This window comes from Dama dama, chromosome 32 (genome assembly GCF_033118175.1).
Source record: "Dama dama isolate Ldn47 chromosome 32, ASM3311817v1, whole genome shotgun sequence".
Lineage (NCBI taxonomy): Eukaryota > Metazoa > Chordata > Mammalia > Artiodactyla > Cervidae > Dama > Dama dama.
Genome location: NC_083712.1, coordinates 14,487,560 through 15,640,992, shown reverse-complemented (window position 1 = coordinate 15,640,992; position 1,153,433 = coordinate 14,487,560). Strand labels below are relative to the sequence as shown.

General features: G+C 38.8%; 4 protein-coding genes, 1 non-coding gene and 1 pseudogene across 10 annotated transcripts; 4 read left to right on the top strand and 2 right to left on the bottom strand.

The window, feature by feature from the left end:
* Positions 1-265,517: 265,517 nt before the first annotated feature.
* AGA (aspartylglucosaminidase) lies at positions 265,518-275,825 on the top strand. 2 transcript variants are annotated; one of them, XM_061134477.1, is made up of 9 exons: positions 265,518-265,721; positions 267,529-267,682; positions 269,060-269,172; positions 270,076-270,188; positions 271,639-271,753; positions 272,382-272,457; positions 273,277-273,384; positions 274,119-274,252; positions 275,574-275,825. In XM_061134477.1, the coding sequence occupies exons 1-9, from the start codon at positions 265,595-265,597 to the stop codon at positions 275,672-275,674; spliced, it is 1,041 nt and encodes a 346-aa protein (XP_060990460.1). In that variant the 5' UTR covers positions 265,518-265,594; the 3' UTR covers positions 275,675-275,825. The 2 variants fall into 2 exon arrangements, with proteins under 2 accessions (XP_060990460.1, XP_060990461.1); XM_061134478.1 differs by lacking the exon at positions 273,277-273,384.
* A 68,174-nt stretch (positions 275,826-343,999) lies between these two features.
* Positions 344,000-820,509, bottom strand: NEIL3 (nei like DNA glycosylase 3). Of its 5 annotated transcripts, XM_061134902.1 has the most exons (16): positions 819,965-820,509; positions 818,148-818,281; positions 679,874-679,960; positions 617,211-617,283; positions 539,129-539,209; positions 442,454-442,595; positions 373,544-373,671; positions 366,543-366,677; positions 366,022-366,235; positions 360,412-360,486; positions 358,502-358,668; positions 357,086-357,154; positions 353,235-353,404; positions 351,362-351,779; positions 345,681-345,855; positions 344,000-344,307 (listed from the first exon to the last, which is right to left on the bottom strand). In XM_061134902.1, exons 7-16 carry the CDS (start codon positions 373,567-373,569, stop codon positions 344,125-344,127), a joined length of 1,632 nt encoding a protein of 543 aa, XP_060990885.1. In that variant the 5' UTR covers positions 373,570-373,671; positions 442,454-442,595; positions 539,129-539,209; positions 617,211-617,283; positions 679,874-679,960; positions 818,148-818,281; positions 819,965-820,509; the 3' UTR covers positions 344,000-344,124. The 5 variants fall into 5 exon arrangements, with proteins under 5 accessions (XP_060990885.1, XP_060990884.1, XP_060990881.1 ...); XM_061134901.1 differs by lacking the exons at positions 442,454-442,595; positions 539,129-539,209; positions 617,211-617,283; ... (1 more) ...; positions 818,148-818,281; positions 819,965-820,509 and adding an exon at positions 421,952-422,075; XM_061134898.1 differs by lacking the exons at positions 442,454-442,595; positions 539,129-539,209; positions 617,211-617,283; ... (1 more) ...; positions 818,148-818,281; positions 819,965-820,509 and adding an exon at positions 387,333-387,575.
* A 1,781-nt stretch (positions 820,510-822,290) lies between these two features.
* VEGFC (vascular endothelial growth factor C) lies at positions 822,291-903,487 on the top strand. Its single transcript, XM_061134903.1, has 7 exons — positions 822,291-822,452; positions 876,116-876,329; positions 878,002-878,192; positions 891,779-891,930; positions 899,447-899,553; positions 899,840-900,173; positions 902,988-903,487. Exons 1-7 carry the CDS (start codon positions 822,306-822,308, stop codon positions 903,100-903,102), a joined length of 1,260 nt encoding a protein of 419 aa, XP_060990886.1. The 5' UTR covers positions 822,291-822,305; the 3' UTR covers positions 903,103-903,487.
* Positions 903,488-991,993: 88,506 nt separating this feature from the next.
* On the top strand, positions 991,994-992,096 carry LOC133050689 (U6 spliceosomal RNA). Its single transcript, XR_009691669.1, has one exon. It is a non-coding gene; the product is annotated as a U6 spliceosomal RNA (small nuclear RNA).
* A 78,527-nt stretch (positions 992,097-1,070,623) lies between these two features.
* LOC133050397 (GTP-binding nuclear protein Ran-like) lies at positions 1,070,624-1,071,273 on the top strand (annotated as a pseudogene).
* A 60,868-nt stretch (positions 1,071,274-1,132,141) lies between these two features.
* On the bottom strand, positions 1,132,142-1,138,345 carry SPCS3 (signal peptidase complex subunit 3). Its single transcript, XM_061134910.1, has 5 exons — positions 1,138,073-1,138,345; positions 1,136,630-1,136,703; positions 1,134,518-1,134,594; positions 1,133,809-1,133,924; positions 1,132,142-1,132,900 (listed from the first exon to the last, which is right to left on the bottom strand). Exons 1-5 carry the CDS (start codon positions 1,138,213-1,138,215, stop codon positions 1,132,768-1,132,770), a joined length of 543 nt encoding a protein of 180 aa, XP_060990893.1. The 5' UTR covers positions 1,138,216-1,138,345; the 3' UTR covers positions 1,132,142-1,132,767.
* Between the last annotated feature and the right edge of the window lie 15,088 nt (positions 1,138,346-1,153,433).

Here is a 1,153,433-nt window from a genome sequence, read left to right as displayed (position 1 = left end):
GGTCCAAACCTCTTTGCCATGAAGGCAACGATGCCTATAAAAAGACGGCTGTGCTTCCTGCTTCTGCCATCTTTAGACTGTGTCCATGAGGAAGAGAGAGCTGGAAAAAGCTCAAAGAACACATTCTGCCTGGATATATTCCCTACACGTAAACCCAGGCAAAATCAGAAGGTAGCTTAAGCATCTTCCATTGAAAGACATCCAGAAACCTCAAATAACATTTGTGTTACAGTTTTGTATGAAGCTGAAAACTATCACGTCATTTGAATGGTCTTTCTTTGGTCAATTTAAAAGGAAAACAGCTTTATCAAAGTCCATATACCCAGCAATAGAATTTGCAGAACCTTTTTGAATGGATTTATCTCCTAGAAACCAGACGTAGCATGTGATGGCAGAAAAAAACAAACCCCATTGAGTCTGACAGTGCTGCCAAGTCACTGGCATTAAAGCTGGGGGCTGTGCATTTAATCCAGTGAGGTCATGACTATAAGGTGGGAGAGGGGTGTAACCGCAGGGCAGCGGAGCAGCTCAGAATGAGCTGAAATGAAGCCGCAGCGGCAGAGTTGTGCACGTGTTCAGTAATCAGCCCCAAAGCACAGTGGGGACCAGAGACAAGCCCTGTGGATACGGAGCACTTTAGTGACAGAATGCTGAGTAAGGTGACATCCTTCTTAAGTGCTGGAGATTTTGCAAGCCACTGTATAATAAGACAGCCTCACACACACTGACAAATTGTTGGTGGCATACAGAAATCACTGTCGTTTAAGACACAGCATCACGAGAGCAATAATCGTCTTTTAAAAATAAGTTGCACAACCACTCAGTACAAAAAAGAAAAGAATGAAATAATGTCATTTGCAGCATCATGGAAGCAACTAGAGATTATCATACTCAATGAAGTAAGTCAGAAAGAAAAAGACAAATACCATATGATATCGCTTACATGTGGATTCTAAAATATGATACAAATGAATGCATCTGTGAAAAAAGAAACAGACTCATGGACACAGAGAATATACCTGTGGTGGCCAAGGGAAAGGGCCTGCTTGGAGGAGCAGGTTGGGGAGGTGATGTAAGCTTTTATATAGAGAATGGCTAAACAAGGTCCTACTGTATAGCACAGAGAACTGTATTCAATATCCTGTGATAAACCATATTGTAAAAGAATATATTAAAAAATAAGAATGTGTATATATACATATAAATATATACATATATATATATATATAGTGTGTGTGTGAATAACTGAATCACATCTATTCAACAGAAATTAACACAACATTGTAAATCAGCTATGTTTCAATTTTAAAAAAATGTTTTAAAAATGAGTTGTAAAGACATAACATATAGCACAGGGACTATAGCCAATCCTTTACCATAACTTTATACGGAGTAGAGCCCATAAAATTATCAAATCACTATGTTGCATACTTGGAACTACTGTAATGTTGTAAGTCAACTATACTTCAATGTTTAAAAATGAATAAAAACTAAACAAATATATATGGAGTAAAAGCTTCAGTGACCCCATAGAATTCAGCACATGAACTGGTTGACATGAAGACCTGATTGCTTTTGTTGGTATTTACCCGGAACCTGGAATACAGGGTACATTTAGCATATATATTCTGAGTTAATAATTCTTGAAATATACTGGTCACTGAATTTAGCCTCTATGGAAACGTCCTGATTGGCCAGCTCTCTGGAGGTTTCTCACTTGAAAAGACCCTGATGCTGAGAAAGATTGAGGGTGGGAGAAGGGGATGACAGAGGAATAGATGGTTGGATGGCATCACTGACTCAATGGACATGAGTTTGAATAAACTCCAGTAGTTGGTGATGGACAGGGAGGCCTGGCGTGCTGCAGTCTATGGGGTCGCAAAGAGTTGGACACGACTGAGTAACTGAACTGAATTGGAGGTTTCAAAGCAGGGGTGACTGGGTTGATATAGATAGCCCCAAGTAACTGACATTAACCCGCCCTGAAACAGTAGTGAGTGAACCTATCTCGATTCACTGAAGTTGTGACACTTTCACTGTAAAACCCACCATGACTAGACCCAAGTGTGTGCATGCAGGACAGCATACGCATTCCACCGACGTAGGGAGCTCATAGCAGTTTTAACACACATATTGGTGAGCAATGCCCGGTCTACTGGGTGGGAAAAGAAATCGTAAAACTTCTGTAAAATATGATTTTTAAAATGTTTTATTCCTTGAATTTCTGTCATAGCCATTATTCACAAATGCCACTTTTTTCCTATGACAGCTCAAGGAGTAGTAATGAGTCCAGTAGGGGGTATGTTTCAGTCACTGTTGGTTTAGAAGAAAAAGACAGGAATTATGTTGAAGGCATATTTCTATTAGCAATTCCATAAATGGATATATGACAAACATAGGAGTAGAAAGTCATTGTGAACTGAAGTTACAGATGTTTTAGATGGTGAACTATTGTGCTTGGAAGAATGTGTTATAAGCCACTTGACGAAAAAAGAGCAACTGGCCTATAAAACTGACTGCGCAAATAAAAGGAATATAAAAAGGTCAGGGTGAAGTAAGTAATGAAAGGCTTTTAGTACCACGACATTGACTGGAGTCCATTAAGAAGTGGAAATGAGATTGGAGGTGTATTTGCAAAGCTAGTCCTCTGCTGTATTCCAACTCAGTAATTCCGCAGGCATGAAAGAGACGGCAGACACACATGATTTCTAGAAAAAATACAGGATCAGCAAGGCAGAAGAATGTTTAAGCCCTAGTGATCATCACTGCTGAAGACACACATTGGGGTTTTACATTCTTCCATAGTTCTTCGTGGTTCCTAGTCACAGATGAATTTCTGTGCAGAATAAAAGGGCATATAAAATGTGCTAGGAGTTAAACAAGAGAGATCAGTTTCTCCCCGTGAATGAAAAATACACGGCTTAATTATGGACAGTGTGTGTCTTGTTAAATGTCTGTGTGACCAGAGAAGAGAGTGAGAAGAACAAAGCTAAAAATATCTCAAGATTAAAGTAACTTAATTCAAAGGCAAGATGAGAAGCATCCACAGTCATGTTAATTACCGAATAGGAAGAAGTAAGCAACAGCACCAGCTTTCAAGGCTGTGTCTGTCTAGCGCCGCATAAATAATCCTTCAGTCTGTTTGGATCCACTGAGTAAGTTCTATATGTACCAGTAAGGAATCTCGGTCACCTTGCTATAAGACCTAAATCCACAGAGTACAGAGCAAACTGCCAAACAAACAGTGGCTTGACGTGGGATATTCTGACCTTATACTTACTGCGCCACACAAACACACAACCTGAATATTACAGTGAAACTGACATGCCCACATATACACAGCTTCACAACCTGGCCCCAGGCTCTGGCTTCCTTCAGCATGGTTGCTCTGAAGCCCTCCTCCAGGGAGAACACGGAGTCCTCCTTAACCATCACAGAGCGTGCATCAGCCTAACTGCCCCATGCATGGACGTCTGTAGAAGGTCTCGTATAAACTCACGGGCAGCACAGTCTGCCACTCCCGCCCATGTGCAGTGTCTGCAGAGGTGGCCTGAGGGACAGGGCCTGAAAGCAATCAAGTTCATCAGTTCTCCCAGCGGAAGATTATACATTTGGAAAGCAGGGGGATGCTCAACACCGTCCACTCCAATGGTGGACTGCTTATTCTCTCCTCCAAAAGTTGCCGGTCCCCCCATCAGTCTCCAGGGTCAAACTCTAGGGAAAATGTACTATGTGTACAGCTGAGCTAGGAAAAAAAAAAGAAAACTTGGAGGTGGGGGTGGGGTAGAGGCCTTGAGTGTATGTAGGATGGAGGCTCAGACTCCAGTCATGGAGTCCAGAAGAGGGGACCACAAGAAATCTACATCAGCCTAGGAGGAGGTCTCTCAGGACTGCTGTTCACATGTGGAACTAAACTCTAGAGAGTAAGCCCCCAGCAGTATCAGGGACCGACTCCTCCATGAGCTGACAGCGTTGGAGGGGGTAGGGCTCCAACCACTTCCAGAGCGTCTATCATGTGGCAGCCAGTAAACAGCCTACTAGGTGCTAAGTATCCCTTTTCATCTTGTCAGTAGCCATCGAGGTGGATAGCAACCTATTGCATCAAAAAACAGGAAGTTAGAGGAAGTTAACTGCTGAGTGCTCAATGCCAGGAAGTAACAGCCCAATCCATGAAATCTGTTCGGGGTTATTCCCAGCCCCACGTCCGTTATGGCAGGCACACTGGCCCCACCGGGAGGCCACCTCCCACCCCATCTGTGCTAAACCACTCCCACCCTTCAGCCTTGAAGGTCAGGAAGCACACTGCAAAGCCACAAGTAGTATTCCTGGAGGCGAGGAGGAGAAGCATGGCCCGCAAGCCAACGTGATAAGGACTGTGGTTATGAATCTTCAATATCCTGACTGAGTTTATAACTGCCAATTGAGAAATCTGAAAAGGGCTATTCCATAAGCTCTCAGACATGTGGGAAGAAAGTTAAATGTTCCATCTTCTGTATCCTGAACAGGCATCTGAAGCAGGTGGACACACAGCAGCCCCATCACCCAGGCTCAGGAGAAAGCCATTTGGGAAGTTTCAGAATTTAAGAGAAACCACCAAAGGCGGCTGCATAACTGTTAGCAACAATCCTTTCTAGGACACTGCATGCAAGATCAGCAAAGACCGGAAGGTGCCCAGTGCAACGTCAGTGCTGAGCAATGAATCTAAGATACTAATATAAAGCCACAGGCCCGGGGCATCAGCAAGGCCAGGACTTGACTGTACAAGGGCACTGCGTGATTGCAAAAACGTGCAAATGAGAAAGTGATTCTGAACCAGCTCCAGTCTCTGGTGATTTTAGTGTCTAGGCTGGTAAAACTTACATGCAATTTCTGTATTTCAAGAAAAAGGAATCATAGTAAGTTAATCAAAGAAGAAGAGCACAGTTGACCCTTGAACATCAGTTTGACTGCAGGTCTGCTTATAAGAGGATTTTTTTTCAATAGTAAACACTCAGCAGCTACAGAGCGCACTGAAAGTTATAGGCAGATTTCTGACTGCTCAGAGGGTCAGTGCCCAGCTTCAAACCGCCACATCGTCCAAGGGTCAAGTGTATACAATTTCATGTAAAAGACTGAGCCTTCAAGCCAGAGTGCTTAGTTGGGAAATTGAAGTTAACATACTAAAAATGGTAATCAAATAAAATTACTACTGGTCTTTAATTAAACACAACAGCATAATGGGGCAAGCAAGGTGTCTCCAACATCCGTGTTAGAGCTTCAGAGCTACTTCGTGAAATTACCCCCAAGCTGTATAATTAAAGTCATCCAAATTTAGGGACAACACAGAATTACATAAAAAATAGAGTATGCTTTTGCAATGAATCAAATTTGAGGTGTTATTTACATAGTTTAACCTACAGACATGTAAAATACCACTACTTATAAAAATACTTTTCTGTGGAAAAACTTGATACAATCACAGTGTAGAGAAAAGCTTGAAAATATTATGTACAATTCTATCAGAAATGTGAAAATAATGTGTACTTTATAAGTGTTAATAGTGTCAGCTCATCAATAAATAGAAACCATTGTCTTTTGCTTTTGTCCTCTCACCTGTAGTAGAGATGATGTATTTTTCCAGAACCATTGGGAAATGACCTGGATGATTCTACTGCACCTAATAAAGGCAGATCTAAGTCACAGAAGCAAACAAAGAAAAATGACACCTAATCTTGGTCGCCTTCGACCTGTTTTGAAAAACTGAGTAACCAGCCACAGCTATGCTGCTGAGAATCTTCATTTTGAAATCTAGAACATAGTTTAACAGCCAATTTCCTTAGACATAAATGATTATATAGTTAAATGATCTCATAAATTGTATTCTATACATCTCTACAATGGTGGACATCATATAAATATTTCTTCAGTCAACTAAGTATCCGAGTAATTGGATTTGTCAGATAAACGTGTATTCTGTGAAGCTTTGTCTTTCAAATGCAGACTCTTCCCTCCAGTATCCTAAACAGCTCACTGAGTCTCCATCCACAAAGACTGGGGATATGTGATCCTTCATTATTCAGAATGACTGGGACCATCTGCTTTTCACGTGTCCTTAGACTCCATCTCACCTGGAATTATGTACATTGTACTTATGAATGTTAAAGGCAAATATTCTCTAGGTCTGCAAAAACTGTCTAGTTGCACCCCTCCAATAGAAATACCTGCCCTATTGGCTTCTACAACTATAAATCAACCCCTGTGGTTCAAGAAGAAAACATCTGTCCATCTTCAAATCGAGGAGGAGAATAAAGAACATGAAAGTCAAAGTGTTAATCGCTCAGTCGTATCTGATTCTTTGTGACCCCGTGGACTGTAGTCCACCAGGCTCTTCTGTCCGTGGAACTCTCCAGGCAAGAATACAGGAGGGGATCGCCATTTCCTCCTCCAGGGCATATTTCTGACCTAGGGATCCAACGTAGGTCTCTTGCATTGTAGGCGGATTCATGAAGTAGTTGAGAAATGACACCATCTGTGTTGGAATCGTTGAACAGCAGAATTGAGGACCTACTTTATAATGCAGGTGAAGAATTGTCTAGAGAAAAATAACTTACTCGGTGTTGTCCAGCCAGTAAAAGATACAGTGTGTATCCACATGTGTACGTACCTTGACTTCCGCGCTCAGATCGCTGCTCATTCTGTTACTCCCTCTGGGAACTGAAATTGCCAAGGGCAAGCTTCCTGCTATGCTGGTAATGTCACTGTCACACGGCCCCCCAGCCCCCGAAATCCATCTCCACTGTGTTATTCACACAGAAACACACAAGTGAGAAGGGCAGTGACATCAGGAGATTGTCTCTGGCTTTCCTAAGTACCTGATGGGGGCTTCCCCCAAGCCTCAGTGGGTTAAGAATCTGCCTGCTATGCAGGAGATGTAGGAGGTGAGGGTTCGATCCCTGGGTCAGGAAGCTCCCCTGGAGGAGGAAATGGCAACCCATTCTTGTGTTCTTGCCTGAAAACTGTCATGGACAGAGGAGCCTGATGGGCTACAGTCCATGGGGTTGCAAAGAGTCAGACATAACTGAGTGACCAAGCATGAACGCACACATCTAGCCTGATAGAAGATGCGACTATAGAACTGGTCTTCCTAGTTTAAGAAGTGGTGTAATATCCTGTCCTGATGGCCCACACGAGGAATAAGCATGGAGGCAGGGACCGAGACCACGCATGGGCTCCCTCTCACTCAGAAAGCAGGGTTTTCTCTCACTCCTGAATACTCAGCTCGTCAGTGTAGGTTGCACCCGGGTTAGTTACTGACTTGAATATTCTGAGTCTCTAGGAGGGCTGTTACTTAATGGAGCAAGTCGCCTGGGACCTGGAGGAGTCCCTGGGACATTACTTGATCCTTCTATAATTCTTGACACAAGTGAACGAGGGATCACCACATGCTGATTTAAGAGGAGATCAAGCCTCAAGAGATGAAATTCTGGACCCCTACCATGATTAGCAAGTTGAAATGTGGGCCACGAGGAAGGGACATCCCACACAGGTGATGGAAAAGGGAGATGATTAATTACAGCCCCCAAACTGGCTGCAGCAATGCGGACTCCAGCTTGTTACACTTACTTCCCTAAAAAAGCTTTCTAAGAAGCTATGGCTAACTTGCCACCATGCTGAGCTGAGAACCAGAAAGACCCCTTGACCAAGATCCAAGCAGCACGAAGGATGGTGGACGGGAGGCAGCTCTGCCTCGGCCTGGTGCTCATTTAAAGATCTTGAAACTGGGGGATTTTATGCAACGTGTGTGCTCAGTCATACCTGACACTTCATGACCCCATGGACCACCAGGCTCCTCTGTCCATGAGATTCTCCACCAAGAATACTGGAGTGGGTTGCCATTTCCTCCTCCAGGTAGATCTTCCTGACCCAGGGATCGAACCCATGTCTCCTGTGTCTCCTGCATTGGCAGGTGGATTCTTTACGCCCAATGTTATGCAAAGTGACCCTCAAACTAAGTCTTCCACCACAATCACCTCTGCAAGTTCCTTCAGATTTCTGTCATAGTATCATCTTCCAAGTCTAAGATTCTGACCAACGGGCCCTGCACAAATGAGTTACAGAAATGAAGGGGAGTCGATACAAGGAAATACTCAGCCAGTAACAGAGGAAAGCTGGAGGGTAAATGCTGCAGCCCTGGGACAAGGCTGGGAAGCCTTCTACACACTGCTCAGAAGTCCCTGCAAAACCCAATCCCCAGTGCCCACAGCAGGGATGCTGGCTTCCTCACTCCTACTGCAAGTCAAGTCTCACATCATCATGCTGCCCCAATCATAGATTCTGCTTTCAGAAACTGAACTGAGACGCCTATGTTTCATGGAGAACTCCTAGATGATAAATATATGTAAATCAAACCAGTCAATCCTAAAGGAAATCAATCCTGAATATTCACTGGAAGGACTGATACTGAAACTCCAATACTTTGGCCCCCTGATGCGAAGAACTGACTCATTGGAAAAGACCCTGATGCTGGGTCCTTTGAGGGCAGGAGGAAAGATTGAGGGCAGGAGGAGAAGGGGATGACAGAGGATGAGATGGTTGGATGGCATCACTTACTTAACGGTCATGAGTTTGAGTAAACTCCAGGAGATAAGGAAGGACAGGAAAGCCTTGCATGCCGCAGTCTATGGGGTCGCAAAGAGATGGACACAACTTAGTGACTGAACAACAACAAATAATTCTTAACATCATTTATAATACTGGTATTACTGAACTACTGCTGGGTAAGTGTGTAGGTATATTAGCATATGTAAATAAGATTATTCCTTTATGAGCTGTGGTTTTCTTCACAGATGATATTAAAGTTTATACTGAAATACATCTCTCTCCATTAACAGTGTTAAAGTATACAATTATCCATCTGCTGAGCTGACATTTTTCAGCCTGACATTTAATATTGTCACAAACAGACAAACAATCCTATTGAGCTTTGCCTAGGATTTCAAAGGCAGTGTCTCCAGGCAGAGACGTTTTAATTAAAGTTTGACTTAATGAAAATTATGAGTCACAAAAAAAAAAAAAAAAAAAAAAAACCTGCTGCAAGTAATATTAAGTATCCAGACTTGGAATAAATCTAGAAAGGTCTCATCTGAAAGCTTTCGATCATCGCTAAGTTTGCTATAACAAGCACAACTTTCACATTTCTGTCACTATCAATTTTGTGCAATTTACTACCTTGTACAGTTTGTAAACAAGCCCATTTCCCTTTTTGGAAATGAGCAGTCTTTTTGTTGTTGCCATATTGTTTTCAATTTTGGAGCCCCACAGTGACTCACACATAGTGATAAAAGGAATATTTGCTAACATTTTGCGACCTCATGCCATGTAATAGTTTGTTCTACACCCATGTTTCCCATATATAATCTTTACAGCATCTCTGTGAAATAAAGTTATCACGCCCATTTTATAGATAAAGAAATTTTGGTACAAGGGTATAAAATAAGCCCACCCAATATCTTGCCTGGTGATAACACAAGATAAAAACCTCAGCAGGCTGACTCCAAGCAATACATTTCTAACAACCAGACATTGGTGACTAAAAATATATTTTAGGGAGCTAATTCCTTAAATAAAACTCTAAAGGTTTTAAAAAAGTATAGCTGTATCTATGCAATTTTTCACCATACATGAAGGGCATATACCATTATATACACTTATATTTCAAATTCTATTTCAGAATATGCTTTATTCTTATTCTAAATCAAGAAAATAATCAAATATAAAGGTTATAAAAGCCAATCCTCATGGACTTACTCGATACAACTTCTTACACTGACACCATATTTTAACGGCCAGCTCACAATCCATCAAACCTATCCATACTTAAGTTCATAAACATCTTATGAGTTTTTTTTTTTTTTTTACCAAATTCTCTTGATGAAAATTACACTCTCATGGCTATAATTAAGCTATAGATTGTAGGTCTGTGTGTTTAGATATATATGCCATTAGGAAATTAGTTTCTTCTGAAATGAAGAGAAACAATTAAGGAAACCTATCTGTGAAGGTTAAAAATCACTTGAAAAGGGTCTGATTTATGAGGAAAAGTCTAAGAAGCCAGATAAGCAGATATCTGATGAGAGATAAGATAAAGGTACTAATACAACTGAAAGTTATAAACACCATTGAAGACAGAACTATTTGTCATCCTGGTTTTTCTGCTGTATTGTGGAACACTGCGATACTGTCAAGCAGGAAGAAACATTTTCTCCACTTTTGAGGTTATATGACCTGCTGCCTCAGAAATGCAACTCCCAGATAAAAGTAGAATGCGTTTGCCATTTATAAAATGGGTAGCAATTTGCTGTGAGTAGACTTAATTTTATTAAATCTTCTGAGATTCCATAGGAATCATTCTGTCAATATTGACTGCAATTTAGACAAAATCTATTCAACCTGGGAATCTTCTTTTTTGTGTAAACTATGCTCATCTCAAAAGATAATTACTTTAAGGCTGCTCACTTACAAAATGGCCCCAGAATTTATCCTTTATCCTGCGCCTCCTACTGCAATCAGGTTCACCTCACTACCAGGCAAGAGACACATTAGTTCAGTTAGAATGCTTCCCATTGGAAGCAGTAAGACAGCTTACACCATGACGAGTTCTAACGTGGGACAACCCTTTACCCGATGCCCAGGACTTCTGTGAAACCAAGTCAACGCTCCCCTATAGTGGATCAGGGAGCAGAGGATGGAACTGTGGGAAAACAGACCAGATGGCAGTAAACGCAGAGCCTAACCTCACACCAACACCCAAGACCTAGAAACCCAGAAACTTCTGTCAAGCACTTGAAAACAGAAGACAAAAATAAATAGAATGAATGTTAAAATACAATGTGTTATCCCCTAAGGGGGAAAAAAAAAAAAAAGACTCAAACTGTTTACATTGTTCAAAACAGATGAATGCAATGATTCCAAAAGAAACTGTTAGCACTGTATACAAATTAGTGAGGTCAAAGAGGGTGAAGACCTATTTAAAATGCTGAAGCTCCAACACTTTGGCCACCTGATGCAAAGAGTAGACTCATTAGAAAAGACCCTAATGCTGGGAAAGATGGAGAGCAGGAGGAGAAGAGGACGACAGAGGATGAGATGGTTGGATGGCATCGCTGACTCAATGGACATGAGTTTGAGCAAGCTCCGGGTGGTAGGGAAGGACAAAGAAGCCGGGTGTGCTGCAGTCCATGGGGTCACAATCAGTCAGACATGACTGAGCAACTGAACAAACAACAACAACAAATGCTTTTAACAGAGTCAATAACATTTCTATAGAAATTCAAAGACACAGCCCAGGCACAGAGCTATGGAACATAGAGGTGTTTGTGAGGATTAAGCCGGGAACAAATTGCTATGGTAATAGTGACATACCAAGTTGGGAAAGTATTTTAGATAATATACCAATGATAGCAATTCAAATTAAAAAAAATAAATTATACATTTATCCTAGACAGGATAATCAATGATAATTTTGTGCTCTTAACTTCCTTAATTTATTATCTATGTTGAACTTTACAATCTGTTTTTCCTAAATCATAAATGCAATTCTCTAAAACAGAAATTACCTGGCATTCTAAAAATAATAATTTATTCATTTGAATTGCTATTGTTGGTATATTATCTAAAATACCTTCCAACGTGGTACATCACTATTACCACAGCATGCTTCTGATGTCTTTGTGTGATAAAGAGATCATGGTTGCAGGGACAGTCAAACATGCATCTTGAGATCATAACCCAGAATAATCTCATTTCTAAAAGCCTTTCACATACATAGAACAATTATTTCAGTTTGTTCCACTGAAGTTGAGTTGCCAAGCCCAATACATAGACAACTCACAAGAATAGATATTATTCTTGACAGGATCATTATACAAAGGTTCGAGTTGTCAGGGAAGATGGGAAAACTTAGGATGTGTTCCTTTGATGCATAATCATTCCTTCTTTCTTTTTGGATTTCTCCATTATGTATTTTATTTAACCTTACAAATGGAAATGTCAGTTTTCTGGGAGGAAGCTGGTGGCAAGGTCGTTTGACTGCTGGATGGATTTAATGTGAGCCTCTAGGAAATATGCAAGCCTCACATGTGTTTAAGAATCTTCACCTTGAACAAATTGCTTGTTACATGCAGATAACTCCAAGTACAGTCTCAGGCTGGTAAGTGTATATTATCCCACTGGACTATTTCATAAATTAGGATTCGTCAAAGCTCAAGTCTCAAATAAATTTGAATTTTTAAATGGTGACTCTTATCTTATAATTTGATTATGTTCTGTAAAATTGAAACAAATTCTAATAGAATTACTCAAAGTTAATTACTATTTACAGAAAAAAATTTGACCTTTTATAATCACGCAGGACAAAGGAGAAATTGATTCTTAATTGTATGCTATTGAAAAAAAACCTAAGCAAGACATCACAGCAGAAGTTTTCTCAATGTAAATAGTCTAATCCCACAAATATACCTGCAAGTGTATTAAATTTACCACTCATTTTATCTACTGTATTCCAGCACAAAAGATTCAAAGTTATTGTTATGATTCATCTATCATATCAAGTTTTCCATGAACATGCAGTTTTTTGTATGAAAATTGTATCCATCTTTAAACCTTCTATATAGGGAAGTTGAGCATGAAAGATACACTGGAGAAGTCACAGGTTCATTTCTATATATTGAGTTATGACTGCTTTGAAAATGTCACCATCATTTATACAGTCAGCATCTTATTTCAGGATGGCTCCTTTCTATAGAAAACAGATATAGAGAACTCAAATTCCTTAAATAAGAATGGACATTCTCTTTCAAATGTGCCTAACAGATGAACTCCTTTACACATCTACGCAATTTGTGCTTGTATATTCTTAAACTTTGCCTGGATAACAAATATTTTGGCAGAAAAGGAGTTATGCAATATGGGTATGTGACAGAAAAACTTGACTGAGAAGTCTAGGAGCCCTTTGGAGAAGGCAACCATCTAATGAAGGTATTATCATGCCAGTTAGATGTTGGTAGAAACACAGGGACTGAGGAGAATGAAGCTCTGAGTCCACCTGGACTGATCCACACGCCAAGTATTAACAGAACACATATGACTCAACAGCAATACAGGCTGCATTCCTGGAGAAAGACACCTCATCATTTTTATTTTGTACACGGCTATTGAGAGCTTCCTGCTCGACCATGAATTTACAGTTCTAGCAAGTTGCATCTTGCAGTGCGGAGTAACACCACCTGCAAACCTTTGGAAAAAGAGATCAAGATTGCCAAGGACTCCTGAAGGGAAATTGCTCAAAGCCAGCCAGAGGTTCTATACACGTGAGTGTCAGCTCCCACACAGGAGGCCATAGGTAAATAACATATACAGCCTCTGTCCTGGGGTAAGAAGATGAGGGCGCCTGTCAGGAGCTGGGTCACCTCAGGGAAGACATTTGATTTCTTTAAATCTGTTTCACATTGGCACAGTGACTGTAACTCTTGCTCACCAACTTCAGAGGACTGTTTTAAGAATTAAGTCAAATAATAGATATGAAAGTGTACTTTTCAGACTGAAAACTTCACAGAAATACATTATCTGCCAGGGTTATTGGAGAAAATATGATCCCCTTTTATTTGTTTCCTTTTCTTTGATTCCTTATTTTCTCATCTGCAAAAGAAAAGATTTGTACTAGAGGAGCCCATGATCTCCAGCTTAGAAATTCTGCAATATTAAGAGGCCTATACTGGTAAAGAAACTTGTAGACAGAGTAAGACGTCTCAAGTCTTTTCCTTTTGGAGTATCTAAGAATATGTCTTTGTTTTATATATAAAAATATAAGAAACATGTTTAATAACCTAAAGAGTGAAAAAAATTCTAAATCCTGTCAGTAGTTACTCAGGCTGTAGGCTTACAGTCGTTGATATAGAAAGTGATAGCTTAATTTGAGGCTTTTCAAGCAGAACTGATAGAACGGCAGAATGGTGGTTGCCAAGGGCTGGGGGAAATTATGGTTAAGGATAGAACTTGCAACCAGTAGATAAATAATAATAAGCAGATAAAAACTTCTGGAGATCTTATGTTCAAAATCATGATTAGAGTTAGCAACAATGCATTATCAACTTCAAAGCTGCTAAAAGACTGTTTTTGCCATAAAGAAGAAATGATCATTACGTGACATGATAGAGGTATTAACTAATGCTACAGTCATACTATACAGCAATATATGAAGTCACCAAGCCAACACCTCGTACACCTTAAACTTACACAATGTTAGACACCAACTGTACCACAGTAAAGTAAAAAAGCCGAGGCTTTCTTAACTTCAAGGCTTAAATGACTCATTGTGCTGAAATTCCCCAACTGTCCATACCCTTCTTCTGGCGAAGTCATTCTGGCAGTGAGTGACTTCATCTCTACATGACAACAGAGCATGGTGACGTCTTGGGTGAGTGTGGATCAGGCATCTCTCCAATATGGTGCTGGTTCCGTTGTGTGGCTCTTTCTCTGAGTCCAATGCTCTGAGTATCCCGTGACCGCTTGCCTTGGTCAGGATTATGGCTGGGAGAGGATGTTTGCTTGCTACATTTACGGTAGCGTAAGGAGGCCAGTTCTTCATCAACTAGGTACAAGGCTAGTTTTTGATAGTACCTGCATTTCCCGCCCAGGGTACAGCTTCTGATGTGGGGTGAGCAGCTTTTCTGTGTCTCTGTCCTATACTAACTGTCATATTAGGAATTGGGGTTAGCTGGCATTTTATCCTGATGCCATTGATATTGTGGGACATTGCCCAGTTCCTTTTAATATGAAATTTTTGTGCAGTTCCAATCCTTGGGACATTTTCCTCCTGTTCATTACCACCACTTTCATCACTGATGTTGACAAATTTATCTTCACTGACTTCTCTGGCTGCATATTCAGAGTCTTGGACCAGCAGGAGTGATGACTGGCCCATGGTTGACTTCTGTGACTCCACGTATGTGTGATTCAGATTTGATTTTGATGGTGGTTTTGATTTCTTTCCTGGGCTTTATCTGTATTACCCAATCCCTCTTTGAATTACAAAGTTTTGTGAAAAGTGCTACTTGGGTTTATCACTAGGATACAAGGAAGCAACACAGCTACATGCTTTACTGTCTGTGCATAAATTGAATATCAGACGCACGGTGAATCACCAAGGAACTCAGAGATTTGAGTGGGCTCTGATCGCAAAGCACAAGTTATCTACCTAGAGATCTGCATATTGAAGAGCTAGGAGCAAAGTGAGTACTTAACGCATTTACTCATAGTTAATATACTGTGAAGACGGAAATCGAAGTGGTTGTCAGTACTGTGTTATCTGGTTGAACCAGGGTAGTGAAATTCAAGCACATGGGAGCTGAGAAGAGAGCTTCTGCATGTGTGTGTGTGTGTGTGTGTGTGTGAGCGACAGTTTTGTATGCGCTGTTATACTATTTGGTGTAAACATGTTTTTGCTGTTGTATAAGCTGAAATGTTCTCTTTCTCATCATGTGACCTAAAAATCCATGTAACTGTTTCAAGAGGTAACGAGAGATGCTTCAGAGGTTGTTGTACAGGAATAGGATTTCTTCTTGATAACAGTCTGAAGATACTTTATGTTTTCATCCCATGATTGGTTATTGGATAAAAGACAAAAAAAAACAATTCTCAGTGTTTCCAATGTGTCAAACTGCAATTAATGATTCCACTATTTTTCATTTCCCCATGCATTGTAAGTGACCAAAAGGAATGTTTAACATTCAGACCAACATTTGTAAAAGTCATGAAAAAAACATGATTTTTGCCAATGATTAATAAGATGACTTTGCAGTTTCAGTCTGCAGAGTAAATTTCATAGTTCCACAGCACCATTAAAGCCAACATACACATCTGCACGCACATGATGGAGGACCAGGAAATGCTGTGAAGGATGGAAATGAAAGTGTTAGTCACTCAGCCATGTCTGATTCTTCACGACCCCATGGATTGTCACCTGCCAGGCTCTTCTGTCCACGCGATTCTCCAGGCAACAATACTGAAGTGGGTTTCCATTTCCCTTTCCAGGGGATCTTCCCAACCCAGGGATTAGGCTTTCTTTACCATCTGAGCCACCAGGGAACCCCAGTTTTAAGGATAATCGAAGCCTTGAAGGAAACAGGTTGAATCAAGAGTTTGGCAATGAGATTTTTTTCATGCCAATTTTATTTTATCTACTTAAACTTGGTGCTCTTATGTATGTAAACAATAATTAACATGGATCTCTTCTAAAAAAAAATTGATGTTTCTGCTCTCTGTACCTTCAAGGTGACATCTCCCCACCACAGGTGGATTTTAAAAGAAGCTTATTTTTAGTTCTCCATATGGCTGACTTGCCTTTGCTCAAGCCATTACAAGGCACATTAGTTTCTTGCCAGGATGTTTTTTTATCATGGAAGTAGGCTTGAGGCCTCTCACACTCCATGATTTTAATGCTAAATCCCTTTCTTTGCCTTTAAATAACTCTCTTCTCTTCAACCTCATCATTTTCCCATGGTCCTGTCTGTTGCACTTGAGTGTGTTATTTTTATACTTTCTCTTTTCAATCAAAAACATCTCATGAGTTTTTTAACACTTCTATTTTGCATGATGCTGTTTCAGTTATCTCTCTGAAATCGGCAAGGCCTAACATTTTTGCAGACCTTCGAGTTAAAGCACTATTGTGCCAGCGTGGAGAAGAGCATCTACACTCTGTTGCATGGAGGAACTTTCCTGTTAATCATGTTGAAAGTCTTCTTGATGCAGCTTTTCTAACTGGTTTGTACTTCTCATGTCTCCTGATTTTTTATCTTCTGTTTTTGGCTTACAAAACGCTGGGAGCTGATTTTACAGTGTTGTCGCGTTCTTGTTCAGTCACTCAGTCATGTCCGACTCTCTGCGACTGTAGCCCACCAAGCTCTCCTGCCCACGAGATTTCCCAGGCAAGAATGCTAGAGTGGGTTTCCATTTCCTTCTCCAGGGGATCTTCCCAATTCAGGATGGAACCCAAGTCTCCTGCTTGGCAGGAGGATTCTTTACCATTGAACCACCCGGGACACCCACAATCAACTGTGCTTTGTCATTAATTAAGCATTTATGCTAAAGCAAGGGTCCCCATCCTCTGGGATCTAATGCCTGATGATCTGAGGTGAAGCTGATATAATTATAATAGAAATAAAGTGCACAGCAAATGCAATGTGTATCAGCCATCCCAAAACCATCCCCTGCGCCCAGTCCGTGGAAAAATTTTCTTCCATGAATCCAGTCCCTGGGTCCAAAAAGTTTGGGGGCCATGGTGCTAAATAGTCTTAACTTTTTAAAAGGTCTCCATCAACTACTATCAAGGTAGTATAGATGCTCTTAATATAAAATAATGTATCATATAGAGAAATATGGCTTTTTAATAAAAGATGTGTTGTCCCTCACTTTTGTTAGCATGAAGACAAGGTAATTGAAAGCAAAATGCTGGTCAAAGAGATGATTTTATGGGCAATCTACAAGAAACTAAAACTGTTATATATAACTCAGTTCAAAGGTGGGAACCTAAATTGCTCTGGGCACATTTGGGGCCAAGTTTTCAACCTTAGACAGAAACATCACATCCATCTATAACTCTTTCTGAAACCTATTATCAAATGAGAAAAAATTTCCTAGCTGACACCCTTATCTGACGATGGGGCTCTGACACTTGAATCAACTAATAATTGCAGCTGTTTCACATAAAAGGTCAGTTTTGACAAATGGCCTCTTGTACGTGGTGAAAATACTCATTCACTGTCAGGGGCAGGTTTTATTCAGCAAATGCAGTTATATAACCAGAGGCACCTTTGGACGGACCACAGTATACCACAGGGCTTTTAGACAAAGAAAAGCGTAAAGCCACATCTTTGCCTTAAATGATCTTCCTGGTAACAAGAACAAACACAAATTAGTATAAAAAGCTCTAGGTAGCAGAGTTATGTGAACAAGCCACTGCATGTAACAGGAAGGCCCTGGAGCCAAGCACTCAAGGGCAGATGAAGGTTAAAAGACAGGGTCTCAAGGGAGCTGTGGAATTACCATTATGAGAAAACTAGGTAGAGAAAGTCATAAGTAAATGAAAAATCCAAAGTAGTGATCTTCATATAAGTTTGGTCAAATGGGCAGTCACATGCATTCATTTTTTTAAGGTTGAGGAAAGAACATTGTGTACAGTTATTTTCCTCTCTAGTCCCCAGATCATTTTCGTGACTCATTGTTAACTTCTAAAAAATTATCCCTGAATGCCATCAGAATTAGCTGAAGTACTTTTAGGACTTAATAACCAACATAACAACATGTATCATTTTAGAACTTATGTGCAAAATAGAAGCTGACTCATAGATACTGAAAACAAACTTATGGTCACCAGAAGGGAGACTTTTGGGGGAGAAATAAGCCAGGAACCACAGATGAACAGACACACACTACTGTACATAAGATGGGCTTCCCTGGTGACGCAGCAGTAAAGACTCTGCCTGCAATGCAGGAGCCAGGGCTCAATCCCTGGGTCAGGAAGATCCCCTGGAGGAGGGCATGGCCACCCACTCCAGTATCCTTGTCTGGGAAATCCCATGGACAGAGGATCTTGGCAGGCTACAGTCCATAGCATTGCAGAGTCAGACATGACTTAGCAACTAAACAACAAACAATACATAAGATGGATAACCAACAAGGACCTCTGCAGCACAGGAAATCTGCTCAATGTTCTGGGATAAGCTATGTGAGAAAAAGAATCTAATAATGATTATGTGTATACATATAATTGGATCACTTTACTACACTTGAAAATAACATAACATTGTAAATCAACAATACTCCCAAAAAATTTTTTTTAAAAAGTCATTTTAGAAAAGAAAATTCTGTTTATGGTCACATAGAAAAGGATCCAACTCACACAACTTTCTGAGAAATGTGGACATGTATCCCATGCCCAAGAACTGATCTATTAAAATGAGTGCTTATTTGAATATCTATCGGGTGCTTAGCACTGCTGTTCTGTGGGGAATGGAAAACAATCATGGTATCACAGTGCATTTTATTATACTAAATTTGCCTATTACAATAAGAGTTAAACAGTTTTGGTGGGACAATGTAACAGTTCACAGGAGACGAAGCTTAAAAGGGGATGGGGGAAAGGGTGCCCTGATGGCGGATACTGGTTTTCATTTTTACCATGACCACCTCCTAGAATTTTGATGGGCAAGAGAAGCACTGAACACCACGACAGAGAGAAAAAGTAGAACCACGGACAATGGCGAGAACGTGATGCTGAGACTGGACAGCAGGGACTGGAGAAGAAGGGACGGAGGAAGAAAGAAGAATGAAGGGCAGGGGACACCCAAACAGAAGGGACAAGGGGATGGCTGGGGCAGAGGGACGAGGAGTCAAATGACACAGTAAGAAGTCCTGGATTTCCCTGGTGATCCAGTAGCCAAGAATTCACTGCCACTGCAGGGGGCACAGGGTGGATCTCTGGTCTGGAAAGGTGCCACGGGGCAACTCAGCCAGCACACCACAGCTCCTGAGCCGCTGTGCCTGGAGCCAGGGCTCTGCTCCAAGAGCACCCACCACAGCGAGAACCACGCTCTGCAACCAAGAGTAGCCCCACTCGCTGTCCCTAGAGAAAGCCCCTGGGCAGCAAAGAACCAGTGCATTCAAAAATAAATAATAATTTATAAAGGAAAAAGTCCTGAAAATCCAAGCAAGCTCACAGAGGAAAAAAAAAAAAGAGTAAATGTTACTCTTAAAATAAGAGGGCAGTGACAATATGAAACTGTTGTTCAAGGCCTTTCCATCTGGCAGCAAAGGGTTAGAGAAATTGCCTTATTGATGATCAAATCTTACCCTTAGCTGAACCTTGGAATGGAGTGTCCTAACAGAAGTGAATATTTGAAGATTCGAAATATTAGAACAGACACCCAGTTAGAACTCAGGACTCACGATAAAGGCAGCAGCATTCCAGAAACAAGAGCTGTGGCCATTAAAACAGGCGGCCAAGGAAAAGGATGAAAGAGAAATGTCAACAAATACTTGTAGTCGAAGCCAGTCTTGGAGAAATAAAAGCAATAGTAAGAAGGAGAGGGAAGTAGTAATAATGCCCTGTTACAGAAATCAAGGAGGAGACATTTTTAAGAGGCTGACCTACCTAAGTTGTTTCAAGTGTCAGAATAAAGTCAAGAGCCATCAGGCTAAGCTGGTAATGGTAAGAGAAGAAATATGGGAGGTACAAAATTTCAGCAAAGTTCTAAGAAAAAAGTTACAAGCGATGAAAGGAAAGGAAGCAGTGGGTGGTAAAAAGACAGAGAGGAGAGACATAGTGTATCAGAGAGAAATGCAACGTGAATTAGAGATGTATCCTCGGAGAGGCAGGGAGTGTTCTACCATGCAGCCTTTAACAGTTAAAGGCTATGGATTGAGCTGCCACGTGCGGTGCTTAGTCGCTCAGTTGTGTCCGACTCTGTGACCCCGTGGACTATAGCTCACTGGGCTCCTCTGTCCATGGAGATTCTCCAGGCAAGAATACTAGAGTGGGTTGCCATGCCCTCCTCCAGGAGAACTTCCCAAACCAGGGATCGAACCCAGGTCTCCTGCACTGCAGACAAAATCTTTACCATCTGAGCCACCAAGGAAGCCCACAGCTGCCACAGAACCCTTCGATCCCACTCAGGGGCATAAAACCCAGACAAAACCATAATGTGAAAAGAGGCATGCATCCCAGTGTTCACTGCATCTCTATTTACAGGACATGGAAGCAACCTAAATGATCATCAACAGAGCAATGGATAAAGAAGTGTGGTACGCATATAAAATGGAATAATACTCAACCACGAAAAAGAAAGCAATGCCATTTTCAGCAACTTGGATGGACCTAGAGACTGTCATAGTGAGTGAAGTCAGCCAAAGATAGACAAATATGCCATCACTGATATGTGGGATCTTAATAAAAAAAGGCTATAAATGACCTTATCAATGAAACATAAATAGAATTAGAGATGTAGGAAACAAATTTATGGTTATCAGGGGTAAGACAGGGGAGGAATAAATTGGAAAATTGGGGTTGACATATACACACTATTGTATATAAAACAGTTAACTAAGAAGGGCCTACTGTAAGAAACAGGAAACTCTACTCAATACTCTGTAATAATCTAGACGGGAAAAGAATCTAAAAAAGAGTGGATATATATGCAGAACTGATTCACTTTGCTCTACACCTGAAACTAATACAACACTGTAAATCGACTATACACCAATAAAAGGTTTTAAAAAAAGAAAAATTTTTTTAAAAATACCATATATCAAAAAAAGAAAAAAGCTATGGAGTTATGGACTGGCTCATTTGGGGTCCAAGGCTGACTCTTCTTTTTGCTGCTTATGTTATACATACAATCTTGTCTTAGCCTTTTTACTTCATCTGAAATAATGAGATAATTAGGGTGCCTGTTTCATGAGGTTGTTCGGAAAATTACTTAATCTAGGAAAAACATTTAATACAAGTCTTGGCAATTTGTCACAGTATTATGCTGACAGGCCATTTGTCCTGGGAAAGGAGTCAAAGTGGAAGAGAATGTGCTAGAAAAGGAGAGATCGCATTCTAAGAACAAGGATGTGGAGGTTACCTTGATGACATTAGACTGCCTTGATCTTTTAGAACAGATGAAAAATCAGCAGTTTTCCAGATTTCTGATTCTGTACTGAAAATTTTCCCACCAATACATAAATCTTGGAGATTTAGGATTTTGGATGGAAAAATCTTAAGGTTTCCACAAAAGAACCTTGTAAACCAAGAACACTTAGTACTTGTCAGCAGAGTCCAAGTGGCCATTCTGTCACTAAGTCCTCTGACTTCTTGTCTTTAATCAAGCACTTTAGACAACACTTCCTAAAAGATGGTATCATACTGTCATTCTTGGTCTGCTCTACAAGGGAAAGTCATATTTAGCTTTTTGAAATAAAGATATAGGAAAAGATAAAATAGTAAAGGCAACCGAGAAGATGACATTTTCCTCCTTTAAAGCAGTGGCAGGTTAAGCATCTCCAATGGATTTGGGAATACCACACCATTTAGCACTAAGTCTCAATTATGTCATAGTGCACGCTTGCACAGTTCCCCAGTTGTGTATGACTCTGTATTCCCGTGAACTTCAGCCAGCCAGGCTCCTCCATCCATGGAATTCTCTGGGCAAGAATACCAGAGTGGGTTGCCATTTCTTTCTCCAGGGGATCTTTCTGACCCAGAGATCAAACCTGCATCTCTGATATCTCATGCACTGGCCGGCAGATTCTTTACCACTGGGCCACCTTGGAAGCCCCTATGTCATGAAACTTCTTTATTTCTTATTTTACACTTAACGGCATACTATTTCTACCTAAATTTGAATGTCTCATCATTATGTAAATTGCTTGCTTTCCTAAATGAGCGAGTGATAGTCACTCAGTTGTGTCCAACTCTTTATGACCCCGTGGGACTTATCTGCCAGGTTCCTTTGTCCATGGAATTCTCCAGGCAAGAATACTGGAGTGGGTTGCCATTTCCTTCTCCAGGGTTGCTTTCCTAAATGATTTGATAATTCAAGTTACCATGGAACCTAAAAAAGAGGGCTTTGTCCCAATACAGGCAAGTTTCCATTAGTATGGCGCCAGTAAGGACTCCCTGCTTTCTGAATTTCACATTGTGTGGTTGTGTATGTTGAACAAAATGATAAAAAGCTGTTTAAACATTAAAATATTCAAGGTACATAGGCTTATTCTTTGGTAATTTACAATTTAACCACATCTTTTAAAGTGTTTACTGAATTTGTTACATTGCTTCCGTTCTTTGAGGGTTTTTTTTTTTTAAGCTGTGAGGCATGTAGGATCTTAGCTCCCCCACCAGGAATTGAACCCACACCCCCTGCATTGGAAGGCAAAGTCTTAAGGACTAGACCATGCTAGGGATGGTTCTGCACCCCCCCACCCCCAAGGCTTATTCCTTAAAGAATTCCTGGGAGGGACTTCCTTGTGGTCTAGTGGTGATGACTCCATACTTCCAGTGCCAGGGAACAAAGATTTTACATGCCACAACATGTGGGCAGAGAAAAAAAAAAAGAATTCTTTGGAAAATGTTCAATTGTAATGCAAAATAGCTTAACTCATAAATACGTTGCCTGGTTTAGATGGGCAAGCTACAGGGCGCATCTCGGGCTCTCACACTAGAGTACCCAGTCTCACCAGTGTACACCAGATGGGACTGTCACCATTAAATAACATATCCTCCTGATTATTGTACTTTAAAGTGTGTGAAATTTATTATAAGCCTAATTCTAATTCAATGAATGCCATCAACAGATTGTATGATGGGTCATTTTCGCTGTGGGGTGTCAGAGAATTGCTGAGAAGGCTGACAGGAAAAGCACATTAGAAAACAATCTTGTAAATTTGATAAATAACATGCTAAGTGGCATTTATTCAAAAATAATGTGTTCTATACATATGGTGACATGGGAAATATTGGGCCATCCCCTGAGAAAACAAAATGCAGAATCTTAAAAAGAAAAAAGAACAACCTGATTTTGATGCTCTGCAGTAAAAAAAGAAAATCTAGGTACTGATTTAAAATAGACCTGTCACTGAACACACAGTGTTTTTAACAAATGCAAACCAATGCAGTCAGCCAGTATATGAATCCATTATTCAGCTGACCTCAGGCATAAAGTCAGGGCTCTGTCTGCCCTTCCAAAAAGGCCACCAGGCCCTGGACAGCCATTCTGGAGGGCACTGACCACTGAAGTGAGTGCATGCCTCCTTCCCATATAGTTGAGATGCAGAGAAGCCTGCAAATATGTGGTACCATGAACATGTACCCAGTCCTCTCTGAGCTGCCCCCTGCCATTGCTGAGTCCTAGCTGTGTATGCAGCAAGTAGAAGTACTCGACTGGGAGCTACATGATGACCTAGATGGATGGGATGGGAGGCAGGTCAAAGAGGGAGCAGATATAGGTATACGTAAAACAGATTCACTTCCTTGTAGAGCAGAAACTAACACCATTGTAAAGCAGCTTCATGTCAATTAAAAAAAAAAGTACTTGGAAACAAGTTTGCCAGAAACTGTGTAGATTGTTGGTTTGGTCAGTTCAGTCACTCAGTAACATCCAACTCTTTGCAACCCCATGGACTGCAGCACACCAGGCCTCCCTGTCCATCACCAACTCCTAGAACTTGCTCAAATTCATGTCCATTGAGTCGGTGATGCCATCCAACCATCTCATCCTCTGTCATCTCCTTCTCCTCCTGCCTTCAATCTTTCCCAGCATCAGGGTCTTATCCACTGAGTCAGCTCCTCACATGAGGTGGCCAAAGTATTGGAGCCTCAGCTTCAGCATCAGTTCTTCCAATGAACACCCAGGACTGATCTCTTTAATGATGGACTGGTTGGATCTCCTTGCTGTCCAAGGGACTCTCAAGAGTCTTCTCCAACACCACAGTTCAAAAGCATAAATTCTTCGGCACTCAGCTTTCTTTATAATCCAACTCTCACATCCATACATGACTACTGGAAAAACCATAGCTTTGACTGGATGGACCTTTGTTGAGGACAATTAAGCAATTTGCTTACACAGTTAGGTTGCCTGGGGTTTGATAAAATAATCTAGAAGAGAAAGACCTTTTCTCTGGTAGCTCAGCTAGTAAAGAATCCGCCTGAAATTCAGGAGACCCCGGTTCAATTCCTGGGTCGGGAAGATCACCTGGAGAAGGGACAGGCTACCCATGCCAGTGTATCTTGGGCTTCCCTGGTGGCTCAAATGGTAAAGAATCTGCCAGCAATGCAGGAGACCTGGGTTTGATCCCTGGGTTTGGAAGATCTCCTAGAGAAGGGAATGGCTACCCACTCCAGTATTCTTGCCTGGAGAATCCCATGGACAGAGGAGCCTGGTGGGCTATAGTCCATGGGGTCACAAAGAGTCAGACATGACTGAGCTACTTTCATGGACAATGATTTCACTGCTTCAAGCTCTAGATCAGTTCCATCAGATATATACTGCATTCCACAAGTATAATTTTAAATTTCTAATAACCTCATTAAGTAAAAGCAAAATTTATTAAGATATTTTTCAAACTATGTATCTTTTATCCTGTGTATGTATAAAAATCTTCCTACAAAGTCTTCAAAAGTCAGTGTGCATGTTGCACTTACAGTACATTTCAATTCCAACCAGCCACATTTCAAGAGCTCAGTAGGAACACACGGGTAATGGCCACCACTCTGAGCAGCACAGGTTAATAGTACTCAGTATCAAAGCTCCATTATTTTCTTATCATTTGTCAAACCAGAGTAGTCAGTAGACTAAAATTTAAAAGGAAATATCTATAGAATAAATTATCTAAAGAGTTAAACCATGTGCAGTTAATGAAAACACAATTTCTATCAAAATCCAGATGTTTTGCCTAAGCCATAATGCCAAAATTACATTTAGATGATTGATTGGAGCATTTACTTTTCATCAATCAAAGTAATAAAAACACTGCTCATAATTTCTCCTGTTAATTTAGTTAACATAGAAATCAGAGTGGTTATTTAAGATCCCACCAAATTTTGGATCCTGAGTTATATGGATTATATGTCAAGACTGATCTAATGGTAGCTTATATGGTAAAGAAGCTACTTGCCAGACAGGAGAGCAGGGTCTGGATGATCCCCTGGAGAAGGAAATGGCAACCCACTCTAGTATTCTTGCCTGGGAAATCCCATGGAGAGAAGTCTGATGGGCTACAGTCTACAGGGTTGCAAAGAGTCAGACCCAACTCAGTGACTCATACTGTCACTGTTTTCAGTGATCTCATTTTATATGGGGATACGATTTCCTTCCACTTTATAATCAGAATTTTTACCTTAATTTATCTTAATTTTCAAAAACCCCTTTAAAGATGTATTCTATAATTTTGTGACTTACTTCTTGCCTTAACTTTCCTTCCTCACAAATCTTATTCAAAAACATCAAAAATTACTTTAGAAAATTAGGATTTTTCTGCTATTCCTACAATTTTCTGCTATATTTTCTGCTATCCTTCAATTTTCTTGAGTTATATTTAAGATTTATAGATGTGCAGTTATCAACTTTTATGTACATTCTATGCACCAGGTTATCTGTAATTTGAAACTAAAAACTCAAAGGTAAAGATCAAAAGTGAATGAATGACCATTCTTTTTATTAATCTGCAATTACAATAAATATTTATTTCCTAATTAGGGGTTCATCATCTTTTGCCTAACCTGGACTTAGCATCTTCAAATGTCTTATGTACAAGGTTCAGTTCAGTCGCTCAGTCGTGTCCGACTCTTTGTGACCCCATGAATTGCAGCACACCAGACCTTCCTGTCCATCACCAACTCCCATACTATTTTAAAAAGCTTAAATTCTTAAATCCAGCATCAAGATTTAGAAAGTACATTCTCAATCTCTTTTCCCACTCTTGCATTTATAAGAAAATCATTTTTTCTACTCACTTTCCTCCAAACCTGGTACCCATTTTTCAGCTGCCAATTACTGGTACCAGGCTTTCCCTCATCATCAAAGTGTTCTTCCTACCTCACTTAACATAAACAATCTCTACCCATCCTGTGAGTCCCACACCAGACATTTCTTCTTTGAGAAAATGTTACCGGAGGACTCCAGCATAGAGCAATCTCTTCCATCTCTGATCTCATCTAGTACCTATTTAACAGTTGTCTTAGTTGGGATTTTTAAGAGGCCAAATAAAAAGTTTAAAGAAGATTAAAACAAGCAACTCAGCATAACTTTGAGTAACTGCAACTGCTGTTGAAAGGATATAATATCATTCAAAAGACCCAAGGCAACGTAAATACAACTGGACCAGTTGTGGACATGCAGTTATCATTAGCTAGGACCAATACACACTTACATAGGCACGTTAGTCAAATGCATCAACTGTGGACACTTTAACCTTCTCACTGTAACAATCAAGTCTCAATGTCCCAGGAAAGGAGTACATGATTGGCCAATAGTACCTGCCAGGTATCTAACTATAAATGAAGAAGAGCAGAAGCCTGCCAAGCATTCTGTAATGAAGAGGTAGGCAAGCATCAGGTATAGCACACCTCACCAAATCAGAGGGAAACACCCCTTCCTTGGAAGTTGGGATGATATTCTTAAAACCAAAAGACAGCAGGTGGCAAATAAATACCTCATAGTCTAGTAGTTTACTCATTAATATATTCAGCTGTATTTGTTCTGAATGATTATGTAACTTTTCCTATGCATAAGTCATTTTTCCCCTTCAGTTCAGTCGCTCAGTTGTGTCTGGCTCTGCGACCCCATGGACCACAGCACGCCAGGCTTCCCTGTCTATCACCAACTCCCAGAGCTTGCTCAAACTCATGTCCATTGACTCAGTGATGCCATCCAACCATCTCATCCTCTGTTGTCCCCGTCTCCTCCTACCTTCAATCTTTCCCAGCTTCAGGGTCTTTTCCAATGAGTCAGTTCTTCCCATCAGGTGGCCGAAGTATTAGAGTTTCAGCTTCAGCATGAGTCCTTCCAATGAATATTCAGGACTGATTTCCTTCAGAATTGACTGGTTTGATCTTCTCACAGTCCAAGGAACTCTCAGGAGTGTTCTCCAACACCACAGTTCAAAAGCATCAATTCTCCAGCCCTCAGCTTTCTTTATGGTCCAACTCTCACATCCATCCATGACTACTGGAAAAACCATAGATTTGACTAGACAGACCTTTGTTGGCAAAGTAATGTCGCTGCTTTTTAATATGCTGTCTAGGTCAGTCATAGCTTTTCTTCCAAGGAGCAAGCATCTTTTAATTTCATGGCTGCAGTCACCATTTGCAGTGATTTTGGAGCCCAAGAAAATAAAGTCTTTCAATGTTTCCATTGTTTCCCCTTAAAAAACTGCAAAACAAAATTATATTTCTTTATATCTTATATAATACCCTATATGGTAAGATCCTACTTTGTCTCATCCTTTTTTTCTTCTAAGAATGTTGGGAAGTATTTATATTACAGTGTGAACATGTAATCTAGGATCACACACACATGTTGACACAAATACACTTTAGCCATATTCATTCTTTTCTGTGTGATCATTTACAGGATCACACTAATGTCTGGGACTGAAAGATAAAAAATGTCCCTGCCCTCAGATCTGGTGCTTCTATATTTTATAATTTTGGAAAGTAATTGCTATAATAAATCATAGTCTAACAACCTGCATTTTAAAATGCCACTGATTTTGCTTCCAGAAACTTAGAATGTCTGAAGATTTCTAAGATGTTTTTACTAAGCCAAAGAAAGGAAAAGAATTCCTCACAAAAGCAAACATCTAAAGTCTGTATCTTTCATCTTCATGGCACAAAGAAATCAGGCATTTTAAAGCTAGTCTTAGTGGTAGGCATATTCCTAACTATAAATAATCTCATTCCTAATTATATTCACAGAAAAGAGAAGTACAACAATGTTCAGCATGAAAACACATCACTTTTTTCTTGACTTCAGGCATTTTAAAAGTTAATTTTAAATTAGTCTATATGATCTAAATACTTTTTCTTTGAAGTATTTAATGATTAAATACCCATTATGCATAAGCTATAACACTAAGCATTTCTAGGACCAGAAACCTGGTGTGCCTAGAATAGTTAACTTTTCAGTGGAAACAAGTTTCTGTCTGAAAATAATTATAATATTGGATAGTATGTGAATGTTTGCATAGGACAGCTTAATTGCAGATAAGTCAGAGGACAGACATATTTGTCTATGGTGCTTTAGGAAACTCTTAGTTGCAGTTATAGATAAGCTGGATTTGAAGACTTCAGTTTATCTTTCAAGCTTCTTTTGCTGATCATCCCTCTTCCTCCTTTCTAATCACTCTTTAAAAGCATAGCTTCAGCTTTTATTTTTTTTGACCCTTTGTTCTTATAGACACAAAACTTTTCTTTTTTTGACACAAAACTTTAAATTACCATTACTGTTCAAGTTTCAATGAGTCATTAGAACTAAGTTTGAGTTTCCAAATATTTTCCAAGTCCTGTGCTACCAAGACCACTGCCTTCAGAAACAAATCCTGTGGGAATGATCCCACAGGTCTAGTAGAGGTATGGAAGCAGCTGAAACTGGCTTGTGGTTGAGTTTGATACTGTAATAGTTAGCCATTTGTATATAGTCAAATAGCTGATGAATATAATGAATTTAGAATTTTAGAAGTATATTTTGGACATTGTCAGTATATGGACAGAATTTAAAATTATAAGACTGGATGATATAGCCAAAGGAATAAATGTGGATAAAGAGGATGAAGGATTAAGCTTTGGGGCCTGTCAACATTTGGAGGTTTGGAGAAGAAGGTGAATCAGCAAAGAAGGTTGTTGGGAAAAGTTTAGTTGGAAAAAGCTTAGTATGGAATTGAAAGCAATGACTTTAGTCAAAATAATGCCCCAGAGTCAAAGTAATATGGATTGAGAATCACCTTAAAAAAATTATATATATATATATAAATATATATATATATTTTCAGCCTGTTTTCAGAACTTGTACTATGAATTTATATTTGGTAACACATTTTAATATATCCTGACTTCTGTCCAGAAGTTATTTTTTTCCACTTATCTTTTTGTACTGAGAAGTTATGTTGTACTTTAAAATTTTGATACTAGCAGGTTACCAATTATTCTTGTTAGAAAGTACTGAGAATTTTATTAAATTCCTTTCATTTGCCAAATTTACTCATTTTATGTGAACTATCATCACCCATCACTTTTAGTATCACTTAGTCAAACTTTTGCAGAAGGAAATGGCAACCCACTCCCGTGTTCTTGCCTGGAGAATCCCATGGACAGAGGAGCCTGGCGGGCTACAGTCTGCGGGGTCGCCAAGTGTCGGACGCGGCTGAGTGAATAAGCACAGAACAAGATGGGGGAAGACCTTCCTGGAAGGTCCAGTTGGGTAAGAGTCCCAATATTGAGTGTTTCAGGCAAACAGCAGCATTACGAATGGTAAGTATAAAAATAACTGGGGCAGACAGTTATGAATGGGTTTACTTCACCACCACTGGTAAGGCGAGACACAAACCAGAATAAGTAAGTTCCGGTTCAACCCGGGCACCATTCTGACTGGGGAGGAGGGATGACAAGGACGGGCCGGAGGACAGCCAGGACCACTCACCTCCTACATCATTGGAAATGTTTATGTCTCTATCTCTAATTAAAAAGTATGTTTCACAAAATTTTAGTAGGTCTAGTTGTCTTAATTCTGATCACACTGTACTACAATACTAAGTATTATGGGATATGCTACCAAACGTCTTTTAAAGTACAGCTGTCTAGACATGATAATGAATCCATATCACTGAATATATAGCATTTCCCATGCTATTATTTATTGACAAAAACTCTTGAGGTTAAGAATTTCCTTCCAACTTCTCTATTGAATAATGCTCAAGTTTAATATTAATACTTCTTATATCTCTATAAGCACACCTGGTTGAAAAGTAAGATCATAAATCGCTGTCACTAAGTTACCTGTGAGTCAAAAGTTATGAAAAATTTCCTCAATAATTTGCTAGCTCAAGCATAGGACTTGATATTGTCTCTAGAGATAGTTGAAAAGAATGTATGAGAAAGCAGCAATCCTGCATTATTTGGGTGACTCAGAAAAGGGTTAACCTGTTGACTTTTTAACCAAAATGATCTACAGATTGAAAATGCAGTGTCCACTTGCCAACTAAGTACAGTTGCAAAGACCAGAAGCAAAACTTAATTTAATCCTGATGGTGGTTCTTCAGAAAAAAGCTGCATGCCCTCATGTTAACTGCCTGTCGAAGAGAAAACCTTATTTCAACAATTTCAAGTAAGCATCTATTTTAAGTACTAACCTATCAAAAGTGGGTTTGTTTCTAAGTCTTAAGATGACTTAACAATGTTTAAGCATCACTAATGCATTATAAGAATAAAATATTTTACATCATTAAGTTAGAATTTAATAATGTTTTAAATCATGGGCAATGTAATCAAAATATAAGGTAATTTTGTGATGAGATTACATATAAATGGGATCCAAAGTGCTGCTGGATCTAACATTTGTCTTTCACCATCAAACTCACTCCACTGCTCCACGAATAATCATTCCTCGCAGGACACCTTGTCCTTGTCCAAACTCATTCTCCCTCCTGACACTGTGGCTGGTGTTGACATCAGGGATCCTAAATCTTGCCACTGTAGCAAAAAGTACTTAAGGCTGAAATATGTGGGCTGGGGGACGTGTGTGTGTGTGTGTTGGGGGTGGGGGTGCATGAAGAGAACAGGCAAAATGTTAAAAACTCAGCACCAGAGCTACAGAGATGCATCAGTCACTTAATGTTGTGTAACGAGTCACCCCAAACTTCGAGGCTACACATAATTATCATCAGTTTTTATTGGTCACAACTTTACAAAGGACACACTGGAGACGGCTTAATCTCTGCTCCGCAGGGCAGGGAAGACAGCTAGAAGACTCAGTTCAGGCCTGGGAGTGCATTTGATCACATGTCTGATCATAGATGCTAATAGCAAGCTGGGGGACTAGCTGGGACTCTCAGCCAGAATAACATACAAGTGGTCCATCCACTCCAGGTCCAAGTGTTCCAGGAAAAGAGCCAGGAGATGCCACATTTTGCCTTCTGGCTGGGCCTCAGAATCGTGCAACGCTCTTCTGCATCCTCCTGGCCAAGGCAGTCACAAAAGTCCACCCAGGTTTGAGGGGAGAGCACACAGACCACACCTCTCAACGCAGGCATGTCAGCATTATGAGGATACAGGATGATGGAAACAATTACACACGGGCCTGTGTGTAGCTGTCTTTGGAAAGCACAACTTTCTGCGAGAAGTACGAGAAGAAACACGATACTGAGCTGATGGCATCCTCAGGTTCAACCTATTTTTCTGAATACTTGGGAAATTATATTAGTAGTAACACCGAGTCATTTATACACCACTATCCCCCACACCCAGTATGTTCTCTGAAATGCATAAATACCAATACAGTACTTAGAAGTGCTTCTGAGACAGTTTGGAATCACCTTCCACTTACCTTATTTCTATCAAAACCTCTCTGTCCTTGCACTTACTACCCAGGCAGGAGGACACCCGACCTTAGGCAGCAGTCCCCTGGGACTGTGTGTCACCCATCTGCTCTTCCTCCTCAGGGCCACCCCCCTCCATCCTCCCCGCACCCAGCAGACTCAGATCAGACGTGGGTGAAGGCTTAGTGAGACAGGAACTTGCGACGTACACCAGCAACTCCCTCCTACTTCCAAATCACGCATTCCAACATAACCATAGACTACTCTTTCTCAGCATGTAGCTATTTATAAAAAAATGAGAACATATCAGAAGTGCTGGGGGATTCATAACTAGTTATTATTGGAAAATGCTGTGGTCACTATAGGCTCCATAACCGCCCTCTTGCCTTGGCTAAAGGAACCATCCTCCAGATGAGTGAAAACAATGTGGAATTCTACCTGGAGTCCTGTTTATGTGGGCTGTCCTCAGACCGTCGTATTAGGGCATCACAGGCAGATAAGTACTCATGTATTCTTGATTAAATATTCTACAGTTCTATCTGCTGACACAAATATTAAAAAATGTCATATCTTTTTGTCAAAAAGATACGTCTCAGCAACAAGGATTTCACAGCTAGGATCATGGTCTTCTCTGAAAATGTTCTAGGGTCTAATTTTTCCAATAACTTAATAGGCCTGTAGATATTAAAACTTAACAGGCCTGTAGATGTTATAACCAAGTTACTAAATATTCCAAGTCTTTAAAAATCTGTCATTTACACAAGTGTACATAAGTGGACAAAAATAGTTATATTAATTGAACAAAGGGCTATACTGTCAGGAACTTATCTTTTCAACACACATATTTATTAAATCTGAGTTCTAACTAAATTATTCATCCCCTCCAGTTAATTGAGTGAAGTGTCAAAACCAGTCATGAGACTGAGTGTTGTATGTATTAGCAACTTTGGTAATATTAATAATTCAATTTCTTATATACTTTATATGAAAATGCATTAATCACTTAAATATAAAATGCATTTGTTGTTATTTAATTGCTAAAGTCATGTTTGACTCTTTGCAGCCCCGTGGACTGTAGCCTGCCAGGCTCCTTTGTGCATGGGATTTCCCAGGCAAAAATACTGGAGTGGGTTGCCAATTCTATCTCCAGGGGATCTTCCTGACCCAGGTACTGAACCCATGTCTCCTGCATTAGCAGGAGGACTATCACTGGGCCATCTGGGAAGCTCGTAAAATTCCTATCAAAGAAAATGTAAAGGTAAAAACATTGAATTTTTCTCACAGGACGCATAATCAAGTTTGGCTTTGGTTTTGTTTGTTTTTTGTTTTTTACTGTAACTTTCATCTTTATAAAACCTGGTAACTTCTTTTGATGGATGTGTAAAGAGGTTCCTCATGTATAAACTCAGTGGAGAAAGTGGGAAACACATTTTTTAATTCTGAAGTGCAGGCCACATAAGATGCAGAATATGGCATTGGACAACATTGGGAATGTGACCAGCGGGACGACAGGCTTCCAGTATCTCAAGATGACTTCCTTATCTGACTGTGCTTCATTGTACTGCCAGCTGACAACTTTAGAACAGACCAGAAGCTTCAACATAATCTCAGGAATCCAGGAAACCAATGGTGAGCAATGGGCCAACAAGCAGTATACTAAATATCCAAGATGACACAGCAGGGCAGTTTAACAGTTATTTACTGAACAAACTTTATACAATATACAGTACTGAATCAAGGTGAACTGGAAGTGGACAAACAGTGGACGTCAAGAATGAACACTGACATTTTAGGAATCAGTGAACTAAAATGGACAGGAGTGGGTAAATTTATCTCAGATGATCATTACATCTACTGCTGTGGGCAAGAATGCCTTAGAAGAAATGGAGTAGCCCTCATAGTCAATAAGAAAGTCTGAAATGCAGTACTTGGGTGCAATCTCAAAATGACAGAATGATCCCTGTTTGTTTCCAAGGCAAACCATTCATCATCACAGTGATCCAAGTTATGCCCCAACCACTAATGCCAAAGCTAATGTTGAACAGTTCTATGAAGACTGATAAGACCTTCTAGAACTAATAGCAAGAAGAGATGTCCTTTTCATCATAGGGGTCTGGAATGCAAAAATAGGAAGTCAAGAGATACCTGGAGTAACAGGCAAGTTTGACCTTGGAGTACAAAATGAAGCAGGGCAAAGGCTAATAGAGTTTTGCCAAGAGATTACACTAGTCACAGCAAACAATCTCTTCCAAGAACACAAGAGACAACTCTACACATGGACATCACCAGATGGCCAATACTGAAATCAGATTGATTATATTCTCTGCAGCCAAAGATGGAGAAGCTCTATACAGTCAGCAAAAACAAGACTGGGAGCTGACTGTGGCTCAGATCATGAACTCCTTATTGTCAAATTCAGACTTAAATTGAAGAATGTATGGAATACCACTAGACCATTCAGGTATGATCTAAATTAAATCCCTCCTATTTATACAATGTAAGTGACAAATAGATTTAAGGGATTAGATGAGGAAGAGAGAGTGCCTGAAGAAGTATAGACAGAGTTTCATAACATTGTACAGGAGGCAGTGAACAAGACCATCCCCAAGAAGAAATGCAAAAGGCAAAATGGCTGTCTGAGGAGGCCTTGCAAATAGCTTAGAAATAGAGAAGTGAAAGGCAAAGGAGAAAAGGAAAGATACACCCATCTGAATGCAGAGTTTCACAGAAAAGCAAGAGGAGATAAAAGAATTTTTAAGTAAACAATGCAAAGAAACAGAGGAAAACAACAGAATGGGAAAAGACTAGAGATCTCTTCAAGAAAATTAGAGATACCTGGGGAACACTTAATGCAAAGATGGGCACAATAAAGGACAGAAATGGTATTGACTTAACAGAAGCAGAAGATATCAAGAGGGGGCAAAAATACACAGAAAAACTGTACAAAAAAGATCTTAATGACCTGGATAACCATGACAGTGTGATCACTCGCCTAGAGTCCAACATCCTGGAGTGTGAAGGCAAGTTGGCCTTAGCAAGCATCACTAGGAACAAAGCTAGTGGAGGTGATGGAATTCCAGCTAAGCTATTTCAAATCCTAAAAGATGATGCTGTGAAAGTGCTGCACTCAATATGCCAGCAAGTTTGGAAAACTCAGCAGTGGCCACAGGAATGGAAAAGTTCAGTTTTCATTCCAATCCCAAGGAAGGGCAATGCCAAAGAATGTTCCAACTACAGCACAATTGAACTCATTTCACATGCTAGCAAAGTAATGCTCAAAATTCTCCAAGCCAGGCTTCACCAGTATGTGAACCAAGAAATTCCAGATGCACATGCTAGATTTGGAAAACGCAGGGGAACCAGAGATCAAATTGCCAACATCCATTGGATCATAGGCAAAGCAAGAGAATTCCAGAACAACATCTACTTCTGCTTCACAGACTATGCTAAAGCCTTTGACTGTATAGATCACAACAAACTGTAGAACATTTTTAAAGAAATGGGAATATTAGACCACCTTACCTGCCTCCTGAGAAGTCTGTTTTCAGGTCAAGAAGCAGCAGTTAGAACAAGCCATGGAAAAACAGACTGGTTCAAAAGTGAGAAAGGAGTACATCAAGGTTGTATATTGTCACCCTGTTTAACTTCTATGACGAGTACATTATGCGAAATTCTGGGATTGATGAAACTCAAGCTGGAATCAAGATTGCTGGGAGAAATATCAAAACCTCAGATACACAGATGGCACCACTCTTATGGCAGAAAACAAAGAATTACTAAATAGCCTCATGATCAAAGTGAAAGAGGAGAGTGAAAAAGCTGGCTTAAAACTCAACAAGCAGAAAATTAAGATCATGGTATCCGGTCCCATCACTTCATGGCAAATAGAAGGGGAAACAGTGGAGACAGTGACAGACTTTATTTTCTTGGGCTCCAAAATCACTGTGGACTGTTACTGCAGTCATGAAATAAAATGCTTGCTCCTTGGGAAAAAAGCAATGACAAACCCAGTCAGCATGTTAAAAAGCAGAGACATTACTTTGCTGACAAAGGTCCATCTAGTCAAGGCTATGGTTTTTCCAGTAGTCACGTATGGATGTGAGAGTTGAACTATAAAGAAAACTGAGCGCCGAAGAATTGATGCTTTTGAACTGTGGTGTTGGAGAAGACTCTTGAGAGTCCCTTGGACTGCAAGGAGATCCAACCAGTCCGTCCTAAAGGATATCAGTCCTGAATATTCTTTGGAAGGACTGATGCTGAAGCTGAAACTCCAATACTTTGGCCACCTCATGTGAAGAGTTGACTCATTGGAAAAGACCCTGATCCTTGGAGGGATTGGGGGCAGGAGGAGAAGGGGACGACAGAGGATGAGATGGCTGGATGGCATCACCGACTCAATGGGCATGAGTTTGAGTAAACTCCGGGAGTTGGTGATGGACAGGGAGGCCTGGCATGCTGCAGTTCATAGGATCTCAAAGAGTTGGACACGATTGAGCAACTGAACTGAACTGATGTATGGATATAACAACTAGACAATAAAAAAAGGCTGTGCTGAAGAATTGATGCCTTCTGACTATGGTGCTGGAGAAGACTCTTGAGAGTCCCTTGGACAGCAAGGAGACCATTCAATCCTAAAGGAAATGAACTCTGACTATTAATTGGAAGGACTGATGCTAAAGCTGAAGTTTCAATTCTTTGCCCACCTAATGCGAAGAGCCAACTCACTGGAGAAGATTCTGATGCTGGTAAAAATTGAAGGCAGGAGGAGAAAGGGATGACAGAGGATGAGACAGTTGGATGGCATCAACAACTCAATGGACATGAGTTTGAGGAAACTCCAGGAGATGAAGGACAGGGAAGCCTGGCGTGCTGCAGTCCATTGGGTTTCAGAGAGTCAAACACGACTGACTGAGCAACAATACAGTACTGTCATGAAAAGCTGAGAATTCTCCAATCAAGATTTTGGTTGTTTAAAGAAGGCCTCCATCTCAACAGTAGAAGATGAGACTAATTTATAGTCTCCTGTTAAATAGTGCACTTACTTATAGGTTAGCACTTTATAAAGGCAAATACAGGAAGGTAAGTAAAGGTTTATTTTTATGTTCAGTTTTGTGACCAATCCAAGAATTCTTATTTAGCATTTTTAACAAAATGTGGGATTATAAAAATGACCTCCTTTGTGCTGAAGTTGAGGTGGGTTAGTCATAAGCTCCACTCTTAACTTCAAATGTAACTTAAACCCCACGGTATGCTACTGGATGTAAATGACACGCCTCCAGTTACAAGGCAGAGCTTTCCAGGTTAGAGAAAAAGGCACGACCCAACTTTATGTTGCTCAAAAGAAATGTACGTTAAATATTAATATCTAAGTAGGTTAAATGTCAGAGTATAGAAAAGACCATCCTAACCAAATATGCTGTAGCTGCATTAATAATCAGCAAAGTAAATTACAGAAGAATATAACCAGGAATGGACAAAGTCTTTTCAAAATGATCAAGAGGTCAATTCATCTACAGGTCATAAAAATCTTACACTTTTTATGCATAACGTACCTTCAGAATATGTAAAGCGAAATTTGATGGAACTGCAAGGAGAAACAGACGTTTTCACTAACAGTTAAAGATTTCAGTACTACTCTCAATAAGTGATAAACAGAAAATCCCTGTGTATAGAAGACTCCACTTATACTATCAATCAAATCAACCCAACTAACAACTTTAGAATAACCTCAGAAACAGAATATACATACTCTTCTCAAGTGCACATGGAACCCTCACTATGAATCATATCCAGGATGGTAACAGAAGGCTCAAATTTGAAAGGATTCCATTCATACAGAATGTGTTCTGTGACTACAAAAGAATTTCACATTAACAAAAATCTCTGGAAAATTTGTATATAATTGAAAATGAAATAACACTTCTAAACAGCATGTGAGTCAAGGTAAAAATCAAACAGAAAATTAGAAAGTATTTTGAACTGAATACAAAAGAATAGTAACTGCAATGCCACTAAAACCATACAAAGGCAGAAATGTAGAGAATAAAATTGTTAGAAAAAAGAATACCCAAATTCATGATATCATGCTCCATTTTAGCTACAGAAAAAGTAACAAATTAAATCTAAAATAAGCAGATGAAGGGAATATCAATGATCAGAGCACATACAAGCAGAGGGAAAAAAAATCAATGTCCACCAAAACTGGCTCTTAGAAGGGAAAAGGAAAGGTGGTCAGAGAGGTCTGGAAAAAAAAGAAATCAGGATTAAGACAATATAACTACAGAATATAACTGTATTCTACAAATAGAGGATTTCAAGGGAATATTATGAACAGCTTTGTGACAATATATTCAACATCTCCAGTGAAATGACACATTCCTTCTAAGTTAGGGGGGAAAACTTGAACAATTCTCTATTATAGAGAATCAGTTTGTAATTTAAGATTTCTCACAAGGAAAATTACTGTCACATGTGTCATCACTGGGGCTTCCCTTGTAGCTCAGTCCGTAAAGAATCTGCCTGCAGTGCAGGAGACCTGGGTTCGATCCCTGGGTTGGAAGATCCCCTGGAGAAGGAAATGGTAACCCACTCCAGTACCCTTGCCTGGAAAATCTCACGGACAGAGGATCCTGGGGGGCTGCAGTCCATGGGGTTGCAAAGAGTCCGACATGACTGAGCAACTAACACACTATGTCATCATTGATGATTTCTACCAAACTTGAATGGAAAAACATGGAATGCTTTCAGTCCATTCAATGAGACCAAAACTAGACATTATAAAGAAAACTGCAGAACATTACTCTTCATGAACATAAACAAATTCTTTTTATAAATGGTGACTAAGGAGATAAATATTTTTAAAACATACATGAGTAGGAATACAAGTTTGGTTTGGCATTTGAAGCTGAATCAATACTATTCACCCTATTATTAACAAACTTTTTTAAAAAGCATGGTAATCTTAATAAATTCAGAAAAACATTATAAAATCCAACATCCATTCCCTGATACTCCTATCAAAGGAGGAATAAAAGGGAATTTGTCCAATGTACAGTCCATCTACCCTGGCTCCATGTTGTTAAGATGTCAATTCTCCCCAAATAGACCTCTGTGCATGCGTGTGCTCAGCTGCTTCTGCCATGTCCAACTCTGCGACCCCATGGACTGTAGCCCGCCTGTTTTCTCGGTTCATGGAATTTCCCAGGCAAGAAGACTGTAGCGGGTTGCCATTTCCTCCTCCAGGGGAAAGTTCCAACACAGGGATTGACCCACATCTCCTGCATTGGCAGGCAAAGTCTTTACCACTGAGTTTCCAGGGAACTCCAAATTGATCTACAGATGCAACGCAATCACGACAGAAATTCCAACAGAATATCTGTAGAAAGTGAAAAGGTGATTCTATATTCCCTACAAAAACCCAAAGAACCCAGAAAAGTTCTAAAAGAATAAAATTGAGAACACTGTTGGACGACAAGATTTTAAACTGAGTCATAAAGACAGTGTCACTGGCATCACTGCAGCTAAGTCAATCCATGAAACAAGTCCAGAAGTGAGTTCACACACATGTACAAGTAATTTTTGACAGAGGTTGACAGACAACTCAGAGAAAGGATTGCTTTCCAAATATAGGCAAGATTCATGGCCATGCACAGAGAAAAGTGAACTTTATTCTGTATCTTGGACAATATACAAAAGTTAAATTAAAATGGATCTTATTCCTCTATGATCCACCTCCCAGAATATTGGAAATAAAAGCAAAACTAAACAAATGGGACCTAATGAAACTTAAAAGCTTTTGCACTACAAAGGAAACTATAAGTAAGGTGAAAAGACAGCCCTCAGATTGGGAGAAAATAATAGCAAATGAAGAAACAGACAAAGGATTAATCTCAAAAATATACAAGCAACTCCTGCAGCTCAATGCCAGAAAAATAAATGACCTAATCAAAAAATGGGCCAAAGAACTAAACAGACATTTCTCCAAAGAAGACATACAGATGGCTAACACATGAAAAGATGCTCAACATCACTCATTATCAGAGAAATGCAAATCAAAACCACAATGAGGTACCATTACACGCCAGTCAGGATGGCTGCTATCCAAAAGTCTACAAGCAATAAATGCTGGAGAGGGTGTGGAGAAAAGGGAACCCTCTTCCACTGTTGGTGGGAATGCAAACTAGTACAGCCGCTATGGAGAACAGTGTGGAGATTTCTTAAAAAACTGGAAATAGAACTGCCATATGACCCAGCAATCCCACTTCTGGGCATACACACTGAGGAAACCAGATCTGAAAGAGACACGTGCACCCCAATGTTCATCGCAGCACTGTTTATAATAGCCAGGACATGGAAGCAACCTAGATGCCCATCAGCAGACGAATGGATAAGGAAGCTGTGGTACATATACACCATGGAATATTACTCAGCCATTAAAAAGAATTCATTTGAATCAGTTCTAATGAGATGGATGAAACTGGAGCCCCTTATACAGAGTGAAGTAAGCCAGAAAGATAAAGAACATTACAGCATACTAACACATATATATGGAATTTAGAAAGATGGTAACGATAACCCTATATGCAAAACAGAAAAAGAGACACAGAAGTACAGAACAGACTTTTGAACTCTGTGGGAGGTGAGGGTGGGATGTTTTGAAAGAACAGCATGTATATTATCTATGGTGAAACAGATCACCAGCCCAGGCTGGATGCATGAGACAAGTGCTCGGGCCTGGTGCACTGGGAAGACCCAGAGGAATCGGGTGGAGAGGGAGGTGGGAGGGGGGATCGGGATGGGGAATACGTGTAACTCTATGGCTGACTCATATCAATGTATGACAAAACCCACTGAAATGTTGTGAAGTAATTAGCCTCCAACTAATAAAATAATAAATAAATAAAAAAAAATAAATAAAATAAAGTGGATCATATAATTAAAAGCAAAACCTAAAACTAAAACTTCCAGAAGCAAATGTAAGTGAAAGGTCTTTCAAATTGGGCTTGCAAAGATTCTTCAAACATGACACTTAAAGTAATAATCCATGAACTAAATTGGTAACATTGGCTTTGTCAAAATTTTAAATTTCTCATCTTTAGGATATATATATAGTTAAAATGTATAACCGAACAGCAGTCTAACAAAAAAAGGTTTGCAAGTCATGTATCTGAGAACGAATTACATTCAGAATGTACAAGGAAGGCTCAAACATCAGTAATTTTTAAAAAATATTAAAAATCAGACAAAATATGTGAACAGACATTGCACCAAAAAACATATGGATGGAAAAATGACAAGAAAAGATGATCAACCTGATTAGTTATTTGGTGAATACAAATTAAATCCAAAATGATATACAACAATACACCTTCTAGATTGCCTAAATTTAAAAAGTAACAATACCACAGATTGATGAGGTAAAAGAACTTGAACTCTCATACACTGGTGAAGCCATGTAAAGTGTGATAACCACTCTGTAAAACAATTTAGCAGCATCTTAAAAAGTTAAACATGTACCTATCATATGATCCAGCAATTCCCCTCATAGGGATTTACCCAAGAGGAAAGAATATATGTTGGTATTGATGCACAGTCTTGTCTGAGTCTTCTGCGACCCCCCATGGACTGCAGCCCACCAGGCTCCTCTGTCCGTGAAATTTTCCAGGCAGGAATACTGGAACGGGTTGTCATTTCCTACTCAGGGGGATCTCCTCGACCCAAGGATCGAACCCATGTCTCTTGCACTGGCAGATGGGTTCTTTATTGCTAGTACCACCTGGGAAGCCCTGTATCCATACAAAAATTGGAATGAGGGTAGTGACTACAGATTTGTAATAAACACTGGAAGCAACCCAAATGCCACATGATCATGTGAACAAGGTGAATTCTGGTGCCTACTGATAATGAAAGACTGCTTAGCAGCAAAAGATAATGAACTATGCACATACATAAGAAAATACATGAATCTCAAAATAATATTGCTGAGTGAAGGAAAGCAGACAGTGATTCCATTACAGAAGCTTCTATAAAATGCATCTCAGTGTTGACAGAGCAGCTTATTGGTTGCCTAGAGATGAGAGAGACAAAGTGGGATGAGAAATTTGGGAAAACTGTAGAAACATTCATTCTCTTAACTGTGGAAAATATTTTATGGGTATGTATTGATACAGATGTCAAATCTTATCACACCATGCTTTAAGTATGTACAGCACATTATATGTCAATTAAACCTCATAACAAAGTCTATAAAATTTGTAGGCCATAATTTAGGATACTTATTAAAATAAAATTACTGAAAATGAATAGTAAGAAGAAACACCAATGATAAGAGCCAGTGTTCTCTGCAATTATACTAAAAACAAATATGAATATTATTTTTTCAGTTTTCTTAGGTGCTCAGAACCAGATGTAAACAAATTTACATATTCGAAGGGTATTACATAAATGTTTTATTATTAGAATTTTGTTTGGTCTTCAAATTCAAAGCAAAATAAAACTAGATTATGGAAGCATTCAAAATTGTTTGAACTATTCCAATAACCATGAAGAACATGTAGTGGCAATGGATACAATCTGGAAAAAAGGAGATAATACTAAGAAGAAAATATTTGCATTTTTTTCTTTTATTCTTTATTTTCTATTGAAGTACAGTTGATTGACAGTATCACTTTAGTTTCTGGTCTACAAGTGATTCAATATTTGTATAGATTATACTCCATATAAGGTTATTGTAAAATACTGGCTATATGCCCTGCTCTATACAGTATATCCTTGTAGTTTATTTTATACACAGTAGTCTCTGCCTTTAAATCACCTACTGCCGTCTTGCCCATATTCCTTCCCTGTTGCCTGGTACCACTGGTTTGTTCTCCATATTTTTGAATCTGCTTCTGTTGTTATATTCATTTGTTAATTATTTAGATTCCACCATGTATGTGACAATATATTGTCTTGGTGTGATTTACTTCACTGAGCATAATATCCTCAATGTCTATCTAAGTGGTTGCAAATGGCAGAATTTCATTTTTTTTTTTATGGTTGAGCAGTATTCCATTCTGCGTATGTGCAGGCATGTAAGTGTGTGTGTGTGTCTGTATTTACAATTTCATCAACTGATGGACACTTAGGTTGCTTCCACATCCTGGCTATTGTAAATACAGCCATGAACATTGGGATGTATATATCATTATAATAATCTGAAAAATTAAGATGCAAGAGTACTTTTAAAACCTTTCATTTAATGGATTGCTGAATTAGCATTGCAATAAATAAAGCTGTACATTTTTAAAGCAAAGAAGTACTTTCAATTCAAGCAGGATGATGTTCAATGTCAACATGTCTACAAGATGCATTCCTTTCCTTCTCAACTAACAAGATACTTTTCAACAGCAAGCTTGTAGACACTGGCACAAGTTAGAGACCAGTGTGAACATGGGTCAAGTAAAAAGAGGGAGGATTTTTCAGGATAAAGGATGGGATTCCCAGCAGGAAATGCTTCTCAGTAACAGCTGCTCACCATCCACCTGGCCCCTGCCTGCCAGCCCCGCCCACAGCCACTCAAATAGAGCCCAGCGTGGGAGTTAGTTTGAAGGGGAAAATTGGTGGCCGAGTCTTCATGTTTTTATAATATTTAGTTTATTTAATCATGGAAACTAGTCTGTGTGTTGGCTTGTCCTTCATGGAGGGAGAAATGTCATGATGGAAATCATACCTCCTATAAAGAAAATTGAGCACAGAAGAATTGATGCTTTTGAACTGTGGTGTTGGAGAAGACTCTTGAGAGCCCCTTGGACTGCAAGGAGATCCAACCAGTCCATCCTAAAGGAAATCAGTCCTGGCTATTCATTGGAAGGACTGATGTTAAAGCTGAAATTCCAATACTTTGGCCACCTGATGCGAAGAGCTGACTCATTTGAAAAGACCTGGATGCTGGGAAAGATTGAGGGCAGGAGGAGAAGGGGACGACAGAGGATGAGATGGTTGGATGGCATCACTGACTTTATGGACAAGAGTTTGGGTGGACTCCAGGAGTTGGTGATCGACAGGGAGGCCTGGCGTGCTGCGGTTCATGGGGTCGCCAAGAGTCGGACACGACTGAGCAACTGAACTGAAGGCTCAGCCAGCTACAGATTTCATCTTTTTTTTTCCATTTATTTTTATTAGTTGGAGGCTAATTACTTCACAACATTGCAGTGGGTTTTGTCATACATTGACATGAATCAGCCATAGATTTACACGTATTCCCCATCCCGATCCCCCCTCCCACCTCCCTCTCCACCCGATTCCTCTGGGTCTTCCCAGTGCACCAGGCCCGAGCACTTGTCTCATGCATCCAGCCTGGGCTGGTGATCTGTTTCACTATATACATGCTGTTCTCTTGAAACATCCCACCCTCACCTTCTCCCACAGATATTTCTTAAAGAACTGGAAATAGAACTGCCATATGACCCAGCAATCCCACTCCTGGGCATACACACTGAGGAAACCAGATCTGAAAGAAACACGTGCACCCCAATGTTCATCACAGCACTGTTTATAATAGCCAGGACATGGAAGCAACCTAGATGCCCATCATCTTTTTTTTTTTTTTAACTGAGAGGAGGCAAGGTCATGAATTAAGGATGGGTCATAGCAGGGTCACAGATTTCAGGAAGAAATGCTGGCTTGGTGGCAGGGCTGGCTAAATATTGAACTACCCAGAGAGAAAGAAGCTTGAAAACTCATTAGGCCACACCCCAAATCAATTAAACCCATTTGTTTCTGCTGTGGGAATCAGGTGTTAGACATGGAAAGTCCTCCAGGTGGTTCCTCTCAACTCACAGCCAAAGTTGAGAAACCATCAGCTGAGATTCTGAGTCAGCAATTTAAAAAGCCTTGTGGTAGTCCTTTCTCTGATTTTACCCTATAAAGAATCTTTTTTTTTTCTTCTGATTCCTTACACCCTCCCATCGCTATTTACCACCACTGAATCTTATTTTAGAGAAAGTTATGAAATTCACAGAACCTTGAAACAAATCCTTGCGAGAATTTCCATCTATTGATTATTCACTTGAAAACAAAGGGATGTTTAAAGTGATCCTTTTCTCTAGGCTTCTTACATTAAAAATCACAAAAAGAAAACTCAGAATAGATTTTTCAAATATAGCTTTTTTTTTCCCCTCTGTAAAACATCCCTTTGTGATGATAGCCATTACCCAAGCGTTTGTATTTTAATTGAGTGTTTCATTATCCCTAAAGTGATTCAACCTGCAGTGCTCTCCACACAACCATTAATCCAAAGAAAATCGCTCTCTCCCAGATACCTTGCGAGGCGGCAAAAATACATCTTGAGATAAACACACAACTCATTGAACAGTTCTTCCAAAAAAGATAGCTATTACTGTAAACAACTTACATCTCTAAGAATGATGTGGAATGTGTTCGTTTTAATTTTTACCTTTCTAAACAAAAGTGTGGTCTGCTTTAAGTCCTTTGGGGCCCCTAAGTGCGCTTATGAGTTTGGAGAAAAGAGATACAAACCCTGGCTCTCTATTTTGAGCTTCAGTAAAACGTACAGAATTTTATGCCCATCCGATTAGCAGTGACCAGTTTGCCCTGGATCACCCTTGGCCAAGTCAGCAAGACCCTCTTAACCAATAGGACACATTTAACACATGAACAGATAGAGGCGACGCGGTGGTTATTCCGCCAGTTTGACTGCAGAGAAGACAGACACCCTCTCCCTCTGAAGCTACAGGGCGGGAAGGTGGTGAGACACACGGTCCTAGACGCTCAGGAAAACCCGGGGACCAGGGCCGGGCCCGTGAGCATCCTCAGGGGGACCGCGGTCTCCAGGGGCGGCAGCAGAGACGCTGCCGAGCTGCCCCAGGCTCCCCGACACGCCCGCGTCAGCTTCCCGTCGCTGCCGCAACAAACCCCCGCAAACAGAGCGGCACAGCACAAGGAAAGTGGGTTCCTACCTTCAGACGTGGGGAATCAGGGTGCTGGGCAGCGCTGGTTCCTCCGGGGGGCTCTGGACAGGAATTCCTTCTCTCCGCCTGCCACCCGGTCTTCACCTCACCCACCATCTTGCTTCTGCCCAAGGCTCTGAGCCACCGCCTGCGTTTATGTAAGGTTCCTTCGTGTTGACTCCACCTGCGTTACCTAATGTCCCATCAGAAGACTCTTAACTTAATGCTGCCATGCGAGAGAGTGTACTCACAGGTGCCCGGAATTAGAGTGTGCACGTGTTAGGCTGGGGCCGCGAGGCGGGAGGCCGGAATTCCCATCTACATTTCATATATGATTTTTTGGGGGGTGGGGTCCAAAAGCAACTTAAGGATCATACAAGAAATTTGTGACACAAAGACCTGCTCATAACACCAGCTAAGACAGGTAGAGCCTATCTGAGTTGTAAGTTTTCTCACAAAACATAAATGAGAGGGAAAAGTGATTAAGTAGAAGGGAACCATGAACGTCTATTACCACATCTAAGTGAGAACTAATTTTTTTTTTTTTTTGGTTGCCCTGAGTCTTAGTTGGGCATGTGGGATCTTCCATGCTGGCAGGGGCAACCATTTTTTGTGGGTAATCTTTAGTTCCCGCATGTGGGATCTAATTCTCTGGTAGGGATTGAACCCAGGCCCCCCTACATTCCAAGTGTAGTCTTAGCCACTGGACCACCAAGGAAGTCCCCAGTAAGAACTACAATTAACATCATGCTTTATATGTTCCAGCCACTGCAGAAGGTACTTGATACATGTGACCCCATTTAGTATTGCAAGGATATTTCTCATTTACAGGTGAACACGGCTGTGTGCATGCTAAGTCACTTCAGTTGCCTCTGAATCTGTGTGACCACATGGACCATCAAACTACTCTGTCCGAGGGATTCTTCAGTTAAGAATACCAGATTGAGTCGCCATGCCTTCCTTCAGGGTATCTTGCTGACCCAGGGATCACACCCACATCTCTTACGTCTCCTGCATTGGCAGGCATGTTCTTTACCATTTGCTCCACCTGGGAAGCTCTTACCAATGAATACACTGAGCCAAATAGAATTTAAACTTCACTGAATCACAAAGCTAGTAGGTGGCAAGGCGGGGTTCTCATGCTGGTCTACGGGCACCAAAGCGCATGCTTATTCCTGCTGCACGTGGTGTTCTGACTCCTGAGGGGGCAAGAGGCTGGGTGAATAGCGGCAGGACTCAGAAACCTGCTTCCTGCCCGAGCACATTTGCCACTCTGGCTGTGGGAAACGTCGTCATTTATAAAAGGAAGGATCTCGCTCTATCTGTCTCTTCCTTCTTGATTTCTCTGAATCTCAAAGGAAAAGCTTGTTTGCTTCTTCCAGAAGATGTGAGAATACCAGTTATCCAGGTAAACATCTGCCTCTCAGGAGCATCTCCTAACAGAAGGTTTTCCTAAAAACCTGCATAATCGTGCCTCCTATCATCACTGATGACTTTGACCTTTCAGTCATCTTTGAATCTCTTCCTCCAGGAAACTGACTTCTGCTTCCTCATGCCAGCCTGACAGTTCTCTCTGTTGCTTGCTTTTTTATTTATTTTAAAGTTCTTCATTGGAGTATAATTTATATTACAATGCACCTTCTGAGATGCACATTTCAGTGAGTCTTGAGAAATGTATACACCTATGTCACCACCTCCCAAATCAGCATACAGGATGTTTCCATCACTTCAGAAGTTCTCTCCTGCATCTTCTCAATTATCTCTTCACCTGTAGTCCTAGGCAGCCACTAATCTGGTTTCCAAGATAAAAGATTATATTTGTCTTTTCTCAAGTCATCTACTTTAGTACAATCACAGTTGAGACTATTGGGAGTCACTTCATTGTACTCCTTAAGCTTCCATATTTTTTCACTTCTCAGACTTTGCAATGGTTTTGTTGCCTCTCATTTCCTGTATTAAATATATTACTCAACGTAGAAAAACCTCAAAGTAAGCTACACAATACAATTAAAAGAAATTACAAGATTTAAGCTGTAGAATACACTGGATATCAGTGAGATGAGGGCTTCCCAGGTGGCGCTAGTGGAAAAGAAACTGCCTGCCAATGCAGGAGACTTAAGAGCTGCAGGTTAGATCCCTAAGTCAGGAAGATCCCCCGGAAGAGGACATGCAACGCACTCCAGTACTGTTGCCTGGAGAATCCCATAGCCAGAGGAGCCTGGGGGCTGCGTCCATAGGGTCACAAAGAGTCAGACATCACTGAACTGACTCAGCACACAGCATGCACAGTGAGATGAGCCAAAAATTTGGGATTATTCTGCCCAGTATTAAAACAAGATGAACAGCTTAGAGTATGAGGTTTCATCCTCATGGAACTAGCAGCATAGGAGTTGGAAGACAGCCTGCTATCCACATAGCACTGTAACCACCCTTTAAAATGCTGTCTCCTAAAAGTAAATATAAACAGCAGCAAACAGGCCCTTACAACATAGACCACAGCATTTCTGTGAGTTATATCCATGATCCAAATTAATCTCATGCTGTGTCATTGGTTTGGCTGATCATATATTTCTAATGTCCTCAGATACCAGACAGAGGTTTGAAATTCTCCCTGAAAGAATATTACCTCACCTAATACTTTGACAATTATTTCTAAAAAAATAATATTTCTACTAAAATGTTCAGCACACAATCAAAGATATCTGGAGACTTGAGAAGATGTGACATTTGAATGGAGACAAACTAACACATAAATGCTAAGCAAAAATGGATCCTCAGTTACTCCAGATACTACAATGGATTTGGATTGTAAGATAACTGTGCTTACTGTGGAGATAAAAGGAAACCATAACCATTTCTGCAAAGAATTCAAAGATTAAATATATATATATATACACACATATATTCTATGTTTGAAAAAGAAAAAACTGGAAATTCTACACTAAAAATGCAGTTACTGAAATTGGGAATTCAGGAGTGAATTGTAAGAGGAAGTGAGATTTACCGGTAGCTGAAGAGAACATTAGTGAATGTGAAATAGATGAGAAGAAATATCAAGAATGAGGCACAGAAAGACAAAAGAATAAAAATTACAGGAAAGGAGCAGATAGCAATAATACAGTTAGAAGATTTCAGTTCAGTTCAGTCACTCAGTCGTGTCCGACTCTCTGTGACCCCATAGACTGCAGCACGCCAGGACTCCCTGTCCATCACCAATTCCCGGAGTTTTCCCAAACTCATGTCCATTGAGTCGGTGATGCCATCCAACCATCTCATCCTCTGCCATCCCCTTCTCCTCCTGCCCTCAATCTTTCCCAGCATCAGGGTTTTTCAAATGAGCTAGTTCTTCACATGAGCTGGCCAAAGTATTGGAGTTTCATCTTCAACATCAGTCCTTCCAATCAACACCCAGGACTGATCTCCTTTACGATGGACTGGTTGGATCTCCATGCAGTCCAAGGGACTCTCAAGAGTCTTCTCCAACACCACAGTTCAAAAGCATCAATTCTTTGGCATTCAGCTTTCTTTACAGTCCAACTCTCACATCCATACATGACTACTGGAAAAACCATAGCCTTGACTAGACAGATCTTTCTCAGCAAAGTAATGTCTCTGCTTTTTAATATGCTATCTAGGTTGGTCATAACTTTCCTTCAAGGAGTAAGCATCTTTTAATTTCATGGTTTCATGAAAAAGAAATGCAAAAAAGCAAAATGGCTGTCTGAGGAGGCCTTAAAAATAGCTGTGAAAAGAAGACAGGTGAAAAGCAATGGAGAAAAGGAAAGTTACACCCATTTGAATGCAGAGTTCCAAAGGATAGCCAGAAGAGATAGGAAAGCCATCCTCAGTGATCAATGCAAAGAAATAGAGGAAAACAATAGGATGAGAAAGACTAGAGATCTCTTCAAGAAAATTAGAGATATGAAGGGAACATTTCATGCAAAGATGGGCTCAATAAAGGACAGAAATGGTATGGACCTAACGGAAGCAGAAGATATTAAGAAGAGGTGGCAAGAATACACAGAAAAACTGTACAAAAAGATCTTCATGATTCAGATAATCACAATGATGTGATCACTAACCTAGAGCCAGACATCCTGAAATGTGAAGTCAAGTGGGCCTTAGGAAGCAGCACTACGAACAAAGCTGGTGGAGGGGATGGACTTCCAGCTGAGCTAATTCAAATCCTAAAAGATGATGCTGTGAAAATGCTGCACTCAATATACCAGCACATTTGGAAAACTCAGCAGTGGCCACAGGACTGGAAAAGGTCAGTTTTCATTCCAATCCCAAAGAAAGGCAATGCCAAAGAATGCTGAAACTACCACACAATTGCACTCATCTCACATGCTAGTAAAGTAATGCTCAAAATTCTCTAAGCCAGGCTTCAGCAATAGGTGAACAGTGAACTTCTAGATGTTCAAGCTGGTTTTAGAAAAGGCAGAGGAACCAGTGATCAAATTGTCAACATCCGCTGGATCATCAAAAAAGCAAGAGAGTTCCAGAAAACATCTATTTCTGCTTTATTGACTATGCCAAAGCCTTTGACTGTGTGGATCACAATAAACTGTGGAAAATTCTGAAAGAGATGGGAATACCAGGCCACCTGAGAAACCTATATGGAGGTCAGGAAGCAACAGTTAGAACTGAACGTGGAACAATGGACTGGTTCCAAATAGGAAAAGGAGTACGTCAAGGCTGTATATTGTCACCCTGCTTATATAACTTATATGCAGAGTACATCATGAGAAACACTGGGCTGGATGAAGCACAAACTGGAATCAAGATTACTGGGAGAAATATCAATAACTTCAGATATGGACATGCTGTTGCTGCTGCTAAGTCACTTCAGTTGTGTCTGACTCTGTGCAACCCCATATACGGCAGCCCACCAGGCTTCCCCATCCCTGGGATTCTCCAGGCAAGAACACTGGGGTGGGTTGCCATTTCCTTCTCCAATGCATGAAAGTGAAAAGTGAGTGAAGTCACTCAGTCATGTTCAACTCTTAGCAACCCTATGAACTGCAGTCAACCAGGCTCCTCCATCCATGGGATTTTCCAGGCAAGAGTACTCAAGTGGGGTGCCATCACCTTCTCCCATATGCACATGACACAACCCTTATGGAAGAAAGTGAAGAAGAACTAAAGAGCCTCTTGATGAAAGTGAAAGAGGAGAGTGAAAAAGTTGGCTTAAAGCTCAACATTCAGAAAACTAAGATCATGGCATCTGGTCCCATCACATAATGGCAAATAGATGGGGAAACAGTGGTTGACTTTATTTTTGGGGGCTCCAAAATCAGTGCAGATGGTGACTACAGCCATGAAATTAAAAGATGCTTACTCCTTGGAAGGAAAATTATGACCACATAGACAGCATGTTAAAAACTAGACAGTGTATTTAAAAGCAGAGACATTCATTTGCTGACAAAGGTCCCTATAGTCAAAGCTATGGTTTTTCCAGTGGTCATATACAGATGTGAGAGCTGGACCATAGAGTCTGAGCACCAAAGAATTGATGCTTTCAAACTGTGGTGTTGCAGGACACTCTTGAATGTCCTCTGGGCTGCAACAAGATCCAACAAGTCAATCCTAAAGGAAATCAGTCCTGAATATTCATTGGAAGAACTGATGTTGAAGCTGAGGCTCAAATACTTTGATCACCTGATGCAAAGAACTGACTTATTGGAAAAAGACCCTGATGCTGGGAAAGATTGAGGACAGCAGGAGAAAAGGATGACAGAGGATGAGATGGTTGGATGGCATCACTGACACAATGGACATGGGTTTGAGCAAGCTCCAGGAGATAGTGAAGGACAGGGACGCCTGGCATGCTGCCGTCCATGAGGACTGAAAAAGTCAGACACAACTGAGCAACTGAACAACAGCAACTCCCCCAAATCTTGGACACCACTAATATATAAGTCTTAGATACCAAAGAAGTTATATTTCCACCCGAAATGACAACAATGGTTGACTTGAATTGCAAGTTGAGGTTGTCACATTGTCACTTATGACCCATCCATCAGTAACAAATGGAATCACAGTTGACTGATCCTGTTGATCAAGGGGGAAATGCAATTGCTACTACAAAACTGGCTCAAGTAGAAGAATTTCTGGAATTTGCTCCTGTCTGTGCTACAAGTGAATGAAAGAATACACCTTCAAATAATTAAGATCATTAATGACTCAATTTCAGTGATAATTTGACATGGCAGCTCACTCCAGTATTCTTGCCTGGAAAATGCCATGGACAGAGAAGCCTGGCAAGCTACAGTCCATAGGGTCACACAGAGTCAGACAGGACTGAAGCGACTTAGCATGCATGCAACATGGCAAGGAGGCACAGTGATGCAGAATCCACCTGCCAATATGGGGGACACAAGAGACATGAGTTCAATCCCTGGGTCAGGAAGATCTACTGGAAAAGGAAATGGTAACCCACTCCAGTATGCTTACCTGGAGAATCCAGTGGACAGAGGAGCCTGGCAAGATACAGTCCACAGGGTCTTCTGTTCATGGGGTTGCAAAGGATTGGACCATACAGTACCACACCCAGTACAATCTATGAGATTAAGAACCATAATTGCATACGGACCTAGCTGAAGCTAAAGAGAACAAGAAATTCTATTGGGGAAAAAAAAATCTCATAAATACCAACTACAGCCTTGTGACTAACTGTAGAATCTGGTTCACTTCCACTAATAGTGTATATGAATGGTGATTAAGCTATATAATATTATTATATCATAATGACGATTGGACTAGGAAATGAATTTGCATCACAGAAAACTACAGAGACTTGTAAGAAATTTTGGTCTCCTATTTTTGGGTTCATAATGAGTACATCTTTCTGGAACCGTGTAGGGCAAAATATGATGTTGCCACTGATGAGTTGGAAGTTCATATACGAGCCTAAGATGTATAAGGAGCTAATTGTCCAAGAGGGTGGACTTACGAGATACAGTTTGTTGATTTCCAGAAATAGTCTCACTCTTCTAACCGCTCACAGAATTTCTTGGATTATTTTCACAACAGGGTTCAGATTATGTTTTTCCATGGAGAGACACTGTATAAGGTGTGGGAGGCAGAACAAAAAAGAAGTCATGCTGATTAGATAGTGACTGCTGGGGGCAGACATGCGGTTTTGCTCACGAGTTGGAGTCTTATCTTTTGAAAAATACTAACTACAGTTCCACAGGCAAGTCGGATCATTCATGGCTGAGACCAGAAGGCCCAGGAGTTAGGAATACCTTTCTGAGCCCACTTTAGGAGGTTAGGATATTTGTGATCAAGTTTGGTTATTTGCTATTGTAAGACAAGAATTTTCATCTATGTGTCAAGTGAAACTGACACTGGAATTGGGAAATGACCTCTTAAAGGTAAAAAGAATGACAGAAATGACAAAGGAGTGATTTTTAAAACTCCTAAAGCAAAATTAAATGTCAAATTTGATATTTAATATTCCTACTATATGAAGATGATTTTCAACTATAAGAAAATGATAGCCCCTTCTTTAAAAGGTGGACAAGTAGTTGCTAGAATGTTCATATCCCCAAAACTAAATATACAAAAAAATATTAATCATATATTACAAAACTCAGCCTCACTGGGTAACAAAGAAATTAAATTAAAATGAGATGCCTTTTACTCCTAAACCGTTTTTTCAAATTGTCAACTTTTATCTTAAAGTCATCCTTTCTATTCTCAAAGGTATTTTGAAGCAGGCATCCTCAGACAGTGTGGGGTTGTGTGTATATATATATATGTATACATGCATATACATATGCATATATGTATGCATATAATATATATATATATATTATTGCATATATCCTGAATATTCAGGGTTATATACTATAACCCAGGTTATTGCATATAACCCTGAATGTTCATTGGAAGGACTGATGCTGAAGCTGAGATTCCAAAACTTTAGCCCCCTCATACAAAGAGCAAACTCACTGGAAAAGATTCTGATGATGGAAAGATTAAAGGCAAAAGAAGAGGGTAGCAGAGGACGAGGTGGTTAGACAGCACCACTGACTCCGTGGATGTGCGTTTGAGCAAACTCCTGGCATGCCGCAGTCCACGGGATCACAAAGAGTCGGGCATGATTTAGCAACTGAACAATTATATATATCAACCTGCATCGCAGCAGGAAACAGATGGCACACTCTGAATCACTGAGGACAATGCAGGTTCTACTAGTAGCTGTGTGTTTGTACTGAAGGGCACTATAAGGAAGGGGAAGGCACCAGGTATTCTCCTGCTGGTGCCTCCCTTTGACTGAGCCTGACACAGAACCCAAGGACAAGGAAGCCCAAGTGATGTTATCAAACTCCTGCCAGCAAACTTCCCAGGATTTGAGCAGGAAGGGCCAAGAATGGATGTTAGGGTCATGACTGGAGGATGCAAAGGCAAATAGACAACAGCCAACCACCACAGGGTAGAAATTACTTCTCTGTATTAGACACGGCATTTTGAGTTAAATTTCATGAACATGTTCATATGCCTGATTGAATAATTCACCTCCAGAAATGTATCCTAAAGGTACTATTGAAGGAAAATACAATTGCCATTGCATTATCATTTATAACTGGGAAAAATAAATAGTTTAATTTTTAGAGTAATAGATTAGCAACATAAGCTGTGGCATATCCATATGATGGAGTAATATGTCACCATCACAATCATGGACTATGTGGTATTGTATTTCTATCACCCTTCTGTAATCTCAATGTCATTATCTCTGTTTGAGAAAACATCTGTCTTTATTGCAATAGGATTTAAATATCAAAAATAAATTATTTATACACACACACACACACACACACATATATATATATATATAAGCTTCCCTGGCAGCTCAGCTGGTAAAGAATCTGCCTGCAATACAGGAGACCCCAGTAAGATTCCTGGGTTGGGAAGATCCCCTGGAGAAGGGAATAGGCTACCCACTCCAGTATTCATGGACTCCCATTGTGGCTCAGATGGTAAAGAATCCGCCTGCAATGCGGGAGACCTGGGTTCAATCCCTGGACTGGGAAGATCCCCTGGAGGAGGGCATGGCAAGCCACTCCAGTATTCTTTTCTGGAGAATCCCCATGGACACTGGCAGGCTACAGTCCATGGTGTCAGAGAGAGTATATGCTGTGTGCTTAGTCATTCAGTTGCTTATATACATATACACACACATACATTCATACATACATACATATATATACACACACACATACATTCATACATGCATATATACACACACATTCATTCATACACACATACATATATATACACACACATATATACATTCATACATACATACATATATATATACACACACATATACATACATACATACATACATATATACACACACACACACATATACATCCATCCATACATACATATATATATACACACACACATATACATTCATACATACATACATATACACACATACATGCATACACATATATACATTTATACATACATACATACATATATGCACACACATATACATACATATATACATGTATATATATATATATGAGCAACCGAGTGACTAAGCACATAGCATATGCTTGTAGTCTCCAGGCAAGAATCCTGGAATGGGCTGCCATGCCCTCCTCTAGGGAGATTATATATATATACACACACACACACAGTTTTTTCTCTTAAGTCTTCCTCTCTGAATAGCAACAACATATGGATTAAGAGAACAGCAATGAGTAGCAAAGTTGCTACCCAAGAAAAAGAAGCATAAAATACACAGGGAAGGAGACCAGAGGATGGGGAAGTTTCTACGTGTTATGGGTCTACTTTCTCTCTGCTTAAAAAAGGACCCAAGGACAATTGGTAAAGAAGAATTGGCTCAACCACCTGGATTTCAGACCTACTTTGGTCAACCCTATGTGATAATGGGTCATTTCTAGTTAAGACTTTCACCTGCGTGCTTTTCTGATCATAATAGGTTAAATTAGCTTTGCAACATATGCATGAATACTCAGGAATCTAGGAAAACAATTTGCTGTTAAGTATAATAGGCAGGTTACACAATGTAACACACCATTACAGAGTGCCTTATGTTCATGATTCTAATTTAGATTTTAAAATATCTACATAAAGGCTATTTATGAAATGTTAATGTGAGTTATTTCTGGATGGGAGAATCATGCTAAGTTGGGGTTTTTTTCCCCTAAGTTTTCCAGAATTTTCTGAGTATTTATTATATGTATTATCAGAAAATATTTCTTAAGGAATTTTTATCTCAGTGTGGGATTGTGCAATTCCAGATTGTGAATGCCAACTTAATAAAGCTATTTTCTGAGTGTGTTGCACATTATAACTTGCCAAGATTAATCATTTTCAACAAATCAGAATTTAAAGTCATGCCTCAACTATTCAAACTACACAGTACAACACAGAATGAGAATTTGATTTATTATTTATTTACTATCAAATTCTCATTTTATGTTGTACTATGTAGTTCAAACAGCGGGCTTCCCTGGTGGCTCAGATGGTAAAGAATCTGCCTGAAATTCAGAAGACACAGGTTCAATCTCTAGGTCAGGAAGATCCCTTGGAGAAGGGAATGGCTACCCAATCCAGTATTCTTGCCTGGAAAATTCCATGGACAGAGGAGCCTGGTGGGCTATGGTCCATGTGGTCACAAAGAGTTCGACATGTCTGAAATGGCTGTGCACCAAATAATAAATACCATAAATGCATAGGGATACACAATTAGCTTCTTGATTTATACAGACTTTTGCAGCAACATTATTAAGGTAAAATTAGGTGCAGATGCTATAACCCAATCTTCAAATAATAGAGTTCAGAGATATCTTTATTTTAAATGGTTCTTATCTTTAGGTTCACTCCAAGAAAAAAAGCAGTTTGGGAAAATAAATTAGACATGGTAAACTCTCAAAATGAAGGTAAAACATGCACACGAAGAATTATCCTAACAAGCCTAGCCGTTTAAAATAGGGGCAAAAACTCACTGAGTTTCCTGTTGTAGGTTATAGTATGAAATGTTCATTCCCTGAGTTGATTTAATTTTCTGGAATTGAATGAACTAATGACCTCAAAATAGAAATAAAGGTTTCACTGCAAATGGGTCATTTTCATTTTCCCTTCAACTCAAGTGTACTTATTTTGGGGAAATGAAGTGGATGATATGATTATTCTTGTAACTAAATAGATTTTGTGTTGTATCAAATGTAGCCTAAAGGATGAAGAAAAATTAGTCTTTTCTGGTCAACACATTAATGCTTATAACTCTACACATATGCCTTCCCAAACTTCAAAAATGTGTCATTTATGAGTCAGAACTTATATTTCAAACATTTTGAAATAGAGCTTGACCATCAACTCTTTATAGTCTAGAGTTAGAAATTTTGTTAAGATTATTTAATGAAATAAAATAATCATAATAATGTAAGAAACCAGAATTGTGATTATTCAGTTTCTAACTCATAATTGCTACCTAAGCTTTACTGTATGCATGCATATTTCCCTATGAGGATAAAAGGTAAATCTGATATTAAAATGTAAAGTAGCTTTTATCATTTTATGTATAATCATAGTAGCCTGAATGACATACATTTTCAGTATCAGATAATTCATGTAATTGCTTTGCTTTGGTTAGCCTGAAGCTCATAATATCTCTGATTTATCCTGAGCATGATACAAAGACAAGAAATATCTGGGGTATTATTAAGTCAGATAGTGGCAGAGAAATTAGAGTTTTCTGAAAGTTTAAAAGAATATATTAGGGGAAAAACACTTGATTACACTACATATTTTTCCCTCTGTCTTTAGTGTAAGGAATGGGATAATTTGATCATTTGGATACAGGATTTGCCTCTTTAAAAAAGTTCAGTGGGAGGGGGGATCGGGATGGGGAATACATGTAACTCCATGGCTGATTCACGTCAATGTATGACAAAACCCACTGCAATGTTGTGAAGTAATTAGCCTCCAATTAATAAAAATAAATGAAAAAGAAAAAGAAAAAAAAAGTTCAGTGCTGCAAAGATAGTCATACCAGTTTAGAAAAATGAAGTGAGATTTATTTCATAAGTATGAATTTTCATTAATGCTTACGGTCACTGAACCCCTCCCAACAGAGATGCAAACGAAAAGTATTTTCTTGTAGATATTTCCCTTTTAGTTATTCTTTAAAATTATCTCTAATTTTCTTGCCACTCATCAGGTTGAAGATCTAATTAAAAGCAATAAAGAAGGGCTTCCCTGATGGCTCAGTGGTAGAGAATCCACCTGCCAATGCAGGAGACACGGTTTTGATCCCTGGTCTGGGAAGATCCCACATGCCATGGAGCAACTCAGCTCATGAACCACAACTACTAAGCCTGTGCTCGAGAGCCCGGGAGCTGCAACTGCTGAGCCCACGTGCTACAACTACTGAAGCCCGAGTGCCTAGGACCTGTGCCCTGCAACGAGAGAAGCCCCTGCAAGGAGAAGTCCGTGCACCACAACTAGAGAGCAGCCCCACTCCCCACAGCTAAAGCAAAGCCCATGCAGCAACGAAGATCCAGTACAGCCAAGACAAAAATAAATGATCAAAAGGAAAAGCAGTAAAGAGGCAGATATTTTAAATGAGTTAGCACATGATTTTCTAGCCATTTAAAAATTTGGTATTGCACTCTTTTTTTTTTTTCATTTGTTTTTATTAGTTGGAGGTTAATTACTTTACAATATTGTAGCGGTTTTTGCCATACATTGACATGAATCAGTCATGGATTTACATGTGTTCCCCATGTAAGTTAATGCTTAACTATGTGTTTCATTACAATTCTACAATGGTACTAAATACTACCTTTCTTAACGATTGATAGAATCCACAACTACTGACCACCTAAAACACAGGTAGCCAAAAAATTTTTTTTGAATCTATTTACTTTGCAGCGAGGGATGATACACACAAGAATGATCATGGGGAATTTCATATGAGAAGTTAGAGAAGGATAATCTTAGAAGGTGATGCGTGCATGCTAAGTCGTCTCAGTTAGGTCTGACTCTTTGTGACCCCATGGACTGTAGCCCATCAGGCTCCTCTGTCCATGGGATTCTCCAGGCAAGAATACTGGAGTGGGTTGTCATGCCCTTCTCCAGGGGATCTTCCCAACCCAGGGGTCGAACCCACATCTCTTGCATCTCCTGCATTGTCAGGTGAGTTCTTTACCACTAGTGCCACGAGGGAAGCCCTAGATCATGATAGGCTAATAAGGTCAGTCATCAGTTTGTCTTAGCAAGGACTGGTCAGGATGCATAAAACAGGCAAAGTCCTGGGAGAGTCTCATCTTTAGAACATGTGGTCCATGTGGAGCTAGAGGGATGTTTTTCTATATTGTCATCTTTTTTCTGGAACATATGGGTCTGATCAAGCTGATATCAGGGAACTCTAATTGCAGATAGTGTGTGATATATGTCATGTTCTTGTTTGGTAGAGTTATCTCTTCTGTGAGTAATATATCAGCCTGTCTTATACATTGCAGTTTCTATGTAAGTTCTCATCCCCCACCACAACCACCACTTTCTACAAATACACACACAGCCTAGCTGTATACAGAGACTGTATTTTTCTTTTATTAGTCCCTTCTCTGGTAGGGTTTCAACCTAAGCTAAAGGATGGACCATCATCTCCTAGGACTGCCATCAATCCAAACTGACAACACTGTTCATTAAATGGATAGAGACCTTTAATCATGTTTATAATGGTAGTATTTTGACCCCTTGAAACTGAATTCCTTCTTATACCTTTTTTAATGATTTTTTTTTAACCATCTGATGTGTCCTAACTTCACATATCTGGTGCTTATCATTGACAAGAATCTTAGGAGGAATACTATGATTTAAGAAGAGTGTCTCCTAGTAATTTAGAACTTTTTACCAGTAGAGGAAAGAAAATAGCCTAGACAATAAAGAACAAAAACTTGCAAATAAATGTAATTAGTGGCTTCTGGCATCAGAGTGCTTTTAGGTAGAAGCAGCCTGCCCCATGCAGTCATTGGTTTATCCCGAGGATCTTGAGAAAACTCTCTGTTCTTTTGGACCATCTACATCTGAAGATTCACCAAAGAACCTCAGTTTTGCTCCTTTTTGTTTGTTTGTTTGCTTGCTTGCTTTGTTTTATTTTATTTTGCTTTATTTTAACATTTACTGTTGGAGAAAAGACAAGGTTATTTTAGCCGGGAAACAAGTATCAATAGATCAGTTGAGTGGAGTGTACCTATTAGATTACTTATTAACAGTAACTGATGAGTCCAAAGACAGTCAAATATAGTCTTTCTCATATGTTTTCCAAACGCATAGTTGTCTAAGATCACAAAGAAGCTGATGTGCTGACTGGCAAAGGAAAGCACTTCATACTTGATAAGATTTAATACTTCTCTCTGATTAATTACATTTCCCTGAATTATCAAATTTGAGGATAATGGAATCTGCTACTGGTATAACATATAAGAATTTAGTCTTTGACCATGCTGGGATTAAAAATGTGTCATGAAGAGTGAGAACATTGAAAAAAAATTTCCAGGCCATGTTATTTATCCTGCAAAATTTACTCTAAATTTCATCAACTGAAATGCATATTTAGTGCAGAGAGAAAAAAATTAATAAACATCTCTTTGCATTAGTTTTCATACATAAAAATAAATATGTTTCTTTCACCCTGAGACATGCAGACATTGAAACATATTTAACTGAACTCATTGAATGAGAAAGACTCAGAGATGACTTTCCAGAAGTCAACTATGAAAGTGAGGATGAAGCAGAAAGCAAGCATGTGATGGACAATGGCTGCCTGAAGGTGAGTCTTATTTGCAATGTGGGTCTTTGTCCATCAGTCTGTCCTGATTAAGAGGAAGGGAAGTTGATATGGATTCACTTGTCAGCCCAGCACTTATGCAAAGAAAAACAGATGAACACCGAAAGTTGCCAACAGCATGTTCTCTGGTCTGGCCCATACTTTCATCTGTCAGAGAGCAGATGTAAGTGAGCCATTCCAGCAAGCTACCCCTTAAACATAGGTCTGACGTGTGGTGAAAGAAACACAGTGGAGAGAGCAAGGGGCAGCTCTTCTGCAGCACTAGCAAACCTGCAGGGTGTCAGCTCTCTGCGAAGCTTTGCAAGAGTTGTTTATGTCCTGATCCAGCTTTCATACTTGTTCACACAGGGCTTTCTCTGATGGGCAATGCCCTGTCTTCGGGCGATACCTTGTTGTCACTGACGATGGAAATCCCTGAATTTTGTGAGTTTCCAATTATGAGAAATACTAAGTAAACACATCTCTTGAATAAATGTGATGTCTCTGGACACTGACAATTATCTGACGCAGTCACTTCTAGTTGTGGGATTGCCATTTTCTCCATCTTGTTGAATCTTTTCACATTTCTTCCCACTCGGTATTGGTGGTGATGGATTTACCACAACATGCCTTTAGTCAAATAGAAAAGGTTGCCAGATCAAATATCACCTAAGAATTTTTTTTTAATAATTATGATGATTTCAATATAACACAAATAATTTCCCTGTTGTAGCAGCTCAGGAGTTCATGGTTAACTAATTCCATATCTTAACAGATATGGATATCTTAACAGATATGGAATTTATATGTTATAAATTTTAAAATTTATAACGTTTGTTTTCCTTTTTAAAATGTCCAAGCATGTCTTTAAGGAACACAATATTTGAGCATGCGTATGGCCCTTTGGCCCTCCCAGGTGGCACTACTGGTAAAGAACCTGCCTGCCGATGCAGGAGACACAAGAGACAAGGGTTCGGTTCCTGGGTTGGGAAGATAACCCGGAAAAGGAAATGGCGACCCACTCCAGCATTCTTGCCTGGGGAATTCCAAGGACAGAGGGGCCTAGCAGGCTACAGTCCATGGGGTCCTCTGTCCATGGGGGTCACAAAAAGTTGGACACAACTGAAGCAATTGAGCATGCATGCACGTGGTCCTTTATTGATGCTGCATTATGCCTATGTTGAATATCTAGGGTAAGAAGCCCTCAGGATGTCAGCAGAGCATTTGAAGCACTATGAACTGAGTTATTTAAAATCTACTCTCCAAAAAGTACTTGAATTGCCTATAACTCAGCTAGCTGAAGACATAATCATAGAGTGGAACTTTATATTCCATATGCTAAAGGAGCTCATTGAACAAAAAGGTGCATTAATGTCTACTATGCAGAGAAATCTGATGTTAATTTTTTGACTTGCAGCCAGTGGGAGTCTGCTGACTCTGTTACGGTAAACATGAGATTTTCAAAGAGTTAGTCAGAGAAATCAGCGCATGACAGATTTCTTTCTTTTTTTTTTTCTTCCTGGAGGCTTTCTTACTAAAGGAAAAGCTTGCTGCAAAGTGGGAGGAGGTGGTGGTGTCAGGATATAAAAATCTAGAAATAGATTATTCTACTTACCATGACACTGGATTTCATTCTCATTCGTTCCTGTGACATAGAAACGAAAGTTTATGGGATCTGTAAGACAGATCAGCACTTTAAATTGCCTATTCCATTCACTGCAAGCTTATGCCTTATTAAAATCAAACAACAGCATACTTGGGAGCCAAAAGTTGTTACAAATCTGCCACACTGGGAAATATATGAAGCAAACAGAACAAAATATAGTGAATAGACCTTCTTATTAAGCATGAAAATGGTCCTCATCTGAGATTATTTGAATGCAATTTAGAAGTATTTCATTCCTCGGTTGTCATTCCTGCAATAAGCACTAAATTATCATTGTATTTTTCCCTAGCAATTCATAGACTTCCCATCTTAGAGCAGGAACTGAGGGAAGTATTATAAACTAGAGTGGCTTTTGTGAAGGAAAGGAAAAATAGGAAAGCAGTAGACAAAAGTAATGATATATGGAGTGGAATGTAAAACTCGAGGCACAGATTATATGCGGAGGGTTGGAAGAAGCACTAGAATGTCTATTTTGAGAAAACTGTTATTTTTCTTTTTTCCAAACCTGGAAGCAGATAATGAGTCCAATGGAATTTTAGATTGAATTACAACAGATTTCAATAAACTGCTTATCTGGGGCCCCCAAAACCCCATTGTGCTATTCATTACAAAGTGAAAGTAAAAGTGAAGTCACTCAGTCATGTCTGACTCTTTGCGACCCCGTGGACTGTAGCCTACCAGCCTCCTCCTTCTATGGGATTCTCCAGACAAGAATACTGGAGTGGGTTGTCATTTCCTTCTCCAGGGGATCTTCCTTTTTATTCATTACATGATAACGTGAAATACAGGCAAACCTCAAATCCTATTATGTACTTTTTTATTTATCCATGAAGATAACTTTCGCAGGAATAGATTAAACATCTGTTGCATGATCTTGAGGATTTTAAACAAATTAAAATTTACTTTTCTTAGCCATTCAATTATTGATCATTAGAAGGTGTTATATTCTTTTAATGAAGATAAATGACCTGAATAATGCATGAATATGTGAACATGAGAATAGTTAATTGCTGAGAATGCAATGGCATTATGAAATCCTTGGGTCAAAACTGTGGTCAAACTCATGTACATAAATCCACAGCCCTGAAATATTCAGATATTCATCTCTTGGTTATTTAAAGATTAACAATCAGTTTTATTTGGAGCTGATCATGCATATGTTCTCAGTTGCTCAGTTGTATCCATCTCTCTATGACCCCAAGGACTGTAGTCCCTAGGCTCTGTCCATGGGATTCTCCAAGCAAGAATACTGGAGTGGGTAACCATTCCCATTTCCAGAGGATCTTCCCAACCCAGGGATCGAACCTGGGTCTCCTGCATTGCAGGCAAATAATTTACTGTCTGTGTTACCAGGGACTATTAAAATAATAGCTAGTATGTATGACATGCTTTTGGTGTACCTTCTCATATAATTCTATAAGTTTTCCATGCATTAACTTATTTTGTGCTCACCGTAACCCTGTTAGGTCAATGTTAGTATTTTCTTCAACTTAAAGATAAATAAACTAAAGTTTGGAATAACTTGTGTAAGATCACATGGAAAAATTATCAGAAACAAGTTTCATACTCCAGTCTTTCTGTCTGTGGGGATTTCACCACTAACATCTGAACTACATAAAATTAAATCTCTCAGGGTGGTTGATAAAATGCAATGTACAAGTAAGTGATTAAAAGTTTGGTGCTAGCTTCCTTTTCATCTTACTTCCCCTACCCTGGCCTTGGGATAGATCTGTTTTGGAGGAGGGGGGTTGGGGCTGTGGGGACAATGGGCATCTATTGTACTTTTCTAAACATTTTCCTTATACTTGAAAAAATAACTAGAAGCAATAAAGGAAAGCTAAATAATATCACCCATAAAAAATCTATTACTGCACTCCACTGCATTTTAATGCTTGCTCTAAAAAATTATTGATATGCTCTATAACTTCCTTTTAATTTCTCAAGTAACTTCCAGAGAATTTAGGTGAGGTAGATAATAAAAGAGATAATAAGTGGTTCATGAAAGATGATGAAATTTAAATTTGAGAACATACTTTTAAAACCCTTCTAATAAATGTTGACTGTTTCAAAGCTCTCTTTTCAGTTCATGGTACAGGAACAAGATAGCTACATTAATGGAGATTCAAAATAGATTCAGATATAAAACGATGTTACATGATGTGAAGCCATAAAAAGGGATTTTTTTCCCTGATTTGATGATGTGTTTCCTATGCATGGTGACCTTGAAACAGTGTCTTGATTCTGTCTACCTCTGTTCTTGATTTATGACTTCCAAATTCAAAACTAGATCTGATAATTTTATCTGGATTTTTATATGCAGTCTTCTTTCTGGAGATTGTTTTTTTTTTTCCATTGTGAAATTGTTTTTAATCCTTGTTTATAATACTGCTACAAATTGTTCATTCTGCTGCCTACCATCAAATGCTCCTTAAAACAGCATGACTTTTCACTAAGCGTATCATTCATACAACTGCATCAGAAAACTAATAAAAGTCCATGTCAACAGGCTCTTGGTGTGGTCCAATGGTTGAGTTAGAGATCATAAAATAATAAGATTATTAGATGACAAAATATTATGATTATTTTCTTATAACCATTCAGTTAATAATCATAACCCTAAAAATGGACAATTTAGAAAATTATTTACACTAATACATATTTTGATATTAAATAATAATATTTAATGGGCTTGCTTCCCTGGGGGCTCAGTTGTAAAGAATCTGCCTGCCAATGCAGGAGATGCAGGTTTGATCCCTAGCTCAGGAAGGTCCCCTGAAGGAGGAAATGGCAACCCACTCCAGTATTCTTGCCTGGAAAATCACATGGACAGAGGATCCTGGCAGGCTACAGTCCATGGGATTACAAAAGAGTTGGACACAACTTAGTAGCTAATCAACAACAACAACAATATTGTTTTAATAAGCACCAAAGTTTTATGTAAAATTCAAGTCTGAGAACTTAGTATAAACCTGATATTGTAAAGCCTTTCAAAATTAGAAACTCCAGTTGTGTGCAATATTATCCTTTTTGTTATGGAATTTGTTTTCCTTCTCAGTTCTCACATACAGTTAGACTGCTATACAAATCAGAGTTGCCATGTAATGAATATCACTAAAGCTAATGTAAATCAATCAATCATCATCAACCAATCTACTTGTGAAAACTTAGCACTTCTATTTCTTTAAAACGTCCAACATCCCAATTATCAGTTTACTTTACTGTTTTCTCTTTAATCCCTTCTAGTATAATGGCTAGTGGTGATGGCTTGGTCACCAAATTGTGTCCGACTCTTGCAACCCATGGACTGTAGACTACTGGGCTCCTCTGTCCATGGGACTAAATTCAACAGAAAGCAACAAGATTCAGCCAAAGCAAGACTGTTACTTTTAGGGTTGAAAAATCAGAAAGAAACAAACAACAGAATCTGATATAAATATTTCCTATAATTAGTGTGCTGCAGTGAAAAGAAAGTACTTGGGATTTTACTTAATTTTCAGGGTGGAATCTTCTATTTGGGGAACAATGATTTCAACCATAATGCAGAGGGCCATCAGCTTTCACCTGGATAGAGTCAGTGCCTAGTAGTGTAAGATCATTTTACACGCAGTCAGTCATGAATGTTGCAGTGTTCCACAGATTTTCTGTCTTTTCTTTAATCACCCACAGTCCTTCATTATGGAGCTTTGAATTCCAGACCTCAAGCAAAATAAATGTTAGGACCATAATGATTTTTTGCCAGACATCAAAAATGTTTATCACCACCCCAAGACTTTCATACCAAAAACAAAAAAAAGATGCTTTCCTATTTTAAGCCATCTTACATGGAGAATTTACTTGAGTTTAAAATCAATGGAAGTTGTCTAATTAACCAGTTAGTCACATTAACCACACATTCACAATTTCACAGGTAGAATTTTAGAGTTCGGTTTAATGTGTATTTTATATTAGAATAGTCTTAGCACATAATGTAGAATTGATACTAGCTTTTTATACTTTGATGGCAGTGGCTTATTTGGTCACAGATTATATCTTAGGAGGAAAGTTCCAGTTTAGGAGTTTAGGAATTGGAATAGAAATAAAGTCTGGAGAGAAACAGAAATAAAGTCTTGGTCCTGGAGAAACCGAGAGAGAAACATGGGCATAGGAGCAAGAAGACACGAATTCTCTTTCTACAGTTCTTAGGGGATCCTGCAACTGTAGCTGGCTGTAATCAGTTCAGTTCAGTCACTCAGTCTTGTCCGACGCTTTGCAACCCCATGGACTGCAGCACGCCAGGCTTCCCTGTCCATCACCAACTCCTGGAGCTCGCTTAAACTCATGTGCATTGAGTCGGTGACACCATCCAACCATCTCATCCTCTGTTGTCCCCTGGTTGGATCTCCTTGCAGTCCAAGGGACTCGCAAGAGTCAGCTCTTTGGCGCTCAGCTTTCTTTATAGCCTAACTCTCACATCCATACATGACTACTGGAAAAACCATAGCTTTGACTAGATGGGCCTTTGTTGGCAAAGTAATGTAATTACTTTGTTGTGTAATGTAATTACTTGGCCGTAATAAACAGGGTTTAAAAAATATGATCTCTAGACAGGTGGCATCCAGGTTGATTCAATGCTGGATCCAAAGAGAAAAACGAAATTCTTTTTGTATTTCTGTCCCCAGAAGATGGCCTAGCTGTAGAACCTTGGATCAATGTGAAACCAGTCTCCAGAAATTAACCTGCTGCAGAAAATACAGCATGTAAGGAAGTGAGAAAAAAGACAGTCCCCAAACCGTCAGTCTGTCAGATACATGAATGGGAGGAGCACAAACAATTTCTAAGGCAGGGACATTACTCTCTGTGATACTATAATGACAGACACATGTCATACATGTAGGGAGCAGTGACCCCACAAGAGACTGAGCCAGACTTGCCTGTGAGCATCCAGGAGTCTCTGGCAGAGGCGTGGGTCGACAGTGGCCTGCTGTGGGGTCAGTCCACTGAATACAATAGTCCTGGCATAAGTCTTTTTGAAGGAAGTTGCCATTGGTGCCATTACCTCTACCATAGTCAGGCCAAATTATAGGGAGGGAACACAGTCCAACCCATCAGCAGAAAATTGGATTAAAGATTTACTGAGCATGGCCCCACTAATCCAAGCAAGACCCAGATTCCCCCACAGCCAGTCCCTCCCATCAGGAAGATTCCACAAGCCTCTTATCCTTGCAACAGAGGGCAGACAGAATGGAAACAACAAATTACAGAAAACTAGCCAAACTGATCACTTGGATCACAGGCTCATCTAAATGAAACTACGAGCCATGCCATGTAGGGACAGCCAAGATGGATGGGTCATGGTGAAGAGTTCTGACAAAATGTGGTCCATAGGAGAATGGAATGACAAACCACTTCAGTATCCTTGGGTTAAGAACCCCACGAACAGTATGAAAAGGCAAAAAGTTAGGACACTGAGAGACAAACTCCCTAGGTTGGTAGGTGCCCAATATGATACTGGAGAATAGTGAGGAAAAAATTCCTCTAGAAAGAATAAAGAGTCTGAGCCAAAGCAAAAAAAATGCCTAGTTGTGGATGAGACTAGTGATGGAAGTTCAATACTATGAAGAGTAATATTGCATAGGAACCTGGAAAGTTAGGTCCATGAATCAAGGTAAATTGGAAGTAAGTCAAACAGAAGATGGCAATAGTGAACATTGACATTTTAGGAATCAGGGAACTAAAATGGACCAGAATGGGTGAACTTAATTCAGATGATTTTTATATCTACTATTGTGGGCAAGAATCCCTTAGAAGAAATGAGGTAGCCCCCACATAGTCAACAAAAAAATCCAAAATTCAGTCCTTTGGTGCTATCTCACAAATAACAGAATGATCTCTGTTTGTTTCCAAGGCAAAACATTCAATAACACAGTAATCCAAGTCTATGTCCCAATTACTAATGCTAAAGAAGCTGACGTTTAATGGTTCTATGAAGACATACAAGACCTTCTAGAACTAACACTAAAAAAAGATGCCCTTTTCATCATAGAGGACTGGAATGCACAAGTAGGAAGTCAAGAAACACCTGGACTAACAGTGAAAGTTGGACTTGGAGTGCAGAATGAAGCAGGGCAAAGGCTAATAGAGTTCTGCCAAGAGAACGCATTGGTCATAGCAAACACCCTCTTCCAACAATACAAGAGAAGACTCTACACACGGACATCACCAGATGGTCAACACCAAAATCAGATTGATTATGTTTTTTGTAGCCAAAGACAGAGAAGCTCTATACAGTCAGCAAAAACAAAACCAGGAGCTGACTGTGGCTCAGATCATGAACTCCTTATTGCCAAATTCAGACTTAAATTGAAGAAAGTAGGGAAAACCACTAGACTATCCAGGTATGACCTAAATCAAATCCCTTATGATTATATGGTGGAGGTGACAAATAGATTCAAGGGATTAGATCTGATAGATAGAGTGCCTGAAGAAGTATGGACAGAGGTTCATAACACTGAACAGGAGGTGGTGATCAAAACCATTCCCAAGAAGAAAAATGCAAAAGGCAAACGGTTGTCTGTGTAGGCCTTACAAATAGCTGAAAAAGCAGAGAAGCAAAAGGCAAAGGAGAAAAGGAAAGATATATCCATCTGAATGCAGAGTTCCAAAGAATAGCAAGTAGAGAAAAGAAAGAAAGCCTTCCTTAGAGATCAGTGCAAAGAAATAGAGGAAAACAATAGAATGGGAAAGACTAGAACTCTCTTCAAGAAAATTAGAGATACCGAGGGAACATTTCATGCAAAGATGGGCTCAATAAAGGAAAGAAATGGTATGGACCTAACAGAAGCAGAAGATATTAAGAAGTGGCAGGAATACTCGGAAGAACTATACAAAAAAGATTTTCATGACCCAGATAATCACAATGGTGCAATCACTCAAATAGAGCCAGACATCCTGGACTGCAAAATCAAGTGGGCCTGAGAAACATCACTATGAACAAAGCAAGTGGAAGTGATGGAATTCCAGGTGAGCTAATTCAAATCCTGAAAGATGATGCTGTGAAAGTGCTGTGCTCAATATGCCAGCAAATTTGAAAAACTCAGCAGTGGCCATGGGACTCAAAAAGGTCCGTTTTCATTCCAATCCCAAAGAAAGGCAACGCCAAAGACTGTTCAAACTGCTGCACAGTTGTACAAATCTCACACGCTAGCAAAATAATGCTCAAAATTCTCCAAGCCAGGCTTCACCAGTATGTGAACCATGAACTTCTAGATGTTCAAGCTGGATTTAGAAAAGGCAGAGGAACCAGAGATCAAATTGCCAACACCTGATGGATCATCGAAAAAGAAAGAGAATTCCAGAAGAATATCTACTTCTGCTTCATTCACTATGCTAAAGCCTTTGACTGTGTGGATCACAACAAACTGTGGAAAATTCTGAAAGAGATGGGAATACCAGACCACCCAACCTGCCTCCTGAGAAATCTGTATGCAGGTCAAGAAGCAACAGTTAGAACCGGACATGGATCAATGGACTGGTTCCAAATCGGGAAAGGAGTACGTCAAGGCTGTATATTGTCACCCTGTTTATTTAACTTCTATGCAGCATATATCATTCAAAATGCCAGACTGGATGAAGCACAAGTTGGACTCAAAATTGCAGGGAGAATGTGAAGAGGAATAAAAGAGCCTCTTAATGAAAGTGAAAGAGGAGTGTGAAAAAGCTGGCTTAAAACTCAACATTCAAAAAACTAAAATCATGGCATCTGGTCCCATCACTTCATGGCAAGTAGATGGGGAAACAATGGAAACAGTGAGACTATTTTCTTAGTCTCCAAAATCACTGCAGATGGTAACTGCAGTCATGAAATTAAAAGATGCTTGCTCCTTGGAAGAAAAGCTATGACAAACCTGGAAAGCATATTAAAATCTTTATTTTTACTGACTTTGCCTTAACCGACAAAGGTCCATATTGTCAATGCTATGGTTTTTCCAGTAGTCATGTATGGATGTATGTGAGAGTTAGACCATAAAGAAAACTCGGCACTGAAGAATTGATGCTTTTGAACTGTGGTGTTGGAGAAGTTTCTTGAGAGTCCCTTGGACAGCAAGGAGACAAAACCAGTCAATCTTAAAGGAAATCAGTCCTGAATATTCATTGGAAGGACTGATGCTGAAGCTGAAGCTCCAATACTTTGGCCACCTGATGTGAAGACTCACTGGAAAAGACCCTGATGCTGAGAAAGATTGAAGGCAGGAGGAGAAGGGGACAATAAAGGATGAGATGGTTGGATGGCATCACCGACTTGATGGACATGAGTTTGAGCAATATTCAGGAGTTGGTGTTGGATAGGTAAGCCTGGCATGCTGCAGTCCATGGGGTCACAAAGAGTCGGACACAACTGAGCGGCTGAACTGAACTGAACACGTCATTCATTTTACATTTGTACAAACCCAGAGAATGAGAATGTACACGGCTCTCCAGGTGGCGCTCGTGGTAAAGAACCCCATTGCCAGTGCAAAAGATATAAGAGACATGGGTTTGATCCCTGGATCAGGAAGATCCCCTGGAGGTGAGCATGGCATCCACTCCAGTATTCTTGTCTGGTGAATCCCACAGACAGAGGAGCCTGGTGGGTCCATGGGGTCACAAAGAGTTGGACACGACTGAGGGAACTTAGCAAGTACACATGCCTAGATTATACAGCACCAAGAGTCAGCCTTAGTGTAAACTATGGGCTTTGGCTGATAATTGCATGTTAATGTAGTTTCATCAATTGTAACAAGTGTACTGTCTGGTGAGGAATGATGGTAATGATGGAGGTTATGCATGTATCAAGACAGAGTGGGAAGTCTGTGTACTTTCCTCTCAGTATTACTGTGGTCCTAAAACTGCTCTAAAAACATCTATTATGAGAGAAGGAGAGAGGGGTGAAACAAGCAACAAAATAACAGGGAGGGAAGATGATTCTAGGGGAAAATTTTCATTAGTCCTGTTTCTCAGCATCCTAGAACAGTGGAGGAAAATATTTAATGTTTTTAACATTCCCAAACTTTGTCACTTTCCCACAACTTCTGCTTCTCTTTTAGAAATTCAGAGCTAATCGACTCTTGACGATAGTATTTCAGTCACGTACTAGCTGGCCTCCCTGGGTCCAGCCGTTTCCTCTCCCAATCCATGTGCTACCCTGGTTCCAGGCTTACATTTCACAAATCACTAACTTCACCCCACTACTTGAATATCTCATAACTTCTTGTTATCAGATGAAGTCTAACTTTTCAAAATGTCATAGTAGGTCTGAGCAGGTTAAACATTGCAATCCCCGTTTAGTTCACAACCAAGAAATAGATAAAATAATTATATTATGAATAAAACACTCACACACAAATGTGTCCCTTTAGAAATGGAAAGTGCGGTAAGGAAACAAACTTTACAAAGTGAAATACAATAAAATCTGATAGATAATAAAATTTTAAATAGTAAAGCAGAAATATGAGGCAATCTTATTAATTCTAAGAAACTGTCTCCTGGTGAAGGCTTGTAAAGAAACAAGGGTATCATCAGACTAAAGGTTGGGGAAAATTGCTTAAGCAAAAATTAAGTGCAACTGAAGCAGTGAGTTTAAAATATATTTCACTTTGAGGAAATAAAGTAGACAATATAGTTAATTTTGGGTGAAAATGAAATGTGTATGGCACATTTTGATTTTTAAAAAATACACATAACCTAAAGAATTGGAAGTTTCAATGAGCTTAAGAAGAATTAAAGATAGTGGGTTTGGTTTAATCCAATAAATTCAGTTTAATCCCAAATGGTCTTAAATGGGTATAACTATAAAGAAAGCTAGGCACTGAAGAATTGATGCTTTTGAACTGTGGTGTTGGAGAGGACTCTTGAGAGTCCCTTGGACTGCAAGGAGATCCAACCAGTCCATCCTGAAGGAGATCAGTCCTGAATATCCGTTGGAAGGACTGATGCTGAAGCTGAAACTCCAATACTTTGGCCACCTGATGCGAAGAGCTGACTCTTTGAAAAAGACCCTCATGCTGGGAAAGATTGAAGGCAGGAGGAGAAGGGGATGACAGAGGATGAGATAGTTGGATGGCATCACCGATTCAATAGACATGAATTTGGGTAAACTCCGGGAGTTGGTGACGGACAGGGAGGCCTGGCATGGATCCATGGGGTCATAAAGAGTCGGACACGACTGAACTGAACTGAATCCCAGATGGTCTTAAGTGAGTATAATAAAATCAAGTCTCGATTTTACAGCAAATAATAATAACAATAATAGTAATAGAAAACAAGGCTATTTATTAGGGGAGATAGAGGAGGAATTGTAAATAATGGGGCTAAAGTTTTGCCCAGGTTTGTTACAAAGGAATGTGTTCCCATGTAACTGGTGGAAGAAATGATATTAGTGGCTGCTGGATTATGTTTTTGCTGTCAGTGCCTGTCATGAGTTTCTAGTACAAAAGGTCCAAGTTGAGTTTCAAAACTTAAAAACCAGTGCCAGTTTCCAATGTACAGCAAAATGATTCAGTTATATATGTACACATATCCATTCTTTTTTTAAATTTTTTTTATATCCATTCTTTTTGAAATTATTTTCCCATTTAGGTTAATACAGAGTACCTGGAACTAACACATCATTGCTAATCAATTATATTCCAATATAAAATTTTTAAAAATTACTTAATCCATGGAAAGTAAATAAATCTTACTTTGTACTACTCTGCAATCTAAGGACTCAGACCAGAAGCATTTTTAATTTCAAAACATTAAAAATTAAGATGTTTAAATATTTTTAAACAGCCACAGCCTAATTGTTAGTGGCTCAACTGTTTACTAAAGGAGCAAATATTTAGGGATAAAACTAGATATGAAAATAGTCTGAATTCATCACTCAATGATGACTCAAAGATGGTCATTTTTGTTTTCTTCATTGTACTAGTAGTATGAATCATACACAAATTTGATCTTTCCATTCCTTTACCTCTTAGCGCAGTGCTTAAGATTAAGGTCTCTAAAATCAGACCACTTCAGGTCACATCTTATATCATGACTCCGCTTTGTAACCTCTCTGACATCAGTTGCTTTATCACTAAGGTGGCAAGAAAGATGGGCTCCTCTCCATAGTTCATTTTGAGGAATTAAAGATTCAGTAGTTGAAAAAAACTTTAAGGACTGCCAGGGACAAAGTGTTGTCAAGGTGAGAAAAATCACAAAATGCAATGAATTATATTATTATCAACTCATAATTATTTCTGTTGTCCATTCCAGGGAAACAAAGATCATCTACACCCTCCACATTGCTACAATCAATGGTCAGGTCTTCATCCTCCTTGACCCAGCAACCTGGAGTCTCCCCCGCTTCCCTCACCCCTCACTCTCTGGATCACCACCTACCACTGGCCCATCATGGCAGACTTTGCTTTTCTGACAATGTCCACACAGTGCAGAGCCCTCACATTCAACACTCAGACCTAACTCCTTTCTCTTTATGTGACTTTGTCCAGATCCAGATTTACAAATACTTTATTAAATGATGCTTCCTAAATTTAAATCTCCTGGACAGAACTGTCTCCTAAACTTAAAATTCTTGCATCCGATTGCCTACCGGGGGCTTCCCTGGTGGCTCAGTGGTAAAAAATTTGCCTGCAATTGTAGAAGACATCAGAGAAGGCAATGGCACCCCACTCCAGTACTCTTGGCTGGAAAACCCCATGGACGGAGGAGCCTGGTAGGCTGCAGTCCATGGGGTCGCTAAGAGTCGGACACGACTAAACGACTTCACTTTCATTTTTCACTTTCATGCATTGGAGAAGGAAATGGCAACCCACTCCAGTGTTCTTGCCTGGAGAATCCCAGGGACGGGGGAGCCTGGTGGGCTGCCGTCTATGGGGTGGCACAGAGTCAGTCACGACTGAAGTGACTTAGCAATAGCAGCAGCAGTAGAAGACATGAGTTTGATCCTCAGGTTGGGAAGATCCCCTGGTGAAGGAAATGGCAACCCACTCCAGTATTCTTGCCTGGGAAATCGCATGGATAGAGGAACCTGGCGGGGTACAGTTCATGGGGTCTCAAAAGAGTCAGACACGACTGAGCAACTTAACAACAACTACCTACTGAAAATCACCATGTGGGCGACAGATAAGCCACATTTAAATTTTTTCTAACTGAAAATAGTGTCTTTTCTAAAACCTGTTGTACCCACAGTTTTCCTGATCTTATTTTTCAACAGCATCATCCTTGACATATAGTCTAGGATAAAAGCCTTGAAAACATTCTGGGTTCCTTTTTTCTCTCCAAAGCTGTTATGTCTAAGCTGCCAGTAAACTTTTCTGCTTCTGTCATCAACACACACCTGAAAGCTGCCCACCTCTTAGCCTCTGCACTGCTGTCCGGCCTGGTTTGTCCTGGTCCAGGCCATCACTGTCTTCTGCTAGGATTCTTTGGAGAGCTTCCAAATTGGTCCCCTTCCTTTTACCTTCCCCCCAACTGTCAGTTCTCAACTCACCATTGACAGGTGCTTCTGAAATATCATTTCACTCACAACAATCCTCTGCTCACACTAGTCCAATGCCTGTCATTTTCACTGAAGCCCCTCCCCAGACCTATAAGGTCTATCCTGACCAGCACCTATCACTTCTTTGGATTTCCCTCTTGGGTCTCCTCAATCAGTTCAGTTCAGTCACTTAGTCCTGTCGGATTCTTTGTGGCCCCATGGAATGCAGCACGCCAGGCTTCCCTGTCCATCACCAACTCCCAGAACTTGCTGAAACTCATATTCATCAAGTCAGTGATGCCATCCAACCATCTCATCCTCTGTAGCTCATCCTGCCTTCAGCCATACCCAGCATCAGCGTCTTTTCTAATGAGTCAGTTCTTTGAATCAGGTGGCCAAAGGACTGTAGCTTCAGCTTCAGCATCAGTCCTTCCCATGAACACTCAGGACTGAACTCCTTTCGGATGTATTGGTTGGATCTCCTTGCAGTCCAAGGGACTCTCAAGACTCTTCCCCAACACCACAGTTAAAAAGCATTAATTCTTCAGCTTTCAGCTTTCTTTATAGTCCAACTCTTACATCCATACAGGACTACTCGAAAAAAAAAAACCATGGCTTTGATGATACAGACCTTTATCAGTAAAGCAATGTCTCTACTTGTTAATATGCTGTCTAGGTTTGTCATAGCTTTTCTTCCAAGGAGCAAGTGTCTTTTAATTTCTCGCTGCAGTCACTATCTGCAGTGATTTTGGAGCCCTCAAAAATAAAGTCTCTCACTGTTTCCATTGTTTCCCCATCTATTTGCCATGAAGTGATGGGACCGGATACCATGATCTTAGTTTTCTCAATGCTGAGTTTTAAGCCAACTTTTTCACTCTCCTCTTTCACCTTCATCAAGAGGCTCTTTAGTTCTTCTTCACCTTCTGCCATAAGGGTGGTGTCATCTATGTATCTGAGGTTACTGATATTTCTCCCCACAATCTTGATTCCAGCTTGTGCTTCTTCCAGCCCAGTGTTTCTCATGATGTACTCTGCATATAAGTTAAATAAGCAGGGTGACAACATACAGCCTTGACATACTCCTTTTCATATTTGGAACCAGTCTGTTGTTCCATGTCCAGTTCTAACTGTTGCTTCCTGACCTGCATACAGGGTTCTCAAGAGGCAGGTCAGGTGGTCTGGTATTCCTATCTCTTTCAGAATTTTCCACAGTTTATTGTGATCCACACAGTCAAAGGCTTTGGCGTAGTCAATAAAGCAGAAATAGATGTTTTTCTGGAACTCTCTTGCTTTTTCAATGATCCAGCGGATGTTGGCAATTTGATCTCTGGTTCCTCTGCCTTTTCTAAAACCAGTTTGAACATCTGGAAGTTCACGGTTCACATATTGCTGAAGCCTGGCTTGGAGAATTTTGAGCATTACTTTACTAGTGTGTAAGATGGTTACAATTGTGTGGTAGTTTGAGCATTCTTTGGGATTGCCTTTCTTTGGGGTTGGAATGAAAACTGACCTTTTCCAGTCCTGTGGCCACTGCTGAGTTTTCCAAATGTGCTGACCTATTGAGTGCAGCACTTTCACAGCATCATCTTTCAGGATTTGAAATAGCTCAACTGGAATTCCATCACATCCACTAGCTTTGTTCATAGTGATGCTTCCTAAGGCCCACTCAACTTCACATTCCAGGATGTCTGGCTCTAGGTGAGTGATCACACCATCGTGATTATCTGGGTTGTGAAGATCTTTTTTGTACAGTTTTTCTCTGTATTCTTGCCACCTCTTCTTAATATCTTCTGCTTCTGTTAGGTCCATACCATTTCTGTCCTTTTTCAAACCCATCTTTGCCTGAAATTTTCCCTTGGTATCTCTAATTTTCTTGATGAGAACTCTAGTCTTTCCCATTCTATTGTTTTCCTCTATTTCTTTGCATTGATCACTGAGGAAAAATTTCTTATCTCTCCTGGCTATTCTTTGGAACTCTGCATTCAAATGGGAATATCTTTCCTTTTCTCCTTTGCCCTTCACTTCTCTTCTTTTCACAGCTATTTGTAAGGCCTCCTCAAACAACCATTTTATAGTCAAAGGCTTTGGTGTAGTCAGTGAAGCAGAAGTAGATGATTTTCTGGAACTCTATTGCTTTTTCAATGATCCAATGGATGTTGGCAATTTGATCTCTGATTCCTCTGCCTTGTCTAAATCCAGCTTGAACATCTGGAATTTCATGGTTCATGTACTGTTGAAGACTGGCTTGGAGAATTTTGAGCATTACTTTGCTAACATGTGAAATGAGTGCAATTTTCTGGTAGTTTGAACATTCTTTGTCATTGCCTTTCTTTGGGACTGGAACGAAAACTGACCTTTTCCAGTCCTGTGGCCACTGCTGAGTTTTCCAAATTTGCTGGCATATTGAGTGCAGCACTTTCACAGCATCATCTTTTAGGATTTGAAATAGCTCAACTGGAATTCCATGACCTCCACTAGCTTTGTTCATAGTGATGATTCCTAAGGCCTACTTGACTTTGCACTCTGGTCTACTCAATAACTAATAAATAACGCAAATGGGAACTCCTTGCATACATAAAATGAGCAGATTAGTCAATACAACAGTTTATCTATAATATAGAATAAGAGAACCCGTATGCTATATGGTTTTGAATAAATGATGAAAGCTTTATTTATTTTGACTTTCTTATGCTGATTTTGAAGACAATGTGTTTGGTACCAGAAGAAAGAAAAGGGAAGGGAGAAATTGAGAGAGAGAGAGAGTAAGGAAATAAAAAAGGAAGCTAGATATATACATATAAATATAGTTATATGACAATACATGTAAAATTATTTTACATATTTTTAAATTATTTATTTATTTTTATTTTTTTAATTAATTTATTTTGATTGGAGGCTAATTACTTTACAGTATTTTGGTGGATCTTGCCATACATTGACATGAATCAGCCATGGGTGTACATGTGTCCCCCATCTCGAACCCCTCCCTCCTCCCTCCCCATCCCATCCCTCTGGGTTGTCCCAGTGCACCGGCTTTGCGTTCCCTGTTTCATGTGTTGAACTTGGACTGGTCATATACTTCACATATGGTAATATACATGTTTCAATGCTATTCTCTCAGATCATCCCACCCTCTCTTTCTCCCACATAGACCAAAAGTCTGTTCTTTATATCTGTGTCTTTTTTGCTGTTTTACATATAGGATCATTGTTACCATCTTTCTAAATTCCTTGTATATGCATTAGTATACCGTATTGGTGTTTTTCTTTCTGACTTACTTCACTCTGGATAATAGGCCCAAGTTTCATCCACCTCATTAGAACTGATTCAAATGTATTCTTTTTAATGGCTGAGTAATATTCCAGTGTGTATATGTACCACAGCTTTCTTATCCATTCATCTGCCGATGGACATCCAGGTTGCTTACATGTCCTGGCTATTGTAAACAGTGCTGAAATGAACATTGGGGTGCATGTGTCTCTTTCCATTCTTGTTACCTCGGTGTGTATGGCCAGCAGTGGGATTGCTGGGTCATATGGCAGTTCTATTTCCAGTTTTTTAAGGAATCTCCACACTGTTCTCCATAGTCGCTGTACTAGTTTGCATTCCCACCAACAGTGTAAGAGGGTTCCCTTTTCTCCACACTCTCTCCAGCACTGATTGTTTGTAGCCTTTTTGATAGTAGCCATTCTGATAAGTGTGAGATGGTACCTCATTGTGGTTTTGATTTGCATTTCTCTGATAATGAGTGATGTTTAGCATCTTTTCATGTGTTTGTTAGCCATCTGTGTGTCTTCTTTCAAGAGATGTCTGTTTAGTTCTTTGGCCCATTTTTTGATTGGGTTGTTTATTTTTCTGGAATTGAGCTGCATGAGCTACCTGTATATTTTTGAGGTTAATTCTTTGTCAGTTGTTTTGTTTGCTATTATTTTCTCCCATTCTGAAGCCTGTCTTTTCACCTTGCTTATAGTTTCCTTCATTGTGCAAAAGATTTTAAGTTTATTTAGGTCTCATTTGTATTTTTGCTTTTATTTCCATTACTCTGGGAGGTGGGTCATAGAGGATCCTGCTGTGATTTATGTCAGAGAGTGTTCTGCCTATGTTTTCCTCTAGGGGTTTTATAGTTTCTGCTCTTACATTTAGATCTTTAATCCATTTTGAGTTTATTTTTGTGTATGATGTTAGAAAGTGTTCTAATTTCTTTCTTTTACAGGTGGTTGACCAGTTTTCCCAGCACCACTTGTTAAAGAGGTTGTCTCTTCTCCATTGTATATTTTTGCCTCCTTTGTCAGAAATAAGGTGTCTATAGGTGTGTGGATACATCTCTGGGCTATTTTGTTCCGTTGATCTATATTTTTGCTTTTATGCCAGTACCATACCATCTTGAAGACTGTAGCTTTGTAGTATAATCTGAAGTCAGGAAGATTGATTCCTCCAGTTCCATTCTTCCTTCTCAAGATTGCTTTGGCTATTTGAGGTTTTTTTGTGTTTCCACACAAATTGTGAAAGTATTTATTCTAGTCCTGTGAAAAATACCATCTGAAGCTTGATAGGGATTACACTGAATCTATACATTGGTTTGGGTAATATATTCATTTTCACTATGTTGATTCTTCTGATCCATGAACATGGTATATTTATCCATCTATTTGTGACATCTTTGATTTATTTCATCACTGTTTTATACTTTTCTATATATATAGGTCTTTGTTTCTTTGGGCTTCCCTTGTGGCTCAGTTGGTAAGAATCCACCTGCAAAGCAGGAGAAATTCAGTTCAGTCCTTGGGTTGGGAACAGCCCCTGGAGAAGAGAAAGGCTACCCACTCCAGTATTCTAGCCTGGAGAATCCCATGGACTATATAGTTCCTGGTGTCGCAGAGTTGGACATGATTGACTTTCACTTTTGTTTCTTTAGGTAAATTTATTCCTAAGTATTTTATTCTTTCTGTTGCAATGGTGAATGGGATTGTTTCCTTAATTTCTCTTTCTGTTTTCTCATTGTTAGTATATAGGAATATAAGGGATTTCTGTGTATTAACTTTACATCTTGAAACTTTACTATATTCACTGATTAGCTCTAGTAGGTTTCTAGTGGTGTCTTTAGGGTTTTCTATGTAGAGGATCATGTCATCTGCAAACTGCGAGTTTTACTTCCTCTTTTCCAATCTGGATTTCTTTTATTTCTTTTTCTTCTCTGACTGCTGTGGTTAAGACTTCCAAAACTATGTTGAATAGTAGTGGTGAGACTGGGCACACTTGTCTTGTTCCTGACTTTAGAGGACATGCTTTCCATTTTTCACCTTTGAGGATAAAGTGTCCTGTGGGTTTATTGTATATGGCTTTTACTATGTTATGTGATGTTCCTTCTATGCCTGCTATCTAGAGAGTTTTTTTCATAAATGGGTGTTGAATTTTGTCAAAGGTTTTTTCTGCGTCTATTGAGATAATCATATGGTTTTTATCTTTCAATTTGTTAATGTGCTGGTGTATCACATTCATTGATTTGTGAATACTGAAGAATCCTTGTATCCCTGGGATAAAGCCCACTTGGTCATGATGTATGATCTTTTTATGTTGTTGGATTCTGTTTGCTAAAATTTTGTTGAGGATTTTTGCATCAGTACACACTTCTTATTTTTAATAGGTAAATTACAAGATAAATCACAGTCATGTGGATATCCCAAGTGCTTATCAAACCACTTATATATGCAAACAAATTGTAAAATATGTTAAAGAGCCTCAACTATCTCAATATTGATACCTATTGATCCACCTCAAGAATTTCCTAACTAAGGAGTTCTTGGTGATGATGACTGTCATTGTAAATAACATTATAAACTATCTATAAACAGAGAACTTGAGTACAGTTTGCCAATGTCCACTTTTATTACTCATGAATGAGATTTATCAAGAATCCCATATTGTATCTTTCTATGCAAATTTATAACTACTAATGAAATTGTTTTCTTTGTATTTGAGATGGAGCACAATCCTGTCCAATGACCATACCTGTTGGATTGTTAATTAACTTCACATCCACCATTATTAAATTATTACCCATGACTGAATGTGTTAATGAAAAATAACTACTTGTAACACGCAAATATTATCGAAAAAGCAATAGAGCCGTGAAAGCCACAAAACCAGAAATGTAATCCACTTTTCATTTCATTGAAGAATTCAATAATGCCAGAGACATGCAAATAACCTTGGTGTAAACAACCTTGGTTTACATGTGAGAGAAACATTCAGGATGAACAGGGGTAATATTTTGGCTTTATTTTTCTTTAGATGCCCAAAATACTTTTGTAATACTTAACAAGTCAGGAGATATAGAATAATATTTCCCAGGCATGGAAAATTTTAGAAATAAAGCTAAATTTAGAAAAAAGTCATATATTCTGATAAAATATACTGGGGGAATTAGTTCAGGTCATAGGATAAATTGATCACATAAATCTCTAGCAAAATATATTAATAGCTACAGTAAAATCCAATAAAACAAAATTAGTATCTTTATGCCTCAGGGCACATTCGACTTCTCTCACAGATCCATTTTCAACACTATTTCAGCTCAATACCCTCTGTCTGCCAAGAAGTTTGTCTTTAAGATTTTTTTTTCTCAAATAAGGAATCTTTTTAACATTGAAAAACTTTTTACTCAAACTGTATAAAACTTGCTTTGAATTACCATTTGGACAGATAACTAGAGATAAATTTACTTTCCTTGCTTTTCTATCATTAGTCTTAAAAAAAAAAAAAAAAACCTAAAACCATAATAATGCTCTTAATTCTGGCAGTAACAGGCTTCCCTGGTGGCTCAGATAGCAAAAAATCCACCTGCAATGTATGAAGACCCAGGTTCAGTCCTTGGGTTGGGAAGATAACCTGGAGAAGGGAGTGGCCATCACCTTCAATATTCTTGCCTGGAGAATCCCATGGACAGAGGAGCCTGGCGGTCAACAGTCCATGGGGTCACAAAGAGTTGGACATGACTGAGTGACTAAGCATGCAGGCACTGGCAGTAATGCCCCTATTTGTATGTCCATTAAATGAAATGATGTAATGAAAGTATTTTACAGGCTGTAAAATAATAAATGGTAGGCAGTGTGATTATCAATTTATTTCCAAGAAAGTATCTAAGACAGAGTCTCTTTCATGTATACTTGGCCAACAAAACATTGCTACCAGTCCTAAAATAGTTTAGATTAATAGAACTTTGATGCATTTTCCAGAATACTCCTTTACTGCTCTATTTAACCACTTGATCTGCTCCCAAAGTAGGTAAATTTATTTTGTTAAGCAAATATTAGAGTTACTTATTAGCATAATTGTGTTATTAATTTATTATTCAAAAGCTGACTTAAAAGCTAACTTAAAGTTAAATAGCTAATCTTCAGAATGCTTTGCATGAAAGATCCACATTATTTTTCTTCTGGAGTAAGAACAGAATCCGTATCTTCTCACAAGGATGAGAAGGGTGATACCAGTCCTCAGGGTGCATACCAATGAAATGCATACACCTTTCTCAGAAGCGAAGCTGATTCAACAGGTACATCAAATTACTTTCTTCTTTCTAGTTATTTGAAGACAAGCTAATTTGTAGTGATGTATTAGAGAAAAAACTTAAAAACTTCAGTCTCCTCAGAAGTACCTTTATGTGTAGCAAAACAGGACAAAGTAAAAACCACTCATTCTTTTGTTAGTCTCTGTATGTCTCTCTTGTAAGATATTAAGCTTAAGGTCTTGTGTTCTGACCAGGTGTCTGGTTGCCCTAAGGCAAGGACACTTTTCCTGGCGTCATCACTGAAAAGCCATGGTATTCACTGCATGGCTGTGAATACCATGCAGTGACAGATGTTGGGAGAGGAAGCGGTAACTCAGAAGGAGGGCTTTTCATAACAAAATGAAAGTCATTTTGTTTTTCTTGGCTCTCGCTGTTTAGGGGTTAAACATCAAACTTCAAGGATTCCAGGTATATCGAGGTCATTTCTTGGTGATGGGATGAAAGACCATACTATTCCATGGAGGCAAAGACCATGGCTGAAATATTCTGTCAAGAACCTCAAGGAATAGTTGAGCAAACAATTTGGTTGATGCTGTTTTTTCTAATTCCATTTTATTTATTTTTTTTTGACTTTTTCAAACCTTGATTAAAGTTCTATTAAAATATTTTAGGATGGCCTATACTTTACTACAAAGGTGAGGGGTTTCTGGTCCCCATCTCTCAGGTCAAAGATAAAACATGAAGAAGCGATTTTGCTGAAATCAGGATGATGGTGACAGTGGTAATATTCTTCCCCAATTAAGAGACCAGGAAATAGCTCCTCCATTGCATACTATGTTGCTAAAAGACCACTGCATTTCCTTTCAGTTAAAGAAGATAGCTGGGTTTTATGGGGAGGAAGTGTTGTGGTTTTTTTTTTCTTTTCTTGTTTAAGTAGACTTTTTTTTTTTTTTTTTTATAACACCCTAAATCTAGATGTTTAAGGAGTAAGACTAGATGAAACTGTTTTCAATATTTGGGGATCAGTCTTCAGTGGATTAGCACGTGATTTGGACAAGTTTAAAAATGATCTTTACAGATTCAGGACAATATTCAATTCATCAGAAAATCCTATGGTTGATTCTACTTTTAAAAGGGATTCAGAGTCTAGCCTTCTTAAAAGCTCCCTTCCTACTACCTTGAAATCTGCAGACCTCCAACTGGTCTACCTACTTCCTCCACTTCCCCTACTGTGTGTGGTCAGCATAGAAACCAGAATGATCATTTTAGCTGTTAGCCATAGAGTCTTGTTCCTTTAGCGGAGCCGTGAACGGCCTCCCCATGTCATTCACCTGCTGCGGTCACAGGCGAGCTCTCTGATCCGACCCCGCCCCCCCTTTACATCTCGGAATCCCCCTCCTTCTCTCTCTCAGTGGCTCCTTTCACTCACTCTGCCCCAGCCACAGTGACCCTCTCACTCTTCCTCAAATATACCGAATATCTTTCCTTTTCTATTAACTATTTTTCTGCCCATAAAAAACCATTTCTTCTCTCACTTATCTGTAAGGCTGATTTCCTCCTTCAAGTATTTGATTAAATGTTACATTCTCAATAGGACCTATCCATACCAACCTATTTAAAACTGCAACTCTCCACATTTACACTCAATTTTTTTTCAACTTTGTTCTAATTTTCAGTTTTCCTATTAGACAGTATAGTTTACTTATTTATTACATTCAGTATTTCTCACATATTGTTTCTAACCCAATTTAAGTGCCAAGAAGGGAGGGATTTTGTTTTGCTTGCTACTATGCCTAAATCATTTTGAAGAATGTCAGACACATAATAGGCATTCAATAAATTGTTGTTTAGTAAAGTTAAGGACACAAAGAGGATCCAGACAAGCCCAGAATAGACCCCATGTTAGTCCTACAAAGGACTCCAAATTACTGCAAGAAGGAGGCTTTTCTCACTCATATTTATTGGACTAACTATAAGCCAGTCAGTCTTCCAAGTGCTGGGGATACAATGATAAATTAACAGACTCCTTAACTGCATGAGCTTATCAAAAATTTTATAAAACACAAAAGTAAATCTCCTTTGTTAAATACAGTTAATGTGGTACAGGGAGATATACACCTTCATCAAAATTAGAAACTGTGCTTTATCAAGGACTTCCCTGGTGGCTCAGATGGTAAAGAATCTGCCCACAATACAGGAGACCTGGGCTCGATCCCTGGGTTGGAAAGATCCCCTGGAGAAGGGAATGGCAACCCACTCCATTATTCTTGCCTGGAGAATCCCCATGGACAGTGGAGACTGGTGGGCTACAGTCCATGGGGTCACAAATAGTCGAATGCAACTGAGTGATTAAGCACAGTGCTTCATCAAATACCATCAGGAAAGTGGACAATACAACCAACAGAGTGGAAGAAGATAAAAAGAATATCCAGAACATATAAGGATATACAACTCAACAAAAAGACAACTGGATCTTAAAAATTGACAAAGGATTTGAATAGAAACTTCTTCAGAGACAACATACAGACAACTAAAATGCAAAAAAGAACAACAACAAAATAAGGCTCAACATCTTTAGTCATGAGGAAAGGTGCAAATCAAACCTACAAAGACATAGCAACTCACATGCATTAAAATGGGTATGAGCTCAAAGGCACACAGTAACAGTTGTTGGCAAGGATGTGAAGAAATCAGAAGCTTCATACACTGTTGGTGGGAAGTTAAAATGGTACCTTGATTTGGAAGACTATCCACCATTCCCCACGAAGCTAAACACAGAATTAACAAATGACCCAAAGATTTCACTCAAATGTGTATGCCAAAGGGAATTGAAAGCATATATCCTCAAAAAACTTGGTCAAGAATGGTCATCAGTTCAGTTCAGTTCAGTCGCTCAGTTGTGTTTGACTCTGCAACCCCATGGACTGCAGTATGCTAGGCTTCCCTGTCCATCATCAACTCCCAGAGTTTACTCAAACTCATGTCTATCACATTGGTGATGCCATCCAACCATCTCATCATCTGTCATCCCCTTCTCCTCCTGCCTGCAATCTTTCCCAGCATCAGAGTCTTTTCAAATGAGTCGGTTCTTTGCATCAGGTGGCCACAGTATTGGAGTTTCAGCTACAGAATCAGTCCTTCCAATGAACATTCAGGACTGATTTCCTTTAGGATGGACTGATTAGATCTCCTTGCAGTCCAAGGGACTCTCAAGAGTCTTCTTCAACACCACAGTTCAAAAGCGTCAGTTCTTTGGTGCTCAGCTTTCTTTATAGTCCAACTCTCACATTCATACATGACAACTGGAAAAACCATAGGTTTGACTAGACAGAGCTTTGTTGGTAATGTCTCTGCTTTTTAATATGCTATCTAGGTTAGTCATAGCTTTTCTTCCAAGGTCATAGCAGCAATAATTATAATAGCCAGGAATGAGGAAAGAAAAAACCATCAACTGATTAATGGCTAAACAAGTGTGATACAATGATAAAGTGGAATATTATTTGTCCACAAAAAATGAAGTGTCAATACAGGCTACAGCATAGTTGAACCTTTTAAACATTATAGTAAGGGAGAGAAGCCAGTCATAATAGATCACAAATATGATCCTTTTCATCAAAGGTCTAGAATAGGCAAATCCATCAAGCAAGAACATAGTTTAGTGGTTGCCAGAAGCTGGGAGGAGATGGGAAGAAATTTGGAGTAACTACTAATGGGTACAGATCTTCTCTTTCTAGTGTTCTGAAATTGATTAATGGCTGCACATCTATGTGAATATATTAAAAACCCATTGACATACACTTAAGTAGGTAAGCTGTATGGTATGTAAACTATATCTCATAAAGCTACCACACTAAAAGAAAAGTCACTGGTTAATGGTACAGACCATGAATTTTTTTCTTATATAAAAATATATAAATAAATTGCTCACCTACCTAGAGACAAAAGCTAAAAGAAAGAGAAAATTTTAAGACAGCCATGCATACTCCTCAAAATATGGAGATTTATGAAGGGAAAACCCGAAGTATTACTAGAAGAAAAAAAAAATAAGTCTCAGCTGAATGGAGAGATCTACCATGTGGCTGGATGAGGAGGCCAAATATTGTCATTCTTTTAAAAATAGTTTGTATTTTCAACACAATTATAAGCCTCTTCCTTATGAAGGTCTTTTGGTTTTCAACTACAAACTACATCTGGAATAATAAAGAGGCAATTAATAGCTAAGTAAATTTGGAAAAAGAAGAATAATAAGGGCATACCTCCCTGGAAATTGGGTTTCCCTGGTGGCTCAGATGGTAGAGAATACACCTGCAATGTGGATTCTGGAAACCCAGGTTCGATCTCTGGGTTAAGAAGATGGCCTAGAGAAGGGAACAGCTACCCACTCCAGTATTCTGACCTGGAGAATTTCAGAGACAGGGGAACCTGGAGGGCTACAGTCCATGGGGTTGCAAAGAGTAGGACTTGACTGAGCAACTTTCACTTTCTTTCCTAGATATAAAATAGATTTTAAGTTGCATGTGCATGCATGCACAAAATAACTAAAGCAAGCTATAAAAAATTATTATATATTATTAATAATTATATATATATTAATAATTATATATTATTATATAATAATTCAGTACTATACCAGATTTGGCTTCCCTGGTGGCTCAGATGGTAAAGAATCTGCCTGCAATGCAAGAGACCTGTGTTTCATCCCTGAATTGGGAAGTTCCCCTGGAGGAGGGCATGGCAACCCACTCCAGTATCCTTATCTGGAGAATCCCATGGACAGAAGAGCCTGGCAGGCTAAGTCCATGGTTTCGCAAAGAGTCGGACAGAACTGAGCATCTAAGCATAGCACAGCACTATATCAGATTAATAAGCAAAGTATAGAACACATTATAAACTGTCATAAAATAGACACTGCCCTCTATGAACAGTGATATCCTGCTAAAGAACACAAGCCAAAAGAAAAGGAATGTATTCAATGCACTAAATAGTACTGATAATCAAAATCAGTTTCAAATACACAAGGGCAAATACTTAAATAAATTATTAAAAATTAAATTAAATATTCAACTTGCTGCTTTAGAAGTAATTTGTTAATTAGTAAAGCAACAGAAAAATCATCAAAAAAAAAATGAAGATCTGAATACACAGTAACTAAAGCTTCTTAATGACAAAAAAGAACATAAATATAATTAAAACAAACATTTTTAAGTGAGAAAATAGGCTGATTAATGCTGTGTTTGCATACACACATAATATACCCTTAAAATAAATGTAAAACATAGGAGAATGCAATGATGAATAGGCAATTGGACAAAAGAGAAAATAAGAAAATATGATGGTTCTTTGAATATATTAAAAATGAAATATCTGTTGTTACTATAGTGATTGAAGAAAAACATGCTCTGATATGTGAAAAATACTTTAAAAAAAAAAAAACTTTTTAAAATATTATGCAGTGCTCATGAGTGGGTACAGGGAATATAAATTGGTTCAAACATCTGGAAAGCATTCAACAGTCCACATCGAGAGACTAAAAATGTGCATACAATTTGAGTTAATTATTCTAATTCTGATATCTTCCCTAATTACATTGGCACATATTTGGATATAAAAATAGGTAAAAATATCTCCATTACAATCTTGTTACAATGATAACAACCTTGTTATAATATGTAGATAGGTCATATCTTCAACAGTTAGAAAATAGTTCACTTAATTAGGACAGATCTATATAAAAGACTACTTCATATAATAAAAAATAGGTGTTTGAAAATTTTTAACATCATGAGGAAATTTTCACAATATAATACCTAATGAGAAAAACACTACATATCCAATTTCAAAGTAGAAAAAATATTGAACAGAAATATACAAAATGCAAATATGCTACTGATATGAATATACCTCGATGAGTGTGAAGTGATTATTTTTCTTAATTTGTTCTCTATTTGCTAAAACTGTCATCTATTCCTGAGATAATCACCAATGTCACAGAAGAAAGTAGCTTTTCTGAGTATCCATTGTGCTTTTTCTTGAATCATTTTTCTTATATTCAGATAGTTTGCAATTATCAAAATGTGACTCTAAGATGCAGAATTATATTGAATTTCATGTAAATGATAAAGCAAGTATTTTGCCACTACCAACTTTACATTAAAATTGATACTTAATGCTATATTCTCTATTATCAACATAAATGAGTTTTATTAATCATAAGTAATCACTGTAAAGACTATTAATACATTCACATCTTTTAAATATGTTCCTATGCATGCTTAGCCACTTCAGTCAGGTCCAACTCTTTGCAGCCCCATGGAATATAGCCCACCAGAGTCCTCTGTCCATGAGATTTCCCAGGCAAGAATACTGGAGTGGGTTGCCATTTCCTTCTCCATGAAATATGCTCCTAGTTTATATATTCCCCCAATTCTGTCAAATATTAAGTTCAAACAAAATACTATTTATACTTTTTTAATCTTTACATTTCTAAATGTTACCAGTTTGCAGGCAACATGGTCAATAAGTTTATGAAGAAACAAACTAAAGTGAAATTTTTGAGTTTAAAGTACAGGTCTTTAAATTACAGGCACATAAATCGATACAGGACAAAACTACTTTGTAAGTAGCAATGAGGTGGAACTTAATACTAATTAATTTGCATTTGCTTAAGTTCAAATGCAAATTAAAAGTAAAGAATTTCTCCAGATCATTGTTTCCATTCCATGTAACAATGCTCACACTGACATGAAATAGGCATCATTTTCCTGATACATGATACTACTTACACAAAAACAAATACTAAAAGGATAAATTATATAGAACGTTTTTTGATTAACGCATTTAAATTAGATTATTACCACTCCTGTTCCTATTCTATACCCTTCCCCTACACCTCCCAAAACATCCAAATATTTTAGCCATCTGGCAAGTTCACATATGAAAATGAGGGTAATATTTCATTCAAATCCCTTCCTTTGCATCATCCGTGAACAGCCTTTTAAATTTTATAGTAGCAAAAGTCATTAAAAGAGCATGCGTGCTCGGTTGCTGGGTCATGTCTGACTCTGTGACCCTATGGACTGTAACCCACCAGGCTCCTCTGTCAATGGAATTTTCCAGGCAAGAACACTAGAACAGGTTGCTATTTCCTACCCCAAGAGATCTTCCCTCTCCAGGGATTGAACCCACGTATCTTGCACTGGCACATTGGCAGGCGGATTCTTTACCACTGAGCCACCTGGGAAGCCCCATTCCTTAGGTACTTTGTAAGAATTTGTTTTTATGAAAGCACAATGTTTTAAATGGTGTTGACATATTACAGCCTTATGAATGATTAAGTCAGCCAACCTTCAAACACTTTCATTCTCATCTGAGCTATTTTTAAAATTGACTCTTGGGTGTTTGTTTATAAATATATATATATATATATATATATATATATATATATATATAGTTTACAGTTTATATTGGTACAAGTAAGATTGCCTTGCACCTTGGTTTTATTCCAAATCTATTTTTCCTGAGCAGTCAAAACTACTACAATATCACATTTATTACTATTTTTTTTATTATTCTTCAACCTTGCAGCTATGCATCACCTCTTTGAATTTCTTTCATTAAAGGTAATACACATGTATGTTTTCATTTTGTAAATGTTTCATGCCATATCCTATTGAACTGGCAAAAAAATGATATTAATAAATCGATTCATATTTGCAAGACTTCTTAGCACCTCTTTTCTCTCTCTCTCTCTGTTTCTCTCACTTAACTCAGCACCAAAGTGTAGAAATGATTGGATTTTCATTAAGTCAGCGAAATAAGTCTTTACACATTACAATGAGCAGCTATCACTTAGGAAATGCCAATAACCTTAGATGTCACCCCGTGCTGATTCGCTTCCACTGAAGCATAGAAAAAACTATTCCTCTGGATTTATTAGCTATTCATATGGGAACATTCAAACACAATTAAACTTTTGAATATGAACAAGGGCTACGCTGACCAGGTCTGGGAGCCTTGGCAGACCAGTTGTGATCGTACCTCCTGGATCTTAGTTCCATCTCTAAAGGTGGTATTTGGTTATGATTTCAAAATTGTTATTCAGCTATTGTTGGGAGAATACAATTAAAAGTAAAATGTATGTATATTTAGAGATAGAGGTAGAGAGAAAGAGAGATTTATTTTAGGAGTTGACTCAGGTGATCATGGAAGCTGGGGAGTCCCACCATCCACTATCTAGAAGCTGAACAATGAGGGAAGCTGGCTGAACTGGACTTTAACTGGTGTTATTCAGTCCAAATCCAAAGGCCTGAGGACCAGGAACACTGATGTCCAAGGGCAGCAGAAGACGGATGTTCCAACTCAAACCGGAGAACAAACTCACCCTTCCTCTGACTTCCTGATCTATGCAAACCCTCTCTCAGTGAATTGGATGGTGCCCATCTGTGTTGATGGGGACATCTTTGTTACTCAGCCTACAGATACAAATGACAATCTCTTCCAGAAACACCCTCACAGACCCACTCAGAACTATTTCACCAGATAACTAGAAATTATCTATACCAACTATACTATACTAGTCAATATGACACATAAAATTAACCATCACATAGTACCAAAAAACAAAACTTCTTGCTGTGATCTGTGATGTTTTAAGACATGTCTATATGTGTGTCTAAGAGAGAAATTTGTAGAATAGTGATGGGATTAAAAAAAATGTAGGAATCTATCAAGGCTGGACATATCATGAAACATGATGAGGAGACAATCAGGAAGGAAGTGAAAGTGAGGTTAAAAAGAATAAGAGTGTGAGAGGCCACTCCAATCCTAGAAAATTCAGTAATAATTTTAAGACTCAACAGGACATGAAATTAGAAAATGATATCTTCTTAGCAGGAAAGCTATGACAAACCTAGACAGTGTATTAAAAGGCAAAGACATCATTTTGCCAACAAAGGTCCTTATAATCAAAGCTATGGTCTTTCCAGCAGTCATGTATAGATGTGAGAGCTGGACCATAAAGAAGGCAGAGTGCCAAAGAATCGATGCTTTCAAACTATGGTGCTGGAGAAGATTCTTGAGAGTCCCTTGAACATCAAGGAGATCAAACTAATGAACCCTAAAGGAAATCAACCCTGAATATTCACTGGAAGGATTGATCTCGAGGCTGGAGCGCCAATACTTTGGCCACCTGATGCGAAGAGGTGACTCATTGGAAAAGACCCTGATGCTGGGAAAGGTTGAGGGCAGGAGGAGAAGGGGGCAGAAGATGTTTGGGTGGTATCACTAATTCAATGGACATGAACTCCGGCAAACTCTGGGAGATGGTGAGGGACAGGGAAGCCTGGCGTGCCGCAGTCCATGGGATCACAAAGAGTCAGACATGACTTGGAGACTGTGCAAAAACAACAAAAGCCTTTTAATTAATCACAGGTCTCCACTGATGCTTCTGGTACTACAATACATTCAATTAAATCTAAGTTCCTTTTAAAATCATAGATTCAATAAAAATAGTTTTACCCTGTTACTCATCTTTCATTGATGAAACCATACATTTATGCAGGAGGACAACATGCTAGGGCAGAGAATTAGGATGTAATTCAGACAGAAAATGCTACACAGCCCCTGAAGAAGTGTACAGCAACTTCTTTCTAAGATTCGTTTCCCTTTTTTTTTTTTTTTTTCTGGCATTACTCTGGGGACTTCTTTTCAAAAAAAGAAAAAGAAAAAAAAAAAGATGAGCTTCTTGCTCAGTCAATAAAGTATACAGCCATGCACTCAGTAAATGTTGATTTCTTATAAAATTTTTAAAGTACGGGTATTTTTTATATGTCTTTGCTTGTGTGTGTAATTTTACACAAGGGAATTCATGTGTCTGTTCTCTACTGTCGTATCCAGTAGTGTCATTTTTACTTCTGTCAAGAGCTGCTTGCAACCTTTGAGAAACAGAGAAAGCATTCAGAGTAGACTGCTTAACATATGTAAAGAAACATATTTAGTGTAGATTGAGACAGATTTTATTTAAGCCACATCACGACAGCCACAACATCAATAGGCATGGTACACAAGCATGCCTGCAACAAGGAAGAAGAAAAAAAGTTGTCAAAGGAAATGCTTTATGACCAGTTTTACCTACTTTATGGTGCTGACTACTAAATAATTCTGCTGCCTTGGAACTAGGTTAAGAACGTAAAGTTGTGTAAGTATTACTGATTATTTCTGTTGCTTTTTCATACAATTAACATAAACGTGATCTATGTTGGTAATTTTTAAAAACACACACACTAAGGATCTTAGGCAGCATTAAAAATGCTGATCTGCAATTCACTCCCAGGAAAGCAGAAGCTCGTTCTTACATACCCTGAGGGTGAGCACCTTTAGGATATTTTAGTAAAATTACAAGTTATATTCTATAAAAGAGAACCATTAGAAATTAATGCTAAACTATAACCAGGTTTGGTTGTACCACACTAGATCTTAAATGACATGCAAAGGTTTCTTTTTAGGGGAAAAAAGTAGCATAATTTTTGAAACTGCTTTCAAATTATAGGCATAGAAATAATTACTCACCAAACTACCCTCCTATGACAGTTGACCTGCAGATAAAGCACAAGGGATTTCTAAAAGACAAATCTAAGTAGTGGTTCTCATAATCTATTGCATATAAGATTGTCTAGCTTCTAGAAACTAGTGATGATTATGACTGATTCCCAGAAATTCTAACTTATTAAAAATTATTCTGAGACAGAATAATTCTGTCTGGTCTAAAGAATGATTGGATTGTGAGCATCCTTGTAAGCCTAGAATATTCAGGCAGCATTATATAGATCCTTCCCATATCTCCATACATAAAATACACTAAGGACAGAGAATAACAGGAAACCAACATTTTCCCAAAGTCTGATAATAGTATTGACTAGCCAGAGCCATGGAAGTACAGGCCTTCACACTAAAATCAAACACTTCTGCTTCTGAACATCTCAGATTCCTAAAACTGAAATAGCCTCTCTGCTATTAATAAACAGAAAATCTAACAAAACATATAAGGAAACTCCTTTCATATGCTGGGCAGCCAAACAGCACTTGAATATAATCCCCCCCAAAAAAAGAAAAGAAAAATGATGAGTCCTATAACATCCCCAGATTTCTACCTAAAGCAAATCAGTGTCCCTTCCTTGAAAAGGAAGAGATCAGAGTACAGGGGGGCTGAGACAGAACACAGGGCTAAAGAGAGAAAGCTATGCAGAGAGAGAGTTCCAGAAATCCGTTCAACGTTCCCCTTAAGTTTGCTGCTAAAAACGAAGATGCACAGGCAAAGAGTGAAATTCCATGAGGCCAGGTGAGAATCTTAGGGAGTTATAAATTAAACTATCCTCAGAGCTTACCCAGGGAGACGGAACACTCCAATTCTGCACATCCAGAATAGAAAACCCTCATTGAACAGAGAGTTCAGTAGAGCCCATAGAGAGCCTTAGGAATCAACTTCAACAAGCCCTAAGTGAGGATCACTCTACATTCTTCTATGTAGAAATAGTTCTAAGCTGGTCTCTAAGATTCCTCTGTGGTCCATGCTTTGTATAAATCCTTAACTGTGGGTGAAACACACTAAGTAACAAATCAGTTACATTTACTAATAATGTTAAAACCCTCAGCAAACTAGGACTAAAAATAAACTTCCACAAAACACAAGAGTAAAAAATTCAATGAAATAGACAATGAAAAAATAATAAAATGGAGATAAATGATACCAAAAATAAATTCTTTGAAAAAAATTAGTAAAATTGATAAAACTCAAACTAGACTGATCAAGAAAAAAGGAGAATAAAAAGGATCAATATAGAGTTTTGCCAAACGAACACACTGGTCATAGCAAACACACTCTTCCAACAACACAAGAGACAACTCTACACATGGACATCATCAGATGGTCAATACTGAAATCAGACTGATTATAGTCTTTGCAGCTGAAGATGGGGAAACACTATACACTCAGCAAAAACAAAAGCTTAGCAAAACCCAGAGCTGGCTGTGGCTCAGACCATGAACTCCTCATTGCAAACTTCAGGCTTAAATGAAGACAGTAGGGAAAACCACTAGACCATTCAGGTATGACCTAGATCAACCCCTTATGGTTATACAGGGAAGGTGAGGAATAGATTCAAGGGATTAGCTCTGGTAGACAGAGTGCCTGAAGAACTCTGGACAAGGTTCATAACATTGTACAAGAAGCAGTGACCAAAACCATCCCAAAGAAAAAGAAATGCAAGAAGGCAAAGTAGTTGTCTGAAGAGGCCTTACAAATAACTTAGAAAAGAAGAGAAGTGAAAGGCAAAGGAGAAAGGGAAAGATATATTGAACTGAATGCAGAGTTCCAGAGAATAACAAGGAGAGATTTAAGGGAAAAAAAAAAAAAACTTCCTTAAAGAGAACAATGCAAAGAAATAGAGGAAAACAGTAGAATGGGAAAGACTAGAGATCTCTTCAACAAAATTAGAGATACCAAAGGAACATTTCGTGCAAAGATGGGCACAATAAAGGACGGAAACATCAAGGACCTAACAGAAGAAGATAAGGTTGAGAAGACATGGCAAGAATACATGGAATAACTATACAAAAAAATACTTAATGACCCAGATAACCATGACGGTGTGGTCACTCACCTAGAATCAGACACCCTAGAGTGTGAAGTAAGAGGGCCTTAGGAAGCATTACTATGTACAAAGCTAGTGGAGGTTATGGAATTCCAGCTGAGCTATTTCAAATCCTAAAAGATGATGCTGTTGAAGTATTGCATTCCATATGTCAACAAATTTGTAAAACTCAGCAGTGGTCACAGGACTAGAAAAGATCAGTTTTCATTCCAATCCCAAAGAAAAGCAAAGCCAAATCATGTTCAAACTAATGTACAATTGTGCTCATTTCACATGCTAGAAAGGTAATGCTAAAATTCCTTCAAGCTAGGCTTCAACAGTATGTGAATCAAGAACTTCCCCAAGTACAAGCTGGATTTAGAAAAGGCAAAGGAACCAGAGATCAAATTTCCAACATCCACTGGATCATAGAGAAAGCAAGGGAATTTCAGAAAAACATCTACTTCTGCTTCATTGACAGCCTTTGACTGTGTGGATCACAACAAACTCTAGAAAATTCTTCAAGAAATGGGCTTACCTGGTAACTCAGTCAGTAAAGAATCCTCCTGCAATGTGGGAGACCTGGGTTTGATCCCTGGGTTGGGAAGATCCCCAGGAGAAGGAAATGGGAACTCACTCCAATATTCTTCTGCAGAATCCCATGGACAGAGGAGCCTGGCAGGCTATAAACCATGGGATCACAAAGAGTCAGGCATGACTGTGTGACTTTCATTTACCTATTCCTGAGAAATCTGTATGCAGGTCAAAAAAAAACTTTTAAAGTCCCAGACAAGCCCCCACAAAACTAAGCAAGTAAACAAAAATATTTAATAATTTGTCATAAGAGAATAACATTTAAAAACTCTAGGTTCATATGACTTTACTGATTAAAATAAAAGGAAAACTATCCAACTACCATTCATAATAACAACTCCCAGAAAATTAGGGACAGAAGGGAACATTTTTAGCTTCATAAATAATATCTACAAATAACATAGAGCTCACATCACACTAAAAGTAGAAGACTAAGATCAAAAATAAAAGAAAAATAACCACTCTAATTTTTACTACTCAATTGTATTAGAGTGTATAAGGGTGGGAGAGGGAAATGAAACAAAATTCAGACTGGTTGAGAATAGATTTCATGGTCCTGCATAGAGAAAGCCTAAAGAAATATGCAAGAAAGTTGCCAGGATTAATAAATTTAGCAAGATGCAGAATGTATAGCTGATATAAAAACATTTATATGTCTATATAAAAGCAATAACGACAAAACCAGAAACTCAAATTTAAAAATTGATTTATCTCATAATAACATCAAGAAAAAAGATAGAATAAATTTAACAACTTTGAGCAAGACACATACAGTTAAAACTACAAAATACTACCGAAATTAGAGATTTAAATCAATGAAAGAAATATATCATGTTCAAAGATCATAGAGTGAAAATTGGTTAGATGTCAGTTATCTCAAAATTGGTCTTCAGAATCAATGCAATCTCAATCAAGCACATTATTTCTTCCCATTGTTATTACCATTGATTTGCTTTCACTGTTCCATGTGAAAACCAAGGTTACTGAAGAGTGTTTCTGAGTCTATGGAGCTGGGAAAAAACTTTTAAAAGGTAGAATAGAAAGAAAACTAGTGATTTATTCCCAAGAAGCATCACTGTTTAGGACATAGGCAAAAAGGAGTGAACAGTGATTGAGACTGAGGGTAAATTATAAAGGCATTTGTAGAACAACCAATACAGAGTGTTTCAAGAACAAAAGTAAGGACAACTGCCATTTCTGCAAAGAAATCCAGTAGAATGAAGAAGTGAAGAGAGACCACTGAGTTTGTTAAGGGGGTTTCGTGATATCCATAACCAACACTTTCAGAAATACGTCCTCAATTTATGTGTCCTTTCCTTTGAGAGTAATTGCTCATCCATCTAACAACACGGATGTTTGCTTTCCGTCATATTCATTGTTGATATTGTTCACTCGCTAAGTTGTGCCCACCTCTTTGCAACCCCATGAACTGCAGCATAGACTGTCATATTCATACAATATGAATATTCATTCAGCATAATTTGATGTCAGATTGGTGCCGTTTCAATAAGGTTCTCTCCAGACAAGCTGGAGTTGCAGTCCATCAAGTTCAGATACTCAGTGCAGGATTGTTTAGAGGATTTAAAATGTTTCAATTAAAAATTGAGCCTGTCAGCAAGTGGGTCAGAAAATAAATCACCAATATCAAAATGTCTCAAACCAGACTTCTAAAACTGACCATAACCTCAAATTTTCTATCTCAGTGAAGATCATTCTATACACTATAGATTCATTTACCTCTTTCATTTATTTAGCCTTTGTGTATTATATTTTTAGGACACAAGATATGGTATATATTAGTTTAACTGCATTGATGATGGTGCTCAAACCTCCAATTTCTTCTTTATTTTTATGTATTTGATAATACTTTAATGAAGACAGTTTATTAATGATTCTTCCAGTAATTGTGTGGTTATCAATTTACCTTGGGTTTCTGATGGCTTTTGTCATAGATATTTTACTGTTCAATTATTTATCACATAGTTTTATGACTAGATTGTCTTTAACAGGAATTATGGCTGAAGGAGTTATTGCAACTAATGAGGCTTCAGTCATGCATACTTCACATAGGCAAAAGTGGTGATTACTAGCTTAGCAGTAAAACATTACCCTCTTTGTCTCATATTATTGAGAAAGTTTTTCTTAAAGGAACACTATGCCCTTGTCACTGTGTCTGGCCTTGGTGGTAGTCTCTTTCCCCAAAGATTTCATATTTTAGGGAGATAATACACAGCCTTCTAACATATGTAATAATTTTTATCAATATAAAATTAATAATTCTATTCTGTTAAATTTTGTCTACCATTAATTAAACTCCTGTGTGCCTTTGCTCTTATTTGTCTAAGAAATGTATGCTTATTCCATCAAAATATTCAATGTAACTCTGCTTTAGGTTTTTTTCCATTATGGGCAACACATAATTAAATTTACTTTTGCTTTTGTTTTCTGACACAATCTGAGAGAATTTCTGTTTCTGTAGGGGACTTTGTCCTACAATCATTTATGGCAATGACTGATGTTCTTGAGTATATTTCTGTTTTCTTGGTTTATGTTTTGGTTTATTAGATTTCCTTGTTGTTTCATTTATTTTATGCCAGTTTATTATATTTACAGAGCTCTTACACTCTATTCAATGATTTGAAAGTCAAACTTTTAAAAAATTCCTGTGCTATTTGTCTCTAGGTTTTCCCAAACCTGCATGAATCTCCTTCTTCTATTATGACACTTCTAAATGTATACAAAAATATGACACACTCTTTTGTTGGAGGGAAAAAACGTCTTTGATTTTTCTATCTCCCATCCATTTCTATCTTCTTGTGAATTCAATCTTAAAATTCCAATCCAAATAATTACTTTTAAGAAATCACATGTATTTCCCTTTTGTTTTATTTATTCCAAAGGGAACTAATTTAAATTCTTCATTTTACATTAGTATTTCAATGATCATGAGTAGTACTTATATATTATGAACTACACATTCTTAAATTCTTCATTTGCATTTATCTCAAGGTAAGTTATTCAGCAGGAGTAAGTCTTCAAGACACTGCCTCTAATCTTTATGTTTCTGAGAAAATCTCCATTGTTGCATTTACAGGTATTGGGTGTTGATATTTTGTTTCAAAACTGTTTTCTCTCAAAATTTTATGGCTGGTTATTGTTTCATTGGAGAAGGAAATGGCAACCCACTCCAGTATTCTTGCCTGGAAAATTCCATGGATGTAGGAGCCTGGTAGGCTACAGTCCATGGGGTCGCAAAAAGTCGGACACAACTGAGCGACTTCACTTTCTTTCTTTCTATAGGTCCTTTCGGAGAAGGAAATGGCAACCCACTCCAGTACCCTTGCCTGGAGAATCCCATGGATAGAGGGGCCTGGTGGGCTACAGTCTATGGGGTTGCACAGAGTTGGACACGACTAAGCAACTAACACACACACACATTGTTCCATTGTCTTCTGGAAATTCATGTTGTAGACAATTGCAACTATAAGATTTTTTTTAAATAATCAAAGTTTTGTTATTGTTCTGCTTGAAAGCCAGCAGGATTTCTTTCTTGTGGTTGAAGACATTGCTAATATTTCTCTAGGAAAGTGTCTCTTCTTCAGCCTTTAAAATAGCAATCTCTTTCACAGTTGAGATTTTAGTTTTGCTTCATTAAAGCTATCTTCAATCATTCTATTTTTTTAATTGCTTCTGTTCCATTTTGGTTTCTGATTCAGGGTTTTATTTTCTTATAAGTTCATAGAAAATTTTTCTACTTATTATCTTTCCTGTCATTATTTTATCTTTTATCATTTCCTTTGTATTCTGCAGAAACTTGTATAGCATGACTCACTCAATCTTCTGTCGATCGCCCTCTACACATGGCAGGTAGACTGGATTTCCCTTGTGGGTGGTGGGCAACCATTGTATAATGTTATAAAGTTTTATGCAGGAGATGATTTCAGAGAAATAAAACTGGAATCAGAGAGGTGAATTAAGAATCAAATAAGTGTCTCTTTACAGTCCCTGCTCTTGTACTTGGAATCATTTTATAAATACAAAAGAGATTACTTATTTTTATTATATCTGATTTCTTATTGGATTTTCACAAATACTTTACTCTGAGATTTCAGAGTAATGGTCCTCATAGAGCAGATTTTCATGGATTTCACATTCATCTGACATATCTTTGCTCATTTTTGAATGAGATTATTTCTTTTTAGGTTGATTTTTGCTGACAAAATAATGTTAAAATTTCCCTAATCACTGCTAACTTCATTTCTAACTCCATTCATGTAATAGACATGAATTTTTTTCTCTCAATCTAAACCAGAAGTGAATTATTGTATTATTATTATCTTCGGACACAACTTGGTGACTGAGCAACAGCAACAAATCTTCACCCTTATTTCTGATAACTATTTTAGGATTATTCTAAAGTGACTTTACTAAACTGTTGATTTCTACCCAATTCTAAGAGTCTGAAAAGAAAAACAACACCCCATAATACATGATACATGTGAGAGATGACACATTAATAATGTACTGTCTCATGTGGGGGTTCCTGTTGAGTCATGGAGTAAGTGCACATTTTCTAGTTTAAACATCCCCTATGATCCAAGCTGGAAGACAGATAAATGAGTCTTCCATTGCTTATCTTAGCTCCCTCCATGCATGCACAGGCATGGATTGTGTTTATCATTCCAGACCATCAGTCTTTTCATTAATTCTTGCATAGGGTGACTACTATTTTTAGACTTCATTGTCATGGTGTGTAGGGAACCAGAAGGAGATTTTCATGAGCATCTTAGTTTGAACATGGTGTATGACATCCTATACAGCCAAGCAACAATTCACCCAAAAAGATATGAAAGATCAATATTCTAAAATAAAACCTGATCATATCACTTCCCTCATTAAAACCTATCAGCAACTCCCAATCACCTCCAGAATATAATTAAGTCTCCTCAGTAGGGCAAAATATGGTCATTCGTGATCTGGCTTCTGCATTCTATGCTATCATCACCTGTGTCCACTGCCCCAGACATACCCTGGCCTCTTACACTTTGGAATGACTTTATTCCCAAACATCATTTACACTTCTGTGCCATGCGTCTTGGCATCTACTGCCTTTGCTGTAGGAAATAAGGATTATCTACCACTCGCCTCTCCTGTCTGTTCAGCCAACAAGTCATCTTTCCAGAGAGCTAATTTGTAAATCGCCAAAAGAAATGGGCACTCCAGCTACTATCTATGATTTTATACATATGTATGATGGTGTGCATACACAGATATCTACACATACACATAGACACATTAGACAAAGTATCACAGAGCATGAAAAGCATGAAAACATCTTCCTCTGGCAGTTTCTCTTTCTGTCTGTTTCATATCATGGTACTGTGCTGCGCTTAGCCGCTCAGCCATGTCTGACTCTTTGTGACCCCATGGACTGTAGCCCGCCAGGCTCCTCTGTCCATGGTATTCTTCAGGCAAGAATACTGGAGTGGGTTGCCATGTCCTCTTCCAGGGTACTTTGTTACATATTTATTTCCATCTATCTACCTTCTTTTTTTTGTAGACTAGCTTCTTTACTTACCATCTACATTATATATTACCCCAGTTTGCAGCTCACACTCTCTATATCCAAATATAAATGTGTAAATCTGGAAGAGATTATTTGATTTATGTTTATTCATATCCATGACCCAGTAAACTTCAGCAGAAGTAGAGATGGTGAATTTAAGAAAAATACCACCTACCAGACCTTAGTCCATGTACCTTCTCTAAGGTATAAAAAGGGCAGTCAAGGAGGAGAGAAAAGAACTGAGATGTCTGGTGCAGGTGGTAGGTTTATTATTCTATTCCCTACAGTATGTCTTCTCCACTAGACTGATTTTCTTCTGAAAGAGTTCTTGTCTTTATCATTTTTATATTGTCAGAGTCTACTATACATCTGAAACCTGCTTCATTATTTGATGAGTTAATGAAGAAAGATAAGGTGGCAGACTAAAAGGGAGTAACTGTACATGGAAAATGCTTTTAAAATGGAAGAGTCAAATATATTTGTAGGCTGAGAGGTTGTGCAATCTACGGATTCAGTGCAGATCCTTTCAAAATATCAATGGCGTTTTTCATAGAACTAGAACAAAGAACTTTAAAATTTGTATGGAAACACAGTGGACCCTGAATAGCCAAAACAATCTTGAGAAAGGAGAACAAAGCTTGAAGTATCACACTCCCTGGCTTCAGACTATACTAAAAAGCTATAATAATTAAAACTGTATGTTGCTGGTACATAGACACATAGATCAATGGAAAAGAATAGATAGACCAGTAATAAATTCACACACTTATGGCCAATTAATTTATGACAAAGGAGGAATGAGTATACAATGGAGAAAAGACAGTCTTTTCAATAAATGATGCTGGGAAAACTGGACAGCTACATGTAAAAGAATGAAACTAGGGCGTTTCTAATACCATATACACAAATAAACTCAAAATGGATCAATGACCTAAATATAAGGCCAGAAACCATAAAACTAGAAGAAAACATAAAACACTCTTTGACATAAATTGTAGTAATATTTTGGGGGTGACCTGTCTCCAAAGAAACAAAAGTAAAATTAACAGGTGGGACCTGATTAAACTTAAAAGCTTTTGCACAGAAATGAAATAATCAACAAAAAGACAGCCTACTGGAAGGGAGAAAATATTTGCAAGGCATACAAATTTTTAAATTTAAACAGATAAATACTTTGAAGTACTTTTCATAACTGAACAGGGTGGGTGGGAAGCAGCAAAATAGGATTTTTATATTGTGACTATGTAAGGCATAGTATGTAGATTTTAAAACCATCTATGAACTCACTTTAATGATGCTGCATATATATTTAAAAAATAATTATCAAAGAAAAAAGCACCAAGCCAAGGATATAGCTAATGTACTCCAAATACCATATTATTTGCACATATTAGTTAATATTCTGCTTATCCTTCAATGAACTTATAGTCACAGTAGTAAAATCTGATAAAATAATATTTGAGATAACCTAATCTAAAGTATTTTTAAAATGAGAATCCAAATGGTTTCTGATTACTCCAGAAGGACTCCTATGTTATGAAATGCACAGTTTATTTTTATGAAGAAATATGCTAACCCACAGATTTACAACTCAGTCCTCTCTAACTCGAGCTAAAATCCTGTATTCTAAATTGGTTTCTACAGAATTCCCAGAATCCAAGCCTGTAAACTAAGACTTGTCTCTGTTCCCTCTTACAATGTAGAAGTGGCAGCATTTTTGTCTATTTTAGCAAAAGCATTAAATCTCTTTGGGGGATTATTTAAACCACTGCTAACCCAGGGTGTTATTTTAATGTTGAAACTGTTGCTTTGCTATTTTGTAATTAAACAGATTTTTCTTGATGCAAATATTCCGCAACATTCTTCAGGGACATTTTAAAGCAAATGTTCCAATTTTGTGTGGTGTAGCAAATGAAGTCATCTTTGTGTTTTTCCTATTGTATTTTGTAAGATTGTAAAAGCACTTTGCTCCTAGAAAGCCCTATAATGGCTATAAGCACAGCAGTCTGAAGAAAAGCTTGAAGAATACAAAGACACAATTTGAAACAATGTGGAGTAACTCTCAGCTTCTGGGAAATAACAACAGTCGACAGACCAACCTGGCACACAGCAAGCAGAAATGAGGTCATTCACATTTAACAAAAGCCTTGGGCATTTTAAGGGAAAAGAATAAACCAAAGACAACCATTTTCCCAAGCCAAAAGTTTCTTCAGATGTATAGTCAAAAAAAAAAAAAAAAAACTGGTTCCATATGGGTTCATGCAAGTACCTTTATGCCCACAGCTAACAACAATGACATAAGCTTGTCACATTAAGTTCACAAATGGAGTCCACCAACGCAAGCGCAGATTCAGTAGATTTCTTTGACCAACAATTCAACATTACTCTCTCCATTTTCAGCTGCTGACTTTGGCATTCTTATTTTCTATAGTTATTTCTTCAAGTAATTTTCTATATATTCAGAAAACTGGGGGAAAAAGATTTATTGGAGAATTGTGAATCACATTCAGCTAGCTGGTAATTGAAATGCTTTCTAAGCGCACACTTTTCAGCAGAGTGTTGCTATGGGGGAAATTTACCTCCCACGGATTGTCTTCAAAGCTACAAGAACTCATTTTGTTTTCTTTTGCTTGAGGTTGGGGGTGGGGGGTTGATGTTGCATCCTCATTCAGATAAATAGACTTTTATTCCATATGTTCTGTTTGAAGGCCTGTAATTTCACCACTGTTGATGGTTGGAATGAAGTTTGGTGGAGGAAATGATGTGGAAAGCCGTGTTTGATATTTCTGGGCTGTCCTAGCAAGTTGGAGAGTTAGCAAGCAAACAGATTTTACATACAGCATCTTCCAGGACATTAGAAAGCTAAATGTCCTTTCATTTTCAAAGAATAATTATTGCAGTTTGATTTATCAATAATGTTTTCACTATAATTATAATAGAAATAATGAATGGATCTTCTGTCTGCTAAGAGTGATGCTCACTTCTATGGAGCTTGTTTGGTCGGCTCTACCAATAAGTCAAACAAATTTAACATATTAAGGCTGTTATGCACAGTAATTTTCAGCAAAGCAACACAGCAGCTCTATTTCCAGGCAGTAGCTTCTTGTAATAAATTGACATCAAAACAAAAGAAAAGTTGGAAAGTTATTTCTGCTAATGTAAAAATATGTATTATATAATGAACCTGTTTCCATGTAGGTTTATGGTGAAATCAACAGTTCATCTTGATGCATCGTAGTATTAAAATGCAGAAATAAACTGGACTCAAGTGGAATAAACATGGAAAGTTCTGAAATTTATGGTAGAACAAAGTATAGGTTTGAAAACCATCCCACCATATGGGTGGCTTTTTTCCTTCCTCCCCACCTCCCACCCCCTTTCCTTCCCTCCTTCCTCCCTTTCTTCAAAAGACCTTACTGCAAAAACAATTTGATGTTTTGGATGAAATAATGTCACATGATTTCTCAATCACTTAGCCCTGTGCTTGGACATTTGGGGCGGTCACGCCTGTCACCTCCCGGCTATGGGCAATAATGAAAATGGACCTTTTCATTAGTTACATACAACACATAATGGCTGTGAGAGTCTAACATCCTTTATGCAAATGATTCTTTAGAGATTATTAATTAGTTTTTGAGGAATATTAATTTCTCCAGCCCTCCAAAATTATTGCTACTGGGAAATAGGCCTGAATTCATTTTAACTATGATAAAATTGCACTCAGTGACAATTAATGGAGCAAAGAGAAAGAGACCTCCATGTCAAATGAGCAGCCTGCTCTTAGGATGGATTCTCCTGGATACTTTTAGTTTGTATGCATGGACATGATTTTACACACAGTGAGTACCACTTCTGGTCAGATAAATGTATGGGGCACTGGATCTGAAAATAATTTAAATGCAGCCACATTAAGTTGAGTTCAGATGTGTTTTAATAATTGACGTGCCTGTATTTCTGTATATTAAAAAATGAAAAGTAAAAAATTCAAAACATGCTCAAGGGAGCATCTAGTAGGCTTTGCTGGACTGCTACTGAGCTATGTACGCTCAACCAATAGGATGCCAGATAATGCCAGGAATGCATCCTTTGACTGCAAATGAGGCACTTGGTTTTAACTAGAAATACCCGGGGGGAAATATAAAAAGAAATATAAAACACTGACAAAGCACAAAGTTAATATTGTTAAAATTAACAATACCTTTTATTCTGTCAGCTTACTGATAGATACCATGCCAGTCAGGATGGCTGCTATCCAAAAGTCTACAAGCAATAAATGCTGGAGAGGGTGTGGAGAAAAGGGAACCCTCTTACACTGTTGGTGGGAATGCAAACTAGTACAGCCACTATGGAGAACAGTGTGAAGATTCCTTAAAAAACTGGAAATAGAACTGCCATATGACCCAGCGGTTCCACTCCCGGGCAAACACACCGAGGAAACTAGATCTGAAAGAGACACGTGTATCCCAATGTTCATCACAGCACTGTTTATAATAGCCATGACATGGGAGCAACCTAGATGCCCATCAGCAGACGAATGGATAAGGAAGCTGTGGTACATATACACCATGGAATATTACTCAGCCGTTAAAAAGAATTCATTTGAATCAGTTCTAATGAGATGGATGAAACTGGAGCCCATTATACAGAGTGAAGTAAGCCAGAAAGATAAACACCAATACAGTATACTAATGCATATATATGGAATAAAAAAGATGGTAATGATAATCCTATATGCAAAACAGAAAAAGAGACACAGATGTACAGAACAGACTTTCAGACTCTGTGGGAGAAGGCAAGGGTGGGATGTTCTGAGAGAACAGCATTGAAGCAAGTATACTATCAAGGGTGAAACAGATCACCAGTCCAGGTTGGATGCATGAGACAAGTGCTCAGGGCTGGTGCACTGGGAAGACCCAGAGGGATGGGATGGAGAGGGCGGCGGGAGGGGGGATTGGGATGGGGAACACACGTGAATCCATGGCTGATTCATGTCAATGTATGCAGGAACCACTGCAATATTGTAAAGTAATTAGCCTCCAACTAATAAAAATAAATGGAAAAAAAAAGAAAAAAAAAATACCATAGGCAATCTTAGGAGCAAACCTATATTCACATTTGTGGGTTAGGATTGTTGTTTAGTTCCACTTTGTTTTCTACCTTAGGAGTAAATGAATATAGTGTCAGAACTTCAAAATATGTTTTAAAATATATTCTTGCAAGATTGAAGTTGAAAACTCCATCAAAAAGTGTTTTAAAAAATAAATGAAATGAAGCAAAACAAAATATTGGGAGCAAGCAACATTTTGTGATTATTTTTTTCTTTCTGCTTAAATGCTAGTTTAAAAGACTAGTGTCTGTGGCCTATTAAGAGAAAAAAACTGATGAAACAACAGTTAAGTTTGGGAAGAAAAACAACTCATGAAGTTTTTTGACATTCTCAAATTAGTGAAAGGCAAGATCCTTTCATGAGCAGCAAGTGCTTCAAGTCTTCGCTAACTATTTATGTAGCAGCACACTGTACTATTATACAATATACATCAAGTAGTATAGAGAGTGATTATATCTAGGGCAAGAAAACAACAGCTAACTTTGAAATGTATCTCTAAATTATATTGCAAGCATATCTGTTGTCTGTATTCAAAAGTGTTTTTGAAGTTACCAAAAAACAGATCCAAGTTTTTAATAGGTTGACCCTATTGGAAATATAAATAATATTCTGGACTCTCTTTCCAGAAAAAAAATTAAATATGCATACACAAAGTGTTGCAAGCTCTTTTTATTGTTGCGAACTTCACAAACACCTGGTATTCTGAAAGCAATCTTTGAAGCCTCTTATCATTCAAAAATCTAGTCTGAGAAACTATGGTTTAACCATGAAAAGCTCTGAAAGTTGCTGAAAAGCTAACATGTCTAAAAACATTACTCTTATGAGTCTGCTTTCATGCTTAAAGTGGTCCATTATTAATATTAAAATGGTATATCTTGGAAACCACTTGCTAAGCATGCTAAAGTGTGTTAATCCCCCAGTCATATCCAACTCTTTGTGACCCCATGGACTGTAGCCCGCCAGGCTCCTCTGTCCATGGAAGTCTCCAGGCAAGAATACTGGAGTGAGTTGCCATTTCCTTCTCCAGGGGATCTTCCCAATCTAGGGATAGAACTTCAGTCTCCCATATGGCTTGCAGATTCTTTACCGTCTGAGCCATGTTGTAAAAACTTACATAATGCTGTATCAGTGTATATTCTTGTCAAGTTCATTTTCAGATAATTGTCTATTCTGGGGTTTAAAACAAAGCAGACAAACAAAAAACCAGGCCCTTCAAGCCCAGGTAAAGTGCTGTGGGTCCCAAGTGGAGGACTGGTTTCCTGTTCCTCCCATCGAGGACTGTGGGGCCCCGTCTCTGGCTGAGATGCAGGATGAGAAAGCAGCAGAGGAAGCTGAGGGCCAGCACTTCCTGTTTCACAATTTTCTGTCTTGAATGTTACTAGCTTGTGATGGAGCAAGTATATTGCATATCATGCCTAAGAATGATGATCATACAAAACTCAACAAAACCCAAATCTCTAAAATATGCTGGTTTCACTTAAGAAAAATAACAGACTGTTCATTTTCAACTCGAGGATATAGTATTAGTATTGCAATTTCACAGGAAAGTAACTTTGCTCTTTTTGTTAAGAAGTTATCCCCCCCAAAAAAGAAGAAATCTCAGAATATTTCAAGTAATCAGAATGTGGTCTACTGGTAAAACAAGGGTAGAAATCTCAGCCTCATGAAGCACCTGAGTCCAGCATGTGTCATTAAATTTTTCTTTTCTCATCCCCTACCTAAAAACAACAGATTCTGCCCAAATAAGATTTGATCCCTGGGTGAGAAAGATCCCCTGGAGGAGGACATAGCAACCCACTCTAGTATTCTTGCCTGGGAAAACCCATGCACAGAGAAGCCTGGAGGGTCCATGGGGTCACAAACAGTTGGACTTGACTGAAGTGACTTAGCATGCATGCAAGCATTATATATACAATTATAATATGTAATATTATATATAATAACATTAATAATTATATTATAATATAATTATAATACATCATAGTGAATATGTATATTCACTAGAATTGTTCTCGGAAGAAAAATTTTTGAAAGACATGTGGATCAGCTACGTCAAATGCAAGTTTAACCAAATCTACCACATTCACCAACCCAAGATGTGATCTTGTAACAGAATAGTTTCAAAACCAAATGGCACTTTGGATGCTGAGCTCTGAGAATATTTGCGAGCAGAAAAGCCCAGGACGAGGGGGGTGGAAATCCCATCGGAAAGTCTCTCCCGTCTTTACAGCACATTTGCAAAGTGCCAAGGAGGGAAGAGAAGGACCTAGAACACCCCCTGGTCCTCAAAGCCCTGTGAGGAAGTGCGGTTCTCTTCCAGAAGCATCCGGAGGACTCCGGAGGTCTCAGCGAGAGGCTCTGAACAGGGGGAGGTCTCCCTGTGCGGCAGCCTGGGTTGGGTTGAGGATAAATCAGGCAATTAAATGTGCGTTTCTGCCAGGTTTGGGGCTTTGTCAAGTGAAATGGAGAGTGATGCTTATCACACGGGAAAGGGAATGGCTGCGCTGGTGACCATAGAATCTTAAGTGCACGTGGAAGAATGCTATGACAGAAGGGGCCCTTACAGTGCACAGACATGAAGGGGACAGCTGGTTGACATTTCAAACACGACCAGAAAAGGAACACACCAAGGATAAGAGAGTGAAGGAATTGGAAGGACTTCTTGGACTTTTCTTTCAACCTTAAGTTCTAGAGACTCTTCCATCTCCAACCCCACTTCACCCCAAATGTTTTGTACATCACACTGTGGATGCCCTTTGTCTGCAAATGACATTAAGCATTAAGGTTTTTTTCCCCCCCTTTTCCAGCGGGACTCAGAGACCTTAAAAATGCCTGCTCTTGGTCTCAGTTTCATAGCATCAAGATGCCTGCAAATGTATTTGCTCATAAAATGACTTTAAAGCAAGCCTTATCATACAATGTGATTGAAATTCTAGTAGTATATTCTACACAGGAGGTGCAGGCTTCTGTTTATAGTGAAGTGTGAGAGTTTGAGCAACTATGAATTTGTCAAAAGAATGGGGGGGAATCTCTTTTTACGTTTTTAATTTTTTTATTAAAGACCTGTTATGTTGTACATGATTTATGATGAATTAAAAGCAAAGGAATACTAAAATCCAAGGAGGACGTGACCTCACCACTGCAGGAATTGCTCTCAAGACATTTATGGGAGCAAGCACTGGAATTAGAGTCTTAGTCACTGGACCCTGGGGTGTCTTCATGCCATTTTAATTATTTATGCAGGAAAAAGAAATCCCATCATGTACCTGGGCTTGTTTTTTCTTTTAGTCTCAATTCACTTTTAGAAAGAATGAAACTTTGGGTTTATATAGTGCATTTTGTCTTAGGAATACAAAGTGCTTTGAAAACACTATTGTAGGTTTTCCAATAGAGGAAGATTAGATGCCTATTTTTATTCTCCTGCTCTGAGTAGAAAAATGACTTGGACCAAGTCAGCCAACTTAGTGACAGAATTCAGAATTAAACGCAGGACTCTACATTCTAAAACAATGCAGTGTCAACAAGGATAAATACTCCAAGATAAAAAGACTCATTCAAAGGAAAGTAGCACATTTTTGGCATTAAAATATATGTGCTAGCAGATGTATCTTAAAAAGTTCTTGAAAACCAGAATTAAAGGCAGACTAGTAATGGAACTCTCACATAGACTACCTAATGAATGACCCAACCATTTCTAATTACATACATAATGCTGAACAAATAGAAATTAGCCTATTTTAACTTTTTTCTCAGAAATTAAGCTGAGTTAGAAACCATGAATGCAATATTGTCTTAGATAAAAATACAATATTTTGTTTGCTTTTTGCTTGTTGCTGTTTTGAGACTGAAATTGAGAATATTTTGCTTATTAGGTAATTGGAACCTTAATAAAAACAAAAGGTTATGCCTTTGACACTTTTCTTCTAAATAACATACAGTTATTTAGAAGAAAACACATACAAACACCACACAATAATTCAGTTATAAGCCTACTCTGGGCCCACATTCTCCTGGATATGCATTCTCTATCACACATACAGCTTCCAGAAACAAAACTTCTCCCAGCATTCAGCAATGGCATACTTCTATCCCTATTTTCCTGTTATCTATTCACATCCTGGTCCTTTCTTTACAATGTCGGAAATATTTTTATTGTATTATTTTAGCTCAACAGATATGTTTAAGGGTCGACTATGTGTCAGGCTCTGAGGAGATAAAAATGAGTGAGGAAGCAGTTCTCACAGTTAAGCCTAGGGAAGAGGGCGATCATATAAACAAGAAACTATACTATCATGTAAGAAGTAGAATAACAGAAATATCTGTGGAGCCCACAGAAGCGAGCAGGACAACCGCCGGGGGAGGGGTTACTGCAGCGACCACACTGCTTCTGTCCTGGTGTCCTGGTGGGAGGCTGGGCGCAGGGGGCAGGAGCTAGCTCTCCAGGAGCAGAGAAGTGGCGTGGCCCTGACGAGAGGGGAGCCCCTGGTTTCCCACGGTGCTGGGGCTTCCCAGCTGGGGCAGCAGACAGAAACGGGGCATCGGCTGGGAGCAAGCACGGGACACAGACGAAGGAGAGGAAGACAGACCCCATGAAAAGCAATCCTCCTGATTGCTTCATTTCTGTAACGCAACAGAAAACAAGTTGAGAGGAAGGATGCGGGAAGAGGCATTGGCATATGAAAACAGAAGACATGAGATGGTCTCCTTAGAATAGCATCCCGTTACACAGTTGGATCCAAGCAGCCCTCTTGGGGTTCATGGTCGTGAATTCAACGAGGCCTGTCAGCATGACTGTGCTTTCTGCCGCCCCATTATAATGCCGGCGTGGCCTTGGGTGGATATCTGTATTCAATTAGGTTATAGGTTTGCAGGCTAGCACCAAGCAAGGAAGATACCAAAAAAATCTGAAATTATTTGCAAAGGACTTATAATAGTTATTAACCATGAAACTTGTGGTGGGTAAGGCGCAATCATATGAAGCAGGTGAGAGACGGTTAAATGACAGTAACACCAGTGGATTCAGGGATCTTGGTGTTTCTGAAAGGCTTCTGGACTAAGCGTGAGCTGTCAGGATAGGAAGAATAGTAAGAATAGGCTGCATGAAATTTAGGTTTTAGAAGGGATATAATTATTGACAAAGTCTAGTACCATTCATGAAGTACGAAAGACAAGTCTAATACATTCAAGTATGAGGTCTTTCTCTTTAAACTTACTGAGTAGCTTTCTATTATTGGCAATATTAAAATCACCACTCCAGGCCTTTGATAGTTTAACTCTTTCCACGCCCAATTCTAATTTGACCTCTCACCCTTCTCTCTAATGCACCTGACACTTCAGAAATTCCAAACTATCCCAGTTTCTCTTCATATCACTTTTACTTTAGGACATCTTTATATATAAATACAGTTCCTTTTCCTTGCAGTGTTTCTTTTTCTTCCCTGCCAAATTGATAAAGTCCATTTATGCTCAATCACCTGTGAACTATTTCTTGATGATTTATTTATTTACATACATGTATATATACATACATAATGTTTATTAGGAAAATAGGAGTTCCTTGAGAAAGAAGGCCAGCTTACTCATGTTTGTACATATTGTACCTAATAGAAATGCCTGATCCATAGATATATTTGAGATGAATAAATGGAGAGATGAATATTAATCATTTCATTTCTTGACAAAGTGTCAAGACTCCACATCCCAACACAGCGTAACTCTCATTTATGGCTATTTCCTTATGAAATCAAAGGCCACTAAGTTGATTGAAAAGTACCTGCTACTAATACAGAAAAAAAAAGTTTCTATTATTCATATTCCCCCACAAGCCAAGTATCTTCAGGTTGTCATAACCCAGAAGGTCCAGCATTCCTATAGCTTCTCTCCTACATGAGTTAAAGCACACACTTATAACTCATCCATATGATATGTTTCAAAAAGCCCTATTTCACAGAAGTCTAAACATACCTCATTATAATAGAAAGGCTTATATTGAATAGCATTATTATATTTTTTAATTGAAAAATAGTATTGTTAACCAAATGCTGTAACTTAATTAAAAAATAACCTGGGGATGCAGGAGATACCTAATAACTTCTGAACTCAGCAATTAATGCGCATCTTGACTTAGTGCAAAGGCAGCATGACTTGTAAGAAATATTACTCTGTTGACTAGCATTAAGTGGGAAAAAATAACTAAAAGTATCTGATACAACACATGTGAATCAGGTAAGGTGCTAAGTAATGTAATGGAAGTCTCCCCCAAGCCACCAGAGGCATCTCCAAAGAGGGAATTGTAGCAGAATGGTTATTTTGTGGTTCAGCTCTTTTTTCTTACTGAAAAGATAGGAGTGGCGGCTGGTATGTGTCTTACTTGCTGTATTAGTTCTTCCCATGAGTCACTGCAGTGACAGCATATGACTAGGACCTTTACAAGTTGCCCAGAGAATCCAAAGCTTCTTTTTTAAAGAATATAGCAACTGTTGCTTCTCTATCTACAGACTGTGAGCAAAACATTATTTCACATTTTTGTCTTTGAGGGTCTTGGGAACCATAAAAAAGCCACAAGATGCTCTTGTCTTAAACCACTAGTCCTGGGAGATGACTGCTCAAAACAGAATGGTGAAATCTCATCCACCTATCCTGTGGGGACTACTGGAATCTCTCAACCAAGAAAATAAGCTTCATTCTTTCAATTTTTTCCCCCACTCAAGAGGCAAAAACTTTGGGTAAACCAATAAAGAATTCCCCAATAGAAAACTTTTAGAAATGCATAAAAATAGTGATGAGTGTGTGTGTGTGTGTGTGTGAGAGAGAGAGAGAGAGAGAGAGAGAGAGAGAGATCTATAAGTACAGAAAGAAATGATTAGAAAATATGAAGAAAATCTTCAGAGAAAATTCGTGGAGATGCCCATGAACTGAAGCTCTGACTGACTGAGGGATTCAGCTGATCTTAGTAAGCTCAGGCTTAAGTCAAAACACACATAAGGACAGGCAAAGAGGTCTTGAGAAATTGTTATTGAGAACTCCACTCCGTATATACTTTGGATGAAGACATGATAAAAACATAAAATAGGAAAAAATTCCCACTGATGGAGGAAGACCAAAAATATAGTTTGCCTGTCTTAGCCTGGGCTTTGCTCAGAAAAATTTAAAATCTCCTGGAAATTTATTAGTGCAATAGGCTGGAGGCCTGAATGCAAGTATTAATACAGTTCAGAAATTCCTACTTCAAGAAAACAACATTTAATACAGTCTGAGCTGCTGCAAAACCAGCAGGACCTGGAAAACGCAGATAACAACAACACCTCTCTTGAGGGTTGTACCCATATGGCCCTAAAGTTTTACTGCAAATAAACTCTCACTAAAGCTTTTCTCCCAAATTCCCAAATCTTACAAATATACTAGAAAATAACCCAACATTAGTGTGAACCAGCAGAAACTACAGGGAGAAGGAAGAAATACTCAAGAAATGCAAACTTTATCATAGAACTCTCAGATATGAACAATACAATGAGTTCAAATGACAAAGAAATAAAAGCATTCATCAGAAACGTAGAACGTCCAGATCAACAGACTATAAAAAGGCATATTTAAAGAAAACAGAAGCTTGAGTATTGAAAAATAAAGTAATTGTAGTCAAAAATTAGTTGAGGCTTGACAGTAAACAACAAAATTCTGTAAAGCAATTATCCTTCAACTAAAAAATAAGTAAATTAAAAAAATACTTACAGAAGAAATGAAAAAAAATTAATTAAGCAGGCTAAGGAGTCAGTTAGAGCTAAAAAAAAAAATGGTGAGTTTGAATATTAATCTGAAAAAACTACTGAGAATTTAACAGAAAGTTAAAACAGATATGGAAATATGAGAGCGTAATAAAGACAGAAGTTAAAATAAGAAAATCTAAGGAAAGGCTAAGACAGTTTTTTTTTTTTTTTAATTGGGGGTACAGTAGCTTTATAATGCTGTGTTGGTTTCTGCTCTACAACAAAGTGAATCAGCTATGCAGATACATATATCCCCTCCCTCTTGGACCTTTCTCCCACGCCCCCCCATCCCTCCATCTAACCATCTAGGTCAGCACAGAGCACTGAGCTGAACTCCCTATGCTATAGAGCAGGTTCCCACTTAAGACTATTTTAAAATTTTAAAAGGAACTACATTAAAATCACATTAATCAGTGAAAGTACTACACTCTGTTTTGGAAGAAATAATTTCTAACTCTTTGTTCATACATAGAAAAGCAAAAAATAAAGACTATCCATCAAATCATTATTTATGATTGACTTTGGAGGACTTTCCATTCATTGTATATTTCTAATGTTTAATAGCCCTCATAGTCAACAAGTCTGAAATGCAGTCCTTGGGTGCAATCTCACAAATGACAGAATGATCTCAGTTCATCTCCAAGGCAAACCATTCAGTATCACAGTAATGCAAGTCCATACCCCAACCACTGATGGCAAAGAAGCTGAAGTTGAAAGGTCTATGAAGCCTACAGGCCTTCCAGACTTAACACCAAAAAAGATGTCCTTTTCATCATAGGGGACTGGAATGCAAATGTAGGAAGTCAAGAGATACCTGGAGTAACAGGCAAGTTTACCCTTGGGGTACAAAATGAAGCAGGGCAAAGGCTAACAGAGTTTTGTCAAGAGAACACACTGGTCAGAGCAAACACCCTCTTGCAACAACGTTCTCATGGGTTATCTCTTTTATACATGGTGGTGTTATGTGTCAATCCCAGTCTCCCCATTTGTCCCCACCCTGTGTCCACATGTCCGTTTCCTCATCTGCATCTCCTTTCCTGCCCTGCACCCAGGTTCATCTGTACCATTCTCTGGACTGCACATATATGCATTAATATGTGATATTTATTTTTCTCTTTCTGACTTACTTCACTCTGTATGACAAACTCTAGGCCCACCCACATCTCTACAAATGACCTAACTTCATTTCTTTTTAGGGCTGAGCAATATTCTAGTTCAGGGCCCGCCCTGTGATGCCGTGTTGAACCAGAACCATTCTCTTTCCATTTTAAAACTTTATCTTATTCCGTGTCAGATATGACAAAATTTTTAAAATGGAAAGGGAATGGTTCTTGCTCAAGATGGCAATGCAAGAGTTCCCTGAACTCACTTCTTCCCACAGATACATTGAATCCACACCTACACACAGAACAATTCCCCTGAAAGAAATCTGGGAGCTAGCTCAGCAATTCCCACACACCCGGTGAGCAAGGAAAAACCCACATCGGGTAAGAAAGGTGAGACACACTCTTGCCCTCAGCATACCCCAGCACAGAAGCAAACCTTCAGGAGGGAACCCACAAATCCCAGTGTCCCTGAGGAATGAAGGGTTTTGACCCCAAATTTTAAGACTTCCACCTGAGGGATGGGCCCCCAAAGCACCTAGATCTGAAACCCTACAGGGCTTTTGTCCATTAGACCCACGAGACAACAGCCAGCAAAGGAAGAGTCCCTGAAGTCCCCAGGCCTGCTGCAGCTGTCCCCGGGGACCCGGCACAGTGGTGGCAGACAGCAGTGCGCACCTCCTGGTCTCTATCTGAAAGAGGTCTACGGTAAGTGCCCTACATAAGAGCCTGTAAGCTGTGAACTTTCAAAGATGTAAATGTACATCCCAGGATGGTTTTTCCAGGAGAACAGAGAACTAAATCCAGCAAGGGACCGGACCCTGTGCCTTCAACATCAGGCATGAGTTACCCACAATTTGGCCATCTGCAAGCCAAGGAAAGAGGCCTTGGAGAAACCACCCCTGCCAGCATTTTAGATTTCCAGCCTCCAGGACTATCAGATAAAAAAAAAAAAAAAAAATTCTATTGTTTAAGCCACTGAGTTAGTGGTGTTTTTTTAAATGGCTTCCCTGGTAGCTCAGATAGTAAAGCGTCTGCCTGCAATGCAGGAGACCCGGGTTCAATCCCTGGGTCGGGAAGATCCCCTGTAGAAGGAAATGGCAATACACTCCAGTACTGTTGCCTGGGAAATTCCATGGACAGGGGAACCTGGTAGGCTATAGTCCATGGGGTCCCAAAGAGTTGGACATGATTGAGTGACTTCACTTCACTTCACTTTTAAATGATGGCCAGTGCAAACCAGTATAACCAGATATCAAAGTATATAAATATTTCACATATATTTTATACATTTTATATAAATATATAAGTATAAAAATATACATGTATACATGAGAATCTATTTTACAAAAGTTGATTTTAAAAATCTGTAGCTACATAAAAATCTAGGATAAAATTCAAACTCTCTAAACAACTTTAAAAGGAAAATTATTAGCATAATAGAAACAGATGCATAGTACCTAAAATGATGATGGTATGTTTCTAAAACCTTGATCAAGCATGACACATACTGGCAAAACATGAGAGACCTTTCCTTTAAAAGTCAGGGACATCTGAGAATGCTTACTACTGTAGTTTATAAACAGTGACATAAAAACAGGGGAAAAAAAAATAAAACCAGAAATGTTGGAAACAAAAAAGGAAACTCACTATTTACACGTGTTATAATTGTGTAAATGGAAAATCCAAACATATTTACAAGCATTTAGAACAAAAAGGCAAATTCAGCAAGTCGGATGACAAGAACATTGTAAAAAATCTATTGCTTCCCTGCAAAATAGCAACAACAGCAATAATAAATCCTTAAAAACTCAACTTTACAATGACAAATAAACCTATAATTTATCTAGCAAAGAAAAACTCTAGCAAAGATATGTAGTCTCTTCATGGAATTTTCAAACAAGAGTAGATGCATTAATTGAAGACTCAAAGGTGGAAAAATGTCAATTCTGCCAAAATCTCTACAGCTAAAACAATTCCCGTCAACGCTAAAACAAGCAATTCGTATTTTTCTGCTTTTGCTTAGGAGAAACTTAACAAATGGATTCTAAAGTGTATATAAAAATTTCAGTGTCCAAAAATGACCAAAATACTTAAAGAAAAACAACAGTGATACCTAAGAATGTTATTATAAAATAATAATAAATAAAATAGTGTGAATTTGTGCAAGAACAGACAAGCAGACAAGTGGAATTCAAGAATGCTTGGGCCTGGAATCCCACATTTTTGGAAACTTGATATAAGATATAATTATCATTGCAGATCAGTGGGGAAAGAATGCCTTTTCAATAATTTGTTCTGGGATGATTGACTTTTCATGTAGAAAATGAACAAAATGATTTTAGATCCTTACTTCAAACCACATACAAAAATAAATGGATGGACTTTGGAATAAAATATGGAAGAATGTCTTATAATTTCAAAATTAAAAGGGAATTTTTATATAAAACAAAATTGAAAAAATTTAATATGAAAGATTGTCACTTCTACACAACAAAATTCAATGAACGAAAGCACAAACCGTAAGAACATACATGTAATCTATGCAAATAAAAAAAGGGTAAGTATTTAATATATTTAAAGAATCCCTTTAAACTGACAAGAAAAAGAATCCAATAAAAAAATAAGCCAAAGAGAATGACCAATTTGCAGAAGAACCATATAGATGAAGGACAGAGTTGTCCAATGTGTTGGGAAACCACCTGTTCTTCTAGGTACTTTCTCACTTTACATGTCAAGTTAGGAAACTTAAAACCTAGTTTTCAATTCAGACTTTCCAGTTATTTGGGTGGATCTTTTAGCTGTCCCAAGTTTTAGGTAATCCTCTTTCTCCATTGAGAATCAGAGTGCTGCCTATTGTCTGTGTTGAAGAAACAGAACTAAAACACAAAATCTTCCCTTAACCAAGAAAATTTTCCACTAAAGTAGGAAAGAAAGAAAGCAATTTTATTACTGAGTGAGCAATAAACCAGAATGTGATGTGCCTGGCACACAATCCAGCAAAGGAGTGTGAAAACAAAAAGAAATCTCACCTTTCATAGAGCCAAGCAGATAGAGCCCATTGCACACATGTTCTTAAGATCAACAACTAGTCCTCACATAAGAGGACTTGACAGCACCATATGCCACATACAGTTCACACACGGAGTTCACCCACCCACATAGTTGGGGCAACCATCTGTGTTCACTTTGCCGACTAACATCCGCAGAGTCAAAGCTATGGTTTTTCCGATAGTCATGTATGGATGTAAGAGTCGGACCATAAAGAAAGCTGAGGGTGGAAGAATTGATGCTTTCAACGAGTGGTGCTGGAGAAGACTCTTGAGAGTCTTGGACTGTAAGGAGATCAAAGCCGTCTACTCTAGAAGGAAATCAACCCTGAATATTCACTGGAAGGACCGATGCTGAAGGTGAAGCTCCAATACTTTGGCCACCTGATGCGAAGAGCTGATTCGTTTGTAAAGACCCTGATGCTGGGAAAGATTGAGGGCAGGGGGAGAAGGAGATGACAGAGGATGAGATGGTTGGATGGCATCACCGACTCGATGGACAAGAGTTTGGGTAAACTTTGGAAGATAGTGAAGGACAGGGAGACCTGTCATGCTGCAGTTCATGGGGCCTGCATGGACTAAAGTTGGACACAACTGAGTGACTGAACAATAATAAAAAGAAAAAATAAATAATATCTTTATGAAAGGGAGTGCTTTGTGGTTTGGAGGGAGGAAACTACCAAAGCAGACTTTCATCTTCCCACAGACACTGGGAGCTAGAGGTACTTACTAATAATTACATTTTAAAGAGATAGTGAAAGAGGAGAGCGAAAAAGTTGGCTTAAAGCTCAACATTCAGAAAACAAAGATCATGGCATCCGGTCCCATCACTTCATGGCAAATAGATAGGAAAACAGTGGAAACAGTGGCTGACTTTATTTTGGGGGGCTCCAAAATCAGTGCAGATGATGACTGCAGCCATGAAATTAAAAGACACTTACTCCTTGGAAAGAAAGTTATGACCAACCTAGACAGCATATTAAAAAGCAGAGACATTACTTTGCCATCAAATGTCCATCTAGTCAAAGCTATGGTTTTTCCAGTCATCATATATGGATGTGAAAGTTAGACTATAAAGAAAGCTGAGCACTGAAGAATTGATGCTTTTGAACTGTGGTGTTGGAGAAGACTCTTGAGAGTCCCTTGGACTGCAAGGAGATCCAACCAGTCCATCCTAAAGGAGATCAGTCCTGGGTGTTCATTGGAAGGACTGATGCTGAAGCTTAAACTCCAATCCTTTGGCCACCTCATGCGAAAAGCTGACTCATATGAAAAGACCCTGATGCTGGGAGGGATTGGGGGCAGGCGGAGGAGGGGACAGCAGAGGATGAGATGGTGGGATGGCACCACCGGCTCAATGGACGTGATGGACATGGGTTTGGGTGGACTCTGGGAGTTGGTGATGGGCAGGGAGGCCTGGCGTGCTGCAGTCCATGGGGTCGCAAACAGTCAGACACGACTGAGAAACTGAATTTGACTGAAATTATGGGGCTTCTCCGGTGGCTCAACAGTGAAGAATTCATCTGCAGTTCAGGAGATACAGGAGACACGAGTTCGATCTCTGGGTCGAGAAGATCCCCTGGAGGAGGGCATGGCAAGCCACTCCAGTATTCTTGCCTGAAGAATTCCATGGACAGAGGAGCCTGGCGGGCTATAGTCCATAGGGTCACAAAGAGTCAGACGCAACTTGACGTGACTGAGTGTACATGCATGCACATATAAATTATACAGTTTTTACAAGAGAGAACTAAAAGAAAAATGATAATCCAGTTCAGACATAGAAAGTTAAAAAACTCTCTTGTTCTCTGTGTAATAACTATATAAGTAATCCCAACTATTTTTCCCATTCACTTGTTTATACGGAATCAGACTAAACTCCAAGAGGCAATTTAGAGGCAGATTAATCCTTGTTAGTTCAACAATGCACTGCAATGAGCTACGAGGATGGGGGCAGATACAGATTCTGATTTGTGGTCACAACAGCACCTCTGACTTTGTCACCACCGTGTTGAAATAGCATTTTAACATTTTGAAACTCAGCAACTCCATTTAAAAAATACAGTAAGTCTAATTGCCAGCCTCATCAGGGTCTTACTTGGTTGATTAAGCCTTATTGAAAGGTCTAGTGGGGAACCTCCAAGCTGCTCGGTTGTCTTATTAAGCTTGTATTAAGCGATTCCCCTCACTCATAGTACAAGCAATTCCGAGACACAAGGGACCTAGTTAGGGGATGGTTTTTAAAAGTGTCTGGTGAGCTTCTTAATTAAAAGAAAGAATCTCTGCTACAATCAGGATATGAATTTTTTTTAAAGGCTGCCAGAAACCAATAATGTATACCTGAAATGTGAATGTTTTATGGCTATGCATCTTCTTAAAAATTATTTTCAAACAAACATAAAATATTCCGTGAAACAGTTTTTTACTTAATCAAGGGTAGCATCATATTGGTCTATAATTGTCTTATATTCCAGAATAAATTCCTTGACGCCTTTTCTTAAACATCTCTTCACAGGTAAGCTATTTCAAATTGATCCAGTCCTTTAAACATCACTATGATATTCTTGGTAAACTTATTAAATCCTCAAGCATTCCTTTCAGGTTTGACTCACACTGTTCTCAGAAATGTGTCTCTCCTGTACATCAGTGGCAATTTCACACATTTTCAAAGTAGGACCAAACACTAGAGTCGTATCTAGCTTTTGCATTTCATCCTGGTTTTACTTGCATTGCTACTTAGCCATTTGTTTTGTTTTGTCCAGGTTTCTATTTGTTCGCTTGCTTTCCTGGTGCAGTTTGTTTTTCTTTCCCAAGAATTTTTGTTCTCAGTGAGCTTCACTTACTTCCTTTATGGTTGTGGTTCCAATTTTCAAGGGTCATTTTCTAATCATTCTGTCACTAAAACTGACCATTCACAGTGGCAGAGGGAAGAGTTCAAGCTGGTAAACTGGATGAAAGACAAGTCACCAGTGTTGGATTAAATGCCTTAAAGTCTAAAGGAATTCAAGGGAAAAACAGGGGAAGCACGATCAAAATCATCACACCTGTCACTGTGAAAGGTGATTGCCAAAGAGTCTTGACCTGTGGGAGAACGTCAGTCAGGGCCCCCATGGACAGACGGCCACCCGCTACGGCAACCAGTAGGATCTGGCCAAGCCGCGCGGCTGTATTCCCTGGCCCCGTGAACTTGAAGGATTTGAATAAAGACTTTTTTTTTTTTTTCAGGGAACATGTCTTTTATTAGCTTTAAAATTTCCTAGTAAATTAATTTACAACATGTTTCCCTTTGAATAATTCACTGTGTGTGTGCGTGCTAATTCGCTTCTGTCGTGTCAGACTCTTTGGGACCCCATGGACTGTAGCCCACCAGGCTCCTCTGTCCATCCAGTTCTCCAGGCGAGAATACTGGAGTGGGGTTGCCATTTCCTCCTCCAGGGGATCTTCCCAGCACAGGAATCCAATCCACATCCCTTATGTCTCCTTCACTGGCAGGCAGGTTCCTTAACGCTAAGCGCCACCCGGGAAGCTCTAATTAGTCATAAGGTAGAGGAATTTTTTGAAAAAAACTGTATTGAAGTATAGTTGTTTCACAATGCCGTTAGCGTCTGCTGGACAGCAGAGTGAATCAGCTCTGTGTACACACACATCCCCTCTTTTCTGGATGCTCTTCCCATTTAGGTCACCACAGAGTGCTGAGTAGAGGTCCCTGTGCTGTAAAGTAGGCCCTTGTTGGTGATCTGCTATATACCTAGTAGTGTATGTTGTGCCAATTGCACAGGCGTGGATGGACCTACAGACTGTCATACAGAGGGAGGTGAGTCAGAGAGAAAAACAAACATCATAGATTAATGCACACATGGAGAATCTAGAAAAATGGCACAGATGAACCCATTTGCCAAGCTGAATACTGTCTTGCTTCCCTGAGCTCTGCCCGAATCCCATCTAGCCCTTCACCCCTTGCTCTGAGCAACCCCAGAAAATCAGGTGCCCCTCAGGCTGTCTCTGTGAAGTACTTACACAGATCTTCTCCCAGAAGTGTGATACTTCAAGTGGAAAAGTGAGCTATCCATCAGACCATCATCAGGAGAGCACATTCTGCCTCCAAGTTTCCCACCTCCACCGCCACCACGTGCCTTGCCACCTGAAAGGTGAAATAGCCACAGGGGAGGTGTAAGCCATGAAATGCTCTGGTGTCACCTCTTCATAGAGCCCCTCCTACATATATTTTACTTTAAAAGCAGAGAGTCACAGATGGAGAAAACAAATTTATGGTTACTGGGGAAAAAGGAGTGGGGAGAGGTAAGTAGGGTGCTTGGGACTGACATATACACACACCTGTATATAAAATAGACAGCTAAAAAGGACCTCCTCTATGGCACAGGGAACTTCACTCAATACTCTGTTATGACCTATATGAAATGGTTGGATGGCAGCATCAACTCAATGGACATGAGTTTGAGCAAACTCAGGGAGATAGTGAAGGACAGGGAAGGAAGCCTGGTGTATTTCAGTCCGAGCATTCACAAAGAGTCAGACATGACCAAGCAACTGAACAACCACATGACCTATATAGGAAAGGAATCTTAAAAAAAAAAAAGTGGATATATGTATAACTGATTCATTTTGCTGTACAGCAGAAACTAACACATTTTAAATCAACTATACTCCAATAAAAATTTTAAACACAGGTAATGTATCACATCTTTAAACTTCTAGCCACAAATACCCATCAAATCTGTAGCAATTCACACAGATTTTAGCAAATTCATTTACTGTAATTATTCTTCCCTGTCTCTTCTTTGTTTTTGTTTGCTTCACATGTACTGTTACTTTTTTCTTGTTCTGTTTTGTTTTCTGTGTTGCATAAGACCTATGAGCTTGTTAAAACTCTTCATCACATACTCAATACTATTTTTGTTTGATGTTTGTTTTTGCTGTTGTTACTTTGAGCAAAATAATACTAAGGGATGTCAGAGGCAGTCTCAGTCAGCAAGCATGCAGGTGCAACCAAGAATGATCCTGCCTACAACGTACTTCACAACCCAGCACAGCCCAGCTGACGGATCCATAGACAAGTCATTCTAGGTTCAGGGGGCAATGATAAACCCGACATGGGCAGGGTGATGTGAACAGAGGGATCTGCCAAACCAAACTGAGACAGTTAGAGAAAATTTCCTGCAGAAGGTGATAGTTCAGTTGTTCCTAAAACAACAATATGTAAACAGGGGATGTTGGCTATTGCTGGAAGAAAGGAAAGTGTAAATAAGAGTGGTAAGCAAGCAGCTCTAAGAATGTTTTGTATCACTGATTAATGCACTGCAAATATATCATGCTCCTCTCTGAACTGTTTTTGTTTACCATTCAATTTCAGTATGAGACACGCTCCCCGCAAAAGGAAACCTACTTATTTAGTAGCCACAGGTAAAGTTATAATTGGTTACAAGACAGATATGTAAATAAGTAGAAAAGATAAAACCTTATGTGTCACCTCTGGAAACATTCTCCACTCAGCACACAATTAAATTCTACCAGGAAATAACAAAAAAATTACTTGAAAGGTGAATTACATTGTGTCTAATAATTGGGACCTCATTCAATCTCTTGTCCTACAAAGTTAGTTAAGGATCTGTGCTTTGTTGCTGTCTCCTTGTAAGGACATCTTGCTTGAATTTGATTTGTATTTGGATGAGACATTCAACATGCTAATTTACTGGTTAATATTCCCCTTCGGCACGTACGGGCAAAAGATAATTGGCAGTAATGTGATTTAAACTTACTTGAATTTGTAGCTGTAAATTGAACCTTCATTTTTAGTAACTCAGCACCACAGCATAGAAATAACTATATTCACAAAAGATGTTCCCAAATCTCCTTCTGAAGAGATAACCCTCAGTTTGGGAAAGTTTCTGAATCTACCCTTCCATCTGGAACACAGGGGATCAATTCTAAATAACCTCCAGCATTATCATCTATACTCATGATTTGGTGATAATGGAATGGGCTACTTACCTATTTATCTCTCAAGAAAAGGAGAGCATAGCACTGGGTGAGGATGAGTCATTAATCCAAGGAGGGGACTTTGAGCTAATTTCAGTGAGGGATGAATGTAGTCAAGAGGGATTCTAAATTGCAATGATGAAGAAAGCAATCAGCTGATGCAGATTTTAGATGCTGTACCAGGAACAATAATGAGAAAAGAAGATACTTAATCACATTCACAGAAGAATTATAGGAATACATAATTAAAGCAATGATAATGAGCAATAAAACTCGTGGTGAGATAGCTTTCAAATATCACTAGAAAAGGAGAGTAAGAAGCAAAAGAGACACCTTTGTCTCTATTAGTGACAGAGGTTTTGCATAGAGATTCAAGAAGGCAGTGGGTAAAGAGAAAATTCGAAAGCTAAGTGGAAATAGCCATTGGATTTGTGATGAAGAGGTTTATTTGACAAATTTGTAGGGTGTACACTATACACAAACCAAAAGACAAACTACAAGAAGACATCTAGTAGTTGTATATATTCTAAGCACACAGGAGTAGCAACAAGGATTTCATACATGAAATTTAGGAAAAATTGCAGAAAAAGTAAATGTCTTTCAAAAACACCAATGTTAGCACAGAGAAACAAAACAAAAGACCTGAAAATTAGGGGGAAAAAATGGAAGCAGGTAATTTTGTAGATAAAAGTATTAGTAGATGATTAAACAGAATATGACAGTGATTGAAACAGATTCACTGCAGGAAATAAACTTGGCAGGGCATATGTTTTGAAACCTCCTTTGAATTAGTTTTAACATCTTGGTCCCTCATTAACTGATATACCAGAAGAAATATCTGACATGTATTCTCTTTTTATATTTGTATGAGTCATACTCATAACTTTAAAATATTTTATCTTTTAAACATCTACTTGCATGTGTGTATGTATAGAGTCAGTATAAACATACAAGGAAATTAACATGCCATGATTGTATGTATACACGAATGCATATGGGTTCCCCCAACAGCTCAACAGGTAAAGAATCGGCCTGCAAGGCAGGAGACACTATTCTTGCCTGGAGAATCCCATGGATAAAGTAGCCTGATGGGGTACAGTCAAAGGGCCACAAACAGTCAGACATGACTGAGCACACACGAGCGCACGCACACACACGTACACACACACACATATGCATGTATACAGAAAATATAATGGTGTATGTGGCAAGATAGATAGCCTGATACACAATACATGTAAATATTATATATATAAATGAGAATTAATACTCCTTGTGACCACCAGGCACCATGTACAGTTTTAAGTGATCTGTACATTCACCCCTTTAATCCTTGTAATTACTCTGTGAAGTGGATATGAGGTAGGTCCCACTGTGGCTCCATTTTACAGAAACATAACATTCTTGAAAAAATACTAAGTAGCAAAGTTGAGGTTCTGAACCCAGGACCTTTAGCTCCATGGTCTCACACCTAGTTTTACTATTCTCCACTGCTTCCGGTGGTATAGAGCTGGTTGTGCACAAGCAGACAAAATTTCCTTCAAAGGAAATTAGCAACATTTTTCAAGAACTAAAAGAGGCGATCCAAAATGCCAGACTTTAAACTGTATTTTCTTTGCTCTTCCCAAAAGGCATTAAGCGTGATCACAGCTCTCACATAAATTTCCACGTCAACGGCACAGCAACTGTAAACAGCAGTTCACCAGATGAGAGGCTGCTCAGTCAGGCTGCACGCTTTCACATGCCCGAGACCTGATGAAAGTGACCCTGGGGCACTCAGAAGCTACTGACAGAATCTCAGTGTCTTTACCTATTATATTTAAAGGCTCACTGAGGGACAGTGAGATCCCGTATGTCTGCGCAAATGCAGACATATTACCCACTTTACAAAAATACATAAGTACGTAATGTTATCCTCAGAAATTGTAGACTAGTAAACCCAACGAAAGATCTGAAAAGATTCTGCCACAATAAATGAAGGAATCAATGCACAAGACTCCCACAGTTATGGGGGTGATGCGTGGGAATGAATATAGACTCATCAAGATGGATAACAGCTCCCAACTGTGCTAGCTGCCTCCTCCTTTGAAGCAAAAAATTGAGTTTGTGAATGTATCATGGGGTGTTAAGGAGGATGGGTGGAGAAAATACAAGTGCAGTTTTCAGCTTTATTAAAGGGTGTTTCAAACATTTTCCACAAGTCAGTTTCTCTGGCAAGTGTTCTATTTTTACCTTATTGGTGCTTGTATGATAACATAACTGACCCTGCATTTAAGCAACCTACAAGTGTCAGGACCGTGCCAATATACACTTTGTGTTACTGTCATGTCCCATAATCAGCATGCAACTCCTGAGAACAGGACCTAACTGGGCACAGAAGCAGAAAACTGATCTAATAAGCTCCAGCTCCAAGTCCTTCCTGGTGATAACCCCGCTCATTCAACATGGACTTCCTTATCTAACTAAACAGGAGAAGTCTTTGCACATTATTTCATTATTTCAAATATAACAGTTCTAATTGTTCTGAACCACCTTTTGAACAGTTTAATTGTTCTAAACCACCTTTTTATCCCCGCTTACCTCCCAGTTTCTTTTGTCTAAAAATCTCTGTTTAACGCTTTATTTTTCTATTTAGAAATATAGTATGCCCTTGTTAAACACGATGGCGCAGTTGTGCGTAACTGCAACATCTCATCAAGTTGTGAAGAGGAAATAGGGCCCAGGAAACTGCCTTTTGGGCAATGTCCAGAGCTGTTTTTGTGTGTGGAGAAGTTGGAGCATGTGGAAACCACATAGTCTGAAGTGTTTTGAAAGGTTTTCAGTGAAAACGCCTCTTCATTCTGGGCAAGTGCATTAGAATGAGGGTAACGTGGTTTCAGGGCTTCCTGGGTGGCTCAGTGTAAAGAATCTGCCTGCCAATGCAGGAGGCACAAGGGACCCAGGTTTGATCACTGGGGCGGGAAGATCCCTTGGAGTAGGAAATGGCAACCCACCCCAATATTCTTGCCTGGAGAATCCCATGGACAGAGGAGCCTGGCGGGCTACAGTCCACAGGGTCACAGAGAGGTGGACATGACTGAGTCACGTGGTGCAGAGAATCAAGGTAGTCTCAAGATAGGCATGCGTGTAATTGAACAAATCAGCCTACTTGTAATTTTATACTGATGATTTGTAATTATAATTTGGAGATCATCTGTAAAAAATAAAACTAACATTTATACTTAATAATATTCTATTTTTTATGATTTTTATTAGATAATATAGTCACTTGAGTCTTGATGCTTCTCCTCCAGAAAAGATGAGAGTAAAATCTTAGCATCAAGTATAGGGGATTTCACTATCTGCATAGGGTTTTTCACATTTTATTCAATTACTCAGCAGAATTGTTTATCTGCAGTCAGACACCATCCTGCCACAAGCTTGTTGAGTGAAAAGAAGAGAACCCAATTGAATATCCAGTAGGAATGATAATCTGCTAGAACTTTTAGGATCTATATCATGCAACAAAGTTCAAAGAAAAGAGAATTACAGTTAAGTACTTCACTGTCTTCAAAAATAATCATACTGGGATAAAAGCTAAGCTAGCTCTCCTAAGTGACAAGATCGCATAATAAAATTCAGGGGCAGAGAAGGGTGATAGTCCGTACTTCCACAATGTTCTTATCTTTAGGAGAACTGTTCACTTATTTCTATCATTCAAAGCTTCTCTGTTTATTAAAGAGGCAGAGTGGTAGGGGTGTGATGGATTGGCTTGGAGTAGATCAGAAGAGAGGATAACAGAATATCTGGGAGTTTTGTGAGGTTTAACACTACTGACCGTCTAACTGTGGCCACAGTGGGAGTGTTTACATCACAGAAAAGTGCGGGGTGGGGGGGTTGTCTGTTTTTTGCTGTTTGTTTTTTTGCTTTTTTACCCCAGTTTACTAGGACATCAGTGTTGCACACTATACAGTGTTGCTTGTACGAGGACAGCACAAGACTTGGAAGTTTGGTGGACGTAAGCTTGAATCTTTGCTCTGTAATCACTCCTTCTGTGAATTTCGGTACCTCTTTGAACTTCAGTTTAACTTCTCCATAACAAGGATGATGAGTTTCCCACATGGCTCAACAGGATCCACCTGCCGATACAGGAGACACAGGTTTGATCCCTATGTCAGGAAGATCCTCTGGAGGAGGAAATGGCAACCAACTCCAGTATTCTGGCCTGGAGAATCTCATGGACAGAGGAGGCTGGTCGGCCACAGTCCATAGGGTAGCAAGGAGTTGGAAGCAACTTAGCAACTAAACAACAACAGAGATAAAGTCACTTATTTTGATAGAATTAATTTTATATAAACAACTTTTGGTTAAAGCACCTAATCATTTATAAATGACACCTACTATGCCTCGCTGGCCTTGTAAATTTTGCCTCTTGGGTTTGAATATAATTAATATTCCATTGCTTGAAATCTCCATGGCCTTCATCACCAAGAATTTTTCAGATTTGTAAAAGATAATTCCTTCAAGGTGTTGTTCAGAATGTCAGAAATCTGGTAAAATTACAAAGCAAGACATTCTGAAGAAAAATTACTCAGAGAGAAAAGTTTCAATAGAGGCAACACATTTTTTTTTTTAATTTGTCTTTAAATACATCAAGGTAAATGATTTTTTTAAAAAATTTAATTCCAGAACTGAGTAACCAAACATAAATACTTACTCTTCATTTCCCCTTAGAAAATGTACTTCTTTTGCTCTATAGCGGGATTAGTGAGCAAGCCGTCCAGTTATTTCACGGGTGACATTTGTTTGCCAACAAAGGTCCGTCTAGTCAAGGCTACGGTTTTTCCAGTGGTCACGTATGGATGTGAGAGTTGGCCCATAAAGAAAGCTGAGCGCTGAAGAATTGATGCTTTTGAACTGTGCTGTTGGAGAAGACTCTTGAGAGTCCCTTGGACTGCAAGGAGATCCAACCAGGACATCCTAAAGGAAATCAGTCCTGGGTGTTCACTGGAAGGACTGATGCTGAAGCTGAAACTCCGATACTTTGGCCCCCTGATGTGAAGAGCAGACTCATTGGGAAAGACCCTGATGCTGGGAAAGATTGAAGGCAGGAGGAGAAGGGGATGACAGAGGATGAGATGGTTAGATGGCATCACCGACTCAATGGACATGGGTTTGAGCAAACTCCGGGAGTTGGTGATGGACAGGGAGGCCTGGCATGCTGCAGTCTGTGGGGTCACAAAGAGTCAGACATGACTGAGCGACTGAACTGAACTGACAAGATACCTAAATAAATGCATTCTTTTGAAAAAAATCTTTACCTCTGTTAAAAAAACAAAACCTTAAAGAAATAAAATCTCAATATGTCATTAATATTAAGAAAAATGAGGTTAGCAAGGTTCAATATAGGATGAGAGTTTTTTCTTTGACATTTAACCCATCATATTAAAAGCTTCTTCAAAGGAAAGAAATATCAGCTTGTCACCTGGAGATCAAAATTGAGCTGTCCTAAGACAAACTGCTGTTTCTTCCCTATGATGAAATTCATAGAATGGACAAAAATGTCAGGATAAAAATAGACCACTTGGGGGGAAAAAGTCATCATGAGAAGGATATATATTGTTTAATTACAATTAAAAATCATTTAAAAACCAGTTATTTTTTTCCTAGTAACACAGGAAAGAACACCTATCACCTTGATTTATACTGTTAAATACTTAGGTGAGAATAAGATGTGATAAGACAATTCTTATGGTAGTCTCTGGATTTGATTTTAATAAAAGATGGATCATGGATAACATGGTATTTTAAAGGATGAAAAATATTTTAATTTATAGTATGTGAAGAACATACCACAGGCTGGCATTCTAAAACCCCAGTGTAACAAAAAGGAAGATATATATGAATATTAAATACCATGCAAAATAGTGGAAGGTTGGAAACAAAATATACATATGTTATAAGGAAAATTTCTGAAAAGTCAAGAGTGACAGAACAGTAAATAAATCTACCAATAAAGATCAATAACTTGCATTTTCTGGCAATTTAAAATTTATCTTGGATAAATGTCATAGAACAAAAGCAGAGAGCTCAAGATGAAATCTATTACTCCTAAACACATTTTCCCAAAGAAGAGACTGAATACAGTACAATCACAGGCTTTTCTGTATGTGTGAAATGGAAGAATATGAATTTGTGCAGACTTTATGAAAATCAAATACTGTTTGCCACTGGCCACCCCATACTGTTAATTGCTCAGTTTTCAATGTTATTTTCTGAGAAAACTATTAGCTACTTTATGAAGAACTTTATCCTGTAGGTTATACTCCATTGTTATCTAATGAGATTTTAATCCTTAGCAAATGAATACAGTTATCAATCATATTTAGATTTTACTTAAGAACTATAATATCACTTTTTGATAACTCATAACTCATTTTCAATTACTCAGGGAAGCATTTTCTAGTCTCCTTATCTTTATTTTACACTGCTTTTCTAATCCATATTTCTCCTATACAAGGAATAATGCAAAGAGAAAAGTTCAAGTCAGGTATGGACCAATATCCAGTGTGACTTTAAAGAAAATAAATATCATAGTATGTGATACATTTGGTACATCAGGTTGGCAAAATATTAACTTTGCAAAAGCATTGGATTTAAACTTAAACAGTAAGAGAAAAAGTACAGAGTGCTTAATGGATTATTTTGGGCTGTGCATAATATATGTTACAAAAGGAATAACTAGTCACCATACCATCAGAACTAAACCTTCAGAACTAAAGAGCCTCTTGATAAAGGTGAAAGAAGAGAGTGAAAAAGCTGGCTTAAAGCACAACATTCAAAAAACAAAGATCATGGCATCTGGTCCTATCATTTTATGGCAAATAGATGGGGGGAAAAAATGGAAACAGTGGCAGATTTTATTTTCCTGGGCTCTAAAACCCTGCAGACAGTGATTACAGCCAGGAAATTAAAAGATGCTTGCTCCTTGGAAGAAGAGCTATGACAAACCTATGCAGCATATTAAAAAGCAGAGACATCACTTTGCTGACAAAGGTCTATATAATCAAAGCTTTGGTTTTCCCAGTAGTCATATATGGGTGTGAGAGCTGCACCGTAAAGAAGGCTGAGTACCAAAGAATTGATGCTTTTGAACTCTGATGCTGGAGAAGACTCTTGAGAGCCTACCTTGGACTGCAAGGAGATCAAACCAATCAATCCCAAATGAAATCAACCCTGAATATTCATTAGAAGGGCTGATGCTGAAGCTGAGGCTCCAATACTTTGGCCAACTGACACGAAGAGCCAATGACTCATTGGAAAAGACCCTGATTCTGGGAAAGATTGAAGGCAGGAGGAGAAGGGGGTGACAGAGGATAAGATGGTTGGATAAGATCACTGAATCAATCAATGGACATGAGTTTGAGCAAACTCTGGGAGATAGTGAAGGACAGGGAAGCCTGGGGCACTCCAGTTCATGGGTCACAAAGAGTCGAACATGACTTAGTGACTGAACAACACCACCACCTTCAGAAACAACAACAACAACAAAAATAAAGTGTAATTCTGTTAGACTTAAGACTTGGTATATTTTAGTTTCCCAGAGTGAACACACTGGCTAGTGTTAGAAGAGTAGAATGGTAGACAGTATCAATTTTCCAGTTTATAATGACAGAAATGTTTTCCATATCTGATGTGCATTTATGGCATTGTGAAGACGTACAAGAAAACTGCCTTAAACAGAGATAATCCACACTAAATTCCAAAATGCATAACAGTTACAAACTTAATATGCAAAGATGGTGGAGGAATAGGATGGGGAGACCACTTTCTCCCCTACAAATTCATCAAAAGAACATTTGAACGCTGAGCAAACTGCACAAAACAACTTCTGATCGCTAGCAGAGGACATCAGGCGCCCAGAAAAGCAGCCCATCATCTTCGAAAGGAGGTAGGACAAAATATAAAAGATAAAAAGAGAGACCCATCCCAGGAAGGGAGTCATAATAAAGGAAGTTCCCAAACACCAGGAAACCCTCTCACTGGCAGGTCTGGAGGAAGTTTTTGAATCTCGGAAGGCAACCTAACTGGGAGGGAAAATAAATAAAACCCACAGATTACATGCCTAAAAGCAACTCCCAGCAGAAAAGTACCCCAGACGCTCACATCTGCCACCAGCAAGTGGGGGTGGAACGGAGAGGAGCAGGCGGCATTGCTTAGGGTAAGGACTGGACCTGAATGCCCTGAGGGCAATCGGAGGGAGCTAGGTGAGATAGCAATTTAAACTGTGGGATAGCAAGAGAGAGAGAGAAAATTAACCAGCGAAAAGCACGCTAACTGAACACACTGCTGGCCATTCGCAGAACAAAAGAAAGGCTGAGCAATTCCAGAGAAGAGCTAGCTGGCTGCGGACTGGCCCATTCCCCAACGGAGGCAGGAGGCAGGGGGGAGGGGAAAGGGGGAAAACTCAGCCCCAGAGAGGGCATCCCCTACTAAACTGCAAACAGGCTCCCAGTTTCTAACCAAAGAATTCCTGAGATTCTGGATGGTTGACATCCATCCGGAGGGTTGTGGCTAGAGACCAGCTCCCCAGAACAGATACAAGGCACACCGACCGGTGCACCTGGAAACTGAGGCTGGGGCCGCGGAGGGGAGAAGGCGCACCGCACCTGGGGAGAGTGCGCCCCTCAAGCTCCTGGCTGCCTGAGCTGCTCCGGGGGGTGGGGGGGGAGGCACCAAACGCAGGCCCAACCAAGTCTGCACTCTTGTGGAGGACCCAAAAACTGGAACCGCACGCAATGCAGGGCCTGCTCCCTATAGAGCAGCCTGGAGCCTGAGCAGTGTAGACGGAGAAAGCAAACGGGCCGAGAGCGGGGGCAAACCCAGTGTGGCCGGAACACTGCGAGTGCTCCCCACACACGCCAGCGATATCTGTCTGCAGCACCCCTCCCTCCCCGCAGTGCGACTGAACAAGCGAACCTGAACAAGAGACCACCTCCACCTGCTTGTGTCAGGGCTGAAATTAGACACTGAAGAGATCAGCAAACAGAAGCCAAATAAACGAAGGGAACTGCTTCAGAAGTGACTGGTGCAACAGATTAAAATCCCTGTAGTTAACACCGACTACACCGGAAGGGGCCTATAGATATCGAGAAGTGTAAGCTGGAACAAGGAGCTATCTGAAATTGAACCGAACCCACACTGCCTGCAACAGCTTCAGAGAAATTCCTAGATATATTTTTACTATTATTTTGTTTTAATTAAAAAATTTTTTTCTTTTCTTTTTAAAAATTTTTTTTCTTTTATTTTCTTTTAACATTCGCTATTATTCCTCTATTACTCCTTAATTTTCATTTTCATATATTTTTATTATTTTTTATTAAAAGAAATTTTTTTCCTTTTCTTTATTTTCTTTTAAAGTCCTCTATTACTCCTCTATTACTCCTTAATTTTCATTTTCATTCTCATATATTTTTACTATTTTTTAATGAAAAAATTTTTTTTCTTTTCTCTTTTTCTTTCATTATCTTTTAAAGTTTTCTATTACTCAATTTTCATTTTCATTCTCATATATTTTTACTATGTTTTTTAATAAAAAAAATTTTTTTCTTTTTTTCTCTTATAGTCCTCTATTACTCCTCTATTACTCTTTAATTTTCATTTTCATTTCACTATAACCTTGCAAAACAAAAAAGACCCTATTTTTAAAGTGAACTTCATATATATTTCTTAAATTTTTTTGTGTTTTTGTTTTTAATATTGTGTTTTTAAGAGTCTAACCTCTACTCTAGATTTTTAATCTTTGTTTTTCAGTATTTGAAATCAATTTTGGACATTTAAGAATCCAATATTCAGTACCCATTTTTACTCAGGAGTTTGATGATTACTCTTTCCCTTTTGACTCTCCTTTTTCTCCCCCAGATCACCTCTATTTCCTCCCTCCCCCTTCTCTTCTCAATCCAATTCTGTGAATCTCTGTGGGTGTTCTGGGCTACGGAGAACACTTAGGGAACAGAGTACTGCGTAGATCTGTCTCTCTCCTCTTGAGTCCCCCTTTTCTCCTCCTGCTCATCTCTATCTCCTTCCTCCCTCTCTTCTTCTTCATGTAACTCTGTGAACCTCTCTGGGTGTCCCTCACTGTGGAGAATCTTTTCACCATTAACCTAGAAGTTTTATTATCAGTGCTGTATAGTTGGAGAAGTCTTGAGACTACTGGAAGAATAAGACTGAAATCCAGAGGCAGGAGACGTAAGCCCGAAACCTGAGAACACCAGAAAACTGATTACATGGAACATTAAGTAATAAGAGATCACCCAAAAGCCTCCATATCTACACTGAAATCAACCACCACCCAAGAGCCAATAAGTTCCAGAGCAAGACATACCATGCAAATTCTCCAGCAAGGCAGGAACATAGCCCTGAGCGTCAACATACAGGATGCCCAAAGTCACACCTAACACATAGACCCATATCAAAACTCACTACTGGACACTCCATTGCACTCCAGAGAGAAGAAATACAGTTCCATGCACCAGAACACCAACACAAGCTTCCCTAACCAAGAAAACTTGAAAAGTCAATCGTCAAACCCCACCCACTGGGAGAAACCTCCACAATAAAAAGGAACCACAGACCACCAGAAGACAGAAAGGCCACTCCAAACACAGCAATCTAAACAAGATGAAAAGGCAGAGAAATACCTAACAGGTAGAGGAACACGAAAAACGCCCACCAAGCCAAACAAAAAAGGAGGAGATAGGGAATCTACCTGAAAAAGAATTTAGAATAATGATAATAAAAATGACCCAAAATCTTGAAAACAAAATGGAATTACAGATAAATAGCCTGGAGACAAAGATTGAGAAGATGCAGGAAATGATTAACAAGGACCTAGAAGAAATTAAAAAAGAGTCAATTAAAAATGAATAATGCAATAAATGAGATGAAAAACACTCTGGAGGGAACCAACAGTAGAATAACAGAGGCAGAAGATAGGAGAAGTAAGGTAGAAGATAAAATGCTGGAAATAAATGAAGCAGAGAGGAAAAAAGAATCAAAAGAAATGAGGACAACCTCAGGGACCTCTGGGACAATGTGAAACATCCCAACATTCGATCATAGGAGTCCCAGAAGAAGAAGACAAAAAGAAAGGCCATGAGAAAATACTCAAGGAGATAATAGCTGAAAACTTCCCTAAAATGGGGAAGGAAATAGTTCCACAGGTCCAAAAAACCCAGAGAGTCCCAAACAGGATCAACCCAAGGCAAAACACCCCAAGACACATATTAATCAAATTAACAAAGATCAAACACAAAGAAAAAATATTAAAAGCAGCAAGGGAGAAACAACAAATGACACACAAAGGGATTCCCATTAGGATAACAGCTGATCTATCAATAGAAACTCTTTAGGCCAGAAGGGAATGGCAGGACATAGTTAAAGTAATGAAAGAGAATAACCTACAACACGGATTACTGTACCCAGCAAATCTCATTCAGATATGAAGGAGAATTCAAAAGCTTTACAGACAAGCAAAAGCTGAGAGAATTCAGCACCACCAAACCAGATCTTCAACAAATGCTAAAGGATCTTCTCTAGACAGGAAACACAGAAAGGTTGTATAAACGCGAACCCAAAACAACAAAGTAAATGGCAATGGGACCATACCTATCAGTAATTACCTTAAATGTAAATGGGTTGAATGCCCCAACCAAAAGACAAAGACTGGCTGAATGGATACAAAAATAAGACCCCTATATATGCTGTCTACAAGAGACCCACCTCAAAACAAGGGACACATACAGACTGAAAGTGAAGGGCTGGAAAAAAGTATTTCACACAAATGGAGACCAAAAGAAAGCAGGAGCCACAATACTCATATCAGATAAAATAGACTTTCAAATAAAGGCTATGAAAAGAGACAAAGAAGGAAACTACATAATGATCAAAGGATCAATCCAAGAAGAAGATATAACAATTATAAATGTATATGCACCAAACATAGGAGCACCGGAATATGTAAGGCAAATGCTAATGAGGGTGAAAGGGGAAATTAACATTAACACAATAATAGTGGGAGATTTTAATAACCCACTCACACCTATGGATAGATCAACTAAACAGAAAATTAACAAGGAAACACAAACTTTAAATGACACAATTTACCAGCTAGACCTAATTGATATCTATAGGACAATTCACCCCAAAACAATCACATTCACCTTTTTCTCAAGTGCACACGGAACCTTCTCCAGAATAGATCACATCCTGGGCCATAAATCTAGCCTTGGTAAATTCAAAAAAATTGAAATCATCCCAGTCATCTTTTCTGACCACAATTCAGTAAGACTAGATCTCAATTTCAGGGAAAAAAAACTTAAAAAATCAAACATATGGAGGCTAAATAACACGCTCCTCGATAACCAACAAATCATTGAAGAAATCAAAAAAGAAATCAAAATACGCATAGAAACAAATGAAAATGAAAACAAAACAACCCAAAACCTATGGGATACTGTAAAAGCAGTGCTAAGGGGGAGGTTCATAGCATTACAGGCTTACATCAAGAAACAAGAAAAAAGTCAAATAAATAACCTAGCTCTACACCTAAAGCAATTAGAGAAGGAAGAAATGAAGAAACCCAGGGTTAGTAGAAGGAAAGAAATCTTAAAAATTAGGGCAGAAATGAATGCAAAAGAAGCTAAAAGAGACCATATCAAAAAATCAACAAAGCTAAAAGCTGGTTTTTTGAAAATTTAAACAAAATTGATGAATCATTAGCAAGACTCATTAAGAAACAAAGGGAGAAGAACCAAATCAACAAAATTAGAAATGAAAATGGAGAGATCACAACAGACAACACTGAAATACAAAGGATCATAAGAGACTACTACCAGCAGCTCTATGCCAATAAAATGGACAACTTGGAAGAAATGGACAAATTCTTAGAAAAGTATAACTTTCCAAAACTGAACCAGGAATAGAGGATCTTAACAGACCCATCACAAGCACAGAAATCAAAGCTGTAATCAGAAATCTTCCAGCAAACAAAAGCCCAGGACCAGATGGCTTCACAGCTGAATTCTACCAAAAATTTAGAGAAGAGCTAACACCTATCTTACTCAAACTCTTCCAGAAAATTGCAGAAGAAGGTAAACTTCCAAACTCATTCTATGAGGCCACCATCACGCTAATGCCAAAACCAGACAAAGATGCCACAAAAGAAGAAAACTACAGGCCAATATCACTGATGAACATAGATGCACAAATCCTTAACAAAATTCTAACAAACAAAATCCAACAACATATTAAAAAAAATCATACACCATGACCAAGTGGGCTTTATCCCAGGAATGCAAGGATTCTTTAATATCCACAAATCAATCAATGTAATACACCACATTAACAAACTGAAAGATAAAAACCATATGATTATCTCAATAGACGCAGAGAAAGCCTTTGACAAAATTCAACACCCATTTATGATAAAAACTCTCCAGAAAGCAGGAATAGAATGAACATACCTCAATATAATAAAAGCTATATATGATAAACCCACAGCAAACATTATCTTCAATGGTGAAAAATTGAAAGCATTTTCCCTGAAATCAGGAACAAGACAAGGGTGCCCACTCTCACCACTACTATTCAACATAGTGTTGGAACTTTTGGCCACAGCAATCAGAGCAGAAAAAGAAGTAAAAGGAATCCAGATAGGAAAAGAAGAAGTGAAACTCTCACTGTTTGCAGATGACATGATCCTCTACATAGAAAACCCTAAAGACTCTACCAGAAAATTACTAGAGCTAATCAATGAATATAGTAAAGTTGCAGGATATAAAATTAACACACAGAAATCCCTTGCTTTCCTATACACTAACCATGAGAAAACAGAAAGAGAAATTAAGGAAACAATACCATTCACCATTGCAACAAAAAGAATAAAATACTTAGGAGTATATTTACCTAAAGAAACAAAAGACATATACATAGAAAACTATAAAACACTGATGAAAGAAATCAAAGAGGACACAAACAGATGGAGAAATATACCGTGTTCATGGATTGGAAGAATCAATATCGTGAAAATGAGTATACTACCCAAAGCAATCTATAGATTCAATGCAATCCCTATCAAGCTACAAATGGTATTTTTCACAGAACTAGAAAAAATAATTTCAAATTTGTATGGAAATAGAAAAAACCTCGAATAGCCAAAGCAATCTTGAGAGAGAAGAATGGAGCTGGAGGAATCAACCTGCCTGACTTCAGACTCTACTACAAAGCCACAGTCATCAAGACAATATGGTACTGGCACAAAGGCAGAAATATAGATCAATGGAACAGAATAGAAAGCCCAGAGATAAATCCACGTATCTACGGACACCTTGTATTCGACAAAGGAGGCAAGAATATACAATGGAAAAAAGACAACCTCTTTAACAAGTGGTGCTGGGAAAACTGGTCAACCACTTGTAAAAGAATGAAACTAGAACACTTTCTAACATCATACACAAAAATAAACTCAAAATGGATTAAAGATCTAAATGTAAGACCAGAAACTATAAAACTCCTAGAGGAGAATAGGCAAAACACTCTCCGACATAAATCACAGCAGGATCCTCTATGACCCACCTCCTAGAATATTGGAAATAAATGCAAAAATAAACAAATGGGACATAATGAAACTTAAAAGCTTTTGCACAACAAAGGAAACTATAAGCAAGCTGAAAAGACAGCCCTCAGGATGGGGGAAAATGATAGCAAATGAAGAAACAGACAAAGGATTAATCTCAAATATATACAAGCAACTCCTGCAGCTCAATTCCAGAAAAATTAATGACCCAATCAAAAAATGGGCCAAAAAACTAAACAGACATTTCTCCAAAGAAGACATTCAGATGGCTAACAAACACATGAAAAGATGCTCAACATCACTCATTATTAGAGAAATGCAAATCAAAACCACAATGAGGTACCATTACACGCCAGTCAGGATGGCTGCTATCCAAAAGTCTACAAGCAATAAATGCTGGAGAGGGTGTGGAGAAAAAGGAACCCTCTTCCACTGCTGGTGGGAATGCAAACTAGTACAGCCACTATGGAGAACAGTGTGGAGATTTCTTAAAAAACTGGAAATAGAACTGCCATATGATCCAGTAGTCCCACTCCTGGGCATACAAACCAAGGAAACCAGATCTGAAAAAGACATGTGCACCCCAATGTTCATCGCAGCACTGTTTATAATAGCCAGGACATGGAAGCAACCTAGATGCCCATCAGTAGACGAATGGATAAGGAAGCTGTGGTACATATACACCATGGAATATTACTCAGCCATTAAAAAGAATTCATTTGAATCAGTTCTAATGAGATGGATGAAACTGGAGCCCATTATACAGAGTGAAGTAAGCCAGAAAGATAAACACCAATATAGTATACATATATATATGGAATTTAAAAAGATGGTAACAATAACCCTATATGCAAAACAGAAAAAGAGACACAGATGTACAGAACAGAATTTTAGACTCTGTGGGAGAAGGTGAGGGTGTGATGTTCTGAGAGAACAGCATTGAAACAAGTATACTATCAAGGGTGAAACAGAACACCAGCCCAGGTGGGATGCATGAGACAATTGCTCAGGGCTGGTGCACTGGACCCAGAGGGATGGGAAGGAGAGGGAGGTGGGGCGGGGGGGGGGGGGGGGGGGGGAATCGGGATGGGGAACACATGTAAATCCATGGCTGACTCATGTCAATATATGGCAAAAACCCCTACAATATTGTAAAGTAATTAGCCTCCAACTAATAAAAACAAATGAAAAAAAAAATTTAATATGCAGTTTAGTCGTGTCTGACTTGTTCCAACCCCATGGAGTGCAGCATGTCAGGCTTCCCTCTCCTTCACCATCTAGGTTCACTGTCTAGGTTAAAGCCCTTTAAATAGAATTTAACATGGTATTTGATTTTCACCCCATGTGCAAATAACAGAATTAAACATCTATACAAGTTGTGTTTTTTTTCCAGCCAAAGTTAAATTTTCAAGATCAACCATGTTAGTTAACTATTCCATAGTATAGGATCAACATATTTTTTTTTTCACTTCCCTAATAAAAAATATCTAACTTGCCTCCAGTACTCTACTTACACAAACATACTTCAGTCATGCCCCTGCTTGGAAGTGAAGGCTAGATTTTCAGGAGTGTAATAACAAACATTGAATTTTTGAATAAGATATAAGAATTTGCAAATTCACTACTATGTATTTCCCTCCAAAGAGGCTGCACTAGACTAAGATCCTACAAAATATAAAAGACAAGTATCATTCCTCCGTGGTCTGGTCACCACTAGGTTGCATCTTTTTGTGAATTCAGTGGGCATGAATTAGTATTTTATTTTTGTTTTAATTCTTGTTTATCTGATTATTAAGAGGTTTTACATCTTTATACATAAATAAATCATTTTATGGGCTTCCTGGATGGCTCCTACAGTGCAGGAGATCTGGGTTTGATCCCTGGTTTGGGAAGATCCCCTGGAGGGGACATGGCAACCCACTCCAGTATTCCTGCCTGGAAAACCCCCATGGACTGAGGAGCCTGGCAGGCTACCATACATAGGGTCACAAAGAGTCAGACACGGCTGAGCAACTAAGCGCAAGTCATTTTATGGCCAATTTTCTTACTAATTTCTCCACCAATTTTGGTTGCTTAGAAGACATTCTTATAGTTTCATTATTAAGTCCTTTGAAAACTCTCCCAGTCTATTAATCATCTGTGAAAATTTTCTGTAATATTCTCCACTGAATGAAATTCCTGAATTTTTCTGTGGATAAATCCATTGAGTTAAAATCATATACAATGTGTTTTCAGGGTTCTGAAAGGAACTTTCTCCCCATCCCCATATGTAATAGCTTTTCTATTTAAATGAACACCATTAACCTGTAGTTCACCATTACATGTGGTAGGAAATAGGAAGCCAACCATATTTCTTTATTATGGATTAATTAACTAAGTGTAAGACTGGATACTATAAAACTCTAACAGGAAAAGACAGGCAGAACACTCTGAACATAAATCACAGCAATATCTCCTAAAGTAAGGGAAATAAAAACAAAAATAAACAAATGGGACATAATCAGACTCTAAGGCTTTTGCACAGCAAAGGAAATCATAAACAAAATGAAAAGACAACAATGGGAGAAAATATTTGCAAACAGTAGTACCAACAAGAGATTAATCTCCAAAATTTATACACTGTTCATGAAGTTCAGTATCAAAAAACAAACAGACAGACCAACCCAATCAAGAAATGGACAGAAGACTTAAAAAGACATTTCTCCAAAGAATACATACAGATGGTCATAAGGCACACGAACAGATTTTCAAGATCACTAATTATTAGAGAAAAACAAATCAAAACTACAATGAGATATCACATACCAGTCAAAATGACTGTCATCAAAAAAATCCACAAATGAAAATAAATGCTGGGGAGGATGTAGAGAGAAGGGAATCTTTCTATACTGTTGGTGGGAATGTAAGTTGGTACAGCCACTATGGAGAAAAGGATGGAGGTTGCTTAAAAATCTAATAATAGAACTAGCATATTACTCTGCAATTCTGCTTCTGAGAATATATCCAGAGAAAAACATGATCTGAAAGGATACATGCACCCCAGTATTCATTGTAGCACTGCTTACAATAGCCAAAACATGGAAGTAACCTAAATGTCCATCAGCAGAAGGCTAGATAAAGATGTGGTACATATATATACAATGGAATATTACTCAATCATTAAAAAGAATGAAATAATGCCTTTTGCAGCAACATGAATGGATCTAGAGATTTCATACTGAGTGAAGTGAGTCAGACAGAGAAGGATAAATATCATACAACATCCTTCATATGCAGAATCTAAAAAATGATACAAATGAATTTATATACAAAATAGGAACAGGCTCACAGACTTAGAGAATGAAACTATGATCGCTGAGGGAAGATTGGGGGGAAGGGATAATTAGGGCGTTTGGGATAGACATGTATACACTGCTATATGTAAAATTGATAACCAACAAGGACCTACTGTATAGCACAGGGTACTCTTATCAAGGTTATGTAGCAGCCTGGATGGGAGGGGAGAGTGCAGATATGTATGAGAAGTTTCCTGGAGAAGGAAATGGCAGCACACTCCAGTACTCTTGCCTGGAGAATCCCACGGACAGAGGAGCCTGGTGGGCTACAGTTCACAGGGTCACAAAGAGTCGGACACGACTGAAGTGACAGCACATGGCTGAGTGCCTTTGCTGTCTACCTGAAATATAACACTGTGAATCAGCTTTTTTTGCTGTTTGTTGTTTAAGGGATTGAACCTGCACCTCCTGCACTGCAGGTGGATTCTTTATTGCTGAGCCACCAGGAAAGCCCTGTTAATCAGCTATACTCTGATATAAAATAAAAAGTTAAGAAAAGTAAATAAACACATTTTCAAAAGAAAATGAATAAAGAATAGGCCTTCTTCTGGCCAAGAGGAAATAAGGAAAATTTAAATCAAGCAAACGAGGGGAAAAAATCTGTGTTAACATTTAGATATAGATGTATTAACATCCATATTTATTCTATGTATACCAATGTGTGTGTGTCTTTATACATTATATATTTGTATATGTATATATACATATATAAAATAAATTTGAGCTTTTATTGTTCATAAAGTGCAAGACACTTGGCTTTTATTTACACAAAACTTTACCATAAATGTTTTACTAGTTAATAGTATTTTCTAAATTGTATATAACCTTGAAATTGACTGAGCCAGGGTTGGCAGGTTAAAAATAGAAAATAGCTGCAGTTATTTTTTAGCTGTAAGAACATTATTTTTAAGCTGTAAGTTTTGAATTGTTCTTACTCATTCCTGGATAAAATACTTTTTATCACTCCTAGGTATTAACAAGAACTCCTACTTTGGGGCGGGGGGGTCGGGGTGGAGTTAACAAGTCATTTGCAACCTAACATCTAAGCATGAATCTCTCAACCAATTCCCTTTTCTTATTCTTTCCTCCCTAATCCCAAACAATTAGTAACCGACATTATTATCTTCTCTCCCATGGAAGAGGGAATGTTTGTGGATTCCTTGGTGATCTTCCTCCCTGTCAATCCAGTCAGAGACACAACACTTGTCCCCAAAATTAACACATCCCTGCTTAGCAGTTCCTTTCAAAATCATTAAGCCCCTCAAATCCATGTCCTTTCTAAGGGCTCTCTGTCTGGCTCCCACTGGAAATGTGTATTTTTTTTTTTAATTGAATCATAGTTGACTTACAATGTTATACTCTTTTTAGGTATGTAACTTAGTGATTCCATACTTTTGTAGATTATACACCACACAAATATTGTAAATATTGACTGTGTTCCCTGCGCTGTACATTACATCCCTGTGACACATATTTTATCTCATAACTGCTAGTTGGTACCTCTGAATCTCCTTCACCTGTTTCACCCTTACCCCACGCCACCCCCGTGGAAACCACTGATTTGCTCTCTGTCTCTGTGAGCCTGCTTCTGTTTTGCTATATTGAGATTCCACGTATAAGTGAAAACACACAGTCTCTGAGTTGCTCAGTCTGACTTATCTCAATAAGCGTAGCACCCTCCAGGCCCACCCGTGGAACAGCGCCTCTTTACACCATCAGTGGGCGTACACCAGGCTCCCCCTCCAGCTTTCTTCCTGTTCTGCCAGCAATTATCAAGCTTTTCAATTTTTCCTCACACCTGCACCAGGTAACAACCCCTGTGTCTGCAGCATGGAACATATACGTCAGGATCCCTAAGTGCTTTCCCAAAAGCTCGTCTGACCTTGTTTAGACAGAAAATGTACCTCGCCTCCCTAAAATTTTTTGTCCAAGGAAATTTCCACTTAAAAACATCCTGTAATGAATCCCCAGGTCTTTTTTTAAATATACCTGGATGATTCAGGCCACCTCCTTTGTAATTCACAGATGGCCTAAAACAGCATCTCAGAATATGGGAGGGGGTAGCTTCTGTTTTATTTCTGGTTTTGGTGCTTCAGGTAAAGTAAAAAAAAAAAAAAAAAGTATCATTGATCATGCCCTTTAGATGTGATTTTAAAGTTGTATAATGTAAAAGACTTACATGTATCAAGACTTAATTACCTTCCAAACTCTTGCACAAGGAAGGTTGTCTTCATGTTCTTTGTCTTCATTCTCCGATATAACAAATGTGTACAGTAATTGCTTACTATGAGCCAGACACCACTGTAAGAACTAGAATTGTAGTAGAAAATAAATCTGTTCTCATGGAATTTACACTGCGAGGAAGACAGCAAGGAAGACAGACATAAATAAATAGTTTTATAATAGGTAAATGCCACAGGAAAAATATGCAGTGTTGCTAATAGAACTGGGGGCCTATTCAGTGCAGTTAGGAAAGTTAATGAGGAGATAATTAAGTAGAAGTTGTGACGTAGCGGCAGAGGGAGGCACGCTTATGCTATGGAACAGCATCCAGGCAGGTAAAAGGGCCCTGAAAAGATGAGTACTGTCCTTAAAAGAAAAGCAAGAAGACCATGAGAACTCTAAATATAAGTGGCAACTCTAGATGTAAAGTTCCAGAGTCACAATCTCCTTTTTCTCATGCTCCACTACCTTGATGTGAAATTCATGTTTCAATCTGCACTCGGAAAGCAAGTTGTCATACATTCTACAGCCTTTTTGCTGTTGTCTACCAGACACTGGCTCAGTGGTAAAGAATCCGTCTGCCAGTGAAGGAGACCTGGATTCGATCCCTGGGTGGGGAAGACCCCCTGGAGAAGGAAATGGCAACTCACGCCAGTATTCCTGCCTGGAGAATCCCATGGACAGAGGAGCCAGGTGGGCTACAATCCACGGAGTTGCAAAGAATCAGACACGGCTGAGTGACTAAACAACAGCAACCAGACATTTACGTGACAGAGCTTTCCTAGAGACCAGTTGGACTTTCCCCTTCCCAAAAGCTCAAGAAAACTCTGAAACAACATAATACATGAAAAAAAATACAGACTGTATAACTGACTTGTTTAAGGCTGAAATTTTACTGGACTCATGCCTATCAAGTATTCAAATACAAATGGCCACATTTAAATAAGAGATAAACCATGTATATTTGGTTATCTCCAATTACCTAACTCTTTAATTTTCTCTGAGTGAGCTGGTAAACATCAGTCTTGTTTCATTCAATAGTTTTAGTAAATTTCAGTTGATATTCTTTTAGAATCTAAAAAGGTTTCTTTTAATATTAAAAATGCTTGCATTGCATAAGCTCATAGCCATCTAGGGGAAAGAGAACAAATAACATGGACCAGAGTCGCAGACAGGCTTTGCAAAAAGTACAGAGAAAGTACTATGGGTATAATTTGCTGGCCTTAAAAGATGGCCCTAGGTTCTTTGACGTGCCTAGTCTTTTCAATTTGCGCACAACTGTGACTGCCTTGACCTACAGATTACAGAGGAAGTGATGCTGTGTGACTTTCAAGGTGAGGTCCCAAAAAGCAAACAGCTTCCATGGGCTCTGTTGGAAAGCTTGCTCTCTGCAAGAGAGGGCTTGGAAGGGAGGGCTTCCTTCACAGCATACAGCCCTCCTAGCAGCTTGCCTTGCTGGGAAAACCCTGAACTGCATGGAGTCAGCCCATGTAAGTGCCTGATTGGCAGTCAACGGAGCCTTCTGGTCAACCCAGCTCAGGAACCCTGACTTGCAGGTGAAGAAAGCTCCAGATGGCCCCAGCCTCAGACATGTCCCTTCCACCTCCTGAGTCTCCCCAGGAGCAGACCCAGACAGGGAACTGAGACAATCATTCCCGAGATGCTGTTTCTAATCCTGATCCACAGAAAATCAGAGCATAATGAAACGGTTGACATTTGACAGCCCTAAGTTTGGGGTGGCTTATTATGTTGCAGTAGATAAATGGGATCATCTGTTTCAGAATTTTGGATGGCTTTTAGTTCAAACACTCAGTAACTTCAATCCTTCACAATCCTTCAGATTGTCAGATATTGAGCTAGAATTCTCTTTTGAGAACAGCACACCCTGTATCACTTATTCTGCTTGGGAAAGTTGGGGAAGGCTTCAGAGCACATATACATTTGTCAATATTATCGGAAAACAGTGCAATCTATTTGATGTGTTCTCTGCACCCCTGGTCAGGGCCAGCACTCAAAAGACTTTCATGTTTTGAAAAGCACCTCCAAATCATTTCTCTATCGCATATTACTTGATCCTCAGTTTTGTCATCTGCCTGAACTTGGTACAAACTCTGTGTCACTCTAGAGGTGATTTCCCAAGGCAGGCCAGTCAGTATTGTGATAGCGATGAAGGAAAAAAGAAAGCTGCCTTCTTTTGTCCCTAAAAGAATAAGAAGGAAGGTGAGAGGGGGAAACATGCAAGGATTCTATTGCCTTTTCATCTTGATATATTATCACTGTCTGTGTCAGCATTGCAATGTAGAGGCATCATTTAGTCTTTGCAACCGCAATAAAAAACAGGGGCATTTTTCTTCTTTTTTGCTAACCTAATTTTTAAAAATCGCTTAATTAGGCCCAGAGGCTGTGCAAAGGGAGTATACAGAGTTTAGAGAAAATAAAACCAAGGAGTGAATCAGGACATTTTGTATGCTTGAAGCTTTCAGGAGGGTAAGCGCTAACGGAGGACATGTACATTGTTATGATGACTGATTAGTCCTGATTTCAGAAAGAAAAGGAAGAATCCACTGCAAGCAGCTTACTGTCAGGTCTCCACAAAAAGAATTTGCCATAGAAGACAATGAATGCTACATTCAGGCATCATTAATCTATTGTTCCTCTATATAGACTTCCTATTCATCTGTTTGTTATAAATCTATTCCACATGTCAGTCTCCTTCTGAGTATTCCTACTTGATTTTGTTCCCCTGCCTTCAGCTCTCTCTCAGCCCCAAACTCTTTCCTACTCTCTGTTCTGATGAATCCAATTCCACAAGCTATCCCTTGCCACAGTATCACAGCTAATTTTCTCCTTTCAATTAAAGGTCATCGTTTGTTTGAGAAGAGCAAAAAGAACTGCAAGAAGCATATTGACATTGTGTAAATGAGAGTAGAACATCAAGGGGTGTGTGGTTAATGAACAAAGGATCATTGCTTAGTGTCTAACTGCAGCAGTAAGTCTTCTGGTTTAACTTCATGCAAAGGAGACGTGCCAGAGGACAGTCCGCCAGGCCCAAGGGCGCCCCTCTCCAGGCAGTGGGTGCTCTGGCTTCTTCCTGTATATAGTCTGATTCTTTGGACGTAAGTGTCTTTTTTAATTAAGTTTTTTTTATGTGGGCTATTTTTAAAGTCTGTTTTGAATTTGTTACAATATTGCTTTTTTTTTTAAAAAAAATGTTTTGGGTTTTTGGCTTCCAGACATGTGGGATCTTAGCTCTCCTACCAGAGATCCAACCTGTACCCCCTGCATTGGAAGGTGAAGTCTTAACCACTGGACCACCAGGGAAGTCCCTTAAATGTCCATTAAAGAGAACAAAGTGCATTTGTTTCTCTTATGCAGAGCTATATGGAGTAGTACTTATAACACATGTGCTGGATTTATATTATTCAGCACAACAACCTGTGTAATGAAATTGCCTCTGTTCTCCTGTGGGCCAGGAAAAAAAATGCAAGGAGGAAAGATCATTCTGAAGCACATATTAGATATTAGGCCTAAGATTCAAAGACCAGATAACTGCAAATAACAAATGCAGCTAGAACTGCAGCTTATGATTTAGTAACTAAATAAAGCAAAATGACAAACACTTATTTAAGAGGAAAAGTACAACAGATAAGTCGCTGGAATATATTTTTATATTATATAAGGGTGTTTGTAGTTAGAGTCATACTTTTAAATTAGTTATGTTATTCTGAAGTAGTGTGTGTGTGTGCGTGTGTGCATGTGTGTGTTCCATAAAGAGAACATGAAATATATTTGGACATTTTAAATTTCAGTGTCAACTTTTCATTGGAATGTAACTTTGGTGTTTGCTGATAACTCACTAGTACATGATTGTAGAAAAAGAAACATGAGTAGACTTGCAATTTGTTATAAAACTATCTGACCTGAAAGATTTATAATATAAACAGAAATCTTACCTTTAATACAAATTTTATATTTTAATTCCTCATTAAATGTGACTGTCAATTATTAGTTGTACATTATTACCATCACTATAGTAATTAATTAACACATTCAGAGTTAGCTGAGAAGTAAATCATTCATTTAATATTTTAGATAGCCTAAATTCTCTGTTTTAAGTTTATGTTTAGTCACTCATCTAAAATAAAAAAGGAAATACTATCTCTACATATTCACCAATAAAGATGCTAATAGACAATATGTAAAGTGCACATTGTAGAAAATTGGGACCATTTCAAAAAGGCTAACAGAACAATTTTGCTATAGTGTCTTTCAATGCTCATTTCATTTCTATGGATAATTTTCCTTACCTATAAAAATTAAGGTTTAAATTACCATGCTCACCTCTCTATGGTGCTATTGTTAAAAGTTAATCACTTGCATAAGTGTTCTTTGATAAAAATTAGAGATAGTCTGTTTAGTAACTAACAAACAGTTTCTTCACTTACAATTTCATCTTTGGAATTATAGAACTATAGGAAATATACAAATATAAGATATCCCCTCCAGGCAAGAATACTGGAGTGGGTAGCCATTCCCTTCTCCAGGGGATCTTCCGGACCCAGGGATCAAACTCAGGTCTCCAGCACTGCGAGCAGATTCTTTACCAAGTGTAAGATACACACTCTATTCTAAAAGGATGAGATGGTTGGATGTCATCACCAAGCCAATAGACATGAGTTTGAGCAAACTCCAGGAGATGGGGAAGGACAGGTAAGCCGGGCATCCTGCAGTCCACCACGTCACAAAGAGTCAGGCAGGACTGAAAAAGAACGATCCTAAAAAAGTTATCACTTCAGGAAGCAATCTAACACACACAATATGATCCAAGACAACACAAAATTAGGACAACAGAGTATTATACAAGCTGCAAGAGCTGGGAAAGCTCACAGGCAAAGAGGTCAACGACGCTAGAATAACTGGTTTGCTTTCATGAGGGAAGTTTCCCATTTGACAATCCAGGATATTGAATGCTCTTAGCTAGCTGGCTAGTTCACTGTGCACCTAAACTTTTACTATAAAAGTGTAACTACATTTGGAAATGGAAGTAGAGGAAATTATTCTCTTTTCATTTTAGGAAATGTTCATTGGCACAAATTCAGATTTTTTATGAAACGTGTGATTTTACTTACAAATTTTTAAAGTGTACAATTCACAAAAGATAGTAGAATCTGTAATGAATGAAATATTAAAAAGGACAATTTTTGGTAGTCTAACAATCACCTAAGAGAAGCTAAGTCTAACTTATTAGTTTTGTATTCACAAGTTTGAAAGTAAATTATTCAGGAGAAAGAGGTTCTCCCGGGAAGAATGAAGAGGAAAGTCAAGTCAGAACAATGCACACCGACTGAAGAATTTAAAAATGCTTCTCTCAGCAGAATTCATAAATTAGGTCTGGGCCAGCAGTCCTATAATTTGAGTCTGAATTTAACTGGAAGAAAATTTAAATAATAACTCATTATGTGATCACTAGGAGCAAACACTCAAAAATATTGTCCTTAATTTACCAATGATAATAATATATAGAAATGCAAGCATCTGAGAACCTATAGGATGAGAGTAAATGGGGAACATAATGGACTTTCTGGCCACCCTCAAGATCAGAGAGGAGAGATCACACACTGGAAAAGAGACATTGGGATAAACAAGATAAATGAAGAGGGAAAGATTCAAGGAATCTGTAGAGGTAGCGACAAGACAGATAAACCCACAACAGCTAGAAAGACACAGGAGAAACTTACATGGATGATTACCCAGTGGCCGACAGGGTCAAATGTACAGTACATAAGTAAATCCTCCTTAGTTAATTTCTACTTTGCAACATGAGGAAAGTGATTGCATCAGAGTGCAGGGAATGTAAACACAAACTAGTCAGGAACACAAAATAAGGAAATACTAGTTGTATCCCACTAAAGTAAACAGTTACATTTTAAAATACATGTTGAAAATATATGAATATTAATAATCATTTATAGATACACCCTCAAAGAAAAAAATTAAAGATGTTTATACTGATATAATCAGATACTTTCAAATGTTCAGATTTTTTTTCGGTGCCTTTTTCAACCAGAAGAGAAGAAACTAGCTTGTACAAAATGCTACATCAAATTGTGCTTTCTTCATCATTCCCCACAATGATCTCGGGAATACCAGTTGGGTAAATTTAGCAGTCATGAGTAAGTAAGAATCAGATTAAAATTGGAAAACATAAGTCCAGTGAACTATTTATGACTTCAAAACTGTGAGACATTGAGAAATTTCAGAAAATAGAGGAAAATGTACACATAAATTCATTATTTCACTGACAGTGTATGAAACACGAATATTTTGCCTTATTTGAGAAGAAATTTTTATTCCACAAAGAAAAAGACAAAATTGAGCACACCTCTAAAAGAATGGGCTTCCCAGGTGGCTTAGTGGTAAAGAAACTGCCTGCTAACACAGGAGATGTAAGAGATGCAGGTTCAGTGCCTGGGTTGGGAAGATCCCCTGGAGGAGGGCATGGCAACCCACTCCAGTATTCTTGCCTGGAGAGTCCCATGGCCCGAGGAGCCTGGCGGGCCACAGTCCATGGGGTTGCAGAGTCCGCCATGACTGAAGCACTTAGCGCATGTGTCCATTTGAATCTTAAATCTAAAAGAAATAATAAACATTCTCTGCATTAATAAAATGGGATTTCTGCTCCGTTTAGGTTTTGCTCTTGTGGGTTGACCAAACATGGCAGGAAGTGACTGTCTTCTGAGCACTAACTGCGGCTGGTGACCACGAGGCACTACAGCCCTCCCTGGGGGTGAACAGTTAAGCTCTCTGTTCTCAGTAATCCACCCACGAGAAAGGACAGAGAGCAAAACGTCAGAGGGGTACTGGGAGTGAGGACCCTTTAGGCAAAACAGCCTCAGAAGCGTATGTCAGTCAAAAAAGCCATTAGACTCTAACTTTTTTAACTTAGGACATAAAACGGGGCAGTGGGGAGCAGGAGCGCTTCTTTGAATGCAAAGCCCCAGGAGCACATTCTCAAGCAGAAGACAAGTGGCTTGTTATCCATTACCCAACTGCCTTGTCTCCAAGCAGAAAAAAATAAAAATCTCTCTGGCGTTCCGTGTTCAACATTAAAATAAAGCATACATAGACATCAAACATACTAGGCTTCCTAAAAAAAAACCATGAATATGTATTTATTTTATATCTAAAATGTATTCAAATATAAATAATACAAAACACATTTTAAAAGAGAATTTTAAATAGTTGTATTTGTATAAAGAAGGTAGTAATAACCATGCAATTCATATTTTTGTTCTATCAATACACCTTTGAGTACAATTTTCAAAAAATATACCAAACTGAGTACAATTTGCATAAATTCAATATATTATGGTATCATAAACAATGTAGTAAAAGTCATGTAATACTGACTCTGGAGATAAGGACTAAGATTTATAAAGAACTAATCCTTTTTTTTCAGTATGTCTCTAACATACCTGGTGTTCACCCTGGCCTGGATGGCTCCCTGATTCTCCTGTGTGTCTGGATATCTCCCTAATTTGCTAAAGTTTCTACTCTATGTTGTTTGTTTTACTTACTCCCCAGGTGTGTCTAGACTGACTGAAGTGGTCACCCTAATTCCCCAGGTGTTTGTACACTGACAAGTGATTTTTCCATAACTTTCCAGGTTTGCCTACTATAACCAAGGATTTCTCTCTAACCCATTCAGGAGTTTCTAAACTATCTTTGGATGTTGTCCTAATTTTGCAGGTTGCAAACACTAACAAAATATATATATATATATATATATATATACATATATATATATATATATATATATATATATTTCTAAATCCCTGAGTGTGTCTACACTGACCTGGATTGAATCTATAACTTCTAAGTTCAATCACTGTCTTTAGATCTCTGCTCAGTTCTCTGGGAGTGTGTTTTCTAATTTGGGATGCCTCTTGAATTAATCAATGCTTTTACACTAATCTAGAATTAATCAATGCTTTTACACTAATCTAGAATATCTCCCCATTTCCTTATGCTTGTCCATATTAAGCTGAGATGGATCCCTCATTTTCCAAGTGCTGTCCACTCTAATCTTGTTTATGTGCAGAATTCCCCTGATGAGTCTACACTGAATTAGGATGGGCTCCCAAATTCCCTAGGAATTTCTACACTGACCTTGCATGTATGTATGAGCTCATTTAATTTTATTTTAGGAAATATGATCTAAGTTGGAAGAAAAATCATTGGAAATATTAGAAATATCATAGATTACAATCTTCATAAAATATTTATAAATCTTCTTTATGAAAGTGTTTGAATATGATATGATATCAATGTATGACAAAACCCACTGGAAAAAAAAATAAAAAAATAAAAAAAAATAAAGTGTTTGAATAAAAAAAAGCAGACCTTGAAAGAAGAGAACTATTAAATTTATAGAATATAACAAAACTTGAAAAGTGAAAGTGTTAGTCACTCAGCTGTGTCTAACTCGTTGAGATCCCATGGACTATAACCCATCAGGCTCCTATGCCCATGAAATTCTCCAGGCAAGAATACTGGGTTGCCATTCCCTTCTCCAGGGGAACTTCCTAGCCCAGGGATGGAACCCAGGTCTCCTCCATTGCAGGCAGATTCTTTACCATCTGAGCCACCCGGGACGCCCCCAGCAAAACTTGAGGATGCCAAAATAAGCATCTTATATATTGATCTACTAAAAAGACAATGTGTGGTAGCCATAATGTACAGCTGGCTAAAAGAAGACTTTTGTTTTAATTATTCAAGAAAAAGTTAACACTTTTACTGTCAAAACATGATAATGTTAACATTAGTGATTACATTTCAGTGAAATGCCAGATACAAAATAGAGCCATATATATGTATTGATAGGAGTGGTGTTACCGTAATAAATTAATTTTGCTGGTGGTGATACCCTTATAGCATGCACATAAATGCTCATTTCTTTAAGAAAAGAGCACAGAAAATTGCACTTTAATATGTTTTTTCAAATAATTCACTTGGCTTTGTAAGAAAAGGAATGTCCTCAGGGAAATTTTCAAATAAGGATTAAACTCAGACAGATTGCCTCAAAACAGAGATAGTCAACTGTATTTGCAAATGAGGCATCAATGCAGAGCATTTGTTAACATTTCCATTTTAATTACTAGTTAAATTGTACTTATTTGTAATTGTGAAAATCAACACTCTGAAAGCTATTTTTAAAGGTTGCACTGCATAAACCTTATTGTTGCTGTGTAACTAAAACCTCATGTACATTAGCAACACCTAGGATTTAGGTTTTGTCTTCTCAATTTTAGGCTACAGGAACTTGAAGCAATCCAATAATTAAATCATCTACCTCCTCGATATTTCAATACTGACAATTATAGACCAGACACAGGGAACTGAGTCAATTATCTGGATATTACTAAATATTTTCCCATTTCCTATCACACAGGGGACATTGCAGCTATTTAGGACAGTTTAAATTATTCATAAATTCAGTGTCATATGGATAATTTTATACGTGTATTTGTTGGGATTTCTAGACACCTGTTTAAAAATACCTAAATACCTTCCATGATGAGTACAGCATCTAAAAATATTTTATTGATATTTTAATTTTATTCTAATTAAAATGTAAATGGTATTCCAGGTCATTTTTTCATATAGAATTTTATTTTGAACCTATATCCTCCTAACTTTTTGACCTTCAGCAATTGGTAAATTACTGTAATATTTCTTGAGTGGGGACTATGTAAAATGATAATGTAGTAGTGAAAATATGTACATGTAATATTTCATACATACGAGCTTGATTTGTTTGAGATTTTGATTCTAAAATACAGAGATGACTGCTACTCTAAGATGTTGAATATATGTTGTTAAAAAATGCAGTTATCAGATAATTAAACATTCAAGTACATAAGATATAACTTACAGTTTGAGACACAATAATATATTATTTTCCCAACACAGAAACCTAACAGTAATGATATTTGTCAAATGCTATTTGAACATATAAATTTTAAAAAAAATAGTATTAAGAAACTTATTTCACTCTTTTAAAATCATATTAATGAAATTCTTGTATCCATAGTTGAAGAAAGAAATCTCCAAAGTCATATATACATATATACACATGCACAGAGTCAAACATGCATTTTATTGTAGTAAATGGACTTTTTAATGATCCATTCAGCAAGGAAAAATTGTTTCGCAGCAGGAATTCCACAGATTTCAAAACTGTCTGAATGCACAATAATGAAATTACTGGAGCTCAGGTATTGCCTTTTTTATTATTTTTAGCATCTGCCATTCTTCCATGAAAGCACATTCATTCATTCTGTCACCCAATTAGCATCACAGCAAGTTATAACAAACCAAATAGCATGGGTAGGGAATCAAAGATAACATATTTTGTCCAGAGAAATAATTTTATCCGTTTGCCTTCTTTTTCAGACACATCTCAGGCATCTTAATAACTCAGTCTTTCAAAATCAGGCTAAACTCCAGTCACATTGCTGTAGATCATTCTGAATAAAATCTGCCTTCTATGGAAAAGCCAGTGATCTGAATATTTGATTATGCTAATAGAAATGGCTTTCTAAATTGGGGGATTTTCAAAACTTTTTTTCTGTATTGTGAAAATACTTCTGAACTTTCATTTTAATTCTCTTTGTATTTTACTTGTTATTTTTAAAGTAGAGAAGTGCTTTGCCAAGAGAGCAGACTTACATGCTTTAGTAAATGTGACCAGGACTGTTTTTTTGCTAACTTAAAGCCATTACCATGACAAAGAGAAGCCCACACCCCAGCACCACACCAAGCGCGTAGCTCCCACTGGCTGCAACAGCAGAGACTCTCCGCCTAGTCCTCAGGTGCCTCATTGTGTCCGAATCTTTGTGACCCTATGGACTGTAGCCTGCCAGGCTCCTCTGTCCATGGAATTCTCCAGTAAGAATACCAGAGCGAGTTGCCATTTCCTACTTCCAGGGATCTTCCTATCCCAGGGATTGAACCTGTGTCTCCTGCGTCTCCTGAATTGGCAGGCAGATTCTTTACCCCTGAGCCACCTGGGAAGCCCACTATGACAAATGTCTTTCATTAACTCATAATTAATGAATAACCTCATCAAACAAATTTGTGAAACATTGCTGTGACTTGGGTTGAGAAGTCTGCTAGCAGTGCACTTTGTCATTTATAACGAATTCTAAAACAGTGGGAATTTTTGTTAACATTTCTACTTTTGAAAGCTTAAATCTGTTTATTGAGGTTAACCACAGGCTCAAATTTATCACTGGAAAATACATTCAAATGTCTAAAAAAAAAGTCCTTTAATCATATAATTATGTAAATCATCTTTGACCAACAGGAGCTGATGTATAATGTTTTTATATAGGGCTTCCTGACTACTTAGAAACAAAATTCCAGAAATTTAGAATAAAACCACATTAGGAGTTGACTTTGCCTCAGGGGAGTTCTGCAGTTTGTGTACACACTTGTCATGAGTCATGGTAAGCATTTTTCAATCAACAAACATTTATTGACTGGCATTTACGTGCCCATCATTGTGCCAGAATGCTAAGAATATGGGGATGAAGTATGTTTAATACCTCAAAGAATTACAGAGTTACAATCCATCAGGGAACAAAGACAAGAAAATGAAGAACATTTGAATATCATTATAGGGGAACACAGCAGATACAATAGAAGTGCAAGAACATATAACCAGACTCGAAGGAAATGAAAAGGGCTCCTCTGATGGCTAAGATGAAGTATGCTAGCCCAAGAAGAGGAAGAGTGATTTCTGTCACTGTTGTTTGTGTGTTATGAAGTAACAATAGCAAATACTTTTACAGAAAGACAATATGATTTAAGTTCAATGGAACTAGAGCAGAATTTGGTGATTTTTATTGACTAAAATAGCTGATGCTTATTTTAAAGGTTTAAGAGTTTCTATATGTTCTTCTATATTTTTCACTTCTATGTGAAGAAACTCATTATAGAAAAATATAAATTTTTAATAACCTCTAACAACTCCACCATAAAAAAAATTGCTATTACTCCTTCTGTGTATTTCTTTTCATTGCTTTTTCAAAAGAGCTACATAATTTTTTATTAGATTGAAATAATTGTAGTTTACACCTGTTTTTCTCTTAATGCTGCGACTATTTTCCCATGTTGCTAAATATTTGAAATTCTTTGTTAAGATAATATTTTTAGTGACTGTTAATACATCATCATCAAAATGTGCCAAAATATACTTACCCAAACCCCTGGTTTTTGCACTTATGTGTTTGCTATGGACTAAATTGTGTCTGCCCTTCCTAACCCCCAATGTCATGGTATTTAGAAGCGACACCTTTGGGAGGTAACTAGGCTTAAATAAAATAATGAGGATGGGATCCCCATAAAAGGACTAGTTTTCTTGTGAGAAGAACAGATACAGCTAGAAGACAGCCTTCTGCAAACCAGGGAAAGACCCTCACTGAGAACCAAATTGGTCAGTATCTTGACCTTGAACTTCCCAGACTCCAGAGTTGTGAAAAATACATGTCTCTTGTTTAAGCCACCCAGGCTCTGGTGTTTTATTATAGCAGCCCAAACTGACTAAGACACACTTATTTTAACAATAATAATAAAATTAACTTATTAATTAAATTTTTAAGCTAGCATTAAATTTTTAAAAACTAGAAAAAATATCAGTATACAACTACTTGTGATGTTATCCCTGATTATTTCTTTAGGATAGATTTAAGAAGTGGGATCACTGGAGAAGAGTACACAAATATTTTTAGGGATCTTGATGAGAATTTCTAAACTACTATCCAGAAAGAATGCATTCCTACCAATGGAATATGAGAAATTTTACCTTCTAAGTATCTCTTATCATAATTTTAATCTTTTATTTATCTAGATATTTTTATCTGGGTCTTTTATTGTGAATGTGCAAAATAAATTTGAAGGTCCTCTGTTGCATTAAGTGTACTGATAATTATTAAGGCACTATGATACTCATTGGAGAAGGGAATGGCAACCCACTCCAGTATTCTTGCCTGGAAAATTCCACAGACAGAGAAGCCTGGCGGGCTGCAGGTCACGGGGTCACAAAAAGTTGGACACAACTGAGCAACTAACACACACACATGATACTCATGGTTAAGTTAAAATTTTAAAAACTTTGAGACTTAAAACTTGAATTTTCTCAAATGATAATATTATAAGCATAGCTTTCCTCGATAGTTGAGGTTTTTGAACACTCCTTATCGGTGACTATCCATGGGCCCTATTAATAAAGTGATATGATGAAGGAAAGAAGATGAAGCATCAGATTCACCTTCTCTCCTTGACTTTCTCCTCCACAGCTTTTTTCATTATGTTACATACTGAGACTACATAATGTGGAACCTGCCTTAGAATTTAGAATGTTTCTGTACATTTTGTCATGGTCCAACATAACCTAGAATGGGATAAGTTCTTTTTGTTGAATGTATTCTTCTTAAAATCAAAAGAAGAAAATTGAGTAAAATTTCAAACTCACAATCTCTAATCCCCTTGACCAACCACTAGCCAATAGTATTTCCAACTAAGATTACATCCTTTCAGAAGATTCAGAGAAGATTATCAACATTGTTTGATGCCCAGGTGAAGTCAGAGTCAGCATTCACTGTCACTAAGGAAATCACGAAATGCATACCTCTGTTTCCCATAGGCAGAACAATTTTAGTTCACTCAGAAATAGTTTTTGAGTATGTCTCCATGTAGTTCTAGATTAATGTAGGTCTCTGGACGACTAAAACTTAAAATTCTTACAAAACGTATATACATATGATTGAAGATTCTATAAAGCTTATGTACAGTTACTTGTAACCTTATAGTCCAGAGGATAAAATTAAATTAGTTACTGTAAGAGATCAACTTCAAAAAGTCTCAAGAGCTAAATACACATGTATTTCTTGTCCACTTGAACTTCAACAATCTGAGGTCCAATGGTACCATCTGGAACAGACACCTCCGACATCAGAAGAGAAGACAGAGAGGTTAAGGGAGACCCACCTGCCTTATCTGCCTCAGTTCCTAGGGACCTTCCATCTCTGCTCCTGGCTCATCAGTCAGAACAGAAGGCTAGGGAATGGAGAGGAGCAGAGGGAGGGTGGATATTACCGCTTCCTTTTACCTTGTATCCTAACTGATCAATTCTGCTGCTGCTGCTAAATCACTTCAGGCATGTCCAGCTCTGTGTGACCCCATAGACGGCAGCCCACCAGGCTCCTCTGTCCCTGGGATTCTCCAGGCAAGAATACTGGAGTGGGTTGCCATTTCCTTCTCCTAACTAATCAATTCTACAGGTCTGTAATATATGGAAGAGTTAACAGACCTCAGATCTCTACCACAAAATGCTTACTGGTTCACTGAGCTTTTCAGGTCTACAATATCCTCCTACTTTTCTGTCTGTTCGTTCTGTCAATTTTTCAGAGCTTAATATTGAAACTCCCAACTAAAAATCTTAGTGTATCTACCTAAAAACAATAGTAATATGTAGTGGAACTATATCTAACTTTGTTTTGTATTTTCCAAGTCTACTATAAATGTGTTATCATAATTTCATAATTTAAAAAATCAAAAAGAAAGAGGATTCCCTAAAAATATAGATAAGAAACAAAGATATACTATATAGCACAGGGAATTACAGTCATTATCTTATTGTAACTTTTAATAGAGTATAATCTGCAAAAATACTGAATCACTAAGCTATATACCTAGAACTAATATGTAATACTGTAAATCACCTATAAATAAATAACAAAAAATGTTTATTGAATGAGTCCTCAATCTTATTTTAGACACTATCAGAAAACATGAAATTTTTATGTTTCTCTACCCACAAAAGTCTGACATTAAAGAGTTGACAAAAAATGTACAAATAATTTAGGGGCTGTTTTTTGCAGCACAGAAACTGAAAATGTTAATATGAAAGGGGGAGACCCATGAATAATTACAGTAGACCTCATAAAGAAGTTAGGGTATTATCCCCAAAGGACACAATAGTGGGATTTATACAGGAGGGAGGAAAAGGAAAGAGCAACGGAGGCCTGATGGCTGGCTTCAGGGAAGGGAAAGGTGAGAACAAGTGTGACAGCCTCCGAGAACCTGGAGGAAATGGATCTAATTAGAGCAGCGAGGGCCTTTTGAGAAATGGTGGGAAATAAAATCAAACAGATGGAGCAGAAACTCTTATAAACCACACAGAGGAACTTAGAACTGATACAGTAGAAAAGTGGAAGACATTTAAAGTTCTTGAGTAAAAGACGGATCTATTTGGTTAAGAATTATACTTCATCCATTTCCATGAGGACACGAAGTAGCTTACAAAATCAGTCCTCACAGAATAAAATCAAGCAAAGTCTGCTTGATGAATTTAATGGACTTAATGAATTTAATGCAATAGAAGGAAGAGATGCAGGGCTATATGGCACTTGAAACCTCAGCTGGGCAGTGATTGCTCAACTGTGTCTGAGTATAGCTCTTCATTTTCTTCCTTAAAACAAAAAAGGAAAGAGATTAGGTTGCACATTTTTCACTGGCTGGGCCAAAAGGAAACGACCTTCATCCATGTATGTTATGATATCAGCAGTGTTTGAGAAGGGTTTGATTGGTCATGTTCTCCAGGGTGAGTTGGAGTGACTCCCCAGTGTGGGAGAGAACAAAACCACCATCACTAGGGCCCTGCACCATTCTTGGTGATCGACACCCAAAGGACCAAAGTAATATGTTGGTGACAGGGACTCAGTGATAGGACAAACTGCCTGGTGTGAGTTTGTCATTAGCATCCCTAAATGTTCTCTGAGACGTAAGTTCTCCTAAAGGAAGGTGTGAGCATTCCAGAATTTTCACGTATTAAGACATCTGTGAATCTGAAACCCAGGAGCCATGCACTGAGGCTTCCACAAATGCAGCTAGAGCCCTTTTCTTTCAACTCATCCCTTTTATCTCTGTCAACAGGCGTAATATTGATGCTGCTAAAGCTTCACACATGTTGGCATTGATTATTTACACGAGATAAGGAGATGGCTTATACGAATACTCTAACTCACCATGACTAATGGTATTGCTTGGGGAACAACCAAACTCCATTCAGAAAAATCACACAGTCTTAAAGCTGTTAAGAAACCTTTGGTGATCACTCACAGCACCTTCTCTTTTTCACATAACGCTGCATCTAAATCATTATAATGACTACTATTTTAAGTCTTTTGGAACAGAAGATGGCATACTCTCTAATTGATAGTAGCCTTAGACACCATAAAATATATCCAGTTTACAGACTGCTGTTTTTATGGAGAAAGATGACTAACGGTAGACTCTCCATAATACAGAATGAAGAAGCCAATGTAAAAAAATATGTTTAAAAGTGCAATTATTTTTGTTTTAAAATAAATTAAGTGAAGAAAGTTAAGATAAGATAGTAAATTTTCCAACATTGTTCCTTGAAGTTTTCTATGTTCCTTTTTCAAATGACAAAATCATAATAACACATCTTGTGTGACCACTTAGAAAAGATTTTTTTTATAAAAGTATGTGATAAAAAATTAACAAAAAATTAAATTAAAATGTTTTAGAAGCGTGTTTTTAAGAAATACACATGATTTTTACAAGAGGTAATGACAACTGGCTTCATCTCGTTTTTCACTATCAGCTATGTAATACAGAAAAAAATAAATTTTAGAATCTGCTCAAGAAAATATGAACAATTAAATAATTACAATGATATATCACCATAGTAAATCATCACACTTTCAGTTGCTTCCACCAGTTGTTATGAGTTCTGAGTAATAATTCAATCAGCATTAGTCATGCACAGATATCTGTTGATTTTCTCATCATACCATAGATGACATAGTTTTGCTCCCTGGGTTAACATGTGACAATCCACCAAGTTACTGGTCCTAGACTGTGGATTTCAGAACTTACTGGAGACATTATGACATGCTGGGGCCCCTTTGAAAGAAAAGATACCAGTCTATTCATTTTACATTCATAGGCTGTGCTATAGTACCAACATAGAAGGTTTCACAAGCCTAACAACTGCACAGAATGTCATTCTATAAAAAAAAAAAAAAAGCTGAACTCAAACAAATATGAACATTATGACTAAAAGTCATGTTTCCTTTCAATCAAATAATAAAATCTATTAATCTTTTGAGACTCTCCAAACAATGAACTAATTCTTTGATTCTGTCAGATTAAATTAAAGATAAGTTACAAAGTAAGACTCATGTTTTAACTTTCTCTTTTTAATGTTTTTTGTTTGTGAGCCTCTTTCCTTTGTTTATCAATTTTGCTCATTTCCTTAGAATGGAGAAGCCAATGGAAAATGCATTAGAAAAGGTAACTTAGATAAATGCATAAATGGATAATTTTGAAATCATTGTTACTGTAGCAATATAGTATATTTAAGAACTTCCCTGAAGCCTCACTGGTAAAAGAATCACCTACAATGCAAGAAACAAGAGTTCAATCCCTGGGTTGGGAAGATCCCCTGAAGAAGGAAATGGCAACCCACTCCGATATTCTTGCCTGGGAAATCCCATGGACTGAGGAGCCTGGTGGGCTACAGTCCATGGGATTGCAAAAGAGTCAGACATGACTGCAACTAAACAACAAATAGTATCTATGAATATGTAGCTTGACATCTTTTTTTTTTTTTTTGGCTTTTTTTTTTTTTTTATTAGTTGGAGGCTAATTACTTCACAACATTTCAGTGGGTTTTGTCATACATTGATATGAATCAGCTATGGATTTACACATATTCCCCATCCCGATCCCCGCTCCCACCTCCCTCTCCACCTGATTCCTCTGGGTCTTCCCAGTGCACCAGGCCCGAGCACTTGTCTCGTGCATCCCACCTGGGCTGGTGATCTGTTTCACCATAGATAGTATACATGCTGTTCTTTTGAAATATCCCACCCTCACATTCTCCCACAGAGTTCAAAAGTCTGTTCTGTATTTCTGTGTCTCTTTTTCTGTTTTGCATATAGGGTTATCGTTACCATCTTTCTAAATTCCATATATATGTGTTAGTATGCTGTAATGTTCTTTATCTTTCTGGCTTACTTCACTCTGTATAAGGGGCTCCAGCTTCATCCATCTCATTAGGACTGGTTCAAATGAGTTCTTTTTAATGGCTGAGTAATATTCCATGGTGTATATGTACCACAGCTTCCTTATCCATTCATCTGCTGATGGGCATCTAGGTTGCTTCCATGTCCTGGCTATTAAAAAGCATTTTGTCAAACATTCTGACCCTATCTGAGTCAAACTGGGACATTACTGACATTCAAGTTAACAAGCATTTAGACATTTTTGAACCATCTGTTGTTCCTTTGATAACTTAAGACTGCTTCTTTGTAAAAATCATGATCTAGAATTTTCTAAAAGTATACAGCTATTTTCATTATCTAAAGATTATGGACATAAAAAGCCTAAAATACTTTAAATAAACAAATAGTTTATTCCAAAAGAAAGTGCAAGAAGAAAATTTCAATACTGATGGTAATCCTTTCAGTTCCTAATTTTATAAACTGAAGAAATTTCAGACACTCTAACTTCAGGCCAGTTTAATTTTTTAACAATCCATCTCAACTGAGAGAATTGTATTGACTTTTCTATGATTTACAAATGCTCAAAATGCATCACTTTTGATTTCCAAAACCTCCAGGCATCTTGGATATTGATGTGGAACAAAGTAAGTTTATAACTAGATTCAAGGTGTCAGAATCACTAACATCATTCTCGCATCTCAATGCTGTCCGAATGGCATAAGAAATCATTAAGTTCTAATCTTATCAAATGGCAGTTTTGTGGGGACTAAAGTTCAGTTCTCAAAACCTTAAGCCAAGAAATTTCCTTCCAGTGAGAGACATAAAACACCAATTCTTCCCTCCAACCAATCAGAAGTATATTTACTTGTAAAGATAAGATTTCATTTGCATATTTACTCTACATGCTGTAAGAAAGTGCCTATGGGTTTATACTCACAACAAATACATTTGCAACTCTGATTATCCCTGTCATTCATATGTAAATGTATATAAATATACTATTGGTCATATTTCGATTTTAAGTCCTTAATAGGTAAAGAGCCTATAGTATACACACTGTAAGTATTTCATGTGTGACATGTAAAAACAGGCACGTCTCAGAGATGTCTGAGAACAAATAACCTCTGACAATCAATACAGCAGACCTACTGTCATAGTTGTGTATTTCGTTGGGCACACATATTGATTCTACTTCTGGGTGGAAGACCATAAAGCTGGCATCAGATAGATACATATTTTTAAAACTTACAAGTATTACAGCCCCACAGAAATAATGCAAACCTGTCAATATTTTTTCTAAGAATAGGCCCCACTGTATTTTATATTTTAATAAACTGGATATTTTCCAACTCATCTCATCTCTCTGCCAGCCCTTATCCTCATAATGTTTCTAATAAAAACTGGCATTTAGGTGCAGACTGTAATTATGCAGAAGATGCCAGATGAGTGCATCAGCTGTTTTACAATTCCAAGGGTAAATTTATTGATAAAACTGTAGGACATGAACTAACCTGACTTCCGTCAGTAACAGCAGATTCTATCAGTTTTCTGCTGAGTTACCTTTTCCTCCTTAAGGCTCAAACAAATGACTTTTGTAACAATAAAACAATGAGCCTTGGTTAAACAGCTCAGAAATTTTCTTTTCCACAAACTTAGAAAAGATTTGTTTAGATTGAGTGTTTTAACCTCATATATATGTTTCTTAAAGCCTCGTCCTTAATAACATTTGCATCAAAGTGTACTTATGATGCCATCTTCAGGACGTTTTTAGATAACGGTTCTAGGCAGCGAGTTAGAATGTAATATCCTTGATGGATACTTTTTGAGAATTATTTTAAAGACATAAAAATTTTTGTACATATACTAACATTTTTCATTAAAAATGTGCTTATTAAATTTCTATTGTAAAGCAAAATAAATGTAAACTCTCTGTGGCAATATAAATTTATGAAAAATTTTATATGTACATATATATATTACACATACATACATTTTTAAAGTACTTTACAGTTTCCAAAGCACTTGCATATCATCTTATTTCATATTTACAGCATTTCTGTGAGGCAGAGCAGACACCAGTATAATCCTTTTTCAAATGAGAAAGCTCAGGTAATGTTTCAGCAAGTAAAGAATCTGTCTACAATACAGGAGCTGCAGAAGACACGGGTTCAATCCCTGGGTTGGGAAGACCCCCGGAGGAGGAGATAGCAATGCACTCAAGTATTCTTGTCTGAAAAATTCCATGGAGAGAGAAGCCTGGTGGGCTACAGTCTATGGGGTTGCAAAAAAATTGGACATGATTAGACACACACATATAAATACTAAAAAACACACACAAGACATAAATTAGTTTGTCCAAAGTTTAAAATTTTTTGAACCATGTAGCTAACATTTCAAGCCTACATCCTTGTACTTTAAGAAAATTGTTTCCAAAAGCTGAGCGATTATCATCTTGACAATCAAAGAAAAAAATATTTGTGCTGCCTAATTATTCAGTAACTTCTTACAATATCTATAATGAAAGTTGGGATAATTCCTACATAGGATGGTCATATATCACCAATAATCAGACATTAATATTCAGGTCAATTCTTTCATCATTCCTGGACTTTAAGAGATATATAGTAAAACAAGGACATATGGAACTAATAGAAAGTATTAGGAGAATTATACAAATCACTTCACATATTGTTTTTATGATAAACCAGAATCTACAGATAAAAATTTGCTCTTTCCTTATCTCTAAGATTTCCTCAAGAGAACCAACACAATGCATTAATGTCATTTTGGGTAACCATACATCCCAGTTTACTTGGGACAGTAGTAATTACTAACAGAATACCTTTTTCATACAAACTTGGACAATATATTAAACCATTAGCTGAAGATGGTCTATGAAGTAAAGCAGCACACCTGATCTGATGGTCCTAGCTACAACCTAACCTGCCCTCGTTAGAAATCCAAACTTCCACAGGCATCCTGGAAGGAGAACTAAACCCAGCAAACATACCTTCTGATTCCAGCATAGTGTTTTATGAGGTTGGTGAATCTGCAAGTCCCTGAAATTCTGTAAGCCTCTCTTTCCTCATACCAGGCTAATAATATCTCCTCCCAAGGTTTGTGTGAGGACTAAATAAAACAACCATGTGAAATCAACTAGAAATGTGCCCCACACCAGGACAGGAGGAGTGAATGTTCCTCATACATCTGCGGGTCTCTGAGGCTGAGAGCGATGACCTGGAAGTGAACAGATGGCTCTACTGGATGGATTTTAAGAGACAGGGAAGCCCTTATCTTTACAAGCAGAGATTATTTTTTATATTAATATAACCTAATCAAGCTCACCTATGTTTTAGATTTTATGGTACACTGGCTCATAGTCGATTAACTATATTGTGTTAGTTTCAGGTTGTGCAGCGAAGTGGTTCACTGATACATACAAGTGTATTCATTCCTTCAAATGAGATGGTTGGACGGCATCACCAGTTCCAATGGACATGATTTTGAGCAAACTCCAGGAGATAGTGAAGGACCGGGAAGCCTGGTGTGCCGCCATCCATGGGGTTGGAAAGAGTCAGACACGACTGAGCCGCTGAACAACAACAAAGCCAACTAAATTGGTTTCTGATTTCATAGTCAAATGTAAAGCTATTGCTTGTGCATGTGACTGCAGGGGGCTTACTACCATGAAGATAAGATGCTGTTAGCTGCTGGTGAGGGACCAAGGCAGACAGACTTTGGAGAGAAGAGGAAGGGTAGATGGATGGCACGAGAGAATGTGAAGGAAGTGCAGACACAGGCGTCTCCCTGCCCAGGAAGAGGCCTCTGGTGGACTTCAGCAAGGCAGCCCTCCCTACAAAGTTGGTCTCAGTGTTCATGTTAAGGAGACTATTTAATTTGCATTTGCCCAAAAATGAATGGTGGATGAGGGAAACACGAGCCCTGGACAGTGCTATACGTCCTTGAAATAAAGCAATCTAGACACACCGTACTAAAGGAAACATCTTTTCTTAGCAAAAATCCCAAACAAAATGAATGGGAAATGGAAGCATTTTCAACAGCAAGTGTACACATTTATTTACACATTTATTGACCTTGTTTCCAAAAGAATTTGAGAGGACTTCAAAAGGAATGGAGGATTTGTTTTTTCATATTAATTTGGAATTCAGTGCATTAATAATGAAACACTGAGAAAGGCAGAAGAGCTGGTTCAATCAGAATACTCCGATATGCACAACAAAAATGGATTGCTGAGCTCAAGGTCCTTACACACAGACAAGCCAGTTCTTGATGAATACACCTGTATCAGAGCTATTAACCATTCGAAAGAAAGCCACACTCGGGGTGATCTTTGCTGTTGTCGGTTGTTTTCAGCAAAGACTAATCCCATTAAAGTAATACTTGCAGTTAGATTCACATTTCAATTAGAAACAGACTGGTGAAAACATTAATTGATTCTCAAGTATGCAGGTTAGAAGGGAAAACTGAGGCTAAACAGTTCACATGTAAAATAAGCAATCTGGACCATCTCTTAAAAGGTAATTGGTGCTGCAAGAAAAAATAGACCAGTGAAAGGCAGAGGAGGAAGCACGGCTGGGGAAAACACAGGTAGCACCAGTGTGCATCGAACACGATAAAGACGCAAAACAGATGCAGGAGAGACAGGCTTCTCAAAGGTATGGCCAGCTAGATAATTCAGATCTTTCTATGCACCGATGTCACCAATTCCGCTGCCTGGTTTTTCTGGCAAATTGTAGTGTGTGATGAGTTTTAAATAAGTAAGCTTACTTTGTTTTAAAAACAACTGTGATATCTCCATTTCTGTCAAAAGAAAAAAAAAATCCTCCAGCAAGTATTTTAATGTATCAAATAATTTGTTGTTGTTGTTAATCACTCAGTTGTGTCTGACTCTTTTGCAACCCCATGGACTGTAGCCCACCAGATTCCTCTGTCCATGGGATTCTCCAAGCAAGAATACTGGAGTAGGTAGCCATTTACTCCTCCAGGGGATCTTCCCCACCCAGGGATAGAACCGCATCTCCTGCATTGGCAGGTAGATTCTTTACTGCTGAGCCCCCAGGGAAGCCTGTATTAAAGAACTGGCTGTGTTAAAAGCAATTTGAGAGAGTTTATGAATATTATTTTTGAGAGACCATTAATACCATTTTCTGATACCTATGATACCAAATGGCTCAGACGGTAAAGCGTCTGCCTACAGTGCAGGAGACCCGGGTTCAATCCCTGGGTCGAGAAGATCCCCTGGAGAGGAAAATGGCAAGCCACTTCAGTACTCTTGCCTGTAAAATCCCATGGACAGAGGAGCCTGCTAGGTTACAGTCCATGGAGTCACAAAGAGTTGGACATGACCAAGCAGCTTCACATGTTCATGGTCATGATACCAAAACATTATGACACAGATGATGGTTTATTAAAAATTGCATAATGCTTAACTTATCTTAAGCTCCATGCAGCTCTGTGGAAGTATCTAGTCACTAGAAAATAGCTTAAAAACATGTCTACAGATATAACAAATGAGTTTGTATCCTGCACTTTAGATTGGGAAATTGAGTAAGTTTTGACTGCCAGGTATACTACATATAAAATACTTCTCAGCAAAAAGCAGTCCATCATTCTTTCAAAAACTAAATAATTTGGATGACTAACCTATCTTGATTATAAATATTTGGTCCTAATCTTTTCACTTGTTTTGTATAAGCAAATAGGACTATTTGAAGTAGCCCACCAATCGTAACCTTAAAAGCACAGAGGGCAGTCTCTTTCATTGCTTATATCCATGATTCTCAAAAGCATTCCTGATAAACGCTATATTAAAAGGGACTAGGATATCATATATATCATAAATACTACAGTCTGGGGGAAAATACATAAAGAATTTGTCATGCAAGTGTTGAGTTTGAAAGCAGGAGAGAGAAGGAAAACACAGGGTTTGTTGGGCATGTGTATAATGGGTGCACTTAGAATATGGGCCTATTCATCAAATATATACCAATTCATCATTAGGCTCTTTTTTAAACCATTTTCATTTGATCTATTGCAGAAGACTGGTTTTCTATCACTTAGCATTCCAGCAGTTTACATGACTATATGCCTGTAAAATCTCTACAACTAAACACGATGTTATCTGCAGCGTGTCCTTCGCTTGGCTGCTGACCTTGAGTCCTTTTGTTGTTCAGCAGTGTCCGACTCTTTGCGACCCCAGGACTGCAGCACACCAGGCCTCCCTGACCTTCACCATCTCCCAGAGTCTGCCAGACTCAAGTCCATTGAGTCAGGGATGCCATCCAACCACCTTATCTTCTGACCACCTGATACAAAGAGCCGACTTATTGGGAAAGACCCTGATGCTGGGAAAGACTGAGGGCAGGAGAAGGGTGTGACAGAGGCTGAGAGTCCTTGTTATCCTCAAGCTCAGCGGTCATCTCCAGACTTAAGCTCAGCCCCAGGCCCACTGTGGGCGTCTTGGCTCCCTCAGAGTGCCAGGATCACAGCTTCTGCCATTTGAGGCTCAGGTTTACGCCTGTGCTTCTCCTCAATTACAACAAGGTCTGGGAAGTGCACACCAACCTTCACTTTGCGGAAAACCTGTTTCGGTGGCTGTGGCAGAGAAAATGCCGTTTATTCCCCAAATCTAATTTCCTTTTCCTCTAGGCAAGCAGCTAGATTTTATTTCCAAGCCTCGCTGACAGCTACATAGAGCCATGTGACTGAGGGCCAGCCCAAGGAATGTGGGCAGAGATGGTATATGTCACATCCAGGTCGCCCAGTTTGTTCCCTGTTCCATTATCCATGGGAAACTTCAGGCTTTGAGAACCGTTTGCTAAACATGCCTACTCTCTGAATGCTTACACGGAGTAGGGCGCTTCTGACACACTCCTCTGTGACCTAAATCAACAGCCACAGTGTTTGTGAGAAGCTCACCCTTACTTGACAAGCCCCTGGAACCCTGGGTTGTTTATTTCCATGTAATTTGCCGTGATTAAGACAGTTTCTGAGGGTTGATGGGTTGGGATGCTACTGTATGATGTTTTCACATATTTTAATGAGCCCACTGTCCTCAACAAGAGGTTGAGAGCATGGGTATGAGGATTTTATAAACAAGGAACAGCTCATAAGAGAAAAGGGCTCAGAGGACAGGAAAAGATCCCAAGAAAAAGGGACATCTCAGATTGTAAGAGATGGGGTATCATACATAAATGCTAGTCCTAAACAAGACCCTTGAGAACAGTTTGTTTTTCCTAGCTTCTTTCCAAAAATGGGTATCCCATAGCTCCTGTTCATTTTCTTTTTGCTTGAAGTATAGTTGATTTACAATATTATATTAATTTCAGATGTACTGTGTAGTTAGTGATTCAGTGATTTTGCAGATTATATATACTCCATTACAGGTTTTTACAAAATAATGACTACAGTTCCCCGTGTGATACAGTATATCCTTGTTGCTAATCTACTTTATACACAGTAATTTCTGTTAGCCGCGTACCCCTTATCTGTCTCTCCCCTCTTCTCTCTCCCCCTTGGTAATTACTAGTTTGCTTCCTCTGTCTCTGAGTCTGTTTCTGTTTTGCATCTACATTTCATGGTTTTAAATGAATGCCCTAAAGTCGCATGAGCAGTTGGAGGCGGAGTTAGAATGATAACTTCAATTGATTGTTACACAGTGTTATCCTAGAAGACTACAGAAACTCCTGAACACTTTTGTGCCATTTATTCCTTGAGAAATTTAATGGAACTCAAGCCTGCAAAGAATTGGGGAGGAAGTGAGAATCCAGGAAGAATTCTTGGAGTTTAAAGGACAGACTCAAAACTGCCAGACACGCTTTTGATCTTCTCCTTCAAAAATTCCCCAATGACACCATGTAGGGCAAATCCTGTCACCTGTGTGTCCATCCTGGGGATGGGGGGAGGGACCTGGACACTTAGAGAACTACACTGAGTTGCATCATCCGTGAGCAGCTTCATCCATTTACCCAAGCGTGTGATATAACTATCACCCTTTTCTGCGCCTGACACAAGAAAAGGAATTGATGTAGGCACTGCTCTAGGGAAACCTTGATGCCTTGGCAGAATGGCATTTGGAAATGTGAGCTCTGTAAGAACCCTTTCTGATCAGGAGGAAGGAGACGGAAGTGAAATCGATTTCTTTCGATGGATTCAGTAACTAGCAGCTTGTGTCTCACTAACCAGTGAGGAACCTCAGCCTTGCAAGTAACGACTTATCAACCCAGCGCACTAACATTCATAACTACTAAACGTGCCAACTCACCCCAGGTACACTTTAATCCAAGGTTTGGCAAACTGCACCCCACAAACCAGACCCAGTTTACCACTTGTTTGCATAAACAAAATGTTGTTAGAACACACGCGGGCATGCTCATTTATGTGCTGCTGGTGGCGGGCTTCTCACCACTGTAGCACAGTGAAGGACTTGGAACACAGACCATATGGCCTGCAAAGCCTAAAGTATATCCTAACTGGCTCTTTATACAAGAAATTTTCCAGTCTCTGTTTTAATGCACTGATATCTAAGTTCCCAATTTTATATTTCTAGGTCATTCCAAATCTAACCATCTATGTTTGGGGCTTTTGTCTCAACAACAGCACAGGATTAAAACAGAGACAGTATTTTCTAAAGAACAAAACACTTTCCTAGGATGTGGCAAGGCATTCTGATCCTTACATTTCAGGACATGTCACGGCCACTGTGTTGAACTGGCAGGAAACTGATGAAGAGAAGGACATATTAGTTGGAGATTATGAAGAAAGTGATAAATTGGGGGAGGGAAGAAGGGTTTCACTGCTAGAAATGAATGTCAGTTGAGTCACTGATCTCTAGCCAACTGAAGACTACTTTTTGAAACCCCTGTTTGAGCCCCCTGGGGGCTCAGTGGTAAAGAATCCACCTGCCAGTGCAGGAGATGTGGTTCAATCCCTGATCCAAGAAGATCCCACAACCTGTGGAGCAATTAAGCCCACACACCACAGCTATTGAGCCTGTCCTCTAATGCCGCGTGCCACAACTGCTGAAGCCTGAGCACCTGGGAGCTCGTGCTCCCCAACGTGCTCCCCAACTTCAGGGAGAAGCCCATGCAAGCCAACTACAGAGTAGTCCCCGCTCCCCACAACTAGGAAAAAGCCTGGTCAGCGACAGAGACCCAGCGCGGACAAAGTAAATAAATACAAGGAAATTTTAAAAACTTGTTTTAATGTCTTTTTATGCAAACTAAGAAAAAGGGATTTTTACCTGAGAAGACTCTTGAGAGTCCCTTGGACTGCAAGGAGATCCAACCAGTCCATCCTAAAGGAAATCAGTCCTGAATATTCATTGGAAGGACTGATGCTGAAGCTGAGACTCCAATACTTTGGCCACCTGATGAGAAGAACTGACTTATTGGAAAAGACCCTGATGCTGGGAGGGATTGGGGGCAGGAGGAGAAGGGGACGACAGAGGATGAGATGGCTGGATGGCATGACCGACTCGACGGGCATGAGTTTGAGTAAACTCTGGGAGTTGGTGATGGACAGGGAGGCCTGGCGCTCTGCGATTCGTGGGGTCACAAAGAGTCAGACATGACTGAGCAACTGAACTAAACTGAACCCCCTTTTAGACTGAATAACACACTTTCTGAAAGTATTGCCTCACCTGAATCCCATAAAACATGATGGACAACCTACAAAAGTCTAGTTAGCTTTCAAAGTAAACCACAACACATCTTCACATTGTTTTATCTGTTGGTGTTAATATCTCAATTAATTTTGTGAGTTTTTTGGGGGGTTTTTTGCTTTTTTTTGCTTGATTCTCAATTCTATTTGGATTAAGACAATACAATTAAGTATTTTTTTGCACTTAGAAGTGTTTTAACTCTCTCAGGTCACTGGAGTCAGGGAAAGTACAAATAATTTGTATCACTTGTACTGAATACACTGCTTGGTGTAAAAACAAATGCAAGAGAGAACAGAGTTTTGTTGAATGAATGGTTCAATGAATAAATGATTCAAATAATGAGTAAACATTTATTTTGTACTTTGACCCATAGTTTTTCTGAACTTGCTAATGTTCCATTTTTAAGTTTGTAATTTTTAGTGCTGAATTTTTTTGAAAATATTTTTTGATAATGTAGAGTGTGTTAATAACAGCTTGCTATTCAAAATTGTCAAGTTACTTATACCAACTTGCATTTTTGTATTGAACTGATTTTCAGATTTTACTAGACTCATGTATCTAGTACTGGCACATGAATTTCATTTCAGATATTATCCTACACATTTAAATATAATATATTCACATATCACTTTTGATTATGAAAAAAAAACCCTGATGAACTGCATTGATAGTTTACTAGGATTCAAACAAAACAAAGCAAAACAACCAGATCATCGTATGGAATGGAAGAAAATATCTGCAAATCATATCTGATAAGAGGTTAATATTTAAATATATATAAGGAGCTACAACTCAAAACCCAAAAGAAAAACAAATTTAAAAATGGGCTAAGGAGTTGAATTAACATTTCTCTGGATGTCCAACTTCCAAATCAGCAGAGAAACATAAAACCAAACCATGAAGTATCACCTCATACCTGTAAGGATGGCTTTTATCAAAAAGCAGAAGACAGCAAGGGCTGGCAAAGTTGTGGAGAAAATGTAACCCTTGCACACTGTTGGTAGGAATGCAAAAAGGTACAGCTGCTATTGAAAACAGTGTGGAAGCTTCTCAAAAAAATTAGAAATAGAACTACCATATGATCCAACAGTTCAGCTTGTGAGTATTCATCCCAAAGAACTGAAATTAGAATCTCAGAGAGACATTTGCACTTCCATGTTTACTGCAGCATTATTCACAGAAACCAAAATTTGGAAACAAACTAAAAGTTCATCAACAGATAAATGGATAAAGGAAGTGTGGTATGAAAAACAATAGCACACTATTCAGTCTTTAAAAAAAGAAATTATGCAACAGCATGGATGAAACCTGGGGACATGACACTAAGTGAAATGAACAAATCACAGAAGGACAAATGCTGCATGATTCCACTTTCATGAGACATCTAAAATAGGTAAATTCACAGAATCAGGAAGAAGGCAATGGCACCCCACTCCAGTACTCTTGCCTGGAAAATCCCATGGACGGAGGAGCCTGGTAGGCTGCAGTCCATGGGGTCGCTAAGAGTCAGACACGACAGAGCAACTTCACTTTCACGTTTCACTTTCATGCATTGGAGAAGGAAATGGCAACCCACTCCAGTGTTCTTGCCTGGAGAATCCCAGGGACAGGGGAGCCTGGTGGGCTGCCGTCTATGGGGTTGTACAGAGTCGAACACGACTGAAGCGACTTAGCAGCAGCAGCAGCATAGAATCAAAGTGGGATGGAGGTTATCAGGTACCGGGGGTAGGGAGCAGGGGAAGAGGAAACTGGAAATTACTAGTCAATGGGCATAAAGCTTCAGTTATTCAAGACAACTAAGTTCCATGAATTTTATTCAGCTGAACTGAGGTGGATGAACCTAGAAGCTGTTATACTGAGTGAAGTAAGTCAGAAAGAGAAAAGCAAATACTGTATAATAACACATACATATATGGAATCTAGAAAAATGCCACTGATGAACCTATTTGCGGGTCAGGAATAGAGACACAGACATAGAGATCAGACTTGTGGACACAGTGGGGGAAGGAGAGGGTGGGACATATTGAAAGAGTAGCACTGAAACATGTTCACTATCATGTGCAAAATAGATAGCTAGTAGGGAGCTAGTTCAGCCTGGTGCCCTGTGCGGGGTGGGATGGGGGTGGGTATCGGAGGGAGACTCAAGAGGGACAGGGCGTATGCATATACTTATGGTGGATTCATGCTGTTGTAGAGCAGGAACCAATGCAACATTGTAAAGTGATTATCCTCCAATTAAAAAAAAAACAAAGTTCCAGAGATCACATTGTACCTCAAGTCAACAGTGTATTATACACTTAAAAACCTAAGAGGGCAGTTCTCATGTGAAACATTCTTACCATAATAAAATGAAAAACATTTTTACCTTACTTATAGTTTCCTTTGTAGTGCAAAAGCTTTTAAGTTTCATTAGGTCCCATTTGTTTAGTTTTGCTTTTATTTCCAATATTCTGGGAGGTGGGTCATAGAGGATCCTGCTGCGATTCATGTCGGAGAGTGTTTTGCCTATGTTCTCCTCTAGGAGTTTTATAGTTTCTGGTCTTACATTTAGATCTTTAATCCATTTTGAGTTTATTTTTGTGTATGGTGTTAGAAAGTGTTCTAGTTTCATTCTTTTACAAGTGGTTGACCAGTTTTCCCAGCACCACTTGTTAAAGAGGCTGTCTTTTTTCCATTGTATATCCTTGCCTCCTTTGTCAAAGATAAGGTGTCCATAGGTTCGTGGATTTATCTCTGGGCTTTCTATTCTGTTCCATTGATCTATATTTCTGTCTTTGTGCCAGTACCATACTGTCTTGATGACTGTGGCTTTGTAGTAGAGTCTGAAGTCAGGCAGGTTGATTCCTCCAGCTCCATTCTTCTTTCTCAAGATTACTTTGGCTATTCGAGGTTTTTTGTATTTCCATACAAATTGTGAAATTATTTGGTCTAGTTCTGTGAAAAATACCGTTGGTAGCTTGATAGGGATTGCATTGAATCTATAGATTGCTTTGGGTAGAATAGCCATTTTGACAATATTAATTCTTCCAATCCATGAACACGGTATGTTTCTCCATCTGTTTGTGTCCTCTTTGATTTCTTTCATCAGTGTTTTATAGTTTTCTATGTATAGGTCTTTTGTTTTTTTAGGTAGATATACTCCTAAGTATTTTATTCTTTTTGTTGCAATGGTGAATGGTATTGTTTCCTTAATTTCTCTGTCTGTTTTTTCATTGTTAGTATATAGGAATGCAAGGGATTTCTGTGTGTTAATTTTATATCCTGCAACTTTACTATATTCATTGATTAGCTCTAGTAATTTTCTGGTAGAGTCTTTAGGGTTTTCTATGTAGAGGATCATGTCATCTGCAAACAGTGAGAGTTTTACTTCTTCTTTTCCTATCTGGATTCCTTTTACTTCTTTTTCTGCTCTGATTGCTGTGGCCAGAACTTCCAACACTATGTTGAATAGTAGTGGTGAGAGTGGGCACCCTTGTCTTCTTCCTGATTTCAGGGGAAATGCCTTCAATTTTTCACCATTGAGGGTGATGCTTGCTGTGGGTTTGTCATATATAGCTTTTATTATGTTGAGGTATGTTCCTTCTATTCCTGCTTTTTGGAGAGTTTTAATCATAAATGAGTGTTGAATTTTGTCAAAGGCTTTCTCTGCATCTATTGAGATAATCATATGCTTTTTCTCTTTCAATTTGTTAATGTGGTGTATTACATTGATTGATTTGCGGATATTAAAGAATCCTTGCATTCCTGGGATAAAGCCCTCAGATTGGGAGAAAATAATAGCAAATGAAGAAACAGACAAAGGATTAATCTCAAAAATATACAAGCAACTCCTGCAGCTCAATTCCAGAAAAATAAATGACCCAATCAAAAAATGGGCCAAAGAACTAAACAGACATTTCTCCAAAGAAGACATACAGATGGCTAACAAACACATGAAAAGATGCTCAACATCACTCATTATTAGAGAAATGCAAATCAAAACCACAATGAGGTACCATTACACGCCAGTCAGGATGGCTGCTATCCAAAAGTCTACAAGCAATAAATGCTGGAGAGGGTGTGGAGAAAAGGGAACCCTCTTACACTGTTGGTGGGAATGCAAACTAGTACAGCCGCTATGGAAAACAGTGTGGAGATTTCTTAAAAAACTGGAAATAGAACTGCCATACGACCCAGCAATCCCACTTCTGGGCATACACACTGAGGAAACCAGATCTGAAAGAGACACGTGCACCCCAATGTTCATCGCAACACTGTTTATAATAGCCAGGACATGGAAGCAACCTAGATGCCCATCAGCAGATGAATGGATAAGGAAGCTGTGGTACATATACACCATGGAATATTACTCAGCCATTAAAAAGAATTCATTTGAATCAGTTCTAATGAGATGGATGAAGCTGGAGCCCATTATACAGAGTGAAGTAAGCCAGAAAGATAAAGAACATTACAGCATACTGACACATGTATATGGAATTTAGAAAGGTGATAACGATAACCCTATATGCAGAACAGAAAAAGAGACACAGAAATACAGAACAGACTTTTGAACTCTGTGGGAGAATGTGAGGGTGGGATATTTCAAAAGAACAGCATGTATGCTATCTATGGTGAAACAGATCACCAGCCCAGGTGGGATGCACGAGACAGGTGCTCCGGCCTGGTGCACTGGGAAGACCCAGAGGAATCGGGTGGAGAGGGAGGTGGGAGGGGGGATCGGGATTGGGAATACATGTAAATCCATGGCTGATTCATATCAGTGTATGACAAAACCCACAGGAAAAAAAAATAAAAATAATTTTAAAAAATAAATAAATAAATAAAATAAAATGAAAAACATTTATTTTTTTTCACCACTTATTATAAGACCACTTATTATAATCTACTTTTGAAAATGAACTCCTCAGGTCAGTAGATGCTCAATATGCTACTGAAGAAGAGTGGAAAAATAACTCCAGAATGAATGAAAAGGCTGAGCCAAAGCAAAAATAATGCCCAGTTGTGGATGTGGCTGGTGATGAAAGTAAAGTCTGATGCTATAAAGAACAATATTGCATAGGAACCTGGAATGTTAGGTCCATGAATCAAGGTAAATTGGAAGTGGTCTGACAGGAGATGGCAAGAGTAAACATCAACACTTCAGGAATCAGTGAACTAAAATGGACTGGAATGGGTGAATTTAATTCAGATAACCATTATATCTACTACTGTGGGCAAGAATCCCTTAGAAGAAAATGGAGTAGCCCTCATAGTCAACAAGAGAGTCCAAAATGAAGTGAAAATAAAAGTTGCTCAATCGTGGCCGACTCTTTGTGACCCCACAGACTATACAGTCCATGGAATTCTCCAGGCCAGAATACTGGAGTGGGTAACTGTTCCCTTCTCCAGGTGATCTTACCAACCCAGGGATCAAACCCAGGTCTCCTGCATTGCGGGTGGATTCTTTAATAGCTGAGCTACCTGGGAAGCCCCCAAAATGCAGTACTTAGGTACAATCTCAAAAATGACAGAATGACCTCTGTCTTTTTGCAAGGCAAACCATTCAATATCACAGTAATCCAAGTCTATGTCCCAATCACTAATGCCAAAGAAACTGAAGCTGAACAGTTCTGTGAAGACCTATAAGATTTTCTAGAACTTACACCCCCCAAAAAGATGTCCTTTTCATTATAGGGAACTAGAATGCACAAGTAGGAAGTCAAGAGATATCTGGAGTAACGGGCAAGTTTGACCTTGGAGTACAAAGTGAAGCATGGCAAAGGCTAACAGAGTTTTGTCAAGAGAACACACTGGTCATAGCAAACACTGTCTTCCAACAACACAAGAGAAGACTCTACCCATGGACTTCACTGATTTCAATACCGAAATCAGGTTGATTATATTCTTTGCAGCCAAAGATGGAGAAGTTCTACACAATCAGCAAAAAGAAGACCAAATTGAAACATGTATGTGAAATAGATGACCAGTCCAAGCTCAATGCATGAGGCAGGGCACTCAAAGCCAGTGCACCGGGACAACCCAGAGGGAGGGATGGAGAGAGGCAGGAAGGGGGTTCAGGACGGCGAGAAACATGTACACCTGTGGCTGATCCGTGACGAGGTCCGGCAAAAACCACCACAGTATTTTAAAGTAATCAGCTTCCAATTAAAATAAGTAATTTAAAAACAAAACAAAACAAAAAAAAAAAGCAGCTGACTGTGGCTCAGATCATGAACTCCTTATTGCCAAATTCAGACTTAAATTGAAGAAAGTAGGGGAAATCGCTAGACCATTCAGCTATGACCAAAATCAAATCCCTTATGATTACATAGTGGAAGTGACAAATAGATTCAAGAGACTAGATCTGGTAGACAGAGTGCCTAGAGAACTATGGAAGGAGGTTCATAACATTGAACAGGAGGCAGTGATCAAGACCATCCCCAAGAAAAAGAAATGCAAAAAAAGGCAAAATGGTTGTCTGAGGAGGCCTTAAAATAGCTGTGAAAAGAAGAGGAGTGAAAGGCCAAGGAGATGAGGAAAAATACACTCAACTGAATACAGAGTTCCAAAGAATAGCAAGCAGAGATAAGAAAGCCTTAGTATGTGATCAATGCAAAGAAATAGAGGAAAACAAGAGAATGGGGAAAACTAGAGATCTCTTCAAGAAAATCAGAGATACCAAGGGAACATTTTATGCAAAGATTGGCACAATAAAGGACAGAAATGGTATGGACCTAATAGAAGCAGAAGATATTAAGAAGAGGCAGCAAGAATACACAAAAGAACTGAACAAAAGAGATTTTAATGACCCAGATAACCACAGTGGTGTGACCACTCACCTAGAGCCAGACATCCTGGAGTGTAAAGTCGAGTAAGCCTTAGAAAGCATCACTATGAATAAAGCTACTGGAGGTGATGGGATTCCAGATGAGCTATTTCAAATCCTAAAAGATGATGCTGTGAAAGTGTTGCACTCAGTATTCCAGCAAATTTGCAAAGTTCAGCAGTGGCCCCAGGATTGGAAAAGGTCAGTTTTCCTCCATTCCCAAAGAAAGGTAATGACAAAAAATGTTCAAACTACTGCACAATTGTACTCATTTTACACACTAGCAAAGTAATACTCAAAATTCTCCAAGCTAGGCTTCAACAAACCATGAACAAAGAACTTCCAGATGTTCAAGCTGGACTTAGAAAGGGCTGAGGAACCAGAGATCAAATTGCCAATGTCCACTAGATCATAGAAAAAGAAAGAATTCCAGAAAAACATCTGCTTCATTGACTTATGCTAAGGCATTGTGTGACTGTGTGGATCACAACAAACTGTGGAAAATTTTTCAAGAGATGGGAATACCAGACCACCTTACCTGCCTCCTAAGAAACCTGTATGTGAGTCAAGAAGAAACCATTAAAACTGGACATGGATCAATGGACTGGTTCCAAATTGGGAAAGGAGTATGTCAAGGATGTATATTGTCACCCTGTTTATTTCATGTATATGCAGAGCACATCATGCAGAATGCCAGGCTGGATAAAGCTCAAGCTGAAATCAAGATTTCCAAGAGAAATATCAATAACCTCAGATATACAGATGACACCATCTTTATGGCAGAAAGTGAAGAACTAAGGAGCCTCTTGATGAACATAAAAGAGGAGAGTGAAAAAAAGTGGCTTAAAAGTCAACATTCAGAAAAAGAAGATCATGGCATCTGGTCCCATCATTTCATGGCAAATAGATGGGGAAACAATGGAAACAGTGACAGACTTTATTTTCTTGGGCTCCAAAATCACTGCAGATAGTGACTGCAGCCATGAACTTAAAAGACACTTGCTCCTTGAAAGAAAAGTTATGACAAACCTAGATAGCATGTTAAAAAGTAGAGTCATTACTTTGCCTTCAAAGTTCCAGCTAGTTAAAGCTATGGTTTTTCCAGTAGTCATGCATGGATGTGAGAGTTGGACTATAAAGAAAGCTGAGCGCCGAAGAATTGATGCTTTTGAACTGTGGTGTTGGAGAAGACTCTTGAGAGTCCCTTGGACTGCAAGGAGATCCAACCAGTCCATCCTAAAGGAAATCAGTCCTGAATATACATTGGAAGGACTGATGATGAAGCTGAAGCTCCAATACTTTGGCCACCAAATGCGAAGAGCTGACTCATTTGAAAAGACCCTGATGCTGGGAAAGATTGAAGGTGGGAGGCGAAGGGGACGACAGAGGATGAGATGGTTGGATGGCATCACTGACTCAATGGACATGAATTTGAGTAAGCTCTAGGAGATGGTGAATGACAGAGATGGCTGGCATGCTGCAGTCCATGGGGTTGCAAAGAATCAGACACAACTAAGCAATTGAACACACTCTTGTTTTTAAAAATTATCTACACCTTTTAAAAGAAGACAAAACTCCTAAAATGTACGATAGTAGATAGATTTGTATGAACAAGCTAGATTTTTCTCTTTTCCCATATTGTAAAAATACTTGATAAGAAAACATGAGTGTTTAGCTTCAGAATTTCTCTAGAAAAATTTTAAAGTTACCAAATATATTTTAATTAGGTTTTACATTTATGTGGGTGACTTGTGGGTAGCTGATAGATATTGCAGAGCAAGGGTAAATGTGTCCCTGTCCTCCAGACTCCCCTGGGTATTGCCCTATCAGTAATGAATTATATTTATCCTGTTTATCCCACTGAAAAAGAATCAAGTGTTTTAGCAATTACAAGTAGACAATAAACACAATTTTTAATGTAATAATCATGCTAGAATTCAGATACTGAGAAACTAATTTTGGTGAATCCTCAGTGACTGGTAAGCATACCCAGGTTTACTTTGCTGAGAGTAGGATTTTTATTTCCAAGGATTGAGATCTCTTTCTTCATCTCTCTCTCTCATTCTCTCAAGAAAATTTCTATTTGTAAAAGCTAAAGGAACCCTCTTTTAGTTTTATTGATGTCACACCTAAATTATCACAGAGTCACTTTCTTAATTGTGATATTTGATAAATAGGCTGTTTTCCTCCCAGAGAGTCAATAACGTGGTGAAAAATGTTTATCCAGCACTGAAGTGTAATATTAAAGCTTGCTTAAAGACAACGGAGAAATATATTTCCTTAAATATATATCATAAAGATGCTGATGCAATCAAATTGGAACCTAATTTAATTGAGTTATTGATTGGAAAAGCAATTTTCTATCAGAAACTGCCATTATTCAAAAACTAATTTTATGCTTTTAAGGAGCTTCTACCGTTTTCTTTCCTAAGATGTTGATGGTTAGGAAAAGCAGAAATGAACTGTCACTACTACTGAGAGTGTATTTGTTCAAACAATGTTTTGTTACATCTGATAAAAGGCTGTAGCCGAAAAGATTTTTATTAACTTCAAAAAGTGTCACTTTCTCCTAACAAAGAGACCAGAACCACCAATTAGTTCTTCCAAATATAGTCAGTGTGCTACAAGGGAGTTCTCTAAGTGTGTAAGCAGTGGCGATGGTAACCAGTGGGGGGGTCGCTTACAGAACCTACCTGAGAATACTTACCAGGCAGGTTTCTGACATCTGGGGGCGGTGGGGGGAGTTTAGAGTGTGGATAACAAGCCTGATAGGACAGCAGATCATGGTCTATAGATTATTTACTCAGCGTGTAATCACTGGCTTTAGCAAAAGAGGGAAAAAAGCAGAAGTTTGAAGTTTAGCTATAGTTTAGAAGAGAAAGTAAGCCAAAGAACTATTCCTGCTGTCAAAAAAGCAAAGCATGCAGCTACCTGGGCGGCAGAGGCTTAGAATCTGTGGGGCCGGATGGAAGATCTGAAGTCTTTTGAACAGCAAATGGCCTTGAGCACATTTGCCTCCCAATGGAAGGTTGGAGAACAATTAATATTGGGCATTTTTCCAAGGATGTGATGAGTTTGCAAAGTCAAAGCTATTTGGCAGGCATAACTATTTGGGGAAGGAATTTGGGGCAACCCTTGGTGCTGTTTTTACCTTGTAAAATCCTATTATCAACCACGGAGGCAAGGAAGGAAAGAAAAATGGTCATTTTTCTGATCAGAGCTTTTCAAAGAAAAAGTGGACAGAGGCAACTCATTCTTCCAAAGTCCTTTGTCAGAGGAGCAAAGACAACTTCTGTTGCAATACTTTTAGTACAAAAGAATCAGTCCAGGTTGTTTCTGCGGCACAGATCATGAATTTGCAACAAAGTCTAACTGACTAGTACATTAATATGCTGTTAGTGGAATTTGAGAGTTTAAAAAACATTTTAAATTATAGCCATCCCAAATAGTAAATAATCACTGTTTATTTTGTCCTTGTTATGAAAAACCAAGCCAAGACTTAAATAATCCCCAACTAGGCCAAGACCAAACATTGTCCAGAACAGTTTAAGTAGATATTTCAAATGCCATGTATTCTTCAACTTTTGTGTTTTTGAACTTTTCAACCATGGTCCCAATGCGATATTTCCATAGTACAGAAGCATGGAAATGTTCACTAAGTCACAGTAGTGGTGTTATTAAATGTTCACAGCATATATTTCCCCAGATCCCTCTGATGCTGCTGTTTGAAAGGTCATGGCAGTCCCCCAGATGGATAATGCTAGGATTTTCTGCATTCATTTCATATGCTAAAATAAAAGAATGAAAAAAAAGGAGGAGTGAAATGTTAAAAAAAAAAAAAAAAAACCTTAAGTCTAACTTTAGGACCCTTTAAGTGTGTAGCAATCATTAAGCACTTTTTTTACCAACTAAACAGAAAATGACTACTTTATATTCAGAAGCCAAAATTGCAATGCCCTTCCAAGCACAATATAAATCACTCCAGTTACATCCAACTGCTGACTTACACATGAGCGCACACACACACACACACACACACATTTTAAAAGTATCTCTGCACATTCTCCAGAAATATTAGGCTCTGTCTTAAATAGCACTATGAAAGATGAAGAATAAATATCAAAGTGTAAGTACTCCAGACATGAAATGTATCTAGTGTGCCTATGCAGGAGAAAATGTTATTAATTGAAACATTTTGCAATAAGAGAAAAACAACTCTGATGGTGAATGCTGCTGCTGCTTCTGCTGAGTCACTTCAGTCGTGTCCGACTCTGTGCGACCCCATAGACGGCAGCCCGCCAGGCTCCCCAGTCCCTGGGGTTCTCCAGGCAAGAACACTGGAGTGGGTTGCCATTTCCTTCTCCAATGCATAAAAGTGAAAAGTGAAAGTGAAGTCACTGACAGTCCCACTAATACCAGTACACTGTCAGTATGTCTTGCAAAAGAGGATGAACAAACGGGGGGAATGTTAAAAACAAGGAGGCCATCAGACTGAGGCAGATTTCATGCCATGGCAGCCTGCATAAACAAACCAAAATCTAAGCCAGCAAAAGCCTCAGGGTCAGGAAATCAAATCACTAAGGACCACCAACCACAGACAGCCAAGCAGACTTCACACCATAGTCAATCAACCATTTCTTTACTTTGCCTTTTTTCTATAAAAGTCTCTCCCAGAGCTCTTGCTGGTGGAGTTCTCCTAACCACTTCTGGTTTGTCATTGCCTGATCTGAAATAATGTTTTTGCTTAAATAAACTCTTCAAAATTTTCACATGCCTTGGTTCATTAACAGTACATGGTACATCCAGTAATTCTCCAACTTTCTGGAATACATAATGCAGTTTCCAGCCAACTTTTCCTCTCATCTGATTTGCAAGTCCACTAATTTGTTCAGAAAATATTTGCTCAGCTAAGCATAGCCCAGGAATCGCCAAGATCCTTTTAAAGCAATTTGATTAGAATTCTAACAGAAAATGAATTGACTTAAAACAAATAAAAATGAAGACTCATAAGAAGTGAAACAAGTTTGGGGCAGGTCTTACTTCACATAAGATTCCGGAGATGGAGTATTACTTTCATGGAAAAATACTGAACTTTAACTCTTTGTGCACCTGATCTGTACCTATTTTCTTCAGAAATAAAAAGTTATTTCCATTCTCTAACCATTCCTCTCCCCTGTTCAAACTCTGTTGTTGCTTCATTGCATTTTACATTACATCAAGCCATCATTTTCTGGATCTTTTTCACTTGTTCCTATTTTTCACTTGGTGTTTTTAGATTACCTTACAATTCCTCATTTCCCAGACTTTATTTGATAAATCCAACAAAATTTGTTCCAAGTCCTGTTACCATGTTTTTATTCCAGAATCTTTCTTTACTTCTTCCAGAGTAGAAAAAAAAAAATTAGCTGCACATAGAGACACCACAGAGAATAAAAATGGAATCCTGTATTTACTAGGTCCCCTTGCATTTATGTATAGTTACATGACTGTGTTCTGGACAATAAAATGTAAGTAAAATTGTTATTTAACATTTTTCTAGATACTTCTGAAAAAAGAAGTGAGGTACAGGTCCTTCTTAATTTCTCCCTCAATACTACTGCCTGCAACCATCTTAAATCACGAGTCAGAGAGGTGAGCAACAAGGTAAGATGAACCAGTCTCTGGCGGTGTGGACTGCTACAGTGACCCTGGGGCAGCGACCTGGACTTGCATCCGGGAGGGAGAAATAGACCTTTACCTTGTTTTGAGCCTCTCTGCTTTTCTTTTAAGGTTTTTCTGACAGATGCAGTTCAATGTCATCCAAAGTATTAAGGCAACATCTGAGGGATTTGACTAATCATTTCTCACTCCCTCTCATCCGTTTCTACAGCTTTGCCCATTTTCACGTAATTTGCCCTGAGCCTCCTGAGGATATGGCTTTATCGGACTCATTGACTTTGAACCTTGAGAGCCTATGGGGCACTTTCTACATCTGAGCAGGAGCTTTCGATGTGAAGGCAGTGAGCTCAACCTGCCTTTGCTCTTGCTCTCAGCCATGAGACCAGCGTTCCACACAAGAAGGCCACTCCGCCATCCTAGAAGACAGAAGACACATGGGCCCAAGCCAAGCAGAAGCAAGTGTTTACTGAAGTAAGCCACTCAGACTTTGATTTTTTTGAAACCTTAGTAAAAACTAATACAGAAATTCTATATCATCTCAAACAGCCATAAAGAATTTTGTAAGAAGCAAAGCTCATAGACTAGTTTTAAAAAAGGATTTGGGGGGGGAAAAAATGAGGCATAACTGTTAAACTTTGGAGGCAGTAACACTGTTTAGCGGTCTTCAAAACTTCACACTTGGTACAACACGAGTAAGTGAAGGAATCTTTTACTGGTGAAAAGACTCAAAATAATCACAATGGTCTTTATGATTTGTTTATTTTAAATGCTTCACTAATCCTTGCACTTCACCTCACAGGTTAAGTGAATTTCCCTTTTTTGTGCTTCTATAAAAATCAGTACAAACCTATTACCCTTTGTATGTTGAACAATCATTATCTCTAATAGATCTGTCTGGTTGAAAATTAAAAAGTCATAATTTAAAACAAAAATAGGCAAATAGTCACTATATCCTTTCTATATACAAGGCTGGGATAGAGAAGGGATTATAAGTAGCATATCATTACCAGCCTAGTTAGAGATGTGAACATATGTAGTGTTGGTAGCCTCTCTGAGACTAACTTACAGGCTAAAATCACAGCAAAACAGGGATCAGAAAAGTACATGATATATTCTCTGTCAGCTGTGAGCACTAGAACTTTATACAGAAGCAAGAATACTGGGCACCCAGATCTTGGTTTTCAATATGACCCTGAAATAAGAGCAATGAGGGAGCTTTGGGAAAATGGCTGATTTTAGATTTAGGGCAGGAAATATAAAGAGAAGTAAGAGGGACCTGGAGCATCCAATAGTTCCAGAAAGTAAGGAAGAACTCAAAAAGTTAAAACAAACACACCACAAGGACATCAAAGGGACATGGGGGCCAACTGAAAGAGCTCCCGATGGCAATAAAATATAAAGTGATACTGGATTACATATTTACATATTTATGAAAATAAAGATGACTATGCATGAGCCTATGCAATTATAAATGATTGAATAATGAATAAAGGAAGAAATGAGAGGGGGGGAAGGGAAGGAAGTAAAGAAGGAAGAGAGACGGAAGAGAAAGGACAAGCCTTCTATGCAAAGAACTCTGAAAAATTTACACAGATTCCCCACCTTCAAGGAAGTGTAGCACAACCCCCACACCTTAAGTGTGGGCTGCACACAATGACTTATTTCTAAAGCTTACAGTGTGGAAAGAGGAGGAGAAAAATAACTTTATAGCAGAGAAACCTGTCACATACTCTTCTCCATCGTGTATTTCTTTGTTGACATCAACTGTTACTTAGCTAGGATGCACTTAGATTGATAAAATGGCACATGACCTCTGTGGTTTTCCTCCCCAAAATACACAGCCCAGTTCTAATCATGAAGAAAACGTGAGACAGTCCCAGATGAGGGACAATCTACAAAATGCCTGACTGGTCATTGTCAAAACCATCAGAGGTCATGAAAAACAAGGCAAGTCTGAGAAACTGTCACAGCCAAAAGAAGCCTAAGAGGATATGATGGTTAAATGTGATACAACATCCTGGATGGGACCTTGGAACAGAACAAGGACCTTGGGCTTCCCCGGTGGCTCAGCTGTAGAGAATCTGCCAGCAAAGCAGGAGATGCAGGAGATGCAGATTTGATCCCTGGGTCGGGATGGTCCCCTGGAGAAGGAAATGGCCATCTACTCTGGTATTCTTGCGTTGGAAATCCCATGGACAGAGGAGCCTGGCGGGCTACAGTCCATGGGGTCACAGAGTCAGACATGCTGAGTGACTGAGCATGCAAGCACAGGGAAGTATGAATAAAGAATAGACTTCTAAAATAATAATGTATCAATATGGGTTCATTAATTGCAGCAAATCTACCATATTCATTTACTATATTAATAATAGGTAAAACTGTTGGGTACCTGGTAACTCTGTATTATCTTCACAGTTTCACCATAAATGTTCTAAAATGAGAAGTTTATTTTGAAAAGTTAATGTACCTTTAACATTTATTTTTAATAGACATCTAATCATCTTAATACTTCACATTTTCTTGATTAAAATGGAAATTAAAAAAAATTTTCAAGATACATTTATTTCATTGCCCATCCTATAGTATCAAAGTAACTAAAATATTATCTATATTAAACTTCTAAGTTTATGTAATTTCATAATTTGAAGGCTTTACCATTTAAAAATATCTAGAGGTGATTTAAAAGTCATTAAAAATTATACAGATTAAAAGCTATTTCAAATGAATTAGACTCTTATTCATATGTTAAGCCTTATTCTACAAATATATAAAGTCTTCTAGGAAATTGAACATTATGCCTTTTAAACATAAAATAGTGGTAATAGTTATACTGTGACTCAACAAAGAAGAAAAATGCAAATGTAACATTTGGTCAGAATAGTATGAAGACTAGAAAGATGGATGAGAAGGAGGTTTCTAGATTTTGGCATCTTTGTTGTTCTTGTTGTGTAGTCATTAAGTCTTAATAGCCAACTCTTTATGACCCTATGGACTGCAGCCTTCCAGGCCCTTCTGTCCACGGAATTTCCCAGGCAAGAATACTAGAGTGGGTTACCATTTCCTCCTCCAGGGGATCTTCCAAACCCAGGGATTGTACCCACGTCTCCTGCATTGGCAGGTGGAGCTGAGCCACAAGGCAAGCTCTTTGGGATCTTACAACCATTTTATATCAAAATTTAATTCAAGTAATATAAAATGAGATGAAGCAGTAATTACAAATATGACCTAAAATACAATCATATATCTAATAACTATTTGTACTGTGATGCATTCATGTTAATTCCAACTCTGCTTCCAATACAAAGAGAAGCATATATGTGTATGTATATATTAATTTCCCCTAATATATACTAATTTTCTTTACAAGTATTACCATACTTACTTTGCTGGGTAATTATTAATTATTGATTTTCTATTTCCTCTTTGAAGTACGTGGCTTACTTTTCTTGTTGATGTTTTCATTGATTTTCTATTTCCTTTTGGAAATGAGAAGAGAGCTTTTAAAGAGGTCTTGTTACTTGGCAAGAATAAGATGTTATGCTGTGTGGTGTTTCCAGGGAATTCCACTGTTACACTACTTTTATTTCCATAGAAAGCAGTGGGTTTTTTAACTCTAGATTGTTTACCATTGTGCACTTTATTTTACACTTAAATGTGTTATTATACAGTTTAACTTCACAAGAAAAAAATGTGATTTTTTAAAAATGTATCACCATGCCAATTTCTATTACAGTGAATTCTCAAAGGGAATAACCTAAATTTTGAAAGTCTTTTTCAAGTCTTTAGATAAATAGATATAATCTTGAAAGTTGTGACAATTTAAATTGTGACAGAAGGATTAAGTGCTTAAAAATCACTTCTGAAACTAAACAGTTATTGGGATAATTCAAGTAACTATCATCTTCTTTACTCTAATTGGAGACAAAAATGTATCATAATTTACCAGGATGTGGATTGTAGCCTTGATGGAACGACGATCTACCTGAGTGAGAAGACAAATTTGGCTTTTAAATTTTCTAAGAGAGTACAATTTTGCTACCTACACAGAGTCAACCATCCAGATGTCATCCAGCCCTAGTCAAACATACTGAAGAGATGCGATTTTTTAAAAAAGGATCTGTGTAAGGGACATAACACCCAACCATTCCTTTAGAACTGCCCTGTGCAACTCAGTAGCCACTACTCATCTGCAGCTACTGGACGCTTAACATGTTATCAGCATGAATGGAGATGTTCTACAAGCATAAAACACACTGGCTTATCAAAGAAAAGCGCAGTATGTCTCACATTCATAATTATATACTTCTTCTACACTGAAATAATATTTCTAATATATTAGGTCTTCATGGAGAGAGGAGCCTGGTGGGCTACAGTCCATGGAGTCACAAAGAGTCAGACACTACTGACTGACTAACACTCTCATTTTCAAACAAAATAAATTATTAAAATTAATTTTACCTGTTTCTTTTTTACTTTTCTTTCCCAATGCAACCACTAGAAAATCCAGAATTACTTAAGTGGTTTGCTCCTAGTCCTACCGAACCGAGCTGCTCTAGACTCTCTCAGCTCTGTCTCTATGACACATCTTATGAATGCACCATGTCTGGACATTTTATCTCAGATCCCTACAGAAATGATATAATCAAATTAAAATGTAGTGCTCTGTCTTTTGATCCTTATGAGATATGATATGAAAAAAGGTTAGATCTTTAAATAGAAAATTATGGGCTTGTGCTATCAAACACTACTACTGAGAGCTGTTCCCCAAAAATGTGAGACCCACAGGAATTCTGGCCAAAGAAGAGAGGGCTTTTATGAATGAGCCATTCTAACCTTGCCTCTGATTAGACTGTCTCAGGAGACCTGTCCAGCAATGCTCCTTAAATACCCACAAAGGTTTCCCATGCTCTATTGCTTCTCTAGCTGACTTTTTTCTTCCTAATGCTCTTAATGTAATAGACACACCAAGTCCAAATTTTGTATGAGTAATATAAATCACAAAATTTAAAAATCAAATTAAAATAACGTTCACATCCTCCACAGAAAAAATGACTATTTGTGGTATATGACTTCATGTGGTATATACTGCAAGCTTACTTTGTTAGTTTTCAAACATTTCTCTGAAGACCTTTGCGCTATCACAGAAAAAGTATTACTTTGGAAAAATAAAATTCTGTGTGCCATGCATGTCTGGAAAGTAAGAAATGAGAGCTGTGTCTTGAAAGAATATTCAGAATGAACGATTCCAAACAGAGACCTGTTTTGTCAGCTTTTCAGCAGGTGGTAAAAGCAACAGATAGCACTAGTTAGTCATTTAGAAGTGGGACAGAAAGAAAGGAATGTAATTCAGAAGAGGCAGCTGTGACCTAGCAGATGTCAACCTGCCTACAATCTCCTTAAGGATGAAGCAGCAGGAACCAGCAGGGGAAGCCAGCAAAGGACAGACCCAACAGGGAGCCATGCCGCCATGTTGGGAGGTTTCACTTGTTTGTTTTTTTGTTTGTTTTATAGGAGGAAGGAGATTATTTGTTTAATTGTGATTGAGGATTTCAAGCCATGCCCCACAAGCCCAGTCACTGCAGTGGTGGAAGGAACTCTGCAACAAGGACACCGAATAAGACCTGCAGAATCTTACCAATAAAAGCATGTTGGTTTAAGGGGGGGGGGGGGGGGGGGGGAATGTTGGTTAATTTCACAGTGTTGCAAATCTGTTGTTGTTGTTTAGTCACTAAGTCATGACTCTGCAACACCATGGACTGTAGCCCACTAGGCTCCTCTGTCCATGGGATTTCCCAGGCAAAAATACTAGAATGGGTTGCCATTTCCTCCTTCAGGGGATCTTCCTGACCCAGGGATCGAATCTTTATCTCCTGCGTCTCCTGCACTACAGGCAGATTCTTTACCACTGAGCCACCTGGGAAGCCCCTTTATATACCTGTTACCTGTGGCAAATTCTGAAATCTAAATTCAATCTTGAAATTCTTGCCATTAAAAGGGAAATAGGATGAAGATGTACTCAAATTTGCATGCCAGTGGCTACATTTGCTGTGAATCTCAAGATTAAGAGCCAAGACATGGTCTTCACCTGGCTGCATGCTAAGATCAGCCCAGTGTGGTCTGCAGTATCTCCTGCCAGTGACACAATTTGTGGAACAGCTGTTAAGGAACAATGCTGCTAAGAGGCATCTCAGAGGACAGAGGTGCTCAACAATTTTAAAAGGGCTAAAAATAGTGCATGTCGGAAGTCTCAAACCAAAGGAAAAAGCAGAAATGTGCCCTCTCTTGATTCCCTCTTAACTGTCAACCCATCCAGGCACTACCATTAGCCTAATGTGTCCATGTCTGATCACTTTGAGGTTATTTCTCTGCCCCATTGATTTCTTATCATTTTTTACAACTTTTAGTTGATTCTCCAAGAAGAGCTATGTAACCCTGCCAGAGAAGCTCTGTGATTCTCTGCTGGCAGCAATCCGGTCAACTGGTCAACCAGGGAGCCTTGGTTTGGAGAGACTGACCAGGAAATCAGAGCCAATGGCATAAATGGGGTTCTTAGTGCCATTTGTAAAAATAAATGTTTCAGAGTCTTAATAACCATGAAGAAAAGTTCTACTATATAACCACTTCCATTTTTACACATTGAAAAACTGGTTTGAAAAAGAATTATATTTTGGCAAAAGTTACAGGCTTCCAAGGTCCAAATGAAAGTTTTATATTTTGGCTAAAGTTGAAGATACTGCCTTTCCTTAGTGGAAGATGTCTTAACAGAATCCGAGGATTTTCTAGTGGAAATAGAAGCATTTGCTTTTTGGTCCTCCAACTTTTTACATATTCTCTACCTCAAAACTAAGTCTTTAAAATATTCAGAAAAGTGAATTATGCCTGAGAGGTAGTGCATAGACTTAAGTAAAATTGAAATATCACATATTTACATTTTGTTTCAAATCTTTAACATCCCTACACCTCAGTTTTCCTTACTGAAAATTATCAATCATAGTCATCATCAACATTATTACTATTAGTAAACCTCCATGCACATAAATACTAAAGAGATTGGTTTAAAACACACATAACTTCATTTCATGTGAGCGCTACTAACAAAGAAACCATCTGCTGACTTAAATGAATCAGTTTTAAAACACTGATAACAAAGGAAGCTTTCAACAGCAGTTTGCTTATCCCCAAACTAACATATATTTAGTTTAAAGGGCCTCCTACTTAATTCCCAAGTCTCTTTTGTATATAAAAAAGAAACCTTCACTTACAATGTTATAAATGATATTTAGCCAATTTGCTTTACAAATGATTCCTTTAAGATCTTTAGAGATCACACAGGTAGAAAAAAAATCCCTCCTTTCCTTTTGTTCCATAACACTCAGCAACTCGTTTTGATATGTCCTCACACCTAACCAAAGCCGTGAAAATACGTATCTGAAACCAGCTGTCAATCAGAGCCACTCCAAGTCTCCAAGAGGCAGCCTGTTAGGTTTCTAAATATCAGAAATAATCTTCCACTGCCTCAAAGTCTACAGATAGCAAGTGCGCTCAGGAGATGTTAAAACCTACTGTGAAGCGCCAAGACTGAGTTTGTACTCTGACTGGGTCATCCCAGGTTTAAGAGTGGGTGTGTTTTGACTCAGCCCATGACTCTCCTGATATTGAAGTTAACTGTACAAAAACATGAAGGTTTCCTGTCAGTCTCAGTGCTGGAGGAAATGTCACATTGTTTCTTGGCCCTTCTCTCTTAGAAGCATAATGCTGTTATACAACCTCAGAAAAGATATCATTGGAAGAAAACCTCCTTTAACACATCCCCCCATTTTCCATACTAGAAAATAAAGGCCAAGAGGCCAAGACGTCACCGTTGATGCAAAAGCCAGGATTTCTCATGCAAAACTCATAATATTTTCTCTAAACCATAATGCTACCTGAAGAGAGATTTATTGCAGATTTATTGCTGCATGGCCTAGTTGAAATGGAGACGCAGAAGATTATATGCTTCTTTCACCTGGACCTCATGGGTGGTCACAAGGCAAGTCATCCAGATACGGACTCCCTGTTTTTTGCTCCTCGGAGCTCTGTTCTTGCGGCACCTAAGTCATCATAGTTTTAGCCCACATCACAGAAGACCTGAGAGGTGACGTAATTTGAGGTTATATCAACCCATTCGATATTATACTCTGCTCTCTGGCAGGTTTATTAAAAATCAAATGATAATGAATGAAAAGAGGTCGGATTGCTGGATTGTGCTGCCTCTTAGGGGTAGCCTGTAGAAAACACAGATGTGTTGAGTTGTGTGGCGCTTATCCACTGAAGACTTTTTTTTTTTTAATATAATTGCTTTACTATGTTGTGTTGGTTTCTGATGTACAACATTGTAAACCACCCACACTTATACATATATCCCCCCTATTAAGCTTCCCTCCCTCCCAGCCCACCCCACTAGGTCATCACAGAGTGCCGAGCTGACAAACTGAGGGGGTAGCATTGACGTGTATACACTGCCGTGTGGAGAATAGACAGCTAGTGGGAAGCCGCTGAATAGCGTAATTGTCTTAAGCCCCACCTGGATGAAGATTAGTGATCAGCTGTCTCATGAAACTTGGTTCATTACTCCAAAAATAAGGGATACAAGTTTGCCTGAGTAAAGGTTATAAAAATGCCACCGGCTACACCCAGGGGTCTTTTAATTGGATAAAGACTAAACAACTAAATTCACTTTATATTTTCCATGTATTCTTCAAAAATATTGTGTGTAGTAAAATGTAAAGAGGTCTCACAATTATACTCCTTTCCTCAGATCATTATTAGAGATGGTGTAATTGAAAACCAAAATTAAGACTGGACTTGAAGTCAAACAAATTGACTTCTAGATTTGACTCAGTCATGGTCCATGGTCATTCAACTTCTTTGACCTTGATTAACTTATCTGCAAAGCAATGATGCAAAGTTAGATGATCTCAAAGATCACCTCTGCTGCTACAGTATGTAATTGTAATGTAGTGATGAGTATAATATGTGTATTCATTTATTCGACAATTATGAGTTAAAAAAATCTATTATGTCCTTGGCACCGTCATGGTAGATTAATAAATGAGGGTTTTCAAGGGAAATTCTCCCATGCTGTGGGGAGAGCAAACATCACGTCCTGAAATTAAAATGCACACTATTTATCGTCTCTCTGGGTTTTGATCTCCAAATCAAATAGCAAAGAGCCCTGGTCCATTAAGAAATAACTACCTACAGAATTTGCTCCTATGGCCCTTATTAATGTATCACTACAGGGGATATATTAAGATCTGAATTCTTTTGACATTTACAATAAGGTTTGTGGTTATAAACACAAGACTGCACCATATTAAAACTTATTAGCATATTAAAACAGATTAGATGCTCGAAATGTGCAAAGGCAGTTTGGTCTTGCAACCCCCTTGGGGGGGAAAAAAAATCTAAGGGTAGTAACAGCAATAATCTCAAATCACAGAAATGCCTTTGAAAGTTGGTTTTACAGCGCTAATTTGGGAGGAAAACAGATAATAAAAAGAAAACTATTCAATGGAAGTCATTTTTGAGGACATCCATCAGCCCTGGACTACATAGCCCAGTTTGCCTCATTAATTTAACAGGATGGTTCATGACCCACTGACCGAGGTACCCAAACAAAAGGAACACAAGAGCCCCAGGAAACTGGACAATGCCTATGAACGTGTACTTCCTCTTTGACAACAGAAGAGCTAATAGGTTACTTCTTCTTGGATTAATAAAACTATATGTATGTGGGTGTGTACATAAACACAATAAAGAGATGAATAATTTAGCTTTCTAGTATATTAAGGATAGGTTTTAAAAGCTATGGGACCTTAAATTTCAGTGCTTAAAATTTATTTAAAGTTGCTAGAGTTCTATTTAGCAAAGGTAAATAACTTCAAATAATGTACTAAATGTAAATATCTTCAAACCATTGCTAGAGTTTATTCATTCCTGTGTGCTAAGGACTGTTCTAAGCACTGGTATGTTTTTTAAAAGTCATTGTTTTTCACATCCTTATGAAAACATACAGTGACTGTCTCCACTTCTCAGGTGAAGAACTGAGACAAAAATCAGTCAGGGAACTCGGCCAAGGATACCCAGATAAGGGGAAATAAAACAGAGTGTGGTTGTCGTTTTAGCCACTAGTCATGTCCGACTCTTTGCGACCCCAGGCAGGGTGGGTGCGGTGTAGACCCTGCAGAGCAGGATCCGCTATCTGTGGGATTTCCCAGGTAAGAATACTGCAGTGGGTTGCCAAAACTGATGGCCATGGCCAAAATGTCTGGCTGCGGGGCAATATATCTGCTCGTAGGCCCTACCCACTATCTCTCTGCACTCCCTCGGACAGACTACTAAGCAAATGAGCTCACCGGCTCCTCCCAGAGCCCAAATGTAAGGGTAGTCCTAGAGGGAAGTAAGTGATGCCATGAATGGCTGCAGCCAAACCCACCCTTCCATTCCAGACGGATCCTAACTGCCAGGGCTGCCGTGAAATACCGCAGACGGGGCTGAGACGACAACGCACTTTCTCACAGCTCCGGAGGTTCTGAGGTCAAGGTGTCAGCAGATTTGGTTGCTCGAAGGCCTCTTTCCTGGGCTTGCAGATGGTGGTCTTCTGAGTCTTCGCAGTGTTGACCCTCAGTATGTCTGTCTGCTCGTCCCTTTTTATAGGGACACTAGTCCTATCAGACCAGCACCTTACCCTAATAACCTCATTAATTGCAATTACCTCTTCAAAGACCCCATCTCCAAACACAGTCACATTCCTGAGATGCCGGGAATTAAGACTTCAACATACTCATTTGGAGAGAATACAGTTCAGCCCATAATGACTGTTTTTGTTCATTTTTATGAGCATTCACGCAGGTCAGGAAACTGAGCAAAGTTGCTGCAAAGGTTGGGTTCTTTGAACACACTGCAATTAGAACAGAAGTAATGGGAGTAATTACCCCAGTACTTATTAATCGTTCACATTGTGCACAGTTCTATACCAAACACTCATGAAAGGATTGCGAAGTTTAGTGTTTATGAATGTGGTTGCTCCTTGTGAATGTCCGGGTGTTAACACTCTGCTTGGTGTCATGAGAAATGTGAAGAAATGGAACAGTTCCCTCCTCTGGGTATTGGAAATCTTGTTGGAAAGAAAAGGAAAAGATACATGTAAAACACTAACACAAAAATATAAAATCAGTATCATAAGAGATGCCAAAAAGACTTTATAATCACAATTAGATGGCGGGGGGGTGGAAATAAAGTCTGAACTCAGAAGAGACAATGTCAGTTCTAAGAAGATATCATGGACTAGAAAGGCTTTGGGGTGGGGGCAGGGGGGACTCAAACTTGACTTAGGCCTCTAAGATGGGTAAGATTGAAGGGACAGACTGAAAAGAAGGCCCTTCAGAGAAGCAAAGCCCAAAGGACTGATCAAAGAATAGCCAGAAGGTAGGCTTTACTAAAATGAAGGGACAGACTGAAAGAACTGACAGACACTGGCTAGAAAGGTAATGTCTGGAAGACATTGGCTAGAAAGGTAACCAGCTAGAAAGGTAGGTTGGAAAGATTACAGGCAGACCTCCAAGATATATCAGGTTCAGTTCCAGAACACCACAATACGGCACATATCACGGTGAGGAGAGACACACAAAAGTCTGGATTCCCCAACACATTTAAAGGTGGCTCAGACGATAAAGCCAACAATGCAGGAGACCCGGGTTCAATCCCTGGGTCAGGAAGAACCCCTGGGGAAGGCAATGGCACCCCAGTACTCTTGCCTGGAAAATCCCATGGACAGAGGAGCCTGGTAGGCTACAGTCCATGGGATCGCAAAGCGTTGGACATGACTGAGCGACTTCACTTTCACTTTCACTTTACATAATCCTGTAGCCTACGTGTGCAACAGCATTGCTGTTGTTCAGTCACTAAATCGTGTCCAACTCTTTGCGACTCCGTGAACTGCAGCACACTGGGCTTCCCTGTCCTCCACCATCACCTGGAGTTTGCTCAAACTCATGTCCATTGAGTCAGTGATGCTGTCATAGAAGAAAATGCACCTAAAACTTTATTGTTAAAACATGCTAACCATCATCTGAGCCTTCAGCAAATTCCAGTAGTAACAGCAAAGATTACTGATTACAAGTCACCACAGCAAATAGAGTAATCAGTTCAGTTCAGTCGCTCAGTCATGTCTGACTCTTTGCGACCCTATGGACTGCAGGCTTCCTTGTCCATCACCAACTCCCAGAGCTTACTCAAACTCATGTCCATGGAGTCAGTGATGCCATCCAATCATCTCATCCTTTGTCGTCCCCTTCTCCTCCCGCCTTCAATCTTTCCCAGCATAATAGTAATACAATAATAATCAAAAAGTTTGAAATGTTGCAAGAATTACCAAAATGTGACACAGGAAACACAAAGTGAATAATGCAGTTGGAAAAATAGCACTGAAAGAAGCTCAGCACAGGGTTGCCACAGACTTTCAATTTGTTTAAAAAAAAAAAAAAAAAAAGTATCTGAATTGCAATAGAGTTAAGCACAGTGTAAAATGAGGCATGTCTGTATATACATCATCTACAATTACCCAATCTTGGAAGGTGAGTATTATAATCATGAAGCTACAGAGGAGGAAAGCAGATGCAAACAGTCTCCTGAATTAGCAACAGTTATGGTGTGATCAGCTGGTAATAAACAGCAGGGCTGGAATTTGGGAGATCTGCACCTTCAAGTTTCAACATGTCTACAGCAAAATTTGGTTACTAGGAAAGATACCCTTGACACATCTTCATGTTTATTCCTGCCCAAATCAAAATCAAAATTTAGTAATAATTTTGTTAAAAGACAGCAATTTTTTGGCTCTCATACACAAAAACTCCACTCAAATGGTAGGAAGAGGTCTTGAGAGCAGGTTCTAAGCACTGCCTTCAGGCTCAGCTTTAACTGGAATAGGAGCACGGGAGAGTTTATGCGGTGCCAAGAAGTCTATACTTGCCTCCCCCAAAAAGCTTCTTTTCAGTACTTCTGAACAGGGACCAGTGCCTTCCATCCCCTGGACCTTCCTGTCGGGGTGTGTGTCTCTTTCATTACCACCTGGCATTCAACGTGCCTCTCACCGTCAGGCAGGGACCCAGTTACTTCTCCTTTAGCACTTACAGAATCAGTAAATGAAAAAGCAATTATGTTAATCACTTACTAAAGCATTTCAAAACTAGTAATAGATCTGAATAGGTAACTTCCTGACTCCACTCAGCCAGATTCGGTGGGAGAGCAGGGAAAGACAGTGGGCTCTGAAATCATGTGTTCCTTGCAGAAAAATTCAGCTTCAATTCTCAGTATGTGGTTGACATTGTTGGAGAGGTAACTTAACTCTTCTGAGCCGCTTTTCTAATCTTAAGTGGTAAGTAAATACTTAACTCACTGAGTTGTCACAAATATCAAATAACATGCAGAATAAGTACCATGCATGATATAAAGCAGTTGCTCAAGAGATAGCAACTACCTTTCTTTTTCATTTTACTGAATGCTCTTTTTGATTAAAAAAAAAAAAAAGGAAAGAAAGAAAGAAGAGAAAAGAGAAAATAACAAGTGCACTGGCCATTGAAAAGAGTGAAGATGGAACATGAGATCTCCTCAAGCAGAAGTAGGGCAGTGGTATACTGGTAAGTTAGATTTTTTATAAAAGCCCTGTTTGTAATGTTTGCCCATTTTTGTAATGTAGATTCACCCTTCTATGGCTAATTCCAAGCTACCAGTAATATAACCACCAGCTCTCAAACTTCCTGAATTTTTTAACAATCTGTCCTTAGAAACCACACTAGCCGGCTCCATATCAGAGGAAACTGATAACTGTTAGTTTTCTCACACAGTATTGGGCTCTTTGGCCCATTTCCTGTCTTGTCTCCAAAGCATGGGTGTAAGGAGTGGTTAGGCTGAACTCAGAATAAGCCAAGGTAAACACTGAGAGCTGGGAGGAAATACTAGTTGCTGAGTAACTATAAGAAGCATATAGGTAAAGTCAGAGACTTCTATTAAGATATTTAGGTAATTGCCTAGTCCCCGTGTTACATCCTCAGCCCTTCTAATAGTGCCCAGCACATAGTATTATCATCTACCATTATTGGTTGAATGTAGTGATTAGATATTTTCTCTTCATCATAACTGAAATCTGAATCAATACTGTACTGCATTTTCAGGTAAGTAGAAGTTTCATCTGTAACTAACTTAGTTAGAGCTTGTGGACACAACATACCAGTCTGAAAACTGGGATAATGATAACTGTTTCCCAGAGTTAAATGCCTACAGCCTCCTGAATGGCAAAGGTTTTAAGAGTATAGACTCAGAAGATGTAAAAGCATCGTGGTTCTTCTACCTAGGACCTGTGCAAAATAGTCTAGTGAATTATTCTCTGTGTGCCTCAGTTTTCCTGTCTTTAAAATAACTCACAAGGTTGGTCTGAGGACCACATAATATAAGTTATATAAGTTTCTTAGAATGGTGTTTGGTACCTAAGGTAATGCTAAGTGTGACCTGTTATTGTTTGTAATGTATGACCATTAAATGAATTTATTTTCCTGCCCATCCCTGTTTTTTCTTGCTTATGTTGGTTTTCATGGCTTTCAACGTTTTTGATAATTTGACCCTAGTGGCCAATCTAACCTTCCCTCCTTCTGCACTTCATCACTTCCAAGAGCCTCCTCAAGGACTCACATTCAAAACAAGCTTCTAGACCTACCAGAAATATATTTCCTTCCTGCTTTCTCCCACTAGTCCACATCTGCCCTAACCCATCTGGACCATACCTTCATTCAGCCTTCATGGTTCTTCCTGCTCTGAAACCCTCCAGCAAGTACGTACATTTATGCCACAGAGTTAGTCGACTCAGTATATAGCCCCTTGTATTTTTCTTTTTGCTTGAGAAAGGGAATTATGCTATTTATCCTAGCTGTAGAACTGCACAGGAAATGCAGTACCTCCCCCAGTAACTACGCCTGGATTTTCTCTTTAGAATTTACTAGGCTATGCTATCGATAGCACGCATGCTCAGTCGCTTAGCCTCGTCCGACTCTTTGCAACCCTAGGGACTGTGGTCTGCCGGGCTCCTCTGTCCATGGAATTTTCCAGGCAAGAACATTGGAGTGCGTTGCCATCTCCTCCCCGACTGGATTTTTCCCACGAGGAATCAAACCCACATGCCTGTAGCTCCTGCATTCTTGGGTGGACGCTTTACCACTGAGCACGTGGGAAGCCATGGGGCCTTTAGCAAAAGAAGTTTGGTTTGCAGCCGATACTATCTGCTTTAAAATGTCAGCCACATAAGAAAGAACAAAATAATGCCATTTGCAGCATGGATGAACCTAGAGATGATCACATTAAGTGAAGACAAAGACAAATAACACATGACATATATGTGGAATCCAAAAAAAATGATACAAATGAACTTATTTACAAAGCAGAAATAGACACACAGACATAGAAAACTTAGTTACCAAAGGGGAGGGTTCGGGGAGGGTAGTGGGGTGAAAAGGGATAAATTAGGAGTTTAAGATTTACAAATAAATACTACAAAATATAAAATAAACAAGGACCTACTGTATGGCATAGGGAACTATATTCAATATCTTATAATAACTTATAATGGAAAAGAATTTGAAAAAGAAGATATGTATAACTGAATCACTCCATTGTACACCTGAAACGAACAACACTGTAAATTAAACTTCAATTTAAAAACATGTTTTGAAAGCAGATCAACCATGTAAGAGAATCTAGTTAGGAGATCATATTTAATTGCTTCAAATTATTAATCATTCACTGTTAACAGCATGCTATTTGAATGGTAGCTATTTCTGAAGTTTTAAGTCTATTGTCATGGAACTGAACTCATTAGATTATGATAAAAAATGTTTATTTTAGTGGAAATTTTACATATCAAAATGCAGTGAAAATATTTACTCTGATCGAAATTGAAATCGCAATGTGTAAAAGAAACAAAGAAAGACCCTTAACGGGATGTTATGTGCAGATTTCTTTGCACTCTGATGATGATAAATGGAGTGTGGCTGCCCGGGCCTCTAAAGGAGTCAGAACATCACGTGGGATATCCTGAAGTAGCAGAAAAAACAATTAAGACCTCATAACGCCTTCCCAAGGAGCTCCACTCTGCTCTTGAAAGTAAGCGCTTGCGGATGTGTTACCTAGAGAAATCCGCGCCGCACGGTGGGCGCACGCGCAGTTGGTATGTGCGCCCCACAGTCCTCTGTTTACTGCACTCTAAAAGTTGTTTGTGAATATTTTCTAATTCTACTTGATCCCATGAGACTAGGCTACTGTCTGCATTTGCCCTACCAAAGAAATTTTATGACTGCAACATTAAGGCTATCTGGATTTGCAAATGTCACACGTAATATACAAAAAGTCAATCATGTCAACATTTGAAAAGTTAAACTAAGATCCACCACCACCAAGGTTCCCTGACCAATGATTTCCTGAATTAATTATCTAGGATACAGGAGGTTTTTTTTTTTTTTTTCTTCTTCTTCTTCTTTTAATGCCTCTTTGGAATGTATTGCGTGTCTTGTTTATACAATCCTACTTTTCCAGGAACTCACTGACAGAAAGCAGGCACTTAAGAAATGTTTTTCTATAAACTGACCTTTAAAACAGAACAATAAAGACTGAAAACAATCACAGTAAACCAGATGGAATGGTATTTATTGGTATGCATGCATGGTCCACCACATCCAACTCTTTGTGACCCCATAGACTGCAGCCCGCCAGGCTCCTCTGTCCATGGGATTCTCCAGTCAAGAATAATGGAGTGGGTTGTTGTTTCCTTCTCCAGGGAATCTTCCTGACCTAGGGGCTGAACCTGAACCTCCTGACTTGACAGGCAGATTCTTTACCATTGAACCACCTTGGGAAGCCGTATATTGGTATACCTGCAGACTAGACTCTAAATATATACGTTTATAAAATGAAACACCCAAACACAAAGAGAAGTTTGAAAGATTGGGCTTCGTTTTAGAAGCTCACAAGTTTTCATAGGTAAGACCGACCCAATGGGATGATCCTGAGAGGAGAACCCTAAGGAATAGGATGCTGGCTGCAGCATCAGGGGTCGGGGTAACTGAAGCCACAGGCCACCCAGAGTGGGCCTCGTGTGTTCCATTTCCCTGATAGCCTCAGAGGCAAGTGGGCTCCTGGCTCTCAATAAATGTTCATGAAAAGAATTAAAGTAGTTTAAAAGAAAAAGAAAAAAAAAAAAAAACAGGATTTCTGAGTGAGTGATGTAGAGAAGACATCTGTTAGCAGCAGGCCGATTTCGAACTAAGTCCAGGAAAGGGACACGTGTAGGGGTGGGAGGGAGAGGGGAAGGGGAGCGCGTTCACATTTTGTCTCTTCAAGTCCCATTGTCTCTATGTCCCTTCATTTCTCGTTTCCTCCTCAGTTCTTTTTCTTTTCTCCTTTCTTCTTTATGTTAATGTCCTTTGCTTCTTCCATTGTGTCTCGTGGCTTCTCTTTATTGATTTTGTTTCTACCTCTAGTCACCGGCACTACTGACTCCATCCCCTTTAAGTCACTATTAATTATAGTTTGTTCCAACGTCTTCAAGCAAAGTGGCAATAAATTGTTTTTAATGGGCACATTCTGCTACTTTCAACAGATTTCAATAGAGATACATGAAAACAGCAGGCAAGGACTAAAGCCAATAGAATGAAGAAATACAGCAGTCTCCAACGGGTTGTGTGGAAACATGTTGTTCTTCGTGGCATGAAGGAGCAGTGGTGGTAGCAAGGGAGGGTGAAGAGGTCTTACTCCTCAGTCAGAACCGATTTCCAAAAGCAATCCTGGTTCAATCTGGCACTGCCCTACTTGAAAACCCCCATGGAAGGGACATCTGTTACAGATGCAATACCTCGGCAGTGGCGAAACTAGTAATTCCACAAGGCTTCTCTAATTCAGTTCAGTCGCTCAGTCATGTCCAACTTTTTGTGACCCCGTGGACTGCAGCATGCCAGGCTCCCCTGTCCATCACCAACTCCCAGAGCTTGCTCAAACTCACATCTATTAAATCAGTGATGCCATCCAACCATCTCAGCCTCTGTCGTCCCCTTCTCCTCCTGCCTTCAGTCTTTCCCAGCATCAGGGTCTTTTCCAATGAGTCAGTTCTTCGCAGCAGGTGGTCAAAGTATTGGAGTTTCAGCTTCAGCATCAATCCTTCCAATGAATATTCAGGATTGATTTCCTTTAGAATGGACTGGTTGGATCTCCTTGCAGTCCAAGGGACTCTCAAGAGTCTTCTCCAACACCACAGTTCAAAAGCATCAATTCTTCGGTGCTCAGCTTTCTTTATAGTCCAACTCTCAGATCCATGCATGACTACTGGAAAAACCATAGCTTTGATTAAACAGACCTTTATTGACAAAGTAATGTTTCTGCTTTTTAATATGCTCTCTAGGTTTAATATGGCTTAATATGGTTTATGGAGAAGGCAATGGCAACCCACTCCAGTACTCTTGCCTGGAAAATCCCATGGGCAGAGGAGCCTGGTGGGCTGCAGTCCATGGGGTCGAGAAGAGTCAGACATGACTGAGCGACTTCACTTTCACTTTCATGCATTGGAGAAGGAAATGGCAGCCCACTCCAGTATTCTTGCCTGGACAACCCCAGGGACAGCGGAGCCTGGTGGGCTGCAGTCTAAGGGGTCACACAGAGTCGGACACGACTGAAGTGACTTAGCAGCAGCAGCAATACGCTTTATGGTTTAAAGCATGGTTTCAAATATGGTTTAATATGATTTAATAGGTTTAATGAAAAGTGAAAGTGAAGTCACTCAGTCATGTCTGACTCTTTGTGACCCCATGGACTGTAGCCTACCAGGCTCCTCTGTCCATGAGATTTTCCAGGCAAGAGTACTGGAGTGGGTTACCATTTAATATGCTTCTCTAAAGCATAACCAAAATAAGGACAGCACTGTCAATGAAATCACCTTTCATGAAACTGTGAAAATAGTTTTACCTTTAAAACAGTTTGCTAAATGGACTTAAAAATCTAGACAAATACAATTATAATTCCCAATAAGAAAACATTCATGTTTAATGTAAGCTTTCTGTTGGAGCGTAAGATACACACAGAAAAGAGTACCCATCACAGGTATACCTGGTCTCCCTGGTAATTCAAATGGCAAAGAACCTGCCTGCAATGCAGGAGACCTGGGCTCGATCCCTGGATTGGGAAGATCCCCTGGAGAAGCGAGCGGCAACCCACTCCAGTATTCTTGCCTGGAGAATTCCATAGAGACAGGAGCCTGCTGGGCTACAGTCCACGGGTTGCAAAGGGTCAGGCATGACTGTGTGGCTATCAGTATAGGTATACAGGTGGACGACTCTTCACCAATCATAAATCTAGTTCCTAAATTTAAAAAAAACCTTTATCAGATTCCTCGAAGCAACCTCTGTCCACTTATACCATAACAACCCAAAGGTAATCACTGTCCTAATGACAGATATGATAGTTCATTTTTGCCTGATTTTGTTCTTCATACAATATGTAATGTAATATTTCATCTGTTATTCATTTTACTATTGATAATGCTTAATATTTTTAAATAATTCATTTGAGTTAGGTTATTTTTCTTGGAAGTAACATGCATGGAATGGAAAACCTCTATGAATGAAAAATTCACACAAATATTTGCCAATGATATAATTAACTTTGATAGATTTAAAACAAGTATGTCAGACATTATGCAGCATAGTTAGGAAACTACAGCAATGTATAATCCCAAGAAATCTAAGAAACTAAGGAAAAACATAAATATTTCTCTAATCAAAAATATTAATTTATAAACATATACACAAACTTAAGTGTTTAATAAGTTGCCTTACTATGAAATTAATATAAGTAATATTTACTTGGGCTTCCCTGGCAGCTTAGCTGGTAAAGAATCCGCCTGCAATGCAGGAGACCCCAGTTCAATTCCTGGGTCAGGAAGATCCCCTGGAGAAGGGACAGGCTACCTGCTTCAGTATTCTTGAGCTTCCCTGGCAGCTTAGCTGGTAAAGAATCTGCCTGCAATGCAGGAGACATGGGTTCAATCCCTGGGTTGGGAACAGCTACCCACTCCAGTATTCTGGCCTGGAGAATCCCCATAGACAAAGGAGCCTGGCAGGTTACAATCCATGGATTCCCAAAGAGTCAGACATGACTGACTTTCACTCAGTTTACTTCACGTTTACATTAAAATAATCTGAAATGTTTACTTTAAATAATTTAAATGTTCATCTTTAAAAAATCTGAAAGTTTTTTACAGATAAATACAGAGTTCTATGTTGTTTTCCAAAATCCCATTATTTAATGAGAGGATAGATGACACTTCAGTTTTATAACAGATTGTAAGGAAAAAGTTCTGGGAGATTTAGATGATCCAATTGGATGGTTCAACTACTTAAAAAAAAATTTAATTCAATCCCAGGCTGTAGTAACAGCAGTATAAAACCCAAGAAGAATAATGATTGAATTCTCTGAAATTGCCACACTCTTTCTGGCATGTCACATGTTCTTGTTGTACCTCAGAAGAGACAATTGTAAACTAGGTTGTCTGGCAGAGAGAGCTATTTTTTCAGAAGGTGTGGTAAGGGTTTCCTATAATGAATGGCTGAAGAAACAGAATATTCACAGTTACAGATAGAGTTTTGGGGGACATGATAGCTGTCTCCAGATATTTGAAGAATTGCCACATGAACAGCAGAATGGATTTAATTGAAACTTTTCTTTAAGGTAAAGCTGGCCAAAATTAAGTAGCAAGGAAAAGATTTTGCTAAATATATGTAAAAAGTTCTACCTAATAATTATAGTTGTCCAGCAGCAAAATTGGCTGAATCAGAAGACTATTTCCTTTTAGAGTAGAACTTAACCTTCGGGAGAATAATTTTCTCCAAATTTAAGAAAGTTCTGCCTAATGGTTTATAATTCTCAGCAATACGATTTGCTGACTCAAAAAGGCAGTGAGTTCCATAGTCACCAAATGCCTGCAAAGGGAAGATCACATTTAGGGATGTTTCTACCTACACATGGCAGTCATTACAGAATCCTGTAGTCTCCCTGAATGTTAAACTCCAATGAGTTTATATTTTGCAATCACCGAATAAGTTTTTACATTATCTATTCTTCTTTCAGAAGGTTTATATTATGTAACTGAATTTTGCAGCATGTTTTTTCTTTTTGTGTTGAAGGATAGTTGATATACAAAGCTCTGTTAGTCTCAGACGTACAACGAAGTGATTCAGATATACATATGTGTATTCTTTTTCAGATTCCTTTCCACTGTAGGTTATTATAAGATATTGAATATAGTCCCCTGTGCTATGTCCACGCCCTTGTTGTTTATCCATTTTATATACAGTAGTGTGTACATGTTAATCCCATACTCCAAACTTATCCTCCCCCACCCCAAATTTCACAATATGTTTTAAAACTTGGGCACATTATATTTGCTTAAATAACTAAATCTATTGAAACTTTCTGCACTGGCAACTAGTAAAAAGCTAAACCTTTTCATCAATCACATACCCCTGTATCAATCAGGATGATCAAAGGAGCGATGCAGAAACCAAAGCCCCCAGTCTCAGTGGCTTTGGAGAACAAGGTTGATTGCTTGCCCTGACTCTGTGCCCACCGCAAGCTCCTGGATCTAAGACTCTGGACCCAAGTAAGTCGCAGAGCCGTCAGTCACTCCCTGCAACCTGGCTGTTACTAAGGCAGAGGAAGAAACAGCGGAGGTCACACAGGCTGTTAAAGCGTCCACCCTGTGGGCGCATACATCACATCTGCTCAGATTTCATCAGTTAAAGGAGGTTTAATAATCAGGAATTTTAACAGTGGGTGGGACGACCTCTCAATTACACTTCTCTATTTTGCTCTTTTGCCTAATGTCAGGACTGCTACCCAGTGAGAGAAAGGCCATCACAGATGCCTCCAGGAAACACCGCCTCGTTGCAATGATTTCTCTGCATCCTTAAAAAACAGCACATTTCTGACACTACTGCAAACTAGATCTGAAGTTGGGGCGAAAGATACTAGAACTTGAAATTGGTCTTTGTTTTCTTTCAGTGTACTAATGAGAGTTCTCAGTTGTTGATTTGGTGTAATTTGGTGATGAGAAGTGAACTTTTTCCTGAGAAAACTGTGAGGCTCATGCACTAATTTCATACTAATACATATGAAACTTGTAGAGATTACGTTTGATTTGCCACACAAGTGGAACAGATCTCTCTCACACACACACATACACATACGACAAAAACCTCACTAGTCACTGCTTCAGGAACTAAGAAACTAAATCAACTTTCACATATTACAATGTTTCCACCCCCTTCTATTAGTCTGTGCTTCTTTTCTCTAGAAATATAAAATAAAAATTTAAATCCTCCTCAAAAATATTCATTTCACCAAATTCCATTTTTGTGGGGCTTCCCTGATAGCTCAATGGAATGTGCCTACAGTGCAGGAGACCCTGGTTCGATCCCTGGGTTGGGAAGATCCCCTGGAGAAGGGAAAGGCTACCCACTCCAGTATTCTGGCCTGGAGAATTCCATGGACTGGATAGTACAAGGGGTCACAAATAGTCGGACACAACTGAGTGACTTTCACTTTAACTTTTGTGGGCAAAAGACAAGATGATGTAACTGTGGGTAGCACTCTCCTATGACAACAGTGAAATAGTCATCAGACTGAGATATTTTGATCAGTGACCTTAGAAGGAAGTTGCCTGTTATAGGTCATTTCATTCTTCTAAAGTCATTCTTGTACGCCTCCAGCATCTGTCTGGCCCCCTCCTCAGTACTTCCATCATGTGTCCATTTCACTCCCTCCTGCTTGCCTAGAATATGGGGTCTCTCTTGTTTTAATTATCTAGCATTTTCAGTGGAACTTGCCTTCAGATCTGTCAAAACGTCATGCCTTGATGAGAGGCAGTTCAGACAGTTCCGATGTTAAACAAATCTGTGCCTAGTGTCTCCACGTGTCAGGAGGGAGGCCAGGTACAGGATTTCAGGATGAGCAGGGGCCAGCCCCCGACCTCAGAGAAATAACAGTCCTGCAGGAAAGGCTGAAAACCAGATATCAGATCATGATGGGGTGTCTCATAAACAAAAGCATATTTCTCACCTTCATTCTTTCCTTTCGCTCAAGTATTTAAACGCACTTAGTCCCAAATGGAAAACCACTTAGAAATTATCCCCGAACAGTTGTCTCAGGACTAAGGCTGACTAAGCCATCTGAGATTCTCAGTGGGGCTTGTTACAAATGCAGGGATCTTTCCTATGGATCCTTGGATCTTTACCAGGAAATTCGGATCTGTAAGTCTGGAATGGGTCTCTGGGAATACAGTTTTCCAAAGCTGCTGGGTGATGCTTGTACACAACCAAGTTTTGGAACTTCTGCATCAAAACAAATAATGAGACTGCCTTTCCGCATATATACACAAAGACAAAAAATAGGCAATGAAGAATATTTTAATGACATTCCTAAGAGCGCATTGGTGTATGCCTACAAACCAAAATATCAAAGGCAATCTAGGTCTACTTTTTCAAAACAGAAATTTTATGAGTATGTTGTGAGTATGGAGAAAAGCTTGTTTCTAAACATGAAATGGTAAAAAATGGAGCATCACTCAGTTTATATTGTAATAACATGAATGACAGATTGGGAATATATAGTAAGAGAGCTAAACTACTGACTCCAACAAATCATTATCAAAGTAACATTAAATGGGTCAAGAATTTACATAAAATAATTTTTGAAAGGCTGCGAAGTAGGTGGAATGAAATATACGGAATCAATAATCAATACAAAGCCAAAGGAAACGGGGAATGTTAAACAGACAATTTACGTACCTCAGGAAGGAAAACACCCTGAATAAAATGGAAAAAGAAAATCAGGAAGTAACTGAGTTTGAGAAAGAGGCATTTGGGAGAGCTAAAGATTGCAAGATGAAGTCAAGGAAGTGCAAATAAACCAAGACTCATCAGCGATGGGAAAGGAAAGGGGGAGATGCGAGAGTATAAAGTTCATGCTAACGCACTTTTCAAGTAGCTGAGGAACTGGTATGAAAATTTATTGAGCAAAAAGACAGAATGTATATCTCATACATAACCACACAGCTAAGTGCCCTGGCTTATTCCCAGATCTGAGTATGGGAACGCAACTAGCAAAGTGGGGTTTGGGAGAGGATAGTTTAAATTCCGTTGTATGTCCAGATACCAAGCCCTGGGAATAGAGCATCCATCCACAAAGAAAGGAATTGCAAATATTCGATACAAATGAGCTGATGGTGCAGAACCAGAAGGCACCAGGCAAAGAAGAGATACAATAAAATCCAGCGACTCATAAATAAACTAGTAAGCGAGGGAAGCCTATATGGCACCAATAAATCCAGAAAGCCACAGAGTTAATACTTAGGTTGGAATCAACTGAGCTATCTGATAGTTCATGAGGCTATTACATGAAAAAAATGTGCATGTTAATTCATCCACAGTCAGAAACACAGTCGGGTTCAAAAGAAAAAAAAATAATATTGGGCGCTTTATAAAATTCAATGCAGCCAAAATAATTCAGGTTTTCTTGAGAAATCTGATTGCAATTTCTGGCCTACTTCTTGAAGTAGAACATAATCTTCCAGAAGATATCAAATGCTCTACAAGTCTAAAGACACAGATTAACACAGTAAGCAAGTTTGAGAACGAAGGCTAGCTTTGGATGGTTATGGACAGTTTGGGTCACCTCATTAGGGGATTGGTCACAGTCCATTGCGTGATATCTGACACGAGCTGTTGTGAAGCCCAGGTCTGCTTCTTCTATTATTAATTTCTACCCGAGGGCAAATGCCAAGAGAACTTACTTTAGTTTCTGCCTCCTGCTGCCATTTCAACTGTCAGGAACAGCAGGAGTCAAAAATGAAAGTGCCGCCTTAAAGAAAGACTGTGCCACGGTGTCATTTTTAAAACTGACAGCTTTGTGCCGTCCTCAGTCTTAAGGAGAGGGATTGTCACTTGTGCCTCCTGTTGCCATTTTGACAAAGGAAGACATTCCCCCACCTCCAAAGGCAACAGTAATTTTAAAATGGCAAGTGGAAACAGGTTTGCAAGTTGCAAGGGGGAACTCCTTTACCCCAAAGACTGTAAACTATTATGGGACACAGAATAGCTTAAGAGTCTATTCGTTCAAAAAAAAAAAAAAAAAAGAAAAATGGAGAAATATATTTTTCTGTCTGGGCTTTAATAAACAGGGTAATTTTCAATGTGAGAGAGCCTGCGACAAGCCAAGATGGTAAAGAAATGCCAAGATTAGTTAATTTTTTAAAAGATGAAGAGAAACTGCATTAGCTTTGTATTCTGTAGAAAAGATCATTCAGTGACGGTAACTCCGTTGGAAACAGGAGACTGAAAAGAACAGAGTGGACAGCTACTTCAAGGCTAATTGTTAAAATCCAGGGGAGATTTTTGGCTCAGATGGTAAGAAATCCTCTTGCAATGCAGCAGACATAGGTTCGATCCCTGGGTCAGGAAGATCCCCTGGAGGAGGACATTGCAACCCACCCCAGTGTTCTTGCCTGGAGAATCCTATGGACACAGGAGCCTCGTGGGCTATAGTCCATGGGGTCGAAAAGAGACATGACTGAGTGACTGTGACCTAGGAGAGATTTTTAAAGAGAAAATTATTTTAAAACATCAAAATTCAGTGTTAAGAAAGCAGAATAGTTGTGATAAAGAGGCAAGTTTCTGGAGGTTCAAGAGAGAGGGGACCTATATATATATATACCTAGGTAATTCATTGGAAAAGACCCTAATACTGGGAAAGATTGAAGGCAGAACCTTGACAGCTAAATTAACTCTCCTTTGCCAAGATGCTTTGAAGGCAAACTGCTAAATCTGAAATTATTTGTGGCCTTTCAAGTGAGAAATATCAAAAACAGGTTCTTTTAAAAATCTACCATTTACTAGTAGAATAACCTTGAAAAAAATCTCTTAATATCTTTCATCCTCACATGAAGATGAGCCAGACCACAAAAAAAAATGGGAAAAATAAGATCTCGTCAGGATGTGGCCCTTCATCACATGATAGATGGTTACTTTACCTAACATGCCTTCACTTAAAATAGCTGATAGGAGAAAACATAATTAATTAGGCTTGAGGAGAGTGAATCTCTTCATATGGGACATTGCTATAAAAATTCCCTGGAAGTAGAGGTCGGGAAGATCCCCTGGAGGAGGGCATAGCAACCCACTCCAGTATCCTTGCCTGGAGAATCCCATGAATAGAGGAACCTGGTGGGCTACAGTCCATAGGGTCGCAGAGTCAGACATGACTTTGTGACTCAGCAACAACAGAGGCTAACTAATGCTTGTATTTGAAATCATTTTTGTACCGAGCGCTTAGGTAAGTGAATCACGTATCACGCTCTGTGTCTCTCCTTCGCTGGTATGCATGCTGTCACTTCAGTCGTGTCTGACTCTTTGTGACCCTGGACTGCAGCCCACCAGTCTCGTCTGTCCATGGGATTTCCCAGGCAAGAACACTGGAGTGGGTTACCATGCCCCCCTCCAGGGGAATCTTCCCAGCCCAGAGATCGAAACTGTGTCTCTTCTGTCTCCTGCCTCAGCAGGCAGGTTCTTTACCACTAGTGCCACCTGGGAAGACCTCCACTGGAGATGAAGTAAACAAAACTGATGAAGATAAAACTCCCTCATGCCCACTCTGAGCCCCCAAGTTTGAGGCCATCCTCTAACAGGTATCAAGTGTTGGCTGTTGCCAGAGTAAGAATTAGGATTTCCGACCCACAAACTGCATGGTCTTGGGCTTTTGACAAATTATGTAGCTTTGACCTTCTACAGCGCTGGACCTCTGACTTTCTGATCCACCCTCCTTTCAACCCAGCCCCAAGTTTAAATCTCAACTCGCCAGATCGTGCCCTCTGAGTCCTGGTTTCCAGGTCAACTGTTGCCCATGGAGCAGCCTCACAGCTCCACTGAATGCTCTTGTAGGATGACAATGTAATGCTGGGGATGGGTATATTTGTGTGCCGATTCCTAGAAGATTTAAATATCCGTTACACAGCATGTGTGGTCAGCTTTACAATGAGGGCAGCTTGTTCAATCATGACCACACCATGTATTATGTGTCTCTCATGTGACAAGTTGCAATAAATTCTTTCTTCCCCTTTTGCTGGCTGCTATACCCACCCTCTACTTTGGAGTTTCTGGGGGAAAAAAATATTTATTACATACTTTTTAATTCAGACTACAAATGTAGCAAATCACCCCATTACTTCTTGCTATTTTTCTGTAAGAAAAATATACAGTATCACTTTCTATTCTTTTTCTAATCTTTCTATTTAGATGACCTATAATGTGATACAAATCAAGAGTTTTTTGGTGTTCCTAATCCCTCCACTCTCCTAAAATTATATTATTCATGATCACCAATGACATTTTAACAGTCCTCTTTATTCCTTATTCATTGCATTACATGCCAGGCCATAAATGTTGAACAAATCTAACAGGTAAAGTAAGCACCCAAGAGTGGAGCAAACATAGCAAAATTTTAAGGAGCACCAAAGCCTTTGACCATGTGGATCACAACAACCTATGGAAAATTCTTCGAGATAGGAATACCAGACCACGTTACCTGAGTCCTGAGAAATCTATATGCATGTCAAGAAGCAACAGTTAGAACTGGACATGGAACAACAGACTGGTTACAAATTGGGAAAGGAGTACGTCAAGGCTGTACATTGTCACCCTGCTTATTTTACTTATATGCAGAGTACATCAGGTGAAATGCCAGGCTGAATGAAGCACAAGCTGGAATCAAGATTGCCAGGAGAAATATCAATAACCTCAGATATGCAGATGACACCACCCTTATGGCAGAAAGTGCAGAAGAACTAAAGAGCCTCTTGATGAAAGTGAAAGAGGAGAGTGAAAATGTTGGCTTAAAATACAACATTCAGAAAACTAAGATCATGGCATCAGGTCCCATCACGTCATGGCAAATAGGTGGGGAAACCCTGGAAACAGTGAGAGACTTTATTTTGGGGGGCTCCAAAATCACTGCAGATGGTGACTCCAGCCATGAAATTAAAAGATGTTTTCTTCTTGGAAGGAAAGTTATGACCAACCTAGACAGCATATTAAAAAGCAGAGACATTACTTTGCTGACAAATATCTGTCTAGTCAAAGCTATGGTTTTCCCAGTAGTCATGCATGGATCTGAGAATTGGACTATAAAGAAAACTGAGTGCTGAAGAATTGATGCTTTTGAACTGTGGTGTTGGAGAAGACTCTTGAGAGTCCCTTGGACTGCAAGGAGATCCAACCAGTCCATTCTAAAGGAAATCAGTACTGAATGTTCATTGGAAGAACTGATGTTGAAGCTGAAACTCCAATACTTTGGCCACCTGATGCGAAGAATTGACTCCTTGGAAAAGACCTGGGAAAGATTGAAGGCAGGAGGAAAAGTGGACGACAGAGGATGAGATGGTTAGATGGCATCACCGACTTGATGGACATGAGTTTGAGCAAGCTCCAGGAGTTGGTGAAGAACAGGGAGGCCTGGTGTGCTGCAGTTCATGGGGTCACAAAGTCAGACACGACTGAGCAACTTAACTGAACTGAGAGGCTGTATGATGTCAGTTTCAAAGACAGTCCATCCTGAGGGTCAGACAAACCTACCTGCCCATCAAAAACTGTTGGAAGATTTGGCTCCCTGGTTTAGAAACAGCACTGACTGAGTCTCATTCCAGGAGGATTTTCATGCAGAAGGTGAATGGACAGCAACTAAAGACTAGAGATACTGGGAGCAAGGACCCCCGACTTGCCCTGTATCCTGAGTGTGAGAGCAAGTGTGCTTTTGTGGTCAAGTATGGGACATTCAAGTTCTGCTGTGTGAGGTTTCTTTGAAATTGTGCATTTCCACTCAAGAAACAAACAGGGCCATAGATTGCCCAGCACCCTGGTATGTAAATGACTTATGGAAAAATTCTTGACCTATGTGCTATCTTACAACATATATACCTCAAGGCAATACTAGAGCATTGTAATAAAGTGGACTTTTGATGACACACACCAAAAAAAATTGTAGGTAGGTCACATGTTTAAGTGTCACATTGGCACCGAAGCAAAAGACCACATTTGATTTAGAAAATAATGGCGGTTGAATCCAAAAACTAGTAGATGGTAGAGTGGATACAAAGTTAAGAATGGGATTATGAAACAGAGCATCACTCCCCAGTCCTCAGCTTCCTTTTGTCCGTGGAAAAACTTTACCCAATGAATAAATTTAATCAGAGAAGTGAGAAAATGCAGAAATAAAGGAAAACAGTCAAAGGAGACCAAATAATAATAATAGTATAGTCATTAAGCATGGTCAAGACCTTTAGTTCCTTCTCAAGGGTTATAGCTAATATTCTGAGCCAAGTCTTTCGAGTTGTCTTATAGATACTGAAAGCACGGTGGAGAAGTTAACTACATGATGATCAGTTTGTAGCCATGACATGCTAAGCCACTTCAGTTGTGTCCAACTCTTTGTGACCCTATGCTGCCTCAATTCTGAGAGCTGGCCTCAAAGAAAATGAGAACAAACCGACCCTGGAACTGAAGACTAGCTGTACCTAAAACAATCAAGAGGATGCTGCTCAGATCACAGATGACCAAGTATAAGATGACTCTCAGAGCTGCCTGTGCTGTTTCTGCATGGAGGCCCCTCCCTCTATCTATAAAAGCTCTTGCCCGCTGGTTGTCAGCCCGGGAAGTCGGCCTTTGGACAGGATTCAGCACAGCCTGCCCCCTCTTTTCTGAGCCTACTGGCAGGGGCAGCGGTGAGGGGCTAGCGAGTGTGGAGAGTTAGAGGCTGGGAAATAACAGCCATCCCATCCTGACACCAGCATGGTGGCTGCTAAAGAACTTGACCATCAATTCTATCTTAAAATCTTTCCTTTCTTTTCTCTAAGACATTGTAGTTTTCCTCTAACCTCTTTCATCTTTCAATCTCTACTTTCCTTGAAAACTTTCTTCCTCTTCTGAACACTAAATTTAGATCATTACTGGGTTCTCTCCATAGATACAGCATGCATGCTAAGACGCTTCAGTCATGTCTGACTCTTTGCGATCCTATGAACTAAACATGCTGAACAACACACTTTTACAAGATTGCGGGGAGGGGTTTCCCAGGTCTCTCAGTGGCAAATAATCTGTCTGCCAAGCAGAAACATGGGTTTGATCCCTGGGTCGGGAAGATTCCCCTGGAGAAAGAAATGGCAACTTACTCCAATATTTTTGCCTGAAAATTTTCATGGACAGAGGAGCCTGGAGGGCTACAGTCCAATGGGGTTGCAAAGAGTTGGACACGACTGAGCAACTAAACAGCAGCAACAGCTAAACCACTGCCTCAGAGACTCAGGCGCTGTAACTTTGCCTGCAGCTGTCTTTACCTGACTTAAATCGTCCCTTTCCAGTGGAATCAAAGTGTCGAGTGTTCGTGGTCTATTTCTTTTGACAATATTTGCCTCTTCCCAGAAAGGCTGCATAAGGCTGAGGAAATGGGATAGACATTGGCCCTTTAGACATATTACCTTTAATCAAAAACTACATCATCCGATGTCCAGCCAATGACCAGGTCGCAGGGCAGACAAACTCCCGGGAATGCAAAGCATGAGTGATTCTCAGCCTATGTGCTGTGCTTTGGGCTCACAAGGAATCATCCAGTCCCCAAACACCTCCCCCATTCTCTCTGTCAATCTCCCTCATACTTAATTCCATTGCCTGAAATACAAGAAGTAGAAACTCATTCATGGTAGTCAGCACCTGGAGACATAAAGAGCCTATTATAATTGAGTATCCTAGAGAGATTATGCTGAGAGGGGAAGAGAGGGAGAATGCTACTCATGAGCAAGTAATCCTAGCAGGAAAACTTTCTAGTGCTCCCCCACCAGTAACAGGAAGGAGACATCCTGCGTCCACCGAGCAGAGATGAACTAGTAAAGGATGCTCCTTCTGTTTCAGGAGCCTCCATGAGAACTGAGCGAGGCCGAGGAGCAGGCTTCACCAGAACCTACCATGAGACAAGCACAGAGTAAGAAGGGGCTTCCCTGGTGGCTCCGTGGAAAGGAATCTGCCTACAATGCAGGAGATGCAGGTTCAGTCCCTGAGTTGGGAAGATACCCTGGGGAAAGAAATGGCTATCCACTCCAGTATTCTTCCCTAGAGAATTCCATGGACAGAAGAGCCTGATGGGCTACACTCCGTGGGAATCACAGAGTCAGACACTGCTTGGAGACTAAACAACAACAGTGACATTTAATAAGAAAGACATTGATCACTGCATTAGAGTTTTCCTCCATTTTACTAGATTTTAGTTTTACTACATTTACTAGATCCACAAATGATGATAAACTCCTTTGAGTCTCAATTTTCTCAAAAGGTGACAATCATAATGACAATGTGATGAGATTATGAATATAAAATGAGGTGATATATCATAAGAAGTTAGTACTGGTGCCCAGTAGAAGCTAAATAGAGGTTAATTCCTCCAACTGTTTCTTAAATGGGTTCATAGAAATATTTTGCCAGAGGTTATTGGGGGGATTGAATGAACTCATAGACACAAAAAAAGAGCTTTGCAAAATGTAAAGCACCCTACTGATATTCATTACTATGGCTACTAACGTGAGAATTATGTCTGATCAATTGACAAGGATCTGTGTCTCCAGGCTGAGCACTGGAGAAGCTGAAATTGGTGTCAGGTCCCGGTGGCTGCAAAGTGAAGTAGAAAAATCCCCATCCTGGGAATCCAGAAACCTGACTTTGACTTATGTCTGGCACCTGCTACATCTCTGAGGAGGTTACTCAACCCCAAGCCTCAGTCTTCCTCTTATAAAATGATTATAATACCTACTCAGCAGTTCTTATGAAATTTAAACAAATTTGGGGGCTTCCCAGGTAGCTCAGAGTCTGCCTCCCAATGCAGGAGATGTGGGTTCAATTCCTTAGTCGGGAAGATCCCCTAGAGAAGGAAATGGCAACCCACTACAGTAATACCTATTCAGCAGTCCTTAGGAGACTTAAACAAATTTAGGGAGGTGGACTCCTGTGTTCCTCAGCTTCCCTTGTGGCTCAGCTGGTGGAGAATCCCCCTGCAATGTGGGAGACCTGGGTTTGATCCCTGGGTTGGGAAGCTCCCCTGGAGAAGAGATAGGCTACCCACTCCATTATTCTGGCCTGGAGGCTTCCATGTAGTGTAAAGTCCATGGGGTTGCAAAGTGTCAGACATGACTGACCGACTTGCTCTTTCACTTTCCCTTTCAGGGAGGTGGAAGAAGAGGAGAAGGAGAAGAGAAGAGGGCTGCAGAGGATGAGATGGTTGATCGCATCACCGACTCAATGGACATGAACTTGGGCAAACTCCAGGAGATGATGGACAGGGAAGCCTGGCATGCTGCAGTCAATGGGGTCGCAAAGAGGCAGACACAACTGAGTGACTGAACAACAACAACAATAAGGAGATGAAATTCCTTCTCAGATTGCAGGTCAGAGCAGGAGCTGGAGCTGAGCTCGATTATCCAAAGCCCACAGATTGCTGGAATTCTCTGAGTCTCCACTGGTCAGGCCTCTGGATCAATGTCTCAGGGCCCCTGTGGAGATATGGGATCCTGACCTTCTCAAATGTCTCAGCCAGGTCCCTTTAGGAGCAAAAAAGACTGATCTGCCTGTCCACAGGAGCCAAGTGGAACAGTGGAAAGGGCCCCTCCAAGCACGAAATTTCTTTGAAGTCTTTAAACTGATTGTTGTATTGGGTCAGTCAAAAGTTCATTTCAGTTTTCCATAGCATCTGATGGATTTTTGCTTTGTTTTAAGCAGCCTTCCAGAAAATTCTGAGAAAAAAAATTTATACCCTTGAGTAGCCCTCTTGCCTTGATAATGCTTCTCATCTCAGGCGTCCTGACAGTTAACTCAGAATGTCAGTGGCGGGAGCTACTTACACAATATCTAATAATAATTCAGATGTCATTGTTTTTTGCTTTCTTCACATCTGCCTGGCACACAGCCCTCCGTTAGCTCAAAGTCTCTCCCCACTTTCAGGGTCTTGGAGGCCATCTCATGTTAGCATCTGAGACCCACCCTGGCAGTTTCTGCTCTGACTCCCTTTGCTGACGTCCTGGGAACCGCACCAGGCTAGAGAACTTCCTGATCGCAGGGCGGGCCGAGGGGCGGCAGGCTTACTGGGAAAGGGGCTAGGGGATTTGCCTTGAGGTTAAAATTAGAAGCAGACACACTGTTCCTATGTTGTTCACATGTTACACATCAAAAGGAATGGCCAAGTCCAAAGATGCCTGCAGGCACATTTTACCTTATGCTTTAAAAGTATCGATTTCCGTCATCATTTTGCAGGTGACTTGAGAGCTGATAGGGACATGGGGGAGGGAACTGGGGAGCTCCCTGCCCTGTTCCCAGTCAACAGTGAACTGCCAGGAAATGTAGGAGCTGAGTTGGAAGTCACATGAGTTTGGGTGCACCATATAAAAAAGGTTTATAAAAGTTAGTGGGGAAAAAAAAAGTTAGTGAAGAAATGTGGAAAGCAATCATTGGAGTTGACAACTCTAGTGACATTGCTGAAGCGGAAAAATTGAGGGGTGTGGTGAGCATCTACCAGGGGATAAAAGATCATTGAGAATTAAGCTAACTTCCGAGGCCATCCTAGTAACTATAAAAGTCCAAGCAATATTCTGATTTCCACGGAAGACAATGAAAAGAACTGATGGGTCCATTCAGCAACATGATGAATCTTTTGACCTTTTTGTAGAGTCATATGCCAGCTTTCTCAAATGTGAGCTTTCCTTAGGAGTTTTGGGGGCTGAGATACTGAGGTGAAAATCAAATTGTATGTTCTTCAGTACCACTGCCAAATGTATTGCTTTCTAATCATGAGATTTTTAAACTATGGCTTCAGTTGTAGTAGAGTATACCTGTCTTGGATGTATTTATTCATATTACAGGAACTACAATAGAACACCATAATAATTTATTCTAAACCTGTGCATGCTAAGCTGCTTCAGTTGTGTCCGACTCTTTGCAACCCTATGGACTGTAGCCTGCCCGGCTCCTCTGTCCATGGGATTCTCCAGGCAAGAATACTGGAGTGGGTTGCCATGCCCTCCTCCAGGGGATCTTCCTGACTCAGGGATCGAACCTGCATCTCTTATGTCCCCGGCATTGGTAGGCGGGTTTCTTACCACTAGCATCCCCTGGACTAACCAAAACCATTTACACAGAAACTGATGTGGTAACAGTTCCAAACATTCAGAAACTTTAAAAAAATGAAATGTAACAGGTGCTCAATGTCATTCAGCAGACTATGACATTTACATGAATACAGAGAACGATCATATCCATGAAAAAATAAGTAGGCAAAAGGCAATGAACCCAGTTGAAATGTAGCCAGATTCACATAGTCTGTCCCAGGAACCTTCTGGCAGCATCTTTTCAGTGCCAACATGGAAGAATTTTTTTTTTTTAATTAAATCTCAAAGAGGCAATTCAATAGCAAAGTGGCTACTCAATGAATATCTAGGAGAAATAATTTCAACTTTTATTAGCTTGCAGTACAACAAGGGCTTCCGTGGTGGCCCACACAGTAAAGAACCGACCTGCAATGCCGGAGACCAGGGTTCAATCCTTGGGTCGGGAAGACCCCCTGGAGAAGCGCATGTTAACCCACCAGTGTTCTTGCCTGGGAAATCCCATGGACAGAGGAGTCTGGTGGGCTATTGTTCATGGGGTCGCAAAGAGTCGGACACAACTGAACGGTAATACACACACACACACATAACACAAGACTTGTAGGGCATTCTGTGTCTTTTGGTGAAGCAGCTACAAAGTAGATTTTAAGAAGGCGTCTCAACTCAAAACTGTACTTGGCATTTTGAGGACACTGGTCCCTTGATGGACCTTCCGAGAACAAAGGAGACACAAGTGGGCAAGGAGGGAGTCATTCACTCGCACATGGCAGGCTCCAGAGCAAACATCAGCATTGAGGTCACAGATTTGCAACATCCTAGAAATAAGAACATGCGGCCCCCTTCATTGCTACAACTGCTGATTGTTAAATAAGCTGTCATCACTGTCATAAAATAAACACACATTTAAAAAAATAAAATCCTGGGCATCTGATGAAAAGGTATTAGTAAACACTTTTTTTTTTTTCAGTCACAAGTTAATATTTATTTTTAAAATTGCAATGAACTCCTTTTTATGTGTTTCGACAGATTTTGTCCTTGAGTAAGTCCATGGCACATTCACACCAGAATCCATAAAATACAAACACTCTTAGAATAAAGTTGCATTTTTCTCGACGATAAGAAAAAAAGGAAGCCATGTTTTGCTTAAACTGTGGCTATTACCAGGTACCTCAGGGTAAGAGAGTTTTTTTTTTTTTTTTTTTTTCTAAACACCAAAAGGGGAAGAAAGTAAGTTGATACACAGTTCAGTTGCTGTCTTTCCTGTGTGAAGGCTCAGGGAAACAAAGAGAACAATGTCATTGTTTTATGATTTTAACTCTGCTGGGAAGCTGCTCTGGTTAAGTCTCTACTGCAGGGGATGTATTTGATGAAAATCTTAAAAGCGATCGGGTGGTATAAACTGTTGACTTTTATCCTTCCCTATCATGAGTCCCATATTCTTTGAAGGATCTTTACCTGGGAAGCTTTCAACTTCCATTGTCATGCAAAGCCTCTTGGATCCAGAGATAAAAACAAAATTAACTTTTCAAGGACACGGTGGTCTGGAAAAAGGAAAGTTGTTTAGGAACTAAACATAAATTCAAAAATTGAATTGGTTCCTCCACTGAATATAAGTTTCATGAACACCCTATTTTCTCCCTTGCATCTGTAGAGACCGTGGGCAAAACTCTACCCCAAAATTTCTGCCAATCAGTTTCTGCATCATTTCTTCTTTGGATGATGCCTCTATTCATTTTTACTTTGGTTAACGTGCCACTGGATGAGTTCTGAAAGCCAGTTATAGGAGCCACAAATTTTCAAGAAATGTCTTCGTTATAACTGTTTTATGCTGTGCCAATACAGTTGTGTAACTACTGTTTTCATCTTGGTGAATATTAACTTCCTCTAGAAAGAGTGGATTTTCTCTTTTCAAAAACTTTCAAGTCTAGTACCACTCAACATTCCCATGTAGTGTAAAATCACCTGAAAATTATTCTCTTCAATCAACAGTTTGAGCTTGTTAGAAATAGGTAAAAACTGAACACCACCAGCCTCTCCACGCACCTATAATCACACACACACACACATTTAATTCTTTGCATGTCAGTTACAGATGAGGCTCAGCAAATGTGGATTGCTCTACTGCTGAAAGCAGATACTATTCACATGTGAAGAAGAACATTGATAATAATATAAAAGTTTAATACTAATTTAGAGTAAAAAGTAAGCCAAGACCTCAGGCTCTTTCGTATACTTATTCAACTTATAAAATGCCTACTCTGCGAAACGCTGTCTAATTACAGCAACCTAGTAACCTGTCTCCATTTCATTTCCTTCTGTCCCTTGAACCCGACTGCTGCATTTTTTTTTAACCAGTCTTAACCCTTTAACCTGCTAATGAGATGCCTTAATGGACTGTTAATTGAGTGATAGCCATTCTTTATCCCTATAATCGCTTCAGTGTGAGCAGAGATGGAAATGAAAATTATTCACTCCAGAGCCTTAATTTATATCATTACATCGTGTTGTGTTAGTCTTGATTGATGAGGGTGCTTCGTGGGCAGTCATGCCCGAGTCCAGTCCCCTGTGCAGCTTCTCTTTCCACAGGCATTTTTGAGGAAGACACCAAATATTTCTGAGCCACAGTGAATCATGTCACAAGCCCCATCAGATTATACAAGTCAAAAGATTTCAGCAAGATGATAACTTTTCTGAAGAGATTAAACAGCCCCTATCTCTTATCCAGCCAAGTTTAGGAGAAGACAGAGCCGGGATCCAGATTTCTGGGTTCCCAGCCCAGTATGTCTCTGGTCTTCACTCCGCCTCTAATGTTTCCGTTTAGAACACCCACTGTACCAAATATTTACATACATACTTAAAAAAAAAATAAGAATGAGGGTAGAGATTAGTGGATTTTAAATGAAAAGCAATTTTTCATTATCTAATTAGGTATCTGCTCATCAGTGATAGTATATACCAGTTTCAATTTCTTATCAAATTCTACATTCAAATACATTCAGTTGCCACATGGATGTTTTCCTTTCCCTTTCATTCATTCTTTTTCCTTTTTTTTCCTCTTTCCTGTCTGTGTTTGAGATTGTGGACTTTTTTCTACCTTAGCAATTTTCTCCGTCAACAGTAAATCAGATCATGTGAATCACCAGTAGGGGTACAGACAAAGACTTTGTGGGACATGATTATACAAAGATTGAGTCTCCTTTGTCTTTCATATTCAAGTTTCTACCCCAGACAGTGACATCTCTGTGAATCAGCAGATCTGAAAAAGTCAGGAGAGCATCCACCATATGCCCTAGGTAGACATACTGCTTTTTTGTCCTCCACACCATGTGAGTTTCAGATTTAGGTGACATAATTTAGCATCACCAACTTCCCTGTTATCCCTATTGAAACCTAAAAGATACATGTATTACCTCCTTCCACTTCCTCATCTCCCAGAATTAACTGATGATAAAATCCTTCTAATTTTTCTCAGGAATAATTTTCAAGTTATTCCATCTTTTCCATGTGGTCCTACTATCCCTGCCCTTCTTGTCTCTCACCTAGTTGATGGCAATACAATTTAACTGATCTTTTTTGGCCCAAAACCCCACCTCCATACTTCTGCTGAGATGAAGTCTCTAAATTTGAAATCTGCTGAAAAGCCTCCAATGGCACTGAAAAATATGCCCTAACTCCTTACTCATACATGATCCTTTGGGATGGTACCTTTTCAGTGTCTGCCTTTCTGGTATTTCCCCACTGCAGCCCCATGTGAACTTTATAACAGTTTTTATAACTTTTTTCCCAATTCATTTCTGGCATCACTTCCTCTAGGAAGCCTTCCTTTCCTCCAGGAAGCCTTCACTGCTTCCCAGTTTGGAGCTAAGTAACCTGTCTTCTGAACGCTTAGGTAACTCGAACCATGACTCTTGTTAACGTCCAACCAACCACTATATTGGAATCATCTATTTATATGTCTGTTTCTCCTAGAAATTTGCAAGTTCCTCTCACAGAGTGAAAAAGTCTCCTTAAATATGGGTATCATTTAAGAAGTGTCTAATCAGTTAGTTAATGAGGTGTCCTGGAAAAAAAAAAACTGACCCACAATGAAGATGTTTGCGAGGAAAGCTTATCTTCAGACAGAAAAATAGCAAGAAAGATTTCACAGTGGCAGCGGCACCCTATGTGAGCATCACAAGTAGGTGAAATCCAATAAGCAGCGTTCCATGGAAGGACTTGTCAGGAAAAGATGTCAAATACAGAAGTGAGAGGCTTGTCAAGAAACAGGATTTAGTCCAACTTCATAAAAATGGAACACATGGTTGGTGTAAAATAATGAGTAGAAGTAAAGATTATAACAAAAAGAGAAGGGACTTTTACTGGAAAACTAGGAATACTGATCTATGTTCAATGAAAAAAAAGAGCTATCATTGATTCAACATAGACTTTGTTTTATATATATACACACACACACACATACTGTATATATACAACCTCTTTAAATGTATTCACAAATTAACCCATGAGCACGTACTATATTCCTTTACAAATAAGGAAACCAAGGTATGTGGAGGTGAGCAGCTTATCCAAGATCACACAGCTGGTCAGTCCAAAACCAGGATTCGATACTAGACACTCTGGCTGGGAAACACACACTCTTGAAAATTTTGAGGGTTTTAAATCAGAGAAAGAGAAACCAAATCTCGGGATTGGTTTAACTCATCAAGCACCTGCTGAAGTTCTGATTGTCTACTTGATCAGCTGGTTGAAACCTGGATTCAGTCATGGCCCAGGAGGGTGAACTTAAGAGGCCAGCTCTTTTTTTCTGAGTAATGTGAAAAGAATAACAAGAATAGGGAGAATAAATATTAATAATTCTGCTAGATTTTTTAACGAGCAGCCACTTAGCCATCCATTAACTCTGTCCTCTAAGAGTCCCTTTATCAAGCACTGAGAAAGACATTAGTGAGATGAAGAGTTACCTCTGTTCTTGAAAAGTGCTATTATCTGTGGTTAAGAGTAAGCTGGCTTGAACAGAAAAATTCTCACCATCTCTACATATACCATACTGTCTCCTCTCCTTCAAAGAATCTTATGAGAAGTACAATGTCAGATGGGCTTCCCAGGTGGCGCTAGTGGTAAGGAGCCCGCCTGCCAATGTAGGAAACCTAAGAGACGGATTGGATCCCTGGGTTGGGAAGATCCTCTGGAGGAGGACACGGCAACCCACTCCAGTATTCTTGCCTGGAGAATCCCATGGACAGAAGAGCCTGGCAGGTTACAGTCCATAGCATTATGAACAGTGGGACAGGACTGATGTGACTTAGCATGCATGCATGCACTCTGCCATGTGATGGGAAAGAAAACTTTTGACCTTGGTTTTCCTAAAGCAACGAATTACAACCATGCAGACTGATACCGCATTTCAGGCCCATCAGGGGAGCCGTGATGAACAGTAGGAAGGATTCACCCTTCCAGGGGCACCAGTTTTGGTGTGGCTGGGGAACTGTCCTTCAGGATGTGATATATGCCTCATCCGATATTCAATGTCAAGTGCCACTGACAAAATACACAGGCCTGGAACCAAAGAGGAAAGTAGCATCTCTCACTGTTATACCTAGTGTCCCTCTCATAATATTTTTGCCTCTCATCCCTGAAACTTTGCTATCTTGATATTTAGAGGTTTTAGTACCATAGCATAGACTGATAACTTTCCCACGACTAATGATCTCCCTTTGCATGTTAATAAGAGAATACCCTGAATATTTGTTTAGCGAATGTCTTCCCAGTTAAACAAGCTCCAGCTTTCCACTGCCTCTATATAGAGTTATGTGCCATAGTTCTAGCTCATGGGAGGCAGGCAGAAGTATGCATGCAACTTCAAGGTCAAATCCTTTAATGAGGAAAATGCTAGAACTTCCCTTCCTTTGTTTCCATGCGTGTGTGGGCTAGAATCTGCATGTGTGATGCGGATGAGCCAGAGTTCACTATGCAGATAAGACCCTGGGGCATTACAGGGCAATAAGACAGAACAAGGTTGATAATCTTATTGAGCAAAGATACTTCTCTGCCCAAAACCACCAGCCAACTCTCAACTTGTTTGAGAGGGAAATAATCATCTTGTTTGAGCCACTCTGTTTGGGGCTTGCTTCATTGCAGCAGATTAGCCTGCACAGTACCTTAAATGGTCCCCAAGGGACAGATGCTCTCAGTGGAGAAAATGAAAGTGGTCCCACTGCACTAGCAGGTGAGGTCTGGTCACTTGAAGGTCCACATGTCACTAGATTCACCAAGAGGAAAGGAGGAGTTTCTGTATTTACTAGGGTGATTCACACAATTAAAGGGAAAATAAGAGTAACCGCTCTATTGGGAAGATAAAAAAGCAAAACTCTGGAAAACTGGGGATCCTCTGGGTTGCCTCCCAAATTCTGCTATGACCAGGAAGAGCTGAGTTACCCACAGAGAATAAACCCTGATTTATTTACATGTCAGGTGGAATCAACAATCGGGGGTCCTCCTGGACAGCTCCCTGATTTGGGCAGACGTGGCTTGGTTTTGAAGCTGGAAGGAAGTGGCAGCTTGCTGGTGGTGGCCAAGGCATCAGCTTCCTCCGACAGCCACTTAGATAGAGAAAGCTTAACTCAAAACTTCAGTTTTCTTGTTGCCATAAGAGCTTGAGATTTATTTCCGCTTTTAAACAGCCCCGTTGGTGGACTACTCAAGTATAGACAAGCAGTTAGCTTCATAATAGTACTGTGACTTTCTATTACCATCTCCTCTTTCAGACAATTTACTTGAATAAGTAATCAAGATGACAAAGACATTCTTAATGCCAAAATTTCTCTAAAACAAAAGCATAACGTGTAGAATTCAGGGGAGAGATTTATTCAGTCACTAAGTCACATCTGACACTTTACAACCCCACTGACTGTATCATGCCAGACTCCTCTGTTCTCTACTATCTCCCAGAGTTTGCTCAAATTCACGTCCATTGCATCAGTGATGCCGTCCAACCATCTCATTGCCCATTACCCTCTTCTCCTCTTGCCTTCAATCTGAAATGATTAAAGTTAGGAGAGTGGTGAGAAGACCCAAGAGAGAGCATCAGAAACAGAAAAGATGGCTCAGGGTGGAATTTTTGGAATAACAGAGGAGGAAAACTAATAATCACAAATAAAACAGTCAGAGATAAGAAGACTAATTCTGTGTCAGGAAAGCTAGGGTAACAGTTTTCTGCAAGAGGGATAAGGGGCATTGATTTCAATGTCAAGGGCTTATCAAGAAGGATGACAACTGGAAAAGAACCATTGTTTATGTCATTATAGAACCACATGTGACCTTCAAGTGTGCTGTTATGGACTCACAGTGAAAAGCAGATTGCTGAGATTTAACAAAGGAGAGGCTGTAGCAGAAGTTGAATGTCTGAGGGTAGAAAAATGTTCTCTTTCCAAAAGTTTTGTTTATTTAAAAGGCACATCAGAAGTTTGTTCCCCAAGGAAATAGCATGACCAAAGGAAAACTTCTACTCCGTCTTACAGACGAAGGAAAGAGGCTAGTGGGGAGGGAGGAATTGAAGATGAAGTTGAAAAAGTGGATCATTAATCAAGAAGGGTTCAGAACAAATAGGGGAAAACTAGGATGAAAAGCTGAGGTTATGCAGATGGTCTGATCAGAGACCAGAGATATAATTATTTCTTCTAATAAGAAAGCATTTCCTGTATAGGTTTAAAGCATTAATTTAACCAGGAAATCTCTCACGACTGAGTTTCTCTACTCTCTCTGTTCATCAGAAAAAAGTACAGAAGCATAATTTTGTTGTTACAAGGATGTCAGGAGATTGTGCCTTACCATCCACGTTCTGGGAGAACAAGAGTTCGCTGTCGCTCTAATCACAATTCAGAGCAACTCTGCACCTTTTGGAAACCCAAAATTGAAGAATGCTACAGCTAGAATGGACCTTGCAAGAGAATATTGAATTCTTTGCTCCTCATTTAAATTAAGGTTTCCAAAGAGGTCAGATGCAATATACGCACAGGAATTCTAATTGAAACACAACCATAAAGGAAAAATTGTCTCTTCCAAATACACTTCAGCAAGAGCTCACATGAAGCCTACGGTTCAAGGAGAATTTTCTAAGTCCACGCAACTTGAGCTAATTGGCAACAGAATCTCAATTATGTATGTTTGATGGAAATGATTGGGGTGACAAAGAATATACCTGTACACTTCAGGACCAAATAAAATTGCAGCACCCCTTGTTTTAGAACATTATTTCTCTCTTTTGCCTTGAGTGATACAGGTTGATTATCCATATTAAATTCAACAAGCAGTTTTCTTACCACCACTTTGTTATTTATCTTCATGGTTTAGTTCTAAGTGAATGATTTAAAACATAATGTAGCTTCTCATAAGGGTAAAAATACTCTATGAATCATCCTTTTGGGGCCTTGAGGACAAAGAAGCCATTATGTTTTGAATGATTTGAATCCAGGCACTACTCCAAGTACTATGTGAATACTAACTCACTTAAGCCTTACAAGGATCCTATGAGTTAGACTCTGTTGTTATTTATTTAGTTGTAGATGAAGAAGCAAACATCAGAGAGACTAAACACACCTTTCCAATGTTTGGCATTTCAAAAGGCAACATTTAGAGTCCACATTTCAACTATGATGATCTGCCACCTCTACAAGACAGTGAATGCTTGTTACTTTTGTCACTATTTAAACAGAAACCTCCCCCCAAATAAAATCCTTGCAGCTGAAATATTCTAGTCAAATAAGTAGTTCATGAGTTCCTCAAGCCAAGAATTCTATGTCTATGTCCAGCTTCTACCAAAGTACCAATCACATAGCATATGTTCAGAAAATGTTGGTTGGAAAATATTGACTTAGCAAATGGGACCGCAGTGGGGTTGTGCAGAGAAGTCATCCTATGTGAAATGACACATCCCAGAGCTACATTCACTGCTAATTATATTCCCTGTAATTATTTCAACCCAGTCTGTAAAAGGAAGTCCAACCATGCATTTGCATAGATGCATTCTTCTAGGTGTTTCTCTTTACTTTCATCTTGTACCAGTGGAAGTAAAGTTTATCAGCTGGTCAATGACTAAGTAATTTATGAACATTGGAAGCGGTGTGGAGACACTGGAAGCTCACCTGTGCATTGGAAGCCCTTACTGCGCTTTAGTGGTCCTGCATCATCATACCTCCTGTATGCACTTTTAAAGCTAAGTGAATTGGTCCTTGATGAAGCCTTATGAGACTGTTTTATAGTTAATACAAAGAATTACTGACAAGGAGAGTGAGCACTGGGCCTTCCCTGGCGGCTCAAATGGTAAAGAATCTGCCTGCAATGCAGAAGACCCAGGTTCAATCCCTGGTTTGGGAAGATCCCCTAGAGAAGGAAATGGCAACCCACTCCAGTATTCTTGCCTGGAGAATCCCACGGACAGAGGAGCCTGGTGGGCTACAATCCTTGGGTCAGAGAGTCGGACAGACTTAACTAAACACTCGTGAGAGTGAGCATTACATGGACATGCATAAATTACTGGTTCATTTCTGAGACAACTCTCCCCACTTATAAATATTTCTTTTTAAAAGAATTAATATATGTAAGTTTGGCTAGAATGGAATACAAAAGAAGGAAGGAAAAATTCAGTAGTGATTAGTTCAGGGAGAAAACACCATGAAACACGAAGCCAAGAAGCCTATGAGCTTAAAACAGTTGAAAAGATGGCCTATTGTTTGGATCTGGGTCTCTATGGTAACTGCAAAGGGACTCGGTCCACAGAATTAAAGGAGCTCATTTGTGATTCCCTAAGAAAAGCTGCAGATATGAATTCTTCCTGTTTCAGAGAAAGAGGGCAATTTCACAAAGCAGAGGAGGGACGAGAGGACCAAGAGCAGAACGAGATCAGATTCCCCATCCCAATCCACTTGGTACTGTTTGCACACACTGGCATTTGAACTTCAAGTTCCCCTTACCAGGAAAAGCTCAGAGATAAGTTCAGAAATGGTTCTTTAATGAACTGAAACAGAACAATCCAACATTTAGTTAACACTAAAGAAACACTGGAGAAAAATATAGAAATGGAGTGTGTGTTAAAAATATAGAAACAAAGTGTGTGTTAATGCCAACATAATTATCAGTAGATTTTGTGACTGTTTGAAAACATGACAACTATTTTTATTATTGTGAAGTTAAACAGAGTGAAATATTTCAAAGGGGCCTTATTAGAGTATATTTTCACTTTCCACATTTACTGCTATATTTTTGCACATATTCAAGACCTTTGTTTATTGACTGATTTTTACTAAAATATTACATAGATTTACTAAAAGACAAATGTATAACACATATGCATTGTTTTATACTAGTAAAAAAAATACCCAAAGAGGTAGACAATATACAGCAAAAAAGCAGAAGGGAGAGGTTTAGCTGTTTATAGAAGAAATTCTGTGCTTCAAAATTAAATACTGAATTTAGCTGCTAAATACCTTGCTTCTTGTCCATAAAAGCTTTCCTCCACTAGAGCAATATTAAAAATAACTAATATTTGCAAATAGTCTTATACGGTTTGAAGTGCTTTCATATTTCTTTCACTCCATACAAAAGCTGTGTGAGGTATGAACTATAACTCTCCCTTTGATGAGAAAAGAAGCTCAAAAGGAAAAATGGTTTGTCTGTGAATATAAGATTTTTCGCTATCAAATCTCATTTGTGTTTCTCAATGCCTCTGTCTGTAATTATAGCACTGAGGAATATGCCATGCTCAGGAAGAATCAAATCAAGGTAGCTAGTCACTAACAGTATATCCCTTCCTTAAAGGAGGTATTCCTGGCACCTAATTCCCATAAACAAAGTGAAAGTGAAAGTCACTCAGTCGAATCCAACTCCTTACAACCGTATGGTCCATGGAATTCTCCAGGCCAGAATACTGGAGTAGGTAGCCTATCCCTTCTCCAGAGGATCTTTCCAACCCAGAAATTGAACCGGGGTCTCCTGCATTGCAGGCGGATTCTTTACAAGTGAGCTATCAGGGAAGCCCAATTCCCATAAAACTGCTATCATATCAAAATATGACCAATAGGTTAAAAGGGAGAGTAATTAAACCGACTTCAATACATATGACAAATGTGCGTCTAGAAAGCAGAAGAAATATGTTTAAAAGAAAAGGGGAAATGTCAGTAGATAAAGAAATCTAATTATGCAATTTCATTCAGAAATAAAAGCCCTTAGAGAGGGAGGTGGGAGGGGGGATCAGGATGGGGAACACATGTAAATCCATGGCTGATTCATGTCAATGTATGACAAAAACCACTACAATACTGTAAAGTAATTAGCCTCCAACTAATAAAAATAAATGAAAAAAAAAAAAAAAAGAAATAAAAGCCCTTATGGCCATTTCCATTTTCAGATAGCAAAAAAAAAAAGGAAATGCATTTTAATGATTTACTTTCAATTAAGGTTGACACAAATAAGATGACTTGGGAAACAGGGTAAAAATAATACCTGGGGAAAATGATAAAATATGTTTATAAAATATCCTATACAGTAGAATTATAGGAAAATAAAGAATGTTTGATTTTTCTCTCTCATCAACAAGGAAGTGGCAGGGGTCACGGTGATGGTATCCCCATGCACAGCAGACCATGCCTATACGTGAACGTACTTTGTTTTTTAACTTTTACTTTTTTTATTTTTATTTAATTAATTTATTTAAATTGGAGCATAGTCGATTAACGATGTTGTGTTAGTTCCAACATACAGCAAAGGGATTCAGTTGTACATATACATGTATCTATTCTGTCTTTTCCCATTTAGGTTGTTATATGCCATTTAGCAGAGTTCACTGTACTATACAGTAGGTCCTTATTGGTTATCCATTTAAAATGCAGCAGTGTGTACATGTCCATCACAAATCATCCCTTCCCCCAACCCTTCCCCTCTGGTAACCATGTTTGTTCTACATGAGCATACTTTTAAACAAGATTTCAACTGTGTTTATTTTAAACATGGTAAATATTACAATGCTAAGATCTTAAAGGAATTTTTAAAAATTATGGCAAATCTACACATAAGGCACAGAAAGAATACCGTACTGTTGAAAAAAAAAAGAAAAAAAGCAAATTAAACAAGTCACTTTAGCCTTGACCTAAATTCGATGACAGGTCTGATATTCTGAATCTGTCTGGGAAAAATATATTCTACAACTGCTTAAAAAAGCTATGGGGTATCATGATTTATAATAGCACTTCTAAAGAAATGAAAAGTCCACGTTTTCACAGCTGAGCAAAATTGGGCTTGGACAATAGGGAACCTGAAACTCATTTGGATTCACGCCGTGTTTCAAAAACACATCCCCAGGACCTCTTACCATCTATCCAGCCCTAACCGGCAGCCAGAACCCAGCTCTCCAAGCAGACATACACATTGACCAGACTCTGCATGATTAAAATCTCTGGGGCCGCATACTTGGACAAGCTATCTTGTCTTTGTCCGGTGGGACACCTGAAGGAGACCTGGAGGCAGAGAATGACTGTAATCCAAGTTGGAGATCATAAAAGCATGAATTAAAGTTTCACTGCCCATCTGTGACATTATATTTAAACTCACTCTATTTCTAAACTGATTACATATGGGTTTTCCCCAACAGACCAAATGTAATTCAGGAAGAACAGCCGTCAATTAACGTTCATGCCTGGCGCACAGATAAGAGAACGGTGATCATTTTCGCTTTGTAACAGGAAGGGATGAAAATCTGCAGGCACTGAGTTTCAGGAGTTTTCGTCTGTATCTTTCTCATATTATCTGAATAATATTTCAGGATGTCTGAGGACCCCAAAGCTCGGCCTCCAACATCCTATGAGATTGACGCAGGTGTTCAATAGGGAAAATATTCTCTAATAGCTTGGTCAACTTCACCACTGTTCTTATTCTTCTCTTGGTTCATAATATCTATTTATTCCTGAAAAGCTCAGGCACAGATTGAGTCACATTGCAGTAAAAAAAAAAAAGGAGAAAGAAAAGATTGGCCAACTTCTGTCCCTGTACCAGGAGGGGTTATAGCAGAACTTAATAGGAACACGACTGGATCAGGGGCAGACAGGCTGATAAAAGACAGTCTGATCCTCCATAGGCAGAGGCTTCTAAGCCCCACGTGGCCCAGAAGGATATCAAAGTTTCCAGGCTGGATTTGGGAAATCCAGTTAACGTTACCTTTTAGCCTGAACACATGGTTTGAATACAATAGATGCTTTTCATTTTTGTGTTACAAAGTCGTATGGTATTTTGGGATTTGACTCAACTACTCAGAAAATTTACATTTTTCCCATAAAAGTAAACCGATAGGCACTTTTTGTTTTCAATACAGCTTTGCTTTTCTAAAATTGATTAAACATATCATTTCCTAAATGATGCTGCATCAGTAATGTTTCTTTCCTCTTTTTTTATTAGCACAAAACTTTTCTAATTTTATCATTATCCCAGAGCAAAAGAAGTTACTATTTCATAAAGGCACAAGCTATCTTGGTGATTACAGACTGAGCCTTGGAGAATTCTATGTACAAAAAGATTATTTTATGATACTATAAAAATAAATTCAATAATGACGGATAATGAGTGGGATATAATGGTGATATCTAAAAGTCTTTGCTCCAAAGTTTTTGCTCTTCTGGCTTCCTTATCAGAAATCCTCAAATTAAAGTTGTGTATATGTATTATTTTTATGTTTCTGTTTTATGAACTCAAATCTTATTTATGAAGCTTTCGAGACATATAAATCTAGTCTAATTCAACCTAGGTACGGTTTGCCATTATATGAATAAATCTAATGTGTTTTTTTCCCCCAAAATCCCTATTTTTTTAATTGGAGTATAGCTGCTTTACAATGCTGTTAGTTTCTGCTGCAGGGCAGTGAGTCACCTATATATATGTACCTACATCGTCTCTTTTTAGATTTCCTTCCCATTGAGGTCACCACAGAACACTGCATACAGCTCCCTGTTCTACACAGGAGGCTCTCACTGGATGCGTGCTCAGTCATGTTCAACTCCTTGCGACCCCATGGGCTGTAGCCCCCCAGAATTGACTCCTCTGTCCATGGAATTTCCCAGGCAAGAATACTGGAGTGGGCTGCTATTTCCTACCCCAAGGTTCTTGTTAGTTATCCATTTTATACATAGTGGTGCAACACAGGAGACCTGGGTTCCACTCCTGGGCTGGGAAGATGCCCTGGAGGAGGGCATGGAAATTCACTCCAGTATTCTTACCTGGAGAATCCTCATGGACAGAGAAGCCTGGCGGGCTACAGTCCATGGGGTCACAGAGTCAGACACCACAGCACGGCACAGTGTATATATGTCAACTAACCCATGACCAGAAAACAGGAATTATAATCAATGACCAAACTGGGCGAGTGCTAAGAAGCCTTAGAGATGGATGCTTAGCTCCTTCTGAAAAGGGACATTTCCTTCTAACCACCCAGATGAAGGCCTGGATTCCCCACGTTCCTGTTCTTTTCCCAAGACACTGAGATCAACAGCAGCACCATGGTGACACACGCTGGCTTCCAGAACGTCTCCCAGCCCAGGAAACTCCAACAGGTCTATGGAGAGTGTGCAGGCCACCACACTTTAAGTATCGACGCCTAATGGAGCTTGGGTGTATTTCATGTGAGAATTGCTGTGAAATTTTATTTTAGTGCTTTACGTTCATGCCACATTGAATCTGAACAGATTTTAAACAACAAAATACACCATGTGAACTTTATTTCAGGCTATCTGCAATGCCGTTTTATTTTAACTTGGGGACTTACTCCCTTTACTCCCCTTTATAAATTTTTCTTTGATAAAATGCATCATTTTCTAAAAAACATCTCATATTTGCTGCTTTTGTGGACTTAGTCCTGTCATTCTTTCTACTTAAATTGCTCATCCTCAATCTTTACCCATCACAAGTCTTCCAAAACCCATTCATCTGCTAACTCCCCAATCATTACCCGACACAAACCGAAATTTCCTTCCACTCTGGATTCTTAGAGCATCTGGGGCCACACTCGAAGCATGTTTTATTTCCTGTATACACTTAAAGAGTTATTCTCCAGCTATTTATAGTAGGTGTGGTGGGAGGAAAATGAGGGGAGAAGGCATATTTTCTCATCACCAGTAGGCCCTCAACACACACCTGCTAGATAAAATAGTTTCCTGGCAATTAAGAGCAAGTCTTGATGTTTATATATTTTTCTTACCAAATGCCATTTATTAACAATTGAAAATTTTTTCAGGAAAAATTCTAATAGTGACATTTCTTTTATGAATTTATTGTAAGCACAAAAGTGGTGTACTGCCTTTAAAATCACTATTAAACATCTAAAGTTCTGTTAAAACTCTATGAGTACCAGAAACTACTGGCCAAATATGAAAATAAAAGGAAAATATAAAAGGAAAAATAAAAGGAAAAAGAAGAGGAGGAAGTAGACAGAGTAGGACACCAAACGGAATCTACAACATCACAGGAAATGATGCCTGAGTCTGCTGCTCCCAGCAAGCAGTGAATACTACCACGGTATCGAAGTAGCTGATGTTGGCAAAATGAAAGGCAAACCAGTGGAAAAAACATTCACACTAAAATGAATGGACTGACTCTCAGTGGTACTCATAAATGGTTTCATAACTTACAAACCACCAGGACGCACCTATACCCTCCACCAAATACCAAACATGGCAGGTTTAAACAAAAAAAAATTCAGTCATACAAAATTGCATGAGGCAGGAGCCAGGTCAGACAGCACAGAGTGAGCTGGATGGCTGATGCTGTCCAGAGGAGTCCTGCACAAGGGAATGGATTTGAATTCTTCAAGATAACAGCTAAGTCAAATGTCAGCCTACTCATAGCTTTCTTTCTGAGACATACCTATTTCTGCTGATACTCAGCTGTGCTGTGCAGACATGAATAATGAGTAGATTTTTCAGGTGGATTATTTGCCCTATTAGAATATCCCTATTTAGGACTAATCCAAGATGATTTTCACTTATAAATTTTGCCATTTTGTGATTTCAAACACTTCAAGAGTGTGGTTGCATGGAATAATCATAAAGGGTTTTGTGCTGCGCTTAGTCACTCAGTCATGTCTGACTCTTTGTGACCCCACGGACTGTAGCCCACCAGGCTCCTCTGTCCATGGGGATTCTTCAGGCAAGAGTACTGGAGTGGGTTGCCATGCCCTTCTGCACGGGATCTTCCTGACCCAGGAATCGAACGGGGATCTCCTGCATTGCAGGTGGATTTTTTACCAGCTGAACTACCAGGGAAGCTCATAAAGGGCTTTACCTTAGTGCAAATTAAAACCAGACTTTTTATAGACTAGTATTTTGATTTCCTCTCCATTTATAGTTGGGTTTTCTTTTTTAATTTTCCACTCCCCAAACCCACACCCAGCAGTACCAAGGCTGGAAATTCTCCTCTATGTCAATAAAGAAATTTTATTTGGACATTTGTGAATCTATATCTTCATGTTTAGCCTACTTGGCTGAGAAAGCTAGTTCTTGGTTCCCTTCTCCATTGCTCAAATTTATAAGGCCTCCCAGCTGCACTCTAGGGTAGCTGCCTTATTCTTCTTGAGTTGGGATAAACGTCTACATAATAAGACCAAAAAGATCTAACAAAGAAACAGAGTTGTCCAATTAGATGTTATCAAAGTCCAATTAGGAGGAAGAGAGTATACCTGGTGACCTAATTCTCAAGAGATCAACTGGCAGAAAAACATGTTTTCTGCTAAATACAACCACTTGTAAAATCTTATATGTTAGCTTTTCAGATGTGTTAAAATAACCTCTGTAGAATTTAGTAGCTAAAAAAAACATATAAATCAAGTCAGTATCTCACTTTAGGCTCTGTATATCACCCATTATTCTGCTCCATTTTATGATTATAAAAATTGGGGTTAGGTATCAATGGCAGTAAAGTCTTGCATTTTACAGATCCTTCCAGAACAAAGTAGACCATGACTATAAATACTTATTTACAGAACACAGTTCCTACAGGGAGTTTTGCCCAAGTTCCTAGTACACACTAAATAAATTTTACACTAAACCTCTGGGGTCAAAAGTAAGGAAAGAAACAGTATTTATTGAGTTGTTACAGGAGCTGGCCTGGAACTTGGGTGCGCCATGTATGTTTCAGCACTTGATTCCCTCTGTCCAGAAGGACGAGGTCATGGTCATTGTACAGACATTCAGCCATCGATTTTCCCAGGTCATCCAGTGACACCGCTGAGCCCGACGGCTCCAAAGTCTACATGCTTTTCTCCACAAAACACTCTTCTATTCATTAAAGTGGAGGATGAAAAAATATAAGCTTTAGGAAGAAAAGGGCAAGGTTTTCTCTGCAACACGTATTTTGACTTAACAGCCCACGTATCTTCCCAGACCTGAATCAAATACCTCCTCCTCCATCCTCTCCCCTTTCTGTGAGTCACTAACCAGAACTGACCTGTCCTCCCTCACACTCTGCAAATACGCTTTCATCTGACAAACTGTTACTGTACCAAACTGTGACTGTACAAACTCCCTTCTTAGAGTCACCGCTTTTTATACTGGCTTCTCTAGTTTAATGGTCAGAATGTCAACTGGTAAGAATCCAGGGGAGTCCCCTGGCCAGAGCTCGGTGGGAGTGAGAGCCCAGAATCCTTGGTAATGTGTCTGCACATTCTAACTACTGTCTCTAATCCTCTTTCTCCCTTCAAAGGGAAAAAGAAAAATGGAACTTGGAAGAGTTTGATCAAAATACTAAGAATAATAATTTGACAAATCTCATAGATACTTATGTTTCTGTGCTTCTACATTTGTCCCAGAGTTCATCTTATCTACATATGCAAACTGTCAGATAGCTCTATGGAGCCAGAGAATGCAGGAAGCCTGGGGTCCACACCCCAGGGAGAGTCCGGGGTGCTAGAAGGGTCAGGAACCAAGGCACAGAGAGCCTGGGCTGACGGGGCTGAGACAGCACTCCAGGTTCTCTGTGACCAGGGCCAGGTGCAAAGCGGGCATTTCGGATGAGGATCAGAAGTGAGCTGAATAGGGAAGCCCCCGCAGGGTGATGACAGCTCTTCTCTGCAGACAAGGGTGTGAGCAAAGACCCAGGGCCGGATCTGTGGTTCTACCACCCCCTCCAAAGCCCTGTTATTCTCCGAGTTCCCAGAAAATACACTCCACCCTTGGGTACAAGGCAGGAGGAATTTCTGGTTTGATTGAATGTATCTGCTCAGGAAAAGGACTGGCTCAAAGTATGTATCACTTCTGTTGAACAGAAAAACAAAAACCCACGTTACATTCAGTCCTCAGAAAAAGTTATTATTTTTATCGCCGATTTAGTGTAAACAGAGACACTTTACAGAAAGGAAAGAAAAGTCGAATAATTTGCTAAAGTCACACATTAAATAACTGACAACGTTAGGACTTGACTCAGGCAGAGTTACTATTTACTATTAGCATCACTAATAATATAAACTACTTAACTGTCATCTCTTGCAAGTAATTCATAGTGCTATTTACCAAACATTGACAATAAATTCCTAGTTCATAAAACTTAAAAAAAAAAAAAGAAATAAGAAATGTCATGGAAACATTAGAAAAATTGGCTGATGAGGTCCATTTCCCCCTAAATAAATTAATCTAATTAGAAGCATGTTATATGTCATGCAGCATTCACTAGAGAACAGCCAATAAAAATGCATATTATTGATATATTTAGTAGTATTTTACAATAACTACAATCCATCAGTTTTACTTTTTTAATGACTAGAAAAAGGAAGTGTTAGTAATATGCCAATCTTTATTACAGCCTCTCAACCCATTCATGTAAGACAGTATTTAAAGATATGGTTTTATTTTCTTCCAGGACAAGAAAGTAATGTTCTTTAGCTAAAGCTCTGTTTTTCAGATTAAGACAATTTAGCTCTTTCTCGTCACTGACCAACTCTCTTTTAGAAAGCAACAGAACAAGTAAGATCCAGAGATCTCAATCTTACATATCTTTTAACTCTCACTTCCCAGTTTCTCTTCCCTAAACTTTCCATAGTTAATGATGCACAAGAATCCTATTCCTTCAGTTCAGTTCAGTTCAGGCGCTCAGTCATGTCTGACTCTTTGAGACCCCATGGACTGCAGCACGCCAGGCCTTCCTGTTCATCACCAACTCCTGAAGCTTGATCAAAGTTATGTCCATCAAGTCCATGATGTCATCCAACCATCTCATCCTCTGTCATCCCCTTCTCCTCCTGCCCTCAATCTTTCCCAGCATCAGGGTCTTTTCCAATGAGCCAGCTCTTTGCATCAGGTGGCCAAAGTATTGAAGTTTCAGCTTCAACGTCAGTCCTTCCAATGATCCTATTCCTTACACAAACTAAAGTATAAATATGCAAGAATCTCAGTGAAAGCCAACTGGTTGAGCTGTGGATTCAGTCACTATGTGACTCATAGGCTCCATATTGAGTGGGGTGGATACCCCATCTCACTAACTATACCCCAGCTCTCTCATACAGGGCCTTGATTTTCTGATGAACACAAGGACTAAAGTTCTCCTAGGAGGGAAGAAAAGAGAGCAAGGAGGAGGAAGCCAGCTAATAAAAAACCAGCTACAAGCTAATGAAAACTATTATATAAAAGGAATATTGGAGGTTGGCAAAACACATTTTAAAAACTATTCAATCATCACAAAATAAAACAAAGAGAAAATATATTAAGCTCTTAAATATGTAGGCTTTTCCCTAAATGGTGCGATAGTCATAATTAAATGAAGCAATTAATAAATTGAATATAAACATTTTATGTGTTATTTGAATGATCGTAGTGGAGAAAAATGATTATTATAATGGGTAAAATGAGAACTCTGTTGGTATTATGAAAAAGAGGCCTCACATTTTTAAAGAGTTATATGTTCTTTTTTCTATTTTAACACTTAGCAAATGTTCCCCACATGTGAGGTTCTTTGCAGGGTTTTATGATAATACTAATCCTTAAGGAGATCACAGTCTTGCTTAATAAGCATTTTTCCCCCCAGAATAATACCAATAAGAATTTAGTTTTAGAATTAACTAACAAAATATCAAAAAGGTAACTTGGTTGCCCCAAATTCTTTTGTTCATAACTCCATAAAGGATTTAAGCTTACTGTCTTTATATTTCCCCCAATAATCCTCTGCAATGACCTTCTTTTGAAAGCATGCTATTCTACTTCAGTTTCTACTTCATAACTTTTCCCCAAAATAAACAAATATTATCTGAATTTAAAGTGTGTTGATTGACATAAGTGGTGCCATTAACCTTGGTTAACTGAGTTAGGGAAATAAAGTTGGGTGCATTTCTCAACTTTATACCTTTCTGTTGTTTGATGTGATATCATGTGTATATGTTACTTTTGTGATTTTTTTTAAAGGTATCTCATGGAGGAAAAATAAAGAGAATCTATTGAGGCAGGCACCACCAACCTTAACACCTTTCAGATGTACTCAAAATCACCACACCAAATATGGACTCTGGTGACCTCCACGGTCAGCTGCCTTGCCACTGGCTTTGACAGTGGAAAAACAGAATGAGTTTTGAAAGTAGTGAGCTCCCTGCAGCTTGCAACATAAATTTTGTTACTCCACACCTTCAACATGATGGAGAGTCTCTGGTTTGTCTGAGCTAGTACTTAGTGACTGCTCACTACGTACAGAAATTGTTCTAAGAACTTTATATGCATGACCTCATTCCATGTTGAGTTTCTATGCACGATACATGGTCAAGGTGGTCTGTTTCTGTCATTGTTTCCCTTTCTCGATCATTTTCCTGTTCACTGTTCATATGTCACATGTTCATATGTCACTGAATTCACATTTTGTGTCTCAGAATCATTCTTGGCCAAAGAAGGATGTTGCCAACATATGTTCAGTACATCTCTGTTTTTCCTCACCACTTTCAATTAAAAAAAAAATTGTTCCCACTTTCTTTGTCATCATAACTATGCTCTTGTGGTGGAGGTGGTGGTTTAGTCGACCAGTCGTGTCTGACTCTTTGTGACACCACGGATTGTAGCCCACCAGGTTCCTCTGTCCATGGAATTTTCCAGAGGAAAATACTGCAGTGGGTTGCCATTTCCTCCTCCAGGGGATTTTCCTGACCCAGGGATCAAACCTGCATCTTCTGCATTGACAGGCAAGTTCCTCATCACTGAGCCACCAGGGAAGCCTGGTCTATGCTCTTACTGGCACTTAATTTCCTGTATTAAATCCCCTTCCACTTAAAATAGACAGATTGGGTTCTCTTCACCAATCCAAAAGACAAGCTCTCCTCTCTCTCTGCTTTTTATTCTTTTTTCATCTTGGTTTTAGAGTTTCTCCAAGTTCCTCTCAGCTCTCTCAGTATATTCTATCTCAGCCTTAGAAAAACAATGTAAAATACAGAGTGGTCAAATAACAAGTACAAACTTCAGGCTTCTCCTGACAAGCCACACATCCGAAGGCTCTCATTCACCTTCTAACTCGGGACAGAGACTGGAAGCGTCTGCCTTGGAGCCAGGACGCAGCCAACATGAGACTCTGAGCGACCAGGACCCCAGACCCAGGTCAGGGGCTGCAGATGCGCAGAAGTTTCCGTCCCATCTGGAGATGCATCCCATTGCATCAGGGAGGGGACTGTTTCATCAAAGGGTGAAAAGGGGGCACATGAATAAAGACAAAGTGTGGTGATGCCTTCAGCACAAGAGCAGGGCTTCCCACCCGTAGCATCTCCTAAGAGGAGAGGTGGATCCCACGCCTTCAACAGAGAAGAATGGAGCCAAGACTCCCAATCCGGGAGCATCTAACTCACTGCAGAGTCCAGCCAGATAGTCTGTATGTCAGGAAGGAAGTGGAACATAAAAACCAAGCAACACAGTCAAGCAAATATGAGCAACGATCTCCTTGACTATTTCCAGAAGGAAAGTCTAAGGCTGTAAATAGAACAACAGCATAAGTCTTCTGAATAAAGAATTCCACAAGCCACCATTGCCTAGTTGTAGCAACTCTTGATCCCAGAATCCTGATTAATTCTTTTCTTCACTCAAAATGGAGGAACTGGAGAATTACTACCAGGCATAATATATACTAAGGCTTCCCAGGTGGCTCAGTGGTAAAAGACTCTGCCTGCAAATGCAACCCACTCAGGACACTTTGGACAGTATTCTTGTCCGAAAAATCCCATGGCCAGAGGAGGCTGGCGGGCTGCAGTCCATGGGGTTACAGAGGGTCAGACACAATTAAGCATGCACGCATAATATATACCAGACTTAAGAGATTTTAGTAAATAAGACAGAGCCCTCTTCCTGGAGCCTATCTTCTCATGAGGAACATCAGGAACATCAGTCATAAATAGGAAAGGAAGAAAACAGCAATTTCCCATAAATGCTGAAAACACACAGGGTAAAGAAATGGGGGTGGTTAAGTAGGTTTGTCAAGGAAAACGTTTTTGTAAAGTTAACATGTGAACAGAAATGGAAATCTGTGGAAGAACAGATTAGCTGAAGATCTGAGGGAAGAGCAATCCATGCTTGGGGACAGAAATGAGTTGAGAATGTTTAATGGAGATGGGCTTGAGGAAAGAAAATCAAGGATGAATTCTAGGTTTCTAGTCTGAGCAGCAGGAGAAAGGTGGAGTCACAGAGTCGGGTTTCAGGGTCTTCTAAATGTTGAGCTAGATTAATTCTGAGTCTGAGACCAAAAAACAACAACAAAAAATGTTTCTACCTCATTATGCTCCCAGTGCAATTCCTGAGTTTATGGAGACATAATTCACACTGTGTTTGCTTCCTCTGCCAGCAGATAAAGATCCTGAGACCTAGAACAGAGCTGGGGCCTCTCTCAGTGATCAGGGCTGTTGTATGACAAAGATTTGCACACTGCTTAGTTTTTTTATTGCTGGGAAGGGCTGGAATTTGCTGCAAGTTATGTCAGAGAGATTCTGAACTGTTTGTATTACATTTTTTGGAGCAGAGTATTCGGGCTGAGCTGGAAGCTTTGTGATTTTTTTTTTTTTTTTAATAATCTCTGTCAATGGCATAATACTGATAGTCCTCTTGAGTAAGTCTCATTGGAGACCAACTCATGGGCCATCTCTACAACTTGGTTTTGCTTTCTCGGTAAGATGGAGACTTTATTGCGGAGATAAAGTAACATATCAGATGACTGAGGAAGTTGAATTCCTACACAAAGAGACTTGAAGTGGATGGTTTTCTAATGCTAGTTAATCTCCCTTCAGGCGGATGTTTGTACTGAGACAGCTACTTCTTTGGCACGCCTTGCTTAAGGGCAATAAAGTCACACTACAGAAATAAGCGCTGAAGTCTACCCGAGAACATATATCAACATATAGGTTCCAAACTGGGCACAATGCAATCAGTCAATGCTACAGTGGGTAAATAAATTGTGAACAGTATGTTATACACCAGTGACAAAGAAAGAACCCTGGTTCTATGCAATGATGTAAATGAATGTCAAACACATAGTGTTGGGGAAAAAATAAGCTAGACATAAAAGACATAAACTATATGGTTTCATTTATACAAAGTTCAAGAACAGGCAAACTATTCTACGGTGATAAAGGTCACATAAGGGCTTATTTTTGGAATGGGATGGAAAACAGCTAAGTACAACTGTTGGAAAAGTTCTAAATCTTGCTCTATGGGTGGTGGTGCTGTGGAAATATTTCTATATGTAAAAATCCATCAAGTTATTTAACTAATATTTGTGCACTTACACATATAAATGCAAGATATACTTAAATATCTTTACCAGAAATAGCTGTAGATACAGATAGAGTGCACCTTATATAACTCAATAAGAGTAAATAAACTGGAAATAATTATAATGGTCATGAGGCACCAAGTTCTTATTAGAAGAAAAGCTACTTATAAAGCCAGGACCAGGAAGTTCTGGCTCCATGTACATTTTCCTGATAGTATCTCATCATAGACATTATGAACCAAATCCAAATGCCTACACAGTAATCTTCAGCCCCAGGAGTTATACTCAAGCTATTTAATTTTGATGCATCAGCAGTCATTAATCAGAATGGATACCTGGAATATTCAGAAGGGACAGCAGCTATTATGAGAGAACTGCCTGCCCCAAGCATCTACTCTGCCTTTCATGAAGATGACAAAAGGATCCACTGAAAAAGATGGAGCTCATCCCCAGAAATGCAAACTATCTACAATCAGTAATATGCAGTTTTACATAACAAACCACAAAGCTTATACAGTGGGTTCGCTTACATGTAGGCTGACTCCACAATACGAAATCTTGGCCACTCTGCTGTGCTTCTAACGCATCATGACACCAGGAATAAGAATCTGGTCACCCTCAGCCTTGGCTGGTACTTGCTCAAAACGGATTTTATAAGCATAAATCTAAATCAACAAATACAGACAAAAGCTTTGTGTTTCTAATAGGCTCCAGGTGTAAGCATAGGGTTCTTCAGCTCTGTATTTCCAGCCTGAGTCCTGCATGCCTTCAATTTCTCAAGTGAAAAAGTGTTAGTTGCTCAGTCATGTAGGACTCTTTTGTGACCCCATGGATTGTAGTCCGCCAGGCTCATCTGTTTACGGGATTTTCCAGGCAAGAATACTGGAGTGGGTTGCCATTTCCTTCTCCAGGGGATCTTCCAGATTCAGGGATTGAACCTGGTCTGCTACACTGCAGGCAGATTCTTTGCCATCTGAGCCACCAGGGAAGTTAATTTCTCAAAGGCACTGCACTTTTCTGGGTAGAATGATGGGATATTTAGGCTGTTAAAATCACTCTGATAGGAAGTGTCACCTACAACTCTTCCACTGGACAGACTCGGTATGTCATGACACTTCCTATTTGTCATCATTACACAATCGCTTCTACCCTGGGAATAGATACCATTTAATTACTTCATGCCCAGTATCATACATGTCACACCTATATTCACAGAATGAGTTTTTAAGGTCATCTTTTCTGTTCCCAAGACTTCTGAAATTATTACATTTACTTCTTGTCAAATATATTAAAATGTTTATAGCCAACAGACCAAAGAGGGTAATTTCTATTTTAATATCTAATAATCCTCATTGTCAAGAAATGTCTTATGTTTAAATAACCTAATCCTTTAGGCCTCATCTTAACTGGATTTTCTTTCAATTTATCCTCAATAGTTACTGACCTTGAAATGTCACCAAATCTGTTTAAAGGGGTGAAAGACTTTGGAAGATGGGATGAAATTTATTCCAGTGACCTAGAATAAATTAGTGAAGATATGAGAACTTTTTTAAAAAAATTTGTTAAGACTGAACAAGTTGTATATATGTAAGATTATAACCTGACAGAACATAGATCACAGTGTTGCAAATCCGTATATTTATATTTAAAAAAAAGCAAAATGGGGAACAAAAATCCTTTATGCTCCTCAGAGCCTTAGTTAACCAATAGTGGAGGTCTCACAACTAACAGTGGCCTAGAAAATGTGGCTAGTTCTGATAACAGTATTATGATGCTTGTTGTTGTTTAGTCACTAAGTCATGCCCAACTCTCTGCAACCCCATGGACTGCAGCCCCCCAGGCTCCCCTGTCAATGGGATTCTCCAGGCAAGAATTCTGGAGTGGGTAGCCATTTTCTTTTCCAGGGGATCTTCCCAATCCCAGCATCAAAATGTGTCTTCTGCTTTGCAGGCAGACTTTTCTACCAGTGAGCCACCTGGGAAGGCCAATTATGATGCTTATAAGGTTAGTAAAACATATCTTTTCACTTCTAAGTTTAATGAATGATCCCTGAAACTTATTATTGGTAGTAAGGTCAAATAACTATTTAAGATAATTTAGTATTGCTCCCAAAGAAAATTTTCTGTTGTTCTCTTTCCAAAAAACTAAATCTAACAAAATGATTGCATGTATTTTGTATTAAAAATTCTTAGCTTAAAATCTTTACTGCATAGGAGATTATGTCTTTTCTTTGATTATGATCTTGGTGATTACAACCTTTCCTGGGAAGATTAAGTGTTTTTACTTAACCTAAGTGACAAACTTGGCTAGAGGTTTCTAATTCATGAATAACTTAGCCCATAATTAATTAACCCATGTTTGGTTAGCATTTGTTGAGTTCACCTCAGATATTAAGTAATTCAAAATGTTTATAAAACACCACCATTGGGCTCTTTTTTTTTTTTTTAAACAGGGTATGTGAATTTTTTAAAATTAATTAATTTATTTATTTTACTTTACAACACTGTATTGGTTTTGCCATACATTGATTTGACTCCGTCACGGTGTACATGTGTTCCCCATCCTGAACTCCCCCCTCCCACCTCCTTCCCCATCCCATCCCTCTTTGATAACAATACTGTTATTCTTACATTTTCCCAATAGCTATGCAGTAAGCTTTAGTTTCTATTTATACATATCACAGCCCTTTTCATACTGTTCATGGGGCTCTTGAGGCAAGAATACTGGAGTGGGTTGCCATTTCCTCCTCCAGTGGACCATATTTTGTCAGAATTCTTCACTATGACCCAGCCGTTTTGAGTGGACCTGAACAATATGTCTCATAGCTTCATTGAGTTACAAAAGCCCCTTTGCTGCAAAAAGGCTGTGTTCTGATACTGGGAAAGATTAAAAGCAAATGGAGAAGATGGGGGCAGAGGATGAGATCATTGGATGGCATCACCAACTCAACAGACATGAGTTTGAGCAAACTCTGGGAGATAGTGAAGGACAGGGGAGCCTGGCATGCTACAGTCTATGGGGTCAGAAAGAGTCAGACACAACTTAGCAACTGAACAACAATAATCACAACTCTTATAACTAAGTTTGGGAGGTGGTAAAGAAATATGGCACTACCCTTAGTCAACCTCCTTGTATCCCCCTCAGTCAGTCACTACCATCAGGAAGCTTCTTATCCTTCTCCATCAGAGGGCCAGCAGAATGAAAAACCACAATCACAGAAAACTAATCAAACTGATCACATGGATGACAGTCTTGTCTAACTCAATGAAACGAAGCCATGCCATGTAGAGCCACCCAAGACAGACGGGTCATGGTGGAGAGTTCCGACAAAACGTGGTCCACTGGGGAAGGGAATGGCAAATCACTTCAGCATTCTTGCCTTGAGAACCCCATGGACAGTATGAAAAGGCAAAAAGATAGAACACTGAAAGATGAACTCCCCGGGTTGGTAGGTACCCAATATGCTACTGGATATCAGTAGAGAAATAACTCCAGAAAGAATGAAGGGATGGAGCCAAAGCAAAAACAACACCCAGTTGTGGATGGGACTACAGATAGAAGCAAGGTCTGATGCTGTAAAGAGCAATATTGCATATGAACCTGGAATGTTAGGTCCATGAATCAAGGCAAATTGGAAGTGGTCAAACAGGAGATGGCAAGAGTGAACATCGACATTCTAGGAATCAGTGAACTAAGATGGGCTGGAATGTGTGAATTTAACTCAGATGACAATTACATCTACTATTGTGGGCAGGAATCCATTAGGAGAAATGGAGTAGCCATCACAGTTAACAAAAGAGTCCGAAATGCAGTACTTGGATGCAATCTCAAAAACGACAGAATGATCTGTTAGTTTCCAAGGCAAACCATTCAATATCAGGGTAATCCAAGTCTATGCCCCAACCAGTAATGCTGAAGAAGCTGAAGTTGAAAGGTTCTATGAAGACCTACAAGACCTTCTAGAATTAACACCCAAAAAATATATCCTTTTCATTATAGGGGACTGGAATGCAAAAGTAGGAAATCGAGAAATACCTGGAGTAACAAGCAAATTTGGCCTTGGACTACAAAACAAAGCAGGGCAAAGGCTAATACAGTTTTGCCAAGAGAACACACTGGTCATAGCAAACACTCTCTTCCAACGACACAAGAGAAGACTCTACACACGGATGTCACCAGATGATCAATACTGAAATCAGACTGATTATATTCTCTGCAGCCAAAAATGGAGAAGCTCTATATGGTCAGCAAAAAAAGACTGGGAGCTGACTGTGGCTCAGATCATGAGCTCCTTATTGCCAAGTTCAGACTTAAATTGAAGAAAGTAGGGGAAATCACTAGACTATTCAGGTATGACCAAAACCAAATCCCTCATAATTATACAGTGGAAGTGACAAGTAGATTCAAGGGATTAGATCTGATAGAGTGCCTGAAGAACTATGGACAGAGGTTCATGACATTGTACAGGAGGCAGTAATCAAGACCATTCCCAAGAAAAAGAAATGTAAAAAGGCAAAATGGTTGTCTGAGGAGGCCTTGCAAATATCTGAGAAAAGAAGAGAAGCAAGAGGCAAAGGAGAAAAGGAAAATACACTTATTTGAATGCAGAGTTCCAAAGAATAGCAAGGAGAGATAAGTAAGGATTCCTAAGTGATCAATGCAAAGAAATAGAGGAAAACAACAGAATGGAAAAGGCTAGAGATTTCTTCAAGAAAATTAGATACCAAGGGAACATTGCATGCAAAGATGGGCACAATTAAGGACGGAAATGGTATGGACCTAACAGAAGCAGAAGATATTAAGAAGAGGTGGCAAGTATACACAGAAGAACTATATAAAAAAGCTTTTCATGACCCAGATAACCATGATGGTGTGATCACTCACCTAGAGCCAGATATCATGAAATGTGAAGTCAAGTGGGCCTTAGGAAGCATCATTAGGAACAAAGCTAGTGGAGGTGATGAAATTCCAATTGAGCATTTCAAATCCTAAAAGATGATGCTGTGAAAGTGCTGCACTCAATATGTCAGCAAATTTGGAAAACTCAGCAGTGGCCACAGGACTGGAAAAGGTCAGTTTTCATTCCAATCCCAAAGAAAGGCAATGCCAAAGAATGCTCAAACTACTGCACAATTGCACTCATCTCACACGCTAGTAAAGTAATGCTCAAAATTCTCCAAGCCAGCCTTTAATAGTATGTGAATCGTGAACTTCTAAATGTTCAAGCTGAATTTAGAAAAGGCAGAGGAACCAGAGATAAAATTGCTAACATCTGCTGGATCATTGAAAAAGCACGAAAGTTCCAGAAAAACATCTACTTCTGCTTTATTGAGACTATGACAAACCTTTGACTGTGTGGATCACAACAAACTATGGAAAATTCTTAAAGAGATGGAAATACCAGACCACCTGACCTGCCTCCTGAGAAATCTGTATGCATATCAAGAAGCAACAGTTAGAACTGGACATGGAACAACAGATTGGTTACAAATTGGGAAAGGAGTACGTCAAGGCTGTATATTGTCACTCTGTTTATTTAACTTATATGCAAAGTACATCATGGAAAACGCCAGGCTTCCATTCCAAAGCTGGAATCAAGAGTGCCAGGAGAAATATCAATAACCTCAGATATGCAGATGACACCACCCTAATGGCAGAAAGTGAACAACTAAAGAGCCTCTTGATGAAAGTGAAAGAGGAGAGTGAAAAAGTCGGCTTAAAACACAACATTCAGAAAACTAAGATCATGGCATCTGGTCCCATCACTTCATGTCAAATAGATGGGGAAACAATGGAAACAGTAAGATACTTTATTTTGGAGGGCTCTAAAATCACTGCAGATGGTGACTGCAGCCATGAAATTAAAAGAAGCTTGCTCCTTGGAAGAAAAGCTATGACAAACCTAGACAACATACTTAAAATCAGAGACATTACTTTGCCAACAAAAGTCTATCTAGTCAAAGCTATGGTATTTTTCAGTAGTCATGCATGGATGTGAGAGTTGGACTGTGAAGAAAGCTGAGCGCCAAGGAATTGATGCTTTTGAACTGTGGTGTTGGAGAAGACTCTTGAGAGTCCCTTGGACTGCAAGGAGATCCAACCAGTCCATCCTAAAGGAAATCAGTCCTGAATATTCACTGGAAGGACTGATGCTGAAGCTGAAACTCCAATACTTTGGCCACCTGATGGGAAGAACTGACTCATTGGAAAAGACCCTGTTGTTGGAAAGATCGAAGGCAGGAGAATAAGGGGAAGACTGAGGACGAGATGGTTTGATGGCATCACCATCTTGATGAACATGAGTTTGAGTAAGCTCCGGGAGTTGGTGATGGAGTTCTGCATCTGATTAGGAGATGCCTACCTATCTCTCATTTTCAAAAGAAATAATTCACATAAGGTAAAGAGTCAAAGTCACTGAAAGTGAATTTCCCTTACACTCTTCCCACCTGTCTGTCATCTGCTTGTTGTAAAGAAAGGATGCTTGCCACCACGGACGGGCAGTATGGTGACTTTGGTAAAATCAATTTTCTAAGTCAAATAATGGAACCTCTAACACCAAATAGCAGTAATTTTCACTTTTTTGCTCGTCTACACTTTGAGGTACAAAAGCATGTAATAAAACTTTTAAGGTATTCAAAAAGAAAAGAACAAAAAGTGAATTAGTCTAAAATTTAACAACAGTCCAAAGTTTAAATCTGAAAATAAGAGGTGCAGTGCATGTTTCAAATCTTTGTAAATTTAAAAATTTTTTAACTTCTTTTGTTTTTCCTTGCTATTTCTTAGTTTTGTCTCATGATTTCTATGACCTCAAGGCCTGCCCCTGCATGCTCTGTGGAGCTACTCCAACTGTGACTATAAGTTCCAGTAGGTCCTGGGATTCTGGTGTAGAATACAGGTACCTATAAAGTGTACAGGGTGGACTTCTCTATTTTGTATTCAAAGTATTAGTGGGGTTCTAAAATATATATTTTGGAGAAATTACAAAATACATATATAACCCTGGTATCAACTCTAAAAATCTTTTCTGTTTAAATTCTCTTTCAAACAGACTCAAAGAGACTATAAATTGACATAATACACTCACTGGTTTATTTTAGACCTCTCAGAGTCTGAGAAACAAGCCTTGAACTTAAACCCACAGTAATAAAATTGAAAGTGTTCCTTAAGAATTTCTGCATTTAGAATCGAAAGGCAAACAAACCACCCAACCTGAATGTACTCTGTGGTGGTGAATTCTCTGTGTCACCTTGACTGGCCTCGGGGATGCCCAGATGCTGGTAAAACATCACTTCTGGACCTAGTGTGCTGGTATGTGTGGAATGGACCTGCATTTGATTCAGGAGACCCTCACCTCTGCGGGTGGTACTGCCCCATCCCTTGAAGGCCCAGGTGGAACACAAAGGCGGGGGAAGAGCAAATTCTCTTCTTCTTCAGCTGGGATGCCCAACTTCTCCCGCCTCTGACCTCAGAGCGCCTGGCTTTCACACCTTCAGATTCAGACTGAATTACACCACTGCCTGTCCCATTCTCCAGCTTTCAGACAAGAGATTGTGGGACTCAGCCCCCACAGCCTCATGAGACAATTCCTCTAATAAATCTCCTCTTATATCTAACTATTTATATAGATGCTATTGACTCTGCTTCTCTGAGGAACCCTGATACACACACATTGGAAGTTCGCATTACTGTGCTTATCTGTGTTTTGGTTACTCATGTAATCCCCATACAAGAGTTTCTCCAAACACTCTGAAAAGATAATAAAGAAGTGTCTTTACTGAATAATTTCTCTGCACATATATTCACTTTTTGTGTGTTTAAATTAGCAATTGTAGCTCCCAAAAGAAGTTTCCAGCTAGGGGTAAAAGGTTAGCTTTTCCAATCAGAAATCACAGAACAAAGTTAAATTAATTTTAAGGAAAAAGAAAACTATTTTATTTCAATCTCAGTCTGCATACTTAACAACTAACATACACTAATATATAGCATAACTCTATTCTCAGTGATTAATGTATCCCAGGGCTGTTTGCTTAAGATAAAATTGCATACAGAGCATTCACTAAGTGAAACATTGTAATAAGTTATAAGAAAAGTCAGCTCCTTTGAAGACGTTAAAACATAATAAAGATTAAGTCCATAGTTCCATATCCTTATGAAACAGGAAGGAAGGGTGCAGGGCACAACCTTTGAAAGAATGACACAGCCTGAGGACCTGACATAAACTGATTGGAACCAAACAGATCCAAGTTGACTTCCATTAGAACTTGAGCCTCAGCCCTCTCTCCTAACACTTCAGTACACTAAATGCCACACCCATGGTCGCCAGGACAGTTCCAAGGCCAAAAGTGGGCTGTGGCCCAATTCTGGGAGATCCCTGCCCCTTCCCCAAGATAGCTGGACTACCCCTCCACGCATTAGCCTATGAAATGATCTATCCCGATAAAAACTGACCACCTCACACCCTGGGGTCACTCTCACCTCCTTAGGTGGTCAGCACTCTGTGGAGTGTATTTCTCTCTAAATAAAAGTCCACTTCTTACCTGTCACTTTGTCTCTCACTGAATTTTTTTTGCAATGAGACATCAAGCACTTGAGCCTCACTAAGTCCTGAGACCAGGTGTGTGATCTCAGTGAAAAGACGGTGGGTTCAAGTCCGAATCTGAGGTGCATGGTTTCAGTTACGCAACAGAAATCACCAAAAATGCTGAAACGTCAAGTCTAATTTTTCAAGGTCTTTTTCTTCCCGAGGATGCCACAATTAATCACATGTGTAAAAAGTTAAGGCAGCATTTTCAGATCATTCCCTTGAAAACATTTGGTATTGAGGGAGAGGCGAGTCTGCTGTCTCACATACCTGCGGACAGAATGATTCTGGAAATCAGGCTAATTACCGCCTTTGCTGTCTGAGCCTTTATGAAGCACCTGACTTTTCCTCTCAGAGTGATGAGGGAAGCCAGGCAGCTATACTGCAGGTTGCCCTTGTACAAAAATAATCTGCAGAAGGACCGAAAAGCTTCATTCTCTTTAGCTATTTTGTTTCACACAAAGAAAACAAAATGACCAAACAATTCTCTGTTTGGTTTTATATTTGGCAAATGCTGTCATTGAAAGTATAGAACCAATCAATGACACCTCTGGTGGAAATTTATTTCTGAGGAATGTCCCTGAGGAGTGATTTCTGAGGAATAATATGCAGCCTTCAATTGACTTTATCACAGCTGGACATGGAGTGAAATGCCCGGCTGGAATTTAACCACCCAGAACCACGCGCCAGATGGCTCATCGGTACCTCAGCCCAGCAGCTGGGCCCTGATGTGCACAGCTGGTCTTCACGTTGGAATGACAGCATTTAAATGATAGTATTATGTAATGCAGAAAAATGTGCTTGGGTGGCTCAGGTCTTGGAAAGGAGATTGCACAGTTGCTCTTAGAAGTAAACACACGGCCTCGATGGCCGATTCCCACATTCCTCCTATTTGTGCTGATGGTCTTGGCTGCAGATAAGAGTTACTGCCACGTGGAACCCATCCAGTGTCATTCGCAGTGCTTTATCTGCCATCATGACTCTCCTGGGCACACACCACGATAGATTTTCTTTCCCATAAAAATAAGTGCAACATAGTTTCCATTTTGAAGCTGGAGACTTTTAAGATTTTGTGATAATTAATAGATATTGCATTCTGCCCAGACGGTGGAATTCAGAGGTACTCAGGAGAAAGCAGCTGCTATAGAAATTCTTCAACAGTTTGGGGATGCTATTATTCATTTCCCAATAGAGTCACAAATACCACCCGATCAAAAAACATAACAAAATTCATACCAAAATTCAGCACTTAAAAAAAAAAAAAACTATGAAAGGCAACTCTCAAAGAAAATATATTTGGATACATTTCAGGCCCGAATGAAAAATTTGACATATTTCAAATGAGAGATGGATGAACAAATGTACAGGGTTTAGACTAATAAAATATATAGTGGCGTGTTTTCTATTTTCATGCTTTTTACAGAGGTTCCCCATGCTGCTGCTCAGACTTTGATGAATGTGCCCATTACCCCCAAGGACTCAAAGAAAACTCACCCTTAATATATGTCCAAAGTCATCGTGGATATAAGGGGAAAAAACATTATGTTTAGTAGTGAGGAGACCTAGATATAGCATCTTGCTACTATTCTTAGTAACAGTGAGTCTGGTTGTGTCAATGACCTGCTAAAAACTCCAATCCCTCCACCTGCACAATGGGAGCCATGGATGAGCTAACGTGCGTGCGACTGTCTGTAAATCGCTGTGAAAAATGGAAGGCGATGTGACCAACGCTGCTGTGTCTCCCCAGGGGACTTCACCCTCAGGACGCCCTTCCTGGAACAGGGTTCTGAGTAAACTGCAAGACAGAATGCAGGAGGGACAAACTGAGGTCTGACGAGCACATTCATTAAAAACCAAGGAAGAGTCAGAGGACAGCCCTTCACCACCAAGCAGACGGTCTTCTCCCCGCCAGACCGGCCCGCTCCCCGGGTCAGGAACACAGGGCGCAGGGCAGGGTGGCGAGCCGTCCCTGAGGGCAGCTTCGGCCCCAGACGTCACGGGGAGTCCGCTCGGGGTCATCCTGCCTGACTTATCACACAGAGCCCAGAGGGAAAGGCCAAGGGCTCACCACCGGCCTCGAGGAGAGGAGGGGTCGCACCAGGAGGGAGCCTCTCCCTGCCTTTCCGAGCGGACTCCCCTCTGAGAAAAGGCACCGCAGTCAGCAGGCGAGTCCCCTGAACAAAGGGCCTGGAGGAAGCGCCTCCCTGAAGCCTGGTGAGTGCTCCTGTGAGCGCCCCGCCGAGGCCACTGCAGGAAACGCAGTCTCTGCCCTCCTAAGATGCAGAAACCAGTCAGGGCAGGACGCTACTGAAATCAACGCCAAGGTCACTCGTTCCCAAAGCCGAAAATATAGTCTTTGTCCCATGTCTCGTCCTTAGCTGTGTCTGCTCACGTTGTCCCGAGTTGTCACCTACACCTGGGCCTCTTACACCCCGCGTCCTAGCCATTGGCGAGTCTACAGGCCTTTCCTTTAAAACCCAGCGAGATACTCCCAGAATATGGGAAATAAAAGCAAAAATAAACAAATGGGACCTAATGAAACTTAAAAGCTTTTGCACAATGAAGGAAACTATAAGAAAGGTGAAAGGACAGCCTTCACATTGGGAGAAAATAATAGCAAACGAAGCAACAGACAAAGGACTAATCTCAAAAATATACAAGCAACTCCTGCAGCTCAATTCCAGAAAAATAAATGACCCAATCAAAAAATGGGCCAAAGAACTAAACAGACATTTCTCCAAAGAAGACATACAGATGGCTAACAAACACATGAAAAGATGCTCAACATCACTCATCATCAGAGAAATGCAAATCAAAACCACAATGAGGTACCATTACACACCAGTCAGGATGGCTGCTATCCAAAAGTCTACAAGCAATAAATGCTGGAGAGGGTGTGGAGAAAAGGGAACCCTCTTACACTGTTGGTGGGAATGCAAACTAGTACAGCCGCTATGGAGAACAGTGTGGAGATTTCTTAAAAAACTGGAAATAGAACTGCCATATGACCCAGCAATCCCACTTCTGGGCATACACACTGAGGAAGCCAGATCTGAAAGAGACACGTGCACCCCAATGTTCATCGCAGCACTGTTTATAATAGCCAGGACATGGGAGCAACCTAGATGCCCATCAGCAGACGAATGGATAAGGAAGCTGTGGTACATATACACCATGGAATATTACTCAGCTGTTAAAAAGAATTCATTTGAATCAGTTCTAATGAGATGGATGAAACTGGAGCCTATTATACAGAGTGAAGTAAGCCAGAAAGATAAAGAACATTACAGCATACTAACACATATATATGGAATTTAGAAAGATGGTAATGAGAACCCTATATGCAAAACAGAAAAAGAGACACAGATGTACAGAACAGATTTTTGGCTCTGTGGGAGAAGGCAAGGGTAGGATGTTTCGAAAGAACAGCATCGAATCATGTATATTATCTATAGTGAAACAGATCACCAGCCCAGGTTGGATGCATGAGACAAGTACTCGGGCCTGGTGCACTGGGAAGACTCAGAGGGATTGGGTGGAGAGGGAGGTGGGAGGGGGGATGGAGAAGGGGCATACATGTAACTCCATGGCTGATTCATGTCAATGTATGACAAAACCCACTACAATATTGTAAAGTAATTAGCCTCCAACTAATAAAAATAAATGAAAAAAAAAAAAAAAAAAACCCAGCGAGTATCTCGCCACCTCCCATCACTGGCACCAGAAGCGTCCGCTGAAGGCAGCCCCATCCCACCGCCTCACCTTCCTCCCAGGCTCCCTAATATCCCACGAATGTCAGAGGTTTAGAGCAGTTCCATCAGGGTAGGAATTTCTCTGATTTGGTCACCACTGTATCTATACCACATAAAAATATCCCTGACACATAACGAGCAACCAATAAATTACTTTTGATAAGAAGGGAAGGAGAAGAGAGGAACAGGAGAGAAGATGGAGGGAAGGAATGAAGGAAAGAAGGGAGGGCAGGAAGAAGGTGGAGGAGGGAGGGCCAGAGAGAGAGAAGAGGTCAGGGATGAAGAAAAGCAAATGGCTCCTGCGGTTTCTAAGGCGAAGTCCAGCCCACGCGGCAAGATGCTTCCTCCTCAATTTGAGGGTGGCCTCTGAAGCCTAGGACGCAGCAGTCCTCATACGTGAAGAGGGCTGTTGCTGTTTATCACAGCCTCCCCGCTCTCCAGCTCTCTATTCACCCGGTCTGTTGACTCTTCATTAAACACACACACAGCATTCAGTCTGGATGTTACCGTTATCAGCAATACCAACACATTTCCCGTCAACTGAGTACAGGATGCTTCTCACTTTTTACATTATAAGTCAGGTCATTTAAAATGATAAGAAAAGCAAAGACGGTGATTATTTAGGATTCGGCAACACCAGGCAACCTGACGTCAAATGGGGATCTGCCTTCCTGCTCCACCATCTGTCCTGTTCAGGTACCGCCCACCTTTATGAATACTTGAAATAAGGAATCTTCTAAAATCCCTCACCAGTTTCTAGTCACCATTTCAAACTCGCTATAATCTTGGCAGGTGATTTTTATGACTCCCAGAGAAGATCAAGATTATCAGGTACAAAGTCCCCTGTTTCCCTTTAATCTCTTATTCTCAAAAATAATCATCTTTCTATCGCAGAGGGAGAATGGCCCTGTTCCTTTCAACCCGAGCACCAGAGTCGTCATTCTGATTTTGAATCAGGTTCTTCTGATCCCTGAGATCTAAATAAGACGGGCTCAGACTCCAAGTTTACTCTCTGATGAAGTCCAAAATCTTTCAAAAAGACTGAAGAAACTTACAAAAGTCTTAAGTTCCCAAGGTCCCCTCAGTATCTGACCTCTTCCTGTACATGTTCTTCCTATTATGTACTACACTGACACAGAAATGGCATCCAGACCCTTCCTTAAAAAGAAGGAAAGAAAAAGAAAATGTTGTGAGTATGGAATGAAGGTTTTTACTGAAAAGGCCAAGTGACACCACTCTGACCAATGATAATGAAGTGGTTTTCTTCTGGGTGTGTCTGGGAATGCTTTTGCTTTCCTGATACAAAGGCAAAGACACTGTGCCTAGTACCACCAGATCTTTCTTCCACCCCATTGTTTGAATGCAGATGCAATATCTGGAGCAATGTGACTGTAAGATAAGTAAAGTGAAAGTGAAGTCGCTCAGTCATGTCCAACTCTTTGCGACCCCATGGACTGTAGCTCACCAGGCTCCTCCACCCATGGGATTTTCCAGGCAAGAGTACTGGAGTGGGGTGCCATTACCTTCTCCAGAGGATCTTTCCCACCTAGGAATTGAACCCAGGTCTCCCACATTATAAGCAGATGCTTTACCATTTTCCAGCTACTGAGCCAAGGCCAGCACCTTTTTACTTCTTGTTTTGTGCAACAAAGTAAATTCCTTTTGCTTTAAACCTTCACTGAGTTTTCTGTTATTTGATACTGAGAGCACTTAGAGCCAATACAAAATTTTAAAATCACACTCATCATAATCCTAAACCTGTGAAAGTCAAACAGTTTAAAGATATGTGACCTAAATGTTTACTGTTAAGGCTGCCTGATAATTAGGGCACCTAAACTCCTCAATGCCATCAGGGCCTTGGGATGTAATAAAAAATTATCCAGTTCACAGCTCCCTAAGATGGTGATAAAAGAGATGAGAAAATGATAAAGATGGTAGGTGAGCAGAAAAGCCCTTTCCTCAGAATGAGAGCTCATTTCCTCTAGCCACCTGACTCTGAATCTGCCCTGAATTTGGAGAGGGGCCTAAACTCTAAATCTGTCCTGACTCTTCAGAAACCCATTAATAATAGATGCTGCCCACCCACCTGAGCCATGCAAGGGCCCTGAATTCCTGGTGTTAACCTTCACCCATGAGCTAGCATGATACTATCTTAATTGCTACAGTCTATCATATAAATTCAATGTACTACCTGACAGGCTAATCCTGAAGAATGATTTATGTACAAACACCTATTAGGTTGAGCTTCCCTGATAGCTCAGTTGGTAAAGAATCCACCTGCAGTGCAGGAGACCCCGGTTCGATTCCTGGGTCAGGAAGATCCACTGGGAAAGGGATAGGCTACCCACTCCAGTATTCTTAGGCTTCCCTGGTGGCTCAGCTGGTAAAGAATCTGTCTGCAATGTGGGAGACCTGGGTTCGATCCCTGGGTTGGGAAGACCCCCTGGAGAAGGCAATGGCTAGTGACTCCAGTATTCCAGCCTGGAGAATTCCATGGACTGTATAGTCCATGGAGTCCCAAAGAGTCCGACACGGCTGAGTGACTTTCCCTCTCACCTATTAGTTTGGCCAAAAAGTTTGTTCAGGGTTTTTAAACCCTGAACAAACTTCTTGGCCAAATAGTAAAAGACAGTAGAAAATAGTAAATTTCTGTTTAGACAGAGATGAATGTCATACCGCCAGTAAAAAAATTATGTTGTATGAATGGTTAAAGGTTTTCTGGGGTGCTCAAAATACTCTGTTTGTTGACATGGGTGGTGATTACATGGGTGTTCATTTTATGCAAAATTCTTTGTATCTTTTTGCTTTATGTCCTTTTCTATATTTGCATTATATTTCACAATAAAGAAGACTAAAATGGTGTAAAGAATATTAGTGACATGCAAAGAGGCTAAAGATATCTTTAAAAGGTAGGTTATACACAAGTGTGTGTGCTGTCGAGATTTTTCACCAAACAGATATGTACCAAAATGTTAATGCCTTATCTTCAATAAGGGTTAGAGTAGCGATAACTGACAGATTGTTGACCACATATGTGTTTCTAAAAAATGAACACTAAGTCACATGTATAATAACTTTTCCTTTTCAAAGTTTATATGAACCACTGGGAAAGAACAGACTATTTGGACACATCTGTTCATATTAGAATATTTTTCCACTTAAATCATGATCATTGGATGAGCATTATTATAATGGTGAGCATAATCCTGTGAATCACTGAGTTTTTTTTTATGATTTTGCTTTTATTGTCAAATTTCTTCATTAAAACCAGTTGTGACACCAGTTAGTGGTGTCAGGTGATGTTTAAACTGACAGGAAGATACCGCGAAGTTTGCTCTGCTGTGCCCTCTTTTATTACTGTAAAGAATCACATTCGTGAAGACATTACAACATTGTAGACAACTGTCATAAAAGTAGATTCCACCATGTAGAGTCATCTATATCCTTATTATAACTTTATTGTAGCACATTCATATAACTTACCTTGAAATCATTTAATAGGGCCATCTTCTACTACACAATCTTGGTCCTGTAAGTCACCAAAATGATTTTTAAAGGTCAAAAAGTTTTTTAAAAAAAGTTTGGGATTTGAATCTCCTATGATTTGACAAATGGGTTCAAGGGTGTGAACCAGAAAAAATATTTCAAAAAGGAAGAATTCTTTGTTTTCTCATTTAGAAAATAATAAGATAACACATTTCTATATAATGACTCTAATTACATCTAGAATATTCAATCAGGTAGAACCATCAAGTGTCCCAGGATGAGTGTAAAATTGGACAGAAATGAGAAACGCGGTACCACAATGTTCTAACATTAGCAACCGTCATTACTTACGGTCTGCAAAACTGACAAGAGCATATGCCAATCAAATAAGTAACCTGTATTTAGATAACCCAGGTAGTAGTTCAGTGGGGAGCTTTTGAAAAAATAAATTATTATTTCAATGCCAAGTCACGCTTACAGCTTTGAACGAGTAGCAAAACACGAGCATGTTTCTCAAATGGATTTCACAGCATCAGTGCAAAAGCCGGAGGGGATGGCTTAGTTTTTTAAGCCTCAGATTTGAAATACCCAGACTCCCTGCAACTACAGCGTTAAATCCTCTGTGGAACCACAGCTTCAAATGCTATCAGGAGAGACTCAACTCTTCATCCTTCTGAGACTGATAAGTTGAAAGCCATGAAGTTTAGAGGAAAAGAGGGGAGCCTACAGCCACCTGCGCCCCTCCTCACCCAACACAGGAAGGCTCTATTAGTAACAATGCTTAAGCTTCCATTTGGGAAGGCTAGAGGATGCTGCTTTTAAAGCATTCCAGAAATCTCACAACCCTGCCATGGACCATCTTTTTAAGCATTTAAACCAAATTTTAGAGAATGGAAAACATTCTTTTTAATTTTCATTTAAGATAGTCAAGAAAATCAAAGTGCTTACTTTACAAAATGCCTTATAGGTATCCAGCCAACTCTTTATTAGTCCTATAGAAAATTCTGAATGGCGAAATTTCTTTTTGCTGCTTTGTGTATTTCTGGGCTGCCTCCTCGCTGACATCAATTGCTTGGCAAATGCCAGTTAAACAACTGAATTCTCATAGTACTTTACCATTCTCTCACATCTCCTGACTTATTCCCAAAACTTTCTAAGATAAACACTCTTTTTTCTCCATCTGACAGATGAAAAGTGTGCCAAGGGAAGATTATGTGAATTAATCATGCCGATAGGTTGTTGCCCCATGTTTTAAAAGGGGCTTCCCTGGTTGCTCAGTGGTAAAGAATCTGCCTGTCAATGCAGAAGATGAGCGTTCGATCCCTGGGTCTGAAAGATACCCCTGAAGGGAGAAAATGGCAACCCACTCCAGTATTCTTCCCTGGGAAATCCTATAGACAGAGGAGCCTAGTAGGCTATAGTTCATGGAGGTTGCAAAAGAGTCAGACACAACTGATCAACTAAACAACAGCAATGTTTTAAAACCCAGAACTTGAGAACTCTCCCATAGTATTGCTAGTCACAGTAAGTTCCATTTAGGAAAGCAAGCTTTTGACCAAAGAAAATTGTGTAATACATTCTAAATTTAAATAAAAATAACATATAACTGTCTTGACTTATCATAATATTACATAGAGAGATGTGGGTTTGATTCCTGGGTCAGGAAGATTTCCTGGAGGAGGAAATGGCAACCCACTCTAGTATTCTCGACTGGAGAATTCCATGGACAGAGGGGCCTGGTGGGCTACAGTCCATGGGGTCGCAAAGAGCTGGCCATGACTGAAGCAACTGCGCATGCACAACGAAGTCCAGTTCTTTTAGACAGAAGAACTAGAGATAGCTATACAGGGCAGTGGGCAGAGACCAGTTTTTTTATGTACCACATCATGCAACTTTTTATTTTCCTGAAGGCTTGGCCTGGCCCCCAAGGGTATATCAAGAACACTAAAGCTCAACGCAGGTGCTAACGAAAACTAATTGAAAAGACAGTGCACGTTTTCCTTGCTTTCTCAACCTGTTTCGCCTCTTCTAAATTTCAGCTGGCATTAATTTATCCTGATTACTCCAGCACAAATGACTCATTCCTCCTCCAAAAACCCTGAGCAGAAATTTGTAACACTTCTCTTCAACTACACCTAACATTTTAATAGCATTTCTTTATCTTAGGATAATTCTTCCAGGCTATCTTAGGCTGTTTAAATTATACTTAAATTCCCAGCAGTAAGAGCCATGAAGTTTCTGTAAACCTTACAACTCCTACCAAGTTAATCTTTTAAAAGTCTGCACAGATTTATAGACACTCCTCTATATCATTTGGTGACATGGTTTCCCTTCACAATCAGGCAGGCATTCCAGCCCCTGAAGTTTCATGCTCTGCCATCTCCCCAGACAACTGAGCTAAACAAACAAGCCATGCATGTGGTTGAAAACAAGAGGACAGCCCCCAAAACGGAATCACTAAGCTCCGCATCATCAAACCAAGACTGACAAGAATAGTTCTGGTTCTTCCAGAAATGGAAAGGTTACCCAGTCAGTCAGGAACCATCTGATCAGTACTAGTTAGGTAATCTGCTCGTGAAGCCCTCTGTCCTCCCCTAACAAGGGTCTCCAAGCTGTGAGTCGTCAACTGGTATCTCCTGCCAGATCAGCGGTGGCATTAGATTAGAAATAAACTGCACAGTAAATATAATGCACTTGAGTCATCCCGAAACCATCCCCACCCCCGGTCTGTGGAAAGATTGTCTTGCACAAAAATGGTCCCTGCTGCCCTAAAGGAAAGTAATCTTGAACCAACCAATCTGGCTTTTTTTTTGGCGGGAGGGAGGTTGCTGGTGTAACCACTGTGTTTGCATTCCCTTCTGCCTGTGAAATTATCTCCTTTTGTACAGCTCCTTTGAGCTGCTACTTTCTAGATTGGCTACTTCCTGATTCAAATTGATTTTTGCTAAAATAAATAAAATAAATTAATATGACTGTTTATCCTCTAACAGTGCCAGCGTCAGAAGAGAGAGTGAAATAAACCCCCACCCCCCACACACAGTGGCAAAGAGCAAGCAAATGCAGGTACCTGCTGAGCCCAAAGCTCATGGTTTCTTGCCGGCTCTGAAGGTCGTGGGTGAGTCCCCCCAGAACTCATCTGAGCTTTCAGACTTCAACTGAGCATTCCTTTGTCTGTGCTGGGTCCTAAAACTGGCTGGAGTCCGGCTGGGTCTGGCACAGAAGCCAGACTGGGTCTGGGGTGGACGGGGACTGCCATGAGCTCGACCCGGCTCTGCCTGGCACCACAGGTGAATCAAGTTTTGTTATTAGGCTGAACAGGCAGGCTCAACTCACAAAGGTAACCTGAACTAGAGAGGCCACAGTGGAGGGCTTTTCACCTCCACTAAGGACGTGCCCTAGAGAAAAGGGGTCTCAGTCAAGACTCACCAGAAAGGGTAGAGAGAACATTATCTTTCCTCCTCTATGGTCTCTGGGGACCTGGATGAGACCCACTGGGACACCCCACCTGCTCCAGGGCCTGCAGCTGGAATCCTGGGGAAACTGGCGAAGCCAGCAAAGGGTGGGGGTTTTGACCAAAGTCAGCTCTCCCAGATCTCTACTGTGGGGCTTGCCCAAGAGGAAGGAACAGTTTCCAAATCCACCTTGGCAGGAAAAAAACATTTGTGAGAATTAGATCTTCGGGTTGTGACTCGTGACTTAGATTTTCAGATGCTCACTGGTGGTGACTCTCTCCCAGGGACAGCTCTGCCTGCTGGTCTGTCTCGTTTGTGGACTGAGAACTTAGCCTGACAGTTCTCGGGTCGGAAGTCTGCACACACAGCCTGGAAGACACGTGGGTTGCAGCCCACTGAGACTGCCAGATCTCAGGAAAACTCCGAGTCTTTCCTTTGTCTGTCCTGCAGGTGGTGCCAGATCTTGGGGGAGTAGGATCTTTTGTCCCTCCTGGGGGAATGCCCCTTGCATCCAGTGAAAGTTGCTCAGTCGTGTGTGACTCTTTGCAACCCCATGGACTATACAGTCCATGGAATTCTCCAGGCAAGAATACTGGAGTGGGTAGCCTTTCCCTTATCCAGGAGATCTTCCCAAACCAGGGATCGAACCCAGGTCTCCCTCATTGCAGGCAGATTCTTTATCAGCTGAGCCACAAGAGAAGTCCTTGCATCCACAGGGTTGTTTAATACAGTCAGGAATATTTACTGTCTGTCCCAGCTGAAACCTGACGAAGTATTTGAGAGGATTTTTTAAAACTTATATTAAAGTAGCTCTATTGTCAGAAGTTGGCCAAATTGAAAGCTGATTTTAAGAGGCTGAGATCTATATTTTTTTAGGTTTGGACCTCTAAACTAAAAATAAAACTGTACCCAGAAGGAAAGAAACACATTATGAAGTCTTTGTGGAAGGAAATACTAAAACACTCCAAAGACACAGAACTCTAAATCTGAAACAATGAAATCTGATATTTACCTTAGTGGAAGATCTTCTCCCTGGCATAAAGAAACAAATTGAGGATAAGTGGTTGGATGGGTGGGTCAGTCTCTTAATATTCAGGTTGCAGTCCAATTAGTTGAGGAATTAAAAACATTTTACTTGTATTACAAATAGAGTCTTTACAAGAACAGAAATTCGGCTCTAGAAACAATTCACAGCACACTCATTCCTTTGCTTTTTTTCCTTTTTCTCTTTTTAACCAATCCCCAAACCTCCCCAATTCATCTCAAAATGCTTTCAGATTTTGTAAATTATTTGGACTTACAAACAGGAGTCCTTCTTGGTGGAACTTGCACTCTTTCACTGTCTTTTGAGATATAACTGTTTTACGTGGTCTTCTCTAGATACCAAGGTAATTCTTATCAGAAGGAGAGAGAGACAGGGAGAGAAAAGGTTATTTTGCAATCTAGGCCTATGAAGAGTCTCTTTCATAAATATTAGCAAAAAGCTAGAAAACTAAGATCATGGCATTTGATCCTATCATGGCAAATAGATGGGGAAACAGTGGCTTTCTTTTATTTTTCTTGGATCCAAAATCACTGCAGATGGTGATTGCAGCCATGAAATTAAAAGACGCTTACACTTTGGAAGGAAAGTTATGACCAATCTAGACAGCATATTAAAAAGCAGAGACACATCTGTCTAGTCAAGGCTATGGTTTTTCCAGTAGTCATGTATGGATGTGAGAGTTGGACTATAAAGAAAGCTGAGCACCGAAAAAATGATGCTTTTGAACTGTGGTGTTGGAGAAGACTCTTGAGAGTCCCTTGAACTGCAAGGAGATCCAACCATTCCATCCTAAAGGAGATCAGTCCTGGGTGTTCACTGGAAGGACTGATGTTGAAGCTGAAACTCCAATGCTTTGGCTACCTGATGAGAAGAGCTGACTCATTTGAAAAGAGCCTGATGCTGGGAAAGATTGAAGGCAGGAGGAGAAGGGGACGACAGAGGATGAGATGGCTGGATGGCATAACTGACTCAATGGACATGGGTCTGGGTGGATTCTGGGAGCTGCTGATGGACAGGGAGGCCTGGCGTGCTGTGGTTCATGGGGTCGCAAAGAGTTGGACATGACTGAGCAACTGAACTGAACTGAACTGATTTGAAGAGGTAACCTTAACTTGTTCCATCTGCCAGAAACACAATGATCTTTTATAAGCTAGTGGGTTTTGCATTATCATACCTGTCTCATGGCTAAAATTTTAAAACAAAAGCTATAAAAACTCTGTTTGCATCTGTCTGTATGTTTATAGTATCTATGTGTTATAGTTGTATGATTTTTTAAGCTTCCCAGTTTTGGCACTATTAATTTGTCAAGAGCTCTATTTTAATTGGGTTAAAGGCAAACAGTAAATAAAGTATACTCACAGAAATATAGAAACTAACCAGTTTTTCAAGTTCATATGATCTAGGATAATCTTCATAAATGAAACCTAATTTAAGTTTGTTTACTTAGTTAGAACAGGTCAATCTTTGAAGCTGTTAGCATTAAACAAGAGTATTTTTAATTCTACCTCGGTTTACAAAGTCAAAGAAGCTCCTTCCCTCAGGTGCAGAATTTGTCAGCAAGAAATATAACTTAAAATGATTAGTTGTTTAATGTTTCATGAAATTTCCAAAAGCAAATCTAAATCTAATTGCTAAGAACAAGTAAATTAGATACACATAAATAGAAGGTTTTAAATGAACGCTCAAGGAGAATTGTTTTACAGTATGTCTACTTAGAAATAGTTCCCAGAATCTTTAATGCTCTTCAGTTCATCTTTCAACAAGGTAAAGTCTCCATTCTGTCTGTATTAAAACGTTTATTAAGCACTTAATGTTGCCAGGCACAAGTAAAACACATTCAGAAATGAACAGAGGTAGCTTCTCGCCCTGGAGGAACAACGGAGCACACCTCAGCGAGCTGTACAGATAGTTGTTAATTTCTGCTTCTCCAGTTTCCCCCATTTCTTTCAGCTCAGGGATTTATAACCAGAGGACGTCCTACAAAAACCGCAGCGGAGAGACGACTGCAGGTAGGGTGGGAGAAATCTAAAATAAACCTGGTTTATAGCCGAGCCGCCCCTAACACTCAATAACCATCCCCGATAGTATCTGCGTTTAGGAACCGCAGCGAGCACACTGTAAATTTCACAAATGGACCAACTTCAACTAATGAAATCAAGTTTAAAAGCTCCCAGGATCGTGTAAGCCAAAGCCGAACAATGTCATACTAATTTTTGGCTGAATAGTTTCCCAAAAAAAGAAAAAAAAGAAAAAATAGACCTCAGAAGGACACTAGCACCAACCCACAGCACTGTGGTGACCTGAAAACTCCCATGGGGGCCGCGGAAACCACGGCTCGCGAGAATTGAGGACCTGGGCCCGCGCCCAAAGGGAGTGGGGGGCGGGGCGATGGGCGGGGCGCCGGGACCACGAGTTCCGGGTTCACGGGCCGCGGGTTCGCGGCGGCCGTGACCTTTGGCGGCGGTCTGGGCGCGCAGCTATGGTGCAGAAGCCGGGTCTCCTCCTGCCGTTGCTGCTGCTGCTGCTCGGCCCAGCGCCGGCGCGCAGCATCGGCCAGCTGCCCTTGATCCTCAACACTTGGCCTTTCAGGAATGCAACCTTGGCAGGTGCGGGGCCGAGCCGGGGGCTGCGCTGCGCGAGCTCGCGGGGCGGATGGGCCGCCGCCGGCCCAAGGCCGGGAGCAGGGGGCTGGGAGCCGGGAGCCGGCCGACCTTCCGCAGCCGCCCCTCCGGCCTCTCCCGCACCCCCCGCGCCGCTGTGTCTCCCGCGCCGCACCCTCCTCCCCGCCACAGCTGCATTTTAGGTCTTCAGCGGCGGGGTGACTCCTGTTCGGACGCCAGTCACTATTTTCCACCCTGACCTACGGCACTTAAGGCTTCTGCTCAGACTTCAGGGGCCCTTGCCCCTTCTTTTGCCTTTTATTGTCTTTTCGACGCTTGTGTCTCCGGTCTTCCCCACCAACTCTGCTTTCTAACCCCTGACATATCCGCAGTAACTCTCTAGTTAAGCTTGGCAAACGACCAAGTTCCCAAATAAAACATCGTCTGTTCACCTTTACTTTCTGTGCTCCGTGCTCACATGCCATATTTGTCACCAGAAATATGGGGTTCCAGTCTTGGTTATACATTATCATCATCCTCAGAGCTTCTCAAAAAACACACGTGCCTGGGCCCCACTTCTAGGTTTTCATTCCACTGCTTGAACCGAAACTTTTTTTTTTCCCCAAGCTGCTTAAGTGATGTTGATTTGCAGCCAGCTGGGACTGAGAACGACTAAACTAGTATATCACCTCCTCTAGGAAACCTGTCCTCGTTTAGCACCCTCAGACCCAGTCTGATTCAGGTGCCTGTCTTATGTGCTTTGGTAACATCCTGTACATATCATGGTTCTGTCATTTTCTTACTGTGTTCCATTCATTTCAACTCGTACTGCCCCAGGAGTTTCTTCTACTCTCCCCGATTAGAGGCTACTAATAGAATTTTCTGGTGCTGAACTGGCTTTAGCATTTGATGGTGTTAAGTTTGTATGTTACAGGCAGTGCGTATGATTCAGAGAATGCGTAAACAGGCTGCAAGAAATTCTCAGTGACAAGGAGACAGAAAAGAAAGTTCAGAGCCCCAGGCAGGAGACAGTTCTCTATGTTGCCTGAATTCAAGGGGGAAACTTCTCTAAATGTACTTTGAAGCCTGTTCTTTCAGTAGTAATACTTAAATTATTTACAAATAGTAGCACCAACCCGTCAAGGAATTCTGTTTTTATTAGTAAAGAAATTGACTACTGAAGACCTTTTTTCTGCCTCCCTTTTTCCGTGTGTGGGGCTCTGGAGAACATAGTTTAGTGTTAAAAGCATGGCCACTGGAGCCAAAATAAGATTTTTTCTACATTATCAGATTATTTAAAATAGACCTAATATTTCAAATAAAAATATACCTACTGAAGTAGCCTCTATCACAGCAAGTGTCCTTAACAGTACCATAACAGCAGATAATTCCAATGTGGGCTCAGGTGGATTAATTCATTACTTCAAGTACTGTGTAATTAGTATCCCCATTTTAAATAACAGGAAACCGGTCCGGAGAGGTTAAGTTATTAGGGCCACACAGCCCAGAATTATATAAATATTCTTTTTTCACACACGTAGTAGAAATGGGTACTAATAAGTGAAAAAACCCTCACTTTGCACCAATAGCCGAAGCCTTTGGATTTCTTCATGGTAAGAACTGTCTTATATAATTCTGTCTATATCATTCTAACTTCTTTGTAGCACTTGATAAACAAAAATTTCAACGTAACTGGAGTAAATGTGCAAACAATTTTTAAAATAGGCGTTTTCGTGCCATTTTTGGTCTGTTGCCTTTGGCACGGAAAAGGAAATAGGTATCTACACAAGCACTGTTGGGATTTGATCCCCAGCGTGGAAGACGTTGGCGGCCGGAGGGTCGGCCCTGGACGCGGTTGAGAGCGGCTGCGCGACCTGCGAGCAGCAGCAATGCGACGGCAGCGTGGGCTTCGGGGGCAGCCCGGACGAGTCGGCGGAGACCACGCTGGACGCCATGATCATGGACGGGTAGGGGCGCCCCGCACGGCCCTGTGCGCTCTGCGGCCTTGCTGCAGGCGGAGTCACGTGTGCAGTTGGTCAGTCTTATACCCCGGAGAAGGCAATGGCACCCCACTCCAGTGCTCTTGCCTGGAAAATCCCATGGACGGAGGAGCCTGCTAGGCTGCAGTCCATGGGGTCGCGAAGAGTCAGACACGACTAAGCGACTTCACTTTCACTTTTCACTTTCATGCACTGGAGAAGGAAATGGCAACCCACTCCAGTGTTCTTGCCTGGAGAATCCCAGGGACGGGGGAGCCTGGTGGGCTGCCGTCTCTGGGGTCGCACAGAGTCGGACAGGACTGAAGCGACTTAGCAGCAGCAGCAGCAGTCCTATACCCAGAGCAAGATTGCACAAATATATACGGTGTTTATTCTTTTTTTAGTTTTTTTATTGGCGTGTCGTTGATGTGCAGAGTAGTGTTAGTTTAGGTGTGCCGCAGAGCGAGTCAGTTACACACGTTCCTTTGTATTCGTTTCCCATTTAGGCCATTGCTGACTAGGAGTAGAGTTCCCTGTGCTAGACAGGAGGCCCTTGCTGTTTATTTTATATATAGTAGCGTGTGTATGTCAGTCTCATCTCCCAATTTATCCCTCCCCCACAATGTATAAGTTTTGATATATTTTCACGTAACCTATACTCAGTATCTTGTAATAAGCTACAATGGAAAAGAATCCAAATCACTTTGCTGTAGACCTGAAACTAATGCAACACTGTAAATTAACTACACCTCAATTTAAAAATTTTTTGAAAAGAAAAATCATTATCATAAGAGAAATATCACATGAAGGTAGGTGGTCTCCTTAGAGCAGAGAGAACCTTAAAGTACAAAAACGTGTACCTGGGAAACCATTGTTTACCTGCCAGCCATGAACCCTGTGGTTTGCCTCACCCAAAGACTTAAAGGCCCTTTCAAAAGCCAGAGCGGTGGAAAACTGAGAAGGCCAGTGCTTTGGGAGTATATGGCTAGTTGATTTTCGGTTTTTTTTCCTTAAATGTCTAAATGTGGGAATTTGTATGAACTTTTGAACGTGTTGTCGCTTCCATGGTAAGACGGTGGAGTTTAATCCTACAAAACACTATGAAAGTGAAAGAAAGAAAGTGAAGTCGCTCAGTCATGTCTGACACCTTGCGACCCCATGGACTGTAGCCTACCAGGCTTCTCCGTCCATGGGATTTTCCAGGCCAGAGTACTGGAGCGGGGTGCCATTGCCTTCTCCAGGGGATCTTCCCGACCCAGGAGGTTGAACTCCAGTCTCCCAAATTATAGGCAGACGCTTTTAAGTAAAAAACTTGTGAACATATAAAATTACCTGAATTAATCTTACCGCGCTTGTTTCTGGCAGCACTACCATGAACGTGGGAGCAGTGGGAGATCTCAGACGAATTAAAAACGCCATTGGCGTGGCACGCAAAGTTCTGGAACACACGACACACACGCTGTTAGCAGGAGAGGCAGGTATGTTTCAACTGTGCTCCGTTACGTTGTCTCTTGGCTCTAGTCTTCACTCTGAAAAAAGGGCTCAGTATAAAATGGTGCGTAAAAGCAGACCTAAGTTCAAAGTCCAGCTGTTTTACATAACATCTGTTTAACTTCGGATAAGTTACTTCTAAATCTTTCTTCATCTTTAATGGAGGATTTTTTAGAAATCAGTTTATTATCAAATGAGTAATTACCGGAGGGGAACAAGGATTCAGCATCATTTCCCTTCTTGTGTTACGTTTTTATGGGTGTAAGACCTGAGAGACATATAATGACAGAAGGTGGGAACAGGAGTTTTGCTCCAACAATGGTACTTCTTTGAACACCTTCCTCGGTAAATACTAAAAATCATACCGTGATCTATAATCAAAAATCACATTTGCTACATCGTTTAATGATATAGTGAACAACTCCAGGAGGCATCCTTCAGTTTTGCCGACGTTCAGAATGGAAAGCTACCCGACAAAACCAGGAAAAAACTCCTTCGTGGAATCAGTGGTGCCTTTGTTGGGTCTCTCAGCATTTCTTTACATGCCAGGCACTGCACCCCAGTTAGAGCCACAGAGTCACTGTTGTTCCAGGGTGTCCCTTTCTTTTTGTAAAGCAGAAGGAGCGAGATCTGGAGAGAAAGGGGAACTGTCCTCACACACATCACCAGGGTGTCAGTAGATGAGTGTCAGGAAGGACATAGGAAGTGGAGACCTGGAAACCCATGCCCACAGCACTCCTCGAGTCTGAGTCCTCCCTGGGCTGTCTGTGTTTCCCCCCTGGATTGTTGTGCTCCACAAGGGAGACAGCTGACCCACAGCACTTCCTGTACATACATTTTATTTAAAAGAGGACATTTAACTCATTTACGTTTTTGTTCCCAATCTCCAGCCACCAAGTTTGCCGAAAGCATGGGCTTTGTCAATGAGGATTTATCCACCAACGTTTCTCAGGCTCTTCATTCAGACTGGCTTGCTCGGAATTGTCAACCAAATTACTGGAAGGTACGTATGCATGATTTTTTAAAGTAAGTTATTTGAAAATATTGAGTGACAGTGCTTCCGCTCTCAGTCATCCACCTGTTGCCTGCAGTGTGAGTTAGCACCCCTGGTTGCTCATTGGACCCAAAGACTGGAGCCAGCTCTGGGCACAGGTGGTCTTGAAAGCTTCCTAGCCGCATCGGATCCACATCCCTGTTGGGGAGCTCCTGGCCCCCGGCAGTGGCTTCAGACTTAAAAGGTTTCTGGGGTAAGGGGCTGCCTCACTGCAGCCGCTCTCTGTTTCTTTGTAGCAAAAGGTTCCATGTGTTAAAAACCCAAAGTTTGGAAACCATTCATCTAAAGTATTTAACAGTTTATCTATGGGAAGTATATGCTATATTTTGCCCTTATTCACCTTGAAGATTTATACTATTAGGTGTCTGTTACTAGAAAGATAATTTGTCTTGAAGACAAATCAGTGAGAAAGCAAAGAAAGTGTTAATCCTCGGTCGTGTCCGACTCCTAGTGACCCCATGGATTGTAGCCCGCCGGGCTCCTCGTCCATGCGGTTCTCCAGGTGGAGTGGGGAGCCATTCCCTTCTGTAGGGGATCTTCCCAACCTAGTGATTGAACTTGGGTCTCCTGCATTGCAGGTGGACTGTTTATGATCTGAACCACCAGGATGTTAGCCTAAATCGGATTTTCTTTCCCAGTAGAGTCCTTCTCTGGAGTACCTTGATCTCTCGTCCGCTTCTTCACCAAATCCTAATTACCTTTGAGTAACCAGGGAGTCTCTTGAAAGAGGCCACTGCTTGACACCAGGTCATGGGAGGCACCCTGTGCACAAATGGATGAGACATGAGTTGTAGGCTTCTTGCTTTAATATTAATCCAGGTCCACATGCTGAATTTATGAATTTGGATTATTTTCTTGAGCCTCTAAGATTCGTAAAAGAATCTGAGAGTACAACTTAGAATATGCTCACATGAACCTAGCTTTGAAAATTGGAAGGTTTTCAAATAGATTTTGCTTTAAATCTCAGAATAACTCTTCTTTGGCCAGGGAACAGATTCTAAAATTGAAAAAATCAGGTTGTATATCTGATTTCTTTGAATCCAAAAAAAAAAGATAATCTAATCTTTAAAATCATATCTAATCTAAAAAAGAAAATCTTTATTTATATTTGCCATTGTGCTGAGTAATGTTGGCATACACAGAGAAAAAATGGGTATCTTTTCCAGATATTATAGCTATCTAGTCCATATTGGGTGATTCGGAGATTTGACTAGGTATTTAGCAAAATTACATCCATCTGTTCACATAAGACTTAGCTAACCTTTGGCTTTTAATTCTTACCTTTCAGTTACCAGATGTCCTTTTGGTTTCTTGCTAATGTTTAGTGATTGTATGTAACCACTTGCTGATTTTTAAAATCACCCTTTTTAAAAAAATAAAACTTAAATATTATTTACAGAATGTTATACCAGATTCTTCAAAATACTGTGGACCCTACAAACCACCTGCTATCTTAAAACGAGATGGTGTCACCTACGAAGATACAGCACACAGTTACAGTCATGATACTATTGGTAATTTGTCTTCTCTACAGTTTTTATGGTTATAGTCAGTTATTTTTAATTGGTTCCTTGTAGTTTTAAATTTCTTTATTCTTATTCATGAACCAGCTGATTTTGATTAATTGCAAATTAAGGGGGAAAAAAATATACATATATGCATACACACACACACATTCTTTTCATATCATCTGTATACATTTTGGTCAGTTACCTTATACAAAAATCTAATGATCATTCACTTGATGATTTTTAAATCTTTGTTTGATATTAAGTGCTTTAATAATTTTATGTTTACCACATTCAAATGATCTTTCCAGTCATTTTCAGTAATGTTGGAAGTTTCCATTAGTCTCCAGCAGTGATTCTCTTTGGCATAACCGCTGAAGAGACACTGAAAAGTGAGCAGTCTGAAGTGAGGAAACGGGATGCCTACAAAATGATGCCATGAAACCAGGCCATTAAAACACACAGATTATATACCACTGGTGTAATTTTCAGAATCCCCAAGATACCTGCTGTTTTCTACCTGAAATTAATGGAAGAGGATGTTTATATTGCCAATTGCTCAATTATTTGGTTTTATTTGAGGTACACTGTAGAGGTGATACCTACAACGATATATTCTTTTTTAAATTTCTAGGCATGATTGTCATCCATAAGATGGGAAATATTGCTGCTGGTACATCTACAAATGGTATAAAATTCAAAATACCTGGGTTAGTGTTTTAAAAGAACAGATCTCGAAAATATGTATTGAGTGTCAGCCAATATGTCCTAGGTGCCTTGGGGGATGAAGAGTGTTAACAGCACAGCCCTGCCCTCACAGCTGAGTTTACTGTGAAAGAAGATACATGAGTAGCTGCTAAGTGCAAAGGAGAAGGGGTCTCAGCCAGGGCTGCAGAGTTCAGGGGTGATCAGATTAGGCTGGGATAGTCGGGGAGGCCAGAGAGAGAGGCCAGGCACTGACCCCGAGCCTGAGCCAGGGAACGGGGACGTCCAGGCCAAGGCCCGAGCTGACCCGAGCCAGTACACGCCCGGGTGCAGGGCTCAGGATGGCCGGAGCAAAACTACACATTGGTCAAGTGCAGGGAAGGAAGACCAGAGCCAGACTTCAAGCGGTCTTTAAAGATTCCTGGGCTTTTATTTCAAAGTAGCAGAAAAGTATGGAAGGTTTATTGTTAACGCAAGGAAAAGCTTGCTGAAATGCTGGCGTGTGAGCAGGAAAGCAGGAATGTTATAGATTATAGGTGAGGAAAAGCAGTTGGGACCTGTTGAGACGACACAGGGTGGTGGTGGTGGGACAGGCGCCGTGACCCTGTGCGGGCCCCCGCCGTGTGATGGGCTGCTGTCTGATCCCCGTGTAAGGAGTGCAGGGTTGTGAAAACCCAAGTGGAAAAACTAAGGAAAATCTTGCTTATCTGTATTCCGATGAAGAATTTACTTGAAATGGTAGTCAGTGACTAAGCAGAAACATCTAAGAGAGTTTTCTGCACTTGCCTTCCCGCCCTGAATGACCATGCTGTGCCCTCCCAAAGCCGAATAGGAGACTCACCGATACCTGGGTCTGGGGCCTACGCCGACGACATGGTGGGGGCCGCGGCAGCCACGGGCGATGGGGACATCCTGATGCGCTTCGTCCCAAGGTGTGTCCTCCTCCATCCGTGACTGCAGAGAGTCGGGCGGCGATGCCATCGGTCAGCATAGAACCTAATCATCTCTGCCGCGTGACCCGAACCTGTGTGTGGCAGAACCTTTTACAGACCCTGCTTACCAACTCTTCACACTATCACTTACAGTCATAATCATTCAGATGAAGCATAATCATTCAAATGAAGCAATCATAGCCCTCTGAAATGGAATAGTACCTCTCACTGCGCTACACAGTTGAGAATACTTAGGATCTATTTAAATAAAGTGTAAGGCCACTGAGAAAACGTGAAAACTGACCACAAAAGTAGAAAATGGAGTCACTACATACCATTATTGACGGAAAGATAACCCTTACACTTAGGTGTTTTGTTCATGCCTACTGTTCCTCCCCATTGACAGTAGCCTTGTTTCTTATTTAAAGAAACTATACTTTATACTTTCTGACTTTAGGCTGTTATTACTCAATAACAGTTATTCAGCCAAAGCCAAATACATTACTTCTTATCTGAAATGAGTGGGTGGGTGAGCTGAAAAGACAGAAATGGTATCAAGATTACTTCCTTTTCTGTTGATATTGCCACAGAAGTTAGGGGCCTCTGTTCACCTGTCTGCACTGTATTATATCAAATGTGACAATTTTGTTGGTTTTACACATGGAAACTCAAGTAACCAAACTGTGGAGTTTGTTTTTTCTGTGATACTAAAGTTTTGCCTCTGTTTAAAACAGCTATCAAGCTGTAGAATATATGAGAAGAGGAGAAAATCCAACCACAGCATGCGAAAAAGTGATCTCAAGAATCCAGAAGTATTTTCCCAATTTCTTTGGGGCTGTGATATGTGCCAACGTGACCGGAAGTTATGGTGGGTTTGATTTGAAATTCATATTTGTGTGGACCTGCAAATGTTGATGAGGACAGAGACTTTTAAATGCTGTGAGGAATTTTAGTCCTCTGCAGCAGAAACCGGGCCATGCTGAATAGATGTTCACTGCTGATGAGTCAAGACCCCCAAAGGGTTAAAAATGCACTTGTTGACTGGCAGTGGTTAGGATCCAGTCTTTGGCTTTTAGCTCTTAGCCTTGACATCTGTCCAAAGGAAAGTTTAGCTTCAGCTCAAGTGCATGCTGAGATGGGCTAATCTAGTCAAATGCCTTTTTTTGTTAGAAGTAGGTAGGGATAAATGATCTTCCCCACTTCTTTTCCGTTCATTATTTAAAGGCCTCAGTCATTTAGATCTCAGGGTTCCGAGGTACAAGACGTATTACCAATTAGTAAACTAAAGGCATTAGCAGAATTATTTTTGCACTGTATTTGAGGCATATTGTTTGCTTCATTTACTTTCCATGTGAACCTATCAGTTTCAAAGCACTTCAAGATCAACCACGGCTGCTCCTCATTAGTGAGATTTCAGATGGGGAAGATACACGGCCTACTGATCAATACAACTTATTAGGTTAGACTGCTTATTATTGTGCTTTGATCTCTTACTTCCCACAGTTCAGTATTTGAAAACTTGGTGGAGGAATTCCTTATGCTTTTTTAAGTACTAAAATGCAAAAGTCAATATAAGTTATGGGGGAAAAGGCTTTACATCTAAAATAAGTCCATTTCATCGATTCCCTCTTAGGAAATAAACCTTAGAAAGCTCAAAGTTGCATTTAACAGGATGTAAAAATGATAATTATATAATTGTAGATGAATTTAAAATTGACCAGCTTCTTATGCTGAAAGTAGTGGCATTAAAAGGATGCCCTCCAGGTATCTGAGCCAGGGAAGAAGTCACTGTTGTCTGACAGAGACCATCTTGACAAACTAGCCTCCCCACCCACGGGCATAGAAGAGTAGAAACGAACAGGGAGCCTGGGGAGGGGAGGATTATGGATGGATATAGGGAATGGACCAGTGACTAGGAAATGTACCTGAAAATTTTCTTCTGCTAAAAAAGGGTATGAAAACTTTGAAATAAAGGGAGCAATGACCACGTATGTATAGGAGCAAAACCTCAGCCCACATTGTGAGGTCTCGTGGGCAGTCAGCAGATGGGCACTAGGGTGGACATGCACACTGCTATGGCCTGCCTGGACAGCAGGTCCACCATGGCCAGTGTCCGGAGCGGTGTCTACTGGTTATAAATACATGCATTCTACATTTAACCAAACGGCTTTCTCTCTTCTTGGCCCCAGGTGCTGCTTGCAATAAACTTTCAACATTTACTCAGTTTCATTTCATGGTTTATAATCCTCTGAAAAGTGAGCCAACTGAGGAAAAAGTAGACTGCATCTAATCCATCTTTTCTGTCAGCATCTATATTTAAAGAAGAAACAGAAGCTGAAAAGGCTACTCACTGTCATCGAATAATGTGCCTCGTGTATTCTGAACTCTGTAAAATAAGCACAAAAATAAACTTTATGCTGAAACAGCATTTTCACTTTCTATATGTGAAAAAAATTTTTTGTTTTTACTTAAACTTTATATACCCCTGAAAATGAATATGTATGTGTGTATTTTGTATATGTTTAATTTTAAGTGATCGCTGAATTTCTGCTCAGTGTTTCAAGAAATTTCTACTTTGGGGATTTACTTCCATAGTAATATAGTAAAGGCACAAAACGTAATCTGTATTTGGATACTTAAATAGGGAGAGCAGCCAAGATATTTAGACCCAAAGGAAAAGTAATGATGAGTCCCACCATGATATGCTCTAATTGAATTTCAGTACCTTTCCAGTAGTATGTCTCTTAATGACTTATTATCAGTTGTACATAATATGGCCTTCTAGCCTGAAGAGGAAAGAATGCTGTTAATATTAAAGGTGCGTTGTGTTTTGCACGTATTAGAAAATGTGGGCATCTTCTGGGGAGCAGCTCCATTGGTTTTCTTGTACTTTTTCCTCTAATGGAGCTCTCAACCTGTGAAGGTTTGTTAGCCACAAAAATCTCTAAACTTTCAGCTACAAGTATTTAGTACTGATAATTTCGTCTGCAAGTTGATTTAGGGAACTTGATCTGTACTGTGGTTTTATGACTGTCCTGTGCAGAGGCTAGCAATGAGTCAGTGGCTCTTGTCCGCCCTATTTCCTGGGCGCTCGGTCAGCAGTCTGGACAGCCCTCCTGAACTGTGCATGTGTGTGCTCATTATCATTTCTGCCCTCATGACCTTGTACATCAGGAGTCATTAATAAAGCTGTATGTACAATATTGTCCCCACCTTCAGTGTATCTGCTCTGTCTTTTTCCTAAACTCATCTTAATATTTCATGGTCTTTGTAAGTTAGGGCTGGAAAGCTGTAGTTTTGAGAATGCTCTCAGGTCACCTGTGCTCAGACCCCACCACGTATCATGACTGGGGTGCCTCCTCATGGACGCCCTCCTCTCTAGCCCATCTAGTTGGTCTTACACAAAGAGGTATGTGAAAGCTGGACTCAGCAGCTGCTGATGGAGGTCTGAAAACCAGTAAGGAAATAATCCCGCAGCCTCACACCCAGAGCAGCAGGGAAAATCTTACTTTTGTGGGTTCCCATGAGGTGTGATGACTTGCTGAAATCTCATACTGGGCCTTGAAACAGGGAGAAAGAAGCCAGATTGAAACTCAGAGTCTATTTATTTATATCAAGGTGAAATGCCTGTGTTTCTTGTTTGCCGTCTGTTAATATGTTAGGCAACCATGTACCACCAGAAAAATAAATTTGAAAATCTTCACAGCTTGTCACTCCCTAGCAAATTAGTTGATCCTGATTTACTCTTGTAGAACTCTGACCTGAAGTTGTTAGAAATGTACATGTACACTATATGCACATAAAAAGGGGTCTATTTCTAATACCAGCATTCAAATGATTCCTTTTGGTTTCAAAAGGCAAATAATAAGCATAAGACATTTTTAATTGAGATATCATACATAGACCATAACATACTTTTAAAGCTCATAATTTTCAATAGTTGGAAGTTCTTTTTCAGTTCTGTCACTCAGTCGTGTCCAACTCTTTGTGACCCCATGAACTGCAGCACGCCAGGCCTCCCTGTCCATCACCAACTCCTGGAGTTCCCCCAAACCCATGTCCATTGAGTCAGTGATGCCATCCAACCATCTCATCCTCTGTCATCCCCTTCTCCTCCTGCCCTCAATCTTTCCCAGCATCAGGGTCTTTTCAAATGAGTCACCTCTTCACATCAGGTGGCCAAAGTATTGGAGTTTCAGCTTCAGCATCAGTCCTTCCAATGAACACCCAGGACTGATCTTTAGGATGGACTGGTTGGATCTCCTTGCAGTCCAAGAGATTCTCAAGAGTCCTCTCCAATACTACAGTTCAAAAGCAGAAATTCTTTTTATTAAAGTGTCATTACATCTGATACTTGGTGAATGAATTTGGAGCTGAGGACATAATTGAACTCAGTATCTTAATAGTTTAATTATCTTCATTTGAATAAAAACTGATGGCATATCTTAATTGAATGCTAATTATGAAAACAGATTAAGACCTATTTATGTCATTTTATTGGTCTTCTTTAAAAAGATTCCTAGACCTTTAAAAGTGATTTTAAAAAGACACTTAAATTTTTTGCTTGTTTTCTTGAGTATTATGCTATTTATGTGTATATATTTGACCCTTAGGAAGTTAAAAAGATGACAAGGCCCATGAAATTTGCATGTCTACGAATTGCCTGTGCCCCATAGGTGCTATAAGATAAATCTTTTCTTACACTATCAAGGGTCAGCCAGTAAAGAAGTGCTGTATTTCAGTATTTGAAAAAGCATAGCCACTTGAAGGATAAAATCACTGCCGCATTCAACTTGGATATAATGGGGAAAGTTAAAGCTGCCATTATCAACCTATTTGCGTCCGAGTTAAAGGGACAGGAAGTGATCCAGTTCTAATGCCTGGGCAGTGCACTAAAGCATTGGTCAGTTGATTCAAACTTGTGATCTTTCTATGCTGTGCATTAGATGTAGTTGTTCATGTGTTCTCTTTAATTAAAATTTTGTTTCTAGAATGTGGATGGCAACATATGATGAGAAAATCAGACATTACAGTAGATGTGGAAAAACAAAGTTCCTTTCAATTGCTAGCAATCTGTCTCCATTTCTTTCTAACTTGTGCAAAATCCTTAAACACCATAAATGTCAAAAGGCTTCTTTCCATTCCTAAGTAAAACAAGTGTCACTTGTCTTGCTCTCCTGTTCCATTTACTGTAATAAAGGCTGATTAAAAATTAAACCAGAGTTCAGAATAAAAGCAATGTCAGACAATGATTCTAATGATGCTAAAGCAGTGTTGTATTGGAGACCCTTTTACCAGGAAGCCAAACCAACGCCATCAGCAGTATCTGGGAGCTAATTAAAAATGCAGGTTCTCAGACCCCACCCCAGGCCTACTGATTCAGAATCCACATTCTCTCAAGACCTTTACTGACTCATATCAATTTAGAATTTAGCAGCGCTGATGCCAAGTTTCCTCCCGGAAGAGTTAGCCTCATGAATCAGAAAGAACACGACACGGGTTTGATAGCCCTAAACAGGACAACAACAACAAAACTGGGATTTTTTTCTGCCGCCACATTATCTATTGGAGAAATTCCTTGATGAGTCTTTTTCCATATCTGTCAAATTACGTCTATCAATACATGTGCTGTTCATAAATTACGACGCACCTACCACAGTTTCTGGTATACTTACAGAAATGGAACATCTTTTCATTCCTGGCCCTTGCCCACTCTCTCCAGCAGCACCAATATCCTGTGATTCTATGGATCTCAATTCCTGTCACAGACCTCATTTCCTGCTGCCACCGCCCCCAAATAAAGAAAATAAACATAAATGATCAAATCCTGCAAAAGTAACATCATATACTAAGAACTAAATAATTATCAGTGGCAGCAAATGGAGTTACTTCAAGCTTTGATATGCAATATCCCTCATAAATAAACTGCAGTCCTCCTCTACTAGAGTCAGTTAGACTAGAAACAATCAAGCTAACGTTTCTGTTTTTCAAATTATCAAAATGTTGCTGTTGCTTGGGGGCAAGACGTGAAGATCCTTGGAGTGTTGTCTCAAAACAGGGTGATTGTCGACCCAATTACCTATTAAGTGCTTTCCATCTTTCAAAGTAACCCTGAAGAAATCTGTTTATTCTAAAGAGTTATTAGGGGAGAGAAATGTCTCCCAAGATATCTTTTTAAATGCTGTTCCATTGTATTTTGAAGTGATATGTTTTGTCTTTTACTGAATAGGTTATTATTCAGAAATGCTCACTTATCTTTACACTCTTCATTTTGAATTCAACTACACTGTGACTTTTTGGTAAATCTTTTATGAACAAGGTCTCCAGTGGGTCCTCTTTAATTGGTTAAAGATTATCAGCCAAGAACACTGTCAAAACTCTAGACAGTATTTCTTTTAAAAAATCATGCACAAAACTTTTCCTGGGATAAGTTGTCTGGATGCAGATAAAAACAAACCGTGCTCTTGTGCCCACAAATACTATTTGAACCAGGCTTGTCAAAACATGGAAGGCTTTCAAGTGCTCCATTAGCAGTCGTATTCTTGAACAGCTTTGTTTTTTAAAACTGAATAATTTGTGTTATGATTCTGACAAAACTGGTTGAAAGAAGGACGGGGATTGGAGGACTTCGCTTGTAAAATATTCTTGTAGCTACTCTTTCACGGTAGACCAAAAGAAGGCATCAAACACAAAAGCCCCTGAAGGGTTTCCTTCTATCATCTTACAGATCTAGACAATTCATTACCATTTCATTAGCCAGTGAGAAGGAATAAACAAAAACACACATAGACACCCCCTGCCACACAGACGCCACCTCGTCCTCCTCTCCCTGTTGGGTTATTGTCGACCCAGGAAGAATCCATGCCTGAGTAGGTATTGGCCCAGTTCAAAATCTTCCCTCACCCTCTTCCTTTCTTTCTTACCCAAACCTTGTGAACATCTTCCCAATCCTTTCCCTGTTCATATCACAACATACACAAATGTCTCACAGGCTTTCCTTTGTACATCTTTGCAAAGCCTGACTGGCTAAGATGACTATTACTATATTTGCAATTAAATGTATCAATATTTCTAAATACTGTATGCAACTTAAAAGTGGTACTACAGTCAAGGTTAGTAAGTTTAATTCTAAATTTGCTATGCTATCATACTTAACGCATTAGATGAGCTATTTCACTCACATCGCTTTTTAAATCCCTTTAAAATAAAACTGACATTCAAAACCAAGATTAAACTAAAAATTAAAATGGGCAGTTTTCTGCCTGACACTGTAAGAATGAATTCAGGGAAACAAGCTGATTCTAACATCACTATATGTTGAACATCATTAAGAAGATAAAGTTCCTGCCAAGGTGAATCTAATACCACATCAGCAAATTTTTGATTATTATTTTTGGTTTACATTCTATTGGGTATAACTTCCATCTGCTATTAGGAGACATATAAAATTTTTACCAGCTTTGAGAAGTTCTTTTGCCTTGGCATAATTGACAATCAAAACTAAACTAAATTATATTAATCTTTAAGCTGTATTATACCTTATCTCGGCTTTGCGATGAATTTCAACATGTCCTGTGCACTGTTCTTAGATTTTAGAAAACCCTTCCACAGCCATTTGTATATTCAGGAAGTTCATTTACACCAGCACATCCAGAGTTGAGTTTTCCCAAAACCTGCTTTTACGCGAGCTATTCCCTGTCAGCAGTTAATAGGAAGGGCTTTCCCACACTCTTCTGGCATCAGAGAGAACCCTTCTGCGGGGCCGGGACTGGAGCCATCCACCCGACACACGGGCCTCCCCAGAGGCCCTTCTCCTCTTCTGAGATTCTGATCCTACTTTGGGAGCAGGGCTCAAAGGGTCAGGGGTAGTTGAAAGTACTCAAACAGGGCACAATTTTTATATTCTCTCTTTCACCTGGGAGATTTTTCATGAGCCTGCTCAGATCCTCTCTGCTTGGTATGCAATACAGAAATAACAGGGCAAGTCTCTCATAAATTGAATTGAACTGACCATGGATTTGAAGTTACTGCCTTTACCACTGAGTTGAAGCCAAACAGAGTTGCCTCCCCCGGCTAAGCTTTGATCAGCAGTTCAGCACTTCCCTCTCCCTGACTAAAATGCAGCCAGTCCCCAGCCCTGGTCTTATTAAATGTTCTTGTTCACTTCCCTGGAAATGCTTTAACTCTGGCACCTGCTGGCTGGGAGAGTGATTAGGATTTCATGGGACCAGAGTGTTTCATTTCTGGTGAGCCACACCACGGCCCATAAATTAATACAGGATTATGCTTCAGCATTGACTCTGCAGGCTTGTTTTGAACTGAAAAGGGAAGGCAATTGAAGGATGGAGAAAAATAGCAAATGATCAGATGAAAAGTGAAGAGTTGTACAAAACCCAACAGTGTGTATTAGCATAAGTGCTTTCTTAGGAGGAAACTAAGAAGTGGACACCCTGCTCCTCTGTTCCTACTGATAAGCGTCATCCATCCTCTCAAAGCCTGACTCGCTCTACACATGGAACATGGCTTACCCTCTGCCAGGATGCATACAGCTCATCTTGAAGCTCTCTGGAAGTCAGTTCAGCAATTGCAGTCGTGATCCCAGCTGAGCCCAGGTCTCCCCAGACATTCCCACCAAGGTGCCAGGTGTCTGAATAAAGCTAAGATCCTCCAGGACAACACAGTCAAAGCCAAGTGCTACCAAGCAGCCTTCCTCAATGCTGAGAGGGGCAGGAGAATCACCCTGCTGAGTTCTGTCTTAATTCTTCCTTCTGCAAGTGGAAAAATCGAAGAGGAGTCAGTACCGCTTAGAGAGCTCTCCAGAATGGAGCTGGGAGCTCGCTGAGAGACTGTGACTCACGCCTCTCAGCCTGGAGGGAATCTGGCCTTCTGACCATTTATTATCCTAACGAAGGCAACTAGAACATCTGCCAGGAACTCAAGATACTTAGTGGACCCCTACCCTAAAGTGCCTGCTGATTCCTTAAGGACAAGTGTTTCCTGACATGTCAATCATGATTTTTGCCCGATATCTCCAACAACCCTGTGAGTTTTGTCTTTATAAGCCCCTGACTCTTCCCTCCCCTGGAAGCCTCTCTTGGTTTTTCCTGAATCTGTGTCTCCTGAACTGCAATTCTTAAGACCCCAACTAAAGCTCCTTGTTCTTGCAGCCTGGCTCCTGATTATTTTTCCACTTCCCCAGGTAAAGATAATATAAGTGTTGCTGTTGGCCCCTGGGCCAAATCTAGCCCACTGTCTGTTTTTGTCTGTGAGCTAAGAAGGGATCTTACATTATTAAGTGGTAGAAGAAACTTAAAATGATAATAATTTTTTTTGACACAAGAAAATTCTATAATGTTTGGATGTTGGTGTTCATCAACAGTTGTATGGGGGCACAAATACACTCCCCTGTTTGAGTGCTGTCGATAGCTGCTTTTGTACTACAAGAGCAGAGTGAGGTGATTGCAACTGAGATTTCTAAATTATTTATTATATGACCCTTTACAGAAAAAGTTTAACTTCTGTTTTTAAACAGCTAAGTTTTGTGTGGATTTCTTACACAGCAATAGATAAGAAACTGTCATGTAAGTTGAAAGACTGCAAATGGAAACTTAAGAAGACATCTTAATGCAATAGTTGATTTGTTAGCCGCACACCATCAGAGTTAAAATCCAAGAGGAAGCTAACAACTGAAGAAAATGAACTTCAAACTTGCTAAATGTTTTGTCACTTATTGCATACAAATGGCAGCATTTTTTTCCCACAGGGAACAGGATGGATGGAACATGTCTTGAGCTCCTACCCTCTATCAGGCACTGTGCTAGGTCAGGGGCATGCGATGGTTGAGTCAGAACAGATCAAGATCCTGCCCTCTGGGAGCTTACTGTCAAATGGAGAAGAAAGACAGCAATCAGAGAATTCCACAACATGACCTGGAATAGGTGTGTCAAAGTGATTACATATTGTATTCTGCTAACACAGCAGGAAGATCTGACGTGGCTCCTGGAAAGCTCCACTGGGATGCCCCACAATCATCTCAGACTAGTCAGGTACAGACGGAACTCACTTTTCCCACCGAACATGTCCCTCCTACCATGTTTCCTGTCTCAAGGGCTGACAACATCCACCCAGCTGCTCAAGACCTCAATACTTGTCTGTCATCACACAGAGCCAATCACATTTATCTCTTAAATATTTCAAATCTGTATGTTTCTCTCCATTCACAGCAGCAGTTCCTTAGCATGGCCATCACTTTCTTCCATGGAGATTATTCCAACAGGCACTGAACTGATATTCTAAACTGGATTCAAGGCTCTTCTCTAATCCAGTCTCCAACCTCCAGAGCAAACTTTCACAAATTCAAATGTGACGGCACGTGTAATTCTCAAGTGATTACTTCGGTGCTAGGATAGAGGGCTAATCTGTACCACAGTCCCTGCTCACACCACCAAGCCCAGGTTTCACACGTCTCCACTCCTCACATTCTATCTCCACCAGACCTTCACCAGGGTCACTCCTCTGCCTCCCCCCCTCCTACAGTAAAGGCTGGCACTTCTTACAGAGTGCTTTCCCTCACTGTTGTTCAGTTGCTAAGTCGTGTCTGACTATGCGACCCCATGGACTGTAGCACGCCAGGCTTCCCTGTCCATCACTATCTCCCAGAGTTTGCTCAAACTCATATCCATTGGCTCGGTGATGCTACCTAACCATCTAATCCTCATCTAAACCTTCATCTCCTTCTCCTCCTGTCTTCAGTCTTTCCCAGAATCAGGGTCTTCTCCAATGAGTCGGCTCTTCGCATCAGGTAGTCAAATGATTGGAGCTTCAGCATCAGTCCTTCCAATGAATATTCAGGGTTGATTTCCTTTAGGATTGACTGGTTTGATTTCCTTGCTGTCCAAAGGTCTCTCAAGAGTGTTCCCCAGCACACAGTTCGAAAGCATCAATTCTTTGGCGCTCAGCCTTCTTTATGGTCCAACTCTCAGATCTGTACAAGGCTACTGGAAAAACCACAGCTTCGACTATATGGACCTTTGTTGGCAAAGTGATGTTTTTGCTTTTTAATATGCTGTCTAGGTTTGTAGGTTTGTCATAACTTTCCCTCTGTAGTCCAGTTAAGTGTCCCTCCTAAGGGTTCCTAAACAATCACATTAAACACAAATAATCACCCTAAATTATTATTGCCTATAATTGTCCCTCCTGGATGATAAGATGGAGAACTATTTCTGTCTTAAGTATTCTCCCCAGTTTCAAGTGTAATGCTTTAATGTTAGTAGGAAATCAATAGATATCTTCATATAAAAGAAAGAAGGTAGGAAGCAATAAAACTCTTCCATGGAACAATGTTAGAATTGATCATGAGAGAATTTTGCAAACATATAGGATATTCCATTAGCTAAGGTGGCTGATGAGAGTGGTTTAATGTATAAAGGGCAGGGGAGGGCAGGCTTCTTAGCGGTCTCTGTAGGCACAAAGTTCTCGCTCTCTGAAGCCTGAAGTTAGAGGAAAGAATTAATTACACTAAAACTTGCACAATAAAAGCATTTTTTAGTAGCAAAAGCTGGTCTCTGTTGATATCGGTACATGACAGTTAAATAGTAAGACATGGCAGTTTGTGAATGAGTTTGCAATAATCTGTGTTTGGGTGTTTTGCACAAGTGTGATAACAGGGTGTCATCTTGACAGCAGGCAGGATCCTGAACCCAGTCAAAATGTTCAATTTCAAAATTTCATTTAAAAATCTTTTTTTCCTAGATTCTTCCCCTTTAAGTGCTTCCGAGTCAAAGTAGAAAACAAAATAAAGATATTTAAACATTAAACAAATATTCAACTTCTGGACTTTGATGAGCCAAATTTAGAATCTAACTGCAGCCACCCACTTACTCAGCCAGGTCAGAGGCAGTTACAGTGGGTGGGGCCGACTGAAAGCGCCCAGCAGCTGATAGTCAGCCCCACTGCGCCTTTCTGCTGCCTTTCAAGAAGGGCATTGCTTCACATGGTGGCTGCTAGAGTGTGGATATCTGGATATTTTCCTCCCCATGAGAAAATACTCTTCAGCATTTGGGACAGCATGTCCAGCATCTCGGTAAGATGGGCAGATGTACCTAAGTCAGAGATTCCCTATCCAGAAAGAGACAGACAGAAGGAGGAAGAGAAAACTTCTTGTGAGAACTGTCCTTAGAAAAATAATTATACCTTCAAAGATTCACTTTTTTGATATGATATAAACAGGATCAATATATTCATCATCAGGTGTTTTTTTTGTTTTGTTTTGTTTTGTTTTTGTCTTCCACTCAGAGAGGTTTCTGTAATCAGCATGCTTGTTTCTATCTGATGCTTGGGAATCTTTGCGTTGCCGCATAAGGAGGACAAGGGTGTGTGACTATCATGGGGCTAAGATCTTGACTGCACCCACTTGGCTCTCTGATTAACTCTGTGGCCAAGCAACACAGCTTTTGACTAGATTTATTTGGAAGTCACTGTCCTTTCTTAACACTTGAAATCACTTTCCTGAAACTTTTGCTCTATTAGACTGGAGTACTAGATTTATGCTTTAACCCGGCTGGATTTATTGGACGCTAGACGGGCATGCAGTGCCTTGCAGCCTCACTTGGAGGTTGGGGCGAGGGGTCTGTCACATCGCTCTTTCCTACAACTTCCATTCAAGTTAGCTATAAAAGCACATTATGCCACTGAACACCAGCTGTGGCAGGTTCTTACGGCTTTGTGAATAGATTTGCCATTTCTGTTTGGGTTGCTGAGTCAGGGAATTGACATTCCACTGTTGTGCTTTTAAAAGTATTTGCTGTGACTTCATTTTTTTTCCCTCTCTGACAGTTGAAGCAGAAAGGTGGATTAGCTTTCTTGATTCCAATTATCTCCCCTGTAGTATATTGCTGATACGCTAGTGTGTCAGATAAGTTATGAGAAGTAGAAGAAAGTGTCACCTGGTAAATGTCAGTGTTTGAGGGAGGCCTTGAAAGATATTTCTTGTCATTGATGGGTCTCCAAGAACTTTTTTGTTAAGAGAGGTAGAATTCTTCTGAAATAACTAAGTTGGATTTTTTTCTGCCAAATTTGCTAAAAGACTACCATGCAAATATCAACTTTTGTTTTTAAAAGAGACATAAATTGAGAAAGTTAGTGTGATGTCCTACCTGATTTCATTCCACACTTGAGTTATTGGAAGGTTTGCTTCATGACACTTGAATCCTTCTGTTTTTTCTTACTATCAGGCAGTTGATCATGTCTCAGAAAGACCAGGGTCTCACTGCCATATAGAGAGAGATTTGAGATAATGACTGAATAATATCTGCAGAAAATGCATGTCTTCATGTTTTGTTTTGTTTTTTTTTTTCTGTTGTAAATTACTGGATGAAGTCTTAAGCACCCATGAATCTTTCATAGTCATCTGGTGAAGTTGAATTCAGTATTTGTTTCATAATAGCTTATTATTTTTTAAACATAAAGGTTTCCTGTGTTTCCTGGTAAACCACCTTTATCTTTTTACCACACTGAGAGAATTTGAATCACAGTTAAAATGTAATATGTTCAAATCTAGTGCAAAAAAACAAAATTTTTTTTAAAGTGTAAAACGCTATCCATATTTTTGAGGCAAGGATACATCCCTCTAAACTTTTTGAGATAAAGGACCTACTTACGTAGGTAAGATTTAACAGGAAATTTGATGATTATTTACAAGGACCAGGCAGAAAGGGATGGCTTGGTGTTAAATTTGAGTTCTTTGCCTAATGGATTATATCACCGTATCTTTGTATGATGTTGGGATATCATGGTGATATAAAGCCGTGAGAGAGTGTGTTGTGGTTTAAGCTGGGCCCTTCCAATTCTTCACAGAATGGAAACTAAAGACAGCAAATGTTTCTGACCTGCTATAGTGGATCTGGGGTTTTCCTAGATAAAGACTGCTGGTTGCTAGATTTGTTCATTTTTTTATCGGAAATTAAAACTTTTGAATCATTTTCAGCACCGTATTGAATTTTTTTTGCTTTATTTACAGAAGACTTGCCACAAGTATAAATAGTCTTGGGCTCTATTTAGTTGATTACTGGCATTTCAAAACAAATGCAACCTTCTCAGCTGAGAGTTCCTGTCTTGCCTTCCTCCTGGCATTCACTTGGTCTATAACAATATCCTCCAGGCCTCAATTCCTCAATTTCCTTCAGCACACACCACCCTCCCCCCACTCCACAATCATTCTCCAAATTAATGAGGCTTTATGAGAGCCAAGAAGAGACCAGTCATCTTACTGACTTAGGTTTAGTGAACAGAAACGGGAGATGAAACCGATGAGAAAACTGATGAGAGAACAGAGCAGGAAACCACTGGTAACTTCTCTGAGTGTTAGAAACATACCTGGGGACAAAAACAGCACAGATAAATAAGGAAAAGGAGGAAAGCTCGCCCGAGCAGTAAAGAAAATTTGCCAGTGCTCAGTAACTTGTTCTGTATGTGGGGCTGACACCTCCCCTAAACACACCCGTCTCTGTCCTTCAAAACACACCTCAGGCTCCCAGGAACCAGCTTGATCTGCAAGATGAATCAGGAAAACCCTGGGGACACAGAGGGATGCAGACCGTGATCTACAGGGAGATGGATTCCAGATCCAATTGCAAAATGCATGCTCCGTCCTAGGTCAACTCCTGCGCTAACAGCACTTTGCTTGCTCCCTGATTTTTCCTTCAAGAAATACACTTCTGCAGAAAATGTGAAAGGAGCAGGAACTTAGCAAGAGTGGACGGAGACGGATGAACAGGAGTACGATCTGTGCTAGAAATAATACGAGAAACAAACAAAATACCTGTATTCTCTGGAGTTCACCATGAGAGGGATGCATATATATTTTCCTGACTAGAATTCTGCCCAGGTTCAGAAAGACTGACCAATCCAAAACTTGATGTGGCTCAAATACTCTGAGATTCAATACAGCTCAAATTTTATGGGACCTAGCCCAAACACTGAATAGAAAAATTTGATTTATTTTCTGAAATTGCCCTTATAAAATTAATATCTGCTTTTGAAAAGTGAGAACCCATAGTCCTGCAATCTGTCCATGCCCTTATCACTCTTGTCTATGTACTCATCAGATCACAATACGTACAACACAAGTTACAGACAGAGCATATGAGTGCTCACGTGGAACGTGTCTGGGAGCAAACACCACATAAGTTGCTGGGGGCTGAATGATGGCGGCAGGAGGCAAGGCCGACAGGAAGGCGGTTTGTGAACTGGGTGAACTGCCAAGGTGTCCGAGAACAGCCAGAAATGACGCGCTCTACACTCAGGAAAAAGTGAAAACCAAGGAACAAATGAAGAGAAGGAAAATCATGAGAAAGAGGAAACTCCAGTCATTGTGACTGCAAGCGCAAAAGGGCCTTCTTCCCCTTTCGCCAAACCGAGATGTCGCCTGTGGTCTATAGGTTTGGAGAAAATGCCCTCTGCCAGCACACTGCTGAGAAGAGATGACAGCTACCGAGAATCCTGTGGTTGGAAAGAGGTCTGAAAGCGGAGCCCTAAAGAGTAACACGAGGGACCCATTCGTCCTTCGGTTATTTCTTTATCTTTCTGTCTGAGACACTATTCTACGCCCAGGAGATGGAGCTATGAAGGAACCGACATGGCTCAACCCCAGTGAAGCTCACGGAGTGTGTGTGTGGGGTGCGGGCAGGCTGGGGAGGGAGGAGTTATCAACAAACCAACATGGCAGTGAGGTCCCCCAGGCTGACTGGTAGTGTCTAGTTGCAGGTTGAGGTTGGAGATCACAGGTCTTCCTCAAGGTGGTGACTTTGAAATGATCTGAATGTTGAGTGAAGTTGGGCATGGGAACTGCAGGGTTTGATATTTTGCAGTGAATATTAATTACTAAAATTGGCCAATAATTATCATAATCATCTCTATACATATAGAGCTGCAAAATGACATGCTACTGAAAGCATTTCTGGGAGTTCTGGCAAGTTCCATGCAAATGTTATATTAAATATAATGCAGTATATGCCCTAAGCATTCTTTGATGTTTTTTTAAAAAAATAAAATCCATCTAGTTACCTCTCATACTCAGGCATATTTCTCCTGTTAAAAGATAATAATCTTCCTTTTTGGTCTCTAAGCAATAATTGTGCTTCCTTTCAAACTCTCTTGGCACTCTCAATGTTCATTTGAAAAACAAAAAACAAAAAACATGTTTGGAGCTATGCAGAAAGTTTTCCTTAGAAAAAGATTATACTAAATGTTTGTCTTGGCAGGAACAAGTATTTTTTTTCTTGTCTGTGATTCAAAACTATTTGGTGTTACTTTATACCTGCTTTCAAATGGAAGAGCTATGGCTTATGTGATAGCCAAAATGCTGTATTTCTGTCTTGACTATTTAAATATTAACTAATGTCCCTGTACTGTTGGGACCCATTTCCCAAGCTCACTCCTATACATAGGAAGGGCAGATGTTCATCAATGTGGTGTGAATGTACAATTTCAGGAACAACAGTCAAAATTTCTATTAATTAGGGTAGCTAGCAATTGCTCACATTTACCCAACTTGTATTTCCTTCTTGTTTAGCTTACCGTCAGTCTCAGATGGGTAACACTGAAGCTGTCATCAGTATTTACACCCTGGTGAAATGAACCTTCTTTGCCTCGGCTCTGGTCTTGATGAAGCTGGGAATAAGAAAGTAGGAGGCACTTGGCTTGTGGCTAGGGTTGGATGAAATAGAATTTGGAAGCCCTAAGAGTTAATCATCCCCAAAGAGAAAAACCTAAGTGTAATAGGGAGGCTGTATGCTCAACACTGAAATACATACTCGCTGGCTTCCATTCTGCTATCGGCAGGGTAGATTCTTTAAAAATCTAGGGTGTAGATAGAGGAGGTTCTTAACACCCTTCTTCTATCATTCCATTTACTCAGAAGGCTGGATGTACTTTCTTCAAGAAACAATGTTTATTCTATTAGAAATATGAATAAGACATTCTTCCTAGGTTATAAGGCCATAATGAACAGACAGAAAGACATGAGCGAAATGGAGGAAACTAACATTGGGAGACACTATTCCATGAACCAGCCACGTTTCTTGGTGTCTGGAGAGCTGAGGTGCTGGCTGCCTTTCCCAGGTTGTATGCACAGTGAAGGGACTTGGAAGACAGCAGAGAGAGCTGTCTCTGCAGCAAAGGCATATCCGTGTACCGTCCAGTAAAATAAAGATAATGTGTTCTTCTGGGCAAACGTCAGGCGGGCTTATTGCTCATTATAAATGACGTGGGTTCCTTTCCATTATGCAACCTACTGCCTATGCAGGCAACACCTGCCTTCTTCAAGGCACCTGGTGGGATTCAGGGCTCAGAGAAAAGGTGCACATACAGATACTCTGGCTACTGCTATATCTGTGGGTAATGAAGCCCTTTGTTTCTGACCCAGGAGTTTCATGTCTTCCAGCAAGTCATGAAACTGATATGGCACACTTGTTAGATTGTATTCAGATAAAATCTAAGATCTTTTACAATTCTTGGCAAAAACATATTAAGCATCTTTAATTTCAAACACAGAATATAATGAGTGATAAAATGCCGTTGACAACAAACCACTGATAAGAAGTATAAACAGATTCCCCTGGAGGTATGTCTGAGGGACATAGAATTCTGGCTGGAGAACATTGCAGAAAATTTGGACACTAGAGTTCACCGGCGCACTTAGAGAAGTTAGCACTTTCTCAACTGTCGGAATGTCAGGAAAGTGCATTCTTAGCAGTGGAAATAGTTTGTGTTAAGTTTCGGAGTGTGTTTGGCAGTGAGAGACTGGTTACAGTGGGTGTAGGGCTAGCAGGAGAGAAGAAGGAGAAATAAGCCTGGGATAAATAACAAGTGTCCAAATTAGGGGGCCTCTGAATTCCTGTAATTTCGCTTTTCTTCTTCATCAGCATCATGGAGGATTTTTTTTTTCACAAGAAAGTTTCACATTTTGTACTTTGAAGAACTAGCTTTGGTACTGGAAAACAATAACACTTAATAAGATAATTTCTACTCTTCCAAAATGAGAGTTGGCATTGTCATAAAGATTCTAGACAAAGGGTGATTTTGCCTTTTTTCTTTTTCTCTATTGCTTTCAGGAAAAAGGTGGCAAGCACACAAGCAGTATAGATAAACTGCATGATTCACCATTCACACAAATGTAAGACAGCATTGTCACCAGGATGATGAGAAACCACTGTCTCCTCTTTATCTGGTGTAATCTGTGACTCTGCTGCTGCTGCTAAGTCACTTCAGTCGTGTCTGACTCTGCGACCCCAGAGACGGCAGCCCACCAGGCTCCCCTGTCCCTGGGGTTCTCCAGGCAAGAACACTGGAGTGGGTTGCCATTTCCTTCTCCAATACATGAAAGTGAAAAAGTGAAAGTGAAGTCACTCAGTAGTGTCCAACTCTTCGTGACCCCAAGGACTGCAGCCCACCAGGCTCCTCCGTCCATGGGATTTTCCAGGCAAGAGTACTGGAGTGGGGTGATCTATGACTCTAGGAAACGGTAAATACCTACAAGGACAGAGGAGCCCAACTTCCCTTGTGACCAGCAGGACTCTGGAGGGTCTTCCTGGGACAGAACCTACCCCCGTATCCTCTGCTGTAGTTCTTCTCTGAAGTACCCAGATAATAGTATCTCATGTATATTTCCTGAGTTTTCCAGTTGCTAAAACCACCATCAAATGGAAGACATTACCTACCTGATGGTCATGAGTATGTAGCCCCTACACCTTCTGGTGCCTAAGGATTGATGATGTTAATCACCCTGTGACTTCAGCATCAGCCAGAGAACTGGGAGTGAGCTGATCACATACCCTGGGACACCCTTCCTTCACCTGGCCTTTAAAAATGCTTTGCTGAAGCCTCTTGGGGAGTTCAGGGTTTTAGGGGGTGGGGAGTAGAAGGGTGGACACAGGCTCCTTGCTGCATTCTCCCTGCTCAGCCCTGCTGTAAACCTTTTTCTCCTCCAAGCTCTGATCTTTGGGTCTGTTTGGCCTCACTATGTGTTGGACACCCTTTTGAAGCAGCCTTCCGACCCATGAGGCTCATTCCAGGGGGCAACTCAGTTTCTTCACTCAGCAAGTCTCCTCCTTATACAGAAAAGGAAGTTTGGCTCTCTCTATATGTATATATAATTCCCAGAAACCCAGTCTGAAGATTGCAGCTTTTTGTCTCTTGAAAGACCTCAGAAAATGAAAGTACACTCCAATGTCACGTCAAGGACGCTGCTTGCGAGAAACAGCTCATTTACATTCCAAGGGAAATAGTCAGAAATGAAGTGTGGGGATGTAGCTTTTCAAATGTCGTAGCAGTTGGTTCTCGATAGGATTGATGTTAAAAAGTTCTAGCGTTGATGATATTTATCACAATAGCATGACATGAAAGCATCAAGGTCACTTCCTTCCCAAATGCTGTTTCACTATGTTGTTTTCCAGAAGTGTAAATATGACAGTGGCTGGGAGCTGCCTAACCACGGTTTTATCATACTTTCTGAATGACGGATGACTTTCAGACAGTCCTAAGCATCCCACAATGGGCTCTAATAATACTGAAGGGAATTTTTATGATGAATACAAATCACCCCTAAAACCCATAATACATCATGCAGAGTAATATCACAATAAGAAGAGAGAAGAAAATGAAACTCTCAGTAGGCACATGCTTTCATGTACTTTGATTGAATTTGTATTCTTTCACTCCCTCAGTCCAACAATAAATATCATTACGGAAAATAGGCAATAGCTTAAATATCTCTCTGAAAATTTGATCTGTAAGAAAAACTAATATCACATCTCTGTTATATGATATTTGCATTATAACTTCCACTTATCAGTTATGTCTAATAATGCTTCTCATGCCCCCTTCTATAAGGATTTCTACATGGATTCTCACTTAAACTTTAGAGCAATTCTAAAGAGATGGACATTTTATAGACAAAGGAACCAAGGCATTAAATGACACTTTGGCTAGATCACAAGTTTAATGAATGATGAAACCAAGAGCAGGAATTTTTGTAGCTTGAAAATTGTATATTAGCCTTACCATCTACTTAAGAGTCCCATAAATTAACTTTAGGACTACTACTCCAGCAAATATTATTGTGTGAAAAATGATCCCCAAGCTTAGGGGCATTTCATTTTCCTTTGCTCACGATTGGGTGTCAGGGGTCTGGGAAGGGCTTGGCTGGGCTGGGCAGGTCTCACCTGGGACTCAGATGCAGCTGCGGTCCAGATGTCATGTGAGGCTAGCTGGCCGAGATGCCCCAGAGGGTCACTCACGTGGCTGCGTTGGAGACTGGCTTTGGCTGGGTGTTAGCTCTCCAGTGTGTGTTGTCTCAAGGTAGCAGGACCTCTTCCCTGATGTCTGACTTCCTCCAGAAAGAAAGAGACAGAAAGCATAACCTTTCATGATGTAGGTAGGGAACCACAGCATCTTGTCTGCTATATTCTATTCATTAGAGCAGTCCCAAGCTCTTTTCAATGTCAGGAATGTCAAGTAATTTGTGGCCTTTTATTGTTAACTACCACTGTCTCTAAGGTCACTTTCCCCCTCTGATTTCATTAAAGGAACATTTTTTAAAGTTTTTATTGAACTATGATTGATGTGCAACCCTCTAATTTCACTTGAGCCAAATATCACTCATGTATAAGTTTGTGATAAATTTTCTAATAAAACAATCAAAGAACCTCCCGCCCTTCCACTAAACCAATTCATTCCTTTAGAGATAAGATAAATTCTAGATGATTCCATCAAGTAATTTTAAGATAAGACACCCACTTAATTTGCTTTTATGTTCACTGTTTGTGTCCTTAATTTTTATTAAGATGAGGACATTCTAGAGCAGTCAGGTTCACAAAGACTAACAATAGAAGACAGTGATAATTTCTTTAAAACAAGAAAAACAAAAAACAAAAAAACAGGATCACAAAGCTTGCTCTTAGTAACTCCTATTGCCCTGTGGTCAACTTAGTGCTATTTTGTAAGTGAAACATGATTTCTGCATAAATAACAAAAAAGATAATGGAGTAAACATCTGTGAAATTTGTACAATAGCTATCAATTTTTTTTTAATGACAGTTCAGTACCTTTTTCTAAAATTGAGTAGATAGGAAGTGGTCCATCTACTTGGATTTAAAGCATTCCCTCTACCTACTGGTGCTATGCCGTGAATGACGATGTCACCTATCTCAGGATGGTCTGTAGCTGATTCAACATCTTCCAGAAAATGGTACCACACTTGACAGGTCGCTGCATGTGTCGATTATTTCTTAAATTTGGTTGAGCTACTTAGAAATGATGGGTGGGAAAAGCCAAAACAATTACATTAAAGATAAATAATTTTAGCTATGCAACAGTTTATATCTATGTTCTGTATAAATGTTTTGAAAAGTTTTTGATCAGATTTTGATAATATGATTCTGACAATTTTGTAAGGTACATAGGATCACATTGCAGTCACATTCTGATGCCAACTATTAATTTACAAGGTTTGTAAATCTGTATACAAACTCCTAAAAGTCGGTGAAGAGAGGATTAGAACTGGGGCCTTATTCACTCTGTACTCTTTCCATCAAATTCCTAGCAGAGGAGGAACAACCATGACAACGTGAAAGGGGAATTTGCTGCTTTTATTATTTAGCCAGAATAAGTCTGAACTAATTCAAAACCCCAGGTTATTTGGAAAACTCAAGGCATTTCAGGGAAAAAAAAAGACATGTGGTGGTAAAATAAATAAATAAATAAGGGTGGAGGGAGCATCAATCCAATAATTGATGAGCATTTGAATAGTATCATTTCTGTTATTCTCTAGTTTAGAAGATAATCTGCTGCATTACCATTCAGAGGCTCAGAAAAAAAATGGTACAGTCAACAAGGTATGACTGCAAATGCATGAAATTATGCAAGTGAAAGATAATATGTAAAAATAGATATCATTGTGGTAGTTAGCACCTGGAAGAAAAGTTATGACCAACATAGATAGCATATTAAAAAGCAGAGGTCTGTCTAGTCAAAGCTATGGTTTTTCCAGTGGTCATGTTTGGATGTGAGAGTTGGACTATCAAGAAAGCTGAGTGCCAAAGAATTGATGCCTTTGAACTGTGCAGTTGGAGAAGACTCTTGAGAGTCCCTTGGACTACAAGGAGATCCAACCAGTCCATCCTAAATGAAATCAGTCCTGAATATTCATTGGAAGAACTGATGCTGAAGCTGAAACTCCAATACTTTGGCCACCTGATGGGAAGAACTGACTCATGTGAAAAGACCCTGATGCTGGGGAAGATTGAAGGCGGGATGAGAAGGGGACAACAGAGGATGAGATTGTTGGATGAAATCACCAACTTGAGGGACATGAGTTTGAGCAAGTTCCCGGAGTTGGTGATGGACAGGGAGGCCTGGCGTGCTGCAGTCCATGGGGTCGCAAAAAGTCAGACATGACTGAGCAACTGAACTGGACTGAACTGAGTTAGTACCCTTGGAAGATATACTGTTGCTTTTTCATGTTGTTAACTTATGGTGTTTTTTATTTAAAAATAAACCCAGTTGATTCTTGAAAGCCTAGTTTTTGAGGAAAATGATGATGTGGAAAAGCTGGGAAGATATAATACATGCACTGCTTTCCAAATATTTTTATGCTTGGCTGTGCCAGATCTTAGTTGTGCCACTAGGGATCTTTAGCTGTGGCATGTGGGATCTAGTTCCCTGACCAGGGATCAAACCCGGACACCTGATTTGGAGTCTTAACCACTGGACACCCAGGGAAGTCCCCTAAAGAACTATTTGTGATTTTTTTCTCTACCTGATATTTTTGGTGACCTTTTACAAGCAGGTAGTGGAAAACTGAATTGTTTGTGGCTCTAAAGTTGATTCTACTCAAATGAGGATAAGTCTGAATCCACAAACCCCTGTGGGCTAAAAAGGGTTACTTACTTGAAGACAAAATTAGTTACATCTCTGAGCCTCATTCTGACCACCTGGTGGCAAATTCCACCTCAAGAACTATTGGTGGCCTTCTGCTCCAAGGTCCTCAAAATTCCTCAGTATGTAGAGACTCACCCAAAGCTGATCACATGGGGAGGATCCACCAGTCACTGACCCTGGAGGCCTCTGTTCCTGTCCTAGATCCACCTGGTCCCCTAGGGATCAGCTTTGCTCCTTCTGAGGCCCTCAGAGACTTTTGACAGGGCTGTGGACTGTGTGATCATAGCTGGGTCTCTCTGCAGCTCCTTTTTTCCTGCTCAGAGGCACGGGTCTCCAACCCTGGTACGCATCTCTCAAGGAGCTCAGGATTCTTGAATACAAATGCCAGGCTTAGGAATCTTGCTTCTGTCACTTCCCTTAGAAATGTCACTTCACTTTCTACAAACTTCAGTTTCCTCATCTGGAAAATGGGGTTATTGTGAGGATTAAAGGAGTTAATATGTTGAAAATATTTAGAATGGTCTCTGCTACCTAGTAAGTGTTAACTACTTTCATCATTCAAATAAGATAGTTCCTCGCTTCCGAAGGCAGCGAAGCAGATCTGTGAGTTTTGAAATCTCTTTGTATAGCATGTGTATCTGTAATATGTTCAGTACCTACATGTCTACTTTGTTCCATTAAGCTTAGATGAATGAACGGAATGAAGCAGCAGTGTTTGAAGCAGCTCTGCGCTCATGCCTGGTTTGGGGAGAACCGGCATGCAAGTGTTTCATCATGTCCTCCTCACTGTCGGTGGAGATGGTAGCAATGAATCTAGGGATATCATTATGTTTCCAGCCTATATTTAAATTGACAGGAAATAATAAGACAGCAAGCAGGTGGCTATTAACCCCTCTTACCCAGTGAAGTATATATCTGATAATGAGTAACAGGATATATTTTAGAGAAAAAAGATATTTTTCTCTATAAAAGTGCAGTCTTTTGGGCAGCAAGATAATTCCTCTTTTGGTCAAGGTTCTGTCTGAAACCCCTTCTCACCCCAGGAACAGTAGAGTCACAGAGGTCTTTGTTAGAAAGTCAGTCACAGAAAATGTTATGGGAAAGGGAATCAGATCAGTGTTCTTACATTAGAAGGAAAAAATTGGAAAATTAGGACTTTGTGCTAAACTAATGCAGCAAAAGTGAAACAGAATACTGCTTTTGTTTTTTATTGGAATAAAAAAAATTAATAGAACTAATGAACTAACACTAACGACATTTTGAAATCCCATTTGTTAAAGTTTATTGTGTTTTGTCTTTAATATACAAATCACAAAAAATGCTACTCAACAGGATAAGTAAACAGGATCAATGACTAAGTTTTACAACTTAGGTCTTGAGTTACAGAATCAAAACAGATCCATATCTTAAAACTATTGACCCTTTCTTTAATCACATTCAATTCTCCAGGAGAATCTAGTACAATTTTTTTTTTCATTTGATTGTTTACCCCAACTATAAAATTTATAATGAAAATGAAGGAAAAATTGTATTAAACAGGACATTGTGAATTTCTTATTTCCTTACCATTTTCTCGTCCCAAACTTCTTCGCTCCCCTGCAGACTCCAAGCAGTTAGCTTTTCCCCTTGCAGTGTGCCTCACATCTCTTTATTTTTATAAATAAAAATAGAATAGTTGCATTAGTTTAGACCTTTACTATCAACCTCCTGACCAAATCATTTTTTTCCTTTTTCAATCTGTACAGTACTTTGCTCATAGACTAACCTTTATAAGACATCTCTCTCTCTTTTAAAACTCTTCAGTACTGCTCTGTAGGGTTAGATCTAGTTCCTTGAATGACTGGGTCTCAACTCACCTCATTTCATAATCAGTGTCTTACATCAATCTGCTTTCCACTATACAACTTCTTACCATTCTCAAATTATGACCTCCACCCAGTCCCATGGACTTGCTTCCTGCCCTCTGAATATGTGACCTGGAGGCCCCACCCCTGCCTTAGCTTGAGTGGTCCCCCTTGCCTAGAACAACGGCCTCCCCAGAATCTCATTTATGCCTCACTAGTACCCTATCCACTGTATGAAAATCATTTGGAAAATTCTAACTAATACCAATCAATGTCTGAATTCCCACAACATTTTTGGTAATGGATTGTGTTAATACTAAAAAATTCTTTACACTGATTTTCTAGTTGCTTCATTAAAATAAAATATTCTGTATATTGTGAAATATGAGTAATTCTTCCCAGGATGTATCTATATAGTGAAAGTGAGAAGATGATTAGTTCAAATATCCTATGAATTTTAATATATCCCCACAGCCAATTCAAACCTTTTAGAAGAAATTGTTTGAGTACATCAGAGGAGTGGCTGGAGAGGAAAGGAGAAACGAGCTGAAAAGCACATCCTCATGTTTACCCAGATCCCTGCTGGCAGCTCCCCGTGGGTGTAGTCTGGGACACGTCCGTCTCTCTGAGGCCTCCTGGTGCTGTTCCTGTCTCTTTCCCTATTTTCAACAGCCACGAATGGTCACCAAAGGTACATTTACTCTGACAGTAGCCAAAATAACTTCAGTTATAAAAATCAAGTTTATGTTTGCTATGGTCTATGGTCTTAAACTTGGAAATTCCTGAGTAGTTTTTCCTTACATAAATTTGTACATTTATACCAGAATGACATGATACACCTTTTTTAAAAATCTGAGACTGATTGATGATTGAGAGAATCAGAAGCACAAGAAATAACCTCTCAGGGCTGCAGGGTAAACAAGAGAGTGAGGTGACCTCCCGCTGACAGGAAGAACACAGGTGTTCTCGATGCAGCTCACCTTGAGCTAACGTTTCAGTGTTAGTTAAGGAAGGGAATTCTGAAATACAGGTAGGTAATAGAAGGAACTGGAATTATAAACGACTAGAATTAACAATCATGGTGAAATCTTCAGAATGTGATTTCCCGACCAAAACAGATGTATCAGATGATCATAGAGGAGATACAGGGAGCTGTAGACATTTGGCTGGAAGGATTTCAGTGACACAGAGAAAGTACCCCACCACTGGAGAGGCTGATAAATGGTCCATTAGACTGAAGAATCAAATCCAAGTCTTCGGACTGGTGTTTCTTGAGACAATATCTAATAAATGCAACCCAAATAAATGCAACCAAAACTTTCAAGGCCTAAATGGCAAGAGTAAGTCAGGAAATAAATACATGTGCTCACTGCACTAATTAAGGAAAGGTCAGGGAGATCCCCTGGAGGAGGGCATGGCAACCCACTCCAGTGTTCTTGCCTGGAGAATTCCATGGACAGAGGAGCCTGGCGGGCTACAGTGCATGGGGTTACAGGGTTGGACACGACTAAAGCAACTTAGCACGTACACACACGAACTTCACCCAGAACAAGATTCAAGTTAGCTCTGATAAAGTTGATAAAAATAGGGCAAGAATTCTTGAATTAAAAATTCTGAGAAGCCAACGTTTTTTAAAAAAAAATTAAGATTTTTAGATTCCAAGGCTCAGTTAAGAGTACTGAGGGGACTTTATAGAGTATTTAAGGAAAACAGAAAGGACTAGATTGTGTAATACATTGGCCAATTGAACTGTGGGAGGAGACAGAAAAGTGAACTCAGGTTATGTAAATTTTTCAAAATGCATGTTAAAAGCCCTGATGAAAACACAGTGAAGGATGTTCTACACCAGCAAGTGAAACCCTGGGTATAATTTGAATGTCAAATACTTGGAAGATGAAAGAGAATACAGAGCATGTAGAGTACAAAATCTACAGGAAGGATATAAAAGGTGGGGGGAGGCAAAACCAGAAAGCATCAAGGTATTGAAATCTTACTGTAGAAAGTATGTGCTTGGTGTTAGTCCTTCTAATATATTTTTTTAATGGCAATGGAATGTATTATAGAAATTTGACAAGGTACATCACTGTAAGCTGGAAGCATGAGTCCTGACAGGGAGAAATGCAAATTTTAAATCATATTGTTATTTATAATGTAAGACTTTACCCTGCTGCTCTATTGGTGAAACCTCTCCTTTGGGCAAGAATAATCTAGGGAAGGATAAATGGCTAGAGCCTTGAACCTGAGCAATGAACAGAGGTCCTCCCTGGAAGTATCTGTGAATTAAGCCACAATATAATAGGAATCAATGTCTTCTTGGAGAGCAAACACTTTAAAGAAATCTATCACTTGCTTACTCAACTTTAGGCAACAAACTATGATAAAATACAGATATTATAAAGCAGAATCAATAATCAGCAGGAAATCTGTACACTACTTAAAAACACCCTGGAGCAAACCCAAGTGTAAGCTATGAATCAAAAAATAAAATAAAATAAAAAAAACCATCTACCCCTTCTACTCCTGTCTTTCTTCCTGCTACCCTTTGCCGAACTCAATTTCTCCAGTCACTACCCCCTTTTACTATCTTCTTACACATAGAAATGCGTAGATAGCATAGTTACCTGACAAATAATAGGCCAGTGTTATCAAAACTATATCTTTTAAAAAACAGTAGCTTTTCCAAATAAGAATCAAAATCCCATATATTGTGGCAGGTTAGGAAAAAGCCAGAAATCTCAAAGGCCAGAAATAATTCAAGGTATATTATTCTTATCCCAGTCTCTAAGGATGAACATATTGGAGGTCTTTTCATTCTTATCTCCTTCATTATCTACACCTTCTTTTTTAAAACAATTGCTCCTAATCTAGATTGTAATAACTACAACTTTTGAAGTACTTCCTTTAAGTCTAAATGAATGTATTTCCTCTAATGCTCTAAACAATAAGGAAAGGTAGTCATTACAGCTTTCCTCTTGGAAGTAAAAGGATTAAGACCCAAAGACCTTCAGTGTTTGCCAAGGCCACGGAGTGGGCTAACGCCAAGAGCGGTTCCTTTACTAATCACCCGTCTCCCCGGCTCCCCCAGCAAGCAAGGCCTCATCGCCTCTTAATTACACCAAGAGCTTTGAGACTTTCAGATGTAACTCCCTTTTTAATCCATCCTTCACAGTAGCTCCCAAACAAAGCTTTCATATCAGAAATAATTTGTGAAATCTGTTTGATCTGTACTTTCAGAAGAATACAGTTGATGGGGAAAGGATTCAAAGGAGGGCAATTAGAGACATCGAGAAGAAGTGGAGACAACAGTGCTGACTGGTTTACAGCTATGAAAGTCAAAGCTGAGATGAGATATGACAGGTGCCAATAATGCCAGAAGAGGGGCAGGGAGTGAACCCAGACGAAGGCAGCAACTCGGAAAGCTATCATGAAGCTGAAAGGAGTGATGAGCACAGAACTTCTAGAGTTCTAAAAGGAGGAAGACGTAATGGGGAGAACAACAAACTTCTGAAAATTCTGCTCCATGAGATGTGAAGTATAGAAAATGCAAATGACTTCAAGATGGCTTTGGACAAATCTACAGATCACAGCCTTGTAAAGGACCATTAAGGGGCACTTCTGCTATTTGGAATACGTTGTAATTCTGTTGAGGCCACCATCATCTACGTTAGTTAATAACTAATATTAACTTCCTTTTTTAAAGGACACTATGTGGCAATGGTTAGAGACAGATTCACAGGCACAGTGGTTAAGAATCTCATTCTACAGGGAAAGGCAATGTAGCTTGAGTCCACCCATGACTCTGACACCTACCAACCTCATCAATTCACGTGTTCTTTCTAAGCTTGAGTTTCAGTATCAGCAAACTGGGGGAAACAATTCCTATCTCAGAGTAAGACTGTGAAAAAGATCTACACCTGAGACATCGTATATGGTGAATAATGGTTAGAGATCTATGACCCTTCCCCATAATTGTGAAATAAGGATGAGAATCAAGGAACGGGAAAAGAAGTGGCAGAGAGGGGGAAAAGGGATTATAAAAATGGAAATAAGCCAAGATATTTCAAACAAGACATCTGTAGCATAAGGGAGGTCAAACAAACTAAACATCAAAATTTCTCAGTTAACACTGAAAGAAGAGGTGAAAAATTAAATTAGTAGAAATGATTGAAACAGATAGTAACCAAATAATCTGAGAACTTAATGAATCATTGGGTAATACTCTGCAAGGAAGAAAAGACAACAAGATACAAAATTATATGCAGATGTAACTTGTCCCCCCAAGATAATGGTACTAGGCACTGTCGCAGATAAAAGTGTAAGGAGCTCACCCTCACCCTGCGTGGAGTCCCATCTCAGGGGTCCAGCAGGAGAACAGAGAGCCTGGGACCACAATCCAAGGTAAATGTGGTCCGTGAAGGGAACATAAGATTTCATATTCCTTCCCTGCTTCATACAAGTTTGATGTACTGATAGTTTAAATAAATAACTTAAATAATTTATTTGAAACAGTGATCATTTTAAAGAGAGTGAAACTAATAATAATAAATAAAAGAAGAGCTAATATTGTTAGGTCAGTGAAACCTCAGGCCTGACCATTTGCTCTTTGTCCACAAGCATCCAGAGAGTTAATTTAGCAAATTTTAATGGAAATGTTACTGGCTTCACAGTCAATAAGGCTGTGAAGCTGTTCCCTGTGGCAGCTCTGAAAGCAACGGCAGAAAACTAGCTCAGCTCGAGACGTTTATTTCCAGCCATTTCCTTTGGCTGCCTGAAAGTCCTCTCTCTGTCATCAATCTCCTGATATACTCTTAAAAAATCATTATCCTCTTCTTCTGACCTGGAGGAATTCTCTCCTTCTCATTCGGACTCCGACTATCAGTCACTCTTTGGTGGAATATGAGACAACTTGATAACAGCTCAGAACTACAGTCCATATGAAGGGAGAAAAATACTTTTTCCCCTCCTAGTCTCATCTTAAGTTCCATCTAGTAAAGTGTTCAAATGACATTTTGTGAATAGTTTTACCGACCAGGCTAGAGGGCTAGTGCCCACAGACCGCGTCCATGGATTTTTGCCATTAGCTCCCTTGGTGTCACTGGTCAGCTAAGACTTTCTTGGCTTGTTTTATTTTTGAAGGAAAGAAAAAGAAAAGTGTGCTCAGGTGTGGGAGGGTTAGCCTAAAAAATGATAAGCTATCTTTAAAAGGATTTTATATTTTTTCATAGGAAAAGATGTCATAAGCAGAAAACTTATGTTTATAATACTGCTACCCTTTGCTTTATGGTCTAATATTTATCAGGAAATCCTGTCCCTTATAGACAGCTGTCACATAATTTATATCAACAGGCTTAACTCTGTCCACTGATGCCAGAACAGTCTATCCAGTGAAATTCAAAATTGAGAAAAAGTCTATGTATAAGAAAGAATTTAATATATCACAATATGATTTTCTTTGCTTATCAGCAAAAAAAAAAAAAAAAACTTGTGGATTCTTTACCAAGAACAAGTTCATATAGCAATCAATAATCATTTTAAAATACAAAGAATAGGATAAATTCTCAGTAAACCAAATGGCTTCAAGATAAAGTACTGTGATGGACCGAGAAGGAAACATTTTAAAATGTATGTGTTGTTAGACATGTTTTAAAATTGTACTGATACTTCTCTAGGTCTAGTACAGGGATGGGATTGCAATCTTTGTGATTCAAATACTTTTACTCTGAGAGAACAGCCTTTTGATCATCATTCCCATTATGGAAGTAATTACAAGAGAATGATTTAAAACTATACCTACTCTAACCCAGTCCTCTGATTATTTTTTAAGAAAAAATGGGAGGTAAGCTTTTTATTTTAATATTTGTCTTTTAATAATAAGCAATGGAATACAGTAAAAAAAAAAAAATGGCCAATTAATTGCACAAACTAGGTGATAGTTCATTAATGCTTTATCATCTTCTTTGTTTAAAGTCTAAAAAGCTTTCTTACAGAGTTTAAGATTTGAATGAGATGGAAGAATAGTAAGTATTCTTAGCACATCAAAGAACTTGGGAAAAGCCAGAGTAATAAAATTTAAAATAGGAACAAACACTTGAAAACAGGTTCAAATATCACTAGGACCAAAGTTTCTCAACTTTACTGACAGTAGAAACACCTAGGAAGCTTTAAAAAAAATACTGAGCCCCACTCTCAACAGTTGTGATTTAATCAGCCTGGCATGGGACCTGAGCACAAGTATTTAAAAATCTTTCCATTCTTCTAATATGCAACCAGCACTGAGCATGCCCTGTATCAGGCCAGCACTTCAGGCGTGGCACATGGGCCCTGAGGGTTCCTGACACAGTCCCACATCGTCCATGAAGTCTTAACACTTGTCACGATAATATTAAGATATTAAGGCATTGCTTGCCTTTGTCACTGTGCTGATGCTGGCAATGATGGGCAAAATGGCTCGCGTATTAGCAAAAACACAGTGGTACCAAACCATGCAGGTTGTTATCCTATTTTCTACCATCACACACTTGCAGCTAAAGAAAAAATATTTCCAGTTTCTCTTAAGAATGCCCTTGATGAGGCAGAAAATAGTGTTAATTTTTACTAAATGTCAACCCTTGAATATATGTCTTTTTTTTAACATTGTCTGGTGAAACGGGAATTACCCATACAGTATTTCAGCTCCATAGTGAAGTGCAGTGCTATCATGGGGAAAGCACTGTGACTGAGTTTTGAGCTAAAACTGGCCGATGTTTTTGCAATGCACAAGTTTTTCCAGTGGTCATGTATGGATGTGAGGATTGGGCCATAAAGAAGGCTGAGCACTGAAGAATTGACACTTTCAAACTGTGGTGTTGGAGAAGATGCTTGAGAGTCCTTTGGACAGCAAGGAGATCAAACCAGTCCATCCTAAAGGAATCAGTCCTGAATATTCATTGGAAGGACTGATGCTGAAGCTCCAATACTTTGGCCACCTGATGGGAAGAGCTGACTCATTGGAAAAGACCCTGATGCTGGGAAAGATTGAGGCAGGAGGAGAAGGGACAACAGAGGATGAGATGGTTGGATGGCATCACCAACTTGATGGACTTGAGTTTGAGCAAACTCAGGGAAATAGTGAGTGACAGAGAAGCCTGGTGTACTCTCCATGGGGTCACAAAGAGTTGGACATGACTTAGCAACTGAACAACAACAACAAAAGTTTTATTTCAACAAATGATTAGTAGATAAACTGTGGTTATACAGATCTGGGTATTTGACAGATATTACATCGAAAATGAGCAAAGTAAGCCTGGTATGTAAAAAACAAAACAATTGTCAGTATGAGTTATCAGTGATAACATTTGAGTTTTTATGTGAAAATTAAATTTTGGAATACTTACCTTCGCAACTATGAGATTTAACAGCTTCTCACTACTTGACTTTTCTTGTAAAATCTGTAGTTATAATAATAAATATTATTTTTGATATCATTAATGAAATCATCAATATTTATAAGAGCTACATAAATCAGTTACTCAGGGTTTTCCAGATGACTAACACATGATGTTACAATACTATGTATGGGTAAAAGATTCACTCAAGAACAAGACAAGCCAACGAATTTCAGGGTAATGGAGTAAAAGAGGTTCACCGATATGGCTTCAGTTTCTCCACTGCATGCAGCTTTTAAGAAATTACCACTTGTCAAAATTTGGTGTTTTATCAAAGAAGAAAATTCAAAATTAGCTGAAGCAAAGCAATTAAAATACTCTCCCTTTTCCAAGGACACAGCTGTGTGAGGCCACAGTTTCTTTTGGAACATCAATTAAAAGAACATGTTGCAGTATGAATTCAGAAGCAGAAATGAGAATCCAACACCCTTCCTCTAAGCCAGCCATTAAAGAGCTTTGCAAAAATGTAAAGTGATATATCACTTTTCTCACTAAATGTGTTTCTGTTCTGAAAAATCTAGTTATTTTTCACGAAATATTTTGTTAGCATGTAATGGGTTAAATATTTTTTACTTAACAAATAGATGGTTGCAACGTCTCCATTTTAAGTTTCAATAAGGTAAATATTGATAGATATAACGAACATCTACACTGTGATTCTCAGAAATGTTTAAGAGAGTCTGGGGGTCCTGAGAACAATATATGTGAGAACTGCTGCCGTAAACCTCAGAGACAGCTAACAGAGAGTAGTCAGATGACTGCTCTGGCTAAGCAAGGAAGCTGAACAAAGTGATGTGGACCCTGTCACAAGTTCCCAGGGAAGCCAGGAGACTTGAGGAACCATGCAACACTGACAGACCAGAGAGATGGTTTTCGTGGTGCAGCAATTCAAGCATGAAAAGACTCATATGTGAACCTGAGATTTGATTAGGATCTGTGGAAAGGAAGATACAAGCGATCTGACTGATGCAGAGGAAATTATTCTGATTTTTAAAGCAAGGAATTGGAATTCACTCAAAGAGCTGATCTTAGAGTGGCTTACTGATCCATACGCCCCATGGTGGTTTATGGAGTAGGGGGCCTGGAAGAAGGGCCCCTTAATTAGAAATTAAGCCCTGCTTTGCTCTGGCACGGTTCTTTCTTGCCTCCAGATTCTGTGTGATAATTCAAGACAGCCTGTCTCATTTTCAGTATTTCACACCCTGTGCGGGGAACTCTGAATACCTCCATGTAGTTCTGTTTATTGTCTCCGTCTTGAACGTGGTATACGACGTATGTTCACAGGTTTGAAATCTCTGGGAGTGGGAAAGAGAACCCGGTCGTGGAGCTCTTGAGTGGAGTTTGAGGGCCCTCAGCATGTCTAAGAGCATCCAATCATGCTCAAAGAAGGCAAAGACTGCCATTTATGAGTTAAAGATTACAAATAACGAGACAGTTTCAATCTTTGGGGTATGATCGGTTTTGCAGAACGTTGAGAGGGTTCCTTTGCTCTGGGATTCCTCACTCGGTTGGATAAAATACATTTTCAAGAGCTGACTGGTTTGCTACTTGCCTAGCCACGCTTCCTATGAAGTGCTCCTTGAAAATAAAATTGCCACATTACATTTGCATCGTGTGGTATGCCTGGAGTGCTGTCCTTTGAAATAGATTGGTCAGGGTTGCTATTCACAGAAGAGCAAAAAGCAATCAGCTTGATATTGCCACTGAAATTTTGCTCTCGTGGAGAGAATGCCAAAGTAATTATCAGAGACTACTCTTGAAGAATGAAAGAGCTGAGTAGGGGATGAAGCGTGCACACATACACACACACACCTCTCTCCTTGACCACACAATTATTCAGCGTAGTACTCACATTTTCAGGTACAGCTGAAGGGTTCTTCTATAGTCTCAGAACGAAGGCAACATCTCCCTGATACTCATTTATCATTTTGCTCCTGACCCTTTCGTGCACCAGATTCATCCATCAGAGTTGCCTGTCAGTGGATGAGTACAGGCTGCCCTTGTGGCCTCTATAGAAAGGAGACACACTCCATTTCCTGAGGGTCAGATATAAAAAGTCACCTTTCAAGACATTTGCTGACACTTATGGAATTCTTCACATTGGGCTCATTTGGTAATTCCATTAGGGGGAAAATAATTGCCAACTGGCCACATAGATGCATCTGAGAAATCATGTCGGAAATATATCAACATCCAAGAGGTTAATATTGTCCCTCAAATATTTTTCTGAGGAAGGCAATGCTGAAGGCAATATGTGGACCCAAAAAGCTACTAACAGTTTAACTTTGTGTTCATACAGCATGATGTCTAATGAATTAATCTACCAGAGGTCTTGAGTATCTGAATTAATTGCGCTTATAGTGAAATAAGAAATAAAATTCTGAAAGAGATGGGAATACCAGACCACCTGACCTGCCTCTTGAGAAACTTGTAGGCAGGTCAGGAAGCAACAGTTAGAACTGGACATGGAATAACAGACTGGTTCCAAATAGGAAAAGGAGTACATCAAGGCTGTATGTTGTCACCCTGCTTATTTAACTTATATGAAGTGTACATCATGAGAAACGCTGGGCTGGAGGAAGTACAAGCTGGAATCAAGATGGCCAGGAGAAACATCAATAATCTCAGATATGAAGATGACACCACCCTTATGGCAGAAAGTGAAGAAGAACTAAAGAGCCTCCTGATGAAAGAGGAGTGTGAAAAAATTGGCTTAAACCTCAACATTCAGAAAACTAAGATCATGGCATCTGGTCCCACCAATTCATGGCAAGTAGATGGGGAAACAGTGGAAACAGTGGCTGGCTTTATTTTGGGGACTCCAAAACCACTGCAGATGGTGATTTCAGCCATGAAATTAAAAGACACTTACTCCTTGAAAGGAAAGTTATGACCAACCTAGACAGCATATTAAAAAGCAGAGACATTACTTTGTCAACAAAGGTCCATGTAGTGAAGGCTGTGGTTTTTCCAGTGGTCATGTATGGATGTGAGAGTTGGACTATAAAGAAAGCTGAGCACCAAAGAAGTGATGCTTTTGAACTGTGGAGTTGGAGAAGACTCTTGAGAGTCCCTTGGACAGCAAGGAGATCCAACCAGTCCATCCTAAAGTAGATCAGTCCTGGATATTCATTGGAAGGACTGATGTTGAAGCTGAAGCTCCAACACTTTGGCCACCTGATGTGAAGAGCTGACTCATTTGAAAAGACCCTGATGCTGGGAAAGATTGAGGGCAGGAGGAGAAGGGGATGACAGAGGATGAGATGGTTGGATGGCATCACTGCCTCAATGGACATGAGTTTGGGTAAACTCTGGGAGTTGGTGATGGACAGAGAGGCCTGGCGTGCTGCAGTTCATGGGGTCACAAAGAGTCAGACACAACTGAGCAACTGAACTGAATTAAACTGATAGTGAAATAATAAAATGTTGTGAAAAGTTCTGATCAAAATAAAGGTTTCTTTCCCGACTTACTGGTTATAAGGGATTTACCAATCATCAGACTTCTCCACAAAATGGAAAAGTACTGTTAATTAATTGGCATAGAGGAAGAATTTCTCTGGAGGAGGCAAGCTAATAAGACAAGCTGCTCAATGAAGGTAGGTGGTCTTATGTAGCAAAGGAAGCTTGTGGAAGTTCTCTTCTAACTGTTTTTCTTTCTTCAGTGACCAAGGGAATAAAGTAGTTAGATGAAAGGTAGGCTGTGGAAGGAGATGGTCAGAGGTTTGATGTTTGAGGAGAAAAGAGGAGACATTCAGGTTAGAAAAGAAAAGGGACCATGACTGCTAGAAGGCATTCAGAGCCCACTTGTTATTAAAGTTAGTTACTGCAGGCTGACAGTTGCAGTGTGACTGAAATCCCACCATATTTAGGTTAACAGAGACTGAAGCCTGACAGACAGATGAATTTAACCCCGCAGGCAAAATGATTATCAGTATTGACCATGAACTCAGTTGGATAAGAAGAGCAATATGGGTGGACAGGTGAGCAAAGTGAGAAAGTAGTAAGTTCAATTAATTTTAGGTCTTGGTTGACTAGAAACATTGTTGGAATTGAACTAAAGACTCAGATCTCTATAGATAGGGAGAACCATTTGTCTTCAGCCTTTCTTTCTCAAGACATACTTTTATAAAGAATAGGTATGTATTTATGTAAATTTTTCCTTGCTTTTCTTTGTTAATCATGATTAAAAAGATCTTTCCATGATAAGTTTATAAAAATGATTGGGCAAACTTTTAAAATTTAGCTTTAATACATTTATTTTTCTTTTTTGTTTTTAATTTTTTTATTTTTATTTTTTTCAGTGGGTTTTGTCATACATTGACATGAATCAGCCATGGAGTTACATGTATTCCCATTTATTTTTCAATATTTAAAATCTTTGATCCATCTGGAATTTAGTTTGCTATGAGGAGTGAAAGAGTTGTGATTTTTTTTTTAACCGAATGGATAACTCCTCCCTTAATTCTTCTGTTTTCCATTCAAAGATTTCCTAAGTATTCTCATAAGATAAAAATAAATGACATATATATTCAGAATAGGAGAAAATGGCTTGACTCTTTTTATGCAGTCAAAAGCATCCATAGTTAGCTTAGCAAATCTTATTACTGAGTACTTTTGAATAAAACTATAAAATGCAACTGAAGAAAAAAAATGTAAACTTGATTAAATAGAGAGACATAACAAATACCAAGTTCTTGGAAAGGAAATTTCCCCATTGTAAATATGTCAATTATTTCTAAATTAAACTAGAATGTCATTTGATACAATCAAAATCTGAAAAGGTTTCTTTGGGAAAAAATCTTAATAAAATAATTCTATAATTTATCTTGGAGAAACAAAATGTAATAACTATAAGAGATTCAGATTTTCCAACAGTAAGTATTTAGTACACTCACAAAAAACAAGCTTTAGAACAAATTAAATTCAAAATTTTATTGGAAAAATAAGAACATGTCAATGGTAAAATCATTAACTTTTCTATACTAAAGCATGAACAAATATTAACAGAATGAAAATAGAATAAAAACTCCAGAAATATTCTAAAATATGTGGAAATGGATTATGTGGTCACAGTATTTCAATTAAAAAAATGATGAATAATAAATAAGTGACGCCATGAAAGATAATTATATCAATTGACCTACATGGGAACAGATTCTAAATTGATAAAATACTGGCATAAGTAGAAAAACTGTATTATCTAAAAGGTAAAGCCTTTCTAAATATGACACAAAAGCAAAGGTCATAAAATTTTTTTAAGTATTACATTTAAATATACTAAAATTTCCTGCATGTATAAAAGCATTATATGCAATGACAAAAGAGACATAAAAAAATTGAAGAATCTTTTTCCAACCCATAACAACACCATGGGCTAACTGAGTTTAGATAAAGCCTGCCTTTAAATCAAAAGTAAATTCCCCAAAATGCAAATATAGAAGATGGGTATAAAAACTCACCTAAAAGAAAATATAAATTTCTAGAAGAAAATATAAAATGTGCTGGGCGTTACAGATCATAACAGAAATGCAAATTAAAATTAAGCTCTTCTATCAGTTTGGCAATGATCAACCTGTTTGAAAACTGTTTTGGTGGGGATGTAGGAGCAGTTGTCATTTTATTTTGTCCAGTAGAGAGGAAAATAGATGTAAAATAAGCTGCATTGGAATACACTTTAGATCTAATAATTCTATCTAAAGAAATTTGTCTTACATTTATTACAATTTGTATTTATGTGAAAGGTGACTTATTGTAGCCTTCATGTATAATAATAATAAATGGACTGTACAAAACCCTATCATGGAATATTATGGGCTTCCCAGTGGCTCGTGGTAAAGAATCACCTGCCAATGCAGGAGATGCAAGAGACTCAAGTTCGATCAATGGGTTGGGAAGATCCCCTGAAGGAGGAAATGGCAACCCACTCCAGTATTCTTGCTTGGAGAATTCCATGGATAGAGAAACAGTCCATGGGGCCACAAAAAGTCGGACACAACTGAGCATCTTCCAATCCTCATCTATCATGAAATATTACAGAGTTTCATCAAAATGTAGGAGCAGAAATAATGTATGTACATTTGCTTATATAATGTATCTTTTTAAAGATATACACAAACAGAACATACACATTCCAAATACATGATGACTGCCCTTGGGAGAAATGATTTGCTGAGAATCACCAGATTCTAAGGCTATATCTTTTTGAATTTTGGAATTTTAAACCACATTATTGTACTACATATTTTAAAAAATGAGAAATGGAGAAAGGGAAAAAGAAACCCCTTTGATGAAGATGTATGCTGAATATCTCCCTCAAATTATGTCTGAAAATGTTTTTAATTTCATTCTCATTATTGAATTTTTCTAGGTACTCAGTTGTTAATTGATAGCTATTTCCTCTTGGAAGAATTAATTATACTGTGTCTAGCTTCAGTAGTTGCTGTTGAGAATTAATTCTGTTGTATAATTTTCCTGACTTTGTGCACAACTTATCTTCTCAGGAAAGTTTTTGGAACTATTTATCTTTCATGTCATTAATTATCCAAATAATGTGTCTATGTGTGGATTTATTTTTACTTATGTGTTCTGCTTGAAATTCACTGTACTTCTAAATCTGAAGATTCATAAAGACATGATAAAGATCACCATATATTTAAAATTTTCATCACTTTAAAAAATATCTCTTCTCTCTCATTCTCTGTCTCTATCTATATTAACTTTATTTTGTTAAATGTAAATTAAAATTTTTTAACATCTAAGCATTTCTTAATTTGAAAACTTAAATTGAAGAAAGTGGGGAAAACCACTAGACCATTCAGGTATGACCTAAATTAAGTCCCTTATGATAATACAGTGGAAGTGAGAAATAGATTTAAGGGACTAAATCTGATAGACAGAGTGCCTGAGGAACTATGGATGGAGGTTCGTAACACTGTAAAAGAAACAGGGATCCCGGGGGAATCGGGTGGAGAGGGAGGTGGGAGCGGAGATCGGGATGGGGAATACGTGTAAATCCATGGCTGATTCATATCAATGTATGACAAAACCCACTGAAATGTTGTGAAGTGATTGGCCTCCAACTAATAAAAAAAAAAAAAAAAAAAAGAGACAGGGATCAAGACCATCCCCAATAAAAAGAAATGCAAAAAAGAAAAATGGGAGGGGGAGGAGCCAAGATGGCGGAGGAGTAGGACGGGGAGACCACTTTCTCTCCTACAAATTCATCAAAAGAATAACTGAACGCAGAACAAACTTCACAAAACAACTTCTGATCGCTAGCTGAGGTCATCAGGCGCCCAGAAAAGCAGCCCATTGTCTTCGAAAGGAGGTAGGACAAAATATAAAGATAAAAAAGTGAGACAAAAGAGCTAAGGACGGAGATCCGTCCCGGGAAGGGAGTCTTAGGCGGCATTGCTTGGGGTAGGGTCCGGGCCTGAGTGCCCTGAGGACAATCGGAGGGAGCTTCTGTGAGTTGCCAACTTGAACTGTGGGAGACCAAAAGAGAGAGAGAAAATTAACCGGCCCGAACACACTGCCGGCCGTTCGCAGAACAAAAGGACCGAGAAAGTCCAAAGAAGAGCTCACAGGCTGCGGACCGACCCAGCCCCGCCGGAGGCAGGAGGAAGGGGGGAGGGGAAGGTCGCGGCGAGACACAGGGCGCAGGCACCCGACCGGCGCGGGCGGGGCCTGGGGACCCGGAGGGCAGAAGGCGCGCGCACCCGACTGGCGCCAGCGGAAACTGAGACTGGGTCCTCGGAAGGGAGTGGGCGCGCCACACCTGGGGAGAGAGCACCCACCAAGCCCCTCGCTGCCTGGACTGCTCTGACGGGGAAGGCACAGAGAGCAGGCGCAGCTTTTCCTTCCGCGCTTTTGTGGAACACCCGAGGGCTGGGACCTCTCGCAGCGCGGGGCGCGCTCCGTGTAGAACAGCCGGGAGCCTGAGCAGCGCAGACGGAGAAAGCAGCGTCACCCCTCCCGGCAGCACCCTCCCATCCCCGCAGAGCGACGGAACTAGCTACCTGAATAAGAGTCCACCTCCGCCCGCCTGTGTCAGGGCGGAAATGAGGCTCTGAAGAGACCGGCAAACAGAAGCCAAATAAACAAAGGGAACCGCTTCAGAAGGGACTGGTGCAACAGATTAAAATCCCCGTAGAAAACACGGACTACACCGGAAGGGGCCTGCAGATATCGAGAAGCATAAGCTGGAACGAGGAGCTATCTGAAACTGAGCCGAACCCACACTGACCGCAACAGCTCCAGAGAAATTCCTAGATATATTTTTACTTTTTTTTTTTTCTAATTAAGGAAGAAAAAAAAAAAAATTTTTTTTTTATTTTTTATTTTTTCTCTTTTATTTTCCTTTAAAATTCCCTATTACTCCCCCATTACAACTTCACTTTCATTTTCATAGATTTTTACGATTTTTTTAATTAGGAAAAAAAAAATTTTTTTTTCTTTCTTTTTTTTTTTTTTCTTTTTTCTTCTTTTTTTTTTCTTTCCTTTTTCTCTTCTTTTTTCTATTTTTCTTTTTCTCTTACTTCTTTTAAAGTCCTCTAGTACTCGGCTACTACTCCTTAATTTTCATTTTCAATACACTATAACCTTACCAAAAAAAAAAAAAGGAAGAGAAGCCCTATTTTTAAACCGAAGATTATTCTCTCCCAATCTTGACTCTCTGTTTTCTACCTCAGGACACCTCTATTTCCTCCTTTCCCCTTCTCTTCCCAATCCAATTCTGTGAATCTTTGTAGGTGTCTGAGATACGGAGAACACTCTGGGAACAGACAGCTGTGTAGATCTGTCTCTCTCCTCTTGAGTCACCCTTTTTCTCCTCCTGCTCATCTCTATCTCCCTCCTCCCTCTCCTCTTCTTCATGTAACTCTGTGAACCTCTCTGGGTGTCCCTAACGGGGGAGAATCTTTTCGCCATTAACCTAGAAGTTTTATTATCAGTGCTGTATAGTTGGAGAAGTCCTGAGACTACAGGAAGAATAAAACTGAAATCCAGAGGCAGGAAACTTAAGCCCAAAACCTAAGAACACCAGAAAACTCCTGACTACATGGAACTTTAAGTAATAAGTGACTGTCCAAAAGCCTTCATACCTACACTGAAACCAACCACCACCCAAGAGCCAATAAGTTTTAGAGCAAGACATACCACGCAAATTCTCCAGCAACACAGGAACATAGCCCTGAACATCAACATACAGGCTGCCCAAGGTCACACCTAACACATAGACCCATCTCAAAACTCATTACTGGGCACTCCATTGCTCTCCAAAGAGAAGAAATCAAGTTCCACGCACCAGAACACTGTCGCAAGCTTCCCTAACCAGGAAACCTTGACAAGCCAATCGTCTAACCCCGCCCACTGGATAAATCCTCCACAATAAAAAGGAACCACAGACCACCAGAATACAGAAAGCCCACTCCAGACACAGCAATCTAAACAAGATGAAAAGGCAAAGAAATACCCAACAGGTAAAGGAACATGAAAAATGCCCACCAAGTCAAACAAAAGAGGAGGAGATAGGGAATCTACCTGAAAAAGAATTTAGAATAATGATAATAAAAATGATCCAAAATCTTGAAAACAAAATGGAGTTACAGATAAATAGCCTGGAGACAAAGATTGAAAAGATACAAGAAATGTTTAATAAAGACCTAGAAGAAATAAAAAAGAGTCAATTAAAAATGAACAATGCAATGAATGAGATCAAAAACACTTTGGAGGGAACCAAGAGTAGAATAACGGAGGCAGAAGATAGGATAAGTGAGGTAGAAGATAAAACAGTGGAAATAAATGAAGCAGAGAGGAAAAAAGAAAAAAGGATCAAAAGAAATGAGGACAACCTCAGGGACCTCTGGGACAATGTGAAACGCCCCAACATTCGAATCATAGGAGTCCCAGAAGAAGACAAAAAGAAAGGCCATGAGAAAATACTCGAGGAGATAATAGCTGAAAACTTCCCTAAAATGGGGAAGGAAATAGCCACCCAAGTCCAAGAAACCCAGAGAGTCCCAAACAGGATAAACCCAAGGCGAAACACCCCAAGACACATATTAATCAAATTAACAAAGATCAAACACAAAGAACAAATCTTAAAAGCAGCAAGGGAGAAACAACAAATAACACACAAAGGGATTCCCATAAGGATAACAGCTGATCTATCAATAGAAACCCTCCAGGCCAGAAGGGAATGGCAGGACGTTCTGAAAGTAATGAAAGAGAATAACCTACAACCTAGATTACTGTATCCAGCAAGGATCTCATTCAGATATGAAGGAGAATTCAAAAACTTTACAGATAAGCAAAAGCTGAGAGAATTCAGCACCACCAAACCAGCTCTTCAACAAATGCTAAAGGATCTTCTCTAGACAGGAAATGCAGAAAGGTTGTATAAACGTGAACACAAAACAACAAAGTAAATGGCAACAGGACCACACCTATCAATAATTACCTTAAATGTAAATGGGTTGAATGCCCCAACCAAAAGACAAAGATTGGCTGAATGGATACAAAAACAAGACCCCTATATATGCTGTCTACAAGAGACCCACCTCAAAACAAGAGACACATACAGACTAAAAGTGAAAAGCTGGAAAAAAATATTTCATGCAAATGGAGACCAAAAGAAAGCAGGAGTTGCAATACTCATATCAGATAAAATAGATTTTCAAATAAAGGCTGTGAAAAGAGACAAAGAAGGACACTACATAATGATCAAAGGATCAATCCAAGAAGAAGATATAACAATTATAAATATATATGCACCCAACATAGGAGCACCACAATATATATGGCAAACACTAACGAGTATGAAAGAGGAAATTAATAGTAACACAATAATAGTGGGAGACTTTAATACCCCACTCACAACTATGGATAGATCAACTAAACAGAAAATTAACAAGGAAACACAAACCTTAAATGACACAATGGACCAGCTAGACCTAATTGATATCTATAGGACATTTCACCCCAAAACAATCAACTTCACCTTTTTCTCAAGTGCACACGGAACCTTCTCCAGAATAGATCACATCCTGGGCCATAAATCTAGTCTTGGAAAATTCAAAAAAATTGAAATCATTCCAGTCATCTTTTCTGACCACAGTGCAGTAAGATTAGATCGCAATTACAGGAAAAAAATTGTTAAAAATTCAAACACATGGAGGCTAAATAACACGCTTCTGAATAACCAACAAATCATAGAAGAAATCAAAAAAGAAATCAAAATATGTATAGAAACGAATGAAAATGAAAACACAACAACCCAAAACCTATGGGACACTGTAAAAGCAGTGCTAAGGGGAAGGTTCATAGCATTACAGGCTTACATCAAGAAACAAGAAAAAAGCCAAATAAATAACCTAACTCTACACCTAAAGCAATTAGAGAAGGAAGAAATGAAGAACCCCAGGGTTAGCAGAAGGAAAGAAATCTTAAAAATTAAGGCAGAAATAAATGCAATAGAAACTAAAGAGACCATAGCAAAAATCAACAAAGCTAAAAGCTGGTTTTTTGAAAAAATAAACAAAATTGACAAACCATTAGCAAGACTCATTAAGAAACAAAGAGAGAAGAACCAAATTAGCAAAATTAGAAATGAAAATGGAGAGATCACAACAGACAACACTGAAATACAAAGGATCATAAGAGACTACTACCAGCAGCTCTGTGCCAATAAAATGGACAACTTGGATGAAATGGACAAATTCTTAGAAAAGTATAACTTTCCAAAACTGAACCAGGAAGAAATAGAAGATCTTAACAGACCCATCACAAGCAAGGAAATCGAAACTGTAATCAAAAATCTTCCAGCAAACAAAAGCCCAGGACCAGATGGCTTCACAGCTGAATTCTACCAAAAATTTAGAGAAGAGCTAACACCTATCTTACTCAAACTCTTCCAGAAAATTGCAGAAGAAGGGAAACTTCCAAACTCATTCTATGAGGCCACCATCACCCTAATTCCAAAACCAGACAAAGATGCCACAAAAAAAGAAAACTACAGGCCAATATCAGTGATGAACATAGATGCAAAAATCCTTAAAAAAATTCTAGCAAACAGAATCCAACAACATATTAAAAAAATCATACACCACAACCAAGTGGGCTTTATCCCAGGAATGCAAGGATTCTTCAATATCCACAAATCAATCAATGTAATACACCACATTAACAAATTGAAAGCTAAAAACCATATGATTATCTCAATAGATGCAGAGAAAGCCTTTGACAAAATTCAACACTCATTTATGATTAAAACTCTCCAAAAAGCAGGAATAGAAGGAACATGCCTCAACATAATAAAAGCTATATATGACAAACCCACAGCAAGCATCACCCTCAATGGTGAAAAATTGAAGGCATTTCCCCTGAAATCAGGAACAAGACAAGGGTGCCCACTCTCACCACTACTATTCAACATAGTGTTGGAAGTTTTGGCCACAGCAATCAGAGCAGAAAAAGAAGTAAAAGGAATCCAGATAGGAAAAGAAGAAGTGAAACTCTCACTGTTTGCAGAGGACATGATCCTCTACATAGAAAACCCTAAAGACTCAACCAGAAAATTACTAGAGCTAATCAATGAATATAGTAAAGTTGCAGGATATAAAATTAACACACAGAAATCCCTTGCATTCCTATATACTAACAATGAAAAAACAGAAAGAGAAATTAAGGAAACAATACCATTCACCATTGCAACAAAAAGAATAAAATACTTAGGAGTATATCTACCTAAAGAAACAAAAGACCTATACATAGAAAACTATAAAACACTGATGAAAGAAATCAAAGAGGACACAAACAGATGGAGAAACATACCGTGTTCATGGATTGGAAGAATCAATATTGTCAAAATGGCTATTCTACCCAAAGCAGTCTATAGATTCAATGCAATCCCTATCAAGCTACCAATGGTATTTTTCACAGAACTAGACCAAAGAATTTCACAATTTGTATGGAAATACAAAAAACCTCGAATAGCCAAAGTAATCTTGAGAAAGAAGAATGGAACTGGAGGAATCAACCTGCCTGACTTCAGACTCTACTACAAAGCCACAGTCATCAAGACAGTATGGTACTGGCACAAAGACAGAAATATAGATCAATAGAACAGAATAGAAAGCCCAGAGATAAATCCACGAACTTATGGACACCTTATCTTTGACAAAGGAGGCAAGGATATACAATGGAAAAAAGACAACCTCTTTAACAAGTGGTGCTGTGAAAACTGGTCAACCACTTGTAAAAGAATGAAACTATAACACTTTCTAACACCATACACAAAAATAAACTCAAAATGGATTAAAGATCTAAATGTAAGACCAGAAACTATAAAACTCCTAGAGGAGAACATAGGCAAAACACTCTCCGACATAAATCACAGCAGTATCCTCTATGACCCACCTCCCAGAATATTGGAAATAAAAGCAAAACTAAACAAATGGGACCTAATGAAACTTAAAAGCTTTTGCACTACAAAGGAAACTATAAGTAAGGTGAAAAGACAGCCCTCACATTGGGAGAAAATAATAGCAAATGAAGAAACAGACAAAGGATTAATCTCAAAAATATACAAGCAACTCCTGCAGCTCAATTCCAGAAAAATAAATGACCCAATCAAAAAATGGGCCAAAGAACTAAACAGACATTTCTCCAAAGAAGACATACAGATGGCTAACAAACACATGAAAAGATGCTCAACATCACTCATTATTAGAGAAATGCAAATCAAAACCACAATGAGGTACCATTACACACCAGTCAGGATGGCTGCTATCCAAAAGTCTACAAGCAATAAATGCTGGAGAGCGTGTGGAGAAAAGGGAACCCTCTTACACTGTTGGTGGGAATGCAAACTAGTACAGCCGCTATGGAAAACAGTGTGGAGATTCCTTAAAAAACTGGAAATAGAACTGCCATATGACCCAGCAATCCCACTTCTGGGCATACACACTGAGGAAACCAGATCTGAAAGAGACACGTGCACCCCAATGTTCATCGCAGCACTGTTTATAATAGCCAGGACATGGAAGCAACCTAGATGCCCATCAGCAGATGAATGGATAAGGAAGCTGTGGTACATATACACCATGGAATATTACTCAGCCATTAAAAAGAATTCATTTGAACCAGTCCTAATGAGATGGATGAAGCTGGAGCCCCTTATACAGAGTGAAGTAAGCCAGAAAGATAAAGAACATTACAGTATACTAACACATATATATGGAATTTAGAAAGATGGTAACGATAACCCTATATGCAGAACAGAAAAAGAGACACAGAAATACAGAACAGACTTTTGAACTCTGTGGGAGAAGGCGAGGGTGGGATGTTTCGAGAGGAATCGGGTGGAGAGGGAGGTGGGAGCGGGGATTGGGATGGGGAAGACGTGTAACTCCATGGCTGATTCATATCAATGTATGACAAAACCCACTGAAATGTTGTGAAGTAATTAGCCTCCAACTAATAAAAAAATTAAAAAAAAAAAAAAAAAGAAGTAGAGAGTAGAGAGGTGGTTGCTAAAGGCTGTGGGGTAAGAGAAATGAAGATGTTTCTCAAAAGATACAAACTTCTAGTTACGAGATGAAATAACTCTGGGGAATTTTATGTATAGCATGGTGACTACAGTCAACAATACTGTATTGCATTCTTGAAATCTGCTAAGAGAGTTCATCTTAAACATTCTCAACACACACACACACACACACACACACACACACACACACACACACAGGTAAATGTGTGAAATGATGGGTGTGATAACTGACGTTATAGTGGTAATCGTCTCACAACATATAAATGTGTTAGATCATCACTTTGTATACATTAAACTTAAAATAATATATTAACTCAATCTCAGTAAAAGGGGAAAATAAGTCTCAAGAACTGTTTCAATAAGTATAAAATAAAAATTTTAAGTAATAAGAAAAAAAAAAGAAAAAGCAAAATGGCTGTCTGAGGAGGACTTACAAATAGCTGTGAAAAGAGGAGAACCAAAAAGCAAAGGAGAAAAAGAAAGATATACTCATTTGAATGCAGAGTTCCAAAGAATAGCAAGGAGAGATAAGAAAGCCTTCCTCAGTGATCAGTGGAAAGAAATAGAAGAAAACAATAGAATGGGAAAGACTAGAGATCTCTTCAAGAAATCTAGAGATACCAAGGGAACATTTTATGCAAAGATGGGCTCAATAAAGGACAGAAATTGTATGGACCTAACAGAAGCAGAAGATATTAAGAAGAGGTGGCAAGTATACACAGAAGAACTATACAAAAAAGATCTTCACAACCCAGATAATCACGATGGTGTGATCACTCACCTAGAGCCAGACATCCTGGAATGTGAAGTCAAGTGGGCCTTAGGAAGTATCACTACGAACAAAGCTAGTGGAGGTGATGGAATTCCAATTGAGCATTTCAAATCCTGAAAGATGATGCTGTGAAAGTGCTGCACTCAATATGCAAGCAAATTTGGAAAACTCAGCAGTGGCAACCGGACTAGAAAATGTCAGTTTTCATTCCAATCCCAAAGAAAGGCAGTGCCAAAGAATGCTCAAACTACCACACAGTTGCATTCATCTCACACACTACTAAAGTAATTCTCAAAATTCTCCAAGCCAGGCTTCAGCAATACGTGACCCGTGAACTTCCAGATGTTCAAGCTGGTTTTAGAAAAGGCAGAGGAACCAGAGATCAAATTACCAACCTCCGATGGATCATTGAAAAAGCAAGAGAGTTCCAGAAAAACATCTATTTCTGCTTTACTGACTATGCCAAAGCCTTTGTGGATCATAATAAACTGTGGAAAATTTTGAAGGAGATGGGAAAACTAGACCACCTGACCTGCCTCTTGAGAAACCTGTATGCAGGTCAGGAAGCAACAGTTAGAACTGGACGTGAAATAACAGACTGGTTCCAAATAGGAAAAGGAGTATGTCAAGGCTGTACATTGTCACCCTGCTTATTTAACTTATATGCAGAGTACATCATGAGAAATGCTAGGCTGATGAAGCACAAGCTGGAATCAAGATTGCCAGGAGAAATATCAATAACCTCAGATATGCAGATGACACCACCCTTATGGCAGAAAGTGAACAACTAAAGAGCCTCTTGATGAAAGTGAAAGAGAAGAGTGGAAAAAGTTGGCTTAAAGCTCAACATTCAGAAAACCAAGATCATGGCATCTGGTCCCATCACTTCATGGCAGATGGATGGGGAAACAGTGGAAAGAGTGGCTGGCTTTATTTTGGGGGGCTCCAAAATCACTGCAGATAGTGATTTCAGCCATGAAATTAAAAGACACTTACTCCTTGGAAGGAAAGTTATGACCAACCTAGACAGCATATTAAAAAGCAGAGACATTACTTTGTCAACAAAGGTCCATCTAGTGAAGGCTATGGTTTTTCCAGTGGTCATGTATGGATGTGAGCGTTGAACTAAAAAGAAAGCTGAGTGCCGACAAATTGATGCTTTTAAACTGTGGTGTTGGAGAAGACTCTTGAGAGTCCCTTGGACTGCAAGGAGATCCAACCAGTCCATCCTAAAGGAAATCAGTTCTGAGTGTTCACTGGAAGGACTGATGTTGAAACTGAAACTCCAATACTTTGGCCACCTGATGCAAAGGGCTGACTCATTGGAAAAGACCCTCATGCTGGGAAAGATTGAGGGCAGGAGGAGAAGGGGATGACAGAGAATGAGATGGTGGAATGGCATCACTGCCTCAATGGACATGAGTTTGGGTAAACTCTGGGAGTTGGTGATGGACAGGGAGGCCTGGCATGCTGCGGTTCGTGGGGTCGCAAAGAGTTGGACACAACTGAGTGACTGAACTGAACTGAATGAAGCATTTCTTAATTGGATTGCAAATTGCTGTCAAAGGCAAAGTAATAATTCATTGGGCAATATTCTTCATGCTTTATCTACATTAAATGTCTCATGCTTCATTTCATATTTTCCATATATTGTGCTGCATATGTGCTTTCTGTCCTGTATTTGAGTGATTTCTTTTGCTCTGTCTTCCCATTTATCATCTTCCCTTCTGTCCTGTTATGCTGTTGAATTTATTCACTCCTGGTTAACTTCATTGATTATATAATTTCTAATGTAGAATAGTATTTAAAGACTCTACCCTCAACAGGGCTTCCCAGGTGGTGCTAGTGATAAAAAAGCTGCTGGTCAATGCAGAAGATGTATGAGATGTGGGTTTGATCCCTGGGTTGAGAAGATCCCCTGGAGAAGGAAACGGCAACCCAATCCAGTAACCTTGCCTGGAGAATCCCATGGACAGAGGAGCCTGGTAGGCTATAGTCCACAGCGTCACAGAGTTGGACATGACTGAAGCAACTTAGCAAGCACACACACCCTCAACAGCTGCCATAGCAATCCTGCAGGCAGATTGGGTGGGCAAACACCTGAAGAGGGAGTCGGCCAGGCTGCACACAGTAGAGATGAATGCAGAACCCAACCTCTTGCCTCTCCTACCCCCTCAACCCCCACCTTCCCTTTAAACACTGTCATGGCTGAGCAGAATCTTTGGAGTTGGTCTCCAGACTTGGGTCTACCTCCTACCCAGATTGCTGGCTTTTCCGATGAAAGCACCTTTCATTTCTACTGACACTTGCCTCTTGAATTACTGGCTTTTGAGTGGTCAGCAGCTGAACCTGAGTTTTGTAACATTTTGATGTTTGTGTGAAGAAGAACTGCTTTGGTTTTCTTTAGTCTAAAGACACCTTCATTTGTTTAAATATTTTAGTTGAAATATTTCAAGTTTTCCATTAATCAGAATGTCTCAAGCATTATGCTGCTGTAATGAATCACTTAAATTGCCAGGTTATATTTTAAAACTTTGGTTGCTTGAATATTTATTGTAAAACAGCTAGGACAATGATTTCTATTTTTATAGTTAATGAGAAGATCTGGAAAAATGATTCCAGTTGGTAAAAGCGACTGCAGTGCACCCTCAAAATTTTGTCAAAGTGAATATGGTGTAATTAGATGAGCAGTGGAAGTGTCCTTATTAAAAGCTGAGTCACCCACACCTTAAGGTTGAGCTGAGCCACCAATAACAAGAGGCTTCTTGGGCCATCTTAAAATTACCCTTCTTCTCAATGCACAGCTCCCTTTCTTAGTACATTTTTCCACAATTTTAAAAATATTTCTCACTCTTAACTCATTAAATACTTACTTCCTTCATTGGAGCAATTAAGCCTGAATTTTGATCTCCTGGTGTAATTGTGATGACAGTATTTATATGATTAATTATGTTTAATTATACCATATATATATATATATATAGTCTTAAACCTAGCCTATCAACTTTTATTCTTTAGGTTGAATCTGTCATCTTCCTGAACTTTTATGTCAATTCATTCTATATTCTTTAAAGAATGCAGTCTCCTTTCTAGTTATGCTAGACAGCAGTTTGGCTTTGCTCTTTTTCCTCCAAAGTTCCTACTTTTATTTTGCTCCCAAGGCCCCCAGTAGTTAAGATATCCTTGACTTGAAGCTACCATTTCCTCCTCTGCCTTTCCATCTGTCACGCACCCTTGAACATGTCTAACATGCGCCCTTACCAGAGTTCTGCCTACGCTGAGATTCTTATTTATATCTTAATCATTTTCTATATCAAATACTACCTCTGTCTCCTTTACAGCCTTCTTAAATCTTTAATCTGTGGTTTCAGATGATCTAGGATTTTGCTGCTACACTATGGTACCTCTGCATTTTTCAAAGCTCTGTATTCTCGACCTTTTCCTATAATCTTTAATGGCTTTTCATCCCTTTTTAAACTCAGTTACCAGCTCACTTGCTTTATCCTTGATATCTTTTGAAGTTTCTTATGCTATTCTTTTGAAATGGTCCCATAAAAAATATCACAATACTATATACCTACTCCCCATTGTGCTTCTGTGTTTATTTTCACAGTATTATTCAACATACAGTAGTTGAACTCCTACACTCTATGCTAAAAAATGTGGCGGGCAGTGAATGTAAAATACGCTGTGTACATGTCGTCTCTTGTTACATGTTTACTGAATTGATCACTCAGTGTCATCATTATGAGCCTAGACTCCTACTCTAGGCTATAATAAAGGGATGACTTTAAGGTTGAATGAGACAAGAAGCTCCTTACATTTTGAATTCTGATCTCTTCTTTTTTCCGTTTCCTGTATTTCTCTGTGTTGTCTTGCTTGTATCAGTGTGGATACCAAGAACTCCTCCCCCTACCTCTTATTTCTTCCCAAAGTCTGAAGCAACACAGTTATAATGAAAATAGCACATAAAGAGTAAATGGGCTGAGAATTTTATCCTATCGTTTTAGGGTGGTAGGAGTTCACCCAAAAATCAGATGTGGAAATTTAGTAGCTGCACTTGGGAAGCTGTATTTTATCTCCTCACATGCATGTTTTGCTTATGCCATGGTGTACTATACTTCTGCATGACTGTTGGATACACAGGTTCAAAATAAAGATGTTTTAAACCTGTCAGTGAGGTAGCTAGGGGTATGCTAAGAATTCACTCACCTCCAAAATGCATGTGCTATGGTCACTCATTTAAGTGAAGAGAATAGCAAGAAGCCTTTTAGGAATAATGATGTTTTATGTCAGAAAAACTATTTTTGAATTTTAAAAATGTATAGTTATTTGTAGTCTTGTTTTTCCTTTTCAAGTAAAGTTTTTTAGGTTATGTGTCAAGAGATTGCATTTTCTGTAGATTAGTGCAGTATGAAGAAATAAACTTAAAATTATTTTTGTGTATATTTAACCTTATAAACTTGTGACTCTTGTTTGTCTTTGGAAGCAATTAGATGTGGACCTGGAGACAGAGCATGGGAAGGAACCTGACTGTATAAATGGAAAAGATATCTGAAATGCTGAAGAATAAGGACTTACAAGCTATGAAACAATTTAGCAAATCATGCAAGAAATATAAGCCCAATATAATCATCACACACAGACTAAAAGAACTTCAGTCCCTAAGTAATATTTACCATGAGATTCTTCACACTATATTGAATCTTTTGGGAAAAAAAAATTTTTTTTTTAGACAATACCTTTCTAAGCTATATATAATATTTCTGGAGGAATCATAGGGAAGTCTCTGGTTTCTATAAGTACCAAGAGAAATCTCTCCGCTGCTCATTCAAAGGAGACGTTTCTATAAAGTCAAATACACAAATAAACATACCCTACTCCACTGTGTGTTGACTTTCTAAAAGAACAAGTCTGTTGAGCCAGATAGCCTCAAACTGTGGCATTGCTAAGTCTCTGCCTCTGACCTGGGCTCACCACAGCCAGCAAGCTGGAGGGAGGTGTGTTTGCAAATGTTTCCTGATCCCGCTTCACCCTGGAAAAAGTGAGCTTGAATGTAAGTGGTTGGATATAAACTAAATTATGTTGTTTTTTTAAAAATGTGTAACATTGAGCAGTGAGGAACTTCCTATCATTATTTTTAAGAAACTCTGCTCGGCCTGCTCTGCTCCTCCTATATATGCAAGACACTGACAGAAAGTTCTGTCCAAGGCCTTTGGGTGAAAATTCACAAAAAGCCTTCTTATGTTTGTTGGCAGTTATATGTAACTCTCCGCCACCACTCGACTGAGAGGAGGAACAGACAGAAGGAGAGGAAGAAAGAGGAGAGTGGTTTGTGGCCTCCACAAGCCCCAACAGTTATTTGCCAGGGGTGGCTAGTCCTGGAGACTGCAGGAGGGTTCCCCGGGGGAGTTTGAGATAGAGTCTTCCTCCAAGAATAAAATCAGGAAGATTCAAAATGAATGGATGAGATTAGTTATCTGTGGAAGTGACATACCCTAAGGAACAGCCAAAAAGATTATGTGGAGAAATTCAGAGACACCCTGAGGAATCTGATGGTGGCAGCAGCTTGATGGTATCCCTGTATTTCCAGTAACAATCTAATCAGGGCAAATGGATGAAGCTGTAACTCAATCAAGCAAGAACTTAATCTGTGATAGTGAATAGATTAAGTACTCTCATCAATGTACTGTAACCCACCTGAAGAGAGAACCAGCAGATGGTGGGGCTGGTGGGGGCGTCTGTGAGAAAGTGGGGAGACCAGGGAGCCAGGATTTGTCTGTGACTCCTGCTCCCTCCAGCATGAGAAGGGCAGCCTCAGCACTCCACGTCCAAACCCAAACCTTGGGCTGTTTCCATAGTAATTTGTATTTCAAAGACTTTATTCACATGTCGATTTGCCTGCAGGGGAGAGAGCATGCTTATTAGCAAAGCGGCCTTCCCTATCAGTTTGGAGGCCAAAGGACTGCATTTTAGAATTAAAATAACAGCCAAAGAGCAGTCAGCAAAATTAATAAAGTAATAGGATCCTGTTAATTCAACAGCTTCTGTGGAACAACTACTATGTTCAAGCCGCTGCCTAGGAGGTGGGGATCCTGTGATAAGTAAGAGAAAAGCCGGGCCCACGTGGAGTGTTCATTTTAAAAAGGAAGACAGGCATTAAACAATTAAGTACCCAGTATATTATTTTGTTACAATTGTGATTGTCCATAGGAAGAAAATACACAGGATTTACTTCAACAGAAACAAACAAAAACAAAAAAACTGCAAACTGAATTGATCTGAGCCTTAAAGAAAGCTCTTAGGAGAGGGTCCCTTTGGTTGATCTATGCTTACAAAGGGGATACTCGCAAAGAGTCGGAAACAACTGAGCAACTATCACTTGCACTTACAAAGGGGAAGGGATGGAGGAAAATGAGGATAAATACAAGTGATAGGAACACAGTGAAGGGGCAAAGTCAGTGTTTAAATAGTTAATCCCACTAGGGCATTATAAGTAGAAAAAATATGGGAGACCCCTGTAAGTTAGTGATCACTCAAGAGAGCAGGTTTGCTTAACCTCAAAACCAAGCAGGCTTGCTTAGCAACAAAACTGTGCAACAGAGGCACCAGACATGCCTCAAAACAGTGAACAACGGTGGCATGAGACCCACATCCTGCCCAGCGAGCTCAGTAAGTTAGTGACCCCCAGGACATGTTCTTTGTATGCATGATAAACAATAATTTGTGGACGCAGCTTGACCATGAAGGGACAAAAGTACTCCCCTGCTCAACCTGGAGGAGGAGCTGATGATGGAAGCATTTCTACTTAAGAAAGACAAAGAATATCTTCTTCCCCTCCCCGCTTCTCCTTTGATTATAAAACTGTAGCCAGTAAGTTCTCAGGGCATGGCAGTTCTCACCTGCCTGCTTGGAAACCTCACAAGGGTCCTATTTTAATAAATCACCTCTTATCTATCACTTTGCTCTCGCTGCATTCTTATCTGCACTGAGATATAAAGGACTATGGCACCAGAGCTCTTTGGAGTCCCTTTAAGGACACGGAACTATTTCACAAGTTGAGGGAGTAAAATTAGATGAATACTGTGTATATAGGGATGACAGTAAGTAGCTCAAAAATGACCCGTAACAAAACAATTATCCACAGAGAAACGATTTAGAAAGACTTGCTAATATTTAAGATTGGCTCCAAGAGAGACTTAGATAGTGACCCACATTTCAGAGATAATGTGCTCTCCAGAAATGAATACCTTCCAGTATTTTTAGAACAGATAGCCTTCACAATTTTATATCCCTGGAGTTGACCAGGGATCAGAATTATCTATGCTCACTCCCAAAACAAAAATGAAGAGTTCTGGAGACAGCTTCTTTTTGTGTTATTGATGCAGTCCCTCTTAACAGCCGGACAGTCAGCTAACAGGAGGTAAGACCCATCTGGGGAGTCAAGACTGGCCGGCATAAAGGTGCGATGACTGCCTGGTGGGCTACAGTCCATAGGGTCACAGAGAGACAGACATGACTGAAGTGACCGCACGCACACCCGACTGCAAAGTAATGCTGAAAACAGAGCATTTTCCTCTAATTTCCTGTTTGAGACAGAGAAGGGTTATTGAAGTTTTAGAGTGAGCAAGTGCATGCTTTGAGTGGGTCTCCAGGGTGCTCGAGCGTAAGCTGCATCACCCAGACTCGTGTTAAGAGTGGGGTGATTGCCAAACCGTGCACCATGGAAGAGACGAGAGAGCCACCATGTCCGCTCCCCAGCCAGCGATCACGTTAGAGAGGGAGTGGGAGCAGGTGAAGCAGCAAATCTAAACGTGAATCAGAAGCTGCACCTCCTTCTGTGTAGTTGCTAAGTCGTGTCTGACTCTTCACAACCCCATGGACTGTAGCCTGCCAGGCTCCCCTGTCCGTGGGATCCTCCAGGCAAGAATATTGGAGTGGGTTGCCATTTTCTCCTCCAGGCACCTCCTTACAGAAATACAGAGAAAATATTTTGGAGAGATGCTCCAAAGATTGTAAAGAAAACCAGTTTACTGACTGGGGCTAAGATTTTCCTGAGACAGAATTTAAAATCGTATACCTTAAGCTTTTATTGAGAAATTATTTGGAGTGTTATGCTAAACATTATGGGGGCCTAACAAATTCTGCTTTATAGAAGTCTGCACTTTCATAAATGCAAGGTTTGGTGCCAAAGCTGCTCAGCAGAAAGAAAATCAGCACAAGAGAAGATGGATGGATGGAAGGAGAGAAGGAAGGAAAAGATATTCTAAAGCACCATATACAAAGGGGAGGGTTAAATTTTTTCTGCGGGTCTAGAGCTTGTGAAATCTTAAGTGAAACATTATTTTCTTCTTATTTTCTACCCCCTGTGAATTGTTTGCTTGACATTCAAGACAGAATGTTTCACACTCTAAAATGAAGGCTATTTTTGTTTTGTTTTCTTCTGAAAGTCTATTGGGTAGTTTTCATCAAGGAGTCTTCATGGAAGTTTTAATATGTATAAAAGAGGATCTTACTTTAAATAACCATGGAGTGAACCAACCACTGACCCAAAAGCAGGAAAGAAGAAAGAAAAGGTTTAAAAATGATGGCCCAGAAATAGCAGACAGCAGGGGCTGCACTACTTTCAAAAGACACGTGGAGAAAGCAACTTAAAATCGTCTGCAGAGAGACTGACATGATCACAATTTTTGACAATGCACATTGGTGGCTGCTGTTTACTCACTGAGTCGTATCTTACTCTGCGACCCCGTGGACTGTAGCCCACCAGGCTCCTGTGTCCATGGGACTCTCCAGGCAAGAATGCTGGAGTGGGCTGCCCTTTCCTTCTGGGGATCTTCCAGTCCAGGGATTGAACCCGCATCTCCTGCATTGGCAGGCAGATTCTTTACCTCTAAGTCACCAGAGAAGCCCAATGCAAATAACAAATGTTAAAACACCTTCAGAGCCACATTTTAGACTTGGGAAGGGGTTTTCGAAATCTTCCTATATAACCGCTTTGTTTTTATGGCTGAAAAACCCTGAGGTTCAAGATAAGTCCAGAATCTTGGCATGGTTGGACATTACTTGGTGGTGATTATTGTTACCATTTAATGGCAGGGCTGGAATTAGTAACCAGGTGGCCTGACTCCCAGTCCATTCATTGTTTTTTTCAACCTCACATCCTCATTCCACTTCAAATTAATTTACCTGTTACAACACACTTAAAAAAAAAAAAAAAAAAAAAGTTTTACATGTTTATTCTAATACAGATTAATAAATTTTTCTAAAACATGCAGATACTCTGCTCAACAGTGGTTCCCAAACTTAACATTGTAGACAGGTTACCTGCAGAACTGTTAAAGCAGACCTAGCTGGGCCTCCATCCAGGAGCATTTACTAAGTTCTAAGGTGATGCTGAGGTTGTAGTCCATTTTTGTTTTAAATAAAGTTTTAAAAATTATTTATTTATTTGGCTACACTGGGTATCAGTTGCAGCACACATCCACGTTTTTATTAGCACTTTTCTGAGCAATGGTCCTAGGAGACAGACAGTAGTTACAGCAAACCATTCTGGAAAGTTGGATGAGAACAACGGACAACTTTCAATGAGAGAACAACATGGGACTAATGACCAGTTAGTAAAGAATCTGCCAGCAATGCGGGAGACCTGGGTTTGATCCCTGGGTTGGGAAGCTCTGCTGAAGGGAACAGCTACCCAACTCCAGTATTCTTGCCTGGAGAATCCTATGGACAGAGGAGCCTGGTGGACTACAGTCCATGGGGTTGCAAAGAGTTGGACACAACTGAGAGACTAGTCACAGCACAGCCTAGCAGGTGTTAGCTCTATCACCATTCAGAGGTGTAATCAGTAGCCTCTTTCCAGGCCACATAAGCCTTTACAAACACTCCTCTCTGGCCACAGCCTCTTCCTACACCCTGCCTGGCACACTCCCCACCCCCAGCCTTACTCCTGGTGTCTTTCAGATTGTCATGGGAACTCCTTCCCCATCTTCTCCTTGTATCCTGTATGTCTGTCTCACTGAACTGTAACTGTGAGTGATGCTTTGAAGGCTCACTTCCCTTCAAAGACTTTAAACATCTTGAGGCAATCATCTACATTTTCAGCACTTTGAGCCTAGCACAGCAACAGGTACAGAAATAACATCTATTGAATGAATGCTTTTATCAATGAGGATAACTTGAGAGAAAATAAATATAATATCCATGTGATAGAACTAATTCTCTGTGAGTGAAATGCATGGTTCTCAGTTATATGTTTATTATCTATCCATCCATCCATTTTATCCTTAGTAAGTCTATAAATAAAATGAAAACTTGTGTCAAAAAGAAAATCATGTGAACATGTGTAAATGTAATTTCACCTGATACAAAACCTTTCATGCAAGTATTCCTCAAGTACTACCCAAAAGTTTAGCACCATTGATGATAATACATTTATTTATTGTTGGACGATCTCCTCTAGAGATGGGATTTTACAGTGTACCATCTCCTCTAGAGTCTAGGATTTTACAATGGGGGTGGGACCTTTGATAAAACCTGAGGTCCTTCTAACCACATCCACTCTGGTAGGAATCAGACACTGAATTTATTTGATTACACTCCTGGCTGGACCTAAGAACCTTACAGTGTACTCTCTTCCATTTTAAGAACTCTAATTTTTGAAATTTTGTCTTTATTAAACATATGTCTGTTAGTTATGTTTTTTGGACTTGTATGGAATAAATATGATTCTTTTTCATATCAGTACCTCAGATTCCTAAAGATAGTCATCATGGTCTATCCAGCATGTTTTCTTTAGTCAAGAAAGGAATAGGAAAAAAAAAGAAACTGTGTTACTTGCATTTTTTAAGAAATACTTATCCAGTACATTTACTAATTCAAATACAACTATATGTTTACTGTATATATCACCATTTAGATACATATCAGAATATTATCTCATCCAGAAGGGATATATGGGAGTGTGCAAATCAACTCTGAACTAAAAATACAAACAAGTACGAATGATACACACTCATTAAGAGAACTTAACTTGATTTCTGTGTTATCTTATTTCAATTTCCAATTTTACAAGCTTTTTGGTCACTGATAGTGTCCCTGCTTCCATGTTTCTCACTCACAGACTATATTCACTTGAACATTAGGAGTATTAGCAGAAGAAAATCTGCAGGGGCCATCTGCCATCCAGTCCTAGAGTCATCCTTAATTTTGTTTCATGGCGACACTCCTGCCTGGTTCAAGACATAGCTGACAGACCTCCCTTCCACTTGAAGTCTCCATGTCTGATAAAAAATGGGATACTTGAGTTTATGCAGCTGTTCACCAGCTAATTATCTGCAATCATTTCTGATTACTTAATAGGCCATGGTAGGATGTGTGTTTGCTGCTATGCAGTTTACACATTAGGTTTTAATGCGCTGATATAGTTAATTGTTTTGCTCACTGCTGCCTGTTAATAGACCATTCCTGAAAATGAGACCATATCTCAGTGGAATTTGGTTGTTTATTTTAAATAAGTAATAACTACAAACTCAGATCCTAGACCCAGTGTTTACCATTTTAAGAACACACTTTTTAAAAATGCTGTATCATTCCTAATGCATTCAAATCATTCAAGTTTGGAGACAACGAGTTATTAAACTAATGAGTCCATAACTGACTCAAATACTTAGATTTAACATTTTTCCTACTCTGCTCAGTTTCCTAAATTGTTTTCTGTTATTGATAGCAAAATAAATTCTTTTTAAATGGAGCCAAAAACTGAGTGTAATAATATGAGAAAGATATGTGCATATTAAAAGCAGATGAATATTTATTAATATGTAAATGAAGATGCCAAGGCTAAAGATTGGAATGAGAGAGATGTACATTAGGTGTGGAACTGTTCTAATGAGACTGCTCCTTTGTTTTGCAGTTTTGCATTTTATGATAGCATTTAGTACAAAAAGCTAGTGCTCAGCTTTAAAAACTTACAAAGCTCTTCTTTTGTTAACCGTCTATATATTTGTGTTTCTAAAAGCTAAAAATAGAGGCATAGTGTCCACATAGATGCTTTGGGCCTTTCTCTTTGTCTTTTCTGTTGACAAGATTTTTTTCCTACCATCATTGTTTCATTTCATCTCTTTTAACTTCCTGTTATTTTTTCCCCTCCTTCAGCCAATAGTATTTGAATAATAAACAGAAAAATTTTCAGTCCTAAAACCCTTGGACTCTTGGAGTTTCTCAACTCTAAAACTCTTGGAAGAGGTCATTATTAGCCCCACCATAGAGCCACCAAGCAAATGACCCACAAACTGGAAAACAATGAAACCAAGAAGTTTTCATACTGTTACAAAAGTTCTAGGACCAAAAACAGATTTCTCAACCTGGGGATCCAGCAAAGGGACTTGGAACACACAGGGAATTTGACTTTCAAGTCCAGTGGGACTTGATTATAGAACTTGCACAGGACTGGGGAAACAGACTCTTGGAGGGCACAAACAAAACTTTGAATGCACCAGGACCCAGGGGAAAGGAGCAGTGATCCCACAAGGGGCTGAGCCAGACTTGTCTGTGAGTGTCCAGGAGTCTCCAGCAGCCTGCCGTGGGGTCAGGGCACTGACTACAGCAGTCCTGTGAGCAGTGGAGTGCTGGTGAAAGTCCTCTTCAGGGAGGCTGCCATTACCCTGACCATCCTCTGGCCTAAGGCCAAACTACAGGGAGGCAACACAGCCCCATCCATCAACAGAAACTTGGATTGTAGATTTACTGAGTAAATTTAAAAATACCTGGTGTAACAGGAAAATTTGGTCTTGGAGTACAGAATGAAGCAGGGCAAAGGTTAATAGAGTTTTGCCAAGAGAATGCACTGGTCATAGCAAACACCCTCTTCCAACAACACAAGAGAAGACTCTACACATGGATGTCAGCAGATGGTCAACACTGAAGTCAGATTGATTATATTCTTTGCAGCCAAAAATGGAGAAGCTCTATGCAGTCAACAAAAACAAGACTGGGAGCTGACTGTGGCTCAGATCATGAGCTCCTTATTGCCAAATTCAAATTAAATTGAAGAAAGTAGGGAAAACCATTAGACCAGGTCTGACCTAAATCAAATCCCTTATGATTATACAGTAGAAGTGACAAATAGATTCAAGGGATTAGATCTGATAGAGTGCCTGAAGAACTATGGAGGGAGGCTCTTAACAGTGTATAGGAGGCTGTGATCAAAAATATCCCCAAGGAAAAAAAAAAGGCAAAATGGTTGCCTGAGAAGGTCTTACAAATAGCTGTGAAAAGAAGAGAAGTGAAAGGCAAAGGAGAAAAGGAAAGATATATCCATCTGAATTCAGAGTTCTGAAGAATAGCAAGGAGAGATAAGAAAGCCTTCCTCAGTGATCAATGCAAAGAAATAGAGGAAATCAATAGAATGGGAAAGACTAGAGATCTCCTCGAGAAAACTAGAGATACCAAGGGAACATCTCATGCAAAGATGGGCACAATAAAGGACAGAAACTGTATAGACCTAACGGAAGCAGAAGCTATTAAGAGGTGGCAAGAATACACAGAAGAACTATACAAAAGACATCTTAGTGACCCAGATAACCATAACAGTGTGATCACTCACCTAGAGCTAGACATGCTGGAGTATGAAGTCAAGTGGGCCTTAGGAAGCATCACAAGGAACAAAGGTATTGGAGATGATGGAATTCCAGTTGAGCTATTTCAAATCCTAAAATATGATGCTGTGAAAGTGTTGCACTCAATATGCCAGCAAATTTGGAAAACTAAGCAGTGGCCACAGGACTGGAAAAGTTCAGTTTTCATTCAAATTCCAAATAAGGGCAATGCCAAGGAATGTTCAAACTACCATACAACTGCACTCATCTCACACGTTAGCAAAGGAATGCTCAAAATTCTCCAAGCCCAGCTTCAGCAATATGTGAACTTCAGATGTTCAAGCCGGATTTAGAAAAGGCAGAGGAACCAGAGATCAAACTGCCAACATCCATTAGGTCATAGAAAAAGCAAGAGAATTCCACAAAAACATCTACTTCTGCTTCATTGACTATGCTAAAGCCTTTGATGGCATGGATCACAACAAACTGGGGAAAATTCTTAAAGCGACTATAATACCAGATGACTTTACTTGCCTCCTGAGAAATCTGTATGCAGGTCAAGAAGCAACAGTTAGAACCAGGCATGGAGCAATGGACTGGTTCCAAATCAGGAAAGAAGTATGTCAAGGCTGTATACTGTTACACTGCTTACTTAACATCTATGCAGAGTATACCATGAGAAATGCCAGACTGGATGAAGCACAAGCTGGAGTCAAGATTGCCAGGGGAAATATCAACAACCTCACATACAAAGATGACACCACCCTTATGGCAGAAAACAAAGAGGAATTAAAGAGCTTCTTGATGAAAGTGAAAGAGGAGAGTGAAAAAGTTGTCTTAAAACTCAACATTCGAAAAATCAAGATCATGGAATCTGGTCCCATCCCTTCATGGCAAATATTTGGGGAAACAATTGAAATATTGACAGACTTTATTTTCTTGGACCCCAAAATCACTGCAGATGTTATTGAAGTCATGAAATTAAGACACTTGCTCCTTGGAAGAAAAGCTATGACCAACCTAGACAGCATATTAAAAAGCAGAGACATTACTTTGCCAACACAGATTTGTCTAGTCGAAGCTATGGTTTTTCCAGTAGTCATGTATGGATGTGAGACTTGAACCATAAAGAAAGCTGTGTGATGAATAATTGATGCTTTTGAACTGTGGTGTTGGAGAAGACTCTTGAGAATCCCTTGGCGAGCCAGGACTTCGAACCAGGCAACCCTAAAGGAGATTAGTCCTGAGTGTTCATTGGAAGGACTGATGCTGAAGCTGAAGCTCCAATACTTTGGCCACCTGACGCAAAGAGCTGACTCATTTCAAAAGACCCCAATGCTGGGAAAGATTGAGGGCAGGAGAAGGGATGACAGAGGATAAGATGGTTGGATGGCATCACCAACTCAACGCACACGAGTTTGAGTAAGCTCTGGGAGTTGGTGATGGACAGGGAAGCCTGGCATGCTGCAGTCATTGGGGTTGCAAAGTGTCAGACAGGACTGAGTGACTGAAATGCACTGAACTGAAAACCCTTGGCTTTTATTCTGTGACTTCCAAGGACGATAAGGTTCACCCACTTTCTGTGTTTGGGGGCCTTGCTCTGCCTTGTGAGGCATTGGATTCACCTGTTTAAAAATTGATTACTGCAACTAGGACCCTCTGTACTGCTTGGATTCATCACTCTGGTTGACCTGATCACCTGCTTTCCCAGTGTTTCCATGCACTCAAAGCCATTATCTCTTTGCAGTCATAGAAACAGGGAGAGAAGGCACTGCAAGCTATTGTAATTAAGTTTTGGACTCACTGCTAGGATATATGACTTCTGTCTAGAATAAAGGATGCCTGCATTACCGAGAACCCTTGGCTCTCTCTACTCTTCATGAATGATGGCTTTTCATATTTCTTTCACACATTTCAATCCTAAATTTCTGACGTGTCATTGAAAACATAAAACTCAGCCCAGCACCTTCTTCCTGAAAATTTCTTATGAGGTTCCAGACTCCATTTCCAACACAACACACCTCTTCCTGCTCCCACACTTCCCTCACCCATCTCCCCTCTGTCCTGAGTCCTGCTCTGCCAGTGAAACCCAGAACCTTCTCTGAGGCTACTACCCCTGCTACACCTTTCCCCTCTGGGACCTCCCACAATAATAGCTGTGATGGGAGGAGGGGGAAGATTAATGAAGATAAAAAAATGAACTCTCCTGTTCTGACGGCCAGGGACTATGCTCAGCACTTCACAGGGATATAGCACTTTATCCCTAAAACAACGCTGGAGACAGCACCAACATCACCACCACCACCTAACAGGTGAGGTAAGTTAAGACTCAGTACACAGTATCCCAATCCTAATCTTACCAGTTTAGTTCACTCACTCAGTCATTTCCAACTCTTTGTGACCCCATGGACTACAGCATGCCATGCCTCCCTGTACATCACCAACTCCCTAAGCTTGCTCAAATTCATGTCCACTGAATCCGTGATGCTATCTAACCATCTCGTCCTCTGTCGTCCCCTTCTCCTCCCGCCTTCAATCTTTCCCAGCATCAGGGTCTTTTCCAACGAGTCAGCTCTTTGCATCAGGTAGCCAAAAGTACTGGAGTTTCAGCTTCAGCCATCAGTCCTTCCAAAGAATATTCTGGACTGATTTCCTTTAGGATTGACTAGTCTGATCTCCTTGCAGTCCAAGGGACTTGCAAGAATCTTCTCCAACACCATAGTTCAAAAGCATTAATTCTTTAGCACTCAGCTTTATGGTCAAGCTCTGATATCCATACGTGACTACTGGAAAAACCATAGCTTTGACCATACAGACCTTTGTTGGCAAAGTAACATCTTTGCTTTTTAATATGCTGCTTAGGTTTGTCATAGCTCTTCTTCCAAGGAGCAAGAGTCAGGGGTGTGACAGGCCTTTGAACTAGCAGTCTGACTTGAGAACTCAATTGTTTTCTAGCATCTAGCAATTAAACACTGTACCTACCATATTGCACTGGCAGAATAGACTCCTTTTCTCCTTTGCTCAGAAGGCCCTCTGATCAGATCATTAACCCAGGTGGATCCTGATGTGCGCTGGCTTGCTCCTCTGCCATGAGCTCCCTAAGGGGAGACAGTGACTTTTGTATCTTTGGAACAAAGACCTGGCCCATCTTAGGAACTCCACTTGCAGCAGTGAAACGGAGTGAATTCATCCGTTACAGATTTCCCCTGTTTGTGCCTTCATAGTCCCTACAATCCTGCCAAACAGGATTCTTTGCTATTCCCCACACATTCCCTGTGGTCTGGGCTGTATTTACTGAGACGCCTTTGTACACATGCAGATCTTCACCGAAGTGAAATTCCAGCAGCCATCTGTCCTGAGGCTTGTCCACTCCTCAGTCAGGTGTGGGCTCCCTGCTCGCTCCCGTCTGTCCACACTTTGCTTGAAGAACTACATCCCTCATCATCTCTACTTCACTTAGGCATTGGTGAGATCTACTTTAAAAATACATACCATTGAAGTTTTCACATACTGGGAGCTCAGTAGGGATTAACTGAATTAAAAGCTAAGAAATAATTTAAACTGGTTGACTTGGTTTCCTGAAAAAGGAAGAGGTTCAAACTCATGAAGCACTGTGAGGGGTACTCACATTTTTTTCATCTTTATATGTTATGAAACATGAGATAGCAATAACGAAGCCTTATTTTGATAGCCTCTTTACTTTTCAACGAATATATGCTCTTTGATTAGTCTTTGATTGCCTGTCTCTGTGTAAGCAACTTTCTATAAAAAGCCAAATTTTTTTTCATTTAAATTACTAGAAAGATTTAACAGCTTTTAGACACCAAGGAATTTCTCTTTTATAATAAACCAGTGACACTCTTTTCAATGACATTTGAGTGCATTCATGTTTGAATAGTGGTAACAAGGTTAAAAATGTTCCAACAGAGTGACATGATATTAGATCTTAATCTATTAGGTTCAACAAATGTTTACCAAGTTTCTACTGTGTACAGGCACAATCCTTGGTAAGATTCTGTGAAGAACAAAGGATTACACCCAATCCTTTAGGTGAACATCAGGAAATCCAGACAGGACAAGTTATACAACACAAGGCAAACCCTAGCATACACTCCAGAAGAAATGTAAAATGCTGAAAAGATGTGCAAAGAAAAATGAGTTTTTTGGAAACTCATTAGAACATTTGTTCTTTCATTCCACACAACAACTTGCTAATAATTGTAGTCTAGAATATGTGATTATGGGTACAAATAATAGATTAAAAAATTAATAGAAATTAAATTTTAAAAGTAATAGGAAGTAATAGGTTTAAAATAAATTTATAGAAATTTTTAACATGACAAATTTTAGAGGAAAAAATGACCATAATTGTATTATCATCCCACAATTATTTTCATTTGTATATGTTAGATATTTGTGTTTACCAATGGCACACAGTTCTGGATACAGCCACTTTAATTCATGGAGAGGAAAGAAGCATATCCGTGTGTTTTAGCACTACGCAAACTTCAAACCACAGCCTGTGTGACACACATTTCTGAGTTAACCTATAGCAAGCCAGCTTTCTTAAACTGGAAAATTAGAAATAATGGGAACAGATTTCATGGGGCAGTTAAGAGGATTAGATGAAATAATCTATGGAAAGTGACAACAGCTGTCACCACATAAAAGTTCAGAAACAGCAGCTCTTAAAATCATCATTTTACCTTCTATCTCATTTTTGGCTTTCCCTGAATTATGAAAAGTCTTTATATTCACAGGATAGTGGTTTGAAATATCAAGAAATAGGCAGATAAACTCCAAAGGGATGACCAGTAGCAGACCACACAGCAGCTTCCAAAGGTGCAGCACAATGATGCACCAGTGTAGGATCTGAAGGCTGACCATCTGGTTCTGGCCTGGGTGCTGTGGGAACCCACACTGTTGACGGGGATAACAAAAATACCAGTTCTCTTCACCCGGTGACATAAGGAGATGCAGGTGCAGTGGCTCCTGCCCTCCCCTCTCTGAACAAGATGTCCTAGAAACACCAGACAGCCTAAGGATCACCTCATGTGCCTGTAGACAGCACCAGACAGCTTGATGAAGACACACAGCAAATCCAGAATAAAGCAGGCCAGAACTGGACTGCAAGGGCTCTGAAAATTAATCTGCCTTTGGGAATAAAGCCCAAATTTTAAGTCAGAAACTACACACTCTGCTAAACAAAATGACTGCATATTCTATTTACAGAAGACCGAGTCGCCTAACATAATAACCAAACATTAAAGAGTATCCAAACATTAACAGCCAAATACTTTTTATACAACTGAAAAATCATCTGTTCTGTCCTGAACTGGAAAACACACATCTGAAGGAGAAAAGACGCTCAGCTTACGGACTCCAGTTCAGTTTAGTTCAGTCACTCAGTCAAGTCCGGCTCTTCGCGACCCCATGAACTGCAGCACACCAGGCCTCCCTGTCCTTCACCAACTGCTGGAGTCCATCCAAACCCATGTCAATTGAGTGGATGATGCCAACCAACCATTTCATCCTCTGTCATCCCCTTCTCCTCTTGCCCTCAATCTTTCCCAGATCAGGGTCTTTTCCAATGAGTCAGCTCTTCGCATCAGGTGGCCAAAGTACTGGAGTTTCAGCTTCAACATCAGTCCTTCCAATGGAACACCCAGGACTGATCATCTTTAGGTTGGACTGGTTGGATCTCCTTGCAGTCCAAGGGACTCTCAAGAGTCTTCTCCAGCACCACAAAAGCATCAATTCTTCAGCACTCAACTTTCTTTACAGTCCAACTCTCACATCCATACATGACCACTGGAAAAACCATAGCCTTGACTAGACGGACCTTTGTTGGCAAAGTAATAGCTCTGCTTTTTAATATGCTCTCTAGGTTGGTCATAACTTTCCTCCCAAGGAGTAAGCGTCTTTTAATTTCATGGCTGCAGTCACCATCTGCAGTGATTTTGGAGCCCAAAAAAATAAAGTCTGACACTGTTTCCACTATTTCCCCATCTATTTCCCATGAAGTGATGAGACCAGATGCCATCATCTTAGTTTTCTGAATGTTAAGCTTTAAGCCAACTTTTTCACTCTCCTCTTTCACTTTCATCAAGAGGCTCTTTACTTCCACTTCACTTTCTGCCATAAGGGTGGTGTCATCTGCATATCTGAGGTTATTGATATTTCTCCCAGGAATCTTGATTCCAGCCTGTGCTTCCTCCAGCCCAGCATTACTCATGATGTACTCTGCATATAAGTTAAATAAATAAGCAGGGTGACAATATACAGCCTTGACATACTCCTTTTCTATTTGGAACCAGTCTGTTGTTCCATGTCCAGTTCTAACTGTTGCTTCCTGACCTGCATACAGATTTCTCAAGAGCCAGGTCAGGTGGTCTGGTATTCCCATCTGTTTCAGAATTTTCCAGTTTATTGTGATCCACATAGTCAAAGACTTTGGCATAGTCAATAAAGCAGAAATAGGTATTTTTCTGGAACTCTCTTGCTTTTTTGATGATCCAGCAGATGTTGGCAATTTGATCTCTGGTTCCGAGATATTAGGATAAATCAAGTATTGGAATTATCTGACAAAGATTTTAGAGCAGATGCCATAAATGTGCTTCTGAAATCAATTATAAATTATCTTGAACCAATGGGAAAAAATGGAAAAATCTCAACAAAGAAACAGAAATCATAAAAAAGAGAAACAGGTAGAAATTACAGGAATGAATAAAATATATAACTGAAATAAAAATTTTAGCTAGATGTTCTCAACAATAGAGTGAAGATCAAAAATAATCAGTGAACCTGGAGATAGATGAGTAGGATTTACCCAGTTTGAATGAGTGGGAGAAACAAACAGAGCCCAGGAGTCTGTGGGATAAAAATAATGATCTAATATTTGCATCATCAGAATCTCAGAAAGAAGAGTGTGAATTAAAACAGTACTCAGAGAAACAGTGGTTGAAAATTTCCAAAGTCTGATAATAGATATCACACACACACACACACATATCAGTCAGTTCAGTTCAGTCACTCAGTCGTGTCCAACTCTTTGCGACCCCATGAATCTCAGCACGCCAGGCCTCCCTGTCCATCACCAACTCCTGGAGTTCACTCAAACTCATGCCCATCAAGTCGGTGATGCCATCAAGCCATCTCATCCTCTGTTGTCCCCTTCTCCTCCTGCCCCTAGTCCCTCCAAGCATTAGGGTCTTTTCCAATGAGTCAACTCTTCACATGAGGTGGCCAAAGTATTGGAGTTTCAGCTTCAGCATCAGTCCTTCCAATGAACACATAGGACTTATCTCCTTCAGGATGGACTGATTGGATCTCCTTGCAGTCCAAGGGACTCTCAAGAGTCTTATCCAACACAAACATACACTTTTTATAATTAGAGTTAATATGAAACCATTTCACACAAAATGTAGAAAACTTGCAACTGAATAGCTCCTTTGATCTTTTTCTTTAGGCTATAGCTGTCATGTCTACATACATTATAAATCTTACAAGATTATATTTTTGCTTTACAAAATCCCTTGTAATATAATGAAAGAGACAAAGTAATACTTTTTTATTTAGATATTTGCCATTTCCAAGTTTCTCTATTGCTTCTTGAAGATTTGAATTTCTACTTGGCATCATATAGATTTAGCATTTACTTCACCGAGCAGAGTTATAATAGCTGCTCTAAGATCCTTGGTGGGTAATTCCAACATCTTGGTCATCTTGGAGGTCTTGGGTGCTAAGTCTTTTCTCTGAATCTGGGTCACATTATTCTGGATCTTCTTATGCTATATAATTCCTGATGGAATAGTGAATGTGTGTAAGATGTGGCGGACTCTGGATTTGGTATATTCCTCTGGAGAGAGTTGACTCTTATCTAAGGCAATTGATTTCATTGGATTCAAATTGCAAATTCTCGTGGGTGATAGATAAAATCTTGGTTCAGTTGGTGTATCTTTAGTTGCCCTATACATGAATGTTGTTCAGGGGTCATTCAAGGTCATGGGCAGTTTAAACACAGAACTTAGGGCTCCTCATCTCAAAATGCCTTCTGAGCTTTCCCCTTCTCAGGAGTTGTGGTTGCCCAGACTGCCTGCTGGCTCTTCAAGACAGAAAGATAGTGGGTTGAAACTGACTTTGTCCTACTCTCAGGATAAACACTGTAAAAAATGGGAAGTTACCTCCAGCTGGTCTCTTCCTCCAAATTTCAGTCTTCTAGAAGTTGTCTCCTTTTGTTCACACTCCAGAATGGTTTTTTCCAGAATCTAGAGCTGGGTTCAGGTGGAGCTTACTCCTCAATGGAAGCAGAAACCTCCTTGAGATTTTGATGGGAAATTTCTTTAAAACTCACAATTAAGTTTGGAAGAATGACATTTTTAAAACATCCATCCTTTTCAATCAAGGTGCTGCTTTGCCTATACAAGTTTCTTTGAAGTGTCAGTAAAATTTTCTTCATTTAAATCTTGCACATTTCTTAGTAGATAATCTCTAAATTTATTATTTCACTTGCCTATATTTCCTCATAATTAATTTGCTGATTTTGGGGACTAGAATTTATGGAATCCTGGTTTGCAATAGGCCTTTCCCCTTGTTGTTGTACAATCAACACGTAGCTACTTTCTGAATGCACACCTTGTGTACTTCACATCAGTCACTAACACCATCAGTGACCTGGTGGAGCTCTGTAATTACCCTGTTGAGCGATTAAGATCACTGATCTTAGGTTGGTTCTGTGTCTCCTCAGTGTAAAGTTTCAAGCACATGGTGATGAAATATGCTCTTTCCTTGTTGGTAATGTTGTATGCTGTTAACTTCTAGAGTGCTGCAGGGGCTATTTGGTTTTAGAAGGGGAGTGAGGTTCCAGCCATCTTCCATGCTATCCTTTAAAATAGATTCAACCAGCTCTGAATGGAATTTTCCATAAACATGCAGAAATGCATTGAGATTAATATTTTCTTTTCTTTTGAGAAATAATCACACCTAGACTAAGTTTTTTTTAAAAGAGGGGAGTTAAAATAAAACTAGAAATTAAAAAATAAATAGCACATTAAGCTTTTGAAATGAACTTAAGCAATTAATTACCAGATATTAAATCAAGAGCAGAAAATTTTAAATCAACTTCCTTTAAAGATATACAGATGACTTCTTCTTTTTTTAAATGTTACTTTTATATTCTGAATCCCCATAGCTTTTCATGAAAATGCATTTGAAGTTATACATGTGTTCAGCATGTCTCTGGCATCTTGAGGAACTTGATGTTTGTTGAATAGAATTTTTAAAAAAGAAAATATTTTCTATAAAGATCATCCCATTTCTTACATTTCACTTAGGAAAACAAGAAGTTCCTTTAATCATATATCATGAATAGTGGTGATACATGAGAAATTATTCATCACAGACAGAATACTGCATTATTTTATTGAACTGCATACTCCTCTCCTGAAAGAAAAAAAAAATCACTGCTTCCTTAAAGTTAAAACAGACCAACAGCATATTAAAAATACTTTATTGCCATAGCTAAATAGGTTAAATATACATTATAAATGGAATGTACACAGCCACTGAATGGAAAGATGGCACACTTAAGTGAACCACTCTCAAGTATTACAGAAACCTAGCATCCTGGAATAATGTTTATTCCTGGCCCATTTGGGGCCCACTGGAAAAAATTGCACTGTTTTTCCTTCCCAAGAGGGCACACAAAAAAATTCTTTCCATTATTCGGTCCAATTTTCAACACTGTTCTCATGATGGTGCGTTTGCCATGGTTGCAGAATGGGAAGGACAAATCCGCCCACTGGAGAGAAACAGATTGTAAAGTTTAGATGGAGGTAGACAGATGAGATGTATTTGATTAGTACCTTGTTGTTTCCACTCCTTTTCGTATTAATCTGACATTGTAAGATACATGTAAGTCATTAGTTATTGCCCTTAAAAATCCTTATATCCTATAAGTAGCTTCTCCAACAAATTTGCCTGAACCACACGAGAAATTGTCATAGTTACAAGTGTCCTTCTTCCAAAGGCTTACTTATTATAGGATACTTATAATAATAAAGTTCCTTCACTTTATTGAAAATCTCACTGTAAAGCAAATCAGCAATGTTCCTGCTATAGATCTGTTTCAGTTAAAGCTATTAAGATCAAAGATTTGTTATGACTTTAATACTGAACTTTCTTACTCTCTTAGGAAAAGAATCCAATACAGAATTACCCAGACTAATTACTACCAGATTGCACTGTATTATTCTTATCCTTATTAATTTTGGCCTCAAGAGAGTTACCAAGAAGGCTGTGATATTAATATTGCTAATAATATTTTCTCCACTAAGCCTATACAAGTTTCTTGGGGAGATGTGTAAGTTGAGTAGGATGGAGTCACATCTCAGGAAGGGGCGAGGCTCTGAAATCATAATCACGTCTTCCCTGGGGAATTCCTTAGGGATTCCTAAGAAATCCCTAAAGACAGATTATTTCTCTCTCAGTAAGCCCAACCAGCAAACCTCTGCTCCAGCACTGAAACAGATTCGTATTTTCTTTTTCCAATTTTTCATCAGATAAAGCAGTTGGGGAGAATATGTATCTTTAAACCTTAGGATGACAGTCAGCAGTGTGAGGCTCACAATAAGGAAGGAAGCAAGACTGACCTAAAGGACCCAGGTTCCTGTCTTCTGTCTCATAGTCATTGGGAGGGACAAACATAGACTGAAAGGCTGGAGAATCACTTACATCTAATCTGTTACTGTGCCATCACTTTATTTGGCTAAGCCTGTGTAGTAGGATTCGCCAAGCTTATTGTAAATCCAGGGCGTGTAAATTAGTTTCCCAGGTACCTCTACTCAATGCATAAACCAAACATCTGGATGTCACTCTGAAGTCAGGAAGAGCAATTATCTATCTTGGATTATCAGTCCCTGGTAAGTGACTTCATTACTTTTCTCTGTAAACCAAGGAACACTTCCACCTGTACTGGTGGTTACAACTATAATAATGGAACAGCTGTCATTTGATTAATTTTTCTTTTGGAGATGAACACCTTTGAATTTTAACACCACCAGTATAGCTTTTAAATTTAAAGATAAAATAAGAAAAGGACAGATATTTGCTACATTTTAGTGGCCCTAAGTTTTCAATGACACAATCATTAAGCTTGATGAATCATACACGTACTTCAAAAAATCCGCACTGTGCTTCTCTCTGTAGAGGACAAGCATAGAAGTGCCTGCCCTTGTTTTCTCCACCCTTCCTCACCACTCGGAGAGCGCAGGGGCGGCCGTGTTTACTGCAGCGGGGACTGCCGGCATTTAACGAACAAGGACCATCTGTCATATTGCTTTGAGGTTCACTGTAATGACAAGTTACAAAGTAACTGCAGCACGACAGTGCTAAAAGGGATCACTCACACCACCTCCCGTCCACATCAGAATCCCGCCTGTACACAGAAGTGGTGCCAAAAAGGGGCTGTGGTCACCTTCACGTAATTACACACACTCCTGCGTCATTCTAATTCTTGGTTTTCCCAGGTAATTCTAATTTACTTATGAAGGTACCTACTTATGTAAATTTAATTTAAATTAAACGTGTAATTTAAGTTTCTCAAGAATAAAAACAGCTGACTTGCACATCCAATCTTCTTAGTTTTCATTTGTGTCATTTGGTTCTTTTCTTACCCAACATGACTGGGTGGCCACTTTTATTTCCCCTAAAATATTCTCAAGTCCAACAGCCCCTTGACCCCCAAACGAACAAGTCACAATCTTCTCTAATTATTTTCTCATGGGTAGCAGACTGTCATCAATGGCTCTGACAAGGCCAAAGAGATCACTTTTTCTACTGCCCACTCTAAAGATAATTTTCTATGCTTTGCTTTGATCAAGGCTACATAATAGTTGCAATCATATTTCAGCAGGCTGCCACCAGAGCAGAAACATGTATTGTGTAAAGCTAGCGAGGAAGCTTTATTCTTCCCCATGATTAGATCAAGAGCGGCTGGAGGTTATCCCTGCATACAGTGTATAAAGGTCAGAAGCTGGCCTTCCACTGTATGTGGAATTTTCTCTTCAAAAATTAGCTTCATGATTTAATTTTTATACTTTGCATATTTTTAATAATGGCTTTATAATAGTCTTTTTAATAAACCAATTGAAGAGAAAAAGGGCCCTTATTAAAACCAGAAGCCCTTCCCCTAATAGCCCAATTTTTAATTTTTAAATGATAAAGTTCTTTATTTCTTTTGTTAATTTCTGAAGAACAAAATACCATTCTCAAGTGATTTTTTAAAAAAATACTTATAAATCCTAAACTATATGCTTCATATACTCATTCCTATAATATCTAAAGGCATCATATCTAATCAAAATGTTCAGAATGATAAAAAGAAATGTTCAGAGTATGAGATATTTTTTCCAGTTTCAATTGAGATATAATTGACATACAAGGGACCTTTTATTTGTGATGAAGTTGGTCTACACTTGTTTATAAAAGACATTTAACTATACTGCTTTAAATGGACTCAAACATCCTGAGGGTAGTTTCTGAAGCTGTTTGTGCAGCAGCGTCTATAAGATGAAAGCAGCTGTGGCCATTGTGAAGAAACTGTTCTTATTAAATATTCCTCCAGCAGGTGTTTTGTTGGTAGCACTTTCAGTGTGGGGGATGGTGGCTTATAATTTAGAATCACAGGGAACACTAACCAGAAATAAAGTAGGTGAAGGGCAAAAGACTTCTCTTTTTCATCTCCTTTGGTTTCATCAGTGCCTCCCAAAGAGTAAATATTAAAATGTTAACTCCAAGAGAAGCTAAATATTTGGATAGTTGTAGAGAAGTTGAGTGATTTCAAAATCAAAGCAAGAGGGTAATAAACAACGCTTACAAAAAATTTAGAGGAGGAGAAATAAAGTTAAAAATCTTAAGAGAAGGAAATAAATGGATGCTTTCTTTAAAAAAGTACACACATGCAAACATAATTTTATTATTTGGAAGGCTGGGATTAACAATCAAACATTTTTGAACCCACTTGCTTCAACCTAGAAATCTCCAGCTTCACAAATCCAGGGAGAGGTTTAGATTCCCTTATTAGTAAAGCTTTTTTGGAAGACAGGATCAAGATAGGAAGGAAAGACTCCAGTGTCTCTTGTAAGTTCCTCATTTCTGTCTTCCATTCCCTTTCTTCCTTAGTACAAAGATAAATTAAAAAACTCCATATGCTATCTTATTCCGGCCCTCCGAGTGCGGCCCATTGACCAGAAGCGTCAGGATTACCGGGCAGCTCCTCAGAATCATCTGCCTCTACTCCAGATCTCTGGCAGACCCAGAACCCCAGAGACTGAATATACATTCCCGCAGTACGTGTCAAGAGTACTGAGTTACTGTAGCCAAGAACACACAGGCTCCAAAGACACACAGCCAATCTTCATTTCATGATAACAAACACTACCCAGAATAATTAAATGTTCTGATTAATGGAGGACATTTTGGTTTAAAGAGACAATTAAATGTTCTGATTAACTGAGGACATTTTGGTTCCTCTTTGTTTCCATCATTACTTTAAAAACTTTCAATAATGTAGCAAAGCATTTTCTTGGGTAAAAAGCATATGGAATAGTTTAACTTATTTTGATAACTAGGATTGTTATCTTAAATATTAATATTGGATTACAAATGGTCAGTGGAGGAGGGCATGGCAACCCTCTCCATTATTCTTACCTTGAGAATGCCCAAGGACAGAGGAAACTGGAGAGCTACAGTCCACATGGTCACAAAGAGTCGGACACAGCTCTAAGACTAAGCACGGCATAAATGGCCAATATAATAGATCAGGGTTGGTGAATTTTTTCAGAAGGGACATACTTTTAGGCTCATGGGTTTTTTGGTTTCTGTTGAAAAATACTCAAGTCTGCTGTTTTATCATGAAAAGTAGCCAGAGTAAACCAACCGGAAACGGGATTGTCTCCATAAAACTGTATCTATTAAAACTGGGGGTGGGCTGACTTTAGCCCTGCTCGCTATAGTTTACTGAGGTAAAAGTCATTAGAATCAAGAGTAATGCTTATAATGCACAATAGGTTCTCAATAAATACTTAATAATAAACACTGAACATGTTCAATAAGCACTGTTCAAATAATATTAAACAGAGATCAGACAAAAGCTATTATCAAGAAGGAGAACATTACCAAGCACAGGTTTTTAATTTTAAAGTGGGTATTTTTTTCAATGACCAATTTATCATGGTTTAACTTACACAGATCAGGTGATTATAAAAAAATATTATCTGATTTTTTTTTAATTAATCAGTCTCACAAAATGTATATTTTATAGTTCAGTAGTATTTCAAGGATCACAACAAACAGAGGTTAAATGACTCATCCTGGATGGTCCCAGCTGGCTCTGACATTCTTGGGGACTGAAAACCCCAAAAGGTGACCCAGAAGCATGTACAAGGTGTCAGTGCTTCACTGGTGATTAGAGGTAGAATTTGGCAACCCTGATGGCAGCAGACTGATTTTATTTCATTTCTCTCATCTACATGAGCCTTTGTATCAGCTCAGGGAAAACTTCAACCTAAAACACATGTATGATTTCTTTGAAGTGGTATCACTGTGTTTTGCTCTGTATTTACAATAATTGGATCAAAGACTTAAAACTGTCTAACAGTCATTCTTAACTGCTTAAAAATTGGTTCAACTATCTAATTTATAATCCAGTAGCTGGATTCAATTCAAGTCTGTCTAAAGACCAATCTGAAAATATGCCCTGTCAACATAGCATGTATCATGTGGTGATGAGATCAGTAATTAAGAGAACAAAAAGCAAATTAATTACCATATAATAATTAAAGAAAAAATGAACTGGCTATCACTTCTCTGAGTGGACCACCTGCTTTAATCCTATTATGTTGTGAGCTTCTGCTCAGCATCTTGTCCACAAGATGAACACTGTAGCTGTCAGACAAGGAGAAAAATGAAATAAATGACAGTAATTTGCAATTTATTCCTTGTAAAGTAGCTGGGTGCAGAAGGGCTGCTGGGTGAATGTATTTCATCACTTGACATTTATTCTGCTGGTTGATCTTGATTGATTTTAGAGTTGCATTTCTGGGGTTCTTACATTCAACACATTCGCATGCAGCAGTGTTTCTAAGTAATGCTGTGTGCTGTGATTAATCATATGACCTTATTACTAATGGCTTATGAAGAAATCATTTAAATTTAAGGTTACATTAATGTTTTTTTAAATCCCTAATTCATTAGTTAAATTGTCTGAGATTTTCTACAAAGCACTAAGGAAATAAAAATATGCCAAGATACTTCATCTGAGTACAAAAAAAGCCACAATATTTTTAAACAGTCACACCTGCTTCTTTCCACTTATGGGACACAACAGAAAAGGCTGTTCAAAAACGATTTTCTTTCAGGAAAGCCTCCCAACTCGGACCCTCTTAACTAGCTCCTTCAAGAACTTTCATCATGAAACGTTAATTAGCGTTAAGTGAAGAGATGGTGTACTGATGCAGTAGTTAAAAGTTTCCCCTTCATAGCTTAACTCAAATGTCTCTATTGTATAAGTATTACAGACAAAAGTCAAGCAAGTTATAATAAGTGATTAGGAAGAACAACAACAAAGAATTAGCCAAGAATAAATTATTAAGATGAACTGATGGTAAATTTAGAACCAGTATGGGGAACTTGAGATTAAAGTATCTATTGGCTCAAAATCATCTCAGAATTCTGTTATGAAATAAGTTACAAGGATTCCCAGAGGTTGCTCTAGGTGTGTGCACTGGTCATCCTTTGCCTCACTACCCAGAGGAAGAATCTTTCCATCAGCAAAGACACAGCTAATCAGAGGAGAGGGTGGAAACCAGAATCCCTCCTGAGATTATTTCAGAGCCCACCCACAGCAGCTCTTCCCCTGCTCATCTCCCATTGGTAAGAAGACCCACCTTCACTTCATTTAAAATATTCTTTCTTTCACGTAAAGATGCTGGATACACAATGTCTGCTTTCTGAAGGAAAAGAAAATTGTGGAGAGAAGTCTCTCCCTGATGGAGCTATGGCAGTCAGGAGCCCCAGACAATATATTAAATAAGGCTGGAGAAGAACAGTAGGAGGAGCTGCCAATAATCATTAAGGAACAAGGATGACACTGTTTACTAAAGTCTCTATCTCTGGTGACAGCAGTTGGTGTCTTCTCCTGAATGTATAGCTAGTAGTCTCTTAAAAACATATGTGGTGTGGTAGTATTCATTAATTGGAATTACAACCTTGTAATTTCATGTCCAAAAGTAGCACACATGCTCTTCAAGCCTTTTTGGTTGAAACAATGACCGCCACTCTCCTTGGCTGTTTGAAATATAACCACTTTCTTTAGCGGAAATATCACTAAAAATGTCCCAGATCCCTCTCCTTCAGAACAGAGGACATTTACTAAATGAACAGTTTCCCTTTTAGAAGAACTATCTTTCATTGGAAGAAAAGTTAAAAAAAAAAAAATAAAACATTGCTAACAGTGGAGACTGATAACCAGTATGACTAGGGGGGGATTTAATTATTTGTATTTATACTTTCCAATATTTCCAAATATTCTGTATTAAGCATGTATATAGTTAAGTCAGAAAAACCAAAACCAAACTTTCTACAGATGGAGGAAATTCTGTTTTTCATTCCCTTCCCTTCTGTAGTATTATAAGCTAGAGGAAGAAAGGGATGCAAATTATTGAATACTGTAAAAGTCTTTCTGGGTTTGATTTACATTTCCAAGATCAATTAGGCTTCCTTAGTAATGGATGATTCTTCTTCATCCTTAAAACTTAATGCAAATACCTTAAAGACCAAGGTGAGAGGCATCATACCTGTTAGAAAATCCAGGGTTGCAACTTTTAAGATCCGGTGATGAGTAGTGGGTTGTTTTTAATTTTTTATGTGCTGGACTAAATAATTTATACTGAGAGCAGACTACAGGTGATATATTTACTTTGTTAGATGGTTGACTTCCACAGTTTGTTCTCTCCTTGGAGGTGTTCAGTGTATCACTACCACACATGTTAGGAGGAGGGCTTGGAAACTCCCCATCTGGTAAATGATTTTGGCTTTCTTCTCTTTCCAAAGCACTGGACCTATTGCTGAAATCCGTCAAAACAAGAGTTGTGGTTCCAAATGCAGTCTTCCTGTTGATCTTCACTTTTGCCTTCGGTTTTGCAAAGCTATTACAAGGGTATTTCACTAAGTTGTTAAAGACAATAGGATTTCCTTTATTCTTGAGTACTGAATCTGAAAGAAGAGACAAGTAATTCTATAGAATTCCTTTAAATACACTGACTATTTGAAACATCTTTTCATCTGATTAAAACATTCAGTTCATTTATTACAGTGACTTAATGTATAGAACTAATAATACAAAGTTAGCTTGAGCAATCCAGAATTAGCCACCTTCTGATTAGGAAATAAAGTATTACATGAAGTGCAAACTTTCAACAACTTCCAGGGACTAAGAGGTGGGTTTAATAAAGATTTATATTTATTATGCTTTATATTGTGTTTTAGCATTTAAAGGTTATTGAGCTATCGATTTTGCAACTATCAGACCAAATATTAATGCAGTATAATTAAGAGAGGTCATCCCACAAAGCTTTAGATCAGCAGTTAGAGTCTATATCTAGATCATCAGGAATGTGTCTGTGAATGATGAGACCAAGTGAAAGGCTTATTACAAAAAAGTAAAGATGAATTACAAAGATTTACATTTATTAAATGTTTCAAGAAAGCATCTTAGAATTTTAGAATCTGTACTGTAATTTATTCTAAATTGCTCTTGAGATATATGCCTTTCATACTCAGAAAAAATAACAAGAAAATAATTAAGATGTATAAAGGCATTTCAGAATGTCAAAATAAATGTGGAAATCTAAGACTGTGATTTTCTAAGGGCTCTCTGTTGAATGATACTGAAGAAGGGAAGGCCAGAATTAGGAGACACAGTTCCTTCTGCTCCCAGTGAAGCTGTGGAAGGGGTGATGCCTGCCTCTCTGGCCCAGAGAACAAAACACAATATGACAGCTCACACAATGTGGGGTCCAGAAGTCAAGAATGAACTTTCTCCTCTCTAATTGAAGAAAGAAAGAACATTTTGAGAACACAATAGAAGCCGCATCAATGAGATGGTTCTTAATCACAGGTTTCCTCTGAGGTTTTACATTCTCTGAACGCATGAAATTGTGAGCTATAAAGAGTTATTTTGAAGGATTTGAATGAAATCAGTACAATTGTCTGGGTAAAGATTTTAATAACAAGGGGTAGGAGGGATAAAGAAAGAGGAAAAAATTCAGCATTTTTCTATTCCACCTGCAAAGATATTCTTACAGAAATCCTCCCTTTCAATTTATGAAACACTTGGACTGAATAACAAACTCAAAAGTTGCTGAAATCTGCATAAAACAAAGCTTTATTGAATAATTCATTAGAAACAGTAGAGAACAGATGTGATCATCTCAGTTTTTTGAGATACAAAGGCACATACCATGTCTTCCCTCCCTGTTTAAAAAAAAAAGTGCTCAACAGAATATTAGCATGGTTTACATGCAAAGGCTGGCAATTCTTTTAAACCTTTCAGAAAGAAGGCATTTTAGTTAGTTGAGAAATATCAAAATGGAACAAGATATATACTTGCCTTTGTGTAATTTATCCTCTTTGAAATAGTAGGAACTCAGAATCAAAATTTAGTCTTACCTGCAGGCCTTGAAGTCAGGCAAGCATCACATGTCTTAGAAGATGGCTTATTTATTAGAGTACAGACCTCGCATGTCCACTGCTCTTCAGATGTCTGGGCCACACACTCCGTAAGATGACCCTCTCTGCTACAAGGCCAACTGACTGCAGTGTTTCTAACTGGCAGCATGCTAGAAGAGAATTTTTTCTAAAGTTAATCATTAACACTTTTATTACAGTCTTGTTCTTATACATTCTGAATATCCCAGAAACAATTACAGAACTACCAATACCCAAATGCTACACGTTTACTATTGCTTAGAAGTTCTATGTCTCAGAATGTTTTCACTTGGGTTCTGAAGATTGCTGTTAAAGACAGAACTAACAAAAGACTTACAATCAAAGAACTGTGTACGTGTGCTTTTAAACCAACTAAAAGCAGTTGACCTAACCACTAGGGAGCATTTCTGAACTAATTTTTAAAGTAAGTGGGACTCTTCCTGAAGCAAAACTATCTTTAGTCAAACAAATTAGGGAGGAAAAGAGTTATGTAGAAATCAGAGCAATGACCGTTAAGATGAGAAAAACTTCACATAAAATTTGTGTGCCTCTGGAATTTCTCAACAGTGTCTACTCAGCACTGTGGCAATTAGTTGATCCACAATCTGTTATGATGAGAAAGATATCTATACTTAATGTTATGTCCCTTCAGGTAAAACTCTCTCATGTTGATATCTAACTAATAGGTTAGTAAGCAAACAGTAAAACCAACCCTGATTTTTGGCCACAGACGTAAACTATGATTCTCTACCTCAAATTCCTAGTGGACTCTGTATTGTTCAAGAAAGTGCCTTTCTAAGCTCTGATGTAGTCCTGCTCTGTAGTTCTGCTCTGGGTCTGCAGAGCCCATCACATGGCTTAGCAACCAAGGCAGGGTCATGGATTCCTTTCATGATTCCAAACATTAATATTGAAAAAAACTCTTCCGGTAAAGGCTTTGTACCTTACATTTCAGAACATGACTTCTTTGACTTTCAAAGGTAGCCTTGTCTTCTGTAATATTTTGCTCCCTACATATAATTGTAACAGGTTTTAAATTCAGACTTGTCTGGTAAAATCATAAATAGCATAAGAAAATCTGAAAGTAAGACACATCTCATTATGGTTCTTTTATCTTTACTTACCTTGACTTTTAATGCTATTCAATATTTCTTACCCCTGTAAATCAACTATACTTTAATAAATTTTAAAAAATATCTTATTCCTATGCAATATCAGACCTTCTAAAGAATTTACTTGACCTAATCCCTGCCCTCTACTGACTTACTATGAGAGACAGCAGCATTATGTATTTATTCATAATTAAGTAAAGCACAACTTAAATAGCCTTCAGGTTTTTAATGTGCTCCAACTTTTCACCCTTTTCATTTTCTATCCTACAAATTTACTGTAAGTGGATATTTATTGTTACATACAGAAGCTTTGGAAGCATTTTCTCTTAACTGCTCCATGTCTTAATAATCTAGTAATAAATTCTTTTCAGTTTCCAGTTAGACAGTTAACCAGAATTTCAATCCTAACATGTCTGTAGTAGGCTCAATAATGACCTCTAAAAGATTATCAGAGTGATCTCTTAATCCAAACACAAGTATCCTTAAGAGAGAGTGAGGCAGAGGGAGATATGATACATGCAGAAGGGAAAGGCAGAGACTGGGATCATGTAGCCACAAGCGAAGGACACCAGAATCACCAGAAGCTGGAAAAGGCAAGGAGTGGATTCCCTGCTAAAGCTGCTGGGTTAGGGGTGCACAGCCCTGCCCACACTGTGACTCTGGCCCAGTGAGAATAATGAACTGCTGGCACTCAGAACCATGAGAGAATAAACTGCTGCTGCTTTGAGCCATCCGGTTGCTGGTAAGCTGTTACAGCAGCCACAGGAAGCCTGTGCAGATAAAAGCCAGGACCCTTGCCCCCAGTCTGCACTCCTGCCAGTCTGGCATATCTCGGTAAATGGCATCACCATGCACTCAGCTGATGAGGCCAGAAACCTGGGAGCCGTCTGTAACACTTTTCCCTGACACCTAGTCTGTCAACACATCCTGTACGCCCTGCTGCACAGGCAAATCTGTCAGACACTCAGGAAGCTTCCACGGCTTGCTGTGTGGTTCTCTGTGGAGGGGGGTGGGGAGCATGGAGGATGGAAGCAGTCATTCCAGCTGCACGAGGTGGAGGGCGCTGTCCGTGGCGTCAGGCCTGGGGTTCTCTCTGGGCAAGACCCACGTGCTGCCAGCACCACCTTGCACCTGCTCAGTGCCCAGGGACCACGTGCCCTGGGGATGTCAGGGAGCAGGTGGACTGTCTCACATGTCCAATTCAAGAGATGCTGCTCCGTTCCTTGCTTAGGGGATATCATGACCGGGGCCCCAAGTCCATTCAAACACGCACCATCCACCAGTGACCCAGGGCTGGTGGTCCTCAGAGAAAGGACAGAGCAGAAGCACATGTGGGAACTTATCAGTCACAGAGTCACTATTCTATTCCTCTGTGCTATCCCAGCACCTGACGTACTGTAGACCCTCATAAAGTCAACAGCAAAAAAAAATGAAAAAGTGACAAAAAAGTTATAAAGAATCCAGTAAAGTCAAAGAATAATGCAGTTTCCCTTCAGGAAAACAATACTCACACACATAGATTTTGCTAGTTAGAATGTAAAGAAGAGCCAACAATACACGGTACAAATATGCAAAGTATGGTGTGACCAATAGACTGGAAAATCTGGGTAGGGCTTCAGGAAGGACTGAAGTAAATTTTTAGTGACTGAAGGAACGTAAGAATTTAGATCATTATGATTGGAATTTTTAATATTTCATTTGAATTTGAAATTACTTTAAAACGAAAAAAGTTTAGTCAATATAAAAAGTGCTCAAATGCTCATCCAGACAATGACTAGAATATACTTACTTATAGAAATCTCTAAGAGTGGGGCAAATATTACTGGTTTTCAAATGCTTTATTATGTACACACTTATTCTGCAATAAGTCTTCAGCTGGGTGCCAACATATAAAACAGACCCAGGTTAGGAGGGAGGGGCTGAGGGCCCAGGACGCGTCCAGTGCAGCACGCCTCTACAGCTCACAGGTGACTCCCAAGGCTCTTTCAGGGAACCCTTGAGACTTTGAATCCTAGTTTCAAAAGACCTTTGCTTATTTGACAAACTGGAAGAATGTGAATTTTTAAAAACTTCAAAACCTATCAATTCATAGAAAACAAATATATACAGAATATTAATCACTTATTCAGTAGACGAATATATATTGAATGTCTTCTGCCAGAAACTGTTGCATGTTTTTGATCGAATAAAAGTAATACTAAAAATAAGGAACCCCTAAATTTGTGTAATATAACATTATCTAACCATATTTCAGATCTCTGATAGTAAAATGCAGTGAGGAAACTGAAAAAAGGGGGATATGGCGTGGTTTAGAGAAAAGTAATTGTTAACAAAAGGTGATGAAGAAAATGAAACATAGGAACAAGGAAGAAAAAACAAAAGACAGCTGCAGACATACTGATGGAGACGTAAGGGGATCTGGACCACATCACCTCCGTCCCGGGGCCCTGAGCTCCCCAGACAAGACGGTGCCTCCGCCCTCCCAGGCCTCCTCACAGATGTGTACTTCCCTGCTTGCCCTCCTGTTTCCAACCACCGCATCCTGTTCCCTCTCTGCCTCTTTCACTCCTACTGTGTAGTTAGGTATACTCTCCAAAGCTCAAACCTTGCTTCTTTTCTCTATACTTTTCCAGTGAATCAATCCTGTGTTAATACTTCCATCAACAACACAGGTTTAACCATCAAGACTTCATCACCCACCATACATGGATCTGGTGCACATATCCAAAACTTGATTTATCTCTTCTTTTCCATCCATCTTTCCCAGTCCTGTAAAGTGAAAATTTCTGTTTTGGGGCTTGGAACTTTTTGCATTACCCTACATATCAAATCTGTCATAATTCTTGCTGGCTTTAGGTGACTATTTTTTCCTCCATTTCCAGTGTCTTGACCTCAGGTCTAGTAACCATCTCTTGTCCATTATACTACACAAGCTTCATGTGTGTTTCTTCATTTTCTATTCTAACATTGCTATAATCAATTAAAAAGTCTTTATCTACTGATTTAGCTTAGACATGAACCATTCCTAGTACTACTGATTCTGACCAGTTAACCCCACCCTAACTGTAAAACTAGCTTTTCCTATTTAACAGCTTGCAGTCTTCATGTGGCTTGGCCAGTGTTACCATCAATGATTTGAGGTTTGTGGCAATGCTTTTCCAATTAAATAATGTCTGCTTGCTCATTTACTTAGCCAAAATTATAGCTCTAAAAGAAACATCAAATTACACTTTTTGTATGAGATTTTTCCAAGCTTTTGTGTGCCTATAAAGAACTAACATCCCCCCCCAAAAAAGCTAATGTCCCTGCACTCTTGTAGCACTTAAAGTGCTTCATGTCTGTACTGATTATTCTGACTTAAAATCACAAATCCTGCAGCTCCTTTATATGGTTAATATTTCACCCAGCCTTCCCCAAAGAGACCTAAGGCGTCTTACCAGGGTAAGTGTACACTGAGGAAGGAGAAATCAGCAAACGTTTTGTGGACTACAGGACACTAGTTCTGAACTGACACTTATTTCAGGAGGCCCGAAGTACCACTGTGCTCCACGGGTCAGAGCAGGGGCTCGTGCAGGTCAGGAGATCAACACGGTTTTAGCTCAATTCTCGCAGTGGAGCCAGTGGGTCCTTGAACCCACCCAGTGGTGAGTTCCCTGCTCTGGAACGCAGAATGGGAACAGACTTACTCAGCCACTGGCTGAATCACCACGTCGTGTTTACTAAGTAGTTGGTTGCTTCACCAGGAAGACAGCAATTCTGTAAAGAGAGTTTGCTAATGTTTTCTATTAAGAGCTTTGGAAAGTAGTTGCATTTTTCCTATTATTGACAAAACTACACTTCCTGGTAATCATTTTATAAATGAGACAAAAGCCAAAGCCTGGATATTAACATTAAACTTAGAGATTTTCTGCAGAATCAGAAGAGGCTCATAAATCATCTCCAGATCATTCTGGTTTTTGGATGATATTATTTACTATTTTCTTCCAAGCCGTCAAACACTTGTGAGTTATGTTCTGTTCTTAATAGCCTGATAGCTCTTCAGCTATGTTCTCTTATTAATAGCCCTTTTGTTAAGAGAATTGGGGCAAACAGTACACTTTAAATTAGATTTCTCACCATATGTCAACATGCTGAGGATTTTCCTTCTGACAGTGAGGACAGAAATATGTCATTCTGTTATTCTCCCCTAAGCGACACACAGTTATTTTGCAGCAACACTGACCACAGTTTGGACGCTTGTAAACCTTATAGTATTTAGAGAGAGCAGATCCCACTTTGCAGCACTAAAAGCAAACAAACAAACATTACGTTATATACAAAACAGTGTTGACATATTCTTGAAAGACATTTCTAAAAATGATTTGTTAAAAAGGTACATACGCTTATACATATGTCCTCATGATCTTTCTTTCAGCTGAGAAAAAGGTATTGACAAGATTCAGCAACGTTTGTCAAATAAGATTTGTGTGAAGTAATTAAGCCATTATTTTATAACTTATTAGTATTTAAAATTGCTCTTTGCATGGCTTTTTACCCTCTTATCTAAACAGGATACAAAAGTGCTATAATTTAAAATGCCTTTCATGCTTTTAAGGTTTTTATAATTAAACATAATTATGTGGTTATAAGAAAAAGACTGGATTAGCTTTAAATCTGATTATTTTTAGAATATTGAAGCTGCTCACTTTGTTTCAATAGCCAAAAAATTTATTTCTACAGGGTAAAGCTTAATAAGATCATCCTCTTTGCTGACCTGAAAAGGGACAGTTGTTTTTAATCTTACAATTCACTGAAAAGGAAGAAAAATTCAAATGCCATCCTAGCAGCAAACATGTTCCATTTGGCATAAGTTCTATTTCAAAAGACATTGATTATTCTCTGTCACAGTTTTATTCTACTTACACACACGTAAAACTCCTCCAAAGACAATGTTTGGGATTTATATCAGCAGTGTGAAAATTAAAAGTTCAGAAATACAGCAAATAATAGTACAAGCTGAAAATTAAAAAAACAATCCATAATAATTTAAGCCAAGTATTGAAATACACATCTTAATCTGGGCAGAAAATGGGTAGTTATCTGGAATCATCTTTCCCTAAAAGCACAAGTGGACATATTTAATATTAAAACAGCCACAGATACTTAGGACAGGTATGTAAATCTAAAGACTCATTAACACTTTAGGCCAACTAATGAAGAATCCTACAATACCTGACTTTCTAACAATAGCAAGAATAAACATTTTGAACATATAAAATGGAATGTAGAGAAAAAAGACATATTTATGATAATTTGTTTAAAGATAAAATATGTTTCTCCTTAGTTGCTCAGTCATGTCTGACTCTTTGCAACCCCATGGACTATAGCCCGCCAGGCTCCTCTGTTCATGGGATTTCCCAGGCATTGGGATTGCCACTGCAAAGGGTTGCCATTTCCTTCTCCAGGGGACCTTCCTGACCTAGGGACTGAATCCATGTTTTCTGCATTGTCAGGCAAATTCTTGATGGGTGAGCTACCAGGGAAGCCCATGTCTATATACACCACTCTCAAAATTTACAGTTTAGCTAGGATCTATTCTCAAGACAGCCTCTGTGTTAAGACAAATATTATCCTATTTTATAGATAAACTAAACCTAAATTAAGTAACCTAAATAATATTAACCACACAAATAAATGGTAAGTGGCAAAATGTGATTGAACCAAAGACTATATTTATCCCAAAGTATTGACTCTCTCTCTAGGCTACCTATCTTTTATATGCCCAAAATTAGAACATGAGTCTAAGTAACAGGCCAATATAGCTGTCTCCCAAATTAGTGTAAAGATAATTTAACATAATTATAGTTAGTTTGGACTGACCTTTGACCTAAAATTTTAAGATGTTAATTATGCCCACAACATATCACTTCTCCCCACTGCACCTCTATGCTCTTACCCTTAGATGGCTACATACAGCCTTAACATTTTTGGTGCAATTAAAGGAAAATAAGCAACATTTTGCATAGTTGAAAAATGTTTGCTCTTACCCTGTAAAAAAGAATGCTGAAATCACGTATCATTTGCACAAGGTGATGGATCTGTTCATCTGTTAACTGACAAACCTTAAAATAGAAAAACTACTCAGAACAGTTTCATAATTTGTTCATTACTGTAGACAGTAATACCACTTGCCAGTTCTAAGAGTACTATAAAAAGATTTGAAATATATGCATCTCTTCTAAAACTCATATATCAATTTAGTGTTCTTAATAGCATTGACCATTTCAAGCGCAGATAAATAAACACCATTCTTGAACTTATTTACAAAACAGAAATGAACTCACAGACACAGAAAACAAACCAAAGGGGTATAGCAGCAGGGGTGAAAGTGAAAGTGTTAGTCACTCAGTTGTGTCCAACTCTCTGCGATCCCATGGACTGTATCCCACCAGGCTCCTCTGTCCGTGGGATTTCCCAAGCAGGATACTGGAGTGGGTTGCCATTACTTTCTCCAGGGGACCTTCCTGACCCAGGGATCAAATTAGGGTCTCTTGCACTGTAGGCACAAAGGAAGTCACCAGTAGTGGGGTGGGGGAGATAAATTAGGAGTTTAGGATTAACAGATACACACCACTATATGTATAAGAGACAATAAGGTTCTACTGTATAGCACACAGAACTATATTCAGTATCCTATAATAATCTATAATGGAAAAGATGTTAAAAAAGAATATGTACATATATGTGTGTATAACTGGACGTGGTCAAGCAGGAGATGGTAAGAATAAACATCAACATCCTAGGAATCAGCAAACTAAAATAGACAGGAATGGGCGAATTTAATTCAGATGACCATTATATCTACTACTCTGGGCAAGTATCCCATAGAAGAAATGGAGTAACCATCATAACCAACAAAAGAGTCTGAAATACAGTACTTAGGTGCAACCTCAAAAAAATCAGAATGACCTCAGTTCATTTCCAAGGCAAACCATTCAACATCACAGTAATCCAGGTCTATGCCCCAACCACAGACGCCAAAGAAGCTGAAGTTGATCACTGTTATGAAGATATAGAAGACCTCCTTGAACTAAAACCTAAGAAAGATGTTTCATTCATCATCAGGGATTGGAATCCAAAAGTAGGAAGTCAAGATATACCTAGAGTAACAGGCAAATTTGGCCTTGGAAAACAAAATGGAACAGGGCAAAGGCTAACTGAATTCCACCAAGAGAATGCACTAGTCATAGCAGATACCTTTTTTAACAACACAAGAGACGACTTTACACATGGACATCACCAAATGGTCAATACCGAAATCAGATTGATTACATTCTTTGCAGTTGAAGATGCAGAAACTGTATACAGTCAGCAAAAACACGACCTGGAGTTGACTGTGGCTCAGATAATCAGCTTCTCATAGCAAAATTCAGGCTTAAACTAAAGAAAACCATGAAAAACAGTAGGTCAGCCAGGTATGACTTAAATCAAATCCCATATGCATTCACGATAGAGGTAGCAAATAGATTTAAGGGACTAGATCTAGAAGAACTATGGACACAGTTCTGTAATATTGTACAGGAGATGGCAAACAAAACCATCCCAAAGAAAAAGAAAAGCAAGAAGGAGACTACAAATAGCAGAAGAACGAAGAGACGTGAAAAGCAAGGGAGAGAGGGACAGGTACATCCAATTAAATGCAGAGTTTCAAAGAATAGCTAGAAGAGACAAGAAGGGCTTCTTCAAGGCAAAAGAAAACAACAAAAGGGGAAAGACTAGAGATCTCTTTAGGAAAACTGGAAACATCAAAGGAACATTCCACCCAAAGATGGGCACAATAAAGGAAAAAATGGTAAAGACCTAGTAGATGCTGAAGAGATCAAGAAGAGATGGAAAGACTACATGGAAGAACTGTATAAAAAAGATCTTAATGAACCAGATTACTGTGATGATGTGGTTAGTCACCCAAAGTCAGATGTTCTAGAGTGCGAAATCAAGTGGGCCTTAAGAAGCACTGATGCAATAAAGCTACTAAATGCAATGAAATTCCAGCAGAACTATTCAAATCCCTAGAGGAGGATGCTATCAAGGTTTTGCATTCATTATGTCAGCAAATCTGGAAGACCCAGCAATGGCCACAGGACTGGAAAAGGTCAATCCTCATCCCAATTCCTAAGAAGGGTAGTAACAAAGAATATGCCAGCCATCGGACAGTTGCACTCATCTCCCATGATAGTAAGGTCATGCTTAAAATCTTGCATGCTGGGCTTCAGCATTATGTGAACCAAGAGCTTCCAGATGTCCAAGCTGGGTTTAGAAAAGGAAGAGGAACTAGAGACCAAATTGCCAACATATGCTGGATTATAGAGAAAGTAAGGGAATATCAGAAAAACATCTATCTAAAAAAAAAAAAAAGAAAGAAAAACATCTCTCTTTGTATCATTGACTATGCTAAAGCCTTTGACTGTGTGGATCATGACAAACCATGGAAAGCTCTTAAACAGATGGTGATAGCAGACCATTTTACTTGCTTCCTGAGAAACCTGTATGCAGGTCAAGAAGCAACGGTTAGAATCTGTATGGAACAACTGATTGGTTTAAGATTGAGAAAGGGCTACGACAGGGCTGTCTGCTGTCACCTGCTTGTTTAATCTGTATGCTGAGCACATCAAGAGACATGCCAGGCTGGACAAGTTACAAGCTGGAATCAAGATAGGCAGGAGAAACATCAACAACCTCACATGTGCAGATGACACCACTCTAATGGTAGAAAGCAAAGAGGAACTAAAGAGCCTCTTGATGAGGGTAAAGGAGGAAAGTGAAAGAGCTGGCTTAAGACTAAATACTAAAAAAACTAAGATCATGGCATCCAGCCCCATTACTGCATGCAAATAGAAAGGGAAAAGGTGGAAGTAGTGACAAATTTCCTTTTCTTAGGCTCCAAAATCACTGTGGACAGTGACTGCAGCCATGAAATCAGAAGATGACTGCTTCTTGGCAGGAAAGTGATGATAAAACTAGACAGTATATTGAAAAGCAGAGCCATTACTCTGCCGACAAAGGTCCACATAGTCAAGGCCATGGTCTTCCCAGTGGTCACATACTGTTGTGAAATCTGGACCATAAAGAAAGCAGAATGCCAAAGAATTGATGCCTTCGAACTGTGGTGTTGGAGAAGACTCCTGAAAGTCCCTTGGACAGCAAGGAAATCACACCAGTCAATACTAAAGGAAATCAACCCCGGATATTCACTGGAAGGACTAATGCTGAAGCTGAAGCTTCAGTATTTTGGTTATCTGATGTGAAATGATGACTCATTGGAAAAATCCCTGATGCTGGGAAAGACTGAGGGTAGAAGGAGAAGAGGGTGTCAGAGGATGAGATGGCTGAACGGCATCACTGATGCAATGGATATGAACTTGGGCAAACTCCAGGAGGTGGTGAGGGACAGGGAGATCTGGTATGCTGCAGTTCATGGGGTCCCAAAGAGTCAGACACGACTGGGCGACTGAATAACAACATAACTGAGTCACTTTGCTGTACACATGAGACTAACATAACATTGTAAATTAACTATACCTCAACTTTAGAAAAAGTGAAAATTATAAGAAAAAGAAAAAATACCATTCTCATTTATAAACTTTAATCCTAAATTCAAGTATTTATTGAATATCTTCTCTGTACTGGACATCTTCAAAGCCCCAATATTGCCTGTCACAGCCACCTTGACAAGTTTTGTGGGAGATAAAGAGGAAAAGAAAAAAAAAAAAAAATAAAGATCACAAAGAAAGAGGGGAGGGAAAAACAGGCACAAGAGTAGATGACCACCAAGGTCACTGTCAAGTTTTAAAAAGATATGAATTTATAGACACGCATTAATACTAAAGTACTGGTTAATACATGGAAGAACTCAGAAACAGACTTTACTGAAGATTTTTTTTTTGTGCACAGCCTAATATAAATCTCCGGGTTCCCCTTGTACAATTAGTTATCATTTGGCACATGTAGTTTCAACAGCAATTTCAGAACAAATTCTTCCTGATGATTCACTTTTGTGTAATGAATACATTTTTATGCAATGGAAATAAAATTATCAGTGCCTAAAATCTAAAACTGTTTAATCAACAAAATCCTTCTAAAAGTAAATATCATCTATTTTTTCATTTATTTAAAGTTTAAAACATATGTATTATACTTCTCAAACTCACTTATTTTTTACCACATCTTACGTACTATGTTCAGTTATATCTTAAAATGCTAAACTATACTTTTTCAATCATTGTACATATGCTTTTAGGGGGCTAATAGCTTACCATTAATTTTTAACCTGCAGGCATTATGGGCAAATGATCTCCTACTAGATGAATGGCTGGCTGGATACAGTGATAAAAAGTAAATTGCCAGTTTATCAAAGGTAGTAACAATGCTCTGGGTAACAACACTCAGTTCTTTTTTCAAAAATATTTTCCATAGACGTTGAGGTGATTTTAAAAAGCTCATAAATTCATTCCTGTTATAATACTGTTTTGTTATTCTGTATTACAGAAATTTGACTAGCTTGTTCCAAGGGTCAAAAAACAAACTGAATCTATAACAATTATTAACTAGTTTCTTTGAAAACTTATTTCCTACTAATTTGGATTGCATAAAACCTAACTGGGAAGAAATCACATAAAATAAATAGTTATCTTTGGAAATATGTAAAAGATGGTTTAGTTAATAGACAATACTTGGGTCTGGATAAAAGCCCTAACGTAACTTTCTTCCCTGGAAACTAAAATGTATGTATCCTTCCACCTGGATTTGAGTTCTAACCTCTCTGACCTTCTTACAAGTTGGCCCTATTAATCATCATTTTCTTTTTTAACCTCTCCCTCTCTGCCAGTTTCCACCTCCCACCCCCCAACATATAAATAAGTTCACATCACTTCAGTTGAAGAACGAGGAAAAATCACCTAAAGACCCAGTTCTTATGCCAACATCTCCCTCTGGCAGTCGAATATTTTCCTTTTGCTCCAATCTAAGCTACCTTAACAATTACTCTAAAATTTGCTTCCATTTCCTCATCAATCACTTATTCTTAGTCTTTGCGTCCTGAGTTCCAGTCTTACCATTTCATCAAACCAGCATTTTCTAATGTCACAAATAGTATCCTGAGTGAGTGCAGAGTATGAATTTAATATGCCAGATATTAAGAGAAACTGGTGAGCTCAGTTCCTTCATACATTCACCAGATATTTCTTTAATGCCTTCCATGTGCCAAACACTGTATCTAGACGCTCAGATATATCATTGAACCAAACAGACACTTTCCTCCTAAGAGACTGTATTCTAGCAGAGAAGAGATCTTACATACTATATGTGTAACAAGTAAACATCAGGCTGTATTTGAAAGTGATCAGTGGTATGGAGAAACAAAAAAGCAGAGCAAGTTACAGAAGACTGGGGGGATGGAGTGGGCATGCCCAGCTCTAAAGAGTGGCCAGGGTTGGCCTCACAGAGAAGCTGACATGGGCAAAGGCCCCCTGAAGTCTGCTGGGGAGACTGTGCTACTGCCATTCTCTCCAAACATGTCAGGCCAAATTTAAGTGTTCCTCGTTGAGTGCTTCACAATATTTAAAAATACAGAAGTCATTTAAAAAATATTTAAAACTTACTTTGACAGAGGGATGGAGACCACTGTCAAAGAGAGCTTCATTTTTGATGATGTTTCCCACCCCAGGCAACACTTTCTGATCCATTAACACGTCACATAGCATCCGTCCTTTCTGCTTTTTCACTTCACTTTCTGCTCTGGAGAAACTAAATCTAGGTGAACATACATCTAATTCTTCCATCACTCTTATTCTCTGTTGGCTTTCTGTTGAGTTTCTAAAGAAAGGAATAGACAACACATTAATCATGTGCCTGGTTACAATCCACAGAGTGTCATTTTAAATGAGCTTTGATATAAACCCTTTATGTTAACCAGCATATAAAAGTTATATAGCCAAACAATGAAGATCCTATCAAACTATGTTATTTGAAGACTCTTTTAAATAATTTTTTTTATCAATTATAAACCACTTTTTAAAACTTTGTGTTTATTTTTTCATTTCCACGTGTGACATCCCACATCCAGCTGCAGAGCCAACTTTGCAGTTTTGCAGCAGAAGCATTTTCTAACTTAATTTGTTACCTGATTTCCACTGATGAGTCAAAGAAACAAATCAGATCTTTGGTGAGCTGTACTTCAAAAACAGGAGAAACTCCATTCTTATTTTTAGACTCAAGTGGATTAATCACAAGCGAGCCTTTCATTCCAAAATGAATCCTGGAATAAAATCAAACCCATCTTTGAGCAGCAGAAAGTATATTGTGCATTAAATTTTTGTTTCTTCATTTATTGGAATATAAGCAAACAAATACCAGTCACAATAAACACTCAAGGGCACAAAATAATAGCTAATATCACTTTTTTTTTTTTTTTGGTTAATGGCTTTGTATCCTTATAAAACAAGATATGGCAATCATTTTTCCAACCCACAAATAAAATAAGTTCCTAGAGAAATAATAAGGCCCTGACAATAAGCCCAACAAAACATCCCCCTGTTCTCTTTTCTTGTCAGATGAAGCATCTTTTATTCACACAACAGTCTACTGTCTTCTCAGCCTTTTCTCAGATTCAAAGGCTTGGGGTGAGATAAGGCTAAATTTAAATTGCCTATAGTGGGTGTTTTTATGAATTCTACAAAGCCACGAACACTCACATTTCTTAGTTCTAGCCACAGTGGATTGGAAATGTACCCATTGCAAAATGAGATCTATAGCTTAAGACAGTTTTTCTTTTTTACCCCCTCCCCTGCTTTGGGATAACACAGTGAAAATTTTTTACAAAATCTTTCAGATCAAAAGAAAAGAGAACAAGTCAAAATACTATTGTCTTCAATTCTTTTAGTTTCCTTTTACCGTCATATGTATTGGGAAGAGGGGATTTATAAATATTTACAGTTAACTTGAAAGCCACAGTGCAGTGATGAAAAATTCATAGCCTTTCAGTTTTTATAGGACTGATTAGCATGTCCAGTTAAAAAATAAAAAAAAAAAAAGTGGTTCTATGAGACTTCTGATGATGAAGATCAGAAATGATTCTAAAGATGAAATATTGTGTTCTGCCTTTCAAGTCCTTCTCCTTATAGCTTTGTTGAGTTAATAAATATGGCTTTTTTGGCAGCAAATGTTACTGCTCTATGCTTCTAATTCCAAAGCACCATGTTACAGTATTGTACAAGGTTAACCAGTCTAACTTTAAAAATGTGGATTTTAAACTCTGTGTGCCCTACCATCAATCATATATGCATTTTACATGCCCCATAGTTCTTGACAGGAAAAATGTGTGCCTGTAAGTACTCTATAATTTAGCTTATGGAGGTTCAACCCCAGTGAAAGGTGTACAACTGTCATGCCCAGAAGCCATCATACCTAAAATCTTTTCAGCTGCATAGCTCATAAAGTGGATTCTAAATCATTTTCTATAATGAAACTGCATCCACATATAAAATCTCAAAGGTTAAGACCCAGTTCAAAGGCAGGAGTAGTCCCAGTAAGAACCCTGGATCAAATACACATACGTATACCTTTTTTTGGTCTTACGAATCTATTTAGGGAGAAATGTGCACAAAAATAACTTCTTATAATTAACAAATTTTAGTTAACTTTTATGAAATAGCAAAATGTTGTGATAACCACGCCGCAACAAAACAACAAATTTTGTGTTTATTGTTACATACCCTTTGTCTAAAACTAAGAGAAACATAACAGTATCATGAAAATTTTCAAGGCACAGTAAATACCTGTATTGTTACTACAATTGTCATACTGATGTCTTATAAACTGGGACATACACCCTTATTGTATTTGCATTCAAGAGTCAGATTTGTTTTCAAGATTCCTCATTGTTATCAACCCAGTTTAGGAAAATGTTATTAGATCCTTATTTCTTGACAACTCAAGTTCCCTCCACCACAGTCCAACTGGTTTCTTGAGCTCATTCACTGTGCATAACATGACTGCCTGCCCACGGTGGGCTCCAGGCCCCACCAGGGGCAGTCTCTGTCCCTTCCTCTGATCCCAGTTTAGACACAGCTGATTCAGGAACAGACACCTGAGTCAAGCTGGATTCATCCGAGTTCTCCTGACAAACTTATTTGGGACAGAGAGAGATCAGTTTCTTGTTAGGACTGGGAGATCTGGGAGCTGGGAGCTGTCTATGATATTACCGACAAGGCACCAGGCACCAGAAAAGCCAAAGGAGGCCTGTCTGCAGAGACACAGACTGTAGAGGATTTCAGAGGAACAGAATCACAGAATGCAGAGTCCTCATAGCATTTAGTCTTTGCTTCCAGTTCTACCTGAAGGCTGACTCCATTATCTTCAGGTATTAAAAGACACTCATGTTCTTATAACAAATAATTATTAAAATTGTTTAAGTTGAGCTTCCGAAACTTACAAAATTTTAATATGACAATTGTGTCCAAACTAAAAGTTGAAGTGATGGTAAGAAAATTGTATATTTTCTCCAATTACACATAAAAACATTATGGCAACTAAAGTAGAAAATAAGTTACTACTTCAAAACCTTATTTTCATGAATTAAGAACTTGCAGATGTACAAGCTGGATTTAGAAAAGGCAGAAGAGCTAGAGATCAAATTGCCAACATTCATTGGATCACAGAAAAAGAAAGATGATTTCAGAAAAACATCTACTTCTGCTTCACTGACTAGGCTAAAACCTCTGACTGTGTGGATCACAACAAACTATGGAGAACTCTTAAAGAGATAATAATACCAGACCACCTGATCTGTCTCCTAAGAAACCTGTATGCAGGTCAAGATGCAACAGTTAGAACCAGACATGAATCAATGGACTGGTTCAAAATGGGGAAAGGGGTACATCAAGGCTGTATATTGTCATCCTGCTTATTTAACTTACATTCAGAATACATCATGTGAAATGCCAGGCTATGACTCACAAGATGGAATTAAGATTGCTGGGAGAAATATCAACAACTTCAGATATGCAGATGATACCACCCTAAAGGCAGAAAGTGAAGAGGGACTGAGAGGCTCCCGCTGAAGGTTAAGGAGGAGAGTGAAAAGGCTGACTTAAAACTCAACAATCAAAAAGCTAAGATCATGGAATCTGGTTCTATCACTTCATGGCAAATACAAGGGGGAGTAATGAAGACAGTGGAAAATTTTATTTTTCGGGGCTCTTAAATCACTGTAGACAGTGATTGCACCATGAAATCAAAAGATGCTTGCTCCTTGGAAGAAAAGCTATGACAAACCTATGCAGCATAATAAAAAGCAGAGACATCACTTTGCCAACAAAGGCCCATATAGTCAGAGCTATGGTTTTTCCAGCAATTATGTATGAACGTGAGAGTTGGGCCATAAAGAGGCTGAGCACCGAAGAATTAATGCTCTCGAATTGCAGTGCTGGAGGAGACTTTTGAGAGTCCCTTGGACTGCAAGGAGATCAAACCAGTCAATCCTAAAAGAAATCAACCCTGAATATTCACTGGAAGGACTAATGCTGAAGGTGAAGCTCCAATACTCTGGCCACCTGTTGTGAAGAGCTGACTCACTGAAAAAGACCTTGATGCTGGGGAATACTGAGGACAGGAGGAGAAGGGGATAATAGAGGATGAGCTGGTTTGATGGCATCACCAACTCAATACACATGAGTTTGAGAAAACTCTGGGAGATAGTGAAGGACAGGGAAGCTTGGCTTGCTGTAAGTCCATGGGATCGCAGAGCCAGACACAACTTGACAACTGAACAACAACCTATAGATATTTTAATGATCAGGTTTCTTAGATTGCAAGTGACAGAGACTCAACTCAAAAAGTTTAGGCATTAATGGATATTTTGTAACTCATGGCTCTTAGGAAGGCTGAAGAATCAAAGTGCAGGAGAGCCAGGAATATAGCTGGATCTCAGGGACAGAGGGAATAAGGGATGAAGATACCTTGGGAACTCTCTCTGTTTTATGGAGACTGGCTGTATTTTCCATCACCTTGTCTTTCTGGACAAGCTAGTGGCTACATACAAGTACTAAGACATCGCATCCCAGATTCCCTCCATCACAGAGAGGCTAACTCTCCTCAACTCCAGGTGAGAATGTTCACAAAAGAACTCAGACTGACCCAATAGAGTATGTTAGGAAAGAAATGCTAAATTCAACTTGAACTCTCCAGTTACTGTGATCAGATAACCAGTTTCCAGAAGAAATGCTGTCCCTAAAAGTTAACAGGGCAGACTGGACAAACAGTATGTATTTACTACTCTAAAGTGTAAAATTTGGGATCCTTATCACACTCCAGCTTTTCCTAACATGTCATGCACAGATTACAAAGCTACATTTAAGCTGTAAAACCCTCTTACATGTATGTAGCCTACCATGGATTCCTTAAAGATTTTCCAGCAAGCTAAAAAAACTGTCACATTATCTTTTGCATTTCTCCAATAAATTACTAAATTACAAAACTGATAATGCATAATGCTTCACTAAAATGGCAAAACCTCCAAAATATTTCAGATACAGCTTTTGGTCTCTGAGTATGTATGTAACTGCAAATAATTAGTCATATAAACCACAAGTTAGAAGTAGCTAATTTTTTTTGGAAAAGATACTCATTTAAAAATATATTTAGATATAGGTTAATCCACAATATAACCTGTGTCATTTTGATTGAAAATAGTAGCTTGAAGGGTGGGTGTGTCTGAGTGAATAGAGTTAAGATATATACATACATAGCATTGGCAATACATGCACCCACAGTTAGTAGATATTCTCTTCAGTAGTGGGATTGTGAAAGCATACATTTATTCTTATTTGTTCATTATGCTTAGTTTGCCCTAATGAGTATTTGATACATATTTAACAAAAAGTTAAACATGACTTTTTTTGTTACATATTAAAAGCTTCTGAAAAGTGTTTAGAAACAGTATAGGTATTAATCACACATAACTCCACAACTGTGCTCCTAAAATAAATGTATGCTAAATCATTTTTATTATTTTCTGGTACTGTTCCAAGTGCTTGAGCACTTAGATACATCTTTTAGCAACAGAAATAGTCCGTATCTAGTTTGTACCTTTTTGAAGCTTGGATCTTACATGGCAGGTTCTCCTCCAGAGGGTTAGGCCTGTATTTCACTTTGATAACAAATGAATCCCAGGAAGACTCACAGCCTGACCTATAAGACGCACCAAAATCCAAGGGCAGCTTTAATTGTGAGATGCTGCCTATGGAGGGAATACTGTAAGTGATCATTAAGCATGTTTCTGGCTATGGGTTTTTGAAAGAGCAGACCAGCCTGGTGAGGAGAAAACAGGTCAGAAGTGAAGACAACATTCCTGTCTCACACTCACAGACCTGCAGCCCCACACAGGATCCCATTTCTCTGACACAGTCATCCATCCTCCTGAGCAGCTTAAGTCAGGAGAGCATTTCTGTAACTTGTGTTAAACTCTGAAAGGGAATACAGTTGATTTTAGGTTGCTCACTTCATATTCAAACAGCTGATCTGCCAATGACCTTGAATCGCTACATCAAATAGTATCTGAGGCTGCAGAAACTGGAAAGAAACAAGGACCACGCTGCTCCTCATCCATACGCTGAGGCGCACCCCTGCCAGGGATGGTCCCATGTCGTTGAGCTTGACAAAACAGCTGCGTTTGCTGAGAACTTCAGCGAACACCTACAGACAGCCTTTCACTGGGAAATGATTCCCCTTATCAGTCTGGTGGAGAAGACAGGATGAAAACCTCCCTCTCATTCTACAGAAATAAATCTGCACCTCACACCAGAGAATCAATAACATATGAATGTTTTCAACTATCTCACATGGATCCCATTGCGTCCTTCTCTGTTCAAAGCAAAGGATTTTCAATCACATCAATCAATCTCCTACCACAACAATGCAGCCTGCTCCTACATGAACTAGGAGGTTATGTGATGTTATCAATTCCAGACTAAGAAAAATCATGAAGGGACAGTGCTCTCCAAGGACAGCAGCTGCTGACAATGAGAGAACACGTCAAAGGAAAAGCAACTAGGTAAACTCTGAAGTACTCGAAACAAGCAAAAGATGAGATACAATAAATAACAATCACGTAGTCATATTATCTATGACCACTAGTCATCTTCACGGGGTCCAACAGCAGAACTTTTTTTTTTTTTTTTTACTTAACCTTTTATTTTTTTATTTTATTTTATTTTTTATTTTTTCATTTATTTTTATTAGTTGGAGGCCAACCATTTCACAACACTGCAGTGGGTTTTGTCATACATTGACATGAATCAGCCATGGAGTTACATGTATTTCCCACCCCGATCCCCACTCCCACCTCCCTCTCCACCCGATTCCTCTGGGTCTTCCCAGTGCGGTGAAAACTGTTTAAAATCTAAGAGAAAAATTTAAAACGGTTTAAAGTTTACAGTCTGCAATAGCTTAGGCTAAACTCCAAGAAGACAAAATTGACAGACATTTTACTCCATAGGACTTTTCATATTTTTTGCAAAAATCAGATTGATGACTACATACATTTCAACACCTTTACCACTAAGTCAGTCTGTAAGTTAGCAACTAATTTCCATAAGCACTGTAAAACAGCAGAGAGCCTGTTACTTCTGTGGAAAGTTTTTGAAACGTACAGGTCAGTTTCCATTTCTGTACAAGCCTTTGGAGAAAGAAGGAAGAGAGAAAAATATACAAATCTGGAGAGACATTCCAATCAAACTAGGAGGTGTCATAAAGAAAATGATGACACTAATGCAATAAACATTTGGTAAAAACAAGAGTGGAAGAGGGCACCACAGAGCTTCTGGAGATGAGCAAAACAGAGAGGCCTTGTTCTAACAACCTTTGGGAGACCTTGCCTGACTGTCTTTTTTTTTTTTTAAATAAATAAATTGACTAGCTCTCCAAGTAATGATGACATCACACTTTATTCTTCTACTCGATGCTCTCCATGATAATTTCAAAAATTTCAATCTCTTGTAGTAGAGCTCTCTTAAAAATGGAGTACTTTCTCCATGATTAAATGTGACAAGTGGCAAACTGCAAGAAAAGCCTTATGCAGATCTTTAAAGACAGAGAGGTCAGATGTATTGTACAGGTTTATCTTACCGTAAAGCTTTTGGCCCAAAGTACATGAAGAGTTCCTTCCCCAAAGTTTCCACACCATTGTAAACATGTCCATTAAACAGTCTCAAGAAATCCTGACGGGAATTTTTATTATTATTCAGTGCAGCAGCCTAGGGGAAAATACACACGTGTAAACACACAAACTTGAAATAAAAATCATAATTTAAATTTTAACATTTTTATATTACTCTATGCTCAGGTGCATCCCAATGAGAAGAATCATCTCAAATAAGTTGAGTAATGTAAATAGCTGTTTACATACATTTTGTTAAATTACTAGGCAGTTATTTAAAAAGAGAGAGGCCTAAAGAAAAAAAAAAAGTGGGAAAAAACAAACAAACAAAAAAAAAAAGTGGGGGAAAAAAGTCATTGGCACAGAATCAAAATTAATTTCTCCCAGGACTATACTGCTCTGTGCATGAAAAAAAGAAAGCACAGGGAAATGACATGAATGTTTTAAAGTTAAAAACTAGGGCACAGAGTCTTCTGTTTCCAAAGAACAGTCAAGGTCCTTGGAAGAGCATTCAGATAAAAACATCTAAACGTGGTAAAGAATAAACTAGGTAAAGAATATAGGCAAATAATATATTTTGGTAAAAAAATAAATTTTGACCTGTGATGATGAACTCATAAACCAGTAAGGAAGGAAAAGAGGGCAAAAGCCGGGTAAAAGTGAGAGAGAACCCCAAAGGTAAGGAGCCAGATTTTATCAGAAAGGCATTTACTGGACATTAAGACATGAGACCTCCGGTTTTCATGACTCTGTGGGACACACAGGGTCACGGGCAGACCAGGAGTCCCTCTGGGGAGGGGACTCTGGCCGCAGGGCTGCTCCTCTCCCGCTCCCCAAGTGTAATGTTCAGAATAAAGGAAAAAGAAACCCAGTACATCTTCCCCCATCAGCATGGAAAACCAAACAACATATTGGTAGAATTACAACATATATACTGAACATTATAAAAAAGACCAAGGTAATTACAGATGTAAAATATCATGACTCCTGTGGGTGAAGGGAAGGAATGCATTGAGTTTACATATACCTGAGAAGCCATGCCAACTAACCATTTTCTTTTTCAAAGAAATAAATTGACTAGCCTTTGAAGTAAAAATCATAATGACAGAGAAAATGATGACAGAGATAAACCTTTTTTCTGAAGCTGAGCATTATGCATGCTGTGATTATAAAATTATAAAACAGTTTAGATACTGTCTATGAGCAAAAGGAGACAGTATGCCATTAGAGAAGAGTGGAGAAATAACTCCAGAAACAATGAATAGATAGAGCCAAAGCAGTAACAACACCCAGTTGTGGATGTGATTGGTGATGGAAGTAAAGCCTGATGCTGTAAAGAACAATACTGCATAGGAACCTAGAATGTTAGCTCCATGAATCAAGGTAAATGGAAGTGATCAAACAGAAGATGGCAAGCATAAACCTGGACATTTTAGGAATCAGTGACCTAAAACGGAACTGAATGGGTGAATTTAATTCAGATGACCAGTATATCTACTATGGTAGGCAAGAATCCCTCAGAAGAAATAGAGTAGCCCCCATAGTCAACAAAAGAGTCCAAAATGCAGTACTTGAGTGCAATCTCAAAAAACAACAAAACGATCTGCTTGTTTTCCAAGGCAAACCATTCAATAACACAGTAATCCAAGTCTATACCCCAACCAGTAATGCTGAAGAAGCTGAAGTTGAATGGTTCTATGCTGATTGACAAAACCTTCTAGAACTAACACCAAAAAAAGATGCCCTTTTCATTATAGGGGACTGGAATGCAAAAGTAAAAAGTCAAGAGATACCTGGAGTAACAGGCAAATTTGGCCTTGGAGTACAAAATGATGCAGGGCAAAGGCTAATAGAGTTTTGCCAAGAGAACTCAATGGTCATAGCAAACACCCTCTTCCAACAAAACAAGAGACAACTCTACACATGGACATCACCAGATGGTCAATATCAAAATCAGACTGATTATATGCTTTGCAGCCAAAGATGGAGAAGCTCTATACAGTCAGTAAAAATAAGACTGAGAGCTGACTGTGGCTCAGTTCATGAACTCCTTATTGGCAAATTCAGACTTAAATTGAAGAAAGTAGGGGAAACCACTAGACCATTCAGATATGACCTAAATCAAAACCCTTACGATTATACAGTGCAAGTGACAAATAGATTCAAGAGATTAGATCTGATATAGTGCCTAAAGAACTATGGACAGAGGTTCATGACATTGCAGGGCAGGGATCAAGACCATACCCAAGAAAAAGAAATGAAAAAAGGCAAAATGGTTGACTGAGGAGGCCTTACACATATCTGAAAAAAGAAGAGAAGCTAAAGGCAAAGGAGCAAAGGAAAGAAACACCCATCTGAATGCAGAGTTCCAAAGAATAGCAAGGAGAGATAAGAAAGCCTTAGTATGTGATCAATGCAAAGAAACAGAGGAAAACAATAGAATGGGAAAGACTAGAGATCTTTTCAAGAAAATTAGAGATACCAAGGGAACACTTGATGCAAAGACGGGCACAATAAAGGACAGAAACAGCATGGACCTAACAGAAGCAGAAGATATTAAGCAAAGGTAGCAAGAATACACAGAAGAACTATACAAGATCTTAATGACCTATATAACCACAATGGTGTGATCACTCACCTAGAGGCAGACATCCTGGAGTCTCACATCAAGTGGCCCTTAGGAAGCATCACTATAAACAAAGCTAGTGGAGGTGATGGAATTCCAGCTGAGCTATTTCAAGTCCTAAAAGATGATGTTGTTAAAATGCTGCACTCAACATGCCTGCAAATTTGGAAAACTCAGCAGTGGCCACAGGACTGGAAAAGGTCAGTTTTCATTCCAGTCACAAAGAAAGGCAATGCCAAAGAATGCTCAAGCTACCCCACAATTGCACTCATCTCACACGCTAGCAAAGTAATGCTCAAAATTCTCCATGCCAGGCTTCAGCAATACGTGAACCACGAACTTCCAGATGTTCAAACTTCCTTAGAAAAGGAAGAAAAACCAGAGATTAAATTGCCTGCTAACATCCTTTGGATCACAGAAAAAGCAAGAGAGTTGCAGAAAAACATACACTTCTGCTTCATTGACTATGCCAAAGCCTCTGACTGTGTGGATCACGAGAAACTGTGGAACTTCTTAAAGAAATGGGAATACCAGACCACTTTACCTGCCTCCTGAGAAATCTGTAATAGGTCAAGAAACAACAGTTAGATTCGGACATGGAACAATGGACTGGTTCCAAATTGGGAAAGGAGTATGTCAAGGCTGTATACTGTCACCCTGCTTATTTAACTTCCATGCAAAATGCTGGGCTGGATGAAGTATAAGCTGGAATCAAGACTGTGGGAGAAATATCAATAACCTCAGATATGCAGATGATACCACTCTAGTGGCAGAAAGTGAAGAACAACTGAAGAGCCTCTTGATGAAAGTCAAAAAGGAGAGTGAAAAAGCTAGCTTAAAACTCAATATTCAAAAAACAAAGATCATGGCATCAGGTTTCATCACTTCATGGCAAATATATGGGGAAACAGTGGAAACAGTGACAGACTTTATTATCTTGGGCTCCAAAATCACTGCAGATGGTAACTGCAGCAATGAAATTAAAAGATGCCTGCTTCTTGGAAGAAAAGTTATGAGCAACCTAGACAGCATATTAAAAAGCAGAGACATTACTTTGTCAACAAAGGTCATCTAGTCAAAGCTATGGTTTTTCCAGTAGTCATGTATGGATGTGAGAGCTGGACCAAAAACAAAGCTGAGCACTGAAGAATTGGCGCTTTTAAACTGTGGTGTTTGAGAAGACTCTTGAGAATCCCCTGGACTGCAAGGAGATCCAACCAGTCCATCCTAAAGGAAATCAGTCCTAAATATTCATTGGAAGGACTGATGCTGAAGCTGAAACTCCAATACTTTGACCACCTGATGGGAAGAACTGACTCATGTGAAAAGACCCTGATGCTGGGAAAGATTGAAGGCAGGAGGAGAAGGGGACTACAGGATGAGATGGTTGGATGGCATCACCAACTCAGTGGTCATGAGTCTGAACAAGCTCCAGGAGTTGGTGATGGACCAGGAGGCCTGGGGTGCTGCCTTCCATGGGATTGCAAAGAGCTGGATGAACTCTAGCACCAGTCAGCAGTTATCAAGCACTGGCACAGCAAGCCTGAGTACTCAGTGAGGGAAAACCAGTCTTTCAAATTTGCCATATTTTTATAAATGAATCTGTTAGAACCCTAAACTGAGAAGCACCAAGAATTTGATGCTTTTCTACTGAACAAGACTTTTTGCTGTCTCTTGCATACACTTCAAACCAAGTGTAGATTAAGATAGCAGTTTTGAGGTGGGTTTCCATAACAACCAATTAGTAGTTAAAAATTCTCATAAATTAGCCCAGAGACTTTGAAGATGATGATTAATAGAGCAGATATAGATCAGTTTTGAATAACCTTTGCTTCAACATAGACTAGGTTTTATATTTTTTAGGATTTTGGCCATAACGTCTTATGATCTTTTAAACCTTCATTTTCTAAATTAATGGTTCGGGGGGCCTGTGTTTCTGTTACTCTAGAGCCAATAGCCTCTTATCCCTCCAAGTATTCTTTACTAGCAACTCGTTTTCACTGTGTCCTCTGAAGTCCTCTGACTTCTATTAGGGTTCCCAGCGAAGGCCAGGTGGGCATCTGGCCCCATTTCACACGCACAGCCCTGGACCCCACAGCAGCATCCGCCACTTCTTGGTTAGGAGAAAATGTGCTATGACTGCCACCCCAGTGTTTGCATTTTCCTTTAAGCTTTACAAGTTAAATCTAAAACCCATCGTCTATCCAACATGCAGGAAAAGGTCACCATGCCAACCCGCACACGCTTCCCCCTGCCCTGAGCCTAGGACACGTCCTTTCCGGGACATACAGAACCCCCCAGCCTGTGCCTGACTCCCCATGAGGGAGGCTCTCCCTGTCCCAGGTTGAGTGCGCTTCCCTCTGTTTCCCTAAGCACCCGTGTGCACCGTGACCCCAGTGTTCAGACCTCCTTTTCTCTCCTGGATCTGGCTTTACCAAGTTCTGTAATGGCTCCTGGCAGAGACAGAGAAGATAACCTTGAAATAGACAGTGGTGTCACCATATCTAATAAAATAGTAAATGGGTCCCTAATGTCTCCCAGGAAGTCTGCTCACAGCACTAAATTAACCATTTTGCAAGAACTTAACACCACATAGTTTAAAATTCTCAGTCAACAGCTACCATAGTTCATGCCACTCACTTGGCTGTGTCCACGACTTTGACATCCTCTAAGGATAAAGATGGCAGGTGGCACCTGGACACACACTCTCCACATAAAAAATGTACCATTCAGGGCTGCTGAACTGGATTCATTCATTTTAGAAAAGCTTATTGACTTTCTACTGTGTGTGAGGCCTTGCTAGGCCTTATTCTAGACGTCTGAAAACCAAACCAGATCATTTTCTGGGGAAGTTTCCCTCCCTGTAAGGATAACTGCTCCCTGTTCAATGACTAGACTGGGCCATCTAAAACTGCCCCATTATCAAAACACCCAGATGTAATTCAACAGTAACACATCATTGGGTTTTCTTACAATTGGCTAAACAAAATTTGTGAGTACAATTCGTATCAAAAATTTTTGTGCCACTTATTCTTAAACCACTGTAACATCCATTTCAGAAGGTATAAATTAAAAGAAACCATAAAACCCTGGGGTGGGGGGGGCGGGGAGTGTGGGTTCTTAATGAAAACCTTCCTTTTTCTTGCTCCAAGTTAAATGCCAGAGTTCCGAAAAATGTCTATTAGGAAGAAATCTAAACCTAGCTTATTCTGATTTTTATCCTAGATTTTCCCTGGGAAATTTCTAACTCTGTGCTAAATACTCCTATTAGTTCCTGCAGTCCTGAAGAAGTTTGGTTCCATGTGTAGCTAATGGAGAGCACAGCTGAAATGCCCTCTAGACCAAGATGGAGGGGCAGGTTAAAAAAAGAGGTTTTCCATACAGTATTAATCTGTTAAGACACCACAGGCTGTCTTGGGGTATGTATCTATGTGCTGTCCAATTACTGCCAACCATCAGAGGTTTTAGGAAGTCTAATGAATGTGACCATGGGAAACGTCTCTCCAGCCAAAGGAGGATTCAGCAGAAGGCCCTCCCAAATGTTAGGGTTCCTGGACCACTTATTAACAAGACAAAGAGGAGTATGTGCCCTTAGAACTAAATTGCTTGTACATAGGAGGATGAGTCAAAAAACACAAATGCCAATATACTTAAAATGCATGACACCAGTAAGTCTCTTCACACAGCTGTCCACGAGAAGTGAACCACGGTGTCCTGATGGACAGAGCCACAAAGAACCAGAGGCCAAATCTTCACAGGTGTGCTGGTTTTGTACCTTAGTCTCTATAATCAAAAATAACACAGAATAGGACATCAAAAACAGAATGTGGAATGGGATGATATTAAAGTCTACAAATACTGAAAAAAGATGTTTTGGGCTTGATGAAGGTGAAGGTGACTATGACAATACAGATGTCAGCAGGGGGCAGGTGGGGAACGATCACAGGTGGCAAGGCTGGAGCTGTGGAAACATGCAGATTTGATACCATCTGATGACTTCTGTGGCACAGCCTGCTCCAGCTACAGACGCCGCGAGCCCTTGGCTCAACTGTGTCAGAGTTAGTTTTTTAATACTTGATGAGGTGCTTGGGAATTAAAAAGACATGTTAGCACAGCCTCCTCCTTGCTCACACACAGAATTTGTCACTTGCTGTACACTCCAGTACACTCGCTAGGACTAGAATTTCCCTGCCTGGGAAACAGAATCATCTTGAGGCTTTCTACCTGCCAAACCCAGCACAGGGCTTTTTACAACCACTGTGCTGGCACTTACCAACTGAACAAGTGTCTGTGACTCGTGTTTCTCCCTTATTCGTCTGTGAGTTTCTTGTGGACAGCAACTATGGTGTTTCCTTATCCCTGGGCACTTCACAGGATGCCTGAAGCTCAGGAAACATCTGTGGGATGAACCAGATCCCTCCCTCCTGCCCTTTCGGTATTCCCCACCCATCATCCCCATCTTGCTATACCTTTCCCAAGGTTTCTTGGCAAAAACTTCTGCTCCACCAACTGTTTTAGCTCCTTTGAGAATTATTAACATCCTAGTCTCTTATTTTCTAATTATCTGCAAAGAAATGAGGCTTAAATATAGGAGTACCAAGTTCTCCTGACTACCAAAAGCTAGATGGATGTAAAATATTATAGTTAATTATAATTTCCCACTAAGTAAAAAGAACTTTACAGGAAGGTTTAGGATTTCAGCAACCAGTCCCAGCTCGCCCTGGTTTTTACTTAAGATGTTTCAATTCAGTTCAGTTCAGTTCAGTCGCTCAGTCGTGTCCAACTCTTCGCGACCCCATGAATCGCAGCACGCCAGGCCTCCCTGTCCATCACCAACTCCCGGAGTTTACTCAAACTCACGCCCATCGAGTCGGTGATGCCATCCAGCCATCTCATCCTCTGTTGTCCCCTTCTCCTCCTGCCCCCAATCCCTCCCAGCATCAGGGTCCTTTCCAATGAGTCAACTCTTCACATGAGGTGGCCAAAGTATTGGAGTTTCAGCTTCAGCATCAGTCCTTCCAATAAACACCCAGGACTGATCTCCTTTTACTTAGCATTTAAATGGCTGCTTTAAAAACATCTATCTAATACCTTATTTGGGTTTTGAGGGAGATGATACAAAAAGATCTTTTATCCAACTGTCTATCATTTGGGCACTTGACCCAAATCACCTGATCCCCAGTACACTATCATTTCTAAAATAATCTGCTCTAGAGGATATAAAATTAAAAAAAAATTAAAAATTTCAAAATAAAAATTTCAACTTATAATTGACCATCTCAAGCACCTGAATACATTTTTAACTGCCTTTTTCTTTTAAAACACCATTTGAGGGAGAAATTCTTATGTACCAGTGATGGTATGTTCCATTTATTTTGAGAGCTCTTATGTACAAACAGGGCAAGGTTTTTGCAATAAACCCAAGAATTACAAGAGATTCACTTGTCCTACTGCAGAACCTGGGGTTATCACCTCTTCATGCAAGATTCAGCAGCCCATGCAAAATCAAAAATTAATTTCCACAAGCCTATTATTTTTTCTGTAACTATACACAATTGTCCAACATATACCTGACTTTCTCATTTTGACCCTTATAAACTTGTTACTATATTATCTGAACATTTCATTCTTTTTTTCCCCCTGAAATAAGAGAAGAAAATCTCCTTTGCCACAATTTTAAGTATGATTGAGAAGGGTTCACCTTCCCATTTTCAAGTGGCTTAATAATAGGAAATCATCAAAACAACATGTATCTTTGGAGACAGCACATGATTTATTGTGCTGATTACCATTTATCCTGCCTATCCATGGGTGCACAAGGAAGATGAACTTTTCAGAAGAGAATAAGACTTTTCCACAGATAAATGGTTCAACTCTAGCACAGTTACATATTTCCCCTAGAGAGGAAAAATATACCCTATTTACAGTGACAGTCTCTCCTTTTTGTCCCCCACATAATTTTTATCCCCAATACAACAATACTTTTAGTAATCACAAGCCACTTATCTATCAATTTAAACCATCAAAAAACCTAATTTTAAAATGGTCTCTAAGCCCCCCAAAAGAGGTCTTTACATAAAAACCTGTTCTACAATTTTGTAAGGGCAGAGGCTGTAAGCACTTACTCAGAGGCTAAATGTTTTATACACAATATGATTACACCAAAAGATTACACCCCTTTATAAAGTCATCATCAGGTAGGTCTGGTGAGAAAGTCCTGATCTGGGAGAAAAAGGAACAAACAATTACCAGGACATTTACTGCAGCTCAGACAGTAAAGAATCTGCCTGCAATGCAGGAGACCGGGGTTCGATCCCTGGGTCGGGAAGATCCCTGGAGAAGGGAATGGCAATGCATTCCAGTACTCCTGCCTGGAGAATCCCACGGATGGAGGAGCCTGGCAGGCTACAGTCCATGGAGTCACAAAGAGTCGGACACAACTGAGTGACTAACACTACCACTACTTCTTACTTTGCTAGGCACTAAGCTAAGAGTTTTATGTGTCCTATAATCTGATTCTGACCAAACAGGCAAAGATGTGAGTATAAGCAATGAAGGAGCTGGAATTCAGAAATCAAGATGATCAGATGTTTTCTCTACATCATCCCCAACACTTTAGGGTTCACCAAAAGCTCCAATGGCTGTGGAGAATCATCTCCCTGAGTTTCCTTAACTGTTCTCTGTTCACTCTTGCTCCATGACTCCATGTAATGCTGAATGCTGGTAGTAATGATCCTGAGTCATTAAGATGAAACCATTACCCGGATCCACGGAAGAATGTAAGCAAATACTATTATGCATGTTAAAAAACCTCTTTTTAGATTTAAATGAATAAGCTTCATTTAGCTAGAAAATGAATCTTTGTGGATTAGCTCATTCCTTCATATAATGGCAATAAAATGAATTATGATTTCCACTTCCTCCACTATAAACAGAAAGGAGGGAGGAAAACTTTTATTATATGGCTTCATTATTTTCTTGTAATAGAAATTTCCATTTAACATGCATAACAAAATACACACTCAGAGAAAGATTCCAAATTGAATTTATTTTTAAATCTTTCATCAAAACTATTTTTGCACTATTTAAAACTTTGCTCCTTTCCATCTATTCAAATGTTTACTAAATAACTCTGAGACACTGTGAAGGGCATATCAAGATGAGTAAGAATAGCTAGCATACTACATACATATGTCAAATCTTAAGGAGAGGGAGAGTAGCCAGAGGATCATGTTTCAAATGAAATGAATGCTTATAAACTGTTTCATATTCTGTTTTGTGAAAGGAAACTGAAAACATATGCAGATTACACACCAATTTCACCAAAATATTGTATCCACCCAACAATTAAAATCGAAGGATTGACTCTTCACAGCTCATTAAGCAGACATGTTCATTTATATTCCAGTGTTGTTTCTTACCATAAGGTTCCAAAAGCTCCAGCAGTTTTATGCGATGTGCTTACAGAGTTGCATAATTTTATGCTGACAAGACAGTGGATCAAAACTCAGAAGTAATATAGTGCATGCACAACTAGAAAATGCTGGGTTTATCTATGGCTAGGCTTTCTTCTTCAAAATGGGGGTCACTTGTCACAAGGAGACATGCCTTAGAACATGTTCTCCATGAACTTCAAACTTGAGCCAAGAGGAGGACTACAGGCCACAGTAACTGATTCATTACAACAGCAGTTACACAGGTGAGGTTCTTTTTTTTTGATACAATGATTATCTGGAGTTTAAATCATTTATTTTAAATGCCCAGTTAGTATTTATTTAACTCTCCTTTGTACTTTTTCATGTTTATTGCAATATAAAGAAGATCATATGCAGTTATTATTTTTCAACTGCTGCCTCGTGAAAACTAATGATTTGAAGCCAGTAGCAGAAACCTTTAAATAGCTTTAATGCTCAGGCACAAAGGTCTAGGAAACATGGGATCACCTATTAAAGTAGTGATTATGCCAAAGATCTGTGACAACCTACCACATTTTGATGAAATTTACTATAGGGCCTCCCTGGTGGTTCAGTCGGTAAAGAATCTGCCCACAGTGTGGGGGACCCGGGTTCAATCCCTAGGTCGGGAAGATCCCCTGGAGAAGGGAATGGCAACCCACTCTAGTATCCTTGCCTGGAGAATTCCATGGACAGAGGAGCCTGGCGGGATCTCAAAAGAGTCAGACATGATTGAGCAACTAACACTATGGATTCAATGCCCCTCTAAAATGCAAAGATCCTTCATGTTTACAAAGATTATTATTTCTTTAGATCAAGGGTCCATAAAGTGAAGCTATGGCAAAATATTTAGAATATTCCCAGTGATAAAGGGATTATTAATTCCATATTGATTTTCATCATATTGATTTTCAAAGCCAGTTCCCATAGAACCAGATTCTTGATTCCAAATCATAAAGACCTATTCCAACTTTTAATACCTTTTTATGTCAAAGTATTAAATATAGTAATGTTGAGGGATTGCTTCCAAGTGATATTATTAATTGTTCATTCACTGATGAAGCATCCATGCTTCGTGGAAGCATGGATTCCATTTCATGCTAATGGAAGCCATTAGCATTACCAAAGTAGGTAAGCCAACTGGCTAAACTGAACAAAAGTAGAAATGGTGGCAGATACAGCCAAAAACTTAAGGTCTCACTTCTCTGATTAATAAGTAGTCACCACTATATGCTGAGCAGTATGGTATTCTTGCCAAAATGAATTAGCATTTTCCTACTGAACCTTTTATAACTGAGGGGAACTATGGTTAAAAGTGTCAGGCTTTGGAGTTTGAAAGAAGGGAGATTAAACCTGGTTCATCCCTTCCTAGTCATGTGATACTGGGCAACTTAATTATTTAAACTCACTTAGAGCTTCACATTCCTTATCTGTAGAATCAGGTTAATCCTTTATCATAGGGCTATTATTTTTTATAATGAAATGAAATATAACAGTTCTTCAAAAGCACTTTATGCCTTGGAACTGAAGATAATCATAAATGGAAAGGAAATGTTCATGCTGGTCCTAAAGACCAATGAGGTAATGTCTATTTAAAACATTAAATGGGATTCTCAAGGAAGTAAGTTTATCTGACTCATCTTGTATCCTTGGGAGCTAGTAATAGCTTAAAACTTAATACAGAATATATTATTGTTTAATGATGTAAATTATGATATCTATAACATATTCATGCCATATCCATTACCACACCCTATTCCCTTTACTTCCAAAATAGCAATTCTGTTCCCTTCTCTTCATTTCTGTCACCAGCTCCCTCTTCTGTGCTCCAGGCAGCCTTCTCAGATTCCTGCAATCCTCACCTGAGAAGGCAGCATGTGTCCTGGCTTTCTGCCAGTGTTATGATTTTCCTTTGCAAGGAGAATGATCTTTCAAAGTGTCACTGGATCTTAACACCCTTCAAAGACCCCCATTATTACAGAATGAGTAGAGTCCCTACAAAGTTCTGCAGAGATTCCCAGGATCTGACTTCGACCAGCAATCTCGATTTTGTCTTATTTCAAACCACGTTCCCTGTATCTCATCATCCCCTTTCCAGCCACACCAGATTTCTTTCAATCTCTCTTCCTTTGCTATTGCCTGCAGTGTTCCGCCTGCCAACCTTCAGTTCAGATCTAGGTATCTCCTCACCCTTCACACCTCCCCTTAATTGTTACTGTCTCAGCAAAGCCATCCCTGAACTTCCGGTAAGTTCTCATGGAACCATGTATCTTTACTTTAGAGAATTTATCAACTTGTATTTCTTTCTGTTCTTACCTAATGAATGTCTATGTATTTTCCCAACTAAAGAATAGCCCCCACAAAGGGGAAGTGTTAAGTTTCTGTTACCCAGGTTCCTTGAGCATTCAAAATTCTGTTGAATGAGTGATTTTTCTAAACATTAATACTCTTAAAAGACTACTCAGGATTCATCTCTGTGGTATCCTGAAATGATTTTGAAAGAAACACTATAATAAAAGAACAGGTTCAGCATACTAACTGACATATAGTCAAAATAAATAAAACACAAGGGCAGTTGGAAGGAGATGCAAAAATTATTCTCTGTCCAAGTTTGAAAATGTATTTACTGACTGAGAACTTCATTTCTTTCAAGTTGTAAGCATATGCTAATTTCTTAGCAAGCAACTTTTTCTTCCAGGACCAAAGGCTATGATGAAGCTTTGCAGGAGAAATTGAAGTACAGCGCAATAATGCATGCATTCATGAAATACAATCATTCATACATCTGAAGGGCTTTTAAGGCACGAAGTTTAATCAGAATATTTTCAGTACAAGTTCTACGTTCTTACTAAATGAAAATCACACCATCTGCAATGCATGTATGAGTGGCAAGAAGCTGTGTTACAACTTCCTTTAAAAAGAAATAAATTCACTTCCTTTAAAAAGAAATAAATAAATAAAAACCAAAATGGTTCTGCCCCTTCATTAGATGACAATATTGAGTCGAGTGGACAGGGTGGTGCTAAATCTTCTGTGTGAAATTTTAGGATTATGTATTAGTTGTAATACATTTTCAGTTGCAGAATATTAGGCAGGCGAGAAGCTAGAATTTTATCCTACAAACTTACTGTCTTTAAAATGTGAAAAAAAAAACACAGAGGTTGCAGACATCTGATAATATTAACAGCAGATACTATCTGATAATATTAACAGCAGAAAATGCGGCTATGCACAGAAGAAAAACCATCTCTTGCTGGGTTGTAAAGAAGCTAAGCAAGGTAGCACGGAATAAAACACTTTCCATCACTTCCCACCTGGGCATCTCCAAGGCGGCCTTAACTCAGAGGTCCAGCAACCAACCCTCAACCGCGCAGGCGCACTAGTAGGGCATTCTCCCTCAGGCGAGGTCAAGGTACGTGTTAGGAAAGACCAGGCCCCAGGAAGCCTTGAGGAGAAGGAAACGGCAACCCACTCCAGTATTCCTGCCTGGGGACTCCCGTGGACAGGGGAGCCTGGGGGGCTGCCGTCCACGGGGTCGCACTGAGTCGGACACGACTGAAGTGACTTAGCAGCAGGAAGCCTTGACCAGAGCTAAAGCACTTTGGACCCTGGAAACCCGATGGGCTTTTTGTTCTGTCTCCACTGCTGGTCCCCTAGTGAGACAAAGACGCTGCTCACCTGTGAGGAGCCCACAGGCCCGGAGGCGGCCGGCGACGAGCCGCACCCCCCTAGGCCCTGCAGCTCGCGGCCCCGCACGTCAGTCACCGCCTGGCCCGGGCGCACGCGCGCCCGAATCTTCTCTCCATTTAGAGTACAACCCGGGCCTTCCACCATCGCCTGGGCCCGCGCTGCGCCCCACTAAGCTGCAAAGCCAGCGGAGAAAACTGCCGCGTAACTTCACCTCAGCGCAGGCACTTAGCGCCTCCGAGAAGTTCAAATCTCGCGCGCTCCTGGCCCCGCCCCCCACCCCTTTGCGGGCCGGCTTCTCGGCGCAGGCGCAGTGGCCCAGCCTCCGGGCCCGGACGCCGGGCTGCAATAGAAAGGAGTGAATTGCTGCTCACTCACCACCCTCCCCTGGGGGCTGAACTGTATATCCTCAGAAGCTCCAATTTTGTTTTCTTTGCTTTGAGGTTTTGCCCTTGTCCTTGAGCTGCACGGTACGCGCACCTTTTGTGACCTGATCCTCTTATTCTTCCCCAAGTCCGAGGTGGCCTGGCAGGCCTCAGGTTTCTGCAGGCCCTCCTCAGGCTTGGAGGGCGCAGAGGGACTCAAGGGAAGGTTTTTACAACAAGCAGCTTTTACTTTTCTCCTATAGGTTTAGCATGTCTTAGAAAACGTGGCCTAATATGCCAAGTTTATCTTAGTGTCTATGTTAAAATCCTCTTCATTTTTTGATACCTGAGCTAAGCAAGATTCTACAAAAATTCATGCAAATATTCTGTTCCGGGATGTCTGAGATGAGCACCATTTGAAATTGCTTTGTAAAAAGGCAGGGATCTATATAAATTTGAGGCAATGCATAGTTTTTCGAATTTACACAATGTTGCACACATGAAAATATATGGCTCCATACAACTTTTTAAATAATGAAAAACCTAATCCTTTTTGAAAATTAAAATATAGCACATTAAAACACAACATCAATTTATCAATAATTTAGTAAGCATATCACCACTGTCATTAAACCAGAAGAATATATATATACTAAAAATTTAAATTAAAAAATTGGAAGAGTAATGTCTTTCTGTAGGGAGAAATTAGTCATCAAGAGTTAGCTGGATCAGGCTCAGGATTCTTTGTATTTCCTTGTTTAATTATTGTTTATGCTTCTAGGTCAGGTTACAAAATAGTCAAGGAAGAATCCTATTCCCTAACAACCCACATTCAGTCATGAATTCTGCCCTTTGATGGAAGACAATCTTCATATGCCCAAGCTCATGGGCAGCGTCCAAGCTCAGGGGCCAGAGCCCAGAGGAGCCATCCCACGTCCAAGGTAAGGAGCAGCGACTGCGCTTTGCTGGAGCTGCATGAAGAGATACCCCACGTTCAAGGTAAGAGAAACTCAAGTAAGACGGTAGGCGCTGAGAGAGGGCATCAGAGGGCAGACAGTCTGAAACCACAATCACTAACAACTGGCCAATCTGATCACACGGACCACAGGTTGTGTGGTCAATGAAACTAAGCCATGCTGTGTGGGGCCACCCAAGATGGACGGGTCATGGTGGAGAGGTCTGACAATGTGGTCCACTGGAGAAAGGAATGGCAAACCACTTCAGTATTCTTGCCTTGAGAACCCCATGAGCAGTATGAGAAGACAAAATGATAGGATACTGAAAGAGAAACTCCCCAGGTTGATAGGTGCCCAATATGCTACTGGAGATTAGTGGAGAAATAACTCCAGAAAGAATGAAGGGATGGAGCCAAAGCAAAAATAACACCCAGTAGTGGATGGGACTGGTGATAGAAGTAAGGTCCGATGCTATAAAGAGCACTATTGCTTAGGAACCTGGAATGTTAGGTCCAGGAATCAAGGCAAATTGGAAGTGGTCAAACAGGAGATGGCAAGAGTGAACATCGACATTCTAGGAATCAGCGAACTAAAATGGACGGGAATGGGTGAATTTAACTCAGATGACAATTATATCTACTACTGTGGGCAGGAATCCCTTAGAAGAAATGGAGTAGCCATCACAGTCAACAAAAGAGTCCAAAATACAGTACTTGGATGCAATCTCAAACAGAATGATCTCTGTTCATTTCCAAGGCAAACCATTCAATATCACGGTAATCCAAGTTTATGCCCCAACAAGTATGGCTGAAGAAGCTGAAGTTGAAAGGTTCTATGAAGACCTACAAGACCTTTTAGAACTAACACCCAAAAAAGATGTCCTTTTCATTATACGGGACTGGAGTGCAAAAGTAGGAAGTCAAGAAGTACCTGGAGTAACAGGCAAATTTGGCCTTGGAGTATGGAATGAAGTAGGGCAAAGGCTAATAAAGTTTTGCCAAGAGAATGCGCTGGTGATAGCAAACACCCTCTTCCAACAACACAAGAGAAGACTCTACACATGGACATCACCAGATGGTCAACACCAAAATCAGATTGATTATATTCTTTGCAGTCAAAGATGGAGAAGCTCTATACAGTCAGCAAAAGCAAGACCGGGAGCTGACTGTGGCTCAGATCATGAGCTCCTTATTGCCAAGTTCAGACTTAAATTGAAAAAAGTGGGGAAAACCACTAGACTATTCAGGTATGACCTAAATCAAATCCCTTATGATTATACAGGGGAAGTGAGAAATGGCTTTAAGGGATTAAACCTGATAGACAGAGTGCCTGATGAACTATGGATGGAGGTTTGTGACATTGTACAGGAGACAGGGATCAAGACTATCCCCAAGAAAAAGAAATGCAAAAAGGCAAAATGGCTGTCTGAGGAGGACTTACAAATAGCTGTGAAAAGAAGAGAAGCAAAAAGCAAAGGAGAAAAGGAAAGTTATACCCATTTGAATGCAGAGTCCCAAAGAATAGCAAGGAGAGATAAGAAAGCCTTCCTCAGCAATCAGTGGAAAGAAATAGAAGAAAACAATAGAATGGGAAAGACTAAAGATCTTTTCAAGAAAGTTAGAGATACCAAGGGAACATTTCATGCAAAGATGGGCTCAATAAAGGACAGAAATGGTATGGACCTAACAGAAGCAGAAGATATTAAGAAGAGGTGGCAAGAATACACAGAAGAACTGTACAAAAAAGATCTTCTTGACCCAGATAATCACGATGGTGTGATCACTCATCTAGCCAGACATTCTGGAACATGAAGTCAAGTGGGCTTTAGGAAGTATCACTATGAACAAAGCTAGTGGAGGTGATGGAATTCCAGTTGAGCTATTTCAAATCCTGAAAGATGATGCTGTGAAAGTGCTGCACTCAATATGCCAGCAAATTTGGAAAACACAGCAGTGGCCCCAGGACTGGAAAAGGTCAGTTTTCATTCCAATCCCAAAGAAAGGCAGTGCCAAAGAATGCTCAAACTGCTGCACAATTGCACTTATCTCATACGCTAGTAAAGTAATGCTCAAAATTCTCCAAGCCAGGCTTCAGCAATACATGAACCGAGAACTTCCAGATGTTCAAGCTGGTTTTAGAAAAGGAAGAGGAACCAGAGATCAGATTGCCAACATTCGCTGGATTATCGAAAAAGCAAGAGAGTTCCAGGAAAATATCTACTTCTGCTTTATTGACTATGCCAAAGCCTTCAACTGTGTGGATCACAATAAACTGTGGAAAATTCTGAAAGAGATGGGAATACCAGACCACCTGACCTGCCTCTTGAGAAACCTGTATGCAGGTCAGGAAGCAACAGTTAGAACTGGACATGGAACAACAGACTGGTTCCAAATAGGAATAGGAGTACATCAAGGCTGTATATTGTCACCCTGCTTATTTAACTTATATGCAGAGTACATCATGAGAAACGCTGGGCTGGATGAAGGACAAGCTGGGATCAAGATTGCCAGGAGAAATATCAATAACCTCAGATATGCAGATGACACCACCCTTATGGCAGAAAGTGAAGTGGAAGTAAAGAGCCTCTTGATGAAAGTGAAAGCGGAGAGTGAAAAAGTTGGCTTAAAGCTCAACATTCGGAAAACTTAAGATCATGGCATCTGGTCCCATCACTTCACAGCAGATGGATGGGAAAACAGTGGAAACAGTGGCTGACTTTAATTTTGGGGGCTCCAAAATCACTGCAGATGGTGACTGCAGCCATGAAATTAAAAGATGCTTACTCCTTGGAAGGAAAGTTATGAGCAACCTAGACAGCATATTAAAAAGCAGAGACATTACTTTGTCAACAAAGGTCCATCTAGTCAAGGCTATGTTTTTTCCAGTAGTCATGTATGGATGTGAGAGTTGGACTATAAAGAAAGCTGAGCACTGAAGAATAGATGCTTTTGAACTGTGGTGTTGGAGAAGACTCTTGAGAGTCCCTTTGACTGCAAGGAGATCCACCCAGTCCATCCTAAAGGAAATCAGTTCTGGGTGTCCTTTGAAAGGACTGATGTTAAAGCTGAAACTCCAATATTTTGGCCACCTGATATGAAGAGCTGACTCTTTTTAAAAGACCCTGATGTTGGGAAAGATTGAAGGCAGGAGAAGCGGACGACAGAGGATGAGATGGTTAGATGGCATCACCGACTCAATGGACATGGGTTTGGGTAAACCTTGGGAGTTGATGATAGACAGGGAGGCTTGGTGTGTTGTGGTTCATGGGGTCGCAAAGAATCAGTCATGATTGAGCGACTGAACTGATCCTGAGTCTTCATACAATTATTCATGTTTACCTTTTTAGTAATTTTTTTTTTTTTTTTTGCTACCTAACAAATTATTTCATTCAGTATTTCAAAGTTTTGCAGGTCAAGAATTTGCAGGGGTTGAGTTGAGTGGTTCTGGATCAGTGCTTGTCAAGAAGTTTCAGTCTAAAGGCCTGATTGTAGCTAGAAGACCCATGTAAGAGATGGCTCTCTTTTACAGCTTATTGGCAGGAGACCTTGGTTTCTCATTTCATGGTTCTCTCCATAGGGGTGCTCAGCTTTTTCCTGACATGGCAGGTAACATCCCAGAGTGTGTGATCCAAGCGAGAAGGCAAGGAAAAAGCTGTAGTGGCCTTACTCCTTGTCTCTGCAGTGGCCCACCCACACCCTCACTACTGTTCATTAGAATCCAGTCATTCTGAACAGCCCACAGAGGGTAAGCGAGGGGAATTAAGCTTTATCCCTAGAAGCAAGGAGAATCAAATAACTTGTGAACATATTTTATAACCATCACAATTTTCAGTCATCTGACTGATTTGTCATGGACTTATTCTCTCTAGCTGTTGTGTACTGGACCACATTTGGATCAAATAAAATCTTTAATTAGAATTAGGTTCACCATCCTCCAGAGAGCTGAGTGAAGAGCTGGGGAGTAACACTGAAGACATTGCGAGATGTCACTAACATGCCCCTCGAGGCTGAGGTAGATTTTGTTTCGCTGTGACTAGCCTTTGAGTCTTTGGATATTTCTCTGTTATCCCTCCTTACTTGCAATTAGGAGCAAACTGGCATGCCCGTGCATCTGCAGTGTTTATGAAGAGTCATGTCACCATTGCAAGTAAACCTACTCTGCTTTAGACTCTATTTCTTCTTAAGCATTATTTATTATTGATGACTTTATAAAAGTCATTCATTTTCTCTAGAACGCACTTTTTTCTTATGTAAAATAAAACATACTTTTCTTATAAACCTCCACATGATGTTTTTTGCTTTAATTCACAAATAAAGTAAGATACAGGAAAGCACTTCAAAAACTGTAAAACACTACAAATTCAAGGAATTAGGATAAATTCTATTTGCTGTTCTCTGTTTCTTGGCTCATGCTGTATTTCTCACGTTTTCTTAACCTTGTCTTCATTCCAGTTTCCTGAAATTCTCCCAATCTTAAGTCCTAGCTGAATGCATATCCTCTAAGAAACTTTACAGATACATTTTACAAATGTAGGAACTGAGGCTCAGAGAGCTTATGTAACATGCTCAAGGTTACAGACTTGGGATTCAGCCAGGCCAGCCAAGGTCTTAGCCAAATGTTGTCAGCAACATCACTTATATGACACCACCCACAATCAAATATATTTAGCAACAACTTATAACATGGTGGTTTAGAGGAAAAGTACATCTTAGTCAGCCTCATATGGGAATTAAAGACAATCTCAAAAGCTTCCTTTAGCTTATATGCTGTTGTTGTTTGGTCAGTAAGTGGTGTCCAACTCTTTTGCAACCCAATGGACTGTAGCCCACCAGACTCCTCCATCCATGGGATTTCCCAGGCAAGAATACTGGAGTGGGCTGCCATTTCCGCCTCCAGGGGATCTTCCCGACCAAAGGATCAAAGCCACATCTCTTATGGCTCCTGCATTGGTAGGTGGATTATTTACCACTGAGCCACCTTTAGCATATTAAGCTTTGACACGTTTTGTGTAATGAAACTTTGTTTTTACTCTTCTCCTTACAATGTCTGTGGACAGATTTTTAGCTTGAGTGATAAAAATGTAGTATGGGGGAAATTTCTTTTAATTTCTGTTTTACATAAGGTACCTGAATATATTTAACAAGTAGAGAGAGAACAGCCATCCTCTCTGAACACACTCTTAATTTGAGCTCTGAATAGAGGAAATAGTCATTAGTGAACATCACATGCAGGTGTTTTTGGTGATATTTACTGAAGTCTCCAGTTTCTACCCATTAAGAGAAACTTTTAATGTTAGGCTGTAAGAAGCAGCATAAAATGCATAGCAACAGAAACCATTTTTGACATGTCTATTATTTGAAGCAAATACCAAATGCTGAGACTTTGCAAAGCAGCAGATCTTGTTTCATTGTGAAGGCTGCAAGTGCCAGGTGACAGTTTTCTTCTTGCAAAGTCAAAATCTAAATTGCAGAACCAACCATGGTCTCCGAGGTAGCCCACAAAACTGCTCTGACACATCTGACCTTTCCACAATGCTGTGAAGTCTAGGATTGGGCACTTTAATTTTGCCAGACTCTCCATGAGAAGGATTTTTCTAATTTATTTCTTAATTTAAGCATATTTAGTAAGTGAAGGTAGTTTCTGAGCATGAACTTAATTTGGGACAAACAATAACTAAGCAGTTCATAAGCACGAAACAGCACAGATACTCTCTTTGTAAGGGGAAAGTTCTTTCTATGAGAAAGGGTAGGAGAATCTATTTTCTGTTCTGGAATAGAAAAGTGTATTATTTTTGTAAATATCTTGAATCAACATTCCTCATCTGTTTCAGATACTGGAGAGCATGCTCAAGTTGAGGCATGAAAGCCACCATTTCCTCATTCCTTCGAAAAGCAGTGAAATTATTGGGCCCTGAATTTGTTGCAGGAAGACGGCTAGATCCATGGAACCAGACAGAAGTCAGAGATCTAGACAGCTCACCAATCAGGGCAGAGAGAAGAGGAAATAAACACCCACATGCAGATATAGGTAACCTCAGGTGCTCAGCAGACGCAGGGAGGAGACCTCGGTCCCAGACATCTCAGCTAAACTCTGAGGACACACAAGTATGAATTCTCTGCATAAAGAAAAAGGAAACAGGGAATTTCAGGCAGACGGGGGAAGCATATTTACAATGCCAGGAGGTATGGGAGAATCTCATATCTGGGGAACTACAAGAATATCTGAAGGACAAGTGGACAGGGAGTGGGGGCAGATGGGGCCAGGAGAAGTCAGAGAAGCCAGGTTACGGAAGATTGGATGATATGCTAAGTATGAGGGGTTCTTTCTATGACAGAGGTAGGAGATTCTGTTGAAAGGAATAGGGGGACAAACAGGATTCTGTGCAGAGATTAACATGTTTAGATCTGCTTTATTAAGTGATCCCCAGAAGGGCATGAAGCAGTGGGTCTTGATCCATAACATCTGGTCACAACCAGGGGGAAGAGATAGTTTTAGGGTCTAATGGGTCCAGGGAAAAGATGCTACTAAATATCCTATAAGGTTCAGGACAAGCCACCACAACAAATAATTAATTATCCATTCGAAAGTGCTAATTGTGCCAAGGTTGAGAAAGCCCGGGGTGCGGGGAGAGGGCTGAATAATGCTCCCCCCACCAATACATTCATGATCTGATCCATGGAATTTGTGAACAAGTTTCCTTAAATGGCAAAAGGGATTTGACAGCTGTGATTAAATTAAAGAGTGTGATATAAGGAGACGATCCTGAATTATCTGAGTGTGCCCAACGTAATCACGAGGGTCTGATAAGAGGAAGCATGAGGGTCAAAAACAAAAAAGGTAGTGTGAGGACAGACGCAGTCAATGAAGGAGACGTGATGACAACCTTTGAAGACGGAGCAGGGAGCCAAGCGCCAAGGAACACAGGTGAACCTGCAGAAGGAGCCAGCCCTGCTGACACCCTGACTCCTGGCCAGGGAGACTGATTCTGAACTCTAACCTCCAGAACAGTTAGAGAATAAACGTGTGTCATTCTAAGCCCCTAAACATGTACTACTTATAGCAGCAACAGGAAATTAATATGTCTGTCTTGGAGACTAGGGCAGATGGGACGTGAATCTTGAGGCAGAATAAACACTAAGGAGGAGGGGTCAAGGGGTCAATATTGCCAGGCACTCATCTGAGCTCTGGGGATACAACAGCGATCAGGGCAGAGAAAAATTTCTGTTCTCTTGAAACATATAGTGCTTTCCTTTCTTTTATTTATCTATGAGTTCTTATTGTATTCCAGGAAGTAATGCCCGTATCATGCTAAAACTGCCTTTCCCAATTCATCATACATCGACTAACTTTTCTATCTTCAGTCTTATTTTGTATTTATTTGAACTTATCAGTATTTTACATTATAATTTGTACCCCCAAGTCCAAGGTATTTTAATGTCATAAAAATATCTCCCCACGTTTATAGTTTTATTATGATAGATTGGTTGTTATTCACGGTTACCCATTCACTCCTTCACATCACGGTTATTAACCCAGTCCTGTCATGTGTCCCTGTAAAGAAATGCACTTCACCACACCATTGACAGGACCAACCATTGGACTACCTTTGGCTGACCAAATGCACATTCTCTTATCTGATCCTAAACTTGCAAGTAAGAAATAAAATGTCTATTGTCAGAAGCCAGTGAGACTTTAGGTTGGCTTGTCATGCAGCATACCCTGGATAAATTTATGCTTACATTTCTGCCTCTTACCTGTGATGCCTTCGGGCTTTCCCCATGACTTATCAGTAAAGAATCCCCCTGCAATGCAGGAGCCACAGGAGAGAGGGTTTGATCCCTAGGCTGGGAAGACCCCTGGAGAAGGGCATGGCAACCCATTCCAGGGTTCTTGCCTGGAGAATCCCACGGACAGAGGAGGCTGGCGGGCTACAGACCACAGGGTCGCAAACAGCTGCACATGACTGAAGCGACTTAGCACACGCACATCTGCGATGCCATCATTGTTATATGCACTTATCCTTCATATATAATTCTGCCTGATCTCTCTATTCTGGTTCATTGATCTATCTGTTCCTATACCAGTTCTACACTGTTTCTTAAAACTGTGATATTACTATATGTCTTAATATCTCATGAGTTCCTACTTGTCTTCCTTCTCAAAATTATATTAGCTTTGTATGAAAGTGTAAACTTTATTATATTTAAAATCAGTTTCATATTCTCCTGAAAATTCAACTGAGATATTGATTATATTGCTACTGCTGCTAAGTCACTTCAGTCGTGTCCGACTCTGTGCGACCCCATAGACGGCAGCCCACCAGGCTCCCATCCCTGGGATTCTGCAGGCAAGAACACTGGAGTGGGTTGCCATTTCCTTCTCCAATGTATGAAAGTGAAAAGTGAGAGCGAAGTTGCTCAGTCGTGTCCGACTCCTGGCGACCCCACGGACTGCAGCCTACCAGGCTCCTCCGTCCATGGGATTTGCCAGGCAAGAGTACTGGAGTGGGGTGCCATTGCCTTCTCTGATTGCTGATACACACACACACACACACACACACACACACACTGAGTTTTAGATAAACTTGGGAAACCATTAATAGCTTTAAAAATGTCAACATGCCTTATTTTATAAAGGTCTCATTTGATTAATTTTAGAAATCTTGTAAGTTTCTCTGAGAAGATGTGCTTTCCTTATTGGTCTAATTCCTAAGATTTCATATTTTGGGTTGATATTTTAAGTAGAATATTATCTTCTATTTTTAGTTAGTTTTTTCTGTTAAAGTGATAGACTCCAATGTAAATTATGTACACTCGATTGAGGAAGAGAGGAAAATATTAGCACATCTGTAAATGTTTATTTTATTTTAACATTTTAATTTTTAGGTAAAGAGTAACTAATGTATTAATATATTAGTTCTATAATAATAACAGCTAATTTTTATAAGACACCAACTTTGTGCTATCCAAATGCTTTCCAAGTATTAATTCACTTGATCCTCACAATACCCTGAGTGGAAATTTTTTTCTTCTCATTTTATAGGCAAGAAAAATGAGGCAGAGTGCTTATATAACTTGCTGAAGGTCACACAGATGTGACCCCAAGGCAATCTTGCTTTTAATCTCTACACTATGTTGTTTGTGAAGTACATAACTACAGTTTATAAATAAATATTGGGGTCATAGGCTCATAAGATGAGCTGGTTTCCTTTTTAAAGATAAGAATTATATGTTTTTTTTAGAGTTTTATTTATCAACTTTTAGAGAACCAATATTTTGACATGAGAAGTGTAGAAAAATGCTATTAATCTTTAACATTTACCTTATACCTGGCAATTTCACTTAACTCTTTTATTAGATACACTAATTTGTTCATTCTGTTGGGCTTTCTACGTAATCTTATCAGTTACAAATAATGACAGTTTTATCTCTTCCTTTCCAATTCTTATCATTGTTAATTATTTTCTTTGTCTTATTGTGTTGGCTAGGGCCTTCAGTACTATACTGAATGCTAGTGGTGATAAAAGATATCTTTGCTTTATTGCATCCAAAATTTCTTCAATAAACACTATCTAACTGAACCTTTTAAATGAATACATTTATTAAGTTAAAGACATCATATTTGCTCCCAGTTTTCTTATTTTTTGCTTTACCATTAAATAAGCATAAAATTTATTAAATATTTTTTCTTTATCTACTGAGGTGATAATATTTTTTTTAGTCCACTGTCTTAATGAATTACACTGATAGAGTTTTGATCAGTAAACCGCTGTACCATTCCTGAGATGATTCCTACAAATTTACACTGTATTGTTCTTAATAGACAATATCTATTTGGCTAACATTTTATTTAGTATTTTCTTATCTGTGTTCAGAAGTGGACTATTTATTTCCCTGTTTCTTTTGTATTATCCTTATATAATTTTAATACCAAGATATTAAGCTAATAAAAGGACTTGTGCAATCTTTGTTTTTTCTGGAAAAGCTTTTATATGATAAAATTATCTGCTTTTTAAAGTTTCACTTAACAACTAAAGGACCTTATTTCAACTAACTTCAAAGTATTTAGTTACCTAAGAAGAAAAAAGGATATCAAAACTGTACTATGGCATTTTAATATTTAGTCAGGTAAATATTTTCTGCAATTCATCGTAAGTGAGCTTTAAAGTTTCATAGTACAATTTTGAAATATGTGGTATTTGGCAATTTTGGAAAAGATTAAGAACTTACGGCTCAGATGGTAAAGAATCCGCCTGCAATGCAGGAGACCCTGGTTCGATTCCTGGGTCAGGAAGAGCCCCTGGAGAAGGGAAAGGCTACCCATGTATTCTGGCCTAGAGAAGTCCGTGGACCATATAGTCCATGGAATTGCAAAGAGCTGGACACAACTGAGTGACTAACTTTCACTTTTCACTTTTCAAGAGCTAGCACTTTTGTATATTTGCTTCACGGTATTGTCATTCAGTTACCAACCATTTTCCAAGATAGTTTTCCCACAATTCCTGTCAAATTACTTATGAAAAGAATTAAAATAACTATATCAATGTAAACTAAGTTTTATTGGGCAAACTGAAAGACAAAAAGGAATCAGTTCTCAGTTCTCATTAGATTTCTGGCGAAGACCACATTTGTTCTAGCGAGAAATTATATCAAGGCTCTCCTTCTTCAGAAATGGGGCATTGCACAGTGAGTTACACTCAATGTTTTGTAATGACCTATAAGGTAAAAGAATCTGAAAAAAAAGTATGTATGAGTGTGTGTGTGTGTGTATGTGTGTATGTGTGAGTGTGTGTATGTGTGTGTGTGTATGTGTATGTATGAGTGTGTGTATGAATGTGTGTGTGTATGTGTATGTGTGTGTGTGTGAGTGTGTGTATGTGTATGTATGAGTGTGTGTGTGTGAGTGTGTGTGTATGTGTATGTATGAGTGTGTGTGTGTATGTGTATGTATGAGTGTGTGTGTGTGAGTGTGTGTGTATGTGTATGTATGAGTGTGTGTGTGTGTGTGTGTGTATGAGTGTGTGTATGTATGAGTGTGTGTGTGTGTGTGAGTGTGTGTGTATGTATGAGTGTGTGTGAGTGTGAGTGTGTGTGTGTGTGTGTGTGTGTATGTGTGTGTGTGTATCTCTGACTGACTTTGTTGTACACCAGCAACTAACGTGACATTGTAAATCGACTATACTTCAGACTTTTAAAAAGGAAAAGAATCATCATGTTGTACACTTGAAATACTAAAAATGTGGCGTTGCCACTTGAGGCACATGGAAGGGCAACAATACATTACCTGCTTTGACTGGGTCAGAATGTGGGGAAGGGTTAGGGAGGCACTCTTCTTAAGAAACAAAAGTTGAGAACAGAAATCTTAATAGCTTTCAGGTAGCAACCCAGGCAGGCACTTGGTCATTTTAGTCCAAAGATCAAAATTTTAAGAGGTTTGAAATCTTCCTACTTGCAGATTCGTTGTTTTCATTTTAAACCCCTGCCAGTTTCACTTAATGAGTTACTGGAAAACTCTTAGGGCGTCGGCAGCCTGCGTGGTGTCTTAGGAAATGCAAGTCATTTGGAGAAGCGGAAGCAAAACAGAGAGGGAGGGGACAGCAGACAATAGGAGCAGAGATTAAGCAAAGTATTTCTGGCCATGACAGAGAAGAAAAGAACACCAGAAACACCAGAAACATAGAGGAGAAAAGAACCACTCTCCTGAAGCTGAGAACAGACCTGGAGCTGAAAGCAGAAATGCCTGGATCCTGTCATTATGCTGTGCTATCTACTTTGTGGACATTCCGAACTTGGCTGGACGGCGCTGAGGCATGATCTGAAGTGAGGTAACACTGAAACTGATGGCTATGAAATGACAGCAACAGATGGACCTCGCTAGCATGAAGCAACCAAAGGTGTGTGCAGTTTACAGAAAAATACTCAATCCTGAGCTTGACAGACCATATAGAAGCAGGTTACATCATCAACTAAAGGTCAGATATAAATATAGTGAGCTTGTTTAAGATGGCTTGGCATGCTCTAGCCTTCTTAATCTCATTTATCTACCTGGAGATAACTCATCAGCTCTATGTGTATCCACCTCTATCTATGTAATAGAAGAAACAAAAGTCCCAAGAAGATGGTTTAGTCCAATCTATTGTATTTTGATGTTTTAATAAGAACACAATGGTCATAATAAAGTAAAATAGATTTATATTCCTAGCAGAACAAAGTTCCAGTTCAGCAGACAAATATAAGATCACTTTTTCTCAAACATTTAGCACATGTAATTTTAATCAACTACCCAAGTCAACAACAACAAAAAACTCAGTCTTAAGTAATTTGTAGCTGTCTTGAAACTTACACAAAAAAATTAAGAACAGTATTTTCACATTGTTCATATCATGCAGACAGGGTTCAGAGTTTATCTGTTAAGCTTCAAGAAGGATTCTTTGACATTTCTGATCTCATTGTTATTGGCTTGGACCCAATTTGGACTAGTAATTAATTCTATTTTCCATTATTAATGTCTTAGTCTTGAAAAGTTTATCAGATTCAAAGCTGTTAGATATCTAGAATTCTGCACTTTTTGCTTACTTGTTAAATATTGACTCCAGGTTTTTTTTTCTGTTCCATTATTTTCATTCATGAAGCAATTGGAAAATGCTAGGGGGTGTGTGTGCACGCGTGTGTGGGTGTGTGCGCGCGCACACATGTGTACCTGTGCATGCACAGATACAAGTTTCACAGTCTTTCAGGAATAAGCACTCAACTTCACAAAATATTCAAATTTAGGTTAGCAGAGCTGAGAAGCACTGCATTCTACTCATGTACTAACTCTCGACCTGGGCCTTCAGAGCCTTATCCTAAATGTCGACTGGAATTGGTATCTCTTTCAGATGTAGGAGTTTGCATCAGTAGATACTCATGTGACAGCTTGATTGTAAATGGGTCGATTAATTCCCCAGCACAAACGTGTAGGAAATTTCATCTGAGGTCCAGTGTTAATGCAAAAGGGATTTGCACTGCACCCTGAGAATTCAGCACTCCCCGAAAGAAAAGGATTAAATGTGATGTCAGTTCAAGAGAGAAAAGGCCAAAGCAGTTATAGAAACACATTTGCTGAGGTCCCATATAAGAAAATAATTTTGCACAAATTTCACCATGTAATGTCTTTCAAACTGTGTAAGAAGTCAAATTATTCTACAGAAGGGCAGTCAATAATCTTCCTCGGTATGGCCTGGCCTTAATATTTCATTTCAGAAAAAGAAGTGATATTTCAAAGAGAGAGAAAACCACTGTTTGGAGGACTTCTGATTACCAAAATGATGCAAAATGGGTGAAAGCCTGCACTGAGTTCTTTGCATAATAACATAGAAACTTTTGAAGTTTACTTTTTATAGAAATGTTTCAAGAAGAGTAGAAAATGTGGAAGTGTAACTCTCAGGCCAAAGTTTGAACTTGGCTTCTGATAGAGCCACATGTCTCTTAATAAATTTCTCTTTTGGGGTTAGTTAGGGATTAGGTTCCAGAGAAGGCAATGGCACCCCACTCCAGTACTCTTGCCTGGAAAATCCCATGGACGGAGGAGCCTGGTAGGCTGCAGTCCATGGGGTTGCGAAGAGTTGGACAGGACTGAGTGACTTCACTTTCACTTTTCATTTTCATGCATTGGAGAAGGAAGTGGCAACCCACTCCTGTGTTCTTGCCTGGAGAATCCCAGGGACAGAGGAGCCTAGTGGGCTGCCGTCTATGGGGTCGCACAGAGTCGGACACGACTGAAGAGACTTAGCAGCAGCAGCAGCAGGGATTAGGTTCACCTGCATGTAAACACAATTATGTTAACCAAATTAGGCTGTTCTTTCTTGTCCTTATACATTAAGTCTGGACATAGGCAGATGACATTGGTGCAATAGCCTCATGATAGCATCAACACCCTGGATTTATTTTGTCTTTTCATTCCTTCATCCTTATGGTTACTGCATGGTCGCAAGATACCACTAGTCTCCCTTCTGCATTCCAAGCAGGAAGACTAAGATATGAGGAGGAAGGGCTGACACCCGTGCTGGAAAATGAAACTGCAAAGGAATTCCTGGTTAGGTTTCAGTTCATCTCAGTGACAGAGCCATGTGCTGTGGGCAGCCTTCGCTGTCATAGAATCTGAAAAATGGTAGGGCTTGTTTGTTTGGGGTTTTGTTTGTGTGTTTGTTTGTTTGTTGGCTGCATTGCCAATAAAAGCTGAAAACAAGGGTTCTTTTAATAAAAACAAGGAGAGAATGGATTTTGGCTAGGCACGCAGCAAGCTGAGACACACGTTGCTTCGAGATATTGACCAGGGTCCTTTCTGAGCTGGCGCTGCCATGACAGTCTAACTGCTGTTGTGCATACTGTGCCCTCTGCCCTTATTTTGCTGGATTAGAAGTCGGTTTTGTTCAACACAGCTTTGGTGCAGTGGATGTTCTCAGGGAAGAATGACATTCTACGAGTTTGTTGCTCGAGTACCTTCCTCCACAGGACTCCAAAACAACCACCACAGCAACCACAACCACCCAACCACCCATCCATGCAGAAAGGCTAGGGAGGTATGTTAGACTGTCAACCTGGATACGAAATCAAAAGCAAGCCTAACATCATTCTTCATGTGGGGCGGCCTTGAGAGCTGAGACTTAAGGAATAAACTATGTTGATAACAAAAAACCCAAAGTAAACACTGGAAGAACAATAGGGCAAATCCAATGGAGATTTTAGCATCCCTTATCAGGTGCATATAACAAAATCTCCAAGATAAACTGTATGTTGGGAAGAAAACATACTCAATAAACTTGAAAGGCTTGACTTGTAAGGAAGTTAGCTGACAATAATAGACTTAAATTAGAAATCAATAATGTATCCAGATAAACCTAGACATTTGGAAACTGAAGAGGTCCCTTCTAAATGTCAAAGAGGTCATAAAAATGTGTGAAAAAAATCACAAAGAAAATGAAAACCTGATTTGAAAAAAATTATAATGAATATATAGCCTATGAAATTTTATGGGATGTTTCTTTTTTTTGGGGGGGGGGGGATGTTTCTAAAGCAGTACTTAAAGGAAAATTCTTAAATTAGGAAAGAAAAAAGACTTGAGATCACTCTAAATTTCCACCAAAAGAATCTAGAAAGAGACAAGCAATTTAAACCCAAAATATAAAAGGGCAAAAATAATAGACATAAGAGTAGAGATCAATAAATATAAAGCAAACAATAAAGGAAATTAACAAAACTGAAAGTAAGTCCTCTGAAGATTAGCAAACTATTTCTTTTGATAAAGACAAGAAAGTTAAAATGAAAACCAAAACTATTTCTTCCAGGAATACATGAGAGTTTGGCTTTTCCCAAATATTATAGATATTACAGGAATAATAAGGAAATATGAACAAGTGTGTGTGTACCCAGTTCTGTCTGACTCTCTGTGACCTCATGGACTGTAGCCCGCCAGGCTCCTCTGTCCATGAGATTTTTCAGGCAAGAATACTGGAGTGGGTTGCCATTTCCTCTTTCAGGGGCTCTTCCTGACCCAGGAATCAAACCTGTGTCTTTTGTATCTCCAGCACTGGCAGGCAGATTCTTTACCACTGTGTCTGCTGAGAAGCCCATATCAACAAGTATATGGCAACGTATATGACAATTTAGATGAGGTGAACAAATCCCTTATAACACAAGTTACCAAAACTGACAAAATAAAAAAATCTGTGTAGTCACTTAAAAATGGAATTGAATCTATCCTCAGGATCTCCCCACAAGTAAAACTGGAGTCTCAAAGGGCTTCAGTGGTGAATTCAAATCAAGCTTTTAAAAAGGAAATAGCAGAAATCCTATAGATAATTTCACATAAAACAGAAAAGGAGTTAACAATTCCAAAGTTTTTCTATGAGGCTGTTATCCAGCCTGGCAGTTGATTTAATCTGACCTATAGGTTGATAAATTAACCTGTTTCTGTTTCATAGGTCTTGGCAGAAGACCTGAGACCCTTGGGTCAGAGACAAAGGACTTTGCTACTCACAGGCAGCAAAGCAACACGAGAGCCACCATGCTTGCACCTGCTCCTCCTGTTCTCACGTCCCCTGGAGGTGACCCAGAGCGCCCAAATAGATGCTGACACATGCAGGGAGCCTGTGACACAGGAGAGGGGTCCTGGGTCTGCAGAACCCACTGACTTATGTGTCTGCTGACACAGAGCCTGGATGAAAATCAGGAGAGAGGGTCAACTTTCCGCCTGAAAATGTCCGTCTCCCTCACCCTACGATTCATTTGTTGCCTGGGATCTATAGTGTCCTGACATTTATATTTAAGATTTCAGATCTGTACTACTCATAATACAGTATTCTTTTCATATCTGTTTAAAAAATCTCTTGATTGTGAGAACAAATTAAATAAATATACCAAGCTATTGTATGTAAGTACCTGGCAAACGTCTAGCTGTATGTGTACATAACTATATATACATATGTGCATGGGTATATATATATATATGTGTGTATATATGTATATATGCGTGCATGCATGCATGCTTAGTAACTCAGTCTTGTCCAACTCTTTGTGACCCTTTGGACTGTAGCCCATCAGGCTCCTCCATTCACGGGATTTTTCAAGCACGAATACTGGAGTGAGTTGCCATGCCCTCCTCCAGGAGATCTTCCCAACCCAGGGATCAAACTTGTATCTCCTGTGTCCCCCGCACTGCTGGTGGATTCTCTACCGCTGAGCCATTGGGAAAGCCCAGATATGACTATATAAATGGATAAATACAGGCATATCTCAGAGATATTGCCACTTTGGTTCCAGACCATGGTAAAAAAGTGAATGTCACAATAAAGTGAGACACACCAGTTGTTTCGGTTTACCCATCTACATAAAAGTTATATATTTAAAAACAATTCCACCAATAACAGACGCTCTACATAACATTATGTTCAGCTTTGAGCCAGAGAAAACTTGAAACACAACGTCTTAGGCACAGAAAGCGCTCATATACACTTTTCTCACATATGAGGCCTTGTGTAGACAGGGAGTCCAAGGCAGCTATGGCTGAAGCCCTGTAAGACCATCAAGGATTCAAACTCCTATTTCCTATTCTGCCCTCCTCAGCATGTGGCCTTCACCCTCATGATTGCATAATGGCTGCTCCCTTTCCAGGCATCACATTCTGATCCCCTGTGGGAAGAAATGGAAAGATCCGGAAGTCTTTCTCATAAGGCTTTGCTTTGTCTTGAGAAGAGATGCTTTGCCCAGACATGTCTGCCTATATCTTATTGGCCAGAACTAGGTAACAGAGCTTTCCCAAGATGCAGAGTTATTTGGAGGAAGTGAATTTATATATTAAGTAGGAAATACTGATGATCATCTCCAGCAAAACTGGAGTTCTGTTAGCAAGGAGGAAGGGAGACCAGACCATGGCAAGTGACATGCAGTTTCTGCCATATGCCTACTCCAGAAAAGTCAGAAAAAACGAGAGGCATTTGTCCATTCTTTTTGTTCCATGTATTTATTCCTTTATTTAGTCTTTCAGCTTCTGTCTCCTGATCAATACCTTATTTGAAAGTAGAGACCATCATGGTGGCCCTACCTCAGAGAGTTAAAGCACCTTTGAAGCTCTATCCTTAAGTGGATAGCTTTCTGATACAAATAACATCCTACCCCCACCCTCCCCACTCCACCTCCCCACCACTGAGAATTTCGTGAATTCACGAAGATAGAACCTTCAAGGGAAAAACATGTAAATAAGGTTTCAGGGCAGACAGACTGTCAGCATTTTATTTGGATTAGAAAACAGGCCATTTCCTGTTCTTTCAAAGCCCGGTGCCTCTTCACTCACTGCCCTGTAACCCCGGCGGGTGTGGAGATAGACTCAGAGGCCACAGAGGCAGCAGCCTCCTTTCCTGAGCCGTCGGCGTCTAGCTAATGGCTCTAGAAGCTGATTGCAGGGCCCGGTCCTGTTCATCATTGTCATAATCACCGTGGATTATTTTTTGAGTGCCTACAAGGGGCATGGCCCTGCACTGTGCAAAGTGTTTACTGTCCTATTTCTGCTTCCAAATCGTTAGACGTTGTGCTCGCAGTGAGCTGAGCTCTGATTGCTAGCAATACTGTCCACTGTCAGTAAGCTGTCAGCTTACCCAAAGTTGAAGCTTTTCATCCTGTGGACGTTCCCTGAAGGAATCTCATGAAACAGTGACACTACCAGCTTTTTGGCTAAGTTTCTTCATCATTAATGCATTTTCTCAACAAGTCAATCGGCAGGTACTCTTTTCTTTGTTACACAGCTCAGTGATGGCATCGCTGACTTCAAGGTTGGCCAGAGCCTTTGGGATTTGGAGGTAAAAGAGCTACTGTTGATCAGTTCTGGGGACAGTCTTACACACTACTATACATAGACTAGGTAACTAATAGGGACCTACTGTGTAGGCACAAGGAACTCTATTCAGTACTCTGTAACAGCCTATATGGGACAAGAATCTAAAAAAGAGTGGATTTATGCATAATGTAGAGCTGATTCACTCTGCTATACACCTGAAACTAATACAACATTGTAAATCAACTATACTAAATTAAAAAAAATAAAAAATAAATACTTTATACTTCATTCTCCAGTTATTCCTCTGAAGGCATAATCAGTACATATTTTGTAGATGAAGCAGCTGATTCTAAAAGTTTAGATGAATTGTCCAAAGTCACGCAAGCTGGTAAAAGATCAAAATGGAACTTGAACCTGGGTTCTAATTTAATTACCTTTCAACTCCAGTATATTGTCCTTTAAGAAGAGTCCTAATATTTCACTAAGAGGTCACAAGCCCAATCTTCATTAGTGAAGTGGGTTTAACCTAAACTGAAGGGTCCTCACTCACCTCTTGCTGACGTCAATGGTTACCCTGCGTGAGGAGGAACAGGTGCTTTTACAAGGTAAGTGAAGCGACTTTAGAAGTCTAAGAGAATTCAGGAATAAGGCATATTCTTTTCTTCAAGGTATACTAGGTACTGTCACATTTAATGTAGCAAAACTAGAATTACTCTCTGTTCCTGTTTATTGTGCTTTATTTCCCCTGTACATATTTACATTTTATTCCACTTCCTGACTTTACGAGTTCTCCATCACAGTGATAGTTCTCCTCAGAGTTTATCCTTGCTCTTAACTCTTCTTTCGTTGAGCAGCAGTTTCTAGTGATGCTATATTTGACTCGCGCTTTTTTACTTTTGTTCAAGCGCTTTCATAATTTTCATCCTCATTCACATCAGCCTCATTCTCCTCCTGCATTATCTCTGAATGGTACTAACTGCACATTTATTTCCCGTGTATGTGTTAGAACCTCCCTCTTGCCTCTGTATTTGACAATTGCAGATGGCTTTTCGGTAGCATCTCCTTCTTTTCCCAGAGTCTGCACTTGTTAGAGCTTGAGGCTCCCACTCACTTAAATAACGATTCAGTGAGAGCCTGCATCTGCACATTCTGGTTGCTCTGAGTCTAATCGTGCCTTCCATTTCACAGGTATCACAGTTTTCCCTCTATCTAATCATTTCATCTGGGATGATTTTAAGCTGTGTCATAACTTTAAAAGGAATCTTGAAGACCTTTATTTTTGCATGTCTCCCTCTTTACAGACTTTGCTATAAAGATGCTGTTCTTTCCTGCAGTCGGTCTCAGTAATGGAGACTGTGGTGATGGTTTAGCTGCTAAGTCATGTCCGACTCTTTGCAACCCCATGTAGTAAAACCCGCCAGGCTCCTCGGTCCATGGGATTTTCCAGGCAAGAATACTGAGAATGGGTTGCCATTTCCTTCTCCAGAGTATCTCCCAGACCCAGGGATTGAACCCTGGTCTCCTGCACTGCAGGCAGATTCTTTACCAATTGAGCTACTAGGGAAGCCCTAAAGTGTTTATATCAGAGACTAAAGCTCAAAGGTGTAGCATTCACCTCTCCTGTTTCCTACTCCACACTCTCTGACCTTAAACCCACATTTCCCATCTGATAACATGAGATACACCACGTTTGCAGCATTTTACTGCATTTTCATTAGCCTCATACTGTCTTGATATTCAGGCATTGACTTTAACAAACACGATTATATAATAATGTAATATTCTGGCCCATGTACTTCCCTACGATTATACGGTTAGTAGAAGAAAATAATCAGCTATACAATATAAGCTGATAGAGACTAAAATAAAATATAATAGCATATGTAAATATACTTTTGAAATAAATAGACCAATTGCAGGAAAGAAGGCTTGCATAAAAACAAACAAAGAATTTTGGAACTAAATGTAAAGGAATAGTAAAATAGTAACAGCTGTCTGTAAAACACATGAAAATTAAACATCAGGTTTTTGGCATATTTTTAACTCACAGAATCCTAATACAATTTTTAACCCATTTGAAAGAAAATGAGCAACCATTAGAATTACCCATAGAAATTGAGCAAAATATAAAATTATTAGCATTTTGCTCAATTGAGGTTCAAGCTTAGTTTTCACTATGGTCTGAAATTCCAAGATTTAATTTTGAAAATAGATTCTGTATTATTTATATTTTTTGAAATATAATCTATAAGATTTAAATTAGGTAGAGAAATGCAAATCCAGACTGTAATGAGCTACCACACCAGACAGAATGGCCATCATTAAAAAGTCTACAAACAACAAATGCTGGAGAGGGTGTGTAGAAAAGGGAACCCTCCTACACTGTTGATGGGAACATAAATTGGTGCAGCCACTCAGAAAACTAAAAAGAGAATTACCATATAATCCAGCAATCCCCCACCTGGGCATTGATCAAACGAAAGTATAATTTAAAACAACATACATGCACCTCTATGTTCATAGCAATATTCACAATAGCCAAGACATAGTAACAACCTAATGGAGAGGGAAAGGGCAACTCACTCTGGTACTCTTGCCTGGAAAATCCCATGGATGGAGGAGCCTGGTGGGCTGCTGTCTATGGGGTCGCACAGAGTCGGACGCGACTGAAGCGACTTAGCAGCAGCAGCAGTAACAACCTAAATGTTTACTGACAGATGAATGGATAAAGAAGATGTGGTGTATATACACACACACACACACATATATATATATATATATATATATATATATGCAAAGGAATAGTACTCAACCATTAAAAAGAATGAAATAATGCCATTTGCAGCAAAATATCATACTTAGTGAAGTAAGTCAGAAAGAGAAAGACAAATACCATACAATATAACTTATACGTGGACTCTAAAATATGGGACAAATGAACCTATCTCAAGCAGAAATGGACACACAGACGTAGAGAACAGACCTGTGACTGCCAAGGGGGAGGGTGTGGGGGAGAGACGGACTTGGAGTTTGGGGTTAGCAGGTGCCAACTACTACATACAGAATGGATAAACAACAAGGTCCTATTGTATAGCACAGGGAAGTATGTTCAATATCCTGGGATAAACCATAATGGAAAAGAATATAAAAAAGAATGTGTATATGTGTATAACCGAGTCTCTCTGACGTACAGCAGAAATTAACACAACACTGTAAATCAACCACACTTCAATTAAAAAAAAAGATATAAATTAAGACAAAAATAGCTCTACATGTCTTTAGGAGAGAAACTGTCCTTTTTCTGTTTGGTAGAAATACGTAAAATAACATACTTGGATGGGGAACACATGTAAATCCATGGCTGATTCATGTCAATGTATGGCAAAAACCACTACAATATTGTAATTAGCCTCCAACTAATAAAAAAATGAAAAAAAAAAAAAACATACTTGGTATAGGAATACTAAGTACTGTTAAACTATTTCCTTGAGTTTCTTTTTTTTTTTTTAATATACCATCAGCACCCTAACTTGATGCATACTTGAAATTCAGCACTGGGCTCTTTAAACCATATTCGAATTTCACTGCCTGTAAGACCAGGGTCTGGACTGTGGCTTTACAACAGTGTAGTCAGGAGCCAAAACGGAAAGGACCAATCGGACTCTGACAGGAAGAACCAAGTTAATTTATTTATGATTTCCTAGAAATGTGCTTTATCTGAGGGACCTCATATAATGAAAGAAAACTCTAACCCGGGGTGTGCACGTGTTTCTCCTTTAATCAGCCCAGTGCTGAATCATGACTGTTACCAGAAACAGAAACGGAACTGGGTATTGCTATCCGCCTCCAATACACCGCATCTTCTCCTTAGGAGAGTCACCAACTTGTGCAGATTGCTTTCCATGTTCAAGATCTTCTCCCGCCCTACCGCAGGACTGGATCCTACGTGTTCCTAGACTCTAGCATAGAGCCTGGCACATAGTCCCCGACTCAAATAAACACTCACCAAAGGAGGGAATCAACGAAAGGATGGTCATCTTAGACACTCGCAGTGCCATCCCCATTAGACAGACGAGGAGAGAAAGGAACCGACAGCTTAGTTAAGGGGTATTTCACACAGTCACAAGGTGAAGGCACTAAGCCCTAAACCAGACCTAGAGCCATGGTCTTCTCAATGACTCCAGGCTGCTGCTTCTGGCAAGTTATTAAAGCTGTACACATTTTTAAACCTGACCTATCAAGTCACATTATTTTCAGCAGACTGTATGATGAATATTTCATACTTTGGTCTCTAGCACTCTCGGGGTGTTTGGAATCATGAAACAGCATTACATTTCCTCAGCACAAAAGCACCAGGAAGGCCAGTTGAGAAACCTTGCCACAAACTTTTCATGCATGTCTATAGAGGATTAGGTTCCCCATAAACATTCCGGGGCACTCCCCAGGAGTTTGGGGGCATACTGTTTCCCAAAGCTGTCCACAAGGTCTATGAGATTAGGAGAATTTCTGTGCCGCTTGGGCGAGTGTGGTATCTGCAGACTTTGATTTTCTAGGTCCAAGCCAAGAAAATGTTGGTGAGGGAAACTGTCTTTGGGGGCTTTGTCTATAGAAAGCAAGCTCACTTATCACAAACAAACCATTTCTAAGAGATCAACAATTTTGTTGACTGCATTTAAACATAGAACATGCAGTTCCCGAGTGCAATTTCAGTTTTTCAAAGGACAGTTTTATTCTTTTTCAGAAATGCCAGGGTGATTATTTTTTGTTGTTTTGTTTTGCTTAGAAGGGCCGCTTAGCGTGCCTCTTTAGTCAACATGTAAAGGAAAGAACAAGCAACCGAATGATCCCCTGTCGGCCTCCAGGCAGCGGATTGAGGACTTAAACACGAACAGGTTCTCTGGGTGATGCTGGTAAAGGCTTTCAAATCAGGCGAAAATACTCATCAAACTCTGACCCAGTCAGATTGATTCAGATTAAATGTTTTCTTTTTTCCTTGAGAATGTGTTTTCTGCAATATTTTTAAGAAATCTCTTAAAAAATACTGAGATCTCAGTAATATGATGATAATCTCTTACATTAAGAATTGGACTAAATTGACTTAGAGCAGCCAGTCTTGGCTTTTATTACATTCGGTATATGATTTTTTTTCTTCTGACAACTACTGTTATAAAAATTACTGATTCTTTTCTAAATCTGTGCTATTAGGTGTTAGTATATGTATATACAGTTTTCCCAGGCAGCGCAGTGGTAAAGAATGCGCCTGCCAATGCAGGAGACATAGGAGGAATGGGTTCAAACCCTGGGTTGAGAAGATACTCTGGAGCAGGAAATGGCAACCCACTCCTGTATTTTTTACCTTGAAAATTCCATGAACAGAGTAACCTGGTGGGCCACAGTCCTTAGGGTCACAGAGTCAGACACGGCTGGGTGGCTGGGCACATACACATATGTATATATACGTATGTGTACTTATTTATTTTTAGGCAAAGAATTTATAATGGGGCTTCCCAGGTGGTGCTAATGGTGAAGAACCTGTCTGCCAATGCAGGAGACATAAGATGTGGGTTTGATCCCTGGGTCGGGAAGATCCCCTGGAGAAGGGCATGGCAACTTTTTTATTTGGCACTGGAACCAGCAAAGGCATCAATATTTGAGGACATCTGTATATAGTTTGGCTATGTAGGGGAGGAAAATAGTTTTCTTTACCCTTCTGAGTTCTTAGCTGAGACCCCTTTAATAAAAGACAGGCTAATAGGAATAAAACACACAGGCATTTGATTAATGGGTAGACCTCACTGTATACGTGGGAGACGGCCAGGGGAAAATGAGTGATTGTCAAAGTGGCTTGGGAGAAGGCAATGGCACCCCACTCCAGTACTCTTGCCTGGAAAATCCCATGGACGGAGGAGCCTGGTAGGCTACAGTCCATGGGGTCGCAAAGAATCGGACACGACTGAGCTTCTTCACTTTCACGCATTGGAAAAGGAAATGACAACCCACTCCAGTGTTCTTGCCTGGAGAATCCTAGGGACAGGGGAGCCTGATGGGCTGCCATCTATGGGGTCGCACAGAGTTGGACACGACTGAAGTGACTTAGCAGCAGCAGCAGCAAGGTGGCTTAGAGTGCAGGCTTCAATACCATCTTAATAGGGAGAGAGGATGTATGCGCCCCTTAGGGGAGAGGAAATGGTTTTTACAAAATGAAGGGCCCTTAGGAGAGTCCATAGGCGGTGTGCTAGTCTGTGACAAGCCGTGTCTGAGTATGGTGTCTACTTCTAGCCTCCTCTCCAGTGACCACCTTCCCTGCTTGATGAAACTCCTAGGAGGGGATTCAGGACAACTGGTTGCTTTTGGAGCACCTGTCTTGAGGCAGATAAGGGAGTTGGAGAAAGCATCTCCTTGCATTGCTGTTTTCCAAGCGCCTACAGCTCCCAGGAACCAACACGCCAAAGTGGCGGACTTCGGGGTGGCCTGTTCTGCAACCCTCCGACTGCTGTGCATCTCCCCTATAGTCCTCATAGGTAAGATGTCAGTGGTCAAATATGTGCAATCCCTTAGAGACGATACGATTCTCCCAGTTTAGTTAAAAGCTTATAAGTAATGCCGTGACAATTATTATCTGTCACAGATAAAATTTATACTCTAAAGTTGCAAAAAAATCTTTTCAGGATAATGATTTTGGTGATACGAAGGATGGGCTTAAATCCAGGTTTGTTTCCTGTGAGCATCTCACCAGGTTAGGAGCTTTGCTAGGGAATACACTCTCTATTGTTATGGCTATATCCTCCACACTTTGTCGGATGACCTATTATAGTAAACATCCAATAAGGTTTTGTTGACAGGAAGATCATTAAATTGATAGACTTTTATGTGTCCTTCCAGGGGTCAGCACCCTGGGGTCCAATTTGGCCCACAGCCTGTTTTCATACGTCCTCTACTAAGAATGTTTCTATATTTTTAAAGGGTTTTAAAAATAACAAGGAAGAATATGGATGGAAACTACATAACCCACAAAGTCTAAAATACTTACCACCTGTCTCTTTACAGAGAATCGTCTGCAGATTAGTCTTTATTCTTAAATATACACCTGGTTTTTAGACATGCTTTAGCGAGGACTCAGGCCACTTTGCAGAGTGAGGTTATCCAGGGAGGGAGACCGTGGTCACTGCCCACTCAAAGTCATTCTCCTTCCTTCTTAGTAACAGAAGTCCTATTTTGTACCCACCTCTAGAAATGAAATGCGGTATGTCAAAGCCAGTCTGGGCAATCCCACTCAACTCTACTAGGAACCTGTCTGGGGTAGACGTGTGATTCAGTCCTGGAAGATGAAACAGAAATGGAAATGTTCTGGGAGATCTCTAGGAAGGATCTTACTGTGAAAGCAAACATAAAGGAACACACCTGCTTGCTTTCACTCTTTTCTTCCTGGGGACACAGTTATGTGCCAATGACACGCTTTGAGTCCTTAGCTGTCCCTTTTTAACCGTGACTGGAAGACCAGATAGCTCACAGTGATGCTGGCCCAACCTTCTGTCACTGTTGGGCCGGCGCCTTGACCTCAGAAGTACCCACCTCCAGTTTCCTTGTTGTTCAGGCCACTAACTGTGTGTTCTGATACTTGCTGCCAAAATATCAGATTCATTCAGGTTGTAAATCTGTTCTATTAATGAGCAAGATTACATTATTAAAAGTTTGTTCAGAATGAGGAGTTTTCTCAAATGACCTTGGAAGTCTTGAATGAAATTATAGGATAACCCAGATAGGGATTAACATAACCTGGTATTAACATCATCTTGGACATAACTATTTGGGCTTGAACTTGGATGAGAAGAAACCACTTGGAGAGCAGAGTGAATTCAACCTTGAAATCAATTTAACTTTCCTATCTGATACAGAAGCAAGTGCGGTGTGTTATTTATGTGCCCTGTGGGAACATAGACGGTGTGGATTACATTTAACTAGATATCGTTCAGAACATATCAGACTAGGAATAAGGAGAGAAACACCTCTGACCTCAGTAAAGACATTACAAATCCATTCTCTAAAGTTCAGGCTTCTGAATTTCATTAAGAACCCCAAGTTCCTCCCTCAATGCTTGTTTCAAAATGGATAAAAATGCAAGGTTATCTTGCAGCTATTTTACCCTATTTATTTTTTTGACATCCCAACTTGTGAACTGCACTTTCACTGCCACACAGGAAACTTTTCAGGGCTCCCAAGGGCAGAGTGATACTCTTCAGACTTCCATTGATGCTACCTTAGCTTTGTTAACAGCGGCAAAGCCTGCTACAAACTAACATTTTTTTTAGTTGGACTGTATATTTTCTGAAAGCTTTCAAGTAATTTTATGACTGGCACGAATTGAATAACACTTTGGATAGACAATCTACACCCTCATCCATCTCTGACTTGTTATTACTTTCTATTATTGGTTAATCTATGAAATTTCATGCATTATTTTATTTCTGTCCATTCTTGTGAGCTTTTAACTACCTGGTAGGGGTCCACACTTCCTGAATTTGTGAGGAGACGACTCCCTATCCTCCACCAAACTGTTCTCATGTAATGAACTAAGGATAGAAAACTTCTTTGGCTAAAGGAAAAAAGGGGAACTTCCCGAGTGGCACAGTATATAGGAATCTGCCAGTCAACGTAGAGAACACAGGTTCGATTCCTGGTTCGGGAAGGTTCCGCATGTGGTGAAGCAACTAAGCCAGCGTGTCACAACTTCTGAGCCCGCGTGTCTAAAGCCCGTGCTCCTCAACAAGGGAAGCCACTGCAATGAGAAGCCTGCTCACCACGACAAAGAGCAACCCCAGCTCGCTGCAACTAGAGTAAGGCCATGTGCAGCAAGGAAGACCTAGTGTAGCTGAAAACAAATGATAAAAGAAAATACAATTTAAAAAAAATATAAAAGAAACAAGGGGTACATTTCTATAATGACATTCTAGCATGTATGTCGCACTTTACAGTAAAAAGTGCATTCATATTTCTTATTTTGTCCTCATAAGAACTTCATAAAGTCAACAAGGTATGACTTGTTGTATCTGTTTCATGTTGAAAAAGCCAATCTCAGAAAGTCTGAGACCTGCTGAAGTCACTCTCCTTTGAAGAAACAGATTCTGGCTCTAAACCTAGGTCTTCTAATCTCTCACAGAACTAGGCTACTTGAACTGATTTTTTTGGTACTGCCACCATCTTTCTGAATGACTTTTGGAGGTGATTAATTTTTGAAACAGAATTTTTGTTGGAGGTGCCTAATTAATTAGGTTGACCGACATCTGACTTTTTCACTGAAATCAGGCAGCCTATTTAAAAATGTCTCCATCCATTTGTCTTTTAAAAACTTATAGAAGTGTTCATTACTCAATAAAAACACATAGAAATATTTTGGAAATGTCTGGACACCGTGTGTCAAATCGACAGTAAATTCTATGGTTGTGATGTGTCAGATGTCAATGTCAATGGAAGACTGTAATGAACGGTGTAAACATGAAGGTCCCCAGTTAATTGACTACACGATCCTTCTTCACTTGTATTTCAGCAGATGACACAATTCTGTGTACCTGCTGGTCAGGTTTTCCTGGGAGTCCACATGTGTGCAGTGTTTGTTCCATTTTAATTAACCTCAAGACTCTAGTTCATGTGGCAGAGCTGGGTTCTCTAATTATTTTCATAAAACTAGTGATTTTCTCAGAAACAATGGGTGAGAGATGCAGTAAGCCATCAGAGCCACTGCTAAATCTCACACAAATAGGCAAGGGTACTAGAAGACATAATAAACTACTGCTGTTTTTTAAAGACTCATGGTATGTAATTTTTGTTGAATGGAGTTATAGTTAACTCCAGAAATGATTCAGGGGCTAATTCTTTCTCTTTCTGAACATCTGTCTATTTATCTATCTATATATACTTAGAGTATATTAAAGAACATATGCCCAACAGTAATAGTTTTCATCTTCATAACATATGTGGAAAATTATTCTTGGTTTATCCTCTCAGGATAGCTGAAATGGAGTTGAATTTACTGTTGCTTATATGTTGGCCTTGACAAAGAAAGGCCAGGATTATCTTCAGAATCAAAGCTTCATTACTGAGATAAAATGAAAAGAGACCTTACCGCTCTTTATGTAATTAAATGCAATCATTATTATGAAAATTTTTCTGCACAGCTGCTATGTTGAAAAAAATTTGCATTAACAGTAATCCCTTTATATCTTTGACATGATTCATAGCTCCTCACATATTCCCTGGCCTGAAAATGGAAGAGAATTTGAAACCTTCCATAGATGTATTGCTTATTTATTGCCTGAATAGCAATTTTATACCTTGTTTTTATTAACTCAGGGAACCATTCAAATGGTTAAGATGCCATGTTCTTACAATTCATCCACTTAGTGGCTTGTAGATAAAGGATCAGAAGCCAAGCAGGTCATAAAATAGTCAATTCAGTTTAGCCTCAAACACTGACAACTGAAGTAGTAGCCTCCATTGAGGCTGTTTATTCAGTTTAGTTCAGTTCAGTTGCTCAGTTATGTCCAACTCTTTGTGACCCCATGGATTGCAGCATGCCAGGCCTCCCTGTCCATCACCAACTCCCGGAGTCCACCCAAACCTATGTCCATTGAGTCGGTGATGCCATCCAACCATCTCCTCCTCTGTCATCCCCTTCTCCTCCTGCCCTCAATCTTTCCCAGCATCAAGGTCTTTTCAAATGAGTCAGCTCTTCGCATCAGGTGGCCAAAGTATCAGAGTTTCAGCTTCAACACCAGTCCTTCCAATGAACACCCAGGACTGATCTCGTTTAGGATGGACTGGTTGGATCTCTTTGCAGTCCAAGAGACTCTCAAGAGTCTTCTCCAACACCACAGTTCAAAAGCATCAATTCTTCAGTGCTCAGCTTTCTTTATAGTCCAACTCTCACATCCATACATGACCACTGGAAAAACCATAGCCTTGACTAGGCGGACCTTTGTTGACAAAGTAATGTCTCTGCTTTTTAATATGCTGTCTAGGTTGGTCATAACTTTCCTTCCAAGGAGTAAGTGTCTTTTAATTTCATGGCTGCAGTCACCATCTGCAGTGATTCTGAAGCCAAGAAAAACAAAGTCAGCCACTGTTTCCACTGTTTCCCCATCTATTTGCCATGAAGTGATGGGACTGGATGCCATGATCTTAGTTTTCTGAATGTTGAGCTTTAAGTCAACTTTTTTACTCTCCTCTTTCACTTTCATCAAGAGGATTTTTAGTTCATCTTCACTTTCTGCCATAAGGGTGGTGTCATCTGCATATCTGAGGTTATTGATAATTTTCCCGGCAATCTTGATTCCACATTGTGCTTCCTCCAGCCCAACGTTTCTCATGATGTACTCTGCATATAAGTTAGATAAGCAGGGTGACAATATACAGCCTTGACGTACTCCTTTTCCTATTTGGAAACAGTCTGTTGTTCCATGTCCTAACTGTTGCTTCCTGACCTGCATACAGGTTTCTCAAGAGGCAGGTCAGGTGGTCTGGTATGCCCATCTAATGTCATAACATATGTGTGCTGGTGGAGGTGATGTTCTGTCCCAACATAAAGATCTGGGTAGGTCCACGGTTGGGGGCCTGGGATGACTGATATATTACCTAACCTACCTGACCATATCTGAAAAACTTTTTCAATATACTTATTAGTGTTAAAAATATATTTAGATCTCCTTTGACTGTCTAAATCTTGAATGATTCTGAAATCAGGTAGGGAAGATAGAGGTAAAGTATACTAGGATCCTTAAAAACCTATGTATTAATCCAAGCTCCATAATGAGTCTAAGCTGATACCTGAAAGGTCTGGGAATTTCCCAGTCCAGCCCCATGATAAGTGGTCCCATGTCCTTTTGGGAAAGACCAGAAAGGAAATTCAGCAGTCACAGGTCCTTCCTTAAGGGAATCTGTCTTACTTATTTCCTCCCACTCCTGGTTTTGAGAAGTGATTTATGCCTAAGAATTAGATGAGGTGACCAGCTACTCCTTTATGGTGTCAAAGTCAGGCTTTTGGTTACGACACTCAAGATTTGTAAGCTGACTCACACCAAGCTGGACTCTATCTGCCCAACAATTTCAGTCCAAGGGGGCCCCTGGTAAGTCAGAAGCTACTAGAGATCTCTATGGCACGGATTATCCTGATTATCCTTCTGTCCCCGCTGCCTATTTTTGTGATCATGAGCACCTTGTTTCTAGTAGTTCATTGCTGCCACTTGCTCTTTCCTCTCTGGGATCCAATCCTCCTCATGGAAACTGGTGGGCCTATATCAATGGCTGCAATTCCGCCTTCTTATATAAGGCCTGCAGGGGATATCTTTCAGAGTGCTGGATGTATTTTTAAAATAAAATATATATTAATTTTTAAATTTGGAAAAAATTTCAAACTTACAGCAATGGTGCAAAAGTAAGCCTAAATGAAGAACAATACAGGCCCCTTTACCTGATTCAATTATTGTTTGTGGTTTGTGCTATTTGCTTTCTCAATGGATTCTCCCCTGCAACAATGGGAAGTAAGTTGCCTGCCTACCTCTGGGTCTTTTGCCACTAAAATCTTATATCCTATACAAAAAGATATATTCTCATGTAACAATTGTTATGTTATCATCTTCAGTAGGTGTAACATAAATGTCATACTTTTGTTTTATCTATCATCCATTTTTCAATTTGGTCTGTTGACCCAGTAATATCCTGTTGAATTTGTTTGTATAAAATGCAGTCAAGGGTTAGATAGTACCTTCAGTTGTCATGGTTTTTGAGACTCATTTAATTTGGAACATGTCTAAAGCCCTCCTTGCCTTAATATTTCTACTATTTACTACTATTAGCATTCATGCAGAATACAAACCTCCCCTACCTCTCATAAAATAGGAGGAAACGTTCCTGTTTTGTGTTCGTCTGATGTTTCCTCACGATTAAATTTAGGGCAAGTATTCCTAGCCAGAACACTAGAGAAAGGACAGTGTGGTTTGACATCCTTCTCAGTGTATCAACTCAAGAGACACACAGCGTCAGGTTACATCTTTATCACCCTGAGGACGTGTTGACTGATTTCTTCACCATATGTCGCAGTGACTAAACAATCTACAAGGACAATTTAAGAGCATACAAATATTTTGCTTCTTATCAAAATCTGTCCCTCTGGTTTCAGCATCAATTGATGATTCTTGCCTGTATCAATATTTACTATAATTCCAGCACTCCCTCACACTTACCAATCAACACTTGGTATTCTCCTGAAACAAGAGCGCTTGTCCCTTTTTCTTTCTTTCCTTCTTTCTTTTGTATATTAATATAAATATTTACGTTTCATAGGTAACAGTGCCTATTTTCTGTATAAGTCTATACCACAATATATACACATACATATATATGAAGGTTTATATATACATATATACACACACATATATATATACACACACACACACTTAATTAATTTGGTCTTCCCTGTTAGCTCAGATGGTAAAGAATCCTCCTGCAATGTGGGAGACCGGGGTTTGATCCCTAGGTTGGGAAGATCCCCTGGAGGAGGGCATGGCAACCCACTCCAGTATTCTTGCTTGGAGAATCCCCATAGACAGAGGAGCCTGGTGGGCTGCAGTCCATGGGGTTGCAAAGAGCTGGACATAACTGAGCAACTAAGGACATATGCTTAATTTATATATTTAATATATTTTGGTGTGGACTCATATTTTCCCATTGTTTCCTCCAGTGGTTTATAACCAATTTATTCCTAAATGCTGGGTAACAGGAGACTCCGTTGGGCACCCTCAAGAGAAACTCTTGCAGACTGAGTGACTTAGGGCCACATGTAAGTTTTAGAATTCCTTCTTTTATATTACCCTAATGATTTTAGGCATCTCACCTTGATTTAGTGCAGGCCGCCCACCAAAAATGCCTATATTAAATACAATATTGGGAAATTTGCATTGGCACCTTGAGCATATAATCTCTGGTAAATACACCCATGTTGATATATTTGGCCTAATCAATAGTTATATTTCTTTTTCCTATGTTTAGCCCTCTGAGAACCTACCCTCACATATGGTCTGCAGATTTCCCTCAATAAATATTAGCAGAGTCATGGGTCCATCTGGATGGCTCTTGCTGGGACAACCTGGGAGCCCACTCTTGTCACAGGTGTAGGGTCTAGAAGGTACAGGAGAGGCGGAGGTGAAGACGGGGTGCTGGCCTCGCTTTGAGCAGTGAGGTATCAGAAGATCCACACGATCAGGGCTTCTTTCATTAGAGGAGAGGCCTGCCAGCAGAGGCATTTTCACTGGTCTTTGGGAATACAGAGTGATCAGGTGCATCTGAATCCAGCAAAATGTCCTTTAGGATTCTACTTTCTCTTAATAAATATTCCTGCTTTGATGTATGAGCCATAGCAAGGCTTTGCATTCAATTTATGTTGCAATTTAGCAAATTATTGGGACTGATTCTGTGTCTGATCTCTAGCTATGTCAGTTCTGTGGCTGCAAGAGATCACGCTAAATGTTCCTTAATTTTCTAACCATGTTTTGGGCTGAGAACTTAAAACTCAGAGAGTGTGTCCTTTTTTTTCTCCGTCTTCCTCTTCTTTAAACTCTCCAGTGTAATGAGAAGTAGCCGGGGTTCTGTGCTCTTTGCTTCCTCTAAGTGGTCTATCCCAACAGGCATCTGGTCTCTCAAAGCCTTGCCTCCAGTCGGCACTTCATCTCAAGTGACCGAATGTGATAATATGAGTAACTCTGGGTGCTGTGAGCACACACGTGTTTTCCATTCGTTAATGGTTTGGGGCATCAACTTTGCTTCACACCCAGACAGGTCTCACAATTACTCCCGACTGCCCACCCCTGAGGACTTCTGCTGGCAGCTGCTTCCACTACTAGACACTGTATCAGTCAGAACCCAAGGTAAAAACGATCCACCCCAAATATTTTGGTGAGGAAAAGATGAACACAGAGAACTACAGGCTTACCTTCAGGAAGACTGGAGGGACAGATTCGAGTTGAGGCACCAGAAATACTTCCAAAATCGAGGGCGGATCCCTGGGGACCAATTCTCAGGGACAAACACTGGAACTGAGGCTGATCGTGGTGCAGGGACCAGCGATGCCGTCCCATGAGGCTGACTCCGCACGGCCTCTGATGCAGCTTCTATGCAGACAAAAGAAGCAGGAAAAGGGGCAGCACCCAGGCAGAAAATCTTCAATTTCCATGACACTGTCTTGTCAGGAAAACATGGTTTTGACCTCATTTTCACTTTACAAAGCTCACTCAAGTACATTTAATCTGAGGAGCCTGATATGCAGCCAGAACCCTAGATAACATGGATGAATGCTGTTTCTAGTTTTCCCACGTCTCAGTCAGAGATAGGGTGGGATCTAGGCTGAACAAGCCAACCACAGTGTTTATATAGCGTGGACCACCATCGATTGGGAACTGCCACGCTTAGATTTGCAATCAGAACCCATTTATCTATTTTTAATGAGAGTCGTAAGCAGCAGATACTTGATTCAATTCTCATAGTGTGTACGTGTAAACCATATGTCATGAGACTCATAAAACAGATGATGCCACTCTCCCAGACTGACATCTATGACACCTCTTTTCCTTGTTTAATATTCTTAAATTATGAAAATAAATGGTCCCCAGTTCATGGATAGAGGGATTTTGATTTTGTTTTATACTTAATGGTAATGCATTTGTATTTCCTAATAAAGCCTTGATTATATTGAAGTCAATCAACCAATAATTGCATTTATTGCAGTTAATTAATATAAACTGCAATGAATATATTTGCACTTCCGGCAGAGCAAGACCGCCTTATCTTTCAACAACATGGTATGCAAGGTCCAGTCCACCCCAAGGTAAGAAGAGTCTTATCTCTTCACAGGGGCAGCTGGGCCAGCCTGGATGTGCTGAGCATGTGATATCCTCTTGACTGCTAACTAAAGGCTCTCCTCACTTGATGTGTGTGTTGCTATAGGTCCGATGTAAACACATTCTCTATGTCATTTTTGCTGTTTTTATCAGTAACTGCATTTTAAACTAAAGTAGAAATTCATAGGGAAAAAAGGAAAAATACAACTGTAGGCTAATTGGCTTTGAAGCTCTGGGGGATTCATTTTATTATGGAAGATTCAACTGAGAGATAAATGCAGACACAGCATGAGCAGTATCGACCCCACGGAGGCCACAGGAGAAAGCTCAACCGGCTCCTGAAGCTATCTGAGGCAGAGGTGCAGAGACATAAACTAACTTTCATTGTGTTTGTTTTATTTATACTTGTTTATCTCTTTGAAGCAAGGACTTATTATTTGAAAAAGAATTCATTGAAAGGGGAAAAAAAAGAGTAAGAGAAGAAACTTTTTAAAACATGTCTTTCTGATATCTTGTTTAAAGGTTTTCACTTTGAGGTAAATTATTTTGTTGCATTTTACATTTAACTTGTGCTTGCAAACTTTTACTAGTTAATACATTAACCTTTGTCATTTTTGCCTAAGAATATTTATTCCCCAAGCTCTGTTATGAAAAGAATCTCCTTTATATAATACAGTAAGGTGACTACATATTAGAGTCCAGTGTCAATTATTATCTGGCCTTTTGTGTAGGAGTAGTTGACACTTAAGAACATCTTTCCAAGGCAAAGCCCTCTGTCTGCTTTGAAGCAATCTGTCCATGCTGGGGTTGCAAATACCAATGGTGTCACAGGGAAAAAACACAATTTTACTTCTGACTGAGTGTCTAGAAGATTCACTCTGCTCTCCACATCTCTCTGAGCTATGCAGATGGATCTTTGGAAGAGATAATCTTAAAGCTATATGATGCAAAATTTTAGACATTCCTTCGCATGGTATTTTTTAATTTACTGAAAATCAGTATTTTCAGCTGTATCACAAAAATCAAAATTCTGACCCCCACTACAGATACAGAAGATGACATGTACCAAATATCATTCTACTGAAACAGAAGAGGTAGCTGGGTTTGTCACAGCAGAATTTAGATCCACGTGGCGTGTAAGTATAAATGGCACTCCTAATGGATGGGGCTGGAGGGCCATCACATCTCACCCTTGAAAGGAGCCATGAGAAGAAATGCTTCAGCTGAGTCAGTGCTGTGATGACACTGGGTTGCATATTTGAAAGGGTGACACATGTCTAGCGGATGCACACGTGTGAGGCTTTAATACATACAAAGGGTGTGGTAGACAGAAGACTTCACAGGCAACCGCCAACCACAGATGCCTGAATCCACGCAGGCACAGTCCCTCAGCGTTCCTCCTCAGTCCCACAGGACGCACCTCATCTCTGGACATGAATCACCACGGCACGTATGAGCTATCTCAGCATCAGGAGACTTTGATAACCACACCTCATGCAGGCAAAATGGGAGGGATAACTAACTCAAACCAGGAGCAAACTATCAGCTGAGCCTGCTTTACAACCCCTGTGAGCTCACATAACCAAGCCCCCACCTCTACCATTTTAGAATTTTTACTTCTCTTGTTTCCTAATATATCGATATCCAAATTCCTGATTGCTCATCTGACTTCTATTCTTGAAATCACTGATTTCCCTTGACCCCTTTTCCCCATCAGCATTGCTCATCAGCCTAGTGAAGGGCTTGGTAGAGAATAAGGACAGAAAACTTGACAATTTTTCTGTCTGCAAGACTGTTTTTTATATTAATGATATTTGCTGGTTCATTTGGCAGGTTAAGTTGATAGGATGGGGATTTGTGGATAAAGAATTTTAAATGACTTCTTTGGGAGGAAGGCTTGAGCATAATTGCCTTCCATGATATTTAACTATAGGGCATTCAGTGTAAAGTTATCAACTGTATACAGAAAAGAGCTTTTGGTTAGATGGCATATACTGTGTGATAAGATTCTATCTGCATTTCTCATTTTTATAGTCACAATTTTGTGTGTAGGAGGAGACCTAAGAGATCTTCCTGGTAATATGAGAGCTTTTAACTTTAAGTACAGCCAGGCTGAGCCACCATTCACCACACAGAACGTGCACATCCCATTTTCCCGTAACGCTGCCGAGGCTGTCTCGGTTAAAACAGGATTCTTCTGTCCCTGTACTGACCCTCAGTACTCCCGTGGCATGAATGACTGGTTTTTATCTCCTTGTCTTTCTTATGAAGGCTGATTGGACTGTGCCTGCTGACCCACGGCTCCTTTTGAAGTTGCCAGAGTGAACTTAATTGGCATTTTCAGCATGTTCAATGTCTTGAAGAAGTCTAATATCTCCCCAATGCATTGTACAGAAATCAATTCCAGGAATAAAGACTCTCTTGGTTCATCAGGAGGCATATCACAATAATAAGAAGAAAACTAACATTAATTCAGAACTATACAGGTTACATGTATTGACTCATTAATCCTCAGTAATTTTATGAAGCAATAATTGTTATTATCCCCACTTAACAGATGTGGAAACTGACACAGAGATTTGCCCAAGTCTGCCAAGTAGGATAAGTCTGATCTGGTATTAAACAGATACATTAGTAAAAAGTCCCACAGTCAACACAAGATGAAACAGAACAAAGCAAGAAAAGCTACAGTAATGATAATTTTTAAAGTTTTTCAAAAACTACTCCTCTTCATACAAATTTGTCCAAGGATTATGCGTTTGAGTAACAATCATTACTACAGTGTACACTGAGAAATGCTTCAGTAATTTACTTAGATTTTCCCATGGCCTTTTCTAGAAAAGCCCCAGATCAGCTCTGAGATTGCACAAGTGCTCAAGGAAACCTGAGTAGATAGATCTGGAATTCTTGGGGGTGGGTGAAGAGAGAGAGTACCAAATATTTCATCATATTTACTTTAGAAATCCACAGAGAGTTGGAGATAAACCAGAAGGTTTCCTATGGTGACAGAAGGCATGTTCCATAACGGAGGAGTTTTTTGTTTGTGTGCGTCTCTTCTATATCCCTGACAGTCAGAATAATGCCTACAGCACCATTTCAGTTCAGTTCAGTCCCTCAGTTGTGTCCGACTCTTTGCGACCCCATGAACCACAGCACGCCAGGCCTCCCTGTCCATCGCCAACTCCCGGAGTCCACCCAAACTCATGTCCATTGAGTTGGTGATGCCATCCAACCATCTCATCCTCTGTCGTCCCCTTCTCCTCCTGCCCTCAATCTTTCCCAGCATCAGGGTCTTTTCAAATGAGTCAGCTCTTCGCATCAGGTGGCCAAAGTACTGGAGTTTCCACTTCAGCATCAGTCCTTCCAATGAACATCCAGGACTGATCTCCTTTAGGATAGACTGGTTGGATCTTCTTGCAGTCCAAGGAACTCTCAAGAGTCTTCTCCAATACCACAGTTCAAAAGCATCAATTCTTCGGTGCTCAGCTTTCTTTATAGTCCAACTCTCACATCAATACATGACCACTGGAAAAACCATAGCTTTGACTAGACGGACCTTTGTTGACAAAGTAATGTCTCTGCTTTTTAATATGCTATCTAGGTTGGTCATAACTTTCCTTCCAGGGAGTAAGCGTCTTTTAATTTCATGGCTGTAATCACCATCTGCAGTGATTCTGGAGCCCAGAAAAATAAAGTCACCACTGTTTCAACTGTTTCCCCATCTATTTGCCATGAAGTGATGGGACCAGATGCCATGATCTTAGTTTTCTGAATGTTGAGCTTTAAGCCAACCTTTTCACTCTCCTCTTTCACTTTCATCAAGAGGCTCTTTAGTTCTTCATTTTCTGCCATAAGGGTGGTGTCATCTGCATATCTGAGGTTATTGATATTTCTCCCAGCAATCTTGATTCCAGCTTGTGCTTCTTCCAGCCCAGTGTTTCTCATGATGTACTCTGCATATAAGTTAAAAAAGCAGGGTGACAATATACAGCCTTGACGCACTCCTTTTCCTATTTGGAACCAGCCTGTTGTTCCATGTCCAGTTCTAACTGTTGCTTCCTGACCTGCCTACAGGTTTCTCAAGAGGCAGGTCAGATGGTCTGGTATTCCCATCTCCTTCAGAATTTTCCACAGTTTAGTGTGATTCACACAGTCAAAGGCTTTGGCATAGTCAATAAAGCAGATGTTTTTCTGGAACTCTCTTGCTCTTTTGATGATCCAGCAGATGTTGGCAACTTGATCTCTGGTTCCTCTGCCTTTTCTAAAACCAACTTGAACATCTGGAAGTTCTCGGTTCACGTATTGCTGAAGCCTACAGCATAGTAGGTGCTCAAAAAATATTTCATGAATTAAATAGCTACCATGTATCATAGCCTTTCTATACACCAGGTTTGCTTGAAAGCCTGGAGTGTAGGAGCAACTGGTAAAGTAGAATGGAAAGCGATCTCAATGTTGGTCACATGCATCCTCACTCCTCCTAGTTCTCATCCTCATTTTTTCCCCCAAAACACTGAAGAAAATTAAGATCCATGTCGCCGTGAACTGAAGAGTTCCTTCTTTGATATATAATTTTCTATGAGGACAAGGAAAATATTTTCATTCACTAATTCAGATGGTAAACACTTTTCAGTATTATATGTTAGCCATTGGATATAAAGTGAAAAAGAAAGTACTGTTTAAGTACTTATATAGTAATTACTATGGGCCTTTAGGGCTTCCCAGGTGGCACTAGTGGTAAAAAAAAACAAAAACCTCCCTGCCAATGCAGGAGACACAAGAGATATGGGTTTGATCCCTGGGTCAGGAAGATCCCCTGGAGGAGGGCATAGCAACCCACTCCAGTATTCTTGCCTGGAGAATCCATGGATAGGGCCTGGCGGGCTACAGTCCAAAGGGTTGCAAAGAGCTGGACACGACTGAAGTGACTTAGTCTGCACACACACATGGGCCTTTTACTTAGTGCATCCTCACCACAGTTCACATGTGAGAGATGTGGATCACAAAGGTTGTACGTGGCAGAGCCGGGATCATAACTGGCAACCATGTTATTAGCCAGGAAGTGAAGACTCCTACTCCAACTGCAGCTGAATCTAAAGACACATAATCATGCAAAGCCTGTTAAAAATTACAGATCTAACAAGTGCTAGGAAGATCACAGCAGAGGGTGTTGTGGGAGAGTGTGATGGAGCGAGAGGCAGGGTTGGGCTCAGAAAATGACATTCAAGCTGGCGCTGGGCAGGAGAGTAGCAGTGAGTCAGGCAAAGGACAGGAGGCATTCTCGATATGGGGAATTCTGAGTGAGGGGTAAGGCCATGTGGGCACGCTTGCTGTTCAAAGAAATGAGAGAATGGCACTGTGATGTGAGCTTAGGAGCTGGGAGCGGGGCAGGTAAGAAGGCGATCACGTCAGGATTTGGAGCCTAACTTCTGCATTTTTATTTCAATAGGAAGTGACTCTAAGATTTTAGCAGAGATGGACATGATCCTATTTATGTTTTATAAATATTACTCATTCTTCTTTTATACTTTTATGGCAATAAATGTCATGATGATTAATAGAGCACTTGTGATGTTTTCTCCATGATTTCAGCTAGTTCACTTGTATCACAGACACCATGTAGAAGATGCTTTTGAAACTGTGTTTAAAACTGTTTCTGAATGAAGATGTGTTTTAACACAAATAATTGTGATATATATATAAAGAGCAAATTTAGAACATCTGTACATGTTATTATGAAACAGAAGAGATGTGACAGAAATATTAAGTGCTTTATAGTATTGCTGATTAAAGTTACAATGAGCTATAGTGCTCCTTGTAGGTTAAGCACATGTTAACATTAATATATTTAAATATTTAGACAATATTCTCTATAAGGAATACTGATGCAGCAATATATAATTATAAGGCAGTTATAATATCATTATAAACTATTATAGTTATTAATACATCATTCTATAATAGCATTAACAGACTCAGGTTTATTATTTAATTCATGGCTTAAATATAACGAATTAAAAGGCAAAAAAACGCCAGCATTGTCGTGGAATTCAGAATGCCTATACTGGCCTGTATAATGAACTACTAAGACTTTCACAGAGACAGTGCATGTTTTCTTGCAAAACCATCACCTAGAAAAAGAACCTAGCTACCGTTAGGGTGCTGGGTGTTTGTAGCTCATTCGTATCAACAAACTGTCTTTTAGAATCAGACGTAAAAACCGTGGCTTATGGCAGTGGTTAAAAACGGCGCTATTGCTCTTCCCGAGCGTTTCTGCTTGTGGCTGGCAGGAGGCGGGCAGGAACCCGGCGCTACACGAGAGCAGGCTCGCGGTCCAGCAGCGCCCCCTGGAGGACAATGGCAAAGTAGCAGCCTGTCCGGCCGCCTAAGGAGAGCCAGGAACCAGGGACCCCGAGGGGCTGCAGAGAAGGGGGCGGACGGGCCGGAAAGACCGCGGGGGCTGGCGGGTGACTAGACAGCGAGACGACACGGCCGGATGCGGTCAGTAATGGGTCTAGCAGCTTTCCGTCCCCGAGAATGTCACAATCGGTAAGGGAAGGTGACACATGTGACTTCTCTCTTGGTAACACGAAAGTCCTTCTAAGATTTGAGTGCTCTTGCCTGTCAGGACATGTGGAAATACTTCGATGGTGATAATAGAGCATTAAGGCCATTTTTTTTTTTTTAAATAAAAGGCTGTATTATTGAATCTGCCCCTTGTCAACTTTTGAGAATGCCAATGAAAAGAAACCTAGCAATATAGCCCAGAATGTGTGCTGGTGATTCTGCTATTGAGATGAAAGGTGGCCCTGGTGGTTTAATTTACAGTTGATAAATTTTTGATACAGCTGAATGATCACTGGGCTCTCACCAAACTGTACACTTCATATTTTAAGGTGACCTAAAAACACATAATACTCAAAAGAGAAGAGGGGGAATAGTATTAGCCAGATCCTTCTTCTTTCTAGTAATGGAATTATTCTTTTAAGTAGGTTTGGATAAGAGATGCTCTTGAAGTACTGGGAATTCTGCAAATGGGGATTTGAGATGCTGGGGACAACCGTGGTTTATCATCAAGAGGCACAGAACAACAACATTTTCAGGCCATGACAAGGGGGTGTAAAGAACTGCATGGACCCCTCTTTGCCCCAGGACTTCTGAGGGTTGTTGGCTCCCTGCCAATCACTGTGATGGGCAGCTTGCTCAGTGCTCCTTGGTAACGCCATGGCATGTCTTTCTGTTTGAGCTTAAAGCCTCTTGTTTAAAATGTGAGTGAATACTCGTTCTAATACTAGATTCATGGGGTAATAAAAGAATACCAGATCAAGGCCATCTTTTTCACCTACCAACCACATCAGACGTTGAATCCACCAGCCTCAGAAATGTTTTTTTCACTTAAGTGGTTGTATAACTAGACATAAGATCATAACTTTTTAGCAGCTCTGAAGACTAGTATTTTATGAAGCACGTATCTCTGCATAGTCAAGGACTACGTTGAGAGAAAAGCACTGACATATATACATTACCACGGTAAAACAGACAGCTCACGGGAAGCTGCTGCATGACCCCGGGAGCTCCGCTGAGTGCTCAGTGGTGACCGGGAGGGGTGGATGGCGGGTTAGAGGGAGGCTCAAGAGAGAGCGGATATACGTAGGCTTACGGCTGATTCATGATGCTGTGCAGCAGAAGCTGACATCACATTGTAAAGCAATTATCCTCCAATGACAAAAATAAAATGAAACAGACATAAACTTCCCCCTTCATGGAACCCTAGGAGATAATTACTAATCTTACAGTAGTTGTTGATTTGGTTAATTTGTTGCTTGCATTTAAATTTTTTAAAAGTTTGGGGTAGGAAGTTAGAGGCCTACAAATTATTTCAAGCAAGTGCAGAGTGAGGCTCGTATGGCAGTAAGTAGGCTGGAGGCATTATAGGTAAGGCATTCTAGGTCTGGGCGTGATGTTTAGCCCCCATGGGGATTATCCAATTTGATCCTCAAATGGTTTGAAGAAGTAAATGTTCTTTCTACCCACCCAATACTCAGGGAATCTGTGGTTGAGCTAGAGTTAATTAACTGCCCAATGTCATACAACTACCAAGTATATATTTTGGTATCTCTCATCCAATTAAAAAATTTAGAAAATGGTAGATTTTTAGAAATAATTAAAATAATTAGGCTTCAATACACACAGGTAACTATTAGTAAAACCACAGATTTGCCAGTGACAGACATCATAATGGACTCAGTAATTGTGAGGCACCGCTATCTGTGTACTTTGTCTTATTGCTCCTACAAACTGCCAACTATTTCCTGCTAATGCTCATTCCAGAAGCAAGTCTTCAGAATATTAGAAATGATTAGCCAGGAACCTGAAAGGTGGAACCGTCTGTCAGGAACCATCTCCTGGTTTTCAAAAACAAGCTCCTTTAAGCTGTTTGTACACAAATCATTCAGCCAAGAGCAAGACATCAGAAATTCTTAGCAGGAGGCAGATGGGAGGTCAGAGCAGATTATTGCAGCGATGAAAGAAAGCTTATAAAATGAAAAAAACAAAACAAAAAGGCTTTGCCTCCTTTTGTGCATAGTAAAATGCTGACACAACTTTAATTATAGTGTTATGAACAGTGCTGTTGGGCTCTGCCATATGGGACTGAGTACCATAAATATGTTATAGATTGGTTCTTAGGAAAGGAAAATTTAGAATATACTCTTTGTAAGAATCATATTTTTATGAGCCTGCTGAAGAGTAGCTGCATGTTGAATCGAGTCAGGAATTCTCAAGACCATCATAATCAGAGCAGGCAAAGTATATATTTGCTCAGGGAAACATCTGTTGAGGAATTTCTCCCGAGTCTCATCAGTGGTTGGCAAGCTTTACTGCCTTAACTGTGTTCTCATTATTGGCCTGTCGGTAGAATAGTTTACACGAGTTGTCCTTCTATCATTAATTCACTGGGAGAGACAGCCTTTTTAATGGCCTGTCTTTGTTGAAAATGCTTACAACAAAATTCAAACTAAAAATTCACTTGCTGATTTGTATTTTATTCTCAAATTTTATATATATGCAAAGAGATCTAAAAAGGATATAAATAGCAAGCTATGAAATGAGTGTGAATCAACTGTGGTGTTAAAATCGACAACCCAGCTACTTTTAGAATATTACAGAAGCTGTGTCTTTACCTCTTTACCTGTGGCTTTGTTCATGGGGGTCACACCATCATTTCTGAGGTTCTCAGTGAAATGATCGAAGTTGGCTAAATTATATACATAGAAAAATCTTCTTTGCTCCAAATTGAGGTACTTTCTGGCAAAATATACTTTCATCAGACTCTCAAATCAACAACAGGAAGTAAAGCATCTTCTGGGAAAAAAGAAGAAAGCCAAAAAATCATCATCTTTGATCCATTTATCTCATAGATGTATGCAGCAGGCAGCATACATGAACTGCAGGACGGGCTTTTGGGATATGTCCGACATTAGACACGTGTGTGACCAGGATGACGGTATTTCCTTTCTAGCTTCCATTTGGTGCTGCTCATGTGACATCTGGTCAGTAAAAGGCTGTTTTGATAAACCCAATTATATTTTGTTGCATGATGTTACTGTTACTTAAAACCTGTTAAGAACACTTGGGGGCTTCCCTGGTGGCTCAGTCGGTAAAGAATCTGCCTGCCATGCAGGAGACCCAGGTTTGATCCCTGGATTGGGAAGATTCCTTGGAGAAGGGGATGGCAACTCACTTCAGTATTCTGACCTGGAAAATTCCATGGACAGAGGAACTTGGTGGGCATGGGTTCAGTCCATGGGTCCATGAATTCGCAAAGAGTCAGATATGACTGACTAACACACGAGAACACTTAACATGAAATCTACCCCTTTACGAAGACACAATCCAGAGTTGCCACTTACAGGTGCCATGTTGTATGGCAGATCTCTGGCTGGCTTAGATGCTCAGTTATGTCCAACTCTTTGCGACTCTATGAACTGTAACCTGCCAGGCTCCTCTGTCCATGGGATTCTCCAGGCAAGAACACTGGAGTGGGTTGCCATGCCCTCCTCCAGGAAATCTTCCCAACCCTGGGAATCTTCCTAACCCAGGGATCGAACCCATGTCTCTTGCTACTCCTGCATTGGCAGGTGGGTTCTTTACCATTGCTCCATCTGGGAAGCCCGATCTCTAGAACTTATTTATTTTGCATACATGACACATCATATGTGTAGACTAGCAATTCCCCATTTCCCCTACCCTCAGCCCCTGCTAACCACCATTCTACTCGCTGCTTCCATGAAAGTGAAAGTGTTAGTCACTCAGTCGAGTCCAACTCTTTGTGACCCCATGGACTGTAGCCCACCAGGCTCCTCTGTCTGTGGAATTCTCCAGGCAAGAATAGTGGGGTGGGCTATTATGAGTTTGACTATTTTAGATTCTTTACAGAGTCAGAATCATGCAGTCTTTGTCCTTCTGTGACTGGCTTACTTCATGTTCTCTAGGCTCATACATGTTGCATACAGGAGGCTTTCCTTCTGTTTGAAAACTAAATAATATCCCATTGTACGGATCTGCCACATTTTCTTTATCCATTCATCTCTTGATGGATATATAGGTTGTTTCCATGTCTTAGATACTGTAAATAATGCTGCTATGAACATGGAGATGCAGATATTTCTTCAAGATCTTGATTTTAATTTTAGGATGTGGAGAGATTGGAACCCTTGCACACTCTTGGTGGGGATATAAAGTGGTGCAGTTGCTATGGGAAGAAAAAGTATTGCAGTTCCTCAAAAAATTAAAAGTAGCAGTACCACATGATCCAGCAATCCCACTTCTGGGCATATATGCAAGGGAATTATTTTTGATATGGTACTTACTAGTGTCATATCAAGATATCATATAACTAGTAATACAGAATAAGATTCCAATTTTGTCTAACATTTTCTCTGGTCATAATATTAATATAACCTGGCCGACAATAAGCACAGATGACATTGGATGTACTGTTTCTGCTGTGAGCAGTATTAACTTGCAGTTGCTGATGCTCTTATTAAGTTTCAGTAAAACAATCGCTTAGGTCATCCATCTCTGCAAGCACCTCTCAGAGTGCTTGATGACAGTGCAAACACCAAGCTGTGCCACATTAAAAAATGATGAATCTCTGTCCAGGTAAAGTTCTGCCCTTTGGCTATCATAATGTATCACCATTTTGTTTACAAATGGGTATTCACTGTGCTAAATGGCAACAGGGTACATGGGATTTTATAAATAGATGGAATGTTGGCACTTGCTAATATCAGAACTTATGTGGCTGACAGCGCAACTGGAAATCTAGGGAAAATAAACAATTCCCTGTGAAATAAATGATTTGTGAAATTAAAATCATGGTGGTCATCTATTTAAGTCCTTAGAGATTATTTGTTTAAAGTATTACACTCTTTAAAGGATAGCTCAATTTTTAACTTTAGATTTTCACTCTTAAAAAATGGAGTCCATGTTTCCTCCTTAAACATAACTTTACATCACAGACATAATTTTGGTAATTCATAAATTTCAGAAGAATGTGTTTCTGATCTTTGCTGTTAGATTCATTCAGCCATTAGCCATGTTATTAGTAAGGCCATATTATTTTATTATTTTGGTTTTGGACAAGAGGATTTTATTTTTGGCAGGAAACTTATTTCCTGGGCACACAATGGAGATGACTGTCTTTATCCTCTATTTATTTACTGATTGGTTTATCAGCGTGCTGTGCTTCACCCCAGTGCAACCTTCCTTGTCTGTCAAAGGTGGCATTTTATAGACACACCAGAGGAAAGTTGTATGGTGCTTGCTGTAACTCCTTTTCTATTCTTTCCTTCCCTCTTCTTTTCTTTTTTAAACTCAAGTATTTTGTCCTGTATCTGTACTTACTATGATAATTATGCTAGTTTTGGCCATATTATCATTCTTTATTCAAGGAACATGGTAAAAACTCCATTTGTCAGCATTTTTTTTAAGCACAGAAAAGTATGGAGACACTGGAGTCATCACGCAGGAAGACACCGCTTAGTTTTATCAGATGTTTAACAATTTGATAAATTCAGATTTTTTAAAGAAATGAGAGATCACAGAAAGAACTGCAGTACTTGGCTACCTTTCCCAGACTGCCTCCCTCCCTCCATTCATATCCTGTTTACTAGACTGCTGGTCAATTTTGAGTATTCATTTATACTATTACTGCACAAGTATCTATCCTTATACACTATGTCATGTTTTGTACATGTTCTGTCTTTATACAAATAGCTTGAGGCTGAGTGTCATTATTTACCTTGCCTTTGTTTTTCAGTATTCTGTTTTTGAATTTTTACCACATTAACACATACATCCTGAATGGTTCATTTTTAGGTCCTATATGTTACGCTCCTGGTGGGGTGCATCACAGTTTATCCAATGAGCAGCTAGGCCTGTGCCCAGCCTTTCCCTGTGATAAACAGAAGTGTGCGGCCATGTGTATGCTGACACATGTGCTAGGATTTCTCTGGACGAGCACCCACTTAAACGTTCAAATGTTTGTATCAAAAGTTTGTACAACTTCACCAGGTCAGCGTCCTATTGCTCTCCAGGGTATTTGTATAACTTTACACTTCTGGCAGTACATGAAAGGTCCCTATTTTTCCACAACTCTACCAATGGTTAACATCATCACACAGTTTCAATTTTGTCAGTCTGATGGGTATGAACTCACATTTTGCGATCTTTTTCATTTCCCTACTTAGAAATGAGTTTGAGTATCTTTTCATATATTTATTGGACATTAGATTATCATTGGATTACCTATTTTTTTTTCACTGTTTTGTTGTTGGCCTGTTCTGACTTTTAAAAAGTTAATTTCAATATACTTTCATAATACAACTACAGTAAGTATTATCCATAATAACTGTATGTTGATTAAGGATTAGAAATAACTCTTTTTTGTATTGAGAATTCTTTGATTGTGTGTTATTCCGTAAATCTGACAGGAAGTGCTGAATCGCACCATTTATTAGTGGTGGTAATACAGTAATACTCCTTTGAGAATATCAGAATAGCACAGTAAATGGATATCATTCTCCACATAAGTTTAAAATGATCTTATAAATACAAGGTTCTAGTAACTGTTACATGGAAAAGGCAATGGCACCCCACTCCAGTACTCTTGCCTGGAGAATCCCATGGACGGAGGAGCCTGGTAGGCTGCAGTCCACGGGGTCGCAAAGAGTCGGACACAACTGAGTGACTTCACTTTCACTTTCCACTTTCATGCACTGGAGAAGGAAATGGCAACCCACGCCAGTGTTCTTGCCTGGAGAACCCCAGGGACGGGGAGCCTGGTGGTCTGCTGTCTGTGGGGTCGCACAGAGTCGGACACGACTGAAGCGACTTAGCAGCAGCAGCAACAGCAGCTGTTACACGCTGCATTTACATTGCTTAGTTTGATATAATCTGTCATAAAATATTATAACATCCAATGTAAGTGGAAAAAACAGGGAAAATACATATGGACTCTAAAAATTTAGTTTATTACTAAACCCACTAAAATTAATAACATGGTATTTATGAAGTCTAAAAACATTAAGGTGACTGAAAAATTAGCATTTTTTGGTGTTAGGCTATATAAAGGTTTATGTCTAAGCATCCTAAAATGCTGACAAAGAAACTTTTTTCTTTTATGGCAAGGAAAAGTGCCGCATGGTAACTTTTACATTTAAAAAATAGTAAGAAGTAAGACCTTTAAAAATTTAAATCTCATTAGACTAGAATAGAAATCTCAACTTCAAAGAGACCTTAGAAATAATCGAATCCAATCCCTTCACTCATAATGACATTGAATTTTAGGGAAGTTAACTAACTTCTCTTAGAAAACACAGCATATGAGCCAGAACCAGAGCTACAACTGAGGCCTGCTATTCCCTGTCACGTGTGCTTTCCACTGAACCAGGCTGTGTCTTTAGATACTGTGTTCATTAAAAATGCATTTTAAAGAACTTGAGATTGTGTTTTTACTACAAATTCATTCCATAGCAAAGTTCATGAACCTTTGGCTTAATTGCAGGACAGAATGGAGTGTATAGTATTTCTACATTACTTCCTTGGCTAAATGAACTCTTTGCTGCCACTTACCCAAGAGAAAAAGAAGTATTTTCATTAACTAAATACCTTGTTCTCAACATTTCCCCCACTTCCTATTTTAATGATAATAACCCATTATTATGACTGACCATGACTGTCATCATCAACTAGTGTAGAATTTTTCTTCATGAGAGGGCTTATTCATTCAATGAGATTTTATTAAAGCATCTACTTACTACTAAGCATAAGTTGGGCTAGGCATGGGAGTGCTCCGTGAAATAAAATGAAGACCCATGACCTTCATGCTAGATACATCCTGTAGTATAAGTAATCCTTACATGTTCTTTTTGAGTGCTCAGATGAGAATTGAAATGAAGCTAGGAGGCAGTTGACAGTTTGCAAGAATAAAGTGACCCAGGGATGGAAGTCTCCCTGTAGATGAAGGATACCTGAAGTCACAGTTAGAAAGTGTGTGATTTAGAAATATGACTAGGTCAGAGGGAGGGAGCTATTCTGGAGCTTAGATGTTCCAGGGATGATAAGATGTACTAGTGAGATGTATTAGTGAGAGAATATAGGAGATTTTATATATATATACATATATATGTATATATATATACACATACATATATATATCTGTATGTATCTGACTAATAGATAAGAAGAGAGTGAACACAATGGACTGAATTGAATTGTGTTCCCCTCCATGCCTCAATTCATATGTTGAAGCCCTAACCCCCAGAGAAATGATATTTGGAGATGGGGCTTTTGGGAGGTGATTAAGTTTAAATGAAGTCTTAAGGATAGGACCCTCATGATGGGATTAATGCTCTTATAAGAATAAACTCAAGAGCGCTTGCTCTCTCTTCCTTCCCATCATGGGAGTAGTAGATGCCATCACAGTAAGTAGGTGCCATCTGCAAGCCGGGAACAGAGTCTTCAGGAATCAACCCTGTTAGGACCTCAATCTTGGATTTCCAGCCTCTAAAACTATGAGAAATAAATTTCTGTTGTTGAAGCCATAGCCTGTGGTATTTTGAGAGAGAGAAAGACAGTGAGAGAGAGAGAGAGAAGTCAAGGAATTGACCTAAGCAATTATAAGTCTTGCAAAGCTCAGGTATGTAGTTCAGGCCAGCAGGCTGGACACAAAGGTGAGAGTTGGTGTCACAGGGTTGAGTTTGAAATTCACAGGGCAGGGAGGCAAGCTAGAAACACAAGCAGGATTTGGGTACTCAGTCTTAAAGTGGGATCAAGGGGTGGGTTGTAGAAATGAAAACAAAACATCTGCCTTTGGAGTTGATGATGAGCACATGGACAGCTACACTATGGGGTGATTCATCCACAGAAGTCATCCATTTGGTGGTAACATTAGGTACATGATGCAATTAAGGTACCTTTCTTATTCTTAGAACACATTCAGAATCTTTCTTGCAGTTAATATCTTCAATGGTCCAAAATGCAACATGAAGACTGCATGTGTGTGTGCGTGCTAAGTCGCTTTAGTTGTGTCTGACTCTTTGCAACCCACTGGACTGCAGCTCACCAGGTTCCTCTGTCCATGAGATTCTCCAGGCAAGAATACTGGAGTGGGTTGCCATGCCCTCCTCCCAACTTAGGGACAGAACCTGTGTCTCTTATGTCTCCTGCATTGGGAGGCAGGTTCTTTACCATTAGTGACACATGGGAAGCCCCGGAGATTGCATAGCTGGTGATATTTCCAGTGTATCTTCAGCTTAGTCACTTTGGGCTATTTTTTTTCATTTACACTTACAATATTTAATATTTACATATTCCTTTTCATTGTGGCCTAACAGTAGATTATTTTCTCAAAAATACATTTCCTACTGTGACTACTGTCATTTCAATTTTACTAAGTGGTTAAGAATTATCAAGGTATTAATCAGCCTCATGTTCCAATGACCAGCCTCCGATTTTAAAGAGAATTTGGCTTTATTATTTGTATTGTAAAAACTAAAAGGCAAAAGCAATGCACAGATGGTTATGCAGAGGGAGCCCCTGCTTCGTATTTGCAAATCCATAGATGCAGTATACACATTGATTTTGCAGCTGGAACATCATTAAGCCAGGTGGAAGCCATTTATTTGTACCACAGTAATACTGTTTTGTATTTAAATATAGAAAGACTGGGCTCTCATTCCAGGTTGATAGTAGCTTTACTTGTGAAAAATATAATAGTTAAACCAAGAGAATTAAGTGTGTAAATCTTATTCATCATAAAAAATAGCAAGTTAAACTGTTTGCAGAGCAATTGAAGGAATGCAGTAGGACTACCAAGATACTGACTCTTTTCCATTGTACATATGTTTTAATAAAAATATGGTGATCCAAGCATACCTTCCCAACAGCTCTATACCTGAAACAATCCAGTTAACCTTCATGCAGCAGGGATGTTTTTACTTTACATATTATCTTATAAGGGCTTCTCTGGTGGCTTAAACGGTAAAGAATCTGCCTGCAATGCAAGAGACTCTATTTCGATCCCTGGGTCAGGAAGATCCCCTGGAGATAAAAATGGCTACCCACTCCAGTATTCTTGCCTGGAGAATTCCTTGGACAGAAGAGCCTGACAGGCTACAGTCCATGGGGTCACAAAGAGTCAGACATGACTGAGCAACTAACGCACACACATCATCTTATAAATACCCATATAAAGTTCATGAAACCAGAGGATTTTCCAAAACATGCCTACTAGATATAACACCACAGATTCATACTTGAGCTCAAAGCAAAAGAAAAAGAGAACTTGTATGTTCTGTGAAACTCCCATTCTGGAAAGGGGAAAAAAGAAAAAACAAACATTCACAGATTGGTTGATTGTAAATGGATTTTGCAGGGTATAAGGAATTCCTTCCCATCACAGCTCTTCACCCTCATCTTGTTTAACCTCCACCTTTTGGGGCTCAGATGCACAAAGTGAAAGAAGTGAAGATATGATTCAAGATTCCAACAACAGAAGTCCATTCTGAATATTTCAATGTCATCTCCTTTTTACTATGGTTTTTTGGATGACCTTAAACATGCTGACTGCACCTACACATGATGTGTTAAGGGAAGTACACTCCTCTTCTGCTTGATACACTTTAATAGTATTATTAATGAGTTAATCTTCTGGTACTTTTATTGTATTTTAAAAGTTTTAGCTTTGTTTATTACAAATCTACTGGTACACTGGAAATGTACATGCCAGGATCGTTATAGCCTTCCTTTGAAATTCCCTCATATCCATCAAGTAAATGACTAAATTAGCAGATAAATACATTACACATGTCGTTACTGCCTCTAAACCTGGAGTCACCAGAGGCGAACGGTCAGGAATGACTGATTCGTGCCCTGGGGCTTCTAATCACCCCGTGATGGATAATCTGAGTCTCTAAATCCAAATTAATCTTAATTGCTTTCTGATAGCATATTTCCTTTTACATTTATGAAATATATTTGTGATAAACAAATACAGGTTAGGAGGATGTATGAAGAAACAGGTAGAAACCTGGCTTCATTTTTTTCCCCCCACGTATGATTTTGCATTTTGAAAGTGTTTGTCTCCTTGACCTCTGTGACCCTTGTCAACATTTGCTGACAGTCGGTGTGCACCATCCTTTCTTCTGCTTGATAAGTGTGCTTGTGAGTATTTCAACATTTTCTCATCAAGCAAGTGTAAATGTTAAGAGCAGTTCTGGTACATCAAATCACTGCTGAGTGGCTATGAGCTGCAGGCTTTATCTGGACGGAAATATCAAAGAGTGTGTAAATGTTGTTGATATTTCCTCCAATGTTTTCCTTGAGAAAGCATAAGAAGCTACAGGCACAAGTTCTAATGTTTGATTTACTTATGTTTCCAAGTTATTCATCCAGCAATAGTCATCACATTTATTTGCTCTCACTTTTACATATCTTTCTTTATGAACTGAAAGTGCCACCCAAAATGAATTTCTAATGTCATATTATTAAGATGAGGTTTCTTTAAAAGGCTTTATAATATTGTTCACATTATAATTAGACCAAGATCTACTAATGGACTCAGGATTGATCAAATCAATTTCTGCCTTATATAGAATCGCGCCATAATAATGATCACCCTTCATTTCTTTTTCATTGTGTTCTTGTTCTTGTGCATCTAGTCATTGAAGATTGTTCTTGCATCATAGTGGCAATGCTGACCAATCTCACATAACAGTAACACTGCAGGAAGAGCTATCCAAAGAGGTAACTTTGAAAGGGAGCCGTGGTTTAGTTTGGGTCATGAGTGAGGACATTGCCAAGTTCTAAAATACTGTCAGAGGTAACACTGTAAAGTAGTTTTTACCAAAACCATTCAGTACAGCAGTACAGGCACTAATTCAACTAGTTTATATATCAATCAATACTATTAAGATTGTAAGTGTCAAAATTCAACTCAAATCTGCTTAATCAAAAATGGAAAAGGAATGATTCACAGGCCTGGAAAGGCCAGCGGCGTAGAGGCGTCAGGTGTGACTGGATGCAAGTCAGGCCAGATCAGCAGAGTATTTATTCCTATTTCTAGGCCCTGCTTTGTCTGCGCTGGCTTCATTCCTCGGCTCTGCGTTGGGGTTCCTGGACCACCTGGCTTCCATCTCAATCAGGGCTAGCAGTTGCATTCAAAAATAGCACATTTCTTTCCCCAAAGTCCCAGTAAAAAATCCTTAGCTTGATTTTTCACTGGTCCAAGCTGGGTGACAATCTCATTCCTGAATTAATCTCTGGGGATGGGGGCTGTGATAAATTTAATGTTGGTCACATGCTTTGTCTGGGGCCAGGGGTTGGATAGGCCTTGCCTAAACCATGTGACCAGCGTGGATGGATGGGGTGAGCTGTGAGGACCAAATTCTATGCAATGTGACGTGCTGCCCGTTCGTCTGGACCCAGGTGGCCTTGAGTCACCGGACCGCAAGATCCCATCCGCATTCTGCTCATAGGGAAGGTCGCCTAGTCAAACAGCTCTCCTCCAGAGAGGACTGCATGCAGTTCCTGCTGCTCCCGGAGTCCTGGAATTCAGTTCTCCACCCGCCTGCAGAATTATTCAAACAAGCTCATCACCTCCTTCCAGGGGAATGAGAGGCACTCCGCTGCCTCATCAGCAAAGCCACCAAGCCCGCCTCACACCGTCCCACGTTCACCAGCTCCCAGGTGCAGCCTCCAAGGCCTGCACGTCCTCCCCCCGCTGACTGTACACACACACGACTAGAATCTGCTCTAAAGCTCCCTGGAGCAGTATCCTGTGTTTGGCCATCCCCAAAGGCAAGAGTGGGGATCCCCTCTCACCAGTGTGAATGAGAAGTGATTAAAGAAAGACGATTCTCACAAAACTCAGCGGTTAATTGAACACAAGGATGAATGAATGCTGAGGGCAGGTCCACAAGCCACTGAAGTTAAGTTCGGCTTTGATTCCTAAGTCAACACACCCAGAACTCCTGGTAGGAAGACAGGCTAAAACCAACAGGTCTCCCGAGAGAACCTGAGACTTTAAAACCCCTTACCTGATGAGGGTCAGCATTATAGCATGAAGGGAACCAGGGCTGATTTTCTCAGCTGATGAAGCACCACATGTTATCATCTCTTCTATTTTTTTGTCTTTGGAAATTCACTGCATTCAGTAACATGTCAAGGCTCTGATAAGTCCTGTAGTAAAAGCATCTAATCAATATTTTATATTGAGAATTTCCTAGACATATTTGACACAAAACATTTGAATATCATCTACTAATACTGAATGAGGATATTTAATAAGATATAACACTTTTAGGGAAAGCTGACATATTCTTCATCTCTGGAATGTTATGTCTTCTAATACTTTGTTTAGAATACCATGGGAATATCTTAAATCTTATAATTCTACTGAATACAGTCACTGCAAAGGAATATTGTGAAAATTATTTACATGGTCCTATCCTTGAGAGACCTATGTTATTAATAGAAGGAGAATTAGATACTCAACTATTTAAGCTGAATTTCAGTTCTTTAATTCATTTCTCTAGATTAAATCCCCTTAAAAGTTGTTTCCCCCTTAATGTAATTTTAGAATATAAATCCAATTGTTATAAAACCAAAAATATTATCGAGATAGTTATCTCTCTTTTTATCATAAACCCATAGGGGCGGAGCCTGGTGGGCTGCCGTCTATGGGGTCGCACAGAGTCGGACACGACTGAAGTGACTTAGCAGCAGCAGCAGCAGCAGCATGGGGGGAAAAGATTAACTTGAGACTTTCTGACCTAAAATACCAACATATTTTAAAAGACTAATATTTCAAATGCTAATTTCTTTTTTGAGAAAACTATGAAAAATAAAACCCATTTCTAGTATGTGTTGTCTGTGGCCTTTACCACACTCCTGAAAGAGCATATTAAAACTAACATGTGACGCAAGTTATGGTAAATTGTTCACACAAATTTTCTGCACATTTCTTGTTACACAACAAGGAATCAGTTATGCCAATAAAAACAATAACCCACAACCCACGATCAAATAGTGCAGATCAGTTGTGATTTTAAGTGTATTTCATTTTTTATTCGTGCATCTAATTAACAGCTATGTAAATATTCTGAGATACTTCTCTTTGTTAACTTTAATCTGCACCATATAATTATGCAAAATTTGGGGTAATCTTTCTTTCTGGAAAAATGTGACTGGCTGTCAGTGAGGAAGGTGGTTTTATTTCTTACTATATAAGCAATCATGATAGTTCAGATATAACAGGAAAATACCAGGGTAGCTGTTGCTTTTGAAACGTTATCTTAAAATAAGAAGGTAAAGAAATGTATTTTCAACTCTTATGGAAGACACAATCACAAATATTTTGATGATTTAAGAATAAAATATTTTATATGGGAAGGAGATTAACTGTGTTCATTAGCAAAGTATTCTGACATGGGGGCCAATATTTAGGATTTGGGGGATGTTTCATGTTAAATATGAAAATATTCCAGCTTTCTAAAATCTTGGATGATTCTACTTGGTCCAGAAAATTTATTTTTGAAATCTCTGTTAGTAATTTGTTCTTTAGAAAATATGCTCGGATCCTCTCTGGTTCCACATGGACAATATAGACAGAAACAGGTACAAGCGACAGACCAAGTGGTGCGTGTGAAAATTCCCATCTTCTTCCATCTCTTCTTGACAATTATTTGTTGGATTTATAGACATGACACAAAATCAAATCTTCCTGAAGTCTAAATAGATGACCCACTCTGTATCTATAACTTTGGACCACGGGGACAACTGTATGTGTGTGTGTGAATTTACTCCCTGGTCTCTTGACAAGGGAAGCCTGGGTGTTAAACCACAGAAACTATACATCTCAGCACCTACCAGTTGTAAATGTGTGATGATTTGTGTATGTTTATAATTGTCTCTCTCTCCCTCTAAAGTCTTACTCAAAGGATAGGCAACAGTGTTGGAGGGCTGGCAAATACAATATAGACAAAAATGTGTATCATATACATACCATATACATGGAACGTTTTTTATTGCCACAGTGACAAATTATCAAAAATGTACACCTTAAGACAACACAAACTTATAGCTCTATAGGTCAGAAGTGTCCCTGACACTTGACACACCTGAAATGGAGGTGTTAGGCAGGCTGCACTCCCTCTGCAGGAGGACTTACTTCCCTGTCTTTTTTTTTTTTTTAATTTTTTTTACTTATTTATTTTTATTAGTTGGAGGCTAATTACTTCACAACATTTCATTGGGTTTTGTCATACATTGATATGAATCAGCCATGGAGTTACAAGTATTCCCCATCTCGATCCCCCCTCCCACCTCCCTCTCCACCCGATTCCTCTGGGTCTTCCCAGTGCACCAGGCCCGAGCACTTGTCTCATGCATCCCACCTGGGCTGGTGATCTGTTTCACCATAGATAGTATACATGCTGTTCTTTTGAAACATCCCACCCTCACCTTCTCCCACAGCGTTCAAAAGTCCGTTCTGTATTTCTGTGTCTCTTTTTCTGTTTTGCATATAGGGTTGTCGTTACCATCTTTCTAAATTCCATATATATGTGTTAGTAGGCTGTAATGTTCTTTATTTTTCTGGCTTACTTCACTCTGTATAATGGGCTCCAGTTTCATCCATCTCATTAGGATTGATTCAAATGCATTCTTTTTAATGGCTGAGTAATATTCCATGGTGTATATATACCACAGCTTCCTTATCCATTCATCTGCTGATGGGCATCTAGGTTGCTTCCATGTCCTGGCTATTATAAACAGTGCTGCAATGAACATTGGGGTGCACGTGTCTCTTTCAGATCTGGTTTCCTCAGTGTGTATGCCCAGAAGTGGGATTGCTGGGTCATATGGCAGTTCTATTTCCAGTTTTTTAAGAAATCTCCACACTGTTTTCCATAGCGGCTGTACTAGTTTGCATTCCCACCAACAGTGGAAGAGGGTTCCCTTTTCTCCACACCCTCTCCAGCATTTATTGCTTGTAGACTTTTGGATAGCAGCCATCCTGACTGGCGTGTAATGGTACCTCATTGTGGTTTTGATTTGCATTTCTCTAATAATGAGTGATGTTGAGCATCTATTCATGTGTTTGTTAGCCATCTGTATGTCTTCTTTGGAGAAATGTCTGTTTAGTTCTTTGGCCCATTTTTTGATTGGGTCATTTGTTTTTCTGGAATTGAGCTGCAGGAGTTGCTTGTATATTTTTGAGATTAATCCTTTGTCTGTTTCTTTATTTGCTATTATTTTCTCCCAATCTGAGGGCTGTCTTTTCACCTTGCTTATAGTTTCCTTTGTAGTGCAAAAGCTTTTAAGTTTAATTAGGTCCCATTTGTTTATTTTTGCTTTTATTTCCAATATTCTGGGAGGTGGGTCATAGAGGATCTTGCTGTGATTTATGTCGGAGAGTGTTTTGCCTATGTTCTCCTCTAGGAGTTTTATAGTTTCTGGTCTTACATTTAGATCTTCCAGCAAACAAAAGCCCAGGACCAGATGGCTTCACAGCTGAATTCTACCAAAAATTTAGAGAAGAGCTAACACCTATCTTACTCAAACTCTTCCAGAAAATTGCAGATGAAGGTAAGCTTCCAAACTCATTCTATGAGGCCACCATCACCCTAATTCCAAAACCAGACAAAGATGCCACAAAAAAAGAAAACTACAGGCCAATATCACTGATGAACATAGATGCAAAAATCCTTAACAAAATTCTAGCAAACAGAATCCAACAACATATTAAAAAAATCATACACCATGACCAAGTGGGGTTTATCCCAGGAATGCAAGGATTCTTTAATATCCGCAAATCAATCAATGTAATACACCACATTAACAAATTGAAAGATAAAAACCATAGGATTATCTCAATAGATGCAGAGAAAGCCTTTGACAAAATTCAACACTCATTTATGATTAAAACTCTCCAGAAAGCAGGAATAGAAGGAACATACCTCAACATAATAAAAGCTATATATGACAAACCCACAGCAAGCATCACCCTCAATGGTGAAAAATTGAAAGCATTTCCCCTGAAATCAGGAACAAGACAAGGGTGCCCACTCTCACCACTACTATTCAACATAGTGTTGGAAGTTTTGGCCACAGCAATCAGAGCAGAAAAAGAAGTAAAAGGAATCCAGATAGGAAAAGAAGAAGTGAAACTCTCGCTGTTTGCAGATGACATGATCCTCTACATAGAAAACCCTAAAGACTCTTCCAGAAAATTACTAGAGCTAATCAATGAATATAGTAAAGTTGCAGGATATAAAATTAACACACAGAAATCCCTTGCATTCCTATATACTAACAATGGAAAAACAGAAAGAGAAATTAAGGAAACAATACCATTCACCATTGCAACAAAAAGAATAAAATACTTAGGATTATATCTACCTAAAAAAACAAAAGACCTATACATAGAAAACTATAAAACACTGATGAAAGAAATCAAAGAGGACACAAACAGATGGAGAAACATACCGTGTTCATGGATTGGAAGAATCAATATTGTCAAAATGGCTATTCTACCCAAAGCAGTCTATAGATTCAATGCAATCCCTATCAAGCTACCAACGGTATTTTTCACAGAACTAGACCAACGAATTTCACAATTTGTATGGAAATACAAAAAACCTCGAATTGCCAAAGTAATCTTGAGAAAGAAGAATGGAACTGGAGGAATCAACCTGCCTGACTTCAGACTCTACTACAAAGCCACAGTCATCAAGACAGTATGGTACTGGCACAAAGACAGAAATATAGATCAATGGAACAGAATAGAAAGCCCAGAGATAAATCCACGAACTTATGGACACCTTATCTTTGACAAAGGAGGCAAGGATATACAATGGAAAAAAGACAACCTCTTTAACAAGTGGTGCTGGGAAAACTGGTCAACCACTTGTAAAAGAATGAAACTAGAACACTTTCTAACACCATACACAAAAAAAACTCAAAATGGATTAAAGATCTAAATGTAAGACCAGAAACTTCCCTGTCTTTTTATAGAGGCCTCTTGCTCCCCTGGTTCCTGGCCCTTTCTCCATCTTCAAAGCCAGCTGCGTAGCCTCTTCCCATCACCCCTGACTCTGACACTCTTGATTCCCTTCCATAAGGATCCTTGTGATTTCACTGGGTCTGCCCAGATAATTCAGGATAATCTCCCATCTCAAGATCCTTACCTTAACCATATCTGCAAAGTCCCTTTTGCTGTAACAGTGCCATATTCACTGGGGGTTAGGTTGTCAGCACCCTTAGAAGACCACTATTCTATCTGCCACAGGTACAGTATATACCTAAACACCTATGTCTATATCTAAATGGATATAATGCTCAGTCTACACATTTAGAATTAAAATAAATATAACTTTATTCTTCATAACTCAGTTCAAAGTATCTTTTGATCACTGATTTAGTAAGGGTCTCAAACACAATTTCAGCCAGGCTGGAACTGCATCCATAGAATGTCAAGGTCTAGGGCGTGGGTTGTGAGGAGTGCCCACAAGGACCTGAGTTCTCTCGTCCATACAGCTTTGCCACTGAGGAGTCCTGCATCTCCATTACAGAAGATGTATTACTTAGTAGCAAGAGGTCATCTAATTCTTATTTGCTATGTATTCATCCATCTGTTCATTCAGTAAATAGTCATTGAGTGTGTGTGTGTGTTGGTCCCTTGTACCCTTGGAATATAAAACATAAATAAGGCATCAAAGCTACTCCTAAACAAACTACTGTCTAATGAGATGAATACATAGATAAATAGCCGTAATACATGTTAGTAAGTGCAATGATGAAAATATTCATGATATATTATGAGAGTACTGAGAATAGGGATCCAATCTTGCTGGGAGTGGTGTAAATTTTGATTAGCAAGGGCTTCTTGAGTTGCTGACAGTTGAGACTTAAAAATGAGAAAGAGTTAGCTAGGGGTATACAGGAACTGCTAGAGCTGAACCTCAACATTCCTTGAGGACTGAAGATACATTTTCAATTCAGCTCAACAGATACTTATTGAACTGTGATGCATGCTAAGGAGAAGCATGATGACCTAGGAGAACATTTAATACCAATACTTCCCTTGTCAGGAGGATTACGGAGAGCCTTTCTGAGGAAGTTACAGACATTAAACACATAATTACAAGTGTGATGAGTGCTACGGAGCAACACTATGGTGATGCAGGGAAAAATAATTTAACCCCGTCAAGAGGGTCAGGGACTGCTACATGAAGAAATTAATGTTTAAACTGAGACCTGAGTGGTCGGTAGCGTTTAACAAAGGAAAGTAGGAAGAGCTGGGAGTTGGAAGAAGAGGAAGCTGCTACAGCATCTAGACAGGGTCCTGACTTGGGCTGAATGGTGGCATCTATTCAAGAAATATTTAGGACACACAATATTTATTAGGCTCCTTTTACATTGAAGGCACTATGCTAAATGCTGGAGCTACTATAAGGAATGGAACAATGCTAAATATTTTTAAATTGATTCATGTTTGAGACACAGAGTGAGCAAGACACAAAGACACAGACTAGATCCCAGAAGTTTTATCCCCAAGTGTCAGTTTGGTGTTTCAAACAAGGTTACTTTGATATCGGAACATTTGTTTTTAGTCATTTAGTGCCTGTTTGGAAGATGAATTTGAGGAGGATGAGGTTCTAGAAGGGAACAGATGTAAAGAGACCACTGAAGTGGTTCAAGTAAGTGATGATGGAACCTGAACTAGGAGATAAAAGGAGAAATACCAGTGAAAAGTAGTTGGGAGGTGAAATCAGAATTGACGGTTGAATGAGGTACAGAGAAAGAAAATCGAGAGCCAAATATGAACCACTGTTTCTAATACCAAGGACAGAGAATGACACGTGGATCCAGGGACAAACAGGGTCGAGGTGGCAGGCGCAGAGTGAGCGTCTGGGGCTACTTGCCAGTGACATGTAATTACATCCTGGATCATCCTGCCAGGATAAATCCTGCTGACTTAAACCCAAATAAAATCCTGCTTTCATCTTCAACTGACTTTTCCACATGATGAACCCAAGTCTTAAACTTCTTTTTATATCATTGGTGACAACTGTTGCACTGTCAATCTTGTTTTGATGCTTTACTATGATGCAGGGGGAATCCTAGAAAGACAATGTATTGGGAGAAAATTTCTTACTAGTCTACACATTTTTTTGGTAGTCAATACACTTTCTCCCTTGAGTATACATTGTTCACTACTCGGAGCATTGGAAGAGAGTTGTTTATTTTTACATGAATAGCTTTCAGACAAATTGTTTGCTGATATTGATCAAATTACAAAGAAAACCATACAAGCAAGACCCCCTCCCACAGAGCCATTCTTCTCTGCTGGTCATCGCCCAAGCAAAACTATATTCTGGGTAAAAAGGAGGAAATACATGAAGCACAACCTCCAGAGACCAACAACAACAAAATAGCTTCCAAATCCCAGACTTCGTGCCATGTAACACAATTCAAGCCATTTCGGGGTTCCAGTACTTGACTAGCTATCGCTGAATGCACTTTGTGTTATAGCTTGTGACACATCAAATGTTGAGGCTGTGATTTGTGACTTTATTTTATAAAAGAGGTGACTTTAATTTTGCAATAATAAGTATTGTTGTTATTCACATAGAGAAAGAACTGCAAATAGGAGTATCAACAATGAAAAAAGAAATGCCCTTCATAGATGTGCATTCTTGTCTCTGAGGCCATTTCTTCTAAAAAATCATATTGTTTGGCTATAGTTTACGTGTCGTAATTTTTATAAAACTTGACTTTCTATTCCTCCTACATACTGTATTGACTTCAATTTGATTAACATATACAATAAATTAGTTATAATTTTTTATAAAGATAGAATTTAAGGCATATACATGTTTATCATAAATGGCTAAGAGACTTAGAGATTGTCCTACAGAGTGAAGTAAGTCAGAAAGAGAAAAACAAATAGCATATATTAACGCATGTGTGTGGAATCTAATGAAAATGGTATAGATGATCTTATTTGCAAAGCAGAAATAGAGACACAGATGTAGTGAAGAAGCATATGGACACCAAGGAGGGCTTGAGATGAATTGGAAGATTGGGATAACACATATACGCTATTGATACTATGTATAAAATAGATAACTAATAAGAACCTACTGTATTCAGTGCTCTGTGGTGATTTAAATGGGAAGAAAATACAAAATAGGGGATACACACTCACACACACATATAACTGATTCACTTCACTGTACACTAGAGGCTAACAGAACATTGCCGAGTGACCCCATGGACTATAGCCCTCCAGGCTCCTCTGACCATGGAACTCTCCAGGCAAGAATACTGGAGTGAGTTGCCATGCCCTTCTCCAGGGGATATTCCTGACCCAGGGATAGAACCCAGGTCTCAAAGCAACTATCTTCCAATAAAATTTAATTTAAAAAGTGGCTAGGAGAGAATGACAAGCAAAGCCTTTTTTTACGCAGACCTTTTTAGATCACAAAAAGATACTTTCGGCTTGCCAGCATTGCTAGCCAAGTTAATAACTCATCCTGACCTGTGGGCCCGGCAGACTAATCACACCAGCCTCTGAATTTGGTTAAACAATAGCAACAGAGGCCCACACTGCTCAGGCAAGTCTGAATGGAGCTGTCTTGCTCTTTAATATGGATTTAAAACTGATATGTAAGAAATCAATATGCTCAACTGAAGCCATTTGTTCAAATAAACTTCTGGGAGTATCTTGTTTCTTTGGAGGTTTTCTGAAAATATATAAGTCTTCTTGATCAGGCAGATTAAAAAAAAAAAGAAAAAAGAAAAAACCCAAAACCCCAGAAAGTCTGGTTTATCATCTGGTAATGACTTAAAAAAAAAAAAAAAAAAAACAGAGCCACAGGTTAGTATCCCTCCCTTTCAGACACAAACTTTCAGGCCACTCATTAGAGTTTTCAAAATCAAGAGGAGACTCAGGTCCTCCACCTTGAACATTTTCCATAGCTCTGGAAAGTCAGGGGATTTGCAAAGTGCCTGTTGTTTCAGGAATCAGTTTTCCCAGCTGCATTTTAGCATTTTCTTTGTAAGTAAACTGGTTCATTTTAAAGGCTGGTTAGGAAGTGGTCACATGGTAAAAAAAAAAAACTCCACCTGCACTGCAGGAGACCTGGGTTTGATCCTTGGGTTGGGAAGATCCCTTGGAGAAGGGAATGGCTATCCACTCCAGTACTCTTGCTTGGAGGGTCCCATGGACAGAGGAGCCCGGCCGGCTACAGTCCATGGGGTCACACAGAGTCGGACACGACTGAAGCGACTTAGCACGCAGGAACTGACATACAGTTGAGTTTCTCCAAGACCTATTCTATGAGCAGACAGTCTGTGAACTTACTCACCTAAAGTTTCCTCTGATCTCTCCAGGCAGTAGTTCTGATTACTATCATTTTATATAGTTAGGAGCTTTGCTGGTGGCTGAGCGGTAAAGAATCTGTCTGCCAAAGCAGGAGCTGCAGGTTTGATCCCTGGGGTGGGAGGATCTCCTGGAGGAGGAAATGGCAACCACTCCAGTGTTCTCGCTGGGATAATCTCATGGACAGAGGAGCCTGGCAGGCTACAGTCCAGGGGGTTGCAAAAGAGTGGGACATGACTTAGAGACTAAACAACAACATACAGTTAAGAAGGAAGGCAGGGAGGGAGGGAGGCAGGGAGAGGCAGACAGAAAAGAAGGAACCTTCGCACTGAACGGGCTGCTGGGTGAGGCAGCTCCTGCCCCCGAGCTCAGGACTCAGGCCTGCAAGACCTTGCGGCAAGTGGGGCAGGGTGGCCCTGGCCTTGTTCCGCAGACTGGTGGGGAGCCGCCTTCCACTGAAGGCCGGGCTGTGGCCCTCAGCAGGGAAGAAGAATGCCTCTTTCCTGGTGTAGACTGACCATACTGTCCCTCCAGGCCAAAAAGACTGGGGTTCCCAGGACTCACTTTTTATGACACCGTGGTTGGAGTTGCTCACAACCATTCTCTGTGGTCCAAAATCTGCAGCTCAGAGACATGAGTTGGAGCCACAGTCAAGTGTGCCCCTAACCCAGAAACAGCTTCTGTCAGCGCCTCAGTCTAGGATTCGGGGCCATCACTCCCACCCTGACTCTGCCTTTCACTGTCCTTTATCTTCATCTTGGGAATCTGCTGTCCTTCACTCTCCTTCTCACCTCCTTCCACCAGGTCTTGGAGAGGCCCTTCTCCATCCATCCCTGCTGACCTGAAAACTCCGAGAAGAGAGTTTTGATCTCTTCCAGAACGTCTGGGGGTCCTTTTCAAACCCGTTCCTTCTTCAGTCACATTTGAGCTCTCATTACTAATGCTTTCTTGAAAAGAATGAAGATCTCTCTTATCACTGAGAAATGGAGCATTTCCTGCTACATCAGTAAACAAAGACGTCACAGCCATCAGTGGTTCTGGCCTCGAAGCATGAGTTTCTGCGCCTGTGGGCTCCCAGGAAGAAGAATAGTAAATGCAGTCAGGCAGCTGGCAGACCGCAGCCACTCCCTACGATGAGCTCCGAGGAGCTTGGAGAGAGAAAAACACAGGACCCTGCAGCCCAGACAGCTGAGGGGTGTATGAGAAGAATGATGTCAGTGAGCCCAGACTCTTGCATCTTCCCATACATAGAAAAGCACTAAATTCCTTAACTTGAGATATCTGGTTTTCTTTAACTTATAAAAATACTTTGGATGTTCAGACCACCTGCCCTCTGTGGCAAACTTCTATACAACCTGACTCCTCCCCCTGCCTCCTTGGAGCAGTCCTCTCAGGGTTACTTGAGATGCTGCTTCCCAGGCTTAAGTCCTAAAAATTTCTGCTGAATAAAACATAACCCTCAACTTTTAGGTTGCAACTATTTTTAAAGTTGACATCAGCTATATTTGCTACAACTTTGTAGGTACGAAGCTGTTGAAAAACCTTCTACTCAATCTGTATCTGTACCATAGCTGTGTCCCAATATACCCCATCTCTATTTTTATTTCTCTTTCCATCCTTCATTATATCCTCCATCTTTCCTCTTTTCTCTTTACATTTCTTTAATTAACCTGTTAATTTAATTTACCTGGTCCTCTGCTTAGTTCTGTTAAATGTTACTAGCAATAATTCATCGATCAATGAATAAACTGGTGTGTCAGGACCTGGATGGATTCTTGGGTTTGAGCTCACATGGTGGCCGGAAAAGGAATCTGGAGGAGACATGGGGGCGTCCTGAGGAGAGCCGTGAGGGCTTGATGAGCAGTGGTGTGAGTAATGGAGGAAAGACGGACATTCAAGGTGACTCCATGCACAACCACCTGACTGATTTAAAGAGTGCCGGTGGAATCAGCACCATTAGGAGGGTGAAAAGACATGGGTTATTCTGGAGGGAAGGCACAGCTTCAATGTGAGAACACACTTAGGTATCTAAGTGTGAAAGCCATCACACTGATAGAACTTCCATGACCAAAGATGACTGCAGTGAAGCATCCTGGTAATATCTTTGTCATTGTTCACAGATGGTAAAATTAATCCTTGATTCTTATTTAAAAATAAAAGAGTCACCATCAGTAAAAGTGAATTTTTACTCTCTTTCAAAATAGAAAATGCTAAAGAATATTAAGGTTCTCATATATTTTACATGAAGCAACAGGAAGAGTGTATACTGAGTCTTAGTGGGCTTCCGTGATTCTCCTGTTCAGGAGACTCTGTCTGTGAAATATTTTCAGGGCCAAGGAATTCTAAGACGCATGCAGCAGGTCTTGGACACATCTCATCAGACTGGAAAATCTAAACCTGTTGTAAAACACACTGAAAACAACATTTACCAAAGAACTTCATAATTTTGGCCCAAGCCCTAACACTGAAAAAAGGAGGAGGAGCACCTCTTGCAAAAACAAACCCAACATTCTTTCCATCAACCTCCATTCTCTCTTAATGCCTTTGCTTTTCACTTTTGAATTTATGTCCAGTCACCTGATTATATTTTTAAGCCAATTAGGATGAAAGACTGTATAAAAATGGAGAGGGGGAAAGGACAAAGAGTCTTGTATGAAGCCTAGTCTGATGAAACGTTATGAGCCATTAGAGAAAAAGAAAGAAAGAAAGTGAAGTCGCTCAGTCATGTCTGACTCTTTGCAATCCCATGAACTGTAGCCTACCAGGATCCTCTGTCCATGGGATTTTCCAGGCAAGAGTACTGGAGTGGATTGTCATTTCCTTCTCCAGGGGATCTTCCCAACCCAGGGATCAAACCCAGGTCTCCCACATTGCAGGCAGACGCTTTACCGTCTGAGTCACCAGGGAAGCCCCACTAGAAGGGCTTCACCATCTGAGCCATCAGAAGGCACAGTTAATGAATAACCTTTGTGATTCAATTATAAACAAAGTACTTCCTCTACTTCTTTTTTCTTGTCTTCTGACAAAACTTCATTAATTATATGTTAAATGCTCATGAAAGAGCTTTAGGACATGTCTTTCTAAACATACTGGGATGGTTCAAAACTGGGCAGCTAGACACACTGAAGTAGTTAATATCACCTGGCACTTCCAATTTTCAGCTTGAGAGTCTAACTTCTTTTTCTTTCTGCAATTCTTGTTGTGGGTAAACTGATTAACACCACTCTCTCGTATTTGTAGAATTATTTTTTAACCATTTCAGATAAAAGAAATATAAAGCCAAGGTTCAAAACTTATAAAACACTGTAATGGAATACATTCCCACAAAACTAAAATGTCAATTCCTATCGTTAAATACACAGTCATTTTTTAAAAAAAACTGAACTGTACATTAGAATTTATCAACTCACAAATTCTCACTTTACAGATAACATTAAGAGGCCAAAGATGTTAAGACACTTGCCCACTAGCACTGGAAATATTCAGTATTGAATCAGAGATGTCAAAGTCACTGGCTTGGGGGTGGGGATGGGATGAGGGTGGGATGGAAGTGGGGACGTGATCTTCACAAATGATTTAGTAAAAGCCAAAGAAAACAGACTATGATCAAATTAACTGAGCTCCACAGCTCTTCAAATACCCTACCTTTTATAAAAGCAAATGAAAAGATGAGTACCATGTATTTCCATAGGCTTTAAAATATTTTCTTATTTAGAAATCACTTTCAGTAATATCACAACTGAAGTACACTTGGCAATGTTTTTTTTTTTTTTTTCAGGTTCACACAAGTTCATTATGTTGACCAGAAATCATGTGACAGTTATTACAAGTTTTGGCAGAAACTGCTAGGAAAAAAAGTCCCTTTATAGTCAGAAATGACCCTTTCACTCCCTCAATCAGAGACTTAAAGAGCGGGAATATTGGGGAATTAACATTTGGCTCAGAACTCTTATGACTTCTCCAGGCTGGCCGTCACCACTAGGTCCCGCTTATCTCAGCTCTCGTAAGATTTTCTAGCTCAGTGGGTCCGGAATGCTCAGATCACTTTGGCTAAGTACCCACATTAATTTCTTCCTTCCCCATCATTTATATGCTGGAAACCCCCTCAATTTATGAATATGAAACAAGTGTCAACATGTTAGTGTGAAAAAGATACTATTATTCAACACTCATGGCATACTCAGAAAATGTTACCTGTAAAAAAGCTAATGTTGCTAATAGGGGGAAGAAGATACAGTTATTTCATATTCAGCTTTGCTTCTTTTTTCCTCTATTTTTTATGTTTTTTTTTTTTTTTTTTTGCTGTAGTGATGCGAACCAAGTATTTTTCCCCTCAGATTCCTCCTTAATGTGTACTGAATAATTGTGTTGAAGCACAATACTAAGATAGCAATTATAGGCTGCTTGTATAGAAACCTTCACATGCTACTTCAGAAATTATAGGGACAGGAAATTTAGGATTACTGAGGTTTTTATATACATGGAACAAACCTCCAAATAACACAATTATGAAACACGAAACATGGTCTGCTAAATGGCCGCTACTCTGCTGGCATTAATGTTTTCGGCATGGCGCCCTCTAATACTTGATGGAGTTTATAACTGCTTGAGAGGGCCCCGTTGCCCAGACAGGTTGAGGTGCCCTCCCAGCCCACCTATGGTATCAGAGTCATCTGACCAACTTAGCTGCCCGGGTTAATGTACGGTTATCATGAGCTCAAGGTTGTGATCATTCCCTGCTTCTCTAAGAGAAAAACTGCTCTGCAGCCACAAACTGGAGTCCCTTCTCCATTCACAGATGCCTGCAGCTCTCCATTCCTGGCCATAGAAAGTGATAAAATGCAAAACCTAGCATTTCCACTACAGAATAAACTTAAAGCTCAGAGATGAAAACATCACATTGCCTTGTGGCCAAGTGCACCATTTGGAGTTTCATCAGCCTGTGCTGAAGTCACAGTTCAGGGCTTAAAAAAAAAAAAAAAATCACAGTTCAACCTCTGAGTCATGTAATCTTGTGGAAATGATTTGACTGTTTGCAGAGGTCAAATATGATATTTAACTCATCAGCTTTCTGGGAGATTTAATGTACCTGGCAAATGGGAGTCAATAAACATTAGCTATCTCTATTAATTATTTCATTTTTATGTACACATGGCTGGCTTCATGTCCACTGTTTCAGTAAAATGGTTAACATTTATTCGTCTGTTGAGATCATTCTAGAAGCACTTCAGCTGTTGACACCCAAACACAGTTTGCATTATTCAGTGCATTGCTAAATCACTTTTTGAAATGCTCTTCATTAACCTATTCGCTCCACAGTTCTTAACAAAATCGATTTTCCTCATGATAAATTTTCTTCATATAGATTGGCTAAAAATGCTAAACAAGTGATGAGCACCCTTAAAAAAGCTTTTAAACTTACAGAGAAATTGCATATTGTGCAGAGTTTTCATGCTCCTCCCTCACCTTCCCCTGAAGCTTACAAACTACATAATCATGGGATAAAACTGATGATATATTATTTTCAACAAAAAGGAATACTTAATGATTGAACTTTTAAAAAACAATATTCTAAAAAGAGTTACAAATAGAGTCACATTTGTAGAGAACAAACTTACAGTTGGTTACCAAGGTAGGGGGAGAGGGGATGGGGTTGATTGGGAGATTGGGCTTAACATATATATTCACTACTATATAAAATAGAAAACTATGAGACTTTACTGTATACAGCACAGGGAATTCTACTCAGGGCTCTTTGGTGACCTAAGTGGGAAGGAAATCCAAAAATGGCAGGATATATGTATACATATAGTTGATTCGCTTTGCTATACAGCAGAAGCTAACACCACATTGAAAATCAACTATACTCCAGTAATACTTAATTTAAAAAATAGTCAGCTATAGCCTAACTTATTGTGAAGTGTCATATTTTTCTTTGAAAAGTTCGTGTGTGCACTCAGTCATCTCCGACTCTTTGCGACCCCATAGATTGCAGCCTGCCAGGCTCCTCTGTCCATGGGGTTCTCCAGACAAGAATACTGGAGTGGGTTCCCATTCCCTCCTCCTCCTCCAGGGGATCTTCCTGACCCAGGGATCAAACTCACATCTCCTGAATTGCAGGAGGATTCTTTACCACTAAGCCATTGGGGAAGCCCTTGAAAAGTTTAATTGAGTGCAAAAGGCATGGGTTAGTCTCTTACTATTGACAGTTAATATTACCAAAATTGTTCCAGACTTGGAACAGTAACTTTCTATAAATATATGAAGAATCCACTCATTAACAGGATCATTCATTCTTCTAGCATATATTTGTTGAATTCACAGCATTTGAAGAACTAAAATTAAGCTGCATGTTTTGTATTTACAGAAAAGTAATGTTCCAATTTGTGTCAATTAAAATAGTTTCATGGTTCCTCTCCATAGTGTTACAAAGTTTTGTGACCCATTTACAAATTACAAAACAAACAAACAAACAAACAAAAAAAAACCCACTAACTATATGAAAGACATCCTGGAATTTTCAGCTTTTAATTAGTTGATTGGAATTTCTTTTTTTAATAATTGGGTCTTGAATGGATTTCCTCTGTGGTATTTTTTCTGTATACCTACCTGGAATCCTGTTAAAATTCCAGGTAAGGAAATAAGCTCATTTGTAGTCACACTTACATTTTTTACCACTAAAGTATTAGGTTGCTAAATAAGTCATTACCACTGAAATATATTTTTTCTGGTGCATATTCTTTATAATCCTCCCAAAATATTTATTCATGCATTTTAAGGTTAATATACATTATATGTTAGCTTAGAAATATTTGGTCCAATTTCCATATTATGAAAAACATTATAAAATTTTGCTTTGGTTCAATTTTGATCCAATTTCCACATTATGAAAAATGTTCTAAAATTTGCTTTTGTCAAATTCCTGACACACTTGGCATTTGAAATGCATTTGAGTTCACTGCTATACAGATATTTTACTGTCATGGAAAGAACACATCTCCTCAGCTCTGATAATAAAATGATAAGATGGAGAGTGACCGGTACAAGGATGAAAAATGGATTTCAACTCCAGTGCTAACTCTGGTCAGATAGTGCCAATGGGGCTTTCTTTGCTGAAGACGGCTTGGAAGCCACACCCAGGACTGGTGGGAGGGTGCTCTGCAGACAGTGTCCTGTCATGCAGTTTAACTGGAAACAACCAGTGAATAATCAGTGTTTTATTAAATAACAGCAGTTAAAATCTACTAACTTCAAGGATGGGGGTTAGAATTGTAAACAATTCATATTTCTTAGCATATTAATACAATTTGATGGTAAAATAAACCATGTGGGCATAGTCTGATTGTAATCTAGTTAGTATTTCTCATTTTACTGTTTGTATTCTTGCAGCATCTCCAGGTCCCCATATTTCTGGGAATGTGTGAAGATGGTAGAGGTGGTGATCAGTGCTTGGGAGGAAGTGTGGGCATAGCATCCTGAGATCACCACACAACAAACCCCGGTCCTTTGTTTTCTCATACATTTTCTCTCACGGTGTATTTCAGAGATGTCATTCTAATAGTGTAGCTTCACAACTGACCTAATGAGAAACATGTTTGACAAACATCTGATCCTTTTCATTATTCATTCAAAAGGTATAAATGGGGACCCAGCCTGTGTCAGCTACCACGTGACACCATGAGCCACAACGGGGGAGGAAAATCAATGAGATCTCACGGAGCTAATAGTCCAGTGAAAGGAAAGACAACCCACCACTCTAAAAACAGAAACAAAATACACGTAAATTGCGATGTGTTATAAATAAGACAGAGAGAAAGGCATAAAACCTCACATAGTAATCGACATTTTAACACATGTACCTGGGCTTTATATTTCACACACTCCGTGAGTATCTTGTGTGTGCTTTATCACACAGGTGACAGACATCTCTTAAAGATAAGTTCGTAATGCTATTCAATGCACAGAACCATCAGAAAGAGGTTCCAGAACACTGTTCTAGTGAATATCTAATAAGGAAAGTATGGGTAAAGAAAAATAATTAATTTTGAAGTCATATTTATTATTATATTGCAAGACCTGTGTTGTCACTGACTTCTGTCTGTATCTAATTTACGTGGATGGGACAGTAGATAAGGGCTAATCTTTGGGTAGAATCCACTGACATTAAGTTATACCCTGATGATAGTTTTTTACCTCCTAGGAGAAATGGAGTACAATTGGCTTTCATTTGTTGCTTTTCTTGAAATAAAATAGCTTATTCAAACTCAGTTCAGTTTTTTAATCTGAAGCCAAATTCAGTGTTAATTAGCTACTGAGATATTAGAAAAACTTGATTTTAGAAAAACTTCAATGAAGTTTCTCACTGACTCAGTGTTTGACAGAAAATTTATGTAATTTAGTTAAAATCAAGAATAAAAAAAATAATTATACTTCTGTATACAATGTGTCCCTCTTCCCCTTTTTATTTATTTGGTTTGTAGCTTTGATAGAACATGTCTGAAATGATGGAATAAATAAAAATATTAAGTAAAAATGGAAAATAAAGTTGCCAAACTTCAGAAGAATATAGATTACTACAGACAATGCACCCATAACTGGGAAACATACATTAGACCTATCCAACAGGTACTGTAGATCAATAAACCATTCTAAAAGCTTTCAAAGCTTAAACTCTTTGGAAGCTTTTAAGATGCTGTGAATCTGAAAACGCATGCTTTACAATGACCTGAGAGCACAGGTGCAGATTTAGGAGAATGATTCTTGCAGATGAATGATGTTTTAAAATCTGTGACAATACTACATGAGTAGATTCTCATACATTTTTAAAAGCACTGGTATAAAATATTGGGTTGCCTTTGGTGAGCTGTTTTAAATAACAAAACACAATAGACAAGATAAGCCTTGGGCTAAACCTATGAGATTTTTTTTTAAAATTCTGAGATGGATAAAAAAATAACTCATTTCTCAATGGCAATTTAGTCAAAAAATGAAATGCTTGAAATCTTTTTAACATGGACAAAAAAGAAGCTATAAAAGTGGTTTTCAATTAGCATTCATAGTTGGACAGTTGAATGGAAGAAGTCTTATTTGGGGACCTGAGAATTTATATTATCAGTTTATTTTCACTAAAAGACTGAATCAGCAGATTATTTAATGTACTTTAAATTTAAAGACTATTTAAGCAAATAGTCAAAATGTCATGTATTTTCAGTAAATTTGAACAAAACTCTTAGGGGATCTTACTTCTTTATTCTGCTGTTGTTGCAATTCATTTTCCCCCAGCTTCACTGAGGTATTGATGATGTATAGCATTATGTAAGCTTAAGTATAAAACAATGATTTGATATATGTATATGTTGCTAAATGATGATCACAATAAGGTTGTTAACATCCAACAGCTAATAAAGTTACCTTTTTTGCTGATGTGGTAAAAAAATTAAGGTCTACTACCTTAGCAAATTTCAAATATACAGTATACTCATGCTGTACATTACATCCCCAGAACTTATTCATCTTATAATTGACTGTTTGTACCCTAGGTTGGGAAGATCCCCTGGAAAAGGGAATGACAACCCACTGCAGTATTCTTGCCTGGGAAATCCCATGGACTGAGGAGCCTGGTAGGCTACAGTCCATGGGGTCACAATGAGTCAGACATGACTGAAGTGAGTTAGCACACACTTTTGATGACCTTCAACCTAATCCCTTTCACCCTTCCTCCTGCCCGTGCTTCTATGAGGGCATTTATTTTTTAGATTCCACATATAAATGAGATCATATGGTATTTATCTTTCTCTAACTTATTTCACTTAGCATAAGGCCCTCAAGGTACATTCATGGCAATATTTCCATATTTTTTATGTTTAAATAATATTTCATTGTATATATACCACATTATCTGTATCTAATTCATCATCAGTGATTAAGGATCACTTAGGTTATTCCCCTGTCTTAGCAGTAGCTAACATATACATACTGTATATGTTGTTAGGAACATGAGGGCAGAAATGTGTCTTTGAGATAGTGATATCATTTCCTTCAGATACATACCCAGAAGTGGGATTGCTGGATCTTATGGTAGCTCCATTTTTATTTTTGAGGGAACCCCATTCTGTTTTCCACAGTGTTTGTACTAGTTTACATTCCCATCAACAACATACAAGAGTTCCCTTCTCTCTACATCCTCACCAGCTGCTGTCCTTTCTCTACCTGATCACAGTCATTCTGACATATGTCAGGTGATGCTCACTGTGATTTTGATCTGCATTTCCCTAATGACTATGCTGAGCACCTTTTCATGGATCTACTGGCCATTTGAACATCTTCTTTGGAAAAAAATGTCTATCAGGTCCTTTGCCCATTTTAAAATTGGAATATTTGCTTTTTTTGTTACTGAGTTGTAAGAGTTCCTTACTTTTTTGTATTAACCTCTTATCAGATATGTGGTTTACAAATATTTTCCTCCATTCTATAGGTTACCTTTTTATTTTGTTATCTTCTCTCCTGTACTACAGAAGCTTTTCAGTTTGATACAGCCTTCCTTTTTAATTTTTGCTTTTGTTTCTTGTACTTTTGATGTCATATCTGTCAAACTGTGCTATGACCCATGTCAAAAGACATTTTTCCTGATTAGGGATTTTAAAACACACCTCGAAGAGTGATTTGAGGCATTGGTGCTGTACATGGCATGAAATGGTCTCAAATTTTACAGACACTGACTGAGATTCATGGAAGCTACAAAACTCACTCTGTTTCCCTTTATAAGCGTGAAAGTTGCCCAGTCACGTTCGACTCTGCAACTATATGGACTGTAGCCTGCCAGGCTCCTCTGTCCATGGAATTCTCCAGGCAAGAATACTGCAGTGGGTCGCCTTTCCCTTCTCCAGGGGATCTTCCCAACCCAGGGATCGAACCCAGGTTTCCCTCACTGCAGGCAGATGCTTTACTGGCTGAGCCACCAGGGAAGCCCTTTGCTTTAAAACCTCTTGCCTAATCGTGTGGTCCGCGGCTCCAGGCCGGGCCCTCATCTCTGGAGTTTCTATTGCAGCTGCCCACTCCCTCTCAGTGCGTTAGCTGATTTCTGTGTACACACACGATGTGCTTCCAGGAATAGATACAAGCTTAGCTAGAATATTTGCCATGAACTAGCTCCTTTATCTGGAGAAGGAAATGGCACCCCACTCCAGTACTCTTGCCTGGAGAATCCCATGGACGGAGGAGCCTGGTGGGCTGCAGTCCATGGGGTCGTGAAGAGTCGGACACGACTGAGAGACTTCACTTTCCCTTTTCACTTTCATGCATTGGAGAAGGAAATGGCAACCCACTCCAGTGTTCTTGCCTGGAGAATCCCAGGGACGGGGGAGCCTGGTGGGCTGCCGTCTATGGGGTCGCACAGAGTCGGACACGACTGAAGTGACTTAGCAGTAGCAGCAGCAGCTCCTTTATCCACGCATGTGAACTTAAGTTCCTTTCTCCATTTGTGGCTCTCTGAAAACCTTCAGCTGTGCTCCTTCTCCCCAGATTTCCCCTCAGATCATTCTTGCCTTATAATCGACTAAAGGAGTCCTCTTGGGTTCTAAGCATGGACATTCAGGCATGATTTTATAGTTTACCCCTGGCTCCTTATGCTTTCAGAAGGAATTCAGAGATGATCTCTCCATCTGATCTTCCTACATTTTTTTTTTATTTTTATTATTATTATTATTTCCAGTGGGTTTTGTCATACATTGATATGAATCAGCCATGGATTTACATGTATTCCCCATCCCGATCCCCCCTCCCACCTCCCTCTCCACCCGATTCCTCTGGGTCTTCCCAGTGCACCAGGCCCGAGCACTTGTCTCATGCATCCCACCTGGGCTGGTGATCTGTTTCACCATAGATAGTATACATGCTGTTCTTTTGAAATATCCCACCCTCACATTCTCCCACAAAGTTCAAAAGTCTGTTCTGTATTTCTGTGTCTCTTTTTCTGTTTTGCATATAGGGTTATCGTTATCACCTTTCTAAATTCCATATATATGTGTTAGTATGCTGTAATGTTCTTTATCTTTCTGGCTTACTTCACTCTGTATAATGGGCTCCAGCTTCATCCATCTCATTAGGACTGGTTCGAATGAATTCTTTTTAATGGCTGAGTAATATTCCATGGTGTATATGTACCACAGCTTCCTTATCCATTCATCTGCTGATGGGCATCTAGGTTGCTTCCATGTCCTGGCTATTATAAACAGTGCTGCAATGAACATTGGGGTGCACGTGTCTCTTTCAGATCTGGTTTCCTCAGTGTGTATGCCCAGAAGTGGGATTGCTGGGTCATATGGCAGTTCTATTTCCAGTTTTTTAAGAAATCTCCACACTGTTTTCCATAGCGGCTGTACTAGTTTGCATTCCCACCAACAGTGGAAGAGGGTTCCCTTTTCTCCACACCCTCTCCAGCATTTATTGCTTGTAGACTTTTGGATAGCTTCCTACATTTTTAAAAAATAAAGTTTTGCTCTTGGAATTTCCTGGTACTTTTAACAATTTGGTAAATTTCCAACACTTGGGTGGTATGCAAATTATAAATTCTGAAACTTTCAACAGTCTTTTTTTTTTTTTGACAGTTATAATGCCTGATATTTCTTCTACACTAGTCTGTATTCATTTCCATAGTGGAAAAGTTCAGAGAAGGCAAGGCTGAGCTGATAGCAATGCTGGGAAATGGATAGTTTTTCCCCAAAGAGGCTACACTGGTGGACTTTTATTGAATTCACCAAAATCCTTTTTCTCTGACCCTTGGGCAGACAAGTTGTTAGCACATCAGAGTGAATCCAGCTTTCAAAAGCAGAGTCACACTAGCCGGCACTGTCAGAAAATCAGGAGGCCAATGTGTTCACGCGAAGCAGAACTGTGCTGGTGAATGACAACCCTCCCGTCAGCACAACTAGTTCAGTGTTTTTCAACTGACTGAAACTGCATTGTGATCAAAAGTTGGCTTGGTAAGAAGAACAAAGGGTGGGAATTATAAGACTAAGTTTTTAGCGAATCAGGCAAAAACAGCTCGACAATACCCACAGAGATTCCTGGAGTTCTTTTGACTATGATGCTCTGTTGGTCAGTGTTATGACAGAAGGATCGGAATTTCTGGAAAGGCTGTTGGTTAGCTCACAGGGTTACGGGAAGGATGGGGAGCGAGGATCAGAGGTGAGCAGGAATGAAGTGAGGCTTGTCGAAGCCATACCAACAAAGTCAGGAAGCAGCATCATGCTGCCCAGGGCTCCAGCTAGCCCCCCGACACTGAGGTCCCTCAGAACCCCATGAGCTGTAGCAGCTCTGTGCCTGGAACACTGTCCCCACTGTTTCTGCTCCTCTGCTTCCTCGCCTTTGCATTCCAGGCCTGGTGGGTGCCTCAGCTTGTCTGGGCCTCTTGCTAAGACACATACTGCATGAATGTCCCAAGCATAGAAACAGAGTGAGATAGCGGGTAGACAAAAAAAAAAAAGAAAGGTGGTAAATATTCATCAGAAGTCCTCACGGCCACAGTAGGCACCCCATCCACGTAGACAGCGGTAGGATGGGAGCTGGGGTTCCACTTGTATAGACATGGGAGTCATGCAGGCTTGGCATCAAGTTCCAAGTCTGCCCCTTTCTTCCAGTGTTGGAAACAGAAAGGAAAGTGCTTAGTATGCTGCTTGGCACAGGGGATGTGCTCATTAAGTAGAAATTACTACTGCCATCTCCAGTTCTGCAGAACCCTCAAGCTCATTCAAGCGTCCTCTCTGCACCGGGCTAGTCCTAGGGGCCTGGCAGGTCATTGTGAGTGGTTCTCTACTGTCATCCTTTATGTGCTGGTTTCATAGCAGACTCGTCAAGGGCAATGCAGTCTGCCTTATTTTCAAATTCTAGGAAAAGCTTGATTTAGTACCCACGGACAACATTCATTAGGGTTATTATAGAAAGAAGAAATAACATTATACATGAGAGAATGCCTTGCTTGTTACACAGCGCATATTAGGAATTCAAAGGTATAAAACTTATATACTTTTCACTAGAATTTTTTTTCAGCCTTTGCACCTCAAAACAAAAACTACAAATAAAATCAACTAATAAAATTATTGGTTGAGTTATAAGTTTGTTCAGTAACACAGCTGTATTCCTTGCCTTCTTGTACCCAGTGGTGTACCATGATCTGTGCACTGCATTCTGACTGGGGGCACAGCATAAACCAGAGACATGCTCTCTTAGCCAAGTCCCAGGTAAGTTTCAGTTTAAATGAGATTTAACAAATTATTTCAAATTTGCAGCATGAGGTTTATTTTCTCCCTCATTTTTGGAAGATATGAACATGTCTTTCCTAATAGGAAAAGACTTCCTAAAATAAAAAGTCTCTAACAGGAAAGGTAAAATAAAAAGTCTCTGTAGTTTTCTTTTTATAAAGCACAGAATATTTACTAAGCATCTATTCTGTTCTAATAAAACCATTATGAGGTTATACTATCAAATGTGCTTCTCAAAACAGCTCTGCAAAATCAGAGTTATTTATTGTTATCACTGTGAATTTTTTTTTTTAAAGTAGGCAAACTTATTTCACTTTAAACCTGGTTAAAGAGGAAGATGACTTTTCCACGTCCCCATGTGTTTTCTTTGACTAACACATAAGACATTTCACCTGTTTTTTTAAGCATGACCCCAACAACTCCAAGACTCACTAATAGAGTAACAAGGGCGCTGGTATCCCGTATGCATCAGAACTAAAAAAAGCCAGGGTCACCCCACTTTGCAGGGTGGTGTGTACAGATGTTCATGCAGGCAGCTCAACACAGTGGCTGAGAACCCACAGCAAAGCCAGACTGCCTGAGTTCAAACCTCAGTTCCACCACTGACCAGCTGTATAATGTTGGAAAGTCACTTAACTTCTCTGTGCCTTAGTTCTCTCACCAGTAAAAGGGGGGATAATAATAATGACTTCTTGGAAAAAAGTAAATGAGGCAAGTACCTCAAGTTTGCTCTTTTAACAGGTGAGGAAACAAATTATCAATTGGGGGAAGAGGCAAAGGAAAACAATATTTTCAAGTCAGAGCCTGTATTTCATCCTTACGTTTCCTCAGCATCTCCAAGGTGTTATTAGCAGGTAGATGTCTGATAAATGCTTCTCAGATGTACAAATAAGTAAATCACTATAAGTTTATTATGTTGGCTTTTTGGGGGAGGGGAGAAGAAAATAATGTAAGAGAAAATATGGGCAATACTCATTTAGAAGTCCCCAAACTTTATAATAAAAAAGGCATTGAAACCTTTCTCCTAAATGCTTATAATAGGGGTGAGGCAGTATCTTTCTCTTTAAGGAGACAGAGACCTCTCAGAAACAGTGTGGGATTTTATTTTATTTATTTTTAAAAGTCTATTGAATTTGTTAAAATAATGCTTCTGTTTTACGTTTTGGTTTTTGGGCCACAAGGCACATGGGATCTTAGTTCCTCAACCAGGGACTGAACCCACAGTCTTGCACTGGGAAGTTTAACCACTGGACTGCCAGGGAAGTCCCAAGATACAGTGCGGCACTTTAAAGGCAGATCTAGAAGGGCTTAAATAATAGATCCACTACTTGCTCTACTTATGGCCTTGGGGAAATAACTACTCAGCTTCGATCTTATCTGTAACATGGAAAAAGCAATACAGAAACAAAATCAGCTGTGCCTGAAATCACCTGATGCACCCGTGGCATGCAAGTGTGCATTCTCTTCCTGCTTGGTAGATAAGCTCTTTTAGAAGAAGAAGGTAGAAGCGGGATGAAATTTGTGGTGTGACTCTTTGCCACCTTTTGAACAATGAATAGAAGAACTGAAAGAACAGAATAGAAAAAAAATAGAACTTTAATCTTCTGTTCCACTGTGATGACTATGTAGAGGTCAAATCACTTTTTAAAACTGAAGTTTGGTTGCTTTAGGATACTGGTTAAGTTTTGAGTGTACAGTGCAGTGATTCAGTATTTTTCACCTTTGATATGTAAGGGCATTGCCACTGACTGTTACCTTGAGTGTCTAGATATAAATTGTCATATTGTGACACAGACAAATGTGAGGCAACCCAAATTTGAAATAGATGGGCCAATCAGATGCCAACAGTCAGTTAGAAGTAATCTTTAGTAGAAGATAGAGAAAATGCTAATCTCAGAAACCTAGTAATGAGCTTTCACAGATCAGAGAAAAAGGAAATGTCGAATTAGCTAAACCTAAAACCAAAGAAGAAATATGAGGATCATTTACAATATAGATAATAAAGCAGAGAAAAAGAAAAAAAAACTGGAGGACAATAAATTTCTCTACTAGCTGCCTGGGTTTTTGTTTACGTTCTATTTGTAATCAATACTGCAGACAGAAACAGAAGTGCAAAATGTAACAAAAAGAAAAATAAAAATCCAAAACTTGAAAGTAACAGGAAGAGAGATAACATCATAAAATTTAGGGCTTTGGGCAAAGATCCTAAAGAAATCACAGTTTAAATTCTTGCAGGTAGAAAAGGAAAAAAGTTGGTGCAAAGTACAGAGCAGATTTGTGAGATCTGGAAAAATAATATTGAGTATAAAATTTCTACAGACCAAGGGTATATTTTCTCAGCCAAGATGCTTCACATAAGACATTATTTACACTGCTACTACAAAAAACTATATATAAGAAAAGGAAAGTTGAAGGTTTAAGCTTTTCTTGGCAGAAACTAGAACTGAGTTTCAATTAGCATTCAAACTCTCTATCTCAGTATAAAATATGAAATAAAAAGAATTAATTGACATTATAAAAGTGCTATATAAAAAGAACATCAATTCTTTAACCCCAAGAAATCATTCTTGGATTTTTCAGGAACCAGAATAGAATGTTAAATCTGTGAAACCCCCTGAAAACTGAAATAATCTAATTTATGTTGTTATTCATCTTTGCTCTCAGAAGAATGCAGTGTTTCTTAAGGACAGAATTATGAAAAATTAAGGTTGTATACACAGTGGGGAGATGTGTGACTACACTACCTTATTAAAAACAAGGCACAGAAATAGAAGAATAGCTTCCTGGATTGATGCTACAGGCTCTAATGCAGGTACAGTGATATTTGGCAAGATTTTTAATGGTGTGCATTTAAAATATTGATTCCATTTATTATCCATCTTTTATCCAAGGAAAATATTTCAAAGATAAAAAGGTTACCTGAATGATTATTTTCTCCTCTAAGCTGCTGAAAGTCCCCTTGACACCTTTAAAGGCCTAAGCAATAGAATAGACCTCATAACTACGCGTATATCTGGTTGTAAAATCTGCAGTGACTACCCATTTTTTTAAATTATGAATTTAGATGAAGCAAATTGACAACAATGTCTTGAAGTAAAGGTCTATTCTAACATACCTTCTTTCTTTCTTTTTTACATTTTAGAACTTTTTTTTAATAGGGGTCTAGTCGCTTTATAATGTGTTAGTTTCTGCTATACGGCAAAGTGAATCAATTATACATATACATCTGACACACTTTCATGAAGCAAAGAATAAATAAAGTTTGGATGCAATCTTAAATATAAATAATTAGGATTCAACTATTAAATTCTTAGAATCTGTAGTTCTAACATATCTAACAATACCATATATTTTTAAATAAAAAGGCATCCTTTTGGCCATTATTCTCAACTATACACTTGCATAGTGAAATAAGGAATTTAAACTGTAGATATTGTTAGATCTCAATATTAGGAGAAAAAAAATAGAGTATTAATATTGTGATACCTCAATTTTATGGTGAAGTCTTAAAAAGAATGTTAGGAAGAATTGTAAGAGAAGTTTAAAAATAACCTTGACCACCAAAAAACAGACTAGTAGGGACGTGCCCACTAGTCCAGCGGCTAACTCTCTGTGCTCCCAGTGCAGGAGACCCAGGCTCGATCCCCGGTCAGGAACTAAATCTCAAATGCCGCAACTCACGATCCTGTGTGCCGCAACAGAGAGCCTGGTGCAGCTAAATCTGGGAAAAATACAAACCAACAGAAGTGGAGCAGTCATCCATGGGCCAACCCTCGCCACTATGTGTTTCTGTGAGTAAGTTTTATCGGGACTTAGTCACGCTCACGTGTTTACATACTGTATCTGGCTGTTCTCAGGCTACCACGGCAGAGCTGAGGAGCTGCAGCAAAGATTATGTGACTTGGAAAACCTAAAATATTTACATCTGTAGAAAATTTCACTGACTCCTGACCTAAAAGATCATTGGAAACAAATCTTACAATAATTCTCAAGCCACAGAAACCTCAAAACTCAAGATTAGGGCTGACTGTATGCTTTTATTCAATGATTTATTATTGAATTTCTTCATTATATGGAAAATTTTTTTTTCTCCAATAAACCTCTCTGGTTGATTCAAAAGTTAAAAATTTTGTGAAGAACTGGAGATGAGAAAAACTAGCATATTGTCTAAGGACTCTCAATCTAATCAGCTTCAGAGAGTCCATAACCTGTTCAAATATATAATGTTTTTCAGTTTGTTATGTCTGAGCATAATAATTGTGTGAAGGTTTGCAGTTTCCCAAGAATGTAATGATAAAGATTCAAATTATTTTCATTGCAGTTCAGACTCAAAATATTTAAGAATAACTGATTTAGACAAATCTTAATGTTTAAAAATATTGATTATGAGGCCAAGAAAGTTAAAATACATTTTTCCCCAAAAGTATATAACCAGAATTAAAAGCTGGAATTTTTTGCTCCCAGCTTAAAGGTTTTTATTCATATTGCTGCCAATTTTCTAGAACAAAAGTTATTGTGACAGAAAAATCAGAGAAGTTTAATCTTCTGGGAATTAAATACAATAAGCAATCAGACTTTGTATTCTCTCTTAAGATGAATGACTTGTACTTTCATGATTTAAAGACAAATATGGGGAGGTGAGATTGAGGTATTGGGCCTTGGTCTCTTCAGGTCCTGGAGGTTTATGTGTGCAGCTGATCCAGTTTGCTGTGAAGCCAGTTGAGTTTATTGGTCTGAAGCCAAATATAAAATGCAGAGATCAGCAGGCAGATCAGCTGACCCCAACACTACAGCTTTCCTAAGATCCCAGAGTTGGAGGCATTGTGGTTTGAACCTCGGACGGTGTTTCCACTTTTCCTGTGTGCTAGCTCTTGCGTTTTTGAGCAGGAAGAAGAAAGAGGGAAACAAGCGAACACCTCTTTATTAATGACCGTCTGCAGCTGCAGCTCTCTTGCTGGTGGGCTGCGCTGCTTCACAATCCCGAATGTGGACATCCTACTGGCATCATGCACCCAAGAGGTCTCACCTCAGTGCAGCTCCTCTGGGTCCTGGTGTTTGCATGTGAGATCTACTCACCACTTCCACCTGTCCTGCAGGTGGCATCCACCAGCATCCTTCCACTGGGATTGCCTCTTCCCCTCACGCTGTGCCAGTCCTGGAAGAGCCCTCACCCCTCACCCCATCACCAGCTCCAGATATTGTGCCCGCCCACCCCTCTCTGCAGCCCTCAGAACTGGGAATGCCGGGACACTGTCTGGGCTTCCTCTGTCCTCACCGGTATTTTACCAGGACACTTCTCTCCAGTTCTCCTTTCCCTTCTTCAAAGTTTAAGGGTAGTTTCACATATGTTGTGGAGAAGAGTATGGCAATGCACTCCAGTATTCTTGCCTGGAGAACCCCATGGACAGAGGAATCTGGTTGGCGACAGTCCATGGGGTTGCAAAGAGTCGGTTATGACTCAGTGACTAATACTATCACATATGTTGTAATTATGGAAATTCTAGCTAGGGCACAACATTCCAGTTCTCTCTCTTAATAAACATGTTCTATCTTTAAATATGATTCTTCTGGAACACCCAGAGTGAAAAAGTTGGCTTAAAACTCAACATTCAGAAAACTAAGATCATGGCATCCGGTCCCATCACTTCATGGCAAATAGATGGGGAAACAGTGGAAACAGTGACAGACTTTATTATCTTGGGCTCCAAAATCACAGCAGATAGTGACTGCAGCCATGAAATTAAAAGATGCTTGCTCCCTGGAAGAAAAGCTATGATCAACCTAGACAGCATATTAAAAGGCAGAGACATTACTTTGCCAACAAAGGTCCTTCTAGTCAAAGCTATGATTTTTGTCAGTAGTCATGTATGGATGTGAGATTTGGACTATAAAGAAAGCTGAGCTCTGAAGAATTGATGCTTTTCAACTGTGGTGTTGGAGAAGACTCTTGAGAGTCCCTTGGACTGCAAGGAGATCCAACCAGTCCATCCTAAAGGAAATCAGTCCTGGGTGTTCATTGGAAGGACTGATGCTGAAGCTGAAAATCCAATACTTTGGCCACCTGATGCGAAGAACTGACTCATTGGGAAAGACCCTGATGCTGGGAAAGATTGAAGACAGGAGGAGAAGGGGATGACAGAGGATGAGATGCTGGGATTGGCATCACTGACTCGATGGCCATGAGTTTGAGTAAGCTCTGGGAGTTGGTGATGGACAGGGAGGCCCGGCGTGCTGCAGTCCATGGGGTCACAAAGAGTTGGACATGACTGAGCGACTGAACTGAACTGAATTTCTGGAACCCCCATATTTTTATCACATTGGTGAGGAAAGGCTGATGACCGAAACACTTCCTTCCTGATAAAGGAAACTGTACATTTCTTTAGACATCAGTTATAGCTACTGGGGAGATTCCTACAATAGGATGGAGGGAGAGCTATGAGCCAGCAGAAGAGGCATTAGGGCAGTTTCTGATCCTTCTCCAGAAGACTTGAAGAGAGATGGTAAATGTCACTGGCTTAGACTTTCTTTATATGGAGTATTCAATATATTTTGTTGTCAGCTCTCAGTCTTTACCACAGTGATGCAACATGCTGTCAATTCACAGAATAAGTGTTCATATTTTGTTATGCCATTATTGATGGACATAATAGTAGCTCTGATTTTCTTCTCTTGCAAACAGTACTGCCACGAACATCTAGGTTCATACCTTTTGTGGACATGAATTATTTTTTTACCTAGAGTAAATACTGAGTGGGGAGATCACTGAGTTATAACATGAAAATCTGAAATTTTAATAATTGACAAGTTTTTTCAAAAGTGAGTGACTATTCTAATTTATTTCCCTAAATCTTTAAGAAACATAAACATATGCTCATATGCATTGTGAGTAGGGATATGCAATCACAGCCACAATGAGGTATCTCTCAACACCCATTATATTGACAAATATGAATATTCATATGCTGCGGGTGGGAAAGAAAGAGAACAGGATTCAGGCAGTGTTCACATCTGTCATTTTTCTCCAAACCTCCGTTATTAAAATATTAAACTACTGAAAAGTTGATACTACTATAATAAACACTTGTATCTTCACAATTTACACACACACATGTGCAAACAGATATCTGAACCATTTGCAGACATCATGTCTATATTTCTAAACACATACCTCTTAGCGTGCACTATTTTTCTGTCTATTAAGTGAAGATAACTATTCATTATATACTATGCTTGTGAAGAAAGAGCAAAATAATATATGTGAAACACCCAGCACAGTATCCAGATCATCATGAGAACGTGAGTATGCAAAAAAGACACTCTTCTCTTCTTTTTTTTTAATTTATTTTATTTTTTTCATTTATTTTTATTAGTTGGAGGCTAATTACTTGTAAAGTAAATATTGTAGTGGTTTTTGTCATACATTGACATGAATCAGCCATGAATTTACATGTATTCCCCATCCCGATCCCCCCTCCCACCTCCCTCTCTACCTGATCCCTCTGGGTCTTCCCAGTGCACCAGGCCTGAGCACTTGTCTCATGCATCCAACCTGAGCTGGTGATCTGTTTCACCCTAGATAATATACATGTTTTGATGCTGTTCTCTCAAAACATCCCACCCTCACCTTCTCCCACAGAGTCCCAAAGTCTGTTCTGTACATCTGTGTCTCTTTTTCTGTTTTGCATATAGGGTTATCATTACCATCTTTCTAAATCCCATATATATGTGTTAGTATGCTGTAATGTTCTTTATCTTTCTGGCTTACTTTACTCTGTATAATGGGCTCCAGTTTCATCCATCTTATTAGGACTGATTCAAATGAATTCTTTTTAACGGCTGAGTAATATTCCATGGTGTATATGTCGCACAGCTTCCTTATCCATTCATCTGCTGATGGGCATCTAGGTTGCTTCCATGTCCTGGCTATTATAAACAGTGCTGCGATGAACACTGGGGTGCACGTGTCTCTTTCAGATCTGGTTTCCTCAGTGTGTATGCCCAGAAGTGGGATTGCTGGGTCATATGGCAGTTCTATTTCCAGTTTTTTAAGAAATCTCCACACTGTTTTCCATAGCGGCTGTACTAGTTTGCATTCCCACCAACAGTGGAAGAGGGTTCCCTTTTCTCCACACCCTCTCCAGCATTTATTGCTTGTAGACTTTTGGGTAGCAGCCATCCTGACTGGCGTGTAATGGCACCTCACTGTGGTTTAGATTTGCATTTCTCTGATAATGAGTGATGTTGAGCATCTATTCATGTGTTTGTTAGCCATCTGTATGTCTTCTTTGGAGAAATGTCTGTTTAGTTCTTTGGCCCATTTTTTGATTGGGTCATTTGTTTTTCTGGAATTGAGCTGCAGGAGTTGCTTGTATATTTTTGAGATTAATCCTTTGTCTGTTTCTTTATTTGCTATTATTTTCTCCCAATCTGAGGGCTGTCTTTTCACCTTGCTTATAGTTTCCTTTGTTGTGCAAAAGCTTTTAAGTTTCATTAGGTCCCATTTGTTTATTTTTGCTTTTATTTCCAATATTCTGGGAGGTGGGTCATAGAGGTTCCTGCTGTGATTTATGTCAGAGAGTGTTTTGCCTATGTTCTCCTCTAGGAGTTTTATAGTTTCTGGTCTTACATTTAGATCTTTAATCCATTTTGAGTTTATTTTTGTGTATGGTGTTAGAAAGTGTTCTAGTTTCATTCTTTTACAAGTGGTTGACCAGTTTTCCCAGCACCACTTGTTAAAGAGGTTGTCTTTTTTTCCATTGTATATCCTTGCCTCCTTTGTTGAAGATAAGGAAGACACTCTTATTTTCATAAAAGAGAAGTATGGAATGAGTATAGTGTGTGCATGTATTTTTAAATGAATTTTTTTTCATTTATTTTTATTAGTTGGAGGCTAATTACTTTACAATATTGTAGTGGTTTTTGTCACACATTGACATGAATCAGCCATGGATTTACATGCATTCCCCATCCCGATCCCCCCTCCCACCTCCCTCTCCACCCGATTCCTCTGGGTTTTCCCAGTGCACCAGGCCTGAGCACTTGTCTCATGCATCCAGCCTGGGCTGGTGATCTGTTTCACCCTAGATAATATACATGTTTCGATGCTGTTCTCTTGAAACATCCCACCTTCGCCTTCTCCCACAGAGTCCAAAATTCTGTTCTGTACATCTGTGTCTCTTTTTCTGTTTTGCATATAGGGTTATCGTTACCATCTTTCTAAATTCCGTATATATGCGTTAGTATACTGTATTGGTCTTTATCTTTCTGGCTTACTTTGAATATTTATATTTGTTTATACATTGTGTAAATAATCTATTTCTTCCCTGACTGCTGCTGTCTCCTTAAAGAAATAAAATGAGGACTATAGTATGCTGGATGTCTCAGTGCAGATATCTAGTTTACTTTAGTCAGAATATTAACTAATAGTGGACTAGCAACTTTAGCTTGCTTGGTCTTTTCCCATTTAAATTTTTTTAAAATTAAAACCCACATGTGAAAGTCATTCAGTTGTGTCTGCCTCTTTGCAACCCCATGGTCTATATAGTCCATGTAATTCTCCAGGCCAGAATACTGGATTGGGTAGTCTTTCCCTTCTCCAGTGGGTCTTCCCGACCCAGGAATTGAACTGTGGTCTCTTGCATTGCACGCAGATTCTTTACCAACTGAGCTATCAGGGAAGCCTAAAACCCACATATGGAATGCCGCTTCATAAAATAGAGACTAGAGAATTTTCAGATGCAAAAAGTTAAACTAATATCTTCCTTTAAAAAATTCAAAAATCTACTAGCTTTCATATTTACTATTACTTTTTACATGTAAATATTTGTTTCTTCATTTAATCTAATCATAGCATTACTATTTAAAGGTAAGGATGCTGTCCTGAGTATTTTCAAGTAATCTTCTTACATGAATACATATTACTAATTTTGAAGACAGGTTGAAAAACCTTATATAGAGTATGTGTTTAGTAAATATTAGTTAATTTCAGCTGACTGCAAGTATAAATTTTTAAAAATGAATTCATAATGTTCTTTGTCAGAAAGATGAAGTCTGAATGCAACTCTTCCATAAAAAATGAACCTTTTATTGAAATTATTATAATTTGTAAATTTGAGTCTGTCAAAAACCTTCAAACATGCTAACCTTCTGTATTCATTACACAAACAAACCTGTTTTTTATGAAGTAGTGTACTTCTCATAGGTAAAAAACACAAGCTGAATCTAGGTAGCTGTTAGAAACAGTTTGCAGGAACTATCTTTTCACCTAAGCCTTGCTGCTAAAGGCTGGAATATGCCCAGTGTTGGTTACATACAATGAAGCCTGATTAATTAAACTTTATTTTTAAATAATTCATATGTCATATAATACAAGTCAATCAGAACATTATCTTCAATAAAATTTCACTACCAGATAATATGATGAAGTCATGAAGAATCCATATGACAAACACCAAATAACAATCAAGAACCCAATTTTCTTTGCTGACTTGGACTTAAATAAAATCTTCACTTAATCTTCAGAAGAGTAGCTCTTTGTTATTAATTAAGTCTACAATTTCTGCTGTTGAAATCACACACTAGTTTAGTTTTATTTTTGCAAGGCTATGGGAAATGTTTTTGCTGCTTCAACACATATAGTACATAGTGCATAAAAATGTATCTCATGCTTTGTGAATAGAAACAAAAATTCTCAAGCATTAACAATTATATCAGTGGGAGTTTTGCATTAAATTAAGCTTGGGGGGGGGGGAAGGAAGAAATGCAGGCTGTAAACAAGAAAACTATTTCTCTTAAGACACTTAAATGTTAACTAGGTGTATTAATCATATTGTGATGGAATGCTCTGCAGAGTCAGCTATATGAGAAGTGTATCCCATTACTTTTCTACTTCACGTTATTTTTTTTTTTTTTGCAGTAAAAACTAACTGCCATATAGAGCAAAAGAAAAGTACCTAACTTGATGTGTAATTTCCTTTTGAACCAAAGAACCTATAAAATTTCTGTGTAAGAGGATACTAATTGCTACTTCACCTTTTATGGCAGAAAACCTTAGCACTTTGGATATCTGCCTGATCTTTTTGAAGGCAAAAGTTACTTCTCATTCTTTTTTTTTTGGCAAATTTCTAGTGACAAATGCAGTGCCTAGAACATTTTTAAAGGTCATTGTTTGTAGAAGGAAGGAAGGAATAAATTAATGTCAGATAGTCAGTTAGTAAATTCTAGAAATTCTACATATAAATGTAGAAAGTGTCAAGGCAATGTACTTTGAAGTTCATTATACTTAAATATTAGGAAAAACAAACTGGTTAATATACCCTATGCCCTTTATATAATTAATTTAACAAATGCATTTAATCCATAGAAGTAATTTCCAGTTTTAATCTTCGATAAGTCACAACATTTGCTAGGATAAATTTCCTTATGTGAATGAAAATGGAATAGTCCAGTTCAGTTTCCTCACTCAGTTGTGTCTGACTCTTTGCAACTCTATGAACTACAACACTCCAGGCTTCCCCGTCCATCACCAACACCCAGAGCTTGCTCAAACTCATGCCCATCGAGTCAGTGATGCCATTCAACCATCTCATCCTCTGTCACCCCCTTCTCCTCCTGCCTTCAATCTTTCCCAGCATCAGGGTCTTTTCCAATGAGTCAGTTTTTTGCATCAGGTGGCCAAAGTATTGGAGTTTCAGCTTCAGCATCAGTCCTTCCAATGAATATTCAGGACTGGTTTCCTTTATGATTGACTGGTTTGACCTCCTTGCAGTCCAGGGACTCTCGAGAGTCTTCTCCAATACCACAATTCAAAAGCATCAGTTCTTCAGTGCTCAGCTTTCTTTATGGTTCAACTCTCACATCCATACATGACTACTGGAAAAACCATAGCTTTGACTAGATGGACCTTTGTCAGCAAAGTAATATCTCTGCTTTTTAATATGCTGTCTAGGTTTGTCATAGCTCTTCTTCCAAGGAGCAAGTGTCTTTTAATTTCATGGCTGCAGTCACCATCTGCAGTGGCTTTGGAGAAGTCAGACAGACAAGGACAAATACTGTATGATATCACTTACAGGTATAATCTAAAATATGACAAAAATTAATATATCAGTGAAACAGAAACAGATTCACAGAGAGAACAGATTGGTTGTTGCCAAGGGGGAGAGGTGAGGAGTGAAGGAGGGATGGATTGGTAGATTGGGATTAGCAGATGCAAACTGTTATATACAGGTTGGATAAACAGCAAGATAGTGAGCCAGCTGTAGCTTAGACAGTAAAGCATCTACATGTAATGCAGGAGACCTGGGTTCGATCCCTGGGTCAGGAAGATCCCCTGGAGAAGGAAATGGCAACCCACTCCAGTACTCTTGCCTGGAAAATCCTATGGACAGAGGAACCTGGTAGACTACTGTCCATGGGGTCGCAAAGAGTGGGACATGACTGAGCAACTGCACTTCACTTTTAAACAAAAAGGTCCTACTGTACAGCACAGGGAAGTATATTCGACATCCTGTGATAAACCAGAATGGAAAAGAATATGAAAAAGAATAAAATAGATGTAAAAAAAATGGAATCAGACAATAAAAACTTGTCACCAAGGAGAAGCTAAAAAAAAAATAGAAACTTGCATTGTTCTTTTTAAGAAGCTCTGTGTGAACAACAGTTAATTTATCCACTTTCTTGCCTTTAATTCAAGATCAAGAAAGCTTTGGGGAAAATATTTCATTTCTATGGCTCATGAAAATTAAAAACAAACACAAGTAACTTGTGCAACAGATCTAGAGGTTGGAGAAATTAAAAATACAAACACACATACTGGTCAGTGTTCTTTGGTCAGGAGGCTTTTCAAAGCAGGAGAGAGTAAGTTTCAATTTTACATCAGTGCAATGTATACTAATTTAAAAGATGACAAGAAAGCCAAAACAGTTCTGGATTTCATAGAGACTTGAATTAAAACTCAAGTGAAGAAAAGATCATGTACTTATAGCTGATTTCATAAGGGTAATGAAGAACCAAGAGTTCGGGTTTACCATTAAATTCGGTAGGAATTCAATAAAATTCTTACATAATTCTAGTGGGTAACTTACTTGGTTATTTTGAAACATCTGATTAGTGAATTTACTGGGTGATTTTGCCTTTTTAAAGAAAGAATATAATCTACAATCAATGTAAACCCTCTTTTGGAAGAGGTAGATTTTCTAGTCAAATGATTTCAGGGGGCAGATATGGGAGGGCGTGGAGGTTACGAGGGGAAGACTTCCAAGTTAAGTTCCTTGAAGGAAGGCAGATACATCTGAATTTCCCATATGCCCACTCATCAGCCCAGAAATGCTCTCTAAAAATTTTGTGTATTGATTTGCTTAGGAATTTAGATGTATAATCTGCAATGATTGCTATTGATACACAGTAAAATGTCCTACATTTTTTCAAGATGAAATTAATTCTTCTTTAAATGAATTCAAAGAATTAATGCTTTTGAACTGTGGTGTTGGAGAAGACTCTTGAGAGTCCCTTGGACTGCAAGGAGATCCAACCAGTCCCTCCTAAAGGAGATCAGTCCTGAGTGTTCATTGGAAGGACTGATGTTGAAGCTGAAACCCCAATACTTTGGCCACCTAATGTGAAGAGCTGACTCATTGGAAAAGACCCTGATGCTGGGAAAGATTGAGGGCAGGAGGAGACGGGGACGATAGAGGATGAGATGGTTGAGTGGCATCACTGACTCCATGGACTTGAGTTTTGGTAAACTCTGGGAGTTGGTGGTGGACAGGGAGGCCTGGCGTGCTGCAGTCCATGGGGTTGCAAAGAGTCGGATGCACTGAGCAACTGAACTGAAATGAACTCAGCATTCTGGGGCCTCAACTGGAATTTATCAGTGTTCATGTATCTTTAAAAGACCCTTTTTGAAAAAAATATTTTAAATTATTTTCAAAAGGTCTGTAGCCAACCTCAGATGGAAGTGTGATAGCTCCCAGGAGCTGTAATTTGTCAAATGCCAAAACCTATACAGTGGAATGAAATTCTGCTTTCTGACAGCTTGATATTTAGAGCATATGGGTGTCATGTCAGAGCATTCAAATATGCGTTGAATATGATCCAGGACTTTCTGAAAGCCTATTTGAGATACATGATATTAGGAAATTATCTAGGATCTCTCGATTGTGTGTTTCCCTTGATTTTCTAGTATTTGTCATTGGAAAGCAATGTACCCGGAACTTACTTTCCATCACCTCACAGCTATGCGTAAACTATCTTAAGTTAGCCATGTTGCATAAAAAGCTTGTTTCAGAGAACGTATTTATCTTCATGGAATTTCCCAAGTCCTCTATTTTACCTTTTACAGAACCAAGCAAAAGAGATAAAAGAGCTGTCCTTTAAAATAATTCATTCCTTCTCTATACTTCACTTTTCATCAGAAAGGTTAAGCTGATGTAAGATAAGTTTTCCTCCTGTTCCAAAGGCTCATGCAGAAGACTTGATAACCATCAATAAAGCTGTGGTTTCTGGACATATCTCACCCTCTACTGTGAGTTGATGTAGTACTGCCTCAGTGAGCCATCTGGGGTGGGGAACATACTAGCACTTCACTACCTGCATCACACTCCAACTGCCAAGACATCTTCAACTTCTCTACAGTATCACATGCAGAAACAGCACAACCCAGTTCAACTAACCTCAGAGTTCTTTCACTGAAACCCTACTTTGTGCAATGCATGAAGTACCTTCTTTTTCTTTTTGAGCCTTCCCTTGACTTTCTTAAGCTAACTGGAAATGGTTTCAAATGTTTTTGGACATTTCTCAAGCCACCAAGACTGGCAAATGTTACAAATGTCAACATTTTTTTTCTTACAATAATAATTCATACACAGTTGACAAAGGTTGAAAAACTTTCCAGGAAAAGGCACTTTGAGGTTGAAACCAAACATGGAACTATAAATCTTTTGGTAAATTTTCAGTTAGTGAAAAAGTATTCAAGTTAAATTTGCCCTCAGGCCACCGTAATGGATACTTCTGTTCATACAAATTGAGATTATATGCCAGATAAAATCCTACTTCTAAAAGTCTGTGCACCAATGTAGCACAAGTGGACTTCTGTCATTTATATTATTATTACTTATTATTGCTTTTTATATGATGTCCTCTGAAGTAATAAGCCACACTCGAGAAACATAATTTCATAGAATTCTTTCTAGGTAAGCCTGGTCCTCACCTGCCATAATTCAGATGAGATATTTAAATCAAAGTGACTTTGCATAGATATGTTTCTCAATGAGTCAATCTAGAGTCACAGTTAATCACCAAGGTAGGTGATTGATAGAACCTAAAAATTTATATTTAATACATGTTAAAAGATTGCAGTTTTTTTTATGTTGACACATTTAAAACATGTTTGAAATCATATTCTAAATTCACAGATATTCAATACTAGTTAAAACTTTGGTTGTGATCAAAATAGTTTCCAAAGATTGGCTTGCCTTTCCTATCAGTATTCAAATCAATCCTTAGGTTAAAACATCACTGAAGGACACAACACTCACTCTGTGTTTGCTCATTCATCCATCTACTGAAATTCAAATTTTTATTGAGATAGAAGTATGATTAGCACAGGGAAGATAACCAAACTAAGGCAGAAGCCCAAAATGTAGAGATAGACATCATTAATCAAGTCATCATGTGAATAAAGTAAAGTAGTGGTGCAAAAATGCCTGGTTCTCTGAGGTCTTGTCCAAAAAACAAACAAACAACAACAAAAAAAAAAACACATGGCTTTAATGCAGGACTCAGTTGAGATGCAGGAGAGAGAGGCAGGCAGAACCAGAACACCTAAGACCTTGAATGGGACCATTAAGGATTTTGATTTTTTTTTTTCCCCAGAAGCAATGGAAAGGTTTTAAGGAATTTAAGCATCAGGACTAAGATCATGGCATTTGGTCAAATCACTTCACGGCAAATAGATGAGGAAACAAGGGAAACAGTGACAGACTTTATCTTCTTGGACTCCAAAATCACTGCAGATGGTGACTGAAGCCATGAAATTAAGACACTTGCTCCTTGGAAGAAAAGCTATGACAAACCTAGACAGCATATTAAAAAGCAGCCTTTACTTTGCCAACAAAGGTCCATCTAGTCAAGACTATGCTTTATCCAGTAGTCATGTATGGATGTGAGATTTGGACCATAAAGAAAGCTGAGCACCAAAGAGTTGATGCTTTTGAACTGTGGTGTTGGAGAAGACTCTTGAGAGTCCCTTGGACTGCAAGGAGATCCAATCAGTCCATCCTAAAGGAGATCAGTCCTGAGTGTTCACTGGAAGGACTGATGCTGAAGCTGAAACTCCAATACTTTGGCCACCTGATGTGAAGAGTTGACTTATTTGAAAAGACCCTGATGCTGGGAAAGATTGAGGGCAGGAGAAGGGGACAACAGAGGATGAGATGGTTGGATGGCATCACCAACTCCGTCAACATGAGTTTGAGCAAGCTCTGGGTGTTGGTGATGGACAGGGAAGCCTGGCGCTGTGCAGTCTATGGGGTCGCAAAGAGTCAGACAGGACTGAGCGACTGAACTGAGCTGAACTGAAGCATCAGAACATCATTAGATTTTAGTATTAAAAGATGGGGTTTTGCCTGAGGGATGGAGAAGAGATTGGAATGGGCCTAGGTGGGGAGAGACTAGTTCCTAGGCTTGTGAATATGGTCCTGGTGAGGATATTAATAGGCAGCTTGTTTGCTACATTAGGTCACACCCTATCCATGAGGATGGAAAGAAAAGCTGTCCCTCCTGACTCATTCAGTAGTGGGAATAGCTGGGCCTAACCTGAGTTACTATTTGTTTTTATCTTATGAGCACTTAATAGATATTTATCTGAGGAGTATTTGTTTTGTAAACACTAAGGAGATATTTAGAAATAACACAACTGATCACACTCTCATTTTCTCACTGGCTTCCAGAAAAGCTAATGCCAAACCTGTGGTTTTGAGAGCACTGGGCCCTAGGGTACTGAATTCTGTGTGTCCCTCACTCCTAGTTTTATCTTAATCCTTTAATTTATATTCCTTTGCCTTAATTTTAATATTATTCTGTATCCTTGGAACAAAAAATCTTATAATCAAGCCAAACAATGGATGTTTTATGTTAAAAATTTATTTTTATTATATTAACAATGAAAATTATTACTTTTACTATATTAAAATATATGTGTTGCTACCTTAGAAGAAATGTCTGAAAAACAGGAAAATGTATTGACAATATTTCTAGCATACTATTAATATATAAGGGCAAGACACTAAGGATAGAAATAAGTATGTGTGAAAACAACATTCTTGTGTGTACCGAATTGCCACTTGAAGATTTTGAGTGCTAATCTCTATCCATGTTGCTATGAACTGTATTATTTCAAGATGTGTAAAACTGGCAGGACCCTGAATTCCACACATCATTTGCTCTTGGCTTTGCAGCTCACTCATGGTATCTGGTATTGCGCAATGTTCTTTGGAATTCATAGAAGAATTTGACTATTTCTAGCTTGAGATACCAAAAATAAATAAATAAATAAGCCTTATCTAATTTAGCAGAGTGATAATGCAGTGGTTAAACACATCACAGCTGATGTGAGACATGATACTTCCTTAAACAGTACTATCAAGCCTTAGATACAGTGATTTAATAGCAGGCAAAGTCAATAAGAAATAGATATTTAGAATTTGAAATAAAAACTTACAACTTTGCTCTTCTTTCTCACTGGGAAGGCTTTTTACATTTATATCAATTTCTAACTAATGACTCTGTTAAGGCTTGAATATAGTAGTCATTCTTTCAGATGACTTTATGATTAAAGGTAAGAAAGGACCAAAGAGGGTTACCTATTCATCTGTGGAGTCTTAAAACTCTAAAAGACAGTGATGAGATGATTAGTCTTTGGGTTGTCAAGTTTAATAATAGAACATGGGCAACAGAAAGCCACGCAACCGAGCAGGTACAAGTGAGGGCTCACCAAGGGAACATTCTCTGCTGTAATCAGCAGTCTGTATCTCCCATCGCCTCTGGCTTAAGTTGGCTTCATCTGGTCCACACCTGTCACTTCTCCCACAATAGTCTGGGAAGGGTACTGAAAACCGGGTAGATGGATTTGGTCTCTAATGATGTTCTGTTTCATTGTACAGACCTCTTCACGATACTGATTTCCCAAAGTGCATGTTCTTCTCAACCCATTTTTCCAAAACTGGCTTAAAGATGGTACTTTTATCTGAGCACTTCACCATCACCGCTGCCTGTGGCTTTTCTGTTTTGTGTGTACCTTTCATAGCTATATACCTGCACTGTGTTTGTGACTGGATCAGCTGTTAGATTTGAATCTTCATAATGCCTACTCCTGCTGTTTATCCAGGCTTGCTGTACTGACAATTCGTCTACATTGACACTTTGCTCTTGGTTTTGTTCTCTTAGGACTCAGCATAACTGCATTTCTTCCCAGGATTTGCTCTAGGATAAATTCTTGTTCCTCACCTGGTCTCACCTGCTCTACCCAGGCGCAAGGAACATCACAACTAACTGTCAAATAAAGGAAAGAGAAGCAGACTGAGATATTTCCCAAATGGGATCCTGGATATGAGAACTGAGGAACAAGACTGACTCTGCACATTCATTGGTCTAAAGACCAAAAGAGTTGATATTCAGCACTGTGCACATTGTCACCTGATACTTTTTTTTGTGCACAAAATATCCAGCCTGTTGTTCATTCTGTGAAAAACTGTGGGACTCAGGCATTCTTCTAGAGCCTTCTGGGACAATGCAGGACAAAATATTTAAACTATGGGATGATCATAAAATTGAACCCTAGTAAATTTGCATAATGAGCCTTATTTTTTTCTACCACCTGCTTCCTGATGCCAGTGTCCCCGCAAAGGCAGTCAGTGGTTTATTGTTTTATTATCTGTTTCTTATCCTAGCATTCACATCTACTTGTATCCATCTATTTGCTTATGACAGTAACTAGGAAGTCATATCTACTTCTATATCTAATCCATGACATTCTAATAAAAATATACTTTGTATCCACCTCATTATTTCCTTCTCAACAGTCACCACCCCGGTCACATGTGTATATCACACTGTCTTCTTTCACTGGTTAATATCATTGAATTCTGGCTGACCTTTCTGCTTCCACTTCTATTTTAAGTCATCCTGAAACACACAAGAGGCAGAATGATAGTACAAATTACAAAATCTCATTACATTGTTACCCTGCTTAATTCTCTTCAAAGTCTTCTCCTTGCACCTAGGATAAAATCAAGATTCTTCCATAGTCAGCTAAGCCTGGTACCTCTGGTCCCTGGTGACTGCATTAGCTACATCTATGTTCTTCTCCTTCTGCTAATCATGTTCCAACAGCCCTGACCATCTTTCCCCCTTTCTCAGCTTTTGAACTTTGTGCATGTATTTCTTTCATGTATATATTTTTTAACATCTCAATTGCTATTTAGCTTTTCATCTATGTTACTTCTTTTTTTTTTCTTTTTTTTTTTTTTTTATTAGTTGGAGGCTAATTACTTCACAACATATGTTACTTCTTTAATGAGGTTTTTTCTCTGAATCTGGGATTTAAGGTAGTTCTGTTACCCTATACTTTGGCCATCTCATGCAAAGAGTTGACTCATTGGAAAAGACCCTGATGCTGGGAGGGATTGGGGGCAGGAGGAGAAGGGGACGGCAGAGGATGAGATGGCTGGATGGCATCACTGACTCGATGGACTTGAGTTTGAGTAAACTCCGGGAGTTGGTGATGGACAGGGAGGCCTGGCATGCTGCAATTTGTGGGGTTGCAAAGAGTCGGACACGACTGAGCGACTGAACTGAACTGATCTGATTTTATGGTATATTGTAACTTTCCCCACATAGCACGTTTCTCAGTTCCTATTTAGGCACTTGTTGTTTCTATGGATATTTCTATAATGGCAGTTTTCTCAGTAGGCTGTGCGCCCCATAAGAGGGGGGACCATGTATCCTTTGCTTCCTACCGTATCCTAAGAGCTAGTACAGGGACTGGTAGATAGCAGTCATTCAATATACTGTAGTGAATGAATGGAAATACAATATCTCATATCTTATCTGTTCAGTTATTCAATAAGATGTGTATCTTGCATAAAGCACTGTCTTCAGCTCACCGGATACAGAAAAGACCAAGAGACAAAAAGAACAAAGTCCTGCCTGTGTGAAGCTTTCTTTCCAGTGTGGGAAAACCAATAATAAACCAGAAATACAATAAATTACATAGTGTTTTAGAAGGAGATATGTGTTAAAGAAAAACAATGGGGCAGGAAAACAGAAATGAAGTGTGCCAGGGGAATGTGATTTGCAATTTTAATAAATGATCACTTTAGTCCTTATTTAATAGGCTATATTCAGGGAGAGAACTGAAGCAAGTGATGGTGTTAAGTTACTCAGATATATACAGAAAGACTTTGTCTGCCAGAGAAACAGGAAGAAAAATCCAATAACATAGGATTTTTTGACCATGGGCATTACTTTGGTTTTTAAAATGACTGAGCCGGGTGATCCATCAAATGGCTTCAGAAGAAGAGTGACAACACCTTCCTTCTGCTTTCAGTGGATCAAGGTGGCTACTCCACGTAGAATGGATTGTCATGAGCCATGGGCAGAAGCAGAAGATCAGACAAGACATCTGAAGAATTCAGGCAAGAGAAGATTGAATCAGAATATAACAGTGAAGGCAGAAAAAACTGTTGGATTCTGGATATATTTTGAAAGTAGAACCAAGAGGTTTGGCTGATGCATTGGATGGGAATTTGAAAGGAAGTAAGGAGTTAAAGATAACTCCAAGGATTCTGGCTTGATTAACTGGAAGATGGAGTTGCAATCAAGTCAGAGAGGGAAGAGGACAGATGAATGTGCTTGGGTGGAGCTGGTGAGATCATGTTTATTTGTAGATGCTGGCAGAGAGGTTAAATGAGGGGGAGGATATAGGATTCAACAAGGCTACAGGAAGGGGTAAACCTATGGATGGTACTTAAAGGCAAGAGAACACGTGAAACCGCCATGGAGAAGGTATAGACAGAGAAAAGGACAAAGGTCTGAACCACTGGACACTTAAGCCTTAAAAGACCTGAAGGAAGAATTTTCTGCATAGCCAATGCTGGATTCAAATTTGTTTTAAAACTGTTGCTTTTTTTAAACTTTTTAAACTTTAATATCAGCCAGAATTTTTCTGAAAGGACAATGATTTTTCCCTGTAAAAAATATTCAAAAGTCCACAAAATCCTCATATCTTATTATTTTTAATAGAAAAATATTGTCTGATAACAGAGGCCTAAATTCTTTGATTAAATCTCACTTAATGATACTTAAAATTAATGACAGACAATATATGTTCTTCATGGAATATGACTTTATTGTTAAATAGCTCCTACCACTATTTCTTCAGTGAGATAATCAGATTACTTATGAAATCTTTGCATTTAGAATATGGCAAAAGAGTTGAGACAACAAAAGTTATATATATATCTTCTGAATAGTAACCAAAATGTTAGATGTTAGATTAAAAAAAATAGCAAAAAGGTAAGGCTAAAATCAAACAAAACTTAATTTTAGATTCCCGTTTGTTCCAAACAACTTTGAAGGTCAAACTTTGTTCTAGATCATTCACTGATCTGAAGGAATTTGAGGAAGTTGGAGTGGTTTCAGGGTTAACAAAGGAATTCAGGCCTTTGGGTTTAGTTCAGTATGTGACCCCACAGAGCCCCTGCAGAATAACTCAGAATCGACTTGGGTTGAGCTGCTGAGGCTGACCTGGTTCATGGCAGTTCAGACTGACGTCCCCAAACCACGAGCGCATCTGTGGCGTGGCTTGGCTGACAATAGACCACCCAACCGCACTCCTTTCTCTTCTACTGTGGACAGCGTTCTGGGCTCCGTGGTAAATCACCTTCCCGTGAAACTCTGAGGTCTGGAGTTTGTACTACAACACTTCTTCGTGTTGTGTATTTCTCATGTTTGTGTCAGTTAGGACGGAGCACAAATGTTTAGCAAAGGATTCCAAACTCTTAGCAATACTTAAGCAATACTAAAAGTATGTGGAATGTAATCTTGGTTTCTCAATTGCACACTTATTTCTAAATATAAAATCCTTCTAAGATTTTTTTTCTCGAGGGTTCGGTTCCTGTAATGAAGGCTGTAGTTCAGAGTTGCACACAGCTGCAACGCAGGCTGAGCGCGGCCTCACCGCTGGGTGTAATAACAGGCGTGTTGTCCGGCAGCGTAAATGGACTGGGTATTAGCTTCCTCACCTGCAAAGTGGGGTTAATGGTAGTACCCTGTGGGTTAATTTAAAAACGTAAAGTAAAACAATGCATTCCAGGGCTTAGCAGAATGCATCTACTAAGTCCTAATAAATTGTAGGCATTTTTCTTTGTAACTACCAATCATTCTTGGTCTCCAGGTCTTGTTTCCATTCGAAACAATTTAATATTTTTTATCAGCCTTAAATCCTGACAGTTTTTGTGCTATTTATCTTAAATCAACTTTAGTGGAATATGATTTACATACAATAAAATGTATCTATTTTGGTATACATTTTGACAGATTTATACACACATTGGTAACCACTACAGCCATTCAGACACAGAACATTTCCATGGCTCCAATGACGTTCCTTGAGACTTTTCCAAATGATTTTCCCACTTTAGCCCCAAGCAAAGGCAACCATTGCTACCTTCCGTCACTATAGATTATATATGCCTTTCTAGAGATTCAGATAAATGGAATTCTACAATATTTATTCTCATGCAACTGGCTTTTTTTTTTCACTCAATATAATATTTTTAATATTCATTGTGTTTCTCTGGAGACCTCTGACTAATAAAGTAAGTTTTATTACTTTTAACCATTCTGATGTTTGTGTTTTGGGTATCACATTATGGTTTACTTTGCATTTCCCCCACAACTAAAGATGTTATACATCTTTGCATGTGGTTACTGACCATTTGGCTATCTTTTTGATATATTCAACTATAAGATTATTCATAGATTCTTTCCTCTGTATTACTGATGTGTAAAACTTTTTTATTCAGTTCCATTCCTTTGTCAGATACATATTTGTTTAGTAAACATCTTATTGCTTGCGTGCTTCTTAATTTTGTCAATACTGTATTGATGAACAGAAAATTTTGACTTACCAAGTCCAATTTATCAATTTTTTCCCTTTTATTTTAGACTTTTGGTTCCCATCTAAGAAACAATAGATACTGAAGAAGTTCCCTATGCTTTGTTGTATAAGTTTTAATATTTTAGATTTTATATTAATGTCTATGGTTAATTTTAAAGGAATTTTGTGTTAAAGTATGAGACAATAGTCAAAGTTCATTTTGTTTCCCAAATGGTGACCTAGTTGTTGTAGCTGCATTTGTTGAAAAGTACTTCCTCATGAAATACCTTAGCATTTTTGTCAGAAATAAACTTGCTACTTATGAGTATATCACCTGTTCCATTAATGTGTATTTCTATCCAAAGAAAAATATGATGCTGTCTGTACTGCAGTAGCTTTACAGTAAGTGCTAGCATGTTAGAACACAATCAATTTTTGTATTAACCTTACCTTCTGCGAACTTGCTAAATTCAATTTTTACATTCTAGTAGCTCTTTCTAGACTTGCTAGATAATACAGGATTATTTTCAGCCTTGTCATTTTCTGCTTTCTGTATTTTGAAGCTCTGATATTGGATGCATACACATTTAGAGTTGGCGCATCTTCTGGATGAATCGTGCCCTTTATCATTAGGAAGTGTTCTGACTTTGATTTTAGTACAGCCACTCTCTCTTATGCTTAGATTTGTGTGGTGTAGTTCTTTCACCAAATTTATTTTACTGTATCTGTAGCTCCTAATTAACATGGACTTCTGGTAGACAGCCTATAGCTGCATTTTTCTTTTTTTGTATTTTTTTTTTAAAAAATGGTATCTATTTGGACACTAATAATTCCATTTAGACAATGGAATTAGACAATTCCATGTTGAAATTTGCTTTATATTTAGCCCACTTTTTGTTCCTTTCTCTTCCTTTTAAACCTTCTTTTAGAACGACTGATTATTTTGTTTCAGTTCAGTCACTCAGTCATGTCCTAACCTGTGCAATCCCACGGACTGCAGCATACCAGGCCTCCCTGTCCATCACCAACTCCAGAGTTTACCCAAACTCATGTCCATCAGGTCAGTAATGACATCCAACCATCTCATCCTCTGTTGTCCCCTTCTCCTCCTGCCTTCAATCTTTCCCAGAATCAGAGTCTTTTCTATTGAGCATCCGGTGGCCGAAGTATTGGAGCTTCAGGATCAGTCCTTCTAATGAATATTCAGGACTGATTTCCTTTAGGATTGACTGGTTGGATCTCCTTGCAGTCCAATGAACTCTCAAGAGTTTTCTTCAACACTATAGCTCAAAAGCATCAATTCTTTGGCGCTCAGCTTTCTTTATAGTCTGACTCTCACATCCATACATGATCACTGGAAAAACCATAGCTTTGACTAGATGGACCTTTGTTGGCAAAGTAATGGCTCTGCTTTTCAATATGCTGTCTAGGTTGGTCATAGCTTTTCTTCCAAGGAGCAAGTCTTTTAATTTTATGGCTACAGTCATCATCTGCAGTGATTTTGGAGCCCCCAAAAATTTTGTTTAGGATTCCATTTTATTTGCACTGTTGGCCTAAGTACACCTCTGTATACTTACCTCTGTAATTTTTTAAAGGGATGACCCCAACAGTTCTGGTTCCAGGTTATCTCTTCAGAGATATCAGTAGAGCAAGCAGCCTTAGAGGACAGAGATAGTCTCTTCCTCTGAAACAGGCTGATTTGTTTGCACATTAGTGTTATTCCAATAAAGATAACATGTTGGGCCCAGTTGCTTGCATTCCATTAAAAAGGACTGTGGTTTCCTAATCTCATCTGTGATGCAAACCTACTGTATGTACAGCTCCCACCTAGATTTACCTCTGTTTTGCCCCCATGGGATTTGGTGGGGAAAGAACAACTGATGCAAATGTGAAACCCCATGGGAAGACCAGTCTCAGTCTTTTAAAGTCTTTATTAGTCCTGTAAAAGAGAGCTAACAAGAGAAAAATCAGGAGACCCTATGAAACTACTGGGATTTTATTTGAAGCTGGGGCACCAAACTGATTTTCTACCTTTGTTCACCAGTTCTCAATCTATAGAATGCATAAGGTTGCTTCAACAACAACTTTCTAGGTGCAGAGGAAGGAGACTTATTGTTATCTAAATGTCATGGTGCAATTTCCACAGGATGTAATACAAGAAATGATGACCGTGGGACAAGGAAGTCATATGGAAACTGCTAGATGAAGAGAGTCTGGTTTTCAAAAATGTGGATGGCCAGTAGCAGTAGTGGTTGGAAAGGTACTCTGGTAGTAAGGCTGGACACATGTATTCACTTTAAGTACACTCAGGTGCTAAGTGAAGTGGTTGCTATTATTGACATTTCAGGAGAAAAAAGGAAGGAGAATTTGACTGGAAGGGGTGGGATGGTCCTTCATCATGGTTCTTGATTAGAGTAGGCCAAGGGTGGGATGGTAGTGGAGAGTTCTGACAAAACATGGTCCACTGGAGAAGGAAATGGCAAACCACCTCAGCATTCTTACCTTGAGAACCCCATGAATAGTACAAAAAGGCAAAAAGATGTGACACTGAAAGATGAACTCCCCAGGTTGGTAGGTGCCCAATATGCTACTGGAAAACAATGGAGAAATAGCTCCAGAAAGAATGAAGAGGCTGAGTCAAAGTGGAAACAATGCCCATGCGGATGTGTCTGGTGGTGAACGTAAAGTCACATGCTCTAAGAACAACATTGCATAGGAACCTGGAATATTAGGTCCATGAATCAAGGTAAATTGGAAGTGGTCAAACAGAAGATGGCAAGTGTGAACATTGACATTTTAGGAATCAGTGAACTAAAATGGACTGGAATGGGCAAACTTAATTCAGATGACCCTTATACCTACTACTGTGGGCAAAATTTCCTTAGAAGAAATGGAGTAGCCATCATACTCAACAAAAGGGTCCAAAATGCAGTACTTGGATGCAATCTCAAAAAAAAAAAAAAAAATCACCTCTGTTCATTTCCAAGGCAAACCATTCTATATCACAGTAATCCAAGTCTATGGCCTGAACCCTAATGCTGAAGAAGCTGAAATTGAACTGTTCTATGAAGACCTACAAGACCTTTTAGAACTAACACCAAAAAGATGTCCTTTTCATTATAGAGGACTGGAATGCAAAAGTAGGAAGTCAAGAGATACATGGAGTAACAGGCAAGTTTAGCCTTGGAGTACAAAATGAAGCGGTGCAAAGGCTAACAGAGTTTTGCCAAAAGCACATACTGGTCATAGCAAACACCCTCTTCCAACAACACAAAAATGACTCTACACATGGACATCACCAGATGGTCAATACTGAAATCAGATTGATTATATTATTTGCAGCTGAAGATGGAGAAGCTCTATACAGTCAGCAAAAACAAGACCAGGGCAGACTGTGGCTCAGATCCTGAACTCCTTATTGCCAAATTCAGAATTAAATTGAAGAAAGTAGGGAAAACCATTAAGCCTTTCAGTTATGACCTAAATCAAATCCTTTATTTTGATACAGTGGAAGTGATAAATAGATTTAAGGGATTATATCTAATAGACAGAGTGCCTGAAGAACTATGGACAGAGGTTCATAACATTGCACAGGAGGCGGGGATCAAAACCATTCTAAAGAAATAGAAATGCAAAAAGACAAAATGGTTGTCTGAGGAGACCTTACAAATAGCTGAGAAAAGAAGAGAAGTGAAAGGCAAAGGAGAAAAGGAAAAATATACTCATTTGAATGCAGAGTTCCAAAGTACAGCAAGGAGAGATAAGAAAACCTTCCTAAGAGATAATGCAAAGAAATAGAGGAAAACTGTAGAATGAAGAAGACTAGAGATCTCGTGAAGAAAATTAGAGACACCAAAGGAACATTTCATGCAAAGATGGGCAAAATTAAGGACAGAAATGGTATGGACCTAACAGAAGCAGAAGATATTAAGAAGAGGCGGCAAGAATTCACAGAAGAACTATACAAAAAATATCTTAATGACTCAGATAACCATGATGATTAGACATCTAGACAACACCTAGAGCCAGACATCCTAGAATGTGAAGATAGTGGCCCTTAGGAAGCATTGCTAGGAACAAAGCTAGTGGAGGTGATGGAATTCCAGCTGAGCTATCTCAAATCCTAAAAGATGATGTTGTTAAAGTGTTTCACTCAATATGCCAGCAAATTTGGAAAACAGTGGCCACAGGACTGGAAAAGGTCAGTTTTCATTCCAGTCCCAAAGAAGAGCAATGCCAAAAAATGTTCCAGCTACCACATAATTGCACTCATCTCACATGCTAGCAAAGTAATCCTCAAAAAATCTCCTTGCCAGGCTTCAACAGTACATGAACTGAGAACTTCCAGATGTACAAGCTGGATTTAGAAAGGCAGAGGAACCAGAGATAAAATTTGCAACTTCCACTGGATCATAGAAAAAGCAAGAGAATTCCAGAAAGACATCTATTTCTGCTTTATTGACTATGCCAAAGCCTTTGACTGTGTGGATCACAACAAACTGTGGAATATTCTTAAAGGGATGGGACTACCAGACCATTTTACCTGCCTCCTGTGAAACCTATATGCAGGTCAAGAAACAAAAGTTAGAATCGGACATGGAACAATAGACTGATTCAAAACTGGGAAAGGAGGAAGTCAAGGCTATATATTATCACACTGCTTATTATGCAGATTACATCATGTGAAATGGTGGGCTTAATGAGGCTCTAGCTGGAACCAACATTGATGGGAGAAATATCAATAATCTCAGATATGCAGATGATACCACCCTAATGATAGAAAGTGAAGAGAAACTAAAGATCCTCCTAACGAAGGTGAAAGAGGTGAGTGAAAAAGTTGGCTTAAAACTCAACATTCAAAGAACAAAGATCATGGCATCCAGTCCCATCACTTCATGGCAAATAGATGGGGAAATAACGGAAACAGTGACGAACTTTATTTTGTTGATCTTCAAAATCACTGGAGATGGTGACTGCAGCCATGGTATTAAAAGATGCTGGCTTCTTGGAAGAAAAGCTATGACAAACCTAGACAGCTTATTGAAAAGCAGAGACATTACTTGGCCAACAAAGGTCCGTCTAGTCAAAGCTATGGTTTTTTTCAGTAGTCATGTATGGATGTGGGAGTAGGACCATAATGAAGGGTGAGTGCCAAAGAATTGATGCTTTTGAACTGTGATGTTGAAGAATACTCTTGAGAGTCCCTTGGACTGCAAGGAGATCAAACCAGTCAATCCCAAAGGAAATCAATCCTGAACATTGATTGGAAGGACTGATGCTGACGCTAAAGCTCCAGTACTTTGGCCACCTGAATCAAAGGGCCGACTCATTAGAAAAGACTGACGCTGGGAAAGTTTGAGGGCAGGAGGAGAGGGGGACGACAGAGGACAAGATGCTTGGATGGCATCACCGACTCAATGGGCATGAGTTTGGGCAAGCTCTGGGAGATTGTGAAGGACAGGGAAGCCTGGTGTGCTGCAGTTCATGATGTCGCAGAGAGTCCAACACGGCTGAGCAACTAAACAACAAAACAGGACATGTGTGAGACTGAGATGGTCCCAGTGAAGAGGAGATAATTAATCTCCAGGAAATTCACTGTGGTCGGATGTGGTGACAGACACAGAGGAACCAGTAGGTTCCAGCTTGTTCCTGCTTCCTCTCCTGCTTGTCCAGTTCTTCTTCCTGACCGCTGAGCACACGGACCAACACCAGCCCCAGCCCCCCTCCAGATGCCCACGGCCGCCCGCGGGAGTGGCGGCAGTGCGGAAGCCCAGCTCTCCACAGACCTCCCTCTGGGCTCGCGTCCTCCTCACTCCCAAGCGACAGCGTGTACTCTGACTCCTCGGATCACTGGTGGGCAACTGCATCCTCGATCCTTCCACCCCCCAACTGCTCCTCTGTCCTCAGTTTCTCCCGCAGTTGTGTGAGGTCTAATGTTTACAGCTGATCCCTAGCCCGGGTCTCACAGAGGTTCTGCTTCAGCAACTGAACCCTGACTGATACTTCCTTTTTGAGAGCCAACATTTTATTTAAAATATTGTGCCTATTCAAACCAAAGTTATTTGTTTACTTCCTGGTGGAAATAACAATTCCTTAAAAATAAGAGTAAACAAAGTTTGATATATTTGTCACGTATAAGACATATAGTTTACTAACTGTATTCTTGAAACAAACTGTGTTTAATTGTTGAGAAAAGAGTCATTATCATGAGCATTCTTTTTAAAAAAGCAATGCCTACAAGTCTAACAAAATGCATTTTTTCAACATGTTTGTCACATGTGTGGCTTAAATGCACTGTGGAATGACATGACATTATGTTTAAAATAAACACTTTTTAAAAGCAATGCAAACATTGTGGTTTATTGGATATGTGAGATTTGAGTACCTCGAGTAGTATTTACTTTATATTGAACTTATCAAAATGGACTTTTAAAACAGACTCAAAAAAAAAAAATCCTTTCTTCAGGGATTTTTGAGTCAAGTTGATGCTGTTTTCTTGGTGCTGTTTTTAAACTTGGAAAATGAAGTATTTTATTCAAGCTTTCCTTTAAGATGTTTATTTTAAACTCTTGGAATCTAGACCAAGCTTTCCACTGAGAATGAAACTTAAAGGGCTTTCCAGACAGGCTCAAAAAATGCATCCGGTCATGGGCTCCTTGGCTTCATGGCAGATGTCACTCAGTGTAGATGTGCTGGTTTATGAAAACTTTACCTCATTAATGAAATGCAAGCATGTCACAGGATGACAACCAGAGAAGGACACAATCCATCATTAAACACTGTCGCTAAAATAATTAGTCTGCCTTTCATGCATATTAACTAACTCACCAATGCAGTTTAAGGACAGTGTCTCAAAGCAGCTTTTCTTATTTGCTTAGCTCCAGGCATTTCTCAAAACCTGGGATCATCCTCAGTGTCTTGGGAATTTTTAATACATCGTCTACAGATGGCTCTTCTTATAGTCCAAAGCTACTCGATCTTCATAGACCACCATGAGCACCAGGTTCTGTGGACCAACAAAGGAAGATGGAGCTGCCCCCAGAAATGGACCCAAGAAACTCTCAGCTGAAGGTCATGCTTCAGCATGGCCATAATTTCAGGACACTGGTCCTTGATGTGCTGAGTGTGACCTCCAGAAAGCTAGGCTCTTTCTTTGAGAGGCCGATGGGCAGCACTGGCAGAATCTCAAGTCATAAGCTGAGTCTGAATGTGATTCAGTTTTCTTCTCTCTCCCAGCACTTTATTCAATGAATCCCTAATTCAATGAACATTTAAGTAGTATCTATACTGTTTTAGGTCTGGCTATTCAAAGACGCATAAGATATGGACTTTGTTCTCTAGGATCTCATGATCTGAGGATACATGCTTAAATAGAAATACCCTACAGACAGGCATTTAAATAGAACATAAAGTAAAACACATTAAGCTCTACTAAAATACATACAGCTTACAGTGTTACTAGAGAAGAAACAGCAATTTCATCTCTCTGAAAGCCAGAAAAGCCTCAAATAAAAGGTAGCACTTAGCCTGCATCTGAAGGATTTTCTGCGTGTGGTGTATTCTTGGGTTTGCATCACGGTGAGGAGTCTGAGGGGTAAAAGGTTGAGAAGAGGTCAACCCACGAGATGTGGGGGTGTTTTCATGATACAGAAGACTCACTTTCATTCATAAAGAGAGTACTTGAGGTGACTTTCAAGTTACATGTATATTCAACACTTAATAAATAGCTATTGAGCTCCGAATATATGCTGGGCATTATTATGAACATGTGTTCACTTGTTTACATCAGTCAACAAAACAAAGTCCTATTCTTCATGAAACTTAATTTCTAGCTGGAGAGATGCTCAACAGGAATAAACCCAACAAATAAGTCAGCTGTAGAGTTTGTTGCAAAGTGATAGGTGCCCTGGAGAATAGTATAGTGGGTAGGTAGACACCCAGGATGGGAGCGGATGGAAACATGGTGATATTAAACAGGACAGTCAAGGTTGGCTTCGCAGATAAGATACGATTTAACCAAAGACCTGAAGGCAGTGAAGGCATAGAGGGAAGCAGTGGAGGCCGTAAGCAGGTGTAGAGGTCTAAGTCTTCCAGGCCGAGGGGAGAGAACTCAGGTGTGGGGTGCAGAACGAGCCCTGGAGAGCACAGTATGAGGACAGGGCAGAGGTGGGAGAGAGGCCAGCTTGGGGCCTGTGGACGGAAGATCACAAAGGGCGCTATAGAGCTGGAAGGCCATTAGGAGGGTTTCAGCTTTTTGTCTAAGTGAAAGTGGCAATGACTGCTGGTTTCTTGAGCAAACAGTGACCTTACAGACAGATTTAGAAGGGTAATGCAGCTGAATAAACTGCAGAAAGGCAAAGTTGGAAGCAGGGAGACCTGTGAAAGCTTACTATTACTGAAGTAATTAACCCTCAGGTGGAAATTGCCACTTGAACTAGGGTCCTAGCAGTGGCAATGTTGAGAAAGTGGCCTAATTCTGGACTTAATCTGAAGATAGACCTGGCAAGAATTCCTGATGTGTTGGACAGGGGTGTGAGAGAAAGAGAGGAATCCAGCATGACTCTAGGTAGGATTCTTGGATTGAAGAAATGAGAAGGTGGAGCTGCCATCAACTGAGATGGGTGAGGCTGTATTAGAGAATAGCATGGAGGCTTATCGGGAGATTGGTTATGCAGAGATTAGGTATAACACATCTATTAGTCATGCAAGTGAAAATGGCAGGTAGATGGCAGATGCATCATTGATGTTCAGGGGGGCATTCTGGGTTAGAAACACACATTAGGAAGTCATCAGCATAGGGATGGCATTTATAGCCATGGGACAGGTTGAGACTTTCAGGACAGTGAGTGTAATGAAGAAGAGCTTGGGGCATTTCAGCATCACACACACACACACACACACACACACACACATATGTTTACATCTTAAATACTTACATATCATATAGATATCATAAAATATATAGATTCATACACAATAGAAATATATGTATATGTATTTTAGGATTACTATATATTATTAAGGACAAAATGAGATATTATGAAGACACTGTGAGATAAAGATATTATGAAGAAGAAAATTCATGCTTTGAAATGCATGCCTGGATATGCCATGTAATTACCAAAGCTGGGCCATAAGATGAGCTATGAAGCTCTGCACTTTGCAAGGACCAAAACAAGACGTACTGCACAATGTTGGAGCACAAGCTGGGTCTGTGGAAGCAGCCTCGCCCCAGTTGAAGCGGGGGCAGGAGTGAGATGATGCAGGGCGTCATGTTCAGGGCGTGTGTAAAGCTGACTCATGTCATTATGCTGCGCTGGCTATTTAGAGGCAGCCTGTTTTCTGAATCGACTTGCAATCTGCAGGTGGTTCTGGTCCATCTTGTACTGTGTGTGTGTTAGTTGCTCGGTTGTGTCCAGCTCTGTGTGATCCCATGGACTACAGCCTGCCAGGTTCCTCTGTCCATGGACTTCTCCAGGCAAGAATATTGGAGTGGGTTGCCATTTCCTCCTCCACCATTGAGCACTAGTTAAGTTTTCTATCACCTTCTTGTGAGATAGGTAAAATGCATGAATTTTGCCCTTTAGGTTCAAGAGACCTGAATGACTTGAACAATGACATGAAAGAATTGTCTAACCTCAAACTTTCGTTTATTTACCTATTTACTCAATTGTTTACTTATTTTTTATTTTTAAAATTATAGGGCAGCAGGGTGTAGTATAAACTACAAATGGGAAGTATTAGAAGAAGAAACATCAGCTAGAGGTCAACTGAGGATGCAGTCTTGACCTGAGGCAGTGCAGTGGGAATACGGACCACAGCAGCCAGACACAAGAGGGATTTAAAAGGCAGAATAACCAAACTGGACATTTATCAGATGTGGAGTGAGCCATCTATGGCAAGGTGGATGGTAGTGTCACTGAGAAGAATAGAAAATATGGTTAGAAGAAGAGTTTGAGTTTAAAATTTGTATTTTGGATACTTTGAACTTAAGAGTCTTGTCAGATAACCATACATTTGTATTTTTATTTTTGCATAGTTAGTGAGTATTAAAGGATTAGCAATAAATATTTGGGAATCATCAGAGTATGCATAGTGGTAATTAAAACTGGGAATTCAGAAAATTCTATCGCTACAATTTCAAATACTTTACCAGATTAATTTTTTCTAAAGTACTGCCTCCATCGGTCGGTCCTCTCCTGATCCTGGGTAAAACCCATTTCTAGGAAAGTAAACTTGCCTGAATGTATCATAAAAGTCTCTTTCTGATCTCATCAAACTCTCTCTTTTCAGCTTTACCTCCCATTATCTGTATCTCAGTTTGTTTTAACGAAATTTGACTTAATCTTTTGGAGTCCCTGTGATTTTATGTGTATTATTTGATTTGCTTAGAATTCTTTGTCCTCCTCTCTCTAAAATTACATATTCCCTTTGCTTAAATTCATGCTACATTTGACAGTGACATGTTTTGTTGATTTATGTCAAACTGTAATCTGAGAATACCTCTAAAAGAGATCTGAAATACATAGTTAAAATCATTCAAATACTATACAACAAAATAATTTGTTTTGTTTCAAATGAAGGTTTTTAAGCTTTACTTAATAAAATATGGTCAAAGCACACATCCTGCTAGATTGTACAATAGTATTAGGTCCACACTTTCATGTAAATCTAACAAGTGGATTTTAGGCTTAATTAACTCTTCTATTTACAGCTATCCTTTACAAGACAGTAACCCTTTAGGCAGCAAACATCTGCCATGCGATTAATATGTCTGGGAAAATTTGAGTCATAGCTTATTAATTATGGCTTAGTGAGAACTAAGTAGAACTTAACCAAACAAAGGAAAGTCAATACATTTGATTCTGGGAAAGCCAGAAATAGTCATCTGTTTTCAATTAATTCATAATTTGATCACTCAAGCAAATTATGGAAGAAATGAGGCATTTCTTATATTAGACTGATTGTAAAAAAAAGACTGGTTGAGATACTTTCTTTCAGGGAATCCCATTAAATTGGATTCATAGTGTGTTAGATTCAGAATAAACCTCAAGGAACCATCTATGGCAGCCTGTAGATGACCAATGGTTCACCAATGACTGACTGGCCCAAGCTTAGGTCACTATCATATCTGCCACCTACTGAGCCAAGATTTGCTCAGTTAGACAGCTGTTGAGTGATGAAAATGGAATTGTTCATTAATTTATTCTCGCTGATTCTAATTTTTAAAATTATCAAACTTCTGGACCCTATTGGGTGTTAATGGCATATATTGATGAATATAATGTGTCCATAGGAGTATGTTCACAGTATGGACATGAGAGGCCTAATAAAAGTCAATAATAAATTTTAACTATGAACATTACTTAATAAAAGTTAATCATGAAACTGTTGTATTTTTTCAAATTAATGAGCTACAGCATAGAATGTGTTGTGTTGTATCTCATTAACTTGAAAAATATAGCTGAAGTTCCAATACTTTGGCCACCTGATGGGAAGAGCTGACTCATTGGAAAAGACCCTGATGCTGGGAAAGATTGAAGGCAGGAGGAGAAGGGGAGGACAGAGGATGAGATGGTTGGATGGCATCACCGACTCGATGGATATGAGTTTGAGCAAGCTCCGGGAGTTGGTGATGGACAGGGAAATCTGGTGTACTGCAGTCCATGGGGTCCCAAAGAGTCAGACACGACTAAGCGACTGAATTGAACTGAACTGAACACAGAATGATTAAACTGCTTCTCAAAAATATTCACTGAAATTTATCTAATTTACTAATTCATTTATAAACTATTTCCAAACTTAGATCTCTTTCATGTGCAGCCACATAGCACTTATGGTTCAGATTGGGTTGGGTTCTAAATTAAGAATTGGTAAGTTAAAATGTAATTCTTTAAGGACAGTTATAAGCTGTCTCATTTTTTTTTGAACCAAATTTTATTACTGAAGTATAACTGCATAACATGCATAGATCTAAAAGAAATTAAGTAAATGTACTGCCTAATCACCACTCAGCACAACATACAGAAAGTTATCAGCACCACAGAACTTTCCTTATGCCCCTTCTCATCATTTCCTTCCTCCCTAAAGTAATCACTACTCTGATTTCCATTGCCCAAGAATGTTTTTCTAGGTTTGACACTTATTCAAATGGCTATCATAAATAAAGCTGCCGTGAGAATATATATACATCTTTTGGCAGTATTGCCAACAGTAACATTGTTGCATCAAAGTTTAGGGCTACTAGATAACCAAAATAATTTCCTAAGATATTTTATCAACTCAGATTCTCAATAGCAATGCACTTTATTTTAGTTGCTCCAAATCCTCACTCTTACTTGCTATTATCAGGTGTATGCTTCACATTAGTGTGCTCAGGAGCAAATAGTGGTATTTTATTTGGGTTTCATTTGCATTTCCTTGATGATTAATGATATCAAGCATACTGGGCCACTTGAGTATACTCTTTTGTGAGTATATTCTTCCGTTCATATATTTTGTCCATTTGTCTATTAGACAATCTTTGTAGATTTTTGTTATATATAATGGACATGCTGCTGCTGCTGCTGCATCGCTTCGGTTGTAAATGGCACCCCACTCCAGTACTCTTGCCTGGAAAATCCCATGGATAGAGAAGCCTGGTGGGCTACAGTCCATGGGGTTGCAGAGTCAGACATGACTGAGCAACTTCACTTTCACTTTCATGTATATGCATGCTATATATAAATAAAACATGTTTATCCCTTTATATCTTTCCACTTTCTTAACAAAGTCTTTAGATGAACCTGGAGGTTCGTAATTTTAATAAAACCCAATAAACAATTTTTTTCATTTATGGTTAGCAGTTTTTGTGTCCTATTTAAAAATCTTCCAAAGCCCCAATTCCAAGTCTCCACAATTCACCTGTTTAACCTTCAGTGCACTTATGTAGTTATTCTTTGATTTTTGTCTGGAGTTTTTCTTGTGTGTAGCAGGGGAGATGGGCTGTTGTGACCTGACACTTCATGCTATAAACTCAAATTCCATATATATAGTATTTTGAAATGGCCAATTCGATGTCATTGCTATCTTGGTGCTCAAACCTCTTTTATGGTCTTAATAAAAGCATGAAATATTTGGCTTTGTGTTTATTACCAAGTCAATTAAAATATATCCCCACCATCTCATTAAGTAATTCCACATTGTTTTTGAAACTAAACTTATCTTTCCCTTGATCTGAAATATTTTTTTCATGGTGCCCTTTAAATAATTTTATTGTTATTCATTCATTTCTGATCTAAGAGTCTTTTAGTTCAGTTTAGTTCAGTTGCTTAGTCGTGTCTGACTCTGCGACCCTGTGGACTGCAGTACGCCAGGCTTCCCTGTCCATCACCAACTCCCAGAGCTTGCTCAAACTCATGTCCATCGAGTTGGTGAGGCCATCCAACTTATATTTCCCTCGATCTGAAATATTTTTGCATGGTGCCTTTAGACAATTTTATTGTTATTCATTAATTTCTGATCTAAGAGACATTTAGTTAGGTGAGGTATTTAGAGGAGACAGGCAGTGTAGATTGTTCTTCAGATTATTCACTGGCTATGTAAGTCTTCCTAAAATTCCATTTTTAGAAATAAAGAGAAAGAATGGTTCCTATGGACAGATTTAAGGAAACTGCTTCAGGACATCCGTTCAGCAATTCTGGGTATAAGGAATACATGATAAGCTGAACGTCCAGCATTTTCTTCTGTGTTAAACTCTGCCCTCATGCCTTGCCTGGTTGGTGAGGATTGTGTTCCTTGATCTGCACTTTGTGATCAGCATTTTCCTTCCCTCTTCTCCTCACTCTCATTTTTAGCTCTTTTGCTTCCTGGGATTAAGCAAGTACTCTTGCTGCCTCAAAAGCAAGTGCTAACGTGATAAAAAAAAAAGTCTCTCCAGATTTTTGCAGGATATGGATGGCAGAAAGTAGGTTGGCGCTGCATAACAAGCTTCCAGTCAGGCACTGCTTTAAATAAAAAGCAGATTTTTTCTTTCACAAGGAGTATGTATTTCAAAGAAATGCTAGACTTTTTGGAAGAGGAAATCTGGATATATTAATACTTGACAACTCTTAAAACCCAGAGTGAGACCTATTTTTCTATTTGGCGTAGAAATTGACGAGTGTAATAAAGAAAGGAATCACTGAAACCATATTTAAAGTGGCATACGATTTAAATAAGTAAGTTTTGCTCATATTTTGTTGATATTTTCTGTAAACTTAATGATTAGTGTAAACTAACCAAAGTAATAAGATAAGTTTAAAAAACATTCAATAGTTCAAGCCAGTAATTTCTGCTGAAGATGAACTTTCTTTGCTAAGCTATAACTTTAATTTTGCCATATTTTGAAAGAAAAGGAAAATTAATCTAGTGCAAAAAAATGTAAGACAATTAACATTAGGACCTTATTCTAAGGAAGATTAGGAAGCAAAGCTGTAGTCTTTTTAATTAATGGTAGTTACTACAGATCTATGACCTATGGTTTGTGGACAAAAGGTTATAGAAGCTACCTGGTAAGCAAAAGTGCAAGAAAGCAGAGGTGATGCTAATGTTACTAGTGATGCCACTATAATTAGATATTAGCCAGCCAGCTTTTCTTCCAGTGAGCTAATTTATAACACTGAAAGTCCATAGTGGGCCGTGTACATTTACAAAATCATTATTATGGAAAAGATCAGGAAGTGTTTTCTCTATCTCTCATTATTTGGAGGTGCAAATTTAGGGATTGGAATGACATTTACACTGTAAATTCAGAGAAGCAATATAAATGTTAAGATAATAAGATAGTACGTCAGCAAACATGTTTCAGCTAGTAGTTTTTAATTCAGAAATAAAAAATGAATAGAAGTATAGAAGAAAAGCCTGCAGAAGAAGAAATACACAACTTACTTCTTCATCTTTAACAAAGGCTCATGCGATCTTGTAACCACAATGGGATCCCAATTTCTATTCTTGCTGAAACCAGGGAATTTGATTCTCTCCCTTCTATTAAGGCCTGTTTTCTCCTTGGCCTCTGGATATGCTCCTGCTTTCTCCACAGATCTTTTGAGGTCACCTAGCAGATTTATTACAAAATATTCACTGTTAAATACTATCCTTTTTTTACACTTGTTCTTATAAATAATGCTGTCAAGAGATACCTGCAATAGTTTTTTCAAATTTTATCCAAATAAATGAGATTTTAGTAGTGATTTCTAAATGAGTATAAAAACAATAATTTTAAATTATTTTTTAAAGTTTTGTAAGCATTTACTATGGAAAGGTATGATGTTAAGTATTTTATATATATTTAGTGGTTCATGGCTCTATTTCTGCTGATTGTCTGACCTTGGATAAGACTCTTCACACTCTATTTTCTCAAAAATAAAATGAATATAACAAAGTAGTATTTTGATATTTTGTTATTCTAATATGTAAACATTTTAGCCAACTGAATATTATCTAATTTTTTAGATGTATAACAACAGTTCAGTTCAGTCGCTCAGTCGTGTCTGACTCTTTGCGACCCCATGAGTCGCAGCACTCCAGGCCTCCCTGTCCATCACCAACTCTCAGAGTCTACTCAAACTCATGCCCATCGAGTTGGTGATGCCATCCAGCCATCTCATCCTCTGTCGTCCCCTTCTCCTCCTGCCCCCAGTCCCTCCCAGCATCAGGGTCTTTTCCAATGAGTCAACTCTTCGCATTAGGTGGCCAAAGTATTGGAGTTTCAGCTTCAGCATCAGTCCTTCCAATGAACACCCAGGACTGATCTCCTTCAGGAGGGACTGGTTGGATCTCCTTACAGTCCAAGGGACTCTCAAGGGTCTTCTCCAACACCACAGTTCTACAGCATCAAAATTTTTTGGTTCTCAGGTTTCTTCACAGTCCAACTCTCACATCCATACATGATCACTGGAAAAAGCATAGCCTTGACCAGACGGACCTTTGTTGGCAAAGTAATGTCTCTGCTTTTTAATATGCTATCTAGGTTGGTCATAAATTTCCTTCCAAGGAGTAAGCGTCTTTTAATGTCATGCCTGCAATCACCATCTGCAGTGATTTTGGAGCCCAAAAAAATAAAGTCTGACACTGTTTCCACTGTCTCCCCATCTATTTCCCATGAGATGATGGGACCAGATGCCATGATCTTAGTTTTCTGAATATTGAGCTTTAAGCCAACTTCTTCATTCTCCTCTTTCACTTTCATCAAGAGGCTTTTTAATTCCTCTTCACTTTCTGCCATAAGGGTGGTGTCATCTGCATATCTGAGGTTATTGATATTTCTCCCGGCAATCTTGATTCCAGCTTGTGCTTCTTCCAGCCCAGCATTTCTCATGATGTACTCTGCATATAAGTTAAATAAGCAGGGTGACAACATACAGCCTTGACGTACTCCTTGTGAAGTATAGTATCTGTCAGATCATCTGCCCATTTTTAAAAATTGGGTTGTTTTCATATTACTGACTTCTGAACATTATTTATATATTCTGAATTGACCCCTTTACCATTATATATAGATCTTATTTTTGTCTTCTACTACATTTTTGACTCAGTGATATTTTTTGTTTGATAAAGGTGTAGCTAACTCCGATTTTCTTTGGTTTTCATGTGCATGAAGTACCTTTTGTCACATCCTTACTCTAAGCCTATGTGTGTCCTTTAAGCTGAAGTGGGCCTCTTGTTGGCAGCATACAGTTGGCTCTTGGTATTTTTTATTTGCTTTGTTTTTGTCATTTAATCCATCAATCCACTGTGTCTTTAACCTGGAGAATTCAATTCATTTCTACTAAGAGTATTATTGAAACGTAAGGGCTCACTAATGCCATATTATTCATTACTTGCTGGATGTTTTGAGGTGCTCTTGTTCTTTTTTTCCTCTCTTGCTGCCTTCCTTTGTGAATTGATTAATTTTTTTATAGAAAACAGATCTTTAGAAATCTTATCTGGTTAATCACAGATCACAATGTGTTTGGGTTTGATTACAAGAAGATTATTATGATCCTTTGTGGTGTCATGTTATTGATCATTTTCTTTAAAGTTTTGTGCTGTTGTCTTTGTATTTGAAGTAACAAACTTCAAATATAAATACAGACCTATATCATTTTTACTAAAAACGTCATTGTATCCCAACTCCTATTTTTTGCTCCAATGAATCACTGGCACTCATTCTGTGAAAACTGGATTCGCATCCAGGCTCTCTCATCCATGAAGAGCTGTCTAATGCAGTGTTCTCCGTGGAACCCTGCAGAATCCAAAGCCAGGGAAGAGTGCAGACTTGCCAGGTAAGCAACCAATACACGCTTCCCTTTAACACTGTTCCACTGTTGTTCCGCTTTGCTGATGACTCCATTCTACTCTCCCTTCGCTGCCAGTGACCTTGCTCTACTGAGTGCCTTTGTCCTGTTCACTGTTTCTGTTTAACTTCATGATATACGGATATGCATAGTGTTTGCTGTGGGTTCTACTATCTCAAGACACCTTCTTTTGGCCTCTGCTTTCTGGGTCCTTTGGCTCGGCTCTGATCCATTATGGACTCATTCTTTTATGTTTTCAGTAAAATTAACTCTCTAGTCTATTTTATTCTGCGGCTATTCAACCCCAGTCATTTGTTGTTGAGTGTTACACAAACACTTTTTCATGAGGAAATAAATTCAGAAATACTTTTAATTATACAGAAGAATATAATTTTGAAGACTCTAATTTCACATACTGGTCTTCCTCTGTGGCTCAGATGGTAAAGAACCCACCCATAATTTCATACGTGAGTTTGTCCAGTGGCATAAAATGATTTTACTGAGGAAACAAAAATCCCTGCTTTAACATGTATGCCAGGATATAAGACGCCAAGACACAAGGAAGAAGAAAATGTGAACTTACAGTTGGTGAGACAAGTAAGATACGTAAGGAATTATAATATAATAATCTAAATGCTAAACTACCTCTCAATGCACAAACTAACCTCTCAGGGAATAGAAAAGAAGGAGTGATTATGTGTAAAGACGGAGAAAGGACAATTACAAGAGGCAGTGCTTGAGTTTCTGACAGTGAATAGAAGGAAGGAGGGACATTAGAGGCAGAGGCAGTATCCGTTCCTGTAGATTTAGGGACATTCTCTTTAGTTTTTGCTCCTGCTGGTATAAATCATTACTTCTTTAGGGAACCAATTATCCTTTCACATGATATAAAATGTAAACTATTATGAGGGCATACAACATAGGAAAATAACAGAGAAATGTGTAACCTTGTATGCCACCATTTAAAATATTCGTCCTTATTTTTCTGAAAAGGCTACAATTATTTTAGGTGAAAAAACTATACAATGTCTCCAGATGGAGATGTCAATTAAGAATATCATTTTAACATCCTCATAAGCAGCTGGTCATTGAAGCCACTCGACCATTTCCTAGTTTTATACTAGCATACATGAAGGAAATAATTGTACTTCACAGATGGTTTTATTCTAGGGTATGTGAATTTATGACTTTGTAGAAGGAGGGTCATATGTTTAAAACTTTTCTAAAGCTTCAGATGAGCCAGACTTATTTATGTATTATTGTTGCAATCTACTATTTTCAAAATCTCCCTGTACTAAATGAAGACTTTTTAGTCATTTGTCTTGTCAAAATTTACTGTAATTGAAAAAACAATCATTGAGGACTTCTTTATGTAGTTGATTTATATAATGATTAGAAGCTTAAATTATAGAAGTTGGGCTTAGTTAAGCAATTCCTAAAAATCAAATCTGACTCAAGAATAAACTTTCCCAAAAAACCCCATAGAATCTTAAAAAAAAATAGTCCCATGAAGGTACAACAAGTATGTTTGCAATTACCCCACTGGCTTCCTGTCTCATCCCTTTTGGAGGTAAGTTTTTCAAACAATCCAGCTGCTGTCTGTACTATCACAAAAATGTTGGCTGAGTTCTAAAGATGAGAGGAGGGCTTCACCAGATGTGATCTTGCATTGCAAGCAACTCTTACTTCTGGGTTCTCAGACCTACATCTGGACGCTGCATGTTTAACTGAGCAAGAATTTTAGTCTCCGAAAGAAAAAATGTCCTATTTAGCACAATGGGAACATTCTTGTGTTATCTCAATTAATGTCAACAATCATACTACTTGAAGCACTAATTCTCAGTAATGGCATGAGATGCATGTCAACTTCATGTTGGTGGAACGTCCAAGTTGGGCATTCATTTGGATGTTCCATCAACATGAACAGTTAATGGAAGGTGCCTCTTTCCAAGCAGCAATTCTAGGACCCAGGCTTCCTTCAGTGAGTAGACCCACACTGTTGAACAGGTGGCTTCCTGGGTTCCCATGCTTTTCTGCATCAAGCCCGTGAAGGAGAGAGGACATAGAAATTCAGGGGAGGGGCTTTTAGGACTAGTTCTGGAAGCGATGCGCTTGGTTTTTCCCACATTCTACTGGCTGGGACTCAGTAATAACGATCACCATAACAAGCTAGTTCTTAGGAAAAAAATAAGTAAATGGATCTGATAAGCAGTTTGCTAGTATCCTCTATAGTTTCCTTTTAGAGTCTTTCCTATGCCAGTGGTCTATTTAATCTGAAGTAATTTGGAAAATTTCTATATTCCCATGTACTTCTTTAGGCTGTCTTCTAAAGTGGTGGGGCATTTTTTTTTGTTTTAATATTCTTTTTGTGTGTCTCCTGCATTGGTTAGAGTTTTTAAAAAATATTCTTCAGTTGTATTCAAAATAATAAATTGGAACAACTTGAATTCCAAAGGATTTGTTGCCCACTGAGAGTCATTTCCTGTTTTAATCTCTACCAATATTTTGAGTAAGACTCAGGATGAGTGAGAGATTCACACATCATTCACTCAGTCGTCAACTCAGCACATCTTTATGGTGCCTGATCTGAAGCAGGAATTTCTGGAACCCTGAGATATATTGCTGCATAAAAGAGATAAAGACCCTTTAACATGGAGTTTCCAACTGGAGGAAATGAAAAACAGGTGAAAAAGATGAAAAACAGAACTAATGAATGAGTTGATTGTAAGGTATGTGAATAAATGCCAACTGAAAATGGAAAAAGGAAAAGGAAGGTCAGAGAATGACCAGTGTGGTGTTGGTGGAGGATGGCTCCACTGTTAAATAAGGTGACAGACACACTTTGCTGAGTGCGACATTTGAACAGATCCTTAACAGAGATGCTTCCTGGGAAGGAGCGTGTTAAGCAGAGGAAACAGGCTATGTAAAGACCCTAAGGTGTGATCATGTTTAATGTGTTGGAGAAACAACCAGAGAGGCAGTGTGGCAGGAGCGAGGAAAACCGAGATGCTAAGAAGAGAAGAGATCAGAGTCAACAGGGCAGAATTCAAAGCACACACAGTTTGAAAGAGGCTGAGAAATGCAAATTGATCTCTTTAAAACTGTGCCTTTCAGTTTCAGCTTTGCCTAGTTGAAGAAACCTTATGCTCTACAGAGATAGTATGAAAAAAAATAAAACCTGAGTAATATTTTGTAATATTTTGCTGACAAAGGTCCATCTAGTCAAAGCTATGGTTTTTCCAGTGGTCATGTATGGATGTGAGAGTTGGACTATAAAGAAAGCTGAGCACTGGAGAATTGATACTTTTTAACTGTGGTGTTGGAGAAGAATCTTGAGAGTCCCTTGGACTGCAAGGAGATCAGGCCAGTCCATCCTAAAGGAGATAAGTCCTGAATATTCATTGGAAGGACTGATGCTGAAGCTGAAACTCCAATACTTTGGTCACCTGATGCAAAAAACTGACTCATTGGAAAAGACCCTGATGCTGGGAAAGACTGAAGGCAGGAGAAGGGGACGACAGAGAATGAGATGGTTTGATGGCATCACCGACTTGATGGACATGAGTTTGAGCAAGCTCCGGGAGTTGGTGATGGACAGGGAAGCCTGGCGTGCTGCGGTCCACGGGGTCACAAAGAGTCTGACACGACTGAGTGCCTGAGCTGAACTGACTATGTTCTACAGAGATAATTTGAAAAAGAACTGAGTAATATTTTGTAGCTATATTATCTAGGTGTTCAGGATGTGTTGCAAGTAACCAATATTTTAGTGCATTTTTCAAACAGAAGTGAACTTAGGATTTGGTCACATAATTCAATATATATAGAGAAAACTTTATCTGGAGGATATAGGTGGTATAAAGTTCAGGGAAATTCTATTGATTCTTCAATTATCTGTATTTCTTTCCTTTGTTAATCAGGTAACCAGGTATTTGGCAACTGGTATATAGAAACAAGATTCCTACTCATCTTTGTATCTTCAATATATTTGCCTTGCACATAGCAAACTGTGTATGTGAATTTAAACTTCTAAACATCATGTTGTTTAGACTCCAGACTGCATTGTTTTGTTTTGATTGGGGAGCTTGTAATAAGAGAAATTGATGTGTTTTTATGTTCTAAAATACCATTTAAAAAAACATATTGTGTAGATAATTTTTCCATATTGAATTCACCCCTCTTTTTTGACAGAGGCATATCCATTTTAATAGTGATGATTAACCAAATAAATTTCCATGAGGTACTGTGCTCCACTCTGTCTTCATTTATTTTTATTAAGATGGTGCTTGGTTTCCCATTCCCCTGCATTTTTCCTTCATGACTGTATCTGTTTTCATAATTCAGTTAACTCTATCCTCATTGTTGAAAGATTTGTACTATTCAGGTGAGATATATTTTCAAGGTTTGTTTTTTTCCTGAATGTAATAATATTTCAGATTAGTCAAATTACCTCCAATTACCTTCAAATTACCTTCAATATTTAGGGGCAAAGAGACTTTCAAAGCAATCCTAGAGACAATCCATCATTCCAAAAATTTAAAATTAATCCCATCTATCTTTACTGACAGAACAGTTGTGGAAAAACTTAAAAGGAGAGAACAGTATTTTGGGATGACTGTGTTAGAGACTTCCCTTTTGTTACTAAAGTTGGAGACATGATGAATGATATATGGATCCCCATTCAGAGGATCTGGGGTCATCCCTGCAAAGTTACATTTCAGTGGACTTCTGACAAAAAAAAAAAAAAATGATGATGCCATATGAGAAAGGTTAGGGGCTTTAGAGCTTTAGTTTTTAAAGAATTTAATCTTGTCTTTGGTAGGGAGTTAATTATAGAACTAATTGTGGAATTGGTTTTCTTGAAGTAAGAGTTTGACATGTTAGAATTATTACTAACAGTTTATCCTAATTTTCTTCTCTTGACCAATAGCTTGACTCTGTTAGATGCTGGCATGCATCTCTGTGTACTTCTCAAATAAAGTAAATTTTTGATTAACATAATTATTCTGATAACACTTTTGCTTCGCATTTGCAGTGTTAAAGGACTTATTTCTTTACAGCCCACATTTGCATTATTTGTATATATGAGTGGGCATATACATATGTATTTATATGTGTGTGTGCATACATTATCATTGGTTAATATACATGTATATAGAAGATAAAAATATGTTAGAAGATAAAAATATGTAGAAAAATTTAATGTTAAAATATTAAAGGTATTAAAATGTATTTAACTAATACAGTTTCTTTTAAATAATTTTATTGAGGCAATACTTTAAGGGGCTAGTGGCTTAGTACTGTCAGAAAAATTGATCCCAGAAGAATTGATCCTGTTCTTTATTAACTTAAATGCTGGGAAAATGCACATTGTATGCTAGAAGACAGAAATGAGCAGAATGTTCATCTCCTAAGACAATGAAAAGTTAGGGGGGAAAAACCTTTGTTGCAGATATAGTAAAGCAGCAAAAAGAAGACAAATTTGATCAAGAAACAGTTTGGGGAGAAGTAGGTATTAAGCATGTAGAAGAAACCAATATAACCAGGTGTTTATGAGTTCTTACTCTGAGATAAAGTTTAATAAGGTGCCATAATGAACCCTGCTTTTGAATCCTTTCATCAAATTTTTCCTTTGAAATAATTATAAATTCATAGAAAGGTGCAAGGAGAGTAGAGAGGGTACATTTCTATGTAATCACAGTACAACATAAAGACAAGGAGACCGATACTGGTCTGCCGTGTGTGTATAGGTTATTCTGCTGTGTCGTTGGCAGGTGTGTGTAACCACTGACTTCTGTCTCCCATTGATCAAGGTGGCCTGCTTGGCTCCTAACTCATTCATTCTTTCATAATTGTACATTCATGAGTGTCAGCATGGTCCATGTCCCAGAGCAAAGACCAACAGGTGCCCAATGGAACCAAAGTGAAGTGCTAGATACTATGCTTGCAATAAGGACTGGAGTGCTGTATGGAGTATGTCAAGGCTGTATATTGAGATCCTGCTTATTTAACTTACATGCAGAATACATCATGCAAAATGCCGGGCTAGATGAAGCTCTGCTGGAATCAAGATTGCTGGGAGAAATATCAATAACATCAGATATGCAGATGATACCACCCTAAATGGCAGAAAGCAAAGAGAAACCAAAGAGCCTCTTGATGAACTTGAAAGAGAACAGTGAAAAAGCTGGCTTAAAACTCAACATTCAAAAAACTAAGATCATGGCATCTGGCCCCATCACTTCATGGCAAATAGATGGGGGAAAAATGGAAACAGTAACAGACTTTGTTTTCCTGGGCTTCAAAGTCACTGCAGATGGTGGCTGCAGCCATGAAATTAAAAGACACTTGCTCTTTGGAAGAAAAGCTCTGACAAACCTAGACAGTGTAATAAAAAGCAGAGACATCCCTTTACCAACAAAGGTCCATATAGTCAAAGCTATGGTTTGTCCAGTAGTCATGTATGGGTGTGAGAGTTGGACCATAACGAAGGCTGAGCACCGAAGAATTGATGCTTTCAAACTGTGGCTTTGGAAAAGACTCTTGAAAGTCCCTTGGGAAGCAAGAAGATCAAACCAGTCAATCCTAAAGGAAATCAATCCTGAATATTCGTTGGAAGGACTGATGCTGATGCTGAAGTTCCAATACTTTGGTCACCTGATGTGAAGAGCTGACTCATTGGAAAAGACCCTTATGCTGGAAAAGATTGAATTGTAGGAGGAGAAGGGGACGACAGAGGATGAGACGGTTGAATGGCATCACAGATTCAATGGACATGAGCTTGAGCAAACTCTGGGAGACAGTGAAGGATGGGGAAGCATGGTGTACTGTAGTCCATGGTCACAGAGAGTTGGACCCAACTGAGCGACTGATCAACAAGCAACATAGACTTAGAAATATGTGGTTGGACACAACATATCCCATCCTAGACACTCTGTTCTCTAAAGGAAAACTATGGTTTCCAATTCCTCCATGTTAACCTGGCCTCTGAGAATTTCTCCAAGGGTTGTAATCTCATAGTAACTATCCTTTAGATCTCAGACATTATTGCTGCCCTGTCCTCTCAAGGAAGTTTATTCTTCTGATCGTGACATGCAAGGGGGCACCTGAGGTCAGCACCCTTGGATCCTGTCATCCTCCTCTTTCTCTCTCTGAGGGTTTACTCCCTCTCTGGGTCAGTCCTCTTCCAGTCTTCACAAAGCAAAGAGCTCATCTCACTCCCTTCTTGGACAGTTTTGGCTTCCTTCTTGTGTGGATTCTTTTCCATGAAAGACTGGGAAATCATTTTTGTGTTCCTCCAAGTTTTCTATAGCACTGAGACCAAATTCCAAATCAGTAACAAGATTTTTGAAAGATTTCTCAGGATTAATTTGTTCCCTTGAAATGTTGAGTTTTAAAACGTTTTCAACCTTGTGGAGATAATACTTCACTTTTGAAAATGAGGCGCTTGTGCCTCAGGAGTTGCACTGGTGACTGATTGACAAGGATTTGGTCTGACCACATCAAGCAGGGTCCAGAGAAATCTCCTGGCAAGTGACTTTTTTCATGAGGCCATTTTCAGGTTTGGAAAATTGGTCAAAATTTATAATAGATGAAATTATGAGATCAGAGTTATGGTGAGCATGGAATACGCTATTTCTAGAGGTAATATAAAAATGTCACTATGACTGAATTCATTTGTCAGCCATCAATACATTTTATCTTTTCATGGATTTATTTAGCAAAGGGAACATCATCTAGTTCTCTTTTCGTTATCTTTAAGGTCAGGGATTTTTCTGGTTTACAGTGCTGCCAGTATACTAATTAAGAGCACTTCCTTTCACACTTAAGAAAGATGCCCTGATTAGAACAATAAATTATATGGTCACTCAAATCATCATCCTTAATTGTCAAATCCAAAGCCTCCAATTGGAATTTTAAAGTGTGCATGTGTGCATGCATGTGTGAAAGTGCAAGTATATGTGTGTGTTTGTGAGTGTGTATGTGAGTGTGTGTGCATGTGCAAAGTCCACATTGTTCATAAAACTATGTTTGAATGTAACATCTTTGAGAGTATTTCTGAGTTCCATTGGAGCTATGTTCTTTTACTAGCCAAGATTTTTCTGGCTCCCTAAAAGTTTTTTTTTAATCAAACCAGGAGTGCAGATGGTCAGTTCTCTGCTCAGTGACAGGGGAGTTAAAGCTTGTTTCTACATGACTACAATCTGCTGAAACTTAACTACTACAGGAAGCTTACCCAAAAAGATTGCATTAACAAAACATTACAGATTCTGAAACTCTCCAAAGATTACAGATGAACTAGGAGAGAATCCTGTTTTACTTATATTTAATTTCTGTGGTATCACTGTTCTACTCATGTACAGGTCAGATTTTGTAATATGGTGAGGAAACATTAAAAAATGACCACTTTCAGCTGACTCCAAAATACTTATCTCAAAGATAGAAACATGCTGATTTGATTTGTATTTAATCAAGAAAGTGGGTTTCTTGTTTAGAGGTATAATTAGAATTTTCTTTAGATATTAATCAAAATTTACTACCTAAATATTTTTTCATAATACAAAGTTTACCTATATGGTCTAGAAGTTGGTAAGTGTGATTAGATGGGGTTTGGAGTAGAAAGTAATAAAGTAATTAGCTCTGAAATTTCTTAAACCCACTATTTTCTTTTAATTAATAAGAAAATATTTCTAAATAAAATTAAAATCCTATAATACATAATAACACACTTATTATGTATTATGTAAAAATAAAAATAAAAATGTAACCAATAAAAATTCCCAATGGTTTTATGAATCCAAGAAATATTTACACTGAAATTTAGAAACATACAGATTTCTGTTTTGGACTTGTGTGATATGAGAATATAAGTTATGTTGGATAAAATGGATTTTAACTCATGGATGTGTTAGAGAGGGCATTTCACGATGAAAGAAAACAACATTTTTACCCTCTAACTCTCCTGAACTACCTTGGGAACTTTGAGAGCTGTCATTATGGAAGAAATTCTAACGTTTAGTTTCTGAAGCAATGATTCTACTGGGGGCCTCCATTTCCACAGAGTGTGTGACTGGAAGGAGTATATGCTTTAGAGAGATGCCACGGGGACAGAGCGGACGCAGTGAGATGGAGAAGGGGGCTGGCTGCCCTCAGGGGACCTCCTCCCCCTGCTTCACGTGCAGTCCTTGCTGGGCATCATGTCACTTCAGACGACCCGTCAGACACTGTCATTTCTCTTATCCCACTGAGCACAGATCATCGCCAGTGCCTAGAGGCTGCACTGTGCCAATCTGTATATAGGGCCAGGCAAATATGGAGAACTGTGGGTCTCCAGGGATGGAGAATGACTTTTACTCCTTGTCTTTAACACATCAGTATTATTTGTATCTCATTGTTTTAACATTTTAGAAAAATGACTCAGTTCTTAAATGAATCTCTTTCTCTCTCTCCCTTCCTTCCTGATACATACCTACATCCAGAGGGCTAGTTTTCAAGCTGGTTGACATAACTACAGTTGTAACCATGGCACAGAAAACTGCCCTCCATACATTTACTTTGTCCCTAAGATAAACTCATAAAAGCTCATTCCTTCTCTGGTATGGTAATAACTAACTAATCATGCTTATTATGTATCAAGACATCTCTGAGTAATTTTATGCTAACTAATTATTTTACCATACAACAATTAGGTAAGAGCTGATATTATTCTGTTTTTACAGGTGGGGAAACTGAGATAAAGGTTAAGTACAAGATCACGAAGCTGGTAAGGGACAGAGCCAGGATACAACCTCAAAGAACCACTCAACTCTGCTTTAAACAGACATCTGGCTATCAATGCATCATATCAACATAAGGATAACTTCTCATCTCCTTGATTCCAAGGTGCATGTGTTCTAAGTTGCTTCGGTTGTGTCCAACTCTCTGCGACCCGATGTACTATAGCCTGCTAGACTTCTCTGTCCATGGGATTCTCCAGGTAAGAATACTGGAGTGGGTTGCCATGCCCTCCTCAAGGGGATCTTCCTGATCCAGGGGTCAAATCTGAGTCTCTTATGTCTCCCACATTGGCAGGAGGGTTCCTTACCACTAGCACCACCTGGGAAGTCCAAGGTAGGATTTTTAAAAATGTAAGCTATGGGTCCGATGATACCTACAGTAGTTTCCATCTCCTCCCTAAGAATATTCATGCTTTCATCACAGTTATTAACATAATTGACAACACATATTTTGGCAATTTAAAATATTTTATGCAATCACAAAATAATCATTCTTTTTCTTGGAACTTGAACTGTGTCTCAATCTGACATCTACAAGTGCAATTAATTATCTGTACTCAGAATGTTCGCTCAGACCTGTTGGTACCATTAAAATATTTTAAACACAAGCAGTTACAAGTTCTTTAAAGAATTTTATATAATTACTTAAAAATTCCAAGAATGAGTTTACGGGGTCATTTAATGCTCATGCACTTTCCAAGACATTTGATTCCCTGCTCCAGGAAAGACGGATCTGTTCCATTTCATACCCCCATCATTTCCCTTCACCTTCTTGCAGCTATATTTGATAGTTATTATTTGTACTTTGTTTACAGGATAATTTTTAAAAATACATTTAAACCTCTAAATTTTATTTCAATTGATATAAGTCATGTCTCCCTATTTCCCCATTCCAGCTATACCCTTCTAACCTTCCCTCTTCTTCCAAAAATACTTCCTAGATTCTGTCAGTTATTCCTTTATTTTTACATTACCAATTTGCTGGTATTGTTTGTAGCTATACTTTCTTCATGTTTTATCTATAGATTGATCTTAACAGTGGAAAATGAATAAAGTACCATTGAAATGTTTGTGGCTGAGTGAATGTTGCTCTCTTGAGAGCTAAGGAATGGCCAGGACTACATTTTATTTATTTGAATCCAACATGAACATTCCGGGATTGCCTCAAAGAATCTGTCCGAAGATCATGGTCAAAATAATTTTTAATTACAGTCCTTCAATTATTACTGAAATTATGACATGTTTTAATTAGCTTTATATTTGCACCCTGATGTTCTTACATGGCTTTTGATTTCTCCGTTGTTTCTAAGTGTGTGTTGCTGGGGAAGCTGAGGACTCACCCACTGGCTTTCATAGCTCTAGGCTGTGGGGGGCAGGGGGGAAGCTGGCCAAGTTCCTCTTATTCTCTCCAACGCATCCAAACCTGTATTTTTTTCTCTGGTGTCATGCCGGAGCTTCTCCTCTGACATCTGGACCTCTACAGAGGCTCTCTGGTCCGTGGGGGTCTGCCCGAGTCAGCCTCCTGCAGGTGCTTGGAGACCAGGCCCCTGCCAGCTGGCCCCGTAGCCCACACCACGTCTGTCTGCCTGTTCCCTGGGCACACATGGGCCAGCATCCTCCCTGTCGTGTGGCATCTGGGGCTCCATCTCTCCACTCCCTCAGAGGCACTTTGGTTAGTGAATGGATGTTGAATTCTACTTGTTAAAGGGGGGATGAAAAGAAGGGGCGCCCAGTGCTGCCATGATTCTGACGTCACGTGGCAGCCATGCTTTTCTCCTGAGAAAACAGACCTGGCAAGTTTAGGGGCATTCGGAGGTCAAAGTTTCAGACTGCATCTACTAAGACATTCACATCTCAGTTCTCAGGGTCCCGTTCTTTCTCTGCGAAGAATCGACTTCAGTGTTAGGAGACTTCCTGGAGCGAAGTACTGAATATTTTGTAGGACGATCATTTTACAGATGGACTGTGTCAGCTTCGTGCTTATCTCTGGGGACACGAGGAAGTACGGCCCTGACTCTTGGCCAGATAAGGTAGTAGGCTAACTCGTGATTTATGACAGACTGTTTAAAGTTCGGAACTCCCTGGTGGGACCCGGGCTGGTTTGTTTATTGATGGCTCGCATCTGGCATGACTGGTCACGCAGCTGATTTGGCTAGGTGACTATGCAGGAGTGGTGACTGCTGAACACTTCTAGGAGCCAAGCCTACACAAATCTCAGAGGCTCAGGCCAGAGACAAAGCCAGCTCGTGTGAATAAGAAGAACCCTCAGCAGCTGAACTTGGAAGTCTCTTGGGCCCTGATGCTCCCTATGCCCTCTCATTCCTTCTGCACTGTGTTCTTTGCCATTATTTAAAATTCATATTACATGAATACGCTCTGCAGAATTTTGTTAGTCCTTTTCCTTCTCTGACCCTGTTGTATATACTGCAGTTTTTCTCTGAAACTTCTCCACTCCTGTGAGTTAATCTTGAGCCCAGTCCTCCATTAGGTTGGCTCTCCTTTTGCAGGAGACAGGGCTTCCTGAAAATCTGGCAAGGCAGTCCTCTGGCATTCAGATTTTGCCCTTAATTGGTGATTAATCATCTTGGGCTTGTGGTTATCTCCCGACATTGCGTGAATGGCACTCGGTCACAGACATGTAATTCAACAGTCTATTCCCTTCTGCTTCTCAAGTGCAGAAATATTATCCTGCTGATGTAATCCATCCCACCATCACTGCATCCGTGTTCACTAATGAAAAATGTTTTAACAACTGCATTATTACAGTAGTCATGGGCTATCTGTTCTCTATCTACCATTGGTAATGGAGTCCTTCATAATGCCAGATTTCTGGGGACTGATTCATATCCAAAATCTCATTTTAGAATCTGTTTCCTTTTGAGAAACACAGCTGTGAGCCAATCAGCAGCAGGTACTTGTGGCAGCTTGAGGATGAGGGGATTGGCTGTGAAAAAGGAAATCACTACATTTGCTCTTTTTTCTTAACTAGTTGTACTTTTACCCCCCCACACACTTATGGGATCTTAGTTCCCTGACCAGAGATCAAACCTTTGCTCCCTTCAGTGGAAGGGGAGAGTCCTAACCACTAGACCACTAGGGAAGACCCCCAATTTGCACATTTTTCATAGTTAATTTAATATGTTTTCAGAAGGAAGATAAGGCAAATGTATGTGTTTATTCTATTATCTAAAAGTGGAAGTGGTTATTTTTAAATTTCATTTAATACTGACTTGCTAAGGTAAACCATTATTCTATATTCTAATTAATTTCTCAATTTACCCATGGAAAGGAATTTTTCAGACACAGTAGGCAAAACCACAATCTAATCAAATACATTCAGAATTCATTCAAATGGAAATCAACATTACTACTCAGGATGTGAAAACACAAATTACTAAATAAATAATTCAATGTACTTCCTCAAGAATATGAAATTATTCCACCTAGTACAAATAAATTCAAATAAGACTTTAAGGCTTCACAAGGTCAGAATTTTTCCTTTTTGAAGCAAGTAGAAAATACTTATATTAGTTACTTTTAATTTTAATTTTAACTAATTATCCTATTTATTGAAGAAGCTAGCAGAGTGGGTCAATTACTAAAAGATGTGTTTGATTAGGAAGATCTATAAAATCAGTCTGGGTTCACAGAAGGTTCATTTGCAATCAACATCTGGTCGACCTTAGTGAGGAGCTTACACAATGTCACCTTTAGGTGGCAGGGTGGTCCTATTTGGGACTGAGGGGAATTACAAAGTGGAACCTGCTCCCAAGATTCCAAACGACATGCACCCGGCAATTACAACTCAATGAATGTACTCTCTGGGAATAATTAGAAATGCATGCAAACATGTGTGATTCATGGTCAGAGAGAACACTGAAGATCAACAAAATGCCAGTGGATTAGATAAATATGTTATATTTCATAATTATGATAGAATAATGTGGAGGTATTAAATACACTGTAGAAAAGAAAATATTTAGCCTATGAATAATTAATAGAAATTAGTTCTGAAAAAACTTATTCACATGTACATCTTTGAAACATTTTCTTTGAAAACCCATATTTAGTCTTAACATTCATTTTGTTTTCTTAACTTTTCTTACTAGTTTGTTACTGTTGCCATCACTCTCATTACCATTTTGCTCAGCATTTACCAAAAATATTGTTTTTTCCTTCTTCGATAACATCAGGAATAGTGCTAGTATACAAAAATGCCTGATAAAAGGCTCAGTTATTTGAAGTCATTGCTAAACAAATACAGTCATGTTAATTCAGCTAATTTGAAACATGTGAAAATGAGCAGACTTTGCCAATGGCAAGGAGCAGGATGAAAAAGGAAATATATTTTGTTTTCAAGCTTCTCTCAGCATTTGACAGGTCATGGAAAGTGAAGAAAACAACAAAAATCCACACTTAGGGGAAAATTTATCTGAACATTTTCAAAGTTTTATTTCTTCCAAAGCCAAGCAACTCTAGGTGTCATGTATCTTCCAAACCATAACTGTTAAACATTCCATTTCTCCTTAAATGGAAAATAATGAGAATGTCTTAGTTTTACTAAAATGACTTAATGTTAATTGTTAGCATTTTGAAAACAAGCATGAGATAATGCTCTCACTCTTATGTTTTATATAACTAATATATAAAACTGCATGTGATCCTATATTGTAATAGATAATAATTCCTCATATTAGATCCTTCATATCTAATGAGCTTCATAAAAATGAGGTATAAAAATTTGAGTGTCATTGGCCCTTCCAGTTCCTTCTCAGATTACAAAGACATATCTTCTATTATTTTCCAATCTTTAGCTGAAACTTTGATTAAAGCTAGAGAAAATTATGTCAGCATTTGTTTTGGGGTCACCTTACCCTAATTATTTATTCTGGATTCTGTGTAACATATGGATTCTTGGCTTATGTAAGGAAAATAGCAAGTGAGTCTTAGTGTTCTTTTCAATGACCAGGTTTAAAATACTGTGTTCCACTGGTCATCAGCCAAATGCTGGAGGTTCCAGCAATGTTAAATCAAGGTATTCCTCCCTTGGATCTCTCCACTAAGAAATTTTATATTCTAATTATACAAAACAGAAGTTTCTAGATATTAAATTCCTTTCATCATGTAGGATATTTATAGTTCATTTTAAATATGTGCTGGATTTATTTTTAAGATTACATGGACTCAATTTTTTAAATTAACTCATGAGATGTAATATGTACAAAACATCATCAGTGTTGTTTATCAGACATATGGCATGGTGCCCAGAATGCCAATAAATATTCATTAAATTAATAAATGAAGGGAATAATATACTTAGAAGGCAATATTTTTAAATGCTTTTCAGGAGTTATTACCTTCAATTTTCTGTACGTATATAGGGGATTAATAAACTTCTTTTCCTGTGTGAGGAGATGTATGTTAATTAACTTGATTGTAGAAATCATTTCACTATGTACATGAGCATCAAATCCTCATGCTATATAGCTTAAATATACTATAGAAATAAACTGAAAAAAGTAGGCAATGATACTATTTATGAATTAGTGAATGAAAAATAGGCTGGGTGTTCCTTGATGTTGTCAACAGAAAGCAGGATAAAAAGAATTTAAACTATGGTTTGAGATTGTCTGTAAACTATTAATCAAAGGGAAATAAAGTCTTGGAGTATTCATTCTTTTCTAGCTAAATCAGAAAATCTGTACAGTCAGGAATGGATAGGTAGATATGGAGGAAGGGCGAAGGGCCATGGACTGAATCCTGAAATTCTTTAAGAAGGAAGTCCATTGGGAATCCCCTAGCAGTCAGGTGGTTAGGGCTCTGCAGTCTCACTGCAGGGGGCATGCATGGATCCTTGGTTGGGGAACTAAGATCCCACATGCTATGCAGCATGGCCAGTAAAGAGAAAAAGGACCCCACTGAGGATGATAAAGCAAGTGATACTTAAAGACTGAAGTTAATGATCAGGTAATAGGAAGCTTGGAATTTTATTTCACAGGTGGTACATTTCTAAATGATAAGACATTCTGGGATGTACCCATGAGAGGAATAGCTGGAAGGGATTATATACTAATATATTGATACAATAACTGACAAGTAGGAAAAAACCAGGATGCTGGAGGAACTGTCCTCATACACCCTGGCTCAGAGTTTATGGTGGGGGTTGGTGTAGAGGGAGACTCTGAACCAAGTGTGAGTATTTTCAATACTGAGGGAGCAGGACCAGAAAGCGGGCTGGGGGCAGAGACTGGAGGCTGGAAAAGAAAGTGGTACAGTCAGCAAGCAGAAACCGCAAGAAGCAGCTGCTTTGTACATCTGTGTCTCTTTTTCTGTCTTGCATATAGGGTTATTGTTGCCATCTTTCTAAATTCCATATATATGCGTTAGTATACTGTATTGATATTCAGCTTTCTGGCTTACTTCACTATGTAAAATGGGCTCCAGTTTCATCCATCTCATTAGAACTGATTCAAATGTATTCTTTTTAATGGCTGAGTAATATTCCATTGTGTATATGTACCACAGCTTTCCTATCCATTTGTCTGCTGATGGGCATCTAGGTTGCTTCCACGTCCTGGCTATTATAAACAGTGCTGCGATGAACATTGGGGTGCACGTGTCTCTTTCAGATCTGGTTTCCTCGGTATGCCCAGAAGTGGGATTGCTGGCTCTATGGGAGAAGGCGAAGGTGGGATGATGTGAGAGAACAGCACTGAAACATGTATATTATCAAGTGTGAAACAGATCGCCAGCCCAGGTTGGATGCATGAGACAAGTGCTCAGGGCTGGTGCACTGGGATGACCCAGAGGGATGGGGTGGGGAAGGAGGTGGGAGGGGGGATCGGGATGGGGAACACATGTAAATCCGTGGCTGATTCATGTCAGTGTATGGCAAAAACCACTGCAATATTGTAAAGTAATTAGCCTCCAACTAATAAAAATAATTGAGGGAAAAAAAAAAAGAAGCAGCTGCTTTTACAATGAGTGGAGCCTTGCCGATCTGAAAGTAGCGTGAATCACAGGGATCCGTCTACCTTTTGCTGGAGGCGAGGAGGACGGGGTGGAGGGAGGGAAAGACCATCTTCCCCTGGATGGTGCAGCAGAAGCAGTGGTGCCTCAAGGAAAACCATGTTTCAGTTAAGGCAAAAAGGTATCACGAATGTCTGAAGAAAAGGGGCATGTCTTCATTAGAGATGGAGTGAAAAGGAAAGGAGGAGTGAGATGCTGGTTCAGGAAAGAGTGCTGCACTTCCCCAGTGTTTTAAAGTTGGCTATTATTTCATGATTTTAAGAGAGATCATTGGTTTCTAAACATGCCAGATTAACTCAATCCAGAACTTTAGCTTTGAGAGGATCTGGCAAAATGAATGCCACTTTTTTTTTTTAAACAACCGCCATAATATGGATTTACACACACTGTCAAATCACAATCATGTGGGGAAGTCTAAGCACATTTGCAATTTTGCCTTTGAACATCCAAGTTCTGGGAGTGCTGCTCTCCAGTCTTGCTTCACACTTTCATAGAATTGCTGCTAAAAAAAGATGTGTGAGAAAGGTGTCGATACCATCTCCTGTTTAGCAGTATGAATGTATGTCGCTAGGTGAGTTTGCCATGGGTTACTCCGCTTTTAATTATTAAAATATTAGATTTTGATCTCTACCAGAAGAAGTTGCCTCTATTATTCTCCTTTGCAAAAATATATAATCAAGAACAAAGATTAGTATTAAAAATTAACTCTTTAGATATGTTCTGTACATTGACAAATGTTATGTTGTTATATTTATTTGTTTTCTATTTAATTTCCATTTCCCTTTTCATCTCCCCCACTAGATTTACTACTTTCTTTTAATTATTTAGGTATTTGAAAGTTCTGCAGCATATTTCTATTCTTATGGTCTCCATTATGTTTTTACCAAGTATATTTAATCTGTAATTTCTGTCACTGTAGAGAATTATTAAAATTTGTGAATTCTTCTCTAAATGAAATTAGACTCTGCACAGTTTTGCTTCTCTGGATTGATTTCTCCTCTAACTCTAGTGTTTGTTGACATCTTCCAGGATTTTAAATTCAAGATTCTTTTTACAATTCTTATTTTTTATATCATTTCTATTTTCTTAAAATTGTTATTCTTTATAGATGTGCTATTCCAGTTAGTTCAATTTAACTTTAAAAAACTATCTCTCACTCTGAGTGAAATATATAGTCTCTTGTATCCTAGTTTTCTTGATGCCTGTCCCTATTTGCATTTCTCTCTTGGCCACCAAACACGTAACTACTATATGGAATTCTGTGGTAATTAGCCCATTGATTTCTTAAAATGCTTTAGTCAATGACTGCATTATTAGATGATACATTGTTTAGTTTTGCCTGATTTTCAATATTATATAAAATGTATATTCACTGGCACCTGCTTCTTTCATTAAACATATTTTTAAAATTCATCACTATTGATACACTTTAGATTCATCACTGTTGATACTGTGGTTCTTTCACTTTTCCTGGCCCAGAATAATCCATGTTATAAATATGGCACAGACATTGACCATTCTATTGTGGTATTACCTCTGGTTTAGGGCAATTATGAGTAATTTTTCTATAAACATATTTGTATGTTCCTGGTGTAATATGTCTATATAGAGAAGCAGAACTGCTTTGACTTTCAGTTTGCTCTTGTTCAATTTAAATAGGTAAATACTAAGTATTTTGCTATTCAATTGTACCAATTTACATCCCCCTAAAATCATTGAGACGGGCTTTGATCCCTGATTTGGGAAATGCCCTAGAGAAGGAAGTGGCAACCCACTCCGGTATTCTTGCCTGGAGAAACACATGAAGAGATGAGCCTGGTGGGCTACAGTTCATGGAGTCTCAAGCATTGGACACGACTTAGCAACTAAACCACCACCACCACCAGAAGTCACTGAATGGTTCTTCTGTTCCACATCATTTACAGAATTTTATATTTCACACTAATTTTTTTCCAAACTGATGGGCAGAGAAAAGCTATCTGGTTGAAATTTGCATTTTTCTGGCTCCTTATATAAGGTTCCACATTTTTCAAATACTCTCCTACTGGTTGTTTTTCTTATTGATTCATAGAGTTTAAAATGAATATATTTATCAGTTATATATTTTCCAAATACATTTGCATAATTTATGTTTTATTTTTTCACTTTATGGTGTCATTTAATGAATATAAGTTCCTAAAGTTACTATAGTCAAAGTCTTTCCTTTATGGTTTGTACTTTTTATATCTTATTTAAGAAATCACTTCCTACTTACCAGTAAGATTATAAAATAATTTTCTTCTAGAAAATATTTTGCAGACTTTGCCTTTTACATTTAGGCCTTTAATCTACTTAAAGTTAAATTTGTCATTTTTATTTGTTTTTCATGTTATCCAAATGCCCCCACGAGAATTTATTGTCTCATGTCTACCTTGCCTGCTCAGTAATATATCAAATGCATGCGTACCTGCATGATCTACTTCTCAGCTTTTCATCCTGTTTTATTCCTTTTCTACCTCAGCAAAATGCCAGACCATTTATTTACTATAGACTCATAATAAATTTTTATATCTGCTTGGGCAAATATCCTCATCTTAATATTTGCTTTCATTGATTTCTTTGATATTCTTGGATTTTTTATGATTTCACAAAAATTTAAGAATAAGGTTGTTAAGTTTCCCAAGAAAAATTCTATTGCAATTTTGATTGGCTTACATTGTATCAAAAATTCAATTTGGAGAGAAATGTTATCTTTAGAATATATAGTCTTCAATCCAAAATGAGGTATTTTTCAATTTATCTAGGACATCTCCAATTTCTTTCAATAAAATTTTGTAATTATTTCATTGGTGGTTATACACACTATTTTGTTTTTGATACTTTTGCAGACATCTGTTTGAAAATGTTATTTTAAAATGTTATGGTTCTATTCAATTTTATTGATATATTTGATTTATTTTTCTATATTGATTTTATTCAGCATAAATAAAATTTACTTGCTAAACTTTTGCTAAGCTAAACATACAGGATATAATTTCTATATTTATTTGTAGGTTCTGGGCTTCCCTAGTGTCTCAGATAGTAAAGAAACTGCCTGTAGTGCAGGCAATCAGGGTGCAATCCCTGGGTCAGGAAGATGCCCTGGAGAAGAAAATGGCTACTTGCTCCAGAATTCTTGCCTGGAGAATTTCATGGACAGAGAAGCCTGGCGAGCTACTTCCATGGAGTCACAAAGAGTCAGACATGACTGAGTGGCTTATATTATATTCATTCAAAATGAATATAACCATGCCATGAAGATGATGGAAGATGAAATTTGCTTTCACATTATTTCTTCATATTACTCTACTCTAGGGGATAGATTCTGAAGTATAATGTGTGAATATAATTGGAGGTAGGGGTCATCCTTGTCTTGTTTCAGATTTTTAAAGAAGTATTTCAATGTTTCACAATGAAATAAGGTATCTACCATATAAGGGTTCTTGTAGATACTTTTTATTAAACTAAAAAGGTTCTTTCTATTGCTAGTTTTGAAACATTAAACAAATCATGATTTGATATTTGATTTTATAAAATTCTATTTTTAAATTTAATGCAATAATAATATATATGCTTTAAAAAATCTGTGTGACAAAGCAGATACATTTATCTTCTAAAATTACAGGATGTTTGTTTCTATGTTCATGAGATGAGATCAATCTATAGTTTTCCTTCTCCACTTATCCATGTGAAATTCTGTATCAAGGTTACACTTGCCTTATAAAGTGAGGTGAAGACTGATCTTCATTTTTTTGTTCTTTGGAATAGTTTGTGAAGCATTATGATTATGTCTTTCTCATTTGTTAGAATTCACTAAATAAGTTGCTATGCCTGTTGAAAAGATGATCAACGTTGCTAATCATCAGGGAAATGCAAATCAGAATCACAATGAGATGGCTCTTCACACTGTCAGAATGGCTGTCACCAAAAAGACCAGCAACGACAAATGTGGGTGTTGGTGGGAATATAAATTGGCACAGCCATGATGGAAAACAGCAAGGTGTTCCTCAAAAAAACTAAAAATAGAACTACCTTATGATCCAGCAATTTCACCCCTAAGTATATATCCAAAGAAAATGAAAACACTAATTCAGAAAGGTAAAATATCAATACATGTAGGCCAGTGTTCACAGCAGCATTATTTACAATAGCTGAAATATGGAAGCCAGCTAAGTGTCCATCAACAGATGAATGGATAAGGAAGATGTGATACCTATGCACAATGCAAATGCTACTCAGCCATAAAAAAAGGAATGAAGTATTGTCATTTGCAACAACATGGATGGAGGTGGACGGTATTATGCTTAGTGAGAGAAGTCAGAGAAAGACAAATACTGTATGGTATCACTTATATGTGCAATCTAAGGAAAAAAAAGAGTGACTATAACAAAACATAAACAGGCTTACAGATAGAACAAATTAGTGATTACTGGTGGGGAGACAGCATGAGAAGGGAGAAAATGGAATAAGGGATTAGATAGTATGGTCTGTTATGTATAAAATGAATAAGATACAAATAAGATATATTGTACAGCACAGGGGATAGAGCCAATATTTTAAAATAACTTTAAATGGACTGTAACCTGTACAAATATTAAATCACTATTATGTAAATCTGAAACTAACATAATATTGTGAGTCAATTATACTTCAATTAAAAAGGAAAGCTGTTTGTGCCTGGAGCTTTAATTGTATGAAGATTATAAATTACTGTTTCAAATTCCTTGATGATGTAAAAATAGCTTCTTCTTTTTAATAAGTTATATAATTTAAGAAGTCTGTCCATTTCATTGAAATTTTCAATATTATCAACAAAAAGCTATTTCATAATACACTTTTATCATCTATGTAATGTCTGTATCACCAATAGTTGTGTCCTCATTTCTTCAGGTCATTTGTGCCTTCTTTCATTTTTAAATTAATGAGTCAAGCCAGAGTTTTGTCAACTTAACTTTTCAAAGAATCTTTTGCTTTGTATCTTTCCTAATATATATTTATTTTCTATGTCATTAGTTTTTCTCATTTTTATTATTTCCTTGTTTCTTCTTTATTTGAGCTTGTTCTGCTTTTCTTCTCATAATGCCTTTAGATGGTAATTGGCTAACTAGCTTTCAGCCTTCCTTCTATTCTAATACAAACATTTTGGAAATGAATTTGTCTGTGTGTTCTGCTTTATCTGTATTCCACAAGTTTTTATGTATTTCATCTTTGTTGCTGTTGTTATCATTTCTAAATTCATTCATAATTTTTTCTTGATTCATATTTTCTTTAGAAATAAATCTCTTAATTACCAAATATTTAGAACTTTCCTAGGGATAATCTTTGGTATTGATTTCTACATTATTTGTATTGTGAGAAAGCATATTAATTCTTCATAATTTTATGAATCTTATCTTATATATCATTTGAAACATATCTAGAGGGACTTAATGTTTCATCACTTTGTCAGCTTTTGTTAACATTCTACATAGGCTTGAAAAGAATGTATATATGTGAGTTGTTCAATTGTTGGGTGCAATAGCTGTAAGTTTTTAATTCCTTTTTTTTTTAATCTTTACTGTTTTATTCTATCTCCATGCTTTTCTCTCTTTTAATTATTATGATTGTTTCCCTCTGGAATGTACTAGATTGGCTATCAAGGATTGGCTAGACATTACAGTAGTTTAACCCCTACACACAAATTTTCTTTTCTATTATCTTTTTTACTTCTTCTTTTATTTCCTTAAAAGCACTGGAAAATGTGCCCTCTTGAGATCAAGCATTGGATATGCCTGTGTCCTACTCAGAGATGGTTAGGATCCCAAAGACAATTCTAGGTCTTAAAAAGTAATAGTCTCTTTTGTTCCAGGATGGTGGTAGTTTTGACAATAAAATATCCTTAAAAATTTGATTGACTTCTTAAGTATTTGATTACAGACAGCTTTATGCTTCAAAAAGAATAGTCAGTTATTTCCTGGACATAAATTTGTTAAGACTGACCACAGTCCTTTGTTCTCTTGCCCCCATGTCTTCTCTTGCTCTGAGTCCATCTCTTTCTCTCTATTTCATTGTTCTTTCTTTGGTTCAACTGGGCTTCCGTGAGAGTCCACGTGTGAATTCTCTGTTCCCTGATCTGTTTTACCCTGCTGAGAACATCTGCTGGCTACCAAACCAGTAGAGGGACTTTTACTCTGAACACCAGAAGCAATTAATTCTAAGAGGGATATTTTATGATGGGCCTTATCCTTACCACTAAAGAAACAGATGAAGTCTAACTTAGAGGGTTGTCATTGTTGCTATTGTTTAGTTGCTCAGTTGTGTCCAACTCTTTGTGACTCCTTGGGTGACTCCTCTGTCCATGGCATTTCCCAGGCAAAAATACTGGAGTGAGTTGCCATTTCCTTTTCCAGGGATCTTCCCAACCCAAGGACTGAACCTACATCTCCTGCATTGGCAGGTGGATTCTTTATTGCTGAGCCACTAGGGAAACCAATTTAGAGGGTAACATAAAACAAAATAATGGTCTATGATATTTTTCATAATTCAAAGTAGCAAATACAAAAGTTCAATGAACAATTAACAGATCACCAAATGCTTAGCCATTTACTTATAATTTCCTTTCCAATAAAATTTCACTTTAAAAGATGTCCATATTTTACTATTTTTTTTTAATTGGAGTATTGAGAAACAATGTAGTTGTAACCATCACAAAATTTTGAAGCACTTTTAATTTTTATGGAAGAAATCCTATGAAATTTATTTGGTTAAAATTCACTTGAGATGACTTAGATATGTATTAAAAATATTATGAAACAATGTTTTATTTGCTGTGTACCAGAGCGAATGCTCTGTCACTCTAATTACTGATATTTTGATTTACTTGATAGGATTCCAAAGGACATCACCCTCTGTGGAAAAAAGCCAAATAATACTTCAGTGCTGTTCTCTTCTAGGCAATCTGAAATGAGACCGTACTTTATTTTCCTCAGGCATTTCCAAGGTGAAATTAACGAGGAAAGTGTCCGAATAACACTAAGATGAGGATTTTCCTCTGCCCTTGGTGTGCGTGCTCAGTTACTAAGTCATGTCTGACTCTTTGCGACCCATGGACTGTAGCCCACCAGGCTCTTCTGTCCATGGAATTTTCTAGGCAAGAATACTAGTTCCATTTCCTGCTCTAGGGGAACTGCCCAGCCCAGGGATGACCCGTGTCTCTTGCATTTCCTGTACGGGCAGGCGGATTCTTCACCACTGAGCCAGTGGGGAAGCCCCTCTGCCCTTTAATGTAATGCTTTTATCTTTGGTTGTACTTGGGCTATGGAAGTTATAACGAAATCTGCTAACACAATGCGTACAAATGATGGGTTAAAGGCTTATAAGACTAAAATTTCTTCAACAAATCAGCTAGATTTTTTACCATACTGCAGAATTTTAATATTCAGAAAACAGAAAAAGATAAATAGTTACGTATATGAGGTGGAAATGTTTTTGCTCAGCTTGAGGAATTCCACGTAGGAAAGTTAGTTCCATGTAGCTAGCAGTTTATTTCCTGATTCATCCTTGGGCTCACTGGATGTGGTAATTACAGGTACATTTTCTGGGCTTAAAACTTCCAGCAATTTTCCACACTCTTGCTAAGAATCATTAATAGACTAGTACGCACATGATGAGAGAGTGGTATGGCAGGAAGAAGTTGAACATAGCCAGACTCAGACTAGACACCTGCTTTAGCTGTGGAAACAAGAACAACCAAACCGATTTCTAGGCTAAAATCACCATTTCCTAAAATACCATATTAGTGACATTAAATAGACATTTAAAAAGAAAATAACATTTTTGCTATTAAACTGTTTATGGAATAATTTGGGCTGTGCATTCTCATAAACATCAATTTCACATCTGGCTGAGGAAGCCTGAGTTCCAGCAAAAAAAAAAAAAAAAAAAAAAGTTTCTCCAATTTGGCAGAACTTTCTTTAGAAGACCCAAGGAAAATGAACTAAATAAACATTTAGAAGCTGAGCTGAATCAACTTTTCATCATCTTGTTTCTGGTGATGTGCACAAAGAAAATGTTCATGGTCACTTATTTGTGAAGGAAGAGATTTTCCTTTCATTTACATTCATGTAGAAATAGTTTAGAGGAACATGTAACAAATTTCAATCACAGCATTATAAGCCCATTCTTTTTCTCCCACTTAAATTTATTTTAATCTCTTCTCAAAAGCAGAGATTGAGAATTATTAATACAGCAAAGCAGGATATTGAATGAGATTTTTTCCCCTTATGTATACATACGTGCATGTGTATTCCTCCTGTACCAGGACGCAGGATCTTTTCTCAGTTACATACTTCAAGTGACTTTGAGATTCATTAATAGAAACATTTGCACTAAATATAAAGGTGCTGACCTTCTATGAGATCACATCATTAGTCTCAAAAGTCTTTCTAGTTCCTGGGATGACTTTTGCTCTACATAACATCACTGATAAAAACTGTCTTTCAGTGAACAGCATGTATAATTCTCTGATGTCCAGGTAGCACCATAGTTTTCCCATATTATTATAGGTGTCTACTATAGTAATGGGCAACAGACTGCACACTAACCATTGTTTTATTTTTTGTAAAATTGGAAATGAAAACCTCAGCGGTTGTCAGTTCAACATTTAACACCAGAGAGTTTACATTTCTATGACATCTAAGTCTATTCTAACTTTTCACTCCTTGGTTGTATATTCCAACAAAACCAATTTTTTCGTTGCTCTCCATAAGATGTAGTCATTAATGTTGAAGACTTTCCTGTAGTTTATTTTGAAGCAAAACAAGCTAATTAAATCTGTTTCATCGACTTAATGTTGACAGAAAGTGCTGGAAAAGGCCACAGCTGACTGTGTTGATTTATTTTTAAACTCTAGCAAGTGGTTGCTTTGTGTTCCAAATAGATATCTGGGAGGAAAATGAACTCATTCCGCTCATTTATAAAATTCTTGGGCTTGAGGTGAAACTATCTGAGACAAATTAATAGGTCCCTTCACGGATGTTGTTCTTCATTTCCCTAAAGAAAAACATTGAACATTCCAGAATTGTTAGAAATCTTAAAAATAACATCAGTGAGTTCAAGGCTGTTGGCTCATTCCCTTTACATGTTTAATTTATTTTTTTGGATTTCATGATCATGGACTATCCCCTAGACCAGCAAGCTGTCTCAGAAGGGTGCCTACTGCCCAAGTTTAACAACAACAACAGTTTTGACAGGTAAGCACAGGTTGATCATGGTGGAGTTACATCACTGTTTTCAAGCCTTTAAGAGTGTCCGTTATGCTATGGATTACATGCGAGTGTTGGGAGAAGAAAGAAAGATAAAATCCTAGTCATTGATCAGCACACTCTAGTTGATTTATTCGGTCTCATGCATCATGATGCAGAGACAGGCCTCACTGAACGCCAAATGAGTAAAGCAGGTAGCGATGACTTCAAGCAGGATCTGCGGCAGTCATCCACACGTCCAGACAGTAGGAACAGAACGGGAGGAGTCTGGGGAAGAAGATACGAGAGATGATGTGGTGGGGAGGAGGGGGCAAGGGGCAGGGCTGTGAAGATTAGAAAGGAAGTAGTACATTTCGGAAGATCCTGGCCGGAGAGCTGGAATGAGGCACCGAGGGCATGGAGGAAGGCTGTGCTTGGTAAGATCTGAGGCATTCCACGAATTGGACATGGCAGAGGGTGGAGAATGCCGTTTATGAAAATTGTCATTTTAATTTTATTCTGACGGAACTGAAGAGACATGTAAGCCTTCTGAATAGGCACTGTGATGCTTGGAACAGTTGTGAGGGAACGCGGAAGAGCCTGCAAGGTGGGTTACCAAGCGACTGCTCACAGTTATGTCAGAACATGCTCCTCTGTCACCAGAAATCCTCCAACACTTTGCATTTCAACTGAAGTTAAGCATGAGTTCCTACAAGCTGGACACAGCTGGTCCCCACCTGTCTTCACTCCCGTGTCTTGCTCTGTGCCCTTGTCATAACGCTGCAGTTCCATCGTCCTCCTCCCATCTCCAGACAGGCCGACCTCAGTCTTCCCTCTCATCCTCTGCCCTCGTTTCTCTGGCCAGGAAGACCCTCCTCCATGTTTGAACTCATCCCATCATCCAGTGTTCATCTCAACTTGACCTCTTTTCAGAGACTTTCCACGACCCGATTATCTAATTTTGTTTGACGACCTCCCCTCTGCCAACAAGCCACTCTCTGCACACCACCCTGTGTGCACTTGTGAAGACCTAAGATTTTATACTCATTTACTTGTTTACTTTTAGTCTACTGCCTCCTGATAGATTGAAAACTCCATAAGAAGTGGAGATTGCATCTGTCTTTGTTCACTGCTTTATACTTAGCACCTAGGAGAGTGCCTGGAAGACCTCCTGTAGGTATGGGTTAAGTGAATGAATGAATTGGAAGGGTGATATTATAACTCAAGGCTGAAAGGTCTGTGAATGGTAGATAAGGCAGCACCTAAATACATAGTCTGAGTACTGGAGCTTCTCACAGCCCACACTTTCGGTGTCCACATGCTGACAATATACTATGTGATGATCCAGATTCTGTGATCTAACTTCATAGTCAGACGTGAACAATAGCCTTACTGTTCACAACCCCTTCAAGAGAAAATGGGATGAATTTGGAAGGCAGAGGAGCCTGGCGGGCTATAGTCCACGGGGTTGCAAAGAATCAGACACGACTGAATGACTAACACATACACACAAGCACACACACACATACACACACACACACCTTTTGTCACAGAAGTCAATGCCATGGAAATGTATCTTATACTTGATTCAAACTATAAAATTAATAATCTAGCTGTAGCTTATGAATGGGAAACTTTAGGAAATTCTCTGGTTTCTCAAATTGGTTATAATCTTTGTCTTCTAATAACACCCTGTTTTATGCTTTAAATATTAATGATACCACACTGGGACTATTTCATGAAACATCTTGCAAAATATTTGAAATAGTACTTAGAGTTCTCCCAAACCATCAGCATCCCCACATAAGATAATCAGAAAACAAAATAAAACCAAAATAAACTTGATAATGCTGACTGAAATTATGTAAACTCAAACCCCATATACTCCCTAAAAGTCTTTTTAGGTACATGGAGCCATTAAGGCCAATTAAAAATCAACTATGAACTAATGAAGGTTTAGCTTTTCAAAAATTTAATGAAAGTATTTATAAACTTATTTTCAAATATTCTAAGTTAGATAATATACTGTCTTAACAGACATTCCTGGCTCTTTATAACCTGGGTAACTAAATGTTTATAAAAACAAAGAACGCTTTTGAATATAATGAAGGAAGGTAAGTTTTGGAGAAAATTGTGTAACATTTTAAAGAAATTGGAGGACATTAAAATCACAACTTTCATTGAATTATGTTTGTGTGCAACGCCAACACGTTTCTGTATAAAGACAGGCATCTAGTCTTCTACTCTACATACTAACACAGCTCACTGAGCATGTTTTATTATTAGCAGATGAGTCTCAGATTGCCAGTGATAACTGATTCTACCAAACTTTCCATAACAGAATTACTACAGTCCAGATTAGCGGTTTGCAAACTGTATGATAAAATCCCTTAAAAACCTTTAAAAGGTAGTGCAGAAATTGATCCAAAATCTAAAGTGAGATAGTCTTTTTGTGAGATTTCCAGGCAGCAGAGCAGGAAAAATAGGAGAGTTGTTTATTTTGAGTGACTAACCTCTGGAAACTCTCTAATAATAGCTTGTGGGCAGCTGAATGAACAGAGAATGTTGCTGCTGCCACAAATGCCAACTCGAATAAGACGTGACACAGTTGGATTCCACCATCCTTTTAGATTTCAACCGCAGAAAGAAAGGCCACCCACACTCACAAGCCAGATAGAAAGGGAAGAAAAATCCCAGAAATTCTTACTAAAAAAAAAGAAAAAAAGCTACACCTGACACTCTGGCTTTGTCTCCTGGTCTTACAATCCTTACCAAGAGTGTTCAGTTCAACCTGCTGGGTCTTTCTTGGGCTGTGGGACTAAAGGCAAGGAATGGGTGTCTGGTGCAGGGTCAAAGGGCAGAGCTCTGGAGCAGTTCTGTAGAAACAGACAGGAGCAGTTATGGGCAGTGGTTTCAGTCACAAGCAGCAGATTTGATCGGTGTTAGGAATCTGCCATGTGCCTAAGGAAGCCTTCCATGCTACAGAATGGTGCTGGTGCTCTCAGGAGGGGCCCTCCCGGGAGTGAAGGATGCTGGGTAACGACCTCTGTGTGTCCTGTGGGCAGCGGCCGCAGATGGCCAGCTGCCTTCGTCCAGTCCTGCAGAGGAGAGCGTCAACCAGTGCCTCCCACGTGTGTCTCCAGGCATCCAGGGCGTCAGGGAAGTCACCAGGGTGAAGAACCCGGAGGGTCTGGAGCTTCTGTCATGCACTGAGGTGTTTGCGGCCAGTTGAGTTTTGTCTTGACTTCCATTGACTATCAGCTCTCGAGCGGAAAGGCTCAGGCCTCTCAGCAGTGTATTTCAACTACTTACTGGTAAATAATTCTGCAAAGGAGAATCTGATCTGTGTAAAGCAAGGGGAACACCACAGGTTTTCGACAATGTTTTCCCTTTTTCCACCATCGGGAGCACAACCTTCCTCAGGATGTTTCACCAGTTCAGTGACTGGCACTGAAGTGTCAGCCCATTTGTCATGGTACATTTGTCCTCAGGATTCTAGGTAGCCTGAAATTTAAAATAACTTTTTGCAAGAGACCTGAAGTAATTCTATACAAGATACACTCAAGGAGAGACTTCAAATAGGACAGTGTAGTTTTGGGCATCCTTCAATACTCTATTGGCAAAATATATACAATTCAGAATTTTATTTAAAATGATTTCTTGCCTGACAGCACATAGAATCCAAAGAAGGTTGGAAAGAAGGAAAATGCTTATATTGTGTTATGCACACCATTCCCACTCTTTATGATGACTAGCCCAGTTTTGTCATCAAATTCCCTACATCCAAATAAGATACACCGGAAACCGCAGGGTGCCACCAATGCTTCACCAGCTCCTCAGTCTCACCCCAAATTGCTGCTCTGGGTCATGAAGCAGTAGCTGCCCAAAAGATCATTAGTTCAAGACCAACCATACCAAGACTGGAAAATATGGCACAGAGAGAGAGAGAGGATATAAGCTTGGAAATCCTGAGAGAAACAGTTCTGCCAAAGGGATATACAGATTTGCACAGTCTGCAACCTGCACTTGGGCCCCAGGCTGAACTGGAGATAAGACCGCCAGAAAGTCTAAACTATTGCATCTCTCCTTCCCAACACGGATATACAATATTTGCTGTGGACAAGGCTAAACATGCCCCAGGACTAATGCACTCTCTAAAAATGAGCAAATACCCAAAACACCTTGTCCTCCAATTGAGACGATTCTAAGTCACAGAACCTATAGCCTCCTGGAAGACCACAGAGGACCTGCACTCCAGTTATGGTACCAACATAAGCAATCTTCCTTCTTAGCATCACTTCCTCACTCCCTTACTGATGTTTCTAAAAATCAGCTTCCAAATAAATTACCTGCAATCAAATTTTATCTTTGAGACTTCTGAGAGAAACCAACCTAAGTTACCAAGCACAGGTCCTGATCGTACACATATCACCATTACATATGATGATTCCTGACATTCACCAAAGCAAGTTTGCAGTTTATTTGTAATCCTTTTTTGGGAGCAGAGAGATTTTTATTATATTCATTCTTACTGTCAAAAGGATCACAACTTTAATTATAAATATTATATAGTAGATATTGCTATTGTCCGCACAAGTAATCAATAAAATAATATCCTTCCATGGTTAAAGTGCATTTTCCATAGTAGCAAAGGTAATGAGTAAGTGCTATACTGAGGTAGGAGAATTTTGTTTCGTTAGGAAGATAATCAATCTGACTTATCTTAAAGGACATATAGTTTTAGAGATCCAAAGGAAAAAAATCTAGCAAATCTTTAAATATAGCTTTGAGTTTGCACTTGCAAAGGAAAAGCTAAAAAACCTTTGTATATATAGAACTCCTATATACATAAATCATAATTCCTTTATATAGTTTTATGAGATTAATTTTGTAGTAGAAGAGTTGTGGATATTTCAAAAACTACTGATTATCAAAGCAATTATAAAAACATTTTCCAATTTGCTAAATAATTTCCAATCATCCTAAATTCCAAATAGCCATTTTATTATATAGGAAAAAACCCTCTAAAAATAGTCAATGCAGTTTTTAAAAAGTAAAGGATATTTCTGTATTAAAAGAATCCTGTCATAAAATTTAGCAGCCAGACAAACCTCTGGCAGGGTTGACCATAGTATGGCACGGTGGGGAAATTGAACTGACACCACAAATATGTTTGAATATTGTTTTGTTCCAATATTATGTAAATGCTGCAAATCTAAAACAGAAAGTTTATGTAAAAGATGCCAAGTGGATCTCTGTGCATGCTTCATTCCTTGTTACTTAGGAAATGATGTGCTTTCTGCTTAATGATGCTGAAAATCACTCCAAGGACACAGAGCCAAATATGCAGAGGACCCATTGCCTGGTGTAATTTGCAAACCATCAGTTATTTCTGTCATAGGCATGAACTTTGTTTAAAGCGCGAGTAGCAGCACAGTGTGAGTGGTGGAGTAACTCTTAAAAATTGTAACACAAGACTCAGAGGGCAAGCAGCTTTTTAACAAACTCCAGTTGGTAAGATCGGTGAAACAAGCACCACTTAGATAGTAAGCACAACATTAAGTCTTTGATGTAGAGATAACAGGGCAATTTAGACCAGTAAACAAGCCAGTGATATTTTCAGTCTGTGTGCTGGAGGCCTTTCAGTACAGTCTAAAACAGACTATAAGAACTAGATGGCCAACCTCAATAAATACAGTTGTAAGTTAGGGGTGTTCTTTCAAATTTAATCTTACGTTCATTTTATGAATGTTAACATAATCTTTAAGTTACATTTAGGAAAATCATTTTTTTTGAAACTTTTAATTGAAGGATAATTGCTTTACAGAATTTTGTGCTTTTCTGTCATACATCAGCAAGAATCAGCCACAGGTACACCATGTCCCCTCCTTCCAGTTTAGAGTAGCAAAGCTGATTTGACATGATGGCCATATTCATAATCAATATGTATAAAGACTAAGTCAGAAATCACTCAGATGATCAGATTTTTTTTTTAAGGAGTATTTTTTTTTCCTTTTTCTCTCCAGAAAGATGCAAAACTAAATATTACCCAATATTTGCTTGGTAATCTAAGCAAATTCCAATGGCTTAGCTATCACTATGTTGATTTTTATAACAAAATTTATGCAAGTAAGTTTATTGATGGTGCTTCAAATTTACTGATGGCTTGGTAGCAATGTATTAATTTTGTGGTTAGCTGTCTATTAAGAAGACAGAAATAGCTTATTTTTTTTTTTTGCAAACCATAGAATATTAAGTTTAATCTTTGTGATGATTTCATTTCTGGTATGAATATAGTAAATTTGACCACCTATTGTGGTAAAGTCAATATATTTCTCTTTGGGGGAAATAAGAGAGGGGAAAGACAAGGCATAAGCAAGATGTGTCGAATTTTCAAAGTTTTGAAGGAAAGAAAATACTTCTAGAGAAAGACAGGAAATTGACTGAGCATATAAATTTTAGATTTTTCATGCTTAAGTCACTATTACAGTTATCATGTTATTCTACTTATACCTTTCTTGTTTCCATTATTCACACCTTGTATATTATGGCCTATGTAATTTACATATTTGCTTACCAATTAGGATGTTGTAAAAATCTCAAACTGTTTTCTGAGGGAAATATTGACCTTGGCTTCAGGTCCTCACTTTGAAAAATTCTGTAGGGAATTAAAAAGTAATCTGTTCAGATACAAGTCAATTTGTCTTCTTAAATTAAAATATATATATATGAACTCAAGTCTTTTAAAATCTTACCACTTTTCAAGTTCCATACCAAGGGCAATAAATGTCCTTAATTAAAGCCATTAAAAAGAACTCTGTTGTAGGCACTTGCTAGAAAAATATATCCTGAAATTTGCTGCTGCCTACATCTTAATAGAAGTTTGATAATACTCATAGAATACCAGTTGCAGAGTATATAAAATATCTTATAAGGTATTTCATAAATATTAAATTGATCCCTGGAGGAAACTGATTCACTTGAGAACCAAATAGACTACTGCCTTGACTCAACCTGTAATCAGTTTTTACTGGAGAGTCTCACCTTGACATAATGCCATAAAGAATGACTACATTTGATCATTAAGCTGTGTCTGAGGACAGTACTATACAACATAACTTTGGTTGTTTGAGGATCCACAGGAGAAATTTCTCTTCAGATGTAGTGTCACAAGTACCTATTTTCTTCTAAGAGAAAAAAGTCTTACAGAAAAGTGCTCAATCTTATATACAATATTCTTTTTTGTGTTATGTAGTAGCTCAGGGCCAGATCTGAATCCTATCTCTATACACGTATAAATTAATTTTATCTCTTACATTATCAGATTTTCTATTCAAATTTTACTTGTAACATGATAGTACCTATTTGTCTTCCCTGAAAATATTTATTTTTGTAAACCACTTTTAATTAGACTTTTAATTTTTCTTATGGGTTACTGGGAACTCTTTAAGGGTATTAACTGTTACATGTTAGGGGGTGATATGATAATGTTATAATTCTATTTTTTATCTTAAAAAATGTTTTAATAAAAAAAATTTTTTTTAGGTGCCCTGTGCTGCATGTGGGATCCTAGTTCTCTGATCAGGGATGGAAATGATGTCCCCCACATTGGAAATGGAAATTCTTAACCACTAGACTGCCAGGGAAGTCCAATTATGTTAGAATTTTAGACCAATTACTGTTAGTCCATGGGGTCACAAAGAATCAGACACGACTGAGTGACTGAACTGAACTGAACTATTGGGACAACAAGAGAAATAGGTTAGGGATAAAGGTACTAGAGGAAAGAAGACTGAAGAGAAAATGATAACAAAATCCTGTGAATTAGAAAATGAATTCAGAGAGTAAGTGCTGGTAGACACAGAGAGGAGAAGACAGATGTTAGAAATGTTCATGGGATAGCAATCAAATGGTTTGGTTGCCAGTTGGATGTGTTTATTCAAGATAAAGGAAATGAAGGAAGGCAACTCTAGTGTCTGCCTTGGAAAATCTAGTGGCTGGCAGATCAGGGACATAGAGGGGTCAGTGTGGGAAGAGCATTTGGAGCTTGAGATGGTCTGGAACAAGTCAGTAAATACATTCATTGGGAAGCTGGATATGCAGAATGGGAATGGGAAGAGGCATCCTGGAGATACAGAGTCACCATCCTATGATTAAGAATCAAATTTATGATAGTGGATGAGGTTGTCCAGGGAGACCAAGTAGAATTAGAACTAGTGGAGGACTGTTCCAGTGTTCTTGCCTGGAGAATCCCAGGGACGGGGGAGCCTGGTGGGCTGCCGTCTACGGGGTCGCACAGAGTCGGACACGACTGAAGCGACTTAGCAGCAGCAGCAGTGTTTTGGGGGAAATTGATATTTAAGGGATTGGCAGACAGAGCTGACTTCATGATATAACTTAAAAAATAAAAATACCAAAGAAGGAAAGTCTAGACAAAATCAAGTTTCAAGAAGAAAAGGGCTCTTAAAAATATCACCCAGTAGACAAAAGTTCAAGTAGGAGGAAAGGTGAATGGGGTCTATTTGATGATTAGAAGACGCGCATAACTTGGACCACAGTGGTTCCATGGATTGATGACAAAAAAAGACTGATTACACGAATGTGAAGATAAATTAGGTACTCAGTGCATTTACTTACAAACTGCTTGAAGACAATTACAAAACTAGACCGAGATCAACATTAAAAAGAAAACTTTTGACCACTATAACATGAAATCAATACAAAATTCTCCTAATAAGGTATGATTTAAGATCCTTTAAAAGTACAATCTTAAGGTACCTATTACTCAAATACTGCATACAGTGGGGCAAAGGAGAAACATCATAACCACTTTAGTTTCAAGAAGACATTAATGTCACTAAGTTTCTCTCATAAAAATTCTGAGTAAATCTGAATGAACTTAGATTTGAAGGAAAATTCCTTAACACCAAAAGAATAATTCAATCCCAAAGCCTGATAATTCAAAATCATATTTAATAGCAAATATAACCTGGTTTTATAATATTAAATCACTGAAATAAAGTAATACATATTAACAGAAAGAAAGCTGAATATAATTCCACTTTCTGGAAATACAACTATTTTCTCAAATAAAGAAGACTGAGCGTTTACTTTCCATGGAGGCTTCATTTGGTTACCATTTGATATTGGTGTAGATAGTTCTGTTCATGTTTTTCTGGCCAGGGCTGAAAGACTTAATATAGTCTCTTTTATCATCATGCCATTTTCAAGACTCTTTTTCACAAAGAATTTACTTTAATCATTTAACATGTAAATGTTAACTATCTTGGAGAAACTCTCATACTGTAATTTACTCTCACATTACTGAAAACTTCAGGGCCATATTTTGTAATATCTTTTCAGGCAAGCAATATGTGTATGTGTTGACGAATGGGGCTGCCATGTAATTTTAATTTCTGAAATAAAGTTGTCATGCAGAACATCCCTTTCCAATATTGTTCTCATTTCCTTGGTTTTAGCCATATAAGAAAATACCTAAAATTACCCTTTCCTGGTTAGCTACTATTTCAGTGCACTGCAAATCTATTTAGAGATAATTTTTTTGAGTTCTTCTCCCACTTCCTTATATAAAGTTTTTCTAATCTCCAGGAGCACACAGTACATAATAAATGACTCTATGAAGTCAGGATATTTTAAAATTAATTTTACTAATTAAGGCCAATATATAATTTGTAGAACAGAAGATAGGATTGATCAGACTGTTATTAATAGCAAACTAATGTATTTAAACTTTGTTTACTGATGGAGAAAGTAAAATACATATACATTGTGGTGAGGGGGGTCATTCTGGAAATGCAGACTTGGGTGTTGCCAGGACGTCACCATGAAATCTGAAAGGTATTTGTTTTGAATTCTGTCACAGTCAATTTAAAGGCCAGATAGAAGGAAGATTTTTGACATAATGCTCTTTGCCCTTTGTACAGTATACTTTTTTGAAGACTTTAATACAACAGAATATGAGAAAGATACAAGAAATGTGTCTTTTGGGCCCCGAGGTCTAGGAGTGTTTTAACAAATGCATACACTTTAATTAGTTAACAGTTTTCTCACTTTCTCAGTCTTAACATTTTTCTATTTGTAAGCTGCTCGGAAGATTCAAGACATGAGGATTTTTGCAAGAATACTGAGACAGGAAGCCAGGTAGTTCTGCTGCCTGGATGGAGTGAGAGACATCGCTGAGCTGCATGCACGAGTACGCCTACTCAGAGTCTGTGGTCTGGGCGTGCAAATGCTGGTGTCTGGCTGTATTAGCTGTAAGACGTCTGACTTTGAGCAAGTTGCTGTAACTTCCTCATCCATAAAATCGGGTGGTAGTATCTATGTTTCAGTATTGCTGTGAAATTTGATTTATATATGCATGCTCAGTCGCTTCAGTCATATTTCTTTTTTTGCAACCCTATGAACTGTAGCTCGCCTGGCTCCTGTGTCCATGGGATTCTCCAGGCAGGAATACTGGAGTGAGTTCCATTTCCTTCTCCAGGGGATCTTCCCGAACAAGAGATCAAATGTGTGTCTCCTGAGTCTCCTGCATGCAGGTGGATTCTTTACCCACTGAGCCACCTGGGAAGCTCCTTGAAACATATATAGTAATCTACATATTACATATATAAAATTAATTGATATGTATATAAGATTAATGTATATGTGTGTGTGTATACACACAGACACACATATATATAGCTTTAAATGTAGCCTTATAATGGTTGTTGTTCAGTCACTAAGTTGTGTCCAACTCTTTGCGACCCCATGGACTGCAGCACGCCAGTCTTCCCTGTGTTTCTCTATCTCCTGGAGTTTGCTCAGATTAATGTTCATTGAGTTGGTGATGCTATCTAACCATTTCATCCTCTGTTGTCCCCTTCTCCCCTGCCATCAATCTTTCCCAGCATCAGGGTCTTTTCCAATGAGTCAGGTCTTTGCATCAGATGGCCAAATATAGGAGCTTCAACCTCAGCATCAGTCCTCCCAATGAATATTCAGGGTTGATTACCTTTAGGAAGACTGACTGGATCTCTTTGCAGTACAATGGACTCAAGAGTCTTCTCCAGCACCACAATGTGTAAACAGCAATTCCTCAGTGCTTAGCCTTCTTTATGGCCTTATAATAAGCACTAACAAATTATCTGTTCTAAATGGTGTTGATTCAGTCTAACTTCAGATATTGGTTAGTGATGGAAAAAAAAGAGTGAGTAAAATTTCTGGTGATCTAATAAGATAACCTGAATGGTCTAGTGGTTTTCCCCACTTTCTTCAAAGTCTGAAATTGGCAATAAGGAATTCATGATCTGAGCCACAGTCAGCTCCCAGTCTTGTTTTTGCTTACTGCATAGAGCTTCTTCATCTTTGGCTGCAAAAAATGTAATCAACCTGATTTCAGTGTTGACCATCTGATGTCCATGTGTAGACACTTCTCTTGTGTTGTTGGAAGAGGGTGTTTGCTATGACCAGTGCATTCTCTTGGCAAAACTTTATTTGCCTTTGCCCTGCTTCATTCTGTACTCCAAGGCCAAATTTGCCTGTTACTCCAGGTGTTTCTTGACTTCCTACTTTTGGATTCCAGTCCCCTATAATGAAAAGGACATCTTTTTTGGGTATTAGATCTAGAAGGTCTTGTAGGTCCATAGAACCATTCAACTTCAGCTTCTTCAGCATTAATGGTCAGGGCATAGACTTGGATTACTGTGATATTGAATGGTTTGCCTTAGAAATGAACAGAGATCATTCTGTCTTTAAGAGTGCATCCAAGTACTGCATTTCGGACTCTTGTTGACTATGATGGCTACTCCATTTCTTCTAAGAGATTCTTTCTCACAGTAGTAGATATAACGGTCATCTGAATTAAATTCACCCATTGCAGTCCATTTTAGTTCACTGATTCCTAAAATGTCGATGTTCACTCTTGCCATCTCCTGTTTGACCACATCCAGTTTGCCTTGATTCATGGACCTAACATTGCAGGTTCCTATGCAACATTGCTCTTTACAGCATCAGACTTTGCTTCCATCACCAGTCACATCCACAACTGGGTGTTGTTTTTGCTTTGGCTCCGTCTCTTCGATCTTTCTGGAGTTATTTCTCCACTCATCTCCAGTAGCATATTGGGCACCTACCGACCTGGGAAATTCATCTTTCAGTGTCCTTTTTGCCTCTTCATACTGTTCAAAGGATTCTCAAGGCAAGAATGCTGAAGTGATTTGCCATTCCCTTCCCCAGTGGACCACATTTTGTCAGAACTCTCCACCCTGACTCGTCTGTCTTGGGTGGCCCCACACAGCATGGCTCATAGTTTCATTAAGTTAGACAAGGCTGTGGTCCATGTGATCAGGTTGGTTAGTTTTCTGTGACTGTGGATTTCATTCTGTCTGCCCTCTGATGGAGAAGGATAAGAGGCTTATGGAAGTATCCTGATGAGAGCTTCCTAATGGAAGCTTTCTAATGGGAGAGACTGACTGAGGGGGAAACTGGGTCTTGTTCCGATGGGTGGGGACATGCTCAGTAAATCTTTAATCCAGTTTTCTGTTGATGGGTGGAGCTGTGTTCCCTTCCTGTTATTTACCTGGGGCCCAACTATAGCGGAGGTAATGAAGATGATGGTGACCTCCTTCAGAAGGTCCTATGCATGTACTGCTACACTCAGTGCCCCAACCCTGCAGCAGCCACCACCAACCCATGGTTCCACCAGAGACTCCTGGGTACTCTCAGGAAAGTCTGGGTCAGTCTCTTGAGGGGTGACTGCTCCTTTCTCCTGGGTCCTGTTGCACAGAACATCCTGTTTGTGTCTGCCGAGAGTCTATTTCCCAGTCCTGGGTAAGTTCTGGCAGCTCCAAGTTGGGGTAAATGGCAACCTCCTCCAAGAGGGCTTATGCCATACCCAGGTCTGCTACACCCGGAGCCCCGGCCTCTGCAGCAGTCCACTGCTGACCCGGACCTCTACAGGAGATGGTCAGAGACAGTTCTGTCTCAGTCTCTGTGGGGAATTATACAGCGGAATTATACAGGATTATATAGTGGAAGTGACAAATAGATTCAAGGGATTAGATCTGATAGAGTGTCTGAAGAACTAGGGACAGAGGTTCATGACATTGTACAAGAGAAAGGAATCAAGACCATCTCCAAGAAAAAGAAATGCAAAAAAGCAAAATAGTTGTCTGAGGGGGCCTTACAAATAGCTGTGATAAGAAAAGAAGTGAAAAGCAAAGGAGAAAAGGGAAAATATACCCATTTGAATGCAGAGTACCAAAGAACAGTAAGGAGAGATAAGAAAGCCTTCCTCAGTGATCAGTGCAAAGAAATAGAGGAAAACAATAGAATGGGAAAAACTAGAGATCTCTTCAAGAAAATTAGAGATACCAAGGGAACATTTCATGCAAAGATGGGCTCAATAAAGGACAGACATTGTATGGACCTAACAGAAGCAGAAGATATTAAGAAGAGGAGGCAAGAATACACAGAAGAACTATACAAAAAAGATCTTCATGACCCAGATAAACAAGATGATGTGATCACTCACCTAGAGCCAGACATCCTGGAACACAAAGTCAAGTGGGCCTTAGAAAGCATCACTGCAAACAAGGCTAGTGGAAGTGATGGAATTCCAGTTGAGCTATTTCAAATCCTAAAAGATGATGCTGTGAAAGTGCTGCATTCAATATGCCAACAAATTTTGAAAACTCAGCAGTGTCCACAGGACTGGAAAAGTTCAATTTTCATTCCAATCCCAAAGAAAGGCAATGTCAAAGAATGCTCAAACTACCACACATTTGCACTCATTTCACATGCTAGTAAAGTTATGCTCAAAATTCTCCAAGTCAGGCTTCAACAGTATGTGAACTGTGAACTTCCAGATATTCAAGCTGGATTTAGAAAAGGCAGAGGAACCAGAGACAAATTTCCAACATCCTTTAGATCATCAAAAAAAGCAAGAGAGTTCCAGAAAAGCAACTATTTCTGCTTTATTGACTACGCCAAAGCCTTTGACTGTGTGGATCACAACAAACTGTGGAAAATTCTTCAAGAGATGGGAATACCAGACCACCTGACCTGCCTCTTGAGAAATTTGTATGCAGGTCAGGAAGTAACAGTTAGAACTAGACATGGAACAACAGACTGGTTCCAAATAGGGAAAGGAGTACATCAAAGCTGTATATTGTCAACCTGCTTATTTAACTTCTATGCAGAGTACATCATGAGATATGCTGGGCTGGATGAAGCACAAGCTGGAATCAAGTTTTCCAGGAGAAATATCAATAACCTCAGATATGCAGATGATACCACCCTTATGGCAGAAAGTGAAGAAAAACTAAACAGCCTCCTGATGAAAGTGAAAGAGGAGAGTGAAAAGTTGGCTCAAAACTCAACATTCAGAAAACTAAGATCATGGCATCTGGTCCCATCACGTAATGGCAAATAGATGGGGAAACAATGAAAATAGTGATAGACTTTATTTTGGGGGGCTCCAAAATCACTGCAGATGGTGACTGCAGCCATGAAATTAAAAGAAGCTTACTCCTTAGAAGAAAAGTTATGACCAACCTAGACAGCATATTAAAAAGCAGAGACATTACTTTGCCATCAAAGGTCTGTTTAGTCAAAGTTATGGTTTTTCCAGTAGTCATGTATGGATGTGAGAATTGGACTATAAAGAAAGCTGAGCACCAAAGAATTGATACTTTTGAACTGTGGTGTTGGAGAAGACTCCTGAAAGTCCCTTGGACTGCAATGAGATCCAACCAGTCCATCCTAAAGGAAATCAGTCCTGATTATTCATTTGAAGGACTGATGCTGAAGCCGAAACTCCAATGCTTTGGCCACCTGATGCAAAGAACTGGCTCATTTGAAAAGATCCTGATGCTGGGAAAGATTGAAGGCAGGAGGAGCAGGGGATGACACAGGATGAGATGGTTGGATGGCATCACCGACTCAATGGGCATGAGTTTGAGTAAACTCCGGGAGCTGGTGTTAGACAAGGAGGCCTGGCATGGTGCAGTCCTTGTGGTCCATAGGAGTCAGACACAACTGAGCGACTGAACTGAACTGAATAAGATAATCAGTCCTTTGCCAGCTTCCCCAAGCATTGATTCCTTCATTACTATCCCACAGTAGCTTTCTCACAAAGAGTTCGTGATGCTGGGCATTTTCTTCAGTTTTGTGTGTTTACAAATGATTTATGTATATTGATAGTTACATGACCACTTGGATGGACATGAAGTCTTAGCACTGCATTCTTTTCTAGAGTTCCTCAAAATGTTTGTCTTCTGTGTTCTTTCTTTGTAAGTTACTCTCAAAATAATACCAATCTGACTTTATGTCCCTTTGAAATGATTTCATGGATGTCTTGAAGCCTAAAGGATATTTATTTCTGCTACTTATTTTAAAATCTATTAATTTTACTAAGATTAGTCTTGGAATTAATGCTTTTAGGTGAATTTTTTCCAAGTGCATATCTTGCCCTTTTAGCATACACACTCTTTATTTCTGAGAAATTATCTTAGCCTATAGGTTTAAAAGAATCTCCTCACTCTAAAAGGCCTATTAAGCCCCTTTGTAGTAAATTCCTCTCCCCATTTCCAGACACAGAAAACAATTTCACTACATATCTGACATTTCTAGAATTTTTTATAAATTACATGACAAATTACATGACATTTTGTATTTGATTTCTCTCATTTAACATAAATATTTTTGAGATTTATTGATTATAGATATTAAAAGAGTGAAAAAATGGGCAATATAATTTTAAGAAATGTTAAAGGCTACAAAGAAAACAAGACAAGTTGAAAATTAGAGTATGTCTTTCTCACTGTACAAAAAGATCAAGGGTTTCTTCAAGTTGAAGATCTGCGGAAACTTTTCTGAGGAATTGGCATTCAAGTGGAGACATAAATGTCAAGTAGAGAGTGGAGGACAGAATATTCCAGACACAAGTAACAATAAGCACAAAGATCAAAAGTCAAGGAAAAAAAATAGTAGTATATAGAAATAACTGCATTTTCCAAAACAAAAATACTTACAGAGAAGAGAGGCACTATTTTACATTATGCAAATCTTATTTGGCTAAAATTGAAGAAAGCTGAATTCTTATAACTGTTTCCATATTCAATTTTTATATCTGTTTCCATATTTTCCATATTCATAATTTCACACTTCAAATAGCCTGTGAAAAACTCCCCAGAGTTTAAGAAAGAGAGTGAAAATGTTTAAGAAAGTGAGTGAAAAAGTTTAAGAAAGAGAGTGAAAAAGCTAAATAATATCCTTATATTTTTATGAATATAGTTTTGATTTTACAGAAGCCTATAGAAATCGCATGGACGGCCAAAGACTCCCAGGGCCATTTGTGAGAACCATTGAACCAAACTGTATTGAATAGTCATAGTGTTAGATGTGCTTCCTGTGAATTACCTCATGCAAACACGAAGATGGGAAAAGTGTCTGAGAATGGCCAGAGGTCTTTGCAAGAGCTGAGCTCGGAAAGTATGCTCCCGAAGTCCACCCTGGCCACTGCCCCATTTCACTCTTCCTATTTAGATACAAATTTTAGGCAAAAGTTTTCCCTACTTGGTATTTTTACCTTTCACTTCCTACATATCTGAGTACACTGTAGTGTGAAGTGTGCATTTCACCACCACAAACACTGAAAAACATATAAAATGAATTTAATGCTAAATTTTATGCTGTGTAACACCTCTGAGTTTCACAGGCAAGGTTTTACTCATTTTTTGAGTTAATCACTTAAAAATACTTATTGTTTAAGCAAATACTTTATATCTCTGTGATAACACAGTAAGTGGGGTCACAATTTCCACAATGTAAAATATGGGGACATGGTACGATGCAGTTAAGTGAAATACTTTTAGTTTGTATGAACTATGACCAACACCAAAACTAATGATAGTAACATGCAAATGTGTATGACTTACATGAGAAAGAAGCATTAATACTATAAAAATTAGAAGTGGAAAAACACCTGAAGAAGTTTCAATGATGATAATCCATTTTATATCCCAACATGATATCAGAACCCAACTCATCACTGATAGTTTTTTTTTTTTTTTTAACACTTGTAGGCTCTGCCTCATTGCATTCCTAACCAAAAGGTTTATAACGAATTTAGAGGTATAAGAAGAATTTTTCATTAAAAAGTAGAGATTTCTGAGAGAACCTAAAGAGGACATTTGGGAAACAGAATCTGCAGCCTCAGATAAAGAGTGTATTATCATCTTACATGTATGAAAAATATAAACATATAAGAATGGTTTCTTGGAGTTCATAAAGTTTGTCCACAATGATACTGGGACAAGCTCCAGATCTCTAACCCCTACTCTAATAAATTTTCTATCTACTAATGTCTGTTTCTATTTTTTTGCACATTCCCTTTCCTATCATGGTTACTGTTGAGGCTTTCTTGTCTCGATAGATATTAATAGATAGATACAGATATATAACCACACACACGTATACACATATGACACACGACTCTGGGAAACTCACACCAAGGAAGTCTTACTTATTAGAAAATGGAGTCTCAACATTTCTCAGATTTACAGAGCATGGAACAAATCAGGAAGAGGTCATTTTCCTATGATGTAAATATAGTACTAGGGTCCCACACATTCTGAATATAGTTTGAATTAAAAGCATGCTTGGCAGTCTTCCAAAGTGTGAGAATATCATTTATTTGGTAACTTTCCATACACTTATTACTTTACTCAATAAATAAAAATCTAAGATAAGATTTTCATTTTAATACATCAATGACAGCATAAAAATAGAGGAATCAAGAAGGAAATAAATGTCTTTGTGGCATGATTTTAAGGGGTTTAATAGGAAAGATATTTTGAATCTGCTAGTCAAATGATTGGTTTTTTTAACAAATGAGAAAATCGAAGTGCCAGTGAAATGCATAAATTAAAAGAGTGATAGTTATTCAAAGAGAAACAAATATGCTCTTTCATTACTATTGATATACAACTATATGATAATACATTTAGATTCCTTATAAATAGTCTGTGAAATAATTTATTTACCTGCTCCTTATGACAATTGACAAGTAACAAGCACCAGTCTCTTCTCAAAGAGAAATTCACATTCTAATTCCAGAACCAATTATGTTATATGTTGAATTGGTATGTATAATTAATAGGGCTTTTTTGAATTAACTGTCAAAGAATCCCCTAGGATACCTCAGGTCTATAAATTCATGACATAAGACTTCATTGTCTGTAGATAATACTTCAGTCAGTACTGACAGTGTTTACTCAGTGGAAATCAAGTATTTGGCGAGATAGAGAACTACTAGGTCAGTAAGGTGTAATTAGGTGCCTCTGGAAACTTTCATACAAAGTTTATGGGATATTGGCAGCAACGGTGATGACTTCAATAAATATTTAAGGTCTTGGCTCCTGAGATTAATGACACCATAAGCATATTTCTACATGGGCAACTGATGTTGACCCAGAGAATTCAGCCAAAATGGTTACTATTCACTAGTATTGGTTCTGCTTTCCTAGTATTGATTGACCTAATGTACAGCATTTTAAGTGTTCAACCCAGGTCTTAATTGCCCACATGACGATATAGGACTTTGTCTAATTCACTCTTGCCTGCCTTAAACAATATGCCAAACAAAACCGACAAAATCCCAGACAAAGAATAATCCAAATTTATTCACAGCATCCATTGTTGGTGCATGAACTCTTTTGGAAAATTTAGATCATATATATATACTTCTTTTTTCTATATTAGCTAGAGTTTCTTTTGAATGAAAACTTGATATTAAGATGTAAAATAGTACATGTTGTATTAAAATGCATACCTAGTTTTTTAATGCTACTTTATTTTCATCATAAGAATATGATATAATTGTTATTCATGACTCAAAAATCAAAAGCATATTGGCACATGATATGTTAAGAATAACTGTGATTGACACATAATCCTCTGTAAATTCTAGGGAATAGGTCATATTTAATCAAAATATTATATTGCTGGGAAATGTACAGAGAATTTTAAGCTAGTAAAAGAAGATAAGCAATGTATTTACTAAAACTAGTGATTTGAATCATTCTTTTTTCCTTTGCCAAAGATTGGAAAATAGCAATGAATTCTGATCTTGTATTACTTTTCATTTTCTCCTTTGGGAATTACTTTAGAATGGTGATATTAATAATAATATGATATATAATCATGACTGAAATATTGAAAATGCATTTCTTGATACTCATATATTTATATTATTAGCAAAATGAAGAGTATATTTCATTTAATTGTTTAATACAAACTAACTCATAATGCTCAGGTTTTATTTATTACACTAATTTTTAATGATGTTCTAGAGTTGTGTTTCCATTCTGGCTGGGTGAAGTTCCATGTGTGTATTAATTTAGTCACAAGTAACATTATCCCTTTCACTTTACCCTCACTTATATCTATAAATTCATGCTTTTAGCACTCACTGCATCCATGCCCAATGTGTAAACCAGCCAGAACTGAATTATCTACATAAAGCATGTCTGACAAACTAGGCATTATTGACATTTAAAAAGTAATAGGATGCCTATGTTCTCCTCTAGGAGTTTTATAGTTTCTGATCTTACATTTAGATCTTTAATCCATTTTGAGTTTATTTTTGTGTATGGTGTTAGAAAGTGTTCCAGTTTCATTCTTTTACAAGTGGTTGACCAGTTTTCCCAGCACCACTTGTTAAAGAGGTTGTCTTTTTCCATTGTATACTCTTGCCTCTTTTGTCAAAGATAAGGTGTCCATAGGTTCGTGGATTTATCTCTGGGCTTTCTATTCTGTTCCATTGATCTGTATTTCTGTCTTTGTGCCAGTACCATACTGTCTTGATGACTGTGGCTTTGTAGTATAGTCTGAAGTCAGGCAGGTTGATTCTTCCAGTTCCATTCTTCTTTCTCAAGATTACTTTGGCAATTCGAGGTTTTTTGTATTTCCATACAAATTGTGAAATTATTTGTTATAGTTCTGTGAAAAATACCATTGGTAGCTTGATAGGGATTGCATTGAATCTATAGATTGCTTTGGGTAGTATAGCCATTTTGACAATATTGATTCTTCCAATCCATGAACACGGTATACTTCTCCATCTGTTTGTGTCCTCTATGATTTCTTTCATCAGTGTTTTATAGTTCTCTATATATAGGTCTTTTGTTTCTTTAGGTAGATATACTCCTAAGTATTTTATTCTTTTTGTTGCAATGGTGAATGGTATTATTTCCTTAATTTCTCTTTCTGTTTTCTCATTGTTAGTGTATAGGAATGCAAGGGATTTCTGTGTGTTAATTTAATATTCTGCAACTTTACTATATTCATTGATTAGCTCTAGTAATTTTCTGGTAGAGTCTTTAGGGTTTTCTATGTAGAGGATCATGTCATCTGCAAACAGCGAGAGTTTCACTTCTTCTTTTCCTATCTGGATTCCTTTTACTTCTTTTTCTGCTCTGATTGCTGTGGCCAAAACTTCCAAAACTATGTTGAATAGTAGTGGTGAGAGTGGGCACCCTTGTCTTGTTCCTGATTTCAGGGGAAATGCTTTCAATTTTTCACCATTGAGGGTGATGCTTGCTGTGGGTTTGTCATATATAGCTTTTATTTGTTGAGGTATGTTCCTTCTATTCCTACTTTCTGGAGAGTTTTAATCATAAATGGATGTTGAATTTTGTCAAAGGCTTTTTCTGCATCTATTGAGAGGAGAACATAGGCAAAACACTCTCCAACATAAATCACAGCAGGATCCTCTATGACCCACCTCCCAGAATATTGGAAATAAAAGCAAAAATAAACAAATGGGACCTAATGAAACTTAAAAGCTTTTGCACAACAAAGGAAACTATAAGCAAGGTGAAAAGACAGCCCTCAGATTGGGAGAAAATAATAGCAAATGAAGAAACAGACAAAGGATTAATCTCAAAAATATACAAGCAACTCCTGCAGCTCAATTCCAGAAAAATAAATGACCCAATCAAAAAATGGGCCAAAGAACTAAACAGACATTTCTCCAAAGAAGACATACAGATGGATAACAAACACATGAAAAGATGCTCAACATCACTCATTATCAGAGAAATGCAAATCAAAACCACAATGAGGTACCATTACATGCCAGTCAGGATGGCTGCTATCCAAAAGTCTACAAGCAATAAATGCTGGAGAGGGTGTGGAGAAAAGGGAACCCTCTTCCACTGTTGGTGGGAATGTAAACTAGTACAGCCGCTATGGAGAACAGTGTGGAGATTTCTTAAAAAACTGGAAATAGAACTGCCATATGACCCAGCAATCCCACTTCTGGGCATACACACTGAGGAAACCAGATCTGAAAGAGACACGTGCACCCCAATGTTCATCGCAGCACTGTTTATAATAGCCAGGACATGGAAGCAACCTAGATGCCCATCAGCAGACGAATGGATGAGGAAGCTGTGGTACATATGCACCATGGAATATTACTCAGCCATTAAAAAGAATTCATTTGAATCAGTTCTAATGAGATGGATGAAACTGGAGCCCATTATACAGAGTGAAATAAGCCAGAAAGATAAAGACCAATACAGCATACTAACACATATATATGGAATTTAGAAAGATGGTAATGAAAACCCTATATGCAAAACAGAAAAAGAGACACAGATGTACAGAACAGAATTTTGGACTCTGTGAGAGAAGGCGAGGGTGGGATGTTTCAAGAGAACAGCATTGAAACATGTATATTATCTATGGTGAAACAGATCACCAGCCCAGGTTGGATGCATGAGACAAGTGCTCGGGCTGGTGCACTGGGAAGACCCAGAGGAATCGGGTGGAGAAGGAGGTGGGAGGGGGGATCGGGATCGGGAATACTTGTAAATCCATTGCTGATTCATGTCAATGTATGGCAAAAACCACTACAATATTGTAAAGTAATTAGCCTGCAACTAATAAAAATAAATGAAAAAAAAAAGTAATAGGATGAACAACAGGGCTACATGGAAGAGACGAGTAGGATGACAGGCTGCTAACTTCCTTGACATTAAAAGGTTTTTTCTTTTACATTGTCTTTTACATCTTTATATTTCATACCTTCTTTTGTATCTTCTTCAAGACTGGGATATTGTGACACCATAAATGCTCTGAAAACAGGTTAAGAAGACAGACTTTATACCCAGAGCCAAACTTCTCAGTCTGTTTATCAAATACTGATATGATTAGAATAGCTTTCTTACGCCTGAGGGCAATTGAGTGATCAAACACAAATATTCAATATTACGAATGTGGTAGACTGAAGCATGGCCATCACTGTCTTTCATCTGGATTTTGTAACCAATATGATGGTTTCACACTGCAATAACATGAACAGTTGGAAAACACAGATGAATTTTCTGTTCTGAAGAGATATTATCTGGGTTGGTGGTCCAGAAGTATCACTTCATGAATTAATTTAGGCAGATACTTTTTCTGACAGTATCCAAGGCACTTAATATATATGCTGGAATGGGCAACTCTTTATCTGTTGGATGACTGGAGTAATGATAACCATGTGTGTTTGTTTTTTGTCTATCAGCTGGGTGAATACTATTGTTACCATCCTATCTTAGCAACTAATAGCTACTTACTAGTTGGAGACATCTCATTCAAAATTGAAATTCCCACTCAAACTGAACCATTTGTTAGGCAAAAGCCAAATTTAACTGGGGTGAAAGCAAAAGATGTGAAACATAGTTTAGTCAACAGCCCCTGACTTTGCTCCTCTTGACTGGCTGCCACTGATCCATGCCCTGTATGCTCCATGCTACACTGATCCTTGCCACACTGATACATGCCACACTGACACTCTTGGCCACTGACCAGGATCACAATCCTGACATAGGAATAAATAGGAATGTCTAAAGAAAAAAAATCAGTTCCATTTATAGAAGCAGATGCTGGGGAGTCAATACAAGGCAATGAATAGTTCTGGTTCACCAGGTTAACAGAATGATAAGCATTTCCAGACTTTTAAGTGTAGATCTTACAGCATTCATCACTGCTGTTTCCAAAAGCTAAATATGCAACAGCTTTTGTAGACAGCTGTGCATATACTAATTTTTAAGTAAACTTTTAATGGAAGTATGCAAAACTGCATGAATCACAACTCTATAGCAGAAAGAATTTTGGCAAAATGCACCCATGTAATTAGCACTCAGGTCAAGTAACAAAACTTTACTCTCACTTCAGAAACGGCCTTTAGGACAATTCACTCCCACCTCTCCCTTAAGGGTAACCACAATCCTGATTTCTAAGACCATAGATTGGTCAGTCTTGTGGATGTATTATTTACTAATTCAAGGGTGGGGAGTCCATTTTATTTGATGTTGATATGCGTTAACTAATTTAGGCTTAACTAATGTGACTAATGGAGGATATAGATATCCTGTGGGAAAAAAGTGAAAGTGTTAAGTCACTCAGTTGTGTCTGACTCTTTACGACTTCATGGACTGAAGTGGGTAGCTGTTCCTTTCTCCAGGGGATCTTCTCAACCCAGGGATCAAACCCAGATACCCCACTTTGCAGGCAGATTCTTTACCATCTGAGCCACCAGGGAAGCCCATAGATATTCTAGCACTTCAGAAAACTGTGGAGTTTAACCAAAACTTATTATTTCATTAATATATAATCACATTGTTAGGAACATAATTGGGAAAAAAAATCTTCCCATCTTCATTTCAGACAATGTCCCAGATATTAGCACTGTATATATTAAACTGATCAAGAACTAGCAAAAAAAAAAAAAAAAAAAAAAAACTTTAAAAGTAAGAATACAGTGCTAAAAACTAAGCACAAAAGAAATGACTTTCAAGAGAGTAATACTGAGGTAACGACAGTTAGCAACAGTTAGAACCAGACATGGAAAAATGGACTGGTTTAAAATTGGGAAAGGAGCACGTCAATGCTATATATTGTCACTCTGCTATTTTAACTTGTATGCAGAGTACATCATGCAAAATGCCAGGCTGGATGACTCACAAGCTGAAATCAAGATTGCCTGGAGAAATATCAATAACCTCATATATGCAGATGATATTACTCTAAACTCAAAAAGTCAAGAGGAACTAAAGAGACTCTTGATGAAGGTGAAAGAGGAGAGTGAAAACCTGGCTTAAAACTCAGCATTCAAAAAACTAAGATCATGGCATCCAGTCCTTTCACTTCATGATAAATAGAAGGGGAAAAAGTGGAAACATTGGCAGATTTTATTTTCTTGGGCTCCAAAATCACTGTGGACTGTGACAGCAGCCATGAAATTAAGACACTTGTCCCTTGAAAGAAAAGCTATGACAAACCTAGACAGCATATTTAAAAGCAAAGACACCACTTTTCCCACAAAGGTCCATCAAGTCAAAGCTATGGTTTTTCCAGTATTCATGATGTGAGAGTTGGACCACAAAGAAGGCTCAGCACCAAAGTATTGATGCTTTTGAATCATGGTGCTGGAGAAGACTCTCAAGAGTCCCTTGGACTGCAAGGAGATCAAACCAGTCAATCCTAAAGGAAATCAACCCTGAATATCCATTGGAAGGACTGATGCTGAAGCCGAAGTTTCAATACCTTGGCCTCCTGATGTAAAGAGCCAACTCACTGGAAAAAATACTGATGCTGTGAAAAATTGAAGGCAAAAGGAGAAGGAGGGCTACAGAGGATGAGATGGTTGGAAAGCATCACTGACTCAGTGGACATGAATCTGAACAAACTCTAGGAGATAGTGGAGGACAGAGGATCCTGGTGTGCTGCGGTCTATGGGGTTGCAAAGAGTTGAACATGACTGAGCAACAATGAAGAAGACTTGAGGTAAGCATCTGTTTTAGATAAAATAGCACATTTCCATGAACGCAAAAAAAGAACTAGTGCTATAAATTCAGACATGACCTCAACGGTTGTTACCAACATGCTTGCATTTGGTCTTAGAGAATTTGATGTTAATTTCTAACTTTGTGCTCATTTTTAGAAAATGGAAGAACAGAAAATTTTCAGTTGGCTCACTTCTTTTAATCTATGTGAAGGATTTTAATTTTTTATATTTTCCTGTATAGTCCATACTATTTCATCTCTCTTACAACCCTGACAATTTTGTAGTCTAATAGAAAGTGGTTTGTGTTATCAACTATACATTGAAAGAGTTACACTGAATAATTCCTTATTTATTTGTACTGGTCAAGCACAAAATCCAAAAGTTCATAATTCAAGAGAAAATTATGGTTTCTGTTTTAACCAGTGATTCTTCATTCTTCCAGCAAACACTGAAGGACCATCACTTAATACAAGACTCTGGCCGAGATGGATGGATAAAAACTAAGAAAATCGACATTCTGTCCTAGCAAGCCAAGCCCTGGGCTGCTTTTATATAGGATATAAAACCACTGCTTAGTGATTTAATGAGGCAGCACCTAAGTTACTGTCTAGATGTAAAGGCCTGACTCCATAGCTGGCCAGAAGGCCATTTGGAGGTCAATCTAGCTATTTCGGCTGTATTAATGAACAAGTTAGACACAACTCACTGCCTTGCCACTGCATGTTAAGACAAAAACAGAATTAAAATTCCCAAAGTTTGACTCAAAGTTCCATATTAGCTTTTCAGGGAAATACTGTAACTATTCCAAGTCAGCCTTGGGGCCCTGCTATCATTTACATCTTCTGTACCACGTAATTTTTCTTTTCCTTGCTCCAAAATCCTTGACACTAAAACACATTCTTAGAAAATTTACTTATATAAATTTTTAAGATGTGTAGTAAACATTTTACTAAGTTTGTCCTTATGTCAATAACACCATCAATAGAATATGATACCAGATCACTTTTTCAAACAATAGCAAAAATAGTGTTTTTTTAGTTTGATAAATACACTTCCAAGACTTCTGTGTCATTTTAATCAGATAAATTATAACTAAAGGTGACATATAGATATCCTCCATTAACAATAAAAAACTGTCACATGTTAACAGATAATTTAAGAGCGAATGGATTACATGATTATAAATGATAAAGCAGAAGTTAGGCTTTAGGAGAATCAGCTAATTAAAAGGTTGACTATGCTTTTCCTAAAAGCAGAATATAAAATGTCAGTCATTGAACCTTTCAAGTTTAGATATCTTTTCTCTTTCCCTTTTTATTGCAATTTCTTATTCTTTTTTTTTTCAATTTGATACATAAAACAGGCTCATCTTCTTTCCATAGGGCGCACCATCTGATTTGGGTGTCACTTTCTGTCTGATATCATCTTGTAATAGTGGTGGGATATTTACCATGGTTTCTTTTCCCTTTTAGAGTATATCTAACTGTTATACAGAGTAAACTCCGGGAGTTGGTGATGGACAGGGAGGCCTGGCATGTTGCAATTCATGGGATCACAAAGAGTTGGACACAACTGAGCAACTGAACTGACCTGCTATATCAATTTCCTCTTAATTAAAACAGTGAATTATATGTAAAAAGATTAATATATGTTGGTAACCATGTACACATTTACGTGGCATTAAAAATGGCTTAACAGCAATTAGAGAGCTGAAAAGCAAGAATGATGGATAGAAATCACTGTCAGATAATGCAAAATGAGGCATTGGAAGCTGAAAAGACCGTTATTCATTGGCAACTACTCATCTACCGGATAATAACAGAATATATAACTTTTAAGTAACTAGATATTGTAGTGGATAGTGGGGGAGCTTGTGCCTAGAGTTTGGTAAGAGCAACACTGGACAGCTGACACATTCAGTTTAATCTCTTAGGATGAAAACTGGAAGGAAGCATGGACTCTGCAAGAGTAGACTTTGCTGATTTTAGAGACAAGAGCTGGATCTGCCAACAGAGACAGCAATGAATATTCAGAAATAGACTGGGAGGATGAAAAAGGAGGTTCTGGAAGCAAGTCGGCTATTTTCCAGCTATGTGGTGTTGGGCTCCTTCAAGCCTGTTTCTCCATCAGCAGAAGGAGGTGCTGGGTGACTAGCCTCTGTAAGCACCTCCCACCTCTGCTTATCCTATCTAATGACTGGGGCTCACCCTCAGGCTGCTTCCTCCCCCAACATCAGGACAAAACTCAAATGCTCTTTTCTGACCTTCCTTCTCAATTCTGCACCTGTTTCCTGCTTCACAGTAGCTACACGCACACTCTAGGACCACTGCACTGTGTCTCCTGGGACCCTAATTCACACTGAAAAGCCCTTGGACAAATGAGTCACCACCCTGCCCATGCGCACTGACTTTTCCAGAGAGGATCAAGGGGGAAGGCAGGATATAGCACGAAGAAGTGAGTGGTCAGTGCCAAAAATCCAGGTGTCAGAGGCAGATGGCAGGGAGATGTTTTTGAGAGGGAACCTCCCAGAGGACTGCTTTCCATCTCAGAGGCTGAATCACAGGATCCTCTATTGGTTTATCAGTGACCAATATTTATACAGCCATAATAAAGCAAATAGTAATTTACATATATAATACATACATTAATATATATATTTATACATACATAATAGTGGGAGAATGGGGGAAAGCAGAGCACTGTCAAAGAGTTGAAGTTACAACTATTATATTAAAAAAGCTACTAAGGGAAGTTTAAATTTGATAAATACAAAATAGCAGTACTTATGAATTAATTTACCAGGTTTATTAAATATCTATCACATATCTAGCAATTACAGGCACTGGAGTTACAAGTGAATGACACAGATAAAAATCCCTGCCCTCATGAAATATACACATAAGTACAGGAAAGACATTAATCAAAAAACAAAAAATCAAAAGATAAAACATACTGGTGTGCTAAGGATGGATAAATGCAGGAAGCATTATCCCAATAAATGCCAGTTGCAATTTTAGCTATAAAGGGAAGTTTTCACTGAGATAGTGAATTTGGAGTGAAGACCTCATGGAAGTAAGCAAAGTCTCAAAAGAAACCACAGACACACAAAAATTCTTATGTAGCTATCAGGATGTAATAGAATCTGTACATATAAAACATATGTGGAGACAGAAACTTGAGAAAGAAAAGTTCCTGGGAGCATCTCACACTTTATTTATGATACAGAACAACAAGAAAAGCATTTTATTGCCAAGAAGATGGCTAAAAATTTTAAAAAGACACATAAAATTGATTTATTAATGAGAATAGGTATTGAGCTCAAAAACTTTGAAATAAATGTACATTGAGGTCTAATTTGATAACTAACTGATGAAAGAAAAGCTAGCATTTTCAAACTGGAAAGCATAGTTTTTACATGTAAATAAACACAAAATGATATTTGCAACTGATATTTGCAGATAAAAATATCTAATATTCATCCATATTTTGTCCTATCTTTCATGATATACAGAATAATCACTTTTCTCAGCCATCTTTACAGGTTGGGCAGTGCATTTTACTAGTTCTAAGTGCTGGTTCATGGGCAGAAACAAAATGTGTCATGTCCAGGCTGTAGTACCAAATTGCCTCCTATGTTATTACTCTTTCCCTGCCAATACAGTTGGAGACACATAAAAAGACACATAAAAAACACAATATAAGATGATTATAATAATATATAATACAATATTATTATATATTATTATAATCATCTTATAGTATTAAGTGTCCATGATAAATTGATTCCTCTGGTGTCCTATGTTAGACACATATCCTGAGAAATAAAAGTAAACCTTTGTTATTTTAGTCTACTAATATTTGGGGGTTACCTGCTCATACAGTATCCCTGACCTGCTCTAACTGATCCAGCAAACCAAACTGTGTGGGTTTCCATTATTTCTAAATTGTCAATGTAAATACTTTGAGGAAAGAAAAGATTCTTATCCTTTAGGAAATATTCTGCTGTGATTTTGCTTGACAGGCAGTAGGCAAATATTAAAATACATCAAAACACCTAATAGCAGAACCAAAAATAGACATTGATGAGTTACTACATCAGTAATTTAATTAATTTAATCATGCATTGGCATTTGTAAATAAATAAAATGGACTCTTCAGATGAAACTGTCAAACATACAGTCACTAGTTTCTAAAGAACAGAATATTAAGAATTATCTCAGAAGTGAAGTGAGTGAAGTGAAGTTGCTCAGTCGTGTCTGACTCTTTGCGACCCCTGGACTGTGGCCTAACAGGATCCTCCATCCATGGGATTTTCCAGGCAAGAGTGTTGGAGCGGGTTGCCATTTCCTTCTCCAATCTCAGAAGTAATATTTAATTAGAAAATAAATATGAAGAAATAAAAATGAAAGAAGGTAATGTAGATACCCCACATAAGTTATTTGTAAAGTCAAAGAAGAGAAAATCCTGTAGAATTTATCATTTTAAAGTTTAGTGTATAAAGATTTTACTAGTTTTATTTTTAAGACCGTTGAATTTATTAATCTGTATGCTTTTTAAAAGAAAGAAATGGAAAGTACTATGCTAACTTGAGGACTAAACTTCACATATTTCAAAGATTTAAAAAATGCTTATTGGAAAACAAATATTTTTTTAATTTGGATGGAAATGAGAAATAATGATCTGTAAAACCAACAAAGTCCAAGAGGATTTAATCAGCATAAATATTCCTTATTTAATATCATCTATATTTTAAGCCCTTGAGATGGTTATTTTCCAACAGGCCACTAATATCCTAGAAACGAATTTCAAATGGATTTTGTGATTTAGGCCTATGTTTCAGAATTGGACTATTTAATGGAGAAATAAAGTGTTTAAAGATTACTACATGAACTGTGTGCTATTTGTCCTTCAGATTATTGAATGTTAAGTTTTTGGTTAGAGGTAGACTCTGATATTCACAAGAAAGCATTCTTTTTCTTTTTGACTACTAGTTTTATTCAAATGGAAAGATAAGTAGGACAACTCTGGTGGATTTTTATTCCTCCTATTTTCCATACCACAGAACTAGCATTCACCTATGAGTGCATTCAATTATTCTTTCATGTATTCATTGGAAAAGTAAGAACTGACTGAGTATGTGCTAAATGATAAATGATATACCAGGTACAAGTGATACAGAAATAAAAAATGCAGCTCTTGCCCTAAAAGAACTCACTCTTTAGGAAGTCTAAATATCAAACAGCAAATATTAAGGTGAATGAGAACAGGGGCTCTAGAATCATATGGACATGACTGAGTTCCAATCCCTCTCTGACTTGTCCATTACTAGCTATGTGACTTTGGGGAAAAACTCCCTTGTCAGTGAAACGTGGCTTACATTATAGTCTATTGTTTGGATTAAATTAGACCATACACATATTTGATCACATAGATTTATGAATTATTACACACTTGAATTTGATATATGGTAGTTATTATGATGGTTTTTAAAACAATGTTTCAATATAAGAATTGCTACAAAAAAGGGTTGATGAGGAATTCTTTCTCATTTACCCGGAAGCTGTGGCAATGGGGTCGGTAAGGTCCACACAGACACTGAAAGCTGTACCACAGCTGAAAACACAAGGAAAACTGAGATAGCTAAGCTGTGGGGAGAAGCCAGAGGGTCTGAACATGCAAATGTACAGAAAAGGGCACCTGTGGAGGGTTTAAGGAGCTGTGAGTACTTAGTAAGAGGGCGTTCTTGGAAAATCAGTGGGACATGAGGCTGGAGAAATGGAAAAGAAGTTTGATTTCATTCAGAATGATTCATAATTTATCCTGAAGATGGTAGCCATTCAATCAACAATAACAAAATAATTAGATGTTTATCTTTGCTTTATATTACTAGCAGAATCAAGCCCTCTTTGTGGTTCAGAGGTGTTGAAATCAGTTAGCACACAGTTTACACTTCAATATCAGAGTGTTTACATCCATGCAGTCTTTATGTAACTGAGTGAGCAATTGAGGATACATTTTTCACTTTAGGAAATAACACGAGAGTTTAATATATAAGTAAAATATATGATATTTACTCAGTATATATTTATGAAGATTACTTGGTGACAGATACTATGCTAGAGTCTTCAGTGATAGACACAAAAGTCTGTTTCCTTCTTTAAAGGAAATTACAGTCTGAGTGAGTGAAATAGATGCAAGAGTAATAAGTTTTAAGTTGTGTGTGCTCTCAAAGAAGCTTATGAAAGGCATGAGAAGTATGGAAAATAAAGTGAAGTGAAAGTTGCTCAGTCATGTCCAACTCTTTACAACCCCATGGACTATACAATCCATGGAATTCTCCAGGCCAGAATACTGGGATGGGTAGCTGTTCCCTTCTCCAGGGGATCTTCCCAACCCAGGGATAGAACCCAGGTCTCCCACATTGCAGGTGGATTCTTTACCAGCTGAGCTACCAGGGAAGCCCAGTATGGAGAATAGAATGGCTAAAAGCTCTTGGCAAGACCAGAATCAGGAGGACCAGCAAGGAGGCTACCTCAATGGTTCAAGTTAGATTACGACGGCTTGAGGTGTAACTGTAGTGTTGATGGGGACAAGGAACCAATACAGAGTCTATAAAATGCCCTTACTGTGAGAGTCCATATTTGAAGTATAATGAAATGACAGGTTTCTCTGTGAAAATGGTGTAACACACATGGGCACCTAAAGAAATCCAAGTGCTCTGGGAGCTGAAGGATAGACTATGAGGGTCCTGAACGTGTTCTCTCATAAACTCGGACTCACCCTCAAGCAGACCTGCTCCACGGCAGGGTTCAGTGGGAGCGTCTGCCATCAGACGCTCAGTTACCTCTGTGGTCACTGAACCCTCACTTTGGTGATTCTGTTTTCCATGCAGAAAGTTTATTTCACTCAAAGACGAATGGGCAATGACATCTCTTCCCACCTGGAGGTGTATATGCTCAGTGTGAACAGCTGGTGGAACAACTGTGGGTGGAAATTTTGCTCTGTAGAAAACAACCTTGAGGAGCTGCCATGGTCACGTGGCTCTCAGGACTCAGGCCCATCTGCGGGGCTGGCTGAGTGCCTGGTCACTCGCTGGTCAGAGTTTAGGACATAAAATATCTCCATCAGCAAGTTCCTCTCCTGCCACACCACTGCCCGCTGGGTGCTGGATGCTCCTGTATCTCAGACAAGCTGCCAGTGGTTGCATCAGATATAAATCCCTCTTCTCACCGGCTCATCAGAAAAAAAAAAAAAAAATTCAAAATTTTCCGGAAGGTATATATTGAAGGCCAGAGTATATTAAGTCTGTTATTGACTTGAATTTTTTCTGCTTATTCTACTCCCTCTAAAGATGAGAGAAGGTTAGTGCGGCATGCCCTGATCGCACATAGGAATCATTGCATGTGGATGCTTATTTGGTTTTCATGAAGAAGAGCTTTCATACAGATTTCCTTTCTGCACACACATAAAAATCAAATAAAATACAGTATAGGAGTCTGAAAACAATTTTTTTTCTGATTTTAATTTCTTTTATTTTCTTACTATTTAAAGCTTTTTTCATTTCCTTATTCCTTTATTTCTCTGCCTTCCTTTTCAGGAATTTTTTTTAAACTTTTTGCTCTACTTTTCTCATAATGTTAGGATTCTGGTTTACTTTCTCCCTGACCTGTTTTAGTTTCCCCTCAAGTCTTCAACCTCTCCAAACAGTGTTCCTCTAATTATTGCCTTCTCCTGTAACTCAGTCTTCCAGTCTGCCTGTCACTGATTCTGTGCATCTTCCAGAAGGTGGAATTTTTCACCTTCCTTGCCCTTTTGTGAGCTGTCTCATTTTAGTTGACCACTTTCTTCTACCTCTGAGAGCAACTAGGGGATAATGTCATGTGAGTCTCCTCTTCTGCTCCTCTAATGAGCTGCCTTCCATTCGACACTCAGACAACAGAGAGAAAGGGACTCAAAGGGAATGTAACTTAAAACAAGGAGATTTCTCTGCAGGACACAGAAACACATCAGTGTCCTTTACATAAACCCATGGAACTGAGAGGCTGGTCTATGTAACCCACTGCCACTTGGGGACCATGAACAATCACAGGAACCTCAGGAGGAGCTGCTCAGCTTTACGAGACTGATAACATGCAACGTGCAGTGTGACTACAGAGTGAACATATACTCAATACTATTCTTTTTTCTCTTTCAGCCCATAACCAGGATGGCAAAATCAAGAGATGGGGGAAATTCTGGGAGACAGTGAATGTAAAAATGAAACAAAATGTGTCAGCTCCCTACTGTGTCCACACACAAGATATCTGGTCACCCTGGATTCACAGAAATCTATGAAGATTGTGTAATTGTGTTTTATTGTTTTGTAATTAAATACATAATAGCAATTGATATACTGCATTCACTGTTTCTATAACTGTTTATTAAGTGTGTCTACTAATGTCAGGTTATGTGCCAGAAGATACAACTAAAGCTATATACATTTTTACTCAATATATTAATTTTAATAAATCCCTTAGTCAGACTAGATTGAAACACACACATTTACCATGTGTAAAGTAGATAGCTAATGGAAAGCTGCCATATAACACAGGGAGCTCAACCCAGTGCTCTGTGATGACAAAGATGGGTGGATGGAGTGGAGGGGTGGGAAGGAGCTTCAAGACAGAGGAGATACGTGTATACTTATGGATGATTCATGTTGTTGCAGAGAAGAAACAAACACAACACTGTAATCATCCTCCAATTAAAAATAAATTTAATAAAATCCCTTAGCCACCAAATACTGAAAATGTTATTATATATAGAAATAATTGAGTTTTACTAAGAATAAAAATGATCTGTAAAATCATTTTTAAAATAAGGTATAACTGGCATATAACAATTATGTAAGTATAAAGTATATGTTATATTAGTTTGATATATTTATATCTTGTAAGGTGATTATTGCTGTCAGTTCAGTTCAGTCACTCAGTCATGTCTGACTCTTTGTGACGTCAATGACCGCAGCACGCCAGACTTCCCTGTCCATCACCAACTCCTGGAGATGCTGAAACTCATGTCCATTGAGTCAGTGATGCCATCCAACCATCTCATCCTCTGTCATCCCCTTCTCCTCCTGCCTTCAATCTTTCCCAGCATGAGGGTCTTTTCCAAGGAGTCAGTTCTTCACATTAGGTGGCCACAGTTATTGGAGTTTCAGCTTCAGCATGAGTCCTTCCAATGAATATTCAGGACTGATTTCCTTTAGGATGGACTGGTTGGATCTCCTTGCAAGGGACTCTCAAGAGTCTTCTCCAACACCACAGCTCAAAAGCACCAATTCTTTGGTGCTCAGCTTTCTTTATAGTCCAACTCTCACATCCATACATGACCACTGGAAAAACCATAGCCTTGACTAGATGGACCTTTGTTGGCAAAGTAATGTCTCTGCTTTTTAATATGCTGTCTAGGTTTGTCATAGCTTTTCTTCCAAGGAGCAAGCATCTTTTAATTTTGTGGCTGCAGTCACCATCTGCAGTGGTTTTGGAGCCCCAAAAATAAAGTCTATCTCTCTTTCCATTGTTTCCCCATATATTTGCCATGAAGTAATGGGACTGGGTGACATAATCTTAGTTTTCTGAATGTTGAGTTTAAAGAAAACTTTTTCACTCTCCTCTTTCACCTTCAGCAAGAGGCTCTTTAGTTCTATCTCGCTTTCTGCCATAAGGGTGGTGCCATCTGCATATCTGAGGTTATTGATATATCTCCTGGCAATCTTGATTCAGCTTGTGCTTCATCCAGCCTGGCATTTCGCATGATATACCCTGCATATAAGTTAAATAAGCAGGGTGACAATATACAACCTTGACGTACTCCTTTCCCTGTCTGGGAACCAGTCTGTTGTTCCATGTATAGTTCTAACTGTTGCTTCTTGACCTGCATACAGACTTCTCAAGAGGCAGGTGATGTAGTCTGGTATTTCCACCTCTTATAGAATTTTCCACTGTTTGTTGTGATCCACATAATCAAAGGCTTTGGCATAGTCAATAAAGAAGAAATAGCTGTTTTTCTGGAACTCTCTCACTTTTTCGATGATCCAACAAATGCTGGCAATTTGATCTCTGGTTCCTGTGCCTTTTCTAAATCTAGCTTGAATATCTGGAAATTGTTGATTCACGTACCATTGAAGCCTGGCTTGGAGAATTTTGAGCATTACTTTGCTACCATGTGAGATGAGTGTAATTGTGTGGTAGTTTGAGCATTCTTTGACATTACCTTCCTTTGGGAGTGGGATGAAAACTGACCTTTTCCAGTCCTGTGGACACTGCTATGTTTTCCAAATTTGCTGGCATACTGAGTGCAGCACTTTCAGAGTATTATCTTTTATCATTTGAAATAGCTCAACTGGGATTTCATCACCTCCACTAGCTTTGTTCATAGTGATGTTTCCTAAGGCCCACTTGACTTTGCATTCCAGGATTATGGCAATAGGTGAGGGATCATATCATCTTGATTATCTGGGTTGTGAAGATCTTTTTTGTACAGTTCTTCTGTGTATTCTTGCCACCTCTTCTTAATATCTTCTGCTTCTGTTAGGTCCATACTGTTTCTGTCCTTTATTGTGCCCATCTTTGCATGAAATGTTCTCTTGGTAGCTCTAATTTTCATGATGAGGTCTCTAGTCTTTCCCATTCTATTGTTTTCCTCTATTTCTTTGCATTGATCACTGAGGTAGGCTTTTTTATCCTAGCTGTTCTTTGGAACTCTGCATTCAAATGGGTATATCTTTCATTTTCTCCTTTGCCTTTAGCTTCTCTTCTTTTCTCAGCTATTTGTAAGGCCTCCTTAGACAACCACTTTGTCTTTTTGCATTTTTTTTGGGGGGGGGGGGGATGGTCTTGATCACTGTTTCTTGTACAACATAACGAACTTCCATCCATAGTTCATCAGGCACTCTGTCTAAGAGACCTAATCCCTTGAATCTATGTATCACTTCCATTGTAGAATCATACTAGGTCATATCTGAATGGTCTAGCAGTTTTCACTACTTTCTTCAACTGAAGTCTGAATTTGGCAATAAGGAGTTCATGATCTGAGCCACAGTCAGCTCCCATCTTGGGTCTTCATCACTGGTGAAAGCAATGGCAAACCGCTTAGTATTCTTGCCTTGAGAACCCCATCAACAGTATGAAAAAGCAAAAAGATAGGGCACTGAAAGATGGACTCCCCAGGTCAGTAGGTGCCCAATATGCTACTGGAGAAGAGTGAGAAATAACATCAGAAATAATGAAGAGATGGAGCCAAAGTGAAAACAATACCTATCTGTGGATGTGACTGGTGATGGAAGTAAAGTTTGATGCTGTAAAGAGCAATACTGCATAGGAATCTGGAATGTTAGGTCCACGAATCAAGGCAAATTGGACGTGGGCAAATAGGAGATGCCAAAAGTGAACGTCGACATTTTAGGAGTCAGTGACTAAAATGGACTGGAATGGGTGAATTTAACTCAGATGACCATTGTATCTACTACTGTGGGAAAGAATCCCTTAGAAGAAACGGAATAGCCATCATAGTCAACAAAAGAGTCCGAAACGCAGTACTTGGATGCAATTTCAAAAATGGCAGAAAAATCTCTGTTCATTTCCAAGGCAAACCATTCAATATCACGTAATCCAAGTCTATGCCACAACCATTAATGCCAAAGAAGCTGAAGCTGAATGGTTCTGTGAAGACCTAGGAGACCTTCTAGAACTAACACCCAAAAAAGATGTCCATTTTATTATAGGGGACTGGAATGCAAAAGTAGGAAGTCAAGAGATACCCTGAGTAACAGGCAAATGTGGCCTTGGAGTACAAAATGAAGCAGAACAAAGGCTAACAGAGTTTTGCCAAGAGAACGCACTGGTCAGAGCAAACACCCTCTTACAACAACACAAGAGAAGACTCTACACATAAACATCACCAGATGGTGAATACTGAAATCAGATTGATTACTACTATACCTTTAGCTAAACCTCTATCACTTCACATAATTATCATTTCTTTTTTGTTGTGAAAGCATTTAAGATCTGGCGTCACAGCAATTTTGAAGTTTACTATATAGTATTATTGACCGTAATCACTACTTCATGCATTAGACCTCTAGAATTTCTCCATCTTCTCTCTGCAAGTTTATACACTTTGGCAGCATCTCCCTGATTCCCCTACCCCTGGCACCTGTTAACCACCATTCTTCTCTCTGTTTCTACAAGTTTGGCTTTTTTAGATTCCACATGTAATATATTACAATATTTGTCTTTGTCTGGCTTATCTCATTAAGCATAATGCCCTCACAATCCCTCCATGCTCTTGCAAACGGCAAGATTTCCTCCTGTTTTATGGCTGAATAATATACTAGTGTGTTTGTGTGTTTGATGGACACTAAGTTTGTTTTCATATCTTGGCTACAGTGACTAATGCTGTGATAAACATGGGGGTGCGGAAATATCTGAGAGTCTCCTTCCATTTCCTTCCTGTTTACACCCAGAAGCAGGATTGCTGGATCATATGGTAGTTTCAGCTTTAGAATCAGTCCTTCTAATGAACACCCAGGACTGATCTCCTTTAGGATGGACTGGTTGGATCTCCTTGCAGTCCAAGGGACTCTCAAGAGTCTTCTCCAACACCACAGTTGAAAAGCATCAATTCTTCAGTGCTCAGCTTATATACACAGCCATATATTTTTAAACCTAGCTTTGATCACTCTTGGTATAGAAAAATCTTTGTGCAAATGTCAATGTTAAAGTTTAATTTAAATCACTGTCATTCTAAAGTGGAACTGTCCATTAATCACATTCTGCAGTGTTGACTGCTTCAATACTCAACTTGGAAATTTCTGCAGGTATCTTTCTTGCCATTTCAAGTGCCTGTTCTGCAAAAACATGCTACATTATCTCTCCCATCAGCATCTGGTGTGTTGTAGCAAAGTCAAAAGCATCTTAAACATTTCAGCGAGAAGAATTTCTTTGAGACCTAAATTGAAAGTTCATTCAGACAGAAAGCTAAGCTCTATGACAATTTTCATAAAATTATATTAAATGCTACATTTTGACATATTCTACCTCTTTTTTCAGAATCCACTGGCATCATTTCTTCTTTTTCATTCTGCATTCACATTGTCCCATATCTAGCAATGAACTAAGAGCTTTGTCTTGTTTAAAAACAATCATTTCCATCTATTACCAAAACAAAATCTGTTAAAACATTCCAAGATTTGAGCATTATAATACGAGGTATGATATGTTAAGTCAAATTTGAAATCGTATATATCATATATATATATCATAACTCTATATAAATTGCACTCAGTGCAAAACAACATCCTTCTGCCTCTATTAGGAAGACCTCAAAAAATTTACATATAATCAAACACATGGGACATAAATGTCATTTAATATAATCATTTGCATATATATGCATTATATGATAATATGTGCATATATGTGCAACAGATGTGAAATTATGTTATTTTCATATTTGTCTTGCTATTGCTGTGAATTTGTTGGTCTTTAGTAAATTCTAAAATTTATAGCTGTAAAATCTATTTTCACAATATTTGCATCTATAAAGTAATACAAAATCTAATACATGATCTCTGCAGGAATCTAATGATTTAAATTACATCACTGTAACTTTCAAATAAAGTAAAACTTTCAAAATAGTGTTTTTTAAAATGCATGGCCTCATCCATTCAAACTTAAAATACTTATGCAGTATTCTCTGTGCATTTGATAAGTTACAGAAAAAATTTATTTGGTCTACTTTTAACATAAGCCAAATTAAATAAAGCTATCCTCATATTTTCAGGCTAAAAATGTTAGACAGTAACTTGTAAAAAGAACAAAACTAGTTTAAGAGAAAGGGTCACTCTGAGGTCATCAAGAAGCCCATCTTAAAAGGTGAGTGATGGATTATACTGTGTTATGTAGAAGACGAGGGGGGAGGTTGATAACATGAAGATTAGAAGAAGTAAGATCAAGGCAGCAGGTAACCTTGTTTATTTGGAATGTAAAACTTATTTGGAAGCTGTCTAAACAACTGATAGATAAATCAATGTGAAAATGTTCTTCCAAGAATATAAAAGTTAGAATAAGGGGTTTTTACAAGAGAAAATGCCAAAGGTCTGTCCAGATAATAAAACTTTCTGCTACATTTCACTCCATTCAGTTTAGAGTGATTACAGAATTTAGGTATGTGAGATGCTCCCATTCTGAATTTCTTCTGAAAACACAGACTTATGAATGTATTAAATTTTTTTCAAAAAGCATTCTATCTGTGTTGAATATACATTAAACCAGTTTATTGCCTTATTAAGAGGCACTCAGCAAAACAATTCTCATCTTTTTTGTATTTGTTGTTATACGACCAAAGCTTGGTTTCTGAGAACATGTGCTGTGTGCTAAGTCACTTCAGTCTTAAGACCCTGTGGACTGTAGCTCACTAGGCTCCTCTGTCCACGGATTCTCCAGGCAAGAAGAGAGGAGAGGCTTGCCATGCCCCACTCCAGGGGATCTTCTTAACCCAGGGATCAAGCCCATGTCTCTTATGTCTCTTCTATGTGGCAGACAGGTTTTTTATCAGTAGTGCCACCTGTGAAGCCCTTCTGAGAACATACATACATGCAATCATATCTAAGGTTTCTAGACTAAGCACATTCTTTAAAAAATCATAAAAATAACTATTTTCTAAAAACCATAGGAAGACTGATGATATTTAGGTGTTTAAATTCTTTCAAGCAAAATTCAACTCTACCTCTTAACTTGTCTACATCTAAGAAGCTCAAAACAAAATGTCATCTGGAGAATTATTTTTTTCCAATATATTATGAGGGAATAAAACACTATACTTAATCTATGTGTAACTTATATAACTTAGTTACTCACTAAGTTACAAAATTAGTTTCTAAAATGTATCAACACCTCACTCACTCATTAAATTGTTTGCTTTAAATGTGTTAGTCTCAGAGGAGCTTTGGGGGTGGATGTCTATGAAATTTTGGTTGTACTTTTGCTATAAAAACACAACTTGCATGGTATTAATGAATAGCTAGTACATACTTCTTAACAATCTGTATATAAATGGTTTATTTCTTCCTGCAAGGTTTTATCTCAGGCCACGTTTATTTGTTACAAGCAGCAAAGATTGGTCGAAGTCAAATGCCCTTGGAAACCTAGCTAACAGAAGCCAACTGCTCTCAAGGATCACCACTTCAAGTCAAGCTTGCCCTGCCCAGTGAAGTGTGTAGCGAAGAGCCAGGAACTAGCTGGAAAGCAGCCTGGGGATGAACGCAATTAAAGGACTCACGGTGCTTCCACAGTGAGGGCGGCAGCGTGGTACTGAGGGAGATGTGTGGGCTTTGGATTTAGGAAATCCTCAGGTGGCTGGTTCAGCTGGTGAAGAATCCACCTGCAACGCAGGAGACCTGGGATCGATCCCTGGGTTGGGAAGATCCCCTGGAGAAGGGAAAGGCTACCCACTCCAGTATTCTGACCTGGAGAATCACATGGACTGTATAGTCCATGGGGTCGCAAAGAGGGAGTCATGACTGAGTGACTCACTTTCAGCTTAAAAGCAGGCAGATTAGCCTTTAAGAGCCTCAATAAATGGGGATGTGACTATCTTGTTCATAGTGTGCTTTAAATGAATTAAATGAGATGAAGGATGTACAGTGGTTGGCACACTGGTTTTGCTTGAAATGTGGATAATTTTAATGTGGATAATTTGATATAAAATAGAGGTTTGATATTTGGTTGTATATCTCTGCCTGTCTTTGTAATCATGGAGAGTAAGCATCACTATAAAATACTAACTATTCCCAAAACTTAAGCCATAAAATTTTAATTTATTTTATGTAGGATTCCTTCACATAGCCAAGCGTGAAAGTGAAAAAGTACTTTGACGGTCTTCTACCCATTTAATTCCTCACATGTAAAAATCAGAAAGATTCACAACTGTATTATGTAAATGATCAGTTTCAAATGCCCTAGAACCACAATAAATGACCTTCAATGTCCATAACCATTTTGTGACTCATCGTTCATAACCAAAGGACTTCCCTGACACTTATCTACTCTGTTAAACCACCCATATCTGTGCAAAAAGAAAAAAAGGGGGGCGTGAGCAGGTATATGTTAAAGTAATCTGAACAAGGCCATTCAAGCTTATGACCCAAAGCATATCAGAAGACTCAGTTATTCAATTATGGAGAAACCAGCCTATCATTGCACATTAATTAAGTGTAAAATATGAACTGTCTCTATACATCTGCATCCTGACCCTGCACGCAATATTAGCTGAAGTATTATTTTTATATGCTTTAACAACTTAATATACTTAAGGGTGGCATAAATGTCTCTTGACTATCTTCTGTCCTGATAGAACACTGTCAGGTAACTGGTGCTGTGGGTTATGAACTGCAGTCACCCGACCCTAATCTCGTGCTCAGGCCTGCAGAGGAAGCACCCATCAGGGGAAAGCGCACCCGGCACTCAGAGAACATTCAGCAAGCGCAGCACCTCCATCAAAGCTCTGCTCCCCAAGGGGGAGGGACCACTATGCAGGAGAGGCATGGAAGGGCAGGGAGTCACATCCCCATGAGATGGTTTCAGAACCTGATTTCGTGAAGTTATGTGGGCCTTTGCATTTATTATTAAAGTACAAATAACTCTAGGAGGGCTAACACCTTAATCCACTATCAGACCACAACTGGAGTGTCATTTACATACACCAGGCTGATCAGACATATGAACTGTCAAAAAGTGGGGCATAACGAGAGAAAAGTGAGAAAAAGACAAAATACTTCTACTTAACTTCTCAAGTTTCAGTTCAAATTCATGCCGGTTCTACGCTTGTGAGATAACAGAAAAGGAAATAATTCTGCTTATAGACGATCCTTGTATGACTTTTTCTTCCCTCAGAAACTCAAGGCGAATGAAAATAATGTCAACCTTGTGATATTAAAAACTGCAACTGATTTTCAGTACATCTTGAATGCCTGGATATATTACAGGATCATTAACCCATAGAGGTATTTGTATGATAACCAATTTAAATTTAACTAGAATTGCATCCTGCTAAAGTCTTTGGGATAATATTAACCACTTGATAATAATAATAATATGTCTTATAGAAGTCTCTTCAGAAAAGTGAGAAACATTTTGAACTAAAAACAGTGGACTACTTCTCCATCTGATAATACCAAGTGGAAATTAAAGGCTAATGTCAGGGTACAAAAGACAGGACCATTAATCTAACAGAGGCATAAAGCAAATGCCAGTTTAAAAGACAAAGCAGAGTGATGACAGGACCCTGCTGGCCCACAGGAAGGAAGGAAGGAAGGAAGGAAAAAAGGAAGGAAGGGAGGGAGGCAGGGAAGGAAGGAAGGAGGGAAGGAAGGAAGGAGGTGATTCCTGGAGAAGTTGTCTGAGATTGTGGAGGGAAACTGAGGCTTTTAGAGGGCATATGTTTCCTTGACCTTGAATAAAGAGAAAGCTGCCATGGATATAAGCCAGTTTAAACGCAATTTATATAACATCTGTATTTTTAATGAGCATCACAGTCATAATAGAACTTCAAAATGGTAAACTGAGTTTACAGGTATTTTTGGCATATTCATTTACATGACGCCTTGAAAACGTGCCTTAAGTTTATCTCCGAGATGTGTAGGGAAACAGGGAAGCTGGGGTGGGTGGATACGGCTATCTAGAACACACCACCGGGTTAGACATCATTGCACTCCAGAGTTTACCGAAGGGCCGGTCCCCGATGTCTGTACCAGCCTACGAGCCTGCGCGCCTGCGTGCTCGGCCGCTTCGGTCGGGTCTCTCTGTGTGACCCCATGGACTGCAGCCCGCCGGGCTCCTCTGTCCATGGGATTCTCCAGGCAAGAACACTGGAGTGCGTTGCCATGTTTTCCTCCAGGGAATTTTCCTGACCCAGGGGTCAGATTTACGTCTCCTGCATTGCAGGTGGATTCTTTACCTATTGAGCCACCTGGGAAGCCCCCAGGATAAGCCTAGGGGTCTCACAGAGAAATAACCAATCATCCAGAGAACTTGCTAATAATTTTTTTTTTATTTAACTAGTCTAATAAGGGATCAAGTAATCACTTTATCTGAAAAGTTCCCTAGAAGAAGCTGACGTATAGAGAACCATTAGCCAGTCTTTTCAGAAACGAGTGACTACTGTTAGCTTTAGTTGCAGTTAGGCGGTTCTCAGGCTGGTTGTCCAGGCTCACAGCAGACAACCATGGCTGTCCGTTACACTGTGCCCTATAATGCAGACAGGGCTGCAAAGCACAAACTCAAAGAACTCCTCAAATTTACCCCAGCTCTCCATCCGTTCAAACAGTAGAAGACATCTCCTTGATCCCACATCTCCCACTTCCTAGTCCTTCAAGAAGCTGGAAAATCAAGTCCATGGTTACTTGCTTTTTGTAATTTGTTCATGTATTGGAATAAATCCTCTGCTCCTGCTTATGATTGCATAAAATCCACTGATGAGGAAAAGAAAGAAAAGAGAAAAGAAACATTTATTTTCAAAGATGCTCCAAGGTTTAGTTAGAGTGGAATGATGATTATAAGTAAAGAAGAGCCTAGAACTCTTTGTTCTTGGAAATAAAATAAGATACACTGATGATTTTTCTTTTCAGTGCCTTGTAAGGATGACTGAGGAAATCATGTGTCTTACACACCCTGCACGTTGCCTTAATGTTGATAACTCTTAACCAACTGATTTAAGAGATAAGCATGTACCATTTAACTGTGCATATTTCCCCACATAACTGTTCAAGTCCAGTTTTATTCTTATTACTTCTTTTGCAGGTCTGAGTCTTATTATATTTAATAAACAGACTTATTTAGAAACATACTAAGTGACTAACACCAAGTTGGCTGGGGTAAAAATATTAAGTAGCAGCTATTAGTAACCAGTAATGACATAATTCAAGGAGCTGAAGTTTGAGAGAAGAAAGTGTTTTATCTTCTAGGGTCCTCAAAGAAAAAAGAGAAGGTGAGAGGTCAAAAAAATTGAGAAAATATGTGGTGAAAGGAAATAAACAGAGTCTTTCAAGTCTGGTAATGATTCCTTTGGAATAAATAGATAAGAAAATGTGCTAGGTGACAATAACAAATAATTTTAAATCTTAGCGATTTGGGGAAAAAAAGCAGTGACTTATTTCTCTTCCACCACACGTCCATTATGGGGGTGAGCTGAAGCTCCTCTCACTGTGGTCCTCACTCAGACGAATACAACATTCACCCTGTGGAGTACTACTGGCAATTGTGACAGAAAAAAAGAGGAGTGGCAAATTGTGCCGATACATAAAATCTTCCATCCTGAAGTGATAGAATTCAGCTGATGTTTCATTGACTAGAGCAATTTCAAGTTGTCCAGAAAATATAATCTGATCTTTATGCCCAAAGGGGAGGAAAACTCTATTTGGGGCTTGTCACTAATCACTACATCACCACTAGTGACTTTCTGGTCACTAACTATTTGAGTTCCTCTCTCCTGAACAATAAAATATACAGTAACTCATTGCCGAAGTAGAGTCCCATAAAGTTATCCAAGTCATGACTCTCCTTGGAATAAATCTTAATAATCCCATGACCATTAATAAAGCTCATTGGGAAGCTGTGACAGAACAAAATAGAGTCTATAAATTCAAGGACTTGTGGAGGTGGGAAAAATTCCTTTGAGTAACAAAAGGCTGATTAAAATTTACCCTTGAAGTGAAGATCAAACCCAGCGTAAAGCCATTTATTCCCGTTAGTAAAACTCATGATGGACCCAGTGTCCATGCTCTCCAAGCATCTATTCACGCAGACGTTATTTCTCCGTCTGCAGATCTCTGTACCAAACAGACAAGTTATCATCCACCGCCAACTGCCGCCTGCCGATCCCTGTTCTCTGCAGTGGTAGAACAGGGACAGACGCTTCTCACCACCTGGAAAGGTGAGACATGGGAAACCCAGTGAAGTTACTGGTCTGTAGAAATCGTGCTAGAAAACGTTGCGGAGCACTTATGTTGGGAGAACGGAGCACGTTTTTAGACTGTGATTCTGGTTCCTAGAAGGGCCCCTCCTTCTACCTTTTCTCCATAGCTCTTGGCTACTCCTTTTGATTGTTAATTCTTTTTTATTACCCTCCTTAGACAATAAAGTATCCTTATCTGGAGACTGGGATGCTATTTTCTCTTTGGTTGCTAAGCAGCTTTCTCAGTCGATTCCCCAGCCTACCAGAAAGTTAGGGACCAAAAGTCACTTTAATTCTTGCATATATGTATGTGAGTGTGTGTATTTGAGTGTGTGTATGTGTGTGTCCATGCACATGGGCAATACACTCTCTTAAAACCTTAACAGTTTTTCAAATGTTTGACTTAGTCAGTTACAAGTGCCAATAGCCACATTCAGAATTCCTTCTAGACACATTTCTTAGATTTACAGTATTTCTTTGTTTCCTGCTCTATGCTTTCTTTTTCTCAACTTAATTACAAGCCTTAGGCAATCAGGCCAAGGTGGGTGATCCATACCTTTTATCTCTTTTCCCTGAACTGGTTTATCCAATTGAAAGGATTTACTGTGTGCTATCTTAATCCATTCAAGGTTTGTTTATTTTTTTTCTCTTCCTTTTTTATTTTTTAAACTATGAAAGTAAGATAATACATTTACAGGAGACTTGAAAAATACAGAAGAAAGTAACATAAAGTTCAACTAGACTACTACAATTATTTTTTAAGTAGATAAATTAAGAGTTTTAGTTGGAATTTCAATATCAAATGTGCAAAAATTAATAGAAGGAATATACATAAAAGTAGAAGGATATAGTAGAGTTGAAAAGCACTATGAACCAGTTCAATATGATTAAGATTTATACAATTTTCACACAACAGTAGGATACAAATTCTATTCAAGTTCCCATAGACTATAAAATAGGAGACACTGAAACATATCCAAGGACATAAAACAAAGTGCAAAATTTCATGGTCTAAAGGTATTGAAGTCAAACAGAGTCTGTTCTCTTATTAATGTAGAATTATGTTAGAAATCAACATCAAAAGAGGTACTGTGCTGTGCTTAGTCACTCAGTCATGTCCGACTCTTTGTGACCCCAGGAACTGCAGCCCGCCAGGCTCCTCTGTCCATGGGGATTCTCCAGCAAGAATACTGGAGTGGGTGGCCATGCCCTGCTCCAGGGGATCTTCCCAACCCAGGGATCGAACCTAGTCTCCCACATTGCAGGCAAAATTTTAATGTCTGAGCCACCAGGGAAACCTAATCAAAAGGTACTTGAAAATAATCCACATATTTATCAAGAGAGATCTTTGACTTAGCCTTTGAAAGCCTCAATAAAGCTAGAGGGCTGGGAAAAAAAACACACACACAGAGGAGAGAGCATTTAAATGAGAAATTAATATCAAAATGAGAAATCAATATCAAAGATACTTTCAAAACCCCAAGTATTTGGAAATTAAATGTTCACTTTTAAACTATGAGTGTATCTAAAAGCCATAACAAGGAAAATTAGAAAATATTTGTTACAGAATAAAAATGAGAAGAGAATTCACCAGAATTTATTGCATGCAGTTGAAGCTGCTCAGTGCAACTAAATACAACGTGGGATCCTGAATAAGGTATGAAAACAAATCACGGACACTAGCATAAAATTTTGTGAAATTTGAAGAAACTCTGTACTTTAGTTAATAATACTGTATCACATGTTAATTTCCTGCTTTTTTTTTTTTTTTTTTTTACAACATAGTATTTCTTTATATTCTCTGAATTGGATGAACTTTTCAAGCCTCATTCAATTCTTTAAAAATCATTAATATAATAAATTTTGAAAACCTTAAGCAGTAATACTAGATGCCAAAGTACGTGGAACTATATCAAACTTTGTTTCAAGGGGTTTTAATAATGGGAATAAACAGCTTTAGCCTTGATTCAATCTTAACTTCAAGGCTAAATTTTAATCAGCCTTTGTTACTCAAAGGAATTTTTCTCCTACTCCCAGAAGTCCCTGAATTTGTAGACTCTATCTTGTTTTGCCACAGCCTTCCATGGTCATGGGACTGTTAAGTTTCTCCAAAGAATAGTAGATTTCAGATGTAAAACTCTTTACTCACTTTGTAAAGCAGCAGCCAACTTCCATAACAGAAATCAATCTCTGCCCCCTGTTCAGCGGTAAGAGAAGTGTTAAATGGCTGGGAAGCAATCTTAGCTCTTACACTGATGAACTATGGTTTTATCCCTTGTAGAAAGGGCAGGAAGCAGATATTTTGTAAATTCCTTAGCAGGATAATTTTGCACAAAATACCACAATGGAGAAATCTTTAAAGGGGTCAAGCAATGCTAGCAGAAGCCATGCAGACAAGGAAAGCAAATTTCTTATATGTGATATGCACCCATTTCCATAAGGACAAATTTGCTGTCCTCATGGTGGAAAGGGGGTGTAATCAAAGTAATATACTTGCCACTAGATGAGTGGATAATAACTGATCTCTCCTGATAATCCTCAAGTCTCTCTGGGAAACTCCCAAATACTCACAGGCAAGTCTGTCTTAGTCTCTTGCTCCTTTCCCCTGGGTCCTGGTGTGCAGATGGTTTTGTTTGTGCCCTCCCGGAGTCTCTATTTCCTCAGCCCTGTGGAAGTTCTGTAATCAAATCATACTGACCTTCAAAGTGTGAATCACCACATGGTCAATATGGAAACCAGATTGATACATTCTTTGCAGCCGAATATGGAGAAGCTCTATACAATCAGCAAAAACAAAACCAGGGGCTGACTGTGGCTCAGATCATGAAATCCTTATTGCCAAATTCAGACTGAAATTGAAGAAAGAAGGGAAAACCACCAGAACATTCAGGTATGACCTAAGTCAAATCCCTTATGATCACACAGCAGAAGTGACAAATAGATTCAAAAGATTAGATCTGAAGATAGAGTATCTGAAGAACTATGGACAGAGGTTTGTAACAGTGTACATGGGGCACTGATCAAAACCATCCACAAGAAAAAGAAATGCAAAAAGGGACAATGGTTGTCTGAAGAAGACTTACAAATAGCTGAGAAAAGAAGAGAAGCAAAAGGCAAAGGAGACAAGGAAAGATATATCCATCTGAACACAGAGTTTCAAAGAAGAGCAAGGAGATATCAGAAAGCCTTCTTAAGTGAATGATGCAAGGAAACAGGAAAACAATAAAATGGGAAACACTAGAGATCTCTTCAAGAAAATTATAGATACCAAGGGAACATTTCATGCAAAGATGGGCAAACTAAAGGACAGAAATGGTATTGACCTAACAGAAGCAGAAGATATTAAGAAGAGGTGGCAAGAATGCACAGATCAAATATATAAAAAAGATCTTAATGGCCTGGATAATCATGATGGTGTGATCACTCACCTAGATCCAGACATCCTGAAGTGCAAAGTCAGGTGGGCCTTAGGAAGACTCACTGCAAACAAAGCTAGTGGAGGTGATGGAATTACAGCTGAGCCATTTCAAATCTTAAAAGATGATGCTGTGAAAATGCTGAATACACCAGGAAATTTGGAAAACTCAGCAGTGGCCACAGGACTCGAAAAAGTGTTTTCATTACAATCCCTAAGAAGGACAATGGCAAAGGATGTTCATACTACTGCACATTTGCACTCATTTCACCTGCTAGCAAGTTAATGCTCAAAATCCTTCAAGCTTGGCTTCAGCAGTACATGGACTGAGAACTTCCAGATGTACAAGCTAGATTTAGAAAAGGCAGAGGAATCAGAGATCAAATTGCCAACATCCATTGGATCACAGAAAAAGCCAGAGAATTCCAAAAAATCATCTACTTCTGTTTCATTGACTATGCTAAAGCTATTCACTGTACAGATCACAACAAACTGTGAAAAAATCTTCAAAAGATGGGAATACCAGGACACCTTACCTGCCTCCTGAGAAACCTATATGTAGCTCAAGAAGCAAAAGTTAGAACCAGAAATGGAATAATGGACTGATTCAAATTTTGGAAAGGAGTACATCAAGCCTATATATTGTACCTCTGCTTAATTGCAGAGTACATCATGAGAAATGCTAGAGTGACTGGATGAAGCACAAGCTGGAATCAAGATTGCTGGGAGAAATATTAGTAACTTTAGCTATGCAGATGATACCATCCTTATGGCAGAAAGCAAAGAGAAACTAAAAGGCCTCTTGATGAAGTTGAAAGAGGACAGTGAAAAAGCTAACTTAAAACTCAATATTCAAAAAACTAAGATCATGGCATCCAGTTCCCTCACTTCATGGCAAACAGGTAGGGAAACAATGGAAATAGTGACAGACTTCATTTTCTTGGCCTACAAAATCACTGTGGACAGTGACTGCAGCCGTGAAATTAAAAGATGCTTGCTCCTTGCAAGAAAAGCTGATAAACCTAGACAGCGTATTAAAAAGCAGAGACATAACTTTTCCAACAGAATTACGTATAGTCAAAACTGTGGTTTTCCCAGTAGTCATGTATGGATGTAGCTGTTGGACCATAAAGAATGCTGAGCACTGAAGAATTGATGCTATCAAACTGTGGTGTTGGAGGAGACTCTTGAAAGTCCCTTGGACTGCAAGGATACCAAACCAGTCAATCCTAAAGGATATGAACTCTGAATATTCACTGGAAGGACTGATGCTGAAGCCGAAGCCCCAATCCTTGGCCATCTGATGTGAAGAGCTGAGTCATTGAAAAGTACCTTGACCCTGGAAAAGATTGAAGGCAGGAGGAAGGAGGAGAAGAGCACAACAGAGGACGAGATGGTTGGGTGGAATCACCGACTCAGCAGACATGAGATTGAGCTAGCTCCGGGTGATGGTGAAGGACAGGGAAGCCTGGCGTGCTGCAGTCCGATGCACAAAATGTCAGACACAACTGAGTGACTAAACAATAAAGCTGCATCCATATCAGCCCTGAAGCGGGTAATTTTCCACAGGTGAGCCTATTTATGGCATTCACTGAGCATCACTGTTCTTGGTAGAGAAGGAGGTTCTCTTCATCGTCAGACTGTTGATAGCGTCCTCTGCAGTTGGTGCCCCTTGTGGGCATTCACGAACCACAAAGACTACGGATACATTATGTGCCCATCCCAACACCCTTTCAAAAGATCACTTTGTCACCGACCTTATTCTTTTTAACTGGCCAAAAACATTACCCAATGTTCCTTATCTGGTATAAATGCATACCTCAAATTATTTTTCTACAAAACAACATGGACTACCGGATATATGCCCATAATGATTGCTACTGGGAAACTCATTTCACAGACATCTAACAAAGACCTTTTTGAATGGCCTATAAAACATTACACCTACTTCTAGTCAACCACAACTTATCATGCTCAAGAACAACAACAGAAAACTATGCCTGAACTTTCCCCTCCTTGGATAACTAAGTTATACTGGTCATGAGGAATTTCCCACTAAGTCACAGATGGGAACTGAGGACAAGACCACAAAGCAGCAAGAGTGGGTCTGGGACACTTGCTCATGCAATTTTCTCATATTTTCTGCACCTACTTAGGACAGTCTCCTACATAGCACCCCCGTTTAGAAACAGAATATTGATGCTTAGAATTTGCTGGCTCAAATAATATCCAGTAAGCAGCCTAGAAGATTACTGTTTGAGCTGAATCATAGGCAGAGAATCCAGCAGAAGTGGGCAGAAGTCTACCAGGACTTCCACAGTAGTAATTCACAACCTTTCACCCACTTTTTAGAATTGAGCCAGTTCATGGATCCACAGCCCATTGATTATGGGTAAACTGTGTTTGTGTGAATTTTATTCAATTATCCCTAAGTGACACAACTAGTTTATTCTGAATTTCACACTATGATTTGGGGACTAAATGCCCTCCATCTCCCCACCTCTTACTTTTCCTGCAGACTTGCATCATGAAGTTTTTAAGACATTTTTTATTTATTTTAGATAGCTTGTAGAATAGAAGCCTGCCTGCAATTCCATTTTGGCCCAGATTTTGATTGGAAAAATCGAGTGATATATTGTAATTTTCCTTGGAGCTAGCTTCTTTCTCTTACTTGGACTTAGCAATTTGGAAACTAAACATTTGGTCTTTTCTCTTGAAAAAGAAAATGTAAATATCTAAGGAAAGATTCTTATTTTCTTTTTTTTCCATCAGAGGAGCTATGTCTAATTTATTTAGTTTACTTACTTTTATTATAGCTGAATATCCCTTCTTTTTCAAAGCACTTCTTTATTTTCTGTTTCAGTTGTGTAAGAACAAACTTGGGACAATAAAATCTTTAAATCCATAGTTTCCTTTATATTCACATTCCTTAATACACTTTTTTACTTCAGTGTTCAGAGATACAGAAGATAAAAAGACTGGGGAATATGCTTTTTCAACATATTATGTATAAGAACCAAATTGTTAATAAATACTTCTATATCTGTAAAACCACCTCAGAACTTAATTTATTTTAGTATAAATCATATGGAGATAATCTTTACATTTTTGTGATTTACAAGTCAGGGGAAAGAGGTTCATGGCGATGTTTTGGTCAACTGTAATCTCCGGGGTTCTATATTAAATTAAAAACAAATATGTTCCTAGCCAGGAAAACTCTTAAATTAATCCTGTCATGGGAACCCACATTCAAGATGTGTTTTGGGAGGAGATTGATTGGAATTAGAGCAGAAGTTATACTTTGGTCAAACTTGGCTCCTAAGATGCCCAAATGATAAACCTAACAATGTCTACATAACATTCTGTACAAGTCAGGTGCTTTACTATGAAGAATAGAGAAAACATTCCAGAGTTTTCCCCTGAGATTGACCAAAGCTTCCTGGGGCACTGCAAGAACACTCATGCCTTTGCTTCTTAGTTAAAAACATCTGGGGTAAGAATTTTGAGAAAAGCTTCTGGTGACAGAGAATGTAACAAAGTGAGAATTGGATCTGAAGTCAGAAGATACAGGCTTAAGAGAGGTCCTGCCCTTACCAGCTGTTCTTAAATCTCCAAGCCTTGTTTTCCTATTTGTGCCCTCTGGAAAGAGGACCTGTCTGGCAGTTTGTTTATTTTGGTTATCATCAAAAATAACGAGTTAGTTGAGAAATGCATTATAGACTGAATATAATATACAAGTGATGCATGCTTTTGTTTATAAATAAGAAACAAAGGGTTGGATTTTGTGTAGACAATGCTTAGCTTCTCCTACAGATGGAGAGACAGAGTCAAGAGGCTGATTCCACCACTTAGGGTTACACAGGAGGAACGAGAATTAAAAACTAAAGTTCTTTGGAAAATCAGCTTTCTATAAAACTTAGGGAGATCTGAAAGGACGGTAGGTCAGCATTTGTCAAAATGTAGTCTCTGAAAGGCCTGTCTTAGCATATGTGTTTATTTGTTAAAAATGCAAATTCAGGGGCTTCACCCAAGACTGAGGCAGAGTCACCGGCAGTGGACTAGTTCTGTCCACACCCCTGTAGTGACCGTGTGATGGGGGTCACTGAAGGCCCCTTGTGCACGGAGGCTGCCAGGGTGGGCTCTGGCGCCTGAATAGCTGCATGTCCGTCCTGCTTTCTGGATCTTCAAAGGAAGGTCACAGGTTGCTGCCATTTACCAGTCTGTGAGGACATACAGGTAAAAATGTGATAAAGGGAGTGACACATAATATTAAAAACAAAAAAAAAGCGCTCACTTGACCACCGACTCCCGCATCGCAGTGAGCTCACCCGCTCACTCAGCAGAGGCAGAGGGCAGAGGGCAGAGGGCTTGGCTGTTGGCTCCTGCTACAGCTGAAGCCAAGAGCATCTGAGATGTAGTCCCCTAAGCGGGAAGGAGAGACACACGGCCTGCAGGGCAGTTATTACTGGATGAAGGAACCACCATGTTTTTAAAAGAAACCTTATTTGGTTTATTTTCCAGAATAAAGACTACACTCTTCCTAGGCCTCTTAAAAATTATGCTTGCACTTGCAACCATGCCTGTGACCGGGTGCTGACAGCTCCGTCACAAGCCTATGTTATTTTTACCTCTCCCAGGACCATATGCCACCGTGCACATCGGACCAGTCTGATTGCATAACTTCCCATCAAAGGGTTTGGTGGCAAATGAGCAAAGGAAGAATAGAGAAGGGGGAAAGTACGCCTATCAGCATGGTGACTGTCAGCTTGGCTTTGTTGTCAATTAGGACTCAATTCCTACTAAGGGCCTGCTGGCTGTATAACCTTGGGAAAGCCCCTTAACACAATATACACCAAAGACACATAATATGTCTTTTGTCACCCTAATGTTATTGATCAGAGATATAGTAACACATTTTTAGAGAGTAATACAATGAATATTCCTGAATGTTAATTCTCTTATTAGTTGAATACAGGACAAAAGCATTGGGTTCAAACAAAACTAAAATCATAAAATGCATATAAACTTGCCCAGCACAAAAGCAATTTATTAATTAATATTTCCTTCCTTGCAGATGTGTGTCCTTTCCTGCCCTTCACCACATCCCTCTTGTTATTAGATCCACTTAAATTTAACAAACATTTATTTGATGCCAGGACTACAGAAACACAGATGCACTAATATATCTCTGCTCTCCAACAACCACTGAAGAATTTCACCTGGATTTCATGTTGGAACTTCATCATCAAGGTAATGATGGTAACAACCGTAAGTGAGTGAGACACAGTTAGGCTCTTACATGCAGTTTTGGAAAACTGCTTCTACAAGGAATAAATGATGGTGCTCCTTTGAGAGATGGAATCACTGCTCAGGAAGGTGAAGGGAAGAAGCAAGGCCACAGAGCTCCCTCCCCACAGAACTGGGGCTTGAAGGCAACTCTGTCTCCCTCCGAATGCACCTCTGCACGACCACATCCATGCCCAGTCTAAAGCCAGGTTGAAAACCTTCCTCCCTCAAACCTACTCCTTCCTCTCTATCTCCAGTTTCAGAGAAGAGAATCACAATCAATTTAGCATTCCAAAAGGAAATTTGGTACTTATCCTTGGAACTGCCTTTTTCTTAACTCCTGCTTCTCATCATTAGCTAAGGTTTCTTCATTTATGCCCTTCATATTTTAACAATTTGCTCTTATTTTCAGACACATAACTTCTACTTTTGGAAGTTTAAGGTCTCATGATCTCAAACTTGGGTGGCAAAAATAAATCATTTCTCTTTGCCCAGTGAGAGATCTCATGCCTATCCAAGTCAATGCTTCTAGAATGATCCTTCTCTTTTTCTTTGCTCCGTGGCATGTGGGATCTTGGGGCTTCTCTGGTGGCTCAGTGAGAAAAGAATTTGTCTGCCAATGCAGGAGAAGTGGGTTTGATTCCTGGGTTGGGAACATCCCCTGAAGAAGGAAATGACAACCCATGCTAGTATTCTTACCTGGGAAATCCCATGGATAGAGCAGCCTGGTGGGCTTCAGTCTATAGGTTCCCAGAGAGTTGGATATGACTGAACAGCAAATCAACAACAACATGTGGGGTCTTAGTTTCCTGAACAGAGATCAAACACATGCCCCCTGCATTGGAAGCATGGAGTTCTAAGCATGGACCACCAGGTAACTCCTAGAATGATCCTCTAACACCTAGATTTGAATTTGATCATGTCCCTGTTTCCTGTGTCTGTGGCTCCTCATCTCCATCCAGGCAGACTCAGCTCCTTCCTCACGTGCCATGTTCAATTCCCGACTGGGTGGCTCTCTGGCCTCATGTGAACATTCTCCTCTGTCCCTCTGGCAAACACTGAGGCACACTCAGGTCTCACTCGAGCGCCATATCCTCTATGGACACTTTGCTAATCTCCAACTAGGACCTCCCACCTCTCCTCCCTGTCCTGCTGCACTGTGCAGGGGTCTGTGTAAAGGGTGGCTTGTTAAATGTGCCCCCTCCTGGAACACTGCCCCTTCCTTGGAGTCAGGGATGCGGACTTTTTCATCTTTGATTTCTAAGTCAGTTCAATGTGAGCAACTAATACAGGCACTTAGTAAGTGTTTAGTGAAACAGAAACCATGTGAATGAGTGAAGAGTGGTACACGTGTATCCTGTTCTGTACTGGATTAGGTAAGCTGGGGGGCCAGAGGCTTCATGCAGGGTGTGCAACACTCCAAGGATAAGACTAGGTATTTGAAACAGCCTGTCTACAGGACCGAACAACAGGTCAAGTTTAATTGGTGAGTTAAGCCTTGTCTTCCTTTTTTCCTCATTATTACTTTGTGGAAATGAGAGAGTTTATTTACCTGAATAAATCAAACTTGCTTTGATTCTCCCTTTGTGACAGTGAAAACTGTTAACGGCCAGAGCTCTGAAAGGGACTGAATGATTCTACAAATACTTCTGGAAACAGATTAACCCAGCTTCACAGAGGACCCTGAGGCTATCACCCTGAATGTATAACTTACAAAGCTCTGCCCGGAAAACTGAAGTGGATCTCCATGTGTTCAGTGAGAGATCATTCATTATCCTCCTTCAATGGGAAGAGCTAATGGGCTTTCCTGGTGGCTCAGATGGTAAAGAATCTGCCCACAATGTGGGAGACCTGGGTTTGTTCGATCCCTGAGCTGGGAAGATCTCCTGGAGAAGGGAATAGCAACTCATTCCAGTATTCTTGCCTGGAGAATTCCATGAACAGAGAAGCCTGGTGGGCTACAGTCCATGGGGTCACAAAGAGTCGGACATGACGAAGGGACTAAACACATATACACACACACACACACATACACACACATACACTACTTCAATAAAAAATAAAATGAAAAGGAACACCAGAGGGCTCTGTTAAATGGCAAAGAAAATGGCTGGTTTAGTTATGGCTGTTTTCAGCTGAATGTCAAAGAAACCGACTGCAGGGGTTTATTCAAACAAATGCTGATTTTTCTCACATTAGAGCCACCCTGGCAAGGAGATAGAGGACTGGTGAGGCAGTTTCATTAAGTCAGCAGTGACTCCACTTCCCTTTTCTTCTTTCTCTGTCATCATCACCATCACCACTGGGGTTTTGTTTCCAGGTCTTAAGGTGGCTGTTCCACCTCTAGGCAGTGTGTGCACTTTATAGACAGGAAGGAGCCTCAGGAGCAGAGGGAACAAAATATGTGGCTTTTTTTTTTTTTCCTGGCTCTTTTTCTCTTTTTGACTCCACCTAGTAGACGGATCTCTCCCTGGCTAGAATACATCACAGGGTCACATAGATGCAAGGAAATCTGCAAGAAGAAGCATTGTGGGCACTTGGCCTCTCTGAACAAATGATGTTTCATTTCATGAGAAAGAAGGGAGACAGGAAATTGTCACAAATCTGTTTTCCAGGTGTGCAGCCAATAAGGAAGGACACCTGACTCTGCTCTGACTTCATGGCATATGTTCCTGTTGGGAGGACAGATAGGGACACTGAAAGAAGTATGTGCCACTCTTTAGGCAGACTGCACAGAGGCCTGGCGCTTCAGGTGCTGGAAGTGATGCGTGGGCCCTGGCACAGCCCTGCTCTCTGCCCCTCCCTGCCAGCCGGCTCAGACTGTAGAGACTGTAGCCTGGATCCTCTTACCCAGGCCCCATTTCTCTGCTCTGAGGTTCCTCCAATGCAATTTCTTCTCTCTACTCCTCTGAGAATAAACATTCTCAAATACCAACTGGTTGCGTCACTAACATGAATCTCTCTTATAAAGCTCAGCTCGTTAGAGAGCTGGCTCCTCATCCCCAGCTCTCCTCCACAGCCTCCCTTTCAGGAGAGGGCACCTCATAGCAAATCTGGCCAGATGGGACAGCTTTCAGATTCAGCACCTTCCTAGTCTGGGCCTTCAGTCACCCACTTCCTTCACTTGAACCATTCTTCATCCTTCTCCAACTTTCTTGCCTGCACAGTCCCAGAAAGATGTGACTTTCTGCAAGAAAACCTCTGCTTCCTGGGGTATGAAACTTTGATACCCTTCTTGGACATCCAGGAGTGTGAAGTCAAGCGGGCCTTAGGGAAGTATCACTGAACAAAGCAAGTAGAGGTGATGGAATTCCAGCTGAGCTATTTCAAATACTAAAACAGGATGCTGTTAAAGTGCTGCACTAAGTATGTCAACAAATTTGGGAAATGCAGCAGTGGCCACAGGACTGGAAAAGGTCAGTTTTCATTCCAATCCCAAATAAGGGCAATGCCAAAGAATGTTCAAACTAGCATAAAATTATACTCATTTCACATGCTAGCAAGGTAATTCTCAAAATCCTTCAAGCTAGGTTTTAATAGTACATGAACTGACAACTATCAGATTACTATTACAAGTTGGATTTAGAAAAGCCAGAGGAAACAGAGACTAAATTGCCAACATCTGTTGGCTCACAGACAAAACAAGGGAATTTCAGAAAAACACCTACTTCTGCTTCATTGACTACACTAAAGCCTTTGACTGTGTGGATCACAACAAACTGGAAAATTCTTAAAGAGATGGGAACACCAGACTACCTTATCTGCCCCCTGAGAAACCTATATGCAGGCCAAGAGGCAACAGTTAGAATGGACATGGAACAATGGACTGATTCAAATTTGGGAAAGGAGTATGTCAAGGCTACATATTGTCACCCTGCTTATTTAACTTCTATGTAGAGTACATCTTGCGAAATGCTGGGCTGGATGAAGCATAAGCTGGAATCAAGATCACTGGGAGAAATACCAATAACCTCAGATATTCAGATGACACCACCCTTATGATAGAAAGCAAAGAGGAACTAAACAGCCTGTTGATGAAGGTAAAAGGGGAGAGTGAAAAAGATGGCTTAAAACTCAACATTCAGAAAATGAAGATGATGGCATCTGGTCCCACCACCTCATGGCAAATAGAAGGGGAAAAAGCTTAAACAGTGACAGATTTTATATTCTTGGGCTCCAAATTCATTGCAGACATGAAATTATAAGATGTTTGCTCCTTGGAAAAAGAGCTATGACAAACCTAGACAGCATATTGAAAAGCAGAGATATCACTTTGTCCATAAAGGTGCATATAGTCAAAGCTATAGTTTTTTCAGTAGTCGTGTACAGATGTAAGAGTTGGACCATAAAGAAGGCTGAATGCCAAAGAATTGATGCTTTGGAATTGTTGTGCTGGAGAAGACTCTTGAGAATCCCTTGGACTGCAAGGAGTTCAAGCCAGTCAATCCTAAAGGAAGTCAATCCTGTACATTCATTGGAAGAATGGAGGTTGAAGCTGAAACTACAATACTTTGGCCACCTGATGTGAAGAGCCAACCAACTGGAAAAGACCCTGATGCTGGGAAAGATTAAGGCAGGAGAAGAAGAGGGTGACAGAGGATGAGATGGTTGGATGGCATCACTAACTCAATGAACATGAGTTTGGGCAAACTCTGGGAGATAGTGAAGGACAGGGATGTCTGGTATGCTATTTTACATGGGATTGTAAAGAGTTAGACATGTCTTAGCCATTGAACAAAAACAACAAAGCAGCTTATTGTTTTCCAACTAAAATTTAAGCTATTTTAAAAAGCAGGGCCTTATATATGATAGATACCCAATTATTTGTTGATAATGAACATAGGAAAGGCAACATTGTCCAAATAGCACTGAAGTCTGAGCTCATGGATTTGGGCCCTGTTCTCAGATCTGTGCCTAATTAGCAGGATGACGTTGAGTGATTTTACCTCCTCTGTTTGGTTTTCTCATCTACTTAACACATGGTGTTACCAATTTCAGTGGATGTCAGGTTTGCATGTCCAGTACCTACTCCTTCTTCTTCTGATGAGAGCATCCTTGTTTCTATTATGACACAAACTCCTCTCAGGTGTTCAGTCACGTTTTTTGAGTAAGGTGAGATATCCAAGCTTTGTCGATCAGTATGTAACTGTTATGGCACTGAGGTCTGTTCCAAAATCAACAAGGACCAAGCCAAGTCAATAAAAGTTGAATGTGGGACATTTGGTAAAACCTTTGAAATGCAGAAATAGCTCTATTATTGCTACACTTAAGGAGGAGGAAACCTGGAATATCTGTGCTCATGAATGGACAGAGCCTGCTTGAGTGAAGCCATGATAGAAAAAAGAGAGCAATGAAAAGAAAAGACAATGAATTCAGATGCCCCTGTTTGAGCCATTGGATCTCTTGACACCCAAAGCCAACATTATCTAATCATTATCAAGCTATTTGGGCTTCTATCAATATTCCCATTCCCCTCATCACCACTTATCCCAGTTCCAGTTGGTTTGATGTCAGTCATAATGTAAACAATCTGGATTTCATGACAAGAAATATATTTCTTTCATATATATTTTGGAAGAACTGGTAGACCCTTTTAAGAGTCTTTACTATGTCCATATGTTTTCCCTCCACATTTGGAAATTCATCCTAAATATGAAAAGGACTTTTTGACAAAGAAGGTAGTAAACCCCTTAAAATCAATTTTTATTTCTTAAAAATCATGGTATGTACACAGCACTTAACACAATGTTTAACATAAATTACCTGTTAAATCAGTCAACCAACTAGATAACACTAACTAAAATCGTTTATTGTAATGTAAAAAACCCAAACGTAAAATCTGTAGGGAAACAGTACACACACACACACACACACACACACACACACACACACACACATGTTATGGTACACTCCACCGTCATTAAGATATAAGGGATTTGTAGTACCATGGACAACTAAGTATGACATAATGTTAAAAGAAACAAATTTAGAAGCCTGTATTTAAAGCATATCTATTTTATTAAAGGCATATTCCAGAAGCATAATCCAACAATGATAATGGAATAGCATGAATATTTTTTCTCCCACTTTTCTATGACTACCAAAATGTACTAACATGTTAACATATGACGGTTTTAATATTAAAAAAAATAAGCACCTAAAATGTCTGATTTCAACCATCTGCTCACTACCTTTATGATTCTATCATTCTATGATTCCAAGAACTGCTCAGCTAATCATGGTTTGCACAAACCTCATTGTTCTTGTAAGTGGGGAAAATTTAGTACCAAAATTAAAGGACAGAGCTGACAGAGTCATTAGTCTCAAGGAACTTGCATGTCCTTTGTTTTTGTTTTTTTAATGCTTGTTTCTGATGCTTTCCTAGTCTTGTGAAATCAAACAGAAATGAAGTTGCTACAGAGACAAGGAAGGGGTCATGTGCTTTCTTGGAGGGATCCTTTTACTTGATTCAAATGATCACAAATGGTGCCCACCGTCTTCATATTCTCTGGCCTGACCAGGATCCCTCTGCATTTCCCTGGTAAGTTTCCTCTCCCCTTCTTTCCAGCAGCCACCTCTTGCCTACGCTTACTTATCCTTCCCCACCGTGTGTATCCAACCTCTGCCATGGGGCTCCCCTGCTCCCCTGCCCCCGTGATAAACGCCTCCTCTGTGACACATCCATGCTGAACTTCATTCGGTCTTCCCCAGCCCTGTGTCCTCTTGCTTTCATAGTATTCTTTCTCTGCCTGCTTCCCTGGCAAAATTCGTACTTATTATTCTATCGCCAATAGTAGCAGTTCCCAACCTTTTTGACACTGGGGACCAGTTTTGTGGGAGACAATGTTTCCATGGATGGGTGGGGAGATGGTTTGGGGATGATTCAAGCACATTACATTCATTGTGCACGTTATTTCTATTATTATTACATCAGCATCACCTCAGATCATCAGGCATTAGATCCTGAAGGTTGTCTTTCTCTAAAAAGCCTTTCTTGACCCCTGCAATGGCAAGTGTTGCCTTACGATTGTTCCTCTCAGACCCTTGGGCTCCTTGTCCATATCTCTGACCACATGTTGTTATTTAATATTAGCAGGTCATCCATGATGGAATGCAACCCTGGTGATCACAGACATAATCTGTATTTCTATCTTGCATGTAGTCATAGCACTTGGTACAGAGCTTGGCACATATTAATTCTAGTACTTCATAAAATTAGAAAGAAAGGGTGGTTATCATACACTAGTTTAACAGCACAACCATAATTAAAAACTGACAGGCTGGCCTTCTGGTCCCCAATTTACTCCATTCAGTGTCACTCTGCCTTCCTTGATTTCTCAAGTGGGCTGTTCTCAACTTTTCAAAGTAAGTCATATAACATTATGCCTCTTTTGCTTTAAACTACAGATTTCTTGGATATGCTTCATTTATTTCTACAAGTGGAAAAGAAGAGAGAGTGGGAAAAAAAGGACAAAGGAGAAAAGGAAGAGAACAATAAAACAATATGTTTAGAAAGATCATGTCTTTGGAAAATCAGTATTTCCTTGTTGATCATATCTCTTTGGTAGCAGAAGGCTATGGTACAAAGCCCTTTTACTAAAAACAAACAAAAAAAAACTATAATATACAAACATACTTATTACTGACTTCAAATCACTGGATTGGAAGTTCAGAGAGGAATTTATAAAAATATTTTGTTTTAAAACCATTTTTGTTATGATATTAGTAAACTGTGGTCATTTATGAACTTTTGTAGGAAAGAGTAATATTCAGAAGCTAAAACAAACAAAAGAAACAGGAAAACTAAAAATGAGTTCTTTCATGCTCGTCCTTTTGGGGCCCTTCATATACACAGATGATAAGACAAGAGCTTCTAGACTGAGGAGTCAACTGTCTCAAAAATTAACAAAGGATTTGTGAAAAACAGCAGAAAACAGGTGATATTAAAAAATCTCTATAATGATCCAGCATTGAATCATAACAGATGGTAACTGCCCATGAAATTGTAGACTAAAAATAGGAAAAACAAAATAAACTTGAACAAATTTAAGGAAAGCTAAGAATCTTTAAACTCCATTAAAAAAAAGTTAACAATAATCAGACTTCAATCCAATGTGAGTTTATTATTAAGAGATTTGGTTATCTCAATAAATAACTTGTTTTAAAGTTTCATATTATTTGACTGGATCTCTGCTATAGTATTTGTATTTTAGGGAAAGAAAAAATGCACAAGCTGCAAGATATGATGAAACTATTTCACTTAACATTTACTTTCTAAACAACTTGATGAAAATAATGATAAATTTTACTTCAGGGATTTCTGGTGAGCAGTTATGAGCCTGAGCTCAGCAAATCAAATGGTCTATAATTGGGCCATGACCCTATATCTCTTGCTTCACTAGAGGGAGGAAAACAAGTTGAGATCAATATTTACACATAGAGAAAATTTCCTAAATACTTGGAGTTTTTTTTTTTTTTTTTTTAACAATGGTTAATTTGACCACACAATGCTTTTTAATGTTCTGCAGTTGTAGAAGAAAAATGTATGAATCCTCAGATACTTGAAGAAACATATCAAATTAAAAACAACTTGTATCTTCAATGACTGATTTTATTGCCCAGATTATACAGTATAACCACTGTCATTAAATGAATACTAGTTATCATGGAGATCAGCAGGGTACTCAGTCAGACCTTGAGGGAGTTCTTTGAAGATGGTCTCTAGAAAGAAATAGATCACCCTAAAGAAAACCACGTGGGTTGAAAAATACCCATTTTGGAGTCAAATATAAACCTTTCTTTAACTTTAGTAAAGGAATGTTTTCAATTTTGTTGTTTTTATAAGGATGCAGAAATATCTAAACCATTTTTGGAGCAAGCTATATCAGTGGTCAAACTCATCTAGTCAAAACAGATCCCTTAATAATCCAGTTAATGAATATTCATAAGGCATTTTAATGTGTTAGGTGGTATACTAGGAATAGAAATGTAAGACATGGGTTCTGTTCTCGAAGAATGTACACTTTAGTTAGGTGAAAAAGAAGAAACAGGTGAAAAGCTAAATAAGGATATGCATTTAGCAATAATATATGCAATTCTTACACTTGAATTTTTGGCACTACAGTGGTTCAATGATAGAATCAAAGACACTTTCTCCTTTCTTCTCAGCGTTTCATCTTTCACAGTGTCAGTTTCTTCCTAAGTGCTTTCCCCTCATGGTGTCAAGAAGGCTGCAGAAGTACCAAATGCCTCATTTGCTTTCCACATCACCCAAAAGGAGAAAGAGCAATGAGGTCTGCAGATTTGACCAGGAGAATGAGGAACATTCTAGTCCAAAAGACCCTCATATACCATTGGTCTGAATCAATTCAAGTTTATTTCTGAAGTAATTACCTTGCCTAGAGTAATATGCACTGATTGGCTTAGACATAGATTTTCTGGATTTATCTCTGTGGCAAGGGGGTTGTAATCAGCCTAGAGACAGGAGGTGGCTGAATCCTGTGCCTCGTTCTATCCCTAAGACCATGAAGATCTAGATGCAAAAGATGTTCCAACAATAGCCAACACAATGCTTACTTCTTTTTTTTTTTCTCCAAATCTCTCTCTCTCACTCAACTCCCCCACCCCCCACACACAGAAACACACAATCTTATACATACTTTTCAAAAACCCCTACAACCTACAGGGAAATATTTAACTCTTCCCATAGGATAACAGATTTTTGTTTGCTGCATAAAGATCGATTTGCAAGCTCTCTTGGTGACATGCCATCCTCTTCCTTGTGCTGTAAGAAACTTTGTAAGGTCCAGTAATCTATGGGTAAGAGAGATTTTTTCCATCCCTGGTTTTTCAAATATAACCATGGTGAAAGAATAGGAAATGCCATGAAGGAGAAAATGAGAAATAACATATTCAATATTCCATGGCACAAAACATACACTGCTGTCCAGAAAAAGCAAGGATTCCTCTTTCCTTGAAATGGAGTAAGTCTTTAGATCAGACAGTGGCTACTCAAGAAGCTGCTTTCTGGGACAGTCTTCCCTGTCCATGGTCCTATGTGGCTACACCAGGGGACAATGTCCTTTCCAGGCAATGCACCATCTTAGCAGTCCCGTGGAACCATGTCAGGTTTGGGGGAGACTGGTTAGGGGGGTGAAGAAAGCAGTGATTGGGGAAGAGCAGATGGTGGAGGAGTAGGAGGACATCCCTCTCCATGATACATCAGAAATACACCTTCAGACACAGAAGTGCACGCAGAACACCAACTGTGAGCAGACAGGAGTACCCGACAAGTGGAAAACAATATAGAGAACCACGCACAACTTGGCAGGATGAAGGAACTGGGGGGGAAACAGGAGTGTTACTAGAACTGGACCTGCCCTCAGCGGGTAGGGGAACTGAAGCAAGGGTTCAATCCCCACATCAGAGCAGTAGTCTGAGTCAGAGGAGAGACATTTAAGGCTGAGAGTGAAAGAGCTGATCTGTGGCAGCCTGAATGGAATGAGAATCAGAGAGTCCTTGCCACAGCCAGACATACGCTGGACAGGGACACAGGTCCCCTAGAAGACACAGCAGCTGAGAGCTGGAGTTTAGGGATTGTGGAGCAATACCAGGGTAAGGGCTGCTGTTGACCAGGTCCTCACTGGGACAGACCCAAGTCCTCCAGGGCAGCCTCAAGAGCAAAACCCAATGGACAATCCACATGCAGACGTGGAAATAAAACTACATTGAAACCCAGGGGCGGTGTGGCTAAGGAAGAAGACCCAAAACCTCCCCACCAGCTGTACAAGCTGCAGATTAAACCCACACTATCAGCTAGGCAGACTCTGTGTCTGTGGAATGTATAAAAGGACACCGAGAGCTCCCACAAAAGAAAATGCACTAGTTCTGATAGCTGTAGACATTGGAGACAAGGACACACAGGAGGAGGACCAGATTAGAATCTGAGATATTCCCACAGCAGGTCCAGAGACCAGCACAGGGTTGGACGGCATTCTAGGGAGGCGAGGTGGACTGTGACTCCCAGGGAGAGAAAGGACTCTGACAACAGTGACTCGAGGAAACATTTATTATTCTAATGCCTTGACTAGTTCTGTAGATTCTTTTGGATTTTTTTCTTTTTTCCTTTTCTTTTTTTTATACCCTGTGTTGTAGTTGTCAATTTTATTGGCACTATGAAATTGAATTAAGCTTTTGAGTTTTTGTTTGTTTGTTTGTTTCAGTGACACTTTTAATTGTTGTTATAAAACTCTGCCTCTTCATTGGGCTTTTATAGTTTTGTGAAGTCTTCTTTTCTTTCTTTCTTTGTTCTTCCTTTTTTCCCCCTCTTTTTTAATTTTAATTTTTAATTTTTTAAACCTACTATTTTTTTCTACATTTACTACTTTGCTTGCTTTTCCTACTGTTCTTTTCCCCTTGCAATTAATCTTTAATTTATATAAATCTTCTTTAGCTACCTTTATTTAATTTTGCATATATATTCTTTCTTTTCTTTCTTCCCTTTCCTCTTAACATATTTGCTATTTTAGGTTTCATTGCTTTATTCCCCACTTGGCCCCTTGTTTTAGTTTTGTTTTCCAATTTGTGCTTTACTTAGTTTTGTCCTTAACTGGTAGATATAATTTTTGGTTTCCTTTGTTCACTGAGTCAATCTATTGTACTTTATTTTTGTTTGACTGTTTTGATTTTGCTTATGGGTGTATATGTATATGTGTATATTCTGTATATTCCATTTTTTAATTATAATTTGCCTGATTTTGTAACTGCCATTTGTCTGCGGTCCATCTTTGGTTTCTCATTTTTGGTGTTTGTTTTAATCTCACTTAATGCCATAATAAACCCCTTGTGAAATCTTTGTTCCTGACCAGAGATCAAGTTCTGAGCCTTTGGAGTGGGAGCACTGACTCCAGGAACCTAGACTACCAGAGAATTAATCCTAGGGAGTATCAAATAGTGAGAACTCACACAAAGGAAACCACTTGAATACAAGACACAGCATCACCCAACCACCAGGATCACCCTGTGCAGGACGCCTCATCTAGCAAAACAAAGCAGAAATACAAACCCAGTCATCAGCAGACAGGATTACCACCTCACTCAGCCTTGCCCATCAGAGAAACAAACAAACAAAAACTCAGCACAAATTTCACCCTATAGGAAGCTTACACAAACCACTGGACCAACCTCAGTAGGGCAGAGACCAAGAGGAAGAAAGAATTCAACCTTGAAGTCTAGGAAAAGAAGACATCAAACACAATAAATTTTAAAAAATGATGAAAAGGCAGAGAAATACTACAAAAATGAACTAACAAACTAGAAACATAGAAGTCCAAATAAATGAAGAGGAAATAGGCAAACTACCTGAAAAAGAATTCAGAATAATGATAGTAAAGATGATCACAAACCTTGAAAACAGAATGGGGAAAATACAAGAATCAATTAACAAAGACCTAGAAGAATTAAAGGATAAACATACAGAGGCAAACAACACAATTACTGAAATTCAAAATACTCTAGATGGAATCAACAGCAGAATATCTGAAGCAGAAAAATGAATCAGTGAGCTGGAAGATAAACTGGTGGAAATAACTTCTGAAGAGCAGAATAAAGTAAAATGAATGAAAAGAACTGAGGATAGTCTCAGAGACCTCTGGGACAATATCAAACACACCTAATTTGAATTATAGGGGTCCCAGAAGAAGAGAAAAAGAAAGGGTATGAGAAAATTTTTTAAGAGATTATAGTTGAAAAATTTCCAAACATGGAAAATGAAATAGTCAATCAAGCCCAAGAGACACAAAGAGTCCCACACAGGATAAACTCAAGGAGAAACACACCAAGACATATGCTAATCAAGCTAACAAAGACTAAACACAAAGAAAGAATATCAAAAAACAGCAAGGAAAAAGCAACAAGTAACATACAAGGGAAACCCCATACGTTTAACAGATGATCTTTCAGCAGAAACTCTGCAGGCCAGAGGGAATGGCAGGATATATTTAAAGTACTGACAGGGAAAACTCTACAACCAAGATTACTATACCTGGCAAGGATCTCATTCAAAATTGATGGAGAAATAAAAGGCTTTTCTGACAAGCAAAAGTTAACCGAATTCAGGATCACCAAACCAGCTTTACAACAAATGTTAAAGGGACTTATATAGTTAAGAAATACAAGAGAAGAAAAAGATCTACAAAACCAACCCCAAACAATTAAGAAAATGGCAATAGGAACATATATATCAATAATTACTTTAAATGTAAGTGGATTAAACACTCCAACCAAAAGACACAGACTCCCTGAATTGATACAAAAACAAGACCCATATATATGCCATCTACAAGAAACTTGCTTTATGCCTAAAGACACATATAGACTGAAAGTGAGAGGATGGAAAAATATTTTCCATGCAAAATAAAGCTGGAGTAGCAATCCTCATATCAGACGAAATAGACTTTAAAATAAAGATTATAAGAGATAGGGAAGGACACTGCATAATGATCAAGGGATCAATCCAAGAGGAAGACATAACAATTGTAAATATCTATGACCCCAACATAGGAGCACCTCAATACATAAGACAAACACTAACAGACATAAAAGGAGAAATTGACAGTAACACAATAATAGTAGGAGACTTTAAAACCCCATTCACACCAATGGACAGATCATCAAAACAGAAAGTTAATAAGGAAACACAAGTCTTAAATGATACATTAGATGAGATGGATCTCATTGATATCTTCAGGACATTTCATCCAAATGCAGAAGAATAGACCTTCTTCTCAAGTGCACATGAAACATTCTCCAGCATAGATCACATCTTGGGTCACAAATGAAACCTCAGTAAATTTAAGAAAATTGAAATCGTATCAAGCATCTTCTCTGACCACAGTGCTATGAGACTAGATATCAATTACAAGAAAAACAAACTGCAAAAAACAGTTTGAACATGTGTTTGAACACATGGAGATTAAACAATACATTTCTAAATAACTAACAGGTTACTGAAGAAATCAAAAGGGAAATCAAAGTTTTCTAGAAAGAAATGACAATGAAAATATGACAACTCAAAACCTATGGGTTGCAGCAAAAGGAGTTCTAAGATGGAAGTTTATAGCAATACAATCCTACCTCAAGAAACAAGAAAAACATTGAATAAACAACCTAACTTTACCCCTAAAACTACTGGAAAAAGAAGAACAAAAAAACCCCAAAATTAGTAGAAGGAAAGAAATCATAAAGGTCAGAGTAGAAATAACTGAAAAGGCAATGAAAGAAACAATAGTAAAGATAAATAAAACTCAAGTTCATTGGAAGGGCTGTTCCTTCCATGTTCATGGTGTTCTAAAGTTCATGGTGTTCATCAGAAGGACTGATGTTGAGGCTGAGACTTCAATACTTTGACCACCTGATGCAAAGAGCTGACTCATTTGAAAATACCCTGATGCTGGGAAAGATTGAAGGCGGGAGAAGAAGAGGATGACAGAGGATGAGATGGTTGGATGGCATCACCGACTCAATGGACATGAGGTTGGGTGAACTCCCGGAGTTGGTGATGGACAGGGAGGCCTGGTGTGCTGCAGTTCATGGGGCCACAAAGAGTCGGACATGACTGAGTGACTGAACTGAATAAAACTAAAAGCTGGTTCTTTGAGAAGATAAACAAATTGATTAATCTTTAGTCAGACTCATCAAGAAAAAGAGAAAAGAATAAAAAGATAAAATTAGAAATGAAAAAGGAGAGGTTACAACAGAGAATGCAGGAATACACATGCAGGATTACATGCAGCTTATATGCAGAATACAATGCAGGATTATAAGAGAAGAAATGGACAGATTCTTAGAAAAGTTCAATCTTTCAAGACTGAACCAGGAAGAAATTGAAATTATGAACAATCCAATGACAAGCACTGAAATTGAAGCTGTGATAAAAAATCTCCCAAAAACAAAAACCCAGGACCAGATGGCTTCACAGGAGAATTCTAACAAACAATTTAGTGAACAGCTAACGCCTATCCTTCTAAAACTCTTTCAAATAATTTCAGAGGAAGGAACACTTCCAAACTCATTCCATGAGGCTACCATCCCCCGATACCAAAACCAGACAAAGACAACACACAAAAAGAAAACTACAGGCCATTATCAATGATAAACATAGATGCAAAAATCCTCAACAAAATTTTAACAAACAGAATTCAGCAACACATCAAAAGGTTCATACACCATGATCAAGTTGGGTTTATTCCAGGGATGCAAGGATTCTTCAATATACACAAATCAATGTGACACACAATATTAACAAATTGAAAGATTAAAAACCATATGATAATCTCAATAGATATAGAAAAAGCCTTTGACAAAATTCAGCACCCATTCATGATTAAAACTCTTCACAAAATGGGCACAGACAGAACCTACCTCAACATAGTAAAGGCCATATATGATATGCCTACAGCAAACATTATTCTCAATGGTGAAAAACTAAAAGCATTCCCCCCAAGATCAGGAGCAAGACAATGGTGTCCACTCTCACCACTACTATTCAACAAAATTTTTGAAGTCCTACCTACAGCAATCAGAGAAGAAAAAGAAACAAAAGGAATCCAGATTGGAAAAGAATAAGTAAAGCTCTCACTGCTTGCAGATGACATGATACTGTACATAGAAAACCCTAAAGACAGTATCAGAAAATTACTAGAGCTAATCAGTGAATTTAGCAAAGTTGCAGGATATAAAATCAGTACATAGAAATCACTTGCATTTCTATATACTAACAGTGAAAGATCAGAAAGAGAAATTAAGGAATCAATCCCATTCACCATTGCAACAAAAAGAATAAAATAGCTAGGAATAAACTTACTTAAAGATACAAAAGAACTGTACACAGAAAATTATGACACTAATGAAAGAAATCAAAGACAGCATCAACAGATGGAATGATAGTCCATGTTCCTGGGTAGGAAGAATCAATATTGTGAAAATGACTATACCACCAAAGGCAATCTACAGATTCAATGTGATCCTGTCAAACTGCCAATGGCATTTTTCACAAATGTAGAGCAAAAAACTTCACAATTCATATGGAAACACAAAAGACCCCAAATAGCCAAAGCAGTCTTGAGAAAGAAGAATGGAACTGGAGGAATCAACCTGCCTGACTTCAGATTATACTACAAAGCTACAGTCATCAAGACTGAATGGTACTGGCACAAAAACAGAAATATAGACCAGTGGAACAAGATAGAAAGCCCAGAAATAAACCTATGCACCTATGGGTACCTTATTTTTGACAAAGGAGACAACAATATATCATGGGGCAAAGACAGCCTCTTCAATAAATGGTGCTTGGAAAACTGGACAGCTACATGTAAAAGAATGACATTACAACACTTCCTAACACCATACACAATGATAAACTCAAAATGGGTTAAAGACCTAAATGGAAGACCAGAAACTATAAAATTTTTAGAGGAAAATATAGGTAGAACACTCACTGACATAAATCAAAACAAGATCCTCTATGACCCACCTCTTAGAGTAATGGAAATAAAAAAAGTAAACAAGTGGGACCTGATTAAACTAAAAGCTTTTGCACAGCAAAAGAAACTAGAAGCAAGGTGAAAAGACAGCTCTCATAATGGAAGAAAATAATAGCAAATGAAACAACTGACAAAGGATTAATTTCCAAAATATACAAGCAGCTCATACAACTCAATATCAAGAAACCAAACAACCCAATCAAAATGTGGGGGAAAGACCTAAACAGACATTTCTCCAAAGAAAACATATAGATGGCTAAGAAACACATGAAAAGATGCTCAACATCCTTCTTTATTAGAGAAATGCAAATCAAAACTACAATGAGATATCACCTCACACCAGTCAGAATAGTCATCATCAATAAGTCTACAAACAATAAATGCTGGAGAGGGTGTGGAGAAAAAGGAATTCTTGCACTGTTGGTGGGAATGTAAATTGATATAGCCACCATGGAAGACGGTATGGAGATTCCTTAAAACACTAGGAATAAAACCACCATATGACCAAGCAATCCCACTCTGAGGCATATACCTTGAGGAAACCAGAATTGTAAAGGATACATGTATTCCATTGTTCATTGCAGCACTATTTACAATAGCTAGAACATGGAAGCAACCTAGATGTCCATTGACAGATGAGTGGATAAAGAAGTTGTGGTACATATACAGAATGGAATATTACTCAAGTCATAAAAAGGAACACATTTGAGTCAGTTCTAATGAGATGGATGAACCTAGAGCCTATTAGAGTAAAGTAAGTCAGAAAAGAAAAAGATAAATATTATATTCTGACGCATATATATGGAATCTAGAAAAATGGTACTGAAGAATTTATTTGCAGGGCAGCAATGGAGAAACAAACATAGAGAATAGACTTATGGACAAGGGGAGAGGGGAGGAGAGGGTGAGATGTATGGAGAGAGTAACATGGAAACTTAGATTACCGTATGTAAAAGAGATAGCCAACAGGAATTTGCTGTATGTCTCGGGAAACTCAAACAGGGGTTCTACATCAACCTAGAGGGGTGGGGTGGGGAGGGAGGTTCAAAAGAGATGGGGTATACATATACCTATGGCTGATTCATGTTGAGGTTTGACAGAAAACAAAATTCTGTAAAGCAATTGCTACTGCTAAGTCGCTTCAGTCGTGTCTGACTCTGTGCAACCCCATAGATGGCAGTCCACCAGGCTCCCCGGTCCCTGGGATTCTCCAGGCAAGAACACTGGAGTAGGTTGCTGTTTCCGTCTCCAATGCATGAAAGTGAAAAGTGAAAGTGAAGTCACTCAGTCGTTTCAGACTCTTAGCGACCCCATGGACTGCAGCCCACCAGGCTCCTTCACTCATAGGATTTTCCAGGCAAGAGTACTGGAGTGGGTTGCCATTGCCTTCTCCATAAAGCCATTATCTTTCAATTAAAAAATAAATAAATTTTTTAACAAAAGGAAAGCAATGATTGGTTTCAGTGAAGTTTGAGGTTTCTTCAGTGAATTCCACTCACTTAACAACACTGTCAGCATTGGTCTATTTACTTCTGGTAAAGACCATGCCCTAGAGATTGAGTTGACCCTCCAGCCCATGAGTCTGTGAATTTCTGTCCTCTGTGGGGATGCTGTGTGGTAACAAGCACAGCCCATTTCCCCTGACAGTCCCTTTAACAGACTTAACCTCATCCTGCTATCTGCCTCAGAACAAATGGAAAAATAGCCTCTCATAGGTAAGTGCTGCTAACTTTTCACTATCTCCACACTATATCCCAGGCACATCATCAGGGTGAGATCAAGCTCCACTTTCTCCAGTTATCGGATGCTTTATAAATGTACCTAAGAGACTGGGGTGTCTATACCAACATTTTGTTTTTTGTGGGATTTCGACCTCTCCACCTCTGCTCACATGGACTTCAGCTTGGGATACTTTAGTATTTGGCTTTTACAGTCTACCAAATTTCAAATTACAATTTTTCAAGCACTACAGATGACTGCTTGAAAACAGAGTACACATTTTTTTTTTTTAAACAGAACTATGTACGTTTTTGATTCTATCCCTTCAGATTGACCTATTTTAGATTAATCCACTTTCTTTCTTCAATCTTTTTACTGAGAGTCAAAAAAACAGCTAGCACGCTAAAATTCTGATTTTTCCCATACATTATTTTAATGTCATAGCTAAAGCATGTGATCTTAGCCCTGGCATCTCATGGACCACAACTTACCAATGCTGTTTATCTACCACACAATAGTGTCTAGAACCCTACTCCTTTCCAGCCACTTCTTCAAGCAAAGGACATCTTCACACTTGGGTTTGTTACATGGCTCCCTCCAATATAAATCCATATTTCTAACTTAGCCAACTTATAGAGATTTTATCATGGAAGATAATACAAAAAAGAGAGTGTTTCAAAATCCTACCCCTGAAAGGAACACATAGAGCTGCATCCAAGATAACAGATCTGTGAGAAAATAGAGAAGAGTTATCAACTAAATCCTGACTGTTCACCTTCAGGTTTGATAAAAGTCCTTCTAAGTTAGAGAGAGTGAAGCAGGCATGTCAGATTCAAAAAGCAAATAGACACAGTATCCGGTGGACTAATTTTTTAAGTATAGGCATCATACACTAAATAGAAATAGAATATTTATATATATTTAATCTATATCATATACATAGAAATTTCACAGGAAAATAACAAAATAATAGTAACATGAGGAAAAAGATATTATAGACAGATAGGAAGCTAGTAGAAGAACAAATTTGCAGAGGAGTGGGAATTTGTAAATATGCTTGTTCTTAATCTGAAAAAAGGATTGATACTGATCAACTAGGTTTTAGAACTAACACCCAAAAAAGATATCCTTTTAATTACAGGGGTCTGGAAGGGAAAACTAGGAAGTCAAGAAACACCTGGAGTAACAGGCAAATTTGGCCTTGGAGTATGGAATGAAGCAGGGCAAAGGCTAACAGAGTTTTGCCAAGAGAACGCATTGGTCATAGCAAACACCCTTTTCCAGAAACACAACAGAAGACTCTACACATGGACATCACCAGATGTTCAACACTGAAATCAGACTGATTATATTCTTTGCAAAGATGAAGAAGCTCTATACAGTCAGCAAAAACAAGACCAGGAGCAGACTATGGCTCAGATCATGAACTCCATATTGCCAAATTGAGACTTAAATTGAAGAAAGAAGGGAAAACCACCAGACCATTCAGGTATGACCTAAATCAAATCCATTACAATTATACAGTAGAAGTGACAAATAGATCCAAGGGACTAGATCTGATAGACAGAGTGCCTGATGAAATACGGACGAAGGTTCACGACATTGTACAGCAGACAGGGATCAATACCATCCCCAAGGAAAATAAAAACAAAAAAGCAAAATGGCTGTCTGAGGAGGCCTTACAAATAGCTGTGAAAAGAAGAGAAGTGATAAACAAAAGAGAAAAGGAAAGATATACCCATTTGAATGCAGAGTTCCAAAGAATAGCAAGGAAAGATAAGAAAGCCTTCCTCAATGATCAGTGCAAAGAAATAGAGGAAAACAATAGAATGGGAAAGACTAGAGATCTCTTCAAGAAAATTAGAGATACCAAATATTTCACACAAAGATGGGCTCAATAAAGGACAGATATGGTACGGACCTAACAGAAGCAGAAGATATTAAGAAGAGGTGGTAAGAATACACAGAAGAACTGTACAAAAAAGATCTTCATGACCCAGATGATCATGATGGTGTGATCACTCACCTAGAGCCAGACATCTTGGAATGCGAAGTCAAGTGGGCTTTAGGAAGCATCACTGTGAACAAAGGTAGTGGAGGTGATGGAATTCCAGTTGAGCTATTTCAAATCCTGAAAGATGATGCTGTGAAAGTGCTGCACTCAATATGCCAACAAATTTGGAAAACTCAGCAGTGGCCACAGAACTGGAAAAGGTCAGTTTTCATTCCAATCCCAAAGAAAGGCAATGCCAAAGAATGTTCAAACTACCACACAATTGCACTCAACTCACACACCACTAAAGTAATACTCAAAATTCTCCAAGCCAGGCTTCAACAATACGTGAACTGTGAACTTCAGATGTTCAAGCTGATTTTAGAAAAGGCAGAGGAACCAGAGATCAAATTGCCAACATCCACTGGATCATAGAAAAAGCAAGGGAGTTCCAGAAAAACATCTATTTCTGCTTTATTGACTATGCCAAAGCATTTGATTGTGTGGATCACAACAAACTGTGGAAAATTCTGCAAGTGATGGGCATACCAGACCACCTGACTGGCCTCTTGAGAAATCAGTATGCAGGTCAGGAAGCAACAATTAGAACTGGACATGGAACAACAGCCTGGATCCGAATAGGAAAAGGAATACATCAAGGCTGTATATTGTCTCCCTGTTTATTTAACTTATATGCAGAGTACATCATGAGAAATGCTGGGCTGATGAAGCACAAGCTAGAATCAAGATTTCTGGGAGAAATATCAATAACCTCAGATATGCAGATGACACCACCCTTATGGTAGAAAGTGAACAAGAACTAAAGAGCCTCTTGATGAAAGTGAAAGAGCAGAGTGAAAAAGCTGGCTTAAAACTAAGATCATGGCATCTGATCCCATCACTTCATGGCAAATAGATGGGCAAACAGTGGAAATGGTGGCTGACTTTATTTTTGGGGGCTCTAAAATCACTGCAGATGGTGACTTGCAGTCATGAAATTAAAAGACGTTTACTCCTTGGAAGGAAAGTTATGACCAACCTAGACAGCATATTAAAAAGCAGAGACGTTACTTTGCCAACAAATGTCCATCTAGTCAAAGCTATGTTTTTTCCAGTGGTCATGTATAGATGTGAGAGTTGAACTATATAGAAAGCTCAGTGCCGAAGAATTGATGCTTTTGAGCTGTGGTGTTGGAGAAGATTCTTGAGAGTCCCTCGGATTGCAAGGAGATCCAACAAGTCCATCCTAAAGGAGATCAGTCCTGAATAATCACTGGACTGATGCTGAAGCTGAAACTCCAATACTTTGGCCACTTGATGCAAAGAAATGACTCATTGGAAAAGACCCTGACGCTGGGAAAGACTGAAGGCGGGAGAAGATGGGGATGACAGAAGATGAGAAGGTTGGATGGCATCACCAACTCAGTGGACACGAATTTGGGTAAACTCTGGGAGTTGGTGGTGGACAGGGAGGCCTGGCGTGCTGCAGTCCATGGGGTCTGAAAGAGTTGGACATGACTGAGCAACTGAACTGAACTGAACTGAATGATCAAAACTTATGACAACCTAGACAGAATATTAAAAAGCAGAGACATTACTTTACCAACAAAGGTCCACACAGTCAAAGCTATGGTTTTTCCAGTAGTCATGTATGGTTGTGAGAGTTGGACCACAAAGAAGGTTGAGTGCTGAAGAATTGGTACTTTTGAACTGTGGTGTTGGAGAAGACTGTGAAAATCCCTTGGGCTGTAAGGAGATGAAACCAGTCAATCCTCAAGGAAACTAATCTTGAATATTCATTGGTTGGAAGGACTGATGTTGAAGCTGAAGCTCCAATACTTTGGCCACCTGATGTGAAGGGCCAACTCACTGGAAAAGACCCTGATGCTGAGAAAGATTGAAGGCATGAGGAGAAGGGGACGACAGAGGATGAGATAGCTGGATGGCATCACTGACTCAATGGTCATGAGTTTGAACAAGCTCTGGGAGTTGGTGATGGACAGGGAAGCCTGGCGCGCTGCAGCGCTTAGGGTCACTAAGAGTCGGACACAACTGAATGAATGAACAATAACAATGACATAAAGGGCTTCCCAGGTGGCAACAGTGGTAAAGAACCCTCCTGCCAATGCCAAGAGACATAAGAGAGGCCAGTTTGATCCCTGGGTTTGGAAGATCCCCTGGAGGAGGGCACGGCCACCCACTCCAGTATTCTTGCCTGGGAAATCCCATTGGCAGAGGAGCCCGGCAGGCTACAGTCCGTAGAGTGACACAGAGTCAGACACAACTGATGCAATTTAGAAGACAAGCACACAATGATAAAAATGTTGCCATGGGATGAAAGAAGAATACTAAGCATGCCTGCTTCTCAGCTCATGTCTGGGTCCTGAGACATGTGGCATATGAGGAAAAGACTGGCAGGCACGAATGACGTGAAAATATAATTTAAAAATAAAGGAAAACGTGAAAAATAAAAATAAATGAAACAGAACATTTAAATGAAAGATGCATTTTTTAAAAGTCCTAATAGCCACTGCAACATCTCACAATCTGTTTTTCCCGACGTTAACGGTGTAACAAATTCAACACAAGCAGTGAATATGGTGTCAAGAAGTAAACAAATTAAAAAAAAACAAAAAACTTAATGCAACTGTTGGTCTAAACTTGGAAAGATATGTGCAAGTTGCTATCATTCAGGGATAAAAAATTTTACTGAGTTCTCAGTATTTTGGAACACAGAGAACCAGTCTGTGAGCTCATTGACAATTTTTCTTAAAGCATTTTTTTAAATTGTGTAATTGCTAAATGCCCAATTTTTCTCTGTATTTGCCTGAAGTTTTAGTATTTGTTTCCTAGGTTGACTTCTAAAAGCCAAACCACTGCTTGGGGAGGTTAGATATGTCTGTTTCCAAGCTTGGTGTGTATGAGTGGTTTTGCTTGCTTTTTGGTTGTGTTTTCCTCCAGAGGTTTGGAAATCTTAATCAGTAATTGTGTGTATTGTTTTATTTTAAGTGGCTTTTTTTTTTTCTTTTTTCCCTCAAGTAAAGTTGTGAACATATTTGCTTTTCAAGGGCAGGGCATCAGTTCTAGAGATTGAAGAGTGTTGTAGGCTGTACTCTGTGCCTTTCTGGTGTATTTCTGGACACAGTTTTGTGTTTTTTTCCCAACAACTTGAAAACTTAAAAGGGACATTTGGTTAGGTTATATACTGCACATCAATCTATGCATAAATGGCAGCTTGTTTTCTTGAGCCACTGTCTAAATTTTTTGTTTTTATAGAACATTTTTGTACTGATTGGTTCATATATGGTCAGTTTTATACACAGACTAAACAATACAGCACTTTGCCAAAAAATAAGTGGAGCATTGCTTAAACATTGTGTATTAACACCAGTTCTTTGTAATTGGGTTCAGTGGTGTATTTTGCACTACCTGGAGTTACGGTTTTTAATCTGTTAATAAATAAAATGTCCTTTACCTTCAAAAAAAACCCCAAAACTCACAGACTGGTGAGCTCTATGGAGTTCACAGATATTTACTGCAGGAACTCTCTGGCACACACAGTCGGGTCTCACTCATTTCCACATCATTAGACCTGGAAATATCAAAATGACATAAACCGTATCTATCAAGGAAGCAAATAATTAAGGCAAAACTTCAGATAAAAGGACTGCAAGTTATTAGAGGCTGGCATAATTTAGGAGATAAAGAAGAGTTACAAGCCCCTAATTATGGAGAACAATGGAAGACAGATGAATATATTCCAAGAAAGGCATGACTCTAATCCCACACCTTAATTCACTCACCTCAATGCTGATTAAACATCCTTTGTAAAAATTTTCATAACAAATCCAGATAATTTTAATTATCTACATAATATTAATATCTGGCATACAGAATGCATCCAATGCACAAATGTGTATTATCCAATGCACATTATTTCATAATGTGCATTATCCAATGCACATTAACATTATGGGTTATGGTGTTGGTACCAATCATAGAATGTTTATTTGAATAGATTAGACCAATTAGAAAAATGGTCATCAAAAGAAATCTGATTTGACTAGATGAGGGGAGCCACATAAAGATCCAAGGGAAAGGATAATGAGAAAATGAGGATACTATGGTAAGAAGGTAAGTTGTGAGTTAGGCTGGGTAAAAGCAAGGTTTGGGTTTTCATCATTTCATGAGCTAGAGGGTGATTCATGGGGAATCCAGCATTCTTTAAAGACCACAGACAGAGTGAACAGTTCCTTCTTAATGACTGTATAACTTTTTGGCTAACCCAATATAATGCATGTGTATATGTGTGTATACACACACACACACACATAAATATATATATGAAAACTAGCCCTATCCTTGAAGATGTGTACATTTAGGTTGTTTAAGTAATAATAAAAATTTTTGTTAATATTATTTGACTGATTGACTTAATAATAAGGAATTTATGTTAAACATTGTGCTAAATGCTGTGTATACAAAGACCAGTAAAAAAATAAAAACTGGTTTCAAGGAGTTTGCTATATTGTTTGTTGTAAAGTCTTTTTCATATTTAGAATGATTCTGTTAGGTTGGATTTCCAGATGTAAAAAACATAAGTATGACACAGTAAAGTCACTTGATTTCTTAAAAGGATATACCAGTTCACAATTCTTTAAAAATATATGACATTTATTTTTTCCCATCATTAAATCCAGATTCTTATATCTAAGAATTCAATTAACATTTAGTGAACATTGAGTCTATGCTACATGTCAGGTCCTGCACAATGAAATAAGGATATAAAAATTAAGAAACAGCTGCCTTGCCTAATCTAGTGGGGAGAAGTTATATGGAAACCATTACTTAGTGCCATAGCGGAGCTATTTAGAACCATGGGAACAAGAGGAAGAGATGATTAATTCTATCTGACAAGTTATGGTTCATAAAGCTTATGATATTTTGAGTTTGGTCTTTGGGGATTGAGAGGGGGTTTTTCTGAGTTGGCATGAGGAGAGGAATTTCATGAAAGAGTAGATAAAGTGCATGAGGTTCAAATTGTGAAAGTTTGTGGCATCTTTAAGGCAACTGTGAATTGTCTGTTTTAGGCCAGAGTCCAGAAGGAAGAAAGAAAAAGATGATAACAAAACTAAAAGGTGTCCTGGGGCCAGATCCTGGCTGAACTTATAAATATGCTAAGGTAATTGAACTTACAAAAGGAGTTTAGGAAAGAGGGTTGATGTAATCAGATGTGTACTTAGTAAGTTAATACTGCCTTCAGTGTTGAGGATGGTCAGGAGAGAGTAGAAGGAGTCAAGGATTATTATAAGGCGCTAAGCATGAGGGACGAGGATCAGAGCCACATAGAAATTCTAGGAGAATCAGGACTACTGAGCCTGAGATGATTTCTGAGGTAAATTTCAAGACTCAGGTAACAACTGACTGCAAGTGCATTAAGAAAGAGAAGCCATGGGATTCTGTCTCTCTCATCTGAAACCCCAAAGGGATATAGGTATGCAACAGTCTTAGTAGGAAGAGTACAAGAGTGCAACAACAAAAACAGTTTTTCATGAGGGGGAATAAGAAGTAAGTTCACATTTGGACTCTGGATTGTAAGATCTAGCAGACATTATATAAGGGAAGTTCAGATAAAAATTATGGTCCTGGAAGGTATGACAGAAGGATGGAGCCTGACATACAAATTTTCATGCCATCAATGTTGGGGTGATATTTGACATTATTGGGGAAAACGGGAACATTCAGTGAAAGCATGGAATGTGAGACAAGAAAAAAGCCTGAAGCCAGAATTTTGAGACCTTCACATCTTCAAGGGGCTGAGTGCAAGAAGGGGCAACAAGCTTGTGGGGAAAATTACCACAAGAGTCTCAGAGTCTCTCAGAGGATGGTGACTTTCAACAATGCTCTAAGGCAGTTTCCAGTAGTAGCTATATAACCAAGCATAGAATTATTTTTTGAGTGCAACAAAAATCTGAATGCTAAATGAAACGGGGAAAGTTCCTATGATGGACATGATTTGAAAGGTCTCCTTGTGAAAGGTGGGAGGTACACTAAGCCAACTGACTGAAATGATAAGGTCAGTTCTTTCAGGAACACCAACCCATGACAAATCGCCAAGGCACTGTGCCCTCAAATACGTCAGCACCATCTCTGATACAACCTGATCACACTCCCACCCCGTAAGAAAGGCTACCTGTCAGTAAGGACTTGGGGGAAGCTTGGTGTTCCAAGGCGTTTACCTTTGCTGTGTGATGAATGCTCACTGTCTGAATCTATCTCCCTTTCAGACGAGTGTGAGGGCTTTCTAGCACTCTTGAGATTGTTGGCTGCTGACACTCCCTGGACAGTCTTCTCAATTTTCCCAAGTTTTCCTCATGAGACTATCTTGGTATGGACCTGTTGGGGTACCATCCTTCCTTCCACTTACTGACTGTAGGAGTGGTGCAAGAGAGCAACACAGATTATAACTGGTTTAAGTAAACCTCCATTTCTCTGTACTATACCTTCAACACTCTTCAGCTCATCCAGGAGCCGACCTCCTCCCTTCTTAAAAAGATGGGGAGCAGGTAGACACAGAAGAGATCAACCTGGAGAGTAGAAAATATCATGGAATCTGAGACTACCACTGCCAAAAATGTCTTTAATTTTGGATATGAGATAAGGGTAAAAACTGGCATCAAAGAAATTGATGAGCAAACTCAGTATGGCATATGGCCACCGATGCCTCACTACTCCTTCATCAAGACAGGCAGTCTGCAGTCAAATGCTCGGGATGGGGAATACATGTAAATCCATGGCTGATTCATGTCAATGTATGACAAAAACCACTACAATATTATAAAGTAATTAGCCTCCAACTAATAAATATAAATGGAAAAAAAAAAAGAGAGAGAGAGGCAGTCTGGTTGCCTTCCCCTGGTATCCAGGCTGGCTGCAGGCCTTGTCTGGTCAAATGAATGTGGTGGATGTGAAACCAGGTCAGAAGATGACTTGCGGCTTCTACTCAGGCCTCTTGGGGTACTCACTTCTGAACCCCATCTGCCATGAGGATAGGGAAACCTCATGCCTTCGCCAGCAAAAGCCCAGCCAGCAGTTACACCAACTGCCAGACGTGTTCAGGGCTACCCCGGAAATGGATCCTTCAGTTCCTGTGGAGCAGCCCCATCGGGTGATGCTGTGTGGAACAAAGACACACAATCACCCAGGAGACCTGTCCCAAATGTGCATCATGGGAAAACAAGCTAAATCCTTGATTTAATTTACCAAATACATGAATGGCTTGTTACATGGCAGTATATAACTTGGTCCAAATATTTCCAATTGCATAACAATCTTTCCAAAAATTAGAAGCTAACAGCTAAAGTTATACCTTTTCCAAAGACTAACATAATAAATCTAAAGCCATAATGAAGACTCAGCAATGAAGATGTAAGGTATGAAATATATTCTATTAATACCATTCCTTCCAAACAACTTTCCAGTTACTTTTTCTGAATGTATGTCCTAAAGGAGGAAAAATGCAGAGGAGTGCTAGAGATCAGCTACTGTTCCTCTTATAAGAAAGGTCAGTTAGAAGAGTGATGCCTGGGAAGGAAAATTGCTAAATGTTCAGAACAAATGTGGGCATATCTAAAACAAATCTCTGTAGGTCAAGTGAAATTTCATTACTGAATAATTTTCCAAACCTCTCTTCAAGTCATACTTACAGGAAAATATTTTATCTTAAATACCAGCTCAAACATCACAGGCATTCCTAATGAAGTTAGATAAAAGAAGTATTTTTTTCCTATATAACTACAATGAAAATATTTCCACATATAAATGAGATGAAGGCACATCAGGAATGTAGCTAACAGATATTTTTAAAACATGATTTAATTGTTCTGGCAAAGCTACTCATTATGTTTTTGGTGCTTGACATCATTAAAGTTCTCTGTTTACTGTGTTATACTTGAAATTAAATGATAACAGAAATCATTTTAGGATGAGAAATGCTCAATAGAAAAATAAATGAACATCATTTGGAGCACATGAAAGGATAGCAGAAAATGGTCTAGAGAAAATTTAAGGGATTATCATAAAAATAACTCTAAATTTAAGGCATGCCATTATAAGAATAAAGTTATAAGGGACTAAAGAGCTCAAAAGTTCCTTAACTGTGTCTGTTACTAATTAATGAAGCATTATCTGTAAGACAGCTCATCTAACACATGGAGCATAAAGTTTGTTAAAGATACAGGACACACAGCAAGGCAGGATATATTTGCAATATGTTTTCATACAAAGGCAGGCATCCTGTGAGCATCTGGTATATATGAATTAGATTGAAATTTATGCTTCTAGTACGGATGTGGACAGTTTCTCATCAGTGGAATGCTTTGAGAAACTTTACAGAGGAGAGTCCTCATAGGAAATTCCCATGGCACTGAACAGATAAGACTGTGTATATTTATGGTATAGGGTTGGGGAAAGAGTCATATATCTAGTCACGTCAGGTTGGCACTATTTTGAGCACTAACTAGGATTAGTATAGACAGTTGGGAGTGTGTGTGGTTTGGAACACACCACACTCACACTCACATTATCATTTCTAATTTGAACATGTGAGGTATATAATATATTCTGTGAAAAGGAAAAGACATCAAATAAAGCAAAATTTAAGGTCCCATATTATATAATGCAGTCCCAAACAATTAACAAAAATACCTGCAACTCTCATAAACACTTCCACCAGTTGGATCTTTATATTAGCTCTACCCAGATCTAGGGCTTCCCTGATAGCTCAGTGGTAAAGAACCTGCCTGCCAATGCAGGAGACATAAGAGATGTGGGTTTGATCCCTGGGTAGGGAAGATCTCCTGGAGGAAGGCATGGCAACCCACTCTAGTATTCTTGCCTGGAGAATCCCTTGGACAGAGAAGCCTGGAAGGCTACAGTCCCATAGGGTCACAGATAGTCGAACATGACTGAAGTTACAGCATGCACACACTACCCAGAGTTTCTGATAGCAATCAACTTCCAGTTACTTCTCTGAACAACATGCATCTGCCTAGACTAAATTCTTAAGTATGTAGGAAAACCAGTGGGCCTCATCAAACCTGCCAAGTTCACAATATAAAAATGATACAAAAATTATCAAATTTCTCTGAGACTTTGAACTTTTGATTTCCTTTATCCTTACTTGGCCTGGGGGTGAGGGTTGGGGAGGGTACTTTCTGTGGCTCCTGCCTGATTCTTCTGAAGCCCTGAGCATATGGTTATTTCCTCATGTGGATGATGCAATTTATGCCCCGTTCGAAAATAACAAAATTCTAAGGCTTCGTGCATATTTAGAACAATTAAAAACAATTGAAAGTTTATCATGCCATTTGCAACCATCCAAACAACATTTTCTAGCCATTACAAAACATAATAAAACCAATCTCCCATCTCATCTTTGTTTTTAATGCTTTTTCTGAAAAGCTAACTTCACAAATATTCTTGGTTCCTATAATATACTATTAAGGGGCAATTCAGATCAGAGAACAGGAACAATGAACTCTGAGCTGAGAACTGGAATTAAAAGGGAGCATTTATCACAAAGAACAAAATGTGCTCTTACACATCAGTGTGAGAGGGGAAGATAAAAACTTTAACCAGAAAAGAAGCAGAGTGAGAAAATTATAAAGGCACATTCCAGAGGTTGAGAGAATAGATATGGATAAATGTAGAAATGAAAACCACTGTCAGTAAAGATATCTTTTAAAAATTGACTTTCTTAAATTGGAGGATCATTGCTTTACAATGTTATATTGGTTTCTGCTGTACAACAAGGCTAATCAGCCATTAGTACTTGTTTCTGTTCAACAAATCTAAGTTGTTTTCAACTCTTGACAACCCCATTGACTATAGTGTGCATATATATATATACACACACACATAAATTTTATGAGTCTAGCATATTACATGGTATAAAGAGAACCACTGGTAAATGTCAGCAATTATTACTGTAATTATCACCATAGCCCTGTTCAGATCATCTCCCTATCTCGGCTGTGGCCTCTACTATAATTTCCCATGAGGAAAGTCATTCCTTTTGATATAAAAGACTCACTGTCTATGACTCTGGCATTCTGGCTTAACAGGTTATCAACTTGCTATTCACTGTGGTGTATGGTATGGGGCTGGCTAGGAGGTACCATACTTCTTTTGTTAGAATTTAATTGAAATAATTTCTCATATTTCCTTCATGCAGTTATTATTACACATTACATGTAAGGAAGAGAAATTTCTGTGTGGATAAAAATGTGTCTATAACCCCAAAGTCACAGTGTTAAGTGGGAGTATAAAATGGAGACTCTTCTTATTTTGTACCTGTTAAGCTAAGAAGCCAGGAAATCACTGTCTACAATAAAAAGAAACATGTATTTGGACTTCACCTTCTATTGAGTCCTTGGCCATGGTAATGAGTAATAATATTTTTCCCTCCTAATATATTTCTTAGTAAGCTAAAACATATTATGCATTTACTAGAATAAAAGACCCTCTGGTGTATATACTGTAGCTCAGTAGTAAATAATATGAGTCCAAAAGTAAAAGAAAAACAAGTTAGAGGGCACATAATGGAAAATAATTTTAATTCATTGAATGACTTTTTCAATTAGAATGTTCCAGGAAAAAATACATGGGTTGTTGCATATCTTAAAATCATTGGATCATAATAATGGAAGAAAGATCTTGTTTTATGTTGGAAGTTGCTAATATGTTCATAAGTCCACAGTAGGATTTTATCAATTTTCATAAACAACTACTTATGAAACTATAAATCACTTTCAGACCCTCTTTAAGGATGCACAAAAAAGATAACAAGCATTCATTTTTCAACTTGCAACTTACGCAAGAGATAAGAACTTGGTCCTGATTATCCAGCTGTTTGCAATTCTAAAGATGAATCTCCTCTGTTACTTCCCTTTAGGTAAAAAGGAAAAAGGAAATATTTAGTAACTTTTATCAATCATACTTTTCAAGCATGAAGAGGTATGGAAAATATTTTTTGGTAAAAATTTCACATTTCTAAAATATTATTCCAAAGTTATGCAAAATAATATTTATCCAATTTTATGAAAAGTAAATGTGATAACTATTCAGGACTCTCCTACAACCCAAATTAATTTGCTGATGGAATAAACAACAGCCCAAATCTAGTATTTGGTAGAAAAATTTAACTCATGTCACACTTTTGGACCAAAAGCAATTTTACATGCCCCCCTTTAGAAGACCCTTGTTCTGGAAGCCTGGACCCTCCTCATTACTACACACTGTTTGCTGTTTTACTGTTAGAATTGCCTTACACTGATCTCCTATCCTTGCGTATTTTTCAAAAATTATGGCATCTGGTTGAGTGCCAGACATCTGTTAGTGGAGAAACTCTCAAGAATTAATTGCTTACGTCCTTTTCTTCTAAGCGGCCCGTGAACTGTGAATAGGCAACGTCAGAAACTATCCCTTTCTGAGCATATTTGTAAGTATGCAGACCGTGGCCTCCTACCTACTCAGGACAGTGCCTGTTTACTGAATGGTGAGTATCTCCCTTCCTACCTCCCCCAATGGTGTGGGTCCTGTTGCATTGTCATTTTAAAAATTAATGTCATCCAGCTGCAGAAAGGTTCTTAATGTAACTGAGAAATTATTATCTGTGTTTCTAAGGTATGTCTTTCTTCCATATCCCATGACTATTTTAAACCTAAACTACATTTTTAAAGCTTTCTACTGATTTTTAACACACTCTTCCAGTCGTTGTATCTTCCTCTCAATCTTGCCATAAAAAAACAGAGTCCAACAGGAATGAATCCCTTTACCTCTGCTCTACTACTTTCTTATTACTAGTTTTAGAAGCAAAGATGTTCCTCCTTCTCTCCCCAAAGGGATGCTTATCCCACATGTACGCATCTCCTCCCCCCTACTGATGGACCTTTCTCATTTGTAAATTAATTATTAACTGAACAATCCTTTCCAGGGCATACTGTGTGCAAGACATCAAACTAGAGGTTATGAATACAGAGGTGAAAACCAAGTGGATGGACAAGGGATGAGCTAACAACTGACTATAAAAAAACTCGTAGTTTCTAAGCTGAGGAGGATAGATCAGGTACAGCGGAGGCTCAGGCTGCAGAAAGGTTCTGGGCAAGATGGAAAAGGTTTAAGAAGCAGAAGCCAGTATAGAAGTTGAGACTTAAAAAATCAGTAAGAATTTGCCTGTTGGACAGGCAAGAATATGCTAAATTTGCCTTTCTCTAGAAGCCCTCCTGTAAATTAAATTATTAGCTTTTAAAAATAAAATATTTTCCAACTTAATCTGAGCACACAGCAGTGATGAGTCAACAGAGAAGCACATGGAGTAATGTCAGCTCTGCTGGGTGAGCCCAGAGGCTCCTCCTAAGATTTCTTGTGAGAACCATACTGATACTAGAATGAACCTTCTGCTTCTAAACTATCTGTTATACTCAAAATATTATTATTTTAATAACACTCTTAAAATAATAATAAACTGTTATAATTATTATTTTAAATTTAATATAATATAAATGTTCTAAATAAATAAAATAATGTATTAAAATAAATAATAATAAATTATTGATAAGAAAGAAATTAAAATAATAAATACAGTATAATAAATAATAATAATATTGTTACTTTGGCCATGCCACAGGGCATGTGGGATCTTCATTCCCTAACCAGGCATCTAACTCATGTCCCCTGCACCGGAAGTGCAGTCTTCCAATGGACTGACAGGGAAGTCCCAAAATATTGTTACTTTTAAAGTTTATTTTTTAAATTCCTTGAAAACTTTTTACTTTATAGTCCTTTTGTTATGTACAGATGCTTAGAGCTCAAGCCCTAGACCAGACTGTCAGTTCTCTGTGGACCATGGTTCAATCCACTTTTAATTGCCCAAACCAAAGCAATTAACCTCAACTTCATTCAGCTAGTGCTGAACCTCTGACATGTTGACATGATAATCTGATATATTATATTTCTCTTTTTATTGAAGTATAGTTGCTCTACAACACTGTGTCAGTTACAGGTGCACAGCATGTGGCTCAGCCACTTTTTTCTGATTATATTCAATTATAGGCTATTATAAGATATTAAATATAATTCCTTGTGCTATACAGTAAATCCTTGTTGCTTATCTATTTTATATACAGTGGTTTTTTAGTCCCCTACTCCTAGTTTGTCCCTCCCCTGAAATATTTTTGTTCTGTCTGTTATAATTCTTTCCCTGGTCTATTAAAATATTTAAGATCCTTTCATAAATTCCTTTACCTCAGAAGTATTTGCAAAAGCTCTTCCGAGGCCACTGTTCTTACATTGGGTGTAAGCGGGGTCTCCCAGAGAGAAACACAGGAAGAAGAAAGCCTTGAAAACTGCTGGAGAGAAGAGGAAACGATTTCTCCCGGAAATGGAGAGGTCTAAAGTGAGTAGCCGAGAAGGCAGTGGCACCCCACTCCAGTCCTCTTGCCTGGAAAATCCCATGGACGGAGGAGCATGGTGGGCTGCAGTCCATGGGATCGCGAAGAGTCGAACACGACTGAGCGACTTCACTTTCACTTTTCACTTTCATGCATTGGAGAAGGAAATGGCAACCCACTCCAGTGTTCTTGCCTGGAGAATCCCAGGGGCGGGGGAGCCTGGTGGGCTGCCATCTATGGGGTCGCACAGAGTCAGACACGACTGAAGCGACTTAGCAGCAGCAGCAGTAGCAAAGTGAGTAGGGCTCATCTATTGATCTGTGGAAGATGGGAAATGGGAGATGGAAAAATGATTTGAGAGGGTTGTGTGGTGCACCCAGGAGAACTGGATCCTGGGCCCGAGCAGGTCTGTTGAGCCATTTCAGAGATTAAGGTGACCCAGGTGGGTCACAGAAGGAGCTAATAGTCACCTGGCTGGAAGGTACCTCAACACTAGTTATAAGATGGCAGTGATTTATTTTGAAATACTTCCTAGCAGACTGTACAATACATATAAGTGTGCTAAAGTTCTGACACTTTCAGAAATCTGTGAGGCTGGTGTGGTGGGCAGAATTCTAAGGTGGTCCCTAAACACTGCCAGTGGCCTAAGTAAACATTCTTCCCGTTATTCACATATTAGTCTAGGTACTGATATGAAGGGAGTCTACAGGTATAACTAATGTTCCAAATCAGTTGATTTTATAATTAAGAGATTATATCAGAGGGACTATAAAAATTGTGCTAGGAGGTTATAAATTAGTTCTCTTTGCCTAAAAACATTAGCATTGAAGACCTAATGATAGACTACCAAGAGTTTTTGGAGATTGTACCAGTATAAATACAGATTAATTAGAGCACCTATTTATTTACTCACTGGTTCAATAAATTTCTTTAATATCTAGAATCAAATAAAATTAAACACAAAATACCATGAATTCATAAGAAACGAGCAATTCTATTTTTACTTTGAGCACTGCTATGGAATGGGGTTTCTTCTTTATCGTTCACTGAATATATGCTTTAAAAGAGGGTAAACGTCTCAGTAAAATCTATTAAGTTACATTTTGCACAACTGTGATTTACCTAAATAGCTGCCTCCATGACTCCTGCTGGTCAGAAAACGTCAGCTTCTTGTGTTTCTGCACAGTTTACAAGCAGAAACTTCCCTTTTGTCCCAGATTGTCTTTTCAAAGACGTGTGTATAGTGAACAACCCTGAAGAATACTATGTCCCCTCCACTCAGAGCAAAGGGCAGGTTTCCCTTCTGTTCAGGGTAATAAAGATAATGTCTTCTCCCTGAAGAAACACCAGGCTTGCTTGTGCCCGTTATGCAAAGATTCAGGCTGTGTGTCTAATGCCTCAGTGTGCTGCCTCCCTGCCTCATGTGTGGCATCCATGTGGACCCACTGGCATCACACTCACGTAACTTGGGGAACTAGGAGAGCCTACACAAATATGCCATGTTCATGCTGTTTCCCGTGGTATGAATAGTAACTACTTCATCACCAATTCAGGAGTCCCGTGTCTTCTGCTAGCATCAGTGAAACAGGCAGAACACCTGGTTAGCTGCAATTAGCATAAAACTATATCCCTCAAAGTTCTTGATACTAATTTGCTTATAAACACAACTGGTTCCCAGCACACTCTAGGCATTTTCTAGTTTATAAAATAGATTTTTGGTAAAAAAAAAAAAAATAATAATAATCAATGTATCTTTCCTCATTGATTGTATAAAATAGGTAATGAGATAACTTTTCTTAATAACTTCTAGATATATGATTTATTTAAAGAAATTAAAATGGACACTTCCATAACCTTCAAACCCCAGAAAAGACCTTATCTTCTTAAGTCACTGGGGGAATTTTGCTTCAATCACTTCCAAGTTTATCAACAAAAAGAATAATAACAAAGGAATGTTCTTTGCTCATTTATTTGTAATTGCCAAAATTTGGGGGTGGAAAAAGAAATACCTTTTCAGAATGTACCTGTTTTGACTAATTATAGAAATAAAATATTCTCATTAATTCTCCTTCCTAAATGCTCTATCAAATTCCTTGCAAGAATACTATTAATTTTCTTCATTGTTTACTGTAAGAAAGTTGTTTCAGTACATTAATGAAAGAGAAAACTATGATAACAAACTTTACGCAAAGTGACTTCAAGCACTTTATTCTATTAAACATTCCCTCAGCTATAAACTAATTTAGTAAATATAAACACTTTTATTTTACATATAAATTTAAAAAACCCTTATTTCAGAAATAGATTGCGTAAAGCTGATGGCTCTGCAGACATAATCACTTTGGACCTGTTTACTGAATCAAGCCTATAATGGGTGGTCAGCTGACCATGTGTGTACCTGCAGCCAGTCTTTCTCTGGAACCAATTAACACCATTAAGAGGATGGAGAAGGTCTTTAAATGCCTGCTCTTTAACATTCTAGAGTGTTATATAGCTGTCCAGTTCTTTTGTTTTGATTTGCTTTGATTTCATCTTCTGGATGGTTTGTTACTGAGTCCTCTAGCATCTCTAAAGGATAATGGTTTGGGGGAAGTTTTTAAGATCAAGAAAACACAAAAACACATACAACTTTTCAACTAAGGAAAAAAAAGTCTTCATAGTTCAGTGTAGGATGCATGATATACCCAACACCTGTATAGTCAAAAAGCGTTCATTTTTTGCTTGTTTGTTTGTTTTTCAGGAGACAGTATTCTGCAAGAAAGAAAGTAGGGAGACAGTGAACAAAGAGACAGACAGACAGGGGCAAGGAGGGAGAAATAGAGAGACACAGGAAGAGGGGAGGAAGACCCTGGATTGTGAAGAACTGCTCAAATAGTGAATAAAATAACAAAGTGACTTTAAATTCTCTAGATACCATGAATAGCCCATTCTTCTACAACCTGCAGAGGATAGAGATTATAAGCCATATATCTACAAGGAAATGGGTGCTTTTTTGGACCAACAGTTTGATGAAGGAGTTTTGCCAGCTCTAAAGACTTCAAATCCTTTTGTCTGTTTTTTTTCAGCTGGAGGAGGTGATGAGTTAAATGAGCCATCAGCACACAAGATGTATCATTGTATCTTCAGCAGCTCTGAGGCATCTCCCTTCATCTCTTGCCTTATTCCACCCTTCCTTTACTCCTACAGCTAGGAAGAGAAGGGAGATTTTGTAGCTAAGCTACCAACGCATTTGTTTTGTAGGACCTCCAATCCATGATATCTCAATCAATCATTTTGGAGGTGGTGCTAATGAAGTCAAGGTTACAAATTTAGACTCCACCTGAGCCAGTTATTTGGCAGCAGATAACCTCACTGTTATCAGAAACTGAAAAATGTGCAAGCATGAATTTATTCATGTATTAATTTAACTATATTTGTGGTTTCTGACTATACATCCTATGTCATGGCAGGCCATAATGGTACAATAGTGATTAAGGTAACCATAGGTTATATAGTGAGGGAGGTAAAAATAAATGAACATAAAATGAAAATAAAAACAAATGAATAGTGAGCAACTGGGTTAGAAATAATTTACTCAACAGAGTGATATGATAGAGAGGGTAATTAAGAGGGATACTTGGACCCACATTGGATAGAATAATTTGACACATTTGGAGGGGGTCTACATTTAAATTGAAGCTTAAAGAATGGTTGAGCTATGAGCAGAGCAGGATAAAGTTTGTAGGAAGGAGTGTTCCAGGCAGCTGGAAAAGACTTTGCTGTGTCAGAGAAAATAAAAGGAAGACAAGATGACTTTCATGGGCTGATCATAAAAGATACTGAACTGAAATGATGCTGGGGAGGGAGGCATGAGCCAAATTATTGTGGCCCCAGTAGGGTGACAAGAGTTTTGGATTTTAAGTTTGATAAGAAGATGGTGATTGGCTTTCAAGCAGAAGACAGGTAAAATCCATTTTGCCCTTTAGGTAGATGACTGGAGATGCTAAAATGATGAGGACTAAGGGTAGAAATCAGAAGTCAGATAGAGGATTGTGGTGGATATATTTATACTGATCTCCATAGATGCATTCTCTACCTTTCCTCAAACTCTTCTTATCCTTCCCTTCCTCACTCCCTTGACATCCCCTGCCCCAGAGCAGAATTGGAAACGACCTCTTTTTAACTTTTTTAGTTTATGCAAGTAAAAAAATCTAATTGGCTTTTAAGAATGGAGGGCAATTTTCAGAGATAATGAAGAGAACAAAATAGCTTATGTTTTAAAACAATCATTATCATATTAGTTAGAAAATTACAGTAAAAAACAATGAAAAACACACAGGAATAATGTTCAAAAGCTAATTCCCTCTTCCACAAGTGCAGCATGACCTCAGAATGGATATACAGTGTTAGAAGAGCTTTATTGGTTGTTCCAAGTGAATGTCAACATTCTAGGAATCAGCGAACTAAGATGGACTGGAATGGGTGACTTTAACTCAGATGACCATTATATCTACTACTGTGGGCAGGAATCCCTTAGAAGAAATGGAGTAGCCATCATGGTCAACAAGAGAGTCCTAAATGCAGTACTTGGATGCAATCTCAAAATGACAGAATAATCTCTGTTTGTTTCTAAGGAAAACCATTCATTATGATGGTAATCCAAGCCCATGCCCCAGCTAGTAATGCTGAAGAAGCTGAACTTGAACAGTTCTATGAAGACGTACAAGACCTTTTAGAACTAACACCCAAAAAAGATGTCCTTTTCATTATAGGGGACTGGAATGGAATGGAAGTCAGGAAACACCTGGAGTAACAGGCAAATTTGGCCTTGGAGTACGGAATGAAGCAGGGCAAAGGCTAATAGAGTTTTGCCAAGAGAACACACTGGTCATAGAAAACACCCTCTTCCAACAACACAAGAGAAGACTCTGCACATGGACATCACCAGATGGTCAACAGTGAAATCAGATTAATTATATTCTTTGCAGCCAAAGATGGAGAAGCTCTATACAGTCAGCAAAAACAAACCAGGAGCTGACTGTGGCTCAGATCATGAACTCCTTATTGCCAAATTCAGACTTAAACTGAAGAAAGTAGGGAAAACCACTAGACCATTCAGGTTATGACCTAAATCAAATCCCTTATGACTATACAGTAGAAGTGAGAAATAGATTTCAGGGACTAGATCTGATAGACAGAGTGCCTGATGAACTATGGATGGAGGTTCGTGACACTGTACAGGAGACAGGGATTAAAACCATCCCCATGGAAAAGAAATGCAAAAAAGCAAAACGGTTGTCTGAGGGGGCTGTACAAATAGCTGTGAAAAGAAGAGAAGTGAAAAGCAAAGGAGAAAAGGAAAGTTATTCCCATCTGAATGCAGAGTTCCAAAGAATAGCCAGGAGAGATAAAAAAGCCTTCCTCAGCAATCAATGAAAAGAAATAGAGGACAACAACAGAATGGGAAAGACTAGAGATCTCTTCAAGAAAATTAGAGATACCAAGGGAACATTTCATGCAAAGATGGGCTCAATACAGGACAGAAATGGTATGGACCTAACAGAAGCAGAAGAAGAGGTGGCAAGAATACACAGAAGAACTGTACAAAAAAGATCTTCACGACCCAGATAATCATGATGGTGTGATCGCTCACCTAGAGCCAGACATCCTGGAATGTGAACTCAAGTGGGCCTTAGGAAGCATGGCTAAGAACAAAGCTAGTGGAGGTGATAGAATTCCAGTTGAGCTATTTCAAATCCTAAAAGATGATGCTGTGAAAGTGCTGCACTCAATATGCCAGCAAATATGGAAAACTCAGCAGTGGCCACAGGACTGGAAAAGGAAAGTTTTCATTCCAATCCCAAAAAAAGGCAATGCCAAAGAATGCTTAAACTACTGCACAATTGCACTCATCTCACACGCTAGCAAAGTAGCACTCAAAATTCTCCAAGCAAGGCTTCAGCAATATGTAAACCGTGAACTTCCAGATGTTCAAGCTGACTTTCGGAAAGGCAGAGGAACCAGAGATCAAATGCCAACGTCCTCCTGATCATAGAAAAAGCAAGAGAATTCCAGAAAAACATCTATTTCTGCTTATTGACTGTGCCAAGGCTTTTGACTGTGTGGATCACAATAAACTGTGGAAAATTCTGAAAGAGATGGGACTACCAGACCACCTGACCTGTCTCTTGAGTAAACTGTATGCAGGTCAGGAAGCAACAATTAGAACTGGACATGGAACAACAGACTGGTTCCAAATAGAAAAAGGAGTATATCAAGTCTGTATATTGTCACCCTATTTATTTAACTTATATGCAGAGTACATCATGAGAAACGCTAGACTGGAAGAAGCACAAGCTGGAATCAAGATTGCCAGGAGAAATATCAATAACCTCAGATATGCAGATGACACCACACTTATGGCAGAAAATGAAGAGGAACTAAAAAGCCTCTTGATGAAAGTGAAGGAGGAGAGTGAAAAAGTTGGCTTAAAGCTCAACATTCAGAAAACTAAGGTCATGGCATTTGGTCCCATCACCTCATGGCAAATAGATGGGGAAAGAGTGGAAACAGTGTCAGACTTTATTTTGGGGGGCTCCAAAATCACTGCAGATGGTGATTGCAGCCATGAAATTAAAAGACGCTTACTCTTTGAAGGAAAGTTATGACCAACCCAAATAGCATATTAAAAAGCAGAGACATTTCTTTGCCAACAAAGGTCCATCTAGTCAAGGCTATGGTTTTTCCAGTAGTCATGTATGGATGTGAGAGTTGGACTGTGAAGAAAGCTGAGCGCCAAAGGATTGATGCTTTTGAACTGTGGTGTTGGAGAAGACTCTTGAGAGTCCCTTGGACTGCAAGGAGATCCAACCAGTCCATCCTGAAGGAGATCAGTCCTGGGTGTTCATTGGAAGGACTGATGCTGAAGCTGAATCTCCAATACTTTGGCCACCTGATGTAAAGAGTTGACTCATTGGAAAAGACCCTGATGCTGGGAGGGATTGGGAGCAGGAGGAGAAGGGGACGACAGAGGATGAGATGGCTGGACGGCATCACCAACTCGATGGGCATGGGTTTGGGTAAACTCCGGGAGTTGGTGATGGACAGGGAGGCCTGGCGTGCTGCAATTCATGGGGTCGCCAAGTCAGACACGACTGAGCAACTGAACTGAATGGATTGGTTGTTCCATGCCCTTCTCTACATTGTAAAACAAATAACAGCAATTTTTCCTCAGTGTTCCAGGGCACAGAGAAAACAGTACACATTTTCAATAACTGCATGCTCCTCATTCAAACTTTCACTATTTCATTTTTCTATTTGTACTGGTTAGCTTTTTTTTTAAGATTTTTTTTTTTTTTTTTTTTTTGATGAGGAGCATTTTTAGTCCTCAGTGTGTTTGCTACAGTACTGCTGGTGCTTTCTGTTGTGGGGTTTTTTTTTCTGTTTTTTTTTTTTTTTTTTTTTTTTGCCACAATGCATGTGCGATCTTAGCTCCCAGACAAGGGATCAAACCCACGCTTCCTGCCCTGGAAGGTCGTGAAGTCTTAACTACTGGACCACCAGGCAAGTCCCTGGTTAGTTTTTTTGTATTTATGTCTTAGATCATATTTTAATTTTATTTTTAAATATTTTCAAAAAAAGCTGCAAAAGAGCCACCATAATGCAAATATTGTTTGCAACTACTATCTAAGTATCAAAAGAAAAAAAATCAAGAAACTTTACTTTGATGCAAATATTTTGAGCAAAAAACAAATTGTTTGGAACAGAGACACTTCAAACCCAGAAGTGGTGCGAGGCTCAGAGGCGGGTGTTCTAGGGCGGTATATACAGAGGGGATCAGGAAGCTGCTTAACTTCTACAGTGACTGGTGGTTACTATAATCGGAGTTTCTAGACAGCAAGGGATTCATTAAAAGTAATCATCTTACACGATTTTAGGAGGACAACTTAAGTTTCATTTATGATCACTAGAAGAATTTATAAGAAATAACCTAAGTTAAATTTTACTTGCATTCCTGAACTATCATGATTATCTATGTCATGAAGATCCTTTTTGTCCAGTTCTTCTGTGTATTCTTGCCACCTTTTCTTAATATCTTCTGCTTCTGTTTGGTCCATACCATTTCTGTCCTTTATTGTGCCCATCTTTGCATGAAATGTTCCTTTGGTATCTCTAATTTTCTTGAAGAGATCTCTAGTCTTTCCCATTCTATTGTTTTCCTCTATTTCTTTGCATTGATCACTGAGGAAGGCTTTCTTATGTCTCCTTTCTATTTTTTTGGAACTCTGCATTCAAACGGGTATATCTTTCCTTTTCTCCTTTGCTTTTCACTTCCCCTTTTTCACAGCTTTTTGTAAGACCTCCTCAGACAGCCATTTTGCTTTTTTGCATTTCTTTTTCTTGGGGATGGTCTTGATTCCTGTCTCCTGTACAATGTCATAAACCTCCATCCATAGTTCATCAGGCACTCTGTCTATCAGATCTAGTCCCTTAAACCTATTTCTCACTTCTTCTGTATAGTCATAAGGATTTTGATTTACATCATACTTGAATGGTCTAGTGGTTTACTCCACTTTCTTCAATTTCAGTCTGAATTTGGCAATAAGGAGTTCATGATCTGAGCCACAGTCAGCTCCTGGTCTTGTTTTTGCTGACTGTATAGAGCCTCTCCATCTTTGGCTGCAAAGAATATAATCAATCTGATTTTGGTGTCGACCATCTGGTGATGTCGATGTGTAGAGTCTTCTATTTCATTGTTGGAATAGGGTGTTTGCTATGACCAGTGCGTTCTCTTGGCAGAACCCTGTTAGCCTTTGCCCTGCTTCATTCTGTACTCCAAGGCCAAATTTGCCTGTTACTCCAGGTGTTTCCTGACTTCCATTCCATTCCAGTCCCCTATAATGAAAAGGACATCTTTTTTGGGTGTTAGTTCTAGAAGGTCTTGTAGGTCTTCGTAGAACTGTTCAACTTCAGCTTCTTCAGTGTTACTGGTCGGGCATAGGCTTGGATTACTGTGATATTGAATGGTTTGCCTTGGAAACGAATGAGATCATTCTGTCATTTTTGAGATTTCATCCAAGTACTGCCTTTTGGACTCTTTTGTTGACTATGATGGCTACTCCATTTCTTCTAAGGGATTCCTGCCGACAGTAGTAGATATAATGGTCATCTGAGTTAAATTCACCCATTCTGACATTAGGGCAGTATCATCTGAGGTTATTGATATTTCTCCCCGCAATCTTAATTCCAGTTTATGCTTCATCCATCCAAGCATTTTGCATGGTGTATTCTGCATATAAGTTAAATAAGCAATATACAACCTTGACATACTCCTGTCCAAACTTTGAACCTGTCTGTTGTTCCATGTCTGGTTTTAACTGTTGTTTCTTGACCTGGGTACAGGTTTCTCAGGAGGTAGATAAGGTGGTCTGGTATTCTCATCTCTTTAAGAATTTTCCTTAGTTTGTTTTGAACCACACAGTCAAAGGCTTTAACATTGACAATGAAGCAGAAGTAGATGTTTTTATGGAATTCCCTTGCTTTCTTTATGATCCACTGGATGTTGGCAGTTTGATCCCTGGTTTCTCTGCCTTTTCTAAATCCAGCTTGAACATCTATTAAGTTCTCAGTTCACATACTGTTGAAGCCTACCTTGAAGAATTTTGAGCAATATCTTGCTAGCATGTGAAATGAGCACAATTGTGTGGTAGTTTGGACATTCTTTGGCACTGTCTTTCTTTGGGATTGGAATGAAACTGACCTTTTCCAGTCCTGTGGCCACTGGGGAGTTTTCCAAATTTGCTGGCATACTGACTGCAGCACTTTAATAGCATCATCTTTTAGGATTTAAAACAGCTCAGCTGGTATTCCATCACCTTCACTATAATGTTCCTAAGGTCCACATGACTTCATATTCCCGTATGTCTGGCTCTAGCTGAGTGACCACCCCATTGTGGTATTTGGGTCATTAAGATCTTTTTTTGTAGAGTTCTTCTGTGTTTTCTTGCACCTCTTCTTAATATCTTCTGCTTCTGTTAGGTCCAAACTGCTTCTGTCCTTTATCATGCCCATCTTTGCATGAAATGTTCCCTTGGTATCTCTAATTTTCTTGAAGAGATCTCTAGTCTTTCCCATTCTATTGTTTTCCTCTATTTTTTTTTTTTTCCTTTTCATTGTTCACTTAAGAAGTCTTTCTTATCTCTCCTTGCAATTGTTTGAAACTCTGCATTCAGATGAGTGTATCTTTTCTTTTCTCTTTGCCTTGTACTAATAATGAAAGGGTATTTAAGCAATAAAGAAATTCTCGAGCAGTCTTTAGGGTTACTATATTAACAAGTTTACAGTTAATTTATATAATTACCACCCTGAAGTATAGGCATAGAGTTTTTAACTTTTACAGATAGTTAAATTCCTGAAATTTGTACTGAGTTTATATAAAATGTATGGCTATAGCTCTCTTCTCAAGATCATCAATGCTCCTAATATCATGTTTTATGTTATTATGTACAAACCAAGCAAGGTAGAATATTAAATAACAACCTGATTAGGAACTGAAAGCCAACCAACCCTCATATATTGTTTAGAAATAAGAATTCAAAGTTTTTCTTCAGCTTCTGGATTACAATACAGTTTCAGAATTTTTATATGCATCACTTTGTCTGAAATAATTAACAAAGTCATTACCTCAACAGTAATGTGCCAATGGTATGACCACATGGGGGTAATTTCATTTCAGTTTAGTTCAGTCGCTCAGTCGTGTCCGATTCTTCGCAACCCCATGAACTGTAGCACACCAGGCCTCCCTGTCCATCACCAACTCCCGGAGTCCACCCAAACCCATGTCCATTGAGTTGGTGATGCCATCCAACCATCTCATCCTCTGTCGTCCCCTTCTCCTCCTGCCCTCAATCTTTCCCAGCATCAGGGTCTCTTCCAATGAGTCAGCTCTTCGCATTAGGTGGCCAAAGTATTGAAGTTTCAGCTTCAGCATCAGTCCTTCCAATGAACACCCAGGACTGATCTTTAGGATGTACTGGTTGGATCTACTTGCAGTCCAAGGGACTCTCAAGAGTCTTTTCCAACACCACAGTTCAAAAGCATCAATTCTTTGGTGCTCAGATTTCTTTATAGCCCAACTCTCACATCTATACATGACCACTGGAAAATTACAGGGGGTAATTTCCTGCCTTATATTATTTTATCATAAATAAGATATTTGCTTATGATTGTAGATACTGTTGAATTTACAAATCCCTTAGCAACAGTCCAGTCAATTGTTTTTACAAAGCTTTGGAAACAAAATCTTAACCAATAGTGAATTTACATTAATTAGAAATATATTGTGTCCTTCCCCTTCTAAGATCACTTTCATCTGCCCAAGATTCAGCTCCAGAAAATTTTTATGTTTAATTTTTAGTCATATTTTGGCAAAACAGTGACACTCACATGGTTGCCAAATTGGGCCAGATGGAAAAGTTGATCTGATGGCACTGCCGTTTCAATGTCTTCATTTCCAAGTATTTTGCTATCCTTTCCTATGTCCCAACCTACTCATTCTCAGCACACACAGTCACATCAAAATGCATGTCCCTCTGCATGAAGGAACATTTAACTGTAAGAATAGAATCTCCATGTGTCAATGGAGCTTTGCTGCTGAACATCCTCATACAATTTACAGGAATTAGTTGTTGTTGTTTTTTTAAAAGAAACCAAAAAAGCATGTAAATAATTCACATAACTTATATGTTCTGGTAGAGAAACAGAAACACTAAAAACATATTTTAGTAAAACCCTGTATGGATTGTTGTCATTTGATAGATACAATTCAAGTATCTATAAAGCCTGAACACTCAAATTTGTTTCTGTAATGAAAATAAACTGTGTGGGATTTATAATGAATCTTGACAACAATAAGCACTGAGGTAAAAGAAAAACACTTCAGCTGAGTATTACCATTAAATCACATAAACATAACTGTAGAATTTTGCCAAAATTCCTTGGAAAATGGATTGCATAATACTTTTCACTGTTTTTAGTAAAACAAACTGTAAAAAATATAATTTTCCAATAGTAAAAATTTCCCTTCCTCTGAAATCTTGGAAAGTTTTTAAAAAGTGATTATTCATAGGCACGCTTTAAAGACACATTTTTAAAAATCCATTTTTACTAGATAATTCCCCGAAGACTGTATGGACTTTAAAGATTTTCTGAGTACTTGCTTTGAAAATCTGTGCCATTTCAGTAGGCAAATTTAAAAGTTAACACAAATTTGGAATCTTACATTAAATTAATTTTATAAAATTTGTTTTTATTTTTTCTACTTAAGATGAATGCTTTCAGTTTTTACTTTTTTTCCATTTTCATTATTTGTAACATTACCAAACTGGTGATTGTCAGAATCCCTTCCCCTCTAGTTATCAAAGCATTAAGATTTATCTAAAACTGTCACCACTTCAGGTTCTTCCTAGTAGGTAAACAAAGTATTTAAGATAAGACAAATCCTTTTGCAGAAACAGTCTTCTCCAATCTGAGGATCTACCCTCTATATAGCACAGATAGAATAAAGATATTTCTGACTCTATTCCTAGCAAAATAGTGTATATTATAGGATTGTTCAAAACAATGTTTGTTTTCTGTCATTCTTTCAACAGAAAGTCCTGCCTTCGATGGGTAGCAAACTACAGCTAGCCCATCAGTGAGATTTTAATAACTTATTCACAGGCTATGGTAACTGTTCATTAACAAAGGTTTCTTTGTTCATGTCTTTATTGTCTATTCATTTTATGTTACTGTGGCAAGAGGTGACAAGAATGCACAGAAGAACTAACAAAAAAGATCTTAATGACCCAGATAGCCACAACAGTGTGATCACTCACCTAGAGCCAGACATCCTGGAATGGGAAGTCAAGTGGGCATTAGGAAGCATTACTGCAAACAAGTTAGTGGAGGTGATAGAATTCTAGTTGAGCTATTTCAAATCCTAAAAGATGATGCTGTGAAAGTGCTGCACTCAATATGCCAGCAAATTTGGAAAACTCAGCAGTGGCCACAGGACTGGAAAAGGTCAGTTTTCATTCCAATCCCAAAGACAGGCAATGCCAAAGAATGCTCAAACTAGTGCACGATTGCACTCATCTCACACGCTAGCAAAGTAGCACTCAAAATTCTCCAAGCCAGGCTTCAACAGTATGTGAACTGAGAACTTCCAGGTGTTCAAGCTGGATTTAGAAAAGGCAGAGGAACTAGAGATCAAATTGCCAGCAACTGTTGGGTCATAGAAAAAGCAAGGGAGTTCCAGAAAATCATCTACTTCTGCTTTATTGACTATGCCAAAGCCTTTGACTTTGTGGATTACAACAAACTGTGGAAAATTCTACAAGATATAGGAATACCAGACCACCTGACCTGCCTCCTGAGAAATCTGTATGCAGGTCAAGAAGCAACAGTTAGAACCAAACATGGAACAACAGACTGGTTCAAAATTCAGAAAGGAGTACTTCAAGGCTGTATATTGTCACCCTGCTTATTTAACTTATATACAGAGTAAAGCATGCAAAATGCCAGGATGGATGAAGCACAACCTGGAACCGATTGCTGTGCAAAAATATCAATAACCTCAGATATGCATACAACACCAACCTTATGGCAGAAAGCAAAGAGGAATTAAAGAGCCCCTTGATGAAGGTAAAAAAGGACAGTGAAAAAGCTGGCTTAAAACTCAACATTCAAAAAACTAAGATCATGCTATCTGGCCCCATCCCTTCATGGAAAATAGATGGGGAAACAATGAAAACAGTGATAGACTTTATTTTCTTGGGCTTCAAAATCATTGTGGATCATGACTGCAGCCATGAAATTAAAAGATGCTTGTTCCTTGGAAGAAAAGCAATGAAAACCTAGACAGCATATTAAAAAGCAGAGACATTACTTTGCCTACAAAGGTCCATAGAGTCAAAGCTATGGTTTTTCCAGCAGTCATGTGTGGGTGTGAGAATCTCAAAAAAAAAATGGCTGAGCACCAAAGAATTGATGCCTTTGAACTGTGGTGCCGGAGAAGACTCTTGAGAGTCCCTTGGACTATAAGGAGATGTAACCAGTAAATCCTAAAGTAAATCAACCCTGAATATTCATTGGAAGGACTGATGCTCTAACTCCAATACTATGATGTGAAGAGCTAATTCATTGGAAAAGTTTCTGATGCTGGGAAAGATTGAAGCAGAAGAAGAAGGAGACGACAGAGGTTGGAATGGTCGGATATGGCATTACCAACTCAATGGACATGAGTCTGAGCAAACTCTGGGATATCATGAAGGGCAGGGAAGCCTGGTGTGCTGCAGTCTATGGATCGCAAAGAGTCAGACACGACAGAGCAACTAAACAACAACAATGCCATTGCAAGTTCAGTTAAAATAATATATATAGACGTACACATAGGAGTGATGAGTATGGAACAATATGTCAGATTGGAAGATAAATTTGACTTTAACAGGAAAGACTGTTAACTTGTTCTCAATATTGGGACACAGGAAGTAGTGCAGCACTAGACATTTCAGCATTAACACATCAGGATAGTTTATCGTGGACAAAATTTTTGTGAGAGACTCTAAGTTCAATTTATAAAGTAGTGAATGAGACCACAGAGGAAACATCTTAAATAACTAAAATTATCAAAGCATATTTACGACCTACATGTTGCTGTTCAGTACCTGAATATGAAATTTATATATGCGGTGCTTTATATTGAAATTGTAATCACTACAGACCGAAAACACTGTAAGCTTACCCTCTGTTCCACAATCCTGCACGGGAATTAATTCCTTCTTATCTTTCTTCATGATGCTAATTTCCAGCTACCATGTCTTAGACATCACTTCAAATGTTCAAATCCAAGGCTGAGCTCACATTTTACTTCTTTCAGCCTCAACAACTGCTCCATTCTGGATTATTTTTTCTCCCTCTGTTACCCAATTAAACTTATCTCTGCTATACCACTGTTAGACTGTGGTGGCAGGTTAACTTGCATACATCTTCTTTAGCTAAAGTGTTTCCATTTCATTGTTTTAAAGCCTGTTTAGTATGCTTCTTACTGTCACATAGTATGAGTTGTTACTGTAGCTAGCACAAGCTTCATTCAGTTCAGTTCAGTCGCTCAGCCCTGTCTGACACTTTGTGACCCCATAGGCTGCAGCACACCAGGCTTCCCTGTCCATCACCAGCTCCTGGTGCTTACTCAAACTCATGTCCATCAAGTTGGTGATGTCATCCAACTATCTCATCCTCTGTCGTCTCCTTCTCCTCTTGCCTTCAATCTTTCCCAGCATTAGGGTCTTTTCAAATGAGTCAGTTCTACACATAAGGTGGCCAAAGTATTAGAGTTTCAGCTTCAGCATCAGTCCTTCCAAAGGACATGTCCTTCCAAAGGACATGGATCTCCATGCAGTCCAAGGGACTCTCAAGAGTCTTCTCCAACACCACTGTTCAAAAACATCAATTCTTCAGCACTCAGCTTTCTTTATGGTTCAACTCTCACACCCATACGTGACTACTGGATAAACCATAGCTTTGACTAGATGGACTTCTGTTGCAAAGTAATATCTCTGCTTTTTAAAATGCTACCTAGGTTGGTCACAGCTTTTCTTCCAAGGAGCAAGCGTCTTTTACTTTCGTGGCTGCGATCACCATCTGCAGTGATTTTGGAGCCTAAAAAAACAAAGTCTCTCACTGTTTCCATTATTTCCCCATCTATTTGCAATGAACTGATGGGACTGGATGCCATAATCTTAGTTTTCTGAATGTTGAGTTTTAAGCCAACTTTTTCACTCTCCTCTTTCAACTTCATTAAGAGGCTCTTTAGTTCTTTTTCACTTTCTGCCATAAGGGTGGTGTCATCTGCATATCTGAGGTTATTGATATTTCTCCCAGCAATCTTGATTCCAGCTTGGGCCTCCTCCAGCCTGGCATTTCACATGATGTACTCTGCATATAAGTTAAATAAGCAGGGTGACAATATACAGCCTTGATGTACTCCTTTCCCAGTTTGGAACCAGTTTGTCGTTTCATGTCCAGTTCTAACTGTTGCTTCTTAACCTGCATACCGATTTCTCAGGAGGCAGGTCAGCTGGTCTGTTATTCCCATCTCTTTAAGAACTTTCCACAATTTGTTGTGATCCACACAGTCAAAGGCTTTGGCATAGTCAATAAAGCAGAAGTAGATGTTTTTCTGGAACTCTTGTGCTTTTTCCATGATCCAATGGATGTTGGAAATTTGATCTGTTTACCCTGAATGTCTAAATCCAGGATAGACATCTGGAAGTTCACAGTTCACATACTATTGAAGCCTGGCTTGGAGAATTTTGAGCATTACTTTGCTAGCATGTGAGATGAGTGCAATTATGAAGTAGTTTAAACATTTTTTGGCATTGCCTTTCTTTGGGATTGTAATGAAAACTGATCTTTTCCAGTCCTGTGGCCACTGCTGAGTTTTCCAAATTTGCTGGCATATTGAGTGCAGCACTTTCACAGCATCATCTTTCAGGATTTGAAATAGCTCAACTGGAGTTCCATCACCTCCACTCGCTTTGTTCTTAGTCATGCTTTCTAAGGCCCACTTGACTTTGCACTCCAGGATGACTGGATCTAGGTGAGTGATCACACCATCATGGTTATCTGGGTCATGAAGATCTTTTTTGTATAGCTCTTCTGTGTATTCTTGCCACCTCTTCTTAATATCTTCTGCTTCTGTTAGGTGCATACCACTTCTGTTCTTTATTGAGCCCATCTTTGCATGAAATGTTCCCTTCGTATCTCTGATTTTCTTGAAGAGATCTCTAGTCTTTCCCATTCTATTGTTTTCCTCTATTTCTTTGCATGGATCACTGAGGAAGGCTTTCTTATCTCTCCTTGCTATCCTTCGGAACTCTGCATTCAATTGGGTATATCTTTCCTTTTTCCTTTTCCTTTAGCTACTCTTCTTTTCTCAGCTATGTTTAAGGCCTCCTCAGACAATCAATTTGCCTTTTTTGCATTTCTTTTTCTTGGGGATGGTCTTGATCATTGCCTCCTGTACAATGTCAAGAACCTCCATCCATAGTTCACCAGGCACTCTGTCTATCAGATCTAGTCCCTTAAATCTATTCCCCACTTCTACTGTATAATTGTAAGGGATTTGATTTAGGTCATAGCTGAATGGTCTAGTGGTTTTCCCTACTTTCTCCAATTTAAGTGTGAATTTTGCAATAAGGAATTCATGGTCTGAGCCACAGTCAGCTCCCGGTCTTGTTTTGTTGACTTACAGAGCTTCTCCATCTTTGGCTACAAAGAATATAATCAATCTGATTTTGGTACTGGCCATCTGGTGATGTCCATGTGCAGAGTCTTCTCTTGTGTTGCTGCAACAGGGTGTTTACTATGACCAGTGCGTTCTCCTGGCAAAACTGCTAGCCTTTAACCTGCTTCATTTTGTATTCTAAGGCCAAACTTGCCTGTTACTCCAGGTATTTCTTGCCTTCCTACTTTGAATTCCAGTTCCCTATAATGAAAATGATATCTATTTTGGGTGTTAGTTCTAGAAGGTCTTGTAGGTCTTCTGAGGATCATTTAACTTCAGCTTCTTCAGCATTACTGGTCAGGGATAGACTTGGATTACTGTAATATTGAATGGTTTGCCTTGGAAACCAACAGAGATCATTCTGTCATTTTTGAGACTGCATCCAAGTACTGCATTTTGGACTCTTTGTGGACTGTGATGGCTACTCCATTTCTTCTAAGGGATTCTTGTTGACAGTAGTAGATATAATGGTCATCTTAGTTAAATTCACCCATTCCAGTCCATTTGAGTTCACTGATTCCTAAAATCTCGATGTTCCCTCTTGCCATCTCCTGTTTGACCACTTCCTATTTACCTTGATTCATGGACCTAACATTCCATATTCTTAGGCAATATTGTTGTTTACAGCATCAGATTTTACTTCCATCACCAGTCACATCCACAACTGGATGTTGTTGTTGCTTTGGGTCTGTCTCTTTTATTTCTCCACTGATCCCATTAGCATATTGAGCACAAGCACATGCTTGACTCTCACTGTATGAAGACATTTAGAAATATATTGTGATTTCTATTCCTTAAATTGATGGGGAAATTGTTTTCTTTGGAAAAGAACAATTCTATGTTGAAGAAAACATCCTAATCAATATTTTTTTGTGTGTGAAACATCAGCAGTCTCTGTGTTCCTCCTCCCCAAGACACTGTAGATAGAGGAAAATGAAAAGTACAAATGTCATGCATTAGTAATTATAGATCAAACCAAATCAGCTCAAAGGAAGAAAGGCTTAAGTTTAAGGACACCAAGCAGAGGATCACAAAGAGAAGAGCCTATGAAAACAAGCTCAGCCTAGAGACAGTGGACACGTGTTCCTACCTGGGTACCGTAAATAGCTGATAATTTCCTTCTTTCTCTTGGTTTCTGAAACTAGCATGCTTCTCACTAAATGCATAGCTGCATATACCCAATCCTACAGCTGTGTTTTCTTCATAGAGTTTGGGGCACTTGATAATCAGTACCACCTATGAACCTGCCAGTCTATAGACATGACACTGAAATGACAGAATATTAGTCATAAAAACTTTGCTTTATTAAGAAACTGTAATACTTCTATTTGTCAGGAAAGACAGACAGTGGGGGCAAAAAATCACAAAGCACAGAAACATTCAAATAGTGAGTTTATTTCCTGTAAATCTTAGCTAATATTTTGATGTTACAGAGACACATGTCCAGTAAAAGCATGTTTGATCATTTTATCCACTCAACAAGTATTTAATAGCCACATATTTTGTGCCAGGCTTATAAAATTTGTCTGTAAAAGTTTTTATGTTTTGCCTATCTCCAGAAAGATATTCAAAGTGACTTTTTCCACCCGTTATGATTCATCACAATCTTAACGATATCCACACAATGAAGTTAGTCTACTGGTGGCCCTGTTTCTTTCTAAGGACTTTGTTCTCCAGGAGTGTAGTATATGTCAAATATTCTAGTTAGTAAGTTAAAATAATCTTGTTCACAAATCAACTAATATTTGCTGAGGGTCATAATTTTTTAAATTTTTTATCGATTATTATTGTACACTAAAAAATGACAAAAGAATAAAAGATGTTGTCCTGCTCCTACAACAACTTCTTGCCAGGAGAGACACAAACATGCAGAGAAGAAATTTCTGCCCTTGGGGACATGACATTCTCAGGCAACAAGACATCTGTGGAAAACAACTAAAGAGCAACCAGAGATGCTATTGAGCAATACTTGTGTGATTTTAGTGTGGTTAGAATCACCTTGGGATCTTGTTAAAATGCATATTCAGGCTGAGCAGATCTGGGGAGGAACCTGGCCTTCCACATTTTTAACAAATGCCCAAGCGATGGTGGATCTTGCCAGCTCCTACACCCCGACTCTGTACTATGATTTGCCACTAGCTAAAGGAGCTAGTCACTTCATCTCCTGAAATTTCATATATTATATTTGGAAGAGTTTAATACATAAAACAAATAGATTGCTAATGTTCCTTGTTGACTTAACACTTCAGTCCTCTGTGGCTTTTTTTTTTTTTCTCTCTTTCAACACATTTTCTCATGCAAAGATTCATGCCTGGATTCCTTAATATCAGAAGAGGCAGATGAGATGGTCTACCATCTTGCTTCTGAATTAACGGCTCCTCTGCTTCCCTAATTTATCCCATCTTTTAATGAATTGCTACATGATTTCATAAACTTCTTCAAATACTTCATGTATTCTACACAGATTGTCTTTTGAGTTTGCTAATTTTATATTCTCATTTTTTTTCTACTCCATCAAATTTTCTACAATGAGAATATAAAACTTTGAATGTCTTTATCTGGCACGTAGACCTCTAATATATTTTTAAATGAGAACTGACATTCCATAAGGTGCCTAAAAGACAATACTGTGCTGTTTTGAACTCAAAGACAAACATTTTTAATTTAATATTTTACTAAGATTACTATCATGTAATCTGGTGTTGAGAATTCTTGGCCAGTGAGGTAGAAGTATGACATTTAAGAAGCTCACAAAGATTTTCCCTTCAATGTCCTCTCCTTTGGTGTTGCCTCTCGGTCCTTCCTGACTGCCACCAGCAAGCATCTGTGGGTTATCATGTACTGAGAATACGCTGAGCAACAAGATAAGTTTGCACACTATTTAAGAGCTGCACGTGTCTTAACAAAGTTCCATTCTAATTGTGAAATTGCCTTTCCCATCTGTTTATATAAATAAAACAGCTAGGGCTGGAAATTTTTGATTGCCTAATAAAAAGATAAGAGCTTTTTAAAAAAAGAGTTGATCCTCCTAAAATATTTGAAGGCCTGTCTTTTAAGACCTTTAAAATCTTTAGTTTTTCTGTAAAAAACTATATAGAGATACAAAGAGTGTTTATCATCTCCAAGAGCCATACTTCCACTAGCATCAGAAATTGTGTGTGCCTTAAATTCTCTACCAGGAATTATGATATACTTAAAGTTGAAGCACTCTTTAAAATAAAAATACTATCAATATAAAGAACTCTGAATAAATGGTGCTGGTTGTGGCTTACTGAGAAAAACTAATTGACTATCAGGTAAAATGTCTCACTTGTAGAATTAACTCTTCTCCTGAAACTGACCTTTAACATTATAAAATCAGACATCTAAATATCAGTACTCACAGCAGATTTGCTTCTAAGCAGAGATCTGTTTCCAAAGCTTACTGGAGTTCAAGAATATAATTGTCCAAAAAGAATGAAATACTTACTCAAACATAACTATAACTAGTACACTGTCTCTTTCAAGGAAACCATTTGAAAAACATCGTGGTCGGAAAGTTATTCAGTGAGCACAAAATCACAGCAAGGGAGATTAAGAAATTATTAAATAGTTTGTTTTCTGCTATTAAATCTTGATGGATCTATCATCACAGTATTACAGAAGCACCAACGGAGGTAACAAAAACCCCTCTGAGTGTTGAACAGATATACTCTAATTTGTGGTCACACAAGTAGTGGGAAAGACCGACTAACCAGGAGATGGTATAAACAAGAGTGGAAGGTTATTAACTTTTCTAGACTAGAGACAGACAAAAGGAGAAAGCAGGTTTGTAGAGTCTGTGGGGTCAGCTGGCCAAAACTAGAACCACAGCCGCAATACAATACCCCTGTTCCTTCGTCCTCTCTCTTTCAATCTCCCAGTAAAACCTCTTACTGGCTGAACCCTCCCAGAAGATAGCTTTTTTTTTTAAGTTTATCACTTTTTTTTAAAGTTTTTTTTTCCATTTATTTTTATTAGTTTGAGGCTGATTACTTTACAATAGGTTTTTCATTCTATTTTTTCTTTACTTTTTTGGAAAGTATTCAGCTCTACTTCTATGCTTTTGGTGGTTTCTCTAGAAATTTTACCATGCATACTTATCTAACTTGAAAATAAATATCTCTACCCTTTTCCAAACTACATAATTATATTCATCACTCCTGGTTTTATTGCTATTATTTTTATTTTTAAGACCTTTTAAACCTCATACAACATCGTCACTTTGGTTATACAGTAGTGATAAGAATCGTAACACATGCTGAATGTGTTTCAGATATCTTTCCAAATATTTAACCCTTTTCATATCCCCCTGATAATAACCCATAAGGGAAACAGTATTATTGTCACCAATTTACAAAGGATAAGAAAAGGGCAGACTGGGGTTAATTAATTTTCACATGATCACAACAACTAAATGACAGAATCAGGTTTTAATGCACACAGTTGGCTTCAGAGTCTAAGTTCTTAACATCACATATTAGAACCTCAGCCTGTGAAGGCTGGCTTCAATTTCCCTATATATTCCTAAATTTCTTAGCTTTGTAATATTTAAATTCTCAGGCAATCTACCTGGAAACATTATTTTTTCTGTTCATGATTTATTTAATATGGATTTATTGGTGGTATTCACAGCTTCTGATTATTTACAATTGTCTTTATTTTTCTTTGTTTCTTGAAAAAGACTATTCTTACTGACTACAGAATACTAGGTCAATGGTTATATTCATTTAGTGTATTAAAAATATTATTACATTTTGCCTAAACTTTCATTTTTTATGTAAAGTCAGAAGACAGCCTAATTATTTCTCTGCTTCAATCATCAGACTTTCTTTTTGGCTGATTTAAATGTCTGCCTTTGCTTCTGGTGCTTTTAATTTTACTATCATGTGCTTTAGGTAGATTCCTTTTATTTATTTGTTCTTTAGTTATTTGTTTTTATGTTATATTTGTTTTTATTTATAAATCAGTGGGGTTCTTGAATTAATACTTGGTGTCTTTCAAATTCTGGGAGGTTCTCAGTCATTATACCTTCAGAAAATATTCCTGTCTTGAATGCTCTTACACTGTTGGTGGGAATGTAAATTGATAGAGCCACTATGAAAGAAGGTATGGAGATTCCTTTAAAAAATCTAGGAATAAAACCACCATATAACCCAGCAATCCCACTCCTAGGCATATACCCTGAGGAAACCAAAATTGAAAAAGACACATGTATCCCATTGTTCATTGCAGCACTTACAATAGCTAGAACATGGAAGCAACCTAGATGTCCATCAACGGATGAATGGATAAAGAAGCTGTGGTACATATACACAATAGAATATTACTCGGTCATACAAAGGAATGCATTTGAATCAGTTCTGATGAGGTGGATGAACCTAGAACCTACTATACAAAGTGAAGTGAGTCAGAAAGAGAAAGATAAATATCGCATTCTAACATATATATACGGAATCTAGAAGAATGGTACCAAAGAACTCATTTACAGGCCAGCAATGGGAGAAAGAAATGACAACTCACTCCAGTACTCTTGCCTGGAGAATCCCAGGGACAGAGCAACCTGGTGGGCTGCCGTCTATGGGGTCGCACAGAGTTGGACACGACTGAAGTGACTTAGCAGCAGCAGCAGCAGCAATGACGAAACAGACATACAGAATAGATTTATGGACGTGGGGAGAGGGGAGGAGAGGGCAAGATGTATGGAAAGAGTAACATGGAAACCTACATTACCATGTGTAAAATAGATAGCCAACGGGAATTTGCTGTGAGGCTCAGGGAACTCAAACAGGGGCTCTGTATCAACCTAGAGGGGTGAGGTGGGGAGGGAGATGGAAGGGAGGTTCAAAAGGGGGGGAATCTATGCATACCTATGGCTGATTCATGGTGAGGTTTGACAGAAAACAACAGAATTCTGTAAAGCAATTATCCTTCAATAAAAAAATAAAAAAGAAAAGAAAATACCCCTGTCTCATTTCTCTCCCTCATTTCCACTGGGAAATATTAAGTCTTTTAACTTTTCTTTGTGTTTAATCTTTTCATTATACTTTCTATTTTTATTCTGGGCCAAATTCTAGATATTTTCTTCAGTTTTTAATTTTATTTAATCCAATTTAAAACTTCAAGTGTTACATATACATTTTTTTTTTAATTTCCAGAAATTCTTTTCTTACCCCCAATCTTCTTGTTCTTTATAATTATAGTTCTTTCTGCTTTTGTAAAATGCTTATAATTCCCTTGGGTGATGTCTTTGCAGGCCCAGATTTTGCTGTTGTAATTTCCTTTGGTGTTTTTTCTTTTATATGTTTCTGTGATTTTACTTCACTGTAAGGTGCTCAATTTGCTTGAAACTTTATATGTGAAAGTACTTTGAGGCCTGAGATGTTTTTGTCCAGAACAGATCGGCATTGCTTCTATAGGCATAGTCCAGACTTACTGAGCCAGACATATAGCTTTAGTTTGTGTGTATGTCACTCAGATGGGGTGAATGCAGGTTGCCATCCTCTGAGAAGACAGATTTATCACAGCATGTTCTCAAAGGAACATTCTTTTTCCTCTCTAGACCTTAGCTGAGTCTCATCTGTAAAGTGAGTATGACAATAATATTGCCAGTCTTATAAGACTGAAATTAAGTCCATTCCCATATACGCACATTACTCAAAACTGTACCTGGCGATGGTATGAAAATTAAGTGACAAATATTAATTATTATACCCACTGAGGCACTGTGTTAACATATTCTCACAGTCACAGTCACTCCATTGAGGGATGGGCACGTGGCCTAAGCTGGGACATCTGAGTCTTTCTCCGGGCTTGCTGGGTATGAGTCAATCCCTTTGTGCTGGGGTTCACATGGACCTGAGGTTAACAGGTGGTGGAACCAACGTTTCCCGTCATTCTCTAGATGCTACACTGCAGCAGGAAAGAATAAAGTCAATGTAAGAGATGACAAGAGAATTCTTGGTTCTCATAGCTCCTGATGTCGAGCTATAAGTCTACCCTCCCTTCAAGGACAGGAGTGATTTTATCCTGAAAGCAACTCCTTTTCCTAACCTCAACTATTTCAGATTACTCAGCTGTCACACTATTTAATGTTACATATGACTGTCACACACAGCCACTGTATACGATACTGAACTCTTGCGTGCTACAGAAGTGAAGAGCGGATTTATCTGCAACTTTGACTCATCCAGGAGAGCATTCTTTTAATTACAGAGTTAACAGCAGATTCGCAAACAATGTGCTAAGATAGCACTTCCTGGTTGCATCACAGGTTTCCCAGTTATCTAAATTTTAAGATGTTTTAACCATTAATAAAGTTCAGAGATAAACCTCTGGAACAGAGTCACGAGGGCCTTGCATGGTTAGAATTCTTTTCTACTCGAAGCTTAGTACGTTTTAATGCAGACTAAGGATAGGAGTGGCCATGTGATTGTGTTAGAGAACAGCAAGATGATATAGCCAACAGGTGAGTATATTACATTATACCAGTATATGATAATATGTGAAACTATATAATTAAAATATATAAATATCTTTCATAGACTTGCACTATGCTGACTTATTTATAAGCCACAATAGATGGTGAAATTCCCTAGAAAGGAAACAACCAGCATAATATTTGCCATTCAGGAAAGCATGTTGAACCAAAGACATTTCCTACAGACATCCAGGCATCTGTTTCTAAGTTGCTAGTTCTCTAGCATCCTCATTAATGAATACGGCGCCTATAGGTGACAGATGTTCAGTTTGATGAGCTTGAAATGACCCTTTTCTCTCTTTCAGCTACTATGTGCATTCATTTCAGTAGTCATATTTATCTTGGATGAGAAGGCTACTATGAAACAGACAAGAGTTTATTAAATCCTTGGAATAATCACAGTTTGCCTATGAGGCAATGATGTCATTAATCACCCTGTTTAAATTAAAAAATTGAGTCAAATTTAAGTTACGCAAAAGGAATCTACATAAAAATAGTGGTAATACTTTATCATTTTTTGCTCTATGTTGTTTAGTCATTAAATAGTGTAGGACTCTGAGACTCCATGGACTTGTAGCCCTCCAGGATCCTCTGTCCATGGCATTTTCCAGACAAGAATACTGGAGTGAGTTGCCATTTCCTCCTCCAAGGGATTTCCCCAAACCAGGGATCGAACTCAGGTCTTCTGCATTGACAGGCAGGTTCTTTATCACTGAGCCACCAGGGAAGCACTATAGCTACCCATAATTATATTCCCTACTTTCTTATTCAAGTTTCTTTTGAGACCAAACAAATTCCGGTGGTTCAAAGAAGTTCAGTGGGGAGTTCACAAACACACTCATGAAACCTGTGACTTGGGTAACACTGCTTTCGTTCAGGCAAAAGAAAGGCATTGGGAGAGGAAGTTGCTCAGTTGCTCAGTCGTGTCCGGCTCTGCGACCCCATGGACTGAAGTACACCAGGCCTCCCCGTCTACTGCCAACTCCCAGACTTCACTCAAACTCACATCCATTGAGTCAGTGATGCCATCCAACCATCTTGTACTCTGTCATCCCCTTCCCCTTCTGCCTTCAATCTTTGCCAGCACCAGGGTCTTTAATAATGAGTCAGCTTTTCGCATCAGGTGGCCAAGCATTGGAGCTTCAGGATCAGTCTTTCCAATAAACATTCAGGACTGATTTCCTTCAGGATGGACTGGTTGGATCTCCTTGCAGTCCAAGGGACTCTCAAGAATCTTCTCCAACACCACAATTCAAAAGTATCAATTCTTTGGTGCTCAGCCTTCTTTACGGCCCAAATCACACATTCATACATGGCTACTGGAAAAAAACATAGCTTGACTAGATGGACCTTTGTTCACAAAGTAATGTCTCTGCTTTTTAATATGCTGTCTAGGTTGGTCATAGCTTTTCTTCCAAGGAGCAAGTGTCTTTTATTTTCATGGCTGCAGTCATCATCTGCAGTGATTGTGGAGCCCAAGAAAATAAAGTCTCTCACTGTTTCCATTGTTTCCTCATCTATTTGCCATGAAGTGATGGGACCATTTGCCATGATCTTAGTTTTTTTAATGTTGAGTTTCAAGACAACTTTTTCACTCATCTCTTTCATCTTCATCAAGAAGCTCTCTAGTCCCTCTTCACTCTCTGCCATAAGTGTGGTGTCATCTGCATATCTGAGGTTACTGATATTTCTCCCATCAATATTGATTCCAGCCTAGCATTTTGCATGATGTACTCTGCATATAAGTTAAATAAGCAGGGTGACAATATACAGCCTTGACGTACTCCTTTCCCAATTCGGAACCAGTCTGTTGTTCCATGTCCCATTCTAACTGTTGCTTCTGATCTGTATACAGGTTTCTCAGGAGGCAAATGGTCTAGTATTCCCATCACTTAAAGAATTTTCCACAGTTTGTTGTGGAAAATCCACACAAAGGCTTTAGCATAGTCAATGAGGCAAGGATCAATGTTTTTTTCTGAAATTCTCTAGCTTTTCCTATGATCCAATGGATGTTGGCAACTTGATCTTTGGTTCCTCTGCCTTTTCTAAATCCAGCTTGAACATCTGGAAATTCTCGGTTCACATATTCTTGAAGACTAGCTTGGAGATTTTTGAGCATTACTTTGTTAGAGTGTGAAATGAGTACAACTGTGTGGTAGTTTGAACATTCTTTGGCATCGCCTTCCTTCAGGATCGGAATGAAAACTGAACTTTTTCATCACTTACCTAGAGCCACACATCCTGGAGTGTGAAGTCAAGCGGGCCTTAAGAAATATCACTATGAACAAAGCTAGTAGAGGTGATGGAATTCCAGCTGACCTATTTCAAATGCTAAAAGATGATGCTCTGAAAGTGCTACACTCAATATGCCAACAAATTTGGGACACTCAGCAGTGGCCACAGGACTGGAAAAGTAGTGGAAGTAGTAAGGGATATAATAAGTGAAAGTGGTGGGAGGCAGAGTTTGGGCTTTAAATTCTAACTCCTTCACTTACTAGCTGAACTACTGAGTGATTATTTAAACTTGTAAACCTCATTTTTTCACAATAATGTGATGTGAAATAATGCTTTCACATGAGATTGTTACACAATTAAATGAAAAAAAATTAAGTGCTTAACACAATGCCTAGTGTATAGCAAGTTTTCAATAAATTTTAGTAGAATCCGAAAGAGACCAAAATAACCTGGGAAACAATGAATAAACAAGAAAACAGGAAAAGATGAAGACTGAAATATGAGAAGTACCATTGGTTTCAGAAATTCCTCTGCAAGGTTATATTTTAACATATTTTAATGATACAAAAACACGAATAAAGTAACTATGCAATGTAAAATCTGCTGCCCACAACATGTTGGCAATTGTCCTACTAATTTAAGACAATAACCTTAAAATCAGAGGTCTGTCATTCTATTTACATCTATATGCATTCTTCCTTTAGGGACATTCATCCAAACGCCCAGAGCAAAGTCTTTTCTTTGCCAACTAAAAAAATTAGGGAACAGACAAAGCTCATGGGACCTCATTCTCTGATGTTCTTTTTAACAACTGCAATAATATTCCTTGGTTTTTCTCTTCCTGTATTTCTTTCATTGTGGTGTTTTCTATCAGTCATTCCTCTGGGTTAAACAGGTTGAGCTACAATGCTCTTTGAGGTTGATTATAACAAAGTTCAATTTAAGCAATGCTTGTCTAATTTTCTGGTGAATTCATTTTCTTTTCTCATTATACTTGGAAGAACTTCTCAGCCTTTCATGGTGCTATGACTGGGAGTCAGCTTTGGACATTATTTTCATAATGTCACTTCAGACTCCACAATATATTAAAACCGTGAATTGATGGAAGATGTTGTAGAGCTAATGTGATATGGTTCACCCTTTTAAGAAACATTTTAAGTTATTCTTTCAAAAATAACCTCTAGCCCCACCTTTCCTCTAATTCTCTGCTTTGTAAAATGAGAGCAACAGAAATAATGAGTTGGTGGGGTGAGTAAAATTGGAACAGTAAGGGCAAGCTACAGCTATCAGCATGTTTTATTAAACGTCCATACACTAAAGTGAGATAGGATTTTTAAACTGTTCGTAGCTGTGCTTGCCAAAACCTAATTAACAGGATTAAGCTTCAGAGTTTCTCATTTCCCACTGGGCAAACTAAAATGACATTAAGAAAGATACTCCATATCTAATCTGAAACTAGTTTTATGCTACTATGTTTATGTCTAAACTTCAGAGTTAAGTTTAGAATACATCAACAGAGTTAAAGCAATGACATTCTCCTAAATGACTATTCCCAATTGATAACAAAATAATGAAATGGCAAATAATTTTTACTTTGAAAGTAACAGAACTAAATATAGATTATCTTAAGAATAGTTTTAAACTTATTATGAGAAATATGTCTGAACTTAATCATTATAACTGAATTTATCATCTTCATAAAAATATTTACTAAGTTGATTCTGTGAAATGTTATTTATACTAACAGTATATTTTTTAAAATAATAGAAAGATATAAAAATATTTCATAATGTAAATTCTTATTCTATTTATTATGCTAAAACTTTATATATATGGAATCATACAGTATGCATTATTTCTTCTAGCTTCTTTCACTCAGAGTAATGACTTTGAAATGCATCTATACTGTTGCGTACATAAATAACCGTTTCTTTTTATTGCAGAGAAGTTTTCCTTGGTGTGGATAAGCCATTCTCCATTTGTTCATCCATTCTCATGATATATTATAAATAGATATAATGAATGTTTGTGTTATCTGCAGTTCGGGATTTGACAATTATAGCTAAATCCTTGGACATGGAAGTTTTGTGTCTCTTGGATAAATCCCTGAGGGTAGAATGGATGGATCAGGGGTGTTCCCTGAACTTTCTAAGAAACTGTCAGTTGTCCACTGTGATTGGGCCTGTTTACATTTCCTCCAGTAGTACATGGGAATTTCAGTTGCTCTACATTCTGTATGGTCACACATATAAAACGTTAAAGAACTCATCACTGATAGCTTTTCACAAGAAGAAATGTTAAAGGAAGCCCTTGAAGTAGAAGGAAATGATGCCAACTATAAATAGGGATTTACACAAAGGAATAAGGCACACCAGAAGTTGTTAACAACAACATGATCAGATTATTTTGAAGTCCTTCATCAGGTAGCAACCATGTCCCAGTCATCTGTAAGCCTGTTTCTAAGTTATTTATTTGATTTTTAGTTTTGATATTAACTTTGTGCTCCAGCCATTTTTATTAAATGCGAGTTACTCTACAGTAAAACAAATTGAGAGGCTTAGGTGATAATGCATTCCTCCGGAGAGCACTGCATTTATCTTCGCTACTGTGCTGAAACGACAGAGCCTGAGTCCACCGGTCCAAGTCCTGGCTCCACTGCAGCCCTCCTGGCACTTATTCCATTCGAGCTTGACTTGGACTCGACCCAGAACTTTGCGTATTCTCCTCGGCTCCTCCCCGTTTCAGGCCCTGAACTGTAGTTTTTGTCTTGTAAGACAGGTGATAACTCTGTTATGCTTTTCAGAAGCTTCCCACCTAACTTTTACATCTCTTGCCCCATAGAGCCCAGAATCTGGCAAATTATTTTCAGGGGAAAATGAACCACGTGCTTGGGGCTGCCAAGTCCTCTGGTAACTGTGAGTTTTCCTCTGACCTCCAGCAGCACCTTCTGAAGGCTCAACTTAGATTCTGAGCACCTTGCGTTTACCCAGAGCCATCCAACCAAGGAAAACGGTGGTGCAGGAATGATTTCACCTCTGGTTTAAAATGTCTCTGTGCTTTCTTGAGCCTGGCCACAGGCAATTACCAAGGCTTTCCCTAACAGATCTCTGCACAGCCAGGGCACTGGTCTCTGAAGGGAGTTGCAGTCAAGGATTTGGGTCCCTCTGCCTGGCCATGCATTTCACACATATAAATATCTAGCTCCATGCCTCCATTCCTCAGTCTCTTTATCCAAGGCCTTGGGAACCTGTGTCAAGGGCTCCTTATGTGGGGAAGGGGCGCTGTTTCTCTCCAGTCTGACTCACCACCCACTGACTCACCATTTCACTCCTGCACGTCCCCTTCACCTCCCCACAACTGCACGGTCCATCAGACTGTGGGAGCCTTCTGTTCAGGCCTCCTTCAACTGGGGGACACCCCCACATCTGTGCTGATCCCCCAACCTTCAGTTCAGTTCAGTCGCTCAGTCGTGTCCAACTCTTTGCAACCCCATGGACTGCAGCACACCAGGCTTCCCTGTCCGTCACCATCTCCCAGAGCTTGCTCAAACTCATGTCTATTGAGTCAGTGATGCCATCCAACCATCTCATCCTCCGTTGTCCCCTTCTCCTCCTGCCTTCAATCTTCCCCAGAATCGGTCTCTTTTCCAATGAGTCAGTTCTTTGCATCAGTGGCCAAAGTATTGGAGTTTCAGCTTCAGCATCAGTCCTTCCAATGAATATTCAGGACTGATTTCCTTTAGGATTGACTGGTTTTATCTCCTTCAATGGGTGCCCATTCTGTGGAGGAAATGAAATCAGGGCAGTGGGTCCTTTTTTGGGTTTAGTCTGTTGCTTAACCATCTCAGGAAGTGAAGAAAGGCTTAACCCTTTCATTTTTGGCTTGTGGCTGAATCAGCTTTCTCCCTCCCAGCTCAGTGGAGGTCCTGACCACTATGGCTTCAGCTCTTTCCTCATGTCTTGTCCCTCAACTGCTGTTCCTTGTATCTTATCTGGATTTCAGCTATTTTCCACAGAAGAACTTTTCTATTACTATCTAATCTATCCTACCCAAAGTGTCATTTCTACCTACTGCATTCTGATTTAACACCCTGACAGTAGCACGTAACACCTCTGATTACATTTCATTAACTACTTCAAGTGTGTCTGGGAAACGTGTAGTCCTGTAACTGAGAACACCGTCACCCTCGGTTCTGGTCGTAAGGATGAGGGGGCAGTGGCTATGAAGGCAACTAGCCATCTCCACCATGGACTGCCCTTTTCTGCCCTGGTGCCTGTTGCCTTTTCTACCCCTCTTCACGCTCTCTTGTGCAGGCTGACTTGACTGCATAAAATGTTTCTATTCACAGGGGGTGCCTGAACTTGGTGGCACGGTCAGAAACCAGGGAGGTGACGAATTATCAAACCTGGTGGGATTTGAAGTGGCTAAAAACAAACAAACAAAAAAAACCATGTTCACAGTGGGAGAAGGTATATAGCTTGCAAATTAGAAGTACATTGGACTAATTTGTGGCTGAACTTTCAACAGTTAACGTATTCTCAAAAATGGTGTAATTTTGACTGTTTAGTTTTTTTCCTCTATATATGTAGACTGCTTTCAAGATAAAATTAAGTGTGATAGTCATCCTAATTTCAGGCAGTTAATTTTTGATCACTGTAACTTCATATGTACTTATTTCTATGCCTTGGTTCTTGATAGAAAAGAAAATAACTAATATTGTACAAATAATTAATGCTTCCCAATGTTTATGACCAAAATGTACAGAATGATTTGTACCCTTTACAACTGAATATTTAAAAATGACATTGATTTCTGATAACACGTATATCTAATAGACTGGATGAATAAGTTGATTAGTAAACTCATCTTGTAAAAACCTTTTAAACTTGAACTAGTACCTAATACTCTTAAAAGATGTACTACAAATAACTGTCAAATCATGCATCTAGGAGCCTCTGTCACAAAGGTCACTCCCTAAAAATATATGGAGTATTTACTGATAGTTGTATATCACATGAAGGTCTTATGTAGGTTATATGTAGCTGTCACAGTATCAACTGTTCAATAAATGCTGGAGGTTCTCCTCTTACATGAGAACAAAAATGCACTATGCCAGCTTTGAGTCAAGGGACGGAAAGTGCCCCATTCATTTTTCTAGGAATAATGTGATATAGAGGATTATTAATCAGATATTGAAGAAGAGAAATGGCAATAAAGGGAATCCTAGAGTGTCATAGAGAACATAACTTCAGGAAGCGACTCCCAGTGACTCTGGGACTATAGGGAAGAGTCTGGAAACGTGGAAATCTGCAGGAGCTTGATCCAGACCTCTGCAGTGGACACTGCTGGGCTGGTGCTTGTGCCGTAGAAGCTCAGCAGGAGGCCGTGGAGCTAGACTGGAGACCCAGGAGGTGGCTGAACCAGCCAGCTGGGGCGGATGCTCCTTACTGAACACACTGAGGTTCGCTCTCCAAGTGTCAGGAGATCTGCCAGTCAGCCACAGCCAGGGGAAAGGGCACTGCTGGGTGACTCACAGGATGGAGCGGAAACAGGAAAACAGACCAGCACCGTCTTTCTACCACCACCTTCTGGCACAGCTGGAACCTCGTGGCCAAAAGGAAGTGTGGTCTGCAGGGTACCACGCTTAGCACCCCAGAGAGCAGCAGAAATGGACTTGACCTTTCTTGACATTTCCTCTCAAGCCCCAGAGAGGACTTGAAATGGAGAGCGAATAGCTTAATAACTGGCACAAAGATCTTATATATGTTACTAAATGAGATGCAGGGCTGCACATTGTTGAATTGATGGTTTGATACTCACGCTGTAAGATTTTATTTGGTGGAGGATATTATTAACATAGTTAAATGTGGACAAAATAAAACAAGTCTGAAGTCATGTCCCTAAATTTCAAATGGAAATCTATTCTCACTATGAGAAACTGAAATAAAAAATGAGAAAAGCCAAAGTAGGTTTAAACTATAAAAGTAATTTGTGAATAGATAAATTCTTTTTTCTGAGACAGTCTTAATTTAAAAAATGAAGCAAGAGTTTACATTTTTTCCCCCTGTAAATATATGTGTTCACACGTAAGGGCGCATGCTGTGTGTGTATGTGTGTGTGTGTGTGAAGAATTTTTCATACATATCTAGAAATGTAACATAATCCTGACTGAGATTGAGAGGTTTTAGATTGAGGAAAAGTAGATCATCTAAAATGAGACTCTAGCTTAACTTTTCTCTGGCCTCTGGCACAGATCCTTAACAAGTGAACCACAACTTTTAGTAGAGAGAAGTGAGGATGACATTTGGCTGATGCAGGAATATATTTTGGTTACATTCCACCTCATTCTGGAAGAAAAAAAATGAATGCTCAAGCAAATAATATAAATGACTTAAATATATAACTTCAGTTGTCATGGGCAACCTTTTTCTTCCAAGGGGAAGAAAGGATAAGGATAAGAAACATATGGAAAAAAAGACACAAGATCTAAAAGTATGCACAAGAGAAATCTCAGAATAACAAGAACACATATGCTCTAAGCAACTAATCAGCAAACTACCAGCCAAAAAGCTGTGTCCCTCCATGGATTCTCATTCACTTTTAAGAGTACTTTCTGTAGAGCCATTTACCCTCCAGCTGGCAAGGAACAAGTAAAGTTAAAACTGTTAGGAACACAGGATAACAAGAATAATTTCAAGTAATTCCAGGGAGGCAATGGTGGTGCTAATCACTCCTCCTGAGTTCTACTTAAACACTCTCTATTGTCAGAGGGAAGAAAACTGTTTTGTTGACTCAGTCATAAAATATATGTTAGCATTTATCATGGAAACTGTATACTATACTCACATAATTTTTTTGTTCCAATTGGTCACCCTCTGCAGAATTTAAGATAAAAATTGTGTATTTATTGACTTTATAAATGTATTTTTTAAACCTTCCCATTATTGGTTTTAATGATAAATTCCCACTGATACTCTCTATATTGTTAATTTCCTTAAGTAATTGCCTGAACTCTACAAGGTTTTGCTTTGCTTTGTTTGACTTTTCTATTCTTTGCCTTTGTTTTGACGTTAGAAACATAAGAAATCCAAACTCAAGAGGTTTGTAACATTTTGAACTATTTTAATGGTACTATAAATTCCTAAGTTTCTATTCTACTATTTAAAATGAAAATCAATATGAGACTTAAAGAGGGAGACTTTGGGTGGGTTAATGGGGAGTAAAGTAATAAAGCAAGCAATACATAAATGACAAAAGCACAGATAAAAATTCTCATCATTTATGAAAAACTGTGATAACTGTAAAACAGCAACAACAAAAACACAGAAAACAAAAATTAGTCAGTAGATTCTGGTGGTTATTACTGCACTGCATTTTCCTTAAGTTCTTTTTTTAAAATTTCATATTGTTTTATTTTGTTAATCAGTAGATTAACAATGTTATGACAGTTTCAGGTGAACAGTGAAGAGACTCAGTCATACATACACACGTATCCATTCTCTCCTAAGCTCCCCTTCCACATTTTCCTAAGTTCTGAGAGCTGAAAAAGCAAAGTTACTTTTCATTATTAACTTCTGACTTGTAAAATCATGTGTGTGTTAGTCACTCACTCAGGTCTGACTCTTTGTGACCCCACGGACTGTAGCTCGCCAGGCTCCTCTGTCCATGGAATTCTTTAGGCAAGACTACTGGAGTAGGTTGCCATTCCCTTCTCCAGTGGATCATCTTGATCCAAGGATCAAACCCTGGTCCCCCACATTGTAGGCAGATTCCTTACCATCTGAGCCACCAGGGAAGCCCAGCTGTATGATAATCTATTCACTGAAATTTAAGACTCTTTGTTGCTTAGCACTGATAACTGTTTATAAGTATCCAGAGGGAAAACACATAATTAAAAAATTACTGGATGCAGAACTTTATGTATCCAGGGAGGTCACTCTTGCTACTATCTTTTAGATATTCTATTTTTTGCTTGCTTACCTGTCAGTAATTATTAAGAAAAATGTTTTAATTATAATCTCTTAGGGATTTCCTGCTGTAGTTCCATCATTTTTGCTTTATGTATTTCCAGGCTTATTTAGATGCATAATCTTTAACATTGCTACATCATGTTAGTTAACAGAACGTATTCTACTCCACAAGTTCTGCTGTTTTTTGTTTATTTTACCCGGCTTTGAAATGAACTTCTGAAAGTTCATTTCTCTCTCTTCAGGATTCACGTCTAGACATCAGAACTTAAACTTTAATTCTTCATATCAACCTTTCTATTACATGTTCTATTTCTTTCTTTTTTCCTCTTTCCCTCTAGGAGTTTTCCTAACTGGTTGTCTGATATCTTAATTAATTCTTCTGCTTTTTATGTTAAATAAACAGTCTTCTATTTATATTACACTGTTTACCTACACTATTATTTTTAACTTTATAGTTCTGCTTTTCTTTTTCTGGATTCTTCTACTGTTGTTTCCTATTATTAATGTCTTCCTCTATCTTTCTTAACATGTTTATTTGGAAAAATTTAATTTCTTGGCCCTTCTCTTATAATATTTCTAGTTTGGTTGGGATGTATAGTACAATGGGGCATTTTCCTCCTGAAAAAGTTGTGCTCCTCAATGTTTTGATAGTACTTTTGCCTGTGAGCTCATTTTTCCTATGGAAAGTATTGGTTACTCTGTTGAAATGTGTATAAAGGTCAGATACCAGTTCGAGTCATTATTTATAAGCTCAGGAAATGCACAGTGAAGGATCCTTAGGTTTTGAGTTCCAGGCACCAGATACCATGGTCAACTTCAAAAAGCAACTGCTTAGGTTCTGATCTCTTTTGAAGAAGGGTCTGTATCAGGAAACACTCTTAGGTAATAAATCACTTGTTCAGTGATGAGCCAGGAGGGGTGGTGGTAGGTGGGGTGAGAAAGTGATAAATTAGTTAGTTTCCATCTCATTTCTCATATGGGCTTCAGGTGGCTTAGCAGTAAAGAATCTGCCTGCCAAACAGGAGACGTGGGTTTGATCCCTGGGTTGGGAAGATCCCCTGAAGAAGGAAATGGCAACTTACTCCAGTGTTCTTGCCTGGAAGATTCCATGAACAGAGGAGCCTGGTGAACTACAGTCCATGAAGTCGCAAAGAGTTGAACACGACTTAAGAGACTGAGCACACACGCAGTACCCCACTATGTAGGTGAACGAAAATTAATCTCATAGTGGACATTAGAGGTATTTCTCCTAGTTGGCCATCACACATGTCACTGCTGAAACCATACTTTTCACATCAATTAGCTTGCATATTTTCAGTTGTATATCAAGCATGTATTCCTAAATGGTACAGAGCTAGATGCTGGCTGAATTTTTTAAAACTCATTTTCAATCAACTTTCACCTATGTGTGTACCCTGTGTAACCACCACACTTGTAAAATACATAACATTTCCAGGTGGATCAGTTTTTGAGGAAAAAAAATCAGTTTCAATTTTCTTTGTCCTTTCCCCTGTATTTTCTCCAATATTAGTACTTTTCTGCTCAAATTGCAAAAAATTTTGATACCCAAATTTGTAAATAATTATTATAGTTACTATTCATATAACAATTGTACTTTAAAGTTACCTCTTTCCTAGAGAAAAAAATAATTGTATAGTTTATCACAATGCTACCTTTCTTCTGGTGAGAACTTATGAATTTGTCTAAACTGGAGGCAGTAGGTAGGTTTCCTTCGAATCAATCCAATAGGACTGAGTTCTTGCAGGTGGCAAAAAAAAGAGTAAAAATTCTGGAGATATCTTCCTAAAACATCCAAGAAAGTGATTCACTGGCAACTAAATTTTTGAATGTGAAAATATTAACATCTTTTATCCTGACTAACAAAGCTTAAAAAATTCAGTTTTGCATACCATTTAAAATTATTTGTGGATAGTATTCTGTCACTTTTATGACTGCTGAAACAATAAGTCAAATAGAAACAGGCAAAAGAAAAGAGGTAGCAGAAAGGCAAAGCTTGAAAGGACAGAACTATTTAATAAGTCATTGCCAAAAATGCAACACAATTATCTCCACAAGGCAGTGTTAATTCACATCCTTCAAGTATTAAATTTTGAAGAGCAGCATAAACAGTCACAAAAACAAAATTCTATTCAACTGGATAGCTGAAGAGTAGCTGCATGTGAGTGAAAGTTGCTCAGTCGTGTCCGACTCTTTGCAACTCCATGGACTATACAGTCCATGGAATTCTCCAGGCCAGAATACTGGAGTGGGTAGCCGTTCCCTGCTCCAGAGGATCTTCCCAACCCAGGGATCGAACTCAGGTCTCCCACACTGCAAGCGGATTCTATACCAGCTGAGCCACCATGAATAAGCTAAAAGCCAAAAGCCCAAGGAAGTGACATTATGATCAAATCACAAATACATATATGCTCATTTGTATAAAAATTTCAAAGAATACTTGGTTGTACAAAAGCTCATCTAAATGACAATTCATAAAAATTGAAGCCCAAGTATACTTGATGAGTAGAGATTTCAAAAGGTAAAATGAGACTGTCTAGAAAAGGGAAATCAGATGTCTAAAGAAGTTCTCTATCAAATTCAATCGAGATTCTCAGTCTTTGTGTTTATTCTATTTACATAAGAACAGAGATGGACAAATAGTGCATGAGTCCCTGTAAGTTGCACCCAGCACCTTTTTCCCAGACTGTTTTGTTTGCCACTGTGAGCAGGAAGCTGGCCTTGACTTTCTTCACTGCGTTAGAGCTGATGTCTATGGGAGTTAAAGGTTGAAGACAATGTCTCCACACATGAGACTGTAAATATAGAAACAATTGAGCTGCTGTTTGAATGAAGTTTAGCTTCCTGAACCCAAAAAGAAAAGTCACTCTCTTTCTGAAACCTCAGCCGCTTTAGGGACGTGATGGGATGGGGTCACAGTAAAATGAATCCAGAGAAAGTTATTTTGGAAATTAACTATCAGCTCCTTAATTTTCACACAAAAGCACTGTGTGTACTTTTTCATATGAAAAGCAGGCTTGGTGCTACAGGCTTCCAGTAAAGAGTCTACTTGTTTTATTTTTCAAGATAGTACTAAGTGTAAATCTATGGCCAATTCATGTCAATGTATGACAAAAAAAAATAATAATAATAATAAAAACAAATAAAATAAAATAAAATTTAAAAAAAAAAAAAAGATAGTACTAAGTGTAAGTTTGGCAGTATATTCCAAATGTATCTGCAAAGAGCAGAGCTTATAAGAAAAGTGTATTGGAATCCTCTGGAAATCCCAGGAAACACCAGCAATGTTTCTTTTATGTGTTTGTCAAGTTGTAAAGTTAAGTCTGGACTTTTTGCTATTGGCTTTAGTGCCATCAACGGTATAAAGAGGTACTGGGGGCTCTTTCTTTCAGAGCTGTCTTTAACACTCTCCAGAGGACAGCCTGCCATGGGAAGTGCTCAGTCAGTCACCAGGGATGGGAAAGACTTCAGTGACAAGAGCTGACTGCAGTCTTGTCAGAGCCGAGCAAAGCAGCTGCAATGTCACTTCCCACAAGACTCCAACAGTCGCTCTAACTTGGGCTTCGTGTTACCACCGTGTATCTTTATTTCGTGTTGTTTTACTGTGAATACGCTGAAACTACTGCATGGAGACTGGACATCACCAGCAGGCAGAAAGTCGTAGGAAAACTGAGATGTATTTAGAGGAATATTGGTGGAATGTTATCAATACAGCATTATTGCTGTACTCAGGTGGTTTTTGGAATACATCTGGAATTCACATGGCTAAATAGAAAGGTCAAGGAGAAAATATTGTTGAAGGTTTGAATCTAATTTTGCCTAATCTAATTCTAGCTCTGATTACATAATATCTAGTTATTCATTGCCACAGTTAATTTTTAACCTAAATTTTGGAGACATGGAATGGATAAACCAATTATTTCTCTGTTAGAAAAAGCAAGCATTATATTTACACTTTGGATATTGGAGAAATCAATCCAAATCTACTTCCGTATTTCATGAAGAAACTATAGAGACTTATGCTCAGATATATTTAAAACAATCTTATTCAAAGTATGATAAACAAACGCCTCTATTATTTTACAAGGAGTATACATAATTCAGTGTTCATTAAATTGTTTCATCTTTTTAGTGGGATTTGAATAGAAAGAAATAACATTAGACAGGAGAGGACAGTCCTTGTCCTTGGATTTAGGTCAGTGAAATGTGAAACTTGTTAAACTATTTTCAGAAATTGAAATAAACCAGTCCAGTGAAGCATGCTTTTTTGTCTCCAGGAAATTGGAGAAACACATACCTCAGACTAATGTGTAATGACAATGTTAACTGCAATTAGCCCCACAAACACACTATTGTCCATACAAAAAAAAGTGGTAACTATTGACCTTAAACAGAGCATCTGTTTACTTCTATGTCCTCTTTTTTGAGGATGTCAATTAATGCAATATAAATGCTGGAAACAATAAAAGTAGAATGCCCTTGTACTTTGATATTCAAATACAATTATTGCCAAGTATAAGGACAATGCTGGAACATAATTAAAACACATATACAAAAGTTCCTTTTTTAAATTTTCCATTTAGTAACAGTGATTTTCAAAGAAGTTACCAGTAATAATGTTACTGGAACCTCCCTAGTGGCTTAGCAGTAAAGAATCTGCCTGCAGTACAGGAGATGTGGGTTTAATCCCTGGGTTGGGAAGATCCCCTGGAGAAGGAAATGACAACCCACTCCAGTATTCTTGCCTGGGAAATCCCATGGACAGAGGAGCCTGGCGGGCTATAGTCCGTGGGGTCACAAAAGAGTCAGACATGACTTAGCAACCAAACGACAACAATAATAATGTTACTCCCCCACAGTATACCGGGTAGGAGGCAACTGCTTGAAAATTTCCATTTTATATGTGACACATGCTTAAGTAGCCATGAGACAGGTTGACAGTTTAATCAACAGTGTGCTATTGGAGTAGACATGATATGACAAGAAAATACCATACACAATAGCACAGAAAATAGAAGGGCACTTATTTTAGAAGGAATCCTGACATGTGGCAGGTGGTAGGCATTCGTATATGACCAACACCAGAATAAAAGAGAAGAAAATATGGTGACCCAGAGTGAAAAGAATTGTTTCTTTCTCTTTCTCTTGGTTAAGGAAATGGCTGTGACAGTGCAAAAATTTCGAGCTATCGAGGAAGCTCTATGTGCAGCTGAAGATGTATAAGATAGGGCATAGGTCTTGAATCGGGCAGAGATGAAAACAACCTAGGCCCTGGAAATGTGTCATATTGTTACATTCTGTCCATTTCTATTGCAGCATACTTGGGATCATCTATACTTATGGAATTTGATGTTTATCCTCTCTATTCAAGAAATTTTACCATTCCTCTTAGAGTTGTATTCTTTTTGGCTTTTTAATATTTATGCTGTATTTTTTATGGTTTATCATACTATAATCTGTTTCTTTAAGTTTTCTCTGGTGGCAATTCACCCTTTAATGCATCCCAGTATGGATCTTCATTGTCTTGTGTTTTATTCTTTCTTGATTTCTTTTTGTACTTTGACCACTACTAAGGGGATGACAGAAGATGAAATGGTTGGACGGCATCATTGACTCAATGGACATGAGTTTGAACAAGCTCCGGGAGTTGGTGATGGACAGGGAGGCCTGATGCGTTGCAGTGCATGGGGCTGCAAAGAGCTGGACACGACTGAGCGGCTGAACTGAACTGCCTTCCTTCCAGGCTGCTCTCTGCTTCTCTATTTTAGAATGGAGGTATCCTTGCATTTTCATTAAACGACAACACTCAAATGTTTTCTAATATATTCTCCTAACTTTTAAGCCAAAAGATGATCATAGTATATACGCATGTACATACTTATACATGTGTCAAAAATATGATTTGTTAAAGTGACCAAAGATCTGTATTATTTGCTGAAGTTTTCAAATATTATCACATTAGATATATGTCTCCTAGCAAAACCCATCTTTTGGGTAGTATTCACCAGTTTCAATTAGTGTGAAGGTTAAAAAAAAGTGACAATTTGCTCCATTGAAAGCCAAGGCAAAACCAGTTTATGGCATGTACTTTAGGAAGATGGGCTTCCCTGGTGGCTCAGCAGTGAAGAATCCACCTGCTGACGCAGGAGATGCAGGAGACACAGGTTCAACAGCTGCATTGGGCAGATCCCCTGGAGAAAGAAACGGCAACCCATTCCAATACTCTCGCCTGGAAAATCCCATGGACAGAGGAGCTGGGTGGGCTATCGTCCATGGGGTCACAAAAGTCAGACACAATTTAGCAACTATACAACACCTCTAGGGAGGCAAATGAACATGTGGAGTCTCTTGGCATAAACGGACCCTCCAAAGTAAGGATACAGAGATTGCCTATTTGAGACTTCTACTGGAGTCATACATTTTGGTCACCACTACATAAACTAGAGAATTAAGCTGGAAAATACAAACGTTGGGGGTTTAGTATCCTTTTGTTTCTGTAACAAATTACTTTAAAACCAATTGCTTCAAACAATGCAGATAACATCATCTTACAATTCTTTTTTTTTTTTTAATTTATTTATTTATTTTTTTTTTTTTCATCTTACAATTCTTGAGGTTAGAAGTCTGAACAGATTTCATAGTTGTCATTCAATCACTAAGTCACGACTGACTCTTTGCAACTCCATAGCCTGTAGCATGCCAGGCTTTTCTGTCCTTCACTACCTCCCTGAGTCTTCTCAAACTAATATCCATTGAGTTGATGATGTCATCCAACCACTTCATCCTCTGTCATCCCCTTCTGCTGCCCTCAATCTTTCCCAGCATCGGGTCTTTTCCAACGAGTCAGTTCTTTGCATCAAGTGGCCGAAGTGTTGGAGCTTCAGCTTCAGCATCAGTCCTTCCAATGAATATTCAGGGTTGATTTCCTTTAGGATTAACTGGTTTGATCTCGTTGCAGTCCAAGGGACTCTCAGGAGTCTTCTCCAGCACCAAAGTTTGAAAGCATCAATTCTTTGGTGCTCAGTCTTCACTATGGTCCAATGCTAACCTCTGTACAGGACTACTGGAAAAACCATAGCCTTGATTTAGATCATACCTGAATGGCCTAGTGGTTTTCCCTACTTTCTTCAATTAGAGCCTGAATTTTGGATATAGGAGCTCATGATCTCAGCCACAGTAAGCTCCAAGTCTGATATTTGCTGACTATATAGACCTTCTCCATTTTTAGCTGCATATATATGATCAATCTGATTTCAGTGTTGACAATCTGGTGATGTCCATGCATAGAGTCGTCTCTTGTGTCTGGAAGAGGGTGTTTGCTATGACTAGTGTGTTCTCTTGGTAAAACTGTTAGCCTTTGCCCTGATTCATTTTGTACTCCAAGGCCAAACTTGTCTGTTACTTCAGGTATCCTTTGATTTCCTACTTTTGCATTCCAATCCCCTTTGATGAAAAGGACTTCTTTTTTCTTGGAATCAATAAATATTTCAGTCACTAAAATATACAGGTGGATTTATATCAACTTTCTCTTTTTAAAAAAATTAGAACTATCTTTTACCCGTCACAAGACAACTTTTAGGGATCCTTCTAGGATGATTATAAGAGGAGACTTGCCATTACAAAATTATCAGAGATCTTCACTGTTCATCACATTTTTCAGAGAGAGAGAGAATCTGAATTCATTTACCATCTGGTACGTTAGTGGAATAAAAGAAGCCAAACTTCCAGTTTCAGATTTCCTGTTTCATTACTAACGACAGAACTAGTTCACCCCTACCCCAAATCTAAACTATATTTAGCTACAAACAACTAACCAGATGCCAAAATATGTAATTTCATTTGACTGTTTGATTTGCAGTATGAGATGAAAGATTTAATTAAGAGTGAGTTATGTCCTTGAAAATTCTGTCTAGCCAAGCTTAATACTGGTAATGTAAAATTACACTATAAAGTTATGATTATTCCTCAAGTTACAGATAATAATCTTGTTGAAGATAAAGGAAACAGAAATAACCACTATTGCCACTGACAGGCACAGACAGAATAATCTATTTTAAACATAGGAGATGCCAGTAAAGTTACATGAATTACAAAATAAGAAGGGCAGAGATGCAGAGATGGTTACTTCATGCTACTAACACATAGGTATTCAGATATGTTGGGACACTGCCATTCAAGAAAGAAATTCAAGATTTCAAACATTTGAAAAACTGAAGAACGTTCACAGATTATGTAGATTTAATGCTAAAATTTCATCTTATTTGGTTGCATTATTAGACATTGTAAGCAAAGAAAGTACATAGAAATACATATAGAAATCTTAGTCTTTACCTCTTGGTGTGTAGCAATAAAGAATCATTTTCCTTTGTAATTTTCATGATTTTCTTAATTTTATGCATTAATATTTTATACTAATTAAATTAAAAATGATCATTAAAAGTTAAAGGAGCTTGTAAGGAGTAATTAACTAGGTGATATAAAATAAAACACTTTTTAAAAATAACTGTATTATTTTTAATTTGAAAAGATAAATACACCTCAATGTTCATAGTAGCATTGTTTACAATTGCTAAGATATAGAAGTAATCTAAGCATCTTTATCCAGATGACTGGATAAAGAAGATGTGGAAAGTACAAACTGTCGGGTGTAAGCAAGCTACAGGGATGTACTGTAAAACACATGGAATATAGCTAATATTTTTTAATAACTGTAAAACATAGTATAATCTTTAAAACTGTATTAAAACATTTTTAAATTTAAAAAAGCATTAAAAAAAAAACTTTGTGTAAAAGCCCGTATTACTGGGTATTGTAATACTAATTATAGATAGCTTATAGACCAAGATTATTAGGTGTGTGTGTTTACTCTATAAGCTCTGATAACCAGAATGTAGAGTCTGCAAAACAGAAGACAAAAAAGAAACCCTGAAATAAGACACAATGTGAACAACTAAGATTATTCCTGAAACCTTAGCAATATGTAATGGTAATTTATTTTAGCACACATGGATTAATTATAGATTATAAATTAACAAATAAATACACACCAACCATGTATATAATTGGTAAAATACAAAGCACACTATTTATATCATAACGTGAGTTTCACTTTCAGGGTTAACTTTTGTTGCGGATATTAAGGCCAAACTTCAGAGAAGGATCTCAGGCCTTTAGCTATTGCTAAAGACAAGCAGCTACAGCACTACTGTGGTCAAAGCTGAAAGAAAGTAGACCTTGTAGACATGTCATCCTCAAACGAAGACTGTCCCAATAAGGATTGTGCTTTGCATGCTCTCTTTCCTAAGTTGATAAATAGATGAAAAGAAGAGCATGGTTTAAAATAAATACATTTTGATGTTGCCACTGTTTTGATGCAATCATTGCCAATCAGCCACATCAAAAGAATCAAAGAATTATTCTGTTTCCAAATAATAATCATAGGAGACATTCATTAACTTTATCAAATACCTGAGTCCTCCATTCCTCTCACTGCATCCTAATTTCATTTATTCCCTCATCTTTTCTTTTGCTGTTGAACTGAAAGACTGATAGCAATAGCAACTGACTGAAACAAAGCCGGCATTAATAAACTTACTGCAAATCTACTCTTTGTCCTTCATGAGAGATTATGTTAAAAAAAAAAAAATAAGTAAGCCTCACTTACTAACAATTTCAGAAGAGTTGGACTATATTCTCAATTTAATCCCTCAAAATTGTAGAACATTTTTCTTGTTTATTGAAGGACAGTTTCACTTTCTTATTACTTTTATGGCAAGTCTTCAAACCTTCACTAAATTATCACCTATTCTAACCTCTATAATGATTTTACTCCTTTGTTTACATTAAACATTTTATAATCTCTATGAGAATCAACCTCATCAGTGGATTCTAAAAGTTAAGATGATCCACTTGAGATTTCATTTGTGAATGATGAAGGTACTTCCACTAAGTAATCCTGTCAGCATTGACAATGACTATTTTCTTATAAAGTAAACAAAAGTGTTTATGATGCATGCCTCTCACACCACATGTATTCTTCAAACTCATTTAAATTATTTACATTTTTCTAAGACTATTTTTGAAAAGACATAAAGAATGTGAGTATTGTTTGGTATTTTAAGTGCTTACATTTCACAAGGCACAGACCCTTTTACAATGGGTCAAAGATGGAATGATGATCTGGAATGGGGCCAGGGGAGTAATGAGGAGATGGCCATGTATGGGGCAAGAGTGGGGAGGGGGAGTTGAAGATGAAACATGGATTAACGGCAGTATCAACTCTTGTCTCCACTACTTCCCAACAAGAAATAGTGAGACAGGGTACAGGTCAGGGGTTGTACAGAGGCATCGTCACGTAAAACTGCCAGTATGCTTTTACTCTGGCAAGGTAAAGATGCAGTTTATCTGTTGACTATGATAAACAGTCCTCAGCGTCAGTATCATAGGCAGTATCCAGATGTCGTGTGAATGTTGTGTGACATATGTCAATAATAACTAGGAAAGGCCTAATAATAACATTAATGTGGTCTAATGTCATGATTTAATTAAGTATGTATTGGTGCTTGAAATGTAGAAATTCTCTGGTAAGAACTCCTCTCCAAAATAAATTTCACATATATTGGTAATTAGGGAATTCTTCAGAATGAAAAAAGTGGAGGAGGGAGAGGGAAAATAATTAAGTCATTCAAGAATCTTAACCTACATTACTCAGTACTCCTTGGAGGGCTATGGCTGGGTCTAGATCTCAAAACAGCATAAGCAGAATGACACCGTCCTCTTCAAGACATGTCCGAGCCCAAATCCTAGGAAGCTGTGAATATGATAAAAGTCAGTCAGTTTAGTCACTCGGTCGTGTCCAATTCTTTGCGATCCCATGGACTGCAGCTCACCAGGCTTCCCTGTCTATCACCAACTCCTGGAGCTTGTTCAAACTCATAACCATCAAGTTGGTGATGCCATCCAACCAGCTCATCCTCCATAGATTCCCCTTCTCCTCCTGCCTTCAGTCTTTCCCAACATCAAGGTTTTTTCCAATGAGTCAATTCTTTGCATCAGGTGGTCAAAGTACTGGAGCTTCAGCTTCAGCATCAATCCTTCTAATGAATTCAGGACTGATATTCAGGACTGAATTCCTTTAGGACTGATTGGTTTGATCTCCTTGCAGTCCAAGGGACTCTCAAGAGTCTTCTCCAATCCCACAGCTCAAAAGCATCAGTTCTTCAGGGCTCAGCTCTCTTTATAACTAAACTCTCATATCCATACAAGAGTACCGGAAAAACCATAGCTTTGATTGGACAGACCTTAGTTGGCAAAGTAACATCTCTGTTTTTTAAATGCTATCTAGGTTTGTCATAGGTTTCCTTCCAAGGAGCAAGCGTCTTTTAATTTCATGGCTGCAGTCACCATCTGCAGTGATTTTGGAGCCCAAGAAAATAAAGTCTGTCACTATTTCCATTGTTGCCCCATCTATTTGCCATAAAGTGATGGGACCGGATGCCATGGTCTATGTTTTTTGAATGCTGAGTTTTAAGCCAACATTTTCACTCTCCTCTTTCACTTTCATCAAGAGGCTCTTCAGTTCCCTTTTGCTTTCAGCCATAAAGGTGGTGTCATCTGCATATCTGAGGTTATTTATATTTTTCCCTGCAATCTTGACTCCAGTATGTGCTTCATCCAGCCCGGCATTTCACATGATGTACACTGCATAGAAGTTAAATAAGCAGGGTGACAATATACAGCCTTGAGGAATGCCTTTCCCAATTTGGAATGAGTCCATTGTTCCATGTCCAGTTCTAACTATTGCTTCGTAATCTGCATACAGATGTCTCAGGACGCAGGTAAGAACTTTCCACAGTTTGTTGTGATCCACATAGTCAAAGGCTTTGGTGTAGTCAATGAAGCAGAAGTTGATGTTTTTTCTGGAATTCTCTTGCTTTCTCTATGATCCAACGGATGTTGGAAATTTAATCTCTGGTTTCTCTGCCTTTTCTAAATACAGCTTGAACATCTGGAAGTTCTTGGTTCACATACTGTTGAAGTCTCGCTTGGAGAATTTTGAGCATTATTTTACTAGCGTGTGAGATGACTGCAATTGTGTGGTAGTTTGAACATTCTTTGGCATTGCTCTTCTTTGGGATTGGAATGAAAACTGACCTTACCAGCCCTTTGCCACTGCTGGGTTTTCCAAATTTGCTGGCATATTGAGAGAAGCACTTTCATAGCATCATCTTTTAGGATTTGAAATAGGTCAGCTGAAATTCCATGATCTCCAGTAGCTTTGTTTGCAGTGATGCTTCCTAAGGCCCACTTGACATCTCACTTCAGGATGTCTGGCTTTAGGTGAGTGATCACACCATAGTGGTTATCTGGCTCATTAAGATCTTTTTTGTAAGGGCTTTCCTTTTGGCTCAGTTGGTAAAGAATCCTCTTGCAATGAGGGAGACCTGGGTTCGATCCCTGGGTTGGGAAGATCCCCTGGAGAAGGGAAAGGCTACCTACTCCAGTATTCTGGTCTGGAGAATTCCATGGACTTGTATATTCCATGGGGTCGCAAAGAGTCAGACACAACTGAGCGATTTTCACTTTAAGATCTTTTTTGTATAGTTCTTCTCTGTTTTCTTGCCACCTCTTCTTAATAGCTGCTGCTTCTGTCAGGTCCATACCATTTCTGTCCTTTATTGAGCCCATCTTTGCATAAAATGTTCCCTTGGTATCTCTAATTTTCTTGAAGAGATCTCTAGACTTTCCCATTCTATTGTTTTCCTCCATTTCTTTGCACTGATCACTGAGGAAGGCTTTCTTATCTCCTTGCTATTCTTTGGAACTCTGCATTCAAATGGGTATATTTACCCTTTTCTACTTTGCCTTTCACTTCTCTTCTTTTCTCAGATATTTGTAAGGCCTCCTCAGAAAATCATTTGCCTTTTTGCATTTCTTTTTCATGAGAATGTTATTGATCAATGCCTCCTATACAGTGTTACCAAACTCTGTCCATAGTTGTTCAGGCACTCTATCAGATCTAGTCTGTTGAATCTATTTGTCACTTCCACTGGTATAATCATAAGGGATTTGGTTTAAGTCATACCTGAAGAGTCTAATGGTTTTCCCTACTTTCTTAAATTTAAGTCTGAATTTCGAAATACGAAGCTCATGATATGAGCCACAGTCAGTTCCCAGTCTTGTTTTTGCTGACTATATAGAGTTTCCCCATCTTTGGCTGCAAAGAATATAAGCAATCTGATTTTGGTATTGATAATCTGGTTATGTCCATGTGTATAGAGTTGTCTTTTTTTGTCATTGGAAGAGGGTGTTTGCTATGACCAGTGTGTTTTTCTAGCAAAACTCTATTGACCTGCTTCATTTTGTACTCCAAGGCCAAACTTGCCTGTTATTTCAGGTATCTTTTGACTTCCTACTTTCTCATTCCAGTCCCCCATGATGAAAAGGACTTCTTTTTTTGGTGTTAGTTCTAGAAGGTGTTCTAGTTTATCATAAAACCATTCAACTCCAGCCTCTTTGGCATTAGTGGTTGGGGCACAGACATTGGATTACCGTGCTATTGAGTGGTTTGCCTTGGAAACCAACAGAGATCATGCTGTTGTTTTGAGATTGCACCAAAGTGCTGCATTTTGGACTATTTTGTTGACTATGATGGCTACTCCATTTCTTTTACGGGATTCTTGCCGACAGTAGTAGATACAATGATCATCTGAATTAAACCCACCCATTCTGGTCCATTTTAGTTCACCGATTCTTAAAATGTCCATATCCACTCTTGCCATCTCCTGTCTGACCATTTCCAATTTACCTTGATTCATGGACCTAACATTACAGGTTCCTATGCAATATTATTCTTCACAGCATCAGACTTTACTTCTATCACCAGTCGCATCCACAATTGGGCATTATGTTCGCTTTGGCTCAGCCTCTTTATTCTTTCTGGACCTATTTCTCCACTCTTCTCCAATAGCATATTGGGCATCTACCTACCTGGGAGTTCAATTTTTCAGTGTCATATCTTCTTTGCCTTTTTCATATTTTCATGGGTTTCTCAACACAGGAACACTGAAATGGTTTTCCATTCCCTTCTCCAGTGGACCACATTTTGTCAGAACTCTCCACCATGACCCCTCTGTCTTGGGTGGCCTTACACGGCATGACTCATGGTTTCATTGAGTTAGACAAGGCTGTGATCCATGTGATCAGTTGATTAGCTTTCTCTAATTGTGGTTTTCATTCTGTCTGCCCTCTGGTGGACAAGGATGAGATGCTTGTTGAAGCTTTCTAAAGGGAAGGACTGGATCTTGCTCTGATCCAGTCATGGTCAGTAAATCTTTAATCCAATTTTCTGTTGATGAGTGGGGCTGTGTTTCATCCCTGTTTGCCTCAGGCCAAACTATGGTAGGCCATTAAAAAAAAAAAAAAAAAGGACTTGTGGCTTTTGAAGGAGGTGCTGGCATAAGCTAATATGATATACTTCTTTGCAAAAGGGACTCTGCAGATGTGATTAAGGGTATAGATGAGGCATTGTGGAGATTATTGTAGATTATTCAAGTGAGGGCTTCCAGCAAGTATTAGGGAGAGGACCAAAGAAGATGGAGGCATCCCAAGGTAACAGGCAGCAAGGAAACAGAGACTTAGTCCTACAATCTCATGGAAGTGAATTCCACCCACACCTGAAGGAGTAAGGAGTAAGAAAGTAGATTTGTTTGCACGGTCTTTAGAAAGGAATACAGCTTTGCCCACACCTTGTTTTTAGCCTGGCGATTACCCTCAGCATGGTAAAATAATAAACTTGTATTAAGTCACTAAATTTATGGTCATTTATTATGGCTGGAATAGAAGACTAATACACAAGGGCTTCCAAAAATTGTATGCAGTATTTTGTATATTTGTGTGCGGTATTTTTCATATGAAAGAAGCTGTATATTTAATCAGTCTTGAAGGGTCAATGAGATAAACAAGGACCTATGCATAAACAGGGAAACATATTCAGTATCTTGTAATAACTGCTGGCTCAGGTGGTTAAAAATATGCCTGCAATGCAGAAGACCCAGGTTCACTCCCTAAGTTGGGAAGATCCCCTGGAGAAGAGAATGGCTACCCAATCCAGTACTCTTGCCTGGAGAATTCCAAGGACAGAGGAGGCTGGCAGGCTACAGTCCCTGGGGTCACAGAGTCGGACAAAACTGAGCGACCAACTCTTTCACTTCACATAGCTGAACAGGTTGCTGTACGGCTGAGACATTGCAATCCAACTGTACTTCAATTTTAAAAAGTCAGTGATCATGCTGAGTCACTCAGCCGTGTCCAACTCTTTGCGACACCAAGGACTATAGCCTTCCAGGCTCCTCTGTCCATGAGGATTCTCCAGGCAAGAATACTGGAGTGGGTTGCCATGCCCTCCTCCAGGGGAATCTTCCCAATCCAGGTATCAAACCCAGGTCACCCGCATTGCAGATGGGTTCTTTATCATCTGAGCCACAAAAGCAAGAATGACTGAACTATTATCCTTCTTCATACTGAAGCAGTAAATACATCCTCATTCACTATGAAAGAACATGTCTCATTTTACAATTCAACTGGGAAATGAGAGGGGGGAAAGCCTAGAGAAGTTGGAAATATGGTGACAAATTGAAAACATGAGATTCAACTTGAAATAATGTGAGGAAGTGTGTCTGCAGAAAAATAATCAGAAACAGATATTCAGTGGAAAGGAGACAGCTGGAAAGCAGTCAAACAGAACAGGACAGAAGGGAGAGTATAGATGAGACTGAAATACTGTGATAATTTGGAGAAAAAAGCTGAAAATCACTTTGGTGGCAATAGGACGTTTCCAAACAAGAAAGTACACTTGAACTAGAATTCACTTTGAGATAGTGCTTTCTCTTTATCAATGTTGAAGAAATCAGACGAAATGGAAGGCATTCAAAAAAGAACAGCAAATACAATTAAGCATCTAAAGGGATTGATTTATATAGTGAGAGGGAAGAAATAAAATGTGCAGTCCTCGGCTAAACACTTCTGGAGAGAACTTAATAGTCCAAAGTCTTTAAAGGATTTACATGCTGAGTCAATAGAGAGTGATTTAGCTCAGTAAGAGGGAATTTAGGCAAGAAGCACAGGGCGATGAAGGTAAACTCTAATGCTGAAAACATTTTTCTGACTGTTAATACCAGAAACTAAAGTGTTTCAACTGGTGCTGACTCAAAGGTCTGCTGTTGTTTTTGTTGGTCTTTCTAACCCATTTTCAGATTTATCCTGAGTGACCAAGAAAGATAGTTATTGGAAAATTCTTTATACCCCTGTTACTCTCTTTCTAACAGATTGAGACCTTTCTTTCACAGTATATAAATGACTACTGATTTTATATTCCTAGCTTTATAATATGTCTTGATATCTGGTAGGGCAAGTCCTCCCATATTGTTGTTCTTTAAAAAGAACAACTGTTCTTTTTAAAAAATAAACTAGGCTGTTTATTTTGTCTCTTTATATATACTCTGTGTACTCAGTGATTTTAATAGATTATTAGTCTGCTCAGGCTGCCAAAACAAAAAAATACCATCAACTGGGTAGCTTAAACAGAAATGTATTATCTCACAGTTCTGGAGGCTAGAAGTTTCATTATAAAAACTTAAATATATAAGAATATAGAATAACATCATAGAGTATGGCATATTAACTTGAAAGACTAAGCAGTAAATCACCATTAAGAAAAATGTGATTGTTTAATTAAGACAGTTATAATTTCAGTTATGTTAAAATAATTATATTAATGAGAAGGTGCATAACAGGTGTATATATGCATATATGACATATGGCTACTGCTATTTTCTTTGAATAATAGAAAGTAGAAATCAAAGTATTGATTCCATTTATTTTCTTTTTCTTTAAATACAACATTTTCATAATTCAAAAATATAATCCATAAGAAGAAGACATGTCTCCACTAATGGCCACAACACACAGTCTTATCAAAGTGGAAGCTGAGGTTGCCACCTGGCTACTCTGTCTCCTAGTGGAGACCAGACCTACTGGATCACCCAGCAAAGAAGGAGGTTAGTCTACTGGCAGGGGCAATGGAACCTGAGTGGGAAAGTGACACTGTTGTTAAGACACAATGCAGAGTAGAAATTGGTTGTTACTATCCAATGGCAGCCTGGAGGAATATGTCTGAAATGTAGGAGATCTTTTAAGTTTCAACTTAATATTATCCTCATATTGCAAGAAAAAAAATAAAATACTATAAAACATAAAATGCTGTAACAATTCATATAACTTCATAAAATACTAAAAAGCCTGTAAAATACTATAACAACTCACACTGGCTTATGAGAAATGAAGGTCTGTTTTACCCTACCAGGTAAAGAACCTAACCTCCAGAGATGTTTGCTGAGAGTAACAGGAATATGGTAAAGGAAGTTTATAATCCTCAGTTAGGAACATATGACTAATTTCAAATGAGGATTGCAATAGTTGAGTCTTTCTTATTGTGCTCTGAATATATGTGTGTGTGTGCATGTACTGACCAATTATTTTTCTTTCTTTCATTTCCATTTCTTCTCTTATTCTCTAGCACTTGATGTGTTAATAGTGGTTAAACATGTATTTTCAGTATTTAAGTTACTGGACAGCAAATGCATGAAAGGACACATTTATATCCTGAGGGAAATTGATATAAAGTAATCTAAATACACTGGCAATATTATCGTATGTTTAAACATAAGGAAAAAATATTAGAGTTAATTAAGAAATATAATCAAGTCAACCAATAGGTATAATCTCCCCAACAACAGTCAGTGTAAGTAAGCAATCCACAAATTATTCAAGAAGGACATTCTGATTCATGTTTTATGCCAAGTCAAGCTAACAAACACAATATGTAAAAATTATGCTTCTGGACATAAATAACAGAAAAATCCAACTTAAATTGCCTCAAATAACAGAGAGGTATAATTGAAATAATCACTGGTTGGAAACCATCAATCATGGTTCAGTCAAGTCTCTCAATTTTTTCTTAATTTTTAACTTAATTTCTCTGAGATTTTCCTGGCTCTATTCTTTCTATGTTGATTAACACCCACAGGCTTTTAGAAGATGGCTATAAAATTTCTATGCTTTATTTCAACACATAAAAAATTTTATAAAGAGAAGAAATTGTTTTTATAGAGGCTCATTATTAAGAATAAACAATTTATTTCCATAAATCTATATTCATGGATTGGGGCTAAACTTGGTACCATACCCATTCATTTACAGATGCTTCTCTCCAGGCTAAGCATCTGAACCAATTCACATGTCCAGGTGACTCTATGCACCAACTGGCTTAGGCCTGGGTTCCTAAATCAATGACTGGCAAGTAGATAAAACTTCTCTTAGACCAATCAGCATGACCCCCAAGCCAGGATACTGTAGTAGCAAGCACTGACTTCATAATTCAGAATATTCCATCACTTATATGATGTATTTGTCTAATTAAAAATTTGACACAATTCTTCACTCAGTATAATGTATAGCATTGAATTTATTAACTTCTAACTAATTAATTTAATATTTCAAGCTTTTATAACTTAGAGGAAAGATGAAGATATTTTAAATATTCTGAAGAAATTAAGAAAGATACTAATTGAAAAACTATTGTAAAATGTTCCCTTTCTTAAACAGTTTCAAATACTTCTAGTTTATCATCTTCTCCTCTCATACTAAACTATGGAGTGAAAAGTTATGTATGAGAGAAAAATTATTTACAACTCATTTACTGCATAACCTAAAGAAATTTAGGCCTCCAAATTTAAGTCTTTCTTAATAACAGAAGTAACTAATTGACCATTATTTACAACCAAAACCTAATTATTTGGAAGATGTGATAATAGCATTTTTTTCAGAATTATATTTTGATATTTTTCTAAGAGATTATGTAATCTAAATAAAACTTTTATAATGATACAAAGTTATAAATCCAATTTAGCATATGAATCATCGTGTTAGTTATGCTAAATCATCATGGCTAATTCTCCATTGAAAACCTTCCAGGAAGAGCTTGATCTTTCCTTCTTAGAAGATGATCCTGTATTTAGAGAATTTAAGGGCCCTCTAGTTGAGTAACAAGAACTGAACAGCTGATGTTTTGATGGCAGTTGAACTAAATATTTTGTAGCTATTTCATAAAAAAGAAACTCTAGGGATTTCCAACTAGTAAGTGAAGGATAAGTAAAATATGAAACCTTTTGGTCTAAGAGGTCAGAAATTATATCTGAAGCTGTTTAAAGCTATGCTTGTTTCTCAGATATGAAAACTATGGATATGTGAAGACATTATAATAGATTTCAAAAAACTCATGGTTGTTTGGTAGAAATATTTGAACTTCTTGAATATAAAGATAGTTTTACTCTTATAACAAAAGGGTATAAGCTTTGTATATTTCTTAATGATTTATGCCTCATTAAAAATTTTACAATTTAATATTATTTTACATGCATTTTGAGAAAAAGTGAAACTGAATATGGTAAATTTTAAGGGTGTATATGAACAAAATATTAAAAATCTTAGATTCCTAACCTCTGACTAATTAAGCTACGCTGCCTTGGTGAATCAATTTAGAAAGTAAGGAGAAAAACTTGGTTTTAAATTACTTCATTGCTCACTAGGTGTGTACTGTGGGGAAAGCATCTCAATTCTTCTAAGTCTCAATTTTCTTAAGTATATAATGGATATATTAAGGCACCAGTAGATAAACTAATTTGTTGATAAGATAGCAGTTATTTTAATCAGCAGAATCATAGGCAATACCTTAAATGCATTCTTAAAATTAAAAAGTGTTTATTTCTATGAATATCAATTCACCTATAGTGATGTTTCAGAACTTTGGGTGCATGTGGGAATTCATTGAGAGCTTTAGAAATCACTGATGCCTGGGACTCAAACCAGAAATTTGTGTTCAGTTGTCCTCATTATGATGTGGACATCAGTTTTAGAGACTGACTTAAATGATTAATTATTAGAATTTATCCTTGCATAGTTTTGAATAAGAGTATGTATTTACTTTTAAACTTGATTTGTAAACATCAGATTTAAACAACCTAAAGTGTAACTAGATACAGTAGTACATCTATATTTATTTATATACACATAAAATTAAATATATTTAATATTCCATTAACTAAAAATGCATGATGAATTTTAGGCCAACTTATGATAATCCTTGTAAGAATAGACATGTATTACACTTGAGAAAAAATGCTCTCTGTCATTTTTGTTTAGATATCATTTCCTGGTGATGTTGAATCATTCATAAGCCCTTTGGGATACACAGTGAAATGCTGAAAGTGATACAAATAGTGTAAAGTTATACCATATGAAAAATTAAACCTCTTTTTAAATTTTGGTCTTTAATCATACATACTATATTCTCTAGTTAGTGTACTTATGATTTTTTTTTCCTACAGTTCAAATCTCAAAACAGAAACTTTCACTGTAAGTGTGTTAGTATATAAGATACATGGTTTATATTATTAGAGTTGGCCAGATTTGATGAGAACTATTAATCACAATTGTTCTTACATGGCAGAAATGGATGAACTTAACTATTTTTCTTTTTGAAAGGAAGAGAAAGGGAGGAATAAAATCTCATAGAATTTAAAATAACTTACTGACAAATTTTATAAGAGTTTTGATAAATATGTATTGTAAATTCTCTGTCAAGTTATTTTATTATTTAAAGTCTTTTGACCTTAGTATTAGTAGTTTCTTTAATAATGAATTTTACCAAAAAAAAAAAAAAAAAAAAAACTAGTGTGATTTTGAGTACATGAATAAAAAACATACCAAGAATAAGGAAATAGATTTTTTTAATTACCCTATAAAAATCTTTGGTCATTTCTATTAAAAATATACATTCTAAGTAGATATTATTTTCATTAAATACATTGGATTCTTTTAAATTGAAAGAACTACTTGGATAACTCTAGAGAATACAAAAGAAGATGCCTCAATTATGTAGTTTAAATTATTTTCACTTGCTGTATGAACTGATATAGTTCTATCCCAATATAGCACTTCAGGAGAACCTGGCAGATAATTACAAGAAACGTCCAGCTGAATGAATTCTATTGCCAATAACATGCCAGGCATGGCTACCCTGAAATCCTTAACTACAACCACCTAAAGATTCTTGATAAAGTATTAAAGTTTAATGAATGACTTTTGCAAAAGGAAGAAAAATGTCCAGAAATCCTGAACAATCAGGCAAAAGAAGTCAAGTCCTAGGAAGCTGAAAACTTAATGAAAACCGTACACTCTTCACTAGGTTCTTTCAGGTCCTTACTGCAAAAGCCGTTCTAAACTTCACAACAACCCCTTGACTATTATCCTAGTTAATGATACATAACTTGGCCAAGGTCACACCAGCAGACGTGCACTAGAGTCAGTAAACTTAACCAGCTCATGGATTAGAAGCCTCTGGATCTGAGATAACACAACAGTCTCAAAGTGTTCAAAAAAGATTTAAAAATATACACAGGATCGTAATGAAAGACAAGATACTAAATAACAATAAACATATTTGAAAAAAGGTCTAAATATAACCTGTGGATGTTAAAAAAAAAATAACTCACTGAAAATAAAACTCATTTTACTTAAGCTATTACTTGAGTAAATTACCCCTATACCTAGTGGAACGTTCAGATTACAGGTTAGCTGAAACCTGCTATATGTATTTTCTGTCACCAGTTTGGGAAATGAAAATGCACCACATGTTGTGTATTGTAAATTTTAAAGCTTCATAGCATCCTGCTGCCTCAACATCCCCACAAGCAGGCTGTGGGCACCCCGCCCAGATGACCCGGAGCAGCAATGTTCACAAGAACCCTTTTTTGTCAAAACTTAACCTAGTGAAATTGTACACACCCGTGAAATCCGTGCATACCTTTGGCTAGGATGCTCCAGCCTGCGCCCCAGTAAACCCAAGGGCCCTCCTTCCTCCCTCCTTCCTCTCCCTGCCTCCTCAGCTCCCCCTGATGTCTGGCATTCTCTCCTAGAGCTCCCTCCAGGCGCCCCCTCACCCCCATGGTGAGCACTGATGGTCCCTCCAGGACCTGTGAGTACAGGAAACCTTGCTTTCCTGCCTCTTCTGTTTCCCCTCTCGTCAACACACCTGCCCTACCATCTTAAGAGAAAAACAGAACAGCTGCTCACAAAAACACTTGACCATATCCAATCACACAGGGCAGCAAATTACAGTCCTACAACGTACCCAGGTGGGAGAGGACCAGATTATCGGAAAATATTTATATTATACTGTAAGTATTCTTTGACTAATACATATATATATATATATATATATATATATATATATTTAAACTGGGGGTGGGCAGGGTGGGATGAAGAAAATGAACTTATTCCCTTTCTTTTTTAGAAATGAGAATCACTTAAATGATGGAATGCATTTGGATGGGCATGCAAATTTACTGAGGGGAAGATATAATAGGAGTAATTTTAAATTTTTAAATACTGAACTGAAGGGTTCAGGTCAGTAGGCTCCAGATGCAGCTCCAAATGTAAGTTCTGACAAATTCATTTTATTATTTCCCTGAGTTTTAAGGTTAAAAGAATCTTTAAAAATTTTACAGTGTCAACATTGAATTTTCAAAAGTTTACTTTTATTATAATTAAAAATACTCATAAATCACTGCGATTTTATCCACTCCCTCTCTAATACAGTGTACATACACCATAGTCACCATGAAATAATTACAAACAGAAAAATAACCATAAACTCTAATACCTATGATAGTAGGATGCTTCTTTCCCTTATTTTGACAAAGAGGCACCTACATACTTAGAGATAATTTTACAAATGAAAATCAAAATGATCACTGAGAACATTTTAAGAGCTCAAAATGTGACATTAAATATTACTATCATTACTGATAATGAATTAATAATTGAAATAGCATTTATGCCACTTATAGTATTGAAGGAAAATGGAAGAGGCACTGAAGAAAATACTTTCTGTTCTTCTATCAGGTATTAAAATAAAGCCCTGCCAAATTCTGGCAAAGAGATGCCAGGACAGACTAGCTTGAACATAGCATGAAGTTCTTAGATCTACTTAACTATCATGTGCAAGCCTCAGTGATTTCACTTAGCTCCACAAAACCCATGCTAAAAGCCTCAGAAGGACGTTAGAAAGCAGATCTTCTAGACCCCTTTTAATGTTTTTTATAGTATTAACAAAATAACATTTAATTATTTTCATCACCATGAATCCTAAACAAAACATGAGCAAACAGAATCCCACAACACATAAAAAGGATCACACACCATGATGCAGTTAGATTCACTCCTGGGCCACAAGTATGGTTCAGTAAATACAGATCAATCAATGCAGTATGTCACATTGACAAAAAGAAAGACAAAAACCACGTGAATATCTCAACAGGTGTGGGAAAAGCATTTGATGAAATTCAACATCTATTCGTGATAACTCTCACCGAAGTGGGTGTAGAGGGAACATATCTCAACATATTAAAAGCCATTTATAACAAACTCACAGCCAACATAGTATTTTTTCCCATAACTTATAATACTAACTTCTGGGGGGTCACTAAACATGACATACATTTTGAATAATCCTTATTACTTTCTTAAATTTATTCTTTATGTTTTAATAGAGTCAACTGAGTTACTTTTAATCTTAGGGAATTCTCTTTGAGTTTTCCAAACAATTTCTTTCCTAAATCACAAAACATCATTAAGTTAATCTTACACTGTATTAAAACAGGCCTCTGGATGATGAATAAATATGAATGAATGGCTGATTACACATCACACATCTGACGCATCCTGCAGTAAGATGTCAGGCCCTTCCTGGGGAGATCAGGGAGTTTGCTGGAGGATGTCTACGGGGTAGGCCTGAGAAACCAGGGTCTATGTGAAAGCAAAACTCCAACTCCTCTTCAGTCAAGCTACCTCCTGAGGTCACAAGAGAGGAAGGGAGAGAAGATAGTAGGAGGAGAAGAGGAGAGAGGCATCCAGATGCCATTTGGACAAAATAACTTCTTTAGAATGCCCAGAGTGCTTGATCTACAATTATTTAAACCCTCTCATCTCTTCTAACAAACATTAATTTTAATAAAAATATCTTCCATTTTTGAGTATTTTTACTTTGTTCCCATGTACACATTACCGAGTGTTGCTTAAACAGCACATTGATGAGGTTGCTTAAGTTATAATTCTTAGCTTATGAATGAAGAAGAAAAAAGATTTAGTGGCCAGCCCTGATCACACCTGACATGTAGCAATAAAGCTGCCATAAGTTCTTGAACAAATCAGTGAATAAATAAACACTTGAATCTTTCACTTGCTACAGCATTAGAAGGTAGGAAAGTCTCCAGATTGCAAGTATGCTTTCTGATATACTTTATATTCTCATATTTTTCTTTTTTTTTTCAATGTTGACAGCAATAAAATTGCTAAGAGTAAAATTTGTAAAAAAAATTCTAAAATATGGGTTATTTTAGAATATTTTCTAAACTATGAGCTCATTTTCTAAAAATGAACTCAGAAGATAATGTTAATTCTGATTAGTCACATCAGCACTTTCCATTTAACCTTTTATGTCTTACCCCTTTCTGTCTCGTTTATAACCTGATTTTACTCAGCTTCCTTCTCAAATCTCATGGAAAGTCCTGAGTATTTCTTGGTCTCCCATGATGTTGTGCATTTGCCCTGGCAATTCTCAGGTGGACGACTGGAGTCCAGAGAGGTCGGCTGACTAGCCAGAAGCCTAAATTTCAAGCTACTGAAATTTAGGACTAGAGTCTGAGAATCTTTTGACCCTGGATTTCCTCTCCCGCAACAACCATTAAGATTAATTACTTCAAAAAAAGGTAAAACAACCACAAAACCTAGTATTACTACATTCTTCTCATGACCTGTATCACAGACCAAACAGATTTCAAGGGTCACAATTTAATAATCAAAAGGAAGAAAGGCACACAGCACTTTGCCTTGAAAAGGCAGAACTGAAATAGAGGCTTAGATGGGAAAACTAATTGACTTACCTTAGTATCTGCAGCCCTTCCCATCTTGTTCTTCATATTCCAGAGAGATTACTCTTCATTTTGTACTTTTTCCTAAAACATGGTATCCTTAAAAGAAAAAATGAAAAAGTATGTTATGATATGTTTCTTTTACTTTAAGTTACTCTAATTTAATTTGATGTAGTACATGTAATTAAGCATACAGGAAGCTTTTCTTTAATAAGCAATAGTTAAGTCCCTAATTTTTAAGAATATCTACAAAAGAGCCTCACACCAACCTTCTGGTACAGAGTAAAGGACCAAAGTGAAAGGGAAAGTGAAAGTCGCTCAGTTGTGTCCAACTCTTTGCAACCCCATGGACTGTACAATCCATGGAATTCTCCAGGCCAGAATACTGGAGCAGGTAGCCTTTCCCTTCTCCAGGGGATTGTCCCAACCGAGGGATTGAACCCAGGTCTCCGGCATTGTAGGCAGATTCTTTACCAGCTGAGCCACAGGGAAGCCCAAGAATACTGGAGTGGGTAGCCTATCCCTTCTCCAGGGGATCCTCACTACCCAGGAATTGAACTGAGGTCTCCTGCATTGCAGGTGGATTCTTTACCAACTGAGCTACCAGGGAAGCCCCAAATAAAGGACCAAACCAGCTATCCAATACTTAGACAATCGAATACTTGACTGAAAAGACGTGCATGTATAAGAAAGAGAAAGGATAACTTCAAACTACTTGGAGCACACATGTCACAAGGTTACAGGGGACGTTCACCCACTTACACATCGTTAATTAACAAGTGGCCTAGACAAACATTCCACATGTGTTCAGTTATGACCCACTGATATAATTCCAGGAAGCCTGATATTTTTAATTTAGCCTAGAATGGGCATTTTACAATGACAGTGGTACATATATTTTACATAAATATCAAATTTTGTTTACACATGTTTGTTGTTGTTGTTTAGTCTCTAAGTCATGTCTGACTCTTTTAGGACCCCATGGACTGTACCCACCAGGCTCCTCTGTCCATGGGATTTCCCAGGCAAGATTACTGGAATGGATTGCCATTTCTCCTCCACAGAAGGGACAGAACCCACATTTCCTGAACTGGCAGGTGGATTTTTCACCACTGAGCCAACAGGGAAGCCCTTACACATATATAGACAAAATTTGTATTTTACTAACAATTAATTTAAGAATACAAACAAAAACTTTTGAAACCTTTAATTTATAAAGTAGAATGACTGGAATTCTCACTTTCATTTCTTTCAAGAAGGACACAGTTTATGGTAAATGTGAGGTATTTTCAATGAGCCTGAATCCTGCACCACATCAGTGCAAACTCTTTTTCAGTCATAAAGCATGTGAATCAGGCATATTAGTATTTTTGCCATTGTTTTTTCTTGCAGTTGAGGGAAAGGAAGGATAAGATAAGGATTTTCATCAAATACATTAGTTTGAAGGAAAATATAAAGAGAATCTAAATATTTTAGGTATTCAAAAATTTTCCAGCTTGGCATACAATTTGTTTTAATTTTCTCTCACTTCTCTCCTTTTCACCCCTTTCTATGTATATTATCTTGCACAAATTGAAAACAATTGTATTGAAAGAATTCCAAGTTCCAAAAAAATTTGTGACTGACTTTAGTTAAGAATATATTGTAGATTCCTGACTTGGTCATATTCCAGGAAGCCTGTAGAAAATGACAGTTTAAAGAAATTTAAATACATTGTTACCACTTTTTCCATTACATCTTGAACAGCATAGAGATCTCTATCCCAGTTATCTTAAACGCTTCTTACCTTTTTCACCCATATCAAAATATCTACTCTCATTTCCCTTTCCACAGATAGAAAAACAGGAAATAAAAATCAGAAGTTCTTAACATTATACATATATTTTTTTCAAACAAAGCTTAGAACTATGGTGATGAAGCAGTCAAATAATAAAACTAGTAACTCCAGTTTTAAAATAAATATTATACACAGAGCATAAATTTATTACATCTAAGCGGACTGGTCATAGCAAACATCCACCTCCAACAACAAAAGAGAAGACTCTACACATGGACATTACCAGATGGTCAACACCGAAATCAGACTGATTATATTCTTTGCAGCCAAAGATGGAGAAGCTCTATACAGTCAGCAAAAACAAGACCGGGAGCTGACTGTGGCTCAGATCATGAACTCCTTATTGCCAAATTCAGACTGAAATTGATGAAAGTAGGGAAAACCACTAGACCATTCAGGTATGACCTAAATCAAATCCATTACGATTATACAGTGGAAGGGAGAAATAGATTTAAGGGACTGGATCTGATAGACAGAGTGCCTGAAGAACTATGGACGGAGGTTGGTGACATTGTACAGGAGACAGGGATCAGACCATCCCCATGGAAAAGAAATGCAAAAAGGCAAAATGGTTGTCTGAGGGGGCTTACAAATAGCTGTGAAAAGAAGAGACGTGAAAAGCAAAGGAGAAAAGGAAAGATATTCCTATTTGAATGCAGAGTTCCAAAGAATAGCAAGAAGAGATAAGAAAGCCTTCCTCAACGATCAGTGCAAAGAAATAGAAGGAAAAAAAAGAATGGCAAAGGCTAGAGATCTCTTCAACAAAATTAGAGATACCAAGGGAACATTTCATGCAAAGATGGGCACAATAAAGGACAGAAATGGTATGGACCTAACAGAAGCAGAAGAAAAGAAGAGGTGGCAAGAATACACAGAAGAACTGTACAAAAAAGATCTTCACGACCCAGATAATCACAATGGTGTGATTACTCACCTAGAGCCAGACATCCTGGAATGTGAAGTCAGGTGGGCCTTAGAAAGCATCACTACAAACAAAGCTAGTGGAGGTGATGGAATTCCAGTAGAGCTATTTCAAATCCTGAAAGATGATTCTGTGAAAGTGCTGCAATCAATATGCCAGAAAATTTGGAAAACTCAGCAGTGGCCACAGGACTGGAAAAGGTCAGTTTTCATTCCAATCCCGAAGAAAGGCAATCCCAAAGAAGGCTCAAACTACCACACAATTGCACTTATCTCACACGCTAGTAAAGTAATGTTCAAAATTCTCCAAGCCAGGCTTCAGCAATACGTGAACAGTGAACTTCCACATGTTCAAGCTAGTTTTCGGAAAGGCAGAGGAACCAGAGATCAAATTGCCAACATCCGCTGGACTATTGAAAAAACAAGAGCGTTCCAGAAAACCATCTATTTCTGCTTTATTGACTATGCCAAAGCCTTTGACTGTGGATCACAATAAACTGTGGAAAATTCTGAAAGAGATGGGAATACCAGACCACCTGACCTGTCTCTTGAGAAACCTATATACAGGTCAGGAAGCAACAGTTAGAACTGGACATGGAACAACAGACTGGTTCCAAATAGAAAAAGGAGTACGTCAAGGCTGTATATTGTCACCCTGCTTATTTAACTTATATGCAGAGTACATCATGAGAAATGCTGAGCTGGAAGAAGTACAAGCTGGAATCAAGATTGCCGGGGGAAATATCAATAACCTCAGATATGCAGACGACACCACCCTTACGGCAGAAAGTGAAGAGGAACTAAAAAGCCTCTTGAAAGTGAAAGAGGAGAGTGAAAAAGTTGGCTTAAAGCTCAACATTCAGAAAACTAAATATCATGGCATCTGGTCCCATCACTTCATGGGAAATAGATGGGGAAACAGTGGAAGCAGTGTCAGACTTTATTTTTTGGGGCTCCAAAATCACTGCAGATGGTGATTGCAGCCATGAAATTTAAAGACACTTACTACTTGGAAGGAAAGCTATGACCAAACTGGATAGCATATTAAAAAGCAGAGACATTACTTTGCCAACAAAGGTCCATCTGGTCAAGGCTATGGTTTTTCCAGTGGTCATGTGTGGATAGGAGATCGGACTGTGAAGAAAGCTGAGCGCCAAAAAGCTGATGCTTTTGAACTGTGGTGTTGGAGAAGACTCTTGAGAGTCCCTTGGACTGCAAGGAGATCCAACCAATCCATCCTAAAGGAGATCAGTCCTGGGTGTTCATTGCAACGACTGATGCTAAAGCTGAAACTCCCAATACTTTGGCCACCTCATGTGAAGAGTTGACTCATTGGTAAAGACCCTGCTGCTGGGAGGGATTGTGGGCAGGAAGAGAAGGCGACAACAGAGGATGAGATGGCTGGATGGCATCACTGACTCGATGGACATGAGTTTGAGTAAACTCCGGGAGTTGGTGATGGGGGCGTGCTGTGATTCATGGGGTCACAAAGAGTCGGACACGACTGAGCGACTGAACTGAACTGAAGCAGACAATGTAATGTTTTTGATTAAATGTGATATTATACTTATAATAAAAACTTCTGTTTTCATTTTAAAGGATAAACTTTGGGATGTACACTTTTTATAGTAAAAATAATTAACATGTTCAAATTTTATTTTTAATATACTGTCAAATGTAAGCTTTATATTAATTTAAACTTTAAAAAGGTACAGTTTTTAAAAGCATGTTACAATCTTTTCATATACAGTCATGAAAATAACTTTCTTTGTATGGTCAAAAAGACTGATATTTAGTGTCTGTTTTTATTTCAGGTTGAAACTTTGATTACTTTCCTATAGGCTTCTCCATTTTTTTCTTCATTTTTTAAAAGGTATACACCTTGATAAAACTGCAACATTTTAATGGATGACCATTTAAAAAAATAAAGTATATGTTTGATAATTATATAAGTTTTAAAATATACTATCATGTCATTTACATTTTTAAAGCTTAAACTTTTAATCATGTCTAACATATTTATTTTTTTATTGTCCTTAAAAGTCCCCATGTCTCTCCTTTATACTTTAGCCTTTTAAGTCCAAGAAATTTCCCTGTATCCTCTCAGCCTGTGGTGGAATATGTGACTCAGCCTGAATTCAATAATTTTTTTGTGGTTGTTGAATAAGTGGAGTCCAAATGGTTTACTATGTACATAAACTACATTTTAGTTATTATTTCTATTCATTTCTTTCAGAACATATTTAATCATGTCTTCAATGTTGTTCATTTGTTAACTTATTCAACAAATATTTCTAAAATATTTGGATAAGGAATCGACTCTTCCTTAATGAAGTAACAACAGCTGTCCAATCTTCTGTGTCTATGTTCATCTTCCTAAATATGGCTAAGCCCTTGCATTCCTGAATTTTAAGCATATGTCAGATCCACTCACTGGGATCTGAGCTGTGGTCTTTCTTGAGCTTGTACTATCATCTTGTCATCATGCTCTGGTATGACAAAGTTCATAATGAAGTGGAAAGAAAATCTTATTAATTAAATAATACATAAATGTTGGCTTTCAGAGTGGCTTACTTTATGAGGCAGCAAATACCAGAAGCATCTGTCACAGAGCCTGGAGACATGAGTCTCACTTACTTTGATTTGTATGTGCAAGCTGTCTAAGGTCTGTTTTACTCATCTGCAAAAAGCGAGTATGTATAGCTAGGTAACACAAGATTGCTGTGTTTAATTCATTTGTGAATATTTGAAAGCACTGAAAAACTATAAAATGATATTCATATATGGACTGGTAGGCTATCGCCTGTGGGTCAGTTGCCTGCTATTGTAAATAAAATTTTATTGGATCACAGGCATACCTCTGTTGATTTATATTTTTTCTTCGGTAGACTTCAGCTATAACAGCAGAATTGAGTAGTTGCAATAAAGGCATTGGGTTTGCAAAGCTTAAAATATTTACTGTTTGGTCCTTTATGGAAAAATGTGGACCCCTCCTAATGATATTAACACTTACCACTAACAATAATAGCAACAAAAGTCAATTTATACAACTCTAATGAAAAATATTTAAAATATTTCAAGTGGTGATATACTGTTTATTTCTCTAGGAAACTGATACAGTTGATTTTGTTAACTGATCAATAATATCTAACAGTAAATTTTTATATCAATATGCCCAAGCTTAAATTTAACATTCACATAAATGTTAATCTCTATAATGATGAGTTTATTAAACTCTTAATATCACACTTATGCATTTAATATTTATACTATACCATATAATACTGATTATAAAAATTATAATGCTGACAGTAGTGCATAAACATAAATACATTTATGATATTTAAATTGTGGTACACTGAACAAATATCATTTACATTTACTTAATTAAAACACTATAGATTAACATTCCCTAGTTTTAAAATATCAAAAGTGAAAATCAATCAGACCACTTGATCTAAGGTAATTAGAAAACATATTCACTTTATTAAATCTTTGGATTAGAGGCAATTTGAAGCCATCAGTGACCAAGTAAGAAACCATATCGAAAACAATCTATTGGACATCAATAATACTATAAAGTCATCCTTTGTAAAATGAAGAGGCAGAAGACACTTTACTATATATAAAAGTTAGTCCTATAACTGACAAGTACAGAAATTTAATGAACTTATCTGAGTGGGAAGGGAGGCAGTGCAGTACAGCTTAGATGATGTACTTGGTCTTGATACTATTTGTTATTTGAAGAGATTTATTCTTTAAAGGTATTTCATTTGCTGATATGTCAGTTGTGATATATCACAGTTTGAATATGATATTTAAAGAAATTAAAATAATATTTTATTTCCTTTTGTGGCATATGACAAAAAGATAGACTTTTAAAGATTCTAACAGTAACTATAGCTTATAGTCATTAATTGAAGTAATAAAACTAACTCTACATGATGTTTAGAATAAAACATAACCTATAAAACAGATACCCAAATGACAGAGGACTTAAACATACAGGTTACCTAGTTTTAGAAGCTTATATGTAAATCATCTTGGTCTTTTGATACAACTCAAAAATGGTCCCTCCTTGGATCTGCACTCGGTGTAGAATGAACCTACTGTAATTCTAGTCTGTTTTCATGAAGCTGACATACATTGGTGACCTATCAGAAACAGTCTCCTCAGAAGGAAAAACCATCCATATTCTTTGATTAGAAATTGAATTATTTCTTAAGATGCCATGTGACTATACTATGGGGATATAACTTCTAAACTAGTGTCCTACAGACACAGCCTTAGCATCAAGCCAGGGTAAACAGGTATTACTTAGTAATGGAGTACCATCACTACACACAAAAACGACAAAACACGGATTATCTTTGAAGCATACAATATATATGAGACTACAAAATCTGTGCTGCAAATCTGTTGAACTCTAATCTTCCGCTTTCTCAGCTATGTGGTTGCTTCAAAATATTAAGTCTACAATTTTCTCTTTCATTTTCCTTTCAGACACTGACTAAGTGTGACAAATAGCTTTATGTCTCATCTCATTTCATTTCCATGATGTGATCTTCAAAACCACAAATGCACCAAAAGCAGAAATGACTTTATACCACTAATTCTGGTTGTTTTCATAGACCTAATCCTGGAGGCAGGAGCTGCTTAACAGGCAAGTCATGGCCTTAATTTTAGCCCACAGGAATATTTTTCTTAACCAGCATAGTATTTTAGAAATCGGGAAATCTTGTGAATTCTTCCTAATCTTTGACTTCACTTGAAAAAAAAAAAAAATCTTTCAATATGAGTCCACAGCTCCACACGGTAACAAGCAGTTGGATGTGATTCATGTCTGCCACAGCCTCGACCAATTCTACTGCTTCAGATCTGGGGCTTTTCATTGATTCAAACTGCCTGCAAAGTATCTACTTTTTCTAACTTTCTGAGTTTTTCAGTGATTTGGCCCCTACCACAATTAGAACATAGCAATTAACCTTTCCCTGCATATTTGACTGGCATTTCCTATTCACTTTCTTACCAATTTTGAGTCAACTAACTAGATTCATACAGCATATGGTATCGAAGAGTACAGGACTATAAAGGAGGAGAATGAAATCTCACTTGATGAATAATAGAAACTGGAAAAGCTAGAGTTTAAGTTAGGATGTGCCCTCTGGTCACTTGTCCCTGAAGCCGGACACTTACAGTATGCCTCTGGATCAGTCCACGTACAACCTGACCTATGTAGATAATGTTTTGGACAAAACTGATTCAGACTTTTCTGGAATCTTAAATTATAAGTACTAAATCCCTCTGAATTTCTTCAATGTCCAGAGTTTAAGTTGATATATCATATTATAAATTATAATAATCATTTCAAATTCTATAACACCTTTCAATGGACACTAAATTATTATCTTAAGCTTTTTAAATGCATATAATGCTAAAACTGGCATTCATCTGAAGATGGTAAAACTTCTTATAATAAATATATACAATATGTGAAAATAACATATGCCTGCCTTTCTTACCTCTACTATCCTTAATCTCCTATTCATCTTTTATATTTCTTATATTATTTGAGATGATAAAAGGAAAGAGCACTGTAAGACATTTGTCTAAATTTTACATTTGTCTAAATTAAACCAAAGAACTGTAACAAGCTTGATTTCACTCTCCTTAGCATACAGTTTCTTTTATCACATGGCATGATAATTAAATGCATTAAAACATGCTCTTTGGTCAAGGTTTTTTAATTTATTACTATAGTTTTCTTAGTTGAGCATAAATGAGCTTTATTTCATTTTTAAATTTCATTTCTGACACATGATCCATCATTCAATCACGTTGCGACCAGATGTAAATCATTTCAATAATGTGTAGATGCAAATCTTAAAGAAAAATTAAAATTATTAAAGAATTATTAAGAAATGTAAATGTATCATAAAAATCCAAACCAGACACAATTATGTGTAAGTTGCTTTTCCCCAAACAAACACATAAACAAACACATACTCACATGCAAACTCCATTTTTCAAAGATAATATTTGTAATTTTTTATATTCTCACTACATATATAAAGTGTTTTTGTCACTCAATAAGATGTCTTATCCATCTCTCTCTCCATACTAAAATATGTAGATCTAGGTTATACTTTATGACTATGGAGCATTTAATTGCATGATAAACCTAAATTTATAAAACCACCTCTGGTAAAATCTGGGTTATTTGTTGCTTTCTTGTTTTCTTGACTATTACAAAATTTAAATGAATACATTTTTATATAAATCTTTTCACATCTATATTAGATAAAACAAGGATACATTTTTAGAAGTAAAATGGCTGGATCATACTGTCAGCAAATAAATAATTTAAAAATGACCTCTGAAAATACTACCTCAGGTACAACTTTTATCTCAGCACTAACAACAGAGAATGTTTATCTCTCCATACTTTAGGGGACACTGAGTATTATCAATTATTTAAAATTTTGGGACCTTATTTCATCAACCAATTTGTATCATTTGTATTTTTATCTATAAAATCCTTTTAGTTTTAGTATATTTTTCTTTCTCATATAGGACATACTAAAATAAGCAAATGTGAGCATCATTACTAAACACAACATCTTAAAAGGCAATAAATACTAACCAATAAAGAAAAATGCTACTGTCTAATTTAACCATTCTGACCAAACTATTGCCTATTTTATCTCATTTCATAACTCATTCCCCACCACTTTAGATGTGATAGTTTAAGTGTCCTTTGAAACACACCCGTTTACACTAGTATCTGAAGACCATTTTGAATAAACTCAAACAGTGTCAAGGACCTGGGACAGTGTGTCTCCTGTGACTTTGCAAAATAGATGGTTAGCTTCCATTTTTCAGTTGCTCTCTCACAATCCACCAGAAATGTTAGTCATTTATGTGTGTGGTTACTGGTGAAAGAAATGGAATTTCCTTTTTTGTTCATAGATAATTGATTCTCTCATTTTTTAGGAATTTTATCTATTGAATATTATACATTTTCTTATTTACACCAAATCTAAATGAACTAGAACTATATAGTGAATAATTTTCTATATTCTTTTTAAGGACTTTGCAGTAAAAACCTCTCTTAGATATAGAATCTTGGTAAATGAATTCTTTAGAATTACTTCAGAAGGGTTTCCATACCAAAAATGATGATATTAAAAATTTTTGATGACATAAAGAAAATAACTACAAAACAAAATCAAAAGCTGCTAAACATGGCATTTACCCTTAGGATCAAGATGTGCTAAGTAGCTTCAGACATTGTGGAAAAACTGTTTAAGCAGAAAGCACTATTCCACAGAACAATTTCTAAACATGGAAATAATTCGGTGATACAGGCGCCTGAGAAGAATCAGACAGAAAAACAGAACATGACTCTGTAATAAAGTCAGGGAATTGGTATAGGACTTCTGATCCTCATTTCCCTGAATATAGATTATGTGTCTTAAATTGATGTGCATTCTTTTACACACCATCCCAAATGTTTTTCATCATATTAATGAAGGTGTTCCTCAAAAATAATCTTTGTCTCTTGATTGTTAAGTTAGCATTTGCTCCTAAAATCTTTAAGTCACCTTTTAGTAAAAAACAAAAAATTGTTTACAAGTATATTAATTAAACTTTGCTTCTTTTTTCTAACTTCTGTGAGTTTTTCAAATCTATACTATTTAACAGGAAAAATGGGATACTTCTTGTGAATAATTGAAGGCCAACTTTTCATAAATTACAAGTTCTTTCAAAAATCACTTTATGACACATTGCAGAGAATTTCTGAAGCTACATCAGAAGTGCTAAGAAACATAAAAAAAAAAAAATACTGTGCAAGAAGACAAAGAAGGGCACTTATTGCCACTATATACATTTCCATAAAATAGAATAGTTTATCTACTACAGCACATACAAATTTCTTATTATGCAGAATAATTTCATAAAAACTTCTCTTCACCTCATTTTTCAACAAAAACATTTATTTTCAGAAGTAAATATTTTTCCAAATAAAAATGACTGAATAAAAATAGGGGTTCAACATATTCAACAATGGATAAATTCAGTTAAGTCACGAGTCGTATCCGACTCTAAACCCCATGAACTGCAGCACGCCAGGCTTCCCTGTCCATCACCAACTTCCGGAGCTTGCTCAAATTCATGTCCATCAAGTTAGTGATGCCATCCAACCATCTCATCCTCTGTTGGCCCCTTCTCCTCTTGCCTCCAATCTTTCCCAGCATCAGGGTCTTTTTAAATGAGTCAGTTCTTCGCATCAGGTGGCCAAAGTACTGGAGTTTCAGCTTCAACATCAGTCCTTCCAAGAATATTCAGGACTGATTTCCTTTAGGATGGACTGGTTGGATCTCCTTGCAGTCCAAGGGACTCTCAAGAGTCTTCTCCAACACCACAGTTCAAAAGCATCAATTCTTCAATGCTCAGCTTTCTTTACAGTACAACTCTCACATCTATACACGACTACTGGAGAAACCATAGCTCTGACTAGACAGACCTTTGTAGGCAAAGTAATGTCTCTGCTTTTTAATATGCTGTCTAGGTTGCTCAGAGCTTTTCTTTCAAAGAGAGAGTGTCTTTTAATTTAATGGCCGCATCATCTGCAGTGATTTTGGAGCCCAGGAAAATAAAGTCTCTCACTGTTTCCCCATCTATGTGCTATGCAGTGATGGGACCAGATGCCATGATCTTAGTTTTCTGAATGTTGAGTTTTAAGCTAAACTTTTCACTCTTCTCTTTTACTTTCAAGAGGCTCTTTAGTTCTTCGCTTTCTTCCAAAGGGTGGTGTTATCTGCATATCTGAGGTTATTGATATTTCTCCCAGCAATTTGATTCCAGCTTCATCCAGCCTGGCATTTCGCATGATGTACTCTGCACAGAAGTTAAATAAGCAAGCTGACAATATACAGCCTTGACGTACTCCTTTCCCGTTTGGAACCAGTCTGTTATCCCATGTACAATTCTAACTGTTGCTTCTTGACCTGCATAAAGATTTCTCAGGATAGACCTCAATTTTTCCCTATTTCAAATTAATATTATGCTATTCTTCCCCTGTTAAAAACTCCTGAGGAAATTCTCAACTAATGTTGGGTATATGTTCAAATTAAACTTTATGTAAATGCCAGAGCATATCCTTACAAATCAAACTCCAAATCATCAAGATACTGAATAATGGACACCCCAGGGCTTCTCTGGTAGCTCAGTTGGTAAAGAATCTGTCTGCAATGCAGGAGACCCCGGTTCAATTCCTAGGTTGGAAGACCCCCTGGAGAAGGGATAATCTACTCACTCCAGTATTCTTGGACTTGCCTTGTGGTTCAGCTGGTAAAGAATCTGCCTGCAGTGTGGGAGACCTGGGTTTGATCCCTGAGTTGGAAAGATTCCCTGGAGAAGGGAAAGGCTACCTGCTCCAGTATTCTGGCCTGGAGAATTCCATGGACTGTATGTATAGTCCATGGGGTCTCAAAGAGTCAGATGCAACTGAGGAACTTTCACTTTTGCAGTGCTTTCTGAGTCATCCAAAGAGGGTAACGGATGTTTTCTTGGAACAATACCTACCATGAAGTCACTCCCGTCCAACACTTGGCTTTGCTTCTCTCATTTATACCCTTACTCACTTTAGGTTGGTGTTTATGTTTCGTTTTAGCATTTGATTATTGGCAAACACTCAGGATTTCAGCTGGGGTTAAATCAATTTCAGTGATACAATCACAGAAAATTCAGCAGGGTGGGTAAAAGCCCAGGCTCAACTCAAACAGATCTAAATTTACATTCTAGGCATGTTACTTACTATACAATCTTTGGCACTATATATAGCTGATCTGAGTAAAGCTTCTTCGTGTAGACTATGTTACATGATAGAATGGTTTTAAATATTAAATGAGAAACACATGTGAATTGATTGGCTTAGTGCTGAGAATATGGTAAGTGCTCAATAAATATGGCTATTCTATTAGTCTTGTTGTTTTTATGAACTATCCTGAGTAGAAGACCTTAACTGTGGCTCCACGGAACCCCATTTCTCAGGGTAAGCCCCCTTGCTTGCACAGGACAGTTTCATTCTCTCCCCACTCCCTGAATGAGACAGTGAGGAGAGAAGAAATCAAGTCTTACAAACCTTTTGTGTGTCCCACAGATCCAGCACTATTTGGCACACATAATAGGCACTCATCTAATATGTATAAAGTGAGGATCATGATATTCCTTCCTTAATTGATTTTGAATGTGCTGTTGGAAGGAATGACAAAAATGATTCCCTTGGCACTTTATTTAGTTCCTTCAAAATGCATACCATTGCATAAATTGTATCCAGGGTGATCTTTCTACCATACAAATAAATGGCATGAGTTCGTACAAGAGGCCGCATTTTTCTTCAAGAATGTCTGTAGTTGGCTGTAAACTATAGAAGACTATGTCATGAGTGCTAATTCCTGGCTACAAGCACAAAAGAAAATCCAGAATGGTTCACACTGCTGCTTGGTAATCTTAAAAGTCATTATCTACACTTCAGAGTAGAGTAAAAAATGTTAAGCCAACCCAATACACTGACACTAGATAATTCATCTTCCAAGGGATTTGAAAAAAAAATTTTAGTCTCTGACTTAATATGGTCAATGACTAACAGTTTTTAAGACAGGATCAGAGAGTGACTGTCTTATATTGTCAGAGAGTTCAGATTGCCTTTGATTGACTTCTAAAAATAAATATTGAACCTTTTGGAAAAAGGAAAAGTTGGATCAATTCCTGACCTCATGTATCACAATAAATTCCAAGTGTATAAAATAATTACATGTAAAAAATACAACTTAAAATATACCAGGAGTAACAACATGTGTGAAAATCTCTGTAACTTGTGAATGGCCTATCATGATTCAAAAATCAACAAAGATTTATACTTTGATGCTATAAAAATGACAGTATTTAAAAATCTGAGCATGCCAAATACAACCATACATAAAACAAAAAGACAAACATAAAACTGGAAAAATTTTGCAATGTGTGTAACAGATGATGCCAATATGCCTAATACATAAAGATCCTGTGATAAGAAGAGAAAAAATAATCACTGTCTTTATAACAATGAACCAGAATATAACCAGTTCACAATAAAAATGCAAATGGTTCTAAGACATTAAAAATAATATATGCATGAATCTTTTGACTAAAATATTCTATTTTCGTAAAACTACTGTAACTATACATAGGGAGATAAGAGATTTATTTTTATAACTAGTTATTAAATGAATAATTTTAATAGCAGAAGATGATAACAATCCAACTACCCATCAGCAGGAGAGTGAATAAACTATGGACTATTTAAACCCAGAAGGAATAATCCTGTGGGATTATTATAAACAGGAAGCAATAGAGAAATAAATATATAGTAGTAAGCTACCATTTCTATAGGGGAAAACATGATTGGATGTGTGTCTGGATTTTTAATTAAACAAATAATGAAAGAATAGATAATAACTTTTTAAATGTTTAGCTAAAGCCAGAGGCAAGGACTAGAGAAGATATGACAAGGTGAGATACTAGATTTTTTTGACCATATCTTGTTTTATAGATTTGACTTTGTAATGATACAAAGTTTTCTACAAAGCCATATGGCAATTTAAACAAAAACTCTAAAATAATCTAAAATAAAATGAGACAAAGAAAACTAAATACATATTTAGTTAATGGCAGATGATAATAAATGATGTTAAAACACATGGTCTGACTGGACATTGCCCAAGGTACATAACCTAAAGACTTAAAAAAAAAAAGGGAAAAAATATTTAAACTACTTTAAGCAATTAATTTCTGCAAGTGGTGTTGTTATTGTTATGATAAGATTTTTGTACATACACTGTAGAATAAAAAAGATGTGTACTTCTGTGGTATGATAAGGATAAAATATCAAGTATTATTGAGAACTAGAATTCCCTGAGAAAAAAGAAAATGCAAAATAGGAGTTAAACAAAACTCTTATGGTCTTTGTTTTGATTGCAGATATCAATATACACTGTAGATGTATTTTATATTAAAATTATATTTCTAAGCTCCCAACACAGAAAAAAAAAAAAATCTCAAAACAATGATCCACTTAACAACAAGGAGCCCTGGTAGCACCAATATTTAATTTCAAGCTCTAAGATCTGTTTTTACTAAAAGCAACTAGAGATGCTTAAAATAAAACTGAATGATTCCAGGTCTTAGTCAAGAACTAGATAAGAAATCTTAGGACATCTTTCAGGACAGTTATGAAGAAAATTACAAAAATGTGAAAGGGTCATGCCAAAAGGCCTCAGCAATTATTTTGAAGAGGCTCCCCTGGCCCATTATGGGAAATTTAAGTATAAAAGCCATGGAATTAAAAGACACTTGTTCCTTGGAAGAAAAGCTATGACAAACCTAGACAGCATATTAAAAAGCAAAGACATTACTTTGCCAACACAGGTCCATCTAGTCAGAGCTATGGTTTTTCCAGTAGTCATGTATGGATGTGAGAGTTGGACTATAAAGAAAGCTGAGCATTGAAGAATTGATGCTTTTGAACTGTGGTGTTGGAGAAGACTCTTGAGAGTCCCTTGGACTGCAAGGAGATCCAACCAGTCCATCCTAAAGGAAATCAGTCCTGAATATTCATTGGAAGGACTGATGTTGATGCTGAAGCTCCAGTGCTTCGGCCACCTGAAACAAAGAACTGACTCATTTGTAAAGACCCTAATGCTGGGAAAGATTGAAGGTGGGAGGAGACGGGGACAACAGACGATGAGGTGGTTGGAATGGCATCACCGACTTAACGGACATGAGTTTAAGTAAGCTTCAGGATTTGGTGATGAACAGGGAAGCCTGGCGTGCTACAGTCCATGGGGTCACAAAGAGTTGGACACGACTGAGTGACTGAACTGAACTGAGCTATGCACTCAGTGAACATCGACATTTTGGGAATCAGTGAACTAAAATGGACTGGAATGGGTGAATTTAACTCAGATGACCATTATATCTACTACTGCGGGCAAGAATCCTTTAGGAGAAATGGAGTAGCCATCATAGTAAAGAAAAGAGTTAAAAATACAGTACCTGGGTGCAATCTCAAAAACGACAGAGTGATCTCTGTTCATTTCCAAGGCAAACCATTCAATATCACAGTAATTGAAATCTATGCCCCAACCAGGAATGCTGAAGAAGCTAAAGTTGAACAGTTCTATGAGGACCTACAAGACCTTTTAGAACTAACACCCCCAAAAAGATGTCCTTTTCATTATAGGGGACTGGGATGCAAAAGTAGGAAGTCAAGAAATACCTGGCGTAACAGGCAAATTTGGCCTTGGAGTACAAAACAAAGCAGGTCAAAGGCTACCCGAGGTTTGTCAAGAGAACACACTGGTCATAGCAAACACCCTCTTCCAACACACAAGAGAAGACTCTACACATGGACATCACCAGATGGTCAATACCGAATCAGACTGATTATATTCTTTGCAGCCAAAGATGGAGAAGCTCTACACAGTCAGCAAAAACAAGACCAGGAGCAGACTATGGCTCAGATCATGAACTCCTTATTGCCAAATTCAGACTTAAATTGATGAAAGTAGGGAAAATCACCAGATCATAAAGGTATAATCTAAATCAAATCCCTTTCCATTATACAGTGGAAGTGACAAATAGATTCAAGAGATTAGATCTGATAGACTGAGTGCCTGAAGAACTATGGACAGAAGTTCATGACATTGTATAGAAGGCAGGGACCAAGACCATCCCCAAGAAAAAGAAATGCAAAAAGGCAAAATGGTTGTCTGGGGAGGCCTTACAAATAGCTGAGAAAAGAAGAGAATCTAAAGGCAATGGAGAAAAAGAAAGACATATCCATCTGAACTGAACTGAACTGAAGCATAAATTGATCAAAAAAATTAAACACATACTCAAATGTTTATAAGTGACTTAAAGTAGCATACAACAAACTAAGCTAATTGGTCACCTCCAGATGACTGGGAATAGCTGATACATAAATGTCTGATGTAATTGAACATTTATCCAGACTTTCCTATACATACTGTGCCACCAGATAACCAAATAACAAATTTGGTGAAGCTTCTATTTTTAGAAGTATTCCAATTGATAAATGAATAAGGAATAATAGAATGAAAATAGTTTCACTATACAATATTAATATATATTGAAATATTTTGGCACTGAGCATAAATATTTCTAAGATCACAAAATAAGTAATTTATAAGCACCATGGGACACTTGAAAAATCACACTACCACCTGGCATTATGAAAGAATGGAAAAAACACCTCTAAGTGTGATCCCCTCTCTAGATCAGTGGATTAGAAGTCATGTTAAACTGTAGCATAGGGATATGATCAGTAACAGGAAGCTTTGCAGGATAACCTCCTGGCTTCCTCAGCAATAAATTATGTGAATGGGGGGGAAAAGGCTGAGAGAGACAGAGAGATGAAAGAGAACTTACAGATTAAAAGAGACTTCAGAGATATTTGAATCATTATGAAATATTGACAGCATTTGAAACATCCTCCAAACAAATGTAGAAAAATTACTATATCCATGAGGTCATTGGAAATTTGAATGTTGACCTGAAATTTAATAAAAAGTAATTATTACACATTTTAATTAAATTAACTGCATTGTGATAGATGTGAAAATAATTCTTATCTTTTAGGGCTGCATATGGAAATACTTATGGGTGTGATTATATAATCTGGGCTTTGCTTTAAATAATATGGTTATGAGGAAGTGATGGGTGGAATAGATGAAACAAGATTGGTTGTAAATTGATCATTGTTGAAGCTGGATGAGGAGTACATGTGTCATGGTGAACTGCTGACTAATCTAAGAGCCACAGTTTGATCTTAGTAACGCTTCATTAATAATACAGGAGTAGTGGTAAGTGCCTGAAAGAGAGGGTCATCTGGCAACTGTTTCTGGGAAGACGTCACATGGTTCTGCCTCCTGGTGTCTAATTTTAGAGAATTTCTATTTGAATTACAAAGCTGTTTCAAGGGGTGAAAATACATACTGTAGTTTATAAAAGTGGATAGACAAACAATGTCATGATGTCTTTGGTGCATCTATGCATTTGCCATACATGCAGCATGATAAACTGAAAATGAAAATTACATAACTCAAGTTTTCTTTGAGAGCAAACAAATTACTATGGTAACAATGATCAAAGTTCATCATATTCCAAATAATAATATAACTTGATGAGCTAGCTGAAAATTATTTACATGCAAATTATAAGTGACAAATTAAAAACAAATCACATTGCACAAAGGAGAAAATTTAATAGAAATGAATATATACTGAAATTATGCACCAACAATTTATTAGATAAAGTGATCTGAAACCTTTAGGTACCGATTCAAACCTTAATTTTTTAGGATAAACTTAATTTGAAATGTGCCATTTTTTGGCTACTGTGTGAGGAAGGAGTCTGGAGGCTTGAATCTTGCTCCTTGATTATCAGAAGCTGTCAATCTAATTTAGACTGGCAGATGCGCTCTTTTGCTGAAGCCATATTGAGATCGCCATGTTTGGGCCTTTGGGAGAAATATGGTACATAAAACAGCAAGCACCTTTGTGAAGTTGCTTTGTAGCAAAGACAGATAAAAGTTACAGTATTGTTCTTAACACACTTCTAGAATTCACCGCACCTCTTCCCTTAACCCCAATAAACCACATTGATTTTATGAGTGACTATGTCATTAAAGTTAACAAGAAAGGAAATAAAAACAACAGAATTTTTTCACATAGCCTATCTCATATTACAAGAAATTTTTAAAAATTTACTTTGCAAGTTAACTTATAAAATTAATTATTATTATAAAAATATCCAATGACATAAATCATTCTGCAATTTAAGACATTTTAACACAAATTCTCAACTTAAAACACTGAAAGATTTTCTTCAACTTTCGTCTTTACAGACTAGGTACCTGGAGACCATAAATTAGTGAATGTGAGTACAGTAAATGTATAGATTTAATTAGAAATTTAAAGTTTAAAATGTTAGCATTATCAACTGGAGTTTGATATTTCATTTTTATGTTTTCTGATAGATTTCTATTGATCACTGTTGACTTTTTAGAAAGTTCATGAGAATCTCTGAGTCATTTCTAAATGATGTATATATTACCTTCCCTATGAACATCATTCACAGAAAGTTACAACATGATAAAGCATGCTACTGTCCATCTCTATGAATTAGCACTGCAGTCTCCTGAGACAATACCCAGATAACATCCCAAGGTTTGTTTGGAGAAAAGGTGAACTGAGGTCACTTTTAACCTGAAAGGTTAAAGTTTAGGAATTTCCTGGAGAGATTGTGCTTTGTCTCGCATTTCTTTAAATTTATCAAAGGACTCAATTAGCGATGGTAAAACTGTCTTAATCAAAGATGTTAACAGGATGTGAGTTTAACAAAATGCACTGAGAATTAGAAAGGAAGGAAAAGGAAGACAGCAATTAGGAATCATAAGCAAAGGAAAAATGCTTAGACAGAGAAAGACAAATATCATATGATATTGCTTATATGTGGAAAGCAAAAAAAAAAAGTACAAATGAACTCATCTACAAAACAGAAATAGAGTCACAGATGTAGAAAACAAACTTATGGTTACCACAAGGCAAGGGGAGGGACAGATAAATTGGGAGACTAGGATTGACATATACACATTACTTATATAAAACAGATAACTACTGTATTGCACAGGAAATTCTATTCAATACTCTGTAATGGAATCTATGGGAAAAGAATATAAAAAAGTGAATATATGGAATATGTGTATAAATATAACTGATTCACTCTGCTGTACACATGAAACTACACAAAATTGAAAATCAACTACATTTCAATAAAAATTGCTTTTTAAAAAGAAAGACAAATGTTTAGGTTTATGCAAAACAAAAGTCAAGCACTTTATGAGGTTCTGTTTATTGTACTGCTTCTTTTTATTTGCAATAATTTATTTTTTAATTATATTAGAATGGCTTTGGGTAAAATACACATAAATGATATGCCTGCCAAAAACTAACACTTCTCTCCTGAATTTACTGTAATTGCACAAAATGGAATCAAGATTGCTGGGAGAAATATCAATAACCTCAGATATGCAGATGACACCACCCTAATGGCAGAAAATGAAGAGGAACTAAAAAGCCTCTTGATGAAAGTGAAAGAGGAGAGTGAAAAAGTTGGCTTAAAACTCAACATTCAGAAAACTAAGATCATGGCATCTGGTCCCATCACTTCATGGGAAATAGATGGGGAAACAGTGGAAACAGTGTCAGACTTTATTTTTTTGGGCTCCAGAATCACTGCAGATGGTCATTACAGCCATGAAATTAAAAGACGCTTATTCCTTGGAAGGAAAGCTATGACCAACCTAGACAGCATATTAAAAAGCAGAGACATTACTTTGCCAACAAAGGTCCGTCTAGTCAAGACTATGGTTTTTCCAGTGGTCGTGTATGGATGCGAGAGTTGGACTATAAAGAAAGCTAAGCGCCGAAGAATTGATACTTTTGAACTGTAGTGTTGGAGAAGACTCTTGAGAGTCCCTTGGACTGCAAGGAGATCCAATTAGTTTATCCTGAAGGAGATCAGTCCTGGGTGTTCATTGGAGGGACTGATGCTGAAGCTGAAACTCCAATATTTTGGTCACCTCATGCGAAGAGTTGACTCATTGGAAAAGACCCTGACGCTGGGAGGGATTGTGGGCAGGAAGAGAAGGCGACAACAGAGGATGAGATGGCTGGATGGCATCACCGACTCGATGGTCATGAGTTTGGGTAAACTCTGGGAGTTTGTGATGGACAGGGAGGCCTGGCATGCTGTGATTCATGGGGTCGCAAAGAGTCGGACACGACTGAGCAACTGGACTGACTGAAACTGCACAATGTGGTATATGAAACATACATAGTTTTTATTAGCAATTTCTATATCAAATATAAGTACTTGAACAAATCATGTGTTCAAAATACATATTCAAATTAAGTCCATATTCTGCAAACACTCTAGCAACTGCCCTGATTTTTTCAACTCTGTGTTCCAAAATCTCAGGTGATGGGTCAAACTCATCACTCAACTAAACTATTTGCATAACGAGGACTTTGTTCCAACTGAGCCTTATATTCATGTTACTCTTGGATATATACCATGAAATTTAAGATAATACATACTCCCAGTTTTTATTGGGGTCAAGATGAATCTGGCAAGCAATACCACTACAAGTACTTAATCACTGAATTGCACTGTGAAGTTAAAATGCCTGTGAATATACAATAGATGCTCTAAATGGGTGCATCATGATAATAAAGGTCAAAGAATGTCAAGTGGACCAGGTAGAAACAACGTCATTATGGCTTTTGGACGGAGTTAGCTAAATATTCTTGTTTTAAATGCCACATATGCCTAAAAAATACGAATAATTTGCTATAATTTCTAAAAGCACAAAGTCAAATACCTTAGTCAAATATGAATTGTACTTACATATTATGAAAAAATTTAAAACTCAGTCCTTAAAGAAAAGTGTTTTGGGTCACTTACATGAAGGTCAGGCATGAAGGTAAGGCTATAAATAATAAATCATGTTGCCAGACACTTTAAGGCTTAGTTTTATAGTATTGGATCTATGGTTTTCTGTATAAGGGAAATATACTTTCTAAAGAAGGTCTTTCCTCCATACTCGGTAACAGAAAAATGGGCCAACAAAATGAAAGATGTTCCCAAAGCCTATATTGGACAAATAATGCCAGAATGCATGTGAGGACGATGGGGGCAAGTAGAATGTAAAGAAGTCTTCCACTCCTCCACTAGAGTCTTCTCTCTTTTTCCTATTTTCCCTCTTACCAGTACCTGAAGTATGACACAGACTGTAAATCTCATAAATGATGTTTTCTCATTAAATGGTTGTTAGGGATAGAACAGAAGCAAAATCATAGCCCAGTTCTAATAAGTACTTAAAGTAGCACTTTTTTTGTACTTGAACACCCACTTCATCTTATTTCCCTACTCAAATCTCCCTGTAACCAAATTTCATAATCCATCTTACTTGAAGTACTATTGTATAATTTTTGATGAACTGTCTTAAGTTTCCTTTTGAAAGAGGTGGCAGATAAATAGACGAATGAGAAATAGATAGCAGATTAATATTATACCCTCAGGAAGACTGTGTAGCATCTAGACTGCATGTAAAGTCAGGATAGGAGGAACAAGGAGCTACAGCGATCTTAGGGTGATGGAAAGACGTTTTTCCTTCCATCTCTTCCTTCTTCCTCTCCTTTCTGTGTCTTCTCCTAATCCAATATTGCACAGTGAAAAACAGAGGGGTCTAGAGGTGAAGGAAAATGAACAAACTGAGAGAAGCTAGAAGAAAAATACTTCACAGGAACAGTAAATGTAGGTATATAAGTCAAAAATTGTGTGTATGTTACACAGATTTTCCTTGACTATTTATATAAACAACATATAATATGTACTGATTATATATTATGTGTAATGTATATATATAAACACTTAAAAAGTTCAGAAAGCAAAACATTTTTTTGATACTAGGACAGGGAAAATGAAGCCAGAAAAGGGCTTTCTGGACATCTTTCAAACCTGATCTTGATTAGCTGGCATATATGTTATAAATAATTTGTATCTCTCCCCAAAGCATTTGAGTCTTAAATTAATTCTGTGCTTTATAACTAAAAATAAGGGATATCCAATGATATTCTTTTCCAGCCTCAAGCTCAGATTCTTGTTTGGGTAATTAATAGGACTTAATATAGAAAATTCTAAACTTTATGATAAAATATGGTAAACTTTATGGTAAAAATTTAAACTTTATGATAAAATTTAAATTCTGTGACAAAACATAGAAAGGTCTATTGGTAGTAATTATTATATTTTAGCATTAATCTGGAATTTGATACATTATAGGTAAACAAGTCCACCAGATTTTCCAAGGAAAAAATTTAGGAATGCAATTCTTGGAAATACAGCCTGAATTTAAAACTATAAAAGTCTCAGTACAAATTACCATCAAATATCACAATTAAAATGATTAAAATTCAATAATTATTTGCCTTACAAGCAAATAGGCTATTACTTAATAAATCAAGATTGAAATCATTGATCTGAAGGATGATTTTACTTGAATGCTTTTGGTAAACCACGTCATAGAGAAGAGTAGGAAAACTCAAGTTACTCAAAATTAGTTTTCAAAATTATTGTAAAATTAATGACTACAAAGTAGTTTTCATTTGGATTATTCATTTATTACATCTTTCTAGACTTGTCTCTAATATTATAAGATCTAATTTAAAGATGTTATCACTTAGTGAACTTTACTAGACTCAGTAAGAATCTTTCAAAAGTCTAGTTTTGTGTTGAAAATTACAGGAATACAGAAGAAGCAGAAAACACAACTTCTGCCCTCCTTATTTTTAGTGACAATTATGATGCTTTGAATGCACAGACTAATGCAGCTCAGTCATGTCCGACTCTGTGCGACCCCATGGACTGTAGCCTACCAGGCTCCTCTGTCCATGGGATTTTCTAGGCAAGAATACCGGAGGGGGTTGCCATTTCCTTCTCCAGGGGATCTTCCCGACCCAGGGATTGAACCCGGGTCTCCAGCATTGCAGACAGACACTTTACCGTCTGAGCCTCCAGGGAAGCCCAATCCAGTATCAGTTGTAATCAAAACAATTTAGGTTAAACAATATGTACTAATCAGCTTCCCTCTGGCAATCATTCTGTAGTTAAATAATCAATTCACACAGACACATATTATTATTAGAATCTCTTCAAACATAAAGGTAATAAGTCAGGATGGGGAATTTCCATAGAATAAAATAGATAAGTAAGAGGGAGAGCTTCAAGTCCAGTGATCTTTTTACTACATTTATATTGTTTTCAAGAGCAGAAAAAAAGATTAATTTACATATGGGTTTAAAGTTAAAAAGAGTTGACACTGATATAGGTAACATAACTTCCTTATTCCTTTGCCTAGGGTCGATGGCAATGTTCACAATACTCACTAAGACATAAATGCTATTCCTTTTCTGCAAAAGAAAATTTAAGATACTTGCCTCAATGTGGGTAGAGATTCCCCAAAAGAACTAAATACGAGAAGAGCTTAGAGTGACAGTGACGGAAGTTTCTGACATGACAATTTGCTGAGGATCTGCACTGCACCTTTCAATTTCCCTATCTTAAAAATACTCTTATGCATAATAATGAAACCTAATTTAATAGAGTAAATGTACATCAGGAACTGTTAGTATAGCCCAAATATAATTTTAAACTTGCCTGTATAAACCCATTGACTTATTTTACAAAACAGAGGTCATAATTCAAATAAAACTTTAAAATTAAACTAATATTAAAAAAAAAAAAAGTACTCAACCAATAAGCAGTTAAGCCTATTCCTTGGGAATGTAAGAATTCAGGCAGGATAACTAATGTTTTCTTAGTGAAGCTAAAGCAGCACCAGGCACATGCAGGATTTTAAAGCCTGACAGCTCTTTTCTGCTGAGTGTCAATTGTTTTTGTGGTTTAGATCTAATTCTCTAAGTCTATCTGTCAAAGCCAAAATTAAAGATGTGTTGGTTTGTTTCATATGTAAAAAGAGAAAAACCAGGGGACAGGCTGAGTCCCACTCCATTCATCACTGATCAGAAGAGGGGTCTTTCCACACATGACAAGAATTTGGGGTAATCATAGTAAAACTAATCTTCTTAACATACTGCATGAAATTGTCGTTTCTCTTAGAATCAGGATCCAAAATGCTCTTATCCAGGGACCTGAACTAAACAAAGACGCCAGCTTTCATCTGGCGTCTCTCATCATGGACACTACTCATTTCTGAAAGTATGAGGCATAATACCTTATTGCATTATTTATACCCTGAAGCACATGGCGGTTAAAATTTTCCACAAGTCATTATTCGGTACACTTCATAAAAGAGAATTACAATCAATGAGATTGTAGCAAAGAAAATGTAATTGTTTCACTTTCTTCCACTGTGGCTCTTACAAGATGGAAGCATCTTGAGTCTCCAGTAAGGAGAGTTGAGATAGGAAGCGCGTGTTAACAGTGTCTTTTCTTAAATATCCCCAAAGTATGTATGTGCTACAGCCAATCATCTTTGTGGGATTATATATGAGCAGCAAGTCTACAGTTTCTGTTGTTGTTCAGTCATTCTGTTGTGTTTGGCTCTTTGCGACCCCATGAACTGCAGCACGCCAGGCTTCCCTGTCCATCACAAACTCCCGGAGCTTGTTCAAACTCATATCCATTGAGTCAATAATGCCACCCAACCATCTCATCCTCTGTTGCACCCTTCCCCTCCTGCCTTCAATCTTTCCCAGCATCAGGGTGTTTTCTAATGAGTCAGCTCTTCGCATCAGGTGCCCAAAGTATTGGAGCTTCAGCTCCAGCACCAGTCCTTCAATCTACAGTTAGGGAAATACATTTTCCCATAAATAACCTAAAGTAGATTCTTATGCCTTCTGGTGTAAAACTAAATTAATGGGGTGCAAGTCTCAATAATTTAAGATAAAATGAAAGAAAGTAAATCTATATTTCCTTCCTTTATTGCATTTCTGATTTTCACCTAAGGACTTGTTCAATGTCAATTTCCTCCATTCTCCTCTGAATAACTGATTTTTGTTTTGTTTTCGTTATATCCAATTTTTTAGCAGAGCCTGAAACCTAGACAGTACAAAAATACATTCTGACAAATGACAAATGAACACGATCTCACTTATACTCAATCCTCTGAGCCGGATCTTATTGTAAGACAACTGCCTAAACATGTGACATAACAACACTGTGGAAGCACTGACTGAGGAACCACACGTCAGACATGATGGGGAGCCTTCCATTCACTCTTATACTGTTATGCCCGATGTCCGAATCCCCGAGCGGGAAGAGAGAAGGCCTCCAAGACAATGTAACTCGCAAAAAGGGAAGTTTATTGTTGACTTGAGTCAGGGCTCCTGCCGCATCTAACGCAGTGGTGCGGGGTCAGAGAGCCGAGCCCAAGCTGTTACACAAATTTATAGGGTGAGCATAAGCAGTTGGTAGCTGGCTTAAGCGGATTGGTTACATGTTTGCAAAGCAATTTTATTGGTCCAAACTTTCGCGGGCTTTTTTCAAACTTGAGCGTTCGCGGGCTTTTCAGGGGGCTTTTCAGCTTTCCCCTGATAGGTTCCCTTTTTTCTTACTGGGCACATGTTGATTGGCTGGCTCCAGGTGGCCTGATGAAGGTAGGGAATCTTACCATTTCGGGGGAAACCGAAACTTAGGTCCGGGCCGCCTGTCATGGTATTAGCCCTGGCAGCCTCACAGTACTTAGTTTTGCCCAACCATTCTATGAGATCACTGCTATCACTGCCTCATCTAGTAGATGAGAAAAGAAAGAACTGAGAAGTTAATGGTCTCCAACTCGCAGGGTATATCAGAGCCAATGCTCACATGTAAGTACGAATTGTCTGAAACCCACTTTTGCTTGAGTAGGAAACAGTCTTTCTACCATTAAGATAAAATTATGTTTGATGTGAAGACCAATTTTACTACTAACCACCCAATGGCATCAAAGTAGGCAAACTCGACAATCTTTCTCAGAAATTCATTAAATTTGCACACAAATTAAATTATTTAATTACAAAATAACACAAATTAGTTTCACAACTTCATAAATCCTCACAAATGATGAACTAGTCTGAGATTTGGAATTTAAAAGACATAATTCAGAAATTGGAAATTTCTAATGGTAGAGAAATTAGAAACTTCTAATGGTACATATCTCACTCGATTTCTGAACACAGAACATTCTGTGAAATAGATGTTATTATTATTACTATTATTATTTTACTTTATGTATGAGACCATATATTATAATCAAGAGCACAACCATACAATTATAATTTTCATTTTAGTTAAAGTATGTAGTCATTTTCATGTGATGGTATTTTCCACTTTCAATTCAGATGGGTTCAAAGGATGGTATTAAATAGAAACTGGAGAGAAAATTTACATAATCAGATATTAAATGTAGATTCTAGCTCATGAGGGATGTCAGATTTATTTCTATACCGTGTAACTAAGCAATCTAGGCACCCTACCTCAGTTCCCTCTGGTGTCCTAAACACGATGTTCCTGCTGCAAATGGAGGGCACGTTGGCTTAAATACACTGGTGAGATAAGGTTTCCAAGGAGCTCTAACTGCCCGCCCTTCATCTGGGGCAGCCCTGAGCACCAAGGCCAGTCTTTCTTGCTGTGTCCTTATCCCAGGACATACAAGCTATGAATATCACAGGAATCACTCCCTTTGACAGCAGATTAAAAGGAAGTGGAATAATAGTAACTGCTGGATGCATCCATTCAAGGTGCTGTTGTGAAGCTGCCATCTTGCCCTCTTCCACATCAGAGGATTGTTCACTTTCTCTAAATCATGAAACTGTCAATCACTAAATCATTAGATCGTTTGGGTTTGAAAACATTATAGCTTTTGCTAAGCATCAAAAATCCACTTATAACAACCGTTATAACTTCTCTTGGGGTTTTGAGGAAAGAGACACTCAAGTGGAAGAAATTATTCCAAGTGCTATGACTGACTTTTTAACAGACTTGTGTTACAGTGCCATAAATTACATGATTTCATGTAAACTAAAGTCTTTTCTAAATGCTCTTTTATAGGCTTAGCATTGAAAACATCAACCTAAGTGGGAGATCATATTCACATGCTTTCTTGGTAACAAGTGTTTAGGGTGTCTTCTTAAATAACGTAAAAACTAATTTATATGACATTTCTGAGAAAATTAGCTCATTTCTCATGAATCTGTAAAACAGCCTCCAGTTTATCAACAATTATCTATACTACGCACCTTGCATGTGCCACCCACCCACTGACCCAGCACTGGACTTGACTCAGAATGAATTAATCTTAATTTAAGAAAGGATAAAGTCTGGAGAAACTTTCTTCTCCATCTGAATAAGTGCTTAATAAGTATCTACAGTAACTTCTTGGAATGCACATAGGAATACCAAAGGGACATCTAAAGAAATATCCGAAGCAACAAGAGGCCTGTTTTAGAAACATAATTTGGCTGGACCCGCAAGAGATAAAGTGCTAAAATGCAAGGTACTTACAGACAGAAGAAAAACAACAATATATTATTGCTCTGTCAACCCGAACAGAATAAGCTACGCCTTATTTCCATGTTGATTTTGGCATAAACCACAATACTGTTGAATATTTTGAAAGATAGTAATAGGAGAATTTGTATTGGCAACAAGCCAAATAAAAGCTAAGGATATAAAGCAGTAGCCAGAACTGTTCCCTATTGTCTATAGAGGCTTTGCTATCAGAGAGCAACAGGCAATTCACATTGGAAAAAAAAAAAAAAAACCTCTCTTAACAAGTGGAAAAAGCTAGAAAAATCTAGGGAAAGCATGAAGTAGTAACATAACTTCACACATGAAATTTAAAAGCAAGATTGGAGATGAACCCTGCTGGGTGGTTCCTTCTTTGGCTTCAGGGACACCTGCCATATGGAATCTGCACAGCCTTTGATGACTGGCTTGGGAAACAAATGCTTTTAAGGATGCTTTCCAAAGGACTCCACAAGTGTGGCTTCAAGAGAGGGTTTCTCTCCAAGCTGAGACTTAGCGCTCTTATATCTAAATTCAGGATCCAGTTAAACTGAGACTTTTCTTCGTGACTCAGAGGCCATCATGATAATATTAAGAATAAATATACATTCTCCAGGCCTTCCCTTGTGGCTCAGCTGGTAAAGAATCTGCCTGCAATGTGGGAGACCTGGGTTCAATCTCTGGGTTGGGAAAATCCCCTAGAAAAGAGAAAGGCTACCCACTCCAGTATTCTGGCCTGGAGAATTCCATGGACTGTATAGTCCACAGGGTTGCAAAGAGTCAGACATGACTGAGCGACTTGCACACTCACTCATACATTCTCCTACATAATCGTGACTGACAACATTCCATTCCAAAAGGATCACTGTATGCGTGCATGCTAAGTCACTTCAGTCGTGTCTGACTCTTTGCAACTCCATGCAACCCCTGTAGCCCACCAGGCACTGCTGTTCATGGGATTCTCCAGGCAAGAATACTGGAGTGGGTTGCTGTGTCCTCCTCCAGGGGAGCTTCCCAGCCCAGGAATCGAATCCTAGGTCTCTTACATCTCCTGCATTGGCAGGTGAGTTCTTTACCACTAGCACCAACTGTGAAGCCCAAAGTATCATTAGATAATACTTACAACACCTAAAGGAAACAAGTCACCTCCAAAACAGACAGACCTCTCTGTCACCTCCCTGACAGACCTCTCAAGCGGCCTGCCTCTGTGAGAAAGTGGCCTGCTGGACATAATCACTACCAATCTGAAGAAAACTGCTAACCACCAATGAAATTTTCAATTCTCTGTCAAAGGATAAGAAAAACAAAAATAATTACAGTAATCCAACCCAGAGATCGAACCCAGGTCTTCCACATTGCAGGCAGATTATTTACCAGCTGAGCCACAAGCGAAGCCTAAGAATACTGAAGTGGGTAGCCTATCCCTTTTCCAGGGGATCTTCAAACCCAGGAATCAAACTGGGGTCTCTTGCATTGCAGGCAGATTCTTTATTAACTGAGCTATCAGGGAGCTACTTTGTTATGACCACCCTCGGAAACTTACACACTGGGTGACACATTCAAAAAATCACAGAAAGCATAAATGTACAGCTCGGTGTATTAGTGAAGAGCAGGTACCTACATGAATACACTAGAAATGGCCCATATTGGGTGGGAGGCTTCCCAGGAGGCTCAAGTGGTAAAGAATCCACTGTCAATGTAGGAGGCACAGAAGACATGGGTTCAATCCCTGTGTTGGGAAGATCCCTTGGAGGAGGAAATGGCAACCCACTCCAGTATCCTTGCCTGGGAAACCCCACAGACAGAGTAGCCTACTGCAGTCCATTGGGTTGCAAACAGTTGGACAGGACTGAGCACACATGCACTTAACCCACTTAACCCCCATCTCTTTCTTCTTTCCTAAAGGTAACTACTGTCAAGGCTTCCAACCCTCTAGCTTCTGTAGAAAACACATTCATAAATAGACCCAGAGAGTATGCACTCTTGTGTATACAACTCCTTTCATTCACTCTTATGTCTCTAAATTTTAATCAAGTCTATACCACATTGTATGCATCCACTGATCCTTGATATTTGGCATTGTTTGCAAAGAACGCTCCAATAGCCTGCTGGTGTGTGTCTTTGGTGGTTGTTTAACTGGGAGTGAATTGCTCAAAGCAGGGATGTTCACAGCTTCCCCAAACAAGTACAAGTACCTTTATAAAATATCTGCATCAATATGGGGCTTGCACCCAACAAGGGCTTCCCTTGTGCTCAGCAGTAAAGAGCCTGCCTGCCCGTGCAGGAGATGTGGGTTCCATCTCTGGGCTGGGAGGATCCCCTGGAGAAGGAAATAGCAACCTACTCTAGTATTCTTGCCTGGCAAATCCCAAGGACAGAGGAGCCTTGTGGGCTACATTACATGGGGTCACAAAAAAGTCAGACATGACATAGCAACTGAACAACAACTAACACACCAAGAGGCAGTAAGTGAAAATTCATATCCTTGGTACTGACAGTCTTTTTGAATCATTATCACTCTTGAGGGAGTGTAGTAGTATCTTATTGTATTTTATTTTGTACTTCCTTGATCAGTAATCAGTACTTTTTCATGTGTTTATTGGCCATTTTGATATCTATTTTGTGAGTGCACAGTGGTAAAACTACACAGGTAAAGAATTTGAAAGAAAAAGCAATTTGAAAATAACAAGTATATAATATTATTAGAAAATAATATCACTGGTAACACACATTAGTAAATGGCTTTTGCAATATTTATTGAGATTAATGAAATGTACTGTTACGTATAAGCAAAATAAATCTTTAGAAATGAGGTGAGACTCATACTACCTCATTTGTCTATAAGAGTTAGCTTTATGAAGCACATTTTTTCAAAATATGTAAAGGCCCGTTGAAAATAGGCTGTTTAAAAAATAGGCTGTTTATTGCCTAATATAACAATTTCAGAGTAGCATGATTCCAGTACCCATTAAGTCAGTGTTCACTGAACATTACTGGACCATTCTCTACCTTCAGCTCTACAACAAAATAACTCAGCAGTGTTATGGGAGTGGCTTTCCATGGGTACAGAAAGTAAGGAGGTCTCTTTCAAATTTATAGGGAAAAGTTGGTATAATAACATTGGCTATTCTCTCCTGTCTAATAATCTAACTAATTTGTTATCTGATGATATGCTTTTACAGTTGGAAAACTAAGTCAGTGTCCTGAACCAAATTTCATGGTTACAGTGTAATAGGTGGGGAGAAAATAAAAATAATAAGCATCTTGAATTAATGCCCAACTAAATGAAAATTCCAAGTTTAAATTCCAGATGTAACAGTGAGCAAGTTTTCCTCAAACCCAAGTGGGTTGTCACACAAATCCATAATAGAACGATCATGCTTAAAATGTTTTCTATACCTTAATGTATGACTGATTAACGCTATCGTCACACAAGGAAGATCTTATTTCAAACTAGAAACACTCCTTGAAATGAGAGTTCAATTCAGTATGAGGAAAATTCCAAGATGACAGAAAGGTTTATTAAAATATTTTTAGTGAAAGCTATATGGAAATATCTAAAAACAGACTTTTTCACTAGAATTTAAGATTCTTTTTATAAGATGCAAAATAAAGCCTTCACTTGCAAAGATTTTTTGTGCCAGAATTCACTCCCAGGTCAAGTTCCCCCTGGGCTCACGAATATTAATTATCACCCACACCAGGATTTTAAATCCACACTTGGCAGCTTCTGTGGACACACCCAAACACACTAAGAAAATAAGTAAACGCATGTATAACACACACAGACACACACACACACACACACACACACACACACACATCACACTCTTACAGAAACCATCTCCCCAGAGATTCACTTGGCAGCTGAACTTCCCTTTTCTCTTCAAGTTAGCTTGATGAATGCTTCATTTCCCTGACTTCATCTCTTGCTTTCCTTATATCTAGTTATTCGTCTCATTTGGATGTTCCACTCAACTCCTGTCTCACTGAGAGCATCTTTCCTCTCCCGGTGATTCTCCGGACCTCACTTGGGTGACAGGATCTCCCCCACTCCCTATTAGGAAGGAGAAGGGAGTGACAAAGTGCAGAGCAAGTAACAGCACTTCAGAACCAGTGCTTAGGACAGAATTTCCCTCACCTTTCACGACTGCCTCAAGCTCTTCTTTCTCCCAGAAGTAAGACGGCAACTCAAAGATGTGGCTGTGTCATCCACCCTGGTCCTGTTACTCAGTCACAGATTCGCTCAGTTAACTGGAGGTTAAGACTGACCGGCAGTTAACATCTCACTGGCCACACAGAAATGATCCATCCTAAACTAAACAGGTATGTTTCACCCCTCTGTCTACGACGTTTATCACATGGCCAAAACAGCAGCTTTAGATTCATGAGAAGGAAGACTGGTAAGAGCTCCTGTGTGGGGAAGAAGACGCTTGATAAATCTCAGCTCTGGGCCAAACCGGCCACGATACCACAGTACTCGCTGTGGAGAACTGAAGAAGCCAGTCCCATCATCACTTCTCCTTCACAAAGAAGCAGAACTCTGTAGAGTGTGTTTGCATAAACTCAGGATTCAAATTCTCTTGTGCTTGTGGGGTCTGCCTCTAACATTTTTAAACATGCAGGTGAAGAATACAAGTGAAGGTTCACATACCATACATCTAAATATTTAACAAATTAACTTAACCAATTTTAAATGAAGTTACTCTTCCTCTAACAAATACTGCTTCAGAAGAACCTAGATGATCAGGTTCAAATTTGGATCTCTAGATACCCTGGTACCCTCAGGGACAAAGCCTACCTCTTCTCACCGCTGACTCTGTCCTGTGTCACAAGCAGTCACATGCATCCATTCCTGGGGGTCCCAGCTGTCACATCCCCCACCCTGTCTACACACCACAATCACCCTAGGTGAGTTCAGAGCTTGAAGAGCTCACAGCAGTGGTGTGACCCATGCTGAAAGGACTGGGTTGGAAAAGAAACCAAATTGGGTCCCAGCAGCAGGTTAAGAGCTTTTAGAGTACAGAATTTGGGGTCTGGGTACACAAAGTCAGAAAAAGAGAGGGTTTGGCTCCTTCCTTGAAGCTACAGCCACCTTGCCTACAGAAAGCATCTCAGCCCCTGGGGAGCATCGAAGAGGACCAGAGAGGGGCTTTCTAAAGCAGTGCTTCTCATACTTTAATGTTATTTGAATCACAAAAGCCTGGGGCCCTGAGCAGAGAGCCTATTCCTGATGTCTGACGGCAGTGATCCCTTGCCAGATTCTAAAGGTTAAACTTCTATCTCTACTGCTACCCACTGCCCAACAAAGTTCAGAAGTAAAATAATACAAAAAAGATAAACTAATTATTAAGGCTATACAAGCATACTTAGAAGAAGCAATACATATAGAAGTTTCCTGGGAAGAAGCTCAAATTATGAGGTCAATCTAAGAGAGTTTGTTTCTTCCTCCAAAACTATCCAAGCCCAGTTTTCTCTCTGCAGAATACACTGCTTTATCGCCTTATGTAAATCATTACTTGTTGGCTCTCAATGACATGGAGTAAGTGGAAATACTAAAAATACTTTGCAACTTGGCTCTAAGGAATTGTGGAGAAAATTCTGGCTTGTAAGCTGGGTTTTGGCTCTAGTTCTATTGCTAAGAAGCCACTGTGGGTAAGTCACTCAACCTCCTATTTGATTGTCCTTGTCTAGAAGAGCATGGCAACAGGGAAGGCACCGCAGATCCCCCAAAATGAAATATGAATCAAATATAACAATAAATGTAAAATATTTTGGAAAGCATACAATGGATTTATCTAGAAATCTACGCATATGTAAGATGATAAAATTTACTGTTCATGTAAAGAAAAACAATCTTTTTAACTTTTAAATATTTCAAATATTATGTTTGAGGGCATTATTTACAAAAATCATTTCCAAGGTTTATGAAGTAGGAAACGAAGAGAAGCACTTTAAGAAAAACCATTTTTGTTTTTTTTTAGGGAAACATTAATGTTAGTTTCTGTCTTGCAAAGTTTTATGCTAAAGCCAAGACATTAAATAACTAGGTAACAGTATAAGAGGCAAATTCACAGCTGAATTACAGGCAACTTCTACCATGGATAATTCAAAACAGTTTTTTGAAAAATTTCTACTGTTCAGTAGTTAAAGCACATTATGTGTGAGAGAACTGAAAATAACTTGCTTATCACAAACATGCCCAGAAATGTATTTTTAAAAGTCAACATACAAGATATCATATATTAAGGATTTGATTATATATATTCCCAGTTTAAAGGCAGAATGAAATATTTTCCTTTTAACAAAGTTAATCATTAATCAAACAGCTTTTTACTCCTAAATAAAACAATATAAATATAAATGTACAATTTTACATTTAAGACATCATCTTTTACTGTCCCCTTGAAGTTAGTTCCCCCCACAAAAAATGAAACAGCTGTAGTTCAGTTCAGTTCAGTCGCTCAGTCCTGTCCGACTCTTTGCGACCCCATGAATAGCAGCACTCCAGGCCTCCCTGTCCATCACAAACTCCCGGAGTTTACTCAAACTCATGCCCATCGAGTCGATGATGCCATCCAGCCATCTCATCCTCTGTCGTCCCCTTCTCCTCCTGCCCCCAATCCCTCCCAGCATCAGGGTCTTTTCCAAAGAGTCAGCGCTTTGCATTAGGTGGCAAAAGTGTGGGAGTTTCAGCTTCAGCATCAGTCCTTCCAATGAACACCCAGGACTGATCTCCTTCAGGATGGACTGGTTGGATCTCCTTGCTATCCAAGGGACTCTCAAAAGAGTCTTCTCTAACACTACAGTTCAAAAGCATCAATTTTTCGGCACTCAGCTTTCTTCACAGTCCAACTCTCACATCCGTACATGACCACTGGAAAAACCATAGCCTTGACTAGACGGACCTTTGTTGGCAAAGTAATGTCTCCGCTTTTTAATATGCTATCTAGGTTAATCATAACTTTCTTTCCAAGGAGTAAGCGTCTTTTAATTTCACGGCTGCAGTCACCATCTACAGTGATTTTGGAGCCATAAAATAAAGTCTGACACTGTTTCCACTGTCTCCCCATCTATTTCCCGTGAGGTGATGGGACCAGATGCCATGATCTTAGTTTTCTGAATGTTGAGCTTTAAACCAACTTTTTCCACTCTCCTCTTTCACTTTCATCAAGAGGCTTTTTAGTTCCTCTTCACTTTCTGCCATAAGGGTGGTGTCATCTGCATATCTGAGGTTATTGATATTTCTCCCAGCAATCTTAATTTCAGCTTGTGCTTCTTCCAGCCCAGCGTTTCTCATGATGTACTGTGCATATAAGTTAAATAAGCAGGGTGACAATATACAGCCTTGATGTACTCCTTTTCTTATTTGGAACCAGCCTGTTGTTACATGTCCAGTTCTAACTGTTGCTTCCTGACCTGCATACAGGTTTCTCAAGAGGCAGGTCAGGTAGTCTGGAATTCCCATCTCCGCATTTTCCACAGTTTATTGTGATCCACACAGTCGAAGGCTTTGGCATAGTCAATAAAGCAGAAATAGATGTTTTTCTGGAACTCTCTTGCTTTTTCGATGACCCAGCAGATATTGGCAATTTGACCTCTGGTTCCTCTGCCTTTTCTAAAACCAGCTTGAACATCTGGAAGTTCTCGGTTCATGTATTGCTGAAGCCTGGCTTGGAGAATTTTGAGCATTACTTTACTAGCATGTGAGATGAACGTAGTTGTGCAGTAGTTTGAGCATTCTTTGGCATTGCCTTTCTTAGGGATTGGAATGAAAACTGACCTTTTCCAGCCCTGCGGCCACTGCTGAGTTTTCCAAATTTGCTGGCATATTGATTGCAGCACTTTCACAGCATCATCTTTCAGGATTTGAAATAGCTCAACTGGAATTCCATCACCTCCACTAGCTTTCTTCGTAGTGATGCTTTCTAAGGCCCACTTGACTTCACATTCCAGGATGTCTGGCTCTAGGTGAGTGATCACACCATTGTGATCATCTGGGTCATGAAGATCTTTTTGAGACTTCCCTGGTAGCTCAGGCGGTAGAGCTTTCCACCTACAGTGCGGGAGACCTGGGTTCAATCCCTGGCTCAGGAAGAGCTCCTGGAGAAGGGGATGGCAACCCGCTCTGCTATTCTTGCCCACCCCAACCCCTTCCAAAAAGGGGCTCAACGAAACAGCTGTGTAGACCTTCTGAATAATTACATCAATAATTCACACTCTCTACGATTTTCTTTTGTAGAGAAGATATACCTTGCTTTACTATCACCTGACATCTACCACCTATATTAGCATTTTCTGCATCAACTCATATGGGCAATATGTCTTAAAGTAATGAAATTTATTTAAAATTAAAACATTTCTTTAAAAATGTAAATGATCTGGCACAGAAACAGTAGTCCTTCATTCACTGAACTGTGAGCATATGATAGGTCCTTTATAAATATATCTAATTCTTCCAACCTTGAATTCTTGGTACTGATACTGCATTTTTACTCGGGCTTTAGAACCTCAACCAGACATCCATATGGGACAGCACCTTCGAGTCCTGTAACCACTAGCTGCATGAGGCAAGTGAGCTGATGAAATGCGGCTCAGACAGCTAAACAAGTCATGAACTGAACAGCTCAGACCATGAGCTCCTTCTGGCCAAATTCAGGCTGAAACTGAAGGAAGTAGGGAAAACCACCAGACCATTCATCTATGACCTAAATCAAATCCCTTACCATTATACAGTTGAAGTGATAAACAGATTCAAGGGATTAGTTCTGATAGACAGAGTGCCTGAAGAACTACGGACGGAGGTTCCTGACTTTGTACAGGATGCAGTGATCAAAACCATCCCCAAGAAAAAGAAATGCAAAAATGCAAAATGGTTGTCTGCAGAGGCCTTACAAATAGCTGAGAAAAAAAAGAGAAGTGTTAAGCAAAGGAGAAAAGGAAAGATATATCCATCTGAATGCAGAGTTCCAAAGAATAGCAAGAGGAAATAAGACAGCCTTCCTCAGTGATCAGTGCAAAGAAATAGAGGAAAACAATAGAATGGGAAAGATTAGAGATCTCTTCAAGAAAATTAGAGATACCAAGGGAACATTTCATGCACTCAATAAAGGACAGAAACAGTATGGACCTAACAGAAGCAGAAGATATTAAGAAGAGGTGGGAAGAATACACAGAAGAACTGTACAAAAAAGATCTTCACGACCCAGATGATCACAATGGTGTGATCACTCACCTAGAACCAGACATCCTGGAATGCGAACTCAGGCAGGCCTTAGGAAACATCATAATGAACAAAGCTAGTGGAGGTGATGGAATCCCAGTTGAGCTGCTACAATCCTAAAAGATGATGCTGTGAAAGTGCTGCACTCAATATGCCAGCAAATTTGGAAAACTCAGCAGTGGCCACAGGACTGGAAAAGGTCAGTTTTCATCCCAATCCCAAAGAAAGGCAATGCAAAGAATGTTCAAGCTACTGCACAATTGTACTCATCTCACATGCTAGCAAAGTAATGCTCAAAATTCTCCAAGCCTGGCTTCAACAGTACATGAACCGTGAAGCTCCAGATATTCAAGCTGGTTTTAGAAAAGGCAGAGGCACCAGAGATCAAATTGCCAACATCCCTTGGATCATGGAAAAAGCAAGAGAGCTCCAGAAAAACATCTACTTCTGCTTTATTGAATACGCTAAAGCCTTTGACTGTGTGGATCACGACAAACTAGAAAATTCTTCAAGAGATGGGAATACCAGACCAACTGACCTGCCTTCTGAGAAATCTGTACGCAGGTCAAGAAGCAACAGTAAGAACTGAAAATGAAACAACAGACTGGTTCCAAATCGGGAAAGGAATACATCAAGGCTGTATATAGTCACCCTGCTTATTTAACTTATATGCAGAGTACATCATGTGAAATGTCAGGCTGGGTAAAGCTCAAGCTGGGAGATAAAGCTCAAAATTGCTGGGAGAAATATCAATAACCTCAGATATGTAGATGACACCACCCTTTGGAAGAAAGGGAAGAAGAACTAAAGAGCCTCTTGATGAAAGTAAAAAAGGAGTGCTGAAAAAGTTGGCTTAAAGCTCAACATTCAGAAAACTAAGATCGTGGCATCCGGTCCCATCACTTCATAGCAAATAGATGGGGAAAGAGTGGAAACAGTGACAGACTTTATTTTGGGGGGCTCCAAAATCACTGCAGATGGTGACTGCAGCCATGAAATTAAAAGATGCTTGCTCCTGGGAAGAAAAGCTATGACATACCTAGATAGCATATTAAAAAGCAGAGACATTACTTTGCCAACAAAGGTCCATCTAGTCAGAGCTATGGTTTTTCCAGTAGTACGTATGGATGTGAGAGTTGGACCATAAAGGAAGTTGAGCAACGAAGAATTGACGCTTTCGAACTGTGGGGTTGGAGAAGACTCTTGAGAGTCCCTTGGACTGCAAGGAGATCCACCCAGTCTATCCTAAATGAAATCAGTCATGAATATTCATTGAAAGGACTGATGCTGAAGCTAAAACTCCAATACTTTTTCCACCTGATGTGAAGAACTGAGTCACTAGAAAAGACCCTGATGCTGGGAAAGATTGAAGGCAGGAGAAGGGGACGACAGAGGATGAGATGGTTGGATGGCATCACCAACTCACCAGACATGAGTTTGAGAAAGGCCCAGAAGTTGGTGATGGATGGGGAAGACTGGCGTGCTGCAGTCCATGGGGTTGCAAAGAGTCAGACATGACTGAGCAACTGAACTGTATATTTAAATGATAGTATTTTGGATATATAGATTAAATAAAATATATACCTGAAAGCAATTTCATTTATTTTATTGTATTTATTTTAATGTGACTACCAGAACCTTTTAAATTACATACATGCTTACACTGTTTTATACTGGACAGCATTGACATGAAATATATATGGCTGACCTTAGAGAAAATCTAATCTGTCTATCAAGTTGGCTATTTACATTAATGATAGGCTGATTCTCAGCACACGAATCATTTGCATTAATTATTTCTCTTTGGCTTAAATAGAAACACTGAATATGATTAAATTTTAGTGTGAACCAAGAACATCTCTGTAGCATATATTTTTATTCTGTGCTATTTTCAGTGCTACTAGCATGTTTTTAAGCTATATTAAGTAGTCCAAAACTGTGGTTCTTAGATGTATTCTTGCTTTTTATAAATTCTTTTCTCATTTTTCCCCTTGTTCTCCAGCTACTAATTTTTCTCCCTTCCCCAGCCCCACTATAGACATGTTTCTCTAGCAGACCCTCCTTCCCTAGTCTCCTTAAACAGCTTTGGAGTTCATTTTCTGTGGACTAGGAGGTCAGCTGAAGGGGTCCCTTAGCATCAGTTATAAAGTTTCATCAATTCAGCACCGCAAAACATGTGCTGTTATTCAAACCATTTGTTCAAAAGATTCTCAGAGAAAAGCAGGAAAATGCAATATAATGGCTTTCTAATGAATATCTTGTCTGCTGACAGAATGTTAATTTTTTTTCTGCTTAATTTCCATTTTTGGCATTGTTCTAGATATCTCATTTGGCTAAATAAGTGAATATAGGTGTTATTATTTCCACATTTTCATTTCAAGTGTTATTTGGCTCAAAGGTGAGTGCACATTAATTAATTCCATAGCTGCCACTCTCTACTAAAAATGGTAAAGAAATCATAGCAACAAAGATCCTGAAATATGGTATATTAAATAATGAAAATATTCCATCTGCCAAATCATTTACTTCTGAGTGAAAATCCATTAGAGAACATTCAGAAAAAGACCTCTGAGGACTCATCATTATAAATAACTTCAAGACAGTACCCAGGTGGGTGAATTTCTTTTTGATGCATTTCTATTTTGTAAGACTACTGTTCATATCACAAAACAAGGTAGCTTTAGATTATAGCATGCACTCCAAGGTCCACTTAAAGGGTTAACCTGTGGTTCTCACACTGGTTATTAGGAGTCAAGATTAAGACACTATTTTAATTTATCAATGAGATTTGTTCCTTAAATATTTTAAGTTCTTTGGATTCTATGTATGTGTTTATTTCCATGTCAGAATATCCATGAACCCTGATGGTTAAGAAATAGAATTTCCACAGATAAATTTATTCATGAAGTTTTGAGTTTTAAAAGCCTTAGATTATAAAGAAATGAAAATACAATAAAAATTTTAGACAACTTTCAAAGAGTATAGTCAAATTTAGTGCTTAAAAAAAAAACCTGGATTGTTAAAAGTGACTAATTTTATAAAAGACTGAAAACACAGAGGTCTTCAAAGATAGCGTCTCAAGCCTGTCTACTGAAAGTGAAGTTGCTCAGTCGTGTCCAACTGTTTGTGACCCCGTGGACTGTAGTCTACGAGGCTCCTCCGTCCATGGGATTCTCCAGGCAAGAATACTGGAGTGGGATGCCATTTCCTTCTCCAGGGGAACTTTCCGACCCAGGGATCGAACCCACGTCTCCCGCACTGCAGTCAGACACTTTAACCTCTGAGCCACCAGGGAAGTCTACTGAAGCAGATAGCTCGTTGTTATGAAACCTAGTAAGCAGCAGGCTCAGGAGTCAGTCCATGTTGTGCTGCTGTGACAAATACCAGTTCCAGTGCTCTAGTCACTGGATTCAAACAGAGATTTCTAAAACTGGAATTTTTTTTTTTTTTAATGATGTAAGTCAGACATAACTGTCTTCCAAAAGAGAAAAATAGCATAAAGTTAGAATGCATTTTCCAAAAAGAATAACTATTTGAAGTTGTGCTTATCATGTGCAATTTTTGATGAAATTCTGAAAACACTGGCAATAAATATCTACATAGCAGAAGACTCCCTTGAGTGCAAAGCACATAACAAATATCCATGTTAATGCAGGATGGACCAATCATGCAAAGACATATGTATGTTTCTGTCCTATCCACTTGTTGATCTCTTGGTCAGGACTTAAACTCTCCATTCAAGCTCAGGCTGTCCCCCTACCCTACAATGTGGGCATTGTTAAGATGAATCAAACAACATTTTTTAGACCCTGGAGCATTTTGTAGAGTTTATTATTTTGCAAAACAATTTCTCACCTTCTACCATATTTACTGGGGATGATCTCCTAAAATCAACTAAAGAAAAACTTAAGCCCCTCTTCAAAAAGAAAAAATGAAAAACAAAGTGGTAACACACAAAATATCAGGGCTGATGTTGTGCTCACCTTCACGTGGAATCTAAACTTTTATTCCCCACGCTTCTTTCAAAATATATCTGCTGTTGAAATTCAGTAAGGATTGAATTCTTAGCCTTTTTTAACCCTTATCCTCAATGTCTACTGAATATAAAGTTGACTTTCTAAAGCTTCCAGGGGCCTATACATGGAAGAAATGTATAATTTAAACTGGCTGATAATGTTTTAGAGTTCAGGGTTTTCTTTAAGAGTATGAAGAAGCTATGTAGCCCTTCTCTGCTGAAAAAATACCATTAAGCACAAAATATTGCATACAATTTCAATGAATTCATAGATTTATTGAAAAGGACCGCCCAGTGGTGGTAGATTTCAGGTAAAAAAATCATGAGTTGTATTATTCTCATGAGTATAGTTGGCTAGTACTGCACAACTTTCACCTAATGTGTAAAGTGTATCAGTTGGGAATGGACCATCAGTGCCTGCATGGAAATCTACTTTATGCACATTATTTTCCCCCAATACTGAAGACTTAGAATTTTCCCCTCAAATTTACCTGTTTTATAAAGATTAAGTCATGTATTTAGATTTAATTATATCATTAATAGTTATTAGAAAAGAAATTTTAAAAATCATGTTAATAAACAGAAGGAAATTAATTCCTATGTAAATTCAAGGATGATTCATTCTGATCACTAATCAGGAAGCTGAAGAAAGACATCAACAGGGATAATACCCAGAAATTCACCATATCCATGATGAGAGAGAAAATAAGTGATATCAATAAGTAAGTCAAGAGACATTAAGGAAATAATGTCTGTATACCTTACTTCTCATCTTTCCAAATTCTGGACAGTGGAGTACCCCAGGATTAATTTCTTACCTCCTGTCTTATCTGTTCATATTTAGGCTCTAGGTAACTGTATTCAGTTTCAGTTTCAAATGCTACCTGTACATTTGGCACCTCATAAATTGTTATCTGAAGTCTTTATAGCTCTTCTGAATTCCAGAATCATATAATTATCTCCTAGACTTCTCCACTTAAAAGTCTAAAAGACATCTCCTGTCTGAAATCCAAATCTTATTTTCTCTCTCAAACCCTGTTGCTCCCAAGGTTTTCTCCATCTCAGTAAAAAGGCATTTGCTCAGACCAAGAGCCTTGCTGTTCCACTACACTTCTCCTAGAAAATATATACTCACTCAGACAGGTTGCTTCCCTACCACATTAGCCATGTAGTCCAAACCACCATCACCTCTCCTCTGGATTCTGGCCTGATGCTTTACCCTTTCCCTTCATTCTTCATACAGCACTCCACTCTCCACTCTGTAGTCAAAACGCGTTACAATGACTCATAGGAGCCCACATGACGTGTCCCCACACCCTCCTCTGAGTCTGTCTTCTACTACAGCTGCTGTGCCCTCTGCCCACTCTGCTCCAACCACAACCACCTCCTTCAGTCAACTCACCCAGCTGCTTCCACCGCCAGGCCTCTGCTCTGGATGCTCTTCTGCCTGGATGGCTCTTTCCCCAAGTATTTGCATAACTTACTCCTCCTATTCTTTCAGGATAAAATATAACCTCATGAATAAATCCTTTCTTCATTTTCCTGGATAAAATAATAGGTTTTTATTCCACTTCACCCTTGCACACTTAATTTTCTCTGTCTTACTTTATTTTTAATCACCATCTGAAATACTACGTATCTATTTGTATGTCTGTTCACTATCTGAGCTCCGCAAAAGATAACTGGAAAGAGAGCAGAGATTTTGTTCTGTTTGCTTCTTTCTCTGCAGTGTTTAGGACAGGGTCTAAGGCCTGGTAAATTCTTGATGAATAGTTGTTTAGTGATGGAGTCTTTGTCTTCAGTTTGAAGAACATAAATCAGGGAGGTGAAAGCACAAGAAATGGCTGAGGAAATGCTCATGGTGATGGATAACAGCCACTTGGACTGAAGTGGCAGAAGGGAAGATAGGAATTTCCAATAATTAAGATGCATATTTGAAGTAGAATCAATTGCATTTTCTGGTAGATTAGATTTAGAAGTAGAAGGAAGAAAGGGAATCTCATCTGATTCCCATATTAATGACTAGAGTAAGTGTGTAAATGATGATGCCATAAATAGAGCTGAATAATTAACAGAGGAAGAAGCATTTGTCAGGAGTTGGTGGGATCACAACTCCTGTTTTGGATATTTTAGATGTTGGTCATACATTGAAATGGAAGTGCCAAGTATGCAGTCTGATAGCTAAGCCTGGACTTGAAGTAGTACTGAGGGCTAGAGATTTCACTGGGTATAAATCCACACACACACCGATTTTAAGAAATAAGTTTATCTAGAGAAAGAGGACCAAGAATACACCATGGGGCCATCCAATATTTATCACTAGGGCAGTAGAAAAGAAGGCAACCCAACGGATGAAGAGTGAGTGAGGGAGGAGGTGGTTTTACAAAAGCTAAGAGAACACTGTCTCAAGAAGAAGATGAAAGTATAAAAAAAAAAAAAAAACAGAATTAATGTCTCTAACTTCATAAAGTTGTAGGCAGATGCAGGCTGATTAGTGGATTTGGTGTTGGGGATATTAAGAAATAACTGTCTAATAGCTTCTGCTTTCCCAAGAAAACATGAACTGTGATCATCAGCTAGGACTTGGGGGTGAATAGAAGCTATTGGGGGAGAAAAAGAAAAAGTTCTTATTACAGGAAATGAAAAAGAAAATGTTTATACTAGCAAAATAAAAAATGTCATATCTCTTCTAGTTCTAGAATTCAATTTATTCATTTTCCAAGGAATTCCACAAACACTAAATCATATAAAAGATGAACAAAGGGCACAGAGGATTTTTAGGGAAGTGAAAATACTCTGTATGATATTATAATGATGGATATATGCAATTATACATTTATTCAAACCACAGACCATACAACTCCAAGAGTGAACCCTAAGGCAACCTACGGACTTTGAGTGATTATGTGTCAATGTAGGTTCATCCTTGTTTCAAAAAAAAAAAAAAGTACCATCTGGGGAGTGATGCTGATAATGGAGGAGATTGTGCTTGTATGGGGGCAAGGAGTACATGGAAAATCTCTGTTTCTTCCTCTCAATTCTCTCATAAACCTGAGACAGCTGTTAAAAAATAAAAACTCTAAAAACAGATTAATAAAAGGAGGAAACGTTTTGAGGAGACTAGGGAAATCTTTATGATAGAGTGAGGATCCAAGGGGAGTCTCTGTGGTTTAGTTAGGACTTGAGAGAGAGGAAATGAGAAAAGAATATGCATGGAATAGAGACACAGGTGTCTGCAAAGAGGTGGAGGTAGAAACGTACAAGGTGTCAATGTTTGAGTTGCCTGCTGAAATATTTCACAAGCTACAAAACCACTTTATAGAGATATACAAATTGCCAAACTTTCTCACTTGCATCATTCCACCACTTGCTCTTTCTAACAAGATGTCATACTAACTCAAAGGATTATATCACAAAGCAGATTCACTTGCCCTCCATAAATCAGCTTCAGGCCCCTACATTGCCCTAAATTCTAGAAATGAGACCATGATTCACTTCATCCCACAGTGTCATAACGCGTATGACCTCAGGTCTGTCCTTCATCTACCACAGGCTGCCTCAGGCTCAGTGGCTCATCTGCTCCCTCTCACTGTCATCATCCATCATCTAAAGCTCACACGATGGCAAGCATCTTCCACCTAATCTAGATTTCTCAAGTGTTTCACAGTTCAAATGGATCTTATTAGTACTCCAGAATCACAACTCTCATCATATTCTCCCCTCAAATCTAAAACCTCTGTTTTCTCCTTAGTATCTCTTAATTAAAATATAAACTCTTCCACCTTGTATTTAAGGCACTGTAGAACCTAAACCAAATTTTTCTTTAAAACTCAATTCCCTAATACAAGCTCAGTATTACCTAGTACAAGCTGTAGATTGTGTCCTGCCAATTTGCCATGTCTATTCCCCATGCACTTGCTTATGCTGTTCCTTTTAGTTTGAGTGTGCCTCCATCAAAAAAAAAAAAAAAAAAAAAAAACCACACACACATGCACACATACGCACTGTTCATGCCACTTGAAATCCTATTCATCAGTTTAAATAGTGCCACTCCTTTTACAAATTCCACTTATAGGTACATCACAAAATGTTCTCTTGCTTCTCTGAAGTCAAACAATATTCCTTTATTATTCTCATGTTACTCTAAACTTACAGTGAGAAGATCCACGCTTCCATGCATTCCCTGTCTGTTAATAATTACATGACCTTGGGCAACTCATTTGACCTCTCTGTGCCTCAGTTTTCACATCTGAAAATGTAAGAGCTTTAAAATTAATAAAATATGGCACAAGCTAAGTTTCCATTCATGTAATTGGTATTTATTGAAGACCTTGGTGAATCATTGTTAATATATAAAATAAAGTATTTATCTATAAGAGGTAGAAGACTCAGACTTTATTTAGGAATCTGGAAAGCAATTTTAACATATATAACCCAGCATTGTAAAGTTTATAATGGATAAAAGCAGCAAAAAGGCATATCATTATTACCTTAATAAATAGTAAGTATCTATTATGTGCTAAGCTACTTGAAAGCAAATAGTTATAAGAAATAGAAACACTACAAGCACATTGTACAACATCTAAAGAAATTTTGTAAAAGCTAGAACATTGCTACATTGCTTAAAATGTCTTTTGTTATAGCAAAAGTAAACATTACACACATCTTTGACATAAATATTACACTCAGCATCTTGACTAAAAAATGAAAAGGCCCATCAATAAATTATTTTGTTTTCATGACATGAACAAATCCATCAGAGGGATTCTTTAATGGATTGACCAGTTGGTTGGCAATGTGAAAACACAGGCTTGCCTAGATCATAAAATAATTTGCCAAATCAATCAACTTAGTAGAAACAAAATCAAACAACACTAGCAAAAATTTCCAAATGGATGGGTGGGACTCCCACTTTTCAATCTGTTGTTTTGGAACTACAGGCGCATACTGTAAAACTTTTAATATTCTGAAGGATTCCTTACTTCCACTTAATTAGGGGATACTTTAGAGAAGACAGATTTTACTTTTATGATGGAATTTTCTCTGATGTACTAAACTTAGAGGAAAAGAAAAGTGTGCAGCAGATATGAGGATGACTGAAAAACTGCAGAGACAGAAAGGAGTTGAAGGAAATAATTTTTTGCTGTAAAGTTTACCTAGTTGATATTCAGAGGGAGCAGAGAAGCTAAGCATATAAGCATAAACCAAAGATGGAAAGAAAGTCCGAGATGAGATTGTTAGGTTTATTGGGGAGGCTGAATAGGGATCAAGGAAGAGTACTGAGGGGAGACAGGAGGTCAGATTTCTCAATAATGATTCAATCTGCTGCTGCTGCTGCTAAGTCGCTTCAGTCGTGTCCTACTGGACAAGCCTGATTCATGCTCGAAGTTAATTTTCTACCCCTTTTCTTAGCTTAGTATCAAAAAGTGCCATTTCTCAAGTTATAAGCTTTGCCAATTCTTTTTTACACTGTTGCTGAAAACGTTACAAAGAACAACAAAAAGAAGTTTGGTTAAAATGGATTTATTATCGTTTAAGATCCAATTATTTAGATGAAAAAAAAAAATCAAAGTAGAGACTAGTGAAGAGAGTGTAAGACAAACATAACCTGAACTGTCAGTAATTCTAGAAAAACTCATGAGGAGAGACCAAACAAAAGAGATTAAAAGAAATTAGATCTCCCTGTGAAAAGGTCTTTCTCTTTTAACTAATAAAAATAGTCTTTCAAACAACCTTATTTAAAACTCGAGCTTCCAGGGTTGAGCAGTTTGCCCTTACATCACCTTACATTCATTAACTTTATAAGATCTGGGGAAAGGCATGCCAAGGAAACAATTAGTTTACACACCACTAAACAGAAGGTGGATGAGCTAATGCAATCTCTGTCACTGAAAACGAATCCTAAGCTAAAGTTGATTGTTGTTTTCTTCTGTTTTTCCCTGAAAAACTTTTTTTTTCCTGAAAAAAAAATTCATAAAAAATAGGAATTTGATATTTTTCTTAAATCTACAGACTTGGCATGTTCATGAAGAACCCTGGATTTGTTTCCCTGTTAAAACTAACAGTAAATAGTGATTTCAAAATCTCAAGGAATTAGGATCTTTCTCTAAAGTACTGAATGAATCTACTGAGGGAGACTGCAGTTTCAAGCCAATTTCAGTTTACTTTTTGCCTTGGGCAGGTCTCTGCTAATTTTTCTATAGTTATAAGCATTGTTGACTTCATATAAGACACCAGTTTTTTGACAATGTTTGAAGATTTACGAAAAGTGATCTGGCATCATTATACAGAACACCCTTTCAAAATATACTTGTGGAAACAAGCTGTGATTCTAATCAGGAGGTTCACTTAACTTAAGACGAACTAAAACCTGGGATTCCACATCTGCTTACGGTAATTCACTGACACATCCCTCAGTTACTGAGACACCATTCCTGATCCCAAGGGAATGCTGAACCTATTCCTGCAGCCACCATAAACAGAATTCCTGGTACACGAGGGAAAATAAACCACTACACTTCTTTAAGCCATGGTAATTTAACTTTTTGTTACCTGAAGAAGAAATCATCTAACTGATATTTCTTACCTGGGGAATGAACTACGTTATAGAAACAAACAAAACAAATAGAAGAAAAATAAGCCAACTGCTCAAACAGTTGTCACAATAGAATTATGGACTCTACGGTCACTTGGGTGTTCGATACAGCCCAGCAAGCCTGATCCTCCTTTTCTCAGCATGTGTTCAGGTCTCCAGAAGGGCTATTTCCACCTCCGTCCTGTTAACCCTGTCACTTAGTAACTTTCCTTCCTAACATGTAGAGAAAACAGAAGATTTCAGTTTCTTACCTGCCACAGTCCATCTTCTGTTTCTACCACTCTGTCCATCCCAGTCTCGCCAACCATGTCTGTGGACTCTTTTTGTTTGACCTTCATAAAGTTCCTCAAGTCCTCCTTTTTCACATTTTATTCAATCTCTCCTCCCTTTAATCTCAGAGTCCTTTTCCAGAACACTCCTCAAAGTCTCCACATCCTTTGTTTACCCCTTTAATGTCAGTATTTTCCAGGAGTCTGTCATTTGCCCTCCATGTACTCATTTATACGCCCAGATTTTTCTTTGCATCTGTATCTGACTGCTTACTAGAAAATCCCACTTTGATGTCTCAAAGACACCATGTTCAAATCTGAAATCATGTCTTTTTGCCCCCAAACCTCCTACTGTGTTTCCTATCTCGGTGGAAGATGTCATCAGTAGTAACTCAGGCCAGAGATCTGGCATCACCTTCTGTCCCTTGCTGCTAAGTCACTTCAGTCGTGTCCGACTCTGTGCGACCCCATCCCTGGAAGTTTCCAGGCAAGAACACTGGAGTGGGTTGCCATTTCCTTCTCCAATGCATAAAAGTGAAAAGTGAAAGTGAAGTCGCTCAGCCATGTCCGACTCTTTGCGAACCTCCTGCAAACTTCACATGGGCTCCATCATTGTCTAACCTTATCTGTTCTTCCACCAGATAGGTTCCAGACACTTTTCTCTGAACTCCTTGACACTTTTCTCCAATACACCCTCATCTGTCTCCTAGACTATGACCACAGACTCTTAACTGGGCATCATCCCTACTCTGCTCACCTCCACCCCACCTCCCACCGTCCACTCTCCTCTGGCAACCAGCCATTTGTTCTCTGTATTGGTAAATCTGCTTTCATTTTGCTTTGTTTGTCCCCCCTGTTTGTTTTTAGATTTCACATATATGTGAGATCACACCACATTTGTTTTTCCTTGACTTGTTTCACTTAGCATAATACCCTCCAAGTCCATCCATGTGATAAATTTTGATAGATTTTAGTTGCTATATAGTAAGATTTATTATCCCATTTAGATACCATGTATGATGTAAGAGATCTAACATTAAGATTTAAGCACTGAAACAGTGTGAAAGAGAGGGAAGTATTTGCACAAACTTAAAAAGTAATAAATCTGGAGTCTACCACTGCCCCCAGCCCTGCTCCTCACCTACTCCTCAGGTTTAAATCATTCAAAGAGATTCTATACATCTATGTATCACAAAGCTTGATTCTTTATCTCTTATATTTTCACATTTTGAGCTTAGAAAGAAAGGAGGAAACAATATACAATTTCTCAAAAATACAAACCACAGTCACTTTCAAAATGAGAAATTTCTAAATGACCTGGAGTAAAATGATATAATGTCATTTAAGACAGAAAATGTGAAGCCTTGGAAGCTATGCTTTAATGCATTCAGCTGCATTCTATTATCTCATGCTTGAGAGTCAGCCCTATGGACTCCTCCATTATATTCTTCATTAAATCTATCATTAAAGCCTTGAAAAGAAGCATCCTTGCTATGCTTTTAAATGAATACATTAAATATGTTCAATGACCCAAGGAAAGTGTTCAGGAATGTCTGGAATAGAATGGAATTAATCTTTCACTTAAATAGCACTAGCAACTCTTCAAAGTATCTGTATCTTTCAGTAGAGGCTGATTCATTGGTTATAGGTTTATATACTAAATAAACCAATAAGTAGGTCTTGACTGATGTATGCTCAGCATTATTTGGCACAGGAAACTATACAAGAGAAGTAATCAATATAGTCGCCTAGTTTTGGAGAAAGAATGAGATTCACATGACATTACTAAAGAATGACCCCAGGCCACATATTTAAGTGAAAAATGATCCAAGATTACAAATATTTATAGTGCTTCTCTGAAAACCTCAGAGAAGGGAGAGGTCATTCCAAGTATATGCACAGAATCAGAAAACTTTAGGGCTTAGAAGTAATCTATTAATAATTTGACTTATTTTACAGATAAATAAAATGAGGCCTACAGAAAGAAAAGAAATAGCTGTTTTACCAAAAAATATTACATATTTTTTGTATGTCATTTCAGTTACTCCTGGCACCAAGTCTAAAAATTTGGTGCTACTCTACCTATTTCATGGGAAGTCTATGATGTTGAGAGACGAATTTCTTCTCTGTAAGTTTTCAAAACTCAATTCATATTCGGTTTCCTTAATTATACATCTTATTTTTCATAACATGAAAAATAAGCACATATTATGTGCAAGATGCATTCATATATTTTACTTGAATTAATTTTAAAATAATATAATACTTTTAATAATATAAAATCTCCTCCTGCCCCCTTCTGTGATGATTTTTGGGTGAAATTTTATGCAAGTCAGAAAGATCTAAAATAAATATTTAGTTCTGCAATGGCAAATATTTTTATCACCCATTTTCTAGTTGTTTTGCATATATTTACTCATTTAATTAGCCATCATAACAATGCTGAGAAGCCTGTCACTTGAGCCCATGGAGGCTGTCACTGCGTACTGCTACCACTCACTGAGAAGGAGGGGAATAAGAGATTTAACAAGAGAGTCAAGGGATTTGGCTGCTCCATCAACAGTAATAAAGAGGCATGCCCTGGTGAGCAAAAGGACTGAGATTCTGGAGGAAAGAAACAGCAGAAGAGCAGGCATGAGCAGCTTTACCAGGATCAGGCATCCATAAGGACAGAGGAGAGCTCTTGGCGATTTTCTCATTGAGGTATTTCCCTTTCTCTTTACAAGAACAGTGACTAATAGACTTATTTCTATTCTAATTCTGTTGAAGCTGAAGATTAGGCTAGTGATGATACAATTTCTCTGTAGCAATACCACACACTGAAGCTTTCTACCCTGTTTGAAGAAAAGTCTTTTAAAATATTTTCAGCAGAAAATTTAAGATTATTGCCTTTACTTGGATTGCTTATTTTTATCTTACTCTCTTCTTGAATTTCCTATTTCGCATAATCACTTGGGAAAAAATTACCAATAAATCTCGGATATAGCAAAGGAGCAAAAGGAATAATTAAACTGGATCTCATGGTTAAAAACTGAATTTCTACCCATATTTCCCTTCACTATATACCAGTTAACTGCCAGTGATTTTGCTATTTATTTGACTATTTGAATAATTAATTTAATAAAGAATATTTAATTATTAAAATAATTTAATAATTCAAATTCTTAATAATTAATTTGTATATAAAATTAGCAGCTTTCATAATTATTGCTTATTATGGATGTTACTTCTTAAATAACATTTATGCATATATCACTTAAAATTCTAATATATAAGCTGATCTTAAGCTACATTTAGAATGAGTACCTAAATTTGAAAGTGTGTAGATATTTTTTTATTGTAGTTAGATATTAACGATAAATCTGCATGACATGCCTTGTTCTTGTTCCTGAGATTTAATCTAATGGCACCTATAATAGCTCACAATCATTGATTACGTGGAGCAAGTTCAGCTAAATAAGGGGAAAAAGGACACTTAAAAAGGCATTTGGCTTATTAGTTCCAAATGTCAAGTGAAAGTCAAAGGCAAATAGTTTTCACCTCTTAACTAGACTAAGCCACATTTTGGTGCAGACCAAGCTATTATATTTGTTTTTACTCTGAAGAGTCTAAGAATCTGTCTAGGAGAAAGAAAAATACAAAATCCAGGGGTTGAACCAAAAAAGCATTATTTTTATGAACAATGTTTTAAAGTTAAAATTGAAATGCAATCAAAGGCATCTGTTAGGTGTACGATATGACACATTAGTATAAATATACGACCACGAGGAAAATGAGCCACGCATCACTTAGCAAATCTTCCTTTGCCTCAAAAATTCATACCTTCTGCCCATCCCCACTCCATCACCACCTCCTCCCTGACCCCAGAAAACCTCTAATCTGTTGTTTCTCACTATATGTTACCTCGCATATCCTAGGATTTAATATTAATTAAATTTTAAATGTTTACTTTTTTGTGCACTAGGTTCTTTCACTCGGGATAATTATTTTGAGATTAATTTGTTAGAGGGGTTCATCAGCAGTTCACTCTTTTTGTTGCTAAGAAGTAATCTGTTGTGTGGAGTGATAACTGGATTTAAGCATTCACAAAGTGATGGACATTTGAGTTGTATCCAGTTTTGGGTTATTATATAAAGTTGCTATAAACATTCATGTGCATTTCTTAGTAAGAAGATATGTTTTCGTTTGTCTCCAGTAAATACTTAGGGATGGAATTGTTGGATCACATAATCGCTGTATGTATCACTGTCAGTTCAGTTCAGTCGCTCAGTCATGTCCGATTCTTTCTGATCCCATAGACTACAGCACGCCAGGCCTCCCTGTCTGTCACCAACTCCTGGAGCTTCCTCAAACTCATGTCCGTTGAGTCAGTGATGCCATCCAACCACCTTAGCCTCTATTGTCCCCTTCTCCTCCAGGCTTCAATCATTCCCAGCATCAGGGTCTTTTCAAATGAGTCAGTTCTTCACATCAGGTGGCCAAAGTATTGGAGTTTCAGCTTCAGCATCAGTCCTTCCAATGAGTATTCAGGACTGATTTCCTTTAGGATGGACTGGTTGGATCTCCTTGCAGTCCAAGGGACTCTCAAGAGTCTTCTCCAACACCACAGTTCAAAAGCATCAAGTCTTTGGTTCTCAGTTCTCTTTATAGTCCAACTCTAACATCCATACATGACCACTGGAAAAACCATAGCTTTGACTAGATGGACCTTTGAAGGCAAAGTAATGTCTCTGCTTTTTAATATGCTGTCTGTGTTGGTCATAGCTTTTCTTCCAAAGAGCAAGCATCTTTTAATTTCATGGCTGCAGTCACCATCTGCAGTGATTTTGGAGCCCAAAAAAATAAAGTCTGTCACTGTTTCCATTGTTTCCCCATCTATTTGCTATGAAATGATGGGACCCGATGCCATGATCTTAGTTTTCTGAATGTAGAGTTTTAAGCCAACTTTTAATGTTGAATTTTAAGCCAACTTTTAAGTATCACTGTAAAGTGTTTCACAAACATGTTGTACCATTTAACATTCTCACCAATGGTATATAAGAGTATCAACTATAGTTTGAAAAATACTATTTCTTAAAGCTGTAGAACTGAAGACAGTCCTCTGGCTATTTTTCAGCCAGAAAATTCTCAGCTCATGGAGAATACCACTAGGTCGCTGTCACATGGCTCCCTCCACTGACTCTCTCGCCACCACATGTCAACCGACATTTCCAAGCCCAGCAGTGGAATCCTTCTCATGTTTTGAATCTCCGACTAAGGTTGGACTACTGTTTTTAAGTCTCACCCAATTAGGTCACACCCACCCAGGGTAATCTCCTTATGATTACCTCAAGGTCACCTGATTTGAGATCTTAACTACATCTGTAAAATCTCTTCACCTATGTTATATAATGCAAAAGAGTAAAAGGAGGGAAATAAATCACATTCTTCTCTATCCCCTCAGAAAAGAGAGAATCACTGGAACTAAAAGTTTTTTGACAAGATCCATAAAATTGATAAAACTCTAATCAGATTGATCAGTAAAAAAGATAGGTAAGAGACAAAATTACAAATGTCAGGAATGAGAGAAATGATATCATTGCATAGCCTGCCTATAATACAGCAATAGAATGGTAGAGAAATACTATGGATAATAGGTCTAGCTTTTTAATCCAATCTGACAAAGTCTTTGATTTGTAGTATTCGACCAATTGTATTCAGTGTGATTATTAATATGATTAAATTTAAATCTATCATCTTGGTATCTTTTTTCTACCTGTTCTTATTCCTTCTTCCTATCTTTCCTGCCTTCTTTCAGGTTAAATATTTATTTTATGATACCATTTTATCTCTTGTGTTTGGTTACTTTAGGGATAGTTTTAGGATTTATAGTGTACAACTGTAATGTATCATAGTCTACCTTCATCAGATACTATACCACTTCACTTTTAGCTTAAAGATCTTAGTATTTTCTCCTTTAACTTTTGTGCTATTGAAGGCATATGTTTAAATTCTTTGTATCAGTATTTTTATCCATTCATTTGTTGACAGATACTTAGAGTGTTTCCATATCTTGGCTATTATGAATAATGCTGCAACAAACATGGAAATAATGATACTTCTTTGAGATGTTGATTTCTTTTTGACACATACCCAAGAGTGAGACTGCAAGATCATATGGTAGCTCTGTTTTTATGAAGGACTTCCAAACTATTTTCCATACTTGGGGCTAAGCCAAATTCTTCAGTATATGAGTTTATAGTTTTATCAAATTTGGAAAATTTTCAACCAGTGATTCTTCAAATAGTTTTTTGCCCCATACTCTTCATTAGGAACTCTAATCATGTGTATATGAAATTGTCCTCCAGCTTACTGATGCTTGTTTTTTGGTTTCTGGTTTTTTTAGCTCTCTTTCTCTATGTATTTGTTTTGGGTAGTTTCTATGCTATGCCTTCAAGTTTACTAATCTTTCATTCTGAAAAGTTTAATCTGCCCTTAATCCTCTGCAAGGTAATTCTGATCTCCTTGTAGTTTTCTGTATCTTCTATCTCTATACTTAACTTTCAAATACAATGCATATGAATATACTGTACAAATATAAACAAAACTGATATCCTCGTGCTAATTATATAGCATCTCTGTCAGTTCTCAGTCATTGTTGATCAAGTGATTCTTCTCTTGTGTTACACTTTCCTACATTTAACACACCAGGTAATCTTTTTATTGCCAGAGATTGTGATTTTATCTTAGTGGGATCTGGACACTTTTGTAAGTCTATAAATGTGCTTTGTTATGGAACACAGCTAGTTACTTGGAAACAGTTTGATCGTTTTAGGTTTTCAAGATTTTTTCCTAGTGGAATAGAGATGTACTTAGCCCAGGCCTAAACTATTCAGCACACAGGTGCAAGGCTCCTTATTCTTCCCAGTGCCCCATGAAGTTTTGTTTGCTTGGGACACCAGTTACTACTCTAACCCCTGTAGTTCTTCCTTCTCCCACACTCCAGAAGTCTGGTCACATGGAGGCACACTCAGATCAACAGTCTGTTGAATACTTGAGGGAGAACTACCCAGGTTTCCAGAGTTCTTTTTTTTTTTTTTTTTTTTTTGTAGTTTTACTATGTAAGTTTTCTTTTTTTTCTTTTCCATTTATTTTTATTAGTTGGAGGCTAATTACTTTACAATATTGTAGTGGTTTTTGTCATACATTGACATGAATCAGCCATGGATTTACATGTATTCCCCATCCCAATCCCCTCTCCCACCTCCCTCTCCACCGGAGTTCTTTATCTGCTTAGTCCTCTTCTCCCTACAAACACTCTGTCTGGAAACTCAAGTTGCTTTGGTTGCCATGGTCTCTTAGCTTGGTCTCCTCAAGGCAGGGGTTCCACAGTGTTCTGCCTGGGTTTCCCCTCTCTGACTGCAGCTGGAAACTCAATCACAGCTATACACTGAGTTAATTGCAAGACTGTCTTGTTTGTTTCCTGTCTCTCAGAAATTGCTGTTTCTTGTCTGATGGCCAGTAACTTGCAAAGCATTTTTTCGTACATTTTCCCCCATTTAATGGTTGTTTTTGGCAGGAGGGAAAATTTAGTCCTTGCTATTACATCTTGGCCAGATGTGGAACTCAACAATTTACAGGTGTTATTGTTTTTAAAGACATGAGCATCCCAGTAAGAGCCAAGCAAAATGGTCCATCACCAACCATTTTCCTCAAAGAGAAAAAGGAGTATATGGTGTCTAATTTAGTTTTAATTTCTATAAACTGCATCTAGAAGGAATAAAAAATATGTATGTGTATGCATTTATTAATTTTATATCCCCAGTGTCATATAAATATGTTCTACATATTCTAACTCCCCAGGGAAATCTTCGGGAAACGTAATAATTGTCAGGATACAATTTAATTATCATGAAACCCTGGCCACCACAGTTTAAATGCCTTCGAAAGCCCATTTCACAAACCTTATATCATAACATGCATTTTTTTCATCCCTCCTAATTATTCTGAGTGGAAGAACGAAGAGAAGTGAAAAGTAAGGGAGAGAGGGAAAGATACATCCAATTAAACGCAGAGTTCCAAAGAACAGCTAGAAGAGATAAGAAGGCCTTCTTCAATGAACCATGCTTAATAATAGAAGAAAACAACAAAAGGGGAAAGACTATAGATTTCTTCAGGAAAACTGGAAGCATCAAGGGAGCATTCCACTGAAAGATGGGCACAATAAAGGATAAAAATGGTGAAGACCTAGAAGATGCTGAAGAGATCAAGAAGAGACAGAAAGAATACATGGAAGAACTGTATAAAAAAGGTCTTAATGAACCGGATTACTACAGTGGTATGGTTAGTCACCCAGAACCAGACATTCTGCAGCACAAAGTCAAGTGGGCCTTAAGAAGCACCGCTGTTAATAAAGTCGGTGGATGAGATGAAACACCAGCAGAACTATTCATATAGTTCACCATCCATAAAGGAGGATGCCATCAAGGTTTTGCATCCATTATGTCAGCAAAGCAGGAAGACCCAGCAGCGGCCACAGGACTAGAAAAGGTCAATCATCATCCCAATTCCCAAGAAGGATAATACCAAAGAATGTGCTAACCATTGAACAATCACACTCATCTCCCATGCTAGTAAGGTCATGCTTAAAATCTTGCATTCTAGGCTTCAGCATTATGTGAACCAAGAACTTCAAGATGTCTAAGCTGGATTTAGAAAAGGAAAAGGAACTAGAGATCAAATTGCCAACATTCACTGGATTATAGAGAAAGCAAGGGAATTTCAGAAAAAAACATTTATCTTTGTTTCATCAACTACGCTAAAGCCTTTGACTGTGTATGACAAACTATAGAAAGCTCTTAGAGAGATGGGAATATCAGACGATCTTACCTGTCTCCTGAGAAACCTGTAAGTGAGTCAAGAACCTTGTATGGAACAACTGATTGGTTCAAGATCAAGAAAGGAGTACAACAGGGCTGTCTGCTATCACCCTGCTTGTTTAACCTATACACTGAGCACATGACGAGAAATGCCAGGCTGGATGAGTTACAAGCTGGAATCAAGACAGGCGGGAGAAATATCAACAACCTCAGACATGTGGCTGACACCACTCTAATGGCAGAAAGCAAAGAGGAATTAAAGAGCCTCTTGATGAGGGTGAAGGAGGACAGTGAAAGAGCCGGCTTAAAACTACATATTAAAAACACTAAGATCATGGCATCCAACCCCATTACTGCATGGCAAATAAAAGTGGAAAAGGTGGAAGTAGTGACAGATTTCCTCTTCTTGGGCTCCAAAATCACTGTGGATGGTGACTGCAGCCATAAAATCAGAAGAGGATTGCTTCTTGGCAGGAAAGTAATGACAAACCTAGACAGTATGTTGAAAAGCAGAGACATTACTCTGCTGACAAAGGTCCATATAGTAAAGACTGTAGTCTTCCCAGTGGTCTTGTGAGGTTGTGAGAGCTGGATCACAAGGACGGCAGAAGGCCAAAGAACTGTGGTGCTGGAGAAGACTTCTGAAAGTCCCTTGGACAGCAAGGAAATCAAACCAGTCAATCTTAAGGGAGATGAACCCTGAATATTCACTAGAAAGGCTGATGCTGATGCTGAAACTGAAGCTTCAGTATTTTGGTCACCTGATGCAAACAGTCTTTGGAAAAGTCCCTGATGCTGGGAAAGATTGAGGGCAGAAGGAGAAGAGGGTGTCAGTGGATGAGATGGCTGTACAGCATCCCAGATGCAATGAACATGAACTTAGGCAAACTCCAAGAGATGGTGAGGGACAGGGAGGCCTTGCATGCTGCGGTCCATGGGGTTGCAAAGAGTTGGATATGACTGGGTGACTGAACAACAACAACAACAATTATTCTGAGAGTTTGAGTTCCACCTTTACACCTGTGTATATGAAATATTTGACATGTTTCTTAATCTCTTTAATTCTCACTTCACTCACTTATAAAAAATAGCAAAAATATAGCAGTATAACATGTTATGAATTCAGTGATGTATGTAAAATATCACATACATTGTGTGAAATTGATATGATAGCTATTTAATACTATTATTTCCTGCTTGTAATTTACCCCAAGAACAAATTGTTAATATTAGCAGAAGTCACAGTATTTATGCCTATTTTGTTCCCTATACCAGGAAAGCTTTTAGATTTAATTTTATTAAGGTTTCACAGCCTTGCTTTTGTCGATTTTCAATATAACTTATGATGACTTATAACTTTCAATATGACTAGTTTGCTGCATGCAACTCAAACAACGTTGCATGGAGATTCAGCTTAATTATCTTTTAGGGTAATTAGAAAAGACATATAAAATAAAACTATGTGTGCATAGCATTTTAAATAAATTACATCCTAAATAACAAGATGGAATAATCTATGTTTAACATAACTGATAACAACTAGGTCATAAAATTCTGATGGCATGCTTCTAACAAATACATATTTCACTTTGCAAATAAACTACTGAGAAGATTCTATAGGGCAGAGTAGCTCTATGTTGACTTCAACATTTCTAAGTATCTGATTACTAATATTCATCTTCCTCTTATGCTACAGTACAATTAGGATAAAGCCTTCATATGAAACTTAGGTCTTGACTGGTTAAAATCTGATTCACTGGTGTGGTCTCTGATTAATACCTTAATGAGAATTAAAAGTTATGCCCTGAGAACACTTTATCTCTTGTTCTCTCAAGTCAGAAGTCTTTTTCTCTCATATCCACATATCATAGGATCTGAAAGTGTGGAAGATGTTTCCTGGCTGCTTGTTGCCCTGCAGAATATCTAGCATCCTTCATGTTATAAAAGTCTCAATTGTTTTGCAGCAATTCTGCCACACTATGTCACTCAGTTCTCCTTTCCATGGATAGCTGCAGATATTGATCATCACTGTCTCTGCTCTATCATATCATTGGTCACATGAGTTTGGGGAATGTCAATACATGTAGATGATTCAGCAAAAACTCTGGCCTCTGTCTCGCCTGACTTCCTTAGTTTTGATGAGCATTTTCCCAGCTGATATTTCACAGACCATTATAATTATTTGTATGCATAACCACCAAATTTTACCTTATCACCCTCAGTCACAATCATCTAGAAAACTGCTACCTTGCACAAATTCAAAACACTTCTCCACTTGTTCTGTGCCTAGATCCAAAACCCAAAGCCAAACGTACTGACTGATCCACTTTATATTAATGATCACAGATCTTAACTGGATTCAGCACTGTCTGAAATTCACTTACCTTAGTTAGTTCATAAGATGACCCTATCATACCTTCTCTTTTCCCCTCAAACATTTAATATCCCTCCTCATACCAATGGTTGTGGATCTTCATCCTTGAACAAACAGCACTATTTATAAAGTAAGTGCTTTGGCTTCATACTAACTCTTTCTGTAATCAGCCTTCAAATTCTCTCCTGTTATTCTACCTGGCAAAATTTACTCTGGCAACATGCAATGCTTATATAGCATTTAATGCGCATTAATACTAATCCAAGTATTTTACATACATTCCTTTACTTAAGCCTACAACAATACTATGAGCTGATTGTTATAATTATTGTACAGACAAGGAAACTGAGGAACATAGGGATTAAGTAACTTGCCCAAGGTTACACAGCTAGTGAGCCAAGGAACTGGAATTTAAAATTAGAGCAGTTTTAGGCTTATAGAAAATTAAGCAGAAAGTACAGAAAGCACCCCTTCCTCTCTAACACTCTCTCTCTCTTTCTCCCTTTCTCTCTCTCTCTCTCTCTCACTCACACACACACACATAGAGTACCCTATTAACTTTCATTCAAACTTAAGAGCCAATATTGATATATTATTATCAACTGCGCAGTGGATAAACAAACTCTATAGTTTAGAGTTAATTGTGTTACACGATTCTATGTGTGTGCCTGCTAAGTCAATTAAGTTGTGTTCCACTCTGCAACCCTATGGACTGTAGCCCACCAGGCTCCTCTGTCCAAGGGATTCTCCAGGCAAGAATACTGGAGTGGGTTGCCATGCCCCTCCTCCAGGGGATCCTTCTAACACATGGATCGAACCCACATTTCTCATGTCTCCTGCATGAGAAATGCAGTGCCACCTGGGAAGCCCATATACAGTTGAATAGGCTTTGACAAATGAATAATGTCATATATTTACTATTTCTGTATCCTACAGAATAGTTTCACTGCCCTAAAAATTCTTTATGCTGTACCTATTCATCCCTCCCTCCCCCGGCCCCAAATCCCCATCATCTCTGTAGTTTTGCCTTCTCCAGGATGTCATATAGTTGCAATCACAGTATACAGACTTTCAAACTGGCTTCTCTTACTTAACAATATGCTTTCAAGGTTCCACTATATCTTTTCATGGCTTGGTAGTTCAATACCTTCTTTGCTGAATAATATTCAATATTGCACTGTATAAATGTAGCACAGTTTATTTTCTCATTCAGTTACTGAAGAGTGTCTTGGTTGCTTCCAAGTTTTGGCAATTCTGAATAAAACTACCACAAAAATCTGTGTACATAAAACTTTTGCTTTTACATGGACATAAACTTTCAACTCCTTTGGGTAAATACTAAGGACTTTGACTGCCAGACTACACATCAAGAGTTCACTTAGTTTTGTAAGAAATTACCAGACTGTCCTTCAGAGTGGCTGCACCATTTTGCCTTCCCAGCAACAATGAATGAGATATTCCACATCCTTGTCAGCATTTGGTATTGTCAGTGCTTTGGATTTTAGCCATTCTAGTAGGAATGTACTGGTACCTCATTGTTGTTTTAAGAAACTAGGATTTTAAAGTAGGCCATCTGATACCAGAATCTATGGTTTTTAGCTACACATTCCCAGTTAAGATCCAATCCCTAACCTGTGGACTAGATCCCATGCTTTCTAATCAAATCAAGGACTTTGCTCCACCCTGCAGCATCATTTTCTCCTTTTTATTGGAACAGTCACTTCTGCATATAAACCTGCCTTAACTTCTTTTATCTTAAAAAGAAAACCCTTAGGCTCATTATCTTCATGGCAACCATCTCAAAATGTTTACTCTTCCTTGCTATTTATATCTCTTCATTCAATTCTCTTGATATTCTGTATTCCATTTGTATCATTTCTCTGCTAATGCTCTTGATTTCCATTTAACTGTCAACATAATCTGACATACTGGATTCCCCATATATCCTGTAACACTTTTCCATTTGCTTTCTGGGATGCCATACTTTAAAATTCATCCCCACTATGCTGGTCTATTGCAACCAAATTTTTAAAAAATATATTTATTTATTTATTTGACTGAGCTGGGTCTTATTTGCAGCATGTGGGTTCTACAATCTTTGTTGCAGTTCACAGGATCTTTGGTTGGGGCATGGGAACTCTTAGTTGGGGCTTGTGGGATCAAATTCCCTGTCCAGGGATTGAGCCTGAGCCCCCAGCATTGGGAGCACAGAGCCACTGAACCACCTGGGAAGTCCTAACTTGCTTTTATTAATTTTTATCATGTTCTAATACATAACTTTTTGAGAGTCCCAAGCCACAACCCTTGGCTCAGTCTTCATTTGTATGCTCTACCCCCTAGGTGATGATATCCATTTCTATGGCTTTAAATACTACCTGTAATCTGATGATTCACAAGTATATATTTCCAACCTTTCCACAGACCCTCAAGTCAGAGTCTTACATCAAACTGAATAGTTGACATGTTTACTTGGACTGAATATAATACTTTCTAAGCCCCAAACTGAATTTTATTTCTTGTCCCTGTCAAAACTTGCTTCTTGTGTAGTGTTCCTCATTTCAATGCATGAACCGCCTTTCACCCGGATGCTTCTGCCAAACATACATCATCCTTTATTCCTTCCTCTCTTTTTCTCACATTCAGAATCCAAGTTGAAACAAATTCTGTTGGCTTAGCCTTCAAAATATGTCTTAAATCCAACAATGTCTCACCATACCTACTACTATTACCTCAGATGTGCCATGGGCCATGACTTCCAGGACACCATTCACCTGGAAAACAATGAAAATTTTGCCCTAGAGTTTACCCAATGCAATGGCATTGGCAGTTCATGCCACCCTCATCTCTTGGGTTGATAGTGCAATAGTTTCTCCATAATGTTTGCTTCTTGAGGGAATTACATTGCAGAGTAAGAAGAAATGGCAACCCCCTCCAGTATTCTTGCCTGGAGAATTCTTTTTTTTTTTTTTGGAGAATTCTTTAATCTATATTATTGGGCTTCTCAGGTGTCTCTATTGGTAAAGAACCCTCCTGCCAACACAGGAGACAAGATGCAAGTTTGATCCCTGGGTCAGAAGATCCCCTGGAGGAGGGCATGGCAACCCACTCCAGTATCCTTGGTGGAGAAGCCCATGCACAGAGGAGCCTCGTGGTCTACAGTGCACAGGGTCACAAAGAGTCAGACACAACTTATACAACTTAGCGACTGAGCAACAAGAAGCGTAGGAAATACTGTTATTATAGTATTACACTTAATACTCTAGTATCAGATATTACATTTCATCTTAAATTTAATTCACTATTTATTACTTTTCTCTGACATGTTAAATTTAAACTCTCTCTTCATTCAAAGAAGAAAATGATGTGTTCCTGATTAAAAGACTCTCAAGCAGTTTGATATAATGGATAAGAGAATGAAGGCCAGAACATGGAATTTAAACAATATTGCCAAAAACACAGGTATGCAGCATTCATGCTAGTTCTGATTTCAAACATATCTTAGTCCTTAGGAACTAGTGATAGTTTTGTAGCATCCTGGGAGAGAAGAGAGAACATGATAAATTGTATTTGCCCCCAAAATTATCATTAACAAGAAAAAAAAAAACCTTTCTTCACCTAAGTAAGATGCATTCAACATAAATTCCTGTACACATCTATTTAGAAAATTGTTTATTAGATCATTAAAATGGGATTTGGAGTTGTAAGTGTGGAATATTATAGTCAATTCTATTTTCATTCTGAAATTTTCAATTATGCCTTTAAATATAAGGCTGAAGACATAAACTTTCATGTCTTCTTCCTGCCCCAAACTGAAAGACCTACACCACTTAAAATACTACTTTCTTTTCTACTCTAGAGAAATAAGTTTAGTCATTTGCAGTACAAGTGAATCAAGTTGTATAAATTATTTGCTGCTTAAAATATCTGCATTTTAAAAATAATAATTACTTTAAATTATTCTCTTTCCTTCTGCTATGTTAGTTATAGTATCTTTGTTGTAATTCTTGGTTGAATCAAGTAATGTAGTCCTCATGTGATTTTCTCAGATTTTCTAATAAGATCCTGTTAGTCCTTACTTTCAGATATCCTGGGACTCTGAGTAACAGGGAGCTTGGCTGCAGCCTTATCTTTCCCGTCCATTCACTGGGCAACCTCTAGTAAGCTATCACAAATCTAGTTGGGTCAATGGGTTCATCAATAAAATTGTACTACTACTCCCTTATAATGTCTTATGAGATATTTAGGTATCACAGGTTAATTGAGAAAGGTGTGTGAGATGAGATGCTGAACATAGTAGCTTCTTTTTCTTTCTTCCCTTTCCTGCCCACCTCATCAAATGCTATATTAAAATAAAGTATACATTTCTCCTGATTGTTCCTTGATGGACTCATCCTATCTTTTTCTAAGTCTTCTCTTTTGATGACAAAACAATAAAGGAAACATTTTTTTCTAATAGTTTTCTTTTCCTTTGCATCAATAATTCACCCATTATGAGCTGAAAGAATACTACTAGTTTCCATTCAATTAAAATTTGAAAGAGACACATGTACCCCAATGTTCATTGCAGCACTGTTTACAATAGCTAGGACATGGAAGCAACCTAGATGTCCATCAGCCAACGAATGGATAAGAAAGCTGTGGTACATATACACAATGGAATATTACTCAGCCATTAAAAAGAATGCAGTTGAATCAGTTCTCATGAGGTAGATAAAACTGGAGCCTATTATAGAGTGAAGTAAGTGAGAAAGAAAAACACCAATATAGTATAATAACACATATATATGGAATTTTGAAAGATGGTAACAATGACCCTATAGGCGAGACAGCAAAAGAGACACAGATGTAAAGAACACACTTTTGGACTCTGTGGGAGAAGGCGAGGGTGGGATGATTTGAAAGAATAGCATTGAAATGTGTATATTATCATATGTGAAACAGACTGCCAGTCCAGGTTGGATGCATGAGACAGGGTGCTCAGGGCTGGTACACTGGGATGACCCTGAGGGATGGGATGGGAAGGGAGGTGGGAGGGGGCTTCAGGATGGTGACACATGTACACCCATGGCTGACTCATGTCAATGTATGGCAAAAAAACCACTACAATATTGCAAAGTAATTAGCTTCCAATTAAAGCAAATAAATTAATGTATAAAAATAAATAAAATTTCTTTAAAAAGTATAGCAGATTGATACTAAATTTTAAGCATAATATTTCTCGTGATTTTATCACTGAGAATTGTATATTGACTGCATTTTAATAAAACGGCTCTTAAATTAGGGAAAGAACTTGAAAACAGGAATTTCACTAAAACATTTTTGGTGTTCTTTGTGATATGGTTTTAGCACATGAGATGTAGATGACTTCTCAAGCATTATCTGAACTGGTAAATAAAGTTTCCCTTAAAGTTCAATTACCATTTAAATCAAACCCAGAACAACATCATGTTACCTTATTTGTAAGGTATGGTTAAAAGTGAAAGTGAAAAGTCTCTCAGTCATGTCTCACTCTTTGCAACCCCATGGACTGTAGCCCACCAGGCTCCTCCATCTATGGAATTTTCTAGGCAAGAGTACTGGAGTGGGTTGCCATTTCCTTCTCCAGGCAATCTTCCCAACCCGGGGATCGAACCCGGGTCTCCTGCACTGCAGGCAGATTCTTTACCATCTGAGCCACCAGGGAATAACTTTAAAGCTTTTAGTGTCTATAGCATCTCCTCTGTAAGTCATTTGCCTGAAGGAGTTATCTATTGCCTAGAAGACAAAGGCCCTGAGGCCTCTTGACCCAAAAAAAAGATATATTTTCCCCAAGAAAAAATCTAATGCTCACATGATCAATTAATGTACACAAAGAAGCAAGAATATACAATGGAAGAAAGATAGCCTCTTCAATAAATAATGTTGGAAAACTGGACAGCTACATGCAAAAGAACCGAACTGGATCACTTTCTCCGTTATACACAAAAAGTAACTCAAAATGGATTAAAGATTTATATGGAAGACCTGAAACCATAAAATTATTAGGAGAAAATATAGGCAGTAATTTATCTGACATTGGTCTTAGCAATATTTTGGAGGATATGTCTCCTTGGGAAAAGGCAACAAAAGCAAAAATGAACAAGTAAGACATTATCAAACTAAAAACCTTTTGCACAGCAGAGGAAACGATCAACAAAATGGGAAGGCAAACTACTTAATGGAAGAAGATATTTATACTTGGTATATCCAATAAAAGGTTCATATCCAAAATATATAGCAAATATATACAATTTGATATAAAAAAAAACCTGATTAAAAAAGGACTTAAAAAAGAGGAACTAAATATACATTTTTCCAAAGAAGACATACAGATGGTCAACAGATACTTGAAAAGATGTTCAACATCACAAATCATCAGAGAAATGCAAGTTAAAAGCACAATGAAATAACAACTCACACTTGTCAGAATGACTATTATCAAAGAGACAGGAAACAACAAGTGTTGGTGAACATGCGGAAAAAAGGGAACCCTCGTATATACCATTGGTAGGAATATAAAGTGGCAGAGCCACTATGGAGAACAGTATGAAGTTCCCCCCAAAATTACAAATAGAATTATACAATCCAGCAATTCCACTTCAGAGTATTAATTCAAAGAACATGAAAACACTAATTCAAAAAGATATCTGTACCCCTATGTTCATTGCAACACTATGTACAATAGTCAAGACATGGAAAAAAGCTAAATGCCCACCAATAGATGAATGGATAAACAAAATGTGGTATATACATACAACGGAATATTAGCCACAAAAATGAATGAAATTTCCATTTGTAGAAACATGGATGTGCCTGGACATTATGCTCAGTGTAATAAGTTAGAGAAAAACAATTACCGTATGATTTAACTTATAGGTGTGACCAGATTCACAGATATAGAACAAACACAGATGGTTGCCAGGGGGACAGAAGGGGGGACAGACAAAATAGGTGAAGGGGGTTAAGAGGTACAAACTTTCAGCTGTAAAATAAATATGTCATGGGACTGTAATGTACAACATGGGAATACAGTCAATAATACCATAACAACTTTGTATGGTGACAGAGAGTAACTAGACTGATTGTGGTAATTTTTTCATAATGTATAGAATTATAGAATCACTATACTGTAACCTGAAACTAATATAATACTAGGTGTTCATTATACTTCAATAAAAAATAAATGCTTTCTTTTCTATTACATAAAATGTGGTATCAATAAATTTTAATAATAAAATAATGATTTCAGCTATTACTATGTTTTATTTCATATATTTTTTAATTTTTTCTTCCCCTTAAAATATCTTGGTTATTTTTTCTGTTAAATCAAAATATTCAACACTGAAGATTCAATGCCAGAGATTTAGCAGTAAATATAATACTTTTGGTTTAAGATTTGGAATTCCTTCACCAAAAGAAAATTTTCCTTATCTAAGTTTGGCTAGTGTACACAGAAACATGAAGAAAAGGTGGCTGGGAAAGTTTTAATCAAACTAGGACTGAATTTGAAGATAACTAAGGCTGGAGGAATATATAAGGAAAGAGAATGAGCAGGAAATGATAAAGCCGTTTCATGAAGTTATTGGCTGGTGCATACCTTAAGATAAATAAATGTGTTTGTTAGTATCAATTTAGTCATACTAAGTAAAGTGTTTTACTTTACTCCATTAAGAAGACATTTTCTGAAAAAAGGGGGCATACTGCCATTGTTGAAATGATTAAAAAGGTTGTTTTGCAGCCAACAAGAATAATGTTTTGGTATATATTCACATATATAATGCTGTGCACATGTGCTCAATTGTGTCCAACCCTTTGTGACCTCATGGGCTGTAGCCCACCAGGCTCCTCCATCCATGGGATTCTCCAGGCAAGAATACTGGAGAGGGCTACCATTTCCTCTTTCAGGAGATCTTCCCAACCCAGGGATCAAACCTGCATCTCCTGCATTGGCAGGCAAATTCTTCACCTGCTGAGCCATCAGGAGGGCCCTATATAATATATGTTTTTATATATATATATATATATCTTCATATATATATATATGCATGTTTATATATAATATGGTTTATGTATATGTTTATATATTAACATTATGTATTAGGACATCTGTGAATACATGGTACGTGACCCCTGCAGAGATTACACAAAATGTACTCTACTCTTTAGTATACACAAGTGATCTTTGTTTAGCTCCAGTGTCATCCACTTCTTTCAAATATTAAAAATCTAGAGCGTTTTTTGTAATGAAATACAAAGCAAGATAAAGTTATGATAATTAAGTTTTAATTCAATAATCGTGACCTACATTTCAAGCATCCTGAATCAGGAAAAAAAATAATAACAAGTGAATAAAACAAAATAAAGATCAGGAAAAAAGTCCAGCACAAGTCAGTGTGATGTCAGTGTCTGAAAGGAGGATTAAAAGTAGACGCAGTAGACAAAACTGTACCAGAATAACATTACAGGCAAAGAAACCAGTCTCAAAGAAGAGTGGACAGAAGGCAAAAGAGGGAACCAAGAAGCACAGGCACTTTGCCTTAAAGATGATACAGACTTGTTACCATGACAGATGCTTCCACGGAGCTCACTAGACTTGCATCCACTGATTTTAAATACAGATGTAAAACTAGCAAATTACAGTAGTTAGGGTAAGAAACTAGGTTAAAAGCTAGTTATGAAGTACTGATCACATACCTTATTTCATCAATCCTCACAACCACACCTTGAGAGAGGTGCCATTAGCCCCATTTTAGAGATGAGGAAATTGAGACTCAAAGTGACCAACCAATCACCTTAGTTTACCCAAATGGAAAGCAGCAACATGGAATTCAAATCCAGCCTCATTCAATTTCAAGACTCTCCCATACTCATATACACAGCAACGCCAAGAAAGGCAGCCTATATGGTATTTTATGATTTGTGCTGAACTCTAAAGTCAAGCTAGATAGAAGATTTTTGGAAACTAGGCTACTTGAAAAAACGTGTTTCCCTCTACTTTGCCTAGAACTAATTATAACAATGTTTACATCACTTAGAGGCTGGGCCAGTGCAATGCTGCATACCTGCACTGACTGTTTCCTTTTCTTATAGATGTTTGTCATCATATACATACAACCAGGGACTTGAGTTTCCGGTTTCTGTCCCCATTTAAAAAGGAGCACATGTAACTAGAGAAATGTTCTGTATTTGGCAGATAAATTTTAATTGAACAAGCCCTGAATAACCATATTCAGTCATCAGAATGAGTAATACACCAACCTCTTTTTATCTAGGTCCCCGTAGCACTGCACCACTGACTCAGTGGCTGTGAAACAGCAAATTCCGGGAGACAGAGGACAGAGGAGCCTGGTGTGCTAAGCCACACCATCCATGAAGTTGCAAAGAGTCGGACACAACTTAGTGACTGAACAAAAATTGTTTTTTCAATACAAATATAAGGTATTAATCTACAGTTATAGAAGACTGAGAATGGTTCAATAGCCAGGCATTTGAATTTTGTCTATACATTTCCCAAATAGGACACATAATACAGTGATTGTAAGTGATATGAACCAGGGTTCTCCAAAGAAACAGAATTAAAGAATTGGCTCATGGGATCATGAGGGCTTGCTTGCAGAAGTGAAATTTGTAGGGCAAGACAGTAGGCTGGAAACTCAGGCAAGAGCTATTGTTGCAGGACTGAGGTAGAATTTCTTCTTCCTGAAAGAAAGTTCAATTTTTACTCTTAAGTAAAGGCTTTCAACTGTTTGAATGAAGCTTTCCCAAATTATCTAGTCATCTTCTTTACCTAAAGTCACCTGATAGTAGATGCTAATCACATGGACAAAATACCTTTGGAGCAACACCTAGATTAGCATCTGATTTAATCACTGACCACTACGGTCTAGGCAAGCTGACACATAAAACTAACCATCACACTGATACAGCACAATATTTCTCAAAAGTACATATTAAGACATTCCTAGGAGGCTATAAGGAAACTTTTTAGGAGTCTGTGAGTCACCAAGTTAAGGAAATGATGGATATTAATTACAGATTTTTTTTTTAAATCTCCCTTCAGATAGACTGATGTCCTCTATTTTGCTCACTTGTGTTGATTTATTCCCACAAACACTTGACTTTCATTCTCTTTTTATACCAGTCCAATATCCTCATAAACAACCAGGTACTCCATGTTTTCTTCCCTTTAGAGTGATACAGTAAGATGTCCTGACAAGAATGGAATCCCTCAGAGCACAGGTAGTGACATTCTTTCCCAGGATGTAAAATGCCATTGTCCAATTTTCACCTTATTAGAACTTGTTAATATTCCGCTGGTTGAATTATTTGTCTAAGTCAATGTTGCTAAAAGAGACATCTTTTTAACACTTGAATATAATCCTCAATGAAAGTCTCATGTATCAAACATAATATTTCATCTCCTCTCTGGGGAAAGATAACAAATCTACATGCCCCATTTGTTGACAGTATGAATGTTTCTACATTGATTTTCTGGTCCTCTTCTTGACATGTTTGTTGGCCAAAAACTAATACTATTGATGTGATTCCTATATTCCATAGTGAATCTGGAGATACTGACTTCTCAGAAAATACTTTTAAATTTCCTTGCTAAGTTTATCTGTACATTTTTAATCTATCACTCAGTAACTCCATTGATGAAGCAAACATTGCTCACTAACTGCTATTACCGCTTCATTATGGATCTTCAGAAAAATTGGTTCTGACTTCAGCATTTAGAGCCTCATATGAAAAAGGCAATAGCCAAGATACACTTGGAAAATGGTCACTTTTGAAAACAAAATGATAAATGGTCTTATTGTCACTTTGAACTGGTAGATTAAAATAACACTTCTTTAAGGGTATTCATTCTGGTACTATGTAGTCTTCTTACTGTTTGGTTTAGATGTTTTCCAAATACATGTCCTTTGCCTATTCTCTTTATCCATTTTTTAAAATCAGACAGCTGAAATATTTAGGCTTTCCCTCTAAATAATTTCTTCTATTTTTACTGGGACTTTTTTGGAATTACTTCCAGTTATTTCCCCCTGGTATTCCCATATATATTGGTCAAAATACATGGCATATTCTGAGTATCCAGTAAGGCAAGGCAGTAAGAAATCATCCCTGGCATAAACATTTTTTAATTTATTTTCAATTAGGGGATAATTGCTTTACAACATTGTGTTGGCTTCTGCTGTATGGCAACGTAAATCAGCTGTAAGTATTCATATATCCTCCTTCTTGAACCTCCCTCCCACCCTCCCCACATCCTACCCCTTCAGGTTGTCATAGAGCACTGGGCTGAGTGCTGTGTGTTATATATACAGCAACTACCCATTACCTACCTATTTCACGCATGGTAACGTATTAATATATGTTTCAATTCTATTCTCAATTTGTCCTATATGGCCATAAAGTTTTTAAAAATGAAAATATTGTGATAGAAACATTTCAAAATTAATGACTATAATTCCTTTGCTACATTTTACAGATCTGAACTGGAATTATCCTTCTGTAATGAAGTCATCACAATTTTATTGGGGGGATAAGGAGAGAAATGAATTGTCTCATGTGAATGTAATTTTACAAGGATATGTTTCTGTGAAGGAACAGGGGTAAGTATCTGAGCACACCTACTTTGTCCAGGCACTATTAATCAATTCATTGGGTTTTTTTACTCTGCATATCAACATACACAGTTGTTATTGCAAGTCCATAATCCCTTATAATGAAGTCATTCAGGCTAAATATGTCTCAAAGTTTAGAATTATTCAAATTTTAGAGTCCAAGATATCTCCTAGCAATCAATAATATTAATTTTACCTCAGCGAAATGTTTAAATTACTGCGCAGAGTGAAATAAGGAAGGACCATATACAACCTTTTGTCAGTTCTGGTCAGATTTGCTGAAAAAGGGCTCAGGTCAGACCTGGTTTTGCTGCCAGAAAAAAAAAAAAAAAAGTTTTCATCCAAAAGATGTTCGGATTCCAGAAATATGAATAAGGGCTACCTGTATATAGGCTTCACAGGTGACACTAGTGGTAAAGAACCCACCTATCAATGGAGGAGACCCAAGAGATTTGGGTTCAATCCCCAAGTCAGGAAGATCTCCCGGAGAAGGGCATGGCAACCCACTCCAGTATTCTTGCCTGGAGAAACCCATGGACAGAGGAGCCTGGCGGGCTACAGAAGATCTCTTTTGTACAGTTCTTCTGTGTATTATTGCCACCTCTTCTTAGTATCTTCTGCTTCTGTTAGGTCCATACCATTTCTGTCCTTTATTGAGCCCATCTTTGCATAAAATATTCCTTTGGTATCTCTAATTTTCTTGAAGAGATCCCTAGTCTTTCCCAATCTACTGTTTTTCTCTATTTCTTTGCATTGATCACTGAGGAAGGCTTTCTTATCTCTCCTTGCTATTCTTTGAAACTCTGAATTCAGATGGATATATCTTTCCTTTTCTCCTTTGCCTTTCACTTCTCTTCTTTTCTAAGCTATTTCTCAGCTATGTAAGACCTCCTCAGACAACCATTTTCCCTTTTTGCATTTCTTCTTCTTGGGGATGGTTTTCATCATGGCCTCCTGTACAATGTTACGAACCTGAATCCATAGTTCATGCACTTGTCTTTCAGGTCTAATTCCTTGAATCTATTTGTCACTTCCACTGTAAAATCATAAGGGATTTGATTTGGGTCATACCTGAATGGTCTAGTGGTTTTCCCTACTTTCTTCGATTTAAGTCTGAATTTGGCAATAAGGAGTTCATGATCTGAGCCACAATCAGCTCCCAGTCTTGTTTTTGCTGACTGTATAGAGCTTCTCCATCTTTGGCTGCAAAGAATATAATCAATCTGATTTCAGTATTGACCATATAGTAATGTCCATGTGTAGAATCTTCTCTTGTATTGTTGGAAGAAGGTGTTTGCTATGACCAGTGTGTTCTCTTGGCAAAATTCTGTTAGCCTTGTCCCTGCTTCATTTTGTACTCCAAGGCTGAATTTGCCTGTTACTCCAGGTATCTCTTGACTTCCTACTTTAGGATTCCAGTCCCCTACAATGAAAAGGACATCTTTTTTGGTGTTAGGTCTAGAAGGTCTTGTAGGTCTTCATAGAACCGTTCAACTTCAGCCTCTTCAGCCTTAGTGGTTGGGGTATAGACTTGGATTACTGTGATATTGAATGGTTTGCCTTGAAAACAAACAGAGATCATTCTTTTGTTTTTTAAGACTACACCCAGATACTGCATTCTGGACTCTTGTTGACTGTGAGGGCTACTCCATTTCTTCTAAGGGCTTCTTGCCCACAGTAGTAGATATAATGTTCATGTGAATTAAATTCGCCCATTCCGGTCCATTTTAGTTTATTGATTCCTAAAATGTTGATGTTCACTCTTGCCATCTCCTGTTTGACCACTTCCAATTTATCTACTCATGGAACTATCACTACAGGTTCCTATGTAATATTGTTCTTACAGCACTGGACTTTACTTCCATCAACAGTCACATCCACAACTGGGCATTGTGTTCACTTTGGCTCAGCCTTTTCATTCTTTCTGGAGCTATTTCTCTACTCTTCTCCAATAGCATATTGGGCACCTACCAACCTAGGGAGTTCATCTTTCAGTGTCATATCTTTTTGCCTATTCATACTGTGCATGGGGTTCTCAAGGCAAGAATACTGAAGTGGTTTGTCATTCCCTTCTCCAGTGGACCACATTTTGTTAGAACTCTTCATCATGACCCACCCATCTGGGGTGGGTCCTACTCGTCATGTCTCACAGTTTCATTGAGTTAGACAAGGCTGTGACCCAAGTGATCGGTTTGGCTAGTTTTCTGTAATTGTGGTTTCCATTCTGTCTGCCCTCTAATGGATAAGGGTAAGAGGTTTGTGGAAGCTTCCTGATGGGTGGGACTGGCTCTGGGGTAATCTGGGTCTTGCTCTGATGGGCGGGGCCATGCTCAGTAAAGTCAGGGATATAGAATTTAAACATAGACCTGTCTTAATTCAGAGAACATGTTTGTTGTTGTTGTGCCTAAATTAAAGATTTACGTATGTATATTCTTTAGGAATCAGTGCAAAATTGGATTCTCCAAGAGGCACAAAAAATAAAGCTTTCAAAGATTATCCATCACTGAATCAGTATTTTAAATATGTGTGAACAGTTTTCCATTGTGATCAGCAATCACAACACCATAGGGAAAGTTATTTTTTTCAAGTTTTAGAAGCTAATTTGTATTCAGTAAAAGGAAAGCTTATGTGTGCTCCTTACTCATCTATTTCAAATTAACTCAGGGGCTATCAAGAGGTTGTTCTGATGCTGAAAGTTTGATGTTAGATTTGATTTGAAGGACCCATGAAGCTATTATTTTCATGGCAATACATGTGGGCTGTTTAATTAATTATGGTTTATGTTCACATCTATTCCCAAGCTACAAAAGAGGTCTCACTTTTTTAAGCCTACAAGAGTGTGCAGGCTATGAACAGGCATTAACTGGATATCACTGGTGTGATGACAGTGCAGGTTTGCCTGGGCAAGCAAAGCTGGCAGTGTACTACAAATACTCTAGGATGCTACTCAGCCAGAACTCTGACAAGGGTTTTCAGAAAAACATGATGTTATCCTGAATACCAGATGCTGCGTGCTAAAGCTTTTGGACCAAGTAATCCTTTATTGGAAGGCCAAATGTTGTCCCCAAGTGTTGCAATCAGCCAGAATTTTCTACACTTACCACTCTACCTTAGGTGAACTTCCCATGATTACACCACAAACAAAGAAACAGAGTAATTCAAGTGGAATGTGTTAAGCTGAAAATAACTGACACAATTATTACTGTGTTAAGTGAAAGCTTAGGTGCAATTCATAAGTTCTAAGACATGGGTTCTAAAAATCACTGTCATTGCGGTTGTTCTCGGTTATGGGAAGCCATATTGCAAGATAATCCTTCATAACAAAATTTTGCATTATGGTGAAGTTAATTAGAGATTTGGCAAGCAAATTTTTATTGTATTTCCACAATTTTGATATTAGTATTTTAATGACTGTAAAAACAAACTTTAACCAACTATATCTAAATCTTTACTAATAAATTTTGGAAACTCAAGGAATAAAGCGATTAGAAATGCAACATTGTGACCAACATTCAGAAAGGTAGAGTTATTATGAGAAGATGTCAAGTGTTTCAGGCCTATTTTCTTTTTTTTCTAATGTAGAAAGTTACAATTGGCAATGATGCAAAGGTAATCTAAAACCAAATTGAATTTATCTACATGAGAGAATTGGCAAATGAAAAAATAAATCAATAATATAGATTTACTTTTGATCTCTTTTTGAGCCATTTGTAATATACATAGTATAGTGGACTAAAATTATAACACTTTGGTATACTTAAGCTTGCAAAATTCCACAATGAGTTTGAAATGAAAATAAACAATCCTCTCCTTATATTGGTGATTCAAGCTTCTAAAGTGATATCATTCCTGAGATCCAATGGATTTTTTTTTAATGTGCTGGAAAAATTTCTTTAGTCACAAATCATTGGAGGCCTTCTCTCATGAACAATGCAATTGTATTCATACTACTCAGCATAGTTTACCTTTGATTCCTTTTCTAAAATCTGGAATAATCTATATTTCTACTATTGTTAAATAATTCCTGATATTCTCCAAAAAGGTGCTCAGTATCTTTAACACTGTTTTCATGGCCATTTATGGATACTTACATAAATACCTATAATCTATTTAGAACATTTTCTCACTGAGCAACAATAATTTCATTTATAATATCACAAAATGCATTCACAGGGAAACTATCTCACTGACTTTAGATATGGATGTCCTTCAAACTACTCATGTTTATAGCTAAGATAGAAAATACATAATTATATTGTCCATTATGATAGTTACTCAGGTATAAGAATTGAAATATTCCCAGAAAAGGCATCAAAATACACAAAAGGAAATTGGAAAATGACAACTGTCTTTTTTTTGTTTGTTTCTGGCTAAAAATAAAAATAAAGAGAACTGAATAAAATAAAAACAGATTAATACATTGGCATTTCATTTCCGTTCAATTTAATCATGACATAAAACAATTGGCTAGCCCAGAAAAAGGAATCTCAACATACAGTAAAATATGATCAAAGGAGATTGTTGCTGCTCTTTATTGAGTCATATCTTAACTATAAGACCAAATTAGAGAGATAAGAAATGACATGTAGAAAGGAGGAAGAGTTAGCCCTTTTTTAATACCATTCCAGTGGTTTGTGACACATTTACACCTATTCTTCCAAAGTATGTATAAATTCATAAAGTGGCTTAGTCCTTTATGTTTGACTCATTATTTATTGAAACAGCAATCTAAAAGCCTCAAATATCAAAGATCCAAGGGCCAGGTTGTAAAACAGATAAGCATCATACATTAGCAATAGTTATGAACTAACAAGCAGAAGACTTGCATTAACATATTAGTCAAGGTTCTCCATAGAAACAGAACCAATAAAGTAAACTTCCATATTTATTTATTACAGGAATTGGCTGAAGCCTGGCATGCTGCAGTCCATGGGGTCACGAACAGTCAGACATGGCTGAGCGACTGAAGAACAACTAAAACAACATGTGTCATGGAGGCTGAGGAGTCCCAGCATCTGCTGGCTGTGGCTGGAGACCCAGGGAAGCAAGTGCTGTGATTCAGCCTGAGCTTTAAGACCTGGGAACTAGGAGCTCCTCTGTTTGAGGGCAGTAGAAGATGGACTTCCAAGCTCAAGGAGAGAGAGAAAGAAATTTGCTCTTCCTCTGCCTTTTTGCTCTACTGGAGTCCTCAGTTGGTTGGATGATGCCCACCCAGATTGGTGAGGGCAGATCTTTACCCATTCTACAGATTCAAACACTAATATCATATGCAAACACCCTCAAACAACACCTAGAAACAATGCTTTACCAGCTGCATGCACACCTCTTAGCCCAGGCAAGTAGACACATAAAATTAATTATCAGTATTGTAAGAAAAAAATCTGGTTGGAAACATCTCTATTAGAAGACTTGTTAATTATTATAGAGAAAATAGAGGAATTTCAGTTCACTATTTTTGGAGTGTTTACATCTTGGCAAGTTTAACATGCAGCCAGTATCCAGTCCTTGGTTTTGCAGGGTGAGAACCTGATTACTTGAGTTACTCTAGTCTGACAGCAGGAGGGGATCCAGCGCTGGAAAACCTATTTACACTATTCAAACAATCTCACTCCAAAGAGAAGACAGAGACCAGAAGGTCAATTTGTTATTTTTCCAAAGGAAAATTACAGACAGAGAATAGCTCTAATTGACCAATTATACATCAGACTATCATTTCCTTAGTCAGTGATTCTCTATACCCCTAAATGAACTTATTCAATGTCTCTATCATCACTAACTTACTTAAGGCTAGACAACACATTTTACTTCTTTATCGGGGGCCGAAATCCTTGGAAATGACTCAAACATCTTTGTTCACTGGATTCACCAAATACAAATTACTCTTTCGTACCTGGTTAACTCCATTACCTGGAGCATATGCTTGTTGAGTAAGAAGTCTGACACAATACAGTCTATGCTTAATTTAAACGACTTCTACCTTGGGCATTTTCCTGCGGTTTAATTCAAATAAATTAAATATGTTTGCTGCAACTCCATTATGCACAGCAAAAGAATATAATCTAGGGTGTCATTCCTAAATGTGGTAAGTAGAAAGGGCAGTGAGTTTTTATATGAGCCTTTCTAGGCTGTTTCTACCCCCCAGTGTCTGTCAGACATTGCACAGTTTACTCACTCTCTACATCTTTTTTTCAGATGTACATTGGATAGTTATATATTATATGTTACAGATTTCTTAAAAATGTGCATTCACCACATTTATAGATATATTGCAACTAAAGGTAAATCACCTTATTAAAATATAATGGGAAACTTCAGCACAGTTCCTGGAACTCATTAGGTGATTAATAAAGTTTAACTAACTTATTGTTCTTATCCTCAATTTTTTCAATTAAATTTTTTTAATTGGAGGAAAATTACTTGAGAAAATCATAATTCAAAAAGACACATGGAGGAGGAGCCAAGATGGCAGAGGAATAGGACAGGGAGACCACTTTCTCCCCTACAAATTCATCGAAAGAACAATTGAACACAGAGCAAACTTCACAAGACAACTTCTGATCGCTAGCTGAGGTCATCAGGCGCCCAGAAAAGCAGGCCATTGTCTTCAAAAGGAGGTAGGACAAAATATAAAAGATAAAAAGAGAGACAAAAGAGCTAGGGATGGAGATCCGTCCTGGGAAGGGAGTCTTAATAGAGGAAGTTTCCAAACACCAGGAAACCCTCACACTGGCGGGTCTGGGGGAAGTTTTTAAATCTCAGATGACAACCTAACTGGGTGGGTAAAAATAAATAAAACCCACAGATTACGTGCCTAAAAGCAACTCCCAGCAGAAAAGTACCCCAGACGCCCGCATCCACCACCAGCAAGTGGGGGTGGAACGGAGAGGAGCGGGCGGCATTGCTTAGGGTAAGGACCGGGCCTGAGTGCCCTGAGGACAATCGGAGGGAGCTTTTGTGAGTTACCAACTTAAACTGTGGGATAGCAAGAGAGAGAGAGAGAAAATTAACCAGCCCGAACACACTGCCGGCCGTCACAGAACAAAGGGTCTGAGCAAGTCCAGAGGAGCTAGCCGGCTGCGGACCAGCCCAGCCCCACCAGAGGCAGGAGGCAGGGGGGAAGGGGAAAGGGGCAGGCTCTGGCCCCAAGGACCGCATCCCCTACCGCACTGCAAACAGGCCTCCAGTTTCTACCAAAGACCTCCTGAGATTCTGGATGGTCGACATCCGCCAGGAGGGTCGTGGCTAGACACAGGGTGCAGGCACCCAACCGGCGCGGGCGGGGACTGAGGCTGGGGACTCGGAGAGGAGAAGGTGCACTAACCGGACTGGCGCGGGTAGAAACTGAGGCTAGGACCGCCGAGGGGAGAAGGCGCGCCGCACCTGGGGCGAGTGCGCCCGTCAAGCTCCTGGCTGCCTGAGCTGCTCCGGCAGGGAAAGGCACAAAACGCAGGCGCAGCTGAGTCCGCGCTTCTGTGGAACACCCGAGGGCTGGAACCGCGCGCATTGCAGGGCACGCTCCATATGGAGCAGCCGGGAACCTGAGCAGCGTAGACGGGGAAAGCAGCGCCAGTCGCTCCCTGCAGCGCGACGGAACTAGCAACCTGAACAAGAGACCACCTCCGCCCACCAGTGTCAGGGCGGAAATTAGGCACTGAAGAGACCAGCAAACAGAAGCCAAATAAAGGGAACCGCTTCAGAAGGGACCGGTGCAACAGATTAAAATCCCTGTAGAAAACACCAACTACACCGGAAGGGGCCTGTAGACATCGAGAAGTGTAAGCTGGAACGAGGAGCTATCTGAAACTGACCCCAGAACCCACACTGACCGCAACAGCTCCAGAGAAATTCCTAGATATATGTTTACTCTTTTTTTTTTCTTAATTAAAAAAAAAATTTTTTTCTCTTTTCTTTTTTATATTTTCTCTTTTATTTTCCTTTAAAATTCCCTATTACTCCCCCATTACTCCTAAACTTTCATTTTCATAGATTTTTACGATTTTTTTAATTAGGAAAAAAATTTTTTTCTCTTTTTTTTTTTTCTTTTTCTCTTATTTCCTTTTAAAGTCCTCTATTACTCTTCTACTACTCCTTAATTTTCATTGTCATTTCACTATAACCTTGCAAAAAAAAAAAAAGAAAAGCCCTATTTTTAAACCAAACTTCATATATATTTCTAAAATTTTTTGTGTTTTTGTTTTTAATATTGTATTTTCAAGAGTCTAACCTCTACTCTAGATTTTTAATCTTTGTTTTTCAGTATGTGATATAAATTTTGGACATTTAAGAAGCCAATACTCAGTTCCCATTTTTACTCAGAAGGGTGTTGACTCCCACTTTTGACTACCCGTTTTCTACCTCAGAACACCTCTATTTCCTCCCTTCCCCTTCTCTTCCCAATCCAATTCTGTGAATCTTTGTGAGTGTCTGGGCTACGGAGAACACTTTGGGAACAGAGAACTGTGTAGATCTGTCTCTCTCCTCTTGAGTCCCCCTTTTTCTCTCCCTGCTCATCTCTATCTCCCTCCTCCCTCTCCTCTTCCTCATGTAACTCTGTGAACCTCTCTGGGTGTCCTTCACGGTGGAGAATCTTTTCACCATTAACCTAGAAGTTTTATTATCAGTGCTGTATAGTTGGAGAAGTCTTGAGACTACTGGAAGAATAAAACTGAAATCCAGAGGCAGGAGACTTAAGCCCAAAACCTGAGAACACCAGAAAACTCCCGACTACACGGAACATTAAGTAGAAAGAGACCGTCCAAAAGCTTCCATACCTACACTGAAACCAACCACCACCCAAGAGCCAGTAAGTTTCAGAGCAAGACATACCACGCAAATTCTCCAGCAACACAGGAACATAGCCCTTGAGTGTCAACATACAGGATGCCCAAAGTCACACCTAACACATAGACCCATCTCAAAACTCACTACTGGGCACTCCATTGCACTCCAGAGAGAAGAAATCAAGTTCCATGCACCAGAACACCGACGCAAGCTTCCCTAACCAGGAAACCTTGACAAGCCAATCGTCCAACCCCACCCACTGGGTGAAACCTCCACAATAAAAAGGAACCACAGACCTCCAGAATACAGAAAGCCCACTCCAGACACAGCAATCTAAACAAGATGAAAAGGCAGAGAAATACCCAACAGGTAAAGGAACATGAAAAATGCCCACCAAGTCAAACAAAAGAGGAGGAGATAGGGAATCTACCTGAAAAAGAATTTAGAATAACGATAATAAAAATGATCCAAAATCTTGAAAACAAAATGGAGTTACAGATAAATAGCCTGGAGACAAAGATTGAAAAGATACAAGAAATGTTTAATAAAGACCTAGAAGAAATAAAAAAGAGTCAATTAAAAATGAATAATGCAATAAATGAGATCAAAAACACTCTGGAGGAAACCAACAGTAGAATAATGGAGACAGAAGATAGGATAAGTGAGGTTGAAGATAAAATGCTGGAAATAAATGAAACAGAGAGGAAAAGAGAAAAAAGAATCAAAAGAAATGAGGACAACCTCAGGGACCTCTGGGACAATGTGAAACGCCCCAACATTCGAATCATAGAGGAGTCCCAGAAGAAGAAAACAAAAAGAAAGCCATGAGAAAATACTTGAGGAGATAATAGCTGAAAACTTCCCTAAAATGGGGAGGGAAAAAGCCACCCAAGTCCAAGAAACCCAGAGAGTCCCAAACAGGATAAGCCCAAGAAGAAACACCCCAAGACACATATTAATCAAATTAACAAAGATCAAACACAAAGAACAAATATTAAAAGCAGCAAGGGAGAAACAACAAATAACACACAAAGGGATTCCCATTAGGATAACAGCTGATCTATCAATAGAAACCCTCCAGGCCAGAAGGGAATGACAGGACATACTTAAAGTAATGAAAGAGAATAACCTACAACCTAGATTACTGTACCCAGCAAGGATCTCATTCAGATATGAAGGAGAATTCAAAAGCTTTACAAACAAGCAAAAACTGAGAGAATTCAGTACCACCAAACCAGTTCTTCAACAAATGCTAAAGGATCTTCTCTAGACAGGAAACACAGAAAGGTTGTATAAACATGAACCCAAAACAACAAAGATTGGAAGAATCTAAATTGTCAAAATGGCTATACTACCCAAAGCAATCTATAAATTCAATGCAATCCCTATCAAGCTACCAATGGTATTTTTCACAGAACTAGAAGAAAGAATTTCACAATCTGTATGGAAATACAAAAAACCTCGAATAGCCAAAGTAATCTTGAGAAAGAAGAATGAAACTGGAGGAATCAACCTGCCTGACTTCAGACTCTACTACAAAGCCACAGTCATCAAGACAGTATGGTAATGGCACAAAGACAGAAATATAGATCAATGGAACAGAATAGAAAGCCCAAAGATAAATCCACGAACCTATGGACACCTTATCTTTGACAAAGGAGGCAAGGATATACAATGGAAAAAAGACAACCTCTTTAACAAGTGGTGCTGGGAAAACTGGTCAACCACTTGTAAAAGAATGAAACTAGAACACTTTCTAACACCATACACAAAAATAAACTCAAAATGGATTAAAGATCTAAATGTAAGAACAGAAACTATAAAAACTCCTGGAGGAGAACATAGGCAAAACACTCTCCGACATAAATCACAGCAGGATCCTCTATGATCCACCTCCCAGAATATTGGAAATAAAAGCAAAAATAAACAAATGGGACCTAATGAAACTTAAAAGCTTTTGCACAACAAAGGAAACTATAAGCAAGGTGAAAAGACAGCCCTCAGATTGGGAGAAAATAATAGCAAATGAAGAAACAAAGGATTAATCTCAAAAATATACTAGCAACTCCTGCAGCTCAATTCCAGAAAAATAAATGACCCAATCAAAAAATGGGCCAAAGAACTAATCAGACATTTCTCCAAAGAAGACATACAGATGGCTAACAAACATATGAAAAGATGTTCATCATTCATGATCAGAGAAATGCAAATCAAAACCACAACGAGGTACCATTACACGCCAGTCAGGATGGCTGCTATCCAAAAGTCTACAAGCAATAAATGCTGGAGAGGGTGTGGAGAAAAGGGAACCCTCTTACACTGTTGGTGGGAATGCAAACTAGTACAGCCGCTATGGGAAACAGTGTGGAGATTTCTTAAAAAACTGGAAATAGAACTGCCATATGACCCAGCAATCCCACTTCTGGGCATACACACTGAGGAAACCAGTTCTGAAAGAGACACGTGCACCCCAATGTTCATCACAGCACTGTTTATAATTGCCAGCACATGGAAGCAACCTAGATGCCCATCAGCAGACGAATGGATAAGGAAGCTGTGGTACATATACACCATGGAATATTACTCAGGCATTAAAAAGAATTCATTTGAATCAGTTCTAATGAGATGGATGAAACTGGAGCCCATTATACAGAGTGAAGTAAGCCAGAAAGATAAAGAACATTACAGCACACTAACACATATATATGGAATTTAGAAAGATGGTAATGATAACCCTATATGCAAAACAGAAAAAGAGACACAGATGTACAGAACAGACTTTTGGACTCTGTGGGAGAAGGCGAGGGTGGGATGTTTTGAGAGAACAGCATCGAAACATGTATATTATCTAGGGTGAAACAGATCACCAGCCCAGGCTGGATGCATGAGACAAGTGCTCCGGCCTGGTGCACTGGGAAGACCCAGAGGAATCGGGTGGAGAGGGAGGTGGGAGGGGGGATCGGGATGGGGAATACTTGTAACTCCATGGCTGATTCATGTCAATGTATGACAAAACCCACTACAATATTGTAAAGTAATTAGACTCCAACTAATAAAAATAAATGGAAAAAAAATAAAAAATTTAAAAATTAAAAAAAAAAAAAAAAAGACACATGTACTCCAACGTTCACTGCAGCACTATTTACAATAGCCAGGACATGGAAGCAACCTAAACATCCATTGACAGAAGAATGAATAAAGAAGTTGTGCTGCCTATATACAGATGTGGTTTAAGGATTAAGTCATATGATAAAATTGTATTCAAATACTTTTTAAAATATAAATTGTGTCAATGAAAGATACTGTAAGAAAAGACACAGGCAGAGCTTGATCTGAATACCCATCTAAGGGACTCTGAGCATCTCCCAGAGGCAGTTTTTCTCTGGATGTCCTGAGCCCCTCATCGGAATGGTCACAGGAAATGGAGATCTGCTAATCACACATCATACAGTCAGCTGTGCTCATCAGTGGGAAGTTACCTCATCAAACATGAAACTAGGGAATTAAGAGGCTCCCTCCTTATAGTAAAATAGGAAAGTGGAAAAATGAGAAAAAGATATCAATTTCTTTAACAGTAAATTATGAGCACTATATTAGTTTGCTAGGGCTGTCAAAACAAAAGACCACAGACTGGGTGGCATAAGCAACAGGAATGGACTGTCACAGTTCTGCAGGCTGGAAGCCCAAGATCAAGGTGACAGCAGGTCCGGTTTCTCCTGCGGCCTCTCCTCGTGGCTTGCAGACAGTCCTCTTCTCACCATTTCCTCACACAGCCTTTTCTTTTGGTATGTGCTTCCCTGATGTCTCCTCCTTTTTTATATAAAGATACCTGTCACACTGGATTAGATCAATATGGTCTCATGATCTCATTTAAACTTAAATAACTCTTTAAATATCCTACTTCCAAATGTAGTCACGTTGGGTATTAGAGTTTTAACATACAGATTTTGTGGAGACAAAATTCAGTTTATAACAAGGATCTATACAAATAAAGTGGTGATGGAAATAAAGTAAAATAACATCTGAAAGACATTTCTGAGATAGAATCAAAAGCACCATTTGATCAGCTCAATGTAGGAAGTGGGAAGAATAAGAAAAGAGTTAAAAAGACTTCACTGGGCATTTGGTCCATGTCAGATGTTTTGCTAATGTGCTGAAGTTACAAGGATGAACATGAAAGACACAACCTTGCCTTCAAAAAACATGCTAATTTTGAAGTGGCAAAATGAAATCTTACATTTTAATACTGCTTTAGCTACTCTGCTTCATACATAAGCCTCAAAATATATACATTCAAAGATTTATTTTTGAGAGAATATAGGCATTGGGATTTGGTAGACCCTGTTTTAATTTATGAAATTATAATTCACCAGCTTTGTAATCCTGAAGAAGCTAATCTCTCTGAACCTCAGTTTCTTTGTGTGCAACATGTGAATAATAATATACACCTTACATGGTTGATAAAAGAATAAAAGGAAATGATGTATGTAGGGTGTGTAGTATATGGCCAGGTCTACAATAGACATTTTATAAATATTTTAGTAAAAAATTCAGGTAAGTTTCAATCAATAAAAACAATGTTGGTTTTTTTTCCATGTGGGAGAAGGAAGACAGACAGGGAGTGGGGGTGTGGCAGATGAGGACAGAAGCTGACGTGAATGAGAAATCAAAGAAGCTCTGCTTCTTCATAATTATGATTAGGATCGGTCCTTTCCTTCTCCTCGTTTATCTGCAGCCCAGAGACCCCAACCGTGATTTAGTACAGTAGTTTCCAGCATCTTTTTGGTATGAAGATTCCTACTGAAAATCAAAAAAAGGATCCAAATAGTCTGGCATTAATTTTATCTTTAGTAATTACTTTTTAAGAAATAGATAATAATACAAATGTACTTTAAATCCAATAAAATTTTAAAATAAATTTGTATTTTATTTATCATATTGAATAATACTCATAAAGATATTGTTGTAATATGTATTAAATTTACAGATATGTATGTGTGGACATGAACCTCTTTGAAACAAGGACTCCAAATGTCTGTGGCCCATAAATTTGCATCTACTGGCTATTCATTGACCACAAACAGCAAACTCAGCAGATATCTACAACTAACCTAGTAAACTTGATCAAGTAATTCATTTAACCTCTTAGAAACTCCATTGAAATATCACTGATATTACCTGCTATACCTCTATCATTAAGCAATTGTGAGGTACAAATGAGAAGTGTTTAAAAGTTCACAAGGAGATGTCTGCTTCTCTTTCGTTACCGCACCGGAAGTAACAGAGGCTGTGGAAAGAGAAACTGCCATGAAAACGTGACATTGTACTGGCAGCAGTGGCAGCAGGGGTATTTAACGGCAGGAGCAGCCCTCAGGGAGATGGCCAAGCTATTCTTCTCTCCTCTAGTTTCTTTAGGACCTACACCCTGTATAGCATATGTGATATCTCCAAAATTCATGTATTCTTCAGCTATTAAGTGGAAAAAAAATTTCTTATATTAGTGAAAAATTTCTATCATACTGCATGACATTTTTAACTAGGGGAAATCACACAATAATATTGGCTAAATGAAGTTTTATATAGACTTTCTCACCTTCTCATAGAAAAATAAAACCCACAAGTGTTTTCTAGAGGAAGATCATCTGATAATGTGGAGTTACTGCTAATACTTTGGTAGCATCAGGAAAACAACCCAACATTTGACGGTGGCAAAGGATGGAAACGAATAGATAGGAGAAATAAATTTAGAGGATTGCTTAGAATGAAACAGTGAATCTATTTGGAATGGGAATTCCACTTGCATTTATACATAAGTTAATGACCAGTAATTAATTCATGTCCTTTCAAGGAGTTGAAGAATATAGAAAAGAGAGAGCCAAGAGATTTAAAGTCGGATGAGAAGCTATGGGAAAATAAACAAGCCTTGTCATTTATTTTCTAATATAAATTTTACCCTAAACAAAAAAATTCTATCTTGGATAAATGTATTCTCCAAAGACAAAAATCAATGCTCAGTAAGGCACAGTCTTGCAAAGCTTTCCAATAATGAAGACTATTTATTCAAAAGTTAGTGGCTTTTCAAATTAAAGGATCTAAAGCAGCTACAGAAGCTATTTGAAACTGTCCACAGGAAGCACCAGAAGATTAAAAGACTATAAACTATTAGACACCTTATAACAGAAGAGCAAGTGGAAGAGGCAGCCTGACTGATCCCAAAGAGAGATAAGAAGACCAAAGAAGCACTCCCAGCAGGACAGAAGGGTTGGGGGTGGGGGGTGAGAGTGGAAGGGAGGCAATGATAAGACTGCAAGGGGAGAGGAAGCTGAAGAAGATTCCATAAATGCAAACACCTTTCTCAATACCTTCACTTGCTCAGTCCAAAGCCCAAGTGAATTTCATATCTGATTTGCCTGCTTTTTAGCTTGATATTATATTTCGCTTACAACATCTTATCAAAATTATCTTTTCAATCAACCTAGAGAGCTTCGTTTTCTAAAGATTTACTCAGTATTTTCCTCACAGAAACATTTCCAGACGACCTGTTTCTCATTAGCTGGAATAAATGGGAGTGTGTTTACAGCACAGCACCAGAGTTAAAAGAGTTCTTTCCTGAGGAAGCTGGCCAGGGATCAGCAGCTTTATCACCTAAAGGAGCTAATTCCAGTGCTCAGATATAACATAAAACAGAGTATTGGTTCATTAACAGAGTCTTCAAAAAGCAAACTACAAAACTCTTTATGATATACAGTTTTGCTTTGAACACAATTTTAAGCAGTTCTAACATATAAAAATCTATTTATGCCAAACAGACATAATATGTAGTGATTATAAAATATTTAACCTGTGTTCAGCAAATAGTGATGGCCCACTGACGGCAACATGGAGACTATGAAGATAAGTTAAGACATTCTTAAACTGTTTACACTGTGGTAACTAATCCAACTTTCTGAATAAATAAAACCTTCAGAAATCAATCTTTGATACTATGGGCATGCTGAGAAAAAAAATGTCAGTTTAGTCAATTACAAATAATAGGGATTTTTCAGTGGAAGTCAACAACATTATCAAAAGATGTAATTAAGAATATTTACAAATATATTGATGAAAGAGAATAGTTGCACATATTTTTATCATTGCAAACTATTTCTCAAATGTCTTAGCCAGCAGAACCAATAATCATAAGCAAGACAAAACCCACTTACACGAAGTCACACTGTATTATCTGACCCATCTTCTTGTCATGGAGCTAATTTCACTGCCAGGGTGGTCCAGGCTTACTAAGACCATCAGTGCAGTGAGACTGAGAAACTGAGACCAAAGGCAATGCAGGTGATTTACACATAAGTAACTGCAAGTGTGGTGTCTGATAAAGAGCCAGCAGAATACTATTCAGAACTGAATAGTATTTTGCTCTCTTTGGGTTTACATATAATGATTTAATGTAATATTCCTATAATAGCAGTATTAAGAGTAGAATATTAGAAATAAGCATGCAACTCAGTCCTTTAAATAAATAACATATACAGGGAATTTTTTTTTAAAGAATGTAGCTTTATTACTCTGTTTAATATTAAACAAAAGTTTAGCCCCAGATGTTTTCAGCAATATTCTGGGATGGTTCTCCTTCAGTTATTAAAAGGTGATATTAAATTACTACCAGAAGAGAATATTCAGTTTAAAGACATTATTTATTTCTCAAACAGCTCATTAATTACTTGACTATAGGCTAGCAGCCATATGATATTCACATATATGGTCACATGACATTTAATTTTGTTGTTCTTACTACTACAATATAAATTAAACTTCAAAAAATGTTTCCATAAAATTATTTTTTAAAGAAATTTACATTAACACTATATTTTTCTTGGCAAGGTAAAGTAAGTCCAAGTTCAGTTTTATAAAATATAACCTGATTCTTGAGGTCTCAATAAATTTCTTTTTTGAATACAAAACACAATATACTTTTTAAGAGGGCTATATGTAGGGTAAAAATAATTCCCATGGCTGTTTGGTAGAAAGAGAAAAAATTATGTATATGGTGATCAAAATATTTTACACTAATTATTGTAATCATTACTTCTTCTAACTATTAAGAAAAATATATTATGAATCTACACTATTCATAAATTTCTACTTCAAATAGTGTTAAGTGTGTCTCAAGATAGAAAAAATTCTACAGAATATTTTGGCATATTCCCAAGAGGGTGTAAAGAGACTAGATAAATAGAAGTGAGAAGGGAAAGGTTAACCAAGTAATTCACTCCATTAGAATGGGAGCTAAAACAGATTCAGCTCAGTGAACTGGAGATATGATCATCTGAAAGTCACCCAGGGTAAACTGCTCAGAGAACCACAGTGAAGTCACAGGACAGTTCCTACTGTGACCACCCACTGGGAATGTAGCTTTTGCCTAGAGCCCCCAGAAGAGGACAAGATCCCACTGACACTGCAGAGGAAGGTGTTCTGGAGAAGGCACCAACCAACACACTCATTTTGTGAATGTTTGTCAATTGAAGTCCTTTGATCAGAAATTGGAAACAAAATAGTTTGGTTTTGTTTTAACTAAAAGAAACTTTGAGGTTATGGTGCAGAACTGGCTAGTCTGGCAACTTGCATGAAGGCAATTTATACTGATCCAAATTTACACGATTTTCCCTGCACTTTAACAATGAGTTTCCCTTGCAGCTCAGCTGGTAAAGAATCCACCTGCAATGCAGGAGACCTGGGTTTGATCCCTGGGTTGGGAAGATGCCCAGGAGAAGGGAAAGGCTACCACTCCAGTATTCTGGCCTGGAGAATTCCAAAAGGGGTCACAAAGAGTTGGACAGGACTGAGTGACTTTCACTTTCACTTAACCAACAATAAGGTCATTATTTTACAGCTATTTTTTCAGAATTATTCAAATTAACTTCATTTTCACAAATTCTACCTCAAACCGATTAAAAGAAAAACAGGAAACCTATTCCCTTGAATTTAGGCAGAATTACTTTTAGAAAAAGAATTTGTCTCTCAGAAGTTATTCAAAGGAAAATGTAAAATATTGAGAGGAGGAGTCTTGAACCTAGAAAGAAGATGGAATGCCTGAAGTAAAGGATTTTCTTCCAAGCACCCTAGATGTCCACTGGCAGACGAATGGATAAGAAAGCTGTGATACATATACACAATGGAATATTACTCAGCTATTAAAAAGAATGCATTTGAATCAGTTCTAATGAGGTGGATGAAACTGGAGCCTATTATACAGAGTGAAGTAAGTCAGAAAGAAAAACACCAATACAGTGTATTAAAGCATATAAATGGAATTTAGAAAGATGGTAACAATGACCCTATATGCAAGACAGCAAAAGAGACATAGATGTAAAGAACACACTTTTGGACCCTGTGGGGGAAGGTGAGGGTGGGATGATTTGAGAGAATAGCATATTATCATATGTGAAACATATCGCCAGTCCAAGTTCGATGCATCACAGGGTGCTCAGGGCTGGTGCACTAGGATGACCCTGAGGGATGGGATGGGGAGGGAGGCGGGAGGGGGGTTCAGGATGGGAAAAACATATACACCCATGACTGATTCATGTGAATGTATGGCAAAAACCACCACAATATTGTAATTAGACTCCAATTAAAATAAAAAATAAAAATTAAAAAATTTTTAAAAAGGTTTTCCTTCCAAGAAGAATAGTTTAGTTTTGTTTTATTTTTAAACTGAGATAAAATTCACATAGCTTAAACTCACCATTTTAACCATTTTAAAGCACACCATTTCAGCAGCTTATATAGTATATTCAAAATGTTGTGCAACCATCACCACTATCCAATTCTGGATAATTTCCATCATCCAAAAAGGAAACCACGTATCCATTAAGCTTCCATTCCTCACTCCCTCCTCCCCTGGCACTGAGCAACCACTCTTTGTCTCTTGATTTCCTTGTCTCTAAATTTCCTCATTCTGGGCGTTTCACACAAACAAAATCTAACAACACGAGGTCTGATGGAGCTGTCTTCTTTCACTTATTAAAGTAAAAACTTTCAAAGTTTGTCCATATTTTATCATGTAGTAGTAATTCAATCTTTTTATGGCTAAATATATTCTATTGCATAGATATACCACATTTTTGATCCATTCATCAACTGATAAAATTTGGGTTGTTTCTACCTTTTGGAGATCATTAGTAATGTTGCTATAAATCTCATATATAACTATTTGTTTGAACATATTTTCACTTCTCTTGGATATATACCTAGTTCTGAGGAACAGCCAAATTGTTCCCCACTGTGGCAGCATTTTACATTCCCACCAGAAATATATGAGGGCTCCAAATTCTCAATATCATCAACAATACTTATTAATTTTTTTTTACTACACCCATCATATTGGTGTGAAATAGTATCTCAATGTGGGTTTGATTTGTATTACGTAAAGACTACTAAAGACAGTAAAGCATCTGCCTACTATGCGGGAGACCCGGGTTTGAGATCCCTGGGTTGGGAAGATCCCCTGGAGAAGGAAATGGCAACCCACTCCAGTACTCTTGCCTGGAAAATCTCATGGATGGAGGATCCTGGTGGGCTACCATCCATGGGGTCACAAAGAGTCGGACATGACTGAGTGACTTCACTTTCTTTCTTTTCTTTAAAGAAATGTTAAGTATCTTTCTTTAAAGAGACTTCTTTTAAAAAATGTTAAGTATCTTTCATATGCTATTGGCTATTTGTAAAACTTCTTAAGGGAAATGTCTGTTGTAGTCCTTTGCTCATCTTCTAATTTTGTTGTTGAGTTGTAAGAGTTCTTTATGTAGTCTGGATACTAAACCCTTAGAAGATATGCTTCAATCTGGCCATTACATGATAATGGCTGAGGCCTTTCAGGAATGCCCTTTGTCAGGTTGAGAAGGTTCAGTCTGAAGGACTTTTTCTTTCTGCACTTTTTGTAGGGTAGGCCTACTAGCAATGAACTCTTTGTCATTTTGTTGTTGTTGTTGTTTTTCTGTATCTGGAAATGTCTTGCTCTCTCCTTCAATTTAAAAGGCAATTTTTTCCTTTCAGAACTTCAAATATGTCATCCCCCTGTCTTCTGGCGTCACAGTTTCTAAGGCAATACCAGATGTCACTCTCTTATTGAGGATTCCTTCCTTGTATGTGACAAGATGCCCCTTCTGTCTCCAGGACTGCCCTTGGTTTCTGAGAATTTGACCATGATGTGTCTTTGCTTTCATTGCCTCTTCAAATATTCATTCTGCCCCCTTTCTCTCACACTTCTGAGCCTCCCATTATACCTATGCCAATAAGCTTGATGGTACCTCACATGGCTTTTAGTCTCTGTTCATTTTTCTTCATTCTTTTTTATATTTCTGTTATTCAAACTTGACAGTCTCAATTGATCTATTGTCAGGCTCACTGATTCTTTCCTCTCCATATTCAATTCTGCAGTTGAGCCCTTCTAATGAATTTTTCATTCCAGTTATTGTAGCTTTCAATGCCAGAATTTCTGTTTGGTTTCATTTTATAATTTTAATCTCTTCATTGATATTCTTTATTTGGTAAAACATAATCCTCATGTTCTCCTTTAGTTCTTTGTCCATGGTTTCCTTTATCTGTTTGAGCCAATTTTAAATAGCTGATTTTAAGTCTTTAGGTGTAAAACTCCATATCTTGGCTTCCAAAGAGACAGTTTTTATTAACTATGCTGTGCATTGGCCATATCTTCTTTCTTCTATAGATGTCTCTCTTTTGAAAATGGGACATTTAAAATATTATAACATGGCTACTCTAGAAATCTATTCTTTCCCTTTCCCAGGGCTTGTTTTCTGCTACTTAGATTTGTTTGCTCAGCTATTTTTCTGAATTTATTTTGTAAAATCTGTATTCTCTGTCATATTTAGCCACTAAAATCTCCCTTCTGTTAGCTTATTGTCAGCTAATGATTGGATGGTGTTTGTAGACCCACAGTGTTTGAGGCATGCCTTTACCACTCAATTAGTTTGAACTCTGCCTTAGTTTTCACTTCCTGCTTGTGCAGAACTTGAAGGTCAGCCTGAGGTGAAAGCTTAGGGCCTTCTCATGTCTTTCCTGAACAAGTGCACAGCCCTGTGCATCCCCATGACCTTGAAGATATCCAGGAATATGTCAGAGATTTTTAAAGTTCTTATTCCCTCAAAAATCTCAATCCCCAGACTTTCTTCCTAAGCTTTTCGGTTAGTCTATTTTTTGCTCCAACTTTCATCCACTGCCCCAGGCAGCAGCAACTAATATTTATAGTTGCCTGTAAACGCTTTTAACAAACATTACCCTTTTAGCCAGGTACTATACTAATCAAAAACAAACAACAACAATCCTTTGCAAATGAGATCCAATCTGCTGCCTCCAGAATTGGCATCTGTGGGGGGAATGTGGGCTATTCTTCAAGGCCACTACCAAGGTGGTGAGTAGGAAATGGGACCTGACTAAGTTAAAACGCCATCATGCTCTGTGGTGTTACTGAGATTCAGCTTCACCCCGCCTTTTCTTAAAAAAAAGCATTTCACTGGTTGCTGCAAGCTATTAGTTAGATGCCAGATTTACAACAATGCAGATCCTGACAGTTTTTGCCAGAATTGTGTTGCTTTTATGGAGGGATTGATGTAAAGGTTTCAGTGAGCTAGTTAAGGCTCTTTTCTTCCCTTTTTTCTTTTTTTTTGGATAACACTATATTATTTTGCTGACTACAGTAGCTCATCATGGACAAACTTTTATGGATAGAAAATAAATGCAATATGTTGGTATGAAAGTATAAAAGTGATTTTTCAAGCCAATTTTAGAATTCCAATAATTCACAGTTTTTATTTTTCCATTATCTCATTATACAGTAAGCTAAAAATTATTTGTAATGAAGGAGTTAAAACTATGATCAGACCCAGTATTAGAGGTATTCTTTTTTTCATTTTGTGAAAATTGTGTGTTATGAAACTTACTTAAGTGGTTCTCTGCCTCTGGGTTTTTGGTTCACATCTTTGACTATAAGCATTTTTGGTAAAGGTTTAAGCACATTTTGGTATAGAATTTGACAAAATTAAAAACACTGAATCCACAATAACATACACTAAGTGAGTTTCCTAAAGGCTAAAACAATTATTTCATTGTATGTGCACTATGTACTTGGCCCGTTATAGAAGTGTCTTTTGATCCAATAATAATAATCTATTGCCTTCTATGATCTATACTCATGAAAGAAACTGTTTACACTTTCTAGTAACAATTACTTTTCCTTTATGAGAGCGTGAACAGTCAAATTGATTATGTCTCATACCTATAGCTAGATATGACTTAGTCTAGACATTATTACAGAACCTGAAGTCTCACTTTGTTGATAATCTCCTGGGTAAATATAACACTAAAATTATACACATATATAATTTATATATACAATGTTTATAAAAGAAAACATATCTTGTACACATATTGATTAAGATGCATGTGTTGATGCCTTTGGCAGAATGCACCTTGAAAAACATTACCCTCCTATGCCTGGAGAATTGGAAGAATTTTGCCATTTTCTCCAAGTCCTGACTCTGATTTCTAGAGCTCTAACAAACACCCAATGACTTTCAATATCTTCTTTCAAGTCTAGAAATTCCCTAATTACACAGAAATTGGCCTACTTTTCCTCTTGTTTCTTTTCAAACTAAGCTACCAGACCATAGCTTCACCAGAATTTGAGCTCATTTCACATGCCAGAAAGATGTTGCTTGAAATCCTTTAAGCTAGGCTTCAGCAATACATGAACTAAGAGCTTTCAGACGTATAAGCTGGATTTAAAAGGCAGAGGAACTGGAGATCATATTGCCAACATATGCTAGAGCATAGAAAAAGCTAGGGAATTCCGAAAATCATCAACTTCTGCTTCACTGACTATGCTAAAGACTTTTACTGTGTGGATCACAACAAGCTGTATAATATTTTTATAGAGATGGTAATACCAGACCACCTTACCTGCCTCCTGAGAAACCTGTATGCAGGTCAAGAAGCAACAGTTAGAACCAGACATGGAACAAAGGACTGATTCCAAATTGGGAAATGAGTACATCAAGGCTGTATATTGTCACCCTGCTTATTTAACTTATATGCAGAGTTCAGTTCAGTTGCTCAGTCATGTCCGACTCTGTGACCCCATGAACCACAGCACACCAGGCTTCCCTATCCATCACCAGCTCCCAGAACTTAATCAAACTCATGTTCATCTAGTTGGTGATGCCATCCAAGTATCTCATCCTGTCATCCCCTCCTCCTCCTGCTTTCAATCCTTCCCAGCATCAGAGTCTTTTCTAATGAGTCCGTTCTTCACATCAGGCGGCCAAAGTATTGGAGCTTCAGCTTCAGCATCAGTCCTTCCAATGAATATTCAGGACTGATTCTCTTTAGGATTGACAGGTTTGATCTCCTTGCAGTCCCAGGGACTCTTAAGAGTCTTCTCCAACACCACCATTCAAAAGCATCAATTCTTCAGCCCTCAGCTTTCTTTATGGTCCAACTCTCACATCCATACATGACTACTGGAAAAACCATAGCTTTGACTAAACAGACCTTTGTCGGTAAAGTAACACCTTTTTTTTTTTTTTTTTTTTTTTTTAATATGCTGTCTAGGTTTGTCATAGCTTTTCTCCCAAGGAGCAAGTGTCTTTTAATTTCATGGCTACAGTCACTATCTGCAGTGATTTTGGAGCCCCCCAAAAGCCTGTCACTGTTTCCATTGTTTCCCCATCTATTTGCCATGAAGTGATGGGACCATATGCAGATGCATCCTAAGTACATCATGTGAAATGCTGGGTTAATGAATCACAAGCTGGAATCAAGATTGCCATGAAAAATATTAACAAGCTCAGATATACAGATGATACCACTTTAATGGCAGAATGTGAAGAGGAACTAAAGAGCCTCTTGATGAAAGTGAAAGAAGAGAGTGAAAAAGCTGGCTTAAAACTCAACATTCACAAAAGTAAGGTCACGGCATCTTGGTCCTATCACTTCATGGCAAATAGATGGGAAAAATGTGGAAACAGTGTCAGATTTCATTTTCTTGGGCTCCACAGTCACTACAGATGGTGACTGAAGCCACAAAATTAAAAGACGTTTCCTTCTTGGAAGAACAGCTATGTCAAACCTAGACAGTGTTTTAAAAAAGAGACATCACTTTGCCAACAAAGGTCCATATAGTCAAAGCTATGGTTTTTACAGTAGTCATGTATGGATATGAGAGCTGGACCATAAAGAAGGCTAAGTGCCAAAGAAGTGATGCTTTGAATTGTGGTGCTGGAGAAGACTCTTAAGAGTCCCTTGGACAACAAGGAGATCAAACCTGTCAATCATAAAGGAAAATCAACCCTGAAGATTCATTGAAAGGAATGATGCTGAAGCTCCAATACTTTGACCACCTGATGCGAAGAGCTGACTCATTGGAAAAGACTGTTGCTGGGAAATATTGAGGGCAGGAGGAGAAGGGGACGACAGAGGATGAGATAGCTGGATGGCATCACTGACTCAATGGGAATGAATTTGAGGAAATTCATGGAGATACTGATGGACAGAGAAGTCTGGCGTGCTGCAGTGCATGGGGTCACAAAGAATCGGACTCGACTTAGCGACTGAACAACAGCAACAGCCTTCTTCACTGTAAGTTTAATTTGTAATCTGTTTATTCCTAAAAGGAGAGAACATGTTGGAACCTTATCAGATGCTAGAAGCAACTGAGAGCAGAAGTACTTACTTAATCTATTCTCTGAATGCTGCAAACTCTACTTTGTTTTTGTTAGAGGGAAAGAAACATGAATACTGCTCTCTCCCCATAAACATTCACATTCAATAAGGAGCACACATACACCACAGCACTCTCACCATATAGCCTTTTGAAAGAAGAAGGGTGTAAACTTTCAGTGGCATCAAAGAAGGAAGAAAATTCTGTAAATTCACTTTCTCACTAAGGTTATAACCTTATGTTTTCACCCCAGACCTCTAATCTATCCATATACCTTAAATCTAAGCCCCTAAACTATTTTTCCTCCTTTATCTAAGTGTGTATTTTACTTTGTATTATTTTAGTTAATTTATATTGAATAAAGTACATCTAATTCTGAAAGTTATTATTTCTCTGAGAATAAGTTGTTCCTAAAAGTTCAAGGCAGTTAGTCTTCAACAGACTTTCCCTGTAGTTTTAGCCTTTAAAGATAGTAATTATCTGTAAATCAGCACATGATACTATACATAGGATATCCCCAGATAACACTGACAAATCTAACACCTACTGAAAAAAGGAATATTCTACAGGTGGTCTACTTGGCACATGATAAGTTACTTAACTTTCTATGTCTCAGGCTAATCACCTGCAAAACAGAGTGGTGTAAGGGCAGAGTGTTAATTGTCTAACCCAGAATTTATTTCACCTTGTGCCTGAGTAACAGAAACAGTTTTATTTGGATTAGTCATGCACCCAAATACAGATTACTGTTCCAAGTCTCTTGCCAACAGCTGACTCCTCAAATATCACTGACACAAAAATCAAAGATACATAGAGCAATGTTGAGTCTATTGCTTATGTGGTAAGGGGGAATACCACCTCAATAAGCTTTGGCAGTGAGAGCTGAAAGTTTGATTTAAGGCAGGTCTTTAAAAGCAGGGTTTGATTAAGACTGGTTACAAATCAAGACAGTCATCCAGGATTGGTGAAAACAATTAAGCTAGGATGTTTAAAGAGAAAGATCCAAATAATCTTAAGGTGTAAACTGTCTCTGGATGCTTCCACTGAAGAACTGAAAGGTTTTTAGGAAAGTCCCTATAAAAACAATCAAGTTATTTGTTTGAGGAATTCTAGGAAAGTAAAGAAGTGCTAATGAAGACAATGGCATAGAAAAATCCTGTTAACATAGTCAGCAAAAAATTTCTGTTGCCATTGTTCAAGCTGAGGGTGTGAATAGATTTGATTATCATTCCTTTGTGACCAGCTATGGTATTATAACTATTCTTTTTTGTATAACAGAGGTACTCAAAGTGCTCTATGGACCTTTGGAGAATTTTCTTTAAATGGAGAAGTCCCTGTATCTTCCTACCTGATGCCTAGGATTCAGCTGTGATGTCTGAAACTGGAGCAGCCCCTTGGCCTGCATGGTGAAACACAATGGGAAGAATATGTCCTCTACACAACAGTTACTCACTCTCTCAGTTTTAGATGACCTACCTCTGCATCTTCTATATGAAAAAATAAACTCTCATATGTATAGGTCATTCTTATTACTGTTACTTAGCTTTAATTTTCTGATGTTATTATCAAACCTGATGGTAACTGATACAGGGGTGGTAACACACTTATACCATTGCACAGCTGTGATGATTAACAGATGGATACTTGTGAGGCACTCAGAATGGCATCTAATTTTCAGCAAGTGTAACACTATTGTGCTACCTAGTTCCCTCCTTAGTTTCAGAGTTTAGGAGTTAGGAAACAAGTTAGACTTCACTCCTAAAAAACTTAGAAGAGAAAGGAAAAGTCAGAAAGAGAGGCAATTATTAACAGATATAAACAAGAAAAAAACCATTAAATATTGAACTCATTTTTTTAGAAACTCAGAGACTTTTAATTGTATTGTTGTTGTTGTTGTTGAAGTGCTAAACTGTGTCCTACTCTTTATGACCCCATGGATTGTAGCCCACGAGACTCCTCTGTCCATGAGATTTCCCAGGCAAGAATACTGGAGTGGGTTATCATTTCTTTCTCCAGGGGATCATCCTGGCCCAGGGATTGAACTCACATCTACCCACATCTCCTGCATTGCATGCAGATTATTTACTGCTGAACCACTGGGGAAGTACATCATGTGAAATGCCAGGCTGGATGAACTACAAGCTGCAATCAAGATTACAAAGAGAAGTAACCACTTCAGATATGCTGATGATACCACTCCATTAGGAGAGTATGTAATTTCCTTGGTTCTGTGTCGCTGCAACAAAGATTTGAAAGTGTGGATCAGTGTTACAGCTTGGTTACAAGGCATGAGTGCAGGTTGACCCCAAAGGAGAGGCCCCAGTCAATGTTGGTTCCCTCTTTTTATAAGTTTTGTCTCCTCCCCACTGAGCCTACTCTATGCAAATTAGGGCTGGCCAGGAAGGGCTGTGTTTGTTTCACCTGAGTTTCTCACTCCAGGGTGCAGATTTTTCCTCTGTTCCCTTTTCTTGGGCTTTTTCCTTTCTTTGTCTTTTAGCCACTGCCATTTTGGACTCCTTTTTCCTATTCTAATTGCCTAGCAACTCTAATGGCAGAAAATGAAGAGGAACTAGAGAGTCTCTTGAGGGTGAAAGAGGAGAGTGAAAAAGCTGGTTTAAAATTCAACATTAAAAAAACTAAGACTTAGCATCAGGTCCCATCATTTCATGACAAATAGAAGGGGAAAAGTGGAAGCAGTGACATATTTTATTTTCTTGGGCTCCAAAATCACTGCAGACAGTGACAGAAGCCATGAAATTACAAGAGGCTTGTTCCTTGGAAGGAAAGCTATGATAACCTAGACAGCATGTTAAAAAGGCAAAGACCTCACTTTGCTGACAAAGGTCCATGTAGTCAAAGCTATGGTTTTTCCAGTAGTTCTATCTGGATGTGAGAGTTGGATTATACAGGCCGAGTGCTGAAGAATTGATGCTTTTGAATTGTGGGACTGGAGAAGACTCCTGAGAATCCCTTGAACTGCAAGGAGATCAAACCAGTCAATCCTAAAGGAAATCAACCCTGAGTATTCACTGGGAGGACTGGTGCTGACGCTGAAACTTCAATACTTTGCCCACCTGATACAAAGAACTGACTCATTTGAAAAGACCCTGATGCTGGGAAAGACTGAAGGCAAAAGGAAAAGGGGTAGGCAGAGGATGAGATTGTTAGATAGCATCATCCACTCAATGGAGCATCATCCACTCAATGGACATGAATTTGAACAAACTCTTCCAGGAGATAGTGAAGGGCAGGAAAGCCTGGCATACTGCAGTCCATAGGGTTGTAAAAAAGTGGGACATGGCTTAGGGACTGAACACCACCACCATAATAAAGAATTTAACTGATCATTATCCCCAGTTCCTAGGATGCCTTTAAGGCTCTTGAAATTTCCCAAATGAGTGGAATGTTTTTGTTATTTAAGCTGGGTCTCTCAGCCCATACGCTAAGGCCATATTTGATAGTTGAAGCTAGCAAGGTGACCCATGATAGACACATAGACAGTTCCTGCTATTAAGATGCCTCAGGAAGAAAGAGCCAAAAAGATCCACCTCATAATTAGAAGGTTGAGGTACTGTAATGGGATCACAAAGAGTTGGACACAACTGAGTGACTGCGTAGGCAGGCAGACAGACAGACACACAAACACATACCACACACACCCATACAGACACACTGTGACTTCAGCCTCATGGGGGAAGGGAGAATGACTGGAGACTGAGTCCATCAGACGTGTCCGGGTAAGGAAGCCCTGCAGGAGCTGTGGGTGCTGAACTTAGGTGAACTTCCCCGGGTAGCACCCTCCTGAGTACTGTCACCAGTTGACAGGAGGTTATGCCATTGGGGCCCCACAGAGAGATGAGGAGGCTTCATGTTTGCCCACCCCCACCTCCCAGATTTCACCCTGTGACTCTCTCCCTTCGGCTGGTTCTGATTTGTAATTTTGCTCTAATAAAACTGTAATAGTAAGTACAGCACTTTCCCAAGTTCTATGAGTCATTCTAGTGAATCATTAAGTCTAAAAGGCCAGTGGAAACCCCCAAATTGGTTGCCATCTTGTTAGAAGTGAAGGCGGTGTGGTGGCTGGTGTCCAAAGTGAGAGCGGCTCTGTGGAGGGCTGTGTCCTTAACCTGTGGAGTGTGACTCAGAAGTCACTGCAAAGACAGAGGAAGCTGAACTGTCAGTCAGTCCTTTTTTTGGGAGGATGAGTTTTGCTCTGGACTTGAGTCCTTCTGTCCTCAGCCCCATTGCGCCCAGCTGGCCCCATACCTGTGCATCTCCTCATCTCTCAGGCATTGCAGAGTCACACTAAACAAGATAATTTTAATAAATACCAAGAATTTAACACTTAAAACTGAAGAGGAAATACAGCAGTGCTTAATTTGACTTGGGATTATACTACTTTACAGAAGATAAAGAGAACAAGCTCCTTATTTTAAAGAGCAAACATCTAAACCAGCAATGTGAATTACTGATGAAAATCCTTAATCAGAATAGAAATTGTGCCAATTTTGAAAATAGTTCTTTTTGCAACATAGTTCAAAGCATCTGATTCAAGAGTAATTTTAACCAAAGGAAAAAAGTAACCTGTATTACTTTTCAACCAAATTTTGGCTAAGGGCTTAATTTAGGTCTACTTTACTGGAGAATAAAATCCTTATAAGGAACTAAGACACTTGTTTGTGGGTTTTAGTTTTGACTCACTCAGTAGCAATCAGCTAAGTTATTTTTCACAGATGATCATTTTAATTAATTATATTTTCCATTTTCATGTATCCATTTTCTCTGACAGTACATCTTCATGAGAACTTTCTGTGACTTTCAGAAAATAAAATTATTTACATAGGAATTCAGCAAATATTTATTAAACTGACAGCAAAAAATAACTAAGCAGTGTGTCTCCCAGCATGTCAGTATTTATATACTCTACTCCAGACAGCCTGCTCATCAGCCATCCTATTTTATTTCCAAATATTCTCAAACATGTTTAACACAAATACTCGTTGTTCTGACAAAGTTTTGGCAAAAGTAAGATAGACAAGTTCCCTAGAGGTGAGGTGTCATCAGTGATGGGGAGCAGGCGTACACCAACTCCCTAATCCAAGAAACTTGGGATTCTTCTTAAATATTCCCTTATTCCATGGGTCCAGGCCAGCAAACTTGATACTGTGGTTGGTGTCCGGGACACAGGCGAGGGGCCATTTAAATCGAACAGGAAATCCCAGGAGTGAGAAGCAGGGTGTGAAGTGTGAGCTGTAGACTAAGTCATACCAAAGGCAGTGGCTCCTGAGCTATGATGGGACTTTCCAGCTGCTCCGCTAACCTAGGCTCAGATGATGCTCAGTAGTATGCACGGTCTGCAAAACCATCTGGTGAAAGTTATACACTCTTTCCCTTCCTTGGTTCTAAGCGGTACCACTCTGCATCTTTCCTGATCCTGAATTTATCACTGATCAGTTCAAAACTGATCTGAAACTGTCAGCTTAAAACTATCCCCAAAACTGACCCTACTGCTCTACACTACACTCAGAGTTTGGGGTTAACCCACTTATAACACTGCTCTGATCACAATCATATCATTTCAGCCAGAGTTAGTGCTAAAACAGCATCAGTAAGATTCAAGTATACTACCTGGCTGATTCCTAGACACTCAAAAGTTGAATTTTTTTTGTTTGTTTTATCTAACACTTATAAAGTTCCTACTATGTGCCAGGCACTATATTGTTTTACAATGAGTAACACATAATCATTCCTAATTTACAGATGAGACAACTGGGACACAAAAATGGTTAAACACTTGTTCCATGTGACCCAGCAGCAAATGGCAGAGTAGGAATTCAAACCTAGCTTCCAAGCCCCAGACTACCGAGTTGGTTTCTTCTGCTATGTAATCATCCTAGACTTGAACAAATTGGGCTTTTTTAAGGCAAGGAATTTGGGTCTACTAGTTATTTTGGTAGCAGTAACTTCAGTTCAGTTCAGTTCAGTCACTCAGTCATGTATGACTCTTTGCGACCCCATGAACTGCAGCACACCAGGCCTCCCTGTCCATCACCAACTCCCAGAGTACACCCAAACTCATGTTCATTGAGCCAGTGATGCCTTCGAACCATCTCATCCTCTGTCATCCACTTCTCCTCCTGCCCTCAATCTTTCCCAGAATCAGGGTCATTTCAAATGAGTCAGCTCTTCACATCAGGTGGCCAAAGTACTGGAGTTTCAGTTTCAAAATCAGTCCTTCCAAAAAACACTCAGGACTGATTTCCTTTAGGATGGAATGGTTGGATCTCCTTGCAGTCCAAGGGACTCTCAAGAGTCTTCTCCAACACAACAGTTCAAAAGCATCAATTTTTCGGCATTGAGCTTTCTTTATAGTCCAACTCTCACATCCATACATGACTTACGGAAAAGCCGTAACCTTGACTAGATGGACCTTTGTTGACAAAGTAATATCACTGCTTTTTAATATGCTGCCTAGGTTGGTCATAACTTTCCTTCGAAGGAGTAAGCGTCTTTTAATTTCATGGCTGCAATCACCATCTGCAGTGATTGACAATCTTTACACTTACACAAACTATTTTTAAACAATAGTTACAGTTTTATAAACTATGTCATTATTATGCCAAGTAAAATGATGTTTTATCTGACAGGGCATTATTAACTATTTTAATGTTGAAAAAATATACCAACAACACACTAGCATTGCACATCGTCACTGGTCAACAGTGATTGATTTCTGATTCTCTATCTTTGGAGGAATAAGTAGATTTTTTTTCTTGTGGGATTTATTTGGTAAGAAATAATAGAACTATAAATGAGTTCTTAAAACCATATTTTTTCTTATATTTCACAATGTATAAATGTATTACTGATTCCAAAGCTCATCTTACTTTTTTGGTCTCTTAAATTTCACACACATTGTACTATCACTAGAAGAATATCAATACCTAGCCTTAAAACTTAAATCCTGCTTCATAAAAGCATTTTTCTGGTTAACCCAGCCTCCAATGTATGTCCTCTATAATATTATGTTCTGCCCATTTACTTTGATTTCAAGGCAGGTACCAAAACCATAATTTGAAATTTGTCATTTAAATTTTTATACTATTGTTACTACTGTTGTTCACTTCTTCATTATATTGCAAATTTCTGAATTCAGGGACTTTATGGTAGAGTTTTTCACTTCCCAAACCAAAACTGCATTTAGTTCATAGTAGATATTCAATCAATGACATGAGAGAAAAGGATCTACCTTTACTGAGGACCAACCTTGCATGTGGCACTGCCAGGCGCCTGAGCACATACCATTTGATTTTAAAAGTCCCTGGCCTCACACAGGTTGGTAGGTGCCAAATATGCTGCCAGAGACCAGTGGAGAAATAACTCCAGAAAGAATGAAGGGATGGAGCCAAAGCAACAACAATACCCAGTTGTGGATGTGACTGGTGATGGAAATAAAGTCTGATGCTGTAAAGAGTAATATTGCATAGGAACCTGGAATGTGAGGTCCATGAATCAAGGCAAATTGGAAGTGGACAAACAAGAGATGGCAAAAGAGAACATTGACATTTTAGGGATCAGCGAACTCAAATGGACTGGAATGGGTGATTTAAATCAGATGGCCATTATATTCATTATTGTGGGCAAGAATCCCTTAGAAGAAATGGGAGTAGCCATCATAGTCAACAAATGAGTCTGAAATGCAGTACTTGGATGCAATCTCGAAAATGACAGAATGATCTCTGTTCATTTCCAAGACAAACCATTCAATATCACAGTAATCAAGTCTATGCCAGACCAGTAATGCTGAAGAAGCTGAAATTGAATGGTTCTATGAAGACCTACAAGACCTTCTAGAACTAACATCAAAAAAGAATGTCATTTTCATTATAGTGGACTGGAATGCAGAAGTAGGAAGTCAAGAAACACCTGGAGTAACAGGCAAATTTGGCCTTGAGTACAGAATGAAGCACGGCAAAGGCTAACAGAGTTCTGCCAGGAGAACGCACTGGTTATAGTAAACACCCTCTTCCAACAACACAAGAGAAGACACTACACAGGGACATCACCAGATGGTCAATAGCGAAATCAGATTGATTATATTCTTGGCAGCCAAAGATGGAGAAGCTCTATACAGTCAGCAAAAACAAGACCAGGAGCTGACTGTGGCTCAGATCATAAACTCCTTATTGCCAAATTCAGACTTATATTGAAAGAGTGTAGGGAAAGCCACTAGACCATTCAGGTATGACCTAAATCAAATCCCTTACAATTATAAAATGGAAGTGAGAAATAGATTCAAGGGATTAGATCTGATAGACAGAGTGCCTGAAGAACTATGCATGGAGGCTCATGATACTGTACAGGATGCAAGGATTAAGACCATCCCCAAGAAAAACAAATGCAAAAAGGCAAAATGGTTGTCTGAGGATGCCTTAAAAATAACTCAGAAAAAAAGAGAAGTGAAAGGCAAAGGAGAAAAGGAAAGATATGCCCTTTTAAATGCAGGGTTCCAAAGAATAGCAAGGAGAGATAAGAAAGCCTTCCTCAGGGATCAGTGCAAAGAGAGGAAAACAATAGAATGGGAAAGACTAGAGATCTCTTCAAGAAAATGAGAGATACCAAGGGAACATTTCATGCAAAGATGGGCTCAATAAAGGATAGAAATGGTATGACCTAACAGAAGCAGAAAATATTGAGAAGAGGTGGCAAGAAAACACAGAAGAACAGTACAAAAAAGATTTTCATGACCCAGATAACCACCATGGTGTGATCACTCACCTAGAGCCAGACATCCTGGAGGCTCAAGTCAAGTGGGCCTTAGGAAGCATGACTAGGAACAAAGCTAGTGGAGGTGATGGAATTCCAAATGAGCTATTTCAAATCCTAAAAGATGATGCTGTGAAAGTGCTGCACTCAATATGCCAGCAAATTTGGAAAACTCAGTGGTGGCCACAGGACTGGTCAGTTTTAATTCGAATCCCAAAGAAAGGCAATGCCAAAGAATGTTCAAACTACTGTACAATTGCACTCATCTCACAAGCTAGCAAAGTAATGCTCAAAATTCTCCAAGCCAGGCTTCAACAGTACATGAACTGTGAACTTCCAGATGTTCAAACTGGATTTAGAAAAGGCAGAGGAACCAGAGACAAGTTGCCAACATCCAGATCATGGAAAAAGCAAGAGAGTTCCAGAAAAACATCTACTTCTGCTTTATTGACTATGCCAAAGCCTTTGACTGTGTGGATCACAACCAACTGGAAAATTCTTAAAGAGACTGGAATACCGGACCACCTGACCTGCCTCCTGAGAAATCTATATGCAGGTTAAGAAGCAACAGTTAGAACCAAACATGGAACAACAGACTGATTCCAAATCAGGAAAGGAGTACGTCAAGGCTGTATATTGTCACCCTGCTTCTTTAACTTATATGCAGAGTACATCATGAGAAATGCTGGGCTGGATGAAGCACAAGCTGGAATCAAGATTGCTGGGAGAAACATCAATAACCTCAGATATGCAGATGATACCACCCTTACGGCAGAAAGTGAAGAAGAACTAAAGAGCCTCTTGATGAAAATGAAAGAGGAGAGTGAAAAAGTTGGCTTAAAACTCAACATTCAGAAAACTAAGATCATGGCATCTGCTCCCATCACTTCATGGCAAATAGATGGGGAAGCAATAGAAACAGTGAGAGACTTTATTTTGGGGGGCTCCAAAATCACTGCAGATGCTGACTGCAGCCATGAAATTAAAAGATGTTTAGTCTTTGGAAGAAAAGTTATGATTAACCTAGATAGCATATTAAAAAGCAGAGACATTACCTTGTCAACAAAGGTCCATCTAGTCAAAGCTATGGTTTTTCCAGTAGTCATGTATGCATGTGAGAGTTGGACTATAGAGAAAGCTGAGTGCTGAAGAATTGATGCTTTTGAACTGTGGTGTTGGAGAAGACTCTTGAGAGTCACTTCAACTGCAAGGAGATCCAGCCAGTCCATCCTAAAGGAAATCAGTCCTGAATATTCATTGGAAGTACTGATGCTGAAGCTGAAACTCCAATACTTGGCTACCTGATGTGAAGAACTGACTCATTTGAAAAGACCCTAATGCTGGGAAAGATTGAAGGCGGGAGAACAAGGGGAAAACAGAGGATGAGATGGTTGAATGACATCACCAACTCAATGGACATGAGTTTGAGTAAACTCTAGAAGTTGGTGATGGACAGGGAGGCCTGGTGTGCTGCAGTCTATGGGGTTGCAGAGTCAGACACAACTGAGTGACTGAACTGAACTGAACTGAGCCCTCACACAGGCTTTCCTAGTGGCTCAGCAGTAGAGAAGTCACCTGCAAGGCAGGAGATGTGGATTCGATACCTGGGTTGGGAAGATCCCTTGGAGGAGGGCATGGCAGCCCACTCCAGTATTCTTGCCTGGAGAATCCCATGGACAGAGGAGCCTGGTGGCCACAGTCCATGGGCTCACAAAAGGCTGGACATGACTGAGTGACTGAGTATGCAGGTTCTCACACAGCTTACATCTTGCCTACATCTTACACCTTGCCACAGCTTACATAGTGGCAAGGGACAGTTAGTGATCTTTGTGTTAACCCTATAGTTGAAACTGAATTTCAACTAGACAGTGCGGGTGGTGTTGCCATGGAGATCCAGGTTGTTTTAGCTGTCGCCGTGGCCCTAGAAGGGCACCAGAAGGACTTGAGAAGTAGAACACAAGAAAGCAGCAGACACACAGGAAACCTACAATGGGAACTCCTCAAACAGGCAAGGCAGCATGGGCCTTGTTTAGCTGCCAAGTGGTGGAAAGAGGTCAGAAATCCAGGGCCTGATCCCTGAGAGGGAGAGGGATGGACAAGGAGTCTAGATGGTACTGAGTCAGATCAGAGGGCTCTGGGGATCTGGAAAGGGTTTAACTATTTTCTAAGTGTGACGGGGTATTTTAAACAAGCCAATACCAATCTCATTTTCCTTATAAATGCACCTTGGGTGCAATGTGTCAAAAATCTTGCATGTGGTTTTCTTAGACCTGTTGCGCTACTATCACAAAATGCCACTTCCTGAATGAGTGGCTTATAAATAAGTCCTGCAGACTGGAAAGTCCAGGGTGCACAGTATCTGGTAAAGGACATCTGCCTAGTTCACAGGGGCCTTCTCCTCTCTGCGTCCTCACATGCAGGAAGAGGCCAGATCTCTGTGGGCTTTCTTTTCTAAGAACACTCATCCTGCTCACAAGGGCTTCACCCTCATGACCTAATCACCTCCCCAACATCACCTCCCCATCATCACCCTGAAGAACAGAACCCTAGCACACAATGTTTGAGGGCAGACATTCAGTCCACACCAGTGATCATTTAAACTGGCCTCAAAGTGTAGTGTTTTCCTTCCGTTTTCTCAAGAGAAGAAACAAATAACACCCTTAAATTCACAGAACCAGTGACAGGCAGAGCTCTGACTCAAGTTCAGGGATGCATAATCCAAAGCATCTGATTTTTGATGAAAGAGGTCTCAATACTCTCTTAAACTGATCACTTACCTCCATGTTATCAGTCAACTTTAAGGGAAGATGGAGTTTATTTTAAAAATGCTCTTAATCCACACTGTGTAGACAGACACGGGGCTCAGAGGAGAAAACATAGCTCTGTAAAGTGTGAACTCCAGGCTGGGCTAAGTGACCATTCAGAAGCCTCCTGGCAGGTACCTGGCAGCTCTGAAGCAGAAGCCCCCAATCTATGACCCCCGGTCAGCAATAAGGTGCTTACCCCTGGATCATATACTTAACTACAAGCAAAAATGAGCCAAACCTAAATTTCAATGGAGCATCTCTAATGCTCGTAAAAGAAAAGACTATATTTCCTATTTTATTCTTGGTATCTCTTATTGTATTTCCATTTAACATGGCTGTTTTGTGATAGTTCCTATAGATAAAGTATCAGTGAGTTTGTCACTGTAATTATGTGCCTTAGGCCACTTGGGGGAAAGGCATTCAGTGCACGCTGTGTAGTGTTGAACTTATCTCAACTTCTGAACACAATTACCGTGACACTGATGTATTCGAGGCTACTGTGTCTGTATCACTGAAGAGTCATTTTAAAATACAGTTTCTCTTTAAGAGACTCTCAGGCAAAATAGGAAGTAAAGATCCTCAGGAAAACGAGAGCTAAGTGTCTAGAAAATAAGATTAGCCTTCCTCACGTAATCTTCAGTGAAGAGAACTGAGCTGTTATGGTGCTGACAGGTTTAGGGGATTCCACTTTTTCTTTGCCTTTACAAACTCGAGGATCACAGTCCACCAGGATTTCTGCTCCTTCCTTGTCTTATGGTTCCACTGTATTTCTACTTCTGTGAGAAGTGACCTAATGTGACTATAACTGGTAAACCCAGCATCACTAATCTTGATCCAGGTTCAGGGGGAAAGGTCCTATATTCTTTGTGTAGCCATTAGATAAAATTCATCCTTATGATTAACCTCAGGTAACATTTTATCCAATTCTTCAGTGTACATAAGCATGAAAAGTAAAATATAATAGTCATTTAGAAGGCAAGTACATTACATTGACATATTTTGTTGTTTGAATTATCCTATGGCATGGGTGCTAATGGCTGGTGCAATGTGTCCAAACAGTTACAGGAAGATTTAAGGGCCAACATTAAAACTATTACTGCTTTAGCAGTCCTGTGGTTACTCTGAAAGGCAAGGTATAGTCAATGCTTTTGTTAGGATTCATTTTCTGTAAGATAAGACCTCATTTCTTATTTTAGAATATTTATTTAAGATCAATATGAAAAACCAGAAGTGAAAGTATTATTCTCTCAGTCATGTCAGACTCTTTGCGACCCCATGGACTATAGCCCACCAGACTCCTCTGTCCATGGAATTCTCCAGGCCAAAATACTGGGATGGGTAGCCATTCCCATCTCCAGGGGCTCTTCCTGACCCAGTGATTGAACAGGGGTCTCCTACATTGCAGCCTGATTGTTTACCTTCTGAGCCACCAGAGAAGCCCAAGAAAAACCAAATGTCATACTTAATACTCAAACTTTTTTAACAGAAAAGCACTGCCCACCTACAGACTAAAAAGTATATACTATATAGTACATAGTCTTCAAGCACGGTGTGTCAATAAATTATTTTAATCAATTGCAGTTAAAAGAACATTGTTAGGTAAATAATTTTCTGAATTTCCTATACCATTCCCTAATCATTAATAAAATTTATCCTTAAACATGATATAGACAATTATTAATCATATTTGTCAACTCAAGTTTGTATTTGTCTAGGTAAATGAAAAAAGTACATCTGGTCTTTCTCTTTAGCACGTCCAACTGGGTCAAGCATATTCACTCTTCTTGGATAAATTCATAACACACACCATGGTCTCACACAGGGATAAAGCCCATATTATAAGAACACATGCATAAACCTTTATGTTCTGCTTCATCACATGGAAGGCCAAAAAGATCATAATTCTTTCACTAATGAAAATAATGTGATTGCACTTTCCAGGATAATCCCACTAACCTGGGCATATTCATCATATAATTCAGACACCGTTGCTCCTGAATTCTAACGCTTTGAATTTGAAGCATTAGAATTCAGGAACACCTCGTTGATGCTGGAGGACATTATGGAACTATCAGATGCTTGTTGGTTACTTTGGATCAGATACTGCCAAACTAGACACCCGAAGATGATTGTTGCCAAGTCCAGCTTTAGGTACCACTTACTCATAGCAAGGAAGCCGTAGGGAGCTCCTGACATTGCCATAGAAACCTGATGCACAAGGCAGTACTGGTTACACAGTCCTCAGGAGAAAGATCTGGAGAAAGAGTCACCGTTGCATGTACCAAGTATTATTGCATGTGGATGCCCCGCAATGCTGTGTAGTTATGGTCATCTCCCTGCTGGTCTAGAAAGACCTCTGAAAGGTAACTCTGGGAGAAGAGAGAAGTAAGTGGATCTCCTTGCTCTGCCCCCTTCCAAAGTTACACTTAGCAATGATCATGCTATACCTTTATATTTAATAAAAATAATAACTTTTTCATGGCTGTTAAACACAAAGCAAATCCTTAACCTCAGGCAGGTAGATTAAGACTGGAACCAGAGAGATTTCTGGCTTCAGGACTACTGATTCCACAATCCGCCCTTCCCCACGACAATCTAGGTCCTGACTCTGTGCCAGCTTGCCAGGTTCAACCCCCTCTCTATCAGGCTGGGATCGCCAACGAGAAAACTCAAAGTGCTCTTTCCTGTCTACTAGTCTCTGTGGCTATCTCCTTAAGAGCAAGAAGAAATAGGATCTTGATTGCTGTTTCCAAAGGTAGTTCTTTGCCCTTTTGCAAAGTTTCCCAGTTCTTTCCCAGTAAATCTTGAGTTGCTATATTCCAAGGAATGGGACAGTCAGTAACCTCTGCCAACACCCGAAATTTGCTTCTTTGGGTTGACTGATTATAGCTATTGCAACAACAATAAAATAACTTTTAAATAAAGTGACATTATTTTAATTTTTTTCAATTAAACACCAGGAGAAAAGCAAGTATTTCTTTCAGAAAATCTACTCCAATTCTTTTATCACCTGTGTTTTGCCAAGAATTTTTCACAAGAAACTCTTCCCTAAATAATTCTACATTCATACTCTTTGGTTTTCTTTAAATAAACACACTGTCCACAACTGAAACTGTTAGGGAGAATCAATGAACTCAATTTAAAAATTAGCACGAGTTTCCAAAATAAATGCCAATATTTCAAATATGAAAATGTCTATAACTTGGCCCCACGTTTGTAATCTTATGCAGAAAAACAGTTTCTTTAAATTCTATTTTACAGCATGTCTAATATTGTCTACCTTTACCACCACTGAGGACATTTTGATAGTTCAGTCAATGAAAACAAAATCAAACCATTCAGGCAAAAAAAAAAAATTGAAAAATGGTACTAACAGATAAAATCATATTAAAATTTTAAGACTATGACTTTTCTTCTCCATGTAAGTTTAGAATAGATGTTTCTCAAAATCTTTTCAAAGAATAAACAAACCTGACATACTCTTAGATTATGAGGAGATAATTTCAATATTTACTAAAAATAAGTATGAATTATTTTTTTAAAAGCTCATCATTACACATGTTTCACCAATCCTTTCCTAGGATAGGAGGATGGCCCCCTGAGGATGGGGTCAGAATTCCTTCAGGATCTGCTTCTCATAGGGTAAGCTTTCATAGCCCTCTTAGCTCCCAGCAGTTCATTTAGGAGAGTCATATTTTCCTTTAAAACCAAAAAATTACAGAAGACCTAAAATTACATATTATTTCCAGGAAAAGTAGACTCAATTGTCCTGCATTCATCCCTCTGAAATTTCCTTCACTGATTCTAGGGTCCCTGTATTTCCCTCTTTCCAAAGCATCAGTGGAAGTTTTCAGGGAATCACAGTCATTCTCAGGAACAATCCTTCTGAAAAAAATGGGGCAAGGCTAGATTCTCATAAATTCAGTCTCTCATGAGGCTCCTTGATAAATTTATTTTCCTTTGTATATTAAGAATAAGTGCTAATTTTATTTCTAAAAGTGTTTCTAAAAGTTGTTCTACTTTAAAATAATGCCTGTGAAAATTTTATATAGGCATTGGAGAGCTAATAAATTGCTTCCAGCATGAAGATAACAGAATCAGTTTTATAATTTACAAAGAGGTGTGATCATAGCAGCCTGGCACGTGGTCTGCCACCTGGACCCATAACAACCAGTACTGATGTCATTTGTAATAGTCTACATGTCAGGACCTGAACCAAGACACTAACTATGAATGGACAGAACAGAGGAGAAATTCAAGAGAGATTTCTGATGTAGAAGTATCAAAACTTGGTGACTGATAGGTCACTTTATTTAAGAGTTATCTTATTGTTGTCATAGCTGTAATCTGCCCACAGGAGCAAACTGCGGGTGTTGACAGAGGTTGCTGGCTGCCCACTCTTTGGTATCCTGAACAAGCTGACATCTTCTGGGAAAGAACTGGAACACTCTGCAAAAGAGCAAGGAGCTGTCTGTGAAAGAAACAATCAAGATTCTATTTCCTCTTCCTTTAGAGGAAATCCCCAGAGATTAGGAGGCAGGACCAATCACTAAGATTTCCTCTTGGGAGATCCCAGACTGAAAGTCAGAGTTGAAACTAGCAAGGAGGCATAAGATCAAGGGTGAAGGGACACAGCTGTCAAAGGATAACTCCCAGTTTTCTATTTGGGGAGCGTGATAGGAAAGACATTAAGCCAGAGGGAAAATGCAAGACAAGGAACAGAGAGAAGGCAATAATAACTGGAAAAATCAAGGAGGACACAAAAGTATGTGGGCTAAAGAGATAAGACACGACTGGAAACAATGACACTCGAGCTAGCAGAAAGTGTGATATTTAAAACCTTGGGGCTGATGAAATCACCCCGAAAGGGTTATGGAGGCATGTGGCAGCTTGAAAGGAAGCTGAGCTAATCCGAGCATGTGGAGATATCTGAGCACCTTTGAAGTAAAACAGTGTGGACAGGTCTATTAAGGGTCTGTCAGTAAAGAGGAAACAAGAACACAGGCAAAGCTCACATTCTGAGGGAATGCCACACTAGGAGAGGCAACTCAGTCCTGCGAGCCGTCTGATCCTTAGACCATCCTCAGACCTGGCTCTTTGAACTTGGACCACCCAGGCTCAGTAAATAAATGTGATGAGGCAGAAGACAGGGACTAAAAGGAGGAACTGGAGGGTTTGAGGGGCTGTATTCTTCACGTGGTCAAAGAGCAAAGACAAGGCACTGGCCAAGTGGAAAAGATGGACCCGAGAAGAACACAGCCAAGCGTGGCCTCAGAGGAGTGAAGTCTCAGTGGATGCAGTCCACCGTGCGGCCCTCAGGGACAACGGTCAAAGCTGAGGAGGGATGAAATGAGTGCATTTGAAGAAACCAAGGAACTGAAAGTTGGAATGTGAGTTGCTCAAGAACAGAAACACTGAAATCTTGTAGCTACTTCAGAGCTAAAGTGAGGGATGAAAAACCTGAATTGGGTTATGGGAGCCACGTGGCTACTGAATACTTGAAACATAGCCAGTCCAAATTGAGATGTGCTGTAACTGTAAAATACACACCAGATGCTGAGGACTTAGTATTATACAAAGGCTCTAAAATAAGCATCTGATTAATAATTTTCTACAGATTTTAGGTTGAAATGAGAATATTTTAGATGTGTTGAGTAAAGTAAAATATACTATTAAAATTAATTTCACATACTTTTCCTTTTTTAATAAGACGGCTATGAGAAAAATCTAAAATTATCCTTGTGGCTTACATTATATTTCTAAGGACAAGGGTTGATATAGAATTTTAATGACTTCAGGTAATCATTTTATTCTTTATTCTCACTGACTGCTGATACGTGAAAAAGCCAGGGTTAGTTTATTTACATAGCTTTGATATATAGCCTTATAATTTATTAAGAAAATAAAAAGTTATTAAAAGTAGATGAGGGTTGGCTAGGACAGCATGTTGGGGATAAATTTCTGACCCACTCTGTCCCAGATTCAGGGTTTGGATTGGGGTAGTACTATAAAATCAGAGAGTGAAACTACAATTAACATTCCTGTACCAATTCCTGTTCCTGCTTCTCCATCCCCAAATAAGTTCCTATTTCGATTATTTCTTACCTAGGAAGAGGATGTCAACCTGGGTCATACAACACGTTACAAATAATTTTAATATTGAGATATCCATTTTAAAAAACTAAACTGTTAAGTACTATATATTACTAAGTATACAGCCCCTAACTAATCTGATGCAATACAATTCCCATGTATCTGATTTGTGATATGAGCTGATTTTTTAAGTTTGCTATCTCCAATACAACCAGTGTTTTAAAACAACTCCTACAATTACTGTGCTGTGCTTAGTCACTCAGTTGTGTCTGAATCTTTGCAACCCCATGGACTGCAGCCCGCCAGGCTCCTCTATCCATGAGGATTCTCCAGGCAAGAATACTGGAGTGGGTTGCCATGACCTCCTCCAAGGAATCTTCCCAACCCAGGGGCTGAACCCTGGGATCAAATCCACATTGCAGATGGATTCTTTACTGTCTGAGCCACCCAAGTCACAAAGGATAGAAACTGTTCCTTTTTTTAACTGCACAAACTTTTTTTGTTGCGTGTCTTTTTCCATTTTAGAAACAAAAGTATAGTTTGTAAAAACAATAATTTCACAGAATATTTTCTTAGAAGCAGTCACCTTTTTTAAAAAAACTTTTAGACATAATTACTCTTTAGAGACAAATAGTGATAAAAATAAGACAGGGTAAAAATCTAAAGTAACATATAGCATGACTTTGAGAGCAGGTCAAGAAGGACCAGTGGCCACAGAGAAAACAACAATAATGAGATAATATGCAGATAAGGAAAAGCTGGGTCAATACTACTTAATTTACTTCATCATTGCGGGAGGTAGGCCAAACTTTTGGCAATGAGCTTTATGGCAGACAGAGAAAAGGGAGAAAGATAATCTGATGAACTATTTATAGTGACCAAAGGATAACAATGAGCCAGTTACTTTGGCAAACTGTGTCTGTTAGTAAGAGTGAGCCTGAAGAAAACTTCCGGCTGTGGTTCTCTAAAAGGAATGTACTATGTGACATTGCGTCCAAGAGGAAATTTAGTTTTAAAAATATCTGTAATGGAATCTCTGTATTTATGTGTACACACAGACACACACATGTCTCCCTTAACCTTTTCCTTATCCTTACCTGGCCCCATAGATAATTCTCTGATGGTTCAGGTTTCTCTACCACATATCAGAGTTGGGCCAGTCTTATCATGACTTTTCCTATTGAAAATTAACTTTCTAAACTAATTTTTCAGCAACCTGATCTCTCTGAGAGGTGAATCTGAAAAACTGAATATTTCCTGGAAGCAATAAGGGATAATAGGTCAATATGCTACCTCTCCTGAGAACTATATGTAATTTAACAGCTTTGGTTACTTGCCACACTGCTGCTGCTGCTGCTAAGTCGCTTCAGTCGTGTCCGACTCTGTGCGACCCCATAGACGGCAGCCCACCAGGCTTCCCCCATCCCTGAGATTCTCCAGGCAAGAACACTGAAGTAGGTTGCCATTTCCTTCTCCAATGCATGAAAGTGAAAAGTGAAAGTGAAGTCGCTCAGTAGTGTCTGACTCTTAGCGACCCCATGGACTGCAGCCTACCAGGCTCCTTCATCCATGGGAGTCCTGGAGTGGGGTGCCATTGCCTTCTCCAACTTGCCACACTAGAGATTTTTAACTTTTATCCTTTATTTAGCAGAAACTAGTATTTTTCCCCCAAAAGAAAGCATAAGTGGAACTCTAATATATCAGATGGGCACAGAAGGAGCTGCCCAGGGTGAAGCAGGGAGCCACCTGCCTCGGCTGTGTCTGTGACCCTCAGTAGGACACCAGCACCTACAGAGCACGGTTTCAACACCATTGCTTAAATCAAAGGGATGCCAAACTCCTATAGCCGGTAGTGGGGATGTATGGGGCTTATTAGCCCCTCAATCCCCTCCACTTGGAGAGCTGCTACTCTGCCTCTGACTAGAAGCACCCCTAATTCCCATGCTGTATAAAGTGTCTCAGACATATGAACTCAATGACATCACTGGGAGGTATCATGTTGGTGAGGATACATAAGGATGATCAAGAGGAGAGAGGGCTGTGTTTCACAGGGGAGCCAGGCAACTCATCAAGAACTCTCATGATTCTCTAGGGGGCTTTTAAGAAACAGTTAACATGGTATGAATCTCCTGAGAAATCTGGTTAAAGTGAAGATTTAGATTCAGTGAGTCTGCAATTGGACACTGGATCCCAAAATTCTAATAAGTTTCTCAGTGATACCCAGGTTATTGGTTGGAAGACCACCCTTTGACTAGCAAGGCACCTACTGATAATGCCTTATCTAGGGGTAAGAAGTTCACTGAAACATACTCTTATAATATAATCTATAATCACACTTCTTGGTATTTACCCAAAGGAGTTGAAAAAGTATGCCTACACAGATATTTGAGCGCAGATCTTCACAGTACCTTTATTCATAATTTCCAAATTGTTTCTCTGGGAAGCAACTAAGATGCCCTTCAGGTCAGTTCAGTTCAGTCGCTCAGTCATGTCTGACTCTTTGCGACCCCATGAACCGCAGCACGCCAGGCCTCCCTGTCCAACACCAACTCCCAGAGTCCACCCAAACCCAGGTCCATTGAGTCGGTGATGCCATCCAACCAACTCATCTTCTGTCGTCCCCTTCTCCTCCTGTCCTCAATCCTTTCCAGTGTCAGGGTCTTTTCAAATGAGTCAGCTCTTCACATCAGGTGGCCAAGTATTGGAGTTTCAGCTTCAGCATCAGTCCTTCCAAAAAACACCCAGGACTGATCTCCTTTAGGACAGACTGGATTGATCTCCTTGTAGTCCAAGGGACTCTCAAGAGTCTCCTCCAACACCACAGTTCAAAAGAATCAATTCTTCAGAGCTCAGCTTTCTTCACAATTCGACTCTCACATCCATACGTGACCACTGGAAAAACCATAGCCTTGACTAGACAGACCTTTGTTGACAAAGAAATGTCCCTGCTTTTTAATATGCTTTCTAGGCTGGTCATAACTTTTCTTCCAAGGAGTAAGCGTCCTTCAATTTCATGGCTGCAATCACCATCTGTAGTGATTTTGGAGGCCAGAAAAATAAAGTCAGCCACTGTTTCCACTGTTTCCCCATCTATTTCCCATGAAGTGATAGGACCAGATGCCATGATCTTAGTTTCCTGAATGTTGAGCTTTAAACCAACTTTTTCACTCTCCTCTTTCACTTTCAAGAGGCTTTTTAGTTCCTCTTCACTTTCTGCCATAAGGGTGGTGTCATCTGCCTATCTGAGGTTATTGATATTTCCCCCAGCAATCTTGATTCCAGCTTGTGCTTCATCCAGCCCAGCGTTTCTCATGATGTACTCTGAGTATAAGTTAAATAAGCAGGGTGACAATATACAGCCTTGACGTACTCCTTCTCCTATTTGGAACCAGTTTGTTGTCCCATGTCCAGTTCTAACTGTTGCTTCCTGACCTGTATACAGGTTTCTCAAGAGGCAGGTCTGGTATTCCCATCTCTTTCAGAATTTTCCACAGTTTATTGTGATCCACACAGTCAAAGGCTTTGGCATAATTAATAAAGCAGAAATAGGTGTTTTTCTGGACCTCTGTTTTTTCAATGATCTAGCAGATGTTGGCAATTTGATCTCTGGTTCCTCTGCCTTTTCTAAATCCAGCTTGAACACCTGGAAGTTCTCGGTTCATGTATTGCTGAAGTCTGGCTTGGAGGATTTTAAGCATTACTTTATTAGCGTGTGAGATGATTGCAATTGTGCGCTAGTTTCAGCATTCTTTGGGATTGCCTTTCTTTAGTACTGGAATGAAAACTGACCTTTTCCAGTCCTGTGGCCACTGCTGAATTTTCCAAATTTGCTGGCATATTGAGTGCAGCACTTTCACAGCACTGTCTTTCAGAATTTGAAACAGTTCAACTGGAATTCCATCACCTCCACTAGCTTTGTTCATAGTCATGCTTCCTAAGGCCCACTTGACCTCACACTCCAGGATGTCTGGCTCTAGGTGAGTGATCACATCATGATTATCTGAGTCGTGAAGATCTTTTTTGTATAGTTTTTCTGTGTATTCTTGCCACCTCTTCTTCATATCTTCTGCTTCTGTTAGGTCCATACCATTTGTGTCCTTTATTAAGCCCATCTTTGCATGAAATGTTCCCTTTGTACCTCTAATTTTCTTGAAGAGATCTCTAGTCTTTCCCATTCTATTGTTTTCCTCTATTTCTTTGCATTGATTGCTGAGGAAGGCTTTCTTACCTCTCCTTGCTATTCTTTGGAACTCTGCATTCAAATGGGAATATCTTTCCTTTTCTCCTTTGCTTTTCACGTCCCTTCTTTTCACAGCCATTTGTAACGCCTCCTCAGACAGCCATTTTGCTTTTTTGCATTTCTTTTTCTTGGGGATGGTCTTGATTCCTGTCTCCTGTACAATGTCAAGAACCTCCATCCATAGTTCATCAGGCACTCTGTCTATTAGATACCACATCCAAGGTAAGTGAAACCCAAGTAAGACGGTAGGCACTGAGAGAGGGGATCAGAGGGCAGACAGACTGAAACTACAAACACAGACAACTAGCCAATCTGATCACATGGACCACAGCTTGTCTAACCCATGCCATGTGGGGCCACCCAAGACGGGCAGGCCATGGTGGAGAGGTCTGACAGAATGTGGTCCGCTGGAGAAGGGAATGGCAAACCACTTCAGTATTCTTGCCTTGAGAACCCCATGAACAGTATGAAAAGGCAAAAAGATAGGACACTGAAAGATGAACTCCCCAGGTCGGTTGGTGCCCAATATGCTACTGGAGACCAGTGGAGAAATAACTCCAGAAAGAATGAAGGGATGGAGCCAAAGCAAAAACAACATCCAGTTGTGGATGGGACTGGTATAGAAGAAAGGTCCGATGCTGTAAAGAGCAATATTGCATAGGAACCTGGAATGTTAGGTGCATGAATCAAGGCAAATTGGAAGTGGTCAAACAGGAGATGGCAAGCGTGAACATCGACATTCTAGGAATCAGTGAACTAGGATGGACTGAAATGTGTGGATTTAACTCAGATGACCATTATTTCTCTACTGTGGGCAGGAATCCCTTAGAAGAAATGGAGTAGCCATCATAGTCAACAAAAGAGTCTGAAATGCAGTACTTGGATGCAATCTCAAAAATGATCTCTGTTCAAAGAATGATCTCTGTTCATTTCCAAGGCAAACCATTCAATATCACAATAATCCAAGTCCATGCCCTGACCAGTAATGCTGAAGAAACTGAACAGTTCTATTAAGACCTACATGACCTTCTAGAACTAACACCCCAAAAAGATGTCCTTTTCGTTATAGGAGACTGGAATGCAAAAGTAGGAAGTCAAGAAACACCTGGAGTAATCAGCAAATTTGGCCTTGGAGTACAGAATGAAGCAGGGCAAAGGCTAACAGAGTTCTGCCAAGAGAACGCACTGGTCATAGCAAACACCCTCTTCCAACAACACAAGAGAAGACTCTACACATAGACATCACCAGATGGTCAACACCGACATCAGATTGATTATATTCTTTGCAGCCAAAGATGGAGAAGCTCTATACAGTCAGCAAAAACAAGACTGGGAGCTGTCTGTGGCTCAGATCATGAACTCCTTATTGCCAAATTCAGACTGAAATTGAATAAAGTGGAGAAAACCACTAGACCATTCAGGTATGACCTAAATCAAATTCCTTATGACTATACAGTGGAAGTGAGAAATAGATTTAAGGGACTAGATCTGATAGAAAGAGTGCCCTTCAGTAGGTGAATGAATAAATAAACTGTGGTCCATTCAGGCAGTGGAATATTATTCAGTGTGAAAAACAATTGGGCTATCAAGCTAAGAAGTTGTGGAGGCATTTTAAACACATGACATTAAATGAAAGAAGCCAATGTGAGAAGGTATATATTGTATGATTCCAGCTATATGACACTCTGGAAAAACGCAAAGCTAAGGAGACAGTAAAAAGTTCAGTGGTTGTCAGGAGAAGGGAGGGGATAAGGATAAACAGGCAGAGCACAGAGGGTTTTTAAGTCAGTGAAAATACTCTGTATGGTATTACAATGATGGACATATACTATTATAAATTTTGCCTAAACCCATAAAAGTGTACAACACCAAAAGTGAACCCTAAAGTAAACTATGGACTTTGGGTGACTATGATGTGTCAATTGGGTTCATTCATCCTTAGTAAAAATTACCACTCTGATGAATGAGGTTAATAATGGGAGATACTGTACATGCATGGGGACAGGATGTATATGGGGAATATATCTATCTACTTCCTCTCAATTTTACTACATACCCCAAAATACTCTTTTAAAAAATAAAGTACTTTTTCGAAAAGAAAAAGTTTATTAAAGGCTATTGCAACTCACAGAGGCAGAACCAAAAAGGGCTCAGGATTTGCGGGAATAAAAGTTTAGGTTATAAAGATTGAAGGTGGGAGGAAAAGGGGATGTCAGAGGATGAAATGGTTAAATGGCATCACCAACTCAATGGACATGAGTTTGAGTAAACTCCAGGAGTTGGTGATGGACAGGGAGGCCTGGTGTGCTGCAGTCCATGGGGTCACAAAGAGTCAGACATGATTGAGAGACTGAACTGAACTGAACAAATTCTGACCAGCTGGCATGCTACCTGAGGGCAAAAGAAATACAAAGAGCAGAGAAAAGGGGAAAGTGACAAATAATGATCATGACTCATCATGTCATGAAATGAGGACCCATTGGTCTTTCCTGGTACTATTTCATGCCAATTTATTTTTTTATTCCATCCTGTGCCTAAGGTGGGTCATTGACAGGCAACTTTACAATTCAGTCCCTGAGTTATAAGGTATCAAATATTGATTGTGGCTAAAACACTGGAAATCAAAAACCATAAAACATACTCTCAAATTTTGCAAACATAAATTATAGATTCAATTTTACATGATCTTTAATAGAATTATATACTGGGCAGCAGTCATTATAAATTGTGAGGAATAACAAAGTCGGTATAATCGAATTCACTTTTATAATAGAATGAAGCCCCCAGAGGGGCTTGACTGATGGGTATAAATTTAGTAATTCTTACATAACCATTCACAATGGTTACGTTTCTGTATCATATACTAGTCTCCACAAAAATGAGAAAAAATGTAATAAAAAGTTTACTCCAGAACATTCCCATGGGTCAGATTAACTTTATAAAATGTTGAGTGAAGCAAAGATGTATCTATATATAATATGTATGTGGTCTATTCTGGACTATATCAACATAGTAATTATGGATAACTAATCCTTAGGATATTAATTTTATTTTCTATTGTTACCACTGAGAATTTTACTTCAAATCCCTAGCAACAAACAGCTTCCTGAAACAAAACAGAAAAATATTCACAGAAGAAATTTAGAGGAAAAGGACCATTAATGTTTCCTCATGTTGATTTTGTGAATACCTTTCTCATGATCTAATTACTGAATGGTGTTCCAAACATCTGAGATGATCACTGTTTACATTTTCTCTTACTTTTAATTACAGAAAATACCATATGCAAACAAAAAAATGCAGTGAATTTCGATCTTCTATTACTCAGCTTCAATAATTATAGAACTGTCTTTCTTACATCTATACCTTGATTGATTTCCTACTTTCCAGTCATAGTATCAACAATAATAATGATAATGACAATCACTTTACGGGTACAAATAAGGACTATTCCTATTCATATTATTATTATAGGTCTAATTTGGGTATAAGATACACAAAAAGGCACTGGAATCTTAGCAGTAAGATTTGACAAATGAATACAGCTATGCAACTCAGACCCTACATGATACAGAACATTCCATTTGCCAAAAAAATGTTATTTCCTTGCCCTCACCACCAAGGACATTTTTCTAAAATTTTTCTGCTTAAATTAGTTTTACTTGTTCTAGAATTTCATATAAATGAAATAAAATTTTTTTCAAAATTATCTCACACTAGCTTCTTTCATTCAAAGAGTGCTCAAGATAATGACTCATTCAGTTCAGTTGCTCAGTGGTGTCTGACTCTTTGCGACCCCATGAACCGCAGCACGCCAGGCCTCCCAGTCCATCGCCAACTCCCAGAGTCCACCCAAACCCATGTCCATTGAGTCAGTGATGCCATCCAACCAACTCATCCTCTGTGGTCCCCTTCTCTTCCTGCCCTCAATCTTTCCCAGCATCAGGATCTTTTCAAATGAGTCAGCTCTTCTCATCAGGTGGCCAAAATATTGGAGTTTCAGCTTTAGAATCAGTCCTTCCAATGAACACCCAGGACTGATCTCCTTTAGGACAGACTGGATTGATCTCCTTGCAGTCCAAGGGACTCTCAAGAGTCTTCTCGTTGGAGAAATGGCGTTGACCACAGTTCAAAAGTATCAATCCTTCAGCACTCAGCTTTCTTTATAGTCCAACTCTCACATCCACACATGACCACTGGAAAAACCATAGCCTTGACTAGACAGACCTTTGCTGACAAAGTAATGTCTCTGCTTTTTAATATGCTCTCTAGGTTGGTCATAAATTTCCTTCCAAGGAGTAAGTATCTTTTAATTTCATGGCTGCAGTCACCATCTGCAGTGATTTTGGAGCCCAGAAAAATAAAGTCTGACACTGTTTCCATTGTTTCCCCATCTATTTCCCATGAAGTGATGAAACTAGATGTCATGATCTTAGTTTTCTGAATGCTGAGCTTTAAGCCAACTTTTTCACTCTCCTCTTTCACTTTCATCAAGACAGGTGGTCCAGTATTCCCATCTCTTTCAGATTTTCCACAGTAATGACTCATACTGTTCCATTTATCAGTAGTTCATTTTTAATAAGTAGAATCTTATATAAACATACTAAAAAATTTTATCCATTCTCCTAACAACAAATAATTTCCTAATTACTCCTTTAATTTCCTCTTTGACTCATGAGTTATTCTGAAATATATTCCTTTTAAAATAACCAAATAGTTTGGCTTTTTTCACTTTAAGATATCAGACTATTAATGATTTCTAATCTAATTGTACCACAGCCAAAGAATTTACCCTGGAAAGTTTCAATTTCTGAAAATTAATTGAAATGTATTAGGGCAATTTTTAGGGCTCAGCACACACACACACACACACACACACACACACACACACGATTAATAAACATGATTAGTAGCATCAATTAGGCCAATATGAGTAATGGTGTCATTCACATCCTATATATCATTATGGAATTTTTTTGTCTTCTTGTTCTACTGAAAATTTGGTGTTGGAGTTCCCAACAATAGCTGTGGATTTATCTATTTGTATTTCATCTTGTTAGTTTTTCCTTCATGTATTTTGAATCTGTTAATAGTATCACACATATGTATAACTTATATGTTTTCCTGATACATCGATAATTTTATCAATATCACTCTTTACCTTTGGCAAAACTTATTGTTTAGAAGTGTATTTTCTCCCACATTTAATACAATCACTCTGGATTTCTTATTACTAGATTCTGCACAGCATTTTTTCTTTTAAATTCTAATTTTAACTTATTTGTGTTTTTATAATTAAAGTATGTCTCTTATAGACAATGTATAGTTGGGTCTTGCTTCTTTAATCAGTCTGAAAATTACTGCCTTTTAACTGGAATATTTGATCATTTACTTTTAATATAATTATTACTGTAATTTGATTTAGATCTGCCATTTTACTATTTGTTTTCTTTTGATCTTCTTTGATTTGTGCTCCTCAGTTCCTCATTTTCTGGCTTCTTTTGTGATAATTAAATTATTTTTTAGTATTTCATTTTGATTTATACATTGGCATTTCAGTGTACCTTTGCATTTTTAAAAGTAGCTGCTCTAGAGTTTATAGTATGCATCTTTAAATGGACACAATCTACCTAGTGTTAATATTGTACTACTTCATATGAAATAAAGGAAGCTTGCTATAGTACAGTTATGTTTACAGTTGCTCTTTGTGTTCTCCTTGTTAAATATGCTACAACTATCCACATTATAAATGCCTCAAATTGCTATAATTATTGCTTTGTCTAAGAATATAAAATATGGGTGAGCATTTACAGATTTTTAATTTTTAAAAAATACTTAATTACATATTCATAGTTCTGGTGATTGCCATTCATTCCTAGAGCCAAGTTCTATCTGTTGTTTAATTTCCTTCTAGCCTAACAAGCTTCTATTAGCATTTCTTATAGTGTAGGTCTGTTTCATTTTGTCTTTGGGAAGTAGATACTCCTCCAGTTTCCGCCTGATTTTGGCAGCACACTCAGTGACTTCAAATAGTTGGAGGTTTTGAGGGAGTAAGGGAATGAGACAGATTGTATAATTGTTATCTGCAGCTGGCTTAGCCCATAGTTACCAGAAGCTAAAACCCCCAATGTTTATATTGTAACACACTAAATGGTGGCCTTATTCATTCATTAAAGAAATACCTATTAGAAATAAAAAATGTGCTATACATTACCAAAGGCAAAGTTCATTCAAAGAATTCCAAGTGATTTAATATCCTTAGATGATAGGCCATCCTGGAAAGCAATCTATGGAAAAACAGCTACACAGATACACATGCATTTTTATCTCCCGTGAAGAGCTGCTGGCGGGATTTAAGCAAAACAGAAACATAAGCCGATATGAATTTTTGAAAGACTAATAGTATGGATAAAGGAATTTATACAGTAAAACCTTCAGGTAAAAAGATAAGCAGGAATAGAATTCATATGGGTTTGGAGAGGAGAAGAGGAAATTAGAGAAGTACGAGGTAGAATCTGGGGACTGATTTGGGTATCAAAAGCAAAAGTGATCTGATGAGAGGTACTAATCCCAAAGTGATCATTAAAATTAACAGGTTCTGAGTATTTGTTCCTTTCTAAGCTTTACTGTTTCAACTGTCTAAACATGCTAGTACATTTCCTTGACCTATATAACAAGAGCTCCTGTCACCTGCTGGGTACAGAGGATATTGGGCAAATAGGAACACAGATATGATCAACAGCGCAGTATCTCAGACTTAGGGAATTACCTCCCGGAGTAGTGGTTCTTAATCAAAGCTGCACATAAAGGACAAGGGAGTATTTTAAGGAACACTGATAGTCAATCCCCACCCCTAGAGTTTCTGATGTAACTGGTCTGGGGTTCATCTTGAAATGTTGGGATTTTTAAATCAGTGGTTCTCAAACTTCACTGTCCATCAGATTCACCTCTGAGATTTGTTCACGACTGCTGGGCCCACTCCAGGAGTTTCAGATTTAGCATACTTCTGGAGCTGGGCTGAGAGCATCTACTTCTAAGAAGAAATCTTTTCAAAGAAGATTTCAGGTGATGCTGTTGCTGTTGGTCTGGGAACTCTACTTTGAAATCCACTGTCCTAGAGAGACTTAAAAGTCTCAACAGAGTTAAAATTAAATAATTCTGTAGTTACTGTCGTATCAGAAATAAAAATTGTTTTGGTCAATATAAACATAGTAGGATCAATTTTGAATTATTTGTAAAAGTTTAAGTGATGTAAGTCATAAATACAAAAAATAAAAAATAAAGACCCAATAAAGATATAGAAGGATCAACTAAAATAATACATTCAAGAGACTATAGTTGACAAGAAGCTGAATATAAGCTATCTTGGCAATTAAGAGTAAGTTGAGTAAACTTTCTTTAAAGGATTGTCTATGGGTGAGGATTCAAGGTGAAATTTACTTTGAGATGTTGATGAACTATTTTAGACAAATATAAGAAACAATTCTCAAAGATAGTGATGAAAAAAAGCTTATCAAGGTTGTTTCTGAGGCAAAGTATTTATGTATCTTAATTTCAAAATGATTTGAATATAGGCTTTCCTAGACTCTGTGCCTGTGACATCTGTAGTTTCCACCTGTACTTCTGCCCACAACGTGTTCTTTTGTTCTATTTAGATGAATTTAGGAGCTCGGATTATACATGGAAAAGAAGTGAAAAGGCACAAGCTTAAAAGATTAATTCAAAATTAAGAAACTCATGCCATATTTTCTGCCAATCAATAACCTCAAAGGGATTTTCATTTGCCAGCATGACTTTTGTTTAAACTAGTTTATAGATATTCAGAATTCAGAATTGTTAATGTCTTCTTAGATACGATCATTTTTAAACATGACAATGTTATGTGAATTTCTCTCAAAATAAATGTTATTTTACTAAACAATAGATTACTGTAGGAAAAATAAAGTACACTGTAATTGTTCATGTCAACTCTAAAGGACCTATTCAACTCAAATGGCAAGTGATGTTATCTGTAGTATTTTACAGTGTTCGTTCAGAAAAGAGGCATTTCCTGTTATTTCTTGTGCAGCTTATCTGTATCCTAAAACATAACGACTATGGATGAAATCATTCCAATTCTAAAACAACTATATATTTGTGTGCATGCCATTTTGTTATATTGAAATTCCTAAAATATCTTGTTTTCTTTAAAACAAAACCTCAAAACTAACCTGTGAAAAAAATGAATGGTTAAATATATTCTGTCATGAATTTAAGGTTGTATTTAAACGTAAACAGCCACTTGACTATTTGACTGACTACAAATAATGATCACTGACAAAGTAACTCAGCTATATGTGAACTTATTCACATATTTTTATTCTTTACTCTTTAGTCCTTCTTCATTATATCTTCCTAAGCTTTATATACTGTTACAATACAACAAACTAACAAATTCTGTAGCAAAAAAGTGAGAAACTAAAAAAATTTTTTTATATTGGAGCAGAGTTGATCAACAATGTTGTTTTAGTTTCAGGTTTACAGCAAGTGATTCACTTACACATATAAATGTTTCCTTCCTTTTTAAAATTTTTTTCCCATTCAGGTTATGACGGAATATAGAGCAGAGTTCCCTGTATTATATAGTAAGTCCTTGTTGATTATCTATTTTCAATCCTGTATATTAGTATGCACATATTAATGCCAAACTCCCAATCTATCCCCTACCCTTTCCCCTGGGAGAAAAACAGATAACAGATGGATAGATGAATGTGTATCTAAATGTGTGGCATACAGAGACAGATAAGAGACAAGTAATAGAAGAAAGAAGATAAGAAGGCGGGAGGGAGGGAAAAGGAAAGATGAAAAGAAAGAAGGAATTTTCATTAATAATTTTGGGTAATAAAATCTTGGGACTGGATTCATGAAATGCTGTTTAAAAATTACAGTCAACCCTGAGTATCTGAAGGAGATTGGTTCCAGGAAGCCGAAGGTTACCAAAAATCTGTGGATACTCCAGACCCTTATACATTAAATAAAGGAACTTATTTAAGTTAAGGAACACACAGCCTACACACACCTTCCCATATACTTTAAGTCATCTCCACATTACTCACACAGTCCTCACCCTTGAACGATGTGGCAGTTGGGGTGCTGGCCCTCAGAGCAGCCCTATAACTTTACGGTCAGCCCTTCCTGTCTGAAGTTCCTCCACATGTGAGGTCCTGCCTCTTTAGACTCAACAAACTTTTGATCGTGTGGTATATGACTGTATATATGAGAGTCTTCTTATTTTATTTATATTTTATCCTGAAAATTTGTCCATGAAAATTCCAGATTCATTGACAACATGATTCTAACACATACATAATATTTAATTAAAGACTAATATAGCAAAAATTGACCTTAGTTCCCACTCTGGTTACCCCTGAATTCTCTCTTATCCTTCCTCTGCACATGTTTCAAACATTTCCTACACTCATTGTATCTATCTCCTTGTTTCCTTTTGTCTTTTCAACCTACTGGAACAAGCCTTGCACTTCCAACTGTAAAACCAAAATGTAAAACCAAAACCAACTTCCAACCAAAACGTTCCCATCAGTCAGCAGAGCGTTCCAGTGCACGCTGCTCAGAGCCCACCCCACTTACTCTCCTGCCAGCCTTTGACTGCCAGTGGATACCTGTATCTTAAAACCCTCCTTTCTCTTGACCTCTGTGGCAACCCCATCTCCTAGCTCTCCGTCTAACTCAGAGGCCACTCCCTGGGCTCCTGTGTAGGCTCATCCTCCTCTTCTTGACTCTTTACGATAGCGTCCACCTGCACTTGGTCACAGACTTTTCCATTCACACATAATACTTTCTCTGGAGGTGGTCACTTTCATCTCCTAGTGTTCTAATCATCACACACTGATGACTCACAAATCTATTTTCAGTCCAGGCTTCTCTTCTGGGATCTCATCTAGTATTCTCACTAATATTCATCATTTCCACATGGATGAATAACTGGTAACCAAAATCCCATGGATCTAACATGGAACTTGTAATTTTCCTGCATATACCAGGCCCTATTCAGCTTTCATGTTTTGCTGTGTGTACCATCATCAATCCAATGGCAAAAGCCCAAACCTGAGATTTAGCTCTAAAACTTTCTTGTTGCTCATTCTTATGTCCAAGAAAACACAAAGTTCTATAAACTTTTACTTTTATGAATGAATCCAGCTATTTCCATTTCTGTTTCTACCATCACGGTTCGACTTACGTCCTATCTTGACTGAACTCTCATTATCATATCCTGACTCTTATTTGCTCATGAACCCTTGCATTCCATTTTCAGCACTGTAGTAGGGCACTGATTTCAAAGCAGAAATCTAATGCTGTTATTGTATCACTGTGAATTCCTACAGGACATTACGGGATCTGGCTGAGAATTAAGTTAAAGCTGTCAGCTGGAGAGGTAATGAATTCATGCAGTTCAGGCAAACTGCAGGTGTAACACCTGCCTCGGTACAAGGGATTTGCTCTGCACATCGGCCAAGCTCAGAGAATACTGCAGGCAGGCTATCAGGGTAGTGAGAGTCAAGAGCTGATTTTCTTCCTTTGCTCCCATACCCCTCTTCTCTTTTCCTTTCCCTTTCCCTGTCTTGACTTCAAAGTATCAAAAACTGCAGCTAGCAAGACAGGGGCTGAGGAGCAGCAACATAGAGCAACTCCATCCACCCCTTTCCTGCCACTGGTAGTGAGACAGCAAGAGGACCAGTAGTGGAGAAAGGCTGCAATTTTAACAAAGACAGGAACTCTTTTTCAGATATGATTATGAAACTGAATTAGAGTAATAAATTACAAAATTCAGACCGTTCCTATGTCTAGAAGAAACTAGAAGACTATTGTCTAACAGTGATCAGAAAACTCGTTGAGACTGGGTTAATTTTCATGCAATTGCCAGCAATAAGTTTAAGCAGGTACTAGTGAAAAAAATAATAGGGATCTCTAATTATACACTGTGAATCTTTCTTGTTCAGTGCACTAGTTTGGGTAAAGAAAATATGCAGAACTTTGTAATTTAATGACCAGTGAGAATGAGAAATCTAGGGCTTTGAGCATGAAATTCAAGCTCTTATCTTAAGAGCAATAGGACAACCTTGAGATAGGAGCCTTGAGACAGACAGCAAAGCAGAGAGACAGAGCAGCTCTGACCTTGGAGGAAGTGCAGCCACCACACTGAGCCCAGTACTTCTCACCTACAGACTCATATTACATCAGAAAAAAACAGATCTCTGCCACTTTTTAAGTAGATTGAATAAATGTACCAGTATTCCCAGGACAATTGAGATTTATGTCTACTGTTACAGTGTAATTATTATCAGAGCCCCTTTTCACTCTCAAAAAGATCTTTTTTTGAATGAACTATAACATACACAAGACAGATTTAAAATATATGAAAAAAATTGATGCAACTGCAAAGGAGAAATGGACAAACCCATCTGGAAGTACTAGAGCTACTCTCTCAATAACTGATAGAACATGTAGACCAAAAATCAGAAGTCATATAGAACAACTGAACAATACTATCAATCAACTAGACTGAATTGACATTTATAGAAAATTCCACCCTACCACAAAAAATTATATATGTATTCTTTTCAAGTGTATACAGAACATTTACCTAAGTAGATCACATTCTGAGCCAGAGAAACAAGGCTTAATAAATTTAAAAAGATTCAAGTCATAGTATGTTCTCTGTTCATAATGTAAATCAAATATAATAGAAGGTACTCTAAAACATTGGAAAATATTTGGAACTTATAAAACACAATTATAAATAACATGTGTCAAAGAAGAAATCAAAAGACAAATTAGAAAGTAACTTTCACTGTATGAAAATTAAAGCACTACCTATTAAAATTTGTGGTAGATGGCTAACATAGTACTTAGAAAATTATAGTACTAAAATTTTATATTATGAAAGACAAAATATCTCAAATTAAGGACATATTTTACCTTAGGAAATTTTTTTAAAAATGCATTAAACCCAACATATTATGGAAGAAAATAATGAAGAGTAGTTATCTATAGAATAGAATACAAAAAATTGAGAGAAATCAATGAAATAAAAGGTTGGTTCTCTGAAACAATCAATGAAATTGATTAGCCTCTAGCCAGCCTGATCAGGAAAAAGAAAAGCATAAGCTATTAATATCAGGAATGAGTCCATCATGATAGACCATACATATTTAAAAAGGAAAAATATGACATGAAAAATGTTATGTCAGTGAATGTGTGACAACTTAAGTGAAATGAAAGAAATCCTTGAATGGTAAAAACTACCAAAACTCATTCAAAAAGAAATCAATAATCTGAACAGACCTACATCTACTAAATAAATTGAATTTATAGTTAAAAATCTTACCACAAAGAACACTTAAGGTCCAGATGCTTGAACTTTGAATTCTACCAAACATTAAAGAAAGAAAAAAAAGTGCAAATTCTACACAAACTCTTGGAATTATTCCAGCAGCAAAAAGTGAGTTTAACACCTAAAAACTAATCAGTGTTACTCACCATATTAAGCAGCTAAAAAAGAAAAACCATATTGATCATCTCATGAGAGCTTTGTCCTCTTGTCACACTAAGATCCGAATATGAATGTTTGTAAAAACTTAGCTTGTAACAGCCAAAAACTGGAACACAAATGTTCATCAGCAGGTGAAGGGACAAAGGAGTGCTGTCTCTGTCTACACCACAGAATACTAATCAGCAATGAAAGGAGTGAACTTTACATGTATTCAACAACATGGATGAATCTCAAAATAACCAAATGCTGAGGAGATCAGACCCCAGAGTACATACTGCATGGTTTCCATTACGTGCATAGTTTAGATGTGCCATTTGTAGTATGTTACTTATATTTCAAAAAATCTGTCAAAATAATAAATGAATCAATCAATCAATCAATAGATAGACGAATAGATAAATAAGTTTTTGTTTCAAATTACTTGCTCACTTTTAATTACATTCAACACACCACTGCACTAATGCTACAAGGAAGAAAATGATGAGTGAGATTCAGTTCCTACATTCAAACTGGTTACAGTTAAACACAAGGACTAAGTAAGACAGGGGAAAATATAATTTTTATCAGATTGTGATTTGGAGAAGAAAGTGGAGAATAATGATGGGAAGGAGGAGGAGGAGCAAAGAAGAAAGACAATGAGAAGAAACAACTGTGCTTTTGTTAATCAGAGAAATAAAAGACATACTCATTGTTCAAGCATTTATGAAATGTTTATAATAGCCCAGGCCATATGCTAATCAGTGAGAAAATACCCCTAAGAAGTAAGCACACAAAAAGATAAACATGCATGTAGGTGATGAGATACAAAAGTAAAGATTTATATTTGAGTGCTCAGATACAAAAGGAGAAAAGAATTCATTGATAGATTAGAAAGGAACATTTGACCATGACCTTAACAAAAGTATTTCAATGAACATCAAGATTGGAAAGAATTGTTCCTACCATAGAAATAGCATTAACAAAATTCCCAGATATGAGATAGTTTATCTATTGTGATTGGCGAATAAAAATTCTTAAAGCAGTGTTGGAAAATAGGACACATAAAAGGAAATTAAATGGAAATAAACCTTGAAAGGTGGGGCTGTGATAATATTGTGAAATAAACTGCCTCCCACAGGAAGCAGTTTAAAACCAATTATATAAGAACATGGATATTTTAAAACAGTGGCAGACCAACAATTGTTCTAATCAGTTATGAGATAGGTCCCAATAATTTGCTAATTATAATGATTACATCACTCATGCTTATAAACTATATGTTTTTAAAAAGTTGATCAAAATGTTCTCTATCATAACATCATACTCAATAACTGATTTTCCAATATTCGCTTGTGAGTGTGAAAGTATGATATATACAATCACAATTGACGAGAGGTGGAATTTCAAAAATCCTTTAATAATTAAAGCATAGAAAACTGTCAAAAAAGTGAATTATAAAACATGTATATTATGGCAGAAAAATTATATATGTATATATACATAGAAACAGAAGAATCATTGATATAAACAATAGGAGGTATTTCAAATCATATGAAAAGTTCTAGAATGCATGAAGACAGGATGAATAGATGGAATGAATACAAGAAAAGTTAACACATATGAAAATAAAGGTAAAATGTCAATATCTATACGCAATAAGTTCTAGAAAAATACAAGGAGACAATATATCAGTTTGCATAAGGTATTTGAAGACATGTGACCCATAATTTCATAGATATATCACACACAATACTTTGGCCATCTGATGCAAAGAGCCAACTCATTGAAAAAGACCCTGATGCTGGGTAGACTGAAGGCAGGAGGAGAAGGGGACAACAGAGGATGAGATGGTTGGATGGCATCACCAACTCAACAGACATGAATTTGAGCAAGCTCCAGGAGATGGTGAAGGACAAAGAAATCTGGTGTGCCGCAGTCCATGGGGTCGAAAAGAGTTGGACACGATTAAGTGACTGAATAACAACAACAATCACACACAAACACACATAAGCAAACATGAACTCAGACTGAAAGATCCCAAAGTGTGCAAAGAAATGATAAATAAATCACAATGGACATATTATTACAAAATTCCAGTCACATCAACCCCATGAACAGTATGAAAAGGCAAAAAGATATGACACTAAAAGATGAACTCCCCAGGTCGGTAGGTGCCCACTCTGCTACTGAAGAGTGGAGAAATAGCTCCAGAAAGAATGAAGAGATGGAGCCAAAGCTAAAACAACACCTATTGTGGATGTGACCGGTAATGGAAGTAAAGTCCGATACTGTGAAGAACAATGCTGCGTGGGAACCTGGAATGTTAGGTCCATTAATCAATGTAAACTGGAAATAGTCAAACAGGAGATGGCAAGAGTGAACATCCACATTTTAGGAATCAGTGAACTAAAATGAACTGGAATGGGTGAATTTAATTTAGATGACTATTATATCTACTACTGTGGGCAAGACTCCCTTAGAAGAAATGGAGTAGGCCTCATAGTCAACAAGAGAGTCTGAAATGCAGTACTTGGGTGCAATCTCAAAAATGACAGAATGATCTCTGTTCATTTCCAAGGCAAACCATTCAATATCATGGTAATTCAAGTCTATGCCCAATGTCTATGCATGGACATCACTAGATGGTCACTACTGAAATCAGACTGATTATATTCTTTGCAGCCAAAGATGGAGAAGCCCGATATAGTTAGCAAAAAGAAAACCGGGGGATGACTATGGCTCAGATCATGAACTCCTTCTTGCCAAATTCAGAATTAAATTGAAGAAAGAAGGGAAAACCACTAGACCATTCAGGTATGACCAAATCAAATCCCTTATGATTATACAGTGGAAGTGAGAAATAGATTCAAGGGAATAGATCTGATAGACAGAGTGCCTGAAGAACTATGCATGGAGGCTCATGATATTGTATAGGATGCAGGGATCAAGACCATCCCCAAGAAAAAGAAAAGTAAAAAGGCAAAATGGTTGTCTGAGGAGGCCTTTGAAATAGCTGAGAAGAGAAGATAAGGTAAAGGCAAAGAAGAAAAGGAAAGATATATCCATCTGAATGCAGAGTTCCAAAGAATAGCAAGAGGAGATAAGAAAGCCTTCCTCAGTGATCAGTGCAAAGAAGTAGAGGAAAACAACAGAATGGGAAAGTCTAGAGATCTCTTCAAGGAAATTAGAGATGCCAAGGGAACATTTCATGCAAAGATGGGCTCAATAAAGGATAGAAATGGTATGGACCTAACAGAAGCAGAAGATATGAAGAAGAGGTGGCAAGAATACATGGAAGAACTGTACAAAAAAGTTCCTCATGACCCAGATAACCACCATGGTGTGATCACTCACCTAGAGCCAGACATCCTGGAATGTGAAGTCAAGTGGGCCTTAGGAAGCATGACTAAGAACAAAGCTAGTGGAGGTAATGGAATTCCAGCTGAGCTATTTCAAATCCTAAAAGATGATGCTGTAAAAGTGCTGCACTCAATATGCCAGCAAATTTGGAAAACTCAACAGTGGCCACAGGACTGGAAAAGGTCAGTTTTCATTTCAATCCCAAGGAAACGCAATGCCAAAGAATACTCAAACTACTGCACAACTGCACTCATCTCACATGCTAGCAAAGTAGCGCTCAAAATTCTCCAAGCCAGGTTTCAACAGTATGTGAACTGAGAACTTCCAGATGTTCAAGTTGGATTTAGAGAAGGCAGAGGAACCAGAGATCATATTGCCAGCAACTATTGGAAAAATAGAAAAAGCAAGAGAGCTCCAGAAAAAACATCTACTTCTGCTTTATTGACTATGCTAAAGCCTTTGACTGTGTGGATCACACAAACTGTGGAAAATTCTGAAAGAGATGGGAATACCAGACCACCTGACCTGCCTCCTGAGAAATCTGTATGCAGGTCAAGAAGCAACAGTTAGAACCAAACATGGGAGAACAGAATGGTTTCAAATTGGGGAAGGAGCATGTCAAGGCTATATATTGTCACCCTGCTTATTTAACTTATATGCAGAGTACATTATATGAAATGCTGGGCTGGATGAAGCATAAGCTGGAATCAAGATTGCTGGGAGAAATATCAGTAACCTTAGATATGCAGATGACACGACCCTCATATGGCAGAAAGTGAAGAAGAACTAAAGAACCTCTTGTTGAATGTTAAAGAGGAGAGCGAAAAAGCTGGCTTAAAACTCAACATTCAAAAAGCGAAGATCATGGCATCCAGTCCAATCACTTCATGGCAAACAGATGAGGAAACAATGGAAACAGTGACAGACTTTATTTTCTTGGGCTCCAAAATCACTGCAGATGGTGGCTGCAGCCATGAAATTAAAAGATGCTTGCCCCTTGGAAGAAAAGCTATGACCAATCTAGAGAGCACATTAAGAAGCAGAGACATTACTTTGCTGACAAGGGTCTATTTATTCAAAGGTATGGTTTTTCCAGTAGTCATGTATGGATGTGAGAGTTGGACGATATATAAAGAAAGCTGAGCACCAAAGAAATGATGTTTTTGAACTGTGGTGTTAGAGAAGACTCTTGAGAGTCTCCCTTGGACTGCAAGATCAAACCAGTCCATCCTAAAGGAAATCAGTCCTGAATATTCATTGGAAGGACTGATGCTGAAGCTGAAGCTTCAATACTTTGACCACCTGATGAGAAGAATTTAGACTCATTGGATAAGACCCTGATGATGGGAAAGATTGAAGGTGGGAAGAGAAAGGGATGACAGAGGATGAGATAGTTGGATGGCATCACCAACTCGATTGACATGAGTTTGAGTAAGCTGCAGGAACTGATGATGGACAGCGAAGCCTGGTGTGCTCAGCCCATGGATTTGCAGAGTCAGACTCAACTGAGCGACGAACTGAACTGAACTAAGTCACATCAAAGACAAAGGAAGCATTTTAAAAGTTCACAACAATAAATGGCAGATCATGTTACCAGTCAAAACATCATAACAACATTATTTAGGAGGCAGTAGGATGTAGTGCTGGATATCCTAGATGCTAGAGCCATAGGTCTTTGAATCCAGGGTCTGGCCAACACTAGCTCTAGCTCTAAAAGTAGACAAGATATATAACTTCTCCAGTTTCCTCATTTATATAAATATCATAATAATAATTTCTATGTAATAAGATTATCAGAAGTGCTAAATATACTAAAATATGTGAAACACATAAAAATACAGTCAGGCATGTTAATAGGCATTTTATAGCTATTAAAAAATTATTATTCTAAGACTTCTTGGTAGCAATATTTGATGGAGGAATACCACAGAAGAACATTTTCAAATTGCTTAAGAAACAATGGTCCTTGTTAGAATTTTATATCTATTTTAACAATCATTTAAACACATGAGTGGAAGAACAGAAAAAAATATAATATAAAAAGAAATCAAGATAAATATATCAGACATGACACTAATAATTTATACATTAATTTGTAACTGTTATTCATGCTCCATCCAAAATTTAGTGAGGGATTATTAAATGCCAACTATTATTAAGTTCTTTATGCATACGTGCATGCTAAGTTGCTTCAGTCATGTCCGACTCATCTCATGTCTACTGCATTGCTCGGTGGGGTCCTTACCATTAGTGCCACCTGGGAAGCCCCTCTTTATGTAAGTATTAACTAATATACTCTTCATATTAGCCCCACGTGGAAAAGAGAGATTCACCAAGGGTCACTCAGGGTAGACTGACAGGCAGTCAAGGGTCACCTCCACAGTAAGCCTTCTGTGTAAGATCTGTAAACGTGAGGCAGGTCTTAAATATAAACCATCTGTTCCTGGTTCCCTTTCTGAGTCTTTCTTCCATGAAAGTTTGTTTATAGACGTTATCTCTGAGAAACAGTCCCTGGGCGTGCTTTCAATGTAGGCAGAAACCTCTCTTTCTAAGGAGTTTTTAATTTTGGTTACCTTGTGCTATAGTGTTCTCTTTCACACAAAAAGCCAGTTTGTGGTTGAGTATAATTATGGATAAAACCAAATAATTCCTAACAAAAGATTGCCACTAGCTGGCTAGCCCTCACAGGGAAATGTGTGCAAAGCACAGGGCTTTAATAACTAATAAGGACCTAATGTATAGCACCAGGAACTCTACTCAATACTCTGTAATGGCCTAAATGGGAAAAGAAAGTTCAAAAGAGTAAATATATGTATAACTGATTCACTTTGCCATCCAGTAGAAACTAACACAACATTGTAAATCAACTATGTTGTTGCTTAGTCGCTTAGTCATGTCCAACTCTTTGCAACCCCATGGACTGTAGCCTGCCAGGCTTCTCTGTTCATGGGATTTCCTAGGAAAGAATACTGGAGCAGGTTGCCATTTCCTTCTCCAGGGAATCTTCCTGACCTAGGGATCAAACTCAGGTCTCCTGCATTACAAGTAGATTCTTTACTGTTGAGCCACCAGAAGAAAATTTTTAAAAGCATAGAATTTTATTGTTTTGTTTGGGACAAAACCTGCACACACATTCTCCAGTATGTGAGTCATAGCAAGGAAGGACTAAAGAGAGAGGAAATAATATTAAAGTTAGAGACTCTGATATTCCACCGGTCATCCACATTGCAGGCAGATTCTTTACCATCTGAGCCACCAGGGAAACCCTAAGAAATAACAACGGCTGGTTAACTATGCAGAACCTTAAGGCTACAGTCATGTAAGAAAATAGCTAAAGAAAAACAGGTTAAGAAAGAAAGCAAGCAGGGCCACAGTCATCTAATTCTAATTCTGTAGGTCTTGGGTGGAAGCTGGTTGTGTCTTGCAAACTCCACCTTGACACAAAGCTCGCTGGTGGAAGTTCTTTCCATCCAAAGACCACCTGTCTCTAAAAAATTCTTAAGAATTTCTCATTTTAAATGCCCTAAAGGTATGTCAATTCTGTTGTCAGTGGGTTAAACCCCGTGTCTTTTTTAGCTGGGACACACGAATCTAGGTTTTCACTTTCTCAAATTTATCTACTATTCTAGCAGTCAAAATTACCTGAGAGTTCCCTTCCATTGTGGGTCCTAGGCCTTTTTTTTTTCTCCCCATGGTGTCTTTTCCAGATGACAAAGTCTCTGTTTCTTAGGGCATGTAGAAGCTACTTCAAGAATAGAAAGGAAATGCAACTCATACCTGATGGTGATAAAACTAGTTTTACTGCAGGAACTCCTTACAGAGTTTTGTCACATCTGCAAGGTAGAGCCCCAAAACTGGGGGAGAAATACCCAACCGTAAAGAAAAATCTGTGACGTGCTTTTATGATGAGAGTCAATGAGTCCTCATTTGAGCTTAAAAACACAACTGACTTTCTCTGCTTTTCATGAGGATTGGAACTGACAAGGACGATATGACTTCTGAGTAAACATCAAGGATGCACAGAGTCCTCCAGGAACTATCCCAGGACAATGAGCGCCTCTGTTCTTGAAGAGGGAGGTTGAAATTCTCCAGGTTGGAAACACAAAGACATGCAACTTTTTCCTACCATCAGAACCAGACTGTCCTGCTGCTCACTCCTAACTACACCAACTGTCTAGCTGTATTTCACTGTGCACATTGTTCGATGAACCCAGGACAGACAAGCAAGCAAACTGGAATAAGATGCAGAGAGCAGTAAGAAAGCAAACATTCTTTATTTGCAGCAGCAAGGCAGACATGCTTTACTCTCTAATGGCTGACACAGCAACAATGATGACTATGCAACTCAACTCAACCCATCTCAACTAGGCTGGACTCAACCCCCTCCGCCCCACTCCAAGAACTTTTCAGGTGATGCTTATATAGGGGATTGTGTGTGTGCAGTGATATAAATGATCTCAGGTGTTACATAATCATTATTTACAAAACATGAGGCAAGAGCGATAGGCCGTGGGGCGAGAGAGCCTGACCATCGCCACCTTGGCTTATTTGCTCTTTCCCTCAACCTACCTTTGCAGCAAACAAAATTTTGTTCCACCTTGAAAATGAGCATGTATTGAGTAGGACATTCAAACCCCATAACTAATTGTACTTGCAGAACCTACATGTAGATGTTTGAAGGTATTCTGAGACTTGAGTTCCTGTTCCCGGCCACATCTTTACAGTTTTCCCGCAGTACCAGCCTCAGCAACCTCAGGGCAGTTTTCTCAACAATGCTGATAAAGCATAGTGTTCGGTCTGTCCTCCTTGGGGTGGAGCACAGGGTCTGAACATGAACTTCCTGCTATCAACCAACAACAGGAAATAATGAAGAGTAGTGACAAAAGCAATGCTGGTAGTAACAGGCAGCTTTCCCCCAGGGATACACTGTTTTCAAATTTTATCAAAGAATCAAAGCATTCCTGAAAAGGGATCTTAAGGGATACAATACACTTAGCATCTGGAAGCCTAATGAAGAAAATTGGAACTGAGATTCACTGTGAGACTTACCCCATCACGGAAGGCCTCAATTGTTTTCCCTGTTTCTGAATTAAAGGTCCTGGGCTTCAGCAGCCAGGGAAGTATCAATAGGATCTTGGTAGGACATGCAGGTTGTTGAACTTCTCAAAATAACATCAGCAAACCTTTAAACAAACAAAAGTTACATTTCATTTAGTAGAACTTACAGCAGTAGGAGAGAATACTATCTGACAGAGCCTAAAAGGGTGTCTCAAGAGAGTTAAGTCAGAAACAGAATAACTGTAGTATTTGGGGACTCAAGAAGGATAAAGTAGGTCTGCAAAAGCAGAGAGCTAAGTAGGGCTGGGCAAAGTCCATGAGGCAGTAGTTTAGGGTTGGCTGACATAGGGGAGTGAGGGTCTTGATAAGCAAACTGTTATTGATAAGCAGGCTGTTTGGCAGCGTGAGATTACTGTCTTCAATATATAGATTTGTGGGCATTTGCTGAAGCAAGAGTGGACTTAATTATTAGTTTACAATCTTATCTTTTCCAGGCTAAAGCTTGAAAGCTTTCTAGAAGGAACAATTAAATTACACTGATATAAGTCCATCATTTCATCTGAGTCATAATCACAGATGGTCTCAATTCTCAAAGACTAAGATTTTAATATTAGAGAAAGCAGAATTCCAAATAAAATCATTAGAAGTTACAAAACTAGACATTATACACTAGTTAAAGGAAAATTAGATTAATAAATATGTCATCATGAACATCTCAGACTAGCAATACAGCATCAAATTATATAAAGAAGTAACTGAAAGAATTACAGTTAGAAACAGAAAATAAAGTCAAAAATTGTAACAAGATTTTAACAACTCACTTCCAACCAAGATTCCAATACTAAAATTAATAAGCTCAAACTTGATACCCAAGAAAAGAGTGCACACGAAGAATTATCTCCAGTAATCAACCATGTACAAAGTCACAAAGAAAGCTTGAGTTTCTAAAATCAATATCATTTATAGTACAATTAAATAAAATTAAAATTAATAACAAAAATTCCATAAGCCTATAAATTACAAACATGAAATAATTTTTCAGGTAAAGAAAAAGGGTCATAGGGAAATTAAGATAAATTTACAACGGCTCAACAAAGAAAGCCCAACAAAAGTGGCAAAATTTAGATGGAAATGTTTTTTAAATAAGTTCATCAGAAAATAGACAAAAGACAAACTTTAGTCTAAGCATTCAGCTAAAGACGTTTGAAATAGATCAACAAAGTAAGATTTAAGAAGCAAAAATGAAGAAAAACTGTCATCAGAAATAAACTAAAGAAGGTCAGAATGGATACTGGAGAACACAGAATGAAGATCCTATAATCATTATATGCCTTCAAACAAAACAGAAACCCAACACTTAAAGCAGACAAGAGGTGTCGCTCCAGCTGGGGTCTGGGGAGAGGGCAACAGGAACACTGCTCCCTAACTCCCCTTCTCAATTTCTTCCCCCTGGGGGGCACTTTTTGAAAAATCATTGTTTAGAAGCCTTGTTATGAAACAGGTGCTGTCTGAAGCTAATAAAGGACTCATAAACCAGGAAAAATGCACTTCTCACACTTCAAAGTGGACTGGTGGTAGAAAGTACTTTCCATAGGGTAAGCAAGCAAAACTGAAAACATACAAACAGGGAAACAGATAAGCCCTGAAACAACTAAAGCAGGACTGTTTTCTGAGATCATCAATTTTTTTTTCCCACTCAAGTATACATTTTGCCAGCATTTCCTGTACTTAATAACCATAGCAGGAGGGGGGTAAAAAAAACCCAGTGATTATTGCTCTATTTCAAATAAAACAAATAATATACTTACTATGATATATTTCAATTCTGTTGATTTCACAGTTGTCAGGGGTAAGCCAGGCTCCAGTTGGAGATGCCAGAGATTCTCAACTTGGTCTAACAGGATCCTGAGGCCCACATCTTAACCCAGACCAATTAAGTAGAGTCTCATGATGGTGCACACAGGTGCAAACACACTCAGGTGTGGTTCTGAAAACTTTTGGTATTCCAGGTGCAGTCAAAGTTGAGACTCACTAGAATGGTTAAAAGGAAGCTCCAGTATCTACTTAAATCCCACCCAGGTCTGTCCTTAGCTCTTCCCTTTAAGATATTTTATCTGAAGACAAACATAGCAAATTAATCAAAAAGGCAAAGAGCAGGAAGATAATCAAAGAACTACTACCCCGGCCGCCTCAGCTTTCCCAAACATTCAACAAGCTACAATGATGGACTAACGCTGAGAGGGCAGCGTCTAATAAGACAAACAATACAGCTCAAATCTTGGGCACCGTCTACCGACTTCACAAATGTAGAGAACCGTGATCATGACTAAACAGCAGTACATGGGTAAACAAAAAATTTGAGAAATTTAGTTAATTTTCAGTGTAACGTGAGTCAACACTGATTTGACTGCCAGAAAATAAACTGGCAATCCGAGGCGGCATCAACACATGTATGATATCTGGGCAAGGAAGGCCATTTTCTCAAGCTTGCTGGAACACTTTTAAGTTCTGAGTCACGTTCTGGGGAATATACTAGCTGAAGAACATGCAAAATGAGGTTGCGGTTGAAGAGGGAACTTTGAGGGGTCTTTTTAAAAAAAAAAAGGCTCGCGGTGGGGGGAGGGGGGTTACTATGACAGACATTTATAAATGGTTTGAAGAGCTCACAAAAGGAAGTTAGGTTTGATTTATGGAGTCAAGTCCAGAAGTCAAAGCAATGGATGGGTGGAAGAAAACACTTTTTCCGTGACGCTGACCATCAAAAATGTTAACGAAGACGGGCGGTCACGCAGGGCGGGGTGGGTCGCTCCTGGTCACTGAGGAGATTTGAGGCGTCAGGTAAATAAGGGATTTACTCGAGCGGAGTTTCAGAACTTGTGGGTGGACTCAAAGCCTCATCACCTGAGAGTTTATGATCAGTGTATTGAAAAGTCGCCCCAGGTAAAAGTGGGGCTTTCCCACTTTCGGGGCGCTAAGGAAGCCTGAGCGGAAGGGCGTCTGCACCCAGGCCACCGAGCCAAGGAGAGCGCTGGCCAGCAGGGCGCTCTGCCCCCTGCTGACTTTTCCGACCCGGAGCAACCTGGGCTTCCGCGGACTTCACCTCAGACAACGTGCTTCACACGTGGCTCCCGGGTCCTGCTCCCTCCTTCAAACCCACGCCCCACAGGCGCTGCTCCTGAGGCGCCCCGGCGGCCCCACCGGCCACAGACCTGGGCTTCCGGCTGCTCCGGAGCCTTCAGCCCACGACTGCCCGCATTCCCATCCCCCGGGGGCCCCGAGTCGCCCGCCGAGGGGAGAAAAGGGGCCCGGCGGGCTCTCTACCCCGGGCCGACTTTCTCGCACCTTCTAGAATCTGGAGCTCCCCTGACCCTCAAGCGGGTGGCCCGGGGCCAGTCTGCGGGGGACCGGGGCCGGAGCCGGGGCGCCCGCGTCCCTGGAGCCCGGCGCCTCGGAGCCCGCGCGCCGGCCGGGGCCCCCTCCCACCCCGCGGGGGGACTCGCGCCGCGGGGGGCGGGGGAGGGGCCGCGCGGGCGCCGGGAGACGCCGCCAAGGCCGGCGCGCGGGGAGGGCGGCCGGGCTCGGCACGCGCCCTCCCTCGGCCGCTTTCTCTCACATAAGCGCAGGCAGAGGGCGCGTCAGCCATGCCCTGCCCCTGCGCCGCCGCCGCCGCCGCCGCCGCCGCCGCCGCCGCCGCCGCGCAACCCCGCGCTCCCCGGCCTCGCCGCCCGGCGCCGCCGCCGCCGCCGCTCTCGCCGCCCGGCCACCCGGCTCGCCCCGCCGCGGGGAGGGGGAGGCGGGGGCTCGCGGGCCCCGGGGGCGCCGCAGGGCGCGAGCCTCGCGGGGCGTCTGGGCTCGGCCACCCCTCGCTCCCCGAGCCGCCGAGCGGGGCGCCGTCCTCCCGCGCCCTCGCCTCACCTCGCGGTCCGCGGTCGCGGGCGCTCGGATGTCCGGTTTCCTGTGAGGCGCTGCCCTGACCCCTCGGCTCGCGGGCGCCGGCGGTAAAGCGGCTCGCAGCGTCGCGAGCACCGAGCCCGGACCCGCTGCCGCCGCCCCGGCTCCGCGGGGTCCCGGGCGGCCCTCGGGGACAGGGCCGAGCCGCGAGGCAGCCTCGCCGGGGCGCCCGGCCCCCGCGCCCGCGGCCCGGCCACCATGCACTTGCTGGGCTTCTGCTCTCTGGCGTGTTCCCTGCTGGCCGCTGCGCTGCTCCCGGGTCCGCGCCGGGCGCCCGCCGCTGCCGCCGCCTTCGAGTCGGGACTGGGCTTCTCGGACACGGAGCCGGACGCGGGCGAGGCCAAGGTGGGTGCGCGCTGCGGGGACCATCGGGACCCCGGGGCGGGGGAGGTTCGGGTCGCAGAGGACCCAGAACCCGCGCAAAGGATGGGCTTGTGTTTCACCTTGTGTGCGTTGGATCCAAAGTTGCTGAGCTACGTGTAGAGTTTCTGAGAGTAAAGTTTTCTCCTTTTTTTCATAGAAAGTTGTTACTAAATAGGAAAGCAATTTACGCCGAGTGCAGGGCTCGGAAGGTGGCTGGTGACAGCGCTCCTATAACCAGCTGGCTGGAGAGCGGTCCCCGCCGGGGAGCAGAGCTGTGCTGGAGCCCCGGTTAACCCACGGGGAGGGTTCTTTCTTTCCCTAACAAGTGAGTTGGGACCCCAGCAGCTCCCAGGGCTTGGATGAGCAGTCATCCGAGGCTGCTTTTTCTGGAGTATTCCTCTTCTGTGGAATTAGTAACTGGGCTTGAGGGCATCAGACTTCAGATTCACTTGGAGAAGTTGGTCAAACTTGAGATGCAACAGGATCTCGAATCACCATCAAGCATGGCTTTTCGACTTAGTAAACGCTGCATTTCTGAAATGTGGTCAAGAACTGAAAAGTAAGGTGGATTTTCTTGTTTGTTTTTCAATGAGATGTTTAACTCTTTGCCTGAAAAATGTTGCCAAGATGCTTTGGAGACATTCATTATTTGTGTCTGCTCTTCTAAAAAAAAAAAAATGTATGTTTACCTTAAAAGCTCAGATCTGCCATAAGGATGGAGAATATGCTTAATAAAGTTCTTGAATTCATGGAAAAGTTTCATATTCCACAGAAGATGGGAAGTCTCACTTCACACACTTGCAGTACCCCCTGGCTGGAACTAGATTGCAACACTTTATTTCATCCGATGGCAGGAGTAGTGCTGGGGGTGTGTAACTGCTAACCTTGAGTTTACTTTACTGATTAGCGTATATTGAATGTGTACAAATTAAATTGCCTTCCCAGTTTTATTTTGAAATACACTTTTAAGATTGAGAAGACTGATTTAAAAAAAAAAAAGTACCTTTGTACTTAAATTTGGGGGAAAAATCAAATGTTGGAATTTGTCATTCAGTGGGGTCAAGGAAAAAAAACTATGGAGTAAAAACATATACACTAAAGTGCAGATAAGAGTGTTTTATGTGACTTGTAAAAAAATTTTCAACACAGATATTTACATTGGTAAAATTACTGCCATAAGAATGTCTTCCTGTCCTCAAATGCCACAAAAAAATGTAGTCTTCGAACCACTAATGCTTCCTGCAGCTTAAATGCCTTGGATTTCATGATATTGATTCACTTTCTGTTTTCTCAGAGCTAAACTATTTCTTAAAAGTATGATTTAGGAAGAGAATTCCTCTCTACTGCCTAGGATAACTTACTTTGGTTTACAGTTAAGAGACTGTGAAATAGCAGGTACAGTTAGAAGCCTATCCTGATAAGCCAAGAGCCTGTGTAAGAGTCCCTCACTCTGTTGGATGGATCCTGAATGAAGGGGACTATATATGTGCGTGTGCCTGTGTTTATATACTTCTCTGTGTGGTTGGAGTTAATTTATTCTTAATTTTCAAAACTGTCTTCATTGGTGATTTAATTAAATTTTTCCTTTGCTGTGAAAACCTTTATGAATTTTGTTGGCTTTTCATGGTTGACCATCCATAAAGCAGAGTGTTATTCTCTCACTGAAGTGTTCCCCAGCGGTTGAGTAGAAACTCGAGAGGGCGTGTCATTATTGCCTTCAGCGAAGCTGCGGTGTCCTTGCCTTGAAAATGCCAAGAGACATGGTCCAAAGACTCCATGTCTCTCCCTAGTGTACAAAACAAGTGCCTTAATTGGATGTAAGCCCTGATAACAATCAGGAGCTAATTGTTAATTTTCTGTGCTCTACATAAACCTTAAGAGATTTCAGAAGGTTAATAGAAGACACTACATATACATAATCCCCAAGAAATGCAGATTTTTGTTAATTTACACTTCAGAATTATTTTTTTAATATTAAAATAGAAGACAGCTCACAAGGTGTGAATCATGGTTAACTATCCCATTCTTCACCCCACCCTCAAAGCCCCAAAGTGAAAGTTACTCAGTCTTGTCCAACTGTTTGCGACCCCATGGCCTAAATAGTCCATGCAATTCTCCAGGCCAGAATACTGGAGTGGGTAGCCGTTCCATTCTCCAGGGGATCTTCCCAACCCAGGGATCGGAACCCAGGTCTCCCACACCGCAGGCAGATTCTTTACCAGCTGAGCCACAAGGGAAACCAATTTATGGGCTTTAGTATGATTTACTAAAAACTTCTAAATTGTTTTTCCCAAGGATGTGAGTACAAGCAAGTCAATGTCAGAAAAGTAAGGCATGTAGTTTTACCTAATTATGTAATTTAAATTAACTAGACATGTTGGGATAAAAAGAGGAAATATTTAAAATTATGAGCAAACTAAAACAAAAAAACTGGAAAACCTAAAAAAAGCACTGGATTACTAACTACAATTATTTGCCAACATGAGATTAGATAAGAGTTCACTGTGGTTGAAGTTTGTTTTTAAAAGTTGATTTATGATTAACAAAAGGAAGAATTACTTCATATCATGAAATACACTTTCATTCCAAAAAATTGAAGTATTTTATTGAGTTAGAGTTTAAATACCTAGATCCTTATATATTTTTTGAATTCAATAAATGCAGGTGTGAGGGAATGAGGACTTGCTGTGTCTCAGCACTGCTGTCATTTTTGGTGACCACAAGGGTCTTCACAAGTTCGGATCACCCCCTGGATACTATGCATACCTACACTGAGAGTAGGTGTTTAAACAACACGTGTTTAGGTTATATCTGCAATGTTGTGATTACCTATACATTAATTTCATTTTGTTTTCCACTACATCTTCATGAGATAGGTGTTATATTTTTTATTAAAGATGATGAATCTAAGACTCAAATGATATAACCAGGAGCAAGAATAGAGCTTTTTCCTTAAAAAAAAAACAAAAACAAATCTTTTGCAACATGTAGTTTAGAAAAGCATGGTAATGGGTTAGAGCCTTCAGGGTTGCTAAAGGCCTATTACTCTCTTCCTCTTGTAAGTAGACCAGTATGCAAGGAGGCAGAGGAAGTATTGCTCTGAAGTCAGGATCCCCTCTTACATTCCCCTCAATGAACAATCTGCAAGAAACTGGGACTTTCTTCCAGGGTTCACCCCAAGATACTCTCTGATTAAAGGTGGATCATAACTGGCCTAATCCATAGTACTGTTAGAAGAATGGCTGCAGAGATAGAGGCCTGACAACAATTTCTGACAATTACGATTTCTAAGTTGCACTAACTGTGCAATTTAGAAATAATTCCTGTTTCTAAGTTCCACTAACATAAATTCAGTGAAATACAGTGACCTTACCTATGTCATATGACCTTTCAGGAATTATTGGGTTTGAAAGAACAGACTTTAGTTGCAGAGGAATGATATCTCCTCCAACTTCTAAACATTACATTGTAGCCTCTTTCACCTGTTATATTGTTCCTCCTTCATTCTCTAAATACTTCAAAGGTCTACTTTTTGTTGCAAAACACCAATTTTTCACCTCAGATTTGTAGTAGTTGTGAATTAAGTTATCATTGATTTTTCACATTGTAAATCTTAACGTAGCAGAGAACTTTAAACAATAAGATAATGATTGATTTATAGTATAATGCTAAAATTTACTGTAAATATTTTAGATTTGTCAGTGCCATCCTTTCTTCTGAAATTTACTCATGCAAATTATTCAGGAGGCTCCTATCCACAATTAATTTACTTAATTTGTAGTTTAACTGTTAGAGAAAAATTGCATTCATTTAATTTGCTTTATTGGGCATCCATCACAGAATCAAATAGGTGCCTGAAAATACCTTTTGCTGGTGGGGTCTCACCCTTTCCTGGTACTGATAGCACTCCAGTAGCTGTCAAGTGTTAGAAGGGATCCCTGATGATTCCTTTTCTGCATTTCTGAAACCCCAGAACTCATTTTCATACATGTATTTGGTTCTATAACCTTGACCTAATCTGACATAAAGCTACGTATAGTCTTTACTTACCCTCTAAGTTTGAATATATCTAAGCTTCACTGAAGAAACAGTAATATATTTATTTATGAGATGCTGCCACAGACCCTGCTGGGTGTGGAGGGAGAATTAAAATGCACATGTACTGGGTTTCTTGAAAAAATTTGGAATCTGTGTTTATGCAATCCACAGGGCTTGTGATAAGGGATTGGAAGGCAGAACTATTCTCTTCCAAAGGGCTTTCTTCCTCAGTCACCTGTTGCCTCATAACAGCCTGGAAGGAAAATTGAAAGACTCAAAAAGAAGGCCCTGTGGACACCCATACCTTTTACTTTACCCATTAGAACCAGGATTATATACTTTTTACTCCAAATTCTCGTATTTAAATCTACTTCAATTCAGGGATGTTTTAATTAATCCTCACTAGTGGCAGCTTCAGTTCTAAACAGGAAATTACTATGCAGTGAGTGATGCAAAAAACGTAGAGTGAGTGATTCCTGTCTATAACAAGTATATCATTGTTTTGAAGAAACAAGAAACTTACTCATTAGAAATACCAGAAATGAGTTAATCTACAAATGCAGACAATTATAAGACATTTTGTAAGAGTCTCTTGCTTTACCAGAAGTCATCGGCTAGGCTTCTAGGGGATGCATTGGCAGTCACGGGAAAGGTGGGGTGATGTTGAGTCAGCTGTGATAAATGGTTAAATGCTGGTTACAGAAAGGAAGGTGGGAGGGATATTTTGGATATTGAAGTGTGAGAGCGGAGGACAGAGGCCAGTAATACCAGTGCAGTCAGTGGGTGTTTGGGCAACTGGGAGCAGACCCATTTGGCTGGAGAGTCCAGAACTTCATGAGAAACAGAGAAATATTGTAGAAACTTCAGACTTCCTCAAAGTGCCTGGCAGTGCCTGCTCTCCTCACTTGTTGACCACCCATGTATGTTGTCTGAGCTCCTCTATATGCTCTGGACTTATGATGATGATAGTGATGACCACTTAACTTATGTAAGCACCCATCACTGTTCTACTCAGAAGCATTTATAAAATACACTAATAACAGTTATCTTGGCTCTTCTGGCTTGAATTCCAAACAGAGCAAGCAGTGTAAACAGTGGTCATGCTTAGATACACACACACACACAGAGACACACACAGACATACACATTTACCTCTTAATGGTTCTTCAAGCTGCCATCAATGGCTTACATGTTCTTTCTTACCAAGTTAAATATTTTTAGACAATCTGTTGAAATAATATATAAAAAACTTATATAAAATTGGATTTTCCATTGTTTATACACTTATTCTCAAATAAGCTAGCAATTAGAGAGAGAGAGATAATCCTGAAGTGTCCTAGCAATTCCTTCATTTCAAATCTGCTCACAAGCATTCCTATTAAAAGTAAGACCAGAATGGGGCAGAAATGAACTATCAAGTAAATAACACAATTACTTTTTACTTGCTGTTTTAATTTTTTAATGCAGTAGAAAATTTACTCAAACGCAGAAGTCAATTATTATAAAATGGATGTAATGAAAGAGGGGTTATTCAGATGCATACCCTGTGTAAATAGCAATGCTTCAGAGTTTAAAAGTCAGACTTCTCAGCAAGGTCAACTTCAGTACTGTCCTGGTTTGGACAGAGTGGGAGGAGATGAGTATTTTAGAGTAAACCACAAAGATGTAATTTACCATTTCTGTACTTGTAAAGATTGTAATTAGCCATTTATTTTGTAATTTATTTCACCTTAAAACTTGGTCCTCAAAATATCTCAGCATATGAAGAAACAGTGATATTCTTCAGCGTGATTCTTCAGCTCTTTCCCACCTAATTTATTACATGTTTTCTTTTTATAAGTTTACCAGCAATTGTCCTGATTTCTGTAGTGTGGGAACAGGATGTTATATGGATGTCTGATTTTGAGACAGTTGGGGGAAATCCAAGGTATTTGATCATTCAGTATAGGAAGGCTGTGTATTGTAGGTCTGCTTGTAATACACTTCCACCTGTGCTGTGTGCCAAGTTTGTGTCTGTCCCTGGACATATCTAGCCATAGACCACCAAGGCATGATGGTCATTCCCTAAACGCCATACCTAAGTCACTGGGTAAAAAGGACTTTGGTACACAGGGCATTAAATGCCGTATAATATCACATGAACTCATCCTGAATACTTTCAAAGCTCAAATACTTTGATGTTTAAATCTTTATTAAACAGGCTATTGTTGCTACTTTAATGTGCAAATATCTGGTCTAGATGTTATTAATTTGCACAAGATAGAAATATGCATTCTACATGTTAGTGAAATCATCCCAGAATAGCTAAAAGATGAAAATATACTTTCACCAAATTAATGAAAAGACAATGGTAGAAGCTTATATGCAAGAGTTAAGGGACTTCCCTGGTGGTCCAGTGGTTAAGACTTCACCTTCCAATGTATGGGATGCAGGTTTGATCCCTGGTCAAGGAGCTAAGAACCTTCATAGGTCACAGCTAAAACAAGCAAACAAACACCCTGCAGGAACAACATTGCAACAAATTAAATAAAGACTTTTAAAATGGTACACATAAAAAGGTATTAAAAAGAGTTAAATTTGTATAAATATCTTCACAAAGTATGATTGCCTTGCCTCTTTGGGGGTGCTTTTCTGAAATGACAACCACAGAGCATCCAGTCTGTGCTGTCACTGAGATGAATCTTGGAGTAAATACCTTCCTTCTCCTAGGGTAAGGCTAGGTTATCTCAGTTCCCTGATTGGCTCAAGAGAGTGGATTTTGTCTGATGGTTCTGTCTGCCAGTTTGCCACTGAGGAAACAGAATGAATTTCTTGGCACTGAACACTTGATGGTGAAGTGGTAAGCAGACGGAAAGAAGAAATTCAGAGTAAGTGGTGGATACAGCTCCCAGCTCTTCAAGAGATAGTAACATGTTTTTATTTAATAACATCTTGAAAGTATCCACTTCCTTAGGATTCCAGTACAGATGTTAGTTGGAATATTTTAGGAACTTTTGATCAGATACCATATTTCTAAGCAGAGGAAGTTTCACTGACTAAATCTGGAAAGAAGGATTTAACACTAAATAGATACTCAGCCAATATATGTATGAATAAAGAATTAGAGGATACATTATCTAAATACATCTACACATATCCAGGTACTTTATCCATACAAATCTACATGCAGGTACTGAGATGATCTATTTTTAAAGTGATTTTCATATTTCTATCTCAGGACTTGAAAAACTATAATTATAGAAAATGAAGCTTTATATTTAAGTGCTGATGTATTTCTTCAGTTATAGGATGCAATTCTAAATTTTAATGTAATTTTCTTCACAGCAGTTTTCCATTCTCATTCTAATTTATTTTTCTAGTAAAAGTGCTATGCTTATTTAAGGGGGTCAGAAACAAGAATAAAATAACATTACTTTTTAGATACTCTTTTATAAGGAGAGGCAATGTTCATGAAATTAATAATATTTTTGCTCCCAATCTGCTTGGGGAACACATGTACACCCATGGCAGATTCATGTCAATGTATGGCAAAACCAGTACAATATTATAAAGTAATTAGCCTACAATTAAAATAAATTATATTTAAAAAAATACTTGGGTGAAAATTTTCTTAAAAAAAAAAAGCAGACACCAACGTGGTGTTTTGGAAAGCTTCTTCAATATGAGTTGGTGCCACTTGGAGACAGGCAGTGCTTACTCCCTCCTGGGATTGACTCCGAGAAGGACAAGTAGGCCATTTATCACCTCTTCAGCCAACTGGCACTCAGAGGTTTAATACCTTCTTCAGAGATGACGAAAATAATTACCTTATTTAAAAAGAAGTGCTGTAACCTTTCCTCAAGAAAATAGTGCATTTTTTCTCTTCCTTGTTTATGTAGTCTTTTCTTCCCCCCAATAGCAAACCATCCCCTCCTCAAGTCCAAGCAAAAATGGGTAAGATGGGCAAATTACATTAGACCAAAATAGTAAAGAAAAGGATCTTGATTTTCTTTTAATTGGAGTGACCACCCAGGTGCCATGAATTCTATGATTAAATTCCTATAATCTGTAAAAGAGATTATTTCCTCTTACTCAAAGTTCCTTGGAAATAGTTAATATCAAATACCAAATGTGAAGCTGTTTCAAACCACTGTGGTTTACTTCACTACAATAGCATTGCCCACATGGAATATTTTTAATTCCTTCTTTTTTGTTTGTGTCTGTTGTGTGTATTTAGTTAGTTTATCCCTTTGAAAATCTTCTTCCCAGTTTATGTTTGGAGAAATGGAGCACTTATTTAGATGCATGTTTGCTTATGGGTCATGACATTTGTGACTTCCCTAAAACACAAACTAATTCTTGTGTCTCAGAGCCAAAATTTTAGTTTTGGGCTGATAGTGATTCACTGTTTGTTCTCTTTGAATCCTAAGTCTTTTAATTTTGATGTCCACCCATTCCAAATTAGAATTTTATCAAGGCCAACATTATTCATGAGTCATAACCACTACACCTAAAGTGGGGTAATTGGAAGCTGCCTTAGATACACAGATTAAGCAAATAATGATGTCATAAATTAGTGCAAATGACTTTTCCCCCTAAACATTGGTAGCAGTGAGGCATACTTGTTGGAGACCTATTCAGTGTTGCTTTAGGAAAACAGCCTCTTGTGTCACAGCGACATGAGCATAGCATACAGTTAGACCCCTGCACCTGACCCCCGGCGTCTGAATCTCCATTGGAGGATTCAGTCCCACCAGGTGGTCAGATACAGGAGGGCCGACTGTTCTATGCCGTTTATAGAATAAGGACTTGCACACCCATGGATTTTGGCATTTGTGGGGGTGCTGGAAGCACACCCCTGGATACCAGGGGATGGCTATGGGTAGTTACGCTTCTGTCACATGGCATACCATGGCGTGTAACTTACTGAATTCAGGATGAAGGCGTTTGGAATCAGGGTTACCTTTTTGTGTCATGCTTCTTGACAATGCAGGCTCTTCTGTAATCTGTGGGGATGGTCACACTAGGGACCCTCAAGCTTCCTCTAGCAGAAAACACCTGAGATTTTAATCTTGCCTTCATATGTCAGTTTTTTAAAATTCCAGTTCCCCTTAATGTTGATTTTCACTTTCTGACACCTTTGTAGTGACAAGAGGGAGGAGACCACATGTATCTGATTTGCTGTACTCCTCTTAGGGCTGGATGTGGGTTTCCTCCTCCCAGGACTGAAACTCAGACTGGTATAAATTTAATTTTCTCTTCAATATTGGAATGGTAACTCATAAACTAAGAGATGTGCTAGTGAAGTGAAAGGCGCTCAGTTGTGTCCAACTCTTTGCAACCCCATGGACTCTATAGTCCGTGGAATTCACCAGGTCAGAATACTGGAGTGGGTAACCTTTCCTTTCTCCAGGGGATCTTCCCAACCCAGGGATTGAACCCAGGTCTCCCGTATTGAAGGCAGATTCTTTACCGTCTGAGTCACAGTTGAAACCCAGAATACTGGAGTAGGGTAGCCTATCCCTTCTCCAGCGGATCTTCCCAACCCGAGAATCTAACACAGGTCTCCTGCATTGCAGGCAGATTCTTTACCAACTGCACTATCAGGGAAGCCAAGGGATGTGCTAACATGATATTAAGTCAAACATTAAATCTGTGATACTCAGATGAGCCGTATACCCACCGTGTGCAGTGCGTGGCATGTGCTTAGTGAACGGGTTATAACTGAGTTTTAACAGGTAGCTCTGAAAACCGCCAGCCTGCCAGGTGCCGTTAGTCTGCACATCAAGGGTTCCCATTAAATATATTTAAAACTTTTCAGTTTTTAATAAATGATCACCAAGACAGCATAAATACGGATTTCAGTGTGTGCTGCTATGAGTTTCATGGGGACGTAATGGTATATAATCTCTGAAGCTGTATGATTTTACCATAGTTCACTGGAACATTGCGATCTAATCATATTTAGGTTCAGCCTTTTTTCAGAACAGTTTGTATTTTGCTAAGACTATTATCACTTTTGTTCATTAAATCCATTTTTTAAAACCATCTAGGTGCTTTGCTTTCCCAAGGATGTGATCTCGTGTGTCCTATGGGCAGTAGAAAAAAATGTACAGTAACTCCAGGATTGTAATCTTGAAGGTCAAAAAGACTCCTGATCTAGAAATCAGTATTCACTCCAAAGCATCCAGGTTGATGACATGCCCTTTGTTGCTGAGAGATATAACACTGAAGTTTCAGACTTGTGTTACATACCCTTCAATGTAAATTACACATTCTCTTCTTTCCATTTCTTCCATATTTTTACTCATACGATATTTTTCAGGTAAGTATTTTTGAACATACTATAAACAACTATTGCTCATTACAAAAATAAATGCCCACCACTTCCAGGAGTTATTCATTGTTTATGCCCCTCTGTGGTGGTGGTGGTAGCGTCGTTCAGTCACCAAGTCGTGTCTGACTCTTTGCGATCCCATGGACTGCAGCTTGCCAGGCTTCCCTGTCCCTCACCATCTCCCAGAGTTTGCCCAAGTTCATGCCGTTGAATCAGTGATGCCATCCAACCATCCCATCCTCTGTGATATATCCATCTTGTGGTACAGTATATAAATTTCATGCTACGAAGAACAGTGACATCAGATTTTCTTAGAGTAGACTTAAAATTTTTTTTTTGAAAATCAGATTCCACAGTCTCTGTTGTCATTTTACCTCAATATATCTTCCCACTCTTTTGATGCATAAATTATGCTTTTATATTATGGTGACTTCAATTTTAATATAATATTGCTAGCGTATGGCTTGATAAACATATTGCATCCATAAATATAGAAGTTCACTGTGTGTGTGTGTGTGTGTGTGTGTGTGTGTGTTAGTATGTGTGTGTATATACCTATGGCATTTAGTGTGAAGAACCAGAATTTTTTCCATACTCATCAGTTTTTTTGTTTCTGTTTCTGGTGGTATGGAAGGAAGTCAGTCTTTGGCAACATGTAAAATGTATAATAATTTTGTCAAGCTAACTCATTTCATTGCTACAATTTGAAATCAGAAAGTTGTGGAGGATCTATCTAGAGTTTATGAGGAGAAAATATATTTGAAAATGAGGCACTCTCAGGGAATTGATAAGGTAAGTTACTATGTGTGTAGAGAAGAGGGTGTTTTGGATCAGAGAAAATTTTTGCATCAGGGAGTTGAAGCATGGTTAAAATACATCTGGGCTATGTTTAGTTATCAAAACCTGACTTCAATGAGACTGATAATTAAAAGATGGACATAGTTTATAATAGCCCTTGTAAATCTTTAGATGTTCAACAAAATAACTTGCTCTTGAGGCCAGATGATTTAATCAAAATTATTTAATTAGGTAATTCCTACTCAATCAACATTTGATTGTAATAGATGTCATAGGACTAAATAATTTGAGATTGCAGGCTCTTATTGTTGGAGAAAGAACACATTTTTTCTTTTACTAGGGCATCTTAAGGAACAGTTTCCCCTCCAGTAGCATTTTTGTCTATTGAATAATAGAATAACGGAAGAGGGTCTTATTATTTTATTTTTTTCCTAAATATGTTTTTTCTTTACTTTTGGCATTGTCTTTATTTCTTCCAATTATGATTGTGAGCAAATAGCAGTAGAAATGCTTTGTAACTTCTAGCTTGGTTTAGTCATCAAAGCTCACCAGCAAACGCACGTATTGTGAGAAAACTGAGTTAGCCACAACTAAACCATCAACATGTGAAGTCACATTGTCTTCTGTTCCCCAGTTGCCATTTTGTGCCTATTCATGCATTTATTCTGGTTAAAGTTCAATATTTTGCTGATTATAATTGTAGGCAAAGTGAAAATCTATTTCATTTTGAATTACAAATAGAAAAGACATCAAGTTCTTAGATCTAAAGACTTATTTAGACTATGATTATAACTTAAAGCAAGATGAGCTAAAGAACTAGTTTTCTGGGCACATTTGGACTATAAAATATATATACTTTGTGTATACAAAGAGTAGCTTTTATATCTGTGTCTGTCACTTTCTAAGATTCATAAATTTGTTCATCAAGCAGTTATTGCTTTCTGTGTACCAGTGTTTAAGGTATTAAATAAAATCTAAAGAAAACAATTCTGTAAAATTCTAAAGTATAAACTATTTGATATTTGATATCATTACAAGTTTTATGTGTATATTATATAATAATGACTTGTTTTTTGACAAATACAGACAAGAACTTAGACTTATGTGAAAAGTGACAACTAGTTATCTATTACAATGCCCATACAGTGCCTTTTAAAATTCAGTGAATTTAAAACACCTCCTGTCCACTAATGCCAAATAATAAGCAGCAAAGTATGGCATATTTTTTAATGAAATGAACAATATTGTGTTGTCCATAGTTAAAGAGACTAATTAAAGTACATAATCTGATAATTCCAAGTAGTAATACTTTATGAAACTTTTATAATTTAACAAATCCAAGTTGTTCATTTTGATATATAACAAAAAGACAAAGTCAAACAAAAGATAATAAAACCCAGATAAAAACAACCTATTGTCAGTACTAATCACTGGATCATAGCATCGAGTTTTACTTACTGCCAGCGCTTTAGCCAGGGCTTGGTCCAGGGGATCAGGATCAGGCAGGGGTGATCTTCTCTGTCTTGCTTCTTTCCTTTCCCTCTTGCTGCAGCTCTTGGAAGCCTGGTCTGTACGTGGCCTCCACAATATCTATGAAATATGGCAGGGGGCAGAAGTACAGCTCTTTTCTCCTCTCAGATTTGAACATTTATGCTTGGTCCTGCTGCTTCTTATTCATTTTCTTCGTGTCATTCAAATGCTTAATTGGAAATTTTAAATGTAGTTGTGACCCAACTGCGTTTGAGGTCTCCTGTATCCAGTTTAAAAAAGTTTATTTCCCAGCTCTCTTTGCAGCTTGCACACCCTAGCCAATCGGCCAATGAAATCCAGAAGACAAAAGCTAGTGAGGATTTAAGGGAAAACTTTTGCCTTTGTGATAAGGTACTGCCTGTCTTCCAGTTTTATTTTCTCCCTTGGAAATCAGAAAATCCCTTATAATTAAAAAATTACTTTATCAAAAGAACACTTTCAAGTGGATTGAAATTTTTATAATTATTAATATGACCTTGTGACTATGGAGGGACTTTATAAATTTCTTGTTGTTTAGTTGCTGTTATCAACTTGTGTTCTTAATCTGTTGAGTTTTAGATTCAAAATAATCTGTGTTTTGTATCTAGCAATCTTTGTCTTGCTGATGGATTCTTTTAAAATGTTATGCTTATATTTGGTAAATAGTTTAAGAAGCCATATTCATTAACCACATTCCAAATTTTAAAATGTTTTGTTAAGAAGGCTTTATCTTTTGTCCCTTCTTGCTGTTGAAAGTGTATTACATTGAGAATGACCACAGACCAACACTAAGTGTTTGGATAGTGGTAACTGGAGGGAACACAGAGAGAGAGAGAGGATCCTCAAAGGATGTAGAGAGAGAGGAAGTTAGAGATGAGAAGTCTCAGAACTGACAGGAAAAAATGTGCAAACAATAATATGGTTTCCTGTCTTCAGATTAATGAATAAACATCTAGACTATTTAAAAGTTGTATTTAATTCTAGGCTTTTACAAGCCTGAATTTGTCATCATAGCATCAAGATGGGAAATTAGGAAAGAATGCTAATTTAAATTTAAAACAGCTGGAAATACAATAATGTATGATAATCTTCTTATCTATCAACAAGTGCTTACAGATGCCACATGAGCTATTTTAACTGCAATTATAAATCTCAGTGGAATGTGTAGAGGTGATTGGCTAGCAGGGTACTGGTTCTTAAATACTCTGTCCAGCACAAACTTTAATTAATGCAGCCCCTTTAATACTAATGAAGAGTTTCACGTTAACCTTTGGGGGAAAAAATTCACCATCAAATAATAAATAAGGGATATATAACCTTACTTTAAGTTGCTTATCTTAATAGTCTGTTTATAAACACACTTTTCTTTCTGTTAGATAAATCTTTTTTTCTCAGCTGCAAGATTTTGAAGCTGTAGTAATCTGGAATGATTAAAGATTTTATACTTGACGAGTCTTCTCCCCGAGGGTTACTTGCTTTCCCTCAGAGCTGTGGATTTATCATGCTCAACCCCAGGATAAATGTCTTAAATTCCCTTCTGCCACATTATTTTCCATCTGGTGGATTGTTAGGCTGTCCGTTGGTAAACAGTATTCCTATAGTACGCTCCCTCTGCCCAAGGCTCTTTGACCATCAGTCAGTCAGTCAGTCAGTTCAGTCGCTCAGTCGTGTCCAACTCTTTGCCCCATGGACTGCAGCACACCAGGTTTCCCTGTCCATCACCAACTCCCAAAGTTTACTGAAACTCATATTCATTGAGTAGGTGATGCCATCCAACCATCTCATCCTCTGTTATCCCCTTCTCCTCCTGCCTTCAATCTTTCCCAGCATCAGGGTCTTCTCCAATGAGTCAGCTCTTCGCATGAGGTGGCCAGAGTATTGGAGTTTCAGCTTCAGCATCAGTCCTTCCAATGAACACCCAGGACTGATCTCCTTTAGGATGGACTTGTTGGATCTCCTTGCAGTCCAAGGGACTCTCAGTCTTCTCCAACACCACAGTTCAAAAGCATCAATTCTTCAGCACTCAGCTTTCTGTATAGTCCAACTCTCACATTCATACATGACTACTGGAAAAACCATAGCTTTAACTAGATGGACCTTTGTTGGCAAAGTAATGTCTCTGCTTTTTAATATGCTGTCTAGGTTGGTCATAACTTTTCTTCCAAAGAGCAGATATCTTTTAATTTCATGGCTGCAGTCACCATCTGCAATGATTTTGGAGCCCAAAAAAATAAAGTCTGTCACTGTTTCCATTGTTTCCCCATCTATTTGCCATGAAGTGATAGGACCGGATGCCATGATCTTAGTTTTCTGAATGTTGAGTTTTAAGTCAGCTTTTTCACTCTCCTCTTTCACTTTCATCAAGGGGCTCTTTAATTCTTCTTCGCTTTCTGCCATAAGGATGGTGTCATCTGCATATCTGAGGTTATCTTTGACCATATCGGTTATTGAAACCTGATCAGTCATGGTTTGGTACTGAGGCTGGACCAGTTGATTTGTAGGATATTCTCACTGAGCAATCTAGAGAATACAAATCAAGACATACCATGTGCAAGAAGCAATGTTAAATAAAGCATGTGTTCTAATGTATTCCTTCAAGACATAATCTGGACCATGAATTATGTATATTTTTATATACAACATTTATGTGAGATCATTTTGATTTCTAGAATTGGTCATATTTTTTTCAATTTTGGACACTTTGATATTTAAATTTTCTGTTTCATATTGTGTTTTACATGCTGTAGCCATTTTATATAAGCAAAGATAATGTTTTGCAATGAAAGTAAGTGTTCCATAAACTCCTCACATGTAGACTACTCAGTTCAGTTTAGTTCAGTCACTCAGTTGTATCTGACTCTTTGCAACCCCATGAATCACAGCACGCCAGGCCTCCCTGTCCATCACCAACTCCCGGAGTTTACTCAAACTCCTGTCCATCAAGTCGGTGATGCCATCCAGCCATCTCATCCTCTGTCGTCCCCTTCCCCTCCTGCCCCCAATCCCTCCCAGCATCAGGGTCTTTTCCAGTGAGTCAACTCTTTGCATGAGGTGGCCAAAGTACTGGAATTTCAGCTTCAGCATCAGTCCTTCCAGTGAACACCCAGGAATGAATGTAGACTACTGGGTATAACCAAATACAGCTAAGTCATAAGCAGTCTTCTGAAATAAAAATTCTTTGACTTCAGCTTCTGAAGTTATTAGTACTTGTGTATAATTTTCTATCATATTTAAAAATCTAACAGACACACATAGATATACAATGAAATATTATTCAGTGATAAAAAGAATGACATAATGCCATTTGCAGCAACATGGATGTACCTAGAGATTATGAAATGAAATAAGCCAGAGAAAGACCAATAGCATGATATAACTTGTATGTGGAATCTAAAAAGATGATATAAATTGACTGATTTACAAAATTACTGATTTACAGAAACAGACTCACAGACCTTGAAAAGAAACTTACAGTTACCAAATGGGAAAGGCGGTGGAGGGGAAGAATAAATTAGGAATCTAGGATTAGCATATACACACTCCTAGATATAAAACAGATAAACAACAAGGACCTGCTGTTTAGCAAAGGGAACTCTACTCAATATTCTGTAATAACCTGTATGGGAAAAGAATCTGAAAAATAATGGATATATATGTGTGTGTATAACTGAACCACTTTGTTGTACATCTGAAACTAACACAACATTGTAAATCAACTATCCCTAATATAAAACTTAAAAATTAAAAAATAAAATCTAACATGCATTGATCTAATTTTTCAAATTATTGCTGTTTGATAATTCAAAATATCAGAATTGTTACTTAATATGCAGTTTCATTCTATTCAAACTAATATGCTAAATTATCCAAGAATTGCAAGTAATGGCATGTCTTAAATCACCTGTATATAATATGTATTGTCAATTTTATTTTAAAAGGCACTTGACATTTATTCAATAGTCCAAATAAATGATGTCTTCTTAAGTGAATTTTCTGGACTCCTGAAAGTTAGCATTTATAAGTACAGTAAGTCAAGTTTATTGTGTTGGGTAAAATTATACGTAACTTCATCTTAATGACTCACTTATAATCAAACAAAATTTATTGCATGTTGCCTCTTCTCTTCCTGCCATCATTGTTCACCACCTCTGCTGTGTGCAATTGCTTCTGCACTTTTTAAAAATTTTCATTTATTCTTCTTTGTCCCCTTTCCCTGAGGCTTCTTCTATACTTCTGTCCTTTGATGCTAGAGAAATGTTTTTGTTTTTTATAGCTATGGCCTCACCATAAAAGAATTTCATTTCAACCTTGGTGATCTCACCAACTACTTAGAGTATATCATTTAAAATGGGATTTAACTGTATGAAACGAGAATCTAACCTCAGTGTTTAAGCAAATTTGAGTTTATTTTTCATGCCAGTGGGCAGTTAAGGGCTGGTGCCACGTGGAACTCTGTTAGGTTATTAGTGTCCCAGGCTCTCCCACATTTTCTCCCCCAAAGTTGCGACAAGACTGATTCCTCTACCACATTATGTCAGATCTTGAGGAAGGAGGAAGGAGGAGATAGAAGTCTGGTACCTTAATAGGGAAGCTTTCTTGAAATCTAGAAGATTTGCACTTACTCTTACTGGACAAAACTGCCTTTTGGGCATCCCTAGCTGCAAGAGAAACCAAGAAGTAAAACATAGGCAACTTCAAACAAGATTGAAATCCCATTTTATGGAAGAAAAGGAAAATGGATTTTGAGTAGCAGTGTTTGGTTTGTAACATTGTATCAATGTGATGTCTAATTTTGACTTCTTTTTCCCATAATATCTCACTTTTTTTCTCATGCTTGCAAACTCGGTGGCTTCCTTGTAATCCTTGTAATTCACTCATGTGAATGATTACTGTTATTGAAGGACTGAATTTTAAATTATATGAGTGATATCATATAAGACCTTTTGACTGTGCAAAAGATTTAAAGTTTAATTTGGAGAGAGAGTTCTTACACGAAACATTTATAGAAAATGAGAATTTAAACTTGCTAATTTTCTTGTATCAAAAGTAGATGTAGTAACAGAAGGGAAAAACTTGAGAAAATTAGCAAGTTTAAAATTTCTCCACATTATCAACAAACACCAGGTACAGATTCAGCTGTGTTGTCGTCACAAAGGAGCAGCAGGGGTCACTTCTCCCGATGGAGTGTCCACGGTGTTATGACCAAGATACAAGAATCTTCGTGTGTCCTCTAGTTTCTGCCTGCCCTTCTTCATGTGTCTTACATGTTTACTGAGAAGGAGGACAGGAAACATAAGCTCATAAGCACATATTTAGTGCGTTTCTGATGCTAATGGAAACCTTGGGCACATTTCTCTGTTTTTTTCTCTTTACGTTTAATAGTTCACCCCACTGATTTTGTTATTCAAATTTGTAATTCTTTAAGTGTTAAACACATTTTTTTTTTTCAGTAAGCAGACCATGTATCAAATGTAATGGGAATTTGACATGAAAAGACATTTCAAACAGAGAAGAAAGCAACTATTATGAGAATATTTGAAGTTTGAGTATTTACCTTGTTTAATTTCCATAGATCATCATCTGATACACTAATAAGATTGGACCAGTTTATATTATTTTAAACTTTTCCCCCTGCAACTGGATTATTTATCCTTAATGTTTTGAGTTATTCTTCTTAGTCTGCCTTAGGGGCAATCATCATACATGATGATGTTTCAAAGTAGTCCACATTAGAATTTAATTATTTCATTCCAAGCACTGATTCTTGTTTTTTTTTTTAAATAAATTTCCTTGAGAGAAGTAAGTTTTACAAGTTCATTGTTTATTTGCACTTTCATTTGGATGAAAAATGAGAGTGTGTTGCACTAGGGCAGAGAGGACAAAGGAATGGGTATCCTCATGGGTGCCTCACAGGCCCGTCCCCCTCAGCCACTCTGAGGATGGAGGAGGGGCGTGGAGAAGATGCTCATCGTTTGAAAAAGCCAGACCTTCATGTGTGCCAGCTGCCAGGGCATGCGCATAGCTTTTATTGAACTCTGTATTCTGATCGCTTTAAACCAACTCAGGGAGCGTCTGTTGCTAAAAGAGGAGCTCAGTTATTTTTCAGGGGCCCTGGGCCAGAGAGCACAATAATAGAAATAGATAATGTCAACATTGACTGTATATTAGATACTGTTTTATTCTCTTTTTGGAAAATCTGCATTGAGACTTTATTCCATTCTGCTTCCTCAGGGAAATAGCCTGTTCAGGTCACTGGAAATAACATGTCAGATTTGAAAAGAGACTTCACCTGTAGCCAAAAACTGCTAAATATATTTAGAAAATCGAGTGACTAATATTTTAAACTGTTTCCACAATAACAGTGTTGGTCATGTTAGGATGTACCATTTTGCACTGGAAATGACTTGTCAAGCCTGAAAAGAGACTTTATGGGCAGCCAAATGTACTTGCTAAGTGCATTTAGAAAAGATTTTTACTGATATAAAGTTTTTTTTAAACATAGTGTATTAATTTTAAGCAACACTACTGATCGAAATCATTAGGTAGCTTCAGTAGCTGTAAGAGAAGTTAATTTTCTGTTGTTCATTTTAACATTTCTAACCATTTCCAGTTTAATGGGAGAAGAGGAATAAGATTCATCTACAAATATTGGAACTTTCAATATTTAGGGTTATCATGAAACAGTATTTCCAGGGAGTGTAGGGCCCATTATTATTTTTCCCAGATGGTGTGCCTGCTTTGATTATCCTATTTTACTTGATCTTTAGAGAGAGCATAGGGTAGTTGAACCAGCATGGACTTTGGGGTTAGTATAGGATTTGAATTAGCGCTGCACTAGGAGGTGATGATCCTAACACTTCTGAGTCAGTTTCTCACCTATCAGCTGGGGGAAGGAGCATATACCATCTAGCTTTGTAAACTCAGGTGAAACACTGCCTCATGTTAGCTACTGGGAGAGAACTAGTTCTCTGTCCGGGGACTGTCAGAATTATTAAATCCATCAGTGTGATCCCCACTCTTACCTTCAGGGTCTTTAACTGAGGTTTGGTGAATCAGGTCCGCAGATAGAATAAAGCTCATCTGAATATCCATTTATTAATGTACTATCTGCTAGCTCAGTACGTATTTAATTACATATGAATAACACGTTGTTCTTTTCAACATAGCGCTGACCTCCCCATTGCCAAAGCCAGCGACAGTGATCAGAACTCCACATTCCATGCTCGTTCACACAGCGGTCCATCAGGTGTGGGGCCACAAGAGGAGTCACATGAGAGGCAGAGGAAAACAAAGTCTGTCCTACCCGTAGGAAGGGGTCCTGGGGAGGTTCTGGTGAAGAGGCAGAAAGCAGGGGTGAGGGGAAAGCTGAGACCGCAGCCTTTACTGGGACAGAAATACCATTATTTCTTCAAACATTTCTTCTGCCCTCCAGTCTCTACCCTCCAACTGGATGTACGTTAGTCCTCTCCGCCGTTCCCTCCGTGCCCTGTTGTGTGTGGTCTGTGTCTGTTCTGCTTTTTCTCTGGTTTTCTCAGGATGTTGTCCTCTGATCTACATTCCAGGCCACTGATCCTCTCTTTTCCCCTAATACTATCAGTCCAGTCTGTTGAGATCTACTTTCAGCTATTACATCTTACAGTTTTCAAATTTCAGTCTCTTCAGTAAATTTGGTTTCTTTGATAACATTCATCTTGTCTTCCAGTTTCTTAAGCTTACTAGTCACCATGTTTTACACTACCTGTCTCAGTATCTGGCTTATCTCTGTTTTGATCTGTACTGTCTTTTTTTCCCTAGGTTTCTTTCTTCTTGGTCTCATTTGTAGTATGGTTTATTTTCACTGAGTATCTCACATTGCACGTGAAAAGTTGTAACTGTCATGAAGTAGTGCTGGTTTTCCCACAGAGGGTTTACTGCATGCTCTGATCATCAGGTGGGCTTTCCTGGGGCTCAGCGGGTAAACAATCTGACTACAATGCGGGAGACCTGGGTTTGATCCCTGGGTTGGGAAGACCCCCTGGAGAAGGGAATGGCTACCAACTCCAGTGTTCTGGCCTGGAGAATCCCATAGACTGTAGAGTCCGTGGGGTCGCCAAGAGTCGGACACGACTGAGCGACTTTCACTTGACTTCACTGATCATCACTCAGGTAAGTCAGGGACAGATGACTCCAGTCAGAGTGTGACATGGCTGGAGGCTCGCCTCTAGTCTTTGCAGGCGTCATTCTGCTCCCGTTTCCCCACGTCCTAGGGAGCTGGCATGCAGGAGAACCACGTGAGTGCCTGTGGGCTTATGCACTCACTCCCTCTTCCTGGCCAGGGCCTAAGCTTCGATTTTGGTTTCCTCAGCACAGTGATACTGATGAAAACATTCTTGTTCTTTTCAGATTTTTACATGGCTACTTTGCTTCTTTCCCTGGGCAGTTCGAAAATTAAGCCAGTGCCTCAAGAGCAAAACCATAAGTTTCAGCCTTACGTCTCTTATCTCACCTTCTTTCCAGAATCTGAGCCCCTCAAGTCCTGACTACCTCTGCAGCCTCAAATGTCACTGTTCTGTCTCTCTAGTCAGAGTAGATAGTGTGCCAGATGGACAGAATGCCACAAGTCCCACTTTTTTTTTTTTTTTTTTTATAACATCTTTGTTCTTTGCCTGGATTCTCAAACTTTTTTTCCCATTCATGGACTACATGTTACCTGAGGGAGAAAGTAGCCCTTAAAATGTCAATTCACCTCTCTCAGCTATTTTTTCCCCTGTGAAGATCTTGACCACTGAAGCCCAAGTGCCTTCACAGTTTTATCTTCAAGTAGGTGTATGTAGTTTTTAATTTTATCTCACATCTAGTTTTCAACAGGAGCGTCATTTTGTCACAAGCTGTTCCACCATGGTTAGAAGTGGAATTCACTCAGTAAGCCATCTTAATAATTATCGTGAGGTTAGCATGGCTTAATGACTAAGGGAACAAGGTTTTTGATAGGTTCATGGTTTAAATTCCACTTACTGTGTTTGAGATGTTTACCCATTGAAAGTTCAATTTTATCATCTGTAATTTAAAAAATCCAACCTTTTTAGTAAGATTTTTGTGAGACTAAATTGGAAAAAAATGGACGTAATTTGTTGCCCAAGGTGAGTACAACTTGCATGCTTATGTAGTCTCTGACTTCCCTCTTTAATTTCAATTTTTGCTTCCTAAAAACACTCACTTTCTTACTAGATCTTTGCTATTTAAGGAGACACATACATACACACATATATGTGTATGTGTATGTATGTGAAGCTAGGTAGATAGAAAGATGGATGGATGGATCTACTTTTTCAGAAAGAATCTGTTCTACCAAACTGTCAGAAACATAAGTAACCAACTTACAAGAGGTTTTAGGATTGTTCCTATGATCTGCTGACTTTAAGACTCAGAGTTTGCCTCTGACATCAACTATAGCGTGCAGACGCCAACTGTGCAGCTTTGATCGTAGACACAGTGTGAAACAGAAAATTATCACTTCCTCTCTGAGCTTGGCTGGCCCAAATGCACGGGAAATATGGGAGATTGCTTAGTTGTGGTAAATAAATTTATGCTCAATAAGACTAATAAACAGGTCAGAGACAGCTGAGTCTACTCCCTATCACTTTCTCAACTTTATCTTCCTCTGACCAGATTTTCTTCCCAGGCAATGATTTCTTGCAATTCGGACTGAATTCTAGTGCCCATGGTCATCTCATGTTATACTCCATGCCCTTCTGCTTCGATCTTTTCATCTGTCCGAGAGGAGCCTGCAAGTTCTTCCTTTTGTGTCCTATACTATATAAGTAACATTGGTGCTAAGCATATGTCTATTTTTCTACTGATACATATGCTGTGTATAATCATGGAGGAGTTGACTGACCAAGGCGCGCACACAGCAATTTTCATTATTGTCCTTGATGCAGTATTCAACATTACAAATCCTGAAATCTTCATAAATCTATGAGAGTTCTGGAGATTTCTTTTTCATTTCTTAGTTAACACTTGTAGAAACTGTACATTTGTTTCCCAGAAAACTAATATATGCATATGTTACTAAAGAGTTTATATGATATCATCATATTCACTGACAGTAGATTAAAGATACTTATATTAGAATGTCCACTGATATTTGAGGGAAAAGGTATAACAAGAAGAGGTAAATATGTTTGCTTATCAATTGTATTAATTTTCAAGCAATTATAGGACAATTCCATAGGTCAGTAATCGTAACACTTCTTTCTTTATTGTTTTTAATTGTCATCTTCTTTTGTTAGATCAATAGCAGGATACTTTCACTTTAGGGAACAAATCATCCTGAATTCCTAGGATCCCTGACCTTGCTCACTGGGCTGGACCTATAGGATTCCAACCTTGTTTATACTGACCTTGAGTGATTTTTGCCATATGCAAACCACTAGTACTGGTACTGGTCCTGTGAGTAATATTAAGCTTAGATGACATCTCAACCAAGGTGGATGCTGCTTGCAGCTGCCTCAATGTGCATTTATTCAGTGCTTTGAAATATAATTCTTTATTTTGGAGTCAGCAGATTATCAATGAGTGGCATGTTTCTGGGTAATAAATAGGATTTTTTGAAAGCTCATGCATGGGAAAAATGTTGTCCAGAGAAAGGACTATTTCTTTCATTCCATGTGCATCCAGAAACTTTAGGTTATGTGAAAAATCTTCTGGAGTAGACTTGTTTTCAGGTGCTGGATAAGAAAAGGACACAGTGAAACTTGCTATAGAGTGGCATTCTTGTTACAGCTCCTCTAACCCACTACTCTGAATACCCTTTTAAAGTGTGTTGGCTTATAAATGTTTATTAAAAATGTATAGACAGTGTAGCCTAAAATTATCACAAGACAGTTTAGCTAGTTTTAGTCAGATTAATCCTACCAAGCATTAAATGATGGTTTTGTCTGGAGAAACTTTTTATTCTTTAGAAGTAGCTATTGGAGAAAAACCCAGTACTTAGTAACCTAGTTGAAATGTCAGCATACAATTCAATTAAAAGTAGCCTTCACCTTAAATTGTTTTCTTAAATATAGAAAATATATAAGGTCTTTGTAGGTACTTTTTTAAAAACAGAAATATATTAAAATAATTACCTGTAACATTACCATTAGAGCCTACATATTCTCAAGCTATGTTCAGAGAAAATGAACTCATGATTAAAATATTATTTCATAGCCCACTTTTAAAGTATAATATTCACTATTGTTCATATCCTGAACTATTCCTTAAGAATAAGAATTTTAATGACTGCATTCAGTTCAGTCACTCAGTCATGTCCGACTCTTTGTGACCCCATGAATCGCAGCATGCCAGGCCTCCCTGTCCATCACCAACTCCTGGAGTTTACTCAAACTCATGTCCATCTAGTCAGTGATGCCATCCAGCCATCTCATCCTCTGTTATCCCCTTCTCCGCCTGCCCCCAATCCCTCCCAGCATCAGGGTCTTGTCCAATGAGTCAACTCTTCGCATGAGGTGGCCAAAGTACTGAAGTTTCAGCTTCAGCATCAGTCCTTCCAATGAACACCCAGGACTGATCTCCTTTGGGATGGACTGGTTGGATCTCCTTGCAGTCCAAGGGTCTCTCAAGAGTCTTCTCCAACACCACAGTTCAAAAGCATCAGTTCTTCGGCACCCAGCTTTCTTCATAGTCCAACTCTCACATCCATACATGACCACTGGAAAAACCATAGCCTAGACTACATTACCTCATTTCTACTTAAATGTTTTGTTTATGCTATTATTATTACCTTTAATATTAGTTCCTCAAATGATGCATCATCTCCAGCTCCTCTTTTTCTATGGAATTCCCAATTCTCCTAGAATTGTTTTTAATATTTCTATTTTTCCTTATTTTTATAATCTCACCATTTTCCTCTGAATTCTGAAAGACTTTGCAAGGATTATTTTTACTTCACTGATTTTTTTTTTTCCACAGAATGCCTCTTTAGTGATTTTGAATTAAGCAGTTCAATAATTATCTTAATTTCAGCTTTCCTCTTATGCAGGGTTTTTTGGGCCACTTTTGTGGAGACAGTGTGATACTTTGAAATAATCTCCTGTGTTGTATAGCTTTATAAAAAAAGTCATATATTCTAATTTTCAAAGTGAATTTTTTGAAGCTGTTTTGTAATTTCACAGCTGATCATTTTCTCTAATCTCCAGCCTATAAGTGAATGAAAATTAACTCATAATGGAAGTTGAGGTGGGTTTTGTTAGAGGATACATGAGTTCCTGTTAAACAGAACATTTTAGGCTCAAGAACATAGCTATAAGGGCTTTAAATTGCTTCAGCTTCTGTCCCTTGTTTTATGCAGTTAAAACTCCCTCTCTCTGTATTTGTATTCAGTGAGAATCTTAGAGGAATGGGTTTAAAAATATGTACTCAAGTCACCATCTATATATGTCATATATAAGATTATAATATGAAAATAAAGAAACCATATCTGTGTGTATGAACTGTTTCAAATGCTTCACTCATTTTAAAATAAAATATCCTAATGGTTAGATTTTTCCACAAATATCTTTTATTGCCTTACTCTACTAAGTGAATTGGCTCAACCCCCAAAATACCAGACGTAATAAATCTTTCCAAAAAGAAGCCTGTTAAATTTAATATCTAAATATAAATTGAGAAATAGTTATCCTGACAATTTTAAAATTCAAGAAACATTATAGTTATTGAGTTTTTACTTTGATGAGACATTATTTTAGCTTTTCTGTATTTATAAATTTTTGCAGTTCAGTTTTAAACTATGAATTGGTTTTCTCTTTCAGAAAGGGGGATAATTTTTATAACATTGAAAATTGTCCTTTAAGAGGGAGTTTCTTAGCATTTCAGAAAGCATCTTAATCATTTCAATAGGAAATTCTTCTAGTGAATTTAAAATATAATTCAGTAACAATGAATTTGAACATGAGTTATCTTGGCTCTCCTATCACTGGGTTTGGATAACTGTGGGGTGAGCTTACAAAGGTTGGGGCAGCACCCAGAAAATGCCAGTCAAGACTAGTACATGGAAGACCCAGGGTCTCTTCTAGCAATGGCCATGTGATAGTGGCAAGACATAGAATACATAATTTCAGATTTATGAAATACAATGTCCAGGGAAATTGAGCTTTCACTTTTATGGATTTTTCATAGTCACATGACTATGAATATGGGTGTATCCATGGAATCACATTATTTCTAACTTTCTTAGTTTGGGCTTCTGGAGAAGTAGACTTTGAGATGGGGATTTGAGACAAGGAGTTTATTTGGGAGATCATCCCAGGGCACACTGATAAGGAAATGATAAGAAGAGACAGGATAGTAGAGGGTCCAGTAAATGGCCCTTTATCAAGGAAGCTACCACTCTTGAGTATCTGGGGTTTAACTCCATTGGGGAACTCTGGGAACAGTGTAGAACATGCACTAAAACGAGCAGTGATTTACTCCAGCAGCAATGGGAGAATCGTGTGCTACCTAATCTAACACATGGCTGCTTGAGGAAAGAAAATTTGACCTGCATTTCAGAAATCAGATAAATTTCCAAATATATCTGTGGTGGTAAATACTGTGTTTTGAACATTAGAAAGAATTTGGATTTTGAGAAAGCAGAACTGGTTTGGAATTCTGCCTAATTGCTCTCTTATTTGATCTCCGTTAATGTTTAATATCTCTTTGCTTTAAGTTCATCATTTGGAAACTGGTGACAGTAATATTCTTGCTTCTCTCAGGAGTCTGTTTTTAAGAATCACTTTAGACAATTAACATGAAAGTAGGTACTAGACCACAAAATAGTACATGCATTCTTAATTGTCTTTACTCCAAATGGTAGTGCCAGAGAATCTCAGAAATCAAAAATGCAAAAGATATGTTAAGATACATGCTTTTAGTGTTTCTGAACAAATATGGCAAGTACATGTTATATTTACATTGAATAAGCAATAACTATGTTAAAAGATTGGCTATCGAAGGAGAGTGAAAAATCTCATTGTATTTTTCCATCATACATTTTAAAATTTCATTTTTTCTCTCCCTTTATTAGAAATGTTTCAGACCAGTTCACTAACGTAGGAATAAAAGCATCTCAGCAGTCTATCAGACACTGAGCTCTGCATCATCTACTTTGTGGGGGTTATTGGACTGGGTTCTGATTTGTAGCTTTTCTAAAACTTTGGCAAAATCAGACTCTGAGTCTTCCTTGGCATCTGTCTTAATATTAGCAGAGATTCTTTGGGGGCACAGAAAGAACAAACTGTTTTTGCAGAAAGGGTCATCCTCGCTGCCAGACCAACAGCTGCCTGCTGAGCGGCTGTGCACAGACTCCAGACAGACGGACTCGGGTGAGGAGCGCACACCTCCGGACAGCAGAAGGGGCGGCTGCTGGCTCCTCTCTGCTCAAGTCCTGGACGGAGAGCTCTGACACTCAGGTCTTCTCGTCCTGTAGGCCACCCAGCATTATTCTTCGACATGTCCTGCCTTTTCCCACCCCTACCAAAAGTACGCCCGAAACAAAACAGTAATAAACAACTGGCCCTTTGATTTTTAGACAGCAGGACCATCAAACAGCCCTTAATGACGCCACAGCTTCAAGCCTGTCACTTGGTGTTTCAGCAGGATCGGCTGGGGGCAGCAGCAAGAGGCAGAGAACGCCCGAGTGTGTAAAGAATGTTCCTTCTTACGGATTTGAGTTCATCGCAGTCAGTATCAGTGAGCTGTGTTGGACCTGTTTCCATGTGGTTAGTCCCTGTCCTTCATCAATAAATTGTAACTAACCTAATCACTGAACTGGAGAAGGCAATGGCACCCCACTCCAGTACTCTTGCCTGGAAAATCCCATGGACGGAGGAGCCCGGTAGGCTGCAGTCCGTAGGGTCACAAAGAGTCGGACACGACTGCGCGACTTCACTTCAGTTCACTTCACTTCACTTCATTCACTGAACGGGCTGGCAGAAAGTTTTTGAAGGAAGACTGGGTTATGATATTTCTTTAAAAAATGATGGATTTGTTTTTACCTAATTTATCTCTCCTTTTATTTTTGCTGTAATTATTGAAAATAGTTCTTGTGTCATCATTCCCGCGTACATCACTCAAATCAGTCTGTTTTAGTGCATTGCCCTCATGAAGATCCTATTCGATTCAAAACTTCAATAGGCATCCATCTTGATTAGTGTTTAAAAAGTGCATCACACACCCCTATGCTTCCACCTTCAAAGCATACACAGCCATGCTGTTAAAGTTCATACATGCTGTCACAGGGTACAGTCCCATGATACATTTTCCTGATGCCAAAGCCTTGAATTATCAACCGGGAACCGTGAAGCAGAAGCATATGCCTTACTCCGCGTGCAGTGCTATGCAGCATGCTGCTCAGGGAAGGGATGCCGTGTCCCCCATCTACATGTTCTGAGACTGCACGTCTCCCTGGAAGCTAAGCGGCCAAGCAGAGCAAATGTCTGCGTCTGGTTCATAAACTAAGCAAACAGGAGCTTGTCAGCATCTGGTGTCTGCCTTCCTTTAGTGAGTTTATATGAATAACTGATGCCTGGTGACCTTTAATAATTGATTTTAGTAGGGGATTCATAGTGTTGGTGTGCTGTTGTGGATTTTTATATTGTAATCAGCATCCTCTTGGTACTTTATTCATGCTGGAAATTACAGCACTTCCAGTCAAAGTTTGTGAAGCCTGCGGTTTTAACACAGATATTCCACCTTGCACAACTTTCCAAAATATTAGCACAGAGAGGGAAAACAAATCTATGAAATAGAAGAATGATAATGAGGAGAGAGAGCTTTTCAAGAGGATATCATTCAACAAGTAACAGAAACTGAATCTTACTAACTGCTAACTTAAACTTTGTTAAGAGGAATTTTCCCCCCCCTTAAAAAACCAGTTACTGGTGTACTGCAGAGAACCAAGTAAAAACTGCACAGTCAAGATTCTGGAAGGTTCTTGCCTGTTTTTGGGTCTCAGCAGTAGAATGTCATGTCTTTCTCCGACATATGTACATTCTAGTTGTTCAGTTCCAAAGACTGTTATCCTCCTCCATATTTTCTTTATAAATTTGGAATTCCTAGAATGGTGAACTTACGGGTGGATCATGGGTTAGCTGACCTCAGTTGCTCTGATGTCAGTATCACTGCTGTCTCAAATTAGGAGACACTCACGACCTGCATTTCTAGCACCTGGCCCCATTCTTGCCAAATAAATATTTATTGGAACAAATTTTAGTGTTTGGCCCTTCACATCTTTATAGGCAAAACTTATGCTACCCATCATGGAAGAATTTGAATAGAACTTCCTAAAAGTAGAGCTGTTTTTAGAATTTTACAACATGATTAGTGCCAAGAAAATGCACAAATGCATGAGGATGATGACACACAGTTATGGAACACACGGAGCATTTAATCTTCAGAACAGCCCAGACAATAGTTATTATTTAGACACAATAAAACGGTAAGACTCAGGATGGTTATTAATAGTGATTTGGAGATAAATCAGAAAGTAAGTAGGAAAACTGGGATTTGAACCGAAATATATCTGATCCCAAACTCATGATCTTCCCCTAAATCACGCACTTAAAGATAAGGAAGAAAGAGAAGAAAATAGAAGGAACACTTCACTAAATAAGAGAATCAGTTTAATCCTACATCATGTATAGCTTTTCTTCCTAAACATGGTGGTTTTATGTCAAGAAAAAACATAATGATCACTCTGGCTCACCTTTTTTTCCCATTATGGAGATCTTCAGTACAGTCCATAATTTTTTTCCTCTAATGAACAGTATGATCAGTAACAGTTGCACCAAACATTTCAGTTTAAAATACACATGAACAACTTTTCAAGTAAAGGTTACACTTCATCTGTTTTATTCTTCACAGCATAGTGTGTTTTAAGGTGTCTGGGACAGTGCACATTCTTATTAACTTTAAAATTAGGAGCTAGAGGTCTAAGTCATCACACGCAGAGCATAATTCAGTAGCAATTTGGCAGTTTCCCAATTGCTGTGATACTAAAGATAACCATGCCAGATAAATCAAGCCCCAGAGTAGACAGCCTGGATTTCTCACATTTTAATGTGCCTGCAGAGTGTCCCAGTATGATCTTCATCAACACTGATTGTTCAGCCGGTGCAGTCCTGGGCAATAAGTGGTTTACATAAACTAAGTCATTATTCCAACGATTAAAACAGCTGGAATTAGTATAAGAATGTTTTTCTGTTTCTTATGTTAAGAATGCTTCCATGCCACAGATTTAGGATTGAAGTCAAATGAATACATCCTTCCCTATGTTCTATAACTTTTCAATTTAATGTAAGGTGATGATTTGACATAGATAGTACAACAAATGGAGATTCTGATCTAAAAATGAATACTTAAGACTTTTCCATGTGCCAAAAGCAAGATCCAAATTATGAAAGGTATTGGATAGTGACACTGACAAATTAAAAATGTAAAACAAAATATTTATTAGCTCTTTGTATGTTTTTGGTTTATCTGCCAAATTCAGGGAGTCCTGACTGAGATTAATTAATGGATTGATAACTTTATACAGCAAACATTTATTGAACACTTGCTGTTCACTTATCAGTCATTGAGTTATTCATTTAAATAAGTAAGGACCTACTTAACTGAGGTCCGACTGTATATAAAGAACTATTTAAGGTGCAGTGAAAAAAATTACCTGAAAGTGGAACAAATGAGATGTTTTCTTTTGCTTAACGCATTTTTGGAACATTTACTTTTGCGAATGTCTCCAATAGCTATAGCAGTTTATTTCTTTTCAATAATCTAAATGATGCCAAATACAATAACAGCCAGGTTATTTGGAGCCAAGGGTGTTAAATACTGTGTGAGTATGCCAATTACTACTGGTTTGATCAAAGTATCTCCGTAACTATAAAATGATGAGATAATTTTTTCATTTGTATTCTGAAAACACTCAAATTGATGGTTGTGGCTTCTTCCTAGCCCTTTTCAGACTCTGGGGGCAAATCTCCGTAACAAATTAAAAGAGCAGGAACACTCGGTTCAGTTCAGTCACTATTTATGTCTGACTCTTTGCGATCCCATGGACTGCAGCACGCCAGGCTTCCCTGTCCATCACCAGCTCCCACAGCTTGCTCACACTCATGTCCATTGAGTCGATGAAGCCAACAAACTATCTGATGCTCTGTCGTCCCCTTTTCCTCCAGCCTTCAGTCTTTCCCAGCATCAAGGTCTTTTCCGATGAGTCAGTTCTTCGCATCAGGTGGCCAAAGTATTGGAACTTCAGCTTCAGCATCAGTCCTTCCAGTGAATATTCAGGACTGATCTCCTTTAGGATGGACTGGGTTGGATCTCCTTGCAGTCCAAGGGACTCTCAAGAGTCTTCTCCAACACCGTAGCTGAGAAACATCATTCTTTGGTGCTCTGCTTTCTTTATGGTCCAACTCTTACATCCATACACAGCTACTGAAAAACCATATAGCGCTGACTAGATGAAACTTTGTCAGCAAAGTAATGTCTCTGCTTTTTAATATGCTGTCTAGGTTGGTCATAGCTTTTCTTCTAAGGAGCAAGTGTCTTTTGATTTCATGGCTGTAGGCACCATGTGTAGTGATTTTGGAGCCCAAGAAATTATGTCACTGTTTCCATTGTTTCCTCATCTCTTTGCCATGAAGTGATGGACCAGATGCCATGATCTTTGTTTTTTTAATGTTGAATTTTAAGCCAGCTTTTTCACTCTCCTCTTACACTTTCATCAGACTCTTTAGTTCTTCAATTTCTGCCATAAAGGTGGTGTCATCTGCATGCCTGAGATTATTGATATTTCTCCCAGCAATCTTGATTCCAGCTTGCACTTCATCCAGTCTGGCATTTCACATGATGTACTCTGCATATAAGTTAAATAAGCAGGGTGACAATATACAGCCACAATGTACTCCTTTTTCAATTTGGAACCAGTTCATTGTTCCATGTCTGGTTCTAACTGTTTCTTCTTGACCTTCATACAGATATCTCAAGAGGCAGGTCAGGTGGTCTGGTATTCCCATCTCTTTAAGAATTTTCCACAGTTTGTTGTGATCCACACAGTCAAAGGCTTTAGAGTAGTCAATGAAGCAAAAGTAGATGTTTTTCTGGAACTCTCTTGCTTTTTCTATGATCTAGTGGATGTTGGCAATTTGATCTCTGGTTCCTCTGCCTTTTCTAAATCCAACTTGGACATCTGGAAATTCTTGGTTCACGTACTGTTGAAGCCTAACTTGGAGAATTTTGAGCATTACTTTGCTAGCGTGTGAGATGAGTGCAAATGTGCAGTGGTTTGAACATTCTTTGGCATTGCCTTTCTTTGGGATTCGAATGAAAACTGAGCTTTTCCAGTCCTGTTGCCACTGCTGAGTTTTCCAAATTTGCTGGCATATTGAGTACAACACCTTCACAGCATTATCTTTTGGGAGTTGAAATAGCTCAGCTGGAATTCCATCACCTCCACTAGCTTTGTTCTTAGGGATGCTTCCTAAGGCCCACTTAACTTTGGCCTCCAGGATGTGTGGCTCTAGGTGAGTGATCACACCATCGTGCTTATCTGGGTCATGAAGATCTTTTTTGTATAATTCTTCTGTGTATTCTTGCCACCTCTTCTTAATATCTTCTGCTTCTGTTAGGTCCATACCATTTCTGTCCTTTATTGAGCCATCTTTGCATGAAATGTTCCCTTGGTATCTCTAATTTTCTTGAGGGGGAACACTAATCCTAGCCTAAAGCTTTCTTACATTTTCTTACACAAGATTAAGGGACCGTGGGGTTAATTTTTTGAGGACCTGACTCATCATCATCAAGCTATAAACAAATGGTTAGTGTTATAAATCGGTGTGGAAACTACCAAGTCACCATGTAGTTAATTGTGCTATTTATGAAAATTCCTGTGAAGCTAACATCTTATTCTGTCAAGTGGACACTAGACTTTTGTTCATTTTGTTATTATCCTCATAACCAATAAAGTTACTCAGCAACAACAGAATATGGAACAATTTCAAAGTTGCAAAACATTCTGCTCATTTTCTGCTTTATGCACTGCAGCTTATAAAGATACAAAAATGTATTTTGAACTAAATTTGATAATAGGCTCTAATTTCATATCATGGGAAATATGGATTATTTTTATATAGTCAATAAGAAATAAAATGTGAAAAAATAAATTATGAGCAATTGGTATGATTTTCTAGAGAGTGTTTTATTGGGGAAAAAAAGTCAAGTTATCCAGCAAAAGTTTTATAACCAAATTATCTTTATGATTATTCTGTTTATAACACTAATTTATATTGCTATTTGTGGTCTTTTTTTATGAGGTAAAAAAAGGCATTACTCCTCTTCAAATAATTTTTAATTATTAGCATACATGAACACTAAAAGATTTTTTAATTCAAATAAATCCTGAATTAATCTATATCTTAGTGATCTGAAAAACATTTGAAATTTAACATTTTTATGTTACACTAACAATCACAGAGTATTTTCAAACACTTCTTTTATAATAATTCCCACTGCTTTAGTGCTTTTTTAGGTTCATTTACATTTGTTTTTCAATGTTAATTGCATTTTATGTTAGGATGTTTACTAGTTAATGTGACAAAGTGGGTGGTCTTTTAATTAATACTACTACATCTGTAAATAGTGCATGTTTTGTCTAACTAGAATTTGTATACTGATACATTAGATATTTTAAAAATAGTTTTTTTAAGAAACAATTATCATTTGTTGAACTAGGAGAATCATTTTAAAATGCATCTTTAAAAATAAAAGGAGTTATCCTTCACTATGTAGTTCATTGATAAATATTTAGTCTATAGTTTTCTTCTATCTCTATGTGTTTAGCTAAGAATTGTTTTTAACTTTGTGAACATTACCCGATTTAGGAATATGAAAAATGCTGACGCAATTTCAAAATACTTTGAGGCACAGAAAGACTAAATAATGTAGATGCAACTAAGTTTTTAATTTTTGAGGCTAGATCTAAAACTCTAGGCTATTATATATTGAGTGAATAGACAGACTAATGGTTATTAGCAGTTGCAATTCAAGGAAAAACACCAGAAATCTAACTATTGGTTCATTAAACAAAATATGGTCACTCTATTTGAAAAGTTTGCTTGAAATATGGGTGAACTTTAACAAATAATAAAATTCAAAGCTATCCATTGTCCAAATGCATGCAACCTTTTATTTTTGTATTAGCAATTTAGGTGCAAATTATTCCAATAGTTTTCTTCTTATTCAAGAAATGATTTTCAGAGTTGGACCCCTTACAGAATTCTCTGCTTACAAAAATAAAGGTGTAAATCTCCTCGGTGAAGATGAAGCTTGGGGTAGAGCTAGTGCCTCTTCTCTAGCAGAAAATAAGTAAAGTAAATTCATTTTTTAATAAACAAGTACACCTTTTTCAAATAAGGCCAATTAGTTTCCAAAGCCTTTGCTATTTTAGATATTACAGAAAGCCATTTAAATGTGCCAGTTTATATAAGATAGATTTCAAAATATTATGAGAAAGAATTTTACATACCTCACAGAAACAATTTTATAGTCCTTTCAAATAGTAATTTTGGAACTGAGCCAAATGGCAAGCAGCTCCTAAAGAGTAGGTGTGATGCTAGTTGACCTAAGGTCCCTTCACACTTGCAAGTCAGTACTAGATCCTACAAGATTAAACCTCACAGTATTCTATTCAAACCATCAGCAGTTGTAAGAAAGCATTTACAAGCTCTTATATGTTTCAATCTCTTGCTGCATTGAGTTCCTATGCACAGAATAGGCAAAGATAAGAATTTAGTTTCAGCGAAGATTTCCTCTAAGTGCCTCTGTCCAACACATCCAGTGCTGACAAAAAGAAAAGATGGTGGTGGTTCAGTTCAGTTCAGTCGCTCAGTCATGTCCAGCTCTTTGCAACCCCATGGATGGAGCACGCCAGGCCTCCCTGTCCATCACCAACGCCCACAGCTTGCTCACACTCATGTCCATTGAGTCGATGAAGCCAAACAAACTATCTGATGCTCTGTCGTCCCCTTTTCCTCCAGCCTTCAATCTTTCCCAGCATCAAGATCTTTTCCAATGAGTCAGTTCTTCGCATCAGGTGGTCAAAATATTGGAGCTTCAGCATCAGTCCTTCCAGTGAATATTCAGGACTGATCTCCTTTAGGATGGACTGGTTGGATCTCCTTGCAGTCCAAGGGACTCTCAAGAGTCTTCTCCAACACCGTAGCTGAGAAACATCATTCTTTGGTGCTCAGCTTTCTCTATGATCCAACTCTCACATCCATACATGACTACTGAAAAACCATATAGCATTGACTAGATGAAACTTTGTCAGCAAAGTAATGTCTCTGTTTTTTAATATGCTGTCTAGGTTGGTCATAGCTTTTCTTCCAAGGAGCAAGTGTCTTTTAATTTCATGGCTGCAGGCACCATATGCAATGATTTTGGAGCCCAAGAAATTAAAGTCTGTCACTGTTTCTGTTGTTTCCCCATCTATTTGCCATGAAGTGATAGACTAGATGCCATGATCTTCGTTTTCTGAATGTTGAGCTTTTTGTTTTGTTTTGTTTTTGAATGTTGAGTTTTAAGCCAGCGTTTTCACTCTCTTTCACTTTCATCAACAGGCTCTTTAGTTCCCCTTCACTTTCTGCCATAAGGGCGGTGTCATCTACATATCTGAGATTATTGATATTTCTCCCAGCAATCTTGATTCCAGCTTGCGCTTCATCCAGTCTGACATTTCACATGATGTACTCTGCATATAAGTTAAATAAGCAGGGTGACAATATACAGCCACAATGTACTCCTTTTTCAATTTGGAACCAGTTCATTGTTCCATGTCTGGTTCTAACTATTGCTTCTTGACCTGCATACAGATTTCTCAGGAGGCAGGTCAGGTGGTCTGGTATTCCCATCTCTTTAAGAATTTTCCACAGTTTGTTGTGATCCACACAGTCAAAGGCTTTAGAGTAGTCAATGAAGCAAAAGTAGATGTTTTTCTGGAACTCCCTTGCTTTTTCTATGATCTAGTGGATGTTGGCAATTTGATCTCTAGTTCCTCTGCCTTTTCTGAATCTAACTTGAACATCTGGAAATTCCTGGTTCACATACTGTTGAAGCCTAAATTGGAGAATTTTGAGCATTACTTTGCTAGCATGTGAGATGAGTACAATTGTGCACTAGTTTGAGCTTTCTTTGGCATTGCCTTTCTTTGGGATTCGAATGAAAACTGAGCTTTTCCAGTCCTGTTGCCACTGCTGAGTTTTCCAAATTTGCTGGCATATTGAGTACAGCACCTTCACAGCATCATCTTTTGGGATTTGAAATAGCTCAGCTGGAATTCCATCACCTCCACTAGCTTTGCTCTTAGTCATGCTTTCTAAGACCCACTTGACTTCACATTCCAGAATGTCTGGCTCTAGGTGAGTGATCACACCATCGTGGTTATCTGGGTCATGAAGATCTTTTTTGTATGATTCTTCTGTGTATTCTTGCCACCTCTTCTTAATATCTTCTGCTTCTGTTAGGTCCATACCATTTCTGTCCTTTATTGAGCCCATCTTTGCATGAAATGTTCTCTTGGTATCTCTAATTTTCTTGCAGAGATCTCTAGTCTTTCCCATTCTATTGTTTTCCTCTATTTCTTTGCATCAATCACTGAGGAAGGCTTTCTTATCTCTCTGTGCTATTCTTAGGTACTCTGTATTCAAATGGGTATAATGTTCCTTTTCTCCTTTGGCTTTAGCTTCTCTTTTCAGCTATTTGTGAGGCCTCCTCAGACAACCATTTTGCCTTTCTGCATTTCTTTTTCTTGGGGATGGTCTTGATCACTGCCTCCTGCACAGTGTCATGAACCTCCGTCTATAGTTCTTTAGGCACTCTATCAGATCTAGTCCTTTGAATCTATTTGTCACTTCTACTGTATAATCATAAGGGATTTGATTTAGGTCTTATATATATCAATGGATATCTTTTGTCTTTTTCTTTTCCTTTCTGTATTACAATATGTAAAAAATAGAACTGGGTCAAATACCTATGAGTCAGAATTCTATTTTTATCCCCCAAATGTGGACAGATTTACACTGTTCTGAATAGTGTAAGTTATTTTATACTGTTGAAATTTAAATTGTTAAAATAAAACATGCAATCACCTATTTTACCAAGGTTCCTTTATATTTTGGAAGCAAGTTTTACCAGATATGTTTTAGGTTAGCTGTTCATGCCTTTTTCATCCACTTTCATGGATTCCACTAAACAGCAAGATGGTTTTGAAATCTATTCTCAATAACTGGAGAGTCTCGGATCTTGTATTTTGTGATTGTTATCAGTCATCAGCTCGCTTGAAAACCTCCTGCTGCTGTATTTTTAATAGTCTCTCTCTAGTCAGGATTCCTCAAGCCTATGTCTTTGAGAGCCCCAGACCCAAGTTCATTCTTCTGGCAAATTAGCAAGAACTGGTTAGGAAATCCTCGTTCTCTTAGGCGAGTCACCCGCCGTGTCTCCACCTTTTCGTTACCTGCACTGCACCACCTGGGTCAGTCACTGCCCTGCTCAAGTGCCCAGTGGCCAGACTTTCCGGTGTCATTTTACAGGGTGGGCAGAAGAATTGACTTCGAACCACTCCTTCCTTTCAGAAACACTCTGTTACCTGTAGATTTCATGATAACACCTCTTTCTGCCTCTCCCTTGGCTGTCTCGCTGGCTCATCCCCTGGACTCTGAGCGTCAGGTTTTAGAGTTCTCCAGCCTCGGTTCCGAGCTGCCGTCTGCTCTCCCTGTCCCTTCTTGACTGCACACATAGCTTCATTTTCCAACCAGACATACAGACCTCTCTCAGGTAGGTTTTTCCTGATCAGTAGAACCACATATCCTACCTTCCTCACTTCCACAAGGATGCCTTAAATGCCCTCAACTCACATGTCTAAAATATATCATTTCCCCCCAGTCAAAACGCGTCCCCCCCCCCAGTGTTCTCTAGAGTCATCCTTTCTCACGCACACCAGAAACTGGTATTCACAGGGACATTCATCCCTCTTCTGCACTGTGCAAATATAAACCAAATACTCTAGGTTTTAGTACCCAGTAGCCCTCAAACTTTTTTGAGGTTTACCACAGTTTACTAGACTCCCATGTCCACAGAGAGAACAGTCTCTCACATACAAGGAGACATTAAGTACTTGTTGAATGATGATGGCTACAATTTGATTCCTTGTTAAAAGTGAATAAGCAAGAGCCAAGTAATGAATTTTAAAATACTGCTTAAATAGCTAGAGAAAACAGCAATGCCTATAAGAAATTGCTTCTATGTGTTTATCTCACTTTGGTATCATTAATAATGGCCTCATTAAATAAGGTGGGTCATGTATTTTTCCTACTATATTTCTTAAAAATTAAAAAAAATCTATTTCTTCAAAGTGTTTGTGTAAGTTTGGTATTACTTCTTCTGATGTTAATGTTTCATAAATGTAGTGTCTTCTCTAATAATATCTGAAAATATTGTAGAGTTTTTCTCTAAGAGTTTTACTTCCTATATTTCCTGTTTTTGTTAGATTCTGTTTGTTTGATTTCTCTCTCTCTTTTTCACTTTAGAGGTTTTCCTCAAATTTCTTATCATCCTTTGTTGTTGTTTTTCTTTATACTTAAGGTTGACTCACTGAAAAAAATCAATAGAAGTTCATTCTGGGTTGTAGAACTAGTCAATAGATAGGATTTAATACAGAGTGAGTGGATAGAAATCTGGTGTTTTTTGGTCTTTTTTTCCCCACTGGGGGAAACATCTCTGTATGCAGCTATATATGTTTTCCCTGTGGCCACAAAGACTCTTCAGAGAAAAAGCATCCTCTGACGGGGAGGGAAGTAGGTGTGCCTGAGCCGTGGTGGAGGGCTGTTAAGGCCCCAGCTCGCATGGTACCAAGGCAAGGAAGAAACGTGAACATTTGCTCTTTTCAGGGCAGGCTTTTTCTTCATCCCCTCATGCTTTCAGTAAGTCTTGTCCTGCTCTTCGCCGTACTTGGTGACCCTGGGCTGAGACTCTGGATTAGGCTAGGGCTTCAAAGGTTTAGTTGCTTGACTGGACAGAGATGTTAGGTGGAGAATCTGAGGGTTAAATTTGGCCTTTATGTTTACTTCAACCTGTCTGTCTGTTTTATCTGTTTCTTCACCTCCATTTTGCAGAGTACCCGTGAGTAACTATATTTGAGGATCTGAGGCATAAAATGACCTGCTTCTTCTAGCCATTCCCAGCTATTCCCAGAATGGTTTCAGCTCTGTCTCCTCTGATAACACCTCTATGTATTTCTTTAAAAAAAAAAAAAAACCAAAACAAAAAACAGTATCTTTCTTTCATCTCTCATTCTCTCCTATCCTGTTCTTTTTACCTTTGTAGCTATCATACATTACCCCTATTTTAGCGAAGTTCTGGGAGGAAGCAGAGCTATACACTTAATTTAAATCTGCCAAATTTAACTGAAGTTGAGAGATTAATTTTTCATTCATGATTGACTTGGTTTTAGCTCTGTTTCCAATGAATATTCTTTATAAACTGAAAAAATACATGTAGAAGCATCTTTTCTATAGGAAAAAGCAAAACCAACTAGACCCCTCGTTTTTATGTTCTTAGTACTTCATCGTATATTTGTCATGACCCATGATTGCTTTTGCTCATCAACTGATCTAAAAATTGACAAACTAGAAATGTTATTTCAGTTTTGATGTTGTATCATCACAAGGGGAAGGATGCTAAATTAAATATTTAATTCTCACTGATACTGAACTCATGATTGTTACCCCCAAATTATTCTCTGTGAACTCTGTGGTTGTTGATTTTGCTTCCTCGTTTGGTACCATTTTGCTTTGAGTCTTTTGTAGTCACCTCTATCTTTATGTCCCTTTCACCTTTATTTTGTGGTGTGGCAAGACTTCCATTCTGATGAAATGGGGATAGTTACTTTTTCTAGCTGATAAGAGGTTGGGGCCGGACAGGAAATGTGAGAGTCCAGTCAGACTCTGGGTACTAGAGACACCGAGGCAGTGAAAGGAGATGATTCTCCAAGATCCTGGACTTTTAATTTCTGAGTTTCAGGAAAATGCAATAAATCAATGGTAGTCTTACAGAGTCTGCAGTGCATTTGATAACCTTTATGATGTGGGGGAAAACGGAGCTAAAGGTATAATGTTTCAGTTACAACATAATTCTGTCTTTCCTATTCATGCCCCAGCTACTGACTTCAGAATGTATTTTTGAGGCTATGTGGTTTAATTCACCTTACATTACCTCAAGGGAGAAATGCAATTAAGTGCTAAAAAACTTTCCATTTAAAATATAAAATGAATGGGATCTTCATTAATCCAATTTTCATTTATTAATCTTTGAATGAATAATCACTTCTTTTGTAACTTTTTATGAGATCTGTGTGGATCAGACTTTCTTTTTCCTTCTTTCTGTCTTTCTTTTTTATTTCTGGATTTTTTAAATTTTTCCTAAGCACTGATTGTCCGTATTTGATTTTTGAATGTGAAAATAAAATAGAGAAAAATAATTAAGATTAAATGGAAATGGATTTCTTATGTTTACTATCTACCGTTGACTTAACCTTGTCAGCATATTTAAATAGTTAAAATTAAAATGTACTGTTTTTCACATGTAAATCCATGGCTGATTCATGTCAATGTATGGCAAAAACCACTACAATATTATAAAGTAATTAGCCTCCAACTAATAAAAATAAATAAAAAAATTAAAAAAAAATTTTAAAGATAAAAAAAGAAAATAGTAAAAAGAATACTGTTTTTCAATATTATTTTTAAAAAGAAAATTGTGTTGTTGTTTTTTTTCTTATTCCTTGCTTTAGACTAAATAGGAACATTTTCCTAAATGATACCTTAGTCACTTAAGAAAAAAAATACATCATTGTCAATAGTTACTTTGGGACTATTTTAATAAGATTTGAATTGAATTACCTTTAAATATATTTCCAATGTTTCTCTTTGGTTTTAGGAAAGCCTTATTTATAGAGTTCTTCCATGACATGAAAAATGATAGGAAACTGCTTTTATTCCATCCTCCTCTTTCATTTATTCTTTGACTAAATACCATATGCCAGATATTCTGCAAAAGGTAGGCAATAAAATAGGCATGATAGGGAGTAAATAAGAGTAAATAGGCTAGTGTTTATAATGTCTGAAATATATATGAAGGAAACAAAAAGGTGCTGAAATAGCTTATGTTAATCAGGTTATTTAACTACAGTGGATAGAAAGCTGCAGTGATTATGTGACCTTTCAGCTGATGCCTTAATGAAGAGAAAGCACCAGCTGTGTATAGTGCCGGGACATACAGTTCTAGGAATGGAATAAAATTTTCTAAGGTTTTAAACTTGAAAACATCATGACATTATGGAGATACAATGTTCTATGACTTAAGGTGGCAATGCTAGAAGATTGGAGCATTGATGGGAGTCAGATCACTCATCACCGTAGACTGAATTTTATCTAAAGGAGAGTTGGATTTTATTTGAAGTCTAAGCCACTGAAACACAGGTGAGTGGATCATTCAATCAATAGGTGTTTATCAGGATTCTTGTGATTTGTGGGTGAAGAGTCCATTGGAGGGGTAAACAGAGCAGCCGAAAGGATCAGTTATGAAGGTAATGCAATAAATCAGGTGAGAGATATTGGCAGCTTAAATTTGGAGGTCAGCAGTGAACATGGAGAAAAACTATTGTATTTTAGAGGAAAGATTATTAGTACTCGCTGATAGGTCATATTTAATATGATCTAAGTAAGGGAAGGAATGAAAATAAGGGTTAATTCCCAGACTCCTAAATAAGCAACAGGTTAGTAAGTTTTAATGAACTGGGAAAAGCCCAAGAGGAAATGCATTTGGAGAGGAAATTCATCAGTTCCGTTTTGCGTGTGTGCTCAGACTCAGTCCTGTCCAACTCTTTGTGACTCCGTGGACTGTAGCTCTGTCCATTGGATTTTCCCAGCAAGAATACTGGAGTGGTTTGCCATTTCCTCCTCCAGGGGATCTTCCGATTCACGGATCAAGCCCACGCCGCCTGCCTTTGCAGGCAAATTCTTTATCACTGAGCCACCAGTGAAGCCCAGTTCCATTTTACTTATGTTAAGAAGGAGACCTTGAGAAATCTGATCATTTTTTTTTCAGGGTTGGGAAGAGATGAGGTTACTTGGAAAGAAGTATGAGGAGAATGTCAGGAAATCTATTTCTGAGCCCTGAGAATTCAGACATCCAGGATGATGTACAGAAGTCAGCAAAGGTCACCGGCAATAACCACCACTAAGGGAGAAGGAAGAGCAGAAGAGCATGGCTCAGGGAAGAAAAGAGCACGTGTGACTGAATAAGAGTAGGGCGATCCCCAGGGCAGAAGTCAAGTATGGCAGGTCACGAGTGTGCACAGAAGCTGCGGGGCCTCAGTTCCAGTGGGGTGACTGTGGGAGCCTTCACAGGTAAGAAACGCTGGGCTGGAAGAAGCACAGGCTGGAATCAAGACTGCCAGGAGAAATATCAATCACCTCAGATATCCAGGTGACACCACCAGCATGGCAGAAAGTGAAGAGGAACTGAAGAGCCTCTTGATGAAAGTGAGAGAGGAGAGTGGAAAAGTTGACTTAAAAGTCAACATTCAGAAAACTAACCTCATGGCATCTGGTCCCATCTCTTCATGGCAAATAGATGGGGAAACTGGAAGAGTGGCTGACTTTATCTTTTGGGGCTCCAAAATCACTGCAGATGGTGACTGCAGCCATGAAATTAAAAGATGCTTACTCCTCAAAAGGAAAGTTTTGACAAAACTAGACAGCATATTAAAAAGCAGAGACATTACTTTGCCAAAAAAAGTCCATCTAGTCAAGGCTTTGGTTTTTCCAGTGGTCATGTATGAATGTGAGAGTTGGACCATAAAGAAAGCTGAGCACCAAAGAATCGATGCTTTTGAACTGTTGTGTTGGAGAAGATTCTTGAGAGTCCCTTGGACTGCAAGGAGATCCAACCAGTCCCTCCTAAAGGAGATCAGTCCTGGGTGTTCACTGGAAGGACTGATGCTGAAGATGAAACTCCAGTACTTTGGCCACTTGATGAGAAGAGCTGACTCATTTAAAAAGACCCTGATGTTGAGAAAGATTGAAGGTAGGAGGAGAAGGGGACGACAGAGGATGAGATGATTGGATGGCATCACTGGCTCCATGGACATGAGTTTGGGTAAACTCTGGGAGTTGGTGATGGACAGGGAGGCCTGGCATGCTGTGGTCCATGGGGTCACAAAGAGTCAGACATGACTGAGCAACTGAACTGAACTGAACTGAACTGACAGGTGAAATGAAGAATAGCAGATATAGACAGTGCTCTCCAACATGGAAGCCGTGAGGGAGAGCAGAAATATGATAGCAGCTAGGCAGGGATGTGGGCCTAAAAAGCATTTTCTTCTACTTTTGTTAGTTTTCTTTGTACACAGTTGCCTAAGCTTATAGGAACACTACAGGAGAGAGAGAGACAGAGGAAGACTTAACAAGAGGAATCATGTTGCTAGACAAAGATAAACCCAAGGCCCTGCAGAGTTACTGGCTTTGCAGAGGATGAGGAGAAGCGCTTTATTCATTTTGTATATGAATTGCTGTTTGTTCACTGGATGTGAGACTGAGAAAACGGTTTGAAACTAGCATGGAAATAAGTTGGCATGTGATAAATGGACCGGTGGTGAGCACTGATAAAGAAAAAATTATTCTCACACTGTTAAACACATAGGACGGAAGATTATTCTTCAGGACTTGATCAGGGTCGAGCCAAGTTTTTCCTCAACTAAGCAGTGAGGGATCTGTACATCTTGATAAGGAAGTGGCTGTGGTTTCCCCAAAGCTCAGAGATACTGACCTCAGAAAAACATTCCAAATCCTACTGTTGCATTAGATTTGGCAACAAACTGTCATCATTTCTTTCAGTTCAATTCAGTCGCTCAGTCGTGTCTGACTCTTTGCGCCCCCATGAATCGCAGCACACCAGCCCTCCCTGTCCATCATTTCTCTAGCTTGGTTATTTACTGAGTGTATATCCTTAGCATACTCTAACCACCCACATATACACATACCCTCTTCCAGAGCCATAATTCAATTGTGGTCCAAAATCAGTACCAAAGGAGATAAATAGTTGAGTTAATGAATGTATAAACAAAAGAATGCATAGAATTTATGCTTTTGCTATTAAAAAAAAATCCTTGAATAGGTTTTAATTATAAAGAGGAATTTAGCAGCTCAAAGTTTAGTGAAAATGCAAAATAAAATTTTTGTGTTTTCAGACACAGTACTTCTGATTAAATAATTCAACTTTACTTTACTCAACATTGTTTCATAGCAACAAATTCCCCTCCCTGACACTTTAGTAAATAATCTGGAATCTTTTAGACACAGAAGTACATAAGGAACAAGAAATTCATCTGGAATTAATCGCAACATCAAAATAGGTATGCCTTAACATTAGAAAATTCTTTGGGAAGAAAACAAATTTGAGGATCTTACAATTAATATGTTCATCTCTTAAAAATTATATATAATCTCTAGCATGTAGACTCAAAAAAAGGAGAAATCTTGGTTATAAATAGCATGCCTGGAACAGTTCTTTGGCACATAGGAGTCATTCAATAAAAGTTTTAAAAATCATAAAAAAATTTCCCTTCTTTTGCTATTTATTTGAAGTATCTTATTAGGGACAAGCAACTGCTTAGTATACCAGCCTTCTTCCTGTGTGCCTCACCTTTCTAAGTACTGTCGTCTTAACACAGAGAAGCTTTGCACAACACATTTTATTATCTATATTTATAAATGGGAAACCACAGGCTTGGGATATTTTTAATATCATTTTCTTCACTTATTAAAAACTTACTATAAAGAAACACTGGCCTATTTACCAAAACCCAAAGAAATCTTCAGGCTTTGCCAAATAACGCTGGGGTAAGAGAGATCATTGCTGGCTGAAAGCTACTCTCTGTAGTATGTATATAGGAATATTTGAATAGGTGTGTGCTCAGTCACTTCAGTCATGACCAACTCTTTGTGATCCAATGGACGGTAACCTGCCAGGCTCTTCTGTCCATGGGAATCTCCAGGCAAGAATACTGGAGTGGGTTGCCATGCCCTCCTCCTTGGGATCTTCCCAACCCAGGGATTGAACTCATGTCTCCTGTGTCTCCTGCATTGCAGGCAGATTCTTTACCACTGAGCCACCGGGGATGCCCTATTTGAATAGTAAGTTTTAGTTTTTTGGCATTTCTTTAGTAGTCAGTAATTGCATTCACTACATATGGCTTCATGTGAACTACCTGTTGCTATTTTTGCAATCGTATCTGGAAAAGGGTTGGAATTAATATTTTTGCAATCTTTTCACCATCCTAAAGGGAAAAAAGTCAATTTCATTTGAGAACAAAAGACAAGCAAGAGGTTTTCAGTGTTCAGTGCAAGGCTTCTGTGTACAGAGTATCATGTCCATTGCGCTGATAATGCCGACATGTCAGATGGTCTACGCTGCCATGAGAAAGTTGTCTCAAAAATAACATGATTAAAAATGAATGTTTAAACTATTTTCTAAGAGTCTAACTTAGATTTTAATGAAACAAATATTTGACTTTTTATTTAATTCATATATTTGGTAAACGAGAAAAGTAATTTTTATTTTTTAAAAAAGCTTATGCTACTGTAATGGATTTTAAAGAATCCATTCTTTATTATTGGAGAAGGAAATGGCAACCCACTCCAGTATTCTTGCCTGGAAAACTCCATGAACAGAGGAACCTGGCAGGCTACCATCCATGGAGTTTCAAAAGAGTCGGACATGACTGAGCAGGCACGCATGCATTCTTTTTATGGCACTGTTTTTCAGCACTTACAATAAGAAGGTCAGAGGATTAGGCAAAAGTTAAAACTCCCAATTAGCAACTTCCAATATTAAACTCAAATTTAAATACGTGCTTCCAGGGTTAGCTATCTGTGGCACATCAGGTTGGTGTAGATATAGATGATGGGTGACCTGTGGGTGAGAGAATCCCTACCCTGACACCTTCACTGAGACATCAGGTAACATGATTTGCTAAGGTCATATAAAACATTTACAAACTTCTATTCCTTAGAAGGATGCCATTTGATTTTCCAGAATTATTTGTGACTTTTACCAAAGAATGATTTTTACAGTGATTTATATAACTATGTATGGGACAATTTCTCAAATCTAAACCCTCTCCAGGATGCCACTTAGCCCAAATGTTGTTTTTAAAGCCTTTAAATAATTAGAACATACTTTTACAATTTATAAATTTTGCCAGAATGGGTGGTTACCTAAAGGAAACAGAATGATCCACAGGTTCATCTGTCCTAATAAATGCCATAATTAGGTAAGAAAGAGTGCACAAGCACGTTCCTTTGCTATTTTAGGGGCAGAATAAATAACTTTACTAACCGATTATTCTAGAGCTTCCCAGGTGGCACTAGTCGTAAAGAACCCAACCCTGCCATTGCAGGGTTGCCGGTTCAACCCATGGGTCAGGAAGACGCCCCGGAGGAAGGCATGGCAACCCCCTCTAGTACTCTTGCCTGGAGAATTCCATGGACAGAGAAGCTGGCGGGCTACAGTCCATGGGCTCCCAAAGAGTCGGACACGACTGAAACAACTTAGCATGCACCATGCAAATACTTATTCAACTGATTCGATTACACCCTGTTTTCAAAGAAGAAAGGAAGAAAGACGAATAATAGTGTAAAGCTCTTGATCTTGATAACTGCTTTATGTTAGTTTGCTATTTTGATTTCATAGGACAAAGAGATGATGTGCACGATTACTAATATGACAAATAATTCCTTTCCAAACTTTTTAGTTGGTTTCTTATTAAACTGATAATTTAATCACATCATCTTCCCTTTGCTTTATCTTATGAATTTGTCCATGAAAATATACACTTATTTCAAACATAAAATTTTACTTGAGCCAGACTTTTAAAAATGACATATGGACACTTTAAGAAAAAATATGTGTCCCTTATTTTCTAGTTTGAACATTAAGTAATCTTTCTCCCTCTCTTCCCAATATAGATATATTAAACAACTAATCACATTTGCCTATGATCCTTCTTTTGTCACTTAATGAAAATCCAATAGTATGGTCAAACTTTCTTTGATGGACTCTTGCCATTCTTTTGATTCTGATTGTGAATATTTGATAAGAGTATATGCTTTTAGGTGAAAGGAAATTTTCCGTAATTATGTGCATTTCCCCATGAATTTTTAACTTCATAAAATGATTAAATGAATGCCTACTTTATATACAGCCTAGTAATTAAGATTGCTGTTCAAAGGGACTGTAGTTTTATTAACGGCTAATTTCCACTCACTGGCGAATCTAGGACCACCGCCAACAATCCTAGATGAATGCTATGGCTTTCACCTCTCACTGACTCTCTGGAATCACTCAGGTCTTGGAGGAAGGACAACCTACATGCACTTTTGTCTTCTTCCTACCTCTGAACAACTCCTAGTGAGCACAGAGCAGCAAGAGGAAAACTAGTTTTTACCAACTATGTGTATATAGTTGATCAGAGCCTCCTTTCACTATCATCTCAGGTGTTCACTTCATATTATGATTCTTATGTTACAGAGAATTGTAGAGTGTGGGTAAAATCCCAAAGCTCTTTCTCCTCATGTAACTTCTAGAATCAGAGACCTTGCTTCATCTGGCTCTTGGCAGAGTAAGAAGGAGGTGTGTTTTAGCTGTAGGAATCACCAAAGGAGTTTATGCTTGGTTGTAGCTCTGCTTTCAACACTGCACTCTCAGCTTTTATTGCCACAGCATCTCAAAATCTTCCAATGACCGTCACATGGGTTATTGTTTGCAAATGTAGACTTGCTGACGATACATAGGAGTAATTACAGTAATCTCCTAATTGATGCCTCCAAGACAGAATGCAAAATTGGATTCATTCTTAGATTCTGTTAGGTTTTCCATTACAGTTGAATATCCATTTGTAAGACACTATTTTAAGACACACCAAATCTCTTTGGAAAATAAAAGGAATATATTAATATTCAAGAAAATGACCTCAGCATTCTGGAAAACATTGGTGAACATAAAGACTCAAGAAAGCATTGACAAAGGACCAGCTTTTCATATGGATAGAACTTCTGCTTGAAGGAGTTTAGTGTTTCCTTGGTTCAGAACTCATTCTAGGTTGCTGGGGCCTCTTTTACTTCTTGAAAATAAACTATCAATGTGAATGTGCCATGGTTAGCAGGTAATATCTATTATCAAGATTTTGTTCTTCCTGGATTCACAGAAAGCACTATAATGCTTAACAACTCAGTATCTAGGTCGCTACTCACTTAGAACAAAATTGCAGAAGGCAGATCTACAGAAGTTCTGCCCTAGAGCTGGCACAGTACTCAGAGTTACAGTTTGAGACTCAGTTTATCTAAAACCATAGTCTCCGTACTGTGCTTCTGCTCCCCAAAGATGGTAAAATGACAAGTAATCCCACTCCCAACTACCAAATGTATAATATACATTCATATTAAAGGTCTATTTGAATCATCACAAAAACTCCATGAGGAAGATATCATTATTGGCATTTATGGAGTAAAATGAGGTTCAGAGGAATGAAATCTGATGTTACTCAATTAAAATAAAGTCTGTAGACTATACTACAAAGTTACAATCATCAAGACAATATGGTACTGGAACAAAAGCAGAAGTATAGACCAATGGAAAAAGATAGAAAGCCCAGAGATAAACCCACACACCTATGGGCACCTTATCTGTGACAAAGGAGGCAAGAATATACAATGGGTAAAAGATAGTGTCTTCAATGAGTGGTGCTGGAAGAACTGGACAACTACATGTAAAAGAATGAAATTAGAACACTTCCTAACACCATACACAAAGATAAACCCAAAATGGACTAAAGACCTAAATGTAAGACCAGAAAATATAAAACTCTTTTAGAAGAAAACATAGGCAGAACACTGTATGACATAAATCATAGCAAGATCCTTTATGACCCACCTCCTAGAATAATGTAAATAAAAACAAAAATAAGTGGGACCTAATGAAACTTAAAAGCTTTCACAAAGCAAAGGAAAATATAAACAAGGTGAAAAGACTACCTTCAGAATGGGAGAAAAGAATAGTAAATGAAACAACTGACAATTAATTTCCAAAATACACAAGCAGCTCATACAACTCAATAGCGAAAAACAAGCAACTCAATCAAAAAGTGGTCAAAAGACCTAAACAGACATTTCTCCAAAGAAAACATATAGATGGCTAATAAACACATGAAGAGATGATCAACATCACTCATTATTAGAGAAATGCAAATCAAAACTACAATGAGATATCACTTCACACTAGTCAGGATGGCCATCATCAAAAAATCCACAAACAATAAATGCTGGAGAGGATGTGGAGAAAAGGGAACACTCTTGCACTGTTGGCAGGAAACTATGGAAAACAGTCACTATGGAAAACAGTATGGAGATTCTTAAAAAAAAAAAAAAAAAAAAACTAGGAATAAAACCACCATGTGACCCAGCAATACCACTTCTAGTCATATACCCTAAAGAAACCAAAACTGAAAAAGACACGTGTACCCCAATGTTCATTGCAGCACTATATACAAATAGCTAGGACATGGAAGCAACTTAGATGTCCCTTGGACAGATGACTGCATAAAGAAGCTGTGGTACATATACACAGTGGAATACTACTCAGCTAAAAAAAGGAACACGTTTGAGGCAGTTCTCATGAGGTGGATGAACCTAGAACCTACTATACAGAATGAAGTAAGTCAGAAAGAGAAAAACAAATGCCGTATATTAATGCATATATATGAAATCTAGACAGATGGTACTGATGAACCTGTTCACAGAACAGCAGTGGAGATGCAGACATAGGGAACTGACTGATGGACAATGGTTGGGGTGAGGAGGGAGAGGGTAAGATGAATGGAGAGAGCAGCATGGAAGCACATACACTAACATATGTAAAGAGGTAGCCGATGGAAATTTACCGAATGACTCAGGGAACTCAAACTGGGGCTCTGTGATAACCCAGAGAGGTGGGGAATGGCAGGAGGTGGGAGGGAGATTCAAGAAAGAGGGGACATATGTACACCTATGGTTAATTTATGTTGATGTATGACAGAAAGCAAAGCAACATTGTAAAGCAGTCATCAATCAATTAACTATATATATATATACTTAAACTTACAGTTAAAAAAAAAAGGTCTGCAGCCAACATGAATAACTGGATCTTTTGATACTACAGCTTATTTTTCTTCCATGCAAATATGGTAACTAAAATCTAGTGGGAATAAGTAAGTAAATTACTCAGTATCAAGCTTTTTTATAACATTTGCCTGTGATAGCTTCTGCTTTTGCCAATGGTTTTTTGGTCTTATAAAGTTATATTATGTATTGAGGGGCTCTAGTCCCAAAAGTGGATTTGTTTTAAATCAAACAGTATATCAAAGGCATGGTCTGTGCAGATATTAGAAGAGTGAAGTAAATGAAAGGCTGAAATGAGAGCAAATACTATAGCCTTCCAACATGCTTAGAGATGATTACTGTTACATTTTTATTCAGATAATAAAGCTTTACATTTAAAATTTAAATTTTAAAATGTAGAAATATTTTTGCTGTTGTTTAGTCCCTAAATCATGTCTGACTCTCTGTGACCCCGCAGACTCTAGCCCCCAGACTCCTCTCTCCATGAGATTTCCCAGTCAAGAGTACTGGAGTGGATTGCCATTTCCTACTTCAGGGATCTTCCCGACCCAGGGATTGAACTCATGTCTCTTGCATTGCAGGCATATTCTTTACCACTGAGCCACCTGGGAAGCCATAGAAATATATAAAGAACATCATAATTAACTTAATCTTACAACTTGAAGAAGATAACTTTTTTGTCACATATATTTTACTCTTGAGAACACATATACACATGCAGGCAATCTGTCTAGATATATTGTTTTCTGAAATAAAAATTGTACATATATGAACAATGTGTATAGGGGTATATTATATATAAGCTGTGTTTTCTCCATTTTCATAGACTGTATTATAAGCCTCTGTTCACATCTAGATTACATATCCATATCATCACTTTATAGTGACATTACTTTCTACACTAGTTTCTGTTTGTATTGTACGTTATTCAATCAATTCCTAATCATTGTATGTAAAGCTCTTTTTTATATTCGCTATCATAGACAGCCTCATGATAAATATGTGCATATTTCTGGCACATATTTCTGATAATTATATTATCACCCCTGTTAGACAGGGAATTTAATTCCAAAGTGCATTCGCTGTCTAAAATGGAGCTTGTTTTTAAGGTCTTTCAAGTTGAAATAGCACATTTTCCTTGAATAGCTGTACAAATTTATACCCTCACCAGGACCGAAAGAGATGCTAGTTTTCTTCACTTCTGCTGTCACCAAGTACACATTAATTGTATTTACTCTCTGTGAATATGCAGTTCAAGTACTTTGTCCATTTTTCTGTTGAAGTGTCTGCTTATATTTTCTTAATAACATGTTCATATAATATTTTAAGAATATTAGCCCTTTTCTATCTGTCATGTGTATTGCCAATGATTTTTCTACTTTATTGTCTGTCTTTTGTTTACAGTGTTTTCTACCATAAAAATAGTTTACATTTTATTTTCCTATTCACTTCTAGAAAGGCCTTTTTTCAATCTAAGAGTATAAATAGGGTAAATAGGGTAACTTTTATTTTCTAGTATCTTTTTCATTTTTTATACTGCATTTTCTCTATTGTGAGTTATATGCTTATGTTTTTCTTCTGTTTCTCTATTGGGTAATCAGTTGTATTCTCTTACAGATGTAATTATTGTTAGAGTTATTTTTCTTTTTAAATTTTGAAGTACAAAAGTGATTTGCCATGAAACTTCACATAATACTTAGTTGAAAGCCCTCTCCAGCATCCTTCTCAAGCAGGAGTTTGGTGTGTACCTTTCACCAGGTCACACAATGTCGGTATTGTATAAGCAGCTCCTTTTGGTAAAGAGAACATTCCTGCCTGTTTCTTGTGAGACTCATGTGACCAGGTTAGGTCACAGCCTGGCTTTGATTCCAGCTGAGTCATGGGGGGAAGTCCCCCAGGGCCCTGGGACCCACCAGTTACCCAGTCTCACGTTACTCTGGGGGTTCCAGGGCTAGTCAGGCAAACAGGCAAACAGAACCCCACCCGGGACATGGCCTCCAGGTGTCAGTGACCACAGATATACCCATGTATTTTATCATCTTTCTCTTCAATAGTAATCCTTTAAGATTCTGAGATGTTGATGATTCTTGAATCTTGTGTCTCATCTGACATTTTCCTGAGAAAGATATTTCATACACGTTTAACTGGGAGACTGTGCAAGGATAGTTTGTCACTTTTGTGTAAGCTAAGGTCTCCAGTCCCCCTGACTCTTGATCTATTCAGTAGAGGTGTATTTTGTATAACTGTCCGGTGTATCACCCTTTAGTCTTCTAGAAAGCCATGGATTACCATCAATACTCTTATAACACAGGCTTAAAGAGATTAATTAATATGCTCAATTCACACAACAGTGAGGAAAGGGGAAGTGCTGAACTGCATGACCAGTTTTATTATCTAATAGGAAGGAACCCGTTTCATAAGCTACTGCCTACGAGTCTCTGTGATAATGTAAGAAATCTATCTTAGACCATGTTTCTCAAAATGTAGTACAAAAACCACCTACATCAGAATAATTTGGAGTGTGAAAAATGGTGGTGAAAAGACTTTCAGTTTAACTGTATTTTGATTTTTAAAGCAAATAAATTAATTTTGTACTTCAGAAATTAGAAAAGAAAGTCTGTAACTTGTTGGAATGTAGATTCCTGGTGTCATACAAGATACCTGGCAGGGGAGGTGGGGGGCAAGTACCTCTATTTTTAACACCTCTCAGATTGATTCCTATGGAGCTTAAATTTGAGGCTTAATGTCCAAAGTATTTAATTATACGTTTAGACTTAAGATGGGATAATCATGGAAATATAAAAATAAACATTTGATGCTGTATTTCACTTTGCATATAAAGTTAAACAATGTCCATTTTCCATAGTTTCAAGGTAATAATTTAGGAAAAAAAAGAAAAAGGAATTTTTTTTTTGATATGGTAACTACTTGAATATAACTTGGAATGTTCTACTTAATTGAATACACCAATATAGACAGTTAACTAATTAGCCGAATTCATGTTCTCTGAGCTATCGTATCATGTCTTTTTACTGGCAGAATAAATCTTGATGATCAGAGTTTTTGGAAATACTGGAAGGTTCCACCAAAATGTAAACCTTATTGTGATTCTGTTATTGAAATCTCATTCTTCATGGGATCTTTTGTTCTAAAATAGTTTTCATAAACTAAAATTCCTAATTTCAAACCTCGTGCTTAATTATGTTTTATTGATGTTAATAACTAAAAGTGAAACAAAGACTTATCATAGACTGGATTTTGATCTCATCTTATTTATGTTGGAAGGTAATAGAAGCTTAGATAACTTTTAAACTTGCACATTCATCAACTTTGTAAAACAATGATAAAATAAGCTACTTTAGAAATTATTTTAAAAATTGTGCCTTGAAATTTTCTATCCTAATGACCAAATGTGTATTTTATATTTTAATTGTGATATTAAATTTCATTTAAATTGTGTTATTGATTCAAATTAAAAGATGAATGTAATTTTACCAAGAAAAGTTAAGCAATTTGGGGGAAACAAATAATATTTTAATAGAAATGTAGCATGTATTTTATATATATATATATATATATATATATATATATATATATATATATGTATATACACGTATATATATATCAAACAAGCCTGAGAGTTTTCTAGTGCATCTGTTTCCTTAATCTGAGAAGTACCGTGTTGCGTTCTTCTTCCACAGGCTTATGCAGGCAAAGAAATGGAGGAGCAGCTGCGGGCAGTGTCCAGTGTGGATGAACTGATGACTGTGCTCTACCCCGAATACTGGAAAATGTACAAGTGTCAGCTAAGGAGAGGGGGCTGGGAACACAGTAAGGAACAGGCTAACACCAACACAAGGACAGGAGAGACTCTAAAATTTGCTGCAGCACATTATAATACAGAGATCTTAAGAAGTAAGTATGGGAAAAGAAAGTATATCATAAGCTTCATGTGTCAGCCCAGTGCAAATTGCCATTCTGATCCTTTAATTTCAGCATTTGTAATACCACTGAATACCTTTAAGGCCAAAAGTAAAACAGAAAATGAAGAGTTACTTTCCAAATACAGAATTTTAAGATTTCACTGTGAGTGGTTAAAGTGGTTTCTTGAAAAATAAAGACCGGTGCATGCATATCAACACACTGTAATTTTTTTTAAAATTGACATGATACCCCATCAGAAAAATTTTAAAACATACAAACGAATTTTATACACTATAACACTTCAATCACTTAAACATTCTAGATCACAAAAATTAATTGCACATAACTTTTCTTTTGCTTTGGATATAGAGATGTTTACTTTCTACATCATCCAAAATCATCTTGTCAACTGCTATTTGTTTCTTGTTGCTTTAGGTGGAACTTAACTTGAGAGCTGGGCTTTGGTAAAGTTAGTGAGTGATCTCTAAGCAGCAGTCACAAAAAATTATGGTGTTGCACAAAGTGGCGTAGACCCCCAGGGGGTCTCTTGTTGGACTACTTAAAAAAGAACTGAACTGAACTGAACTCCTTTCAGTTCTTAGATATTAACTGCTATAAAGGCTTGAGATTGAAAATTATTTTGAGAACAAAAGCAAACAAAAATGGTTTCATGATTGAATAACCCATAGTTTATATCTGTTTTTCTAGACACTTTATTTTAGGGGAAATAGGAGAAAAATAAACTAGAACATTTAAGAAGTACATCATCTGTAATGCGGTCTTTAAAGAGTCAACAGTGCCATAGGTAAAGCGCCAACTCACTGGAAACAGAATTCCAAGAGAAAGCATGAAAGGAATAGGAAGCTTTGACTTTTCCTGAAAAAAAAACTTTGTTCAGGATACATGTCCCCATTACTAGAAAGTACCTTCTCATTTCAAGTAGCTATCCCCAAGACATGGTCACCAGTCTAAAAATGAGTTTCCAAAACCAAAGCCATCATCTCATTCACAACTCAGTTTAAAAAGAGAAATTAAACACATTGTTTATATTTGCTTTGCAACATTAAAAATACTACATGTAATAGCAAATGAGTATGATTCTATTTCCATGGGTTTTATAAACATCTATATGTTAAATTTTCAGGGATCTCCCAGGTGACTCAGTGGTAAAGAATCCGCCTGCCAGTTCAGGAGCCAAGAGACAAGGGTTCGATCCCTGAGTTGGGAGGATCCCTGGAGGAGGAAATGGCAACCCACTCCAGTATTCTTGCCTGAAAAAACCCCATGGACAGAGGAGCCTGGAGGCTAAGTCCATGGATTCACAAAGAGTCGGACATGAATGAGCACACATGGACAAGTAAAGTACTGTAGAATCCATTCTAATTGTAAGGAAGCATAACACTAATTGTAGCTTGTTACATGGTACTAGACATTAGTTTTTTTGTTTTTTTGTTTTTTTTTTTTAATAGAAAAGACCTTTAGCTGCTCTGTTAAAGACCATATCATATTCCAGTTCACAGGGCAATGTAGGATCCTGTCAACTTTCTTTAAAGTATTATATCTAAATCTTAACTCTGCAACCCATTGTGAGTGACTTCCAACTGCTGTGGGTTTTTCCACCTTGGCATCTGTGTAACTTACGGCCTTCCCTGTGACCCGACAGGTATTGATAATGAGTGGAGAAAGACTCAATGCATGCCACGGGAGGTGTGTATAGATGTGGGGAAGGAGTTTGGAGCAGCAACAAACACCTTCTTTAAACCTCCATGTGTGTCCGTCTACAGATGTGGGGGCTGCTGCAACAGCGAGGGGCAACAGTGCATGAACACCAGCACAAGTTACCTCAGCAAGACGGTAGGTGTGCGGCTCCGGCAGGCCCCCGTGCCTGGCTTCACCTCTGCTCCCGCCCAAGGCACTTAGTTCAGGGACTCCCGGGGTCCAGTGGCTGGGACTCTGCCCTCCAACACAGGGGGGCCCAGGTTCTATCCCCAGTCCAGGAGCTAAGACCCTACATGCCTTGCAGCCGAAAAACTAAAACATAAAAAAAAAAAAGAAGCAATATTGTAACAAACTCAATAAAGTCTTTAAAAATGGTCCCCAGCAAAAGAAAAAGATTTTAAAAATAAATTAGCTCAATTCAGAGCTGCTTCTGTTGTCTGTGAGGAATGAAGTTAATTTTTCAATAGTTGTGTTTTTGATGAGAGACTATCACCAAAAAAGTAACTGATATTTTATGAACTCTGTTTATATAGTGGCATCAAAGCCACTTTTTTACAAATCTAATGGAAGAAATTAATGACAGTAGCATATTCTCCAAAAGATAGTATTGATTTTTAAAAGATATTAAGATTAATGCTGTTTTTATATTCAGGTTAAACTCTTATTTAAAAGGAATTTTGGTCTTCTGAGTCAGATGAAAACAACATGTTGACTTTTTTTAAAGTTACAGAAAATAAACATGAGGGATTTAGGAATTATTGTAAAATAACATTTTTTGAATACCTTTAGTTGTGTATATTTTAAAATACTTCAGTCAAGTGGTATGATATGCATCCTAGACAATATCGTTTATTACTATGGTGCTTGGTTTAAATGAAATATCAACTTGCGTTGATTTTTTTTAAAAGGCCTTGATATACCAGTTGAGTTTTCCAAAGAACAAAGGGCTATGTCTCTTTTAAAATTGGGATGATATGCAATACACTCAAACAATAGATTTTTGAAGAATTATATTACCAAGTAAAACAAAATATATCTATTAAGAGCTCATAATTTATCATTTTAGAACTGTCTGATTGGATTTAGTTGATGAAATTTTATTTTTTAACTGCTTATATCATATAGATTTGAATGACAGCCATTTTAGTATTGGAATTTTTTGTTCACTTCTGGAAATTCCTGTTTTTTGAATAGTTCATTTACTTATTTGGTGAAAATAAGTTAAGAGTTGACAACATCCAAGGCTACTTTTCATTACTCAGTTCAGTTCAGTCGCTCAGTCGTGTCCAACTCTTTGTGACCCCGAGGACTGCAGCACGCCAGTCCTCCCTGTCCATCACCGACTCCTAGAGCTTGCTCACACTCATGTCCGTTGAGTCGATGAAGCCAACAAACTATCTCATGCTCTGTCGTCCCCTTCTCCTCTCGCCTTCAGTCTTTCCCAGCATCAGAGTCTTTTCCAATGAGTCAGTTCTTCACATCAGGTGGCCAAAGTATTGGAGTTTCAGCTTCAACATCAGTCCTTCCAGTTCAGGACTGATCTCCTTTAGGATGGATTGGTTGGATCTCCTTGCAGTCCAAGGGACTCTCAAGAGTCCTCTCCAACACCACAGTTCAAAAGCATCAATACTTTGGCACTCAGCTTTCTTTATAGTCCAACTCTCACGTCCATACATGACTACTAGAAAAATCATATAGCTTTGACTAGACAGACCTTTGTTGGCAAAGAAATGTCTCTGCTTTTTAATATGCTGTCTAGGTTGGTCATAGCTTTTCTTCCAAGGAGTAAGCATCTTTTAATTTCATGGCTGCAGTCACCATCTGCAGTGACTTAGGAGCCCAAGAAAATAAAACCTCTCACTGTTTCCATTGTTTCCTCATCTATTTGCCATGAAGTGATGCTTCCCTGGTGGCTCAGACGGTAAAAGCGTCTGCCTACAATGCGGGAGACCTGGATTCGATCCCCGGGTCGGGAAGATCCCCTGGAGAAGGAAATGGCAACCCACTCCAGTACTGTTGCCTGGAAAATCCCATGGGCGGAGAGCCTGGTGGACTGCAGTCCATGGGGTGGCAAAGAGTCGGACATGACTGAGCGACTTCACTTTACTTTGATGGGATCGGATGCCATTATCTTAGTTTCTGAATGTTGAGTTTTAAGGCAACTTTTTCACTTTCCTCTTTCACTTTCATCAAGAGGCTCTTTAGTTCCTCTTCACTTTCTGCCATAAGGGTGGTGTCATCTACATATCTCAGGTTATCGATATTTCTTCCGGCAATCTTGATTCCAGCTTGTGTTTCATCCAGCCTGGCATTTCTCATGATGTACTCCACATGTAAGTTAAATAAGCAGGGTGACAATATACAATCTTGACATACTCCTTTCCCGATTTGGAACCAGTCTGTTGTTCCATGTTGTTTCATTACTAATCCCCCACAGATTCTTCTACTATGTGTTAGAGACAGTGTTTTAAATGAATCTGGTTTTACAATGTCTCAAGCTTTATAGAGTAACATTAATGATTACTTTAATATTTACATTAAATAGTTCAAAATATATCTTCTGTAGATACCAGTGCCCAACGTTTTGTGTAAAGTTCCTCAGTCAGGCTTTTTCTCTGCGACACCAAACTAGCCCCAAACAACAACAGTGCTGTAAAAAGCACCTGGTCTTCTGGTTTTCCTTCTCACTGCATGATGTCCTCTCTAGTCAGAAAGAAGGAAATCGTCCATGACGGGACTGTCACCAAATCAGATGTTAAGTCTCGAGTCCCCATGCCCAGCAGCATGTCTGTCATCCAAGACACTTCTGATGCTCTTTCCAGCTTAGGAAACACCATCCTCCTTGCTCTCCCTGCTTCCCCATCCCTGCTTCCTATCCATCCTCTACACCGCCCCAAGGATATTTTCAGACACACAAGACTGATGCTATTGGTTTCCAGAGTAAGAGGCCTTCAGCGATTCCCAATTGCTCCTAGAATGAGACCAAATTCTCTATCACTTCCTCTGCCTTCCTCCACGGCATGCTCTAACACGACTCTGCCTTGACCTCCCTCTCTGTAGTCCCCGTGATGTCAGCTTCCTTCAGTTCCCGAGACCCCATCGCCCTCTGCCCCAGACCTTTGCACACAGCTCTGGGCCACCCTGGCCTTCTAGTCTCCTCCCGCTAAGACACCAGCTGCTCAGACCTCAACTCAAGTATCGCGTGGCTCCAGGAAGTCCTGGGGGAGATTTTTCTGACTTGGTTACACTCAGTATTCTTGAAAATTCTTTGTGGTTTCTAATACTCTTCTTTCAAAGCAACAACTATAGCTTATAATCATATAGTTTATAATATAGGGTCATTATTATTTGATTAATGTCTGTCACCTCCACAGAGGGAAAAACAGGTCCATTTCATGCATTGATCATCTGGGTGCCCACCACAGAGGGACTGCACACCCCCTTACAGGAGGCCCAAAACCATGGACCCTCTCACCAGAAAAGAAATGAAAACACAGACACATCCACAGCATTTGCCCTACAGTTTCAGGGAGTTGGTTCTCTGACCCTTAATCCTTAAGTGTTCAATCAGACTTTAAAACAATTTCTTAATGATTAAGAATATTGAAACAGTTGATTAACTCACTTGTGTAATTTTTAAATGATTCTTTTACCAACCAAAATTGTATACTATAAATTGCAGCTCTATCTTTTGAAAAGATCTATTTCTTTAACAAATAGGAGAGAAAATTCTCCTTTTTTTCCCATTTATATTTAATACAAGCAAAAGTCAACATTCTATTTCTCTTACTATCAGCTTACTAAATATGTGTTTACATGTGTGCCAAGTTGGAGTCCCTTAGGTAAAAGTCTGAATTTGGGAAACAGAAAATCAATTCTTTGTTAGTAAGTAAAACAAATATATTTAGTCTTCAACAAACCATTAGTAGTTTTCTGTGACCAGTGCATATTTATTCTCTAATTAGGTCACTGGTCTATTTAGGTCACATATTCACCTAATTGGTATCAGAGTGAAGATATTTATGTACGGACAAGTATGTATATACACAGCATACAAACTGCTCTGCCACGTTGGAGGCCTTAAAGGGGTTTAGGCTTCAGAAATTCTAAGTCTCCAGGGCTAAGAGCATTTACTGCTAAGTTTAAGTGCTATGTGTAAATAAAACAGAATTTGATCCAGTAGCCTCAGTACTTAAACATCAAACATGGTATCTTTTTCCTGGAAGGAAATTAAGTCTACTTTATATCATATGGAAATAGTTCTGGCTGTATTTCACCTTCTTTGACCTCCAGACTTCACAAAATTTAAGAGTATTTTATGATACATTTATGATGTTGCTACTATTCATTTTACCGGCTTCCTCCCTGTTATCTACTCACAGGAAAAACAATCAGAATTTGCTATACCATTTTTGAAGTCTGTCTGGTTTATTGTTGTTGGTTTATGTTGTTCTCCCATTTTGTTTGGATCCTTTTCAATAGACTTGATACTTACAATAATCACTTTTCACAATTCTTATAAATTCTGATCTGCAAAGCAGCAATTTTTAACTTTGTAACTGTAAATAGTGGGGTAATTTGCACTTTAGTACTTCAATTTTTAAAAGATTTGCAGAATTTTGGAATTAAAAATTTGAAATCGGTTGGGAAAGAGACTTAGTCTTAAGACTTAGACTTAAGACTTAGACTTAGTCTTCTTGGTCCTGCCCTGGGCACCCTCCTCTGACTGCACATGCTCTCCTTCCTCACCTTCTCTCTCTGCTCTTCTGGGGATCCCTCCCCCAAATCTCCATCTCTACCTCAGACTTCTCTCGTGGTTTCCCCACAACCTACTCAACCTCGTGACTGGGCTTCCCCCAGACAGAGTCAGTCTGTCTCACACCAGATCCCATCCTATCCCTGCCCTCAATCACATCCTCACAAATAAACAAGTCAATAAATCTTTTTCTTTCTTCAGTATTCTGTCTTAGTAAATGATGCCATTCTTTTATTAGTCGACTGACCCGATTTTTCTTCGTTTCACTAAAAGCCCAATCAGCGTTTCATATACCTTTCCAAGATCTCTGGGACCCGTCAGTGCCTTTAATGTGCTGACCTCACTCTGGTCTGGACCACATCCATCCGTTACCTGGACCATTACGCGTGGATCAGCTGCAAACTAATGTCAAAGCCCCCTTCCTACTTCCCTTCAATCCCCTTGCCACATTGTAGCAGTGTTTCTTCTTTCTAAATGATAAATCTGACACTGCTCAAAACTCTCCAGTAACATTGCTTATTCACGCTGAGCCAGCATACAGCAAATGTATAGGTAAACTGGTCTTTGTGTTTGAAACATCTCCTTACACACCACTCCATATCCCCACTTATCTAGCTAATTTCTACTCAACCTCAGCCTGGACATAAATGTCACCTTCACAGCATCCTGTCCTATGCTTCAGGAGCAGCCTTTATCACTCACCCAACATAGAGTCATCACCTTATCAGTCAAATCATTTTACCTCCCATTCTCTAAACCCTAAGAAAGCAAAGACTGTGTTTGGTTATCACTATGGGGCATAACAGTGCAGAAGTTGGTATGCGGTAAACACTGGGCACTCAATAGAATAAATCCTTAGATAAAAGGGAACAGATTTGAGGTCAAAGGTGGAGTTTTAAATAGGCTTATTTTGAAGCATCTGAGTGGTAAGTAGGTGGAGATACCAGAGGGAGATGGGGCATGTAATTTTAGAATCCTACAGCAGTGATTGGATCTTCAGCTATAGATCTGGGAAGAAACCTCACATTGATGAATGTTTCTTGGAGCCTTGATATTGTTGTTACTGCTTAGAAAATTCTTATATCAGGAGGGAAGATTGAAAGCCAATGCCGAGGGATAGCCAATATTCAGTTGTTGATAGTCCCATCTATTTCTCTCTTTGGTTTTGTAACTTCATGCTCTTCTCCAACCTGAAGAATCCACTCAGATTTTTTTTATACTAAAAGGAAAACTTTGAATTTTAATTCAATTAAGCAAGTGTGGTGAAGCACCTACTATGTGGTTCCTATCAAGAAGGTTCACAAGCCAAGGAGAGCAAGACGTGAGACTACTGAAGGCACTGTTTCTGTTTTTGACATTTTTGCTAATGTAATTATGTTTTTTGGTATTTTCAGAGTAGAATAAATGGGAGCATGTGATGATTGTTTTCAAGCATAAAAGGAAGTTTCTTACTGGTATTTTCTGAAGGAAAAAAACAGTTTTTGTTTCATTACAGGAATTCCAGACATCTTTTGGCACCAAATCACCAACTAGAATCATATAAACTGTACCTTAAGTAATGTACAACCCAAGTTTTTAGTAGAAACTTTATAGAGCATTTTTACGGTGCTTCACGAAGGGCAGGTTATCAGCATGTGTGAGGAAGCCAGCCGTGAGCTGAAAAGTAAAACCACATGCACTAAGCATTCCAGAGCGAGCTAATCGATAACAACTGCTTCAGAGTCCTTCCCAAATAATATCTAAGCAAGTTTGAAAAGTTACACAGATCGGATGTCCTCTTGACCTCGCTCCTAAGCATATGCTTCAAGTGTATTTTCTCATGAGAAGTTGTATGTTTAAGACACGTAACCAAAAAGTAGAAAGCAGATTTTGCGGAATGTAAATTATTTGATGGCAAAAGCAGAAGCAAAAGGCATCTGCTTTCGAGCCAACATTTGGATAAAAAGTTATTTAAATGTTGGTATTGTCATTAAGCAGCTTCACTGAAGATAGGAATGAAAAAAGAATTGCTAAATCCATGGGTTTCCCATGGACATCTTGGAGTTAGAACCAAAGAAACAACGCGTGTTCATTCGTGCCTACAGAAGCTCAGTCTGGGCGCTAAACTTCCTTCCCTCATTCTCATGTACAAGAGCCACATTATTTAAAATTCCATATTGCCATCTTAAAAAGAAACAGTCATTCTGTTTTTTTGTTTTTATAAAGAAGTTAAGCATATAGATTAGCAAAGCTGCTACAGATATGTTGGAGTTAAAGTAAATGTTTCCTAAAATTGTCTTTCACTGCAAAAGGCGCTTAATTCTAAGTAAACTGCAGCAGTGGAGTGAAACTTAGAAGGATTATTTTGCACTGCTGACAGGGATAGTTCTTCCATTAATTAAACAGAACACTAGCAGTCTGAAGGATTATTTATTACATTCATATGTATTTAACAAGTGGAACGCAATTTGTTTTGAATCTTTAGCTAAGTAGTATTTGGCAAGAACAGTTGTTGGAAGTCAGGTTTTATCCAGATGTGGGAAAAGAACTCTAGACCAATAATACCAGTTATCAGAAGTTTCTTTAAGAATACCATTTGCCTTCAGAAGAAAATTAATGCATCGACATAACACTTTTTTCCAACTTGAGGTACTGATCATGTCCACAAGTTTTATTCAGTAATTCTAAAACTCCTGAATTGGCACTTTTATTTTAACTGTATTACTGTATGGACATTTTATGTATAAAAACATGTAAAATGAATTCAGTGTCAGATGTCCTAATAAGGACCTGCTGTTTTCCCAGACCTAGCTTAAGTTCCATAACCTCTTGATACCTGGCCATATGGTTAATATACTCAGTTGAAAGGTTAAAAATAAACCCTCAGTCTTCCTCTTTCCCATTTGGAGGATGATTTGTTTAAATGTTGTGTAGTTTTTCTATTGGATTTTGCAGTTATTAGTCTTTAAGCCATATTGGTGGCTCAGGTGGTAAAGCGTCTGCCTACAATGCAGGAGACCCAGGTTCGATCCCTGGGTCAGGAAGATCCCCTGGAGAAGGAAATGGCAACCCACTCCAGTACTCTTGTCTGGAAAATCCCATGGATGGAGGAGCCTGGTGGGCTACAGTTCATGGGGTCACGAAGAGTTGGACGTGACTGAGTGACTTTACTTTCTTTCTCTGCAGTTATTAGCCATGCTTTCTGGGACTACACATTGTATCTGCACTTAATTAACAGGCTCAAAGTTGGAATATTTAAATTAAATATGGTAGTGAGATACTAGTCTCTGAAGAGAAACTGGTCATATTCTGAGATAAAAGAATGTTGTAAAGGAAGCCATTTTGTGTGTGTGTCATATTTGTAGCCAAATATTCAAACATTCTTTAGAATTTGGTACTAACCTGTAATCCAGGATCTTCTCAAGAAAGGAAATCCTATACCTTTTTCTTACATAGCCTGCAAGAGAAGTAGAAATAGGAATTTTTGCTTTACAACTGTTGCTACCCTGGGGTAAACAACCTATTGTTTCAAGCTTTATTTGAAGTCCATTCTTGTTGGTGGGAATGGACCGTTAAATATTCTTATTAAAGAATTCCAGTTGGTAGCAAATGAGGACCTCTCAGTTGGAAATGTTTGTCATTTCCTCTTGTTTATTACAGTTTTACTGAATACACAATCAAAAATTTTTTCAATTTCCATCCATGTTTAAATGCCATCTTTATGTAAATTCTTTTGATCTTCTCAAACCAGTGACTCTTTTTTTTTTTTTTTCATTTATTTTTATTAGTTGGAGGCTAATTACTTTACAATATTGTAGTGGGTTTTGTCATACATTGACATGAATCAGCCATGGATTTACATGTATTCCCCATCCCGATCCCCCCCTCCCACCTCCCTCTCCACCCAGTTCCTCTGGGTCTTCCCACTGCACCAGGCCCGAGCACTTGTCTCATGCATCCGGCCTGGGCTGGTGATCTGTTTCACCCTAGATAATATACATGTTTCGATGCTGTTCTCTCGAAACATCCCACCCTCGCCTTCTCCCACAGAGTCCAAAAGTCTGTTCTGTACATCTGTGTCTCTTTTTCTGTTTTGCATATAGGGTTATCGTTACCATCTTTCTAAATTCCATATATATGTGTTAGTATACTGTACTGGTCTTTATCTTTCTGGCTTACTTCACTCTGTATAATGGTGGGCTCCAGTTTCATCCATCTCATTAGAACTGATACAAATGAATTCTCTTTAATGGCTGAGTAATATTCCATGGTGCATATGTACCACAGCTTCCTTATCCATTCGTCTGCTGATGGGCATCTAGGTTGCTTCCATGTCCTGGCTATTATAAACAGTGCTGCGATGAACATTGGGGTACACGTGTTTCTTTCAGATCTGGTTTCCTCAGTGTGTATGCCCAGGAGTGGGATTGCTGGGTCATATGGCAGTTCTATTTCCAGTTTTTTAAGAAATCTCCACACTGTTCTCCATAGTGGCTGTACTAGTTTGCATTCCCACCAACAGTGGAAGAGGGTTCCCTTTTCTCCACACCCTCTCCAGCATTTATTGCTTGTAGACTTTTGGATAGCAGCCATCCTGACTGGCGTGTAATGGTACCTCATTGTGGTTTTGATTTGCATTTCTCTGATAATGAGTGATGTTGAGCATCTTTTCATGTGTTTGTTAGCCATCTGTATGTCTTCTTTGGAGAAATGTCTGTTTAGTTCTTTGGCCCATTTTTTGATTGGGTCATTTATTTTTCTGGGATTGAGCTGCAGGAATTGCTTGTATATTTTTGAGATTAGTCCTTTGTCTGTTGCTTTGTTTGCTATTATTTTTCTCCCAATCTGAGGGCTGTCTTTTCACCTGGCTTATAGTTTCCTTTGTTGTGCAAAAGCTTTTAAGTTTCATTAGGTCCCATTTGTTTATTTTTGCTTTTATTTCCAATATTCTGGGAGGTGGGTCATAGAGGATTCAAACCAGTGACTCTTAATGAAAGGCATATACTGATAGTATAGCATCAATCCCCATGGTGAGTTTTATTTTTATTTAGATGCTAAATTATATACAAGCTAAACATCCATCATTCAAGAACAATTCACTATATGACATCAAACTATTTTGGGAAACTCATATTCAAAATACCAAGTTATAATTATCATCATCAATTAGTATTTACTAGGTACATGTATATTCATAGAATTATTAGCTAAAACTGAACATAGTGCATAAACTTTGCACTCTGAGTTTAAATTTAAAATAGAAAGTACTGTTGTGCACACATTAAAGCGCAAAACAATCTAACGATAGTACAAAGATTTTTATTGTATTAAAGTATAAAGAGTCTATTGTTTCAAACACTAACGTGTTTGGCTACACCTTAACTCTTTTGAAAGAAAATGATAGTCAGTGTTGGTTTCAGCCATTATATAAATAGCAGGCAGAGATTCCATAAAGGGATGAAACGGCAGGTTCTTGTTTACCAACAGCATTTGCGGTAAATTATTTGGTATGTTCATAATTCTAACCTATTCTCATTATACATACACAGATTTATTTTCCAAATTCGCTCTTATTGTTAGCTTTGCTCAACGTGATTTTCAGTCATGGATTGATAAAACTGTTACCTTCAGCTGGCATAGGTACAAGTGCTCCTCAATGCCCACACCTACAGGACATCTCAGTGAATGTTTCTGCTTTATCTAAAGTTGTCGGATGCATAAAACTACTTGTCAAAAAATCTTTCTCCTTTTTATATTGGTCAAAGCCATCCTTCTCCGGGCCCTTAAATTTTTTCCACACTGGCACAGTCAAGTAGAGAATTAAGGAAACCACCTGAAAACTCTCTGGTCAACATTTGGAGGTGAAAAATGTGTTTCAAGAGAAGAAAAGGTGTTTTACTTTAATTTTCAGCCTATTTCTTCCTTTTGATAAAATTAACTTAATTCAACTGGCCAATTACCTACGTAGACCCAAACAAGAAACATTCCTATAACCTCAATAACTAAATTTTTATTTTCCTTAATTATAAATAATTTCTTCTCCTAAACTCCTCCACAGTTCTAATGCTTATGAAAAATTTTAATTTACAGGAAATACACAGTTCTTTGTAGTGACTTTTTTTTTTAGTGCCCCTTCACCTGTCCTTTTATCCTTATAGCTAGTTTATTCACCAACCAGAATCCCTTCCACCCTCTGAAAGTATAGGGCCAGGCTTACTTCACTGAGAAGATGCTTCTCAATGTGCATTTTACTGATCTCTGTCTCACTAGAACAGTCTTATGTTCCCTGGTACACACCTGGTGCTTTGGGGTGGATCCTGATTGTGGATATTATCCACCCAGGAATGGCTGAAGTCTATATGTGATCACTCATAATGCTCTCTCCCCTTTGAGGTCATGCCAGGGTGGAACCTGGTTTTGCAACAATCATTGAATGGAGGAAGGATGCGGCTGAGGTCTGGGATTGGGAAACCATCATTCACTCTTCTGCAATAGCTGTTATCTCAAATGGTGCCTTATCCTTCACTATCAGGCCTTGTTCTGCCTTGTGTCACTTGAGATAATGCCAGATCTTGCAGTGTTTTTTATATGCATTTTCTAAGCAGAAATGCCCTTGTGGTCTGAAATGTCTGATCCCTCCCTCCCCAATCATATGAGGCAACCTTTATTGTTTCTCCATCCCCACCTGCTCCTGCCTTTTGACCCCTGCCCGCTAAAGCCCGCAGAGCTGCCTTGGTACCCAGTTATCTCCGCTCAGTCCTTATCACACTTGAGGACGTTTGACTCTCACACACACAGTCCCCTCTCTTTCTTTTACTTCCCTCCACTCAACAGTACCCCCTTCTGGTTCTCCACGTCAGGTCATAATTCTTCCCAGGCATGTTTACTAGTTCATGTATCTTTTTTCATCTTTTACATGTTCCCTGTTGCCCAGGTTTCTATTATTAGACATGTTCTGTTTTCATTCAGAATGATCTCACCAAATAATGTCATCATCAGTGTCCAAGACTTTAATTCCAGTCTTAATACCAATGGCCTTTAAGTGGCTCTCCTAAGCTCTGGGTACATATATCTGAGTACAGAAGAATTAGACATAAATTCTTAGGTTTTTGTGAGCTGACCTATACATCTTCCTATCATTTCCACTATGACAGGGTTTAATTAATTTGTAAATATAAAAATTAAGTAAAATTAAATGAGTTTATTTTCTAAACCACTTTATATTTTTTCTGTAATGCTGGTTCCTAATGTAGGGTCCAGAGATATTATAAGTAGAAGAACTATAGTATATATAGATAGTACAGAATTATCTTCTCTTAAAATAATTAAGCATAGTGCAAAAGATTTCTGCCAATGTGGTATTTTACCTAAAAAAAGGTTTCCTCCAGACTGCATAAACAAATGTCTTTTTAGAGAGGAAACTGGTCAAAATTATAATACTGGGATATGTTGAGATCGTATGTTGAGATCATCTGTGCAGAGTAAAGTACTCTGGAAAATATCTAAATTCTTGAGAATGTATGCAAATAACTCACATCTACAGAGCAATCAAAATACATATCACAATCTTATACATGAGTTTATATAATTTTTAAAACAGTCCCATGAATTAATGGGTGAAATGTTGTCCTGAATTGACTGATTTTAAAAGAAATATTCAGCTTCAAGAAGCTTAAGTGACTTTTCCAAGATCACACAACTTATAAGTGTGGTTGCTGATAAAGTGCCCTCTCTGGATGTGAGCCTGTGCCAAAACTTCGTCCAAGGCGCTGATGCTAAGAAAGTAGCTGAAGTTTTACATGAATATATAATAAGTACATTTCAAGTGAAGAAAGTGTACATTTATTATTTAGGTATTTCCGTATTTCATTCTTCAAACTTCATTTCAATAAATCTCCCTCTAGGCATGAACAAAATGGACAACTAATTCTATTCCCTAAATATTTGCCATGATCTTTAACGGTTGCCATGAAATTACAGCAAAAGATGATGGATTCACAAGCCTCTAGAGTGTGTTGTCTTTTTTAGCACTACTCAAACGTCCATAAAGATACCAAATAACATGTGGTGTAACTGTAGTTAAATTACTATGAACTGATATTTTCAAGCAGGTAATGCCCAGGATTTTGCTTTTACCATTATTAGTGGTCATAATTTAGATTTTAAGAAACTTTGGGATTTAAATCCTTAGTTTTACTTAATCACTAATTTACTTGTATACTCAACTTAAAACATTGTTTTTGTGGAAGGAAGAGAAAAACTGAACTTCTCCATTAATAAGGCATTCAGAATAAGATTTTAAACAAAATTTGATACTCTAATCCACCCTCATGTATGATGTCCTACCCTATTCTACGCTTATATTTTCATAATGCTTTTGTCAAAACAGCAGAAATGATGCTTTATCTATTAATGAATGTACCTTCCTTTTAAACATAATAAACTCATAAGATATATCAGAAAATGTAAAGCTACTTTGAAGTTGGATTTTCATTTGGAATGAAAATCAATTTTACATCTAGGTATTTTGTGTGTGTATACTCAGGTTATAGAAAATAAGACTTAACCAAACAATTCCAGGTTTTGTGGCCAATAGCTTTCCTCTTACACCACAAAGATATTTATATCTGTGCCATTTCTTAACCCCCTGGAATAATAGAAGACTGAGACAATCCTTTCTTCCTGGAACACATTGGTCTGTCTGTCACATCTCTGTAATCATTAGTTGGTTATCAAAATTCTAATATGCTTAATAGTAGTGGCATGAGATAAGCACATGGACTGTTTACTGTTCTGATAAAGGATATTGATTCAACACAAAACAGTTTTTACTTGTAATCATAAAAAACTTTAGCATCCTGCATACATTAGGTGGCACTCCCTAATCACAAAGAGTTAAGCTCACTCTTTTTGGGCTCCAGCTTTTACCACAGAAATGCTTTATAGTATCTATATAATTTTTCTTCTTTTTGTCTCTTCTTTGTAGTTGTTTGAAATTACAGTGCCTCTCTCTCAAGGCCCCAAACCAGTAACAATCAGTTTTGCCAATCACACCTCCTGCCGATGCATGTCTAAGCTGGATGTTTACAGACAAGTCCATTCAATTATTAGACGCTCCCTGCCAGCAGCGCTACCACAGTGAGTATGACTTTGATCTGCTTTTTTCTGCATCCTCTACTAACATAAAATTATTTCCAAGTAAACACAGTTGATTAAAAGAATTTTTGTGAAATGTGTTATATTTCTCTATCAAATAAAACAGAAGACAAATTTGAAAATGCACCATGAAAATAAAATTAAACTGAAACACAAAAACCTATGTTATAGACAAAATAGGTTACCATATAAAGTAAGTTTTTCTGTGGAAAGACACACATGCCACCAACATTTAACACTCATACAATCAGGTGTGCAAATCCATAGATGGATGTTAAAACTAAAAACATTTGAGTCTTAAGATTTTTGGCCCAAATCAAAAAGTAACCATGAATATATTATTTTATATCTTTTATGGCATTCAGTTGCCTTTCTTCCATCTCAATTAGTTTTCTCAACATATCAATTCATAATTTTTATTTCAGCAAAGATTGAATATTGAAATATTAATACTTCTAATAATTTTTCTTAATATTATTTCATATTCACTCTCAAAGAATCATTTGTTATTCAACATTATTTCCCATCCTATTTTTTAGTTGGTTTTATGGTTTAACATATACGGCACCATATGCTTCATTAGATCTCATAAAGAACCTGGATAGAGCACATAATGGATTGACTCTGTGAACAGTTTACAATGAATCGTTAAGCATTGCCACTGGGGACTTGACCATAAGCATGCTGTGCTAATGGCAGTTTCCCCTGTTGCTTCTCTTTGCGCCGCTTTACTTAGCGTGAGAGGTGGGAGTCCTTACCTTCCCAGAGATACTTTAGATAAAACTCTTGGGTAGCCTACTTTGACTGACAGAAAGGAAAAGGTCTTACAGGCATCTGTGAGTAAATTCACGCTGATGCAAGTGCAGACAGTGACTCCCTGAAGTTGTAGAGAGATTTCATTCACGCAGTCCTGGGAATTCTGTTCACTTGTATCCCTTGGCAAGTCATCTAATCTAAGCACTTCAGTCATTATCTCTGTGCTGATGGTTTCCAGAATTACATGCAAGATCTGAGCATTTTGCTGACTTATAATTAATATTTTATCAAAATCCCTTTTATATGCATGCATGCATGCTAAGTCACTTTAGTCCTGTCTGACTCTGCAACCCCATGGACTGTAGCCCACCAGAACCCTCTGTCCATGGCATTCTCCAGGCAAGACTACTAGAGTGGGTTGCCATTTCCTCCTCAGGGGATCTTCCCCACCCAAGTATTGAACCCACATCTCTTACATCTCCTGCACTAGCAGGCATGTTCTTTACTACTGGTGCCACCCTTTCATATAACTGTGTTTATTTATAATCATATTAGATGTAATAGGTATAAAACCAAAGATTTATTAAGTCTGTTTATTTACCTCTACATTATTCATAGTAATGATCTTTCACCTTCTTTGAGGCCTTGAAATCACACAGTTGTCACTAATTACTTCCTTTCCTTGTATCATACCCAAATGCTCTCGATTATTTTGGGGGAGAGGGGAGACAGCTACTCCAACCTAAACTGACCATTTCATTTCCATCATTGCCATCCCCATCATTCTGTGTGGATTTCTGATTTAACGCAGTGGTTTCAATACTGTCTTTCTTGTACCAACTATGTCTCCAGTTCCTATATAATGTCACAAGTAAGCTTTAAAAGGCATCATTTCATTCACCTGACCAGAAACCTTCAGTGACTTTCAACTTCTCGAAGAACTGGACACCAATTTTCCACCTCTGTCATCTGGCATCAGCCTTCCTTTCTTGTTTTGCTTCCCATTCTTCTCCAAGTCTGTGTTTCACAAATTCTGATTCCCTAAAGACCAAGCTCATTTCCTGCTCTGTATCTTGTTTCTATTCCTGCCTGGCTTAAAATAAATTTCCTTTCTTTTCTGCCTTTCCAAAGTCCTCAGAGTTCAGGTGGAGGTCTTTCTCCTGCCCTTGTCTTGTCCAAGCATCACAGGCACCTTTTGCTTCTTGAATACCCACAGCAATGACTATATTTACTCTGTCCTTGCACAGATTTTTAGGACTCTGTAAAAGCTGCATGTGAAACTGGATTGTGACAGTATTTTAGGCAGGTTTATGTGTTCTATAATGTCCAGCTCATAACACTTAAGAATCATTGAGCCATTCCTACTTCAGGTCCGGGCAGACATTGTCTCGCTTAATACTCACAAAAACATCTATGAAGCTGGTGGTAGGGTTAGCCTTATTTTACTGATGAAGCAGACAATCACACTCCAAACTTGGGAACTGTAAACACATATACTACACTCATCAACAAATGCTTGCTAAATAACTTACTCATCTGTATGTATCTCATAGCATTTGTGTATTTTACTCATGTTTTCATCATTACTTCCACACTGCATGCTGTTCGAGGCCAAGAAGAGACAAAAAGAGCAAAAAGATCTTGGGTCTTGGGGTAAGCCAGAGCTGAATGAGGTCTCCCACTACTTAGCGTTTTAAGATTGGGCATTGCATGTCTCTGAACCTCAGTTTGCTTATAAAAAAATGTAAAGATATAAAAAGGGTTGAAGGAAATACAGCATACTTCTACTGTGCTGAGAATGGTGTCCAGCATCTGAGAGATAGTCATTAAAGGGCAGATTTATTATCATCATGAAGATTCATGTTGAATTCATTTCTTTCTCTCTGTGTTTTTCAGTGTGTTTCACTGCATACAACTAAGAATTGTATTTTATATTCCAAGCCAGTACACACATAACTATGTGTATAGTGATAGTTAACTATGTATATGGCATCACCGACTAGATGGACATGAGTTTGAGCAAGCTCCGGGAGCTGGTGATGGACAGGGAGGCCTGGCCTGCTGCAGGCCATGGGGTTGCAAAGAGTCAGACATGACTGAGACTGAACTAAACTGAACTATGTATATACATTTGTGATATTCATTATATATGTATGTGTATATATATATAATTTTAAAGTAGATATCTATATTACTTTACATGTAGTTATGCAACCATATAAAACTATAAAAATGAAACAAAGTATTGTTTTAAATTATTTCCTGCATTATTCAACCTTTTTTTTTTCATTATCATCCCTTAAGGGTACTTTAATAGATGTTTTTTCCTAATCACCTACTGCATGAAATTTTAATGCCACAGACATATTTACATCTCTTTATATATCTTAAATATGTCTGGGCTTTATACATTAAAGAGGAAATATAAAGCTTTATTTTTTATTCAGTATAGGATTAAAAAGAACAAAATAAAAATTTTATTGTAAAAAGTTAAATAACAATGTAAAATCTGTTAATACTGAATATAACTTTATAACTACATGCTGGGAAACATAAAATGTATTTACTTATAAATGGTAATAAATTACATATGGAAAATAGCAACTGATATAAATGTATAACAATACAAATAAAAATCTTCAAACATTTAAAATAATCATTTTCTAGCAAAAGTAAAATATTTTTAAAAGTAAATTTTAAAAAAGTTTTAGAGAAATTAACTCTCTTGAACTTCCGCTTTCTATGAGAAAACAATAATTAACCTGTATAGCTACTAGATACTCATGTAGAGGGTGTCAACAATTTTTCTTCTATGCATCTGACATGCTAATGTTTTGATTAACTTTTGTAGGTTAACTAATAAATGTAAACTCTTTAATTCTCAAGGCTCAGGTTTCACACAAAAGGGATCAAGCAGAAGCAGAAGCCACAGGATGGCCCACAGGCATCAGTGTATGACTCTGAGATAAGGCAGTTGGTCAAGAGGAGTTTCAGTTACAGCCATTTACTCACTGCACTTTTATAGCCTTATTTTGTATACACTTTAGATATTTTTCCCATGCCAAGGCTTGTGTGGTAGCCAATAAAACCTAATCGAAATTAAATAATAAGGAATGAGACTTCGTTGGTTTTGGAGAGCCAGGAACCATTGTCAGATCCAAGCTTCCTCCTCCTCAATATCTTTTTTACCCTCTTACAGATGATATTTTTCTCATTATGAATGCATGCCTTATTACATGTGGTGCACTTAAATACTTTTTTCCTATTCTCTTTTTTTTTTTGATGTTGTTCTATTATGAGTTGTGACCCACAGTTTAATTGGAAAACTACCACAGATGGATATATGATGAATAGATAACTATATTTTGAAATCATTACCTTTGTTAACAAGAGTTAAGAGGAACCGCCACCACAATGGCTAAAATAAAAAGGCAGAGAAAACCAAGTGTTTGAGTTGATGTAGTACAATGGGAGTCACAGATGAGAATGTAAAATTGTGCAACTGCTTTGTAAAATATATTGGTGATGCTTATGAGCTTAAATACACACTTACAATATGATTGGTAACTTCCCCTTCTAGGTATTTACCCAAGAGAAATATAAACATATTTCCATATCATAACATGTAGACAAATGTTCATATGAGCTCTGTAACCAATAACTGGGGACAAACCAACATCAATGAAAGGTGAATGCACAAACAAATTGCATTATATCCATATAGTAGAATATTACTGAGCAGTCTAAAATGAATGACCTGTGGATGCACTTAACAACATAAACAGATCTCAAAAGCATTCAGCTGAGTGAAAGAAGCTAGACTAAAAAAATGCATACTGTATGATTCATTTTACATGAAACCCTAGAAAAAATGAATATAATCTAGACTCAGAGGAAGGAATATCATTGCTTAGTCGCTAAGTCATGTCCAACTCTTTGCAACCCCACGGAATGCAGCCTGCCAGGCTCCTCTGTCCATGGGATTTCCCAGGCAAGAATACTGGAGCGGGTTGCCATTTCTTTCTCCAGGCGATCTTTCTAGGGATCAAACCCACGTCTCCTATGTCTCCTGCATTGGCAGGCAGATTCTTTGCCACTGAGCCACCAGGAAACCCTAGTGAGAATTACACAGGTGTATAAATTTGGGAAAAGGCAATGAATTTAAAATAGGAGCATTTTATTGTAGGCAAATTATTCCTCAGTAAAATTGAGTCTTTCTAATGCCAAGTGAAAAAGACCCTTTCATTAACTATAATTTTTAAATTAGTGGTAGATGTCTTCAAACCTTTCTGGTGACACTTTATGTCAAGATTATATGATTCCTTCCAGGGAGGGCTTCCCAGCACTCCTTTCTACAGAGACTGAAATTTCGCTCAGATGCAACAATGTCCCATATCTGCTCCACCCTTGCTCCCATCCACCATTGCCAGCATGATGACAAGTCTTGTCTTTCCTAAATGCTTGGTGTTACATTTACATTATTATGATGTTAACTAAGTAGCAGATCATTTGTTTTACATTATTTATGAACAAGTATAACTAATTAAAAGAATCTTTTGCAAAATGAGTCATTCATAACATAATTATGGAGTCTCTGGAATGGACAAAGAATGTTTCTTCTGGATACTGTGAGAGGAGGACAAAGATGAGTTTGACTGCCTCTAACCTCTGAGCATTCAAAGGACAATGCATGCTACACTGATATTTTTTTAATTTTACTAAATGTTACCATGCGCCATGTATCTGCCACCCATGGCCCATGCTCGTAACTCCTGACGCCAGGCAGCTGCCATGATGGCAACACCAAAGAAGAGGGTGCTTCCTGCAGGTGGCTTCCCGGTTTGAAAATTCATTCTCTGCTCACTAGCTCTCTGAGTTTTGCTAAGTTCTGTAAACTTTTGTGACAGATTTTCCTCACTTTTAAAATTAAATATAAATTAAAATGTTCATATAGCATAACATTTATGATCAAATCCTCACAATTTATTCAATAACATGATACTATACTGCATGTTAATCTAAGATTATAAAAGCATAGCATACTAGAATAACAATGATGATAATGATGACAGATCTACCTCACAGATGTGTAGTGATGTTTATAATCAGTATTTGTATTAAATATTAGCCCAGTGCCTGGCATACAGTAAGCATTCAATAAACACTGACTTCTATTTTTACTAACATTTTACAAGTGGAAAAATCGAGTCTTGGAAATGTTAATTAGCATATACAAAGCTAAACAGCTTAATAAAAAAGTGCCAGAGAGATAAAAAGCTAAGTGTCTCTTTCTCTTAACTCCATGCTTTCCTCAATAGTGTGCAGCATTTCTAGTAGTTACAAAAAGATTTCAAGTCTCAATATCAGCAGCACCAAAAAATATCATAAATTCCACAGGTAGACGAGATTATGTCTAACAGAAATGGTTAAATATCAATATTTATATTGATGTTTTCATAGATTATTCTCTTTTTTCCAATTATTTCCTCTTATATTTTCCTTCAGGTTGAATTCTATGAATTTCTAGGGTCCCTTTAATGATAGACACTCTGTTTTAATGGAGGAAGCCATTTATGATTAAAAAGTGATAGCCTAGTAGATTTTTCTACTCAGTGTTTATTCACTCATGAGTATTTATGTTGAGTCTTCTGTGTACATAGTATTGTGCTATGAAATGTAGGATATTTTTAATGGATTATATAATTTCTCAACTAAAGCAACCCATTTACCAGAGTACAAATAAAGACATATATATATAGTATAAGACGCATATAATACACTATGCTCTGCTTCATTCAGTCATTTAATGAAAAGTTATTGTGTGCCTTCTAGGTACCACTGTAGTGCTAGGCTATGGAGACAGAAAGAAAGAACAGTCTGGTGGCAATATAGTAGGTGGATCAGAGAAGCAAAACAGGAGTTGCAAAAAGTGGAGAGGGAGCTTCTGAAAAAATCCAAGAGATAAATCATGAGTGGGAACCAAGACAGTAGAAATGGGTGCGGAAAGATATTTTAAGAATTATAAGAAAGCATGTGCCTTGGGGACTGTGTGGGAGATGACAAAGAGGGAGAAGTTGAGGATGAAACTGCATGGATGAAATTCAAAAAGGGAATACCTGTTTACAGGTAACAGTAAAAACCATGATCTTTGATTCCTTTCTGGGGAGTGTAGAATGGGAACTCTGTGTTAATGGACCCTTTACAGTTATGGGCATTTGTGCTTCAGAAATAAGTCAGTAAAGTGCATGTATAAGGATGTTTCCTGTAGGATTGTTTAGAACACCAAAATCTGGAAGAAACCCCAATGGCTACCAATAGGAGATCAATAAGTAATAGTATACCCACTTGTGGACTATTATGCAGCCAATAAAGATAATGGAGCAAATTTTATGAGATGACACATAAAGATGTCCATAATAGATCGTTTAATGGAAAAAGGAAATTTTAGAATGGTATGAAAGGCTTTATCCCATTTTTGCATCAACTAAAACTGTACGTGATCATACAAATAAATGTATTTGCCTTAAAAAGAGGAATCTGAAACGATATAAGACCATTAGGATTGGACAGCACCTGTGGGTGGGAGCAGTTTGAGAGGGAATGTTTGCATTTCATTTTATGTATTCTTATGTCATCTTAATGCTTTTTCAAAAGCATCAGTGATTCTGTAACACACAAGTAAGAAAAGAGATGACCCCTTCCACGTGCCACTTATTCTTTGGTTTAACCTGTCTCTCCCCAGGTGCCAGGCTGCAAACAAGACTTGCCCCACAGATTACATTTGGAATAACCACGTCTGCAGATGCCTGGCTCAGCAGGATTTTATTTTCTCCCCCAGTGCTGGAGATGGTAAGCCAAATGATGTTTTAAGACTAAACACCAAGGGTCTCTATGTTGATTAACAAATACCTAATATTAAAATCGCATGTACGATATTCATCCTCAAACTTTGAAATCAGTCACTACAAAATAGGACACGTTCTGCTTCACTTTCTGCTTCTGGTATTGTTTTGAACTTCTCTGTAAAGGAACCTAGCTGTGCAAAGGAAGACACTTCTAAGTGCTCTTCATTGTTTCACTCCACACCCAGAACCGAGTAAGGGATAGTAAAGCTGTCCTGACTGTGTTTGTCTAGACTCTGCAGATGGATTCCATGACATCTGCGGGCCCAACAAGGAGCTGGACGAAGAGACCTGTCAATGTGTCTGCAGAGGGGGGCTTCGGGCTTCCAGCTGTGGACCCCACAAGGAACTAGACAGAGACTCATGCCAGTGTGTCTGTAAAAACAAACTTTTCCCCAACTCATGTGGGGCCAACAGAGAATTTGATGAAAACACATGCCAATGCGTATGTAAAAGAACCTGCCCAAGAAATCAGCCCTTAAACCCTGGAAAATGTGCCTGTGAATGTACAGAAAATCCACAGAAATGCTTCTTAAAAGGAAAGAAGTTTCAGCATCAAACATGCAGGTAAGAAACCTTCATAAAGAATATTAATTTCTCTTACATTGGAAATAGTTTTCTCAATCCAAAGCAATTTTCTCAGCCAAAATACTGGTTTGTTAGAATGGGGCCATTTAAGTTCTGTAAGATGAATTTTGTAAACAGTGCTAAATTTTTGGGAGACTGTTTGCTCCTGAAAAAGCAAGATGAGATCCTTGGAAACCAAAATGAGATCCAAGCTCAGACTGCACTAAGTCCTTGTCCCAGAGGCTAAGAGAGCAGCTCGCAACACGAGTTAGATGATAAATGCATAGGACGGTCATTTCTGGAGCATCTTCAACATACACCCAGGCAGTGCACATCTGCCCCCACCAAAAATGACAGTGCACTCAGATGTAATTTTGGACAGCTGTTCTAAGTGCAAAAAATGTTGTGCGAAGTTCACAGAGGGTAGGATAATACCGTTTACTGTGGACTTGTATCTAGAAATGAAAATAGTGAAGCTAACTATTTAATAAGAATTAGAGTAATATATTAACACATTGTTAAAGGTTACTCAAGGCATTCCGTTAACCTGCTTTGGCTTCCTTCATCACAGAGAAAAAATAATAAAGAGTCTCCTGGACATGAACTTTAAGCGTTAATCCCTGATCTTTTTCCTCTGATCCGAGAATAAGCCTGCTCTGAGAGTTTGACACGGCCTCCCACTTTGCTTCAGCATCGCTCCACCAATCACACCCCTTCTCTTCCATGCCTTTAATGTCCTCAACTCTGTTGTTCTCTCCCTCCAATTTAAAAAAGTCCCCGCATTTCTGTATTGGCATCTTACTGCAGTGTTGAACTTTCTTTAGCAACAAGCTCTGTCCTTGTCTTCTGAGTCGCTCCGTGATAGGTCATTGTGCATTAACTGTTCACCTCTTTCATCTCTCTTTTATTCACCCAGCTGTAATCCTGTTATGCCCTGAGGACTCCATGGTTAAGCTGCACTTAAGGCTTCAGTAGCCCTTTTCACTGGGATTCACAAACAGTCCGGTCTTTCTGTAGTTTCTGTTTGGGCCGAGAGAACACTGCTTCCCTGATTGTCCTTTTAGTCTGCTCTCCACCTGCTCTCCGTCACCATCACTGGGTTCTCTTCTTCCACCCGCTCTTTACAGATGGTGATAACACTTACTTACAATATAGTATCTATATGAATGTTAATCGTTACTTTTGTCTTCAGTAAATAGTGTCCTTCTTTTGATTCTCAAAAGCTTGTGTTACCGTTTCAGTTCATCTTTCTGATGATCCATCCACACTAACATGTTAGCTACTGCATGAAGAGACTTCCATGAATCTAGGGATCTCTTTTTCCATTACCTTTTTGGAAAACCTTATAGGAATCCTTATGTTTCCTCTTTAGAATATTTTTTAGCAATGATATTGCAATTTTACTTACATATCCTATTCTAATTACCAAAAGGATATACCAAAACTATAGAAAAATATAGATACTAAATCTTTTTAAAGATCTTTAAACCATTTTGCACATTGAATCCAAGTGAACCCAGTTTACAGTGAAAAGCCTGAAATTTTTGTTTATATAAAACTCACCAGTTATTATATTTTTCTACACAATTCTTACATTAACTTAGAGAAAATGATTCTATCATTGTATTTCTCCTCACAGCATACATTGTTTCTTAATGGCTTTCTATTCACTGAATTTCTCTCCATGTTCATTTTTCTAAGCATATAATTCCATATTTTATGCATATACTGAAACAAAAAAAAAAAGATAGTTTGATATTTTGAAAAAATACATACTCCTCACTTTCTCATCATATTTATTCTAAAAGTGTAGTGGGCAGAGTAACTATTCTGTGATTTATTACCTTAGTCAGCAACTCTCATTGATTATTGAAAATCATATCTTTTTAGTAAAGGATTACCAGTATCCCTATACTAATGCATTTGTATCTAGAAATGAAAGTAAATAAATAAAATTTTAACTAGACATGCTTTCAAGAGCAAAATAAATGATATTTCCAAATCCTAGTTGTAGTTTTTCTGTGGTACATTTCTGATTTCCAGGTGGCCTTGCGTTTTTCTCCATGGCCACATTATGTGTACTCATCCCTCAGAAAGTCCTTCAAAGATGTTCTGTTCACTGGAGCCACAGGGCTGTGGATGTTACTGACTGCTGAGTCATTTGTCCTTTCACCACCGCTAGAAACTGGACATGGAGGGTGGGGGGAGGAAGCTGCCCACAGCGGACACTGTCCCTGCCCACCCCTTCTCCTGGCCCGCACTGTTTTCACGTGGAGTCCAGGTGGACGAGGGAGGCTGGCCACCCTTGTGCAGCAGCCAGCTGCCAGCCCAAGTCAAGAGCAAGGGTGGGGCCCTCCTGTGGACCACAGCCCTGGCAGAATGGCTGGGTTTAATCACCCTGAAGTCTGGGTTCCAACTGAGTCCCAGAATTCTGGGACCGAGAATTGTGAGAATTCTGCCACGCTTATGTGATCACGCTAAATCGGCAGACCGTAAATAGTCACTTTCAAAATTTCTGTTTTATGTTACTTTCATCTACGAAGCACAGAGCACTTCAAAAGAACAAATGCTAACAACACCTCATTCTTCCATCTGTTATTTCTGCAAGAAAGACTTTTTTTTTTTAAAGTTTTTTCCATCCCTCTTAAATTTGGAAATTCCAGGCACAAACTTAAGCAATTTATAAACCGTTTTATGATAAAGTGAGTAACTTTGTTCCAGTCTGAAACTTAGAAAAACACGACAGTGCATTTGTAGCATAACAAATTCATCTCTTGGTCTTTAACAGAAGTCTGTCCTTCTTTGTTCCTCTAGTTGTTACAGACGACCATGTACAAATCGAGTGAAGCATTGTGAGCAGGGACTTTCATTTAGTGAAGAAGTATGTCGCTGTGTCCCTTCCTATTGGAAAAGACCACATGTGAACTGAGATTGTATCTTTTCTAGTTCGTCATTGTTCTATCATGGGAAACCATGCTAGAGCTATGAACACAGAGACTCTGTGGACCGGGTAACAAAGACAAACGTCAGTTTCCTGAGTCACGTGGAGAATGTTACAGAAATGGACTGGAGCTCGTCTGCAAAAGACCTCTTTAAAAGACTGGTTTTTCTGCCAATGACCAAACAGCTGAGGTTTTTCTCTTGTGATTGTTTTTTAAAAAGAATAATGACTATATAATTTATTTCCACTAAAAATATTGTTTCTGCATTCATTTTTATAGCAATAACAACTGGTAAAGCTCACTGTGATCAATATTTTTATATCATGCAAAATATGTTTAAAATAAAATGAAAACTGTATTATAAGCTGATAAGTTGAATCCGTTACCATCTTATGCTGTCAGCAAAACCTGATATCATGAAAAGTCATCTCCCCCTGCCCTCCCTGTTTTTTTTGCCTCTGGGTATCAGATTATGATTGCTGAGAAAAAGTATGCTCCTATAAAAGAAAGTTTCAGATGGATAGCAGTTGCTATTACATTTTATTTTTAATCTCAATATATTTAATAAGTATAAATGTTTTAGCACATGGTACTTTTGAATTTATAGCCAAATGAATCAATAGAAAACATATCATCTTATTAGATAGTCTGTTTAGCATGGTTATTATCACTGAAAGTTATTCAGTGCCCCAGGAGCATTCAGACTCAACCTGACATAATAGTTCTCAGTATGTATTAATATTAAAATGGCTTTAAAATATTTTACTCAAAAATAATCTTTTCCAAATATTTAATTTCTTCTGACTAGCTAAATACTTTTTATAAGCTGAAGTGCTTCTATCCAACATGTATAAATTGGAAGTGACATTTAAATGCTCATATGTCAAAAAGCACCAGTCACACACAGTACTTGTTTCATTTTTTTTAAAGGCAACACACTAAGATATTTTTTTCTGAGAACAAATATTTGCCTACATAAATACAACCACATAAGTGGTTTGCTTGTTGACAGAGAATTGATTATTTGCTTGTATGACATGGTTCCTAGCAAAAATAAAAAACCACATAGCTACTAGCAAATACATAAAAATAAGTAGTTCTGAAAGGAGAAAAAAGAATCTATAGAGTTATGTAAACATAAAAATAAGTCTCTTAAAACTTGCAAATATAACAAAAACATTTTAAATGGTATAAGTGACTACTCAGTACAGTAAAAATATTAGTATCTATATTTTTTGCTACAAAATAACTTACTTTTTATAACACTTTATTAGAAGGTTGATGTCCTAAATATATTGAAACACTATTTTCAATACTGACTTTTAAAACACCATTATATGCAAAGTTTATTGAATTACAGGTACATATTCTGAACAACTTTAACATCTTGTTCATAAAGTCCAGTCTTTTTTTATCTGTTGGGAAAAAGAAGCAGTCTTCTGAAATTCTCTTATTATATACTTACGGATCATCTTTATATTTTTTAGGTAAAGATGGATCTGAAGACTGTAGGCAGAGAATATGTGCTCTGTGCGTCTACGAAGCAGCTAAAATCTAGGGAATTTTCAAAGTTGAGAACGGCAACAAAACTAATAATAATAGTAAAACAAAAGTAAAATACAAGTAAATTTGACAACAGCTATAGCTTAATCAAAACTTCCCCAAGAGAACAAATTCAGGGGTCATTACCGAAAGGAAATACGGAATCACAATAAATAACATCCTTCCACCTGATAGGGAGCCACCATCCCTTGGTGCATAAGATGGTCACTGTCTATACAACTCAGCTGAGATTCACTTTCAGTAATTTTTCATCACATTTCAGCCAAGAATATAAGCAAACGAACATGATGTATTCTGTAATGTTGATGTGGTATTCATCATTTTTAGTCCTGATACATTTAAATATGTTAATTTATTTAGCTAATTAAAAAAAAAAAAAAAAAAACTAAGTTTCCAGCGAATCCCTTGAAGCCATGGAGAGAATCTTAGAATCTGATATAATGACCCTTACAAGTTATCAGCTTAAAAAAATCTAAACTATGTGTTGACAATTAGTTTCTCAGAATATATGAGTATGCCAAAAAAAAAAATCACTAGACCAAAATATAAAGCATAAGGCATGCCAGAAAAAATAACATTTAATTTGTCCCTGGAGATGTAATAATTTTGATGAAAAGCAAAAACAACATCAACAATACTTTGCCAGAGATTCTTGCAAACAATTTTATGTAGACCATAAAAATCTCACTTCATTACAGTATAATAATTGAGATTTTGTGGTGATAGTTAAGTAGACTAAAGATCAAGCTAAACAGTCATTTAAAATATTAATATTAGCAAACAGGATTCAGTAAGAAGCTAAAATATACAGTGAAGATGTTCATAAATTCTATAATAGTCTCCAACAACCGATCAGTCAACTCTTAAGAATAAAGATGAGTGAACACTGAAAGCTTGCAACAACAATTACTATATCCAAATCTTGGAAAATTTATAAACAGAATTTCATGTCTAGAAACCTAACACTGTATATACTCTGTTTAAAAGACTCACGGAACAAAGTATTTTGATGAGCAGTTATAAGATTTAACTTCCAGATATTTTTTTTTTTTAGAAGGAGGTTTGACCTTTTGACATTTGCTAACTTCTTGAGGGAAACAGATTCCATTATTAGGATTTGTAAAAATCAACTGTGTTCTCCATTTCCATACTGCTCCATTTCCATAAAGCAGAAGTGAGCATTAGTGGTGCAGGCTGTGTGCACTTCTATCAGAGAAGGGAGAAAATCACTCACTGACCACACGGTCCAGGCTTTCTCCAGGGGTACCCTGCTCAGCAGGAATTTTACTCAGTGAGGGATAGAGAAGAAGCAGATTCAAGGATGAGGGAGGTCATGTTGCAGCACTTGTTTTGATATTGTTAAAGTTTACGCATCTCCTTAAGTGATGGAATGTCTACATTCACCTTCCCAGGAAGTGCTGGGGCAAAGAACTGATCCAAGCTCCCTTGACCCCACTTCATCTACATTTCTATGCCATCCCCAAGGTTTGAGCTCCCAATAGCAGATTGTTCAAAGGATGCTTTTTAGGGATTTTACCTTTTGAACTGAAAATGAGAATGACATAAAAATAGTATTTCCCTCCACTGCAGTAGAAGAGTGTGTTGATGTGTCTGATTTTTTAGATGAACTGTAGAAAGTTGTGAATAAATGCAATGTTTGTATCCTAAAGAAGCGTAGAGTCTACCCAGAGAACTGCTTCAGGAAGTCCATGGCACATAAGTTATAAAGTACTGCTTTATCTGTTTGTATTTGAATTTTTAAGATATTGGCTATTTTTTAGGCAGAGAATAGCTGTCTGTTAACTTTTGGACATGTACTAATAAGTGGGGTTTGATGGTTTGAAACAAAAAAACAAAGTTTCACATGCTCTTTTTTCTTCATTCTATATCCAACAACTCATTGCTTTAAAAAAAAAAAATGTCATACTATAATGGAAAGAGCACTGAACTGGGAATGGTGAGCCAGGTTTTTAATCCTGATTTTCTGCTTTGTCCTTGAGCAAATCACCAAAGTTTGAGTCTCAGCTTCTTAATCTGTGAAAGTAGTAAGTTGAATGAAATTGTGCATGATGTCCAACTTTAGAGTTACAAACACTGAACTACCTTCAGAGGGGAGGTAAAAAGAACATTTTTAAGAACTTCAGGGAAGCACCACCCCTGTGATTAGTGAGACAATCACATCTATCAACTCAAAACATTTACGGTTGCCTCTGTAGACAGTCCATGGGCAGCACCAAGTGTTTTGACTTCTGGATTTACGAACATGTAGATGCCAGATCCTGACGCTAGAGGCCTAGTTCCTAACCAAATCATATCATCAGAATCCCAGACAGAAACACTGTCAAAAGTCAGTTTCGCTTCAACAGCCTTGCCTGGATGAAATACAGTGTATGTGCCTCTGATTGAGGTTTAGAAGCAGTGCATAGGAAATTGAGAAATTTTTGCTTTCTTGTAAAAGTTGCTTGGTTTTGTTTTGGTTTTTTGTTTTTGTTTTTTTTAGATATTTACTTTCCCAACAGTTGAAAGAAAATTTTGAGTCTCCATGTGTGATCCCCTTTGATATAAAGAAATCAGGAAATATGATGCTTTAAGTTGTCTAAAGTAGTTGTAGTTTAAGAATTAGAATTATAGTATAAAAGACATTTTCATTTACAATTTCTGACATGAAACATTTCAAACAATCACATGAGAATTTTGTTGTGGTTTTCTCTTAATGAGGTCACTAATCAGAGGAATGGGGCTTCCCTGAAGTTTTTTAATTTAAAAAAAAAAATACTTAAAATACATTTGGCTGGAAATAACTTCCATCTCTGTTTATGGGCATGGATGCTGAAAGTCACATCATTCACCAGCGATCATATTGTGGTGAATTTGCTTTCAAGAAGACAGTGAAGAAACAGAAAGAATCTCTTCAGCTCTGGATTTAAAGCAGATGGTTTTGCGCATACTGTCCTATCACATGAGAATTCCATCGTGATTGTTTCATAACAAGTTACATGCCAGGTTTGTGCTGTGTGAGGAAATGACAAGCTCTGTGACCCCTGTCGCAGGAGAGTAGGTAGTGACAGGGCTGGCACGAAAGAGAATTTTACTTCATCGGTACCGCGTGGTAAGGACCCACATCTCCTGTGCTGGGGGGACCCGGAGCTCCAAGGACCTGAGGAAGTCCTAGAGGTTGCAGAGTTCTCTTGAGTCCATATGAAAACACAGGGCAAGTGTTAGTGTAACACTTTTCTCACTTCTATGGTGGCAACCAGTGTGTGTTCCACAAAGTCGTAGGCTGGACACCAGACCCCCAGGCCTCATTGCACAGAGCAGCTCTGCTTCTATCTGTATTATGTCAAGACATTTGGGAATTTTAATTTTAATAAAAGTCCTTGCAAATTCTTTCTTCACATTACTGCTCTGAAATATGACATTTACCTTATTGAATGACTTTAACAACTTCTTGCTCTCTGCAAAAGACATCACCTTCCAGAGGAGCAGCTGTGGCCAAAGTTTTGGTCAAAACCCTGTAGCTCTGAAAACCCTCTTCCTGATCAGAGAACCAACAGATTGCTGACACCAAGCAAGGTCACTGTGCTCTTATCAGGAGAGGAAAAGAGTTTGTAGCCCCAATGCAAAGTGCCCCAGCTTGGATAAAGCTTACAAGAGCAAATTTATGAGAAAAACTAGGTAGGCTTTCATTCAGGCTTTTAAAATAATTACACCTATTGGACAGCCTTTGACCAAAGCATGAATCAATGTAAGCTAGGCTGGAGCATCCCCGGGTTGGATTTATAATTGGTGCCCCCACACACACACCTCCAACCATGAGGCATTATTCTATGACCAGATACACATGCCTGATTCTCTCTGACCTTATGAAGAGCTGTTGCACCAATGACTTTGAATCTGTAAACAAAAATATGGAGCACCTCTCATCTGACATGCTCAGTTTTTGTCAGGAGGCTGGTATGATCTCAACTCATTTTTTATACCTTGCCCTCTCTTAATCTGGTCAGCTGCCATAACAGAATACCACAGACTTGGTGACTTAAACAACAGAAAGTTATTTCTGATCATTCTGGAGGCTAGAAGTCCAAGATCAATGGGCCAGCAGAGTTGCTTTCTGGTGAAATCTCTCTCCCTAGCTCCTAACCACCACCATATGTCCTCACTGTATTCCTATGTGGTCTTTCCTCTGGGCACCTGTGGAAAGAATGAGCTCTCTGCTCTCTTCATAGAAGGACACCAAACCAAGCAGATCAGAACTCCAGCCTCAGGATCTCATTTAACCCTGATTTCCTCCCCAACAGCGCTGTTTTCTGATGTAATCACATTGGGGCTTACGATTTTGACATAGGAATTTGGAGGGGACACAGTGCAGTCCATAGCAGCCTCTCTTGCAAATTTTAATTGGCAAGAAAAAGTTGGATGTGAACCAAACATTTTGACACCAAAGAAATTTATTTCAAGGCAGATAGAGTGCCTTAATAGTGTTGGGAGCTGGTGTGAGAGCAAAGGAGATTGGCAGAGAAAATAACTAATTCAAGAACACTCAAGCTACATCTAAACCTCAACCTGAGACAGTTTGTGAAAAATAGCCTACCTAACTGAGGTGTAAGTAAAAATAATGAAATAAGCTGGATTTTGCTCCCAACTTAGGTCTTAAATTGACCTGTCTCTGTAACTGATAACATCAAGATACCTTGTATTGTGATGGGTTTGTTCTGAACAACTGCGTGCTGCTTTCAGGAATCACCATGCATTCTTAATTTGTCAGATGAAATCTGGAGATAACTGTTACAAATCTAGAAAAGGTATTTCCAAACAAGACACAAGCTGATGATCGCACTCAGCATTGGGATTCAATGGGTGACCAAGAATCAAAGCCACTCTTGTTGATTTCAAAGGGAAATTCTTCATTTCTTGGTTGCAGTTGGTTGCAAAATTGGCAGATACGTTTGTGTTTAGAATAGCACAATAAGCCCTCAATAAGTAATCTATATGGTTTTTGGTAGTTTCCCATGTCAAATTCTCTTTTAACCAGTATTAAAATATCCAAGAATTCAACCCTATTTTAAAATTGCAGCCAAGTTCCGACAAACAAAAACCTGAGAGAATGTCAGGATTCAGCAAAGTATAAAATTTTAGGATCTGAATTTATCACCACTTGTGAGTATGACAAAAGAATGTTGTAATACAGAATTCAATCATACATTTTGTCAAATTAGGTTATTAAACTTTGTACTTTAAATATATCAATTCCAACCCTTCGCTCTTTAATATGTAAAAGAGTTTACTGGAGGCTAGCTTTGAGAGATCAAGATAAATGTTCTGAGAAATGGTCATTTTTAATTTAAAAATGTGGGAGTTTTTGTAAAACATAGAGATAGAAAAAGGAAACAAATGAGAAGAAATAATTCAAAGTCATCTGAATATTAATGACATTACATTGGAAATAAATTTTATACTGAAATGTCTACTTGATTAAGCATTTCCCGTATCATTGAGATAGGAATTTCCTTCATTTTTAATAAAATGCACTTTAGTGAAAGGAGAATGAAAAAACTGGCTTGAAACTCAACATTAAAAAACTAAGATCATGACATCTAGTCATATCACTTCATAGCAAATAGAAGGGGAAAAGTGAAAGCAGTTACAGAGATTTTATTTTCTTGGGCTCCAAAGTCACTGCAGACCATGACTGCAGACATGAAATTAACAGTTGTCTGCTTCTTGGAAGAAAAGCTATGACAAATCTAGACAGCGTGTTAAAAAGCAGAGACATCACTTTGCCAACAAAGGTCCATATAGTCAAAGCTATGGTTTCCCTGTTAGTCACGTACAGATATGAGAATTGGACCATAAGGAAGGCTGAGCACCAAAGAATCAGATGCTTTCGAATTGTGGTGCTGGAGAAGACTCTTGAGAGTCCCTTGGACTGCAAAGAGATCAAACCAGTCAATCCTAAAGGAAATCAACCCTGAATATTCATTGGAAGGACTGCCGCTGAAGCTCCAATTCTTTGGCCACCTGAGGCAAAGAGTTGACTCACTAGAAAAGACCCTGATGCTGGGACAGATTGAAGGCAAAAGGAGAAGGGGGAAGCAGAGGATGAGATGGTTAGACATCACCATCAACACAATGGTCCTGAAACTGAGCAAACTCTGGGTGACAGTGGAGGACAGAGGAACCTGGCGTGCTGCCGCCCATGGGGTCGCAAACAGTTAGATACGACTTAGTGACCGAACGACAACCTTAGTCATAAACCTTAGAAATGCAGTTTAACTCAGCACTTCTCAAATATTAACTAGAGAATTCTTACTGCATTGTTAAAGAGAACATGATCTGGAAAATGTCACTGAGAAATGCATAATATTCCTATCCTTTAAACTGAACAAAGGAGGCAAAACTGTGTCCTTAATATATAACTTGCTTATAAGATTGGATGTAGCTATTAAACAGTTGTTGGAGAAAAAAAACACCATAACTCAGAAATAGCTATATTGGGAATTCTCATCCATTTCTAGCAGATTGGAATTTTTTTTTACTTCTCCTTCCTCAAAAGAAAATAAATTTATAGATATCTACGGAAATCCCAAGTACCTTTTTTTTTTTTTAATTTTTTTTTTTTTTTGCAGCAGATATGGAATCTATTTTCTCAATTTTTTTTTTCCAGTGGGTTTTGTCATACATTGATAAGAATCAGCCATAGATTTACACGTATTCCCCATCCCGATCCCCCCTCCCACCTCCCTCTCCACCCGATTCCTCTGGGTCTTCCCAGTGCACCAGGCCCGGGCACTTCTCTCATGCATCCCACCTGGGCTGGTGATCTGTTTCACCATAGATAGTATACATGCTGTTCTTTTGAAACATCCCACCCTCACCTTCTCCCACAGAGTTCATAAGTCTGTTCTGTATTTCTGTGTCTCTTTTTCTGTTTTGCATAAAGGGTTATCGTTACCATCTTTCTAGATTCCATGTATATGTGTTAGTATGTTGTAATGTTCTTTATCTTTCTGGCTTACTTCACTCTGTATAATGGGCTCCAGTTTCATCCATCTCATTAGGACTGATTCAAATGAGTTCTTTTTAACGGCTGAGTAATATTCCATGGTGTATATGTACGAACATAGGCAAAACACTCTCCGACATAAATCACAGCAAGATCCTCTATGACCCACCTCCCAGAATATTGGAAATAAAAGCAAAAATAAACAAATGGGACCTAATGAAACTTAAAAGCTTTTGCACTACAAAGGAAACTATAAGTAAGGTGAAAAGACAGCCCTCAGATTGGGAGAAAATAATAGCAAATGAAGAAACAGACAAAGGATTAATCTCAAAAATATACAAGCAACTCCTGCAGCTCAATCCCAGAAAAATAAATGACCCAATCAAAAAATGGGCCAAAGAACTAAACAGATATTTCTCCAAAGAAGACATACAGATGGCTAACAAACACATGAAAAGATGCTCAACATCACTCATTATTAGAGAAATGCAAATCAAAACCACAATGAGGTACCATTACACGCCAGTCAGGATGGCTGCTATCCAAAAGTCTACAAGCAATAAATGCTGGAGAGGGTGTGGAGAAAAGGGAACCCTCTTCCACTGTTGGTGGGAATGCAAACTAGTACAGCCGCTATGGGAAACAGTGTGGAGATTTCTTAAAAAACTGGAAATAGAACTGGCATATGACCCAGCAATCCCACTTCTGGGCATACACACTGAGGAAACCAGATCTGAAAGAGACACGTGCACCCCAATGTTCATTGCAGCACCAAGTACCTTTTTTAAAAGATGAACAGCAGAAGTCTCAATCAAGGTTGTTGAAAGCATAGTTTGCTGAAAAGGGTGAAAGGTTAAAGTGTAGAATTATGAGAGCTTGGAGGGAGGGAAGTAATAATTTTAAAATAAAACTATAAAAATCACCAGAGCAAAGAGTGTGTGATATATAATTTTTAAATACAAATAGGCAAATTAAAAGGTAAAATAGGACTCTACTATAATGTTAATAAAAAATATAGATCATCCTCCATGTATTCAATACTGCAAATATTCAGAAAACCTAAATGTTATCAATAAGATTCAACTTTTGGATGATACTTTTCTTTTACTGTAGCCATATAAAACTATTCTATAATGCCTTGGTCTGCACACATCAGGGAACAAAGCTGGTCTTGAAATAAAACACTCAACTGAAAATTTTGATTAGACAACCACAAAAACTTGCAGATAATTTTCGAAGTTTGAAGGTGGCTGGGTAATGGCGAGGTGGGATATACTTTCCTATGTTAACAAATAATTTCTCTGTGACAATCCTCTTCAGTCGTCATCAATTTTTATCAGGTTGCTCTACTTATCAAATTGTATGAACTTGTAAAGAGTAATAATATTTAAATTTTGATGTTTCTACTTGTTCACATGTATCTCTCCTTGTTTGCAGTTGGCCTGGTCATGGAGTTTATGTTGTCTCTCTGTACAAAAATATTATGGAGTCAAACCATTTTTTCTATCTGCTCTTTGCATTTCGTTTATGTTAAGCCTCCTTCCTTTTACAGTAGTCAGAAGATATTTCAGGATTATGAAGATGATGGAGAAAATGGTATCACTAAGGAACATCTACAAACAATGAACCTGGGACATGAACTAGGTCAGTACTTCTTGTCAGAGAGGGGAAACTCGCTACAAGCAAGTCTAACTTCAAGTCTCTTTTCCTTCCATGGTTTTACAAGAAAGTCATTTGACTATTCTGGTCAGGCAATCAGATGCTTCTTTGAATTGTAATCCCAATGATAATTTCATTGGCCCTCCTTTGTTCCTAAGATATGAAATCCTTAGAGTCGTAGAATATCTGTATAAGGAAATAAAACAATTCAAAACAATTCAAAGGAGAAAACCAACTTACAAATAAATTTGCCAGAGAATCTGTGACGTAAAATGTTAATTATTTCATCTTAGAAAAAAGAATGTCCTATAAAAAACTAAATGGTTCCTTAATGGTAGTATTTGCAAAATTTAACTTTTTAAAACATCAAAAACTGATTTTACTATATAGCTTAATTTAACTTTTCCCCCAATTATTTAGTCAATTGCCCTACCGATATTCACTCAGGTGGAGTGAATGAGTGTGTGTGTGTATGTGTTCTTATTCTATGTATCTGTTATGTTCTTTTTCTTTTTTTTTTTTTGGCTGTCTTATGCAGCATGTGGGATTCTAGTTCCCCGACCAGGGATGGAACCAAACTGCCTGGAAGCACAGTGTCTTAACCACTGGATTGCCGGGAGAAGTCCTTGTATTATTTTCTTAGGTACTCTTGGTTGCTTCCAAGCCTGTCTACTTTTTTACCCACTTGTTTTTGATTCTTTCATCAGTGCTGTGAAATTTTAGCCTGAAACATTTTTAATCTCTGTAAGGGACAACAAATGTTCCTTCTTTCTCTTCTTTGCCTAATTTTGCTAGCTCCTGAAAATCACAGGGATTCTGTCTCCTAAGACATACTATCAGTCATCCCACAACCTCCCTGACTGGCATTTCCTGGAAATTATAATCTCAGAAGGATGTACAAAGATGGAGCAAGGGAGAATATTGGCCTAGTCACTTCACAATTAGCATCAAGATGGAAGAGGAGAGCTACCTGGTACCTTGGCGACCTCTCAAAATAACTGTCAATCTATAGAGGAATTACAGCATGACTTTCTATTTTATTTAGGTCCACCTGCCTGTGTTATCTCAGAAGGTGAAAGACTGGGCCCATCACCAGCTTTTAAGAAAACTCTAAATATTCAACCCTCTAGTTGGGGTAACTTCTTCCCAGACACTGCCTATCATGTGTCATCCATTAGTGGTCTTCATAGGAACTTGATTACAAAGTTGAGAGGAGTGATGGACTCTGAGATGACAGGTGACACTTAAACCCCAAGTCCCACTGCCTCTTCAGACCCTGTTTACAGAACATAATTATTGGAGGAAGTCACATCTTACAATCTGTCTTCTTGTCATGCTGAGGATGAGCACACTTGGAGATGGCCTTACAACTTCTGAACGGGAAGGACGCTCAGAGATGGTTTACAGGACTGGAACCAGCATTGGTCATCACCAATCAGGTAATAGTCAAGGGATCCTTGTGAACACATGTTCTCCTAAGAAATGTGTAAGATTACTTCCTCTCTAATGGCATTTTGGGTTGTTGATCTTTAGATAAACATATAAAACCTCTATGCTAAAGCAAAAAACAATTTGGGTGGGAGAAGAATTAGAGTGAGAAAAATGGCACCCTCTGGATGAATAGGGCTTCCCTTGTGGCTCAGCTGGTAAAGAATCCGCCTGCAATGCGGGAGACCTGGGCTCAATCTCTGGGTTGAGAAGATCCCCTGGAGAAGGGAAAGGCTACCCACTCTAGTATTCTGGCCTGGAGAATTCCATGGACTGTATAGTCTATGGGGTCGCAAAGAGTCAGACATGACTGAGCTAATTGCACTTCACTGGAAATGTTAAAATAATCTCAATGGAGACTTTTTGTCAAATTACACACCCTCCCTGGCATTAACTTTAGCAATAGGTATGGAATGCGTGAGGTGCTTAATTTTTATGGTACAAATTAAAGACATTAAAATAGGAAAGTTTTTTAGATTGCTTGTGGTATAATTTGTGCCTCAAGGTTGAAATCTATTGGAAGGAAGGATCTGACCACAGTTAATCATAACTCACAGTTGGTGGTTGGCTAACCTACAAAGTTAAAATGAGGATAATTAAGTATAATATAATCGTGCCTTAAATATAATTTTATTTTTTATATGCATGTACATGGATTCACTAGACTTTGGGTGTAGAAACAAGACCTTGTCTTTGGAGTTGGATATCAACTTTATATACAAACCCTTAAATGCTTTGTATGTTTTGCAGTGTTTATTTCATTAAAAGGAATTGAGAAAGTCACTTGCAAACCAGTCTGAAAAAAAAATTCTTCTGTTACATTTGCCCTAAACATTGACAGGGGTTGGCATTCCCAGACCTAAATGGACACATTGGTTTTTTTACTGACTCTTCTTGACTGAGCCTTTCAAAAGCATTCAGTTTTTTTCCTAATTCATAACAATTTTTCCCTATATTATGATTTTTAATTGAAAATATTGAATAAACAAACATTCATTCATTTCATGGAGTAATTCACCATGAGGAGATGACCAAGTTTAGATCATATAATTCCATAAATTTGAGAAAAGCCATTCCCTTCTTAACTAAAATAGACACTTGTATGATTAAAAGATTTCGAACTATGGACTGTGAAGCTTCAAATAATTACTCTTTCAGTCTTCAAAAAGATTGCCCCTAAGGAAATACGAACAAAAACATCAAGTCAAGCACCTGTAAATAGAGAACATAAAACTAACATTCTAAATCTGAAAGTGCTAGAGATCTTTCCGTATTTTCTCATTTTACATCTTTCTGGTGACTTGCTAGTGCCCGGAGCATGCTCTGGATTACCATGTTTACTTTCTCTGAAACCTCTAGCTCCCAAACCTTTTGTTTATGTCCTGCACCCGTACTCTCTCACCTCAACTCCTAAGTGGCAGCTCTGAGCTTATCAAACCTAGGAGACCTCAAAATAATGTGCCTGCTTAAAAGCTGAGTGATATCTGCTAAAAACTGATGCTACTCAGGATAAAAAATAATAAAGGAACAGGAATGTAACCTCTGACCTCTCTGAACCGTGAAATGGTTTTTCCAGTATATCCAAAAATGAATATATCTTTTCCAAACAGAGGTCAAATAAGTTGTAGGTAACAGAGTAAATTTAAAACATTATACCTGTTAGACTGACATGTGTTTTTCTTCACATAATGTTATGAACAATGGTCATATTTGAAAGGAAGAAACAGCACAAATCATCTCAGATTTTAATTTTCTCTCTTGCCCTGCTGTCTTCCTCTTTTTTTATTTTCACCTTCTGAGAAAACTTCAGAAGCAGCCACCTCAGAGTGCGTCCATTTGCTGGGGTGCCATTGCTTAAAGTAGTCTTAAGCTTGATTTCAAAGCTTGATTTCAAAGACAAGCTTGATTTCAGATACAATTTTTAATAAATCTCTAATCATTATTTTATTGTTGTGTTTGTCCTGTAAACTGAACTATTCAAAGGTTAATATTATCTGTTAAATTTTAAAATATTTAGTGCATTTTGCCAATTTTTCCTTTACACCAAAGGAATCCGATTATTCATTCTGTCTATAAGTTTATTGCAGATGAAATATCGTTTCAGTATTTCAGACAGCACGTCTTCCATCTTGTGTCCTGTCAGGCCCAGCAAGGATATTTCCAGTTTGTCAATCCTCATATTCTTCTGGCTGACTTTGCTCTTTCCTATGTGCAGTCTGACCAAGCCTGCTTTTCTAGAATAATAACTTTCAGCCCCCATGGTCTCATGAGCTTCAGTGCCACAAAGGTCTATTTATATTAAACCAGATATTTCCATGTAACTGCATATTCTCTGTAATGTTTTCTCCATAGCCACATAAACTCAATAAGTTAACTTTTGAGATAATATCTAAAAAGAAACCTCAGCTGTTTGACTAAAGGATGGATTTCGTTGAAATGTTTCACATTTTCAGTACATTGCCTGATAGAACTATTGCATGTAACAGATTCTGATTCAGCTAGAAATGAAATTCCCATAACTGAATATCAGCTCAAGCCACAGGAAAAGAATATAAGAAAGTTCAACTACTGGAAAAAGAGAGTGGATACCATTCTTATTTGGGAGGTGTGAATATCTTGCATTGATGTGCAGCATCTTTTATCACTGGAGTGACAAGTTAGTTTAGGAATTATAGATAATTTAACACAATATTGTTTGTTTATTGTATTTTCACCATTTTACATTTTCTTCTTTACAATTCCTATTGGTCACATGTTTAGCTTCATAAATTTATCCTTTCAAGTCCTTATCCTTTCCATCCTGATTTTCAACTTTTTAATATTTTTTTTCTTCTGGGTCTTGAAATATTTTTGCACTTCATCTTCCCATCAAAGAATTCATGCTTCAAAGGTGATTGCCCTCTCTTGCAGTTTTATCCACTGAATTGTTTAATTGGGAAATCTCGAAATGGGAACAATTATAACTAAAATGTTAAGAATTGGAAGAAAAATTTTTTTTTAATTTTGTAAAATATATATTGTAATGTCTAGGATGTAATATGTGCCTCATTTTTTAAAAAGCTATAAAGAACTTTATTAAGATGAAAAGTTCTCTGGATTGAGTATTTTCCATATTATGGAATTTACATGAAATAATTGACTTGCCCCTTACATATTAGGTTTTGAAAAGCCAACAAAATTCCAGTTTTAATCTCTTTAATTTGGAATTGTTTTCAGCAGGAATTAGACTGCTATCCTTTATGTGGAGATGCTGTGATACCAATAGGTTAGTGCCTTTTGCTGAGCAATATTTTGCATATTTTATAACTTTCTATTTCCAAGACTGAAGAGTCAGATTTCTTTTTTTTCTCTAAGACCTAGCTGCAAAATTGATGATCTAAAATCACTCTTCTCTGACTGTTTCTAACTCCAAGTTCTTTGCCTCTACTGAACTGAAAACAGTGATCTACATGAAATAGAATGGAATTAAGGCTTTAGCTCTCTGGAGGTTCTGGCAGAGAGAAATGGTGGAGGCGTGGGGTTCTCACTTAGGTACTCACAAAATTGGATAGTAGCATCCTACTTTGGAGACAAATACTGAAAAACAGAGTGCGTTGAGAATAGCCTGGATTTCTGGGCTCTGTGGGGGCCTGTGGGGAAGTCTGTCCAAGTCCCGTATTACTGATCTGACCCAAAGTTAAAAAAAAAAAAAAAAAAGCTGAATCTTCCTTGAGTCCAGGGAAGGTAGAATTCCTCCAGGTGTTTTTACAGAAACAGACAACTTCCTATCTACCAATAGTGTGCCATAGAAATGAAAAAAAAAAAAAAAAAATGAGGCAATTTCTTGAAGCTCAGAAATCTGGATTCCATCTTACATTTCCACACATTTAGCTGCTTTGAGTGCAAGAACAGCCTAAAATCAAGATGACAAAGTAGTATTTTGCTCAAAAGGGGCTTTTTTTTTTTCTTCTAATCATTTAAAACCCAGTTCGAGAACCTGCCAAATCCAAAATAATTATGTGAGAGATCTAATCTTCCTCCCGTGTTGTTATAAATCCCGAAAAACAATCTGCCATTTCAGCTCCATGGCGTTTTGGCTGCAAAGTACACGAACAACATTTTGAGGGTCACATACCACCCTGCGGAACTAGGGCCATCAGGATACTCAGACATGTCAACGGAAGGAAACGAACCAAGATGCTGAGAGAGACTGACTGCATGCAGCTGCACCAGCCAAGTGACCCAATGGGAGGGCGATGCAGCCGAAATAAAGGCGCCGCAAGCGCCACAGCTGAGGCCGGCTTCCTATGAAATGAAAAATTTCATCTAAGTCTTCAGAGAGTGTAAAGTCTTGCACTTGGAAATTCTGAAAATGGCACTTCCCAATATTTCCCACTCTGCACTTTTTTCTTCAATTCCATTAATATAGTTTTCACAGTATCATTATTTTCACTGTGTTTTTAGAGTGGTTGTAAGCTTTGTTCTAGCTTGATTCCATGATGACAGTATTCCTTCCTATTTGCAAAGAGAAACAATATGCCAAGTGATGGAAGAAGCCCCTCTTCTCTCCGCCAGCAAATACTCCCAGGGGAAATAAAGGCAGAGGACACTATCCAAACCCTCTCTAAAAGTTGCAACTGAAAAACACCAGGTTGAAATAATTCTACTCATCAAAGTCGTTGAGAAGTTGACCCTGAGGAATAAATGATGTGGGAGGAATTCTTCCAGGCATCTTGGGGAGTTGTTTTGGCCTCCCAAACAGTCCAGCTTCCAGAGAATTACTGAGACAAAAAATAAAAAGTACTTATGCCTCAGGTATTTTTAAAACATTTCCTTTTTGTTCCTCAGTGGCTTTGCAAGTCACCCTCTTGTGAATGCTCAGCCCTCACACATTTCTACGTGGCAGCACCCAGCTGTTCCTCAGATCTTGGTTTCATAAGGAATTGATGAGACAGTGATTCGAGGTTTGCCATACGGTGTGTGTGTCTGTGTGTGCGGGTGTGTGACTTCTTAGCCATGGAGTAGGTGAGTTTAAAATTGAGTTAATAATATAACCTGTGGATTCAGTACTTGCTATTTCTTATTTTGCGCTGTGTGCCCTTTTCACAGATGGCCGCAGGAATCTCTCTCCTCTGACGTGCTCCATACCGCGCTATGCGATCGCCCCCGCTGAGGGTCCCACCGCTTCTGCCTGGCTGGGCTGTGGCTGTTGAATAAGTGGAGTGAGCTCAACAGCTCCCCATTCTCACGCTGGGGGACGCCCGAGCCACACGGAGAAGCCTCGCAGGTGTGATGCGTCCGCTTCCCCGCTGAGCCCGCCTTCACTGCCTCCAGCCCAGCAGCCGACACACTCCTGATTCCAAATGGCAGCCCTTCCAACCAACCCCAGCAGAGGCCCCAGATATCATGAAGCAGAAATAAGGCGTCTACTAGGAATTTTTTTTTTTTGGGGGGGGGGGGGGGCGGGGTGTGGTGCAAAGTCCGAGGTGCTGTGTTTAGTCAATAATAGTAATTTAAGTTTGAACTGTGGTGTTGGAGAAGACTCTTGAGAGTCCCCTGGACTGCAAGGAGATTCAACCAGTCCATCCTAAAGGAGATCAGTCCTGGGTGTTCACTGAAAGGACTGATGCTGAAGCTGAAACTCCAGTATTTTGGCCACCTCATGTGAAGAGCTGACTCATTGGAAAAGACCCTGATGCTGGGAGGGATTGGGGCAGGAGGAGAAGGGGACGACAGAGGATGAGATGGCTCAATGGCATCGCGGACTCGATGGACATGTGTTTGAGTAAACTCTGGGAGTTTGTGATGGACAGGGAGGCCTGGCATGCTGCGATTCATGAGGTCGCAAAGAGTCGAACACTACTGAGCAACTGAACTGAACTGAACTGAACTGAAGTATAACTGGATGTCATGAAATGAAACACTGTCAAAAACCAACCCTAAAGTGAAAGTGAAGTCTCTCTGTCCTGCCGGACTCTTTGCAACCCCATGGACTCTAGGACCCCATGGACTCTAGGACCCCATGGACTACCAGGCTCCTCCATCCATGGGATTTTCCAAGCAAGAGTACTGGAGTGGGTTGCCATTTCCTTCTCTAAGAAGTCTAAAAAAGGAGCACCAAGAGACACTCACATCCTCATTCCTGAGGAGACCCCTGTCAATATAACCTTGTTTAATTTTGCAGAAGAAAAGATGAGAGATCTTGTGATGGGGCATTTACAGCTTATCCAGGACTGTCACAGTGTCCTATTAGAGGAAGGCTGGACGCAGAGAGAGAAGGCCATGTGAAGCCAGAGGCAGAGATGCAAGTGAGGCAGGCAGGACCACAGAAGATAGAGAGGCAAAGAGGAGATTCTCCACGAGAGATTTCAGAGGGAACTAAGCTCTAATGACACCTTGGTTTTGCCAGTAAAGTCCAATTTTAGATTGGTTCTCCAGAACCGTGAGAGAATGGACCTCTGTTGTTTTAATACTCAGCTTGTGGTATTTTGTTAGCACAGTCATAAGAATGCAGGTGGCCCTCAGACAATCCATGAAGGCTGAAAGTGACTGGGGAGATTGCTGTTGGAAGCTAGAGGAAAGGAAACAGTCCTAGGGGAAATCAGGAAAACACTGATGAACTCAGCAAGCTGGGTAATGAGACTTTGGAAGAGGAGCTTGTGCCCGTGGCTTCTCTTGCTGGTTGTGGTAGAAGGCGACAGCAGAGCAATGACCTGAAAAACTAACTATATTCGGTTTTCAAGAGCAACTGTAGAGACCGTAGGAAAGCAATTCACAACAGAAAAACCTTCAATAAGAAAGGTCTTCGGTTCAAATATCAAACACAGAGTGCTAACAGGAAAACATTGTCACAGAGTCAAGATGTCAAGATGAAACTTTATGACTTTATGTATGACTGGGAAGCCTTCATGAAGGCCTCAGAAAAATTTACATTCATAATCTGCAGACGCATTCAGATGGGCAAACAGCTTCCTAATGCCCTTCAGGGTCTGCCTCCATTAAGGGGAAAAGTGGGATTTTTTTTTTTTTTAAAGTCTTAAGGATTCCACAGAAGTTGCACAAGTGGCCCAGTGCAGAAATGGGCTTATTTATAAGAGATGTGTGAACATAGATTTTTGTCTAAAGGGTTGGGTTCGCAAGTTGACATATAACAAACCCACAAGGGTTTTAAGGAAATGTGTTCACTGAGACTGAAAGCAACAGAGAAAGGACAGAATGAAGAGTCTTTGAATCCCCAGACTTCTACAGACACAATACAGGATGAAAACAAATAAAAGTCTGCTCTGCTATAAATGTGGGCTATAGCTATGAAAAAGAAGAATGTCCTGGGAGAGGAATGAAGGGCCCAGGATGGATCCCAAAGCCGCAGAGAGTGTCTCTCAGGTTGTGGGTCTGAGCCTTCATCAGGGAACTGGTAACATGGTCCTGCTGGATTTCAGAATTGCTAGGGACAAGAGGTTCTGTTTTTGAATAGGAGAGTCTATTAGTGTTATCCTAAATCTGTTTGACCATCACATGTTTGCTCTCTGGAGTCAGATAACCTGACTCTTTTGCTCACAGATCAGACTGGGAGAAACCACACTTGAGGAATTGCATCCAAGTTGTCTTATCTACCTGTGGCCTGATTTAGATATCAAGAATCTGGAGCTTGAGCCTGAGATATAGAGTGAGGCTTTTGGAGTCTCAGAAGAGAGTGACTGTATTTTGCAGACTGTGAGATTTGAACTCTTGTAGCCCGATGGTTGGCATCGGGCATATTCTATTTCCTGAAGATGGGCACCAAATGTATCCCACACAGAATGTGTTTCTGAAATGGGCTTTGTGACTCTCCCATCAAGAAATGCAGTCTAAGTACATCCCTCGTGGTCCAGTGGCTAAGACCCCAAACTCCCAACGCAGGGACCCAGGTTCCATCCCTGGTTGGAGCACTAGACCCCACATGCCACAACTAAGAGTTCCCATGCTACAATTAAAGATTCCACATGCCATAACTAAGCTGAATTTATAAAGAAAACAGAAGTGCAATCTATTCTTCTTCCTTCAGTCTGGACGGGCTTGTGCTGGTTTCAGTCCACCAAGTACAGGGCAGGTGCGGCCACCTGACCTCGAGGCTGGGTCATTCATCCAGCTTCTCTTGTGGTCCAGGTCATTTGAGACGCACTCTCTGGACTCTGCCTCCACGGCATCCTCCTCCAGAACCTCCCCACCGTGCCGTCTGTCTCCCACCCAACATGGAGGGGGCGCAGGTGGATACCCCTCCCTCATCAAGAGTCCCAGCTGAGTCCAGTCTTTGAGTCACCCCAGGCCAGACACCAGACATGTGAGTGAGGAACCCTCCAGATGACTCTGGTGCTCAGATATTTGAAACTCCCTCAGCGGAGGCCCCAGACGTTATGTGGCAGTCACAAGCCATCCCTGCTTTACCCCATCCGAATTCCTGACCGGTAGAATCAGTGGCCATAATACAACTATTACGGTAATAAATACAGATATTTTATTACACAGTCACCAAAACAAGAATAGATCAAAGAGGACAAAATCAAGGAAGAAGTGACTAAAGAAATGCTGGCGAGGTAAACAAATATTAATACTACAACTGAGTTTGTTTACATGCCTCAACAACATCAGCAGTTGGGCTTTCGTGACATATAAAGGCCCTGGAAATGGATAAATGAGGCCATTAGTGCTCCATGCAGTATACACAGTTCATGATTAACATGTGAAAACCAAACACATGAACAACAGCGGCACAGAGGACGCATGCCCTTCAATGTTTCTGTGTCATTATTAGCGAGATGCTTGGCAAATGTCAAGCAAGTTTGTTTTTAAGTCTGCCTGATTTGCCAAAATACCAGTGATTTTTTAAGAGAGGGGGCTGGAGGCGGGGAGAGGGGAGAATGGAAAGGAATCCTAAACTATCAAAGAAAGGTTCAGCCCAAACCATTTTAATGAAAACAAGGCTTCATAGCAAAGTTGCCAGATATTCCAGTGGACTCACAGCATTTTTAATTCCTAACAGAACACAAGATGCTTTTTCTGTGATAATTTGTTTCCTTCACAAACACATGGATGTCCTTTGCAGACAGTGTGTTACTACTGACTAGGTCTTCCCATCTCTTGTTGCAAACATGGTGCATTGTTTGTGCATAAGAAATACAAGGTCTTAGACCAAACTATATCCTCTTTATAAACAACATTTTAAAAGGTGACAGAATCAGTGTATTATTCTGATTTGACACATGTTTACCTGCTCAAATAAAGAGGATTTCCAGGTGAGCAAGTCTCCTTATCCTAAGGAATAATAACAAATGGATGCAATTATCCAAGGAGGCAGCCAGGTTCATAAGGAGGAATTGTATCGAGAGGAACACTAGCATGTCACCAAATTCAGAAAGTGGGAATTAGACCATTTACTCAATACACTAGGTCTCTGTTACTGCAAGACAAATTACCAGAATCTAAACAGCTTCAAACAACACCCACTTATTAACTTACACTCCAAAGGCCAGAAGGCCAGAGGGGCTGATCCCCTGCCCAGAGTCCCACAGGCTGGGTGCACAAGGCTGGCTGGGCTGGACTCCACCGGGGCTCCTGGGGAAGAATCTGCTTCTAAGCCTGTTCATGTTGCTAGCAGCATCTGGTTCCTTCTAGAGGACTCTCGTCTCAGGGGTGGTGAATTCCCCTCACACAGCATCCCTTTCACGTTTAGAACCACTGGGACTTTCTCTTCTACAACCAATTGGAGAAGGTTTAGAAAGCTTATGTGACTATTCAGCCACCTTCACCATCTCCCTATCTGCAGGTGAACTGATTAGTCATTCTAACATCAGTGGAACCATGTTGCTGAAAAAAGGAAGAGGTCTCAAATTGACTTTCAGCCCTCTGTGTGCGATGATCATTATCAGCTCCTAGGCTGTGGCCTGTCAACAGGCTCTGAGTTTCAGAATCACAAAGGATACTTTGAGTTCCACTTCTGTCTCTGACCAACTCTGCAGTGGCAGATGTATCCATTTATCATACCCCATCTGGGGAGGGGGGGGGAGGAGGAAATACTACATATTCCATAGGGTTTGTGTGAGAATTAAGTGAGCTGATAAGTGTAAAATGGATCTCATCCCACGCTTTCTCCCTAACGAGCACTCAAAAGAAATCCCCAAGCTCTGTCTGCCCTTCTCCTATAAAACTACACATGAGCTATGAATATACTTATAGAACAATCTTATTTTTTGGAAAGTAGACTCTGGTTTTAATCACACAGTGTTTTCGCTCAGCTGTGTCTGACTCTGCAACCCCGTGGAGTGGAGCTCAGAGGCTCCTCTGTCCATGGGATTCTTCAGGAAAGAATAATGGAGTGGGTAGCCGTTCCATCACCAGGTATCTTGCTGACCTAGGGATCAAACCCAGGTCTCCTGCTTGGCAGGCAGATTCTTTACCATCTGAGCCAACAAGTAAGTTACTAATTCCTATATTTTTCACAGTTCAGAAAATTTCAATGATGTAGATAAGTCTAATTACTCACATTTTATTGATGAAATTAAGAGAATGATTTAAGTCGCTTCTCCAGGATTACTGGATAAGTTAATGGCAGGATCTGGAAAATTCCAGAAGAGTCATCTCCTGTTGCAGAGCAAGCCCCAAGGCATACACAAACCCATGGGCCATAATGCTCCCTTCAGGGCCATTCTCACCTCTTCCAAAATTTTCTACCCTAAAATGCATGGAGATTTTGTTGAAACGAGATAGGAACCAAACAAATTCAAATAGCAAGTTAACCTAGATCACAATTTGGTTTAAGAACTGAGAACTGCTTGCCAATCCAAAGCGCATATCTTATGGGTTCAGAAATATTATCTTCCTGTTTATTTATTCCTGTTTTTCTGTACAGAGCATCCTAGAAAAAATCACCCACTTTACACTCAGTTGTTGGTAATAACTAAGGAATGGCCATGGAAAGTCACAGAGATTTGAAGGAAAACAGATGTTTCTAGGTGGTTTTTTTTTTTTTTTTCCACAGATACTGAAAAAAAAAATGCTTATAAAAACATGCCTTGCTTGAGTGCAATTTTCTCCAAAAAAAAAAGCTACATTTCTCCTGTAAATGGATTCAAAAACACCAGCTATGAAAAACTACCACCAAAATCATCATACTAGAACAGACCAGAAAGTTGGCATTTATAGCAACTCATCTGCAACTATTCCAGAAATTTGGAAGCACAGAACTAGTTTCTATCATTGGAGCTTGGAAAGGAAAAAAAAAAGCTGAAAGGATTTTGGAAGTAGATTACTGAGGAAAACTAAAATTTCATTTCCCAATTAAAGTTTTTTTTTTAATTTTTGGAAAATGAATTAAAAATTAGAGTTATGATTATGAATAAATATATGATTGAGGATTTACACATGTTAAGATAAAATTTAAAATCAGCTTTTAAGAGATAAGTGCAAATTATTTTCCTATTTAGATGTTTTGTCTAAATTCTCTTTGATTCTTTGCTTATTCCTTTCCATTGGTCAGTTTATTTCCAGTAAAAGAACTCGAGCTACATAAGACCTGCTGGGTTGAGAGCTGTATTTCAATTTGCAAGTCACTAGTAATCCAAAATAATAGTCACAGATGCTTTGTCAATTAAAAAGTTAAGATGGAAGTTTTACTAGTTTTTTATAACTAGTTCTACTGAACAAAGACTTTATTAAGGAAAACCGAGAGTATAGAAACTAACTCCTATCTAAGAAAGGCAGTTTTCATAGGGTCTACAGAAAAACAGGTATGGGCTTCCCAGGTGGCTCAGAGGTAAAGAACCGGCCTGCCAGTGCTGGGGCCACAGAGACAGGGGTTCGATCCCTGGGTCAGGAAGGTTCCCTGGAAGAGGAAATGGCAACCCACTCCAATATTCTTGCTGGGATGATTCCATGAACAGAGGAGCCTGGCAGGCTACAGTCTATGGGGTCTCAAAGAGTCAGACATGACTGAGCACACACGTGCACACAATGAAACAGGCAAGTCTCTAATTCAGGAAGAATATAGTATGATTAGATGTTACATGGTATATTATTTGTCTTCCTTACCCTCCTTACTTCTGCTTCATTGACTACAGTAAAGCCTTTGACTATGTGAATCACAGCAAGCTGTGGAAAATTCTCAAAGAGATGGGAACACCAGACCACCTTACCTGCCTCCTGAGAAACCTGTATGCAGGTCAGGAAGTAACAGTTAGAACTGGACATGGAACAATAGACTGGTTCCAAATCGGGAAAGAAGTACATCAAGACTGTATATTGTCACCCTGCTTATTTAACTTCTATGCAGAGTACATCTTGTGAAGTGCCAGGATGGATGAACCACAAGCCAGAATCTAGATTGCCGGGAGAAATATCAATAACCTCAGGTATGCAGATAACACCACGTTAATGGCAGAAAGCGATGAGGAACTAAAGAGCCTCTTGATGAAGATAAAAGAGGAGAGTGAAAAAGCTGACTTAAAACTCAACATTCAAAAAAAGAAGATGATGGCATCCAGTCCTATCACTTCATGGCAAATAGATGGGGAAGCAGTGGCTGACTTTATTTTCTTGGGCTCCAAAATCACTGCAGATGGTGACTGCAGCCACAAAATTTAAAAATGCTTGCTCCTTGGAAGGAAAGCTATGATAGAACTAAACAGCATATTAAAAAGCAAAGACATTACTTTGCCAACAGATATCTATATAGTTAAAACTATGGTTTTTCCAGTAGTCATGTATGGATGTGAGATTTGGACTGTAAAGAAGGCTGAACGCTAAAGAATTGATGCTTTTGAGCTGTGGTATTGGAGAAGACCCTTTAGAGTCCCTTGGACTGCAAAGAGATCAAATCTGTCAATCTAAAGAAAATCAGTCCTGAATATTCATTGGAAGGACTGATGCTGAAGCTCTAATACTTAGGCCACCTGATGTGAATAGCCAACTCATCAGTAAAGACCCTGATGCTGGGAAAGATTGAAGGCAGGAGGAGAAGGGGATGACAGAGGATGAGATGGTTGGATAGCATCACTGGCTCAGTGGACATGGGTTTGAGCAAGCTCTGGGAGATGGTGAAGGACAGGGAAGCGTGGCATGCTGCAGTCCATGGGGTCGCAGATAGTCGGACACAACAAAGCAACTGAACACAACAAAACCCTCCATAAAATTGGTCTGACTCTCAAATTAGTTTTTGCACATAATTAAATCTTTTCTCCTTATAAGTAAAGAACAAATAACTTAGCATCATTTGATCCAGTCTCCTCTCCCACATTTTTTGCTGTATTTCAAACTATGTTTTAGGACTGATATTCCTAAAACCCTACTCTGAATATATTACCTGCTAAGCATTTACAGTGTTCCAGATCGGAAGCAGAATCCTTTCTTTAGCATTCAGAGTGCTCCACACAAATCCCCAGAGCATTTTGGTAAGTTTGTACTGGACCTCACCTCCCCCCAGTATCCTTCACTTTTCCCACCATTACACATTCCAGTTTGGGGATTCTTGCTCACTTTATTGATAGCTTATCTTTCTTAGCAACACCACAAGTCCTCAAAAACTATTTTCACATCAAACCAGAAAATAACAAGAATATAACTGCATTCTAAAACACTTAGAAATAAATGCACATGGGAATAAAATTTAAATTCATTCTAATCCTGTCATCATGAGATACTCGTGGTTAATATTTTGATATAGCATCCTTGACAGACTAAATTTTGCTGTGATGTACACTTTGAAAATAAATCATGCTACACATAATATATCATAAGCTTTATTTTCATTATAGACAAACTAATATATATCTTTTCACATCTCATTCCTTGACTATCTCTCTGTGTATCATTCATCTTTGTGTTCCCTTCAGCACTCAACAAGGAGTGCAACATGCAATCACAGAGATCAATCTACACTCAACAATATACTTTGGTTTTGCCACATTTGCCTGTTTACAACTATTGGAATAAAAGCAAATTCACTTGATGTTCAGTGACTCAGTTAAATCTTATATGACATTTTGTTCTTATAAGAAAAATAGATAAGAAAATCTGTCACCTAAACTCGGTATTTAATAATTAATAAAATATTTTATTAATTACAGTATTATTACATAATTACTTTCAGTTCAGTTCAGTCGCTCAGTCATGTCTGACTCTTTGCAACCCCATGAATCACAGCACCCCAGGCTTCCCTGTCCATCACCAACTCCTGGACTTTACCCAAACTCATGTCCATTGAGTTGGTGATGCCATCCAACCATCTCATCCTCTGTCGTCCCCTTCTCCTCCCAACCCTACCCCCCACAGCATCAGGGTCTTTTCTAATGAGCCAGCTCTTCACATCAGGTGGCCAAAGAATTGGAGTTTCAGCTTCAACATCAGTCCTTCCAATGAACACCCAAGACTGATCTCCTTTAGGATGGACTGGTTGGATCTCCTTGCAGTCCAAGGGACTCTCAAGAGTCTTCTCCAACACCACAGTTCAAAAGCATCAATTCTTCGGCGCTCAGCTTTCTTTATAGACCAACTCTCATATCCATACATGACCACTGGAAAACCATAGCCTTGCCAGACCTTTGTTGGCAAAGTAATGTCTCTGCTTCTTAATATGCTGTCTAGGTTGGTCATAACTTTCCTTCCAAGGAGTAAGCGTCTTTTAATTTCATGGCTGCAATCACCATCTGCAGTGATTTTGGAGCCCAGAAAAATAAAGTCAGCCACTGTTTCCACTCTTTCCCCAAGCCATTAGGTAGGCCCAAATTAATACAGATTAAAACTAAAAAAAAAAAAAAAAAAAAGCCTTTTCTCAAGGACATGTACTCTGGCTTGAGGTTCCAAAGTCTATTTAAAAGAAAAAAAGACAGAAAAGTTAATCAGATTGCTTGCATCACTGCTATAAGAATTTCTACCCAAGGGCAGTGAGATAAATCCCCACTGCTCCCTGAGTTTGAGAAGGAGGTGGGGAAGGGTGGAGATAGCTAGACATGCCAGAACTGAAAAACACATTGTTGTTGCGGTGTAGTCCCTAAGCTGTGTCCACCTCTTTGCGACCCCATAGACTGTGGCATGCCATTCTCCTCTGCCCTCCATTATCTCCCAGAGTTCACTTAAATTCATGTCCATTGAGTCTAAGTGATGCTATCTAATTTTCTCATCCTCTGTCGTCCCCTTCTCCTCCTGCCTTCAATCTTTCCCATTATCTGGGTCTTTTCCAGTGAGTCAACTCTTCACATCAGGTGAGCAAAGTGTTGGAGCTTCAGCTAATTCTTTCAAATTTCATTCTACCAGACATGTAAAGTGCTCAGAACAGTACCAACTATAGAAGCACTGACGTATTTCACATCTGCAGATGAGCAAAGCACACGTTATCAGGTCTACAAGATAAAGAAACGGAAACACTCCACTCAGGTAGGTGTTAAGTAACACCTACCAGTCTCAGGCAAGTGGGAGAAGCTAAAACAACTTCCCTGAGCCTTTTCTGTTTTCTTTTCAGGATGCTATGTGGACTTGGGGAGTTGGTTAAAAGTAAGATATGCTAAATAAACTTGTTCTTCATATGTGCCAAGGCAGCAGTTCATAAATCTGTCTTCTTTTAAATAAAAATCTAACAAGTCTAAGATCAAAATATAGTTTTTGAGATATTTTGCAAGTTATAATCCTTTCCCTAATACTATTTCAATATTTTAAAGTGGATTTCTCTGCTAACAGAACATGTACATTCCATGAAGGCTCAAGAATTGGAACTCAGTGTTTCAGTGGGCTGAAGAGGAGTAATGCTTTGGGAATCTTTTGTACGCATTATGTATATACATAACTCCATAGGTTTAAGAAAATAGGGCTTGAAAAGAGTATAAGTTTGTTAAGTGAATGAATGTAAAAAAAAAAGTGTGTATCTTCACCTCACAATCAACTTAAAGGATGAGGAATAAAGTAATTAAAGAAATACTGCAATAATATTTTTGCTAGACAAAATTGTGAGGGCAAACTTTAGACATTTTTGTTAGCTCCATGAACTTTCCTCATATTATTTACAAAGGGTCAAGAAAAAATATACTAAGTAAGGATAGTAAGTAGATTTTACACAGTCTCACACTGATTTTTGTAGAGCATAAAGGAATGTTTGATTCAACTTGGGTAAAGTAGATGGCAAAAACTTCAACTCCCCAACTTCCCAAAAATTTTATCAATCTATGTGATACACTTGTACAATTCATTTCCATAAAGAGGGATGAAAAATGTCAGTGGTGAGAACAATGGAAAATTAATTTAATGATGTACTTTTGTCTAAAAAAATACCACTCAGCTCATCTCTTTTTCTTTCCTTCCCATCTCACTGTTACTGGAATGACTTATTTTGTGAAAGAGAGAGAGAGAAAGGTACTGGTGGTGGGGAGGGGTTCTTTAAGAAATTAAATATTAAATATTTTCTTCTATAATATATTTAATATAGCTAACTACTGATTAATAAGAAAGCTCCATAGACACACACATGTAAAATAATCATTTTCTCTGTGGTTACATTTAAACTGCTAAATACTAAAAGACTTTTTGAAATTGCTACTTTTGTCAGCAACATGAGAAAATCTTGTCTTGAATCTTGAGCAAATAATATATCATAACGTGTCAGATGTTCTATAACAGCTTGAGAAGCCACAACATTAAATTTTATACATGGTGCCCTTAAAAGAAAAGTCTTCAAATAAACTTTGGAAACATGCTAATGAATCAGGAGGAAATGTGTTTTGTTAAACCCAGCCGATGTGGCCAAACAAATGAGAAGCCATTTTGTTCTGTTTCATCATGCAAGGCTTTTACTTAATTTTTTTTTTCTTTTACCTATTTTTTTTTGGGGGGCGGAAATAAAGATATTCTTGGAGTTCATTTATGTATAACTATGGTGTATGTATATGTGGTTATGTGGTGTGACTATTGAGACTATGCTTTGAGTATCAAATCTAAGATTTCTTTGCTTAGACTAGATTCCAAAGACTGTCTGTTTTTTTCCTAAAAGTTGTATAGTTTTATCTATTACAATCAAGTTCTTGTTTCATTCTGAGTTAGTTTTGTACACTGTGAGGTTTGGACAGAGGCCTTTTCTTCCCTTTGGTTCCAGCACAATTTGTTGGGAAGTCTAACCTTGCTCTATTGACTTGCTCTTGCATTGTAACTTCATCAGAAGTCTCTTGGGCTGTTTGTTTGGATCTCTTTCTGGAATTGCCATTCTGTCCCAGTGATATAGCACAGTTTTGATTACTATAACTACATAGTACGTCTGAACTTGGGCAGTGTAATCCCACTTATTATTTGCATGCTTTGCTATATTAAGTGTTTTAAGCTATTATCTGTTCAAGTTCTTTTCAGTTCCACCTTCTTTCTCCTGTCTTCCCAAGACTTCTATGACACCAGTGTTAGACATTTTGTTATAGTCTCAAGAATTGCTTAGGCGGCATTCATTTTTTTGTCACATCTATTTTCTCTGATTTTCAGATTGGCTAATTTCTCTTGTTCACTAACTTCCAGTTCACTGATTTCTCTTCTGTCTTCTCTACTGTTCTCAATCCCATCTACTGGCCTTTTTGTTCTACTTTTACTATTATTCAGTTCCAAATTTTCTACTTGGTTCTTTATATCTTCTGTTTGTTGATACATTGTATTCATGGCAAGGCTTTCTTTCTCATTTATTTCAAACGTGTTCATCATTTAGTGAGGCACTTTTACTGTGGCTGGGTTAAAATACTTGTCAGAGTATTGTAATAACACCTGCTGTCTCGGTGGTAGTGTCTAATGTTTTTTAACTCAGATTGTAGTTTTCCTGGATCTTGGTATGATATGTGATTTTTAATTAAGAGCTGAACAATTTATATTAAGCTATGAGACTCTGGATCTTATTTAAACCTGTGTTAGCTGTTTTGGGGAAGTGAGGATTGCTGCCTTGTGACTTGTAGCCAGGTGGGGTAGAAATCTACTAGGCTTTTGTTGGTGACAGGGGCAACAGGGAGATGGGAGGGGTGAGGGTCCTTGATTCCTCTGCGTAGGTGGCAGCTGTATCTTCCCTTTGGATCTCCATTGATACCACTCCGGATGGAAGAGTAGGAATTCCTCTCTGTGCATGCGTGCTCAGTAGATTCAGTCATGTCTGACTCTTTGTGACCCCGTGGACTGTAGCCCACCAAGCTCCCCTGCCCAAGGGATTCTCCAGGCAAGAATACTGAAGTGGGTTGCCATGCTTCCAGGGGAACTTCCAGACCCAGGGATCAAACCCACTTCTCCTGTGTTTACTGCATCGCAGATAGATTCTTTACTACTGAGCCACCAGGGGAGCAGGAATTCCTCTTTACTGCTGCCCCTTTGACCTCCACTGACACCATGCAATGGGTCTCCTTGCCCTGGGCTGGGGTGAAAATCCACTGACTTCACCTCAGCAGGAAATGGGAGAATGCCTCATTACTGACTAATGGGACTGGAATTCCTGGAGCCTCGAATTTCTTCAGCTACACTGAGAGGGGAAGGGGTGCGTCACATCTGCCGGGCAGAGATGAAAGTTCTAGCTCCTAACCTGACCTCTGACACCACTTGGTGGGTGGGTGGGCTCTCTCATTACAGTCTGATGACTGTAGTGTACAGTACAGTAATGTAATGTACAGACTATACAGTCTGCCCTACCCACTCCCCTTTACTGCATGAGTGGGACTGGGGCAACCATCGCCTCTGTGGTTTTCGGCTGGAGTACAGTGGTTATTGCCTAAAAGTTTTCTTGCTAAGCTGCCTTCCTCCTGTCCTTTGACTAAAGAGAGTAGGCTTTCACTGGGGCTCTTTTTGTCTGCACCTATTGGTGGGTCTGGATCTTTGTACCTACTTCTTCATCTCCAAGTCAGAGATTTATGAGACTGAAAGAAAACCAGTGCGGGGCGGGGTGCATCCCTGTTTTAATCCTTGGGTCCCAAGGTTCCCAGCTAGGCCTCTTCTTCTCTTCATGTTTAGAGTTTGTTTTGTATGTAACAGTTGTGCTTTTTAGTTGTCCTTAGAGGGGAAAATAGGGAAAAGTTTTCTTACTCCTTCCAGAAGCAAAATCTTTTGGTGTGATTTTTAAATGGTGCTATCTCAAAGGCATGAGTGGAAAAACTCATATTATCAGTGATTTTATGAAACACCATTAGCCCCAAATTGAAACCCAATGGAGACTCTTCATGAGGACTTACTATTGGAAACCTATGTATAGAAAATACTATTTAAGAGTATTCTTGTGATTAAAGGCATGCTAACATATACAGTAGTCCCATGAAAGTGAAAGTGAAGTCGAGTCCAACTCTTTGCGACCCCGTGGACTGTAGCCCACCAGGCTTCTCCATCCATGGGATTCTCCAGGCAAGAATATTGGAGTAGGTTGCCAGTTCCTTCTCCAGGGGATCTTCCCGACCCAGGGATCGAACCCATGTCTCCCGCATTGCAGGCAGACACTTTAACCTCTGAACCACCAGGGAAGTCCATTTTCCAATTACCTAACATTTACTTGAAGAACAGAACATTGTTGGCAGAATACTCCAAAATGATCATTCTCTCTTATCTTTTTGATGGGAAACAGGAAAACCATATAACATGAGAAATGCCTTTGTATCATTGACCAGAACTAAGTAACTTTTCCCACAGTTTGTTCAGCTTGTGATTATCATTATCATCTGACTTCATCAACTGTCATCAAGGTGAAAGTCATCTGAAAAACTACCTTCAGGGAATAAAGATGCTAAGCAGAGCACTGAGGCTCGTAAAGAACAACTTGAATCCCAGATGAGAAAATCATTTTAATTCGTGTTATTTTTCACTTAGGCAGTTATCACATCATAAAAGCAATAGATGCAGAAAACTCAGTGAGAAATGGCCACAAGAATACAAATGTTCTGAAGGTGAGCACTTCATTGTAGAGGCTCTGGCATTTAGTGTAAGTCTGAAAAGGCATAATCTATCTCAAAGTCTCTTTTTGTGTTATATTTACTAGAGTGCAAGGTTCTGAAAGAAAAATAATTGTGCAATCGATCATGTGGTTGTTTCTAATTATCATGATTTTGACTATATAGAAGCATGATCTTGAGTTTAGCATTAATTTTTTGGTATGTAACACAGTGTAAATAAAAATGCATACTAAAGAGGAAACTAGGGACCGGTGAGGCGAAGGGATGATATTCAAAGAGCTCAAGTGTTTTCTAAAAATATGAACTTATTTTTAGGAATAAGTCTGAAGAGGACTCAATATGCTTTGGTTTCAACTATGAACAGTGGTGTTCTCATGCTTTTAGCACCATCTGTTTGCGGTCACAAATCCAATTGTGCGAAAAATTCCACTCTTATGACATCTTTATATTAATTTATTTGTGCCCTTTTTTGCAACAGTTTGACATCTCAGGGTCAAAAAGGGGTAATTTAATCAAGATACAAAGAGGAAGACATGACGGGTCTTTTGGTGATGTTGACATCCTACCAATCTAAGCAAACATACAGGTCCTCAGTATATACTAACTCACTTAGAAACTGTCCCTAATAACTTAATTAGCTTAGTAAATGGCATTACTGAGTTTCTTTTAATAATAGTTCCCTGTGGATTCTTCCCCCAATGTGTTGACTGGATAGAGTTCTTAATAGTATCAACGATTACCTGCTGTCTGAAGCCTTTCCTGACATGTTCAAATAAAGTTTACTCTTTCATCCTCTGTGCTCTCCTGACTTCTTACATGAATCTGCATAAGTGGTTCTCGACTGGAGGTGATTTTGTCCTGCAAAGAACACCCGACAAAGTGTAGAGACATCATCAGTTATCACGAGCAAGTGAGTGCTTCTGGAAGTGAGTGGTTAGAGATGCTGCTAAATATTCTACAACTCACAGAAAAGCCCCAACAACAGAAAGCCACTCAGCGAAAAAAAGTCAGTCATGACAAGATGGAGAAGCCATCATGATCCAGGTTAAGTTACCTTGATTCCACACACGACCCTGGATGTTCAGTTGACGAGGATGTGACTTTATGTCAAATCCTGCCTTGTCCGCCCTACATTGCACCAACCAGTTCATCCATTCATTTCCAGCCACAGCGGCTGAGTTCAGAGGAAACCTGAGAGCTCTTTTCTGATCCCAGAAAATTTGGTATGTTTTCCTAAGTCACGTCTTAGATCGAGTTCTTTTCTTAGGTTGTGGCTGCAGCACGTTTCCATTTATAAACAAGAGTGAGCAAGGGAATGACTCTCAAAGATGCCCTGATAGATAACTGAAGCATCAGAGATAGTCTTTCTGCCCACCTGGTTTAACTCCATCTAATAAACAGAGTCAGCTCTCAAAGCCTGGATGGTGACTCCTTCTCTCCTTTTTGCTTCTCTCTGCCATGAGAGACCCAAAAGTCACCAAGAAATAGCCATAACATAATTAAATCCTTGGGCTTACAACTGTCTTGTTTTTACTGCCCTGTGGATGCAGGAGGTGAAGGTCTCTTTATTTGCAGCCAAAGAGCCTCTCTGACTCTCAAACTTCCATTTCAATTGGTGATTCATACCCTTTCATTTTTTATTTTCTTTTTCTAGTTCATCGTGGTGAACTCATCCGATGCCACTGTTCTTATATCACTACTTGTCCCACTCTTCCAAATCCCTGTATACTAGAGCATTGCTTTCTATCCGCATCCCATCACAGTTCACCAGGAATGAAGTCTTAAACAACTGCAGCGTGCAACAGGCAATTACCCCTCCACCTACTAACTGGATGGAAGACTCATTGCCTGCAACCAGGTAGTGGTGAGTCTGAACTGAACTGATCAAGTTCCAAATTGCACGTGAGAGACTTTCTACTAGAGGGCTAAGCTAGCCACACTTCAGCTCAAGAAGCAACAGTACACATCTTTTCCCAGCTCTGCATTTGGCAAGATCTCCCAAGATGGACGTATTTATACCAAGGAAATTGGCAAGAGCCATAAATCAAGATGTATTTCTTCCCAGAGACCCAGCGCTCTGACAGTAACCAACACACCACTGGTTTCCTCTCCCGTCCCCTTCTGGCACCAACGGTCTTAGGCTGGGTTCCTGGATAACAGATTTTGAGATGGAGATTTGTCTGCAGGAAGTGTATTGGCCTATTAAGAACAATACCTGTAAGGAAATGAAGGAAACAGCATAGACCAGAGGAGAAGTGAAAATATAATGCAGTCTTATAAAAGGTCCCAGACAATCCCATGAGGAGCTCCAGTTGGGATTCCCCAGCAGAGTGACTCAGAATTGAAACAGGGAGCTGCGCCTTTGTACACCTGCCCTGGTGAGTCAGCCCCCCGGCAGGGTGTGGACCTCAGGGAGTCAATTCCTGGGGGACCCAGATGTGAGCCATAAATGGCCCAAAACATTACTGAAACGCCTGGGGACTGGTCCTCAAAGTGAGGTGCTGGACACTGTGAGCACCTGTACCAATAAATATTTTCACCTATTTCTAAAGTACATCATTCACTAAATAAACCTACTTTCTTTATTAAGATTGCCTAGAGAACCCTCTTATAGATAGATATTTGTATACATTGATATTTATTTTAAAAGAAATTTCCTAAGAAATATGGTTTTCCAATAGGCTGTGTTAATTTATGCTTCCATCAGTCAGGAGTCCCCTTTCCTTGCACTTTCGCCAACAGCATGAATTAGAAATATTTGCCAATATAACAACTGAAGAATGCATTTAGGTCTTGGTTACATTGGCATTTTTTATTGCTAATGAAATTAAACATGCCTCATACACTTGACTTTTTCTAAAATTGTAACCATCTTCTCATGTTCTACTCCCTTTTCCACTGTGCATATTTTTTGCTATTTATTTGAAAGGCTTTTAAAACAATAATTAGGGTTTTGGCTTTTTCACTGCTACACATTGAGAACATTTTCACCAATGCCTTTGTTAATTTTTTTGCAATTAGAAATTGTTTTTATTACATATATAACTCGCTCATCTTGTTGTTACACATAAAAATATATCTACTTCTTTTGAGGAGCAACTATAATGGTAAATATATAGGAGACTTTCAACAAATGTCATCAGTTGATGGATGCATCAAAAAGGACTGTAAGGAAGAGAAGCACTCTGATTTATATAAAATTGGGCATAAAACTAAATTATCATGAAAGCAAAGACAATAAATTGATGGGAGCAGACTATAAAACCTCATCCTTAAATAGCTAATAGTTATCTATATTAAACATCATCATTTGAGGAATATGCTGGCTCACTAATTAATTTTAAGTATTAAACTTTTCATTGCAATTAACTAGCATATATTCATTTAAAAACTATATTATAATAAGTTATCAAATTGAAGTGAATAAATGAATGCCATGCTGAATTAATGATTCCTTAAATCTCATGTAATATCAAGCTCTTTGGAATTTCCTAATTTTCATATCTTTACATTCTTGTCATTTATCTACTTGTCTTATTCACTGTATACTCATTGAAGGCAAGAATTAGATCTTAGTCAACTTTCTATACACACTGAGTTATTTAACCAAGTTATTTATCTTCTTGCACATTACTATTATCATCACCATCAGTATGGTTAAACGTACTGAATAAATGTTTACTATTCTGAGTGAAAGTTACTCAGTCGTGTCTGACTCTTTGCTACCCCATCGACTGTACAATCCACGGGATTCTCCAGGCCAGAATACTGGAGTGGGTAGCCGTTTCCTTCCCCAGGGGATCTTCCCAGCCCAGCGATTGAACCCAGGTATCCCTTATTGCAGGCAGGTTCTTTACCAGCTGAGCCATCAGGGAAGCCCAAGAATACTGGAGTGGGTAGCCTATCCCTTTCCAGCAGATCTTTCTGACCCAGGAATCAAACTGGGGTCTCTGCATTGTAGGCGGACTCTTCACCAACTGAGCTACCATTGAAGCCCAGTGCACTATTCTAAGCACTCCCAGTTTTTAAGTCACATAATGCTTACAATAGCCTTATGAAGTATGTGTACTACCATTCAGATTTTATCAGATGGAAACATACTTTGCCAAAGCTTACACAGCTGTGATTGACAAAACCAATCGTTTGACCCAGGGAGTCTAACTCTAAAGCCTGCATCCAGAATAAATTATATATGTAAATTATCCCTAATAATCTCACATCAGATACACTTAATGAGCTAAGGCTATGTCACTGCTACACTGTAGTGAATATAAGTAGAATTTAAAACAATTGAACTAGAGTTTATTTTCATGATAAATTTACAGTGTGATGATATTGGGTTGAAATTTCAGGATATTTCACTTTTCTAATTTATCTATATTTTCTAGAAAATCTAGAATATTCTTGAATGATTTGGTAATGGAAAAGGAATAAAATAGCAATTGGTTTGGAGTGAAAAGAGGGGAAATAAGGCATTTACCAAGTGGTCAATCTTTAATATCTAAATCAGCTCAAATTTTGAACATGAAAGGAATAGGAAGAAACTTTTTTTTTTCTTTCCTAGCCCTTTCTTTTGCTGTTCCTCTCTTTACTTATGAAAATAAGTATTTTATAAATTCATATTAATAATTCCAATAATGCTGTTGTTTTAGATGAACCCACTGAATTCTCAAGACTGTTTATACTTGTTTTCTTGTGCTATTCGATCACTTTTTAATTATATGATTAAGTAACTGGAATTAGGGTGTTAGGAAAGTTCAGTGAAGTACTGGGACTGATGATTTGGGCTTCTACAAAATGAGCAGTGCATGGTTACTGAAAGCAATATCAATTTAAGTGACTGTCAAATTAAGCTCCTTCTTTCAGGTCTGAAAGCAATTGAGTCTTGCACATTCCACACTTCTGAGGAATCTTCTTTTGCATAATCACTTAATCATTTTGAGTGGGCAGCAGGACAGCTTTTAGATTTTTGCTCATTTGTTTTTCATATGCACTTGAATCTAATTGTAATGCATATCACCAAAGAGAGGCAATCATCTTTCAGAAGCCTTCCTTATCTTGGCAAGACTTATTTGATGAAGAGCTGATGAAGAGCTGCCAGCCTGTTTCAGACAGGACTCCAATCTTTCTGCTGGACGTCACGTCACCCTCATGCTCTTCAGAGGTTACCAGGCCTTTCTAATCTTCTGCAGATGACAGCATGCGAGGCATGTCTTCCGAAAGAGCATCTGAACAGGTTTTAAGCCTCTTTGACCATTTTCTGTAGTAACTTGACTTGGTGGTTTATCTTCAGAACAATTCCAATACCGACACTCCCAGCTCTGACGCTGATATTATATGTGACCTTCCCTGGGTTTTCTACGTGACAATGCCATAAGGCAATGACGCAGTGGTCATTCGGTCATTCCAAGAGGGCCGGGGTATCCCTGGGGAGCTCTTTGAACAATCCGCCCCTCCTTCAGGAAATGAGAGGAAGTGCCAACCCAGTGGAAATTTATTTATTACCTGTTTGAAGGTTGCTGAAATAACAAAACCTCCTTAACAGACGAGCCAGGGCCGCACAAAGAACCTGAGAACATTCTCACGTTGGGCCCTGAGCGTCACTCAGGCCAGTGCGTGGAGTATTTTGTTATGGGCACTCCCAAAGAAGGAAGAAGGCAACGTGGTCGTATAAAATAAATTAAAAATAAATCAAGCATCAGTGAAAAACTTCCCTTGACCCAACTCATTGCAGGAAATCTGCCTGAAGCAGATCTCGGGGCCACACAGGTCAACAGCTCCTGCGTCATAGCTTCGCTGGGCTGGGAACCCCCTGTGATCAGGTTCAAGGAGTTGAAACCAGGCCCGCCTCCGGAGTGGCCACTCCCCGAGTCAGGGGAGATGGCTTTATTCTTGAGCATGCAGGAACCTCAAGATTGAAAATGGAAATCATTCTCTCTGGCTTCTGGAGGCAGAGCTCTGCATTCTAGAGACTCTGTGTGCAGGCCCTGGGGCCTGCCCTCACCAACACTTTCAGCGCTGGGTCCATTGTGAGAGCACTGATCTCTCCCTTTGATCTTTCTGAGTCCCTCTGCAGGTGGCCCTCTGCATTGTAAACCTCTGTCAACCCCTGAAAAGGAGGGTCTTTTCTCCCAGTTGCCTCTACCTATACTTTTGTGTGGGGAGTATATTCTTGATCCTCTTTAGAAAATCTGCCTCCTCTCCAGTACAAAGAAGTAAAATTACACAAGAAAAATAGGAAAAAGGAGTTCAAAGACTGTAACCTAGAAATCTTGTTCAGGTTACCATTCTGCCTGGCCTGCTCTATAGATTTCAGACTCAAGACTGTACATTCAACTCTGATTCAGATTTCCAGCCTGTCCACTTGCCAGTCTATACAATCATCACTAACTCCAAGTCATGGGCTGGTGGTTCCCCATGACGATGTGAGGAACAGGCCCAGGGCCCTGCAAGCCCCCCGGAGCAGCTGCAGCTCTAGGCTCCCTCGGACTCTGTACCCAGCACCGTGGTCTGGCTGCTGGAAGGCCCTGGAAGAGGAGCATCTGGCATTTCTGGGCAACCTCCTCTCCAGCTGGGCCGACCGCATCCTTTCCTGGGCCTCTCTTCCTGTCAGCAGTGGGATGGACGAGTCAGTGAGACCAGGAAACACACCCAGTGCACATTGGAGAGTATAGAAGCTGGTAGTCACGTTCCATTGAGGAAGAACTGGGCCGTGAACCCTGCCCGGATTCTGAGGCAGCTTTCTGACCCAGAAAAGAACACGGCCAGAGAGTCTTGGAAGCAGTCCTGGGGACCAGCCATTCATGACAGAGCCCAGAAAGGGGCTCTGAGCCTGAATCTGGAGAAGGAGGTTTGAAGAAATAAAAGTTGGCAAATTTAGCCCAAAGAAGGGCCTACTCTCTGCATAGAGGCGCACTCCCGAAATGACTCAGGAATTGGAGACCTTTTCCAAGGCCATCTCGGGAGGCACATGAAGATGGAAGAGCCACCTGGAAGAGGGAGCCTGGGGCCCTGAGCTCCCCCGGAGGAGCGTCACCCCGTCCAGGAACAGCAGGAGTGAACGGGAACAAAGGAGCTCCCCCCGAAAACCCGTAACCTTCCAGTGTCAACTGATCTCACCTGAGTTCTTGTGAGTGCAAAGTCTCTCCGCCTGGTGGCGCCCGTGAGCCCCCTGAGTGACAAGCGCAAAGGAGAGCAGGTACCTGCGAGGGAGGAAGATCCCTGTGACCTTTCGGGGAGAAGCCGGCTTCCCTGCTGCATAAGGAGACTAAATCGAGGGACTGAGCCTCGCCAGGAGGGACATGGGGTCAGGGGTCCTCAGGGCAGCCCTCCACGGAGCCTGGACACACCCACGTGCGGGAAGTGGATCGCGCAGGGCAGGGCTTGCATCCTCCGGGTCGGCCACGGGGCCCGGTGGGGCCTCGGGTGGCCCGAGTTCCAGGCTGGTCTTGGCTGCGCTCGGTCAGCCCCCACCGAGTGCACCATCTGGAACAGCATTCTCCGGGGTGCACCCCGCCGCAGAGGAGACCCCTGTTTTACAGAAACTGGCTGCCTCCCCTCCGCTGGCCCAACTGATGATCTGTCCTGCTTGCCAGGCACTGGTTTTCTTTAGCGACGGAGCATCCTCCAGGGCTCTGTACATCCGCGGTGCCCTCTGGAGCTAGGGAAGGGTCCTGACCTCCCAGGAATGTCCTCCCCACCCCCTGGCTCTGGGGCAGCTGCGTGGTCTCTGCTGAAGCCGACCAAATGCCTGAGACAAGGCCCAGGCCTCTCTGGGTGTCCCCAGGAGGTCCTGGTTATGTACACCCACGGCTATTTTCACAATAAAAAGCCCACATGCTTTAAGGAGAGGAAGAGTCAGCCAAGAGATTATCTGCCTGGTTGAAGAATGTCACAGTGTTCATGGCACAAGCCTGCGAAACCCTCAAGTCCTCAGGGGTGGAAAGCCAGTCCTCTCCAGCGACATGCTCCAGAGTTTGGCAGCGGTCAATAAAAGCCGGCATGGGGCTGTGCTTGAGGACATAGCGTTCACTCTCAGGCAAGAACGGCAAAGGGAGCCCCAGATCATCAACCAGCTGCTCTCACCACCTCCATGGGCCCCCAGGAGACTCCCCGCCCCACACTCTGGAACTCATGTCATCCTGACTTTGAGCACCACGAAGACCCCCCACAGGCCACCACCCATGTCCCGGGGCCCACAGTCTCCAGGACCAGACGCCCACCCTGAAGGACTCAGGTCCACACTCATCAGCTCGGGCTGCTGCCCACTCTCCCCGACCCCACAGCCTCGATCTCAGACCCTGTGAGTCACACTGAGGAGTCTCGGCTTACCAAGACCCCAGGCACCAGCCCTGCTGTCCTCCAAGCCAAGAGGGTGGCCAGGAGGACCCAGTGAGCTCAGTAAAGAGGGAGGCTGGGGGCCCCTCATCCAGAAAGTCCTAGGTTCCCAGAGATGACTGCTCAAAGTCTCTCCAGGTGAGTGGCCCCAGTGGCCTCGGCATCCCCATGGCCCCAGCCCATCAACCTGCCAGAGACGGACGAGAAGCTCGGGCGCTCCCGTGCACTCTGCTCGTCCCCAGAAGCCTGGGCCAGCATAAGCCATGGGGATGCTGGATGCTGCTGGCCAGCGAGCAGGGTGATTTCCACCTTCCATCCAGGGTGACGGATGTGTGGTACCAGCAGAGGCATGGTCAGTGCTGGGCACCGGGCACCGAGTGCTAGATGGCGGCAGGACCACGTCTGTGCAGCGAGGCCTTCCTGACCAGCGAGGCGGAGTTCCACCCCGGCCCCGACACCCGCCCTCTGTCCCAGAATCTGCCACTGTCCTGAGACTCACCTGCGTCAGAAGTGAACCAGGTACTCTCTTGGCCAACAAAGTAAACACTAAATAATTCACGGGCTGATAGTGATGGGTCACCTTCAGCAACAGACACAGTCACTCCAAGAGGCACAAATATCCTGCCAATCCTCAGTGACTAATGCAAAAGGATGGCTTAGCCTCTCAGAAGAATGCAGAGTGACTTCAGAAGAAAATAATGCATGATTTGAAAGAAAATGCTCAACTTCAGGAGAGTCTAAAACTGCTTGCCTAAGAAATTGCAGCATGAAAGCAAACAGTACCTGCAAGCTGAAGGAACAGAAAAACGTGCTTGAAAACTCAAACACACAAATGAAACAGTTGTGAAGGATGGAGAGCCAGTTAAGATCTCCACCTGAAACTGTATTGAAGGTTGTAAATTTGACTCATCTCTTCGGAGAAGATTACAGGAACGACAGCATCTTGGAATTCAAGAAAAAGAGTGAATTAGAACAGGGAAATCAACTAGTCTATCAGTCAGAAGCTGATGTGAAAAAACTCTTTGATGTTATTAATGTAAATGCCACTTTCAAAAGGCTTGAAGGAGAAAAGTAAGAAATACTTAAAAAATTGAAGGCAAGACAATCAAATGAATAAAGAATTTCCAGGACAAGCTAAATAAACAAACAAACAAAAAACAACTTCAGCCTGAGTGGGCATTTTTGCAGACTTAAAATTCAGAGCCTGAGAGAGAATCAGAAGCTTCAGCTGAAACTTCAAATACTGCCTCAAGTACATGGAGAACATGTAACACAACTCCAGAGAGCATAGATAGAGGAAATTGCTACTTAGCGAATGAGCTACCCAAGGTGTAGGGAAACATAAACTACGCGTATCAGAACTCAGTTTCTACAGGGAGAATGTGAAGCTGTGGACAAGGAATTGAAAAGAACTACTTTCTTCTATCAAAACCAGACTCTCCTCTGTGGGAAGATAACTTATGAAAGTTGACTGGCAGCTCTGTCAACCTAGAGAAAGGCCAAACAAGCTAAGAAAAATGACCACAGCAGACAAAGAGCAGCTAAAACGCAGTTCAAGTTCCAGACCTCCCTGTGCAGGAGCCCTTTGGTTCCTGCTGCTCCACCTGCACCCACAAAGGTCTTCAAGTTTCAGGGGGTCTCCTTGCATCACAAGGTCGCCAAGGAAACAGGAGGTGTAAGCTGTGAGGGCTCAGAAATGCTGAGTCACATACAAGCTTGATTCAGCTTTCGCAGCAGCAAACCCTGGAACATCCACAACCACAGCGAAACAGTTGCCTGTGTTTTCTCTCTTTAAAAGTAATTTTGACTAAGCTCTTTTTAGTTTAAATGTTGGTATTTAATTGACGCTACAGTTAAATTTATAGCATTATAAATTTTAGGATAATATTTTTCAAATATGGATTTAATATAACTCTCATGGGTACAATTTCCACTTCACTGGACCCTCTAGAATTACATAGTAGACACATAACATTGAATTTTGATTTTAAATAAAAAGGCCACTATTACTTAAAGTGTCTTTGAAGTTTGATATGAATAGAGATGTTAGAAATAATGAAGATTATTTCTGTATGCTATAAATATAGTCTAGGAACTTCCCTGGTGGTTCAGTGATAGAGATCTGGCTGCCAGTGCAGGAGACACGGGTTGGATCTCTGGTCCAGGAAGATCCCACATGCCACGGAGCAACTAAGCCCATACACCGTAACTATTGAGCCTGTGCTTTCAAGCCTGGGAGCCGCAACTACTGAAGCCGGTGCACCCTGGAGCCTGTGTCCGCAATGTGAGAAACCTGCACCCCACAACAAGAGCAAAGTCCTCGCAGCAAGAGGGCCCAGCACACCCAAAATAAATGAAATAAAATCATTAAAAAGGTTAAAAATACAGTCTCTATTTTACACAAAATATGGTTGGAGTTTTGATACATCCTGTCTACCTTCAAAAGTTTTTGTAATATTCTGAGGTTTGGTCTACAGCACTTAACTGAATTTTATTGAGAAAAGGAGAGGTATGATAAGAATTCATCTCTGCTGAGAGAAACACAACTGAGGAAGGAAAAAGAAGACCATTTTTGTTTTCCACACAGGTTAAGCATTTAGTAATTGATTTTAGGGTTCCCAGATGACTTGCTGGTAAAGAATCTGCCTGAGTTGCAAGAGATACTGGGTTTGATTCCTGGGTTGTGAAGATCCCCCGGAGGAGCCTGGCAGGCTAGAGTCCATGGGGTTGCAAAAGAGTCGGACACGACTTAGCTACTAAACAACAACAATAATTGTTTTTAACACATCTGCTGTTCCACACACACTGACTGAGCAGCTTTGGCCCATCAGACCGTCCGCTGGGGATACTGGGCTCAAGGCACCACTGCTCCTAGTCCACGTGCTCTGAGGGGGTCTCAGCGGGCAGAGAGAGGCCAAGAAAGCAGTACTGGGGAAGGATGCAAATCCTTCCCCAGATGGAGAAGGCAATACCTGAGGGAGAGCAGGAATTGGTCAGCGATGCAGAGGGAAGAGCAGGCTAACTGCAGGAAAGAGGAAGAGCAGACACAAGAACAAGAGCCATCCGGACAGTCAGGGCAAGACAGCGGTGTACGGCCAGAGTGCGTGAGGAGCAGGGGCAAAGCTGGCCCACTAGAGAAGGTCTCAGCTCCCATCCTAAGGGGTTTGGCTTTACCTCACACTTTCATGCCGAGAAGGCAGTGGCAACCCACTCCAGTACTCTTGCCTGGAAAATCCCATGGACGGAGGAGCCTGGTAGGCTGCGGTCCGTGGGGTCACTAAGAGTCAGACATGACTGAGCATCTTCACTTTCACTTTTCACTTTCATGCATTGGAGAAGGAAATGGCAACCCACTCCAGTGTTCTTGCCTGGAGAATCCCAGGGATGGGGGAGCCTGGTGGGCTGCTGTCTCTGGGGTCGCACAGAGTCGGACACGACTGAAGTGACTTAGCAGCAGCAGCAGCAGCTCACTTTCATAAGAGGATCTGAGTGGGGCCTGGTACAGAGTTTCACGTTACAGGGAAAATGCTGGCCACTCTTTAGAAAGCAAGCCTAATGTCAGAAACAGGAAGCAAGCAGAGCTCACTTCCTGACTCATAAGGTGAAGAAGGATGGGTGACTTCGGGAGACATCTAGAAGGTGGAACTCAAAGAATACGGAACAGACATGAGGAAGAGGGAAACAGAGCGACAGAGTAGTGTGAAGTCCATTTGTTTGTTTTGTTTTGTTAAGATTTTCCAAAGAGTGCCTCCTCTAACTCTGATAAGATGCTCAGAAAAATAGACAGGTGGATCAGGAAAAACAAGTTACCTTTCTAGCTCTGGTCCCCAGCACACCCCAGACAACCAGATAAACTTAGAAAGAGACTTTGCCTAGTGTTGCAAGAAAAGGCTTTTTGATCAACCATTTTTTTAAACTTTGGAACGTAAATGAGGTTTATCATTATTGATATACACAAGGCCCCTTTGCCCTTCTTCCCTCTCTCATTCATTTTTCTTCTTCCTTTTTTTCTAATAACATAATTAACACCTGCAAATTTCTGCTGTGCAAAGCTAAAAGGATGCCAGTAATTTACATCCAAACTTGTGGTTCCTCTGTCTCCATCCCAACACTGCCTCTGCACAGCCTAATGTTATCACCATGCGGAATCCCTTCCTTTCAGTTTTATGTGGCTTCATGGTATATATATATTTATAGCCCTAAAGTGAAGTGAAGTCACTCAGTCATGTCTGACTCTTTGCAACCCCATGGGCCCACCAGGCTCCTCCATCCATGGGATTCTCCAGGTAAGAATACTGGAGTGGGCTGCCATTTCCTTCTCCAGAGGATCTTCCTGATCCAAGGATCGAACCCAGGTCTCCCACATTGCAGGCAGACGCTTTAACCTCTGAGCCAACGTTTTACCTGTTTCCTTTAACATGATATTGCCACAGTTCAGCCTTAGAGCCACACGCCATCTAGTGCCTTGCTGTGTGCTGTAGAATTCTCTTCTATTGAACCTGCCTTTGTTCATTTATCTCCTCTCCTGCTGAAGGGCTCTGGGTGGTCTCCAGGTCTGAGCCTCTGTCTCCACTTTTGCACACGCTTCTTTTCCAGTTTACAGGATGATAACAGGCTAAGCTTCCTCATTTTTTTTCAGACGTGGTAGATACCCTGAACCTTCTTTATGTATTTCGTCCCACACAGGCTTTCACACCCTTATTTCAGTGATCTTTCTTATTTAATCCTATTTTATCTTACCACTTATTTACCTTTTCACACTGACTATTGATCCTGAATCCCAGAAGTCTCTGTTTACCTAACACCAAAATGACAAGCTATGTTGCTTAATTTAGGCTACTGGTTAACTCGGTGGAAAATAAATCATTCACACAAGTTATTTGAACTAACCAATTCAGTGAGTGCAAACAGGGCATACAGAAGCCCCATAAATCCTCAGCGATGGAAGTTTGATTGTTTTCTCTAATTGGCAGATAAATAGTTGGAATGAAAGGCACTCCTAACCCTTAAGACTCCTGCCCTCAATCAAAGTGGAGACCGGTCACTGGGCAGATAGGCGGCCAAAGCAGAATCAAAGATGCATGCACGCCTGGCGTGTTTCAGAGCTCCGAGGAGCCGCAGCACTGCTTTGCCATCAGGGCTGCTGCTCCCTCGCGCCTCCCAAAGTCCTAGCGGGGTCCCCTCGCCCCACCCTTAGCTCCCCGGCCCCGATGTGGCGGCAGATACAACTGGACAGGACGGGGGACTTGGCGCTTTAAGATCCCACAGTCTAGGCTAACGATGCAGGGTCAAAGGCTGTTGTACTATAAAGACATTTATATTTTGGCCTGACTGCCCCACCCAGCCTTTCTAGAACTTCTGTCTCAACCAAGTTTGAACATACTCAAAAAAGTTTCTTGCTCTCTACTCTTTTCATTTCCTATAATTTCTCTGGAAATTGGAAATTTTTCTCTCTTTCCTAACAGAGTACATAGCACTTACTCATTTCCTTCACTCATTCAACAAATATGTGTGGAGTTAGAATCATGAGCCATATATACTGTGAGAACCCAGAGATGGTCATATGGAAAAAAAGAGAGAGAGAGAAATCACCCTTAAGAATTAACTAATTGCACTCTGACCCGCGAAGATTGCATCAAGGAGGTGGCAGTGGCCCCTGATCTCTTCTGGGCAGCTTGTGGGTGAAAAATCCTTCTTAAAGGGAGTGAAATGGGGTGGAGCTGGGGTCTGATGGACCAGCCGGGACCTAGAGAGAATGCAGTCACTGCTGCTGCGTCTCTGTCCCTCCTGCCTCCAGGCTCATCTGAGTCACAACCACCCAGTAAGACACCGGCCTTCCCATTTCCATCCCGCCCAGACTAATCAGCTCTTCTGTCTGCAGCCTAGGAAATTCTTTAAATGCATGAACTAGGCCATGTTAATCCATTGCTTAAAGTCCTTGCACACTGATCTCTTTACCCTGGTCCCCACCCACTGCTGACCTCCCACCACCTTCTTTCTGACTTCACCTCGTGCTGTCTCCACTGAGACCGCAGTGACTCAGCAGAACTCTTCCTTTCCACTTCCATAGCATGTCCACATCCCGGTTAGGTTTTCAAAAGGCTCTCTGTCTGTAATTCCCCTCCTGTTGTCATGTATATGATTAAAACTTTCTCCAATTTCAGCTTAGCTGACACCTCCTCAGAAGACTAGAGCCTGTAAAAATCATAAATTTGGTTTATTACTTCTATGTTGTTTCTCTCTAATACCAGCCTATCTCCATTAGGATAAGAATCATTTTCTCACTTATGTCCCTGAGACAAGCGCAGTGCCTAATACATAATACACCCTACAAGCATTTTCACTGAACAAATGACTGGATGGTGTTAGATACACTTTTTTTTGTCAAATAAAATCTTTATTAGAAAGATTAATTCCACAAGGAAGAAACAAGAATTAATTGGAAAAATTTAAATAATATTAAACTGTTCAATTCTGTATTATATTAGTCAAGCTTCTCTAAAAAAAAAACTCAACAAAACATAATGTGCAAAAATAAAATACACACACACTTACACACATTCACTCATGCAGTAATACATGTTGACAAGTCAAGATCTTCAAGGCGAGCAGGAAGCTGGATCCAAGAGAGCTTATTATTTAGTTCAAATCCAAAGGCCATGACCCAAAAGAGCCAATGGTATATTTCTAGTCTGAAGGTCCACAGCCTCAAGAGCCAGTGTTTCAGTTTGAGTCCAAAGGCAAGGAAAAAACTAATGTCCAGTTTGTAAGTAGTCAGGCAGGAAGAATTTCCTCTTAAGAGTCCTTTCAGTTCTATTCAGGCCTTCATCTGATTGAATGAGGACCACCTGCTTTACTCAGTCGATGGAATCAAATTTTGATCTCACACAGAAACACTCATAGACACACTCAGAATAATGTTTGGCCAAATGTCTGAGCACCTTAATGGCCCAGTCAACTTACAATTAACCATCAGTTACACTTGATGCTTACAATTAACCATCACGATCTCCCAGAAACACCACAACGGTGTTTCCTCTGCATATTATTGACCTTTAAGGTATCCAACTGAGCTCAAGTTCCATGGTCAGGGGCCCGAGAATACATTAAGTGTGATTTCGAGGTAGAAGACCTAGTAACTCTTGTCTGTTGCCAGACCTGTTGTCCCTCTTAAGCTGGGATTTTCCATTACAGGTGAATACAAGTAAACGTAACTAAAGTCAAAGCAAAAACCCAGAACCACAACGTTACCATTGCCACCAAGTGACAGAAGAGGAGAAATGGAATTCCTAATGCTTATTTATAATCACAAATATTTGTCATACTACTAAATAAGCATCATTTATTTACTGCTTGTCAAATAGTATTCTAAGTACTTTACCTCCAATAACTCATTTAATCATCAAAAGGGCCCTACTTATTGCTAATTCTCCTCTTATACAGGAGAGCAGACTGAGAACAGAGAAGTGAAGAAACTCATCTAAGGACAGAGATAATGAGGCAGATCCGGGGTCCACACCCAGGTATTGCTGCTCTAGAATCTGCACTCAGCTAGTGCACTTGACAGCCCCTGAGAGACACAATTGTGCACCAGGTGTTTACATATGTTATCTCTTTAATCCTAACATCAACTCTGAGAAGACAAAGATTACTTACAATAAAGAAACTAAGGTTAATTGATGAAGTGACAGGCCCAAGCCTGCAATGCAGGTTAGTGGAAGAGACAATTTTTCAAACTACATCTGTTTGACTCTGAAACCAGGTTTCTTTCCAGTATTTCTCAACTACTGCCTTTCTGTGGATTGAATCCAAAGTGGATCCATTCATTTCCAAAGCAAAGTTCCCAATCACACGTGAAACATAATCTCATATTTATAGCATAATCAGGATCACGGAATTTTAGTTAGGTCACATTTTTTCTATTCAAATTGTATATATACAATGAAACTGAGTTAAGTATCAGTTTTATGAAAAAATCGTTTTATATTTCTGACTTCCCTTTGCTTTGATTATTTTTAACGTAAGAATCCATCAGTTGGGATGACTAATGCCAGCCCCTTATTTATAGTTCAGAACACTCACATGGTGTTTTGATGAATAAAATATATGTCTAACCCAATTATATAGGATACTAGACAGTGCAAGAAGAGGACTGAGCCACTTATTGCTGAGATTCCAGCTTTAGCTAGATAAAGACTGAGGAGGCACCTAGATAGCTTGACAAGTTTTATCATCACTGTTCTCTGTACTTCCAGAATTTTGCTTTTGTGAATGGAGAGGTAATAATTTCATGAGCCTGGATAAGCAATCAAGAGTTCTGAGTCCACCCATACATGCCCTCAAGGCAACTTGAACAGGAATAACATCTCCTCTGGAGCATGCTGCCTCAAGTACTATGAGATCATGGACTTAACCCACTTAGATTAGCGAAATGAAGCAATGTCAACAGTCCTTCCAGCCAAGCCCCATGCTTTGAGCAGGACATCTACAAACACTGGCCCTACCCACCTGCCCACCATTTTCACTTTGTACAATGCCTCCTAAAATTAGCTCATATTCTGTAGGTCCCTTTGATAATAAATTCTAAATATCCCAACCCACTGTTCAAATGTTTGAAAATACATGCACTTCATTGTTTTGAAAATAGTTCCTTAAGAGTGATTGTTTACTTTAAAATGTTTCTTCCAGATAACTGTATGTAATTATGATGATGGGCTTGTGTTTAGATACTGTCTATGTGAATAATATCCAATACATTAAAAATGACATTACAAACAGACCACATTAGCTAAATGGGCAGCTGAGAAGTGTGTTCCTAGCAGATACTTCTTAATAACCTAGATTCTCATCTGCCCAGCACGTTTGCTTAGAAGCTGACTAAATGAAAAAAAAAAAACAAAACACTTTTCCCCCTTAAGTATATTTCTTCTGTTTTGCATAGTCTATGCAAACAGTCTACTAGTACAGATGGATGTTTTCCCCATTTTTTTGCTTTCATGAGCAAAGTAAAGGCTGAGACAGCTATGGAAAGGGGAAACAATGCTGATTTTCTAAATGTAAGTTTTCACTTCACAGTCTCGGACAGCTTGAGGTTTGCCTGACAAATGTCTGAGGCTCCATGTCAGGAGAAGCTCCCATCCTCTACCTGCTGGTGACACACAGACTAAAACCTTGTATGACCAATTCAGAAATAATTAGCCCACATCCTAGGACGATCTCTAAAGTGTCCCACTGACGTACTAAATATGTGCATTGGAAATACCCTTGAGGGACAGGTCTTGACTGCTGGCACAACCCACAGTCCATTAGCGGCCAAAGGAAAAGGTCAGGCAGTGTTATGTACAGCCTCAATGCACTGGTGTGTTCACTTGGAGGTGCCCGTACGAGCTCAAAGAAAACAATTCATGCTAGGGTGAGTCCCAACAGTCTTCTAATCTCTGACAGTACTGACTGACCAGATAGAAGGCTTTCTACTAAAATGTGCTTTCACTTTCAGGCCCGTCAGCTTTACAGAGGTTCTATAAAAAGATACAACACTGTGTGCCAAGGGATATAGCTCAGTGATTGTAACTCAACAAGGCATTTGCTCCATTTCCCTGTGGGATGTTCTGCAAATCTTTCTCTCCCTTAAGAAACTGATGTAGTTGTACCTGTCAAGAACAACATGCTGCTAGTCTTGGCATTTCCCCAAGTTGTGTTAGGAAGACCTTGAACTTGACTTTGTTATCCTAGCTTGAAATATTTCAACCCTACCATGAAATGGGACAAACCAGCCAAAGGAGTGGGGAGAGAAGTGTTACAGGTTTTGGAAGAAAAACAGCGTCTTATCTTCTGCAATGTATCACTGGCTAAGGTTTTTAACTTAAATGTACAAGTTCAAGTTCACACCAGACTTTACTTCTTAAAAGTATGACTTGCTGAGGTATGGGAAATGCAGATAGCTTATAGAAATAAAATTGTTTTTTGGGTGGGGGGGCTCTCTCCTGGGTCTTCTAGTTAGATACATTATGTTTCCAAATTCCCCCATCACATGTGTTACTAAACTATACCCAGATTCCTTCCCAGGTCATTAAAAGAAGTATATTATAGAAATAAAAGTCAATTCCATCATTAAGCGATAAAGGCATCTTTTCAATGTTTTCTCAATTTAAGTATGTATGTTAGAGTTGTGTTTTTAAGAAAATGCTTACCTGAAATGACTGCTGAAAGAGCTGCTTCCCACTGCATGGAAGAGTTCATGATAGTCAGCTGTTTTCGAAGAGCCACTGAGAGGTTTATTCATTGGGAGCAGCAATCCCAACTGTATACCAATGGCCAACATGCTGTAACTGACAGGACCTCAGCTCAGAGCATTCTGGAGCAAACAGTGCAGCAAACTGAAATGTAACCAAGTAGGATTTAATTGCCAATTGGTGGGTCAGCAAATATTAAATTACAACAGTCAGAATGAAGGATTAAAGTAGATAGTTTGGTGGAAGTTCTGGAGGACGTTTAGCATGGGATGAAATAAAATCAAGCAGTATAGTCAATGACTAGGTTGAGAATATCAGGTCAACTCCATGAAAAATATTTCAAATCATTTTACATTCAAGTTCAGTTTAAACTTGGATTTTTCAAACGGCAAATAAATTATCTGCATGCTTTGCAGCAAATTGAACTTTGATACTAATTAGAATTACAGTTGGCAGTTTTCAATTGCCATCTGTTCCTCTTTCCTGAAACATCTTTGGATTCTACACAGCACTTACATCTGAGATTTGTTTTTATGTCAAGTAGTGTTCGGACTTTCTGGATATTCTACAGCATGCCTGAGCTTTAAATTTGACAGTAAAATACATAGGTGCACATAGGTATACACACATTATACCCTTAAAATATATACTTAAAAATTAAAGCTTTTGTGTTATCTTAAAGTATCAAGGTTTCTCATCAAACTACTGTCCTCATTTAAAAAGCATCATTCACATTTTATACCATTTCTCACTCCCAAGTTATTAGCCCTAGACCTTAGCTTGGAAAAAAAAGTCTGCCGTTGCTATTTTGGATGAAGTGTTGGCTCAGAAGCAACTTTCTCATCATCGTCCTTCACATACATCTCACGGAAAACTAAGAAAAACAGAAGGCCCTGGGTTGATGGTCATCTTCAGAACAGCCACGCGATGGCCACGCACAGCGGCCAGACAGAGGAAGTGCCCTTTGCTGATGGGCACTGGCTTCCTCAAGCTTCATGGCCACTCAGAGATCAGCAGATTCTGGACGATGCTTTTTCTGAGTCCTCGTTCTCAGCACCCTCAAAACAAGGGCTGCTGAGGAAGGTAAAGGACTGGATGCTGTCCCGGGAGGAGGGGCTCGAGGTTACTGTCAGGACACAGGATGTGACAAGTCATCAGACCCCAGGCGCCAAAGACGACAGGGAAAAGGGCAACAACTGAGGAAGCTGGGATCACTGAGGCCAGCAGGGAGCTGGGAAACTTCTCTGAATTCAAGTAGAGTAGACGTATGATTCATAAATCAGCGCTGCGTCCAACTTTTCGTATTCTCACACCATTTTTCTTTCTATCGCTTTCTCCCTCTCTACATAAAACTTCTGTGGGTACCAAGTTACTTGAGTTGCCAAAATGAGGTCTGATTGCTCTGAATAAACTGGTCATCTCTGGAGTCTGTTGAAGAACTGAACTGTGAATTGAGCTGATTCTTGTTTAGCATGCGATGAGCCACATGTGGTGAGCTGTTTCATTCAGTCCTCATAAAAAAACGCAGGGAGACATGTCCCATGACCCTATTTTCACAATAATGAAATAAAGGATAAGAAAGATTAAGCAATTGGCCCAGACACACAACCATTAATTCTCAAAATGTGTGGCTCCAAATCTCTTTCTTTCTTCTCCTCTTTCCATTGTGGAACTTCAGAAGGAATGCCCAGGCAAACTCAGTCTCTTCTGAATTTCTGTTTGCCTTCAGTGGTTCCAAACTAGCCAGCCCTGAAGTCTGCTGAGATCGCAGAATGATTGTGTGTGAATTATGCTGTAGCTACAAATATAAAAGTAGTTACAAATAACTAAACCTAGGGACATATCACTTCAAAGCACCATTTCTAGCTTCTCTTGAAAAACTCCTATACTTACTCACAGACTGTAAATTAAGCCTTTATTAGAAGTCCACACATCTGAGGATGTGCCTACATCAATCACTCAGTCATGTCGACTTTTTGCAACCCCACAGACTGCAGCCCGCCAGAATCATCTGTCCATGGGATTTCCCAGCAAGAATACTGGAGAGGGTTGCCATTTCCTCCTCCAGGGGATCTTTCCAACCCAGGGATCAAACCCACGTCTCCTGTGTCTCCTGCATTGCAGGAGGATTGTTTACCTGTTGAGCCAAATAAGCTCCATCTACTACCATGTTGTAAATATGAAATCAAATTATTTAGAAATATGTAGCTACCCAGAGGAGAAATTATACTAACTAAATAAATGCTCGTGATTTTCCCTGCCATTGTCAGTTTTACCACCATTCTTGGGAGACCGTGTCCACTACATACAGAGGGGGAGTAGACCTGACCATTCCTTAAATGCAACTCAAACTCAGAAGTGGCTTAGGGTCCACTTCATCTTCACCTAACAGAAACAAGCTGAAGCGGTAACTACCGCTAAACAATTGCTGCTGAAGGATGCTCTTTAGAGTCTCTGCGTAATAGCTTTCATTACTTCTTCTGCCCTGGCAAGAAAATCCACCTGCGTCTCAAAGGTCTTTTCTATCCAAGATCTATGAGCCAAGCTCTCGGCTTCTTACTGAGACAAAATGCCCACCAAGCACTCCTGCACTCAGCAGAAGCTTTGAAATGCAATTCCCTGGTTCCCAAAATGTCCAAATGCTAGAATTACCGGATGATTAAGAAGCTTGTCTCCGTGTCAAAGGAAGGTTCATTTCCCACAAGTAAACTCTTGGTGGGCAGCAGGGTATCATTTATAATCCTACACTTAAACACACAAAATTGAATAGACGTTGTGGGAGTTTCTGTTTAACTAAAAATAAAGATGTTTCCTTTAATCTGATAAGTGTTAGGAGTTGTCTATGAACCTGCCTCTGATGCCACACTCCACCCCTTTTCCCTTGTTTATTTTTTATATTTTTCATATCCTGAACCTGACTTTCTTCAAGAACCCTTCCCATTACCCTTCACAAAGTCCTCACTTCCTCCAACAGGATGCTGTCCTCTGGGGTCCATGCATTTTCTTTCTCCTTTTCCACTTAGTTATCAGAAGCAGCAGGATGTCCTGTAAGACCTAATAAGTGCACTGGGTCTGACAGAGCAGAGCTGCAATTGTTTACTCTTAGTTGGATAAATGTGGATCCATAGTTTCAATATACCTGAAGTTCCTGAATCTGTAAAATGGGATAGCACTTACTTCAGGCATTCCTTGAGAAAATCAAATGAGATAACACATAGAAATCACTTACCATGGTGCCTGGCAACTGGTACTCAGAATATTTTCTTTGTAGAACCATCAAAGAGACGGTGACTTCTCCAACCTGAGCTGATAAAGAATAAAAATTGTCTTTGCTACTTATCTTACACCAGAAATGTTCTCATTCCCTATCTATATACAATAATGCTAAAAACACAACTCAGAAAAAAGTACACATTTTGAAACACGATATTTAGGCTTGTGTACTATGTTTCTGCCTTTTTCCCCTAAGCCATAAACTTTTTTTAAGTAGGATGGAAATTGAGGCTTACCTTGAAGACTCTTTAAGAATCCAAGCTAAATAAACTATATTGTGGATTAACATATTTAATTCAATGGGATTTTTTTTCTAACATCACAGGAAAGCCTTTGGTGAAAGAGTCTATATTTGCGAAAATATCTGAAAAAGAAAAAAGAAGTTAACATTACATGTTCTACATGCTCTGATTGAATAATTGAACCAAATGAGAAGGAAATGACTCACAAACAATCCTTTGAGGATCATAATTTCCAGAAGCAGAAAGGAAGGGTGAAGAGGTTAAGTAACTTGCCTGAGGCCACGCAATTAGCAGTCTGTCAGAGTAAGCAGTTGAGGCTGGTTTAGAATCCAATTCTGTCAGCTCACATGTACGTTAATGTTTTTTCTACTATATCACGTTGTTCAGTAATTTTGATCAGATTTTCAAGGCCCTCTTCTTCAACATCACAAAGCTGAAATTTGAAGCAAATGCACAAAATACAATTATTATCAAATCCTAAAACGTTGAAAATGTTTTCAGAGGTCTTCATTTCAAAATATTAATACTACTGAGCAGTGGTTGTAAACTAAAGACAATTCTTCTCCCTCAGGGATATCTGGCAATGTCTGCAGACACTTTGATTGTCATGACTAAGAGAAGCAGGGGTGTTGTTACCAGCATCTAGTTCGTAGAAATTAATGACATTGCTGAGCAACTTACAAAACACAGGACCGTGCCCTCCAGAAAAGAATCATCCACCACAGAAGATCAATAGAGCTAAGACTGAAAACCCCTGATCAGGGGCTTCTGCTTTATAGCAAGTGAAATAGTTTGACTCAACTTCGGACTAAGGACAAATTTTATGAATCAATAAAATGTAAGTTAATATTTTTAAAAACCTCAAAAAGAAAGTGAAGAATTAAGGGACCAAAATCTGAAAAAGAAAAAAATCGCCATATTCCAGAGAGGTAATCCTAGGGCACAAAACTGGTTTTGCTCTGAGAGCATTTACTCTTTGGAAGGAGCAGTTAGCAAGCCAAGGTCTGGTTTGGGTGACTTTTCAGGAAGAAGAGAGCAAATCCCAGGGGCCACTCACCCTGGAGAATCAGTTTGCATCTTCTTCCAATTGAATCTGGGAGCCAAGCACTATATACACCTATGGTTGCCCTGAACTAGAGATTAGTTAGCAACCTGATTCTGTGAAGACTTGCAGTCCAAGTTTGTATCCTCCCAAGTGTTAAGTTCTATTTGCTACCAGACACGTAGTGGCCAGAGGTGCTTGGCAGAAGCGAATGAAAAATTTCTCTGGGGTGTGATACAGGGGTGTCAGTTCTCCAAACTTCTGAGAAAGAATTTTTCAACAACCACCATCACACCATCAAAAAGTAACCTGGTATATAGGTAAACAAATCCCCATGATACCATGCTCTCAAAATAGCAGAACAGAAACTCACCTGTTCAGACAACTAGACCCAGACTATAAACAAACTGTGCTCACTATGAGCAGTGGGCATCTCTGCAGGTCACCAGTACCTGGCTACACCCTGCTCCAGCCCATGAGAGGATTCACTTCCTCACCTCGTGAAATTAGGAATGGCCACCTGACCTTTTCTCTAGATGGTGCAACTTTAGCTGTAACTGTATCTAAAAATTACAGGCTTAATTCCACTTCGTTCCAAAAACTACTGTGATAGTTCTACTATCACAAAACTATAGTTCACAAAAACTACTGTGAAATAATTCCAGTTCTTCATTAATGTGTAAGACGGGGTCATCAAGTCATAAAGCAGAGTGATTCTACAGATAGAGGGACTCTTGTTCTCAAATTGCCAGAAAGCTGAATCCCAGGAGTCACTCTCAGCCTCAGACTAGTCTGTCTTCACACACTCAGATCATCTTCCTCACTGGCTCTCTGAACAAGCCTGCTGCATCTGAATCATCAGGGAGCCTGGAGCCCAGATACCAAATGTGCTGCTTAGGTATTTATGTTTGCTTTTATCCTCTTGAATAGCCTATAACTCCTTAATGGAGGAATGGACTCTTGGTCCAGGCTATTTACCTTATAATTCTTGGTCTGAGGCATTGCGCATAGTAGGCAATATATGTCACGGTGGGGATCGAGGATGAGTAAAGAAATATTCCAAAAGAAGTCTTCACATAATGTTCCCAATAGTGATAGTACTTTACTCTTTGGATAAATATTTATAAGGTGTTCCCTTGTGATTGAAACCAAAAATACAATCTTGGTACCTCAAATATGCACATCTGCAGGGATTAAGGAAAGCATACTTGTTACATAACCTCAGAAAATCTTAGTCCTCTGTTATTTAGTGGAAGGTCTTTGCTACTAAGGGCATCATTTAAAAGGCAAAGTTCTCTAAGAAGTAGCTTTACCCCAAGCCTCGCTTAGATCTCTATAGGAAAGAGAATTCCATAAACAAAGCTGCGAATGGTATCTGCTTTATGTGGCCAGATTTGTCCAGTCACTCTGTCGTGAGAAGAAACTACAGTACCACTTAGGGCGAGAAAACACACATCTCTTGAGATCTTGTAATTGTGATCGTCCACTTCAGAAAGGTTAGCTTGCTGGTGAGTCTTTCCTTTTGAAATGTAAATTATTTTAAGAGACTTATGTATCTGATCTCTTTAATGTGAATTTCTTTTTTCTGACTTAATGGTGATTTATTAGGCAATTGAATGCACTAAATGTATCACATGAGGTTTAGTTCATCTTGAATCATAGATGGCCACCATACTTGAGTAATTAATGCTTCACAGCAAATATTATAAGTTTACCTTAGATTCTATGTAATTAATGTCTAGATTGATTTGCAAAAGGGGAAGGCGGTAGAGGAAGAGATAGTTAGACAGCATTACCAACTCAATGGACATGCATTTGAGCAAATTCTGGGTGGTGGTGGAGGACAGAGGAGCCTGGTGGGCTAGGGTCAATGAGGTCACAGAGAGTCAGACGTGACTTAGCAACTGAACAAGAACAATGTGTAACAACACAGATATTGTTAAGTATATGAAATGTTTGACTCCCTTTTCCTTTAACAGAAAGGAAATGCCTCACCATTTGTAGAAGGGAGATTTATCCTTCAGGGCATATGTGGGAATAAGGTTTGAATACTCATGTAGCTTTAGGAAAGGAGAACTCCTGGCTGGGAGCACCCTCAAGGCTACCCACTTCCAAGCCTGCCAGTGTAGACAGCAGCTGGCGAGGAGGTAGAATCATTTTACCTGCTCTGCTGTCTGTTTTAAAAGGAACGTGTACCTGGAACAATGTAAAAATCTGAGCCAAACTTGGATTTCTAGAGTCCTTGGATAATGGAGGTTTGGAAAAGGTCAGCAGAATCTGTTTTGTTTTGTGTTTACTTAAATTCATCTAAAATACCCTTGAATGCATTTTCTCTGACTACTGTAACATAGGACCACAAACTGGAAAAACAAAGAAAATTATTTTCCCACAGTTCTGGAGACTCAAAGTCCAAAATCAAGGCTGCTGGCCATGCTTTTTCTGATGCTGCCAAAGGAGGGTCACATAGGATCTACCTAGGGATTGCACCCAGGCCTCCCACATTGCAGGCAGATCCTTTACCTTCTGAGCCACCAGGGAAGCTATGTAGGATCAAGGACCTACATACTTCAGTCTATCCTCATTCTAACTGAGCTAATTACATCTGCAAAGACTCGTTCTTAAATAAATTCACATTCTGCAGCACCTGGGCTAGGATTTCAGCATCTTTTGGGGAAACACAATGCAACGGGTAACAACTTGCAACCAGTCACAGGGCAGACTCAGGCTGAACCACGTGGGTTCTGGCTTCTGTTCTTTGAATTGTGTGAACACCAAGGAGTCTCTCTTTGGTTTGCTTGTAGAACTGGCTCATGCCCAGCTGCAACCAGACAAGGATGTACAGTTCAGCGAGGGCACCAGTGCAAACAGGAGAGGACTGCTCTCCTCTCTCAACTTGAGAGGGAAAGTTTTCTGCAGAAGACAACCGCCTGAAAGGAAAATAGGAGAGAGAAACCCACAGAGGATGCCGGCTCGAATCATGAGAGGTCACAAACAGATGGGACCCTACCATGCAAGCAAAACCAGGTCCCATCTCATTTCAGCCCTGGCCATTCCCAAGTGCACACTCACCCCTCCACACTCTTTACACTGCCTCAGGTTATCCAGTTCTACATCATCTGGTGTTTCTTCTGGGACTGCACCACCAGAAGCTGCTCAAAGGCTCAGGAGTAACAGGGCTGCCCACGCATAACACGGCATAACAGGTAAGCCTACGCATGCCTTCTTGTGAGGGAGGTAGCTGTGATGCTCAAACTGATGGGGAGAACTCCATTCAAAGCCAAGCAAAAATCAAAGAGGTTCAAAGGGAAATGCTTTCACCAATGCTCAGTTCATAGGTGACGTTATAGCATTGAATCCTCACAGTGAGGATGTTTGCTTTAGGGTTGTATAGTTTGAGTCATGTAATGGCCCTGGTACACACTGCAACATCAAGAATTATTACCCAGCTATTTGCGTCCATTCCTCTCTTCACTGAAGCATAGCAGATGGCGGGTGGGACGGAAGGAATATTATACTCAATAAATCTGCTCCATTAAAGAGGACATAGGAAACTGGTTTCAGAGACTTTCTGAAGCTGATATAAAAATCCTTCACTACTTGGGCCAGTCACTGTGCAAGACATGTGACAGCTTTCTTTTAGGGTCCACACCAGTTATCTGCATCCATTTACGGCTCTTTCTGTAGTTCTTTTAAACTTCATTTGTTCCTTCTGTAGTTCTTTTAAACTTCACTTGCATATCATTCTCTTTTTATTTTGAAAATGCTGTTGTTTTTTCCTTACTGGAGAATCATTTCAAATCCACCTCTCCTCTCTCTGTCTGGGACCATTTATGTGGAATTTTCCTCCTCGGAGCCATGAACAAAGTACATGTGTGCTATTTGAGTTCTGAAGGGAAGATGTATCTGTCTTTTTCTAAAACAAAAAGGCATAGAAAAAAATGAGTGAATGCGGTACAGTGTATTTTAACTTATCATGAATGAGAAATATTGCAAATACTTTTAAGTTAAAGAGGATGGAATGAATATGTTACTTGCCAGGTCACATTTAAACAGTTAGTTCATACCTGGGGGATTATCCAAGTTCTCACTGACCTTGGCAATGAAACAAGAGCAACATTTTTTAAAGGATAAAATGTTCTCGAAAAACATCCCTAAGGAATCTAATGTGGCCTCATTTTGCTTTCATCACTATCCATGTTTCTTTGCCTATTTTTCTTCCTCAGCCAAGAAATAGGGAGTCTTTTAAAATAAAGGTAGGAAAAATGTCATCTCTAATTCTAATTCCACATCTTGGATTATTGCTGGTCCTTAATAGAGTCATCATGGAAAGAATCTTCTGAGATCACGCACAAATTTTACTCTTCTTGAGGTTAAACAACAGCAAGAGTATAAATCGAGAACAGAGCAACCCACAAAATTCTGAGCTGAATCCACTGGGAAGAATTTGTCTTGTTTATTTATGTTTGTTTTTCTTAATGTCAGCAATCCCACCAGCCAGTTTTTGTTCACAAGAAAAGATTTCATGGAATGAAATGAATGAATGAAGGGTTGAATCCATTAATCAATGAATGAGTAAGTAAATAAGATATATTAAAAAACAAAAATGTTTGTAATGCTGTAATTTTTGTCTTCTTTGCAGATTATGTCTTATGTCTTAAAGGTTCAAATATAATATTTTAAATGAATTCATGACAATCTTGAATTGTAATAGCATTCTCAAATATCAATTGCAACAAAATAAAAATTTAGACATATAATCCATATAGCTATCTTTAAGGTGAAAAGATATTTTCAAAATTTAGGAAATCCATGACTCTCATCCATGAGTTGATTTCTCTTGATCTTTATAAGTAGTCACTTTCATTTGAGAACATTTTTAAAATTTTTTCTCATGTTTTGCTTGAGCAGACTTCATGCTAATAGCAAAGCAGATTGGTGACCACCAAATTGGTAACTACAGGAAAACCCACTCAATTATTCAAAATGAATAACTTCAAAATGATTAAATGAAGCCAGTCCCCTGACCATAGAAAAATTATCTTCCACAAAACCAGTCCCTGGTGCCGAGAAGGTTAGGGACTGCTGTTCTAGTGTATTAGCAAATCTCTAAGTGGGTTTACCAGTTATGTACAAATCTAAGAGAAGAAAGCACATTAATATCTCCTCTCTTCTTTCTTTCCTGGCTTGAAGAAATGCCCGAAAACTCCTTACAGATGCACTAGAGCATGGCATGTTCATCTGAGCGCAAGATCTCCTGTTCCTGGCACGAACAGCAATCCCCAGAATGTAATAGGTCTTTCACCCAAATGTTAACTGAAGAAATTTCATGTCTTTTCTTTCTTACTCAGTGTATATCAGGATAACAATATTTATTATGTGCACAAATAGAGTTTTGAGTATGTGTGTGTATCTGCATATGTATTCAAATATCAGAAGGAAAAATATATTAAAAACAATAAACTAAGGTTTCATTTCAAAAAGTTAAACTGTAAGCACAGAGTAAGCAAAAAGAAAAAAGGAAGCAATAAAAAGAAAGCCAGAAAGCAATGAAATCAAATAAGAAAAATTATAAAACTGAATCTTGATTTCCTGAAAAGAGCATTAATAGACTAAATCCAAATAAGACAGATTAAGAAATAATTGCAAACTTTAAAAATTTGTGGAATGAAACAAGGATATAACTAGAGATAAAACAAATGTTAAAGTAATACTGTGCACAATTATACTCCAACAAATAAGATATATAAGATAAAATTTTAGTACAATTTACAAAATTAATTGGCAAAGCTAGCTAATAAAAAATAAAAGATTTTTGCAGATAATAACTTTTATAGAATCAAAAATGGCAATTAATATTTCCCCTAAAATAACCACAAAGGCGGATGACTTAAAATATGACTTCTAACAAACTTCAAATAAAATACAATTCTTAAACAAGTTTTTCTCCAGAAGAAAATAATTAAAGATAGAAAACCTGTGAAAGTACTTATTTATCTATTAGTTCAATATCTGCTAAGACTAGTACAAAATAAGAAGTGATATGCCTCCAAATTAAAATAGTATTTTATATGATTAAAAATTATATACTGTTTAACATTATATGAATCTCTTAATTAAAACATTAGCTAATTTAATTCAACTATGTATTAGAAATATAATCCATCATGATCAAATAGGATTTATTTTAGAGTTATAAATGATTAAACATAAGAAAATAAGTCATCATAGGTCTTAAAGAAAAATCATTGATCATTCCAGTAGATGCAGAAAATGACTTTGAAGTAAAATCTTTGTAAATCTAGAAAAACACAAGCATGTCTTTACATAGACTATGTAATAAAACATTCACCACCATTACACTCAGTGACAAATGTTAGATATATTCCTTTTTAGTTCTGGGCCAGAGTAATAAGCCTAGAATCTTTTGATCCATAGTCAGATTCATTATTCATTGCACCACTATCATCTCAAGAGAAATATGCCCAATGGCGAGTATATAAAATATGTCTAGGGAGCACATTTATTACCAACAGAGGACAGGAAATTCTGTCTAATGTAATAAGACAAGAGAAAGAAGAAAGAAGCACATACATTAACAGAAAGAAAAAAATCATTTTTTGTTAAGCAATGATTCTGTGAGAATTAGCAGAGAAACTATAGAATTGATGAGCGTTCAGAAATTTGCAAAACACATGATCAAAATGCAAGTCCCTTTTTCTGAGTCTCTTGATTATTCCTCCTTTCCTCCCAGATTTCATAATGGTCACACATATCAAGAATTAATTATTGTCTTTTTCTTCTTTAAACACTCTGGAAATCTCACATGGTCTCTTGGTTGAATATACTATCTTTGCATTGATGGTTTCCAAATTGAATCTCTATCCTATCACCTCCTAAAGGCCTACGATTAGTATTTCTAGCTCCTAACTCCACATTTCCACTTGATGTTTATGAGTTATCCCAAACTCAGGATGTTCAAAACTTAACTCCAAGATTTCTGCCCTAAACTTGCTGTGCCAGCAACTTTTCCCATCTTGGTTAAGTGCAATTGCATCTTCAGACTTGCTCAAGTAAAAAGAAATGTTTGGAACCCTCATTTTCTCCTTTTCCCCTCACATCCTATATTCGATCTATCCATATAACCTATTGTCTCTAAATGTATCTTTACAACACATTCAGAATCTGATCACTTTGAGCCACCTCCACCACTCTGGCCCAGGTGATACCACACGTCCCTGGAATGAATGAAATGGCTTCCAAATAGGTTTGCCTCTTACCCCTTCACAGTATCTTCTCATCACTGCAGCAGGGACCGTTTATCCTTATAAACGAACTCTCCCCTTACCAGCATGTGTGCCTAGGCCTTGATGAAGGGAAAATCTTCTGTGCCCTCTTAATGATACATATCTGAAGATCAGGTAGGTTGTTCATATGTAGTAAATTTACTTTAATATTCATGTATCCCAGAGTATTAGGATGCTTTCCTGACACTGCCTACAAAACTCTGGTATCTCCACTTTATTTACAGTGGACCAACGCTGAATAGACACTGCTGTCAGCCAGCTGAATAAACAGTTGGAAAGAGATCCAGCTCCATCACACAGAATCCAGCTCCTCCTCCTCCCCTGGGATGTTGTCTTTAGACCCACTTTGGGTACTTGTTTTTATATTAGGCAGAGTTCTCCTCATAAGCAAAAGAAAATGACTCTGGCCCATTTAAGCAAAACGTTAATTACTGGCATCCTAGAAGATACTTGGATAATTGTAAGGGATTTGATTTAGGTCATACCTGAATGGTCTAGTGGATTTCCCTACTTTCTTCAATTTAAGCCTGAATTTTGCAATAAGAAGCTCATGATCTGAGCCACAGTCAGCTCCTGGTCTTGTTTTGGCTGACTGTATAGATAGAGCTTCTCCATCTTCAGCTGCAAAGAATATAATCAATCTGATTTCAGTATTGACCATCTGGTGATGCCCATGTGTAGAGTTGTCTCTTGTGTTGTTGGAAGAGGGTGTTTGCTATGACCAGTGCGTTCTCTTGGCAAAACTCTGTTAGCCTTTGCCCTGCTTCATTCTGTACTCCAAGGCCAAACTTGCCTGTTACCCCAGGTGTCTCTTGACTTCCTACTTTTGCATTCCAGTCCCCTATGATGAAAAGGACATCTTTTTTTGGTGTTAGTTCTAGAAGGTCTTGTAGGTCATCGTAGAACTGTTTAACTTCAGCTTTTTCAGCATTAGTGGTTAGGGCATAGACTTGAATTACTGTGATATTGGATGGTTTGCCTTGGAATGAATCATTCTGTCATTTTTGAGATTGTAGCCAATTACTGCATTCTGGACTCTTTTGTTGACTGTGAGGGCTACTCCATTTCTTCTAAGGAGTTTTGCCCACAGTAGTAGATATAATGGTCATCTGAATTAAATTCACCAATTCCAGTCCATTTCATTTCACTGATTCTAAAATGTCAATGTTCACTTTTACCATCTTCTGTTTGACCACTTCCAATTTACCTTGATTCATGGACCTAACATTCCAGGTTCCTATACAATATTGCTCTTTACAGCATCGACTTCACTTGCATCACTGGTCACATCCACAACTCGGCGTTGCTTTTGCTTCGGCTCTGTCTCTTCATTTTTTCTGCAGTTATTTCTCCACTGATCTCCAATAGCATACTGATCACCTACCGACCTGGGGAGTTCATCTTTCAGTGTCATATCTTTTTGCTTCTCATACTGTTCATGGGGTTCTCAAGGCAAGAATAACAGAAGTGGTTTGCCATTCCCACTTCCAGTGGACCACGTTTTATCTACTGCTGACAAAACAGATTCAAGGGATTAGATTTGATAAACAGAGTGACTGAAGAGCTATGGAAAAAGGTTTGTGACCTTGTACAGGAGGTGGTGATCATAACCATCCCCAAGAAAAATAAGTGCACAAAGACAAAATGGTTTGTCTGAGGAGGTCTTACAATAGCTGAGAAAAGAAGAGAAGCTGAAGACAAAGGAGAAGAAGAAAGATACACCCATCTGAATGCAGAGTTCCAAAGAATAGCAAGGAGAGATAAGAAAGCTTTCCTCAGTGATCAGTGCAAAAAAATAGAGGAAAACAATAGAATGGGGAAGACTAGAGGTCTTTTCAAGAAAATTAGAAATACCAAGGGAACATTTCATGCAAAGATGGGCACAATAAAGGACAGAAATGGTATGGGCCTAACAAAAGCAGAAGATATAAAGAAGAGGTGACAGGAATACACAGAACTATACAAAAAAGATGTTAATAACTCAGATAACCATGATGTTGTGATCACTCATCTAGAGCCAGACATCCTGGATGAGAAGTCAAGTGGGCCTTAAGAAGCATCACTACAAACAAAGCTAGTGGAGGTGATGGAATTCCAGTTGAGCTATTTCAAATCCTAAAAGATGATGCTGTGAAAGTGCTGCACTCAATATGCCAGCAAATATGGAAAACTCAGCAGTGGCCACAGGATTGGAAAAGGTCAGTTTTCATTCCAGTTCCAAAGAAAGGTAATGCCAAAGAATGTTACAACTACCACACAATTGCACTCATCTCACACACTAGCAAAGTAATGCTCAAAATTCTCCAAGCCAGGTTTCGACAATACATGAAATTCCAGATGTTCAAGCTGGATTCAGAAAAGGCAGAGGAAGCAGAGATCAAATTGCCACCATCCATTGGATCACTGAAAAAGCAAGAGAGTTCCAGAAAAACATCTACTTCTGCTTTATCGAGTACACCAAAGTCTTTGACTGTGTGGATCACAACAAACTGTAGAAAATTCTCCAAGAGATGGGAATACCAGACCTTACCTGCTTCCTGAGAAATCTGTATGCAGATCAGGAAGCAACGGTTAGAACTGGACATGGAACAATGGACTGGTTCCAAATTGGGAAAGGAATACATCAAGGTTGTATATTGTCAACCTGCTTATTCAACTTCTATGCAGAGTACGTCATGTCAAATGCCAGGCTGGATGAAACACAAGCTAGAATCAAGATTTCTGGGAGAAATATCAATAACCTCAGATATGCAGATGACACCACCCTTATGAAAGAAAGCCAATAGGAGCTAAGGAGCCTCTTGATGAAAGTGAAACAGGAGAGTGGAAAAGTTGGCTTAAAACTCAGTATTCACAAAACTAAAATCATGGCATCCAGTTCTATCACTTCATGGCAAATAGATGGGGAAACAATGGAAACACTGACAGACTATTTTCTTGGGCTCCAAAATCACTGCAGATGATGACTGCAGCCATGAAATTTAAGAGACACTTGAAAGCAGATACATTATTTTGCTGATAAAGGTCCATTTAATCAAAGCTATGGTTTTTCCAGTAGTCATGTATGGATGTGAGACTTGGACTGAAAGTCTGAGCAACAAAGAAAGCTGAGCAACAAAGAATTGATGCTTTTGAACTGTGATGTTGGAGAAGACTCTTGAGAGTCCCTTGGACTGCAAGGAGATCCAACCAGTCAATCCTAAAGGAAGTCAGTCCTGAATATTCATTGGAAGGACGGATGCTGAAGCTGAAACACTAACACTTTGGCCACCTAATGCGAAGAATGGACTCATTAGAAAAGACCCGGATGCTGGAAAACATAGAAGGCGGGAAGAGAAGGGGATGGCAGAGGATGAGATGGTTGGATGGCATCACTGACTCGATGGGCATGAGTTTGTGTGGACTCCGGGAGTTGGTGATGGACAGGGAGGCCTGGCGTGTTGTGGTTCATGGGGTCGCAAAGAGTTGGACACAACTGAGTGGCTGAACTGAACTGAACTGATGGAAAGACTCAAAGCCAAGATCACACCACCTGAATAGTTGGATTAGAAAGGTAATCTTGGACGCTAGATTGAATATCTCCAATTTTGCTCTTATTGTTCACTTCATGTCTTTATCCCCTTGTTTTGGTAACCAAAAAGGAGGAGATAGTTGCTCTCTCTTCTCAGTTTCTGTTGAATGTTGATGGACACTGCTTCCACTTTCTATGCCACCCAAACCACTATTCTGATCACAGAGTACACTTCCCTATAGCAAGCAGTCCAAATTTCTAGCTGACATTTTGAGCTCTTATGCTGCCTAGCAGTACATCTTTGCAACCAACCAGCTCCTTCCACCTTGCTGGTTTTCAGTCTCCCTCTTCAGTCTCTCTGTGATCTCCACATCCCTGGGGATTGGATAATCCTGTTTTCTCCACCTAAAATGCCCTGTCCTTTCTCTTCGCTTTGCTCTGTTCACTGGAATACCTGATTTGAAATTGCTCTATAACCCTGGCCCTGGACTGCCCTCATAATTCATGATTCACCACATCTCACTATCTTTTTTAAGATTTCAGCATGAGTCCGCAATTCCAACACAGCTTTACAATATGTGTCATCATGTGTCTTCCCCTGAAATTCTGTGAAGGAAGCACTCTCAAGATTTCAACACGCTGCATTTTTATAACAATATTTGCCATAGCTCCACAACTTAAGGTGCTGACTTGACATCCTTTCAGCAAAAGATTAGAGAATAAAATCCCCACTGATTTTAGAGCATCTTCTGAGCAGGGGTCATGCATCATCACAGGGTGTCAGAGACATCTCTGGTCCAAGACAAGCCACAAACCACAGATCGAAAGGATAAAACCATTTCCTGGCCCAAACCTCACCCTGAGAAGAAAGCCCTTTTTAATGGGGTTCACACACAGTTCCTTCCTTAGAATTTTTAGTCTAATAACACATGCAAATTGAGGAATAAACTTCATTAGGAACATTGGGATCTAGGCCTAGATTTGTTTTGATGTCGGATTCAAGGTTTTCATCTAAAGTAAGGATGTTAATAATATTCTCTGCTTGCTTCCATATGTAATTCCTTTGAGGAGATATTTACCTTATATATGAAAGGCTTTTTAATGTGTATATGGGTACTATAATGCATTGATTCAAATATAAGAGGAATTATATTTAATGTCTATGTCTGATATACCAAAATCAGTCACACACTCATAAATCTTCAAGAAATTAAGCAAAACTCCCCTAATCAATCATAAATCTTAAGGCCAATCATTGATCTTAAAATTAATCTTTAAGGGTACATGTGTCACATAAGTATTGAAGATTTTTGAGAGGTAACATATACTTTCACTCAGTAATTTCAAAAAAAGTTTAAATGCAACTAACCTGGAAACAATAGTTTGTTAACTTCATGCTAACTTACATGGTGGGTCTTGGTTTCTCTCAGAGGACATATATTAATACAGAAAGACAGAGGTAGGAGAGGTTCAGCTCTTTGATCTGGGTAGAGGATATCACATGGAAGGGAAGCTAGGAAACTACGCTTTTATCCAAAGACCTAGCCAGTGGTTTTACCCACAGTAGCATAAACTCTAGCTGTAGGAAAGAAAAGTTTCTGGTGTGTCCCAGACTTTGACCACATCACTTCTATATGATAAGCTGAGACCTTGTCAGTAAGTAGTGCCTTCCTCATTCAGAGACTTAATTGTGTTCATAAGTCTTCATATATGTCTAATATCACTCTGGAACTCCATAACTGCCAGCATCCACCCAGCACCAGGATCACTAAATGAATTCCAAGTGGTTAGAGCTAATTTAAACAAGTAACTTTCAAGAAAGGAAAATAGTCCAATCTTTTAAGTGTTTCATCACATTACATCATTTTAACCAAAAATTACATCCTGATTCACTTATGATTCGGTTACTCTCAGCTTGAACAATTTTTCTTTCTCAAAGTTCCAATTTTGGAACTCTAAACCAGTAGGTTTCCCAAAGTGTCTTCTTTGGCCCTAAAGGGGTGCATCTAATGTTAAAATGCAGTTCTTATATGTTAACTCATAGTCCATGAGAAAGCCTACTTTTCTTGCCTCAGGATTTAATTGGAACCCTAAAGGCTACCCACTCCAATATTCTGGCCTGTAGAATTCCATGGACCGTTTAGTCCATGGGGTCGCAAAAAGTTGGGCACAACTGAACGATTTTCATGTCACTGAAGGCTCCTACAGAGACTTAAAACAAGGGATTCCTGTTTGATTATCAGTCACTCCTCTCCTGCAGCTAATTGATCCACAGTTATTGTGGAAACACTAAGGCAATTTGCAAATCAGAGGGCATCAAATTATTAAGTTGGCTAAAATCAAACCAGGCAATCTTCACAATGTTCAACATGGACCTGTTGGCGGAATCAATGTTCAAAAATCTTTTTTTTTTTTTTTTGGTCTCTGCAAGGTACTTATTTACCCTCATTACCATATGTTAAATAAGAAAGCAAAGAAGACCTGAATTTGATAAAAAATGTTTCCTGAATGATCAAAACACACTATCCTATAAGAGTAAAGTCTATGCAGGTGTATCTGTACATATTGGCTGGAAAGAAACCTAAACAATATCTTTGTTTGGGGTACAATTGAGGTTAATCCACTCTTTCATCTCCCACTTCATCAACACAGTTGACTTGTAACTGGTATTTCATATATTCAAATATATATTCATATATTTCACATATTCTATGATGCTTTGTTAATCACATGCAAACATTTGAATGATCAAGTAACTTTTCCATCTTTTGGAGATAGTCCTAAAAATTGTGTGGCTCATTTATTTTCCTAAACACTCTAAATATTCCAAAGAATTGTCATCCAATATCTTTCCACCTAATATTATTAATATATTCTCAACTGAGAAATTCAAAGTGATGCTATAACTTTGAAGTAAGAACTATAAAAGCAGAATGAATCAACAGAATGTTCTTTTTCCTTTTTTTATACCAGCACAAAGAAAAAAGTTTTCCAAGAACTGAAACCAATGCATAATTTCTGTAGAGAAACACACAAATCATTGAAAATTAGAAGTTCACAGGTTCATCAGTTCAATTCAGTTCAGTTGAGTCGCTCAATCATATCTGATTCTTTCCGACCCCATGGACTGCAGCACTCCAGGCCCCCATGTCCATCACCAACTCCCGGAGTTTATTCAGACTCATGTCCATTGAGTCCGTGATGCCATCCAACCATCTCATTCTCTGTCATCCCCTCTCCTCCCACCTTCGATCTTTCCCAGCATCAGGGTCTTTTCCAGTGAGTCATTTCTTCGAATCAGGTGACCAAAGTATTGGAGTTTCAGCTTCAGCATCAGTCCTTCCAATGAATATTCAGGACTGATTTCCTTTAGGATGGACTGGTTGGACCTCCTTGCAGTCCAAGGGACTCTCTAGAGTCTTCTCCAACACTGCAGTTCAAAAGCATCAATTCTTTGGTGCTCAGTTGTCTTTATAGTCCAACTCTCACATCCATACATGACCACTGGAAAAACCATAGCCTTGACTAGACAGACCTTTGTTGGCAAAGTAATGTCTGTGCTTTTTAATATGCTGTCTAGGTTGGTCATAACTTCAATGCTAAATATCTGTCTATCCTTTTTTGAGCATCTCTCAAAATTCCAGTTCCAGGGCCACACACTCTCAGCCCAGTATTTCTACCATAACCCAAAGGATTCACAATCCTTTGCTGTCTGTTGTAACATAATACGAAGAATAAGACATTTTCATTATTACTGAGTAGTCATTTTCTCCAAACATTTTCTTTTTCCATCAGCTATCTGTTGAACTACTTCATCTGATCACCCAAATAACCAATGACTAACCACTCATGATGACTGATTCATCACAGACCTAGTCAATGGCTAATAACAGAATTGGTCTGTAACAAGTTAGAAAGGTGTTAGAGTGACCCAAACTCAACAGAGAAACAAGACTCGGGTTCCAGTGGATTTCTCACTAACTACCTGGATGACTTCTGATAAACCATTTAAATTCTCTGGGTCTCATCATAAAATAAGGAGTTAAGCCTAATAAGTAATTCTATGATCATGTGTATTACTCATGGATATCTTGAATATACCCATATCTAAAAATGAACAAATACATCAATGGAATAAATAGAGAAACATGAACACACCCAAATAACTGTATGCATTTATTTTTACAGAAAAAGTGGCATCACATAACAATATTAACAAGACTGCATTTAATAAATTATGTTTAGATGATTGACACCCTCTTAAAAATAACTTAATAGCATCCCTAGCTTACTTATTAAATCAAAATAAATTTTAAGTGGTCCACAAATGTAAATATAAAAAGCCAAAACCACAAAATTTTAAAAGAAAGCATAGAGAATGGTTTTATCATGTCTGTATGGGGAAACCTTTTCTAAGTATGTCACAGTATCCTTCCTTTTATGGAAGGATATATTGATGTATTTGATACATTCTAATTTAGACATGCCTGAATAAAACCAAAGATAAAGTCAGAAGACAAACAGAAAACTGTGATAAATATTTATAGTACTTAACACATGGGGTTGATTTCTTTAATATGTAAAGATGTCTGACAAATCAATAAGTAAAAGGCAAGCATATTATTTCTAAGTAGTTAAATATGAAAATGCAGTACACAAAAAAGGATATTAAAAGGGCTTTTAACATATGAACTATACACAATCTCACACAAATGTTCGAATATCCCTTCTAGAGTTAAGAGTGGAAGGAATGCCATTTGATTTTTTTTTTAATTTTTAAAAAGTTTTCATTGATTGACTCTAGAGTAGAAACCACTGAACTAGATAATGCTTAAGACACACTAACCTCTGAAGTTCTGTCTTTGTCTATCTGTGATCCAATCTATTTTACTATTTGGTCTTCCCTGCTGCTGCTGCTGCATTGCTTCAGTCGTGTCCGACTCTGTGCGACCCCATAGACGGCAGCCCACCAGGCTCCTCTGTGGCTGGGATTCTCCAGGCAAGAACACTGGAGTGGGTTGCCATTTCCTTCTCCAGTGCACGCATGCATGCTAAGTCTCTTCAGTCGTGTCCGACTCTGTGTGACTCCGTGGACAGCAGCCCAGCCGGCTCCTCTGTCCACGGGATTCTCTAGGCAAGAACACTGGAGTGGGTTGCCATTTCTTTCTCCCCGTCTCCCCTACCTGACCCACAAATATCCGATACACTATCAACCCTGCAAGCTGCCCTCCTCACTTCTTTGTTGGTCCTTTAATGGACCGGAACCTGGTGGTTCCGAGAGTAAGAGAGAGAAAGAGGCTGACACCCCCTGGTTTACGCGGAAAGCCAATAGAGCCCTGTTCTTAGGGCTGGCGCTGCTGCACGTGGGCACCGGGCGCCCTCTCGAGTGGGTGAAGGCACAGTGCGCCTTCTCGAGAGGGTCTTAGAAGCCCGGGCAAGAAAGTGAGCTCAGCGGGCCTCCGCGCTCCAAGGAATTAGCCAGAAATAGAGAGAGAGAGAGAAAAACAGAAAGAAAAAAAGAAAGACACGGGGACCCAAGCTCTGATGGAGCAAAGGTGTTTCAATCAACATGGTGTGGGCATATATACTGCCTTACAAGGTAGTTATTCTCAGCAAAGATAAAGATTAAAATTCCAGATTTACAAAACATAATGCGATCCCTATCAAAGAGAGAGTTGCAAACAATCACCTTTTACCTTTTACCATATGGTACATAAAAAGGAAGAGGGTACTTATCACCATAATGAGAAATGCCTGGATTCCTCAGCCCCGGGGAAAGGCGTGCCTCTCCTCTTAATTCCTGAATATTCAGGAATTAATAAGGGCCAGAGGGAGGGTTCCTGACAGATCCAAAACAGCACGCAGGAAGCCTCTTGTTAAATGCTTCCTGACGCTTCTTTAATGGAGGGACTAGATGTGTTGAAGGGGAAATCAGTCTTCTATTGAACTGGAACTTGTTCAAATTCATGCCCATGGCATCAGTTACATTCCCTAAGATATCTCAAATTTGGGGCCTTTTCCTCTCACACTCACTTTGGCTTTATCACCCTGAAAGATTCCACTTCCTCACGCCTTCTACTTAGCTTGTGTTTCTTGTTCATTTTTATCAGATGACCTCATCTCCTTAACTCACAGAGGGAACGGAAATCATTTTGTGGTTTTTCTGACCACTCTCCCACCCCCAAGTGCAAATTTCCTAGCATCCCTATCCTCTTTTTCTCCCTCATTTTGGTATTAGAGGAAACTACATCTCTTCTGTACAAAGGAGGCACCGTTATAGAAGTTCTGCATCCCAGAGACTCCTTCTACCTCAGTCCATTCTGTATTGTCTTTTCTCTTCTCTTCTCCTATGTGAGTAGTCTTTTCCACTGCCTGCTCTTCCACACCAGTGGTCCTCATCCAGGAATAACTTGCCTCTCTCCCCAGGGTATTTGCCAATGTCTGGAGACATCTTTGATTGTCACAATGAGGGGCTACTGGAGTGGCACACAGGCGGGGTGCTACTGGCTACCAGCATACCAGGGCCATGGATGCAGCTAAACAGAGCACACTCCATCACTCCAACACGCCTGCACGTCGTGTATTACCTGGCCCCCAAGGCTCCCAGCCTTACAGATCCTGCAGCTTATCCTTCCTTCCTTCCTTGCTTCCTTTCTCTTTCTATCTTTCACTCTCTCTGACACACACAGAGAAACACACAAATTACATTTTAAACACATTTTCCCCTTGACACTTCAACTCTTTGTAGCTGTTCTTATCTTTATCTTCCTTTTTTCTTAGCCAAGATTGTTTTGGGGGGAAAAAAAAAAAAAAAAACTAAACACATTGTTCTGGTATCCAACCACTTAAGACAATCTGGCTACACTGAAATCATTCCAGCAAAGGTCACTAACAACTCAATGTTGCCAAATCCTAAAACAAGTCTCAGTCTTATCACAGAAAAATTCTCAGGCATTTTGTCTTGTCAGGTTTTTTTTTTTCTTTTTTGACAGATCCTTCTTTAACATTCTCTTATTCTGTATCTTCTCACCTTCCATTCCTAGATCTTGAAATAAAGACTTTCTCGTTTGTCATGCCATCATTGTGTGTGTGCTGTGCGTAGTCAGTCCTGTCTCACTCTTTGTGACCCCATGGACTGTATCCCGCCGGGCTCCTCTGTCCATGGGATTCCTCACGCAAGAATACTGGAGTGGCTTCTCATTTCCTTCTCTAAGGGATCTTCCTGACTCATGGATCAAACCCACACACAATGATATTCCTTATTCCTTCAAAGCTTTTAGTCTTCTCTGCTATGCCTGTATTTTTAATTTCAAGCATTTTATATCCACCACCTAAAGGCTGATGGCATGTAAATATATAACTTTTAATAAAATAATTCTATGGGAGTCAAGGCAAATATAACCAATCATCTGTGAGGGTCTCATCCTGTATATCCCCAAAGTACTTCAAATTTTATATATGAAAAAATGAACTTATATTTTTACACTTGAAAATAATGTCCACTGTTCTGTATTTTCTATCTCATTACAAATATCATTATCTAACCAATCTCCCAAGAAACAAACCATACACCTTGAATCTCTTCCATTCCCTATCACCCCAAACTATCTAATCATTTTTGCTGTTGTTTAGTTGCTCAGTCATGTCCAACTCTTTGTGACCCCCATGGGCTATAGCCCACCAGACTCCTCTGGTTCTTGAAATTCTCCAGGCAAGAATACTGGAGCAGGTTGCCATTCCCCTCTCCAGAGGACCTTCCGAATCCAGGGATTGAATTCGCATCTCCTACATTGCAGGTGGATTCTTTACCACTGAGCTACCAGGAAAGTCCACCCTACTCATTGAAAGTGAAAATGAAAGTCATTCAGTCATGTCTGACTCTTTGCGACCCCATGTACTGTACAGTCCATGGAATTCTCCAGGCCAGAATACTGGAATGGGTAGCCTTTCTCTTCTCCAGGGCATCTTCCCAACCCAGGGATTGAACCCAGGTCTCCCACATTGCAGGTGGATTCTTTACCAGCTGAGCTTTGAGGGAAGCCCAAGTATAAAATCTACACCATTAATACCTCAAAGATGTCCCATTCAAGTGGGTCACTGCTCGTGCCTTGATTTATGTATCCATCACCTCTCAGTTGGATAACTGTTCAGTTCCGTTCAGTTCAGTCTCTTAGTCATGTCTAACTCTTTGTGACCCCATGGACTGCAGCACGCCAGGCTTCCCTGTCTATCACCAACTCCCAGAGCTTGCTCAAACTCATGTCCATTGAGTCAGTGATGCCATCCAACCATCTCATTCTCTGTCGTCCCCTTCTCCTCCTGTGTTCAATCTTTCCCAGCACCAGGGTCTTTTCCAATGAGTCAATTCTCATGGATAATTGTAACACCTACAAATTGATTTCCCCACCTATAGCCTCTCTAGCATCACTGACTCAATGGACATGAGTTTGAGCAATGGTGAAGGACAGGGAAGCCTGGCGTGCTGCAGTCCATGGGGTCGCAGAGTCTGACACGACTGAGCACCTGACCAACAACAAGCCTCTCTACACTGCTTCAGAGGTCAGCTTTGCTTCATCAAAATCTCCCTTCTCTAAAAGCTCCTCTTAGTTCTTCATCTCCTGATTCTGATTCTGAGAAATTTGCGAAGCACAGAAATCTTTGTACTCAGATCTTTGCCAAGCTCTGAAGCTTTATAGCTTCTCCTTGGCTTAGTCTCCTTCATGTTCCAATAACACCAACTGCCTTACACTTTCCCAATCTCATCGAATTGTTTCCATCTCCTTGCCTTTGACATTTTTAATCTTGGTACTAGAACTGACTGGCATGTTCCACTGAGCAAACTTCTGTTCTGCTTTCAAGCCTAAAGCAGGCATCTCTCTAGAGAACATTCTTTTGCATTCTTTGAGAATTAATTGCTCTCTCTCCTCCTCGTTGCCTTTCTGCTTTGGACTGGCTTTAAAATCCCAATTTTAAAATATACTCTTCCTTCTACAAAATATCACTTGTTGAGGAAAGATTAGTGCCATGGGAGGTCAATGACATAGCACAAGAACTTAGAAAAATACTCAGGACAAAGTGCTCAGTGAATGTTTGCTGAAGGAAGAAAAGAGGTAAAAAATAAGGCAACTATAAAAATTTTACTACTAACCTAATAAACAGTTTAACAGTTTTTAAACTTTGGCATCCAGAGCATTTATGAAATGTCTCCACACCCTTGGTGGTGTACTGAGCTCCGTGCAAGGCAAACTAATTTAACTGCTGAAGTGGGTTTTAGGTAAATATAAAACTATAATCCTTAGTATTAATCAATTTGATGCAATTCTGTCCTCTCAGTCACACACAGTAGTGAATTACCATAGCCTTAAAGTATCCCTTTCTTTAGAGTCTCTGTGGATATTCACTTGCCTCAGTTAACTTGGGTTCCTTAGAAACAAGAACCAAATTTCTTCAACTAGATTCCGAGGAATCTATTTCTATGAGACTTTCTCAAATAAAAGGGTCTCACAGTCAATCATGCTTATGCAACATAAATGTCCTGTATCTCCACTAGACATGCAGGATGTCCATGAGCATCTTCAAAGTTCTGAGAAAGTTATATAGTAAGGAAATCTTGTTTACATTTGTTGCGTGTAATGTTTCACAAACTCATTTAATCGTGCCTAATCTATAAAATCTCACAAAACTAGTGTTCTGTGAAACAAGCTTCAGGACATTGGTCAGAAGGGTGGTTTGGAAACCATCAATACTTCACCTCCTTCCCATCATCAATCCTCCCTGCTCCACTGGCCCATGTGGGGGATGGGCCTGGGAGAATGGCTGGAGGGATGTATACTCATTCCCAGAATCTCTTTACCTAAAGTTGTTTAACTAAAGTGGAAACAGTCCTGCACTTTAAATGAATTTGATTTTTCATAATATATCATAGAACCAACATCATATGATTATTTTGCTGTAATAATCAGTAGGCAAGGGGATATGCCTTAAAGTCATTTTAAAGGCATATAAAGGATCATCAAGACAATAAAATAAATAAAAAGCTGAAGGGTCCTACTTCATAAATAGATAATAGTATGACTTCAAGCTTTTCCATTTCACCAGGAGTCTGTCTAGTAGCTACAAAGAGTACAGAGCTGAAAGGAATTCAGGGATCATTGAACTCAGCCACTTCATTTTAATGAGGATTTCAAGGCCCAGAGAAGATAAGGCACTTATCAAATATTAGTCAGGTACTTAGATGAGTTGACAACATGGAGCCTGTGATTTCCATTTTGGTGTGTTTCCTACATTCTACTTCCTGCTAATGAATTTAAGTCAGGCGGTGGAGTTCAGGGTTGGAATCAAATAAAACCTATGTTGACATTAACCTGATACATATTCAGTTTCATGTGCTTATAAAACGCTGTCACAGGCATTATTCATTATACTCATCTGCCCAGCAAGGTAAGTCAGGCCGTTTGCACTTTTTTCTTACCAAGATTTACAACCAAGCCCCAAAGTGAACAGTTCCCCAAGCCTGTGAGATGATGCTTCATTAAAACGCGCTGAAACTTAGTTGTGCTTTCTAGGGACATATCAAGGAATAATTTACCCAAACCAAAGAGGAGGTGCATACACTTCAGTGGAAACTGTGGTTCTGAGCAAATCATGACAGATCAGAGGTTCTATTAATCTATTTTCTGCTCCTGCAGGGTGCAGGCAAAATTCCAAGCTCTTAATGGCTCAAAATACACATTTTCAGAAATCCAAAGTGTTTCATTTAAATAAAATCTAACAGAAAAGACAAGCAGTCTGATACATGGGGAGCTCATCTGAAACCACTCTCTCGAAGACAAGAGAAAACAAGATTGGTATTGAAATGGAGCCATTCTCCAAACAGTTCCCATCAGCTGGAACCGAGGCCTCACTAAATGCAAACGATCGAGCTTCACGGAAGATTAGAAAACATTCTAGTGCAAACAGTTCTCCAAGACCCGAAGAACCAGGTCACTGCTATGTAAACACTTTGCACCGCTTCGTAAACAGATAAAAACATCAGGTTGGTTTGGTATAAACAGATCTACAGTAGGAGAAGCCAGCATCCTTCTCACACAGGGCCCTGTGGACCAGTGGAGACTCAATGTGCAGACTCGGAATAGCATTTGACTGTTCCCATTGAAGGGATGACTTTCCTAAAATTGGGCCATTTGTTGGGAAGATAGTGATGGGATTACAAGAAATTCAGGGTGACCCATAGCACATTTCAGCTACTACTTGGTAACTTCTAGCTCTGCCCCATATCACTTCTGAGACAAACAACTATTTTCAGGCTATAGTTTAAATAGGAGCTGAAAAGGGTGGATGTGAAAATAAATGACTGAGACCATTGGGCAGACTTCAGGGATCATGAGACAGGAAGTCTCAGGGAGAAAAACAAAGACTGAGCATGAGTTCATACCATCCAAGATTTATGATGCATTTGGCATGTTTGGCAGAGTATTGAATTCTCTCCCATTCTACTACAATATCCACTCACCAACCCTAGCACCCACACCCTCTCTGCCTTCACACTCACCAGAAGGAAAAGGAATGTAGATAATGAATAGAGAAGGGGTTCACCCCATACGACCTGTGTGTATGGAACAACTGAATGGGAGTCACCTTCCTTTTTTGTTTGACAATTTTTCAAATTAAAGTATAGCTGATGTGTTATTATACAAATTACAGGTGTACAATGTAGTGATTAACAATTTTAAGAAGTTATACCTTATTTATAATTATTATAAAATATTTACAGTATTCTCCATGCTGTATAATACATCCTTATAGATTTTTTTAAACACATATATACCAGTAAATTATTTGCATTTATTTTCATGGGCAATTACATATTTTGTGTGTGCTTTCAAGGGATGTATTTTGTTGTGGTGGTGGGTTTGGGCCAGGCAGCATGTAGGATCTTTGTTCTTGACCAGGGATTGAACCCGGGCCCCCTGCATTTGGAGTAGGAGCCTTAACCACTGGACCTCCAGGGAAGTCTCAATGTAGCTTATTTTAAACCTAATAATTTGTATTTCTTAATCCCTTCCCCATGTATTGCCCCTCCTCCCTTCCCTCTCCCAACCAATAACCCACCACTAGTTTGTTCTCTATACTGATTCGAAAAGATGCATATCCAGAGTTCATAGCAGCATTATTTACAATAGTCATGAGATGGAAACCACCTAAATGTTAGATAAATGGAATAAGATGTCATTTTTTTGTGCCTTTAAGAAACCCATAAGTGGACCATATGGTATATTCTACAAATTCAATTTTTCACTTGCTATTCATGAAAACTTCACACATCTAGTTTGCCCTCTTAAAAAGCAGCATAAATATTCCATAGAATAATGACGCTACATTTTACTTGGTCATTTTTCTACTGAAGGATATTTCAGGCTCTGGATACATATCAAACTGACTTATTTCTCGGAAAGTTACTAGGATTGGCTTGGTAAACAAAGGAGGATAAGCCCGCACCTATAAGTGTTAATGTCTTCATGTGGAAAGATTACTAGTCATCAGGGAATCAGAACCACAGTGAGAGATGACCTCACAAATGCCAGAATAGCTATCATCAAAAAGACAACAAATAACATGTGTTGGTGAGGATGTGGAGAAAAGCAATCCTCATACACTGTTGTTGGGAATGTAAATTGGTAGAGAATGTAACATGTGGAAACAGTGACAGACTTTATTTTCTTGGGCTCCAGAATCACTGCAGATGGTGACTGCAGCCATGAAATTAAAAGACGCTTGCTCCTTGGAAGAAAAACTATAAGCAACCTAGACAGCATATTAAAAAGCAGAGACATTACTTGGCTGACAAAGGTCTGTCTAGTCAAAGCTATGGTTTTTCTAGTAGCCATGTATGGATGTGAGAGTTGGACTATAAAAAAAAGCTGAGCACCAAAACACTGATGCTTTTGAACTGTGGTGTTGGAGAAGACTCTTGAGAGTCCCTTGGACTGCAAGGAGATCCAACCAGTCCATCCTAAAGGGATTTAGTCCTGAATATTCATTGGAAAGACAAATGTAGAAGGTGAAGCTCCAATACTTTGGCCACCTGTTGCAAAGAATGGACTCATTGGAAAAGACCCTGATGCTGGGAAAGATTGAAGGCAGGAGGAGAAGGGGATAGCAGAGGATGAGATGGTTGGATGGCATCACCGACTCAATGGACATGAGTTTGAACAAGCTCTGGGAGTTGGTGATAGACAGGGAAGCCTGGCGTGCTGCAGTCCATGGGGTCACAAAGAGTCGGATACAACTGAGCGACTAAACTGAATGGAACTATAAACTGTGAAGAACAGTATTGAGTTTCCCCAAAAGGTTAAAAATAGAATTACAATAGGATGCAGCAATTTCACTTCTGGGTTATCTATTGAAGAAAATAAAAACACAAATTCAAAAACGTATATACATCTCTATGTTCATTACAGAATTGTTTACAATAGCCAAGCTATAGAAGCAACCTAAATGTCCGTCAGTGGATGGTTAAGTGGGTAAAGAAGATGTGCTTGTTTGTATTTATATGTGTGTACATATACACACAATATATATATAATAGAATATTAGTCATAAATGAAATCTTGCCATTTATGATAACATGGATGGTCTCATTTATTTGTGAAAAATGAAAGCAAAACAAACAAAAGAAAACAGACACAGATAAAGAGAACAAAGTGCTGGTCACAGAGGGGAGCGGGGTGAAGGGGTTGCACAAAACAGAAGAAGGGGATTAAGAGATACAATTCTGCTTCCTTCACTGACTACACTAAAGCCCCTGTGTGGATCACTACACACTGTGGAAAATTCTTAAAGAGACGGGAATACCAGACCAGCTTACCTACCTCCTAAGAAACCTGTATGCAGGTCAAGAAGCAACAGTTAGAACTGGACACAACTGAACGACTGAACAGCAACAGAGATACAAACTTTCAACTATAAAATAAATACAGGCAGTTATAAAACGAATCAGTCCCAGCATAAGAAATAGAACCAGTAACACTGGAATAACTTTGTATGGGTGACAGACGGTGGCTGAGCTTGCCTCATGAACATTTCATAACGCATTTGATGGTCATGTCACTGTGCTATACACCTGAAACTAACATGATATTGCATGTCAACTGTACTTCAATAAAAAATCTAATGTGTTAGAAGGAGGATACTTTTATATATTGCTTGAGAAATGAAAAGTAATAATTTTTAAAAGCTCTGCTGCCTTAGTTTACTTGAAAGGCAGGCTGACAGGCTATACAGGAAAGTGTCCTTCCCACCTTGACAAACCACTGATCTCTCCCTGTGCGTCTGTAACAACTCTCCCCTGTCCGTACCTCCCTTTATAACCAATCTTCATGTCTTGTCTTAGATGTTAATGATCATCTGATTTTATGAGTATAAAACATCAGCCAAGCAGACCACTGACTCTGATGTGCCCTGGTGCTGTTCATTCACCCCTTGTCTCTAGTTCCTGCCCCATCCCTCTATTGTCTGCGTTGGGTTCTGGGGTTCTGCAGACTATGCTCCCCACACTCCCTTCCCTGGTCATCCAACTCCCTGTTCAGTTCTGTCATTTGAAAGTGTGGCCAAGAAATCAGAAAGCAGGAGGAACAGAGAAGTTTCCTGCTCTGGTTCCCATGGCAGTGGACGCTGCTGGCAACTGGGGACTTTTGCTGTCGGGGCGGTGGGGAAGGGCTGCCCCCACACCCTCCGAGTGGTGCCTGCTGGCTCGGGAAGCTCCAGGAAGCTGCAGGTGCAAGTTCTGGGCCCGAGCTAGGAGCACTGGCAGGATCCTGATCTCTGCACATCACTCCTTCCTTTTTATTGCCTTGCCTCCTTCTCTTCCTCCCCTTTGCTCTGCCAGTCCTCATAAGTCCTTTGTACCCAATCCCTCCCACTTGAAATACATACCATGATTTTTTTTTTTTTTTTCTAACTGAACACTAATTGACACATTACTTTTAGCCCTAACAACATCCAAGGTTGGCTTCTGGTACAGAAATATTTACCCAAACTATAATAATTTCTCTCTTATACCGCACTTGAAGCCTTGATGCAGGCAAAGAACAACACATCCAATATAAGCCATTACACATGAAGTTGACGGGAGCTTAGAAAGTAATAATCTGGCCCCAAAGCAGAGAATCGCATTTTATAAATGCAAGCAGTGAGCCCGACAGCAAAGGGCTGTCAAAGCCATCAGGATGCTAATCAGAAGCTCAGGTCCACCATCCAGATGTCTGATGTCCGTGAAGCAAAGCAACCCAAATGACTGACTCAAACTTCACAGGTAGCTTGACACTATGGGTTCAAGCTTCGAAAGTCACTCGGAACAATTGCAACATTTTATCAATTGTGCTTTTAGCATTTTGGACCAAAGCTCCTAAAATACAGCATCATATTCTCATCGTGTGGATCTCCATGGCAATCAGCCCATTACAAGCCTCTAGGGAGGACATTGATGAGTCCTCTGTGGTTCCAGAGACAAGAGGTCAGCAGCTCATACTGTCAGAATCACATGGCACCAATGGTAGACAAACAAAAAGCGCTCAGAATACATATATTAACATGCCACAGTTAATATTTCTGCACAGTTTGTTTTTTCAGCAGTATTTTGCTATCTAGAGACCCCAAAAATGTGTTTTGCTTTACAAGTAAGACATGATTGATGCTTTACTAAGAAAGACTGTTCATAACAGAACAGATGTCTCCTGACAAGAAAGTTATTGGTACAAGCAAACTATATTATTGCAATAATGCTAAGGTTCAGACTTAAGCAAAAGATAGCAAGAGTGTGGGAGAGGGCAGTGGGGAGAGAGAGAGTAAATTGAGAGAATGAGATACAGTTTGGTCAGAGTCCACATCTGAGGCTACCACATGGACTTACTCTGGGATATACCAAGCCTGTACAACCCTAAACTAATATGTCCCAGGTTCAAAAGCCAATGTCAGGCGAATTCATTTGTCAATATCTTAACGTCAAGCACCTATTTTCCCAAAATCCTTTGTGTATATGAAAATGTCTTCTGTGCAAATTGAAGGTGCTATTTCCCTCACTTCATCATGGCAGATTCATAGCATCATACAATGCACAGGGTTTTGTACCACTTAGAATTTTATCCTGGTGTTCACTATGATGTTTTTTCATTATTGTCAAATTATACAGAACATAAATCTAATAGAATTAAGAGGTCAGTTTTCAGGCTTAACAGGATTTCTGTTGTCATTGTTCAATCGCTCAGTCGTGTCCGGCTCTTTGCAACCCCATGGACTGCAGCACTTCAGGCTTCCCGGTCCTTCACCAGCTCCCAGAGTTGCCTTAAACTCATGTCCATCAAGTCGATGATGCCATCTAACCGTCTCATCCTCTGTCATCCCCTTCTCCTGCCTTTAATCTTTCCCAGCAACAGGGTCTTTTCATATGAGTCAGTTCTTCATATCAGGAGGCCAAAGTATTAGAGCTTCAGCTTCTACATCAGTCCTTCCAATGAATATTCAGGACTGATTTCCTTTAGGATTGACTGGTTTGATCTCCTTGCAGTCCAAGGGACTCTCAAGAGTCTTCTCCAACACCACAGCTCAAAAGCATCAATTCTTTGGCACTCAACTTTCTTTATGGTCCAACTCTCACATCCATACATGACTACTGGAAAAACCATATAGCTTTGACTAGATGAAACTTTGTCAGCAAAGTAATGTCTCTGCTTTTTAATATGCTGTCTAGGTTGGTCATAGTTTTTCTTCCAAGGAGCAAGTGTCTTTTAATTTCATGGTTGCAATCACCACATGCAGTGATTCTGGAGCCTAAGAAAATAAAGTCTGTCACCATTTCCACTCTTTCCCCATCTATTTGCCATGAAGTGATAGGACCAGATGCCATGGTCTTAATTTTCTGATTGCTGAGCTTTAAGCCAACTTTTTCACTCTCCTCTTCCACTTTCATCAAGAGGCTCTTTAGTTCCTCTTCACTTTCTGCCATAAGTGTGGTGTCATCTGCATATCTGAGGTTATTGATATTTCTCCCGATAATCTGGATTCCGGCTTATACTTCATACAGAATTTCACATTATGTACTCTGCATATAAATTACATAAGCAGGGTGACAACATACTGCCTTGATATACTCTTTTCCCAACTTGGAACTAGTCCATTGTTCCATGTCCAGTTCTAACTGTTGCTTCTTGACCTGCATACAGGTTTCTCAGAAGGCATGTAAGGTGTTCTGGTATTCCCATCTCTTGAAGAATTTTTCCACAGTTTGTTGTGATCCAGCCAGTCAAAGGTTTTAGTATAGTCAATAAAGCACAAGTAGATGTTTTTCTGGAACTCTCTTGCTTTTTCTATAATCCAACAGATGTCGGCAATTTGATCTCTGGTTCCTCTGCCTTTTCTAAAACTAGCTTGAACATCTGGACGGTCTCCATTTATGTATTATCGAAGCCTCACTTGGAGGATTTTGAGCATTACTTTGCTAGCATGTGAGATGAGTGAAATTGTGTGGTAGTTTGAACATTACCTTTCTTGGGGACTGGAATGAAAACTGACCTTTTCCAGTCCTGTGGCCACTGCTGAGTTTTCCAAATTTGCTGGCATATTGAGGGCAGCACTTCCACAGCATCATCTTTTAGGATTTGAAATAGCTCAACTGGAATTCCATCACCTCCACTAGCTTTGTTCCTAGTGATGCTTCCTAAGGCCCACTTAACTTTGTATTCCAGGATGTCTGGTTCTAGGTAAGTGACCACACCATCGTAGTTATCTGGGTCATTCAGTTCAGTTCAGTCGCTCAGTTGTCTGACTCTTTGTGACTGCATGGCCTGCAGCACGCCAGGCTTCCCTGTCCATCACCAACTCCCGGAGCTTACTCAAACTCATGTCCATCGAGTTGGACATGAACTGTGATGACATCCAACCATCACATCCTCTGGGTCATTGTATAGTTTTTTGTATAGTTCTTCTGTTTATTTTTGCTACCTCTTCTTAATATCTTCTGCTTCTGTTAGATCCATACCATTTCTGTCCTTTATTGTTTCCATCTTTGCATGAAATGTTCCCTTGGTATCTCTAATTTTCTTGAAGAAATCTCTAGTCTTTCCCATTCTATTGTTTTCCTCTATTTCTTTGCATTGATCACTGAGGAAGACTTTCTTACCCCTCCTTGCTATTCTTTGGAACTCTGCTACTTGTAAGCCCTCCTCAGACAACCATTTTGCCTATTTGCATTTCTTTTTCTTGAGGATGGTCTTGATCTCCACTTCCTGTACAATATCACACAGTTCCTCTGTGTATTCTTGCCACCTCTTCTTAATATCTTCTGCTTCTGTTAGGTTCATACTGTTTTTTGTCCTTTATTGAGCCCATCTTTGCATGAAATGTTCCCTTGGTATCTAAAATTTTCTTGTAAAGGATTAAGAATTAAAATTAAGAGGACAGGTTTTAGAATTAATGGGCTTTCTAGAGAAAGGTAAATAAGGTGTTTACATCAAAGTATCTCCATTGGAATTGGAAGCTTTACACATGAAAAAAAAAACGTGTTTAGAGTTTCAGATGTAAGCGAAAAGTAAGAGATCCAAACGACATTTACTTCAAAAATTTGATTCGTTTCATAAAATATACTTTCATTAAACTTGCCAGATCAATTATTAATATCCTTAATATACAGCAATAAATCCTACTTAATTATAGGATTTTAGGATAGGCTCACTATAGGTATGTATAGTTCCTGTAGGAAAGATACATGGTGTCTTCCATTATACATAAAGTAATGCATTCCTTGGGCTGTAAACTGCTCTCAGAATATTTTTCAACTATCTAACATTGTTTGCACACTGATCTTAGATTCAGGTTGACTGGTATATGTTACTGTTCTTTCTTAGGAATTCATCCCCCGCGCCCCCCCCCCCCCCCATTCAGTATTGTTGAGGTTGTATTTTAGAGAAACTTGAAGGCATTTCTCCTCCATACCCTTCTTGCAACCATCCAATTTCTTAACACACAGCAGTGTTTCAGAATAGCCTACTGGTCATCATCTTCTGCAGGTGTCCTGCCAAACCAGGAAGCACATTTCAAAGATGGCTTCAGTGATGTTTGCATGATTCTTTCTTGCAATGCAATACTAGTTGACAATCATTTCCTGTCAAACCAAATAAAACCACTCCCAGAAATGTTTAATTAGGATTTCTGTCAATCAAAGCTATGCAGTCATTTAATGACTTAAATATGTTCACTATTAATAGACCTCCAGTTGTCTGGGAAATCACTGCCAATGACTCAAGTACTCAATAAGGCATTTGAAATCCATGATGTGTCTTTCTACTTCCTAATTTATTACAAACAAGGTTTTAACAGACTTTGATGATGAATTTGGATCCGGTTTCTCTTGTGACAAACCAATCTTGTGACTGCTTTCGCTAACTAATAAGTTAGTTTTTAAATTTTTGTTATCTTCTTGGACATAGACTACATAACAGATGATAAAAATTTCTCAAGGAATTTTTATGAGAGTCACAGTGTATAGAATCTTAAGCTTTTTTTTCCCAGAAGAATGTAAACATGCTATAGAGTGAATTACATAGAGACTGAAGAACAGACAGTGCTGTTGCTTCTAGATGTCTTCCTGTGAATGGAAGGTTGGAAGCTGCTTGTGAATATACAGAAGAAAACAAACTAAAATAACAACAACAAAACCCCTGTACATTTCAAACTTGGAAGCATCAACAGAGTGTGCTGAATTAATCAGGTCCCAAAGCCAAACATTGTTCTTGTAATTCATATGATAACAAAGTTTAGCTTAAGGTATAATGCTAACCCTCACCATAATGAGGAAGAATTTCAGAAAAAAAAACTGTAAAAATACAAACTAGTATTTCCCTGAACCATTGCTACCAGGAGGGATGTTAAATTGTATAAAATGAAAAGAATCTTAATATGGTTGCATTTATTATTTACAAATTGTACTTCAAGCCAAGAGGGAACTCTTCTCATGAGAAAATGTGGACGATAACCTTCCTCTTTGCTGCAGGGAAGCAGGCAGTTCAGAGAGAGCTGAAAACAGAGCTCATGGAGGCAGAGACCTTGGAAACCAGCCATTCCCATGCTAACATCCCAACTTGGCAACCAGCATTCTCCAGGGCACTTTAAACATTGATAAAAAGTGAGTAATAAACATTTAGTATTTGAGGCAAACTAAGCAATTGCATCAACAGAAATGTAGAATCTGAAAGTAGTTTTAAGAGTGCTGGATGCTAGGAGTTCTCTACATCACCTGTGGGGCACTGACCACAATCAGAATGAAAGAGGCAGCAGGCCTGGAAAGGGTCTTTCTCTTAATCACAATGGCAAAGAGTCAGCACAATTGATGATTAAGAGGTAAATGGAGATGGATTTTCCTATCAGAATTATTTGATGTCCATTTGGTTCTCTTTCTAGGGTGTAGAGTCATTCTCAATAAATCTCTTTAAATATTTTCCTATAGTTCTTTGGGTCAGTAACCTAGAACTACCTGCCCTGATGGATCCTAATCTCCAGAAGCTTCACATTGAAAAAAAAAAAAAAAGCACTAATATAAAAAATCATCATCAGATTAGGAGCTCTCACAGAGAAGAATTTATGAGCTGGTTATAGAAAACAGCCAGAAAAAAACTGGACTTTAGACTTCTCAAGGGGAGAACACAAGATTGCTGCTACTAAAATGTAGGCAGATGCAGTGCTGACTCAGAAGTCTAGATCTTTGTTAATCTATGAAGCCCTTGAAGACGGTGGGTTGGAAGGGTGGGGAGAGAGGTGCTGCAATTCTGGCTCTGATAATTGGAAGACATATCAGGGAGGTCAGGGGGCAGCTTATTGACAACTAAGAATCAGAATGCCCTTACTGATTAAGCCAGAAACACAAATACAGCCAATGTATTGTCACTCAGTCGTGTCCTTGACTCTTTGCAACCCCGTGTACCATAGCCTGTCAGGCTCCTCTGCCCATGGGGATTCTCCAGTGAAGAAGACGGGAGTGGGTTGCCATGCCCTCCTCCAGGGGATCTTCCCAACCCAGGAATCAAACCCAGGTCTCCCACATTGCAGGTGGATTTTTTTTACCATCTGAGCCACCAGGGAAGACCAATATAGCCAAAGGGATAATTTAATTCACAATCTCAAAAAAGACAGCAAATTATGAGTGAAAGTTCAAATGCTCTAGTCACCCAGGCTTTGACTTTATTTCAAAGTTTAGAAATATTGGAAAGGGAATGAACTAATGTCTAAAATATCGACTGTTTATAATTGTGGAAATTCTAAATTGAGCAGAATTTACAGCTTAACCTATATTTCCCTGATATGCTATATTCTTTACAGATGCAAAAAGAAAGCTATTATAACTGAAAAGAAATTAAAGTATGTATCAACTGCAAATTGGCACTTACCAAGGGCATTGCCAATGAATGGACAACAAAGGCATTTGCCATCTGCCTCTACTGCAATTGAACTCCATGCTGCTATAGCTGTTGGCCTTCAATACCCCCTGAGGGAATTCAGAGTGGAGTAAGGCACTCTGTGTTCCAGGGAATCTGGTGGGACAGCTCTTTAGATAGTTGGATGCTTTTAGGAACAGATTTTATGATCTCAATCCTTGCATCTCCTCATACCTAGAGAAGCACTGAATCCCTTCATGGTGACATCAGATCCTCATGACTAACAAAAAGCTCTTTGTGAAATGAGTGCTTCATGATACTGAACTCCCCCTTCACCAAAACCTTATATATTGACCTTATCCCACTGCCGCTTGGGAGCAGTCTCTCAGAGCTCTCTGAGATGCTGACTCCTGGGCTGCAGTCCTCATTTTGCCCCCAAATAAAACTTAACTCACAACTCTCAAGTTGTACATTTTTTTTTTTTCAGTTGACATATGTAAAGGCAAAGCAGACAGCATCCATAAGGTAGAAGAGGCCCTGAACTTGAAGTCAAGAGGCCTGGGCTTTGGTGTAATTATCTAACAAGAGACTGTCTGACTCTGATGAAAAGAAGAAAATGAATATAACCCAGCTCTAAGCAGGCTGCTGCGTATATGCCATGCCATTTAATCATCTTAAAACCTCTGTGAGGTACATAAATTACTGCCATTTTATAGCTGAAAAAAGTTCACACCCTATTGTCTATGTTGGAAGAGAATCAATGAAGGGATTTCTCAATGTGTATAATAAGTCATTTTCAGTGAGCAGCAAAGATTTTCATCTGGATCCTACTGTATGACAGGCTCAATGTTGTCATTTTCAGATAATTTCTGATACCTTAATTCCCATTGAATAGATAGTCACTAAAAGATCCAAAGTCAAATGCATTTTGCTTTTTAGGCTGAAGCAAAAAATCTAAACTGGGAATCCTAGATCCCTCAGAGAGTGGCTTCAAACCCACTGTTTTAGTTGTTTGAGTCAGTGATTCTGTGTGTCAGCAAAGAAAAAAACCCAAAAGAATGTTTTAAAATGAGAAAATATGTAAATATCACTTAGGCTATACACAAAGAAAGCTGTTATTAATATTGTGGATCACTTCTTTCCCAGGCAATTAATCGTTGTTCTCAAATGTTAAAAAAAAAAATCCATTTCATAATTCTTTTAATCCTTCCTTGCATGCACATTTGTGAGTACCAATTACTCACAAGATGTAGTACTTTATGAAAAAGTTGATAAAAGAACAGGAAGGAGACAAAATTGCATTAAAATTGTCCATGTTCTCCAGGAGTTTACAGAATAGTAAGTATACAAGTTGGAGAAGGCAATGGCACCCCACTCCAGTACTCTTGCCTGGAGAATCCCATGGACGGAGGAGCCTGGTGGGCTGCAAGGCTGCAATCCATGGGGTCGCTAAGAGTTGGACATGACTGAGCAACTTCACTTTCACTTTTCACTTTCATGCATTGAAGAAGGAAATGGCAACCCACTACAGTGTTCTTGTCTGGAGAATCCCGTGGACAGAGGAGCCTGGTGGGCTGCCGTCTATGGGGTAACACAGAGTTGGACACAACTGAAATGACTTAGCAGCAGCAGCAAGTATACAAAAAAACACAAGGCAGAGTATGATGTGCATAAGAAAAGTACAAGGAAGACTTACAGAACTTCAAAGCAAAGAAAGAATAAAAAGCAATCCGGAACAGCTTCCCGGAAGGCTTACCATTTGAACCTGGTATTGTAGAATAAGCAAGACATTGTTAGAAACAGGTGATGGAGTCACCCCATAGGAGGGAAAAAAACATGAGGGACAAGCAGCTGGAAGGATGTAAGCCAGGTCCAGGGAAATCTGATGGGAACCTTGTGTGTCTTTAAGAAAGACCCAGGAGGTGCTCACTTTGGCAGCACATATTCTAAGATTGGAACGATACAGAGATTAACATGGCCCCTGTACTAGGATGAAATGCAAATTCGTAAGCATTCCATATTTTTAGAACTAGGAATAAAACCACCATATGACCCGGCAATCCCACCCCTAGGCATATACCCTGAGGAAACCAAAACTGAAAAAGACACATGTATCCCATTGTTCACTGCAGCACTATTTACAATAGCTAGAACATGGAAGCAACCTAGATGTCCATTGATAATGGATGGATAAAGTTGTGGTACATATACACAATGGAATATTACTCAGCCATAAAAAGGAACACGTTTGAGTCAGTTCTGATGAGGGGGATGAACCTAGAGCCTATTATACAGAGTGAAGTGAGTCAGAAAGAGAAAGATAAATATCATATTCTAATGTATATATATGGAATCTAGAAGAATGGTACTGAAGAACTTATTTACAGGGCAGCAATGGAGAAACAGACATAGAGAACAGACTTATGGACATGGGGAGAGGGGAGGAGAGGGTGAGATGTATGGAAAGAGTAACGTGGAAACTTACATTACCATGTGTAAAATAGATAGCCAACGGGAATTTGCTGTGAGGCTCAGGGAACTCAAACCTAGAGGGTTGGGATGGGGAGGGAGACGGGAGGGAGGTTCAAAAGGGAGGGGATCTATGTATACCTGTGGCTGATTCATGCTGAGGTTTGACAGAAAACAACAGAATTCTGTAAAGCAATTATCCTTCAATAAAAAAATAAATCGAAAAAAGAAAAAAGAAAGAAAGACCCAGGAGATAAAATTAGGTAAAACCAGAACAGTTGCCCCATCTTGAACACAGATGTATGTTCACATACACGCACATGCACCTGTTTATTAAAGCAAGGCTGTGCGAAGGCAAAACTTCAGCAAGTCATTTCTGAGTAAAATACAAATGCTGTGAAAGTGAATTATATGATCTTGTATTAGTGTATCCTGGTGGAAGACAAAACCCAATATGCAGCCTGCACGTTATTTCTTCTATCCCAGCTTTATTCTAACCAGCACTGCGTCCTGCGCATCCCTGATCTCAGGATAACAGCACCATCTAGTGTGTTCTCATCTTAAGTCCAGGACTTCTTATCTGCTTCTAGTGTTACTTGCATAATCACAAAGATACCAAAACAAACAAATAAACAAAACCTGCCATCCATTTTCTTACTTTAAAACTTGCAATTCAGTAGATGAAAATTTGCTGGGATTTAAAGCATTCTAAAGAATGCACACATGCACTGCACTTTCTATTTTAACATGGGAAATTTAAATCAGCAGAATAGAAAAGTATAACTGTTTGCACATTACGTTTTGTCAAGGATAAAACTATTACCATTTCTTAGTTTCAGAATTGGACTTACTCCAGCAGGGACAGTGTGGATCCCATCATTTCTTTATCTCTGATGCCCTATAACTGCAAATAAAAACAACATACATCTGAAATGAAGATATTTCCTATATAAACACACGCACATATTAGTGGAACAGGAAACTATGCTATAAACAGCAATGGAATTCACAAGAATCTATGCTGAACAATCATGGTAGAGCATAAATTTATCAATGTCAATCAAATAGAAGCATAAAAAATAAAGTTAGTAATTTCATGATGAATATGTTTATCATATTTTCATTATTACCCTTTTGATGTCATTAAAGGGAACTCATGGTGAAAATGTTAACATTTAGGATATGTATCCTATAAAAGTAATTGGCATAAAAGACTTTTCCTCTATTTTTCATTCCTCTTGACTGTGAACTCATTGGAAAAATGTTCTACTTATGAAAGAAGAAGAAAGATTTGAAAATATTTCCTTGAACACAAAGTGTATAAATGATACTGTTGCAGGAAGGGGGACCCCTTCCAGGGCCCGAAACTGGGCTCTTGTCTAACACTCGGAAATGAATTGTCCGAGGAGACACATGTGCTGACAAAGCAAGAGATTTTATTGGGAAGGGCACCCAGGTAGAGAGCAGGAGGGTAAGGGAACCCAGGAGGACTGCTCTATCACATGGCTCGCAGTCTCGGGTTTTATGGTGATGGGATTAGTTTCCGGGTAGTCTTTGGCCAACCATTCTAATTCAGAGTCTTTCCTGGTGGTGCACGCATAGCTCAACCAAGATGGATGCTAGTGAGAGGGATTCTCGGAAGTGGACGGACAGGCAGTGTCTCCTTTCGACCTTTCCCAAACTCTTCCGGTTGGTGGTGGCTGATTACTTCCTTATTCCTTATCAGGATCTCCTGTCATAAAACAACTCATGCAAATGGTTACTATGGTGCCTGGCCAGGGTGGGCGGTTTCAATCAGTGTGCTTCCCCTAACAATACATATTTCAGAAATTGAGACTCACAACTGAATAGTTGAAAGGCATTATAGAGCAGTAGGACCAATGATTAAAAGTTTTATAAATATCTATATTTTATAATTTATATATATCTTATATAGTTATCTATGTATATATTTATAGATATATCTAAATCTTATATATCTATATAGATATAGATATATCTATAATATTTTTAATCATTGGTCTAATTACTTTATAGCTTTCAGCTATTGAATTGAGACTTTCATTTTATTTACATACAATTTTATATTTTACACCTAATTTTATATACAAGTTTACATTTATACAAGTCTTTCACTTGCCTTTTTATGAAACACACTTAAGTTCCTACTTGTATGCATTGTTATACAATATTTATTTATTTATGCAATCCCAGTGGCCTTTAATTTTCTGTCTAGAGTGTCAATGTTATCTGCAGTCAAGCAAAGATGTCTAGATTAGGACTGGATGAAAATACGCAGCACATTGGTCCACAGGGGCCTGGGACTCCACAAATGCCCCAGTCCCAGTCCACGTGATCTGTCTTGAAAATCAATTGGAAAAAAAAAAAAGAAAATCAATTGGATTCTAGTGGGTACACCATTTTAGTTTCTCCAAAAGACCTTAAAAGTATAGTCCTTGTTTGCAAGATTTCACAAGGTTTGATGTGGAGTTCATTCATAAGAGCACTGGCTTCAGACAGATCTTCAGAAAAGAGTTGCTTGTTGTAGGCAATTATTTTTATTTTTAAAATGCAGGAGGAGGGAAAGTGGGAGGAGAGTGAGAGACAGTAAGTCAGAATGGGAAAATCAGTGATTTATCTTACTGAGCTCTGAGTTCTCATTTGATGAGTGAAGGACCTTAATCAGGTCATGATTTATTGCTTCACTTCTGTTATTTTATTAATATGTCCAGAGCTATATATCAATTCCTAATCTGTTAGTAATATAGCATGGATTTCACTACCTGGTAAGTAATTTGACCTATATAGAGAATTATTTACATAGGATACAGTTACAATAATTAATAAAATATTTAGAAGTATTTTTTTCCAAATGTGTTAAATAAATTTTATTATAAAAAATACCCCATCACTAAGTATCTTCCACAAGTTAGTTACCTTATCCTTTATTTTTAAAGTAAAAATATTATATTAATATCTGTCAGCAAGTATGAAAAGCAGCAAATCAATCAAATTAGACTGAAGGAAAATAGCCCCTAAGAGCTTTATAATCAAAACTGAAAGGGATCCCATTTTTTATCCCAGATAAATTATATGCAGGGACTTGAGCTCCAAGAATGCATTCCTAAGAAAAGACAAAAGAGTTCTGATACAGACATTTAGTACAAAATCACACTTAAAATTATCAGTGATCTTCTGATATCCAGAGTTGAAGAGAATGTATATCTTTTAAGGAAGCTGGCCTTCCTATTTATGTGACAGCAAATGGCCCAGATTCAAAATCGCCTGCAGCTCCTCATTCCAAGGAGCATTTGGCAACTCACAAGCCTGACAGTTTCCAAGTGCATTGTATTATAATGGATCTTTTCAGCCCAATTCGAAGCAAATTTTCCCACGTAAACTTAAATTTCTGCTCTTCACCCTGATCTCATTTTCAGAGAGCAACTGTCTGAGCTGAAATTAATATATCCACTTTCTGAAAGACATTCACTGTATTACATACATGAAAGTTGCTGAGAATAGATTGTAAACATTCTTACCATCAAAAAAAATGTAATTATATGAGGGGATTAATGTTTTAACTAATGTTGTGGTAACAATGCAGTAACAGATATGTGCATCTTATCATCACATTATATATCTGAAACGTACACAATCTTGTATGTCAATAATATTTCACTAAAGCTGTGGGGGGAAAAGACACTCACACATGATAAAACGTAATCTTCCACAGAAATCAATCATGCGAGGGTGCATGCTCAGTCACTCAGGCATGTCCATCTCTGAGTGACTATATATATGGACTGTAGTCTGCCAGGCTCCTCTGTCCATGGGATTCTCCAGGCAAGAATGCTAGAGTGGGTTGCCATGCCCTCCTCCAGGGGATCTTCCTGACTGAGGGAGCAAACCCACAGTTTCTGTGTCTCCTGCATTGCTAATGTTTACCTCTCTGACAGAAATTTATTTTTATCCATGTTTCACCTGGTACAATTTTGAACCAACTTCCTAATAGAACTTGGATTAAAGGAGAATGTGGATCAAAGTGGTTAGGTTGAGGTGCTGGAAACACCAAATTATGTAAGCAACAGCACAGCACTTGATAAGAACAAAGATTCATTACTTATTAAAATAAAGATCTCTCCTTTAGGAAACTATACCTTTAACTTCAAAGATCAGTTTTCATTCCAGTCCCAAAGAAAGGTAATGCCAAAGAATGTTCCAACTACCACACAATTGCCCACATCTCACACGCCAGCAAATTAATGCTCAAAATTCTGCAAGTCAGACTTCAACAGTACATGAACCATGAATTTCCAGATGTTCAAGCTGGATTAAAGAAAGGCAGAAGAACCAGAGATCAAATTGCCAACATCCGCTGGATCATCAAAAAAGCTAGAGAGTTCCAGAAAGAAATCTACTTCTCCTTTATTGACTACACCAAAGCCTTTGACTGTGTAGATCACAACAAACTGTGGAAAATTCTTAGATGGGAATACCAGACCACCTTACCTACCTCCTGAGAAACCTGTATCCAGGTCAAGAAGCAACAGTTAGAACTGGACATGGAAAAATAGACTGGCTCCAAATTGAGAAAGGAGTATGTCAAGGCTGTATATTGTTACTCTGCTTATTTAACTTATATGCAGAATACATCATGTGAAATGCTGGACTGGATGAAGCACAAGCTGGAATCAAGATTATCGGGAGAAATATCAATAACCTCAGATATGCAGATGACATCACCCTATGGCAGAAAGTGAAGAAGAACTAAAGAGCCTCTTGATGAAAGTGAAAGAGGAGAGTGAAAAAGTTGGCTTAAAACTCAACATTCAGAAAATTAAGATCATGGCATCCAGTCTCATCACTTCACGGCAAGTAGATGGGTAAACAATGGAAATAGCGAGAGATTTTATTTTCTTGAGCTCCAAAATCGCTGCAGATGGTGACAGCAGTCTTGAAATCAAAAGATGCTTGCTCCTTGGAAGAAAAGCTATGACCAACCTAGACAGCATACTTAAAAGCAGAGACATTACTTTGCTGACAAAAGTCCGTCTAGTCAAAACTATGTTTTTTCCAGTAGTCATGTATGGATGTGAGAATTGGACTATAAAGAAAGCTGAGTGCTGAAAACTTGATGCTTTTAAACTGTGGTGTTGAAGAATACTTTTGAGAGTCCCTTGGACTGCAAGGAGATCCAACCAGTCAATCCTAAAGGAAATTGGTCCTGAATATTCATTGGAAGGACTGATGCTGAAGCTGAAACTCCAATACTTTGGACACCTAAAATTGAAGAACACATTGGAAAAGACCCTGATGCTGAGAAAGATTGAAAGCGGGAGGAAAAGGGGACAACAGAGGATGAGATGGTTGGATGGCATCACTGACTCAATGGACATGAGTTTGCTCAAGCTCTGAGAGTTGGTGATGGACAGGGAGGCCTGGCGTGCTGCAGTTGGACATGACTGAGCAACTGAACTGAACTGAGCTGATGCCTTTAACTTAGAGATGAATAGGATATGTTCAAATATCCAGGTCATTTGACATTTCAAGGTAACTGGCTTTCTGGAAGTAAACATAAATTTTTAAAATAATGTACTGAGCAGTAACTTTCAGTGAGCAACATGCTAGGATTAGAGGTATACCAAAGTGAGTAAAACAAAACTCTCAAATTTTTTTTCATCTCAAACATTTCAAAATACAACACATTTTATAAATTCAACCCAAATCTGAAACACATCATTTTAGTGTTTAACAATGTTTAAATATTTTTTATATTTTAAATATTTTACTGAGTTATAAATTATATACAAGAAAGTTCACACATTATATGGTATTTAGGTTGATGACTTTTAACAAGTAACCATATAATTCCTACCCCATTCAAGATAGAAAACATTTTCATCAACAACAGAGTTTCCCTCATGCCCCCTTGTAGTCAATTCACTTCATTCCGTGTCCCAGGCAACCATTATTCTGATTTGCCTCTATAGTTTTCTCTATTCTAGAATATTATAGAATGGAATCATATCATATCTGCCCTTTTTTCTGCCTTTTTATTTATAATAGTATTTTGGGGAAGCAAGAATGAATATATTTCAGAAAAAATCAAAAACATCTAGTCTCTACAATGTATTAATCAGAAAGTCTAGTATTTCATTTAAAGAATCAAAAGACATTGAAAGAAACAAAAAATTTTAATCCATAGTGAAGAAAAAAGGTAATTGATAGAAACCAAATCTGAGATGGAAGAGAAAGAACTTGAAGCAATATTATATATTTATCTTAAAAAGACAAATTTAATCTTAATGAGTGAAATGGTAGAGAATTTCAGCAGAAAAAAAAATGGAAACTGTTAAAAAAAGAAATGCTAGGATGGAAAAGAACAAAAGTAGAAATTTAAAAATTTACTCATAGGCTTTAAAAAGTCAGTAAATTTGATTTCAGCAACAGAAAGATAAAATGGTGAAGAAAAATAAACAAACCCTCAGGTATGTATGGAAAAAAATCCGTACTAGTCTAATTTATGTTTAACTGGAGTCCTAAAAAGATAAGAGAATGAGACTGGGAAAGAAAATTATATTTGAAAAATAATGTACAAGAATTTTCAAATTTGAGAAAAACACTGACTTAGAAAAAGACTCAGTAAATTACAAATAGTAAGGACTGTGGCTGAACCTGAAACTCCAATACTTTGGCCACCTGATGTGACTCATTGAAAAAGACCCTGAAGCTGGGAAAGATTGAGGACAAAAAGAGAGGTGAGTGAGAACAAAATGGTTGGATGACATCGCCAACTCAATGGACATGAGTTTGAGCAAAGTCCAGGAGACAGTGAAGGAAAGGGAAGCCTAGAATGCTGCAATCCATGGGGTCACAAATAGTTGGACATGACTTAGTGAATGAACAACGAAAAAAATGTCAGAGAACTCTACCTAGACACATCATTGTCATGTTGTTGAATGTAAGGAAAAAGAAAATCTTGAAGAAATCCACAGAAAAAGAGAAATTGTGTACAAGAGAAAAGGGATAATGAACAAATTTGGCCAGTTCAGAGCCTTTCTCAAAAATTATCTTACATTCTCCCACTCTAAAGTATTCCCTTTTCTTTCCATATATTCCCAGTGTTTTGTCTGCTGTCTTAGTGTCCCTGTTGATTCCTACATTATATCATGGTACTTTAAGTAAATTTTTATCTGCCTATAAATTTCATAAAAGAACAATTTTTATCTGTTCCTCTTCATAACCCTTCTAGCACTTTTAATGTTGAGTATTCAATAATCCTTGAAGAAATTAGTATCTCTAATAAGAACACAAACTAAGGGAAAAAGACTTTTAAAAACTGCTAAAGTATCACATTCTTATATAGGGGCTCTATAAATATTAGTGATGAAAATGTGTTATTAAGAACTCCATGGGAAACTTTTTCTGTTTTTATTATTTTACTTTTATCTCTTCTGTTTTCCCTACCTGAAAGTAGTTTCATTTCATCCTTATTTTGAAGAATGGGCTTCCCTGGTAGCTCAGTTGATATGAATCCACCTGCAATGCATGAGACCCCAGTTTGATTCCTGGGTCGGGAAGATCCCCTGGAGAAGGGATAGGCTCCCCACTCCAGTATTCTTGCACTTCCCTTGTGGCTCAGCTGGGAAAGAATCTGCCTGCAATGTGGGAGACCTGGGTTCAGTCCCTGGGTTGGGAAGATCCCCTGGAGAAGGGAATGGCTACCCACTCCAGTATTCTGGCCTGGAGAATACAGTCCATGGTGTTGCAAAGAGTCAGACACAACTTTCACTTTCACCCATCCATACTAAATTTTCACCAGCAATCTTGTTTTGTTTTTACTACTTTAAATGTGCCATTCTATTGTCTTGTTGCTCACATTGTGTCTGATGAGCAATCATCAATCTTTGTTATGAAATTCTAGCCAAAGGAAATTTCAGCCCACTGATACCAAAATAAAATTCACATTAAAATTCAAAGGGAAAAGCTACAAACAAAATATATTTACTCATTTGCAAACTTAATCACTATCCTGACATATGAAAAAAATTAGATGAATTATCATTTCTCTTCCAGGGATCAGACTCAAGATTTGATGACTATATGTATGCAAAATGGTTTTCCTTCAAAAGAAAGGCACAGTGATTAAAATGGGAAAGCTGGCCTCCAATTTGGTCTTTGCTTTTAAAAAGTATATCTTAGTCTGTGTAAACAACAGAGTTGGACTGGATATTTTCTGAGGTCCCTTGCAGCTCTAAAATTCGGAACCCTAGGAAAGGACTTGCTAATATCTTGGTAAAAGATTCTAAGTAATTTTCCTAATTACTGAAAAGTGATATGGGTTAGGAAGAATCTCTCACCATCATAACATTATTGATATATTTTTTTTAAAATCCGTTTGTTGGTATTTAACACATTTTTATTGAGCACTGATTCTGTGTAAAGCAATACACTGGACACTTGAAATGTACTGTTGACCAAGACATGTCAAATATACATGGGAATCAATGAAGTTGCTATGGCAAACTTTATTTCATAAGCCTCTCCCCTGAAGGACAGGACAACTGGGAATATATATAACAGAATCTCAGGGCTTATGGACTTGAGTACCTTTCAGGCTTCTCAGAAAGATGCTTCTACAACGGATCAGTTCTATACAGTTTTGTTTTTCCTGAAAACTTAAGGGAATCAACCATAGACTTCAAATACACACTGTTTCCAAGAATGTTTACTTACTCTCTTAGTAGAAAAGGAGAAGAAAATAGCAAGGAAGAATTCTAATGACTGAGTTTCTGAATTTTTTTTAACTTACTGACATACAGGTTGAAAATAATAAAATTTTTTGTAATTAGTTGCCTCTTTACCACCCACATTGTTCCACTTTAACGCATACCCTCCACTGACAAACAGGACAATAGTGAGCTATTTATATGCCAGAGAAGCAATGTTTAAAAATTGTAAACACAACCAATTCTATATGAAGAAAGGCATTAGTAAACTTACAGGCAGTAGAAGACACAGAAATAAACAGGTAAATCATTTCTTGACAATAAAGTATAACCAACACTTAAAAATGAGAATATTCAGTTTTGACAAGGATGCAGTAAAAGGGACTCCCTTAATAAACATTATGGAAATATAATTTGGTATAAGACTTTGGAAGACAATTTCTTGATCTAGCTTTGTAATATGTCCTGAAGTCAGAAGCATGAGGACTCCTGCTTTCTTCTTCCTCAAGACTGTTTTGTCTATTCAGGTTCCTTTGTGGTTCATATGAATTTTAAGATTATATTTTCTATTTCTATAAAAAGCACCATTGGAATTTTGATAAGAACTGCACTGAATCTATAGATGGCTTTAGATAGTAGAGACATTTTAACAATAATAAGTCCTCCAAACCATGAACACAGAATGCCTTTCTATTTATTTGTAGCTTCTTTAATATCTTAATATTAATTTATTAATATCTTATAGTTTCTAGTGTATAAATTGTTTTGCCTCCTTGATTAAGTTTATTCCTAAGTATTAAATATTACTCACTCAGTCATGTCCAACTGTTTGTGACCCCATGGACTCTAGTCCACCAGATTCCTCTGTCCATGGGATTCTCCAGGCAAGAATACTGGAGTGGGTTGCCATTTCCTTCTCCATGGGATCTTTCCAACCCAAGAATCAAACCTGGCTCTCCCACATTACAGACAGACTCTTTACTGTCTGAGCCATCAGGGAAGCCCTTATTCCTAAGTATTTTATTTCTTTTGATGCTACTGTAAATGGGATTATTTTATTTATTTTCTTTTCAGATTGTTTACCATTAGTATATAGAAATGCAACTATTTTTGGTATGTTGATTTTATATCTTGCATCTTATGAATTCATTTATTAGTTCTAACAACTTTTTGTGGAATCTTTAGGATTTTCTATATATAAGATTATGTCATCTGCAAACTGATAATTTTACTTCTTCCTTTCCTATTTGAACATCTTTTATTTTTTTGTCTTGCTTAATGCTCTGGCTAGAATTTCCAGTATGATGAATAGAAGTTGTGAAGAGGAGCATCCTTAGTTCCTTTCTGACCACATAGGAAAATTTTCAGTTTTTCAATATTATGTATGTGAGCTGTGGGCCTTCCAAATCATGGTCTCTATTATGTCGAGGAAATTTCATTCTATTCCTAGTTTGTTGAGTGCTTTTTAATCACAAAGGGTGTTGAATTTTATAAATGCTTCTTCTGCATCTGCTGAGATGATCACGTGATTTTATCCTCTGTGGTAAAAGGTCACATTGACTGATTTTTGCACGTTGAACCATCCGTGCATCCCAGGGATAAAACCCACTTGGTCATGGTATCTGATCCTTTTAATGTGCTGTGAGTTTGATTTGATTCACTAGTATGTTGGTGAAGATTTTTTGTATCTATATCTATCGGGGATACTGGCCTATAGTTTTCTTGTAATAGCTTTTTCTGTCTTTGGTATCATGGCAATTCTTGCCTCATAAAATATGTTCGGAAGTGTTCCTCACTCCTCAATTTTTGGGAAGAATTTGAGAACAATTGGCATTAATTCTTTAAATGGTGGAATTCACCAGTGATGCCACCCGGTCCCGAGCTTTCCTTCTTTGGGAATTTTTTGATTACTGATTCAATCTCCTTACTAATTTTAGTTCTGTTCAAATATTCTCTTTCTTCATCATTCAGTCATGGTAATTTATATTTTTTCCAGGAATTTATTCATTTCTTCTAGATTATTCAATTTGTTGGCATATAGTTGTTCATAACAGTCTCATAATCCTCTGTTTTCGTGTAGTAAGAGTTGTTATGTCTCCTTTTCTGATTTTATTTATTTAAGTCCTTTTTTTATTTTCTTGGTTGGTCAATTTTGTTTATCTTTTAGAAGTTTTGACAACCTTAAAGTTTTGTCAATTTTATCTTCTTTAAAAAATTAACTTTTAGCTTCACTGATTTTTTTGCTTTTTTGTATCTTATATTTCATTCATTTCTTCTCTAATCTTTATTATTTTCTTCCCTCAGCTAAGTTTGGATTTAGTTTGCTCTTCATCTTTTAGTTCCTTGATGTGTATCGCCAGGTCACTTATTTGAGATAATTTTTCTTTTCATAATGTAGGTGTTTAGTGGTATAAACTTTCCTTTCAGTACTGCTTCTGTTGCATCCCACTTTTGGTATGTTGTGTTTTCATTTGTCTCAAGATATATTCTAGTTTTCCTTTTCAATTCTTCTTTGAGCCATTGGTTGTTCAAGAGTGTTGTATAATTTCCACATATTTGTAACTTTTCAAGTTTTCCTTTTCTGTTAACTTCTAGATTCATCCTACTGTGGTTAGAGAAGATACCTGATATGGTTGCAACTTTAAATTTGTTAAGACTTGTTTTTTGATCTAATGAGCTCCATCCTTAAGAAAGGTCTAAGTGCACTTGAGGAAAAAATATGCATTCTGCTGCTGTTGGGTTGAAATGTTCTATATATGGTTTAAATTATATATTTCAAAGTTCTTTTTCCCCCACATCCAGGCAGATTTCCTCCTAACAACAAGCAAAACTGCCTACCAGATTAGTAGCCTGAGTAAAAGCCCAACCCAAGAAGTCCTTTATGAATCTCTGATTATCCTGGCCTGCATTATATGCCTTTCCCTGAACCAATCACAGTTTCCAGGAAATGAGGCAGTGTTCTGAAGACCACGTCCACACATCTAATTGCATGGCTGACACTGATTTCAATAAGATAATGTAATGTATTTCCCGTAGGAACTGGATTTCTGTTTCTATGAAATGGGAAGAACTGTAGGCTTCAAAGACAGTTGATTTTCTGCCTATCCTTACCATGAAGAAAAATTTTATGATAGAAACTGTTCAGAGCATCATTATTTATAATGACTAAAACTTTAAAACACACTAACATACTCATTAATAAGAGAATGATTAATAAATGATGATATATTCATATGACCATTAAATTTTATATACAAATAGTTTTATTAATGTGGGAAATGTGTTAAATGTTAAATGACAGAATAAGGATATAACTCTACAAGACTCTATCTAGCAGATCACAACTATATAAAATGCAAACCATATAAGAAAATATCTAAAATGTTACAATACAAAGAGTAGCTATATTTGGATGGTAAAACAAATTTTTTTCTCTTTTTTGTATTTTCTTTTTCTATAGCAAATATGGATTTTATATTTAGGAAGTAATCAGTATTTTACTTAAAAGAGAGACCAAAAAATTTATATTTACTAGCATTTATGTTGGAAGGTAGGTCTTACAATTAGGACAGTAGAATCACAAGAGGAATTATGTGGGGTAATAAATGTTTAAAAGCAGAAGCTTAAATAAATTGTGTTTCAGCCAAGTGAATGGAGTTTTCATTTATTTTGAAAATAAAAAGACTGTATTAGCAGGCATTTGGGGACTTGGAATGGTTCCACTACATGACACCAAGGTAGGCGCCTTCCTTAATTTTCTCTAAAAGTGGTTCAGGGCATATTGGCACCTTGTTTAAGAAACTGAGGTGAAACAGCCTATAGTCAAGGTTTTAATAGAGACAGAAAAGAATGCTGTTGTTCATTAACTCCACAGGGCTCGTATTTGGCCTGGAACTTCAAAAAACCAAGAAATAAATGAGACTATGAAATAAAACTGCAGGAACACTGGAAAGGTATCTGTCGATTATGCGGTACAAAATAAAGACGCATTTCTTTTAACTGTAAAGTTAGAACTGATAATTCTCAGGGTGTGAGAGACTGTAATTCCAGGAAACACCTTCCATCTGGATTCTTGTTGCTACTATTTTCGTTATTTTAATTTAAAAAATCATCCATTAATCTGTTTACGTATTATAACTAGCAATTATATCTCAGATTTAATTTTGAACACCTTACTTATGCCACTGTGAACATGCCGCTCCCACTCCCCCTCTGCTCTTCGCGGTCAGGCTCGCAGGGCACAGGGCCGGTAACGAGCCACGTGTGTCCTTGCTCAGGACCATCGAAAGAATGGAGACTCAAGCAGCGATCGAAACACAAACAAACCAATCTGGAGAAGGAGCAGAATTCACAGTTATGAAATCCTAACTAAGAACATTTACTAGACTTACAAATTCACTCACATTAGTGTTTTCTAATTATCTGCCACATTTAGTTCACTGTTGGGACTCTGTCCAAAGAACTAGATAAGGTCCCTGCTCTGGAGGAGCTTACTACGCTGTTGCAGAAATGAACACACAGACCACTGTGAGGAGGTTCAAAATGGGGAGGACCATACGAGGGAAATCTGCTAGCAGAGCCAAAAGGAAAGGAATATGAGGTCATATCTGAAGGGTGAACAGGACAGAGAATTTCAGGCTGGGGCTGCAGATCTTTTTTTTTTTCTTTTTGGTAAAAAATTCACAGGCTTATGAAAATGCACTCAGGAACAGTGGAGTCCAGTGTGGCTGCAGCCCGAAGTGTGTGATGAGGAAAGCAAGTTGTAAGCAGATTACTGAGAGCCTGGATGCCATACCAGGGCCTGAATGTTATCCTGCAGACCACAGGGAGCCACTGGAGCATTAAAGCGGCAGAGTGTGGCATGAATAGGTCTGGGCTTTAGTAGGAGAAAGCTTGTGACAGTATGAATGATGGATTTAAAGGGTGAGAAGCTATAAACAAGGAGGCTAGTCAGATGCAATAATCCCCATGAGAAAAGAAAAGGCCATAAACAAAGGCAGTGACAGCGGAAGTATAAAAAGGGAATGCAATCAAAAGATAGTCCAGAGTCAGAACCCACAGGTCACCAGCAGTAAAATATACACAGCCTGATTTCTCGGCGTCCATCATGGTATTAAGGGCACCACACACTTGTGTCTCTTTAAATCTTCAAAACTGTCCCGTGAGGCATGTTCTGTTCCTCATATGTGCTTTACAGAGTCAGGAAATGAGGATTAGAGAAGTGAGGTAGCTTGCTCAAGATCACAGAGCTGTGAAACGGGAGAGCTGGGACTGAACCCAGCATGACAAATGCTTATGATAAATACCCTCCAGCCTGCCTAGATGAGCAAGACAAACGAGGAAACTGGAAATGAAAGATGACCATCTTGTTTATGACCTGCATGACTTGAAAAATGTGAACTCCATTGACTGAGGAGGGAATGGGCTTCCCAGGTGGCACTAGTGGTAAAGAACCTGCTTGCTAATGCAGGTAGACTTAGGGGACACAGGTTCGATCCCTGGGTCAGAAAGATCCCCTGGAGGAGGGCATGGCAACCCACTCCAATGTTCTTGCCTGGAAAACTCCACAGACAAAGGAGTCTGGCAGGCCGCAGCCCATAGGGTCACACAGAGTCAGACAGGACTGAAGTGACTTAGCATCCATGTATTAGGTAAGGAATATATGAGGGAAAGCAGGTTTCAGGGAAAACGTTGTGTAAATATATATATATGTATATGTATATGTATATATAGTGTTGAACACCTTAACCTTAAATGTTGAAACTACATGGAAGTTTGACTTAGGGTTAATGTGCTCCGAGTCACTGTCATGGAGGTTGTTGGAGAGAGTGTTCCCTCAGCGGAGCATGTTGTTAGAAGACCCCGGAGCCGGGGGCGGATGCCTGGGGCATTCCTGCCTTTAAGGAAGGCTCAGAGGACAAGGACTCTGAGAAGAAGGATGGGAAGGAAACTCCAGAGAGATGGTCAAGGACCCTGGAGAATTCAGTGTTAAGAAAGTCAAGGCAGAAGAAAGTTTTGAACAAGAGATACTGAAAAATACAACATACCATTTCCAAAAGTATAGTCTCAAATATCAAAGAGATTGCATAGGAAGAGGACTGAAGGATGTTTGTTGGATTTGGCATTTGGGGGATCACTGTTGATGTTTCAAGCAGGATGGTTCAAGGCGGAAATGCATCTAACACCAGATCACCATGATACACAGTATGAAGGGCCCTTGAGGAAGAGGGTGGTTTCCTCTGGCACAATTGATTCTTTCCTAGTGAATATGGTCACCGATTCCTCAAATCCCATAGTGGAGGGATGATAGTGTCACAAAGAAACAGCTAGCTTTACAAGAAAGCTAAACATGCTCCGAGGGAAAGTTCACTTCAGTTCAGTCACTCAGTCGTGTCCAACTCTCTGCCATCCCATGGACTGCAACACACCAGGCCTCACTTTCCATCACCAACTCCTGGAGTTTACTCAAACTCATGTGCATCGAGTCAGTGATGCCATCCAACCATCTCATCCTCTGGCGTCCCCTTCTCCCCCCCCCCCTCCCCTTTCTATCTTCCCCAGCATCAGGGTCTTTTCTAGTGAGTCAGTTTTTCGCTTCAAGTGGCCAAAGTATTGGAGCTTCAGCTTCAGCATCAGTCTTTCCAATGAATATTCAGGACTGATTTCCTTGAGGATGGACTGGTTGGATCTCCTTGTAGTCCAAGTGACTTTCAAGAATCTTCTCCAACTCCAGAGTCCAAAAGCATCTCTCCTTGAGTCTGTGTTATGTCTGAGAGACTTTCAATCATTTTGTTAAAGCAGAGAGTTTCCCCTCTCAGTCCTGACATCCTCTGACCCTGGAGGACACTCAGTCAGTGTAACCTGCTCCTAGCTGGTTTCTGCCCCTTTTCTGACTCAAACACAGAATAAGTAAATGATTTAGCCACTTGGTCATTTGGAAGATAAACTAGACATGCTGAACTCCTTTCCACAGATCTCTTTTGGGAACCAGCCTCTGGGCAGGAAGAGCACAGTCACGGTTTCCAGGCAGGTCTCCTATATTTCTAGTGTGCAGGCGTGGGGGTGGTGGTGCTGTAGTTTTGAAGGGTAACCAGAAAGACACCAGCATTTGGTGTACTGGCTGAAAACACTGTGAAACAAGGCGAAAGAACAAAGCTGAGTAGAGAAAGAAAACAAACACATGAGACTTTTAACTGGGGCTAAAACATATGGGGTCTTCACCATAATTTTACAGCAAAGACTTTGTCTGTAACGGCTTATATTGAACCAGTTTTCAGTCACTGTGGCATGGGCCGGCACTTTTAAGACTAAAAAGCCATGGTATTTTAATCTGGATGCAGATTATGGCATATTTCTCTACAGGACAGCAACTTTTCATGGAAGCAAATCCGATGGCTCAGACAGTAAAGATTCTGCCTGCAATGCAGGAGATCCTGGGTTCCATCACTGGGTCAGGAAGATCCCCTGGAAAAGGGAATGGCTACCCACTCCAGTATTCTTGCCTGGGGAACACCATGGACAGAGGACCCTGGCAGGGTACAGTCCATGAGATCACAAAGAGTCGGACATGACTGAGCAACTAACAAGTCTAGAAGGGCCTTGACAAAGATCCTTGAGAAGGTGAAAGCCCTTGGCAGGCACAGGCAGCTCAAGGCAACAGTTGTTGCTTCTTGACTAGAAATATCCTTGCCGTGTGATACATGGAAGAACCCACAACAGCTGCCGGTGGCTGCAGCGGTCTTAGTGCTGAAGGGCAGCTGAGGCAAGAGTTAAGTTATAGACAGAACTGGAGCTTTCCTATAAATTTGTAGACCCTGATATAGTTGCTTTTAAACTACAAGGCAGCCGAATCTCCGGTGTGCTGGGGAAGTCTTTCTGAGGGTCTATCTTAATTTTTTTATTTTTTTTTTGGGGGGGTCTATCTTTAAATTGTTGTCACTAAGCTTTGATAAGCAGCAAGGGACCAATGATCAACTGCCTCAAATTATTTTCTCAATCCACAGTCAAGAAAAGGAGTGTGGATTTATGAGGCTTGTCCACAGGTTAAAATGGAAACTACTCAAAGATATACAGGATAGCTTTCGAAGTGATATACAGGTTATTGTAGGGGAGCTTTCACTGGCTTCCTAATATTATGAGGGAATCTGCCTGAGAAGCTTAAGGAATTCCCAAGCAGAGGAAGGATAGTGTCTTCAGAAGCACATGCCAGAGACCGCGGTTTGCATCAGAGCCCAAGGGGCACAAGTGTCAGAAACATCCACGGTAGTTTCATTTTAGAAAAACGTTGAAATAAATACAGGCATAAGATGAAAAACATCACTAAAAGGCAAACTTCTTGGGCTTAGGCAATTCCAGAACAAGAGACAGAGGCTAAGCCACTATGGCACAGGATTAAATATGTTTTTCTGCCAGGTACGTGGTAGCCATATGTCCAGACAGAGCTAACTGTTTACATAGACCAAAGTGCTGAGAACACAGAACTCAAAGAGGAAATGGAAATTAAGAAACTATGCATGGGCAGAGTTCTCTTCCAGAAATGGTAGGTTCATTGTACTAAACCCTTTTACTGGAGAAAAAGTGAAAGTGAAGTTGTGTCCAACTCTTTGCGACCCCATGGACTGTAGCCCACCAGGCTCCTCCCTCCATGGGATCTTCCAGGCAAGAGTACTGGAGTGGGTAGCCATTCCCTTCTCCAGAGGATCTTTCTGACCCAGGGATTGAACCTGGGTCTCCTGCATTGTAGGCAGACACTTGACCGTCTGAGCCACCAGGGAAGTCCTTTTTACTGGAGATTGACCCCTATTGAATATAAACTGACAAGTCAGATATCAACTGACCTTGGAAAAGATAAAAATTAAGATTTTTCCCATCATCTTTTTTGGGAAGAGCCAGTCCCCAGCGTTCCCTGCATTCTAGTGTTTAAACTTTAGTGTGATACCCTCTGCTGAGGGTATTACTGGACATAGTGACTCATTTTTAGGAAGCAGAATAAGACAGAAGACTGTGCTTGACTCAGAAGTTAGGACAGAGATGAAAGTGCTATGTCACTGTCTCGCTTTCCCTTTCTCAATCACGGGCTCCAAGGGAAGTCAACCGCATGTACTGAGGGCGTCAGGCCGCCCATGACGAGGCTCAGCTTATAAGAAATGGGACTTTGGCTAACAGCCAGTGAGAGACGAGTTTGTAAATGAGTCTTCAGTAATTGGAAATGATGACCACAGCCCTGCTGACAGTCAGACTCACCCTTACGGGAGAATCTGCACCAGGACCAACCGGAAAATTTCCCCTGATTCCCAAACCATGGGATCTGTGAGATAATATGTGCTTGTTGTTTTAAGTTGCTAAGTTTTGGGGGTGATTAGTCACACAGCAATAGATAAATTAGTACTCTGCCTTTCATTTAGAAATAACTGAGTTTTAACCACAGTTTTAACTAACGTTTAATGAGTTCAAGGGAATTTTACCCAGGAAAACTGTTCAAGGGCCTGAGGATTGACTGTTTTTCTTACAGGAGCAGTATGGTAATAATCTTATGTCCTATTTATCCTTGGACACTAGAAATACAGGTGTATCTGATATCTTGTGTTAAATTAATTAAATGTATGAAACCCTGAAGAAATAACCTCCACTCTCAAGTATTCAGATAAATTGAGAAAAATCTCTAATATACATTGGGCAGAATAAACAAATGGGAATTACTTTATTTTCTAACTTTTAACTCATATTGTCAAGAAAATTAAATTTTAAATATTAATTTCTTAATCAATGGGTGTGGCCTTTAGTTTTCCCCTTCAAATTGGATAGCATGAGAGGGCTTCGACTGACATTTTCTGGCCTTATATTATTGCAGCATTTATTAATAATGTTATTAAATCTCATTGCAGAACCAGTGCCATGTCACCTTGGAAAGCATGGTTGGACATAATCGAGGATGGGAAACAAAACAGGGAGTATATCTTCAACTTAAATAGAGTAGCCCTGAAGTAGCTTAGTTAATGGAGCAGAAAACTCATTCTGGAGCTTTTTCAGGACAAAATGTATCTTTCCCATGAGTGGTTCCAAGAGGACTACAAAGGACTCATGATCCATCTTTCAGAGGGAGGAAAGTAACTGCCTCAGGAGTGTAATCTCCCAGATGAAGAGACCCTTGTCTAACCAGGTAGGCTGAGGAGCATCCTGTAAAGTGGAGGGAACCAAACAAAGCAGAGCTGAGCAGAACACACTTGGGGGTGTTAGAGGGGAGTGCCAACGCTCTCTTCCTGTGGCGCTGTTCTATTACCATAAAACTCTCTCCTTTGCTCTGAGTGGGTGGCATGATTTATCTGATTGATGACTTTTCTAAAACTTTTTATTTTATATTGGAGTATAGCTGATCAAAAATGTTGTGACAGTTTCAGGAGGACAACAAAGGGACTCAGTCATACTTATACACGTATCCATTCTCCCCCATACCTCCCTCCCAGCCAGGCTGCCACGTGATATTGAGCAGAGTTCCCTGTGCTATACAGTAGGACCTTGTTGGTTCTGATTTATAACTTAAAAAAAAAAAAAAAACTAGGCTTACAGAGCCAGCCCAAACATTTTCCCTCTTAAGCGCTACAGGCTCCCTGCTGCAAACGTTTGTTCTCCATACTCCCAGGGGCTGCTAGTCACTCAGTCATGTTTGACTCTTTGTGACCCCATGGCCAGGCCCCTCTGTCCACGGGATTTCCCAGGCAAGAATACTGGAGTGGGTTGCCATTTCCTTCTCCAGGGGATCTTCCTGACCCAGGGATCAAACCCAGGTCTCCTGCACTGCAAGCAGGGTCTTTACCATCTGAGCCACAAGGGAAGCCCTTCCGGGGGCAGGCTCTTCCCCCAAACCAGTGCCCACATACACACCTTGACTGGGTGGGTAAGTCTGACTATTCTGGGTTTATTTATGAGGCCCCGTTGGTCCTGACAACTAAACCTTTATCAGTTTTTTTTAAAAGCAACATTCTGATTTTCCATATACTCTACTCTTCATCTCATTCAATTTGTTTTGAATTTGAAAAGGAAGAAGAGGGTTATATGCCCACTGAGGAAACCAACACTTCTGTCAAAACTCTAGTAACTGAAAAGATTTGGCCTGAAAGGATCAAAGTAATGATACAAAATGTCCTTTTGATTGTATGCTTTTTATCACAATCAACCTAAATATGATTCAAGTGTTCATAGGATGCCCCATTGGATATATACTTTCCTTGTTTATGTAACAACAAATAACATAGGAAACGGTATCATTAATTGCCAAATTTATCCTGTGCTCAAAAATGGAGTTTTGGGACCAAGCACATATGACTTCTAATCCCAGGTCTGGCAAATCACATAACTTCATTGAAGCATTTCTTTGTGTCTTCATCTTTATCTCTACAATATGAAATAGCAGCTACTCTGCATAGGTAATGCAAGGATTAAATGAGATAATACACGCATAGCACAGTGTCTGATATACAGTGGGCACCAAATATGTGAGAGCTGTGATTATCAGATCCTAATGTCTATTTAGTTTTATTTTATAGTAATTCACTAAATACAAAATTCTCTCACACCAAAGGATTTTTCCTTCATAAGAAAATTTCCTGAAATTGTAATTGCCTTAAGATATTCTCATTATCACAGACAACTTTTCTCTTAAGCTTGCAATTAGTAAATATGTTACTTTAAACAAATGTTAGGTTATCTTCCCTCCTTCTGCTTCAAATTAATAATGTGCCATTTTGAGGTAATTCGAGCATTTTTTCAGCTTTCAGCACTTAATTTGTATGAATTTTGAATCTTGGGGCAAACTGAGTCAAGGAAAAAAGTCCCTGTGGATATTGCTGTAAAAGATCTTTTAATACTTTTAATATTAGATCTACTTGTAGAGTGTCCATGCTACAATTTAATAAATTCTGGTTTTGTTTCCTTTAGTAAAAAGCTTCTTATGTCAGTCCATAAGGAATTTTTTGGATAAATTCCTTTCTTGGTTAAATTATCCCATTAGCTGCACTGTCTACTGCTGAGAGACTCTGTTGTGAAAATGAGACTTTAGTAACTTTAAGTGTCTAAAATTGATCTCTTTCCCAGCATATAGATTTACTGCTGCCAAGCTATTAAAGAAGCTTTATCTCGTATCTTGTGCCCAAGGGGAATGTTTTAGGCTCAACTTTCCAAGTTGGCTCAGAGATGCTCCATAAGATACTTTCCTTGCACTCATGTGTTTGCATTGTCTGATTTTATAGACCCAAATTTTTCAACATTTCCAACTTCCAGCTTACTCTCTCCCTTCCCTCACATCTCCATTTCCCTTTGTTCCATACCCCCAAATCCTCAGGCAACTCAGGTCACCCCCAACTTTTACGTAGTTCCCCAAGACCACACTCAATGTAGGGAAAGAATGGCTTGTAGAAACCATACAAGCAGTTATTTAATGAAAGAAGACTGTAATTTCAGTATAATGCCATTAAAAATGATAAATAATAGTATTCAAACACAGACTCTATGTTCCTGGTGTGGCTCATCTGTGCTTGTATTTTTTCTTTAATTTTAAAAACCATATTTACATGGAATAAAACAATAATTAAATGTATAGTTTAGGAGATGAACATTCTCCTTTTAAAGAAGGAAAATCAAACAAAAAATTTCTTCATTAAACATTGTGGGTGGGTGAGTCGCTCAGTCGTGTCTGACTCTTTGCGACCCCACAAACTGTAGCCTGTCAGGCTCCGCTATCCATGGGATTCTCCAGGCAAGAGTACTGGAGTGGATTGCCAATCCCATCTCCAGAGGATCTTCCTGACCCAGGGATCGAACCCAGGTTTCCTGCATTACAGGCAGATTCTTTGCCATCTGAGCTATAGGGGAGATCTTCATTAAACATTAATGAGACTATATAGAAGAAACACAGCTGAGTGATATACTCTTAACACTTGTTAAATGCTTTAAGGAACTATAAGATAGAACAGATTTTACATTTCCCTAGAAAAATAAACAAAATCTTTTCACACATTGAGAACAACTCATGCCAGAGATAAGCTTACTCATTATTGGGAACTGGCTACACAATTATGTCTACTAATAAATTCTTTTTAATTTTTTTGAACATAACTGGTGATTCCAGGCCATCAGAGGGTGATTTAGAGTGAGTCCTGGGTCCAGTCTTGCCTTTCTGTTTAATAACTGCATGACCACAGACAACTTCTCTGTTTTATTACTGATAGATAATTTAAAATAGTTTCTACTTCATTACACTGCTGTGAAAATTAAATGAGAAAATGTCTAATGTAATTCATGCAGTAGCTGAAATATAGCTCTTATCATCAGGGGCTTCCCTGGTAGTTCAGCTGGTAAAAATTCTGCCTGCAATGTGGGAGACTCCGGTTTGATAGGGATAGGATACCCACTAGGAGATAAGATACCCACTAGGAGATAGGATAGGAAGGAATAGGATACCCACTCTAGTATTCTTGGGCTTCCTTGGTGGCTCAGCTGGTAAAGAATGCACCTGCAATGTGGGAGACCTGGATTTGATCCCTAGATTGGAAAGATTCCCCTGGAGAAGGAAACTGACTACCCACTCCAGTAATCTGGCCTAGAGAATTCCATATGTTTGTCGGCTCGTTGGAAAGGGAATGTGTACTTATTTGTAAGAGTTTATCTAAGTTAGTCATGCATTGGCTATATTGAAACAATTTTTTCTCAGTTTAATTTCCTTTGAACACAATTGTTCTACAAGCTCAAACATGTACATTAAATTTTTCTTGACATTTCATTACTTTTACATTCCTTGGGCTAACAGCAGGTTTTTAATCTCAGACAGATTTTCGTGCCTTGATCATCTTAAAATATTTGCTGAAATTAGTATTCAAAGAAATTAATGTAGCAACACTGACATGCTTTAGATAGAGATTTTCATTCCACACAGTATGAGGGAAGAATTGACTGGGCCATTTTCAACCTAAGGTAAATCTGGAATCATATTTATTTATTTATTTTTATTGATTTATTTTGGAGCTCCCTTAACAACATCCTTGATAACAAATTTATGCTTAGTGTTTAAAGCTAATCAGAAGCAATATCATTTTTCCAAAAGTACTTAATTTTTTCTATAGTTCTTACTGTTCAGTATCTTAGGTCTCACAGGAAACAAACAAAAACAAAAAACAACTCCATAACTTACTCCATTTCAACCAAGTACTCTTTATTCCTTGTGGATGAGACATCTCATTTTAACTTCCATATTCTACTTCTCTGCTATCTTCATACTAGAATAGCTTAATGTCATAAAAGATGTCATTTTTATGTACTTTCCTTTCAATTGGTAAACAAACCCACCATTCTTATCACTGTTCCCAGAAGAATCATTCACAAGTCTGTTCTTTTGCTTCCAAGGAAACATGAATCATCCTGTGAAGTACTGTCACTGACATTTTCATCTTTGCTACTGGAGAAGTTGATCATTTCCTCTTAGATTATTCCCTCCATGTGTTCTTCAATCTTCCAGTTAATTCCCCAATTAATCCTCAGTGGGAAATTATGGCTATCGCTTTATGTTTCTAGAGTACTTTATTTTAATCTCTAGTTATGCTCCTAATGCATATGATTTGGTATTATAATGGGCTTGATTCAAGTTTACCTGGCCTTCAGTGTAGGGACATTACTAGAAGCATTACATTTCTTATAGCCCTTGCACACAATTTGAGTATAATAGGAACTTACTGAATGTTAATCAAATTGATTGTTGTCTTTGAAACATCTATTACTGATTCAGCCACTTAAATTTCTTTGTCATCTACTATGTCCCAACCACACTGAGGTAAAATTGTGCCATATATATCTAGTACATTAACAATAGTATATTATCCTATACTCATAGGATAATAATCCTATACTCACTATCCTGAATCTCATCCTCCTTTTGCAGAAGGCAAGGTTAAATAATTAATGAACTTGACTTTCATACAATTGTTTTTATAAAATTTACTAGACAATAAACTTAGGAACCTGAACATTTTGTATACATTTATACTGACTGTAACATTTTTGTAGCCAAAGGGTACCCAGTTATTGATTACCCAATTTTAACCTTTGAATCTTCCATGTTTAGTATTATTAAAATTTGTTTCTTAATAATTTTTAAATAATGTGGTTAAGCAAGGAGAGTTGAAATACATTTTTTTCATCTTGTATACTGTTTATTCTACTTAAAAATATATTAGAAACTTGAACAAAGAATGCAAAACTTGGGTGCAGGTCAAGAAATTTCCCTTCAAAATGACAGAAACCAACGTCATAACACAATGGGTGCACATAGCTCCCATTGATAAGGTTCTGCTACCAAAAAAATGCTATGTATGCATTTATCTACAGTCAAAATGTTGGTTTTCCCTCATGAAAATACTTCTCCCAAATTTCACTCTTTCTGAAAAACAATTAACCTGTCAAGTTTAAAGTTTTTCATTCATAATTTGGACTGTATCCTGCCATTGATATTTATTTTAATCTCCTATTTATTTCTGTGGGAATTCTTCTTGTAGAATTAAGGCAGGATATAGCCTCAAAGGAATTTCTGCAAAGAAGTTTCCCACTTTCATCTCTTTGTGTTGGATTTTTATTAAGTTTAGGTCATGACGTGGTATGTCTAAAAATAGGCCTACAGGCTAAAGCCATGATAAAGTCTTCTATTTTTGTGTCAGGCTGAAAGGTCAATGAGAAGTCTCACAGGGGAGAACAACATTATAAATGATTTCTAACATGTTTTGGTCCAGTTTCTAAACAATAGAAAGGCATTTGTATTAAAATCTTTTTTACTTTTTATATCCCCAAAAGTCTATCTCCCATGAGATTTGTCTTTAAAATATCCTTTCCAACCATGTTTAAAACATTTTTTAAAAACTAGATATAATATCAGATAGTCATTTAAAATTACAGTAATAGTGACTATAGAATTATAGATCTTGGGAAATCCTTTGGAATGATTTTAAGTTTGAAAAAAGGAAAGGTATAAAATTATACATATATAAATATTTATAGTAATGTAAAAAACATAAATAAAGATGGGTAGCTAACAGAAATTCAAAATTTGTATTGTAATTAGTGGATTTTATGTCATAAAATTTCCTAATGCTTTGTATTTTATATGTTAATACTAAAATTCAAATGCACACAAATAATAAAACTTAGCTTTTAAAAATTAATTTATTTATTTTAATTGGAAGCTAATTACTTTACAATATTGTGGCTTTTGCCATACATTGACATGAATCAGCCACAGGTTTATATGTGTCCTCCATCCCGAACACCCCTGCCACCTCCCTCCCCATCCCATCCCTCTGAGTTGTTCCAGTGCACCAGCTTTGAGGGCCTTATTTCATGTATCGAACTTGGACAGGTGATCTATTTCACATATGTAATATACATGTATCAATGCTATCCTCTCAAGTCATCTCATCCTCGCCTTCTCCCACAGAGTCCAAAAGACTGTTCTTTCTATCTGTGTCTCTTTTGCTATCTCGCATGTAGGGTCATCGTTACCATCTTTCTAAATTGCATATATATGCATTAAAACACTGTATGGTGTTTTTCTTTCTGACTAATTTCACTCTGTATAATAGGCTCCAGTTTCATCCACCTCATTAGAACTGATTCAAATGTATTATTTTTAATGGCTGAGTAATATTCCATTGTGTGTATATGCCACAGCTTTCTTGTCCATTTGTCTGCTGATGGACATCTAGGTTGCTTCCATGTCCTGGCTATTATAAACAGTGCTGCAATGAACATTGGGATACACGTGTCTCTTTCAGTTCTGGTTTTCTCAGTGTGTATGCCCAGCAATGGGATTGCTAGGTAGTATGGCAGTTCTATTTTTATTTTTTTAAGGAATCTCCACACTGTTTTCCATAGTGGCTGCACTAGTTTGCATTCCCACCAACAGTGTAAGAGGGTTCCCATTTCTCCACACCCTCTCCAACATTTATTGTTTGTAGACTTTTTGATAGCAGCCATTCTGACCAGCGTGAGATGGTACCTCATTGTGGTTTTGATTTGCATTTCTCTGATATTGAGTGATGTTGAGCATCTTTTCATGTGTTTGTTAGCCATCTGTATGTTTCCTTTGGAGATATGTCTGTTTAGTTCTTTGGCCCGTTTTTTGGATTTGATCATCTGTTTTTCTGGTTTTGAGCTGCATGAGCTGTTTGTATATTTTTGAGATTAATTCTTTGCCAGTTGCTTCATTTGCTATTATTTTTTCCCACAATGAAGGCTGTCTTTTCACCTTGCTTATAGTTTCCTTTGTTGTGCAAAAGCTTTTAAGTTTAATTAGGTCCCATTTGTTTATTTTTTCTTTTATTTTCATTACCCTGGGAGGTGTGTCATAGGGGATCTTGCTGTGATTTATGTCAGAGAGTGTTTTGCCTATGTTTTCCTCTAGGAGTTTTATAGTTTATGGTCTTACATTTAGATCTTTAATCCATTTTGAGTATATTTTTGTGTATAGTGTTAGAAAGTATTCTAGCTTCATTCTTTTAAAGGTGGTTGACCAGTTTTCCCAGCACCACTTGTTAAAGACTTTATCTTTTCTCCATTGTATATTTTTGCCTCCTTTGTCAAAGATAAGGTGTCCATAGGTGCGTGGGTTCATCTCTGGGCTTTCTATTTTGTTTCATTGATCTATATTTCTGTCTTTGTGCCAGTACCATACTGTCTTAATGACTGCAGCTTTGTAGTATAGTCTAAAGCCAAGCAGGTTCATTCCTCCAGTTCCATTCTTCTTTCTCAAGATTGCTTTGGCTATTCAAAGCTTTTGGTATTTCCATACAAACTGTGAAATTATTTGTTCTAGCTCTGTGAAAAATACCATTGATAGCTTGATAGGGATTGCATTGAATCTATAGATTGCTTTGGGTAGTATACTCATTTTCACTGTATTGATTTTTCTGGTCCATGAACATGGTATATTTCTCCATCTACTTGTGGTGTCATCTTTGATTTCTTTCATCAGTGTTTCATAGTTTTCTATATATATATAGGTCTTTTGTTTATTTATGCAGTTTTATTCCTGAGTATTTTATTCTTTTCGTCTCAGTGGTGAATGGGATTGTTTCCTTAATTTCTTTCTGTTTTTCTCATGGTTAGTGTATAGGAATGCAAGGGATTTCAGTGTATCAATTTTATATCCTGAAACTTTACTATATTCATTGATTAGCTCTAGTAATTTTCTGGTGGTGTCTTTAGGGTTTCCTATGTAGAGGATCATGTCATCTGCAAACAGTGAGAGTTTTACTTCTTCTTTTCCAATCTAGATTCCTTTTATTTTTCTTCTCTGATTGCTGCGGCTAAAACTTTCAAAACTACGTTGAATAGTAGTGGTGAGAGGGACACCCTTGTCTTGTTCCTGACTTTAGGGGAAATGTTTTCAATTTTTTGCCATTGAGGATAATGTTTCCTCTAGGTTTATCATATATGGCTTTTATTATTTTGAGGTATGTTACTTCTATGCCTGCTTCCTGGAGAGTTTTTAATCATAAATGGGTGTTGAATTTTGTCAAAGGCTTTCTCTGCATCTATTGAGATAATCATGTGTTTTTTATCCTTCATTTTGTTAATGCTGTATCACATTGATTGATTTGTGAATACTGAAGAATCCTTGCATCCCTGGGATAAAACCCACTTGGTCATGATGTATGATCTTTTTAATATGTTGTTGGATTCCGTTTGCTAGAATTTTGTTGAGGAATTTTGCATCTATGTTCATCAGTGATATTGGCCTGAAGTTTTTTTTTTTGTGGTATCTTTGTCTGGTTTTGTTATTAGGGTGATGGTGGCCTCATAGAATGAGTTTGGGAGTTTACCTTCCTCTGCAATTTTCCAGAAGATATGAGTGGGATAATTGTTAGTTCTTCCCTAAACTTTTGGTGGAATTCACCTGTGAAGCCATCTGGTCCTGGGCTTTTGTTTGTTGGAAGATTTTTTATTACAGTTTCTATTTCTGTGCTTGTGATGGGTCTGTTAAGATTTTCTGTTTTTTCCTGGTTCAGTTTTGGAAGGTTATACTTTTCTAAGAATTCATCCATTTCTTCCAAGTTGTTTATTTTATTGGCATATAGTTGCTGATAGTAGTCTCTTATGATCCTTTGTATTTCTGTATTGTCTGTTGTGATTTCTCCATTTTCATTTCTAATTTTGTTTATTTGATTCTTCTCCCTTTTTTTCTTGATGAGTCTGGCTAATGGTTTGTCTATTTTATTTATCTTCTCAAAGAATCAGCTTTAAGTTTTGTTATTTTTGCTATAGTCTCCTTTGTTTCTTTCTCATTTATTTCTGCCCTAATTTTTATGATTTCTTTTCTTCTACAAACCCTAGAGTTCTTCATTTCTTCTTTTTCTAGTTGCTTTAGGTGTAAAGTTAGGTTATTTATTTGATTTTTTCTCTTGTTTCTTGAGATAAGCTTGTAATGCTAAGAATCTTCCCCTTAGCACTGTTTTTACCGAATCCCATAGGTTTTGGGTTGTCGTGTTTTCATTTTCATTTGTTTCTATGCATATTTTGATTTCCTTTTTTATTTCTTCCATGATTTGTTGGTTATTCAGAAGCGTGTTATTTAACCTCCATATGTTTGTATTTTTAATAGTTTTTTCCTGTAGTTGACATCTAATCTTACTGCATTGTGATCAGAAAGGATGCTTGAAATGATTTCAAATTTTTTTAATTAGCTAAGGCTAGGTTTATAGCACAGGATGTGATCTATCCTGGAGAATGTTCCATGTGCACTTCCATGTGAGAAAAAGGTGAAATTCATTGTTTTGAGGTGAAATGTTCTATATATATATCAATTAAGTCTAGCTTTGTATCATTTCATATCATTGTATCATTTAAAGTTTGTGTTTCCTTGCTAATCTTCCATTTGGTTGATCTATCCATAGGTGTGAGTAGGGTATTAAAGTCTCCCACTATGATTGTGTTACTGTTAATTTCCTCTTTCATACTGTTAGCATTTGCCTTATGTATGGAGGTGCTCCTATGTTGGGTGCATATATATTTATAATTGTTATATCTTCTTCTTGGATTGATCCTTAGATCATTATGTAGTGTCCTTCTTTGTCTCTTTTCATAACCTTTATTTCAAAGACTACTTTATATGATATGAGTATTGCTACTCCTCTTTCTTTTGGTATCCATTTGCATAAAATATATTTTTCCAGCCCTTCACTTTCAATCTGTATGTGTCCCTTGGTTTGAGGTGGGTCTCTTGTAGACAGCGTATATAGGGGTCCTGTTTTTATATCCATTCATCCAGTCTTTGTCTTTTGGTTGGGCATTCAACCCATTTACATTTAAGGTAATTATTGGTAAGTATGATCCAATTGCCATTTACTTTGGCATTTGTTGTTTGGGTTCAAGTTTATAAACCTTTTCTGTGTTTCCTGTCTAGAGAAGATCCTTTAGCATTTTTTGAAGAGCTGGTTTGGTGGTGCTGAATTCTCCCAGCTTTTGCTTGTCTGTAAAGTTTTTGATTTCTCCTTCATATTTGAATGAGATCCTTGCTGGTATAGTAATCTGGGTTGTAGGTTTTTCTCTTTCATCACTTTAAGTATGTCCTGCCATTCCCTTCTGGCCTGAAGAGTTTCTATTGAAAGATCAGCTGTTATCCTTATGGGGATCCCCTTGTGTGAAATTTGTTGCTTTTCCCTTCCTGCTTTAATATTTGCTCTTTGTGTTTGATCTTCATTATATGATTAATATGTGTCTTGGGTGTTTCTCCTTTTTTATCCTGTTTGGGACTCTAGGTTTCTTGGACTTGAGTGGCTATTTACCATTTTAGGGACATTTTAAACTATTATTGCCTTAAGTATTTTCTCGTGGCCTTTCTTTTTGTCTTCTTCTTCTGGGATTCCTATGATTTGAATGTTGGGGCATTTAACATTGATCCAGAGGTCTCTGAGGTTGTCCTCATTTCTTTTAATTCTTTTTTCTTTTTTCCTCTCTGCTTCATTTATTTCTACCATTCTATCTTCCATTTCACTTATCCTATCTTCTACCTCAGTTATTCTACTGTTGGTTCCCTCCAAAGTGCTTTTGATCTCAGTTATTGCATTATTAATGATTGACTCTTCTTTATTTCTTCTAGGTCCTTTATTTCTTCTAGGTTAAACATTTCTTGCATCTTCTCAATCCTTGTCTCTAATCTGTTTATCTGTAACTCCATTTTGTTTTCAAGATTTTGGATCATCTTTACTATCATTATTCTGAATTCTTTTTCAGGTAGACTCCCTATCTCCTCCCCTTTTGTTTGGTTTGGTGGGCATTAATCATGTTCCTTTACCTGCTGAATATTTCTCTGTCTTTTCATTTTGTTTAGATTGCTGTGTTTGGGGTGCCCTTTCTGTAGGCTGGAAGTTTGTGGTTCCTCTTTATTGTAGAGTCTGCCCCCTGTGGGTGGGGTTGGACTAGTGGCTTGTCAAGGTTTCCTGGTTAGGGGAGCTCATGTCCATGTTCTGGTGAGTGGAGCTGGATCTCTTTTGTCTGGAGTGCAATGAAGTGTCCAGAAGTGAGTTTTGGGGGTGTCTGTGGGTTTGGTATGGCTTTGGGCAGCTTGCCTTTTAATGCTCAGGGCTGTGTTCCTGCTTTGCTGGAGAATTAGCATGGTATGTCTTGCTCTGGAACTTGTTGGCTCTTGGGTGGAGCTTGGTTTCAGCATAGGTATGGATGCTTTTGGATGAGCTCTTGTCTATTAATGTTCCCTGGAATCAGGAGTTCTCTGATATTCTCAAGTTTTGGAGTTAAGCTTCCTACTTCTGGCTTTCAGTCTTAGTCTTACAATAGGCTCGAGACTTCTCCATCCATACAGCACAGATGATAAAACATCTAGGTTAATGCTGAAACAATTCTCCACAGCGAGGGACACCAAGAGAGGTTCACAGAGTTACACAGAGAAGAGATGAGGCAGGAGGGAGATAGAGGTGACCAGGAGGAGAAGAGGGGGAGGGAGTCAAAAGGGGAGAGACCAATCTAGACAGTAATCAGTTCCCTAAGTGTTCTCCACAGCCCAGAACACCCAGAGAGATTCACAGAGTTAAGTAGAGAAGACAAGGGGAAGAGAGGAGATAGAGGTGATCTGGGAGAGTCAAAAGGGGAGAGAGCAATCAAGCCAGTAATCATACCTCTAAATGAAAATGGATACTGAAGATTAGATTTTTAAAGGTACAAAATTGATACCAAATACCAAAAAGCAAAGATTAAAAATCTAGAGTAGGGGTTAGACTTTCAAAAATACAATATTAAAAATACAAAAAAAAAATCACAAAAATTATATATATAATATATATATATATATATATATATATATATATATATATATATATATATATATATATAAAATTTGCTTTAAAAATAGGGTCCATTTTTTTTGTAAGGTAATAGTAGGTTATAACAATGAAAATTAAAGCAGTAATAAAGAACTTAATTTTTTTTTTTAAATTAAAATGTGATAATAGTAAAAGCTATCTAGGTGTTTCTCTGGACCTGTTATGGGCAGTCTGGGGTCAGTTCAGTTTCAGATAGTTCCTTGTTCCAGCTTGTACTCAAGTTCTATAGGCCCCCTCAAATGATTAGCCAATGTTAACTATAGGGTTTTAATCTATTGCACCTGTCACTTCCAGAGCAGTTCCTTCTTTGTTTATTTTGACTTCATCTGTTTGCAAGTCTCTTCAGTGGCTAATTTCTTTCCAGACAGAAGGGGATGAAGGTGGTCACTTATTTAGGTTCACGTGTTCAATTGTGTTGTGGGAAGGGAGGAACACTGTCAACAAATATCACTAGCATGTGTGGGGAGTGCTCGCAGTGTACAGACCACACTAGGTTTGCCCTAGCTCACAGCTGTGTGTGCTTTCCCTGTCTACACTGTTCAGGCTACAAGGTGCTCTGCAGGGCACTGTCCAAAGCAGACCCTGTGTTTCATGCACTTCCCAGGTCTAAGCTGCTCAGGTTCAGGTTCTCGGGTTCTCTGCAAGGGCACAGACCGGGTTGGGCATGTGTTTTGTGCTCTTCCCAGTTCTGAGCAGCTCAGGCAACCAGGTGCTTGGTGAGCACACTGTCCCAGGTGGGCCATGGGTCTTAATCCCCTTCCAGGTCCTAGCCACTAGGTTTCCTAGGTGAGCTGCAAGAGCACCGTCTCAGGTGTGCTGTGTGTCTCCTCTGGGGAGTTGATCTCCTCCTGACAGATGTCAACTATCCAGGATCCCAGGAAGACATGGTTAGCAACTGGGAGCTGCCCACAGTTTGGTGGAGGATGCTGGTCTCTGGGGCTGAGATTGCCCCTCGCCTTCTGGCTCTGGCTGTCGCCTGCCTGCCTCTCTGCCTCCAGGGCAGGGAGGGGCCTGTCTGCAGCCAGTTAGCTCAATCCTTTGTTCTGTGAGCAGGCCAGGCTGCATGTTAGAGCCTTTCATGGGAAAATTCTCTTATTTTTTTTTCCTCTCTGGCGATCCCAGAGTTTGGGTTGCTGTCTCACATTAATTCCCTCAGATTGTCCTCAGGGCATTCAGGCCCGCTCCTTACCCTAAGGACCAATGATGCCGCTCACACTTCCCTGTCCAGCCCCTGCTTGGTGGTGGCAGAGGCAAGCATTTGGGCTACTTCAAGAATTGGGAATTGTGGTTAGGCACCTATTCTGTGGGTTGTTTTTTTTTTTTCCTCCCAGTTATGTTGCCCTCTGAAATTCCAAAACTCCCCACAGACCCTCCTGTTTCCTACTGTTTGGAAACTTCTCCTTCACAACTCCCTCCCCAGGATGGGTCTCTGTCCCTAACTCTTTTGTCTTTTATATTTTGTCCTACCTCCTTTTGAAGGGAATGGGATGCAATGGGCCACCTTTCTTGGTACCTGGTGTCCTCCAGGTACCAGCATTCAGAAGTTGTTTTGTAGAAGTTGTTTTGTGGAAGTTGCTCAGGATTCAAATGATCTTTTGATGAATTTGTGGGGGAGAAAGTGATCCCCATCCTATTCCTCTGCCATCTTGGGACTGCCATAACTTAGCTTTTAAATTCATCAGATTCACATGAACTTAAAGTCACAACAAAAACTGAAGTAAGTAGTTATTAAGAATATGCTGGTATTTCAGTTTTTAATTTAGTGGTCCTTGGGTTTAAGTTTTTTGGTAACATGAAAATCTCTTAGAATTTATGGAATAAATAATAATAAAATTTGACCAAGAGAATTTGTGATGCTGCTCTGCCCACTTGACAGATTAGGGTTATTGTCTGAACCAAACGAGATGTTTATATAAGTACTTTTAAAAATACATGTGAAAAGCAGAATAATTCTCAATGTTACTCTGAATATCTTCCAGATTAGATCTCTAATTTGATCTCAACTATATGATAAAGAATAGTCATTAAATGAAACAAATGAAGTTTCATTGTAAAGAGGATTCACATTGTTCTCTGTCTCTCAGAAAGACACTGATTCTGAAATGAACTATTTTAAAGCAAATAGTCTTGGAAAGTTCTCCTGCTGAGGAGGAAATGTTCTGGTTCCATTATGAAAATCATAAATAAACCTCATAAATGTATGTAACTACAGTAGTTCCCCCTTATCTGTGAGGGATACCATCCAAGACCCTTAGTAGATGCCTGAAATGACAGCAGTACCAAACACTATATATGTTTCTTCCTATACACACATAACTATGACAACGTTTAATTTATCAGTTGGGCAAAGTACGAGTTTAACATCAATAATAAAATTGAACAATTATAATAATATACTGTAACAAAAGTTTAAAGAATGTGGTCTTGTAACTGACTATGCCAGTCCACATATGTGATGCATAGTAAGGCCAAACAATACTAAAACATTAGCATTTGAAACAGAGAAAGGTTTATTACAGGACCATGCAAGTACATGGTGGCTCGTGTCCTAAGAAGCCCAAAGTTACTGAAAGCTCTCATCAAAATCCTTTTCAAAGCAAAAGGTGGGAAGGGGTGCAGTTAGTTGTTGCAAACTGCCTGGTGTCAGAGTCTTTGAAGTCAGGTCATGGTCAGGCAAAAATGTTCCTATAACTCTCTACCAAATGAATATTATTTTCTGTTCCAACAAGAAAGGGCAAGGACTCAAGGTACAACTGTCACCCTCTGAGGTCCCTGTTCTGGCTAAGAGGAAGGCAAAGCTCAGCTGGGGGCTCCCTCAGGGCCAGGTCCCCCACACCTTGCCCAGGCGTCACCTCTGAAGGAGCTGGGCAACAAGGACCCAACTGGCCATCAGGCTCCTCAGGCCACCCAAAGCAGAGGAGACCAGGTCCCACAGATGGTGACCCAGACAGACTGCTGCTGCTATTAGGTCACAGAGACAGGGATGGGGGAAAGGCTCACCACAGCCTCAAGGCCCAGGGCAAAGCTAATGGTGGCCTTGGTGAGGGCTCTGGAGCCCTGCAGGGCACAGACCCCCCAGCAGTTTCTGGGTCCCCCAGTTCACGAGGCTGGGTGAGCTGGAGGGCCTGAGGGTGAAGGCCAGGATCCAACTCTTACCTCACTCTCCACCTCAGGACCACCATTCCATTGTTGTCTGAACCCCCTCATTAACTGCCCTTTCTTGACCGTTATTTGCTTGTGGGCAAGGGCCACTATGGCACTGACCAATGACTGAGCAATACCCATTGCCTGGCAACAGGGTATGGTGAAATGACACTCAGCAATGGCTGCCAGTTTCCCACTGGGCTCACTGCACTTACAGTCTCTCTCTCTCTCAAAATATCTTATTGTGTAAGTTTAACATCTTACCTAACATCCATCTTAACTATGCACTTACATACTTGAAGTCTGAGGCGACACAACAAAACTAGCAAGAGCTTCTCTTTTCTTCGCAATTTCACAGATTGGAAGGTCATTCTTAACTATGATCTCAGCAACCTCAGCATACCATTTCTTTCTTTCCGTATTACTTGCTGACTTTCTCCTTTTTACAGAAAGAAAGCACTTTCAGGCTTCTCTTGGGCATCTCTGAATTGCCAACACCACTCCACTTACTTTGCGGTCGCCATTAAGGCAAAGGTCACGTGAACACAGGTATCGCGATATTGAGACCCTGGCTCTGATAACACAGCGGCCCCTAGGTGACCAATGGCGGGGTTTGCTGGACACAGCAGTGATTCCCGCAACCCAGGCAGCTGACCTCCAGAGATTTCTTAGCCGTGCTCAACCACGTGGGATTTGAAACTTAACCACCAGGGAAACCTCAGAAAGTGAAAACTGCAGAACAGAGGGACTATCCTACCTGAATTCATTGTAAACAAGTGTGGATGAAGTAGAACTGCCTGGCTCAAATCCTTTGTCTATACAGAATTCGGTCTGAGGTGGGTGGTCAGCCAACCGTTTCGGAGCCAAGGTCACAGTTTCCAGAAGGACGATGACGAGCAAGGATGAATTGCAAAGGCCTGGCCACTTCCTCCCAGTTCAGATCCTCTCCACGACAGGGACCTCGCTCTGGAGCCGCCCACAGCCTGACAAAGATAGCATCAGGTCCACAGCTTCTGCATTCTAGCCTGACAGCTCTGCTTGTACAATCCGACTTCCTCCTTTTTTTTTTTTTTTTTTTTTTGCACAACTTTTCTGCAGTCATGTCTCCATCCCAATGTCTGCTTCCCAGAGAATTCAGCCGACTCCAAGAGCAGTTCGAGAAAGCCAGAAGGAAAGACATGGTCCCAGGACTGGCTCACAGGCCACCATTTGGGACTAAGGACACCATCTCCATTGTTCTGTGAGCCAAGACTAGACCCTGGCACAAGGAGGCAGCTGCCCAGCTGCTTAAAAGTTAATAGTTGGTGACTTGGGAGCCACTTCTTTTCTAAGGAATTGTCCTGACTGATGAAAACAGTGCATACGACTGCAGACTTAGTGAGCTGTCATTAAGTCATGGCACTTTCCTTCCTGATGAAAAGCTAATAGTATTGAACAAATAATTGAAAAGCAAATGTGAAGAGCAGAGCACTTCCTTGGTAGCGTAAATGAGGCCAATTTCCTCTCTTGGGAGAAGACAAGAAAAGCTTAAGGCAAAACTGAGGATTTAAACTATTGTCCCTGATCTTCAGAGACAATTGAAAGTTCTTCTGAAGCAGGTATGTTACACCAAACTCAGGGCCCTGAGGTGAGGATATCTGAGTAGATCCCTCTTGAGATTTTGTTTCCTCAGAATTAAAAAAAATTTTATTCACACACCTTTTTTTGTTTGTTTGTTTTTCGAGCACTATGTTCACAGCAAAATTGAATGGAAAGTACAGAGAGTTTCCATGTATGCTTAGCCTCCCTGCCCAGGTACCCAGACTCTTTTGAACCTCAGAGCCTGCAGAGATGAACCCCTCTGGCCCGCCATCAAGAATGGGCCACGCTCAATAAGGAGGACAGTGCAGCACTCTCCCCTCAACCCACAGGGCTTGTCTCAGAATGTGTCCCCTACTCCCTGTGGCTGCCTGACCTTAGCCGTAGTTAAGTCACAGCATCACCCAGACGGGGACTTATTAATCTTCTAGAGAAATACAGGCTGAGGCCACAGAGAAACCACAGGAATTAGTGGACATGACCATCCAGGATGGCAGGAGGGATTGCAATGGGAGGTTTCCTGAGCCAGAGGACTGGAAAATAAGACATGACCAAGGAGAGTTTATTGACTTTGAGTGTTCTCTTGTGACATGGGACTTCACACCCTGCCACAGACCCCAGGGAATTATGTAGGGATGGCTTCTAGCAGCACGGGGAAAGCAATGATCCATGTTGAACAGAATTGAAATTCCCAAATTGCTATGGCCAATTGTAGAGAATTGATTAAATGGCTTAGAGAAGTAATATTCTTGTGAGGCTAAAAGACCATTCAGATTTTTTTCCCTTCCACAGAAAGACTCAGGGGACATTGGAGACTCAGACTCATGAATTAGCTGGTAAGAGGGCATTGGTGTCACTAAGAGTCAGTGGTGAGTGTCATGTGCAGACCAGGGCAGACGGTAAGAGAAGCTGTCATAGCACTTTCCTCCCTGATGGCAAGAAAGATATTAGGCCTGAAGCACTGAAGCTAGTTACTTCATTTAAACATCAGAACTGGGATGGGGGGGCAGGGTTCACAATGATCATGACCAGCAAGATCAGAGTATCAGAGTACAATCAATGGGATTTGACTCATGGAGAGGTATGGAACAGCTCATTCCAGACCTAGGATTACTGCTCTGACATATTCTGGGAGAATGAGTATCCTTGAATTAGCATCCAAAGGCACAGTAAAGCACTGGCTCAGAAGCAATATTCTGAAGATGAGGTCCATTCTCCCAGAGTACATGCTGTACACTGGATTAGAAAGCTGTATGGGATGCTTTCCTGGTGGCTCAGACGGTAAAGCATCCGCCTGCAATGCGGGAGACCAAGGGTTCAATTCCTGGGTTGGAATGAACCCCTGGGGAAGGAAATGGCAACCCACTCCAGAACTCTTGCTTGGAAAATCCCATGATTGGAGGAGCCTGGTAGGCTACAGTCCATGGGGTCACAAAGAGTCGGACACGACTGAGCAACTTCACTGTATCACTGTATGGGATGCTTTGGTCCCCAACAGGAAAAGTACATTGGTTTGGGTGCAGGAATAACAAGTAGCCAGATGACCCAACCTTACACCTCTAGGCTCTATGCGGTTACAGGTCCCAGTCCTCAAAGGAGAACAAGAACCGCAACAGTTAACCCTGAATAAACCCCTACTATTTGCCAGACAGTATTATAAGTAGTCTACTTGCTGATGCATTTAATCCTATCAAAACATTGTCAGTTATTTACTATCATTAACTTCTGGCTAATTTGGAAACCAAAGTACAAAAAGGTAACCTGTCCAGGTTCACATATTTTCTAAGCATAAAACTCAACCACGATGAATACCAAAATTTATGATACAGTCAGACAACATTCAGCTGATATCGAGCAGCCCAAGATCTAATAGTCACAAGAGATCTTACCTTCAGGGCTTCAGAGTCTTCTAGGGCTCAGTGGCAAATCTGTTTACTTAAAGAGAAGTCATAATTTTTACTTATAGAGAAGCCATGATTTTTCTCCCAAATCATCAGAGCCCCTGCTATGTCTATCTTCACAAGGTCTATTCAGCATCCACAGGATCCACTGAACCATTAAGACCAAAAGTAAGAGTCACTTGCATTGCACCAGTGGGAGAGTATCCTTGTTCTTTGGGTCAAACTGGCTATTATTTTGGGCCACTGCATATGGGTCAGTGCAGTTCACAGATTTGCAATTTATTATTTTTTTTCAAAACCAAAGAGTTGCTTTTTATTTTTTTTGTTTTGGAAGAGCAAATACTTTAGATTGTAGGACACTCCTAAATCATATGGAAGTGGAAGGTCCCTGTACTTCTGTAGTATTTATTTTCCAGGCTGTGGCACTTATGCCCTTCATCTTACCAAGGTAATAGGGACCCTGCTTGGTTTTCTATCCACATGATAGGGTAGTGGGCAGTGTGATGTCCACACACTGATGAGGTAATTACTCATCCCTGTAGAATGACTTGAGACGCAGAACTAGAAAGTTGATATAACCCTGTGGAGAGACAGTGAAGATGTATGGCTGTCTCGGTCACATGAAAACAAATTTCTGCTATTTACTGCATTGGGGGATAGAGAAAAAAAAGCATCTGTCAAATCATTGGGTGGTTAGGAAGGACTATATTGATGTGTTCCAATGAAGAGACCTCACCACACATAAAATTGCAATGTTGAATCCCCACTTAATTAAACATCTGATAATCTATTGTCATTCTCTGAAATCAGTCTGTCATTTTCACTAGTCAAACTGGACAGCTAACCATGAAAGTGATGTAATCTCCACTCCTACATCTTTCAAGCCTTTGATAATATTGCAAATTTCCATAATTCTAACAGGTCGGGGGTACTGCCTTTGATTTATTCCTATTGTGGGTAGGAAAGACCTCTGTAAACTTTCACTTAGCCATTTCTAACAATGATATTAATCACAAAAACTTATATGACTTTTACTACCGTCCAGACACTATATCGAGAACTTTACATCTATTCATCCATCTGACTTCCTAACAACCCTAAGAAATACATGGTAGTTTCATCCAGCTTTACAATAGGAATCATCACAGTTCAAGGAGACTTGCCTGCAGGGAATCAGAGTTAGATGGATCATACTTATCTTTTGATCATGAAGATCTGGGAATCTCCCTCTTCCATTTTATGGTCATTTTTTTTTTTTAATTTTTTTGAAACATAGTTGATTTACAATATTATATTAGTTTCAGGAGTACATAGAATGATTTGATGTTTTTATAGATTATACTCCATTTAAAATTATTATAAAATGTTGTCTATATGTCTTGTGCTGTACATTCCATCCTAATAACTTATTTATTTTGTACCGAGTGGTTTGTTCCTCTCAGCACCCTTCCCCACTCTTCCCCGTCCCCAAGCCATCTCCTCACTGGTAACCACTGGTTTGTTTTCTAGAGTCTGCTTCTGTTTTGTTATATTCATTTGTTTGTTTTTATGGTTATTCTTAAAATGACTTCAGAGTCCTTTGAGGAACGCTAATAAGGAGATTCAGAGAATATTATTGGGTTGCTGTTGCACAGATTTTCTCATGTATTCCTGACTCCTCCTTCAGTCAAAGGGCTCTGAGGGTACAAATCAAAGGAAGGATTGCCAACACCCCTGTGTCTGAGGTGGACCTCTATTCAGCTGACCAATCCTTGCTCAGAGCCACAAATCAAGTAGGACCTTAATGGGCTCGCCATCTGTCTCCATCCTAGGAACCCCAAGTTTTCCAGCCACCATCACTGATCTTGGAGATGGACCCAGCCGCACTGACTACCACACAGTGGAGGATGCCTACTGCAGTAACCGCATCCATCACGCTTTTGGTGATTAAGTGTGACCTCGTGACTTTCCTCACCCCAGGAGCTTCCCTTACCCACTGAAATCAAGGAGTCCTTTCCATTTCAACATCTTCTTCTGTCAGCTGTGGCCTGAACACAGCCAGGAAAGATATCTGACCCGCTGGCATAGCTATCAGAAGGCTCTGATGAATGCTCTCTCGTCAAAGCCCTCTCTGGGTCAATGTGAGGTGGAGAGAAGCCAGCCACACATGTTAAATTTACTCCAACATATTTTATATCCCAATATCTTTGGATTTCTTTATTTAATTATTCCCAATTTTTCTGCCCTCTCAGTTTAATTTAGCAATAGCCACCCAAGACCTTACTTTAGTCACTCAATGAAACAATTATCATTATTTCCAGCTGTTGAAGTTCCACTGAATCCAGAATTCTGGCACTTATATAGAGAAATTCAGCTCAGTCTAAAACTGGGCTTTCTTTTCTTGCTCAAGCAAGCACAGACATATTCCCTGGATTTTTCTTGATATGAATTTGAAAATTGCTCCAATTCTTTGGGTGGGGAAATTATATCCTATGGCTTTGTAATCTCCCATTCTCTGTCCCAGTGTGAAGAGACTAATTTAGTTGTAGATTTAGGTATCAGGGTGGTGATGATATGTAATTCCTTCCACTGAAATGTAATTCCTTCCAAGCAATGAGATTTTGAGTCTTTAAACAAGGCAGGAACACACTCTCTGATATGGAAAGATAATTGGAGTTAGATCCCTTTCCTTTACTTAGAAGTCATACTAGATAATCCAGTTCCAATGCCAGAAGTTTCATTATTACTAGCTGTAGCCCTAACTGTCTCACAAGATTCTGCTAAGGTTGTAAAGTCAGCTGGTGTGGAAACCCACAATCTGAAGAAATATATAGCACATTTGCCATTTAGCTATAGTTCCACTCATGATAAGAAATTATCTAGCAGTCCTGGGAAGCCCCTTGGATTTAGTCTATACCTTGAGAGTTTTAAAAACTGGTTAATCATTTTCTGTTTTTAATCTTTAATCTTTTAATTGTCCATAGAATCAGCTATCAAACCCATAACATAAATGCTATTTCTTGACAATGGCAGCTCAGCTCCTCACCTGCTTGCCTTTGATGGATACTTCTGATTGTATCTGGTTTAGCTGTTTACCACTGCATGCCAAAAGTAAACACATTTCCATACCTTAATACTATCTAGATGCCACACTGCCTTCAAGCTCAGATGACTAAATAACCCATTTCAGGTACCTTTCAATTCCCTGGGGCTTCTGACTGCACCCACTCCTAATCAGTTTCTAAGTCCACAAAAATATTTGTAGGGGAAAAAATAGAAACCCCTCCAACACAAGTGCAAATACTCTAGGATCTCACATAAAAGGAAACCCATAAGGAGCACAGGCTTCAGAATCACTTAATCCCCTGAAGCAGGAATGTCAGCCAGATCTTGGATTATTTGTTTCTTCTCTCTGCTTTGCAGAGTTCTAGATTCCTCCTAAAGCTATCTCACTCGAGGTTCTGGGAAGTATCAGTGCAGGTTGTACAAGAGGAAGAGTGTCTTTCTTTGGCTCTGTGTTTTGAATAAGCAGATCTTGGGTGGAAGCCTCTAGCAGGCTTTCCTCCTGTCATTTTGCCATGTGAATAAGTTAAATCCTTTCAGGTACATTCATCATTGTGAGTTCTGCTTGAAAAAAATCCTTTCTATTTGAAACAACACACTAGAGTAGGAATTTCTCTTTTCTCTCTGGACTCTTTACTTTTTGTTATAACCATGCAGACAGGTTAGGGTATGTTATATTAAGACATGTACCATGTAATGTTTTCACTGTGATGATTCCTAGTGTTCAAAAGATACTCAATAAATAAATGTGGAATGAGTTGCAAAGACTGCTCTTTGAGAAATCTTCCCTGTAGCCCCCAGAGATGCCAGGGTATGGACCATCCTAGCTGATAGCTGCTGTGCTCTGGATTTTAGAGTATAAAATATCTTTTTCCCTTCGTGTAATTTTTGTGAGGTTTGTTTTCCTTTGCCTCTTGTAATCTGAACTGTCTATCTGGTGACTGAGGTTTGGATGTGGATAAAAAGGAGTAAATAAAGCCTATTTTTAGCCTAGACTCCTGCACTCTGTGTAGCCTATACAAATGATGTCACCTTGGCTCTTAGCTTTCCAGAAAATAAGAGGGTGATCTTAGACAGGAGTCACATTGAGGTGGGGCTTCAAGAACCCTGAGATCCCCTGATCCCTGCCTTGGCTAGCCAACTTCCTCCTCAAAAGGCCCTGTGTGCCCTATCATGGCAATATGGGAAATATAGTACTTTCTGCAAGCTAGGATTTTGTGCCAAAGTAGAACACCAGTGAGTCAGGCTGAATCCAATGGGAGTGTTTTATTTTTCTTACGCTGGTTTGGTCTAAATATTAGTGAAACAAGGAGGCTATAATGCCTGTTCTCTTTCTCCCAAAGCTCTAATAAGAATCTCAGAACTCACCATAACAGTGGATGCAAACCCCACCTGCCCAAACCAGAAACAAATGTAGACACCATGTCTCCATTACCTACAAGTCACCACTCCAGCAGAAGAACCCTAAAATTGGAACAATTCAAAACCTTGCCTTACCTCCCTAAGAAAGCAGTGAGAGTAGAAAGAAGAATGTTTCCGTCTTCCAGAAGCTGACACAAGAGACTCATAAGAGCCCACTGCTCAATTAGGATTTGAGGCCAAAGACTTAGCATAAGTAACAGGATAATTTTTTCAGAGTGTCTCTTCTCCATATCTTTTTTGTGTACCCGAACAATGAGGGAAGCTGGTGGAAAATTCAAGGTTCAGAATTCCAGCCACACATCTATTTCCTTTCTCCTATGGTAGCATCTTGTAGGAGAAAGAAATCCTCGTTAAAATCCTTGTGTGTAAAAACATAAGTCACATATTTGTAAAGAGAACGACATGGCTTAAGTTAGTTCTTGAATGCCATATAATCTCTCTTCCTGACCCTGAGAGAACACTCCTCAAGTCACTTAAAAAAATGTGTTATGTATCATTTTCTTAGCACTCTTTAATAGAGGGGAATTTGAGATTCTGCTAGAAGCAGATGGAGTTAAGGATTAAAGAGTGAGTTTGAGAAGTAGTGTCAGGAAGGAAAGGGGATGATGTAGACACAGGGTGTGCCAGGAGCAGATTACTGCTTAGTGATTTGAGGAGATGCTGTGGAAATTACTTTTGCTTTTCCCCCTCAGAAGGCAGGAAGCTGGCCTACTTATCCCCAGACTCCTAATCATCATCACCCAGAGGCTAATCCGGGGGCATCAACTCCTCAGAATAGCCCTTGGGCAGAGGTTTCCAGGAGCCTCTAGAAGGAATGCTTGGTCCACAGGGGAAGTTGGGTGTCCAGCCTGTGTAAGGAGCACCAAGACCTCCTACATGGAAACCAGCTCTGGGTAAAGTTATCTTAGATGGACACCCCTAACCAGAACACCCTCCTTTTTGATATCTTTGTGAGGCTATGAAATAACAGTGATGATTTTCAGTCTTTGTCCATAGAAAGAGTAACATCTCTTTAAGTGCAGTTTTTATAGATTATGATCTCTCCTTTATGAAAAGGATTTATAAAATTTTAACATGTCCTCTTTGTCAAGAACCTATATTATTTTTTATGATTTATGGTGCCACACAACACTTCTGTCCCCTCTTCTGAAAGAGGAGTATTAGATGCTATTGTTTTGAAAGTTTACTATGTCCCAGGCATTGCTTTAAGGTGCACTGAAGATTTAGGGTTTTAATCACTGTGGTGGTGGTTTTGTCACTACGTCATGTCTGACTCTTATGACCCCATGGACTGTAACTTGCCAGGCTCCTCTGTGCATGGGATTCTGCAGGCAAGAATACTGGAGTGGGTTACCATTTCTTTCTCCAGGGGATCTTCTGGACCCAGGAATAGAACCCAGGTCTCCTGCATTGCAGGAGGATTCCTTCACTGCACGTGGGTTCTTTACTGACTGATCTACGAGAGAAGCCCCAAAATTGTAAAAGTATTATTATTTTTTGTTTATTTGGCTGCACCAGGTCTTAGTTGTGGCACACAAGGTCTTCAGCTGCAGCATGTGGGATCTAGTTCCCCAGCCAGGGATTGAACCCTGGCTCCCTGCACTGAGAACTTGGAGTTTTAGCCACTGGACCCCAGGTGAAGTCCCTCAAGAATAAAGTGAAGGTTGCTCAGTCGTGTCCAACTCTTTGTGACCCCATGGACTAGTCCATGGAATGCTCCAGGCCAGAATCCTGGAGTGGGTAGCTGTTCCCTTCTCCAGGGGATCTTCCCAGTCTAGGGATCTAACCCAGGTCTCCCAGATTGCAGACAGATTCTTTATCAGATGAACCACCAGGGACACCCAGCTGAATTTAAATCACTAAATCCTCACATAACCCTGTGAAGGAGGGGCTACAGATGAGGAGAACAAGGAGCTGAGTGGCCAGTTCACTTGTCCAAGGTCACAGAGCAGGAAAGGAGATGATCCACCCAGCAGGCTGGCATCTGAGCCTGCATGAGACGGTCATCTGGTTGATACGCCAAGGAAGCCTACAACAGCAGAGTCAGCATTCCGTTCTTCATAGCGAATGTTCTGGTTTGATTCTTAGACTTCTGCACGTTCCATGCTGCAGTTCAGTCTCTGCCCGAGACAGGAGACCTTCCTCTGAGACTGATAAGTCAGCTTTGTCACCTAGCATGTTTGGGCAGCTCGGTTCACAGTAAGAGACCTCCCACGTGGTCCTTACTATCAACATCTCTTCTAGATAGCTTTGGCAATTTTTTGTTTTTGTATTTTAAACCTGTTACACATTAGAGCTTACTGCTTTGTGATAACAAAAAATTAACAAAAGGATTAGAGAGTTCTCTCCCACTGGATTAAGTGCTTTTGGAATGCCTAGGGTTGCTATCTTTGTCCGCTTCCTTCAGGTGATAAGAGGAGTAGAATATTTACCAAACTGCTGTTTAGTCCTTATGGATAAATCTCTGGGATTAGGAATGGATTAAAAGATTTATGGGAAATGATAAGCATTCTGAATACCCACATTCAAAGGAAGATAATTGATACTAGAAGTAATAACATGATAATAAAATTTTTGTACTATTTCACATAAACAGAATACTACTAATTAAGTACATCAGGAAAAAAAAACACTCCATATATTTCATCAACAGTATTAATTTTTCCTTTGATCACATTTTTATACTACAATGAAACACAGAGTTGGGTATTGGGTATTTGAGAAGTCAAGTTTAATTTGAACTGTAAGTGAGCCTATCTACTAATCTATTTCTGTATTCTGATAAAAGAATGTGTAAACATTTGGAGAGGCTCCAGGGATTTTCAAATTTCAAACCTGTTTTCTGGGTTGCTTTGCAGCATTTTAAAACTAACAAACACTATCAGGATCCTTTTGGTTCCAAATGTTTTTGATTTATTCCCACATTTAGACCAAAGAAACTGATTAAAACCTGGCAATTTACTTTTGAGTTTTTAAAACAAAAATTTTTAACTCTCGTAGATTAATGAAAAGAGGGCAGTATGGCACTTTACATTTTGTGGCCATTTTCCAAGTATAACTAGATTCAAAGTTTTTTCATTATAAAGAAGATAATGTGTCAAAAAGAGAGTTGCTGTTTATCTTGAGGAAAAATCAACTAAAAATTCTTAAAATATGGCAGCATCTGTATTTTCATAAGGAACAGTCCAATTTCTAGTCAATTTCATTCAGAAATCTCCCAAGAAATTTTCTGGAGTTTTATTTCACTTTATGAAATAAGTAAAAGAAAACTAGGTTTGTGTACTAAGGTGATTGATTCTCCGAATTGCAACCTTCCAGGAGATCAAATTATGTAGCATGTTTGTTTCTGACACAGCTGTCTTTGGAGCAGTTCACCTCCTTTAAATCACCAGCAACTCTTCTGCAACTCTTCCAACTGCTCACAACTGTATAATCCATTCAGTTTAAAATACCATCATTGTCCTTTGTTCTGCTTCTAGTCAATATTTTCTCTGTTTCATTTCTTGTTTTGTCACTCACTTGAACAATCTCTAACAATTAAAATGACAAACCCTTTCTGACTTACTTCACTCTCAAGATTATTTTGGCTATTTGGGGTCTTTTGTGTTTCCATACAAATTATAAAATTTTTTGTTCTTGCTCTATTTAAAATGCCATTAGTAATTTGACAGGGACTGCATTGAATCTGTAGATTGCTTTGTGCAGTATAGTCATTTTGACAATATTGATTCTTCCAATCCAAGAACATGGTATGTCTCTCCATCTGTTTGCGTCGTCTTTGATTTCTTCATCAGTGTCTTACGGTTTTCTGCATACAGGTCTTGTGATGAACTAGAGGGGTGGGATGGAGAGGGTGGGAGGGAGGCTCAAGAGAGAGCAGATATATGTATACTTATAGCTGATTCATGTTGTATGGCAGTAACTAACACAACATTGTAAAGTAATTATCCCCCAATTTAAAAAAATAAAAATTAAAAAACACTGTGATAAAAACAATGACAAACCCATTTAAAACAGTCATGCTGATAGCTGTTTCTATAAGGCAGGCAAAGTATAGAAGGAAAGTTTGGACAATCAGGAATCATCCTCCAAATCCCAAGAAGATCAGGAGTCAAGGAGTAGTTTTCAATCCATCTGGAGACAAATCACAAGGACCCCCACCTCCTGGTACACAACAGCCATGACATCAGGCAAAGGGGAAACCCGCCAAGGTCAACCTTCTTACAAACCTGTGAAATCAGATGAAACAATGGATTTTATAACCCTGACAGGCAAGAAACTTGAGCGGTCAGTGGAGGGGAGACAGACAGGAACAGGGACCCTTCCCCACTCCACTTTGATCATCCAGTAAATATTTGGTCTAATTTCCATGTGTTGTTGAGTTTCTCTCTGTACCCAGAGGACAAGAAGACATTTTGCAATATTAGATCTTGTTCACAGCAAATATCAAAACCTCAGTAATTGATTTAGAATTTAATGACATATGGAGAAAAGGCTAACTTTCTCCTCTGATAATTCTTCTCAATAAAAATAAATTGGCTCATCTATCTAACTGTCTGCACTGTTTAGCACTTTATTGCCATATGATTATTAAGATTTGTTTCCAACTAACATTTTTTTTAGTTTTGGATTCACTTGGTGTGGAAGAACAACTGTTTATTTCTCTTTGGTTTTATTATTGTGTAAGACATTGCATCTTTCTAAAGTCAAAGTGAAAAATAAAAATGTTCAGACTACATTAGCTTCCAAGCCTACTTCCTCCAGTATCCGTTCTCTCCAGGTAGGTGAATATATTCATTAGTTTTTGAATTAACTTCACATTGTTTCTTTCAGAAAATATAAACAAGCGTACACACTCACAAGCTTACACAAATATATAAACACATAAACAAATTGTTTGTATCGTAAACACTACTATGAACTTTGCTTTTTTTTTAATTTAAAAAACATCCTGGGATAACATATCATAATGCATAAGGATATTATTCATTCTATTTTGCAACTGTATCCACACCCCTTTGTGGATGCCTCATAATTTATCCAACCATTTCTATAAATGGTAGATATCATTGTTTCTTACATTTTGCTGTTACAAATAATGCTGCAATAACCTTTGCATGTATCATATTGTTGTTCATTTTCTGCTGATTCTAACCTACTCATTTCAAAGAAAAACCACAATTCATAAATAATCCATATGATTTGCAATTTATCAATCAGATGATCTATGCAGACCTAGTGGAACCATTTCAGAATTCAAAGCAGAGATTTCATGTCAAGCTTCAGAAAGCTTATCTCATGTGACAAAAATATGAAAAGTGAACCAAGTACAGAAAAGTCACCAAATTCTTCATGATTTTCCTTACAGGGAAACATAATCCATGAAAGATGTGCCATCCCTAGCAGGCTGGCTTGTCTGGTGACCGAATAAGCATTAGATAATAGTTACAGCAACACATAAATTAGAAAGCTTTGTTGTATTATGATCCTTTGTTATCCACCACCAGCAAAAAATGGGAAGCAAAATGGTGGTTTCCTGAATTATTACAAACTATACTGAAATAGTATGTTTAGGGAAAATTCTGGTGATTTTTAAGACAGATTTCTAGTAGATCTGTGTCATCATCATTTTTCACTTTTACTCATTAAGTTCAGTTTAGTCACTCAGTCATGTCTGATTCTTTGCGACCCCATGGGCTTGTAGCACGCCAGGCCTCCCTGTCCATCACAAACTCACAGAGTTTACTCAAACTCATATCCATTGAGTCGGTGATACCATCCAACTGTCTCATCCTCTGTCGTTGCCTTCTCCTCCTGCCTTCAATCTTTCCCAGCATCAGGGTCTTTTCCAGTGAGTCAGCTCTTCACATCAGGTGGCCAAAGTATTGGAGTTTCAGCTTCATCATCAGTCCTTCCAATGAATATTCAGGACTGATCTCCTTTAGGATGGACTGGTTGGATCTCCTTGCAGTCCAAGGGACTCTCAAGAGTCTTCTCCAACACCACAGTTCAAAAGCATCAATTCCTTAGGGCTCAACCTTCTTTATAGTTCAACTCTCACACCCATACATGACTACTGGAAAAACCATAGTCTTGACTAGACGGATCTTTGTCGGCAAAGCAATGTCTCTGCTTTTTAATATGCTATCTAGGTTGGTCATACTTTTCTTCCAAGGAACAAGCATCTTTTAATTTCATGGCTGCAGTCACCATCTGCAGTGATTTTGGAGCCTCCGAAAATAGTCTGTCACCATCTCCACTGTTTCCCCATCCATTTGCCTTGAAGTGATGGGACCAGATGCCATGGTCTTAATTTTCTAATTTTTGAGCTTTAAGCCAACTTTTTCACTCTCCTCTTTCACTTTCATCAAGAGGCTCTTTAGTTCTTCTTCACTTTCTGCCATAAGGGTGGTGTCATCTGCATATCTGAGGTTATTGATATTTCTCCTGGCAATCTTGATTCCAGCTTGTGCTTCTTCCAGCCCAGGGTTTCTCATGATGTACTCTGCATAGAAGTTAAATAAGCAGGGTGACAATATACAGCCTTAACGTATTCCTTTCCCTATTTGGAACCAGTCTGTTGTTCCATGTCCAGTTCTAACTGTTGCTTCCTGACCTGCATACAGATTTCTCAAGATGCAGGTCAGGTGGTCTGGTATTTCCATCTCTTTAAGAATTTTCCACAGTGTGTGGTTATCCACACAGTCAAAGGGTTTGGCATAGTCAATAAAGCAGAAATAGATGTTTTTTTTGAACTCTCTTGCTTTTTCAATGATCCAGCGGATGTTGGCAATTTGATCTCTGCTTCCTCTGCCTTTTCTAAAACCAGCTTGAATATCTGGAAGTTCACAGTTCACATACTGCTGAAGCCTGGCTTGGAGAATTTTGAGCATTACTTTACTAGTGTGTGAGATGAGTGCAATTGTGTGGTAGTTTGAACATTCTTTGGCATTGCCTTTCTTTGGGACTAGAATTAAAACTGACCTTTTCCAGTCCTGTGGCCACTGATGAGTTTTCCAAACTTGCTGGCATAGTGAGTGCAGCACTTTCACAGCATCATCTTTTACAATTTTAAATAGCTCAACTGGAATTCCTTCACCTTCACTATCTTTGTTCGTAGTGATGCTTCCTAAGGCCCATTTGACTTCGTATTCCAGGATGTCTGGCTCTAGCTGAGGGATCACACCATCGTGATTAGTCATGAAGATCTTTTTTGTATAGTTCTTCTGTGTATTCTTGTCACCTCTTCTTAATATCTTCTGTTTCTGTTAGGTCCATCCCATTTCTGTCCTTTATTGAGCCCACCTTTGCATGAAATGTTCCCTTGGTATCTCAGATTTTCTTGAGGAGATCTCTAGTCTTTCCCATTCTGTTGTTTTCCTCTATTTCTATGCACTGATCACTGAGGAAGCCTTTCTTATCTCTCCTTGCTATTCCTTGGAGTTCTGAATTCAAATGGGTATATCTTTCCTTTTCTCCTTTGATTGTCACTTCTCTTCTTCTCACAGCTATTTGTAAGGCCTCCTCAGACAGCCATTTTGCTATTTTACATTTCTTTTTCTTGGGGATGATCTTGATCCCTGTCTCCTGCACAATGTCACAAACCTCCATCCATAGTTCATCAAGCACTCTGTCTATCAGATCTAATCCCTTGAATCTATTTCTCACTTCACTATATGGTCATAAGGGATTTGATTTAGGGCATACCTAAATGGTCTAGTGGTTTTCCCTACTTTCTTCAATTTAAGTCTGATTTTGGCAATAAGGAGTTTGTGATCTGAGCCACAGTCAGCTTCCAGTCTTATTTTTGCTGACTGTACAGAGTTTCTCCATCTTTGGCTGCAAAGTATATAATCAATCTGATTTTGGTATTGACCATTTGGTGATGTCCATGTGTAGAGTCTTCTCTTGTGTTGTTGGAAGAGGGTGTTTGCTATGACCAGTGTGTTCTCTTGGCAAAACTCTATTAGTCTTTGCCCTGCTTCATTCTGTACTCTTTTTACTCACTACCACATAAAATAACATTTCTAATAAAATAACATGAACCCAAATGTTGATGATGGTTCCTTGTTTGGTGCTAAGAATAAACCTCCTAATTTAATTTCAAGCCTTTTGTGTATAAAGGGACTAAGACTTTAAGATGTTTAACTACACCAAATAACTTGCTTTTAAACCCAATAGCAGGCCTTGTAAGTTGTTCTTTCCATTCCATTTCCCTCTTCCCTTGGTTTTTAATGCCACATGCTTATCATTCAAGACAAGCTACTCTTTTTAAAACCGTCATAGACTACTAGGCAAGCTGAAGAACCATGAGAAAAGGCAAGGGATTAAATTCAGTTTATAGATCAGCCAAACTGCCCCATAATTTTTGTGACTTGGTGCCATGGAAAAGTTAGGAGTGTGAAGTCACAAGGCCATGATTCTCATTTCAATTTAAGTAATCTTTAGCAAGTCATTCACCTTTGGGGTACCTCAGTTTCCTCATCTCTAAAATGAAAGTAAGAGCAGTGCCCATCTCAGCTATATGTTCTAACAGTTAATATTGCAAGAATTTGCCCTTGGGACACAGTAAGTGCTCAATAAACTGTAGCTAATGTGAGGTCTAGATGATGATTACATGTAGACCCATATAGGAAGAGAAACCATGGGCTCAACTGTAAACTTTCTCACATCCCATCTGTCAGCAAAGTGGAGTGGGAATGATCTTCCATATTAATGTAGGCACCTGGATATCTAAAGACAAAGCCAGAAACTTCCCTAGGAAATAGTACCAGAACACAACAATGTATGGAAAAAAAAAAAGTGCTATAGAACCTCCTAAATTCTCCAACTTACAAGATTGCCAAAATTATTTTGAGCTACAAAATCATTAAACAGTGGTTTGAGTAACAGGGAATTCAAATGAAACTGCCATATTAAATTAATTTTAAAACTTCTAGATTAGCTATCCTCCAGTAACGTCTTTTCTACCAGCTCTCTACACACTCCCTCTACAAATCTAATCTAAGTTTTCCTTTTATATCTTTCAGCATCAATGTATTTATGATGCTTATGCTGTTGACACTGATGCCTTGGTGATACTCATTTTTATTTCTTCTTTTCTGTGTTAAATAAGCCATGAGGGCAAGAATATTTGTTCTGTTCACCACTATTTTCCTCATTCCTATTATCAAAGGCAGCTTTTGAAAAAAAAAATCTTCGGTTTCACTGGTTATTTCGTCCTCAATGTCCAGTCTTTTATTAAGCCCATCCATTTAAAATTTCATTTTAAATGTTGCATTTTTCTTTTCCAGATTTCCATTTTTTTTAAAAAAATGTATCTTCCACTTTTCCTATTATTTGGATCAGATTTTTCTCTAAATCCTTGAGCATATGTGTAATAACCATTTTAAAGTCCTTGTTTTCACTGTCATCTCCAGACCTATTTCTACTGATTCATAAGTTCTACAGGTTATGATTCATATTTCTCTTCCTCCTATTTTTAATTGCAAAATTTTTCTTCTTGGAAATATTTTTGTTGGGTGGTAGATAGCATTAATAAAGTGATATTGATGTTCTGGATATGCCTTTTTTGTTTTCCTTTAGAGTGTAGAGTTTTGCTTTCCTGGCAGACAAGTGCTTTTCAGCAGAAAGGAGCAATTATAGGGCTCATCTGATATGTTCCTGTGTTGTCAGGAATCACAGTCCCATGCTGCCCATTGTCCACTATCTAAAAACAGATTTTTTCTGTATTTTCTCTACTTCTCTAATAACTTATGGTGAGAGGGCAAATCCTGTACCAGTAACTCCACCATGATTGGAAGCAAAATTCCTAAATACATGATTGAGTTATGATCTGGCTAAATAAAACCAATCCAGTAGTCCTGAAGATATTGTTTCATGACTATTTTTCATCTATGTAGCCATAAGAAGTTCCATTGGTTCTTTCTTTGAGTTTTTATTTAGCCAGCTCTTTGGCAACTGGGACATAATGGTTACAGACATCTCTTTGAAGTCAGAGCACTTTGGAGAACACACTGCAAAGTTATGTGACAAAGGGCTTGGACATGGCAAGTGTGAAGAATAAAACCATTATGGCCGTCAGTCCACCATAGCAGAGCTCGGCTCACTGAAGGAGGGAGAGGGCACATTGTGAACTGGCGAAAATCGAATAAAATTCTGCCAGCAAGAAAAAAGAAATACAAGTGAGACATTTAGTTGTTACAGAAAAATAAACAAGATTAATTTCTTGGACATTTTGATATGAATATTATGAAAGATATACCTGCTCCTATTGGATGGGTATAACTATGTCTATAGAGTAAGTCAGTAAAGAGCATGGGCTGTAAGATCAGACTGCCTGGTTTCAAATTCAAGATCAGCAACTTATTGCTTGTGTAACATGGAGAACTTAAAATATTTAATCTTTTAAACAACGGTCTTATGACCTACAAGGGATAATAGGGTAGTTATCTGAATGGACAATGGTGAGAAGTAACTTCAATAAAGTTTATAAAATGTTTATTTTCATGTATATGACATTCTAGGCCAGCAAACTTTTCACATAAAGGAGCAGAGAGCAAATATTTTAGACTTTGACAGCCACAAGGTTTCTGTTGCAACTCTTTAATTCTACTGCTGTGATGTGGAAATACTCATGGATAAAATACAAGTGAATGGGCATGACTGTTTTCCAATAAAGCTTTATTTACAAAAATAGGTAGTGGTCCATATTTGGCCTACGGCCCATCATTTACCAGCCACTGCAAATTATAATAAGTAGATCTATCATCTTAAACTCCTTTTTAAATTCTTGGAGGTCAGGAACCACATCCTTATTTTGTTGTATTTTTATATCTCCTAGCCAGTGCCTGACATAACATAGGTGCTTATTCAATTATTTTTTTAAAAATATAATTATTTATTGAACTCCTGCCAAGCACCAAAGCATCAGTAAAATGCCTGCTCATATTCTGAGCTTTTCTATCCAAGGAAGCAAGATGGAAATTCTACCTGAAGAGTTAGAAAGGACGGAGTCCATTCTAATATAAACAATCCCATGAACAGGCTTTATTTTCTTCCAGCATTTAGATCACTTATGTTTCCTTTGCACCTTGCAGAAGTAGTTAACCTATTCCCAGTGCCACCAGGCCATGTTTTAAATCCTCTTTATCTGGCCCCATTCTCTAGACAGGACATTGCAATTTTCCTTGTGTGATCATTTCACTTTGAACCTAGTGGAAGGGTGGGTTCAGTTTCTGATCCTCCAAGGGTTTGAGCCAGGACACTTTGTGTAACTCTGCTGCGTTGGTGATGAGGGAAGCAATGTATAATGTTTGATGAGGAGGATATCCTGTCCCCACCCTGACCCCTGTCCCCGCCTTCACACGCAGCTCTATTCGCCTCAACAAATACACCCTGCTGAGGTTCATCCTTTATCTCAGGGTTCTATTAACTTCACCAGAATATTTTAGAGAGCACAGTAGAAAGTCATTTTCGTCTCTAACCCTCTTTACAGATAAAATAAGGCAATTATAGAATTATAAATTGTTCATTTTTTAACTCACATTGAGACAAAGGGAGTCATTGCAAAACACCAAATTAATTCCATTGTATCCTTGCCAATAAAGCAAAGATATTTAGACTCATAAATTTGTTGTGCACATTCTTTTGGGGGGAAAAAAGTAAATAGCTACATCACAAACACTGAAAGCCCTATCCCAGCATCTCTAAGTGTGTTTGTGTATGTGCTTGTGAATGAAAGAAAGAGAAACAATTATCTAAACACACTTAAAAACCACTACATCTTAACTCAGGCAGGGTTGGCACCACTTAACTGGCTTTGGTCATGTGGTTAAAATGACTACTTAACCGTGTTTAAAATCCGAGCTTCCTATGTTGGCTGCTCATGCAGATTCCACCTAGAGAAGCAAAAACAATGACCTGATAGCTGAGACAAGACGTTAGGGATGGGTGTTGATGAAAAGATTTCCTTGTATTATTTTCATTAGGTTTCCTGCTTGCCTCATCAATGCTTGATAGACTTGGGTGCCAAAAAGTAGAGATTGCTTTTATGGAGCATCTTGTGAAATTATTTCCTGTAAAATCTGATGATCTTCACCTTAGTGATATAACAGAGCATGGTCTTTTCTGCAATTAGAAACAAATGAGCCAGGATGTGCGTCATCACAAAATGCCCTAGGGACACTCACTTGAGGCATGCTTAGATAAGCTCATGTCCATCTGTGGTCATTGCCTTGCAAGTTGAAACATGATGCCACCCACCACTGTGTTGATAGTCCTGCTATCAGTGTTTCAAAATATAGTCATTTTTGCTCCACTATGTGAATAGGATGTATCTCTGCTTTATATTAGTAGCCCCTGTCATCAAGTTCTGTGTGTTTTTCCTTTGGCCTTATCCTGATACCCAGCTGGCCCCATTTTACTCTTGAGGTTTCTCAACGACAGCATTTTTGACATTTTGAGCCGGATAACTCTTTGTTAAAGAACCCTTTGTTAAAGAACTCTTTGCTAAAGAAAGCTGAGTGCTGAAGAATTGATGCTTTTGAACTGTGGTGTTGAAGAAGACTCCTGAGAGTCCCTTGGACTGCAAGGAGATCAAACCAGTTGATCCGAAAGGAAATCAGCTCTGAATATTCCTTGGAAGGACTGATGCTGAAGCTGAAAATCCAATACTTTGGCCACCTGGTGGCAAAGAACTGACTCATTGGAAAAGACTCATGCTGGGAAAGATTGAAGGCAGGAGGAGAAGGGGACAACAGAGGATGAGATGGCTGGATGGCATCACTGACCCAATGGACCTGAGTCTGAGCAAGCTCTGGAAGTTGGTGATGGACAGGGAGGCCTGACATGCTGCAGTCCATGGGGCTGCAAAGAGTCAGACATGACTGAGGGACTGAACTGAACTGAACTCCTTGTTGGGAGTAGCAGTAGTTATCCTGTGCCTCATAGAATATTTAGCAGCATATCTGGCTTCCAACCACTGAGTGCCAGTACCTCATCCCCACTCCCATCCCAAGTTGTGACAAATGTCTCCACGTATTACCAAAGTTATCGCTACGTACTGAGTTGGTTTTTCTACCAGTGGTTTCTATAACCACATAAATTCTGACACAGTTTATCCTTTATTCTTTCCCTAAATAAGCATTTATCTCAATAAACATCTTAAAGTTAAGGGATGGAGATCCAAAGCGATGAATTCAATTAGCCAAGATGACATAGCTCACTGACGATAAAGCCAAAGCTGGACCCAATCATCACAATGCTGCTTCTCACACCCCCTGTTCCTGTGGGCCCCATCACAGAAGGCAGTCATTAAAAAGGTGTGACATCTGCTCTGTGCTACACCAAAAGTCACCGTTAAGTAGCTAAGTCAACTGGTTACCCATTCATTCACTAATTCTAGCTAGCTCTGACTAATCCATTGTTAAAACTGTATTGGTTTCTTCAGTTCAGTTCAGTCGCTCAGTCGTGTCCGACTCTTTCCGACCCCATGAACCACAGCATGCCAGGCCTCCCTGTCCATCACCAACTCCCGGAGTCCACCCAAACCCATGTCCATCGAGTCGATGATGCCATCCAACCATCTCATCCTCTGCTGTCCCCTTCTCCTCCTGCCCTCAATCCCTCCCAGCATCAGGGTCTTTTCAAATGAGTCAGCTCTTTGCATCAGGTGGCCAGAGTATTGGATTTTCAGCTTCAGCATCAGTCCTTCCAATGAGTATTCAGGACTGATTTCCTTTAGGATGGCCTGGTTGGATCTCCTTGCAGTCCAAGGGACTCTCAAGAGTCTTCTCCAACACCACAGTTTAAAAGCATCAATCCTTCGGTGCTCAGCTTTCTTTACAGTTCAACTCTCATATCCATACATGACCATTGGAAAAACCATAACCTTGACTAGACGGACCTTTTTTGGAAAAGTAACGTCTCTGCTTTTTAATATGCTGTCTAGGTTGGTCATAACTTTCCGTCCAAGGAGTAAGCATCTTTTAAATTGGTTTTTTTAGTTTTACTATTATTGGTCTTTTTTATTTGAAGTGAAAGTGAAAGTCCCTCAGTTGTGTTCAACTCTGTGTGACCCCATGGACTATACAGTCCATGGAATTCTCCAGGCCAGATTACTGGAGCGTGTAGTCTTTCCCTTCCCCCAGGGATCTTCCCAACCCAGGGATTGAACCCAGGTCTCCCGCTTTTCAGGAGGATTCTTTACCAGCTGATTTATCTTCTTTTATATTTTTCACTTACCTGTCCAACTTCTTCACCTTGTCTTTTATTTACTGGGATAGAAGAAGTAAAATAATTTTAAATTCCCTGTGGATCTCTTTCTACTGCCATTTAAATCTGCTTTCAAACATATGAGATGGTGAGATGATATGAGACAACAGTGGGGCTGCAGCTAACCAGAATGTCAGCACTCCTGTGGGGTCAAAAGAAGCAGAACGTGATTGAATCAATCCATTATTCTTAGATTTAACCAACTATTATTTATTTAACAGGGTTTCAAACCATTCCGAACTTCAAACCTCATCACGCTGTTGTTGGAAATCCTTAAGAATGCTCCTCCCAAGCTCCAAACTGGTTTCCAGGATAAAAGTGAACCTCAGGAGGTTGGCATGAACTTCTCTTCATCATCTGATTTCTTCTTATTTCTCCAACATTAGCAATAACTCCCCTTGCCCCCACCATTCCTAGGCTATTAACTCCTCTTAAAGTACATCTTAGATTGCTACTCTTTCTGAGATATAACCCTTCAACCACTTCCCATCAATCTGACCTTAGACATAAGATCTGAGTTTAAATACTTTTGTTGCAACTGTATAATTAATGGCTTCTCACAAATGGGAAGCTCTTTGAAGGCATGAGCTACCCACCCTATGAGGGAGGCTACAACCCTCACCCCCCACTACCACTTTCATATATTTGTGGATTAATTTAATTACTAAGTGAATGCATAAAAAAATGAATTAACAAATGTGCATCTACTTGAAGCAGAAACCAAGTTAAGGATTTAGCCTTGAGACTAGTTAGAAATAGACATAGAGTTCTTCCTAATAAGGAGAAGTCTCGGGGGAGGAAAACAAACAGTTGTAGGAAGAAGCTAACTCATGAATGCAGCCCAGCTCTTAAGACCAAAGTAAGTAATATGTTAGTAGCCAGTAACTCAGTGGATATTTATGAGTTAATCCCCAAAAGTAAGGTACAACTCAGGTTAAAATAGAAACTAGAAATGGTATCAGTATAGTCCCCGGGTTGGGAAGATTCCCTGGAGGAGGGCATGGCAACCCACTCCAGTATATATAAAATAAGTCATTAATGTTCTAGCAAGAAACTAGAAACAATGACACTAACTCTACCTTTATTTAAATTATGTTTGCAACTTTGGTTTCTCTGTTCAACTGTTTATTGGTATCTAGGTAGTTATTTAATTAGTTGCTTGTTTAATGAAGCCATTTATTACTGCCCAGATAGCCATAATCAAGGGTATAATGCAAATAAAGTATGAAAAGGATTAAAATAAATTCATCAGCCAAATATGAGCTCCTCCTGTACAATAGAGAGATTTATTATTTCAGGTCTGGTATTGAGGTTAGCCTGATTGACTTTTTGGCTCTGAATCAACAATCTATTATCTCATTTTGAGATAAAATCTGGTGAGTGAGAGCCATATCATTTGTTTTGCAGGCATAATCAAGGAGAGGTATATTCATTTACCTACCTTGGCACCTGGCAAAACAAATTACTGCAGCAAGGTGCAACATACTGTAGTTTTTACTCATTAAACTTCATACTAATTTTCTGCACTGTTCCAAGTTTTAAGGAGAGCTAGAGTTTTGGATTGTTTAATCTTATTTAGACACAAAATGGTTTCTTTCACATTATGACTTACCCCAACAAACCACAGTGTTTTGGAAAACACCTATGAATTGCAGGAGAAAAAGAATTACTCTCTTCTCTTTGTTTTTTCCCAAAATAATTTTTAGAAGAAGAAATAAAAAAAAGAATAATTAAAATATTACACAGTTTTAGAAAACTCAAACATATGACCAAAATATGGACATTTAAATAATGTACTAATTAGCAAATGATTTTAAAGTCACTGCCAAGTTATTTCTGCTTCTTTGGCTCCCCGTTCCTACAAGATAAAGTCTGCATCCTATCCATGGCTTATCTGCCTGAGTTTCTTGCTAGCAACTCTTCTCAGTACGTTCACCCCCAAGGCACGCAAAAAGGTCTGAACTCCCATATCATGTCATATTACTTCCACAATGGGACTGGCTCTGCTCCTCCCACTCAAAATCTGAGTTAATTTCATTAAGAAGATGTTTTTCCTAAAGAAGAAAAGAGTCAACGTGGAGGTGCAAGGAATTAGGAAGTAGAAAGGCATGTGATGGAAGGATTAGGATGCACTTAGGTTGCAATCCAAAAAGGAAAACGTCAAAGAATTTAATTTGATTTTAACATATTTTATTTCATGTGGTTTTAACTAATCAGAAGCATTTGATACCTAGAAATATGGTGCTATATAAACCAAATTATATAGCATAAGCAAAGGCTCTATACACTCTAAGTGATTTTTTTCACATATAAAACTTTAGTCTTTTTATAGTTGGAAATATAGGTGGGTCATTAAATGTTCACATCATAATATCACTAAATCAGTTGGCACAGTGAAGTATAAATCATGTCACTCATAAGAGATGACTGAGTTTTCCCTGTAGTAATTTTCAGTAAACTATTAGACTAAGATAATAGAAAGCCAAGTGATTGAGCTGACAGTTTTCAGTCACAGGCTTTTATCTTCAAGTCATGGATCTAGAAATGAAGCATATGCACGAATTCTGTCAGGAAAATGATGTAACAGATTGATAACTTCACATGACATATTTTTATAACTATAGTCATGCACTGAACTTGGTTCCTGTAAAAACACAATAGCTCTCCATTTTATATCTCTCTAGCCCACTAAAATTACTTTCAAAATTCAAGTAGCTGAATTTCACTCAATATGTATAGCATATTACTACACTATCTCATTGTTCTATTCAGATATCTTTTTGTATGACAACTTAGCTGTTCAGAATGAACAAGTCTTCTTTTGTTCTTAAAAACTCAAACAAAATTGGAAACTTGGAAACATTATTGACATTTTTATTTGATTTAATTTAAGATAATTTCTTTCACAGTCTCTTAAGCTCTCATTTATACTTACAAGCTGAGGAAGCTGCTCCCAAGTAAATCCTGCAAAGCTCTGATACAGAAGTATTTCAGTTGAGTTCAACTAGGATTTCCTGATTCCATGGCTGGAGACTCCAGAAAATTACAGGATTATGAGCATGGCTCCTACTCTGAAAGGTTAATCTAAATGGAAAGACATACCATATACATGCATGGTTCTTTCATTCAAGTTTATGTGTTGAGTACCCTGTGCGGTGCTGGAACGTAAACTAATGTAATGGTATGCTTGAATTCCTGTTCAATGGACAGGAATTTATTTAAATCTTGTGGAAATATTAACAGAAAAAGAATTAGAGTTATGAGTATTGAAACTATAAAGCATAAAGTAAGACGTTCTACTATTCAAAATCTTAAGAGATTAGATATCAAAATCAAAACAAAGTCAAGGAAATGGCACAGTGGCTCAAAAATTCAAGAACATGCCACTAAAATGAATTTGCAAATATCAACAGATAGGAGTAAAATTATGTGCACCACAAAATCATATGTTACTGATCTTGAGATGGGCGAACTTCAAAAAAGGATTAAAATGTAAAGATTTGATGGGAAAAAGATGATTGTAAAAAAGAAAACTATCTTGTAACCCACTCTCATAAAACACATTGAAAGTATGAGGCTTCTCTAAAAGAAGCCCACTGTTTCAACTGAGTAAGAATATTCTGCTTCAGCAACATGGTTTAAATAGTTATGATGAGATTATGTCCTATGAATGATCTCTTTCAGGAAAAAAGGTAAAAAAAAACTCAGATTCTAATCATTTTCAGAATTGAAAAGGTGTCATGTAAGGGGAAAGGAATATATGGCCAAATTCAGAATTATTAAATCAGAGAGTTTTATATTTCCTATTTGGACCCAAATAGAAGAAAAAGAAGAAGCACATAATCTTCTAATGTATGTATCAGATTCTAATATATATTCTATTATATATCTATAATATCTATTATATTCTAATATAATTATATAATGTATATAGTTTAGGATTTACCTGAAGAAGTAATTTTTTTAATTAATTTATTTTTTATTGAAGGATAATTGCTTTACAGAATTTTGTTGTTTTCTGTCAAAACTCAACATGAATCAACCATAGGTATACATACATCCCCTCCCTTCTGAACCTCCCTCCCATCTCCCTCCTATCCCACGCCTCTAGGTTAATGCAGAGCTTTGTTTGAGTTTCCTGAGCCTCACAGCAAATTCCCGTTGGCTATCTATTTTACACATGGTAATGTAAGTTTCCATGTTACTCTTTCCATACATCTCACCCTCTCCTCCCCTCTCCCCATGTCCATAAGTCTATTCTCTATGTCTGTTTCTCCACTGCTGCCCTGTAAATAAATTCTTCAGTACCATTTTTCTAGATTCCATATATATGTGTTAGAATACAGTATTTATCTTTCTCTTTCTGACTCACTTCATGCTGTATAATAGATTCTAGGTTCACCCACCTCATTAGAAATGACTCAAGTGTGTTCCTTTTTATGGCTGAGTAATATTCCATTGTGTATATGTACCACAACTTCTTTATCCATTCATCTGTGGATGGACATCTAGGTTGCTTCCATGTTCTAGCTATTGTAAATAGTGCTGCAGTGAACAATGGGATACATGTGTCTCTTTCAATTTTGGTTTCCTTGGGGTATATGCCTAGGAGTGGGATTTCTGGGTCATATGGTGGTTTTATTTCTAGATTTTTAAGGAATCTCCATACTCTCTTCCATAGTGACTGTATCAATTTACATTCCCACCAACAGTGCAAGAGTGTTCCCTTTTCTTCACATCCTTTCCAGCATTTATTGTTTGTAGACTTTTGGATGATGACCATTCTGACTGGTGTGAGGTGATATCTCACTGTAAATTTGATTTGTATTTCTCTAATAATGGGTGATTTTGAGCATCTTTTCATGTCTTTGTTAGCCATCTGTATGTCTTCTTTGGAGAAATGTCTGTTTAGGTCTTTTTCCCACATTTTGATTGGGTTGTGTTTTTCTGGTATTGAGTTGTATGAGCTGCTTGCATATTTTGGAAATTAATCCTTTGTCAGTTGTTTCATTTGCTATTATTTTCTCCCATTCTGAGGATTTTCTTTTCACCTTGCTTATAGTTTTCTTTGCTGTGCAAAAGCTTTTAAGTTTAATCAGGTCCCACTTGTTTACTTTTGTTTTTATTTCTGTTACTCTAGGAGGTGGGTCATAGAGGATCTTGCTTTGATTTATGTCATCGAGTGTTCTGCCTATGTATTCCTCTAAGAGTTTCATACTTTCTGGTCTTAGATTTAGGTCTTTAATCCATTTTGAGTTTATCTTTGTGTATTACCTGAAGATGTAATTTTAAGGACTGAATGGTTTATATATACATATATATATTCAATCCTTAATATTATTATAGTAACATACATTAATATATTTATGTGTTTAGGTTAATTCATTCATACTATATATACTACATGAGTGTGTATATAATATCTTTTATATATATATATTTAATTCTTAAAGCAAATCTCTGAGTTCAGTACTATGATTATCCCCTGTGCAGAGAAGAAAATAGGCCTACCAATGAAAACGAAGTGCCTAGACCACACAGTCAGTAGGGATCAGAGCTGGGATTCTAATACAGTTGACCTTCCATATCCATGGGTTCTCCATCTATGGAGGATTCAACCAACCTCAGACGGAGAATAGTTTTAAAAAATATTCCAGAAAGTTCTAAAAAGCAAAACCTGAATTTTCCAAGAGCAGGTGACATAACATTTACCTAGTAGTAACAACTAGTTACTATTTACAACTAGTACTACAACAACTAGTACTATTTACATAGTAATAACAACAGGGTAGGAGATGTGTTGGTTCCATGCAAATATTATCCCATTTTATATAAAGAACTTGAGCGTTCTGGAACTTTGGTACCCAGAGGGGCCGTGGAACCAGTCCCCTGCAGATTCTGGAGGACAACTGTACAGGCAAACTGACTCTAGAGTAAGTGCTTTTAAAAAGTATATTCTCTCTCCCTACATAGCAAATTGTCTCTGAAAAAACTTGTTATTTTCACTAGCAGGGGCTCACCTATATTCCTGATTGTCCCTATAACTGAAAAGTGTGTCCCACTGGCCTGTTACCACTACTCAGTACCTAAGCATTTTCAGATTTCAGGTCAAGCATTCCCTGAACTTATTGTCTAAGTCTGGTCCCTCTGTTATAGCTCATATCAGTGTGTACGAGCTCGTGTAGTCAATTATTTTCCTCAAAACAGTTCATAGTGAGTAATGTGATAATTTGCTTAAAATCTGTGTCCACCAGAAATTTGCCTCATCTTTTAGTGTAGCACCTACCACCATATCTGGAACATAGTAGGAATTCAAAAGTATTTGTTAAATAAATGAACAGAGAAAGGAAGGAGGAGAGAGAGAATCACCCATTCTTTGAAAGCTGAGTAACTTCGGCATTAAGCCTTCTCCAGCTTCCCCAGGTGGAAGTGGTCACGCCTTCCCTGGCGAGCTAACCTCTCTTGTACCTCCCTGTGCATTGTTATTCGGGTCTGCTTTCTATTACCTTTAATTCATGCATTCCTGCTTCCTCACTGTCACGTAAACCTCTGGAAATCGTGAGTGTGACCTATTTTCTTCAGTGTATTGCACAGCAAAGTGACTGCGGGAATGGAGTTTTTTACTGAACTGAATTAGAGAAGATGAAGGTAGCTTTCATGCATAATTTATCCTTTCCGGGGCTCCAAATTTGGAAAGAACCATGCTGGAAGGCCTAGAAAGAATTGCATGCTTTGTTACAGCTAATTCAGAAATATGAAGTTCCATACGTACCTTGCCTACACATGCTGTTCTCCCATTGCAAAATTCCCATTTAGCAGGACAAATCTCTAAGGAAAAAAACACTCAAATACACCAACCAAACACATTGTCTTCTGTCTTTAAAATATAAACCACATGCGTTTTACATTTTCACAGAGTCTGGACTCCATCAGCAATTCAGTGAACTTAGAGTACCCCTAGTTTTGGAATTTCAAATGCTGTGTTGGTCATATACATGTGTTGACCCATCCTAGGAATTCTGTTTTCCTAGGAATAGTGAAGGACTCTTACGATTAGTCCAAACCCCTTTGTGGGCCAAAGCATCTGGGAGATAGACAACCGCTAAGCTAGGTCTGCAACCTGGGTCAGGGAACAAATCACCATCCACCGTGCCCTGTGAAGGCAGAAACCAAACCGGTCCACTGGGTTTCATTAGCGCCATGTCCTTCCCGGCTGGGCCAACCCACCCACTGAATTCAGTCAGCTGTCCGTAGGAAGTGCCATATTAGAAAGTGAGCTCACCAAATTCCCAAAGAGAGAGTGAAAACTTAGGATATTTTTCAGTTCAGTTCAGCCACTCAGTTGCGCCTAAGTCTTTGTGACCCCATGGACTCTAACTTAAAATCAGAATTTGAAATTATGGAATTAAGATAGCAAATGCTACACTATGTGCAGTCAGGAGTAGCATTTTCAAAAGACAAATTCTTTATCTTCAGTTTAGTTCAGTTCAGTCGCTCAGTAGTGTCTGACTCTTTGCAACTCCATGAATCGCAGCACGCCAGGCCTCCCTGTCCATCACCAACTCCCGGAGTTTACTCAAAATCATGTCCATTGAGTCGGTGATGCCATCCAGCCATCTCATCCTCTGTCATCCCCTTCTCCTCCTGCCCCCAATCTCTCCCAGCATCAGGGTCTTTTCCAATGAGTCAACTCTTCGCATTAGGTGGCCAAAGTATTGGAATTTCAGCTTCAGCATCAGTCCTTCCAATGAACACCCAGGACTGATTTCCTTTAGGATGGCCTGGTTGGATCTCCTTGCAGTCCAAGGGACTCTCAAGAGTCTTCACCAACACCACAGTTCAAAAGCATCAATTCTTCGGTGCTTTATCTTATTACTATCTAATTTCACAAAGGTCGGAAATAAGACAACTTACCATTGAATGCTAGCTGTTCAAGGAGCCAAGGACAAAAAGGTGGTTGGTCCACAGCTTGCACTACATCTTAGAACCTTCTGGCAATGATGGGTTGTCCTTCAAGGACCGTGACTGAGAATATTCCATCCTGTTCTTTCTATTAGAGCCTGTGCTCCCTTACTTTTATTTCCATCTCAAGGTCTAAAAGACAGAAGTCTACTGGACAAGAGGACAGTTAACCTCTAAACAATATCATCCCCTCCTATTCAAATGTGACTCCCCTTCCACCCGGAAGTCCCCATGAACTCCCTGCCTTGCCTGCTTTCTGTGGAGGCTAAGAGCTTTGATTTTCAAATGCTAAAAACAGGACATTCTAATCCTGCTTCTACTTCAAAAAATAAATAAATGTCCACTCCCTGGCATCTTAAAAAAAATAGACTTAAAGACCCTCTAAGGCTCTGATGGGTATTATGTGTGAGTTGATTGACGGATTATATAAGCTAGCACTGGCATTTTAGAAAGACATACCAGCATGTCCAATCACTTCAGTTAACACACTAAGAAATCAGGTTTCCACAGCTAGCTATGGAACATGGCCTAAATTCCACACAAGAGACACTCTCACCCCAGAACCTGTCCTCAGCCTTCGACTAAGACATTCTTTAATAGATGCTGAAGGAAGCAAACAGTGGGCTCAGTCTATTGGCAGATAATGAACACATCGCTGCTGCCCATGTGAAAAGGTCTCAGGAAATGGGACAGGGAAGAGAAAGGCCAAGTGACACATGCAGAACATGAGGTCATTTGAAGCAGAGCTGCGACTAAAATCTGAGCCTGTGAATTCTTGCTGTCTCTATAGGGTGCTGAGTTAAAGAGCCCCTCCTGATAGATTTAGAGATAGACATTTGGATCTCAGCTGAAAATTGTGATCACATTTCTAAAGCCCAGAATAGACTGCAACCCAGAACAGCCAGCCACTCAGGTAAGCAGCAAGTCTTACACAATGAAGTTTTTAAAAGGCTGTGCCTTTCTGCTTAGCTTGACGCAGGCTATGCCAAGTCCTTTCATCCCAAATCTTAGAGTCTAGAGTCTGATGTCCTGCAGATAATTGTTCTCCTTTGATGCACAATAGATGACTCCCTACTCAGGTTTATCTACAGATGGCAATGGATGTGCTTCTTCCTGCTTTGCACCTTGAATTGAGAGTCCTCCCCAGCAATCTAACAGACCTGTATGATGAAGAAATTGTATCATGTTATTATAATAAATAAGAAGTAGTGATACCTCAGGTTTCTTTCCAACCAAATATGAGAACCTTGCTTTTCAACATGAGTAATATCCTAAAGCCCAAATTGTGTTGAGCTGCTTCATTTCCTGGTCCTCAGAGTGCTGATAAAGATTGCTGACTGTACTATGGTGTGATTTATCTATGTTTGATGCCATAAACAAAATTTTCTCTAGGAAAAAGAATAATTGTGCATAATGGCCATATCATTCATATTATGAGTGCTTAATTTATAATAAATATTCTATGAGCAATTCCAGATAATATTGGCTAAAAAACAAATTAAAAAATTTAAAGGATGTTTTGTCCTTCCCACTTTGGCAATATTAGCACAACTTCTTGAAAGTGACTATTTTAGTCATGTTATTCATGTAACACAACTATAAGTGTTATTATTTCTAACCCAACTAACCAGTGAATTTGCTTGTGTATCCCATTATTTTTCTCTAGGTCATAGTTTACATATTAAGCTATCATTATGTTAAAATGTTGAACTAGATTTTTCATCATATTACTCTTTTGAGGGTTGACTCTATCTTTGCTTGTCTACATAATTTCTCTCTTCCTGTCTTACATTGCTTTCTCAAAATGTAATCCTATGTATAACAATAAATATATTTGACAAATTTCACTATACCAATCAGGCAAAAAATATATCTGTATGCATGAATATGCCAATAACTGATGTCTCTCTGTGATCCATTCTGAGAAGAAAAAAGATCATTTAAAGCAAATTGTTAGGTATTATCATTTTCACATAAAAGTCACCTAACTGAGAAATTGCTTCTCTCTTATAATAGTTTCTTAAGCCTATTAGTTTAGTTCATTACAAGAAAATGTCCTATTATAAAACACTGAGCATATGAACATGCTTTTTCTTTTGAGTCTTAAGAAAGACAAAAGTAATCAAACTGCTTTGAATTTTAAAAAAGAAAACTCTGAATTCAGATAGTGAATGTAATTAGTCACAAATTTTAACTCTGCAGTAGGGCATGAAGATGAGACTTGATGGACTTTATAAACACTCCATGGACACATTGCTGAGAACTTTTCAAGCTTCTCTGATTGCATTGCCATTTCAAATAAATCTGCCCTTAATGCTGACTCAGAGATCTTTTTTTTTTTTTTAAAGAGACAATTTTTCATAACATCATATCATCCTTCCTTTCAAAACAAAATAATCTGCTATTATAATTTCTTCTTAGGCAATGTGAGTAGAGATAACACTGAATATTTTTTTTTCCAAAGAAATGAGATTTCCTCTTATTGTGAAGATGAGACACTCCCTCTTAGTCACAGAGAGCTGAGGGGGAAGTCGGTCATTTGTTCCTTGGTTTTAGGTGTGCCTTCTAAATCAGATGGCATTCTCAGACACTTGGGGTATATGACAAGGACTTTCCCTAAACAGTAGCTCAATACTAAAATAATGTAGACCAGAATCTAGATTTGCTCCTACTGAGTGAAAAGTTGGGTGATAAAGAGAAAATAACATAAAATAGCTCCCGAAGGCTCAAAACCAATATCAGCTGATAAAATTAATCCTAAAGAACCAAAATGAAGTTGACTATTTTCAGCTAGGTGACATTGTCATTGAACTGGGATTTTGGATTTAAAATAAGATAGAAAAAATGAATTTAAAAATGAAAAAATAAATAAGATAGAAGGTATATTTGCAGAAGAAGGAAATTCATTTCTATACCACCAATAAGCATTCTAATGGCAATGGAGAAGCATATCAATTTTAAAGAATAAATGTCCTAAGTATAATACTCTAATCTTCTGAAACTTGTTTTAAGGTGTACTACTGATTCTGGAAATTGTTTCATATGCTCTTAAGGAGAATGTGTATTTTGCTGCTGTTGGGTGTAGTGTTCTACATATGCATGTGTATTAAGTCTGAGCAACTTCTCTGCATGCTTAGTTGCACCAGTCGTGTCCAACTCTTCACAACTCCATGCACTGTAGCCCCCCACCCAGGTTCCTCTGTCCGCGGTATTTTCCTGGCAAGAAATACTGGAGTGGGTTAACATTGCCTTCTCCAGGGGAATCTTCCCAGCCCAGGAGTTGAATCCACATCTCTTGTGTCTCCTCTTGAGTCTCCTGCATTGGCAGGCAGATTCTTTACCACTCGGGCAACCTGGGAAGCCCCATAAACACTATTGATGCTATGTATAAAACAGATAACTAATGAGAACCTACCGTATAGCTCAGAGAACTCTACATGGTGCCCTGTGGTGACTTGAATGGGAAGGAAATCCAAAAGAAAGAGAGGATACCTGTACATGTGTCCATAAACAGCTGATTCACTATGCTGAACAACAGAAACTAACAACATTGTAAGGCAACTGTACTCCAGTAGAAATTAATTTTTTTAATTTGAAAAATTATGAATAGGAAAGTATTTGCTTATATCCATACTCATGAACTCATGGTGTATACTATACATTGACTCAGCACCCGTTTAAATACACTGTGGTAGAATTCTTGAACTACCAAGGTCAGACAGCTAAAAGCTATGTTTCCTATGCTTTTATTGTAGCCAGAGTTCCGTATGGGACCTTGCTTCTGCCAAACAGACCTACTGCAGGAGACTTGGAGGTAAGTGGTAGAGAGACTGGCTTGTGGCGGTGAAGGTGTGGTTCTTCTGGGGAAGCTGAGGCAGGTGGCAGAGCATCAGGTCCCAAGAGACCTGGGCATTGAGTGGAGGTCCCATCAGGGTGCTACTCCCCACAGCACTGCTGCGGTGCCGGTCATTTCTCCTGCTGATCTATTCCCGACGAGGCAGGCTCCAAGCCCAGGTATCTGACTTCCTTGCAGATAATATGTTCTACTAAACACTCTTCTGCTTCAGTTAGCCAGAAGAGAATCTATGGTCTGCCACAGAGAATCACAATTGATCTAGCTGTTAACCCAAATCATCAACAAGCCTCATAATTAACGGAGGAATATTAGAATTCGCCTATTTTAAAATCAGACATATCCTAAGCAAGATCCAAAAATGCAGTGCTGAATGGAAAAAGGGAGTAATTTCAAGACAGAGAACGTAACTTCATAGGCATAGAAACGAAAGGAGAGAGAGATGAGGGGGAGAGAAAGGATATTCAGTCACTTCTCCAGCGACATTTCAGAGCCTCTCAGCCTCATCTGCTGGGTTTCGGCATTGCGCTCTCCGCATGCTGCTGCTGCTGAGTCGTCACACGGGACGGGCCAGCCGCCCGCCCGCACAGCTGCTGTCACGTCCGCTAGACACGCCGGCTGCCGCCCGGGAGCTGCCCGCTGACACAGAGCTGTGCAAAGCAGCTGCAGCATTAAGCGAGGGCTGCTCACCACTCGCTTTGACCAGTAGGAGGCGTGAGCCAGCGTCACAGCGTCCTTCCCCCCAAGGACGGTTCTGAGAAACAGCCATTTATACGGCTTCTTGGAAGATACATTCTACAAAACCAACCAGCCATGTTTCCTTAATGCCTCCTGTCCACTCTTCCTCCCACCCTGCCCTGTTCTCCTTTATCCTCAGCTCTGTCCCCTGAGGTTGCGTCTCCTAATAGTACGTTACCACCATCACCTTTTCCTCGGGCTCTGTTTTCTGGAGAACCAGGCTCAGATAGGCAGACAAGCAAGGGAAACTTGTCTGACTCAGTGCTCATGCATACAGTGACCCCAGAAACATGATTAACTTAAATCTCATTCTGAGGTTCAAGAAAGATAAAGGAAATGGGGGAAAGGGTGCACAGAAAAGGCATTAAAGAATGAAATAGAATATAGCTACAAAATACTGGCAAAACAAAGGCTTGATCTTTAAAAAGATGAATAAGGTAATCTTTACAAGACAAAAGAGGAAAAAAGATTTAAGTTGTAATGGAATAAATAACAACATATAAAACATTTAAATTATAAATAATTATACATAACTATATATAAATTGGAAAGTTCAGATAAGATGAATGTATAACTTATAGAAACAGAGAATATAGAGGGGAAAAGTTTCATATCTCAATATATAAAGCGAACATAACTTTGTAACCAACCCAAGTACAGACAGTACACACACAAAATATTATATACCTGTGTATCTTATATATATGGAATCAAAATCCTAAATAAATCCTGAGTTATGTAACTCACATAATATTCTAGGTGAAATATATCCATCTTGAGTTTATTACTGGAGAACAAAGATGATTTAGTAGCAGAAATCTTACCAGTGTGATTCACCACATTGTTTATGTGAGAACAACTGTTATCATCCAAATAGTTGAAGGAAAATCTTAAGAATTTTAATTCAATAACCACTTATGATGAAATTTTATTATAAATAGAAATAAATGAAAATGAAAATTTTCTTTACTTGATATAGACTTCCTGGGCTTCCCAGGTGACATAGAGGTAAAGAATCCACCTGCCAATGCAGGAGATATGGGTTCGATCCCTGGGTCAAGAAGATCCCTGGGAGAAGGAAATGGCAACCCATTCTAGTATTCTTTTTTTTTTTTTTTTTAGTATTCTTGTCTGGAAAATTCCATGAACAGAGGAGCCTGATGGGCTGTAGCCCATGGGGTTGCAGAGTCTAATATGAGTGAGCCAGTGAGCACACACACACACACCTGCAAAACAAATTACAAGATATCACCATATTTAATGGAAACATCTGAATTATTTTCCTTTAAAGTCAAGATCAAGTCAAAAATACCAGTTATCACTGTGCTGGGCTGAAGGCATTATGGATATCTCTAAAAATGCTTGAGGACCAGGAAAAGATAGAAATGTGGTTTGATTTAGATAAAAAGAGATCAAAATGCCCTTGTTTCAAGATGACGTGGTCATTACCAGGAAACTTCTGTGAAACTCGACTGGTGGTAAAGTGCCCAAGTGAAAACCCACGTCTCGCCCAAGCTCCAGCCAAGGCCATTAACTGCTTTGCTCCCTGGTTTCCTCCCATCCACATCTCAACATTTCCTGCCCAAAATGCAGGAAATCACTTCAGCTTCCTGAATTGAATATACTCTCCTCAAAGCCTGCCAGCTCACCCCTAGCAACTGTCACTGTGAACCTCACAGCTTAGAGAAGGGGACTTGAGCCTGGAAAGAAAGGTTACAGAAATGCTTCAGTATTTCTTGGGAATTACCCCAGGCTGTCGCCTGAGGGAAGGGAGAAGACAGAAGGAGAGAAAGAAGTAAACAAATACACATTGAAGGGACCACACATTTTTTAATTTATTCATTTTCACTTGAAGGGATGCTGCTCCACAATACTGTGTTGGCTTCCACCATACATCAAACCAGCCTTTTGAAAATGTATTTTGTCAAGAAAAAGTAGTTGTTAATATAAATTTGGAGAAATGCAAACTTACATTAAGCTTCCATGGAGGAGGTATTAATTCAAACATTTAAGCATTTTTCAATTTATGGATCAAATAATCCAAAGTACAAAAGAATGGACACCTCTATCTTACGTTGATTGAAAAAAGAGAATCTGATTCCAGTTGAGCACACAACAATTGGCCTTTTTTTTTTTTATTAGTTGGAAACAATTGGCCTTATATGGACTTGAAGGACTGGAAAGAACGCGAAAATAATCTAGACGAAGACTGGTCTGGAATCGACCAGATGATGAGATGGTGGATGAACAAGAAAGGTAGTGTGTAGGTGTCCATTGACCAAAGCAGGCAGAACAGATAGATTTACAAGCCAAGGAGAATGAAAAATACCAGAAATGAAAAGAGGAATACTGACATCTTTAGGGTGTAAGGAAAGAAAGAGAACAGCATTGTAGTATTTCATAACTGAGTGAATCACTGAGTTAAGAGCTCTAAAGATAGTGTTTCTGTTGTTTCTGTTCAAAATATTTAATTTTGAACAATTTTTTCCTTAAATGGTTCTGCTCTAGGCTTATGTGTAGCTTTATACTGGGTAGTCTTACATCATCTGAGGTGATAACTATAAAGATGAGCATTTTTCATTTTTCCATGAAGCCCTTGTAAAAGAGGCAGTGGATACAGCCATTGCAATTAACAAAAATATTTTACTTAAGTGTTTTCATAGTACAGATGCTGACATATTATGAAGCCTTTAACATAGAATAAACAGATAAAAACTTCTTTTCCCCATTTTTGGTGGGGAGAATTAATTTGAGACTTTAGTACCTAAAATCAAATAGCTGGAACAAAATGTTTAATCAAAGGAAACCTTAAACTGTTAACTGCTGCACTTCTATAATGTCTTGAGTTTTTCCACTAAAGTTTATTTTTATTTCTTCTTGCCATACCTCAGTGACTATTTGTCCATGAGCTAAAACCAGTAAAGTCCTAAACTAGACAGCTTTGATGTCTATAAGCTGGGTATCAAGCAATACAAACATGTCTTAAGTTTTTATACTTCTTTGCTTCAAAAATGGATAGAAAGGAGATACAATAAACATTACTAGACAGGGAGCAATTGGAAGGATAGGAAAGGAGATTAAGCAAGAAACAGGGATGAAACAATGTACATCACAACATAAAATAAACTCCAAGAAGATTAAAGAAAATGGCCAAAGGATATAAATAGGGAAGTCCTATCCCCATCACTTCATGGCAAACAGATGGGGAAACAATGGAAACAGTGAGAGACTTTATTTTCCTGAGCTCCACAATCACTGCAGATGGTGACTGCAGCCATGAAATCAAAAGGTGCTTGCTCCTTGGAAGAAAAGCTATGACCAACCTAGACAGCATATTAAAAGCAGACATCACTTTGCCGACAAAGGTCCATAGAGTCAAAGCTATGGTTTTTCCAGTAGTCATGTATGGATGTGAGAGTTGGACTATAAAGAAAGCTGAGCACCAAAAAATTGATGCTTTTGAACTGTGGTGTTGGAGAAGACTCTTGAGAGTCCCTGAGGCTGCAAGGAGATCCAACTAGTCAATCCTAAAGGAAACAAGTCCTGAATGAATATTCATTGGAAGGACTGATGTTGAAGCTGAAACTCTAATACTTTGGCCACCTGATGGCGAAGAACTGCCTCATTGGAAAAGACCCTGATGTGGAAAGGATTGAAAGCGGGAAGAGAAGGGGATGACAGAGAATGAGATGGTTGGATGGCATCATGGACTCGATGAACATAACTTTGATCAAGTTACAGAAGTTGGTGATGGACAGGGAGGCCTGGCGTGCTGCAGTCCATGGGGTCGCAAAGAGTCAGACATGACTGAGCGCCTGAACTGCACTGAGAAAAGGAAACCCAAGTGGCCAGTGCTCACTAGTTTTTGGAGAAATTCAAAGTAAGACTACAATAATACCTTATTTTTCACTCATCATATTGGTAAAACTTTAAATTCAGAAAATAGTAAATCCCAGCAAAGAAAGGGAAAAAGTAATAACAGGCAGTTGGTGAAGGGTGAATTGGTACAGCTACTCTGGGAGGTCCATTTGGATATTCTTAATGTCAATTTTTAAATTTGCATCCATTGAAGTTGAAGATACCCTCTAGAACATAGAAATCATATTTCTAGTATAAACTCTAATGAAACAACATATATGCCCAAGGAAACATGTAGAAAGATGCCCAATGCAGCATTATTTTCATGGGAGATATTGGGGAGAAAAAACACTCATCAATGGGAAAATGGATAAAAACAGACATATATGTGTCAGATAAAAACAGACAGAATGCTAATTTATATAGCTACAAAAATTAATAACCTTTCGAAACCAATATAATTAAATCTCTCTAGAATAAAGTATTGGATAAAAAAAGACAAGATGCAGAATGAAATATAAAATGTAATACCTTTTATTTAAATTTTTTAAATCTACAAACAATAATTCTTTTATTTAGATGCAAATAATTAACTATTCAAGTATAAATGTGAAGCATATTAATTTTTGACTAGTTATCTCTGATGAAGGAGAGCTGAAAACATAATTGGAGAAAGTGCAAAGAAGGTTTCATCTAGTGAGTGAGGTGGCAGTATTTTTTAAAAGGTAAATTTAAAAGAAACAAGATAAAGGATTACTAATTAAGTATAGGTGGTAAATAAATGTATGTTTATTATATAATCTAATTTTTGTGTATTAAAAAAGTTTTCATGCCAAAAAAAAGTCACATTGAATTCCTAATAATCCTATTGTGCTTTAATCTTAATGGAAAAAAGCAGGCTGTTGAATGCAGCCCATGATCTCAGCAACCTAAACGAGCAATGGTAAACTGGGAGCCCTCGGTCTGATGAGGTCCTTGGCCCTGTTTTGCTTGGCTATGCCTTAATAATGGCCCTCACAGTGTTTTAAAAAAATGTGAAGGATATGCCAACATTTTAAAATTCAGTTCAGTTCAGTCACTCAGTCGTGTCCGACTCTTTAAGACCCCATGGATTGCAGCATGACAGGCTTCCCTGTCCATCACCAACTCTGAGAGCTTGATCAAACTCAGGTCCATCAAGTCGGGGATGCCATCCAACCATCTCCCTCTCTGTTGTCCCCTTCTCCTCCTGCCTTCAGTCTTTCCCAACATCAAGGTCTTTTCAAGTGAGTCAGTTCTTCGCCATCAGGTGGCCAAAGTATTGGAGTTTCAGTTTCAATATCAGTCCTTCCAATGAATATTCAGGACTGATTTCCTTTAGGATGGACTGGTTGAATCTTCTGGCTATCCAAGGGACTCTCAAGAGTCTTCTCCAACATCACAGTTCAAAAGCAACAATTCTTTGGCACTCAACTTTCTTTATGATCTAACTCTCACATCCATACATTACCACTGGAAAAAGCATAGCTTTGACTAGACCAACCTTTGTTGGCAAAGTAATGTCTCTGCTTTTTAATATGCTGTCTAGCTTGGTCATAGGTTTTCTTCCAAGGAGCAAGCATCTTTTGATTTCATGACTGCAGTCACCATCTGCAGTGATTTTGGAGCCCAAAAAATAGTCTCTCACTGTCTCCATTGTTTCCCCATCTATTTGCCATGAGGTGATGGGACCAGATGCCATGATCTTAGTTTTCTGAATGTAGACCTTTAAGCCAACTTTCTCACTCTCCTCTTTCACTTTCATCAAGAGACCCTTTAGTTCCTCTTCACTTTCTGCCATAAGGGTGGTGTCATCTGCATATCTGAGGTTATTGCTATTTCTCCTGGCAATCTTGATCCCAGCTTGTGCTCATGCAGCCTGGCATTTCACCTGATATATTCTGTATATAAGTTAAGTAAAGGTGACGATAAACAACTTTGACATATTCCTTTCCCTATTTGGAACCAATCTGTTCCATGTCCAGTTGTAACAGTTGATTCTTGACCTGCACACAGATTTCTCAGGAGACAGGTCAGTTCATCTGGTATTCCTATCTCTTTAAGAATTTTCCACAGTGTGTTGTGATCCACACAGCCAAAGGCTTTGGCATAACCAATAAAGCAGTAGATGTTTTTCTGGAACTCTCTTGCTTTTTTGATGATCCAACGAATGTTGGCAATTTGATCTCTGGTTCCTCTACCTTTTCTTTTTTTTTTCTTTTTTTTTTTTTTTATTATTATTATTTCTTTTTTCCAGTGGGTTTTGTCATACATTGATATGAATCAGCCATGGATTTACACGTATTCCCCATCCCGATCCCCCCTCCCACCTCCCTCTCCACCCTATTCCTCTGGGTCTTCCCAGTGCACCAGGCCGGAGCACTTGTCTCGTGCATCCCACCTGGGCTGGTAATCTGTTTCACCATAGATAGTATACATGCTGTTCTTTTGAAACATCCCACCCTCACATTCTCCCACAAAGTTCAAAAGTCTGTTCTGTATTTCTGTGTCTCTTTTTCTGTTCTGCATATAGGGTTATCGTTATCACCTTTCTAAATTCCATATACATGTGTCAGTATGCTGTAATGTTCTTTATCTTTCTGGCTTACTTCACTCTGTATAATGGGCTCCAGCTTCATCCATCTCATTAGGACTGGTTCAAATGAATTCTTTTTAATGGCTGAGTAATATTCCATGGTGTATATGTACCACAGCTTCCTTATCCATTCATCTGCTGATGGGCATCTAGGTTGCTTCCATGTCCTGGCTATTATAAACAGTGCTGCGATGAACATTGGGGTGCACGTGTCTCTTTCAGATCTGGTTTCCTCAGTGTGTATGCCCAGAAGTGGGATTGCTGGGTCATATGGCAGTTCTATTACCAGTTTTTTAAGAAATCTCCACACTGTTTTCCATAGCGGCTGTACTAGATTGCATTCCCACCAACAGTGTAAGAGGGTTCCCTTTTCTCCACACCCTCTCCAGCATTTATTGCTTGTAGACTTTTGGATAGCAGCCATCCTGACTGGCGTGTAATGGTACCTCATTGTGGTTTTGATTTGCATTTCTCTGATAATGAGTGATGTTGAGCATCTTTTCATGTGTTTGTTAGCCATCTGTATGTCTTCTTTGGAGAAATGTCTGTTTAGTTCTTTGGCCCATTTTTTGATTGGGTCATTTATTTTTCTGGAATTGAGCTTCAGGAGTTGCTTGTATATTTTTGAGATTAATCCTTTGTCTGTTTCTTCATTTGCTATTATTTTCTCCCAATCTGAGGGCTGTCTTTTCACCTTACTTATAGTTTCCTTTGTTGTGCAAAAGCTTTTAAGTTTCATTAGGTCCCATTTGTTTAGTTTTGCTTTTATTTCCAATATTCTGGGAGGTGGGTCATAGAGGATCTTGCTTTGATTTATGTCGGAGAGTGTTTTGCCTATGTTCTCCTCTAGGAGTTTTATAGTTTCTGGTCTTACATTTAGATCTTTAATCCATTTTGAGTTTATTTTTGTGTATGGTATTAGAAAGTGTTCTAGTTTCATTCTTTTACAAGTGGTTGACCAGTTTTCCCAGCACCACTTGTTAAAGAGGTTGTCTTTTTTCCATTGTATATCCTTGCCTCCTTTGTCAAAGATAAGGTGTCCATAGGTTCGTGGATTTATCTCTGGGCTTTCTATTCTGTTCCATTGATCTATATTTCTGTCTTTGTGCCAGTACCATACTGTCTTGATGACTGTCCTCTACCTTTTCTAAATCCAGCTTGAACATCTGGAAGCTCCTAATTTTAAAATTAGGAGAAAAAAAGTCTGACTTTTGCTTTTTTTTGTTTTGAAGAGATCAGGCAATGTGAGCCATAGTCCAATTGGGCAAGATGGGTGGAGTTGGGTGACTGCTGGCTCCTTTCAGGTCCAGAGCAGTCCAGGAACTGGCCTCAGCCCTGTCCCCTCTGAAACTGCATCTGAGTCCCACTTGTCACCTACCACCACACTTGCCCTTTTTTCCTGTATCAAGGAAAAAAGCCAAATATTTCACCTGGCCATCTTCATTACCTGTCTCCTCCTCATAAGTATCCAGGTTAGTAATGCCTATTAAAAAAAAGAACAAGAAGATCATTGAACAAGAATTGGAGAGAAGTAAAACAAATTATTTTTCACTGCTGTCTCTGTGTTATTGGATTGCGTTTTCAAGGATTAAAAAGAATGAAAATAGCCAAACCCAAAGATGCCTTAATATTCCTACTTCAGGTTCCAGTGCAGTGCAGAATCACTCTTCTGGGATTATTTTCTGTTCCAGATTTTCTCCACTTTCCTGCCACAGGTTCTGTGGTTTCTAGTTTAATATACTTGATCAGAATCACCTACTTAGCAGACATATTCACATAACAATTCACTGGGGCACAAAAATTATGGGCCTGGGCCACAAAAATTATCTAAAAGCCAAGAGAATAATGTTCCTGGAGTGTTCAGAAGATGGTAATGATTTAGAGTGACATTCTGGCAGCAGACTCCCTGGTTTCACATTCTGGCTCTAAAGCTTCTTCTTAACTGCACAGTCTTAAGAGAGCTCTGCTTTGATTTTCTCATTTGAAGAATAGTACTAATCTCATAAGGCTACTGAGAAAGAATGCTATAACAACAAAACTAACAAATGTTTAATTGAATGTCTGTAAAAATAATAAACTAAAATTTTTTCTCTTAAATTTAAATGTTATTAGATTTAAAAAAACATTTGAAAAAAACAATTTGAGAGTTAGTTTTCTCCACTTATAAGTTCTAAGTATATGAAAATTTCTAATAAGCTACCATAAATTTTCTCAAAATTATTAACTGGTTAAATTATTTGGTGGTGGGACTTCCCTGGTGGTCCAGTGGCTAAGATTGTGAGCTCCCAATGCAAGGGGCCCGGGTTTGATCCCTGGTGGGGAACTAGATCCCACATGCTGCAACTAAGACCCAGCACAGCCAAGTAAATAAATATTTGAAAAACAAATTATCTGGTGGTTATTAAAAGCTTACCACCGGGAAGGTAGCGGGGCCGGGGCCGGGGCGTAGGGCTGGGGCGGGGGGGATGTTGGGGGGTCCAGGCAGTGGCGGGCGGCGGCCATGAGGAGGCGGTTTACCGAGTCCTCTGGGCGGAGAGTTCTCTCTCCCCTGCCGCGGAGGCGGTGAGGGCACTGGGATGCGAGCTGCGTAACATCGCGATGGCTGCCCAAGGAGAACCCCAAGTTCAGTTCAAACTTGTTTTGGTTGGTGATGATGGTACTGGAAAAACTGCATTCGTGAAGCGTCGTCTGACTGGTGAATTTGAGAAGAAGTATGTAGCTACCTTGGGTGTTGAGGTCCATCCTCTTGTGTTCCATACCAACAGAGGACCTATTAAGTTCAATGTGTGGGACACAGCTGGTCAGGAGAAATTTGGTGGACTGAGAGATGGCTATTACATACAAGCTTAGTGTGCCATTATAATGTTTGACGGAACATCGAGAGTTACTTACAAGAATGTGCCTAACTGGCATAGAGATCTGGTACGAGTGTGTGAGAACATTCCAATTGTGTTGTGTGGCAACAAAGTGGATATTAAGGACAGAAAGGTTACAGCAAAGTCAATTATCTTCCACCGAAAGAAGAATCTTCAGTTTTTGACATTTCTGCCAAAAGTAACTACAACTTTGAAAAGCCCTTCCTCTGGCTTGCTAGAAAATTGATTGGAGACCATAACTTGGAGTTTGTCGCCATGCCTGCTCTTCCCCTGCCAGAGGTGGTCATGGACCCAGCCTTGGAAGCACAGTATGAGCACAATTTAGAGGTTGCTCAGACAACTGCTCTCCCAGATGAAGATGATGACCAATAAGAAAGTGAAGCTGGGGCCCAGCGTCAGAAGTCTAGTTTTATAGGCAACTGTCCTGTGATGTCAGTGGTGCAGCGTGTTTGCCACTTTATTATATAACTAAGCAGAACATGTGCTTAATCTTTGGGTGCTGAAGGAGATGGATGGGCTTTGGAGTGAATGTGGCAGTTTAAAAAAAAAAAATACCTTCATTTTTTGGACCTGCATATTTAGGTGTTTTGGAACACAGTTGTTTCCTCCTTGAGTTTCAAATATAAGACTGCTATAGTCACATGCAATATTGAGAGGTGGAATCTTGTTTGTTACTGTCATTCCCATTCCTTTTCGTTTAGAATCAGAATAAAGTTGTATTTCAAATATCCAAAAAAAATAAAATAAAATAAAAGCTTACCACCAAATAATTTCATAAACAAATTTTAAAATTATTCCTGAAGCAAAATATTGTTTTTAATGTGAGATGTGGGAATATTTTAACAAAGCTGATAGGATGAGGATTATAGATTCTAAAATTAAGCATGCCTAGATTTACATCCTGAAATGTGAAGTCATACGTCCTGTAATGCAAAGTCAGTTGGGCCTTAGGAAGCATCACTATGAACAAAGCTAGTGGAGGTAATGGAATTCCAGTTGAGCTATTTCAAATCCTAAAGCTGATTCTGTGAAAGTGCTGTACTCCATATGCCAGCAAAATTGGAAAACTCAGCAGTGGCCACAGAACTGGAAAAAAACTGGATTTCATTCCAATCCCAAAGAAAGACAATGCCAAAGAATGTTCAGACTACCACACAACGGCACTTATCTCACACGATAGCAAAGTAATGCTCGAAATTCTCCAAGCCAGGCTTCAATAGTACGTGAACCGTCAACTTCCAGATATTCAAGCTGGTTTTATAAAAGGCAGAGGAACCAGAGATCAAATTGCCAACATCCCTGGATCATCAAAAAGCAAGAGAGTTCCATAAAAACATCTATTTCTACTTTATTGAATACACTAAATTCTTTGACTGTGTGGATCACAACAAACTATGGAAAATTCTTAAAGAGATGGGAATACCAGATGAACTGATCTGCCTCTTGAGAAACCTATATGCAGGTCAAGAAGAAACAGTTAGAACTGGACATGGAACAACAGATTGGTTCCAAATAGGGAACGGAGTACATCAAGGCTGTATATTGTCACCCTGCTTATTTAACTTATATACAGAGTACATCATGTGAAATCACAAGCTGGAATCAAGATTGCCAGGAGAAACAGCAATAACCTCAGATATGCAGATGACACCACCCTTATGGCAGAAAGCAAAAAAAGAACTAAAGAGCCTCTTGATGAAAGTGAAAGAGAAGAGTGAAAAAGTTGGCTTAAAACTCAACCTCCAGAAAACGAAGATCATGGCATCTGGTCCCATCACTTCATGGCAAACAGATGGGGAAACAATGGAAACAGTGAGAGACTATTTTGGGGGGCTCCAAAATCAGTGCAGATGGTGACTGCAGTCATGAAATCAAAAGATGCTTATTCCTTGGAAGAAAAGCTATGACCAACCTAGACAGCATATTGAAAAACAGAGACATTACTTTGCTGGCAAAGGTCCATAGAGTCAAAGCTATGGTTTTTCCAGTAGTCATGTATGGATGTGAGAGTTGGACTGTAAAGAAAGCTAAGCACTGAAGAGTTGATGCTTTTGAACTATAGTGTTGGAGAAGACTCTTGAGAGTCCCTTGGGCTGCAAGGAGAGTCAACCTGTCAATCCTAAAGGAAGTCAGCCCTAAATATTCATTGGAAGGACTGATGTTGAAGCTGAAACTCCTATACTTTGGCCACCTGATGTGAAGAACTGACTCATTGGAAAACACCCTGATGCTGGGAAAGATTGAAGGCAAGAGGAGAAGGGGATGACAGAGAATGACATGGTTGGATGGCATCACAGACTTGGTGGACCTGAGTTTGATCAAGCTCTCGGAGTTGGTGATGGACAGGGAAGCCTGGCATGCTGCAGTCCATGGGGTTGCAAAGAGTTGGGCACAACTGAGCGACTGAACTGAGAGTTTACAAATATCTTAAATGGTTCCGGAACTGATTTGTTAGAAAACAATACTGCAATCCATGTGAGAATGATAGTCTTTTGGCTGAAGATGAAAATAACTTACAAAATCCTTCATCCATTTACTTAACTGTTCATTTCTAGTATACATGCGTAACAGCATCTGAAATGTTAAGTCCACCCACCTAAGGAACCAACTTTACCAGCTAAAGTGCTTAGGTTTTGCTTCTAGTATTACATACTATTCATTTCCAAAGTACTTTGGTCAACACCTTTTCCCCATCCCTTCAGTAAGACTGTTTCACACACATATTCATACAAAATACAGATTATTTTGTCACATTCTGCATTTCATCCTGAGAGTTCCCAGCTTCCAAAATAAGTGTGTAAAATTTGCATTCATCAAGGTTTGTTCTCTGTGGTAAAGTTCTGTAAATTTTGCCAAATGCGTAGAGTTACATACTCAGAGTCAAAGTGTTACACAGAATTTTTACCATCCTAAAGACAAATCCTGTGCTTTACCTGTTCAAGCTCACTCACTTCTCCAAGAACCTCTGGCAGCACTGATCTTTTGATTATGTCCATAGTAAGAAGTTTTTCGTTTTACAGAATGTCATGTAATTAGAATCATTCAGTGAATAGACTGGCTTCTTTCAGATAGTAATATGCATTTAAGTTATTCGTGTCTTTTTCATGACTTAATAGCTCATTTGTTTTCATTGCAGAATAATGTTCCATTGCCTGGGTATACCACAATTTGTTTATTCATTCTTCTTTTAAGAGATGTCTCAGTTTCCAGATTTTGCCAGGTAAGAATTAAGCTGCGATAAGCATTTGCATGCAGATTTCTGTGAGGTTGTCAGAAACATGCTTATTGACCTTTTAAGACTACGTTTACCTGTGTATGAAATGACCAGACTGTCTCCCAGGCTGTTACCACTCTGTCTTCCTGCCAGCATTGAATAATTGTTGTTGTTGTTCCACAATCTCATCAGCAATTGGTATTGTCAGGTTTGGGGATTTTAGCTATACTAAATAAGTGTGTAGTAGCATCTCACTGTTATTTTAATTTGTAATTCTCTAGTGAGAAATGATTTTAGCATCTTTTCATGTGTTTAATTTTCATTCATCTGTTTTCTTTGGTAAGATGTCTTTTCAGATCATTTGCCCATTTTTTAATTGGGTTGTTTGTTTTCTTATTGTTCAGTTTTAAGAGTTCTTTGTATGTTTTGGAGGCAAGTTATCAGGTATGTGTTTTGCAAATATTTCCCCCCAGTCTCTGGCTTGTCTTTTTATTCTCTTAACAGTTTTTTTTCACAGAGAAAAGGGGTTTTGTATTTTAGCAAAGTCCAGCATGTTCACTTTTTTCTTTCAAGGATCATGCTTTGGGTACTATATCTAAAAAACATCCTCAGATGCTTGGCCATGCTCCTATGTCTTCTTACAGAAGTTTTATTGTCTGGTATTTTTTAATTTAGGTCTATGATATATTTTCAGTTAATATTTGTGAAACCTCTGTGGTCTCTAGGTTCATTTTCTTTTTGCACAAGCAATTTTTTTGTTGTTGTTACAAGTTCTGTCTTTCATTGACTTTCATTGACTTCATTGTCTTCATTGACTTCATTGTCCTTCATTGCCTTTCCTCCTTTGTCAAAGATCCAATTGATTGTATTTCATCAATCAATGTTCAGGTCCCCAAGCTAGGGAGTAACAAGAAAATATAAAATACATTACTTTTTGCTTTCATTTTAATATCTTTAAATAATGAAGGTACATTCCAAATTAAAAGGCAGTATCCTCTCTATATATATTCAGTTTGTGAAAAGTTATCCTGCCTCAACAGTGCAGCAAATAATTTTGACAATGCAATTTGGCTTTACATAAATTCGTCCTAACACGAGGCAAGATGATATGGTTTCCAAAAATGTAACTGAAGACTAGACTTATCTGGTTCTAAAAAGGCAAACAAGACATTCAATGATTTTTTTTGTTTTTGTCTATTTTTTTACTTTTCTAAAAAAAATACTTAGTTTCATCTATTCATAGAGGAGAGTAAGCTAACAATTACAAATCTGATGTTTTAGGCATTTCTCATGCTATCTGCTACACGAATACAATTAGCAATAAAACAGTAAGATAAAAGATTACTTTTTAATTTTGTACCACTGTGAACATCATTGTACTTATTTTCAAGGCTGATTGGATGGCACTGCTGAGAGAAGGTGAAAAAAGAAAGAGCTTACGTATGAGCATTAAATTAATATAACTTTTATTAAAAAGAACATTATGGTGGCACTATCGAATCCCCAACTGTTCTCTGTCATCTCTGGCAGATGAAAAGGAAGAGAAGTCCCGCTGTTTGCGGGGAGAAGGTCCCGTGGCTAGTCCATCACTATTTCGCTTTTGCTCCATATTTCACATTACCACCCCACTTCCTAACAGTAGTCTCTGAAAGATGAAAGTGGACTCTCACTGAGAATTTCACACAAATGGATTAATTTGTGTCGCCATTTTTGGCACGTCGCCATGGATACGGCCATCTGACAGCCTCAGTGCAGCTGTGAGTTGATTGAGGGTCCATTCACAGTTCAAGGCTTTACAAAACCCATAACAAGAAAGAATGCTCATTAGTGGACAAAGACCCTACTTACACATGTGGTGATGCGTCAAAGAGTGAATGCCACCTCTCAGTAAATCCGATCTTCATAGCAGTATCACCAAGGAAAGTCAGAATTACACCACGAAAGAGCAGATTTTAAAATGTAGAGTTAGACTATATACACATATTTATATATACACACAGAGATATATATACACGTACAAATGTATAGTATATACTATATATATACACTAGACACACACACATATATATATATATATTTGATACCTTGCTTTACTTTCTTTTCATTTAAATCTAGGTAACTAACAGTGAAATGGAAACACAAACCAAGGAGTGTGTGTGTTGTATATCCTATTTAAAAAAAAGAAAATCAAAGGACAGAAAGCCATTTCTTCTTATAAACTTACAGACTGGTATTAGATTAATAAAGGAATGGCTTCTGTCACTATGAAATGGAAAATCTGCCTTCTGCACGTGTAGCACATTGTGAAGTATAATATTGACATCCTAGATGGTCACACACCCAGGTGTATAGACACTAGCTTTATTTCTCTGTGATTAAACTCAGCTCGTGAGACTCCAGTGCTCCTTGGCAGCGAAACACCTTCTCCTCGAGGTGCACGTCACACCCTCCAGGGTGTATACCCATCAGTTCAGGAAGCACACTCCTTGCGGCTCTAATTCCGGGGTGACGTCTGGGTGGCTGGGGCGGCAAGTCCATTGCCCAACAAGGCGGGGAGGTGGTCCTGTCTCGGGCGCCCTCACAGGCCTCACAAGGCCTGCACCTCTGGCGCTGAGCCCGGACCCCTGGCCTGCAGCCTCTTCTACTGGCGTTGACATCCACACACGGCCTCCAGTCATCAGGTCCCTGTTACAACGTGCTCCTCAGCCTCGACGCCAGCCGTCTGTCTGTCTGTCTGTTCAGCCACTTCTGCAGACTTTGGGGGTGGTGGGGGTGGGAATGCTTGCCTGCTTTTCCCAGGCTACAGGGAGATGCCTAAGACTAGGAGGTTGACCTTGGACCTCACTGCACACACATCCCAAGTACCTGAGACACAGAAAGAAGTCTTTCAGCTAACGGGACACAGAGAAACTTTGTCAAACTCCGCTGAATCATGACCAGCTCTCACTCTCACATTATGTGTCATTAGCAGAGTAAACTACATGTGAAGTTGCTCCTGACACTTTGATGTTCTTTAGCCATGAGTCTCCCTTTATTTCTATCAAAAGGCCAGAAATAACAACTCCTTCAGGACTTCCAGGACCCCAGATCCCTGCTGTTTTCCTTGGAATCGGAATCAAAAGACATCATTTGGCACATAACACATGGATAATATAAGCTAATCCATCAACAGGACAGCCTAAATGGACCTGAGATCCTACTGTCCTCTCCTTCGCTGACAGATTCGCAAGGATTTACTATTCCACGGCCTCTCTTTTTCTGTTAAATTGGGCATGAAACACCAAATTAGAACAAATGTTTTGGAACTGCTTGCTTAGAAATATTTCATGTGACTTAAAATTTTAGCACCAAATGAATCAGAGCACTGACCAACTGTGGAATGTGAGAGTCCTTGCCCACATTGGCAGGTGATTCTTAAATTGAAATGTTCTTTGTTAAAACAACAACAACAACAAAGTCTGATGACACTGTCCTAAAGCAGTGGAAAAGGCTAAAAATAATGTGTGTCATCTATGGGAATAAGTCGTGTAGGTAAAATGTGGAGCTGGATGAGATATGAAAGATTTACATACTATGTCTTTGTTTCTATGTCATTGTTTATAAATTGTCCAAGTTCATTTACAGAATTTGAAGGCTCAGAAAGACTTCAGGGAGGAAGGGGGAAGCAGCTGTGGGCAATCTAATCCATGTGATGAAAAGGAAAGCCAATTAATGAGAAGAAACGAACTCAGGACTCATATAACAAGATAAAAAATATAATGTACATTTCCAAAAGAGAGTGAGTAGTAGGCAGTATAGAGAAATTAATTTTCAATTTTCTTATTTATATCTGTTGTAAAGGCTGTTTTCTACCTCTTCTTAGATAATGATAATATCAGATCTTTTCTTTTTCTTAACAGTTGTGTCCAGAATCCAGTGGTAGTTAGCTTTGAGATGATACTTTGATGAGAAAATAATAGAAGAGCCTTTTTAGTCTGTTTTCTGTGAAGACTCAATCCAAAATCTTTTGAAAATGAAATGTGGCCAGATAAAGGTCAAAAGTCCCAGCCCTTAAAAATATTAAATAATACTAAATAAAGGAAAGAATGAATAGCTGCCCATCTGGAAAAAAGTTATTTCATTTATAACAACCATTGTTATAAATGGAGAGAGAGCTGACATAGTGTTTTGGAGGACTGATTTTTCAAATATGTGCAATTAGAGAACAGGAATGAATGGGGAAATTGCTCCAAAAAAAGAAGTAAGCAATGTTTCATCTTAGAAAATCCATAGTTGAAAATCTCAGTGTGTATCTTTTTAAAAGTCTTAGTTGATTTTTTTTAAATGTATGAAACCTCTTGGGTGTCAAAAGGATTTCAAGCAAAATAAAAATCAAGAAACATAAAGCTCTGAAAAGAAAGTTACAAATTAAATATAGAGACACATTGATCTGGATTATTATAAGCATGTGGGCAAATAGCTATTAATTTTGAGTGTTTTCACTCTTAATATAGAAGCATTTTAGTTATTTTAAAGATTTATATCTATTTAATCTGGACAGTGAAAGTCATGACACTTCTGTTTTCTAAGATCTTGCATGTCATTTATCAAAATAAGACATACTGGTGTCTGCCTGTTACATCAGTATTGACTCCATTAGGAATGAATATAACTATATTATTGGCTGAAGTGATCATTTTAGAGATGATAATATGAAAAATCTTAACACTGGTTGATGGTGACACATTCAGCAGTAAAGTTTAAATATTTGTGTCAATAAGCCAATAAAATATAAACAAATTATACAACTTGATTATGACCTATATTTATGAAAATCTTTTAAGTTAAAACTTAAAAATAGAGACTTAAAAACATTTTGCAGACAATGAAGGCTTGTGGGGAGGAAGCCTATTTATAAGCCCAGAAAAAGCAATGGTGAAGAAGAGGAATTTTGAACGCATGGTTCTGGCCTTGGGCCAGGCCTGGGCAGCGACCACGTGAGCCGTCAGCAGGAGCAGTCCTCAGTGGGCCTCGCTGCCCTTCACTTCAAAAAACGGAAAGCAACAAAATTTGTCAGAAGTGCCAAATTTATATTTCAGAATACAATAATACATGCATTGTACATTTGAGTAGAAAATTTGACCTTGCTTTTTAAATGTCATTATCCACAAAGAGTCGGACATGATGTAGCAAGTAAGCAACAACAGCAAAGCAGCAATAATGTGAACCCACATTTTAGAGTTTATGTTCTCTAATTCTATTCTCTGCCCACCGTTTACTCCTAATAAGATATCTGGCTTGATAACTCTGAATTTCACAGTTTATTGCCAATCTCATTTTACTTCTTGTTGATATATTTTTAAAAAACAACAGCAACTATATCTAGTCCAGATAGAGTAACATGAACCGACTTTTCCAGAGTAGATAGCAGTGCCCAGCAGTCTACTGCACGTTTTATGTTCTTTATCTCTTCGAAACCTCAGTGCACACCCATACCAGGCACTGTTAGTGTCATTTTACAAATAAGCGAGTTGACACACATAGAGGTTAAGAAATTTGCCCAGAGTCTCAAAGCTAATAAACAGCAGAGCAGAGACATGAATCCAGTTTTGATTATACTCACCACTTGCAGATAAAATTCTTCAAATTTCTTGAATCCTTGTTGTACACCTTATGTTATTAGTACATCTATCACTTTATTGATGAGGAAGTTTCCATAAAGCTAAACTAAACGTGGTATATTTAGGTTTAACTAAATATGAAGGTTTTGTTCTGATTGATTAACATCAAAAGGCAGCGTGGGAAATTTTTTAGAGGCTGTCAAGTATCTGGAAGCTGAAATTTAAAGTACAACAGCACAACACTTGGGCTGAGAGTGAATCAAATGTCAGCAAAGGACATGCTACCTCGAGAGCACACAGTTCTTCAGGCCTCATATTTTGTAAAAGGAGCTGGGAGGGTGGAATGATTTCATGATCTCATAGTCACCACTTGTTTCAGTTTTCCATCCTCGTGAAATCCCGATCCCATTCACATCATGCCAGCTCTGGCATCTTTTCCACTCCATTGACCCAAAGAAGGAACACAATTTTTTTTCTCTTTACTTCTCCAAGCAATCAATATTGAAGGTTATTGTATGTGATAGAATCCAAGCTGAGTCTTTGAGAGGATCAGAGAGGGTTAGCAGAGTACACAAATACATAAAATTACAGAATGTGATGCATCATCTGGTTACTATGATAACAGGTCAGACCTAACTACACAGTAAAGAGCTCTCTAAGAAGTAACCTTTCAGCTATTACACAGAACATCTAAAGACAGATGTATACATCTAAAAAGACTGAAAATCTCTAAACCATAATGGTGAGAGTGGTAAAAGATTTTAGCAATGTTTTATTCTTTACATATATTCTTAAAAATTTATATGATAAATAAAATTTTTATACATGAACATATAAAAATTAATCAGTGAATAAATATAGATACAGATGAAACACTTTCTCATAGCCCATGTTCACAAAATATACTCAGAGTATTCTGAGTAGTGAAACAGCCACAAACTTTATTTAAGCAATTCATATAATATTTTATTTATATGTTTTATTAAAAATACAGATTACTACTGCTTATCTGATTTTTTTAAAAAAATATTCCATAGAATTTCATGATTTTTTTTTTTAAATCCTTGGTTCAGGTAGGTGTTAGAAGAAATTAGATTGGTCTCTGTTAACTTATTTGTTCACTTTATTTTTATTGATATTTTTTAATTTTTATAAATGTTTTGAATTCATTTATTTGAAATTACAGGACGATATGGACATTGGAATAAACCTTTTACAAATTAGAATAGATTCAAGATTAGTATTTATTTCTAATATCATTGACCAATGTTATAAGCCCATTTAAGTATTTTTTCCTTCAAAATATGGAGAATCAAACATATTACCATGTAAGTAAAAAGATGATTTTTATTTGTGTAGTTTAATACCTACATAAACTGCTCTATTTTAAGGGTTTTCACTGAGGAACCTTAAAATCAGTTTAACTATCAACAGACATTTTTTATAATTCACTTAAAATAGTCAAACACTCTACATCTGAAAAATATCCCTCTTATAAATATTGTGTTTTAATGCCTTTCAAATGGTGTAATCAAATGGTCATTTTAAAAGATGATGAATTATTTAGAATTTCACATGTTATACTAATATCTCTCCAAATATAATCTCCTATTAAATATCCCACAAGGCTTCCAAATAAATTCAGTGGGTTAGAGACAATAGACACAATAGAGTTCAAATGAATTTTAGCATTAGAGATGCATGGACCCTCATAAGCTCTCTTTCAAGGGATTGTTCTTCAGAGCAATAATTGGCAAGTGGTTTGAAGCAATCAATTAGAAGTTTCCATGAGTAAGTAGGAGCCAAAATATTGTGGTCTTGGCTCAAGGATACCTCTGTGGAATGACCATTCAAATCCATCATGAGCAGAGTCCACTTTGTTTTACATTACACTTGTGTACTTCATCAAGGGCTCATCAACATGCAAGAGCTCTCATTCCAACTTGTAAAGCTTATACAGAATAAGTCATGGTGGCTCTTCCAGACAATCTCCAAGACAGGAGAGAGAAGCCAGAATAAGCAACACAAGCCTGTTGCCCCGCCAGTGACCTTTATCTTGAGCTTGAGTTACTTCCTGATGTAGATGTTGGAGACGGTTCATTTTGTATGTGACTTCAGTCCAAACCAGCTCCCTAAAATGAGGTGAAAATGAAACTTTTGATCCTTTGGGCCCAACGGAGGGGTAAGATATGATGAGTGCAACTGCTAAATGAGGTTCACTGGTACTTTTGGCAGGATTTTTCTTTTCTTCTTGTGTATAACGTGGGCTCACCTTCTGAGAGTCAAAGTAGAGGAAAAGTCAATGTGGCTTTTATATCCAAATTCAAATATCTTCAATTCAAATCTGCTGAACAAGGATCATCTATTTCAAGAGACAAGAGAGTTCTTTAATGGGAGACTTGCTGCCTGCAGTTTTCCTGTAAGGTCTGGAGCAATGCGTGTCTAGAATCCTTGTGCTAAATGGGATAAGGGAAGGAGCTGGTGAGATGAGGTCATGAGAACAGAAGAACTTTCTTGGAATGTTACTAAAATTATTAATGTCTTAGTTTGACTCTATGATGTAGAATTCAGTTAGCTTATCTCAGGTGGTTTCCAGTTCAACAGATAGTTGAATGGTCCCAAACTATAGTTTGTACCTCATCTACCTCCAGCTTCCCAGGAAACCCAGAAATTCAGCACAGGGCCCTCTTCAACCGCAAAGCTTCATACAAGGTGTGCGCAAAAACAATCACTGCATAGGTATTTGATCAGTAAATTGGGGCCCAAGGTGGCCTTGTTCTATTTTTTATTTCCTCAAAGATTTGATGGAAAAAGAATGGAAATAAGAAGAATACCTCTAGGGGTATTATTCATTTCAATCATCAAAATAGTTAGACAATGGAGACAAAAGGAAAATTGTAAATATATCTCAATCTCATTTTTCCAAAAAGGAAGGGTTTATCAGAGTTGATTTATGGAGTGTCAGATTTAAAGAAGTTATATTCTGGGAGAATTTGCAGTTTCTCTTTCCATTGCACGTCAATAGAAAAATGCCTTTAGAGGATACTGAAGGAAGAAAAAAACTGTACAAAATGGTAAATAAGACTTTGTAAGCCTGAGAGAAGGTTTAGGTTTAGAAAGTGGGTGCTTTCAAAAGAGAGTCAGTGCATAAGTTTTAGTTGAGGTGGGAGATAGACGAGATGTGGACAGGAGTGGTCATATTGTACAGAGAGCTTAAGGAAAATGTGGAAAGAACGCTGCTGCTGCTGCTAAGTCGCATCAGTCGTGTCCAACTCTGTGCGACCCTATAGACGGCAGCCCACCAGGCTCCTCCGTCCCTGGGATTCTCCAGGCAAGAACACTGGAGTGGGTTGCCATTTCCTTCTCCAGTGCATGATAGTGAAAAGTGAAAGTGAAGTTGCTCAGTCGTGTCCGACTCCTCGGTAACCCCATGGACTATAGCCCACCAGGCTCCTCCGTCCATGGGATTTCCCAGGCAAGAGTACTGGAGTGGGTTGCCATTGCCTTCTCTGGTAGAAAGAATGAGAGGCCCCTTAATAAGCAATGTATTAGGAAGCAATAGTAGTGTTTTGAGGGATTTGAACAATCAATATATTCTCTTAAAGATACCTGAGGAATAGAAAGAACTACACTCATGTTTATTGATCACTTTCTATATGCCAGTTTCTCTGCTAGCAATATCCATCCTCATGAGGTTTATTTAATCATATATATTGTATATTATATGTCATATACTTATTATAAATCCATCCTGTAAGGCATGGATTTCTATCTCACCTTGACATATAAATTTGCACCCCTGTTTTAAATGGGGAGAGACTGATACTCAAAGTCAATATCTTGCCAAAATTCACACTGCTATTGAAGACCAGGTTGACAACAATGGCAGTAGTGGCCAGTTACACAAGTGTGGATCTAGAGAAGTAGAAACAACAGAGTTTGAGTGAAACTTGGGAATTTGGCTTCATCTCAGATCACACATACTGCTTCTCCCAGGAGCTCTCACACACTCTCCCTGAGCTCAACACAATCACTACACTTCCTGGCCCACGTCTTGATGTCTTTTAATGTGTCTGTTAACCGCTCTTGGCACTGAGCTCCCTAGGAACAAAGGCAGAGTTAATACCTTGCTTTATTTTCTTTTCAAATACAAACCAAAGAGTGTATGTGTGTGTTTGAAAGACTGGCTGTAACTTTTTCTGCAGAGACTGTCCATTACACATGAAATGATTCGAGCTTCTTAGAATCCCACCCTGGCCCTGCATGAATCTGTGTCTCCAGGCTCATCCCCTGTTTCTGTCCCTCTGTTACCTTTATTCCAAACCCTTGGTCTTCTGTCTGTTCTGGAACAAGACAAGCATATTCCTACATGGCGTCTTTGCAGGGCTGGTTCCATGTTAACATTCAAGTTGTCACTTCTTCCAGGAGGCTTTCAACAGTGACCATCTATGAAATGCCTCCCCCACCCCCAAGCACTGTTACACTAATTCCATGCATATTGATCTCTGAATTAATTTATTTGTTTGATGATTAACTTGGTTTTCTTTCATCTTAGCACTGGAATCTCAAGCTACATGGAAGTAGCTTTTCATTTCATTTTTGAATCTCCAAAGCCTGGTGCATAATAAGTGCTTAATAAATATTTATGAATAAGTGAATGAATTGATCACCCATCTTGCCATCTTGCTGGGTAGCATTATCAGTTAGAATGGATATACCTGAAAATAATAGCTAATAATTGTCAACTTATTATTACTGTATTAGTATATTCTGGGAACTGTCCTAAGTGCTTTATGTGGATTAATATATTTAATTTTCAGAGAAATCTAAGTGAAAGTCACTCATTCATGACTGACTGTTTGCAACCCCATGGACTATACAGTCCATGGAATTCTCCAGGCCAGAATACTGAAGTGGGTAGCTGTTCCCTTCTCCAGGGGATCTTCCCAACCCAGGGAGTGAACCCAGGTCTCCCCCATTGCAGGTGGATTCTTTACCAGCTGAGCCATCAGGGAAGCCCTAACATGGTCCCAATTTTGCACATGAAAAACTAAGACCCTCAGAGTATATAGTTTTTAGCATAGAACATGGTACAGTGTAGGTACAAGAGACTAAGTTACACAAAATGAAGGACAGCATCTGGTTTTCTAACTTATCACCTGGCCTATGATATAGTTCCTAAAACTCATTTCAACCCACCCACTGTGGCAGAAATTTGTGCTTTACCTTCAGGATTTTGCAACCACTGTGTAGTTTAAGGCATCACTGCAGCTTTAAGTGTCAACCCCTTTGTTCTCACACATCCCTCTCCGTAATTGTGTTAAAGCTTACAGCACATTCACAGTGAAAACGTGTGTTTACTTGTCTGTCTCTCTGGTGAGATGGAGTCTTCCAGAGCAGGGACACTGTTCTCTCACCCAGCTATCATCCATGACTGTCACAGCCCCGAACACAGCAGGGCAGATTCTCAGAAAGTGTTCACTGGACACCACTGCTCATAAACTGAAAAAGAAATTAATTGCTTGTTCCTCCAAACATAAGAATCAAATTTTCACCAGTAAAATGTGTTTTCAAATAATCTCAAAATGACTAGTATGATAAAAATAGTATTTTTGGCTTTTCTTATGGAATAATCAGGTTAATCAGTTGTATATTTCATATTTACTCATGTCAGAGATAGGCATCTTGAAAAATATATATTAATCTTCGAAATGTACATGAATGTGACTTTTTTGGGCCACATTATTTAAAGTGTCACTATGAGGTTTTGGATTTCCTTCATATGTAAGTCACAGTTCATTAAGTCACTCCCCTAATACACAGTTAGTTCATTCTATTGATAGATAAGAAAACCTCTAGCCTTTCAGTACTGGGATTTGGTTAAGCAGATCATCTAAAACAGTGGATGTTTCTCTAAGGTTTATCTGATTAATCCAAACCTCTGGAGTCTACTATACTGGGCTAGAAATTTTAGAAGGAGAGGTACTCTCATAATATTTTTCAACACAATTTGTTTCTGGCTTCAGCCAAAAATAACGTAAGAGAGATCTGTCGACACATTAAGGTTCAAAATTAGATTTAAAAAAAAAAAGATGTGGAGGAAAAATAAAGTCTTTGAAATTTAAAAAAGTTCCAGTCTGGGTTGCAGTTCAAACAATAATAAAGCCACAACACAAGGGTAAGTGCATCAGACAGTCATCGTTTATTTTAACAGGTTACGGTGTGGTCCCCTCTCAGGTAGGAGCTGAGTCCATCCAGCCTTTCTCTGCCTCTGGCAAATTCATCTCAGCGAAAAGGTCTAGGAGATGATGAAAAGGTAAGAGTTCTGAGGAGGGCAGCCTATAATAAGAAACACAATAACAGGAAGTAGGTGGTAGACACACAGCATTAAAATGGGCCTTAAGTGTGAACTCAAGGGGTTGGGGAAGAAAAGTGAAAACAAATCGGCGGTGGAGGCCAAGGAGCAGAGCAATTCTTCTGCCCTGCGGAGGAAAGCTTTGCCTGCATATTTGGAGAATGTTGATTTTCCCCTGTCAGGCAACTTTAATTGAATCCACCCTCCTAGGAGTGACCAAAACAATGTAAGGAACCATCTGCCCTTGAACAAAGTATCTAGTTTGCACACCTACAGATAATTTAACATTTCCCAAAGCATTTAAAATAGTTTTGGCAATATAGGAATTATTTTGCTTTTTGTATGCTGCAAAGCAAAAGCACAATTTAATTATCTTAATTTGGTATATTAAACACTTGTTTGAAGTGGACTAGAATTCCAGGAAGCTTGTAAGACTAAGCTCCAGTGGCATTACCTAGGGACATAATTCCATGCAAACTGGAGCATAAATAAAATCACAATACACAGAGCCTGTATAAGAAGTCGGGGCCGGGGTGGGAGCGGAAAGCTTACCAGTCTAGAGTCAGTCTCTTATAAAAGGCTTTTGGTAAGGTTACAGTATTTGCCCATAGATGCTATAGTGTAAAGAGCTAAACGGAGCAAAACTTTTCAGTTTCCTTTTTTTATTTTTAAAACTGAATTGGTATCATGTACCGTGATCATTCCCCTCATTCATTGGGCTCATTCTATGTTTTATTTCCTTAAAGAATGAACAACAAATTCTAGTCACCATTTTCTGAAAAAGACACTTGAAGTGATTTGCTTGAATGGAGCCCAAAATCAAGTGAATGGAGCAAAATGCATAATATTTCAAGGCACAAAGAGAGAGCGGAATAGCATGAATCTTGCTGGTGGCGGTGTTTTTAAGTTTTCCTACGACTGAGCGACTGAACCAAACTGAATCCCCCATATTCTCATGACACTTGTAAGGTTCTGTTTACCCCTGATTTTTAATAAAACAGTCTTTTCCCATAGTTCCTAAAAGGATTTCAAGCAAAATGAAAGTACAGGTATATAATCTGCATGTGTACAACCCACCAGCCCACTTGTGAAATGTCATGCTAATTACTGATAGTGGAGTTAGCAGGGAATTTGAAACCCATTTAGAAATGTTAGGAATTATCTCAGGAGGAGTAAGAGCCTTATTTAGACTGAAGCCGCCTGGAAAAATATGAAAAGAAAGACTCCAAGGCTAGACTGCTATTTGTGCATCTTCACACACGGGCCACAGCACAGCTGGGTAGAGATGCCTCGTTCTCTTCTGGAGCAGGCACTGAGCAGAGATGATGGAGACCAGTCTTCCACCAGCTGCATGCCCCTTCTCACCAGGGGCAGTACAGATGTTTAAAGAACCGTTTATGGTTGAACAGTTTCTTCCTATTCACACCGCACTGCACACCAAGTTATGAAGCCCACAGCAAAGGTTGGTTGCCATTTTCTTTTTTATGTTCTTTCAAATCTCAGGAGAGTTGGAACCAAGAATGAAAGACAGAGAACTACTACAGGGAAGACAGGAAGGGCTTTCAGGGGGCTGCTGCTGCCCAGAGCATCTTTCTAATGGAAACCATCATAACAGCCCGGGCGTGGGGGCGGCCTTGGAGCCCTGGATGCCATCTGGCACTCCAGACCCGTGGAAATTGGATGCGTCTCTGTGTGGAGTGGAATCTGGGCCACACATGGGGGCAGGTCAGGCAGGAGGACACGGGCAGTCTGTCCAAGCCACGCCAGGAGGGGAGACACCCACCACTTTCTGGTTCTAACCACAGGTTGGGGATTCCCAGATACAGAAGTGTGTCATGACAGCTTTGTGGTGTAGACAGAGGTTTAGACTGACGTGGCGAATCCCTGGCAATTTTTGGACTTTCCCGCTGGATCCAGAACACCTCTGAGAGGCTTCCCTGGGGTCCGCAGTGGGTAACTAGCACAACTGACAACAGGGCTTTCCTCTCTGAATTTCTGGATTCACAGTTTTCCCCTTGGGATGCGCTGGTAACCAAAGTCCAGCAAGGACCCTGTACCAAAGGGATAATGCAGCATGAAGACAAGATGCTAAACAAATAATATCCAGATAAATCTTGCATGACAATTGCGATAAAGGCTGTGAGGAAGTGCAGGATATTGAGAAAGCAGAGCTCATATATTCTGTTATATATATCTCATATATATATATATATGATATATATGTGTGTGTGTGTGTGTGTGTGTGTGTGTGTGTATGATATATATGTCTCATATATCACTCTTTCCTCACTCAGCATTTAACACTAACTGCTTTCTATGGGGAATGAGTTTTCCTGTTCTGGACAGGCCCCTAACTTTTCTGGCTGGACTGTTAATTCATGATTATGGACAGGGACTCGACCTGAGAGTGTATTAGTTTGAAGAGATCTTTGATTAGAGCCATACAGGGGCACGTGACGGTTTACTTTGAACTGAATCGTGTTAAAGAAACGCAGATCTGGAACAAAGAGGATGGAGGCGATGTGATTAGAGCGGAACCCATTTAGCCACTGCATTGTAGCCTGGGGTGGGGCTGCGGAGGAAGGGAAGTTCCTCTGGAGGCGCGCGTGTCTACACCGCTCTCAGTTCCCATCAGAAATGTGTGGGAAAGGAAAGCAGGAAGAATGACTTTAAAATCCTGCCCTTTCTCTACCTCTAAAGGAGGAGACCCTTAGCCCATGGTTTAGCAGAGATCCATCATGAGCCTTCAGAGACACACAGTTAGCAGTGGAACCAAGGAGCAGGTAGAAAGTTACATACATTTTCTGGAAAAAATGAGCGAGGAGAATTGAGTCGGGGTGAGGGAATGCTGGGTGTACAGAGAAAGAAGACCTAAGAAACCCCCGCCAACTCTGCGCTAAACACCAGGCGTTGGGTGATGAGGAGACTTCGGGAAAACAGGATGTGCTCACCTCTGCAGGATAACGTGACGGACGACGGAAGCGGGGGATTTGCCCACGAAGCCTCCTTCCTCTTCTCGGGACACAGCACCCGGGCCCACCCCTGCCCCAGAGCGGCTTCCCCTTCACCGAAACTCTGCGCTGACTTTCCAGGGTTCACGCCAGGCACGTCGGCCAGGCCCCGAGCCCCCTTCCCGCTGCTGGAGGGGATGTTCCTCCTCTCCTGCGGCAGAAAGGGGACTCCGCTCAGGGCCCCTGTCAGTGGATGCGGAGACTTCACGCAGACCAGCCTCATCGCTGTTGAGCTTTGTCTTGCATCAAAAAACACAACCACCACCACAAGAATCTCCCATAATTCTGGCTGCATGGATCTCCAGAAATAGAGTATCTATGAAGCTGGCTTTCAGACTGTACTATGAGAAAGATCGAGTCTCTCTCTTTTTTTTTTCCCCTTTGTTTATTTATTTTTTCAGTGGGTTTTGTCATACATTGATATGAATCAGCCATAGATTTACACGTATTCCCCATCGCGATCCCCCCTCCCACCTCCCTCTCCACCCGATTCCTCTGGGTCTTCCCAGTGCACCAGGCCCGAGCACTTGTCTCATGCATCCCACCTGGGCTGGTGATCTGTTTCACCATAGATAATATACATGCTGTTCTTTCGAAACATCCCACACTCACCTTCTCCCACAGAGTTCAAAAGTCTGTTCTGTACTTCTGTGTCTCTTTTTCTGTTTTGCATATAGGGTTGTCGTTACCATCTTTCTAAATTCCATATATATGTGTTAGTATGCTGTAATGTTCTTTTAAACCACAGAGAGTGTGAGGTTGCCGAGTTTGGTGCTGTCAGGGCAGAACTCCAGGCTCCCTGCAGGTCCAGACCTGCGGTGACAGTTGTTCCACTTTCCAACTTGGCTCATAACTACTAAGACCTTTGCTGCACACTCAATGTGCGGCGTTTCTCTCCCCTACTGTTACTCATGATTGAAACAGCTCTAGAAGGCAGGTGTGGGAAATGAAATATTATTGGAATAGAAGGTGATGATCACCATTAGATCTCAAGCTAAATTTCTAGCTAGGATTTAAATCATTTAAATTTCATATAATTTCAGAGACTACCTTCTCTTCTTAAGAGAAAAACACCTTGTCCATTATTGGGCAAATTCAAATAGAAGGAACCAGAGGAAATTATCTTTGACTGGCAGTAAAGATAAGTGGTTTTATATTTTAGCTGTCAAATGTAACTATTCCTTATAAATCCTGAATGGCAACTGCTTTTCTTCTGCCCCTCCTTTTCTGGCCCCCCCCCCTTTTTTTTAATATCCAGGTAAGAAATTAGAATATATTTCAGCTCTAGTTTAACTTATTCAAGTACCAAACAGGATGTACAAGGTCTCCTCAAAGGGGAACCATTACTTGTTAAAACTGGAACACATGATTAAGAATTCCTTTAATAGTCTTGCAAAAAAAGGTAAATCATAGGCCATTAATGACCTCTGTAGTGAAATAAAAATGAACCTCAGCACTAAAAGCAAAAAATGGAGAGGCAAAATCTCATTAAAATAAAATCAGCCACTATGGAGAACAGTATGGAGATTTCTTAAGATGCTAGGAATAAATCTACCGTATGACCCAGCAATCCCGCAACTGGGCATATATGCTGAGAAAAAGTATAATTCAAAAAGACACATGTACCCCAGTGTTCATTGCAGCACTCTTTACAACAGCCAGGACATGGAAGCAATCTAAATGTCCATCAACAAGTGAATGGATAAAGAAGATGTGGCACATATAGCCAATGGAATATTACTCAACCTTCAAAAGGAGTGAAACTGAGTCAGTTGAAGTGATGTGGATGAACCTAGAGTCTGTCATACACAGTGAAGTAAGTCAGAAAAAGAAAAACAAATATTGTACATTAACACATTATATGGAATCTAGAAAAATGGTACCTATGAACCTATTTGTAGGACAAGAATAGAAACACAGATGAAGAGAACAGACCTGTGGACTCAGCAGGGGGACAGACGGGGTAGGGACAAATTGAGAAAGTTACATTAACATATACACACTGCCACGTGTAAAATAGATAACTAGTGGGAATCTGTTGCATAGCACAGGGAGTGATCTGTGATGACCTAGAGGCGTGGGATGGTGGGGGGAATGGGAGTGAGACCCAAGAGAAAGGGCATGTACATATACTTATGGCTGGTTCATGTTGTTGTGCAGCAGAAACTAGTACAAAAGTGCAAAGCAATTATCCTCCAGTAAAAAATGAAAATGTGACTCTTTTGCCTTTCTCTTTAAAGTAGGTACCATCTAGAAAGGAAATGTCAGTTGCAATAGGATGATTCACTACACCAAGAACTTGACTGTGACAATCTGGGTGCATTTGTGGTGGCAACTGCAGTGGCCCATGAATGTGCACCCTCTGTTTGTGGAACCAGAGATTATCAGAAGGATAAGGGAGATCTCCATGATCATCAGACTGTCCTCCAGTAAAACTAGGATTCAGAGAAGAATGTTCTGGGCCACTGCCAGACTCAGGGGATGACAGGGAGGTCATCCTGAAGACTAGATCCTTGCTCCTCAGTTCTATATCTACCTCATCATCTCTACTTCAATTTATCTGTCATGCTCCAGCCACTTGAATAGTGCCCAACACATAGTTGGTACTCAATAAGTATTTATTGAATGACAGAATGAACAGATATTTGTAGAAACTAAGATTCTGCTTAAGATTACATAGTTAAAGGACCACAGCTAAAAGGAAAGAAGGAAGAAAAGATTGAGTTCAGTACCCTGAAACATCTAGCTTGAGGGGGTGAAATATCTAGCCCAAAGTGACAACACATTATTGTCTGAATCTACTCCCAACCATCTGATCTTCCTCATAACACACTTGCATCATCTCTTCACAGATTTATAGCTCATGGAACTACGGTGCTGTCACCCTTGTTCTGCTTGCAAAGCTCCAGACTTGCCTCTGTCTAAATCTTCCAAACCCTGACTCAAGCACTTTGTAATGAAATTATAGTCAGTGATGTGTTAAGTTAGTAAACAAAGAAAGCATCTAAATACTGTTTTATATATAATGGCTGGTTAAAGACCACAATCCATCAATCTTTCTCTTTAAACGAAAAGAGAAAAATCAAAACCATGGTGTGTCTGCCTTGCTCTTGTTTCTTTAATCTCGTGGTCTCTTCCTTATGGAAGCAAAGGACCAAATCCCTAAAACAGAGCCCATTTGAGATGTTTCCACCATGGCTTATACAGGGAACACCAAAAAGATCGTGAGGGAGCTGGGTCCTGAGAGAGTTCTAGCCCAGGTTACACAGTCCAGAGAGTGAAATGTGTCAGATAGCATTCAGAAGAAAAATAACACTAAATTATGGGGGGGGAGGGGGTTACTCAAATAAATCCCTTCCCAGTAATCTCTTACTGATACTTGGGTTTTAGTTAGAAACTATTTACTGTGAATCTATCATTTTTCATATAATCTTTCTTTAGCTATATTCATGTCTTAATTAGTAATTAGATATTATTTATTGATCTGAAAATGGTTACCATTACCCAATGCAATATTAGTCATTAATTTGCCTAAATTGCTAACAGTGTGATTGGTAATCCATATCCATGGATTTGGTCATACCTCAAGCCAGCACAATGCCAATTCAATTATTAGCATACAATTGACTTGAATGACCCTTGGAGAGTCTGGAAGTATTAAAAAGAAAAAGCTATCATCACTTTCTTAAACCTAGAAATTAAGCTTGGTTTTTTTAGATGCTAGAAGCTTTAGATGCATCCTTAGTTCCTCACAATCAGGTGTAATTGTTAAAATTTTATTCACGCGAGAAGTATCAATTTAAATGTGTATTTCTAAATATTCTTAATAAAATAAATTAGACTAGTTTGCAGTTTAAAATACATGAAATAATATAAAATAAAAATAATAGTAAATATAAATGATAACCTGAAAGAAGAAAGCATTGGTATTTTAGAACATAGGAAAAACAAGTATTTATCCAGATATACACTTTTCTAGTATTCTCACCAAATTACTCCTCTTCATGGATTGTGTATCTTGGCTAAACAACTTCTAAGAAAAGAAAACTCCACTTTGCCTCTGGATCCAATTTTCCAGTATAATGCGTTAGTTCAAAGTACACCAACATTGACTTCATCCGGTGCCAAGAAGTTAAAATTATGCTATTAAGGTTACAGCAGAAACATTTGAAATTGCTTGGGAGATGGTTCACTTACTTCCCTTTTTCTCTCAGCAGGAATCAGTACTGCCTTTTGCATGCTGTTCTCTGAGTTTTATTAAATATCAACAGAAGTGCAACAACATGATCACTGCCACTAGCTAGAATAACAGCAACCCAGAAACCTAGACCATGGTTTCTATGCTAGATCTTCAAGTCATGTTGATGCTGAGCAGACTGCATGGAAAACAAGACTTCCATCCATCTCACTGGAAATCAGCATACTTTACCTCTCCAAGACCACCCCCACCACACATACTTTACTTGATTTTCACAGGGTTACGTGTGTGGAAGGAATTTTAAAGAGAAGAGAAGAATTTTAAAGAGAAGTTTGATTAATTTAGCATTCATCAGACATCTTCCTGATGTTACAGGTTGTAACAGTGACCTCAGCAGTGTCCAACCCTCCGGCAGCCTCATCACGTGTGGATAAAGTGAACCTGTAGGATAGGATGCAAATTTAATAGTAAATGGGCAATCCCAATAAAAGAAAAAAGTGATCTGGTTCTGGTTCTGAGGAAAGGGAGGGGTAAATGGAGCATTCCATGGGAAAGTAACAGGATAAGAGAAGGTCGAGGTCAAGAGAGAGCTGAGAACTGAAAGTGGTTTGAAAGACTCTAGATAGAATAGTGTGTTGTATGTTGTGTGGCGTGGGGAGGCAGAGGAAAGGCAGGAGGAGAGGTGAGGATGGAAATACTGAGGGGGAATCAGGGAGCCATAGTAGCGAGGGCCTTGGAAGTTACATCCGGAGGCTGTTGGCTTTGTCTTTAGGACAATGAGATCATTGAAAAGATTTGAGTAGGAAAAGGTAGCCACATCTACATTTAGAAAGATATTTCTAGAGTCTGTAAGGAATGATTTCTCTTGTTGAGAGACCATTAGAAAACAGCAGGAAGAGAGAGAACGGCTCAGCTAGAGAAAGGAGGTAATGGCGGATGATACTAAGGATGAGCCAGTTTAAGATAAAGATGGATGGAACTGACAGCCGTTCAGATTATCTGGACATCAGGGCAACAAGGAAGGAAGATTCAAGGATGGAGCTTCATAGTGTTTCCTGGGCTACCAAGCAGATGGTGGTGCCATCCAGGGAGATAGTGAATACTTGAAAAAGAGCAAATTTCTGCAGCAGAAAGTTGGTCAAATGATCAAAAAAGCAGTACAAAGTGAGACATGAGAAGTACTTTTGGAAAAATATAGATAGGATTTAGAGAAATTGCCGAGTCTTTTTTATTGTTAGAGGACACATTAATAATTATTATGGTAATTATAGCCAATTTAATAAGAACAAAGTTTTCCCACAATAAATATTATTTCCCTGATCCCCAGTTTTTGCTTGTTTCTCAAAGTGTCAATAATAATCATTTGGTCATAATGATCTCTTCATCATCCTATCAGACCTTCAGATCCTCTAATCTGCAACACAATTATAATTATCTGTTCAGATATGAAGACAAACATCATGCATTTTGGCATCTGAAGTACTTTTAAAGGATTAAATTCATGTAATTTAAATGGACCAATCAACAAATTTCTTGCCTTATGTCTTAACATCCTATGGAATGTTCTTGCCTTGGTAGTTGACATCAGACTACGGGTTACAGAAGCAGAGCATCTATTGAGTGAGGTTTCAGGAAGAAACCAAGTCCTGAGAACTTCAGGCATTCCTGGCACGGGGCTAGATTCTGGAGGGAAAGCGAGGTGTGAGAAATGATCCCTAAACCATCAGAGTCCACTGCCTTTCTGTGGATCAGGAGATTAGATAGATAAACAGACAGGCAGACAGACAAGCGGACCTCCCTGGTGGCCCAGTGGTAAAGAATCCATCTGTCAATGTAAGAAATGCGAGTTCAATCCTTGGGTTGGGAAGATCCCCTGGAGAAGGAACTGGCAACCCATTCTAGTATTTGTGCCCGGAAAATCCCATGGAGAGAGGGGCCTGGTGGGCTACAGTCCACGGGTTCATAAAAGAGTCAGACATGACTTAGCGACTAAACAATAATTTAGTCTGTCAATAGACAATGTAAGTTGGAGTTTTTTTTTGTTGTCTAAAATTGCATAGTGATATGGAACAAATATGTTGCTGAATTAGAGAGGAATGAACTCTCTCTTTATAGGAGAATTTTTTCACCCAGTCACCCAAAGTAAGAAATTTTAAAATATATATAAAGAATATAATCAACTTAAATGATACACATATACAGACTTCTTGGTATGTAACTAAGAGCTGCCTCCAGGGAGTAAGATAGAAAAGAGAATAAGTATAATTCCAATGCCCATTACAAATTCAATTCAGCTGATAATAAATGATACCCAGCAACAGCTTGTGATTTCCTGAAAACATAGTCCAGATGTAGGAGAGGGTGTGTGCTTAGGAGTAAATCCCCGTTGAAGTTTCAGATCCTCAGTGAATCTTTCCTACCCTTACCCCAACATCATGGCCCCTTGTTGGTGACATTCAGACTTATTGCTAATTGTGGTTACTGTACTTATTTTTCAAATTTCTTAATTTCCATCTGACTCTATTGCTAGAACATAAGACCAATAAAAACAGGAACCAGGTCTGTCTTGTTTACCTATATCCCTGAAACCTGGTACAGAGTTTAACACTTGGTGACATATATCTTTGTTGAAAAATACTAATCTCATAGGATTTTGACATTAAAATAAAGATTTGACATTCTTTCACATGGAATCATGATTATTCCATATTCATCACTATGCTTTCAACTTCTAATAAATTAATTATAAGGCAATTCCATCTTCAACAAAGTAACAAATCTATCATTCCTAAGGTTTTTCTTCAATCTTCCTGAACTCTAGAATATTCAATGACATAAACTGCATTTTATTTGTCTTATTTCAAACCTCGATACAACATCTAACACATAATAGGGATGCAATAAAGATCTGTTTTAAAAAGGAGAAAAAAAGGAAAGACAGCTAGGGAAGATTTTAGTTGTTATTCATTTAATAGGCTCATTTTCTTAGAGAAAAAGCACTTTTCATTTTAATGGTCTATTCATTACTTAAAAATTAATCATCAAAAGTAACATTTAATAGTGATTGGTCATCATTATTTGTTATTTATACATTTATTATACATTTTTATATTTATTATTATATATTTAATAATGATTGGTCATTATACCTGAGCTTTTGCTTGTGGTGGATTTTTAACCACCAACATGTGTTTGGAAGAATGTGTGTGTTTAGAGATTATGAAAAAGACTGCTGATCTGTCTCATAATCAAATAAAAGGGCACATTATGGAAAAGAGTGTTCAGTTTTCTCTTATTTTATCCTGAAAGAAGTGACACTTCTTGGTATCTAAATGCCTTCCACATTATTTCCAGGGCCAATTTTAGTGGCTTTTTTTTTTTTTTTTACAATGTTTATCCTCAATCCTTTATCACCTTTTGTCACTAAGCTATTTAAAATCATGTTAGATGCTAAGAGTAATCTGGCATTCTTATTCCAAAGCCTACCGTGTCTCATATATCTTGAAAGTGAGATATTGATTAAGAATATCAGTCTTAGGTATTGTCAGGCTGGTAGATTGGTACCTCAGTGTCTGCGCCTTGTGTCAGCTAGACTGAACATGCTGAACTTAACATATGCAGTGGGAGGGAATTCTAGAGAAACAGCGATTTCCTTAACTGAAACCCTTAGAACACCAACACACAGGAACAATTATGAAATAATTATCCTAGACACAACTATGGCATAATAAATGTCAATAAACCCACTTTTATGATGCTTTAAGTGAAGGATATCAAAGGTATTTACAAAATCTGCAAGAAAAATCAGTTTAAAAAGCATATAATTTTAAAATTGAAAGTTGCATAGACTTCATATTTTTTAAAAGACAACCCGATTTGATTTGATTTGATTGAGTTATTTTTGTGTGGCCATGGGTCACTTCATGTGGGTTCAAACCCACACCCCTGCAGGGGAAGCACAGAGTAGCAACCACTGGACTGCCAGGGAAGTCCCAGACTTCTTATTTTAATGAACTCATGTGGGTGAAGTGCTTGTATGTAGACATACAAAGTGTATCTTTATTTTCAGCATTCTTCTTTGAATTTAAAGATAAATTTAAGTATGTACATCTTTATATATCTGCAGCAGAAAGTTAGTTTATAGTATACTATAATTTCAAGCAGTATTCTAGAAGCCAACTAACTAAAGACAATATAGTCTAACTGTAATGAATAGCAGTTCATTAAAATTTTTCCTTTGGAGAAATAGGTGAATCAACCAATATATTAATGATCAGTTATTTTTACCTAAGAATCTATTTCTCTGGCAACTGTATTCTTATCAGTCTAGTGTATGGTAGCTTAAATTAAGTGAAATTAATTGAGTTGGCCTAAGTTTGACTAGGATAAGAATATGCTGATGATGTGAACATCTGTCTCCTGGGTAAATTAGGAGGAGACTTCTTCCTATATGATGATTTGGGCTCAATGTTAACAGAAAAGGGTAAGTCACATGCTAACCCACATGAGATACGGTATGTCAGAAAATACTAGACCATTTGACAAACAGCAAACAGAAACGTGGAAATGAAACTATTTCCTCAAAGCCAAACCTATGGGAAGCGAACTTCCAAGCTGCCTGCCTCTGCCCCACGCTTTTTCTTAGCAGTATCCCAGAGAAGAGGGGTCCTTCTGAGAAGCGGGGGAGGAGAAGCCTGTTGGATTTTATCTAGTGCTTTCTGCTAGGGTGGTGCATGTCAACTTTCGGGTCACGTGGGATCTTGTCATTGTGCAGATTCAAATTCACTGGGTCTTTCTTAGGTGAGGCCCTAGATTCTCCATTTTGAGAAATCTTTCAAATGATGCAGATGACCCTGGTCTGTAAAACTCACTTTAATGGCTATATCCTAGGTGAAAGGAAGAGGAAATTCTCTTTCTTTTATACATGTTTTCTTATTTCCTCAACTCACTTAACCTCAGGGCAGCAGGTCAGTAAAGATACAACTTCAGAACAGTGTGAATACAGAACACTTTTGAAAGGAGGAATTCAATTGACTTCAGAGAATGAACATTTAGTTTTTAAAAAAAAAAAAGTAGATTCATTCAGATTAAAATAAAGGGATAGCCAGCTTTCCAGTGAAATTGTCTGTCTGGAGGAATAAACATCACATCTTTGAGGACAAATAAGACTGTACAACAGGTTTAGACTCAATCTTCTTAAGTTTCTACAGAGTCCATTTGGGAGGAATATTGTAAAGAAACTTGGAACCTGAACGTTTCTCCTCCACTCCCTTCCTTAAGTGTTTAATGTTTGCATTATGTACAAAAAGGAATCTTTCTACTCTATGATCTGCCAAGATTAAAAATTTGCTCAAACCAGAAACATGCTAAGATGAAACACAGTTATAACTGAACAAATCCTACCCCAAAGCTGCTTCCAAGTAGGAATGAACATCAGAATTGTTTAATTCGCATATTTTCCATTGCATGGCCTTTTCAGATTCTTGCTACTTAAAATACAAAGGTAATATTCATTGGGCTACACTATTTTTATATTTAAAAAGTGTCCTTACAGTCAATTGTCAAATTATCTTCAAGCTTGTATAGAGGCGTTGGGCTCCTAGAATCTAAATGGCTCTATAGTAAAGCATTAAGCTAGATAATTTAACTTTGGACTAATGAAATGTGTATCTTTCCTCAAACAAGTTAAAAATATGATGTTCTATTAAAAATTATGTGGGCATATCTTTATTTAGCTAACTATAGCAAAAATAATTTGTTTGTAGTGTAAAAAGAAATTATAGATTTGAACTGTGCATGAGTTTTATTTAAAAAATTTGTTACTCCATTTTCCTGTCCGGTCTATAATTTTAAGAAGGAGAAAGTTATAGAAATGTCCCTATACATTGTCCTTTCCAATTTACATGAACAGTATTCAAAATTCAGAAGAATAGCAGGAAATCCTAATAGATTTAGCATTTGGTGTCTAGGAAACCAGACACATTTAGTAATCACTCCTATATACCCTAATGTCTGAGCAAACCTTAGAAGGTGTTTGCTTTTGCAGTTAAGTAGTTAGAAATCTATTATTTGGACATTTTGGAAATGGGAAATTAAGAATCATTTTCTTTGTAAGTGGGTTTAAAAGGCAAAGTGTTGATTTTTCTTGATTAAAGAATCCATAATGAAAAGTAGTTTTTCCCTTCTTCCAAAAAGTTGCATTTTATTCAGATACTGCAGGCAATGAAAGCCAAAAAATAAAAAAGCCACTTTGGTAGCCTTTAACCAGAGACACGAAACTAATACATTTACAGCCAACAGCTTTAAAAGTCACATGCAATCCCATAAAACAACACCAATTTCACTAACTTTGATATAAGTGTCAAACTTGATAAGCCCACGTTCAAAAGATGTATACCAAAGATATGCATCTATTCAGTCATCTCCCCCACTTATTTGCAGCTTTGCTTCCCAACGTTTCAGTCGCCTGCAGTCAGCTGAGGTCCAAAAATATTAAATGGAAAATTCCAGAAGTAAACAATGAGTAAGTTTTCAATTGCACGTCTGTTCTGAGTCACATGATAAAAGTTCTCTCCATCCAGCTCTGACCTGCCTGGGATCCCAGCCGTCGACATTGTCTGCTCCCGACATCCGACCAGCCGCTTCATGACGGCTGACGATCCAGGGTCACTGGAAGCAGATAATTCTCCTGGCGTGTCATCGAAAGTCAATACGAGCCCAAGGCTACATCACAGCGCCCGTGTCATTCACCTCCCTTCCTCTCCCCTCATCACAAGAAGAAGGGTGAGTATAGAACAATTAGGCGTTTTGAGAGAGGTGACACTCACATGTTTCATTATAGTATTTGTTATAACTGTTGTAATTTACTGTTAGTTACTGCTAACCTCTTACTGTGCCTAACTGATAAATAAGACTTCATTGTAGATGTGCGTGTGTCGGAAAACATACAATCTATATAGGGCTCAGTGCTATCTGTAGTTTCAGGCATCCACCGGCGGGGGGCAGTGTCTTGGAATGTTTCCCCTGTAGGTAAGGCGGGACTACTGTGCCCGAAAGTATACAAACGATCAGAAAGTCTGCACTTTCTTTTCATTTTATTTATTTACTTTTTTATTTTTGGCTGTGCTGGTCTTCGTCGCTGTGCAGGATTTTCTCTAGCTGTGGCAAGCAGGGGCTACTCTCTAGTGGCGGTATACTCGTTTCTCACTGCCGTGGCTTCTCTCGTGGAGAAGCTACTGGAACACGGGCCCTCGGGTGCAAGGGCTTCAGCAGCTGTGGCTCCTGGGCTCGAGAGCACAGGCTTAATAGTTGCAGCCCACAGGCTTAGTTGCTCTGTGGCATGTGCGATCTTTCCAGACCAGGGGTAGAATCTGTATCTTCTGCACTGGCAGGCAGCTTCTTCACCAATGAGCCATAAAGAAGCCCTGTCCTTTCTGATACGAGATATGCTTAAAATTTTGGAGTAAAAATTACCATAGTGTCTATTTTAAGACGTCCCGTTCAGGCATAATCATTTACAGAGAAACTTTAAAGTGAGTATGATATGTTGTCTTGATTATCAGTCACTATATAACACACCCCTGCAAATTAAGTGGCTTAAAGCAACAAATGTTTCATTTGCTTAGAATTGTGTAGGTCAGATATTTGGCCTAGCTCAACTAGGAGGATTTCCGCCCCCCCCCCCACCTGTTTTTATTGCAATATAATTGACATACACATTTTTGCTTGCAAAACCCTTGACTTCAGATAAAAACAATAGAACTCTGTGGCATCAGCAACGAGGGGAAAAAAAAAGCACAGAACTTAAGGGCTTCCCATTACACCATACACAAAAATCACCTCTGATATGAATCAGAGACCTAAACGTAAGAGCTTAACAAATTAAAAAAAAAAAATGAAAAGAAGAAAAAGGCAAACCACATATTGGGGGAAAAAATTTGAAAATCACATATTTGATAAAGGACATATCAGAGTATATAAAAAGCCCTAAAAGTTCAATAATAAGAAAGCAAATTAAAAATGAGAAAAAGATTTGAACAGACCCTAAAAAAAAGAAAGAGAAAATAAGAGATCAGATATGTGGTTACCAGAAATGGGTGGTGGAGGGAGGGGGAATTGGGTGAAAGCAGTCAAAGGTCCTGCAAACTGCAAGTTATAAGATAAACAAATAATAGGGATGTAATGTACAACATGATAAATGTAATTAACACTTCTGTTCATTACATATGAAAATTGTTAAGAGAGGAAATCAAAGAGTTCTCATCACAAAATTTTTTTCTATTTCTTTAATATGTGGGATGATGGATGTTCACTAAACTTATTATGGTCATTATTTCATGATGTATGTAAGTCAAATCATTATGTCCTACACCTTAAATGTTTACAGCGCTGTATGTCAGCTATATCTCAATAATACTGAAAAAGAAAAACTATAAAATTTCAAGAATAAAATGCAGAAGACAATTTCCATGTCCTTTGGTTGAGCAAAGAATTCTTAGACTTAATGCCAAAAGCACAATCCATTATTTAAAAAGTGTGATAAATTGAAACTCATCAAAAAATGTAAAAGACACTTAAAATAGTCATGAGACACTATCAAGAAAGGCAATTCAAACTAGGAGAAAATATTTGCAAATCCTATATCTGGCAAAGGAGTAGAACGTGAAATATATAAAAATACAACTCAATAATGACAAAAAACAAATACGAGCAAAAGATTTGAATGGGCATTTTATCAAACAACGTATACAAATGGCCAAGCACATGAAATACATAATAGCCAGAAAAACTGGAAATACTCCAAAATTACAATCACCTGATGAATGGATAAACAAAATGTGGTATATCCATACAACAGAAAACCATCTGACACCATTCTGGTTTCAAAGAAGTGTAAAAGATCATTAGAAGAAAACATGAGTTTCAAGAGATGCAAGAGGACACAAGTCATCACTGACGGTGGAAAGGGGAGTTTAAGAAAGAAACAAAGCAGAATATAATGTTTTGCTGTCGTGTCAGGGTTGCTTTCAGAGTCTGGGTTTATGAAGATTTAGGTAGAATCCACACCAGGCTCTGTGAATCAGGAGTGGCTGTGGATGCCACCAGTCCCTCACAGTCACCATAAGGGGCTGGAGGGGACTCAAGAAAGGACATGGGATGCTATGGGGAGAGTCCTGGACAACCTTGGAGGGAAATGAGGGAAGTGCCTAGAAATGGTAGAGTGGGAACCGAGCCAGAGTGAGAGGTCACTAGGTTACCATGGAAAGCCTGTCATACTCCACAGGTGGAAGTGGACTTGAGTGGGGCATTGGGAGAGGGGGCAGGTCTAATCATTTTCTCTGATAGTTCATACTGTGAAGGATGGAAAGCTGTTTGTATTATTCCCATTTTACAGTCAAGAAAATGCATCAGCAGAAGGTGATAAGTCATGAGGCTGGAAGAAAGAGGCTGTGCCTTCCGGTGTTTGGTTTGGTTTGAGTGGACTGTGACATATTGCCTCACTTTTAGTAGACAGTTATTTTTTTAATGATTTGTTATTTTAATCTTACTGTTACTTCTAAACATAAATACTGAATGTTTACCATCTTACCCATGATGATCCAATCTATGGTGCTGCTATCTGATTCTCGAACCTAAATTAAATGGAACTTGAGAAATTCTGTGTCTTGTGAGATTACAGAGTCACCTTATTCAGCTTCACTAACTTAGAAGACAAAGACCTTACAAAGAAAACCACATTTTTCTAATTACCAGTTTTTCTAAATTTGAATTCTAAAAGACTTTCTTAACTTAGACAATTTTCACTCCTGGTTCTAAATTTCAATTAAATTGTGTCAATGTCTATACTATGAACAACCTATTAAAGTGCCATCATTGAAAAAGTTGACATATTCCAGAAGAATTAGAAGTTCATTTTTATCACTACTTAAATATTCAAGTCAATATCCAAAACCCTGAAAGGATTGTTTAAGGAAGATACTATAACTTGAAACCCAGAGTTTGCTTTGAATATTGTTTATCTACTGAGAAGGAATTTTCATTAAGCTCTGCTGCTGCTGCTGCTGCTAAGTCGCTTCAGCCGTGTCCAACTCTGTGCAACCCCATAGACGGCAGCCCACCAGGCTCCCCTGTCCTTGGGATTCTCCAGGCAAGAACACTGGAGTGGGTTGCCATTTCCTCTTCCAATGCATGAAAGTGAAAGTGAAGTCGCTCAGTCGTGTCCAACTCGTAGTGACCCCATGGACTGCAGCCCACCAGGCTCCTCTGTCCATGGGATTTTCCAGGCAAGAGTGCTGGAGTGGGGTACCATTGCCTTCTCTGCATTAAGCTCTAAGGATACTTAAATCAGCAAATATGTAGCAGATATGGTAACTGTGGTAACCCTGTCCGGCTCTTTCATTGCCATTTCTAACAGACCAGTGCTGCTACTTACTGTCTTTCCCCAAAATCTTACTCTTTAGCAAAAATAGGACAGGATCCCTTACAAAGACCTTTTAAAATTCCCTCAGGAAGTGGTTATGAGCACAAGTGTTCATTAAATTTGGTTGTCAATTTGCTTGTCATTTATCCATGGAGCTTATTTTCGCTGTCTTAGTTTTTCAGGCTCACAGGAAAATGACTAATGACTATTCATGTCGCCCCAGGGGAAATTTCTTCTTGATGAAATAGCCAGCAACCTCCAATGTCATAATGCAACAGCGTAACCTTCACGGAGGGGAAAGACACCATCAAGTCTTCAAATCGGGAAGAATCAGCTCTTGAAACCCAGAATCAATTCTTGAAATCTAAAATGGCTGAACAGCTTAATTTAAATCTTTATTTTTGAGTGTAAATTTCACTATAAGCCAATCACTTTAAAGTTTTTGGAAAATCACTTTGCATCATTTAAAGAATTACTTCGAAGAGGAAAAATGTTTAAGGTCTTGTAGGGTCAGTCCTTTTTAGCATATTTACAGGTCTCCCATGAAAATACCTTTAACTACATCCTCTTCAGGCTTGCCAATAAACACAGTACTTTTAAACTGCAAGAAAATTCTTATAAACATTTACATATTCCAGAAAATATCTGGTGTTATTTCTATCCAAATATCCAATAAGTAATTTGTTTGCTGTCTAGTCCATAAATCCTCTGCATATTTGATTTAATGTTTTTTAAATAAAAAACAAAACTGTGTGTGTATACAAGCCAGTCATTGACAAGCTCTTTCAATTGCTAAACCAATAGAAATAATGTCAAAACAAGGCTTTGCTTATTCTTAAATATCATGGTGTATTCCTCTGATAAATAATACTAGAATAAAGGAACTTCAGGTCTGAAAAATATTAATCAAAACTATTGGTTGCCTAATGTTAGACTCAAAAGTAACATTAAATAAAGTAGAAAATAAAGTGAGGGCTATATCAGGACAAAGAAGCAAACAAACTATAACATGGAATGCAGTTAAGGAAGCCTTAGGTAAATTTAATTTCTTTTTCTTTTTTGCCAACTTATCCAACAGTATTATGGCCACAATGGGGGCCCTCACGAACTGAAAATAGCTGATATATTGTACTATTAATGGGAAAATTTAGCCAGGTAAACACATTCTTTGGTTGCACTTAATATTTTCACAGATAGCAAACAAACATTTTTGAATTTCAAGAGCTGATGGGGAGTTTCATGGGCTGAAGCCCTTCTGTGTTGCTTTATGAATGTTGTCTAGTGTGGCCTTTCAAGCACTAACATGACATGGTAGGCTCACAAGTATTAGACCTGGCTCCTTGAGGGCATTGCCTGGCAAGTATTAATTTCTAAATCATGAAATTGTCAAAAGCTTCAAGGATTAATTGTATATCAGCCCTCTAAAAATAACAATTACATTCAATTCTAATAATGGGACCTCAGAGAGCAAATACTGTGTTTGTTAGGATGATGTGTTTCCTTATTTCAGTCCATTGTTTAAGAAAGCTAATAATGCATATTTTCATAGACATAACTTTGTCTAGCTCACCCCAGTGTTATAACCCAGGCACTGATGAGAAGTTGAAAGTAACTGATTTATGGCAAACTCTTCTTCACAAAAACCAAATGACATAATTACTTTCCAATAATGGTAGTAATTTCAATGAACTACATCAGTTGCATTATATTACTCGATATCTTCCTTCAAAAATATCATTTGCATAGAAACTTTTTCAAAAAGAAATTTGAATGTTTAAGAAATAATCCTGAGGTCACACACACACAGTGAACAATAACAAAATCTCCTCTAGAGCCCAGATTATCAGACCATGTCAAGTTCTCAAGAAATTTCTGGCACAGCAAATATTAATATATATATTAAAATTCTTAATGTTATTTTTTGATAAGCATTGTGAAGATTATAATCTTTTAATTCTCATTTGAATAGTCTAGTTTAAGTGATAAACTTTGTCTCAAGTCATATCATATTTTTCTTTGTCTTTTAATAAATTCCTGTCTACCAATGGCAAATGGATCATTTTCCCATCTCATTTTGTTACACTTCATGCTGTAAAATCAATGATATATTCTCTAGTATGTGTTTTGTCTTGTAAAAGTCAAAGAATGGTGAAATGAAAACAGGCTACCCTTCTTATAATACATGTGCAAGTTTCTTTACCTAGTCACATTACTAGGCTTTTATAAAGATTTAAATGATGAATACTTAAAAATTATATTGTATTAGTTTGCAGTTTTCACTTAATGAGCTTTGACAATGGGTCAGCAGTAAAGAATCACCTGCAATGTAGGAGATGCAGGTTCAATCCCTGGGTCGGGAAGATTCCCTGAAAAAGGGAATGATGAGCCAACTCCAGTATTCTTTTTTTTTTTTCCATTTATTTTTATTAGTTGGAGGCTAATTACTTTACAATACTGTAGTGGTTTTTGTCATACGTTGACATGAATCAGCCATGGATTTACATGTGTTCCCCATCCTGATCCCCCCTCCCACCTCCCTCTCTACCCGCTCCCTCTGGGTCTTCCCAGTGCACCAGGCCCGAGCACTTGTCTCATGCATCCAGCCTGGGGGAAAATCCCATGGACAAAGGAGCCTGGCGGGCTGCAGTCACTGGGGTTGCAAAAGAGTCGGACACGACTTAGCAACTAAACAACTGTGTGTGTGTGTATATATGTATATACACACATATATATGGTCTGTGAGATCACTGGTTTACTGTGAAAGGATAGAATTCAGAGCAGCCCGGTGGTCGAGCTGGTATAAGGAAAGGGCACCCTTCCCCAGGCACCCACTCTCCTTGAATCCTCACGTTTTCAGTATTTTGATCACCTTGAGAAACTAATTGCAGAGCATTCAACCAAAATTACTACTCTTGTCTTATCTTCCCCAAGAAGCAGCTTATAATTCTGAGAAGAAGCTAATGATGTTGAAAAAGAGAGGAAATTAACTGGAATAGGTAATAGAACATCTGTGTCTCCTACATTTCTTGTAAAACTGAGAAACTGGTAGCTGACACATTTCAAGGTAATAAGCATTACATTTATTTTTTATACCCTCATAAATGTGGTGCCCATTTTCAATTTGCCTATCAACATAATGGGCTATATTCTTCACATAAAGATGGTGTCATCACTAAACAGAAATATCGAACCACTAAGAGTTTTGTACTGGGTTGAAGGAAAATCTTTAAATTAGGCCTTTGCTTCATCCTTGACCTTCAAAAAGTTACAAATATTCTGCAGGCTTCGTCTTAGCCAGCAGATTGTATGAATAAAAGAAATTTATAAGGTGTTTATTATTTTGGGGGGTAAGCATGTAGAATAAGTTGAAGGCAGATAAGCCAATAACATCTTAATTTTCTGTTATGAAGTGTGGATAATTTAATTTTTGTGAACTAAGTACATTCTTTCAGAAGCCTATCATTTTCCAAGCTCTGTTCCAGGCCTTGAGGGTATAATAATGAGCAAAACACAGCTTCTCCCCTTGGGAAGCTTACATCTTGTTTGGGGAGACAGATAAAGAAAAGAATATATGATTTTCCAGGTGCTAGAAAGGGCTGCGGAGAAGAACAAAAGAGGGAGAGAACTGATGGCATGAGCTCAGGGCAGAGAGTTCACATCCAAAGGCCCTGCGGTATCCTCAGCTCAGAGGACTAAAAAGAGCAAAGAGGCCAGCGATGGGAAACAAGGTCAGACATCTCTGCTTGGGATGGAGCCCTCAGGGTCTTTTCTGCAGAGTAGTGTCATGACCTGACTTAGGTTTTAAAAGGCTCCTCCTGGTTGTGTGTGACGTGTACACCATAAAGGGGCCAGTTCAGATGCTAGGATAACAAGAAACAATTGGGAAAGTCCAAGTGAGAATTTATGAGGAGTTGGAAAACAGTAGTGGGAGTTGTCAGAGGTGGTCAGATTGTTTGACTCACAGGACAAAGGAAGAACTGTCAGAAGGTACTGAAGGTTTGGACCTGGGTGTGAGGAGAGTCAAGAATAACTGAGGATTTTGGCCTGAGAAGCTGGAAGAAGATTCTACCTTTCTGAAAGATGGGAGATTGTGAGTGTTACATTTTGGGAAGCCTGGGAAACATCCAGGTGGAGATGTTAAATAGGCCACTGAATATATAAGATCTGAGCTGGGCAAGAGTCCTTGGAAAATGAGTCCACCTAGGAAGCAGAAGTAGCTGGAGAAAAAATATAACTTCATGCCTGTGGAGTCACAAAAATCAAGGTGAGGAGAGCAAAGGAGACTGAAAAGAAGCGACCAAGGATACAAGAGAAGGAGTGAGAGACAGCTGCATTCTGGAAGCGGGTGAAGGAGACGTGTGAAGGAGAACATGAGCTATGTTGAAGACAGCCTACGGGCTGAGTAAGAAAAGAACTAAAAACCTGACCACTGGGTTGGTAAATGTCTATGAAAGCCTTCAGCTGTCTCAATTCAGCAGAGGGACAAGAAGTTGATTGGAGTTGGTTCAAGAGAGGAGAAAAGTAAAGGATGTGGAGACGGTAAGCATAATTATCACTTCTGAGGAGATTTGCTGCCAAGAGAAGCAAGGTCAGCAGTAGATGGGACTGTGGCATTGAGGGAGGGCTCTTTTAAGATGGAAAATATTAAATGTGGTTGTGCAAAAAGGAAATGTTAAAGCAGGAGCAAGGGGAGGCATTTGAAGAGAACGTTCCTAGAGCAGATAATAGGGGGTAGGTGCCATGCCCCAGAAGGGCTGCCACAGCCAAGAGGACAGACTGAGCAGAAATGGTTTAAGAGGGATGCCACAGGGCACAGAGAGAGGCCATCCGGTAGATGGGGTGCTGAGATCACACGGAAAGTCTGCTGACCGCTTGAGTTTTCTCAAGGAAATACCTAGCAAGATCATCAGATGAGAACTACTGAGAAGGAGGTTTGGGCCTTTGGTGGAAAGTTGTAGAACAATGGCCTAACGTAATTGGAGAACAAAGGCAGTTGTTTAGTTGCTAAGTCATGTCCGACTCTTCGTGACTCCACAGACTATAGCCGACCAGGCTCCTCTGTCCATGGGATTTCCCAGGCAAGAATGCTGGAGTGGCTTGCCATTTCCTTCTCCTGGGAATCTTCCTGACCCAGCTTTCCTGCCCTAGCAGGCAGATTCTTTACTGCTGAGCGACCAGGAAAGCTCAAGGCAGTAGAGAGAAGTAATGTGTTTCCTGGCAATGCGAAGACTCCACTTGAGACTAGTGGTCATTAATTTATTTTTTTCTTTAAAGTTGTCATAATTGTGTGCTTTTGTCCATCCTTGGTCTGCTACCTAGATGAGGATATTCACAGCAAGATTTAAGGAAAGATTGAGGGGTTTCTGGGACAGCGCTAGGGTCAATCAGAGTTCCCTGTGAGGTTAACATTTGGGGGAAATGAATGGGAAGCATAAGATACAGTTTTCAGAGAATGAGACTCTTGAAGTTAAGCTTATGAAGAGTGACAGAGATGTTGGTAATAAGTTCTAGAGAATGATCATGAAAGTGGGTATTGAGGAAGGATGGAGAAATAGTTGATGATCCAGAAAAGGATTCCATTTCTCTTCTGTGATACGTAGGGCAGTGCTGAGGCTGCAGAGTGGAGCCTGAGAGGAAGAGCGGGATGAAGCTATAGAATCTTTGGCTGCCACACTCACCACAGGAGGACTCCCAGAGAACGTTATGGGGGCTGGTACCACTCTGCACCTTTCCTCTTCCGCCGTGTCGATGGCTTATTCATACACATGGGTCCTGTGCCCAGCTCCTGGCAGCTATGACAGTAGGAGTAAGTCTATATTTAAAAAATAAGAAAAGAAATCTATACTATGCCCTAGTATTAGGACAATTTTTACTCTGAAGATGGTACAAAAAATTATCACCTCTGACTCATTTAATGTCTTTCTCAGAGAAGAATCGTGGCGTGTAGCTCTGGTCACTAAGGACACACGACACTGTCAGAAGAGGATCCACACCTTCCTCTCCTGCCTGATAGGTTATTCGCTTGTGCTCTTTAGAAAATAAAATGGGTTGGAGCATTGCGTCAGTTCTGTAAGCCCTCATTTCCAGAACTCCCAACGGAGCTAGGGTGGAATGTGGGAAGAAAAATGGGAAATGCACTGCTTAGCAAAAACAATACTCTATGCTTTAAGGAATAGGGACAAAAATGTTTCGCCTGTGCAACCTGGCTTAACAGGATAGGTAAGCTGGTTAAAAGTCAAACTGATACCATTTTTAATGTCTTCCATATCCTCTTGCTTCTACTAACATCATGCTGTGAGTTATTTTGTCAAGGCAAAGTAAGTTGTAAGAATATATTTTTCATTATCTCAAAGTGTTAGTCGCTCAGTTGTGTCCTACTCTTTGCAAACCCATGGACTGAGGCCCACCAGGCTACTCTGTCCATGGGACTGCCCAGACAAGAATATCAGAGTGAATTGCCAGTCCCTTCTCCAGGGGATCTTCCCAACCCAGGGATCAAACCCGGGCCTCCCACACTGCAGGCAGATTCTTTATTGCCTGAGCCACCAGAGAAGTCCCTATTTTTAATTATAGTAGGCTGTATTACAATGGTATAATCCATTATCCTGTCACTGATTGTTTAAGTTATAATTTCAAAATTATAAATGACACTAAAGAGAAAAGTAGTTTTACAAATATCTGTGCCTGCATCTCTCATAATTTGCTTTGGATAAATTCTGGAAGTGAAGTATATTAACCATTTTAATAAATGTGGTATATAGTATAGATAAGATACAGATACTGATACAGATATATAGCAAGATCTCCAGTAAGATTGTATCATTTTTTAAAAATGTCACCAGCAATACAGAAACAGATCCTCACTATTTTGATATGACTTTATTGGAATTAAATATTGGGTAGGCCAAAAAGTTCATTTGGCTTTTCCTGTCAGATGTTATAAAAAACTCAAATGAACTTTTTGGTCAACTCAATATTAAATTTAAAGAATTTCTTATGGTTTTAAAAGTACAGAATTTTTTTTGAAGATATATTCTGTTGAGTGAGAGGTGATGCCAATTAGAAAGCAATAAACTTTTGGAGAAGGAAAATTACTAAAGTACATTTGGGTAAAGCTAAAGAAGGGAGACAGACAGTAAAGCTGACATGGAATTAATATATAGCAGTGATAGGAAACTGCATCCCTTCAGAGAGCTGACAATGACTCATTGTTCAAAGTGGAACACCTGTCAAGGTCTGACCTTGCTGCTACTTTCATTGATCTGAAGTCAGAAGAAGCATGGAGGGAGACTGTCACAACAGAATTCATCCCAACCACCAGGGAGAAATGTATTGGCAAGGGGAAAATTATCATGGGAAACAAAACGGGTAGGTGCTTTGAGAGGAATGGAGAAAGCTTCCTTTGTGTAATTCTTTGGGACAAACCTCAAATACAAAGGGAAGAATTTGATTCTTTGTTCTGGGTCTTTTTTAAGAAACATGGATTAACAGGGTTTGAAAGCTCTAAAAATGTAATCATCTAGGCAATAACTAATTATTCTGATGAGGTAGGAAAGTGACAGGTAAATGAAAAACTATTTGAATTTCATAGATTGTTCTGAGTTAATTCAGGTCATAATAGATGTATACAACAGCAGGAAGATTAAGCACATAGCCAAGGACAAATTTAAGATTATGGCTCAGCCAAGTCAAGAAGGTGAATTCCTCAAGACAGCTAAGGACTTCCACTATTAAATGCTAAGGAAAAACAAAGAAAATGATAGATCCTACCTGAGATGATTGTTTGAATGCCAAAAATAATAGAAATAAAAACACCTCCTAGATTTTTATTTTATTCAGTTGTCCTCTCACTGGCATAATGGCATTCAGACTACAAAGAACAAAAAATTCAGTGAAAATAATCAATAGCTATTATTGATCAATGATTTAGTCAAACAATGCATATTAAAGCCAGAAGATTGAGAGAAACTGGAGAATAGGATATTGCAAAGTGCTAAGGATCAGCCCAATGGCATACTCTGAAATTGCACTCTTTTAAAATAATTTCCTTTCCTAATTCTCAGGCCCCTTTGCTTTCTCTAAAGATGCTTTTAAACCTCACACAACCATCAGTTCTTCAGTGCTTTCCTGTTCTCTCAAGAGGTCCTCTTCTAGTCATCACTCCTTGATTTTCAGTCTAGAAACCATGACCCATTATTTCAAATATACTTGAATATATTTGACCAAATATTCAAATATATGAATGAGCCATAGTCTTCCAATATGATCAAATCAATATCTCACCATATTATTTACATGAAATATCTTTTTTCTTTGTATGGAAAATACCACTTAACCTTTGAAGTTTAATCAACTCATGTAAAAGTATTATTTTACTGTAGGTATACGATCTTTTAAAAGCTTAGTTTTAACTAAATTTTGACTAGTGAGTCTAAGATGCCAGAAGAAAAATCTAAATAAGCTGTATGTTGCCTTTTACTTGTCTTTCTATTTAACTGTTTTGAGAATTTTTTAGGGGTAATTTAATATGTTTGACTGTAAATATAATCTATCATTCTCTATTCATTTTTATGAAGAAAGAGTTGATCAGCATAATCACAGAAAAAAAATCACAGATTTTTTTTTTTTTTAAGGCATGATAAGAAACTTACCCCCATGGTCGGGTGAATTAATCTGGAAGATTAAAATTAAAACAACCCTAAGTGGACTCCATCTTAAGCAAAAGCATCAGCTTTTATCAATGTTTATTGAGTATGTCCTTGGGTAAAGTGGCAATCAAATCTTAATCTTGGCATCGTGGTAGTTTCTTACATTATTCATATAAATTTATGGGATCAATGGTTTTTATTTGCCACTGGGAGAAAATGTGTATGACTACAACATATTTCAGAGGGCACAGGTCACAGTAGAAACCAAAATAAAGGATTGAAGTTTCCCCTTTTGGTTGGTGGTTCTATAACTTAGATTATTCATATGGAGTATTAGGTCATATGAGCAAACCGAATTTAAAGATTACAGAAAACTAATAAGGCTCTGCTTTTGGTAGCTGCACAAAAACACTGAAACAAATTCTGCTAAAAGGATTTGATAAATTAATTAAAGCCGATTTGAGGATTACAAAACCTTAAGACTGCTAAATTTCACAAACAACTTGAAATAAAGTCTAACCTTTAAAGTCTTAATAATAATAGCTTTTCACATGATTTTGACCAAAATATAATTTTTTCTTATTCAATTAAATAATTAAAATTTAGACGTGACTCTTTGTAAGTCAGGCATTGCCTTTTATGTAAGCTTAATGTAATCTGCATCTGCTCTCTGGGTTTTCTATGTTGCAATATCCACAGGAGGAAGATAAAGCTTATTTTTGCTCTGCAGAAATAACATGAAATTATATCTCTAGAATCATGACTAACCAGTTCACCATCACAGGGACGTATAAACAACAGAAGTAGTGTCACTTGTGGACATCTTTCATGGTCATTCAGTGGGTATCAGCCAAGTTAATTAACCAGTCTGCATCTCATATGTAAAATCAAAAGTAGATCATAAATTGTTGTGCAGATTTAAGGAGTTAAAATATTGAAAAGTGTTAAAATCCTACCTGGCATGTAAATTTTTCTATAAATGTTAGCTAAAGGAAAAGACAGACACAAGGAAGAATACATCAGATCACAAGCATGGGATTGAATCTTCATCATTGAGAACAGTTGCTGTTTGGTGAAACACTCATAGGTTCAAATGTTCATCCTGCCACTTACTGACTGTGTGACCTTGAACATGAAGCTTAATCTTTATAAGCAACATTTTCTTCATGGATCTCGAAACATAGTAATTTCTCAATGTGTTGTATGTATTAGTTGCTCAGTCATGTCCGACTGGACTATAGCCAGCCAGGCTCCTCTGTCCATGGGATTCTCCAGGCAAGAACACTGGAGTGGGTTGCCATGCCCTTCTCCAGGGGATCTTCCCAACTCGGGGATCGAACCCAGGTCTCCTGCATTGCAGGTGGATTCTTAACTGTCTGAGCAACCAGGGAAGCCTCAATTCCTCAATAAATAATAGTAATAGTGGTAGTATCATCATTATTACTGCAGTACCAGAAGGAAGCCATCAGCTTGATCAACTGCTTTTTTTAAATTTTACTTTATTTAGTTGAATGTTTATTAATTGCTGCTGCAGAGCAGAAATTATATATATATATATATACACATTCATTTTTATATTCTTTTCTACTATAGTTTTTTAACTGCTTTTAATAAGACAGTCACTGGCTATTTCTAAACTGTAAACTGGTTAAGGCTTTCTTGGGTTTTAATCAAGTCACATATCCCTAAGACTTGTAAACTGTACCTGCAAACAAGACCCTGCAAGTGGTCTTGCTGGAAAAGTGAGGGGATATGACGACTAAGGGGATTACTAAGAAATTACCTCATATAATCACTAGATTTGGGTCAGCTATAGCACTCATAAGAAGATACTCAGAAGTCCATCTGGGAGAAGGAAAACTGTGTAGTAGCAGCCACCTAGGATAGTTTTAATATAGGGCTTTCATTGTCTCCACCCCGAACACGAAGTATAAAAATATATTGCAAGAGTTTATTCATGACACTACAATAAGTAGTAAACAAAATTAACTCAGTTAAAGAATAATGGACTTCATAAAGAAGGCCAGTCAAACTGCCTAGAACAATTCAGTCAAAATTGCTAAACCAATATTTCCACCCCATTCTACCACGGTCTTGCATATAAATGAATACTGTGCATACATATTAACATTACATATGTTTAATATTTGAAGCACATAAATTTAGATCTTTAATTACTTTGATTTCAGTGAGAATTCTCACATATAGAAAAATTTTAAATCATTCTATGATATGCTAAGATTTCTGGAATACAGTATTCTAAAAGTCAAAACATGGTCTTTAAAAACAGTAGCACTACACAGACTCTGCCAAAATGTTCATGTTATGATACATACCCTTAGGGAAATAGTTGGACCAGCCTTACACTGTTATACTAATCCATCATATCCACTCATAATTGTTAGATAAACAACTTAGCTTTGCATTAGACATGGGAGATGGGGGAAGAAATACATACTTGGAAAGACTGGGAAATTATTTTGCAGAATTATTACAAGAAAAAGTCTGAGTTAAGGATGAAACAGACTATACAGAATCCATTTGAATTATAAAAATTGTGTAATTATATGAAGTGGTTACTTAACTTACAGCTTTTTATATCTTTTTTCCCTGCACACTACTTATCACACTAACTTGCACTTAAAATACCCTCAGAAATAATTGAGAAATATGTTATACCAAGAAATGCATTCTTGTCTATTTGGAGGAAGTCCACTGTAAAAATTACATGAAATTTATTTTAATCTATTTCAATATGGGAAAGGGTAAAAATCCAAACAGCAATCAACATGGACGTTCACCTTCAGGATCCCATCAGCATTGGGGGATTTCAATAAAGAAAAGAAACTATGTATTAGGATATAATACTCAGGCAGCAAAAAAAAACACACTTTCATTGTAGCCTCTGGATCAAAGGAGATGCAACCTCCACGTTGGCTGGAGCCTCTGTTTTTCTGCTAGTGGAAGGCTGACTTCTGGACTGCAATCACTGCCCTCAACATTTAGAGTTAAATGGGTCCTCTAAGTATGGGTTGTGGATCATTAAATTTGCCTTTCATTATCAATAGCAGACCATCACATTAGCCAGGAAGTTACCCGATGCCCCAGGGTTTAAGTTTGTCCATCTACCCTCTCCTCCATTTCTTACGCAGTCAAACCCCAATTCCTTAGTTTGGTTTATGGGGTCCCCACAGTTCAGCCCCCATGTCCTGCTACTCCCTACCATTCTCTCAAGTCCCGGTGGCCTTTCAACACCCCCTGTTCCTTCTTCTGACCCACTACATTTAGTTTGCTCTGTCTGAAAGCTTGGTCTATCCATCCTCCATCCAGACTTACCCAGTACTTCTGATATACCTCTCCTGTCTCCCCTTGTATTGCTCAATTATGATAATTATGATATGATGTACTTAGCTCTTACCTCAGGTCAGGAAACGCACTTTTCCTTAGAAGGAAGAATGAGATCACGATAAAAATTAAGAGACCGGACAAAGACTCAGCTTGTCATCATGGCTCCATTATTTACCTGCTATGCAAACTTCAGTGCCTTAAAACCTGTCCTTGCTTCACTTTCCTCCTCTGAAATGTGAAGATGGAGTATCCGCACCTGTGCAGATGAGGCCTCTCGGGTGGGAGACAAAGCTGAGGATGGAGAAAGAGATGTCTGGTCATGAGCTAGAGGTCAGCCGGAACCCTTGCCATTGGTCTCACCCCAGAACTTGCAGTGGTCCAAGACGTTTCATTCAGTCTTGCACGTCCAAGCTATAATGAAGGTCAATTTGTTAAGACAGGATAATAGAAAACATTTAACATGCTATTAGCTTGATTTATAATTTCTAGATCATTAGCCAATTATGTAGACCTACCTTTGTACTTTTTCCCCCAGACCCGGCCAATGGTAGAGGCAGGCCTGCAAGCAGGAACACTCCTACACTAAAGCTAGAGTCATTTCTCTCTTCCTCTTAACCACGTTGCTTCATAAGAATGGGAGACAGTAGTGATGCTTGATCAGGAAAATGGCGGACCCATCTGTTCCTTGTTCATGGTAGATTTAGCCAACGAAGAAGGGCAGGCCTGCTCATACATCTTTATGATCACTACAAAATGACTAGCTTGAGAAAGATAATTTTTCAAAACTCTACTTTTTAGCATGACAACTATCGTACTTATTAGAAAATAAATGTCTCCAACGCTATGCTTCTCCCTAACAAGATCCATATGCAGAAAGGTTAGCCACTGAAAAAGCAAATCTACTTGTCAGGTAGATTTCTACTTGTCAAGGTCAGGTTCTCAAGGAAATAAAGCCCACTTTCATTTTTCAGCACAAGGAAATTCTCCCTTTATCACCTGTAGAAATGCTTGTTAGTGAGGCCGCACTTGCAGAGATTCCGGGTGGAGAACCCTGAAGAGGGCAGCTGCATTTCCACACCAGCCAGGAAATGCCACTTGCCAGTGTAAACAAGGGCCACATTGTTGTAAGCGGGGCAGCCTCTTATCAGGCGTAGGCCTGCAAGAAAGGAAAGTGGAAATCTCAGAAGCGCGCCTCTGAGGAGCAAAGCAAGTGCCCTATCAGTGCGGTTTGTGTTAGAAGGATGGACATTCCGACTGATAACAAATCTGAGGGGTCCGTTTGCTCTTTAAAAAAAAGGAAAAGGAACTGCAGGGCCTTGTAGGAAAGGAAACTGCCAGTGTGCCCAATCTACGCAGAAATCAGTTTCACACGGCCATAATTCAAGGAAATGGGGCGGCAGGTATGACGTGGACGTTCATTTTGCTTTTTCAAATCTGAACTTTCTTCTTGGCTACTTTAATATTTTTAAAAACAGCTGGGATTTTTTTTTTTTTCCTCTCATCTCCCTCGACAAAGCACTTTTGCTAACATGGGAATCTATGAAACCCAGATTCACACTGTGACTCATAACTATTGTTTCCTTTAACTATTCTCACCATCTCACCCTGCATTGCTTCCCTTTTCTCAAGAATAAAAGGTAGTAATGAGAAAAGCCAGTGCTTTAAAATGTACACTGAACACAGAGTGAGAAATACACTAAGATAAATTCACTAATTTTTCTTTGACTTTTTTATTAAGTCATATTTTGAAGTTCATACATAACTGATTTCAAGTATAGAATTATATGACTCACATAGTAAGATGATTAATACATTTTCATTTCTTTTACCCCCTCTTATAGGGTTTGGGAATAGAGCTTTAGATTTTTCCCTTATTTCTGCTTTTACTGAACGTATATGCTTGAATCTTTTTGTAGATCTGCTATGAAGATAGGGCTTCCCTGGTGGCTCAGATGATAAAGAATTCACCTGCAATGCGGGAGACCTGGGTTCGATCCCTGGGTTGGGAAAACACCCTGTTGGAGGGCATGGCAACCCACTCCAGTATTCTTGCCTGGAGAATCCCCGTGGACAGAGGAGCCTGGTGGGCTACACTCCTTGGGGGCGCAAAGAGTCAGATATGACTGAGCAACTAACCACAGCTATGAGGATAATGTTTGAATATGTCTTAAATCACAGTGGTAGCACTGGTATATTTTAAGAAGTGTCCAGAACTTGGACAAATAGGTAGTCCCTTATTACTTGTTTATTTGACTCCCAAATTGTAATGGCTATGACTTTAAGAATGATCAATAAACAAACAGTGATGCTTGGGTTAACTCTAAAAATATAGACACCTATACCTTAATGGCTCCTTGTAAAAGAGGCAAAAATGTGTCATTTTAAGTCTTATGATGGAAGAGTAGAAATCAAAGTGTCATTCTAGTTGTCAAATCAAAATATCTCTAACAGAAGGCAGAAGTTGTCAAATCAAAATATCTCTAACAGAAGGCAGACACCGCGATAGGACATAGATACACAAGGTCGTGGTGAGGAAGAAGGCCTACCAGCCCCTCCCAGCTCCTTTCCTGGAACTGTACCCAGCATCCCAGCATCAAGCTTTGACTTGTGTGAGCATCTATTCTTTACCTCCATTTATTCTGTGCATCATTAGCAAGGTGTGTCCTGAAGTCATTGCTTCATGCCTTGACTTAAAGTCTTGATGGTATGCCTTGTTGGCTTAAAAAGGGTTTCATAGGAACACTCTAGTTTCAGGTAGAGGGGAAAACCTGTAATCCCAAAATGAGGTGATGGGTAGCCTGAAGTACGATGATAGTAGAGAGTCCAGCTTCTGACCAGAAACAAAGCCCAATTATACGTGATTGACAGGTGGTAGAGGGAAATTCTAATCAACTGTCGAATGTAGACGAGACCCTGGTTCTGTCTTCCATTCTTGTTTTAAGCATCTATCCTACATTTTCAGACACCTGAAATAGAAACTGCATTTGCAAAACATTTGGAGAAAGCATAGTAATATATAAAGTTTTACTTTCAATTAATTCTGTAAACAACAATCATCACAGTATTTCAAATGAAAGCTAATTGTCACATTTATATACAATATATTTCACAGCAAGGACTCATTTGAACAAAACTTTCATATCACTAGTCTTTGTAGTGTAAATTCAAATTCAAGAGATCTCTATTGCATTTTGAAAACGGTCCTGAAAAATAATAAACTACAGGGACCTAAAACCTCCTACAGCTGGGACGTCTCTTTAAAAGTGCAGATGTGGGAATCTGGGAAGGAGACGGTTTATTCACCTGCATCATACCCATCTCTGGCACCGAATATTCAAGTTCATGCAAAAAGTAGTGTGTGTATTTTGCTGTGATAGCGGTTGTGATTTTTCATGGGAACACGGCTGCAGAGCAACTGCCAGAAAAGCTCATCGGTGTATCTTGGCTGCTAGCGGTTCATCAGTGCAAGGTTCTCCCAGGAGCACGCATCTCCCCCTCCCCCGCTTCATCCTGCAGTTTGCATCTTGTCCTGGACCTCCATTATCATTTCCATGATATTCTCTTGCTTCTACCTTTGTTATCATTTGTTCCCTTTCCCACATGGATGGCCTAGGTTAGAGAACTGAATACTGGTCACTTGTAAGCTATGGGAGGTCCCTGGATGTCCAGTGGTTAGGACTTCAAGCTTTCACTGCCCAGGGCGCAGGTTGGATCCCTGGTCTTCCTCACAAGCCATGCCACATGGCAGAAATAAATAAATAAAAAATAAAAATTTAGAAAAAGTTTTACATCTTTAAAAAACTGAATGAAGTGTGAGTCCCGGAGACAGGAGAGGACTGTTCTGGTAAATTCTGATGTATGTATCAGTAATGTAACATTTAGGGTATCACCGGGGTCCATGTGGAAATGTCTAGTATAAAAAAGATCTTTGCTATCTATTCTGGATACTACTGTTATGTTGTAAAACTTTGCATGTCAGATTTTCAAAATTGAATAGTAGCCTACTTTCCTACTCACATTACTAAACTGTACTATTTTCTTCCATAAAGTTACTGAATAGTTGTTCAGTATCCAAGTCGGTTTCTTCTTTCCTGAATTTTATTAGTTTGGCATCTCTTTGTCACTGATTGTTTCTGTGTTTCCTGATGAATAGCTGCTGTTTAATAGACGCTTTCAAACTGGCTTTTTGTATTTAAAAACTGCATGAATTATATCCAAAGCCAAAAATTTCTAAGTAAGTAAAATGAAGAGAAATTGGCTATTTTCTGTTTTTCTAGTTGCAGATGGCCCGCAGACATGGAGCTGCACCAGGAGGAGAAGCAGGTTAAGCTGAGCCCCCACCTCCCACCCGGCGAAGCACCCCCCCAGAACCCCTCCGTCAGGAGGCACCATCAGCTCAGAACATAAACGCCTACACTGAAGCTGAGCATCCAGTCCACCTGTTTCAACAGGCTAACTGGAAGTACAAGAGTAAAAAACAGGCTTGCAGAGAGATGATCTCTTCTCCCATAATAAATTCAGCATTTGCTAACAAAGACTGGCAATGTCTTTCCCTTTAATGAACATACTCGGAGAATCACCCACTAATCCCTATTAAAAGGAAAAAGTAGATTTAAAACACAGAGGTTGTTGGAGAAACAGGATACATGGACTCTTGCTTGCAATATGTTTTTGTGTTTTTTTAAGAGACACTTGCTTTTAGAAGGAGCTTCCCTGGTGGCTCAGAGGTTAAAGCATCTGCCTGCAATGCGGGAGACCTGGGTTCGATCCCTGGGTCGGGAAGATCCCCTGGAGAAGGAAATGGCAACCCACTCCAGTATTCTTGCCTAGAGAATCCCTTGGAAGGAGGAGCCTGGTGGGCTACAGTCCACGGGGTCACAAAGAGTCAGACACGACTGAGCAACTTAACTCTAACTTCCTTTTAGAAACTGAAGAAAACTTACCTCTTCTATGTTAAGCTTATGTTACTCCAGTTTTATAAAATCGACTCCAGCTACCAAGCCCAAAGCCAGCGTGAATGTAATGATTATTTGTTATTGCAGCAGGAATGATTAAAAAGCACATTATTTCACACATCTGCACAGACACACACTATGAACTGTATAAACTGTATTTTTTAATCTAAACTCTAGAGTAAAATCACAACCTTACACTGGCATCAACAATGAATTTGTCCTCTCTCATGAACCTACAAAGTATTTTGCCACAAAGGCAAATTTAAATTCCCTACATGTCTTCCCTGTTTTTTTTTTTTTCCCCTTCATTTCCCAGTTATACATTTTGGAGCCTGTTATAGACATTTTCTTTTTTTTTTCTTTTTTTTTTTTTTGACATTTTCTTTTTAATTAAATGAGAAAATAAAAGTTCATCACTGCTTGAGTACAGTGACGCCTCGAGTCCCCTAATGGGGAGAAGGATTATTGTTCCAGTTCAACAAACATGTCACTTTGACATAATAACTAAAGGTGATTTCTCTTCAGCTGGTCTTAGGCAGGTGAGACAAAACATGGGCTAACTAAAGATAATGAGTGACATCTGCTGGATAATAAGAGAAATGAAAAAAAGTCAGCTATGTAAACATCAGCATCCTACAATCCAGTGATGTCTGCTATCCGTAACAACGTAACAATGTTGGCATAAATCCTTAGGAACAAAAGGGTAATGGGGTGCAATGAGAGGAAATATAGGGTGTAATTCTGCGCTGTTGTATTAGTTCGGGTCCAATCAAGGTAGCTTCAGCTCCAGAGCAACTGTTATAAACACAGTGCTTCTGTTGCCTGTGGTTTGCTACACCTCATCATTGATTTCTGTCATCTGCAGCCTTCCATCAGCTTGACTCTGGCTGGATCTGTGTAAGCAATCAAATGAGCCTTGCAAATCTAGGACCAAGAAATTCATCCGAACCATCATGAGAAGGGTGAGAACATAGCTCAGCCCCTAAATGGACAGATTCATGATGTCAGACATTGCTCATTCATCCCTTAAGTTCAACTTATTTTTTCCATTTTAAAAACTATTTCTTAATGAGGTAACAGGATATCTCTTTATTAAGAGCCTACCATGTTATTTCATTTAGGCTGTCCTGCACCTCCATGCTATAGCTATTTTAACTCCTGTTATAGAGAAGCTGGGGGCCTTGCAGGTAGCTCCGTGATAAAGAATCCGCCAGCCAATGGAGGAGCCAGAGGAGATGCAGGTTCGATCCCTGGGTCAGGAAGATCCCTTGGAGAAGGAAATGGCAACCCACTCAAGTATTTTTCTGGAGAATTCCATGGACTAACTAAAGATAATGGACTGATGGGCTACAATCCGTGGGGGTCACAAAAGAGTCAGACACAACTGAGCAAGCGCACACGCACATAGTGAAGCTCAGTGTCTGAGGTTACACAGGCTGTAAGGAAAGAATCTGTCATTCTTCAGTTCTAGATGACTCCTAGGTCTGCCCTTTTCACTATACAAGCTGATTCTGGGGACACAGTATTTTTTGTAAATTCCAGAGCCAAGGCCATTTCATGCATTAACTGTACAACTTTCATTAAAGACAACAGAAAATTGTCCATATACATTGACCAAAGACCTTGATTCTTTACTCATAACTTGGTCTTCCTTTGAACACTGTCTACAAGCAAGTGTTTCGTAAAGATCTGAAGGCCAGTCAAGTTGTACTCAGATCTTTCCTTCCTCAAGTGCATTTTTAAATGTGGTCTGGAGTATCAGTTTCTATATTTCTAAAGCAATGGATGTGGATTAGGTAATTCCGAAGGTCTCTCCCAGTTGTGTATTCACAGGACAGAAACCCAAACCATGTTGCTGGTTTCTTTCCTTTTCTGCAATCAAACACCCGCAGAATCAGTCACTGAAATTACTATTCATTCAGTCATTGAAAGAAGTGCTATTTGTTTTTTCAAACTTTTATTTTTGTTTACAATGTCTAATGACAATTCAAGTGAAACGATGCACTCAAAGGTAGCCTATTTTAACTCACAAGCACAGGCTTTCAAGATATTTTCTTGCCCGATAAAAAAAAAATTGAAAACACATAACCCCTACTCTTTAAGTAATCTGAAAATGAAAACTTCATTTTGCCCAAAGAGGAAAATAGCTACGATCAAAACTCACAACACATGTAAAAATGACCCTAAAACTACATTTTTAAATAAAAGATCATTTCTATGAATTACAGTAAAAATTTCAGATAATATCATCTTAGCTCCTTAAGAATTTAACAGGGTTTTCAAATTTCCTGAGGTTACAATTGTGATTATTTTACTTCTACAATGAATGAAAGTGGTCTTTCTACTTCTTTTACTGTGAAAGGGTAATATAAATATCTTCTATAATTAGCTCAATTATTGCCTTAAAAGATAAGGCAGGTTGACTCTTAAACTCACTAGCTCCACCTAGTAGAAATAAACCAGAAATGCTTGTTTTCTTTTGCGGTTCCTCCCAGGTTCCGGGAACAACTAAGCCAGCTTCATCTTCAAAGGATGGTGGGAGCCTTCCTGCAACAGGTATTTCTTTGCAACAAAAATGTTATTTGCTTGAGAATAACTTAAACTCCCATTTATGGAATATAGCAAACAACTTACCTGGATATTATAAAAATATAAATATCTAACTATGAGCTATTATTCTTAATAACCAGTCTCTTATCATATCAGATGATCCTAAGTCACCCCCAAGGACTATGGTTCTACAGTTTATCTCTCTTGCCTAACACAGAATGTCACAATAAGCCAATCTTGGTTTTTCTCATCTTCATATAACTCCAGGTAAGGTCAGAGATGTAAATTGAGAAAGGCATGGATGATGGGGTTTGCCAGTTCATTCAGGGCCCGCCTGATCCTATATAATCCCTTCAATTAAATGTCCAGGAGTTGTAATGATTTGAGGCTTACGAGATCAGACAAAACTTATTTTGATTTGCCTCTCAAGTTTCATGATTACTGGCATCTCAGGGCCTAATGGTGAGCCAAGAATTATTCTCAGAACAATATTTACTTTCTGAAGAGAGCACGGCTTTACTCCAAAACCCTAAGGGCATTCGCTCTGATTCGCCCGTCAGAGCCCTTGTTGGGCTCTCCCAGCACCCCAGGCAGGTGCAGACTCAGAAAGCACCCCTGGACCCACTAGGACTTTGGCAGAACTGCTCACAAAGCAGACAGGGTGAACTGAAGGCTCTTCTTTTATTCTGGGCCCCATTCAAGTCTATCAGCCTTTGACTTACCAGGTTCTTCAGCATTTGGGTTGGAGCAGACAGCACAATAGGGCACATGCTGCCTCCTGAATGCAGTATGACAACATAGGAAATGTTTAAAAATAAAAGATGAACCTTAATAAATGAGCAAGAGACTTGAAAAGGGGGTCAAAGAAATTATAAAAGGACAAAGTAGAACTTTTACAGCAGTAGGGGGCACAGGGGGTCACCATTCACCTTTAAAAGTGAAATTCTATCTCCACCCCAAATTTCTGATCTCTAGACACTTCACAGTAGAGTGGCAAGTCCCTGAAATCTGTGGGAAAGAGACCCCCATCCTCTGGTATGCATGTACATTAATAGATACCCTGCTCATAGAATTCTGTCAACACGAAGGCCCCAAAGTTCTAAATCAGCATTACATTTTGTGAGATGGGGAAGAATTAGGCTCGGTGCTCATTAAATTATAGCAGAAAACAAAGCATTGATGACTGGAGACAAGACAGTGAAATCTACCTGAGCTTTTATAAAAGCAAACTTCTGGCGTTATTAGGAAAGAAAGAGAGGAAAAAAAAAAAAGTGTTTGCTAAATTACCTTACCTGTATAAGCTGCTAAGGACTGTTTCCTTCACCAGCAAAAAGATGCCTCAGCTTCCGTGTTGGCATCATCTTGCACGTGAGACTCTAAAACACTTCCTGCAGCCATTCAGCCAGCCCCCAGATGAAGTGAACACACACAGTATCACCATGCTTAGCTCTTAGGAACATATATGAAAGCTCCAAGGGGAGGAGGAAAAGACCAGTGAGTTAAAACCTAAATGTGAGCAGTAAGCAAAACCAAAATTCAGAATTTTCTGGAGGGCAGAGGTCCATGGACATAGCAACACCGTGTAGCATGAACTGCCGACCTATTACTTGTTTTCCTCAGTTCTGCCAACAGGGGACGCCAGAGCTCCACTAACCAGCAAAAGAGTCACATTTGAGAAAAGCAGCGCCGCGGTGGATCCGCTTTCTACAGCTTTTCCTAAGAACACCTCTAGCCAGAGGGAAGAACTTCCACTTCAGGAAGATAAAATAGTTGGACACAAAAGCTTCTTACTGTAAAAAAAAAAAAAAAAAAAAATGAAATTTAAAATCAGAAAACTAGGAAAACTGTATTGATGAAAATTACTTCCCTCTCTACTGATTTATTTATTTACTTCCCTGGTAGTTCAGCTGATAAAGAATCTGCCTGCAATGAAAGACTCTCTGGTTCAATTCCTGGGTCGGGAAGATCCGCTGGAGAAGGGACGGGCTACCCACTCCAGTATTCTTGGGTTTCCCTGCTGGCTCAGACAGTAAAGAATCTGCCTGCAATGTGGGAGACCTGGATTAGATCCCTAGGTTGGGAAGATCCTCTGGGGAAGGAAACGGCTACACACTTCAGTATTGTGACCTGGAGAATTCCATGGACGACAGTCCTTGGGGTCACAGAGTCTGACACGACAGAGCGACATCCACTTTCTGTTCTTTTAGTGATTTTATAGGTTCCACTGAACTTAAAATACATCATGTAGAATACGAATGTATATATGGAAAATTTCATGACTGGAATGTATTAAATTCTACATGAAAATATACATATGAATATATAGAACAATTCTCCTATGCCATCTCACTAAGTAAGTAGAACAGTGAGGCACTGGATATATATTTGCTTCTTTCCCCTAGTCATCTTAAAGCTTGTTGGGCCTGAGTGTCTTTCTTCTATTAATAAGCATTTTATTTTATGTGATTTCTAGTCAGGGGTACCTGACTCCTGCAGTTCACCAGAAAATGTGAGGCGAGCGTCACAGAGTTAGGATAGGTAACACATAGTAGGTGAGCAGTAACTAGCATCTGTCCTGGTGGTGGACATTGTATTGGACTTTGGAACCAGCCTGTCTTCATAGTTCAAAGTATTACTCTGTGAAACTTCAACCGCAATTTTACGTGTGTGTGACAGGAAGGTGTCATAAAAGCACAGGTACTGACAGAGAATTAATTCATTACAGAATGAAGCAGGGCAAAGGCTAATAGAGTTTTGCCATGAGAATGCACTGGTCATAGCAAACACCCTGTTCCAACAACACAAGAGAAGACTCTACACATGGACATCACCAGATGGTCAACAGCAAAATCAGATTGATTATAATCTTTGCAGCCAAAGATGGAGAAGCTCTCTACAATCAGCAAAAACAAGACCAGGAGCTGACTGGCTCAGACCATGAACTCCTTATTGCCAAATTCAGACTTAAATTGAAGAAAGTGGGGAAAATCAATAGACCTTTCAGGTATGACCTAAATCAAATCCCTTATGATTATATAGTGGACATGAGAAATAGATTTAAGGTACTAGATCTGATAGACAGAGTGCCTGATGAACTATGGACAGAGGTTCGTGACATTGTACAGGAGACAGGGATCAAGACCATCCCCATGGAAAAGAAATGCAAAAGGCAAAATGGCTGTCTGAGGAGGCCTTACAAATAGCTGAGAAAAGAAGAGAAGTGAAAAGCAAAGGAGAAAAGGAAAGATATTCCCATTTGAATGCAAAGTTCCAAAGAATAGCAAGGAGAGATAAGAAAGCCTTCCTCAGCGATCAGTGCAAAGAAATAGAGGAAAACAATAGAATGGGAAAGACTAGATATCTCTTCAAGAAAATTAAAGATACCAAGGGAACATTTCACGCAACAATGTGTTCGATAAAGGACAGAAATGCTATGGACCTAACAGAAGCAGAAGATATTAAGAAGAGGTGGCAAGAATACACAGAAGAACTGTACAAAAAAGATCTACACGACCTAGATAATCACGATGGTGTGACAACTCAGCTAGAGCCAGACATACTGGAATTTGAAGTCAAGTGGGCTTTAGGAAGCATCACTGAACAAAACTAGTGGAGGTGATGATATTCCAGTTGAGCTATTTCAAATCCTAAAAGATGATGCTGTGAAAGTGCTGCACTCAATATGCCAGCAAATTTGAGAATCTCAGCAGTGGCCACAGGACTGGAAAATGTCAGTTTTCATTCCAGTCCCAAAGAAAGGCAATGCCAAAGAATGCTCAAGCTACCGCACAATTGCACTCATCTCACACGCTAATAAAATAATGCTCAAAATTCTCTAAGCCAGGCTTCAGCAATACGTGAACCGTGAACTTCCAGATGTTCAAGCTGGTTTTAGAAAAGGAACCAGAGATCAAATTGCCAGCATCCACTGGATCATCGAAAAAGCAAGAGAGTTCCAGAAAAACATCTATTTTTGCTTTATTGACTATGCCAAAGCCTTTGATTGTGTGGATCACAATAAACTGTGGACAATTACGAAAGAGATGGGAATATCACCCACCTGACCCACCAGACCACCTGACCTGCCTCTTGAGAAACCTGTATGCAGGTCAGGAATCAAGTTAGAACTGGAAATGGAACAACAGACTGGTTCCAAATAGGAAAGGAGTACGTCAAGGCATATTGTCATCCTGCTTATTTAATGTCTATATAGAATACATCAGAAGAAACACTGGGCTGGATGAAGCACAAGCTGGAATCAAGATTGCTGGGAGAAATATCAATAACCTCAGATATGCAGATGACACCACCCTTATGGCAGAAAGTGAAGAACTAAAGAGCCTCTTGATGAAAGTGAAAGAGGAGAGTGAAAAAGTTGGCTTAAAGCTCACCATTCAGAAAACTAAGATCATGGCATCTGGTCCCATCACTTCATGGCAAATAGATGAGGAAACAGTGGCTGACTTTATTTTTCTGGGCTCCAAAATCACTGCAGATGGTGATTGCAGCCATGAAATTAAAAGACGCTTACTCCTTGGAAGGAAAGTTATGACCAACCTAGACAACATATTGAAAAACAGAGACATAACTTTGCCAACAATGGTCCATCTAGTCAAAGCTATGGTTTTTCCAGTGGTCATGTATGGATGTGAGAGTTGGACTATAAAGAAAGCTGAGCACCGAAGAATTGATGCTTTTGAACTGTGGTGTTGGAGAAGACTCTTGAGAGTCCCTTGGACTGCAAGGAGATCCAGCCAGTCCATCCCAAAGGAGATCAGTCCTGGATGTTCATTGGAAGGACTGATGCTGAAGTTGAAACGCCAATACTTTGGCCACCTGATGAGAAGAGCTGGCTCATTAGAAGAGACCCTGATGCTGGGAGGGATTGGGGGCAGGAGAAGGGGACGACAGAGGATGAGATGGTTGGATGGTATCACCAACTCAATGGACATGAATTTGAGCAAGCTCCGGGAGTTGGTGATGGACAGGGAGGCCTGGCGTGCTCCAGTCCATGGGGTCCCAAGGAGTTGGACACAACTGAGCAACTGAGCTGAACTGAACCAGACAGAGACCCATGGCCTGTCACAGATTTCCCTGTAGATCTTTTCTCACCGAATGTGTCTTCCTGGAAGGGAACTGGTCAACAGGACTTAGATTTGTAAGAATGGGTCTCTCTGGCCTCCTGGAGTCACCCCAAGCAGGTGATGCAACTCACTTTCTACCCTGGAGTGCTCAGTCGTGTCCATCTCTGTGACCCCACGTACTATGGCCCACCAGACTCCTCTGTCCATGGGATTCCTCAGGCAAGAATAGTGGAGTGAGTTGCCATTTTCTTCTCCAGGGGATGTTTTTCTTCTGTCATTAATAACGACTACAGTGTTTTACTTCTTGACTCTGTACCTGGACAAATCATAAAGGCAGGGCTGAGAACTCCCAGCTGACCTCTTGTATCATCCCAGGAAAATACTTTGGTTTAAAAAAACAAAAAAGAAAACTAACTTCCCCTGTGAATCCGATTTTCTCTTCTTTTGAGGGAGTATTTCTATCATTGCGGTTGTCTTGAGTTCCCTGAGAAACATTGAGAAATGGAAACGATAGGATTCCCACAAGGCTCCCAGGGAGGGCCCAGAAGCCATGAGTGTGAGGAAGGCTGGACCCACCACGTTGTCAAATGCAGTCACCTGTCTAATCTAACCCATTTGTTTCTTCATGAGCTCAACCAGCATCTTTAAAGTCAGGTCTGTGTGGTGACTTTCAGCTGTTATCTGCCTTCTCGGTTAATGTCCCACGGCTCTTATCAGAAGCCTGGCAGTGGGGGAACCCGGGTCTTGGCAACAGGAGCTCAGTGCTTGCCTGGCCTGGGCAATGTCTAAGGTATGAAAGGAAGGAAGAGTCAGGTCTAACGTCACCAGGAGCTCAAGTGACAACGGCAGCCTTTACAAAGGAGCACTGCTGCTGCTAAGTCGCTTCAGTCGTGTCTGACTCTGTGCAACCCCAGAGATAGCAGCCCACCAGGCTCTGCCATCCCTGGGATTCTCCAGGCAAGAGCACTGGAGTGGGTTGCCATTTCCTTCGCCAATGAGTGAAAGTGAAAAGGCAAAGTGAAGTCGCTCAGTCTTGTCCCCATGGGATTTTCCAGGCAAGTACTGGAATGGGGTGCCATTGCCTTCTCCGACAAAGGAGCACACTACCTGCAAAATAGTCCCCATGGTCTGGCCACATTACAGAGACAATGACTTGGTTCATCATCAGTATTTATTGGGTGCCTATTTTGTGCAAAGCTCTGCACCAGGCGCTGGGGAAAATACAAAGATAAACCCACAAGACTGCCCTCAAAGAGCTTACAGTCTAGGGTAGGAGCCCAGTCTCTGGAGATCTGCTAGGTGTGACTACCTTCCCCCACACCTGCCCCAGAAAAAGAGAAAGGAAAAAAGAAAAAACTCAAGTTTACTAGACTTGGTTTCATCCATTTATAGTTCAGCAGCTTCACATTTAAAAAAAAAGTATCAATCTGAAAGTCTTTTAAATGCATACCTTTTACTCATAAACAAAATTCATTTTCATTAGAAAAATGTTGACTATTTATTGCAATTAAGAAAAGCCTCAAACGTTTCTTCAGTATTGACATGAATGTTTTTCTTATGAATTTAAAGTAAACAGTTTCCCAAATTGCATCAAAACATGCAACAATTTTTTGAAAATATTTTTTTAAACCACTGGCAGTCACATGAAAGATACATAGGCTGTCTGCTAAAAGCAAGGGAGGCTTCTGAAATGGACAGATATTGACTATTAAAATTCACAGCTTATGGTTTTTCCCCCCATAAACTCATTTCATGTCAATTCAAAGCATTATAAAACACAGCCCCATTAACCTGTACCCCAAAGATCCAAAGCTTTAAGGTTTAGGTAGTTCTTATAGCCTTAAAGCCTCTCTCTCTAGGCTGGCCAGACCCACCAAAGAGCTGTTAATTACAAAAACAGAAACTGAAAATAACCCCTTTTCCTATTACACCATAAAGGATTTCTGGTCTCCTGTTATCATCCTCTAGGCACAAAGAAACCAAATGTAATCAATTGTGGGGCATGAAAAACAGATTAAGTGCTGGTCCAGGTTAAACCACAGGAGAAAGGAACATGGGAACACATCAGAGGAGAGTCTTGCAATTATTCTTTTCCAGGATGATCCCGGGACTCAGATGTTTCTAATCCAAAGTGTGAAGCCTTCAGTCTTGTGGAAATGCAAGACTTTTGAAAACACTGATGGTAAGGTAGACAATGTTATCAACTAAACACAGGTCCAACTTTTTCATGCAGTTACAGTGGACTTACAAAGCTGTGCAAACCCAAAAATGAGTTCCTGAGAGAAAGGTTTTGTGTTCCCGTGTTGGATCATCCTGTCCTGAGCAGTTTCTCTTTCCAATGAAAGCAAAAACTCCATTGTGCAAGTGGGCCTCTCTACTCCCCTTCCTCACCTAACTCCAAAATGGGGGCGAGCCTGGATTGAACAGTAGCGGGAGTAAATTTCCACATTCATGTGCAACAAATACAAACCCAGGTGTCCAGCGGCATCTGAGCGCCTCAGCTGGCCCTAGGTCTGCCTTGGGCTGCAGGCCCATTGAGAGCACCCTCCTCAAGAACACATCCTTTTAAGCTTTGATGCCGACAGATGTTGTTTGTGTCTAGTATTCGTACAAAAACTATACAAAAAGTTAAATCTTCTGGGTGTAAAATCTAACAGAAATAAAATCAGATCACTTATGAATTATGTTAATTCATCTTTCAGTCACATTACATCTGCCCTCTCATTACTAAGGTGCTTTTCTGTTCAATCGGCCAGAGATACAACAAATTTTACAGATGTGTACGGTATAAAAGAATCACTGTTTAAGTTAACTAGTCCAACTCTTGTCATTTTACAGATAAAGAAATGGAGACCCTGAAAAGTTTAACGAAAAAGCTGCGAGCCAAACCCAGTCTAGTATTCATGACACTGTACCTCTGGCCTCCACAGAACACATGTCCTTACAAGCCAAGCTGTTCCAGGCAATTTAAGTAAATGGAGATGTGTTTCTCATAACAAATGTCAGCCACTGGTATAAACGATGCTTAGAAAACATTAGCCCTTTTTGGTTACTGCTGACACTGTTCCTGCAGTGTTTGGTCTAGCTTTTAAGGGTGATTGATCTGCAGTTGCTTCCTTTGAGGATGTTTATTTGTCCACTGTAGGAAAAAACATGGTTAAATATGATCATATAATCAATCTCTAAATTATTTTTACATACGCTTGGATTCTTTTACTTTTAACGTGAGAAGAATTAATTTATGCAGAGGATGAGTGACATATTACCTCTATATAAATTGTTGGCAACTTGAAAATCAGTCACTTTCATTTAGAAAAGGAACTCTTCTAACTAATAGAAAGGGTGTCCAGGGTAACAAAAACTGTATTAAAAATTACAGAAGTGAATTTTGACTAGTCTGTCATCTGAGGTATAGAAGAGAGGACATGCTCAGAGAATCAGATCTGAGTTCAAGGGTCAATGCCCTTCCTTGCTGGCTATATAATAACCTGGAAGCAATTCAATAAACTTCTGGGTCAGTTTCTTTATCTGCAAAGAGCTAACATTTGCACTACCTACCTCATTAGATTATTGAGAATCACATACAGTCAAATATACATGAGTGCTTATAAATGGAAAAGCACACCAACAATATTGATTATTATTACCCCAATTATTATTAAAATGTGGACCTAGAAAAAAATTTAAATATTACCACTCAGTGGCACTGGGCATGCTTAGTAGAACAAACTTAACTCAGAGGGTAAACCATGCAAACATTTTCAACTTTCTATGGCAATGTTAAAAAAAAAAAATCACACAAAGATACAACATCAAGGAGCTTTTTTAGAGAAAGCACTGAAAGACACAGACTTAAGTGACTTTAAAATGATTTGAGAATGATTTACTGCATTTAAAGAGGTATTTAGTCTTTAGTGGAGAAAGCTGCTAGTCACCTGTCAGAAAAACAAGCATTTGGCATTCCTTAAGACAAATGGAATAAAATTCCATCATGTTTGGCTGTTTTGTAAACCAGGCTTCTCACTACTAAGTGTATTAATTTTTCCAGTATTGAAACATACCCTAAAAGAGATAAAAGAAAATATCTGCTTCTAAATCACATCCAATGTGAGCCTGCATGAATGCAAGGCTTAAATAGAGTTCTCCCAACTCCACAGGCACCTGAAAGCATTGACTATCCTTCATGATCACTCATATTCCATCCAGAATAATGGAAATACAGCAACGACTTCAAATACAAGTACTTCACAGAATCTTCTGATGCGGCTGTCTTACTCTTACAATACTCCACTCTGGTGGCCTTTGTTTGTTTTTATTTGGAAAATCAGGTAGTACATTAGTCTTTCCCTTCAAATATGCCTTCTGATGTTCATTCTTATACCAAAAAAAAAAATTAACCCACAACAAATGAAGATGCAAGGAAGAGAGAAACAAGATACAATTCATTAGGTATAAAAATATGTTGTTTCAAATTCAGAATAATTTAATAACTCTTCGTTATTTCATATGTATCTGGAAATGGGACGGATACGTGTCCTGATCCTGTCACGAGAGGTAGAATTCCAGCATTTGGTACGACATTCCAGGACAGGGTTAAAGTGACATTCCTATTTCCCCTGTAACGAGACATCATAAACAGACGTCAGCAGAAACATTTGTAGTTCAATAATTCAAGCACTGAGGTGTCAGATACTTTATGTTTTAACCAGCTCTAAGTGACAAACACATTTTGTCAAGTCTTTTGAAATCTCAGACAACGCTGGAAAACCCCAGCATTCTCACTGCAGGCTTCCCGTAACGACCCACCTAAAGTTACTTCAGAGTCAGTTAGGCAAGCCATCAACCAAAATGCTTAAATGTGTAGAACACAGGGAACATAAACACATTTGAGCTAAAAACCAAGGGGAAATGATTTGAAACTTAATTCTATCATTATCTACATGGGCAAACCTGAATTGATCAAAATCTCTCAATGCTGTAAAATTTTCATCTGCATAAACAAGTTTGGTTAGGGTTAGCTCTTCCCTAAAATCTTTTCCAAAGCTGACCCACAGAGATGAGAGCCAAAGTGGACCCAAAAGATCATTCATTCTAATTCCTTCATTTTCTACAAAAAGAAGCTGAGGTTCAGAGAGGTTAAGTGAACCAAAACCAGGAACCTCAGTATCAAATCCTGGACCAACGGGCTGCTTCCTCATTCAGGTTCCCTGGCAGTTCCTCTGACACCCCTAGAGTAGCCCTCTGGAGATAACAGTCCCAGCCCAGGACCCTATGCTCCTGAGAGCAGAGGCCCCAGGCCCTCCTAGTCTGACTTAAGCTCTCAGAAGGCAAGAGAACCGAGCACTTAGATTCCAGTTGGACAGCACTGTTTCTACTCAAATCTTTCAGTTCAGAGCTATGTGAATACTTTTCTTCTCTCTCAACTTTTCTTTTTAGCCTGCAATGTTTTCCTTTAAAAACACATCACGTTTTTCTCTCCCCTTCACATAGCATCGCATGTAAAAAATGACAAAGAGTTGCTCACTTGAGACCATTTCCGTCGTCAAAGAAAAAATACTTTGTTTTCATATCTTTTAACAGCAGCTTCGGATTATCACCTCTCAGAACAATCTTGTCCCAAAGGACAACCTGGTTCAGAGCCTGCATTAAAATAAAAATTAATTAGATAATTCAATAGAAATTAGCATCTGGTCACTTCAAATGTATTGGTAAATAAAGTCTTATTTATATGAATGAATCTAACTTTGAGGGAACTGTTAAAATCTTAAAGCAGACAAAATGATACAAGTGGATAGACACAGGAGTCCAACTTCTCCTGGACAAAAGACATTTCCCTAAGGGAAATCACCTCTTTTGCTAAGACAACCATATTATTTAGAGCCCTTAAAGCTCAATGCAAGGTTTTAGACTTATGTGCTCTTCAGAGCGAGGCCCTAGGAGAAACAGAAATTTCACTATGGTAAAATCCTAGGAGTCAGACAATCCTTTCAAGTCACTGCTTTGACAGATCACAAACAAGTTTGGGAAATTAAGGACATGAAATGGAGAAAAAACACATCTGTAAAAAAGACAGAAGCTATAAAAGAATTTTCTTAGTAGAGTCACCTTCTCCATGGGCTTGCGATTTTTACTAAATTACTCCAGGTCAGATATTTCAAATAATAAAATTTATATTCTTTCCTAAAGAATGAGGTTTTAAATATCTACAAAAATACTTCCACGCATGTACTTACATTATTTTTTGTTGAATATTCAGCTGATAAGTAAAGAAACAACTGCTTAACATTCCAATCAAATATATTTTCTAGATGTAAATAAATTAAGGAATATAGAAATCATAAAGCAGCATACAACTTTAAGAAAGATTTTAGTTATTCTTAAAATTGATAATTCATAGCAATATTGATACTAAAATTAAAATAAAAAAGAGGTGGCCCAGAAACATATTGGTGCACTAATAAAAACATATAAAAGATAATACAGTGTGAAATCCAGCTCATTCCAAAGTCAAAAAATATCAGTGAGATTAAGAGCATCCTTCCCTGCTCCTCTAAGCATTACTACCTGAGATACTTCAATTAATAAGAAATTAACCATGAAATAAAAATTTAGTTTTCTGGAAGATCAACCCAGTAAAAGAAAGCGGACCTAGTATCTTAAACGTACATGACTCCACTGGAGTTCTGAGTATAACCAGTGATCACAAGACAATTTCATGTTGTGCAAAAAAGAACAGGCTCAAGTAACTAAACCAAGTACAGTAAACTGTACATGTTGTTTATGGACACATGCCAGGAGAGATCAAAATGTCCCAGGATGTGCTTTATACAGTAAGGGTATGAATACCAGTTTGGTTTACAAGAGTGAAAAACCTCACCAGGATTAATTACAACACCAGGGGCACGGAGACCCGGGCTGGGAAGGTCCCCTGGAGGAGGCATGGTAACCCGCTCCAGGATTCTTGCCTGGAGAATCCCATGGACAGAGAAGGCTGCTGGGCTACAGTCCAAGGGGTTACAAAGAGCAGGACACGACTGAGCGACTAAGCACAGTGGCACTAAGAAATGAACTGAGTTAATGTCTGGATTTCATTAAGCATCATATATTAATTAAGTCATTTCATTATATCCATTTACATGCTAAGAGGTACACGTTCATGACATTCCTCTCTTGGGTATGTGTATCCACTAACAATCACTATTTTAGAATTGAAGTCTTGGATATCTCTTTATATGGGCAGGTACAATTTCAACTTTTAGCAGCCATGTTAAGAGAATCTAAACTACAAATGAGGAAACTGGGAATATGTAATAGTTGAAATATCAGGAAGTTCCACTGTAATTGCCCGATACACAAAATTCTTACTTTTACACTAGATCCAAACTCCCTCACTAGCTTAGATTAAAAAAAAAAAGACATGAGGACAATAGCAGAAGTCTGCCACAGGACTTTTCTGATGGTGTATTCTATTCCCTTAAAAAAAAAAAGTGCCTACAGAATTAATTACTAGTCTACTTCTAAACCCCATAATTTATTTTTTTAAAATGAAATTAAAAGTAATTCCAGGGTAGTAAAGGGGCATGTCAGGCAAACTTCCCAGGTACACAATCTGCTTCCACTGTTCAGACAGCTGCTTTACACAAGTACAGACGGTTCAATCTCCATATTCAATTTTAATCCTGGGGTCCTAAAAAGGCAGGTGAGATCCTAGAAGTGGCTGGGAAGAACATTGCCAAAATAGTAAATCTAAGCCCCTAAAAGAAGATTAAACTGGCCAAAAAGAAGTTAAAAGGTGGAAATTCAAAATAAAGAGAAAATACTGAAATCACCTCCATTTTAAGTAACTGTTTTCATTGTTAAGATTTCTCTTACTATATAAGTACTTATAAAAGAACTATAAGGCAGAATGCTAGCATTTTTACCAATAATCATCTGATAATGACCTTCTGAACCACAGCACATGCAATTCACTTTTAACATATGCTTCTCAGCTATCACAAAATACGGACATATTTTTTGGGACTGTACATGAAACACTGCATCTAGGTAGGCTGAGTACTGGTATCATTTTTCCTCCTTTAAGCTAAATGATCTAACTTTATTTTCTTTCTGAAATCCAGACTCAAAAACTCTTGTAGCTTTAGATTTAACTCATGAATCTATAAATAAGTTTTCTCAAGGTATGAATGAGGGGACAATAACACGATTATACTGATGAAAACACAAGCACAGAAATTTCCAAGGTTTGACTGATAACAGTGGATAAACGTACTTATTGCCCCCCAAGTGACTGAACAATATGTGTATCATTATACAAGCAAAGAAATATTTTTTCAAAAGGATATCAGCAGTTATATCAAACGTAATGAATCCCAGATCACTTCTTTCTCTAGGTCCAGTGAAGTCTTCTACATTTTTTCTAGAAGCAAAAAATAGTTAAGTTTCACCATCCTTCAAACTTAACGGCATACAAAATTCACAAAATTCCTTATATAAGTGAAAGTCTGGCTGCACTCCACAAACAAGCAAAAATCAGTGAAACTTGTGTATCAACAAACATTCTAATTCACTATTAAAGCAGGTCTTCGGCTATTTCCATTTAACTTAAAAGAATCCCTAACAAAACCCAGAGGGAGATAAACAGTGCTCAAAGAATGTGAAATACTTTAGATCAAGTGATATGGAAGAAGAGGAAGAAGAAATTACAGAAGACTATAAGGAAACCAAGACAAAATGAACAATTGCTATTTTTGAGCGTTTACTATGTGTCTCTGTCAGATCCACTATGTATTTTTGACAATCATCTCAATGCTCACAACATGCCTATGGGTTGGGTGTTACTTCCACTTCAGACAAAAGCAAATGAAGACCAAGGAAAGTAAGAAGCTAGCTCCAGATACAAAGTAGCTAACAGTTCAGGATTTACGATGAGCCACGCTTTTCCACTCTCCCAGAGCAGATAGACTCAGGAGTTCCAGCCAGGGTCTATCTGCATGTAAAAAAAAAAGCAGTTGCTACAAGACATCAACATAGGCAGGGGAAAAAAAAAAAGTGGGGGGATAGCTATCAGATGACCAGCTGGTCCGCATTTCCGACTTAAGAAATAAAACGAAGATTGAAGACGAGGGGGCACTTGTTGAAAGATGGCACATAGAATAACGACAGGAGAACCAGGGAGGAGTAAAAAAAAAAAGAAAGAAATTCTACGGATCGAAGAAGAAAGTCCTGGAGAATAAATATCAGCATTAATTTTTTTAATGGGTATTAGCGGAATGACCATGTCATTTTAAATTCTATTTGGGGGCATGTTCGCAGAATGTATTCAAGAGGCTTGGACCTTCAAAAATTTTTAAATTCAATGCATGCCGTCGCGAAGCGCCGGGGTGTCGCGTCCTCCCCAGGCACCCTCACCCCGCCCCGGCCCAGTCGGCAGGCACCTTCGGCAGCTGCAGGAGCAGGCAGACCCCGGGGAGGTGAGGGGTCGGAGCAGGAGGCGCGGACCCCGCGCCGGTGGGGGGTGGGGGTGGGGAGCCGCGCCGCGCCGCGCTGTCGTGGGGCTCCCTCATTGGCTGCGCGCGGGCGCGGAAGTGAGGAACCGGAAGGAAGCGCGGACGCCGACCCGAGCAACGCTCCACAGGAAAACTGAAGAGCGAGCCCGCGAAAGCGCGGCGCAGCGGGGCGCCCCGCCCGCCCGGGGGCGCCGGCTGCTCGTGAGGGGGCCCCGCGCCCGGCCGGCCCCCCGACGCCCTGCCCGCCTATCCCCGCCCCCCGGCGTCGGCCGCACTCACAGCATGATCCGCGAGACGTGCAGCCGCACCGGGACGCTCCTGTCTTTGAAGGCGGTGGTAATGAAGCAGCCGAACGTGAGCGCCGCCATCACGCTCAGTGAGAAGGCGAACAGCGAGTTCGCCCGCGACAGCACCGTGTTCATCTCGGCTGACGCCCCGAGAGCGCACCGCTGCACAGCCACAGCCGGGACCCCGTTCCGGCAGCGGACCGGCTCCCGACGATCCGCGCCGCCTGCGCCGCGCGTTCCGGAGACGCGCGTCGCCGCGGCCCCGCCTCCTTTCCGGTCCCGGACGCGACCGAGCGCGCGCGCCCCCGCTGCCCGGACACACCCACCGGCGGGCGGGGCGCGCGCGGAGTCCGAGAGACTGAGCCGCGCGCGGGCGGCCCCCTGTCCCGCCGCCAATCAGCGACGAGGAGGGGCGGGGTTTCGCCGAAAAGATCCGCCCACTTGGTGTTACGTCCCCAAGCCCGGCCGGAGACTCCATGCCCAGCATCCTTTCTCCGCCTCTCAGCTTGTGTGGACTTCCTGGGTACTTAGGTTCCGTTATTTTGCGTTTAAAACCAGCAGCGGGGCAAGATCGTTTGGTGCGTGTCCCGACGGCTCACCCCTTGAGAGCAGAGCACTTTACAAAGCGCCCAGCCTTCCCTTTTGTCAAGCCTGATCAATGTTAGAACATCAGCTTTTGGGGAGGGCGTGGGGTACAAAATGTATCGGATAACTGAAAGGATGACCTCACTGGGCTCTCAGGATCAAAGAAGGTGAACGCTGTGGAATGGCTATGCCACACAAAGGATAGTTTAAATTTTTATAAAATATATAAAATAAAATTTTATAAAATATATAAATTTATAGTGTAAATTTAGCACGCCATTAATACATAATGGCCCTGAGAGACCGTAGAGTTCAGACTGCCAATCCCTGAGCTTAAATAAACTGCCGACACCTTTGTTGCGTTAGCAGCTAGGGTGGATATTTGTTTGTGTTGTTTTTTGGGTTGGTTTTTTTTTTTTGTAATTTAAAAAATAGGATTCAATGAGCCCAGTAATACGCTGAAGTTAACTTCTTAAAAAGTTTTGAGTCCATAAACTAAGTGCGAACACCTGAGATACCTGCAGACCAGAAAATGATACTCTGACCCTATTGCTGGTTTACCTGACCTGTTGTTGAGCCCTTGTTTCTTGTATCACTCAGTAATCACTCAATTTTCATACAGCCATACAGTTAAAAATCTTACTAAGTACCTATTATGCCAGGTACAGCAGGCTCTGAGAGAACAGGACTAATAAGACAAAGCCCCTGCTAAACTGAAGTAGGGCCAAGTAATGAAAACCAAACAAGCTATAAACTAAAGAGAGATCTTTAGCTAAGTTTAAGCCCTAAAGTTTTATCTCCAGGCAGCACAGTAATTAAATGAAGCAATGATTTGTTGAACATCTACTGTATTGCACATGATACAGAGATGTTTGTGTGTATAATATGGATATCAAAGAAGTATCCATTAATTCCTTCTTTATTGAGAAGTTTTTTTTTTTAAACATGAAAGAGTGTTGAATTATTTTCAAATGTATTTCTGTATCTTTGGATGTGATCATATGATTTTTCTGGTAGCTCTGTGCTATAGATGGAAGGTTTGTGACCACCTCCTCTCAATTCCATATGTTGAAATCCTAACTCCCAATGTGGTGGTATTAAGAGATGACCTCTGGTAGGTGATCAGGTTAAGAGGGTGGAACCCTTATATAAAATGAGTGCCCTTCTAAAGAGACCCCAGAGAGGTCCCTACCCCTCCCTTCATGTTGCGAAATGGTAAGAAGACTGCAGGTCTGTGAATCAAGAAGAATACCTTAAAAAGTTAAAAATCCCATATGCAACTCTTATTATTCTTAGAAATTTGCAAAAAGGGAATAAGGAAATATTTGAATTCTTCATATCCTTCCTTTGAAAGGTCTATTCTGAAGAAAAAAATTGTGTAAATGGAATTTATTGGATTTTAGCTTCTGGGTGCTGGAGTATGTTCAATTTTTTTGCACTAATACAGTCTGAATCCTTATATTGGGAGGAAGTAAAAAGTACTATTCAAAGGATGTGAATATACTACTAAAACTGAAATTCATGAAGCACAAATTCTGTTTCTGTGGTTTAATCATTAGTTGTAAGAGTCAGTCATAAGTGTATGATATTCTAGGAACAGGTGGGGAAGCAAAGAACCTGTGACCTGGTATAAGATCTGTTAACAGACGCTGAGTAATGATCTTGCCAGGTGCACTGACTACCATATAGGCAGGCAAGACGCACTGCCCCAAAGGCAGTTGTGGTTCTGGTGAACACCAACATATGATTTGAGTTGTACATGAACACTTTGGGTGCCTTTCTGCACTTACCATTGCTCATTTGTGTAAAACACAGTATCATCTAGCAGTTGGTGATTTTTGTGACAACTTTCCTGTGAAAAATCCCAAGTGATTCCTGACACCAGATGACTCTTAACACCAATATCCCTGGAAGAAATCAGTGAATAGATCATGTCTTCCTTCTTTTCTCAAATAAATATGAAGAGAAAGCAAAAGTTCAGTCAATCTACAAACTACATTTCTTCCCTTTCCATCTTCATCGAGCCTTTGGATGTAGATGTGAATCTAGAGAGCGACCCACATGACACTCGTACTTCTCTTTGGTTCAGAGGCTTACAGTAAATGTCAGTTTAGCTATTCTCATACTCCATTATCTAAAAAGTTGCTTTCTATCATTTGATATCATTAAGGGACATTTTTATATGAAGTGCATATTCAACCCACACAATACTCCTTGTTCAGTCAATGCATTATGGGAATTAATAAGATAATGTATTTTAAAGCTGGCTTCCCTTTTGGTACAGTGGTAAAGAACCTGCCTGCCAACGCAGGAGATGCAAGAAATGAGGGTTCGATCCCTGGGTCAGGAAGATCCCCTGGAGTAGGAAATGGCAACCCACTCCAGTATTCTCTCCTGGAAAACTCTATGGACAGAGGAGCCTGGCAGTCCATGCAGTTGCCAAGAGTCGGACACAACTGAGCGACAGAGCATGCACACACACACACACATGCACATTTTAAACTTACTTGGAATCAATAATATTATGTGTATATAATATAATTTCCATCGTTTCTATTAGCTTATGTATATAATTTCTAAATCCAATATTTTTATGTATATGTATTAGCTAATATATTTTTATCCTTAAAATTAATAGTTTATTATTAGACTATTCAAAACAAAATATAATTCTTTGGTTAACCAACCATGGGAAGAGTAGGAGTCTGTTTTACTGGCCCTGAAACACTGGTTTAATGTTCTCATTGTGTGTTTTTTTTGTATCTGATTGTTGTTATTCCAGAGGGATTTTGTGTCTTTAGAAGACATGCTTTAAAGAAGATGTGTTCATTAACTGCTTTATTCCTGCCTAAGCCAAGAATGTTTGGTAACAAAGAAGAGAATCTGTTTTTTTTTTTTTTAAAGTTGAACAATAGCAGGGAAATTCTCTGATACTATTGAAAGGACACAAATAGAGACTCCTACCAGAAACTGTATTAGATAACCAAAAATCTTCTTTGAAAAAGAAGGATACTAGAACAACCAATGCCAGTCAGCCTACTCCTGAAAATTGCTGTGCAGAGAGATGAACTCTCAAAGCAAAGCAAACAGAAAACCCTAAGGCCAGCATTCTGAGCTTGCCTCCTGAGAATGGTGCCCGTGCATGTCCTCACTGCCTCTGATTCATCTAGGAGTAAATTATTTGAAGACCCATTTATAATTGGAATTATAAAAGAAGCATTTCATTAGACTATCAATCCAGTGTGTAGATCTGAGGCACTATAAATAAATCTCTCAAGCAGCAACCCTCTCCAGTGAGCTCAAGTAATCAATTACAGCTCCACTGAGAGAGATGCTTTTTAATGTCCGACTTTGCCAAAAAGCAGGCTAACAGCTGATCCATTCCTAAAGACATTAGTGTCGGTTTTCAAACAATCTTTATTCATAAGAAATGTTCTAAGTCAGGCATCCAGAATTCTTTGGTTCTTAATTTTTTTTTATTACTTCAGTGGTCCTGCTGCTAAGTCACTTCAGTCATGTCCACCTGTTTGCAACCCTATGGACTGTAGTCCACCAGGCTCCTCTGTCCATTTGATTCTCCGTGCAAGAATACTGGAGTGGGTTGCCATGCCCTTCTCCAGGCGATCTTCCTGTACCAGGGGTCAAACTCATGTCTCTTACATCTCCTGCATTGGCCATTATTTAGTAAAAAATAAGTTTAGAAACAGAACATTGACGATAGAATCAATAGAGTTTAAACTCCAGTGAAGAGCTTGGAACATTAATTATGGTGGACATCTGTCATACCTAAATTTTTCTCAGTGCTTTCCCCACATGATAATATCAGTAGTTCTGCACTTTGTGCATTCTTCCTTCCCAGCGCAGAATCCGAAAAATAACTACTTTTCCCAGCACGTTGCTGCCAGGTACGGACATGTGACTCAGATTTCACCAATCAGATAAAGCCTAATGAACCTATGATTTGGTTGACAACATACGGAAACAGGAGACACATCCAAGTTTGCAGGCCTGGGTGTTTAAGTTTGAGGGTGAGTGAACAGGTCTGGACAGTCACAGCAGAGGCCGTGTAGCTGGGTGGTCATTGGTGATAGAAGCAGGACTGGTCTAAGGTCAGATAAGCCAGCCAGTCACATGACCCTTCTCTCCCTGCTGGTTTTCCTTTGTTTTTTAAATCTGTGCTGTTTAATTTCTGCTTTCTTTTACTCCAGTCATTACCCAAATGCTTACCTTGTTTACTACTGTTTTGCAGTGGTTTGTTATGATTTCAAATCCACTTGTTTATGACAAAATGAAGCTGTTTTTAAGAGTGAAGTGGTTTTCAAGAACGAAGTGTGTTTTTTTTTTAATAATTTTTATTGGAGTATAGTTGATTTACAGTGTTGTGTTAATTTCTGCCATGTAGCAATCTGCTACATATACCCACTCGTTTTTTAGCTTCTTTTCCCAATGAAGTTAGCGTTTTGATGTAAAAGTGAAATTGTGTGTCAGGATGTCATCAGCCACGTCCATTCTGAGCACTAAGTTGCTCCGCAGCTGAGGGGTCACTGGGGGCTGGTCACTAAGAATGTGTGAGAGGCAGCTGGGGCAAGGAGACACTTAGGTCACAAACACTCGAGAGTGCTGCGTCCAGGCAAAGGCTGCCCTTTGCTGATCTAAACAGCTCTCCAAAGATCTCTGGGCATTAGCTCCTGCTGTGAAGGCAACTGTTACCAGCAGTGGCCCCAGGCGGGACTGTCTTCTTGCATATCAACTCCGCTGCAATCATTCCAAGCCACAGGTTCTACCAACAGGGGACTTTTCATTCTTGTGCTGGCGGCTGGCCATTAGCTCTGGTTGGTCAAGCCTTTTCCCCGAAAACCAGCTCATAGAAATGTATAGGTCCCCTTGTCTGGGGTGATGGTATGATTAATCTGCAATTGGCTTGAGTCTGTTATTTCTTTATTGGTTTATTAAGAGACATTTTCCTGTATGCTGTTGGCCTGTGAAATTATTATAATCCCCACAGGGAACCTGTGTTAAATAAATTCTTGGCAAAGACACTCTCGGTCTCTGAGCAAGCATAATTTGCCACGAAACAAAACAAACTCCTATTCGACAATGACTTTATGTGGCGTTAGACTTATCATTAAATTAAAGTCTATTTTCTGGAATGTTAAGCCATGATTGACTTCTGAGCCTAAAACTGGTACGTCACAATGAGCCATGTTTTCTTACTTTTTTGTCATTCAGTTTACAGTGCTTATACTTAGCTTAGTTACGAAGTGCCAGATGGCAGCTCATCGCCAGTAATTTATTAGGAAATAGGAAAAACACCATGTAATATATAGTGCTAGAATATGGAAATGCTAACCATCCGTGGCCATGTTTTAAAATTTACACCAATTACCTATTTCTTTGGATACGATTTTCTGAAATGAAGCCCACGTATTGTCTCACAAGATGTTTAACCCTGGAGTCTTTTCTCAGCACTTTCTTTTCTGTAGTTGTGTAAAGCTTCACAAATCAATGTGGAATTCTGGTGCTCTGAATTTTCTGCCCCCGCATGTCCAAGATTGTGCTGTGCCATCTCAAAGATGTTATTCTTTGATGCCTTCCTTTCTTTCATTATCCAATTAGTCACCAAGTTTCTGTCAACTCTGTCCCTACGTGTGTCTTGTGTTTTATCCACTTTTCTCAGTTTTCACTTCATTACCCTAGTTCCAGGCGTCACCTCAGCTGACCCGCTGTAGCCGCGCCCACTGGTCCTCCGATTCTGTTCCTGTCCTCTGTGATTCTGTATACACCAGTTAAAATCATTCCCCCTTGCTCTTAGGAAAGCCTTTCAATCACCTTCCATTTAATTTAGAATAAAGTCCCATGGACTTGTGATGTGGCAGTTTGCTTCTTTCAGACGATATCTCGAGTCAGAGCCCTGCATGCAGGCGGGTGTGGGGAGCATCATGGGCGGTCCCCAAGAGGACCGGCAGCGAGGGCAGTCGGCAGGCGTCACCGTCAGCAGCTGGGAGAAGACGCTCCAGTTCTAGAGGAGAGTCTTCGGGGTACTTGACAGTGTCCAGTATCCGTGGCTCAAAAATAGGGTCATGTTCCCTCCTTCAGCACCATCTCATGCCTGGCTTCGGGCACAGCGGCCCTCTATGAGGTCCGGGGAAATCAAAATGCCACCTATTTTTCCATAAGGAAGTCTCATTCTGGCTCATCACACTAGCATCACTGAGGCCCCACTCTCTGCAAGTGTTTGCCAGGTTATAGAGAAATAGGTTTGGGCTTCGCTGGTGGCTCAGACAGTAAACAATCTTCCTGCAATGCAAGAGACCTGGGTTTGACCCATGGGTCGGGAAGATCCCCTAGAGAATACAATGGCTACCCACTCCAGTATTCTTGCCTGGAGAATTCCATGGACAGAGGAGCCTGGCGGGCTACAGTCCATGCGATCAGAAAGAGTCAGACACGACTGAGCCACTAACATAGTTACAGAGAAATAGACCTAAGAAGATAGAATGTATCGCTGCTTTCAGAAGGCAGGATAGTTTATTGCTTTGCTCATACAAAACACTAGAAAGGTTCTGGAATTAAAATTTGGATGCCCCAATCTGCAGCTAGGGAAATTCCATGGACAAAGGCTACAGTCTGGGAGGCTACAGTCCGTCGGATTGCAAAGAGTCAGAGACGCCTGAGCGCAGCACAGTAATCTGCATGTAGATGCAAGCTGGGCTGAGGAAGAGTATTCTTGAATTCATCTGACTTATCCGTGGGATCAAATATAAAAATACTCATAGATTCAACAGATAAGCTTCAAAAGGACAGAAGACTGGAACCAAGCTGCTGATCAAACACACGTGAGCCAGACTGGGATTCTAGAGCTCCCAGGGAAACAAAGCATCTGGGTTCATAAATGCCTCTCAAGGTCCCTCGAGGAACAGGCATTAAAAGTCTCCAAAAGTAGCTTTCAGTTTAGCAGTTTGTTGAGGGTGATTTTCCCGTTGGAACGGATGTGGAGAACTTGATGGACACTGTCTCAGAGACCCAAGTTTCTTAAAACTAAGCAGTTCCACTGGAAGAGACAGTGGTAGCAGCCTCTGGGGCACAAGACTAGAAGGGTCTGCTCAGAAAAAACCTAGGGGCCAGCCGCCACATGGAGCTCCTGCACAGAGCCCGGAGCGCCCACATGCGAAGCTCAAGGGGAAATGCAAAGTAGGACCTGTGGCCGGAACAGTCCCCCAAACAAGTTCCTAAGGCTGGAACCTTCTCTGTTGCAGACTCAAAATCTCTGCAAAAAGATTTCAGTGTCACAAATGTCACGGTGAGAGAGGAGAGTGTGTCTGGGTGGGCGTTTCCTCCCAAGACCTAGTAATTTACACAGTGCCCGAATTCAGCTCTTGCTGAGAAATCACTTCTAAGCGCCCAGTGTGTAGATGTTCTACAGTTCCCATCCTTTTGTAGGCAATCTGGTCAAGATAAATCCAGATTTTTCTTTTTTTCCCTCAGCTAGTACACTCAGATACCATTGAGTTTCTGCCGTGGTTTTGGCAATTTTAATACAGTGTTCCAGGAATGTAATTTTTCCTGGGATAACTGCCCGCAGCAAGGACTGGTTTTGTTTTCTGCATTTGTTGGGTAGAGAGCTAGGGCTATGGACAATCCTTTCCGACCCAGTATCTGTTTGAACTGCTTGATAAGTGAGGAACACTGGAGGCCTGGCCTTGAGCTGGTAGGGCTCCCGCGGCCCTGACAGTCATTCAGGTGAGAATCCTGGCTGGAGAAGGTGCAGGAACACCCCCTCCACCCTGTTCCTGAGTGAGAACTCCTCTGACTGAGCTGAATAAGAAATTGGTAGAATCATGTCCGGATCTTAATTTAGCTTGAGTTTGGTTTTTTTTTTTTAACTTTGGTAACCCACATGAGCAAATGATTTTAACTGTAGATTCCAACTCCTTTACACATTAACATGCTAAGTGACTTACGCCCTTTCTAAAATTTGTGAAATTCAACAATATTGCAAAATGCACAAAACAAATATGTAAAGTGGTAACCCAAGTTCAAGACACAGGATGTTGTCCCCTGCCACGTACACATTCTTTGTCACACCTTCTGCACCTCAAAAATAACCACTAACCTGCTAAACACGGCCTTGCTGTTCTTCATTTCATGTTTACCACCCAAGCATGTGTCCCTAAAAACAGTGGTTCAGGTCTGCCCTTGTGTGATGTTTGTGCTAAGTCGCATCAGTCGTGTCTGACTCCTTGTGACCCCATGGACCATAGCCCGCCAGGCTCCTCTGTCCATGGGATTCTCCAGGCAAGAACACTGGAGTGGGTTGCCACGCCTTCCTCCAGGGGATCTTCCAGACCCAGGGATGGAACCTCCGTCTCCTACGTCTCCTGCATTGATGGGGGATTCTTCACCTCTAGCACCACCTGGGAAGCCTTTGTGTGAACTTCATATAAATGAAAGCGGCAGTGCTCTGGAGGAGGTAGGGACTCGTTTCTCCGCACTGTGTCTGAGAGCCGGGGGGTGCACAGCTGCTGTTTGTTTTCCTCACGACCAGAAAGCCGCGGCCTGTTTCACTGCCTGTTTGGCCAAGCTGAAACCAGATGGTGTCCTGCTGCCGCGGCAGCTGTTCAGCCTCAGTGCCCGCGATGCAGGGCTGACAGTGGACGTGGTCTGTCCGCTCGGTTGGTGGAATTCCGTTCCACTCTCACAGTTTCAGCCAGCACACCCCTCGATGAGCCTCGTGAGGTTTTTATTGATTCTGGGGCTGTCGCCAATGGCCTAACTGTTCAGTCTCCACTTGGAAAACCGCAAGCTCACAAACTGAAGACACTCTTCTTGGAGGCCACACACGATGACAGCAAACCGTGGTACCACCTGAACCATCTGAGTCTCTTGTTGGGTGCCCAGGGAAAGGGCTCATCCTGGTGAGATCAAGCCAAGCTGCTGACTGCACCAGCCGGTTGGCATCATTGCTGCCTATTCATCATGGCGCAGAACACAGTAACACATCCACCACTGCAGACTGGCAAAGGGGAGGAGCCCAGTTTGGGTGCAGAGGCCAGCACTGCAGCAGACGTGACCCCCATCATCTGTCCCCCTGTGAGGGGAGCTGCATGGCCTGGGTGGGGCAAGCCCCCACCCCCACTCCTTGCGGAGTGACTACATTGGATTCCGCCTCCATAGGCTTAGTAAAAAACGCAACACGCGTTAGATTTCTGGAAACTTCACTGTCCCCATTACTTACGGGCTTCTTTCTGTCATTTGGTTTGTGCTGGTTCTGATTTATATTGATACATCTTTTTGTGTTTTCCTTATTTTTGAATGAGTGCTACATATGTCTTTTTAAAAACGTAAAGAAGTAATTTAAGGCCTGTGACGTTATCTTCCTCCAGAGAGAATGCTTTTCATTGTTTCTTTCTGACAGATGCCTATGGGTGCTAGCAATCTTGAATCACCTTAATCCAATCTCCAGGACTGAAATTTTCTAGACCATGTAGATTGTAGTCATTGAAAGCATCTGGTTTACCTCTGGTTCACTCCTCTTTTGCCTCTTCTGGACATCAGCTCTAAGTGTGAGCCCTCTACCATGGCCCTCGATTTTGGCAGACCATATACATCACATTTTATGTGTCCTTTCCCCCAGGCACTGTTAGGAGGACTGCTTAATCTCTCTGCCATCTCTTCCAATCCCTGGAGCAAGCATGGCCCAAAATCCCTCTCTGGATTTTCCTCTCGTCTTACATTCTTGGGCCAGTGACTTCTCACTTTCTTCATACTTTGTGGATATTACTAGGAATGTGGTTCTAATATTTCACCCAGAAATTTTTGTTGTCTCTGCTGGGAGAATTAACTAGCCTGCCATTACCAAAAGCCAACACTTATTTTGTCAACTTTTATTTTATTGCAGTGTCATTCACTTACAGTAAAATGCACAGACTTAAATGTACACTTGATAAGATTATTAAAACTATATATACTCCATGCTGTTGTTGCTTGGTCACTAAGTCGTGTCCGACTCTTTGTGACCCCATGAACTGTAGCGCCCCAGGCTTCCCTGTCCTTCACTGTGTCCTGGAGTTCGCTCAAACTCTTGTCCATTGAGTCATTGATGCCATCCAACCGTCTCATACTCTGTCGCCCCCTTCTTCTTTTGCCCTCACATGTTACTATCACCCAAATAAAGACAGATAATATTCCCATCTTCCTGAAAAGATACCTCATTGCCCTCTTCAGTCAACCCTCAACCCCATCCCTGGAAACCAGCTTTTTAATTCATATCACCATATATTTATGTGATATTTATAATGTTGAACTTCATATAAAAGAAATCATACAATATGTACTCTTTTGCTTAGCAGAAGTTTTTGAGAATCTTCTATGTTTTGCACACATCAGTAGCTTAATCCTTTTATTGTTCAACTGTATTATGTTTTATAAATATACCACAGTTTGTTTATCCACTTCCTATTGATGGACACTTAGACTATTTCCAGTTTTGATTCCTATGAATATATCTATTTTGAACACTTTTTTAGGATTCATTCATATCTTTTGAATTTTATTTCACATGGAAAATGATAGGGCATTTATATTGAAATTTAGGGCATCTTTATGTTATTGGATATTCTTACACCTCATTACACATCAAGCTACACCTTCCAACCTCATCTTCATCAGTTTGTTTTAGTTGCCATATTTTTGTTTTTTTTCATTAATTTATTCAACAGATTTTTATAAAGCACCACCTAGTATGTGCCAGACACTGTTCCAAATACTTTTAAATAGTAACTTATATAATAGTCCTGACAACCAGTTGAAGTTTTTATTAAAGTTATTATAGTTATAAAGTTATAGTTATAAAGATATTCATAAAAAGAATATATTAATGGATAAAAAGTCAACTAGAGCCTTTATATTTCTGCCAGAGAAGAGGATCATATTTCTTTAAAAAAAAAACAACAACAAGGAAATCATGATTTCAATAGGGTCACACTATTTTCTCTACATCAAAAATATTTATACTAAGATTTAATAACTGGAAAGCACTAGAAACAGGCAATTTTTATTATATCCTCTTGACGTTTAGTATAATCATTTGAATCAATGCTATAGTTAAGTCAAAACAATTTAGCCCCATTATCTCTGAAAATTTATAGACTAATCTGGCCATATTTGAGACTTATTATGATAGCTGACATCTGAATAACATGAAGTTAAGTCTCGGAAACACATCACACACACAGTGTCAACTCATGCATGTAGTACTCGGGATGCTAAAGGAAGCTGAATGAGAGACTTGAAACAGGAAAGATCAGGGTCCCAGGGAGAGGTCTTATCTCTGACACCTGTGTGGTGGGGGGGGGGGGCGGGGAGGCAGAGATCATACCCAGAAAGGTGCCCGAAAGAGGAAGCCCAGGGGCCTTTTTTATTTTCTTTGAAACTTGCTCTGAGAATCACCCCTGGTCTCGGATGTCCTAAAATTCCTCCTCCATTAACCTACTGAAATAGTGAGTTGAAGCTCACCAGTGATGCCCCCTGTCCGTTTCTTGGTCCTCATTCTTTTTGCTTTTCCTCGGTCACTTGACCCTGTTTTGATCACTCAGCGTGGTTTTCAGTGTCATGCATCTTGACTGCCCTGTTCTCTGTCCCCCCCGATCTGCTTCCCCTCTGCTGCTTCAGTGGGACCTGCTCACCAGATCTTAGACTTGAACAATCCAGAAGTATTAGCCCAGTCACCAAACAATCCCCTTTTCCTTGGCTCCCAGGTATCAAGCACACACAAGATTCTATCTCATGGAGTCATCACAGCCTGGATGGCTCACCCCCTGATTTAGACGCTAATTTAGGTACCTGATTAAATGCAATCTTAGTCTGACCTCTCTGCTGTGTGTGTGATTCTGTGTGACTCTGTCTCACTCTCCATATGCACAAATCATACTTGCTCATTCTGACAGTAAGTGCTTAAAAATAGAAAATATGGGCAGTAACTTGAGCACCTATTTTAGAGTCATAACTGTGTTCAAACAGTGCTGTTGCTCAGATGGACTTTTTATAGGTCACCAAAGCTCCCAGAACTCCACTTTCTTCATCTTTTAAAATGTAAATGACTATAATAGACACTCCTTTGGGATAGAATAAGATTGTAAATGAGGAGGTTTATGTAAAACATGTGGCTGATAGTAAGCTCTCAATAAATGATTTCTCCCTGTGCTTTTAACTCCCCTCACATCACCCATTCTAGTAACACAATTGTTGGGCTCAGCTTCAGTTTGATTGATCGAAACCAGTATGATTAGATGGGTTAAGATATGCTAGGTAATCACCCACATCACTCTACCACATCCTCTGAACATGGTAAATGATAAAAGTATTTATCTCAATAAATCACTTAAATTATTAATCAATATTTTATTTTCTAAGAAAACATGAGTGCCAGGAAAATAGGTGCACAATATTTTTCATGTGTCTTTTAGATACTAATAAAATATCAATAACTTATGGTGTTGCTTGGAAGGATCTACAAGGTAAAAAATACAGCATCTAGTTTCTATTTGAAGAGTTCACTTACTATGAGCTTTTCTATTTAGCCTTAATTTTTATTTAGTGATTCATAGAAATAGAGATGGTAAAAGTTGCCAAAGGAGAGTTCATACTAACAAAAGAAAGGTGGGAAATCAAGGAACTCATTAAAATGAAGCATGACATCTTGACATAACGTCCTAGATATTGGAGTTAGTATTTTCCTACTAGCAAAAACTGTAGGGAGTTAAACTGAATGTTCCAATGATAGCAGCCTTATTGAAATAAAAGTGCTCCTCAGCCCCAAAGAATCCAGTCCCCTGATGAGCTGATGTGAAGATAATTATTTATAATAGCACTTACGGGTAGAGAGGAAGGAGTGAAACCTGAGCAGACACCGAGGCGTGACTCAGGTGGGTTTTATTTCTGATTCCACAGCACGGAGTGGGTGTGGGTGACTCAGAGCTCTGTGGTGGCCCAGCTGTCCCCGGGCATGCCTCCCCGGTGCGGGCACATGCCTCCCCGTGCCAGGGGGAAGACTAGCGGGAGGGTCACCCCCCACAACCTCACAGTCAGTCACTCCACCGTCAAGAGTCTGCAGTCCATTTTCATCGCTTCCCAAAGCACATGTGGAATGCTCCACAGGGGCCTATGAACAGCCACTTGGTCTAGTTCTCTGCCTCTGCAAACAAGACCAGGGGGCTTTCCCATAAAGAGGGCTGTGGCTGCTTTCTAATCCATTGACCTAATTTACTTTTCTGGGAACCACTCAGTCCCTGGGGAAAGGAGAAGCCTGCTTTGTTGGCACATTTATTTTACAGCTACACCTCCTTTGTCTTAGGGATGTGTTGTGTAAGTCAGTGCAACCGGATAAGACACGCAGCATAAAAAAGCCTGCGACACTGCCCAGCACGACCCATTGTTGATAAGCCTCTTTATTCCAAAATGAGCCACTTCTGTTCCCTTATGTCTTTGCTATTATTTGTGATTTGGGAACTTCTCAGAAGAATCAGGAAGCAATACAACAACAAACAGGCTTCAAGCCAGGTCATACAAATGTATAAATAAACTCCCTGTATGATACGTCGTTTTGTAACTTGGCATATTATTTTTGACTTTGATGCCAAAATACTGCCACTCTACATTACTGTTCTTAATAATTTACTCTATTTTACTTTTTAAAATATAGCTTGCTTGAGGATTCCCGTATAAATAGTGGCATTTTATTTCTAAACTAAATAAGATACGGTTTAACTGATGTTGAAGCTGAAACTCCAATACTTTGGCCACCTGATGAGAAGAGCTGACTTATTTGAAAAGACCCTGATGCTGGGAAAGATTGAGGGCAGGAGGAGAAGGGGACAACAGAGGATGAGATGGTTGGGCAGCATCACTGACTCAATGGACATGGGTTTGGGTGGACTCCAGGAGTTGGTGATGGACAGGAAGGCCTGGCATGCTGCAGTTCATGGGGTCACAAAGAGTCGGACACAACTAAGTGACTGAAATGAAATGAACTGAACTAACAAAGATTGTGAGCCTAAAAAAATATATTTTTGCTTGGTTTGCGAGAGTAAAGATGAAGCACTTCGGTTTGCTTGAAATTCTCTGAATACAGTGCCTCCTCCAGGAAGCCTTTTGGAACTCTTCCCTACCAGGATCAGACCCTTCCTCTGTACATTACCCTGTCCTCACTTGTATTTTATCTTATTTCTCTTTCCTCCTCTAGACTCTGAGTTCCTTGTAGCTGTGACATTCTCTGCCTCTCCAGCATCCAGCAAAATGCTTGACACACAGCAGGTGCTTAAAACGTGTTCAGTGGATGAATAAATAGCCTGAAGTTATGACTCTGTGGCTTTCCAGTCTATCCACTTGTACATTTTTTTTTTCCCTGACAATGACAGAAGCCACATAATTGGCTAAAATTTGATGAGTGGTCATTAAATCCACAAGTCATGAACTATTCGATAATTTAGCTCATAGTCTACAAATAGGACCATTCCGAAGGTTTGAATTGATGGACTTCATTTTACCCTGATATAAATTTCGCTTACATTCACACCAGGAACCCTTTACCCAGAGTCTTCAGAGCGCTCAGGACAATTATTTCCTCCCCCAAAACTAAGCTGCCTGGCTAGCTCAGTTGATAAAGCAGGTGGGTTCCATCCCTGGGTCAGGAAGATCCCGCTGAGAAGGGCATGGCAACCCACTCTAGTATTCTTGCCTGGAGAATCCCATGGACAGAGGAGCCTGGCCGC

Excerpts from the sequence above, each read along its gene's own strand:
- AGA (XM_061134477.1), top strand. The coding sequence starts at position 265,595 with ATGGTGCAGAAGCCGGGTCTCCTCCTGCCGTTGCTGCTGCTGCTGCTC. Across the intron at positions 265,722-267,528 it reads CAGGAATGCAACCTTGGCAG|CGTGGAAGACGTTGGCGGCC; the intron begins GTGCGGGGCCGA and ends TTTGATCCCCAG. Across the intron at positions 272,458-273,276 it reads ATAAAATTCAAAATACCTGG|CCGAATAGGAGACTCACCGA; the intron begins GTTAGTGTTTTA and ends GCCCTCCCAAAG.
- NEIL3 (XM_061134898.1), bottom strand. The coding sequence starts at position 387,488 with ATGGTGGAAGGCCCGGGTTGTACTCTAAATGGAGAGAAGATTCGGGCG. Across the intron at positions 366,236-366,542 it reads GACTCATCAGTGGAAATCAG|AAACTCAACAGAAAGCCAAC; the intron begins GTAACAAATTAA and ends TCCTTTCTTTAG. Across the intron at positions 344,308-345,680 it reads CACAGTGCGGATTTTTTGAA|TGGGCGGATTTGTCCTTCCC; the intron begins GTACGTGTATGA and ends GTTTCTCTCCAG.
- VEGFC (XM_061134903.1), top strand. The coding sequence starts at position 822,306 with ATGCACTTGCTGGGCTTCTGCTCTCTGGCGTGTTCCCTGCTGGCCGCT. Across the intron at positions 822,453-876,115 it reads CGGACGCGGGCGAGGCCAAG|GCTTATGCAGGCAAAGAAAT; the intron begins GTGGGTGCGCGC and ends CTTCTTCCACAG. Across the intron at positions 899,554-899,839 it reads CTCCCCCAGTGCTGGAGATG|ACTCTGCAGATGGATTCCAT; the intron begins GTAAGCCAAATG and ends GTGTTTGTCTAG.
- SPCS3 (XM_061134910.1), bottom strand. The coding sequence starts at position 1,138,215 with ATGAACACGGTGCTGTCGCGGGCGAACTCGCTGTTCGCCTTCTCACTG. Across the intron at positions 1,134,595-1,136,629 it reads TACGTTTGATATAACTGCTG|ATCTAGAAAATATATTTGAT; the intron begins ATATCCTTTTGA and ends TAATTTATTTAC. Across the intron at positions 1,132,901-1,133,808 it reads GACGACGGAAATGGTCTCAA|GGGAAATAGGAATGTCACTT; the intron begins GTGAGCAACTCT and ends GTCTCGTTACAG.